Source organism: Alligator mississippiensis, chromosome 4 (assembly GCF_030867095.1).
Source record: "Alligator mississippiensis isolate rAllMis1 chromosome 4, rAllMis1, whole genome shotgun sequence".
Lineage (NCBI taxonomy): Eukaryota > Metazoa > Chordata > Crocodylia > Alligatoridae > Alligator > Alligator mississippiensis.
In genome coordinates this window covers 76,555,718-77,709,150 of record NC_081827.1, presented here as the reverse complement: position 1 = coordinate 77,709,150, position 1,153,433 = coordinate 76,555,718, and the positions used below count along the sequence as shown (strand labels likewise).

The 1,153,433-nt window shown below is 42.0% G+C and overlaps 3 protein-coding genes and 2 long non-coding RNA genes across 23 annotated transcripts; 3 read left to right on the top strand and 2 right to left on the bottom strand.

Annotated features, from left to right (window-relative positions):
* Positions 1-82,182: 82,182 nt before the first annotated feature.
* Positions 82,183-89,597, bottom strand: LOC109284721 (uncharacterized). Its single transcript, XR_002092288.2, has 2 exons — positions 89,414-89,597; positions 82,183-86,044 (listed from the first exon to the last, which is right to left on the bottom strand). It is a non-coding gene; the product is annotated as an uncharacterized LOC109284721 (long non-coding RNA).
* A 192-nt stretch (positions 89,598-89,789) lies between these two features.
* PPP1R12A (protein phosphatase 1 regulatory subunit 12A) lies at positions 89,790-285,396 on the top strand. Of its 2 annotated transcripts, XM_006274960.4 has the most exons (25): positions 89,790-90,249; positions 148,294-148,424; positions 171,213-171,331; positions 191,287-191,446; positions 194,894-195,038; positions 205,544-205,618; positions 206,570-206,658; positions 206,792-206,949; positions 212,782-212,900; positions 218,950-219,165; positions 220,070-220,164; positions 230,733-230,855; positions 235,023-235,190; positions 235,661-235,837; positions 240,742-240,832; positions 246,300-246,497; positions 246,975-247,149; positions 249,510-249,628; positions 251,434-251,499; positions 260,168-260,184; positions 262,558-262,699; positions 264,962-265,066; positions 266,000-266,047; positions 273,791-273,841; positions 283,201-285,396. In XM_006274960.4, exons 1-25 carry the CDS (start codon positions 90,013-90,015, stop codon positions 283,285-283,287), a joined length of 3,111 nt encoding a protein of 1,036 aa, XP_006275022.1. In that variant the 5' UTR covers positions 89,790-90,012; the 3' UTR covers positions 283,288-285,396. The 2 variants fall into 2 exon arrangements, with proteins under 2 accessions (XP_006275022.1, XP_059582104.1); XM_059726121.1 differs by lacking the exon at positions 235,661-235,837.
* A 21,295-nt stretch (positions 285,397-306,691) lies between these two features.
* PAWR (pro-apoptotic WT1 regulator) lies at positions 306,692-439,302 on the top strand. Its single transcript, XM_019491383.2, has 6 exons — positions 306,692-307,129; positions 374,617-374,745; positions 407,597-407,631; positions 422,984-423,131; positions 425,795-425,899; positions 434,594-439,302. The coding sequence occupies exons 1-6, from the start codon at positions 306,692-306,694 to the stop codon at positions 434,678-434,680; spliced, it is 942 nt and encodes a 313-aa protein (XP_019346928.2). The 3' UTR covers positions 434,681-439,302.
* Positions 439,303-480,262: 40,960 nt separating this feature from the next.
* Positions 480,263-1,153,173, bottom strand: SYT1 (synaptotagmin 1). Of its 18 annotated transcripts, none has more exons than XM_059726116.1 (13): positions 1,153,081-1,153,173; positions 1,065,108-1,065,191; positions 1,058,564-1,058,604; positions 893,963-894,079; positions 821,200-821,258; positions 672,538-672,726; positions 621,357-621,541; positions 607,576-607,698; positions 602,572-602,739; positions 595,465-595,632; positions 563,167-563,284; positions 492,966-493,099; positions 480,263-483,283 (listed from the first exon to the last, which is right to left on the bottom strand). In XM_059726116.1, exons 6-13 carry the CDS (start codon positions 672,704-672,706, stop codon positions 483,077-483,079), a joined length of 1,272 nt encoding a protein of 423 aa, XP_059582099.1. In that variant the 5' UTR covers positions 672,707-672,726; positions 821,200-821,258; positions 893,963-894,079; positions 1,058,564-1,058,604; positions 1,065,108-1,065,191; positions 1,153,081-1,153,173; the 3' UTR covers positions 480,263-483,076. The 18 variants fall into 18 exon arrangements, with proteins under 18 accessions (XP_059582099.1, XP_059582100.1, XP_019349528.1 ...); XM_059726117.1 differs by lacking the exon at positions 1,153,081-1,153,173 and adding an exon at positions 1,112,508-1,112,563; XM_019493983.2 differs by lacking the exons at positions 1,065,108-1,065,191; positions 1,153,081-1,153,173 and adding an exon at positions 1,059,378-1,059,466.
* On the top strand, positions 583,181-628,397 carry LOC132250034 (uncharacterized). The gene is made up of 3 exons (XR_009461625.1): positions 583,181-583,364; positions 624,898-625,080; positions 627,857-628,397. It is a non-coding gene; the product is annotated as an uncharacterized LOC132250034 (long non-coding RNA).
* Positions 1,153,174-1,153,433: the final 260 nt, after the last annotated feature.

The following is a 1,153,433-nucleotide window of genomic DNA, read 5'->3' as shown; positions in this document are numbered from 1 at the left end:
CAGGGACTGGGTCTTGGGAACGGCAATGGCTGGAGGTGGGCCAGGACAACTTGCAGACAGAACAGCATAGCTGTGAATACAGGAGCTGAGCTGAGGGGAAGGAGACCTAACTATCCCTAGCCTCAGCGCACAGTGCTTTGATATGGAATTTTACCTCCTGAGTGGAGGAGATATACTAGTGTGGAAGATTTTGGTAACCTTTTGCTGCAATGCTGGACAGAGACTGCTGAAATTTGGTCTGGACTTTCTTTACCCGTGTCACTGGCGGGGTCCTACAGGAGGGTCGTGATCTCCTTAAGGATCCTTTCCGTGCCAAGCCAGCCCAAGGGCACCATCTTATTCTCGCCCGCCACGTCTTTGATGCTTAGATAAGGTTGGGAGGCTGTCTTACGCCCTCTTGGTCACTTCTCTGGATTGATTCAGACCCCGTGGTTTCCCAGACTCTTCGTGAGTCTCATTCTACAATGGGTGATTTCAGGGCACCCTAGCCTTAAGGGCTATGTGTGGCTCCAACCACCCCTTATACCACGCCCCAAGCCTCGCAGCTGGAATAGACATTGGTCTGTCAAATATACACTTGGCCTCTCTGGGGTCCTCTCCGTAGCGCTGCCCTCTCTCAGGGATCCTCTGCAGCGTCGCCCTCTCTCTGGGGCCTTCGCAATAACGCCGCCCTTCTCTCCAGGGCCTTCTCCACAATGCTGCCCCTTTCGATAATACTGCCCCTTCTCTGGGGCTCCTCAGTACTGCTGCCCTCTCCTTGGGCCTTCTTAAGTGCTGCCCCCTTCTCTGGGGCCTTCTCAGGAGTGCCGCCCCTCTCCTGGGGCTCTCCGTCCCCACACTGGGCCTTCTTGGTAAAGCCGCCCTGTCTCAGGGCCTTCTCGGTAAAGCTGCCTGTCTCTCGGGGCCTTCTCGGTAAAGCCGCCCGTCTCTCAGGCCCACCGCACTGCTACCCCCTTTCTCCGGGGCTTACTGCACTGCTACCCCCTTCTCTGGGGTTTACCGCAATGCTACCCCCTTCCTCAGGGTTCACCGCAGTGCTACGCCTTTCCTCAGGGGCTCACCACGCCCGCACTGTGGCTTCTCAATAGCGCCCCCTCTCTGGGGCTTGCCACGCCCGCACTGGGGCTTCTCAGTAGTGCCCCCTCTCTGGGGCTTGGGTCTATGCACCCTGTATGCCACACCCTTACTGGCACTGGGGTCTCCACGCTACTGTGGGTCCCCTATGAGGCCTCCTCCATCCCCTTATAGCCTCACCCAAACCACCGGTGTAACAACAACAAAGCAAAACACAAGCCCCTAGGCTGTAACATAACTTAAAGCCTCCTGGCTAAAACCATGTTGCTCAGACATCTTAGAGCTGCCATTCTTTACTCAGCTTAAGCTGTACCTGTGGTCAGGTTTCTTCTCGCATCCTGGCCTAGGAGCTCCTGCCTCTCTGGCTGCTGGCAGGGAACTGCTAGCCTGGCCTCAGCCCCTGTGCTTTATAAGGGCCAGGCCCTGCCCCTTCCAGTCAGCTGACCTTCCCTGGTTGCCCCAGCAACCCACAGCTGGGCTCCTTTTTCACTCACTGCTTGGGTCCCTTCCCTAGCAGTTTCTCCTCCTTAGGAGCAGGGCACCTAAGTGCACTGCAACACCCGTATTGTCATCTGGGAGGTGCTAGGTGGTGTGTAGAAGAGGCAGAGTCCCGAGACACGGGACCCATGGTGTCCGTGTGAAGACTGTATGAGGGCATGGAAGATCAGCCTCTCTATTTTCTGTAACACCAAAGACGTGGCAGAAAAGAATTGTAGCACCCACGCAGATGCCTGAACCAGCAAAATGTCTACATGCTGGAGAACAAATACACCCTCTCTGGGCAAGAAATCCTGCCAATCATCAAAGGACAAGCATGGGAGGTTACACTATGCTACTTAATTTCAGTCAGTTCAGTCAAAGTCAAAACAAAGATTAACTTAAATCAATTGTCTCATTGGGGTACGAATCAATCAATTTGAATCAGCCTGTCCAGGGTCCCTAAAAAGGTCAGCTCAAATCAATTTGACCTAATGTTTGGGTTGATCCATTTCTACTGAGAGATTCTCAAAGAAAAGAAAAAAAAAGAAAGCCCAGTGCCAGAACAAAGGTAACCGTCATCTGTTTTCATGAAACTGTAACCATTGTTATTCTCATGAGGTAACTTGTTACCCCAGAATTTGACATTGTTGGTCTCATGGGATAACTTGTTACCCCACCAGCATGAGCAAAATGGAACCAGTGACAACAGTATAAATGTACCAAAAACTATTTATTAAACATAAAGATTGTTTGAAAGAGTATTTATGATGATTTGAACACACAATATTATTTAAGTAGAACTATGAACAATATTTAATTTTTTTTTAGTTTAAAAATATGAATGAACAATTTGCTAAGTATCCAGTTCACACTGTGTTCAAACTAACAACTACTTCCAAAAACATTTCCTAACTGTTTTAACTAAATATTGCATTCCTCACAAAGCAGCAGTGATGTACTGTGGAGCACACAAGCAACTCACTTACAATCTTCGTATTTTTTTCCAGGTTTTGAGGTCATTTGTCCTTGGACAAAAAGCACAATGTCCACTCATGCTTGCAGAAGGTTCTACTGGGGTGCATTGTGGCAATTTGTAATTTAGGGCAGTCATACCACACTTGATGGACTTAGACAGATTACGTATCATTCTTCATTTTATTTGTTCATTGATCAACTGTTCTCCAAGCTTCTGCAAAAAAAAATGCCATCTTCTTAAATGTGATCTTTGCTTCCAGTTTGCATTGAAGCTAGCAATGGCAGTCACAGCCAGCATATTGAAAAATAGTGTCACTGGCCACCTGCTGATGTTCCGTTGGCAGGTGGTCATAGAGACTAAGTGGTCAAGGTTATCCACCCCACCCTTGTATTTATTGTAGTCATGGATGATGTCCAGCTTTCTTTGCTCTCCACCCACTGACAAGTCATGGTGCATGCTTGACAGCAACAGCACAACTTTTGGATTTCTTTGGAACATAGGAAACTAGTGTGAGTTCCCCATCAAAAGCAAAAATGGATGAAAAAGTTTTCATCCATCCTTCTTCAATTTGCTTCCATTTCATTTGGGGTATCAGCCTTGTTTTTCCAAATTGTATCCACGTAGGTCAAGTCCTGCTATAGCAGTCTTTCAGCCAGGTCAGTATTTGTGAAGAAATTGTCACCCACAATATTCCTTCCTGTCTTGTGCCAGAGATGAACCAGTTTTTCAATGACCTGGGTGCCAAGATTACCTTGGTGTGGAGCTTCTGGTTGCTTGCCCAGGTAGATATCTCTAGAAATGGGGAATGATGTTGCTGCATCACAGCACCACCAAATTTTCAAGCCATGTTTGTCAGGCTTGCTAGGCATATACTGTCTGAAGGCACAGCAACCCCTGAACAAAATGAGCTGCTCATTAACTGTCAGGTATATTCCTGGAGTATACCATTTCCTGAGCTGCTCCACAAATAGTGTCCAAATATCTGTGAAGGCAGCAAACTTGTCCGCAGCTCTCCTTTCCTCATGTGTCAGTTTGTTGTCAAATCTCAGGTAGTTGGTGATTTGATGGAATTGTTTTAAATTCATGGTGGCACAGAAGCAAGGCTGCCTGGTGTGTTGCTCCCACAACTCCAGGGCCTTGTGACCAGTGTGGTATAGACCACTCAGCAGGAGGAGGCCAATGTAGGCTTTCAGCTGTTTTGTCCAGCTTTTTCCACTACTTTCTATTTTCAGGATGGCTATCATTCCACTCCCTGAATCTTCTTTCTGTCTCTCTGTTTGTTTCTCTTATGATAACAGTCAGGATATCTTGTGAGAGAAACAGGTGGAATGTTTCTACCACTGTAACTTCATTAATTTCTCTTGTTGGCCCAGCACTTTCATGGACTATGTCCTTGGCTGTTCTCCGATGATGTATTAGCTATAGACTTTTTTCCCATACTCTGCCATTCCTTCTCTAAAGGTGTCATCATTTGCAATGTTTTCAGGGGATGGTGGCAGTGGTTCTGCTCCATGTCCAGCTGTAGCTGTCCTCAGTCTTTCATGGTGGTCCCTTTCCCACTGGAAGTGTTGGCATCACTTTTGCTTGTGGCACCAACTGCTCCTCATCTGAGCTGATTGAAGCTTTCATAGATACATGGTCTTCTTGCTCTGAACAATCTTCCATGTCTGGAACAAAGTCAGCATCCTCCTGCCTTGGGATAAGATTTCATCAGTGGATGTGTCGCTGTCATCCCCAGTTACCTGTGTAAGACAGACTTCAGCACTGAATATGTGCTGCCTTCTCATCCAGGGCTGTGGAAAAAAAAGAAAAAATTAATTACTGCTGAATGCATATAAATAACAATTATAGACAAGCCTGTCCACCTATGCTGTCACAGAAGCAATTTTGCCCTCCCCTATGGCAGCTTAGGTAGCATCCTCTCCTTGGGCACACAAGTCAGAGACCAGCATCCACCCGTTGCAGGCAAGCCAAATGTGGGTGGATGCTGTTTGGAAACCACACATGCAAGGGCTTATTTTGTTATCAGATTTGCCCATCACTTTGGGGTGTGCTCATTTATTAGGGATACGTTTCTAGGGTCTTTGCAATTCTATCAATGTGCTGCTTGTGTACTTGTGTTTCTATATGGAGCTGTATATCTCCCTTCTGCAAGTTCTCACCCCCAATGGAGCTATCTTGCAGGACTCAGTTTCAATGGGGCTGGGTTCCTCCAGTCACCAAATCAGTCATACACACAAACACACACAGATTAACGTGACATACCTAACCCTGCCAGGTTGATAAGCATGGACAGGCTGACACCCTCATATGCCAAGAATCAGTTCATCAGAGCAACAATAAACTGCAGTCAAACACAAGCACACAGGTAAACAGAATACCTCTGAATCCAGCTGGGTGTCCAGCTGACACCCTCATGGACTAGCATTCAGTTCAGTAGGGCACGTCTGAGCCAAAATGGGTCAATCAGCCTGTACAAGCTGATCCCCTTATGTGTTTCAAACTCAGCACATCCCAATCTTTAGCCTCTTGATGAGCAGACCCCACAGTATTTTGGGGCTTCACAGGGATCTTTAGCTTAGGTAAAAGAAGTGTTGCTGCAGAGCACGTGAGGAAGGAGAAGAAGAGAAGGAAAAATATACCCAGTTACTACCAGTTTGACTATAAAAGTTACTTATTGCTAAGTACATGAAATATATAATGGTACTAGTAGTACCATTATAGTACAGTATAGTAGTAATAGACATGCAAAGAAAAACAAACACAAACAATTACAATACTACCCTGATTTCACTAAGTATTTGGGGAAACTTAGCTCAAGCTCAACTAATACAATTCAGGTTCAGAAATCTATGCCTGGAGAGAAAAAAAGAAAAGAGAGAGAGAGCGAGAGCTGGACTCTCAAAAGTCAAAGGCACTTGGGTTCCAATGCTGACAGGTAAAGTTCTTAGCACAATCCTGGAAGGGAGACGATCTGTTTCTTCCAGCTTCTTAAGAACAACAGTGTCATAGAGATTTCTCCTCTTGAAGCACAACTTTGCTGCTTTTTTACAGATTTTTATACCCTCAGCTCAGCTTCTTCAAAGCATTCTTTTAATAGTGTAAATGTCTTTTCTATTGACAAGGGGTTATCTGGTTTGGAACATCTCAAGAAACTGATTAATAACCAGGAAAAACGTAAGGTTAAGGAGTAACCAGACACTTAGGAGCCAGCTTGAAATTCTTATGGATAGCAAATATACTGGATGGGATACCTCATTGTTTCTTCAGAAACAATAGGTAGCTTGCAGCATCAGTGTGGCGGCGAAGCGCCCCCACAGGCGAGTGAGGGGGAGAAGAGGGGACCCACAGACCCCAGACCCCGAGAGCAAGCCCCCAGAAGGGCATACATACCGGCAGAGGGGCAGCGGGAGGAAGAGCCGCATCCGCGCGAACCGCCATTACGCTGGCTCTGGCAACAGCTGTTCCCCGCGCGGCGAACAGCTGAGCCAATCCCAGCGGCCGGAGCAGCCGCTGTGGGAAGATTTAAAAATGCCGGCAGGACAAGGAAGGAGGGAGAGCCAGGGAGAGAGAGTACGGGTGTGCTGCCCGTGCTGCAGGCTCTCGCACGGAGTGGCGAGGACCCCGCCTGCAGGTCTCAAGCAGGCAGTGTAGGCAAAAGCTGGAAGCCTTTCGCAAGCAGCCAAGCGAGAGGCAGTCAGAGAGTGCACGCCGAGACACTCTCTCAGCGTCCTGAAGCGGCAGACGCACAGGAGGCAGGGGAGCACCCTGCGGACAGGAGGAAAGGGGAGACGGCGGAGGCCTCAGGAGGAGGCTGGAACCAGGGGAAGCACCCACCAGCTTCCCCTGGTTCGGAGGAGTATTATCTATAAGGGAGTAGAACGGAGAAACCCCTCCCAGCAGGAGGGAGGACGACCAGGAACCGGGGAACCGGTCAGAGGCCATCATACTGGGCCTGGCAACATCTGGAAGACATTGCCCAGCGGTTGGCGTGTGGACGGGGTGTAAGGGAGGCGGAGCCCTGTGGATCACCGCGTCTGATAACCGTGAGTAACACCGTCTATCAGGAGGCCCCACCCAGGATAAAGATCTCCACTGGAGACCCCTCTGAAGGTAATTGAGTACATCCAAGTCGTGGCAGGCGAGTTGAGGGGAGGGGCAACACCCCGATAGGCCAGGCGGAGCGAGGCACAGGCTCCACAGTGGTGCATTGGCCGGGAAAGACATCATTCTCGTTCGGTGGTAAAGGGACAGTGTCCTGACCTGGGATCCAATAGCGATGCAGCAGCCAGCCCTCGCGCCCACGCAGCTGCTTACGCAGGCTATCTAGGCCATAGGGCAGGTGCTGGCAGTGCAGCAACAACAGGACGCACACCAGCAGGAGTGGATACAGCGAAATGCTGCTTTATTTAAAATGCCCCGGATGACTAGGGAGGATGACCCAGAAGCTTATATCGAGGCATTCGAGAGGACAGCCATCCAGACAGGGTTAGACCGTGGTCAGTGGGGCCACCACCTGGGGGCGCTGGTGATAGATCAGGCCCAAGCGGCCTACCGAGCGCTATCGAGGGACGAAGCTCGTGATTACGAGACAGTGAAAGCGGCAATCCTCTACAGGCTTGAGATTTCACCAGAAACTCATCACCAGGCCTTTAGAGCCCGAAAGTCCAAGGAGGCCAGGCGACCCCGGGGGTTGTTGCAAGCTTTAAGGGACTCGCTTAACAAATGGTTGCCAGCCGGCAAGTTCGACCGGGCGGGCGTGATGGACCAGATCCTGTTAGAACAATTCCTTTGGGATTTGGAAGAGGATGCCCAGAGGTGGGTACGCAGACACCAGCCACAAACTAGCAAAGAGGCACTTCGCTTGGCAGAGGCCTTTGCGAATTCGGAAAGGGAACGGGGATATGGACGAGGCCCCCGAGGCACAAAAGAGGGACCCACAAGCGAAGGGGAAAGGCGAACGGTCTCCAAATGAGGGCCACCGAAAGGGGTGGTGTGTTACCGCTGTGGGCAAACCGGACACATCTCCCGTGAATGTGGGGAAGGCCTGAGCGAGCTGAGTCGCACCCCTACAGGATATCCACCCTCCCGGTATAGAGACAAAGAGGCGGAGAGAGGGGAACCCATGGATTGCAGTTTCGGGTCGGCAACCCAGAACGAGGGATGGAACCGGCCCGTAGTAACCGCATGGGTTGGAGACAGGATGGTTAAGGCCACATTGGACACGGGGTGTTCCCACTCCCTACTTCGGGCAGACCTCGCTCCGCAGAGGGAACGGAAGAGTGAGGGGCCCCTGACGATGACCTGCATACTAGGGGGGGAGATGCGGTTCCAGACTTGCTATGTCCCGCTTAGGGTAATGGAGTTTAGCGGAGAGCTCCGAGTGGGAATTGCCCCGACCCTGGCATGTGAGATGATACTAGGCCGAGAATGGGCCCCATTCTATACAGTCCTTGAGCGAGTGAGGGCTACGCAGGAGGCGAGGAACCGGATCAAGAGGGGCGATGGATGGGCCAGCGAGGGCCCAGCCCATCGCAATGAAACAATGACAGGCGACATCAACCTGGAACAGTTCATGAGAGCGGCCCAATTTTGCAGGGCACAACATGAGGACCCGGAACTGCAGCGGATGTGGGACGCCGACCCCGGGGAAGGACCCTCACAGGGGCGTCCCGGCTTTGAGGTAACAGGGGGGCTATTATACTGGGTCCAACGGGGTGAGGAGGGTACCATACGGGGGAGACAATTAGTGGTCCCGACCTCACTCCGCCAAGTGGTGTGGAGACTGGCCCATGACTCACCCCTGGGTGGCCATCTGGGACGTAACAAGACCCGGGCGAGGCTGGCCCAAGAATTCTTTTGGCCTCATCTCCAAGAGGATGTGGAAAGGTGGGGGGGCCGCATGCCCAGAGTGTCAGAGGGCCCAGGAATGGAAGCCCCCAAGGGCACCCCTGAAGCCCATGCCAATAGTAGAGACACCGTTCTCGCGGGTCGCCCTGGATATAGTAGGACCCCTCCCCAGGTCTCATAACAGATACCAATATATCCTGGTGATGGTAGATTATGCCACCCGTTTCCCAGACGCTGTGCCCCTAAGGTCCATAACTGCCACTCGAGTAGCAGAAGAACTTCTTAAGTGGATAGCACGGGTGGGCATACCTCGGGAGATACTCACAGACCAGGGAACAAACTTTATGTCGGGGGTAATGAAGGCTTTATGTAAAACCCTCAGCATCACCCAGCTGAAGACGTCGGTCTACCATCCCCAAACTAAAGGTTTGGTAGAAAGGTTAAATGGGACCATCAAGCGGATGCTCAGGTGGTGTACCCAGGAAGACCCGCGGAGGTGGGATACCATCTTGACACCCTTGCTGTTCACCATAAGGGACGCGCCGCAAGAGTCAACCCAGTACTCCCCATTTCAGTTGGTGTATGGCCATAGCCCTCGGGGACTGCTACAAATCGTAAGGGAAGAGTGGGAGAAGCCAATAGGCTTGGGGGTGTCGGCGGAGAGGTACCGGGAGGAGCTACAAGACCGAATCTCCGCGGCCCAACGGATCGCCAGGCAAAACCTGAGGGACGCCCAAGGCATACAGGAAAGGCGTTACAATCAGAAGGCAAAAATGCGGACGTTCCAGTCGGGGGACAAAGTTTTGGTATCGCTGCCAACCTCCTCCAGCTAACAGCTGGCTATGTGGCAGGGGCCATTTACCGTGGTGAGACAAGTAGGGCCCGTGGATTATGAATTGCTTAAACCAGGTCACCGCCGGGAACGACAGATTTACCACGTAAATCTGCTCAAGGAGTGGAAAACTCCCCAGGGCTGGCTGGCCCTAGACGAGGATACAAAGGAAGACCTGGGACCGATGTGTCCCGGGTTAGGGAGACCCGGGAAGGAGGGGTCAGTACAGATGGGCAAGGAGTTGGGCCACCACCAACAGCAAGAATTACTAGCTTTGATAGAGGAATTTAGGGCAGTGTTCCAAGAGATCCCGGGGCGAGTAACGGGAGTAGAACATGAAATCAGGACCCCTCAGGGAGCACTGGTGAGGGAGAGATGGAGGCCGATACCGCAGCGGTGGCAACAGGAAATACGGCAAGAGATCATGAGAATGCAAGAACAAGGGATTATACGACCGTCCCGCAGTCCATGGCAGAGCCCCATAGTCCCCGTCGTCAAACCGGATGGGTCATTGCGCATATGTATAGACTACAGGAAGCTCAATGCCCTGACTACGTTTGATGCCTTTCCGATGCCACATGTCACTCACCTCGTTGAGAAAATCGGGGAAGCACAGTATATAACCACGCTTGATTTGGCAAAGGGATATTGGCAGATCCCGATGCAACCCACGGATTGTGCCAAAACAGCCTTCGGGACCCCATGGGGCCTATTCGAATTCACGCGGATGCCCTTCGGCCTCAACAGAGCAGCTGCGACGTTTCAGAGGTTGATGGACAACCTATTGGCACCCCACGCAGCATACGCGGCAGCATACATTGATGACATCATTATATTTTCTGCCAGCTGCCGACAACACCTCCAAGAACTCAGAGCAGTCCTGGGGGAACTTCGAGCAGCAGGGCTGACCGCCAACCCGAAGAAATGTAAACTGGCGGGGAAAGAAACAGCATACCTAGGATTTCGAGTAGGCCGAGGGACAGTTCGGCCACTCACAGATAAGATTGAGGCTATAAGGCAGTTCCGGGAACTGAGAACCCACAAACAACTGCTTTCCTTCTTGGGACTCGTTAACTATTATCGGCTTCGCGACGCTCACCACACCACTTACAGATGCGTTAGCTGGGAAATCTGTGACGCCACTGAAATGGACACCGGGGATGCGAAAAAGCTTCCAGAATTTGAAAGAAGCAATGCGCCATGACGTTGTCGTGCACACGCCTAACTTTAATGCCCCTTTCGTTTTACAGACAGATGCATCAGGACGGGCTCTGGGAGCAGTGTTACTGCAGAAACACGGGCAGGAGGAGCGTCCAATTGCCTTTGCCAGCAGGAAACTCAGTCATGCAGAAACCAGGTATGCCACCATCGAAAGGGAGTGCCTGGCAATACGCTGGGCAATAGAATATTTTAAGTACTACCTGATGGGGAGGGAATTCGTGGTAGTAACAGACCATGCACCACTACAGTGGTTAACACAGAAACAGAGCATGAACACCAGGATCACCCGCTGGGCTTTGGCTTTACAGCCATTCAAATTCACGGTGATACACCGTCCGGGCCGAGATAACTTTGTGGCTGACTTCTTGTCCAGGTGGGGAGGCGCAGACGATGCAGAGGAAGGTACGGGCCACATTCATAGGGAGGAGCCGCAGGTGACACATGCCGTCACGAGAGAAAATCAGCCGCCACAAGGCAACTTAAGGGGGGAGGTCTGTGGCGGCGAAGCGCCCCCACAGGTGAGTGAGGGGGAGAAGAGGGGACCCACAGAACCCAGACCCCGAGAGCAAGCCCCCAGAAGGGCATACGTACCGGCAGAGGGGCAGCGGGAGGAAGAGCCGCATCCGCAGCTGCAGCCGCGTGAGCCGCCATTACGCCGGCTCTGGCAACAGTTGTTCCCCGCGCGGCGAACAGCTGAGCCAATCCCAGCAGCCGGAGCAGCCACTGCGGGAAGATTTAAAAACGCCAGCAGGACAAGGAAGGAGGGAGAGCCAGGGAGAGAGAGTACGGGTGTGCTGCCCGTGCTGCAGGCTCTCGCACGGAGTGGCGAGGACCCCGCCTGCAGGTCTCAAGCAGGCAGTGTAGGCAAAAGCTGGAAGCCTTTCGCAAGCAGCCAAGCGAGAGGCAGTCAGAGAGTGCACGCCGAGACACTCTCTCGGCGTCCTGAAGCGGCAGACGCACAGGAGGCAGGGGAGCACCCTGCGGACAGGAGGAAAGGGGAGACGGCGGAGGCCCCAGGAGGAGGCTGGAACCAGGGGAAGCACCCACCAGCTTCCCCTGGTTCGGAGGAGTATTATTTATAAGGGAGTAGAATGGAGAAACCCCTCCCAGCAGGAGGGAAGACGACCGGGAACCGGGGAACCGGTCAGAGGCCATCATACTGGGCCTGGCAACATCTGGAAGACATCGCCCAGCGGTTGGCGTGTGGACGGGGTGTAGGGGAGGCGGAGCCCCGTGGATCACCGCGTCCGATAACCGTGAGTAACACCGTCTATCGGGAGGCCCCACCCAGGATAAAGATCTCCACTGGAGACCCCTCTGAAGGTAATTGAGTACATCCAAGTCATGGCAGGCGAGTTGAGGGGAGGGGCAACACCCCAATAGGCCAGGCGGAGCGAGGCGCAGGCTCCACAATCAGGGTTTTGGATTTTTACCTGTTGTGAACAAGCCTCATCTTAGCATGACTTTTCATAAACTTTTGCGGGGAGGACTTCCACCAGTCATCCTGGGAAAAGTATGACAACACTTGTGCTCATGGCTCCAACGGGCTGGATGCTGTGATGAACCCTTTACCTTTGTTCAAATGTTGCCCATACCCCCTCTGACTCAGTCTCTTGCCTCAGCATTCCCTAACCCGGCAACCAAGTTTTAGTCAATCAAGTTTAAATAGGACTTCCACAGTGGGACCGGGGAATGTACAGCCCAAGATGCCTATTAAAATTTACTTCTGCTTAGTTCTGGTTAGATGAGGTGTGTGTGTGGGGGTGTGTGGGGGGGGGGAAAGTCCTTTGTAAAATCCAGATTAGAATTAGTCTGATAAATGCTGAGCTGGGTGTGTGTAAATGTGGGTTGATTAGCATTTGGAGCACAGATTCCCCATCATGCTTTTCTGATCCCAGAATTCACTGAGGTCTTTGCTTCGGGCTTTCTGTTCTCCATCTCCCATGTAAATGAATTGTCATCTGGTTCCATCTTGGAAGCAAATGAGACCTAGGGCAGTTGTTTCACTCTTGTCACCCTCATCTGGAGGGCTTTAGGTGTGTCTCCCACTGCATCTTCATTGTCTTTCATAATCAGTTCTTGTTCAGGTAGAGGAGGGGAGGGGAGGGGGAAATCTTTGTGAGTCAGACAGGCTGTGTCCTGTGCCAGGGTTCCCCAAGAACACGGAGCTGAGAGGTAACAATTGAGAGCAGGTAAAAGGGGCATGTGGGGGTGTCAAGCACTTACCATTGAAGGAGACTCCATATTGTACGCTGTATTGGTATGTTGGTTTTTTTCTCCTCGACTGTCCCTTTGCTCTTTGTCCTCACTTCCAACAAAGGCAGGGCAAACAAGCTTGTATGTTATGAAAAGAGCAGGTAAGGCGGAGTTTTGTCATGAGGCAAGAGAGCAGAGGTGGATTTGAGTGTGACAAAGGGTTTGTGGGGGTGGGTTTTGGCAAAGGGCAGGGTGTTTTGATAACCTTGCAACCTGCAAACAAAGTGGCTATAAAAGGGATTACCACATCTTCTGCAAAAGCAGAGTGGAGGATGGCCATCCATTAGTTACCATGGAAGTGGACATGAATTAAGTGTGAATGAATGCTGACCTTTCAGATGCATCCACCCAACAGGTCTGGGCCTGTCATTTATACAGAAATTGCATTGGGGTAATGCGTTAACATGGGCTTGGGGTAAGTTTTTACCCCACATGGAAAAACACATTCACGTCTGGGGTAACATGTTACCCTGGGCAGTTTTTCATCCACAGAGAGCAAACCATTCATGTAAGCTGGCTGTTCTTTGGGGATATTGTGCGCTGTGGTGCCAGTGACAATATCCTAAAAAGAAAAATGTTTAGAGTTAATTAACACTAAGATACTGCACAAAATATGTGTTGGGGTAGGAAATTACCTTATGGGAATGTATGCAGCTTAAATCAAGTTCTCTCTCAGTGTGTTAATCAGTCAGTTCATATCAGTCCTTTTTATGGTCTTGCAAATTATTAACCTGAAGTCTTTACATGGTGGCAACCCCGGGTCCAGACCTCTAGATCAGGGTTGATGCACCCTTTCAGGGAAAAGCTTCTATTCCTCCTGCTGCCTCCTTGCTGGGTCAGGCAATACCCCCATTTTCCCAGTAACACAATCAAGAGGGAAAAAACAATTAAGAAGAACCCCCACTTCAAAAAAAAAAGGAAACTTGGCTTTGAAGGGGCAGAGCCCCTTTAAGACTCATGGTCCCTGGGTGATGGCTGCTTTCACCCTTTTGCTTTCTCCACCACCTCCAACTACCATTTTACTGGCTCTGCTGTGCCACTCCATTCCCTGGCAGGCTGTGTCTCAGACTTGGCTGGGGCTTTTATGACCCCCTTTGCTCTGGAAGGTTTTTATGACCACCTTTGCAAGGTTGGCCCCAGCCAGCCCTTAACTTCCTGCATAAGGTACCACCAGCCCCAGAAGAGGGGGAAGAATGGGATAGACACTGGTCCATGCCACATCCCTACACCAGAGCTGAGGACCTGTAATCCAGGACCAGCTCAACACCAGCTGTCCCCATGGAACCCTGACTGTCACACAGCCACTGGAGGTCAGCTACCTTTAGGGGTTCCACAGGGGTTTGTAATACCTGTGGCCCTCAACTACCCAAAGGACTTAGCCCAAAACAGGCCAGCTCACTCGGACTGGGCTCATATCAAGGGGCAAACCCCAAAGAGCCCCAGCCGAGGTATGCTGCTGGGCTAAGGTGAGGCCTGAAGCAGACTCAGACACTGTTGTTTAAGTTGTATTAGTTTATTAATTTTCTTACATGAGCTGGACAGCACTGACCCAGATCCTGGGTTAAGCCAATTCCTGCTGACCCCAGGCTGCTCAGTTTCCTTCCTTCACAGACCATTCTACCTAACAGAGGAAGCCAGATGCCTAGGAAGAGCAGGCGCCTACTTCAATCACCAACACAACACCAGAGTGGAGAGGCGTGGGGTGTATGGGAGGCCTCAAAGAAGATTCTTGGACACTGTGACCTGTACCTGTCTCAATGAACCCTAGACGATCAGGTACCACCTCCTGACATCCTTTGTAGGTACAGCAAGTCATGGCAGGTGAGATACAAAAATAGGGGAATAAGACACCTGTTGAGTGTGCAGCACCTGGGCCCTATTCTGATGTGGCCACTTGGCCTGGGTCTCTACACTGATGAAACCAAATCCTTTCCTCTACAGTCAGTGCACAGAACTTCCATTCAGAAGACCACATTTCTTATGGACTATAGTTATTATTTTGACTATTGATCTGATGCAAAGCCATGGAAGCCTTTCCATTGGCTCCAGTGAGTTTTGGATTAATTTCTGTGCTTGGAGACCCTGACTGGTAATAATACTGTAGTAAGGAAGCATCTTTGCCAGCCTCTTGACTCACTTAAAATTCTATATTTAAGGAAAAGATTCCAAGAAAGATTCCAGCTTCTCTGAAAAGAGAAATGAAAAAAATGGTAGTTCTGTCACAGCTGCTAAGGAAGGGACACCCAGTCTACCATCCTAATATAAAATACATAGAACATTGAGATTAATGCTATTTACCTTTTCATAAATGACAGCAATGGAATTCAGTAGTCTGTGGATTCTTTAGCAACTTTTCTTGGTAAATATTTATGGGAACAGATCCAGTATGAATATAGTGGTAATTCAGTTAATGTAATTTTCTCATTACTTGATAATGTTTAACGATATTTTGTGTGTATCACTCACCAAAGAGATTCTGGCTGATTGCAACTTCTGGAAATGAAAGTCTTCAGTATTACGCAGTTTCAGATTATGATAAATGATAAGGAGCTACATTTCTGCAGTCCTACTTGTCATGATTATTTGTATGGAAAATAGATGTGTGAACCTTCTAATAATGATTAGTTCTCCATTAAATCATACAGCCTCTGTCTTAAAAGTAATTGTTTGTAGTCAGAAAAGTGAAACACTTAAAGTTATGATCCTTTTTTGTAAACATCATTAAGGTTTTATATTCAGAGGATACCTTTTGCAGCATAGCTAGTCTCTGTTCAGTGTTACTTCTTGATTTTTTTAAATATCTGACAGAACTAGCTATGTTCATAAGTCTTCTTTCTTTATATTTTCACACTGCTAGAGCAAATGTGATGTGCATGGGAGATTCTGGCCCTGCTCTTTCTGTACAGAAATGAGGGCAAAAAGACTGTCTATTTATGATGTGGGTGAGAGTACAGTCCTCAAAGTGAGGCGTATAGTACCACTGGAGTCAACAGGACTACTGGTGAAATATGGGGATAATCAATGTGAGCCAGAGATCAGACTCTGGACAGGACGGAGCAGTAAAAGATAAACTATCTGAAGAGCTTTGGAACATTTCTGTTCATATCCATTAGGTACACACACAGTTCTGGCAGCAAAGCTAGCTTTTAAAACAACTTCTGCATATCTGTGGGACAGGAATCTATCGACAATGAAGAAAGACTCCATTCAAAGATACAGTGGAAAATGAGCCCTAACAATAGATCTTCTTTACAGAAAATGTATTGGGCTAGTGTATATGTTCCATTGCACATGGGATTTTGTGATTTTGAGTCTGCTGGTTCAGACAGAAATAACAATCAGAGTACTGTATAGCAATAATAGCTAACTGAGGCACTAATTGGAACAAATTTCCCTCAGGGGGAAAATTAAAAACAAAAGGATACAACTTGCCATGATCTTTGCACTATTAAATCAGTTCAAAACAATGACTTCTTAGTCAGAGGAGGCAGACTGCAGTGAAGTTTGAAGCAATACTGAAATCTAATAATTAGCAGCAGGTGCCATTATGGCACCCCTATTCAAAGAGAAGAGGGGAGGAGGAGACTAAGACATACTTGTAAGGACTTGCATTGTTTTCTAGGATATCCTGACTAGAAAGAAAAAATAAAGCTTTTAATTTTTTTTGGTCAATACAGTGATGAAAACTAGCATGACATAGTAATAGATTAGCTTTTGCTTCAGAAACATGAAGAAATAAACCAAAAGGGATGTTTTTGTTTTTATCTGCTTACTGAAACCATCTGTTCAAAGAAAATTCAATACATTATAAAATAAGTTACCACTTCTCTGCTAACCATTTTCCAATCATAAAATGACTATCATGAAAGCAAATATTGTATCTTACTCTGAGACTATTCTCAAGTTCAGAAGTGAATAAAATGTGACTTGTAAGCCAAAAGCAATTCTAAAAGAATTATCCTCTTATTTAATATGAAGCCTGTGAAGACAACAGATTCTGGAGTTTTTTTCTGGAGACAAATGTATTTGCAGTCTCTGAGCCTGTTACCAGTAGGTAGCAAATTTGGGAGCCTTAACAGATGTTTAATCTGGTTCAATCTTTTTCAAAATTTCTTTGAAGGATCTCCTGCTCTGATACTTGATGACCAGTGGTGCTAAATCTCATAGGCCAGATCTGGACTGCAGAGCCCTGTCATCTGGCTTACAGGGCTCCCCACAGATCCAGAAATTTGGCAGCAGGGGAATGATGGCAATTAAAGCTGTCACCACTTCTCCACTGCTAAGCTTCCAAGCCCCAAAGCCAGATGTCATAGCCCTGTGTGCAGGATGGGGCTGGCATGTGGGGCCAGGGCCCAATCCTGCATATCTGGGGCCCGAGTCAGGGTGGCATGCATGGCTGGGGCCACATACCAAATTTCACCTGCATGCATAGATCTAGCCCATAGACCAAGGTCACACCACTCATCTAATCTGCAGCCCAGAAAGGTTGGGCACCACTGATAAAGACCATAAGTACTGGTCTTCCTAAGCCTCATAAGGGTGGCTAGGTTTACATATGTAGTATAGTGCTTATATAGCTGATAATGACGCTTTGACTGGAAAAGGTTGGAGTGTTGTTGTAGCTGTGATGGTCCAGGAAATACATAAGAGGCAAGGATATTTTGTGATTTCTTTTGTTGGACTAGCTGTACAGGTGGGAAAGATGTTAGACAAGGTTTCAGGCATAAAGTTCTTCTTCACCTACTTAACTAAAGGAGACGTTTGACCACTCCAGCAATTCTAAAGACTTAAAACAATTAGGGTCCGTGACAGTCTATTTAACATATTCAAATAAATTTCCAAAACTTGCTTAACTTTTTCAGCAAACTGAGAAAACTAGTTACAGCTTTCAAAATTACTTTCTCACCAGCCCAGGGTCTGTAGGCATATGGCCATACAGGTGAAAATCTGATTATAAAAGATTTAGTGAAGGTGCATGTACATCATGTGCACTTAACAAGAAATGTTTTTCCACAGGGCTGCCAGCATGAACTATGTTCATGTAAAATCTCATAAAGTAGGAGCATACAAGGTAAATACATGGTTGGAGTACTTCCAAGATAATCCTAGAGTGCTGCCAGAAGAGATAAAAGAGATAGAATCATAGAAAAGTAGGGCTGAAATGAACCTCCTGAGGTCACCTAGTCCAACCTCCTGCTCAAGGAAGGATCATTTCCATTAAAACCATCCCATAAAAATCCTGGTCTAGCCTATTCCTAAAACAACACAATCAACCCTATCACACAATCACAAGGCAGATTGCTCAAAGACATCAAAAGCATCCTGACCTGCCACAGGTAAAGCAGGGGGACAAGAACTGTCAGTATCCTGCCACTGCAAGAATTGTTAAAATGCACTCAAGATCCAAGAAAGAGGGCAATTTCTTTCCCCTGCTACAGTAGCCTCCAGAGTCCGTATCAATCTGACCATGGGGTAAAATTCTTCCTGATCTCAAATACGGTACTCAGTCAAAATTCCCAGACTTTGCTACCACAAAAAACAAATGTTTCTGATGTTTCAAATGTTTCCGCCCCCAGTACTTGTAGCCACAGAAAGGTAAAAAAATTCCTTCTCAGCCACACATCACACTCTCTGATTGGACAGCCAGAACTACTCTTTCTGTATCCCCTCCAGCATCATCTTATCCTGGCTCCTTTAATCTTCTTTCATAACTAAGCTGGTTGTAGAGCTCTGTTTCATTCTCCTGCTGCTGAACTGTCTTCCCCAATACTGTAGGCTGCAGAGTGCTTCTAATTATCTCCCAGTAATGAGTTTGAGGAGTGAGGGGGTCACTCCTGGGCTTCCAGCTGTTAATGATTTGATGGCACTCAGGTTTCTTGCAGCTCATATCTCACTAGTAATCCAGAGCTGTCAGTGCAGACCTTGCATTTAAAGCTCTGTGGAGGGGTCCAGGCAGAGCAGCTACACTGGGGTGGGGTCCATGTGCTGCATACTCAGCAGGTGTCTTACTCTCCTATTTTCATATGTCACCTGCCATGACTTGGTGTAACCAAAAAAGGTATCAGGAAGTGTTACCTGATTGGAGAGAGTTGGCTGAAACTGGTGTGGGTCACAACATCTACAAATCTTCTGTGGGGCAATTTTGTCACGTGTACAAGTGCCCAGACTTAACTGTTTTAGGTTAAATCAGTTTATTGAACTTCTGTCCCAGACCCCATCCAAATTCAAGTCAACCCACAGTCCCCGGGTATCCCAGGATATTTTGTACCTTCCCTGCAAACTCCTCCTCTCAGGGTGGGCAGGCTAGTCTTGCCCCAAGCTGTCTGCTCCAGCAGAGCAGGGAGGCATGCTCTAGCATGTCCAGCTTCTGGCCTGCACCTCTCTAGGCTTGTGGCTGCATTTCTGGAATCAAAACTGAATGTCTGCTCACTTCCTTATCAGTTCAATTTATGCAGATTAAACTAACCTGCAAAGATTGAATCATTTCAACCTCAGGCTTTTTGACTGTCTGTATGTAACCCAGATGACCCAGTTCTTAAAGGGTACCTAGCTGATCAGACTGACAAATCAAAGACTTACAGATGTAAAGCTGGCCATGTCACTCCTGTGCCCCATTGGTTACAGAAGCTGGTGTGCTTTAACCAAGCTAGCTAAAAGAGTCATCTAGGTGCAGGGAAACTTTTTTACCATTATTTGCTGATACTTATTTTGACTCAGCTTCTGATCAAAATGGTCCAGTGCCAAAGACTACTGCTAAGGAGACACTATAATTCTGAAGATGTTATCTCAAAAAGCAAGGTCTTCTCCAGATTGTAAATTTTTTGGGGCTGGATTATTCTTTGTTTTTTGCTTTGTGTGGCACATCCTAGAATGAGGTTGTTGTCCATGACTGAAGCTCTCAACTGTTACCACAAAACAAATAATAATTTGAAGTCATTACAGATCCCAAGACACTTCTTTCCCAAAAGATAAAGTGTTGACCCATGTATCTTGGCTAAATCCAGATGCAACTAATTACATTTAGCCTATGACTATTTCTTCATATTCCCTATTAGACATATTCTTCTTCAGAAGCAATACTACCTTAGAATTCACCTTTCTTTTTCACCTTAGCCAGCCCAAAAGGAATGGAGATAAGCCACTGAGACTGTCCCAGTACTAAGAGACAAATATATTGTACCTTGTTAAGGCAGACTCGCTTTCCCTACCTGCTCGGTCTGACCATGAGGCATTGTACAAGACTACTTCCAGTCTTCTTGCTCTGGGAGCTCCACTTCTTCAGTGAAGGTCAGTGCCTTGAAGTTATAGCTGTGCCATTCTCTGTTGTTGCATTTTCTCTGAATATTTGCTTTCTTTTCAATATATGTGTGTGTGTGTTTGTACATATGCTTCTTAGTAAGAATTGGATCATCTAATTGTCCAAAAGCATGGACTCTTCAAAGATATGTTCAGAACTAAGTTGTTCAATGGTGTCTCTATGTTGTATTCTTCTGTTGGGTTCTATGAGCTAGATGCAGTCAAAACTTCTGTGGCTCCTTCTGCTTTTAAAGCCTGAAAAAATTAACTAACTCAAAACTGTCTTAGTTATTCTTGGATCTGACTTTGTGAAGTCACTGTACTTTTGACAGCCTCAGTAATTATACGTTACGTCTTTTTCACTCTCACTTTGAACTACTAGATACTAGGTTTTACATCATTTTCTAAAAGTAGCAAAGAGAAATTTTGGGCCTGAATAAAAGGAAAAGTTTAACTATGTAAAACTTGTGAAGTCTCTTGTTATCTCTAAAAGAAGATTTTGTCTTATACCAAATTGTTTAATGATGAGAGAAGAGGCCTTTTTTGTTACTCAATAATATCACTGATTTTTTCCAGATTAGACATAAAGCAATTATACTGTTACCAAGATATCTCTTGCAGGGTATGGACACACATTTGAAATTGTTTCCAAAGTTGGGGGACTTGCTCCACAACATGCATCAGGTGTGTTTTAACAGTTATGTGTAGACAAGTCTGGAACAATACAAACCTAAAAGAACAGCTAAAACTTGCTTTATCTAGGGTTAAAGTTGGAGCACTTTTGCTACATTTTCTCTTTCCTGGCTTGTCCACACCAAACTGGCAGACTGTAACAGCTGCTGTGCACTCCCAATCAGCAGCTCCTCTTTTGAAATGTTCTTTTGAAACAACTCTAAATATATACATGTCCACATCCTCAGTTCTTCTTCTGCTGGAAGGTTATATCTCATAACTCCAGCAATAGCAGAAATGTCTTATGGGCTTTTAGGATGCTTACAGATGTTACCTTTAATTGACCTAACTAGGGTTAGGTCACTATAAATGCCCGTCTGTGCAGATGTTCAAGGGGGTTTAAATCAGGCCAAAAATGGCATGGCCCAATCTAAGTTAGTTCACCTGAATAGGTGAACTATCTTATAATAGAAAGGTGTTAACCTGGTCCAGCAAACATCCGCATGCATTCAGAGTGCAGCCCCAGGGCTAGCAAAGCCTCCTTGACCCTGACTGAGCTATGTTTAGTCCCCCAACTCTCCAACCTCCAGATGTACAACTCCCCCATGAACCCACCAAGCCCCCCACAGACCCACCAGCTCCCATCCAGTCCTCCCAACCCCCTCCTCTCTGACCCTCCAAACACCCCCACAGACACACTAATCCCTCTCCCAACCCCAAATTATTTACACTGGGTTTCCCACATGGCTGTTGGCACAGGCAGAGTCCTGTATACACTGCCTCTAATCTATCCCCATGTAGCTTAAAGTAAGCCATGTTATTGTAGATGGGGTGTGGTGAATATTTGTATGAACCCTTAGTGACAGGCAGAGCCTGAGATAATTGACTCCTGAGTTCTGAGATTTTATTTTAACTATGGTCTAGATCAGGCATGCTCAACCTCCAGCCTGCAAGCCCAGTGTGGCCCATGGAGCCATCACGTCCAGCCCAGAGGTCAGAAAATTTGGTGGCAGGGGAGTGGTGGCAATCAATATGGCCACTCTCCCCCATTGCCAAATTCCTAAACTCAAGACTACATGGTGGCTGTGCCCCTATCCCCCCCACAGGGGCATGTCCCCTCCCCCCTGCAGGGCTTGGTTCAGACCAGCCTGCCCACTCCATGCAGCCAGATGAGACCTGCTGCGACTGCCCTGGGTGCTGGATCAGGATCATTGGCCAGATCCGACCCATGGGCAGATCAGGCACTGCCGATCTGGCTCACAAAAAGATTGAGTAGCATTATGCTAGATTGAAGCTCAGTTATGTTCCAGGCAAGTAAACTATGACAGTAGGGCCTTATAGTGGATGTCATGGAGATAGAAACAGAAGATGAAAATATATGATGAACATGAGAAAGTTGTATTTGTGCCTTGTGACACAGTAACACAGTAAATGTGAATGTGCTTAGACTACATGTATAGTAATAGTACCTTCTGAATGCTATTGCTGTAGACCCCAGGGAGATACAATCATAAAGGACAACAATTACTTCCAGCCTTATAGAATCCGCAGTGCCTGATCCATTGCAGTCCATCTGAGTCATTCCACTGGACTGGTTCTTGTCCTTTACCAAAAATGTACTCTTTCTCTGCTTTCCTCCTCCTTCCACCCATCCTTCTCCCCTGAGGTCAACGCACTTGTACTCTCGCTTACATCGGCTATGAATTTAGCAAGCTATTTTTAAAAAAATCTAATTTATTCCTTGCTTCTTCATGCCTGATAGCAGATTATTGAGAGATGTACAACTAAACCCACTAACAATACCAGGTCTGAATAAAACTAAACAACTCACCAAGCTATCTCTGCTCAGGAGATTTGCATTTTTGCCTTGAGTATGTCACATTACATTTTAAAGGTAAAACTATCAGCAAAAGCTAGTCAGAGAGGAAAGGAACAGAAGCTTGCACTGTAAATTAATCATTTCATAGGAAGATAGAATTACTGAGTTAAATATACTCAAAGGAATTTAATACAAAGAGTCTCAGATGCTTTCACAAAATTAAAAGAACATTATAAAGTTCAGGCTCAGTCCCCAACTGCAAAGTAGAAGTCTGGAAGAATGATCAGTTAACCAGTTTTATCCTGCTTGTTTTTTGGCTTGTTTAGCTTACCTGAGAGTGGAAACTTGCAATATAAGGAGCAAAGTTTGTTTCTCTCTCTGTTGCTAGACAACATATGAGTTATTATTTTGTTTCCAATCTTTTTAAAGCACTAATACAGTACATAGTATAGACAGCAAAGTAACATGTTCCCTGTTTCATTTTAATAACATAACGGTATTTGAGAAATATGTGTTTAGACGAGGTCATGATTACTTAGAAGTACAATTTATTTAATTGTTTTCAGTAAGGCTCATTACATGCTCAAGTGGCTGACAAGACATACAATCTAAAGCAGAATTGGTAGCAATGTTTCCAGGGACATTCTTTAAGACACAGAGAACTGCTAAACTACCAGCTGATAGTGGGATTCATTAATTTTTATTAATTTTTAACATAGGCATTTCTAGTAATACAAAATCATTATTACCAACATCAGCTAGGGGAGTGAAATATTTTCTGCTTTTAGCATCTGTTTTACCACTGATTATTTTCTCTCTTTTTTTTCTTGGGAGAGGGAGAAGAGGGACACAGAAGAGGCCTATTGCTACATCATGAGATCAGGGTATATTAGTTAAAAATGTAACCTGTAGAATGTCTTTAGCTATGATATCATGGATAAAAAACAAATAATTTGTTGCAATCATATCAATAAGTCCATGTGACATCAAGTATGTTTATCAATCTGATATACAAAAAATAGGTTTTAATCAATAGACAATGTCCATCTTGAAGATGAACTGGAGATGTCTACTTGCATAGCCTTGTAAAGACTCCCCCCTCACACACACACACACACACACACACACACACACACACTAACTTACACCAGTTTAACAAAAATTGTTTTTTAAATTGACTCTCTTGTGGGCATTCTCCGGCTTATATACTCAGGATTTGCATACCCTATCTACTGCGATGCCTGTATTGGGAGCCTTTCCAAAGCTGTGCAGCAAACAGCCATAGTTTCACTTCTATCACAGCTTCTTTGGGCAGGAGGGGAGCCCAGGACTTGTCCTTATGTGAACTGCACATGAGAAGCCTTTAATGCCATTTAGGGGCTTTGGTACTGACACAACTCATGAGAACTTCAGAGACAGAATTACATCATCAATTATATAACTTTTAGTTGCATATTCTTAATATAGTGGCTTAGAAAAATTCTCCCTTTTTATCAGCTAAAATCTACAAACTCAGGTAGTGACCCTAAAATGAACCCACACATACAACAAAAGCAGTCATAGTGTACCTGTGCTCTGCCCAGCAGCCAGCCACAGCACTACCTCTTCAGGTTATTTCTGAGAGGCAAGAGCCATCCTAGTTGCACAAAGATGGGATGTGCCTGCAGGACATTGACAGGTGAGCTGGCACACGCACCAGGATGCACATCCTGTTGCCTGGCTTTATCATCAACACTACTAGACTTCCTGGGGAAGACTGGCACAATATGCACAAAACCAAATTTTTTTTTAATCATTTTGTCTGCTGCTTCTTCTCTTTTTCTGTCTTGGATCATGTGTTTCCTTTCCCCTCAATCCCACTAACTTGCCCCCCTTCACTACTCTGCAGCTTAATGATTTAATTATGAGCATTTTCTGAAAATTATAATAAGCATAATCATTTGAGCATTTGTGACTTTACTGTATTACAATCTTAGTGCTTAGCACGAAGAGCATAAACACTTACCTTTCTAAAACTTGGCTATATTTAGTTAACAGTCTGTGCCATTATACTGGACAACAGTTGAGTCTGAAACTTTACTAGACAATCACTGATCAGCTCTGAGAGTGCCTATTTTGTAAAGGGCATGTGATGCTACAAAGATTTGTTGGTGTGTATGGTACAGAGACAGCTGTGGTGCCATCTTTGGACTTTTGCTATAGCCTGTTCCATATCTTGTTCAGTAGCTGTGAACCAATGAGCATTACTCAGATTCCTCAGGGTACATTTTTAGCATGGTGCAGAAAAATGGTGTGTATGGAAGTCTTATTATTATCAGCAAGATATGTTTGCTGTAAGCTTGATTCCTTATACAGTGCAATGAATATGTATTCCTAGTTGCTATTTGTAAGTATTGTCATTCTTATACATAATATACTGCATGTATTTTGAAGTTTTTTCTTTTTTTGTTACTACGCTCCATAAAAGGAAGGTTTGCTGGCATCCTATGTATTTTGACATACATCTTCAACAGCAAAAAAGGAATACCATATAAATGAAGTGCCTCGCCAACACTGAAATGCTCTGGAAAGCAGCAGCAGCAGCACATAAATAAAGAGCAGCCCACCACTTTGTGCCAGCTACTACATAGTTGGGAAACTATGCGACAGTTAAACAATGAAATTAAACACACAGGACCTGGTACATTTACATATTTAAATGCCACTTTTCAAAACAAATCATACTAATGCATAACTGCAGGACTGACCTTGCTCAGGGATGGCCTACAATATAGCAAACAGGACAGAGAGCCTAGACAGTACATTTCTTTGCCCTTGCTATGGTACAGCTATCAACGCTGCAAAAATTGGAGCTCCTAACTTAGGTAAAAAGAACAGCAAAGACAAAGTAGCTCAGATTTTAATACAAGCTACCAGCTTGAGTCCGATTCTATAGAGATGTCTGGGTTTCAATTCAGTCTGCTAACTGGAGTTAAAAATGCACATTACCTTGTCTTCATTGCTTTCAACTTGAGTTAATTAGCTCGGTTTATTCACACTGAAGTTATCAGTGGCAATCCCTCATGGTCAAGGATGATCATTCCCATGGTTCAAGTAAAGGTTTATAGATGAATCTGTTGATGGCTAAGAAGGCTGATCCTAGAGCCACAGATTCTGTGGCAAATGCCGTAAGTGGTGGTTAAAGGGAGGGTTGGACTGAGGATTTCTTGATCTTGTTTCCTTTCCTTCCATTTCTGTTGTATTTCTGCCTCCAGAACGAAATGGTTTTCCTCAGAGTAAGATGTACCTTCTCTCACAAGGCGTCACCACGTACCTCTGTCCCAGGCCAGTTTTTCCCAACTTGTGGTGTCAGCGCCACATTTCTTGATGTTCTCCTTGCCGGTGTCCTTGACGTGTTTCCTCTGGCTCCTGCCTGTCCTTCGTCCATGGCTGAGTAGGGAGCATACTCAACTCAAATTGAAGTAACATACTGTAAGTAGGTTGCATGGGGCAAGTCATGGAACTAAGTGTGTTGTCCATATCTTAATACAGAGTGCTTCATTTGCAGTCAATTACTGCACTGCTACATAACTGCTTGCAAGGGAATTAATATTAAGAAAACATTTTACATATTACTACCTATCTTCTAAGGCAGTTGTATAGATAGAAAAAAGGAGGTGGACCCAGATTCATGTGACCAACCGCTAACAAACAGTAAGATGGTAATTGCTAATCCCCCAGGGAACAGAGTTTCACTGGGATCCTGCTCTACTGTGTTGGTGGATTTAAGTCACAGGAGTATGTAGGTGTAAGATGGCCAATAGGTCACTCCCTTTGTGTAGGGGGTAAAGGCTACTGTATTCCTGATTTGAGCTGGTCAGAAAAAGATTCTCAAATGAAACAAGATTTATCCCGTACATTTTTTCCAAGATTTTGCCAAAAATCCTCTTGCAGAAAAAATTTAAAAAATGTACAAACATCCCTATTTTGTCAAAAAGCCATTTTGGGTTGGGGGAAAAACCCTTTCACACAAAAGTATTTACCAGTCCTGAAGATGCAATACTGTCTGTGGAATAGCTACTGAAAGTCTGTGAGGAATGATTCCAGCCCCATCCTGACACCTGTAAGCCTCCAATTTATTCAGCCTATAACCTGGGACAAAAATTTGTCCCTAAGTACAGAAACTGAAGTTTGGCAGGATTTTCTGCTGCAGATGTCTCATATTTTCAAAAATTGCCACCTTTGTATTTATAAAGCATTTCTTTCAAATTTATCAAAGCACATGTTGCTTGATGAAACCTGAGTTTACAACTTCGTCTTTCATTATTTTTTTTAATTCTCCCTCATTTTCAAAAGGAAAAATATATTGTTATAGTCTCTTGTTATACAAAAATGGATAAAGGAACCACCCTGCAAATTCCTGAAAACTTGTCCTGTAGGACCAAGTCAAGAATTGAAAATTTCAGCCAGAGAGATGAAAAAATATGAATGTATGAAAGCAGAGGGTTAGGATGAAAATTGTCTGCTGTCTTAACCATGACCGTTATTATCAACAAGACTGATATATTAAAAGCTATGCAAAATTCCCTTGTGTACTGGATGTCATGTGGGCCACTGTCACCATTAGCCAGTTAGGTAGCATATTTAAGCAGCATACTTCTATCTCCTGAAGTCTGGCATTGCTTTAATAATAGTCCATTTGCAATGATTCAGAGTAGAGGAGGCAGGGGGGACTAAACAGTATTTCTATATTATAAATGTGTGTAACAGAAACAATTTTTCGGTTTTGTGCTGTATTCACAGCCACAAGCTCTTCTTGATACTGATTAAATATCTACAGTAATTAATCAGATATTAATAGTTTCTGTGTATGTGCTATAAAATACCGATTAACCCTTAAACTGTTCATACATTGATTAAAAAAAGAGAGACAAATATCTAGTCATCATAGAATTGGACTAATTAATACATCAAAGTTTTGACGATTGCCTTACTACTCTTGAAGAGTGAAAGAATGTTAGATGGTAAAATAAACAAGATGCATAATGAGACATGTCAGCATGACTTAGTTGGTAGCATTCTTGCCTCTAGGCGAAAAGGTCATACATTCAAATCTCTTAACAGAACTTGAGCTCATACACTCTGATGCTGCAGAGGGAAGGCTGCACAATTAATGGCTTCATCCCTCAAACAAGATGTTGACCTGAGGTCTCTGGAAGTTAAAGATTTCATGGCACATTTTGAAAGAATAGGGGAATAACCCCAGTGTCTTGGCCAACATTCCTTTTCTCAGCAAAACAAGTATTAAAGTAGTGTGTGACAAATGCTAAATGCATAACGGCTGCCGCATTTCCCTCAACAGGCCTCAATTCCATTGAAAATAGGCTTTTTTACATTTTGCTTCAGGAAAAAAGTGGATATTTTCTTATTTCTAAAAGATTATAGTGATTTATTAATATATTTTCATTGCAGGTTGTAAATTAATACAACTTCAATACTTTTGCAAAACATTTCTTAAGGACAGCTATTTATGACCCGAATTTTCTCCCTTTGAATTTAGTGAATGGTTGGTGGAATAAGTGCTGCTGCTTGGCTATCATGAAGGTTGAACATTATTTACTCTTCAATGATGAGAATTCTAAGTATTCTAAAAACTTCTGAATGAATCAAATTCTCCTGAAATTTGCTATCCCTCATGTGAGCATGAAATAAGATTATACATTTTATCTCTGTATTTGATATGGATACAGGAGATGAATACAGCCTGAACTGCTCCCTTCATTTCAGATGTTCTCATCTCCTGCGACATGTGCTTGTGCCAGGTACTGAGCATGCCTTTTCTCAGTTTCCCAGCACTCAGCACTGTGGAGACATGCTTAAATGGAAGAACAGAAATGGGGAGTAGGTATTAACACTAGATTAATTTGGGGGACACAGATGCAGTCCACCCTGTATTTCTCATTGCATGGCTCCAACCTTGCCTACCTACTGGAGGCAACAAGATAAGTGAAGAATTGTGGAAACCTTTCCTTGTTTAGGGAGCAGAATAGGGATGGATTGGCCTCCTCTTCACCGGGTAGAGTAGCCAGAGGGAAAGACTGTGTGTAATGGGGGTGTTTGCTGAGGAAGGAACTTATTTTCCTCCCAAAGATGTCACTGAAGGAAAGGTGTCCAACTTTCTCCATTAATAACTTTGCTGCCAGCACAGTTTTCAGAGACTAAAGGCTTATGTAAGGACAAACCCTTCTGTATTGTTGAGGAGTTGTTGATAAACTACAAATGAAAATTCAGTTCTGCATAAAGTTCTAGTGACTAAGCTCTCTTTTCCAAAATGTCCCCATTGGCACTGCTATGTTTATCTGAACTATCCTCAGTTTGTGATCCTCCTGCTGGCATTTTCTTTCCATGGAGAACTGGGCTGAGGAGGGAGCACTGAACTGTTCTTGACAAGTGGAAACAAGAGACAAGGAGATATTGGGTAGTGGGGACTATAAAGGGACTGACATGGCCACCCATATCCTGTAGCCAAGATAATCATTGCCAAATGGCCAAAAGAACTGGAAAAGGAACACTGAGCTATGTTACATGGGCATGCTGAGAAATCTATTTTTTAAACCAAGATAATTGTATTGGTTTGTTAAAATTAAGATTTTTTTTCAGTGGTTCCTCATACCCTTCCAGGACACAAACTTCTGAAATCCAGTAAATACAGATAAGGGATATGTCAGTTTTGCAATGCAATCTTAAGTCTGCCCTCTTTGATCAAAGCCACAATATGTCAATAACTTCCCTGTTAGCGATAGGCCTTAAAGATGTGCTCTGCAAGCATAGTACATGAATATTTCTCTTTAATTTTTAAAATTACCACAGTTCCTCTGTTATATCCTAGAATCTCCTTTCTCATGCCATTTTCAATTTTTTCCACCATCTTGCTATAGAAAGCTGGATGGTGAATAGAGTGAAGGAATTCTTGTCTGTGTTTTAGTGCTAGGGGTCTGACTATTCTATATTTTCAGGACTTCAGAAATTGTTAGATTGGTATTCTCATTTTCACAGCTGCACAACCAAGCCAAATAAGAATGCCTGAGATGAACAGTTAATGAAAGTCAGAAGTGCTACAAACTTTCATTGACCACACCTGTACATGGTGAGGATGGTGAGGTTGGAAAGGGATCTTGGAGTCCTAGTGGACTCCAAGATGAACATGAGTCGGCAGTGTGACGAAGCCATCAAAAAAGCCAATGGCACTTTATCGTGCATCAGCAGATGCATGACGAATAGGTCCAAGGAGGTGATACTTCCTCTCTATCGGGCGCTGGTCAGACCGCAGTTGGAGTACTGCGTGCAATTCTGGGCGCCACACTTCAAGAAGGATGCGGATAACCTGGAGAGGGTCCAGAGAAGGGCCACTCATATGGTTAAGGGCCTACAGACCAAGCCCTACGAGGAGAGACTAGAGAAACTGGACCTTTTCAGCCTCTGCAAGAGAAGGTTGAGAGGCGACCTTGTGGCTGCCTATAAGTTCATCACGGGGGCACAGAAGGGAATTGGTGAGGATTTATTCACCAAGGCGCCCCCGGGGGTTACAAGAAATAATGGCCACAAGCTAGCAGAGAGCAGATTTAGATTGGACATTAGGAAGAACTTCTTCACAGTTCGAGTGGCCAAGGTCTGGAACGGGCTCCAAGGGAGGTGGTGCTCTCCCCTACCCTGGGGGTCTTCAAGAGGAGGTTAGATGAGTATCTAGCTGGGGTCATCTAGACCCAGCACTCTTTCCTGCTTATGCAGGGGGTTGGACTCGATGATCTATTGAGGTCCCTTCCAACCCTAACATCTATGAATCTATGAGCCTTGTAAAAGAAGCACTTTTCACTGGGATCAGATCTAAATACAAGTCTGGGACAATCACCAATCTGGGAAAATCTGGGCTACAGAAATTTTGGAGGTGGAAGGCCATATTCCTGGAGCTGTGCACCAAAATCACCCCAGGCCTCCAACACAGGGACCATAATGAGAGCTGTTTGACAACAGATAATGAGATGGTGATGATGTAGTGGAAGATTACAATCCCAGATTGTTATCAGTTGGTGGCAATAGGCTTGGTGTTGAAAAATCTGCAGTGGTAACAGTTATCGTTCAAATGTGTAAAACTGTTAAAAGTGTCCTGTTACACAGGACTGTGACTGGAATGTGTGGGGAGCAAAAGAAGGTTTCAGTGCAGTGTGCTCCCCAAACTGTGGCTAGAGCAAAGAGAATTTGTCCTCCCCATTCCCAACCCTCTGAACTTTGCATCTCAATACACAAACAAAAAGCGATTCTTATCCAGGGTTATGGAGGTGTCAGTAGCTTTCATGTGACAGTTCATTGACATAAATCTGCACTGGTGAGGCAAAGGGGCATGAGGCTGTCATTCTTAGGAATACATTCTTTGCAAGCAAAGCTGCTTTACCTGGACTGGCATGTTCACATTGGTAGAAGTGTAATTTTAATTGTGATTCTCATTGACTCACCCTACACTTGGTTTCTCTAGTTAATGAAGTCATACACAGGGCACCCAGACAGCAACAAGGAAAGATTAAACTATCATCTGAGCAGCTGCAGAATGACTCCTGAGTGGGTGTTTGGTCAATTAAAAAGATGCTGGAAATGTTTCATGATTAGACTGTGTCGCAGGGCACCTCGGTGCTCCTGCTTCTAGAGAGGAGAAACTGCCAGGGAGAGAGAGACAGAGCCCTGGCATGTCATAACGAGCCCAGCTGAGGGTTGCCAGGGTAACAAGCGCAGCTGCGGGTTGCCGGAGCAACTAAGGGGAGCCAGCTGCCTGTAGGGGGCAGGGCCTGGCCCTTATAAAGCCGAGGGCTGAGGCCAGGCTGGCAGTTCCCTGCCAGCAGCCAGAGAGGCAGGAGCTCCCTTGGCCGAGAGATGGGTAGAAGCCCGATGGCCAGTACAGCTCATGAGAGCTCTGAAGATTGGAGTAATGGTGCTGAGTTATAGCCAGGCGGATTACTTTATAGTGGCTAGGTGCCATAGGTTTTAGTTATAGCCAGGAGGCTCTAGTTCATGTTTGTGTTCAGGCTTTGTTATTACACCGGAGGTTTGGGTGAGGCTGTAGGGGTTGGAGGAGGCCTCATAAAGGGCCCCACGGGAGTGTGGGGGCCCCAGCGCCCGAGGATGGCGCAGTGTTCTCATAGGGACCCCATAGGGGTGGGGTGCCCCAACGCCAGTGAGGGCTCAGTCTAGCGCCAGGAGGGTGCATTATTCTCACAGCGCCAGTGAAGGCGCAGCTTACGCGCCAGTGCAGGCGCAACTGGCAGTGAGGAGCGCAACCAGTGGGTTGCGGACGGGGAACACAGACCCTGGTTTGTGTGCAGGGTACGTAGACCCCAGCCCCAGAGAGAGGGGCGATTTTTATCAGGGAGCCCAAGGTGGGCACGGCGAGCCCCAAAGAGGGGGAGCGCCATATTGGTCTATTGAGAAGCCCAAGGTGGGCACGGCGAGCCCCAAAGAGGGGGAGCGCCATATTAGGGAGCCCAGGACAGGCGCAGCAGACGCCAGCAAGGGCGTCACTTGCAGGGTGCATAGACCCCAGCCCCAGGGAGGGGCGATTACTGAGGAGCCCGAGAGGGGCTATGCTGAGGAGCCCTAGAGCAGGGTGACATTGAGGAGCCCGAGAGGGGCAATATCTAAGAAACCCAGGACAGGAGTAGCGAGCCCGGTAACAGGCTACACTGTGAAAAACCCCTGGACAAGGGCAAGGTGCTGCGGTTGTCCCCGGCAGAAGGGGATAGCAGCGCGGTGAGCCCGTACCGGAGAGGGTAACAGGGCGGTGGGCCTAAAGGACCGGAGACTTGCTAGGGAGTTCCGTAGCGGGCTGGGTTATTTTAGAGAAGGCCCAGAGCGGGCTTGATGAGAGTCCCAGTGAGGGACTATATATCAGAGGAGGAGACCCAGGGAGAGAGTGACGAGGGCGTGGTGCTGAGGTTGTCCCTGAGGAGGGGGGATAGCAGTGCAGTGAGCCCGAGGAGAGAGCCCGGAGCGGGCTAGATCACAGAGGAGGCCCAGGAGAGTGGGCATGTAGTTTGACCTAACAACGTCTTTCACATCAGCGAGGCTTGGGGCGTGGTATTACAGGTGGTAGGAGCCACGCATAGCCCATAAGGCTAGGGTGCCCGGGGAGCACCCATTACACTGGAAGACCCCCAGGGGGGTCCAGGAACACACGGGGACAGAGGTCCCGAGTAGCCGTGCCCAGGGAGTCATAGGCAGCCTCCCAACCTTATATTTACCAGCAAGACGTGGCGGGTGAGAATAAGAAGGTGCCTTGGGCCGGCCTTGACACGGAGCGAGGGACCTCGAGGAGATCACCGCCCTCCTAGAGGACTCCGCCGTGACAGACTGGATTAGCCAAAGGGTATGGATCCTTTGGAACATTAGGAAATTTTTCAAAAGGGGAGATGATCAGGAGTACACAGCAGCTGTTGTGGCCTAACACAGCAGGGGTGGGCAAAATACCCCACAGGCCTAATCCCACCTCCCAAGCAAAGCCATCCAGCCTGCAGGGCCCCTCTGTAAGCGCCCTGTAAGCCTTGGCCCTGGGCTGCCCCTCTGCAAGTGGTGCCTTCATGCAGGATGTGAGGTTCCAGTTGCTATCCAACCACCCCCCACACCAGCCTGGCCTGACCTGACCCAGCCCTGAACCAGGTGCACTAGAGACTGTCTCGGACGGCCAAAGCCGACTCGAGGTGATTTAATAATTGCTCGTTCGTCGGGCAGGCTGGTGAATAGAGAGGCCGAGAAAGCTTTATGGTTGTAAAACTTTACTTATGTCGCTTGTGGTTGCGACGAAAACGGTCCGGTCGTCTGAACAACTACGTTAGTTGTTCCAGCTGGCAGGGCTCAGGCCAGTACATCTGTCTACAAATCAGGCCGGCAGGAAAAAGGATATGTCTGGGATTGCGCTCGGCGACGGGGAGAAGAATCGATAGGTGATCAGTCTATCGATCAGCTCAGCCACGAGTCAGATCTCTCCAGAGGCACTCTGCAGCGTGCTCAAAGTTCTCCGACTTGGGCGGAAGTCGCGCTAATTTTTAAACGGCTAGCAAGCCAATTACTAGCCGCCACGTAGGAATAATTTAGAGCTGGCCAATAGCGGGACACAAATTTGCATTCGAATGGCGGGAACTCCCTTGCACCGGGGGTTTTCTGCTGCAACAGAAAACTTTTGCTGTGCAAGAGGCTCTCATGTGGCGGGAAAATTCCATCATGCTGAGGCACCAAAATCACTGGGTTGTGACATGCCCCCTTGCCGACGGCACAACTGGAATTTTAGACACATGAGCACATCATACGGCATCTTTGTTTCGGGATTCACTGGCCTGGCAAAGCTTTAACAACCAGTAAAATATATATATACATAAACAAACAACTTGATAGACCGGTCTTTTCAACAAATTACAAAATACAATAAATTTGAACATATAACAACAACTGTTGATCATTGTCTAATTGGAGAACATCTGCTTGGGACTCTCCTTGTCTGGTAGTCAGTCCGTCCTCTCCTACTAACAGACAATATCAATAAAATACTTAATAAAATGAGAGTGAATAGTGTTATAGTAAGTCCTAAGCAAATGGACGTTCGCCGTCTCAGTGTCTCCTTTACAATCATCACTCTATTGATTTGAACGAACTGCAGTCTGGTGCTCGATGAATCTCACTACCAGGCAGTTGTGGATTATTACTTTTCTGGGGTTAGTTCTGTGAAGAAAGAAAACAACAACACAAAACAAAAGAGACTTGTAGTTAAATTTACTGTAAGGATACTGGGTGAACATCGGAACGGCGTGTCATCCAGTTGTGATGAACGATAATAGGAGGACGATCGGGCTTTTCTTCTAATTGGACCAAATAGGTATTAGGATACTGTCCCGACCGCTGAACGGTCCCTTTGTGAACCTGTGGATGAGACTGATGCGGGTGCGGTATTGAAATCCACACTAACTCGTCTGGTTGGAACTTGGGCTCCCAAGGTGGAGGTTTCTGTACATTAGCTTCGTCCCATAATGGTTTAGCAGTGTTTAGTGAAATGAGAACATCATGATTGAATTTAGTCCAGTTTTTAAACGTCCCTCCTCTCGGGAAGTTGTTCTTTGTACAGGCCTATGTGTCTTTTCACAACACCGTTGGACTGCGGGTGGTACAGCAAATGAAGATGCCAGGCTACATTGTGAAGATGAGCAAATTTGTCTAGAGCATTAGAGTTAAACGGGGGTCCTCCATCAGACTGAATCTCGTGAGGGGGTTGCCAGGTAGCAAATATAGCAGTCAAAGCAGAAATGACAGCAGTGGCATTGCTTTTCCATAGGGGGATAACCTGTAACTGTCTTGTTCCCAAGTCAACAACAACTAGTCCTTTATTTGGCGGCTTAGACCCTGGGAGGGGTCCTAGCAAATCCACCTGCCAAACTTTTCCTGCCTGAAACTGTGAAGGATCGAAAGCTCCGAGTTGATGCTTGGTTCTATGACACTTTTCTTTAGCACATATCTCACAGGCCTGAGCTACCTTTTCCCAATTGCACCGAGCTCCGTATGAAGCCGGCTCCGTAAGGGTTCGGCACCAACGTTGATGGCAAGCTCGTGGTTCCGGGTGACCCCAATTTTCATGAAGCCATGTGAGGAATGGATTTACTTCAGGACCGGAGGTAGATGTGATAGGCAAGGCTATGTCGGTTCGGAGTGGATCTTCTAAAAGCTTATCAATGACCTCATGTACTGGATCAGTATCTGGATGATGGGACTTAGTGTGCCTAATCAACAGGAGGCACACAAATTTAGTTAACGTTTCCCAGATGTCTTGCCAATCACTCAAATTTTCGGAGGGAAAAGCTGTACCGGTAAGAATTTTATAAATGTATTGTGAATCAACTGCGATGATTGGAACGGGAAGTGTGTCGTTATGATGTGTCAGACAATGTTCTAGTACCTTAAGGAATCCTAATAATTCACATTTTTGGGCCGAATTATCATCTGGGTCGGCTTGAAATATTTCCCTATCGTTACAAGCTTTGCAATAATACCCATAGCCTCCGTCATGTCGGGAGGTTCCATCTGAGGCCATCCACGCCGGGGCAGAAGTTCCATACAGTGTAGGGACCTTCTCCTCATCTTCCGGGCTTGGATCAGGTACCGTGTCTTGCAACCTCCAACAATGCCAGTTGTAATGGTGGGTAAGCACTAGTGTATTCCAGGTCTTAGACTCCCCCTGAAAATGTGGGTCAACTCTTCCCGCATCCAGCAAGGGTAACAAAGTGGTACCGGGAGTGCGTAATGTCCCATGCCCCCTTGCTAAAGGTTCCACCAGTTGTTCAGCTAGGAGGATTTTTCCTATAGCTCCATATCGATGTTGTGCCGCTTGAAGCGTCTTATGGGCTGTATATACTAGCTCATCATGAGGGTTATGTGCGACAGCCCACACGTGGTTGGTGGTGAACCTGAGGGTTATGGTTAGTGACTCACCCAGATCAATGGCATGGAGTTGTGTATCTTTAACCGTGGCTAGCAGGCGAAGCAGGTTCTGCTGATCTCCTTTTGTCCAGGGCGTGGACTTTTGGGATTTGTTACGGATCTGTCGCTGCAATTTGGTGAGGAGTGCCAAATCACTAGGTCCAACATAATGCCGATACCAATTAAAATGACCCAAAAGCTGTTGAAAGTGCCTCTTGGTAGTAGGGAAGAATGTTTTTAATGGATTGATGTCAGGACCCTCATGCAAAATTCCGTGGCGGATGGAACCGATGTATCGAGTACCAAGGAACGTAATGTCATCTACAGGATGTAAACACGACTTTTCCTTGTAATCGTCCATCCTTCACTCTGGAGGTGAGCGACTAGTTGGTTAACTACACTAGTAACTACGGAACTATCACGACCCATGATGGCGATATCATCGACATAACTCCAAATCTTTAGTTCCTTCTCTTGGGGAAGAGAGTATGAAGCTTGAAAGTTCTTTAGGGTGTTATTCATGGCACCAGTGGCTAGTGATGGAGCGTTACGATATCCTTGTGGACAAACCGTCCACCTGTACATAATGCCGTCAATACACATATTTAATATTCCTTCCGGGTCAGTTATCGGGATGGAAAAAAACATGTTTTTTAAATACAACGTGACTCCGACCCACTTACTTTGTTGAAACTGTGCCATCTCGAACATACACTGTGGCAGAGTAGAAGGATTAGGTTGTTGAAGTACGTGACACCTTTTCTTAACCTCTCTATAGTCTACAACTAGCCGGGCTTCCTCAGGTTTTCCAGGTTTCGCAACTCCCCATCCTGATGACAGGTAGGTGCTGGCCGTTACGGTCTTAATACAGCCTCGTCGCTCGAGTCACTGCAGGAGGTCAATAAGGGACTGTTTCAGAGGTCCCTTAGTTGGGATTGGTCCATATCGCCAGGTGGAGGTGTTACGAAGCGTTGGTTGATGCCAATCCTGTTCTGGGATAATAATGGGTAATGCCTGTAGCACTTGTTCTTTAAGGTCAAGCGCTTTTATCACCGGGATCCCCAAAATGTTGATGCCCCCTAGGACAGCCTCTAGGGGGTATCGGTGGGCTTGGACCCAAAATTTGACCTTCGTTGTGACGGCGATAGCGTTAAGCCCTTGCACCTTGATCGTTTTGGTGGTGTTTTGGTGAGGTATCGTTGAGGTAATCACATTAGTATGAGCTCCAGTATCGAGAAGGAAGAATGCTTGTTGTTGGTCATTCGGATCGGTAGGGTTGTAAACAGTGAGTTCGGTGTATGGTCGAGAATCAGTAGGGTCAGGTCTGAACTGGAGAAGGCTGCCGGCAGAGCCGACGGCCATTACTCGCTTTTTGATGGGTCCTCGAATTTAAATCCTAATGCTTCGGCCAGACGAGACTGGGTTCGTTCTCCCAAAACTCGCAACTGAGATTTTGTAAGTCCGGTGTGGGAGAGAAGAAAACCAAACATGGTTCTTTCCTTCAGGGTTCTTTCCTTCGGGGTTCCTGGAGGTGACCACCCTAGCTCTCGCCAGAGGGTGTCCTCTTGCTGTCTAGGTCTCAGTGTTTCGGCTGGGTATGCTGAAGGTCGGTCCCTTATATTATCAGAAGCTTCTTCACCTTGCTTCATAAGTGCTTGTATACGTGGGAGATGGCCTAAGAGATTTCCCACTGGTTGACCTGCCATTGGGTTCAAGAAGAATCGGAGTGTAACGGCATTTGCTCCTCCATATACCTCCGCGCAGGCATCTATAGCTTCCAAGGGCGTTGGGATTGCCCCAGGGTCTGATAGGTGGCGATGAGCCCATCTCTCTTTTTGTTGCACAGCGGTTAGTCCCATTGGATTTGTTCTCGTGCTCCATGAGAGATATGACACCCCAACTATAGCCAGGAGGAGTTGTTCCGCAGTAGCCTTCTGTAGACAACCTTCGTGCCAGGTGTGAAATTTGTGGGTTACCTGTCCCACTATGAGCACCGGGAGCGGGATGGGCCAGTGGGCACTGTCTGTGACCACATTCAAGTCAGTAGCATGTCCTCCGCTCCATGCCGCTTGTCGGGTCAAGGCACTCGCCTCTTCTTTGTCTAAGGTGTCAGATCCAAATTCCACTATTAACCGTCCTAACCACATTGCCAAGGTTTCTTCTGATCTTATTTTAGATTCCTTGCAAAGCTCTTGTATTTCTGGTCGGGTGCGTGTGGGTGAGATAACAGTGGTACGCGTAGCACCATCTTCATCTGCAACATGCTTCATCACAACTATCGGGTGAGCTGTGGTAGAGAAAGAGTTAAATTCTTCGTCTGGGAGTGTTGGGTACATCCTCCCATTGCCCCCTCCCCTTGGCAAGGAGGTGGGGCCGCTGGGAACGATGTCACCTCAGGGGGCGGAGGCGCTAGGCGGATCCCCGCCGGGTCTTCTGAAGCTCCACCCCTCTTTTCCGTGTTCCCCGGATGGCTCGCGCTTCTTTCGGCGCCATTTTCTGCCAGCGGCATCATGCGCCTGGTGCTTCTGATAAGCGCCGCTCCGGAGCTCTTTGCTGTCCGCTCCAGTGACTCCTTACCCGCCATATGCATCTGTGCCTCTAAATTTGCATATTCCCTTAGTAGACCCGCTACTGTACGGAACAGCACATTCATCATTTTTCCCTTCTTCCATTTAGTTAGACCCCATCTCAGCACTTGACGGCCCTTAGTTTCCAAATCCTCCTGGAGCTGAACGAGGAGCTCATGGCCCCGCGACTCAGGCACCAAATCCAGACAGTTGAACCAGTCCGTGGGGGTGGGTTCCCCTCCTTCCCTTAAGTATCGAATGCATTGAGTGAACTCTTGAGCGGGGGTCAGCTTTTCTGCCTTCCGCGCTTTCAACCCGGCTAAGGATATGGTCGAGGTTTCCTCCGGGGGTCGATAATAGACCCGGTCGCTCCCCGTTATACATCCGAACTCCCCAAGGGATAGCTTAATTCTCCATTCCTTCACTACGGCTTCTTCTCTCTTTATGGAGAAGTAGCCATCAATATTTCTTTCATCCCCTTCTACCGCCTGGTGGTAAGCGATATGTGCCCATAGATCGTTGGCATTCTCTACGTGGCGGGTCCCGGTGCACCAGGGGCAGCACCCAATTAGGTTCTTCTCTATCACCGTGCCCTTAGATCCCATCCTTGTCGCCATGTCTCGGACGGCCAAAGCCGATTTGAGGTGATTTAATAATTGCTTGTTCGTCGGGCGGGCTGGTGAATAGAGAGGCCAAGAAAGCTTTATGGTTGTAAAACTTTACTTATGTCGCTTGTGGTTGCGACAAAAACGGTCCGGTCATCTGAACAACTACGTTAGTTGTTCCAGCTGGCAGGGCTCAGGCCAGCACGTCCATCTACAAATCAGGCCGGCAGGGAAAAGGATACGTCTGGGATTGCGCTCGGCGACGGGGAGAAGAATCGATAGGTGATCAGTCTATCGATCAGCTCAGCCATGAGTCAGATCTCTCCAGAGGCACTCTGCAGCGTGCTCAAAGTTCTCCGACTTGGGCGGAAGTCGCGCTAATTTTTAAACGGCTAGCAAGCCAATTACTAGCCGCCACGTAGGAATAATTTAGAGCTGGCCAATAGCGGGACACAAATTTGCATTTGAATGGCAGGAACTCTCTTGCACCGGGGGTTTTCTGCTGCAACAGAAAACCTTTGCTGTGCAAGAGGCTCTCATGTGGCGGGAAAATTCCATCGTGCCGAGGCACCAAAATCACTGGGTTGTGACAGAGACAAGAAGCCTCTGCCTGGCAGAGCTTTTACCTGGCCACCCCATGGCTGTTCCCAGCCTCCCTGCCTGCCTGCGACAGTGGGAATTCTGGTAAGGGCCCCGCCAGGCTGAGGCCAGGGACTCCCACTAGGGGGAAACAGGGCAGAAATACAGGGGGACATGTGCTATGGGGCTGGGTCAGGCTGGCCCTGCCCGCTGCCACCACATATAGATCCAGGGACTTGCACACTCTGGAGACTCTGAGGATCCACCCCCCATGCACACATTGACACCTTCCAACAGCCCCCACCTCCCAACGTACCCCCACACCCTCCCACAGCCCCCACTCCAACCACATACTCCACTGCCCACACGCACACCCACTCCACAAACACAAACAACATACACCACCTTACCCCACATGATATACAAGAGTAAGACTGTATTTTGAGCTATTATGCAATCACCTCTACATACACTATGCAAACACAAACCATGACAAAAATATTTTTTTAAATAAAATTAAAATAAATTATACTAGATGTTTGATTTTTTTTTCATATATGATTTTTTTCTTTTCCCCCAGTTTCAAGATGGCAACCCTCCCCTCCCAAAAGGAGTACTTCCAGGGCAAAGGGAGGGACTTCCAGTCCCAAGATGGTGGCCAAGGGGCCAGGCACCCATCAAGGGGTGAGGCTACCCTTGTGGCCCTCGAAAGCCTACCAAAACTCATCAAGTGGCCCTCCAGATGAAATAATTGCCTGCCCTGTTCTAACAGTTACTGTGGACAATACAGCAAAAGTGTTCCAGTTTTAACCTCAGATGAGGTAGCATTAAAGTGTTGGTTTGCATTGTTTGGGGCTTGTAGGCATCTGACTGTTATAACGTAACAGCTGCTGCATGGTTCAGAGACAGAGCCCCTCCCTCATGCCTTTTGAAAGATCTCCAAATGTACATGTCCATATCCTAGTATTCTTATCATTGATCTTGCATAGTGTTTTACATAGTATTTGTGAAGTGTAATGGGACCACCCACCACCCCTGTTCCAAGGGCTAGGAGAAAATGGAAGAGTACTTACTGGAGGTGAGCCCCCCTTGATTTGTCAATGCCCAATGACATCAGATGCCAAGAGGGGAATCCCAGTGACTCGGAGATTGTCTGCTGGAGCCAACGCTGATTGGCCACCAACCTGGAAGAACCTGTTGAAGAGAAAGCTGGCAGTGAGTCATTCTCTGGAGAGAGGAAAGAGAGAGGTGGCTGGAGGAAGCTGCTGAGAGCCCGTGCAGAGGCATGGAGGATTAACAGAGGCTAAAAAAAATTGGCTGAGGGAGACAGGTTCGGACGAATCCTGATGGACTTATAACTGGTGATTTATCCAGGAAGATGAACCGAGGGAGGGGTGACGGGAGAAGTCTATCATTCAGTAACTCAGATACATAGTAAAAGGGACTGTGTGAAAACTGGGACACCCGGTATCAGGGGGAAGAGGTCAGAGGGTCAGGAATTTCCCCAATACCTAGATTTGACTGGGGCCTGGTTTCCTGGCAGGACTCTTACAGGGAAGACACGGGTCCTAGACAAGGTCAATTATATAAACCGGAGACCCTGACCAGGGTATTCCTTTTTGTTGGAGAAGGCAAGGAGCCAACCCTATCCGAAGGAACTGGGCTTGCCCACTGAGAGAGAGAATAAGCTGGACTAATGACCCTCACCTCTGTGGAAGAGAGGCTCAATTGACTAGAATCACGCTCATTGGACACCAATTGGGACTGGGCAGGGTGTAGGGGAGGCAGAGTCTTGCGATGGAGACCAGAGAGTCAGTATGTTACCATCATATTATCAACTGTCAATCTCCTTTCATATGTTATCTTTCTCCTATCAAAGCATGGTAGGCAAGTGAGGAAGGCAGCGATAAGAACAGCAGGTGCTGAGGAGGCATCCACTCACATGAAGCAAAAAGGATCACATTACCAGCAGGATGGAGGGTGGCACTGGGAAGATTGCTGGGTTTTAGCCAACCACAAGGGAAATTACAAGAGCATAGGATGATGCTGTACAATTAAAGAAAACCTCAAGAAAACATTTTGACAACATATCAAACTCAGACAAGTGTGCTGTGTTGTATAAATTTGTGTCAATTCAGTTACCTTGAGTATGAACTGCACTTGGCTTATATATGGATTTTAAGTGAATTGTTAACATACTGAAAGAATCTACTCAGGGGATACTGTGTGTTTTTCTGGTAAGACAGAGTAAATAATTCATGTTATTTATTGCACAAAATAATATTTCTAAAAACATTTTAAAACAAAGCACTAGGTGATGCCTGTTGACAGATCTGAGATTTGTCTGTGTAGTACAGCAGCTCTTGGGGTGCAAGGTTGTGGTTCTTCTCCCTAGTGCTTTGTATCATGTTTGCTGCCTGAGAAGCTGTATAGTGTCTTCATGTATTTCCCTAGTTTAAAGATTTTGCCTTTCCTTCAGCACCTGTTCCTCCTTATTCCTTGTTTCTTGTGTGCAGCAACCTCAGAGCTCCTGGGATAGAGAACTTGCCTTTCCTTTCCCATTTCTTTCTCGCTCTGACCAATATCAGCCATTCAGCAGGTGTGGAGGGAAGTTTCTCAAGGATGTCTCAGCCAAGGCCACTGATAAGCAACTAGACAGATCAGGCATTGTTAGATTTTATAATGTTGGAGGAGAGGAAAAGATAAGAGAAAAAACTCCCTAAAGTTTTCTTATGGTATATTAATTAAAGTATGAAGTGGATAAGACTTGCTTCCAGGCTGCTTTCTTCTGAACTATCCAGAAGTTCCTAACACAATAAGTGCAGGTGTAGGAGATGGACTCCCAGGTAATAAGTGTAGGGAGAATGCAGTAAATACTAGGGTTGCACCAACAGAAATTTTGGGAGCTGATACTGATAGCTGATATTTAATGAGGCATATTGGCCAATACTAATCTGATATCCAATACAGCTGCCATCAGTTGGTAAGTCCGGAGTGCTGGCAGGGGAGGGAGGAGGAAAGGAGCATGGGGAGGCAGATCAATGCCCCCTGCAGTGAGGGAGGGGGCAGGGGCAGGTGCTGCCCAGCTGGGGCAGAGCAGGTGCAGGACAGAGGCACAGCTTGTGAGGTGGGGAGGGCTTCTACCACTGCTTGTGCCCCGGGAGGGTGTGTGCCCCCAGACCTTTGCAGCATGGGATGGGCTGCAGTTACAGGGTGGAGCCAGAGCCAGCGCTGAGCAGGGCTTTTCTTGCTGGGAGCTGGGCTCAAAGCAGGCTCCAGCAGTACTGGGCGGAGGCTGCATCCACTCCAAGTTTCTCCTCAGCTCTACTCCAAGCCCTGTGCCACTGCCCAGCTCAGCACAGTGCTTGGGTGGAGGTGGGGTGTTCAGCCAGGGCTGCGGTAGGCAGCAATGCGGGACTGGGAATGGAGCTGTGGCAAAATTTGGGGGGGCTGCAGCCTCCTCCTAGCACCACTGAATCCTGCTCCGAGCCCAGCCCCCCAGCAAGAAAAGCCCCACGCAGCGCTGGATCCAGCTCCACTCTACAGCTGCTGCCTATCCCACACCACGCAGATCCAGGGGCACACGCTCCCCCGCCCCCACTTCCTGTGGTGCATGCAGCAGTGGGAGATGCCCCACCCCATGAACTGTGCCTCCGTTCTGTACCTGTCCCCCATCCTGGCTGGGCAGCACTTGCCCTTGCCCCTGCCCTCTCCCTCAGCACAGGGGTCATTGATCTGCCCCCCATACCTCTTTCCTCCCCTCTCCCCTTCCAACTTACCAGCTGGAGGCAGCTCTCCAAGCTCCATGCTGCACTGCAGCTGCGCGTAGCACAGGCATTTATCAGACAAATTATTGGCCCCACACAGTGATACCCAAAATAGTCAATTTTCTTTATATCAGTATCGATCTGATATTGGACTGATGTATCAGTGCACCTCTAGTAAATACTGCCACTTTATTTTAGCTAATGATATTGCTTATGATGATTCCAAAGTTTCAGAGAAAGCTGTTTAACTTCAGCTAATTTCAATCCAAGCCCAAGACCCCCCCAACCCCAATCACTGAACTCCAGTAGACTGATGATGCTGTAGTGTGTGCTCACTTGGAAGCAGACCTTCAGGCAATCATTGACATCTTTACCGAGGCATACAAGAAAATGGGACTTACATTTAACATTCAGAAGACTACGGTCCTCCACCAACAAGCTCATAATGAATATTCCCCAGCTCTAGTAGTCCAGATCCATGGTAAGTCTTTGGAGAATGTTGGATATTTCCCATACCGCAGAAGTCATCTCTCACAGAGGGCTGACATTGATGAAGAAATCCAACATTCCCTCAAATGTGCATGTGCAGCCTTTGGACACCAGAAGGAATGGGTGCTCAAAGATCACAACATCAGATCTGAAACCAGCTCATGGTTTATCAAGCAGTCATCCCCACCTTGCTGTATGGTGTATGGAGCTGGGACATGGAAACATATAGGAGACACCTAAAGTTGTTGGAGAAGTACCATTAACCCTGCCTGTGCAAGATCCTCAGAATTCAGTGGGATGACAGATGCACCAACGTTAATGCCCTCCTGCAAGCAAACACTACAAGTATTGAGGCAATCATCATCCAACATTAATTTCGTTGGACCCGCACTGTTGTCTGGATGTCCAACTCCAGACTCCCGAAGCAAGATTTATTCTCTCAACTCAGCCAAGGTGTACACTCAAAAAGAGGGCAAAGAAAGTCCTGCGAGCAAATCAAAGTCAACCCCCTGAGCTAACAACTAAACATACCCCATTCGCCCCCCCCAGATCAAAGTACAATTGGCAAGTTATTAACTTTGAACCTTGTCAGAAGTCAGGGCAAGACAGGCTAATTAGCTCCAACTGGCCCATGTTACCCCAAATGGACCTGGCTGCCAGTGGCCTAACTACTTCCAGCAGGCCCTAGTTACTTGCCTGACTTTGGCTGCCTGCTCATATGCATCAGCCCTTTTAGTATCCAGGCTACTCAACAGGAAAGATGCTTCTCTGTTAGGAACTGGGGCCCCATTTCCCAGTCATCCCCTGACAGACCTAGAGTCAGACTTGAAAATCAAAGCAACACATTTTCAATGTTTACATTATAGATTTGCTTTACAATTCTCATATGATCTTGTTGTCTTAATGACCACTCATTGGATTGCTTGTAAGGATAATATATTTTTATTTGAATGCTTAAGTAACAGTTTCAGTGGTCACATCTACATGAGACGCCTAGTGTGCAGTAACTCATTACTACTGCACAGTAACTTGTTAGTATTGTGCAGTAGTGTTACAGGGCACAAACCATGACATAACACTACTGTGCAGTAGTAATGAGCTACTGAGCAGTCAGCATCACCAGGAAGCTGTGCAGGTACGCTACTGTGCAGTAATGCTGGTTAGTATGCAGTCATTTAGTACATGGTTTGCAAGTACTAAATGACTACGCAGTAACAACTGCACAGTCAGCATCTCACGGAGATGTGGCCAGTGTATATCTTTTTGTTTTAAATATATTGATTTGTGCTGCTAGAATTTCCATCTGCTTGCCCTCACCAAAAAAGTGAGTAAACAAACAATCCAAAATAACATGCATTTAGGAAAGCTTATGGGCTAATTATAGCATTCATTTTTGTTGTGACTGATGAATTTATGACTGCTAGTGCATATTATTGTAAACCAGTTGCTACTACAGACAATTGCTTTCTTCTCTGCTGCATGCCAGCTTGACAATATTCCTCAAGTTTTTGCAGTTCCTTTAGCTACTGAACTCTATCATACCTAAGCATCTGCATTTTCTTTTCAATATCCAAGTAAACATCCTTATTCCTAAAGTTGTTCTATAACTGAGCTGGCAATGCTTCTTCTGCACATAGGCAGAGGAAGTCAAGGACTTCTTTGATGAGACAGCAGAACAACATTTAGCTGGAGCTTTCCACAGAGAAGTGCAAATGAAGAAAATAGATTACAGTTACTGTAATCCCTGGGCAGTTATTGTGCTACAAATCTGTGATCAGAACAGTTCCTGTTAATAATTACCCAGTCCTTATGGAATTGCTGAAGGATCATTTATATCAGTACAGGTAACACAGATTTTGTTGTAACCTGTGGGACAGTGTCAGTCAAGGACATATGTTGTTTGTTGAGATGATTTAAGTTGATCAACACAAATTCAGGGTTTTACTAATACAATTCAAATTTGACTGTGGACACATACAAGAATATGCTGACATAAGATGGATTTTACTGGCAAGACTTGGTAGTAAAGACCTCAATATACCCCACACAAGCCACTCCAGACTTACTAAATGTTAGCACCTCTTCATTTTTATCCTAAAGATTTCTTCTGAAATATTATCTTCATTTACTCCTCACTAAATGCAAAAGACCACACTCATGTATGCCATCAGATGGCTGACAATCTCCATCTCATCCCTATATAGTGCTCCTGACACAACCTAAAGAATTCAGTGCTAAGATACATGCTTGATCCCCTCAAGGTGCATATGTACCTCTCATATCAGTGCCAACTGTTATGTCTGTTTCAACTATTTTTTCCATCATAGAGGCCAGCTACAGTTGACACACTGAATGGAGCAAGAGTACTTGGAATGCAGCATAGAAACTGTCAATTTTTATTTTTTTCTTTATATCCACTATGGACTACCATAAATTAATCATTTCCATTGCCTGTTATCTGCTCCATGGGGCAGAACTGAGTTTGTGTTGCAGGGATGGTATGTACTATAGCTTTACCTTGAGGTTTTCAGAAGTTGAATGCAGCCAACTTCATGTTCTGGAAGAGCACAAAGTGCTACTAGGCAAAATTAATATTATATTTACAAAATGTTGAGGCATTTAATTGAATTAAAAAAGAACAAATTCTTAACAATAGCTTCATACAAAAAACTAGAACTCTTGGTTCCAAAACCCAAAAACAATAGCTTCAGTTTTCTATTGGTAATGCACACATCAATCATTTCTATTAGTCCTGCAACTGATATTATCAACACTATTCCTAGCTTTCTGAGTTTCAGTGACTGCAGAATTTTCTTACTGTCACAGTGTTAGAGAGAGACTATAATACCCACTGTGACAGCTGAAAATTGTGTCTAAGGTGCTTGCTGAACACTTTGAAGATTAGACCAAGTGTTTTTCTGTCATTTGTTCAGATGTTAAGCTATATGTTGTTGCTAAGAGCCTAACTGAAGTCAAAGATGTAGTAAGGCCTTGTATGAAGTAAGGCCTAGTAAATTTAGCAAAGCCTTGTAGAAGTAATGGTAGGCCCTGTGGTGTAGTTAAAATTAACCTTATCAGAAGAATGCAAAGCTTATACTGCTATTGGTCAGTCTAAGGACAATTGAAGTAAAAATAATCTGAATGGCTGTAAGTTATCAGCATAGCTCAGAAGTTATACATTGGCTGGCACATCCAGAAATCATTTAGAAGGAAGATACAGTTTTGTGAAAGGAACTACCAATTAGCTGCTGACCTGGATCAGTGGGCCCGTGGATCTTGAGAAGCCCAAGGACTGAATACCAGTGTCCTTCCTGGTACCCCTTGGACAGCGCTGATCGCGGACGCCTGACTTCGCTGAGCTTTGCAGAAGAGAAACTTGTTGTACATCAGGCATCAGAGGGGACTGCCAATAAGTTGCTGATGCAAATTATTATCGTCTGTCATTGTCTTATTATTACTACGCGTAGTTGTGTTTTTGTTAAGTCAATAAACCTTTCTTACCTTTCTACCCCTGACCATACTCTCAATCCTGAACCCTCCACAGGCGGCTGGGACACCCACTATGTCCCCTCCTGAATTTAACTGTATCCACACTGAAGAATCCACAGATTTCCATAGTATCTTTGGGATCTATTATTTGGAAAATATTATCTTGACCAATGGATGAAACTTACTTCTCGCTGAAGTCAAATAAATGCAGCTTATAGTTGTCCCTTTTCTGAAAGACAGTATGGAACTCAAAGGCCTCTTCTTATTGAAGGATATTAAATGAAGCTTATCCCTAAACAGGTGAAAAGACTCTGTCTCACTAAATATTTTGCTTGGACAACTGCTTGGAAGAAAGACATAGATATCTTTTCAGTGACCAAGCACCTCCTGCGGACAAAGGCATAGTTTGGTCTTAAATTGTAATGCAGATAACTGAGAACCATTTGCTCTAAAGATAATTTTCTGTTGCTGGAGTCACTTCTGATCTAAGACTGTAATTACTCCCACAGACTTTGGGACACCAACTGCAGGTAGAGAGGCAGTTAGGAATGTGTACTGGGCAGCTTGAAGTAGAGGTTAGGGGAAAAGCTCATTTACTTCAATTCTCCTACTTCCAAATTGTTCTCCTGTTTTCAACCATCAAGCAGATGAACTTCTTCTCTTTGGTTATGCACTAAACTGACCTTTGACAGCTTGGTTTGGAGCTGATTTTACAAGGCCACTCAGATCTTCTCTGGAATACATACTGTCAAATGATGACCCTTAATTTTATTATGGCTATATTCTGTTGTGATTTTTCTTTGGCAAGAGTCTGTCTAAGAGAGCAAAAAAATTAAGATAATATCCTTTTGCATTTATTTCACCAGCTCCTTCTCCCGAGATTTGAGGGATTTGTTAGCTTTCCTAAAAAATTATCAAAGGCCCTTAAGGCCCTTGAGGCTAAGTTGCTGTTGCCACTTTTAAAACTAAAGTTGACCAATGCAAGTGTCAGACAGTTGTAAAAATAAATAAAAAATAAATAAATTAAAAAAATAAATTAAAAAAATAAAATAAAAAAGCCAGATTAAACTGTTCCTTTAAATTGTTCATTCACTGTGGCAGTTAACACCTATTTTTGCTGCCAGCACTCAATTCCCAACTAAAAGAATCTATTTGAAGTGGGGTGGGAAATTTCAATATTTTCTATCAGAACTAAAATTACTGTATTTATTCAAAACAAAGACAAGGTTTTTCCCCCCATTCATCTTGTCGGGGGGAAAAGCCCCTCATATTGGATTTGAATACAAGGGCAGAGGGGCAGGCGGCCTCTGCAGCTCTGGCCCCAGCCCCAAACCAGGCTTGGAGTCAGAGCTACAGCCAATGCCTTGACCCCCCTGTGCCTCTGCCCTGTGCCACCCGCATTCCCACTGTACCCCTGCACTTCTGCTCTGCACCACCTCTAGTCCCCACTACCACCTGCCAGAGCTGCAACTCAGGGGGCATGTCTACATGTTCATTAATCAAATACTAAATAAATGTGCAGTAGGCTGCTGTACTGCACATTAGCATGATCACACACTTTGTGTGTGACGCTTAATATATAGCAGACTAATACTATTGCACATTAGTGTACTGTATTAGCATGGTTTTTGCCGTGCATGCTAATGCACAGTAGAATTAGTCTACTGCGCATTAAGCATCATATGTAGACATGCCCAGCGTAAGTGGTGGGGGGGAACCAAGAGGGGGTAAGTAGGGGAAGAGGCAGATACTGTGGGGGAGGGAATAGGCAAGGTGGTCAGGCAAGAGAGGGTAAGCAGAGATGGGTAGGTGCCCAGGGGCACAGGCACTGGGGACAGGGGGCAAGTGGTGGGGGTGACAGATTTCATAGATTTCATAGATTTCATAGACATTAGGGCTGGAAGGGACCTCGGAAGATCATCGAGTCCAGCCCCCCGCCCAAAGGGCAGGACGTCAGCTGGGGTCATAGGATCCCAGCAAGATAAGCATCCAGTTTCATCTTGAAGGTGTTCAACGAAGGCGCTTGAACAACCTCCGGTGGCAGGCTGTTCCAGACCTTGGGGGCTCGGACAGTAAAGAAATTCTTCCTTATATCCAGCCTGAAACGATCTTGTAGTAGTTTGTGACCATTCGTCCTCGTCATCCCTTGGGGCGCTCTGGTGAACAAATGTTCCCCTAGATACTGGTGGTCACCCCTGATAAACTTGTAGGTGGCCATCAGATCACCCCTGAGCCTGCGCTTTTCCAGGCTAAAGAGCCCCAGGGCTCTCAGCCTGTCATCGTAGGGTCTGCTTCCCTGACCTCTGATCATGCGCGTGGCTCTTCTCTGGACTCTCTCAAGCTTCTCCACATCCTTTTTGAATTGTGGAGCCCAAAACTGGATGCAGTACTCCAGCTGCGGCCTCACTAAGGCCGAGTACGGGGGGAGAATGACGTCCCGGGATTTGCTTGAGAAGCATCTATGGATACAAGCCAGCGTTTTGGTCGCTTTACTAGCCGCAGCATCGCATTGCAGGCTCATGTTCATCTTGTGGTCAATGATGACCCCCAAGTCTCTTCCTTTCATAGTGCTAACCAACATAGCACTGCCGAGCCTATAAGGATGCTGTGGGTTTTTTTTCCCAAGGTGGAGAACCTTGCATTTATCGGCGTTGAACACCATCAGATTCTCATCCGCCCACTTGCTGAGCCTGTCCAGGTCAGCCTGGATCATCCGCCTGTCTTCTGGTGTGGATGCTTTGCCCCAAAGTTTGGTGTCATCGGTGAACTTGGCCAGTCCGCTTCTGACTCCAGTGTCCACATCATTAATGAAGATGTTGAACAGTATGGGTCCAAGGACAGAGCCCTGGGGGACCCCACTGGTCACAGGACACCACGATGAGTGACATCCATCAATTACTACCCTCTGGGTCCCACCCCGGAGCCAATTTTCCAGCCAGTGGATCGTGGGGGACCCAAGGCGACAATTGGCCAGTTTCTCCAAGAGACGATCATGGGACACCAGATCGAAGGCTTTTTTGAAGTCAAGATATATGACATCAATCTCATCTCCCTTGTCCAGGTGATAGGTCACCTGGTCGTAGAAGGAAATGAGATTGGTCAAGCAAGACCTACCCGCAACAAACCCGTGCTGGCTATCCCTTAAGATGTTGGCGTCGGCCAGTCCATTAAGGATGGCCTCCTTAATAAACGTTTCTAAGATCTTCCCCGGGATAGAAGTCAGGCTGATGGGCCTATAGTTAGCCGGATCCACTTTCCTCCCTTTCTTGAAGATAGGCACCACGTTGGCCTTCTTCCAGTCTTCGGGCACTACACCAGAGTGCCAAGAGTTTTCAAAGATCCGCGCTAGAGGCTGGGCTATGATGCTCGCCAGCTCCTTGAGTACCCTGGGGTGAAGATTGTCAGGGCCGGCTGACTTGAAGGTATCCAGCTTCTCAAGATGTTCCTTCAGAAAGTCAGCATTAATGGAGGGCAGGGGATCACCCTCACCCGGACTTCCCGGCCCTGTAGCAGGCACAGGCGTCCCATGGGGCTGATGAAAGACCGACGCAAAGTACCTATTTAATAGGTTGGCTTTTTCCTGGGCGTCAGTTGTCAGTTGCCCCATCTGGTTCAGCAGGGGTCCAACGTTGCCCCTGCTTTTCCTCCGGCTCCATTTTCCTCAGATGGCTGTGGGGCAAGGATTGCAGGTCAAGCTGCTCAACTCTGCCACTGTCTGCCCCCCTCAACCCTCTGCTGATGCTTACCCACCTGCCACTGCTTGCCCCATTACAGTGGGGGAACAATGAATTCAAGACACCCTCCAATAATTAGACTATGTACATGGAAAATCATAACAAACGTATATATTTTCCAAGTGTAAAATCTAATTATTGTAGGGTTTGTCTTAAATTTGAATTCATCTTGAATTTGGGCAAAAACAGTACATGCATTTGGGCTGGCTGTAAATTGTTCCCAAAATACAAAATATACAAAAACATACAAAAAATGTAAGGCTAACAATCATTTTTTGGACATTTACTTAATTAAACATAATTCATTAAATCAAGAAGAATGTGAGAATCAGTTTTTTAGTTCTTGAAATTAAAAACAAACTTTTTTTTTACTTACACATATTAAATGCTAATAACTGTACTATGACCAGAAAGAGAAAGTGAGTGTTAGATAACAAAGTGAAAAGCCCCTGAAACTGTTTTGCCTGCCACTGCCCTGAGAGTTTAAAATGATGAAGTTTATCATGCAGAAATGCAGTAAGCTGCAATGTGTACTTTAATTACAGGTATTTGGCTCAATCCTGTTTACAGTGATACTAATAGGATTTTTGTTATGGCTTTCCACCCAAGCAGTCTCAGTGGGTGTATCTGCAGTGGGGCTTAACTGCACAGCAGACTAATTTGCTGTGGTGTAAAGCATAACAGTTTAGAGTGTGACTCTATTAGATCACACCAAACAAATTTTTGTCACCAAAATATAGTAGTGTAGGGGACAGTACTATCTTATGGTGGCAAAAATAATTGTTTCTAAATGCACATATAAACACTGATCTGGGCATAAATTATGCCTGGTCAGCCTAGCAGGCAGGGAGTTTGCCCTTGCCTGCCACCCAGCCACACAGCTCTGCTCTTTGGGCACCCTGGTGCCCCAGCCAGCCCCTCTGCCACCCAATGCTATGACCTGGAGCCAGGGTTAACCCCCTTGAGCCTGCTGCCAGCCCAGGGTTGCTCTGCCTGGGCTCAAATTGCTGCAGTCCCCGCTGCAGCATCTGCACATGCAGATGCTGAGCTTGGGAGCAGTTGACTCCAGTGCAAACTGCATTGGAGTTTATCACATCGCCTGAATGGCACGTGTAGATGCACCCAGTGAATGTAAAAGGAATATCTGTATTGCAGGAAGCATGTGTTAAGCCTGCTTCTTGAATATACTGTCACAACCCAGTGATTTTGGTGCCTCGGCATGATGGAATTTTCCTGCCACATGAGAGCCTCTTGCACAGCAAAGGTTTTTGTTGCAACAGAAAAACCCCAGTGCAAAAGAGTTCCCGCCATTTGAATGCAAATTTGTGTCCCGCTATTGGCCAGTTCTAAATTATTCCTACATGGCGGCTAGTAATTGGCTTGCTAGCCGTTTAAAATTTCGTGCGACCTCCGCCCAAGTCGGAGAACTTTGAGCACACTGCAGAGTGCCTCTAAAGAGATCTGACTTGCGGCTGAGCTGATCGATAGACTGATCACCTGTCGATTCTTCTCCCCGTCGCCAAGAGCAATCCTCAACGTACCCTTTCCCCGCTGGCTTAATTTGTGGACGGATTAGCTGGCCTGAGCCTTGCCAGCTGGAGCAACTCACAGAGTTGTTCAAATGACCAGACCATCTGCGTTGCGGCTACAAGCGGCGTAAGTAAAGTTTTTGCAACCATTAAGCTTTGTCAGCCTCTCCATTCACCAGCCCGCCCAGCGAATGAGTAATTTCTAAAATCACCTCAATTCGGCTCCGGCCGTCCGAGACATGGCAACGAGGATGGGATCTAAGGGCATGGTGATGGAGATGAACCTGATCGGGTGCTGCCCCTGGCGCACTGGGAACCGCCGCATGGAGAATGCAAACGACCTGTGGGCACATATCATTTACCACCAGGTGGTAGAAGGGGATGAAAGAAATATTGATGGCTACTTCTCCGTAAAGAGAGAAGAAGCAGTCGTAAAAGAATGGAGAACTAAGCTATCCCTTGGGGAGTTCGGATGCATAATGGGGAGCGACCGGGTCTATTATTGACCCCCGCAGGAAACATCAGCCATATCCCTAGCCAGGGTGAAGGCGCGGAAGGCAGAAAAGCTGACCCCCGCTCAGGAGTTCGCTCAATGCACCCGATACTTAAGAGAAGGAGGGGAACCCATCCCCGCGGACTGGTTCAATTGTCCGGATTTGGTGCCTGGGTCGCGGGGCCATTAGCTCCTCGTTCAGCTCCGGGAGGACCTGGAAACTAAGGGCCGTCACGTGCCGAAGTGGGGTCTAACTAAATGGAAGAAGGGAAAGATGATGAATGTGCTGTTCCGTACAGTAACTGGTCTACTAAGAGAGTACGCAAATTTGGAGGCTCAGATGCATACGGCGGGTAAGGAGTCACTGGAGCGGACAGCAAAAGGCTCCGGAGTGACGCTTATCAAAAGCGCTGGCCGTATGATGCCGCTAGCAGAAAATGGCGCCGAAAGAAGAGCGAGCCATCCGGGGAACCCGGAAAAGAGGGGCGGAGTTTCAGAAGACCCGGCAGGGATCCGCCTAGTGACTCCACCACCTGAGGTGACGTCGTTCCCAACGGCCCCGCCTCCTTGCCACGGGGAGGGGGCAACGGAAGGAGGGATGTATCCAATACTCCCACATGAGGAATTTAACTCTCTCTCTGCCGCGGCTCACCCGATAGCTGTGATGAAGCATATTGCGGATGAAGAAGGTACTACGCGTACCACTGTTATCTCTCGCACACACACCCGACCAGAAATTCAGGAACTTTGTAGAGAATCTAAAATAAAACCAGAAGAAAGCTTGGCCATGTGGTTAGGACGATTAATAGTGGAATTTGGATCTTACACCTTAGACAAGGAAGAAGCGAGTGCCCTGACCCGACAAGCGGCATGGAGCGGAGGGTGTGCTACCGACTTGAATGTGGTCACGGACAGTGCCCACTGGCCCATCCCGCTCCCGGCACTTGTAGTGGGACAGGTAACCCACAAATTTCACACCTGGCATGAGGGTTGCCCGCAGAAGGCCACCGCAGAGCAACTCCTCCTGGCCATAGTCGGGGTGTCATATCTTTCATGGAGTCCGAGAGCAAATCCAATGGGACTAACAGCAGTCCAACGCAAGGAGAGATGGGCTCATCGCCACCTATCGAACCCCGGGGCAATTCCAACGCCCCTGGAAGCTATAGATACCTGCGTGGAGGTATACGGAGGAGCAAATGCCGTTACACTCCGACTCTTTTTGAACCCGATGGCGGGTCAACCAGTGGGAAATCTCTTAGGTCATCTCCCATGACTGCAGGAACTCATGAAACAGAGTGGAGAAACTTCTGATGACATAAGAGACCGACCTTCAGCATACCCAGCCGAAACACTGAGACCCAGACGTCAAGAGTTTACCCCCCGGCAAGAGCCATGCTGGTCACCTCCAAGAACCCCGAAGGAAAGAACTACAAAGGAAAGGAATATGTTTGGTTTTCTTCTCACCCGCTCCGGAGTTACAAAGACTCAGTTGCGAGTTTTGGGAGAAAGGGCCCAGTGTTGTCTGGCCGAAGTATTAGGATTCAAATTCGAAGACCCACCAAAAAACGAATAATGGCCGGCGGCTCCGCCGGCAGCCTTCTCCAACTCAAACCCGACCCCACTGATCCTCGTCCATACGCCGAACTCACTGTTTACAACCCTACCAATCCGGATGACAAACAACAAGTATTCTTCCTTCTCGATACTGGAGCTCAAACCAATGTGATTACCTCAATGATACCTCACCAAAAGACCACCAAAACGATTAAGGTACAAGGGCTTAATGCTATTGCAGTCACCACAAAGGTCAAATTCTCAGTCCAAGGCCACAGATACCCCCTAGAGGCTGTCCTAGGGGGCATCAATATTTTGGGAATCCTGGGGATAAAAGCGCTTGACCTTAAAGAACAAGTGCTACAAGCATTACCCATTATTATCCCAAAACAGGATTGGCATCGACCAACGCTTCGTAACACCTCCACCTGGCGATATCAACCAATCCCAACCAGGGGTTCTCTGAAAAAGTCCCTTACTGACCTCCTGTGGCAACTCGAGCAACGAGGCTGTATTGAGACCGTAACTGCCAGCACCTACCTGTCATCAGGATGGGGAGTTGCGAAACCTGGAAAGCCTAACGAAGCCCAGCTAGTCATAGACTATAGAGTGGTTAACAAAAGATGTCAAGTACTTCAACAACCTAATCCTTCTACTCTGCCACAGTGTATGTTCGAGATGGCACAATTCCAACAAAATAAGTGGGTCGGAGTCACACTGGATCTAAAAAACATGTTCTTTTCCATCCCGATAACTGACCTGGAAGGAATACTAAATATGTGTATTGATGTCATTATGTACAGGTGGACGGTTTGTCCACAAGGATATCGCAATGCTCCATCACTAGCCGCTGGTGCCATGAATAATACCCTAAAGAATTTTCAAGCCTCGCACTCTCTTCCCCCAGAGGAGGAATTGAGAATCTGGAGTTATGTCGATGATATTGCCATCATGGGTCGTGATAGTTCCGTAGTTACTAGTATAGTCAACCAACTAGTCGCTCACCTTCAAAGTGAGGGATGGACGATCAATGAAGAAAAGTCATGCCTACATCCTGTAGATGACATCACGTTCCTTGGCACTCGATACATCGGTTCCATCCGCCACAGAATCTTGCATGATGGTCCTAACATCGAACCATTAAAAACATTCCTCCCTGTTACTAAGAGGCACTTTCAACAGCTTTTGGGTCATTTGAATTGGTATCGGCATCACGTTGGACCCAGTGATTTGGCACTCCTCACCAAGTTACAGCGACAGATCCGTAACAAATCCCGAAAGTCCACGCCCTGGACGAAAGGAGATCAGCGGAACCTGCTTCGCCTGTTAGCCATGGTTAAAGATACACAGCTCCATGCCATCGATCTGGGTGAGTCACTAACCATAACCCTTGGGTTCACCACAAACCACGTGTGGGCTGTCGTGCATAACCCTCGCGATGAGCTAGTATACACGGCCCATAAGATGCTTCAAGCGGCACAACATCGATATGGAGCTGTAGGAAAAACCCTCCTAGCTGAACAACTGGTGGAGCCATTAGCAAGGGGGCATGGGACGTTACGCGCTCCCGGTGCCACATTGTTATCCTTGCTGGATGTGGAAAAAATCGACCCACATTTTCAGGGGGAGTCTAAGACCTGGAATATGCTAGTGCTTACCCACCATTACAACTGGCATTGCTGGAGGTTGGAAAACACGGCACCTGATCCAAGCCCAGAAGATGAGGAGAAGGTCCCTACACTGTATGGAACTTCTGCCCCGGCATGGATGGCCTCAGAGGGAACCTCCCGACATGGCGGAGGCTATGGGTACTATTGCAAAGCTTGTAACGATAGGGAAATATTCCAAGCCGACCTAGATGATAATTCGGCCCAAAAATGTGAATTGTTAGGATTCCTCAAGGTACTGGAACATTGTCTGACCCATCATAACGACTCGCTCCCTGTTCCAATCATCGCAATTGATTCGCAATACATTTATAAAATTCTTACTGGTACAGCCTTTCCCACCGAAAATTTGAATGATTGACAAGACATCGGGAAGACGTTAACTAAATTTGCACGCCTCCCGTTGGTTAGGCACACTAAGTCCCACCGTCCAGATACTGATCCAGTACATGAGGTCATTGATAAGCTCTTAGAAGACCCACTCCGGACCGACATAGTCTTGCCTATCACATCTACCTCCGGTCCTGAAGTAAATCCATTCCTCACATGGCTTCACAAAAATTGGGGTCACCCAGGACCACGGGCTTGCCATCAACATTGGTGCCGAACCCTTACGGAGCCAGCCCCATACGGAGCTCGGCGTGATTGGGAAAAGGTAGCTCAGGCCTGTGAGATATGTGCTAAAGAAAAGTGCCATAGAACCAAGCATCAACTCGGAGCTTTCGATTCTTCACAGTTTCAGGCAGGAAAAGTTTGGCAGGTAGATCTGCTAGGACCCCTCCCAGGGTCTAAACCGCCAAATAAGGGATTAGTTGTTGTTGACCTGGGAACAAGACAGTTACAAGTTATTCCTTTACGAAAAAGCAATGCCACTGCTGTTATTTCTGCCTTAACTGCTGTATTTGTCACCTGGCAACCTCCTCATGAGATTCAGTCTGATGGGGGACCCCCTTTTAACTCTAACGTGCTAGACAAATTTGCTCGTCTTCACAATGTAGCCTGGCATCTCCATCTGCCGTACCACCCGCAGTCCAACGGCGTTGTGGAAAGACACATAGGCCTGTACAAAGAACAACTTTGCCTTAGAGGAGGAGGGACGTTTAAAAACTGGACCAAATTCAATCATGACATTCTCATCTCGCTGAACACCGCTAAACTGTTATGGGACGAAGCTAATATCCAGAAACCCCCACCTTGGGAACCCAAGTTCCAGCCAGATGAGTTAGTGTGGATCTCAATACCATACCCCCATCAGTCTCATCCACAAGTTCACAAAGGGACCGTTCAATGGTCAGGACAATATCCTAATACCTATTCTGTCCACTTAGAGGAAAAGCCCGATCGTCCTCCTATTATTGTTCATCACAACTGGATGCCTCGCCGTTCCGACGTTCACCCAGTATCCTTACAATGAATCCAATTATGGGTCTTGTGGCTTTGTTCTGTTTTGTTTTGTTGTTCTCTTTTCTTTACAGGTCTAACCTCAGCAAAGCAGTAATCTACAGCTGCTTGATTGTGAGATCCATCGCGCACCAAACTACAGTTCTTTCAAGTCAATAGAGTGACGGTTGTGAAGGAAACACAGAGGCAGCGAATGTCCATCCGCTCAGGACTTGCTATGACACTGTTTTCTCTCATTTTATTAAGTATTTTAATTGACATTGTCTGTTATAGGAGAAGACGGACTGACTAATAAACGAGGGGAGTCCCAAGCAGATGTTCTTCAATCAGACGATGATCAATAGTTGTTGTTATATGTTCAAGTTATTATATTTTATAGTTTGTTAAGAAGACCGGTCTATAAAATTGTTTATGTATAGATATATATATATTTGTTGTTAAAGCTTTGCCAGGTCAGTAAATCCTGAAACAAAGATGCCTTATGATGTGCTCATGTATCTAAAATTCCAGTTGTGCTGTCGGCAAGGGGGCATGTCACAACCCAGTGATTTTGGTGCCTCGGCACGATGGAATTTTCCCGCCACATGAGAGCCTCTTGCACAGCAAAGGTTTTTGTTGCAACAGAAAAACCCCGGTGCAAGAGAGTTCCCACCATTTGAATGCAAATTTGTGTCCCGCTATTGGCCAGTTCTAAATTATTCCTACATGGCGGCTAGTAATTGGCTTGCTAGCCGTTTAAAATTTCGTGTGACTTCCGCCCAAGTCAGAGAACTTTGAGCATGCTGTAGAGTGCCTCTAAAGAGATCTGACTTGCGGCTGAGCTGATCGATAGACTGATCACCTGTCGATTCTTCTCCCCGTCGCCGAGCGCAATCCTCAACGTACCCTTTCCCCGCCAGCTTAATTTGTGGACAGATTAGCTGGCCTGAGCCTTGCCAGCTGGAGCAACTCACAGAGTTGTTCAAACGACCGGACCATCTGTGTCGCGGCTACAAGCGGCATAAGTAAAGTTTTTGCAACCATTAAGCTTTGTCAGCCTCTCCATTCACCAGCCCGCCCAGCGAACGAGTAATTTCTAAAATCACCTCGAGTCGTCTCCAGCCGTCCAAGACATATACTAAAGAAAATGAGGCTACGCAACAACATCGATTCCTAACAATAAATCCAGAAAATTTGCGTTGGATAGGGAAAAATATGACATTTTAAAAGCTACAGTTGTGATTATGAATAGGGCCCTACCGAATTCACAGCAGAACTGAGCTGTGCTGCGGCTCCTTTACTCTTTCAGATTCCCCCATATTCCCTCCCTGCTGCTGATTGGTGAAGGGACCCTGCTTGCCACAAGTGGGGCCCCACCACCTATCAGTGGGGTGGGGAGGAACCCTCAAGATTAAAGGAGCTGCAGCTCAGCCCACTTCCACTGTGAATTCAATAGGGCCCTAATTATGAACAATAATTCCATTTTTTAAAACTTATCTGCACTGTTGTCAAATCCATTATGTCAAGTAAGTTATTTGGTCTTAATTCTGCTACTCTTCCTAGTATCAAATAGTATCATTCATTCCTCTGCAAGTCATTCCATGGACTTTGATAAACTATTTGTGGAGTGAGGTACTTGGCAAGCTTGGTTTACTATGCAGCCTCTTGAACCAGTATAAAGAGTGTTCAATATTATCTCGTGAGAAGTACAGTCCACTATACTCATTTCGCACTCACTTTAAATGACAATGCAATGTGTGAGGTAGTGAATCAACCTTAACAACAAGGCTGGTAGAATCAGGGTCTCTGTTGCTATCAGTGATATCCAGTGGATTTAAACAAAACAGTGGTAAAAAATAACTTTCTTAGTACAGCATAACAATTTTAAATATTTTTTTAAAAGGAATGCATGATGAATTGGGTAATACATCTGCATTATTATAACAGGCAATTTAAAGTTACTGAAGCTCTATAAACAACAGGCTTGCAGGATTGGGCCCTGACAATGTAGTTTCAACAATCCTTACATTACACTGAGTTATATCCTACTTTCAGTTCCATCTGTGTAAGCTCACTGTCTTCCATGAAATTATATGGGCGTGAGAAATAAATGAATTTTGCTCTGTAGCATGGCTGATTCCAACCCATAACAGTCTAGCACAAGTATCCAACATTTCCTAAAGCTTTTTAGCTTATGGCTTCCTTGTAAAAAGTACTTAGGAAACAACACGTAGAAGGGCACTTGTTGGAAAAAAGCAGAACATCTGCCAAACCAGCTATAGCAGAACTAATGCATGACTGTAATCCAGTTAATGAGGCTGTGTCAAAATCATTTGAAAAAAAAAAAGGGGAGGTGGAAACTCAGATTTGCTTTGGATACAAACATAACATTGTTTAGGATTTTACAATACTTTTTGCATCTGTTTATTTAACATACAATAAAATGGAAATTATTTGAAAATACACTTCTGGTCTTTTCCTGGGGAAATGATCACTGCCAGGAGATACAAAAGACACTATCTTATTAATGTGTTTTCAGCCATATATACATGATACTAGAACAGTGCTCAAGGTGTATCTTATGACAAACAATGGCAAATAATGGTAATTAAATGCTTAAGGAAATACCCTGAATTTAATTACTTTCATGTACATTAATAAATCATTCAAGATCACCCTCTCAAAAGAAACCCTGTTATGGTTCTATGCTAGTTTTGTGAGGCCAGATCCATGCTATTAGGATGACAAGGTGCACTGAATGCTCAAAGAGTTCAGTATTCCCTTCTCTGTGGCTAGGATTATCCTTTATGTAGTATTGACCATGTGCTGCTCATTGACCAGACATTGTGGTACGCTGCATGTTTGGTTATGATGATTGTAATCTACCTGTCCAACGGCTGTTCCACCCTGCTGTAATATCTTCCATCCTACAGTTAGGAAATTCCAAATTCAACCCCTTCACACTCTACTGTAGGAACAGACTCTGAAGCCCTTACTTGCACTAACGAGCACTTACTTCCTTCACCAGTCCTATTAATTTCAGTGGCACTTTTCACATAACTGCAGTCCAGTGTTGCCAGCTCTCATGATTTTTGGCATTGTTCTTAAAGTCTATGTTTCAGGAATGTTAAAAACTTAGCTTTCTTTTTTATAGATAAATATGAAAGAGCTAAGTTTTTATGTTTTATCTATCTGTAACCCAGGCGGTACTCCAAAAGGTACCCCCTCTCCAATTGAAGGGATCAAAGCAAGTGCACAAGTGCTGTGGGAGGTATAGGGAGCAGAGCCAGACCACCACTGGGGACTTAACCATATATCTTTCAATGAGGGAACAATACTGGGAACATAACAGGCATAATCAGGGGGTATAGTGGACACTACAATGCCCCAAGGGGCAGGACTCAACAAAGGTTAGACACTTACAATCATTGACAAAAGACAGGGTTAACAAAATGTAAAACACAAACAGCAGAGCAAACAATTGGGGGTCGGACTCAATGATCTATTGAGGTCCCTTCCAACCCTAACATCTATGAATCTATGAATATTGGTTGGGGAAATATAAAAAGGCACAAAATACAAAATGTCAAAGGACAAATAAATATAGGTCCTAGGTACCAGGAGGGGGAGAAAGGGGGAAAACACAATGGCCCCTTTCCACAGCAAGAGGAATTTGTCTTTGTTAGCTCCCTCACCCCAGGTCACCAAAGTTGGAACTTGAACTTGGATCTCCCATGTGGCAGACAGGAATGCTGCCACACAGCCACCAGTGCTGGTACTAGTCCAAGCTGCTAAGGGTCTTGACTTTTCTGGAGCCCCAGCCTCACATCGAGCTGCCTGGTCTCTGATTGGAGGAGCTGGAAGCCGAGCTGGGAACCCCTCAGGTTGCCGCTCAGATCCTCCTGCTGGCCACAGCCTCTCATAGGGGATCCTAGAGCTCAGTAGGAAGCGTCTCCTGCTGGCCACACGCCATACTGCTGAGGGTCCAACTGCTGCCTGCAGGTCTCGCTCCTTCAGGCTCTTCTGGGGCAACTGCTTCCACCCCGCTGGCTCAGCTCTTGCCAGCTCCTTCCTCATGGTCCCTTGCTGGTCTCTCCCTGAGTCAGCCGTGCTGCCCCTTTTATCCCCCTCCAAGTGACCCAAGGGCCAATCAGGGGACATGAGGGGTGAATCTCTGGGGCCTGATTGGTGAGGAAAGGGAATCCCAAGTCCTCCAGTCATCTTTTACCCCTTCAAAACCCCTGGGCCATTACCAGATTAGTGAGGAAAGGGAATCCCAAGTCCTCCAATCATCTTTTGCCCTTTCAAAACCCCTGGGCTAGGTCACTGCCAGCTAGCCTGTCACGTATCTATCTATCTATCTATCTATCTATCTATCTATCTATCTATCTATCTATCTATCTATCTATCTATCTATCTATCTATCTATCTATACAATACGTATCATAGATAGATAGATAGATAGATAGATAGATAGATAGATAGATAGATAAAAGAGCTAAGTTTTTCACATTCCCAAAGCGTAGACTTTAAAAACAGTGCTAAAACTTATGAGAGTTGGCAATATGGCTGCACCACAACCTATTTATTAAAATAGCCTGGTGGCAAAGACTGCAAATATCTTGCTGTTCCTGGTGTAACTAAACTAAGAATTAATGAGTATGTATTTGGCCCCTTAAACCTGCCAAAAGTCCAGAGCAGGCTTGAACCCTATTTTAAGACTAGTCCTGTGTCCACCTTCATGTTTCCACAGACAAAATTAGAATGGGTCTCCTCATGTATTATAGCCAGGAAGTAAGTTTATCAGGTGAGACAAAAGAGCCAAGCCCTTAAGGTCCACGTGAAACTTGCCTCCTCTAAGTGTTTCTTAGGCTGCGGGCACACAAACACTTGTAGCCCTTTCAAAAGGAGAAGGTTTTGAAAGGGCAGCAACCTGCCTGTTCTAGTTATTATGCGTGAATGAGATACACTTCAAATGCCCACTGAGAACACTTCAAATGCAGCAAAACTGCTCCAACTTTAACAGTAGAAGAAGTGTTAAAACCGAAGCAGTTTTTTTTTAATTTGAGTTGTTCTCATCTCATTCACACGTAAGAATTAAAATGTACTAGCTGCTGCCCTTTTACAATATATATATGGAAATATATTTTTGAAAAAAAATAATTAAGGGTGTGGACATACAAATCCTGGGAGTCTTTTCAAAAGGGGAAGGTTGTAAAAGGGCAGCAGTTAGTACATTTTAATTCTTGTGTGTGAATGAGCTGTATATATACACACACACACATTTATACTTCTATAAATCTGTCTCGTGATCAATACGGTTGATTTGACAGTCCAAATCACACCTTGACAGTTGCATCATTCTCATTTCCGTTAAAACAACGGTGCAGCGTGCCCATGCATCCGCATGCCTGTCACCATCACCTTTACCCGTCACAATCATGCAAAGGACATCCTCGGTGCTCCTCTTTCTGCCCTCCCACCCACTCCCAGTTCCCTGCCTGCTTCCTCAGTCCTTTCACGAGTTGTCATAATTGTGATCATGGCTGTCATTGTTTCTCCCGTCACTGTTATTGCCACTCTTTCCAGTGGTGGTCCTGCCTCTGAACAGTCTATGACAGTCCTTTCTCTTCCATGATCTGGCATTATGTCCTTCCCATCTTTTTCAACTATCTTTTTGTAGTATCCCTGCATCTTGCTCAATCCCATTTTGATGAAGTCCTTGACTGCAAGGTTTGTGTGTGTGTTTATGAGCAGGTTCCTGGTTTCCATACAGTATTCCTGAAGCAGGAGATGAACTGGTCAAAGTGGGTTATCAGGGTTCCCTACTGCTTGGTCAGGTGACCAAACAGCACTGCCACTCTGGTCAGGGTCTTGACCCCTGTCACTGTAAGGAGTATGATTACTCTCCTCCACACCTCCGTGGCAAAGGGGCAGTATCAGAAGAGGTGGTCAACTGTTTCCACCTTCCACCCGCAGGTTTGTCTGGGGCAGTTTGTTCGGCCTCTCTGCCCCTTGCGGTTTTTCCACATATGCATGAGGAGATCCTGGTAGGCTACCTGTCAGTTCAAATCCTTGTGCTTCTTCTGCAGGTCTTTGTGGAAGATTTGGTCCCATGTGGTCTAGCAACTGCCATCAGGTAGTAGATCCATGGGTGACAAAATGTCTCTTGTCCTTACCACCTCCTGCATCTTGTGGTGGTTTGTTGGGGTCACTGGGGTCTTGTTGCGCAGATCGTATTTATTCCAGCAGCATTTCAGGACTTCGTAGAACCATGGTGTCTCCGTAAATATACCAGGCCAGGGCCTCAAACCTGAGGCCTGGGTCTGCTCAGCACCACCACTCTCCCAGTCTTCCATCTGTCCATCTAAACTGAGCAAAACTAGCCAGAAACCTCCCACCAAAGTGGCCAACCAGAGTCAGCTGACCCTTCACTCCCTTCCATATAAACCCCTGACCTGGAAGAGGAAGTGCCTGGGTAATAGTAATTAGCTCTTATTTAGACTGTCTTGTTGTTCCTTATTGCTGGGCCTCTACCTGCTCTCTGCTTGATCTGTTGGCTACCTGAACTGGCTTGCCCTCTGACTCTGTCTGGCCCTTTGGCTTCTTGACTCAGCTTCTTGGACTGACCTTCCCACTTCTTGGTTTCATCGTACCTGGATTCTGTTCCCTCCTCCCAACCCCAGTTGGCCTTTTGGACACTGAGGGACCCCAGACCTACATACCCACAACCCGATGTGACAGTGTAACACTTAGAATGGTTTACTTGCAGTTTAAACCTGAAGCTGACAGACATACACACCTGTTAAATAAGTTTAAAACTGCCTCAAATGGTTCAAAAGTGTACCAGAAAATAAAATACTATTTTCAACCAGTTCAGTCTTTTGTATGGACAGCAAGTGTTCCATAACATGGGCCTGTTTGGTCATCCATGCGTGCAACACTGCATTGCTCCTCACCCGCACTGCTGTAATTGGCCACTCTTGTATGCAGCCAGAACTCTACTGCACCCCCAGCTTTATTTTTTTCCTTTTGTTGGACCTTTTAATCAGCAAGCTCCCTTTCTTTGCTTGCTCAATAACAGGTATCTTTCTAACAGCCAGCCATGTCCTCACTCCCTACTTGATTACAGTCCATCATCATGCTACCACAGCCCCTGGGAACCAAATAGCATAGGTCCAAGCATTAGACAAACAAATTACAGACTTGGGTCAACTACAGGCAACTGAAGTTTATTGAACTCATAGTTTGGAAAGAAGGAAAAGCAAAGGAGTGAAAACACTGCCAGCCACAGCACCCCCTCCCTGAAACCACCAAAGTATTGGTGCAAGTACTCTGTCCCATTCGTTCACTGCAGGGCATGCTGGGCTGGGTGCTTACTTATATTCTTTATTGAGGAGCCATGGCAATTACAGAATTGTGCACTGGTTCCCAGTCAATGACACTTCACTTGTTACATGTGTCTGCACCCTGTCCTGAAACACTTGAGAACTGATTTCTAGTCAATGACATTTTGGAATAGTTTAGTTCTTGTGTATGTCTATACTGTGACAGCGGGCAGCTCTCGGGGCTGAGTCTCATGCCAGCCTGCCCACCAGTCTCTATGTGGTAAGCTGCCCAGTCTTTCCTGCTACAACTTTGCTGTTCCATAAGCTGTTGTATAATGCAGGAGACTACCCATTACTGCCCCCATGCCAAGGAGTGCTATCTGTGGCTCCAAACCTTCCCTACACCACAGCCCATGCCTCGCAGATGGTATCCAGGTTAGTATTGCTCCTTGGTCTGAGACCAGAGTAAACCCAGTCCAAAGTTGGGCTCCACTCACCCACATACTCATACCACCTCCCTTCTCACAGGAGGCCTCTTACACTTTACCCCCTTCTCACCAGGGTGTCTGGCATACCGCCCGTTATTGGGCCACACTCCACTGTCCTTGTTCCTCAAGCGGCCCCTCTTGGACCATCAGGCTTCACTACTTGCATACTGGCCTCGCCATGCAGTCCTTCGGTTCCTGCAAGTTCCCCTACTCTACATCTTGTGCCAAACCCTGGGCTAATTCTGCCCCAAGCCCCTCACTGGGCAATTCTATACTATGCCCCACCCTGGGGTCTCTGTCTCATGCTCACAACCAACCTCTCACAGGGCTGGCCTTTGCGCTGGCCTTCAGGCCTACTCCCACTTCAGCCCTACTCAGCCCCCTCACACGCACTGCCCTTCAGGCCTGCTCTGACTTCAGCCCTATTCTGTGTGGGGCCTCCCAATGTTCTATACACTACCCCCCGAGGATCTCTGAGATCTGCATTCCTGTTGGGCTCAGGTGCCTACATGTGAGCATACGTAGCCCCCATTACTCCCTCAGCTCTCAGAATTACCCACCAGATGGTGGAGGCTGGGATTAAGGCACCCCTATCTGCCTTTCACTGGGAAGGTAACTGGCCTGGCATTTCCTGGGGGCTCCCACACCACTAGGAGTCCCACCAGGCCACTGTTCCCTGGCAGGGTGCAGTTTTAGGTCAGGCCCAGGACCAAGAGCCTCCTTCTCTTACCTCTAGATGTTCCCTGCCACTCAGCTAGGCGATGTTTCGGCTTGGGCTGCCAGCAGCAAACTGCAGCCTTTATATACCTAGTATTCCAAAATCGCTGCCCTCATCAGGCACCTGGTAGCTGCCTGCCTCTGACCTTAAAGTGGCAGGCATCCAAAGGTGCATTGCCACATGTATCATTCACAGAGTACCTCATATTATTCACATTCATTGTCCTATTCATCTAATGAGGGAAGAGGATAGATCCTAGTGTGAGAGAAGCCAGAGAGGTCTTTGCACCATAGTCTTCAAACTATTTTTTTTTTCACTTTGTGGCAGGCTCATGTTCAACTTCCTGCAGCACTGGCATCCAGGTGGATGGTCTGTGGGCAAGTCGGCTGGCACCACTCAGCCAGAAGGAGCCCTGCCAGTTGATCTGGTGTCTGAAGGCTCTGGGCATAAAAGGAGCCCAGGAGCTGAGTGTGGGGGAAAGAGACAAGGGGACACTAGCAGTACAGCCAAATGCTTCCACCATGGCTGGAAAAAAGCCAGTGCCTCCCTGCAGGGCAAGCATACCTAGCGAGGCAGCACCTGCCCATCCCACCGCTGAAGCATCCCAGAAGGACCTGGATGCATGGCAAACTGCCAGCAGGAAGCTGGAGACTCTCGCCGGGGCACAGCACCCCAGAAATTCCAAAGATGCCTGGATTGCCCAGACAGCACCAGGAAATGAACCAGGCAGCAGCCTGATTGTGGCAGATGATGGGCCAAGGGGCCTGGACCTCACACCACTCACCAGTACCCACAACGACCCCCCGTAGGAGCTCATAGGTCAGCTGGGGCTGGGAGCTTAGTGGGTACTGCTCAGTGGGCACTGCCAGGATCTTCCGAGAGGAGGACTCTGCTTGGGAACCCCCCAACTTCGCACATCCCAATTGAGCATCTGCAGACCCAAAGCTTCCCAGCTGGAAGTTGGTGGAACTGTGAGCATCACATAGGTGCAGGGAAACACTCCTTGGGACGTTACAATACTTGGCTGGGTGGTAGTTAGTCCAAGACACAGGCTCAACAAAGGGGCATCCATGATGTGAGACCACATGGGGAAAGGGTGCACTCTGCACCAAGAAGTCGCATGTGCTGAAGGGAATGCCAGGCATGGCAGGCATCATTGCCCTGCCTACTGCATCATTCAAGCTATTTTTGGTTGAATTATTGTTCTGTTATGATTTTGGTAGTCTACTAGGCTGCAGCCGTACCCCTGAAGGTGTTCAAATTATTGAGCCTTAACACAGGAGGAGACAGCACCACCACCATGCTGGAATGCCATCAAGGCCGATCCATAATACCTGAGTGGAAAGGGGTGGGGTATAGGGGTGGAGGAGCTCCACAGAAGAAGTGTCAACAGGGTTGCTCGGGGTCCCAGGGAGACTACTGAACAACACCTCTAGAGATAAATCCCGTTCAACAAGCTGTGGCACGAAAGTAAACCCCAGTGCAACATCAAATATAAGGGACAAAACTAGGGAATCCATATCTGATCTTTTACCAGCAATGTCACAGGCCAGATACTGGGCTCAGTCACACTGCTCTAAATTCAGGATTTACGCTACTATACCTAAGACCAAAATCTGAGTTTAAGATACAAAAGTTTACAGTCCAGATTTTCACTCTGTGGAGCTAGAGCAATTTATAGCTTAAGTACTGTTATTCATCTTCTAATGACAGCAGTGTAGTCTATTACTACAAGTGCAGCTGGATTACTTGCTCCTCAAGTGCAGCTGAATTACTATCAGTACCTGAACTATACTGTTTTATGCTAGCGCAGGTATGGCTACCCTATCCTGCACTAAGTGTGACTATCCTGTGACTGCAATATAAACATGCCCTGTAATAAAACATGTATTTTATGCAGTCTTAAAATAGACTGAGACATTTATATTCCACCTAGATTAACAGATACTGGCCATTTCACTTTATAGCTTGATTTACCTAATCAAGGGACCAGATTTTGTTACCTTTATTAAGAGTTGCACAAATTGTCTCACTGATTTCAACAGGACTATTCACAAACACTGCATAAAATAAGCAGGACAACAGGATCCGGCCATAAATGCTTTTGGTCATGTGATAGAGACAGAGACATTGTCTCTAGGTAACTGAATGTTTTTGTTTAACTTTGTTTTGATTATGGTATGGGCTAGTTTAACACTGTATAGACAAACGACATTCTTTATGTTATATTTAGCTTTATCTTTATATATATTAGGATTGTTTGTGTTAATTGCTATTTTGAGGCCTGATTCTTTAGTCCTTGCTCAAGCTAAACTGCAAGCCAGTGGGAATACTGCATGAAAAGGGACTGTTGGACCAGGGCATCTCTAATACATTTCACCTGAATAAAGTATGGCTTCAAATTGACTCTATGTTGCAATCCCTGAAATAAATTAGCATATATATAAGAACCAGATTTTGAAATTTCTACTCATGTTGGACAGCATTTACTCATGTGAATATCTTCAGTGGCCTTCAGTAGGGCTCCTTACAAAATAAATGCTTATTGCAAGGGACAAAGGGTCTAGAATCTGGCTTTGGTATGAAGTATAAGTGTACTTATTGATTCTAAAGCTAAGAGTATTCACCTAAAGTGCTTTAAATATGTATTGTCTATTCCATTTTTATGCCTTAAGACATCATATGATTATCATTACCCATTAATGTGAACACTGTGAATACAAAATATTAATAGAATGCCTTTGTGTTCTGCATTTATTGCCACTGTGAAGAAATGAGATTACCACATTTACTCAAATATAAAATGAGGTCTTCCCCCAACCCTAATCAACATGGGGAAAAGTCCCTTGTCTTCCACATGCAGGGAACCTCATTAACTATATTGCCTAGCTTTGAACTGCTGCTAAAAGAAGCATGTGCTCAGTAATGGAAACCAATTATGAAGTTGATTAAATGCAGCCAACATTGAGCACAGCTATAAAACACATGGCCCATATGGGGCAAACATGCTGATGGGAAGCTTCTTTTGTCTGTGTGTGTGACCTTTATAAAACACAAGCACTTACTACTCCAGGAGGGAATGCGCACCGGGCCTGGAAAAACTGCAATACCAGGCCGGTGCTCAGAGAGGCTAGAGTAAGCTCCAACACTCTCCCACAGTGCCAAAAACGATGAAGGGAACCTTTTTTTAAACAAATTTTATTAAAAACACACATCGCTCTACACTTACAAAGCTATACATATTGAGCATCCTTGTTTTATTAAGGCTTCATATCAAAAACAGAACTACATACATCAACTTCTCAGAAAAAAACAAACCCTTACAGAAATTGTTTTCTTCATACAGAACCCCATGAAAAATGGTTACCTCAGTAACCACCTGAAACTGTCCACCCCTCCCATCAGTCCTCTCTGTTGGTTTAGTGAAACAAGTGTGCCCAGTCCTCTTTCCTCCACTACTTCTCCACCTTTTCCTCTTTGATCTCTTCCTTGTCCTGATGGATGTAGAATTTCAGTTCATGAAGCCCCAGCTTCAGGCACCCTCTTTCAATGAAAGCCAACCCCTTACACACCCTGGTGTTTCTTACTTTCCATAAACTAGTTTTAACACATGCTAATAAAGTCCTTAATAATGTTCCCTTTTGTCCCTTTGGTATGAGTCCATTTTAACAACATCTGCCATGCTAACGATAGATTAATTTTGGTGACACAAAGAAAGTGGTGGACCCTTTCCCACAGCCCGTTTGCATATGTACACTCCTGAAAAACATTCCACCGTATCTTCTTCCCTGGACATTTTCCTTGGGCACCTTGATGAGCTCATCAAGTCCCATCTGTGTTGCATTTCTGTCACTGGCAAGATATTTCTTACAACCATCCACACTAAGTCAGCATGTTCACCTTTTAGGTTTTTACCCATCACTGCTTCCCACACCTTCTTCACTTGTCCTTCTGGGAAGTTTCCCACCAGTACCATCCTGTCTCTCTCCATTACTGTTTTAATCAATTTCTTATGATCCTTCAGGACCTCCAGTTCTACCTTCCCTATTTTATACCCCTGCATAAATCCTTTTATCCTGTTGTGATCAGTGTTTGCCATGCCCATAGACTCTTCAAAGGGAAATACTCCTCATTTCCTAAAAATTATAGCTGTGTGGAATCGGGTGACACATGCTGCTATTCCCTTTCCTTCTGTTACTGCCTTGGATAACATGATTACATATTCCACATGGATGAACAAGTCTGGCAGATCCCACCCTCCCATCTCTCTTTTGTCCAGTTCAGCTCCAGCCAAACTTCCTCTTCCGGAACACAAAAATTTCCCTCTGTACTTTTGCTATCTGCCACCACATCAGTGGGAATACAGTTCTTATATAGAATAAATGGCAGTAGCACAAACTTAAACACCACCACTTTTCTATCAAAGGACAGTGTCCTTCCAGACCATAACCAAAGTATTTGCTGTAGCCTTGCCATGACCTTTACCTATGCTGTATTTCCTTTCCCTTCAGTGTCCATTGGGATCCATAGCACTCTGATTTCTCTCTTATTTAAAGGCCCAACATCTACAAGTCTCTCCAGTTCTCCACTCCCATTATGGTACTTTTTTATCTATTTAGTGTAGCCCCCGTTGCTTACCCATACTCTGATGTATGTTTTAGCAACCTTTCTATTGAAAGTCTACCTCTAACTACTACTTTTATATCATTTGTATATAGTACACATTTTATCTCACCCCCTCTCAGTAGCTTTATTCTGCTCATGACCTTGTCTTTTCTTGTTCTCTGCACTAACAGTTCCCTGATGCACACAGATAGTAGGGGCAACAGGAGGCACCCTTATCTTACCCCTGTACAGAATTTGAAGGCCCTGTTTTGGTGTCCATTAATTTGGACTTGACTCTGCTTCTCTATACAGTAACCTTATCCAACATGTTCATTTCTCTGGAAACTCTGTTTTTCTTAGCACCTCAAATATGTAATCATGATTTGCTCTCATATACATTTTCTAAATATAGGTTTGCTATAACTCTGTTTGTTTTCCTGTATTTGATGTGAGAGTGTATGTCTGATCCCTCTGATCACTTTGGAGATCCTTCTACCTGGTACTGTGCATACCTGGTCTTCATGTATTATCTTCTGGAGGTTTTTCCTCATGTTCAAAGTCAGCATCTTGGCCATTAACTTATAGACCATATTAAGGAGCGTAAGCAGTCTCCAGTTTTTCACAAGTTCCTTCTCCGTTTTCTTGAAGAGTAAGATCACACCTGTTATAAAATCTTTCCCTTCCTCTTCTGATTCCACCGTTTCCTTGACAACTTCCACTATATCCCTCCCTACACATGGCCAAAGCTCCTTGTAAAATTCCATAGGCAGTCTGTCTGCTCCTGGTAATTTCCCTCTTTTAAAGGTTTTTAAACACTCCTCTATGCCCTTTAAGCTTATCTTTTCTTCCATCTTCTTTGCTTCCCCCTTCTCTACTTTCTCTTCAATATCTTCCAAGAAATTCTTCATCTTCTTCCTGTCTGTTTCCTCCTTCTAATATAGCTCTTCATAACATTTTCTCATTGACTCCAGCACTCCTGCTTTTCTACCTGGGTACCAACTTCTTCCTGAACTGCTTTAAGCTCTCCTTTTGCCACCTTCACTCTGGCTGAAAAGTATCAGGACTGCTCTTCATTTTATCCCACCCAGGGTGCTTGTGCTAAGAACATTTTCTCTCTCATCTTTCTTTTACGCCAGGTTTCTAACTCTTATCCTGTTTCTTCTAGCTTCTCATACTTGTCTTCCTTCTGCAGCTTTCTTTAGCGGCTCCTGTATCTTTCTTTGCAGCTCTCTTAGCTCTTTCATTCTTTTCCCCACTTACCTTTGGCCTTCCTTCATGAAGAATTCTCCTGTCTTCATCATCATCATCCACCATTCTCTGGTACTCCCAAAATATTTCTTCTGTGTTTACCACCCCTCATACTATCTCATGTATGCTTGACATATCTCTTCATCTTGTAATAGCTGCACATTTAACTTCCACAGTCCCTTCCCTCTCATGGGGCTCTTACCAAGACTCCTTTCCACCTTCAATATCCTGTGATGATTAAAAGCCACGTTTGGTTTCTTTCTTCCTTATCTCTGTTTCTTTTGATACAAACACAAAGTCATTCTTGATTGGTTCTTTCCACTGGGATCTGTTCTAGTAAATACTTTCTCCCCTGCTCACACATCTCTTAGCAACTCTTCCTCATTTATATTTGTTAACAATCTGAATGAGCTGTCTAAAGGTCTGTTTCCTCCTTCCCCTGTTCTGTCACCCATTTAGATTTTACAGTTGAAATCTCCCACTATCATGCGCAGTCTCCCTCCAACCATGTAAACCATTAGCTTTCTAAGCAGTTCATTCCTTCCTTTCCTTTCCAGTGGTACATATACATTGAAAATTTCTAATTCTGTTCCCCCAACTGATCGTATCATCCATTGCAATCTGCTACTGATGACTTCCTCTACCTGCTTTGCTCTTAGCTCTGGATTCTTGAATAATACTGCCATGGCTGTTTGAGTGCTTGTGGCACTCGGGTCAGGTCCTGGAGGACTGGAAAAGGGCCAATGTGGTCACTATTTTCAAGAAGGGACAGAAGAAGGATCTGAATAATTATATGCTAGTCTTTGAAAAAATTATTAAGGATCATATTTGTGGGAGTCCAGTGGGAAATATAATGCAGCAGGGCAACCAGCATGGATTTGTAGCAAGTAGATCATGCCTGACTAAGCTGGTTTCATTTTATGACCCAATCACAAAATGTTTAGATGCAGGAGTAGAGGTGGATGTTGTTTTCCTGGATTTTAGGAAGGCCTTCAATATGGTATCTCATCCCATTCTCATAAATAAATTAAGAGGCTGTGACATAGATGTTTTCACAGTCTGGTGGGTGGCAAATTAGCTTAGCGGTTGCACCCAGAGAGTGGTAGTAGACAGGTCAGTATTGATCTGGAAGTATGTGTGTAGTGAGGTTCCGCACGGCTTGGTCCTTGGACCTGTACTCTTCAATGTCTTCATCAGTGACTTGGATGTGGGCGTGAAGTGTACTCTGTCCAGGTTTGCAGATGATACTAAATTATGGGGTGAAGTGAACACTCTGTAGGGTAGGGAACGATTGCAGGCAGACCTGGACAGGTTGGAAAAGTGGGCAGAACACAACAGGATGCAGTACAACAAGGACAAATGCAGAATACTGCACCTAGGGCATAAAAATATCCAGCACACCTACTGGCTAGGAAATGACCCTCTCAGCAGCACAGAAGAAGACAGGGATCTCAGAGTCATAGTGGACTCCAAGTTGAACATGAGTTGTCACTGTGATGAAATCGTCAGCAAAGCTAACCATACTTTATCATGCATCAGTAGATGCATGACAAATAGAACCAAGGAGGTGATACTTCCCCTCTATGCAATATTGGTCAGACAGCAGTTGGAGTACTGTGTCCATTTATGGGCACCATACTTTAAGAAGGATGTGGATAGCCTCAAGAGGGTCCAAAGGAGAACCACTCATATGGTAAAGGGTATACAGGACAAGCCCTAGGAGGACAGACTAAAGGACCTGGACCTCTTCAGCCTCCGCAAGAGAAGGCTGAGAGGTGATCTTGTGGCTGCCTACAAATTTATTAGGGGGGCGCAGCAAGGTATCGGAGATGGTCTGTTCACCAGGGCGCCTCTTGGGGTAACAAGGAACAATGGTTACAAACTGACAGAGAGCAGATTTAGGCTAGACATCAGGACAAACTTCTTCACGGTAAGGGTGCCCAAAATTTGGAATAGACTTCCAAGGGAAGTGGTGCTCTCCCCTACCTTGAGGGTCTTTAAGAGAAGGCTGGGTAGGCATTTGGCTGGGGTCATCTGACCCCAGCACTCTTTCCTGCCCAGGCAGGGGGTTGGACTCGATGATCTATTGATGTCCCTTCTGACCCTAGCATCTATGAATGTATGAATATCGCTACCCCTGCCACTTCATTCTCATTTGTCCCTGACCACCAAGATGGTTCCCATCTCTACCTTTTCTCAAAGTGTTTAAAATCCCTCTCCCCTGGTATAGCACATTCTTGTAAGCAGATTATGTCCACCCTTATTTGGTTCAACACTGGTTCTGTCCTTGTTAAGATACTTCTGACGTTAAGCGAAACTATTGTCAATGCCATTTATACTTGTTTTAAAATAATTGCACCTGTTCCTTTAAGATTAATCTATGCTTGCTTTAAGATGAATGTGCCTATCCCTTTAAGGTTCGTCTACTGCTTGGAGTAGTTGACTCCTCCCCCTCCCTCACTTGCATTCCTGTAGCCTTTGCAAGCTGCTGGATCACTTTTGCATTTAGGAAGGCTTGCATATTCCCACCTCCCTGCCTTCTGGTTCTACTCTGGGCTGATACCAAGAGGCATGATTAGCAGCAGGAAACTGCTTTCCAGCTCTTCCTCTGACTTACCTCTTCATTATTAGGTTTCTTTTTCCTGGTCTTCAGCCCCTGCATTTTCTTTCTTTTCCTAACCTATCTGTCTGGTTCTTTCTCTTGCTCCATCCCCACTTCTGTTGTCTGTAGCGGCTTCTCCATGTCTGAGCTGTTTGCTGTTTTAGCCTTCCCTTCCATTCTGTCTCCTGTCTCCTCCTGCGCTGCCTCAGTCACAGAAACTTTGCTCCCCTCCTTCTCTGTTTTACCTTCCTGTGGGATTTCTTCCACCACTTCTACCTCAGTGTCCAATGTCCAGTGTCACCATTTCTACTTCAGTGTCCAACCTCTCCTTCCCTCTCCACCTCTGGGTTCTGCTGTTCATCGGGGTCTGGCTATATTTGCAAAGGCTTTGTAGCACCTACAATACAAGTGTCCCGCTTTGCAGCACCTACAAGTGTCCCTCTTTCTTACAAATAGTGAATTTTAGGGACACCTGGCACTCTGCTGCTCTGTGTCCTATTTCTTCACATCTGTAGCACACTGTAAGGGGAACTGTGTTAACGGGTGCCCCACCTTTCTGTGTTTGCTGCACTGTTTTCATTGCCCTTGGTACATTATAAAACTCTAGTGTGCCCCAGTCTGGATTATTGATAGGAGGTGCAGCACCCCATCTGGGCTCCAGTCACCAGCTTGTAACACTATGTTGCCAAGTGACACAGTCTACAGCTAGCCCCTGTAGGGGCAGGGAGCCAAGTAGAGTTCAATCTCCCACTTGTTTTGCCTGACAAGGGCAGGAAAGGGCTGGTTGCTTACCATTAAAGGAGGAGCCAGTGAAGCTGCCATGGTTTAAAAGCATATACACTCTGAGGCTCCAGGGTCGCGCAGCCTGTGATGTCACAAGCCCACACCTGTTGAGGGAGCTTAAAAGGCAAGGAAAGCCAGTCAGCAAAAGAGAGGCGAGCAGCCCGCCAACAGACACTGACTCAGCTGGAATTGGGGTAAGCAGCTGCACCAGTCCCATAAACTGGAGTCCTGGAGGGGCCTCCAGAAATCAAATGGTGCAGGGCAACAGAGCAAGGAGTTTCACACAAACCCTAACACCCTAGCACCAGAAGACTGATACTCCAGGAGATAAAGCCGGAGAAGTCTCATGCCAGGATTACTCAGTAGAATGACCCTTGAGGGGGAAGCACGAGATGCAGAAGTTTGAGGAGGAATCCTGACTCTGAGTAGGAGCTGAACTCTGCATCCCAAATAAAAGGAACACAATTGATTATTGCTGAGGGACAAACCCTCCAAAGGGATTTTGATGATGAAATTGATATTATTGGATGAGAAGCATGATGAATTAATCAGTGATATCATTTTTTCTTTATTGAGTATCATGTTATTCTGATTACTGATGAACTGATATACATATACGTACATACCTGGATTAGTTAAGAGAGTCATGGGAGCAAAAATTCAGGTAGACCCATGGTAGATGGAATCCTCAGGCCAAAAGAAAGGGGGACACAGGCTCATGGTACAGGGTTGTTCCTGGCCTCGCAAAAGTAATAAGAGATAAACAAGGATAAAAAACTATCTGCTTTCCACTGAGGTAGGTAACATCTGTCCAGCAAGCACATTTGGTGAGTGGATGAGGTGTAGGGGAGGTGGAGCCCCATGGAAACACCACTGGTGGGAACACACTCACAGTAGTCTGCATCAGCACAGGAACCTCCCCTTTCTTCATTTTCTTTGTTTAAAATTAAGATGGGATGGGTGAGTCAAGGGATATTTATGTTGAGCGGGTAGCCCAAAGTACCCGAACATCTACTGCAAAGGACAGACAAAACATCACAACTCGGTCAAACCACATGAGGCACCAGTTGCTTTGGCACTGTTGGGTACACACTACTCATGCCTTCAAAGACTCCTTCCGGATACCATATTTGCCCCTTACTTTCTTTACCAACATTATTCTTTTGGACATTCCCTTCCATCCACCCTTCTATGTTTTCTGCCTCTAGCAAATCCATATACAGTCAAAGTATAATCATTCTTTTTCTTGGCTTTTTCCCTCCTATTAACTTTATACCTCTTAATTCCTCCTTCCCACATTTTTCTGCATATTTCTTTCAAAAGTTCTCATACCTTTCTCCACCCCAATAAAACGATTACAAAATCTGGCTGGTGAGATGCTCTGCCTGCACCTTCAAAATCTCAAACAGTATCTTTTTCAGTAAATTCTGTCTGTTTATCTTCAATCCCATCTGCCTCCCATTGCCAGTTAAAGTTGCCTTTATTCACAGCCTCTGCTCTTCTCTAGCTGCTCTTGGTTCCTCTTCTGTATTTTCCTGCCATGCCACTCCCAGTTGGCCAGCCTGCCATTGTGCTCCCACCATCCTGTGCTTCTCGCCTGACATACCTTCTCCTTCTGCTTCTACTAGTCTCCTGCTCTCTTCTGCTCCTGTCTTCCTGACATATCTCCTCCTGCTGCTCCTACTGTCTCCCGCTTTCCTCTGCTCCTGCCTTCCTTCTAGCTTCATCACTCTCATCTTTGCTGCCTCCGCCGTTGCTCCCACTCTCTTCTGTCTTCCTTTCTTTTCCACCTTCATCCACTCTCCATATATCTCCATCTGTCTCCATCTATTTTCACTTGTGCTCTTCAACTCTTCTACCCCATACTTACTTGCTATGACTGCCACTGTTTTGAGCTTTGGGTCTCCCTCCTCCACTTCTTATACCCCAACCCTCTGTTGATCTGTTTCTCTGCCTTTAAGACACTGATCAGGCTTTCAGTGCTGATGGGGACCTTTTTTTTGTGTATGGCTTTTAAAAAATGGATTGGTGTTCTCTGCCCAGGGAAACTGTACTGGACCTGGAGGTACTCCAATACCAGGCTGGTACCCAGATCCAGCCCTGACACCCTCCCATTCATGCCAAAATTACTACATTTGAGATGCTTTTTAAAAATATGTATTTCTATAAATCTATATATATAGATATCTCTATATATAATCATACCTCTACCAACCTGTTTTATGATTGCTGTGGTTCACAAATTATGCAATCACCCTGATTGGAACAGTTCTTTCTCATGCAAAACTCCATTTACATGAAGGGCTACAAGATGAAATGCATAATACAAACATGGACAGTGGAATCTGTTTAGTTAGATGCCAGTCCTGCAAATAATTTCATTTCAGTGGAACTACTTGTGAGCTGAAGCTTGAGCATATGTATAAGTATGTACAGGGTCAAGGCCCCATTGTATATTAAAAATGTTTTCAAAGAGGTCTTATTAACCCAAGAGGCTAAAAACATATATTAGCATACACAGCACTCTCCATAGGTCCATTGCTGATAAGGAGAGTCTCATAAGTGACTTAAACTGGAACAGGACTTTACCTTACTACAGGAGCCACTTTAAATCAATTACTTTAGTTTGACCTTCATACAGTAAGATCTTTTAACGGTTTTCATTTGTAAATTTAAATTGTCTCTGAAGTTTGGGGGTTTATTATTTAACAGTGTTATAAGACTGAAAATATATAGGTGCTATCCTATTAAACAAATATGTCTGCATTATTTATGGCACCCTGAACAAGTGCTAACACTACAACTTGAAATGGTATAGCTTACTTCCCTGTTTATACCTGACCAGCTGTTCTGATTAGCAAGTTGTGGGTGGAGTATAATGCAAATGTTCGGCATATCTCTGACCCCTTTCCATCCCCTTCCTGAAAAGTAGGAGACAGAGATACATACCTGGAGAACAGGAACTGCACTCCACATCAGACCTCAAAGTGACTTCATAGTCACTTGACATCATAGTGACAAGATGGCTTAGTCCCCTTTTTGGCAAAGAAAGACTACTAGGACACAGTTTAACATTAAACTTTTTTCCCCTCAGTATATAACTCTGAAGGATAAAATATGGGGAGTGGGAAAGAGAGAGAAGGAGGCTACAAGCATACCATGTAGGCAGTAGTTTGGTGATCAGGGCACTAGCTGGTGATGTTGGAGACAGATTCATGTCCTATCTCTGCCTGAATTAAACCCTATATGGTAAGTCTTTCACATTCTGGATGAGTCCCTGACTGCCAAGGTATTGGCTGTCCTGATGTGAGTTTTTTCTATCTTACATGGAAAAATTCCAAAAGGTTTTGTCACAAAGCAGAATAGGAAAAAAATTGAAATCTCAACACATTTTGTGGGACAGGAAAACTTTCCTAACTGTAGCATTGAATAGTATCTTATGACACAGATAGTCCCATTGGGTGCCTATACACATGCAGGAAGGCTACTCCCACGTGCTGTAAATACAGCGTGTCAGAGCAGACTCGATTACCGCGCTCCAGCAGACTCCAACATCATGTGTATCAGCATCCCCGCACTGAAAAATAGCGGCAGAGCTTTAGTTAAAGCGCCCCCACTGCCATTTTTCAGTGTGGGGGTGCTGATGCATGTGCTGCTCCTGGCGCTTTAATTAGAGCAGCTCTTGGAGCTGCTCTAATTAAAGTGCCATACTGTACCACTCTCGGAGCATGTCTATAAACGTCCATTGATTTCCGTGAGACTGCCTGTGGAGTAAAGTACTATAGAGCATGAGTAAGGGTTTGAGAATCAAGTCTTTAAAATGAATAGCAATAAACTGCTTACAGTCCTGTATGCTGTCTGCCATGTTTCACTTGGGAGCAATTTTTATATACTAATTATTAACCCTTTAAAATTGTCATTTTTTAGGGAAATACTGGCACAGTGTCAACTACAGATGCACTAAAGAGTACTGACCACTATATTTAAAGCTGATGTTTTAATTCTTTTTGCTCTATATGGATGAGTAGAAATCACATTTTGTTCACATATCCAAAAGTCCAGTGAAACCACTGAAAGGAAAAACTAACCATATGCACATTGTGTTATTAATGAAAATAAATTAATTTAACATATTGGAATGGACAAGTACTCTTGCGTAAAACTAATTATCATTGCATATTTCAGCATAACTGAAGCAATATGGTTATGGGACTTATTTGGGAATGGCTATTTTTACATAGCTTCATGTGAAATCACAAGGCCTGAAATGGGCAACATTATTGGCTGCCTTAATTATTATGATAATGTTGTCATTTATGTTGACATATGGATAAACTGTACAGATGATGTGAGTGCATGGCATGTCATACAGTCTTTCAGCTCATAAAAATACAGCTTGTAGGCAAAGTGGACAATATTACATACTATACAGACCCCCTGAATCCAAACCAAATCTGCTGCTCATCTGAACAGCCTGATTAAGATTTTCACGTATTTCCTCCCCTGGATTTGAAAGAAGTATTGTACCAAAAAAAGTATTAAGACAGATATCTATGCTTTATAGAAGGGGGAGGACATACATCTAAATGTTGAGCCTGGCAGTGACCCCTTACTGTACCCATTTCACATGGAGAATGGACTACCTAGATCAGGATTTGTCTCTCATTTCTGTCTGTCCAGCAGCCAGGGATGTTTTTCTCAAGTGCAATATGTTCAGAATGTAGTGCAAAGGGAACAGCTTGTACACATTTACAGGTGACAATGTCAATACTCCCCCTCAAGTATCTAAACTGTCTTGTAGTTCAATCGTGCACTCGTTAACCTAAGACACAGAATAAAAAGTGTACTGCATAAATACTAAACAGAGGAGAAAAGCAAACTGTAAGAAGTCAAACTGCAGTTATGTAACATATAATATGGCAAAGATAATCCATAAGATTTCTCAATAATGCCCCAGCCAAAAAAAAGAAAACTGTCAAGCAGATTGAACAGTGTAGGATAGTGATAAGATGCCTTCTCTACATGCAGAATTCTTAGCAATGCAGAGAATGAACAGAAATATAGGCACTTCATCAGCAATACATAGTTCAGCCCTGCTCTTAGTGAATTCATTGCCAAACTCTTGTTGACTTCAAAGATAAACGGAATAGGCCAAAAAGACCTATTATGACTTATTATAAAAAAAGACCATGTTATGATAAAGCATATTGTCCTGATTTTTTAAAATATATTACATGCTTTTTTGCTAATCAAAATAACTATTTTTAGTTGAGACCTATACACTGTTGAAACGATGAATAGGCTAAATGCCATTTTAACAGATGGGCATGAATAGAGGCATGCCAGAGAGCCTGTATGTGCATCAAATTTAAATGCTAGTTTATATTCTCATCCAAGAATATCAAAATGGCAATCTGGGTAGAACTCACAATGAATTTGAGGGAACAGGCAATCGCTCTTCTGATTCAGAGCTGCATAATTTATAAATATATGCCTCTGTTGCTATGGAATTTTGATTTTGGGTTTTGATGACTCAGGATTATGCAGCATTAAAAATAACCCTCAACTCAAGCCATGTAGGGTACTGTGGAAGGATTCCCAAAGTTTCTGAGGAAGGGATAGCATCAACCTAAATGTCTGAAAATTTTGCACCCATATTTTTACAAGGTAACCCCAAAAAGTACAAACAACTGGAAGAGATCATAGGAAATAACATCTGTGCTGTTTTTACATAGTTTACCTTATGAACCTAACAGAACTCTACACAGGGAGTTTGTTAATCAGTTTTCATTGTTATTTATAGTTTTTCCCCCATATTAGTAGTATAGGAAATAGATATTTTAAAGAATTAGGAAAATGTGACTGTAAAACAGACAAACAAAAGGTATATTATACATCATATTAGTGATGTCCATCTTAGCATGATTTTTTCCTGGCAAATAAAAACTTTCCATTTTCCTTTTATTAATCCCTGAGCAGAATATTGATAGCAAATAATATGAATATTTAATAAAAAAATTTAACACTAGCCAGTAGTGCAACTTGAGGTGGAAGAGCAGGACACCAGCCCTGGATGCCCTCTTAGAGCAGCAGGCACTAAGGGCCTGGCATTAACAGGCTACTTAGGGCAATAAGATGGCAGCTCCCCAGGGAGCCCATAGTACTGTTAACAACAACCAGGTGGGGCAGACCAATTCACGTTAGTAGCAGATGGGATGTTTAGTCCACAGGGCAGATGGGACTGACCTCTCCCTTCCACACTCCTGCTCTCCAGTGCTTAGCACCTTCTCCCCTTGGCAGGGTTTTGCCCTGAACTAGCACTCTTGGCCCCCACAGGATTTTGCTCAGGGCAAAAAACCTACTACTTAAACCTCTGATGCCAGCTAAGTGATAGTTAAACATATTAGTGTCAAGCTCTCTCCAAATACTCCCTTTTCTCTAAATTGAGTTGGTGGAATTAGCCTTGATATATTAGGGTTTTTCTTTAAAAAGGCCATGACAGACATTGCATTTATCACACAATTAATGTATAATGTGTTAATAGGGCAATAAACTACAACACTCTATACAACTTATGGCACAATAAAATGGTACCCCAGTCACGATAATACATATTTAATGGGTATTGGTTGTAGCCATGTTGGTCTAAGGACATAGGCAGACAAGGTTCTTTGGGTAAATCTGATATCTTTTATTAGACCAACTAAAATAGCTGGAAAAATTCTTCTTTGTAAACTTTTGGGTACAAATACACTTCTTCAGGCTGAGGAAGCATCTTTACTTTTTTTGTGCTCTTCTTGGATGGGATAGAATAGAGGTCAGAGACCAGTATGCAAGAATGCCAGCCAGTGAAAATGCAAATCGAGGCACTCAATGCATGAGAAACAGATTGGGGATGGGGCGAAGGGGAATGTAGACTTGGTGACAAGATGTAGCTGGTAAATAACAGAGAGGTTACCTGGGGTATCAGATGTTAGGCAGGTTATAATGTGTCATAAATCCAATGTCTATATTTAGTTCATGATTTTTTGTACCCATTAGGTTGATGAAGTGAAGTTTGTAGACTTGTCTGCAAAAGGTGTTTTGTAAATTCCCTTTGAGGATTAGAAGTGAGAGATTGGAGAGAGAGTGATTGTCCTGTGAGAAGTGTGCACCCACAGGTAACTGGGTATTCCTGTCTTCGATAGAATTTTCCTTGCTCATTCTGGTACACAGTTGTTGTTTGGTTTCTCCTACATATTTTCCATCAGGTAATTTAGTGCACTGGATGAAATATTTTACATTTCTGGAGGTGCAGCTATAAGATCCAGGAATGGTGAAGGTTCTGTTGTGGGGTATAGTTATTGTGGGGAAGGTGGAGATATGTTGGCAGGTTTTACATTTCTTGTCATGACATGGTCTGGATCCATTCGGTATGTTTTGGGCCATAGGAAGTTTGCTTCTGGTGATAAGGTTAGTGAGGTTTGGTGCTTGTTTAAAGGCTAGGATGGGTGGTTCTGGCAAGATCTTTTTATGAATTGGGTCTTCTTCTAGTATGGGTTGTAATTGTTTGAGGATTTTCTGTATAGGTTCCAGGGAGGGATGATACGTCTGTGTGTGACTCATGGGGATTTTCCTTCTGTAGTGCAGCAATTCTTTACATGGTATCCAGGTGGCTCTTTCAAAAGTGTGATATATCTCCCTGGAGGAGTGTCCTTGTTGAGTGAAAGCCCTTTTGAAATTTGTGAGGTGATGATCCTGGGTGTTCTCCTCAGTGAAAATGTGGTGGTATCAGAGGGCTTGGCTGTATATTACAGCTTTCTTGGTGTGTCTAGGGTGATTGCTGGTTTTGTGCAGATATGTATATTGGTCCCTGGGTTTCTTATATATGGTGGTTTGTAGCTTACCATTCTGGATAGTGATCATAGTGTCTAAAAAGGAAATGCTGGTGTTGGAGTATCCAAGAGAGAGTCTGATGGAGGGGTGATGATTATTGAATTTCTTATGGAAACCAATAAAAGATTATAGGTTTTCAGTCCAAATGATGAAAATGTCATTGATATATCTTAAGTATAGCAAGGGCTTGATGGTGCAGTCCTTGAGGGATTCTTCTTCAAGGTGGCTTAAAAAGGTTGGCATATTGAGGGGCCATTTTGTGCCCATAGCTGTGCCCATGGTCTGGTGGAAGTGTTGGTCCTTGAAAGTGAAGTTGTTGTATATGAGGATGAAGTGTATAAGATCAGTAATATCTTCAGGTCTGTACTTGGAGTTCTAATCTTGCTCTTGTAGATATGCAAGGCAGGTATATAAGCTGATAACATCTATGGTGGCTAGAAGGGTGTTGCTGGGAAGGTGGTCTGTGTTTTTAAGTTTTCATGGAAAGTCTGTTATGTCTTGGACAAAACTCACTCTTTGGGTGACAAGAGGTTTTAGGATTGATTCAATGAAACTTGATATTTCCTCAGCTAGGGTTCCATAGTTGGATATGATAAGTCTGCCAGGGTTTCCTTGTTCATGGATTTTAGGAAGCATGGAAAAAGTCCCTGAGTTGGGTAGCAGTGGGAATCAAGTTCTATGGTTTTTGTTGTAGTTCACATGGTAACGATTTGATGGTAGTTTCGAGTTTTAAGGTGAAAAGGGGAGTAGGATCTTCCTCTAGCTTTCTGTAGTAGGTGGTATCACAGAGTTGTTTGCTGGCTTCTTTTATGTAGTCTTCATGGTTAAGGAAAACTATAGCTCCTCCTTTATCTGCTGGTTTTATTACTACTTGGTGGTTTGATCTTAGAGATTCTGTGGACCTTCTGTTTGAGAGGGAGAGGTTGTTATGGTGGTGTGTGTTGTTGATTATTTCATTGTTCATTCTTTCCCTAAAGCAGTCAATATAGTGGTCAAGGCATGAACGACTGGTGCCTCCCACGACTGGAGGGGCACCATGGTGGTGAGCGGTGAACAGGGACTGTCTGCAGCCTCTGCCTGCACTGTAGGTGGGAGGTGACTGGGAACCGCCTGCAGCCACCATGTGTGCTATCAGCGGCAGTGGGCGAGGACCGCCCGCAGCTGCTGGAGGCCGGGCGGGGGGGATAGCGACCGCCCACAGAAGCCGGCAGCAGCTTCAGCAGTAGCCAATCTCAGGGGGTGCATGTTTTCCTCTATGCCCCCCTACGTGTCACCTATGGGTCAAGGTTAGAATTTCACCCCGTGAAATGTCCAATCTGATTTTTTGGGGTGCTGATCTTTTCCTCAGTGTTGTCAAAGGATGAAATGTTGTTGGAAGTGGATTCATTTTGGCTGCTGAAATATTCCTTGAGGCAGAGGTGTTGGAAGAATTCTTCTAGTTCTCCACATTACAGTATTTTATTAGGGTATTTTTCCAGACAAAAATTCAGGCCTTTAGACGGGACAGATTTTTCAGCTGTGGTAAGTGTGCATGGAGAGATTGATAATATTTGAGGATTGGTGGCTTCTTTCAGTTTCATCGAGTTTGAGGTTGGAATGTTGTAAGGTGTTGATGTTGTGTCTGATGGTTGTTTGTGGTTGGGAAAGTTGGTCCTGAATTTTTCTCTTCTAAGTTGTTGCAGCATGTGTTGATTTCCTCCTTAAGTTGATCTCTTTTGGAGTAGGTTAGGTGAAGAAGATGATTTCTAAGTGTCTCTGAAGTTTTCCTGCATAGTTGTGAAGCATATTTAGAGTTGTGTGTAGTAGTCAGAGGACTGTTGATGTTTAGTCCTCTGGGAAGGATGTTGCGGTTCTTGCATATTTAATGGTATTTATTTGTAGCAGGCTTGTATTTTGTGTATCCCCAACTCAGGGCTGTTCTGTGGTGGATCTGGATGGCCAGCTGAGTGCTAGGATCAGGCATGGGGCAGCCCTAGGGTCTGGGTCACAGCTGACCCCTGCCCAAACCCCATGATCAGGCTGGGGACAGCCCCAGGTCCCAAAATGGGATCCGGAACTGTCCTGTGCCCAATCCTGACACTTAAGTAACTCAGGTGAGCTTTATGCCAAATTCTAATATTCAGCTGAGCATCACGATTAGGCACCGGACAGGCCCAGGGTCTGGGACAGAGTGATCCTTTGCCCAATCCCCAGGATCAGGCTGGAGGAAGCTCCAGGTCCAGGTTCTGTGAATTTGGTTCCAACAGTTGCACAACTTTAAGTCCTACCCCAAACATCACATGTCCTGCCATGCCCATCTGGTATAGCATAATGCATGATTTTTTTGATGGGGCACAAAACTTCTCAGATCCCAGTCATGTCAATGTATTAATATCTGCTAGGGACCATAGAAGAGGAGTACTAAGATTAAGTTACCAATAACCACAAGATGCTTGATGCTTTTCAGATAAAGTTTGCTCTGATGAACTTAGCAGTAAAGGTTCTTCAAGCTGAATATTTTGGGTGGTGTGAAAGCTTCATCTGTGCACTTCATGGGATGAAAGCCTCCATTAATTAGCTTTGGACTAAGTCCCTTGATTGCAATGGCTTTTTTGTAAAATTAAAAAAAAGACAAAGCATGGTGATAACATTCTAGATGCTAAGTCATATTTGTTACCTTCCACTTGATGAAGTAAACAATTGCTGCCTATCACTGAACAAACTAAAAACATTCCATGCAAGCAAAGGCACCAATTCTGCAAGTGCTTACATGGTTATCTTAATACAGTAATAGGCCTGTTGGCATCAGGTTCAATTAAACTACCCATTTATATAAAGTTACTCATATGTATAAGTATTTGTAAGATCAGGGCTATTGATAGCAAAACCTCAGAGCCAGGGAGCACTGCCATCTAAAATCTGCCTTGTTTTCTATTTGCCCTCTTTACTTTGTCTGATTTTGGTGTAGTTGCATATGAAATATTCTGCTGCTAAATTTCAGGCCAGAAGTTTTCTCTCTCCTTTTTTTTGTTTTATTTTTACTGTTTATATATAAAGAAATCACTGATTTTCATTTAGATTATCCAACTTTTGCTTCCTCATCCCATGTTTAAAATGACCTCAGTAATGCTAAGGCTGAATAACTTTCCAAACTAATGGACTGTGTGACAGTCAGATGTGCCAATATAACATAACACCTTAGGTAACCATTAAGGTTTTGTGAGAGAGCATAAACTGGCTGAAGGTAAGGCTTGTACTACTTCTTAACATCCACTGAAGAGGTAGAGTGTTATTTCCAATGTTCTAAGAGACTTAAGGGTCTCAATGAATACTGGAGACTTTTCCCTTTACTTCTAATTTTCATGTTTTTTGGATCAGAGGCATGTTTTCCTGCAACTCTTACCATTAAACAATGTCTTCTATGCTTGTATGTGCTAATTCTTAATTCCCGATATTCTACATACTTATTTATGTATTTTATATTTTGATCTCTCCTTGTAGTATTATTCTTTGCTCAGACAAAAATATATTTTTAATGCAGTCTATGTATCAACTGAAGAATCTGTATATTTGGCTTCTCTTTAATGGCATTCTGCATATACATAACATGCAAACATAAAGATGTTCAAGAAAAATCAGTAATTTGAAGTTTTTAACCCGAAGCGCCCTCAAATGAAATACCAATGCTTTGCTAAGGTAGAAGGCAGGGCAAGGTAGCACCTTAGCTAGAATTCCAGCACTTTGGCATAGACTCAATTAATTGAGTCTGCTGGAGTGTGGCAATTGCTTCACTCCAGCAACCTCCTGCATCTTGTGTATCAGTGCCCCTGCACTTAAAAATGGTGTCAAGGGTGCCTGAACTACAGCTCCTCGAAAGAGCTTTAGTTCAAGCGCTCCCACCACCATTTTTAACTGCAGGGATGTTGATACAGGAGAGGTAGCAACTCTTTAATTAGAGCAGCTCTAATTAAAATGCTGCCCCCCACACCTCCAGAGCATGTGTAAAAGTGCCCTTAGAGACTAACTGATTCCGAGATGTATAAGCTTTCATAGATGACAACCTTTGGGCACTCTGAAGACACAGCAACTAAAATCACTGGTTACTCTTGACAGACTTTGTGATCATATTTATAAAGTTTTATATGAATATACAAATACAGTTATCCAGTCTTGTTTTCTGATCTTGTTTGCTTACGTAAGCAAAAGAGAGGTAGGTATTTTTAGGACAAATTTAGTTCTTTTCAAAGGGCAAACATGACCATCAAAATAGAGCTTCAGTGGGCGCATCTACACGAGACACTATGTCGGTGTACCAATAAGCTACATTGCCATAGCTCGTTCCTAAGGAGATGTAGCGTTGGTGGGCTTAAGCAAGTAATAAATGACTGTGCAGCGCACACGTAGATGTACTCAGTGAGACTTAAGCACATAATTTGTGTACACAGGTGGATTTCCCTCTCTGTGTTTGGGTAGAATGCTCTAACAGTGGTGCTCAAGCTTTTTTTTCTTTCAGGCCAAATGAATGGCACGGAGCCCATCCATAGGCCAGTCCATGGAGTCAGCACCTAGAATTATAGCGTGTCAAAGCAGCCTCTGTACTCCTGTACAGGCACCCTAAGGTGCTACCTTACTCTGCCTTCTACCTTAGCAAAGTATTGGTATATACCATCTGAGGTGCTGTGCACCTGAATCTTGCCTTGCACTGCCTGACCAGGCCTGTGTGTTCCGATCTTGCCTTGCGCCTCCCAGATCAAGACCCATTAGTCTGGATCCCACCTTGTGCTGCCCTGCCCCATGTGCCCAGTCTAGAAGTTTAGCAGCATGAATGACTGGTGCCTCCCACGACTGGGGTGGCACCATGGCATTGAGCAGGGACTGCCTGCAACTGCTGCCAGCAGTGTTGGCAGCGGCAAGCCGTGAGCAGGGACTGCCTGCAGGCACCTCTGGCTGTGGGTGGCAGGGCGGGGAGGGTTGGCAAGCAGCGAGTGTGGACTGCCTGCAGCTATTGCCAGCTACGTTGGCAGTGGGGGCAGGTGTGGGCAGTAACTGTCTGCAGAAGCCAGTGGCAGCTTTGGCAGTGGCCAATCTCGGCGGGGAAAACGTGCCCCCCCCCCATGTTTGGCAACATGAGGTGGGGGGGATGGCAATTAATGCTGCCACTGCCAAATTTTCAGACCCATGGAGAGTACTGTGGACATGGGTCATGGAGGACATGGCTCTGCAGATTGTATATGATCCATGGGCTAGGGGCTGAGCACTACAGCTTTAAAAGGCCACTTAACTTTGGCCCCTATTGTTACTGATGCTTCTGGAAAAGGCCCAATCATGTCAAGTGAGTGACATGAAGATAGGAGTACGGCCCACTAGGGCTGAGGAAGCCGTGCTCTTCTGCTTAGACACTTGCATATCTTTGCTGTCCTTACTCTGTAGTGCCAGTCTCCTTCTCTGCCCATCTCCGGTGTGAAGCCAAGGCGTTGACTGTTCATTAGACACCCTCTAACACCCCCAGTCAGGCTCAAGGTCAGGCACTCCTATTACTGGTGAAACACGTTGGGTGTCTACACGGTCATTAATGCACCTTAGATACTGCACATTTAGTTTAGTACTTCCTTCATAAAGTACCAACTAAACACGCAGTAGGTAGAGTTACCGTGCAGTAGCGCTGGTGCACACTTAGTGACGCTTCCTGAGCACTAGCCTAATAACACTGCGCAGGAGCCTACTAGCACGGTTTGTGCTGTGACACACTACTGCACAGTCTTATTAGGCCAATGCACGGTCTGCGTCTTGTCTCTTGTGGACGCCCCCAGTGAAATGCTATGTGCCCTGCCAGCTCCAAGCCTTGCAGTGCTTCCTGCCGGGTTTCGGAGCCTTGCCTGGGCGGGGTGTTGTGAGGGGGCCGCGGCGCTGTAACACACCCCGAGGGCTCCTGGTGAGGGGCGCTGGGGCTGAGGTCAAGACACGGACGGGCCTTACTTCCAGACATGGAAACAGCTGGACATCGGCTCGGCCTTCTACCCGGCCGGCAGCGAGGGAGCGGGCTCCCGCATCAGGTTAAAGGCTGAGCGCGGCCCCCGCGGTTCACTCGCCCCGGCCACTGAGAGCACGGCCAAGCACGACGCACCGTCCAGCCACTGTCGCAACGTCCCGCCCACTACCCTCAGCCCGCGCTGTTCGAAGCCCCGCCCACTGCCCTTTCGCCCGCGCCACTCGAAACCCCGCCCACCGCCCCTGCTGCGGCGCCGCTCCCAGCCCCGCCCACTGCCCCCCCTCCACTCCTCCTTGTTCGAAGCCCCGCCTACTCCGTTCACCGCAGGCGGAGCGGATATCGCCGTACTCGAAGAACCTACTCTTCCGCTTCGGATCTGCTCGGTCTCGCGAGATTATGCTAACGGTGCCGGTTGCCGCTGCGGCCCCTCCCCCCATCCTCTCCCTACTGGCTGGCTGAGCGAGCGAACGCGGCGCGGGGCGGGTAGCCGGGCTGGCCGCGGTGCCGTGTGGGATACAGGCGGGACCCGGGCGGCGGCGAGGTGCGGAGCGCAGCGCAGCGCGCAGGGGCCGGGCGGGAGCGGGGCATGAAGATGGCGGACGCCAAGCAGAAGCGGAACGAGCAGCTGAAGCGCTGGATCGGCTCCGAGACGGACCTGGAGCCGCCCGTGGTCAAGCGCAAGAAGACCAAGGTGAAGTTCGACGACGGCGCCGTCTTCCTGGCCGCCTGCTCCAGCGGGGACACGGAGGAGGTGCTGCGGCTGCTGGAGCGCGGCGCCGACATCAACTACGCCAATGTGGACGGGCTCACGGCGCTGCACCAGGTCCGGGCTCGGGGAGCGGCCGGCCGGCCCGGGCCGGGGGGAGGGCCCTGGGAGCGGGGGTCTGGGGAAGCGGCTGCCTGGGGCGGGCAGGTCGGGAGGGCTGGCGGAGAAGAGGAGAAGGAGGCAGAAAATGTCCCCTGTGCTGGGGGTCACTCCTGTCCGCTGCCTCAAGGGTTTGGGTGGTCTCTGCCCCTCGGTCGCGTTTCCTGCCCCCCCCCCATCTCGCTGTACTTTAGAGCCTTAAACCTGCGTGTGTATTTGTGTGTATGTGTGTGCCTGTGTGTAGGCAGCTCATCTCTCTCTGTCTGGTTTCTAGGGAGAACCAGTGTTTTGTTCCTAATATAGAAACGTGTGTCAGTTGCCGGTGGCCCTCACCGGTTTCTTCCGCAGTGTGGTGGGAGCCTAGCTCCAGAGCCCTGCCAGGCTTTTACAGTCTGTGGATTGCTCTCCTCTTCCCAGACCCACAGAAAGCTGCAAAAAAAATAGGGCCCCCCTGGCTTTGTTCTTGGGGCTTTGGCAACGGGATGGACCTTTGGGTCAGGGTTGGGGTCAGGGCAGGGGGTGGAGGGGGACGGCAAGGAAACGGGCTGTGAAGTTTCGTCAAAATGGATGCTTTGTGCATGGTAAAGTTTTATAGCAGTGCGATTGGAATCTCCAAACGTTAGCCAAATAAGGCAAGACTGTGGCAATCCGGAGATAATGCGGGTTTGCCTGAATAGTTTTCGTTTTCTCTGAGCGGGCCAAAAGCTCAGGCAACATCTTAAGTTCACCGAATGTCAGGAAAGCAAGAATAATCTCTTTGACAGGTTCGCTTTTTTGGGGGGGGGGTTGTTTTGTAAGTTTGGATGTTGCGGTTCAGGAGTTCTCCAAACGCTTGGTCATAATCGCTCGTTTGATCTGGTAGAAATCCTCCCCTGATGCACTGTTTAGAAGCAGTGTGGTGACAGTGTCTGGTTGTAAAAACAAACTTGACATAAAAATAAGTATGATGAATGTCTCCTTGTTTAGCATCATAATTAAAGTACCCTGTTAGATAACTGGTTTTTATACTATGCTCTAATGCACTGTTTAATTCTTTGGTTTCAGTGTAAAAGCTGTCAGTTGCTCTTCTGTTGAGTCATTAGTCCTGTCAGGGAATTGGTATAACTTCTAGTTGTAAAAATAACCAAAAGAATGAAATTTAATGTGTATATGCGGTTAAAAAAAAAAGCAACGTATTAACCATTGGACAGTATATTTTCTTATAATCTGCCATTGTACAATGAAGTAGTATATTAAAGCCTAGTTTTACCACTCCAGCTATTTATTTCTGTTTGTACCACAGAGAACTGCCTCTACTAGTTAAGCCATATCTTATTTGGTTAGATGTTAATATGTAAGCAGTTGCTTTCAGGTCCAGAATCTATCGAACCCTTAACGATGCAAAGAAAAGAATGGTGTATGGTTTGTTTTGTTATTGGTAGAAGAACAAATTTATGAGAATTCCTGTTTTTGGCAAGCTGGAACCTTCTTAAAAAGTGGAGGAGTCTCTGTCACTTCTACAATACTGTAATATAACACTTACCACTTTTTTTGATGTCACTCCACCTTTCTTCTGTTGACCTTTCGCCCCTCCAAATGGTGAACTGGCTGCAGGAAGCAGGAGGTCAGTGTAACTGCAGAACTCTTTTGCTTGAACTCCTGTTTGCCTCACTCATCAGTTAAGTTGCAGTGATGCTACAGTAAAATGGTGTTGAGTCTTCTGTCAGCAAACATCTAGTTAAAAAGCAAACTGGAGAATTTTAATTCTGAACTGGCAGTTTTCTTTATGTAGCCGAATAAATTTATGTTCCCTGAATGTTTGTTGGATTCATAATGTCTCCTTAACTGACACACAGCCTTCATTTTAGTAAAATTTTCTCTCCTGTTACACAGCACCTCTCTAAATTAAAAATGATAAAATATTAGGTACCACACTGAGTTAGGGAAAACCCATCCATTACCAGAGCTGTCTGTGTGTGACAGATAGCCATGCCTACTCAAGGATAACTTCTGAAAAAACTTCCTGCTCTTGTAAATCTTCCTTTGACTTTAATTAGCATCAACAATGTTGTGAAAGACCCTTTGTAGTGGGTCTGCCATGTCACCCTCACTGAAGTGCTGTCAGTTAGTTTAGATTGGTTTACTCATATGAAACAACAGTTCCTGTCTGTTTTCTAAACTGAGGTGACTCCCTCCCACTTTTGGACCACTTTTCATCTTTCCCATTATGCCCCATCCTTTTTTTCTCATCAGCAGCATTAATTACAATTATTTTTTTAGATTTATATTCTGTTCTACCCAGGAAGCATTGAAATGGCTTTTCTTGCTCAGAAAGGTTCAAAGCCTAGCTCTAATCTCAAATGCCTGCTGTGATATATGGTTTAGTGTTGTAGAACAGGAACATAATCCATCTCTTGTAATTCCTTGTTAACTAGATATGAAGCAGAATAGGTGAATGGTTTTCTTGTCTTTGAAAACCTGGTGATTGGTGACATTTCATAGGCAGTTCAAGTCCCAAATATTTCAGTTAACTTGAGCTTCAGTTACCAGCGTGGCAGTGAGCTGTATTACTTGCAGCCATTGGGTCTCCCCATTAGTCAGTTTGTTCTAAGAGCTAAACTAGTAATTAAAGTACAAATACCTAGCTTGGTAGTATAAAAAGCTTGTAAGACAAACTGGCACGTGTGGGTTTCTGTCCTTCCTGTGTAAGAAGAAAAAAAAATAATGTGCTTTCTGAGTATGCTTTATAAAGGCCATGAAGTACTGCAGACTACTTTCTGAGATGAATAATCTGCAAGTGCCTCTCTCTTCCCCCGTGCCACCTACATGCTTTCATTTTACCATGATTTGACACTCCTGTTAATAGTTGATTTTCATTTTATACTATGATTTGCAGAAGTAGGTGCTTGTTAAGTGCACTTCTTAGAGGATGCAGCAGTTAAAATTACTTGCAGAATATTCTTATCATCTAGTACTCCAAAAAAAATCACCAAAGATTGTAGTACATTAAAAACCAAAAATTCTTTAGTCTTGTCCAGGTTAGAACAGATCCTGATGGTCTCTTCTGGGCTTAAGGTCTTTTGACTCTGAAGTCTATTTTTTTTTTTTTTTCTTTACTGGGAAGGTCATAGTACGTTTTGTTATGCTGTATTGGGGCTTCATCACTTGAAAATGGCTGTAAATTAGCAATTGTTTTTAGTGTATATTGCCAGGAACTACCAAACTTATTTATTTTTAAATTCTCGGTCTCAAATTGATATTTATTTATTTAAACAGTAAGATTCCATTAACTCAGTGGAAGTTGTAAAAGCCAGTTATTCTCTTATTTCTGTATTACTTTATAGTTGTCAAATGAATACATTTAATATATGGATTGTGTAGAGTATTTGTTTTTGTCATAATCTATCTTGCCAATTTTGTGCAGCATGGAATAAAAGGAAAACAAGCTGGAGTTGATACATGATGGCATGTGCTCCTTGCTAGAATACAATCTCTGGGGAAGTGGAAACAGGCAATATATAAGATTCTGTGCTACCACTTGCAATAAATCATGGATTCTCATTGCAGACTATTGCTTAGAGTCAGTTTAGGGACTTGAACAACTTACATGAGTTCTTGCCTAGAAGTATTGTCTTTCAAGTTTTTACAAGCAACCATTTCCAGAAAACTTAGAACCTTATTATTTATTGTTTGCTTGTTTGTTTGGTCTGTCCCATCTTAAATTCTGGGGAATATACTGTCACATCTTGAAGCATGGGTTTATTTCTACAGGTCTGAATAGTGACTCTTATCAGTATAGACTTTTTTATTTGGGCTCATCTGGGTAGTATTTGTGAAGTGCTCTATGAGTTCTGTTTTTTCTGTACTAATAAGGTATGGGAAAATATTTGAATATTAGCTGGCTGTGTATACTGGGCAAAACAACATGGGTGCATAGTTGTGCACTTCATATGTAGGTGTGGGCTGGCTTCAGTTTTACTTTTCTGTGAACTCCTTTTCCTATATAAATCCATCTATGGTAAAGGTCAGTGAAGCTAAACAGATTTTCAATGGCAGAGGAAAGGGGAGAAAATTCATATCATAACTTCGCTGTTTGTTTTGCTAATATACAGTATTGGGCTATCAGCACTAATTAAAAGGCCAAATAATACAAGTTATTCACCAGAGAATTGTATAGTAATTTCTCATTCTTGCTGATGGACAGCTGACTGGGCAGCCTTGGAGATTTCTTGAGTACGCAGTTTATCTTAGCGTTTACCAGTCTCTGAGGTGATTATTTTGGGCTCAGTTTGTAAAGCCTTAATTTCTTTCCTTACCTGCATATATATGTTTGCCATAAGTGTTCCATCACTTTTACTTGTGTGTGGTCATAAGATGAAACATCTTTCAGTAGTATGGGTGATAATGTCCCTGAAAGAGCTGGAACAGTGAAAAAGAGCTATTAAAAAACAAACAAACAAACCCCCAAACCCAAGCACACTGTGTTTCTACTGATAACAGTGCTCAGAACACAGTTGCAAGGCTGTCTTTAAAACCCCTTGCAGGTCCTGGGATAAGTATGTATCTGTGGCCAGAGACGGGCTGGGTAGGCTGCAGCTTAGTTGCTTTAACTGTTTACATTACACTACAGATCACAGAGCATCCTGGAATCAGGAAAAGGGATCAGTGGACCCCCTGTTCTGTGATTTCTGCTTTGCTTTTTAGAGGAAGAGCATAATCTTGCCACTTACGCCAAATCTAGCGTTATTTTTTTTCAAGCCTAATGTCACGCTTACCACAAACATGCTAGTTGTTAGCATAGAAATCTGCATTTTGATTTTGTTTTTTAAACTGATGCATTTTTTTTTGCTTGCAAAAATGTTTCGGGTAACATCGTATCATTAGACATGAGAGTTTTAAAAATCTGTTATAGGGCCATGAATAGTGACCATTCCTCTTACCAAGTTGCACGGTGAAATTAGGAAGACTAGTTCTGTGTTGGGGCTTTTTAAACTTCATGCACTTTTGTTAAAAAGCCCCTCGAGTAATAGTATGGAAGTCAATGCTTTTGTAAAAGCTTGTTCTGTCCCAAGAAATGGGAATCTAATAACATTGTATTTCAGTGTAACCAAGTTTGGATTCCTGCAGTAATTTGTGGGTTTGGGGGCTTCTGTACTCAATCTGAACCCTCCATTAGTAAACACTTGTTTATTGTAGGCTTTTGGGTGCAAGAGATCTTTATTTTCTATTCAGTATTTGAATGTGTGCACATTTTAAAACAGAATTACTATACATACTACACCTCTTCAGAATTGTTTTGGCTTCTTTGTGGTTGGTGAGGATTACCTGTGTGCCTTTCTTTGAGTGTATAGTCATACTGCTTTCCCTGCTGGGTAGCTGTTGTAGTGCACAAATGCAACAGCTGAACTGAGACAACCTTGGGGAAACTCATGTTCTACAAAAAGGTAGCAGTAATTTTGAGAAGGTATTTCTTCTCGGATCAAAGTAGCATTTCCACCTATTATGTGGTGATAGTTGCATAACAAATACAAAATGTAAGGCCCAACTTTGAGCGACCATTTCTGTTCTTTAGTTGTTGCAAATGTTACCCTGATAATAGCCTTTCTTGATTTGGTACAGTAACATTTATAAACTTTATTGGCACAAAAACATTTATTTTCATATTTAAATATTCCATATTTATTTTCAAAAACAAAACTGTAAATTCTGACACGTGGTTGATCTTGGTTGGATTAAATTTTTTGTAACCTTCTGTTCTCTTAGAGGGAATGCTACATAAGTGCTTTGTAAGCTGTTTTTGGAGCATTATGTGTAGAAAGGGGTAAACATAATCCAGGAACTTAATGGATGCCTGGATCAAAAACTGTAATTTAATGTGTTTTGAAACAATTTCACTGCTGTTTACTGAAATGGTATGATCATTTAGATGGTAAACTTAGGCTGGAGACCATGAGGCGGAGCCCTAGCTGATGTAAACCAAGCACAGGTCACAAACCTATGACTTAACTCCTTCGACTGAGGCTTTAAGTATGCACATTAGGCTCAACTAGGGACTTAGATTTTGACAAACTTTTTGACTGATCAGCTCTTTACTAGCTTGGCACCTGTAACATCTATTCCACTTACCAGTTTTGTCTTGCTGACATAAATAATTTGCAATTCTCAAAAATGTCAGAAAGCTTAGAACAAATTTGCTTTACTGACCCACTCCTTTCAGAGGCTTGCAATTGACTATTTCCAGAAAAAAATGTATGCTTGCTTGCTTGCTTAATTGTGCATTTTCATTTAAATTAACCTTGGGAGCTAGTTATTTATACCAGAAAACCTCGAGTTTTAGAAATGGCACTGATGATCAATTTAAAAGTGCATACTGGATATACAGTATTATTGAGATATTTGCAGAACTAAAACAAAAACGGTAAACCAAATGGTATTCCATTTCAGTAGCTTGCTCTGATGGAAGTCAGTTAACATACAGAAGTGTGTCCAAAAAAAATCCTTTTTGTAGATGTTACTAACAGGCATCACATGCAGGTGATGAATTTCATATTGTATACATGTGTTTGCAATTCCTACTAGTTTCTCTTCTTCATTCATCTGAAAAAAAAGTAAATGGATACTTAAAAACCAATCTTCAGGGTTGTATAGCTAGTTGTAAGCAGTGCATGGCCTGATACTATCAGATGGGTGGAGACATTCCAAGCTGTCATGCATTGTTATATGCATTCCTGAAATGACAGTCAGTGGAAACCGTGGCATGAGTGGAGGCATTCTTCAGCTGTCCTCTTCCTGGTAGTTTAAGTGTACTAAGAGGGCAGTGTGGCATAAATATGTTCAGGAAACTTAGAATATTTAATTATGAACTGTCTGACTTCCAAAGTTTCAAATTTGGGTCCTACAGATTTGTCAAGTTACCACTTGCTGAAGTAACTAATGTCTCAAAATCCATTAAATGTGAAATATAGCTACTGTGTGTATATAATATATAATACATATATATTTAAATGTTTAATCTTCAATTTCTGATTACCTGAATCAGAGTCCAGGAAATGTGTTTAAATGTCTTTGTCATGATTCTGTTTCCATTTAGCATCCCGCACCTCTAAAGCAGGGCTTGTCAACCTTTTTTGATCATTGTACCTCCAGGCGGCCAGACTCAGAGCAGTGTACCCCTGGGCACCGAGATGTTGTGGGCTGGCATGGAGCTGGATACCAAGCGGGGGTGGGGGGCGCATGTCCAGCAAGCTTGGTGGCACCTGCGCGGCAGCACGGGACCATGTGTGGTGGTGCTCCATCCCTGCCTGCCTGCATGTTTCTCCTAGGGCCTTCTCGGGTACCCCCAGTTGACAACCCCTGCTCTAAAGCATTATCAGCTTTATATAGCTTTCAAAATCACAGAAGAGGTAAATACTCTCTGGGTAAATACCAGATGTATTTGTTAAATAGGTTGAGACCTCAGAGACAAAATAATACAAAATTGACTGGCCTCAAATTGAGACAGTGTTTTATACTACAATATCCTTGTGCATGCCTGAAAAGGACTACATAGGAGAGTATCTGAAACACATTTACAGCGGGGTTCAAACAGGAAAGTAAAGATATCTTTACACTTTCTAGTCAAAAGCAAGTGGGGGGGGGGGTTCTTTCCTTTTTATAAAAAATTCTTTATCTTCAGGACTAACTGGACTAAAATTCAAATGAGTCGTCCTCCTGCTTGGCCCTTGTTGTAGGGGAGCATTAAGCCAGTCAGGGGTCTGAAGTATCGACAGGAGAAGCCAAAGATAGTCTTGTGGCCAAACAGTCTACATGGAAATTTGTTGGGGACTTTCAGCCAAACTCACTCTCTGTGGAATAGTTCTGGTTTTTGATTTGGGTTATGAAGTGTAAACTTCCCTCTTCTTCCCATGACCTTGCCTAGACCCATGGCACCTTAGAACTTTAGCATGACACCAGAAATCATGATGAATAAAAATGTGCTCAAGTTACTTTATTTACCTGTTGCTGGGTTTTTCTCATTTTCAAATCCTATATCATGGCCTTGTTTAATTAGTACTAGCGGAAGGACCCGTTTTTTGCCTGGGTCGTCATTTTTGAAATTGCATGTTTTTTTTATTTTCAAAGAACTTAATACAACATATTTAGGTAAAAAATATTGTTTATTTTTAAAAAGCATAGTACAACACATGTAAAGTTTAATATTTAATGTGGAGTGATATTTCAAATGGCATCTAAAGGAATGATCTTTATTGTAGAACTTTGTAAGCAATGTTTGCGGCGTTTCCTGTTGGCACCAGTATATATATATAACCCTCTTCGACTACCAGTGAGAAAGGCATTGTTCCCTTAAATAGTCACTGGAAGCCCCACAAAGGGTCAAGTGACAAGTAACTTGCCTATAATTTTCTTTGGGTGGGTGGTATTCAGTAATTTCGGAAGGTTTGGAGTAGATGTAACCAGCCATTCTCAAGTTATAAGCAAACATGCATACATACATACAGACATAAATTTCATTTTATAATAATGATAGCTAAGCTGAATCCATGGCATCCAAAATGAAGTGGTACCAGTTTATTAGCTGAGGAGCGAAGGAATCCCAGTCACTGAAAGCCCCTAAAATGGGTCAAGTGAAAAATAACCTGCCTAGAATTTTCTTCGGGTGATATTCAGTGAAGGTTTAGAATAGATAAGACCAGCCACTCTCAAGTCATAAGCAAACAGATAATAATGATAGTTGAACTGAATTCTGAATGGAGTGGTACCAGTTTGTTACCTGACAAACGAAGGAATCCCAGTCAGTGGAAGCCCTCAAAAGGGTCAAGTGAAAAATAACACACGTAAAGATTTTTTCAGGTGGTTTTCAGTGATCTTGGAAGGTTTAGAAGTAGATAAAACTCAAGAATGGCTGGTCCTAAATGAACATACATGCAGACATACATGTAGACATACACTTCATTTCATACCTATACTAGTGAATTGCCCATCAAGAATAATGGCAGGGGACATGGAGCACTGCCACCCACCACCCTGCGCTGCTACTGCCTCCCAGGAGCGGGGGGGTGGGGGGAGGGAAGCTTGCCCCTCTGACAGCACCCTGCACCACTGCTGCCTCCAGCACTGCTGGCCTCACTCCTCCACCCCCACCCCACCCCCCAGGCCCTGCTCCTTGGAGGTGGTGGAATACTGCCATGACAGCAGGATGGACCGGGGATGCGAGGCCAGCGCTGCTGGCTTCACCCCCCATACTTCAGCCTCTCCGTTCCCATTGTCATGGTGGCACTCCGCACTCCGGTTGTTTCACTAATGAATCAGAGTTCTCCAAGAATGTTATGGACAGACGGACTAAGCTTTTTATTATTTAAGAATATCTATACATCTGTTTATAGATAGATAAATAGATCATGCACATCTGTCTGAAACTGGTATAGGGCTTTTAAGAATATTCTTATTGGCAGAACTCAAACAAAATTGGAACTCAATCTTGTTAAAATACTACCCTTACATTGAAATGCTTCATAAGTTTGAGTTTCTTTTAAATGTTTGCTTTGCAATAGCTTTGTTTCATTGTTAACAATGAAAGTTCAGACTTGAATAAATACACATGCAGTTACCTGCTTGCACAAAAATTTCCCTAACTTCAGTGAGAACTATTCATGTGATTAAAGTTAAGTAACTGCTGAAATGTTTCTGGAGTTTAATTTTAAATTTAAAAAAAACTTGTGTTTAAAACCCTCTCAATTTAAAAAACCTTGTGTGTGGGGTGGTGTTACTGCTAAGAGATCCTCCCAGTAGGAATAGTTATTTAATTTTTAAAAGCTAGCACTTAATTTTATCTAAAGTTACAACGACACAAGTGGGTTGTGGTGATGGTGTTAGTTAATTTGATTGGTGTGTGTGCATGCTTTTTTTTTAATATTATTATCTTTAATAAGGTGACTTTCACACTCCAGCCTGATGTGAATGCTGGTGCTCGAGCCTGGTGGTACCCAAGTTCAGGTGCTTGTGGTGGATTTAGATCTTATGCCATTCCCTTGTTATATCCTAGTTCAAGTAGGAAATGAAAGTTGTACTTGTATCTGTAGGCTTGAGTTAGTATTTCTAATTTTAGGTTGGCAGTCTTAATTCTGGAAGAGAGAGGTTTTTGACAGTTGTCATGACTTGTTACAATTGTCACTGTTCAGCCAATAAAACTTGACTTATTTTAGGTCTGAATGATAGTTACTTTCAATAGTAGTATGTACTTTGTCTCTAACTCTATGGAAACGTTTTAACACTTTCTCTTTATAAGGAGAATCTTTGTGTAGTGTCAGTTTGTTGGCTCCCAAAGATAACATTGCAGAGAGGGTGCGCTGTACTAGCTGTGGCTGTCAGTGGATTCTGTTATTGGTCGTGGCTTGCTGATCCTCATCTCTGTATCTGCTTTCAAACAATGTAGCCAAATATTCAACACTTGGCTTTATAAAACCAAGGTGCACTTGTGAAAGAGGTCATTGTAACTGCATGTGTCACTGAATACTGGAGATGATGCAGGTTTCTTAAGGGAAATGATTCATTATTAGATTGCAGCAAGTCATTTATTACTGTTGTTTATTGCTACTTTCATAGCTTGACTTGCCTGCAAAACTTGATATCACTACTTTGTTTCCATTATTGTTTGAGTAGCTAGCAAGGTGCTCTGTAAACTTCTTTTTTGTTGAACAGGCCCTTTCTTCCCACAAAACTAATTTAACTTAGATGAACTGAAACAGGAAATAATTTATTAATTCCTTCTATAACTTCCCATGTCATCCTCTATCCACAGTCTACTTTAAAGTTTGGCTGGGTCATTTTTCAACTACACTGACACTTCTGAAGTGGTGTTTTCTGTAAAAATCGGATTAACCTAGGGCATTTAGTATTGAAAATTGAAAACTACTTCTTTCTGTGGCGTTTGACAAAGAGAAGGGCTTTTGTTTATTTATCTTCTCTCTCTATCTGCTGTAAGCAGCATAAGAGGCTCATGCTATTCTACCCTTTCCCCAACTTCCTTTTTTGGAATCTACTTCAAGAATAACTAGTACTTGTCTTTGCTTATTCTTTGTATTTGCTTTTTTTTTAAACAGATTCCTGAAACAAGGATCCTCCTGCTTGCAGTTCTTAATAGGGTAGTTTTTACTGTGTCTATCTGAATTTCCTGATTTTGTTGCTTGAGAATGTGGTTCTCAGGCTGTAATGTACTGAAGCTATATGTTGACTTAGAGATAAGATGGTATTGGTTTATATTTGGGTGATTTAGTAAAGCTAAGCGGGAGGATTAGATATCTAGGCAGTCAGAGGAATCTAAATCTGAAGAAATCAGGTAGGCTCTTGCGCTTGTTAAGGAAATTTAGGATGACAAGGTTGGACGGTCACAAACTCCTCCATGACCATTTTAGGCTGGACATAAGGAAGAACTTCTTTACTGTCCGAGCCCCTAAGGTTTGGAATAGACTGCCGCTGGAGGTGGTTCAAGCACCTACTTTGAACACCTTCAAGAGACATTTGAATGTTTATTTTGCTGGAATCCTATGATCCCTGCTGACTTCCTGCTCCTGGGGCAGGGGACTGGACTCGATGATTTTCTGAGGTCCCTTCCAGCCCTAATGTCTATGAATCTACTCAGTTACTAAATATTTGAAGCCCTAAGATAGCTGGTTTTGTACCAAGCATCTTGGGTACCTGAATGCTACATAGAGCTTTTCTTTTCCTCCCTCCCCACTCCATCTACCAGTTTGAGGGGGTGGGCTGCAGTTGCAACTTTCCCTCCCTCCAGGCATGGTCAGTCTTTAATCTGTTGCTGCTCAGAATTTTCCAAGCACACCATTACTGCTTCTTGTAGCTTTATTCTGTCTTTTCAAAAACTGTCTGAGTATTGCACTTTTCCTCAGGCATCACAGCCAATTGTGAAGATGCAGATGCAGTTCTGATCCTAAAACCTGCAATTTAGGAGACCTATGAGACTAACAAGAATCTATAAATTGCACATAAGGGAGATGATAGATCAGCTGTCTACTTAATAACAAATGTAGTTTGGGTAATCATTTTTAAGAATGTAATATTTCAGATTATTGTTTTATTCAGTATAAGAGACAAGGAATCTGAGGCCCATTCCTGCTGTGCTTGCTATTATCTCTTCTTGTTTCACCCATTTCTTAAAAAAGAAGAAATGCTTTCCATAGGTTTATGAAGTATGTTTATATCATATTACAGCCCTTTCTTTTAATTCCTGTGGACTACTTCTGGGTACCAGTAACTTTTTTCTAATTCATTAAATTGGGAGTAAATGGCCTGTAATCTAATCTTGATAATTGGTGTCAGAAATATGATAAAACAATCCAGGAGTGGAATCTAATACTAATCTTAACTTGATGCTCTCCATTGAAACTTGCCTACCTGCTATTGACCAGAAGTTCAAAAAACCCGAAAAACCTAACAGCTTGCAGGGAGGAGATGGGGGCGGGGTGGGGGGCAGGAACCGCAAGCTGGATTCTTGGCTCCCTTGAAGTAAAGAGAAGTTTTGTGTCCTTGGTTTGAAGAGGTAAGATTTAAAGGAAATCTTAATTCTATCTGAGATTATTTCATATTTAGGACGTTGCAAGGCTGAAATGCATCCTAAACAGTTTTCTGGCAACATTTTCTGGCACTGGGCCAAAATGATACAGCTTGGGTCTTGTGTAGGCTGGTGCTGGAACCTAGCCCTGCCACTTTTCTCTACTGATCCAGCTGCAGTGTGGCACAGGCGAAGCCCCCCAGTGCTGACAAAACTTCCACTCTGGCTGGATTCAGTGGCTCTGGCCAGATCTGGTCCATGGCTTGTAGGTTGCCAACCCTTGCATTCTTTAATTTTACTCTTCTTACAGGCTCCTAGAAAGATCAGGCTTAATTGTACAAGAATGATAAATGACTGTGTGTTGTGTTTAAAGGTTGAAGAGTGAAAGATGCCATATTGCCTGCAGTGTCCCATATAGTCTCTTGCCAAAATACTAGGATGCTGTCAATATATAAGTGGTTGGGTGACTCTGGCTTTTTGTTTCTTCAGCTAGCTGCTGGCTAGTTTATCGCTGGCCAGACTTAAGTCTTGCTTGCTGCTGCCTTGAGTATCTGCAAATTCTGTTAAATACCTTGTCATAAGGACATGAAAAAGGAAAGGCCCTGGGTCATCTTGGCAACAGAACATGTTTTTGAACAGGCCAGTAGGCAATTGTGGCTCCTAGCAGCATAGCTGTATAAAATTTTGTTATGACAAGACAAATAACTCCATATTCTTTCCTATGTTACCTTAGAAAAATGCTTCACAAAATGCCAGTTACATATTTGAATACCAGCTGATGCATTGATGCTCCATGCAGTGAACAATTAGAACAGGGTTTGTCTACAGCAGATGTGTTGAGCTAGCAATTTGGTAGTTTTCAAGTTAAGACAATCTCTTTCTAGGCAGATATGGCCTGGAAATTGCTGAGAAAATATGGAGTGTCAAGATGGCATTCCTGACCACCACACTGAAGGTTAGTATTTGCACTGCAACAAGGCTACTTTTATAATTTATTATAACTGGTTAAATTTTTGTGTGTCTGTGGTTGAGGCTTGAGAAAAGCAGAAAGCTGCCTTCTCAACTATGCTAGCTAGATGTGAACATACTCTGTCTTATTGTGAAAAGTGCATTCTGGCAGTGATGCTGCAGTACTTGGCAGCAGTTGCCAGCACCAAGGACAAAGTGTTTTGCAGAGCCTCCCACTCTGTGCCTTGGATTGCTTTTTTATTTTTTTAAATAGAAAAAAGAGACTCATTAGCCTGTCTTGCCCATCTGGTAATACAGAATTTTTCTGCTATATCATCCAGATTTACAATTTTTCTGCTTTACAGCAAGGACAGGAATGGTAGGCATCTCCTCAGATTGCTGCAATCAAATAAGTGTAGAAATTTTGTTTTACTTCTGTTGTGCTGAACAGTGAGGAGGGATTAACTCTACTTTTGGATTAAGTTCTGTCCACTGATGAGAAAATTGCAGCTGCCTAGGCTGATTGGATGATTTGTTTGTAGGTTACTAAAACTCACTTTGGACTTTCCATTATGACTTACAAAAAGAACTAGGATTGTTTAGTGTGGAGAAGAGAAGATTAAGGCATTGTGGGGGTGTACTTCAGGCTTCAGTATCTGAAGGGTAATTGTAGAGAGGATAGAGATGGGCTTTTCTCTGTGACTTTAAGGGATGTGGCTAGGAGTCATGGCCTCAAGCTGTAGGAGACCAAATTTAAATTGGAGATTAGGAGGAACGTTCTGACTACAGGGTGGTCAAGCTTTGTAACAAGCTAACCTAGGGAAGTTGTGGAATCTCCATCTCTGGGAACTTTCAAGAGCAAATTGCATAGATCCTCAGCTGAGATCATTTAGTCAAGGACGAACCTGTCTTGAGCAGAGAGCTGAACTAGATGATATTGTGAGCTCCCTTCTAGCCCTACTTTCCTAGGATCCTTTAATTAGGAACTGCCTCATCTCACCAAAGAGGACCACTCACGTGTTTCAAGGTCTTCACCAGAACTCTGATTTAGCACTTTGGAGCCTGGCCATAAATATAATCTGTGGCACAAGGAAGATGATCAGGGGTGAGATTTGTTCTGCATGGAACTTGTAATTAGTTAGGTTTCAAACTCCGTAAATATACTTTAAAAGACTCTAAATATACTTACTTCTTATATTTAAATATTTGTTAGTATATGTACTGGTTTCAGAAGATTGCAGTATCTCAAGGTGGTGCTATGAACTATGGGGCTTTTTTCTTTAGAGTAGGTGCCTTGTTATGTCAGGCTCAAATATGGCATGCTTAGTAGCTCTTAAAGTTGGGAGGAAAGAGTGTAAAGAAAGCAAATTCTAGGGTAACATTTTGTTCAAGGTTTACTCCCATGTTAGTTAGGCTTTCTGGAACAGGATTCAGCCATTTTTTTTCTTTAGCCAAACAAAAGGCTTAAACTTCTTGAAAAGGATTAAACAAAAGCATTACTGCAAAACTTTGTGTACAGCTTAAAAAAAAAAAAAAAAGCCTGAAGGCCTTAAAATTATTTGTACCTGAAATCAAGAGGGCAATTGAAAAGGCGCCCTAGAGAGAGACGTATGGGCAACTCTTTGAGAAGGCTCTCTGTACCCACTTCTTGTCACCTGTTGTTTTGGTCAGAATTTTCTCCCAAAGCTGGAATAAAACAAGGGTATCTTTTTAGAAAGATACCAAGCTTCCCCAGACTGTGGTAGAACTGGTATGTCTCTCATAGGTGCAGAAGTATGGATAAATAAATTAAGGTGTACTTAGATAATATCTTAATAGATAGTCAGAATAGGGGCAGCAGGGCAGGCCCTACGAGGACAGGCTACGGGACCTGAACCTGATCAGCCTCCACAAGAGAAGGCTGAGAGGGGATCTGTTGGCCATCTATAAAGTTGCCAAGGGGGACTAGCAGGCAGTGGGAGAGTCCCTGTTCCCCCGAGCACTACCAGAGTAACAAGCAATAATAGCTGCAAGTTGACCGAGAGTAGGTTCAGGCTAGACGTGAGGAGGCACTACTTCTCAGTGAGGGCAGCTAGGATCCGGAACCAACTTCCAAGAGAAGTGGTGCTCACTCCTACCCTGGGGGTCTTCAAAATGAGGCTAGACAACCACCTAGCTGGGGTCGTTTGACCCCAGCATTCTTTCTTGCCCATGGCAGGGGGTCAGACTTAATCTGCTCAGGTCCTGTCCGACCCTACAAACTACGAAACTATGAAAGAGTGTATTCTGGAGGGTGTAAGTATGGGTATGTGGTTGTGCGTTGAGGTGGGTGAGGGTGTGGAATATACTCCACTGAGGCCTTTCTACCAATCTGCTTCTTTTGAGTGCATTTCTTACATCCTAGAAACAGTTTGGGAACTAGAGGTAGTATGCTGTCAACGGAGGAGTTTGGGCATCTGTCATTTGCTTTTTTCTTGTCCTACAGATCTTTGGAACACCCCCTAATTGAGGCCCATTTTGTTTAAGGTTTTTTCCTAGGTACCCCAAGGGGAAGAGGACTATAGGAAATGGACACAGTTATTACTATATTAGAAGCTTATTTAAGACCTGAATACTCTGAATTTAAAAGCATGGAATTCAAGTTGTTTACCACAAACTGCAGACACTTGCATTTTGGTGATGGAAGTCACCAGTTTTGTTGCAGCCATGTGACTGACACGATCTTCTGCCAGGAACTAGCTGGTGGTTTTGCTACTAAGGGGAGTTTGTAGGATTAGAAACCTGGTCTCCAGTTGCCTATAAAAGGGAGCAGTGCATCAGTGAGGAACCCTTGTATTTATTGCAGTGATGCTCAGCCTCAGACCAGTGGGCCAGATGCAGCTCATGAAACCAATATGAAATGGTCTATCGTCAGCATATCTGCTTTGGTGAACACTCCTGCCTCTTGTCTTCTCCTTTCTGCAGTGACAGGGGAAAGGAAGGAATGAGCAGCACTGGTATTTACCCATGGTGACAGCTTTGGAGCCCAAATGATGAGCATTTGCCCTCCCCTTTTCCCTCCAATGAATACAGCATCAGGGGGAAAAAAAGGATGAATAGCAGCAGTGGCATTCAGCTCTTGGGCTTCAGAACTGCATGAAAGCTCCCAGCAGCCCTCCAGCACATTGGCACAGGCTCTGACTGGAGCCACAAATTTTGTGGGTGCTGAGGCTGCAGGAGCTGAGCACTGCTGCTGCTACTCTGCCCCATTCTTTTCCCTGGTGCTGAATTCAGTGGGGGCTGGGAGGAGGCAGGGGCAGAGGCAAAGGAGGTTCCAGAGCCTTGTGAAAACATTGGCAGCTGGAAGAGGAAAGGAAAATCCAATTTTGTCAGCCCCTGGCATGCATGCCTGCGGAGCTCTGATGCACCATTAGCAATACCTGAAAACAAAAGAAAAAAACTTTAAAGAAAACTTTGTTCTAGGGCAGAGCATGGTCCTGTTTCTACTGTGTTCCAAAGCATGTGGCTCTATTCGAGAGACACTGATAGACCACTGGGTAGTGCGAGGAGGTGAAGTAAAAGTACAGTGTTGCCAGCTGGGCAGTCTCCACCTATCCTCCATTGCCTCAAGGCTGATATCCCGCAATCCCCCAATAACACGAAGAACCTGGAAACCAGCCAACTCCTAACAGGCCATCAGCCTCAATCCATACTGCTGCACAGGGCATTGTTTTATTTTGCAGGTTCAGTTATTTTTTATTAAGTTTAAAATCATGCTACAAAATACTGAACTCTTTATTTTGTATTAACAAGTCTAAACTGCAAAAAATGTGTGTTCTTATTTCTGATGTTACTTAATAATGGGTATGCCAAAGTATACAACTATAATGCTTTTTTATGCAGCCCGTTTCTGGTTTTAAGGCTTGGCCAACTTACTTTTTTTTCATTTTTTTTTTTTTTAAACAGGTTGAGTACTGTTGATCTACAGACCTCCATGAGCATTCTCAGCATTTCTTGTCCATTGACATACACTAGACAGTCTAATGCTTTTGTTCTCCCTTCTGGTATTTTGGTGAGGCAATGCCAAAGATGTAAGCTGTTACTAGTGCCATCTTTTTTGAGCTAAACCTGAGGGTTGTTGACTGTCTTTATGCTGATAGATTTTCATCAGAACTTGTCAGCAACTAATGAGAAGGAAGGGATATGGCTTTAGAGGTCAGTGTGGGAAGATCGGAAGGTGTAGTCAGATTCTGTAGCTCATTTCTCTCCCTGCTCTCCAACCATGTTGGAGACTCGGCCATCTTTCTGAGCAGGCAAGTAGAGATGATTTTAGCCGCTTGTATTCAACTCAAGTTCTCTTAATTAAAAAGAAAGGTAGCATGTTGTCCAGTTGTCTCTGTATAGGCCAGGCCTTATTGATATAAATGGGGGAGCTAGGAACCTGGTTGCATAGTCCCTGTGTAAGTGTGGGAATCTGCAAGAAGAGTACTTAACAAGCTTATTCCTCAGCTGCCTTGCAGGGCATGTTACATGCTATGTTATATTAATAACTTTTTTCTTGGTATTTTTTGGCAAGTAATAAAAGCAGTATTGGTTCAGAATTTAAGAATTTTTTGCAGAATTTTTCTGTTATGCTAGTGTCCAGAGCTTAGAGGCTGCCCTTTGATCACTTGTGATTAAGGCCTTCATTTCTAGTAAAATAAATATTTCCCTCCAGCTGCCACAAACCTACTTTATGGTTGCCCTGGGTGATGTGAAACAGCCATGTGTGTAGAGTTGAAAGGGTACTTTGCTGAAGTCCCTCTCTCAGAGGGTCTTATAGTTCAGATGCGGAGTGACTTTTTTTTTTTTTTTTAGAGACTGCACTGATTTGGCTATATAAGAACTCCTTTAGTTGAAAATTGGATCTGATTGTACAAAGATGGTCCCCACAATATTTGAAGAATTGTATTTGTAGGTTGTGTTGGTGTTTCAAAGAAGGAATTTGTGCTTTCTCATGCAGTCCCTCTTGTGGAAATTGTGTCCTATAAACAGCTGTAAAGCAACCTACAGGATGCTATTTATGATCTTTCCTAAAACTCTTTTGTATTAGCATGCCAACAGAAAGCTTGGCAACATGTAAGTGGCAGTCATTGCAGAACTGCTACCTATTATGCTGACCCATACTGTCTCTTTTTATGCTTTATCTGTATCCTCCGTCTCTAGTCTTGTGTTTTTAAGATCTCTGGAGCAGGACTGTTTTTCATTTTGTACCAGGCACCATACAGTGGGGTTCTGGCCCAGGGTTCCTATGGCTGCAATAATATTGCATAACACCCATTTTATTGATTAGCTGTTGATTTATTTCAGTTAACAAGGACTGTCTACCATTGCAGTGCTGCCATCTACCCTAGAGTAGTGGCACCGTTGCTAAGCTCAGTCCAAATCTCTGAAGATGTTTTTCTTTACAGAAACTGTAGTGGTTGTAGAATGAGGAATTCAATTAAAATACTGATAATTGAAGGGCACCTTTAAAATATATAAATTTACGTTTAGCGCTAATTCCTTCTGATCAACTGAGCGTGGCCAGTTGCATCTTTGGATAAATATCTCTTCAGATTCTCTAAATTGCTCTTAAATTCTAATTTAAAATGGATTAATGGTGCTAACAAAAATTTTGTGAAACAGTAAGAGGATGTCAACTGCTGTAAGCAATTGTATTCATGTATCTCTTCATCCGATATCCATTAAAGGAAGAAAACGTTACTGAATCTTAACTGTTCTTGTAATCTAGCACAATAAAAAAGAAATTAGTTAACATTTCTGTAGCTGTCATGTAGTTTGTGTTTGTTTATGAATATAATTATTACAAAGATGCTTATCCAAAGAACTAAAATTATTTTGTATTGATGATTCTCTTAATTATATATATTCTGGTTCAAGTTCAAAAGAATGCATAGTGATGCAGTCTCAAAGTTGGGTCTTGGAGGTTAATGTCCAGAATGATACCATCTGTTGTTGCACATTAATTTTGTGACAAACAATTTTACAACTAGACTAGGTTCTCTGTTCCTATTATGGAGAAATGGGTAGTATACTTAATTATAGAATAAACAGATGGCCATAATTTTTGCTGAAACCAAAAATTGAAAAGCTTTAAAAGAAAAGTATTTTTTATCTTGTTGTAACCATGGCCCTGTGAAATGTCTATGTTCTAAACATGCTGGGACTGAATGCGTCCAGTAAAAACAATCTGTCTGTAGTAATGGAAAAAATTACTCAGTACAAGAACTGTAGTAGAACCTAGCTAAAAGGCAGTTATACAATCTTATTCTTAACCTAGATATGAAAATTAAGCATTTTATGACTTGTTCTCATGCATGCTGACTGAAGACAGAATTATTGCACTGACCCCCCCATGCCCCGGTGTGCTGTTCATCCTGATATTACTTAATGTTAAAGCAGAGAGTGCAAGTTCCAGTATTCCTAACTTTGTGAAATGGCGAACATTATGATTTTTAGGTCCTAGTAGCTTGATATGGGAACTTGTAATTTGGTATCTGTTTCAAAAATCTTTTAAAGACATAGTAAGGAAAAAAAAAAAGGAATATTTTAATGAGCAAATAAAACTACTCTTAGAGTAGGTATACTGTCATACTGTGGAATGTCATTCCATTGCCACTTTCAGAATAAGGATGATGTCATAGTTTAAGGTTAATATTTACCAGGTACTAACAAACTGCCTGGGTAGTGCTTTATCTGGTTTCCTACTGTATTTTGAAAGTGGTGGGAAGACAGGAAATGCAAAGTTCTATATTCACACTTCAGCAGCTTAAGGGATATATTTGAAATAAATGCATTACAAATGAGTAAACTGAAATTGAATAGCATTACTAAAAATGCACTCATATCTTGGCATGACAAGAGTAGAAGTAGGTGTTGAAGTTTAAATCTGACTACATACCAAAACTTCTGTTTTCAGACTTCAGCAGGCCTTAAGATGGCATATGCCTAAAAATTGAATTAGGGATGTTTCTTGAAATTGTCCCAAATTGGGGAGAATTCTCTCAATATTTGACAAACAGTGCTAGATTTTTTCCCCTCTTTTTGACTTATTAATCAAATTTCAGCCCGTATAGTACAAAAAAGAAGAAGAAAAAGGAAGTGTGATGTGGACAGAGGCCACGACCTTAAACTTGTGGTTTTTGACATTTTAAACAGTTTAGCCACATTTAGGCTACCAGCAATTATCCGTCGAGGTTACAGTTGTTTGCATTGCAATATAGGAAGCACCTTTGAAAGTGTCAGGATAAAACTTCATAAATACCTTCTTAGGCTTGTAATGACTTGTAAAAGAAAAAAAGAAAAAAAATGACTTTGTCCCTCTTCTCAGCACTCATCTATGTTTTAACAACTCTTTCAGTGGGTAGTTTCTCTGGGCTCTGTTGTAGTGTTATCCACTTTGCTCTAGCATCTTTTGTTTACTGTTGCTCCATGAACAGGGTCTTCGAGAAGGATTCTGGCACAAGTGCCTAGACTCGGTGTCTCTTGTATGGTCTTAATGTTTCGTTGGGGCTGCCTGAAGGGCAAAAACAGACAAGTGCTTAATGCTGTGGGATTGGCTAGTTTCATAAGCGTTAAACAGACAGGTTTGATTTAATGGTTCAGCAAAGATTATTTTCTGTTTTTAGAAATATTTACTTGACATTTAGAAGTAAATACTTGAGGAGCCACACTTCTTCCATTGTCTGCACCAAATGAAATAGTTTTTTGTGTGTTTCAGGAACTGTGAAATATCACTAGTCTAAGCATATTGCTAATTCGTGCCTTAATGTCTCTTTAAATATGTTTTTCTTATCCAAATGGTGTGCTTAATGGGCAGTGAAACTTCTGGAATTTAAGAGTGGCAAGTACATTTCTGTGAACCAGACTTGGAAAAGATTAATGATTACTTTGAAGCCTTTTTAACCTTAGGCTGGGTCTAATTTGGGTTATGTAGTTGTAACCTGCATATTCACATTCTGAATGAGTGGGTTTTTGGTTTTTAATCACACATTTTTAAGGTCCTCAAGATAGCACGAAACTTTCCAGTATGAACAATGTTTCTTTCCTTAGTTCACATATATAGGGACCTACAGAAATCGGAGGCAGCTGACCAATTTTGTGGGCAGGTTGCAGGGCTGGTCACCATATTTGTGGGGTTATCATGGTGGGGATCCCCTATGCCTCTGATAGAGGGCCCTGGTGGGCATGTCTCCCCATTTGTTGAGAAGACAGTCTGTCATGCAGACCCGCCACTCTCTGCTAATTGACAGACAGCCCTCTTAGCTAATCAGTGGTGAGGGGCGGGGGCAGCCACATTTTGGCTGCTCCCCTTTGCACTAGTGGGCTGTATGGCTAGGCCGCAGCAACCATGAGGACTGCTGGCTCCTGCTGGGGAGCAAGCATTTTATTTTCAGTAAGTTGTTTTTTTTTTTTCTTCTGGATTTCATGGATGTTGCCCAATTTTGCAGACAGTGTCTGATTTTGTGATTTCTGCAAATTCACAAATTAAATAGGTCCCTACACATAAAGCATGAAATGACTGAGCTTTTGGCGATACGTATAGTCTGTGCAAATTTTAACTATGAAGTATACTGACTAACCAAAAGCAAAGGCCATGGAGATCATGTTGAGGTAAAAACTGCCCTATCCCCCCTCATCTTGGCGGGTGAAATTCTCTTTCTCCTTTGCCAGTTGACATTTTGGATAAGCTCTTACTCACGTGTGCCTATTCCTTGCACGTACTCACTTTATGTACTTGCTACGGCCAAGACAGGTCTCTCTTGGGTGCAGCGTCACTCTTCAATGTATCCTCAACTCTCTCCAACATTGGTTTAGGCCCATATAACTGGTAGGCCCCATCTCTCAGGTGTACTAGAACCTGCTAAAATGTTGCAGGATGTCATGGGAAGTGTACTTGTAGGCTGTTGATATTCCTTCATTGCATAAAGTACTTACAAAAGAAGCTAATTGTTGCCCTATGCACCAAGTAGGGGGCATGGAGGGTTTCTTTTGGGTCTTAATGTAATGAGAATTGATATATCCCACAGGTGTCATGTTGAAGGAATTCAGATATGCTCCTTGGATTCAAAGGCAAATGTATTTCTCTTGTTGTTAAGTAAGTGAGTGTTTCAGAGGCCTTGTCTACAGAAAATAAATAGTTATTCCTGCCTGTCTGCAATAGTCCCCTGGATTGGCGTGTCTCATTTCACACCCAGAATGCTTTCTGTTTAGTTTTTGGGTTTTTTTTTTTCACTTGACGATGAAAACTCAAATTTCAAGAAATGACTTTGGCTATGGCATAAGAGCATCTACAAAAAAGGATATGTTGCAGAATAGTTACTGTGCTTAATACTTATACCCATCTAACCTCATGTAGACAGGCCCTTATTTCAATGGCTTTTAACCTTGTTAGGCTTGGGGCACCCCTTGGAAGATGCCAGCCCTTAATTTTTCACTTGTTTTTTTACCACTGAAAAATAATAGAGCAATTATTCTGTTCTAAAAACCTCAGAAAAATCATAACGGGTCATAAAGTTTTTAATGTTACAAATTCCTATTTGAATTCTGGGGTTTGTTGTTTTTTTTTTGTGATTCGTGTTTGCACACCTAACAATGCTAGTGACACCCTGTAACACACTTGAAAGACTCTCAAGGCCTCCTAGAGTGCTGTGTTGGCCCTAGTTGAGAATCACTGCCTTAGTGTATCACTCATGGTGACGTTGCTAAGCAAATAATAGCTTGTTAAGGTGTTAAAAAGCATTTTTAATGCAGTAATTATGAAATACTTGTGTTGACAACCTGTATAGTGTCCCATTTAAGGAGCAGTTTGGCAATGAGAATCGGAGTCACAGATTTCCATCTGTATGAAGTCATGTATCCAAACATTTTTAAAGCAGGTAGCTTTAAGGGGGATATATCAAAAAAGTCTGCCACAGCTTCTGATGTTATATTAATGTCATCTTTGGTGAAATTTTTAGCTCTAAAAAACACCAGCAATTCTTGTTTCAACTTACGTAGAGAAATAGTTATACTCTTGTTCCTCTGACCCCTTCCCCCTGCAAAGTAGTTAAGTATCCTAGGAGGGGATTGCATTGACTTACCCAAATATTTTTTTTAAGTTCATACAAAGCCCTGTATAAAGAGGGTATTGGGTTTTCTGAAGCACTGGGAAGTCTAGTGTAGACATAGCAGTACAACTTTTTCACAAGCTAAATTCATACTTAAAGCCAAATAAACTTCTTTTCTCATTGTAAACTTTGAGCTCAATGACTCTACCCCTTCAAGGCAAAGAGACTCACCTCTCACAGTAGCCCATTTTCTGAAGTCTGCTTCTTTCTCTTCTATCAGCTCATCCATCCTAGTTAACTATATCTACAGGAATGGCATCTTCTAAGGTTAACCCTCTTGGCATGTCTTGGGATGGTGCCGTCCCCAGGACACAAATCCTTTCACAGACTTGTCAGAATTAGATTAAAAATAAAAGTTCCTTAGAGCAGGAAAATAACTGGGTTTTAAGAAAATATGTGAGGGTGGGATATTATTTCTTTAGGCTTCAGGAAATAAGTTTAGCAGCGAAGAGGGTTTTCCATAGCTGGATTACAGGGTTTCTTCTGTCTTCTGCTGAAGTATTTGGTTGTAGTTGCTGTTAAAAGCTGAATTCTGGAATAGGTGAACATGGGTCTAAATTAGTGCAGTACTGCTATGCAGTGTGTGTGTGTAATATTTTTTTCCTCCGGTTTTATAAAATTGACCCTGACTTCTTGTTATTTAATGACTTATTTTAACTAAATCTGGTAGAATATACAGATTTAAGAGGTTGGGGAGTGTCTCTGTTACCTTGCATTTAGTATCTTTGCTCAGCAGATTAAAGGGGCCTGGGGAGAGAACCCATTTGGGAGGGGGATTAATAGATACAAGAGTTTCTCTGGAAAAGACCTTTTAGCTTTCTGAATCGTGAAATCTGCATAGATGGATGATGGGAGAGCAAAGTAGTTTGTATCTGGGAAGCTCATTTTAGGTCTTCAAATGTTAGCTTTTCTATTTTAGTAGTTATTGAGGCATCCTATTTCAGTCTTACATGTGAGAGGAAATTATTATTTTGATTTAAAAAGACCTGAGTCAAGGAGCTGGAATTACCTTTCGAAAATGGTGTTAAATATTCATTATGTATGTGGTCTAGTCACTAACTCAGATCTTGAGATGTTCTGAAAAGAGTGATTGGATGTTAAAGGAATATATATACTTTTAAAAATTCAACTTGAACAAGGAACTGCAGTGAACCCAGTGGTAATGGGGAACATTTTAAATTCAGGTTATTGGTTAGACTTTGACTTATGACAGAAATAACTAAAAAAAAATAGCAGCTTGCCCAGATGTGAAACTAGTAAATATCAGTCTTCTCACTGAACAGGTAATTGCACCAATATATTATGTTCTCTTATCAAAAGTAGATATTCCTATGGATTGAAATCTGCAAAACATTTGCACCATTGCAAATCTGTTTGGTTTTTTTTCTTCACCCTTGGGAACAAATTGGAAAACATTTAAGCCTTGCAACACGTAACACTTGGGGGTGCTGTGATTCAGGTGCTGTAGGAGTGGCAGCAACAGCAGCCAGGTAAAACTGCCCTGTAGGCATGGGGGACAGTTCAGCCTGCCCTGTACACCTCTGCTTCTGCGAGATGTGGTTTATGGTTGCACCCGAAAGGGCTGGAGCATCAGCTTGAGCTTCTTCCTCCTTTAGGGTTATCAGAGACTCCTAATCCAGCAGGAGCATGTGCACATTGTCAGAGACTCCTAAGCCACAGTCCCTACCAGTTTGGCTATGCAGCAGGTGTGCAGGGAAGTTTTACCTGGAGGCAGCCATGCCTGGTTGAGAAGCACTGAGGTAATTGAGCACAGTGGTTCTCAACTTGGGGTGTTGCCATGTTTAGAAAAGTAGTGGAGGGTTGCTCAGCCCCTGAAAATGTTGAAAACCACAGGTCATCCTACAGTCATCCTGCACAGGAGGTTAAGCTGCTATTTCTAATATATGTAGGCAGGAGTAGGAGGTAGCAGAGATTCCTTTGCTCACGGCACCCAGCTGTCTGAAGACCTTGCCTTGTGAATCAGGCTTTTCCAGTATTATGATTTGCACCAGAATCAGCAAGGTTGGGCCCATCAATTTCTGGAACGCTGCCCAAAGTATTGGAATTGATTAGATTTATTGTTCCATAACAATCAAGTTACAAATGGAGAAATGCCATTGACATGAGTGCTAGGTCTCATTTTTCTCAGCCAATTGCTGCTATTAAAACATCTTTTAAAATTGGGGGGGGGGGGGGGTTATCATTTTGGTAGATGTCACAAATGAATCCTGCACTGATTTCCTTCCTCTGATCTCCTGAGTGCTACATGATCTTTAGTGCTGCTCTTATCTCCTTCCTCTGCCCAGGCTGATGCCTGTGCTTTCTGCCCCCTATTTTGTGCTCCCTGCTTGATATCCTTTACTTTCTTCTTTATCTGCTGTCTGTCTTATCCATGATCTGCTCATGATGCAGGTTGGCCAACCTGATTTTGAAATATTTTTCCTGCCCTTTTTGTTTTAAAACAGAAATATACTTATGTTCATATTTGAAAAGGTGTGTTCATTATTTTGTAATGCAAATAACTCAGGAATTGGTAACTCTACAATGAACAAAAATAGTCTATACAAAAAATATTTGAAATGGAGCAAAGCCTAATGCTATCTGTGAAAGGTTGAGTTTCGAAATTATTTCTGAAATGTACTTTGAGTGCCCGTATATTGTATTAACTATGATATGTAAACTAAAGCCAATGAATGTAACTGATTTGTTTAAGCATTTTCCATGGGAATCCCAGGGCCTTATATGGTCAACTTGCTTTGTAGTGTTTCAGTGAAAACAGGGCAGCGGTCCAAAAAAAAAACCAAACCCCACAAAAAAACAAAACAAATCCCTCAGCTGGCTATAGCTTTGTCTATAATATCCTTTTTCTTGGCCTCCTTTAGCACAGTAGCTAAATTATGAAAACTTAAAATGCATTAGGAGCCTTTTTAGCTTTTGCAAGGTATTCCTTTTGTGGCAGTAGGTATACAAATACTAGGGAGTTAATATTTTAATAAAGAATAGTACTGCATTGACTATAGAACTTTTCAGTAAGGACTTTAGCTTTGATGTAAATATCTGTTCCTCTATACCTAGTCATGATATAGATTGTTAGTAGCTTCTTTAGCTATTTTAAACAAACTTTAGGCTACAGAGGTCTCTAACTTTTGAATTTGTTACAAGAGGGTACTTTTTTCTTGAATATGTCTTACCATATTCAAACTGTTGAAATAAATGTTTGAAAAGGGCTGTATATTAAAAGAATGCTTTGTAGTGAATCTACAAGCATTACTTCTGAAAGCACATAATAAATACAATTTTACTGTGATGAGAGGCTCCTAATATGTATGCCCCGGATAGGCTCACCAGTTTTTTAATTCTGTTTATATATTGGTCCTTTGTATAGAGTGTAACCTAAAAGGTGAAACAGAAAACATGCAAGCTGATATGTGCTGTTTCAACAGAAAGATATCCACCTTTCCCTTTCTAAAGATTATTGATTGATTGATTGATTTATTACCTCTTAAAAATATATACTTGAATTACAGTGCAGAAGCCTTTTGGTAAGTGGTAGAGCTACTATGGTTACAGATTAGAATTCTCTTGATCAGTCATGTAGCTTGGATGGATGGTTGTTGGGAGTATTTAAGATCCCTCTACTTGGCTAGTAACCCACCCATGTCAGTCATCCCTATTTAGCTTTTGCAGGTTCAAAATACACTTCAGCCAGGTTTTTGGCTGCTCAAGATAAAAGTGATTGCTGCTGATCTTGCCCACCCAGGTTTGATTGAGAGGAAGCAGAAAGGAAGCTTTGGGATTGACTGTGAACTGCTGCTATCTTTCGTATGGTGTCAGATATCAACTTCAAGATCTATGAGCCACTCTCTGGTATTATCACTCAATGAGTGGATTCTGTCTGCCACATATAGGCATTTGTACAGATTGTGGCTTTTAATTAAGTTCTGTGCTGTTTATTGGACACCTCATTCATGCAGGGGATTGTTCAAGACGTTCATCTTGTGAAAATATTGTTTTGAAGTGTCTGTGTCCAGATCTCAGTCTGTTCAGTTTGACTCAAGCTTCTGTCAAGGTCGTGCCCAGTAAGGGACTCATTTAGTATAAAGCACTGTAAGCATATGTCTGACCTTTCCCAGTGGCTGGCCCACTCCGCAGTTTCTTCTAGGAGCTGGTGGGCTTCATGTATAAATGGTTTTTGACTTTTTAAGCCTCTTAAGCATCCACCTATTTGGGTCCTCAGTTAACAATTAATAGAGCAGGTTTTTTTGTTATCTCTTGTATCTGTTGCCACTAATGATGTTAAGGTCTGTTTTCTTGTATCACTTGGTTTAATGTCTGAGAGTATATGGAGTATATCTGTGTCTCTGTAAGTTGTGTAGCTTGTTATGAGTCTCAGTTCACAGTTAAGTACAGTGCTGAGCTTTTTAGCGTGACAACTACTGGACCATGCAGGAGCACAATATTCTGCTGGGGCATATACTGTAGCAACCGTGGTGGTTTGGAGCACTTTGAGATCGGCACCTCATGTCATGTTGGCTACACATTTTAAGGTAGCTACCTGTGCAGAGATTTTACTGCTGACCTTCTGAATGTGACGTTTATAGTTGAGGGAATGGTCTAATGCGACTCCTAGATAGGTTGGGGTATGCTCATGGGAAAGGATATGGTTGCCTAGTCTGATATGCAGTGTGCTCTTGGCTCAACAATTGTCCAGGTAAAAGAGTGATGCTATTAATTTATTGATACTCAACTTTAATTGCCAATTGCAAGATAATCAGCTATGAGTTCTTTGCTAGTACGCAGCATCTCTTCCAGTTCTGTCATCTCAGTTCCTTGGCTTCTATGGCAACATCATCGGTGTACATTTATCGCTTAGATGTTGTATCTGAGAAGTCTGAGACATACGTTGAAAAGTATTGGTGCTAGCACTGACTTTTGGGGGTCTCCATTCTTTAGAGTTCATACTCTGCTTTTTTCTCCTTGGTTAGTAGTCAGTTTGAATGATCTGCAGATCATGTCCGTGATGAAAGTGCATAGCTTGAGCGCATAACTTGGAGTGAAGTTTATATGTGATGCTTTGATGCCATACAGTATCATAGGTGACTGTAAGATTGGTAAAGACCACACTTGTGTTCTGCCTCATTTCAAATGTCTTTTTTATGTCAGATGTAAGTAATGGTACAGTGGTCAGTGGTATGCTGCTTTTTCAGAAAGCCAGCTTTTTCTTTTGGGAGCTGGGGATCAATGATATTTTCAATTCTATTTAGGATTATGTGCTCCATGAGTTGTATATAACAGAGTAGTGAGATGGGTCATTAGCTCTTTGGATCCTCTGGTGGCTTATTAGGTTTCAGGATAGCAATGATGTCAGCTTTTCTCCAAATTTTTGGAAGTCTGTTACTTTTCTACACATTTATACATGCATTTCTGATGCTATCTTTTCATTGTGGTTCTGAGTTTGGTAACAAATTTTGGGAATATCTTATTTGGTTCAGCAGCCTGTTAAGTGTTGATCGCTTTAATAGCTATGTTGAGCTTATTGTCAGAGATGGGAGCGGTTAAATTAAGGTGTTGGGTGTTTTTAAGCTGATCACGAGTCAGGTAGGTGTCTAATCACTTCTGTGTGTTGCTTGCTCGGGATACTGTACATGCTATTGTTGCACAGTATTTTTGCAATGTAGTTGGCTGACACAGAGCAATACTGGTTTTTGGTTCCTTTGCCTGTAAGGAGGTTAATGATGCACCATGCTTGTCTGCTTGAGTGGATGATATCCAATCCTTCTATGGTAGTGAGCCATCTCTCCTTTAATATTATTCAGTGTGGTAGCCAGATGTTCTGTAGTTTGTTTGTTTGTTTTTTAATACAGTTGCAGGGTCACTGCATTTCTTGATTATGTTAATGAGCTGTTTGTACTGCTCGTCCCAGCATGGTGCACAGTGGCTTCTATAGTGTATAGGTACAGAGTTTGGCTTTTTCAGTTGGTTTGTAAATGTATTGTAACCTCGATCAATGTTGGCTTCTGATGAATCCTCTAATTGGTTTGCTGTCTCGTTGGTCAGCCTTTGGTATTCCTGCCAGTCCTGCTTCCAGAAGTTCTCTCTCAGAGCTGGTCTGGATGGTGTAGGCTGAAAAATCATATTGTCAATGCCAATGAGGGTCTGTGCTGAGAGAATGGAAACTTGTCAAGTACTTTTCTCATCGGTATTTTACTCGAGTCGCCCTTCTACCAGGCAAGATTTGGGTTTGTCTGAACTGCTGCTAAAAGCTGGATACTGTCTCTTGTGATCCTTGGTTTTGACTCTGGCATAATGGAAGAGGAAGCTGCCTGATTCAGGGGGGACAGGATTAGACTTCGAGTTTGGCAATGAGACTGGGGAGAAAGGGAATTTGGTAGCTGGCAAGTGGGATGGGTTGGAGGAGAGGCAAGTAGACCAGGTTTGTTTAGGGTGCCGAGACTATTGCCTAGTTTCTGTTCCTTTTTCCTGCCTTCTGGACAACATGTCTCATGCTGGACAAGCTTATTATGCTCCAGATTTAAAAACTACATCCTCAGGTCAGGTTTGCAAGAAGTCAACCTTGAAAAATTTAAGTTCTCTTTCTTAGTGATGGGCTATTACTTAGGTCAAGTGTGCAGTGGACCACCAGGGTCCTGTTGATGCAAGGCTTGTGGTCTGTCTCCATAACTTGGAATTTGTTCACCATCTTTCACCCAGCAGTGAAAAGTAAGGTTTCAGGAAAATGTATAATTGTAGGGTAGTTAATGAATTTTCGCCACTTCTTCAGACTTTTTTTTCTACATTGTTTGTTTGCTTTCCATTCTTACTCCAAGGTTTAATTTGGTTTCACAGGAAACAGAGCATTAGGTATTTTTCTGTCTTTTTGACCTCCACTGGTGTCAGGAAGAGGGGATTTGGCCTTCCCCAACTATTATAGCTATGCAGTCTTAAATAGTCAAAGAAATGAAGGTTTGAGTTCTTTTTTGTCCAGTGTTCTGCATCCTATCCCTGTGAAGTAGAAATAGTGCTTTAGATGTACCTGAAATATCATTATTTGAATGACTCCAATACTTTTGCAGTTTTTCAGAGAGGGACCATGTGGTATTGTCCAGGGATCTGCCTGATTAGACATTTCCAGTTACCTGCAAAATTTCAGATCTTTAAGTTGTTAATATCTTACTGTGGGTACTTTAAGGTTGTTTTTTGCTATGATTTTGATAATGTGAAAATGAAAAAAATGAATGAGGGGGTTTTATTGCTTATCTCCCCTCCCTCCCCCCTACCCTCTCCACCTCCATCCTGCCCAGCAGTTCCTTCCTAATAGGGCTGTGGAATAGTAAGGGAACTTGAAGAAAACAGACAATCTATATATAAGACTTGTGATTGAGTTGGCTATATTAGCTTTGCTGTGCTAAACCAAGCGGGGAGTATGGATAACAATTTGGTAACTTTGTTATAGCACGGCATCCATCTAGTGGTGATATACTTGCAGTTTTTAAATGTGTCCTTTTAAAATTAATTTGGAAAAACTAACTGCAGACATGAGAACAAACACTAAAATAAAACTTCTAAAATTGCCTAGGAAAGCATTTTAAAGTAACCAATGGTCCGTCTTTGTGATTATATGATAAAGCAGCATAGAGTGAAATGTGTTTTATTTGACTGAAGAAAGCAAATTACTTCATGCAGGATTTCTGCTTTTTTTAAGGCCCTTGAAGGCACGTGTGTGTGTGTGCATGCACACTTGTACAAGATAAAGGCTCTTCTTTTTACTATTAACTCTTTGCCAGGTAAGTAGAAACTGAAGTAGGCTTCTGGAAATGGATCAAATAAGAGAATAATGTATAACACTGACATTTTCCATAGTCTCTTACACTAAAGGACTTGGAATGTCTAACCCAGACGCTGTTTCATGATAGATTGTTGGATTTGGGACAAACCAGTCATTTGCCAGTCAGTGAACATCTCATGCTTCTCCCATAGTGGTGGAGACTAAAAATGTTTTTTATTGCTCTCTGTTGTGCACAAGAACAGTAGATACTTGGAGGTCTAATTTGCAATTTGGCAGTCTCTGCCAGACCCAGTCAGCATCTCTCTATCAGACTCAAAAACTGCTTTCTTACAGATAGTGCATCAATGAAGTATTTAGTTCATATCCCTTTTGGGGAAGGACATATTTTCAGTTTATCTGAAGTAGCTTGTATGTTAGAAGCTGTCTGTTGATGTGGGTGAAATCCTAGTTACCACTCCCTGACACAACCCTGTTTCTAGGGAGGGTTATGCTAATATGGCTTTTAGCCTCACTTGTGGTACATAGATTTTTTTTTAATCCTCTCCATTGTGTCCTTAGAATATGGTCCTTGTTTCTTTGCTCTACAGTTATCTCCTGGTGATAGAAAAAGGACTAATACACAATTCCCATACTGATTCTTTTGCCCTTGTTACTATTGACAGCTAGCTGTATTTTGTTGACATGGCTTGAAATGCCTTTTTTGTCTCTGTGGCTGGGTCTAAAGGGGAGATTTTTTTTCTTGGGAATAACTTTAGCTTTTCTGACACATACTCTCCTGTGTTGCACACAAGTAATGTTTTGATTCATCCTCCTTCCTGTCAATTTGGTTTAGAAGTGACTGTTTTATTCAGTGTAATTGGTTACACTGGCATGGGGTTCCTGCAGCTAAATTTCGGTCTTGAAAGTAATTCTTCTTAGTAGACCATTTCCTGTGATGCTTGAGTTGATCTTGCTGCTTTGGTTCATACCTTGACCAGCCTATCTGGATAACTTTCTTTCACTCTTTGGTGGTCACCATGACATGCCACCCTCTAGTGATATTTTGCTATATACATTTGTGAGCTCAGCTTATGACAAGTTTACACACCTTTATTGCATTATACTGGGCATGCCTGAAGCTTCTGTGTGTTTCTATCTTAATGGGCGTCATTGGAGTGCAAAGACCTTTGAGCAAGTATGGGAGCAAAATCAGGAGAAGAAACACCATCTGAAGACCTGACCAAGTTGTAAATATTTGCTGAATGCTACTATACTGGGTGGATGAGAGCTATGCGAGACATCTTTCTACCTGTTTCTAGCATTATGTTGTCTGGTCCTAGCTCAAAGTGATAAGTGTAATTTCTTGTAGGAATATCAAGAGATATTGCTGTCTGAGACCCTGTAAAAAGAGAACACTCAAAACTCTTAAAAAACGTAATGCTAAGAGTAGCTTGGTGTGCAGGCAGGAACCCTCTCAAATCTGAAGCGCTTCTGTATGGATGACATGAAATCTGTTTATTTAGTAGTGCTTCCTAATACCTGCACTAGGGCTGTAGTATGTCTGCGCTGATTGTTTTGGTATCAGCAGTTTTATGGCTGCATTGATGCATACATAATGACATCTCTTTCATGGCCTTCAACATATCATATCTTCTTGCACACAAAGCATCCCAGAATAAGACACACATTTTGTTTTCTGAGAGGCAGAATGAAGGGAAAAAAGATCTTTCCTTGTAAATTACTGAGTAGCAACATCTAGGGAACCAAACCTACTCATTTTGTTCTGCCCCCTGTAGATTGTGTGCAGATCTTACTTTCACTTCCTCCCCTGCTTTCCCTTGTTACCCAAAGTGGCAGAAACTACTCTTACTGTATTTCTCTCATAAGCCACATTCACATTTCCAGTTTTGTTTTGTGGGAGAAAGTAGGTGTTGTATATAAGAAAATACAGCAAAATATGTTTACCCATGGCTCTTATTTATGAGATCCCCACTTTGTGACAGGACTTGAATATTCTATATTTTCCAGTCCAGGATCTCCTCTAGCTGATGAGCAGAATTGCAGCCTTACATTTCTGATGGACAGCCTCATCAAACTGACCATCTTCCTTTTACTTTATCTTCATCTGATGAGGCTGTAACTCCCTCTCTGCCATCTCCACTAGGTGAGTTTAAGACTTTCCAGAAGCTCTTTATGAGACTGTTGGAAATACTAGATACTTTTGCAGAGATTGAGTTAAACATTTTATAACCTACTGGGCAATGCATGTGTTGGTTCTGGATAGACTTGTAGAGCCAGGCTAATGCATCTGTGATATCAGAAAAGTCTTTTGGAAGATATCAGATCCAAATCTTAAGGTTCACATTTTAATAGGTGCACCCAGCACAAAATTTTGTAGCTGCAGCAGTTCAAGAGCATATTAATCAGAAGGTTTTTCGAAGGTCATTCTTAAAAAGAAAACAACGAAGAAATTGAACCTGTTAAAAAGGAAGTGCCTGCCTTCCTTGACCAGATATTTCATTTCAAAGTAAATTGTCTACTGGCTGAAGGTGTCAAAATTTCTAATCAAGATAACACAAATTTCCAGGCAGTCAACCATTTGTAATTAATGGACTATCAGAGCATCTTTATAAGGTATGAAACATGGAGGTATTGTAATATTCTCCATGGCAAGTACTACAAAACTAAGAAGCCTTCATGGCACCCCTTGAGAATGTATCATTAGAGGGATTGAAATTATTGAATACAAGGCTCCTGTGAATACAAGACATACTTTTTAAACTAAAATATTCTAAAACAGCATGTTTAAATTAGAGTAAAAAAATCTCTTTAACTTACCTCATAGATGTAGCTTTATTTGCTTATTTTTCTTAAATTGAGAGACTAAGTTTGGGTACAATTTATTCAAAGGAATGCAGTATTTAGCTTAATCTGATACTTTATACATTTTAAGACTCAAAGGCAAATTTTCTGTGTTTATTTGGTGTGTACACTCAGACAATCAAGTAAGTATCTTAATGCTCATCATAGGCCACCTGACCATGCAAGGAAGAAAGTCTTATGAAGACTAAAGTATTGAGTCTAGTCACTCTTCCCTTTTACTTCTGCAACTTTGTGGCTATTACCAGTGAAGTGTCAGCAAGTTTGTGATGCCTGTTGAAGGAGTCATTCTCCCCTTCTGTATTTTCTACAGATCTTTCATTTTATCAGACTTTTCCAAATGGGTTTTGTTACTCGACTGTCCGAATTATCCATCTGTCCCACTCTAGTTCTCCTTTTTACTTCTCCTTTATGAATCATGAGGAGAGTCTACAAAAAGTCTAATCTGTCTCAAACCATAGAAGGCATTTCTCCTCAGTGTTGGGTAAAAGGCATTTCATTTTTCCAAATTCCAAAGAAGAATGAAGAGTTGCATTTGATTAAGATGATATGACTTTCTAAGCCAAGACATTTGAAATGTTCATTCTAGTCTGCATAGGTTTAGATCTTCAGAACATATTTACCTAGCTCTGTTCATTGAAGTTGTGTCCTGATTGCTTCTAGCCTGTGCTGAACATAAAAAGAGGAGGGTCTGGTCTCTTCCTGAAGATTATCAAAGAGCTAAACATGATTTTTTTCTTTGGATAAAATCTTGCTCTGCTAGAACTTGGGCTGCTTTTTGTGCTCCCTTCTAGAATCATTCTCATTACAGAAACTTGGGTTTGGTGCTTCATGGCGTTCGAGGCACTACAACAGAGCATCATTTATCCAAGCTCTTCAATTATCCAAACAGTGGATGCTCTGTCAGTGTGGTACAAGTAAAAGCAGTGGCAACTGAAAGAACTGTTCTAATATTTGAGAGAGGTGAAATAATCAAGAGTGGAAAAAGGTGAATCTCTGTTGTTCAAAAATAGGGGTGTTTAAACTGCCCCCCTAGGTTGGATCCAAACTGCAGGGCTGCTTGTGTTCTGATCTGGACTGCAAGGGGTCTCACAGGCCTTATCCAGCAACCCATTCCCTCACCCTCCCTGTCCACTGAGTGTGTCCCCAACAAGACTCTGTACCCTAGGTCTTGGCACTGTGCCCATCCCTGAATTCCCAGCCCCTACAAGAGGTTTACAAGCTGGATTAAATGGTTCCTTGGGCCAGATGTGGCCCATGTGCTGTATCTTTTACATCCCTGCTCTGAAAGCAAGTTTGGTATGACCTTGGAGTTTGTACATTATTATTAATAGTCTTTCATTAACCTAACAATTTTGATTTTTATGAAAGAGTTTTGATCCTATGTCATTTGGGTAATGATGTTCTAGTGAACTTCAGGCTTTAGTTTTTAAGGCTCCAATATCTTGTCTCCTGATTCAGTGCTTCCACAAATGGAATAATCTATCATTCATCTTTATGTATTTCATGAACCTCCTTTCCTTACCAGTGTATTACTTTACTGTCTTGCTTCAACATTTCTATGCCGTTGTAAGAAAGCAGGTGGATTTGGGGCACAGGTGCAGGCTAGTTGCTGGTGATTGTCAAATGCTTAGGTTTGAAACTGAAGTGTGTGAATGACACAACACTAGTTCTACCACACAGTTTTCAATAATTGAATAATTGACTGGAATTTAATTATTTTCCTTTAATTCAGTTACTTAACTGACCAAGTCCAAGAGCTGTGTTTCATTATCTTGCCATGATTCATTTCAGGCTAATTGGCCTATAGTTGTCTGGGTAATTCCTTTTTGAATATTCATTGAGAGTGTTACTGTTGTGCCAGTCTTCTGGAATTTCTCTAGTATTCCAGGATATAGTAAAAAATTAGCTTTAGCAGTCCATGGATTTTATCAGCAAGCTTTTTAAAAGTTTGTTTGGTGCAAGTTACATGGACTTTGCTGGTTAATATTAATCTTTAGATGTTAACATTCTCCCTTGCCCACTTAATGGATTGGTAGGTATTTAATCATCCTCATTCAATACAAGTACTTCATCTTTCTTTTTTCCAGATGCAAAAAAGAGGTTTGCTTCTGCTGCTTCTACATCATTAATAATTATTTTACCCTACATGTTAATGGGTGTACATCATTGCTACATTTCTTTTGTTTCTAATGTACTTGAAAGAGGCCTTATCTGTAGCCCTGCCATGAATTCTCTCTAATGTCTTCTTACACTGCCACACTTCATGAATTGTAATTTACACTGATATCTTTCCCATTTTTTCATTTGTTTTATTACTTTATTTCTATCTCCTGCTTTCCCTTCATTGCTGAACCTGGGAGGAGGGCCCTGAGACCCCAGATACTGCTATTAGTGCTGCTTTATCTCTTAAGAAGGGGGATTGGCAGATACTTGAGAAAGGTGTTTCAGCTGGTCATGCGTGTTGTTAGAAACTTGGACAGAGATTCTGGCTTGCCTTCTCTTAGGTATGTCTATGAAAGTGATTTGGTTTTTCCTAGTGACTGTTAGGATGTGGATCTTGGTGAAGGCTAGCTGACGGAGGTAGAACCCAATCCTGGCTATCTGGAGAAAAACCTGTGGACTGTAACACTGATCTTTTCTCACTAGTGGGAGTTTATGTAGTTGCTCAATATATAGATCTTCTGTTGAGGGTGAAATTGCTGCTGTGGCTTAATGGGGAAGACACAAATTACAATTAAAATAATCCTTTAGCAAATGAATGTTTAAAGTATGTGAATTTAATAATACTACTACTAATAATAATGTAAAAAATTTAAACACTGAATAAAAAAGTTGAATATGATGATTTGGTTGAATGTTTAGCTAGAACATTCTCTCTTTTAGTAAAAAATGTTGAAGTGGGTAGACGGGTTTTGGCAGAAATCGGCTTGTGAGGAAAATCTGATTTCTGGGTAGGAAGGAACTTGATGTCCTGTGTGGTTTGAGAAGCATCTAGATAAAGGTTGGCACAGGCAATCCTTTTATATGTACCAACTCTTGTTACCTCCCAGATTTGATCACTGCAATCTATGTAGCTTACTCTTGAGGCTGTTTAACAACTTTAGCAAATGCACAGTATGGCTATGCCGTTGTTTAACTTCATTGACTCCTGCTGTCATAATCTGTACTAACTTCTATTTTGTTTTTTTGATTCAATTCAGTGTTGATATTGACCCCTAGAGATCGATCGAAGCCTGTTGATCTTAGGCTATTTCTTCCTCATTCAACGGTATCTTCTGAAATTCACTTTAGGTTTTTATCTTGACAGTAACTTTTTCTCCCCTTCATTAAAGAGCCTGAATAAAACACTCTACATGCCCTAAAGCCTGGAAATAAGAATTTTAGTACTGGAGACTTATCCTTAATGACTTCAGGATTGTCACTGGCTATTGTTTTACAAAGCAAAACTTTTTTTCCCCTGCTCTCTAACAGATCTGGTAAAGCACCATAAATTCATTAAACCCAGGCTGAATGCAGTATTGCTAAGTTGGCTGTTGGCTTTTAAGATATGTGGTTTCACGTAGGTAAACTGCATTGCAGGCATATTGACTTTGAGAGTTAAAGGGGTTGTGGCTTCATAATGGTTTGAAATAACACACACGTGGTCTGTCTGTCTGTCTGTCTGTCTGTCTGTCTGTCTGTCTGTCTGTCTGTCTGTCTGTCTGTCTGTCTGTCTGTCTGTCTGTCTGTCTGTCTGTCTGTCTGTCTGTCTGTCTGTCTGTCTGTCTGTCTGTCTGTCTGTCTGTCTGTCTGTCATACTACCTTCATTAATATGTCTAATACTATTGGTGATAAAATGTATTGAATATGGGGGATTTCCTATTATGTTCTTATTTCTATGCTTAAAGCTTAGGGTTGGTGGGGTGTAGGTGTTGTAATGCAACTCGAACAAAAATGTAGTTTAACAGCATTTTCAATGAATATTACAGAGGGCTTGGCCTGAAAAGGTTGAGAGGTCAGGGGCATGGGATTGGAATGCTGTAAGTAACAGGGTAGATCAAATGTAAAATTAAAAATGTACACTCTTCATTTATGTTACTCTTTAATTTTATTGGTTTTATTGTGTGCAAGCTTCCTGCTCTGCTGCCCCAGGACTGGCTGCTGCTACTCCCCAATGTAGTATATTTTTAAAAATTGCTGGATTTTCGCAAATTCTGGATTTATGAGGTTATAGTGTGTGTTGTTTTCTCCTGGGGTTTAAAATAGCCAAATCACTCTATTGTTGGAAACCTCTGTCTGTGCAAATGGAAATTGAGCTTTAGATTCTAAACTAGCTTTTACCAGCAGGAGAGTCTTCTAAAGACAGAATATGTTTCTTTTGCATATTTGAGCTGATTCCATTCATTCATACTTGAGAAACTTATTGGGAGATGAATAAGTAGGAAGACTTTTTCCCCTCTTTTCCAACTTATGAATAAAAACTAGGTATAAGTGACAAAGTTATACTTATTCTAAGCTCTTGAAGGACATGTTGATCAGAAAATTTGTTCAGTTCACTAACTACAGATAATACTGACTAAAATTTAATCAACTTGAAAATGCAAAACTTGTTGCAGAATAAAAATCTGTAAGGAAACTTTAGTTAACTAATAAAGGGTAAATCTCTATTTTAATGATTTTATCATATGCCAGTTTCTATCCAAATTCCACTTGCCACAAATTACAAATAAAATAATCCTTTAGGACCTAAGTTTTATCATTCAATTTTATTTTTTAAAATATTTTTATTATGTTAAAATTAAAACACTGAATAAAGAAGTTGAATATGACAATCTGGTTGAATGTTTTGTTAAAAAGGAGATATGTTATAGCTAAATTATTATTGGAGCATGCTAACTTTTTTAGAACTGAGTAATCTTTAAGAAGATTACTAAAGTCCAAATGTGAAACAAGATTAAATCAATTATAGGTACTTTAGAGCTGAAAAAACATTAGGTCTGAAAAAAGACTGTGTACCCCAAGTATGCGTTTATACAGACTTAACGTAAGCCGCATGCATTAAATAGACAGCGCCTCCAGTAGTACATTATTAGCATCTGTGAAACTAACTAGCTCTTGTCAGTTTTTAAGGTTCCTAGTAAGTCGTTTTCAGGGATGTCCTCAGAAGCCTTGAAAATGATAGGAGCTAGCAGCCCTAAAACAAAGCCCCTTCATTTTCAAGGCTTCTAATCGCAGCCCTTTGAAAGGTTTTTCTTTTGTTATTTTTCTACAACTGAGTTATGCGACAAAGTAGACAATAGAGTGGGCGGAGGTGGTGTGCTTGATTGGGAGTTAATGCACTCAGTTTTTGTGCAGATAACTGATATTTCATAGCATTAAATTGGATCTGACATTGTGTTATGCAGTTAAATGAATTGTGTATTTATCTAGTATGCATAGAAGTACACTGTATTTTATTTAAAGATTCCTGCTTTCTTGGCTTAGAAATCAGGGCTGTTCAACTGGCAACCTGTGAGGGTTTAACATGCAGCTCACAGGCTCTTGGTCCAGGTGCCACTTTCCTGCTTTGCTGTATGACCAGAGCCCTCCCAGGCTCTCTTGAGCTTCTACTGCCTGTCCTGAACCCTGCAGAAAGGGTGAAGTGACCTGGCCTGTATGGCTGAGGGAGCTCATGGAAGGCTCCTGGGACCAGGAGACTTCAATCAGTGTCTCTGGGTGTGGTGCAACAGGAGTCACCTGCCAATGGAGGGTGGGAGAGGAACTGTATGTTGTGTCTGTGTGCTTAGGGTTGGGGCAGGGTTGCGATGTGCCACATTGCAGGACGGCACAGAGGAGGGGGTATGGTATGTCCATGTGGCGTGAGGAGGGCCTGCACAGCATGTCTGGGTAGGGTGAGGCAGGGGTGTTAGGACGCTTATAGCTTTGGGGGCTCACATGGAGCATTAGCAGCCCAGGTAGGGGTGAAGGGGAGGAGTTTTATATGGTGCAGGATGGAGTCAATGTGGCTCTTGTCCAGGATGTGTGTGGCCTGTGCTGTGTGTGGCTGGGGGTCACGTGGTCCTCAGCCACTCAGAAGTTGGACAACCCTGATGTAAATCGCGATTCAGATGGGCAGTTCAGGTAATCCTCATAACTGTATGAATAAAGATATTTTGGTGGGGAGGTTGGGGTTGGGGTTTTTTGGTTGTTTTTTTTTTTTTAAGTTACTGCAAAGTACTGAGAGATACTTACATTTTTAACAGAAGCTAAATAGATGATAAAGTCTTATGGAAATTCTTTTGAAATGTGTTGTCTCTTCTTAAATGCTCTGCATTTTTCTGAGAATGACAGTACTGACCATTGTATAGCAAGGAACTCCTGAGAAATAATGTTTGGTGTCCAGAGGCAGCACATTGCAGCTGAATCTGAGTCACTGGAAACGCAGTGTACGGTTGGCAGCCTGTACTCATAAAATGCCTTGAATAAATTGCTGACAGTACCAAGCTGTATTTCTCATATATTTAGGGCTACAGTTTACTTTTTTTTTTTTATCTTAGAGAGCGTGGACCAAAATGGAGTTTCACAACATTGAGTTAAAGAAAGCTAGTGATAATTTTACTTTTTCCCCTTCCCCCTTTCATAATAGTCATACTTCTTTGCTCTGTTATTTCTACAGAATTGCATTTGCCTGGGTGCTCTCAGGAACTGAAAATGATTACTAAATTGGTGAAAATGTAACTGTATTAGATTTTAGTAAAGAATTTTCAGGAGAGTTGCATACTTTTCTGTAGTTCAGTTAATATGCTTTTAGGTGGAATTTTGTTTTCATATTCCATTATTTTATGATGGAAATAACATTTCCATTTAAATGTGGGTTAGAGACACTTGCCTTAGGATGGTTTTAGAGAGGGATGAGCTAGTCCTGAGCAGGAGGAAGGACTAGATAATCTCTTGAGGTTCCTTTCATCCTTGTTTTTCTTTTGAATCTATACTTCCGTGTGATTTTAAGCTTAAATAGGTGGCCAAAATCATTTAGCTTTTTGGCCCAGTGCCATCTGGTGCAAAGTTAATACAACTTAGAAACTTCTGTTTCATAAGAACTTTTTAATTCTAAGAAACATTTATGACTTTTTAAAGAATTGCTGATTGAAAGTCATTAAAACAATGTAGATTAAACTTTCATAACAAAGGTAAAAACAGAGATGTAGTTGCTTGTATTAGTCTCAAGTCAAGCAGAATAATGCAATCAGTCTCTATGGGGGTCTTCTGTAATCACATTTTACCTCCTGGAGACGTTTATCCTGTCAAAGATGGAGCATAGGATATCACTCTTTTCAAATCAGTTAACCTTGCTGTTTCTCCTGTCCAGCAGCATTTTCTAGCCAGCAGTGTAAACTTTACCCAGCTCCTACAGAAGAAAGTGATAGGATGATCATCATGTACAGCAGTGTTGTCAAACATATGGGCTGAATCTGGCCCATAGAGCCCTGTAATGTGCCCAGTTGACCCACATGCTTTGCCAGACTCGTCCTGTGTGTGCCTGAGATGCGCGCTGCCAATGCCATGTGCTGCTGGCTGTGCTGCCCTCTGGGGCCAGGCAAGTGAAGCATCTGCTCAGTCAGGCATGTGGGTGGGGGTAATCTGTGGGCCTGATCCAGCCTGTGTACTGGCCTCACACCACTTGTCTGGCTCAGGGTCTTGGAGGTGTTTGACACCCCGACCACCCATGATCTGTAAAGGCCCTTTCAGCTCCTAACTATTAAACTAATATATACCCTGCAAGTTTGCAGAGTAATTGATGATGGCAAAATTACATATTGCCTCTTTTTTCAAAAGTGGTGACGTGGTTTTATAGAGGCTTTTTAATACCACATTTTTCAGATCTCTGGGAAATACTTTTGCGTGGTCCAAATAAGTAAACAAATGTAAACTTTTAATTTGAGAGACAAGGATCACTGTAATGCTCCCATAACTTCTATGTGAACATTTCAGAAGTACTAGTGTTTTACTTGGTAGATTTGTATGACACTCTTAATCTAACGGGAGATGTAGAGGTAGAGAAACCTCAAATAGATTTTTAGAAACATGCATTTGTTTTCCATTTGCACATTTTGATTAAGTGGCTTTTAATTGGCTTACACATAATATTTCATTGCTAAAGGAATTTTTATCAAGAAGGTAGAACCCCATATGTTCATGGCTTCAGGTTTAGGTGTTCTGTCTGGACAGTACAGAGCATAATGCAATCCAGGTCCTCAGTTAGGGCTCTTGAGCCCAGCGATGATGTATATAATGCTAATGGCACATTAGTGAACAGGTCCTGCTTTCCTGGTCCCTTTACTGACTTTGTGGAGTGTTTGTGTGTGGAAGGAACAAAGAGTTCTACACTGGCTGAGATTCTTTGAAAGGCTTAAAAATCAGTACATTCAAATACATATGCTTGTGATAAAGTTCAAAAGTCGTCTTGGATTCAAATTTACTTTTTTTTAAATGATTACACATTATGAAATTAAAATACCTTAATTTGTCAAATTTTAATCCTGTGTCTATTCCTAGGGCATTTTGCCACATTATACACTTACGAATGTTAAATCTGCGGTCTGAATTGGAACATTTTGTATTGCAAATCTACAGCTTCAGCGTGTGCAAGTTACTGTACAGTTACATGTTCTGTGTGAAGGAGGAAGAAAATTGCAATTACAGGAGAGAGTAACTTGGAATTTCCCTATTGCTACTTCTTTATTCCATTTAATTTAGCATCTTAGCATTAATAGTGCTGTCACTTCCAGTCTTTTTCATGTAAACTTTCTTCTAGCATTATGCTCTTAACCTTTAGTTTAGATATCTAATGTCAGCTTTGGGTAGCTGCTACTTTTCTGCCTTCAGAGCTTTTTAAAAAAGGGTAAGTGTACACTTCTTACACTATAACACAATAGTCTATGACCCAAGACTTTGTGCAAGGAGTGAAGTGAACCACTCTGGAGGAGATTAGGGGTGTTATGCTGATCCATCTAGCAATTTGTCACCATTTGACAGTTAAACCAATTACTGTATGAGTAATGCTGGCCAGTGGGTTCTTTATACCAATCCAGCTCTGCATGCCTCCCCAATCAGACTTGAATGAACTTGAAAAATTGCATCAGCTACAGGTAGCACTCAGTGCTATGAAAGAAAAGCCTGTGTATCAGGTTTTATATTATGATTTTTAGTAGAACATTCATTTTGAATATGTCCCAAAAGGTTACTTTTTATACAAAACTAGACCAACAAAAATGCTTTCAAACCATCTGTCTTTAGATGTAATCGTTTCTGTCTAGAGCAGGCATTCTCAGCGAGACTGCTTGGACACTGGGTTGTCACCAGATCTTTTGAAATATGTCAAAAGGTATAGGGAAATAAGCAGATGAGCTAAATACATAAACATGCTTGTTCTTGCCTGGATGATTTCCCACCCCCACAGACTAGCCCAGCCCCTCTGCAAAAAGGTAAGCACTGTAATATATACATTTTAGTTTTTGAAATTGATGCCACTCAATGCACAGAAACTATTGAGCAGTGCCTCGCGTCCAAAAAGGTTAAGAATCACTGGGCACCTATACACGTGCCTGATGCTTGCTTCGATGCGTGCTAATTAGCAAATGTGGAGCAGACTTGATTAATCAAGTCTGTTAGAACATGCTAATTACATCCTCCAGCAGCCTTGGCATCTCATGTATTCGGTGTCCCTGTGCTTCAAAATGGTGGCGAGGCACTTTAACAAGAGCTCATTGAATGAGATTTAGTTAAAGTGCCCCCACCACCATTTTGAAGGGAAGAACTTTGAATACTCAAGGCATTGCAGGCGTTTAAAGTGGCTCTTGGGAGCTGCTATAAATAAAGCCCCCGCTACCTCAGAGCACATGTAAAGATGCCCACTGATCTAGAGAAACCAATTTGTCTTTGGTCTTGGCACTCCAATGCCAAGACCCAAAGGATTTGAAAGTGAAACTTATTTTGAATTTCAGTGATTTGTCCAAGCTGAGAGAAATGTGAAAATAAATTTTAAAAATTTAAAGTTTTCAAGAGTCAAGGGATATGTGCTTGGAAATGGTTGAAATTAGAGTTGTATTCACAATTATAATATTAACTATAGAATGGCACATCTGTATCTTAACTGCTCCTCCTTCCTCCTCCCCCCACCCCTCTGCCTCCTTCCCTCCTCACTCAAACCACCCTGCCCAGACTTGGGTCTGTTCAGTGGCATTGCCTGAACAGTTTGAGGACTCTCCCTGAAAGTTTAAGCAGCAGCACAGGCCACAGGACTCCCTGACAGCTTACCCTAGGAGCCGGTGCTTTCTATTCCCCCCTCCTTCTCCTCCCCCTGCACACATACGTGTATGTGTGTACACGGAGATATACATGTATACGTATGTATGTATGTATGCATGCAACCAAGCCAATATATTTACTTTGGCTAGTCTATATGATGCAGATCTACCCTGCTTCCTATTTGACTTCAGACTAACATAGGTAGGTAGGTAGGTATCAATCAGCCACAGTATCCAGACCAAAAAACCAGGCAAAAGAGCACTTCTAACCAGGGAGATCTGTTTTGCAAAAATACCCAACAAAAAAACAACCCCCCCAAAACAAACAAACACACGAGCCAATTTTCTTTTGTAAAACAACCCTTTCCTTCTGTCCTGGGAGAAATGATTGTTCAAATGTAACATCTGTCTGTAGCCTGTAGGTTTGCAAAAAGCTGGGTTGGCTATGTGAGCGTTAGAAAAGCTGTATTCTGTTCCGACATAGAAAACAGATTTTGCTCTATAGTAATGGAATTGAACTGGTATATGAATGTTATTTTGAGAACAACCTGTCCTGTGGCTACCCTTTCAATAGCATTTAAAATATGCATAGTAGTTCCTGTCCTCAGTCCCAAAATATAACAAACAGCACATTACATTTGAAAAAAGTTTCAATGAAATATTATTGAATATTAAAGAGTAAAAAGCAACAGTAATTTCTTACCTTGAGCACTAATAATTTTTTATTAGTTTTAGCCCTTTAAAAGCTTTTTATGAATTTTGAACCAGTTAAATTAGCTAGTTACTGCAGTAGCACTCTGAATATGGGTTTGTTAGACATCAAACCTAGCCATCTTGTCTTGTTTTTAGCTGCTGTTGACTAAATATCCTTTCAGATCTGTTCAGTCATTAGATGCCTAAAATTGTATTATGTCCAGGGTGGGTTTTTTTTGTTTTTTGTTTTTTAAGAAATAAAAAATGCTACATGTGAGGGATTTAATAAATGCTGTGGAGTGAAGGCACTAAGCCAAGGTTTATTTAAATCAACCCAGAAGTCAGGATAGCTCTGTCAGGCTTTCAGTCAGTGCAGATGTAGTTAGGGATCTTCTGGAAGGGCTAGACATTTTTAAATCTGCAAGTCCAGATGCCCTTCACCCAAGGGTGTTGAGGGAGCTGGCAGGGGTCATTGCAGAGCCCTTGGCCCAGCTGTATGAGCATTCATGGTCATCTGGCCAGGTGCCGGGGGATTGGAAACTGGCTAATGTGGTCCCAGTTTTTGAGAGAGGGTAGGAAGTAGGACCCAAGTAACTATAGGCCTGTAAGCCTCACCTCAGTGCTCGGGAAGATCTTGGAGAGAATCATCAAGGAGCACATCTGTGGGGAGCCTGCAAGGGAGATCATGCTCAGGGGCAATCAGCATGGGTTCATCAAAGGCAGGTCCTGCCTGACCAACCTGATTGCCTTTTATGACCAAGCAACTACATCCTTGGATGATGGTGTCACAATGAACATAGTCTTTCTAGACTTTAAGAAGGCCTTTGACACTGTCTCTCACCCTATCCTCATCAGTAAATTAAGCGACTGTGGCACTGATGCCTACACAGTTGGATAAGTAAAAAATTGGCTGATGGGGTGGGTTGTACTCAACCTGGCGAGATGTGAGCAGTGGGGTACCCCAGGGCTCAGTCCTCGGGCCCGCACTGTTTAACATCTTCATCAGCGACTTGGACAAGGGGGTGGAAATCACGCTGTCCAAGTTTGCTGATGACACTAAGATGTGGGGCGAGGTGGACACACTTGAAGGGAGAGAGAGGCTGCGAATAGATTTCAACAGACTACAAAAGTGGTCAGACGAGAATAGGATGGGGTTCAACGTAGACAAATGCAGGGTGCTGCACCTTGGGAGAAGGAATCCACAGCATACATACAGGCTGGGGAGTTCCCTTCTTGAAAGCACAGAGGCGGAAAGGGGTCTCAGAGTCATTGTTAACTCCAAGATGAACATGAGCTGCCAATGCCAGACCGCAGCTGTCAAGGCCAGCCATACTTTTCATGCATCCAAAGGTGCATCTCAAGCCGGTCCACACAGGTGATATTCCCCCTCTATGTGACTTTGGTCAGACCGCAGTTAGAGTACTGTGTCCAGTTCTGGGCGCTGCACTTCAAGAGGGATGTGGCCAGCCTGGAGAGGGTTCAGAGGAGGGCCACCTGCTTGGTGAGAGGGCAGCAGGACAGGCCCTATGAGGAGAGACAGGGATCTGAACCTATTCAGCCTCAGCAAGAGGAGGCTGAGGGGAGACCTGGTGGCTGCCTACAAACTCATCAGGGGAGATCAACAGCAAATAGGTAGAGCCCTTTTCTCCCCAGCATCACCTGGGGTGACGAGGAACAATGGTCATAAGCTGATGGAGATTAGGTTTAGGTTAGAGATCAGAAGGCAATATTTTACAGTTAGGGTGGCCAAAATCTGGAACCAACTTCCCAGGGAAGTGGTCCTCGCCCCTACCTTGGGCAAATTCAAGAGGAGGTTGGATGATCACCTGTCTGGGGTCTTGTGAAGCCAGCATTCATTCCTGCCTGTGGCAGGGGGTCAGGCTAGATGATCTGTTCAGGTCCCTCCTGACCCTAGCTACTATGAAACTAAGTAAGCAGTATATGCTTTATTCCAAAAGATAGAGCTGAATGACCTTTTCTGACTTTTTGTATGGAGTACAATACCATTTTGTTGCAATAACATTTTCTAGATAGAATTATTAACTTAGCTTAAGTTTTGTTTAGGAAAAAGTTGTTTGACTAAGATCCAAACACAGTTCTAACCTTATCAGAATATTTCAGTTATGAATGGCCTTTTTTTTTTTCTTCTTTTAACGTCTTTTATTTACTTATACCTTCCCTTTCAGGAAATTTGTGTTCATTCTAGCCTAGAATACAAGAAAAACAATCCAATCTCAGAATTTTCATCTGGATACAGGTGTTACTTTCCTGTCATCTCTAGTTGTACTCTTTCATTATTCTTCTAGAAGTATGGCTCCCATTGCAGAGTTCTGATCTTCAGAAATGTTTTCATGCTTTCAACTTGCATTTATTTTGGTGGGAGTTGAGGACACCGGTCTCTTGGAGGCTTGCTTCCAAGTCCTTATTTGAAAAAGTTGGGAGTGATTATAAAATGCTGTTGATTGCTACCATCCCAATGTAAATAAAACTCCAGAAACATCTAATATCTGTGTATTCCTTTCAAAGGGGTATAGTAATTTTTGGAGAATGAGAAACTTTATGAAAACATCCACACTTCCTAGCTACTAGAATACTACGTTTTTCTAAAAGCAGGTGAAAAATACGTGTGTAACCACGTCCCCAAAATGCATGTTTAACTTTCACTGATTCTTTCTTTCCCAAATTATTATTCCTCAATCGGTGTTGTATCCCCTCAGACAGATCAATTCATTATTCTCTTCCAAATTAACTAATTAATCATTCCTGTAATCTTTTTGTGTGATGGGATTGCTGTTGGCCTGCTTACCTAAGGACTGAAAAATAATGAAGTTGTCTAGTTTTAAAACCAATTCAGTTAAATCCAATGAAAACCTGAAAGTAAAACTTATTTTGGTTTAAGTGACTTCTAGTTTAAAATTGTAAGTAGCATACATAAGCTAAACAACTATAACCATTTCAACTAAAACAGTTGTTTTGCTTTAACTTATTTTGATTTTTTTTTTAACAGTTTTGTTAAACCAGTTACGGTTTGTATAGATGAGGCCAAAAAATTTAGCTCAGGGTCTTTTCGGTCACCTTCTTGCTTTCTGGTCTTTTGAGGCTTGTCTAGTTTTAGTTACAAGATAAAGAAAAAAAAGTAGTGCAAACAAACAAACAAAAACATTGCTCTCCCCCTCTCTCTGTGTATCCCTCCCATCCTTGGTGACTTGAATTAAATATTGGTTACTGCCTATTTTGTCCACCCATATGGAGGATGTATCCAGAAATGTAGTTCTTGATAAGCATCTTTGAGACAAGGATGGATGCGTGGAACAGAAGTCAGAAGCACAGTCAAAGAGGGAAGGGAATACAAACAGCAATATCCAAGACTCCATTTAGGAAAGAAACTGGGTCTTGTTCATATTTTTTTGCCCTAAATATATTGAAGTCCCAAAGCATTTTACTGCGGAAGTCCTTAATTTTTTTTTCCTCTTTGAAATTCTTGTATTTCTTTTTTCATGGAATTAGGTTCTAGGTTCCGGCTTTAAAACTTAATTTAAAAAAATTAAAGGGAAATGATGGAAATGGCAAGTTATTGTTATATCTATTGTGAGCTAACGGGTTCAAGAACGGTATACAGTTGTTATGATAGATCAGTCACTTCCATTACAGGTGTACTCTGTTAGAAGCCTGAGTTAATTTTAATTGCCATAAAAAGCTTTGTAGAACTTCAAAATTGAGTAAGTGCTAAAAAATACCTTTTGTTAAATACTATCTTCAACAAGAAGCACATGATTGACTTGTGCTTCTCATCCTATCACTATCACTTTCTTCTGTAGAAACTGGATTTGTTTTATTCTGGGTCACAGTTTGAAAATTTTAACTTATTTTTAAAATATGTGCTTGAAGTCATTTGAGTGTTTCACTTAGAATTTGCCCCAGCCCAGAAAAATCAAATCTTTTAACTGAAAGGAATGAGGTGAAAACTGAAATGGCATCTAACAACTTAAAAAAAAAAAATACTTGAGCTGAAATTTGAACTTGGGACTTCATTTTGCTTAAAAGTCAAGCTTTGTTTGCAAATTGATGGATGTACAAATGTCAATGTAGAGTTCAGTATTTGTCTGTGGGTGTATTCATACAGTGCTGCCATGCCAGGTATTGTCATCCTTAGATATACTGAGCTATTTAACTTGGGTTTACCCCTGAACCAGAAGCAGTTCTAATTAGTGCTTCCACAGTGCTGTGCAAATGCAGAAATGCTGTGTTTTGTGAATGAGTAGCTTATCATTTTTAAGTGTCACTGTCTGGCATGGCACATTTGTGGTATAAATCTGCCTCTAATAACTGAAATAATATGCTACCCCTAAAGTTTGAGTGCTGCAGAAGTTTGTGGAAGTTGCTGTGGAAAAGTGGAGGTTTTTTATGGCCATAATAGAGGGTATTTTGGGACTTTAGATGCATTGAAAGGTGAGAGAGTTCAGGGTTGTATAAGAAATATGGCATTCCAGTGTATCTATAGAAACCAGGAGTGTAGCAGTTAATAGTGATATTCATAATACCTGCAGCACCAAAAAAAATAATGTCCTAGTTCAGATGATTTAATTGTTTTTAAGATAAGTTTGGTTCGCATGAGCATTTTTTGTCATGCACCTGATGTTTGTTTAGGGTGAGAAAGGTCCTCATTTAAGGCTGTTGGGCATCTTGTTAGGTCCTATTTTCAATTGCTTTTTTAATTTTATGAGTTTTAGTGTTTCAACCTCCCATTATGGGTGTTTGCTGCTGACGGACATGTTTGCAAATTGCCTCCACAAAAGCACTTCAGCCCTTTCTCAGAACACGTAAAGAAAAATAAGGGGCTTGGCTTATATTTAAATGGTCTTGAATCTTCTTTTTTGGGGGTGGGGGAAGCTTGAGTACATCTGTGCTTTGGAGTAGGAGATTGCCCTGATGTCTGCGGTGCCTCTTGTGCACATTCCTATAGAAAATCTGCTTGAGATGGGCCAATTTATGTATCTCCAGAAATGTCTGATGTGTTAATAGAGGCTTGTAAACCATTACTTTACTTTGGCCAAGTTTCCTATATGGCACTTCTCTTTTGTCAGTATCCTGTAAAATTGCTACAGATTCAGCAGGACTACATTCCTGCCTTGCGTTACCATTTGCTAGTTTGACTTACATAAGTAGGGGAGAACACTGTTGCTTTTTTAAAATAATTTCTCCAAAGTTCTACTTTTTGCTGGGACTTGCCTAGTGCAGGGACTGAGTAAGACTTTCTGTAAAGTCTAGTTTTGTAGGTGTATGCTGGTGTGATTGACAGTTGAATAAATAGAGAACCTGATCATTCTGTGCTCTCAGTTGATTGGCTTGGCTTCAAAAAGGGGAAGAAAGACGAAAGGAAGGGAGGCATCTGGACTGCTGATAATTGTGGTACTGGGGCTTTGGAGTATTGTAAGTGGAGTACAGATGGAACAGGGAAGGGGATTCAGTACTAATATTGAATTGGTGAGGAAGAAGTTTGGGATGTGGTGCTGGCATAAACTGAAGAAGGGTCAACCTTGGAAGAACAGAAGTGCTTGGAATAGATCAAGTGTGCTCCTGTCAAATTTGGTATAGAAGGCAGGATTCCTGAGTATCATTCTTTCTCTATTAGCGAAATGTGAAACTTGCTAGCAAATATGCACCTGTACTCCTGATGACTGGCCTCAAAGGATGACGCTCTTTTCCTTTAGTTTCTCTCAGCTTAAGTGAGAGTTCTTTTAACACTACTAAATCTTATCATGGTGTCAGTATAATTTCATAGGGGGTTGACGGGGGTTTTTTAGTTGCCTAGGGAATTAAATCCAAAGTATGTTAAAAGAAAGTTAGTTGCCAAGTCAAATACTAAAAAATGAGCAAGTGCAATACTTACTATTGCCCTTGCAAATTCAAAACTTGTCTTTGCATGATGATACAGTCTTAACGATGTGATTTCTCTCTTCTCGTCCTCCCTCCATCCGCCTCCATGGGACTGCTATCTTATTTGGTACATGGCAGGAATGATGTTCATAGGGAAAAAATTGTCTTCAGGTGTGAATGGCACTTTGTAGGACACATTTTTTGCATAAATTAGGTGTGTGCTGAATGAGGTAGGGGAGGGTAGGAAGAGACATGATGATTTTATAGTTAATGTAGCTAATCTAACATAATTAGTAAGTCCAGGTTGGAGTTGGACCATGTCCATAAAAAAAGAAAAAACATCTAGTCGTACCTTCATTTAAATATTTCACTAAAGTTCTTGAGAGTGTGAATGCTTTTTTCACCATGGGAGTGGGAAGATGCTGCCATTTGCTTTTCTCAGCAGTCCTAGAATGTAGGTTAAACATTATACATGACCCTTTCTCTTACATTTTAGCTAGCCCAATCAGCTGTTGAATTACCTGTTTTGCTTCTGCCTGTTTTGTTCTGTACTATCATAAGGGTGCATTACTAAGCTTCCTATAACCTACAGATTTCTTATTTCTTTCCTTTAGTATAGCTTTTGCATATTGTGATTGAGAAGGACAGTCAATTCTGAGGCTGCTTCTTTCAGTTCAGCATGAAGCTACGGAAAGCTTTCCTTTTTGGGCTGAAATCCAATCTCTAACAGTGGAAGCACTTTTGGCACTTGATAAAATTCCTCTTAAAAGTGGTTAGGGTGATAAAGACTTAACAACAATGGAAGGAGAAATGGAGAATGGGAAAGGATAAAATGTACTTTATTCTGTTTTTTGTATCTTTCAAATTGTAAAGTATAGTTAAAATAATCTCAGTTTGGTTTTATTTGATAAACTGCAAGTGATCTCCTGGCATAGTTAATTCTTATCTAGTGCTTTATAATTATGCAGAAGATTGTCCATAAAGAACAAAGTTTGGTTCTGAAAAATCTCAAATAGTTTTTCAAAAAGTTTGAAGGCAGTGATAAAAGTCCATTTTATGCAGCTTTCCTTCCTGCTGCCTCAACTTCTTGGCCTCCCCTGCTTGCCCTTTTAAAATAGAAATGTCATAACCTTGATTAAAAGCTTGTTTTAGTTTCTTTAAAATTAACCAATTTATGTATTTAAAAATCAGTTCCTTAAATTGGTTTCAGAACTGTAAATGAGCAAGAATATCAACTCCAGACTCATCTGCATCATCCAGTATATGAAAAAGTACCTTTTTACTGTCTCGTTAGAGATAATCATGTTGGTTACAGATTCATGAGAAGCTAAGAAGCAAAGTGAATTTAAGCTATCCTGATTGTTGCCATATATGGCACAATAAACTGACCAAATTTGGTCAAATATTTTAAGCCGGTTAGTCATATGCTTTTACTGTGCTGCGTATGTAAGCTTTGATTCTCTTAGCAACAATATTTTTACGGACATTTGTTGCCAGTTTCTCTTATGTGTATTTTAAAAACATGCAAGGGAATCGTTTTGTCGACAGCTAGTTCTACAAAATTCCCTTCACTTTGTGACAGTACAGTACCTTTTAAAATACCCATTTTCCCCACAGATGATGCTTTTCTGGAGACAGTTTGCACATCTATTAAGTGCAAAAGCCATTTGCGAGGGCATGAAAAGTTCTGTAGTTAACCTTTTCTGTTTCTGATTAAAGCATTGTTGTAACTTAACAAAAGAAGAATTCTTTTCTTCTCTAGATCTTAAAATATACATTTGGACAAAAAATGGTCTGGTTAAATTTGTTATAATGTCAGAAAAACAGGAATAAATGTACTGCATATATGCAATGTAGTAAATTTAACCTTCTATTAAACACAGCTTCACTATTTCTTGGATTTTTTCCCTTCACTTAAATCATTAATAACTGTTCCCATTTAATTTTCTTACTTGAGTGACCAGGTGATCAGCACTCTACAAAGAAAGAGAGGATTTTCTCATTCAGGACCTTACCTATACCGCTTAAGTATTGCATTGGACCCTATAACAGGATGTGTTTAACCTTGAACTCCTAACCTATTACTAAAAACAGCCTTAGTATCAGAGGACTTGGAGGGTTGCCACTGTCACTCCCACATTTAAAAAGCTCTACAGTAGATTCAGAGAACTACAGGCTGGTAAGCCTATTTTCTGTTACTGGAAAATTGGTGAAAGCAATAATAATAAAAATTGCTCAGCACACAGATAAACATGACATGCTGGGGAGGAATCAGCATGGTTTTGTCAAAGGAAAATTATGCCTCACCAACCTACTAGAGTTTATGGAGGGTGTCAGTAAGCACTAAGCAGTCAGTCACCAGTGTGATCAAGTTGAGAGAGTATATCCACACTTTCCAAAAGCCTTTAACAAGGTTCACCCCCATTAGAGGCTCTTAACAAAATTAGGTAGTCATGGGATTACTGGGAACATCCACTCATGGATTAGAAATTGGTTTAAAGATAGAAAACAGTAAGTATAAATAAAGGGTCGGTTTTCAGGATGGAAACAATAAACAGTGGGGTTCCCCAGGGGAAACAATAAACAGTGGGGATCCCCAGTGGGGATCTGTATCAAGACTGGTGTAGATTGACATATTCATAAATGATCAAGAAGAGTAGCTGAGTGGCCGGATTGTGGATGACACAAAATTATCCAAAGTGGAAATGGCCAAGGTGGACTGTAAGGAATTACAGAAAGGATCTGGCACTATTGAGCCAAATGCATAACTAAATGGCAGATGAAATTCAACATAGATAAGTATAAAGTGATGCACATGGGCAAAAATAACCCGAACTATACATATGCTATGATGAGCTCTACATTAGCTGTTACCACACAGGTAGTAATTGTGGACAGCTTGCCAAAAGCATCAGCTTGGTCCTCAGCAGCTGTCAGGGGTTATTAAGAAGGGAATTGAAAATAAACTGAAAAGTATCATTATGCCCCTTTATAAATCTGTGGTGGGTACATGCCTTGAATACTGTGCCCAGTTTTGGTCCCTACACCTCAAAAAGTATATAGAAGGACTAGCGAAAGTACAGAGGAAGGGCAACAAGGATGATTAGTGGTATGGAGAGCCTTCCATGTGAGAGACAAAAGAGGCTAGATCTATTCAGTTTAAGAGAGAGTTGCAGCGGGGTTTGACAAGGGTTTACAAAATGTTAAATGATGAAGAGGAAAGTAAAGAGGAAATTATTATTTACCATCTCAGTACAAGAACTGGAAACTAGGAGGTAGTAAGTTTAAAACTTAAAAGGAAGCTTTTTCACACCACATGCAGTTTAAAGTATGGAACTCATTGCCACAAGATGTTGTGGAAGCTGGTAGTTTAACTAGATTTAAAAAGGTATGGGACAAATTCTTGAAAGTAGCTATTGAGCATGGAGGTAGGGGTACAGCCTCTGAATCGAGACTTCCTAGACCTTAAGCGCTGGAGGCTGCAAGTGAGAGAGAGGGAAAAACCCTGTCTTATCCTGTTTACTCCCCCATTAGGTTTCATTCTCTTCCACTGACACAGGATACTGGGTAAAATGGACCTATGGTCTGGCCCAGTAAATGACAGTTCTTGTGTTGAACATACACAAGAATAAACTTGAAGGTAAAGCACTCCCTTGGAGTATATGAACTTTTTGACAGAAGGGTAGCTTATTTAGAGAGAGGATTTAAATATTTGTTTAATGAATAAATGGGTAAGAAGGGCAATTCTTACCCATAAATAAATGGGTAAGAAGGGCAATTAAAAAAGTGTTGTAAGGGGGTTAGAGCCAGGGTCAGCAGTGTTTTTGGGCAGAATGCCAAAAACACCCATAACCTCAACTTGTAAGATGTTGGCATGCCAGGGGTGAACAGCAGGAGAACCGTGAAGGACCTGATCCTTGTTGTGGTAGTGCAGTCCTGGCCCCTTCCCTGCTGTCTGCCCCAAGGCATGTGTGCTAAGCAAAATGCCTTTGTGTGCCACACTCTGGTATGCATGATGGGGGTTTCCTACCCCTGGGGTAGAGTCTTGTTGCATTCTAAAATTGGCTTTTAAGCAGCCTTATATAGTTCTAGTCTACATTAGAAAATAGATTCATGTCAGAAATATATTTAGCTGCACTGGTACTAACTGCAGTTTAGCAGTAACAGACCTGGAAAAATCAGGGTCAGCATTAATTTAATGTTTAGTTTAAATCATGAAACCACTAGTTCAGGTGGTTTAAAGGTTTCTGTTTTCAGCTTAAACAAAGCCTTAAGTTCATACTTATCTCCAGCTAATAGAGTTGGGGAGGAGTAACTTCCTGCTGCTGTTTTTTGGCTGGGTGCACCTTTCTGAAACTCGGTTAATGGGGCAGCAACACAGTTCCCTTTCATTGCAAGTGTTGTCTCTTCTCAGTGGATAAACAACTGCAGAACCTCACGAAGAACTCCATTCGGAAGTATGTGCGATCTGTGTCACAAAGTATGCTCCTTTGAAGTTCTATTAAAACTTTTGGTAATGTTCGCTATTGAAATCTCTAAAAATATTCCAAAAAAGTGAAAATATACACGTGCAATTATATTTGCATTTTAGCAAGGAAATGACACCGAGCAGTTTGAGCTTGGTCATGTGTTCAGTGCCAGAGACCTGTGCAAGAGACTGTGTGCTGTGCCCCAAAATGGATGATGCAGTGTAGCTTTCTTGAGTAGGGCTGAGAGAGAATCGGTAAGTGTGAGCTTATTGATGGGCAATTAGTCCCAATCTAAAGTAGCTATGTTGCATCTATTTGAGTGTTGTGCATAGAATGGACATGCTTTGCTCCAGTGCACTGCTTCCTGGCACAACCCAAGGCAGGTGCAAACATGATCTTTCAGTTCTATGTCCAGTTGAAGGTGGGGCTGTGCAGTGGTATGAACTGAACTAGTTAAGCACCAAAAGTTCTTGTGAGTTTGACTGTTTGAATCCTTGATGTCATAAGAAGCTTTTTCTGTGCATCGTGTTCTGCCCTTTTAAGGACAGCAGTGTGGAAGTTGGCAAGGAAATCCACTGAACACCATTTGAGAAAAATAGGCAAATATGGAGGGAGAAAGGAGGTGGTTAAGCAAAGGGACAGGAAAATGTCTGTATTTGTGTATCTATCTGCGCAGCACAAACAAAGTTTTAATGCATACAAGCATTAACTGGACGACCAAATTAGTAGGAAATCCATGTATTCACCTTTCAATACACTGCAATTGGTAGCCAAGCGTGAGGTTTTTTTTTTTCTTAAACTACAAACTGCATAAGTTACCAGACAGAAAGGGAGAATAGTAACTTAAAATACAGTTTACAGTCAAAGCACCATACAGTTGCAGAAAGGGTAGTACTGTTTCCTCTTCCTTGCTTTTTTTTGTTCCATCTGCATTGTATCTAAAAAAAAACCCCCACAAAACCATGGTGTGGCACCAGTTTTCCTGTATTGCCTGTAAAACTATTTTATTGTATAGTATGGATAGGACTTTTAAGTACTTGAAGTCTCAATACATGTTAACTAGGTTGAGGCTTTAACCTAGTTTGAACATAGTTCATCACGGGGGCACAGAAGGAAATTGGTGAGTATTTATTCACCAAGGTGCCCCCGGGGGTTACAAGAAACAATGGCCACAAGCTAGCAGAGAGCAGATTTAGCTTGGACGTTAGGAAGAACTTCTTCACAGTTCGAGTGGTCAAGGTCTGAAACGGGCTCCCAAGGGAGGTGGTGCTCTCCCCTACCCTGGGGGTCTTCAAGAGGAGGTTGGATGAGCATCTAGCTGGGGTCATCTAGATCCAGCACTCTTTCCTGCTTATGCAGGGGGTCGGACTCGATGATCTGTTGAGGTCCCTTCCGACCCTAACATCTATGAATAGTTAGGGGCCCATATATAGTACAGTATAACCTTATAAATCTTGATACCAAAAATGCAGAATTGTCAAAAATCTGGCTGTCCCCCCCCCCCCCCCCCCCCCAACCACTTTAGGAGCGGCTGCTGCTCCCTCCTGGATACAGAGGGGAAAGCTTGCATGCGGCAGTTGCCGCTGCCATTCAGCACCCCACGCCACTGCTCCGCATGTGGCCGCTGCTCTGGGACCAGCTGCCTCTTCCCCACTGTGACTGGCCGCTGTGCCAGTTTAAAAAATCCAACATTTTCAAATTTCTGGCAAGTGCTTGGTCTCCAGTACACCAGATTTATGAGGTTACACTGTATAAGAAGGAACAGCTTTGTAATGAGGTTGCTCAATACAGGGTGGTTGTAACTACTGCTGTGAAGGAAAAACAGATCAGAAGTAGAATGAATCAATTTGAGAAGGAGAAACTGAGGGACCTGGATCTCTTCAGCCTCTGCAAGAGAAGACTGAGAGGTGATCTTGTGGCTGCTTACAAATTCATCAGGAAGGGGGAGCAGCAAGAAATAGGAGATGCTCTGTTTACCAGGGCACCCTTTGAGTAACTAGGAACAGCTGTCACAAACTGACGGAGAGCAAATTTAGGTTAGATACCAGGAAGAACTTCTTTATGGTAAGGGTGGCCTGAATCTGGAATGGGCTTCCACAAGGGTAGTGCTCTCCCCTACCTTGGGGGTCTTTAAGGGGAGGCTAGACATGCACCTGGATGGGGTCATCTAACCCCCAGTGCTCTTTCCTGCCCAGGGCAGGGGGTTGGACTCATTGATCTACTGAGGTCCCTTCCAACGCAAGAATCTATGAGAAGGTGGTTTTGGCTTTGCTAAACAGTATTCACTGTTACTGTTGTATGGCTTTCAGGGATTTTTCTTGACAAGGAATCTACAACCTCTAAAGATTTCCCCAGTTAAAAACTTTGGTACTTTTTTCTGAAGATCTTTCCAAGAAAGATGAAATTGAAGAAAATGCAACTTTATAACTCGTGTTTCTTTTATTTGTAGGCTTGCATAGATGATAACGTAGATATGGTGAAATTTCTTGTGGAAAATGGAGCAAATATTAATCAACCAGATAATGAAGGCTGGATACCTCTACATGCAGCTGCTTCCTGTGGATATCTTGATATAGCAGAGTAAGACCTTTTCCTCCTATCTTTAAAAATGTGTGTATGTTTTGCTGATAAACTGTCATGGGGCCACCAGGAGCAGTGGTGGACTATTTCATAAATAGTCTTTATTTTTTTTTTAAGGTCCACTCCTCGAGCAAACTGCAGTAATAATTTATGCATTATGTCTTGTACTTATGTACTACTGGGGGGGGGGAGAGGTGTTCCTCTTGACAGTTTTGCCAGTTAGGTGATGCCATTTCTTAACTTTTTTCCCATACCATGGTTGAGATATATATGGTATGGGGAAAAAGAGATATATGTATATAATATCTTTTTCAGTTGTGCCCTGATTGTGGGCTGAAGCTATATCCAGGGTTAGGACCTGGCTACTCTAGATTCCCTATCTGGTCAAATTTGCAATGTTGATGTTTATCAGTAGAGTACTGCTTCCCCTTTGCTTTTTGCATAATGAAACTGAAGTGGCATCATATAGTGAACTGATCTAAGTTGGAGGACACTTATATCCATAGTAGAAAAGCTTTCCTTTCAGACTGAATTGCCTTGTAGGTTTTTCTTACATACGCTTTTTTAAAAAATATCTAATGGTTGGCTAACATGCTTCTTTTCCTACAAAGAGGATAGTAGTGCATTTTTTTTCATGTCCCTTTCAGTTAGTACAGAGAGTGTCATCACAGCTATTATTACACCTGGGTGGAATACAGCATGGTACCTAACTACCCCAGTGGTGACTGCTATGAAAAAGAGTACAAGATGAACTTGGAGAAATTACCATGAGTTTGAGTCATTAGAGAGATTCTTTTTTGAAGTCCTGTCTCTTGAGTCTGGAAAAAAAGCAAAGGCCCTGCATTCCTCCCCAGTTTGGTGCTAATTTTATATGAAAATTCTTGATTCATCTTTCTAATTTGATATAGGCTGGTTCTTTAAGGCTTTGTGCTTTAAAAAAAGAGAGACAGAATATTGTTCTCTTTAACCCCCCCCCCCCCCCCCAAAAAAAACCCTTTTAAATCTTGAGTAATTTTCTGTGAAATTCACCACTTTCCTGGAATTGGCCACCTTTCCATTTTATTTCTTTCTCTCTATCTTGTCATGATTTGTATGTAACAGTCTTGCTCTCTAGCTTTTCGCCTATAAAGAGGATCTTTAAATTCTCAGACGACACCAAGATTTGGGGTGAGGTGGGCATGCTAGAGGGGAAGGACAGATTACAGCAGGACCTGGATAGGTTACAGGGTTGGGCAAATGAAAATAGGATTGGATTCAATACTGACAAGTGAAGGGTGCTGCATTTGGGCAGTAGGAACCAGCAGCATACCTATAGGCTGGGGAACTCCCTTCTCAAAAGCACGGTGACAGAAAGAGATCTTGGAGTCATTAGTGACTCCAAGATGAACATGGGCCGACAATGCGAGGACACAGTCAGTAGGGCTAATCGTACCTTGTCCTGCATCCATAGATGCATCACATGCAGGGCCAAGGAGGTGATCTTCCCCCTCTATGCGATACTGGTCAGACCACAGCTGGAGTACTGTGTCCAGTTCTGGGTGCTGCACTTCAGGAAGGATGTGGACAGCATTGAGAGGGTCCAAAGGAGGGCCACTTGCATGATCCCGGGACAGCAGGGCAGACCCTATGAGGAGAGGCTATGGGACTTTAACCTGTTCAGCCTTCGCAAGAGAAGGCTGAGGGGGGACCTGGCGGCTGTCTATAAACTTACTGGGGGGACCAGCGGGGTTTGGGAGAGACCTTGTTCCCCCGAGCGCCTCCTGGAGTAACAAGGAATAACAGCTATATGTTGTTAGAGAGTAGGTTTAGACTAGATGGTAGAAGGCACTACTTCACAGTCAGGGCGACTAGGATCTGGAACCAACTTCCAGGGGAAGTGGTGCTGGCTCCTACCCTGGGGGTCTTTAACAGGAGGCTCGACGTTTACCTGGCTGGGGTCATTTGAGCCCAGTTTTCTCTCCTGCCCACAGCAGGGGGTTGGACTAGAAGATCTACAAGGTCCCTTCCGACCTTACATCTATGAATCTGAGTGACTGAGCTTCCACTGAGGTCCCTGGAGCTGAGCTCCTAGACTTTACAGTGAGGGAAAGATTCATCTCTGAGTAATTTGCCTTTGTCAAGTATTTCAGCAACAAGCTACAATTGTGGCTTGTGGGGAATAAGAGTAAAATAATGCCCCCACAGATATTTGGAATTTGGTCCTATTCTGCCACAGTCTACATTGGCTCTTGATTGTGGACTTCTCTACCTGCTCCAGTGAAATTACAAACGTCCTAGGAAAATCCTAGATTGGATCCTTTTATGCTTTGTTACTAGCATTAAATGTGGTGGTGGCGGTTGTTTCTGAAAAGTGAGTTACAGTTTTGGAAAGTGTGAATTTAGGAGTAATTTTAAATTGTCATAGACCACAAGAAAGAGTTGAGAAATACAGTGGCACTGTTTTTATAGTGATGATTTAAGACCTGTATATCCAGACTAGTGTGTCAAGGTCAGTATTTCATCTTTGTCACTTCTTTACAATGTAAATTTTGCATTTAGTGTGAAACAGCTTGTGCTGCTGTTTTTATTAAATCTTGTTAAAGATAGCAACATACTGTTTTGCAAGAGAACTTTTAACGGGTTCACATTTTCTAGGTTTTCTGTTATATAAGCATTTAAATGTCACATCTGTGTACAAATGCCTATAATTCCCACAACTTTTCTTTCTTGGCTCTCCCTGGCTTGGAATGGCAGCTGGTGGCAGTTTTGGCCAATGAACTTTCCCATGGTTTGTTAATGAAGAGGTGGTGAGCCACAAAATCTGCTAAAACCAAGGGCTGGCTCAGGAACAGAGCTACACTTGTCATGGGAGCTTCCCTGCCGGTTTCTCTTGCTCTTCCATTTCCATGTAGCTGTTACATTTGGTATGTGGGGGTAGGAAGAAGCTGGCAGGGAAACTGCTGGCAAGCAGAGCTCAGAACTGTTATAAAGCTTCTGTAATATACTTTAAAACTTACTACTCAAACATTTGAACAGTCTTCATAGGCTTATGACACATGATAGTTTTGACACATGAATTGATGTGGGCATAAAAATGTACCTCTTGAACTTCAAACCTTTCAGTGTGTAGTACCAACTTCTAAGATGTGTGGTACTTGGCTCCTTAGTCTGGGAGAGAAGCATTGGTTATATTCTCCACCTCTTCTGGTTGCACAGAACATAGTCTGAAAATGCCATGAAAGGTGAATTAGTAAAAAGAGGCTTCCACGTGCCAGTTAAGACCTCTGGCTAGGAAATTCTACAGCTTTTTAAGTCCTTGGATGTTTAGCTTGGCTCAGTTGTCCAGGCATTCATTAAATAACTATATGTTTTAAGGTAACAGCTTAAAAAGTAATACTGTTTCATAATTCGTGGCTATAGCATGAATTCATGTCATCCCAAGTATGCATTTAAAATGGGAATTCTTAAGATGTCCAAGCATACACAACTTGTTATGGAAAACTGGAATTGGAGAGCTGAAAAGGGTCTTGCATGATAGCAAACAGGGAGAAACATGATGGTCTTCTGTTGTTTCTTCTGCATGTTCCTGTTTTATAAAACTATCCTAACATTTCACCATTTTGCCTTATTGGTTGTAACTTAATGTCAAGGAAGTCCAGATTAGAAATTATGTACCTTTTAGTGGTAGAATTTAAGTTCAGGGTGTGTGGTGGTAAGCAGTGGATGGATGGAACAGGGAGGAATAGAAAGTATCCACAGGTACTTGGCTTAGTATTTCATTTTCTTAATTTTATCAAGTATCCTGTGTGTGGCGACTTATAACTGTAAGCAAGAAACTTCATGTACCTTTTCAAGTAATTCCTTAACTTTAAATTTACGTTTTAGTAAAGCACTAATGAATCCTGTAAAACTAGCTGTGTGGGTATTAACAAATCTTTGTAAGTAGAACGTGATGAGGTTTTCAGCAAAACATCTCTTAAAGTCTAGAGAGGCTTCTGCAGCCAACAAATTCTTTCTCCTTATGTATCCTAAATTGAAATCCTGAGAGAGGGCAACATAGCACAAGATGACATTTAATAAGACCAGTTTTTAAAACATTTATTCTATTTATTTTTCTATGCTTTATATAGCACTGGGACTGATGTAAAGCAAACTTTGCAAAATGGCAATAAGTTCTTTGATGTTGCAAAAATTAGTGTTTGTGATAAAAATATACTTTCTCATGGACTGATCCAGTACCATGCACAGTTGTCAGTGCATAGATTAAATTTGTATGATGGAATACAGAAATTAGATTATTCGTTTTAATAATAAAGTGCTCTCCTGTACCCATCTGTGTAGAAGATATGTATATCATACATAGATATGCATATTTAGTTGAATCCAAGATGAGATTTTTTTTCTTTCAGTCAGGAAGGGGAAGGGGCCGAGGGATTCTAGTACAGGCAGTCCTCAGACTTATGATACAATTGGTTCCTGAAAACTGTCTTAAGTCAATGTTGCAATTCAGAACCAATTTTCTCATAAGAAACAATGTTATAAATGGGGGATTGGTTCCTGAACCAAGTCCTGATACTCTGTTTTCACCAAAAATACCCTAGAATTTTGTACTCAATCAATTATAGATGAGTAATATAGCTACATTAATGTATTTATATTGTAAATAGCAATCATATTGATTTGGAAGGACTTCTTTGAGGTGACTTTGCTGGAATTTTTAAAGGCTCTTGGCTGAAGTCTTCTCAGGAGTCTTAGCTGTAGGTTTTTCTGGAGTCTTGTCTGCTTTTTTAAAGGAAGTGTCCAAGGAAGTTTGGACAGATTTGTCCAGGGAGATGAGCGATGCAGCAGATTTGTTTGCGGGCATGGTGTCGCATTGGATCAAGTGTTGTAAAGTTGAAACTGCCGTCATAAAGTTGAAACTGTCAATTTATAAACGTTGTAAGTGTGAAACGTTATAACTTGAAACAGTGTAAGTCGAGGACTGCCTGTACTTGTCTTGGATTTCAGTACTTGTCTGAGACAGGTGGCAGCTCAGCTCCAACTTCTGGGCTTGAGCCTGAAACTAGATCTGAGCTGCTGCCTGCCCTTGCCAGAATAGCTTGTTTGGTGGGGGAGAGGCATGCTGTCAAGGGACCACAGAATCCTGTCCCCTTTGCCCCCACTGTACCTCTGCTTGCCTGCCTCGCTCCCCTCCCTCAGCTGCCTCCTCCTCACCTTACCTTCTGTCCTGGGTCCTCCAGTCCCAACCAGGCCTGGCTAGGAGCTGCTGTTGCTTCTCCCTGGCCCAGCTAAGTGGGGGCCACTACTGTTGCTGATTGCTGTAAAGGAGCAGAGCTGAAGCAGAAGGTTAAGGGAGTGTATTCAGGGAATGGGGGAGTGTTTTGGGGGGGGGGGGCAGGCACAGGAACAGAGGTAGGGTTACTAGACGTCTGGGTTTTCCCAGACATGTCCTCTTTTTGGATCCTCCAATCTCCATCTGGGCGGTTTTTTGAAACACGAACAAATGTCTGGGATTTAGCTGGCAGAACTGCATTTCCTAACTTGCCCTAGCAGCATGCATGTTAAGGGATCCAGGTTTTCTGTCTGCTGCAGAAAAATGCGGATCTTCCTCTTTGGAGGAGGAAACTATGGGTTTCTCCTTGCAGGCTGGCAGCCTTCCAGTTTGCAAGGAGTTGCTTGGGGTGACTGGAGGCAGGGGTTTTGCCTTGTGCACGTGGCCGGCATACAGCAGGGTAGGGTGGTAGGAGCAGCCCCAGCAGCTGGATACAAGTAAGTCTATGGGGAGCAGGGGTTGGAGGGCCAGGGCTTGGGAACTGTCTGAGGGGCTGTGTGTGTCTGTATCTGTGTGGGTGGCAGGGGTGTGTGGAGGGCGATGAGTGTGAGAGGGGGCAGATGGCTGCAGCACTGGGGGATGGTGTCTGGGTGCTGAGGCTGTGGCAGGGCAGAGAGGACAAGAGGGAGGCGCCTGCCCCTCCAGTGACGGGGGCAGTAGGGAGCTACACAGCTGGGCCAGTGGCACGGGGGCTGGTGATTGTGCTGGCAGGGGTAGAACACCAGGGAGATGCTGCCTGTGGGGTGTAGCCAGGCTGCCTGGGGCTGGACAGGAGCCCAGCCCAGGACAGGGAGTGCAACAGGCCTCCCCTGCTCTCTCCAGCTCATGCTGGGGCCAGATTTACTCCGCTGCCACAGACTGGGGCAGCTGGTGGCCTCCTCTGCCAGGGCTAGGGGGAGCAGGGGGTTGTGGGTTGGGAGTGAGGGGCACCAGTAGGGAACGGGGACTGTAGGTCAGAAGAGGGGATCATCCACTTCCCCTGGACAGGTGGTCTCATTTTTGGAACTGGAAATATAGTAACCCTAAACAGAGGGGGCAAGGGGTTTGGGGCCAGGCTGCAGGAGGAAACTAGGGGTAGGGAAGGCAGGGAATGGGGAGGCAGGCCAGTGCATGGTGGCGTAGGTGGTAGGGGAGCACATGGTGCCAGGGGCAGGCACAGGAGAGAAGGGTACAAGCACAGGAGAACAAGGGGCAACAGCCTGATTTCTTCCTCCCCCACCACATCAGTAGTTTTCCCACAACAGCAGTGGGGGGCGAAGGGATTCAAGATGATCTTCAATTAATTAGATTCCCTACATGGAAAATTATAACACATTTATAACTTCTCACATATAGAATCTAATTATGAGGGAAGGTGGGGGGAGGGGAGTTGTCTTTAATTCAAAGTTGACTTGGATTTGGGTAAATATGGTAATCATTAAAACCATTTCCAAAAATAAAAATGTTAATTTGTTGCTTGAGTTAACAAGATTATATTTAACAGTTAAATGCCACAAGAAGAAGGGGGGAAAAAAGAATGATTAATTGAAGAAGCATATAAAACACCTAAAATTATGGTAGTATGCAAAGGGCCATTGTAGTAGGAACTTAATATACAGAGCAGAGTCTCTGGTCCTGAGGAGCTTAGCCCCAGGTGACATACTGTATGTGAAGACTGCTATAAAATCAAATATTTCAGTGTTTGTTTATTTGTTTTTGAAATAGTCATCAGCTATCCATCAGCTGTCAGCTTGATGATGAGGAAGAAAGCTGGAACTAGTCATGGGAAAAATTGAATCAATGGATGGCTGAGGTTGACTTTTTTCGCAGTGTAGGTGGTGCACTTGAATACTAGAAACATAGGCCTGGAAGGGGCCTCCTGGATCATCAGGTCCTGTCTCCTGTGTTTGCAGGTAGGTTATGCTCAGGATTGCCAAAATCACCACTTCAAACCCTTGCATAACTATATGGCACAATGGTGTTCAGTGGTAAGGCAGTTTTCTTATTGATGATTTCATAGTATCAAGCAGTACTTGTAAGTTGTACAGACAGGTTCCCTTTGCCACATTTGGCTACTAGGGACGCCGGAGAGTGATGAGGTTGTATGGACATCATAGATGAGAGATAAGGAGGTGGAGGTTAGTCTCTGAATGTCACTTAGCTCTACGGACAGAAAAGAAAGATTGGATCTTAGAAAAGGGTATAAAAGAAATGGTAAATCTGGTAGTACTGAAAGGGTGTAGCTTCTGTGTTGGGCAAGTCACAGTAGATACAATAGACCTATATTATTAGATATGTCTGAGTGCTTCTTTCTTGCCATCACCTATTCTGAAGTGCAGTTTAATGATTATTCTATTTATACTGGGTTCCCATACTTACACAGTCATGACTAAATTCAGGTCCTACAAATCTTCCTGTTCAGAGCCTTGGAAAGTAGTGACTGTAGTGACCCAAATAGCTTTTTCAGAGCCAAGACACTATTTAATTGCAAGAGCAGAAATGAAGTGGAACAAATGAGAGGGTGTTTTTAGTTGCCCTAAAAGCCAATTTTAGATTTTGATATCTTTCTTGCTCATCAGCATCTTTGGGGACTTGGCTTCAGTCTGATTTTCAGCAGTCTCCACCTTTTAGGAAGCAAGTCCCTTTTTTTATAAAATTCCATGCTGCCTCTGTCCCTGCCTCTGATCAAACTGGTTTGACTTGATCTCTGTGTTTTGGAAATAGAAGTCAAAGCAGATGCATTTTCTGCACTGGTGTTCAAATATGGTTGATTTAGCTATCTAAAACTTTACCTGCTTACTTGCTACCCTGTCTAACCTCTTTTTGAGTTAACTTGTCATAATCAGAACGTGGGCAACAGATGAATGGAAAATTAATCAAAAAAATTATAGCTTGTCCCCAGATCCTTTAGCCTCATTTCCAGTTACAGGTCTGAGTGACAGGGAGGAGAAGACTGTTCATAGTAAAGAAAATGTGGGTTATAAAAGGATGATCAGAAATTCAGTTTTATGAGTGATATGTTCAAATGTATGGTGTGGCATAAAATATCTGGTAGGCTGCATTGAATGGAGAAGTTTCATGATGAATGTTTCATCAGAGTAATATGGTAGTTGAGCAGAGATCATGATAGAAAGTGTAAAATGAGAAGAGAAAAGAATAGTTTCTGGAGGACATAGAATGAGAGGACTTGAAGGAAGATCAAGTGAAGAAATGACCAAAAGAGAGAGATTTTTAAAGTCAAAGCAACACCAAGCATCAGAGAAGAAATGATTGATTTCTCTGGTTTTTGACATCCTGATTGTTTAGTACAAGCCTTGAGACCTAGCTGTGAAGAGGTCATTTGAAGGAAATGGGCAATTGTGACAGTTCACCCATTTCTAATCTCTCTCATTTTGTTGAAGAAAGAGTATAACCTAATCCGTTCATAAGGCAGCTGTGCACTATGTAGAATCATTGACCACTGAGGGATAGATTTGGGGTCAGAGCACAGGGTAGAGAGCACCACAGAAATCTCACTGCTTATGATTTTTCCTTTTGATGAAAAATGATTGAAATATGGTGCTGAGAGAGACTTTATCCAGTTTCTGCTCTTGACATGGTTTAACTTCTTCTGTAGACCCTTGCAAGGATAAAACTGAATTGTATTTTGAGATGCTTCTTTAAGGGAGTTGTGATTAGTATTGGTTGACAGTTTGTGTTTTGAGATACAGCGGCTGTCATAGGCATTGATTGATATATGTATGAACTTCCTCAGAAAGATGGAACACTCATCAAATTACTTGGGTTGCTGCTGATCCTGAGCTTCTTTTATCATGCTTGATTTGTGCAGTTGATCAGCTTCCTTAGTGTGTACTCTGGATTTACAGTTTGAATGACCAAGAAGTGGTGGAAGCACTCATAAGATTCTGTTGATAAGTTAGAAGAAAAGGTAAGTAGCAGAAGCACCAACTATCCCTTTGAGGGAACCTGTTATGCTTTTATCTAGTTTGCACTGTTCAGGTCTTGGAACTTTGGTTGCTTCAGGTTGTACAGATGATAGAGTGGATATGGTAAAGGCTGTGCAGTTGTTTCAAACTGCTATCTTTGTATTTTCCCCCAGACTGGGGTATTCCAGTGTATCCTGTTTGAGGCTGCACTCAAACATTTCTTGAAAATTGTACAGTATTAGCCAGAATGAGGTTGTCACTTACTTACTAGAGACTTGGCTGTCAGTAGGTTTTCAAGTGAGAGGAAAGCATTGATCCTCAAGTCCTTCATGTCTGTATTTGTTGGGCACACTGTCTGTTTTACCTAATGATCAGCCTAACTGATCTAACTAAACACATAGCTGTTTTGTTCGTGGAGTGATGATCTCAGTGGAAAACTTCTGGGTGAGAAAAGTAGCTTGAATGTGTGTCAAACTCTACCAGTTTACTAGTGTCTCTTTTTTTTAAGCAGGTGGAGGAGTATTTTCATCGGTGTGTCTGCTGTGCATATGGTATGCAGTGTTACTGAACCATTGTTTTAGGACACAGGTCAGCAACCTGCCTGCCTTCTCTTTTGGCCTGCTGCTTGAAAGTGTTGCTCACCTTACTAAAGATGCGCAGCTAGATTGATACAAATGATGCAGTAGCAAAAGAGCTTTGTACTGTAGATAGGCTGAATAGCATGGGAAGCAGGATAGATTTTTGAGGAATACCATGCTTCAGACCCCTTGGTGATGACTCACAACTGTCTATCACCATCGATTTGACTCCTATTTTCTAGGTATGGCTGGAAGTACAGGAGAGCAGTACTAGACACCAGCAAGCAGGGTTTGGATTGAACCAATACTTGGTAAGTATGCCACACCATCACTTCTAAGGGCCCTACCCGGTCATTCAAAATTGAAGCTTTATTTTTAAGGTTCTAGGGACATTAGTTTCAATTACCTCCACACTGCAGATCTATTACCTTCTTCCGAATTAGAATTGATAAAATTCAGTATATTTTAGAGGCACGAAAGGTGACTGGGTCCTTGCTTTAAAGTGCCTAATGTTTTTGGCTTATCCATACTGTAACTTGGGTCTCTGGGTTAGTAACATGGTCTCTGTTCAAATGCAAGGCATGTGTAGCCATGTTGGTCTGAGACCAGAAGACATACAAAACACTAGAATTCTTGGTTCCAAAATGGTACCTTTTATTAGACCAACTGAGAAATCGCAAGAGAATTGTCCTTTTCTGCAAGCTTTTGGGATCAAAGTCCCTTCATCAGGCTCTGCGAAAAATATAGATGGTACAGGATGATAAAAAGTCCACATTTGCAATAATGAAGTTGATTTCCTACCTATGGGGACTTTTTACCATCTTGCACCATCTATACTTTTCCCAGAGCCTGATGAAGGGACTTTGATCCCAAAAGCTTGCAGAAAAGGACAATTCTCTTGCGATTTCTCAGTTGGTCTAATAAAAGGTACCATTTTGGAACCAAGAATTCTAGTGTTTTGAATGCCTTTTAGGTGTTTAAAATGAAATTAGTAACTGCATTCTAATAGTGCATCTCCATTACTGTTTCCTTCAAGTCATTGCATAGTTATTACGTTGTGACAGGTTTTATGCTGTTTTGCAGTATGTGCTAAACCTTCAGCTGATAATCATATAACCTGTGCAGCCAGTTATTTTTTCTGTCAGCTCCGTCTCAAGTAGGACATCCCGTAGTGCATCATTTAAAGTACAGGTGGGACTTTCCAAGTATATATCCTTTCTATCTCTTTTTGAGTCAGTTTAAAAAGCTGCCCAGATTTTGCCAAAATGCATTTGCGTGGTGCATTTGCTGATGCATAATGATAAGGAGAGTTTGGTGGATGCAATAGAGATGTGCTATTACAGAAGTGTGTTAGTATTTAAAGTGCAGACAGTGTTGTAGATAGAGCAGGTATACGAGGATGACGTACATGAAAGAATTGTTTGGCCGGTATCTTGATGGTTTCACATGCTGTGGTGTTTACTAAATACTTCTTCAATAGGTAGCTAGAGTTTTTCTTGAAAGAAATATACTTTTCAAGAGCTCTTTCTTGGGTAAATAGGCAGGAACAATCATTCTGATTCTTCTAAACGAGGTTGAAAATCTTGGGCGGTATGAAAGGGTTCACTGGAAAATATATGCTAGATATAGAGATTTGATTATTTTATTCATTGTTTCTTTAAAAAAATGTAAGCTTAATGTTTTAATAAATCTTATTCCTGCTTACATGCAGTGATTTGCAAACCTGGTAACTCAGAATACTAAAAATAATCTTAAATTGTTGAAATGGGGCTGTGGGTAGAGCTTTAGGAGCTGCCAAGCAAAGTATATTTTTCATACAAAACATATGTGGTCTCTAGCAAAGAGTGTGTTCAAATGTTTGAAAATGTGTATTATGATGGTATGCGACTTTAAAAGCAGAGTTCCATTTCTTAAAGCTTTCTTAGCACTTTTTGAGGATTGACAAACTTAAGAAATACGCTACTCCAGAAATTCCCAATTTCTCTGTCATGTCCTCTGAGAACTAATACCTTTCTATCTTTGAAAGCATTTAGAAAAGATTAGATTAGAAAAATTACCATACCAGCTAGCAAGGGTAGAGCACCTATGTTCCCATATCTTGTCAAAGCCAGTGCCACAATTCCTGCAATATAAAGGACTAAAACATTTATACAGTTTAATCTTTTCATATTTGATTTTAGTGTTTAAAAATAAAAATCTTGTTTCTCTTCTTTCCTTCCTGCTTCCCTTTTAGGTTCTTGGACTTCATCTGTCCTGGAATTACTTGGTTTCAATCCACTTTTCTTTCTTGAAATTAGAACTATATTTTATGTGCCTGGCTTCCATTTTTCCATCTGTCCCATTTCCCCTGCCTTTGTCCTTTTTTAGACTGCTGTAGGATTTATAGGTTTTCAGCTACTGTGCATCTCTGTACCCTCCAAGTTCCTGCTGTGAGGAATTTCTGCTACACTGTATCATCCTATCCTCAATTTTTAGATGACCATGTGCTAATGAATATTTGTGGAGCCTAGTTCTTGCCTTGTTTTACAGCTTTCTGAAGTAACATTATTAAGTATTGTAAATTGTGTTGTTTCCTTTGTGACTGTGTCTAATATAGCAGCACTGAGAGCTGACATTTTTGTCAGCTGTCATTCTGATTTGGGTAACTTGTCAGCAGCAGCAGAAACAGAAGATGTCTGTGCACATGTATCAGAATTACCTGTGATAGTGTTTCACCTTTTGGAATATAGTTTTTAATCATAAGGGAATCGTAGAGCGTAAAGTTCTTTAGATTCTGCGGAAGGTGGTTTTCACCTAGGAGACCTTTCTGCGTTCCATGATCAAATGAGGTGGGGGATATCTTTTTCCTCTTGACAAACTGTTGATTGTCTTAGAGTTTATACAAGCACAGCCTGTGGACTTGTTAGTTCAGAGCCAAATAGACCCTTTTCAAGGTGTCTTTTGCAGCAGAATTCCTGTAGTCTCCTGCAAGAGAAACAGAGATGCTCTCTGGAGGAGCATTCTGAGGAGCACAGTATGCAATGGAAATTTCCTACCATATTCTGGCAACTTTAAAAGACTAAAGTATACTTCACAGCTTTCCGTTTCTCTTTGATTGACTTGACCCCTTTCCTTAACCATTTTATACTTGGCCACTCTTCCGTGGTGTGTTTTTTTTTTTAACAAAGGTCAACAAGCTACAACATGTAATAGTCTTTTGCATTGATCATCACTGATCTAATCGCAGGTGCTTGCTGTCTTCATCTGATGGCAAGAAAACACATTCCTGGAAATCTTACCATCTAGTTTTTCTAAGAAACCAAGTCAACTTTATTCAAGTTGTATGTAGCTGCTAAAAGACTGCACCATTCTTAGGTAGAATATGCCTATTCACATCTAGTGGTAGTTCAGTTTTACATCAGTGTACACAAGTGAACATGAAGACCCCTTCCTAAGTTGGCAATAAAATGTAGCTTTAGGAGTTGCCACATACAAGTAGTCACTCAGGAGTGAAAAAAACATGAAAGGGCCAGGGCTTAATTGTGGCTCAACTCTGAAAAGTGAATTAAAAGGATTTTATAGGTTCTGTATTTGTGTCAGTCTTTATTTGACTCTACAATGTTAATGTTTATAGTTGCATAAGATCTACTATAAAATAAATATTAAAAAAAATTCCTGAGTTGAGAATGAGTTATGGATTTGGCTTACTGATATCTCACTAGTGTTTTTTTCCCCATAGTTGTGTACTAGATGAGCGTTACACATTTTATTCCTGACAGGTTCTTTTGTCTAGGCAGATGCAAGCCCACCATAACTTAGTTGAGATGTGCTGCAAGAAGCAATTCATTGCAGAATACATAGAAGCCAGGAACAAGGAAAGTTTTAGTTGCAATAGGCAGATTGTTACCAAACTGGGGCAGCGCAGGTAGAGATCCCTCAGGGCTGTTAGTGTTAAAGCCACCACTGTCTGCATGTTGCTTGGCAGCAGCTCAGTACCTGCCAATTTCACTTTTCCAGGGCAGGAGGAGTTTTGCCATGTTCGTTAGAGCTCTTAAATCACCTGTCTGGTACTTTCATATTCTGGCTCTTTTTTTTTTTTCAATTAAGCCTGATAAAGTATATTGTAGTATATAAAAGTTATGCATTTAGAAGGGCATGTTGTATGATACAGTTTCATTATCTTTAAATCTGTTGTGCATATGATCAGTTTGAAATTGATCATGGAGTATATTGACTCTCCCCTCTCCTTGCTCCCCCCAATCCTCCCATCATTAGATTATTTCAAAAGGTATCTCTCTCAGAGAAGTATTTAAGGGACCTAAAAAAAAGGTTTCACAAGGAGACGGTTATTTTTTTTTTGCCTTGAATTTAATTTTATAAAGCCAGGAAGCCAAGAAATAGCAAATGAGTAAAAAAAAAATATACTTTTTAAGATATGAGAATCTTGAGTAGTTTAATGGAGTACAGGGTGTGTGCGTGTGCGCGCACGTTGAAGTGCTTGGGTATAAATTCTAGGTTATTTTGTTTTGTTAATAAAGGATCTGTAAAGCATCTTCTAAGGGTGAACCGAGGAGGTTTTATTTGCATGTAATCATGGCTTTATGATTTTGAAAGATTTAGTTAGCATTAGTGTCTTGGGATGATTTGAAACTGTAATTTCCTCTTAAATCTTGAGAGCTAAGCAGCTGACTATTTGGTTCTTCAGTTAGTAACTGACATCTCAACTGTCCTGAAAATAGTGAAAGCTTTTCCGGTCTTAACATTTATGTTACCTCCTGGTGATAACTCTCCCCACAGAATTAATTTTGAGCTCAATTACTTACATGGTAGTAGTCTCTGTCCCAAGGGTGCATCTATAAGAATGTCACTAAATTAGTTAAGCTCTTTTGAGTGCACTTAAAAGTATGTGACCCTTATTTAAAGATACTACTATTTGAGTGCAAAGAAGTATAGTTTTAAATATTAAATTTGCCCTACCTTTATAAAGTTAGTTCTAAATTAACATAACCTGTAATTGCTTTAACATGGCATATTGACCATATAAACTACTTCAGTAAGGAAAAAAGAATTGCATATTCTAAATTTACATGTGGAAGCCCAAAAGTATGTGCTTTAACTAAAGTCTTTCCAAGAAGAGAGGGCATCCCCTGAGCTTTAATATTGCTACAAAATGCTAACCATTGCATATGGTTAACTTCTTTATTTCATTTATGAAAACATGGACCAGATTTTCTAATGCATTTCAGGTCTGTGAAATATTTGAACAGCCAGTTCTTTATCCTGTTGGATGGAGCTTTCTTCTACCCTCTGTCCTACTGTTAGGATCAACAGGTAGCAATCATCAGTCTCCTTAATAGTTTTGCAGACTTGGTCCCAGAAAGTATGTATTGAGGCAGAGTCTCAGTGTGGAACATTTTTTATACTTGAAGGCTAAGGACAGACATTCAAAAAGCCTGAACCTGAATTGATTCAATCTTTGCAGGTTAGTCTAACCTGGCTAGGCTAAACCACCTTGTAACCACACGGACATCACCTCCGGACTGAAAAAATTCAGGCACATGCCTGCAGTGGCTCAGGCTAGAAGCTGGGGGGTGTTCAAACAGCCCTCCCCTTCCCTTCAACAGTACTGAGCCTGAGGGGAGGCATGGCCAGGCCCCAGAAGTGTCCACTCTGATGTCCCCCCCCCCATCCCTGAGCAGCCCAGCAGGGAATGTTTATCACCCCAACTCAGTGTTTATCAACCCATTAAGAAAACAAAACCTCTCTCCATTACTTCAAGCTCTTCTTAAACAGCTTTTCCAAGGAAGAACATTACCAGCTACTTGTTTATTAGCTACAGAAAGCCTATCTGCCTTTCTCTTCTCCCATGGCATGGACTGTAGCCAGCATGTGATCTGCCAGCTAATGCTGAGAGGTCTCTGTAAAGCAGAGGGACTGGGGGAATAATCCCTGCTCATCAGGGAAAAGCCAGGCAGGTGCCTGCAGTCTCTGCCAGACTTCCAGCGAGGGAACAGAGGAGAGAGGGGCCAGTCCTGCTGTGGGGCAGAGAGCCCAGCCCAGAGGGGATGCTGGGGGAGTTTGGTTTATCTTAAACCAGCAAGGGGTCTGGGACACATTGCATAAACCAGTTTGACCTGAATCAGTTAAGTCTGATGCTACATTTAACCAGGTTTATCTTAAATCGGTTTCAGCCATTTTCAGACTAGTTTATGTGCACTGAATGTCTGTTCTGTTACAGGTGTAAACCAGTTTCTGATCACTTAAACCAGTTTTTGTGTAATGTCTGTCCCTAGCTGAAGTGGGTTAGAGTTAGAGCACATTGCCAGATTCTGAAGATGTTATTCTTTGTCAGACTTCAGTTCCCATATTTGAATTGTCTTTGGAAAGCAAGCCCCTTTCTTTTACAGCTTGTTGAGAAACTATAGTCTAGTATGATTTACAGGTAGCACAGTGTTATCATTTTGTCAGCCTCTATTGAAGTTCTTGGATCAAACCCTCCAGACCAACCCTGAATTAAAATTTTGGACTTGCAAGTTGTTGGGTCCTGGGCTCAACGAAAACTATTTGGCTTAAATGTCAGAGAAGATATGTGCTTTGTCTTTGAAGCAAATTTGGCTTCTATTTTGATTTCTTTTTAGGCTTTAAAATGCTTTGCCTATTTAAGTGCAGGGAGGGAGTCAAAATTGCATTGAATAATGTAAGAGGGGAGAAGCTTGCTTACTTTTCTTTTAAATTTTGCATGCAGTAGTTGAAAGCCATGTAGAGCAGTTTCTTAAAATATGCAAGTAACAAACAGAGGGGTCTTTACCTTCACACAACAATGGTATTTCAAGATAAACTTGTTCTTCCAGTCTTGCCCAAGCCATGCGATGCCTGTCTTAGAAATGTTTGGACACAATACTGAGGGTTTATTTTCCTTTTTATATCAGACCTGTTTCAGGACCCATGGCATTGTACCTGCATTTCTTTGGATGTACAATTTTCAACTCTCAAAAGCTTGTGTAGAAAACAGTACTTCAGGTTTGAAAATCAACCCTGAAATTTTTGGTTTCGAAGACTAGAGTTGGCAGGGTCCAGGATGCTGTGCATTTATATCATATTTACCTGAATCCAAGATGAAATCAAGTTTAAGACACCTCTATGACCTTCACCCCATAATTAGTTTCTATACATGGAAAATTATAAAATAGTTGCTAATTTAAGGTGACCCTCCAACTTCCTGCCCTTTTCTGCCATTACTGTGGGGAAAGCAGTGACAGGAAGGCAAAGCAAATGGGAGAAGGGGGAAGGCAGGTAGCCTGCCCCCTGCCCCTTGCACCCTGTGCCTGTCCTCCTGCCACTTGGTGTCACCACCCCAGTGCCTGCCTTCCCTTGCTGTCCTCCTTGCTACTTACATGCTCCCCCCACCCAAGCTGCTGTTGCCTACGCTAGGCAGCAGCCCTGCTTCTGGCACTGGTTCCAGCCCAGGTCACTGAGCATGCAGTGGCCCTGGCGCTGGCCAGGCTGCAGGTCCAGGCTCAGGTTGGGGCTGTAGCTCCAGCAGCTCCCTTGTTGCTGCCTGCTGTCCTTTGTCTCTCTCCTGCGTGTTGTTGTTCCCCCACACTCCCTCCTCCACTGCAGGAACCACGGCATGCCTCCTTGCAGCAGCAACTCTGGCCCTTACTTGGGACAGGCTGCAGTTGTAGCTCTGTCTCTGGCCCTGGGCCTGGACTGCAGCAGCAGCTATAGCTGCCTGACCTGGGCCAGTATTCAAATTGTTGTTTGGGAGTGGAGGGGGGATTCAAGTAAATGGTTTCAAATAAGTGCAGTATATACAATATGTATATATGCATACAATACTCTCTTTAATTTTTTTTGTTATTAAATTTTGTAACCTCAGTTGATACATTAAAAGATTTGCACGTTCAGTTTTATTTTTTCTGGGAGTATGTATACCTTGCTAATTGGTTATATGCATCAAACCATACATCAACCCCAAGGAGATAAAAATTGTTTTGTTTTTCGTTTTAGTGTGATTTGTCCAAAGGCTTTGAAATGTTTTACAACAACAAGAACCCTATAAAGGCTTGCTTTAATACTTCCATTAGCCATTCCATTGTATAGTGGATATTTTTCCACCGCCTTGGAACTGACTGAAAGCAAACCTCTTGGACCATATTATCAGAAGCCACAGTTTATATAATTTCTTTGGGGAAACACAGCTACCATGGTATGATTCCAAATGCTCACCCAATATTGGCTGCACTGGATTTAATTTAGGTCAAATAATATCTTTTTGCTTGTGGTTATAACTTTCACGGCAACTTTGCATGTAGCATAACAAAAAAACACTGCACTTGTCATCTTTGACATTATTTTTTTATGGACAGCTAAACTGTGCCAAGAGTCTTCTAAACTTGTAATTAGTCTTTGAAAGATAAAATTAAATAAAACGTATAGTTTCTTTAGCAGCATCATCTCAATAGTATGTTGTCTTAAGCATGGACATTGCTGTGGCAGTGAGAATTTTTTAATATAGATTGAAATCTAATTATGTACTTATAGGAGTTCTCACAGTAATGTAACTTTGTTATTTTTGGAAAACATGCATGTACGTATGAAGTATCGTGCTGTGGAGTATTTCCTAAGTATCGTCATCATCTGCAGTCCCTCACGGTCCAGGATGATCACTCCCATGGGTCAAGTATAGGGATGTAGATGAGCCTGATGGTTGTTGATGACTAACTCGGCTGATCCTAGAGCTGCAAACATTGGGAAATGCCATAGGTGTTGGTATACTAAGTGTACTAAGCTATATTAGTTAGTATTGGGAACACTTGTCATGTTCTGACAATTTATTATAACATTGATTTGTGTAGATCAATGTGAGATGGTCCTGTCAGTGTTGGTGGTTAATAAGTATACTAAATACTCTTGGAATAATTATTTCCCCTCTCAGTTCTTCGAGTAATTAGGAAGATAACTAGCTTAGATATCTCAGTAGTGGTAGAGAAACCTAAAAACTGATTAAATGAATGTAGGGCTATATATCTATATCAACATTACTAATTTAATTTAGAATAGTGAACTATAATGACTATTCTGTGTAGAACTATACATGCCAACCTTTGTGCCCGAGATGCCCATCTTTGAAGCCATACTACTTTTTAAATTCCTATTCAGTTTGACATAAATCAAGGAAGTGACTGTGTACTTTTGGAACAAGCAGTCTTGATTGCCATTCTGATACTGCTTGCAGGTGCAGGGCACAGTTCAGAGCAGAGTTCAGTTCTTTTTTAAGCCTATTTGAGAATTTTAGTGTATGATGACTACCAAGCAGAAAGTAGAGAACAGTGCTTGAATGTAAATGTCATGATAAATTTAGAATAATTTTTAACAAAATCCAAAAGTGTATGTACACTGACTTGGAATCCATTTTTAAGACATTTGGATTTGTGGTAGCTTGTTCTTTATTAAAGGTATGGTAGCTTTAACTCTGAGAATTTTACTTTATAATTTACTTTAATTACAAAAATGTTTTTTTATGCATTCTGTTCTTGCTGCAATACTGTACACTTGGTATCTAAATATTTAGTTAGAATTACTAAGTCCCTCTTTTTCTTTTTTAGGGAAGATTTTTTTTGTTTCATTTTCCAATGTTAAACCAGGTAACATTTGGAAGGGCATAATCAGAATTATGCAGCTTGTCTCTATCAGCGTTGGTAATGCTCAAAATTGGTTGCAGATGATGTCAGATCTTGGAGTTATAAAAGCTCTACAAATGAGTGTGTGTTGAATTTCAAAAACTGTCAACCCCCTTCTTTCTTGACCTAACTCCAACAGTTTAATAATAGATCCTGTTCACACTATATCTTTTTTTCCCTTTTTTTTTTTAAGTTTTAAGCTTGTGATATCAAGTCAGCATGAGCAAAACCAGCCCTGGATCTGGAATCAATCAATGCTACCTGGAAATAATCAAGCTAGAAATGTTTTAATGAAGTCATCTTAGCAGCGGATGAAATTTGGTGGTTTGCAGTGCTGACATGTCAGCAGTAATGGGACAGTACTTGAAAGCATGCACAATTTCATGTATCAGTCATAAAATAGATGGTTTGTGTGTGCGTGTAGCCTATATTAAAGAGATGTAAGACTCAGTGATAAATTATAAGATGTCCCAGCAGACAAATGTCTGTCTTTCTGATGTGTATAATGCCTAGTAGAAGGAGGTCTTACGCAGAGCTCTGAACATTGAATGCTATAAATACTGAATCCATAAAGAGCTAGGAATGATTTTTATAAATGGAAATCTCTAGGGCTGTAACCAAATATATCAGTATTACTCCAGATTCACTACAGACTAATCTGAGATCAGTCAAAAGGTATATTGAGCTATTGGGTCCCCAGAATTTACAGGCTAGTTTGAATAAATAACTAGCTTAATCAAGTTTCAACTGGTTATGTTTTTTCTTAGGTTTTTTTGCTGTAACCCATTAATATGACTTATCCAGAAACCTGAAATAAATACAAATGGATCTGGATTGCTGATTTTAGATATCCGTGCCTACATTTTGTTTAAATTGTAAAGAATTCTGTATACAGACTGAAAATTATATTGTACCAAACAAAGAGAAGACTAAGCTTACTAGACGGGCAGGTATAAAAGATGATAGGAGCTTCACTAGCAAGAAACAGGTTAAATTGTATTTACCTGAATCTAAGATGATCCCTCTTCCCCCACCCATAATTAGATTCTATTCATGGAAAATGTCATGGCCCTAATGAAAGCAAATATGAAGCCACTGCCATTTTCTTTCTTCCTGAGTCTGAAACATTTGGAAGTTATCTTTGCAACCTGAAGTGTCAGGAATGTCAGCTTCCTTAAGAGAGCTGAAATCCTATAGAAATTAAGTATTGGGCTGCTATGTTCATCAAGTTAGCTTTCCATTTACTGATGGAGTTTTTACAAATCTGTATACATATTATTTTTTTCGTACAATGATGATAGGTACCTGTGTAAACTAATAATAGTTATACAAAAGAATTTCATAGTTAAATAACTCATACATGTATGTCTTGTTTTGTTGTTTTGCTTTGTGGGTAAACCGTTTTATTCTGTGAACTTCATATATAGATTCATAGACGTTAGGGTCGGAAGGGACCTCAATAGATCATCGAGTCCGACCCCCTGCATAAGCAGGAAAGAGTGCTGGGTCTAGATGACCCCAGCTAGATACTCGTCTAACCTCCTCTTGAAGACCCCCAGGGTAGGGGAGAGCACCACCTCCCTTGGGAGCCTGTTCCAGACCTTGGCCGCTCGAACTGTGAAGAAGTTCTTCCTAATGTCCAGTCTAAATCTGCTCTCTGCTAGCTTGTGGCCATTGTTTCTTGTAACCCCCGGGGGCGCCTTGGTGAATAAATACCCACCAATTCCCTTCTGTGCCCCCGTGATGAACTTATAGGCAGCCACAAGGTCGCCTCTCAACCTTCTCTTGCGGAGGCTGAAAAGGTCCAGTTTCTCTAGTCTCTCCTCGTAGGGCTTGGTCTGCAAGCCCTTGACCATACGAGTTGCCCTTCTCTGGACCCTCTCCAGGTTATCCGCATCCTTTTTGAAGTGTGGCGCCCAGAATTGCACGCAGTACTCCAACTGCGGTCTGACCAGCGCCCTATAGAGGGGAAGTATCACCTCCCTGGACCTATTCGTCATGCATCTGCTGATGCACGTTAAAGTGCCATTGGCTTTTCTGATGGCTTCGTCACACTGCCGGCTCATGTTCATCTTGGAGTCCACTAGGACTCCAAGATCCCTTTCCACCTCTGTGCCACCCAGCAGGTCATTCCCTAGGCTGTAGGTGTGCTGGACATTTTTCCTCCCTAGGTGCAGCACTTTGCATTTCTTCTTGTTGAACTGCATCCTGTTGTTTTCTGCCCACTTGTCCAACCTATCCAGGTCTGCCTGCAGCTGTTCCCTGCCCTCCGGCGTGTCCACTTCTCCCCATAGCTTTGTGTCATCTGCAAACTTGGACAGAGTACATTTGACTCCCTCGTCCAAGTCACTGATGAAGACATTAAAGAGTATCGGTCCAAGGACCGAGCCCTGCGGGACCCCACTGCCCACACCCTTCCAGGTTGAGACCGACCCATCCACCACGACTCTTTGGGTGCGACCCTCTAGCCAATTTGCCACCCACCGGACTGTGTAGTCATCCACATCACAGCCTCTTAACTTGTTCACCAGTATGGTGTGGGATACTGTATCGAAGGCCTTCCTGAAGTCTAAGTATACGACATCCACCCCTCCTCCTGTGTCCAGGCGTTTTGTAACCTGGTCATAGAAAGAGACTAGATTGGTCAGGCACGATCTGCCCGCCACAAACCCGTGCTGGTTTCCCCTCAGCATAATTTGCCCTGCTGGGCTCTCACAAATGTGAGCCTTGATAGTTTTTTCAAAGACTTTACCAAGGATGGAGGTGAGACTGACTGGCCTATAGTTGCCCGGGTCCTCCTTCCTCCCCTTTTTGAAAATGGGGACCACGTTAGCCCTTTTCCAGTCCTCCGGGACTTGGCCCGTGCGCCACGAGCGTTCGAATATTCCCGCCAGTGGCTCTGCAATGATGTCGGCCAGTGCCTTCAGCACCCTCGGATGGAGCTCATCCGGGCCTGCCGACTTAAAGGCATCCAGTTCTTCCAAGTGACTCTGCACCACCTCAGGATCTACGTATGGAAGTCTGGCGCCTTGCTGCTGCCTCTCTACAACCCCAGTGAGAGACTTGTCGTGCCCCTCACTTAGGAACACCGAGGCAAAGAACTCGTTGAGGAGTTCAGCCTTGTCCCCCCTGTCTGTCACCAATTGTTTCTGCCCATTTAGCAGGGGTCCTATTCCTCCCTGGGCCTTCCTTTTACTCCCAATATATGTGTAGTTTGCAGTATGGGGTCCATGTTTTTCAACAGCTTTGGCTATTGTTCCACTTCACTGACTTGTCTAATTTGATCACCATATGTTTTATATAGCCAACAGCATTTTTGTTTCTCTTTACAGGTATTTAATTAGTCAAGGAGCACATGTAGGAGCTGTAAATAGTGAAGGAGATACTCCATTGGACATTGCAGAAGAAGAGGCAATGGAAGAGCTGCTTCAAAATGAAGTAAATAGACAAGGTAATGTGGAAGGCTTCTACTGTCTATTAGACAAATATATTTTTGTGAGTTTAAATGTGTGTAGAAGTCATTCTGATGGTTTGTAAAGAGGGTTATGGAAAACTTTGTACAGGCAGTCCTCACACTTACGGCAGGGTATGTTCCTGGAAAAGGCGCTGTAGGTCGAAATGATGTAAGTCGAATCTGTTTTTCCCATAGAAATAATGTTATAATAGGGGGTTATGTTCCTGACCAAGGGCCTGATGCCCCAACTTTCTATAGAAATGACCATAAACACCATATTTAAATCAACTATTTAATCAACTATAAATGATATATACTGTACAATGCAAAGCTTTCTAAAGTGTACTGTATATGAATCGATTAAATAGGGAAACACAGTAACTAATCACATAAAATTTTATTTAATCAGAAGGTGAAGGAATATCTTCATCAGGGTCACGGAATTCAGAAGGACTGCTTTATTTTTTTTCTGTAATCAACAAAAATCAAACAAAAAACAAAAACCCCAAGTAACAATGAAAAGCTGGCATTTTCCAAGGGCTTCCTCGAGTCTAGTGAAGGGTGTGTCATTTAAAGGTTGAGAACCACTGATCTAGACGGTGTCTCTATCTCTGGTCTTTCAGTCACAGTCTAGGGGCGTGGATTGTTTGGCACTCCCCCTTGGGATGTAAGGGCTCATAGTCCAGCTGTTATCGGCCCCTAAGCCAATGATTAGTAGTCTGTTCATGTTCTTCAAGAATTTTACTTGTGCAGACACTCTAGGCTGCTGCCACATGACAATTAAAGGAGCATGCTGACTTTGAAAGAATTTTCTTAAACACACATACTTAACTCATAGAAGAATGAGAGAGATGTGTATATACTTATTCTTCCACAGATTATGCAGGCCTCTACCTCTGGTCTTCTCCCCACTTTTCAAACCGTTTGGTGTTTTGGCCATTATCTGTCAGGGAGGCCTTTCTCCTCTCTTACTCCTTCTTCTCAGGCTTTTCATTGTGGCAGTCTCTCTCTAAGAAATCTGTCCCTTTTAAGACCAAGTTCAGAAACCTTATTTTCTTCTCTTCTTACCTTATGTTTTGTCATACTCCCAGGTCTCAAGTGGGTTTACTAGCAAGTGTATTTGAAAGCCAATGCCCCGCCACCCAAGAGGAATGGTGTAGCTTAACATGTTGTAGTATGCAGTGCAACACATAAATGAGACAGCATGCAAAATGGAGCTTGAAATGTACCCTGTTTATTTCAAACTGTTTTCTTCCCTTGGAATGTACGGTTATCCATAGTGAAAAGTACATGTCAGCTTAGGGAGGTTAGTCACCTTTTTAGCTTTAAACTTTCATTTAAATACTCTTAATACATCAAGATAAACTATCCAGGGTCCCAGGTTCTCTGAGTTAAATAATTGGAGCCTCTTGTCTAAACCACATACAGCCATTTTCTGTTCAAAAGGAAGGGGAAATGACTACATCAGGGCGGGCAGTTATTTCAGCTGGAGGGCTGCTTGATGAGTTTTGGTGAGCTGTCCAGGGCCACAAGGTAACCCCACCCCTTGACAGGTGCCCCGCCCCCTGGTCATCTTGGAACTGGATGTCCCGCCCCTTAACCCTTAACCTTTGCCACCAGAAGTCCTTCCCTTGGCTCCTGGAAGTATTCCTTTTGGGAGGTGGGCGGGGGGAGCTGCTATCTTAGAACCAGAAAAAAAATCAAATCATCCTAAAAGTCAAACACCTATTATAACATTCTAATTTTATTACAAAAAATATTTTTGTCATGATTTGTGTTTGTATACAGAGATGAGTGTATAATAGCTCAAAAATAAAGTCTGACTCTTATATATTGTGTGTGTGATGTGTGGCTGGGGGGTGTGTGTATGATGGAGTCTGGGGGGGTGCTGGGGCAGTTTGTGGGCGATATAGGATATGTTGCAGGGTGTGTGTGTATATGTGGCAGGTTGTGGGAGCAGTGTGTAGGGTATGTTAGGTGAGAGGGTATGGGGATCCCCTCATATACTCCCTCCCCCCATGGTGCATGGCTTCCACTGCCGGCAGCAGCAGGGCCTTGGGGTGCTCATGGCCTACACAGGCTCTGCCACCCAGCAGTATACTGCTCTGGTCAGAGCTGCATGTGGTGGCAAGGAGGCACAGCCAGGTGGAAGGGCTGGGCAGGATGCAATTAATTGGTGGGCACCTGTGGGTCAAAAGAAATTGTCTGGTGGGCCAGATGCAGCTTGCAGGCTGTATTTTGCCCACCCCTGGACTATATGTTAACCAGAATTCGCTTCCTGTGGCTAGCACATAAAGAGACACAAACTTTAGGTTATTGGGATTTTCTTGCATGGTATTCTCCAAAGTTGTTCTCTGAGGGATCCAAGTTCCTGTGCTAATTGACTGTAATACTGTATTTTCTTGCGATCCAAATTTGGGGTGTGTGTATTGAGCGAGGAGGCTATGCTGGAATGAAGGCATGGGGATGCTAGAATGGCTGCTGCCTCCATTTGTAGAGGAACAGTGGAGTTTTCTGCTTGGCTGAAAACTAAAGGTGTAACCATTTTGCGGTCACTGCCAAATTCAGACTGTACTGCAATCATGCACAATATTTTAATTTACAATATTTGTATCTTGAATTCAGAACTTTCCAGAGTACTCCTCTTCATAGGGCAGAAAAGTATGCAAATTTATTAACCCTCCTATGCACCCCTGCCATGTAGCCATTGTTTATGGACTCCCAAAGTGTAGTTTAAAATTTTTAAAAATGAAATACCAAGTTGCCATACAGAGCCCACTTTCAACTGTTTTAATGAAAACATATTAGCAGGTCCTCTGGCTGGTTGGAGAGGTTTTTTGTTTTTGTTTTTAGAATATGGATTTATGTGATGCCCTCGTAATTCTATGAGACTGGGTCTAGCTCCACAAAGCTAGAAGGAACTGCTAGACCTCTTTGCCTCCAAATAGCTTTGTCTGCATTCGATGAGGAACAGGGAAAGCTCTGACCAACTGCATTTAACTTCTGTTTCTGTAAGGCACCACTGTATTACTGGAATCCATAGAAGTACTTCATTTCTTTGTCTGGCACTACATGTGTTTTTGGGGTTCCTGAGGCAAGTTGGGGTTTGTAAATCAGTTCATCATTTGTATTTCATGGATCACTGAACTGGTCTTAACAGACTTCTAAGAGTTATGTAAGCCCTGATCAGTTTAATCAAGCCACAGAGTATATTGTGTTGGTTTAGGCTATAAACAAGTATGGCTATAAGCAGCTTTCAAAATCTGTCCTAATCAAAGCTATGAACAAGTATGGTTATAAAGTCAGTGTAAAGAATTGACTGGTATCATATGCGAAAGACTTATTCACTGGAGAAGTTGTAAAGATGAATGGAGAAACTGCTTAGTATAAAAATGGCACAAGAACCAAAACTGCTTAGATAAAGCAATTAGTGCAATCTAGAGTCTGGGGAATAGGCAGCAGATATCAGATTGCACATAACCTATCCTGCCTGAAATTTTTGGCTATAAAGAAAGGGACCAGGGAACTTTATCGAAAAAGCTGTCATTGTAGGGAAACAGTCACAGGAAGTACCAAATGACCTGGGATGAACTAAATTTACAACTCTGAAAAGGCTGGAATTCCAGTCCTGGGGGTTTTAGTGCAACCAGCAACTTTTGCTTTCCTTGAGATCCATGTGTGGGCAAGATTTGGTTAGTCTGTTCTCTTTAATAACATCAGCATGATGTAAGTTTAGTACTGTCAAAGAGTAAAATATCAACATGCTGCAAAAACATCTACTTTATTAGTTGGAGTCCATGGATTTTAGATCACGTTCTCTGAACTCCTCATAAAGAGCATCAGATAGCCTTGACCTTGAAAGGATGACATTCTATCTAAAAATATTGAGTAAATTAATTTCTGTGTCCAGTTTTGAAAGCTTTGAGAGAGGCCATTAGGTCTTAACTTGCCTCCTTATCTCATTTTTAAAACCCAAATGCTTGTTCTTCGATGTTCCAAGATAGATTGTGCTTGTTATTTAATGTAAAACAAGTTAAAGCATTACGCTACTAAATATTTCTTTGTTCTTCAAAATTTAGACCTGATAATATTTGAGTATTTTCCAGCTGACCGTATTTGAAAGTTTTCAAAGGTGGTGGATGGAAAAATAGAGAATAATCCTGAAATCCATTGGATATTACTACCCTGAGCTCTTTGGAAGGACAGTGGAAAAATAAGTCTCAAGGGGCAGCATAGATGATAATTTCTGGATTATACAGCATCTTGATAAGAGCAGTCAAGCTTGCTATGTCATGGTCCCCATCATAGATACTTCCTAGTTACTTGCACCAGTGAGAGAGAGCTAGGATGCCCCTTGAATAGGTACTGTTAATGCTGCACTCTCTTTTTCTCTAAATTTGCATTCCTGTTGGAGGAGAATCTCCCCAGTTTCATTAGCTTCTGTTGTTCCTTTCCCTTCTAACTATGTAAGGAGACATAATGCATGTATTATTGTTTTTAGTAGTTCTAGAGCAGTGGTGCTCAACCTTTTTGGCCCTTTGGGTCAAGATGAGTGGTGTAGGGCTGGATTGGGCCCTGTCTAACCCCCTTACCTGCCCTGTGTGCTGGGATTGGGTCCTAGGGACCTGGCACTGCCCCAAGCGCACTGGGCTAAAGTCTCAGGGACCCTGCACCATTCTTTCCTGCCTGCCGCAGCAGGATTGGGCCCTGGGACCCAGTGCTGCCCTCTTCCAGCCCTGCACACTGGGATTGGGCACCAAGTCTTGTGCACAGGGCCTGGGGCTACCATGGGGACTGAAAATGTGGCGGGGAGCTGTGGCATGGTATCATAGGCCGCTATTGTTCTAGCGTAAATTTCTTGTCATTGCTATAACTCTCTCGGGCTAACTTTATAAATAAATCAACCCATCTCTGGTCCATATGCAGTGGGACAAGGTTTTGTGCGATATTTAAGTCCAGCTCTGAGTGATGGATACTAGCAACAGAAGAGCACTGGTATAGTAAAAGACACAGCACACAGTAAATTTTAGCTTATTTATCAGACTGAATTTGTTTACTAATTTCTTGTACAATCACAAGAAACGTGACTCTAGCAGGCTCAGCTCTAGTTTTGCTTTTGGAAGTTTTTTCTACATAAAACGTGTGAGTTTAGTATCTTGTATCTGTCGTGACTGCCATCTCAGTCCTTTATCAGCTTCTTCAAAGTGTATATATTTATAAAATACTGTGAAGTTCCTAATCCTCCGGTCAGCAAAAGTCTGGGCATGACCCATACATTAGGTTTTACTAAATCACAATACTGAATGGCCTGATTTAAAAAACAAACAAACAAATATGTGCCTGAGTATTTTTATAAATATCGAGTCATGACTACATATTAAGCATCCAGATTGGTAATAAAGAGATTGCATAAGTAATCCTGATGTGTGCACACTTCTGATAGTTGGGTCTAACACCTTGTGTGTGTGAACTGCTCCTTTATCACAATTGGGATTAACTCTGAAGCATTACAACTTCAGCTACACTCTTGTATTCACTTTATCTGACACATTTAACCATTCTGGTGTTGTAACATGACTTTGACTGCTGTTTGATGACTCCTCTTGGGTCCCTATTCTTAACTTAGGTTCTGACCGTTCTCCCCCCCCCCCATCAGTCTGGTGTGTCTGGAAGGATGCCTGAGAGTTGAGCTGGTTGCAGAGAGCAGAAGTGCTAAGCACAGACTAAAGAGACTGCAGATCTTGTGGTTGATCTGGTTGCATCAGTGACATGCATGCAGGCTGGGAAGATGTCGTGTGACCTGTTCTACCATCAGCGTCACAGCAGAAAAATATCTTCTTAAATAACAGAGAGCATCCTTTGGGATTCTGGCTTTTGTTAGTCAGACAACAATAGAAGAGAATGGGGATCTTTCTTCTTCCTAGCTGGACCAGAGAGCACACCTGCTCCCTCTTGTGTTCAGATTATAGTCAGCATACTGCTTTAAACTCCAGCTACTTTGGGCTGACTCAGAGCAGGTGAGGCCAAAATTGGCCAGAAGAAATAATCGAGGAAGAGGGTTGGGCCAAGGAATAGTATGTGGTCCCATTTTTCTTTCAGTTCTCCCTCTGGCTTTCCATTCCACATACCCGGTGCCCTCCCTTGTATCCAGACTTCATGCGTATATCAATTCAAGGCCTTGATCCTGCCTTGGGCCTCTAATACAGACAACTAAATTGGCTTACCTTCCTTGTTTCCTACTTGTGCAAGCCTCCAACCTGTATTTTGTACGTGTCATGGAAAGGCTGACCTGCAACTCTTCAGCAACAACCTTTCCACAGCCTTGTCTTTTTGAGTCCAAATCTTGTAAGCATATAGAAAGTTTTGCTGAGCAGTTTGATCAAGCCATAGTGTACTTTTTGTACAAAATGAGATTCTATAGAAATACTAACGTTTATGAAGGTAAATTGTGGGATGGCTGTAATATTTCAGTTTTTTTATATGATATGATAGGCTCAGAACTGGAATAAGAATCTGAATTTTTGAGTGAGTTTCTTTTAAAGCACACTTTTTGGAGCTTTCAGACATAAAAATCCAAATATCTAACCAGTGCTATCTTTGCAGATGAGACTTGTCAGGTTGGTTTTAACTTTTTTGGCTATGCAATGCAAATCCTATTATTATAAGGATCGTTAGTCATAAATATGAAAAGAATGTAAACAATTCTTCTTTTCTTCAGGTTCTTTTTATGCACAGACTTGCATTCTCTGACTTTGCTTGTTAGTGGTATTAAGCTGTTTCTTTCCTGAATATTTCTTCTGTAGAAAATCTGTACACATAACAAAACCAAATCACCTGGTACGCTGTTGTAGTTATGATGTGAATATATTCAGGAGAATAATGAATATAAGGGCTTATGTTGAAATGAATGATCTGGCTGGTGAGTGCCCCTCTCCTCAGGATTCTGATTGTGGAGGCCTCAAAGTTCGGAGGATGATAATTGTGAGGACTGGGGCATGAGTGAAATTTCAGTTTTTTCTTCCTTTCGAAGTAATAACTGTTACTTCTGATACTGTTTGTTGTATGAGAGGCACGTACATGAGCCCAACTTAAATTTTCTTCTGTAAGATTTATTTTCACTTTTTTAACCTTGAAACCTAGTGCAGTTTGTAGTTTTATACACTTCAAAGAAAGGTAATTTCTTTTATTGCATGTATAATTTTTCATTCTGAGTGCACATGTGCCCCACATCTTAAAGATCAAAGGCTGCTTTAACAGTAACTGTGTACAGTCCACCTCTGCAATGACTTGTTCTCTGAGGACATAAAAGACAGTGTGCATTTACTATTCTTCAGTACCTTTGCACCTCCTTGGCTGGAGGCAGAGCACCTTTGCTGTTGAGTATGGTCATCTTCTCTGTTTTAAGAACTCTGAAGCTGTTGTTTCCAGATTAATTTTTCCTGTGGTACTCAAAGGTCTTCTCTACACTTGAAAGTAAAGGCACAATTGGATCTAATGTATGATCTGCATAATTGCACCTCCTGCCATGCCACACATTCATGTCAGAGGGGCAATTACAGGACTGCATGTTAGATTCGCTGGAGGGCAGGGAACAACTACAAGCAGACCTGGACAGGTTGGACATATGGGCAGAAAACAATAGAATGCAATTCAACAAGGAGAAATGCAAAGTGCTGCACCTAGGGAGGAAAAATGTCCAGCATACCTACTGCCTAGGAAATGACCTGCTTGGTGGAACGGAAGCGGAAAGGGATCTTGGAGTCCTAGTGGACTCCAAGATGAACATGAGTCGGCAGTGTGACGAAGCTATCAGAAAAGCTAATGGCACTTTATCGTGCATCAGCAGATGCATGACGAACAGATCCAAGGAGGTGATACTTCCCCTCTATCGGGTGCTGGTCAGACCGCAGTTGGAATACTGCGTTCAGTTTTGGGCGCCGCACTTCCTGGAGAGGGTCCAGAGAAGGGCCACTCGTATGGTTAAGGGCTTGCAGGCCAAACCCTATGAGGCGAGACTAGAGAACCTGGACCTTTTCAGCCTCCGCAAGAGAAGGTTGAGAGGCGACCTTGTGGCTGCCTATAAGTTCATCATGGGGGCACAGAAGGGAATTGGTGAGGTTTTATTCACCAAGGCACCCCCGGGGGTTACAAGAAATAATGGCCACAAGCTAGCAGAGAGCAGATTTAGACTGGACATTAGGAAGAACTTCTTCACAGTTAGAGTGGCCAAAGTCTGGAACGGGCTTCCAAGGGAGGTGGTGCTCTCCCCTACCCTGGGGGTCTTCAAGAGGAGGTTAGATAGGCATCTAGCTGGGGTCATCTAAACCCAGCACTCTTTCCTGCCTATGCAGGGGGTTGGACTCGATGATCTATTGAGGTCCCTCCCGACCCTAATATCTATGAATCCAATTGTCCTTTATTGCCAATGTAGAGGGAGCCCAATCCTGGGCTCCCCCTGCCCTGGAAAGAAGCAGCTCCCATGGCTGGAAGTCCCTTTTGCTGAGAGGCCTCCTGGCTGTGGGGACCCCATGCAGCTGGGATTGAGAGTCCCACAGCTGATTGGGCTCCTAGTCCCAGCTGCACCTTGCATACAGCCAGGACCAAAAGTCCCCACAACTGATGCAGTCAGGGCCAAGGCACAGTAGGGCACAGCTGGGGCGAAGAGCCCTGTCAGTTAAGGGGACTCTGTCCCAGCTGCACAACTAGGACTGAGAACCACATCTGGGTGGGGTGTTTCACACACCCCTGAGCCTTGGAGATCACAGCAGCCGTGATCCCTAGGGCTCAGAGGTTTTACGCCGGGCACAGTGTACCCTTACAGCTGGGAGCTCTGTCAGCTGACAGGGCTCCTGGCCACAGGGCAAACCCTGCTACACGTACAAATTAAAGCTCCGTAGCAACCAGCTATAAGGTTAGCACATATTTTCCAGGTCTAACTTTATAGCTGGTTGGAGCTTTTTATTGTGTTATAGCTACTTTGCATGTGTAGCTGGTCTCAAGATAATCATGCAATTTACTGGTTAATTGCCCAATACCTGTAATGTGTAGAGGGGACCCAAAATACCATTTTTAACTCCCTTTCTATTTTGTGGCACATCACTTAGCTGACTTCATACCTTCATTTTCTTCTTAATTTTGGTTTGTACCACACTGTCTCTCTTCCCAAGGTCTTTTGCTTTTTGAAGTGCGTAGACAAAAGCAGAAGTGCTATATGATCACAATGGTGGACTTGTTAGTGGTTAGAGCTCATTCCACTGAAGCAGGGTTGAGCAACTTTTTGCCAGCATGTGCTGGAGCTTGTGACCCAGCTGTTGCTATGGGGCTGCACGTCTCTGCTTCCCCTACCCTGCTCTGAGCAGCTAGCTTCTAAACACCTGATTCCTCTGCAGCAAGGACAAGCACAGATGCTGAGGAGCAGTATACTTTGCAGTGGGGGAAGAGGGCCAAGGCGGTGATGGGTGGTATGGCACAAGTCACAAGACAGATCCCCTGTGCTGGATCAGATCTCTTTGCGGCCTTGGTCTGGTCCTTAGGCCGTAGGTTGCTAAACCCTGCGCTAGAAGGCAGGCAACTTCATTATAAAAATAGTAATAAAAATATGTCAGTACTAGACATCTGTGTGTTTTTTCATGTGCCACGTTGGGTTAAAACTATTTTATGAATATTTTAAAACTGTTGGGGTTTATTTTTGTATTTTATCTCTGTCTATGACATGGTACCTTAAAGAGACTGGTAATTATGCCATAAAACCTTTAAAATACCTTCCTTGGACCTAAAACATATTATGACTTTGATGTATAGTATCTTGGGCTGTCATAGGGCCAGAATTAAATGCTGGGTTATATTGTGAAAATCGGTATAGTCTGTCATCTTTTCATCTGTATGGTTACAAGATAACCACCTTGAAAGGTAGGAATTTTTTTCAGATAAACTGTCACTGGCCAGGGCTAAATTTTTCCTTTTCCCGGGCCTTGCGAAGGACTAAATGTGTGTGGAGAAAGTTCCATGTTTTGTTTTGAGAGAAGGATACTTCTCTAATTGCAGCGAATTGTTCAAAACTATTTAGGAAGAGTAGAGAAATCCTGGGCAGGTGAGAATGCAGACATAAGCCAGGTGAAGTGGTCAGCAGAACACAACAAATAACTAAGATAGTTTTGCGGTGCATAACAGAGGTGTCTGTTGAAAACAGTATATAACCCTTGATATACATCATTATAAGAGTATCAGTTGCATTGTTAGACTGAATTTTAAGTGTGCACATAAATGCAAACTGCAGCTTCTAGTTATAAGCATTTACAAAATAGAGTAAATGTGGGTTTATACTCATGCATGCTGTACCTACAGAGCTTATGTTTTGTATATACACTGTCTTCATATAGATGGAGAATGCTGAAACAATGATTTGATTCAGTATTTATATTGAATTTTATATTTAATTTTTATAAAATGTATGCAGGACAGTATAATCTTTATTTGCCTTAGAATTACTGTGTGAAACTTCTTGAGGACCTGAGTTTAAAGCATTTAGCTAGTAGTTTACAAACTTATCTTTTGTATTTACAATTTAAAATTTGTTAGTCCGCCCATAGTTAAGTTTACTATTACTTGTAAGGGAATAGCTGATACTGTTGAGTTGAGTTACCACATTGCCATCTATGGGCCATTGAGAGAAAATACTTTACTGTGTTTGAGAAGCAGTATTCTTTTTTTTTTTGAGCTTCTGAAAACAAAAGCAAAGAGGGAAACTCCATTTAAGGTAGTGTAAAACATGTTACATTCTAATTTCTGTACTTTGTAATAGTTATAAAATAAAATGCCTTACTTAAATTGACGCATTTCTTTTTCTGACTCGCACCTTTCCTTTATATTTGACTCTGGAAATGCAACCATGGTAACTAGTTTGGTCCTGTTTGAAATTTAATTAAAAATGGCTTGCAAGCATGGTATTTTCAGTCTTCCATAGCCAGTGTCATGTGAGAGACGGACTTTTTTGGGTGTACTGACAGCATTCCCCAATCCCACATCACTGTCACATTTTTTTTTCCATTGGCAAAACCAGTTGTCAGTTAAAAACACTTCAGTTTCGTATGCATGGAGATCATGTTTAAACTGTAACCTTGAGCAGTTCAAACATAAGCCTTTGGGAAGATTTTTCTTTCAAAATTTCTTCTCTCTCACTAATTGGAACTTTCCATTTTGCTTGATAGAAAAAGCTGTTTGAACCCCACTCTAGCATGCATGCTTAATTTTACATGCGCAAGTGAACTCACAGGGATTACTCAGGTTCAGAAATTACTTGTGCATAAATGTTCATAGTATTAGTACTTTGACATGTAGAAGAGAGTAACATGCAAAAGTGAGTACTTTATCTGACTAATGGGTTTATCATACACAAAGGAAATGCAGTATAAACATTTTATTTAGGTAAGTTATTTTCACAGAAAGATACATTGATATAGGCTCTATTTGTAAACAAAGCAAAGAGAAATGCATTAAATATTAGCACTTTTAAAAAAGGGATTTAGAAATAGTTTCTGCTGATGTAACAGAAGTCAACCAAATACAAGAAGCTAACTATTAGAATTTATATTAAAAGAAATTCAGATACTGCTGTAATAGAATTAACCAGATAGGGAGATGCATGCAGAAACAGCTAAACAAGTGATATTAATTGGATCAGGTCCTGAAGGCAGTCAAAGCATCATGGTGAATGGCCAGGAGAGCTGTTAATGATGGGGCTTCTCCACTAAGACATTCCTGATCTGAAGTGTTACCGATTATCAGTGGCACAGAATGCATAAACCTGATGTAACAATCTGCTGTACTGTGAACTCAATCTGAAATGAAGTCAGATTCATGTGCTGAGAGAATTTACAGTTTATTATACCGCTTAATACATTGTACTAATAGGAGTGTCTCTTGCAAATCAAGGGAAGTGATTCTTCCACTTCATTCAGCATTAGTGAGGCCTCATCTGGAATACTGTGTCAAACACTGGCTTCATGCTTCAAGAAGGAGGTGGACAGATTGGAAGGAGTCCAGCACAGAGTGATGATGACCATGATTACTGGCCTGAAAAACGAGACTTATGAGGAAAGCGTGAAAGAGCCAGGGCTGTTTTGCCTGGAAAAGGGAAGACCAAAGCAGGATTTGATAAGTCTTAAAAACCTGAAGGGCAGTTTTTATAGTGTGGATAGAGATGTTTTTTTTTTCTCTGGTCATAAAAGCAATGGACACAAGCTGCAGCAGAAAAAAAATTAGGTTAGGGAATAAGAGGAACTTTCTGACTATGAGGGTGGTCAAGCATTAGAAGAGGCTACCTAAAGAAGTTTGGAATCCCCACCCTTGGAAATTTTCAAGAGGAGGTTGGACAGTCGCATGCCTGTGGGGTTACAGTTAGGGACAATCCTGCCTGGCTGGCCTAAATGACCATGTGTGAGGTCCCTTTTAGCCCTACTTTTCTATGATCCTATGATAATGTTGTGAAGTGTATAGAAGCTTCATGGATATATTATATAATGTTACTGATTTAAGCTCTTGTTCTTTCTGGGCTGATTTTATTATTAGACCAGTGCAATTTAATTTCTCTGTGGAGTTATAGGTCATTTGAGCACCCAAGAGACCATTTTGAAAACTCCTGCATATATTTCATAGTAGCTAGGGTCAGGAGGGACCTGAACAGATCATCTAGCCTGACCCCCTGCCACAGGCAGGAATGAATGCTGGCTTCACAAGACCCCAGACAGGTGATCGTCCAACGTCCTCTTGAATTTGCCCAAGGTAGGGGCAAGGACCACTTCCCTGGGAAGATGGTTCCAGATTTTGGCCACCCTAACTGTAAAATATTGCCTTCTGATCTCTAACCTAAACCTCTTCTCCATCAACTTATTACCATTGTTCCTCATCACCCCAGGTGGTGCTGGGGAGAAAAGGGCTCTGCCTATTTGCTGTTGATCTCCCCTGATGAGTTTGTAGGCAGCCACCAGGTCTCCCCTCAGCCTCCTCTTGCTGAGGCTGTACAGGTTCAGGTCCCTCAGTCTCTTCTCATACGGCCTGTCCTGCTGCCCTCTCATCAAGCGGGTGGCCCTCCTCTGAACCCTCTCCAGGGTGGCCACATCCCTTTTGAAGTGCGGTGCCCAGTACTGGACACCAGTACTCTAACTGCGGCCTGACCAAAGTCGCATAGAGGGGGGAGTATCGCCTCTCTGGACTGGCTTGAGATGCACCTTTGGATACATGACAAGGTATGGCTGGCCTTGCTGGCTGCGGTCTGGCATTGGTGGCTCATGTTCATCTTGGAGTCAATAATGGCTCCAAGATCCCTTTCCACCTCTGTGCTTTCAAAAAGGGAACACCCCAGCCTGTATGTATGCTGTGGATTCCTTCTCCCAAGGTGCAGCACCCTGCATTTATCTACGTTGAACCCCATCCTATTCTCATCTGCCCACTTTTGTAGTCTAAATCTAGTTGCAGCCTCTCTCCCTTCAAGTGTGTCCATCTTGCCCCACATCTTAATGTCATCAGCAAACTTGGACAGTGTGCTTTCCACCCCCTTGTCCAAGTCGCTTCAATCATTTAGCCTATGAGTTCAGGAAGAAATGTCTTTTAGTTTATTTACAAACAGATTTTCATGATCTCATCGCTGTAGTATTGGGAGACCTCAGATACGCTATTTGCTGTGAATTATTTAGCGTTTTGGATTATACTTGACAGCAGTATATATAAGGTCCTCTGGGAAGAGAAGCAACCTGATGTGGGAGGGTTGGACTGAGTCAGCACTTGTTATAGTAGTCGTCATTGTCATCGTCATCCTCCTCCTCCTCCTTGCCTGAACTAAGTAAAAGCCATAGGGGTGGACCCTGCAGAGGTGCACGTTGTGCTCTGTGTGAGTTTGATCAGATCCAGGAGCAGCACTAGGGACCAGAGGATGGGGCTCTGGACATGTGTTTGACACCCCTCATACATACTTTCACCAAAGCTCATCTAGTATGTCTGTGCTACAGTAATCAGAACAGTGGTTCTTGAACTTGTTGGACTTAAGGCACCCTTCTCTGGAGTTGAGGCACCTCTCAGTAACTTTTGTGAACTGAGTGGCGTCCAATTTCAACAACTAATTTATATCATACGGTGCTTACCTCCTTGCAGAGGGAGTGGGGGATCAATCAGGTGGGGGCAAGTCTGAGATTGCAGTTATTTATTTAGCTTATTTGTATGTTTCCTTGCACCGTGCTTATCTCCTCATACTTCGCAGCAACCTTCAAAGGATCTGGTGGTCCCCTAGAGAATCACTGGATTAGAATTTAAATGGAGTTCTAAACTAGATATGTTGCTAGCAGTAGAGCAGTGGCAGTATAGAGCTCAATGTGGGCTAACTGCCGAAAGAGTCATTAGGCTTAACTGGGTGGGTTTTCCACCACCAGCTGCAGGTAAGTGGTGCGAGGTGCAGCAGCGGCGGTGCTGCAGTGGTGGCAGCTGCTGCTGCATATGAGCTCCCCCTTCCCCCCCCAGGCAAGTGGTGTGAGGTGCGGCGGCAGTAGAAAAGCTGTGCAGGGTGTGGTGGTGACTGTGTGCGAGCCCCGCCTTTTCCTTAGCCAGTTGGATGCGAGACTCTCAGAGAGGCATTGCTGCCCTTACCCCTGCTCTGGGCAAGCAGCGCAGGGGTGGTGGTGCGGTGGTGCAGTGGTGCTAGCAGCCGCTGTGTGAGAGCAGAGATACGGTGCAGTGGTGCACCGTTTGCTCAGAATGGGGCTGGTGGGACAAGGGCAGCAGTGCCCGTCTGTGAGCCGCACATGCCTGCCTGGCCAGGAGTGGGGGCTCGCATGTGGTGGCCGCTACCATACTGCCGCATCCCATGCGGTTTTCCCGCTGCTGGGCAGCGGCATGAGGTGTGGCAGCAGCAGTGCAGCGGTGCTGGCAGCTGTCACGTGCGAGCTCTCCCTGCCCCCTGGCTGGATGGCATGTGTGACCTGCAGAGGGGCACCATGGCCTTCACCTGCCATCTGTTTTTTATCAGAGAATTTGCAATTTCTTAAATTGTTTTAAATAGGGGAAAACCAGGATCCCCGTTGAGTCCTTAGGCTACTCATTGTTTTCTTCTTAGGCTATGGGTCACGCTCACCCCTCCTCTCGCTCCCTCCTCTCCTCCTCGCTTTTCTCTCTTTCTCCCTCCTTCCCTCCTGCCTGCCCTCTGCCTTCTGATTCTTGCTGGGGCATCGTATGGCTTCCTTTCCCCACTTCCATGCCAGACGGCTCCTACCCGGAGGTAAAGGATAACCAGTAAGCTAACCAGTTATCACTGTACTTATCAGTTTAACAGTTAATCATTTAACCCAGGGGTCAGCAATGTTTTTGGGCAGCGTGCCAAAAACACCTGCAACCTTGACTTGTAAGATGTTGACATACCAGGGCCAGATGGCAGAGGAGCCGTGAGGGGCCTGATCCTTGTTGTGACATCTGCTCCAAAGTGTGCGCGCCATGCAAAAATGCCTTCAAGTGCCATGCTCTGGCACCCATGTCGGGGGTTGCTTACCCCGTTTCAACCTGTCACATCCATGCACTGTAGTAGAGACATGCTCAGTCTTGTACCTGCTTATGTAAATTTAGCCTCCCGTCTAGTGAATATCCAGTAGATCTTTTGATCAGGTTTGACCAGGCGTTAAAGCCATATTTTCTTATGAAGTGCTTGTAAAGAGTTTTAGTAGATGATTATTTGAATTAAGTTTTTTTTACATACCTTGTAGTTAACTTATGAAACTCATTGTCACAGGAGGTTTTAGGGGCATATCGTATTACCTAGCGTTTCAAAATGGGAATAAACACAAACATGGAGGACAGGTCCATAGGGAGATATTAGATAGAACATTCTGAAATACCTGAACCAATGATTATTGATGCTATTGAGGATATGACAGGGACCTTTTTATACATGGCCCTCTTGTCTATGCCATTTACTACTTGCCACTTTGGGAAGCAAGGCAATGGGTAGAGGGTTTGCGATACCTTTTTCAGCATAAGAGGATCCTGCAGTTATCTGTTCTGACCAGTGGGAATCATCTTTCTGGCATTAGTATCAGTCAGATCCAGGTAGAAGAGATCTGTGTACAGGCCTTCTCTTGGGCCACGTCACTGGTTCTCAACTGGGGTGTACTAACATCCCCCTCAGGGACACCACGAGGCAAGTAAGGCTGCTGTGGGGACAGCCACCAAGTAAAAGTACCCTGGGCATTCCTCCTCCCTTAGCACTCTGATTAATTCTTAAGCAGGCAGGAGTTGACTGATGCTGTAGCTCTTCCCAGTCCACATCCCCAAAACCCTCACATTCCTCCCGGAATCAGAGGCATGTGGGACACGCTACCCATGCGTTTCTGTTTCTAGGAGGAGCTTGGGGAGAGCTAAGGGGATGGACAAAGAAGGGATACACAGCTGAGGCAGCTCCTCTTTGCTTTAGGATGATCAGAACCCTAATGCAACAGTACCACGCACATATGCTACAGCCCTTCCTGGTCGGCTGTGCATAAGGCATATGGTTTTCTTGGAGGTAGCAATACCTGGTTGAGAAGCACTGAATTCAATATGAGGAAGCACCAGCAGTGGTTCTCACCCAGGAGTGCTGCCACATTCAAAAACGTGGTGGAGAACATGACCCTGAAATGGTTGAGAACCACTAGGTCTGGGGTAGGCAAAGTTTTTTGGCCGGAGAGCCGAAAAAACCACAGTGTCTACCTTGTAATGCGCCGGAGTCCTGGCATGCCAGAAAAACAAAATGAGGGCCGGAGGAGGGTGGGGGGAGGTACATTGCAGGATGCATTGCATATTAATATATTGAATAATCGTAAATGTTGCCTTTTGTTGTGTGTCCCTTTTTTGAGGCCCAGCATCTCTGAGAGCTCAGGTCTGGAGGAGTGAAGCTCGTTCCTTCCCAGAGAAAAGATCACCTCAGATCCAGCTCCCAGCACTGCCCGGTTCTCTGGAGGGGCCAGATCTGGATCTCTGGAGTGCCCAAGCTGCTCAAAACCTTGAAGCAATGCCCCTGCCCTAGTCTTACAGCTGTGAGGCCAGAGGCTCTGGGACTGGAACCAACCAAATAAGCTCTGGGCAGTTGCAGACAGGAGGCTGCAAACAGCTGTGCCAGGCTCCGGCATCAGCTCTGTGCTGGTACATGCATGCACATCTCAGAGCAGGCAGTGGGGAAGGGGCCTGAGGCAGCACAGCCCCAGTCTCTCACCTGCTCCCAGTATAGAGCTGATGACTGGGCTCCAGAGCCCAGCGCAGCTATTTGTAGCCAGCCTGGGCCCTGGGCAGCTGCAGTAAGCAGCAGGCAGGCTGCAAATAGCTGCGTTGGGCTCGGGAGCCCAGTCATCAGCTCCATGCTGGCAGCAACTGCACGCATGCCTTGGAGTGGACAGAAAGAGGGCTGCACTGCCTCAGAGCCAGGCCCTATCCCCGCTGTCTGCTCCGAGGTGTGCACACAGTTGCCACCAGCATGGAGCTGGCTACAAACAGCTGTGCTGGGCTTTGGAGCCCAGTCATCAGCTCTGTGCTGGGAGCAGGGGAGAGACTGGGGATGTGCTGCTTCAGGCCCCCGCATCTGTTCTGAGGCGCGCGTCACGAGAGAGCTGATACTGGAGCCTGGTACAGCTATTTGTAGTCTCTCGGCTGCAGCCAGCCCTGGCTCTGGGTAGCTGCCAATCATGGAGCCCAGCCTGCTTGCAGCAGGGCTTGCAGCCTCCCATCCACCTGCTGGGCACAGCCCGGGCTCCATGGCTGGCAGTAGCTACCCAGAGCCAGGGCTGGCAGTGGTGTGCTGAGCAAAATGGTCTTGTGTGCCATGCTTGGCACGCATGCCAGGGGTTGCCGATCCCTGCTAGGTAGACTATTGTCCCTGCTAGGTGGACTAGGTAGACTATTGTCTGACTCGGTGGGCTCTACCTTTTTGCGCAGCATGCCAGATGGGCAGTGCTTGGTCTGTCCACAGGCTGGATCCAGCTGGTTGTCCCAATCTGTTGCTCAGGGCAGACTCAGTGAGCTCCCATCTGGTCACATGGAGGGAGGAGGTGGGCCCAGCCTCAAACTAATCCGGTGGGGAAAGGGGGCTTGACCCCTCCAATTGGGCCCCAAGGGAGGGAGAGAGGGTTTGACCTAGCCATTGGCGATGCATAGGGGGTGCATGTGCACCCCTTGCAAAAAGCGCTGCTGGTAGTGCCTGTGGGCGGTCACTGCTCGCCACCCGCCCTCTCGCTGCTGAGGCTGCCAGTGGTTTCTGCGGGCGGTCCCCGATTGCTGTTGGATGCTGCCACTGGCGTCTGTGGGTGGTTGCCACCCCGTGGCTCCCCACCCCCCTTTGACAACACTGCTGTGGCTGCCTGAGTGAGCTTACTGCCACCACACTTCTGCTGGTAACACTGCCACTACCGCCTGCGGAAGGTCCTCACCCCTCTGGTGCCCCCCACCCCAGCCTCCCGGGTCATGGTGTTCATGTACCTAGCCCTGTAGGGGGAAGGGGATGGATACAGCTTGGCCCCAATTTGGCCATGAGTAGGGAAGGGGGCGTGGCCCAGCTCTGACCCACCATGTGGAGCTTGAGGTTTGGGAATTTGGCAGTGGGAGAGGGTGATCACATTAATTGCCACCAGTCCAGGTCCACCAAATTTCCTGACCCATAGCCCAGATGCCATCACTGTGCAGGGTGCATCAGGGCCACTGGCCAGAGGTTGAGTATCCCTGGTCTAACCCAGTATGGCATTTCTTATGTAATGTTTAAAAATGAATTCTGTGGCTTGCTTATAACTGCATATTTAACATGTGGTTCTGTCAGTAATACTAATTGTTTGTTTGCTTGGTAATCTTTTTTTAATCAAGTAAAGGGTACATCTGTAAACATTTTATAAGAGTGATCAGAGATTGTTGTTAGAATAGAAACTAGTCCTAGAATTATGCATTCAAACAGTTGAGGCTCATCAAAAAAACCTCATAGTCCAGCAATTAGAGTATTGTGCTGGAAAGTATGGAGTATGGGTTTTAAATTAAGCAAATGAGGGATTAAAATGGGTGTCTCACATCCCAAGAAATTGTCCTAACCCCTTTATTCATAAAATTGAAGAGGTGGTTGTTGCAGCTACCACTTGCTTCTCTATTTTGTGAACACTTCTTAAACTTCATGTAAGTGTAGCCCTTGGCTTCCATATTTCTTTTGCTCATATTAAAATGTTGGAAACCAAAACGCTTGGGATCCTTGAGGAACTAAAAAATAGTTGTGTCCTTTTAGAACTTGTTGGCAGAACTAATTTATGTGAATAACATTAATTGTTTTCTGTTCAAGGTTGTGGTTGATGCAGTATATAACTTCAAGGGGGATCTTATTCTAACCTGGGCCTGATTACCAGTGAAATAGCCATGATTTTTGTTTATATGCTTAGCTAGTTTGATTTGAGCTCTTGATAACCATAGTTGCCAAAAGCTTTTTTTTTTTTTTCTATGCTTATCATGCTCAGCTGTCTTTAAGTGTTCTGTTCAGCATATGTAGCTATCTATATATTTATAGCTAGCTTAGATCTAGCCTTAGCTTTTTGCCTTTCCCTGGGTTAGTGTATTTTCTTCCCCTACCGTGGCTTGTCAGTTAAAAGATGTTTGAATTGTGTGTGTTCTACTTTGGAAAACTTCACCATCCTTTTTAAACTTCACACAAAGCATTCAATTCTGTTTAAATTGTTGTATTAATTTTTTTCTGTTTTTCCCTATCCATAATTTTGTGGTATTGTTTACATTCTATATAAGATATATCAAGCCTCTGCTGCAAAATGAGGGGAAGCGCCTAATATGCTGCAAAAAATTATATTGTTTATTTGTGGTTTTTACTGCATCACGTGAAGCAGGTACAAGAATCGTCCTGGAAATCAGTTTAGGTTGGTTTGTTTGTTTGTTTAAATATAACTTCTTTTTCTTCTCTCAACTAGGGGTTGACATAGAAGCAGCTAGAAAAGAAGAAGAACGAATAATGCTTAGAGATGCAAGACAGTGGCTTAACAGTGGCCGTATAAATGATGTCAGGCATGCAAAATCTGGTGGTACAGCACTTCATGTAGCTGCTGCTAAGGGGTATACAGAGGTTTTAAAGTAAGTATGGTTTCTAAATAGTAAATGTTCCATGTCTCCATATTTATCTTCATGTTGCTGTAACTAATTTTGATTTTAATAATATTGAAACTTCCCCACCTTCTTTAACTATATCTTGGAAAAAATTGTGATCTTTAGGAATGCCTATTTTTTGCAGTTATTTCCTGTTGTCACCAAATTTGAAACTTAAAACAATGCTGTAGTTTGTAGATAAGCTATTTAAAACTTGAGAGTATTGTCCATATTAAATTTGAATCCATTTCAAGAAAAGCTAATGTTTTTATTATAGCTAAAAAGGGTTTTTTTCGGAATCTTTTGTTTGCTCTGTCAGTGGTTTTCAATCTGTGGTCTCAGATTGTCTTAAGGGCTCTGTGAAAGATGACTATGATCAATCAGAAATATGTAAATACCCACACTTGCAATTCAAAGGGGTCTACACCTCCATTTAATTTTTTAGGGGTTCACAATTAAAAAAAAAAAAGATTGAAAACTACTGCTCTGTGTTTGCAAGCAGCGTTTGAGGCCATTCTGTAATGTTATAAAACTTAGTTTAAGTCATTGATTTAATTATGCAGTAAAAAAGTACATCTAAAGGCTATTTGTCCAGGTGCAAGCAGTTCAGTCAGAGAAACTAAGAAACTGGGTTTTTATACCACAGCTAGGATTACTGATTCCTGTAGCTGTTCATTAAAACCACGCAAGCCCCTTAAAATGCCTTCAGATAACACAGCAGCCATTTAAATCTGGCACGCCAAATCATACTTATTTCCGTATTCAAGGTACCATTTAAATGAATTAGCAGTGCCTGCTGTTTTTGTTAGAGGTGCACCCATATATTGGTCACATGTCTGATCAGCACTGATTTAAAAGAAAAATTAACATTATTGTCTACTGGCTTTTTTTTTTGACCAGTGTAGCCCGTAATGTCACTGATAAATACTGGATTTGTGTGTGGGGTAAAGGTGATCTGCTGGCTATGGGCTCCGGAGGCCAGGGACAGTGCCAGCCTCTTTTTCCAGTGCGGGGGCTGGGCTTAGAATGGGCAGGAGCAGGACTGGCATTGCTGTGCAGGTCGGGTGGCGGCAGTGGCATTGGTGGAATGACTACAAGAGGCTTAGGCAGATTTTAGGGTGGCTGTAGGGCCCCCCAATCCTTGCCCTAGTGCCACCCCTGCTTGGGGCAATCTGTTCTGCTGGCTTTCCCTCAGGAGCCCTGCACCAGCTGCGTGTTCCCTGTCCACCCTGTAGTGCAGGGCTCTCATGGGAAAGGCAGCAGAGTGAAGTGCCTTGAGCAGAGGCAGTGCTATTAGGGGCTCGTGGGGGTTATAGCCACCCCAAAATTTGCCATAGCCACCCCTGCCAGTAATGCTGCTGCCTGCCTCACCCAGCTGAGCCTGCCCCGCTCCCACCCGCTCTGATCCCAGCTCTTGCCCAGTCCCTACACTGGGAAGAGGCTGGCACTGTCCCTGGCCCTGAGCCCGTAGCGAGCTGTCCACTTCTGCCCCATGCACAAATCTGGGGGAGAGGGCACATGCCTCCCCTGGGGGTACACACAGCATAGGGGAGCTGCCTCCCTCCTCATCCCTCCCCCCCTCCCCAAGTGTCCTGGATGAGCCGCACGTGGGCTCCGTCCTACTCCCTGGCACAGAATTCCATTTGCTGCCCTGACCGGGCAGCCTCTGTCCCTGCTCCACTCCCTCACTCATCCCCTCAATTATCTCCTCACACCCCTTCCTTTCCACAGAGTTACCTGCAAGGCACTGCTCTTTAAGCTGCCAGGCTACATTCCTGTAAATTGGCTATCAGATCAGTATCAGCTGATATGCCTGGTTAATAATCAGCTGTCAGTATCGGCCAAGAAAATCTTTATTGATGCACAACTAGTTTTTGTTTTAATTATTGTGCCTCTTTGTAAGCCTCCCTGTTAGCACCTTATTAATTGTATTTCAGAAGAATCATTTAAGCAGCTACTTAAGCAACTTTGTTTATAGCACACAGAGGGGCACAGCTGTGCTGGCAAAACCAAGTGCTGCTGAACTCAAAGGTCCCCTATGGTGGCAACACCCTCCTGCTTGCCACTTAGTTCAGCTGAGTAGAGCCAGGATCCTGCTGCTATCCAGCACCTGCCAATGGGCTTTGCAGGATTTGCTTATCACTAGGGGTGTGCGAAGTGGACAGTATTCTATTCGGATTTGGCCTGATTCAGGGGACAATGATTCGATTCGTTGATTCAGATCACTGCCCTGATTTGATTTGGCTGAATCTGAATGTGAAGATGCAATTCTGATTCGAAGAATTGGCAATTCTGCCATAGACACAGTTTTGTATGTTTTTTCTGTGTTCCTCAAGGTACCAGGTGCGGCTCGTGAATACTGAGACGGTGGGGCAGATGGAGCATCCCATGGGAGTGCAGGGGAATCTTCCATGTGCTCAGTGGTGCGCCCCCCCTCCCCATGTCCCCCTGGCTTGTAAGTCGGCCTCAGGGTGACTCTGGGTGCCCCCCCCAGTAGGCACCAGTCGCTGAGCCGGGTGGTGAGGGGGGGTCCCCCGTGTGCTCTGCAGCGGACCTGGAAATGCACCGGAAGTACTTCTGGTCCACTTCCGGGTCCGCTGCTAAGCTCATGGTGAATCTCCCCGTGCTTCTCTGCGACACTCCATCCACTCCATCTCAGCATTCTTGAGCTGCACCTAGTACCTTGGAGGTACGTAGAAAAAACATTTAAAGCTGTATCTATGGCCAAATTGTCAAATCTCCAAATCAAATTGTAGGCTTCCGATTCAATTCAGAGAGATTAATGGGTCTCCTGATTTGATTTGGATTTCGAGATTCAGCCACTGAATCAGGCCGAATCTCCTCCAAATTGAATCAGTGACCAAAGCGTCACACAGCTTTACTAATCACCCTGCATATTCATCAGTTTCCTGGTTGTCAGATAAACCCTCCATATGTGTGGCTTAGGCTGTACAGCGCTATTGCACTGTAATAAAGGTTCAGTGCTATTATACAGTAATAAAGGTTCTATGTACTACTTTTCTTTGCAAACTTCTTTAAAATGCCCAGAAAATGTTGGAGCTATATGTAATCTGCAGCGCACATCACAGACTTGAGGGGTCCTGTTTTCCTGAGGACTGAAGCATATAGAACTCTCCCACTGTACAGGGAAACAGTAAAATTGGTTTGCCAGTAACAAATTATTGAATACAGTGCAAAAAATATTTTTCTTAACTTTAAGTTGCACTAAATTTACTGTACTGATGAAGGAATATATTTTTAGGAGGAAATGTGCCTTGTAAGTTGACAAGTCTTAAAAAAAAATTTTGTTGTTAATCCTACGTGAGTGTTAAAGTGAAGGCAAGAAAATTAAAGCTTACTTTATAAAATAATTTTAGAAAGTAATGGCACATTACTACTCTCAACTACAACACCTATTTTTTCTAATTTCTTTAGGCTTTTAATACAGGCTGGCTATGATGTAAATATTAAAGATTATGATGGCTGGACACCACTTCATGCTGCTGCTCATTGGGGTAAAGAAGAAGCCTGTCGAATTTTAGTGGAAAACCTATGTGATATGGAGGCTGTCAACAAAGTGGTAGGATTTTTATGTAATCCTTGTCAAGATACAAAGTTCTGGTCTCTAAAGTGACTTTAGAAGCCAGGGTAAGAAAAATAGAAATAAAGTGCCATTATTGTTCATGGTGCTTTCTCTACTGCCTGTTTTGCTAGAATCAGCATGTTTATGTCCACACTTATATTAATTTTCTGTTCTTTAAATTCACTTGCAGGTTCTAAAAGTCAGATAGGGTTTGTGGGTGCTGTTAGAGATCAAAGACATTTTTCATTTCTTCAATATTTTCTTAATTTTTTTTGGCTTGTCATAACTCAAGCAGATTTTTGTAACACTGTATTAGCGTCAGTGTGGTTACCTAAGTCAGTGCTGGTGACTTTGGGCTCTGGAAACTTAATTTAATAATAACAGTTTCTATTAGATTTATGTATAATAAAGATCAAATAATATATTCTTCCTTTTGTGCACTCTGGAAAACATATCAGAGAGCTGTGGACTTAGTAGTTTGCAAGGGCCCTTCTTGCATCACTTAAAAAAGCCGCAAAATCAAAACTGTTCTTGCAGCATAAGGGGGGCTTAAGTTCTAGCGCATTTTTTCTCTCTTATTCTCTTCCATCTGGACCCTGATTATCTTCCAGCATCAGTCCCTATAGTGCATGTAAATTTCCCCACACCTCTCTTGAGATTTATGGAGACTCTTTCCCAAAGCAGTTCCTTAAATTATTTAAAAAACATTTATGAAGTTCCCAGGCGCAGATACTTGAGCTGGAAAAAAATTGTCATCTCTACAAGGGGTGGGGCGTTGAACGCCAAAGGGTAACATTTTTGGTTTATCTTGGAAATTATAAGTTGTGTTTAGGAGTCAAGATTACGATCAGGAAAGCAATGTATTGGAAAGGATGGAATTACCTTAAAACGGCATTAACCACCCACCCACACCCAAATTCACATGCCCTGTATCAAGCTAAGTATCTTAGTTGAATCAGTCATAAAATGATTTACCATGTCTGAATTTAATGTTTGTGCCTAAATTTGCTGTTGAAACCTAATTTATTTACTTGGAGTTTTGAGGTGTGGGGAGACATGTAGTGTACATTTGGATAATCTTTAAATCAGTCTTGGCAAGAAAAGGAAAAGCAAAGGGGCAGAGGAAGGAGGCTAACAGTGGTAGCTGAAGAGGTACATTTGCTAACGCGAGCTAAGAAGCTCCATTTGTTGTTTTGCCAAATATACAATAATGGATTTAGCTTTTAAAGATGCCAGGAATCCACAACACTGCTGAAACTAGCATGAGTTGCAGGTGTTCAGCTCCTTGGAGAACAAATTTTTTTTGTTTGCTTTGCTTTGCTTTGCTTTATGTGTTTGGCATGATAGACTAAAACAGTGTCTTGAAAATTAAATTGTTTATTAATCTAGGTAAGCTCATGTCAAAAAACAGTGTTGGTTAGGGTCACTGCACTGTCTCCAGGATGTCTAACTCTTTCCAGTAAACAATATGGCCAATTGTTTCCCCCTTCTTTGGTATAAATAGAGCTTGTTTATATGGGACAAACAGCTAGAATATTTTTTTGCTGCAATAATCAGCAATAAAAGATTAATAGCATTGGCATTAAAAGGGATCATAACCTTAAGGAATTAACATCTTATTAAGAAATCCAAAGCTACTATTAATCTGCGTGGTTTGAAAGTTTTTAGCTATAAGGCACATAAATACTTTAAAGGTATAAATGGAAAATGTTTTAAGTGCAAAGTACATGAAGTGTAGAGACCTGCATGTGATATGTGGAGGTGAAGGAACGCATTAGAAAGTTACATAACTTTATATCTGAAGTTAACTTTGTATTCAGCATATGACTTTTCAGGCAGGCAAACTGTGAAATAAATTAATATGATATAACCTTTTAACACTGTCCTTGTTAGAATAGCTTTGCTGTTAAATAAAAACTTACAAAGAAATTTGCCCAAATTGCCTCCTTGCCAAGCAATCATAGATAAGAAGTTTCCTTTGCAAACTGTAGATCAGACTATTGTAATTCCAAAATAATGCCATTGAATTTTGGTTTCTGCTTTGCTAGGTCCAGTTTTTAAAAGTCAACAGGCAGTGTGATCAGTTTATTGCTCTTCCCAAAAGTTTCTGATCTGTTTCCACACAGTTTTCAAAATTAAACACATTTCTAATGCTTTTGAAAAACTGAAAAGGTCTTGAATCGATCTGTAGATTATGCCTCTTATTGAAGATGCAAGGCACATTTCCTTCACACTGTAGGCCAGGGCGGACAATTATTTTGGGCGGAGGGCCACTTACTGAGTTTTGGCAAGCCATCGAGGGCCACATGACAGGCAGCCAGGGGCAGATAAATATTAATTTTTCTAAATTTTTTAGGGGCCCTGCGGGCCACATAGAATGACCTGGTGGGCCACATTTTGCCCACCCCTGCTGTAGGCACTCGGGTGCATTCCTGCAGTACTTGTCTATAGAGAGAGAAGCTTACAGCTTTGATTCTACATGCAGACTAATAACCCTTTTGTCTGCTAAATCTGTTATATTTGATAACTGGCAAGAAGAGTTCTGCCATAAATTGTTACTCGGCTTGAATGTTAACCAAATGGAGATAAATGGGCAGGTCATACCTAAGAGTCGGTAGCTATGTTTTCTATCTATCTTCTCAGATACTACTGCATAGAAGGCAGCAAGCCTTCTTGGTAAATTCATGCTCAGATTCCCCATAAATGGAAAAAACAGTAGCAAGTTACAGGACCACATGTGGCCTTGGTTTTTGGTACTGCACCGCACATCCAAGCTTTATTTAACACACCCCGTCCTAGTTTTAGGATTGCTCAAAATAGACTTTGCAGTGTAATTGGGCATGTGGTTGTCTAGTTAGCAATCAGTCAGACTGAAACAATGGCAACAAGACAAATGCATGTTTATCTTTAATGCTCTGTTAACTCCTTAATCTGTTATGATCACTTTTAAATGCCAGTGCTATTAATGCTGACTATTGCAGCAAAAAAACATTGTAGATGTTTGTTCCACAGGAAGAGGGTCCGTTTATACCAAGGAAGAATGAAATAATTGACCAGAGATTGTTTCCTGGAAAGATTTAGACATTTATCATTGAGACATTGCAGTGACCCTTACAACAGTGGTTTTTTACATACGTTTTAGTGTACCTATGCAGCATGTTGGTACAGCTGTTTGCCTAATTCCCTGTACTATTTTTTTTCCACAAGTTAAAATTCTAGTTGCAAGTCACTGCATTATTATCAAGAAGCAGGACAGACTTTGTTAATGAAATTGTCTAGTGCTTGTGCCTTTGGCAGTCCTTGTGGAGGTGGGGAAAAGGAATTGTTGAAGTTTGTACCAGGTTATCTGACTTTGAAGATGGAATTTCATGCATTGTGACCACCTGATACAACCAATAGTTGCAATACTATTTGTATAGGTGCCAAGCTGAAGGTATTTCAGCCAACAGCTTTTCAGGTTCTATCTACTTATTATCATTTGTTTTGAATGCATCTCTAATTGGAATTCCAGCGGGGAAGGATCATAGGAAACTAGGGATGAAAGGGACCTCATGAAATCTTCTGGTCCAGCCCCTGCTCAAAGTAGTGTCACCCCTGACTAAACCATCCCAGCCAAGTGTCTGTCCAACCTGTTCTGAAGAACTTCCAAGGAAGGAGATTCCAGTTTCTCTAGGTAGCCCATTCCCACCCATGTAGTCTGAAAATTCCTCCTATAGTCCCCTCTTTAATCTCTCTTCAGGTATTTGAAGCCTGTTGTCAAATCCACCTTCAGTCATCTCCAGACTAAATAACCCAAGCTCTTTCGGCCTTCCTTTATCTGTCATGTTTCCTAAGTCCCTAATCACTTTTGTTGCTCTGCACTGGACTCTTTCCAATCTGTCCATATCCTTCTTGAAGCATGGGGTCCAAAACTGGATACAGTACTCCAGGTGAGACATCACCAGTAGTGAATAGAGCAGAAGAATCACTTCCCTTGGTTTGCAAATGGCACTCCTGTTAGTAAAACCCAGGATTCTGTTGGCTTTTTGCAACAAGAACACATGGTTGTCTCATTCAGTTTATGGTTGGTCAGTCTGCTGTAACCCCCAGGTCCTTCTCTGCAGTGCTGCAGTCATTTCTCAGTCCCTATTTTTGCTGTTGGGATGCAGTTCCATCCCAAGAGCAGGACTTTGGCACTTGTCCTTGTTGAATTTTATCGGATTGATTGCAGAACATTTTAGGAGTCTAACCAGGTCACTCTAGATCCTAACCCTGCCCTCCAAAATATCAGCTCCATCCAATCTGGTGTCACTTACAAATCTGCTTAGCATGCACTGTCCCATTGTCCAAATCATTAATGAAGATATTAAACAATACCAGACCCAGGACTGACCCATAGGAACCCCACTTGATACCTCCTCCCAGCTAGATATTGAGCCATCAGTGATTGATGATTTCATTACATGAATCATTGATGACTGATGAATGGTTTAATTACATTAGCATTTGTAATATGTGACTTTATTTAAATACTTTTTCTTTTTTAAAAATAAAATTAAAATGAAAGATAAAGTAACTCATGTAAAGGCCTAAAATTAGTTTACTAAATTATAGAAATTAAATACACTCACTCAATACATTTTTGCTGCTGCATTTTTAAAGAAGTCCAGCCAAACTACAGCTAGAAGCATCTAGAAGTAGAGTTTGTTAAAGTGTGAAACCAGCTTTGGATAGAACTACTCTCTCTTCCAGTTGCAAAGACAATATTTTCAACTTTATTTAACTTGATTAGTTAAGTGACTAGCTCATTTAAAGTTGAGAGCAGAGGCAGCTGTAACAATTGTATCAATATCAAAGGATACAAATATCAAATGTTATAGTTCAACAGTTATGTTAACATGATTCTGTAGTGATATGAGCATTGCAAAACTACTCCAATTTTTGATCCTGCTTTATCCCAAGACAATGGGCAGTTTAATTAACTAGGATCATGCAGATATAGGCTAGATACAGACAGTCAAAAAGCCCAAGGCTGAATCTATTCAGTTTTTGCATGTTAGTCTAAGTTGCACAGATTAAATTGAAACAGAAGTGAACAAGCATTTACCTTTAATTCAAGAAATGCAGCCACATGCCTGCAGTGACTCAGGCCAGAAGCCAGGGGGTGTTAGAGCATGACTCCTTAGCTGTGTGTTTACTTGCTCTTCCTGCTGCCTCCAAGGCCTTTGGGATTTGCAGTCCAGACTTAACAGCAGCAGGACTCTGCAAGGTTGCTCATCACTTCCTCTTCCTGCTTCCAGGTGCCTCTGGGATTTGTAGTCCACAATTGCAGCCAGCAGTAAGTTTTAGTGGGGCAATAGGGGTTTAATCCCCCCCCCTACCTGGCCCCAGACGTCAGCCAGGTTTTGCCTGGGGGGTCAGTTCCCTCCTGCCCCATAGACTGGGTTGAATCCCTAGCTGGGCTTGCCTCACGCCCCCTTGCCTGCCAGCCCTCACTGCTCCAGCTAGGGAGCAGAGGGGTGGGCCCAGCCCTGCTCTCTAGAGCAGGGGTTCCCAAAGTTTTTATGTTATGGCCCGGCACCACAGCCCGGAAGTGGCCGCAGCCTGGCAAACCACGGCCCAGTAGTCACAGTAAACTGCGGCCGGAATTTCCAGCTGGCAGACAGGTAAAGATACCCTGACCCCCTGGGTTGGGGGTTGGGCCAAACCCTGCGCTGCCGCAGGCCCTGCAAAAGGAGCCATGGCCTCTCCGCCCAGCTTCGGGGGCGTGGCGTTTGCTGGTCCGTGGCCACTTCTGGTCTGGCAGCTGACCTGCTGCAGCCCAGCACCAGGCTGTGGTCTGGGGATTGAGAACCCCTGCTCTAGATCACACAGTCCAGGACAGCCAAGGGCTGGAAAGCATGCTGGGATGCTGGGAGACTGTGATTTAGCTTGAACCAGGAAGAGGTCTGGGACAGAAGTTTCATTAGCCAGTTTGACTCAAATCAGTTAAGTCTGATACTACATTCAACCAGATTTATCTTAAACCAGTTTCACAGAGCTTGTGTTCTGTTACAGGTTTAAACCAGTTTCTGATGACTTAAATCGGTTAATGTGTAACTTCTGTACCTATCATAATGGGTAGATTTTAACAGCTGCTCCACACTCAGAGCACTTCAATTTCCCTTCCCCTTTAAAGTGGCAACAAAGCATGGTTGTCCATGCCCTGAGAATCTGATTGGGAGTTCCAAAAGAAGGAAAACTTGTTTCCAATTATCATTTATGAATAAAATGAAAGTCCTTTCCTTTCCTTTTCCGTGCCCTTGTGCCAAGGTATTTAGCAGAATTCACAGATTCGTTGGAATCTGACAGGCTATGCTGTGAGCACGTTTGCTATACCCTATAAAACTGAAGTCTGAGGATAAAACAAACATATTGTACAATCTTGAAGGACTGTTGACGAAAAACAACTGGTTCAATTCATCAACTATTGCCTTGATTTAATAAATCAATTTTAGGTGCAAAAGATGTTTTTCTGAAACAATATTTTTCTTGTGCATCAGCTTTGAAGGTTAGTTGTATTTAACAATAGAAAATAAATATAAACACTTTTTAATAATTTTAATTGAAGCTGTTTCCATCCCAATGCACTTAAGCAGAGTAAAAAAATTATGTAGTATGAAAGATTTCTGTAGTGTTCTGCCTAAGTGTATGTTAAACTACATAATTGCTTGACATACATATAGAATGAGCAAAATGTACCGTCTCGTACAAATTAGGTGGAAATCTATCTTCAGTAAAATATTTAAAACAAAATGCAAGTCAAGTTTAAAATGATTTTCTGTTTGAATTTAAGTTGCCAATTAAAATACTGTTGCAATTCACCAAAGCATTTCACACTGCCAGTTTTACATTTGTTGGTACAGTTGCTCATTTTGCTGGACACTTTCTTGGTTGTGTGGAGAAACAGAAATATTTGTGTTTATTTTAAAAAATGTATCGTGGGTTAAAATGCAGGACTATCAGCTAAAAAGGGTTGGTCTCTGGTGGTATGGGCTGTAAGTCACTTATTAAAGTACCTTAGGTTTTTATAAGCCCTTTTCCAGTAAGATGAACAATAATTGTAAGTGAAATAAGAAATAAAATCGTGACAAATGCAGAGAGAACACTTTACATTTGAGGAAACGGTTATAAGAATTCATACCCTTTACTGGGTTCTTAACTGACTTTTTTTATTTGTTATAGACATAGAGTGAAATCTTTGTTCCACTGATGACTGTGACAAAACTGCAGTGGAGTTAGGATTTCATCCCTGAGCTTCTGGCAAACGTCTCAGTGAGGACTCAGTGCGCAACAATAATCAGAAAAGCAAACAGTGTTAGGATGTAAGGAACAGGATGGAAAGTGAGGAAAATATTGCCATTGTATAAGCTAGTGGTATGCCTTGACATAGAATGTTGCTTTCAGTTCTGGTCATCTCACTTCAAAAAGTTGTAGCAGAAATAGAGTGAGTTCAGAGGTGATTGGTTAGAGGCACCTGTGACAACTGAAATTTGGGGATTTCTGTCCAGAGAGAGAGTAACCAGGTAATGTGAAGGATACTGAACTTGATGGATCCATTGGTCTGATCCATTTATTACATATATATATATATATATATATATATATATATTAAAAAGTATCAAATGTGTTTACTTTACAATTAAAAAGACCTACTTTTTCCTGAACAAAAACATCCCAAGTTCTTAGTCAAAATTTATCCTTCCCTCCTTATGTTATCAGTGCTATGCCAGCTAAATTTGGTTTCAGTAGAACTTGAACAACTCTTTCCTTTCAAATATATGTATAACTTTGAAGATTTAGTAAGAAGAAGTTCCTGTTGACGCACAAGGAACAAATGAAATAAATAAAAACTTGTCATTCATTAGTCATTTGTGAACATATACAGGAAGCTAAGAGAGTTAGAAGGGATGTTTTTTGTGACAATTTCATTATGTAAAAGCTATGTTTAAGTTAATAAAGCTTTGGTTTTGAAGAAGACTGCGTTTAGCTACAAAAAAACTTACTGTTACAAGTGTTAATATGTTAACATTCAGAACATAACCTCCAAACATCAGGTTTTTAGAAACTTTTTGGTGTCCAGTGCAGACGAGCAGGTCAGCAAAGGTAAACCTACATCAGTAATGGACTCCAATTCCAATATAATCATTTGACTTTGGTGTAGTGTCCCAGGTTTGACTCTAAAATTTCTGGCTGGTTAAGAGGTTTGTTTTGCTACAGAATTCTCAACAAAGAATTGCCAAGGCTCGTTTTATTATTATTCCTTTACAGCACTTCCTGTGAGGTGAACAAGACAACCTACTGCTAACTTACAATTCACAAAATTGAAATAGTGTAGTTACAATTTACAACACAAATTTAGTATGTTCCTTTTATTTCTGTATGATATTTCAATGCATTATATTTGTTATGGGTTGAAAAAAGAAAACTAGCAGTAATCAATAGTCTAGTTTTGGTTAGAGATGGGAAATGGCTGCATTTTAGAGAACTAGCTGTTGCAAAATCAGCAGTAGGTTTAAAAAAAAAAAAAATGTCCTCAACTACTGCTGTTCAAAGTGAAACAAATGTTGGTTTCCTCCCCCCTTCTGTCCCCCCTCCCCCCATGGGTACATGTAAGGCAGGCCTTTGAACTGTGACTTCTTACAAAATTCGTCTGTTTTTTAAGATTTTAGTTCTGCAGGTATTTAGAAAATGAGCAGAACTGGCTTTGGTTGACTTGCAGTTTCACTGTTATGGGAGACTATCCTAAAGAATGAGCTTTTGGCATTTGGAAAACATGTACCAGACTGTTAACAAAGCTGATCAAGGCACAGACGAAAATTGTTACTATGTTTGGACAGTTTCTCCCTCAAAAATTCCTTTTCTGCAGTGAACAGAAACAGACTGACAGGTGTTCATCTGAACTGTATTAGATTGCTGAATCAGGCCTAATCTTAGCCTTCTGCAGAAAAAATCCTTCAAAGGTCTTTGTGTTTTTGTAAAATGAAAAAACTGATCATTAACTAAAAGCTCCATCTGCTCAAGTAATATATAATGTATCTTGCTATCTAATGAAACATTAATTTGAAAGAGTTCTAGCAAATATTAAAGAAAATTTCTTACTCTAAGAAAATTAGATTCAAGTTTTATATTTGACCAGAATACCCTAAATACTAACTGTAAGAGAAATAAACTATTAATTTTAAAGTTAGCCCTCCTTTGCCTTCAAGTCTTGTATATTTTTTTTTTTAAAGGAAAGAAATAATGCTTCACAGTATCCTCCACAGGTCATCTGAACATTTAAAAAAGGGGGTGGGGTAAAAGAAAGTGGCCTGAAAATTTGTCTAACATTGTTTAATACTACTTATATACTGAAAAAATATATTAAAGAACATTTAAGGTTAGATGTCAGGATGGAGGATACCACAAGAAACAATTGCAAGGAAAGTTTTTTGTTTTTTTTTTGTTTGTTTGTTTTTTTACTCTGTGCCAGCAGTCCAAGTATAGGGCATGCTTACTATAAACAGATTTTTCAGATAATTTAACTGCCACTTCTTGACAAGTCCTACCAAGCACATGTGAACTGACATTTTAGAAGTTCATAACTTGGCCAAATTTGGACTGCCTGCCAAATTCAAATTTCCTGCCTTGTTTGAAAGGAGTGGAGGTCCCAGAATTGTGTGTTTAAAAAAAAAAAACCCCAAAAACTTAGCATTCGCAAAACACTTCACCTAACCTCATTCTGAAAAACAGCTAAGCAAGCCACTTATGCTGAAATTTCCCAAAAAATATTCGTCGAAAGAGACTCTTTTTAGAGGAGATGTTAAGCCAGGATGATTATAGTTTAGCTCATTGGAAATTGGATCTTATCATGTAATAGGTTAGGCAACCTTAGCAGTACTTTACTGGTACCCTTATATTTTCACATTATGGAGATTGGTGCTTTTTAACTTGCTTCTCAGTGGTCTCCTTTGTGAGCTGGGAACGTTGCAGCTCTCTCTAATCTTAATAAATTGTCAGTTCTTGCTCCCTACCCGGACAGGTCAGATATATTGGCCCTAATAGAACAGGAACTGAACAACTCTCATCCCACTCCCCACAACCTTCTTGAGCTCTCTACAGCCAGCAGCTACACTCAATCTGGTTGTTTCAGAAAAGGTGGGTGCTGGGAGGAGAGGAAAAGCTTGTTTGACAGCCTTCTCATCCCCACTTCTCTCTGGTCTGGATTTATATTCTTAATGAGTTAAATAAAATCATTTTTTTGGTGAAAGTGCTTTTTCTGAGCATGCGTTTCACTTTCAAACATAAGTGGATATGCAATATTCTGCTTAATCACTGATGGAAAGATATGAGTTTTGATGAAGTTTGGCTCATACTTTAAAAACTTCACTGCATGGTTGTTCTTCTAACCTACATAATCATGCGAGTGCTTTTACACATCCTAATCCATGATTTTTAAAATCCTACATTTAAAACTGTGATGCGTTTACATTTTTGTCTTTCAGGGACAGACTGCGTTTGATGTAGCAGATGAAGACATTCTAGGATATTTAGAAGAATTGCAAAAGAAGCAGAATCTGGTAGGGTTTTATAGATAAAGTAGCCAAATGTCTGTTAAGAATGATGGGGGGTGGGGGTAGAGCGCCCATTCCCCCTTTCCTCCTGCTGCTTGGAGTCCAGGCCTATTCCCACTCCCCCCCCCCCACCTCCTCCCCGCCCCAGGAGGGAAGGGAGGAGTGGGCCTGGCCCCAAGGGTGGGGAGAAGCTGGGCCGCCATGGTGGGGGGAAGCAGCGGGCCCGGGGCCAACACGGTGGCAGCGGGTGGACAGGAGGAGTGGGCTTGGCGCTGATGTGTTGGGTGGGGAGAAGGCCAGCTCCTTCCCTCCTCCAGCTGTTGCTGCGGCCTCCTTGGGCCAGGCCCGCTGTTCCCTCGCCACAGCAGGCTGGCTTTTCCCCTGCTCGGACTGCCCCCCTGCCACCACATTGGGCCCAGGTCCTGCTGGCCTTGCGCCCCCCCCCCCCCCCCCCACTTCTGTCCGCTCTGTTGCCGCTGCCTCCAGGCACTTAGTCCCCTGTATCCCCATGACAGAAGGCAGCCCGCTGCCACGATCGGAATGCTTTTTCATGCTCTGAGTGGCTGTTTGTCACCCAGTCAGAGCATGAATAAAGCATTATGGACAGACAGACAGACACGTAGATTTTTATAACGTTAGAGTGTCTCGTAATTATGGGGGGGGGGTTTAGGTGTAACCAATTCAAGTTAGTTAATGGACTTGATCTTCAGGTTTGACTTGGTGCTAAAGTCAATAAATGCCACTTTAACTGTCCTTCCATTCCATTCTGTCAAATACTGCCTACGGATGTCAGTGCATTTAACCATGAAAGATGAGCAACATAGTTTGATTTAATTTTTCAGATATAGTGTTTTGAATATTTTGCATGATGTATTTATCCAATAATATTTGTATTAAATCTTTGTCACTTATCAACCTGTCAATTTCACTGCATTATTTTTTTTATATCCCTGAAAGCTTCATAGTGAAAAACGAGAAAAGAAATCTCCCCTAATTGAATCTACGGCCAACTTGGATAATAATCAGTCACAAAAACCATTTAAAAAGTAAGTGCAGCATTACATGAGATGATATTCTAGATAAGAAAAACTTATGAAAAATATGAACTACTTATATGTCTGGTTGTTTTTATTCAAGTTAATAAATACTTTTATTTGAAATAAATCTTTTTCATTCCAGTAAAGAGACTTTGATTATTGAGCAAGAAAAGAATGCAACCAGCATTGAGTCTCTAGAGCATGAGAAAGCAGATGAAGAAGAAGAAGGAAAGAAGGATGAGTCCAGCTGTTCTAGTGAAGAGGATGAAGAAGATGACTCAGAATCTGAAGCAGAAACAGGTAAATTTAGGTTTGGAGAAATGTTTTGTTTTAGGAGTCTGCTTTAGCTTATTTCACTGCATTAGAAGCATGTGAGAAAGGGGAATTGATTCTTTGTTCAAATTTTAGGGCATTTGTACACCTTTGCAGCACAGTGCTGGGTGCTTTTAAAAGTGCCCAGTGCTGCGGCGCATGCATTTGTATAAATGGTGAAATGTGTGTCAGTGCTGAGAAAATGGCGGTGTGCTTTTGAACTGAAATGCATCAAAGGTGTTTTAGTTGAAAAGCGCACCACTGCCATTTTCTCAGTGTTAATAATGCACAGTTTACCATTTATACAAATGGATGCGATGCAGAGCAGACTCGATTAATTGAGTCAGCTAAACATGTCGGAGCAGACAAATGTATGTGTATAAATGCCCTTAGTTCTTAAAAGTTAAATGCATTTAAAAGCGAATATAGCTCATAGGTGCATTATTGCAATGGAATCATTCTGTATTTTAATGAGCCATTTTAAAATTGGTACAATGTATTAGACGCCCCAGCAGTGTCCAGAAAGGATGTGAAAATGGCAGGAAATAAAAGAGAAACAAGACCTAAGTGTGGAGTTATTTGCTCACCATGCTTGTGATTCAGAGCTTGAAATCTTAGAACATCAAATATCATTCTCTGTTCTGTCATCCTGAAGCACACTGGTTGTAATGGATTTGGCTCAGGCACATGCAAATGAACTCTGTGTTTAAGGTAAATATTAATGTATTCTAAGTCTCATAAACTAGTTTTAACAAAAGAAATATTGATAGTAATTCAGCTGCTTTATGTACCACTCAGGAATCATAGAACGTTAGGGTTAGAAGGGAGCTCAGGAAGCCATCTAGTCCACCCCCTGCTCAAAGCTGGGCCAACCCCCAACTATATCATCCCAGCCAAGGTTTTATCCAGTCAGGTCTTAAAAACCTCTAAGGATGGAGATTCCAGTCTTTCTAGGTAGCCTGTTCCAGTGCTTTACAACCCTCCTACTGAGAGAGTTTTTTTTCCCCGATATCTGACCTAAACTTCCATTAAGATTATGTAAAGTAGGGCTGTCCAACTAGAAGGTTAGCATGTGGCCCATGGACTCCCACTTGGCTGCTGTTTGCCCCTCCCTGTTTGTTCCTACTGCAGCAGCTGGGAGAGGGCTGGACTGCCTGAGCTGTGCACGCAGCAGAGGAGCGAGCCTGCCCACACCACAGGTGTGTAGGGCAGGTGCTGTGCATGCATCAAGGGGAAGCTGGGCTGTCCAGACTCTGCAGGGAGCCCTGGATAGCTTGGCTGTCCCTCTCTCCCAGATGTGCACATTGCATATGCAGCAGCCCCCTTTCTCCTGGTTATATGGGAAGTTGGCCTGCCTGTGTTACAGAGCTCCCAAAGCAGCAGAAGAGGGAGAGAGCTCCTGGGCATCTGGGCTTCTCCCTCTTCCCCCCCCAACTCCAGCTGTATGGGGAGCTGGGCTGCCTTGTGTGGGTGGCTGGGGGTGGGGTGTGGAGTTAGGCTGTTTGCACAGAAGTGGGGAGGGAGGAATGCTAGGCTGCCTGCATGGTGGTGGGGAGCTGATGGGAGCACCTGCACAGTTGTGGCCACTGGCTGCCCAAAAATTAGAAGTCTGGTTTAATAAATAGATTGTGATGTGGAGGAACTGGCATTACAATAGGCCTGTTAGAAGCGAAGTTAGACATTTATACTTCTGGGGAAGGTAGACTCAAACACTATTTAAAGGGGCATATGCAAAGATTCAGTCTGTGTTTGAATGGGGTAGATGGTTTAGAGATGCAGAGCTTTACCCTCTTGGACAACTTGTACATCAAAAGTTGCCAGAGTCCTTAAATCAATCCTTCCACCTCTTGTCCCCCCACACATGCACACACTAGTACTTCTGTCCTTAAAAGACTTCATCTTCTTTATCTGCTTATGTACGTCTCTGGAAAAGAATGCAGTTATTGCTGCAGAGAGAGACTCCGTACCAATTCTGCCATTTGCACATCTGACTTTTGTAGAAACTGCTAACTGAGTTGAGGGGAGAGGAGAAGCTTCCCTGCTGTCCACCTTGGGACGTTCAGCCTATAGTGCAGCTTGATTCTGTAGCATATCTCCATTTTTGTTTATATTACCATGCAGCAGTGGTAACATATAAGGAATGGTTGCAAGATGAGACTGCCTGGGCATCCAAGGATTGCTGGGGCAGGGTTTTTCATCTGCATATGTTTATTAGTTGGATGAATAAGACTTGTTGCTTAAACTCATTCTGTCGGATTGATTGTGAAGGTATGTTAGGCACTCTTGGAAGTAATAACTTTATATTAATGTAGCAACTCTTGTAATGTATAAAACAGATGGGAAATCTAGGCCCAAACACAGTTTTAAATGAGCACATTATATTCTGTAATACAAAATGTCTCTATGAACAAGAACCCATTATAATATTTGGAAAGAGATTAACACAAACATTACTTTTTACCCATTTTAGAGATGTGTATAAAAATATCTAGAGAAAAATGTAATAGTTGCACTAATAAATGTTCTATTTTTAGGCTATTACCTTTTTAACCCAAATTTTCAAGAAAACAATAGCTTTTTCAAATAACTGCAGCATTTAAGCTTTGCTTGATGCTTTTGTCTGATGAAAATGTAACACATTTTCTTGCACATACATGCCCTCAAATAAGGTGTACACACATTTTTTTGTGAAGGCAGAATGAAGAAAAAAATGTTTTCCCCCCAGAATTATAGCTGTATACAGCAAAGACAGCCTAATCTGCAACTCGCAATTCCTTTTCTTCTTAACTGATGGCTGAAACTTCAACTGCTGCTGAAGACTGGCTTTTATGTGTAGCTGTTATTTTGAAAGGACCTGGAAAAAGTCTGCAAGCTTTATTATCTGCCAGACTAAAAAGTTTTCAAGATTGTGAAATAGGAGAACAGAAACCAGGAGTAGCTAGCATGCAGTAAACTTGCCAGAAGAAAGGTTAGCTTGATCATTGGAACATCATGATCATTAAAAAAAGGGGGAAGTGAAGGACAATGGGTCGTTAAGTCAGCTGACTCCCTCAGGTGCCTGAATAGAAATGCCACTGTTGCTGCTGGGGAGTTGGTTTGGCAGGAGGAATCAAAGTGAGCTGCTCCCTATTCTGGGCAGAAGAATCAGCTTCTCTGCTTAAGACCCAGGGAAGCTTCTCTGCTTAATTTTGAGGGGCTGTTTTTGTGGGAGAAGGGTATCTGTGGTATAAAGGAAACTAAGGGCTTGAAGTACACCAAGGCTGAGTTTTAGGTGCTTTATTTTCTTTTCTGTTTGACTTGCTACTTAATGGTCATTGGTGAACTACAATAGATTCATACCCATTATCTAAAAGTCAGTTTATCGTTATTTGCTTTGGCTCTCTCTGGCCTTTGTTGTGGGTTCCCTAGAAACTTTTAAGGAGCTCTTTCTGTCTGAAAGATATTTCACAGGCTTCCTTCTCCAGCATATCTTTGTCTCATCACTTTTGAAGACCCTGTTAAGAAAAGAGAAGAAAAGAAAAAGAAAAAAAATGGCATCAGCTAGTGATGGTTCTATTAGAATTAGGTTAGATGTTCTTACTGCTATTCTAATGGCATGCTGCAAAATATACCTCAAACCTAGAGGGCAATAACATTTCTTTAAGTTTGTAGCCCTCCCCTAGGGAGATTGAGGTCTGGTAGACTTGAGTCTCCTGTGATCCAGCATGCAGGGCTGGCTGCCTTGGTCAGTAAGCCAGCTACAGTGTTTCTTGAATTCTGTGACTCTCTGGTAACTGTATTCTCTTCATTACTAGTGGACAGTTTTGTGCCAGGAAAATTTGACTGAGACGCAAGAATTAATTTATGTAAACTCTGGGTTTTTTTAATATCAACAAGGCTTTATCATACTTTATTTGGCAAGCTACAGAAGTTAGACTTTTCCCTGTAGAGCTGTCACAAAGTTCCAAGCTTGCACTCTCCCTTTTTTCCCATTATTCATTTTAAGGTTGCGTTACAACAAACATTCTCAGAATGTTAGGGAACATTTTAATTGGCTGTTATAAAGCACTTTAACGAGTGTTGCAGCATTGCAGATTCTCAGGATTTTTATCAAGTGTTGGGGTGGGGTATTATGCTAGGACCTCTGCTCCTGGAAACTTGATTATGTGAGAAGCTCAGATTTAAAAAAAAAATAAAAAATTTCAAAATAAGTTAACTAATGAACTCTAAAGGTATAGGAAACTATAAAGCAAGTAGAGCCCCAGCATTGTGTAGGTTTTTGTTGATTTGTTTGGGGTTTTGTTGTTTTTTTTTTGGGGGGGGGGGGGTCTTCCATTTTTGTGTTAGTTTACGTCTCATGACTGGAAAATTTCCCACGGGTCTTCTCATGTGGCTTAACTCGGTCTTATTTACAGGCCTTCTCTTCCTAATTTCAAATAATTTCAAAACAGCTATTGAGCCCAGTTTCTCTATCTCTCCCTTCCTTTTACCCCTAATACTCGCATCCTCTTACAGCTGCTTCTTCCACGTCAGAATTCGCAGCTTTACTCCTCATTTGTTTATCTAGGACTGCTTCACCTACATTTGTCTCCTATACTTTTCCCAACTTGTATGCACAGTCCACACGACCTGTATAATTAAAGGTTGTCAATTTAGCTCAGCCTTTTGCCACTTTTTGAGTCTCCCCTATGACTGGGAGAAGCTTATAACTAAAATAGATGCCTCATACACCAACATTTCCTCTATCCTATAAATGTTGTCACAATCAGTAACAAAGTTGTTTTTTTACAAAGTGCCAAGGTATCAGGTAAGAATTTGAAAGTCAAGCTTGGGCTATTTGCCACATGCATGACCAAAAATAGCTATGTTCTAATGAACTGTTTTCTAACAGTTTTATTTGTGTTAGAGGACTGTGTCAGTTCCCTTGGGCTAATAGAAGCTGATAGCAGTAGAATCTTAAATGGCAAATATGGCTGAATTAATAGGGGGACAAAAATTATTGGAGTAAGGATTTTTTTTTCTTTTCACACTAAAAACATGCAGCACATCTTTTCATTGTACTTTATGCCTTAGTGTATTATCTGCTTTGCCATCAGGGTTATGGGCTAGCTAAGGTAAGCGACAATTTTTTTTGTAGTTTGTCCAATATAATAAAGCGTCTTTTAAAAAGTTTTGGATTGCTTTTAGATTTGTTTCTGTATTTGCAGGCTTAATTGAGAGCCAGTCTGTGGCACACGTGTGCCACAAGCATCAGGCAGACTATGTGCGTGGCATGTGGCAGATGAAGGAAAGGATAGACAGCACTGTGGCAGACAGGGCAGAAAGCAGAGCAGTCGAATGGGCAGAGAGCATAGGGCAGGGAGCAGAAAGCAGAGCAACAGATTGGATAGGGGAAAGAGGTCAGAGTGGCACTTGAGTGTATGGAGCTAATTTGTAGTTTCAGCACATGTACCAAAAAAGTTGGCCCCTGGTGTTTTAGATCAAAGTGCTTTAGCATGCATGTAACTTTTAAGTATGCGAGTAGTTTTACTGGGACTTGATTATATGCTTAATGTTGTAGGTACGTACCTACCTGATTTGCGATTTTAATGCAGAGAAAAAATGTTGTTGGAATATAGGAAAAAGTAGCAACCTTTCTAAGGTTTGTAAGAAAAAAGCCTTTTGTAATGAGATATAATTAGAATGCCAAAAATTGGAGAGCGAGAAAGAAAACCAAGAATGCAAAATAAGATGCTATTGGCTGGGCTAATTAAGGACTTCACCCAATTCAGAAGAAGTGTAACTTTATATTTTAATATAAGTCAATACATTATAAATGACAATACCAAAAATCTTTTGCAGACAAGAACAAACCTCTAGCTAATAATGCAAATAACGTCAGTACGCAACCCAGTTCCGTAGCTGTGACAGCACCTTCGATAACCACTGGTCAGATGGCACCTACATCACCTGTTAAGAAGGTAAAACAAAAAATAATTGCTGTACATACATTATGCATATTTTGAAGTATTTTATTCTGTATGCCTATGTTGATTACAGTGGTTACAATGTGAATTAATTGTCTAGTAAGTCTGAAAATGTGCAAATATTCTTGGAATATTCAGTGGTCATTAGAACATTTATTTCCATTAAATATTTCCTTAAGGTACTTTCTGAAATATTTTAAAAGCTGTGTCTTTTATCATATTTTATTGAGACTTTCTACACACATTGCAGACTGGACTTGTAACAAAAACGAGTATTGGGAGACAGTTACCTATCATAAGCATCTTATTTATTATCCTACTATCAGTTTTCAAAGAAGGGGGCAGTTCCTCCATTTAAATGCAAGCGAAGCAGAGGAAACAAGAACCTCAATTGCATATCTTGACTCCCGGTGCAGCTGAATATGAAAGGGAAGAATTTGTGGTATTCCAGAAGAGTTCAAGTATTCACTGTTCCGGAACACGGGAAACGAGAAGGGAGCAACTTTTGCCAAAATCTAAGAACTGAAACAAGCTAATGGCGAACAAGGATTTTTTTAAACTTCTTTTGTATCCATGCTGTTTTGTGATCTGTTTGCAAACACTTTAAACCAATGTAACTGATTGTGGGTAGACAGACAGCATTCAATGTTGTTGACACATACAAGGTAATGTGTTGGAGTAAGTTCATCTGTTCATAAATTTAGGTAGATGGGCCAAATAGAAAATTAACTTCTAATTAATATTAAGTATTATTGGCTCTGAAGTTGAGGTCCATCTCTGTGGTTGTTGCTGTTGTGACATACCAATTTAACTTTCAGTGAACTCCGATACCTCAAGTACTCCTAGCAGTGTTGCTGCAATAATGCAAAGTCTGGAGCAGGATTAAATAGTCAAGTGATTAGCTCCCTGCTATCATTTGAAAGACCTACTGTCTTTGTGGCTACCTTCTGTGAAAACTTGAGGTTGCCATTAGCAGGTATATGGAGGTATTACTTGAGTTGGAGTATTCAACCTCCCTTGTATTCAGTTCTAAGATGAGGGACTGCCCCCCATGTGAAATACAGGGGGGTGCCTCATCTTATGAATCAAGTAAATACAGTAAGTCAGATTGATTGTTGAGTCTTAAAAAGGGGGGACATCATAATTTGTCATATAATTATGTGAAGGATGATAATCTCCAAGTTGACAGCATTAAGGCTATTTTTGTCAAGGGGAGACCAGATCTATAGAGGTGTTGATCATTCTTAGGGTATCTAGATTGTGGTGAATTGTTTTTTGGCGTTTTTTTTGTTTTTTGGCCCTTCACTTTTCCACTTGCACAAGTAATAGGTTTATCTAGGAGTTTCTTCTGAAAGAATCTGTGCCTGTACTGTCTGGTATTGCTATATTTTAAACTCTTAAGGTTGTATCTTTGTCTCCTTTACAAGTTTCTCTCCTTAAGACACTCATTGTCAAGCTCTTGCAAAATTTAACATCAATTTTTTCAGTGTCTATTTTGTACTCCTTCAGGGACAGAAGAAATGGTCTTGATGGTAGATTAATTTTAGGATTAATGCAGCTTTACTGAACAGTAGCCCTAGGTACCACCTTGGTTTAATCCATAGGAGCTGAAAGAGAATGTCTGAAATGATCAGTATAAACTGATTGAGGTCTCACTCTCGACTGTAATGTACTTGGGCTGTATGCTGAAGAGTTCTCCAGGGTTTGGAACAAAAGAAGGATTATTTTCCCGACAGTTCTAGCTTTAGCCTCTTTATTGGTTGTACTCTGACTACATTGATGGAAATTTATGAATCAATTTTAGTTTCTCACACATCTGTCCAATGCCCAGGTCCTTATTATACAGTGGATCTTAGAACAGATTTGATAGTGTGCACAAGTTCTGTGTTTTGTGTGCAGGATTTGCCCTTCAGGACTGTAGTGGTAAGAGTGCCCTCCACAGCCTGGGGTGAGAAGTCCATCTTAGTGGACTGTTAGCTTTGAGTTTGAGTTTCTCCTCTCAAAATGTAATGTCCACAGCTTTTAGGAAGCTTCAACCATTGAGGAAGGCTAGGAATTAGGGCTGTCAAATAATCAACATTATCATGCACGATTAATGGGTTAATTGCTTTTTGCATTAGTTTTTTTAACGTGTTAATCATGCACATGGATTTTGCAGCCTGGGCTCTGCTCCATTGCTATCACTGCTGGCTCCAGGCTGCCCAGCGGGGCAGCGGTGGCAGTACAGAAGAGCTTCAGGGCAGCCCGGGTGCAGTTGCAGGCTCCAGGCTGCTGTAGTGGGAAGGTTGGGGGGGCGGGGTACAGGCACACAGATGCACATGAGCAGCTACAGCATGAACATGACCAGGAATGCAACCTGGTGGCATGTAGAGCAGCACCCAACAGGTAAGTCTGTGGAGGGGAAGAGGTGGGTGGGGGGCAGATTGAGGCTCCCTCAGTGAAGGAGGGAGTGAGGCAGGGGCTGGGATGAATGGGGTCTCAGGGCTGGGGCAGGTTCTCTCCCCCCCTCCCCGCCCCCCAGATGGGCCTTCTGTGGCTCTGTCCCACAACCTGTCCTGGGGCCCCATTCACCCCTGTCCAGGTGCCACTCCTTCCCTCACCATGGGGGCCTCAATCTACCCCCTCCCCCACCCCTTCCCCTCCACAAACTTACCTGCTGGGCACTGCTCTGTACACCGCCAGGTTGCATTACTGTTGGGTTACCATATTTCCAGCTTTAAAAAAGAGGACACCTGTGAGCAGGGGTTGTAATATGATTGTGAGGTGGGCAGTAATGTCTCTGTCCCTCACTCCCAAGCCACAGCTCCCACAGCCCTTCTGCTGCCCTTCACTCCTGAGCTACAGTACCCTACATCCTGCCAGGACATGCAGAGACCCTCCCCTCCCCAGGCTCCAAACCTTACACGCACACATACCCGCAGCCCCCCACACTTTCACAGCCTTCCTCCCCCACACACACCCCCCACATACCCCCAACCATACAAAGCATCTGCATAATTTTGAGTTTTTAGCTGTGTGATTAAAATCGTGATTAATTGTGACTAATGCTTTTAATCACACAACTAATCATGATAAAAAATTTTAATCATTTGACAGCCCTACTAGGAATAAACCTTTACGTCAGTGCCTTAAAGAATTGTTGATATTCTCTGAATATAAGGACCAAAGCTGTGTTAAACATAGGCACACCTCTTCCAATGACCATGAAGTGCTAGTGCTGTTCTGGCTTTTTCAAAGTTGATATGCTTAACACTAGTTCTTGCATTACAGATGCAATACTTGCTTTAATCAAGATGGTATGCCTTTCTGTTAAACTATAAATATGTAGTGAGAGATGGAGGGAAATCTTAAATCTAATCTTGTTCAAGGACTGAGATGTGGTTATATCATTTACTCTGAACAAGTTAGGACAAGAGACCTGTTGCTGAAAAATATGAAATGTGGTTATGTTATGGTTCTGCCATCTTGCTTTTGATGGTGGATGATAGGGAATCTATGACAGGAGATAAGTCATCCTAGATATTTCATGTTCCTTTGCTCTTCCCTTAAAGAATGCCACCACTGGGGACACGACACAGGGCTTGATGGATCATTGATCTGACCCAGTATGGCCCTATTCTTATATATGCAGGCAGGTTTTGAGTAAAATAAACATTTTTAGAAGATACAAAGAACCTACATTTTATAAACTGCTTACTACTGATTCCTGATGTGAGAAGAGTGGTAGGATGCAGAACTGAAATGAGTCAGTATAGATGGAGGTTGAAAGGATTTAAAGTTGTGAAAGGCTTTTCAGTAAGTAAAAGGGATTGCCCCCACTAAAAGAAAAAAATCTTTTTAGTTTGGTATCTGTCATCAATTGCCATTTAATGTGCATTTTACTACCCAGTAACTATGATTCTTTGAGAGATTCATTTTCAGTTGACATGATGGGTGCATTACTCATGGTTGGCCATTTTGACTGACTTAAATTCTGTCCAACTTTCACATCTCACCTCAACAAATCTTGCTGTCTTTTTGCTTCAAGCTCCAAACTTGCAGCAACATCCCTAGGTTTTATTGCTTTGACACCCACCCTAATATCTCTCTTACATTGTTAACTGAAGATATCCCTAATAAATACAGACCCTTTTGGTCAGCATTTCATAAGCCGTGGGTCACAATAATATGTGAAAGGGTCATGAATAAATTTAAAAAAAATGGCTTCTCCTTTAAAGAGAAAAACATGGGAAACCATGGCTTTTTCCTTGCAGATAGGCAGAGTTCCAGCCTGCAAGGGGTTGTTTAGGGCTCCCCATGCCCCACACAAACCCCACCCCCTGCCGCCCCACACTGAGTGGCTGGGGCCTGGGGGGAGGGGGCAGCAGATTGGGAGTGAGGGGCACTGGCCATCAATGTTTACAAATGGGTCCTGGTACAAAAAAGGTTGAAAACCACTGCTTTATACTATGCCTGTCAAATGCCACAAGACTCTGAACTTGAACTACTTAATGGTGTTAGGATGCAGTTTTCTTTTCTAGATCTGAAGGATTAGGATAATCCTAATGCCATGTATACAGCTGCAGCAGTAGATCTGGGAGCAGGGTGAGGAGGGTCTGGCCACATCCCCCCTTCAGCTGTTCTGTGCGTGCATGATGAGTTCTGAGCTTACTGCCTAGTTAGTGCAGGTGCTTGTGGGCTCTGGTCCGAGCCCCTACTTTTTGCACAGTACCAGGTGTCAGTGCTTTTACCATTCATAACCTCCTTTCCCCTCATGCTGAATTCAGCAGGAGAGTGGGGGTAAACAACAGCAGCATTCATCCTCTGAGTCTGAAGTCCTATGAAAGGAGGGTGGCACCAAAAGGTGCCTTTTCTCTGATCAGCTGTGTGGGGGCCACTGATAAACTCCAGCTGATTTGGGTAGTGTCCTTGAAGTTGCAAGCTGCAACAAACCACAGGAGCATCTCAACAATCCTTGTGCAGCTGTTGCAGAGGGGCTTGTCTTTCATTCGGCAATCTTATACGAATAAAGTGGGTTACAAACTACTTGGGTACAAATGTTCCAGCCTCTTCTGTATAAAGCGTGGCACGTGTTTTGCTGTAATTTCCGTACCATAGATCAAGTGAACTTTCTTGAAATGTGCACTCCCAGTATGTTGCACTTTGATAACATAATGGATTATAGATATCTATATCAAGATTTATTTCTGAATGTGGTAAATGTTCACTGTGGACATACCCAAGGTAGCTTTAAACTATCTCAGTTGCCAATAGCATGGTGGTTGGATCTCAACCATCAAGTACATCCCTAAGATCCTGATAGGCTTGTGCAGCACATGGGCTGCAGTGACACTGATAGTATCTTGGTAATGAAGCTACTGCAGGTACATCTGCATGGGCAGATAGCATTAAAGTTATTAAAGGTATTAAAATGGTTTTTCTTCTCTTAAATATTTTGTGTTCTTTAACAATGAGCAGCATACATGAACAAGGACTCAAATGTGTGACTTAAAAACAGCTTCCCCCCCATTTCCATTCTTTCATTCTTTATCTTTGTCTTGTCTTAATTGGCTTTAGTATGATTTCATTCCTCCTATCATCCCAGTGGTGGAGTCAGTAGATCCTACATCATGGAGACAGGGCTTGCGAAAAACTGGCATTGTTCTTGTGCCCAGTAAGGGTGAAAAGTCTATGGTGAGACTTTGGTGTGCACAAGATTTTGTTTTCAGGTTGCAAAATAACATATTTAATCAAACTGTTCATACCCGATTGCATGGTTTTAAATGGTGTGTAAATTTTTGTTTGCCTCATTATCACAATGTGTGTTAAGGTGTGGATTTTTTTAAAGCTAACTTTTAGAAAATGTTGTATTCCTTTTACCAGCTATTTATTTATGTCATTAACGTACCCAGGAAGTGTGTAAGCTGTTTCATCCCTCCCTCTCTCCCCCACATTTTCAGTACATTTACTGAAAATAGCATATTTTGCAATGTGTGTTAAATGAAATATCAGTTAGTGTGGATTAAAGGTCTTAAACTTGTTGATGTCTCTTTTTCCCCTTTAGTTTCCAACTTCAACAACCAAAGTTTCTCCAAAAGAGGAAGAGAGAAAAGATGAATCTCCTGCTTCCTGGAGGTTAGGGCTTCGGAAGACTGGTAGTTATGGTGCACTTGCAGAGATTACAGCTTCCAAAGAAGCTCAGAAAGAAAAGGACTCCACAGGTGTCATGCGTTCAGCTTCAAGTCCCAGGCTCTCCTCTTCATTAGACAACAAAGAAAAGGTAATCGATTTTCAGAATATAAAACATTTCAAAATACCCACTAATACAGTTAGTGTAAATGTTAATTATGATGTAAATTGAATGTAATATGCAGTCCTAAAGATTACTTCATTACAGCAGTTACAGTGCTCTTAATCTTTAAAAATTAAATTGATGCATGAAGCTACAGTTACAGCTAGGGGTTAGAGCTGCCCCAGAACTGTAAGTTTTGAGCCACCTTTGGAAAGGGTCTCAAACCATGCAAAACAGTTTATCTGGTCCCAAGGCTTGCACTTCATCAAGTGCAAGAACTGTGATGGTTTCTGTCCCTTACATGTGGGTACTGTAAGTGAAGTCAAAAGGGAAGCTTTTTATACCCCCTCATTCACCTATTGTTGGGAGCATAATTAAACTGTGAACTATTGTGCCAAAATAGTTGCATAGCTTGTTTGGGTATTTGAGTAACTAATTACTTTGTCCCTTTGAGTTTCTTAAGTCCAGTCATTCCTTTTTCAAGTACTTATGTCTTCTTGTACAGGGTCCTGATTTAAATAAGTTTACAGATTTATGAAAAACACCCTGCCACTATACTGTGTAAAGACATAGTTGGCCATTGCTATTTTAAACCCAACCTTTTGGAGTCCCAATAATAGAAAATCAAATGCTGTAGAAAATTAAGACTTTTAGATGCTTTGAACAGTTTGCTGTTCTCACAGTGGTGCTTTGCTATTCTTAACCTCTGATTGGAGCCAATTGTACAGTTTAACCTGGCAAAATCTAACTAGAATTGGCCTAAAAAAATTCTCAACAGATGGATAGCAGTATAATTAGCAGCTGTTTAACAAACTTTATTTTCACTTTTAACATCACTTGCGACCCTCTACAGAGCTATTTTTCACTCCTAAAAAATATTTGTCTTTTGCAGGAAAAGGATGGTAAAGGAACTAGACTTGCATATGTTGCACCTACAATCCCAAGGCGATTGGCCAGTACATCTGACATAGATGAGAAAGAGAACAGGTGACTCTCAAATTAACTTGTGGGTTAAATATACATACAATTTTACTTCAAAATTTCTTGGAACCTGGTCCCTGGATTTCTGAGAGAGAAGTCTAGCCAAACTTAATGCAAAAAAGTTCTGGGTTGTTCAGTCCAAAGCGTTTCTGTCACTTCTCTTCTTTCAGATGGGTAACATTGCAGTTACAAGAATGCTGCTGTTTTATTGCCTCAGAACAGAATATCAGTAAATGACTGTATATTTGTATATTCCTTTCTTAAAGAGCAATGGACAGATGTCTTTGGGGAAAACTTGAAGATTTACACTACCGAGAGTATAATCTTGGTCTTACACAAGTAAAAGTATCTACCGTATTTACTCAAATATAAGATGACCTTGAATATAAGCCAGCCCTCCAATAATTCAATTCCATATCCAGAAAATTAATACATTTGTTATAATTTTCTGGGTATACAATCTAATTTTTGGAAGCTTGCCTTGAATTTGTCCCCCTTCTGCTGCTACAGTGGGGAAAATAAATCTGGGGAGTCTGGTCGCCCTCTGTTCTCCCAACTTACTGGTAGACCCCGCTCTCCCTAAGCACATGGAAGTGAGAAGCAAATTTGAAAACGCAGCGTGCATCTACACATGCACTTTACTGTGGAGTTGACTAATTAGCTTCCCAGTAAAGTGTCACTGTCCATAGGTGTGCTAGTATTCAGGCACAGTAAATTAATTAACTGTGCCATAGGACAGTGCTATCTTACAGAAGAGTAATTATGTGCACTGAAATGCATGTGTAGATGGTAACTATGTGGCAGCCCCGACACTTTAGCACCCTTGAGGGGGAGTATCACATCTCTGGACCAGCTTGAAATGTACCTTTGGATGCATGACAAAGTATGGCTGGCTTTGCTGGCTGCGGTTTGGCATTGGCGGCTCATGTTCATCTTGGACTCAATACTGACTCCAAGATCCCTTTCCGCCTCTGTGTTTTCAAGAAGGGAACTCCCCAGTCTGTATGTATGCTGTGGATCCTTCTCCCAAGGTGCAGCACCCTGCATTTGTCTACGTTGAACCCCATCCTATTCTCGTCTGACCACTTTTGTAGTCTGTCTAAATCTAGTTGCAGCCTCTCTCTCCCTTCAAGTGCGTCCACCTCGCCCCACATCTTAATGTCATCAGCAAACTTGGACAGCGTGCTTTCCACCCCCTCATCCAAGTCACTGATGAAGATGTTAAACAGTGCGGGCCCGAGGACCGAGCCCTGGGGTACCCCACTGCTCACATCTCGCCAGGTCAAGTACAACCCGTACTCGTGGCAGGCAGATCGTGCCTGACCAATCTAGTTTCTTTTTATGACCAGGTTACGAAACGCCTGGACACAGGAGAAGGGGTGGATGTCGTATACTTAGACTTCAGGAAGGCCTTCGATACGGTGTCCCACCCCATACTGGTGAACAAGTTAAGAGGCTGACTTGGATGACTACACAGTCCGGTGGTGAATTGGCTGGAGGGTCACTCCCAGAGAGTCGTGGTGGATGGGTCGGTTTCGACCTGGAAGGGTGTGGGCAGTGGGGTCCCGCAGGGCTCGGTCCTTGGACCGATACTCTTTAATGTCTTCATCAGTGACTTGGACGAGGGAGTGAAATGTACTCTGTCCAAGTTTGCAGATGACACAAAGCTATGGGGAGATGCGGACACGCCGGAGGGCAGGGAACAGCTGCAAGCAGACCTGGATAGGTTGGACAAGTGGGCAGAAAACAACAGAATGCAGTTCAACAAGGAGAAATACAAAGTGTTGCACCTAGGGAGGAAGAATGTCCAGCATACCTACAGCCTAGGGAATGACCTGCTGGGTAGCACGGAAGTGGAAAGGGATCTTGGAGTCCTAGTGGACTCCAAGATGAACGTGAGTCGGCAGTGTGACGAAGCCATCAAAAAAGCCAATGGCACTTTATCGTGCATCAGCAGATGCATGACGAATAGGTCCAAGGAGGTGATACTTCCCCTCTATCGGGCGCTGGTCAGACCGCAGTTGGAGTACTGCGTGCAATTCTGGGCGCCGCAATTCAAGAGGGATGCGGATAACCTGGAGAGAGTCCAGAGAAGGGCCACTCGTATGGTTAAGGGCCTGCAGACCAAGCCCTACGAGGAGAGACTAGAGAAACTGGATCTTTTCAGCCTCTGCAAGAGAAGGTTGAGAGGCGACCTTGTGGCTGCCTATAAGTTCATCACGGGGGCACAGAAGGGAATTGGTGAGTATTTATTCACCAAGGCACCACCGGGGGTTACAAGAAATAATGGCCATAAGCTAGCAGAGAGCAGATTTAGACTGGACATTAGGAAGAACTTCTTCACAGTTCGAGTGGCCAGTGTCTGGAACAGGCTCCCAAGGGAGGTGGTGCTCTCCCCTACCCTGGGGGTCTTCAAGAGGAGGTTAGACGAGTATCTAGCTGGGGTCATCTAGACCCAGCACTCTTTCCTGCTTATGCAGGGGGTCGGACTCGATGATCTATTGAGGTCCCTTCCGACCCTAACATATATGAATCTATGAACCTATCCATCACTACTCTGGGTGCGCCCCATCAGCCAATTTTTTACCCATCCAACTGTGTAGGCATCAATGCCACAGTTGCTTAATTTACTGATGAGGATAGGGTGAGAGACCGTGTCAAAGGCCTTCTTAAAGTCTAGAAAGACTATGTCCATAGCGACACCATCATCCAAGGATTTAGTTACTTGGTCGTAAAAGGCAATCAGGTTGGTCTGGCAGGACCTGCCTTTGGTAAACCCATGCTGATTGCCCCTGAGCATGATCTCCCTTGCAGGCTCCCCACAGATGTGCTCCTTGATGATTCTCTCTAAGATCTTCCCGAGCACTGAGGTGAGGCTTACAGGCCTATAATTACTTGGGTCCTCCTTACTCCCCTTCTTAAAAATAGGGACCACATTAGCCAGTTTCCAGTCCCCCAGCACCTGGCCAGATGACCACGAATGCTCATACAGCCGGGCCAAGGGCTCTGCGATGACCCCTGCCAGCTCCCTCAACACATTTGGTTGGAGGGCATCTGGACTTACAGATTTACAAAATGTCTAGCCCTTCGAGAAGATCCCTAACTACATCTGCACTGACTGAAGGCTTAATAGAGCTATCCCCAAGATTGTCTGTACCTCTGGTAGGTGGGATATCCTGGTCCCTGTTCAGGAAAACAGAGGCAAAGAAACTGTTAAAAATATCAGCTTTCTTGTCTGGCGTGGCCACCAGATTACCGTTTGTGTCTTGCAGGGGCCCTACATTGTCTGGTGCCCTCTTCTTGTTCCCAGTGTAGTTGAAAAAGGACTTTTTGTTGTCCTTAATCCTGGATGCTAGCCTGAGTTCCATCTCTGCCTTGGCCTTCCTAATAGCCCTCCTACACTCCCGGGCCGAGGAGGAGAGTACTCCTCCTTGGTGATAGTTCCTCCCTTCCACTGGTTGTATGCCTCCTTTTTAGACCTCAGGCATTGTTGAATGCCCTTGCTGAGCTAAGGGAGTTTCTGAGCACTCTTACCCCCCTTGCTTCTCTCAGGGACTGTTATCCTTTGGGCCTGGAGGATCACCCCCTTAAGGTACGACCATCCCTCGTGGGCTCCCATCTCCTCTACCTTCTGGGCCCTTAGTGCCTCCCCCACTAGTCTCTTAAGCTCATTGAAGTTGGCCCTTCTGAAGTCAAGGGCTTTAGCCTTGGTGTGAGCCCTAGACACCCTGCGTTGGATAGTGAAATCCAGCAGGTGATGATCGCTATTGCCCATGTGGTCAAGGACCTGCAGTCCCCTCACCAGGTCATCCCCCGTGGCCAGGACCAGGTCCAGCAAGGCGTTACCCTAGTGGGGCTGTGCACTTCCTGGATAAGGTGAAGGTCCTGTAATACAGCCAGGAACCTACGTGAGCGGTCAGACCTGGCTGTCTGCTCCTCCCAGCAAATGTCTGGATAGTTTAGGTCACCCATGACAATGACATCCCTTGACCTAACCGCCTCCATAAGCTGACTGGAGAAGTCCTGGTCTAGCTCTTCCCCTTGTTTGGGTGGTCTGTAGTAGACACCCACTGTAAGGTCCCTTTCACCACATCCCCCTTATAGTTTGACCCATAGTGTCTCTGCCCGACCCTCCTCTAACCCAAAGCTAATCCTTGATGATGTGAGGTGCTCTTTGACATAGGAAAGGTGGGGGGGTTGCGCTCTATCTGTCTTGTCTCTTCTATATAGGGTATACCCCCAAATGCCCACCGCCCAGTCGTAGGTAGGGTCCCACCAGGTTTCTGTGAGCCCTACTAAGTCTGGGTTCTTACTTGCAATCAGGAGGCATAGGTCCTCCTGCTTACGCCCCATACTACAAGCATTAGTGTAGAGGCACCTGAGGCCTCCTGAGGGTGCTCATGCCTTCCTCCCACTCCCAGGAGAGTTGTGGTCCCCTGCTCCTCAGATGTTGATGCTTACCTGTGCTTCCCTTCCTCTTGTCACCCTGCGTGCTGGTAAAGCATCCTCTCCACTCGAAGCAGCCCCTTCCCCCGGCGAAGCTAGTTTAAAGCCCGCTGTACGAGATCAGCCAACCTAGAGGAAAAGATACGTCTGCCATTAGGGGAGAGGTGAAGCCCATCCCACCCCAGCATGCCCTCCTTACAAAAACATGGGTCGTTGTCAAAAAACCCAAAGCCTGCCTCTTGGCACCAGCTCCGAAGCTGCCGGTTAACCACATCAGTGCAGGCCTCATGACACCTACCCCGTCCACTTACTGGGAAAATGGAGGAAAATACCACCTGAGCTCCTGTATTAGCCCCCCACTCATGACTGAAACCAGGTGTTCTTGTCACAAGTCCTGGGATCCTCCAGAAATGTATATGCAGATGACGTGCAAGGCAACCTAGTCCAGCTCTGCTTCATGGAGGGCAGAGCCATCATATGCAACATGCTGAGAGAGGAGTGACAGACTGTGGGTGAAATGTTTGGAGCCCTGTTTAATGTTTGCCAGACATTTAAGGCAGGTGAAGAAACAGAAATAGTGGAAATGGGGAAAGAAAGGTACAGCTCCACTTCCTCTGGGAGTGGAGAGGAAGTTGAAATGTATTCAGTGTAGTGGCTCACCATGACTTGAAAAAGAGTTGGCACTGAGGAGGATTGTGTGCAATGGGTAATACCATATATCTTATTCAGATATAGGTGCTGTATTAACCTGTTCTTGTAGTAGGTTCCCATCAGTATGTTTGCCTAATATGGGTCATGTGTTTTATAGTCAAGGTCAGTATTGGCTGCATTGAATCAACTTTTGTAGGTGGTTTTGGTTACTGAGCACATGCTGCTTTTGACAGCGATTTAATAATGGGCTGTGTACTTAATGAGGTTTCATCTTCTGTGAATGTAAGATGAGGGGATTTTTTTCCCCCTGTGCTAATTGGGTAAAAAAATCTTGTCTTGTATTTGAGTAAATATGGTATATTTCAGCAGCTAACAGTGCCAGAAATAACTTTTTAAGTATGCTACTTGGGCAAGATGAGTTTCAAAGTTGACTTTTCATGTCACAGATGCAGATGTGATGATTCATGCCCATACTAGCATAATATCACTACAGCTGCAGGCTTGCTCATAGTTGCTGCTGATATGGCTACTGATTTTGCCTATGCAAATGCTTTTACCTTACTTTTTCACTCCTATATTAACAGTAGCAGACTCCAAGGGAGTAATGTCCTGTTTGTGAAGTTACCCAAGTGTACATTCAGCTTAGAGAGAGTCTGATTTTTTTTTTTTTTCCAGTGGGGGGTGGGCTTCAGATGTACCCAGAAAATCTTATTACTTTTAGATTTTTTTTGTCACTTTGCAAAAAATTCTTCAGAGTATCAATTTATGCATCTAGAAGGTTAATCAAGTGGGCATTGTTTTCAAGGCTGTCATGCCTATACAAATATTTAACAGTGTTATCAAATATTTTTGTTTGGTAATATGGGAACAGTGGCCATGTCTACGTGAGCAGCAGACTGCACAGTCACTTAGTACGTGAATAAGCGTCACTACATGTTTTTTTTTCAGAGGCTACTCCACAGTAGCAGAGAGCTCGTTACTACTGCACAGTATTATTGCATCACAGTTAGTGCCTGCTGACGCTACTGTGCAGTAGTGTCTCATGTAGACGCGCCCAGTAGCTACCAAAGACCCTTAAATTATAATAATATATACAGTTTTATTGCTGGCACAGGTACTTTCTCTTTCCTTGCATTTGATCTGATCAGCTTAATAGATTCTGATCTTTTTTCACCAATGTAAAATTAGGGTAGTATATTCTATCTTCATTTTGAAAGGATCACGTGTGGCAGAATATGAGAGTCCAGCACTTCTGGGATTCTATTTTTACAGACAATTTTAGAAGACAGAATTTTACAGCCAGCCAGACTGTCTAAAAAACTTAACTTGCCTTATAAAAACTTTTATTGGGGTTTTCTTGCCTGCAATTAGAGCCTGCATTCTTGACTCTGTTTAAAGTCTTAGTAATTCGTTTCCATTTAGCTCTCTCTTCTCTTTAGTCTAGAAGGCCAAGCATAAAAGGAAAAGTTTTGGAGTAGGCTTATTGTAGTGGAAGATTAAAGCAAGAAGACTTGTGTGCTCCTTTTACTCTTGTATATCAGTGCATTAATCAGGGACCCTTCTAAACTGCTGTCTGTCTTTTCAAAGCTGTTAAGGTTTTTGTAGGAGCAGTTTTGAGGATCAGACACCTACCTTTTTTGTAGTGCAGTCTTCAAACACTTTGTGCTGTGCCTGAAAATTCTGTTTTCATTTTTTTTTGTGATATCCTCTCCCACGCATTCCTCTCACATCATTGCCCTTTTTCAGCCCAAGAAAAAAACCCAGAAAAATATTTAGAGCAATTATCTGCAAAGGTATTTCACTCCTGAATCTCTGGCTTCTACCTCCCGAGAGAATAGAATCCTAGTTCAAGAGCTGCTGGATCCTCCAAAGTAGTGGAGGTTAGATGCAGATGCCCTTCCAGGTCCTCAATCTGTGACTACTTATTTTTTTCAGTCTTTTTCGTTTAATTTGATTTAAACTTTTAGGTGCTTAAAAGTTTCACTTAGTGTTTGGTGCACTTGCCCAGCACTTTTTTCTTGCACTTTCTCCCACGGTCACTTGTCCACTTTGTTTGAAGAGCCTCGATGTTGCAGCTGGTAAATCGAGCAAAACTCTGTCTTGCATCCATAGATGCTTCTCAAGTAAATCTCAGGATATCATCCTCTCACTGTACTTGGCCTTGGTGAGGCTGCAGCTGGAGCCAGTTCTGGGCTCCACAGTTAAAAAAGGATGTGGAGAAGCTTGAGAGAGTCCAGAGGAGAGCCACGTGCATGATCAGAGGGCAAGAGAACGGGTCTTATGAAGAGAGGCTGAGAGCCATAGAACTCTTCAGCCTGGAAAAGCGCAGGCTCAGGGGTCACCTGGTGGCTGCCTATAAGTACTTAAGGGGTGTACATAAGGATATGGGGAAACGCCTGTTCACCAGAGCGCCCCAAGGGAGGACAAGGTCAAATGGTCACAAACTCTTCCAAGACCATTTCAGGCTGGACGTAAGGAAGAACTTCTTTTCTGTCCAAGCCCCCAAGGCCTGGAACAGACTGCCTCCAGAGGTGGTGCAAGCACCTACTCTGGACTCCTTTAAGAGACATCTGAACATTTATCTTGCTGGGATTCTTTGACCCCAGCTGACTTCCTGCCCCTGGGGCGGGGGGCTGGACTTGATGATCTTCCAAGGTCCCTTCCAGCCCTAATGTCTATGAAATATATGAAATCCTTGGATTAATGTGTGGAACACACTAAAGGCCTCAAGAAGGCCACCTAAGTATTTGCCCCAATAAAATCATTGGAAGGACCATATCTAAATGGTTCTCTAATTGTACATCTCTTTATTTGCTGAAAAGCCTGCACTTGAAAGGTCATATCACTACTTATAATATCAAGTGGTTTCTACTGAAATGGAAGAACACATTTTGTTTTTTTCTTAAAAGGGTTTCGGTTTATAACATGCAGAAGGCAAACACATGACTTTTCTTACATTTATAAAGCGCTATTGCTTAAATTCAGTCTCTGGGTGGCAGAATCTGTTTTGAAAAAGGAGCATTTAAGCAATCCTTCCCCCTTCAATTTTGTTTTCTTTTTGGAGCATCTCTTATTTGAGTTGGCCAGTTCTTGATAAGCTTTTACTTTTTTTTAAGGTCATGTGGCTGAAGCTGCTTAGGCTTCCTATCCTTTGGAGGTACGGCTTTCTTCCTTTCATGCTGAAATCGCTTAGTTACTGTTGGTTTGTTTTTAACAATGTTTGTCTTTTATTTTGATTGTATTCTTTGAGACTTCACCCAGAACAAGCCTCCTGCATTGATTTAATCTTGAGAGAGAGAAATATTTCTTTGTAATTTATAATCTGGACCCACTCTACAGCCCAAGGGGACCAAATTCTGCTTCAGTATTCATTTATTCTGTATCGGGGCATCAAACATAAAGACTGTGGCCTGGATCCATTCCATGGTGCTGCTTCATCTAGCCTGGTGGTCTACCCCTGGGGGATGGGGTGGCCTGTCACAGGATCTGGGGCTTCTAGACCTTGGTGGACAGGGCCATCAGTGGCAGGATGACAAGTGAGGGCTATGCTGACAGCCTTACTCTCCCTGTCCCATCACTGTTTGCCTTACTGATTCTGTCCCTACTGCACCCACCACTGTCCCTACTGGACCTGTTGCCACCATCCTGTGGCCTGGGCCAAATCTGGCCCGAAAAGTAACCTCCCTGTCTAGATTCAGCCTTAGCTGATGGGATGAGTTTGACACCTTTGCGCTCTATGTCAATGAAATATTTGTTATACACATCTTAAACACCACTAAATATCCACACCTGTAGCTCTTAGTGGAAAATACTCATTGCTGCTAAAGACATCAACTAATTTTGCAATGATTATTGCAACAATGGAATTTTTTGTTATGTTTTCCTACTGCCTGGTCTCATTTGCCTTGGCTGTTGCAGTATCAACCAACCATTAGCAACAGAATGTCCTTCACTTGCTTTCCCCATACCTGGCCAGGATGGGGCAGCTTGTTGCTGTGTCGGGTGTTTATTTGCTTGGCTCTGTCTGCCTTTACTGCATTGTTCCACAGGCATGCTCATTATATATTTAAAGTTTCAAGGAAGAAGGGCTTGTTAAAATTCATCATCTAGTCTGATCACTCTCCACATAGAAGCAAGTCCACTGATTCCTACAATCCAGCCCAGCAACTTATTGAAGTAAAGCTGTGGTTTCTGATATTTCCTCAACTTCAGTCCCCCGCTACCTTCTCTATCAGCAAGCTGAACGCCAGCTTTTCCGAAGAGTGCTGGCTCTCTATCTCCAGAGAGTAGTTCATAGATGATACTTTGTAATTCATATAACTTCCCATTGGAACAAAAGCTACAGAGGATGCAGTTCCTCCAGGCAAGACCTAATAGGTATGGAGCTGGACACAATGCCATGGACCTGGCTACAGTAGAACAGCAAATTTTACAAAAAAATTGGAATTCTTTGATATCTTTGCACAATGCCATACCCTGTAACAGCAAAATTGCTGTAAAAAGGCTTTCATTAAGCATAGGGCAGTTTATATCTCTGTTGAGCATCAGGAGATGTTCCTTTAGCTGATGTGGTTTACATTCTTAAGGTTCTTCTACACAACAACATAAGAGCTAAAAAAAAGTTGTTTTTTTTTAAGAGAACAGCTGAGATTCTGGATACCATTTTGTAGTAAGAAGTGAGTGATTTTGGGGGTAAATTCTGTCATGGGGAATGTGAGGTACCCAGGATATCATTTCCAGATGTCATTTTTTTCTCCTTCCCCCCCTTTCTCTATACTTCTGCTTGTTCTTGGCTCAAAGTTGATGGATTTTTTTCAATTCTTTTTTCATTTTTTTATTTTATACTTTGTTGAAATATATCTGTTCCTTTTTTCCCATAGTAAAGTTATTTTTGCAGTTGGCTTGCTTTGGTGGAGTTCTTGCTTCCTTCAAACTGCTGGAACTACCTAGGAACTAAAGTAGTTGTAGGTTACAGTACAGATTAGGCCTCTAGAGTGGCTTTTGTGGGTCATATTGCATACTATTCTGAGCTTTCACTACCTGATGGAGCCAAGCAGCTTTTGAGCTAGGAAATCACTGTCAGGAACGAGAGATGCTGTGAGACTAGTTCCTTAGTAGAGTTACTAGTTCTCGCTTTGACACCCCTGAGAATCAGTATTAGAGATTCTTGCTCTTGTCAGTGATGTCAGCATATACATGCTGATTACTAATTTGATAATCATGGATTCTTTTTGCTCCCACAGATTCCTTCAATCTTTTTTTGTGTTCAGTCATAACATGACTGGACATAATAGTTTATGTATAGAAAGTTTCAGAATTCCTAATTATATTGAATTCCTATATTCATGTCTTCACCTTTTTACGTAATTCTTGCATCCCAATTCTTTTCTTTTTCTTTCTAGTGTTTAGCTCTCTTCAAAGAAACTAACAAAACTATTTTTAACGTAAGTGTTTGCAAAAATGCAATCTTTTTACAGGGACTTGTCTGCTAGCTCAATACGTAGTAGTGGTTCTTACACGAGAAGAAAATGGGAAGATGATGTCAAGAAGAACACTTTGAATGAAGGCCCTACATCACAGAATGCAAGTTATCAAAGAAGGTATGGCAATCTTTGGGTGGAATTTTCAATAAGATAAGTACATGGGTTAACTTTGGCCTGAGGCACCACAATTACCGGTATGGTATATGGGCAGTTTTAAATTTAAATATTGTAGTTTCATCGCCTGTGATAACAAAGCTGATGCTACTGGTGAAGAAATATAAGTTAAAACAACTTTTCCAGGTGTGCATTGGGACTTTATTTTATTTATTAAAAGAATGAACATTACTTGTTTTATAGGCTTACTACTAATTTGTATAGACTTACAAATCTATTTGAGCTGGACAGTTTAAATAGGAGTTATAGTAAATAATGTGTCTGAAATTTGTCTGAAATTTCCCAGTTTTGTTCAACAGCTGAAAGGGACTTTAACTATTGGAATTAAAAAAGCTTCAGCCTTTTGAAACCCAAGTGGAAAAAATGCCTGTCCCATTATTTGCCCTCTCTCCAAATGTTGACTTGGCAGTGCTTTTAAAATTAAGCATTGCTTCAGGCCTCACGGTGTGTAGTCTGTAGTCTGTGGGATTTTTTTCTCAGGATATGGCACTTAGTGATTTTCATATGACTGATGGATGATTCTGTTGGAAATATATGTACAGTACCCATTTCACAAAGATCTCAGAAGGGTCCAGATCCTGCAAACTTGGCAATTAGACTGTCAGAGGTCTTCTAGTCCAACCCCATGATTAATTTTACTCTGATCAATTATTGATTTTGGTAGGACTATTCTTGCATGATTGTGAGTCTAGGTATTTGAATGTAATACAGCAGTGCTCATTCCCCAGCCAGATCTGGCCCCCAGTGCTGTGTCATCATGCCTGCACGTCTGAAAACTTAGTGGCTGGAAGCAATGCCTCTTCTGCCTGGCTGCCAAATTTCAGGACCCTTAGGGAGCCCTAGGTTCTGCATGCTAGACTGGGTGTCTGATCTTGGCATGCAAGGCTGGGCAGGAACAGCATAGGCTCAATCTGAGCACATGGGGGCTGGTGCAGGACCTGAATCTAATGTTTGGAGGCCAGCTGAGGCTTTGCAGGTCCCTGGCTGGGCGCATAGGGCTCAATCCAGCACACAGACTAGCCCAATTCTGCTCATTTGGCTTGTGGGGCTAAAAGCTTGAGCACTGCTGATGTAATGTATAACTAAAAAGACTTAGCGGTACACTAAAAGACCTGAACATGCACATGGGGAAGTTTTTATGTGGATCACAGCCTTTTAATTCTTCTGTCACTGAATTAATGGTTCCACAATATGAAATAATTTGACTACGAGATTCGGAAGACATTTTTCATGTTTTCCTAAAAGCAAATTCCAAAAAAATTTAACTTTTTAAAATAACACTAAGCAATCCTTGATTTAAGACTTGTTATTCTTTTGGAGAAATGTTAGTTAAGGTTGCATGAACAATTTTCCATCTGTGGCCATCTGTTACTGTAGAAATCTAAATTTTCTGTTATTCTTGAAATGTAGTGCCATCAGCTTTTTCTATATCTTCCTCATATTTATAGTACTTTGAAATAGATCTTCATTCTTGGTGATTTGTTCTTACTGCCAGAAGAGAACATTTTCCAAAGACTTACTTTCAAGGTGGCTGTAGACAGTGAGACTTGTGCTTAAAAATAGGACGTGGGCTCGTTTGTTATTTAGGTACTGTGAATATTTCGCCCATGGTCTAGTACAGGGGTCGGCAACATTTTTGGCCAGAATGCTATAAACATCCACAACTTTGACTTGTAAGATGTTGGCATGCCATGGGTGGGTATTGAGGGAGCCGCGAGAGGCCCAATCCTTGTTGTGGCAGCACAGCCCTGGCCCTCTCCCTGCTGTCTGCCCGGAGGTGTGCATGCCAAACAAAATACCTTTGCATGCCATGCTCTGGCAACCATGCTGGGGGTTGCCTACCTCTGGTCTAGTATCTTAACAACTACTCACTGGTTACATTCTTGTGTCTTGGGCATATATCTTTATTAATGTAGTACTTTATTTGTCTTAAGGCACCTAACAAATCTAATAAAATTTAAAATTTTGTGGAAATTTGGTTTTCAGTATAAAAGGCCCCTTCTGTATTACAGGTAGTCTTTGGTATGGTTTTCTGTCTACTACTAGTGAGCAGATTTATTAACTTATGCAGGGCTTAACACACAGTCCTATAAGGCATTTTTTTCTGAGCTAAGACGTCCCTTACAATATAATTTTGGACAGGATATAGCTAGTGAGGAAGCAGCATTCAGTGAACGTGGGAAAGGAAAAAGGGTGACATTAAAATATTACTTAGGTACTTGGGCACATACAAACTTAAATTAATACTGTTGCTAGTTTAATTTTTAAAAGGCTGAGTTAATGATCCAGCAGAAAAGAGGATACAAGGAAGGGACAGAAATAAATGATGTTTTTTATTATTGGGTCTCCTGATACAACATGATGCTATGCATATTTATTTAAAGTTGAAAACCTTTTTGTTTTATTACCCATTTTCTCTACTGATCGGGCTGTGGTGGGGATTGTGATGTTTTCCTGGAGCCTGGGTCTTATGTCACTTGAACATCCAAGAGAATTTTGTGTCCTCAGGGTCAACATAACTTTAAAGCAGTGTGATACTTGTGCCACTTCACAGCAGTCCCAAAACGTTCCTATTTTTTTTTACATCTGGCTTGATCTAGCCTGGCTAGGATCTGAATATGCCAATTCCATAACTGGGAGCTCTCCCAAGCTACGTGTATTTTAGTTAAGCAATTCTGGCTCCTTCTAGTTCCTTTGTATCATTTGGTTAACTTAAAGGGGCGGTAAAAACAACGGTAACTCCTGCATTGCTATGGTTTGAGAAATGGTATGTAAATTTCTGAATTTGGCATACATCAGCATACTTCTTGTCTTGTATAAGATTGTTCTTATAACAGGACGTTTCATGTGCCATTTTATAATTCTAGCAACAAGAACCCAGAATCCAGAGTAGTGATGGCAAATTGGCCATCATGTATGCAGTTGTTTTGCAGTTAGTAGTAATGTGGTTAATGATCTGAGCAGTCTGTGCCATTGCTGGTGTTAAATACAGGCATAGAAATATGCATATGATCATAGCACTTCCAGTCCTATCGTGCAGAATTGAAATTACAGAGCCGATTGAAATAACGTAGATATCAATATGTTCTTTTCTCCATACTCTGAAGAGTGAAGATGGACGGGAAAGGTATTAGGGTAGCATAATAATTGGGATGGTATAGTTGGGGCTGGTTCTGCTTTAAGCGGGGGGTTGGACTAGATGACCACCTGAGGTCCCTCCAACCCAAATTTTGTATGATTCTATGATTCTGATCTTTCTGAGAGAAGAAAATCCAGAGAGCTTTGAAACAAGCACAATATATTTTAACTGTTGAAACAAAGGGAATTTGATATTAGCCCTGTCAATAAAAGCTGTACAGCAGCATTCTGCATTTTCTGTAGTCTGTATCACTATGAAGAGCTATAGAGAGGGGTCACAGTGTGAAAATAAGGTGATGGTGGTAAAATAGATGAGGTCTTTGGCCAGTACCATCCATCCACACATTGTGGTTAGTGATACCCAGTGGTTCCAGACCTTTCTGAGTAGGAGAATGAATATTCAGTATTAAAGGTTATCCAGGTTATAGCCGTATTGGTCTAGAAGAAAAAAGCAATCGGGGCTCATGGTAGAGGTGATATCTTTTATTAGACCAACCAGATTGCTGCAAAAAAAATTCTTTAATTGCAAGAACTGCCTGCCCAGAGGAGCTTTCCATCTGTTGACTCCTCTGTGAAATCCTATGAAATATGGACTTTCATTTCTACCCTGGAGCACTTTTACAATCTGTCCTCTGATGTCTAATGAATGGTGTTTGCTCCCAAAAGCTTGCAATTAAAGAATTTTTTTTAAAAAAAATCTTGTCGGTCTATTAAAATAGATCACCTCTACCATGAGCCCTGATTACAGTATTAAAGGTGACTTCCAGAGGACAGCACTGGAAGCAGAAATAGGGTCTCAGTCAAGGAAACTAAAGATGGAATTCTATTTTAATATGGCTGAAAGAGTTTGTGTTTTACTTGATCAGGAGAAGCACCACTGACAAGAAGGAACCATGAATATAACTTATACCATTATGGTCTTTTAATGAATAGTGAGATGCACATGACGTATTATGTAATTCTCTCCTTCAGTGGCTCCTTTGGTAGAAGACAAGATGACTTGATTAGTTCTAGTGTTCCAACTACTACGGCAGCGCCAACAGTTACCTCTCCAGCTGGTCTTCAGAAACCCCTGCTTACCAGCGCAAACACTACTACAAAGACTACAACGGGTTCTACTTCAGTAAGCTTACAAAGCAGGTAAGGGCCTCAGCACACTTTTTTCTTTTTTTTTTGGTCAGACCTACTGTGTGCTTATGTATGTGCATGCGTTCTTGTTCAGTAGGTCATGGGGCTGTGGATTTTTTAATTTTCCCTTTTTTTTAACTTATACCATTTGGCTCAAAAGTATTGTGAATGGCTTTTGCTATGAAGTGGCAGATTTGCATGTCTAGCAAAGAAAGCATTCAAGACAGAAAGACAAAGAATATATATTTTTAAAACCCCACAAAGGTACAATATTATTTAATTTTAAATTTATTCAATCCGGTAGCTCTAGATGAGCTTTATATGTTACAGTGGAGACGCATCTCACGTATGTTTACCTTTACAAAAAAAAAAAAAAAAAAATCCATTCCTCAAGTTGCATGTTGTTAGCTGTTTAGTAAAGTGCTTTATTTGTTTAGCTGTTTCCTTTTCTCTCTTTTGTGCTGCTGCTTATGATGCTATAGTACCTCAAATCGTTTGTGGGCTGAGGATAGTTCTGAGAAAGAAAAAGACAATGTTCCTACAGCAGTGACCGTTCCTGTTGCACCATCTGTTGTAAATGCTACAGCCACTTCCACAAGCGTGACTACGGCTACTTCTGGCACTGTATCCTCAACATCAGAGGTCAGGGAGAGACGGAGGTGTGTAAAGGTTTTGAGAGTACTGTTTTTCTTGTACAGAATTATCTTTTTATTTTTTAGAAGAGTGCAGTGGTTAACCATAAATCTGATGGGACTAGAAGAGAACCAGTAATTGTCTATTTATTAAATGTAGTGAAACTTGTTAACACACTTCAAATAATTAAGCTTCCAAAACCTACCTTGAGAGAAGCTTCCAAAGAATCCTACAAAAACTCTTGCAACAACAGAGAACGTGGTAATTGTCTGAATTTTCTGTCTTGCTTATCGTGTTTGTGGTGTTTGCATTAAAATTTGAAACGTTACTTGAAAACTTGTATTTGTATATTTAAATGAGTTATGATTGCTGTGAGAATTGGAAGTATGTTCTGATTGTAAGTCATATTTTTTTACATGTAGTGGAGTGGCTGATATGGACTTTTAACTGGCATGATATGGGAATGGTTTCTTTCCTCCCTGCCCCTTAAAGTGGAGTCATATGAAGCATCACGTGGCTCTCAAGCTATTTGGTTGCAGCCTTACTTGACACATGCATATTCTATAAGGGGATATGGTTATGGCAGGCAAAGCAGCTGTCATGGAACCTTCATAAGAATAGATAGCAGCCATATGAAGTTAGTAAAAATGTTGGTACCATCAAAGAGAACCTGTAATTAAAATAATTTGAGTTTTAAGCTGATTACTTTAAACATTAAAAGTCTCTGATATGGACTAAAAGGAAAACAAAATCCAGACTTAAGGCTATTATTCAGTCATTCACTCTCACTGACCTGTTTGGGTATTGCATGTATATTATTAAGAGTAAAGTATGCACTAGTAGATCTCTGCAACTGGTCTGCATACCATGAATCTCTGTTGTCCCCCAGGTTGTAACATGCAAAGGTAGATGCATTATTGATAGCCTATATCGGTATACCATAAGAGACCTTGGAAATTATCTGAATTAATTGAACTGGAGTACGAATTGAGTTGGAGTAATAACTATATATGCATGAAAATATGATGCACTGATGATCTGTTTTAAACTTAAAAAAAAGTATTTTCATGCATATTGCAATCCCCCTCCCTCCATAAGAACCACAGTCCCCCTGGGCTCCATAAGAACCTGACTTGGGGTAGCAGAATAGTCTGGAGCTGGCCTTTTTCATAGGAAGGCAGCGCTGCAAGATGAGACAAAAGGCTGGAGGGATGGAGTTCAAAGTGTTAGCCCTCTCATCCCTGCTCTTAAATTGGGCATAACTTTTCAGCTGATCAGCCAACAACTGTTGCCAGTTTGTGAGTGGCTATGAATGAATTAGTACTACACTCTTGCTTGCTGCATGAGAGAGACTCCAGTGCTACAAGAGACTCCCATCTTGTAGCATTACCTTCCTATGCTTCTGTTCCAGTGAAGAAAAAACAGCTTCCTTGCTTAAAACATGGACCCCAATTTTGGAAGCAGCCTTTTCCCCCAAATCAGTGTGTGGTATGTGAGTAAATACGATATATTGACTACATGCACAGCATGCTATTCCTGTTTTTTTTAATATAAGTTAGTAGGTCCTCATTTAGCCTGCTGAGAAGAATTGGGCGGGGGCAGGGGGGGAAACATGCTTTGGACCCAGCTTTCCCAACATCTGTATAGATCGGGTACTTTAGTGGATCTTTTCTGGCACTTTTATATAATAGCTGATTGAATCAACTTATGTAAATGGAAAAATGCCCTAACGAAGTGCCTGATCTATACAGATGCTGCAGAACCGGGTTGAAGTGACGCACTGTTGCTTCCGGTAGAGTGTATTTCCCCCAAAAGTCTGCCAGTGCTCTTATAGATCAAATGTCTGTAAATTTGTATTTGATAACCAAGTCCATTACAAGATATTATAGTGATTTTTAGTATACAGTACTATTTTGGGGAAAATTTTAGGAAGAGAAACTGGTTTGTTTGTTTGTTTGTTTTTGTTTAACCAGTTCTGAAAGCATACTAGTGGTATAGCAGCTTTTCAGTTCCAGTGTAATAATAGTAACAAACACCACTACAGGTTCAGCACATTCTACGTCTACGTGGGCTTGTATATACATTTGGTTTATACTGTTACAGCTCCCTGTGTGGACATTCCTACTCTGCTGTAAGAGTACTTTTTTAAGTTTAGTTAAACAAGCTTGTGACAAGCTAAAAGTACAGTTGGTCATGTATTCATAACAGTTACATGCAAAGAAAATAAAGTATAAACCAGTGATTGTATATTTGTTACTTTTAAAAGCTTGGTTTCAGAGCTGCAAACAATTATGGGGATACTAGGTGGTAGTTTTTAGGTAATAGATGGACTGGCACTTTGTCCAGTTATTACTATGATGTTACAGTTGAAAATATGCATCTTAAAAGTGACTTTAAATACATATTTAGTATTTCCAAACTGAAAAACAAGTCAACTTTGAGATGTATTAAACATTAACGTTTTTAGTGTTTCTAGTGTATTACTCAAAGGCAGAAGGCTCTTAAGAGAGCTAGCTGATAAAACATAACAAACCATATTTCATTTTGTATCTGAGATCAAATGACGTGAAGTCTCCTGTTTTGAAAGGCAACTAACTTGGCCAGTTTTGTCATCCAGAATGGCTCGGTGCACTTCCTCAAAGGCTACATAGTGTGTAAATAAAACTGCATTTCAAGACAAGAGTTTGGTTTTAGGCTCTTTCAACTTCCAGATAATGTAATGGTTCTGAAACGCATTTGATAATCTTAATCGACTGTTAGTATTACTTAGGAAAACACTGGTAGCTCTGAAATCAAGTAGTTATTTTATCCTGTAACAGAAAATCATTTGTTTGGAGCGTGAATTAGCATTTACCACTATTATAGACAATTCAGTAAGGGCCAAAGCCAGTTGCTGTGACTGAGGCTTTCTGTAACTGAGACTCACAGAAGAACAGAGTGCAGGTTGTATGACTTTTGCCCACTTGGTCCTTGTGTCAGAACAGTGCTCTGATTGAGGATGGGGAGACAATGGCTTCATGCAGTGGCCAGCAGCCTTTACAAGCCATGTGGTGGGATAATCCAGCTCTGGCCTGATGCAGGTCTAGTGGCTTCAGTCGCACAGCACCTGTGCTGCTGCTGCTTCTCTCCACCTCCCACTCCTCAGCTGTGGTGCAGCACAGCTGGTGGGGAACTGAGCTCAGGCCAGGCAGTTGGAAGCAATCCCCCTTGCCCCATGCTGCATTGGGGGGGGGGGAGGTGGGGGCGGCTCTACCATAAGTGTCCAGAGGCCCCATTCGCCACTGCTGCCACAGGTAAATGTGGGGCTTTTAAAAAAATTTTTTTTAAGTGTTGGGAGACTGGGCCAGGTGGGGGATGGGGCCAGGCAGAGCAGCCATGGGGGCTTCTCCTACGGCTCCTCTGGCTGTGCCTGCCCCTGTTCCAGCAGGCGGAGCCGCAGGAGCTATGCCCTGCTGCCGCTTGCCCAGCTGGTGTTGGGCGGGGGGGCACAATGCAGGTGTGGCTCACTCTGGGCAGCAGCAGGGCAGAGCCCCTGCTCCCAGCACTGCCGTGCCTGCATCAGGCTTGGGAGCAGGGGCTCTGCCCTGCTGCCGCTTGCCAGCGGGTGCAGTGGGAGACAGGATGTGGGCGCGGTAGCAGTGGGAGCAGGGGATCTGCCCTGCTGCCACTTCCCCTTTCCATTTGGAGCAAGCTGCACCCGCATCCCCCCCCCCCCCCCCCCCCCCCCCCGGTGCCCTAGTTGGGCAAGCGGCAGCAGGGCAAAGGTCCTGTTCCCAGTGCTGCTGCACCTGCATTCCACCCTCGCCCCACTCCCCAAGTTAACGCACCCTCTTGCCCCTGGCTGGGCAGCTTGCCCCATCCCATCCCTCCCCCAACCCCAGCTGACTTACCAGCTGGAGGCAGCTGTTAGCTGCCTGTTTAGTCTATGGCTGAATCTCCGAAGTGGCCGAATCTTTTCCGAAGCTATTCTGAATCGATTCAGATGCTTCAAATTGATTTGGAGCTTTTTTAATTAGTCTCCTGATTCAATTCAATTCAGATTCAGAGATTTGGTCCCTGAATCGGGCTGAATCTCCTCCAAATTGAATCAGCTACCAAAGCGTCTCAGAGCCCTAGTACTTATGGCTCTGTTTCCACACATTGCCCTGTCCTTGTTATAGAAAACCTGGACTATCCAAACATAAGTATTGTTCCTTGGTTTCAGGATTTGCCCTTCAGGTCTGAAAACTAAAGGTTCAGAATTAAAAATGTATCTTTATTCGAGAGAGAACTCAAATTTATACATGGGACTGTATCTTTTAAAAGAATGCTGAAAACTTTTTTTTTTTTTTTCTTTTGTGGTTTCATAGTGTACTTCTGGCTAGCCTGTATTTAAAAAAAAAAAAACACAAAACAAACAAAAACAGGCACAAAGAAGCCAACAAGTCTGCTGTAAATTTTTAAGTCTTTTTTGCAGGGATGATCATTGGCCAGTGAGGCAGAAAGTTCAGTTCTGATTTGCTTGGCAATATGGGTAAAAGTTTTTTAGTTGGAAGCTCCCTTTTCTACCATTGTTTTGGCAGACTGATGGCATACCAAAAAAATAAATGGTTTCGAGACTCATTTTACTATTCTAAGTAATATTTTAACTGATTGGTGTAGGTGCTGACTACGTGAGTTGGGTGAGGTGTTAGTGATATGCTTAAATATTATCTGACTATAAATATTTGACAAGATTAATTCAGAAGGAAAATTCTGTGCTTTTAGAAATTTCGAAGTGTGCAAGTGTGAGCGAGAATGTGTACACCACATAAATATAATGTGCCATTTAGTTTGGGAAACTCTTCTCTTTTTCTTATCACTACCATCGTATTATTCTCCATTTTCTATGGTCATATAACGTTTTGCAGGTATCAATGATTACTGATTTTAATCATATTTAACTCTTCAGATCATACCTCACTCCTGTTCGGGATGAAGAGTCTGAGTCCCAAAGAAAAGCTAGATCCAGGCAAGCAAGACAGTCCAGAAGATCTACACAGGTACATCTTGGTTGTTTTTCCTTTTATAAAAACCTAAATTGGGGCCAAACTCCTGGGTACAGTGATATCTAATTTATCTAATATGATGAGTGTTCTTCCCGCTATAAATCAAATAATTGACAAAATCAGTTTTTTTTCTCCTCCCCAAAAAGGTCAGTAAAAAAGATGGGCCTTCCATTTATGCATTGAAGGTTAACCTCTGTACTCTATCAGAGACTGGATTTAAGTGAATTCTAAAATAGAAATGATTTTTCAAATAATTGCCCAGAGCCCATTCCTGGCAATTCGATGACTCTTACTCCCTGAACCTTTAACAGAAGACTTGGCAAAGCAGTACCTGTACAGTGCTCTCTGGCCTGGCCTCCCCATTTGGGTGGGGGCAGTGTTCACTTCCTACTCCTTAGTACTCTGAGTTGTCTAGCTCAAGTGGAGCATTTGCTATACCATGTTAGCAGGCAGCATTTTTCCCTACTGTAACAGTTGTACCCTTTTTTTTCCCAACAACAGAAAGTTATATTTCCTGCCGCCTTTGCCTAATTTTGTTTTCTTGCGCTCTTCCCTACACTTTGTAATGAGGGAAAGCCTCACAGCCTTTGAGCCAGAGAAAGATGTCTTGTTGCTCTCCTCTTGCTTTTTTCTGATATCACAAGCCAGGCAGTGTTTTGTCTAGCAAGGTGGGTTTTTTCAGTCCCTCATTACCTTTATATCTGTACCTTTCTTATTTGGGATGGTCTGTGAATTGACAATCTCTGCCTATATCACAGGGGCTCAAGAATACCCATCTTGCAGTGGAGTTAATTCAGCCTCAGATGGATGTTCGCACTGCTTGTTCTGCCTTGGCAAAGCAAACATTCCTAATAAGTGCACCATCTGCAGATGGCTCAAGGCCAAGACCTGAAAAGCCAAACAAACTTTTCCTTCTTGGGAAGTCAGTGATTTATTCATTAGAGCTTGGGTCGTCAGAGCTAACCATTTCTTTCAGTGCTGCTATCCCAGAAATGGCTTGGCTGACCTGGTATACACTAGTCTTTCTGTCTCAGTATGGAGAAAAGGACGGATAGGAGTAAGAACAGTTTGCCTATTGAGATGTGTGTTTGCAGTGAATGAAAAGATTAAGGTATCAGAAGGGTCAGCCAGCTGTGTTAAGGATGTTCAGCTGTGGAACATTCTGCTAATGAAGGAACTGAGAACTTAAAACCCAGAGGAGGGAGCAGAAGGGGCAGGTTTTGAGAGAACAGCTTGCAAGGAGGAAAAGCCAAACTGCTGTGCTGGGGAAAAGCCAGAGCAGAAAATGGCTCTTCTAGTGTCTGGAGAAGATGAAGGATTTTTGTTTGTTCTGTTTATTTTGCTAGAGAGATACGTTTGCTTGGTGGTTTGCAATACATAAAATGATAAAGGACCTGCTTACAGAATACCATACTAGTGCTTGAGATAAGGAACCTAAAAGGCTAGTTTCTGGGCATATGCATCATATTCCTCATCCTCCTTCCCATTTCAGATTGCCAACTGTCAAGCCTTGCTGACCCAATATGAGTTTTGGCTGTGTAAGTGTGTTATCTTTTCTGTGGTGACTCTATTATTGATCTGTAGAGCCTTTTGTAATGATCCTTTCTGAATGGCAGTTTTTTAATCAAGGTGGTTCTCAGTAGTACAGTCCATTTCCACAGCAATCATTAGGAGGAATGGCTGCAAGCCACGAGGTCCCCCTAGAAGGCAAAGGCTTCCCTAGGTATGAAGCAATTATTGCTAAAACAAAACCTTCACATGTTGAAGGTCTCCAAGACAACTCTGAGATGACTGGAGATACCCCTCACTTTCCAAGGCTAGACCCAGATTCTCTGTATTTTCTGGAGTGTCAACCATAACAGAGCATTCTGGCCTTTTGTCATGGGCACTTGGACTCCTGTTCTTTGAAGCCCCTAAGAAGCCCAAAGAAGCTCTGTAAATAATACAAATGCTCTTCTGGGTCCTATCTTGCTGCTCCCCTGAGCCCAGCCTTCCCGCCTTCTAGTCCAGGGGTAGGCAACGTTTTTTGGCCACAGCGCTGAAAAAACCACAATGTTTTTGGAAGGTGCTAGAATGCCGACACGCCAGAGCAGCTGTTTGCAGTCTCCTAGCTGCAGCCGGCCCACGGAGCCCTGTCTGCTTGCAGCGGGGCTTCCAGCCTCCCAGCTGCCTGCTGGGAGCAGTCTGGGTTCCGTGGCTGGCAGCAGCTGCTTAGAGCCCGAGCTGGCGGTGGTGTGCCGAGCAAAATGGCCTTGTGTGCCATGCTCAGCACACGTACCGGGGGTTGCTGACCCCTATTCTAGTCTCTGCTTGTTCATATTTATAACTAAATAGTTCTGTGCCTTTTAGTTTTAACCCAGAGACTTTTTGGATTTCTGCCCTGTCAGAGTAGGCCCGCTCCATTGAAGTTCAGACCATCTCTATCACCTCCCTTTTGTGGTGTTACCATAAGTAGTATCTGTAGAGAAGCTACTTGGACCTTTATCCAAGTGTTGGCTAAGCGTTGTGCCATCATGGAAGCCTTCCCGAGTTAACCATTGTTTGCATAGAGGACTTTCAGACCACTCTTAGATGTGTATGGGCATTGCTTTGGAGTCATCTAGTTAGGAATGTGTATTTGAATAATTTCTTGAAGAAAAAAGGATTACTTGCCAGTAACTGGAGTTCTTTGAGATTTACATGCTTCTTTGTTCAATCCTATGATATACAGACACTTTACTGGGATGGTTTAATCAGGGATGATCCTGCCTTGAGCAGGGGCTTCACCCAGGTGACTTCTTGAAATCCCTTCCACCCCAGCTCAAGCTGTCACCTTTTTTCTCAGATACGAAGAAGGGTGCATCGTGCCCAAAAACTTCTCTCTCCCAAACATACAGCTGGTTAAATAAAAGAGATTACCCACAAAAATCCTTGCCTCACTCATACTTCCTACACCATCATGACTACAACATCACTCCACTATTACTGTTGTTCACATAGTCATTTGAATCTGTACTTGTTCCACTTTTTATCAGTGAAATGAAGTCAAGATTCTGCAGTTGAAAGGAAACTGAAGAATGGGAACTGCACACTTCATTTGACAAAGGACAGCGAAGGGACGTGGGGCTGGAGTATAGTGTTCTGCGCTGTACTAGTACCAGTAAAGGGTTTGGTCAAAGTGTTAGGGTGTGAGATGTACACATTCATGACTAACAGGTATGTAGGCAATGCATCTTGAAGAACTCCAGTTACTGGAGTTCCTTTTTTTTACCTGATAAATGTAGTAATGAGGTCTTGGATTGCACATGCAGCAATATAACATCCACCCTGGCAATCTTCAAAAAAGTCTTGATGCCCATCTTGCTGGGATCATCTGATCCCAGTCTTTCCTGCCCAAGTGCAGGAGAGCTGGACCCGATGATCTGTAAGGTCCCTTCTAGCCCATAACAACTATGAAACTGCACCCATATAATAGTTTCCCAAGTTAATTAGATGTTTAAAACCAAAGCTTAGAGTTCTACAAGGATCCTTATTGGCAACTGTTCTGTTCTATGGACTTCTACTGTACTAGTTGAGAAATAGATGCTGAAATCTGTATTTCCTTCACTTTCTAAGAGGTCTCCATAGACCCTGGATTGATGTGACAAAGATGTGGGTAACTGACAAGTTCCATTTCAAATGGAAATGTTCAAGTTAGTTTATCCAGATGAAGAGGGAGGAAATTCTCTTTGGACATCCAGGAATGACCTGCAACCTAACAGCGCCAAAGTTTTGTGCAGCTGTTTAATGAGGTTGCTAGTGCCACCTCTCATTTTGAGCTCTGACAATCTTTGTTAGCACTCTGATCTGTTTCCTGGTTACTGCAAACTGTGTTTATCTGGCCTGAACTGCGGCCAGTTACCTCTGATCTAATTTTTAAAACCATTAGACACTAATTTATATGTTCTGGTGTGATATATAGCTTATAGTAAGACATGCATGTGCGCACACCTGGGAGTAATCAATTTATTGAATAAATTATTGTGCATTTCCCCTCTATAACCTTTCCAGTTTTCTCATGTTTGTACTGAACACTTATAAATAGATAATTCAGTTCATTGATATTCTCAAGGCAGTCAGGCAACTGCCTGCTATTACATTTTAAGTCTGCTAAGAAGAAACAGCATAGAATGACACATCCCTGGGGTCTTCTGATAGATTGAAAATATTCAGTAAGGTTATTTTATCTAATCTACAGCTAGGGAGAAATAACCAAGTATAACAAGGACATTTCTTTTACATTAAGGTGGGGCTCATAACCAGATTGCCTAATGTCAAGGGAATCTATAATATAAGGTTATAGTTGCACTACCATAATCTTCTCTGTGAAAGAACTTGATGAGAGTAAGATTCAGTGGCAGAAGTTGATGACTTGATTAGAGGCTAAAAATAGTTGGGTGCATACATACATGCTAACTTTCTGACAGTTAAGCTGTCTTAATTTTTTAAAGTCATGTTAACTCTGAGCATACACACATGTGGAGCAGAGTTGACTTAAATGAGGCACAAGATAATACACCTCTGAGCTGTATTATCTCGAGTCACATCAGTTAAGTTGACTTAGCTCACATGATGGCTCCCACCATGTCAAGCAGCTGTATGTGTGTACGCTTCAACATGGCTTAACTTAAGTAGACTTAGTTAAGTCGCCTTCGCCTTACTTTTTCGACTTAATATGTGCGTACGCACCCGTTGGCACTATCTGTTGTGGGAAATGCTTATCTTCCCTAGTGCTGGATGCAGCCTTTCATAAAACCAGAAGAGCCATAGTTTTATCACTAGGATTTCAGTGAGACCGACTGACTGAAACTCAAGCAGAGGAAAAAGTGCTTTTCATTGAGATGTTTTATTTCCCAGTCATAGACAGTGTACTGTAGCTGCAAGTAATTTTGTCTTCAAGGTAACATGAAAATTTTTTTAGCCTTTTTAGCATATCAAGAAATGATATGAGAAGATTGTATTGGGTTCTGTTGTCATGGGTTTTTTTGGGATGTTCCGGAGAAATTGTCCTGGTTGTATTTAGTGAAACCATCCACATGTCCCAGTGATGATCAGCAAATCTAGCTGCATTTTTCACTAACTTTTTATCTGAATCATTAGTGATGCTCACAGTAATTTTGAAAGGAAGTTGGATAGGTTTTTGTAAATGCTCTCCATGAATGAGGTACAAGATATCTGAAAATTGTACTGCAGATGTGCACAACATGAACTATGATTCAACAGCCAGATGCTGAAGGTGGGGAAAATCCTTGCCTCACTCTTACTTGTTGATTGCAGAAATTCAAGAAAGGTCAACAGATAAGAATCGTAGACTAGATTCTTTCCATAACCCAACTTCTTTAAAGTACACCTCATGCACAGTATTTATTTTACATAGTGTTCATCAACAATAGTGAAAATGTAAGTAACTTAGAAATATTGCGTTTTTGTTGTTTCCCTACAGGGTGTAACATTAACTGATCTTCAAGAAGCTGAAAAAACTATAGGAAGAAGTCGTCCTACACGAACCAGAGAACAGGAAAATGAAGAAAAAGAGAAGGAGGAGAAAGAAAAACAAGATAAAGAAAAGCAGGAGGACAAGAAGGAATCAGAAACTAAAGACGATGATTATAGACAAAGATATTCCAGAACTATTGAAGAGGTAGCACACTTTTTTAGTTAATGAATTTGATATTCACCTTAACATATGGGCATTTTTATCTGTGCTTGTGTGGGGGCAGACTTTAATTAGAGAGTCTCTGAGAGCCACTCTAATTAAAGTGCCTGGAGCATCTTGTGTATCAGCATCCCCATGCTTCAAAATGGCAGTGTTGGACAAACTTTAAATAAAGCACCCCCACTGCCATTTTGAAGCGCAGGGATGCTAATACAGAAGACATGGAGGCTGGCTGGAGCCTGATAATTACCACAATCCAGCAGACTCGATTAATTGAGTCTGCTCCTATGCACTGTAATTACAGTACCTCAGAACAGTCTTCCTGCTCATGTACAGGTACCCTATGATAGCATTAAAGTATATGATATAAGTCTTTTATGTCAATGTCTTAATATCATGGCTGTTTTCATTAATGTCGTTTAATCTCTGGTAATTGATACTGATTTTTTTTCTGCCGAACAGCCCTATCATCGCTATAGACCAACTTCAACTACAGCTTCAACTACTTCGTCATCCACCTCTTCACTTTCCACATCCACTAGCTCTCTTTCTACTTCAAGCCAACTAAACAGACCAAACAGCCTTATAGGTATAACTTCTGCCTATTCCAGAAGCGGAACAAAGGAAAATGAGAGAGGTAGGTCTGCTATATGTTTTGACTCTCTTCCCTATAATTACCAAAGGGCCACGCGTCTCTCTAAAGAAGGTAATATGTCCTGCATTAGTGGTTTTCAAACATCCTAAAATCATAGAACCCTTTCATATCGCCTCTTCTGCTGTGGAACCCCTACACCTGGCTCCACAGCCTGAGAGAGCTGACATGGAGCCAGGTGACCTAGCATGACAGTGGTAGCTGCCATTACCCCCAATCCTAATGGGAACCCCTGATGACTGGTGCTGAACCCCAGGGTTCCACAGAACACAGTTTGAAAGCCACTGTCCTATGTAACGTGAGCTGTGAGGTAAGGTACCTACTGCCACTTAATCCAGCTTCTGGGAGAAATTCTGTCATCTTTTTTGTGGGGAGGGGTGGATCAGTGTTGGATGGTAATGTCTATTCTGACTTTGGAATTCAAATCTATTCATCCTGTCCCTTCCAGAGCCACAAAGAGTTAAAGGGAATTCTGTTTTGCCCTTGGTGTGCTTGTAACACTTGTAGAGTTGCATTAAGACACTCGTTATAATCAAATCCAGTGTTTCAGAGATTTTGCCAGTTACCTGGAAAAGTCAGGAGGGAATTTTTCTCCAATGCATGATTGGCCTCTTGTATTTGGGAATTTTGTTAGTTTCCAAAGCATCGGGGTGAGATGCAGGTTAGTACGTACCACTAGAGAGGGCAGATGCTCTGCAGTGATAGAGGATCCTTTTATGTGCTTTTCTGGTGTCTTTTCTTATGTTAAGGATCAAATTGACTGATTGCCAGATATGGGATTGGGAAAGAATTCCCTCCCAGTCAGGTTGATGGTGATCTTGAGGGTTTCTGCCTCCCTGTAGAGCAGGGCTGTCCAACTTGTGAGCAGCCAGAGGGCAGCAGCAGGAAGCAAAAGCTGGAGAAAGGAGGGGAGCCCAGCAGAATGGAGTTGGGGAGGTACTGATGGCAGCAGGAGCAGGCAGTGGGGTTAAGCACAGGGTACCAAGGCAGTAAAGGCAACAGGAGCCCACAGACCATGAGTTAACTACTCCCAAGCTACATTCAGCCTGAGAGCTCTGCTACAGTGTATGAGTCATCTGCTAGGATTCTCTGGATGTTTACCCAGCCAGTTCCCTGCCACCAGGATTTTGGACATCCATGGCAGTTTCCTTTCTGTCTCTGAGATGCAGCACATTAGTTTTCTGAGGACTGAAATCCTTTAACCTAAATTATTGGCGTTAATATAGGGGAAGCTGGATGAATATGAATAGGAATATATATTTGTGGTATATAAGTCAGAGTAGATGATCTGTTGGTTTTACTCAGCTGTAAACTTTGAAATAATCATGAACTCTCAAGGATCAATATTTTCTAAAGCTGTTACTTGTAGTAGCTTTCAGGTGACTAGCAGTATCCTGGGTGTTGTTTCCCTCTGTTATGAGGCAGTTCTGGATTTGGTTTGGGTTTCCACAATTATATAGTCCTATTCTTGGTACCCTTGCTATACTGAAATAAGAATATTCTCATATGTAAGTGCTGTATAGGTACTGTATGAATGAGTTTTTAGTGGGAGAAAAATTATTTAAGGTATTCAAAATCCAATACCTAATTTCATAAATGTGCTTTCTCCATGAATATTCCCATCTTTTTCTGTCTAATTTTTGCTTCAAGTTTTTAGGCCTGAAGATTGTGATAACAGAAATAAACAAGTTAGTGTAGGGTTTGTTACAGTGTCTGCCTTTGAATGTGTTGATAAAAAGGGTAGCAGACTAGTAAACATTTTTGATAGCAGGTGATTGTCCTATGCTAGTACAACCCTGCACAGTGCTTGCTTTAATATCCAAATTATGTGAAAGCTTTTGGAGGGTAGGAGGAGGTGGGCGGTCAGCCTTAACACCCAAGAGGTTGCATCAAAGCAAATGCTGAATTAATAAAATAAATTCCTTATATGAATAAGAAAAAAAAACCCACAGGATTGCTATGGAGGATATTATTAATGGAGGAAACTGAGCAAGAGAGAGAGGGTTGTTTTGTTTTTATCACTTGTTATTCATTGTGATAATAAGTTATACAAAATTCAAGGTTTAATTCTGAGATCAGCCTCAGAATATTTCTTTATACTGAAATATTTTGCTTTAGATGACTGATGTAAGATGTGTGACAGCAGTTGGTAACTACAAAACGTTTATTATGCCAATCAAGTGGTATATAGAATAATGTTTTATGAACCTGTTGTAAGCTGAGTTATGCAAGTAGTCTTAAAATGGCCAAAATATTAATCTTCTGTATCTTGGCAGATGCTGATTTAGGGTTTCTGAAGATTGGATGATTTTTATACTGTACTTAAAAAGTGTTGTTCTTAACAGAAGGAGGGAAGAAAGAAGAAGAAAAGGAAGAAGATAAATCACAGACTAAATCAATAAGAGACAGGCGACGGCCGAGAGAAAAACGAAGGTCTACCGGAGTTCCCTTTTGGACTCAAGATGTAAGAAAGAAAGTGCCCAAACTATTAACTTATACCTGTATTATACAAGCAATATAGAAACTACATTAAATTGCATTAGAATAAAATCTGGTGTTTCAGAGTTTTTGCCAGTCACCTACAAGGGTCGGAAGGGAATCTTTCTCTCCAATGCATGATTGTTCTGATGCATTTGAAAGCATTAGAATAGGGAGCGATGTAGAGCAGTATGCTTTATTATGATTCTTCATAGAAAAATCAGGAAGGACATCATCATGGGATGGATTACCTATGCCAAAACTTTTAATTTCTTCTTTAAAAAGTTATGTGCTGGTGTAAGACCAGCTAGGTAAATTGATTTGAAACTATATTATAAAGAAATATAAAACCTTAAATTATCATCATGTGATAGGTACAAACCAGAATCAGCATAGTTTAGGGAAAATTGCATCTTTTAATCTGCTACAACTCTGAACATGTCATTAAATAATCAGTTAAACTGCTTCACCTCAATATGGGGGCTTTTAGGGAGCCTTTGGCTATCTTTTATAAGAGATTCAAGAAAACTAAGTCATGGGATGAGTGGTAGAAATAGACGGAGACAGTTTAATCCAGCCCCCTTATTTAATAACCATTTTGTAAGTTTGGATGTTCCTAGTGTAGAATCTGTCTGTGATTTACTAGGTAAAAGTGAAATAAATACAATATCTCTTGGTTTTGTGCAATGCTGGCATAATGGGTTAATTCAATCAAGCAGTTCTAGAATATAAATAATTACTAATAAATAGTATGTTACCAAGGTAGAATTCAGGGGCATTTATACACATACATTTGTCTGCTCCAACGCACCGGAGATTGAGTCTGTGGGGTATGCAAGCTGATACGCTGGGCACTGCATCGCATGCATTTGTGTAAATGGCGAAATGTGCATCAACGCTGAGAAATGGCGGCAGCAGGCTTTTGAACTAAAACACCTTTGGGTTTTAGTTCAGAAGTGCACTGCAACCATTTTCTCAGTGCTGACACACATTTTGCCATTTATAAAAATGCATGGACCACAGCACTGGGCACTTTTAAAAGCACTTGGCGTTGCGGCACAAGTGTTTGCACAAATGCCTCAAAAGTGTCATAGGCTCATTGTCTTAAATTTCCTGCTTTAGATCTCAGAACAAATCCCCTGCATCCCTATCTGAACATGTTTGGATTGTACTTAAAAAAAAAAAAAAAAAAAAAAACTTTTTGCACTGAGAGCAGGAAGAATTAATAAAAACCCTGATACTGTTCCATGTTGATTTATCATATTAACTCTTCTGAAGCTGTCATTTTAGACTGATATTTAAACCATTAAATAACTTCAGAATCTTTCATATTCATTTGAATAAGTATGTAATAAGATAAAAATCTTAATAAAGATAAAAATCTGCCTACAGTCAATGTGTGAAAACTGAACTCATCCTGAACTCTACAAAATGCTATGTATTTACAATTAAATTTGAACAGAATTAACTCTTTACTATCCTTCCCCCCTCCCTGTGACTTAAATTTTGTTTGTAAAAGGAAGGATTGTATTTTACCAAATGTATTTATCCCATTTCTTCCCTTTACATTTGCTTCTGGTTTTTTAAATGCTTCTGCCCTTCAGTTTAATTGACTTTTTGAATTTCCCCTTTACTTCATGTGAAATTCTTGAGGAATTTTAATCATATGTCCTTCTGTTGCTTTTATGCAAACATTAAGGCAAATAGACTGACCCCAGATATACAAGTATAAAATGCTTTAAAGTTTTCAGCAGCATTCCAAAATATTTTTGATCTCTTCCTTGATTTCAGAGCGATGAAAATGAACAGGAGCACCAGTCTGATTCAGAAGAGGGAACAAATAAGAGAGAAACTCAGGTATTTGTTTAGAATTAATAAATAGAAACTGGTTTAAGAGATTACAATTGAATATGATGTTAAAACTTTCTTTCTTTCATTGCAGTTAGATTCGGTTATAAGAACACATCTTGTGGGGTATATATACTACTTATGAGTACTTTGAGTCATGGCTTGCTGGTATGTTTCAGTACCAGTTCCTTTGCAGTTTCTTGTGTGAAAGATGTCTTATACCATGTAAATGAACTGCAGGCTTTTATGATAACTATTAATAATTTTTAATAGTGGTTGTTTGTTGAGTACAGTATTACCTCTCTTTCTGTCTCTCTCATTCTCTCTAGGTTTATCTATAGCGACTTTAGTACGTGATGTAATTTCTAGCTGATACTTAGGCCGGTGACACTTACAGAGTTATCTGAAGGAATTCTTTACTTCTGCTTTGTACATATCCTCGGCTTTATCTATTCTGTTTTTTCTCAGTGAAATGACGTGCTGTGACTAATGTGCACTAACTTTGAGTCCTATGCACTTTTCTTGACGAATACATAAAACAGCCGCTACTAATAATTCAGTTGGTAACTTCATAGAGAAGCTTAGAACTGGAGATCACAATCTAATTGAACGTTTCATGTTAGATAAGCTTTACTGGCATATGTTAGGACAGGGTTACTAGTCTTCAGGAAAGTGTTTTGTAAACAATGTAATGAGCTTGTTGCAGTGTGGAGGAGCTTTGATATTCTTGATAAAAATGTCAGGTTGGGTGGAGGCTGGGCTGTATCTTTAAACTAAGTAATACAATTTTGTTGCCCTAAACATTAGAAGTAATGCATTGAAGAGGGCTCCTTCAGAATGGTTTTTTCTTCTTGTTGTTTTTGTAAAAGCCTCTATTACTCATTCCTCAACCAGTTCCTGAACCAGCTGATTCATTCTTCCCTCTTTCTGTTTGTTTTTGTATTTTCCCAGTATGGTTAGTGTGCCTATGTGTTTATATTTCCTTTTTCCCTTCATCTATTTCCAGTACAGATTCTGTATTACCCTCAGGTTTTTAATCATTCTCTCATGTTGCCACATTGGGCATTACTTATCCCTTCCACATTTTGTCTAGTGGAAGCCTTCTGGTAGAATGTGCGTTTCAAAGGAAATGAGCCAATGTAAGGCTAAAATAGTATGATGATAAATAAAGCACAAAATGGTGAAGGTGGGTCTAAAACAAAACATTTTGAGATGGTCAGGAAAATATTTTGTAAAGAAGATTTTAAAAATGTAGGTTAGATTGGGGGGGGGGACGGACAGTGAGTAGATAGTATTGCTAACTTGGGGGGTTTCATACAGGAATTTTTAGGTTCAGTTGCATACTTCCACCTAAGCCATATTATGAAAAACTTTACTTTTACACTGTAAAGGATAAACTGAACTGCTGCTGCTTAAAGTGATGGATTGGCTTCAAATTCAGCTTTATAATAATATACAGCAATTCTTATAATCTGTACTATTTGTATAAACTGTATATATGTTAATGTTTAAATAATCTGGCTAGAGACAGTAGCTTGCTGGCTGGTGAATAATGTACATGCTAGGACTGCCTTCACCTGTTTATAATATTGGAAAATAAGAAATAAAGCATATCTAGATTGTTTGGTCTACTTAACCTACCTGCAATGACACTATATTATAGGTTGTCAGATACTATTCTCTGGAAGGAGTTGTACAGAGCCATGTTTCAGGTCTCCCCCCGTCTCTTTCCATTTTGCACTATCCTTCCCCACCGCCTTGTCCTTTGCTTTTAGCCAAAACTGTCTTTACTTTACCATTTCCCTAATTATTTTGGTTCCCAATGTTGCTTTTGTTTCCCCTTGTGATATTCCCCTTCCACTTTTTTTTCCTTTGCCCTTCAATTCAATCCCACTCAAATCTTCCTGAATACTCTAGGTTTTGTGAGGTCTCCCTGTCCTTGTACTTTGGTATTTTCTTTTTTCATAGGCTTAACAGTTTGCTGTTCGGTATTATGGTGTTGTTTCTCACTGTCTCTTGGTATAAATTGGGGAGACTGTAGAGTGCTTTGTGTGTTCTGTCTATAAAAGGACTGATGCCTCTGTTTTCAGCCATAGAAGAGTGGAATACCTGCTTTAAATATTCTTCTGGATCTCCCTTCTCTATACCTTCTGGGAGTCCTTCTATTTTAATTTTTTTTTTTTTTTGCTGTCTTTATGCATGATTTTCTATAATCAGAATTCTCTCTGCAAGCTCCTTTTCTTTCAATCATCTTAATCATATTTTGATGACTTACTGCTGATTGCAGGTTTCTTCCCACCTTTTATATCCAGGTCTGACCAATATCTTTTACCTGTGCTTTGATTTTATCCAACTGTGCCTTTGGAAAGAATTTTCAAGCTCAGGTTCCTGAGGTTAAGGTCCCTGGCAGATGTTACACTTCAGACGTGACTGATTAACTAGTTAATCACGTCTTAACTAGTGACCTGTCACATGTTTGATCAATAAATATTGTGATAAAATGAGGAGTATGCCATAAAACTATTACACACACTATGCATAATAGCTTTGTGGCTGGTTCTTATCATACCATTAATTGAATGCATGACCAGTGCCTGGCCTCTGGAGCACACAGAAACTTATCAGGACTCCCGTGTGCTCTAGAGGCTAGGACACCCTTCCAGCTGTGGTCGTGCTCCCAGCAGAGGGAGAACACCATGCACTCCTGCGGCTGGAAGCCCCGGTCAGATGATTTGAAGTACCAGGTGGAGCAGGGGAGTGCAGGGAGGGCACATGGGATTTTCAAGGGTTTAGGGGTCCATGATGTTTGTGAATTGTCATCTTTCCAATGGAATTGTAGCTTCAGGCAGCCATCTTCTCCAGTGATGTCATGTGATGCCACAAATTGGCTTTTAATATAAATACAGAGACTTAATAAAAAACCCTGTTTTCTCAAATATAATTAAAGCTGCTGTAGAATTTCCAGTCTGCTGCAGCCAGAACTCTGCAGTACCTGTAAATGTTGTAGAAATTTACTCAAGTTTATTATATAGTATAACAAAGTCAGTGAAGTATTTTGGGCACCAATGGACAATTATGAAAATCTGCCATCCCAGGAAAAAAACCCCAAAACTTTAGCCTCTCTTCCCTATGAAAATTAGTAAAGGCAAAACTGGTATTTTACATGCTTGTGCACCCCTTTTCTCTCCCAACTGGAAATATAATAAATTTTGTAGTAAATAAGATTGCATGTGGCTGACTTTAAAATTTATAACATGACTACAAAAATAGTCATAGTTTTTTACTTGGTAATGATTTTGGCCTTCTGAACAATATTTGGCCTTCAATATTTGGCCAACAATGATTTTGGCCTTCTGAACAAAATTAAAATACTGAAGTTCTCTGTTACTCCCTTATGTGGTGCTGCTGTAGCTTTCATTGCTTGATGAAGTTATAAGCCAGAGTGGAAGATGGTAGCTATAAACTTCTAAGAGCTTTGGCGGCTATTCCGGAATTTAAACGAAAGTGAAGAGGTCGAGAACAAGTCTTGGAGATGCTACAAAAAATTAAAAGACTTCAGACAAAAATCTCTGGCCTGAAATCTGTGAGGAACCTGACAAACATGTTAATTTATGCAGAGTCAGAGGTCTTTTGAAATAAATTGTTTAGAACAAGTCATCAATCTGTACTTTGATGTTCCATGTACAGAATTGCATTGCCACTTGTTAGCTGATCAGTCATCCATAATTTTCAAGAAAAGAGAAATGTCATCAACAGTTAATAATTTGAAGGTCTTTGTAATATAATTTTACTTAAGCTCCTTGGTGCCAGAATCGGAGATTTCCCAATGGAACATATAAATTCAAACTGCCATTCTTATAAAAAGTTTGTGCTTCAGTAAGAAGGATAAAAATTTAGACTCACATGCAAGAAATTAATTGATGAATAGAAGCTTTGGGAAAGAGGAGATAAAAGGAAAAATCATGTCTGTAGATTACTTTGCCATCTTTTAGCTTAAGAAATTAAAGATGTTTTAGTTAAACCTTATTTTTAAATCACATTTTACCAGTACAGTTCCCTCCCTTTGGCACTCCTTTCCAGAATGGTGTTCCTTTCTAGTGTCAGCTTGAGGGTGAATTGTGTTACCGATAAATACATTCCACTGTGGAGCCTTGTGCTTGGAAAATGCAGATACTATTAATAATGACTCCCGGTATTGTAAATATCAGGTTCTGGGAACCCTTGTGTGATATCTAAATTCTGCGTATGGGAAGGCAAAGGTATTGGGGAACAGAGTTACTAGAAGTCAGGCATTGCTAAAAATAGGGAAACATTTTATATATTGGTAAATTGGATCCGATTTTGTCTCAATGCCAACCGAGCAAAAATTTTTAAAAGGTTGCAGAGTCTTATTCAAATTGATTATTTGTCACAATGCTGACAGCAGTTTACAAACAGGATATACTTCAGCAAAGAAGGTGGCAGCTTAACTGTTGAAGTAACTTGTAGTTAAATTTCTTTTTTTTATAAAACGTTTTTGAATGTGAATACTAGGGTGATACCATGTTGGAACAGCTCACGTTATTACCAGATATGCAGTTAGTTGTTGGCTTGCTGTATGTAGAAGCATTTGCATTACTGATCTCCTGGTTTCATAGTTGTTAGGAGCTGGAAGGGACTTTACAGGTCATCGGATGGACAACAAAATGAACATGAGCCACCAATGCGATGCTGTAGCTGGCAGAGCTAATCAAACACTGGCGTGCATCTACCAAGGCATCTCGAGCAAGGCTAAGGATGTCATCCTCCCTCTCTACTTGGCCTTGGTGAGACCTGCAGCTGAGTTATGCACCCAGTTCTGAGCACTGCACTTCAAGAAGGATGTGGAGAAGCTCAAGAGAGTCCAAAGGAAGGCTATGCTCATGAGAGAACTTGCAATTTTTAATCAGAGAATTTGTGATTTATTTATTTATTTTTTTTTTAATCCAGGAAAACCAGGATCCCTGCTCATGATTTTAGATGTCTAGAGACCAGGTCATACAAGGAGAGGGGACTCAGAGGGAACTTGGTGGCAACCTACAAGGTGGCATACATCAGAGCCTGTGGGAGCATCTGTTCACCAAGGCTCCCCAGGGGAAGACGAGAAATAATGGGCACAGTGGGCCTGATTGAGGATTGCTTCAGGCTAGACATAAGGAAAAACTTCTTTACAAGTTTAGTGTCAAGGGTGTGGAACAGGCTCCCCCCCAGAGGTGGTACAGTTGTCCAACCTGGCAATCTTCAAAAAAAATGTCTTGATGCACATCTTGCTGGGGTCATCTGATCCCAGCAGTCTTTCCTGCCCAAGTGCAGGGTTTGTTGTAGTCAAGTAGTCTTTGAGACTTAACCTGTTCTGTGCCCTTTCACTAACTAGATTGTACTTTAGAATTTAATTTGGTGTATAGATTGGAATTCATCAGCTCTTACTGCTTTCTAAAGTACTTTAGGGGTAAATCTTTGGTCTTCAGCAAAAACACGTTTTACATAAGTTTACGAATGTAGAAACTGTTAGAAGTTGAATGTTGGCCAGGGCACCTGAAATAGGCTGAAGGTGTAAGAGTTGCCAGCTTTCATGACGATATTAAGAGTCTGATGTTAAATCTTCATTTCAAAAGATTTGACTTCCCAGGCTTTTGCTGTTATTCATAATGGCCACACTCATGATAGGAGCTGCAGCCAGGCTTGAAGGTCGCTGATGTTTCTCTAAGCCTACTCTTACCTACATTGGATACTCATTTCATCATGCGGCATAGGAAGATGGTGGACACAAAATGAAACAAAATATGGAAGGACAGATACCGATTTTTGTGATCGGTAGAGGAAGGCAAATGACTGCAAGACCAAGCATGATACATGAAAGAGTGGTTGAGCTTGAGTGACAGATAAGAGGGGGCTCAGGTAAAGGAAGGAGGAATATCAGCTTTCCCAACTTAAAAGTCAGGAATCAAAAAAGGCATCATGTCTACCCAGCAGACAAAGGTGTGTTGGGCCCCTTTGCCTCATGTATTTTGTATGCATTTAATGCTGAGTTTTTCATATCCAGATTAGAAAATTGGATGCTAGGGAATTGTGAAAAGGCTGAAAAATCAGAAAGAATCAGATGTCATTTCTTTTAAGAATATGTGAGTTTTAGGCCAATACCACAGTAATGGATGAAATATAGCAACCAAAATAGAATGGAATGTTCTTGGGAATCTGAGTCAGGATTTTTGAAATCTTGAGGTCAGCAGTATTAGGATAGCAAATGTCATTGGATCTCTAAATTTTATATGGGCAGCCACCAAAGATTGGCATAAGTGATCTCGATTTTATACTTGCTTTCCAGCTTTTAAGTCATCTACTTTGTGGCAGTTTTACAAAGCACCATTCAATAATAGCAGTGACTCATTGTACTAAATGTACCCTGTGTCCAAATTTTGTTTTCTTTACTGGTGACTGTTCTAATAGGAGTTTTTTAAAGTATGTTTAATGACTGTGGTGAAGCCTGATAAATGTACTCAGAGTTTGCAGTTTTTTTGTATTATTTTATATAGCCTTTTAGAGCAGTGGTTCTCAACTTCTTTAAGCTTGAGGCACCGCTTGGAAAATTCCAGTTTTTACCTTTCTTTCTTTTTAAAAAGAAATTGCTGTAAAAATAATACAGCAATTCTTTTGTTGCAAACAACTCAAAGACCATAACAGGTCAGAATGATTTTTACACCATGGAGTCCTATTTAAAAATCTCTAGGCTTATCTTGCGACTCAGGCATAGGTGTTTGCACACCTAATAGTACTTAATATTAGAGCACCTCACGGCACCTTTAAAGGATCTCACAGCACCCCATCATGTAGTGACAGTCTGGTTGAGAATCACTGCTCTAGAATGTGCCTGAAGCATTGGAAGGTAAGGATTACTATTATGTGTATAAATGAAAAGATGTTGAACAATTCACAAAAAATGAAAAATATATAGGGGGACACTGGGCACCAATGTGCATTCAGCTCTGTGAATGTGTTAGAAACACACGTAAAATTAATAAATATTAGAATTCAAGTAGTCTTGTGATTTTTATGTACAGGGATATGTTGGAAGGGTCTTGCCAAAATTAATGTTATGCAGTACTTTTTTTGGAATAATGCAGATGATTCTTCCAAGGATCCTCTTGCTTGCTAATCTAGAATATGTCAATGTTTGTTGCATCCTCTTTCAGAAATATTGTTCTTAAATGCAGAACATTTTGGAGTTGAAATGGAAACATTTTGAAAGTGAGCACCTGAAAAAAATACTGATGTTAATAAAAATGATGCTGTTCTCCTCTTCACTGCAGAGTTGTTTCTTGGGTTGTTTTTTTGGTTGGACTGCAGGAAAGGTGCAGTAGCTTAGAAGTGAAAGAGCAGGACGGGGGGAGTTGCACAATCAAGAATCTACTTCTCATGTTACTGGAGATTCTGTAGGTGGTGTTATTGGTCCCTCCAAAGAGCTTGCCTTCATGAAGAGTGCAGTGATATTGTTAGGGACTTAACAAAATCACGGTGGAAGTGTGCTGCGCAGTGGCTACTTTAATCTTGCTTGTTTTGCTGCCTTCCCTCCCCCCTGTTCCTGATTGGTGGAGTGGCCAGCAGCCCTGCTGTTTCCTGCTGATTGGCCAGCAGGCAACAACTGCAGTTTCCAGTATGCCGTAGTTTTGTCTCCTGGCCAATTAGCAGAGAGTGGTGGGGCTGCTGGGGTCCCACAGTTACTCAGTGGCAGGAGACAAATCACAGCATATTTAAAACCATGGTTTTTGCCTCCTTGATCAGTAAGTAGCACAACCACTGGGGCTTCTCTGCCAAATGGGGGCAGGGCATGTGGCAAAATGAACAAGACTAAAGGAGCACAATGCACTTCTGCTGTGATTGGTAGGTCCCTAGATATTGTTTATTCAAAAGGAGAATGTAGGGGAATTGCAAGTAATTGTAATGTGAAAGTGCATTTCCTCATTTCATTCTTAAAATTGTATAATCATTTTTGGTTAAACGTGGTTCCTGACTCCAAGTTGAGTCTTACTTTTGTCTATAAATTCTGCTATAAATTAGCGTGTGTTATTAACTGCTTCTTGATTGTGATATTAAATGTAGGGGCTATATGCAATACTGTTGTGTTATATTGTTGGGTCAACAACTCATTCCCCATCCAGTCTGGTCCTATTTAAATGGAAATAGGTACTTTTTTCTTCTTTAGCTTTTGTTTGAATACTGTGTAGGATTGTGGTAATGACCCAGCTGAGCTCTTAAAATATTCTTCAATTAAAAAGGAGAGGCAAAGGGAATGTGGGGAATAATCCTTTTGCCTTTAATAGCAGGTAGAGAAACAGGGGCAATGTATGCACTTGTGAAACTATTCTCATGCTTGAAAAATGTTAAATTCCAAACACTTTGAGTTTGCATGGATTTCTTACAACTCATTTTTCTGGCAAATATTCTCCAGCCCATATTTCCTTTTTATAATAGCCATAACAAAATTGAAACTCTACATGGTGTTCCAGTAATGCATGGTTGAATAGCATCCAGCTTTTTCCTGCACTTTAACATAACTCTGCTGTGCTTCATCTGTTGGTAGATTGTTAAAATGTATATTTAATGAAAGTACAAATACTGACCTACTCTAATGAGGTTTTGTTTGTTTGTTTTGTCTCCCTAGAGTGATAGCCTTTCAAGGTATGTTGACTTCTTTAACAAAATATTTTTAAAAATATTACCCTCTTGATTCATGTATTTTAATGGGAAAAAACCCACTTTGATTCCAATATTAGGCTAGGCTTACCTCTAATTATGTCAGTACTTTATAAAGATTTAGTATGTCTTTTATACATCGAGATGAGGTAGTCAGAGAGCTCCAGAAGGAATATTTAATTTTTTGCATGCAGTTGGAACTGATTTACAAATACTTTCAAAGTTATAACCTTATTTATTGAATTAATTAGTTGTAGGACATCTAAAATGTTCTAGGTATTTTGAATAACATAAGTGATACAGTCAGTGTGCTACAAAATGTACAGTATAAAGCCACTATAAATGACAAGTGGTTCTGAATGCTGAAGTTCTCAGATAACCTTTTGGACTACCAGAAAGAGGCCTCGGTGCTCAGGAAATCAGGCTCAATTGAAGTTTCCTAATGTGAAACTCCAAAAGTGTCAGTCACTTAGGAAAATTTTTAACTAATTTTTTTAGCTACATCAAATGCATTTATTCTAAATGCTGAGATTTAGACTTGTTTTTTTCCAGTCAAAATTCTCTTCTGTCAACATGAAGCATGATGGCAGAGGAGAGTCCTAGGAGTGATTCCTTTCTTGCATCAGTGAAGTGAAGCAAATAGAACCCATATAAGCAATATAAAAATAAATTAATATTTTTTGTTTCTTTAAATGATGGCTGGTTAGTCTAGGCTCCCTAGTTCCATCTTTCCTATTTCTTTCTCCCACTAATATCATATCTTCAAGCTGGAGATTGGAATCTGCCTTTAAAAAGAAGACAAATTCTTGCCCAAACAATTTATAGATTTTTGCATTTCTAGATTTTTTTTTTTCCCCATAGTATTAAATTACCTCTCTACAGTTTCTTAAATAACAATATGAGCACTTAAAGGCAGTTAGCCATGCTAGTCCAAAGTCAGGCAGAAGAACTAACTGGTTCAGAGAAACATGAGTTTTCTTAAGCAGCACCCTACTTCATCAGATACTGCTGTCTAAGAAAGTACATGTCTTTCTGAGCCAGTTAGTCTCTAAGATTGTTGGCAGACATGAAGGCAGTCATGCATTTGGGGTCTGTGGAATGCTATGCCCCCTCCCCATGTCATATAACCTGACATGGCAATACACATGGTAAGTTGTGCAACTATGGGAATGGGGCATAAAATTTGCCACATCCCAGGTGCATGGCTGTCAGGGCTGTCTTCTGCTGATCCTGACAATCAATGATCATCAGCATTGGGCAGGGGGCTCCCAGATATGGGACATAGATGCCCTATGGCCAGTCCCTGAGATTGGGCAGGGGAGAGCTCTAGGTCCAAAACAGAGACCCAGAGATACCTCTTGCCCAGTTCTAAGGGTAGGACTCCCCTTGACCTGGCAGGTTTGCTTGAGTGGCAGGGTAAGGCTCTCTTGAAGTCCTGGATCATGAGGAGCTCCTGGGCTCGCTGCCTGGTTCTAAATCCAGGGCTTGTCCATCCATATGCTGATAAATGGTTGATTTGTCAGTATCAGGATGGGGCAACCCCAGCTGAGGGCCATGCACCACATTCAATTTATAGTGCCATACAACCAAGCCATAAAATTATTCCACATCTTGTGAATTGTTTTCATGGTTAGCCTGCCATTTTATGACGTCATAAGTTGGTTTAATTTGTCCATTTGCATATTTACAGTGTGATAAACACATTAATCACACCATAAATGTAGCATCTATTAGTTTCCTAAGGTGCCACCCTGCCCTATCTTCGGTGCGAGTGTTTGCACATATTTTGCTTTAGGCAGGCTACAGTTTCCTAAGCTCTTAATAGCTAGCTTGATGTTGAGTACAGGGTATGTTGAGTGTCACTTTTAAATGTGAAGGGACCTGAAATGTAAAAGCAATAAATACTGGAAACTAGCTAGATGCTCTTTACTCATTCATTTGAAGTGCTGAAGTACCTGGCTTCAGTACTTTAAGAATTCTTAAAAGGAGAACTTCAAAGAGGTACAGAAATGTATTGAATGAGTGTATTTGAATTGAAATGATTTGTGTGTGTGTGTGTGTGTGTGTGTGTGTGTATATAATGTCTATATATGTCATACTTGGCAGTCAGAAAACATTTTACATACAGAATAAAACTTGAAGTACTGAATAGATGAAAAAACTTAAAAACGTTAGTTTGCACCAGGTTAAAAAGAGAATAGAAAAAAATGGTTTGATTATATTACACAATGCTATGGGGCATTTGTACATTCTTGTTTCAAAGTTGAAAATACAATTTTTTATGCGCCTGAACTAGGTGAGTAATGGCATGCATGGAGGTTCAACATGGAAAACTTTAACCCTTTTTTTTTTTTAAAGATACGATACGGGATCTATCAGTACATCTTCAAGTGACCGTTATGATTCAGTGCAGTCACGTTCTGGGTCACAGAGTTACCTTGAAGACCGAAAACCATACTGTAGTAGGCTAGAGAAAGAAGATGCACCTGATTTTAAAAAGGTAACTGACCCAATAATTTTGATATTAAAATAAAACTATATTTGTTGTCATCTGTTAAAAATTCTGCCCTGCTATGATTTATTACTTGAGTTAAGTCTCAAATCCTGCCTCGCCATCAGTGTTCACCCTTACGAACTCACCCGGGTTAAAAGGACGAAGACAAACGGGAAAGAATCAGGCCACCCTCTAGGAACAGAATATTTCCTGGTTTTGGCAACCCCCCAGGGTGAGCAGGAGAACTGTAATATTTCTTTGTGGCTACCGGTGCTATTAGTATTGCTGGGTACTGATGGAAACTTATTGGTGTACACGTCCATACACATCCTGCCTACCTGCTAGGGGTGTGTGAAGCTTCAGTCACTGATTCGTTTCGGCAGCCAGATCTCCAAATCCAAATCGAATCGAAACGCCCATTAAAAGGTCCAAATCGAATTGAAATCTCCAAATTAATTCGGAAGGCAGGCTTGCAGCAAACAGAAACGAAGAAGAGGGAGGGGGAAGTGGGGGAAGATACTGACATCTGTAGCTGGCCTGTGACCTATGATCTTTTCCAATCACAGTGCTCTAGGAGAGGTACGTAGAAACAACATATAAGGCTGTGTGAAGTGATCTAAATCGGAGGTTCTCAAACTGTGGTCCATGGACCATCACTGGTCCATGAGCTCCATTCAGGTGGTTTGCAGAAAGGTTGCAGAACAATCAAGAATATCTGTACTTGGCCCTACATTTGACCTCTATCACCAGAAAAAATAAATTAAGTGGTTCACCAAGACCCTCAGCAATTTTCAAGTGATCCTCGAAAAAAAATTTGGAGAACCACTGATCTAGATACAAAAACTCATGGACTGAATATAGACATTGGATTTATGACACACTATAACCTGCCTGACATCTGACCCCCCAGGTACCTCTCCACTTTTACCTGCGCTGCTGCATCCCCCTTCCCTCCCTCCTTCTCAGCTTCTCTCTCACTCCCTGATGCCTCAATTTACGTTTTCACTGACTGGCTTTCTTGCTTGCAGCTCAGCCTCTGGCTTCTTTATTATTCATTCCATCCAGGAAGAGTGCACACACCAACTGCAGATGCTTCCTCAGCCTGATTTTTAAATGTGAAAGTGTGCCAAGATATATTCTGCCAACTATTCAGTTGGTCTAATAAAAGATATCACATCTGCTCAAAGAACATTGTCTACCTGTTCCTTAGACCAACACGGGTACAACCAGAAACCCAGTTAACACACACAGGTGACGTGAGTTTTGCTTTCAACAGTTTGAGGTGCACTTTAACAGAAGCCTCTGCACTTATCTACTTCAGCCTTGGCTGGCTTCATGCCCTCAGAAGGGGCTACCATCCCTTCTGCATTCATCCTGCTCTGCCTTAACACGCACAAGTGATATGAGTTTTGGTTTCAGAACCTTGAGGTGCACTTTCACAGAAGCCTGTGCACCTATCTCCTTGAAACTGAGCAGGCTTTATGCCCTCAGAAGGGGCTATAATCCCTGCTATCATCATCCAATTCTCCAAAAAAAAAAAAAAAAAAAAGAGAGAGAGAGAGACAACTATAGGTGTTGTAGTGATTTCCCCATTATAGTCTATGGCTGAATCAGCACCGAATGTTTCGAATCCAATTCAGCCAAATCAACTTGGGACAGTGATCCGAATCACCGAATCGAATCGCTGTCTGTCTTCCAAATCGGCCAGATCCAAATCAAAGATAGGCCACTTCACACAGGCCTACTACCTACCTGCCTACCTCCCTCTAGGTTTTATTGGTTAAAAATAAAAAAGAGGCTGTTTGATTCAAAATGACCAACTGTATGTTTGTCAAAGACATACATGCTTAAAATTTCCTGTACTATGGAAGTAAAAATAACTTGCATGCGCAAAAACACAGGAAAAGTCAAAAGCTGCTTCTTTTAGGAAATGTAAAAATTCTACTTTTGAAAGCTGGTATTTTCTTGCGTTTTTTCTTGAAGCATGTTGAAATTTCCTGTATAATTTCAGGGTTAACCCAATAGTTTAAAATGCTCTAAAATGTAACATCTAATCAAAATTGTATTGTTTGTGCATATATTTAGAGCCATTTGGTCACACAGGTATGCTTCTCAAAGTTGGGTCAAAACAGTTATAGAATTTTAGGAGTAACTTCTTGGGGAATTAATTTGTTTCTTTTTTATATAGGATTCTGGCATAGCACATTATTTATTTGATGTAGCCAAAAGGAATGCACATTTGTTAAACTTGTTAATGTTTTCTCTTAGCTTTATGAACAGATTGTAGCTGAAAATGAAAAGCTGAAAGCACAGTTACATGATACCAACATGGAATTGACGGATCTTAAACTACAGTTGGAAAAGGCCACTCAGGTTTGTACTAACAAAATAAAGTTGCATAGTGTGGCTAAAGATATTTTTGGTTAAGATTTTTTTTTGTTCTTTTTTTTGTAGTTAAGGAGCAAATAGTGTAGCTTTAAATAGATACAGATAACTGTTCTGTAAATGGTGCACTAGGCAATCATATGAAATCTGTGGCCCCATACAGGCATGACATTTCTTATTGGGAGAATCACCAGTCTCCCAGTAGGAACTACAAGTGTGCAAGCATTCATTCAGTTTCTCCTAAGAGGAACATGCCACTTCCAGGCTGAATGTCTGTACTGTGCTCTCTCTTTCAAACATTTCTGTTGGTGGATATTACTTAGAAAATGCTGCTGCTAGAAATGAAAGCTTGTTCATTGTTAAACTAAAATGAGAGTTTTAAATATTGTTATCTGGTATTTCCAGACATATATATCTATACACTGAATGGTAGTATGCATTATTGCTCTTCTGCTTAAATACTTAGTTTTTTCATTGTTAAGACCAAGAAGAGCCAAAATGTCTTGCAGGGGAGGAGCGAGGGTTTTTTGTCTCCTCTGTTTCATCTAAACAAATGCCATCTGTTACTTATGTTGCTGACAGACATGAAAAAAAATAACCAAAACGCACTTTACTGGAGGAGGCAGAGCATTAGTTTGACCCGGCTCGCCCAACATCTGTGTAGTTTTTGCATTTCAGCGGGGCATTTTGGCACTTTTATCTAATGGCTGATTTAGTCAGCTATTAGATGAAAGTGCTAAAAAAGCCCTACCAAAGCGCCCCTTCTGTACAGATGTTGGGTGAGTTGGGTAGAACTAATGTGATGCTGCTTCTGGGCATGTGTGGGGCTTGGCATGAGGGTATGCCAAATTATAAGTAAAGCGCCATGTTAGTGGGGGAGAGGTTTACATTTCTAAACAGCCACTACTTTTTTATTTTCAGAGACAAGAAAGATTTGCTGACAGGTCACTCTTGGAAATGGAGAGAAGGGTAAGTATTTAGTAAGTTTTATTGCCTATTTTAGTTAATTTTGTTCTGCTTCTTGTTCAGCCAGAGGTGGAGGGAAGGAGGGAGGCAGATATCAGTGTTAGGTGAAGTCATTCTTGTAAGCTAAGTTTTTTGAAGGACGTGGGAATTTTAGGATGAAAGATGACAATAAATATACGATAGCATTATAAGCAGTAGAAGGTTTCATTAAGAAAGCTCTTCAGTGTCAGTTTTGTTATACATGTATGCACCATTGACTTCTGTCCTTCTGGGCCCCATATATTAATCCTATTTCCTGGAACAATGTGTAGCTTTCTGAAAATTGAAGAATGTCATACACCCTTTTCTTAAAATTAAAAATCAACTTGCTGCATACTTTCTCTTTGCTTCTTCAACATTTGTTTATATTGGCAATTTTCAGGATTGAGAGAACATCTCGATAGAATTTCTCTTTATCATCAGTAATAAATATTGCTCCTATTTTGTTACACAGGGTATCATACCTTAAACCTGTCATTGGTACACAGTTGTAAATGATGTCAAATTCTATGACTGACAGTCATTTTACACAGTAGGAATGATGCCACATTTGACTGTGGACTATGAAAATGGATTAGGGAGTGTTCAAGTTTTTTTGTTTCATTTGTACATAATTTATAACAGCTACAGGTGGTAGGAAAGAATTACATCCCTAGTTCTAACAGTATACAGGACTTCTTCATGGAATTCTAACTTCTAGTATTTCAGATTAAGAAGGCAAACATCTTAATCTACAAAATGCAATGCTGGTAAATTAAAAACATGCACAATTAGGTTGTGGTAGGAGACCGTAGGGAGACAGAAATACTTAAGTGTCCTGGCTAGCTGAAGTTCCATGAATGAAACTTAGTGAATAAATATTCCATAAGAAAAGTAAAAAAAAGTCCTGGTATGCAATATTTAAGTGTGTATTCTCCAAATAGCACTAATAGATACTTTGTGATACATGATACCATGTCCTTCTATTTTTCAGACCATTTTGTCTCTCACTGCTAGAATAGTTTCATATCAGTTTTTTCCTTTGTCACAAGTGGCATTTAATTTTAGGTGTAATGGTACCCAATTTTTACATGAGTCCCCAACTTTCATTTTGTTAATACAACAGTGCTAGGCAATACTTTTACATTTCTTTTGTAAAAGTATTGATTTTCTCTTTCTCAAGACAGGTCGCTGCATTCAGCAATTTGGTTACATTAATTCTTATATTCCTGTAGGACAGGGACAGCCAACCTGCAGCATGGGCAGCCTCTGCATGTGGCAGATTGGGGAAGGGAAAGCAGCACAGTGACGGATAAAATATGGAACAGAAAGCAAAATATCAGATCAGGCAGGGAGCACAGGGCAGAAAGAGCAGCAGTTTGGTCAGGGAGCAGAAGGTGGAGCAGCAGAACAGGAAAGGGAAAGGCACTTGGGGAGAAGGCAGGGATGATTTGTGTCATGTCTGCAAAAAAAGGTTGGTCCCCACTACTCTAGGAGACTCAATTTTATTGAGTCAAAATATTTGTTTAGAAATATTGTCCTCGATTTTGTGTAGTCCTCCTCCCCTCCAAAAAACTATCAGAAGAACAATAAAGTTGGTTGTATTTTATATATAGCTGAAACCTGACTGGCTCAAGGATTTCATTTATGTTTATGTTTTACTAACTCAAGCTTAACTGTGCTATGTGAGGAGAATAGATTATTTGTCTTTGGTTATAAATTTCCCTCCTTACTTTTACTGCACATAATTGCATTGGTACTCATACACAAAGTTGATGGAAGCTTTACTGCTCAGTCCTCAGTGAAGCAGTAATTTTCTATCCCTAGAGTTGTATTTTTTTTTAATAACTGTATATAAAAACGGGGTGACTGAATCAAGAACGTTAGCTAGTCAAGAAGAAAAAAAAATTGTCAGTCTGACCCTAGTAATAATCAAAATGATTGATGTAAATTCAGAATGATCTCAAAACAGCTTCTCATTCAGGTTATATCAGTTTTATTTTTAAAATAACATTAAGTTGTCTAAAATTCAGCTAACAATGATAACCTCCCTCCCTGGCTCCAGACCCCAGCCACGATTTGCCTGGGAGCCAGTGAGTCAGCCCTCACTACTCCAGGTGGAGCAGACAGCCCAGCCCAGCCAAGGGCTACAAAGTATGCTGGGAGACTCTAATTTAACATGAACCAGGAAGTAGTCTGGGACAGAAGTTTCATAAACCAGTTTGACCCAAAGCAATTAAGTCTGATACTATATTCAACTAGGTTTATCTTAAAACAGTTTCAACCATTTTGAAACTAGCTCATGTGCGCTGAATATGTGTTCTGTTACAGGTTTAAAACAGTTTTCTGATGACTTAAACCAATTTATGGCAACTTCTGTCCCTAGCCCAATTGAATTATTGGACCCTGACCTGGCCTATTTTCCATCTGAAGTCTGCTTTTTTCAAGAAGCAACAAGACAAGTAAACTTATGAACGCCACCACTTCATAAGATAGTCAAAATTAACTATCCCTTTAACTCCTCCAAGATAGGCTTTCATGCTATAAACTGTGGATTCAGTGTCAACATCATTCCTTTGTGAATCATTAGTTTTTCAAGTATCTGGCCAATTATTGCATTTATTCAAATATAAGAAGGCATATATCCCCTAATCCACATAGGGAGGAAAGCTTTTTGTCGTATATCTGCATATAAGGGACCCTCATTAAATACATAGTTTAGCATTAAACTGGTGCCAAAAGCAGTGTGTGCTGGCAAATGGAAACCAACTATGAAGTTGATTAAATGCAGCCAACACTGAGCATGACTATAAAACACATAGCCCTTATTAGGCAAACCCACCACAAGAATAGGTTAATGAAATCCATCTGAATAAGATATATGGTAGTGCCTAGTGTATTCAGTCCCCCTCAGAGGTGACTCTTTCAAATCATGGTGAGCCACTACATTGAATATGTTTCATAGTTTCATAGTTGGTAGGGTTGGAATGGACCTAAGCAGATCATCAAGTCTGACCCCCTGCCATGGGCAGGAAAGAATGCTGGGGTCAAATGACCCTGGCTAGATGATTATATCTAGCCTCCTTCTGAAGACCCCCAGGGTAGGAGCGAGCACCACTTCTGCTGGAAGTTGGTTCCAGCTCCTAGCTGCCCTGACTGTGAAGTAGTGACTCCTGATATCTAGCCTGAATCTACTCTCAGTCAACTTATGGCTATTGTTCCTTGTTACTCCCGGTAGTTCTCAGGGGAACAGCAGCTCTCCCATAGCCTGCTGGTCCCCCTTGGCCAGTTTTTACTTCCTCTTCACTCTCTGAGCTAAGCTGGTGCCTTCCTTATTTCCGATGATTCCTGTTTCTTCGTCAGCCTTAAATGTTTGGCAAACATCACCAACCAGTTCACCCAGTATTCCTCTGTCACCCACTTTCTCAGCCTGTCACATGTGATTAGTGTGGCTCTGCATTCCATGAGGTGGAGCTGGAGTAGATTGCCCAGTACTTTGTCTGCATTTTGGAGGATGCCAGGGCTCGTGATAAGAACACCTAGTTCCAGTTCTGAGCAGGAGGGCTAATTAGCACATGGATCCTTTTGGAGGGGGGAAATCTGGAGTACACACACATACTGAGCAGTGCTGAACTGTAGTGTAACCATGGCTTGAAATACTGTTGACTCTGGTGGGGCCCAGCCAAATGACCCGTATAGTAAATCATGAGCATTTTGGCTTTGGACTCATACCATGCATAGATTGTACTATATGTAAGTAAGTACAAAAGTGCTTCTCAAAAGTGTGTTTATGGAGTACCAGTGCTAAAGCTTGCAGCGGCTTCAAAAAAAGTAAAATGCCTCAGTTGTGGATGAGCAAAGTCTGTGGGTACCCATAATAATTTGCCTATATGCAAATTGCTACAGGAATCTTTATTTCCAAGTCAGTGTTTTCAGATCTGCCTCTCTTCATATGGTCAGGGAGAGTAGGGTCTGTGACAGTGAAAAGTGGGGGAAGAGGCTGCAGGGGGAGGAAGTTGGGGGACTGAGAGCAAGGGGGGGCCCTGCCCCCCCAGATTTATTTTCCTTGCTGCAGCAGTGGGAGGGGGGCAAATTTAAGGCAAGCTTCCAATAAGTAGATTCTGTACCTGAAAAATTATAACACATTTATACTTTTTCCATATATAGAATCTAATTATTTGGTGGGTCTCTTTATATTCAGGGGTTGTCTTGTATTTGAATAAATACAATATATTATGCCTGGTATACATCTGATCACTGCTCAAAGATCCCAGTTTACAGTTGGACCAGAGGTTGTGTTTACGGCCTTTTACTCTGAAATGTACATTGACCAATTAATTCTGCAATATTTGGAATAGAATAAAAACTCCAAGCATCTTTGACCTCCCCAAATTTGGAAATATCCACATTTTGGGATTTAGGTTGAGGATGTGTCTGTTACAAAAAATATAATTGGCAAGGGGTTCCTCATTATTCCTGTGTATTGAGTGGAGTATACTCCCCCTGAGGAAGTAGAGATGTTCATAAACACAAGAAAACAAAGAATTTCCTTAGGCTAGTTGTTTTCATACTCTAGTGCATTCTCATCTTCATTTTGACTTCTGTTGATCCCTTTACAGGGATTGGCTGCTGCCTTCAAAACTCATCATTAATGTGATTCAACTTGTGTTGCCTTTCTTTATTCAGGGATCTCAGTGTTTTGGCAAATCTTATTTTTTGTTGTTGTTCCTTTCCTCCTAAAATTGTTTTTGATTTGGTCAGGGAGGCCAGGTGAGGAGGTCAGATGTTGAAGTAGGTGCATGTGCTAGCATGGCACTGGAGAACTGTGAGGACAAAAGCCAAGCAGAACCTAATAATAGCTCTCGCTAGTGATGGATTTGTAACACTAAGCTTTGTCTTTGGCTGAGTTTCTTATAAGTAGGAGTTAAAAGTCAATTTAAAAAATGAAACGGACTAGAACAGATAAGATATGACACCGATACTATTGTCCTTAAATTTGTATCTTTTTCAAGAAAGAAAACATCAGTTTAAACCTTTATAAGTGCTTCTGGCTTATTTTTGTCTACTCCCATTTTCTAGAAATCTTACTTTCAGTGGTAGCCACTGTGGACATTGCAGAGTAGAACAGCATCAGTGCACAGTAACTGCTTGTAGGTTGTTACAGTTGACTGAATTTCATGAATTGATATTTTCCAGGACACATGTAAACTGTATTTTGACAACATTTCTGTTAATTATTTTACAGATATTCAGCTATTATAGATTGGCATAGCTACATGAGGTCCTGGTCTATCTATGTTTAGGGATCCTAGGAGCTGTGATAATATATCAGCTGAGTTTCTATTTCATATTTAGTTTTAATTGTGAGGCTGCTTCATTACTTTTGTAAACTAGAGGACAGAATACTTGAATGATTTAGTATTTGCCATTTCATTTTTTGCTTTGAGCTTGTGTACCCTTAAGAGTTTGCTATAGCTAGCCAGTGGAGAGACAAGGCAGCTTCTGATAGCTAAAGGACTCTTGCTAGGGTACCTTAAACCAGTTCTATAATGGAATTAACAATACTGGCAAATGGACTTCTTACTGGTATAGCTACACATAATCAGTTTATAACTAGTTGTAGGGAAGGGAGATTTTTTTTTTCCAGGCTGCTGAGTGGTAAAACTATGCTAGCAAAACTAAAACGTGGACAAAGTCTAAAGTGGTGAACATGATCTGTAGTATTCTGCTATGTGGTGAATCAAGGAATTGACTAATCAGTAACTTATACAGTCAGATTTGCTTGTTTAAAAAACAAAACAAAACAGCTTTCTGAAGATTATGGTTGATTAATGGAAATACTCACTGACAGCAGTTTTCCAAACAGTTAATTTATTACAATTTATGCCAAACCTTTTCTGTAATGTGGTATCTAGGTATTTTTTTCTCTGTGTGAAAACACAGTGTAATTTTTACAGAATACTGTTGCAATAGAAGGAGAATATTTTTAAGAATTCTTCTGCATCGTTGAAACTTCTCAGTATCAGTTATATTAATTAGAATGTGATCGTTCAGCAATAAATTATTTATCTAGGGCAGGGGAATTAAATGCTGTCTTTTGTAGCTCCAACTGTAAGGGAGGGGGAACGCTAGTGAAATCTGAACTTGTAGGGCACTAATGTCTAGCAATTCTCAGACAGGATCACTATAGCTAAATAGATAATTTAACAAATACAGGAACAGATTTACCCTGGTGTAATTGTATTGGTTTTCTAATATGAATCTTTTAAAATGTATTTGACCCATTGTTCTGCTCTTGATACTTGCAGAGGTTTTCAAATATTGCTTAATTTCAGAGCACTGGCAGTAAATATTATGTTACAAAATTAATAGGTAACTGATGCAACTCCCAAGTAACTCGGGCTCACAGCTTTCTTGGCCTGGTTCTGTTTTTTAGCCACTTGCTTATTGCAGTTAACTCACTGGTACTTACTATGCCCCTTACTATGTCAGTATCATGTGGGGGTGGGAAATCCAGTTCTTAACACCAAGTAATTAAGGATGATAAACTAAGGAAACTAACAACTGCAGTAAATGGTTACTTTTGCTAAACCTTTGAAGTTGCTTGCTAAAATAGGGAAATTAATGTGGAATAACTTCACAATGATTAAACTAAATTCAAATGGTTTGTATCTGAAAGGTGACCGGCAAGAGTCTACTGGGCGGTATGATCTAACCAAAGTTTTACACACTTCAGTTAATGCTGCTTGCTGTTTGCATAACACCATTGTATGCAGATGTACACTTTGCAGTAAACAATTGCTTTTGCCTGTCACTCTTTGGAAAAATCTGAATGTAAAATACTGAATACTGCAACTGCTTTTAAATGAGAATCACTGCATTGTCTTACACAGGGAAAGCGATTAAGCTCTCAAATTTGAATTATGAATCCAGAATGTAAATTTGGAAGTGGTAAAAAAAAAAAAAGAAAAAGGAGAAAAAGAAATAAAATGAAAATAGTATTTTGAGAAGATAGTGATTATGTCTGCAGTACAAACTTCAGTTTAGTTGAGGGATGTCAGCTCTACCTTTAAATGAGGTTCTGTAAACACTTTAGCCCCAGAACTCTGCATGGGCTAATTCTCCCTGCCTCTTAGGTGGAAAAAAAATGGAGAAAAATGATCAGGTAGAACCTTCCTGGGAAGCAGGGTAATTTAGCCACCATGGAGCTTCATGCTGCCAGGGCTAAATAGCTGCTAGTATCTAAACTTAAACCAACCTCAGGTTTCTCTGAACCATCCTGCTGCAGTTTGCAATGTAGACATACTCACTGAAGATTTCAGCTCTGTTTGCTTGTCTTATGAAAGCTTGTGCTTTTGTGCTTCTTTTTCTTTTATTATTCTTGTTTCTGATCATTTTCTGCATTTCTTATATATTAAACTATCTCAGAAATCTAGCTAAAGGAATAAAAAAATCTGGACAAAGACATGGCTTTAACCACATGAACTCCCCTTATTTCAAATAGAGAGAGGGATATATTTAATGAAATGTAAGAAAGAACTTAATACGTCTTCCATCCAAATTTTTATGTAGAATTTTCTATACTTCACTGGCACCACAAGTCTGGCCACACTGTGCTTCTGGTTGCTTGATCTTTGGAACTTGGAAGCGTCACTATTTTCACAGTATTTACAAAAATATTACAAACAACTGGCACTGTTTGTTATTAACACTAATCTGTTGATCTAGGAAAGAAGAGCTCTAGAAAGAAGGATATCTGAAATGGAAGAAGAACTCAAAGTAAGTACAGTACATTATTTATGACTCATTTTAAAACACACTTAGTTACAAATAATATGTAGTATGGAAGTTTTACTGTTGTGTGTAATCTCATCAGAGAATAGATATGCACATCTAAGCTTCCAGAACACTCATTATCTCTTCTGCAGTAGTTCTGAGGTGAACATTAACAAGAGGTGAAGCATTTTAATGAAAGTAGCTGAAATTTATAAGCTTATTGTAATGGTCATAATGACAAGTCAGGGTTTTTTTAGATTGGGAAACTTGTCAATTTAAACCAAGAAAATAATATTAAAAGTCCTTTGTAGATTGAGATTGTAATGTACATGTTTCTGTGCTTTTATTGACTGAGAAGCATCAGGAGCAGTGGTGATGCTTAGGGGGTACACGTGCACCCCCTGACCGGCTGCGCTCACCACTTACACGATGGGCGGGGGGGGCAGGCAGGAGCACCAGTGCCTCCCCTGCCAGTGCCAACCAGGTAGCGGCACTCCCAGAAGTGGCCACAGTGATCAGCTGCCTTGGATCCCCTCCCCACCCCTTGTTGGTGAGATTAGCTGTGGGGGGAGGCATGTGCCCCGTCCCCCCCGACTAAGGTGGCACCAGTCGCCCATGATCACAAGCATGTACTGTGTAGTGCTAAAAGTTGAAAGTCACTTTTGTGTTGGTGTTGACTTTATACCTCCTGATCTGAACATATGAATTAAAGCCATTACACCATAACTTTTTCAGTTGTACCAAATGAGACGCTTTATTTGAAAACCAAGTAAAACCAAACATGAAAATTTTAATTTCTACCTTTCCATTGATGTGGAGATAGTGGTTAGATTGTTTTATTTTCCAAATGCTGACATGAATGTAGCACATGAAACAATGATTGCCATTTTGTTATAGTTTTTGTTACAGTATTCCAGTGTATGTACTGAATCCAGAAGTATGATAGCTGTGTAGTTGATTTCCAGGACTTTTTTTCTTTTTAGCACTTGTGGTATAGTTTTTGCACTCCAGGGATTACTGACAATATTATTTTAACACAATTTGTCTTCTATCTTTAGTTATTCTTGAGAGCTGACTACAGATGCATTTTAAGTAGGGGTGACTGATAAAGACTTCCTTGGCCAATATCGAGAGCCTGTTATTAACCAACCATATTGACTGATGCCAATCTGATAACCAATTTACATTTTAAAGTACTGTCATAAATAAACCTTTTTTTTTTTTTTGACATGCTCCAGCAGCATTTTCCGTCACATGTATAACCTTCTCAGTGCTTAAAAATGGCAGTGGGGGTGCTTGAACTAAAGCTTGTCAAGTGATCTTTAGTTGAAGTGCTGCTGCCACCATTTTTAAGCATCGGGACACTTAAGTGGAGCAGAACCAAGCAGGACAAGGGCGGATGCGGGCTGCTTGCTGTGCGGTCAGGGCTCTCTGCTCTGCTGTCCTTCCCTCAGGAGCACTGTGCTGGCTGTGCACCCCCTGCCCACCCAGCAGCAGGGGACACAACTCTCTGCCCCTAATGCTGCCATATGGGTAGGGGGCGTGCAGCTGGCGCGGGACTCCTGAGGGAAACGCAGCAGAGCAGAGAGCCCCAAGCCCACAGTGAGCATATGCCCTTCTGCAAAGGTTGCTTACAGTGGTGGGGAGCTGCCGCCAGCTCCTCCCCCCCCCCCCCCCCATCGGACAAGCTGCCCATGGCTCCATCCCGCTCCCCACCTCAGCCCTGGGTCCCATGCACTGCCCTAGCTGGGCAGGACCCCCAGCCCCTGCCCCCCACCTTTCCTCACCATGGGGGCCTCAGTCTGCCTTCCCCCCTTCCTCTCTATAGACTTACCTATAGAGAGCAGCTCTCCACACTGCCTGGATGGGTAGAGGTGCACAATAGAGATTTTTGGGGCTGATACCAATAGCCGATATTTAAGGAGGCATATTGGCCAGTACCGATATGATTTCTGATACAGCTGCTAAGCCCAGTGTGCTGGAAGGGGAGGGGTGAGGGAAGGGGTATGGGCGGGGCAGGTCAACACCCCGCCCATGGTGAGGGAGGGGGCAGGGGCAGGTGCTGCCCAGGAGGAGGGCCAGAGTCATGGCTCATGGGGGGGCAGCTCCTGCTGCTGCCTGAACCCCGGGAGGGCATGGGGTAGTGTGTCCCCCAGATCTGCACAGGGTGGGGTAAGCTGCAGCAAGGGCTGTGCAGGGCTCTTCTCGGCAGGGCTGGACTCGGACTGGGTGCTGGCAGCACTGGGAGGATGCTTCATCCACCCCAGATTTCACCGCTGTTGTGCTCCCAGCACCACCAATGCCAGCCACCTGGCACAGGCCTGGTTCAGTGCCCTGCCTCCACCCACACTGGGAAGAGCCGGGGCTGCGTCGGGCAGCTGGCAGCTCTGGGAGTGGAACAGCAGTGAAATTTGGGGTAGATTCAGCATGCCACCAGCGCCTGCTCTGAGCCCAGCCCTGCACAGCCCTGGTTGCAGCCTGCCCCACCCCGCATAGATCTGGGGGGCACAGGCCCCCCCCCATGCCCTCCCAAGGTGCAAGCAGTGGTGGTAGCCACCCCCCCCATGAGCCACAGCTATGGCCCCCCCTCCCCGCATAGGCAGCGCCTGCCCCTGTCCCTGCCCCCTCCGTCACCACAGGGGGCATTGATCTCCCCCCCCCCCGTCCCCCATCCTTTTTCCCCTTCCCTTCCGCCACACTGGACTTACCAGCTGGAGGCAGCTCTCCATGCTGCAGGCCGTGCTCCTCGCTGCCTGAGTGCTGCGCTGTGGCTGCATGCAGCATGGGCATTTATTGTCCAAATTATTGGCCCCATCAGGCCAATATCTGATACAGCCAGTTTTCTTTATATCGGTACCGATTCAATATTGTACCGACGTATTGGTGCACCTCTAGTTCTGGGCCATGTGCATGCATGCAGCTGCGCACATGCATGCAGGCCCCCTGTGTCCCACTCTTGGCAGCCCCCAGCAGGACCCTTTGCGCTAGAATTCTGCCCAGCTGCAAGGGGAAACCCACCATTTTCCAAGGGAACCCAGGCATCGAGGGCCCTGGCTCTGCAGGGGAGAAAACACCCAGGTGTCCAGAGGCCTGGCCAGCAGGCATAGTTATCGGTAAACATTATTGTCTACAACGGCCAAAAAAAGCTGTTAGCTAATAATGTCACTTCCCCTTTTTTAGTGCTGATCTGATAGGCAACCCATATATTGGTGCACCTCTAATTTTAAATTGTGCACATGGACAAAATTAACCAGGTCAACAACTGATAAAACTAAGTTATATCCAGGAAATAGATGGAATACGATGAATTAGAAATACCTTGTATTCCACAAATTGAGTGACACCAGGCAATTGATGCCCAATATTTATTACTCAAGAAAGTTTCTTGAATTCGTTTTGAGCTCCCTCTGCTGTTTCGTAATAATATTAACTTCCAAAGACAACTTCTAAATACATGCACTGAGTTTTTGGTGATACAATAGGCAACAAGCAGAGAAATAAACAAGACAATCATGTTGTTCTAGTTACGTTAGAGACAAGGAAGTTTGCCATAACCAAGGACACAATATTTGATGCTTCTGAGACTTTGTTTTAATAGTGGGGTTCACAGAAAGCTAACTACAGCACTAGAAAAATTTCTCATCTAGTAATGAGGAACTTTAGAACAGGGAATATGAGGATGTGTGGCAGACTTGCTAGTCATAACAGAAGTAGAGAATACAAATAAGTACTGCCACTTTTTAAAAGCTTTTTTTCAGCAGCATATGAATGTTTTGAATTATAAGATTAACCTTTCATCCAGTTGTTTGCTGTAAAGTCATGTAAAAGTATATGCTAAGCACATGATTATTTACAGACTTCTGAATAGGAGATTTAGTCTGTAATTAGAATGTTAAGTAAAGAATTCCAGGAATAACTCTCATTGTTAATGCATCCTGAACTCTTTTGCAAAGCTGTGACTAATTTCTGCCTGTTCTTAAATTACATTTCAAGAATGTGCCACTTGTTTGATGCTTTCCTTTCACAGCTAGTTATCTGCTTTAAACTTACTGTTTCTCAATATAAGTTTTCTTTCAGTTCTTCTCATCTATGGTTCTTTTTAAACATACTGTACTTGCTTTGGTCTTGTTTTCACTCCTGTTTTTTTGCAATTCCTGCAGAATCTACATCAAGTAAAGCAAATTCAGTCTTTGAGACATGTAAATGAGCGGCTGGTGGCTGAGAATAGGGCCTTGACCAGAGTGGTTACCAAGCTCTCAGGGTCCTGTAGGCATCTGCATTCTGTGGACTTGTAATTTCTTCTTCCTTCATTTCTCTTCCTTTGTGTAGCCAGGCAGGTGTTGAACTTTAGCTAGTGCTATGGCCGTATATTATTAATGCCTGTGTGTTGGAGACTCACTTTTTTTGCTTGACTACAGAAGTGTGGCTTATGCATGGTACCCAGCATTTCAGATCCTGTTATATACATATTGATGTGATTTGGTATCGCTTACTAGCAAAGTCACTTGTCATTTTGTATTCAATGATAAATCAGGGGACAGCTCCAGAAATATCTTTGACTTAAAGATTGTTTCAATATGGTATTCATGCCTCATGTAAAGATGTAATGACATGAGTTGTACGGCTGTGTGCATAGCTACTTTTTATTAAAACTCAGCAACATTCTGAACTCAGACTATCTGAGGTAGCACCAGGAGAGCTTTTAAGATGCTCCCCTTTGCTTTGATGTTTTTACTATATGCAGGGTTGAAAATACTTTGGAAATCTAAAAGCCAGTCTATTATACTTAATAGTTAGGATAAACAGGATAAAATTCAACAAGGACAAGCACAGAATACTACACTGGGGATGGAACAAGCAAATGCACAAACACAAAAGGGGAAAAGACTGGCTAGACTGTAGTACTGCCAAAAAGGATCTGAGGGATATTGTGGATCACAAACTGAGCCAACCACATAAAATTATTGCAGAAAAATAATAGTTTACTGGGATATATTAACACGAATTTTGTATGAAAGTTGTGGGAAGTAATTCTTCCATTCTACTCGGTACTTGTGAGGCCTCCTCTGGAGGACTATCTCCAATTTTGGAAAATCATGAAAGATATTGACAAATTGGAGTGAGTCTAGGGGAGAACATCAAAAATTATTTGAGGTCTTCTAGAAAACATCATATGAAAGGCTGGAATTGGGATTATATTGTTGGAGCAAGGGAAGAAGGAAGGTATTTAATATGTTTTTATAAAGAAAGAGGGACAATTTATAAATGGACAAAAAGTTGTAATGGTCTTTCATTGCAATGAAGTTTATTTGAATAGCAGGAAAAAAATCCTAAATGTTGGTAGTTGGTACTATAGCAGATTATCTGGAGTGATTGTGTGGAATCTCTGTCATTAGACATTTTTAAGAACAGATTAGATAAGCATTTGTCTACGATGGTTTGGACGGGGATGAATCCCACTTCTAGCAGGATGTTGGACTAAATCTCTTGAGGTCCCTTTTGTCTCTGTTTTTGTGATGTCTCCTTCTCCTTCACTGTCTGTCTTCACTGTCTCAGTTAACTGAAACTAATCAAAACTGTACTAGTCAGGATCATGGTACTGGTTCCAGTACTGTGGACTTACAATCATTATTTGCATCAATGGTTTCTTTTCTTTTACAGTTGGGTATGTTGGTTTTGATTAGCAACAAAAATAGCTTCTTCCCCTCTCCCCTCCCGCAAGACTGTACCTGAACTTATATTTGTTCAGATACTTTGGTTATTTCAGCTCAGGCTCAGTCATGCTGATATCCTTGAAAATCAGTTTCTCAAAGTTGTTTAGAAGGTGGTAGTTACCATACCATAGCTCAGGAAACATAGAACAAAAAGGCTGTAAAACCAGAAGGGATGTCCTGAGTTGTTAGGTCTAGTCTTCTACTGGCACAGTTAGCCATGTCCAGTAGCCCCTTTCAGTAATTGATCAAGCTCCATGTTAAAAATAATTAGGTTTTTTGGCTTTTGTATTCCTAGCTGCTCCAGAACTTCACTGCTGTGAGGGTTAGAAACCATCTAATTTCCAGCCTAAGCTTTTCCACAGTTTTGTTCATATTTTTTTTGTTTTTCACTTCATGAAATCTGTTTCCCTGTAACTATTTTTACTACCTTTTAGGGAGAATAAAGCTTGGCATTTTTGTAGTCCAAACCTTTCAGTCCAGTAGCTTGTACCCTTTTGGTAGAAAAAGGTTGAAAGTGTGTACCTTTAGATCTGGATCAAATAGAAATAAACATTTAAAATAGGAGGTAATTTGTACTCCATCCATTCTTCTTTCTCAAGAGAGAGTGGCATAGCTCTAATTCTGCCTACAGAGTCAGGCCCTAGATGATCCAGTGAGGTGGTTGAGAAAGGAAGCTGGAGAAATGTTCATGGGTGTAACCTGTTTGCAATCTTACTTTAAGCAATATTGTTCCACAGACAAGAATTGTAAAATCCTAAACCACATACACAAACACTTTAATTTTGTAAAGTTCTTTGGGTGTGGCTAATGTGTGCTTAATGACCATTTAACGGTACTTTGTATTAATTAAAACTATGCAGAATTACCAATTAGCCTAACATAAATTAGTGCATGTGTGGCCTTGCTTATTGAATGGGCTGATGGCAGAAAAATAACAGGGAGAAACAAGCTAGAGTTGAAGTACTGTATTATATATTGTGTATACAACATGTACAGTCAAGGGTTAACTAGAGGCTCATCTACACTAGAGAATGCTGACAGGTGCATCGTAGTTTAATCTGCTGGTTTGCTACCAGAATGTGTCGGGGCAGACCTTCAAGTGCTATGACTTAGACTACCTCATTACTTAAATTAACTAAAGATCTGCTCATTCAAACCAAAAGTGCACATGGACATGGTGCAAGATGTCTAACAGTAAGGAGGCTTGCGTTGCGCCAGGAAAGTTTTGGATGAGCCTCAGTTGGTGCAGTTTGATCCAGGTTGGCTTTAGTTGTAAGTGTGGAGCATAAATGTTTCAATCTGTCCTTCTGGAGTAGTCCCCAAAACAATATTCCAACGATACAGATTAGGGGTGCTCAAGCCACGGAGGCATCTTGTCTGGCTTACGGGGCTCCCCACAGGTCAGGAAATTTTGGCAGTGGACCATTACTATGGCCACCTTCCCCTCTGCCAAATTGCCAAACCCTAAGCCCTTTTTGCCCAGTTGGAGTCAGTCTGCACCCTCTTTCCCCCTGAGGGGCCGGGCCAGGCCATGACCTCTTTTCTGGCATGGTGGGGATGGACCCACGCCCCCATTTCCCCCCTGCAGGCCAGGTTGGGACCAGGTCATGACTCCCCCCCTCCCCCCCCCCCCCCACACACACACACACACACAGGCTCAGGCCAGGCTGCCCCCCACTTTCCTCTGGTGAAATTTTTTTCATTTGGTTGGTACTTCTCCAGAAAAACTGTTAAAGCTTCTGGGTGCACTTGCATGCATTTATTCTTTTTAATGACTATTACTGGACAGTGAGTTGGCACAGGAAGACAACAAAATAAATATCCTAGTGTTAGCAGATGAAAAGACGTCTGCACACAAATACAACAAACATGCCATAATATTAGAGATGATATTGTCTCAAAAAAGAATTAAGGTTGTAAAGTCACGCTCAAAAGTCAGGAAGTGACATTAAGAATGCAAGCACAACAGTAATTTGGTCCTTGTACATGTATGCACTACAGTTGTGTTGTGCTTGATCATGTTTTTGCATAAAGTCCCTGTCTCATTCAGTGAATGGGTAGTTTTGCAATATTCCTTCGTATTTTACTCGTTATTCCATGTACAGTCCCAGGGGAAAAAAATCCAACTCCTGCACTGAAGACTAAATTATTACTTCATGGGTGTTTGTGTGGTGTTCTTGTCATGCGTTTCACAAACAGGAATAAACTTTTTCTTCAGAATAGCTCTGTGAGGTGAGATGGTAGTATTATTCCTATTTTACAGCTGTGCAGTTGAAGCACAGAGAAATTAAGGCCAAAGTTGACAAGTGTCCCCTAAATTTAGGTAGTATAAATTTAATTTTTCAGAGTACCTAATAGTTTATATTTCTAAAACATAACTCCTATTAAGTATTTGAGGCTGCAAATCAGGCCCCAGGTTAAAAATTAGGCACCCAAGAAAATTATAAATGCACTGTTAATAGCCTTCTGTCAAATAAATAAATAAATTGGCTTACGTGACTTGCCCAAAATTAAATAAGACCTCTGTGACAAGCAGGGATCAAAAACAGTTCTCCATGGTGACATTAAAAAAAAAACAACCCAAAAATGCATCTTCCTTTCTTGCATGCCTCTGCCTCTTTCACTACATGCATTTCAGTGTCCACAGCACATAAAGCAAGGAGGCCTACAGTTCTTATTCCTTCACTACACAGTCAAGATACAGGGGCACTGTGGAAAGAATTAGCTCAATAGTGTTTTGTAATATACCTTGGTGAGGTCAAGTTATAGTTGCAGAGCAGACTTTGGCATTCTGGCATTTCCTCCCTTTTGAGTGCTTGATGTTACAACCTTAATAATGTTGTTTTAATATAGCTGGGCTTGTGGCATGGAGGGAGGATATGGAATCACATGGGTTTAGCCATCACTTTTCGAATCCTTTAGATTCTTAGAGCTGCAGGCACTAGTGGTTTTATATAGCTATATCTAGATATATCTATAGATATAGATATATATAAATAAAAAAAAACAAAACTAGTGGTTTATAATATTAAAAAAAAAAAAAACCCACCCTTTTGCCCCTTGGCTGTCCCGTTCCCTTCTGATCCTGCATGACTCCCACCTCATCCCACTCTAGCTCTTGACCTCTCTGTGCCTATCAGATTTTTACCTCAGCTACCTTCTGCTCCGTAACCACTTATTCCCTGTAACAAGCTTAATTTTGGAATTTTCCTAACCTTTGACTGCTTGATTTTGGAGCCTTACGAAAGTTGTAACATGTATAGGAGCACAGTGGACCATGCTTAGCTGAACTAAATAATCCTGAAATCTTGTAAACTGCTAGTATAGATGGGCCTCTTGGATTTTGAACTGTTTATCAAATCATTCCATGTAAATTGGTCGAGTACTTTTGGCTACTGGAAACATTTGCAATGTTATATTTTGCACAAAAGCACCTAGAGTAGGCTGAGACCATTTGTGGTCAGCCCTAGCCAAAGAAAATTTCCGTATCATAGCCTGACTGTATCATGCCAGAAAGCAGATTTCTTGTTGAAAGAAACTAAATAATCTGTGTAAGGGTTTTATTTCTCATGATAGCTTTGTCTGATTCTGTTGCTTTGTTTTGTGTTGTAACATCAAATAACTATTGTGTTTCAATTTTTTTGCTAGATGCTACCAGACTTGAAGGCAGACAACCAGAGGCTAAAAGATGAAAATGGGGCCTTGATCAGAGTTATAAGCAAACTTTCCAAATAAAAGGTTTACTACAGCAGCAGATTACGGTATTGCACATAACTAGTAACTCCAGTGGACCATAGCACGGCAGTCACTGGAAGCCTGGGAAGATTCCTTGGAGACTGTCATTTTCAGATATCCTGCCAAACGCCCTCTTACCTGTGTGTGTGTGTGTGTTGGGGTTTTTTTTTGTTTTGTTTTTTTAATCAAGACCATTGTTTCTGTTAAAATGCAGCTGCTGAGAAGATAAAATGACTGAGAAATCTTGTTTACAGCTACAGCATATAAGGAAAGTGTTCAAGGCCAGATACGCCTCAGATATTTAACCAGTAAGCCTTAGTTGTACATAAACACTTTTGCATCAACAAAAGCTTTCAGCTCTCACAGAAGACAGTTACTCAATAATGTTTTTGTTGTGCCACAGTTCTCAAGTTTTTCTATACTCAATTTTTTTCTTTGCATCTAAGTTTGGATTTGCTTCCCCCTCGCCCCTTCTAATTATTCATGTACTAGATTTTCCTGTACAGTGTTTTTTTTCACAGCTTTACCATTTGCAGAGACCACACACCCCTTTAAAATACATTGTGTAGCAAACTAGAGCTGTGTTGTCTAGCCACCTGGCACAGAGATGTTTGGTGGAACATTTGCTTTCACTGTTTGTGCAATATGCATTTATTTCCTATACAAGATGCTTTAAAGTCAGTTGAACATAGAATTATTTTAAGAGTCCAGTTTTCTGCCTTTATTGGTCACATTTTTTAAAGAAAAAAAAAGTTTGTAGTGAAAGATGTTAGATCCTGTAATCTTCACATTCATTTTAGCAGGTACTGAGTGATGCTGTATATATAAATGTGTACTGTTTTGATTTTTTTTCAGACCACCACGTGGCATGCTTGAATATATTTCCCTATTGCAAATGTCTGTTAATGCAAATTAGGCTACTCCGGAATACTGTGTTTAACAAAGTTCATTAATTTTTATGGTATAAAGACTTTAGACATTGTACATTGTATGGAGCCCTATCTTTGCAAAAGGTTTAAACTATATAAAATACTTTTATTACCTTTTCCTCCCATTTTTTCATTTGATAGTGTTCACCATAATAAAAGTTGCATAACTATAACTGCTTCACTACATTTCACATACCTGTATTTATCTGAGTGCTGTCCAAAACTGTTGTGCTAGCCAAAGTAATGTTACTAAATCATTTGGAAAAACCTAACCCATTACACTCACGTTAATGTTTATATGCACTGTTATTGCCATGTGAAAAGGCATCTGATTTGATACCATCATCATGTCAGACCATTTTATACATTTCAGTGGCCTTTAAAAAATACATAAGTGAAGATAGCTTTTGTTAGAAACAAACAGCTTTTATATTTTCACTAAACCATTCAAGAATTACATCTTATTGGCACATAGTCTATTGCCTAAAACCACTGAACAGTTCAGCCATTAAAAGAAATTGTACATTGTAAAGCTTGTAGTAGCTAATGTATTATTGACTATATTGTATACTATATTAAATGTGAATTTGTACCCCTTCATTTAAAAAAGGTCATTGTGTTCTACTGCCTACTTTTTGGGGAGGGGTGTTCAGTTTTATTGGGGGTGGGAGGGCGTGTTTTGGTAAAGAGGACATGTCCTCTTTCTGTTGATTGGTTTTTTGAAGATGTAAGGTTATGCTCTTACTACCAAGCTCAGGATTCTTGATTTTAAAAAGGTACAAGGATAGTTTGAGATATCTTGTTATAATTGATTTGTATGAGAGGTGGGTCTGAATATAGGGAACCTTCCATTGTCTTATGCTAACATTAAACAGAGAATTGACCAGTTTGAATGGCTGCAATGTGTTTGAATTCTGTTACAAGACAGATGGGCATATTTTTGGATTATATTTGGTAAAGTTGGGTGCCTGTGAATGACTAAATACGTGTTTCTAATATTTTAGTGTTTTATATTTAGGTTATTTATTCTTTATATCTAAAAACCGAATGGCTACTGTGCTACATTGATTTTATTGGTAGTACTGAGCAGACCTTGTATCTGCATGAAACTAGTTGCAAAACCCACTATTTTGGAAAAAAAATGTATTTTGACATATACAAATAAAATGAATACAAACTATTTTAAATGTGTGAAGTTTTACTGAGAAGACATTTAAACCGTGTTTTGAGTTTGGTATTTAAATCCTTCAGTGGGCATTTTTTTTCATTCATTGCTTTACTTGGATGCAAAGTTCAAGTGCTTTTCAAAGATTGTAATCCAGTTGTGATTATTTGCACATTGATGTACATGCACATCTGTAAAGGCAACAGTAAAAATGCCATATTTATGCAATCTGTAACAACTTGGACAAATGTTTATATATTTTACATAAACCTGTCTGTATGCAGAACCTAACTGAGAACCATTTTTTTTAATGTGGTATTATTGTAAGAGTGAAAATGAAACACTGAATCTCCTAGAGCACATGCTTAATCTGTTTGATTTATTTTGTAGCATTAGTTGGCCCCCCCCGAAATGTTTTGGTTGACTAAATTCTACCAAGCATAAATTCTTTAGACAAAATATCCCTAAAAATGCAGGAACAAAATTGTGTATTAAGAATCTGTTTCATTGGGGATGATGGGAATATGAGCACAGCCTAAACTTTAAAAAATGGGCGATGCACAGAAGATGGTCATTTAAGACTGTAATTTTAGGTGGATTTATTCCAGAATGGAGAAGGAGCTTTTGTGGCAGAATTAATATCACTCATGTGAGTGCAGTGCTTGAAAGTTAGAGTAGTAGAAGGGAAGGGTAGCACCATATGATCTCCAACAATTAATCTGGCCATAATGCACAAGAATGAGAGAGCCAAAGCCATGTGAGGTCCCCCACTGAATAAGCAACAAAGCATAGGAGGGGATATTTGCTCCTGTAAGAGATATCAAGGGTGTGTCCTTGGGTTATGTCCAGATGCTGGTTGTTGCCTAAAGAACTGGGAGTTGGAACTTGAGTCTGTATCCATGTACTTTCATGACGCAACCTTCTGTCTTTCTCAATTCCTCCCACACCCACCCACCATTGAGCCCTTTGCCATCTCCCTCCTATTCTCCCCCTCCCCCCCCAAAAGAAAGACTTGGTGAGATTTATTTTTTCAGTTATGTACCATTCACTAACTTTTGTGCACTGCTGTTTCCTGTTCTTTTCTCTATACAAGTCAAACTTAAGTAACACCAGGTATTCAGTCATTGAGTGCTTCTCTACATTTGAACCGGCTCATTTGGGATAATATTATGCTTTGAGTTCTTGTGAGCATAACAAATCAGTTCTACGGCAGTCCCAAACCAGTCTTCATCTTGCTTGTTGCCTGCTTATCATCATCTTCTTTTGGCATCTTTTTAAAAAAAAAGATGGGAAAAACAGTTTTGTATTAAAACTAAATTAAATGAGAAAAAGTAACCCTGTATTTGTTTGGCTTGTAAATTGGAAAGGGGCATATTTTGAGGCTTTTTGGTGGGGCACTTCTGCAAGCAGAACACTTGTTTCAAGACACATGGGGCTGGTGGAAGATGTAGTAGTAGGCAACCATTGATCCTTCTGGATCATGGTACACGTGTTACAGGTCACTAGGACTTTTGACACACATACCTAGGCAGGAGTATGGAGGAGTGGAGGCTGCCCAGACTTTCCATCCCCTCTTTAGGCAACTGAGACAGAATCTAAAGGCTAGATTGAGTCCAGATGTTCAGTGCCTCAAAGTCTGTAGTTATGTACATGTCCAGCAATCACACCCGGGTCTCCCATGTGGCAGAGAAGGACTACCACTGAGCCACAACAGCAGGTTACAGTGCAAGATGTCAGGAAGAACTAATTTCATGGCATCCTCCTCTGTTTCGCTTGAACTTTCAACAATTCGTTTTTATTAAATGCAAGGTATGATAGCAAGCTTCCATTCAATGGAAAAGATGCTACCTGAAGAAATAATACCAACACAGTTGGCATAACTGTCTAGGGAAATCTCCCTTTGTGAGAGAAACAAAAATGGTAGCACAGAACTGAGCCATAACACCTTTTGCCAGGTGAGGGTGCTGAATCTGTTTGCTAGTTCTGTTGTTGGGAAGAGGGATGAGGGTGGAAAGAGTGGCAAACCTAGAATGAGAACCACTTATAGGTCATCAAGTTACTGCAAGTCTTCTGGGTAGAGAGAAGTAATGGCATGCGTTTTGACTTACTCTGCCATGTTGATTCATACTGGAGTAAACCCTTGCTCTGAGGAAAGCATGAGATTCTGTCCTTTGAATGAATTGGGGAGGTTGGTTAAAAAGTTTAGATGTCTACACGTGTGCTCTAGGGTGCCGGGGGGAGCTTTAGTTAAAGCAGCCCCACTGCAATTTTGAAATTGGGATGCTGAATGCACATGACGGTGAGGCTGCTGGAGTGTTCTAATTGGGACACTTTAGCAGACTTAATTAATCGAGTCTGCTCTGATGCATTCTAATTAGAACGCATCAGAGCAGGCATCCTGTACGTGTACAAGCACCCTGTTGTCCAATATCTAGTTTAATTGGATTTAATAATTTCCCTCCTCCCTTTCCCCTCAACTTTTTTTTTTGTCTTCCTTACAAATATGGCTAGGCGGGAGGGGAGAATCCACAAATTAGACTAAAGTCATCCTGTAAAGTTTAAAAGCAATAGTGAACTTTGTTCTACTGGCCAGTTGTACCACTTTCAGTTTTGCAAGTAGATTAAACATTTTTAATTTCAATTTGCTTTCCTCTGAAGTAAACAAGTAGGAAAGGCAGCTTTTATCCCTCCCCCCGCTCCATAATGCGAAGATGAATTTCATTGTTGAACTGGATACAGTTAGCAAGTTGCTGCATAATCAGGCAAGTCGTATTGAGTCTTGTATACCATCCGTTGCTCTACAGGATAGTTTTAAGCACATAGATCCGCAAATGCCTTTTGGAGTTTTCTTTACATCTATTCATATGAAATGCACAAACTGCTTCCACAACCAACCTAACTTATGTCTTTGTGTGTTGAAGATGTCTTTGTATCTTCAGCTCTAAATTAAATGTACTTTTTGTATGAGGAGAAGAAAACCCTGCAGAATAATGATTGCAATAATAATAATTTTTTAAATTTATTTTTATTTTTTTATTCTATGAGAATCTCATTTTCTTTACTCGGGTATTTAGAATTGCTTCTCCAGGAAGTTGGGCTTTACTTTTGAATAATAGGTCTCCATATGGGAATATCTAGCCTTTAGATTCTGGGATGTCGGGAAACCACATTTACCTATTTTATCAAGTTTTTTGTCACAGCAAAAAATCTCTTTATTCATGCACAGTTCTAACCTCTAGCTGGCTATTCACTTTGGGCCTTAGGCCAAGTCACTGATAGCAGGAAAAAGTATTATTAAGCAGGTGTCCATTCTGCATTCATCTTGTTTACAGGAGCAGCATTGGTATGTGATAGTGAAAAGCTGCAAAAGAATCCTGTTTCAATTAGATTCTGTTCTGCTTCTTCATCAATTTAGACCAGGAATGCGTAGCAGCTCCAAAGAGGACTGCAGTTTTTTACACACAAAATGGGATTAAAAAATCCTAATGAATTTCTTACCTAATAAGGGAGTGGGGGAAGGGAGAGCTGCTGCTACCACTGCTGCCACACCGATTAAGTCATCTGCTATTCTTGTGTCAGCACCTCCCCATTCTGCTGCCACTACTGATTAGATAGGGCAAGTATGTATTCTTCAGAAAAAGGAGGAACTGTTTGAGGTTTTTTTAAGTGTCACCTGTTAGATGTCTAATGTTTCTATTCTGACCGGATAATTATAGCAGAGACAAAAGCCTCACATTCCAACTCTAATTATTTCAACCCTTCTTATTTGTGTCTTACCTCCTGTCTTGAGAGTTTACTGAAGCTTATCAGGAACAAGCAATGCAGCACAATACATCTCTCAAAGCATTTGCTGCCTTGTTCTAAATGCCAGCAATCCCAGGGCCACACTAAATTGCTTTGTTTCTGGAGTAAATTAAACATACTGGAGGAAAAGGGGCAATAAACTGTTGAGGAGGCAGAAGAAATGCAGTTTTTCCCAGGTATGCTATTTATTGTATCCCACCTATTCCACTATACAGAGCCATTCACCCTTTCACACCTTCACCACGTTGCTGAAGGCATGTTTCTCTATTTCTCACTTAATCTGTAGTATACCAGAACCAGGTCTCTTACATCACAAGCACATGTCCTAGCACTTCAGTTCAGTGGCGACGCATTGGGGGTGCATGTGCACCCTGAGAGTGCCGGTGGCCCACCTGACCAGCCGCGCTTGCCGCAGCGATCGATTGGTGAGATTGGCCACTGGGGATCCCCAGCCCCCCCCACGCCCCCTTGCCCCATCGTTGACTGATTGCTGAGGGGGACATGTGCGCCCCCCCCCCCCCCCGACTAAGGTGGCACCAGTCACTCATGGTTCAGTTTATTGGCTAAGCTGAGCATGCCTACTCTGCAGAAAGCCCGTAAGTCTTGATTTGTTTCCATGCAAAGCAGGAAATGTTGATTTCAGAAGTACGCTGGGACAGACTTTAATTGAAGCTGTTCTTGTTTCAAGTCTGTGGTGCTTATTTTGTGAAATCTCATTTTGAATAGTTAAACTACATTTTATTTTGTTGTTTAATTAGCCAAAACACCCACTCTTCCCTAAAACCATGAAAATTTTTTGCTTACCTCCATTTTACTTAAATTAGAAATATGAGTGTGCCAATCCTAACGTGTGCCAATGCTAACGGAAACCTGGTGGGATTCATCCCATGACTGGGCGGTACATATTGAGGGTTATAGACTGTACAGAAAGGACAGGATGGGGAAGAAAGGGGGAGGGGTTGCACTCTGTCAGTGAGCATTATACATAAACCCTCATCAAGACGGAATCCAAGGATGAGGAAGTAGAAGGATTGTGGGTTAGGCTACATGGGGGGCAAGGATAAAGGGATTTGGTGGTAGGGGTCTGCTACAGACCCCCACATCAAGGGGAAGAAAGAGATTCGGGGCTCCTGAGGCAAATCTCGAAGACCATAAAAGCTAAAGAGGCGGTAGTCATGGGGGACCTAAACTACCCGGACATCTGCTGGGAGTCACAGACAGCAAAGTCCCACCGCTCACGCAGGTTTCTAACCTGTGTACAGGACCTCCACCTGATGCAGGAGGTACATGGTCCCACTAGGGGGAATGCCATACTGGATCTGGTATTGGCAACGGGAGATGACATGGTAGCGGACCTCCAGATCGGTAGCCATCTGGGGGACAGTGATCACCTAATAATAGAATTCACCATAAGACGGCAAGTGGGTAAGGTAACTAGTAGGGTGAAAGTGCTAGACTTTAGGAAAGCTGATTTCAATGAACTCAGGCGATTAATCAAGGACGCATTGCAGAGTAGGAGATTTGAAGAGATGGAAGCCCAAGAAGGGTGGCTGTGCCTTAAGGAAACGATCCTTCGGGCACAATGCAAGACGATCCCCGAGTGAGGCAAAAGAGGGAAAGGGGCCAGGAGGCTTCCCTGGCTGACCAGAGAAATCCAGAGCAGCCTAAGGGACAAAAGGGGAGCACATAAAAAGTGGAAACAGGGAGAGATCACCAAAGATGAATATACCTCCTCTGCTCGTGCTTGTAGGGAGGCAGTTAGATGGGCCAAAGCTACCATGGAGCTGAGGATGGCATCCCAAGTAAAAGACAACAAGAAATTGTTTTTTAGAGATATAGGAAGTAAAAGGAAGGCCCAGGGAGGAATAGGACCCCTGCTGAATGGGCAGAAACAATTGGTGACAGACGGGGGGACAAGGCTGAACTCCTCAATGAGTTCTTTGCCTCAGTGTTCCTAAGTGAGGGGCACGACAAGTCTCTCACTGGGGTTGTAGAGAGGCAGCAGCAAGGCGCCAGACTTCCATGCGTAGACCCTGAAATGGTGCAGAGTCATTTGGAAGAACTGGATGCCTTTAAGTCGGCAGGCCCGGATGAGCTCCATCCGAGGGTGCTGAAGGCACTGGCCAACATCATTGCAGAGCCACTGGCAGGAATATTTGAAAGCTCGTGGCGCACGGGCCAAGTCCTGGAGGACTGGAAAAGGGCCAACGTGGTCCCCATTTTCAAAAAGGGGAGGAAGGAGGACCCGGGCAACTATAGACCTGTCAGTCTCACCTCCATCCTTGGCAAAGTCTTTGAAAAAATTATCAAGGCTCGCATTTGCGAGAGCCCGGCAGGACAAATTATGCTGAGGGGAAATCAGCACGGGTTCGTGGCAGGCAGATCGTGCCTGACCAATCTAGTTTCTTTTTATGACCAGGTTATGAAACGCCTGGACACAGGAGGAGGGGTGGATGTCGTATACCTAGACTTCAGGAAGGCCTTCGATACGGTATCCCACCCCATACTGGTGAACAAGTTAAGAGGCTGTGACTTGGATGACTACACAGTCCGGTGGACGGTGAATTGGCTGGAGGCTCACACCCAGAGAGTCATGGTGGATGGGTCGGTTTCGACCTGGAAGGGTGTGGGCAGTGGGGTCCCGCAGGGCTCGGTCCTTGGACCGATACTCTTTAATGTCTTCATCAGTGACTTGGACGAGGGAGTGAAATGTACTCTGTCCAAGTCTGCAGATGACACAAAGCTATGGGGAGATGTGGACACGCCGGAGGGCACGGAACAGCTGCAAGCAGACCTGGACAAGTTGGACAAGTGGGCACACAGAACGCAGTTCAACAAGGAGAAATGCAAAGTGCTGCACCTAGGGAGGAAGAATGTCCAGCACACCTACAGCCTAGGGAATGACCTGCTGGGTAGCACGGAAGTGGAAAGGGATCTTGGAGTCCTAGCGGACTCCAAGATGAACATGAGTCGGCAGTGTGACGAAGCCATCAAAAAAGCCAATGGCACTTTATCGTGCATCAGCAGATGCATGACGAATAGGTCCAAGGAGGTGATACTTCCCCTCTATCGGGCGCTGGTCAGACCGCAGTTGGAGTACTGCGTGCAATTCTGGGCGCCGCAATTCAAGAGGGATGCGGATAACCTGGAGAGAGTCCAGAGAAGGGCCACTCATATGGTTAAGGGCCTGCAGACCAAGCCCTACGAGGAGAGACTAGAGAAACTGGATCTTTTCAGCCTCCGCAAGAGAAGGTTGAGAGGCGACCTTGTGGCTGCCTATAAGTTTATCACGGGGGCACAGAAGGGAATTGGTGAGGATTTATTCACCAAGGCGCCCCTGGGGGTTACAAGAAATAATGGCCACAAGCTAGCAGAGAGCAGATTTAGATTGGACATTAGGAAGAACTTCTTCACAGTTCGAGTGGCCAGGGTCTGGAACGGGCTCCCAAGGGAGGTGGTGCTCTCCCCTACCCTGGGGGTCTTCAAGAGGAGGTTAGATGAGCATCTAGCTGGGGTCATCTAGACCCAGCACTCTTTCCTGCTTATGCAGGGGGTCGGACTCCATGATCTATTGAGGTCCCTTCCGACCCTAACATCTATGAATCTATGAATCCAGTTTGCTCGAATGCATAACACAAACAATCTTTATAATCCAAACACTGGCATAGGCAGGTTATGCTAGTCTACCTGTAGGCTTTGTTCTTCTCTTGCCCAACTCATCTCAGGGCCTTGTTACATACTGCAATTTGAGCTGCTCAAGTGTTGATCAGTGTTCGTGCTAGCTTGAGTTTGGAGCAGTCGTACCTTAAAGCTAAGAACCATCTTTCACTGTCCCCACCTGCACAGCTGTGACTTGCCACTAGAGAGGCTGGTGAGCCAGGACAGGCTTCTACCCCTGCTCTAAAAGTGTGGGTGTGTTGGAGAGGTGAGTTGAGTGGGGAGAGGAGGGGAGAGAGATGGGACAGGAACATGAAGCTGAAAGATGGAGAATTAATGGGATAGGTGTGGGTAATGAAATGGGTATGGTGGGATGGAGGTAAAATGAAGGAAGTCAGCCACTGAAACAGAAAATAAAAAGTAAAAGAAAAGAATTTAAAAAGAAATAAGTGAATAAAAGGTCTCATTTTAATAGATTGGAATTAGGGCATGGGAAGTGTTGGGTTGTGCTTCCCCGGGTGACTGGGAGCAGTGAGGAGAGGTGCTTTTGTGGGGAGCTGCTGCCCTTGCCCCAAGACGGAAGCTCCAGCTCATGAGGCCCCAGTCTGACCCCCTACCTTGTTTTCCCCACCCCACTCCCAGACTCATCTGTACCCTGCGACCTGGTTAGCTGGCATGTGCTCTGCAGGTTATTTGCATGGGATCACACCCCTGGGAGTGACAAGAGTAGTTGTCTTGGTTCCAGAAGTGCCCCCTGGGCAGTAGAGTTCAAGGGGTGAAAAGTTAGTTCAAAGAACAGGGTGGAGCAGGGGACGCTACATCCTGGGATATCGGAGGACTGCAACTTGGGCGACTCATCTGTGGGGAGTCACCACATGTCCATGGAACACAAGCTGGGTAACACGGGTCAGAGATAAACCTGCTCTGGAGTGGCATAATTTTAAGCTGCCTAAAGTATGCTTAAAACTAGTTTCATGTGTTAATGTGTAGACAATCCAGGAGTTAAGAACTCCATGAGTTGCCTAAAATTAAAATGAATGTGTAACAAGACCCTCAAAGTTGGGCAAACAATGGGACTCTGCTTCTCACCCTAATGTCCTGTAAGCTTGAGACAAGCGAGTTTGAGTGCAAGGAGACCCGGAGAATGCTTTTATGAGCTGCCTTAAATTTTTAAGAGCCTTGTTAACTATAGATGTGGAAAAATGCTGTGATGAGAAAGGGAGGATTCTGGACTGACAGGTTCCAGGCTGTATATAAATGTATACAGGCTGTATATACATGTATACATTTAAAATGGCTCCTTCAGTTCTATATAGAAACCAAGAGTCAGATTAATGTAATTCTGCAGCCTAAGCCTGAAAAGCATGGATGATGCCTGTAACGATAACTATGGAGAAAGGGTGCTATAGTGTTCTGGCCAGAATGAGACTGGAGAAGGATTTTAAAAAAATGAAAGGCAGTACAGATAAAAGCCGGTTTACATGCCCAAACATAATCTGCCAATGTATTACATAGAGTTTCATCTAGTAAAAATGCTGCAGCATAAAAGAGCATATTCTCTTTGAAAGAGCAACTCTCTTTGAAAACTGGATCTCTAATGGCTAAGGAATATGTGCTCTGAGCATACCTCTGCCTCCTGTGGCACTGACTTCATAATTAGGTGTCCACAGAGTCTTCCCACTTCCTTACTATCTGAGTATTTGTGATTGTGCACGTACAGGGCCAACAGGAATGAATTTCAATAGAACATGGGTTCATTAATGGGTTCCTTCTTGGCTGTCAAGTGCAACCTTCAAATTAAACATGGAGCTCTTTGGCAGCTGTTTAACTTTCCCACTTAGAAGAACTATTTGGAAAGTAAAACTTTTTCTTTTTTGTCAACCATATGAAATCAGGACGGGGCAGAATCTAGTCCAAAATCATCGAAATGTCTCTTCCCTTCCCACCCCCATTGTCCTAGAAATAGAACCCCATGCGGTTTAAAAAAAAAAAAAGCCAATGAGGGACCACTTTCTGCACATTGGAATAAGGTTTAGCCAACTGCGAACCTTGCTTCCAAGCCATTAATTCCTTTCTCCACTATGTACAGCAGGGGTGGGCCAAATGCAGCTTGCGGGCCAAATGCGACCTGCCAGGCCATTCTATCCAGCTCGTGGGGCCCCTAAAACATTTAGAAAATTAATATGTATCTGCCCCAGCTGCCTGCCACGTGGCCCTTGATGGCTTGCCAAAACTCAGTAAGCGGCCCTCCGCCCAAAATAATTGCCCGCCCCTGATGTACAGTGATTGCACAGGAGGGAGGAGGGAGCCCAGCCTTGATCTAGCCATGTGGGTGGGGGGTGGGTGTGGCTCGGGTTCAATCTGTCATATGGGGCTTGGGAATCTGGCAGTGGGGAGGGGTAGCAGTATTAGCTGCCACTGCTCCCCCATCACCAAATATCCCTGTCTGTGGGGAGCCCCATGGGCTAGAGGTTGAGTACCCCTGGAACAGATCAATTTAACACTGAACTCTAACACGATTAGAAAATCAGCCTGGCCCATTGCAAATATTTTCTGCTGATTAGTAATAGCAAATAGCAGCTCATTACTTAAATATGGCCAGAAAGACTTGTCTGGGGAAAAAGTACTTTCCCAGCTTTTTTCCCTACCAAACCCCCCCCCCCCCCCCAGAAAAAAACGATCTGAAAGCTGCCTATGATAACTACTGGACTAGAAAAAAATGTAACACAAGAGAGCAGAGGCATAACATCTGAATAATATGCCAGAGACCGCTCTCATCCTTCCCCAAACGGCAGCATGCAGAGCAGCAGGTATATGCAGTTTGTGTCATGGAGTGCAAGGCATTCTGGGAAGACGCATGGGATCAGTTTGGGGTTCATACTGCATGCAGCGCCTGCACTGCATTTCCACCAATCTTTTGTAGTTCACATTTGAACAGGAATAAAATAAGCCAGCAGCTGAGCACAGAGTTTGGGTGACGAGTATTCTAGCAGCACAGAGATCATTGTATTGTGTCTGTAACATCAACTAGTCTAGTCAGCTCCCATAACAGACCAAGGAACATAAACTCATCAAGTTCTAAACTCAAATAGTTCTCAAAACAATTAACAAAGGAGTGTTGTGATCAAAGCAGTCTGCAGTAAAGGCAGGGGGTTGGTCTTAGAAAAACTGGAAGGAAGATTCCAGCTGAATGATGTGGAGGCAGTGGGCCTCACTGCTCCTTTAACTGCCCTAGTGTTGAAGGAAGTCTTGGCATGGTTTTCTCTCATCCTCTGCCTGGAATGCAGAAGTCAGCTGCTTTTGTCATACCTTGCCTGTTCTATAAGGGTCGGGGCTACAAATTGAGAAGGTTGAAGTGGGAATATGTAGGGGCTTCTCTACCTGCCAGGAGAGTGGGAGAAAAGGCTGCGGGAGATAGGGTGGCAACTTGAGACTGTTCACCTGTCTTTAACCCCCTCTGCCTCTAGGAATTTCTCTTTGTGGACCTGCACCTATAAAATCTCTGTTATCTTACCTCAAAGCGAAGGGAGAGGCTCATGAGGCAGCTGTGTTTCGGGGATTCACAGCACTACAGCTTCAATAAAACAGAAAAGAGGGAGGAACACTCACTAAAACCTGATCGTTATTTCCCTCTCCTTGCTTATCCCCCCTAGAGGAACTTACAGAGAATGAGTCTCTCAGATCTTCCTAGAAAAAGGAGAATGTGGTTGTTATATCAATTGGCACAAATTCACGTAATGAATGGATTTAACTACTATCTAAATATTTCAACAGAAAGACCCAATTAAAGCCAATGAAAATGGATTTGTCCAGATCCATTTACACTAAGTGCCTGGGATGATGCCATAGGCATAGCAAATAATGCAAATCTGTGTGGTTAAACTCATTAATTAGTATTGAAAGTAACAAATGTTGGAGGAGTGTAAACTATCCCAACCCCTAAAACTGTAATTATGACTATAAATTAGTGTTTCTCATGATGTGGTCACTGGAGAAGTGTGCCATCTTATGGTGTCAGGTCATCCTGCCCCCCGCCCACTTTCTAGCTATTAAATTCAATTAAAGAAACTAGAAATATATTAAACTTTTCTCTGCTAGTGCTGTTCCATGTAAGGGGAAGTGTTCACAAGACAATTTCTATTAAGATGTTAACTGCATTATGAAAAATGTAAATCCCCCTGGTGTTGATACACCTGCTGTTCTTGAATTGTTACCACAAAAAATAGATAAGATTTTTTTCATATTATAAAAACAATTATTACAAGAGCAAGCTGTTTATGTGGATTTACTTGTAGGGTGAATGTTTAGTGCTATTATATCACTTTACTGATTCATATAAAAAGCTGGGACTCATTTTTGAGTGCCTTCCAAGGTGAAATGTCAACATGCATATATGTAAGCTATTGCTTATGAATCATAATGTGAGCCAGCAGATGGCACCAGAAAGCTTTTCCAGTCCTGCCCAGAGTTTATCTGTGCCTGGTAGGATGAGCCACCACCCTTCTGAACAAACTCTGATCTAGAAACTAATGCAAGTCTACAAAATCTGCTTGGTATTTGTCTGGGAAGGCAGTGTGGTTTTCTATAGCTTTTTTGGCAAAAGTATATAGTAATGGCTCAAAAATAATTGCTCAGAGAAAATCTGCCTTTGAATATTAAACATATTCTGATAGAGCAGAAGTGCTGTTTTCGACTAAGCAGAAATCTAAAGTTAATTTATACACAAAGAAAGCAGACGGGGCAGACTGATGGCAGTGTATTTTACTAAATGTTCACTAAAGGGTGCTATATGGCAGCAGTTCTCAACCTTTGGTAACTTACGTACCCCCTGCCGATTGATGCAGCAGAAGCGAAACTGGGAGTCCCAACATGGCACATCTGGTTTTGCTGCCATGAGCCAAGTTCCACTTTTTTCACCGCGGCCTGGGGCACAGCAGTCTGCGTGGGGCCTGCCTCCTTATCCCCCGGCACACTGATGCTGGGGAGTGAAAACCCCGGTGCACCGGACACGGCGGGAGGGGTGGCAGCCAGAACTTCCGGTCCAAGCAGGCAAAGACCAAAACGCAGCACCCGCTGCCCATGTCTCGCGTACGCCCAGGGGTGTGTACCACGGGTTGAGAAACACTGCTATATGGCACAGGAGATTAGTAACAGGAAAGCTTTAGACCTCTGGGCTGCCAGTTGAATTCAATGAAGTGCTCAGCATACAGAAGTCAAGCATACTCACCTGCTTTGTAGCATGTCGGGATCAGTGTGCTAGCCTCTGTATCGCACCGCCCTAGAAGTTTCTTGTGTATCTCTTCCTATGCTGTTCTCTTCACCCCCAAGCTAGAGGATCGGTGTGCATCCTTATGCCATTTTCATCCCACTATATTTCATTTGTTTCTTTTTTTCTCTGTGGGAGGTAAGCCATTCACCGTATCATCCCACAATCAACAGGGTTCTGCTCACTGATGCCTAGAACGGTCCCTACGGTTTTGGAATGCATCAGATGTGGTATTCAGATGTTATCATGTTACAAGCATAGAGAGAAACACCACTGAGTAGAAAAGCTCACTTTGCTCAGGCAACAAGCTGCTGCAATGTTTCTGTCATGCCACAACCAAACTTTTGATCATGTAAAACTTGTCTGCCCCTCTTTTCTTCCTGGGCTATGAGTCTTCCTACCAACTACTCTCTGTCCCTCAGTCCTTTCATAGTCATCTTAGCTCCTTCTTGGCCATCTGCCTCCCAGCTCTGCCTACTTTGCCGCCTCGGCTTTTGCAGCTATCTTCTGTCTATAAAGTTTCCCTGCGCTTAATTCCCTTCACTCATTTCTCTATTCCTGTAGCTTAGTGGACTGGGAGTGATTCAGAGGTGGGTGAGAAGAGGGGAAGCCAGCTGACATCACTGTCTTTCCCTGTGGTGGTACAGAAAAAGCACCCATCACAGCTTTCACTGAAGTGGCATAAGGAGAGTGCCTGCAGCCAGTCCTTCTCCATGTGGTAGCAGGGGAAAAGCAACTGCTGCCGAAGTCCCCCATGTCAGCAAATTTGCAGGAAATCTCCACATCCATGGGCTGAATCCTATGGTTCACTGCTCCCTACAGCAGGGGGTAGGTTGCTAACCCTTGCTGTAGCCTTTCCTTTCCTGCTGTGTTTCTACTGGTCTTCCATCTCCTTTGTTTCAACCGCACCAGCCAAAGACCTCTTCCCTAGTGCAGTTGTTCTGTACCTGCTTCCTTCCTACTCCCCTTTCTAGCTTCTCTATCGGGTTGCTCCCCTGCTAAAATGGATTCACAGCCACTCCCCTTGATTAATCCTGCAGCCCCTTTCTTATTTCTCCTTTACTGGCCCTTGCCTTTCTTTCCCTCACTCTTATTACTAGCCTTACACTCCTCATTTATTCCCTAGTTGACTTCCTAGTTACCCAGGCACTTCCCTTCCTTTTTGTAATACACAACAAATTATCAAACTAATTTGGGATATTTTGATTTTTGTTCCCAAAATACTGCTATAGTACGGTACAGAAAAAAACTAAAAAATCTCTAAAGCACCTGCTGATCTATAAAAAACATAGTAAAAGCATCACACTAGATTCTGCATGTGGCATTTGCTGCATTTCTACCAGGGTCAAGTTGCTAGTTGGCATTTCTTTGAGGGGATATGTCAACCTTAACATGTCTCTTGGGACATGGCCATGTTATATTTGGCAATGCATTCTGTAAGGCTGCACAGAGCGCTACAGGCGAGCAGTCAATGCACTTCTTGGGTATAGCAACATCCTACTGTGCGGGCCGGGAGTGGTCCGAGGCCCTTTTTTCGCGCGGTGGGCTGTGGCCAGCAGCCCACACACTCCAGGTTGGGGAAGGCAGGCAGCACACTAGAATTAGGCACGGATGCTTAGCGGTTGATTTAAGATTATTTTACTTACACTGAAGATGGTTGCGGTGCAGGCAGGAAAACTTGCTTGAGTTGCAGTTACAGATAGAAAAGAAGAGAGGAGGACTAGAGTTCCTTCCCGTGAACCTTCTAGCCCAATCCGGTTGGAGGCTCTAAACCGTGAGCCCGTCACGCCAACCGAAGAAAGTACTCGAAGCAAAGAGCTCTGAATAGACTCACACGAAGTTTGCTAGGCTCCGTGGAACTTGCGCGCAGGGAAGGGTACGTCGAGGGATCAGGCGGCGACGGGGAGAGGCGAGAGGCTGATCAGACCCCTATAGCCTTCTTGAAATACACGCTGGGTCCAATAGGCTCTGCAGCGCTTAGAGATCTTCACGAAATGTGAAGTTCTCCTCCTCCTGATAGTCGTGGAGTTCTCCAACTTGGGCGGAAACCGCTCAAGCCTCTTATACGGCTAGCAAGCCAATCGCTAGCCGCCACGTGGGAATAATTTAGAACTGGCCAATAGTGGGGCACAAATTTGAATACAAATGGCGGGAACTCCTTGCAGCATGCATTTCTCTTTTGCAACCTAGAAATGCACCCTGCAAAGAAAGCTACGAGTGGCGGGAAATAATTTAGCAGTGCCGAAGCGCACAAACAAAAATCACACCCTTGGGTTGTGACACCTACATGCTATCCAATGTAGGATCAGGGCATATGCTGACTTACTGATACTATGCTAGTCCTTCGGACCATCAAAATAAAGATTTCTAGAGCTGTTGATGAGAGAGAGTCTAAAGGTTTCTGAATTTCTCTTAACTAGTACCAACAAGCCAGCAACTGACAGAGTGAGCCAGCAGTAAAATGTTGCTGATTATTCAGGTCTAAGGAATCTTCATACTTTTATATTTAGAGATATAAAGGGACCAGAAGTCGAATGTCTTTTGAGTTCTATTTAACCAGTTGAAAACAGTGAGAACCTGGTTTTAATTTGTGTTAAATGTGGCTGGTAGAAACATGAATGTTTTAGAGGACCCCGTCTTTAAGAAGAGTGTCAGGCACTCCAGCTGTTGATAAAGATGACGAAAGCTAGCAATTTTGTATTCAGTTTTGTGGCACATACAAAGATTTTATGTTAAATACTAACGAAGGTCAGCAGAAGCTGCCACAAAATATGACAACTGCAAGTGAAGGTGTAACAGACTGTACATTGTAAAAAGTGTCATTATTTTTGACCAGATAAAAACAGGTTATCTTGAATTTATGTTTTTATAATTCTACTTCTTTTTACGGGAATGACACCATTATTTTCCCACGTACATTTTTTGGTTTACAGATTATATTACTTCCAACAAACTTATAGAGCCACTTGTTTTGCCTACTGTCTGCAAGCATCACACACTTCAATTATTTTAAGGATGTGAAGCACCTACATGTTACGGTAAACAGGCCTGTAGTAATATTGGTAACAGCAAAACAAACAAAAATATGAAATCTGATGGCAGCACAGGAGGCCTTTTAATTAACTGCCATTACTCACTGGCAACATATTGACATTTATTCACTCTGGGACAGTTTATCAATCATGGAGTTCTGATTAAACTCCTTCGGCTTTCATGTTACAAAGCAATGACCTTTTCCATGTGTTCAAAGTTGTGTTTTTCCAGAATCTATACTTTCAGATAACATACTACTTTTTATGCATGTGCCAATTTATAAATTAAAGCTAATCCTTTTTCATTTTTCTTTTACCGTGCCAGTACTGTACTTCTGCTACATTTAAATGTAAGCAACAAACCACAACTTAGAGGAAAAAATGGTTTTCTTCTTTCAGAAAGTTTCATGTTCTATGTCCCTGAAGTTAGGGCTTTCTATTGCTTATCACTTCAGGGGAAAAGCTAACGTGCATAACCATTTGAGGGTGGAAATTTATAGCATCAATAAGGATTTTACAGTTATTCTGAGGTGGTCAATATTTGCTTTACAGAGTGAGAGAGATTAAATCATCAGTCAGGAAATGTATAAATTCTAGCTCTGTCACTGGCAAGCTTTACCTGGGTCCAGAACCCAGTGGCTCATTTTATCTGTTCATGAAACACAGACCAGACAATGGTCGTAATCTCACGAGGGTATTAAGGCCTAATTAATATCTATCTTTAAAGTGTTTTGAAATCTTTAAATAAAAAGTCATCTAGCTATCCAAAATATTACTTACCAGAATTGTGCTATTTACTGGAATAAGCTGTCTTTTCTTGCATTAAAGGTTAACAAATGGGTTTATCCAAAGAAACCCTTTTCACTTCTATAAAACAAATGAAAGTGCTCTGCTTTCAGTGGCTAAAACTTTCAAAAGATACCTTATACATTGCCTTACTTTGTAGAAGTGTATAATATTTGTTGTTCAGTAAAACTAGATTAATTTTATGATGTGCATATGTGCATATAATAGGAGTTGAATCAGAAAATAAATATAGCTGCAATAGCTAATACTTAATATAACATGAAATTCTTGCAGAGGGGAATTTTGTTTTAAGGCAGGTACTACCACACTTAAGTTCAGGAGAGGGATTTAAAAAATAAATGAAGATGATAACAAGAAGCTGAATGGAAGAGTGAGGAAATTAAAATTCATAGAAAATCACCTTGGCTGCTGCCTAAGCATAGCTTGCCTGTGTTGTAGCTGGTATGCATAGCTCAGAACAAGGGCAAGCAAAATATCATGTTAAATGGCAAGGGATAGCAGTTTGTTTGTGCTGTTCTTTTAAAAAATGAAACCTAGCTCAAGTGATAACAGAATTTGGCAGATAACATGTAAAATGGAGATTAAGAGGGAATTTGAAGAACAAGCAGCTACAAATGTGTGGACAAATAAAAAATCTCTTTAAGTACTCAAGAAGCAGGAAAGATGCTCGAGAGAGAATGTGTGATTGCCTATCTAGAACAGTGACTCTCACCCAAAGAGAGATTTCAAATCAGAATCCATAGGCGCACCCCCATGAGCATGATTTTGTGGTTTGCAGAGCCTCAAAGCCATTTGAGGTGCTGCAAAATGCACACAGTGCATATGCACTCATGCATCGCACTGCTAATTAGCAGTGTGCTGGGTTTTTTATACTAGGAGATCCTGGGTTAACCCCCCCACACACACACACACTAAAAAAGCAGCATGGTGCACTTGGCGGCAGCAGCATGCACCACCAGAAATTGGAGTATGGCCAGCCACAGCCATGCTCTGGCTCCTGGCCAGGCTCTGAGCGGCTGGCTCATTGTTACTGGAGGCCCCCAGGAACCAGGTAAGGCTGCCTATTGTCACGCACCAGACTGTGCATGCAGGGACACACCCAGGGACAAATAGCAGTGGCACAAATAAGAGATGGTGATGGGAGGCGCCGAAGCTGGGAGCTGCCCAGGTCTGTCCCCGGCTCAGAGCTGATCTCCTTCCTGCGGGGTAGGGTGGCCATCATACAGGACATTCTAGTTTTCTGCTACTCTGTCCTCTGCTGATAGCAAACCCGACATCTTGATGTCCTCTATTTTTCTCATAGATGACATAAAGGCATCAGGTTTTGTATTAATAGAGGACAGCCAGACTGTCCTCTGTGATGGCCACCCTACAGAGGGGGCTGTGTGAGCCAGACACTCCCCTCAGGAGCAGGGCTGCCCTATTCCCTGTGCCTGTGGAAATGGGGCAAGTGGCCCAGGTATCCCTCACACCCCTGGGTTGCACTCCTACTCAGTCCCTCTGGCTCTGAAAACTCTGCAGGAATTCAGAAGGTCAAAGTCTTGCAGAGATTTTTGTCGCAATACGCATACAGGGCTTTTTTTACCCGTGCTTCTGATATGGTATTAGTAAGCCATGCTCATTAAAAGCTATTTGATTGGTGAGCTGTGCTAATTAAAAGCACCTGTGTATCACGCGTATCAGCAGCGCGGCTTGCCTCTGCGCTGAGAAAACGGCGGCTGCGTGCTTTGAACTAAAGCGCATTGAACACATTTTAGTTCAAAGCGCACTGCTGCCATTTTCTCAGTGCGGAGGCACGCTGCGCCACTGATGCACATGACGCAGAAGGCTGCTGGAGCGCGTCAGTTTTTGAAGAATCGAGTCTGCTCCGAGGCACTGGATTTCCAGTGTGTCAGAGCAGGCTCCCAATGTGTGTAAGTGCCCCCGGTGCCTAACACCACAGCGCTCCAGTGCCTGACTTGCCACCCCACACATGACAGCTATGGGCTTAACCACCTGGCTCTGATGCACCTCTTGTGAGGAGTGGGGTGCTGGTCAACAGGTTCCTGAGCATGCAGATCACAGCAGTCAGGGATCTGGCAGGGGTCTTTGCTCTCCCCGGTCCCCATCATTTGCATGATGGAGCCCCTGGCTCCACAGTGACATGAGCTAAAAGACTAGAGAGAGGCTGCAGATGAAACAGAGGGACAGTGTATTTGTAACGGTGAAAGGATTGCGGACGGGTGCACTGGAGCACGGGTGTGAGGACTGTAATGGATGCGTGCAAATGTGGGTACATGTACTGTAATGGGTATGTCTTTCTGTAACTGTATGTGTTTTGAACAATCTTAGGGTTTCTAGAGAGAAATATATTTTTCCAAAAAAACCAAAACCAAAGCCTCTTCTCTGCGGTGTCCTCCATACTTCGTCTCCTGACCAACTTTCATTTCCCTCCTGGGGATCGCTCATTGACTTAGGCTGTTCATTTACCTTGCTTCCAATATCTCTTTGGAAAATTCTTTTTGAGGGAGGGGTGCCTGGGTAGGAAAAACTTCAGAGCCGAGGCTTCTAGGTTTACACAAATACCTGAAGACAAGAGAATAGTCCAAATCATATAGGGTTGGATTGTTCTGTGATTAAACTCAATATGAAACTTGCTTGTGAAGTGGGAAACGTTACAAGCAAGATGCTGAATACTGAAAACTTTTCTACCAGCACTACAGTTATTTAGCACAGTACACGCCTGATAATATATATATATATATATATATATATATATATATATAGCAGAGTTCTTGAAAATTTTCAGTTTTCATTTATTGATGCAAAAATAATTTTTGTTTTGTTTACATGACAGGGATTGTGAAAAAAACTCCTACAATTCAGTGGTAGGATGGTTCCTAGAAAGACCTGTACAACCAACAGGATACCAGTTCTTTCCTCTGCTCCCTTTTACATACGGTAGGAATTAGCACTCAGCCCAACAATCATTCAGAAGAGACTCAATGAGAGTGCTATTTATTTGCAATATGTTACAAATATGATTTACTGTTGGGCTGTAGCCTGTAGCTGCATCAGCTATTGTTGCAAGATATTTTCCCCTTCTCTGAAAAAAGTTGTTTTTTTTACATGCCAAAATGGTTCTATGATCCTTACAGTCAGTCTGTTACTTATTAACAGAAGTTATGTTGTGGTGAGGTGGTTTGAATGCCCAATGCAAAAATGCTGACTGTCAGATGTTTGCATCTCAATAAGGTTGTCTGTGCTGGTGAACTTTCAGGGATCAAGTCCCAAATAGCTTAAGTATCACCCTTCATGTTTTCCTTAGCCACAACTGGGAACAACTTAGTAGGCTGGAAACATTTTTTTAGAACAGCCCTTATCTGTTTTCTTTCTTAAAACGTGAAGCAGAGGATATTTTTAAGGTCTAGAAACACACTTTTATTTGTTAGGTTTAAAACTGGCCTGAAGACAAAAGATCCTAAGTCCTAAAATATTGAATTTTACATAGCTGTTGTTACGAGTGAAAGTATGTTCTCCCGAGACTGAAGGCTGCAGCCAAGATTTGGAATGGACTTCAACCTCCCTTGTAATTCAAGAACAATAAACACCCATGTTTTCAAATTGTTAGGATTAAATCTAGTATTTGTAGTTAAAATCTGGGGATACTAAGCAAGTATTTTTTGAGATTAGAAAAATTATTTCCTTTATAAATGGTTGCAAATTGATGAGAGGTTTCTTCGATCATAGTTACCAACCCTTGAAAGCTCCATATATTTTTAACATTAGCATCTACTTTTCCCATCTGCTGCCACTTCATCTCCTTGGAAATTTCTTCCAGTAGCATTGCTAGCATTCCTCCTCTTAGTGCAAGCTCCCATCCCTTCTCCTCGATGACTCAGGCAAAGTTATTGCCCCTGTGTAATCCCTAGGCAATATCTCCAGTGAAATCACTCCTTTGTATGTAGCCTATCCCATTAAATCTACTTTCCCACTGCCCCAGAGGTTCCCTGAAGAATGCTTCATCAGTGTATTCCCTCGGCCTACTTCCTAGTTATTCAAAGTACACATCTACTACCAATAAATCACCTGCCAGCAGCAGGTGGAGATAAGAGTTGCTTCAACCCACCGTGCCCCAGCATAATCCCTCTCCTTGCTAGTGAAATATTCCCTGCCTGTGAACTCTCACTGCTACTTCAACAGCTTCCCCTTTAAATCCCTAGCCTTGTCACAGCTCCCCTCCTCATCCCTTCCTTTGCTGCTATACCCACTTCCTGAAACATTCTCCACACATGACACCTCAAGTTGCGCCGACTCGAGGGAGGAGGGGATCCAGGGGGCCCCGTGTCCTTGTCCCCGCACCCGGGCGGCGAGAAGGGCGAGAGCACGAGCCCCTCGCTTCCACACCAGCGCCCGGGGGGCGGGGCGAGCAGGGGGGGCGGGGCTCCAACACCGGCCCCGCCCCCGCCAGGTGCGCGCGCGGAGGGCCAGTCCTGTCCCGTCACCTGGGCTGGTGCAGGCCCCCCTCCCCCACCACACCCCTACCCCGCGGGGGCTCGCTGCGCTCCGAGGGGCTCGCGGCATCTGTGGGGCCGGGGCCGCCGCCGCGCTCACCTGCAGCCGGGCTCGGGCGGAGGCGGGCGCAGCTCAGGCGCGGGGGGGGCCAGGGCCGGGTCGGGGCCCGGGGGCGGGCGCGGGGCGGGGCCGGCGCGGGGCAGCCCGCGGCCGCCGAGAGCGGGGCAGAGCGCGGCGCAGGGCAGGGGCCATGGCCACGGGCGGGTACCGCGGCGGCAGCACCACGGACTTCCTGGAGGAGTGGAAGGCGCGGCGCGAGAAGCTGCGGGCCAAGCAGGCACCGGGCGCGGCGGCCCCAGCCCCGGCCCCGGCCGGGCTCGAGCCCCACGGCGCCCCGGCGCCGCCCGAGCGCCCGCCCGCGCCCGCCGCCCCCAACTGCGTGGCCCGCGCCGGCCCCAAGGACCCGCCGCCGCCGCCCGCCGCCGCCGGCAGCCGCGCGCCCGAGCCGGCGCCCAAGCCTCCCGCGGGCCCCGAGGAGGAGGCGGCGGCGGCAGCTGTGGTGGTGTCGGCGGCGGCCAAGGGGAAGGGCTCGGGGCCGAGCGCCAGGAAGGGCAAGGGGCAGATCGAGAAGAGGAAGCTGCGGGAGAAGCGCCGCTCCACCGGCGTCGTCAACATCCCGGCCGCCGAGGTGAGCCCTCCGCCCGCGGCCCCGCGCCTGCCTTCTTCCTGGGAATCCGCGGGCATCTTGTACCTCCCCGCCCCCGCCGGCGGGACAAGTCTGGCTTCCACGTGTCTTCCCGTGCGTTTCCCTAGCCCTGTAAAGCGGGGCGGGAGATGGAAGTGATGGGCTCTGGGTAGCCGGTCAGATGCAGACATGCCCCTGTTCCGAGCCCACAGCAGCAGTCCGGGCGCTGGAAAAAGTGCAGCGGTTTGAAGAGCACTTTTCTTAAGCCAGGGAAGGGTAGTTTTATCTGCCAGTTACTGTCCTCTGTGCTTGATTCCTCTCATAAAACCCTGACACTTGTTTAAAAGAGCTTTGAAGGAATCGGGAATGGGAATCCCTTAGCTTCTTGGCATTTAACATGGTGCAGGTTGAAGGAAATAAATCATGTTACGTTTTTCCAGTTTATACCTATACCAATGATTGCCTTTTTGGAAGCTGCACATGTTATTTTTATGTATCTATATCTCTTTATCCTTCTTAATGACTGCAGTTTGCTGCCTGGAAAAAACCAAACCAAACCAGATACTATATTTCTAAAGCTGCAGAAGATGAATCCTATTTTTTTTCCCTCACCTGAAGTAACCCAATCCTCACTTACATCATAAGTGTTTTCACAGCAAATGGTTTACCATAAGTCATGGGCAGGCAAAGAATCAATAACAGAAGCCAGTAACGTTTTAAATAAAAGTAATATTTTAGAGTTAGATTCTGCACCTTTCCCCCCAAGGGACTCATTAGTTGCAGTTACTTTGAAGCCAAAGGCTGCAGAAATAGAACCCAAGTTCTCATGCTCTTGAGGAAAATAAGTGAGTTGTAAATTCTTAAAATCCTTCCATGCCGCAGGAATGAGCCTGCTAATTAATGTATGTGAAAAGTACCTTTGCTGCCACACCTATATCAAGTGCCACATCTCTACTATCCTGAAAGTATGTGCCTGGTTATTACTGTTTCTGCGCAGGTCTCTTTATTGTTGCTCCTGTGCTGTCTGCTCTCCTCTTTGGACCTAGGCTGTTTGCTTCTTGCTCCAATTCACTTATTTTTAAAGGATCACTGGTTCAAGGCAGATTCGGTTCCTGATTTTCTCCCTTGCTCCTTTTTCAGCACCTACTAACCTCTTCTGAGTGGCTCTTCTCCCTTACCTCCCCCTTCTGTTGAAGGAGTACAGTTGTTGGAGCAGAGAAGCACAGAGGAAATCCATTTCTTGCAGCCTACTTGCCCAGACAGGTTTTTCCAGGCCTGTTTTCTGAGTTATAATTGTTTGTAAAATCTTTCCCTATAAATCAGTCCTTCTTGGAAGCAATCAAATTATGTCTCTGGACCAGAGACTGATTTTTTTCATGTTGACTTTAGGGCAGGTACCTGCACACATGCCTGATGCCTGCTCTGATGCGTACTAGTTAGTTAAATTAGATTAGTGTGTGTGCTAATTAGCCTCCACATCACATGTATTCAGCATCACTGAGCTTCAAAATGACAGCGGGAGCACTTTAACTAAAGCACCCCCACCACCATTTTGAAGCATGGGATCCTGAATACACAAGATGCTGCAGGTACTTTTTAATTGGAGCAGGTGTGGGGACACACAAAGATGCCTTAGGTTTAGTATTCTAACAGTTAAATAAGAGTTCTATTAGATCTGCAGGTTGAAATATTAGCTCATGTTTTCGATTATTGTGTTTGGGAAACTGATGGAGTATTTGCTTCTTAGCCATTATTGGAGAGCACATTTTTGGGAAACGGCCTTTTTTTGCTAAGAGCTGGTTTCTTGAAAGTTCAGGTACAAATTTCCTTCCTTAACTAAAGGAGTTTGGATACGTAAATGGGTGGAATGCAGAAAGGGGACATTTGGCAGTCTGGTAGGAGGATGTGATGCATGGTGTTCTTGCTGTCTCCAGGCTTGCAAGGGCACAGCTGTGGGTGTGGCTTTTACCATGCTTCTGGGCTGTACTGATTGTCACATGAGACTGGGTAAGAATTTTTCTTCACTTGTTCTTACAGGCTGATGCCTGTGGGTTTTTTTTGAGAGGGGTTTCTGGGGCTTTGTTGTTGTTTTTGCCTTGCTTTGAAACGTTGGGTGTTTGACTGCAGCCAGGGCTATGTGTTTTTGATTGGGATGTGCTAGTGTTCCTGCTGGGACTGAAACACAGAGGTTCCCAGTTAGAGGGTCTTGCTTTCCTGCTCAGGATCAGAGCAGCTGGCACATTTGGGGTCTGGAATTTTACCCCATGGTTAGATTAGTACAGAATGTGAGATTTTTCTTACCTTCCTGTGTAGTGGAGGGGTGGGGGAGAATGACACTCTTCTTTGGATCTCAAATGCAGTTTAACAACCTTTGTAGCAATGGGATGCTGACAACCCCTGTCCCCTTGCTTCACCTGTGAGAGATTTAGGGTGTTTTTGTCTTTGGGCAGTATGCCTTGTAGTTGTGCTACAGGCTTGACTGCAGTTTTAGGAGCAAGCAAAGACTTGTGTAGGATGGTTTAGATTGGGTTGGTTCTTCTTTGAACAGGAGGGGGTTGAACTCGATGACCTCTTGAGGTCCCTTCTAGTATGGCATAAATTGCTATTGTTTGTTAGCTTTGATAAACTACATGGATGGTGGGAGGGGGAGGGAAGCATCTTCTAAATGAGTGCTTACAGAATGCTAAGCAACTAATCTTCTTCCACTTAATAATTGTACCTGTATTCTCATGGGCAGTACTTTGCTGGTTTAAGACTACCATACTATATTGATAATGCACTTCTGATGTAAACACAGGTATACCAATGAAGCTGTGCCTTGTACTAGTGTAGTAAAATCTTCCTGCCACACCCAAGCAAGAAAAACTATAGTGAGGGAGGAAAAAATTGCTTTTATAATGGTGTAACTTTTTATAGCTAAGGATACTACTTTATTGGTCAGGGATCTGTGATCTTTGCATTCTGACTGATATTGCTGTGCTAGCTCTGTTTGGTTACGTATTAAAATGTATAATGAATCAAAATTTTACTTTTTGTATGGTGATTAATGGATACCTCGGATAAAGAACTGAGATAGGAAACCACGATATGTAACTGGTTTTGATTTAATACTGACAGCGTTTACATTTTCACCTGAGGAAATTAAGTCATCTAAACTTGGAGGTGTTCTTTTGTTAGTAACAGGGTGATGAATGATTTAAGAAGGTGCAAAGAACTTTGATCTGTATATCTTGTACCTGAGGCTGCCATATTCAGACACAATAATCTCCTGACCTAGTTGTGGAGAATGATAGAGAAACTAATACTGAGGAAAGAGACAGATGGGTGTAATACAGTATTTACCTGAATCCAAGATGACTTTGAATTTAAGAGGATCCCCTCCCCCTCCAATACCTAGACTCCATATATAGAAAAATTATAAATATGTCTAATTTTTCGTGTGTAGAATCTAATTAGTGGAAGGTTATTTTAAATTTGTCCCCCTTCCTCTCCTCCCACTGCTGTAGCTTGGAAAGCAGCAGTGGGGGGTGAGGAGCTAGACCCCTGCCCTTTGCCCTCCCTGCCTGCTCCACTGTCCCTTGCCCTCCCCATGCTTTTGTCTGTCCCTGCTGCTGCCTTTTTCCCCTGCCATGTGTCCCCTCCCAGTGTCTGCCCCTCAGTACCTGTGTATGTCCCTTTGCTGCCTTTACTCTTCCCAGCCATCATTTGCCCTCCATGCTTGATCCCCAGGGCCTTCCCCCCCCTGGCACTTACCTTCTGCTGCTACATCTCTGCTCTGGCTCCAGGGCAGTCAGCAGCAGTGGTGGCCCTTGCCTATCCTAGCCCAGCCTGGCCAGGAAGAAGTGGCAGCAGCTTCTGGCCAGGCCAGGTTGAGGCTGGAGGGACTGGAGCCAAAGCAGAAGGTAAGAGGGGAGGGGACTGCAGTAAAGGCCAGGTCTTGTACCCCCCCGCAGTCTTCCCTGGCTGTGAGCCCTCCTCCCCTGCCAAATGAGCCATCCTGGCCTGGGGCAGATGGTGGCTTAGCTCTGAGTCCAGCCCTGAGTTTGGTGATAAAACCAGAGCTGAGCTGCTGCATACCCCAGGACGGTACTTGAATCTAAGATGGAGCCTCCCCCCACCCCCATGCTGATTGGGGAAATGCCTTGTTTTGGTTTTGAATAACTAGGGTAGCTATGGTGCAAGAGCTGAATCTTGTATAGAGAAGTTAATATTTGTTCTGATTTATCCTTCTGTGCCATGGGTACAAGAATCTACTTTCTAAGCCCTAGCTGCTGTTGATTCTTTGCTAAATGTTTGCTTCGTTACTTTAGAGCAGGTGTGTCAATGATTGGTGTACCATATTCTTTGCCTTGTAGGTGTCACACCCATAACTTTTCTCCAAGATGTTATTCACCCAGTTAACTCGCTTGACATTTTGCAACACTTTTCTACTTATGTACAAAAAAAAAAAAGTGTTCAGCCTACAGCATTGGCGACGTGCACCCCCTGGAAGTGCCAGCTGCAAAACCAAAAGTGTCGGCAGAAGTACACTTCTGGTTTTGCCACTGGCTCGGTGATCGACCACAGGGGGACCCCCCCCCGCCCCGCCCTGCCCCATCAGCAATCTGGTGCCTGCCCAGGCACCAGTCACCCATGGCCTATAGTAATTTTAAATATGTGGATTTTTGTTACAAACAGGCCTCCAAAAATATGAAAAGTTTGATTTATTTTCAGAAAGCATTTACTACAGCCCTTAAAAATAAAATGAAGAAAATACCATACCGAATCAAAATAAGAATCTTTTGCCCACACTGTCTTGTAAATAGCTAGTACTGATCCTGGAGACTTGGCACCTCTTCACTGCAGCCAGCTCCTTGATGTTGGTTGTAAGGACTAATACCAAGGCCGTTCTCAGGATTAACATTTGAGTGCTTGCCACAGTCTTGAGCACAAATTTGAGTTGCTGTCCATGTGAGAAGTCAACTTCCTTCAAAAGCTGATTGAACTGCCAGTGGTTATAGAGACCTAGGTCAGATGAAATTTGCTGTTTCTACCACAACATTCACCACGAGGTCTGTGCCCAGAGTTTTGGCACAGAACTTCCAGCTGCAGAATACAATGAAAAATGCAAATCTCGTGGCCTAGATTGATACTCTGCACTTTGCTTCTGAGTTTCTCCACAAATCCTGCCTGCCTTCCCACTGTGGAACAAGCCTAGTCTGCTGCAACAATTACTGCCCATTTCCAGTCCATGCCTTATTTGCCCAAATTTGCGGTCATACAGTATCTGCAGCCTTCATCATCCATTTCTTCAAAAACTCTCCCTCAACAGAGGGCTCTGAAGAAGCAGTTATTTCTTGAGGAAGGACATAGCTAGCTCTGGCTGCTTTTATGTGATGTGCTTGTATGAAGATAGCCTGTTGCTTTTTCCAGTGACTTTTTTAATTCACTCGATTTGTCTTCACGCAACTTTCTGGTAAACTTGCTATACTTGACTCCCTGGTATGACTCATGTCTCTTAACATTCCAGTCTTTGGAAACAGTACATGGACTTTCTATTTGCTTCCATGAAGGATGAACCATCTCTCTTTCTCTGGGCATACATACACTCCTTGTCCACTTTTGTTATTACAAACATGATATCTGGTTTATAGGTAAAACAAATGTACAAGATGTGATACTTGCTACACTTGCTTATTGCACACCAGATACAGGCCTGGATTGGATTTGCACACTGCACGGCCATCTGAGCCAGAAAGCGATAGCCCTAGCCATGGGGGCAGTGATTGTGCCAGTGCCACAGATGAAGGGCAATTCTCAATCCTCAAAAATGCCTCTTCATGTTGCCCTTTGCAGGGGGTGGGGGACGGGGCGTTCCTGTTTTTATCGGCTTTTCTTTAAATTGCATAAAGTGTTTGGGGGGAGGAAGAGGCTGAATGGGTTTTGAGAACAGTTTCAGTCCCCCTACAAGAAGGGATACTAGTGAAGGGAGGTGGGGACTCCCCTATGTGAGAGAGTAGGTGGACTAGGGTGGAACATCCTCTGATGGCTTCTCCACCAAATCACTATCCAAAAGTATTGGGCTTGGGTTATCCCTTCCCCTGTCACCTATTCTATTAGGGCATCCATGAATTAGTGCAGACTGCCATCTCCAGGGATATGGTAGAATCCATGGGGAATTGAAGGAAGGTGGCAAGCTCTGGAAGGGAGCCAACGAGGCAGCAACTGCCTAGTAGTTTCATGCTGGGCTGAGGGAAATAGGGCAGGGAGGGGGCAGAAATGTAAGATTGGCAATGAATAAAATGGCGGTCATCTTTTGACTGATTCTCCAGAAGCAAGAGATTTTGAGAAATAGAAACAAGTTTAGTGGTGCATTTATTTGTTGGTCTGTTCCTCTATTTGTCTTGATTGAGCTAAAAGCCTTCCAGTTCCGTTCACAAGCTGCTGTTGGTGGCATGCTTAGGATCCTTGGAGCAATCCTGGACAACAGTTGGGTGTTACAGTATCCCGTCCCCCATCTTCTGTGCTGCCCGCCAAATGATATCTTTGCTCCAAAGTTTGTTTTGCTTGGTACTTGGCAAGGTCTGTCATCACGGCTGTTTAGTTGATGTTGGGGACATTCTTAGCTTCTTCCATAATTATATGCAGAGCACTAGATAATTCATCTGATAAATGTTGTCCTCTGTGTTGAGGGATCCAAAAGGTTTGCTGCCAGATGAACTGGATGAGAACAAAACTCAGACCTCTTGGTAAACATTTGTTTTACTACTACTTTTTGGGTAGAGGTGGAGGCGGCATAAATTCAATTAGATTTTCATTCAGTTGTCTGAATACCTCTAGAATATTTGAAAGGCTTGGTGCATCTCCTTCAAGTTTCTTGATAGCCACTGAAACTGGTAGTAGCACATTGAATGCTTCTTGAACTCGAACCCAGAACACAACCTTATAGAGAACCTGCATCTGAATGTTCATGGGAATAATCTGGAATACTGTGTCATCTATTGAAGCACACTGCAAACAGTTCTTTATGCACAGCAAATAATGTAAATGCTTTGTAGCTGAACCCCATCTAGGTTCTCCTGACAATAAAAGTGCACTTTCCTTCCCCTGCTGCTCTTTTATGTAATTTCTTCAAAGTCTGATTAGCAACATGACGATTGTTGAATAATTTCACAATCACTTTGCCAATAGACTTAATTGTATTTACACTTACTATGTCCTTTGCCAGAAGATTCAAGCCATGAGCCAAATGCTATTAAATGAGGATACTTTGCCTTAAATATTTGCCATGAAACTTTCATGTTACTTGCATTATCGGTTACAAGGATTTATACCCTGCAGGGACTTGCACTTTCAATCTCTTCGCTCAGTAATTTGGCTGTGTATTCACCTGTATGATGAGAAGATTAGGTAGCAGTTGCTTTCAGGAATATTGGTTCAGGTGTTACTAACATAATGTTCAATAAAGGATTTTCTTGTATATCAGTCCATCTATCTGACATCAGTGAGATTCTGCTTACCCAATCCTTTGAATAACCATTGTTTGAACTCTGTCATACTCTCTAAGAGAGAATGTGATAAGTGATAATGTGATGGTAACTTATATGATGGGCAAATTAGTTTGTAATGTAGCTTCCAGTATTGGTTTTCAGTTATGGAAAGAGGTGTACCACTTTCAAATACAGCTGGAGCTAATGGCTCATCTGCTTTTTCTTCTTTTGACATTTTGTCCACAAAGCTTGATAAAAAGCTTAACTGTCTTGAACAGCCACTCATGGTAGATTGCATATCTGGTAACAGTGATCTTGAAAGCGAGGATCCTGCTTCTTCCCCCAGACCTGGCAGCTCCACATTTTCATTTTTTGCAAATCTGCTATTTCACTTGAGCTACCAAGTTCCTGCAACAAAAGGAGGGAAAGATTTTTATTTTAACCTATTCTTTTCTGGCCTCATCCATCAGAAGGAGAAGTGATAGCAGGGAGCTTGCTTCCCCTCTCCCTGACAGAAAGAACACTGCTGCTCAGCTTGCTGCCCAGTTGCCCTGGGATTGCAGAGCCAAAAGTAAGTTTGGCCTCTGCCATTGGCCAGAGGACTACAATCGCTGTGCTGGGTTGAAATAGTTAAGTATGTATCTATTATGTAATTAAAAAAATATATTGTTAAGCCTAAGCACTTTGGATGGTTGGTGCAAGCAGAATACAAATATTTTAAATAAATAAATAGTAGTCCAGAGTTGCATTAACAGCTTTTCAAATTATAATGTTTTAAAACAATATAGATGCTAGTCTATACTGTGTGGTGTTTAACATATTAACTTGTTTACTTGCATAGGATTCCTGAAGTAGACTTCTCTCAGATGTTGTTCCACCATGTCATTGTATTAACTTTCTGTATATGGCTTATAGTCTTTCAGGACAGTTTCTACATGTTATTAAATGTTTCTTTATTCTTGTTGCATTGTTAGCATACTCCTGCCCGCAAAATTTACATCTACCAATTTTCCTTCCTTCCTTCAGTAGCTTGAACTTCACTCTAATGATGCCACACACTAGTTTTTTTCTGATTAGGCATTATGATGGCTTCTTGAAACCAAAAACACTAAAAAAACTAACAGATCTTATGCAATACTTCCAACTTCCCCAACTCAAGAACAGAAATGAGACACTGCTCTGTGTGTTTGCTGAACTGAAAGTGAAACAAAAATTAGTCAGTTTTAGTTTTGCTTTCACTTGTAGTCTGAGATGAAATAAGAATTTTAACTTTGGTTTTGATTTGGCCTGCACAACCAATTAAGTGAATTCATAACGTGATTGATTTTATTTGGATTATTATGCAAGTATATTATTTACCTTCCTGTTTACAAATCAATAAAACATATATGTACTCTCTCTCACACTTCCTAGAGATAATCACCTGAAAAACATTAATTAAACTTTAAATCTGCCAAAATTGCCTAATATTGTATTGGCATCCATTCATTGTTACTAATACATTTTATGAAACAATGCATTTTTAGAAATGAAAAATTTCCCGTGGAAAAATAAAGAACTGGAAAGTTTTCTGCCCCACATCTCTGGCACTCGGACATCTGTTCCCATCACTGAGGCATCACACATTCCTGTGGTATGTTGGGGGAGCTGCGGCAGCTGAAGGGAGAGGATAGATGGCTAGAGTGAAGGGGTCTCAACCTGTGCCAAAGCAAATAGGATGCTATATACACCTTTCTTAAAGGACTAGGGCTTGTCAGTGATGATGGCAAAGAAGTCTTTCTTTTCCACTGCACTTAAAGTACTGCCCAGTGGAGCTGTTCTGTATAGTGAATGGCCTAGCTAATATGTGTTGTCTCCATTTGGAAACAGTCTTACAGGGTCTGCTGTGACAAGTTTGCCATATGTTTTACAGATAAAATTGTCCCCATCTTGCATAGCCTTTGACTTGGTCACCCATGATGTCCTCATGGTAAAATTGGGGAACTGCGGTCTCAACAACCTTATGGTCCGGTCTGATGGCTGAGGAATTGGCTCCGTGGTCGGACCCAGACAGTGATAGCTGATGGAACTGAGTCAAAATGGTGCATGGTGACCAGTGGTGTCCTCCAGGGCTCAGTACTTGGACCAGTATTCTTTAATATTTTCATAAATTATCTGTATTCAGGTGTCCGAAGTGAACTGGCTAAGTTTGCAGACGACACCAAAGTATGGGGAAGTGCGGTCATACTAGAGGATAGGCTGGCACTTCAGGCTGACCTGGACAGGCTCACAAAGTGGGCAGATCAAAACCTGATGAGATTCAACATGGAGAAATGCAAGGTGTTCCACCTCAGGAGAAAAACCCACATCATACTTATAGTCTTGGCAGTGCTACACTTACTAGCACCACAACTGAAAGGAGAAAGACTTGGGGGTCATGACTGAACACAAGATGAACATGAGTCACTAATGTGATGCCACAGCTGGCAAAGAAAACAAAAAAACTCTGGTTTGCATCTACTGATGCATCTCAAGCAAGACCCAGGAAGCCATCCTCCTGCTTTACTTTGCCTTGTTGAGGCTGCAGCTGCAGTACTGCATACAATTCTGGGCTCTGCACTTAAGAAAGGATGTGGAGAAGCTTGAGAGAGTCCAGAGGACAGCCGTGCACATGATTAGAGGTCAAGAGAACAGGCCTTCTGAAGAGTGGCTGAGGGTCATGGGACTCTTCAGTCTGGAAGAGTGCAGGCTCAGGGGTGACTTGGTGGCAGCTTATAAGTATATAAGTAGTGTGCATCAGGAATTGGGAGAACATCTATTCAGCAGGGCAAGGGAAGACAAGGTTTAACGGTCACAAACTGCTGGAAGACCGTTTCAGACTGGACATAAGGAAAAACTTCTTTACTGTCTGGGTCTCCAGAGTCTGGAATAGACTCCCCCACAGAAGTGGTGCAAACACCTATTCTGGATAGCTCTGGATACTGAAGATCTCAAACAGGTTCCCCTCTGTTCAGGAGCCCCTTTAGGACCTCGATATAATATTAGCAGGCTTAATGGATTCTCTGTTTGAACAGTTGCTAATCTGTTCCATTTGCTATCTGTTGATAGCTCTTCAGTAGCCATTAACTCAGCTGTAAGGGTTAGGGAGTTTCAGGCCTTCATGACTAGTCCTCTTTTTTCACAAGGACAGGTGTGTTTTTGGTCCTACTCCAAGTTTCTGACTAACACTGTCTTAGTTCCAGCTGTAATGCAGTGTACTCTCTGGCTTTTGTAAAACATGTTCAACTTTAGTTTTCACTCTTTGTGTAGGAATGGAGCTTTCACTTAGAAGATTCCAGTATATTTCTATTTTAAGACATCACTTTTGCTGGTGGAGTTAAATCAACCCATCTCTTTACACTAGGTCTCCAGTTATTAAAACATACATTATAGACCTAACCATATTTGTAGCTCTTTTTGATAAATTCCAGGGAGATTCTGATGTCTGAAGAATATTCCTTTCTGAAAGTTTTGGGGTAACCACATGGCATTCAATACAAAGAAACTTCAAAATTGGACATTTATTTTTGTACAGCTATCCTGAAGTCCTTGATTCAAGTCCTAACATACACCTACAATAATTTAGACAGCAAAAGTGGAGCCCATGTTGACAGTCATGAACAATGTATCATAATTCCTGTTGGGTAACTGTTACTTTTTTCATCTACTAAATTGTCTAAGACAGGTGTCGGCAATGTGTTTTAGCAGAGTGCCAAAAATATCCATAACCTTGACTTGTACAATGTTGGCATGCCAGGGGTGGATAGCAGGGGAGCAGTGAGAGGCCCAGTCCTTGTTGTGGCAGCACAGCCCCAGCCCCTTCCCCACCTTCTGGCCCAAGGCATGAGTGCCAAGCAAAATGCCTTCGTGTGCCATGCTCTGGTCCCCATGCCAGGGGACTGCCTACCCCTGGTCTAAGCGGATTTCCATTGTGAGAATGTTTGTGCTGCCACACAGCAATGGAACCACTTTTAAAGCAGCTGGCTATTGGAGAGTGTGTAGATGTGTCTCTGTTTCAGCAATGTAGAACCAGTGGAATAAAACCTTTTCTGCCCGCTATAGGCTTGTTGAATTATTATTGCAGTTTAAAGCCTTTCCAGATGGGTTGGTAGGGTTGGTTCTGGATGATGCAGAACTTTCTGTTTGTCATGTAGCAGCTCCAAGTTCCTACAACTGGAGTTTGATATGAAGTCTCATAGTCTATATTTTTCTCAGCATGGGGCCCATCACAAGTTGCGTAGTTCTGTTAGGAGAGTGGTGATTTAATCACTTTTCAGCTAATAATGGTCTCTTGAAGATTTTTCATGCATTTCACAGTGAGGATGTGTAGAAATGGTAATAAGTGACTTCCTCCTTGATAAGTAATTGTGTTGAAATTGATTCCCCACTGTGAGACTGTAGTTACCCAAATGGCAATGGAATCCACTTCAAAGTAACTGGAACTGTGCACATGTCCCTCCATTCAGGAGCCAAGAACATAAAAAGCTCTATTTGTTCTAGGAGGCCCTGCATGCACTTTCAGCAGCGCTACATGCTTTGAAATGGGTGCTGTTGCTCTGACAATCCCTTCCTAGCCCCCCTCCCCAAGTCTGTCTGTCTGTCTGTCTGTCTGTCTGTCTGTCTGTCTGTCTGTCTGTCTGTCTGTCTGTCTGTCTTATTTTATAATATACTGAATTGGTGAAAACAGTGTTTGGAGACTAATTATCTTTGTAGGTCACAACAAAAAGCTTGGCTATGACAGAAAATTTAAGTGTTGTAATGCAAATGTGGAACCATTGTTTGATGCATCTATTTGATGCATGTGCTTTATAAAACATACCAACTAGGAGCCAATTTTTAAACAGCCCGTGAGTCAATGAGCCAGTGCTGCCATTCTTGCTTTCCAAAAATATGGTTTCAGCTATTAGGTAAATAGAATGAAAGTTTGCAATTCTTTTGGCATCTGGTGCTCCCCAACTCCACAGTTCAGATTCTTTTTTTTCTTTTAGGGCAGTTTGTAGGCTGTTTCTAAGTACTACTTTGCCATACTAATAGTGTGACTTGTAAAAGAACAAACTTGAAACTCAATCAGTGGCTTAATCTAAAAAATTAAAAAACTGAATTTGGGCTCTACAAAATAATGAGATCTTAAAAACATATTTTATTGGCCTTGTGTTGTTGTTTTTTAATTGAGCCTTTAGAGCTTGTTTTTGAACTTTATTCAACACCTGTGAGGTCTAGAGACATTTTTTTTTTCCTTTAAAAAAAAAAAACCAAAAACAAAAAAACCCCTCAAGTTGAGGGTGGGGTGTTGCATGTTACATTTTAATTCATGTTACAGGCTCTTAAAACAAGAATGTCCACACATTAGCCTAGGAAAACATGCGCTCTAAGGTTCCTCTGAGCAGCACAGAAATAATCCTCTTCCAGTGAGGATTATCTCCATCTGGTTGGGCATCTTGTGTTGCAGTCGCATTACACTGCTCCACAGGCTCAAGACTGGTTGAGAGCAGTACTCCAGCATCCCAGAAGGCACCACTTCCAGCCATTCCCAAGCGCATGTTCTGTTTGCCTCCAGAAAGGCAGTGGGAGCAGGCTGAGGAGCCCTGTAGGTAAGAATCTCCCTTTCCTATTCCAGGCCTCCCCCCTGTCCCCTGGAGCTTCCCTCTGCTCACATTTGCAGCTCATCTCCAACCCCATATCCTCCTGCTTACCTGTGCTGCTGGTGTTATCCCCAGGGAGTAGGCAGGGAAGGAGAACCTGCCACCATGGCTGGGTTCCTGCTGCTCTGCAGGTCAAGTTCAGCCCAGAAAATGGCTATGGTGGGCCAGCAGACCCGATCTAGGCCAGTGTGGGTGGGTAGCAGGGTCCTAGTGTGGGCCACCTACACTGCCCCAGAGATCAGGCAGGTGCAAAGTCAAGTCGGCTCTTTGCCGTGCCCTTTCTTACCAGCCCTGTAAGGGCAGGTCAGAGCAGTGCACATTACAGGAGTATTAACCCTTAACTTTAACACCAACTAACATTCCTTAGTTAGCATGTGCTAATTGTAAGGTATAGCTGCACCCTGAGATTCTTTTGTAGCTAGGCAGACTCCTAGAGCTCTTTGAGGAAAAAAAAAGTGGAAAAGTAGTACAAGTTACCAATTAAACGTGTATGTGGAGATTTTTTTTCCCAACAAACTTTGTGACAGCACCTTTACCAGTAAATAACACATTTTATATCCAACTTGTGCTTATCAGCAATATGAATACCATACTAACTCACATAATAATTTTCTCACTTTTTTCTTTTCATGTGGAAAATGTAGTACAATTTGCTTGAATAAAAGTTAATTTTTCATATAATGTCCATGTCCAAATTACTGCAGTTAGAAAAAATAATGTTGGAGTAAACCAGTGTGAAGTTTAGGTAACAAATTTTTTGAACCCTTTGTTTAACAGGTGTCTAAGTTGGTATAGTTATATATTGTAGATGTACGTCTTTTCAATTCTAACTGAATAAAGTGGCAAAACCTGCTGGTAATGCTCAGTCTTAGTTTATGAGGCTGGAAGTGATAAATAGCAAGAAAAGAGCTCCCTCCTGAAAATTTCATGCTACGTATTTTGATTATATCACTATATTGTTATAGTTCAACGCTTGCACTTTAGTTTGACACTCATTTAGTTTAGTAAATAGTTAGTAGTTGCTGTCTATATGTAGTATCAGAAAAAAATATTTAAAGCAGGGCCATAAACATACTTTAATTGGAGGGAAAACAAGTTCCCAGGCTTTGAGAACTTGGGTTGGAGACTACAAAAATGTATTTTTGAGCTGCTGAGTACCTTGTACTTGCACTGAGTGCATGTGCTAACCATAACCCTAACTCGCAACAGGTGGTAGAAATGGTAAAAAATTGTAGTGTAGACTGGACTATTGTGTCTGGTGGAGGAGAGAAACAATAAGCTGGAGTCCAGAGCGAGGGAAGAAACAGCTGGAGTCCAGAGCAGGGTAATGGTTACTGCTGGCAGGGTTGTACTAATGGTAAATTTCAGCTGTGATGTTTGCCGGTATAAACAGAGCTACTCCTGTCCCCAGCGGGAACAAATCTAAAACTTCTTCCTCTTATTGCCTTTTTTGTAAGCTGTTATTTTTAAAGATACTAATTATGTGAACCACTTCCCCCCCCCCCCATCTTTTCTGTTTCCCCCTTTTTGTCCTCTGCAATTACATAGACAAAATGACAAATAGGCCATCTTTTTTCTTTATCATATTGTAAATTGAAGAGCTCTTGAAAGGATGCAGAATTGTTGGCACAGGAAACAATTTCTTGTTAGGCGGATAAAACAGGCTAATGTAACATCCTGTATGTTGCATTCTGGAGTTTCATAGATTCATAGATGTTAGGGTCAGAACGTACCTCAATAGATCATTAAGTCCGACCCCCTGCATAGGCAGGAAAGAGTGCTGGGTCTAGATGACCCCAGCTAGATGCTTATCTAACCTCCTCTTGAAGACTCCCAGGGTAGGGGAGAGCACCACCTCCCTTGGGAGCCCATTCCAGACCTTGGCCACTCGAACTGTGAAGAAGTTCTTCCTAATGTCCAATCTAAATCTGCTCTCTGCTAGCTTGCGGCCATTATTTCTTGTAACCCCTGAGGGCACCTTGGTGAATAAATCCTCACCAATTCCCTTCTGTGCCCCCGTGATAAACTTATAGGCAGCCACAAGGTCGCCTCTCAACCTTCTCTTGCAGAGGCTGAAAAGGTCCAGTTTCTCTAGTCTCTCCTCGTAGGGCTTGGTCTGCAGGCCCTTAACCATACGAGTGGCCCTTCTTTGGACTCTCTCCAGGTTATCTGCATCTCTCTTGAAGTGCAGTGCCCAGAATTGCACGCAGTACTCCAACTGCGGTCTGACCAGCGCCCGATAGAGGGGAAGTATCACCTCCTTGGACCTATTCGTCATGCATCTGCTGATGCACGATAAAGTGCCATTGGCTTTTCTGATGGCTTCGTCACACTGCCTACTCATGTTCATCTTGGAGTCCACTAGGACTCCAAGGTCCCTTTCCACTTCCGTACCACCCAGCAGGTCATTCCCTAGGCTGTAGGTGTGCCGGACATTTTTCCTCCCTAGGTGCAGCACTTTGCATTTCTCCTTGTTGAACTGCGTTCTGTTGTTTTCTGCCCACTTGTCCAACCTGTTCAGGTCTGCTTGCAGCTGTTCCCTGCCCTCCGGCGTGTCCACTTCTCCCCATAGCTTTGTGTTATCTGCAGACTTGGACAGAGTACATTTCACTCGCTCGTCCAAGTCACTGATGAAGACATTAAAGAGTATCAGTCCAAGGACCGAGCCCTGCGGGACCCCACTGCCCACACCCTTCCAGGTCGAAACTGACCCATCCACCACGACTCTCTGGGTGCGACCTTCTAGCCAATTCGCCACCCACCGGACTGTGTAGTCATCCAAGTCACAGCCTCTTAACTTGTTCACCAGTATGGGGTGGGATACCGTATTGAAGGCCTTCCTGAAGTCTGAGTACACGACATCCACCCCTCCTTCTGTATCCAGGCGTTTCGTAACCTGGTCCTAAAAAGAGACTAGATTAGTCAGGCATGATCTGCCTGCTACGAACCCATGCTGGTTTCCCCTCAGCATAATTTGTCCTGCCGGGCTCTCGCAAATGTGAGCCTTGATAATTTTTTCAAAGATTTTGCCAAGGATGGAGGTGAGACTGACTGGCCTATAGTTGCCCAGGTCCTCCTTCCTCCCCTTCTTGAAAATGGGGACCACATTGGCCCTTTTCCAGACCTCCAGGACTTTGCCCATGTGCCACGAGCGTTCAGATATTCCCGCCAGTGGCTCTGCTATGATGTCGGCCAGTGCCTTCAGCACCCTCGGATGGAGCTCATCCGGGCCTGCCGACTTAAACGCATCCATTTCTTCCAAGTGACTCTGCACCATCTCAGGGTCTATGCTTGGTAGTCTGGCACCTTGCTGCTGCCTCTCTACAACCCCAGGGTGAGATTTGTTGTGCCCCTTGCTTAGGAACACTGAGGCAAAGAACTCGTTGAGGAGTTCAGCCTTGTCCCCTCTGTCCGTCACCAGTTGTTTCTGCCCATTTAGCAGGGGTCCTATTCCTCCCTGGGCCTTCCTTTTATTCCCTATATATCTAAAAAACCATTTCTTGTTGTCCTTTACTTGGGATGTCATCCTCAGCTCCATGGTAGCTTTGGCCTGTCTAACTGCCTCCCTACAAGCGCGAGCAAAGGAGGTATATTCGTCTTTGTTGAGTTGACTTGCTCCTGATCTTGAGTTGTCACTAGCAGCATAACTAGGGGGCTGACCAGGCCAGCAGCTCTGGGCCATGTCTGGGTGTGGAGGCAGAAAAATATCCACTGCCACAGTTGGCGACTGGCTGCACTGTGACTGCTGGCAGTGTAACTGCAAATGCTGTCTCATGCACTGAAGTGCTCCAGGGCATGGTGCTGTGATGTTATGGCTCTGATATCAGTTTAAGGGTGAGGGGGAAAAATTGATGTTCCTTGGTTCTTGAAGAGGAGGTTGCCCCAAGGCTTCCCAGGCGATATCTACACTCTCACTCACCAAAGGTGAGGACCTTTTGCCTTACAGGCTAATTGCATGTTCCAGCCTTCCCTTAACGTTCCTCATACCGTGCAGGTGTTAACTGTATGTCTGTTGGGACCTCGCCTAACTCGGTTTCTGCCCTTTTCTCTCTAACTACACCCACCAGCCTAGACCCACTAGATAGGGTCAGGCTCCCAAGTTCTAGCCCCTTAGCACGCTCTGGGCACGTGGCTTTATACACTGTTCCCTGACCCTCTATTGGGACTTCAGCCCATCTGGCCTTGTTCCCTTTTAATATAGCAAGGCCCTTTAGCCCATACCTATTGTCTTGTGCCCAGTTTCAAGGCCCTAGCCCCCAACTGGGCCCCTGGCCCTTGTCTGCTATGCCCTCCTGGTGCTGGGCTCTCTAACCCCTCTGTAGCTGCACCCCATGGACACTAATGAGGCCTCTACCTCCCCTACAACCTCAGCCACAAACCACCGGCGTACAAAATGCACCATAAGTAATAAGCCTTTGGGCTATAACAAAATAAAGATAAGAAGGCAATCTGCCTGCTTACAGTTTTGTGGCTCTGTCTCTGCATCCCAGTGTCTGCTGTTCTCCCTTAAAGAGTTGCCACAGCTTCTCTAGGAGTTCTCTGGAGCCAGTCCTCTCAGCCAGTCACTCCCTGGCCGGCTCAGATCAGGATTTATATAGGTCTGGTGTGAGCTGTCTTCCGGGCACCTGACGCTCCAGTCACCTGGGCGGGCAGCCAGCCAGCCAGGCTCAGCTTTTAACCCCGGCTCTGCCGACCTGCTGTGCTCTGAAAGTTCTGTTCTTAAAGGAGTAGTTGTGCTTCCTAGTAACGGGGCTCAGGTTCCCTGTTACAGGGAGTTAGTTCATTGTTAATAAAGATGACTCCCTTGTTCTTCCTTGCATGATCGCTCCAGGAAAAGAACCCCACAGATGCACAATACTGGTGACAAGGGTGGGATCCTGGTGACTAGGCACATTTTGAGTGCTTCAGATTAAAGAACACAAGGGAAAAACTTGCAGTGATCCATACTGCAAGTGAGTAGGGGTTGGGACTGTCTCCCACGTGGGAGCCATGTTGAAAAATAACAGCAGTAATCTCCTTTGGCTGTTCTAGAATAGCTTCAGCAAATGGGAGTATTGATGGGTTTCAGCCAGCAGCAGATGGACTCAGTAGAACTGGTTCCCCTAGTGATGCACCCCCTGGTTGCAGAGGTCACAGAGACAACCCCACAACATGCCTGTGAAGTGTCATTCTGTGTGGAGTCTGGATCTTGCATGAAAGTGGCACTGTGGCTCCAAGGACAGATGTAAGCTTCCATTGCAGCTCAGTCATATAGTTTTGGATGTACACAGGTTAATCTGGTTCAAAGGTTCTTACAGCTGAAACATTCTGTTTCTTGAAGAACTGCATTTCTTGTGTTGTCTGGTACTCAGCTACCATGTCTGCGTGGAACTGATACAAGCAAGTTTTCAGCTGGCAGTTCATTAGTAGCTCTTCAGGACTGCGACCTGTAGCAATACACAGTTACATGCTGTTATAGTAAGAAATAACTTAATCATTGGTTCCAGTTGCCATCGGTGAGTGATTTCAGTGCATCTTTAGTAGTTTGGACCATCCACTTGGCTTGGTCATTTGATGACGGGTGGAATGGTGTGGGTATGTGGTGATGGAATTGCTCAGCATTGTCAGATGCAAAGGTATCTGGAAGACCATGAGTTGCAAACAGCTGCCATAAATCTTGGATTATAGCGTGTGAAATCCTTGATGCAATGGAAACAACTTCCAACTACTTTGAGAAAGAAACCAGTGACAATAAAGAATATCTGGCCTTGGAAAAAGGCTAGGAAAATATGTGGGCAGATGAGACCGTGGTGTCCTGGTTACTTTCTGTGGATGGACTGGAGCCTTAGCTGGTGCATGTTGTGTAGCTGGTACGGTTTATACCCTTTTACTGTTTGCTCATTGCCACCATCTATCTTTGGCTGCCAGACATAACTTCTGGCAAGCACTTTCATGCGAACAATCCTAGATGTCCCATGTGGAGAGCATCCAGAACATGGCTATGAGCCATGTTGAAAAATATGATGAGTCTAGTGTGTCCACCTGGAACTCATACTGACCAGCTGACTTCTGTCTGCAAGTCAAAATTACTGATAGCCAAAAAACAGGCTGTGCTACTAAGTGCCATTGGCTAAGAGACTGAGATTATTTACTCACTTGTATCCCCAGCCAAACCCTGTAACAAGTCATAACACAAGATCCTCCAGTTATTTAAAAAAAACAAACACCCAAAAAACCGCTAACTTTGCATCAACTCCACCTGAAATCATTCACCACTTCCACTTTAATCAATGAAATCAGCTGCCAGAGAAAGGAACTGCTGCATACATAGCAGACCTGTGTTGATTGCCTGAGAACTGTAATTTCAGCACCAGTCTTGAATTTCTTTTTAGGGATCATCTTATGTGTGGGGTTGGAGATATGCCTTCCAAAAAGTCTGCATTGTCAGGCTAACTTAACCTTTGCTGTAGCTCAAGAAGAAGTCCTTGCATATGAAGCTGCCTCACTCCATTCAAGGGAAATCTGGAGTGTCATCAGCAAAACTGACATCAGCAGTGTCATTCCAAGTGCAGTCAAGGGAGAAATCTCCAAGGAAGTCACCATCCATGCACAAGGATACAATTTCTTCTTCCCAAAGAAGCTGTGCAGGAAATCACAGAAGCAATATTTGCCATTTCTGTCAGGCTGACTGCTAACATTGCCAGTGAAAGGGTCACATTGAAAATGTATGTTATCATAGGTACAAGACATCAGGGAAGAGGGTGACCAAGGAGAGCACACCTCAGGTTACCACTAATACTGTTGCTAATTCGTATGAAATTCTAGCATGAAAATTGTCTCCTGATGCCTACATTACCATATTTGTTAGTAATGTGGAAACGCCAACCCCACAGAAAATGATGACCTACACAACAGTGATTCTTCAAGGTGCTCCCTGTACTGTGGAGGGAGATTCAGGATCTGAATTTACCTTAATCTCAGAAGAGATGTACAATTAAGTATGGCCTAGTAATCATCCACCTATTATGCCATACAAAGCCAAGCTTGTAAATTATAACAAACAAACAATAGGTTTTAAGGGTGCATGTTATGTTAACATCCACTATGGGCAGGACTATGGGGACCTCTCCCCTAATAATTGCCAGTTTGGAGAGCAAGTTTATTAGATGAAGAATGGTTTGAGCCATTGGGTATCAAATTAACAGCTGTGTAATGGATACCTTACAAAATGTCTTAAGGGGTTTCTGGGTTGACGTGGCCTCATGGAGGGCTGCCTGGGCCCCTGCTGCCCCACAAGTGCCAGGACTAGGATGGGGCTGGGCAGGGCAGTCATGGGGGCTTCTCCCATGACTCCTCCGGCTGTGCCTGCCTTTGCCCCAGCGGGGGGAGCCGCAGGGGCTATACCCTGCTGCTGCTTGCCCAGCCGTCATGGGGTGGAGCATGATGCTGGGACGGCTTGCTCCGGGCAGCAGCTGAGCATAGCCCCCTCTTCCAGCACTGCCATGCCCTCGGCCCTGGGAGTGGGAGCTGTGCTCTGCCGCCACTTGCCAGCTGGCACAGGAGGTGTGGGATGCAGGTGCAGCAGCACTGAGGTCAGGGGCTCTTCCCTGCTGCCGCTTGCCCCCTTTCACCTGGAGCAAGCCGTGCCCTCATCCCGTTCGCCCTCCTCCCAGCCCCTCCCCGAGTAATGTGCCTCTTCTGCCCCGGCTGGGCATCTTGTCCCAGCCCCAATCCCTTCCTCCCCCATGTGGGGGCCGAGGGGGATCCGGGAAAGGGTCGGCTGGGTTGTGGCCACAAACCCGGCATGTACAGATGGGTACTTTCGACCGCTGGAGTAGAATTAGGCACAAACGCGTACTGGTTCAAACAAAGATGGCTTTACTTACACTGTCGAGATGTACAGCGTAGGAAGAAAATTAACTTCAAACTTCAGTTACAGTTTAACCGAGGAGCTCTGATTCGACGAGATATCTTTCTAAACACGAGCATGCAGGACACGGGGGGGTACGTTGGGGTCGGTCGGCAACGGGGAGTCGTCAGCGGTTGATCAGTCCGCCACGTTCACTCCGAGATGGGCGCGGAGTTCTCCAACTTGGGCGTAAACTGCTCCAACCTTTTATACGGCTAGCGAGCCAACTGCTAGTCGCCACGTAGGAATAATTTAAAACCGGCCAATAGTAATGTGTGAATTTGCATATGAGTGGCAGGAACCTTTCCACGCTGGGGTTCTCCACTGTGCTGAGAAATTCCCTCGTACAAAATCTCACCGTGCCTTGTGCTAGAAAATTCCACTGTGCCGAGGCACTCAACCACTAAGCTCTACTCTGACACCCCACACCCCTTCCGTCCTCCAACCCCAACAGATTTACCAGCTGGATGCAGCTGTATCAGCTGCCTATTTAGTCTATGGCCAAATCTCCGAAGTGGCCGAATCTTTTCTGAACCTTTTCCGAATCAATTTGGATGCGTTGAAATGATTTACAGCTTTTAATTGGTCTCCTGATTCGATTCGGATTCAGAGATTCAGTCCCTGAATCAGGCCTAATCTCCTCCAAATCGAATCGGCTACGAAAGCTTCACACAGTCCGTGTTAGCTGGGCTGGGGTGATGCAGGCCCTAAGGAGCACAGTTGACAGCCCAGAGGCTGCAAGTTTGAGAGGCCACAGCAGATGTGCTCACAGTGTGGCCATGTCGGATTCCAACAAATCTGCAAATTCTGCTAAATACCTTGTCACAAGGACATGAGAAGGAAGGAAACTATACGTAGCTATTCCTATCTTGACAAATATCCATGTTTAAAAGCAGCAACTTGCCTAACATTTGTTTTAATCTGGTTTACCAGTTCATTTATTTAATTTAAAAAAGAGGTTTTGGGGAGTAGAAATATGTCAAATATTTTGGAAAGGACGTCTTTTCATGAAGAACTTCTCATGAAGCTTGTTGTGCTTGTTATCCTTTTAATATGTTGATTTATGTTTGTTACTTATGTTTCATGGATTCATGTTTCATGGTTTTCATGGATTTAATGTGCATCTTTTTTCTTCTGAGCAATACTGAACTTTTTAGGTTGTATTTTAGACTTCCAATTGAAAAGCTATTTTTAATCGAAAAGTGTAGGTGGAAAACTATTTCCCATGCTTAATAAGGTCATGGGAAATTAAAATAAAAAACTAAAGCCACAAGACTTGTGACAGTGTCCCCTTCCAAAACAGCAGAGCGAGAGGATGTATACAACAGGCTTTATAAATAACTTTTTTTTTCATACAATACACACCTTGTGAAAGGCAAAATGAAAAAGAAAAGATCTTTCCTTGAAAATACTGACAAGTATGCTATTTTCCCAAATAAAATGTGAGCTGCTGCAGTTGAGGAGGAGCAAAGTGTGGCTGCTCTGTTAACACCTTAGCTCCTGCATGTATTGCTGCATGAGCCAAAAATGTCCAGCTCCTTGTGTCGTCTTCAGCTGAGCTGGGCGGGCAGACATCAGTGCTTACCAACTTCTGCAGCATGAACTTCTACTGGGGGAAAGAGAGAGTGTTCACAGCCAGCAGGAGCTCTCTATGCAGCAGCACACTAGCAGATGCTGGTGGAGCAGAAGCTTCTGTTACTGTATTTTCTCTCTTAAAATTTGCTTCTCAATTTTCAGCACCTGATTTTTGGGGGAAAAAGTTTTTGTGTTGTACGTGAGAGAACATAGTAGTCTCAGGGGGCAGGTAGTGGGTCAGGTTGGCATTGTCAGTAATTTGTATGCAGGAGGGGTACCTGAGGAAAGTCAGTGGTGTTGGGGCTGAGAAAAAACTGACTAGTGGTTTGCAAGAATATTTTGATGGCTATTGAGATGAGGGGAAAGTCTGCTTTTTGTGGGGAGATAGGTTTCTGAAGCCATCTGATCTAGGCTGGAGTGGATGCTGCTTGTTGGTGGCTTGGATAGAGTCGGAGACACTAATCTGTGTGGGTAGGTAAGGAAACTGTAGAACAGTAATTGCCTGCGAGTATGACATCTGAGCAAGGTTGCCAGATGCACGTAAGAGATGTGATACACTAGCTATCTACTTTAGTTCTTTTGGATACCGCAACAACATGCATTGTCAGAAGTCTTTTCATCCATTTTTAGTTTTGTATCCCAAATAAGAAAGTAAGTTCTTCATAAAAACATAGAATAGAAAGAGGTCTCTTGGGTTGTTGAATCTCCTGCCATTACAGGCAACATGTTACACAGTTAACACCATCTTAAAATGGATTAGGCTTGTTTTGCTCCTGCTGCTCCTGTACAAAGTCTGTTCCAAAACGTACCTATTGTAACGGCTAGGAACTTTCTTTTAATTTCTAGACTAAACTTATTCCTGGTCAGTTTACATGCATTTTTTCTTGTGCCAGCATTGTCTTTTACTCATAGCTTATCTCCCTTCTTGTTGTTTACACTTCAGTGCGATTGACAGCAGTCACATCCTTTCTCTTAGTTTTGTTTTGCTGGGGTCCTAGCTTTCTTTTACAAGGTAAGTTCTCCATTTCTTTCATCATCTTATTAGTCTTTCTTTGCATCTTTTTCTAGTCTTCAGTTCTCTTTCTTGAATGTAGACAGATAGAAATCCTGATGGAGTCCCACCAAAGTCTTTTACAAAACATTTCTACTTCCTTCTTCTTGGCATACCTTATTTAATACTTCCTAGGATTTAATTTGTTTTTGTCATGGCAATGTCATATTGGTGGCTCCTAGACATCCTATTGTCAAGTTGTATACCATGGTCTTTTTCTGCCTTTGTTTCCAACTTATATGAGTTCTCATTTTGTAAAAGAAATTCCCATTAATTCACAGGTGCATGACCTTGCACTTTTACTATTGTATTTCATCCTCTTACTCCACTAACTGTTCATATATGACATTCCTGTCTTTCCCTATAAAGTTGCCTCCCATCTTTGCTAGCAGGCTTCTCCTTTTTGTGCCTAGGTTGCTAATAAAAATGTTAAATTATCCTCTCTCTTATCCAGCTTTGATTTTCCATGTGGCACTACATAAAATACTGTACTGAAGTCTCGATTAAATGAAATGTAGTTTGCCTAGAAAATAGCTTATCATGGGAAACTGTCAGGGTGACCTGGCACAAGCTACTTTTAGTGAATCCATTTTCCATTCTGTCCCATTTTCCACTTCCGTCACACTTCTGTGTCTGTTTGTTTTGTTTGTCTGCTTTATTTAAAATCTGTTCTACATACTTGCAAGCTATCAGAGTAACAAAACTATATTTCCTTTCTTAATTTTAGGTAATATATCACTGTTCTTCAGTCAGATAGTATCATCCCTCATTTGATGTATTAATTTAAAAGACTTGCTAAAGAACTCTCGTTTCATATACCTCACATCTTTCAAAATTTTGGTCCTTCTGGCTTGAATGCATCAAGCCTCCTGAGTTTTGCTGTTGCCTAAGGTATGGTAACTTTCCTTCCCATACTGTATTTCCCATTATCTGACCTGCCTTTGCCATGGTCAGAATCGTTGTTGCTTATTGGAAACTGATGTAGTACTTAGGTTACCATTTAATATTTACCCGGTCCTCACTGCATAGTCACCCTCTTTTTTTTTCTTGTTACTTATGTCCCTGAAGAACTTTTTGCTGTGTTACTAACCTTTGCAAGGTCTAAATCAACCTGACTTCTAATATTTCTCGCTTTATCCTTATATTGCCTAACCTTTAAGACACAGCTATCTTTGGTTATATGACCTTTTTAACCCCCTATACCCTGTAAGCTCTCTGCTTATTCTTAATATCATTCTCAACATGGTCATTCATCCCATTATGCCAGTATCTCCTTCTAGCAAGTCATCTTCCCAACCCCCCTCTTTCTCATGTCTCTCAGCTTGGTTATACAGTTTTTTGATGTTATTAATAAGTTTCGACATGAAGAAATTCTTGGCCTCTTCCATAGTCGGTTCCCCTAGCTCATCATTCCAGCTGATTTTGCTGACTAGTTCTTAGGTTATTAAAGCTTGACATTTCAAATGAGAAACCTTTATGTTCCAGACCTACTTTTGTTTAACCTGCTATTTTAATTCAGATTGAATCAACTCATGGTCACTCAATCCAAACTTGCTTCACACATGCAGTCGTTTGATGTCCTTATGTCTTTAAAGCCAAGTTTAAAATACCATTACTTCTTGTTGGTGACTATTTGTAAAGAAATCAGTCAGCTGTCATATCAAGGAATATCTGGGTCCTACCATTATTAGTAGCATTTGTTCTCTGCTTTATTTCTGGAAAGTTAGCTTCCTGTAATAATAAATTCTGCTAGGAATTGCAGCTCCCTCAAACTGATGTAGACATTAAGGGCACATCCAGTTGAGCATGCACATGACTCTTGCAGCTTCCCAAACCAGTATGAGATGCTGCAAGAGGCACGAGTTGGGGGGGGGGGGGGGAGTGTTCCCTGCGCTGCATGTTTGTAGTGCAGGCTCAAAATTTGATACCTGGAGATCCAGGTATCAAAAAATACCCCGGGGGCAAAAAGTGGGGCAGGGCATGGTCCCAGACCATTCCCTGAGGCAACTGGAGGCTCTGGTCCTCCGCAGAGATGCTCTGGTGGCCAGCCAGAGCATGTATCTATGGCTGGCCCTTGCCCCGGTGCTGAAGCATGCTGCCTACCCCTTCAGGGCAAACAGTGGTGCAGGCTGCAGCAAGGTGCAGGGGACCATGGGGGAGGTAGCTCAGGAGGAGTGGGTCCCTGTCCACCTCCCACAGGGCCCACATGTCCCCTGCACGGCCCCAGCCCCTCTGCACTGCCTGCAGCTCACCGGCAGCAGCATTGGTGCTTGGGAGGCCTTGTGGCACAGCCCTCCTGCGCAGTGGGGGGCAGCATGGCTTGTCCCTGGCCCCCTGGCACCTGTACTGCCTCTGCCAGATTGCGCAGGTGCAGCCCGGCTAGGGACAGCGCTGTGTGCTTTTGGGCAGCTCAGGGCCACATGGGCTGTCACGCGGGCCCTGTGCTGCTTGCAGGAACCGACTGCCATGCCAGGCCAGGTCTTGTGTGCACAGAAGCAGCCCTACCCGATGGCCCATAAATGCAGGACCCAGCCCAGAGTGGCAGGAGGTTCCTGTGAGCCCCAGGTGACAGCCCAAGCTGCCCCAAAGCTCATGGTGCTGAGCTGGGCTACACCCATGTGATGTAGCAGAGGCAGCGTGGGTGCCAGGTAGCTGGGCTGTGCCATGAGGCTCCAAGTGCCGCTGGTGCTGCCAGTGAGCTGTGGGTGGTGCAGGGGGCTCTGGGCCCTGTGGGAGGGCAGTCTATGTGCTGTGTGGGGAGGCTGTGCCCTGTGGGGGGCAGAGGATCCACCCCTCCTAAGCATCCCTCCCCACACAGTCCCCCCACCCCTACCCACACACCCACATCCCCCCCACACCTCTTCCTACCCCCTCCTGCAAAACCCACATCCACCCATCACATGTCCAAAAGCAAACATCAAAAGCAAATCAAGAAAACAAAAGCAGACATCAAAACATATAGATATTTAGAATTTATTTTATTATGATGATAGTGACACGTATAGGCTTCCAAATTGCTTTAACATTGTAAATATAGCAATAAAACATTGTCCTCTCTCTCTCTGTCTAGCAGGATTTTGGGGTATTTTAAAAAGTGAATTTGGGATGCTGCTTCAGCAGTCCAGCTGGCACAAGGGGTAGTGTCCCCAGATACCAATTGGCTGGGCCCCAGAAGCTCCTGTCTATTTGTTCATTGGCTCTAAGGCCCTCCTGGCTAACTAGTAGCCCCTTTTCATGGCGGCTAATGGATGAATGGGACAACAAAGGTAAAAACAGGATAGTAGTGATGTGTGAAGGTCAAAGGGTCACCCCAGAAGCTCCTCAGAGCAAGTAGCTCTGAGCTTCTGGGCAGGGCAGGTTTTTATACTGCTGAGACCAGCACAGGTGCTGGCTCCAGCCTCTTGCTCCCCCTGGCTGCAGATCCAGGAGGAGCCAGGCAGGGTTATTTTGCCCCAAGTGGCACAACTTGCCCGACATCAAAGTGCTTGTCTGGGCCCATGCGCTGAGGTAAAAGTCCCTGGCTCAAATTTGTGCCATTCGTATTTGAGCTGCTGCAAGTGCGCATGCCTGCATGTGTGGACGCGCCCTAAGAGTCTATAGCAGCCTCAGCAGTATCACAGTGCTGAGAAATGGAACTAACATAGAAATTATTTATCATCCTTCACATAATGTTTTTATTTTACCTGTGCAGCCTCTTGTTTATTTTTGGGATTTTTGGTTTTGTTTTTTTACAGTCATATCATTAACAAACACTGCTACGCTAGCCCACCACATTTACTTTTTTCTGTTTTTTCCTGAATGGTGCCCTATATTACACCGTATAATATAACCAATTTCACATCCTAGATCAGTAACACATGGTATTTAACAAGTGTAGGTACTTAACACATGTTTTTCAGCATTTTTCTTTTTGCTTAAAGAAAGTAGTTTCAAATCTGAATGTTAAATACCTGTGCAAACTTGAACAGATGTTTTCAATTTGTTGTAGTACATTATAGCTAATACAGTCTCTTCAGCTTTTATTTTTCTCAGAAATTGATCAGGCTTCGTAGGCTTTGTCTAAAATGTTTCCTTTTTTATTAGCGCTTGGAGAATTTACATGTAAAAGATACAGAAGCACAGCCTGGAGTGAAGCATCATTTAAAAAATAAGCCTGCTCTTGTTTAAACAAATATTTATATATTTACATAATTTTAATCCCTTCATACAGGAGAACACACTTCCAAACAAACACTCAGAATTTAAGACTGAAGTGGGACTGTGACTTAAAATAATTTCTCAGTTGTTTACAAGGCACTCTTGATCTTATTATATACTTAATCCCACCAAAGGAAATTAAAGAAAACTAAATTGACATACTTTTGTGATAATTGGGAGCAGTAAAGAGGTGTCAGTATAGCATTAGTTTGGTGACTCTAGCAGATCAGGAACTGTCTGTTTTGTAGGTTCTTTTCTTTCATCTTCCTTTTCTTCATCAACGATAATGCCTTTGAATATTCAGTTTATTTCTTGAACTTGCTAACAGAGAATTGTTAGAAACAAAACATGCATAGTCCTGCAGAACTGCTTACAGTTTATAAGTGTCATTCCTTCTTCTGACCCAAGAGAATGGGATCTTTCAATTGCAGGGTCTATTAAGATGTGAACAAAACTAAGATAAAACAAAACAGAAGACTTCTTCCCATACTACTACTTCATACTTCTTGTATGAAATGATGTTTATTGGTTTAAGCTTGAAACACTGCATAATTGGCTTTTGTTGCTTTTGTGGTGTCTTACGGCGGCCACCTGAAAGTGGGGCTTACAACTGGGATTGATCATTTAGAAATAAGTGTTCTAAACTTTGTCACCTAAAAGGCACATTAGGAACAGATGATTTACTTTCTTTCCACAAAATGCAACTAGAATATCTTTTAATTGAATTGGTTAAATTCATGAAATAGAGTTTCAGTTTCTTTCATACAAGTACTGTTGTTTTTTTCTGTTTGGAGACTGAATTAGGAATTGTTAATGTAGCAATCTGCTCAGTTGACTAATATTAACTAAGCTTAGAGCTATGTCAGTTGCATGGCTTGTTTTTTTAAACAGACTTAGTTTTAGAGCCCTGAATATGAGCAGAAGTTATGTCAGAGTGCATGAATTGTGTACAAATAAGTTGGTTCCTGGAGATCGTGTGCAGTGTGAACACGTGACCATCATCAGTTCAGCTATTCATGAATATTAAAAGCTGTTGGGGTACAGCAAATGAGAACTGGCTGCTGATACATACCCAGGCAACATTATTTTAGGGATATCTTACTGTCATACCCTGAATTTTCCTCAATTTTTGCCATGCTCCCACATATTCATTGGAAATCAAGGGCATATATTAGGCAAGGAAGACAGCTCTTGCTTTTTCTTCTCTTCTTTCTCCTATTCTCTACTTTCTTAGTTCTGTTAAAGCCATATTTTCACAGTAAAAGCATTTAAAATGAAGTGGCTATCACAGTGTCATAAAAGCCATCAGTAGGCCTTGTTCATGTTTGTATCAGTTTTTCATGATGTCTCCCAGGGTTACTTAGGCACCTTAAATCTAGCTTGTGTACACTTTCTCAAGTTTTGTTTTAGAGGTATGGTCTCTTAATTCAGCTAAGTGTTGTGGGTTCCTCAATTTAATAGAATGCTTACTTCCCATATTTTTGTGAAGTGAGTTTTGAGTAATGGCTGGCATATTTCAAAGCATTGATAGCCAAGAGGTCAGAGTATGGTAAAGATTCAGGAGTTCTGGGTTTTATTTCAACTTTTGTTTCTATATTGTTGAGTTAATATAACTTCTGTGCTTCTAGTATTTGCATTTTACAGGTTGATATATAATATTTTACAGCTATGTTCAGACTCGGTCTCCCTCTAGTCCCTTAAACTTGGAGAACCTCATGTGCAATATCAGGCATAGGCGACATGTAGGAGGGGTACGTGTCCATTGTCCCGCACAGCTGACATGGTTGCCGGCATCTGTGGGTGGTCCCCGCTCACCACTTGCTACCCCCTACCCCTCCGCCGCTGGCTGCAGGCAGTCCCTGCTCACCGCCGACACTGCCGCTTACAAATGGTGCCCCTCAGTCTTGGGAGGTACCAGTGATTCATGAAATCAAGGGTTTTGATTTGACCATGTACCATGTTGCCATATTTTTAAATGGAAAGATGATAGAGTAGTTTATGTATGCACTAACTACTTTGAACTAAGTGTTTGTGTAAAGCAGGGGTTGGTAACATACAGCCCACAGAACCATTGGATCTGGGCCATGGAGCCAGAAGGCTTAGTCTATACCTGTGCTGGGGCTGGGCAGTGAGCTCCACCAGGGCTGGGCAGCTGGAAATGGCACCTGTGTCACTGCCACTTCTTCCACCACCTGCCCCTCAACCCTTTTCCCTGGCTGTGGTGTGGGTGCAGCTTTCAGCCAGTGGGGAGAAGCCCCAGGGTTGGGGAGCTTCCAGTGACCACTTGTCAGCCAGGAAGTAGGGCTGAAAAGAAGTAACAGCAACATGGACACAGCTTCCAAGCTGTCTGGCTCCAACTGCTAATGTGCTGAAACGTCTTCGCTCGCTTCGGAGCCAGGTTGTTCTGGTCTATGGCTTCTAAAGGTTGCTAGCTGCTGGTTTTAAAGCATTGAGATACCCAAAATAATGCATAGTTTATTCTGAGCATTTCTAATATTTATTTGGTTTAAATAGTTGTTTAAAAATAACTATTCAAAATTTCTTAATTAAGGACGAGGGGGAATGAACTGAAACAGCTATTCATGGAGGATGTGTTCTACACTATAGGAGCTGTTAGATGTGAAATACAGTCTACCTTTTTGAAGTATCATATAAAACCTAAAAATGGGTGACATGAAGTGATAAATACTGATCAGGATGATATTAAGAGCTCTCTGATATAGATGGGTTTTAAGTTGTTTTTAAATTAGAAGGACCATTTTAAAGTTAGCTTGCTAAATTGGTTAGCTGCCATTGATGAACAAGTGGGCCAGGAGCTGTGTATGAACATAGATAGCTCTTCAGTCCTCTGAGCAGGCGTGCTTCAAAACTTGGACCCATTTGGAAGCCCTTCGTTCTCCCTTCTGTGAAGTTGGTGATACGTTGTGATACTACTTGAATAGTAAACTTGAGAGCCTGAAGATCTTAATTTCTATATGAACTGTTGCATTATGAAATTGGTTAGATCCATCCATTTAGGTAAAAATTAGTAAAAGGTACTGAATTACTGCCATGTCATTCTTGGGCAGAAATGCTTGATTTCTTATGTATTCTGAAAGAATCCTCAGAAATATGTAAGAGGTGAAATACAGACAGGCTTTTGAGTCCTGAAAAAAATAAAACTATATAAAAGAAGCAGTTCTGTACCTAGGCTGAATGGGGAAGAATTACTTATTGGAGACTTGTTTCAAGTAAACTCTTAAACTTCCAGTGGTGGTAGTATTTGTATGCTAAAGCAATGATGCTTTTTTGATGAAGGTGAAACTGAAGTGAGCTCCTCTATCTGATGTGTTTGTTAGCTTTGGTGTCAGCTTCTGGCTCAAATTTCCTGTTTCTCAAGTAACAATTTTTTTATCATGGTAAATGATCTGGTCTTTACATGGCAGCGATTTTAAGTTGGTCTTACACATGAATAAAGGATAAAGATGAAACTTTAAATATTTATTTATTTATTTTTATTTCCACTTAACTCTCTTACCCTCAAAGATGATGATTGTTGAAATTGTGTGCTAAAATATGAACAACTTCATATACCAAGGCTAAAATTGAAATAAGTATTCTAACTTTAAATTATTGAGTAGTCAGATCCCTGTAAAGATAGGTTCAACTTCATTTAAGCTTCCTCCTTTTACTAGTTGTATATAAAAATTACTATTTTGGGTAGAAGGAACTAGAGAGGAGTGGTTACCTGAAACAGCCTTTACATCCTCAGGAATAAAAACTGTTACAATACAGACATTTTCAGTTAAGGGACGCACAAATCTGAATTGCTAGTTTGTTTTTCACAAATATCCTGAAAAGATAAAAGGTGCGATTAATATGCTTTAGTAGCACATGATATGTTTACTTGATCCTAGAAATAGTGGAAATTATTGATTTTTCTTTTTCTGCAAGATTTGGACAAGCATTCCATATATGAATGGATGTAATGAATTGAAATCATAAACAAAGGAGATTGAGCTAGGCAGCGCCATTAGAAATTAGAATGTATTCTAGAAAATAGAAAAAAATTAGAATGTATTCTAAATCTAATAGTGCTACCCTGTTACATAAGGGCTAAAATGAACTGATGGCTGAGGTAGTATCTCTATATCATCAACCCATAGCCTTTACCTATGATCAGAATAAAAAATATTTATGGCTCAGCTAATTACAATTTTATTTTTGTTGGTGCTACTAAAATGCAGACCATCATCCAAATCCTACTTGTAGTAAACCAAAGAGGTTAAGGATGGACTAGTTTGAAGTACCTCCTGATCTCTGGAAAGGATCACTCTGGAATGTGAAGTCAGTTAGAGAAAACATTTGAGGAAGCTTGCTCCTTTGCTTGTAACACAGTATTTAAGTGAAAAATGAAAATTTAGTATCTTTTCTTTTACCCTCTGCCCATCATTTTTATCTTGGTTGTCTTCTGTTCTTCCCTGCCCTTCTGCTCACATTTTGTATGCGCCATTGGCTTAATAGTTACTTCTAGGCTTAATTGTAAAGCCTAGAAATGACTGTAAAACAGATCTAAAGAAGGGGGACAAAAAGGCTTAGTTGCAACAGATGTTAAAAATGAATTAAAATACACGTAGATGAGAGGAATGAATTTTTTACTGTATTTTAGACAACCTTCCAAAATGAGTACATGTGAGGCAACAAAGACTGTGGTAAGCTGTCATGCTGACAAAGCCCAGAGGTAAGAACTTGTAAAAGAGGGAAGAGGAGGGCAATAGAAGAAGTCCCATGCCAAGGAGATGCTTTTAATTATCTATAGTAGTACTTGTATATAGTACATATTAGTAAATATGTTCTTATCACATATTGAATGTTTAAGCCAATCAAATGTATATGGTCTCAAACTAAAAGCTTGAGCTTTCTTTTTCTATAGTTGAACAAAAAAAAAGTACTACTACTTATGTAAAGGGATACCTAATATGGTGATCCACATCTGAACTACATTTCACCAGACCTTTTTTTGGGTTGTTTGCAGCAATGCATGTGCTGAGTACTGCCATGCAGAACTCTGTTTGTCGAGATAAGTACAACAAGACTTTTATTGTGGAACTGTAGAGTAGGGAAAGGAACACATTTTCACTGAAGTCTTAAGCACACTCTGTGGTCATAGCCTATGTTCTTTTCATTGTACCTAATGGAAGAGTGGAGGAAGCTATTAAGGCTTGTTCACCTTTCCCTTGTTTAGGGGATAGACCTGGGTTAAAGGCAGTTTCCTGAACGGTGGACTTGCTTACTTTAACCATGGGTATGACTACATTGTGGTGGTAGAGCAGCCGACATATCACACAGCTAAAGAAATAAACCTGGCCAACCTGCTTCCATTCTGTTCACATCAACCCTGGAAATGAGGTGGTGAAGGGACTCTAGGACCTGGCACCAGGCTGAAGAGCCAGATTTCTCATGTGTTAAAGAGCAGCAGTTTGGGTTGTCCCCAAGGCATCTCACTACCTAATTCCCAGGGTTGACATGCACAGAAAGGAAGTGCTCCATGATGCTTAGCAAGGCTTTCCTTTGATCCATGAAAGAGACCTGAAAATATATTTTCCCTTGGAGGGTCCTCTTACATCAGAATATCTCTAGGGCTCTTCATGAGTGCTGGCTGTACTCAGTTTTTTTTCCTGTTTGGTTAGAATTGGGCAAATACTAAAGTGCTGTGGTAGCATTTTTGAAGGAAAAAAACTTGGATAGGTGTAAAGGGCTGCTTTGTTTAATGAAATATAAAATAAAGTTGATTACAGTAAAGTATATAGAGCTTTCTTATTTTGCCTGAGGTAATTATTACCAAGAATATAATTTGAGGGCAAGAAACTGCAGATCTAGGAAAGAGGAGGTTGCTATTCTAGGTGTAATGGAGATTCCTATAATCTAAGGAGCAGTAAATTCAGATTTTTGGATCCACAGAGGACTTGGCTGAACCAGAGGACCTAGATAGGCCCCTAGCTACAGGAAATGACCCAGGAAAGGATTGTGTACTCCCTCCTTCCTACCAGTTGTCCTAAAGCACTTAGCACAGTAGCTTGAACCCTGTAAACATTAGTTCTGGACAGCTTTGGCAGGAAATCTGTTTATAATTGGGAATCTGGCATCCATGGTTAGAGGAGGGAAAAATAATTCTGAGTCCTCCTACCACATGCAGAAAACCAATCTCTGCATCTGTCTTTGGCCTCTATCTCTTTCCTGATGAGAGAAATTTAGAAAAAAATAGTTATTTGCCTCAACGGTGCTATTTGTAGTTGCTTTTGTTGCTGAAGTATTAAGGGTTCTATTCCCCCTCCAACTTTCATAGGTCAAAATCTCTGTTGTTTTAATAGCTGAATTTATTCCTGGATCTGGGAGAATTTAAAGCAGTAATTATTAAACTCTCTCCCCATTTTTAGGGAAGTCATTGAGAATCTTGGAGGTATGGTTATGGCAGTTTCTTAATTCCTCAGATTCTCGTAACCTTGTCAGTGTAAATACAAGGCCAGCTATTGACCATAAATGATATTGCCTGTGTAACCTTCTCAGACAATAGATGATGGTAGTATATGCAGATTCTTTTTCCGTCCCTTGCTTCTTCCCTCTTTCCTCTCTCTAATGCTGCTGTTGCTCACCCCACTGTTAGGGGTAGATTGTCTAGCCCATGAAAAGGTGAGCGCCTAGATCGACCCCATGGAGCCAAATGAAGTTGATACCCCTGCATTGCAATGAAGGTGGATAATAATTTTCCATTATGAAACAAATCCTGTCTAGGCTGAAGAATGCTCAACTTTTATTTTCTTGGCCTTATAGAGGTGAATTTTTTTTTTTTATACTTTTAGTGTGGTTAATCAAAAAATTGCAGTATTGTCAAACACAAATATTATAAATCATGAGTTAAATCCCAAAATACTTGTTTGGATTCTTTTTATTTGGCTATGGTTTTTGAACCTTTAAGATTTGTATTTTCAGGAATTCTTCATAAAATCATAGGGGCTAAAAACTTCCTTGTTTAATAAATGCTGAGATTCTAACATAGCTTGATTCTAGCTGTCAGAGTTGGATTTTCAAGTCATTCCAGATGTCATGAGATTGATGATAAAATTACGTGCTAGCAACATTAAAAATACACGTAGTTGGTCATGGCCTGAACAAATTGGAAGGACAGTGTTACTAGAGGTGCACTGATTCATCGGTCTGATATTGGATTGGTACCAAAATAAGGAAAATCTGGTGTATCGGATATTGGCCAATGGGGCTGATAATTTGGCCTATAAATGCCCATGCTGTGTGTAGCTGCAGCATGCAGAGCTGCCTCCAGCTGGTGTGTCAGAAAGGGAGGAGGAGGGAAGGGATGTGGGGGGGCAGATCAACACCTCCCATGGTGAGGGAGGGAGGGGGCAGGGGCAGGTGCTGCCAGGGGTGGAGGGTGCCTGCGGGATGGAGCTGTGGCTCGTGGGGGGAACCACCTTCCCACTCCCCACAAGCTGTGCTTCCACCCTGCCCTGTCTGGGTAGCACCTGCTCCTTACCCCTCCCTCCCTCACCACAGAGGGTGTTGATCTGCACCCCCCAAGTCCCTTCCTTCTCCATCGCCTTCCACCACAACAGGCATACCACCTGAAGCCAGCTGTATCAAATATGGGATCAGTATTAGCCAATATGCCTTCTTAACTATTGGCTATCGGTATTGGCCCTCAAAATCTCTATCGGGGTACCCCTAGTAGTTACCTTGGGACTTCTTAAAGCAGAGCAGGTTAAAAAAAATGCTGCAGAAAACATTGTTAGAGGGACAACGAAAACTGATTGAGGGACATGGAAAGAAGGAAGTTGGTTTGAATTGTGTATACTTGTGCATCTCCTAATTGATGTAAATTTGAGGAGTCCAAACCTATTCCACCTGTCAAGCACCTAAGTGTAATCCTGTTCCACTTTGCTTAAATCCTTGAGAAACAACACAAAAGGGAGAAGCGTCCTCCTCATGCTTACTGATACTTAGTTCGAAAGATAAAAGGAGGATAGAATAGGATTGCACTAATGTGCTTAAGTCCACTTAGTGTATGGGTAGCTGTTCAGTTGCAGTGCTAAGAATTTCTGGGAAACTCTTAGAACTGCAAAATGTTTTGTGGAGCCATAGTGTATAGGTGTTCTGTCTCCCTGACTGGAGTGCTGTTAAAGTCCCCTCAGAGATGAGCTCTTCAGCCAAGGGGCGAGAGAGAGCTGCTCCTCTACTCCACCCACCCCTTTGGCACACAGGCTGTCTCTAGTTGATGCCCCCATGGGCATTAGCTGGAGGTAGCTGCAGGACAGAGGCAGCCACTGGCTGCTTGCAGAGGCAGGCATGTTCTCTGCCCCTTCCCCCATTGTGAGCCTACTGTTTGCAGCTCTAGCAGCTGCCCTGGGAATGGGACTTGTTCCCAGGCAGCAGCAGTGGCTGACAGCCGCCAGCCACCTATGAAGGTATTCATACTCCCTGTTCCTGCCCCCGCTGTGGGTGAACTGGAGCTGTGCTTGTAGCAGTGGCTGCTTCCCGGGAACTGCCCCTGGTCCCAGGGCTGTCAGACTACATTCCTTATAGGTAAAGCAGCTCTTCTTGGGGTTCCTGCAGGGTGGGAGACAGCTCTTGTACCTGTTGCCCACCCCACAGGAGCCAGGCTGCTGACTCTTTTGTTTGCTTATCTGCAAGGATTCTTCCCATGGCTGCTATAATACAGGTGAGAGCCTGTGCTCTAGCAGCCTTGGCAGCATTTTGGAGGCCCTGGGTCTATGTTCAGAACACTGAGCAGAAGGCAGCCACAGCAGCCACATTAGCTCTGGCCAAGCAGCTATGATGCAGCCACTCCCACCAAGTTCTGCAAATCTGGGACTGGGCAGGGAGCAGCAGTGCTGGGCACACTGACAGCTTGCTGTTGGGCAAGAAGTTAGGAAGCTAGTCACTCTCCCTCCCTGTGTTACTAATGCCACAGAAGCCAGAGATAGGGACTATGGAAAAAGGAATGGGACAATGGTAAGTCACGGAAGGAGAGAGATACAAAGGAGGAAAGGTGCAGGATCCGAAGGTCTGGAGAAACGATAGGCAAGAGAGTTTTCCATGTTGAATTATTTCATTTTTTGTTTATCCCCTTCTCTAAGCCTGTCTGGCTAAAAATCCCACTCATGGATATATATTTTTTTCAAGGTAATGTAGAGTCACAAGTGTGAGAAGACATGGGTAAGATTTGAAGGTCAGCCAGTTACATCAAGGTTTGTCTTAACTATGCCCTGCCCTCGGTAGGATTGTACTTCTTGCTTCCCCATCTTGTTGTAGCACACGGTTTTTGCTGTGAAGCATGGCCTAACTGTCCCTCTACAAATTCTGCATGTGTGTGCAGAAGAAGGGCCAGCTTTTGTGTTCCTTACCAGAATGCTAGGGTTGGAAGTCTCTTTTGTAGACTTTTATACACTGACCTCACTTTAAGCTTTTGGAGCTCATTTAAAAAACGAATGTATATATTACACGCATACACCAAGTGTATATATACAATTGTAAGATACAACTGACGCACATATATATGTGTGTCTGTGTCATGTAATTGTGAATGCGCACACAATTATGATACAGATGAACAATAAATGTTCCTTTTTAAAGGTATAGAAATCTCTTAATACCTGTTGTTTGTGTTCTAGATGGTCTTCATGAAAACACTTTCAGCTGTAATTGATTTTTCAAGTAATGTTTTGTAGTTAAATAAAGAAGGAACAATTAAGGGCATTTCTTTTTATTTTGGAGTGTAACTCATCTTTAGTTGTGCAAATCTGTTCAGAAAAGGAATTGTACTTTAAGCATTCAGCTAGTACTTTTCATAACTAATTAGTGACTGTTGGTAGAAAAAAGTTTGAAAAGTGTTGTTGTGAATGGATGTACAATTTTCTTCAGAGCCAGATTTCACCTTACCAAATACAGCCCCACTTATATTCTTATGCTTGAATGCTTTCTGCTTTAAAATATTTTACATAGATAAAGGCCCAAAAGAAGAAATCTACTTAATTACTTGTAGCTGCGGGTTTTGTTTAAAAACAAATGCTCAAAATTACATGTTCAGTCATGTCCTAATTGCATGAAAAACAAAATGCCTTGAGCTAGTAACTGTAACAGCAGATGGGAATTCTCTAGCAAAAGCAGGGGAGCCTATTGAATAATTGTGTTCATCTCTGGTCTTCCCCACTACCTCTTTTCTTTCTCCCTCTAAAGTCTGGCAGTGCAAGATACTGGCAGGGCTCTGCATGCCAGTAATTAAGGGGAGAAAAGATGAAAAGTCTAAACATCCTAACAAGTTTGTTTGAGGTCATAACAAATTCATATTGAATCCGGCCTCTGAAGTAGAGAAATGAAACGGCTCAAAAATAACCCTCTTGAATCACAACTGACAGACTATCTGCGTATAGTTGCTCACGCCTTTAAGACAAAGTTTTGTTTTTTGTTTTGTTTTTTATATGAAGAAAATTAAGAAGATGGAGGAAGTGTGGGGGAAGGAGCGGGGGACATCTTAAAGAATTGGAGGAGGAATTAATCTTAAAGCTTGTATTATAAAACTTTTTACAAAATGTAATTTTTAGGCTGTTCCAGTGACTGTAAATCTTTATTGTATAGCTCTATTCTAGGGTTTCTTTGTTTTGCTTTTATGAAAGGAAAAAAATAACATTAGGGCCCCTTCCTACCAACACTAATTTTTCATCTAGCTCACAGCTACAAGTCTACATGGCTATGGTTTTCTTCTGTGTGTGGGGGAGGATGGTGTCAGATAGGATCACAATAAAAGATGAAAGAGAAAGGAGAGAATAGGGCTCCTTTAGGTCAGGAAATCTGTTTCATGAAATATGCTGATGTTGAAGGAAAAAAATATTACATATAGCCAATATCCCGATGGTTAGGTTTGTTTATGTTGGTTTATGTACTTACCAGAGGTATGGAAGTCCCATGTTCAAATATCTCCCTTGCTTGTTAGTCAGAGCAGGGACTGGTGGGTTACTGGGTATTTGGAGGGTCGATGAATTATTGTTAGGCCCCCAAAATAATGACCTTTTCCCCATCTTGTATTTCTTACATGAATTGAGAAACAGTATATACATCTCCACAGCTATTTTTAAAATATCTTTGTAGGTTATTCATCTGTTTTATATAATTATACATTTTACCATATTTCCTTGATTCCAAGAAAAGGCTTTTCTTCTTCATTCAACATGGGGGAAAACAAAGCTTTGTCTTAGAATCAAGCATCAAGTGAAAATGTAATACCTGCAGTTGGAAGAGGCAGTAGGAATCCACTTGGCCCAGGGTAGCACAGACCCCAGCAAAGAGACATGGGGTGGCAAGTGGTGGGGGAGCAAGGTGTTCAGGACAGGGGCAAGGGGCCAGAGTCAGGCTGCCTGCTCCCATGCCACTTGTCTCCCCTCCACTTGCCCCTGTGCTGTTGCTTTCCCCACCACAGTGATCATAGGAACAAAACTAAGATGATCCTCCAATAATTACATTATTGATATAGAAAATTATAATACATTTATAATTTTTTCTGCATAGAATCTCATGGGAGGTCATCTTAAATTTGAAGTCTTGGATTTGGGTAAATGCAGTATTACCCCATTCTTTGGTATAGGAGTTGATTTTTGTGAGTTTGCTCATCTTAAGCAGTTTATCTACTTAAATTATTTCAAACCTTTTAAATGTATACCATACAATTCTTGTATGAATTCATGCTGTTTATAGTAGTCACAGAAACACCATTATTGCACTACACATTTATATAAAACAGACTATAATCACCTCTTTAACTTTTAAATAGTTTAGTATTTTTAAAGCTTATGCACAATAACGCCATCCAAAGAGAACAAAAACCTCTTATCCTTTCAGACAGTGACTATGTACTGCGTGTACTTAACCTTCCATTTCTTCAGGTACAGCTGCGGCAGAGTAAAGGTCAAATGTTAACCATCTTCTCAGGTTTCAGATTAAGGTGACATGAATGTTAGGAATGTGGAGCCTTGAATTTAGTGAGCAAATAGTGTTAAACTATTAATCAAAAATGTGAGGGAATGGAAGTTGAAAGAGACCTGACTTTTTCCCTCAAAGTCACTTTTTAATAAGGGTAGTCTAGAGTTTTAATTTTTACTATAATTAGGCAGAATGTATTTTTTCTGAGCTATGTAAGTGATTGGTTCTCTTTATTTATTTTTAACTTTATTCTTGGAATGTATTAGCACTATTGAAGTCTGTGAAGTCAGCATCAGCAGGTTTCACTTTGATTGATAATTTTTTATTGGAAAACTTTGAAGAAAGCCCTTTAGTTATGCCCTGCTTAGTAACTATCACTTGTATATTTGCTATTCGGCTTTATTTAAAGAAAGCATACAGATCCACATTACCTTCCATTTTTATAGACCTTTTTTTTTAATTGGTGAGCAATTCTTTGAAAGCGGTTCCCCCCCCCAGTACATTTATAAAGTTAATCCAATTGGCAGAATATAAAAGGTTCTTTTTATAGTTGAGAACATAATTCTGCTCTCCAAGTACTTCAGTGTTTGGTCTTTATCAGGGAGCTATAAATTGCAGAATTGTACTAGGTAATTGTCTTCCCATTTTAAGCAATACTGGAGTAGAAGATCATACTAAGGCATAGTCATCCTTCAACATAATCTAACTGAACTGCTTTTGTCAATAAGACAGCTCTAACACCTTGTCAACATCTGTATACAAAGTTATACTATTTTTAAATTTATTGATCTTGGACAGAATGTTTTACTTTGTGGCTGCTGTGCTTTTAAATACCGGATAAAAGATTAAGAACCACATTTGGGGACGATCACAATACCCTGTTCTTTTGGTGTGATTAAATCTAAATGAAAATACAATTTTTATAAGAAAAGAAGGCAAACAAAATGCGACTGTTAATTTGTGCTGTGAGATGTAAATACGCATATATCAAAAAGATGTCTGAAATGAAGTAGAAAGAATCTATTTTGTCATTTCATCCCATTTGAACAGATGTTTGGTAATTTAGGTCCTGATTTTAGTAAAGTAATTAAGCAGACGCCTAACATTTGGCACTTGGAAGTCCCTTTGTAGTGTGGTTCTTGCTACTTAAGTTTAGGTATTTGCTGAAACCTTCCTGTTAAACTAGAGACAATGTTGCTGTTGATAATAGGTTGTAGTGGATTCCTAGCTAAGTAATAGTAATACATAAAACATTAAAAGGGCTTTATAAAAGACGTGAGAATCCTCTCAGCCCCCCTGTGCATAAGGAGAATGAAGTGGTACATTTAATGCCTCAAGTCAGATAATTTAAAATATAACTTGGAAGAATAGACCAAGGGACACTTTTCTAAAAAAAAACAAAACAAAAAAAAAAACTTTGAAATTTACCCATTATCACTTGTGCTTAGCCACTGTAGTAGTCTCTTTGGGCTTAAATATTACATTTATTAGGTCCAACTTCAGTAAACTGAACTGTCTCTGGATTTAGGCTTGCATGAATTATTTAATGTGATTTGTGAGGAAAAAATCATTCAGGTTAGTCTCATTGAGTGTAGGAAGGTATGTTTTATAAATGAGGAAAGATGCTAATAATTCATATTATTGTATCCAGGTAACTCAGTTTATTTTATTCAGTATTCAGGTGATAGTTGTGTTTTGTGAATACAGATACTGGAATGAGACTCACGAAGTCATACCCTTTGAAATAAATAATTGAGCAAGATGTAGTAAAAAGGATCCCTGACTTTTCCAGTGCCATTTGAAAACAAGTGCAACAAGTTTCCCTCTAATGTTCAGGTAGCACTAAAAGAAGCCCAGTGTGGTGTTTCTCTGTTCTCAGGAGACAGGCCAACTTGTCAAGCAAACATATGTTAACTTTTACTTTTAGTTTTAGTCTATGTTCTTCATGATGCATGTATAATATATATATATATGGATATATGGAATGGCAACTGACTTCCCTAAATTAGACTGTTAAAAGATCAGTTAGATCTTTGGAATAGTCCAAAAAGTTGGTCTAATAAAAGATATCACATCTACCTGAAGAACCTTGTCTCCAAAAAGAACAAGACTCAGATTTGGATAAGGTAGTTGGCCCAGCTTTAAACATGGCTTATTTTTATGTAAAGTAAGCCTTACTGAAAGACTTAGATAACTGTATAGGGGGTACCTATATGCAGCAATTAAATAGAAATTGATATCAACACTCTTTGTTAAGGCTATGAACTTCTTGAGTCTATTTTCTTCTTGAAATGAGAAGGTCTTTTACCACACTTTTAGGAAACCTTTCTTCCAGCATTCTACATGGCAAATGTTTCTCCTGATTACTTGCTTTTGCCAGGTCTATTGACTCCATTGTTATCAAGAGAAATGTTTGGATTTATGCCTGATTCATTCAGGCGAAACTCTTCCTGCTGAAAAATGCTGTGCAAAAAAAAAAGAAAAAAAGCTTCTTAGCAGATACTGAGACAGGCTGTTGTCTAAGACATAGAAAAATAAATGCCAAACCAGTGACAAAATATTTCAGGCCCCAGAAGATAAGTTACATTTGAGTTTAAACAGTAAACTTTATAGCGTTGACTCTGAGTATTTTATAACCATATTTTGGAAAAAAACGCAACCAAAAGGAAAAGGGATAACTGAAGCTATTTCTAAATTAAACTGAAGAAGACAGTGCTTCATCCTAGTGGAAGCTTTTTTCATAGAGTTCAAAGTGGGTTTTTTGTTTATTTGTTTTTCCAGAAGACTTGTCCTGTCCAAGGTCTTCAAATCCCTGGCAGCTTGACTACTACTTCTGATCTTTATATCTTTGAATTAATCCTAGTGGCCTCTGTCTGTATACCAACATTAAGACAGACCATAAGATTTCAACCCATAATTGCTGTATTAAACTATCCAGTTTGAAATAAGGCTTGTGTTCTACACAGCTCCTCATTTTAAGATTTAAATTAGTAATTGCACTTGGAAGTATGAGCTCCATAGTTTTAATATTAAAAGAACAACAACTAGCAATTGCTGTGTTTGTGTATTTGGTTTCATATTTCCTGAACTTAGAATGAGTGCTTTGGTCACCACTCAAGGCCATGCTCTCTAGGGCAGTGATTTTCAATCAGGGTGCAAGAGCAGCCTGGGGTGCCATCAGAGCCTTTGAAGGGTGCAGCAGAAAGTGTGAGGAGATGAGCAGATAAGGGAATCCTCAGGCACTCCCTACGTGGTTGCCCGTCCACCCCTGACCCCACTGCCTGGCCTCTGTGCCTGGAGGTAAGCACTTGAAATGAGTTTTTTAAATGGGGTGCCACTCGGTTCACAAAAGTTATGGAGGGGTGTCTCGAGTCTCAAAAGGTTGAGAACAACTGCTCTCGGAGTGCTGACTCATGTTAATTTAATTGCACCATAGGATCTGAGGAATTTTATTCTGGATCCCATACATTGTGCATCCTGCCATGCATGTCTGGCATGAAAAGACACTGGATTTTTAGGATCCAAGATAAAATTCCTCAGATCCCAATCATGCCATTGGTGGTGCATGGAAAGTCTGGCTTGGGAACAGGTCCCACAGTGCAGTTTCAGTTTGCTGCCAGCCTTTTCAGCAGCTGCCACCTGCCACTTGACAGCCTGCCCCCTTTCTAGGCAGGGGAGAGGGCAGGTCATCAATTAATGGGCTCCCCTAATGGTAGGGGTGGCCCATGGAATAGCTCTCTATTGTACCTTGGCTAGAGAAGGCGCTTGCCCGTGCAGCTCTTGAGCCGTGGAGCTGAAGGAATATTCACATTTCTTCTGGTAGAAATGAACTTCTGTACATAGCCTTTGTTAGTCACTACATCTGTGAACCTTTGGTGGTATGTTAATAGGTGGTATGTTCAGAGCTTCTAAAAACCAGCTAGTAGCTTTTACTAATAAACACCAAGGGCATAGGTTTGATCCCTGGTTGGACTAAATGATCTCTTAAGGTCCCTTCCAGCCTTACTTGTCCATGAGAAGTTCTGTGTTTGCTTATGAGCAGAAATACAACTTTGAAGTTAAATGAAACTTTCAGTATTCCTTTCAATAAAATATTGTTTTTTCTCCTTGTTTCAGATTCATCCAAATGACCAAAATAAGCATCAGTGGCTTCAACAAAAACCTTGTACAAAATTTTTTAACCAAATTATTTTTCTCATTTGTTTTTGTATATGCACAGGGAGTTATATGCACCTGCGTAGTTCCATATTGGAGTGTACTTTTGTTTAAATGTATTTCCTCCTTTCCTTCAGAGAAACCCCCTTCCTTTTCCAAGTAATGATTAGGAACCCCTTTTAAGCTTTCTATTAAACCGAATCAGATTCTAAAAGGAATGAACTGTTATACTGTTATTCCAAGAATGTGACTGTCTGCAGACAAATGACTGTGCTAACATTTTGATTCTGAAGAGATGGTTGTGATAATGTAAAGCATGTCAGGATAACTTAACTTAATGCACAGTTTATGCATTGCTTTGCACCACAAGGCAGAGATTGCATCTCCATCACTCTTATTCTTCAGACTTTCATTAATAGTTAGAATCAAAGCAGAGTCCTGTGTCACTGCCTCTTTTTTCTTAGTATTAATGAAGCTGTTAAATCTAATAATGTTGAGAATGAAGTCCTGCTTTCCTTCTTTAAACTCTTGTCTTTTGACAGATTCTAGGAAGTATGTGATAGTATAAATCTCTGTTCCATTCAGAGAGGAACATAGCACTGCTTTTGTTGTTGTTTTAAATTAGTGCGTGAAAAAAAATTGATAACATTTGATATTAGTGAAACTTGGACTTAATATAAATCTGTGCTAAAATCTCCTCCCCCCCACTAATTTTTTTTTTTGCCCTGAGCCATGCTAGTCACTACCTGGGAGCCATTGCTTCCTGTTCCAAACATGTTTTTTCATGAATAAGTGGTTAGAAGGATTCAGATGCACTACTCGAAAATGTACTATATAGAGAAGGCAACCAGTACTATTATTTTTAAATAAAATTACATGATGATATGATCACATGCATGTTTATTGTAATAAGTCAAACTGATCTTCCCCACAGAGAAAAATAGTCAGTTTAGATATTTGACTGTTTATATACTAATCTGAGAAGTATGTGGAATACAGAAGAAGGAACTGGAGGTCCTAGTACAGGGACCAAATTATAATGTAATTTGGATTACAAAGACATGGTGGGATAGTTCATATGACTGGAGTACTTCTATAGATGGGTGTAGTTCATTCAGGAAGCATAGGGAGGAGAAAAGAGGAGGATTATATATAGGATGATGTACATATGTTCTAGGGTGTAGGATGAAATAAAAGATAGCCTGTTGAAAGCCTCTGAGTAAAGGTCAGAGGGGAGAACAGTAGTGGAGATATGGTGGGCATCTGCTATAGGCCACCAAACCAGGAGGAGGAGGAGATGGACAAGGACTTCTTTAAACGATTGACAGGAGCTTCCAAAATGCAGGACATGGTTCTCATAAGGCACTTCAATTACCAGAAGATCTGCCGGGAGGGAAATTCAGGAGTGCACAAACAGTCCAGCAAATACTTGGTGTGTGCTAGGATAACTTTTTTTCATACAAATAGTAGACAGCCCAACCAGGGGGGAAGCTCTTTTCGACTTTCTACTTGTAAACAGAAGGAATTGGCTGAGAATGAAGGTGGAAGGTAACTTGGGTGACAGTGACTGTGAATAGAGTTCAAGATACAGTTCAAGATCCTAAGGGGAGGAAGGAAGGAGAGCTGCAGAATAAGAATGCTAGACTTCACTTCAACAAGCTGAGGAAACAAGTGGGCAGGATCCCCTGGAAGGCACAAATTTGTGAATGATTTGTGACTGAATACCGTATTTACTTGAATACAAGATGGCTCTGAATATAAGATGACTACCCAATAATTAGATTCTATATATGGAAAATGTATAAATGTTTGCAACTATTTAGTTGGTCTAATAAAAGATACCACCTCTACCAAAAGTTCTGAATACTTTTGCCTATAGACCAACATGGCTAAAACCTGTACCTCTATACATTTTGATATAATTTTCCAGGTATACAATCTTAAGTATTGGAGAGTTGTCCTGAATCTCCCTTCCCCACTGCTACAGCAGGGAAAGCAGTGGCTGGCAGAAGGTCAGGTGGCTTCCTTTTCCTCTGCCCGACCCAATTCTTACCCCTGTAGCCTTCCTGTTCCCCCTGCCACTTGCAGCCCCATCCATTTTCCACAACCTCTGCTGCTCCCACCTTCCCTCCTGAAGTTTTTGTCTCTTTCTTCCCATTACTGTCAGACACTACTTGGCTGGTCTGCTGCTCAGCCTGCTCTGTCCTGGAACATAGCACGTGGAAGCTCAGCCTTTGGCTGGCCATGCAGCAGCATCCATGCTGCTGATTAGCTAGGCAGGTAAAGGAGTTTCCATGTGCTCCATGCCTGGAAGAGAACCCAGCCTGAGCTGAAACCCAGCTGCACTTTAAATTAAGGGGAAGGCAAGAAGGTGGAGGGACAGGGGGCAGAAGCTGCAGAGGGGAAGTATGAGGTGTGGGCAGGAAACTGTTTTGCTTCTGACTCTGGTCCCGACCTGGGCTCATGGCCAGAGTCAGAGCTGCAGAAGCCACCTGCTTTCCCCTCTGTTCCATATATGAAAATTAGATGAGGGTTTTTTCCCCCAGTGCTGTTGAAGGGGGACCTCATGTTATATTTGAGTAAATACAGTGTAACCCAGGTGTACTGTAGTGTGTACCCCCCTTTCCAATAGAAGGGGATGGTCAGGAGGGCATATGTGCTGGAGATGGAGACTTCAGCTTACTTGCAGCTTCCCCTTCTCTGGTGTCTCTGTAGAGGAAGACCAGGAAACAATAGATTAACTATATACATGATTTATTCAGATGCAGAATAAAAGGGGAGGGGATAAAATAAACTGGATGGGAGATAAAGATAAATATTTACATATAATACTTTCAAGTCAACAAATAACAGAACAGGTAAGTATAGTGGTCTCCAAGACCCACAAAAGAAACCTTACCTGTGGATCCTGAGAGGGTAAGTATGTTCCAGCAACTGGTGGGTAAGCACCCCCAAAATGTAAAGCACAATAAACAATTAATAAACTCCCCAGAATAGAAAACACAACAAGCAATTGATAAGCACTCCAGAATGTAAGGCATGTTAATACCAAATACCTCCTTCCTCTAGAGAAGTCTCTCTCTCTCTAGCCTAAACCCCCTCTGATGCAGCTATCCACTGTGTTCCTCCCTGGTGGGAAACCTCTTGCCTGAGAACTCACGTTTCCTGGCTAGTAGGGATCCAGCAAGGGTTTTGTCCCCAGCTAGGCAAGCAGCTCCTGCAGCGGATGCTCTGTCTCAGTCCCCATGTGGACTGAGACAGAGGTGCATGGCTCATTCACATGCTTGGATGGCTTGGCCTTCTCACCAGGCTGTGAGCCTGCCGGGGCCGGAGCTCCAGTACAAGTCTGCCATGCTGCGGAGCCTGCACTGCCCTCACGCCCAGCAGCAGGGAATGGGGCCCAAACTGCCCCCTGCCTCCTCCAAAGGCCCTTGGCCCAACAATCACTCACAGTGCAGTGGCATTTGCACCGGTGCCAGCCTCATGCCGGGGTTGGAAACCCAAGCCACCTCGAGTGGCTCGCAGGGTCCCAGTCCCTCTCGGACCCTCCATGCAGTGACGCCCGCACCAGCTCGCCGTGCTCTCTCAGGGCGAGAGGGTTGGGGATGCAGCTGCCTGCTGCTCCCATCTGACAGCAGAGTCTTCAGGCTCTTCAGGGCAACTGGAAGTGCCCCCTGGGTAGCTTGTCCTGAGCCCCAGCTTCTTTCTTCTCTGTCTCATGTCTCCCCCCGCATGCTGTGCACGCAGCTCCTTAGATACTCTTTTGGGGCTCTGCCCCAAGATGGAAGACTGGCCAATTGGGGAGGTGGAGCTCAGTCTTCAATTAGGTCCACTCCTTGCCTCACCCCAACATAGGTGTGGGGCGGACTCCTCCCAAGGCTCCTCCCCTGCTGGTCTCTGATTGGGTTTGCCCCACCAATCAGAGACCAGCAATTGGGTTTGGCAATTCTCTAAGCCCGAGGAACCGGGCGAAGCTAGGCCAACCCACCGCAACAGTATATACTCCTGTTCTTTGTTACCCATTGATACAGCTTAGTACCACAAAGCATGTAAATACACTGAAAGATAATCTCTGTAGTGAGAGCTAGACTGAAAAGAATCTATAGGAAAGGATTTTCAGGTTTCTTCTCATAAAATGCTTCTCTCTGTAGAAGGTGGGGAGCTGGAGCCCTAGAGGCAAAGGGCAATTTCCTTTGAGAAATGAGAAACTGTCATGGTTGCAGAAACAAGTACAGCACTCTGAAATTTGATTTGTATTCTCTAATTCTCTAAACTTTGTAATATAAGATTTTACCTAGTTATGTGTTCAGGAACGATCTGGGAATTCTTACTACAGACTTCTCGACATACGATGCCATAGTTTGCCCACGTATAATAGCAGAATCTTCTTTCTGTACTATAAATTTACATGTCGCAGTGTACTGTTTATAACATTTAAACTGTTTAAAGTACGGTGAATTGGTAACCAGATTATTGAGTTCAACAGCAATACCTGAGTTGCCAGGCTCTTCTGCATTGAATGATGAAACAATTCTTTTAATTGTGCCGTTTAAGGAAGACACAAATCCAGGGCCACATACTCCTCTCACAGCAGACCAGCTGATTCTTATAGAATATGTCTTTAAGAGTCGATGGAAGAATGTGCTTTATGAGTAACTACATCTTTAAACAGTTCTCTTTTGTTCAGTGCCTTATTGTTGCACTTGATATAATTTAATGGGAAGTATATTCGTACCCTTTGAGCTTCCACTGTAATGCTGTTCTGAGGGCTTTGTTTTGCAGTGGCTCCCAGAGGCTTCCGCTAAAATCAAGGACCAGTTTTTGTCTTGGGCAGGCAGCATTTCTTATTTGAAATTTTGCAGTCTATATAGACAAAACAGAGTAATGTTAGGAAAAGAAACTGGCATGAAGGTAAGAAGATTGCAAATTTCCTGGCTCCCAGTGTAGAGTTCTGTTTATCGGACCACCATGCCTCATGGTTGCCATTCTACATCGGCCCTTTGCTTTTCCTTCTTTGTTTCTTAACCATTTTCCAGTGTTTTTCTCCTCTTTACTTACATAAGCACACCCATTTCTCTAGCAACTCCTGTAGTTGCTTAACTAAAATGATCAATATTTAAACAGTAAACCCTGATACAGGTTCTGCTGTGTTGGAATGATTCATAAGCTGCTTAATTTGCAGCAGGTCCAAATAAAGGTTGGGCTGCCTATTTGATTGCTGCAGCTTTTATCTCGACAGGTGCCGCTTCTCTGTTCGGTTGCACTACAGCAGCGGTCTCACTCGGCTATTTGCTGCAACTATATATACCCCCCCGCCCCTGATATTTCATAAACTTGATATGTTGCTGGGGCTAAGGGACCTAGTCCAGGGGCTGGCAGTCTTTTATAAGCTATGGTCTGGAACAGTGTGGTTCTGTCCCAGTGTGGGCTGGGTGGCTTGTCAGTAGTGGGCACAGGGTGAGGATGGAGGCACTTTTCCTGTGCCTGTGCTGGGATGAGGTGATTGGGAGCTGTGCCCGCCCTGCTATCATTTCTCTCTGCTTCCTTTCCACCCCCATGCTGTCTGTGGCACAGGCACAGCCGGAAGCTGCCCAGCCCCAGTGCAGCTCCCCACAGTCTAGAATGTCCTTAATGAAAATTGGCTAACCTTGGTTAGGTACTTCAGGTTTAAATAGGAGTGGAGGTGAGTTAATTTGGATTTCACCTGTGGTTAGCAAGTTAAGTTCAGGCCTGTAGGGAAATCTAAATGGAATTTTGAGACAGTTGGCTCAAGAAAGTCATTGTTTTTCTTTTTTTTTTTGGTTCAACTGTACCTTTGACAAAAAAGGCTGCTTCCTAGCATTTGTACCAGTGTTGTGAAAATGTCAAAACCTACATGAACTCTTTGAAGTGCCAGAGTTTGCACTGTTTTCTATCTCTAAATTATACAGATAGAATATCTTACAAATTGAGAAGCACTTAAGTCATGAAAAAACATCTACCTGCATTTTCTAACTGGTGCACACTGAATTTCCTGTGTGTTCCTGGAGCCCAGATACTAAACTGAATACACACACAGTTCAAAACCTGGTTGTAGCCAGAGAAGGTTTAAGTACAGTTTTGGCTGAACTCTTCAAACTTAATACAGCTACAGTAGTTCACACATTACTTAGACATGTTCTGTTTCTTTAAATTTTGTTTTAAGACCAGTGTAGACAGAACTAAAGTTTTAAGAGCAATAAAAATGATGAGCTAGAAGTATAAATGGAGCATAACCATGTTAGGGTAAAGGAGTAGTTTTGTAAGCCTAAAAGAGCATAAAGGCTGCTTGCAGATGTGGGAGAATGTACTTTACCGGAAGCAGTAGTGCATTGCTTGGACCCAGCTCTGCAGCGTTTGTATAGATCAGGCACTTCAGCAGGGCTTTTTTGGCACTTCTATTTAATAGCTGATTCAGTCAGCTATTAGATAACTCCAAAAAAGCCCCACTAAAGTGCCCAATCTATATGGATGTGTAGGGCACGCCAGGTTCAACTAAGGCGCTTCCTCTTCTGAGCATGCGCCAGGCTCAATGCAGGAATGTCCTGAGTTTAAAGCAAAGCACCAGTTTTTTTGTTTGTTTTTAAACATCTGCAAGCTGCCAAAATGTTGTTGAAAGCAGAAATAAAAAGTCTAAACCCCCAGAATGTTAGGGGGAATTTAATTCCTGTTAGAGTCTCTGTGGTTTTGTCTCCATTGGATTTTTTCCTCTTAAAATTTCACATTGTTACTGTGGGAAGAAGCAGTGTTGTGCGTGCTCCAGTTTACAAGGTGGTGACGTTTAATTACCATATTGTGGCTTTGTTTGCTTTGTTCGGAGTTGGACAGTATGGTGGCAGAAATCTCAGCAACTGCAGAAGTTCTGTTTAAGCTAGTGTTCAAATCAATGAAAGCCACATGGACAATTTTAGCAAAAAAATGTCCTTTTGTAAAAAAGTCTGTAGGTTTAAGACGTGATCATGTTCTCATTTGAAGATGTTAACCTTTTACCTATAAGAACAGATATTTTCCCCCTTAAACTGTAAACATCTATTTAATCTATCATGAGGTAATACTCTAATCTAGAAACATTTTGGTTCTTGATACATGCTCAAAAATAGAATCAGCTTGGAGCAGTGGTTCTTAAGTTTGGCAGACTCAAGGCACCATTGGAAAATGCCAGCTATTAGTTTTCCCTCATTTTTTGACTACAGAAAAACAATACAGCAATTCTGTTGCAGAGAACTTGGAAAGACAGCAAGAGGTCAGAATGTTTTTAACTTTGCAGGTTCCTCCAGGTTTTTCTTGTGAATCATGTTCGCACACCTACCATTGTGGCAACTGCACCCTGCTTGGGAATCGCTAGCTTAGAGAATCCCCGAGCCATTTGGTTGTGAAGCTGTGGCTATTTTACCTCTAAAATGGTCTGCAAAAATCATGGGCGGGGGAACTTAATTGTAGTAATTTCCTAGTTGGAAAAGGAATTGCAGAGGTGTGTGAGAAAATGAAAAATAGATAGGATCACTTCATTTTTACTTTTTACTATTTATTTCTCTTTCAAACTTCCAGATGGAGTTTGGCCTCAGTTTGAGGTGAAGGTTCAGTTCTCATTTTTATCTGAACTAGTTTCCTGTTCTTACATTGTTTAGTGTCTTATACAATGTATCCCTTTTACCCATAGCTAGTCTTACGTTTACCTTAATTTTTATAGCGATTATATTTTTTGAGGGATGTTTTGGTTTTCTGTCTGCCAAAACTGTGCAAGTGCCAAAACTTAAAATGAGAGGAAAATGAAGGATTTTTAAATGATCTAAAAAACCAGACACCTTTTAATGTAACTGTGTATATGTTAAAATATTCTACTGATTTTTTGTTTGTTTGTTTTTAGTGCAGGTGTTACAAAGGTTAATAGCTGGCTTGTCACTTCTATTGTACCAAGAGATTTTTTTTTTTTTAAACTAAAGCAGAGTTAGTTTCCATTTAAGGAAGAATGTCTGCTGGAGCCAGTGGTATTTACTAACTGCGCCTGTGAAAACATTCCTTTTCACCCTCAGATGCTCACTCAGCCTTCTGTTTTCCACGTGACTTTATTACAAGCTTTAGCTTGTAGTTTGAGAAATTAAAAGCACATTTTAATAAGATGAGTAGCAAAACCCTAAGTGAAATTCTTCCTTTCTCCAAATGGACTTTAGCGTGACTGTATCAGTGTGTCTCCAACTGGTTTTACCTAAACCATAAACTTCTATTGGTGGTAACCTTCTTTGTTCTGTCTTTTGAAAACCGAGAAAGCTTTCAACAGCATAAAGGGGTGGTCATACCAGTCCGTAATGTTCCACTATGTGAGGTTCACAGTTGAATTAATCTCCTGAATCATTGTCATGTTAAGCCTCGCTGCTTTCTTCTGCAGCCAAAGTACGCTGCTTAGATTTAGGCCCCTAGCAGATAGACTTTCATTTAAATGTGGCATGGGATCTAATCCCTGATTTCAACAGTTGCATCTACTGCCATGCCACACATACATGGAAGGGGGCATGATTTTTGGATAGGGGATTAGATCCAAATTGCATCATAATTGCCAGTGCGGGGGGCCTGGGATAATTACTATAATCCTGGTCTCTACCTGCATTGGCAAATTGAAAGTCAGATGCCCACAGGTCTGTGGCTGGGACCAACAATCAGCTGATTGTGACCCAGTGGGGACTGCACTGGGGCCAGTCCCAGACCCCAATGAGGCCCCTGGCCACATGTCTAGTTTATTATGCCATACAAACCAGCCATAAAATTGTTTCACATTACATGTGGAATTTTTTTATGGCTGATTTACCATTTTATGGGTACATATGTAGCATCCTTGTCATTTATGCCACAATTAACATGGTAATCATGACATGTAGATTGGGCCTGAGAACCCCCATGGGCACAACAGAAAACTAAGTAAAGATAAGCCATCTGTTCTTTGCTGTTAGCAGTTGACCCTGGCTAATAACATTACATAAACCTCTTCATATAATGTATGCATGCAGAGCAGAGAACATAATTCCAGATGAACTGATTTATTTAATCAGTTAAAGTACATTTCTGTTCTATATTCTGTCTAACTCTTGTATAGCACCTTTCTTTTGTAAATTCCAGAGCACTTTACAGAGGAGGGCCCACATCACTACCCCATTTTACAAATGGACAAACCTTATGTAGCTGACCTTTTTGCTTCAGATCATTGAAGTAAATTTCTCTGTAGGAACAGTCATTAAGGTAATGCAGGATTTCAGCTGTGTGTCTGGTCTACAAATATACAAACTAGATCCTAAAACAACAGCTGCCCAAACAAATCCAGATTCTTTATTGCTGAAAATTAAATGAGTGGCCTTTGATATTTTGGATCAAAATGCCCTAACATTGCATATAGCTAGATGACAAAAAATGCCTTGCTCTCTGACAAAGACAAGTCTTGTGTACACTGGAAAGCTTTTATTTTGGTACAGCTTCATAAATCTCCTTGGTTTCATGAACAGGGTTTCTTTTTCTTTATTTGGTATTTTATCTTGCTTTATTTGGAACTTTATCCTCTTTAATTAATCTGCTTTGGAAGCAATATAATGATGTCCTGCAATGAGTTGCATACATCAAGTTTTCTCACAAGTTACCTATGTAATTTAAGCTATCCTCTCTGCCATCCTGCATTGCATTACTTGTCACAGGCCAGCTGGGCACTGTGAGTGTATCAATTTTATCACAGGCCAGCTGGGCTGTTTGATTCAGTTTCGGATTGAGGAGGCAAAGTTGGGAGTGAAATAAAGGCAAATTTATTACAGTTTACATACACACAACAGTTAACAGAAAGATAAATGCAATAAGCAGATAATGCAGTATTAAAGAGCTAATAGTAAATAATAACAAACAACAGTTAATAACAACAGATAGATCAATTCTCTTGCGAGCCAACTGGGCACTGCGAGGGTATTAGCCACAGGGCTGTTCAAAACAACAGATAGACAGACATGGGTTGGCAACTTATCGATAGTCCCTCAAAGCCAGATGCGTGCCAAGTGATTCCAGCGAAGCCAGGCATCCCCGATCAACGCTGTCAGAGGGATTACTGGGGAAAGTCCCTTGATCAGGATCCGATCCTCACTCACACCAGGAGTCTGGGGTCCGGGCGTGGAACAGAAATGACTGTTCTGTTCCCTCCTTCCTGCTGGTCACCTGATGCACGTGCTTTTTCTACCTAGTTTTATGCTAATGTGTTGTGTTGCCTTCAGAGCCACTCACAATGTTGCCCTATAGCTGTCACCCTATGGGATTGAAAGGTGTTAGAAATTATCATAAAAGGTTACTACCCAGACTTGGGTTTATCCAATAAGCAAATTATGATGCAGCACCTTTAGGTTTGAAATTGACATTGCCCCACCTACGCCCCAACCCTTTTTAGGTTTCATTTGAATATGCTTTCTTGGGATATGCTTTCCTGGAATGTGTTGGGTGTGCCAGGCAGTTGGATTCCAGTTTTTAATCACTAAGGCTCAACCCTGAGCAAAAAACCATTGGGTCTCCTAATCTTACAGCTACAGCTTCGCCTATGGGGCCCAGTCAGTTCCATGAACAGTTAAGTTATCGTTTTGGTTAAACCTATGGCAGACAAGTTACATTTGCAGTTTACAAACTTACAAGCTTATATTAACTAATATTACCTGTTTAGCCAAAATACCAAATGCCTCCAAGAAGCATATATTTATTGCTTATTAATCCCTCTTGTTCTGGCTGTTACAATTACTTCACACCTATACTGGCATTAATGTTTATCTGCATCTCCCACCGCTCTGAGGTCACCATGACAAGCTGTCATCACACTGGCCTGTTTGAAAGCCAGACATTTAAGTGCCCCATCTTGAAATCCCAGCTTATGGCAAGTTCATGTATGTTGAGTGCATTTTAGTAGCTATGCACTTTGTTTCTTCATGGTCCTGTCATGAATTATTCTTCTTTGTTTTCTGTGGGACAGAACCTATCTAGTTTCAACTTAACTCACTGTAATGCAACTCTAGGGGAAAATGCCAAAGAGAAGGCACTGTTTAGCCATGCTGAAGTTCAGGACCTTTGAGCGGCAATTCTTCATGGTCAAGGATGATCAAAAAATTGCAGCTGCTAAATCGCCCTTCTGTTCCATACCAAGGGTGAAGTGACCCTCACATGATCGCCACCTGTGTGTGGATCCATGACTGGGGACTCCCAGCTTCAGTGGTCTCCAATCCTACATTCTGATGTTAACATCTATAAGGGCATTATTTAAAAATAATAATAATATATAGATATAGATGACTAAAAACTTTGAAAGCTCTCTCTATATTGAGAGAGAGCTTTCAAAGTTTTTAGTCTTATTTTTAGGTCTTGTCTATTGTCATAGCTTGTTTAGTATTCCATTTTGAACAATTAGCCTTTGCAATGTGAACCAGTCCTTCATCCGTAATATAATAAAACATAGCAGACTTTTTAAATGAGATCAGTTAGATTGCATCAGAATCCATGTTAGCTCATTAAAGCGGGGAGCAGAAACCTATGAAAACACCATGCTACTTTTTTTTCATTTTTTTAAACAGATACATTTTAAATTGGTATGTAGCTCCAGTGCAATCTGATTTAAATTGCTGTTGTTTGCACATGAGAGAGCATGCACTTAGCAGAACGAATGGGTTCCCATATTTCTATCACAGCTTTGCCAGCCATTCATTTAATCCATTCCTTAGTTCTGAAGGAGCCAAACGAAGCTAATGTTTGTAAGGGAAGTAGTGGAATATGAACCGACGAGTTTGCTCATTGTATTTGAATGAAAAAAATTATCATAGAATATTGTCACGCCTATGCTAGCAAGTCCTATCTTCTGCAGTTTGTTTTTTTGAAGTTTCTCTTTTAGCATTAGAAACTACAGTGCATCATCTGCATGGACCTAAATTATACTAGGGTGTTTTTCCTTAAATTTCCTACCATTGATTATTCCCTTTTAGCTTCCAAAATGGTAAAAAATGGTAGCGAACATCTGAGCTGGTGACTGCTGGTGTTTTAGTCACCATGCCATCAAATTATCTTCTCTAAACAAGATTAGTCTACTGCCAATTAACTTCTGTCACTAGTGAACTTGAACAGGAAGAAATTTTAGGAAAAAATAGTGTAGATGCGTGCATTAGCTTTAACAACAAAATATAATGGGACCCTGACCCTTGTATATCTTGAGATGTAGTTAAGTCACATCAGCCTGAAGTGAGGGTAGATTTTCACTTTATAAACTAACCAAAGTAGATATATACAAATGAACTAATCTCAGTTCTTGTAACATTCAACCTATTGCTTTAGCATAATGTTTCTTATATAAATTTTGGGATACTCGTGGTATATATTCTGTGGCTGAAAGACAAACATACAAAAAAGCCAGTAGAATTTCTTGAGCCCATTTCATGAGCCAGCAGAATTTCATGAACCTGGCAGGAGCCAAAGTCAAATGTTTTGCTACTGGTTTAACCACTGACTCATCCTTTTAGCATTCAAACCAGCCTCATTTTAGAATGAAGTATCATTTTGAGATGCAGTGTAGATAACTAACAGCACCTTTAGCCTTTTTGTTTGACTCCATGTTGGAACATGTATTCTTATCCTAAAAGGTGTATATCTGAGATTACTCCCATAGCATATGAATGAAGTTGCTATTTTTAACCTTATACTTCTTATCATAGTAACTATTTGCCAGGAACACAAGAGTTGATCCTGCCTCCTGTAATCTGATGTGAATCAGAAGCCTAAAAGTTTTCCTTGACTGTAATAGTCTGTCAGTTTCAGTTTTAAAAGGACATGAGCTCTGGATATGGAGCAAATCTCAAAATCAAGGCCTAAAATAAGTTACTAGAGGTCAAAATGAAGAAATGTGATGGGATAGAGGTGTTGCTTCCAGTGAGATTTATTTACCGCATCTTTGTAAGAAGACTAGTTTTTCCAGTTGTGGAAAGGTAGAATGTGTTTGGATATATACCAAGGTGGTCTCTTGGGTAGTCCCTGCTTAAATATGTATCTTAGCTTCTAGATATCTGCTAAATTTGAAGCTTGCATACCAGAATATAGCTATCTGTTCATGCTGTAGCTTTGCCATGAGGTTTGCATCATTCTCTGCAGTTTTTATTTGTAGGCATGGGGTTCTCAGCAGCATTACTGAAACTCACTAGAGTACTTTCATTCTTATTATAATTTGAAAAGACTTAAGATGTTATCACAATTACTGTGATTTTTAACTCCTTCAGTATTTAATATTGACAGCTTGTAAATCTGTTGTGTTTTTTACTGTGATTTCCTCACCTCCCTGTCTTTCCCCCTTAAAAAAGATGCTTCCTCACTCCCTTAAGTAATGTTACATAGCGTGTTGTTTTGTTTTCATTTCTTTTGCATACGAGGCTCCTTAATTTAAAAACAAACAGCAAATTTGACTGAGAAACTAAGTAGTTAATAGCTTAGGTTTCACCAAACTTTCTTGATCAGACTTGAGATAATTGTGTTTAGTGATCTGTATAGTATTTTGTAGTCTGGTTGAAAACAATGATGTCTAAGCATTCTAGTTAGTCATTTGAAAACCCCTGGAAAATGTGCTTGCCACTTTGTCATCAAGAATAAATAGAGGTTTTGGTTTTAGTATTTTTCTTATCTTTAAAACAGGAGAAGCCACATTCAAAACATCTAATTTTTTGTACCAATCAAGACAAATCAATCCTTTATTTTGTCATGAGCACTTGTAGTGACTTTGTTTTGGAATTAAACCAAACAACAGTTCTTTCTACCCAGCTGGTTGGAACACATATTTCAAATGGTTGTTGCATGGACAAAATAAATCTCTGGAGCACAGGGTAACCAAATTCATGCAGTGTTTTAAGTGAATGCCTTACAGAACTTTAAAATGAAAATTCATGTGGAATAGCAAAATATACTAAGTACAAAGGGAAGACTCTGCTCTGTAGAATTTAATTCTCTTCTTCAGTCAAGAAGGTTTAAAACAGAAGAGACTTTAGCCAAAACATGGGCTATAATCTCCAGAACAGTTTCCTTATAGATTAACGTGATTTTAGTTCTGTGCAGGGGATACTTGTCTTACATAGGCCTGGAAGGTACCTCCAGAATCATGAAGTTTACCTCCCTAAAACTTGTCTTTGGGCTGACTTTTGGAGAAGTAAAGGAAAAATCACTACAAATAAATTTATCCTATGTAGTCTTCAGGAAGCTGTATTCTTGGTCACCTGCTGTTTGCCAACCCATTGTTTTGTTCAGATGTCATTCAGTGCTGGATACCAAAAAAATCCTGCTATAAATCTGTCCCTTGATTTAAAAAACCCATTTTTTTTATTCATGTGTTGTGTTGATGCTGCAGCTTCCCATTTTCCATTTTTCCATGTGGACTTAATGCATTTTTAAATATTCCTTCAGATGTTTGAGTACCCGTCCTTCTTTGGGTTCTCATGGTTACTTTGAGGTTGTAAGTACAAAACTTTTGAAAAACAAGATTGTTGTCAGCCATTCCCAGTACCTTTGTTAGTGTTCCCCTTTTACAATAACATTCCTAGATTTTAGTGGGAAACACTGTGTGAGTTACTTGGTATGTAATACCACTCCTTTTTTTCAGCATAGTCACTTCCCTGCCAGTCCTTAACATGCTGTGTGAAAAGCGCTTGAGTACAACAGGTTCCTGTACCCCCCAGCCTGGTAAACCTGCAAGTAGTTTCCTTTTCTCATTGAGAAACACCCCTTGCAATTTTGGCTGGAGTGGAACCACTTCAGGGCATCTAATCCCTCATTAGAGATGCATCTTTTAATTGTTTGTGTACTGATTCATTTAAATGTGCTGTGATTCATTTAAAATGTTGATTTTTATTTTGGTACTACATCAAATTAAACTGCACGCTGGTGGTGTGTTTGGAATGTAGGAGTATCTTTTGTGACTGTTTTCTGTATTCACTTAAGTGACTTATTCTACTGATATTTTCCGCATAAGAGGTTTAGAGAAGAAATGTTTATATTGCAGCCTCAAACATTTACTGAAATGCTAGAAAACCTAAGGAATTTTTGTGGACTCTCTTAAAATTAAGATCAGATGTACAAAAGTCTCACTGAATAGTTTCTATATCAGAACACAAACCATTTTAATGGAAAATGTTTTAAGGATTTGAAAACCCCAAGTAACAATTAAAAAAAATATTGTATGATGTCAGAATTGTGCTTCAGTTGGCTATAAGTTCATTTCTGTGATACTGCTGACAGAGAAGAATTATTATATTTGGTGCTTAAATCACATGAAACTAGTTGATTAAGCAAAGCAAGCCATTTGAGAGAAGAATGGAATGCAAAGCAGCAGTCCAGCTAACTGAAATATCCTAAGGGTCCGGATAATTGCAACACCAATGCTGTTTAAGAATAGGTATTAACAAAATCCTGTCAAGAATAAGATTGTCAGTTTTTAATTAATTAAGTAATTACTTTTTAATTAAAACATCCTTTCTAAACCTAACTGTCACTGATTTCATCACATACTAGTTAGCTCTACAATTTATATTACTTCTAATTAAGACATCCATACATTTCAAAACTAAGAGATTGATTTTTCATTAGTCTGTATATTAGCAGCATTATGTTCAAGTAATATTTCACCCTCAAAACTTCAATCATAGCAGTGATCACTAGAAAGAAAATCTAATAATAGTTGTTTGAAAATACTTATAAACATCCTGCAGTTAAAAATACTTGTTAAAATTGTATATATTTTTGCACGTCATTGTTCCCAACTAGTATTTCACAACACATTTCAAAATATTTTTTTTGTAGCATGGGCCAAACCATAGCAGGTTTTTAAAGTTGCTGACCAACCTATGTATCTCAGCCTCTGAGAAATGCTAATTTTATTCTTCAATTGAGATGTGATTAATTTTTATTCCAGATCCTCAAAATCACATGTCCTGCCATGCCACCATGTATGGGCTGCACCTCAAAGCTGTCAGACTGTCAACCTGCCCATCAACTGATGGGCTCCCAGCATGTCAGCACCTAAAGCTCCCCTTTCCCCAGCTGCCAGGGCTTTGGACCCTGGCTGCCGATAACCGGAGATCGGGGATATCCCCATGCCAGTTCACATCAACTAGTAAGCTTAAAGCCCTTCAATGCAGCTGACATTGTTCATTTTAAGGCATGGTTGAACATGCAACGTGGGATATTTTTGTGGCTGATTTTTTTTCATTTTGTTCTGCCATTAATTACATGAACATGTGACAGGTTACTATTTGTGGCATGATTGATATGTTAATCATGCCAAAAGTGTAAGTCTGTCAGGTTCCTCAGGGATAGCAAGTAGTCGTGGTCAATGAAGGTTCAGATATTCTACTTTAAGAAGTAATGGGCACGTCTACAAAAGATGCTATGCACTGTAGCGTTCATTGGCAAGAACCGTGATGCTGCCACTACATCACCAAAGCAACATGTTCTCCCAATATAATGCATTGCTACAGTGACGTAGCATCCAAAAATAACCGTGCGTGGCCAGCACAGAGCAGTACAGGTTGTTTCTGCATTGTCTTTTAGTACTTGAAAAGGAAGTACTAAATGATGGCGCAGTAACAGGTGCTGTATAGCCATGTGTAGATGCACCCATTAAGAAGCAAACTAGAATCATAGAAAATTAGGACTGGAAGGGACCTCAGGAGGTCATCTAGTCCAGTGGTTCTCAACCTTTTTTGTACCAGGACCTATTTGTAAGCATCTATGGCCAGTCTTCACCTAGTGCCCCTCACTTCTGACCAGCTAACCCCTGCCCTCAGGCCTCACCCCCCCAGTGTCTGGGGTGGAGGGGTGGAGCATAGGGGCCCCATGCAGCCTGTACGGAAAAAAACAATTTCTCATGTTTTTCTCCTTTTAAAGGACAATCTCTGTTAAAAATGTGTTGATCCCCTTTTAAAGTTTGTTCGCAACCCTCTCATATTTTCTTATGACTTACTTTTGGGTTGCGACCCATGGGTTTGAAAACCACTTACCTTGTCCAACCCTTCCTCAGAGCAGGACCATCCCCAACTAGATCATCACAGCCATCACAGCTTTGTCCAGTTGGGTCTTAAAAACCTCCAAAGATGGAGCTTCCATAACCTCTCTGGGTAACTTGTTTAAGTGCTTTACTACCCTTCTCGTGAGAGTTCTTCCTAATATCTAACCTAAACTTCCCTTGCTGCAACTTGAAACCATAATTCCTTTCAAAATAAAGTTTACTTGACCAATGGAAGATTATGCCTTCTCCTGCCTAGCATATTTACTCAAATCCAAGATAAAGGTTCCCTCTACATTTAACGTGGGGGTGGGAAGCCCCTTGTTTTGGGTTTGATTAGGGGGGTGGGGCAGCTGCTGCAACTGCAGCTGCTGCCTGTCCCACAATGCTTTTGCCCCCCACCTACCCCCATGCAGCCTCAAACCCCCTATCCTCCACTGTCTCTGCTCCCCCCTTGCAGGTTTCAGGCCCCTACTGCCCTCCTTGCCTCCCCCCCCCCCCCCCCATCTTCTCTGGCTCCATCAAGCTCCATTCCTGCTACAGCTTGGAGCTACAGCAGGCATATGCACTATGCCCAAGGCTGCAACAGGGATAGAGCTTGTTCAACCCAGAGCAAGAACAAAGGTAAGTGGCAGGAGCCAGAGGGAGCAGAGGCTGCAGGAAAGGCAGAGGAGGTCAAGCAGAGGGAGTACAGTGTCAGAGCTGTGTGGGGGTGGGGGGGTCAAGCCTCATCACCTGCCTCCCCATCTCCTGTCCTTTACTGCCTCCTCTCCTACTGCTTCCCCTACCATCTGTTTTCCTCGCACTTCTTTCCCTGCTACAACAGTTGAGAGGTTGACCGGGAGGAGCAACACAAATTTAAGATGACCCTCTGTAACAGGTACCGTTCCAGAGCTTAGTCAAACTGTGACCCGCTCCCCTGTTCCTGCGGCAACCACCCACCTTCTCACCTGCCGTGCCTTGATGTTAATTAATTAGTTGATATTAATTAGCGGGAGGCTGCCGTTCTCCAGCCCCGTTGCCAGGGGGCGCTATCTGCGGCTCCTTTCCTCCCCAATACCGCAGCCCAAGCCTCGCAGGTGTAATCACCGTTGTCGCTATCCTTTGCTGCCCCCTTCTGGGCGTTCTGGGTCCAACTTGGGCCTCCCTGCAATGCGGCCCCTTATCAGGGGCTCCCAGTTTCCAAACTGGGGTTTCAATCATGCGCCCCACCCCTCTGGGGTTCGCCGTGCCCCCACCTGGGCCTCTCAAAATGCTGCCCCCTGTCTGAGGCTCACAGTGTCCAACTTGGACCCCTTAAAAGTGCTGCTGTGCCCACGCTGGGCTTCCTAATAATACTGCCCCTTCTCTGGGACTTGCTGTGCCCACGTTGGGCTTTCTAATAATACTGCCTCCTCTCTGAAGCTGGGGTCTATCCCCCCCTATATGCTGCGCCCCTACTGGCGCCTGGATCCCCACGGTACTGTGGGTCTCCTATAAGGATACTGCGCCCTCACTGGCGCTAGGGCCCACACCCCTGTGGGTCCCTATGAGGCCTCCTCCAACCCCCAATAGCCTCACCCAAACCACCGGTTTAAACAACAACAAAACACCAGCCCCTGGGCTGTAACATAAATGGAAGCCATCTGGCTAAAACAACATTGCTCAAGCCTCTGAGCTGCTATAAGCTGTCGCTGCGGTCAGGCTTTTCCTCACCTCCTGCCTTAGGGAGCTTCTGCCTCTCTGGCTGCTGACAGTGAACTGCTCCTGGGCTCAGCTCCTTGGGCTTTATAAGGGCCAGGCCCCACCCCCTCTGGTCAGCTGACCCTCCCTGGTTGCCCCGGCAACCCGCAGCTGCGCTCCTTAGCCACTGCTAGGGCTCCTTCTCTAACAGTTTTCCCCTCTTCAGGTACAGAGCCCCTGAGTGCTCTGTGACACCCTCCAATAATTACATTCTGTACATGGAAAGCTATAACACTTATACATTTTCCATGTACAAAATCTAATTATTGGAGTGTCATCTTAAATTCAGTGTCGTCTTGGATTCAGGAAAATGCAGTGTATCTGAAATTGCTGTACAAGTTTGAAACTTCTGTTGTATCTTTGATTTCTAGATTTTTTACTTTAATATGAGAATATTTGGAGGGCTAATGGCTAATGACAAAATTTACATTGATTTTTGTGTGTGTGTGTGTGTTTTCTTTTAATTACAAAAAAAAGATCCTGTATGGGACACTAAACACATTTGAAAATTTGTCTGAGGGCAGTCATTCTTTTTTGTAGCAGTCTGGTTTTATAAGACCATAAAGTAAATTTATTTACTGATACAGGATCTTAGAATAGTAGGCTTGGAAAGGACCTGAGAAGGTCATCCCTGCTCAAGGCAGATTTTCCTTGACTAGTCATCTTAGTTAATGGCTCTACTCACTTGCTCTTAGAAAGATCCCAGGAAACAGTCCACAACCTCTTTGGGTAGCCTGTTTCAATGCTTAACCATCCTTCTTTTTGACCTCTAACATAGCTTTTCCTTGCTGCAATTTAAGACCATTGCTCCCTGTGGCCACAGAAAATAGTCCAGTCTCCACCCTTCATATAACCACCCTTAAGTTATTCAAGTTCTGTTATCAAATCCTCCCTCAGTCTCTCCTTTTCCTTACTAGTCTTAGTTCTTCCAGCCTTTCCTTAAGTCGTGTTTCCCAGGCCTCTAATAATTTCTGTCACTGCTGGACTCTTTCTAATTTGTTCACACATTTCTTTAAGTATGGGGGCTGAAACTGGACACAGGACTCTAGGTGAGGCCTGGCCAGTGCCAAATATAGCAGGAGAATCTCTTCCCTTATTTTTAAGTGGCGTTCTTATGTAATACAACCTAGTATACTATTGGCCTTTGCAACAAGAGCACGTAGTCCTCTTTTTCTCGTCTTTCTTTCAGTTTTCAATCTGAAGCTCCATTCAGGTAGAGAGAGTACCTTTCTGACTGTCCTAGCCCTCCTTTTATTCTCTGTTGGAAATTGAGCTTGAGGCCGATCCTTGACTGGTTGCTACAAGGCCCTTCTTTCCCCAATACTCTAGTTTAACCTACTCTAATTATTTGCTGGCCTATGTGGTTTATAAATCTTATCACAAAAACAGAACACTTGTAATCCAGCCTCCAGGCACTGGATGGCAGTAATAAGGGCTGGGTTCAAACTCAGGTTTTACATAAACCTTGCATTTTGACTCGAGCCTCCACCCAAAAACCTGAGAAAATAAATTTAAACAGGGTGTTCCAAAGTGAACAAACTTATCCACTCATAAACAATACTAAGGTTTACTAAAGGGGGCAAACACACAGCCCTTAAAAAAAACACACACACAAAAAACCCACCTCATCTGTTAAGTATTAGCTGAAACTCCCACTATGACAGCCACAGCCACACACATCCAGGGGAAGGACTACTTAGTGCAGTGTTCTGGGAAGGGATACTCACCCAGGGTTATATCATAGGGGCAGGGTGGCTCTACCACCTATGTCAGCCAAAGTGGCAAGAGGCAGGTAGGGAGGCCCACACTGGAGTCTGCCACTGCTCAGGAATGATGTTGTTTGCTGCTTCCGGGGATTAATTGCTGCTCCTCACTGCTGCCAGGGTCAGCGCTTAGTCACTGTTAAGGATTGCTGCTTCTTGATAGTTGGCTCAGGGATTTTAGCTATTTCAGGAATTAGTGGGTAGCAGATTTATACTTGGACCCCCCTGTACAAACTTGTACCTAGAGGCATTTTCCCTTTGGGGATCGATGGCCAGCTGCAATCCAAGGAATAACTCTTGTCTGGAGTCTTTCTTGATCCTCATTCACATACCATCCTGGATCTGAGTGCCACTCCACTTCAGACCTTTGCACAGATAACAGCAAGTGCTGACCCCTTGGTAACCTTTGCACAACTTTCCCTTTGCAGCAGGTGTGTGCCTATACAATCCACAATTTTGAAATGGAAGCAACTGGACACACCGATCTGATACAGCTGCCCCTTTGTATTATTTACACACTATCCACAAAAGGTAGCAGGAGGCACAAATAGCCCCCAATACATACTAATGAGGGTTTGCAGAGAAGGAATACCCAATTGCCATAACAGAACAGAAATAGAGCCTAAGCAAAGTTACACTTTAAAAAACAATATTAAAAGTGCAAAGGAAATGACCAAAAGCAAGGAAGGTAATAATTTAAGCAGAAAGTTCAGGATAACATTCTGATCTTAGCAAACACTGCTGTGCCTGAAAGTAAGGCCCAGTAGTGAGTTAAGCCTATAGTGCTGGTTTTGATTCTGTGTTGTTTTCTTGACATTTCCTCTTATTTCCTTTAATGTAGGGTTGATAGCCTTTAAGAATGGCCCATCCACAGTGCCCCGCTCCTGGCTTGGTGCCAAGACCTGCTCCTTCTCTTTGCTCCCCTTCCCCTTATGCAGTCTCTGCTTACCCTTCGCACTTTAATGCCACTGATTTCTGTTGCCATCAGTGATGGAGAGTAGCAAATTTGATGGCAAGGGGAAACAGAGACTATAGTAATGGGGAGAGAGAGATCAGTCCTTGAGACAGAGCTAGGGAGGGTTGGGGTGGCTGCTGGAGGCTGGAAATGAGGTTGGCAGCATGCAACAGGAATTTAGGGCAGAAAAGGTACCCGTGCCACTGTATGCTGCTGATTTTCCCCTTTTCTCTTTCCCCACTCGTGTGTTCTGCCACAAACCAGATCCAGCCTGTTTACAGGTCAGAGCTTGCAGACCTATGCTTTAGTGGGTTTATACAGACATACCAATGCTGCCTGAAAAAAGTGAATTTCACTAGCTTTTTTGTAATCATCATCATTGGTGGTATTCCCTTGATATGAAGATGACAGTCTTTCAGTAAATAAGGAAGCAATTGGTGAATCTGTAGATGATGAAGGAAGCTGATCCAAGACCTACATGTTTGCTTGCAGATGTGGCAAATGGTTCTAGGAAGAAGGAGTTAGGTCCTGGTGATGTCAGGTGACAGCTGTTTGTTTCCTTCCGTGTCTCTCGTCTATCTGCCTCCACAACAGGGCAAGTTTGTTTGAAATGATCGATGCCTTGTACATCAGTGCCAGTGGGGACAACTAAGTGTTCAAGTCTCTCAGGTATTGATGTTTATCGGGGGTGTTCATATATTAATTAACATAATTAGTATGTTAATATCCTTTTTGTAGTAGTATTAAGGAAAAATAAGTCATTAGTCTTGTTCCTTGTATTTAAATTATTTTTAGCAGTAACCATTTTAGGACCCGCATATCTAATGGTTTAAATTACTTTCAAATGCGAATGTTAAGTTTCTCGTATCGGCGCAATGACATACATTTACCAGTCTGTTTCAATTTATTTTTGTAGGCTTCTTACAAATTGTCTCTAGTGGGTTATGGAATAGAGAAAATCCCACACAATTTACTGATTCGTTTTGATGCACTGGCTGGGGGAGTAGTTAACTGATTGCACGATTTCACAATGATTACACACTTAATTTATACAACACAATTTTATTTTAAAACTCTTTGCTACGTATATAACACTGCTTAGCTTTAAGAAACACCACAAACATTAAAAACACAATAATTACATATATCAGAAACAATGCTCCGAATGTACTTCCTTCCCAAACAGTACTATAAGAATTAGTGTTACAAAAACAACTACAATTACAACTAAAAGTTAAATTTGAATCAATACTATTATTTTTCATAATATACTTACAATCCTAGAATTCCAAGAAGCCAAATACCAAAATATGATTTCATTCCTCAGTAGTACGATTCAATGGGTTGGCCTCAGTAGTACGGTTCAATGAAATGGGCTCAGCAATACAATTCAATAGGCTGGCCTCAGCAGTGATAGGACTAAGTCCCCTTCCTTCAGTCCTTTTCAGGTGCTCCGCGGCTTCAGCGTGAACTAAGAGATTCGTGTTCACGGAGAGGGTGGTTTCAGGTGATCAGTCTGAACCGGGCTATACTTGCGATTTTTCCTTCGTTGTTCTACAAGTATCGTCACCTCCAAATTGGGACAGCAAGTTACCGTTTTTATTGAGCGAGTTGCCGTCAGAGGGCTCCTCCTACTCAATATATGTCACTGTTCCCAAATTTGGGCTCGGATCTTACTCAACAGATTCTTTTACCTTTGTTGAGCATTTTAAATTACCTTTGGGAAACTTCCATATCACTGCAAATGCCCTTTTCTTACCAACCTGGTCAAAAGGCCTCAGGGTTTGATCTCTTGGAATTCAGGATATTTGCTCTCTTTGTAAAAGATTTCTAAAAGATGAAATTTAAATTAAGACTTTAAGCGAAGTCAGGATCTTTTGCACGTAGTCCCAAAACAATGAACTAGATAAGGAGATAAATCTTATCTTCTTCCTGAAACTGGCTAATGGGCAACCTTTACAAACATTCAAACTATTTCATTCAATATGACACAAATGCAGTTTTAAAAAAAATATACAATTGAGTGTGGTTTTTTTTTTTTTATCAGAGTCTAGATGAATATGATGATGATGAAGCAGGACAGAAGGAGCGTAAGAAGGAAGATTCTATTACCCTGCAGAATACAATGCAAAATGAGTCTGCCAGCACAGACCCAGGGAGTTCATACCTATTGCAGGTGAGTGCTTAATATTTGTTCAGGTATTAATGTGGTCTTGCCAGTGTAGAGCCAATTGATTTTTTTTTTCTGGCTTCTGTTTGAATTCATTCTCTGTCAGTAGTCTATTATGCAAATTGTCACAAATATTATCAAAGCTGGTATGCATTACATTACTAAAATGAAAGTCATGTATTCATCTTTCTTTCATTGAATGAAAAACTCTCTAACTGCATTTGTCTTGCTTCTTAAACAGAAACATATGTTTAAACATTCCCAATTGGTATCTGCCATTAAATAAGTTATTTCCATATAGAGCCACCAGTTCTAAACTATATAATTAAATGGTTTAACTTCTATGCAGATGTAAAATCAGTTCACAAGACTTAATCAAGATATGCACAAGAGCATAATTTTTTTTAAACTTTATTATTCACATTGTTTAGGAAAAAAATCTTTTTGAAAACATTTTCTCCAACATTTTTAGTGATTAGGAAGAGTTGCCAAATTTGGTTACATGTCAAGTGAGTTTTTTGCAGATAAATTACAATTCTTTAATTCTGGGATGCCCACAGATGACTCGGCTGTCTTCTAGAAAGAAAACAGTAAGAATCAACAAAGGGCACAATTTGTTTATTAATAATATTAATATGGTAGAGTACTAATTAGATTTGTTCGCCATTATAAATATCACCTTGATCTCTTCTCTGAAATGGGAACTTCTCATTTTTGTAAAGTTTAAACAAATGGCCAAATGACAGTTTATAACACTACTCCTTTCACCAGAAAGGAAGTTTCACAAGCTTTTTGAGATACAGAGTTTAGAAGAATTTTTAAGTTTAATGCTTTACCTTATTTCCTTAAAATAAATAAATAAATACTGTATTTATTTTGTTGCTTGCTTAGCTGCCTGTTGCCTCAAAATCAACTTTATTCTGTGAAATTCATATACAGTTTTTAAAAGTTCTCAGGATCTGTAACACAGTGGGTTTTGAGGAAAGAAAGGCATATTTGGGATGTTTCCAGTGTTGTGTTAATAATACCAGAATTGCCTTATACAGACTTATTTCAAAAGCTGCCAAATGGCTGGTGGGCACTGATATGAGTTTTCATTTTTGTGAAAACACTCTCATTGTCTTAATATAGAGAACTTTAAAAAAAAAAAAGAACCCTTAGTATTTAATTTATAATGTTTTAGGAGATTGAGGTGGTGACAAGGTTGGCAGGTAAGAGTGAATCTGTCCATCCATCTTTCATTTGTAATTTCACCAGCTATAGCACTTGGACCTCCTAACTTGGTTATCTGTCTCTGGCGACTTTTTTTCTTATGTCTGACAAAGAGGACTGACTAACCATTTTTCCCTCAGCATTTATATAATGTTTATTATCAGTAGATGTTGAAGCACATCTCTAAAGATCAGTATTATTATTATTCCCATTTTACAGATAGTGAATGAAGGCACACAACAGGGAAGAAGCTTGCCGTGTGTATGTGCAAAATGTTTATAATATGAATGTGTTCAATATAATATATAATATGAATGAGTTCAATAGGAAGATGTCACTAAGATGAGACACGCCCTCTATATTGGTGGTGTCTAAATACAAATATAGATAGATATCTATAGGCATTGATGGCTGTGTTTTGGGAGGGGGTGTCTCATTTTAGTGACATCTTCCTATTGAACTCATATATGACTTGTCACTTGACAGCTTTCTATTGAAACCCCCCTGTTGCGATAGATTATTTAACCAGTTCTTAATTCACGTAAAGCAGGCTTGTCCAGCCTACGGCCCACAGGCCGCTACGCAGCCCGCCAAACCATTTTCTGTGGCCCACGGTGCTGCGATGGGAAACAAAAGTAAATGCTGTTTACTTTTTCGTTCCCGCCCCTTGTCCCTCCCCCAGCCCCTCAGCAGCTTCCTAATGGCTGCTGAAGGGCTAGGGAAGGGACAAGGTTTCCACATGCACCATGTCAGCTTGACGTTGCTGACACAGTGCGGCTCCTCCCCTCCCCCTTCATTTCACGGTGTCCCTTCCTCACCCCACCCCTCCCTTCCTCATTTGCATGCCAGCTCCTGCCCTCTCCCACATTGCAGGGTTTCTGTTCCTATACCCGCCCCTCCCTTCCTCATTTGCATGCCGGCCCTGCCCTGCGCTGGTCCTCACCGGCGGCATGGGCTAGAGCAGGTCTCAGTGCAGCGGGTGGGTGGCTGCAGGGGGCGTGGATGCTGGCTCAGAGGGATGCTGCGTCTGGGCCTGCGGGAGATGCTGCTGCTGTGGCTGTGGCTGTTGGGGCGGGAAGCCGGCGCTGCTCCCGCCTCCCCACATCCCCTGCACCTGCAGACATCGTGCTGGGGGTGGTGAGTCGTGGACCCCTGCCACTTGGGCTCGGGCTGCCCTGGGAAAGAGGGAGCAGCGGGGTGTCCCTGCACATCCCGCACCCCCCTGTAGAGTCCCCACATGTCCCCCTGGTTGCTGAGCCCAGATGCACAGGTGTGGGAGCATCCTCGAGGCTGCCCAGGTGGCAGGGAGGACACGGCGGGGTCAGGTGGCACCACTTGACCCTTGCACCCCCAGGCTGCGGCTGGACTGGACAGTCCGTGCGAGCGCCCTCTCCTGGGTAATAAAAAGTTCATGATCCAGCCCCACATTAAAAAAGGTTGGACACCCCTGACTTAAAGTGTTTTGATACTGCATTTTTTAAAAATCAGAATCTCAGTATGTTAAATCAAATACATTATAAGATTCTAAGTATATTACATCAATGCAGATCCTCTTACAATCAAACTTGCAATATCATCTGAAAATGAAATAGGCTTGGTTTACAAGACCTGCCTTATGTATAACTATAATGACAGGCATAATATTCCCATGTAGTATCAGCTTTTTCTGTTATTTGTCCAGGCTGTAAAAATTCTGTGGCTGCATGGCCTTGATTGTGCAGAATGAGGCCATTCACATATCTCCTCAGATCTGGTGTTTTAGCCTGCCTGCAGATTTAGATGTCACACATCAATTTGCATGCAGTTCAAATCCTTGAATTTCTGTCACTCACCATAAGATCTAGATCTTCTTTTTTAATGAGGGGATAAAAGAAAGTAACAAAACTTAAATATGTCCAAGGGCCCCCTGGGACTTCTCAATGAACCCTCCACATAATTGTGAGCCATGAGCTGTAATAACATGCAGCGCTTGAAGGGGGTAGAAAACACACAGAGCTCAGAAACGCTCGGTATTTATTTATATTCAGGCTTTGACTTGGCTTCAGTCTCTCCATCATTATACTTTGGACTGATCACACTACCTATTAGTAAGATTGCCTGATCCTTTCCAGTATAAAACCCCATTTTCAGTTGCTTCTCATTTTGCAGGACTTGCCATTTAGCTAACACTTTCCCTACTGGGAATTGCCTCAGCCTGAATTTTTGCAGAAAATTTTAGCCATATCAGTTCACTTGTGTCACTGTTTCTCTTATGAGACTGGCAGTGGTGAATCACATTTTAGCTATTTAAAATTCCTGAGGCCAGGTTTTAGGCAAGGGACTTAAATTTGGCAGGGGATGGCTTTTTCAGGAACATGCCCTATGCCATTTCTGTTAAAGTCCATTCCTGTTTGGCTAAGTTATGACGAGGTTGGGATGGCCTTAAAATCCATGTGTATATGCTCAGTAGTAATAACTTGTTAGTTTAATAGCTGAAACCTTCAAAGCTTCTCTCTGCACTGGTCTTTCCCTAACTCAGTCTGAGCAGGACTTTCCCATCACATGCAGCTCCCTCAGAACCAAGTCCCTGAACTGAGAACATACAGGACCACAAAAGAGATGGTTTCTGTGCATCTGCTGGGCCCTAGCTGCATGGAGTTATGAAGTTGTCTGATTTGAATGCAGAGGGACAAGATCTGGCACTGCACTAGAACAGAGTAGAACAAGGACCTTTGTGGGGAGGACTTTGAACTAGCTAGCAAATGTGACTAGAACATGGCTTAATCTTAGGAGGAGCTGTGTTGAGGAAGAAGAAAACTGGGAATGAGCAAGGAAGGGCAACTAGTAGAGGGTGCTGGAGGGACCCCTCCCCCCCCCACCTCATTCAGTGTACACCTCTGAATGGGAGGCTGGACTGTGTAGTGAAAAAGACTTGCTCATAGGAAACCAGGCTCATTAGTTACAGAAACTGGGAAGTGTGTAGCGGTGGCTTTTTCAGGGGGAAGAAGCTTGTTATTGTTAAGATATTGAATGATGCTCTAGGGAAGGTGTATCAAATGGCTCACAAGGCCGCACAGGATAGATAAGTGGTATGGCACCAGTTCACAGGCCCACAAATGAGCTCTGCATTCACCTGGCAGTGTGTGCCCCAACTGGCCTCACTGTATTCAGTGAGCAAGGTTGGGGCCAGTGGCTAGGGACAGACATTCAAAAAACCTGAACCTAAATTGATTCAGTCTTTGCAGGTTAGTCTATCCTGGCTAGGTTAAATCACTTTGTAACTGCACAGACATCCCAGACATGCTGGCACATGCCTGCAGTGGCTTAGGCTAGAAGATGGGGGGTGCTAGAGCAGCCCTCACTTCCCTTGTAAAGTACTGAGCTGAGTCAGGGGCATGGCCAGGCCCTGGCAGGATGCTCTGATTAGCCCAGCAGGGAATTGATAATGGTGTTTATCACCCCCTAACTCAATGTTTATCACCCCATTAAAAAAACAACAGAGGAACATTACCAGCTATCTGTTGATTCTACCTGTTGATTCAGCAGGAACCATAGCCAGCATGTGGTGTGCTAGCTAAAATGGAGACACCTCTCGGCAAGGCAGAGGGGAGGCAGGGATTCCTGCTTAGAAGGGAGTGGTGAGGGGGAGGGGGGAACAAACAGCTCTTCTTAAACAGCTTTTCCATGGAAGGACATTAAGCTACCTGTTGATTAGCTCCAAAAAGCCTGTCTTCCTTGGTTGTCTCCCACAGCACAGACTATAGCCAGCATGTGGTCTGCTAACTAATCCTGAGGTGTCTGTGTAAGGCAGAGGGGAGCGGGGAATAATCCCTGCTTAGCAGGCAGAAGTCAGGCTGCTGCTGCTGTGCCTGCAAGTCTCTGCTGAGCTGCAGCCAGGGAGTAGAGGGGAGGGGCCAGCCCTGCTGTGGAGCAGAGAGCCCCGCCCAGCCCAGAGAGCATACTGGGACTCTGGGAGTGTCTGGCTTATCTTAAACCAGCAAGGGGTCAGGGACAGACATTGTATAAACTGGTTTGAGCCAAATCAGTTAAGTCTGATACTACATTCAACCAGGTTTATCTCAAACTGGTTTCAGCCATTTTCAAACTGGTTTATGTGCACTGAACATCTGTTCTGTTACAGGTTTAATCTAGTTTCTGATCACTTAAATCGGTTTATGTGTAATGTCTGCTCCTAGCCAGTGTATACAGCATGCAGCACATGAGCCAATCTGGGATGGTCTAGAGGTGGTGTGCCAGTGCAGTCAGATCCATGGGCAGCACTGCGGGCTAGGTAATAGCACTCTGCAGGCTGAAATTGGTTGGCGGGCTGTCTCTTTGACATCCCTGCTCTGGATTCTGTCTACATAGTACCTACATGATGCTGGGCTAGTTACTTAAGTCAAATTTTTAACAGATAGTGGGTATTCTCACTTTCTGGATGTTTGGCTTGAGACCCCAAGGCCTGTTGGGATAAGCATTCAAAGCTCCAGCTCTGGTGAATAAAGCTGTGCTTTAAACATCTGAAATATCAAATAGTAAGTATTCTTACATTCTTCTAGGCATCTCAGATTGGGTGCCCACAATTATTGAATACTTTTGACTTTAATGTCTGAGGCTCTTCCCTTTTACCTCACAGGAATACTTTGAAGATAAATTAGTTGAAGTTTGTGAAGTATTCAAGTGATGTGGTATTAAAGGACATAGAAAGAGTCTATGAGAGGAAAAAATAATATTGTCTTCGTTGTATAGTTTGAACAGTTTGTAACAAATAGGTCATGGGACTGGGCTACACACTGAACAGTAAGAAAATGTATTAAACAGTTGGTCATAAAGCCAGGCTATCCGTCTTGTACTCTGAACAAGGCAGGGGCTCTGTAAAAACTATAGTATGCAGTCATATAATTAATGGCCATATTATAATGTATACACACAAGGGGTAAATTAAAGTTTTGCAAGCAGTTTTAGCTCTGGCTTTTACTAATTTGGAGTAATTGACTTTACTGTCTTAATTACTTTTTAATGCAGTTTGTGCATATGTAATTTAGTGTGGTTGAACAAATAGTGCATACATGGCCGTAGCCATTAGTGTCAAGTAGGAAACTGAAAAATGAACGCCCACATTTATTGAAAGAAGGGAGCACTAAAACACTTGGATGCCCTTTACCCACCTTTACATCAGATCTGCCTTTCCTGTCGTCCTAAATGGAGGGGAGAGTGCAAGGTAATCAAAAACTGAAACTGATCTTCGGAGGTGATCTCATAGACCTCTGCTCTTAAGGTTGTCCTTGCACAAAACTAGCGGAGGACTTCCATATTTCAAAAGTTATAAAACCGTGGCTTTCAGCAAGAGAAATTACACTTTCCCTTCATTATAACCATGCCCACTATGTTTTGTGTGATGTATCATTCTGTGGTGGCTGGATACTTGCTGAGAGCCGTTTTGCACGTCTATAATTAGAAATTATAAACAATAATCTTGTATCTCACTCATCCCACCATTTCTTACCTCTAATTCTGATGGAAATTCTAAGGAGTCCTTACATGTCTTGATTTTTGCAGCAATAATAATTATAGTATTTCCCAGAAAATTATTCCAAGTTCCATATAGCGTTTACCATATTCCCACTTTATACGTATTCACTTGTCCAGGGAAACTAACACATTGCAAAATTCTCTCCAATGAAGCAAGATTTGATGTGAAAGAACTGAGGCTTGTAAACATCCCATGTTGTCAACACAGTCCTGTATGGTGGGGCTCAGAATATTGTTCTGCCTTATAAGCATTGTCCCTTGACACAGTGCTTTGAAATAGAGCACCATATTCAGGCTGCCTTTTCCTGAATACAGACAACAGCTCCATATCAAAACACATATCAATACAAACCTTCCTGGCCTGCGAGATGCTTTACCATCAGTCCAAGACTTCTACAAGTTAATGAGAGACTTCCACTTCATTTCTGCCTCAGTAGTCTGCATGTTGATTATTTATGCATTGTGGTGTTTGCTGCATTTTTTTTCCCCATTGCAATGTGTCTCTTACTTCATGGTACTAGGCATTTCATCAGATTGGATAGAGCTTGATCACAATGCTGAGTTCTCCTGAGCTCTCAGAACCTTTTATGCTGACAGATTTGACTTTCTGCTCTGCCCATGCACTTGCAAACGTACATGCATGCTATATACACTAGTTCATGCATGTTCATGACTTCTATCATTCCTTCTCCGATATTAGTACAGCATCCTGTAAAAGAAAGAAGCAGTGAGTAGGGTAACCAGGTTATGACAAAGGTCATTCCATTGAATGTGAACCAAACAGGTGACCAAATAGGGCATCTAGAAAGTGTTACGAGTCAGATCCGAAAAAGGACTTGGGAACCTGAGTTGTACTGTAGGTGGAGTTTGGCTTCCCAAATCCAAGTGAGCAGTGTACAAAAAAACCCTGTATAACCAGTTAGACTCCTGAGGGCTGAGTACAGAAAGTCAAAAGCCTTAGGCTGAATTGATTCAGTCTTTGCAGTTGTCCCTAAACTACTTAGATTGAACTGGTAAGCAAGTGCACAGACATTCACTTTTGAAAACAGAAAGGCAACCAGACCCCTGCAGTGGCCCATACCAGTAGCAGGGGGGCAATAGAGTACACCTTCGAGCCTGCTGGCCACTGTGGAGGGCACCCAAATGTAGCCAAGCAATGCTTATCCTTGATTGGCTGCCCAGCACATGCCCCCCAACCCCTTGTGTTCCCCTCCTTCCCACATGGGTACTGTCTCTCTAGCCTGGAGCCAGCCAGAGGTTCCCTGGCCATGCTTGCCAGGCTGGCCTTGGACACAGTGGAGAAGCCTTCATGGGCTCCCCTCACCCCCAGGCAGACCTCATCTGGCATCTGTTGCTGGGCCCAGGGTGAGGTTCTTCCTTCTCCCCCCTCACCTCCACCCCTCCAGTGGGCCAGGGACGGGAGACAGGAGCTTCCCGTAGCCATGCCCCTCTGCTCTTGTGGGGGGTGAGGGGGTGGGAGAAGCCTCCAGGTTTCCCCTTACCCCCAACACTTCCACTCCCCCACCCACCAGGCAAACCTTGTCTGGGGTCCAGTGCCAGGTTTACCCTGCCTCCACCCCCTTCTCTCCCAGCTGGATCAATGATAGTGCTCTGGCTAGGCAGCATTGGGTGGGGCAGACCCTGCTCCTTTGGAGCAGATAACACAACCCAGGGCTGCAAAGCATCCTGGGATGCTGGGGGACTATGAGTTAACTTGAACTAGAAAAGGATCTGGGACAGAAGTTCCATAAAGCAGTTGGACCTAAATCAGTTAATTCTGATACTACATCCAACCATGTTTATCTTAAACCAGTTTTGGCCATTTTGAAAGCAGTTTAAGTCCATTGAATTTCTGTTCTGTTACAGGTTTAAACTGGTTTATGTGTAACTTCTGTCCCTAGCCAAGAAGGCCACAAGCACACACAGAAATGTAGCTGTGTCCCACTCCCCACCTTGCCCTCCTAGTAAAAACTTACTTAGGCATCAGCTACTCATGTATATCCAGAACTGCTGTTATCTCTTACCTAATCCCTTATTGGATTCACAAATTAAGAGTCCTTTTGCTTAATTCCAGTGCATATACTCTGAACAAAGCTAACACTGACTGACCACATAAGAGTTTGTTATGAAAAACAGCACTTATGATGAGTTCTATTAAAAAACATGACCAGGGAAGGTGGTGGGGGTTTTGGGGTTTTTGTTTTTGTTTTTTTTAAACACAATATCCTTCTACCTCAAAGAGGTTTTTATCCCCTTTCAACATGGGGGGGGAGGGGGAGGAGAGGGAAGGAAGGTCCCTTGTCTTGGATTCAATGACAAGTTATGCAGAGCATGGGGCAGATGGCTTCTGACTTCTGTCCCCCTTAACCCCTCCCCCACATACTTCCACAGCCTCTGACCATTCCCCTCCCCACCACTTATCATCAGGCATGGCCCTGGCTCCATTCTTTCCTGAGTAATGGAGCATGTGGAAGCTCTAGCCCCTGCCCAGCCATGCAGCAGCATCCCAGGACCAGGACTGTCACCTCCACTGCTATGTGGCCAGGCAGGGGCTAGAGGCAATGGAGCGGAGCCATGCCTGACTTTGTGGCAGGTGGAGAGAGGGTGGGATTCAGGGGCTGTAGTGAGTAGGTGAGGGAACAGAGGCTAAGGGGGCAGAAGCTGTGGATGGTAGGTAGGGAGGAGCAGAGGCTGTGAGGAACAGGCTGGGGGCAGAGGCTGCAAGGAACAGAAGCTGTGGGGAGCAGGTGTGGAGACAGGCTGCAGTGGCTGTGGGAAGACAGAGGCTGCAAGGGACAGGTGGCGGGGGTGTAGGTGGCAGGGGCACATGTGCTGTCTGGGGGCAGATGGCAGTGGTAAGGGATCCCCTGCAGGGATGGGGGAAGCAAGTGGAGAAGCAAAGGGACTTCCTGTCCCCCCAGCTACCTGTCACTGCTTTCCCTACTGTAGCAGTGGGGTAGGATGAATTTAAGATGACCCTTTGATAATTAGATTTTAAAAATGGAAAATTATAAAATTTTTCTTATATGAAATCAAATTATTAGGGGGGAGGGTCATCTTAAATTCTAATTCATCTTGGGTTTGGGTAAATTGATTAGAAAGAGGTAGAGTTGGGTTCAGACTATAGCTCTTAACTTCCCAGAGAATGCCCCTAACCACAAGGCTGAAGTGAGGACATTTTTATTCCACCTGTTAGACTTGTGCCATTGTGAAGAAAGTCATGTAAGAATTACATAGTCAGAGAGAGGAAAGAAACACAAAAGTATAAGAAAAGTCTGGCTCCAGCCTGGAGAGGAAGACAGTCTTTGAAACTGAAGCAGTCCTGAACAAAAGACCAGGACCCAGGACTCTCACATACCGGGTAGAGTTCTGTCTTTGCTAAGTTACAGGGTTAGATTCCCTCAGATTTGGTCTCCAGCCTTCTGACTTTTCTTCATTATACAACTTAAGCAGGAGGAGTGGAGCACCCTCAACCCAGACTTGTGGTTAGAGCCCTCTTCTGGGAAGCAGATGTGGGTTTGAACCATCTCAGGCTGAAGCTGCCTAAAATCCAGATCTACTTCCTAGAGTTGGAGCACTTTCCCAGGGCTTAATGTAAAAAAAATGACTGTCCGTCTTTCTCTTGTCTTCTCTTGGCCTTCCTCTCCCTTTTTTTTAATGAAAGGGTGAGTCAGGCACCCTATGTGACCTAAATGGGGATTTCAGCTTGCAAGTCCCAGTCTCACCTAGGTACCTAACTTAGGTCTGGAGGGGGAGATATTTTGAGTCCAAGAGGGAGGTGGAATACTTCTGCATTTTCTATTGACATGCTGCTGAGAGTTGTGAATTGCCCTGAGTTTATAATTCTCACATCTAAAGTTATAAGGAACTTGGGTGTCCAACTTGATTTTAAAACTCAAGAGCCAGGTCCCTAACATTCAGTGCCCACATGCCTGATTCTCTCTGTGTTTCAGTTCTCATTGTTTAAATATTTTTTGTAAACTTCAAGTGTAATCCAGCAGGTTGAAACTTTTTGATAACTAAGCATTACTAATGTGATAAAGCTTATATAAATGTTTAATAGAGGTGCCTTACGAGCTATGTGGAAAGCAGTAAATAAAATTAAGTTAGTGTCTAAGAGTCTCTAGTGAATTTTAATTGTGTGAAAAAAATGCTAGGAATGCAGAGAGTTGATATACTGCACTAGTTCCCTTTGGCAAACAGATCCAAGTTCCCCAGAGTTTTGTACATGAATCCTATTGCCAAAAATAGCCTACCAAGTGAGCCTATTTGCAAGTTGTAACTTATCATGCTGCTGGAAAAATAACATGTTAATAAATAATAGGTAATGCAGTATATTTTGCAAGTAATTTTATTTTTAAGTATATTGCAGTGACACTGGCACTGCTTTAGCCATTCCTGTTCATGGGTTGTATTTTACTCTTAAATGTGTTTGACTTTCATAAAGTGAAGGGGATCTATATGCATTGTTCAAGGGCATCACTTAATTCTTTTATAAAAATATATTTATTATATTTCAGTGTTCACTTCTGACCCTGAAGGAATAGAATGGTTGAGTATGTCCTACTAGTCTTTTGAAGTGTAATAAGGTCCTTATTCATATAATTTATTCTGTGCTTGCCAGCCAAGTGGCATTCTTACCCACACTTGTGGCTGGAGTCATTTTATTTCTGAATGACCTGGGACAAACACAGTAAGTGTCCTCCAGAAAATGCTTGCCAAGGACCACTTGGCCTTGTCTGGTCCCCGAGCATCCTGAAGTTCTAAACAGACAAAGGCTACCAAGCCAGAACTTCTGTCTCCCCAAGAGGGCAAAGTAGAAATCTGTGTACACACCATCCACTCCAGAGCCTGGGAGATTCTGGAATTTTGTCATTTGTCTTTGATCCCCAAATCATTCACTAAGTGTCCAATCCTTGGTGTCTGTTTCTAGACAACATAATGGAGAATGACAACCTGCTATTCTTACTGAGCTAGTGGAGCAAATGTCAGTGACTCCACTAGTTTAGGTGGCAGTATTTTGGTGGAAATAGTTTGACTTGGCTGATAGTGTATTATTGCAGCACTGGATGGCCATTTTAAAGTATATTAAAAGAACATTATTACATCTGTAAAATCAAGTCAGGAAATGCTAGCATGAAGTCTGCCCATGTCACCATCATTTGGCTCCCTTGTGCATAAGAATTATGACTTGTTGCTTATTTACATAATCATCCCCTCATCTTTTGGGACCCTGTTTAATTTAGTGAGGTGGAGATGAATTGGGGGAGTATTGTAAAAGAGAGCACTTTTTGTAGGTAGGACCCCTTTTGCAGAAATCTTAAGTTTGTAGCCAAGGCATTCTTTGAAGAGCAAGAACAGTTTTATAGTTAAGGCATATGGATACAATTTTGGTCTCCTTTGTTCCAAGAAAGGGTCTATACAGATGTAACAATTATATCATTATCTAAGGATACCAGTTATGATGCGACTGTTAAGTCTGCATGACTAGCAAGTGTAGCAGAACTGTTCCAACTTTAACTGTTCTTCATTTAGAGTCGCATTTAGGGTCAATTTTAGGATAATTTTTAGTTAAATTAAGTTGCCACAGACACATGCAGCTGTAACATAGTAACAACTACTGTGGGTTCCCAAGTAATAGCTGTTGCTCCCCTTGAAAAGTGCTGAAATGTATATTTGTCTACACCCAAGGATGAGTATAAGTTGAACAGTTGTTGAAAGGTTTACTCAGTTGGTCAGAAGAGTTTAGAGAGAAAAGATTAAAAACTCGTTTTTTTAAGCGTAGCAAAATGGACAACAGTGGGGTACAATTGCTTGTCTACAATGACACTGATAGGGGCATACACACCAGGAAGGAAGAACTGTTTTAAATTAAAGCTCACTGTTAACACAAGAGCAAATGAGTATAAAATGGCCACTGAATAGACTGAGGCTACAAATGACGGGTTCTAACTGGTGGAGGCATGAAGTTCTGTAATAGGTTCCTTAAAGGGGAGGGAGATGGCAAAAAATGGTTCCCTAAAGGGGGAGGGAGATGGCAAAAAATGGTTTTAAGATTGAGGTTTAAGTGTTTATAAAGGGGATTGCTTAATGTGCCTGCCCCCTTCAGTATGGCAGCTGAGAGGTCTCTTCCAGTCCTATGTTCCTATTGAGGCTGCCATGGAGAAACTGGATTCTATCCCTCCATCTGTCCAGAGTTCCTGAGTGGTGACTGCTGCACATTCAAAGACATTTTTTTAATGTTTTTTTCCATAACTGTGTTCACCATGTTCTAATGGAGAGGTCTAGAAGTGCTTTGAATTCAGTTAATATCAATTAATTATACTTGAGTTCTATACAATGTTAGACATTATGAAAAATCAAGTATTAGGCCTCTCAAATTTGGCACCCAAAATTAGTGGGTACTCTGGATCTTTATTTTCCTGCTTTTTCATTTGCCACCTGCAAAATAAAGATGACAAAGCATGCTTGCCTCTCTCACATGTAGTGAAAATAAATTAATCCCTGGGTGAAGCACACATTATTATGAAGAGTGCTATAGAGAAAAATGAGGAAATTAATAATTTTGTCTTCACACAAAGGTTTATTCCTGAAATAAGGAATAGGGGCTGCATACTGAACAACAAGGAAGAAACTTGAGAAATAACTGTTCATTAAATTCCATCTGCATGCTGAAGGGGTCCTGTGAGAAATATACTATGCAAGTCTGTTATTAAAAGCTGTATATATCATGATACATGCTATTTAAGGAACATGAATTGTAGGTGCATAGGAATACCTCTGAGTGTTGACTTCACAATTTTACTAAAAGGTGTCCTTGAGGCGCTGAGTCCAGTCCTTTGCAGTCCTGGGTATTCATATAAATAACATTTGCCAAAATATGTCTATAACATCCTCTCTGTTCCCTATAGCACACAAGGGCTCCAAGTATCCTATATCAAACAGAACACCAAAAGTACGCCTAGGAGGAGAGAAGAATAGAAGCAGCTTACGTGTAATATTCTATAGGTTGCTGAAAAGACACTATATAACTTGCTAGTAACTTATTAATTAATACTTTTTATCTCCTAAAGTTTGAATTGAATATACTTATTAAGTTTATGGAAAGTTAATGGCTTGGGCTAATATAATAAGGGATTCTTAAAACTGAGAATGTGCTTGTTATGCAGAATTAGGGAAACCTCTTTTTTATATGAACAAAAATATTTTTCTGAATTAATCTGTTCCTCAGATCTGGGTGTGATATATGGTTCAAGAATCTATACAGTTGCCTTTCTTTTTTACAGGAAAATATGAATATGTAATTAGTAAATTTGTTTATGTACTGAAATAAAATCTCAGCTGAAAAGTCAGTGTTCTTAGTATTTTTACGCTTACCAAAATAAAATAGATTACATTTCTAGTGATAGACAAACTTTGCTTTTCTAAAAAAAACAAATATCAAGTGATTAACTTTTTCCATCATCTGTATTCAATAAAATGTACTTTAGTGGATAAGCGGTTTAAACTTCAGAGTTTTGTTCCAGAGATGCATTTCAGAGCCACTAACTAAACATTTAAATTTATCCATGAAGTCTTTTATAATTGGATACTAGTTTTTGTCAATGCACAAAGAAGTGCATTCATTACAAGAAGTACATAAAAAATAATGTTTGGACCAACCTGAATTCACAACAACTAAGCAAGTCAGAACACAGGCCTATTGCTTCATCCTGGATGCTCTGTTGTGCCCATAAGTTCAAGGAGTAACAATGTATCTGGATTTTTTTTCTTTGAGTGCTCCTCAGTGCAGTTGAGAGCTTTCCATTAAGAAGACTTTTTCGGTTTCATTTTGCTTTGCAGGTATTTCTCTTGACATATGCCTGCAAGATAACTGTATCTATACCTTGCAGCATTGTACATGTGCTACAATATCATACTTATTAACACTCTGGTTGTAGGCTGAATTGTTAGTATCTTTCATCAAAGACAGTAACACACGTTTGTGTCTTTCATCAAAGACACAAAGACATGTTTAGTCAAGGACGCACTGCAGAGTAAGAGTTTTAAAGAGTTGGGAGCCCAGGAAGGGTGGCTGTGCCTTAAGGAAATGATCCTTCGGGCACAGAGGGAGACAATCCCAATGTGGGGAAAAAGGGGGAAAGGGGCCAAGAGGCTTCCTTGGCTGACCAGAGAAATCCAGAGCAGTCTACGGGATAAAATGGGGGCATATAAAAAGTGGAAACGGGGAGAGATTACTAAAGAGGAGTATACCTCCTCTGCTTGTGCTTGTAGGGAGGCAGTTGGACAGGCCAAAGCTACCATGGAGCTGAGGATGACATCCCAAGTTAAGGATAACAAAAATATCTTGTTCTTTAGATATATAGGGAGTAAAAGGAAGGCCCAGGGCGGAATAGGACCTCTACTAAATGGGCATAAGCAATTGGTGACGGACAGGGGGGACAAGGCTGAACTCCTTAACGAGTTCTTTGCCTCAGTATTCCTAAGCGAGGGGCAAGACAAGGCTCTCTCTGGGATTGTAGAGAGGCAGCAGCAGGATGCCAGACTACCAAGCATAGACCCTGAGATGGTGCAGAGGCACTTGGAGGAACTGGATGCGTTTAAGTCGGCAGGCCCGGATGAGCTCCATCCAAGGGTACTGAAGGCACTGGCTGACATCATTGCGCAGCCACTGGCGGGAATATTTGAACACTCGTGGCACACGGGCCAGGTCCCGGAGGACTGGAAAAGGGCCAGTGTAGTCCCCATTTTCAAGAAAGGGAGGAAGGAGGACCCAGGCAACTGTAGGCTGGTCAGTCTCACCTCCATCCTAGGCAAAGTCTTTGAAAAAATTATCAAGGCTCACATTTGTGAGAGCCTGGCAGGAAAAATTATGCTGAGGGGAAACCAGCACGGGTTCGTAGCAGGTAGATCATGCCTGACTAATCTAGTCTCTTTTTAGGACCAGGTTACAAAACACCTGGATGCAGGAGTAGGGGTTGACATCGTTTACTTAGACTTCAGGAAGGCCTTCGATATGGTATCCCACCCCATACTGGTGAACAGGTTAAGAGGCTGTGACTTGGATGACTACACAGTCCGGTGGGTGACGAATTGGCTAGAGGGTCGTACCCAGAGAGTCGTAGTGGATGGGTCGGTATCGACCTGGAAGGGTGTGGGCAGTGGGGTCCCGCAGGGCTCAGTCCTTGGACCTATACTCTTCAATATCTTCATCAGTGACTTGGACGAGGGAGTGAAGTGTACTCTGTCCAAGTTTGTGGATGACACAAAACTGTGGGGAGAAGTGGACACACCGGAGGGCAGGGAACAACTACAAGCAGACCTGGACAGGTTGGACGTATGGGCAGAAAACAACAGAATGTAATTCAACAAGGAGAAATGCAAAGTGCTGCACCTAGAGAGGAAAAATGTCCAGCATACCTACTGCCTAGGAAATGACCTGCTTGGAGGCACGGAAACGGAAAGGGACCTTGGAGTCCTACTGGACTCCAAGATGAACATGAGTCGGCAGTGTGACGAAGCTATCAGAAAAGCTAATGGCACTTTATCGTGCATCAGCAGATGCATGACAAACAGAACCAAGGAGGTGATACTTCCCCTCTATCGGGCACTGGTCAGACCGCAGTTGGAATATTGCGTGCAATTTTGGGCGCCGTGCTTCAAGAGGGATGTGGATAACCTGGAGAGGGTCCAGAGAAGGGCCACACGTATGGTTAAGGGCTTGTGGGCCAAGCCCTATGAGGAGCAACTAGGGCACCTGGACCTCTTCAGCCTCCGCAAGAGAAGGTTGAGAGGCGACCTTGTGGCTGCCTATAAGTTCATCACGGGGGCACAGAATGGAATTGGTGAAGCTTTACTCACCAAGGCGCCCCTGGGGGTTACAAGAAATAATGGCCACAAGCTAGCAGAGAGCAGATTTAGACTGGACATTAGGAAGAACTTCTTCACAGAGTGGCCAAAATCTGGAATGGGCTCCCAAGGGAGGTGGTGCTCTCCCCTCCCCTGGGGGTCTTCAAGAGGTTAGATAGGCATCTAGCTGGAGTCATCTAAACCCAGCACTCTTTCCTGCCTATGCAGGGGGTCGGACTCGATGATCTATTGAGGTCCCTTCCAACCCTAACATCTATGAATCATTAATTGCATGAAGTGTTTTGGTCTTGCTTTTTGCTTTAGCCTTTGTGGTGTGTGGAGCTTTTGTAGTTCTACAAAGAAGAGGAAGCATAATAACTAAATTTCTGATTGGTTGGCAGAGGCCCTCATTTGAAAGAGCTTATGATATTTGTCAGTTGCTCAGTGTGTTTTCTTCTACCAACCGCCTTTGCCTTTACCTTTGCTCCTTTTCTCCAAAAGGAGTAGGTGACCAAAATACTGTCTTCGGAAAAGGATGCTCTTTGTGGTTAATACCTCCTTGAATCTTCCCTCATGTTTTCCTATATGCATTGAATAAGGGCTGTGGTTGGATAAAGTGTTGTGATGCTGTGTACATAACTGAAGTCCATTGCAAAGGAAAAGATAGCTTGTTGCCCAGCATTTTTGAAAGAGGGTCAAAGCTACTCCCCCTGTATCCTTTAGGAAAAGTGACATCAATGGCAGCTGGTAAGTTTAATGATAATAGCATGAATATTTTCCATATGTGTGCATCCCTAAACTAGAGAGTGCATGAAAGTTGATGCTGCTTTCATGCCGGAACCAGATGTGAAGACTGGCTTGGAAGGATCCCTAAAAATCAGTGTGTTCAAGCATCATTAGGCTGCCTTTCTTAGTTGCTTGTAGTAGCTAGAAAGATCATAGTTTTTCAACTCTGGGGTTTTTGAACAAGGCCTGAACCACCATAAATCATGTTGTATTTTCCTGAGAACTTACAATCTCTCAGAGAGGAATTCATGATATCCATCATTCTTCACTGGGTCCGATTATCTAAGAAAGCAAGTCTATCTAACAAAGATTTTAGTAAAACTTGTTTATTCTATCAGGAAGCTTTTGAAGAACTTTTCATGCAAGTTTATGAGATGAACTTGAGTGGACCGTGTAGTAGAGATGAGGGCCATGGCAGTACATAGGCAAAAGTGCTAGACACAAGCAGGTTGGCACTTGGTAGGCTGCCAAATGTTTTCATGAACTTCTAGTAGAAAAGGAATATTTTTTTATTCAATCTGGTAGAAAATACTGGCAAGCTATATTGGCTTGTGACAGGAATAGATCTACAGAAGCAGCAATCAAACTTTTTTGATTCTATTACATCTTATTATTGCCCTTTTCATCCTCTCTGTTTTCCATATGGTTGACTTAGAGCAACAATTAAAAGTCCAGTTTAAGGTTAGTTAGCCAGTTGCGTGCTCTTGAGGAAAGAGAATGCATCCCTGCAATGTTACTGTCAAATTTGTATAGAGGGCAGAGTGTTTTTATAGGGTCCATAATTTGATCAGGATTGCCCTTCCCATTGACATAATATAACATCACAGTGGCAGTTACTTTCATGAAAAGTTTATATATTTGAGGCCATAAAATGGTGACTTTTGAAAAAAAACTGATTACACATTTCCCTGCTTCTCTGTTGCCAGACAGTCGCCTTTTTCTATTCCTTCTTTACTTGCCACCCCACTGATTGGTTGGTTTTGCCACCTGGACACTCCTTGTTCACAAGTAGCTGGCATCCCAGTCCTATGATTCGCTCCATTCTCTTAAGACAACTCCCATATTTTTTATTTTTTGTGTTATCAGCCTCTAAGGGAGGCAGAAAGACTAGCTGCTTTTGAATGGTGTTGGCCAAAAAAGCAAATGTAAAAGATAGCCAGCTTGATGACCACCTAGCACTTCCAAACTTACTTATACCATTATACAAATTAGCAAATATCTTAAGATTTTAAGAGGAGTCCCAAAAAGTCTCTTCACTGCTGGGTACACCGGATGTCCTATGAAAAGGATAAGCCAGGTATCTGGCTTCTTTACTGGCTCCATATATCTACCCAAGATTGTCTGTTCTCTGGGCAGCAGTTGGCCAACAACCATCAGCCAGTTCTTCCTAGAACATCTTGCTGTTCAGCATCTCTGTGTGTGCTCTAAGTCCCTGTCCTAGTTGTCTTATGGTATGACCATCTTCCTAAGAGCAGCATCTCTGCTGCTTATTAAAATTTATGGCTGTTTGAACTCTCATTTTAATCAGGGAACCTGATTTTTTTTCAGTAGGGTGTCCTCACACTGTTCCCTACTTATACTGATTTTGAACTTTTTGTAGCTTTGTAACAACAACTTGAAATTACATGAAAACATCAGTCATCATTGAAACAAATGTAATATACTTTGTTATAGCTGAGTTGATTAAATATAAGACAGTTTATTTTAGAGCCTGTTCATAAAGCAGCAAAGAACTACAACTAACTGGTAGATGCACAGGGCATCTAGGAATACCATAATAACAGAAAGGAGATATTCATAGCCAGGTGACAAATGAAAGCTATTTCCACAGAAAACCTCTGATGTTACAATTTTTATTGTTCAAAAGGTAACAAAAGGGTATGAAATGCATCTGAATTAGAAATAATGAAAGTGTCTGAAAATCAAAATTAGACTGAAATGAGAAAATCAGTTTAAATGAGAAAAAGAATGTTCGGTTGCATAGCAGAAATGGTTTAAACATACTTCTCGAACTTCAGCAAAAGCTGCATTTCAAAATTTACATCTGACAATTTTCTTCTTTTGTCTTGCAAAACTAAGTCCCCACTACTGAACAGTTGATCTACATGGGCAGATGAGGCAATGCTTGTGTTATAATGGATGAATAGTTTTTTCATAGTAGGTGACATCTTAGATAAGTTTCTCACAGATGAGAAGTAATGCTCAACTTCTTGGGCCGTGGGTTGCTGGTTCTGATCTTCATTAAAATTAAAGAAGTCATCATCTGCTTCATCCTCACTACTTGCTCCCACTCCTACTGGGATCAATGTCTCTGCTTGCTTGTGCTTGTTCCCTCTCCTGCAGCCAACTGGCTGCCCTGTTGACTTCTGCAAATGCACAGAAAATGCCAGCATGAACTAAGAAACTCTGGGACTTGTCATTCCTAAGAGACCATATCTCATAGGAAGGCACACTACTCTGTCTCTCAAACAAGAAGTCCTAGAGTTTCAATAAAGAAATATCATTCCATGCAAGTCCTAGATGGTGGCTGTGTCAGAAAAAACTCTGGGAAAGCCAGATTTCAATTTTTTTAAAAACTTTTAACTCATACTTTAAAACAAGTTAAAGTAAACCTTTTTCTTAACTAGTTAAAGTTAAAAGTTAGTTATTTCTTTAACTTTTAAACTAGTAAATTCCCATGACTGCTTATGACTATAACTTCTGTGGGTACGCATAGTTACATTTAGATTGACCTGCCTGTGGTTAGGTTGATCTGAACGCCCATCTCTGCAGACATTTGGAGAGTTTAAATCAGGTCAATACAGTGGCGGGCCCAATCTAAGCAAGATCACCTGAGTATGTGAACTAATTTCAAATCAGGAATGGGTTAGTCTGATCCAGAGAATGTCTGCACATGTTCAGAGTGCAGCCCTGGGGATGGGAAAGCCCAGATGCTCACCCCAGCCTTGGGGCTCCCCCTCTCCCTCCTGGGCTGTTTTTAGCTCCCTGGACCAACAGCTACCATCGCCCTGCAGACCAGCTAGCCCGTTGTCGTCATCGTCCCGTCCTGTCCCGTCCTGCCCCCCCCCCCCAAAAAAAAGTAGGGCTGTGTGAAGCTTTAGTCCCTGAATCGATTCAGTGGAGATTTGGCCCAATTCAGTGGTCATATCTCCAAAGCTGAATTGAATCAGAGGACCTTTTAGTCTCTCCAAATCGAATTGGAACCCTCCAAATCGATTCAGAAAGATTCAGCAATTCAGACATAGACACAGCTTTAAATGTTTTTTCTACATACCTCAAGGTACCAGGCGGCTTGTGAATGCTGCGATGCTGGGGCAGATGGAACATCCTACAGGAGCGTGGGGGGGCTCCCCAGCATGCTCGGCAGCAGGCTTGGAAGTGGACCAGAAGCACTTTCAGCCCACTTCCAGATCCGCCAGGGAGTGCGCAGGGACCCACCCCCAGCTCGGCACTGGTGCCTCCTGGGTCTAGGGGGGCACCTGGGGTCCCAATTGCTGAGCCATGGGGGTTGGGGGGGGTTTCACTTCCGGGTTCGCCATTGAGCATGGGGGGGGGGGGGCATGCTCCTGTGGGATGCTCCATCCGCCCCAACATCGCAGCGTTCATGAGCTTTGCCTGGTACCTCCAGTTATGTAGAAAAAACATTTAAAGCTGTGTCTATGGCGGAAACACCGTTGTTTTTTTTTGTTTGTTTGTTTTTTCTTCCGAATCAGCATCGAATGTTCAGATTCAGATTTGGCTGAATCGAATAGGGAACAGTGATCTGAATCAACAAAACAAACCAATGTCCCCAATTTGTGCCAAATCCAAATCAAATAGGGCCCATTTCGCACATCCCTATTCCAAACCTGCTCCTCATGGACACATTAGGCCTTTCCCCCCACCTTGAGTTACTTATACTGTGTCCCCAGCACAGTTCCCAGTCCTTATAAATGTGTGTGGCTTAAAGTAAGCACCCTAAGAAAGTAGAGGTGTCAAAGGTGTTGGGAGAGCAGTGTTATATTCCTCCTTTTATATCTCTGCTGTTCCCCCCTCACTGTTCCCATTTCATTAGGGTTTTCTTAAGCAGTGGTCATTAACATACAGTCCATGGAGCTGTGAAGCTTCAGTGGCATACTGGCAGTGGTGGATGTCCTGTGCTAGAATTGTCAAGTTCCATTTCTGAGCTCTTTTAGAACCAGAAATTCCCAATTTCTAGTCTTCAGGAGTGGTAAAACCAGTTTAAATCATTGATCTAGGACTGAAAATACCACTGACATCTCAGACAGTATTTCCTATACAATTTCCACAACTTATACAATTCTGGCAAACACTATTTTTAAAGTTTGAGAAAATATTTTTAACATACACCATCACCTTCTCCTATTGCCTGTGCCAGTGAACTCTTATACTGAGAGAACATTCGTTTCTGTAAGATGAGATGATGTGAGAAGCTGTTCCAATAAGATGATAACAATACAGTATCACATGAAGAGTGAATTAGTAATTGTTTGTGATTCCATGATTTCCCCACTCATGAGCAATGCAGTCATCCCACAGTCCTACTAAAAAAAAAAACCTATTTATTTGATTTACATGCTGCTCTTCCCTGCAAAGACCTCAGGATGGCTTACAGAGGAGCAAAAGTAGCTTATAAAAGGGGCAAAGAAGAAAACAAAACAGGAGAAGTAAAATAACTGATAAAAGGCAATAGGGTATTAAAATAACCTATAGAGCAAAAGACCCCTAACCACAACATCCCAGCAAACCACTTGTGGCATTATTTTGTGTCCTACACATTAACTTATTTTACCTTAAAGTATTGCATTTATTATTGTACAATACAAATAATGTAGTTATTTGTTTAATATTTAAAAACAAAGAAAACATTTTTCTCCAAAAAGGTGATCTAAAAAAGAAATTCAAGATCAGAAGTCGCCACAAACTCTCAACATTCATATATAACTTCATAATCACACTTTGTCATTCTCCTTCCTTTGGTCTTAACACATCACTTTTATTAGTCTGAGTTAAACTGAATTTGACAGTTTCACAGGATACCACTCCTGAATGTTATTTAGATTCTGGCTTATTTTAATATTTGTCTATGGGGGAGTGAATGCCTTGGGCATCTGAATAGGGATTTAGCAATTTTCACCTCTAATCCACCGATCAAAGTTTAACCCAGGTCAGTTGACTGAAGAGATGGCTCCGCACTAGTTTCTTTAAAAATAATTACTTCAAAGGCCCCACGTTCACAAAATGAGAAAATCCCAGCAGTGGCACTGAATGGTACCCTTGCCAGAAGTGTCTCATGCACAGGAAAGAAGGGTGTGTAGGAGGATATTATCCTCTCGTTTCCATACTTACTTTTTTTCTGGTCATAAGGGAGATATATTGCTATTGTCTAGATTTGTACCCATTCCACAAATAGAAGGTTTCAGTCTTCAGCTCCAGCCATCCTTTCACAAGATCACTATGACATTTTATAAGTACTGTAACTGTTTATACATTATTAAAATGTAGTACTGGTGAAGCAAGGCAGTAAAAGATTAACTGCAGCCAACCACTGTGTCATATGTCCCAGAAAAGCTTTTGAACACATCCCATCCAACATTATATTTCATGAAATAAGTAATTATATAGGTCCAAAATGGAAAGAAACTCAACTCAAAATTCTGGCATGCCTGATAGTGTTGTGTGTGTCCCATCCCCCCCCCCCCCCCTTTAGTGTTGATTTAGGAATTGGTACCTGATCCACCACTAAGGCAGGGGTACCTGATCCACCACTAAGGCAGGGGTCTTAAGAGAGAATGGATTAATTTATATACTGACCTTCTCAACAAAGGTTCAGGATAGATTACAGTAAGGGAACTAAATAACTTATATAAAAGCAAATAAAATATTGACATAAGATTTATAATACCTCTCAAATAATATCCCAGTTGGGCCTGGCTTGTTAAATGCCTGTCCAAACAAGAATGCATTACCAGAAAATGTCCATATTGGGCTCTGGCAAGCCTCAAGTGAGAGGGAATTCCAGAACTTGGGAACAGTAGCCAAGAATTACCTCCCCTGTGTTTTTGTCAAGCAAATTTGACACATTGGTGGTATTTGCTGGAGGTTGCTCTCAGTTCATCTTGGGGATCATGATGGGACATGAAGGAGAAGACAATCCCTTAGGTATATTGGTCCCCCACAGTTTTGGCCTGTTTAGGTCAGAACCAGCACATTGAATTGCTACTGGAAGCTAGTGCAGCCTGGAGTGCTAGAGCTATGTGCTTCTAGCAACACACTCCCTTCAGAAGGTGTGCCTCCCCATTCTGCACCAGCTGCTACTTTCAGATGGTTAAAGGCAGCCCCACATACAGCTCATTGTACTAGGTTAGCTTCAAGGTTACAAGGGCATGGATGACCACAGCCAGATATGAGCCTAAAAGAAAGGATCTCAACCTTCTCCCCCAATGGAACTAGTGAAAGGCTACCATAAGCACAGTGAAACAGAGGCTCCAAGAGCATGCCAAAACTACAAACCTGAGTGACAAGGGGAGATTGATCCCATCACTGAGAGTTGTCCCAATCCCTCCAGGTGAAACAGTTTGCCAACTATCACCTCTGTGTTGTGTGAATTCAGCTTCACCGACGTCTAATCCCCAAATGCAGTCAGGCACTGGGAAAGGACCAAGATTGCAGGGGCAGGATCTGATGGCAAAGTCAGAGATGGGTGTGATCAGCAGTATTGCTACCTCGCATCAAAAGCCTACATGATCTAACTCAGGTTGGATATTAGGAAAAACTTTCTCACTAGGAACGTGGTGAAGCACTGGAACAGGTTACCCAGAGAGGTGGTGGAATCTCCGTCCTTGGAGGCTTTTAAGGCCCAGCTCAACAAAGCCCTGGCTGAAATGATCTAGTTGGGGATGAACCTGCTTTGAGCAAGAGGTTGGACTAAATGACCTCCTGAGATCTCTTCCAACCCTAATTTTCTATGATTTTATGTTTGTGTATACATTGAATGGGAAGGGCCATAAGATGAAGCCCTGGGTGACCTCACTAGAAAGACCTCAAGGGGAAAGTGAGGACTTGCCCATTTCCACTCTCAGGAAAAAGCAGAACCAGTTTAGCGCAACCTTGCAAGTACCCACCAGGTCATGTAAACGCTTTATCAGTACCACATGTCAGACTGCATCAAAGGCCACTGAAAAGATCAGTAAAGCAGTTTCGTCTGTCAATCTCCAAGTAAAGACTGCTGACCAAGGCTGCAAACACAGTCTCCATGGTACAGCCATGGCAAAAGCCAGACTGACAAGGATCCAAGAATCTGATTGTATCCAGATGTGCCTCGAGCTGTCAGGTTCAATGACTTTTTGGAGAAAGGGGAGTTTGAAAACAGGGTGATACAGGGCTGGGGGTCACCATCAGATTCTTGAGGAGGGGCAGAATAAATACAGATTTAAGAATTGTCTGGCACCCTGTCCTCCTGGAGGGAGGCACTGACTACCCCTGCAAGCAATGGTCCGAGTCTCAAGTCAGGACAGGCACTGATCCAGCTGTCAACTGCTTATCTGTACACCCCTAAGCAAAACCTCTTTAGTGCTGGGTGACAGGAATTGAAACCTATCCATATAAACTGAGTACCAAGCTTCCTTAGCTTCAAACTGACTCTGCAGCAAAAGTGGTGATCCCCAAGCCATTCTGGATCCAAGTTGTTGTCTGTAAAGTAGGTGGCAAACTTGTCACAGTGGACCATAGAAACTTGGTTTCTAGGCAGAGAAACCCAGATTACCAGGCCATTCACTGGAACAGTTGTGGTAGATGTCCTGCTGTTTTAGACATGATCTTAATATTGCAGCATAATATATACACTTGACTATCCTCCCAGAACAGAAACTTTCAAAATGTTTAAAAATTAATATAGTTGATAGTTACCATCTAGGAACATGTAATGGAAACTAGCATCCAAGTTTTCTAACAGCTTTGTCTTTAGTGAGTCCAGATCAGTTTGTCAGGAATGCAATTACATCCTTTCATAATGTGCACAGAAACAAGGGTTTTTGAAAATTTGGCACTGCTAAGAAAGTACATTTTTGCTGCAAATTTCAAGTCTTTCAGACCTGGAATAGCAACCAACAGAGTACTAACTAACCAGCCTGCTGTGTAACTATGGTCGTGTCCTGCAGTGGTGTTTTAGTAAAATTAAACACTATCACTATAAAGTTGTTACCAGCTAATACAAAACAAATGGCCCTTCCCCTACCCCCACAAAAAGCTAAAACCAAAAACTTTTAAAATGAGTATTCTGATAAGTATTTTAAAATTGCCCTGCAGACTTTGTAACGCTATGTCATGGTGCACATAGCAATTAAAACAGGGGTAGGTAACTGCTGGCACATGTGCCAGACCATGGTATGTGACTGCTTTTTGCTCAGCATGTGTGCATGGGGACAGAAGGCAGGGGAGCCACGAGGGACCTGGTCCTTGTTGTAGCAGTGTAGCCCCAGGCTCTTTCCTGCCATCTGCCTCAAAGCATGCATATACCTGCTGCCAACAATGAATTGAGCTGGGGCTCCACAGACCCCAGTGCAGCTGCTTGCAGCCTCCCTGCTGCAAGCAGCCTGGGCTCCATGGTGGACACATGTACCTTGGGGTAGACAGCAAGGAAGGGCCCAGGCTGCACTACCACAACATGATTAGGCCCTTTGCAGCTTCCCCACTGCCCACCCTGGCACACCAACATCTTACAGGTTGAGGTTGCAGGTGTTATTGGCACTCTACCCAAAAAAGTTGCTGGCCCCCAAGTTAAACAGAACTGTGATGCCAGATACTGTGCATCTCCACTGTCCAGTTTTAAACGTTTTTTTAAAAGCATCTCTCTACTGCTCTGGAGCCATGACTTCAAGTCTTGCCCTGGACTCATCTCAAAGTTGACCCCCAGATGATCCAGCTAGTCATTCAGGCAGTGGAGTCAAAGGCAGCTGGATATGACACTAGCCAAACTGCTCTTTGTGTTGTTAGCTGGTGTATCTTAACTGCATGAGCCCAAAAGCTGTTAGGCTCAGGAGGATCTTTGACTTGATTTATTAATCCAAAGAACATCAGGGAGATACAAATACATGCAATTCTATTATAAGATACATTTCATGCATGCAAAGAAGTGGCTTCACATAGTTCCCAAATTATTTGGTAAAAGTTCTTAAAAAACATTTATAATACCTACAGCCAGAGAGAGAGAATGGCTATCAAGAAAAATACATTTTAGAGTTATACTGTTGATATTTTGTTTTTAAGGTTAGCATTCTATTCTTTCCTGAAAAAGTTTAAAAAAGGAAAGGGAAGTAAATACAGACAATTACAGCAAGCTATAAAATACTTTCAGGCTGCAAGTCCTTCATCTACAACACCACCTCTATCAATGCCTTATATAAAACTGCCATTGTTTTTACCCCATTCCTTTATTAAGCATGAACAAAAATAGCGTTTTAAACTGCTGGTTTATATACTTTTAGTGTGGCGCCTGGCTGTGAGTTTTTATTTTTTTAGTACATTTTAATGAATACATGAATAACTCAATAAAGTAGTTCAGCCAATTTCAAAAACAATAAAGATAAATTCATCTAAGAGCCTTAAAAAATCTCTGTAGAAAGGATGACTGGAAGAGTATGAGTACCTGGGAAAGACTGACTGAAAAAAAAGGGGAGGTACAATTGCTGGTAACAGAGAAAGAGATAAAGGTAAAAAAGCTATCTGCAACACTAGCTTATTTTATATCAGGAAAATGTATTACTTTTACTGATAACTATAACCTCCATTCTTAATCCAGGTTTTAAATCAAACACTTTCACATGTATAACTTACTTGAATGGGATGCTTTTGAAATTGCTTCTGTCTCAAGCTTCATTTTGTTGCAACTTGCAACATCTTTTAAGAAGAAATGTTATTGTTAGCCTAAGTAATTAAAGCTGTTTGCTTTCTTCCTTTCTAAATAACTTTGATTAATTTTCTTCCCAGTTAGTGGGTCATCTAGCCTCTGCCCTTGAGCCATGCATAGATTACAAAAAAATGAGTACTTTGTTATATCTAAGGGAGTTCTCTAGCTACCAGAGCTTGGTAAATAAAGATGGTAAATAAAGTCTACATTAGTTTTCAAAAACCTATTAGTTAAAATCTATTACCTAACATCATAATTATGTATGATAACTTTCTTTAATCTGGTTCAATGATTCTCAACCAGGGTGCTGGGGCATCCTGGGGTGCAATGAGTGCTTTTGAAGGGTGCCACAGGAAATGTAAGGAAATAAGCAGATAAGGATAGGGTCAGGCTTCAGCTGTAAGGAGGTAAGCATATGAGGGTCATGTTCTTCCTGCCCGGCTGCTCCCCTACCACCCTGCAAGGAGGTAGGCACTGTAATAAATAAATTAGTTTTTAAAGGAGTTCCGCTCAGTTCACAGAAGGCTATGGAAGAGTGCCTCAAGTCTGACAAAGGATGCCTTGAGTCTAAAAAGACTGAGAGTCACTGGTATAGTGATTCTTGTGCTTATTCATTAACATGTTCTTTAAACATTTTTCTGCAGTTAAAAAAATAGTTGATTTTAACTGCAGTTAGAGCAGATTGCTTATGTAAAACCATGCTGTTAACACATACTAGTACCTGAAGTGTCCATGTTCCTACAAGTTCAAACTGTGGCTCCATTAATTTACATTACCAAGAAACAAGGGACTGCATGAATAAGCAGGAAGATAGGTGTTAATTTTTTCAAGTGTCTTATAATAGGGCATGTAGGGAATCATGTAAATTAACAGATTATTGCCAGTGTTGGAACAGTTGAAATGAAACCTTTTTCCATTTTAAAACATTGGCTGCTTTGAATACTATTTTCCAGTAAGTTCTGTTTAAATTCTTGAAGTTTTCTAACTGTGGTTTAGTAGAAAACGAGGGTGTACAACATATTTGGCTTTTTAAAAGAAGCAGTCCTGGAGGAGACAAAACACAGGTAGACTGATGTAGTCACTCATGACCATGTAGTTGAGATCTGTCACTACAATTTTACACTGTTTACATAGCTGTTCCCATGGAAAAACAACAGTTTTGTTTAAGTTCTATGTCAGATTAAAACACGCTAAATGCCACCAAGCTCATGCATTTTAGACTTGGAAGAGAGTCTGTCCCCAGCTCTAGAATGAGGTTTGTAAAAAAACAGTAACTGAGATGAAAATTCTGATTGACAGTAGGTCCAAATCCCAAAACTGCTATGCCCAAATAAAAGTTCATGCCCAGCCTTGCTACTCTTGGAAGTAGAGGCATTTGGAAGGAAAATGTGCAAGAAATCTTAATTACTAAGAATCCAGAGTATTTCCTGCTTTTAATAGTGTGTCCTAACTTGTGGTATCTGGCGTGATTGTTCTAAGGCCCCTGGCACACTTTCATTGAAAGATGTGATAGGATCCGATTCCTGATCCCAACAGTTGCATCCCCTGGACCAGCGTGTTGTATGCTGGGTGCCCATCACCCAGCTAACCCCAAGCAGTCCCAGGGCCAGGACCAGCAATCAGCTGCTTGTTGGTTCCAGCCCTAGGAATGTATCAGAGCCAGCTTCAGATGCCCACAGTCCTTAAACTGAAAATCAGCTGAATGTCAGTCATAGCTCAAGAACTACATCAAAGCTGGTTCCACAGTCCCAGGCGGGATTGTCCGCCCCAGCCCTAGGAGCTCATTGCAGCTGGTTCCAGACTCCTGTGTGGTCCCAAGGATGGAACTAACAATTGTTTGTGGAATGTTTTTGTGACTGGTTTCCTGTTTTGTCATGCCATTGAACATGTGGCCGGGTTACTGTTTATGGCACAATTAACAAGTTAATCACATTTTATTTGTAATGTCTGCCAGAGGCCTAATTTACATTAATCTTTCACATTGAAAACTGAACTACAGAAACCTTCAAAAGTACTTGTATTGAGCACTACATTTGTAGCTTTTATTGTTCATGAGAAATCTGTATTTGCTAGGTAAGGATAGCCTTGGCCAAGATACTCTTACCTTATATAGAAATAGAGCCGAATTTTGTGACAAGATGCATGGATTCTGCAGTGCTTGGGTGCCGATACAAAAATTCTGTCAAAACTTCATTTAAATGTAGGGATACTGAAAAGAAAAAGGAAGTGGACAAAACACTTTACAACAGCTGCTGGCAACTTTTTGAAGCCACGGGCTAAAAGAGCCCAGCTTAGGTCCAAGGAGACCTGGCCTCTGTAGTTTTCTCCTGCCATTTCTCACCACTTTTCTATTGTGGTGCATGCAGCTCTTCCAACAACTTTCAACAACTTTGAAGACAGTTACTGTACTTCCTATTGGGATTGTTCAGCACATACTGCTAAAATGGAAATAATTTTCTAAAGTAAAAAAGTCACTTTCTACTACAGGCAGACAAGGTTCTTTGTGTAAATCTGATATCTTTTATTAGACCAACTCAAATAGTTAGAAAAATTTTTCTTTGTACTTTCTACTACAAATATTTGAGATGGAAGTCTCACTTTTAGCACTTAATTGTCACTTACTATGGGGCATAAACTTAGTATAACAAGATCATGCTTTTTTATATAAACTTTGGCTTATAATACATTTAGTAAGACTTTATGCCCTTAATAGTGCGGTTTTGAAGGCCTTTCACTGGCTTCTTGTAAGGGGAGAAACTAATATTGCTGTTTTGTGGATGAACTCTTATCTTTAAATTATCATTGATAAAATGGATAGGTGTCATTTTTCACACTTCACTGTATCTAGCAGAAAAGTTCATTTGCATTTGGCATCCTGTTCAGATGCTTAACTGTTTCTTTCATACATTGTTTCCTGCCTTTTTAACCTTATTTTTCTCTTCAAAGCTACCTTGCTTTTGACTAAAATAATATTTTATCTTCATTTGCTTCAGAAGTTCCCATGAGATATTAGTAGGATTACCTTAACTAACTTAGGTAATATTTTTTTTACAAATTTGATGGCATTTTAATGTTTCTGCACATCATATTCTTTAAACTAGGTATTTTGAACATGGCATCTAGATACTGATGTAAATATACTTTCATTCATAGGCGGTTTTCCTTTTATTATTTCTTATTTTACTTAACGCGGTAGTTTTCATTACAGGTACTGTAACAGATTAAATGCAACATCTGCACCTATTGCTGCTCTGTTTTCTTTTTTTCCTTTATAAATCCTTATGCACTGTGGCAAAATAGATTAGTAATACATGATTTTTCAAAATTAGGAAAAGGTAAATGAGTTTCATTTATGTAATTTCTTACATAAAAGGAAGTGAGAGCAAAGAGCACTGAGCCACAAAGGGTACAGGTCCCTATGAAGTTTTCAAAATTCACACACAGTTGTTAAAAGATGTAAAAAAAAAAAAAAAAAAAAAAAAAAAAAAAAAAAAAAATTCTCCTGCCAGTTAATACAGTGCTTAAGGAATGAGCCTGCAATTTTTTTAAAGATCTCTTTATGGGGCAGGTAAGACTGAGTTATTTTTTTTGCTGTATTTCTGAATATTTTTTCTCCTACAAGTTCACCTGATTTCTTTGTTTATAACATAAAATGCTTGTATACTTATTTTTATAAGCTGTTTGCCCCAATTGATCCATTCATTAGTATAATCAGTGTGCTTGTTGCAAGTCTTAAGCTACTAAAACATAAGCATCTAACCTGATTGCTGCAGTGATTAAAAATCCCCATAAAATTACATTAATTGAAAGATCTGATAAGTAAATGTAACATTTTGACTCCTGGGACTGCTTGAAGACAATGCTGCTATCCTGAAGTCTCTTTCCTAGCAAGGAGGTCCCTGAGGGTGATGGCAAGTGCTTGATGTTCCCATGGGACATTTCCTGATGGGTCCCATATGGCTCATCTTGTCACCATGCCTTCTGTTCAATGGGTATATGAGGCTGCGGAGTGAGATTAGGTGGTGATATCCAGCTCTACCCCTCCCTCTTTTCTGGCCTTGACCCTACAGTCTCAGTCCTTTCCCAGTGCCTGGCTGCAGTTGGAAACTGGATGTAGGTGAACCAATTTAAATTGATTCCAAACAAAACAGAAATGCTGGTGGTGGGCAGACCACTTGACCTGAGAGAGGATTGGGGGGGGCGGCGGGAGGGCATGTCAGTGTTGGGGTTTAGTCTTCTCTTGTCACTCTGGTCTGCAGCTTTGAGGTGCTCCTCAATCCTCTGTTTCACCTGGCTCTTCAGGTGGCAGTAGTAGCTAGGAGTGCCTTTCACCAACTCCATCTGGTGAGAAAGCTGCAGCCCTTTCTTTCTGACTCTGATCTGGCCATCATTATCTATGCCTTCATAACTTCAAGGCTAGATTACTGTAATCTGCTCCACATAGGGCTGCCCTTAAAAACTGTCCAGGCAGAAACTGTGACAGGTACAGAACGTGGTAGCCACACCTCCGTCTGATGGGGATGGCTTGCCAGCAGCACATAACCGGAGGGAAAAATGTGCCCTGGGCAGCTGTCCCAGAGCAGAGAGCCAGGCAGAGTACAAGGCTGGCTCTGGAAGTTCTGGGAAGTCTAGTTCTCGGGGTTGGCGGTGGACTTTGCTGTTGCTTGTGGAGGGGCTTTCACACCGTTTTTTGCTTGCCATGTCCACAGAGCAAGAAAAATAAATAAATTTGAATTCAGTGGCAAAATATGGGTCTCCAAACTTCACTGTTGCTCTACAAAACCATGACTCCCAGAATGCCTTGTGCTCTGACACATTGCTCTGTGCTGGCAATGTATATCACAGAAACAAGCAGCTATGCAGGCAGTAAGCCAAACAAGGCAAATAGCCCCAGAGGTAAGTGCCCCTCGCCCCTATCCTGGTACCACTCCTGAACTAGGAATAGATGTTGTTTAGGGGGTCTCTGTTTTGTCTGGATGCCCTAGTTCTCTTTGTTTTCATTCTTTTGTTGTAAGGTTTTTTTTTTATCTTGTTGCTTTTTAAGTTACTCTGTTTTCTTAAGCCTTTGTTGGGAAGGGTAACATGTAAATTGAATAAATTAATAAATAAATGGAATATATAAGTTAGGAAAACATGACCTAGGTGGCATTGTTGATAGTTCAGTGAACTTCTGTTTAGTGCACAGCAGTAAGTCAAAAAGCAACCAGTTGGCTTAGAAAAAAATATGTATGTATGTAAATCCAGTCTGCACATCAGTGATCATTGTGATACTATCCTTGTTAAATGCAGAACTCTTCCATATAGTGATGGAAACATTTGCTGCTGAAAGGGTATAAGTCACTTATTAAACAGAAGCTAATATGAAAGATTCACAAGAAGTGGCAAAATATCCTGGTGGTAGACCCCATTGCCCAAAACCTTTCAAACGGCTTAGTGGGACAAGCATCTGGTTTGTTTTGGTTTTTTGAGAGCTCTGGGAGTGTGAATTTATTGTGATTTTGCTTATCATTAACTTGGTCATATGCTATGAGTATTAGTATTTTATTAAACAGACAAAGATTAGTTCATTTGTTTTTGTTTTCTTTTTTTTAGGACTCCTCTAGGATGGTTTCAAGCCGATATAAAAGGTAAAGGACCTTAAACTTTTAAACAGATCTATCTAAAATCATATGACACTCATTTATGCTTATATAGTATTTGCAGGCAGTGGGTCTTTTTTCCTTGCCTGTGGGTAGTATATTCTGATGTTCTAGGATCTGAGCAGTAGATGCAATAATCTTAAATCCTCTCTTTCTTGCCATTTCATAAGCAGCTAACTAAGATACCGTAAGTAACATTCGTCTGATTGTTAGGAGAATTGTTCTTTCTCTGGCATTTTCCACCAAACCTGATACTGATTTTTGCCTTAAGTAAATTAGGAGCTACCCCCTCCTCAAGCACATGGAACGTGCATGTATGTGAACTGCCAAACTTGGAGGCTTAGCACAATGAAGATGATTTCCTTCTTATTCCTGCTAGTGTCAATACATTACCAATATTTATGTGCTATGATCCTATCTCAGGTTTAGAGGCTATTTTCTGTGTGCTGTTCTGGCATTTCCTTCTTTCCCTAGAAAGTATGGAACTCCAAATTCTGTTCTCTAGTCACTGATCGCTTATTACAGTACATGCTTTTGAGCAAAGCAGCCTTTTGAGAAAAGATTTGTGTAGCGCGGGTCCCAGACTGGTTAGAGCAACCACTATGTGTGGTTCATTCATGGAGCTGCTGGTGTGGGCACTGTGCGTGGCACACATCTTAGAGCAGGAGCCGTGTGGCACAGTCTGTCTGGGATAGGCTCCACGTATAGCACAGTGCCCACTCTGGATCTGCACTACGTGCCCTTGATTGGACTGCATTTCACAAGGTGCCAATTCCAGCCACGCTAGGATCTGCACTGCATGTGCCCGCCCATGCCCCATGTGGGTCTGCTGAGACCCAGGAGCAGCACTAGGGGCTGACTGGCAGGGCTCCACCGGCCAGATCCAGCCCACGGACCATGTGTTTGACACTCCTGATTTTTACCAAGTGTTATCATACAGTATATCTTGGTATTACTAATGTATATTTTAGTGTAGGTTATATTATTCAAGTTATGAAGTGTAACTGTAATTTAGCCCTCTTTGTTTATGCTTTTTGGTGGTTTTGAATTGCAGGATCACAAAATATTTTTTTCCTGGGTCCTTTTCCTCATTCAATGCACAATGAGGATTGTGCTTATTTACTGAGCAGCAATTTTGTCCAATTTGTGGTCCTGTACTAAGATTAATGGATACTATTTATGCCCCTATTCTGAAGACAGAATGAACCATTTTTGTATTGGGTTATTTATCAGGCTTATCACATATTATCTGATTTCTTTAAAAATATTAAGGAATTTGTTTTCACAATACTAGATGAGAAGATATTATAATTATTTTACACGTGGTAATTTCTGTAAAATATTCCAGAGGAACTGAGGCACAAATAAATTAAATTTTGTAATTTTGATCTCTAATTTAAGGCACCCAGAACCTGATTTCTCAGGCCACTTAACATTATGAAGCACTTCAGGTGCTCAAACTTCAGTTGATGTCATGAATGTGCAGCTTGTCAGTAAATCAGACCCATTGACTAAAGTCAACCATTCAGTTAGTCACCACCTGTGAAAAGAACATTAATAATTTTAACAGATTGGTCCATACCACATTTGGCCTCTGTGCCAGAAGCAGGGATAAAAACCAGTTCTCCAGGGTAGCTCTCAGTTGCCAGAACCAGGAAGATGGTTTTTCCTTCTCCTGCAGTCTCCTGGCTGCCTCATTCACAAAACTGTATCAAGCTTCCTCAGAAATGAAGCTGAATCTCCATAGACAAACAGTTTCATTCAGCATATAATCCTGGTTCTCCCCAGGCAAAATTATTCTGTGCCTGAATATGGTAGAAATTCTGTTTAAAAAAAAAATACAATAATGTCATGAAACACTGCATCAGAGTATATATGCCAAATAAGCTAAATTAAGGTTGAGCAAGGGAGTTTCTCTCCCTCCCTACCATCCTAAGATTTCCAGTGGTCTTTTTTCTTCATACACTGTTCTGGCTTCTGGTCTCTGTCTTCTGTCTCCACCTGCCATATTTTCCTGCCCCTCAGCTTCCAGTCCCCCTTTCAGATCTTGTCCTCTCTGCCTTCAAAAAGGCAGCTACCTTGACTCTTCCTATGTCCAGCAGAAGGGACATTGAGAGCAGATGATAGTTTCCCTGTATTCTCAGTTTGGGTAGATTTGGGGTTCCCAGGAGATCTAGTGGCTCATTTAGTAACACAGATTGTATTACTTGTCAAGGATGAGCAGACCTTACTTTACTTCATATGGGTGCAGCCACTGTCCTTTTTTCTAATTGAGTTCTTACGTTACAATGGTAGAAAAGCTTTGCTTTGAGATTGTGTTGACAGGGGCATTATTCAGGTCAACTTTCTGGACTTTTAATACAGGCAACCCCCGCTTAGTGCTCTTAATTGGTGCAAAGTGTGCTAAGCGAAACAGCGTTAAGCAAAACCCATTTCCCCATTGGATTTAATGTAAATAAAGATAATTGGTTTCGCAACACCTCTCAGCCCAGACCCCGCTCTCCTGCAGCCCCACCCTGGGCCCTGCCAGCCCGGGCCCTGCGCTCCTGCCAGCCCTGGCCGGGCCACTCCCAGCAAGACACCACGTGGGCTCTGCCAGGGAAGGCATCAGCTCCTCCCAGCCTCATTGTTCCCTTGCCACGATGCCCCTGCCAGCCTGCACCCACCAGCCACCCGTGCAGGGGTGGGGTAAGCAGCAGGGCCACCCACCCACCTGTGCCCCGCTTTGCCCAGCGGGGACTCCTTCCAGGGCACCTGGCACTGAGATGAGCTGCCACTGCCAGATCACTGCAGGGGGTGGGGGCGCAGGAACTCTGTGGGCTCGGCTTGCACTGGCCCAGGCCCAGGCCCTGCGCTCCTGCTGACCCTGGCCTTGGGCCTCATGCTCCTGCCGCCCACCTGCCCCTTCTTGCTGCTTCCACTGCTCCTCCCTGCCTGCTGGCTGCTCCAGGACCACGTGCCAGAGCGGATCCTGTGCTCCTGCCACCTTGCCATGGGCTCCCGCCAGCTGCCACTCACCACTTCCCTTGCCACTGCTTCTCCACACCCCTGCGCTGAGCACTATAACGAAACGCGCTCAGCGCTAAGTGAAACCAGGTAGGTATTTTGAATTAGCACTATAATGAAACCGCGCTAAGCGAAACCTCATCAAGTGAGGGTTGCCTGTATCTCCATGGCATGACCCTGGTTCTCAGTAACTGGTTGAGAACAAACTCAGTTTGGGTCGGAGTGGACAGGCAAAAGTTCAGTTTGGAAATATAGTTTATAATTGCAGGACACTTAATAAAAAAAGAAACAAAACACATAAACAGAAAACTAAGGTTGAGATATCTTTCTCATTATTATTCTGCTGCCACAGAGATTTTTCAGTGCTAAGTTAGACTTTCTTTGATGCTTTAATATTTTTAAATATATTTTTACTAAGATCTTCAGGGTCTTGGATCTGTGAGTGTTCTGTTGAAACTTTTCTGGATGACACTTGCTCAGCATATCTTTAAAAAGAGAAGCATTCAAGGAGTTGGCAGCAAAGATGAATTTGATACAAGCAAGAAAATAATTATCTCATTATTTACCTACAGAAGTACCTAGGGGGGAATTTTCCTAGAGAAAACCCAGGACACCGTCTCCATTTCAGAGAAGCATAGCAGCACCCCAGATTTTCACTTGATTTGACTGCATAAAATTTGATCACACTGGCATTCTGCTAAAATTCTTCATTGGGTCTGATTGTCTGTGAAGAGTGCAGAGTCTCACTCTCTCTTCTCCCATGGAAAACTATTTTAGTTCTTGAATTGGCACATGGAAAACTATTTTAGTTCTTGAATTGGCAGGTTTTCTGCAAGACAGCACAGAATATTTTATACCTATTTACCTAGAGGCATTCTACAGATTGTAGATGAGCCTTGCATGAATGAGGAGAACCCAGAAGTGACAGCAGTAAGTATCTCATTAAAAAGTAGTCTCTGGGATAGGGGCGGGCAATTATTTTGGGTGGAGGGCTGCTTACCCGGTTTTGGCAGGCTGTTGAGGGCTGCATGGATAGCTCTGTCCCTTGACAGGTGCCCCACCCCCGGTCACCATCTTGGGACCAATGTCCCAGGGCCAGCACCGGTGGGGCCCAAAGTGGGGCACAGGCTGGCAGGGGTCTTTGGAGCTGGGTTGGGCTGTACCAGCAGGGACGGGGGAGCTAGCCCAGCTCCATAGAGCCCCTGCCAGCTGGGACCCTGCACTCCTATCACCCTGCTTTGGACCCCACCGGCACTGGCTCCGAGACACCAGTGCGGGCCCTGTGCTCCTGCTGGCTCCCTGCCCACTCACTCCCAGTGCCCCCCCCCAGCTGCTTGCAGCCCACGCATGGCTGTTTGGAGCTGGCACAGGCAGCCCCACGCAGGCTGCAAGCAGCAACAGCGCAGGGCGATGGCCATGGGGCAAGCTAGGGGCCATTTTTCCCCACCCTCAGTACCAGCTTGTAACCTGGCCCCGCTGCCAGTCAGTCTGTGCCCCATGTCGGCTCCAGGCTTGCCTGTTGGGGCTGCGTGCAGCAGCAACAGCTACGGCCCCCCTGCTTGCCGCGTTGGGCAGTATTGGCTGCTGCTGCCCACCTGGAGCTCACACGCTGGGCAGCCCACAGGCGGTGGTGGCAAACACTGCCCGGTATGGCAGGCGGGGGAGCCACAGCTGCTGTCTCCATATGCAGCTCTGATGGGCGGTTGTGGAGCTGCACGCGGCCCAGGCTGGCAGTGGGGCCAAGTTACAAGGTGATGCTGAGTGTGGGGGGGGGGAGGGCAAAGCGGCCCCTTACCTGCTCCGTGGCTGGCACTTCACGCTGCAGCTGCTTGCAGACCGGCTGGGGCTATCTGTGCCTGCTCCAGGCAGCCCCGTGAGGGCTGTGAGCAGCTGCAGCAGGGAGCTCCGGCCATGGGGCAGGGAGGGGCCACTTTCCTCCGCACCAGGAAGAAGCCCAGGGAAAATTTGTGTGTGGGTAGGGAAAAGCAGCCCCTCCTCCGCCCCATGGCTGGCGTTCCCTGCTGCAGCCACTCGCAGTCTGTGTGGGGCTGTCCTGAGCAGGCACAGGCAGCCCCAAGCAGGCTGTGAGCAGCTTCAGCATGGGGCGCCAGCCACAGGGTGGGAGAGGGGTCGCTTTTCCCCCACCCGCGCTCAGCTTTTCCCCAGGCCACTTTTCCCTGGGTTCCTTCCCTGCCCAGGGACCTCTCCTGTCCTTCCCTCCCCCTTCCCCCTTACCTGAGTTTCAGGCGGAGGAGCCATGTGGTCCCAGGCCAAAAGCCCCTGCTGGGGGGAGAGGGCTGGGTGTGTTAGGCCCCAGCTCAAGTCTGAGTTCATGCCCGGTATGCAAAGGCCAATAAAGATACCAGGGGTGAAAGTATAAAGAAGATTTATTGCTAGCAATAAAAGGTGCAAGCGGAATAATCTCACAGAACAAGCACACCAGATTTCAAAAAACTAAGCCCTTTTATACAGAAGTTTCTAAACCTTCATAAGCATCCTTGTTTGCTAATTGGCTATAAAGGAGTGACGCAAGGAGTTCTTTACTGAGCATGTCTTTATACCTGTGTTTTAGCTATGTATCTCATTAACATACATACATGTTTCATTAGCATATCTTTTGCCCACCTAGGGGTGTGATTTTTAGTATTATAATGAGCCCTTTGGCCTAGTACTCTGATTCTGCTTTTGTTTTCAAGCCCGCTTTATCTAAGACTGTCTCTTTCTTATCATTGCAGATGGGCATTCGTCACATAACATTCACTTTTGCTTAGGCTTTGCATAGTAGTTTCTAGGTCAAACCTCACAGGTGGGCCCTGCTGTTGTGGGAGCCCGCTGGGCTTCCCCTGGGTCCTACTGCCCTTGGTTCCTGTCATTTTTGACAGGAACCAAAGACAGAGAAATATTAATTTTCTAAATTTTTTAGGGGCCCTGCAGGCCGGATAGAATGGCCTCATGGGCCAGATCCAGCCCGTGGGCCGTATTTTGCCCACCACTGCTCGGGGAGGTGTCACATGATGTCACCGGCGCAGATGGCTGCCTGAAGCTAGCCCTCCATGAGAGATATGGCACAATCCACAAACACTGCTGATTTCATAACCCCCTTAATTCTCCAGAAGCACTTCCCCTGTTTATTGAATGTGTACCCCTCATAAGGGGATCAGTTTGAAAAGCTACTGCCCCAGACACTTGCTGGAAGATCCTCATTCAGAACAACTCATGGGGTTTGCAAAATAGAAGGTGGCTTCTTCAGGAGGAAGGAGAACAGGTGGAGCAGAGAAGGAGAAAGACAAAACATCGCCCTTTACCAACAGGGGTGAGTTAATCCCAGAAATCAGAGTTTTAAAATCCTATGTGGGGACACAGTTTGATAAAATCAAAGCAGGGCTTAAAAGAAATTGAGGGCTGGATGAATGAATTGGAGATAAAGGTGAAAGGAAACCTAACATCAGCAGTAAATCTTCAAAATAAGATGAAGATGATTGAAAAGAAGAAAAGGAGCTTCAGAGTAAATTAAGATTATAGAAAATCATGAGAGAAAATAAAACATAAGAAGAGGTGGACTCCCAGAAACTGCAGAGAAGGGAGATCCAGCACAGTATATTTAAAGCAGGCATTCTGCTCATTCCTATGGCTGGAAACAGAGGCAGAGTCCTTGTAGACAGAGCACATAGGGATCTCTATGCTCCCCTTGATTCAAACAAACTAAAGCTTCTGGCGCATTGGTTTTTGGTGCATTTAGCTGGTTAATTGCACAATAAATTGAAACTTATTACACATGCAAAGTAATTATAGCACAATAAAAATGGCTGACCGGCCTCAAAGATGTTGCTTGTAAAACATTTTTGTAGCTGGTTTCTATCAAGCTTTAATTTGAAAGTGTGGTCTTTGATCCTCCAGCTGCCCAAGGTGCACTCCTCCTGCACCCACCCCTCCCTGGCTTCCCATCACAGCAATCTGTGATTCTAAGTAGGCAGGGGCACTCCTTCTGCAAAGCCAGGCACTTAGGTCACCCCTTCCCTTTCCCCCCACCCCAGCTAGGCCCTCAGGGGAAATTTCTCCCCACAGAGCCAGGCCTCCCCCCTGTGGAGGAAGGTGTACTTTGCGGGATCCCCTTTCCTTGTACTGAGCAGTGTCTGGGGAGGAACCAAGAGGCCACCCAAGAGGCAGGCATAGGGGAAAACTGCATTGTGGCACAAAGCGCAGAATTCCTACCCCTGTGCAGAGCAAAGCATCCAGGAGAAATCCCTCTGAACAAAGCAAGGGCTGGAGATTTCTCTCTCCCTCTTTGCCCAGTGTGGGGAGAGGGAGGGACTATCCAGCCTTTGCTTTGCGTGGAGCAGGGATGTCCCCCATGCCTGACTTGATGGGGGAGGGATTCCGCATCTGCCCCTTGCCCAGCTCCAATTTCTGGGAGGCTGGAGACAAAGGATGTTTCTCAGTGGGGTCCGGTCACTCCTACTGTTGTGCTGTTAACCAGTTCTAAGCTCAGCACCTCCACTTCCCCCCAAGATACTTCTGATCCTACCGTGGAAGGATATAAAATACAAGTATCTGACAAACTATAATATAGTGCCATGACTCCCCTAGAAACCTTCCAGGGAGGATTTCATTATTCAGGTAAAATATTAAATATTCCATTGCATTTGAAGGTTAGGATGAATCTCCATATTTTAGGAAAGGGGTAGTGGGTACAAAAATAAGGATCTTTTGGGGATCCAAATAGGAGGGAAATTGTACTGGGTAAATAATAGGAGGTGGGACAGATGTGGGGGATTGGGAGCTGTAGTAAATAAAGTTAATTGTAGGTTGAAAATGTATAGAAGAAAACACAGGGTCCAAAACAGTATTGCAGGTGTATTAAGTAGACCGCATAATATAGATATGTTTTATTTCTTATTTTCCTGTTTTATAAATAAGTGACGGCACTCCCAGCTATAACCCAGTGTCTCTAGCCAGATTGTTTGAATGTTAATATATATACAGGTTATACTCACGATACAGATGAAATCCTAGAAGTTGCACCTGTGCCACTGTTGTTTCTCCCCTCCCTTCTTTCCCCCTGGCTGCAGCACAAGCACAGCTTCCAGCCATGGAGAGCTTTTAGAGATATACAGCTTCCTTTTTTCCATCAGAAATCCACAAATAATCTTAGAGATGGACTGGATTTGCCAATAGAAATTCAACTTGGTGTAGTTTACCAAACAGGGCTACAGAAAGCTAACTGTTTTACCTTCTTAAGGTGAAATCTTCACCCCCACTGAATTCAGTGCTTAAAGAAAGGATGATTATATATTTTACTTATTAAAAAAAAATAGTATTTTAGAGGGTTGGAAGCTACCATTCTGGAATAGACTTAGTTATACGTGTAATTTTAGACTCCAGCCAAAACAAAAGTGTTCCCTGCCTTCTGTATCCTAGGGAGAAAGCTACTGAAAGATTGTGGAATTGAAAGGCCCAAATAGGGAATCCTTATGTGAACATACATTTTCATGTCTCCTTAATCACCTGAATATTTCAATTATATAACAAGTCCATATAAGTATATTCCTGTAGCAAAAGCCTGGCTCCTCTTTATTTGATTTTTTCCCTCAAACCAGTGAGCTGCCTCATCTTATGCTTCCAAGTTGTTGAATGCTGTGGCAGTCCCTGTGCTGCTTTATGACTGCTTTCCCCCCCAAGAAAAGTCAGGCACTTGCAGCCTTGAAGTAACAGTTATTTTTTGAGCGGTTATTAAATCACCTCATCTAAGAAATACAAATTATGTAATCCTTGGTCTTGTGATTAAGACCAAGTGTGATACTAATATGTAGTCTTTATTTAAATGCTTGATCACAGAGGGCACTGACAGATATGGGAGGGGGAAAAAATTACTGGAAGCTACAACACGTTAATTTGACCTTGTTTTGCAGCGTCTGTATAGATTGGGTGCTTCAGCGGGACTTTTTTATTCAATCAGTCATTGGATAGAAGTGCCAAAAAAGCTTTACTAAAGCACCCGATCCATACAGGTTTTGGGAAAACTGATTCCAACTAACATATGATGCCTCCTCTGGGCATGCACTGGGCTTGGCGCAGAAGCATGCTGAGTTTAAAGTAAAACACTGTTTGTTTGGGGGGGTTTTCCACATCTGCAGGCAGCCAGAGAACATGTGAAGAGCCTTTTTTTTGGTAAATCTTTTTGTACTGAATATTTTTTCTTTTTTCATGCAACTACAAAGCATGAGATGGAAACATAAATGAATAAGAAAATAAAAAAATATATATTAGAAGCAGTCAAACAGCTAGTTTTAAAATCTTTACTAGTTCTAGAGACATCTAGCTTTTCAGAGCAAATGTTTTAAAAGGATTAAAAACTGTACAATAAAATGTCTTGCAAATCGGGGTTTAAAATAACTCAAAATATTTTTCCTGGTTCATGGGTCAGACAGGCTCAGTTTGGATCAGATTGTCATAAAATTCAAGTTAGAATCGCTTAGTGGTTTTTGAGGGGTACACTGCCTTTGTAATTGGTGTTCATTGCCGAGAATGAATATAACATGGTAATAATTTACAGATAGAATGATTTTGTTTAGTTGCTTGTATTGACCACTGATATGGAGCAGGCAGGAAATTTTTTCCCCTCCTCCCAACAAGTCCAAGCAAAACAATGTTCTAAAATGCAGTTTTAAATTTTAGCACATGTTAATCAGGTCTTATAAGGAAGTCCTATGGATGAAAAATTTAAGCCCTTCAGAACTTGCTGAATTTTATTTCCTAGATGACTAAAAGACTCCACCCGTACTAATTTTAGTAACATGAAATTGGCCTTGGTTTTCCTAATCAAAAAATATAAAAATTATTTCGTAATACTAGGATTCTGGACCCAGAATTCCCTTAGTGTAGGCTTGGGTATGTTGTCCCTAACTATTTGCTGCTGAGTCTTGCAAGAGGCATTCAGTCTCATATTTTGGGATTTATTTTGGGAGCAGGACATCTAGTGCTTTGCTTGACCCAGAAGTCCTGTATAGCACCCAAGAGAGGAAAGTAGAGTTGGCACATCTATTCTCTCTCAGCTATCAAATTCTTTCACAGCCCCAGGAGACATTATAATGAGGTCTTCTCACTAAGTTGTCCACCAAGTACAACTATTTATATATACATATTTATAAAAAAAAAAAAAACCTAAAGAGGAAGTAGCATGAATTGGATATGTTTTAAGATTTAAAAAAAAAAAAAGTTTCCAAGGAATCAGGTAAGTCACGGGTGGGCCTAACTGCAAGTTGAAAGATTTGAGAATGACATGGAAATGTGTATAGTTGAAATCACATAAATGTGTATTTGGTTGAGTAGTTTTAATGAAATGAGATTCCATGTACTTTTGGACAGTGTTTATCTGGTGAGGCGCCTCCTGCCCACCCAGCAGCAGTGGGTCTACTGGAGTGTAGAAATTAAAAATTCTCAAATGTAAGAAGCCATCTAACTCTAATCTACCATGGACGACATAGGTTCTTCTCTCTGATGTTTAGCTACAATTTGCAAAGCAAATCCGAATCTTCAGTTATCCACACTGAGAGAACACTGGGCTCTCTATATTCATAATTGTTTTGCTCGAATGGTTTTGAAAAGTGCTACAGTCAGGAAGAAAACCTCTCTTATGTAGTTATCACAGATAAGATTATAGGTACCAAAAATCCTCTGATGCCATTTCTTTCACTTTCAAGGAGTCTTTTATCATTGATGCAATGCATTTTGTGATTTTCTGTATGCTTAGCTGACTTGCAATGGATGTGTATTTTTGTGGGGGAGGTTTAGGTGTCACTTTAGGTAGGGTGAGATTATTTCAGAGCCTCCAATACTCCATGTTTTTTAATGGCAGACCATAGTATCAGGTCTTCAGCAAAGACCAGAAGCATCCTTGATGGAAACCTGAAATGGATGATGATTTGGCTGTGATGCAGTATATTCTTAATACATATTTTAATTCTGCCCCAAAACTAAACTCCTTGGGCATGTCCAGTAGAACAGGTTGAGTCACAAATTGATCCTGAGCAGTAAAAGTTAAAATGGTCAGTTAAAATAAGTAGCTTCAGCAATGCCAGAACCAGGACCAACTAGAGCTTGGGATATTTTATAGGAATTCTAGAATTGGAATGGAAGCAAACTGTGCTTTATTTCAGGAGTAGGTAATCCATTGTAATCTATATTAGGATTGTTGTCAGATAGAGTTGAAATAAGATAAAATAAACTCTGCCATGCCGTATTAGTTATCCAGCTGGCTGATGAGTTGTCAATTACAAATTTAAATTATACTCCTAATCTGCATTTATATCCTGGATACTGGGTGGCCAACTATTTGTCCATTGATAAGGGTATGGTTTTAGAGATTGTCAGTTATTGCCTGTACCCTTTACAGGATTAATAGCAAATCACTTTTGTCTGTGGCTGACCATACTACTCGCCTCCTCCGTGTTCAGGTTTTCCTAAGCCAGTCCCAGTAGAAATGTGATGTTCTTTTCCTTCTAAAAGATTCTACCTCTGTCTACCAGATCTTTGATATAAAAAAGTACATGGTGCTATGACAGTTTTCCTGGGCACCATATTTTTGGCCAGTGATAGGCCATAGCTGTCAATGTTGTAGATTGAACCTCTAGTCCATGGGCCAAATCCAGCCTGCGGTGTCATGTATCTGGCCTGCAGGGCACCCCACAGGTTGGGAAATTTGGTGGTGGTGGAGCAGTGGCAATTAATACTGCCACTCCTTCCAACTACCAAATTCCCATGCCCCACATAGCCAGAACGGGGCTGGGCCAAGCTCCCTTCTCCCTGTGGCCGGGTTGGAGCCAGGCCATGCTCTCCCTCACCTGTGTAGACCACACAGTGCCCTGTTCCTTCCTGTGTGGCCAGGTTAGGGTCAGATCACACCTGCAGTGCTGGATCAAGGCCAGGCCATGCCCCTCTTACCCTGCATGGCTGGATCAGAGCCAGGCTGTCCCTCTGGGCCATTGCACGTGGCTGGATTCGGCTCACTTGCCAGATCTGACCCGTGGATGAACTGGATCCCACCCATCCCGCCTGCGGAACAGAAGTTGAGCACCTCTCTAGTAGATCATAGAGCAGGATGTTAAGGGCATAATGAAACCATATTTTTGTATCTTATGTGTTGGGAATGTCATCCCTCCCTGAGCTCTCCCATCATTCTTTTGTCACCTCAGAATTTCCCATATTCTAGGCCAGGGCATTTGTCAGTTCTTTCTGCCTATTTGTGAAAACGTCTGGCTCATCCTCTGCTGTTACTAAATACCTAGGCATCACCTCTGTTCACTGGGGGAAACTGTGAGAGGGGTTTTGAGTTCCCCCAGTCAGATACAAAGAGGACATATGGCTTTGTCCTTTTCTTTAAGAAAGACAATAAGATGAAGAGAATATTTCTAATTAAAAAGTAGGTGTTGCTGCATCTCTAATGATGAACTCCTCTCCAGTTCTTCCTTCTAGGTTTCTTATAAGAGCACAATTGAGATGCTTGACTAAACAAAGATAATGCTGTTCCAATACCAAAAAAAAAAAAAAAGAAAAAAAAAGTCGCAATTGAATGAGAAGATTGAGCATACTGGATTTGTAGTACTCCATAGGGCCACCTGGATTTCAGTATATAAAACAGGGAAAAATACCTCTTTTTAAACCTTTTAGGAGTTATGGAGTTAAACTAAAATATGTCTATTCTGTTGTGTTGCAACATGCATATCCGGTGTTAGGAAAGATATATAAAAAAAAAAAGTCCTTCAGATGAAGAGTAAACAGTGCTAAATATGGTAATACCATTAAGCTACAAAATTCCTTACAATTGTGTCAGTATGTCTTGGAACCTCACACATACTGAAGCAAACCAGTGCTTATATCCTTGAAAAGCTGTTTTTTGCACCAAATTATGCTTGCTTTTGATATGCACTATATCCATCTAGATTTTCACATTGTCAAGCAAGATTTTCTAGAACTATAAAGTGAATGGCTCTTCAAGGAGCATGTTAATCACATCCATAGATATGTTTTCAAAGGAAATATTGCATAGTGTAGTGGTGGTATGTTGAAATTCTTTTCAAAGTACCCTAGATACCCAACACATGCATATTTCAGCTGCATGATTTCTGATTTGCAGTTGAAAGGTTGTTGGAAAGGTTCTGGCCTTTCCTTCCCCTCTTCTTTTCCCTTTTCCCCTCCCCTCCCCTCCCTGGCAGGTGAGGGTTAGGCAAGGAAGTCTTCTGTGGTGGGATTAGGAAGCTGAAGGATTCCTAATATTCCTGCCAGGACATAAAGCTTTCTAATGTACCACTTTTATTAATTTTTTTTACTTGAGATTGTGCATTGTGAATGACCACCCATTCTCGTTATGAAGCAGCAACTACAGGCTACTGAAGAGCTGATTAATATCGACTCTTAATCATAACTAAACATGTAGCTGCATTGGGTATCTGTTCTGATAATACCCATTCTCTTAGATTCCCTTATGGTGTCTTTGCTTGTCAGGAGACTGAGGTTATGGACAGATGTTACATTTAACAGCTTTAAAAAGGGAAGGGGAATTAAAGTACAGGAATGTACATCCACTGTTATGCTGTTACTATTCATCTGCATGTTCCTGTAGCAGTACAAACAAGCTAAAAAACTCATTTTAACCCTGAATGAAACAAACTACAAATAACAGTTACATCATAATAACCTGTACAGAGTACTTTTGGTGCTGATACTGTTCTTACATCTGTCTATACCCTGAGTTTAGTTCTTGGAGAGTTCTGACACAAAGAATACTTATTTGTGTGTCCTTCATATTTTAACACATTTATGAAACTAGTTTATGACACCGATTCTTAATGCTGAACCTTCCTTTTTTAATTCAAGTCAATGTATCTCTTATTTTGTTTGTTTTGCATTGAATACACTGTGTTTTTAATTCTAGGTATTACTTATATGAAACCTGGCTCTCATTAAATATATAAAATCCCTTATCCCAAGTTTAAAGACCTTGCACTCAGGTTTTTCAGATTTGTTTCTAGGGGGTAATTTTTTGGTAACAGAAAATATAAAAAGTTGAACTGATATGTAATGATAACTGTAATCCAAGTAGTTTTAATAAATTGAAATTTATTGCAACCCCTGTAGTATGCCATACCCATACTATACAAGTTGGTATTTTGGGGACCTGATAAAGGATACAAATGCTACTACACTAAAACCAAAAACTGGAACTTAAGTTTTAGATTAGTATTTTGTTTTGTTATCAGTCATGAATTTTAGTTTCACAGGTATTAGGAAATTCTTTTTTATATATTTTTATAAATCATACATCTTCAACCCATTTGTAAACACAGTTTTTCTTATAATTTTTTTCCATGAGATGCTGAATAGGCGAGCGAGTCAAGAAATAGAGTTGCTAATGATGGAGCAAAGCTTAGACTGTTGTTTCTGCTGATAACACTAGTAGATCATACTGAGGTTCCAAAATTGATAGAGCGTTGTATCCCTGGTGGGATAAACCACCATAAATACTTACACATGAAAATATTACTGTGGATTGCAGGGCTAAAGTATATGAGTGCGCTATATTCCTTCTTTATACTACCCTTTAAAACATTGTTGTTCATGTCTCAGTTTTGTTATCTAGAGAAATATTTGCTACATTACCTTTAGGGACTCAGGTGTTAGCTTTAGCTTATACATTAACTTCTTTGTGCCATGTTTTCTCCTTATCATGGGTAGATACCTTCAACTCCTTACACATTCTTGGCCTTTTCCTCACACATCAAAATCATACGGACATCCTTAGTTAAGGGTCACCCTCAGATAGCTTCCCTCAATCTCACTCTAAACAGTGAGACGGGGCATCTCCCTCTTTGGGACTCTCATTGCACAAGGCACATGCACTTTTCCAAAAGAACAAATTTCCTTTTTTTGAGTACTCTGATTCAGAGGCTTCAGATCATATGTTGTCTAAGATATGAAAGCCTTTGTTTAACTGATGAATTCCAATCTCCTTAGCCTCTGACCAAGGCAGATAGTTCTCCGTGGTAGAACTTACAGGGTTTAGCTGGTTGGCTTTTTGTTTTTTGTTGGGGTTTTTGTTTTGGTGTCAAATTTGAACAACTCTTTAACTAAAGACAAAATGAAAGGTAAGTTTTACTGAGATTGCCTTTAAGATACTAATACTTAATATGAAAAATATTCAATTTGAAATTAATATGATGACATCTGGAAAAGAATATAAACACAGTTAGAAACATTGACAATACAGGTAATATTTTTTAAAAATATGTTTACTATCTTAGACTAAGGCATGTTAATAAGCTAAATCTTACCTATACAGCACAACTAATGCACCTGAAGATGATGCCCCAAATCGATATTCCCGAACCGACAGGACAGGATACAGCAGATGCAGCAGGGATGCAAATTCTTCTGGGAACTCTGTACCAAACACTGTTTTGGAAAAGAGGATTGAAGAACTTGAAAGGGTAAATACAAACCTATGATCTGTTTTAGTTGCAAAGTGAAATATCTTTTTAAATTCACTGGAAAGATAATAAGTATCAAGTGATCATATTAAAGTACTGTCAGCTCTTTATGAATAAAAAAATATATGCAGAATCACATTGACATTGACATTTTTATTATCGCAGATGTGAAATTCTCATTTTAATATATAAGGGAGTGATACAAAAGGTGATCCTATCAGACCTGTGCATCTGTTCACTTCTTAGGCTATGAAACATAGTCTAAGTTCTGAATAATTCATTTTTTTTCAGTTTACTGACAGTTCACAGAAACAGTTGTTGCAGAATGACCCAAATGGAAGACTTTTTAAAGGATTTTTTTCATCTATGTGTATTAATTAAATTAATTTCGGTTTGAATTCAATACTTAGAATTCACAGTTTGAATTCAGTGCCTCAGAATAAAACATTTAATTAATATTTTGAGCATTTTGAAATAATTTACAAGTATTTTCACCATATTTTTAAACTATTTTCTAGAAACCAGTGTGTAATTGTGTAACAGTTCTGTTTTTGAATCTACATTTTTTATCAAAAAACAGTTTCTGCTGAAAAATGTTATCCAGCTTTATTCCTGGCCTTCCTTGCTCCCTCTGAAATTATTCATGTATATAGCCTGCCAAATACTTTTGCATCTTGGTGGATGAGGGTTGGTACGTAAATGTATTGCTCAAGGAAGACCTGATTTTGGAAAGGTTGGAAATAAATTACTGAAAAGCATTTATGCTTTTTTTTTTCTTTTTCTTTCTTTTTTCCTTTTTGATTTAATAGGGAAGCCTGATTTAACTGAACTTGCCCTGTATACTTCCTTTCCAAAGTCTGCCTCTTTCCAAAATAACCTACAGCCAAAAGAGTAGAAAGAGGAAGGAGAGCGTTTAAATAGGTTTTTTATTTAACCTATTAGGCTCATAAATAGATTTAGCTGAGATTTTTGGGGCCAATACCAGTGGTCGATTTTTAACAAGCCATATCAGCCATATCAGCTGAGACTGATCCGATTGCTGCTATGCAGGTCCGGCTGGTAAGTCTGTTGTAGGGGAAGGAGCAAGGGGGGAGGAAAGGGGAGTGGGAAGGGGCAGATGGAGGTCCCTGAGGTTAAAGAGCTAGTGGGGCTGGGCTGGCGAGGAGGCTGCACAGCCGGGGCTGAGCATGGGCTGGAGCATGGGCTGGAGCCACAGGCGGCTCGTCTGGGGGGCAGGGGGTGGCTCCCACCACTGTATGCACCCTGGGAGGGTATGGAGGGGCACGTGCCCCTGGATCAGCTCATGGGGCAAGGGTGGGCTGCAGCTATAGTCTGGGACTGGGGCAGCGCCATGCTCTCCCCAGTGGGGGGCTGGGCCAGACTGTGCTTGGGGTGGGTGGTGGCAGCACTGGGAGCGGGGCTACACCAGGGGCTGCAGCAACCCCAAAATTCACCATAGCCCCGCTCCCAGTGCTGCCACCACCTGCTCCGAGCACAGCCCTGGCCCAGCCCCAACCAGAAAGAGCTCAGCACCACCCTGGTCCCAGCCCACAGTGGCAGCCCACCCTCGCCCCACATGCAGATCCAGGGGCACATGCCCCCCTGTGCGCTCCCGGGGTGTGTGCAGTAGCGGGAGCTGCCACCCCATCCCCACGCCCCCTGAATGAGACACTCACTGCTCCATCCAGCACCCTACTCCAGCCCCAGCTTCTTTCCCTCCCTCACTGATGCGACCTCAATCTGCACCACCCCATGCCCCTTCCCTTACAACAGACTTACCAGCCGGACCCGTCCATTTTCCACAATGTGTGTTGTGCTATGTCTGCACACATGCATGAGGTATTTATCAGCCACATTATTGGCCATATCAGCTATAAAAAAAAACAAAACTAATTTCTGATACTGTCAACTTTCTTTATATCTGTGCCGATCTGGTATGGGACCAGTGTATCGGTGCACCTCTAGAGCCTACACATGAGTCTGTTCCACTTTGCTTGAGTCCCAAAAAAACTGTTAGTACAAAAGGTGGGTGGGTTCTCCTCTTCTATAATTTTTGTGATTCAGTCTTAAGGGTCAAATGACAGTGTATTATAAAAGTAGAAGCATTAATGGAATTCTAGGTTTTGAGCAAAATGGAATAGAATGTGGCCCCTGAAGCCTGATTTGCTGGATTCTTAATATTTATGTGTCAATTTACTTGTTCATATGACAGACTTTTAGTTCTCTCTCCTATCTTGGCCCAGAGATCCTTCAATGAGTCTTCAAGCCTTTGTAGTTCAATTTAGTAAAACAGTTCTGTTGCTCACAGTTTTTGGATAAAATTCTGCCTTCTCCAGTGTACATCATTGTAGTAACATTAGTAGCTAATATTTTCATTTACATACTTTTCAGGTGACCTTGTGGGTTTAGAGCTTAAGTGACATACTTGTTAATGTCAGTTCTGGAAGTTTGTCACTCTAGTGGCTTATCAGAGAGTAAAATTTTGTTCTAAACTTAACAGACCTGTCTGGTCTTTGGACTGCAGTGGCCTGAAGACCCAGGATCTGCGGACTTGAATATCTGAAGAAAAGAAATTTCAGGATAAAAGCTAACTTTTCCTTTTAGAACGAACTGAAAACTGTTTCTTAAAAAACTAATTTTAAGACTGCTAATATAACTTACAGGAACTAGCAAAGGAGAAACAAGAAAATGTGAGATTAGTGAAGATGACACAAGACAAGGAGGAGCTGATTGGGAAGCTGAAGGAAGAAATCGATTTATTAAACAGAGTAAGCACATTTTATGTTATGTGTTACCTTAAGACGAGAAGAGCCTCCAAATTTCCCACCTTTTCTTATTGTTCCCAACTTCATTCATTCTTTGGGGAAATAGGCAAGAAATTGGGTATTTTTGTTTTATGTGTTTTGTGCCCCCTTGCTGAAAATTTAAACTCTTTTTTCTTCTTGTGCCTTTTCATCCGTAGGGGCTGTGCCACTAATCCAGGTAGATTTATAGAAAACTGTATATTGGAGTGCCTGTATATACAAGGTTTATAAAGTGGATGGTATAGTCATAATTACTTCTGTTTCTTCCAGCCATGCTAATCAGCATGCTAGGAATGTCATCTGTATCTTTGGGACCAGACTTAGGAAATTGTTTCCTAGAATTTTCCTTTAACTAAATATGATCCAGTTCTAACTAATTTTACTTAGTTCTTTTCTTGTTTAGTTCAACTAGAAGTTTTTTTAAATTTTCATGGATTTTTTTTTTTTTTTGCATTTAGGGCTCTTTGCTTCCTGATGCACATTCTTAACGTTCCAGATGATGGGACTCAAAGTTAGAGACCAAGCTTCCAAAGATGCCTCTCTTCTCCTGCTTTCTTTCTAGATTTAGCTTGCTAGAGGCAGTTTGAACTTTGTTGAGGGAGGTCATTCCCCAACTAAATACTTTGTAAAACTTTCATTGCACAGAAAAGAAAAGAGCATCAGAGTTTGTGGGCAGTTTTACACGTGCTGGGGAGTGGGGGAAACGGCACTTTAATTAGAGTGGCTTTGAGAGCTGCTCTAATTAAAGCGCTGCCACATCTCACATATCAGCGTCCCTGCGCTTAAAAATGGTGGTGAGGGCACTTGAACTAAAGCTGGTTCAAGCTTTAGTTTAAGCGCCCCCGCTGCCATTTTTATGCATGGGGACACTGATAAACAAGACTTAGGAGGCTAGCGTAGCAATTGCCACACTTCAGCAGACTCAGTTAACTGAGTCTGCTCCAACAAGCTGGTATTCCAGTGTGTCAGAGCAGGCTCCACGCTCGTGTATAGGTGCTTTGTGTGTCTGATCTTAAGTTAAGGTACAAAAAGACTTCATTGTTTCTAGTGTCCTCCCCAAGAGCAACACAGACTTCATGGCTTTCTTGAAGATTAGGTTCATAGATTGTAAGGGGCTGGAAGTAAGATTGTAAGTACAATTCATAGATTGTAAGGGGCTGGAAGGGACCTCCCAAGATCATCGGGTCCAGCCCCCCCTGCACTAGGCAGGGAAATCAACTGGGGTTAGGTGACCCCAGCAAGGTGACCATCCAGTCTCTTGAAGATTTCCAGGGTAGGTGACTGCACCACCCCTGGAGGGAGTTTATTCCACAGTCTGTACACCCTGACTGTGAAGAAGTTTTTCCTAGTGTTAAGCCTGAAACAGTCTTCCAGGAGTTAGATGCACAGTTAGTCAAAGCGTTTGTTGCCAAAGATCCATCTGTAGCTAGGCATTCTTTTGGAACATCTTTCAGTTTGGCTGTGGCATCTGGGAAGTCTAGTAACAGTTATTTTAAGGTCTCACTCATGGTAGAAATAATTAGGTCTTTCTGAGACTGGCCTTACATGGAGGACCTCACAGTTGAGCAAAGGCTCTGCTCAAAGAATGAATAACTGCTGGAGAAATTAAAGAACAGTGTTGTTTGGGGCTGAATGAAGAAACAGCATCATTAAGATTAGCGGTAGACCAAAATCATGAAGGACTTGCACAGAAACAGAGGATTGTCCCTATGGGAATAGACAAGGCACATAGTACTTGGGGGATCATGGCAATGCATATGCTGTGGGTGCAGTTATTTTTTTCACATTAAGGCATGCCAGCGAGCCCTCCATTGTCACTAATACAGCACCACAGAAGGTCTAGTGGCAGATCCCCTAACTTCTTTCAGACCTCTAAGTTGAATCAGACCTTCTTTATATTACCAAAACCAGTGCTTTTTACCTTTCTCTTCCTTTTCTCTAGAGCAGGAGCTGTAGTACTAACTCAGCTCCAGTGGCAGCACCGGCAGAAGAAGAAGCCTTATCGATCTAAGCAAAAATACAATTATTCAACTTCTGGGCTGTTTTGAAGGGCTTGTATTTGATGGAGTCAAACCACTTTTAACTGTAATTTCCCTCCTGCTTAGTACCTGTTTTTTAAAGCATGCAACTGCATTCTCCAGAGAGCTCTCAATTCTGGGAATTGGTTGGCTACCTATCCTCTCAAAACTTTGTCTCAGAAACCTTCTCACAGGATCTTGTTGAGGACAGATGTTCAGTCATTTTTGCAAAAGGACACAACAGAAGTTTCTTTGGATTTTGTTTTGTTTTGTTTTTTGGAAAAAAAACTATATACTTTCTAAACTCAAGAAAAGGTGGCCATAAATAACTTTAAAGGCAATCTTTGGCAGCTAGGGAGACTTCTTCAGCCTGAGACTGATGGCTTCTTCAGTGTATAACTGTTTGGTTGGCAGAGGATTAGAACTGGCAAAATGCTGCAAACTAAACATTAGATATGTCATCAACATGTGTATTGCATTGGAGCATACTCTTCTCTTGCAGTTTCTGTGCCCAGAAGGAACCATAAACTCCTTGGTTTCATGTGCCTTAGCCTTAGCTTGAGTACTCATTTGCAAGATCTCAGGATTAATATATGTTGGATCATCTAGCTTTACATTTGTATTTGGAGCTGGGAACAATTTTTTGAGTTCCTAAAACCTTAGGACACAAACAGTCAACAATATCATGTCAATGATTAAGCCACCAGAAAGAAAGTACTGGGATTTCACTCCCAGAGAAGTGAATCTAAGGTAGAGGTCAGCAATAGTTTTCTGGCAGTGAGCCAGAATGACCCTGCTTGGGTCTGAGGTGGGCTGTCGCTAGGATCTGGCTGCCACCACTGAAGCTGTCCAGCTCCAGGCTGGATCTCTGGAGGCCATAGGCTGCCAATCCCTGCTCTAAGGGAGCCTTGCATAGCCCTCTGCTATTATGCTATGGCTGTCTATCTGGTGGGAAAGGGCAACGTTGGGCAAACTAGGCAGGAATCAGTATGACGAGCATGAATAGATAGTGAGGAATCATGTGGGGTTATTCGGTTGAGGTTTGGGGAGGGGAGGAGGTTTGCAACAAGACAAAACATAAACCACTGTGAGTTCTCTTCCAGGGCAGCAGTAGATTCTCTTTTCTTCAAGGACAACAGTAGATTCTCTGTCCATCTTGAAGACATTTACATTTAAAGAGGATTTTTTTCCCTGTACCTTCCTCTATTTGTCCCCAAACCGGGGGAAGACAGAGACAGAGTCCTAGTTCAGTTCTGTCCAGTGAAGTTAGAACTCATGGGAAAATTGCCAAACTGTACAAGTCACGCCACTTACTTCAAAGGAGGAGTCAGATTCAGCCTGGGCATTGGAGATCTGAGCATTGCTATTTCACATGAGTTCAAGTGGTCTGTTGACCTCCAAGAAACAGTCAGCCCTTTCCTGCTGTGGCCATAAGTGGAAAAGATTATTCCTGTTGGCATGAGAAATTCATGAAGCTGAATAGAGATTTCTTAGGACCCTTTTTTGTACTGTAAGTCCTTGGAACTATAATTATTCTGCATTAAACTAGGGCTGACAGCAATTCCTGCTTAATATAAAGTGTAACATAAAACAGTATTTATTTCAGAAACCTTGTTAATATAGGGTAGGGGTCAGCAGCCTATGGTCCGCATCCTGGATCTACCCTACAAATGTTCAATTTGGTCTGTGTTTTATGAACAGCTTAAACAGTTTAAGAGCAGCTTAAAACAGTATTTCTCAACTGGGATGTGGCATCCCAGTGTGTTATGAATGATGCTGCAGCCACAGCACTGCAAGTAAAAGTGCCTCATATGCCTTGTTCACAGACAAACTGGAAAGGGTTGTGGCACGTGTGCGCATGCTTCTGCTCCTGTTAGGGTTATTTGAAAAGCCAGAAGGGTGTGAGACATTTCCATCTTTACCACATGCCTGTTTCCAGGAGACATCGTGCAGGGTCCGACCAGGAAGTGCTGTGGCAAGAGTGGGCTGCTGGGCTGTGCTGGACTCCTCCCAGGGGTGCGAGCCCCCGGATCTGTGCGCCAGATGAGAGGAGACTTATGCTGCTGCAGCCGCCTGGAACAGACGGCAGCAGCAATCTTATCCAATAGTGGGCGCAGCCCGTTCCCAGTGCCAGTCCCATGTGGGAGAGGCAGCCTGAGCCTCCTCATCTGGAGCAGAGGGCTGCTGGGCTGTGCCAGACTCCTCTCGGGGGTGCGAGCTCCCACATCTGCACGCTGGATGAGAGGAGTCCCAGGTGGCAGCAGCAATCTTCTCCAGTGCTCCTTTCATCCAGTGTGCAGCAGTGTGCAGATCTGGGGGCTCATACCCCCGGGAGGAGTCCAGCACAGCCCTGCCGCCCTACTGAGGGTACAAACTCCCAGCTCTGTGTGCCAGATGAGAGGAGGCTGCCACTGCCGGCAAGTGTCAGGACTTTTGGTTTGAACAGTTTGAGGTTCAGTTTCCCAGAAACCTCTGCACCGATCTCCTTGAAACTTGGCAGGCTTCATGCCCTAAGAAGGGGCTGCCATCCTGGCAATTTTCATCCAAATCAGGCAAGTTTTAGGCATTTTCAGGATTCCCCATTATAACCTATGGGCGGAACATTGAAACTTGTCGAAACAGTGAAACAGTTTTGATGAAACAAAATGGGACAGTGCTTCAAAATGAAACAAAAAGACGATGTGAAACACTGTCCCTTCGAAACAGCGAAACGGATGTCAAAATGAAATGATTTTTTTTGCACAGCCCTACTGCCCATCCTTAGTAAAAAGTTGAAGACCCCTGCATAGGATGATTGACTATGTGCTACAGAAGCATTCTATCTCAGTTTCATCATTTGCTTCCTTTAAACCTAAGGGACAATGTTTCCCCTTTCCATCTCTCTATCAAGGTTCTCTTTATCAGATTCATATCAGTTAGGAAAATTACTGACCTTCATGTCTTTAAGATTGCCTCCATTTCTTGTAGACTTTCTTAAAAACAAACTGATTCACTGGCTTTCTCTTAAATAATAGCATGATAGCTGTTTTTTCACCTTAATCAAACATGGATGTGCAGCAGCCATCTCAGAGTAGTGAATGTTCCTTACCAGCACCTGGAGTTCTTTTGAGTTCTATATATTTGCACTATTTCCCTACTTTCTTCTCTTCCACAAAGCCCTGTTGTTAATTAGGCCCTAGTAAAGTGTTGAAAAGAACCTTATTGTTATAATGCCTAATATGTTATTGGTCGCCTCTCTGACCAGTCCAAGCTGTAATGATGGGCTGTCGGCTTGCATTCAGACAGGTGCCACTTTAAGAAGTTTTCATCAGTCTAGCTGAGGGGTGGGCAAAATGGCAGATCTGTCTGGCGGCCAGACTCCATTTCTCAGCAGCCTGCGCCAACATCACTGCACCCAGTTTGCATGAAGACCCCAGGAGGGGCAGGGCCATGACAGCATGGGGCCAGAGTTTACATGGAGACCTGCCCAAGCTGCCCTGGCAGGGCATATGGCTGGGCGATAAGCTGCTCTGGAGCTGGGGCCGGGATTTTGCAGCACTGACAGCATGGTCCGGAGCTGGGCAGAACTGTGATCCACTGCCTGCATGCTCCAGGCAAGGGCGTGCAGGGAGCAGATCATGGTTCTGCCCCATTGTCCTCACGCCTTAGGCAGGGGCATGTAGGCACTGAATCACAACTCTGCCCCAGGTCCGCCCATGCTGTCAGTGCTCCAAAATCCCAGCCCCAGAGCAGCTCCCTGCCCAGCCATGCACCCTGCCAGTGTTGCTTCAGTGAGTCTCCACGGAAACCCTGGTGCCGTGCTGTCACGGCCTGACCCTTCTTGGGGTCTCCATGAAAACTGGCCACAGTGACGTGGGCACGGGCTGTTGGGAAATGGAGTCCACCATGGGCCGAATCTGGCCAACAAGCTAGACTTTGTCCGCCCCTGGTCTGTCTACATCATTGGTAAATCCTTTATGAGTATAAAAGGCTCTTTTCTATGTTATAGTCATTGCTAAGTAAATATTTTTTTAAAAAACAATGCTTAATGTATTTTGATAAATTAAGTACATTTTAACATTTTAATCCAAAGTTTTGACTGAAAGGAAGCAGATCATAATAAAGTTTCCAAACATAAGGTGCTCTTACGCTGACAGTCACTGGAAAAGACCACTTGTAAACAGCATTGTTTCATTCCAAATGAATAAGATATTTGATGCACTTCTGCTACCTTTTTTAAAAGTAAGGGATAAAATGGTTCATAAGGTATTCAGATATCTGAAAGGAAAGTCATCTGAAGACATCAAAATGTTTGTTATCTTAGTTCAGTTTTGGAATAGTTGGGAGTTGGTCACCTCTGACCTTACTGAGTTATTACTGTAATTAAAGTTGTGTGTTTGGAGAGAGCATATCCAGTAAGGATTTGCAATCCTATTAGTGTCAGTTATGTAGTCATTTTTCCCTATTGGTATGTGAAACCTAAACTTCTCTGTCACGTACTCTTTCAGTAATAAGCATAAATTTAAACCCAGAATGCAATTCTTGATAAGAAACTTTTACATTCCGAAGTGGTAAAAATCACCTACATATGTGAATCCATTATTTCTTTAGATATTTAAACTGCAGCCGGTTGTTATTACTGGATTGTATTCAAGTACCTCATACTTCTAGCAATCTTTGGAATGTTATTTTTGCAGCATACACATTCCACAATATCATCCTATTTTATTTTTAGGTAAATTTAAAATATTTTTGTCCAAAGGCCTGAAAACAGATGGTTCTAACAGGCCAAAATTCAGTTATCTATCCATTTAGTTAAAGCAAGTTTAAGCATAAAACAATGAAAAACAAGAGCTAAATTTAAGTCATTTTATTGGAAAGGTACTCTTCTTTACAATTTACCCAGTATATCTTTTGCTGGCACAGGCTTCCTAATAGTGAAAGCATTCTGCATTACTTAAAATAATAGAATCATATATTATTGTAACCAGTAAATTCAAGTGACCATGTTTATATATCATAATATACATGATGAAATGTCAGGTTCATATTAAACCTCAATTAAATCTATTTTGCTGGAAAGGCAACTGTATTTTGACCTCTATTGTTAGGCAAGTAACACAGTCTAGTAGTAAGTAAAATGTTCTATATTGTCTACTACATTTAAAAAAAATGGAAAAAATAAACTAAAGGAAGAATTGCAAAGGGACTGCAGTATGGCTTTGGTCACCTATAGCTAAAGCCATGTTTTTTGATTGGCAGGGTAGGACTTCAATAGAAGTCACAACTAAACACCAACTCCCAGCTTCTGGAATGAACACACCAGAAAAAAACAAGCAAATGTGTGTTATCATTATGTTAATTAATTGTTTAAAATCTAAGGGAGTTAGAGAGAGGGTGATTTCTCTCCTCCTGATTTGCAGGCTTTCACTCCAAAGCAGCCAGAGCCAGAGCAGATATCTCATATCTGCCCTGTCTCCTTCACCAGGCTTTTCCCACCTCCAACACAGTATTTCCAATATCTTTTCTCCTTCCATCTTGCACTGTCACCCCTTTGTCATTTCTTTTCTTTCCTCTTCTTTTTTTCTCTCCCCCTAGTTATAGCAAAAATGAATTGTAAGGCAGCTAAGGTAATTATTATCCACAACGGCTGAGATGCGGCTGCACTGTTTTTCAGTTTAATTTCATGGCAGGACAAACAGCAGGATAGTGTAGGGGGAGAGGTAAAAATGACACGTGGCACATTTTAAATGCCACATTTATAGATGGTTGCTGTTCTTAGAGCATTAGTTTGTAGCCTGTAATAACCTTAATTTTTTCTCATATTAGAAGAAACCTAACCATATTTATAATTCAGGACCTTATCATTCTAACTTTAATCAAAACTTTGAACAGAGCCTGATATGGTTTTTTTAATTTGTTTCTAATAGCAACACAAGTCAGATTTTCCATGAAAACTGCTGATGCTGAACTTAAACTATAAATTATTGAAACAATAAGCTACAGAATCTGTATTTAATATGGTGTAAACATACAAGCATATTTTGGGAAATGAAAATACCAATATCTCATTAATGCATCCAAGTAATGACCTGGTAACTTAATCATATCCATTCTCTCCTGGCTTTTTGATGTGTTTGTTTCTTTTACATTTTCAATGTTTATGGTCTATTTCTATTCTGAGGAAGTTTACACCTGGAAATTCAGTGTTAATGGGCACGTCTACATGAGACACTGCATCCCCTTAGCAACAAGCTATGGTGACATAGCTCATTGCTACAGTGACATAGTGTCTCGGCCACTAACTGTGATGCTGCCGCTACTGCTCAGTAGCTGGTTGCTACTGCACAGTAGGGTTGAAAACGACCTGTGTGCCGCTGGGACTGAGCAGTACCAATTGCGCAGTCAGGGGCACGTGTAGATGCACCCAATGTGTTGTAATGCTAGTAGCATTAGAAAACATGAATGTTAACTGTTTTTCTTTTATTAGTCCTTTGGAAATATAGATTATGTAAACCAGGAACTCTTCCTCCTTGTCCTGTAACCTCTTGGTTTTAAAAAATCTGTGTTAAATTCCCAGACTTTTAAATTATTAATTTAAAGATCCATTTTTACATCCTAAGAATGCTGAGTGTGTGTTTTTCTACTTTATTTTTAAAAGGATCTAGATGATATTGAAGATGAAAATGAACAATTAAAGCAGGAAAATAAGACACTCTTAAAAGTTGTTGGACAGCTGACAAGGTAGAAGATTCAAGCCTCAGTGAGGAGAGAGATTTAAAAACTACTGATTGTATGTTATGGTCAATATTATAATAATACTTCCTATGTTGCAGTATGTTAAAATAACTGTCTTTATATTTATTACTAGAAAACCGGATGGATGTTTATTTTCATAATGGTCTCTATTTTGCTCAAGGAAATGGCATCAATTTTTGTAGATTTTTAACCTTACTTGTCACATCAAGAATAATTAACAATGTTGATGTCTTTCAAAATACTAAATCTATGATGGTTATATTCGGTTTTTGTGTCCTCAGATTATATATGGTCAAGTCACAATATATGAAAATCAGAGCACCAAGATCACTTTTGGTCTATGTGGGTATATATTTTTTCTTGAATGAAAAGAAGAAATAGAAATAAGCTTTGTTTACATAGATCCAAAATATATATTTTGGGACCTACTTGCTTTTTGTTTAAACAGCTGTAAAGTGCAGATGCCGTATTACTGATGTGTAACATTTTGCAGATTGTTTTGTTCAAAAAATCTTGTATGTTGAGATTTTTACTATGTTGGAAAGACTGACAATGGTAGTATAGCAATTTTCTTCTATACTAGGGGAGGGGAGATAAGTTGTTTTCTAAAAACCGTTTCAATAAAACACCTACCATTATTAACATTAAGGGTTTTTTAGTACCGTACTTAAGTTGTGCACTATAATATATCCCAATGCTTTTGCTTTAACAGCGAAATGCAAGCTTACTATCCTATAGTAAGTTTGTTTTGTGTGTTTAGAATATAAACAAAGCCTGGAGCTTTCATTTTTGCAGAAGTATTACAACAATTATTATTTAAATCTACCTATTTTAAGTTGTTAGTGCTCATAATAAATGTGAGTAATGCTTTTGAAAGCTGTGATAAAACTTTCTTGTGTATTTAACACCAAAAAGGGAACTTTCATAAATTATTCAGGCCCTTCCAGAACATTTAATGTATGAAATGCAGAAAAATTCAGCCCTGGTTGAATAAAAGCTTGCTTATTCACTTAAATTAAGCCACTTACAACAAAACTACTACTTCATGGTGCAAGATGGCATTTTCATTGTATATAAATCATTGACTTCTGTTGTGCCTTAGACAGACATTACATTTGTGGCACTGCAAAAGTCAAATGGACACACATGCATATCCCCTGCAGCACAGCGGAGATTGTCGCTACAAAAATGGTACCAGCTTTACAGAAATGTTCTGGTTTGAAACAGGAACTTCTCTGCAGCTCTGTGTTTTATAGTTTTATGTGTAATGTGATCAGGTGCATGTAGTGCTATATGGGGGTGGGGAGAAGGGGGAAGACTCTTGGCCCCCTCGCATCTCATTCTCCCTTCCCCTTTCTGCTCTGGGGCGGGGATGGAGGAATGAAGAGTATCTGATTCCCCTGTAGACCAGCCCAGATCTGGAGCTGCACCTCTGCTCACCACAGTAAGCTGTCACGCAGCAGCTGTTTGGAGACTCTGCTACAGCAACTGCAGCTGCTGATGCTGAGGCATTGGGGACAACTGTCACTCCAGTGGCAGAAAAGACTGCCAGGGCAGTGGGCTTGCAACAGCTCTCCCAGTGTGGGGGCTGTCAGCATCTGGTGTTGTCTGTCATAGGGTAGCAATGGTTCTTCTCATCATCAGTCTCCCTAGGAGGGTGGCAAGCTGTCAGGTAGTGCACTGCTATCATTGACATAGCAGCTCATTGCCTGCCATAGGAGGCTGATGGCCTGCCCAGTCCCCTGTTCCTGGCAGAGGAGAGGGCAGGCTCTCAGTGATTGGGGTTACTGGCAAGCTGGCCTGGGAAAGTGAGGAAGCAGCCTCCACTCAGCCTCTAGCTGGAGAGCATGCCTTTGGTGCAACTCACCTTCCCCTCCCTTTTAGTATCTTAAAATGTCAACATATGAATAAGTTAGGCTGGCCATGTACTGACATTTGCCCATGGCTTTCTTTTTGAATTGGAAACTTTTTATGTTTTATAGTATTAAGCAATTCTTGAATTTTAAATCCAGGACTTGCTACTCTTATGATGGATATTTTCTTTTTGCTCTGAGTATTAAGTAGTTCTCGTCAGTTTTTATATTCTAATGAGACGGCATTAATGTACCTCTGTGTACATATGCATTTACAATGCCCAACCTGATCTTAGAAATTCCTATAAGTTGCACCATGAAGACCTGATATTCCTTAGCTGATAACCCCAAAGATCTTGTAAGATTTCTGGATGGAGGTATTTCAATCACTGAAGTACTTTATGGTAACTTGCAGTATTATTTGGCTCTTGTGAGAAGTTTTTTAGTCTTTTTCTATAAAATGATAGCGTGTAGATTGCTAACAGTTATCTAGCCATTACCTTTTAACTTAACAAGGGTATAGTTAAAATCAACTGAACTATAAAGCAAGCTTTTATTCTAAGAAATGTTATGGGTATTGTATTAACTGCCCAAGCAAAAATGCTCTTATTGATCCTGAATGGTTGACTTTTCCTCAAATACAAAAATCCTCCTGTTTACTACAGGACTGTTAAGAATAAATATAAATTATGAAGACTTAAACATCAGGGATATCCAAATTGAGCAATATGTTAAGCCCTAGAGTGAAAACCTACCTCATATGCACTGTTGTATGTTTCCCAAGATCTGGCTATTTTTACATTGAAGATAACATGCAAGAGGTTTGGAGGATCACTAATATTCTAATACAGATTTTGCAGATGAATTCCATGGGAATTTCTGAACATTCATCTCTTAAAAATCGGACCAAACTGCAGACTTAGGATATACATTTCTTTGTATTTTTACATAATGAATGGCACATGACATGTTTTACAGTGGATGAGTTCCTAGGCTTTAACTGCATATTGTCCTAATAATGCAGTGCAATTTCTCCAGTAGCTCTGTGATTCTCAAGTACTGTTGCTTACATCCAAAGATCTGAAGCTTAACACAGCATGTTGAGGTTTGTTACCACGAATAATATGCGTTTCTGATTTGGATTTTTCCCCAGATAGAAAATGAACAGCACATGAATTTATTGCCTTTTAAAAGAACTCAAGCAACTTAGTTTTCATTAAAAAAATTAGCTAGTCATCCTTCAGCTACTGGAGGTACTTTATTACTGGAGGTACTTTATTACCCCAGAAATACAGCCTATATTTTCAGATTGGCATTTTTCTATCTTTAAAGCAAACTTTCCCCCTTTCTATGATGAGGATTTGTATTATATGTTCAGATGTATATATTTTTCTTTATACAGTGGTTTGAAATGGGGAGTAGTATATTTGATATTAAGTGACCTTAAAACGGATCTCTTGGTAACAAGAAATGGATAGATAGCCTTAATGTATGAAACAGACTAATAGTTTTTCATTCAGCTATATAGAGAAATAGATGTAGTGTGATTGATTGTCATAAACACGATTCAATATAAAGAACTTTGCATATAGTGAAAACCAACTAATTTTAATCTACATGAAGATTCATTTGGCTTGCCTAGTGTTATTGCAGTGCAGAGATTTCTTGGAGATCAAATTCCTTTGTAAGATTGACTGTCACTGTGTGAAGTGTAGATTTCAGCTATTATTTTGGAGCACGTTCTGTAACCAAATAACTCAGTAGTAACAGTCAAGTAGCTGATTATTGGGAACATAAATTAAGCAAATAAACTTTTTTATAAATGTAGGCATTTCCTATCAGCCTCTCAGTATTTCTTGAATTCAAGGACTCATCTTTATGAAGATGTCAGTTGTGTCAGTACATTTTCATCAGTATTAATAACTGAAACTGCTAGTGTCACAGACAAGAAAGATGGCCTTTCCCATTAAGAGAAACTGACAGGCAAACAGTGATTTTTTTAGCTGATTCGGATTCACAGTACCAGCCACCAAGAAGGAAATATTTTAAAGCTAAAATATTTTATTATAAGTTTTCAAAAACAAAGTAAAAATTTGTACAAGTTAGTTACTAGGACACGTAAATTAACAGAAAGCTTCACTATCACTACAGATCAATCAATTCCCACCCTTTGTTTGGTGTCAATACTTCCTAGGGATCACTTCTTCGTTTAAGCATTTATGTAAAACCACTTATATGTATGCAGGACACACATGACTTAAAGATGCAATAATTGGATCAAGTAATGATTTTAAAATGTGTTGACTTACTGTAAATCACATTATTTGTGTATCATTTCTCATACCACTGTAGATGTACAATATTCTTTTGATGTAGCTTTGTTGCTATTGTTTTTGGATTTCTGGTATACTGTTCAAGGGCTATGGTTAAGTGGGATTTTTTTTTTCTGGCAAAATTGTTATAGTTGGGTTTTTCATTTAAAATTTTTTCATAGTCATAAGCCAGAGTCTTTATATACAGTCATTTTTAAAATATCAGTTTTATGCATTTTAAAAGTTGAAACATCACTTAATTTTAAGAACTAAATATTCATTTTATTTTTGAACATTGGATACTTCTGTTGTTTCCTATCTTATGATAACATCTGTTTCTAAAGTTATGTTGAGAGACTTACTTCTGCAGGTAAAAAACATGCCTATTAATCTAACAATACAGACTGTGTGCCTTTTTATCAAAATAAAAACAAAATGATTTTTAATTCAGGTTTGGGAGTGTTTGTTTTCAAAGGAGATTTGTTAGCATGTGCATAAAAGTAATTCACCCGCATACAAGAGTTGTGGGATTTGTTGTCAAAGCTGGGGAGTTCACAACATGCTATTACAGTTTCTATCATTTTATACTGGATGACCACTTAAGATCCAGTGACTGAAAACTAGAAATATCAATTCAGGTGCAAGAAGACTCTTCTCTGGTTGCGTGATACAGTTCTAATCCCTTCAAACTTCAGTTACAGCCTCCTGATCAAGTCTTTCCCTACATTCACTCTACCTTCCAAGACCCAAGTCATAATTTCCCTTCAGCAGAAAGAGCTGGAAGGTGTTCCATGTGTAAACTCCTCTGTGAAATGTACCCTTCCCCCTGAATGAACAGACTGTACAGACTTCATGGTGCATTCATTCCTTTGGGATGCACATATTTGCACTGCAAAAAGGGAAACCGTCCCAGTGTATACACTGAAACAAACTAAATGGAGGAAAAATGTGCACTGATACAGAGGGCCGTGTCAGGCCTTATGTTGTAAGCCAAACAAGTGTTAATCCATTTTGTGCTGGCTAGCTTAGCGGAGCATTCTCACATTAAGGCAAAAAACCTCCTCTGATTGCCTCTCACCTGCACAACTGTGATTTGCCCGTAGTGGCTTGATGAGCAGGGGATGGACAGTCTCCCTGCTTGCTCAGGGCAGAGTAAGTGCTGCAGCCTTAGCTCTTGGAAGCCACGGTGCCTCCTGCCATCACCCTGACTGAAGCAGAGCCAGCCAGGTCCTAGTGGGAGAGGGAACCACATTGCTCAGACTGGACTCTGTTTCCTATTGGGAGCAGAGCCAGCTTTGCTGGGGTGGGGGTGGAAACTGTCACTTGAACCCAGCTCTACTCTGCTCTGCTCTGCTGTCTGCTTTGCTCAGCCAGCCATGTCCAAGTGACGTGGTTCCCTTCCACACTTGGACCCAGCTGACTCTGCTCCCAGTGGGGAGTGGAGCTGGGTCCAAGCAGCGGCAGTGACACGGTTCCTTTCCCTGTTTGGACCCAGCTGGTTCCTCTCCTGCCGAAAGCAGAGCTGGTCAGTGGAAGCGGTGGTGGAAGGCACAGCAGGCTCACTGCCACCTGGGATGCTGGAAGACTTCAACTTCAGAGGAAAAGCTGCAGGGAATGGCCACAAATTAATAAAACTGGTGATGACATCACCTTAAGATGGCTGAAACAGTATGCTGAAACCACATATGCTAAATCAATCAATAAATAAAACAGTAACAAAAATAGGCAGATTGGAGATAATCCTGTCCTGAAAGTGGGGTTACATTAAACTGAACAAAAAGGACATTTATACAGTACACATGCTCCAGGAGGAGGGGGGAGAAAGTGGCTCCAAGAGCTGCTCTAAAGAGCCCGGACCATCACATATAATCAGCATCCCCGCTCTGAAAACTGGCACTGGGAGCACTTTAAAGCTTGTCAAACAAGCTTTAGTTAAAGTGCCCCTGCCACCATTTTTCAGCACAGGGACGCTGATACATGTGATGCTGGAGTCTGCTGGAGCACAGTAATTACCACACTCCAGCAGAGTTGATTAATTGAGTCTGCTCCAACACGCAGCATGTCGGAGCAGCCTCACTGCATGTGTATCGGTGCCCAGAGTTCTTTAAGCCACTTAAAAAAGATGTTCACATGCAGGCAGTCCACAGGTTAAGAACTCCAGAAGCCACCTAAAGTTACTGTGTAACAAGGTCCTGAATCTCAGAAAATAGACCAAATCTTAATAAACTGCTTCAAAGCTAGTAATGCAGATTTTTTATACATGTTAAACCGAAGTCCCTTAAGACAGGTTGGCTAAGATGTTGCATGCATTTGTATTTAATGTTTTGAATTCTTTCTCTAAAATAATACCATCTCTATAGCATTATCACTCCAACATGTTAGCTCTTGCATACAAATGATGAAAACGCTTTGACTGATTGATTGTTTTCTTTGGTTTTGTTGTTTCTCTTTTTTGGAACCTTTCTGTTTGTTACATTCTGGAGTTTATCTTTTCTCAGTTCCTTCTGTTCTTTATATCATATACAGTTTAGAGTTTCAAATGTCTAAGGACTTTGCTATGACCACTTCTGTCGCTTTGCTGTGTTTTTCAGTGATTTGTTTTCTTTGGTGTGTCAATTCTTATTAGAAAGCCTTTAAGTTTAAGGGCATATGTGCCTACTCTGCTTCTTCAGTTGCCAAAGTTTTGCTTTTTAGCTCAACAGCTATCTATCCTGGGCATTTAGCACATATTCCAGGAGGCATCCGTGGGAATTTCTTGGAAGTCTGACAGAAGTCTAGCTAGAATGCTTTGAAAGGTAAATTCACAACGCTAAAGCCTAAATCAGAGAGATTATTTCTCAGAACTCAGTGCCAGCAACACTCCCAGAGGTAAGCCCAGTGTGGAGGCTTCACCTCTTGAAAATTTTGCACTGTTACCAGTAAAGCTAATGGCAAACATCTACTGCATTCAGGGTCTTAGTACTTAAATTCCAGCAGGGCTGACTTCTGGCGGGCAGCCACCCAGACCATGTCAAGAGTAAGTACACTTCCTGACATATCACTGGCAGCTCCATACCAACGTCTCCAGATTTTCCCTCCTGTACTTAATGTGCTCAGAATCAAGAGTGCTAGCAAATCTTGTTATTAGTGACATGGCTTGATCATACCGCTCTCTTCTGAGGAAGCCAAGAACAGAAAATACCACCTTCATTACATTCCTTTTGATCTGTGTTGACATTACACAGTTGAAGCATTTTTTTTCCACTGAGGCCTATGCTCATGCTCAAGTTAGCATTCTTATACAGACATTCCTCAGAGGTAGCACTCAGCACCTTTTCCCCTGCTTCAAGGATTTAAACCCATAGGCCTGATTGACTGAAGATGTCTTGACTTTACCAGAGAAACCTTAAGTATTTGCTTTATGTGAGAGGTGGAGGCAGGAAGGGCGTCTCTTTTACTGAGTCGCCTTCAAGTTGCAGCAAGGGAGGTTTAGGTTGGATATTAGGAAAAAAAACACTTACTAGGAGGGTGGTGAAGCACTGGAACAGGTTACCTAGAGTGGTGGTGGAATCTCCGTCCTTGGAGGTTTTTAAGGCCAGGCTTGATCAAAGCCCTGGGTAGAATGATCTAGTTGGGGATAGTCCTGCTTTGAGCAGGGGGTTGGACTAGATGACCTCCTGAGGTCCCTTCCAACCCTCATTGTTTTTGATTCTATGAAAGAAAGTGAAAGGCTGTTCTTTGTAAAGCAGGCTTTCAGTTTCAGAAGCCATGATGGAACTTACTGTCCCCCCTGCACAGGGCTCTACAAGACTAAAAAGGTCTAGGGTCCCCAGTCCTTGCAGGCCTAAGATTTGAAATCAAAAGACAGTTGCTCAAGAGCATCTTCTATATCAGGATGCGTTTGCTGACTTTGAGAATTTTTTCTTGGATAGACCTTGAGCCCTGTCACCTCTGCGTCATTCGTGTAACGTTCATGACCAAAGAAGAGAAAGAAACACAAGGTTCCTCTGAGTCCATCAAAATGTTTTCAAGAATCTGAATATCAACAGAAACTGCAGGAAAACAGAGTCCTGCAGGTACTGTTCACAATGCCACCAGCTGAAAGATGGGAAAGGGTGTTATACTTTTAGTTCACAGTAGCCTCCTTGCTAAGGACAAGGATGCTCATCCTTGGATACATACTATTAATTGCTTTCTGGCCCCCAAAAAGTTCAATATGGTTATGTTAGTTAGCCATCGTAGGTCTTCAAGTTTGACAACAATTTTCTGTACCTGAGGATATTTGCAAGGTGCTGAAAATATTTTGTATTTGTAATAGACCTGTTGCACAATTTTTGAGTCTTGTCTTCTAAATGACAAAGTACTCACTACGTATTCTAAAAAGATACCTGGTTGCTTGTTCTTGCCGGTGCTGTGCTCATTGTTTAATAGAATCCAGAAGCAGATTGGGGGGGGGAGGAGGGGGGCTGCTGTAGTGTGGGTGCATCACCCTTCCGCTGCTGCCACTGCTGCTGTCTTCAGCTGACCCAGGAGCAGGGTGAGCCACATAGTTTCTTCTACCTGGCTCCAGTCATTGGTAACAGTTGCAAGAACTGCCACGGAGACGGTGGTGGCAGTGGTTAAGTCTCCTGTTTTTGCACCTGCCACTCCCCTGCTGTGATCCCCACTGCCTGGGAGCAGGCATTGGAAGGAGGAAACTTCCCCCCACTGCTACGCACTATCCCTGGTTGACATAGGCATGGGGGAAGCCTGAGAACCCCACCTGCTCTGCTCCAGCAGCAGGCACCAGGGAGCCAGCTGCAAGGGAACTGGACTTAGCTGGGGATAGAAGCAGCCATGGTGTATAAGTTCCTCCTGCCAGCACCTGCTCCCAGCCAGCAAGGGTCATTGGGGGAAGAAGGAGGCTGGGCAGGAAGCAGACACTGGAAGGAAAAACCTGTGCATCACCAAATCTAGGGCTCCCCCCTGCCTGTCTCCTCCCTGTTGTTCCCCATGGGTGAAGAGCAGGTGCTGGAAGGAGGAATCTGTACACTGTTGCCATTGTCCCCAGCTAAGCCTGGCTCTACATGCAACTGCTGGAGCAGGGCCAGGGTTGACTGGGGCTCCCTCAATGTCTGGATCAGCTGGGGACAGCGGCAGTGCTGGCAACCAGGTCTCCTCCTTCAAGCACCTGATCTCCTCCTATCTCCCCAGTGACACCTACTAGCCCAGGGGCTTCAGCCACTGCTCACCCTCATTCCCACATGGTCAGAGAGGCAGCGTGCCATACCCCTCTTTAGGAAATTCGAAATCCAGCCCTTAATGAACCTTGCTTAATCAGCCGCATATTAGCATTAAAAATCAAATGCCCAACGCATTGTATTGCAGGCGCTTCCCACTGTTTATCAGAATGTTGCTTAATAGAATCAGCTGCTTATTAGCATCAAAATCTGAAATTGCACTTGGCATAAACACTCTTTTCCTGCCTTCTATTAAAGTCTACCACAACTAGGTTGCTATGCGATGGCTGGTGACTGCTGAGCATGTGTAATCATGGCATCTGCACAGGCATTTTGCTATGCTTTCTCTAATTTACTGCCACTGATTACAATCAAGGGGTGCTAGAATTAGAAGAGCTCTACCTGATATGATTCTAACAAGTGGTGGACACTGTCCAAGTTGCAAGTTTTTTATTTAAATTTAAATTTGCTGGACCATGCCGTTACAAAGAGGGCCATTGTTATGGTTTGGTTATCCTGAAACTAAAAGCACATGAAGCTCCCCTGCTCAAAAGAGAGGTGAGTGTTTGCATTGGAGATGTTTTCATTATCTGCAAACCCACCTCTCCTCACGCTTTCATTATTGCTTGTATTCAACTTCTAGGAGGTAATCCTGTTTCAGACTTCCTGCTTCAAAGCCTGCTTCAAACAACAGTAAGTGGTGTTTTGTTTTACACTGAGTTGTAACTAAGGTTACCATACATTCAGGTTTTCCCAGACATGTTCTTTTTTTGGGTCCTCCCATCTTCATCCAGAAGGTTTTTTAAAATATCAACAAATGTCTGGGATTTGGGATTTTCCTCTGCTCATCATTCAAGTTTTCCCCAGTGCTGGGCTGCAGCAGGGCCGGGGAGGCGCCTACTTCTCCAGCGGGGGAAGGGAGCAAGGAGGGGCAGCAGGGATCTGCCCGGCTGGGCCACCCTGGTGCCTGTGCTCACAGGGGCAGGGAAGCCAGGAGACACTTGCAGGGCTGTGGGGAGCAGAGGGCTGCAAATTGGGAGTGAGGGGCACTGGCAGGGGACTGCGGGTTGGGATTGGGCACCAGCAGGGCTGTGGGGGGACGACAGGGGGCTGCAGGTTGGGAGTGAAGGACACTGGCAGGGCTGGGGGGGGCAGGGGGCTGTGGGTCGGGAGTGAGGGACACTGGCAGGGTTGGGGGGGTAAGAGGATGCAAGTCAGTAGTGAGGGGCACTGGGAGGGCTGGGGGGCGACTGTGGTTTGGGAATGAGGGGCACTGGGGGGGACAACTGTAGGTCAGGAGCCCAGGGAACAGGCAGTGCCAGGGGGCTGTGGATCAGGAGTGAGGTGCATCAGTGGGGACGGGGGCTGTGGGTTGGGAGTGAAGGGCAGCAGGGAGTAGGGGCCTGTAGCTTGGGAGTGAAGGGTAGGAGCGCAGCATAGGTATATCACTGCCCCCTATAATTATATTACCACACCCCACCCTGACTGGCATCCTCTTTTTATGAAACTGGAAATATGGTAACCCTAGTTGTAACCAGACTTTTAACATAAGGTTTTCTTCAAGCTGTAGTGTTATTGTTGGGGCTGATACCTCATGCCTTATTTTGAGGTGTATCTAATAAAACACTCTTTTGTTCAGATTGCTGGCATTGTTTCTTCTTAGAGTTTTGTGTTCTTTTTGTGCATCCCTCAAACTTACATTGAGAATACTATGTAAGTGCTATCTTTAATGGCAGGAAAACTATTTGCCCATAGAAAAGCAAAATTAAAGGCATTCCTTTTCTGAATTCTCATTCACGTGGTTTCAGGTTTTTTTTTTCCTTGTACACTTTGCTGTTGATATATGGCTTTGAGATATTCAATTAGGTTTTGTTTGTTGGGGCTTGCCTTCCTTCTCAGATGAAGGACTTGATTGGTAAATTTGGAGGGTGAGATTAATATTCAGCTTGTGGGACATGATAACTGTTTGAGGGCCCAATTCATACTCTGACCCGTTGCCACTTCCCTTATGAGTTAAAAACCTTGAATTATAGGTGTTCTGCCATTGATGCTGAAATGCAGAAAGAAAATTTTCTGAAGAATTATTTTTCAGGATTTTGAAAGATTTTTTTTGCTTTTTTCATACCCCACAGTTCTGTTACTCTTTACAATCCAAATGTTGGGTAGGTGTACTAATTGCTTCTCAGAAATCATTAAGTGACGAATTTGAGTGCCTGTTTCTACGAATCACATTGCATTACAAAAAGATTTATCTGTCCAATTTATATTAAGCTTTCTTCAGGAAAATGTTTGTACTACTTTTAATGTCAAAAACCTCCAGACAATCAAAATGTCAGTCTTAGTTACAAAAATGTATGGGTAGAAAGTTGCCATCATACAGATCTTTGATTACCTTTTTCTCTTGGGATCTTTGTTATAAAGGTGTAAGTGGAGTTATTTACTACAGAGGTTAGCAACATGTACATTCATTTTTAGTAAAGTACTATTTTTTTTTAGGAAAAAGATATAAAATGTTCTAGGTACGAGAAGTGCTCATGATGAAACAGTAGTGGTAAGTCAACAACTAACACAAGCACTGGTGCTAGTTCTTTCTGTATAGTGTTTGTAGTGATAAACACTATTAAAGAGAGGCAAGGGGACAGACTGTTAAACTACAACAAACTCTCTAAAATGGTTATTATAATTTGCTAACCATGCACTCGCTTCTGGAGTACTTACTGGAGAGAAGACCCATGCTTTTTAAAATTAGGAGAGAACATATGAAGTTTGCCCCCAACAATCACTTAAAAGTAGTTGTGCTGGGCAAAAATACATATATAATTTGTCCTTTGCTTAGTCGTGAATGGATGGTACTTGACCAGTTTTTACCAGAGCTTCCATTGATCAAATTACTTGAAGATATTTGGCAATTGGAGACACACAAACAAGCAAAACCATTGTGCTAAATGTTTATCCTGATGTAATAAAGCAGCATTAATTCTTGCCCTTTCTTTATAACACTGGACATTGTATAAGAAACATAATGATAAGTTTTTAGAAAAATAAGCTTTCTGTGTGTTGCGTAAGATTATATCTGAAAAAAACCCTGACTTGGTTGTTGGCAGCTTGACATCTCCCCGTTAGTATTTATTATCTCTGGAACTCAGATTCTCTAGACCAAGAGCCTGTGGAATGAAATCTTTGTTTCTGTGTATTAAGAATGTTAATCTCTGATTTTGCCTGAAGGTTCATGGTAACAATGATGCATTTTAGAGAGTTTAAAATTTGATTGCAACAATGTAAGTGAGGTTTCAGTGAGCTACCAAATACACTTAGTGGGTGGGAAGAATACAAACAGCTGAAGCTTCACAAGTTCCAACTCTCTTGAATAAATTCTCTTGAATCCATCTCATATTTCTTGTCCCTGAAGCAATTAAATGAAATATGTTAATTATATCTGTCTGAATAGCTGTCCCTTCTCCCCCTTTTTTAAGTAACTGTTTTTGCTTACTGAATTCTGTAATAAAATATCACTTTTAAAGTGGTGTAACTTTTGTTGCTCTTGCTACATCATATAGAGGTTTCATATACTTGGCATTTGGAGAGAAACTGAATGCTGCTTTTGAAGGTGCATTTTAATGTTATCAAGTTCTATAGCCTCGGGGAATAGCAGAAACTGACAAATATAAAAACGAAGAGAAAATAAGCGCTCAAAAGCACGAAAACCGAAGGGTTTCTCATAGAAGCAGGGAGGAGGTATTGGGGTGTAAAGGTCAATTAACTTTTCTACAAGAAAGCTACTTTGGCAGTGTTACCAGACATACAAGGAAAGGTAGGGAAATGAAGTTCCTTGAGGTTTCTCCTGCTGTCTATTCAATGCAGGATTCACTCAGAAAATAGTATAGGCTCCAGCTTTTAATTTTCCTTCCTGCACAACATTTGAGCTATAATTCTTAGAACTAGGAAAATATGAAACTTCTTCAAGGAATCCTAAGTAATATTCAAGAAAATGACTCTCATATTTCTAATTAGGCCCTTATTGATTCTGTCAAATTTGCTGGACAGTCACACTACACATCCCTGTTATGTCAAACAATAGGAGCTACAACCAGGCTATTTAGTACCAAGACTATGTAACCTGCATTTAATGTAGCTCTGGGCATTCAGTAAATCATACCCATTGGCAGTGAATATATGGAAGAGATGGTTCTCAATTTTGATGGAACTCCCTTGTTAGCATGGCCAAAAAATGAAATAGAGTTTCAGATTCTTTGTCTGATGGTGTTCTCTCTCTCTCTCTTTCAAAAGTACCCAAGGCTAATTACTCCAAAGCTTTTAAGGCTTCTGAAGACCAATTTTATTTTGCTTTCACAATATTGCATTTTGTCAAGTATTAAAAAAAATAACCTTCCTATCTTTTAAAACATGACTATAACGTAGGGCTGACAAACTATTACAAAAATTAATCGCAATTACTTAGATTAATAGATTCATAGATGCTAGGGTGGGAAGGGACCTCATCAGATCATCAAGTCCAACCCCCTGCCCTGGGCAGGAAAGAGTCCTGGGGTCAGATGACCCCAGCAGATGCCTATCCAGCCATCTCTTAAAGACCCCCAAGGTAGGGGAGAGCACCACCTCCCTTGGAAGCCCATTCCAAATTTGGCCACCCTTTCCATGAAGAAGTTTTTCCTGATATCTAGCCTAAATCTGCTCTCTATCAGTTTGTGACCATTGTTCCTTGTTACCCCAAGAGGTGCCGTGGTGAACAGAGCATCTCTGATCCCTTGCTGTGCCCCCCTAATGACTTTGTAGGCAAGACAACTTTGTAGGCAGCCTCCTGCGAAGGCTGAAGAGGTCCAGGTCCTTCAGTTTCTCCTCATAGGGCTTGTCCTGTAAACCCCTAACCATATGAGTGGCCCTCCTCTGGACCCTCTTGAGTCTATCAACATTCTTCTTGAACTACGGCACCCAAAACTGGACGCAGTACTCCAACTGTGGTCTGGCCAATGCCGCATAGAGGGGAAGTATCACCTCCTTGGTTCTATTTGTCATGCATCTGCTGATGCATGATAAAGTGCAGTTAGCTTTGCTGATGGTTTCGTCACAGTGATGACTCATGTTCATCTTGGAGTCCACTATGACTCTGAGATCCCTTTCCACTTCTGTGCTGCTGAGAGGGTCATTCCTCAGGCAGTAGGTGTGCTAGATATTTTTACACCCTGGGTACAGCACTCTGCATTTGTCCTTGTTGAACTGCATCCTATTGGGTTCGGCCCACTCTTCCAACCTGTCCAGGTCTGCCTGCACTCGTTCCCTACCGTCTGGTGTGTTTGCTTCATCCCACAATCTAGTATCATCTGCAGACTTGGATAGTGTACACCTCACTCCCACACCCAAGTCACTGATGAAGATATTGAAGAGTACAAGCCCAAGGACCAAGCCCTGCGGGACCCCACTGCTCACATCCTTCTAGGTCGATACCAACCCATCCACCACCACTTTCTGGGTGTGACCCCCAAGCCAATTTGCTACCCACTGGTCTGTGTAAACATCTAAGTCACATCCTCTTAATTTATTTATGAGAATAGGGTGAGATACCGTATCAAAGACCTTCCTAAAATCCAAGTAAATGATATCCACTTTTACCCCTGTGTCTAAGCAGTCTGTGACCTGGTTATAAAAATAAACCAGATTAGTCAGGCATGATTTACCTGTTACGAACCCATGCTGGTTGCCCTGCTGCATTATTTTCCCCACTGCACTCTCACAAATATGATCCTTGATAATTTTTTCAAAGACTTTTCCAAGGATAGAGGTGAGACTAACTGGCCTATAATTACTTGGATCCTCCTTTCTCCCTTTCTTGAAAATAGGGACCACATTGGCCCTTTTCCAGTCCTCTGGGACCTGACCCGAGCACCACAAGTGCCTGTGGTTCTGCTATGACACTGGCCAGTACCCTCAGATGCAGGTCATCTGGGCCTGCTGACTTAAACACATCCAGTCCATCCAAGTGACCTTGCACCAAGTCAGCGTCAGCAGTAGGTAGGCTGGTGTCCCTCTGACGCCCATCTAAGAACCCATTCGGAGACTTGACCCCTATTCAGGAACACTGACACAAATAACTCATTGAAGTGCTCAGCTTTGTCTCCTCTGTCTGTCACTAACTGCTTCTGCTTGTTCATTAGAGGTCCTATGCTGCCCTGTGCCTTTCTTTTACTCCCTACATACCTAAAAAATGACTTTTTGTCATCTTTAATTTCTGTTGCCAGCCTCAGCTCCATGGTTGCTTTGGCCCTTCTAACTGCCTCCCTGCAAGTGCGGACCAAGTAGGTATACTCCATCTTGGTAGCTTCCCCTTACTTCCACTCCCTATATGCCTCTTTTTTGGCCCTTAGGCTTCCCTGGATTTCTCTGTTTAGCCAAGGAGGGTTTTTGGCCCGTTTGCCCCCTTTCCCTCACAGTGGGATAGTCTCCCTCTGTGGCTGAAGGATCACTTCCTTTAGGAACAACCACCCTTCCTGGACTTCCATCTCGCCAATACTGCTATCCTTCAGTGTATCATTGACTAAACTCTTGAGCAGCCTGAAGTTAGCCTTCTTAAAGTCAAGCACTTCCATCCTACTAGTTACCTTACCCACCCTACGCCATATGGTGAATTCTAATAATTGATGGTCCCTGTCCCCAAGGTGACCATAGATCTGCATCTGCCCTACGAGGTCATCCCCTGTAGCCAATGCCAAGTCCAGTAAGGTATTCCTCTTAGTAAGACCGTATACCTCCTGCGTTAAGTGAAGGTCCTGTACACAGGTTAAGAACTTGTGTGAATGGTTGGATTTGGCTGACTGCTCCTCCCAGCAGATGCCAAGGTATTTTAGGTTCCCCATGACAACGATGTCCCTAGACTGTATGGCCTCTGAGAGTTGCCTTGAGAATTTCACGTCTAACTCCTCCTCTTGAAGTGGCGGTCTGTAGCAGCCCCCCACCACCAAGTCCCTTCCCCCCGACCTCCATGTATACTAGTCCATAATACCTCAACTTTCTCCTCCTCTGATCCCATTTTGATTAGGGTAGATGTATAATGCTCCTTAACACAGAGAGTAACCCACACCCTCCCCCTTCTTCCCTACTCTGTCCCATCTGTACGACCTATAGTCCTCCATGTGTACTGCCCACTCATGGGTAGGGTTCCACCAGGTTTCCATTAGCCCCACTAAATCAAATTTATTATTTGCAAGCAGGAGTGCGAGTTCTTCCTGCTTGCTCCCCATACTCCTAGCATTTGTATAGAGGCACTTGAGCCCTCTGAATGGTGCCTTCAGTGTCCCCCCCTTCTGATACCCAATAAGCCCCTAAGTACTTACCTTGAATATTCTGTTGCATGTCTCGTAGATTGTAGAACTCAGATTTTCTCCATCTCCTGCATCCCCACCCCCTGTCAAACCTAGTTTAAAGCGTGACATAGGAGATCAGCCAACCTGTAAGAGAAGAGACTCTTACCTTTTGCAGAGAGAGGGAGACCATCATGTCCCAGAAAGTCCCTTGTGGAGAGGTGCAGATCATGGTGCAGGAAGCCAAAAACCGCACGATGGCACCAGCTCCGGAGCCATGGGTTGACCGCTTTGACACAGGTGATATGATGTCTGCTGCGACTGCTGACTGGGAGGATCAATGAGAAGACCACCTTTTAATTGTGAGATTAAAAAAAATAGTCACAATTAATTGCAATTTGAATCCCACAGTTAAACAATAGTCAGCACCCTCTCTCCCCAACACTCAACAGCCCAGAGCCCATGTGCCCTCCGGCTCCTTCCCACCACCACCAACAGTGCACAGCCCCAACCCTGACCCTGGCCCACCCTGTGCCTGCTCCAGATTTGGCCCAGCCAGAATGGATCAGTTTATCCCATGCGAACAGCCCTGCCCCTGACTTGCCCCATGCTTGTTCCAAACTGACCTGCCCATGCTGAGCAGCACTAGCGGTAAGGCAGAAACTGCTGCTCAGCTCAGAGGAAAAGTGGCCTCTCCCCAACACTGCTGCTGGGCCCTTTCCGCAGTTGCCTGGATCCCACACCTGGGCTGCCCATCAGCTCCTCTACACTGCCACCGCTGCTCCACTGGGCAGCCTGGAGGTGGCAGTGACAGCAGCAGAGAGGAGTCACAGGGCATCTCAGGCATTGGCTCTGGGCAGCTTCAGCAAGAAGGGCCTGGCAGGGTTGAGGGAGAGGTGCCCCTTTTCCCCCCATGTTGAGTATCAGCTTCTGCCCAGACACTGCCACTGCTCAGCATTGGTGGGTGAGTCTGGAGCAGGCACGTTGGGTGAGGGTCGGGGCTGTGTGCACGGGTTTCATCTGGTCCAGAGCTGGTCCGCTCCACTGGTCAAAATGATGTGTGTGATTAAAGTGATTAAAATAATTAAGGCGTTTATTTGTTTTTGCATTAATCCTATAAGTTAACTGTAATTAACTGACAGCTCTACTATAATGCTATTCAGTCATTTCATTTTATTTTGATTTGAATAAAAACACATAGTTTTGTCTATGGTAGTTTAAAAGACACAAAGCTGTTTTAAAGTCACAAGATGCATAATAGAGATCTTGTATATACATATTTACAAAGGTTTGCATAACTATTTCCAGAAGGTGAATTCTTAAATCATTCCTCTACATTAGTTTAAATTATGCCACTGAATTTATTTTTGTGAAATAATCATGGGAATAATAATACAGGAAATACTAACAAGGATTAGCTACTAGGCAGGCTGGTGTCATGACCTAACATTTTTACTACATTCTGATTATCCCATGTGTTTGTTGCTCATATTTTTATGACTGTGTTGCAATTATTGTCTGCAGCATTTTTATACGCAGTACCTAAGAAATTTTCACTGGCTCAAAAGTAGCAGTGAATTAACCACACAAAGGTCTATGCAAACAGAAGGGGTGGCTCTGTTTCTGTTCCTAATTATTAAAAGTCACCAATAACAGCAAGTTTAAAAATCAATATATTTGGTATTAATTTCAGATTGCTAGCAAAAAATTAATGGAGACTAAATGAGTCTGTTAATATGAGAAGGCATCCCCTTCTGAACACTGTTGGGGTGCACTGGGGATGCTGATATCTTGCTCTGCTTATTCAGTAAATAAGGAAGTCTAACACTTTAGATGTGTCAAGTACTTTCTCTCCTGGATGTAGTTCATTAACATGATTATTTTTTGGTCTTATTTGCTGCTTTTTTTTTCCCCCTGAGGACTCCATGGCTAGGGACAGAAGTTATACGTAAACTAGTTAAAGTGATCAGAAACTGGTTTAAACCTGTAACAGAACAGAAGCTTGGTGCACATAAACCAGTTTAAGAATGACTGAAACTGGTTTAAGATAAACCTGATTGAATGTAGTATCAGACTTAACTGATTTGGGTGCAACTGATTTATGAAACTTCTGTCCCAGATCCCTTCCTGGTTCAAGTTAAATCAGAGTTCCCCAGCACCCCAATATGCTTTCCAGCCCTGGGCTGGGCTGTCTGCTCCAGAGAGCAGGGTGGGCCCCATTCATCTGCTCCCTAGCTGGAACAGTGAAGGCTGGCTGACAAGGAGGTGTGGAGGGAAAGCCTGGCTGGGGATGCAGCCCAGTCTATGAGGGGAGGGGGGCCAGTCTATAGGGGGAATCGGGAAGAGGAAGTGATGAGCAACCCTTCAGAGTCCTGCTGCTGTAAGTCTGGACTGCAAATCCCAGAGACCTCAGACGCAGCAGGAAGAGGAAGTGAACGCACCCAGCAAGCCTGCTCTAGCACCTGAACCATTGCAGGCATGTGACTGTATTTCTTGTATCAAAGGTAAATGTCTGTTCAATTCTGTTTCAATTTAATCTGTGCAGTTTAGACTAACCTGCAAAGACTGAATTGATTCAGCCTCAGGCTTTTTGACAGTCTACCTAGCCCATGTCATGGAAGAGTAGCTGGCACCTTTCTTTAGTCACAATTTTTTCTATTCTACTAAATTGTACAAACATTCCTGGAGATTGTTTAGCATTTGATTTGAATTCCTCTGGGGTGGATTGATTTATGTATATGGGTTTTTAAATCTGCCAAAGGCTGTCCCCATGGAATGCTACTTTCCCACTTCTATTTGAAGCTGGAGAGCTCTGTATATTTTACTGAATTTTTAATATCACTTGGGGAGCCAAAGGCACTAACTGAAGAATAAGTGAGAGGCCTTCAAATACTCAATAGCTTCAGTGTGCCGGAAGTTCTTCCTGGTCACATTTTGGAAGAGAGACATAGTTAGCCATGTTAATCTGAAGTCAAGTAGAAAGCAGGGTAGATTTGCACCTTATAAACTAACCAAAGCTTTTGTGGGGTCACTTCATTGGATCCTTTGAAAGGACATGCACAAAGCAGTATATAAGGAAGAAAAACATTTGAAAGTGTACAGCCTATGGAAAAATAATCAACTGAGGTGTATTTAAGGACAAGAGTTACAGGTAAGTACTTTTCTTTTTTCTTATAGGCTTTACACTAAATTATACTGAGCTGTTTTATTAAGCTGTTGTGGCTAGACTGCTGACCCAACATATTACAGAGCAGTGTCATTAACCAAGTGCTGATACTGGAACCCAACAGACAGGATAAATCAGCTTCAGTTTATGCAGATTGGCAAAATGTCATGTTCTCCCTCTTCCCTCCCTTACATTTTTGGCCTGTTTTTCTAGCTCTGCATTCTTACAAATTACACTATGTTCTGATACCAAGAACAGGAAGGCTTCAAAGCAAGTTTGGCTATTGATTTGTCTGCTGATTTGTTCAGTGCTGTACAGCATTGTGACACAGGATGCAGTTTACTAGGTGTTGGCACAATAGAGGTTTTTTTTCCCCCAGCAACATGGCACAAAGCCACACATAGCTCTCCAAAATGACTGGAACAAAACATACTTTTCCTCATCAATTATGAAAGAACAACCCCCCCTCCCCTCCACTCAAAAAAAAACATACTGAGGCCTAGAAAAAATAAAATTTTAGAGATTAATCACCCCCCCATTTGTCTGTGCATAAAGCATTTTAATTTTAAATGGCGAACAAAATAGCTAATCTTCCTTTGTCCCTTTAATAATGTTCCATTCCTTGGTTTGTTAAATGTTCTTGGCACTTAGCAGACAAAGAAAGATAATAGAGTTCTGAAAAATAAGTGTTCCAGTATTTTGTAAAACAAAATTCTAGCAAACCTACAAGAGAACCTTATAATTTAACTCTTTTCCATAGCAAAATGGAAAATCAAATGCCAGATGTTAGTATTTAATGCAAGTTTTTGAAAATCCACACGCTAACTTGTAATTTGCCAGTTATAGAACAAACTTTCAAGTACAAGAATGTTGTGGAGGGTTTGTCTCTGTTAAGAGTTGGATGTAGTTAAAAAAAAGAAGGCTTTAGCTGTTGATTATATTATCCTATGCTGGTGGTCCAAGATAGCAACAAATAGGTGTGCAGATTAAACAAGTAACTGGATTTTCTTAATAGCACAGCTATAAGGTAACAGGCTTAAAATGGTAAGCTGCAAGGCCAGTGAAAGCAAGCCTCTGGAATCAAATTAAGTGTCACAGTGTCAGGGAAAATGCCTGGTGGATTATGCAGCCTTTTATCATTTATCTACCAGTGCTTTTCAGTCTGCTCAGCCTTACTGCAGTTCTGATGTGAAAAGTCCTTTTTCATTACTTAAAGAATTCCAGGGTGTGTCAACAGGAGACAAACTTGAATACAGGTCAGACAATACAGCAGGTAGAAGACCCCAAGCTGACTTAGAAAGTATCTACTTGAGAAATTGCATGAAGGTGGGGTAGAAATCATGGGTCTCAGATTTGGTGTGGACAAACACGATGCCCTTGGTGAGGTACTTGCTCCATGGAAAATACTTAGATGGAACTTGCAAAAATACATTATTTTTTAGTCATAATTAAAACATGACATGCACTTAATTGAGGTTTCAGTTTATGTAGTGCCATAAGGACTGAGGGTAATTAGAAGGCAAGTGTTATAGACATTGTATGTTCTTGTGATGTTGAGAAAAAGAACTGATCAAAATAGTGCAATTAAAATTGATCTGGGAAAGATATTGCACAACTGCAAAAATAAAATGGGTGCAGCAAGTCAGATAAGGGGAAGATGCCTGCAGTCTACTTGCCAGCAGCCTGTCCCAGAATTCAGCAAAAATAACAGCAGTTAACCAGTCACCCAGAAAGGCATCCAGACTATAGACTGTAAAAGGTAAGGGCCAAAGGTTCTCCTTTTCAAGACATTTAATTCTTTTTAGAGGTTAGAGTTTTGTCAGGTGATAGAAAGTCTATACATTGCTATTAAACATGTAGCATCATCTTCAAACATGTTGGTGAATGTTCTGCATGTATTAGTTTTTAAATTATTTTGGGGTCATCTAATTTTTAAAACTATATCAATACTAAGCAAGCACAATAAGTGAAAAATCATCTTAGTATTCCTCAGGGAGCGATAGCAACAGGGCAGAAGCAACAATAACTTCTAGGTTTAGAGTCAGTAACTGAAAATAAGGACTGTGTAGAGAGCGGGGAGGTATGTTGCTTAAGTTCTTTGTTTGAAGCTCCTGTGTTAGGATGTGTAAGCAGCCCAGGGCTGCTGATAGCAAAGGTGGAGTGGAGTTAGACAGAAGCCCATGATTCAGCAAGCACTGCAAGTTACAAACAGAAGTTCCAAGAGAGGTAATAGAAGAATGATTGAAGCTACTAGAATTTAACTATTCCTAACCAGAGAAGGACCTTTTTCAAAAAAATAACATGAGCAAGGTAAAGAAAAATTGCCAAAGGCCTCTGTGTACATTGATTACTAATAAAATCCTGCTATCTGCCACACACATTTCATAGTTATTCTAAATGTTCTATTCTTTCTCAGTTCTTTGCAAGAGGAGACTTGCTCTATTATTTTTCTGTAGTGAAAAAAGAAGTGAAAACTAAGAACTGGCATTTTTTGAGGGTTGCCTCAAGTCTAACTAGGGGTGCTTGGAGTCTAAAAAGGTTGAGAACCATTGTACTCGAGAATGCTGACTTTTTTACATTGCCTATGTAATCTGTCTAGCATTTGTATCCCTGAATAAAGGGAAAGGCTGAGTTTGCATTAGTACCAACTGATAGCTGACTTTATTTTTGGAGGGAAAGAAAAGAATTCTACCAGAAGTGGAAAGTGTGTAATGCAGACAGACAGATTGGAGCAGTTCTTCACTTCAGTTTTCATTTGAAAAACAAATGCCCAAACAATGTAAAATGTGAGTATATGTAATATTGTTCATATTTGCTGGTGTCCTTCAGTTTCACTCTCTTTACTTAATTTCTTAGTTCCTAAAAGAACTAAACTGGAATTGGCGACGTGTAGGGGGTGCACATGGGTGCACATGCACCCCCTGGAACCTTCAGTCATGAAATTGGAAGTCCTGGTTGGTGATCTGGTGTCCCGCCTCCCCCCCCCCCGCCTCCCGACTTGGGAAGCACCAGTCACCCATGTAAATCAGTAGTCTGCACAGCAGGGACATGGTCATGTTTCAATGAGTCCAGATGCAGCACAATACAAAGAACAAGTGACTTGGAGAAATCAATTAAGAAAAAATGGAAGGAGAACATCAGAAAAAATCAGAAAATTAGGATTGGAAGGGACCTCAGGATGTTGTTTGGCCAACCCCCTGCTCAAAGCAGGACCATCCCCAAGTAGATCATCCCAGCTGAGGCTTTGTCTACCCAGGTCTTAAAGAACCTCCAAAGATGGAGCTTCCACCTCCTCTCTGGGTAACCTGTTCCGGTGCTTCACTACCCTCCTAGTGAGAAAATTTTCCCTAATATCTAACCTAAACTTCTCTTGCTACAACTTGAAACCATTGTTCCTTGTTCTGTCATCTGCCACCGCTGAGAACAGTCTAGCTCCATCCTCTTTTGGAACCACCCTTCAGGTACTTGAAGGCTATTTAATCTCCCCTCAGTCTTCTCTTCTCCAGACTTAAATGAACCCACTTTTTTCACCCTTTCCTCATAAACAAAGTGGCCCACCCCCCTAACCATTTTTGTGGCCCTCCTCTCTCCAATTTGTCCATATCCTTTCTGTAGTGGGGGGGCCCAAAAGTGGACACACTGCTCCAGATGTGGCCTCACCAGGGAGGGAGAAATGTTAGTTTCTCCAAAATATTTTTAGTACTAAGTACAAATGAAAAAAAAGAGAAGGCAGTCAACTATATCTCTCTAGTTTGTGTTATTAGTGTACAGAGGAAAATTTTGGATTTAGAGGGCTTTGAAATGCTTCTCCTGATGGCTGTCGTTTGTGTTAAATCAAGTGCACATAAAACTGTGTGCAGGTCTCCAAGCTTCCAAACTGGGCAGGAAACAGAATTAATTGGCATTATTCAAATAATCTGTCAGGTACATGCAATGTGTGAAACAAGACAGACGTTTAGATGAAAAAAAAGCAGAAGAAAAAACTGAATATTAGGAAATTAAAATACTGGTACACACACAAGTAAGAAGTCCTCGTAAATAATGGGCTAAGATTCTGAAAGCATGAAGGAAACTTGAAGGGATGCTTTTCATAGTTGGATTTCCATTATGACAGATACCATCTAAGCAAAAAGAAAAGAGGGGGAGAGAATGTTTGGGTGAGGGGAAGGGTTTTTTAAGGAGAGATGAGGAACTACAATTTGAGTATACAGACCATGGTGGGAAAATTCTTTGAATAATGATTCCAGTAATAAAAAAAAAAAACCTAAAGAGAAATGACTAAAGGTATCTGCTAAAGACCACCCAGACAGATGAAAGCAAGAAATAAAAATGTTGTGGTTGAACTCTCAAGGTTAATTTAAACTGTAAGATACTGTGCTGAATGAAGGAGTTTTCTTGATAAAAGAGCATGGTGTTGGCATGGTGTTTTTTGTGAGGAGTCCTCAACTCTGGAATGTACGTTTCCCTATGTCCCCTTGTTTAATATGTGCAGGCATGGACTAACTAACCTCCTGGGCACGCTGAAAATGCCTTGTCCTCCACCTTTTTGAGGGCTATAGGGGAGAGAGAGAGGAAGAGGGCTGGGCATCGTTATTTATTGGCATGAGTACACTGCATTCTACATTTGGATAATGTCTGGTGTAGAAAATGGCAACTGATTCAGGCAATTGTTTAAACCCCTTTAAGGTGTTTAACAGTTTATTATTATGGAGTTTTGCAAGGCATACCTTGGGCAGGCAATTTTAGAATCTGTTTGTTTGGCAGGGTTTTAGCATGCCAAAGAAAATGAATAAAAAAAGCAATTAAAAACTGCTACAATGCAAAAGAAAGGTGGGCCTTGTTTCATTCTCTTGGCCCTATGCAGTACTGAGAGACTATTGAGAACCAAGTGGGAAACATTATAACAGCAAAAATAATACTATAAGCCAAAACTTTTCTGTAATGAGAATCACACAATGAATACAGTATCATATGATTCTTCAATGCAGGATCATATAATTACCCTCGTGACAACTACTGAAAATAGTTACAGGGTAATGTAACATAAGGAAGTACCTGCATCTTAGCTGTCTTTGTATCAGATGTTCTTTCTGTACCAAACAAATAGCAATCATGCTATCATTGTGCTCTTCATTGCATTTCTCCTTTTATTGGTTCTGTTTCCTCCTGAAGGGAAAAGGGGGAGTCAGATTCATAAGGCTCTCTGCAGACCCACTGATATCTAATTCAGAGCTCATAGCTGGGGAACTGCAAGTGGTGCTTTTGAAAGCCAGTTCTGTGGAATGATGGGGGGAGGTAGCAGGGCTGGATGGGATTGGAGGCCAGGTCTCAGGAAGGACCTATCTTTGGCATAGCATCAAGGGAAAATCAGAAAGCAAACTGGGGCACAAGCTGCTTGTGCTCAGGTTCTTGAGCCCCAGAAAGCAACACTGACCTCGCAACATATTTAATAATGAGTTCTTCCCTGCAATCTTGCCTGAGGCGTGACATGTTGCCAACAAGAGTAAGTTTTTTGTCAGGTAATGAACTGTTTCAAGACTTGCAGACTAGAAACAATGATACCAACATGTGGCAGCTCTTTGTAGGATGAACATGCCGTTCTGTGTTCAGAACACTGGTGGCGCGTAGGAGGTGCATGGGGGGGCACGTGCACCCCCTGAGATTGGCAGTGCACCCTCTGAAAGAAGTGCTGCCGACACTGCCAGTGGCGCCTGCGGGTGGTCATCGCTCGCCCCTCCCCTTACTGTTGACACTGCTAGCGGCATCTGTGGGCAGCCACCAATTGCTGCTTGCCACTGCTGATGCTACTGGTGGCATCTGTGGGTGGTTGCCGATCACCCCCACCCCCCGCTGCTGACCCCGCCGCAGCTGCTTGCAGGAACTCCCTGCTCGCTGCTGTCATGCTCCCATCACCACTGCCACCGCCACTGCCTGTGGGCGGTCACCATGCCCCCCAGCCTCCGGGGGCATGCATCATTCATGGTTCAGAATCGGCTTTTGTGTGGTAGCATTGCTTTCAGTAGTCTGATTATTGAACCCTACAGTCCAGGTGGGTAGAACATAGACATGACATTTCAAATAAGTATTTGTTAAGGTGAACTGGCCCTTTTAGGACTGGATTGGCTGTTATGGACTGATGGGCTCTTGGACGCTTGACTGGGAAGGACCATACAGGGTTGAGCTGTTTGTGGTTGAATGCATCTTGCTTAGAGGAAAACAGCGCACTCAGGAGATTGTCTGTGTGGTCAGTGAGGTGTGGGCACTGGCAGGGCTGAACCTTGGAAGGGCTGAAGGCAGTGTGTTCTGGAGTGTGGGTGGCTGCTTGCTGGGGAAGCCCACTTCCAAGTGAGAGGTCAGGAGCCAGATTGGGAAGTTGGCCTGAGAGAGTACAGGGGATGGTGCCAGTGGTGTGTGACAAAGGACTGGGTGAGGAATCCAGAGCAAAGTATACCTAAAATAGGGAGGAGTGAAAGAGACTACCGTGCATGTAGGGCAAACTGATGCTTACAGTTTAGTCCCAGCCCTGCAACTCTATTACCAGGAGACCATCTGAACTGATGAGGTGCAGCAAGATGTGCCCAGAAGCAAGAAAATAAGTCATAGTTAGCCATGTAATGTGCAATTATAGTCAACTCTGAAATAGGCAGAAGAGGGGAATTGCATATCACGGGTGAAGCACTTACTAGCCCAGCCAGGATGAGCAGCACAGAAGCAGCCACTATGGGCCAAAGAACCCAGTCCATTCGGTGGTTTGCACTGGGTTTGGAAAGGGAGGATTTGTGATGCCTGGAGGACCACAGCACCCCAAACACTCCTTGAATCCAGTGAAGACCAATTTAGGCCAATGGTGTGGTGGCAGTAGATATCAGAGAGGTAGCTACATAGCTGCAGTGATGTTTTCTTTCAGAGTCTTTTTAGGAACATTAGGTCACAGCAGATTTTTTAAAATTAAAAATAAAAAAGGCTATTGTGATTTTAACATCAGTCCAAATGAGTTCCAAGGACTGTGTTTTAAAAAGAAAAGAATCCAACTGCATTTTTTTGCCGAACTGCTGCCTTTATGAAAAGGTCAAGGAATGCCTGTTAACTAAGGGACTTCCCAGGCTTGGTGATAAGGAAAAGTTAATGCTTCCATCATTTTGCTCACATGCTAACTTGATTGAAAAGGGAAAAAATAACATCAATGATGAACTTTTCTCACCTGTGTCCATTTAATGACAGAATTTTATTGCACATATTTCGCAAAGTGAAGCCCAGCATTTTTTCTTAGCTTCTGGAAACTGAAGCACTGTAAGATTATTTTGTGAATGTGAATGACCATCCCTCTTTCTCTCTGCTCCCTTTCCTGAGACAAAGAAAGTTCTGCTCTCTTACCATTTGAATTCCACAAGAAAAATAGTTTAGATAAAGTCGTGTCTGTGGGCCAATCTGTTTACTGTCTTTGACTTTCAATATTCTTTTCCTAACCTGCAATATTATTCTATGAATTGTTATAAATTCTAGTGCTGCAGGTTACTGGATTGGTAATGCTCATGGTTTTAAGTAATTCAAGGCTGATTTGGCATGGAAAAGAAAAGGTGTGTGGCTTAAATTGAATCAAATTGGGTTTAGGTAATCCTGATTTGACTCAATTGATGTCAAACAAAATAACATGGAAAAAAAATCCTAGTACGATGGTAATCAGCTTCTGTGGGGCATAGACAATATTGCCAAAGTATATATTTTAGGAAACCAAAAGATTAGTGCAGCCACAACGTTAGAATTATAAATGCTAGACCCTAGAAAGTATCATATTTCCAGGGTAATGCAGTCATCAAAATAATTTACAAACATACTCAAACTAATTGCTTAACAATAAATGTAACTTCTATTTAAGCCAGTAAGAGTTTAAAATTTCAGTAAGGTGTTTATAAACATGGCTTTGATTGTACATATTTTTTAGTTAGGCAGACAAAAGTCTTGGGGTAGAGGCAATATCTTTTATTAGACCATTTTTTTGTTAAACAGTAACAAAAAAAGTTCTGGATTTGAGTTTATGAAAGCAGTTTAGTTCCTGAACCCAAAACATATTTCTCATACCTCCTCCCCCATCACCATTTGTTTAAAGTAAGGACAGCCAAGGTCTTATCTCCAGAGAATTTGAAAAAGGACTCTGGCGCTTAAACTGAAATCCAAACTTTTTGGTCTTTGAGTTCTGTGCATCTATGACAGTTGGAACTATCTGCAGATTGCAGGAGTTGAAGCCAAGGCAGTTAAATCACATTTTCTCAAATCTGTTGGAGTTAAACTTACTAAAGCAGTAATGATTCTCACAAAGTCTATGGGATAGTTAGAGATTCAGGTTGGACAGCATAAGACTTGGAAAGCTATTTCCTGAAAATCAGAAGGTTATGTTTGTGCAGAATATCTTCAAATAGATCAGAGATTAGCTCCGAACCTGCCTTTGATAGATAATACCAGCTGCCCACAAGTAGAAGCCACCAAGGTCTTATTATTGCTCCTTTGTGTTACAGCACTTCCCAAGTGCTAAAGAATATGGATGGGATTTTTCATTGTTTTGGACTGTTCCCTGAAAGCAGAAGATAAATTACAAAAAGGTACTAAGACTGAGGATTTTCTTGCTGAATGTAAAGACCAAAGAGCAATGATCCACTGTGTTCTTATATGTCCTAAATACTTAGTCCTGCAATATGCCGAACTGAATTAACATCTTCATTTAAATGCAGTAAAAGACCTTTTTGTAGAAATAGAAGAAGAGTAATATATTCAAGTTTGTCCTCATGCTCCTTATAACAAATGCTCCTTGGGGACTAGATTCAAAGCTATGTAACTATTTGTAGACTTTGCTGATCGGAAATAAGATAGCTTTGCAGTAAGCAAACTGAATTTAGTTCAAAATAATTCTCTTTGTTAAAAATCTATACATATGAATACATTTCAAACAAAAATGCATCTGTGCCAGTCAGCTGTTTTCTAATTGAATGTTTCTTGGAGGCTTTTGCTGCTGGGCCATCTTTTTCCAGTTCTGTTGTGGTCAGTAGTTTGAACCCACGGTCTGTTTCTGCCACCTTGTGATGACTTTTGCTCAGTGCAGCTGTGGACCATTCTGTAATTAACAGTGAATGTTACAGGCCTGAAGAGTGCTAAAAGTGGTGTAATGTTATCAGGGGTCCTAGTTTTCTCTGTTTAAAAATCCCAGATTCTCTGATTAAACCCTCCCAAATCCATGTTCTTCTGCAATTAAAATGAAACACTATTATATATGTAGGTATCAGTTGGACACAATGCTTTATTGATATATTTACAATTTGGAAGACTACCAGTGCCACAATCATTATAATAAAATAAATTCTAAATATCTATATATTTTGACATTTGATTTTGTTTTTTTATCAGAGAAAATCAGAGCTCCCCCTGCCCCTTTTGCTCACCAGGATGCCGGTCCATCTGCAATGGTGAGCCCTGCTGCTTTGTGGTGCTAAGCAGCCCGGATATGTCAGTGCCCTTCCCCTACCCATGCCATTCCTCATTACTCCCAACCCACAGTCCCAGCCCCACCCAGTCTTGCCAATACTCCTCACTCCCAACCCACAGCCCCTTGCCCCCACCAGTCCTGCCAGAGGGGGCTCCCAGCTGCCAGGGATATGGAGCCTGGCAGTTGCATCCTGCCTGATCCCTGCTTCCTGCCCAACGGGCACAGCCACAGCCAACCAGCAGCGCCTGAGCCCTGGCTGCCACAGCTGGAGTGGAGGGAGGAGAATGGAGCAACATGGCCAGAACAGGGCTGAGTGGAGCCTGTGTGGGGTGGGGGAAGGATGAGGGCTTCCTGCTGCAGGGTTTGGGTCTCCCTGCTATGCTGTGCTCCCCCCAGGGGTGTCCACAGCCCAGCAGGCAGGACCCAGCAGGGAGAGACAGAACAGAGTGGGGAGGCTTGGTGCTGCCATTGCTGCCACTGACATCAGGAGCCCCATGCCAGCCATGCTGCCATGGCTGCCAAGGTCAGGTGCTCCCAGCCCACACAGCAGCAGTGGGTGGGGCACAGCTTTGCGATAGCACCGCCGCCCCCTCTGCTGCCAGGTGGGCAAGGGGCACCTCACCTTGGCAGCCATGATGGTGCAGCTGGCACGGGGCTCCTGTGGTGGCAGCACATGGTGGCAGCACTGAGCCTCTCTACCCCACCCCACTCTGCCTTCCTGATCTGGGTCCCACCCACAGGGCTGTGGAGGCAGCACCTGACGGGTGCCAGTCCTGTGCCCTGCTGTGGGTGCAGAAATCTTGGGGGGCACGTGCCCCCATGTAGTCTTCAATCAATCATCAGCGGGTGTGCCCAGATGGTCCCCAAGCCCTGGCCCACCAATCCCCTGCCTTCCCCCCTGTCCCATCCCATAGTTTAGGAGCAGACATTCAAAAAACCTGAGCCTGAATTGTTTCAATCTTTGCAGGTTAGTTTAACCTGCTAAGCTTGAACCGGTTTGGCGGTGGATAGACATTTCCTTTTCATTCCAGAATTGCAGGCACATGCCTGCAGTGGCTCAGGCTAGAAGCCAGGGGGCGCTAGAAGAGCCCTCCCTTCCCTTCCACAGTACTGAGCTGAGGGGGGCACAGCCAGGACCCAGCAGCACACTCTGATTAGCCCAGTAGGGAATTGATAACAGTGTTTATCACCCCTAACTCAGTGTTTATCACCCCATTAAGAAAACAACAGAGGGGCATTGCCAGCTAGCTGTTGATTCTGCCTTTGTCACAGTAGGGACCAGAGCCAGCATGTGGTCTGCTAGGTAATACACAGACACCTCATCAGCAAGGCAGAGGGGAAGGGGATTCCTGTTTATCAGGAAGTGGTGAGGGGCAGGGGAGAAGCAGCCTGCAAGTTTCTGCCAGAGCTGCAGCCGGGGAACAGAGGGGAGGGGCCAGCCCTTCTATGGAGCAGAGAGCCCCACCCAGCCCAGAGAGCATGCAGGGATAATGTGGGAGTCTGGTTTACTTTAAACCAGCAAGGGGTCTGGGACAGACATTACATAAACAGGTTTGAACCAAATCAGTTAAGTCTGATACTACATTCAACCAGGTTTATCTCAAACCGATTTCAGCCATTTTAAAACTGGTATATGTGCATGGAACATCTGTTCTGTTACAGGTTTAAACCAGTTTCTGATCATTTAAATCAATTTATATGTAATGTCTGTCTCTAACCATAGACTTACCTTTATCCAGCTGCTGAGTCTGCTCCCACCATGCTGCTTGGCTGCATTGCTGGCCACCTGTACACACACCTAGCATCTGCTGCCTTCAATTGCCCTCCCCTCCCACTCCTCCAAGCCCCAAGCAGCTCCTTGCAGGCTGGAACTCCACTAGCCTGCATGGGGAAACCCGTGGTTTTCTGCTTCAAGGGAGAAAATCTGCTTTTTTCTCCTTTGAATGGGAAAAATTGGAGTTTTTCTGTGGGAAGCAGAAAACCCGATCCCTGGTTATTAGTAAAACCCATGCTTTGTAAAATAGTTGCACTAATGTTTTGCAGCCATTTAAGGTGCATTTCTTACATAAACACTCAAACTCTGTATTTGGGTATATTTTTGAGCTTTTTTTTTTTTAAAGGTTTTTAGGTGCTTGGTTCATAATATTTATTTTTGAAGTCATACTTCCGCAGTAAGAGGGAAAGGATTTGTAAGATGCACAATAAATAAAGTAGACTTGTGTTAAGAGAGGCTTTAGATTGCTTTTGAATTAACTCATCTGCAGGACCTCTCTCTGCTAACAGACAACCTCACCATGATACAGGCTTTAGAGTTTCATAACATTTATTTCCTCAAGTAAAGGCTCAACAGCTTTTTCCGGCATGCCACAGTACTGGATTTCATTCTTTCCAGAACTGACTAAACCAGTCATACATGTATATGAAGCTGTGGGTTGATAGGTATGCTTTTAATTTTAAAGAAGCTGCCAGTTTTGTTGATGTTAATTGCTCTCTATTCCCACATCTTCGCTCCACTCCACATTCCAGTCATTCAGAGACGCAGTGTTTACATGGTCTGCTGCCCTGGAGTTATGTTGGACCCTAAAAAGGAGACATTTCAATTTTTCTAAAATGAACTGTTTTGGGGAAATCCCACTCCAGAATCAATGCGTCTCTATGGCAGGAATTTAAAGCCCTAAGCAGTTGGGAATAACACTTCATGTCTTTTAGCAATTTTAGTGTGGTACAGAGTCTGCTGCCAGTTAGTTCTTTCCTTTTCTGTGCTTTGTAGAGTGGCTTCTTGGGGCCTGAGATGGATCATTTTGTCTCTCAAAAGACACAACCCTAACTTCCTGCTAAGCTTTAAAGCATTGTAACCTACTTCTAGTGTCAGCAGTACTAGTTTTTTTTAATGTATTTTAAAAAAATAAATAAAAGTCTTTTGGTGAGTCTACTTCAGATAACAATTTCCTGTCATTGTCCATTCAAGTAGGGCTTCAGGCCCACTCTTCGCTGTCCCCTTGGAGCCAGTGTTGTTCGGCTATGTACTCACTGAGCACGGAGGCTTTGGGCCCATTTGCACTCCTCTTTAGGAGATCTCTCTGGATCATATGGACATCAGCGAGGCACTCAGCAGCATCAGACATTTTCATTTGTTCCCTTTGGACCATTGTTGATCCTCCGGTGCTCTCCTTGGGTTTGTTGTAGAAGCACTCTGAGCTTTATGCTTCATTGCTTCAAGCCATCCCTTAGCTTCAGAGCTCCAGCTGAAGCAGTAGTTTTCAACACTCTTGATATGCATCAATTTATTTTGTTATTTTTTTCCCCTTTCTCATTTTCCTTCTTTCTTTCACAGAGAAGTGCTCAGGTGATATTTGCAAGCTGTTCAGAAGAAGCCTATATTGTATTCCACACAAAAGGCTGTGGCTTTCCCCTCAATGCAGATCACCACTGAGCTGTGAGATGTCAAATTACTGATCTGTGGGGAAGATCCCAAAGCCCTCTCAGATCTCCAGTTATTTTGCTAGGTCTAGCTTTGCTAGAAAGCACAAGTGTCAGAGATCCAGGTTTGAAATCTGTTGCAATGTAGATCCAAAAACAGCCTCCATAGCTTGCTTCCCACTACTTGATGTGGCATGCTTTATCAGCTGAATTGGTATGACCAGCACTTATTAGGACGCTGAGGCTCTCGGCTTGTCCAACTTGATGCGCACACATTCTAGTGAAGTGAAGAATTTTTGTGTTGAAAGTGATGTTACTTTTGGGACAGGCTGTGCTAATGGGAAAGGTGAAGTCAAGGGAGTGTCAGTGGTATCAGCATCATAGTGCATCACCTGTTTGGGCTGAGACCCCAAACAGCAGAAAGGAGAATGCAACGGGTTCTAAGCCCTCCTCACTCAAGAGGCATCAACCTCTAGGTTTTCTAAAAGCTTCAGAGCAAAAGACCAGATGCCATTTAGAGCTGTGCAAAGCTTTGGTGGTGATTGGATTCGGAGGAGATTCGGCCCAATTTGGTGGCTGAATCTCCGAATCCGAATCAAATCAAGGGACCAATTAAAAGGTCCAAATTGACTCAAAGCTCTCCAAATCTTTGGAAAAGATTCAAAGAGCTTTGATGATTTGGGCAGTTCCTGGTGGCTGCAGCAGGGAGCTGTAGCCGACCCCGAGCTGGTAAGTACTAGGGACAGGGGAGGGTGGGCTGGGGGAGGGGGCCATGGGGGGGACCCCTGCCAGCCCACAGCCCCTGCCTTCTCCTTCAGCCCCCCCACGGTTGCCCCTGCCTGCCCCAGCTCCTGGTGTTTTAAAAAAAAAGCCCCAGTGCTCACCAGGTGCTGCCGGGCGGGGGGCAATCCCTGCTGCCCCGCACTGCCCCATGCTACATGAGCCCCTGCCCCCCCCCCCGGCTGCCCCGCCTGGGCCAGCTCCTGCCCTTTAAGAAAAAAAAAAAGGAGAAAAGCCCCGAGACTCACCACTCCTGCAGCAGCCTTGGAGCTTCAGGGGGCTGTGGAAGAGCCCCCCACATGGTGTGGGGTAGTGGGGATCGCTCCCTGCCCAGCAGGAGTGGTGAGTGCAGGGGGTTTTTTTGTTTTTCTTAAAGGCAAGAGCTGGGGCCAGCGGGGCAGCCGGGGTGGGGGTTGGGGGCTCATTCAGAGCCCCCATGCAGTGTGGGGCAGTGGGAGGCAGCAGGGATGACCCCTCACCCTGCAACACCTGCTGAGTCAGGGCTTTTTTTTTAACAAGAGCCAGGAGCTGGGGCAGGCGGGGCAGCCATTGCCGGGATGGGAGAGTGGGCAGGGGATGGGCCTGGATGATTGAGAGATTCAGCAGCAGCCGAATCTCTGAATCAGATTTGGCTGAATTGATTTGGGACAGTGGTTTGAATCACCGAATTGAATTACTTTCCCCTGAATTGGCTGAATCTGAATCCAAAGCGAATACTAGCCGCTTCGCACAGGCCTACTGCCATTCTATCCCTTGATTCCCTTGCTGGAGGGGAATTTGGGGACATTTTATTTGCAAATAGGAAAAAAAAAAATCTTCAGCATTCAGAAACTCTATGCATTTTGGAAAGTTCCTTCCAAGCTGCCTTTCCTTGGAAAAGCATTTGAATTCAACATTATCAAGTGAAAGCATTAGTAGAAGCCCTAGAATCCACCCCAGTCTATGAATGATGGAGATCAGCCTTTTGGAATCACTTATTAATAGGCATATATTATTAATTTCCATATTTTAAAGGTATCTATCCCCTGCTCCATCATGAACACTACAAGTTGAAAATTTTCTGAGAAAAGAATGCTGAACAAGGTACTAAATGGAACAAAAAACTATCTTCTTCCTTTACAGAGATGGTAACTCTGAAATGACAGTTTCCATGATGCAAATTTAGATACCATATATAAAAGATTTTTTTCCTTACACCTCTTAATGGCAGTATTTTGTCAGTATTTGTTGTGTTTATATCGGTGGTTTTCAACCTGTAGTTTGTGGACCCCTAGGCTGCCTATACATGTATAGAGGGTTGGGAGGGCATTTTAATTACAGCATTTCCCGGAGAGCTGCAATAATTGAAATGCTGCAGCATCATGTGTATTAAGCCTCCATGTATTTAAAAATGGCTGTCAGATGTTTTAACTAAAACTCATCAGGTCAGCTTTGGTTAAAGTGCCTCAGGAGCCTTTTTTAAACTTGTAGGGGCTTATACTCATGATGCTGTGGCAATGCTAGTGTTCTCATTAGAACATGGAGCAGACTCAATTAATTGCCAATTAATTAGTTAATTAACAGTCAATCAATTAATAAAATTAATCTAATTGGAATGTGCCAGAGCATGTGTATAGATACCCACTGTGTCTAAGAGGCCTGTGAAAGATGATTATGATCAATCAAAAGTGTTTGAACACTCACGCTTACAGTTCAAAGGGGTCCACACTCCTGCTCAAAATTTCCAAAGGGACCGGCACCTCCATTTTAAATGAAGGGGATAGTAAATGAAAAAAGTTTGAAACCCACTGGTTTATATAATAGAATAACAATCTATATGGGAACATTTGCAAGCACATGCAAGCCTTTCACTGAAAATGAATGAGATGATGTGTAGTCATCAAGTTTTTCTTCAGTCATTGCTGTGATCCTCGAGCTAGAGTTGTGTATGTACAACCAGAGTCAGTACCAGTTTTGACTAATTTTTAGTGGCTGAGATGCATTTTATATGACAGAGTCTAAATGCACACCTCTTTACAAATCCTCAAGGCTCAGAAATTTTCTGCATAACCCTTCAGATATCACATAGAAATCTCCCCTGTCTTCCACAGAGTGGAGCTACAGGTGCACTAAATTGAAGCTGAGTTTGTACTTGGGAACCAAGCTTAAGGAACTGATGATCTGAATTGACCTAAAGTTGCTGTTTGTCAATTGAATGTGAAGGAAAGATAATTCATCAGTTTAGTGTTGTCGTGTTCTAGGTCCAGGAATCGGGCTTCAGATCTTAATCCATCATGAGCGAGCAACAAAGTACATATAGTGCTTGCTCGTGGCATGCCATTTCTTTACTGTAGGATACACATCTTATCTTGCAGCAGTCTAGGATACTTCTCTCAAAGGAGTGAGCTGTTTGTTTTTCAAAACAGGCCGCTGAGTACTTTCATTTAGGAGTAGTGACTACTGGCCACCAGATAAGATTTTCATCTCTAAAGCAGGTGTGTGCCACAGCTCAGCTTCACAGCTGTATCAGAAATCTAGCAATAACTATGTGTGGATGCCAGGATTTCCTTAGATTCATGTCCTACTGTCTTTGTAAAGCATAAATGTATATTGATACCACAGTATGATATAATAGTAATAACATCGCTCTGTCATGGTTACCTCTGTGTGTCAGAGAGCCCTTATGGACTTCAATCCTGAGCTAGGGCCAATTGCAACTGGGCTACTGAGTTTCTGTGTGGCTGTGGGTAAAACATGGAACTTTTGTTCCTCAGGTTTGTCAGCTGTAAAACAAATAAGCAGATGACAATGCTTACTGGCTTCAGAGAAATGTGGGTGAACTAGTTCAAATGTGTACAACTGATTTAAAAACAGAATACTATGTTAATATTATTTTTGGTAGACAATCACAAAGCTCTTTAAAAAGGAAGGCAAATATTTCCCCCACATTTCAGATTTGGAAACTTAGCAGAGAAGCAAAGTCTAGCCTAAGGTCACTACCTGTCAGAGGGAGGAAGAGCGCTCTGGTCTCCTCAGTCCCAAACTAGGGCTTTCGTCAGTAGAGCAGAGTTGAGCTAAAAATGCAGTTTGCACATTTTGTGGAAAGGCGTAAGTGCTGCAAAAGATGAAACAATCTTAGTGTTATAGTTTAGGAAACTTCATGACACTGCTTCATCTTCATCCTATTTACAGAAACATGAAACCTTTAATGAAGGATATGTAGCAGGCTTAGCTTTCAGAGCTTGGGTTGAGTTCCAGGCTTGAGATTCTGCTGTTTCGATTGGTGGAGCCCAACCACCAATCAGGGGGCAGCAAGAGAAATGAAGTCACGCCCCTTGCCTGAGGGGAGGGGGAGAGGAGCTCCTCCGGACCTGATTGAAGACTGCAGCACTCTCAGGTCCGGAAGACTTCAGGGGCGGAGCCCTGGAGAGTATAAAAGGAGCTGCGTGCCCAGCACAAGGGAGATGTGTCAGGACAGAGAAGAGAGACGAGCGGGGCTTAGACCTGAGAAGAGCTGCGAAGCAGGGCGAAGCAGGAGCCCAGGAAGAGCCCCTGAAGACTTCTATCTGTGGGGAGCTGCAGGTGGCTCCAACAGTTAGGCTCTCAGTGCGCAGCATGGCACATGGTGTCTGGACCTTGGGAACTGCGTGAGGTGGCTTGGGTCTGCAACCTTTGGCATGCGGCTAGGGACATGGAGCACAGGCCAGTGCATGGAGCAGGATCTTTGGAGCCGTTTGGGTGGCTCAGGTCCCCAACCTCTGCACAAGGATGGGAGCTCGGTGCAGAAGGCGCTGCACGGAGGTAGAAAGACCTTGGGAGCTGCTTGAGGTGGCTCGGGTCTACAGCTGCTGGCACGGGGCAGCAGCTCAATGCAGACGATGCTGCACAGAGGGTCTGGGAGTAGACCGAGCCCCGGTATTGCACAAGGCTGTCCGGGCCTCCAACCCCTAGCACAAGGCAAAGTGTCCACTACACACAGCGGTGCCTGTGGCCCTGAGCTGGGCCAGTAGCAGCACACTCAGGCAGCAGGAAAGCCCAGCAGGGAACAGAGCTCGACCTGCAGAATGGGAGGCAACCCTCTGGGACTGTGGAGTAGTACATTACCCTGGAGAGAGGGTCCTCACAGGGGAGGGACCCCCAGGGTTGTGAAGGGGTGGGTGGGCTTAGACGTCTTTGGGGTCTCCCTCTCCTTTTCTTTCCCCCCACTTCCTTTCCTGTAGTGGTACCTTGGGAGTGGGGCCCCTGCCCTGGAGGGCACCCAGGTAGTCTAAGGATTGCTGGTTATATTTGTAGACTGTACCTTCTAGTTTATGTGAATAAGCTGAAGTAATAGTTTGTATATTAATAGAGTTATAAGGTTGCCTGATCAATATCCTTTGTTCTGGTTTGTTCTATTGTTCATCTGTGTTTTTGAATAATAATTGGGGGGGGTGTTTATATATATATATATATATATACATATATATGGTATAGGGTTTATTGTTTTATAAATTTGTACACACACACACACATATATATATGTCCTTACCCTTTAATGGTTTTGTTGTAATAATAAATTTGTACATAGTTAAGTAATTGATTGACTGGGCTTGACTCTATAGGGGACAGAGGTGGCCACTGGGCTGTTGTGTCCCTCCACAGCATGCTGCCCTGCCAATAATTCCCTCAATTGGAGAGGGGAGTACAAACCCATGTACATCCAGGCTACAGATATTGAAAAAGGTATCTGCAATATTGATAAAGGTATGTTGTCTGTGTAAAATTAGTATCAAGGTACTTCAAGGTTAAAGACTCATCTCTTCACCTATGTTAGGTCATACCTTGGCACAAATGAAGAGTGGCAGGTAGGCAAAGGGAAGAAATGTAGCTTTAAGTCATTTTTCCCCCCAGTCCAGTGGACGATGGAGATCTCAGTACTGCTCTTATCAGGGAAGTACACAGGCTTCATTGGCTTTGTTCCCTTCCTGTCTTTAATGTGCTCAACTACATCCCTTGCAAGCTGTATATAATATAAAAACAATATTTATGGGCCAGTTTGCAAGCACTTGAAAGCCTTTCCTTGAAAACTAAGAAGAGGGTGTTTAAGTTTTCTTTGCTCGAAATCAGGAGAAGGAAGCAAAAGGGGCTGGCACAAAGACTTAACCATTGCTTGGCATGCTGTAGTGATCAGATAAGGAACATCTGACTGATGAATTTTATAACATAAACAGGTAGCCTTATACTGGGTCCTAGGTACCTGTTAACCAATACAATCCCTGTAGTTTGGGTTTCAGTTGATTTCTGAGCTGCTGCAGGAGTCCTTGTCCATAACCTGGCCTTGCAGCAGGGGGCACTGAGCTTCACCTTAGGAAGCCTCATCACTTTCCTGGTCTGGGTCCACACCATCGATTTGATCCCCCTCCTCAACTCAGCCTGGCTTGCCTGGTTCTTGGCAAAAGCCCTGACCAACCTGCTGGGCCTGCACTGGATCCACTTTGCCTTATGCCTGCTGGCTGAAGTGAAAGCTGCCTTCCCTGTAGGTGCACTTGCTACTCTGGAGGACCACATCCTCACATGACAATCCCTTCCTGACAGCAGTTCTCCAGACAGACCCACCCCCCTTTACTGTTGCCTGTTTTTCTAGCTGTGCACAGTGATGAGAGTGGTGGGCCCAGTATCCTGCTGTCCCTCCCTGTGCCTGACAAGAACAGTGGTGGGATCTGCTTCAAAATTCTGTCTGGAAAGACACTGTATACATGGACAGTCAAAGTGAAGTATGCATTTGACCTCACCTTCTGCCCTGACATGACCTGGAGGTGGCACTTAGTGAAAGCAACATCACAGAAAACCCACCTGGCCTGGCACACCCTGAACCAGGGATGGGCACTTATTTGGGTTGGAGGGCCACTTGGGGAAGTTTGGTGAGCTGTTGTGGGCTGGGTCAATGCCCCCCTTCCCCACCCCAACCCAAGTCTGCAACACTTCACCAAAACTCCCTAAATGGTCTGGGGTCTCCTGATGAAGCAGATGGGTGGGGTCTTCAAGGAGACTGGCCCGGGACCCTGCAAGCAGGGTGTGCTTGGTAGGGTGCAGGGAGCGGCATCTAGGAGCAGGCAGGGCCAAGATCACAGGGCGGTGACAGCGTGGGGCCGGGGCTGGAGAACAGAGGATGGCTTCAATGCCACCCTCCAATTCTTTTGCTTCTTAGTTCAAGTGCGTGTCACATTTGAGTTTGGACTTGTCACCTTGCAACACAATGTGGACTAGTTTCTGTCATGCCGGGTCACTGAAGGGGCCCACACACTTTTGTACTGTCACCTTTTGTTTTTAATATTTTTATAATAAAAGTTTAAAAAGTCAGAAAGAAAGAAAAATCCCAGTAGCTCAGTTACTTTAGGTAGTTCTTGCAGAAGTGGTGTTAGGAATCAATTATTTTGTATTAATCTCTCCATTATCACTAGATAGAAACAAATATTTTGTTATGTTCTGATAAACCTTCTGCAGCATAGTTGCTTACAATTTGCATGGATTTAAAAACTGGCTAAGCATTATGAGAACATGTTAGAGAGACCGTCTGTTCTACAAAATAGAAATATTTAATAATGGAACACCCAAGAAATGGCACTAGAACATTGCTTAATTTTTGGATGCGGGAAGTGCACAGAAAGCTCTGGGGAGTTTTGAAATTCAAGATGGCTTTCAATTAAGGGAAGGGGAGGTTGGAGTCTTTCCATGTTTAGAGATGGATAATTGAAGTAAACAGTTAGCTTCAGGCTGGTAGGTCCTTGGTGTCTGTATGTTTATGTTACTGAGATGCTGGCTACTACATGTCTAATTATGGTCAGGGTCTTGGAAGCTTGTGTAGGATCAGCTGTATTTTCTGTTAAATCTAAGAAATGAGGAAGTAAAGATACTATTATCTGATGACTAAAGCAGAGAGGTCCATAGCACAGCTGGAACCATAACCAAAATCTCTTCTTCCTTACCTTTGTCAGGTCTAAAATTTTCTATCTGTAATATTTTGCATGAATAGGGCATATCCACCCTGCTTCTGGTACAGTGTATAGACCAGGGGCGGGCAATTATTTTGGGCAGAGGGCCACTTGCTGAGTTTTGGCAAGCCATTGAGGGCCGCATGATAGGCAGCCCAGAGCAGATAAATATTAATTTTCTAAATTTTTTAGGGGCCCCGTGGGCCAGATAGAATGGTCTGGTGGGTTGCATCCAGCCCCTGGGCCGCATTTTGCCCACCCTTGGTATAGACTGTAACGATTATACGCTTATCCAGCTTCTCAAATATATTTCATTGTTAATTTAAATAACAGTTGATGTAAATTTCTTGCAGTTGCCCCCTATTGATTTTGGGCATATTTTTGTGCCCAGGAGGAGTCCGGCACAGCTCCGCAGCCCTCCTGGGGGTGTGGACCCCCCAGATCTGCATGCTGCTTGACAGGAGGCTGCTACTGCTGGCAAGTGTCAGAAGTTTTGCTTTGAACAGTTTAAGGTGCAGTTTCCTATAAACCTCTGTACCTATTTCCTTGAATTTTGGCAGGCTTCATGCCCTCAGAAGGGGCTACCATCTTTGCAATTTTTATCAAAATCAGACAAGAAATGACAAAGGTTTAGGCATTTAATTCCCCATTATAGCATATGGGTGAAACGTTGAAACGTGTCAAAACATCAAAACAGTTTTGATGAAATGAAACAGAACAGTGCTTCAAAAGAAAAAGAAACAATGAAATGAAACACTGTCCCTTCAAAACGGTGAAATGGAAGTCAAAACAAAATGGTGCTGTTTCACACAGCCCTACTGTGCAGGGGTATCTAGAGGCAAGTTAGCTGACATGGAGTGCTGTGCTAGCATGGCTTTGTTGTGTGGTACTTCATTGTGAAGCATAATGGATGAAGTGAAACTGAAATGTGTGTATTACAATATGTTATGAATAATGTACTTATGTGCAGCTTGTAGTCTGCATTCCAACTCGTATACTTAAAATTCAATATGCACTTGTACCACCCATCTAGTAAGGCTAGACCAGTTAACGAGAAGGTACTTTTGGGGTTTTGTAACAGTGGCTATGGGTAAGTAGAAAGGGTTTTTTTTCTTTTTGTTTTCACTCAGGCTTGGCCAGGTGTCTTTCTTTGTTACCCCTTCTTTATGATAATTTTTTAAAGACATTACTTCAAACTAACTGATATAGAAGTAGGCTCAGTGTACATAGGCTAAACTACCTCCAAAGATACTTATTTCTGTAGCTGAAATCAGAGATGAGATGATGATTCCATTTGAAACAGTAATGTAGCATTGGCAAATGTTGTCACCTCATTATTCATCTCTTCTTTTTCCAGATCATTAATAAATATTAAACCATACCACTGAACTTCTTGGCACCTTGCTGTTTATCTCATGCAAAGTTAAAAATTCACCACTTCATCTTCAGTTTGCCTCTTAGCTGCTTGCCACTCCATGAAGAGAACTCTACCTCTCAGCCTGTGATTACTAAATTTCTTTAATAACCTTCTGTCAGGGGCAGTGTCAGTCAGTGACAAGCAAGTGAAAACTACAAGGTACATGATGGAGGCTACCAAAGTAAGGAGCAGATTGTGATTTTTTTGTTGTTGAGTTAGGCTCCATCTTAAATTTGCCAAGGGGGACCAGCAGGCAATGGGAGAGTCCCTGTTCCCCTGAGCACTACCGGAAGTAACAAGGAATAATGGCTGTAAGTTGATTGAGAGTAGATTCAGGCTAGACATCAGGAGGCTCTACTTCACAGTCAGGGCGGCTAGGATCTGGAACCAACTTCCAAGGGAAGTGGTGCTCACTCCTACCCTGGGGGTCTTCAAAAGGAGGCTAGATAATCACCTAGCCGGGGTTGTTTGACCCCAGCATTCTTTCCTGCCCATGGCAGGGGGTCAGACTTGATGATCTGCTCAGGTCCCTTCTGACCCTACCAACTATGAAACTATGAAACTTTCTTTGTTTTGCATTGTGATAGACCACGTAGGAAAACATGAGAGAGAAAAGGCAAAGATCTTAAAATGTAAGTGAAGTGCTTGACTTCCAGTGTGTGTTTGGCTATTAAATTTGTTTTTCTTAATCAGATATAGTTAAAGCTTTCAAGTAGATTACTTGGTGATTCTTCCTACCTTTGCAAACATTGCTGTAGTTAATACAAAATACCATAATTTGTCATTGCTGTAGTAGACTTCCTAGTGCAATATTCAAAGTTTCCCATATACTAAGTAAGTGCAAGCAAATGCTGCAGATAAAGTAACTGTAATAATATATCTTAAGTTAGTAAATTGTCAAGGGCTAACACTATATTATTCGAAGGCCAAAACAATGACCAAATCATTAGTTCATCCTGTGACCTAAAGCAATCTGGCTAATGCTCATAAAGGTAAGAACAAAAATATTTTGGCACACTGAACTTTTTTTTTTTTTTAAAGGAAATTTCTACCTTTGGAATATGTGGGTAACAAAATTGTGCCTAAGATGACATCAAAATTAGGGGAAACTCAGTAATTTGTTTGATGTCTATATTGAGAATTTAGTTTTAAGGTTAAGAAGCTAATCTAGCAACTTTAAACAGTGCTAAAACATTAAGTAAATAAGGGAACTGTCTAGTACAGTAATCAGAAAATATAACATCCTTATTCTTATTTTGCATACATAATAGGCAATTAGCATTCTTTCAGTAACTTGTGATGTGAAAAGCAATAGAAAGCTGTTGATCCTTTAGCTTGCTAACTGAGGCTGTCAGTTGGGAAGAATGTGTTCCTTGACAGTTGATTAGGGGTTAAATGAACTGAATAAAATGGGTAATTTTTGCTACTTTTCTTATTTAGTATTATTACTTGAAGCATTTTTCCTTATGTCAGTTGTAAAGATGAAATTTAACTGATTATCTGTGTTCGAGAAACTGATTTTGATTAACACTAAAGACAGCCTTTGACATTCTCATGATTGGTAAAAATAGCTGATAAGCAAAGGGAACTGGACACATAATTGAAGCATGTTTTTTTTCTCCGTGCTGGGACGAAGCAAAAAGCTGTATTCAAGTGACTTGTTATTTATGTACAAATACACATCTTGGGTCATTTTTCCTGCCCTTGCAGCAGCTTATATTAGAGGAAGAGAAAGCACACCTTTCTCAGAAGTTGGTAACTACTAGGCTTGTGCAAAGTGGCAAGTATTCACTTCGGATTCAACCGATTCGGAGGGACAGTGATTCAATTCAGAGATTCAAATCACTGTCCTGATTTGATTCGACTGAATCTGATCCAAAGATTCAGCGCTGCTTTGGAGATTTGGCAATAGACTAAACAGGCAGCAGTCCTCACCATGCTGGACACAACTGTCTGCAGCTGGCAAGTTTGTTGTGATGGGCAGAGGGGGAGGGAAGGGTTTGGGGGGGGGGGGCAGATCAATGCCCCCACAGTGAGGGAGGGATTTGGGCTGGGACAAACTGCCCAGCTGGGGCAGGGGGACATGGGACTTGAGGGATGGAGAAGCGGGCACAGGATGCGGGTGAGGCAGCACTGGGAGTGGGGGTTATGCCCTGCTGCCACTTGCCCAGCCGGGGCGGGGGTGGGGGGCGTGATGCAGGCATGACTCGCTCCGGGCAGAAGGGGGCAAGCAGCAGCAGGGCATAGTGCTGCCATGCCCACATCCCATGCGCCTCCTCCCCAACTGGGTAAGCAGCAGCATGGCATAGCCCCCACTCCCAGTGCTGCCGTGCCTGCATCCCTGCCACCCTGGCCCCCTCCCTGAGTCCCATGCCCCCTGCCGCAGCTAGGCAGCTTGTCCCCACCCCAGCCCCAATCCATCCCTTACTGCCCCCCAACACCCCTTCCCTCCCCACTCTGCTTACCACAACAGACTTACCAGCTGGAGGAAGCTGTGTCCAGTGTGGTGAGGGCTACTGCCTGTTTAGTCTATGGCCAAATCTCCAAAACAGCACCGAATCTTTTCCAAATTGATTTGGAGGCTTTCAATTTGATTCAGACCTTTTAACTGGTCTCCTGATTTGATTCAGATTTAGAGGTTTGGCTGCTGTATCGGGCTGAATCTCCTCCCAATCAAATTGGCTACAAAAATTTTGCACAGCCCTAGTAACTACTACCTGTTTGGGGAAGTTTTGGATACTTCCAGGCAGGATGATTAGGTTGATTACTGCACAACTAGAAGGGAAGAGAGCTTCACAGTCTCTCTGGTAATACACGGGTGCAGATTGTGTGTGTTATTTATTGTGAAGGGCTTGCTTTATGGTGGAGAGTCACTAAGAGATATGACTGCATTGACTTGCTTGGAGTTGGGTGCTCAGAGGGTGAGGGTGGTGGGGACAATGACTAAGAGACAGCAACAGAAGCAACTTCAGGTAATCCAACTAAGGAGTGACTCCTTGGAAGTTCTCTCCAGAATCTAAAAAGACACTAAGCATAGCTCTGGTCAGATGGTAATACTAAGAAGCTGTAATTAGGTGATTCAAAGGAGTGGATAACACCCAGATCAGTTATTTCATTGCATGTACGTATGCAAAGCCTGGCTTTATAGCTCTCTTTTGTGGATGCATATGTCAATGTTTTATATTTATGATAAAACAGGCTTGTTTGGGTGTCTCTCCCCATTGTTTTGGGCTAGAACAAAGCTGCTTAGTACATCTGCAGGGTTCTGAATGCACTGGGATTTATGGATGAACCTTTCTTAACACAAAGTAAATGATTAAGGGCTGAGCAGGTAGCTGCTGGGTTTGCTTGTTGTCACTGTATTAGAAATTAATACATCTTTTGCCGGAGAAGGATGAGAATTTTAAATGATAATCTGGCCATTAACAAATGCCAAGAACTTTGATTTCTTGGGGAAAAATAAAGAACTAGTCCTTGATCAGTGAGAACAGTTTTCTGTAGCATGGTAGTGTCTGCAACTACTGGACTGTAAGGGCAGCATATTTACAATGGCTGAGCATGTTCAGAGTTCACCTTTCAGTTACTTGTCTGTTTCTCTCATGGTGAAGTCCGCCTGTGATTGTGCAAATGTGCTTAGAGGCAGTTGTCTTTTAAAATGTAAATGAAATCAAGAGAAACACTGAAACATCAACAGGAAATAAAACATTTTTATTGAATATCGGTGTAATATGTATGTTATTTTAACAACAATTGGAAAACCTCTACCGTGGGATTCACTACACAAAGTGAAACAAAATAGAAACCACCTCATCAAAAATGAAGGTCATATACAGCTAAAGTTGTCAGCTCGCGGGCCACGAGCAATATGGCAGGATAAAACACCCCAAACATTTCTACAAGATACAGAGAAAACCCACACAGAGAAACACACAAGCAGGCAGTAAATATACACAAAGGCAACTAGGATCTTTCTACAGCATCAGATTCTAATACTTTACACAGCTTTGTCAGAAAGGTACATGTGGCTCCTTTGAGGATGAAAATGTCATCTTGGTCATATAGCAGGTTCAGTCTCTGAGAATCATAGTACATTATAAACCAATTCTATGGTGACATTCAGTCTGGCAGTGTAGGAAGAGAATGCATTAAGAATACCTTAACACAATGAATCGGTTCTGGCAGTTTGAACCTGCAAATTTCTTAATGAACAACTTAAAAGTTGCATACCGTGAAGCTGAATATCTGTTCTTAGGCTGGAAATCAATCAATCTAATTCCTCTCTTTGGTGGGATTTGGTCCTATAAGGTTAAGATTAAAAATATTCCAGCTTGATGCTCTGTAAGTACACTCCTGTTTATCTTGTAATATGCCTCACTTGTGTCTTTCCCATGTTTGTTTCATGCAAAAAGAAAAGAATCATGGGCATGGCTAGTCCTGGTTTTGAAGGATCCTTCATCCCTCAGAAGCTGAACTGTTGAGGGGGGTTGGGAAATTTATTCTTCAGTACAGAATCCTTTAGTGACATCCTTGCTTTCTACAATCTCTCTCGTATCCCTTTTAAAAAAAACAAACAAACAACCTATAACCCAAAATGATAGTCTCACTCCTGCCTCCAAAGATACAGTTTTCCCCACATATTTTTGGTGTTTGGTGATGCTGAAAAGAACTAAGCTTTCAAAGCATTATAGATATATTCACAGTCTGTAAAATAAATAGGGCCTCAAAGGATGAGACCCGAGATAAAAAGTAATGCCCGAAATGACAAGATGGAATGCTATAAGCTGAGATGATATGCTGTCTAGTCATAAGACAACCATTTACAGTAAAGGGGCAGGGGTAGATGTAGAATATTGCACAGTGCGCGACAAAATGCTGTGTGGTCAACCCAGGCTATATAACATCCTTGTCCTGTGCATAGCTCTCCAGTTCCACATTGGTCCATAGTAACTAGAACTGCTTGTGCTATGCATTCCTTCGGCAGTGCAGTAGAAGGGAATGGCAGTATTTATTACAATATCACTACGGAATAAATTGATTGCTATTCACTGAGAAAACTACGTTTCTAAGCACACACGGCAGTCACAGTGATACACAGAGCAGTCTTTCAAGACTCTTATGGAATGACTAATAGCTTTATAATAGTGCCATTTACTACGTAATAACATTGAAAACATTTAAAAACTCCTCCTGAAACGAGCATCTAGTATACATAAGAGGTTGCTTCAGTTTCTAGAACTTGTTCTTTGTTTGTTTTTCACTTTTTTTTAAAGGACAAATTAAAACTTATTAAGTATAAATAGTATATAAAAGGTCACTAGCTGTTCTCTTTTGGCTTACTTTTGAAGTGCATTCAGAACTATGGCTAAATTTTGTTTTTCTTTTGATGGGATTACAATACTGTCTGTTCACCATGAAACTATTTTGTATAATAAACGCACACGGCTGTGTTTAAAAAATATTCTGCATTCCTTCTAATCTGAGTTAGTATAATAAAATATTTTGTTACAAAGTCTAATGTGCAAACTCATTATAATGTGAAATCACAAGTGGAATTCACAGTATGCAAATTTTGTATAAAGGTGATAACGGAGAGCTACTTTCTTTTTTTTTTTTTTAATGGTTGGTTGCAGCATTTCACCACTGCTGAATTCCCCCCACCCCCAGCACAACCTTCCCAGTGTTGCTGTTGTTCTGCATGTTATGTAAAATTACCTTCCATGGAACTGCTTCCTCAACTGTCAGTGTAAAGCCATTTCAGTTTTGTTTTTTTTTTAAATATATACAGAAAAAAAAATGATATACTGGCTTCTGGCTACGTTTCCTTGAGGTCAGCCATGGAGCTGCTCAGATCATGCTAAGTTGCCTGTGAAAGAAGTCTACAAAATTGGATTCACCCCTTGAAGGTGTACCGTGTAAGCATTATCTTGTTATTTTAATGGTTCAGTTGAAAGCTCAGATTTAAGTTGTCCTTTAAGATGTCAGTGTAACACTACTAGTGCCTTACAAGTTGGAATTTTTTCTGGAATGCAGACGATACAATAGTTACCCTATAATATAGTATCAGCTCTCCTATATCTCAGTCAATTTACATAATTTAAAATAGAACATCTTATTAAAAACATCTAGATATACACAAATTAGGAAATGCTTACAACATACAAATACACAAACTAGAAATAAATTCTCAGCGTACTGGTATATATACAACTGTGTGATACAATAAATAATTTCTGTCATGCTCTATCTACACATCATATTGCTTAAAAGAAGAGTAGATCTGGGGGGCAGTGGTGAGATGAAGAGCGTTTAGAGGGCTCTCTACATTTAAAGTTGTGCAAATTAAAACAGGATTGTAAGTACCACTGATCTGTGTTAGGGACGCATGGCTGGAAATGAAAGGACCCATATTACTGAGGTATTTACAGATACTGGCTAAAGAGCACTATGTGGGCAAATGCAGAAGGCTTCTTCTCTTTTTCTTTTCTTTTTTTAAAATTTTATTTACTTCTTGACTGCAAGCATGGCATCTACCTCTTCCTCAGGCTGTAAGGTATGCCACTGTGCAATGGGTCGCCTCGGGTTGGCCAGCATGTCTGACCAATGTCGCAGCTCCGCACCAGTGCTGTTGTAGCCCACAAAGACTTTGCCGATGGCATCATTCTTGCCAATCTTGTCATAGTCCAAAACAGTCACAACAATTTGCACTTTCTAAAATGAGATAAGAAAGAGCAGTGAGCAAGAAAGAAGAAGCCTTGAAACAGAGCAACTGGAATTCAGAGTTTGTGGGTGAAAAAAGGCTAGTTCAGGAAGAAGTAGGAGATCACCACTGGTATAAGCATCCAAAGTCTTAAAATTCATAAGCAGCAAACTACTATGAATGCAACCAGAACAAATGGGCAAAAATACCCACACTAATTTGTAAGGAAGTTGCCACCCAGAAAGAGATGCTTTGTTACCGCTAAGGGCTACATCATGCAGCTCAGGAGAAAGAATGCACGGTGATCTGTGCTGCTCACGTCTTAGCTATAGAACATACATATACAGTTAATCCATAGGGTTGAAATATGAACTGGAGATCAATGAGGCACAAGAAAATCTTGCCATACTCTTTTTACAGTGTCACCAGGGCAGCCTGCGGTATAGCAGCCACACTGCTAGTTCTGTGAGAATCCCCAACATAGGAAGGTGGCTGTGCATGACTATATTCAGTAATGTAGTTCACTTAGATTGAAAAAAAAAGAGGTTTCTTCAAGTTCTGTAATTTTGAAGATATGTAGAATACAAACTTTAGAAAGCTCTAGAAGGAATCCTGTGGGTAGGTGGGTGGAACAGTTCCCATTAGCTTGCAATGAAATATTACAGTTAGGGAAGGATATGCATTTTGGTTTGTTTGGTGCCCCTTCCTTCTACTGCATGAGATACATGTCCAACCCTTTCAGCAGATTTTCATTATGGTAATCAGCTTTTACAGTAGATATGACTGCAGAAGCACAACCTTTAAGAAGAGAAATCAACCCATGGAGTCAAACCATTGCTACTATTCTGCTCTTTAGTTTTGGCCTTTGGATATGAAATAGCATATTTATAAAATAAAGTAGTATAAAGTACAGTGCATAATGCCAGTTTTTTGCATGCAACAACCTAGGACTTGAATACCATCACAATATATTCCCACAGAGAAAGGCATTTTTCTGTTGCCCTCAGTGACAATAGGATGACTTTCAAAAAGGAGAATGAAATACAGGAGCAACAGCAGGTTCCAGGAAAACTACTGGGGCAGGGTCCTGAGCTAAAGGGTGAAACAATTTCTCATTGTTTTGTTCTGATATTCTACATTAAAATGAGAACTGAGGCAGTTATTTTTTAATAGATTAATGTGTGGAAAGATCAGACTAGGAGAGAGATACATTTAGAGGTGAACCTAATAGGCTAGGGGCAGTCATTACACATAAACAGGTTTAAGTGATCAGAAACTGGTTTAAACCTGTAACAGATGTTCACTGCACATAAGTCAGTTTGGAAATGGCTGAAGCCAGTTTGAGATAAACCTGGTTGAATGTAGTATCAGACTTAACTGATTTGGGTAAAATCAGTTTATGCAATGTCTGTTCCAGACCCCTTCCTGATTTAAGTTAAACCAGAGTTGCCTAGCATCTCAGATGCTTTGAAACACTTGGTGGGGCTCTGCTCTTTGCTCCAGCCCAGCAGGGCTGGCCCTGCCTCTCTGCTCCCTGGCTGGAGCTCTAGTAGAGACTGCAGGTCCAGTGGCATCTGCTTGGCTTCCTCTTGTTGCCTCCCCCCACAACTCCATGCTCAAGCAGGGATTCCCCTCTCTACTCTGCCTTACACAGGCACATCTCAGCATTAGCTAGCATGCCACATGTTAGCTACAGTCTGTGCTGTGGGAGACAGGACAAAGGCAGACAGGACTGTGTCGGCTTAGGGCTTTTTGGAGCTAATCAACAGGTAGATGGTAATGTCCCTCCCTTCCTTCCTTGGAAAAAGTTGTTTAAGAAGAGCTTGAACTAATGAGAGAGGCTTTTGTTTTGTTTGATGGGCTAATAAATGCTAACAACTCCCTGTGTAACTCCCTGATGCATAAGTAAATGCTCTGTTATCAACTCCCTGGTGGCTCCCTCACTGGTCAGGAGCAGTGGGGGGAACCTCTCCCTAATCAGAGCATTTTGCCAGGGCCTGGCCATCCCCCTTGCCCTCAGCTCAGCAATATGAAAGGGAAGGGAGGGCTGCTCTACTGCCCCCCAGCTTCTAGCCCAAGCCACCGCAGGCACGTGCCTGCATTTTCTCAGTCCAGAGGGGATGTCTGTGTGGTTACAAACCAGTTCAGCCTAGCTAGGTTAGACTAACCTGCAAAGATTGAATCAATTCAGGCTCAGGCATTTTGAATGTTTGCCCCTAGCTAAACTGATCAAACTCAATACCTTCTTACCCTCTGCTGTATAAGGTACACCAATTTGAACTCAGGATACATGGAGACATTAAACTTAGACTGACCTAATTAGGGTTCAGTTGATCTAAGTGCTGAACTGTACACATGTTTAGGGAGTTTAGACTGGGCAAAAAATGGCTGCCCCAATCCAATTTACTTAGTTCATCTAAGGAAGTGCACTATGTAGATTGAGCTAACTGATGCCCAATTTAGCCAAACGTGTGTAATTGTTGGGAATGCATCCCCAGGGCTGGGAAAGTTCAGTCACTCACCTCAGCCCTGTGCTTTTCCTAGTCTCCCATCCTGATAGGGATATTTTTAGTTCTCTGGCCCTGCCCCCCCCCCCCACCTCCTGGATGGACAACTCTTCCCATACCACCCACCCCTTCCCTCATCCTGACTTAGATCGCATTTCTGGCACGGTTCCTAGCATTGGTGACCTGATCTATGAAAGCTGAGTGATTGTAGATTGGGTCCCATGACCATGTACATGTGCTCTCAGAGACAAACTCAAAAGTGAGTCTATGATGAGTTGTAACTTGCATGTACCAGTGGACTTTTCCTCCTGCACTCCTTTCTCTTTTAGCCCACCAGCATGCTGTGACCTCCATGTACCCTTCAGGATGCCAGTTACTTCCATGAACATTTCCAGAGTTGTTGTGGAAGTTACTGTCAGTTACAAGTTGCTAATCAGGTGAAGAAGGGTTTCAAGAGAGTTCAACTAATATGACCTACATGTGGAGCAGGTTGGGAGGAAGTGTGAATTACATCAGTTTAGACAATCTTAGATTTGTTTAGACAGAGCCAAATTGAGAGGCGATATGCGATTGTGCCTGAATGTGTATGTTTGTACACATAAGCACTCACCCTTTCAGTCTGGTTCTTAGCTTTTGTCTGAGTAGCACAAACAATTCCTCTAGTGGAATTGTGCTTTTTCTCAATAGCATCTGAAATGAAACAGCCTTGGGCTGATTTTACTTAACTGTAAACACTTTTCCTCAGAGATATTCATTTTTATAGATGAATGCATGACTGTTTCCCTGATTCCGTGCAATAATAAATGTACACAGCTTCTGAATGCATAATAGACAGGGGGCTGGTTCTATGTGTAGGTTTTATGAATTGTTGGAAAACTTAATTTTGACAGGAAAATATTTTCATCTGAAGGGTCAGTTATGGTTGGGTTTTTTGTTGTGTTTTGTATTTTTTTTTTTTTAATAACAATAGGCCTGAACTTTCGGCCTTTACTTTTAGGAATAGTTCCATTGTCACAAATGAGATTATACTTGCAAGTAAAGGCTACAAGTTGAGATGCATAATACTTACTTTATATTGCCCCTACCCCTGAGAGAGTATAAAAATCAGTGAACCAGAGGAGGCTATGACAGCTGCAGGCACTTAAGTATTTACGTAATTATTTATGACAAAAGTACACGTCAAACTTGGACTTTCCTTCTCCCACTCACACTTTTTCTCCCTCTCTCTCTTTCTCCCCCACTCCTTCTCCCACATCCTCCAAAACCCATTCTGATATAAACCTATATCCTTCATGGTACTGTTTCTAGAAGCCAAAATGATATTTTACTACAGAAAACTGTTGCTTGCAATGTATTTGCTTTTATAATTAATGCTAGCCCCAAACAGACATTTGTGTGTCAGAGGCAAGGTACAAGTCCAGTTCTGAAGAATAGGTATATTGGTTTTATCTTGGTTTAAGAATTTTTGTACCATACTAGTGATGATTAAAAAATAAGGTAGTCTTTCATTTTAGCAGGGATTTTAGTATAAGTCAATAATGGATGTCATGCAAGTAGTGGTATTTTTTCTCTCAGGTCAGTGAGTGAATGGAAAACTCTGGGCACTAGGTCAAATATGCACAGAATACTAGTTATTGAAAGTCACAGCCATCTGGCAGTGCAAATGGCCTATGGAAGTTGGTAAACACCAGTAACATCAATAAGCACCAATAAACTTCACTGAGAGACTAGAGCATTGAGATGTAAGTACTCTCCCGTGCTCGGAAATGTTCCTTCCAGATCATTTAGTAGTTAAACAATGGCAGAATATTGTGTAAACCCCCCCAAAAAACATAGGCAGATTAACGAATGGGCCAGCTGGGCATGAGCCCAGGGGCCCCTACCAATTTGGGGCCCCGGCCCTGGGATCCTCATCAGCAGGAAAGTGAAAACTGCGGCTTTCACATTTCCTTCCCTGGGATCTGAAAGTGGGGCTGCTCCACCAATGGGGCTGCAAGGAGGGGCCTGCAGGGCTGGGGTTGGGCTGAAAGACCCATACCATGTCTAGGGGAGGGGGGCGGGCCAGGTGGTGCCGGCCCGTCCGGGCCAGGAGCAACATGCTGCATTGTGCCTTTGAGGGTGGTGGTGCTGGGAGGGCCTTGGGGGCTGTCGCCCCCCAAATTCATCTTAACACCCCCCCCACAGCCACCCCTCCCAGTGCTGCTGCCCACCTGCAGAGACATGGTGCGGTGCTGCCGGACCAGCCCAGCCCAGCCCAGCCCAGCCCAGCCCAGCTGGCCCTCTGCATCTGCCTGGCTGCATGGGACAGCCAGGCAGCACCTGCTTGCAAGTCAGTATAACAGGGGCCAGGCGGGGAGTGAGCCTGAACCGTAGGCGGTTTGTGGCAAGGGAGGAAAAGGGGGAGAGGGGAGGTCCTGTGGGGGTTAAGTGTGGGTCTGTGTGTGTGCTCGTGTGTGGGTCTGTGTCTGCCTATGTGTGCGTGTGTGAGTCTGTGTGTGTGTCCACCCAGCCTCCCCTGCCAGCACTAGGAGGGGAAGGGGCCCCTCTCCCCTCCTGCAGCCCAGCTGCCAGGGGGGCCTCCAATTTTGTGCTTGCCCAGGGCCACAGTGCACCTGAATCTATCTCTGCCCAAAGAACACCCACGACTGACCCTTTGAACTAAAATATTTTTCTGTCAAAATTAAGTTTTCCTACAATTCATAAAACCTACACATAGAACCAGCCCCCTGTCTGTTATGCATTCAGAAGCTGTATATCCTCTGTGGATATACAGGCTTTCACTTGCATGAGGTGTCAACCCAACACCTTCCCAGGTCCCACATCCCTATTAAGGTTCTGATTTTTAAAAATCTGTTACTTCAAAACCACCAGTCTTCTGCACAGTTCTGTGCTAAACTACAGTAGGGCTATGGATTGGGTTCATAAATACACATTTGAGTTAGAACAAAATCTGTATTAGCTATTAAGTTGCTGGAAGACTTTAGTCTTGTCCCTTTTCAAGTTCCCTATTAGGTTTGCTAATGAGCTATTTTTAATCATTTTGTCAGCTCTGCCTGGCCTCCATGCTCTTGCTCTTCTCTGTGCTCTCTAATGATCATAGATCTGGTACAACCATTATTCTATTCCTTGAAACATCAGTGGAAGTTTATCTAGATGACTATTAAACCTGAAATACCAAAGGTTGCAGTGATGGTCATAATGTTAATTTTAAATAATATTTAAACATGATTTCTATATATGAATGTACTTCAGTGGCCTGTAACAATAAGCTACCTCTAACTAGTCTTTCATTTAAAAAAAAAAATCCAAAATACTGATTCTGATTTAGGTCTCCAATTCTAAACATTTAATTGAAGCTCTGTTTTGGCAAATGGCAATAAAATCTTTGTAACAAAGCCAAAGAAAGCTAAGTTTGAAACAGTTAAAAGCACCATGCTCTGAATCCAATGTCCCTTGAGGTACCCAAGTCTAAACTTTAGATCCTCAAACTTCCTACTCAGTTGCCATCTACTCTTAAAGGCACTTAAAATGTCCTCAGTAAAATGCCTGAGGTGCTCAAATCTCTGCTCTTGAGCATACCAAGAACTCACTGGGTGTCTACACGTGCTCTAAGGGTGGGGGGCATTTAATTAGAGCAGCTCTTGGGAGCCACTCTAATTAAAGGGCCTGCAGCAAGCATCTCATGTATTCAGCACCAGCTCCTGGTTGTTTAAAAAAAAGACCCTACTCACTGGGTGGTACCAGGTGTGGGGGGGAGGTGATCCCCGCTTCCCCCCACTACACCATGCCACATGGGGGGCTCTGTCATGAGCCCCCTGACTCCCACCCACTGTCCCAGCCCCCTGATCCCTGCCTGCTCTCCTAGTCCCCCCCATGGCTGCCCCGCCTGCCCCACCACCAAGTCCTTAGCTTTCCATGCTTTTTTTTGGACTATGGAAATATAGTAGAGCCATTCTTCTGTTGAAAAGAACTCAGAAAGACCACAGCAGGTTAGAATGTTGTTTACCTCATTAATTCCAATTTCAAATCTTTTGATTTACCTTGAAAATCTTGTATAGATATATTTGTATACCTAACAGTGCTAAGTAGTGCATCACACTGAACTGCACCTTTAAAAGGATCCTGTCACATCCTGGTTGAGAATCATTCCTGTATAAGCTAACAGATTGGGCAACAAAGAAAGGAAGATACGCAGAGCAAAAGATTAGAGGGAGTCTGAATTTGTGGCTCGGTGTGATACGCAGGGTCGTAGAAGGGAAAGGAACTAGCATTCTAGTCCCTGTTCTCAGCCCCCACTGTTGTTTCTGCTTTGCATGAACTAGTCTTTGGATAAAAGTGGCACTCAGGCGCAGGAGAAAGGAACAGAGGAAGGCACTGCCCTTGCAGTGTGCTCTACATCTCATTAAGTCTCGGATCCAGGCTCCATCTGATTGACATTTTTCTCTCTCATATCTTTTCCTCTTCACTGCTTAGTGGGTCACCTCCAACAGAAGGAGTGGAGGGTAGGGCTGTGCAAAGCTTCGGTCCCCAATTTGATTCGGTGGAGATTCAGCCCGATTTGGTGGCCGAATCTCCAAATCTGAATTGAATCAGAGGGCCCTTTAAGCTCTCCAAATCAAATCAGAACCGCCGAATTGATTCAGAGAGATTCGGAAAGATTCAGTGATTTGGACATAGACACAGCTTTAAATGTTTTTTCTACATACATCTAGGTAGCAGGCAGCTTGTGAATACTGCAATGCTGGGGCACAGGGTATCCCACAGAAGCGCAGGAGGCTCCCCAGCACACTAAGCAGCAGAGCAGGGAGTAGACCAGAAGCACTTCCCGTCCACTTCTGGGTCTGCTGCAGAGCGCACTGGGCCCCATCCCCCGCCCCATGCCTCCCTGGTTCAGTGACTGGTGCCTCCTGGCCAATTGCTGAGCCAGGGAGGTGTGGGGGGCCCCCCCGGCGTGCTCCCCAGTGGACCCGGAAGTGGACCAGAAGTACTCCAGGTCCACTTCTGGGTTCGTCACCAAGCACGTGGAGGGCCTGGCCCCCCACTCCTGTGGGATGCTCCATCCACCCCAGCATCGCAGTGCTCACAAGCCACACTGGTACCTTGAGGTATGTAGAAAAAACATTTAAATCTGTGTCTGTTTCTGAATCACTGATTCTCCGAATCAGCATCGAATCTTCAGATTCAGCCAAATCGAATCAGGGGAAGTGATCTGAATCAATGAATCAACTCACTGTCCCTGATTCGCACCAAATCTGAATCTGAATCAAATAGGGCCTGCTTCGCACACCCCTAGTGAAGGGTGGTTGAGGCACTTTCTTAAGAAGCAGATATGGATTTAAATCCCCTCTTGCTGAGGAGCCCTAGAACTTTCCTTCCATGTAGTTTCCCTTTTCCTGAACAAGTCTTCTGTTGGGGTAAAAGATGGGAGAACTCTTCTCCTCTTTCATCATGGGTTCAGGTTTATGCACCTTCTCTGTCAGAATAAGAATGCAGAGGCATGCGACTGGAGTAGATCCATTCTTAGCGTGCTCAGAAGAACAAGTTGGGGGCGACAGAATCTAATACTATGTAAATGGCCTCACTGTTACTCACTCATTAAAATGGAGTTGAATCTGGGCCTGCCCATATAGATATCAGTGGCTATGAATGGAATATATGACATCCAACACACAGTACGCAGTCTAAGCCAGACACATAAGTCTCTTGCCTCTCTCTTGCAAAGACTGTGGCAATTTTCTCCACTTAAGATTCATAGCCATAAATTCACCCCCTCCTAGAATGAGATCGGTTTTATGAAATAAGGCTGGAATAGAGGGATTCCAAGATCCCCTCCTTCCAAGATATAATAAAGGTTCAAATTCCTTCTCTGCTCATGAGGATTTGAACTCGCATCTCCTACCTTAGCTTTCCCTGCTTGTCCCCATGCCCTGGAAGCAGGGAGATCCTGGCCCCAGCTCCCCAGTCAGGGGCAGAGGACTTGGAAAGAGCTGTAGGGGAGGGGCAGGTCCCAGCCCCCTTCCCTGATCCACTGGTGGGGAAGCTAGCATCTAGTTCACTACTAGCTTCCCCACTGATGGATTCAGGGCAGGGACCTAGGACCTGCCCCAACTCTGCAGCTCTTTTCAAGCCCCGTGCCTCAATCACTTGATGAGAGCACAGGACTGGGACCTGCCTCTGACCAGGACAGTTCTCAGCCCCTGCTCCGTGATTGCTGGATCTCCCAGCTGCCTGCTCCCTGATTGCGATGGCGAAGCAGGGACTAGGAGGTAAGGATCTCTCAGCCCTCTACCGTGATCATGATTTTGGAGCAGGGAGGCTTGGAGCAGCTTGCTGCCAGGGCAGGAGGACATAGTCCCTGCCTGGGCTCTGGTGGCAGAGTTCACCCCACAGCAAGCAACTCCCAGGGGCAGGGAACAATCTTCCACTCACTGGTGGCCAGCTGACTGGGAGCAGATTTGCTTCTGGTCAGTTGTCTACATAAGTGCTACTGCACAGTAACTAATCACAAGTACATTTTCTACCTGCATTTGCAGGTAGCAAATTTACTCACAATTAGAGAGGTTTACTGCGCAGTGTGTGCACGTGTAGATGCACCTGCTTACTGTGCAGTAAACTATGCTAATGTGCAGTGAAGTGTCTCATGTAGACACATCCTATGTCTTATAATGGTAGAGTCCTTTGGTGGATCTATCCTTAGGTGCTGTAGAATATTTGAAAGTGGGAATTAGGCACTTCTGAAAAGTTTTTAAGTGTTAAAATGGATGATGCAGAATAGTTCTATAATTACACATCACAGTTCCATCCATTTATAATGAAGATGATAAGGCACATTATAAATAGTGGGGGAGAAAAGTGATAAAATCACAAGTCCTTTTATCTCTAAAAGTTTTAGCAGTCATTTCTTCTCTTATCACTATCATCCTGTTGGGTTTTTTTTTCCAGAATCCACTGCTGCTTAACATAAAATGTCAGTTATCCTTTTTACACTGATGAATCAACACTTCATAGGCACTGTGCATTTTATCATTTCCCTCTTGAAGCAGTCACACTCATCCACTATAGTGCAGGGCTGGCACATAGGTGCTAATGAAGGCATGCATACTTGATAATTAACAAGGTCCCTGTTAAATATTTATGAGGGCTGAAAATGGAATTCATAAAACAGACAAAACAATATTGACATTACCTGGATTTGTTCGAATGGTACTTCAAAGCTGAAAGACTCATTGTAGTAGGGATTCAGAGTGTTCTTCTTAATTGTTGTCTTCTTCTTCTTCAGCCTCTTACCATTCTGCATCAGATGGATTTTCACATAGGGATCTGCATAATCACAATGAAAAGTCAAGGTAAGAATTGATGTCTGGATTAGTGCAGGGTCTACTGCACAGCATTTAATTCCAGATTTGAAGATTTGATGAAGAAGCTGTGCATGTTCAAAGCAAACAGTTTTAAAAGAACCTTTATTTTTATAAAGTCTATATTTGCAGAGGCTGAAATGTGATCAGTTACTGTTATTCCTATAGGAATATGAACTGTACCAAGTGGTGGATTAATTTTAAAGGAATACGGTACAGATCAGTAACTGTTATATCCACATACAGTTAATTCTAGGGTTGCGGGGATAAATTCTAACCTTATTCTGCTCCATGACATGTTAATCTATACACAGGGCATGTCTACATGAGATGTTTACTATGTAGTTGAATAATTAACTGCACAGTAAACATCTTGGGGTCCACACGTGTGCTCCTATTAGGAAGCATGACATTAATAAACTCTGCAGCAACGTAGTCTTGTAAAATACAAGTACTACCTTGCTGCAGAGTTTTTTCATGTGCAGCAGTGCATGTGTAGTTGCTGCCCTGGCTGGCTGGGGCATTGGGCACTTCAGTGCAGGGCTAGCCTAGAGGCAGCCCCCATGCTGGAGCACCCTCATTCCCCAGCCAGCCACTCTGCAGCAGGTGGAGCCGGGGGGAGCAACCAGTCCAGGGCTGCTCCCTGTTGCTCTACCTCCTACAGAGTGGCTGGCTGAGGCACAAGAGTGCTTCAGTGTGGAGCTAGCTGACAGGCAGCCCCCATGCTGAAGCACCCTTGTGCCTCAGCCAGCCCTCCCCACTGCATATGGAGCCCTGTCTGTCTGAATAGCGCTGGACTGGAAGGCCGAGCCCCCAGGGCTGCACGTGCTGTGGAGGGCTGGCTGCAGCATGAGGGTGCTTCAGACTCCTGGTGCTGAAGCACCCTCAGGCAGCCCCCATGTTGAAGGACCCTTGTGCCCCAGCCAGTCCCTCCGCAGGTCCTCTGCCAGCCTGGACTGCTCTGACCAGGCTCCATGTGCTGTGCACGAAAAAACTCTGGAGCAATATGCTCTTGAGATTTTTGCTCGCAGGCACATATTCAAATGGTACACACGGGAGCAAAAAACTCTGGAGTTTACTTGTGTGCATTAACTGCATGTATAGATGCGCCCATAGAGACATACTTACTGGTGTAATTTCTTCTGTACAGGATCTCGAGGTCCCTTTCTCTGCCTGGGGTCTCTAAGCTCTGTTAGGAACAGCTCTGATGATCTGAGGAGGGAGTGTCCCATTCTGTAACATGATGCTTTCCTATAGAGAGGGTGTTCTTCCTCTTGCTTGCGCTACTACTGCTGGGCTTGCAAGTCTTTAGGAGCAGCCAACCTGGCGTAGAGCCAGATTATACAAAAAAAAGAGGAGTACTTTTTCTTTTACAGCTGCATAGAAATAGTAATGGGGATTACTGGTCTCAGTACCAATGTAAGGTATGAATAGACATTACTGCACTGCTGCATTCTCATCTGTAGGACTGCTGGTGGTCTTACCTAAGAAGACTGAAGAGATTCAGTATCTCTCTAATCACATTCCTTATGCAAGGCAAACACCCACTGATGTTGCTACACTGAAGGATCCCTCTCAGGGATATCAATAGGAATTTTGCCTCTAAGTATAGGAGCGAACTTCTAATTCTTGATTAGAATCTTGATCTGATTCCGACAATGGATTTGCTGGGTGCAATCTTTTCAGACCAGCATAAATCAGGAATAATTTCATTAAATTGCATCATCATGCTCTCATTCACAGTGATAACCTGGTGTGGGAAGAATCAGTTTCCTTCCTTTCATTATCTTGTATCTCAGTGATTCTCAACCAGGTGCCACAGCACAGGGGTGAGACTCTTAAAGGTGCTGTGCAATGTTAGCACTGTTATGATGTAAAAGTACCTACGCATGATTCACAAAATAAATCTAGAGCTTTCAAATAGGAATCTATAGTGTCAGAAGCATTTTGACATGTTGTGGTCTGAGTTCTTTGCCACAGAAGAACTGCTCTTTTTTCTGTAATCAAAAAATAAGTGAAAGCTAAGGGATGACATTTTCCCAAGGGGTGCTTTGAGTCTAAAAAGTTTGAGAACCATTGCTATACAATACTCTGGTCAAAACATGAACAGGAACTTGCAGGTCTTTGAGCAGCAGTTGTGTGATGTACGCTCAAAGAAACCTCCCCTCTGGCAAGCCAGCAGGATCTGTGCAAAACTCCTGTCAGCTGGAAGTCACTCTTGGCATATTTTGCATGCAGGTTCTTTTACATTATTTATATCAAAGAGAGGTGCTTCATCCCTCCCGTCTGAGTGCTGGATGTGGGGAACAAGTGAACATTTGAAGTTAAATTTCCTTATGCTTACTATGAGCACGTGATTTTTTAAAGAGTGTCCAATAGAATCTATGCTTGAAATACCTGGGAATAATTGCTTCCTGCTACAAGGCACTTATAGTGAAAGGCTCTAGGAACTCAGTATGTATAGCTGAACCCAGAGAAGTTTAAGAGCGTGATCTCAGTCTCTGATAATGGGCTCTTCAATATAGGAAATGCACAACAAGATTCAGGGGCTGTAAATTGAAGCTAGACAAATTCAGGATAGAATTTGAGGTTCTGAGTCTTTTTAGCACTGAGAATACTTAACCACTGGAACCATCTTACCAAAGGTGGTCATTGATTCTCTATTACTGGCAATTTCTGAATGAAGACCAGTTGTTGGGCTCTAGTTCAAACCAGACCAAAATCAGGGAACATAAATGATCTGTGCTTTACAAGAAGTCAGATTAGATCCCAAGAATGTCTTTTGGGTTCATAATGTAGGAATTAGGAACTATGGTGGGAAGAACTTTAAATACTACCATTTTTGTTTCCTCAGCAGAAGTACTGTTTTCCTCTGCATCTCGCAAACTGGGTCTGGCACCCATGCTACTAGAATTCTGAAGTGCAAAGCAGAGGATTCTGTAGATCAGCCAAGTTGAATCAAAACATGAAAAGAAATGGTCTAAACCAGGGTCAGCCATGCATGCCACAAGTAGTATGCATGCCATGTAAGCAGCATGCATGCCACAAGTAGCACGGGCAGTCTGTGTGTGTGGCATGTAGCAGACGGAGAAGGGGACAGGCAACATAGTGGCAAGCATAGGAAGATTAATGTATGGGCCAGTGAGGCCTGGATCCAGGAGCCCCTGCCAATCGGGAGCCCCCTGGGTGCCTGGGTTTCCTTGGGAAATGACAGGTTTCTCCTTGCAGGCTGGCAGCAATCCAGTGGGGTGGGGGTAGGGGCTGGGGGACCTGGGGCCAGGGTGGGGAGCAGGATGGAGCTACAGGTGGCTCATCCAGGGAATGCGGGGGGGAGGGCAACTGATCCCTGTCACTGTGCGCACCCCCAGGGGAGGTGGGGGTGGTGAGTTGTGCCTCCCTCTGCTAGGCAGGCAGGGGGCATGTGGACTGTGTGGGACCCCTGGGGCAACGCAGCAGAGCAGAGAGCCCAAGACCACAGAGGGCAGCCTGCATCTACTGTCACCCCACTCAGCTTTGCTTTGGCCGTGGTGGGGAGCAAGGAGGAGAGGCAGGCATATGCCATCTCACCCCCAGCCCAGCTGGGCCCACTCAACCTCTCCCGTGGAGCATGGAGGCCTGCTCTGCCCTTGGCTGTGGCAGCACCAGGAGGGAGAGGGGCCGCTCTCCCTGCTGGAGTCCAGCTCCTGCAGGCACGAGGGGGCCTCCAAATTTCTGTTTGCCCAAAGCCCCAATAAACTTTAAGTCACCACTGGTGGCAGGTAGGACAGGGAGCAGAAAGCAAAGCAATAGATTGGGCAGCAAACTGAAAACAACAGCCAATTAAGCAAGGGAAGGGGATCAGAGTGGTACTCAGGGAGGGTGTAGGGCTAATTTGTGGCACACCTGCCAAAAAGGCTGGCCCTCACTAGTCTAAACCATTACTTTTGTTGAGACTTTGTTGAAATTCAATTTGAGATAAGAAAATATCTTTTTAATGTGGATAATATTTGATAAATAGTTTGAAAATAGAGTGTTAACAAATTGATTGTGTAGGAGTGATGTTGTAGGCAGGATGGTCCAGGAAATATGCAAAGATTTTTGTGGGTGATTTTGTTGGGCTAACTGCATAGTTGGGCTGGACTTAGACAAGCTTTTGAATGCATTGCATTCTTCTTTAGGTATTAAAAAAGTTATTGGTATATGAAGAAAATCATGGAAGTAAATTAAGATGGTGTTATACCATGGATTAAGTAACTACCAATGGGAAAACCCCTGACCTGTAGAAATTAATGCTGAATTCTACTGTACTTAGTCTGTGAGTAAATGACATACATACAGGATTGATTGTTCGATTCATGAAGGAATTTTATGGCAATCACATTGATGACAGTGTGGATATGCTGTTATGTGTAGAAACAAGCTGCACTGCAACTAAACCACTTTTAAAAATAATATTAGCATTAAGTATCTACTCTTCATCTATTATCCTGATGCTTTTAAACATTTTGGGACTGATGCTACTTTCTTTTTCAAACTGATTTTCTTTCTAGTTTCACACTGATATGGGTCATGGTGCATGGAAGGTACGAAGACCCCATATCAGATAAAGTAGTTAGATTTAGGTAATTATTTTTTTTCTTTTGATGCCAGCTTCTTTATTATCTTGCATCATCTTGTTTTCCTACTCACAAGAAAGCCTCTCTAGGGTCAGCAGGCTCAATCTGAAAGTCAACCAATGCAGTAGAGAGACAAGTGGTACTTGTTCGTAGACACAAGCCTACCCTGGCAGCCATCACAGTTAAGTACACTTCAGAAATTGGTATGCTGAATATAATGGAACATTAAACAACCAATCGTGCTGCATGTGCCATTTATTATTAGAAAAGAACAAATTAAATGTCAGCTAGCTATGTGAAATCATAATAATTTTTTCTAATTTATAAAGAAAGCATTAAAAGGCTTTCCATATTTACAATGCTAATTAGAAAGAAGCAGTTCACAGCTTAAGAATACTGAATACAGAGCTACAAACTAGAGTGACTCAATTTAGAGTGTATTATAACTCTGGCAGGTTGTGGTCTTTAAACTGTCATGATGATGTCAACCATCCCATAACCTGCAGCTGCCATTCACCTTAGCAAACTAAATACTTTTTTAATATATTGTGCTACTAGAATTTAAGTATATGGTACTAATTAAAGTTTCATTATTACTTTGTTCATGTGTTCTTCATCTCTTTTATACAGAATTACGAATTTTTACTAGTAGCAAAGAAAGACACACACACATTTAAGCTTAAGAACTATTTTTATATGATGGGTTATTGCTAGTAAAGCACATGGCAATTAATATATAAAACCTCAATGTACTGGATTTTGCAGTGAAGATAGACTAAGCTTCTAGACCTCCTCATGAACAGATGGTGGTTGAATCTGGATTTCTCTGACTTTCTAGCAATTTAGCCAATATTTTAATGACTGCACCACAAGTCAGTCATTACCAAAGCTATTCTCTGATGATCATTTTGAAGGTGGCCCCCTTAGCAGCTACAAGAAGTAAGTAAGTGTGGGGCCTAGAGGAAAAGCATAAACCAGAGGTGTGTGTGGCTGCTGGCTTGGATGGGAAAGAGCCCTGCATTCTAGCTTGAACTCACCTTTTCCTTCCTAGGTGAGTACCTAGCTACTGGGGACAAAAGATAGATGCATTCTCTCTCTCCCTTACATTGTTAAGACTAATACCCATTAGTCACAGGCTTTGGTCAAAAACATTTTCAGGTCTCCAAAGCCACTTTGTACCAATTAGGGGTACGCACTGCATACATGGCCCAGCTACATATGCTGCCAGTGTTTAGCCTGCTACACGTGCCTAGTCTGCATGCACCTGCAGTTGTAGGATCATGTGTTTAGGAAAAGAATTCCTACCTGCAGGGAAGTGCCATGTAGATGAGCAGATCTGGGTGTTTAGATGTCCAAGAAGGGAACAGAATGCCACCCCAAATGTACCCACCATCTGGGTATGAACTGTTGTATTTTGAATCACTTTGGGTGAATACTGTTGATTTCCTGATTGCAAGTAAAGACCACCCCATTGAGGGGTGTTGTGTGTTTGTAGATTCCCATTTGCTGGTATAGAAGAGGGAGTATTGTAGCTAGAGAAGCCCACAGGTTCGAAGGGGACTAGAACAAGCTATGCTTCATAGCACTTTGTCCCGTAACTTCATTTTAATTGCAGTGTGGGATTAAATGCTTGTTGCTGCTACTTTATTTGCTCCAACGTTAGCATTCTATGCATGGAGGCAAAAAAGCTATAAAAATCAGAGCTTGAATTGCACATTGTTGGTTTTACAAATACATCTCAAGGAAGGCTAATAAGACAGCTTTTAAAGCGTTGGTGTAATAAACTGACATCTTTTGTTTTATTGAAGTTTAGAGGGAGGATGTCAGTACATTATTTAAAGGAGACCAAATTATCTGAGTCTCACCTGAAATGCAAGTTGCAGTTGTACAAAATTGGTGGTGAGCACTTCAGTATTTTAGAAACTGGCTACTGAGATACCAAAGCAAAAATTCAATTCATACCAATACCCTGATCATTGCCACTTTGTGGCCCATGTGTATGTAGCCTGTTTTAAAAAATGTACACAAAGCAAGGCTAAAGCAATATCTAAAATTTAAGCAGAAGAATCTGTGGAGCATAACAAGGTGGAAAGAAAATATTCTGACAAACAAAGGAGAGCTGGAGAGCCACTGTTTGTCAGTGGATTTTAAAATGAAAATTAATTATAAGTGATGAATAGTTAATGAAAAATCATTTTTTGCCTTTGATAGGGCAGCAATTAGTGCACATGAATTTCCAGTTGGATAGAGCAAACTCTTTACAGCACAGCAATGTCAACAAAACAGCTAAGTTGGAATGGTATTACTACAAAGGTTTATTCTGAACGCAAGCATAAAGATGGGGGTTTGATCTTTGATAAATATTTGTAAGGCCTCTGTTCTATGGTGTGCTAATCAAAGTGAGAAAAACCTTCAGATAGAAAGTTGACAAATTTGAAAACCCCCCCTGCAAATTGATTCTAAGACTGACTGTTTTCATAAGGCTGTGGGGATATATCACTGTTCAAAGAAAAAAAAAATCTGCCAGTCCTGGTTGGTGAGATCAGACAAAACCCCTAGTAAGTCTAGAGTAAATCTATAATGATTAATAGAGAAGACAGAGCAAGAATAAACTAGCAATAAATGCAGTTTCATAAGTTTCACATGAGATAGTAATGTATTAAGAAAGGAGCTGCAAATAAAATAGAGAAAATAATATAGGCTGGAATCACCACTAACTGTATTTTTATTAGAAAATGTCAGGGTATCGGCATGCTATTTAGCACATCCACTTTTGGAAAGAAAGTCATTCAAAGTTGCCCCACGACTGCCTGGCGGAATGCAAAATGTTCAAGCCAGTTCCCATTTTGAACAGACTGTTGAAAAGAGCTCCCAAATTCATCTAGTAGATAAGAAAAATTAAAGCTGGAGTTGCTCTTTTATCAGAGAGGTGATTTTAAGGGTGAACCTTAGTGAGGATAGGGCCCAAACTACTCTCTCTTCCTGCTGCTGCACAAGAGATAGGCGGAGGAGGAGGTGTGCCACTCCAGAGTCCCAATAGCTGGGGCAGGGTGATGGACTCAATTCTACACCATTTTACCATGAATCTGGTGTGGTTCTTCCACATCTAGCCAGCATAGAGGAACTGCTGAATGACACAGCAGCCCTTTGGATTTTCTACATCAATTGGACCAAGGGTTAATATTAACACCATTACTGTACTTCCTTCTGCTAGTGGAAGAAAATGGCAGCCAGCAGATGTTTCATTGTAGGGTCAGCCTGGCTCCTGGAGAAGGAGCAGAAGAGGACAAACCCTTCACTTGTCTTTATCACATCTGCTGGATTTCCCCCCACATTTCAGGACATCCTTACTCTACGTGCCTAGAAATTCTTCCCCCACTGGAGGAGATGATTCAGCGTGATGCCTGTGGCTTTCAAGCCACAGATAATTTAACTTTTTCCATCTGTGTGTGTGTGGTAGGAGGGAGCAAATAATTAAGGCCTCAGAAATAACCTCTAATGAGTTTGGAGGGATATCATGCATGGGTTGTCTAAACCAATATTCTTTAGAGATGGAAAGCCTTGGAATTGGAAGGAAAGCCAGAGGAAGATAATTTGAACTACCTGGGGAAGCAGCAATATCAGGTATAATTACTAAGAATCAGTACAAATGCTGCACGGCCTTTTAGATGGTCTACAAGTTATGGTTTATGCTCATTGTCATGTTGTGCCTTCTACCTTCCTCCACAATGAGTGACTTAGAGATGGTGCCTTATCTTTAAAGAGCAGCTGATGACTCATGGAAAACACTGAAAAAACATTCTCATTAGAAACAGTTTTCTTGGTATACAATAATTTCTATCTCACTCTCACTGCAGTATTTGTTTGAAAATGAAATAGTTGCTTCCTTGACGTTTATTTGCTACTTAATGCTTTTTTCTCAGCTGCCATTAACATTTCTGTGGGATTTCATGATAATTTCCATAGTTCCAAGTATGATATAACTCACTTAAGGGAGATCTGAGTAGTGTGACCATATGTCCAGGTTTGCCTGGGACAGTCCTGGATTTCATAAGCCAGTCCTGGCAGGTTGGTCAAAAGTCCTGGGCCAGAGTCCGGTGGGGTGACATGATGCACAGGCAGGCGGTTGGGTAGGCTTGCACTGCTGCCCCTGTGTGGGAGCAAGGAATATAGGGACTTTGGATATGGCCTCCTAGATAGGGTGACCATACGTCCATCTTCCCCAACAGCAAAAGCAGTGCCTTGCCTACCCACCTGCCCAGTGCACCATGCTGCTCTGCCTCCCGGCCAAGCTCTGGCCAGCTGAAACCAGCCTAAGGAATCTGGGAGTGCCCTTGTCATGTCGGGATGTATAGTCACCCTAGGTATGAGTCAGATTTTAAGTTGAAGCAGAAATTTGCTAGGTGGGCCTGGGGAGAGGAGACTGGAGATTTGCTGGGGAGATGTAGGATCTAAGAGTGCCAGAAGCAGGTCTCTGATTCTCAAAAGAATTTCTTGACAGGCCTCACACCAGCAATGAAAAGTAACTTTTAAGCAAGTTTAAGCAGCACACTCATGATCCTGCACAGGAGAATTCATGAAAGCTAGCTTCATGCTACGCCGTAGCATAAGAGCCATGGATAGAATAAAAAAAGAGATCAGGCCTTTGGGAGCCAGCAGCAGTCGGGCCCAAGACTAGCCCAGCCCGTACTTAGCTGTGCTCTACCCCTCCTGAAAGAATGTCACACAGCTTCACAGTCCTCTGACCAGCTGCATCTATCTTTGCACATTCTTTGCATGACTACTGTTTCTTTGTATTTCTTGGACTAAGCTCCTCTAACTGAAATTGTAAGTTCTTTTCTTATAGAAATAGCAATTTTTTTCAAAGGCCAGGGCTTGTTAATACCACAGGGAATGGGGATTGGTGCTTATTAACAGTAGTCTTCGTGCAATGTAGAAAGTTAAAATGGGAAACGGAGCAAAAGCAAGGTTTAAAAATAATACCTTGTTACTGTTGTGCAATTAAACAAATATACGGTTGTTATTAAAATGCTGAATCCAGTAAATAAGGGAACACCGAGGAGAAGGAAGCATTATACAACTGACAGAGTGCCAATGATTTACCCTTCAGAGGATTGCAGACTGGGATTGCTAAACATGTAAAACAGACAGTAGAAGCAGAATTGTTCATATTGGCCTAAGGGCTATTCAGACACCAGATGAGTCTGCAAGTATCTATTGCACTCTCCAACTAGAATGTAACCACAACTGTTACAACTCCAGACGGGGAGAATAGCATAAAACTGGAAGAAAAAAAACACTTATTTAAAAACAGCACAAATTAGGGTTTATGAGCTTGAGATAAAAGTTTACTGCCAAAGAAAGGGCAGTTGATCTGTCTCCCCTGCATACACGCAGCCCATTTCAACCTAGCTACTCATAAGCAAAACCAACTGTTTTACAAAGCACAGTAATTTTGGGTTGAACCCAGCAGCAAAAGACACCTTATGTTTTTATCCTGAGCCAAAACTGAAGACTCTGGTGGGAAAGTAAGGCAGCTGAACCAAGTACTCTGTAAATGTGATTACACTGAAAATGCCAGCTACAAAGCAGTAATCCGCTCTGCACTATATCAGCCAGGACACCAGCTTCCTCAGTTCAAAAGGACAGGGTTGATGTTGCTGAATCTTTAATGCAGTTGAATGGGCAGGGGTGAATGGAGTACAGTATTCATTTAAAAACTCCTATGTCCTCCTATCTTTTGGTAGAAAAAGAGAGAAGTCCTGCAGTTTTAGGCAATGGGTAACAATAAAAAAGAATAGCATATATTTTGTGGTATATACATAAATGGCACATAGGTAATAAACAAGGTGTGGTAGACATGACATTAAGCAAGGGAGAGTGGAAATGACGGAGCAAAACACAAATCTATATATTTTCTGTATTGCAATTGTAATCTGACTGATGGGCTTGAACAAACATCTGTTACAACCCAGAAGAGTGTCCTAACATCTAGACTATAAGGCAGCTAGAGATGGGTTGCTTGCTGTCTCTCCTACCGAAACTGTTGCACTTTGTATGCTATGTGAGGCCCTGATTTGCTACACTATACCTGTTCTCATACTTACACTCTTTTTTTCCCCACCCCCGCATGTTTTGTGAGAGGCTTGATCTATTAGACTTCGTCTGAGAACATCTGCTCAGTGGACTGGGCGCTCTCAGTAGATAGGCAAGGGAACACTTACTCTGAGAAGCCCAGGGTGGGGGCGCTACCATCAAGCTGCTGAGCACTGCAGCATCAAGGCTTGCATGGTTGTGTGTATACCTACCAGCAGAAAAAAAAGTGGCTTTTCTGGTGGAAACTTAGGGGGCTGGAGAACCTGGATGGCACGCAACTGGGGGGATGGGATTAGATGCTTTTGTCACTGGCACAAACCTGGTTATGTTTTGGGGGCTCATGGTGTGCCATGACTGTTTTCTCCTGTTTTGCAGTTTGCATATTGGCATCTGTTCTACCCAGGAAAGCGCACAAACACCAGCAGTCTCTCCCTATGCCTGAAGAAGGGTGTTTGTGCCAGAAAGCTTGCAAAGAACAATTTTTTTCCAACTAGTTAGTTGGTCTAAAAGATACCGCATCTACCCAAAGAACCTTGTCTGCCTGTCGTAGTGATATGGTATTTGTGGTCTTCTTGGAAAGCCAATGTTATCCTGTATCCATTTATGTCACTGTTTTCACAATGTGCTTGTGCTTTCTGCATACATCTTTAGGGTTTTAGATATGGTTAGGAATGGCCTATTCAGCCAAATGACTGCCAGGTATGTCGGGCAGACTGAAGCGTTCTGGTTCCTGTTGAGATGAGGTGTGGATTGCTGGTTGGAAGGAGTGAGCTAGTTAGCTGTGGGCTAGGAAAGGTCAGAGAGACCCCAGTAGTCAGGACTGGAAGAAATCTGGAGGAAGGTGATTTCTGGTGATGCTGGTTAATACTCTGAGGAAGGCTAAGGTGCAGTTAAGTGAGATGGTTAGGAACGTTTCTTGTTTTGCTTTTCTGTATTCAAATATATAGTCATTTTTGAGCGTGTTCAATCCTTTAATCCAGGGGTGGGCACCAACCTGCGGCTCCGTAGCCACAAGCGACTCTTCAGAAGTTAATATATGTCTCCTTGAATCTTTGCACAAGCACACGGTGGCCAAATGGAAGCTGGTCACCGTGTGCTTGTGCAAAGATTCAAGAAGACGCATATTCGCTTCTGAAGAGCAGTGTGTGGCTCCGGAGCTGCAGGTTGGCCACCCCTGCTTTAATGTAATACATCTTTTGTTGTTTGGCTCCTTACTGATTGCCTGTGGAAAGAGTGATTTCTAGGTGAGTGATATTCCAGGCAAGCCCTTTCTATGGAGAGGTGAACCTAGAAAAAATTCCTGCAACCCAACAGGGTGAGGGGGCACCTGGGGCTGACAGATTCCCTCACTGGAGCTGCAGGGGCTGATACAAGGGTAGGCAATGTTTTTTGGCTGGAGTGCTGAAAAACCCACAATGTCTACCTTGTAAGGTGCTGGAGTGCCAGCATGCCACAAAAACAAAACTGGGGTGGGGGGGAAGAGGGGGGCAACATTTATGATTATTAACTGTATTAAATATGCAGTGCATATTTAATATAGTTAATAATCATAAATGTTGCTTTTTTATTTTACAGTAAATACCAGGTTTTCTAAAAATGTGAAACCTGATGACAGTAAATATAACTTCATGTACTGCCTTTGTACTTGTAATTTTTTTTCTTGTTAAGTATGTTGTGATGAGATGGGGAAGAGAGGGAGAGAGGAACAGGGAGCAGCCGGCGCTGGAGGAGTCACTGCGGGCAGGCTGGCCTGGCCAGGCCCTTGGGAAGGCTGCAGCTGGGGTCAGGCGGGGAGCAGGGGCTGCCCCAGGGCTTTGCAGACTCAGGCCACAGCAGGGGGGTGCCCAGCAGCACCAGAAGTGAGGCCCAGCTGGCCCGCACAGCTCTGCAGGGATGGGGTGCAGCCACCCTACCCATGAAGGGACACTGCCTGGCTGGGGCAGGACTCTGGGCTCAGGGAGCACCCCGCTTTCTTTCTGTGCGTGCTGGGTATATTGCGAGTGGGAACTGCAGCTGCAGGCTGTTCCCTTGGGCTCTGGGAACAGGCACTGCAGCCAGTGCTTGGGGCCAAGCTGGCCAGGAACCTGCAGCGCAGCGGCTCTGTGCAGTGCCTGCCCCAGCCCTGGCTCCTGGAGGGGAGCTGTGGGTGGGCAAGGCCAGGACCCGGGCAGGCTGAGGCAGCTGTGGTAGCTGTTCTCAAGCTCCAGGGGGCTCCCACAGCCAGGCCCTTGCACTGGGGATGGCTCTGCCCTGCTTGCACTGTGCCCAGCGTGCAGGGAGGTAGATCCCGGAGGGAAGCCCGCCAAGCATGGTGTCTGGCCTGCCAGGCTGCATCCCCATGCACGCAGGTTGGCTGCGGCCCATCCCTGTGGAGCCATGCGGGCCAGGCCAGGCCCCACCACAGGTGCCGCTGGGCACCCCTGCCTGCCCGCTCACCACAGCTCGAGCCCAGGGAGCCCCGGGGCCGCCCCCACTTCCTACCCACTCCTGCCTTCCTAAGGGCCTGACCGGGCGGTCTTGCCCGCAGCGCCTCCCCCCACACCACCCAGACTCTGTCCTGACTGCCCAGCACTCGGCACCTCAGTGCTGCCACCCACTGGAAGCCTCCAGGGCAGAGACCCTGTGCAGCGCCTGCCTGGCCCCAGCCCTGTCCACCCACAGCTCCCTCCAGGGGCGAGCTGGGCTGGAAGGCACAGCCTGGGGGCAAGGGGCAGGGGCAGTCGAACACAGACAGCCTCCCTGCCTGTGTTGTTCTGGCTCCAGCCCGGTGCCTGCTGTGGCACTGGGACTTGTGCCTGTATGGGAGAGCCCAGAGCAGCAACTTGAAAAAAAAAAAAATTTAAACAATTTCTTTGCATGTCTCCTGGTGTGCCAGGAAAAAGGCACGTGTGCCTGAGGTTGCTGACCCCTGGGCTGATATAAGGTCAGAGGACCTGAGGGAGCGATCCCAGGGAAACCTTGGTCTGTTTCTTGGGACAAAAGTAGCACAGTGGGGAGAAACTCGGGGCTCTGCAGGACTCCCCATGGTTGGGTTTGTGATAGTCACTATGTGAAAATCTGCGGAAAAAAGCAACTGGAGTGACTGATAGAAGAAAGATCAGAAGAACTAAACACAGTCAGTCTGGCCACACAAACTAAGGGTTTGACAGTGATCTGAAAGCAAATGAAAGTTGAGAAAATGAGCTGTTTATGGTGTTCCAAAGGGCCCTATAACTAGACTAAATGGGCTGCAATTAATTAAAGGAAGGTTTAGGCTGAATATCAGTGAAACATTCAGTCAGATTTGTTAAACCAGTATCGTCTTCTGCAGAAAGTAATTGAGGTCCTATCACTAGAATTAATTAGAAAAAAATGAGACAAAGTATCAGAGAGTATGTAGTGCTATAGGAAATAATTCTACATTTGGCTGAGTGTTTCTTTGCTAGTTTTTCTTTCATTTCTACTATATTTTCAGCTATGTTCATAAAATTAGTAATTGAAAACAGAATAATATCTCCTGCAGAAAAAAAAAATAGCTCAGAAGCTGCAAAGAAAACAAGATCTGATCCTTCTCTGAGGATGCACAGGATGACAAAAGAAAATTTGAGATATGGTCTATCAAAAGAAAGTAACCTGTACTGTTATGAAAAGAAAGTGTATTGCAAACAGAAGCAGCAACTAGTCAAACTAATTTATTAGCAATTTGCTGTAGCAAGAATTTACATTTCATGTGATAGTCTTCTCATGGCGACATCATCAAGCCACAGCTTTGCAGCTTGATTGCACATCAGCATGGTGCTGCTAATGTTCTGCTTTTCAGTACAGAAAGGAGATGATACAGTATGCTTAAAGATAATCTTCACTCCCTCCCATGCAGAGTCAGAAGCAACACATTTCGAAAAAAGACAGAAGCAGAGATAAAGGCTGTCTCACATACAAGCTACTGTGCAGTAACTCCACTTACATGCATTTTTTCTCAAAGTCAACAAACATATTTATGACAGGATATGCCATGCACTAAGCCAAAGATAATGTTTTAGAGGAAAAGCAAAGATAGGAGAAGTAAGCAAGGCATGCAGCAGTGATAATAATGTAATTGTCTTTTTTTTTAAAAATGCCTCTGTATATGAAAGAGATGGAATTCCAATGTGAGGTAGAAAAATATAATGAATATATTTTATAAAGAGAAAACATTTAAAAATAACTGAAGTATTTCACATAAATGCCTGTTCTGCCATTTTATAGCCAGCATTTTTCTTAGCTTAGGTAAACATACAGTCTTTGATGTCTGACAATGTGAAAGAGACATGTTTATGATTCAGATGATTAAACCAAAAATATCAAATCAGTGACAGCTAATACTGCAGGAACCCTGCAGTACAAAAAGAATAAAAAAACACAAGTCCTAGAGGTTTGTTCTTCGAGCGTCTATGACTACAAGGACCATCAAAGCAACCTGATCTCTGCACTTCACAGCTGAGAGAGAAACCAATCCCAGATATACTTTATCAAAGCTGATATTTATTTTCAAGAGTGTATCACGATGTTGAAGCCATATTTCATTCATCTGTAGTTGTATATAAAAAAAGAGCCCCCTAGTTTACATATTTTCTTCTCAATTTCAATCAAATTCCCAGTACTTTCTCTACCTGAGAAGTTTATATTTACATGTAGGTCAATTCTGGTAAGTTTGTTTCTTTATAAGTTTTGCTTTTTTCGTAATGGATTAAAGTGTTATGGAAAAGAACTGCAAATACAATGAAAACAACTAGGTTCCCCAACACAAGGAGAAAATATTTGTTTAATAAATATACACTAAGCAAGATTTTCTGGTTATGTTGTGAACAGCTTTGCAGTTGGCTTCCCAAAGCTAAGAAACTATTTTGCCCAAAAGGGAGAAATACACTTTTAGGTCTCAAAGAATATATCAATCCTACATATAACAAGCCATGATATAGACATACACTCCTGCAATCTTAGGGGAAAGGCCTCATTTCTAGAATCTTTTTGTTCCTCTGTATGAGGGCTAGTGAAAACTAGAGTCGGCGTGCTGCACAGACCTTCTTTAAAGGGTAAGAGGCAGGGTTCACTGGCAACATGACCGGCATACGAAGGAGTATGCACTCTTATTTTTTTCAAAAGCTGAAACAGACTTTTCAGAAGCTGAAACAGATTAGCTTTGTCTAGACTAGGGACTGTTGTCACATGTGGATTGATTTTAAGTACCATAAGCTGTAAAAACCAAATTTATGCCCTTTCCCACATGTTAGGAAACTACTTTACCTCAATTTTAATATGTCAGGTTATAGCCTAGGTTCAATTTACCATTGATTTCAATGGAGTCACATCAGTTTACATGAGCTGCTATCTGGCCCACTGTATTCAAGTGATCCTGTTGGGGTACAGTGCTCTCTCATGTGACTTTATTCAGTTAAGTGACTCGGCCAAAATATGTCCCTTATAACTAATGGAATAGGGAACGGTAACTTACATATGAGCACGTTGCCTGCATTTGCCGTATTGCCATAGTGCCGGTTGGCACTTCTAAATTCTATCTGGATAATTTCTCAACTTCCTTAAAATGTCTAAATGGAACTTCACATTGCTTCAATACCTGTGGTTCCTATCAAGCAAGAAACTGGAGTAGTTTGATAACAGAAAATTCAACACAACATCAGTCTTAATGAAAAGCAATTTTGCAGTTTCAAAATAACATCTAACTTTCTTCTGTCCTCCACTCAAATTTGAAAAGCACAAAAGGCAGATTTTGAATGCAGACAGTTGCAAAGGAAGATCTGGGGATCACATATATTACTGCAAAAGCTACTGGTTGTTATACTTCAAAAACAGCAGTTTTTGACTTAAGATATACACTTCTGTGAGCAATAGTAGAACTTAAGCTTAAGACCTTCAAAGCTACCTGAAACTGTTGAAACTGGAAGCATGAGCACGTTTCTTATTTCATTTCTATAATGCCACAGACAACTTACAAATAGGAGCAACGTGACAAGGTCTCTGCCTTATATACAGTAGAGTATTTAAGTGCTAATATTCAAGGTGGAATGGAAAACAAGTGGACAAGGCCATCAACAATAGTGTTGACAATGTACCAGTGCCAAGGACATTATTTCTATTATAAGACAAGAGAAAATAGACTTGACAAATTGCATCATTAGATAAAAGGGGGAAGGGTAATTTGGGCCCCAAATATATCTCAAATGCTTAAAATTTTCCTAGGCATTCAATGACACAAATTGATATTTGATTGACATGTTATGATTTTGCCACTTACCGTACAGATCACTTTGGCTTAAAAGCCAGTGAAATGTGGCACAAAACATCAGAAATCAGAAGTTACATGATGGTTTCCAGCTCAGATACCTGTTACAATTTAGACAGCAGATATCCAATTCCGTATGAAAGTGGTTGAGCAGGCAGATCTCGTGGTTCACTGACAAGCTAGATTAAATTTGAGCAGTTCAGCATATTTCTGTTTGCCACTCTATTGAGACAATATCTTGACATTGCCTAGTCAAGGGACCATCTGCTATGACAAAAACCCAACAACCCATAAATCACATAAGAATTTTGAAGTCTTTTGAATGTTCAGACTTGAAAGCAGTGTTGCTCAAAAAGATGTATCTATCTGTTTGAGATTATTAGACATGTAGAGGGAGGAGGAGAACACAAAATGAAAATGATAAGTGTCTGCATTCAAGATCAATAAAGTGAAACAATAGCTTGTAGAGGACAGATGGCATTCCCTATTCATGGCAGGACTTGCTGTGCATGATAGAGGTTACAAGCATCAGAAGACATTGTGTTGTGGGAACAATTTTTCAAGCCATATTTAATGCGGTTGGGCTGGATTTTTAGAGGTCTTTGGAAGATGTAGTGAAATTTGCAAAAGCACCTAATTTGGTCCTGCTGAAAACAATGGGAAGGCACAGTTTGGAGTTAGGCAGAGCCTTAGACTTCCTGCCTATTTTTTCTAGGAATACTGGGAATAGACATTGCTACTTGTCAACATTAAAAGTTATTATACATGAAAGTGTTGTTGTTACTGTTTATCCAGCGTTCAGGCAATTGGCAACAAGAATGTCAAATATGTGAATGCCAGTCGGTTAGAGCACTCTACTACCAAAGCTCAAACCCCCCCCCACAAAACCCACACAAAAAGAAAGGAAAACTCACAAAGCACCCAAATGACTGCTACTTAAGCAGAAATTAACATGATTTAACAAAGACCACACCTTCTCTACCTTCTCCATCTTCCCCTGGCCTGACAATAAGAAGAGGTTAGTAACTATGGGGCTTAAAAAGAATTTAGCTTAAAAAATGCTTATTGCAAAAGCCAGGCTGCTGCAAACTGTTATGTATTCTGAGAAAAATTAACTCCTAACTCCACACTGTGTGGGGATCCCTGTTTACTGAAAGAATTTAATCCTTTTTGTCCTGATATTGTTCAAGCAGAGGACATTTCTGGAGTTGATGAGCTGGCTAGGAAATTATCTGGAAAGTACTTTATAAAAGTTACAAAAGATGGATTATAGAAGACTGGTCTTCCCCTGACCCTGTGGGTAGGCAGCAGATATTTGAAGATTTTAGTGTTACCTTTTTTTTAAAAAAAACAACACACAACTCTCTAACTTTCTAAATTCTGTAACGTTGTATCCTCTTGTGCTGTGACTAATCTACTGGTACTGTGACAGAATGCTTTTATGCTATACACTAGAATAATAAAGATTTCATTTTGATAGAGTCAAGTTGCTGAAACAAACCTCAAAGTTACAGTTTTTGAAATGGCCAAGAAAGTTTGTTCAGAAATGTAACAGAAAACAATTTTTAGCTTTGGTATAAATTAGGACAAAGTAATGATTTTAAGAATGAAGAAAGCAAAAACTTTCAGTGGGTCTCTGTGTTGAAGCTCATTTTCTGTTCTTTATTAGTACTAGTATAACAAGTATCTTTGTGTCCACAGGATTCCTTTCTTGCTGCATTCCAGGAGCTCCCTGGAACTTGTACAGAAACCTCTCTTGCTACCATATTAGGAATCAAATTGTGTAGCTGAAGCCCATGGCTGAATGAGGATAATCAACAGGGAATGTGTTTGCCTTCCAGCCAAATGAGTAAAGCAAAGTGATTGAGGAAATAAAACAAACAACAGTGCAAACCGAGCAGTTGTATTCAGAATGCTTTCTACTACAGAATAGCTGGAAATCACAAGAAAACCTTGTTACTTACTTTTTTTGTTTGCCACTGTATGAAATACCTGACAGTTGCATACCAACATTTAATTTCAAAACCTTGCTAGTATTTTTAATAAATCCTTTGGGGCCAGAGCCATACTCTATCTTGCTTTACTCTATATACTCTATATTGAGCCTGAACCCATGTAAAATGGTGTAGCTCTATTGAAGTAAATATCACTTTACACCAGCTGGCAGTTTGGCATTTCAGTTTCTGGGATTTCTTGTGACGGCAAATGTAGTAATTCCTTCATTGGTAAACAGGCTTGTACCTCATAGAAAATCTCATTTTAAGTACAAGCATTTTAAATGATTCAGGGCTTTGCGCATGAAAGCAGAGCTTTAGTACTTCTAAGCATATCTATGTATGTTTTTTGCACTGTCTTCAATAACACAGAGTATGTTGGGTATTTAACTCTTTGTGACATCAGTGAAAAGCAGAAATCCCAAGTGGAAGTGATTGAAATCTACAGATTTTGCTACAACTGTACCTAAACAAGACCCAGAACCTCTATGGGCACCTAAGCCCACAATATTGGTGCTAGTGACATTGTCAAAGCTACTGCTTAACCCTTTAAGGGCAGGTATACCCTATAGTGGCAGCCTACTCTGAAACATTTCTGAGCACAGCCTACACACCAACTCCTGCCTGCACACTTCAAACCCAGAAACAGGCTGATGCAGATACTATGGGATCATCTCCAGTGGCTGCTCCCGAAACCATTGAATTCCAAGGAAACTACAAACGGATACCACAGAGTCTCTTCACCAGCATAGTTGATTTGAAACATGTGAGCAGGAGAGGGATTAGGGGAGCAGACTAGAGTCATCTGGGGAGGAGCTCAAAACCACTGTTGTGTACACATGTGTTCAGTGTCCAAGTGTCCACCACCTAGTGTTCACAAAATCATCTAAGTATCCCCCACCACTAACAAGCTGCTTATAGCCATAGTTCAAGCAGAAGTCTCACAGACCCCAAAGTAGGATTCTCAAATTAGACGGGGGAAATCTTGCCAGTGGAACCCAAATCCCCAAATATTTTTGTGGGCATTCCTGAAAACATGATACCTGTAAGACCTCACAGCAGAAAGGCTGGATATAGGACACCATCAGGTAAAGAGATGGTACAGAATCTGCACAGACAGGGGCAGACCCTGCAAAGGTGGAAAGGACACTCATGGGGAACATGGAGGGGTTCAAATCACTGCTCTGTGTGGCTCACTGCAGGAACCCTAATCTCCTTTTTCCTTCAAAGTATGTGCCTTGACTATTGGGCTAGAGATTCAGTCTTGCTTTCTCTGTGAAGATGTAGGTCACCATTTATATGACATGGAATGGAAGTAGGAGAGCTTAAACAAGATAGCTGAATAGCTAGGTTGTTAAGGAACTTGGCTAGTAGGGCTGTACGAAGCTTTGGTCGCTGATTCGATTCAGCGGAGATTTGGTCTGATTCGGCAGCTGAATTTCCAAATCCAAATTGAATCAGGAGACCCTCTAATTTCTCTGAATCAAATCAGAACCCTCTGAATTGATTCAGAGAGATTCAATGATTCAGACATAGACGCAGCTTTAAATGTTTTTTCTACATACCTCAAGGTACCAGGCAGCTCATGGATGATGCGATGGTGGGGCAAATGGAGCACCTATAGGCTAGTCTGTGCATTCAAGTAGGGTTACTATATTTCCAGTTCAATAAAGAGGACATCTGTCATGCAGGGGGAGGGAGGGAGTATATGATTGTTGGGGGGGAGGGGCCAGTGATATGCCAGTGCTCTGCCCCTGCCTATTCTGTTGCCCCCCCCAGCCCTGCTGCTACCTCTCATTCCTGACCCTATTCTGTTGCCCCGACCCCAGCCCTGCCAGTGCCCCTCACTCCCAAACACAGTACCCTGCCCCCCTGGGCCAGGCTGGTGCCCCTCACTCCCAACCCACAGCCTCCCTGTCCCTGCTGGTGCCCCTCACTCCCAACCTGCAACTCCCTGGTGTTGCCAGTACCCTGCCCTCCTGACGCACAGGCCCCTGTCCCCCCTGATGCCCCTCACTCCCAAGCCACAGTCCTCTCAGCCCTGCTGGTACCCCTCACTCCTGACCCATAGGCCCCTGCTCCCCCCAGCTCTGCCCCTCAAGCACAGGCACCAGCCCCAATGTTGCTGGGCTAGCCATGCAGCTCCCTGCTGCCCTTGAAGGACCCCTCATCCCCTTCCCCTGCTGGAGGGGCAGGCACCTTCCCCAGACCCACCGCCACCACACACACACCAATACTCCCTCCTCCGCAATAGTCCCCAAGCCCTGGCCCTCCAACCCCCACCCTCCACAGACTTACTTGTATCCAGATGCCAGGCTGCTCCCACCCCCTGCTTAGCTACATGTTGACCATGTATATGTACCCTGCCTCCAACTGCCCTGTTCCCAGCCCCAAGCAGCTCCTTGCTAGGGCAAGCTTGGAAGTGCCAAGAAAACTTTGAAGCTCAGCAGAACAAAATACCAGACATTTGATCATACTTTAAAAAACCCACCTGGATGGAGATCAGAGGATCTAAAAAGAGGACATGTCTGGGAAACCCTGGATGTATGGTAACCCTAGTTCAACTCCTTGCTCTAAGTCAGTCAGAGCAGGCACTTGAGCCTGGCTTTCTCATATCCTACTTGTTAATTCTTTCTTTCCCCTTCCCCCTTTTTTTTTTAGGAAACTTCTACCTAAGAACAAGACTTGACTTAGCCACTTAACTCTGCAGCTGAGAAACCTAAATGTTTGCAAGTGTTTTTCTTTTTCAGGCAATGCTGAGACTGGTGCTCCATCTTATAACTACTAGCTTAATTATTAGTTTTGAAAGGTGTGAGATCCAGAGTCCACTCTCTTTTATGTCCATTTTGGAGCACAGATTCAAAATGAGAACTACCATCTGCCATGAAGTTTCCCTAACCACTGACCAATAAAGGGTTCTTAGGTGGCAGATCTTTCTCTTGTTGAAGCTGTTTCACTTTGGGTAAAATATATTGTTAAATATTCACTGGAGCAGGGACAGGAACTCAGGTCACACAGGGAAGTGCCCTGACCACCAAGTCATTCTGTTTGTCTAGCCTAATGGTTTGAAACTGAGTTTTCCACATCTCAAGTGACATCTAATTGATTAAAAGGGGAACACACCACTGTGCTTTCACTGTGTTCTGTGTGAGGCCTGATCCCATTAGATACATTCTGAGGATACCTACCAGATCAAGCCCTGCAGGTGACACAGGTTTGCAAATCTTCCTTAGGTTTATGTATTGATTAATTTGGCACTGTTAGGACTTGGAAGCCTGTGCAGAGGAAATGCACTTAGGAAACTTTGCTATTGGCCCTAAGGGAATTGAGGCACTCCCAGAATTAGGCAGGAGCTCAGTGGAGCATGATCTCTGATTGTGCTTACTGGATTAGACATCACATGAAACACACAGAAAGCATTTTTGTCCTTGTGTGGATCTGGCCCCAAACACTGAAACATTACAGGCAGGCCAAGTATGAAAACAAAGATCACATTAGCTGAAGACACTGGACCAAGTACCAGACAGTGTTAGCTGTGTTGGTCTGAAGTCAGACAGAAGGTATGGCAAGCTGTTGATACCTTAAGGTGCCTATACATGGGCAGGGAGGCTGCTTTGATGCACTGGAACTGCGTGTGGCAATTATTGGGCCCCACCAGCTTCCTGTGTCTCATGTATTAGCATCCCCATGCTTCAAAATGGCAGTGGGGGCACTTTATGTAAAGCTCATTTCAAAATGGCAGTGGGGACACTTTATCTAAAGCTCATCAAATGACCTCCAATGCCATTTTGAAGTGCAGGGATGCTCATACACAAGATGCTCTGGATGCTTTAATTAGGGTAGCTCCATTCCTGGAGCATGTGTGCATGTATATAAATGCCCATTGAGGCTTAACTGGTTCATCATCAGCTTTTCATTAGCTTGTATGAGCAACAATCTTTTTCATCAAAAGATGCATCTGACAAAGATGATTGTTGTTGAGGAAAGCTCAAGCCACTCTGAGCCAGTTAGTTGTTAAGGCGTCACCTTACCCTACCTTTGGCCTGGACCAAGCTAATGGTTTATAAGAAAAGAATGACCTGACTGAAACAAAGCCAGTGAGATGGCAAAGTGAAACAGAGCTTTTATAATTAAACTCAGGATGTCTCACATACATCCTCTTGCAGTTATATACTAGGATAACATGACACAATGTAGAATACTGTTCGAAGGAATAACAGTTACGAGTTAAGCATCCAGTACTATAGTGATGAACGACTACTTAACCTTGCATGAGCTAGTGTAATGATGGACTCCAGTGCAACTACTAAGTTACATGTTAAACATATGCATAAGTATTTTGAAGTTTGGGGATTTCTATAGGAGAAATACTCTATATATTCAAAACCTGAACATAATAGTATACAAGAGTGAGTGAATTACACAACATACCAAAATAGGCTATAAAAAAAAAATCATTAAAACTTAGAAAATCGTTATTCCATCTCATTTACATTTCAGAAGTTCATAATCAGACTCTTTGCGGGGGAAGGGAGGGAGGTAAAGGGCTTCTGCAAAAATACCAATTTCACTTCAGGCCAAATTCCTATAGCAGAAGTGTTCAGAATGGACAGGCTTTCCAGCTCTCATTTGAACAGGGGGGAAGCCAACATTTAGGATGGAAGGACTCTAGCTTCCAAGGACTTCAGATGGCCTGTCATCTTAAGCATGTTACTGGCTACCTCAGAAAATATCCCCATCTGATTGGCAAGCAGATATTCCTGTACCTCATGTTAACTAATATTCCATTTGCATGGCAGCTTTCTTTATCTTAGTATGCTACAGATAGGCATTTTCATTCTGGAATCTATGTCAGCTTAGCTTTTTGCAGCTGTAAACCTATCAACAGGATAAGACAGTGAAGGGAGCAGATTGAAAATGATGCATTGCTAAGCAACAGCAGTACTCCAGCCATCTAAGTAGGCTATAACAGTACTGGTTATAGTTGCTTTTGCTCAGGTGGGAAGCAAGAAAATTGCTGTATATGCGTCTAGACCAGCTTCAGTATCATCAGCTTCTGTGGCTTTGTTCTGGCTCATGTCCTATGTACCTGACAAGCTGGTAGCCAGCGGAGTGGCTCACCAGGGGGATCTGATTTCACAGGGACACAAATGTAGTAGCAGTGATATCTGTCTTATGGCAGCATTTGCAGCTTCCAAAGGGGACGTGAACTGCAGAAGGGAATACAGCAGCAACAATAAAAAAAGAAATTTGGGTGCCTTATTTAGTAAAGGGGACTTCTATCAGCTCCTTATTATAGAAATAAGCAATGGTTAAAGAGAAAGTAAGTAATAATTTGGTATCCAGGTTGAAGCCATAATGGTCTAGAGGAAAAGGCAATCAGGACTCATAGTAGAGATGATATCTTTTATTAGATCAACAAGATTTTTGCAAAAAAAAAAAAAAAAAAAAAAAAAAAAAAAAAAAAAAAATTAAAGATTTTTTTTTCCCAAAAATCTTGTTGGTCTAATAAAAGACATCCTCTCTACTATGAGTCCTGATTGCCTTTTAGTAATAATGTGGGCCACTTTTCTTTGGACTTTGAGGTAGAAGGGAATGGCTACTTCCTAGAGTGAGCTTCCTCTCAGCTTGGGCATACCAATTCTATGGTTAACTGTCTCCTTTCTTGCAGTAGCTTTGGAGGCTATCCTTTCAGCTCTTAGTTTACGTTGACTTTCTAAAAGTCAGACAAACAGCCCCCTCACCTCCCCACACTTTGTAAACATTAGTGAGCAAAAACTGAAGATAGTGTCAGTGAAGGTTGTGGCAGGACACTCCCTATCTACCCCACACCTTAAGAGAAAGTAAATAAGTTAAGGTGAAAGACTTGTGCCTTTATTTCCATCTTCATATCGTCTTTAACAATTGCTGATAACACTCCAATACTTCATAAGGCTGTCCCATCCATCTGAAGCCAAGCTTATACTTAACAGTGACCTCATATGCTTTTATGTTTGTGGCATCATGGCACAAGAACGTTAGACTGTTGTATTTTCTATGTATTTGGGAAGTTACTCTGCCCTACAATTGTCAAGGTCTCTCTTCATTTAGAAGTGACTTACAATAAAGACTCGGCATCAGAACTCACTTCCTGAAACACTTTGTAGCCATATGTGGAATTACATCTTCATGACATCATCATATTTGCCTATTGAACTATGGCTTCCATGTTACCTTGACACTTTGCTTTCAACCTACAAATACCCCAGCGTGGGACACAAGCAGGTTAGATAGCTGCCACATTAGCTAGTGTCAAGAGTGGAACAGTGACCTCCAGAGCTAAAAGCATAAGTCTTTATAGCCTGTGCTAAAGAATATCTTCAGGTCAGAGTGGTCATAGACCTGGTAGGCCCTGCAGATGTGTCAGAAGCAGAACATAAAAGACACACTGATCAGTGAAATGTGTTTTGGAGAGTCACACCTTAATTCACAGATTTTCATAGCTTTTCAGTAGCTAAAACCCACTTGAGAATGGCATAGCCTTGTGAATCAAGCAAATGTACCTCTTGTATGTACACCTGCACCAAGGTTTGAATGTGTTGACCTTCAGATCCCTAAATAAGATTCTTGTTACTTGAGTAAGTGCTACCTCATTTGTAGGCTGATCACTCCTGGAGAATGTGACACACTTTCCCAGAATGTTACACAACTATTCAGGAGTGAGCAGTGGAATACCGTTGATTGAGAATCCTGGATTCTATCCCTGGCTCTAAGAGAGAAGCATGGCTTGCAGCAGGTAGACTGGGTAAAATAAGCCAAACTTTTTGAGTCACTCAAAGACAATTTGGGGTGGTGGATATGATTAAAATTTGTCATGAGACAAAACTTGGGTTTTGAGTCAAGTGTGACCTGGCATAAGCTCCTTGCCAATATATTTTAAAAAATGTGCATGTATTGGGGGGGAGGGAGTTGATAGTGTTCAGTGGCTCTTTCCTAACATGTTTCTAGGTTGCATTTGTGGCAATTTAAAAAGTCCATAAAATAGATGCAATTTGAACTCCTGACCTTCTTTATTTCCAGATCAGGGACCCTTCCCTTATATATCCGGTTAACAAGTGAATCAGCAGGCAGGTGAGCTGGCTAGCTGACCCTTCATTCTCCCCTTCAGAGGGATGGTATTTGCCTTACAGCCAGTTTGTTAACAAGTCAGGTAGACTGCTTGGCACAAATGTTTTCTGTTGCGACTAGAAGGTTGTAGTATGCTCAGTAACAAACACTAGCTATGCAAAACTGATGCTGCAGGAATGTGCAAGTGAGGAACAGCAGGACAGCCACAGCAAAGGTCCCAGAATGCTTTAGAAACTCTCTTGCCAAGGGGTGTGAAGAAAAATAAGACATTTCAATGAAATGATGCTAAAAGTGGGAATTTTGGAACTAGTATTATTACTTATCCCAGGGGTGACAAACTCATCTGGCCACAGGGGCCACTGACCCAGTCTGTGGGCCAGATCAGGAGCATGCAATGGAGTGAGCGTGCAGAGCAGGACACCACATGCAGCACATGTCCTGTGCCACCTACAGTGCATGTGCCCAGTCCAGCTCCACACGCTGCATGCAGTGTGCACTGGCCCCGATCTGGGGCTTGCAGTGCATCTGGCATGTAGGCTACACATGGTACTGTGGGCACTGCAAGTCAAACTGAGGGTCCAGGGCATGGGCAGCATATGGCATGCTCAGAGAACTGGCCCTGTGTGCTGGCTCCAGTGCTGATTCAGCTCAGGCCCCAGGCTGTCAATGCATGGCAGAGCTAGTGCACAGGGCTGTTCTGGCAGGGTGCCACAGGCAGCTTGCTCCCTGTTCTGGTCCCATGTGCCAGTGTATGATGCATGTGGTGCACAGGGCTGGGCAGAAGGCACATGCTGCACACAATGCCCCACTGAGCTGGTCCTGTGCACTGGTGCCAGAACAACCTGGACCAAACCCCTGTGCTGTGTGCAGCATCCATCAGGCTGGGTCTAGCCTGCACATCAGATCAGCTCCACAGGCCGCATGTGGTGTGTGGGGTTGGTCCGAGACTCCTGGGCCACCTCACAGGGCTCCACAGGCCGGATTAGATCATGGATCAGATATCTGACACCCCTGCTCTATATGGTTGTTTTCCTTCAACTTTCCATGAGAAAAATTGAAGAGAGTATGACGTTTTGGTTTTCAGCATTTCATTACAGTATGTACAAAATAAAGTTAAAAGGAAGCTCTTTTGAGAATCAAGCTCCATAATACTAAGTTACTTATGGTGTGTGGCTACCACTGCACCATCCTAGCACTCTTCTGGAATCCCCATACATCCTCTCCTCTTACCTGCTCATAGTAGCCTTAGGAATCCCAAAGTTAACCCCGAACCAAAGTTCCTGAGACTGCCTGCAAGGCACGGTGCATTTCCATCTGTTAAGGACCTATCCATGTCTGCTTCACAAAATTTCGAACATATCATGAGCATGTCTTTTCATGTGACAGTAATGCCCTTTATCCAACCCCAGAATGTGACAGTGCAAGAAACGACAAAAAGGACTGACAGGTTTGGTTTGTTTTTTTTTAAACTTCATACATTTCACTCCTGAGTAAAGAAGTGACTTTGCCAACCTTTTCTAAAGAATTAAAAAGCCTGCTGTGTCATATCACATATATTTTCACTCACTTACTCACTAACTAATGCAACCACTGAGTGCACAGGCTGAGAGAAAACCTTTTATCCTTTCCAGTTATTGACTAGGCCAAAATACAGCACCAGGCAACTAAGAAACTTAGCTAAAACTTCCTTGCCTTGAGAAATGGCTGATTGAGTGAAGGAAGGCAACATTTTACCTTCAAAGTGGTTGTTATTGTTGTTCTGCCATCTAATACAGTTTGGGGAGGAATGTCAGGGGGATTTGAAAGAACAACCAATTTTGTACCACAATAGTAAACATGTTTGCTATCTAACCAAAACTTTTAGATGCACTAAATCACTTTATAGAATAGGTTGAAAATTGCTTTGGGGGTACTTAGAGCTACCTTCAGTGCCATGCTCTCTTATTAAGAAGAAATACATGAAAGTACAGGCAATTTAAAAAATTGCTTCTTCGGTGAGAGTAAAAGCTACTGTTTTATATTCCTACATTTTGTCTGAGTAATAGATGACCTTCATGCCAAGAGTCTCAAGGCAAAATGTCAGCAGAGTCTCTTGCCCTTCCTCCTGACCTCTTCTTGAGGCAACTACCGCATAACAACATTCACAAGATAGAAAGTTAGAGAGGAAGGCTAAAATTTACCTTTGTATTATATTGAGCAGCTTGAAGCTGATGAGATTTCTTGTTTGCTATAGGTTCCTGAATGTCATCCTTTTCTCAGACTTATTTTCTACTGTCATCTAAAAAAAATCCAGCTTTGATACTCATGCCAAGCACTAGCTGCCATAAGAATCATGTCATTAGAGGATGTATAAACTTTGGGAAGACTGCAGTGCTGCTATCTCTTGCAATTTTTATCATAAGCCTTGGAACACACAATCTTAACTCATGGAAGCATGTTGTCATGAGAGAACCAGACCATCAGACCATTTCCAGACTACTGTGAGACAAACCCACACAGAAATTCTTGATGCTGCTTTACTGTTAGGTTTATCAGTATGTTTCCTGTCATTCTCCTCTCTGTTCAAAGTGTGGTAGGTGAATCTGGCCACCACTGCCACTCAATATTATTTAGCTTGCTACTAAAATGAAAAACTAAAATAATATAAGAACCTCATCAGAAAAAAATCTTTTGCAGCTGCCACAGCAAAGCTGCATATTCTGACTAAGGTGCCAGTTTATCCTGCTCCATTTCTGCACAAGTCAGACTTGAAGCTCCAGAAACCCTCTAGTATGAAAAAAGGACACATGCATATCCTGCTGCCCATGAGGCTAATTTGCAGAATGGGACACTCTTAGGGACCACAATAATCTCCCTGTAGTCCTGCTTGCTCCCAGTGAATAGCATCAGGTTTCTTGCCCATAGTCTTAATATGGATTTACAAGTTCAGGATCATCTTAAATACACCTGTCTTGTTTTCTATACACATGTTGACTGTAGATAGAGGAGAAGTTACTTATCTTATGGCTTCTTAGTTTAAACTATGCTGTTTAAAATCAGGGCATCTTTAAATACAGTGGGTCAGAGGGACAAGCAGCCCCTGAGCTGCAGGAGGGCTCGGTCCTTCCCTCCACGGCAGCAATGCCACCTGGGACTGGCTGGGTGGGCTGCTAGTGGGCTGGGTGCTGCCCCAGTTCAGAGGCACCTAATCCAATTCTTCCCCAAGTCCGCTTGGGCTTCCAGCTCACTGTACACCATCCTTGCCATCTTTTTCAGCTGCCAGCACACCAAGATGCCCTCCTGCTGCCTCCCTGTGCTGCCCCAGAGGCAAGCTAGCCTGTTTCTGGGTGGTCCCAGGTGTCCTGGTGGCCACAGGCACCTGCTGAATGCAGAAGTGGTGAGGGGCCCAATCCTTTTTTTTGGCACAGCCTACACAGCCTACACAGCTGGAAGGTGAGTTGACAGATTAATGGCTACAATGTTCCAAGTTGCAACATTGCAAACTGAACCACATCAGGATGTGGTTTAGTTTGTGATGATGGAAACTCATTTAAAACCCTCAAAACTCGCATACGTGTAAGTGTGATGCCATTAAGTCACACAAAGGGAAATTTTTGTCATGTGTACATGGTAACATTGTCACATGTACAGGCACCTCATATCTCTTATTTAGTTAGTCTATAAGATGGCCAGACATGAGACTAGCCACATCATTCTCTTGCATGCCACTGTGCCATTGGCTATAGTAATGGGTCTGCTTTAACCATGCTAACACAATGGGCCACCTATGCTCAGGATCAACAACTCAAAAAGTCTGTTGACCTTTTTAAAGTCTGGTCTTCTGTGCCCCTAAGCCATGATATTTCACCAAGTGATCCTTTCTTCAAGCCCATAATTTCTGGTTAAGCCAGGTTGTGACTTTTAGAAAGACATCCAATTTTGATTTAAAGACTTCAGCTTATCTCAGTTAGCTCATATTCTCTGCCTTTAGATTGCTTTCACACAGAGAATCTCTTGGGAGGTACGCTCCTGTCACATACATTATAATCATTCCTCATTCCCCTGAGTAGTTTTGTTGGGATTTAAAGGAACCTGATGAACTCAAACATCTCTTAATAGTCACAGTTACCTTTGACTTTGATATATTTTCTTCTCTGTTCCCATATTGATTCTTGGTGGGATAAGCATATAAATCCCCCCACTCAGTATTCATGACTCCATATTAAGAACTGGAAACATGACAGCATCAGTCATTGTAGAATAGAAAATATTAAATTAATAGTGGCATCCATTTATACAGGATTATAATTAAATATTGTTCACATAATTTTAAGAAGAGACTGTATAGGTAATAACAAGGGATTAACTTGATTGGGCATCTTGGCCTAGCATCTGTGATGGTCATGATTAAACAGTTACAAAATCTTAAATTCTTTAAATTGAACAATCTCTAAAGAATGGTTAAAGAATGTACCAGTTATAACTAATTTGTGACTTGGATCTTCTCTCTCAAAATAAGAAAAAATATCAAGAAAGGGGAATATCTATACCTCTTTATGGTCCTCTGTAGGTGATCTTACAAAATAGATCAAAACAAGATTTCTTGTCCTGGCAGTTTGTCAAAGTAATTGGCAGGGTACAGCAACCTATTTCTATGGAGTCCTTAATGTCAATAAAAAGTTGATTACTTTCAAATATCATGTTTCATAAGATCAGCAGGAGCTCTCTAGATATGCTTTGTGCCATAATTCCCCTGTAGAACCTATTTTTATCATATAAAGAAAAGGTGCCCTTGACACAACTCCAGCATTTATTAGATTCAATACAAATTCAATACTTGTCAGTTTGCCTACCACTCTTCTTCAATGAGATACCCTCTACAAGAGCAGGTAAAGGTGTGATGGGATCTAATGCATGATCTACACAATTACACCTCTTGCTATGCTACATGTGCATGACAGGAGTCATAATTGTGTGATTGTGCATTAGATCCCATCACACCTTATTGCTGGTACAGGGGAAGCCCAATCCTGGGCTCCCCCTTGCATTGGCAAGAAGCAGACTCCCAGCTGCAGGAACCACACAGAGCCAGGCTGTACCACACACAGAGTTGGGCCTAAGAGTCCCTGCACCTGATGGGACTAAGAGTCCTGCACCTGACAGGACTCTCATTCCTGGCTCCATGTTAGGCACAGCCAGGATGAAGAACAGTGAATTTGTATGTGTAGCCAATCTAAATTTATGGCACAATTAACAAGGTAATTGCATAATAGCTATATATAGAGGGAGCCATACAAACAATGTATATTGTTAATGAGACTGCCCAAGAACAATACCATACAATGTAGCCTGATTGTTTTGCATAAATCTAGGCATCTTATAATCAAAAAACAATTTCCTGAGGTTTCTGAAGTATACAGTTAGATCTGAGAGCAACCTAAATTTTAGGTTGGCTTTTTAATTTACACAACTTGCTCTGTGAGTGTAGAGGCTGGTGACAATGATTATTATACAGTGTGATGACAGGTTAAAAAGCTGTGGTAAAGCAAATATAGAATTTTACAAATTGTTATTTGTAAATTTGTCAAGTTAACTTACTATCCCCAGTTCAAGTAACAAGAATGTTGTTACCTAGCTATGATTTTTTTGAGTAAAAAAATATTTTTTTCCTGAGAGAGGAAAGCCACAGACTGATTAGTAGTATGTAATAAATTGATGCTTACTGGCACACAAATAGTGTTCCATTATTACTTATGCATATTACAGTCCAGTTTGCTTCACTGTTCCATATTAGGGAGTAGATGACCCGTGCAACATGTTTTAGGAGGTTGTCTTTCTCTTTTTTTAGAGTCCACTTTCTCTGCTGCAGATGGCTGTCCAATAGTTGTCTGCATTCAGCCATAAATAATAAGATTTATATTTCAAAATCAAGTTTACAGCCTTGTCTTCAATGGGGATTTTAGTCACCAGGATAGCTACATGAGTGCAAGCGACAAATGTAGAGGTGATCCATGGCGATCCTGTGACTTGCAACCTGTGACTTATCCTTTATGGCTGCATCTACATGAGATGCTGACTGCAAGTAGCTCATTACTACTGTGTGGTAGCTTCACATGGCATGAAGTGTAATGTGATGGTACTGTGCACTAGTAATGAGCTACTACGCAGTCAACATTACCAAAAAGCTGGTCAGGGGATGCTACTGTGCAGTAATGCCAGTTACTGTGCAGTCATTTAGTACTCGTGTATGCAAGTACTAAATGACTGTGCAGTAACAACTGCACAGTCAGTGTCTTGTGTAGACGAGGCCTTTGTGATCAAGATTTTTCTCAGAATTGGCAAATAATTCTCCTTATTAGTAGCTAAAACTATTCTCTGAGACTCGTATCTGAATATTGAAAACATTAACACCAAGCCCATGGTTGGATTTAACCACAGTAAATGGCATTTTATGGCTTTCATGTCATGTTCAGATTCTGTCTGTGTATATTTTAATTATCAGGACTGCAAAAATAGCCTTCTAGGTATAAAATGAATTGTGTTTCTGGGTCTCCAAATAGGCTACCTAAAAATAAAAACCTGTGGAGGGATGGGAAACTTTATCATTTCACATCCATCTCACTGGGATTGCAACGGTTAACTCTAAGGATAACATTTGCCAGCCAACATTTACTGTTTCACTTTTGATCATGTTAACAGGTGGGGTAAAGGAAAGGGTGAAAGAAAAAGAAAGATGGAAAGACTGCTGTGAGTAGATTCAGAGGGAAGACAGGATAAAAGATGCAAACAACAGGATGGAGAGCAAAAATTGGGAAAGGATGATTCAGAAGCAGGAGAAACAAAGGACAATACTAGTGAAGTCTCAAACAGTATTATATCTTTGTGTTGATTGAAGCAAGTAGAGGAATAAGGTACCAACCAACTCATAAATAATATTAATCATAGTTAAAATCTTGGGGCTCAATCCATAATGGGACTTAAGTAATGTAACTTCTGGCATCCTCAGCTCAAAACTAGATATCAAGGTTCTTTATGGGAAGAGTTAAGCACTTAAGAATGACATTCACAAAACTAGCCATCTGAACAGGGAGTTGTTGAAACAAGTCAGTAGGAAATACTGAGATAGTTAGGGTCATGGGCAACTGGTCCTCCTGAGCTGGGGGAGGGGGGGCACTTGCCCCCCCCCAGCAGCCAGTCAGCAACCGGAGACGGGGGTCCCCCCATGGCTCATCATGCTGACTGGGGCAGGGGGAGTCCCCCACAGCCGATCACGCTGACCTGGAAGCAGTGGTCCCTCTAAGTTGGTTCTAAGAGGGAATACTACCTGGAAGTGCCAGTGGCACTTCCCCTGGTGCCCCCAATCACCACCTAAGCAAGGAACGCTTCTGTGAGGGGGTGCATGTGCACCCCTATACGTTGCCACTGGTTGGGGTCCAGACCTCAAAGGTAGATAGGTATCAGACTAGACTGGAGGCAGGAATTCGCATTCACTTGGGTTCAGTCAGGATCTCTAGCTTGGCAGCCTCTCACAAAGAACTAGAGGGAGAGAATGAGTGAGAAAACTTGAACTTGTACAGACATATGCTCTCCCAGGAGACATTCTCCCAGGAGTGATTTAACCCTGGTTGGTCCAGGTTTATTTTTCTCTCAGAACAGCTATCTTTCCTCTGGAAGAAAAAACCTAGACATCTGTACATTTGTGGCTTCTCCTGAGAGAACAGTAGCTCTTCCAAGATAAACTGAATGTCTGTATGTGGCCTTTGTTGCACCATGGTCAGAAAATTCACCTGCAAGGTAATAGTCTGACTCATGTCCTTACTCTAATGAATATTTAATTATTCATACAAATAACTGCTCTAACAGAAGAAACACTCACGCAAAATATCCAAATACCTAGTGCTTATGGCACTCTCATTCATGTGGTTAAGGCACTTAGTAGGGAGTGGCCACTTATCGAACCTCAGCACATGACTGATTGATACTTTTTGTGTGCCCACAAAAAAGGAAGAGAACAGCAACTCTTTGTGTGTCTTTAATTACCCCACAGTAAACAAAAGCTAAACTTGAACAACTTAGATCTATTTCAGTAACAAATCTGGACTAGACTGCTTTTTGCCATTCATTCAGTAACCCATGTCATTGCTGAGCACAGTTAGTCTCATGCTCAGAGAAGCACAGAGATTGCTCAACTTTCTCTCTTCCACCTGATGCTCAAAGACTGGAACTGCTGCTCAATGGGGATTATGCCCTACCCCTTCAAGGGTTCCAAGTGTGGACCAGCTCTTCCAGCTTCTGCTTCTATGAAGCAGAATAAGGTCTTTGAGCTGGGACGGGACCATATTTTCTTATGAATTTGCACAGTGTCTTCGCTGCAGTGGGAGGCTGTCTATAACTAGGACCCCCAGAGGTTACTGGAACACAAATAATAATTATAAGAACATCTCTCAGTGACATCTGTGAACCAACCCCTCAAGTGCAGTGGTTTAGCACAGCTAGAAAAGGGTTCTATTCCCCCTGCTACACGTTACATATATTACACAATTAACTGGTTAATCATGCAATAAAATTAGACCGGCCACAGGTGCAAAGTAAGTATTATATGATAAAAATGACTATCCAGGTATAAAAAGAGCTAACCAGCTGTAAAGTTAGTACTTTAAAATCTATAATATTCATTTTTAGATGTGTGTGCAACTCAGCACTGGCACTTTTGAAAGTGCCTGGTGCTGCATCATACGCATTTGTATAAATGGCGAAATGCGTGTCAGCACTGAGAAAATGGCAGCAGGGCGCTTTTGAACTAAACACACTGAAGGTGTGCAATTAATGCATGTGATTAATCGAGTCTGCTCTGATGCGCTGAATTTCTGGCGTATCACAGCACAAAAAGGTATGTATATAAATGCCCTATAGCTGGTTTATATCCAGCTTTAATTTGAACATGTAGCAGGGCCCTAACAAAAGAAAGCCAAGAGGACATTTCAAACTAAAGGTAACAAATGGAGTCAAGCTTTCTGGAAGTGTAAATAGATACATTTCCACTGATTGTGAAGGAAGTTTATTTGTTTAAAGAAGCAGAGATATTTGGTTGATAATATGTCATCAGCTTAAACCGTGTATTGGTTTGAAAGAGTATTTGTTTTAAAAAAAAATTGGGCTTGCTCCATCACAGTTAGTTAACAGAGATCCATTAGCCTCCTCCCTTCCTAATTACCTACAAGAATTGAGGAGGAATACCTAGCTCCTATATTATCAGCATTTATTGTTATTCATTTGAATTGTATTATGTTGTGATAATGAATCACAACAGGGGCACTGCTTGAGACATTATAGCACCACATCTTCAACCAGACCAGATCAATTGCCTGCTGCATTAGGATAATGCTGACACACTACATGCTATTTCCTATAATTTTTTGTTTTATTTGCTCTGCTCTCTTCACTGCTTTCCCATATGAGCAAAAGCAATGGTAATATTTTTCCTTTTGACAAGAGCCTTAGTGACATCCCATTTTATATTCATATCAGTCTGCCCTTTTCAATTCAAATTGCTATACTACTACTTGCATTTACTTAGATCCACTAGAAATGTCAGGACACACACAGGAGGGAATAGTATGTTTGTCAAAATGTACCAGGCAAAGTCTAAACTCACTATTAGGCATTTAAAGTACCAAGGACACTTCCTGAGCAAATGATGCACCACCTTCAGAATTACAGGGTTACTTACTTTAGACTTGACTTGCACCTTCCACTACCTTGCAACTTGTTTAGTCATTTAAACATCACAGCATCATCTCATGTATGTGTTGTCCTTTACTCATGTGTACATGTTACATACATATACATATACAGTACCTCTTTGTCTAGGGGGAAATGGGTAAACAAACCATTTGTTCATTAGGAAGTCTTAGAATAATATCCCAACAATGGTCTGGTCTTCAGAATAATTTCCTAATAATGATTTCCTAGCTTGTAATATCAGTCCAACTGGGAGAAAAGGGAGAAAAAATATATCTTCTCTCATATGAGATTTTTTCTAATTCCAGATCTAAATATCAATATTAAATGTATTAGAAATATATTTTCTTTATTTCTATGTGCATAACTTCTTGTGCATTCTTTATCCTTCTTGTGATGTTCAGTCCCTGTTAGCATTTACCCTAAGAATGTGAAGTCATTTGCTATTGAAACTGTAAATTCTTTTTAGTAATCTACTGCTTAAATGTATTGAGTATGATGGATACTTTATATTCTCCCTCAGGCTGACAGCATCACTTCTATACATTGCAGTATGATCTTTAGGGCCATAAAGCTAATTCTAATTTTGCAAAAATGCATTAATTTCAAGTATCATAGCATACTCTGAGGTATGTGTGGCTGTCCCTTACTTATACCCATACTCATTACATATATATGTAAATATACATATAGATATATGTATATACATGTATGCACAGACACAAATGTATAAGTGCATGCATGAAAAAATAGTATGTGTGGGTATTATATATACATGCATGTGTATTTAATAAGAAAAATATAGTCAGCTCCTTATTTTCCACTCTCATTCCTCTATCTTGAGCTCAAACACCACACATTTCTGGAAACATCCTCTCAAAACCCTAAAATATCACCTGTAGCTCATTAGGGATTCTTCTACTATAAGATAATCAATTTATCTGGTATTAACCAAAATGTTGCTCTCATAACCACGGATGCTCCCTTTAGAACATGGGTGATGTTGCACAATGCTAGGGCAACAATGCGAAGGGGTTTCCTCTCCCTGGGCTGTGAAGAGGGTTTCTTTTTCCTGGGCTACCTTCAGAGTTAATCTAATACCTTCCAGGACCAGCAGCTGCACTAAAGTGAACATGCACAAATTCTGAGCAGAAAAAAAGAATCTCATGAACTTCAGTTCTATTTCTTTTCATTTCTTAAAACGTAGCTTCAAGTATTATTATTCAAGCAGATTTAATCTTTGCATTTAAAGAAAAAAATTATTTAAAAAAGACAAGGAGTTTTTGTCTTTCTTTCCACAGTGTTTTTAGTTATAGCAACATGAGCACTTTCACAGCCATTTAAAACACTTGAGTGGAGCAGAATATGATAATTTTTTTTGAACAGCTAATATACTCATAAGCATTCTCAATGCTAGAGAATATCAGCTTGCAGACTGTTATTCTCAGGAACTCTTGTGTTCAATTATTCCATTCATGGCTGCAACTAGTTGCCGTAAGTAGACTCATGGTTGTTGTCTTGTTTTCTCACATATTTTGCACTCCCAGGTGTTTTTGAATCTTTTTGGCTTCTGATCACAACAAAACAAAGCAGCTTGAACAAAAACTTAATCTATTTCCTATTCTCACTCCCCTTAGTGGTGTAATCATGTGCAATTCTTGTTATCTGTACTTAATAGTGTTGGAGGACCAACTAAAGATTTTTCTTAAAAAATTCTAAAGAAAATCTTTCTTTGCTCTTGGCAATCTTATCCATGCCTAGAACATAATGAAAAGTACCCACTTTAGCTCTTGGCCGTCTTCCTGACATACGTGTTGGAGCTAATGGCCAGGGGGATAGTGTCTTCCTTTTTTAAAATTAATTTCTTCTCTTTCAAATGAGCTATTCAAAATTCTAAGCACCAGGCTTTCTTTCTTTGATGTTCTGGCACTGGAAAAATATTTTTTCTATTTTCTAAGTCATTGCTCTTCTGTTTATGTTGAGAGCCATCTGATATAAGACTTCATAGCTCACAACATTATCTAAAATTATGCTCAGGTGATTGTCTAGTGGGTAACCATTTTTTTCAAAACATTAAAATTCTGGAAGTTTTACACTTTAATATTTCTGGCATTAATGATATATATAGTGCTACATTATTGTTTATACATTGTAAAACAATTCATTTCTGCCCAACTAACTGCATAAATACTGAATTACCTATGGTATTGATAAGTACGAGGCAAGCAGTCCCCTTCATTCCAGTCATCAAAATGGAAAGTAACTTTACTTTTTTTGTCTGTGGTATAGTCGCTTTCTTGGCAATATATGCAGGAATATCAAGGCAAACTCAGCAGGCAAAATTCAGTAACAGATTAAAGAATGTTGGCGTTGGTTAGACTGCCAGGGTTCTTGGACCATTATTCATCATGCTGAACAATACTGTCTTATTGTTTCTTTGTACTCCCCTCTCTATACCCATCTGCTGCCTCTTGTCCTATATGCCACTCCTAGGGGTGAGCAAAATGGGTCCTATTCAATTCAGATTCAGATTTGGCTTGAATCAGGGACAGTGATTCAATTCGTTGATTTGGATTACTGTCTGTGATTCGATTTGGCCAAATCCAAATCTGAAGATTCAATGCTGATTTGGAGAACCAGTGATTTGGACATAGATACAGCTTTAAATGTTTTTTCTGGGGTGGATGGAGCATCCCACAGGAGCGTGGGGTGGAGGCCCGCGTGCTTGGTGGTGAACCCAAAAGTGGACTGGAATTACTGATCCCCACGGGCTTGGTGATCGACTGTGGGGGGACCCTGGGTGCCCTCCCAGACCCCGGAGGCACCAGTCACTGAGCCAGGGGGGCCCCCCAACATGCTCTCTGGTGGACCCAGAAGTGTACTGGAAGTGCTTCTGGTCTGCTTCCGGGTCTGCCGCTGAGCGCACTAGAGGCCCCCCTCTGCACTCCTGTGAGACACTCCATGCACCCCAGCAGTGCAGCATTCATGAGCTGCCTGCTACCCAGAGGTATGTAGAAAAAACATTTAAAGCTGTGTCTATGTCTGAATCACTGAATCTTTCTGAATCGATTCAGAGGGTTCCAATTCAATTTGGAGAGATTAAAGGGTCCTTTAATTTGATTTGGATTCAGAGATTCAGCCACCGAATCTGGCCGAATCTCAGCTGAATCAAATCAGGGACCAAAGCTTCATACAGTCCTAGCACCTCCTGCCCATATATTATAAACTTTTTAGGTTATATGTGTTTGTTTATAGCGGGGTGGGCAAAATATGGCCCACGGGCTGGATCCAGCCCATGAGGCCGTTCTATCCAGCCCATGGGGCACCTAAAAAATTTAGAAAATTAATATTGATCTGTCCTTGGTTCCTGTCAAAAAGGACAGAAACTGGGCACAGTAGGACCCAGGGGAAGCCTGGTGGGCTACCACAACAGCAGGGCCCACCCAGCCCCACCCCCCCAAGCTGGAAGCCCCAGCAGGGGCTTCTGGCCTGTGACCATGTGACTGCACCATGCTGGAACCTCAGGTAAGGGGTGGGGGGTGAAGGGCAGGGAAGGAGCCCAGGGAAAAGCTGAGCCTGGGGAAATGCAGCCCCTCACCCACCCCACAGCCCGTGCTCCCTGTTGTAGCCACTCACAGATCGTGTGGGGCTGTCCTGAGCAGGCACAGGCAGCCCCAGGCAGGCTATGTGTGGTTATAGTGTGGGGCACCGGCCACAGGGCAGGAGAGGGGCCACTTTTCCCCTGTGCTCAGCACCAGCTTGTAACCCAGCCCCACTGCCAGCCTGGGTCCTGCACTGGCTCCAGGCTCGCCCGTTCGGGCTACGCCATGGTGGCAGCAGCTGTGGCAGCAGCTGTGGCCCCCCCACTTGCCATGCCAGGCAGTATTTGGTGCTGCTGTCTGCCTGGAGCTCACACACTGGACAGCCCAGAGGTGGCAGTGACAAATGCTGTCCAGTGTGGCAAGTGGGGGGCGGGCTGCAGCTGCTGCTGCCATGGCACAGCTCCAATGGGCAAGCCTGGATCTGGTGCAGGGCCCAGGCTAGCAGTGGGGGCAGGTTACAAGCTGGTGTTCAGGGCAGGAAAAGCAGCCCCTCCCCCACCCTGTGGCTGATGCCCCACACTGCAGCTGCCTGCAGCCCACCTGGGGCTGCCTGTGCCTGCTCAGGATAGCCCTGTGTGGGCTGACAGCGGCTGCAGCAGGGAGTGCAGGCCACACAGCGGGCAAGGGGCCACTTTTCCCTGCGCTCTGCACCAGCTTGTCTCCTGCCGGGGAGCTGGGGGTTGGGGTTGTGTGCTGCCCCCTGCCTGTACCACAGGGCTGGGGGGACACTGGGAGGGAGTGGGCATGGGAGCATGGGGCCCACACTGGTGTCCTGGGGCCAGTGCTGGCGGGGCCCAGAGCAGGGTGGCAAGAGTACAGGGTCCCGGCCGGCAGGGACTCTATGGAGCCAGGCCAGCCCCCCCCTCTCCCTGCTGGTGCAGCCCAGCCCAGCTCCATGGACCCCTGCTAGCCTGTGCCCTGCTCTGGACCCCACCAGTGCTGGCCCTGAGACACTGGTCCCAAGACATGGGACATTGGTCCCAAGATGGTGACCAGGGGGTGAGGCACCTGTAAAGGGGCGGGGCACCTGTCACGAGGTGGGGCTACCCATGTGGCCCGACAGCTTGCCAAAACTGGGTAAGCGGCCCTCCGCCTGAAATAATTACCCACCCCTGGTTTAATGTCTAGCACCGTCAGGTCCTGATCCATAATCAAGGCTCCCAGATGCTGCAGTAATATGAATAAACAACACTAGTAAATTTATGGCTGAACAGTTTGGGGTTGAACTACCACAATTAGCATTTCATGGGATTTTCTGTCAACTGTGTAAGAAGAAGGAAAATTATTACCTTTAACATTCTTAAACATAGATGTTTATAAATAGCCCCTGGTGCTATGGTTAGCTTATTTCAAATTAAGATCCCCAGGATCCCTAAACCAGATGTTTGTCATGTATTATGCTCTAGAAATAACCATTATTGGAAAAGGGTAAATAAGCAAACAATAATCCAGTCTTTGTTATTAAATACCCTACATACAAACCAATTAAGAAACAGATTGGCTGTGTAATTCAAGAGAAAGACAAATCTATCATGTAAAGAGCAATGAAATTTTTCCACATGCCAAAAAAACCAACCAAACAAAAAACAAATCAACATACTCTGCCATAGGTAGGCATGACTCTTCAGAACTTGTGATGACAACAGTACACTACTGTATATTAAAACTGGCAATAGAGAATGTGAAGAGTATAGTTCTTAGAAATCAAACTATTTTTATGCATTCTCCTCTCTCAAATTTACTGGCCTCACAATGTAATTTAAATGGTGATAAACTAGATTCAATCTAAATAACTAAATTGCACATCCACCATTTTTATTATTTTCAGAGGCAATAAACATATGCAAAAGAGAAAAAGCTACAAAAATTGATGTGTAGAATGCCATTCAGCTATAACAGGAAAAATCTATAGTAACTGGTAGTGGGGATGCTAGAAATAACCAGTGAAGAAAAGGCAAAAAATCTCATGTCCCTTGGCAGGTAACAAATGCAGTGTAGCACTTCTACACTCATGGTTATTTCTGATTTGAGGTTTTCACCCCCTCAGAATGCAGTCCACACATCCCACAACATTTGCAGATTATTCGATATGCATTCAATACTGTCCCACTTTGAGGAGCGAGTTTCTGCCAAAAGCAAGTAACTCCTGCCCGAAGCAGTGGTGTGTTTCTACCATATGTCTATAATACAGTGTGCTATATACAGTTTCCCAAGCTGTCATCTAAAGTAGTTTGATTTGCCCTGACTCCAATCCAGTATGTGATTCACCTGTGGATAATAGCATAGTATTCCTAGTATATAAATATGGTGTAGGCTTTTCAAATTATTTGTCTTTAGTCATTTTCTTTACTCCTACCTTTTCAAACTCCTTAACATCTACTGAAGAGGGAGGCTTTATTTTTCTAAATCTGAACAGGAAGAGTGATGTAGACCTTATTTAAATATTAAATATTTTTGGCACAATAAGTTACATTTTGCAGTCTTTTCTATGTCTATTCTCAGTTCCTAGTTTTATAGGTGAAAGTCCAGTGCGCAAATTAATATTTTTTTTGCTTTTCAGAAAAAACTCTGCAACTCATTTATTGATAGTTGTGAGGCACACAAATATGCATATACTAAATGCCTGACAGGGCTGCACATGAATGATGTAGAACATCCATTAATGTTGTGTATGGGAAGTGTATTCAGTCATTAGCTTCAGATTGCCCTGGTTATGAGAATTACAAATTGTTTTGCTTTTGGCCTGATGTGAGGGCAGGTGTGGCAGCTCTGGAGGGATTATTACTTCCACATGAGGGATTTATTTAGTCAGGAACGCTAGCATTTATACTTTATTATTAGATAAACAGCATTACATTATAGATTATAGAGCTGCATTACTAATTATAACAAATTGTAATCAGTGCCTCAGCAAGCCTTTCATATATCATAATACCTCATATTATAAACTTTGAGCTATTTGTTCTACTTGCCATTCTTCTTGAATATTTTTTCTACCATGCTCTGTGCTTCAACCTTGCAGTTTTACTTTTCTTTTCTTTTTATCTTCTTTACTATTATTTGGACAGTGAGAAGCATTCTGTCACAAAACTTCAAACAACGAATTTCTTATTTGATCCACATCAGTATGCATAGGTGTACACCATCCTCTCTAACATATAAAGAGGTCAAGTGGCCCTTTGTACTGTACCAGTGGCGCACATTCTGCTATGGAGCCACTGTAGTTGTCTTTATACTTTATATGTCAGCAAACCCCATCCAGTAGAATAGGCTCAACTCTGTAGCTCCTCTGAATTATTGCAGGGCCACTGGCAAGGCTCAAGGAAAGCAGACAGGTGGTTGATTTTAGATACATTTGTCATACATTGACAAGGTCTACAATAGGTGACCATGGTTACTACTATCTTGATACATTAGCTACTAAATAATCCAGTACCATCATAAAAAAAAAAAAAATTGCTATTAAGCATTTCATCATCATGTAACCATGTTTTCAATTGTTCTGAATTTTCTCTTGACATAGTTTTGCAGATTTTGTAATGTTTGGTTAGTCTACAAATACATCTTCTCGCATAATGTTGAGGAGCTACAATACATCTTTGAATATAATTTTATGAATGATTTCAGTTGTCTAATACATTTTAATTTAACCCAGGGCAAGTGTTTTGGCCAGTTTAAAGAATTAATGACTAAAAGCTTTTGTAGCAGAGCATGTCTTTTTATCGATAATTTTATTTTATTTTTTGTATCACAGCAATTAGCTTTAATGGGAGTTGAGTAACTACAAGGGCACACAGTACTCTGAAAATATGGGGTTTGAGATTGACTGGATTAATCTATTTATGTTTAAGTGCATTTATCATCAGTCTGGCATTTTGGTACTTCACTTGACTTAAATACATCATTAAATTAATAATGACCACAAAGTGCTGTCAGCTGCTGATTATTGTGTGTGCGCTGCTACTACCACTAAAATAATAGAAATAGTTGCCTATGCCACAGATAGATTGGCACCTATACACATGCTCTGGGGTGAGTGTGGGAGGGGCATTTTAACTGGAGTGGCTCTTGGAAGCCGCTCTAATTAAAGTGCCCAGTATCTTGTGCATCGAGCATCCCTGAATTTCAAAATGATGGTCAGGTCGCTTTAACTAAAGCTTGTTTGATCAGCTTTAGTTAAAGCACCCCTGCCACCATTTTGAAATGCGAGGATGCTGAATACACAAGATGCTGCAGCACACTGAAGCATTCTGATAATAATACTTGAGCAGACTCGATAGATCAAGTTCTAATCAGAACTAATCAGCAGACTCGATTAATTGAGTTGGTTCCAACATGTTCTAATCAGAATGCATCGGAGCACATGTAAAAGTGCCCCCAGTGGCACCAATGCAGATTTCAGTCCTCTGGTTTAGTTCGGCAGCTCAGTTAGTCAGTCTTCATGCTGTGCTAACATACAAGAAGCAGTTTCACCCCCATGGAATATGCAACTAATAATTAAATAAGAAGTCTCCAATTAAAGCCCCAACTAAAAACCACCTAGACTTGTTGAATCCCAAACAAGGAACTGGTCAGTGCCAAGTAAAAATTCAATTGTAACTGTTTGATGAAAGCCTTAATTAAAAGTTTGTCAGAATAAATACACCTCACTGTCCTGAAGCCCATCAAATTTTGATCTGACAAAGTGCCAGGGGGAGTGAATGTCAGAGATTCTGTACTCCTGCTGAAACAGGCCTGCTGCTGGCCTGTTTGGCTCCCCAGCCAACCCTAACTGTCTTTGCAGCACAGAGGAGGGAAATTGGCTTTTCAAATGATCAATTCCAGACCATTCAAAACTATAACCAGTGTCTGGAATTTTACCCAGAAATAAATAGCAGGACAGTGTGGAACAGTGTGTCATTGTATGTGAGCAATCAAAGAGCTACTTAACTACTCCCTGATTCTGGTCCTAATATAAATTGGAGTAAGTGAGAGATTAGGTAATCTTACACCAGCAGGCTGTAGTCTTAGGGAACTACTGTATTTTCTTGAATAGAAGATGACCCTGATCATAAGATGACCCCCCCCCCCAACTAATAAGACTCTCTATATGGAAAATGTATACATTTATTATAATTTTCCAGGTATATAATCTAATTGTTAGAGGTTTGCCTAGAATTTGTCCCCCTCACTGCTAGAGCAGGGAAAATAAATCTGGGGGAGGGAGGGTCAAATAGCCCCTTTGCTCTATGCTTCCCCCCAACTTTTTCCCCGGCAGCCCCTTCTCCCTCTCCTTATGGTCAGACCCTGCTCTCCCTGACAGCATGGAAGTGAGGAACAAATTTGAAAACAATAACCTTAAAATTAAACATGGCTATAGCAATTCGCATATCGTACACATACATATATTTAATCAAGAATTGATGTATGTTATCTTTTTTTGAAACTACTGCAAGTTTTAGCACAGGTACTCCAAGAACACACTCGAGAGCAGCACAATAGCATCTACTTAGATTGAGTATAAACTATGTATGGTGTTAGTCTAAAGCAACACTCAAAATTTACCATATGGTTCACTGGGCTGGGTCCCACCAGCAGCAACAGCACTTCAAGCCATGGTGGGCTATGACATTGCATACGGTTCACCTAGAATCCCTCTGTTGGCCCCTCCCTCAGCCTGGCACATATGATCAGTGTAGCCCTGCCCATCATGGTGACCCCACAGCTTAGCACTGCTCAGTATGTGTGCAGATACCACCCTGCAAAAGATCTATGTGCTAATTAGCCCCCACTCATGATTGGAACTGGGTGTTCTTGTCACAAATCCTGGGATGTTCCAAAAATATATGTACAGAAGAAAACTGCTGTAGTACAGACTTGCTCCAGCCTGTCTTGCCTCCCTCTCATCCTACCTATCTCCAACATGCTCTCTACACTTGGGCAAGGAAATGCCTTTGGCATATGAACTAGTTAATCAGAGTTTATTCCATTTTTAGAAATTTCCCATACCAATGATTTTCTCAGTTAATAGTTAGGGCCAGAATCTAGCCACTTGGTATCACCTGAGAAGTACAAAGAATCTGAAACAGGGAGAGAAAATATGTCTCTTGGAAAGAAGTAAAATCAGATTTCCATTGAAGTAAATTTAAAAAAAAATCTGTCACTGGCTTCAATGGAAGCAGAATTTTACCTAAGGTCTGCATTAGAGAGGAGAGGCTGCACTATATTTTCAGGTAACCATAGATGGAAAAAGGTACCATGATTTCCTACTGGTTCTGAGATCATGGGAGTTTTTAATTGATCGAAGACCCAATCCAAACAGTTTTGGGAAAGGGTGAACAACTGTGCCAATCTCTCCAGCAGTAGGAGGAAATGAATCCCTATTAGTTCTTCCAAATATTTTACTTTATTAAGCTTTAGTCATATCTGGGCTGAATCTAAGCTGGATCACCCTTAGCAAGTCCTTTATCTTGCCTACGCATGAGGACAGGAGAAATGCCCAAGAATCTGGATTTGAGAAGAGGCACAGTGAATATCAGCAGAATCCCAGGGCCACTGAAACCCAGAGGTTCAGGAACCAAAGGGGAAAACACAGTAAACACAGAAAACATCTTCTATTTCAAGTAAAGAGCAGCTTATTTTCATTCTGCCATGATTCCACATTAACAGACTCACACAATTGAAAATCACCATCATTTGCATAAAGCAGATTTTTTGTAATCACAGAGGCATATCTTGATGATTGATTGATAAAAAATATTGAATAATGTGGGTCCTATTATAAAGATCTATCAGAGCAGTAATCTTCAAACCAGTTACAAAGCCCTCAGAGAAGAGACCCAGAAATCATTATAACACTACATAATTAGTTTATGATTTTATCAGTGTATGCGTCGGCAGAAGGAAAAAAGAGGCTGCTTTTCAGTGAGACAATTCCATCACAACAAGGCTTACAAAGATATTAATGTAAAAGCTTCTCATTGTCTGAAAATCCTTTGCCATGGCAACTTAAAATCAGCTGTTTCCAAGTGATTTTAAAGCTTAACCATCCCTCCTAACCCTTGAGCTGCAGACCTGGTATTTCAACTGGGAGTATTAAATCTGCCTAACAGGTGAATATTTTATCTCTACAAAGACCTGCATGATGAGCTGGTCCATTTACCCTGCAGGGAAAAGTAATAATTTCAGGTCCCATTCATAGCAGAAGCTGTTGTATGAGGAATTCTGTATTCAAATCATTCAAACTCTTGCCACACACTGCTAGGATGTCTAGGTAGATTTTTTTTTGCATTACAATTAAGCTGTTTTTAACTACATCTTATTTTTGTGCTGCCTTTCACTTGCTGAAAGCACCAATTCTCTTATCACCTTCAAGAATATCTGATAAGAGTTATCTGATTCAATGGAAACTTGAGACAGTTTCAACTACAGATGTACCAAATAGTTGAAGGGAATTCAGGCACATACCACTTCTTGAATGTACATGTGCTCTCCAATTAGGCAAGTTTTATGAAACCTGTTACACATTTGGATTAAGAACATCAAAACTCAACTTTGAAAAGTATCAAAATGTATTCAAATGCATTTCATAGCCATGCTTCTTTCAAGCTGTTTTACTGAAAGAATTATGTGGGAATAATGTAATTTTCTTGAGTTTACATGCTACCAGCAATGAAGTAGAAACCTAAACAAAAAAAAATCTCCACTGCAGCCATTTTATAAGATGTCCCTACATTTTTTCTGTTTATCTATTAGATTTCTGACTGTCATGCTAAGGTAGGAAAAAGGAGGGAGAAAATTTAGCCCAAGCTGGGTCTTGTTTAACTTAAGCATTACGGATTGTTTCTTAAATAGTAGTCAGTGTCAATGTAGGGGAAGTACAGGTCTTTTGAGTCTACACTTCTGTCCTTGGCATGAAACCATAAGGCACAAACAGAAGAGCAGCTCCCTGTTGTAACTCATAGCACTTTGCAGGAAGCACCATGAGTTACAACAATCCCCTGGATCCAACAGACGTTAACTGTCGGGTCCCAGGGGTTGGGAGCCACTCTTGGAGCCACTCTAATTAAAACACTACCCCCCCCAACCCTGGAGCACATGCAAAAATGACCATACTTTTTAGCTTCCTCTTGCTTCTTTTGTTTCACATCTCGGAAAATTTCAGAGTAGTGGTCTGAAATTTAATGTCATTTTATTATCTGTCACTATATTTATGTCTCATTGAACTCTCATCAAGTTTGTGGACTTAAAAACTTGAGGGAGTGTAATACAAATCCACTTCACTCTTCTGAATGCTTCCTTTTGAGTTTGGATATCTGAGCTAACAGATGAATAAAATCACATGTAGTCAAGTGTTTCCCTATTGACTGCACATCTGAGAGGCTCAGGTAGGCATTAGCTTAAGCCCAAAAGATTCCCTACAAAGCCACATGTATTAGAAGGTATTATTTGAATTAAACTGGATCTAATTAATAAACAAGGGGTATTGTCAGGGGGTTCATTTCTGCACAGTTAAAGGCTCCTGTGTGCTGTCAGAACAGTATAAAATGGCCTTAGTGAAACTGAAAACCAGGTCCTCTAATTGGTCATAGCCCATAAAGGCTTGGTCCTACATTACTGAGTCAATGGGATTTGCGTCATTGTCTTCAACTCAATCAGAAACAGACCTTAAAGCAGTGGTTGTCAACTGGGATGCTGCGTGGCTGCTTCTGCTTTAGCTGTTTCTCGCTTCATGGTATGAGCCGAAACTGGAAGAGCTAAAGGAGAAGCAGTGTGACCTCCCATATAATGTAATGCAGTCGGACTGTCTCTGTTGCAGCCCCTTCTCAGGTGGGCTCCATGTGCCTCCTGAAAACCAAGGAGCATGGGACAGTTAAACCCTGCGGCACCTGGAGAGTACCACAGCTAACTGGTAGAACTGCCTCATGCACCTCTGCGTTCAAGAGCCATGTTGGAGCTGAACTGGGAAGAAATGCAGCAGAAACAGTGTTCCTATCTGCATATGTAGTGCAGCCTGATATGCCTTTCTGCTGCAGCTGTTTCTTCATTCAGCTCCTTTGTACCTTTAGAAAACAGTGGCATGCAGGACAGTTCCATCCACCTGCTGTACCTCTATTTCCAGAAGACACTGTGCAGGGGCAGACTGGGAAGGGCTGCAGCCAGAACTCATGCTCCTGCCACTGCTACTTCCCAATCTGGCTCTGCAGGAAGTGTACAGCACAGATCCCTTTGGCCGTGGGAGTTGGGTGGCAGAGGGGTGAATAGAATATAATGATAAGGATTAAATCAGTTAATAATTAATTAATAATTAACATTGTAATTATGTTTACATTATACTACCTATAATATATTGATATTATTTTTTTAAATAGGGTGCTGTGAAATTTTCAAAAGTTGTAGAGGGCTGTCTTGATCCTTAAAAGGTTGAGAACCACTGCCTTAAAGGTTAGATCTCAAAGGTACCAGCATTTAAGCACATTAAGTTGCTGTAAGACAGCAATACATTTTCCAAAATGTTGTTCCAGATATCTACAATTCTTTTTTTTTTTTGTGACACTCACTGTATTATTTGTCTCAATAGTATTCTTCCACAGTGAGTTCTGGAGGTTAATTACATATGATTTTTCTTCTTGTCTTTTAAAACTAGCTGTCTCTTAGCTTAATTGAATACCACCTCTTTTGCATTATGCAAAGGAATAAGTAGGAGCATGTTAATGGCCTCTTCATCTTTGGATAGGAACCAAAACCAAAACCCCAGTCTCCCACTCAAGTTCAAATGTAAGGATTGTCCTTGTGTGAAATAAAAATGCTTTGCAAAAGCTCCTTGTTATTTTAATAAAGGTTTTTGCTACATTAAAATCCCTTTATGTCATTAATACATATTGTGTATTAGGCCGTACTCCAGTAAAAGCCAAAATAAAAGGTAGAACAGCATGTTTGATGTCAGCATGCACTGTGCTGTCAAATGCACTGACGTAGTTTGAAAGTATGTATTTGAGCCAATGCTAATGCTTGGACTTATTAGAGGTTTACGGGAGAAACTGACAACTTTTATGTGAATTTCACACCACTACTTGTGAAGCTTGTGCTATTCTACAGTAGCTTGTGTTTTATGATCAGTCAAACTCATCATGTGGTCATTTTCAGCTTTAATAATCTGTAGTGATGTATAGATTGCACCTTGTAGTGTCCTTTGGAAAGCCAAGCTTATTGTCTTCCTGACAATTTGCATGTCATATTCTCAAATGCTTTTCACTGTGATTTGGTTTAATAAAAACCTACAGGGTATCACTGTTTGGAGGTCATAATAACCTAATTACATCATCAAATGATTTATTGTTTCTAGTATACCCTACTGTCTTTCCTATATTCTCATTAGTTTACAGACAATCTCTAATCATAAATTTGTATATGGTTTAAATATTGTCTAAGAATATCTACTATTCCATCTAATTTCATTATTCACATGTAAAATTTGACAGGAAAATTGCAGAAAAGAAAATAGGCAACTTGCAACTAAAATGTTAGTATTTTACAAATAAATTGCTGAATATTCTAAAACTGATAAATTATTATCTATTCTTAGGTGATACATCATGAACTAAAGCTCACCAGTGATGACCACAAATTTAAAAATAAATATGACAACATTTCTTCATGATGCCTGAGAGGCAACATTCAACCATTATGGAATGCTCCCCCAAGGTTGATTCTTCAGCATCATTGATTCTTTTTCTTAAAAATTTTTTTAAGAACCCTGAATTTCTACTACTTTCTCTTGTATGACTTTCCCCTCTGAAATCAAAAGGACAGTTTATCAGTTTGCTAAAGTATATTATCAGTTTGCAGGATCTGATTCCATCTAATTTAAAACCATGTTGGCTTGTACTTTTGAAGAAATGTGTGCAGTTGGGAGGCAAGAAGGAAAAAAAGTTCATTGTCAGGAAAAAACCAAAACTGGTACAGAGAGGAAAAAAAATGATTTTCAAACTTCTGTGAGGATATAAAAATGAATAATGAAAAAGAGAAGTAAAACATGTAAAAGCAAATGTGACAGTATCCATATAACCAGAACAATCTTTCATTAAAACAATACTGAAATTTACGAAGATCTCTTTTGTACCATAAGGATGTTTGGGTCACTGCCAGAAAACCTGTACCAATATGCTCCTTTGCAAAAAAAAAAAAAGTGTATTGAAATGTATGCAGTAAAAACTTCAGGGAAACCCCAGCATTCTAATGTAGGCATTATTATATTCACTTTAAACAAGGGATATTGGTACAGTGACAGCTACCAAATCCATCTTGAAGATTTTGGGTACAGTAATAAACAAGGATCCTTTTTACTATTTTTACTATGGTGTGAAAAGGATCCTTTTTATACTATTTTACTGTGTAGCCCTTCAGGCATATTTGAGAAAGCCCACTGCTGTTTGATATATATCAATAAGGAAAAGGAGGATCCAGGGATTTACAGACTAGTAAACTTCATCTCAGTCCCTGGAAAAATGGAGCAGATCCTCAAGGAATCAATGTCTAAGCACTTGGAGGAGAAGATGATTAGGAACACTCAGCATGGATTCACGAAGGGCAAGTCATGCCTGACCAACCTGATTGCTTTCTATGATGAGGTGACTGGCTCTGTGGATGCGGAGAGACCAGTGGATGTCTTGTACCTTGATTTTAGCAAGGTTTTTGATACGGTCTCCCACAGCATTCTTGTAGGCAAGCTAAGGAAGTATGGGCTGGATGAATGGACTGTAAGGTGGATAGAAAACAGGCTGGATCGTTTGGGCTCAGAGGCTAGTAGTCAATGGCTTGATGTCTAGTTGGCAGCTGGTATCAAATGGAGTGCCCCAGGGCTGGTTTTGTTCAATATCTTCATCAACGACCTGGAAGATGGCACAGAGTGCACCCTTAGCAAATTTGCAGCTGATACCAAGGTGGAGGGAGCAGTAGATACGCTGGAGAGTAGGGCTAGGATTCAGAGTGACCTAGACAAACTGGAGGTTTGGGCCAAAAGAAATCTCATGAAGTTCAACAAGCACAAGTGAAGTCCTGCGCTTAGGATAGAACAATCCCATACACCAGTACAGGTTTGGGGCTGACTGGCTGGGCAGCAGCTCTGCAGAGAAGGACCTAGGGGTTACAGTGGACAATAAGCATGATATGTGCTAACAGTGTGCCCCTGTTGCCAAGAAGGCTAATGGCATATTGGGCTGCATTGGAAGGAGTGTTACCAAAAGGGAAAGGGAAGTGATTATTCCTCTGTGTGCAGCACTGGTGAGGCCACATCTGGAGTACTGTGTTCAGTTTTGGGCCCCCCACTACAGAAAGGATGTGGACAAATTGGACTTATGAGGAGAGGTTGGGGGAACTGGGCTTATTTAGTCTAGAGAAGAGGAGACTGAGAGGGGATTTAATAGCAACCTTCAACTACTTGAAGGGTGGTTCCAAAGAGGATGGAGCTAGACTGTTCTCAGTAGTGACAGATGACAGAACAAGGAGCAACAGTCTCAAGTTGCAGCAAGGGAAGTTTAGGTTAGATATTAAGAAGAATTTTCTCACTAGGAGGATAGTAAAACACTGGAACAGGTTACCCAGAGAGATGGTGGAAGATCTATCCTTGGAGGTTTTTAAGACCCACCTAGACAAAGCCTTGGCTGGGAAGATCTAGATGGGGATGGTCCCGCTTTGAGCAGGGGGTTGGTCTAGATGTCCTCCTGAGGTCCCTTTCAACCTTAATTTTTTATGGCTCTATGATTCTACGATAGATCATTAGTCATTTTTGCTTTTTGTTATAATATAATCAAAGTATTATATCATTTAATACAAAAAGTCTCCTCCTCTTCTTTCCTCAGTACTGTTATGCAGACAATAGCTACATTTTGACTTTAGATGGCAGCACTATCAATTTACTCAAGCTATACCAGTTCACCTTGGCCTTGTTATCCAGCACAGGAGATAAACAACCACAAACAGCATAAAAAACACACTTATACAACGTGTGTCATTTTCTTATTTGGGATGCCTGATTGCTATAATATAAAACAAACAAAAACAAATTCCCTTAGGGCTCCTCACATTCTGAAGCAGATTTCATGGAAATTTAACTCAATTTCAGGAATATAATTGAACTAATAATCTGTTCTCTCAGACAGGATGTCCCCTGCTTGATATTATTCAGGGCTGGACAGATGCCAAAGCAGATTTGAATATACCTCAAAGCACCAGTAAAAAAAAATGTTGTTTTTTTTCTAAAAGCAAGATGCATATGTTTGATAGGTCAGGCAGTAGCACTTTGGGTGAAGCTATTCTTTCTTTCCATTTCCTATCAGCATTCAAATATGCTAGAACTGTAAACAAGGGGAAAATACAATGAACAGAATGTAAACAAGAGAAGCCAATGTGCTTATACGATGAATGCCTCCACGTAAGCAAACCCTTATGCAAATAGCCATGCTGAGGGACTCTGTGTTCTGTGCTGGAGTCAAAAGTGAATAGAGTCTGCAGAAGCTGTTTTATAAAAATCAGTGTCTGATCCAGGTCATTCAGTCTGGCTGTTGCAACTCAATCACTGGGCTCAGGATCTCTATGAATACCATGCATTTAAAACTAGACAGGAATCTAATGGAGCTTAGGAATGGTTTTGACTAACTATGAAGATTAAAAAACTACCTTGTATTAATTCCACTTAGTTGTAGCCAGAAAGCAGATACACAGTGAACAAACTGGAATGGAGTTAAATACAATTCAGTAAAGAATGTCTGCCTCTGTGGTCTATTTTATTTTAATTTTATTTTTTTTTAATTATTTGGAACTATATATAACATATATAAAAAAGATGATAAAAGCTAGAACTGGGGGAGGGGAAGTCTAACCAGGCCAGGCAAGAAGGAGTATGAGACCTTAATATACTCAATACATTTCAGTCCCTATCTCTTCACTTAGCCTTCCAGCACCTTCTCATCATGTTGAATAGTAGAAGATACTGAGTTGAAATTCTGCCTGTATTAACTTACATGTTGAGGAACAACTGCCCATCCTTACCCCTCTAGTTCCTCTCGTTATAAGAATGGAACTGCTCACCCAGCACTAGGTCCAAAATGAGAAATGTGGACAGTAATAACAAAAACTACTGACAGAGCCAAGTGTCAGTATTGACACTTGACTTTTCCCCTCATTTGTACTACTCTAATATCAGCTATATGCCACTCCCAACAGCAGAGAATCAGGGACATCCTCTATTGATGGTACTTCTCTGCTTACCTTTACCATCCAGAAAAGACATGGGTCTAATTCCCTTTGGATCCATTTAGCTTGGCACAATTTTAGCATGAGCAACCTGAGTGACAACAGGAAGAGACCTTCCCCAGAAACCATACTTTGTTTCCCCAACAGTAAACAGTTCTGTTCAGGTCTCAAAATATTTCTATCAACAAAGGAGTATGAAACTTCCTCCTAGCCAAAAATTTCATATACTTTATAAGAGGCAGCAGCTCAAAATAGCACAGCTGTCAATCAGTTGGAACAGCTTTATTGAGCAATCTTTGAAGATACTGTTGTAGAGTCAAAGGAACCTTGATCTCCCACACAGCCTTAGTTTCCCTTAGTCTCAGAGTTTCAAAAAAAGCTGGATCTTGCTGGCCTTCAGAATCACCAGTTCCTGGGGACCTCCAGTCTCAATTCTGCAATTGCATCCTTCAGATCTTGGCTAACATATGCAATTACTCCTAGAGAATGTCTGCTGTAGCCAGGTACCCAAACACCACTCCATGGAACTAACCACCAAGCCTATAATCATCCATATAACTTATCCAACTATGACTTTATCTTCTATCTAATTTTTAGTGTCTGTAGAGCCAGTGGTGCTAGTAGGTTTCCATACAGACCCTGCCATAATTTAAGACATTCCCTTAGGGTTAAATCATACTATTTACATACTTGTTGCATCCCTGGAGTTCACTCTAACCTTTACAGCTTGAAGTATCAGTAGTGACATTGATAGAAATCTGAGAAAACCTATATAACAACATTAAAAGAAAATGTTTTAGGTACTGACATGCAAAGAGTAGCTTGAAGCTTACAGACCTCTGTGTCTGTTACCCAACAACATGCTTCACAGAGATGTCCCTGGACTGCAAACTTCCTGTCTTGAAGCCATTATGTCTAGGTTTTGGTAGGATAGGATCTGAAGTTTGATCCTGCCCATAATAAATTGTGGAGCTGTTGGGAAAGTATAGATGAAATCGAGATTTGGATTTTGAGGAATCCAAACTGAAGAAGACTTCATATCTGGTGTTTTGGGTTGAGTTTATAGGTAGGTAAGAAACCCCTGACTTTTATTACAGGTAGGGTTTTATAGGTTAGATTTGTTTTTAGCCATCAAATCCAAGCAAAATCTAAATATTACTCCTTGTGCATCAGCCATCTGGGCTAAGTAGTAGTCTAATTTTTAAGTCAAATACATATACATTGGGCAGATGTTCCATGGTCTATTTGTGGTTTGGGGCTTTAATGTGGATTGTGTTTTTACTATACAGAGTTTAGCAGTATAAAATGTGATTGGATGCCACAAGAAAACCCTGCACACAAATATTTTGATTTAAGGTGAGTAGAAAATATTGTCATTTATGCACCAGAAGGCAGCTCAGCAGAAGAGAAAGGAATTCATGCAGAGTCTTGATAGCATATTCATCAACAGGACAGGAAAAAGATAGCATAATAAACAAAAAGGGAAGAAAATCTTTATCTCTTTCTAAGGAATAAAGTAATCAGGATAACAACTGCAACGTATCAAAAATAAGTTTTTGCTCTCCATTCTCTCTTTCTGTATCACCTTATCAACAAGCAGAAATATATTAGTAAAGAAATAAGAAATAAAAAATAAGAAGTGTTTTTGTAGTCTGAAAAACAATAATACTCTACAATAATATTTTTATAGAATATACAAAAGATATTGTACGCTGCATTCCTCTTTAACTGTAGCAAAATAATTATCCAGAACTTTAAAAGTTCAAAATAAATTGGGTTGGGAATCTTGTTATAGCAATGATGGTGCAAGAAATATGCAAGAGACAGGGATTGTTTCGGTGATGTCTTTTATTGGACCAACTGGATCCACACCTCACCCCACACATCATCATAAGCACACCCCAGTGCTCATCAGACCCAAATGGGGCACAATTCTGAAAAACCTATCAATACATCTCCACTGCCACAATGATAAAATCTTTCTACAATAAAATCATTAGGATCCAGGAATCCTATACATGTCTATCACAAAACCTGGTATTTCTTATCCAGCACACCAAACGCCTCATGGAAACGATGTGGGTGAAACTAAATGCCAGAAGGAATTCTCACAGAAAAAAAGACACACACACACACTGGTAGAAGAAAACTTTTCACAGAACAGTCACTCCCTTTTCAATCTCACAATTTCCATGCTCAAGGAGAATTTACAAAACACCTTCAGAAGTTGGGTTTGGGAACAAAAAACTAGACGCTAAACACTATGGACTAAATACAGACAATGATTTTAATGCTCATTCCAATCTACCTGATCTTTGTCAACCTCTCTACTTTCCACAGGTGACAACAGCTCTATTTATTTATTAGATTTATATGCTGCTCTTCCCAAGAAAGGATCAGTAAGAGAACAAAGCAATGCATAACACAGGATAATGCACAAGAGAACAAAGCAAGAGAACAAAGCAATTTATAAAAGCAAACAGTATCAACATAAAACAGAACCCCCTGAACAGTATCCCAACCTAGTTTACTGAATTGCTTGCTAAATGACTGCTAAATAGCAGGTCCTACAGTGCTTCCAGTGGTGCAGGCTCCACACTCTGGCAGACTTCTGGGAGGGGAGGATGTTCCAGTGTTGAAGGGCAGCTGCCAAGAATTTTCAGCAGGCAGACTTGGTGAAAGAAGTTGCTTTTGACTGACCTTATGGATCGTGATGGGACATAAGAGAGAAGGCAGTCTTTCATGTAAATATAGCACAGACTGTTTAGGGCCATACAGGTCCAAATCAGCACCTCCAAGTCCACATAGAAGCCAATGCAGAGTCTGGAGGGTTACAGTTATATGCTCCTGGCAATCCACTGAATCAGAAGATAGACTGCCATGTTCTGCAACAGCTGCAACTTCTGGATGGCCATCAAGGACAATCCTTGATGGTGATGAGGCATGATGGTGATAGCCTTGAGGTGTCAAAAGCATGGATGATAGTGGCCAGATCTGAATCTGAAAGAAAAGGTTGCTGCCTTCTCATCTGATGGAATTGGTGAAAGGTGCTTCTAGGCACCACTGCCACCTGAGGATCCAGGTGCTGTAGCAGGTCCAGAAATACCCCAAGGTTATATACCTTAGTGGCAAGAGGAGGCTGAACCCCATCAAAAATAAATTTCCCAATCATTTCAGTGGTCTGTCCACTTCCCATCACCTCTGTCTTTTCTGGATTCAGCTTGTAGTTTACCCACACCCAAACCCCAACTGCAATCAGGCATCAGGAAGGGATCAAGACTGTGAGTCCTGAGTCAGGTGATGTCACCGCACTCCAAATTTCTGCATAGACTTGCCCAGGAGGTGGCCCTCATACAGTAGAGCCCCGACTTATGTGTATATTGAGTTCTTGAGAAACCTCATGTACCGCGAATTCACGCAACTTGAGGTGACTTTTCCATTGGAGATAATAGAAAAGTGAGGGGTTACGTTTCTTGGACCTCACATTTATGACACCAAAGGCACCAAATACAACCTTTTTTAACCAATACTTTATTTATTATGTTACAAAAATGTATTGTAAACATATTTATTCATTTACATTATAAGTAAAATAATAAAAGAATACAAAATGGACATGCAACAATCTTCAATCCATCCATCAATGGGGAACCAAGCCTTTATCCAGGTCAAACACATCAAAAGATGGTGGTGATATCTTTTCCCCAGAAGTGGCTGGTTCTCCTCCAGAAGTGAAGGGCTGCAAGTCAGTTAATTGAGTCGAGATAGTGCTGTCCCGCTTCCTGAAGAACTTGTCCAAGGAAGACTGCACCAAGCAGCGCCGCTTCTCCCCGTAAAGCTCCGTGTAGCAGGCATTAGCTTCCTTCATCAGCCTGGCAACCTTAGCATTCCTTTCACGATTGGGGTAGTTTTTGTCAAAGAAGGCTAGGTAACTATCCAAACATTTGGACGCATCAGCCATGCCTTTCATCACGAGAACTTGTGAGGAGGGCCTTTCATTTTATTCCATGGGCTCTTCCTCTTCATGGTGCTCCCTATCCAGCTCAAGAAGATCCTCATTTGAGAGTTCCTTTCTATGGGAATCGAGCGGCTCAGTCACGTTTTTCTCATCAACCTGCTCAAAGCCCACACTCTTAGCCATCTTAATGATCTCATGCCTTGCATCACTGATCAATTTGTCAGCAGCAAAGCCTCAGAAATCATTCACAATAGCAGGCCAGATGTTTTTCCAGACACCATTAAGGCACTGCTGCGTAACATCATTCCAGGCATCTCTGATGATGCCTATGACCATCTTGATGTTAACTGCTTTCCAGAATTCTTTGATGTTTGCCTTTTCTTTTGATTCTGTCTCATTGATAAGCTTCTTGAAGGTCCTTTGTAGGTAATAGCTCTTGAAAGCTCGAATAACGCCCTGATCCATGGGCTGGATGAGCAACATTGTGTTCGATGGCAAGAACAGCACCTTAATGTTCTCACTGAGGTTGCCAAACCTTGAGGGATGTCCTGGAGCATTATCAAGAAGCAGTAGAATTTTGAAAAGCAGATTTTGCCTGTCACAATAAGCCCTCAAATTCCAAATGCAGCAAACTGGAAAAATAATCTTCAAAAAATGATCCAGTAACCCATCCTTTCTGGTTGGATCACCAATAAACAGACAGGTATCCCTTTGCATAACCCTGAAGCACCCGAGGGTTTTGGGCATGGTAAACCATCAACAGTTTGAGCTTGAAGTCACCAGCTGCATTCGCTCCGAGCAGCAGTGTGCAGCAATCCTTCGCAGCCTTGAACCCAGGGGCAGTTCTCTCCTTGACTTAGATAAATGTGCAACTTGGCATCTGTTTCCAGAAGAGTACAGTTTCATCCAAGTTGAAAACTTGCCTTGGATCATAGCTTCCTTTGTCAACGGCAGCCTGTAGGATTGAAGGAAATTTATCTGCAGCACTTTTATCAGCAGCTGCTGCTCCACTCGTCAGTTTCAGATTATGAAATCCATGGCGTGCTTTAAATCTATCAAACCATCCAGCACTTGCATTAAATGGCTTGACTTCAGGATCATCATGCTTTAACACTTCATAAATGCTGTGTGCCTTTGCTTGAATCACCTGGGTCGAAAGCGGCACATGTTCTTCATTCTGGTACTCAATCCATGTTGTCAACATGCGTTCCATTTTCTCCGTGATAGCCGACCTTGTTAATGAAACACGGGCAGTAGATAAACATGTAGCACTCTTACAGGACTCCTTAATTTTCTCCGCATTGTCCCTAATTGTATGGAGAGTTGACTCAACGAGCCCTGTAGCACATTTAATTTCTTTTGTCTTCTCATCTCTTTCATACCTCTTCACAACCTCAAGTTTTTCTTCCGAAGCTATAGCTTTTCTTTTCCTTGGAGAGGTGGAAGTGCTTGTAAAGTCAGTATTAGAAGCACTCATCTTGAACACAATGGTGACACTGAGGCTGAATTCTGAATCCAGAATCCTGCTTGGGAACCCAAGCTGTGTGTAACTTCAGTCTGCGCATCTCATGTATATACGTGAATGACGCAGATCTCGGGGTGTATTTTTCTACTTAGGCGTTAATATTAATTCATGTAAATGCAAGATTTGGGTAAGTTGAATACACGTAAAACAGGGTTCTACTGTATATGCATTAAACAGGACGGTGAGAAGGTGGAGCCTGGGGAGACTCCACAGTAGAAAAACAGAAGACAAGTTCCTGAGCAGGCATGAGTATTCACCCATCACCACCCTCTAGGTCCTCCATGCGAGGAACAGATTCAGGTCATGTAAACACTTAATTAACACTTCATGGTCAACTGTATGAAAAGCTGCTCAAAGATCTAGAAAGATCATCAGGGCGGATAAGCCATATGCCAATATATCTAAATCAATGTGGATTTAGCCTTGATTCATCCTGGGGGGAATCTGCCACTTACTGGGTATATTACCCCAGTTTGTGACTATCTTAGGCCTTGCAGTTTAAAAATCTTAGCTCAGATTTGCTCATACCAAGTGATTATTCAAATGACTATAAAATATTTCAGCACCACTGCATTGCTTGAAAGATATATCTGCATATGAAAACTGGATATTTTCCTGTGCTATTTCTCTTTTAAAAGTATCTGAAGAGTCCTAGTTTTTCTAATAAGATCAGGGAGAATAACTATAATTTATTTTAATTTAACCATTTTTGCCATCTTTCCACTGCACTTGCTTGTGCAAATGTTTCCCAGTTGCTAAAGGCAAACATGATATTCTTGGAAGAGGCTAAATGTCTTGGAGTTTTACATATACTTAATGCTGTATGGCTTATATGAAGTAGTAGACCCAATATTTAATGTTTGAATTACAAGGTACCAAACTACTTGTTGTTTTGTAGAAAACTTCTTAGCTTTACATAAGAAGCCAAGCAATTGAAAACTAGCCCCAATGGAGCAGCCAGCCATAGAATTACCCAGTCCATTTTGATAGTCCACTAATCATGCTCTAAACAAATACCAGATCTTCAAATCCAACATAAAGATATTTTTATTTCCATTGGTTAGTAACCTCTGGTCCAGTCCCCAGTGTTCCTCTTTTAAGTGCTGAGGAAGTCCAGGTGAATGCATATAAAGTAACTTACTTCCTTGATGAGCTATGCTAAGTTTTCCCCCCCTACCACACATCTGGTTCTCAAGCAGATTTAGGTTGAGAACATCTGGAAGAAAAGTCTGAGAATTTCAGCTATATTAGAAGAAGAGTAATCAAGTCATACTGTGAGTTAATTATATCCTTTGATGTTTCAGCTCTACCATCAACCTACCTGGGATGAAGCAAACATAACAATTTTATAGTTTGGCTTCTTAAGACTCACAAGACTTTGGTTTCCTTGTCATGTCTGGACTGTTATGGAATCAAGCCAGGAGAAGTGAAGTTGTTAAGAGAATGCCAATGAGGTTCAATACTTTACAGAATCCAGAGCTGCAGGAAGGGTGCTTGGACTCAACAGTCATTGTGTAGCTCTCTTAATGTCCCCCAAAAGCGGACATTTATATCAAGGAAAAAAAAAAAGAAGCAAAGGACGTCATATACATTTTTGTTAAACCTTGGAAACAGAGCTGTGATTTGGACTTACCTATGTCTTGAAATGAGGGACAATGTTGTTTTATATTTGTTTAGTGATCTAATCTCACAGCTATTGAGGGAGAACCTGCCATGTGACAGGTGCATATTTTCCCTGCATTGCTTGAAAGATGACTTCATACCAGTCAGTCAGATGATAAACAACTATCATTCTGATTATGTGTCTAAACTAGTAATAGTGGCAGAGAAACAGGAATATTTAACCTGATTTCCTATCGTTTTTATACAAACTAGCAATGAATGGATGAAAAACCATTAATTTTTATAAGCCATAAGTGTACTATCATGTAGTTGCCATCACCACTAACTACAATGGGAATTCAGAATCAAGGATCTAAATTTATGTTTTTTTCTTTTTGAGATGCACACACATGTGCCCCCCCCTCCACACACACACACAGAAGTTACCCTCCTGGAAACAGAACAAGAAACCAATACATTACAACCATGCACAAAATAAATGACACTAATCACCTGCCCTGCCTACTCAGGGTTTAGTCAAGGAAAGATGCACGTGAAATGCATGTAATAAATAGTCAGGTTTTCTGTCTTCTACCAGAAAAGAATAGGTTTCCCAGAACTTCATTTGCACAGAAATATTAATAATTTTTTGTGCTGCTCTACCTATAAGAACTTTAAAGGATTCTCAAAAAAATCCTAAATGTTTCAAGCTTCTGTTAAAATTTAAATGTAGTTCTGAAAGATTTCTTCAAGCAGATTTTTTTATGCTGATTCTTTTCTTAATTTAGGCTCCCATTTTTAAACCGTTTCTTCTTGACTGTAATAAAACAAGAACCAGGCAGCAGCTTTTCAGTCAGTATATCAAGTGCAACAGCTTTCAACATTATTAAAAATAAATTAAACCTGCTGGAGAGCCTGTGTGCAACTCTGTTTGACTAATTGCCCCAAGGACTCCAGGACTGCAGCACTAGAGACAGTATTTTTGAATCTGCAGCATTTGTAAATCTATTTCCCAGCTGCTTCTATTATTATGATGGTCTTGTAGAGTTCACAAAACCTTGGGAATTAACCATCTCATTTTCCATAAAAAGGTATATATTATATTTTTATAGCCGTCATACATGAGCAGGGCACTGTATTTTTGAATAAAAAATACAATTTAAGCAAAAATACAAAGTTTAGAAAATGCTTTAAGGTACTTTTTGAAAATGGGTATTGGAAGGATGGTTGAATTAACATCTGGAAGAGGAAGTATATCTTCCTACGCTCCAATTTTAGTAGGGTCTAAGTAACATTAGATCAGCAATCAACATGGTGAGTCCTGTCAGCAAACAGTTAGTTGATTATTAATTGCTGACAGGACTCATTTAGTTGATTGCTGATCCAATCTACCCTTGCTCAAAGTGTATTAGTAGGGGGATTTTCCTACATAATTAACTCTCTCCCTCTTCTCAAATCAAGCAGCTGTTCAAATGGCTACTATATATGAATCCTGAATTCACATATACACATTTTTTGTACAAAAGAGCTTGTTTCAAACTTCTGAGAGCAATGTTTACAGGTGTCAGAGCAGTCTCGTATAATTGTTCATTTGCATGTACAATCTTTTCTCACCCTAACTATAGCAGAAGAAACAGCAGAGCTATTTGACTTTGCTGAAATAATGTTTCTTCTTCATAAGAATTACTGTATTTTATGGTCCATATTGATTTAAATGCTGTTGTGAACAGTAGCTTGTAGCAGATGATGGTTCCATCAACAGTACAACAAATATCCTAGTATGGGCAATTGTATAATAATGTACCCAGGAGGAAAACATCTTTGAAACCTTAGGCTGCCACAGCCCCTGAAATATGAGGTTTTTAATTGTGAGGCATTCCCAGGGCTAATTTCAGATTTCTAATTGTGTTGCAGTGTGGATGTCATTAGCTGTACAAATGTTGAATCTCTTTAAGCTTTCTCAGTTCTCCAGCTGGGGAAGATGATCAGTTGAAAGTAATGGCCTAAGTAGGATTGGAAGGACCATTTCTGTTAGACCCTGCTAGCACTTGGTAACAACACTATCCCAGCTGTGGCAGATCAGGGAAAGTCTTGGATCAGACAAAATTCCTGCCTACATAATGGCAGGGAAGACATCATCAGGTGATATTCTGATCACTGCAGGAGAAAACTTCAATAAGGTGCTGAAAAAGTGACACACCTGGCTATTTTAATTTGATCCTATCTCCAGTGCAAGTGCTCAGATTCAAACAGCATTTACCAGACATCAAGCAACTAATGGGGGTTGAGAATATTGTTTCGGCTGTATTCATATTTTACCTGGGTTTCTGCCAAACAGTGAGTTACAGCATAGAGTCTAATATGGCGGGTGTTAATAAAACCCAGGATAGCTGGGTTGCTTCTATACCTTCTGGCACTGATCAGAGGAGGTGATTTTAGGAGATTAGAATAATTGGATATGTAGCTGTTGTGGTGCTTGCCATTTATTGTTTATTTTGCCCTTTAATAAAGCTGTTCTTTCCCCATAATGTTTATTGAGTTATTTTTTCAGTATGGCTTGTAGCAAGGTCAGCGCATTCATAATGTATTTCCCTTTCCATAATATTATATTCATGTTTAGCTGGCTTTTAAGGTTTCTTATGCCTTAATGAAGTTATTAAAATGAAAGTTCTAACTTGCATAATTCATGAGCATTCACTATCTCTTTAAAAATTCTCCCTCTATTCTTTTCTTTTCAATGACATTCTTTTATAAGACATAACACAAAGCATTTTTGAATGTGAATGTGGTGTTTAAAATAGATTTCTAATTGCAGAAAACTGTAGCTTTATGTCTGTTGTAATATAATTTGGTCCCTGGGGATGCCTTTGGTTTATAATATTTGCTTTCCAGACAAAAAGGTACTGAAAATCTAAGTGCATTTTCTATTTATAATCCATAAATATTGAGATTAGCTTTCAAATACAATGGACTGGCTTATGGACTGTATTCTCTGCTATGCCAGGATCTGTTTGCTTTAGCAGAGAGGAAGCATACGTCCATCAGGGATCCAATTACAACTTTGTTTTCTTTCCAATTCTCTACAAGCCTTGATCCTAGTATAGATGACAACACTTTAGGGTCTACCATAATTTATATCACCCAGCATCAGTTTCCAAGGGAGTACTTAATGCAGCGTGCTGCAGCCAGTAAGTATACTCAGACTACAGGGGTGTCAGAGAAACTTGCCACACAGGCTTTACTTTTGCTAGGTGGAGTGAATAAAGTTGTTTTTTTAAAGAATAAGATTTATAAAACCTTTTTTAACTAAAATATTTTTTCATCTCCATGAAGTCCTTAAAAATGAACCGATTTAAAATGATAACAAGCTATGTTATGGCCTGTACTTACTATAAATGATTACAACAATTTTAATCATAAAAAGCACTGTCCTGGAAGCACGCATTTGCTGCCAAAGTCTGAAAGAAATTCAGACTGTTGAACAAGTGGAAGACACTGGCTAAGCATCTGCCATCAGAATTTGCTGAGGGCTAAATAGCAGTAGTCTCTTCTGAAAGTTCAGAGAGAATATTGTCTTCATTTCAATTACTCAACAGACTCAATTCATCAATGCCTTGTTCTTTTAAAGTTGGGAATTAAAAAAAGAGGAAAGTGTCATTTCATTCAAATCTAAAAAACAAAAGAGAATAAACATTTAGACTGTGAATGAATTCGGGTTAAATCATGTAATTGTTTAACTACATGCATAAAGGTATAGTGAATCCTTTTAGTTAGGAGTATGAAATGCTAAATTTAGTGTAAGGGCTGTTTTAGTTGCAAATTAGCATGCTTTAATGGCTACCTAACAGTGAGACAATAAAATCCTCTGCAAAACAAGATTAAATAGACCATTTGAGACAAGGGATCCTGCTTGCTGATTTAAATCAGGATTAAAAATCAGCGATTTAGATCACTTTGATTTAAAGGAATCCATCCTGCTGCTAGGAAATCTATACTGGAGGACTGTAGACAGTTCCTGCTTTTGTATGGGAGTGGAGAGAATTGTAAATCTGGGTCCATGTTTATAAACCACAGGTCATATTATGATCTGCAGAGCAGTACTGAGTGGCAAGGCAGGTTGGAAATCTTTCCTACTTGTCAAACATGTGTAGATTTTAGGTGTTTTGAGGTAACATAGGAGTCTGAATCTCATTGACCTTCACTTAGCACAAAGAAGCACTTTTGGCATTTTTACCTATAAAACCCTGAAGTGAAGCCATACTGAACAAAGAAAATCTTTCCATAGCCAATGTGTCCACCTAACACCTGCCAGATGTTGGATTCATTAAACATGCATCTGAAAATAATTTAAATAATTAAAATGTCATTTTAAAACATGCATAGTTGTTTGCCAGAGGCCCTTGTTCACCAACGGTAGTAATTCACACTTGTTCTGCTGACTTGATGAGCTCAGGCTGAGCAGCTCAAGTTTTCAAGACAAAGTTTACTTTAGTTGTTGCCTAATGATGTAATTAAGTTTAAGACCTGGAAGTTTACTGCTCAAATGCGTGATCTCGGCTTGTTACAAGGAGTCTAATGAATCTGATGATTAGGGTGCTGTCTTTTATTGTCTGTTTCTGAAGTAATTTCTGCCTGCCTTTAGACTGCCTGCAATTTGTGGAGAACTTCAAAACACTGGACTTAAGAGGCTTTTTTTTTTTTTGCAACTACAGTAATAAATAAATGTTCAAATTGACTACGAAATATAAAATATCACTAGTACTACCATCCAGAACTATAAGGTAATGTACTAAGAATGCTATTTAAGCACATGTACCCCTGTGTACCCCCTAAGCATCGCCACTGGAAAGCACTGACAGATGAGGATAAAAACCCCAAAACAGCGCTTTAGCAGAAGAGGAAGTGCATTAGTTTGACCCGACTCCCAGGGTCTGCATAAATTGGGTGCTTCAGCGGGGCTTTTTGACACTTTAATCTAAAGCTGTTTAATCAGCTATTCGATAAATATGCCAAAAAGCCCCGCTGAAACACCTGATCTAAACAGACATTAGGCTAGCTAGATCAAACTAATTTGATGCCTCTTTTGGGCCAGCACTGTGCTTGGCATGGAGGCGCGCTAAGCTGAAAGTAAAGCACTGTTTTGTTTTTTTTCCAACTCTGTAAGCACCCAAAAAGATGTTCCTAACTTGAATCATAGCATCATTTTTTCCTTTTTTAAACCAAGTTTTAAGATTCTTTTTTTTCCTCGTGTGACACCTACATCATTTCCAACTCCTGTTAATGGCCTCCTCCTGATGACAGTAAGTGCTTTTCAGAACGTTGGTAATGTTCAGTTTGCAATTGTACTGATTGCTCACATTCTTCCACCTCCATGGTGAGGCACAACTTTCAGTTTTAGCAAATGAAAAGCAATTTTTGCTGTTGGGGAAAAAAATACCAAACTTATAGTGAGGTAACCTTCTATTTGTTGGGATCAAATCCTGCTATGCTTGCTTACATTGACTAATAACTTCCTTTGAGAATAGTAGGGAAGATATGAAAAAAACAAGAGTAATGGTGGCAGGACCTGGAGCTTGTTTTGGAAGTTGCTTCTGCACAATTTATTTGAGAGAGAGATTCCCTGCTATCAAGATGCTTGATAGGATATATTTAAAACAACATTATTGCAGTTCTAGTTCTTTTATATCAGAAACTTTGTATTTGCTACCACTTATGAGCATCAGCCAAACTAAATGCTGTTTGTACAGATTTCAAAGTATGATTTGAAAACTGACAATAATCAACAGCGTGGAGGAATATAATTAACTGCCATCTTTGATCTTGATAATTTTTTATTTAATTTTTTTTTTTGTAGAACCTTAAAGAGCTCACTCCAAAATTAAGTACCATGTTCTAAAAGGCTCCAAGTAAATAGGCTAAGCAAGACATTCATATTTGCACAGCTGATCCTTTCTAGCAGTGACTTCTACATTCCTACTATAGTTGCTGGAACCAATTGGGTTAGTTTGCTCCTGAGAAGTCATCATGTATTTTAAAGGACATGGTCCCAAAAAAGAGCTCAGAAGCTAAACCCCACTTACAAATGTTTTTAAATGCCCTGAGCATTTGTCCCTTTAGTTACTGCATACTCACATTCTAAGATATTATTTATATCTTCCATTTGAAGTTTGCTTTTAATTCATTACTGTGTGTAAATTTACAGAACAATTGTTTGGAATCACTGTTCTCCCCTCTACTCACATCTCCCCTTTTCTCTTTAAACAAATGAAGGAGCCAAGGCACATGCCTTCTTGCATGGATTGTCCTATTAACTCCAATGCAATTACTCAGTTTAGTAATCATACTCCAATATGAGTAAATGTGTTGTGCAGCCTGGAATAGAATACACATCCTGGATCTCAGTGCCAAGCTTTAATCAGAAGACTATGCTACAACCTGCCCCCACCCCACCCATGATATGAACCTGATCATCCACTAGAACACAACAACATAAGTTTTAAAGAAGATGCTTGATAGCATATACTTGCAATTAGTACTGAGGAACACACTGGAGAGACAATTCCTAGCTCTGGCTTCACATTTCAAATTAGATGCTAAAAGACTAGAAATTATTCAGAAGAGACTGACAAGAATGATTGGACATCAACTGCCTTGTAGCACGAGACTTTGGAAACTCAAGCAAGTAAGCCTCCCAAAAGTAAAAAAGTAGTACAGTGATGGTGCAACTGCAGTTGTACAATTGCACCCTCCTTTGATTCCTGGTCTACCTGAAGTTTAAAACAAACTGCCTGGAGGTAGCAGTGGAATTTATATTTCAGGCAGTAGTGAGAAAGTCGATTAATGTTATGTCTCATTATAATCTACCTGATTCTTCTAAACTCTTCATTCCACAAGTGTTAATGACTCTCTCTCCTTTATAATGGTCTTAATGTTCCACTAATCAAGCTATCTTTTCTTCTGTAATTCTGCTGTTTGCGGCTCCTGGTAATCCAGTTCCCATTTTATAGCTCTTCATATGTGTTTTAACTCTAGCTAAAAACATACAGGCAGTCCTTAATTTGCAATGTTTTGAGTTACAACATTTTGCACTTTCAACGTTTATAAATTGACACTCTGTTCCAACTTTCTGATGTCAGTTTTGACTTTACAACACGTGATCTGATGTGATACCATGCTAGTGAACAAGTTCACTGCATTACCCATCTCCCTGGAGAACATCTATCCAAACTTCCTTGGACACTTTTGTTAAGAAAGCAGACAAGACTCAAGAAAAACCTGAAGTCAAGACTCCTAAGAAGACTCCAGCCAAGAACCCTTCAAAAAGTCCAACTAAGAGCCCTTCAAAAAGTTCAGCCAAGTCACCTCAAAGAAGTCCTTCCAAATCAATATGATTGCTATTTACAATATAAATACATTAATGTACCTATATTACTCATTTATAATTGACTGAGTACAAAATTCTGGGTTATTTTTGGTGAAAATAGGGTATAGGGTCTTGGTTCAGGAACCAATCCCCTATTTATAACATTGTTTCCTATGGGAAAATCAGTGCCGAGTTGCAACATTTTGACTTAAGACGCGGTTTTCAGGAACCAATTTTGTCATAAGTCCGAGGATTGCCTTTAAACTCAGGTATGGAAATGTTAACTCAGATGAACATTAACTGAGGTGTGGAAATAACTTTTAGTGAAGAACTGGCTGCACTGTCAAAATGCTGAAGAAGGCTAGATTTTGTTTTGTGAAGGAGATATACATTTTACTCTAATGACAACAGGACTAACGAAGCAACATCTTTTGATTATTTTGGCCTAGTTTGTTGTGGTTTTTTAATACATAATATATGATATAGCAAATTAATGCACATTCTAATAAAATTATATTTGTTTTTGCTTTGATCTTAAACTGAACAATATAGCCTCAGGCACCTAGCATATTAGTAAAGTCTCTGGTTTCTTTTTAACTGAAGAAAAATATGTTGTGTTTTTTTGATGATGTATCACACCATCTGCACCCCCCTCCCCCTTTTAAAATCCTAGATTAAACCAAGAGTGCAGTAGTCTGTGAGGAACTTGCAGCTCCTCACTTTGTGAGGTTCCTCAAATGTAGTAAATATTTGGTCCGGGTAAACTTTAAGGAAGTTCCTGATTCTGTATTAATGTCTTGGCATACATACCTACTAACAGATTTACAGACAAGAGAGACCCAGAATCTGACAGTTCATTTAGTCTATCATCTTGTTGTAAATTAGAGATCATTTCCCATGGCATACTCTCCAGTGCTCTCTTATTATTATTGATAGCACTAGAGGTTTCCATTTTTGGAGTTACTTTTAGAAACAACCTTATTCCCATTGAGCCTGTATAAACAGATGAGCACCAACTGTTTCTCTTAAACATGAAGTAAATAAAACAAGTATTTCCTTGTAAAATATGCACTATTTAATAGCAGGTAATTTGATTTAAGCTAATTTCTAGTTTATACACTGTTCTCCTTAACAAGTACTAGATTCTGTATTTGAAACAAGGTTGGGCACAGAAGTCAACGGGCAGCCCCACGGTATTTTGGGGATGGACTGTGCTTCACAGAGACATAATCCTTGTTCAGACTGAATCATCTGTTAGGAAAATGTAACACTGCAACTCAAAACGTTGGAGACTGGTGTGGAGTGAATTTGGGTCTATACTTTTGCAAACTTTTTAGGAGATTGTGGGCTTTTTAGGTTGCATGAAGAAAGCAATCCTTCTACTCCCACAAGTTCAAATCTAACATTTTGATTGTCCGTCACATGGAGGAGAGGAAAAAATGGGAAAACTTCCCTGTGTCCCTCCTGCACTTGTGCATCTGCCAGACGCAATCCTGCCTTTGAAATATAAAACAGTCACCTGGCACCTCCACTACAGTGACCTGTTGTAAATACTTGAAAAATGCAGTATTTGTGTATTGCTGAGTGTCGCTGTTTACTTATGAGGTTTGGGAGCTTAGAAGATAATACAAAGTGCATTCAGATTTCCCCTTTTCCCCTTCCCCCTTAAATAATCCATGTTTATCTCCATGCAGCAGAAAAGGGTGAAATTACAGTGAGTTGCGATGTCATCTGACCATTTAATTCTTCAGGTCTTTTAATTCTTGTCTAGGTACCATATGCAATACATAATGCAATACTTTTAGTTACACATGGGTTCTCATGCACACAGCCATTCTGTGACTGAGCAAATGCAAAATTCATTTTAGAATATGAGCAAGATTACTTATCTTTCAAAGGGAAAGAGCTGTTATGAAAAAGCAGTTCCTCTGCCTGACAGATGAACAGTCTCTGCTACAGGCAGACTTTCATATACTAACCTGATAAGCCACCAACGTCCATCTTTTTCAGATTCTTCGCTTCTAGAATGACGACAGTCAGCTTGCCAGCAGTAGGCACATAGCGAAGAGAGAAACAGATATCACCCAACTTCTCTTGCTGTAAGAACAAACAAGGAAATATGTTATTTTTAATCAGGTTTAGTATTTTTTCAATAAATTAGGGATAAAAAAGGGAATGCACTTTTGGGGTAGTTACTTCCCCTGTCCTGGGAAGGAAGCCCCAGATCATGGGGACCCAATACAGCCTCCTACCTTGTTCCCCCCTCACCTCCCTAGACCCCATTCCTGGACCCGTCTGTGCCCTGAGACCTGCTTAGCTGGCACGTGCTTTGCAGGCTATTTTGCATGGGGTTGTATCCCTGGGAGTGGGAAAGTCACACCCTGCAGGGGCAGGAGGGGAAGATGGCTTTGGTACAAGAACTGTCCCTTGAGCAGTAGAGTTCAGAGGGTGGAAAGTCTGTCCATGCAGGACAGGAGGGTGGGGGAGGAGACACTGAATCCTGGGATGGTGGAGGACTTCAACTTGGGTGGCTCATCTGTGGGGAATGGCCACATTAATGGAACATAAGCTGAGAAATATGGATCAAAGATAAATCTGCCCTGGAGTGGTATAACTTTGAGCTGCCTAAAGTGCTTAAAATTAGTTTCAGGTGTTAACGTGTGGAAAATCCAGCGATTAAGAGCTCCAGGAGCTGCCTGAAATTAGTGTGTAACAAGGCCGCATGAAGCCTATCCCAAGATGTTCATTTTAAAAAACTGGACAAGTTAAATCCTGTTGCAGCAACTGTGTTTGCTAAGGGCCCTTGGGAGCTATCTTAAAAAGTGATGAGTGTTCCTAACTTCCACTGACTGCAATTCAAGTTGCATAAACTCAGCACTTCACCTTACAAGTGTAGACCCAGAGATTTTGCTTGCCCTATAACACAAACAGCAGAATTATACTTTTAGCTGCTCATGCTGTGTTTTAGTCAGTTAACACACATGCAATCATCAGGAGCTTGAAGGCAGTGGAAGAATAAAGTGAAGTAATTCTCATTATGTCTTGCCATAAAAACAACAGAGTCATCATTAAAGTAGTTCTGTCTCCTTTTTTGACCCCCAGGATTAGATGCCAGCTCTGGGAAGGCTCAGTGGGACCCTTTGCACATACTGAGCTATTGGAAGCACGTGCTTTGCCCTTGAACGTCCCCAAAATGTGTTGTGTCTCTACGTTGAACACATTCTGTACAAAATGTGCTGGCACTTCAGGAAAGACTGAATTGCTCTAAAAAATTACAGAAACTTTGTGTTAAATGTAAGGACAAATGCATCTCAACTTTAAGATACGGGGGAGATAAATGAACAAAAACATTGCCCTGAAAGGATCATTAAGAGGATTAGATCTGCTGTCTCCTCTCTTTCATACACAGTGGTACCTCTAGGGAGTTATCTATGTTGCTTTAGAGAAGAGAAGAATCAGGTTATACTAAAAATTTCAATTAGGCATTTCAGTCATTACTGCTTCTCTTTCAAAAAGCAGCATACTCCTTATGGCACATAATCTAATTCCATGATTAATTTGGGGAGCAAAGAGAAGACATGCTCCCCCCTCCTACCCTATGTTCCTTTGTGGCATAGCATAAGCATATTTATCTGGAAGTTTTGGGGGATATCCAAACCTTTGGATAAACAATTTTATCCAAATTGGCCATTTTTGAAACAGCTGTGCACCTGGTCCCAAAACCTGGAACACAGTGAGGACATGGCAGCTGTCCAGCTTTGAAAACCTAAGGGGAAGACAGATCAGAGCCTCAGCTAAGAAGTTGTGGGAGCATTACCGATCATAAATTTCTAGAGATCCATGGATGCGCTTGGCACCTTACAGATGTATCAAAGGAAAAGTCCATGTCTGAGAGTATAAAGACCAAATTCCACAAAGAAGCTGTATGTCTGGCCTCTTATGGAGGATCCCACTAAAATCACTGGCAGTCTTTATGGGAGAAAGACTGCCATACACAAATCTTGTTTTAGACCTAGGACTAAACTATATAGATAGGGTGGCCATACATCCCGGTTTAGGTGGGACAGTCCCAGATTTCGAAGGCCAGTCCCAGGTAGCTGGTGAAAATTAAAATGAGTGTCCCAGAAATGAACGGGTGCAGGGCACAGTCTGGCAAGGAGGCAGAGTGGCACAGTGCACCAGGCAGGTAGGCAGGCAGACCTGCTTCCACCTCTGTCTGCAGAGTGCCACAGGGAGGGTATAGTGTCCCAGATGCAGTGTCCTGGATGATTTCATTATGGTCAGCCTATGTATATAACATAGGAAGCAATGAAAAGAGATAGGGAGGAAGATAGGGAACAAAAAACAAGGGTGACAAAATAATCAGAGGATACTACCTGTTTCTATTACATGCTTCATGCAAGAACTATTTTTAACGATTATTTATTTTAATTGCACACTTGTGCAAGGGCAATTTTTACTTCTCTTTTTCATAGGGAATTCTACAGTACCTTCAGAAGGAATGCATTTACAATGACAGTGACATTATCTGATATAATATACTGGATGCATTATTATAATCCACTCCTGATCTATGCTATTCTCATATCCATTGGATGTCTTTTGAAGGCTGCAGTCATGTTTAACTACAATGGGTGGGGTTTTGCTGATTTCTTAGTCAGTATTCAGTTATTGTGCTTTGTAAATCTGCATTCAGCTTCCTACGAGACATGACCTACTGTTTGTCTGCAGACAGAACACCACCTAGGAAACACTGGAGAGCCCTGCATAAAAAAATAAGTCATTGATGGATTATCTGGTTAAATTTTATGCACAAAAGTTATGTTAAAGGAGTATTACTAAATTTGTAAGATCAAGCACTCAGAAGTTAGTTACAAACCAGAACTAAGGTTGCCTTGAAATTAAGGGCACTGAAAGATGTGCAGCTTCCCATTATAACTCATAGTGCTTCACAGGAAGTGCAATGAGTTACAGTGAACCCGCGGACCCAACAGACATTCGCTTTTGGGTCCGGGGGTTTGGAGAATTGAGCTCCAGTTTGGAGTGGCTGCATGTCTGCAGACTTTCTCTGCTAGCCCTGCCTAACTCTGGTCCTGTCTTCAGGATGGGAGTGTGGAGAAAGGAGGAGAGGAGCTTGGGATGGGGTTTGCCTAACCTGTGCTGAAGGGTGGAGTGAGTGGATTGGAACCCCCCCACCCCCACCTCAGTTAATGAAGGCACTCCACTTTGGGTTCAGATTATCACACAATTGGGCACTTTTAAACATGCACTTTTGTCACAGCATGGCTGTAGAGGGCTTCAGGGGGCTGCCTGTGTGAGAAGACATCACTTCCGTCAGTACCGTAAGAGGATGTGGGCATCTAACTTATTTAGGTGCTTTAAAAAACCCCACTATCACCTGTGCACATCTTAATGCATGTAAATACTCCTATGTATTTTCTACTTAGGAACTTTCTGGGAAGAATTTCAAAGCTATTTAGGTGCCTAAAGAAGCAAATAGGAGCAGAATGAGTTTTACAGAAGTGCCTAGATGATCAACTCCTGCTGATTTCAAAGAGAATTTAGGAGCTGAGGCACTTTAGAAAAATCTCAGCAGGTGCCTGCCTGCACCATGAGGTGCCTAAACACCTGTAAATATCTGGCCTTTAACATAAAAGGTTCAAATGGAATGACTTGGAAGCTTGAATCCTACTTCCCTTCTTGAAATCAATGGAATCAGTGGTGCCTAAATCCCTTTGTGAATCTGGGCCTTAGCACTTTTGAAAACGTGATCCCTAGTGGTTAGACTATATGGTACATATCCTATATTACAGTCCTCCTCAGTCCACTCCCTCAGTGCTTCAAAGAACACAGTACTGCTCTACCAATCAGTTCAGATTCAACACTGGATATGAACACACATTTAGCTGTGGGACTTAAACCTTCTGGCTGTACAACAGGCATGCCACCCACGGGGTCATACTAAACTCTTATACTTTGCACATACATAAAGAACTGCTTGGCTCATTTCCAGAGTTGCCCTACATATGCAGGGATTTGCCCGTGTCATTCTCAATGCAGAATTAGGCCTTACCCACTCGGCACTGGGTTGCAGGGATGCACTTCAAAATATTTTTAATTTTTAACCATTTCCAAAATTACGTACAGATATCAAAGAGAATTCCTGGTTCAAGAGGGCTAGTTTAGATAGTGGTTGACAACCTCCAGCCTGCAGGTCAAATCTGGCTCACCAAACAAGTTTATCCAGCCTGCAAAGCCTGGATATTAGTGGGGCCTTTTGGTGGTACTACATCACATGCACAATGGCAGCAGTTGGGTCAGAAGCACCAGACCAGGCTGTGTTATTTCCACCGTATGCTTTGAAAAGATTGCCAACCGCTTGGTTAGGGGATTCCAGTCCTTGCTAACTGTACAATAAAATAATTTTTTTAGCTCTCCAAATTTTAAACTCACATTTGAAGTTAAATTAGGCTTATTGGTGGAGAAAGCCCTGACTGAGATTGGCCCTGGCTGTATTTGAGACCTCCTTCTGAAGCCTCTACTTGACAGATTTTTGTGCCCAACTTCCACCCATCACTGCCCCTGAGTCCAGTGGATGATCTAGATTTTGCCTGGGTAGCTCCATCAGCATGAAACTTTCTTCCCTTTGAAATCCAGCCCATTTTCTCTCTTCCACTTAAAAAAAAATATCCCGGGAAAAAAATATCCCGTCCCCGCTCCCCACGGGCATTATTAAATCACTTCCATTCTTGTTGTCTCTTTGATTGTGATTGTTTACCCATTTCTTTGTAAATTTGCTGTGATAGGATTGGCTAAGGGTTAATGAGAAATTGCATTTTGAAGGTTGTTCAGCACCCCAAGGGCTTTCCAGTACTTGACAACTAAAATTATTATTATTGACAAGCAGACTGTCATCTTTCACATGGATAACCTCTCCATTCAGAACTGCATAACATTTCTGTGCAAGTATTGCATTTGCTTACAGGGCAGAGTAATTCTAGGAAAGTATTTAATCCATTTTTAGCTTCTTTAGTGCAATTTAGCTACAGGAAGCAAGGAGGAGAAGCCAGCACAACATGAACAGATAGTTTTCCAATAATGACCGGCAAGCTTTATACAGAGCACTATTTGGGAAATTGCATTAGCAGATGGGCCCACGGCAGCAGATAACTAGAGGGGAAAAAAACGTAGGTACTACTTTAAAAGCCCTTGCAGTACCATTTATTATGCAGGTTTTTTCCTGAAATCTGTATAGACGCTTTCCCTGAATGTTTTTACATTTTAGAATCATCTCTGGGGTAAATTATTGCATCCAATTTTCTATTCCTCGGGTGCACTGTACTTTATTTGATAAGTTTTTGAAATATTCGGCAGACAAAATACTGAAAGTGGCAGCACTGCAATAAAGCAATAGAAAGCAATCACAGGAGGTGTGGTTTTCATGAGATAATTGCAAACCCCTGCAGGGCTGTGAGGTACAGATGAGTGCTTCTGGTAGGGTGATTATCTCATGGAGGGGCCTTATTGTTATTATGAATTTCTTTCTGGTTTATGTATAAATAATTTATTTTAGTAAATGACTTTGATCGCTGGATGGAAACTGCACGTTAGTGTTAGAAACTTCCAACTGTGAAGTTCACAGGCATTAACCTATTCCCTCAGTACGCCCAACTGCCAATCAGAGGGCTCCTTCCATCTAGGCAGCTTCATAATATCATTATATTTAAAGAGACTGCAAATGAGCAGAACAGAAGTGAATTCATGTCTTTAATAGCACAGGAACCACTTTTGCTGTCTTAAAAAAATGCTATTTTAAGCCCTATTGAGATAGAAATGTCTTTGAGTGGCTCAAGCTTGTCTGTTGATTCTCTTCTCATTTCTTCTGTAGTTGTGTTGGACCTCTTAAAATAGATTCCTAATGAGGTACTGAGAAAAGCTGAATATGTACAGGTTACCAGGGGCAGAGCTGGGATTTGGCAAAGTGGGGGAACAATAACCTGTGCTGCAGAGGTGGCTGCACCCCTGCTCCCAGCCTCTTTCCCATCCCCTACCCACTGATGAAGGCAGACCGTGCTGTGGGAGCCTCTGGGGATTTTTTAAAGTCCCCAGAGCAGGTAAGAATCCTCCCTTTCCCATCTGTGCTCACAGTCACATCGCCTGAAGTCCCCTTTCCCTGATCCCACTACTGCTTCCCCCAGTATTGCCACGGCAGGAGAATCGTCGGAGCCACTCCTGTCCAGTCCAGCCAGGCTGGGACAGTGACAGCGGTAGCAGCAATGGGCAGGGGATTAGTTCCATGGCCCTGACCAGTTCCCTGAGGGCAGCTGTGTGGAGGAGGAAACCCCGCACTCCCATTCCCACTACTGCTGCCACTGTCCCTACGTAGCCCTGTGGCAGGGTGGAGCAGGCAGCAGTGGCGCTGAATCTCCCCCTCCCACCCTTCCCAACAACAGGAAAGCAGCAGCAGCAGGTAGGGTAGGGGGGAAGGGGATGTAACTGAGATACGTAGCGGAAGGGGGGATTCCCACTTGCTCTGGCAGACAAGATTCTTTGGGTGAATCTGATATCTTTTATTAGACTCACTTAAATAGTTGGAAAAAAATTTTAAGCAAGCTTTCAGGTTTAAAACCCTTCATCAGGCTGAGGAAGTTTCAGCAGTTGTTGTGTGCTCTTCCTGGATGGGATTGAAAAGTAAAGAAGCCAGAGGCTGGGCTGGTATGCATACAAGGCAGGCAGTCAGTGACGATGAAAATTGAGGAGTCATTGGGTGAGAGACAGGATGGGTGGTGGGGAGAGAAAAGGGGGATGAATAGTGGAGAGGTACACTTGTTTTGGAGACTTTAATAAAGTCCTCAGACATTTCTGAGGTGTGGTCCAGTCCAAAAGGGGGGTTGTAGCCATGTCACTGTACGCCCTCTGGGTCTGCCTCTGCAGGTCACTCCCATTTATACAACAGGACCTTTAGGACTACTATCCTCCTCTTTAGTATGTGAAATTCTCCACGCCTTTACAGAAAGTTACAAAAAGTTGATGTGTGAATACACAAAACAAAACTGGACTTATCACTTTGGAATTTCACCCAAACTGGGGAGTGACCCTACACCTGCCAAAGAGAAGAACAGTTAAATAAAGGCAGTGTGGCTTTCCCAGTTCAACCTTCAGTTGTAGGTTTGGGCATGGTTGGGTTGCATAAGTGACCAGAAGAAGAGGAATAGTAATCAGTCAGTCTTCTGTGAAACGGTATCCCTGTGGAAATAAGGTAATATTTCCAGTGGGAGTTAATACTGTTCATTTGTTCCCATCAACACCTTATAAAGCTCTCCGGGAAAGCATATCTCCAAGTGAGGAGGGAAGCTTGTGGAGGATCAGTCTCTCAATTGCCTCAAGTTTTATCAGGGTGAAAGAAAATTTCCCACCTCCACAAGCCCCATGTTCCTGGGAGGTGATTTCACAACTTTTCCTTTTGCATTCTCACAAACCCCTCTCCCAGAGTGGCTGATAGCAGGAAATTCTCCATGCTGACCATGCTGACTTTCCTTAGCAGGTTTTCCTCTCTCATGGGTTTTTCTATGAAACAGGATGATGGGCCCACGAGGCCCCGTGTGTCCTTTTTCCTCTCACCCTCACAAATACTTGAGACAGCTGCTGTGCCTCTCAGATGGGGAAGAGTGCAGGAGAGGATGTTAGCCTTTCCTTTGAATTTTTTTTTTAAATATGTCAGTTTGTGAACCAGTTTGAACATTACTGTGGAAACACTCTGTGTGTATTAATGTTCTTCTCAAAAGAAACTCAATTGCAACAAAAACATTGCTGGCAGGACTGCAGGAAGACGGAAGAAAAGAATCACATGCAACAATAATAGAGTTCACATGATGGACCAGGAGTATGCCAGAAGTGATTTAACAGCAACACAACTATGTATTCACAGAGCCCAGATTCTGCCCCATGCTGTTCTCTGCAAGTGTTACTTTGCTCATTCTCCCACAAACTAATTCTAGGGTAAGGCCACTAGTGAAAGTAAATCAGGATGGTGGATTTTTCCTCAGTCTTTTCACAAGCTTGATTATAGAAATGGATATTTATAAGCTTTGGAAACAGAGGACAACAAGCAGAACAACTCTTTCAGAGGTAAGAATATTTTGCATCCTGAGCCCAAAAATCAGCTCCCAGTGTAGCATGCTGATAAATACCAGCACTGAACATTTTCTTCACAATTGCACAAGCTACAGTTCTTTATATTTCAAAATAACATAAATATTTAGAGAGCGCTGCACCGTGTTACTTAGGGGAAAAGTTCTTATTCATGGGGAGTAACCCACTTACACTCCAAAATGATATTCTAGTCTCAATGGACACAATACCTCCTGGCTTCATTGTATTGGTACCTGGACTATATGTCCAGTCGTCACTTCCTCACTACAATCTCAAAGGCTGGGAGAACCTCCAAGAAGTATGATAACATGACACCTTTGTGGATACAGTTATGGATTATAAGTGAGAAAGCAGTAGTTAGGATTAAAAGTGGAGATAAAGGGAAGTACATTTTGGTGTAAATGACAAACCTGTATAATGGAAAGAGCAAGATCATCCATCTGGCACAGACAACACGCCAAGTGAGTGGGAAGAAGTGGGTAAGAAAGAAAGAGAAGCTGCTTTATCCTGGCATTCCTGTTGGTTTCTTTTCCTGCTACAACTCTAACTCTCCTGACTCCTTTGGCACCTATTTATTCCTTTCCACCTGTGCTATTACTTACATCCCAATTTGCCCTAGGTTAAAAAGATCAGAAATGAACTCCACGTGTGGCAGCTTCTTTACATAGACACAGCATCTTTACTTTTTAAAATCTGACTTAACGAATTTATATCATAATTTACTGTGACCTGGTTCCATGGCTCCCTTCTTGTTGCTACAATAGCAAAACCAGTGAAAAATATATAGAAAACTAATATATTCCTTTTTCTTAAAATATCCTAATAATGTAATACTCTCTAGTGTACTGCTAAATCAGAGCTGAACAAGTTTGGCAACAACAAGGACCAGTCATTTTCCTCATAATATTTATGAGTCATGCTCTATCAGTCGCCTCCTTTTAATACTCTTCATTACATTTTTAACTGTTTACAGAAAGCCCTTTTGTTGATGGTTTTTTAAAGCAGAAGAAATATAACAAATAAACACTGTCATTATGAGTTGAAAATACCACTTCACGGTCATCAGTTTAAAAGCTATTACAATCAGCTGCCTCTTGCAGACTGTGGCTTGAGGCAAGGCACTTGAAATCAGAGATTAGCAGGAATAGGCACTTCCATTTCAAAACAGGGGGCTGTGCTACCAAACATCCTGAGCTCCTAATTAAACAGGGAAAATGTAGTTTCTAAATAAGAGATGGACGTGACGGGAGGGAGAAAGGGAAATGAATTAGAACAACTAAACGAATACCTCAAAAGCGTGATGGAGTGGAGTTGTGTAACTCTTTGCCTGCCCCAAAAGCATGCAGCTGGCTTTTATGCTCTATTGATTGCATCTCATTCTGTTTTGCCACTTGGCTTCTCCTCAGCTCCTGCCTGATCATATTTCTAAATGTCACTCACATTTATGCAGGCCAGTGCACAAAACGAAATTAATTTAACTGAACGGCACATTAATATTATTACTTTTGACAGCATGGAAAACTTATTAACTATAGCATGTCACAAGGCCCCTCTTCGAGTGAATAGTCTAAGTACAACATTAAGAGGAAGTGTAATACATTCAAAGGATTTTTCCCCTTTTTTTAGAAGTCAAATTGCAAAGCTATTCCATAATTATAGCAAAATTGTGTGTGCATTGTAGCCACTCCAACGATAATCTTAGTCCTATTGTAACAGGACAAGAGAAGCTACAGTGCCCTTGCTTGATTTAAAAACATCAGTTGTAATAAGTATGTGCTCTTTAATGCTTAGTTAATGCAGTTCTTACTATCAAAGATTGTCTTGGATTCAAAAAGTGATTGAATCAGAGATTTTAAAATACAGACTGAAATTACACTGCATTAGAGGAAAATGTGCAGGGTCAGGCAGTATCAGAGGACTGTAATTAATTTTTTTTTTGGTTCTCAAAGCCTAAGAACTCATGTGATCAAAGTTTTCCTTTGCACACACACAAATTGACTCTGTATGCTACAATTTACTCTTTGTTTTACAGTAGCAGGTAAGATCTAAGTCAGTGACCAGAGCTCTATTGTGCTAGGGGCTGTACAAACATGTAACATTCCTCATAGCCTTACAGTCTTGATTAATGACAAGAGAGGACAAATAAATTAAACCAGTGGGTGGAGATGAAGGGGAGGGTGGACAGGGGGTAGCAGTAACACTATTTATAATTGCCAGTAAATTCTGCAAAATGTTCCCGAAACTCTGGCAGCCTTCACTCCTCCAGCTGTGAAGATGCCTTTAAAAGGCTATTGAGATTTCAAAATCAACAAGTCCCCTAGTTTCAGTAGGTCGATCAAAATCAATAAGCAAGACTGTGCCCGCAACCAACACAGTAGCCTCATTTACATGAATGACTCGTGCCTCCCGAGGCTGGGGGTGGGGGTGGGGGAGGGCACAGTGACCACACATAGGTGGCGGTGGTGGTGTTGGCAGTGGGGGCGTGGCAGTGGCTAGTGGGGACTGCCCACAGGAGGCCATGGTGACATCGGTGACAAGGGCGGGCCAAGCGGTGACCACCCGCAGGTGGCCGTGGTGAAGTCTGCGGTGAAGGTGGGCTGAGTGAGGACTGCCTGCAGGTGGCCACAGCAGTGTTGATGGTGGTGGGGGGGGTTAGCAAGCGGCGATTGCCCACAGATGCTGGCAGCGGCCAATCTCGGGGGGGGCAGCACATGCCCCCCGCGTGCCTCCCCAAAGCATTCTCTATGCTTTTCTACACATGCGCATAACTGTGGAGTAGACTAATTAGCTTTGGAGTAAAGCACCATTGATAATACTGTTGGGGACAGTACTATCTTACGGTGGGGTAATGAAGGTAATTAACAGTGATTAAACACATATGTAGATGCTGACCACAGGAATAAATTGTGCCTGGTCAGCTCAGCCAGCTGGGGACCAGATGTCTGCCTGCTGGCTAGCCACACAGCTCCACACTTTCAACACCCTTGTGGCCTAGCCAGCCCCTCCGCTGCCTGATGCAAACACCCAGAGCCCTGGGTTGACCCCCTGTGGCTCTGGCCCTAGCATGAACTGCTCTGCCCTGAATCAAATTGCTGCTATCATGGGCACACATGTAGAGGCTGCACTTAGGAGTACTTTGGCTCATTACTTTGAATTAATTGCATGTGAAGATGCATCCAGTGGGTTCTGCCTAACTTCTTCTTTTAAACATCTAACACTGAAAAGGAGCTTCTTTGTCAGAAGTTAGGCAGAGTTTATTACTCAGTAAGTTTTGGAGTCTTAAGAGCATCTACCTGCAACCAGTACATACCAGTACCACAACCTGCAACCAGTACGTACCAGTACCTTTAACACTTAATAAAGAACAGCTCAAGAGCCAGCAAGAAGCAAGAAAATACAAGACATGAAAAGCAAAAAAGTAACAACAAAGAGGCCCCAAATACAAAATTGTGTCAAGAGGAGTGAGAAAGCATGAAAATAAACACAAAGAAAAATCAAGAGACTTTTAGTGCTCCAGGAGCTCGCATGTAGCAAGCAGCCTAAAAAGAACAAAAATTGCTCTGATCAAGAAAACACAAAAGGGTCAGCTCAGCAGGTGAAGGAGTTATTATGGATTTTGGCCATCTTCCTCAGATGATAGGACACTTCAAGCTCTATGCATTCTGCTCAGGTGTTCACCTACAGTTTTCTTAAAAGTTTATAAAGCCCAATCAAGGTATTTAAGCAACCATCTCTTTTCTGTGGCCCTCCAAGTTTACTGTGGTCACAGAGATTCTCTCTGCCCTGAAGTTCCAAGGATGAGAAAACAGGAGCTTTCTCACTGCCAGAGACTACATCCATCTAGTTATGGAAGTCCCTCTGGGGCTGCCTTTGCTGCTAGTGCAATTCAGGCTGACATTAATATGGGTACCTTTATCACTCTCACTTCTCTTGTTTGAAAATCCTTGTTTGGCAAATGTATTTGAAGGGGTGTTTTTTGTCATTTTTTTTGTAGGAATTAACTCTCATTTAGAGTTACCATATTTCAAGATTAAAAAATGAGGACACCTGGCAGGGAGGGGAGGGGTAATATGATTGTGGGAAGTGGGCAGTGATGTACCTGTCCCCTGCTCTGCCCCTCACACCAAAGCTACAGGCCCTCCAGCCCTGCTGCTGCCTCTCACTCCTGACCCAGAGTACGCCACCCTCTAGATTATGCTGGTGCACTTCACTCCCAACCTGTAGCCCCCACCCCCCATCTCTGTTGATACTCCTCACTTCCAACTTGCAGCCCCCTGGAACTGCCTGTGCCATGTGTTCCTGACCCACAGTCCCCCTACCCCCCCGTTGCCCCTCACTCCCAAACCACAGCCCTCCCCAATCCTGCTGGTGCCCTTCACTCCCAACCCACAGCCCCCTGCTCCCCCAGCCCTGCCAGTGCCCCTCACTTCTGACCCACAGCCTCTGCTCTCCCCAGCCTTACAGTGTCTCCCAGCTGTCCCCTCCCTGCATGCGCAGGCACTGTTGGTGCCACCAGCCCAGCCACACAGCTCCCTGTTGCCCCTAAAGGTCCTCACCTGCCCCCTTCCCCCACTGGAGGGGCAGGTGCCTCCCCTACCCTACTGGAGCCCCAGCGCTGTGTGCACCCTGCTTCCAATTGCCTTCCCCTCACCCCCATTCCTCCTAGCACCAAGCAGATCCTTCCTAGGGCAAGCTGGGAAAGTAGCACTGGGAAAGTTTGATGCTGGGCACAGGCAGAGCACAATCCTGGACATTTGTTGATATTTTAAAAAACTGCCTGGATGGAGATGGGGGGACCCAAAAAAGGACATGTCCAGGGAAACCCGGACATATGGTAACCCTACTCTCATTTTATGTTGGGTTATCTTAAAACTGGAGTACATTCCCTGGCAATTCCCTATATCTCAGAGGCTACATTTTGTAAACACGTTATAAACTAATGCATAACATCAATCCCATTTAATCTACAATTGAATTATTATTTACTACTGTTCTGAATGTCTTGTCCTGCACATATTTCTTCTGTCTGATTGCAGCTTTGTCCCACATAAGAAGGTGGACAATTTTCCTGTTTCTACAATTTAATGAAAGAGTACTGCTTTATCTTTTTAGAACAGAAAATTAAGCAGTGGTCTTAAGTGACTCTTAGAAGTATGGTGAGCAGAATGTCACAACAACACAGTGCACACTGGGTTGTAAGTGCTGTAGGGTTTTCATTTTTGAAAATGTACTAGTAACCAGTGGATTCTGGTGCACTAGGAAAGAAAGTGTCCAGGTGTTCATGATATGGGTGCTTTGCAGAGCTGGGAGAACTTGCAAACTATACAAGTTCACTAGCAGAAATGTCCTTAGGGCAGTGACTTTCAGCACTCTTGGGTGCTTTGAGATCCTTTCAAGGGTGCCACAGGATGTCAGGCAATGTTAGCAGTGCTAAATGTGCAAACATGATTCATAAGATAAACCCAGAATTTAAAAGCATTCTGACCAGTAGTGGTCTTTGCAACAGAAGAATTGCTTTATTATTTTTCTGTAGTGGGAAATCAAGTGAAAACTAAGAGCTGACATTTTCTAACGGGTACCTGCCATGAACCCCATTCTGGTCTGGGGATCCATAGTGTGTCTTGCATGATTTCAGGAGTTTGGTTTACTGATATGGCATATGTAGTCTGTACGTATAGGTAACTTCAAGCTGTACTTAGCCTTATCATCCTGATTTTTATACAAATTGTGGTTTTTCATATAAAATGTATTTCTTATCTATTATAATAGGGCCAGGATTGCACAATATGATAAAGACTTTCAAGTGATAAACAACAAGTTTCTTTGGCACCTAAGGAGAGGCTGAAAAGCAGTAATCAGCATCTGACAGGAGCCTGTTTACTCACATAGAGGCCCTCCCAGACAATGACAAATTTACATTTTAAAAGGAGAAAGCCTAACATCTGAAACACCTAGGAAGAGGAAGAACATTTCTCACTGTGGTAGGAAATTAAGTGAGAGACAGAATCTTAGGGATAATGGATTACTGGTAATATTTTCCATGTCTGAAAGGATGCACATATTGTCTTGGTCTTAATTAGATCAGGAAAAAAATTTAGTGTGGTAAGCATATACTTTGTCGGGCACAGGAAGTTAGATGCATAGTGTATGTCCCCCAACTCCAGAATCCAATGGGGGAGGCATATGAATAGCTAGATAAGCACCTATACTTAAGCCTGTCTCAGGAACATGGTTTGGTCTTCACTTTTTCCCAGGGCATAGGGAGACACTGGAGATGGAGTCAAACTGGTATTGTTTGATTTAAGGTACAGGGGAAGAACAGGTCAAAACATCATTTTGATATTTTCTTTTGTGCATTCTTATAGTTCTGTTTGTATCTCAATATATGGTTACTGATTTCTTATGCTTGTTCTTGTTATATAATAAATCAGTTTGTTATCTTTTAAACCCAGTCATTGCCAGTGTCACCTCTAATTCCAGATCATATAACCATATAGGCAAGCCCCACCTATGGACCTGGAATTCATCTTTTCTGAGCACATGACCAGACAATGGTGTGATTCTTCTAACCGGCAAAATCATGCTGCTAACTGCTGGCAAGGCGTAAGTGAGACAGGTAAGACTGAAGCACCACAGGTCAAGGAGTTAATTCCTGGCACATCTCACATCTCAACTGCTTCTCAGGGGTCAAGCAGCAGACATAAAAGAGTGGTTTGGAGTAGGAAGGAAACCCTAAAGGTGTGAGTACCCTGGGAGTGCCTCAGGGGAGCACCCAGGCCACATCTGGGGTTGGGGCATGTCACAGGACCTTGAGTCTATTGAGGGGTGCTATGAGTCTATCAAGGGGTGCATTTAATCTGAACAGATTGAGAAATACTGTTTTAGGGCATTTGCCAGAAGCTTCTTGTAGAAAATTCATCATTGAAATGATTGGAAAGGTATGGATGATTTCCGTGCGTATACACTAGTTCTCCTCCTTTCTGGCTACTGATAAAACATTCAAGCCAATCAGCCTACTCTTGGGGCAACTATAATTTAGTCTGAAGAACAATATTGTTTGCCTTTGGGCTGGAACAGTATTAAATGCAAATATTAGTGTAGAGAGCTTGAACCCAATTAAGATTACACAGGTAAAATCATTAGTCAACATTTCCAAGAGCATCATATGCTCAATTAGCAATATCTATAGGTAGCTACTTCCATTCTTATATTCCTCACTAAACATCTAAATTCATATATACTATTAGCTTATGCTACAAAATACATAATATGTGCAATGGAAAATTTCCAGTTTCTGCCATTCTGTAAGCTTAACTGTACAACCTTAATAATCACACTTGTTTTGGCTTTTCTGATCATAAATTATCAGCTAAAAACATCGCATTAGAAATCAATTAAGGCAATGGAATAGAATTCTACAGTGAGTTATGGAAGTTATGGACATACATACATAAATAATACAAAATACTAGGAAAGATATAAAAGGGACCAATCAAATAGAGTAAAACACATGGACTGAATAATCCAACTCATTTTTTGCTTTGCTTTCTTTGATTCTATTGCTACTTTCAAATCTTTAATAAGGCACAGTGACACAGAGGCACACGTGTTACACTCTTGTGTGTCTTTTAACAATGAGACTCAAGCCCTAAGTGGCACTGTGCAGTACAAAATAATAGCTATCTATTTGATTTGCAAAAGCATCTAAATTATCCACAAGTAAGCTGCAATATGTGCATTGCCATTTCCTTTCTTATATAATAAAGTAACATTGCAATGGCCTTCCATTGCCAATGATAGGATTAAGCTGGTCCCTCCCACACAGGAATAGGAAATAGAAATAGCAAAGTCACAGAAAGTGGATGTAGGTGAATGTGTGAGAGAGGCTTATTGAAATGTATTTATATAGTTTGTCTGGCAGTTTAGACCATGAAAATACCCAGTGGTGGCCTTACTCTTTCGTTACTTGTACACTCCCACACAAAAATGCTATCTCTCAGCTATTCATCTACAGTCCAACTCCTAAATTAATAAGCAGAGGTAGAAATTAAAATCCCTGGTCATTTTTACATGTGCTCCAGGAGGTGTGGGAAGCTTTTATTAGTAAGCGCTTTTAATTTAAAGCTCCCGTGAGTTATGCTTTAATGAAGTATAAGTTATTGGTCTTAATTAGACATGGTTCAAAATTTTCCAATGAAGCAGTGTTTTTCTGGAAAAAATAAAAATAAAAAAGTTTCAAGAACATTTTGGTTTTGATGAACTTCTGTGGCAACATGTTGGGCTTTCTAACAGCTCACTTGATGAACCTGGAAGTCTAAACTTTTGGAGCCAAAGCAGCTGTGTGAATTCCCCTGGTCCCAAAGACCCTAAGGCTTCTAGGCTCCTTACCACAAAGCTGGGCTAAAGGCCCGCTCTCACAGAATCTCAATTTGGATGAGATCTTCTATGCTCCCTGTTCTGTAAAGCCTGTCTTAATATCCCAGGTTACTCAGGGCCCTGGTGGCCTCCTGGGCTGCTCTCAGGGAGTTTGGAACAGCTGCAGCAGTCCCTTGGAGATGGGGGAAACAGCTGCTTCATTCTGTTTTGAAATACATTCAGAAGCATTTTGGTTTTTTAATTTTTATCAAAAGAAGGAGAGAGGTTTTTGGAATTTAACTTCCACATGCAATTTTGAATTTCTAATCAGAACAAAACACTTTTTCAAAATGTTGGAAATTTCCAGTTTGAACAGCTTCAGCTCTAAACAGGCATATCTGGTGAAATTAAAGTCCTGAGACGTACGAGAAGTCAGAATTCCTGCCAAAGACCTCTCTGCATGCCAAAGTGTATTCTAAAGGGGGTGTCTACACATTCATTAATTTACTTCAGGTAATGCACATTACATCTAGTACCTCCAATTTTTTAAATCTGTGAATCTATGAAAAGTTGGCCAGAAAAGTGTAAGGCGTTTATCCCTGTTTACATGTAAAAAAAAGTAACATCCAAATTTATAATGATAATAATTGATGACTGAGCTTGGGACTGATACATATCTAGTTTTCAAGACAGAGAAGAAGTAAACAGGAAAGCTTCTGAATCTTTAACTCTGAAGCATTGTGCTGCTATTTAAGCTTGTAAGCAATGGTGCCAATTGTGAAGCTCTGAAGTGGAAATCCATGAAAAAGAAACAACATTATTTATTTATTTTGAGGCATATTGTTACTGCTGAAAATAGACCAAACTTAAATTTAAATTGCCCTGTATTTTCATCTATTGGACATTAGAAAATGTTAATTATGTATTCAGTTTTTCTTAATGGAAATGTACTATACCTTACAATTAAACATGCATTTATTTTCCCTCTGGCAGACAGAAACACAAACATATAACTCTTGATAAAGCAGTAAGATAAACATTTAAGGTAGCTTTAGTGGCATTGAAATCTGTTCCATGTAGTATATTATATTTTCTAAATTATTCTGCAGTATTAATGAGCTTGTTGTAAGAAATGTTCCCAAGCTGAGAGAAACATTGAAATATTATACATCGTTATGTCAAATGTCCATGAAACAAAAGATCTCCTATTGTTGAAAGGGGACAACAGGGTTAGATTTGTCACTGACTTGGATTATGTAGTAACATATTGTGCTTTCCTTTAGAAGGCTCTGATATTGAAATATATAGGTTAATAATTAAGATAATAAAAAACAAGAGAAAATGAGGCTAAAAATGCAGAAAATGAAGAAAATTTACAGGAAGAAATTTCCTACTGTGCATCAATTTACAGCTTTTATCTTGTGTGCTACAGCATCTATAACAGTTGTATTTTGTTTCTGTATCTGTATACAGGCAAAAATTAATAAGAAATGACTAAAATGGCATGCTCTTTATAGAAAATGTGCCTCTTTTAAAACATCAGAGGAAATTAATGTTTAGCATGACTGATTAATGTAAAAGCCTAAATGAACAAACATATGCAGTATACACTAGAGCGAACTAATCTCTGGCTTGGGCACTAATAAGTAAATTCAAGATACCAGATGATGATGAACTGCTGTCAGTTTTAGAAACCTAAACCCAGATATCAACAACAGAGATTCTCCAATGGATCTTCAAAGTTACAATGGAAGAGAAAGAGAGGCAGAATTTAAATACTGTATATACTTGAATATAAAATGAGTCTGTTCCCCCCCAATCATCATGGGGAGAAAGCCCGCCCCCCATCAGGATAGGGAAAAAGGCCCCTTATTTTACATTTGCATATGAAGTGAAGTGGGGAGTAGGCAGCTGCTGCAACTCTGACTCTGACCCTGAGCTCTCTGGCAGTAATATGGTTGTAAATGCAGATACAATCCCCAAGAGGAATATTTAAGATGACAGTATCATGAGGTTGAATATCAGTCAATTTTCTCACCTCTAGACCCATGACTAAACAATGAAAAACATGGGTACAGTTGATTCTCAGTTTAGAAGGAAATGAGAGTTGGGTGTTATCTATATACTGGTGACTGCAGTCCACAGTGCTTTGCACTGTCGCCCAGCAGCTAGCCGAGGTGATTAAATGGAGTCTCATGACAGTACACATGCTCAAGAACTACTGCAGTACCATTTTAACCTATCAAAGCAACACAACCAAGTCAACAAAATGTCTTTGACAATGGTATTAAAGACTGCTGATGGAACTAATAAAATCATCATGGATGCTTCATTAGTTTCCATCACTACTGGCAGTGGATTAAAAAAAAAAGATAAATGTTTCTGTGCCATACATGGTCTTTATTTTTTACATAGGCACAATGAGAATCCTGTGAGCAAAGGAGATGGAAGAATGATTCACATAAGTTTCATCTCCTGTCTAAGCAGTGTCTAAGCAATAGCAATAGCAGCCTAAGCATACATAGGATAGAAAATGAAGCTAAATTGTCACTAAACCATTCATGTTTCCAGAATGACTGTATACTTCAAAAATGGCCAGGAAGGATGAGAAGCTAGGGGATCAGTTACTCTTACTGAGTTTTCTCATGAGAAGTGGGTGGCAATGACTTCAGTGTATACAGAGAGAAAGAAAGGCAAGAAGGCAGTTGGTTTGATCTTTAGCAAGTGGCCTAGTTCTGGGGCTGAGATTCCATAGAATTCAGAATTCTAGATGACAAGAAAAGCTGTCAGAAAAGTACTATCTTTATAACTGTATGAACTAGACTATTTAATCTAGAAGAGCATTTATATAGATATTTTTCTCTTAAATATTTTTGCTGTGCGCCCCTTATCAGTTACTTGTGAATATCTTCAAATGATGCATATTATTTGCTTTGATCTGTATGACTAAAGCTAAAGCCTACCTATAATCAGTCCGTCAGGTGGAGACTGTGAAGCTTGCAGACAGCAAGGTCTTACAATCTAGAGATGTCAGTCTCCTTTTAACTTCGAAGGAAGAAAAGCATAAAACCCCAAAACCAAGACTTTGTATAAAAGGGGATTTTTCTACACATATCTCCATTCTTGTTTTGTGTAGCAAAATACTTTCCAATCAGGATTAGGACTTCATAAACACAGAAAAAAGTGATCCCTCCCCAAAGAAAATTATGTTCTAATCTAAGATTAGATTTAAGTATATAAATAATCTAAGGATGTAACTAATCCCAACTGGTCTTTGTAGGTGCAATAATAACTACATATAGCTGTAATAAAGGAAATGTCAGTATAACAGCAGGAAGGATACATACTTACATAAACTAGCTATGTGCATTGTAGCAGGACACTAAAGGTGCCTGCTACTGAGAGCGCGCGGAAGATTCCTCGGGTGCTGGTTCCCAAGGCAACGGGAGCCAGCAAACGACCCACACCTGCCAGCGGTCAGCTGGCTATAAGAGGCAAGACCTGGCTCGTATGAGGAGGAGGGGAGCTGAGACCAGAGGCAGTTGCTGACAGGCATCTAAGATAGTAGGAGTTCCCTACCAACAGGGAAGGATGAGGAAACTCCTGGCCAGAAGAGAGAGAACCTGAATGCCAGAGCAGCATTGGTCACTGTGGTAGGAGAGAAAACCTGGTAGGCCTGAGCCTAGTTATAGCTGGAGGCTTATGTTTGTGTTGTAGCCCAGGGGCTTGTGTTTATGTTGTTGTCTGTGTTTGCAGTTTGTTTAACACCGGTGGTTTGGGTGAGGCTATAAGGGGATGGAGGAGGCCTCATAAAGGACTCACGATAGAGTGAGGACCCCAGCCCCAGTGAGGGCACGGAGTTCGGGGGTGCAGACCCCAGCTCCACAGAAGGGCCCTGGTGAGAGGGGGCAGCCTCGCAGAGAGGGAAGAGCCCCGGTGAGAGGGGCAGCCTCGCAGAGAGAAGGCCTGCAAGGCCTAGACATGCCGGATGCCCGGAGCAGGAGAACTGTGGCCAAGTGGAGGAGAAGTAGCCTCCCCACAAAAGAAACATATCAAAGTCGTGGCGGGTGAGAATAAGAGGGTGCAAATCTGAAGCTTGGCACAGTAGAGGAGGTGGCAAGGGCTAGCACGGCGACCCTGCCGTCCCTCCTGTTACAATAATTAGTTGGATTAGAGACACGGTTTTCCTTTAGTTTAAATACTTGCTATTATCTCTCAAGGAAAGTACACAGGGAGAAACAGGCAGAAACACAGCAACATCATGCACTGCCTTATAATCTAACCCTTTAAAAGATACTGCTATAAACTACCACAGAAGGTACAAGTGATAATACTGGGCCATGTTTTAGAGTTAAACTGCACTTTTTTTTTTAAATAAAGGAATTCATGGTATCGATTCCTATCATGGCGACACTATAAAGCACTTCAAATGTCAGTTCAGCAAACTGTTAAGTTAAAGTGAAATACAACAAGCTCTGCAAAGAGGCTAAATGGTTACTATGGTAATCCTTGACATGGTTTAAATTGATGTTTAAGAACTTGTATAAAAAAAAAAAAAGATTAATCTCTTTCTTTCCCAGATGACAATTTCCATACCTTTGCTTTAACTTCTTCAAAGTGCATCTTATACTGATGCTTCTGGAGACCAAAATGCCTCAGTTATTCATAGAGATGGTACAATGTGGATAGAAATAACACTATCCCACTTCTATAACCTGTCTCAACTTTTTATTGAATGGACCAATTTCTCCAGTTGAGATTTGCACTTTCTTTCTGCCTGTTAAAATGCTGGTCAGGCTGGGTACCTCTACACATGCATTGTGCTTTAGTTAATGCCCATTAAATCTAGTATCTCTTGGCATTCTTGCACGTACTTTGGGACACTGCATCAGGTGCTTTAGTTAGCAAGCTGTGCTAGTTAAAAGTGCCCATGTGTCACGTGTATCAGTGTCCCCATACTGAAAAAATGGCAGTGGGGCACTTTGAACTAAAGCTCATTAAATGTGTTTTATTTCAAAGCACGCTGCCATCAGTGTGGGGATTCATGGGGATACTGATACATGTAATGCAGAAGGGTGCCAGAGCACATCAATTTCCGCACTTCAGCAGACTTGATTAATCGAGCCTCCTCCAATGCACTGGATTTCCAGCACATTGGAGCAGGCTCCTGACACACTCCTGTAGGAGCCCACTATTGTGAGATACTAAGAAAATGTGCATTAGCTTGCCTTAATGAAAATTAATAAAAGAGCGTGGAGCACTTTTACATGTGCTCTGGGTGTGGGGAGGGTGACATTTTAATTAGAGCACCTCTGAAAGGCGCTCTAATTAAAGCACTGCTGTATCTCCTGTATCAGTGTCCCCAAGTTAAACATGGCAGCGGGGGGACTTGAGCTAAAGCTCATTCAACAGGCTTCAGTTTAAGCACCCCTGCCACCATTTTTAAGCGTAAGGACACTGATACACAAGATGCAGGAGGCTGCTGGTATGTGGCAATTGCCACACTCCGGCAGACTATTAATCAAGTCTTCTCTGATGCACTGGGATTCCAGCACATCAGAGTAACCATGCATAGGCACCCATGGTTTTTAAGTGACGCTTGATGCGCTTTGGCCTATTTTAATGCTTTAATGTGCTTTAATATGCGTTAAAATAGACTAACGTGCATTAAAGCACACATGTAGATGGGCCCACTGAGTCAGGGCCATATACTGGCCAGGCTCTGTGGATTTGCAAAGAGTGCAGGGAGAATGCAAAGCATTTCCCTTCCCTCTTTGCACTAATTTAAAGCATGGACTAATATCCTGCTAAGGGAAACAGCCCACAAAACCCTGATCCCTGCCCTTCTACTGCAGCAGATTTAGTAGAGCAGGGAGTGTGCTGCAACCACTGCCAAGTTGTCAGAGTTACTGTTATAACTGGCGAGCTGCAGAAGAGACTCTAGGAATCTCTTTGCCTCTCCACTGCAAGACAACTTTCTAGGAGTATCTCCAGTATGGAGGAAAGAATCTTCCATTTTGACTGGATTTCAGCCAATGTCAGTGACTCACATAACAATGTGAACTAATGACCTCTCTGTAAATGACCGCATAACACTTCCACCACCTGTGCAGTCCAGGCTCTCCTTAAACCTTTTAGAAAGAATTAGTTGAGAGCATTTTGACCTCTCTCGCCTTGTTTCTAAGAAGCTTATGGAAAAACAGGCATAACATCACTTTTCAAGTGACCTAGAATGTGAGACAGTCAGGTTTAATGCACTTGACTTTAACTGACTTTGCCATTCTCTTTATTGTCTGTCCTGATTTTGAACATTAAAAAAAAAAAAATCTAAAGAAAAAAAAAGAGATTGTCACTCTTTTATTCCTACCTTTTCCCTTGTAATTTTACTATTCTTTGCATACCTTCAGCAGAGTTGTCAGGAAGTTCCTCTGTTTGGTATTATTCTTTTTGCATATTGATTCCTAGGGAGATGTTTAAACTGTTGCTGTAAATCTATGGACACAGGGAAGCACTCTTCACCACATTAGCTCACAATGCATATCCACATGTGAAAGTTAAATTGGTAATTCACTTGTTTCCAACAAATAAGTAGCATAAAGTTTTCTAACCTCCAAACGCACTCTGGATAGCATGTTGCCCAGCTGCACTTAATTTCCTTATATCCAGGCAAGACACAATAGTCTTTTTCTTTTGTTTTCAAGTGAGTCCATTATGCCCCTCATTATGAAGCAAAAATGTCTGTGACCATCAGGTACATGTTTCTTCTCCAGAGGTGGAATACAAGAAGGTAGAGGTATAATAGGATTATCAAGGGCATGAATGCAAAAGTGTTGAAATAGGTGGTGATACAGAGCCAAAAGAAATACTGCTGTGCAGTGTCAAATGCTCTGTTGATCTCAGTGGGTATTAGCTCTGAAATGATTACCCTAAAAAGTGCAACGTATAATGTTAACTACCTCGTTAACTCCTGATGATTAAATCAACCTGCTAAAATACTTAGGCCATGAACAGGCATTCATTTCTAACAGTGGAAGTTCTGAGAAACAGTAGAAATCCTACCAGGAGGGGGAGCATGCATATATTCAACCTGCAGTTGTGCCCTCTCCCCTGCTCTCCTGGCCTTCACCAGAACAGGGTGATCCTGAGCTGGGGAAGGTGTGGGGAGCAGCGAAGTGGCAGGGAAAGAGTCCCTGTGTCTTCCTCAGTAGGCCAGGTCCACTGCTCTACTCCCAATCTCCAGGAACAGAGGGGAGCAACGAGGAAAAAAACCCAGCCCATTCCTAAAGCCAGGAAGTACTTGGTTTGGGGAAGAGGCAGATAACAGTGGAAGATGCCTCTTTCCTCTCCCAGACTGATCTGGGAGGGGCCTGGAGTCCTCAACTTTTTCTCAGACAACTAGGTGGGGCCCAGAGCTGAGTGGAGGGAGCAACAGCATAAAGCCCACTCCTCAGAGCAGTCCAAAGGGGGGACAGAAGGAATAGGGCAATGTGCCCTCCACCCATTCCCCTGACTGGGCAATTCCCAGTCTGTGGAACGGTGGGGAGCCTTGATCCTCTCCCAGCCCTAGAAGATATTTCTCCCAGAAGGGGCATGTTTCTTCCCAAAAGGAATTGAATGAAGGTTTGTATACTCATAGTTTCTACCAGGAGAGTGGTGATTCTTCTGGTAGAAACATAATACCTGTATGTGGCCTTAATCTCACAAATTAAAGCTGTCTCCCAGGTTCTGAAAGTCTCAACCTGACCTCTATCTCATGGCAAAAATGTTCAACTCTTTCCAAAGAACAGATGTCACACAGAATGGAGTATATACAATATAAAATTCTGCAGTGTCTTGAAAGCTTAAAAATTAGGAGAAACATACAATAAGATGGTCTCAATTTGAAATTAAACAATATAGCTGAGAACACAGAAACCTATTCTAAAATTCCATTAAATTAAAAGCCCTAAAATTTTAAAATTTATCTGACACTGTGACAGCATTCCCACAGGGATAATGATACTTTTCTTTATAAAGCACTAGGATAGCCATGGAGCTATGTAAGAGCTAAGTACTATTACAAGAGAATGAAAAGGCCTATTAGATCCGCTGTCCAACCTTTATATCGCAAAAATGTCAGTGATTTGCTGTTTGCATAGATGCCCTTCTCTTTTAACCCTTACCTACAAAGCTTTGGCACTGGGGATTCAATAACTAGATGGCTTATTAGTTTAGTTGAGCTTTAATTTCAGTGAAGTGTGTGTTGGTGTTAAAACAAAAAGACCTGCTCTATGCCCAAATCCTCTGCAGATACAGATGGCTCCCAGCAGAGCAGATCTGTAGTGTGTGGAAGGGGAATGATGCCAGCAATCTGTGCACAGGCTCTCAGCAGGCAGAAAGTTCTTCTATCCATAGAAGGGGGTTATGAGGCTTCTTTCATCATGCATTCAAATACCTTGATTATTAGGATAGTATTTGGGCCTATGTGAAAAATTGTCAAAATATCTGGAGGGGGAAAAATGAATAATTTGCAATAAGTGGGCCATGGCATTGAATGTGACTCACAATGACGGAGCTCTCTCTAGCCCACTGAACTGGAGTGCTAACACCCAAGGGACTCAGATAGAGATAATGACAATGACATTTGTTAGCAAGCTCCTTTTAGTGCCTCTTTTCTTCTCACTCTACCCAAAGTCTTACATGCAAGAAGTGATGGAAGACAGTAGTCCTTCCATCTCTTCCACCTTTCCTGTGATGTTAAGGATTTGTTATATTAGCAGTAAGGCACAATTGATTTAGGGCTTTTCATTCATGCATAATGGCCTACTCAATATGCTGCAATCATTGCGTAGATTGATGCAGGCGTGCAAGACTCCCACAGTGCATAGCAAATGCTTAAACAGAGCTCTTATTTTCCTAAGTGTGTTACCGACATTTATTATTCAGCCTTTTCCAAGATGCCATTCAAATTGGGCTGGGTCATGAGAGGTAGAGAGAAGCATCTAACATTTCATTAAATCCTCATCCCCTGACTTCATTGCAGACCCTTTCAAAAACGGGGCTGAAGAGCATGGTGGAGCCTCATGAGCAGAAAGGAGACCAACAACATATAAACTGGATTTCTCCTTTGTGATTATGCTGTTCATTAAAATGTATGTGTTATTATGGGAAACAACTAAATCCCACATGAAGTAGGAGAAAATAAGATCTTTGTATTCAAGTTGATTGAGGTCACTTAGATGACTCTTACAAAGTGATTGGTCATGACTACCATTAATGCTCTTTGGAATATAACTTACTTCAGGGCTGTAATTAAAATGTTAAGAATATATCAGAATCTGATTTCAGATCCATTTAATTGCCAACTTACTTATAATTCCACTTAGTGACAAATTGTTAGGACCTGAAAATCCCAACTGATGATACAAGTAACCCTCCCCGCCCAAACCTACAAACCAAACAACTAACCCCCATGATCTTTCTCATGCAAAGTATATTATAACTGAGCAGACTATACACAAATTTGCTTTTCAATGATGAATGTTACATTCTGCAATTATAATATGTGGAATATGTTATAAAATGTCTTTGCAGTAATTTAAGATGATTACATTTGCCATACAATTCTGGATGGAATCCAATGCTTAGGGTCTTAATTCTATTTTTACCATGGCTTATAATTAGTAGGCCAGGTTGCTGTACCATGCTGTTGAGCACTAACAAGATATAAGCATGTGTCTATTGCTGCACATCTGGCCTAGGTAAACTTTGCTGTACCATTTGTAGCAGCAGTTTTATATTTGTTAATTCTGTGTAATTTGCCAACCAAAATGAAGAATGGGTAGTCAGGAATTATTCAGAAGCATTTCTAGTATCTGAGCCTCAGGAACAAGCTGAAAGGTATGAATATTTGTGAACACACCCCCTTAGCCGATTAACACTTTCTCTCTCTTTTTTCTCATGATTACAAAATATACAGACTCCCCCAGATTTTATCTAGAGTAGACTACTATTATTTTAAATGTGTGGCCATTTGCTAGTAGATAATATTTTGGGGTATGTTCTAGAGGCCTGAATGCTTGAAGGCTATACAAATTATGAGGGTAGTAGCTTTGATTTTTGGAGAAAGCAAAAGGTTACCACACATCAGCTACTCTGTCCTTAGAATAAACTCAGATAAAGATTCTGCAAGTAAAATAATTGGCTTGGTAGGATCTTTTTTATATCACTGCTGCAGAGTAAGGGAACAGACCATGATCAATAATGGCTGCATATTAAGTATTTGAAAGACATCAAATGAGAAAGAAATTTCCCTTGAAATAACCCTCCAAACTATTTTCCAATGCTTATGTTCTTGATCCTGGGAGAGATTATGTTTCTAGAATAATTATAAACAATGAACGCTGCTCTCCAGAATCAAATCATTCGCTGGTTAAAGAGTCTTAACCCATGCTAAGTACCCTTTAAACCAGGGGTGGACAAAATATGGCCCGTGGGCCAGATCCAGCCCACCAAGTGATCCTATTCAGCCTAAGTCAGGTCCCTTGGCCTTGCACCGCCCAGGTGGATTCCCAGGTAATGCACAGCCTGGGGGAATTCCCAGGATGTGATGGGTCTGGCTGGTCCTGCTAGTTCTGGGCCCCTGCCCTATCTGTGCACATGGATTTTCAGGCACATGGAGCTGCAGTCTGCATGAGGGGCATTGGGGCAGGAGTGGTGCAGCAGACAGACTCAGCTTCTTGGCAGCCCTTGCAAGTGCATGCCCTGCCACTGCTGGACCCTGGCACTGTTGCCTGGGTCCCCTGGGCCCATCTGCCCTGCACCAATTGCCAGGGCACCAGATGGAGCGGGTGGGTGGGTGAGGTCTCCAAGGAGACCAGCCCAGGACCTTTGTGTGCAGGGCATGCTTGGCTAGGCAGATGGGATGGGGATGTGGGTGGGTGGAGGGTGGAGTCTGGGAATGGGATGGGTGGGTGAGGGCTGGATGTGGGATTACAGGGCAGTGACAGAGTAGAACTGGGGACCAGGGCAAAGCTGTGATATGCTCCCAGCTCATCCCTGTGATGTATTTCCCTGTCACAGGGACATGTGGACAACAGATTGTGGCACTACCTTGGGCCCCGGCCCCATACTGTCACTGCCCTGCAATCCTGGCCCTGTCCACCATCCTGGCTCATGGATGTCATTCCCTGCCTGTCTGCAGCACCATCCCATCTGCCCGGCCAAGCACGCCTTGCCCATGGGTGTCCTGGGCTGGTCTTCATGGAGATCCTACCTGGCTGCCTGCTTGCTCTGTCTAGCTCCCCAGAGGTGGGTGTGGGGTGGATGGGCCTGGGGCCAGATAGGATAAATTGGCATCTCCCTGTCCTCCCCACCCCCAGCCACCATGACAGATGGTATAAACAGCTTTGACAGGGGGCCAAGGCCAGGTCAGCACCCCTCTCTGCCCACTGGCCCTCAAGAGCTCACTAAAACTCCTTAAGTGGCCCTCCAGCCAAATAATTGCCCAGCCCTGCTCTAAACCATTTAGAGGCAAGGGCTATCTTTGATCTATTATTCTCAGGTTGCTCCAGGGTAATGTTAGTCTTCTCTGGGGAGATAAAATATTCTATTTTCATTGTCCCATCATCCTGGGGTGCCCCATCCCATAGCCCCTGTGGTGATTTCTCCACCTCTGAACTATATGACATCCTCTCACCCCCACTCCCACCCCAGAGGAGGGATAGAGTCCTGGTTCCTGTGCACACCTCTGCTCAGGAACCAGGGGCTATCTAATGGCAAATCCCAGTTGTGCAGGTCTGAGACAGGATTATGCTTTAACTTTTGACTGCTCTGAAACTGTTCTAACTTTATGACTCATTTAAAATGTTTTAGAAGTAACCTGTAACAGCACCAGTAAGCTGTAACCTGTAACAGTTGCTGGCAAATCTAAGGCCAGTGTGCTTCTGTGTGTTGCTGCTAGGGAGCCAGCGAGCAGGACACTAGCCAAACCCCTGCTCGCCAGGCCTCTCTAGTGACAGATAAGAGCTATGCCCATTGTGAAGGGTATTAATCTCAAATGTGCAACTGTTTGGTATGTGCTAACTTAACATCTGATAGCTTTCAGGAATGTTAGGTCGGTGTTAAATTGTTACATGTAACTACAATTGTAACTACACCCCTAGAAGGTGGTGATAGGTGAGTCCTCATTCTCTCTCAGGACCTTTCCTGTGGGGTCTCCAAAGGCTTCATCTCATTTCCTTTCCTGTTCAATATGTATATGAGTCCATTATGTGAGATTGTACATAGATTTGGAGTGAGGTGCCATCAATATCCAGATGACACCCAGCACTACCTCTCTTTCAGACTTGACCCTGGCCTAGTAATTTTGATCCTCTCCCACTGCTTGGTTGCTGTTGGTTATTGGATGCAGTTGAACCAAATGATACTGAATCCAGACAAGACAGAGGTGATGGGCAGACCAGTGACTTGGGGGGGGGGGGCGGGGAATTGGGACACCTATTATTGATGGGCTTCAGTCAAGTTAACAGCCAAGAGGTGCCTCTGAATCCTCTACTTCAGCGTTTCTCAACCTGTGTGTTGCAACCCAAAAGTAGGTTGCAAGTTTATATGAAAGGGTCACGAGCACACTTTAAAAATGGATTAACAAACATTAAAAAATGGGTTCTCTTTTAAAGGAGTAAAATGTGGGAAACAATGGCTTTTCCCTTGCAGATTGGCAGAGTTCCAGCCTGCAAGGGGCTGCTTGGGCACCCCCATGTCTCACACATTGAGGGGCTGGACCTGGGGGCAGAGGGCAGCGGGTCGGGACTGAGGGGCACTAGGCTGGAATTGGCCATTGATGTTTACAAATGGTCTTGGTACAAAAAAAGATTGAGAACCATTGGTGCACTGCACCTGAATCTCCAGGTGGAGCTGATGGCTAGGAATGCCTTTCACCAGCTTAATCTGGTGAGAAGTCTGTGACCTTTTCTTTCCATTATCATCCATGCCTTTTTCACCTTATTGCTAAACTATTATAGTACACTCTGTATAGGGCCACCCTTGGAGACTACTAGGAAGCGGAAGTTGGTGCAGAACATGGCAGCCTGCCTTTTGATGGTTGGGTTGCCAGGAGCACATAACGCTGGTGCTCCAGAGGCTGTACTGGCTTCCAGTAGGTTTCCAGGTGCTGTAGGGTCCCAAACAGTTTGTCTAAAGGGGTGCCTTCTCCCTTTTGTCCCATCACATCACTAAGATTAGCCAAAAGGAACTTCCTGTGCACCTTCAGTGTGCAGTTCATCCTCAGCTCTGAAAACTCTTAGGCTCACCAGAGCCTGACCCTAGGCCTCTTTTGGGGGGTGCTGTAAGACCTTCCTATCTGGGCAGGCATTTAGCAGACAAAGCTAGGCTGAGATACTGTTTAGTGGGAGGTCTGTTTTCTGCCAATATTCTAGTTCTCTTTAAAGTTTATTGGTCCTCTTTTTTTTTTTTTTTCATATTTCATAAGTTATTCCTGCTCTCACTGTAAGCTGCCCTGAGCCTTTGTTGGGAAGATGGCATATAAAACGAATGAATGAATGAATGAATGCTCAACAGAGATTGTTATCCATCACATTACAAATGAAACCCAACACTAACCTGTATTATTGTGTTGGCTGTCTGCACTGGAAAATAATATTTTTGTTTTAAATCTTTTTCATTCCTCAATTGACTATATTTCATGCTGTCTGTAATACAGGGATATGAAATACTCGATGCCACAAAAGGTAATAGGGTAAAAGTCCAGTTTTTGGAACTGTGAACTTTCATCATATAATAAAGTTTGGAAGGATCAAACATGCCTTGATTTAATACTTTCTGATTATTCCAATTTGCACAAACTAAAGAATTGTTGCCCAGAATTAGGCCTCTTGTTCTAATCTGATTGACACATCTCTTTTGACCTTTTGCTTTAAGAGTGGAAAAGAAATATGCCTTATTACAAGGACACTAATGTCAAAAACATTTCAATAAATGAATCCTAGAAGAGAAGTTGTGATCAAGAAAATGCCACCTAATATAGTCTAATGCCCGGTTAGATGATATAGCCATCAGAACTTAACATGGAAGAATCAGTTAGTAAAACCTATCATTTTAGAAAATCTGAGAAGACATAGGGACTTCTCTGCCAACAGGGAAGAATGAAAATTTAATTCAACACATTGCTACCAACTACAAATCTAAATCCAACATTCAGCTTTTCTTCACATGTATTAAGGATGGATTTCATCCAGAGGTTGTCACTTTAATTATAAGAATCCAGGTCAGAATGTAAGGAAATGTACTGGCTAAATTAGACAATAAAGAAGTCAGCCTCAAATTTATTCTACTCTCACCAGAAAAGTGAAACATGCTGTGCATTCTTACTACCATGAGTAGGCAGCTATTATCTGGCAATCAAAAGGAATAATAATATAAAGTTTGAGAAAATAATGTTCTTTTAATAAGCAAAAAGTAGATGTGCTGGTATGAACAACTCTACAGAATGCACAATTTAGTTATTTAACATTTCCAAAAAGTAGCATGGGTGCCTGGAGAATATTACTTTACATGGCAAACAACAAGAGCCCTGTTCCAAAGAGGGTGCAAAATACTGGGAACCATAGAAACAAGAAATGGAAAAATAATCAAATAGTTCAGTACACTTCATTCCAAGTGTGTGTTAATGCATCATTTTAATCATCTAACGTAATTCATTGTTATTGGGCACATCTACACAAGATGCTTTAATGAGCAGTGGATTGTTCTACTGCACATTAGCGCGTCACGGAAAAAAACATGCTAATGTTCTAATGCGCAGTAGAATTAGTTTACTGTGCATTAAGAGTCACAAAAAAATGTTCACCTTTGCTACTGCACATTAGTGCAGCTTCTGCACCTTTATCTAGTACCTCATATTAGAGGGTGGCTATACATGAACAGGGAGGTTGCTTTGAAGTGCTGTAATTCCAGTGCGTCACAGCAGACTCGATTAACTGAGTTGGCTGCAGTGTGGCAATTACTGTGCTGCAGGAGCTTCCCACATCTAGTTTATCAGCATCCCCAAGCTTCAAAATGGCAGCGGGGGTGCTTTATCTAAAGCTCACTGAACGAACTTTAGATAAGTGCCCCCGCTGCCATTTTGAAGTGTGGGGATGCTGATATATGAGATGCTCTGGGCTCTTTAATTAGAGCAGCTCTCAGAGCTGCTCTAATTAAAGCGCCCCCTCCCCCTACTCCTGGAGCATATGCCTAAATGCCTTCTAGAGGTACTAAATTTAATGCACAGTGGCAAAGATGCATTAATGAACATGTAGATGTGCCCACTGAGTAGTATTCAGTATAGCATGTTAACAAAAAGATCAATACCTACTCTCACACTCAGATACTTAGAGATAGATGTATTCAGATCTATGGTCACAATTAAGTATAGGGGCAAACTGATCCCACTGTTTAATGGCAAATACAGACATGCATTTTGTGGGTACACAGTGCACTCACTCAAGTAAAATTTCACCCTCTGTTAAGCTTTTTTCCCTGAGATCAAAGTGAATGGAGTGTCAAAAACCATTGGAAGCAGAGGTAACAAGCCATAATGCAGCATGAACACTTTCTGATCTTATACATGTTTACAAGAAGCTTTGTTTCATGATTAATAGAAAATTAATCAGGCTAACACCAGGTTGGGATTATTTTTGTGGCTGTAAATCAGTTCTCAATTAATAGTTTAACCATTTCTTCAACAGAGGATGAAAGTATGCCACCCAAAACAAACAGTTATGTTTTCCTACCTCTTCCTTCTCAGCACTTTGCAAATCTCGCCACTCCTCAGTCACATGACCAAAGTCCACTGTGTTCATAGCAACCTTATATTCCCCAATAATATCATGTTTGGAGAAGCGATCAAAGTCATATACTGCCATCACTAAGGTTTTTCCACCCAGTTCAGAGTATGGCACCTATAAAGAAAAGAAAATGACAAACTTCAAAATGGAAAGAATAAAGCTGGGGTTACTGCAATGCAAATCCATTTCTATGGTTTATCAGCTGTCATCCTGGGTAAATTGAACTTGGGGAAATTATGAGGTATAGTTTTTTAGTCACCTGATGCACTGTTTTCTGAGACTAGAATATGGCACTCAATAGTGTAATGTGGCAGCTCACTCATCACTCTTATTGTTTGTCCTCTGTCCTCAAAATTATTTTGTGGGTGGTGAAACTGAAACTGGAGGCCAATTATTTGCCCCAAAGATACATGAGCTTCTAATCCTCTACTATCTTTACCTCAATAAATCATGTTGTCAACAGTCAGAAGAGGACAGCCTACAGACTGATGAGACAGTACAGACCTAGCTTACTGCTTCTGACATAAAGAACTAGAGATTAAATAGTTTCCTTACAGTGCAACTATCTATTATTTACTCAGGCATATTTTTCAACATGGTACCTTATATGGTGGCTGTGCCTTAAGAAAATGATCCTTCAGGCACAAAGCAAGATGATCCCGATGCGAGGGAAAAGAGGGAAAGGGGCCAGGAGGCTTCCTTGGCTGACCAGAGAAATCCAGGGCAGCCTAAGGGCCAAAAGGGGAGCACATAAAAAGTGGAAACAGGGAGAAATCACCAAAGACGAATATACCTCCTCTGCTCGCGCTTGTAGGGAGGCAGCTAGACAGGCCAAAGCTACCATGGAGCTGAGGATGGCATCCCAAGTAAAGGACAACAAGAAATTGTTTTTCATATATATAGGGAGTAAAAGGAAGACCCAGGGAGGAATAGGACCCCTGCTAAATGGGCAGAAACAATTGGTGACGGACAGAGGGGACAAGGCTGAACTCCTCAACGAGTTCTTTGCCTCAGCGTTCCTAAGCGAGGGGCAAGACAAATCTCACACTGGGGTTGTAGAGAGGCAGCAGCAAGGCACCAGACTTCCATGCGTAGACCCTGAGATGGTGCAGAGTCACTTGGAAGAACTGGATGCCTTTAAGTCGGCAGGCCCGGATGAGCTCCATCCGAGGGTGCTGAAGGCACTGGCCGACATCATAGCAGAGCCACTGGCGGGAATATTTGAACGCTCATGGCGCATGGCCCATGTCCCGGAGGTCTGGAAAAGGGCCAATGTGGTCCCCATTTTCAAGAAGGGGAGGAAGGAGGACCCGGGCAACTATAGGCCAGTCAGTCTCACCTCCATCCTCGGCAAAATCTTTGAAAAAATTATCAAGGCTCACATTTGCGAGAGCCCGGTAGGACAAATTATGCTGAGGGGAAACCAGCATGGGTTCGTAGCAGGCAGATTGTGCCTGACTAATCTGGTCTCTTTTTATGACCAGGTTACAAAACGCCGGGATACAGGAGGAGGGGTGGATGTCATGTACTTAGACTTCAGGAAGGCCTTCGATACGGTATCCCACCCCATACTGGTGAACAAGTTAAGAGGCTGTGACTTGGATGACTACACAGCCCAGTGGGTGGTGAATTGGCTAGAGGGTCGCACCCAGAGAGTCGTGGTGGATGGGTCAGTTTCGACCAGGAAGGGTGTGGGCAGTGGGGTCCCGCAGGGCTCGGTCCTGGAACCGATACTCTTTAATGTCTTCATCAGTGACTTGGACAAGGGAGTGAAATGTACTCTGTCCAAGTTTGCAGATGACACAAAGCTATGGGGAGAAGTGGACACGCCGGAGGGCAGGGAACAGCTGCAAGCAGACCTGGACAGGTTGGACAAGTGGGCAGAAAACAACAGAATGCAGTTCAACAAGGAGAAATGCAAAGTGCTGCACCTAGGGAGGAAAAATGTCCAGCACACCTACAGCCTAGGGAATGACCTGCTGCGTAGCACGGAAGTGGAAAGGGATCTTGGAGTCCTAGTGGACTCCAAGATGAACATGAGTCGGCAGTGTGATGAAGCCATCAGAAAAGCCAATGGCACTTTATCGTGCATCAGCAGATGCATGACGAATAGGTCCAAGGAGGTGATACTTCCCCTCTATCGGGCGCTGGTCAGACTGCAGTTGGAGTACTGGGCGCCACACTTCAAGAGGGATGCGGATAACCTGGAGAGAGTGCAGAGAAGGGCCACTCATATGGTTAAGGGCTTGCAGACCAAGCCCTACGAGGAGAGACTAGAGAACCTGGACCGTTTCAGCCTCCGCAAGAGAAGGTTGAGAGCCGACCTTGTGGCTGCCTATAAGTTCATCACGGGGGCACAGAAGGGAATTGGTGAGGATTTATTCACCAAGGCGCCCCCGGGGGTTACAAGAAATAATGGCCACAAGCTAGCAGAGAGCAGATTTAGATTGGACATTAGGAAGAACTTCTTCCCAGTTAGAGTGGCCAAGGTCTAGAATGGGCTCCCAAGGGAGGTGGTGCTCTCCCCTACCCTGGGGGTCTTCAAGAGGAGGTTAGATGAGTATCTAGCTGGGGTCATCTGAACCCAGCACTCTTTCCTGCCTATGCAGGGGGTCGGACTCGATGATCTATTGAGGTCCCTTCCGACCCTAACATCTATGAATCTATGACATAGACTCTGAGGTTCATTCAAAGTCTTAGTATTTAGTTAGAAATTGTAGCAGCAGAAGGCCAAGTCCTGACTAATTCTCCAGCTGTTCTGATGTGTTTGGGACAGATGTTGCAGGTTAGGATGTTTATTAGTCAGATTTTTAATATTCAGCGGAAGTAATGCCGTTCAGGTAAGCCACACTTGAGTAGCTGGCTGTAAAAGCCTAATTAAGAAATTGTTTGGACTTGCATTGAAGGGTTGGTCAATTTTAATACATTTTTGTTATTTGGAAGTACAATGGTTACCTTATGCTTCAGTAAACATTTTTCTATTAACTGTCTATATAAAAAGGGATGTCAAAGCATGGCAGAATATTTGGCCATATTAACATCTTAATGTTCCAGTCTATTTAAGCTCTGGGTCTTCAGATATTTTGTTATTGGCATTTGCTAGCTTTTAAAATTACTGGCTGACCATATGGTACTTCCCCCTTCTCTTCCTTTACAATTTGGGATATAACACTAAAGAGCTTTACAAGTTAAGGACCTAATCCTGCTTCCACTAACAACCATGGTAACTTCAGTGGATATAGGGCTCTCATTCACAATGTAGAAGTACAATAACAAAATATATGTAAATGTTGTGAGTTACTCGGGTAACCATTTTAAAAAGGTGCAGTAGGTTTTGGATGTGCAACATGCAAAGGGCTAAGTCAGTTTATGTGCATCTTTATGACAATATTACAATCATATTCCTGAGGACAACCATTTCTTAAAGCCTCCCTTTCCATAAATTTATGTCGCCATGTGCTAGACTTACTGCCCCTTGACAAGTTTGAAAATATGAAATGGTAAATAATTTACCATGTTTATATTTTTCATCACTAACTTAACTTTATGTACAGCTATTTTACTTAAATACATTTTTAAGGAGCTCTAGCAACATGAATGCCATGTGCCCCCGGAGGCTGGGGGAACACAGTGAGCTCCCACAAGTGGCAGCGGTGCTGTTGGTGGTGGGAGCGTGGCGGCGGCAAGTGGGGAGCTCCCACAGGTGACCACGGTGCTGTCAGCAGCAAGGGTCGAGGCGTGGTGAGCACTGGCCAGTGGTCGGCAACCACCAGTAGACACTGCCAGCAGCGGCCAGCAGCAATCACGGACCACCCACAGACGCTGCCAGAGGTGTCAGAAGTGGTGGGGGAGGGAGGTGGCAAGCAGCCACCGCCCACAGGCACCACTGGCAGTTTTGGTGGTGCCTTTTTGCAAGGGGTGCACTGCCATGCTCAGGGGGTGTATGTACACTAGCATGCACCTCCTACATGTCGCCAATGTTTGGCAATAATGCCGGACACATCTATCACCTGTCCATTGGCTTCACCAGTGGGGAGGCTTTGTTTGGGCTAACAAGGGGAAGCGAACTTTTGGCCCTTTGTTTCCTCCCTTGACTGTAAGCACTCAGCTTTTCCACGTCCTGAGACAAAGAGAAGGGAGGAAGGAACTTTGGCAGAATAGCCAATGGCACAGTACAAACCTTGCTCTATGCTCCTGTATATCCATGGGGAGAGTTTTTAAACTACTTCCGCTGCCCAGGGACTGCTTTCTTGAAGAACTGCTCTCTCATTCTCCTTGTGGGATTAGACCAGGATGACGGTTCCTTGCTAGTTACCATCTTGGAGACCTGAGGACTGCTCCATTCTCTGACAGCCTGGATCTGGGGACTTTGGATTTTTCATCTTCCCCTGAGCATCTCAGGGAAGGTGCAAAATCCATATTGTCATAGCTTGGAAGGTCCCTTGTGCAGTTAATTATATAAATGGGAATCACTAGAGACTGGATTTGAAAGTGGATTAGGACAAGATATCCAAAGAAGGGAGGAGTGGGTTTGGGGGTCCTAATGTCTGGGCTAGTAAGGGGGCAACATTCTCTTCCTCCTAACCTTAGTCTTCCCATATGGGTGGCACAATGGTCTCAGTTTTTCTGCTGAGACTAGGTTAACCATGGCCTTGCCTATGTTACAAAGTTCTGTTGGCATAGCTACATTTGTTAATGATATAAAAAGGTTAACTCTCCTGTAGCCTTTGCAGCTGGAGAAGAGTTGGAGAAGGCCTCTTTCAGCAGAGCTTCAGTCATTCAAGGGAGCTGCTTTCTCTGGTGGCAGAAAATCTTCTGCTGCAGAGCTGTGTCTACACCTGTGGGTTCTATCATGGTAGCTATTTTGATAGCAGATACATAGTGCAGACTAAGCCTGTGTGTATAAAGGGTACCACTGAGGGTAGCCCTCAGGGGTCATGAACAGAAGGCTGAAATATCAGTCACACATCAGATGGAAACAATTATAGAAGGATGATCTGCATTGGTCAAGTTTTTTGCCAGACAGTTCCTAGATGTGTTACTTAAAGATTGACCTAGATAAACTGCATTTCTGGCATTCATCCCTTTCTCCCGGTACCCTCCAAGACAATGGTTGTATCTGGCAAACTCATCATGTTGTCATAAATCTCATTTTCCATTTTTTTTCTTTTGTGCACTGCCAGCCCTCGACTTAGCTCCAGGTCCCTTCCTCATGTGTAGTACAAAAGCTGAAGTCCTGGCTCTCCTGAAGGCAGTAGCAGAGCTCCCACTGAACACTGTGGAGCCAGAATTTTCTCAAAGGGTACAATTAACATGGGCATTAAGATAGAGACATTGAAGTGAACCTCTTGCTTTGAGAACACACAGAAATTACAGATATTTTTCTCTTCATAAAAGATTTCAACACCCACGCTCACAAAGAAATTCTTTATCTGAAGTTTCTCGCTGGGGAAACACTTTTATTTCAGCAGCACTTTAGCTGCAGATACTAACAAAATTAATTCTGTTCAAGTGGATTCAAGTTTTCATGAGTTCTGAGCAAGTTGTAAATTTATAGGTGAAATTCTTGACAATACCATTTAATTTTGCCTCTTAATATTTATGACCACAAATATGTTAATTTGAAAATCTATAATCTTTCAAGGAACTGTTATCTCAAGGCCCAGCTGTTATTTTTATCCCTCAAAGCAGTGAAATTGAGATAAAATAATGTTTTGTTGACCTACCCCAAAGCAATGCACGTATGCAGCCATGCAGACAGAAACTACTGATGTTGTTTAGAGTAAAGCAACTTTGTCACTGAACCTGCATTTGCAGTCCTTATTCAGGCAAAACCTCCATCAGTTTTGCTTGAGTAAAATTTCAGGATTCAGTCCATTATCAGCATCATATTGGGATGCACCTAAATCTCTCAGTCACTGCTTGCTAGGCAAAGGACACATTCTTCTCTCATTCTTTAAATGTCAGTATTTAAGATGTGACTTAGAACAAGTAGCCCTTATCTGCCTATGAGTAAGTGTCTTCCTGTTAGATGACAATATCATTTGATGTATCCTTTCTCTTGCGCGTTACACTGGAATCTGTCATTTATAGCTCTGGTTCCCTTTAAATGCTCTCGTAGGAAAGCTCAGTAAAGAAATACCCCAAAAAGGATTATTTTTATGAACATCTTCAAGGGAAAAATAGACTTAGGTATGCAGTAGTGGCTGTGACCTTTGGGGATATCTTCCTCACTGAGTGATTACATAGCCTGAGTTTTTTTTTACTGTTCTTGTTTTCAATCTACAGCTGTCATTGTAAGACAGAGCATATAGAGGGAAAGGCCTAAAGTAACAGAAGTGAGATGTGTATTGGAAAAAATCTTTGAAATATGTTTAATAGAATTTCTCTATTCCCTATAACTGCAGATTAGGTTGATTAGAAACATGCCACTAATACAGCTGCCTGAAATTTAAAATTCAGGCCTTAACTAAATTTACTTAATGTTGTTCATAACGCAAACTACAGTTTTGATTTCTTTTCATATGTACAGTAGTATGGTAAAGGATTGTTATGTCAGATTATGGGCAAACCCAACAAGACTGATCTTTCACTTGTTCTATTCATCCATTTGCCTTTCTTGTACTTCAATTTATTTTGGAGAGAAAAAGGAATAGTTTACTGAAATACATAAATCAGACAAAATATGTTTTTAAGAAAATGCTGGTGAAATTCATATTCATACCTTTGTCCAAATGTCACCCTCTGTTGTTACTCTTCAAAATAATCTCCAACTCTCAAACACAGGCCAGATCTCCAGTTGCCAGAAATAGGCCTAGCTTCATTGATTACAATCAAGCTCTGCCTATTTATGCCTACTGAGGATGTGGCCCACTGTGATTACAGCTTTCATCATAAAACTGAATCTCAAAGGTTTCTGCAGCAGAAAAATCTTCTGTGTCACAGGTCACCAATTAACTAAGATGTGCCATTCTGCAGCTAAGCATGAGATGAACCTTTAGTATATATAAGACGCAACAACAAAAAAGTTTTAAGTAATTAGCAAAAGACTACCTTGAATGTAAATTGCTCATTGAAGACAGGGTTAAGGGTCTTTCTGTGGACTTTAGTTTCATATTTCTTCTTCTTATCAGGCAGCAGGAAAACTTTCACGTATGGATCAGATGTACCACCCATATCTAATGCGGGCAGCTCAGCTGCTTGAATAATCCCTACCAGAAGCTGAAACAGAGAGAGAGAGAAACAGCAGAATGGAATATTAAACAGATGCTTATGGAAAGATTTATCTATTCAAAAATGTCATTTTTTCTGTCTTTTTTTTCCGTTTTGTTCTCCTAAAAAATAAACCTACCATCCTCTCAGGAATCTCTATGCAGAAAGGTAAGCCAGGCTATAGACTTCACAAAGCCAATTAAGGAAGATGCAGACTCTAAGAAGGCTGTTTTTAAAGCAGAAAAGAGGGCAGCTGATTGCAGCTAACTACAAAATCATTTTTTTTAAGACTGCAATCAAATAAATTCCAAATTGCTATAGCCTCCTGTACCTTATTTTTCTATGCAGAGCGCTGTGAATAGAAAATATATTGTTAAACAATCATGAATGCATAATTTTGACTATGAAACTTGTATTTAAAACCAACCCCTCTGTGCCACATCTTTGGCATAAGGATGGAGGTTTTGTTGAAAACAAATGGATCTTGCCCTTATCCTGACATTTCACCTTCACTTCCCTGGGCACAAATGGGGTTTACATTCCTAATGATAATTTTTTTTCAGTTCTGACTAATAGCTTATGCAATAGTTATACTTTCAAAAGTGACTTAGGAATTTAGAAGCCTGCCTCACTTTAAATCAATGATATTTAAGCTCTTAAATGCATGTCACTTTTGAAATGGGAATCAGACACTTCTGAAAATTTATCCTCAGCTTCCAGATGGCTGAATAAGCCTGCTCTGAGCTACTCACCATCATGATGAATAGTAATTAGAGACCCACACCAAATTAGGGTCTTGTACAAGACATTGTACATATCTGTGGTAAGAGATACTCACATGGTGAAGCACTTACTAACTAAACAGATAAAACAGGCATAGGCTAGGAAAAAGAAAGCATCACCCGCATTTTAGAGAAGGGGAACTGATGAAGGTCATAAGGCAAAACTAGGAACTAAAGCCAGGTCTTTCTACATCCCAGTCCTGTGCTTTGAAATTCTTTTCTTTCCTTGACCAGTTGTATACAATTAGAAATACGAGCTCAACAAATTGGAACCAAAATAACTGCAATCTAGTACTGTCTTCAGAGAGAGTCTTAAGAATGGGATTAATTTTTGCCTGTTTTAAAAGCATCATGTGACCCAAGTGCATCCCACCTTAGGCTCCATGAACCAATTTTTTTCTTTCAGTTGTATGTGACTTTTCCTTTTTTTTCCCCCCTCATTGTTATTTTAAAGTGCAGAATAGTTCATACAAACAATGCTGGGCTCAGGATCTATGTCAAATCTTTCACCTCAAGGAATAAAAAAAACAGCTTATGACTTTTATTTAAGAGTTGAAAAGTAATTCACTGCCCTTTTAAAAGCTCTCTCTCTAAAACTGAAACACCATGCTCTAGAGAGTATTTTGGTTATCTTGTCCCGATTTTTAACCCAATGCAATATACCGAATGGTAATTGGGTTTCTAGTTTATTCCTCCATGCAACTGTGCTGTCTTGGCATACAACCACATCATCCAGTCCCAAGGAAGTACCAGAGCTCAGCAGGGAAATTTAACAGTAGAGTTAGGGCAGCAGAATAAAATAGGAATCCACAACAAATACAATTTAGCACCTTAATTAAACACTGCACACTATCAAAGCTTTGGTGTTGGGAAATAAATAAATGGTTTCTATCACATTCTGTTTGCTTTTGGAAAATCTTACTCTCAAAATCAACATGACATTTCCTTTAATAAAATTCACAAAGTAAGTTTATTTTCATCTTCTATGGGAGCTCAAAACTATTTATCACAAAAGATTTGCAGCTTTTCTTTTTTCCCCTTTAGATCTTCTGCCCTTTGAAGATTTTAAGGTTTCCTACTGATTTCAAGAAACTGTGCTGATGAGGAGTGGTCAGGTAAAGAATGATAGGGCAGATGACTTGTATTTACTTTGGGAGTTGAGGAAAAGCTCCTTTATTCATACACTCTTGAAAGACTGCAGAATTCTTTCTGCCTTTTGTTTTGAAGCAGTGGTGGTTCAAAGTTAGTTGAAAAGACTGGGAGAGTATAGTGTATTATGCTAAATTATAGCCTTATGCAAATATTCTGTCATTGATGCAGGAAGTTTACTTCACTTTTTCAGCTGTCCTTCCTGCAACAAATTTATTTTATACCATGAAAAGCATCTGAAGGGATTCTGAATTTAAATTAGTGGAAATAAATCACAGAGTAAATATGGAAGTCAGTACCAATGAAGACTACAAACTCACAGGGACTAAAACTGCAATATATATTTGTTTCCCTAAATAGAGACTTCAAGATCTGACTAAGGCACTTTTAAAATGAAAGCTACGATTTGCTCAGAATTGAAACATTTTTTGGTGTCCCCTGCCTTAAGGAAGCACAGTCTTTTTGATGCATGTGTGGGCTTGTGCATATAAGTGGGGGTGGCTGAAAAGTACAGTTCCTTTGCAAATTCTAGGGGCTGGTATTGAAGGAAAGGAGGAATTATTTCTGCTCGTCAGAATTTTTAGGGGGTAGCGTTCTCTTATTTAAATCTTTCTTAAAGATTAATGATTCACTTTTTAGCAGAGCATACATTTTGGCTGAGTTAAAAGCAAAAAGAAACACTGGCAATGAAGGTAATTAGAGAGGTAGTGTGGGCCAATGGATAGAGCATTTGACTGGGTGGGAGGAGGAGGAGGGTATAGTGATCAGGAGACTTCTTGTAGCTGCTCCATTGACCAGGTATGAGATCTTGAATGACTGCTTCACCTATTTCCTCTCCCACTTTTCTATTTAAGCTGTAAGTTCCTTGGAGCAGTGACAGTCTCTTACAGTGTACATTCATAGAATCATAGAACATTAGGGTTGGAAGGGATCTCAGGAGGTCATTTAGTCCAACCCCCTGCTCAATGCAAGACCATCCCCAACTAGATCATCCTAGCCAGGGCTTTGCTGAGCTGGGCCTTAAAAACCTCCAAAGATAGAGATTCCGCCACCTCTCTGGGTAACCTGTTCCAGTGCTTCACCACCCTCCTAGTAAGAAAGTTTTTCCTAATATCCAACCTAAACATCCCTTGCTGCAACCTGTGACCATTGCTCCTTGTTCTGTCATCTGCAGGGATCCTGGTTTTCTCTGATTTAAAAAAAATCCCCAATTTTCAGTTAAAAAAAGTAAATCCAAATCCACATTCTTCTGTCATTTAAATCAAACACCACTAATATATATGTCTCTATATATATATATATATATATATATATATATATATATATATATAGCAATGTTTCATTTTAATCATGGAAAAATGTGGATTTGGGTTTAATTTTTTTAACCAAAAATTGGGGATTTTTTTAAATCAGAGAAAACCAGGATCCCTGGTCATCTGTCACCACTGAGAACAGTCTAGCTCCATCATCTTTGGAATCACCCCTCAGGTAGTTAAAGGCTGCTATCAAATCTCACTTTAGTCTTCTCATCTGCAGGCTAAATAAACCTGGTTCCCTCAGCCTCTCCTCATAAGTCATGTGTCCCAGCCCCTGAACCATTTTTGTTGGCCTCCACTGGCCTTGTCCGCATCCTTTCTATAGAGGGGGATGGGAGCAAAACTAGATAAAGACTCCCTAGTACAGTGGGAGCTGATTGTGATTGCTATTGCTAAAATGCAAATAATTAATAATAATTAGAGAGAATTGTGATTGAAACAGTACCACTCCAGGCTGCACTGTGCTTAAATATGCTGCACTGCCTAGCTTGTGCTGTCTTCCATGTTGGAAGTAGTACAGTAGGGGTGGGCAATTATTTCAGCTGGAGAATCACTTAGCGAGTTTTGGCATGGGGCTTGTGGGGGGCTGTGTATAGGGGCAGGGTGGCTGGGGTGTGTGAGGGGGTGTGGGTGCATGTGTATGGTGGGGAGTGCTTGTGGGACTTGCCCTATGAACACACACTCGCTCTCTCTCTCTCTCTCCCCCTCCCTCCCTGCACACACGTGCGCGCGCGCGCACACACACACACACTGCCTCCCTCGCTACACACACACACTCTCTCTCCCCTTCCCTCCCTCACTGTGCGCGCGCGCGCGCGCACACACACACACACACACACACACACACACACACTCTGCCTCTCCCACCACACACACACACACACTCTGCCTCTCCCACCACACACACACTCTCTTTTTCTCCCTTGCTCCCATGGTTTGGCAATGCAGCATGGTGCTGGAGCAGGTATGCAGGGAAGCAGTGAAAGCCACAGCAGGCAGAGGCTTCTGGTTTTGGGGTGGGTGTAGGAGAGGGCTTTGGAGTGGAGTGGGACTGGGCTGGCCTTGTTGCTGGCTCCTGCCGGCTCCCCCTGGGTCCTACTGCCCCTGGCTCCTGTCAGCTTTGACAGGCAGCCAGGAGCACATAAATATTAATTTTCTAATTTTTTTTAGGGGCCCCGTGGGCCAGATAGAATGGCCTGGCAGGCTGGATCCAGCCCACAGACCATATTTTTCCTGCCCCTGTAGTATAGCCACCCTCTGACTCTACCTGAGAACAGAGCTAATTAGCTTTGGTGCACTGTTATATAAATTCAACTGTACAGGAGGCAGGATGCATGGAGCAGAGCACTATGTTTCAGCAAGATACTCCCTAGCTCAGTAAGCAAGAGGCAAAGATATACTCTGAAAGTGTAGTATACATTTTGAATGAAAACCAACGCAGGAGCAATTACTTCATATGTTTTCAGACTCACTTTTCCCTTTCACCCAACCTAACTAGGAAACTTTTAGAAATATCTACTGGGTATGAATACAGTATTCCATTTCCCCTTGTTAACACAGAAAAAAACATTATCAGAGGTTGTTTGTTTATTCCAAACCTGATTGTTCTGGAAGTCATAATCCAAAGAATATTGGATTTTCCCCAGTTTCTCCACTTCTTTGGGTTCTTCTTTATCTTCCCCATCAGTCAGTCCAGTCTCAGCATCATCATCCTTGAGAGCCTTCAGGAAAGAAAGGCAACAATAATAAAAATGAGTAGCTCTTTGGCATTACACCAAAATGGACACTGCGTTCTCCATTCTACTGTAAAGCCATTTAAAGCAAGCATGATAGCACAAATCCATATATGCTCTTTACATATATATTTATAGTATTCAGATTGTGCAAGGAAACATTTTTAGTTAGCAAGCAAGCAATGAAAGTAGGAAGAAAGCCTCTGAGGACATTGCAAGCAAAAACTGTTATAAAACCTGGAAATACAAAGTAGGCATCAACTTCATATTTAAAAATCGACTTTTCAAATGAAACTGTCTCTTATAGAGACAAATGTGGATAAACATGATCTTAAATAGTCAAGGTCACATATTCATTCAACTTAGAGAGATCTTGGCAATGTCAAATATAGATGTGCATGCTGTGACTTGTTTGCAACAGAGCAAAGTCTCTCTGCAGGATTACTACCATTAAGAAGATAGCACTATGGGAGAATTCTTCCTACAATGATATGCCAAACATTTTACATGTTTTTATTTAGGATGATTATGAAAGCAAAGGTATCACCATGCCATTAGCAAATGCATGTTCATAGAGAAGACCAGTCTAGTCCCATTTCCCTTTTTTAAATCATTCTCAGTGTAAAGCTAGGCTGAACCAAACTGATTTAAAAGTGTATTGATTTGAGTACAGCTGGGAAGACATACTTGTATTTCTACCTTCAGCGTAAAACCTCACTGTTATTCTTAAAGGACACAATTATCTTAGGTTTTGAACAAGAGAAAAATATAGTATGAAACCATAATTCTGTGCTGTACCAGAAAGCAGAAATATTTTTATTGGAAGATGAATTCACTTAATTATTAAATCATATTAAAAGGTGTCCCATTAAATAGTTCTTACCTGAGTAGACTTTTACCTGAGAAAGAACTACATAATTGGGCCCCAAACATGTTGAGCCAAATAGTAACATAAAATAAGTAGGGCCAACTTGAAAGTGTGAAAATAACACTGAGAGCACAAGGGGAAAAAATTAACATTGAGGCTAGGTACAATCATTCAAAATACCTGAAGTGGAATTGATCTAAGTTACGCTGTTTCCTGTAAGCGGTGTAGCTTAGATTGGTAGTGAACAGAACACACATCTGCCCTTTGTGGGAAGGGGGAGGCAATGTTAGATTGGGTTCTGCCATTTTTAAGTCAGTCTATGTGTGCCAGACTTCTGTTCTGTTATGGGTTAGATTAGTTTCTGATCACTTACACTGGTAAAAGTGTAATGTCTGTACTTGGCCTGAATGCTTATCTGGACTGCTTATTCAAAAACAACTTTAATCAGCAGTTTACTTTCTATGTACTGGTCAGGGTGTGTTCTAGTAGATTATATGAATATATATAGTTAGGTATATGAATCTTATCAGCACAGAAGCAATTTTCATTATAAAGCTTTTATTATTTTAAAAGAAATTTATTTCTCACTTAAAATGAACAGACAGTATAGCACAGCATGGGAACCAATTTTTATTTTATTTTTTGAGTCATGTCACCAGGAGTGCCTATACATGAATGTGGAGGCTGCTCCGATGTGCTTAAATTTAGCTAAAGCACCCCTGCTGCCATTTTGAAGTGCAGGGACACTGATACATGAGGCACTCCAGGTGCTTTAATTAGAGTTCCTCTCAGATCTGCTCTATTTAAAATGCACCCCCCCCCGAACATGTGTATAGACAGCCCAGATGTTTAACATTAGTCCACTTTAATTGAGAAGACATAAATTTCTGCTGCATCTTTACATTAGAGCCATGGAAAAGGAAGTGATCAAAGGCCAGAATTGGCTATACCTACACATTTTGCATTGGCTGCCAAAAATGTAACAGCTGCAAAGGGATTAACCTCCTGACAGAATATTAAAGACAAATATAAGAGAAGAAGGAAGTATAACTTTTATTAAAAAAAAAAAAAATCAGTTGAAAAGTAAAAGGCTAGACTCTGAAGTGTACAGTACAAGGTAATTTTTTCTTCAATATAATAATCTTTTTAAAATTTACCATTTATGGACTAGATTCTCAACTAGTATAAATTGGTATAGCTCCATTAAAATCAATGGAATAATATTGATTTATGCAAGCTGGGAATCTGGCCCAGAGTTACAGATACAAATTCTATTAGTGAATGATGGAAGCCAATTTATGATTTGGTCTATTTTATTCAGAACATAAATTACTGTGTACTGGAATGAGGAAAAAGGTTAATACTGGGTTAAAATCATCTATAAAGTCAAATCAATAATCCTAAAGAGACCGAAAGAGGGTAGACTATTTTCCCCAATGAAAATACTTCATTTTGCCATTTTAAAACTGGTTTAAATGCATGAGATTTTTTAAAATTTCTTAATTCCCAAGCTGCTAGTGGCTCCTACAGCTCACTCTCTGTGACTAAATGGGTTTCTTTTAAGTGTCTTTTAAGTGTTCTTTTAAGACAGCTAAAAAACAAAAGGGTAACATATTGCTTTTGCATAGTGCTTTCAAGTGTATGTAGAGCCCACTGCGTTTCTTGAACCCACTTCCTAATTCACCACTGGAGGCAATCTGGAGGTGAAATTGCTTGCCAGTAAAGGCAGAAAAGGTTCCACATTACTTGTCTCTACTGAGAAGTTAGCTTGTCCTTTCTGATCTTGGACAGAAATGCAGGAGTCCTGTGGAACTTAGAGAACAGGATTGAACAAGCTGATATTGCTAGGGTCAAGAGAAGAAGAGTGGGGGTGGGAGTGTGAGGGGAGAGGGAACAGATGTTACAAAAGCAGTCTGCATAGAATAGTTTTTATCTTTAAGAAAGACATTTGCTTTCAAATCAGAGGCCAGTGCTTAAATAGAAGCTGGGTCAAAAAAGACACAGAGACTTCTCTTCTCTAAAACATCTACTGTTCTACAAGGGGGGAAGAACCAGGTTTCTTCAAAGTACTTGAAGCATCACCGAGGGATTTTTCGTTTTATGTTGAGACTTTTTGGAACATGACTATTTAAAGGAACTGTGCTCTGACCCTCGGTTTATAGGCATAGTATATCACAAGATATTTGATCTGAAAGTTGCAATGTTACAATCAATAAAAAAACCACAGTGAATTGTTTTTAGAAGCATTCAAATGTTTTTAATTAAAATTTTTCTTCCACTTGTAAAATTGATTTCATAGCAGCTTTGGTTTACAGGTAGAGAGATATGAAACATTTCTCTACCAATAATTCTTTGAAGTCCATGAAAATTTTTTTAACAGGTTCTGTGTAAAATATGCAGCCAAAAAAAAAAAATTATGATATGGCATTATACAAATAATCTCTTTGCCCTAATTTGAAATGACTGTATTTCACTCATGAAACTTTCTTACTTCTGAGGAAAGTGCCTATAAACCCACAACAGCAAAACATTTTTATATCGTGCTGAGCGCACATACCTATATATATTTTATATCTTTACATGCATGTAAATTACATGCATGGCTATGCAAAGTAGTGTAAACGTACTGTAAATGATGTGAAGTTGCATGTTGATGTCATACAAAAATCAGTAAATGGAAAAGATTTCACTTAGTACCTCACACAGGCACAATGTACATCTTGTATATGTCGTGGTAGGCTGACAATTACAAAGACTATTTTAAGATATGTGTCATTTAAGATATATCTGAATGAACACTACAATTAGTTCTAGCCAATGCTGCGCATGTCAGTTAATGTTTGCTATTCTAGTTTTCAACACTTAAGATCTATTATTTATTGGTTTGTACAAAGCAGAGACCCAAATTACAAGGATTCAAGTTAGAAGAGGAGGAGAGAGAGTTCCAATCTGCTGTTTTATCCTTTAATTTCCATCCTGCAATTAAGCATGGATTTGTAGTCTTTTATTTCCTTCAGAGTTATTTTAAGTAAAGGGTTCTTTCTCTATTTTTTCTCATCTTTTGTAAGGCCCTCAGTGCAGAAAAAAAACCTGTGCTAGGATCACAAGTCTGTTGGGTTTACCTCACAGAGCATAGTTTTGAATTTTCCATCACAGAGGCAGCACCCTCTGAATAATCCTGCATGGCCATGTGTGGCTCTATCCACTAGTAGCTTAGAGAGAGTCACAAAATGGGAAAACAGTGATTCAGATAGCATACTCCTTCATCTTCTATACTGAAAGAGAGAGGAAGGAGTCATGTGGGAAGGACCTCCATCTTACAATTATGTTCTCAATTATCTTATAGTACAGTATTGCACTTCCCAACTCTACAATTTTCTAAGTAACCCAAGCATGGACTTCAAGTAGACTACATCCTTCCAATCTGTAGAATAATTTCTTTGCTGACAGTGTCTTCAGAATGGTTTTAGAATGGTTCTCCAAGCACTCCACAAACCCTTTAGAAAACAGTTAACAAAAAGCAATTGTGAAAGCACTTCAGGCCATAAAAAAGCATGCAGCCTGTAAATCTACCTGCCAAGCAATGTCCACTGCAGTCTTGAGTTTTAGCCAAATCTATCTCATCAATCACTCTTTTTTGTTCAAATAGTGAAGAAGATGGGTTTTTAACATCTGAATGATGCCTTAGCCTCAGGGTTGTGCTGAGCTTGTTGAGTTTGCAGGGTGGAAAACAATTTTCTTCTTGTACAGCAAGTGAGTTTTGCCCTGTGTTCAACAATGTGGTTTATCATAAGGGCAATTTTTTATCCTGCTGCTGACCAAGCTTGAGATACCTCCTTTATTTTTTTTTAAGCCAAACTGAATTGTGGTCATCCAGAACTGCTGTTGCCAGGCTCCACAGGCAGACTTCATGACTAGTGAAAATACTGAGGAATGGCTGGATTCCCAATACTGAAAGCACAGCTCTTATCAGCACCACACACATTCGATAACAACACAACTATGACCTGATCTTTAGTATTTTTATCCCATAAAGATAAAAAAACCCTTAAAAATAACTGGCCAATATCCTATTGCACATCCAAATGACCTTATCTGGCAACGGTAATATTATCCTCTATCAGCATCCTTTGGAAGGAAAGGCAAAATTTTATTCTTCCAGCATCTGCTTTCTCTCCATGAATTAATTTAAAAACCATGTTGCTTCTGGGTTTCCAATGGCTGAACCAGGCTTTGGCCACTGTGAAATCTACTTTGCCTATTACTGCTGCAAGGCTGTTGGTGTTCAGTATCAGCAGGGGGCCACACTGATGTACAGAATGAACAAGAACCCACTGTGTCCAGCATGGGATGCTTTGACATGACTGCCCAGCTTTTAAATGGACAGCCAGTTTATTCAAAGTATTCTGTTTTTGAGGCCAGACAAGGCCTTTGAAGTGTTTCATGAAATTTCAGAGGCTCATTTGGGCTACTGTTTAATAGCCTGACATATGGCCACCTTTGGTGCTGTGGGAATGTGGTGTGACTTCTGGAAGACACTGTACTAGAGCACCATTCTAGCAGTGCTGAGAGATTCCCTTAAGCAATTCCTTGTACTTTTATCTGGTATAGGTTTGCTGAAATTGATTATGATAATCTAAATTAATTGCTATAACCAATATTTATCACCACATTCAATTTCATTTTGCAAAGCAATTAATATAAGCATAGCCAATGTTATAAGGCAGGGGGGTCTCAGGCTGACATCAAGAGAAAAATCAGACAAAATTGTTTTTTCCCTTTTGGCTCAGTTGCAGGAGAGAGAGAAAGAGAGGGAGAGGGGGCAGAGGAGGGGAAAAGAGAAAAGTCCATGCTGTGAACTGCAGAATGGGACCACCAAAAAATTCACTTAGTATACTTTAAAGCTGATTTTGTTCCTATTTTTTAATTTACTCATTTCCTAGTTTTTTTAAAGGAAAAAATGGCAGTGCTTAACAATATCTAAATAGTCTTAGTTGTACTTTGAAATTCATACTATGCTGAAACAAACTGTTGCTGCTATTCTGTAATTCTAAATGTTTACTTTGATCTATAAAGCTATATGTAGCATTGACTCTAGCTCCCCAAGAGATCACCAATCCATAGCAACTGTTGACATTCTTTATCATCTGGGAGGAGGAAGCAGGTTTCTCAAGCCATATCTGTACTAGATAAGTATTGCAAGCAGCTCCCACTGGTACTATAACCAGTTCAGCCATGGTAGTGGGAATACTCTTAAAATAGCCAACAGTAGACAGAACCCCACAGTGAATGGCCCTTTAATCTGGAACTCATTTTCCATTTTGGTGTGTCATACCCTTGGGTTTCAGGCTACAGTGTGAATCTCATCAAGTTGTAAAGACAGAAGTAGTTTTTTTGCAAGTCTGAGTTAGCAGGGAAACATAAGAATTCAGTTAGAACTCAGATAAGATCCTAAAAATGAAAAAAAAAACCCTAGATTTTTTCCGACAACAATAATTTGGTACCATCTCAGTTATAGACACAGAAAGAACCAGAGCTCAAGCCCATGTAGCCAATACAGCAAATGATATACTCCTTTTTTCTGAGAGTTCAAATGCCTGCCTTTCTTTGCTGCAGCTTACTTAATAACCAGAAAGTGGATAGAAATTTTGACTTTCCAGTCTCCAAAATTCAAAAATGGATAAAAGGGATTTTACCTTGCTTTGGATCAGACTAAAAGCAGAATATTTCAGAGAGTTTAAAGCCAAATCTATTTACACAGAAGTTGCCTATCGGTGGCTTTGCCATCAACATGCTCATACTCAGACAGTTTCACCACTTTAGTATCTTTAGTGCTTTTCAGAGTAAAAGCTGAAAGCCTGAGAGCAGGTTTTAGGCACTGTGTCCTTATGAAGGGGTGGAACGACACTGCACCATTCCCGAGAGCATCAGAAAGTAAACAGCTTCTGTGAACACTTCCCAGTGTTCAGAGGGGGCTTGGGTATTACATCCTTTTCCTCACTAGACAGGCCACTTCTACTGGCCAGTCTGTAATGCAGGAGGAGGAAGGAACAATCATCTGGCTTCTTCCTGGCAGCTTTTGGGACACCAGTCTGCCCTGGAGGACTTTGACGTGAAAGAGAGAGGAAAAATTGGCCCTGTGTAGCAAAGAATAAGCCACTGTAGTCCAAGCTTTATGTGAACAGGATGAGGACGAGAAGGCTCCCCAGCTACCATTTAAGGCCAAGAATTTGGTCTTGAAGAAAGGGCTCAGGATCTGGCTTCCAGAATAACTTGGGAACTAGTTTCCACCTTTTTCTAAAGCCATTACACGAACTGATATAATGAAGCAAATAAGATTTTAAAAAGTATAAATTATAAATTAAGATCAGCAATAAAGAGGCAGCAATAAAAGTAATAACATGAATTATTTTAAAATAAAGATGTTGAATGTAGATTAAAACTATTTCATAAGTTTTCAAAGCAAACTCCTCTGCTGTGTTTGTGAGGAACTGAGTGGAAGAGAGGGAGGCTAGGAGGAGACAAAGCATTCACATTGTGTTGCTTGCAGCTTTTGTTTGAAAGGGCCATAGGTTGCTGGAGTACCATAGAAATGCATTGCTTTTATGGCTTATGCAAGAAGTTTGGTGGAGAACACTGGGGAATACAGATGTTAATCTTCATATTTAGGACATTACAAAGATGTTGTTTTCACACTTTTCAGAGAGTCTTATCAATCCAAACTCACTCAACACAACTGGACTGAACCGCCATGATTCTACCTGAACATGGAGCCGCAATTAGTTGATAGTAAAGAACTGAATTTAATCCAGTAACCCAGAGGAATAGCGGCCCATTTGCCATTACTTGTCTCCTATAATATTTTGCTTTTCAGGCTTGTTATAAGCAGTGTTTAGTTCAGTTTTTCAAAGAGCAAAATGTTGTCAGCTTTCTGATATACTTGCACTTTCAGTTTTTCTCCTTGGTTTATTAATTTCAGTATTTGCCTGTTTGTTTTTTTGTGCCGCTGTTGTCCTAACAGAAGTTCTGTGTCTCTCTGTGCCGAATTTTGTAATGCCAAAGCCATAGTTAAAAAGATAGACATTTTATGAATACATTGGCAGTGCTTGATAGAATCTGTATACATAATCAGAATATACTTTATCAGCATGTTCTGGATCTTGCTCTGCTGGCATATAATGGCACTGGTTACTTTTCTGCACTTAGACCCTGTATCCCCTCCTGCTATACTAGGTGTGGGTTAGTGTGATAATAAGGTGAGCCAATAACTTATAGACAGGGCATGTGCACAAGGCAGAGTGGGAAATGGTACACTGGATACCAAGAAAGCAGTCTATCACTGGAGAAGAAAATTGTGCTTGAGGAGTCTGGTTTAGAAGAAAGATTGTGAGAGAAGATACTGCTCACTGAAGAACCTTTGCTCCAGAAACTCACATTTTTCCTGGAGCAGATGTTTTGCTGGACAATGCTGGCTGTAAAAACAAGGGATCATGATGGCTCTATTGAAGTCAATGGGAGAATTGCCATTAGGACCAGGATTTCAGCACATACGTTTCTGTTAATTTACAGTATTTTGCAATTTCTCCTATGCAGGTAAAAACACCCAGCAAAAGCAATTTTGTTTGTTCAGAATGTTTTGGCTCTGTGAGAGCAAAGCAGTTTACAGATTATGAAAAATAAAAATGAACAAAGAGAATTAGTCTAAATAATCAGTTGCTACTGAAATGTGGAGGTTCATGGAATAAATAACTCATAGTTGTTAGCACAAACATTAATTAAGCTTTGAAGCATCCCTATGGCGCGGGTAAGTTTTCTTTTCCCAGACTCCATTTTACACAGGAGTAAACAAGGGGGCAGTGAGATAAAGTGATTTGCACAAGGTTACATAGTGAGCTAGTGGCAGAATCAGATATAGAGTCCAGATATCCTTTTTTTTTTTTTTTTTCAAGCCTCTTGTTTTAATTAACATACTCTCTCCTGCAAAATGAAAATACATTTTTATTGTGACTGACAGTGTTTCATCCTGATACAACGAGAAATGACTGAGATGTTAAATCTTCTCCATAGAAGCATTGCGAACTAATAAAAGGGGTGGACTATCATGGCAGTTATTTTCCAAGAAATAGGGCTAAATTTTGGTAATTTTTCAGTGCTGCTTTTCATTATCACTGAAGTGATTAAGTCTATTCCTTTCCCAAAGGCTGAGCTTAAGCAAGAAATTTGCTGTACCAATGCATTATATTCAGAGTCATTAAATCAGCAGCTATTATAGTGTCTCTAGAGCTGGATGTTTTTCTACAGAGGGAAAAAAACAGTGGGAGAAAATTATGAGAGACATAGGAAGCTTTGTAGAGACTGATAAACTGCAGCACAGACAATTTTGATGGGAAGAGCTTTAGAAAATGATGGGCCTAGTCTGCATCCAGTTATACCAGTGTAATTCAGAAATAATACCATGGCAGTCAATTTGATGTGGAGTGCACTGCCTGACAGCTTAAGGTGTCCACACTGTATTGAGAACATGAGATACTGATCATTTTAGTAACACTAGAAAAAGTCTGGTGTTCTTTTTTTTTTTTTTTTAAACAAGAAACACATAATAACTGTTTGGGTTTAGATTTTATATATTTATATTAAAAAGAAAACCAGTAAATTTATTTCCTGTGCATATCAATTTGAACTTGAGCTTTCTAGTACAGTTTGACTTAATATATTTTAGTTATGGAGAAAATGACAACCTTTTATCCCTTCCCCCAAAAAATCAATTTAGTTCAGCCTCTTGATGTGTGTCAAAGCTATGTATAAATCTGAGCTGAGGAGCCGCAGCTGTCAGGAGACTAAAAATACCAGCGCTTTAGACTAGGTGTGTCCAAATAGCAAAATAAACCTACCGCAAGTGACAATCCAGAACAGTCATGAGATACAACATAGATAAGGAGAACATAGAAGGAAGAAATAAAAATTAAAACAGCCACACACATAAATATTAGTAAGACCATGGAGAAATGACCGTTTCCATGGAAAATGCCCTTTTATTAATATCCTTCACATAATAAGGGCCTCACCCTGCAAATTTCAGTTTTGTGATGGGTTGTGTGGAAGCTGAGAGCTCTTCTTGCATGAATATGAATTATTCACATGAGCAAGAGTTTCAGGATCACGGTCCTCATTGGTATGGGAAGTATTTACAGCAACAAAATGTAGGGTTTATATTAATCTATACATAATGTCCCCATTCAAAATATTATATTCAAAACTGTTTATCGAAATTAACATGTTGAAATAGAAATAATATAATTGTACTCTGCATACTACAGAAGTCAGAAGGTGTTACCTAGCAATGCTATATAAGGGTGAAGTTACATGTTACACTTAGACCACATTACATTTGTGGAATGTTAAGCAGTGTTAAAGTTAGAACATGCTGTGAGCAGTTGCACACTAAAGGGTTAATAATGGGTGCACGCAGAAGTGACAATTTTTGCCCAATCTGGCCACAGAAAGCAGTTCATAGCCTAGATCAAACACAAGTGCATGGCTGCAGACAGCTTAAAATATGGTAGATTGGGTGAAAATCTGACCCCTCATTGCATGAAGGGTCAGATAAAGATGGTTCAAAACAGAGTGTCTTCTGTAACTTCTGTCTGCCCTGCCTGCCAGCCTTGAGATGTTTTCAGAATGGGAGGGGGGAAAGGGAGTGTAGGGAGTTTGGTCTGGGGGGTTTTCAGCCCCCGCTGGATGGTAGGGTGGGTGTATTGGAGCCCCCTTCCACAAAGGTGGTGATGAGGCTCCAATACACCAGCCCCACACTCCAGTGGGGGCTGAAAAAACCCCAGACTGAACTCCCTCCACTCCCTTTTCCCCTTCTCATTCTAAACAGGGACAGGCTGGGCGAAAGGAGGGGCCATTGCTAGGGGAAACTGGCTGCAGGTTGACAGCTAGCAGCTAGACTCCCCTCCCCCTGGACCCAACAGTGAACTTCTGTTTGTTCCAAGGGATTGTTGTAACTCAGAACGCTTTCTGCAGTGTTCTTAGGTACAGTGCACTTCGGTCTGCATCCACTGTTTCTTGCTGCATAGCTCTGACTTGCCACTAGAGGGGTGTTAAGCAGGGATGTGGCTAGGAGGCAAGACACCTGGGCTCCATCCCTACTCTGGGTAGTACTGGGCTGGCAATGCATCTTGGGATGCTGAATGACTGAAAATTGCTAGTTTCAGAGCAGACTGAAGTTACCTTAACATAAACTGGGTAGCATGGCTTAAAGTTAACCCTCTTCTGAAGTGGCATAACTTTGAGAAGCTCAAAGTTAGCATTAGTTAACAATTCAAGATGAAGCCATCAACTCTCTGTGAATATATGTAAAAACTAATACTCCAAATATGGTGTTAAATATGGCTGTAAAGGCTTAAAATCACTCAACTGATTTAGATGCCTAAATAAGGACATATTAACCAATTTTTTGCAAGCCATTTTTGATAATATTGGTTATTGGTCAGCACTTAATTTGGCAGAAACTGTCATGGCTCCCTTGGCTTCAGTGATGATAATGTTAGGACAGCGTTATGAGAATCTGCTCTCTGTGTTTAATTTTGCACAAATCTGTCAATAGATCATGAATTACAGTCATAATAGTTAGACACATCTGTTTAAAAAGAACTATGTACATCCTTTTCAATTAAATAACTTCAATATAGTTGAAGCTCTTTGCATGCTATTTTAAAGTTTTGGTTATTTTTGTTAAGTGATAAAAAATTATTAACTAGGAGGTTATAATTTTGCTCCAAAAAGTACTGAGTCAAACTTACCATTGACTATAAAGCATACATTTATAGATTAAAACATTTACAATATGCTAAAGTCTTGGTCATTTTTCCAGGTAATTAAAAATATAATAAACGACAGTAATATACTATAAGTACCAGAACAGTCTTACATAATACAGAACAAACTCCACATAGATATCTATCAACAAAATGCATATTACTTTTCCTGCAATAAATTGTTAGTTTTGTTATCATTAGTTGCATTTGATAGCACAGAGCAAACATCACACTGAATTTTATCATACAAATGTTCAAATAGTACTTTCAAATTATTTTTGCTTCCATAAGAAAAAAATGGCTAATGGTAGCCCAAGGTAACTCAGTAATTAACGAACTGCTGTTTTGGGCAAAAGCTGAGGGAAACATTTCACAATTACTGAATATTAATAAGCTGGAACAAATGTTATAGATCAAATGCAGGAAGTCCATGGATGTCACATCAAGGTGCCTGAATTAAGATGGGAGAAGAATTTTTTGTTTCAGATTTATCATATAAAGTAAAGCAACATCCTTATTAGACTTTTTCAAGGGAGGATCCAGGATTACTGCTTAGTGGTATTTTTGAGCTCAGCCTCATTGATCCTATTATTCATGGAATTAACTTCTGTGACATATATTGTGATAATGTGTCACTATATACAATGGTCACCATTATTGTCTGAAATCAACTAACTTTTCTACAAGGCTACTCTAGCTAGTAATGGAAATACCTATAATACCCCTTTAAAGCTAATTGTTTTTAAATAATGTGTAAGCACTTCAGGGGAAGCAACCATAAATGAACAGCATGTTTAAAAATAGAACAGCTGTATCTACACTAACTTTCTTACCATATACTCTATTAAACTAAAGTTTAGAAGGCTTACCCACTGGCTGTGACTGTAAAACTGAATACTGCACTAGTTGACACTTCACATGTGTCCATTAGGAGCTCAAAACCTGTCATGCAATTTTCCACAGGGAAAAATAAGTAGCAGACCTGAGAACAAGACCACCTGTTTACATGAGGGAGTGATTTCTAGTGCCTCTTCATTTATGTACAAAGTATGCTGAAAACATAAGTAGTCAGGGAATACTAAAGAGGACCTTTGGCAGGATAGTGGAAGTTAGTCAAGGGCAAAACATCTGTTGTCTTCAGTGTTGCAGGACAGAATTCCAAGTGTGCAAGGAGGACCTTGGATCATGAATAGTTTTTAACTACCTGTAGAAGTGAAACTAAAGCATCTACTTCAACTGAAAAGATTTTGCAGTATTTCACCCCTCACATGTGTCATGGCTGAAACACGAGTTTCTCTGCTGTTTCCAATTCGATGTTGTTCAAACAGAATCACGCTAATTTGTCCCAAGCTATGCTGTTGCCTTTCAGCTAAAACTGTGTTTGGTTATCTTTAGCTGTCTCTTTTCTCCTACAGTTAATTCATTATTTACCAAATGCTCTTTTTTATTTCTTTTGACATTCTCCATTCCACTCTTCTGCTGCACTATGCTATTATCTCTCTCTAGTTATCCTTCTGTTCCTGTATAAGAAGAGCTTTGGAACAAAAAGTCACCTCTTGCTCACAGGTAGGTGATTAGTGCAGTAGTCTTTCAAATATGGATTCTTTTTACCTAGCTACTAAAACCCACTACTGCATCTAATCTTCACGGCAGTTCCCCATAGAGATAGGGCATTACGTTTTTGAATTACTGTGATTTTTTTACAATAAACTTTCTCCCTTCTAAACCAAAGTGTTCCTAGTTGCTTGAAAGGCAGATAGCAGTTCTGTAACAGGTGTACAAACAGTCATTGTCTTTGCTGAGGTATAAGCATCTCACTTCCAGGATCCAGCGTGATCTCCAACTCAAGCTCTGACAACCAGTTTCCCATATAGAGCACAAACCTATATAATACTTTTTTTTTTCCCTCCAGAATTTTTAAATATAATCATTGTTTAAGAAATGGAAGGCTACTTTACCTGGTCTTTCATGGTCTTCCCTAAATCTTTAACATCTTTCATGTTAATAGCATTCTTCCCTCCCTTTTCCTTTCCCTTCTTCTTGTTCTTCTTTTTGAACAAGCACTTCTTACAGAGACAAAAGCAGCAGGTAAGGATTAATAGGACTGCAACTATGGCTATGGCTATTAAGGCCCAAGGTGGCACTGGAAGAGAAAAAGAAACACATACACACAGAACTTGTAAGTTTAAAAGTAAAAGAAACAGATTTTGTTATTAGCTAAACCTTTATCAGCTCTTTGAGCAGAGATTGTCTAATGTATTTTGTTGCCATTTGTTTATTTTCCCCAATTGACCCCCTGTACACAGGGCATTAAGTTAAAAAAATACTTATTTACGTACTTTATAATAAACAGCAGACTGTAAGTTGCAGTCATTTTGATTAATTAGTAATAAAAATTCAGTACTTCTAATGTGCTCACAAGGTACGTATCTTTTAAAAATATATTTTAAATATTGACCATATCTAGGAAGTTATTTGCTTTTCTCTATAAACATTCCCATAACCTGCCTGGTGTTATGGTCTGGCAAATCTTGCTGGAACTGACTGGGGATCTCCCTCTTTCAGAGCTTAGAGGAACAAGTAAAAAAGTCACACAGTTTTAATGATCAGCTTTTTTTCACTGCCCACTACTATGCTTGACAGGCTTGCATGCCTCTCATTATAGCTGCAGGTCAAGGTCATCAGTAAACACTAACCAAGGACAAAGAACTCTCCAATACAAAGGCATCCATGATGTTAGCCATCATGTCCTTCTAATATCAGCACTGTTTCAATACATATTTTCATGTAGACCCTTATTTTAAAAAGTCATAGCTATTCAGTTTATTCATTTAGTCTAGGCTTCTGGCATAGGAAAATTAAATAACACAGAACAATAACACTGATAAGCTGGTCTTTCTGAAGATCACAATTTTGAAAAAAAATGTTATCATGATACTTAATTACTTATAAACAGGAAGAGAATTATCTTCATCCTTTACCGACCTCTTCTGATCACCCCACTTTACATGGAGTACATGACAGGAAAACATTGTAAATAACAAGGCGTTCGAGCAAACAGTCCTTTCTATATCTTAAAATATGCTCTGCCTATCATATCTGTACTATATTCTCTAAACTGATTACATGAAAGTCTCTAAAATGACACAGAGCAAAACAGAAGAGTGAATCACATTTGACACATCGATGTCAGTGAATCACAAAAGGAAAATGGACAGTGTAAACACAGGAAAATTAATTGCCTACAGTTGCCAAATGCAATGGAAAGCATGATTAAAGGAAGCTGGACTAAAGATTGCCACTTTAGATGGAATTAAGTTTTAGTGAGCATCTTCATCTTTTGTGGGGGTTTTTCTCCAGCTTATGTTAGTGATAGCTACAAAAATAACAAAGTAAACATGTTCAGAATACTTAAAAAGTAAATTCTAACACTTTATGTGCCTCCAAATGTTCATTTAATGTAGGTGCCATAAAAGAAAAGTTGTACCATATGTAGAATAATTGAGTACTGATTATCAAACAAATGAATGTTAACAGATAAACAGTGAGCAGATTAACAGCTGTTTAAGGGAGGTATTTTATAGCGTTATTGATAGCAATTCTACAGTTAAGGTAGCACTGAGATCAGCGCTTATCACAAGCAGGGTTTAAATTACACTCCAAGTCTTGAGGGGCCTGTGGTGGTGGCAGCTGGAAGCTGGAAGGAGCCACCACCACCACCTGAGCTGCTTAAAAAGGAACAAGGCGGGCTGGGGGCTCACATCTCTTATGGGGGGGCTCAGCCCCCCTGAGCCCCACTGTATTTCAAGCCCTGATTATAAGGTTAAAATTCCCATCTCATGCTTTAACAATTGAATTTGGTCTTCACATCTGGCATGATAACATTTCATAGGTCAATTTACTTTTCCCTATAATTCGGTCTTTTTTATAAAAGTTTTACTAACTTTTCAAGAAGAAATGCTTAAAAATGATGATTTTTGAAAATACTCTTTTGCTTTTCTTGATTTTGATTAAGTCCTCTTTCTAAAACAATTCAGACTCCCATAGCTCTCACAGAGTCCAATTTGCACGTGCACTTGCAATAATAACACTGCAGGTGCAGGATGCTTTTAAGATTTGAAATTAAATTCAGCAAGCATTATTTCCCTTACTCAGGCTAATCTTAGTTATGTCAATATTAGTAAAGAAAACCTCCTCAGATGCTCAGATCTATCAGCCATTTCTGTTTTCTAGCACTCCCAACTTGCCACACCAGCTGTGCTAGGGAGGTGAGCTGGACAGCAGGAAGCATGGGGATGGACTATGGGAGAAAGAAAGGACACAGGTAGGGGAAAAGAGTAGGCATGATGGAACTGAGTGTACTCAGGTTGAGAGAGAAGAGGGATTTGGTGAGACTTGAGATGGTGGGAGTCAGCAGTGACGTACACGTGGCTTGGGAAAAAAGCCTGTGTCTCAGAGGACATTTGGAAAAATCAGGTGCTGCTGTACTGAGGTACAGTTGGAAGAAGCAATCCTTTGGCGGTGCTGTCCTAGCTCCCTAAAGTACTGAGGAAGCAGGTCTTGGGCAGCTCTTCAGACATTTCTGCCTGAACACAGACGTTCAGCTCCTTTGTTTTACGGTGATGTTTTCATCCATTTCATTTGTAATTAATTACACACCATGATCCATGTGTTACAAATAAATGAAGATCAAAAAAATATCTGGGATGCTCAGAGTGATACAGATTTCTTCATTTGATATCTTCAAAGATGATGGTCCCTGATTCTTTTTGTTAAAGCAAAGACAGGTATAAAGAAAGGAAGCTTTTTAGGCAATCCAAGCTCTGGAGTCTCTTTAAAGGGGTTCTGTAGCCAAATCTTCTGGAAGAGAAAAAGTCTGGAGAGAATGCTTTCTTTAATAAGAATGAACAATCTCTGACAGGAAGATGGCTCATTACAATACTGCTACTGGCAGAGATCCCCCAGACTAACATGACTGGCAATGGATGTTACAAGTTAGATGTAAATCTAGTATAACATATTTGCTATATAGGCTTTGAAGGAGAAATGTGGGTTCTTTTTTACCTGTTTTCAATTTTTTTTTCTTGGGAATATTATTTAAATCATTCTGAATTAATCATGCTGTACAATATGGCTGAGAGTTTCCAACATGAGCAGTGATTTCTCAGGCTTAAATTCTTCACAGCACCAGCTTTTGGCACTTAAGAGAGGCCTGATTTTTAGAAAGAACTGAGCCTTGAAAACCAGGCCCTTTTAAGATGCTCTCAGGATGGGCATCTCAGAAGTGGGATAACAAGTCACTTTTGAAAACTGATGTCTACTAAATGTGAAGAATGTGGAAGATATTAAAGTTATAGTTGTTTAATGTATATATCTATAGACTTGCTATTGTGGGGTACCTGGCTTTGTAGAACCCCAAGGATTAATAGCTGCCAGAGCTTTTCACGTGTATTCAAGATTTCTTTAATTACTCTAATTCAATTTTCTACCATTCTAAAGGATAATATATGGAATCTACTGCAGGAAGACTGGGGAACTGCATAAACCAGTCAGACTCATTTCTGGAGCTCTGTTTGAAGTCTTGGGATCTCCTCAGTAAAGGACCTTTGGAATGAATGAAAGACACGTGACCTTACCAGAGAGAGAGACTCACAGAAAAGTCAGGCTGGCAGAAGCTGTAAGGTACAGCCTGTCTTACCCAACCCTGGTGATGGGACAAATGGGACTAATTTACATAGACTGGGAAAGCTCAGGTTCAAGTACATTCAGGTTCAGTACATGTATGTATGCTTTTTAAAAATGGTACCCCTTGTCCTTAAAAAGTTGTGTGTCATTGGAGTTCCATACATGTCAAGTTTCCAGATAGAAGTCTGTAGCAGAGGCTAAGACTGGTTTAGCCTGCTGGAGGTAACTCACTTGGCAAACAGGGGTTCTTGTAACTTGGTGATCTAATCTAAAAGGGAATGAATTATGGGATTCTACTCAGGAAATGCAGACATAAGCCTGTCATTGGGACGGAAAGGCTACAGAGAAACTGAGTAATAAGTCAGAGGTAATGCTAACCTCCTAAGCCATAACAGTGAACTGAACTGATAACCATCACTGTCAAGGTGCCTTAGGAATCAATTTGATGGCCATCACTCATTTTAAATATCACAAACTCACATGATCAGTCTTGTTGAATCTATTAAGCTCCAAAGGACAACTTGGTTGACTGAATTATTCAATTTCAGGGTTGCAAAATAATTTTCTTTGGGTAAAACCCCTTTTGGTTATTGCACCCAAAGTTCTTGGAGATGCTCAAGACCTTGGATCCAGATCTGACATTTTGGCAGAACAATCTAAAGCTACCAAATTCTGGACACCTGATCCCAGAGGGAAAGGCCACCTGAGGGAAGATCTAAACTGCATATTGGCATCCAAGTGTTAAGTTCTATGTACAGTAATATATGAGTCCTTTAGACTAAACAGCTCTACAATGCCTTAGTAGACATAAAATGTATATATATAAAGCAGTAAGTGGTGGAAAAGACAGTTCTTGCCTGGTTGTAATCTAACCATTCTCCATGGCTTTGGATGCTTCTCACCAAATTTGTATTTTTATAAGGACATTTGCAAGAACTGTGACATGAGGCTTGCCATAATTTTTAGATATATAGTACCCTCTATTTTTTCATTAGTGGTTAAAAAATTGCTACAAAGCACCTAATCTGGTTTTTTTTTTTAACTGATCACCCTGAATAACAACTGGGTATAAGTGTGTGTTTGAAAGAAGAGCTCAAAGAAAAGGTTTTTTAAAGGCAATAATAGATTATTTGTGTATAGCAAAAATATATATCATCCCTATGGAGATCTATTTAATTTAGCACATTAGTTGCTCCTACCTCAGCACAGCAAACTTATATGTATGTGCCATTCTGAAATACTTACATCTTTAAGTTGACTTTGTAAGTTTTTAAATCATATTAACTTGTGCTTGTCTTATTTGGTACAGCCTCAGGACACACATAGAGCAGAACAGAGAACAAAGTAGGTATAAGCTGCAAACACACAACTTGTTCAAAAACACCAGAAGAAATTTCTTGGGTTTTAGAATACTATAAAACCTTTTCAAATCTAAATGATTAAAAATATCCTCCTTTCTGGTCTGGATATGGAACTCCATAGCAGAATAACTTGACACTGATAAATTATGTTCTAGTTAGAAATAACTGCAAAGAATACAAACCAGCAGGGTAAAGTCTCAAATTCTCCTACATACATGGGACAAGCAGGGGGCATGTCCTTAGAGACTGGGGTTACCTGTAAAAATTAGGAAGGTTGATCTGTTTATCAAGGTCAGGAAGATCCCTCTTGCTTGAGAGAATATGGATGTATGGACGGAAGTGGTCAGGGAAACAAAAGGGGAACTGGGGCAGGGAGCACGGTTCTAATAAAACAGATAGAAAGTGGAAAGAAGGAAAAGATATGATCAGGGCTACAGACATGATAAGTCAATATAAATAAATACACAAATTGCTGGGGAGGGCAAGAATGTACCACAACAAAACCCTGCCCATATATTTTCCTTCTATAACATCAGAGAAAAACCTGGTACTTTGTAGCTGATAAAAATGAAAGGAGGGAAGGTAGAGGCAAGAAAGAAGTGAGCTCTCTGGAACAAGAGGATGAAATGGCTTCAGAAGTTAAGAACCATGCATAAAAAAAGCTCTGGCATTATCCATTCCCACTAAAACTGAGAAAATGATAACATTTCAATCAATAGCTAAGGACCCTCACAGTTGAAGACAGCAGTGCCATTCCAGAGGGAATAATGATAGTCTCTAAACTATCCAGAACTGAAAACCAGTTATCGGTTTTTTGATCAAAATAAACATCTTATATTTTAGTGGTGAGACACCACTTAATTACCAGGCAGCTGCGATTTTCAAACGGTTTGAAGCTTTGGTCTTGTACAAAATATACTACAACAATAAAAAACTGTACTGGCAAAGCAGGGAAACTTCCACTTTTTGCCAAGTGCAGATTCTGGAAAGGACTGCTACCTGGGTATCCATCCAAATGAAACTGGGGTCCTAAAATCACTTTATAGTTCAAAACATATTAGAAAACTAATAGTTTACAGTTCAAAATGTATTACAAAATTGATTTCCCAAAATCTGCATTCCAGGAATCAGGCTAAATTATGGCACAGGTGGCAAAGGACTGATATAAGGAAGGCAGCCTGACAAACATAAGTTCAGGGAACCCACTATGGACTATAAGCAGTGGGAGCAGATAACACTCCTGACAGAGGAAGTAACTGGCAGGTTACCAGAGCAAACAAATTTAAGTGCTGATATACATTAGGTAGAAAGACAGTATGCACTGGTAAGCATGAAGAAAAACACTGCCTGTATATCATGCAAGAATATTTTAAGAATTACATTCACTGCTTGCACTGTTATTTTTCTTCCAGACTCAGTAATCTACGTCACTGGATCTAGGACTATACACTGTATGCATGCCTGGCAGTGGTTCTCAACCTTTTCGGACTCAAGACTCCCCTAAGAGAACTCCAGCTCTTAATTTTCACTCTTTTTTTTGACTACAGAAAAATAATCCAGCAATTCTTCTTTTGCAAAGAACTTGGAAGGACTCCAATAGGTCAGAATGTTTTTAGCACTATGAATTCCTATTTGAAATATCTTGGTTTACCTTGTAAATGATGTTTGCACACCAGCAGTGCTAACATTGTGTGGCACCCCGTGGTGCCCTTGGAAGGATCTCAAGGCACCACAGGGTCCTGTGGCACTTTGGTTGAGTATCACTGGTCTATGGTATTTACATTTAACTCACTTTTAATTAACCTTATTTCTCTTTTATTCTCTGTGTGGCTTTACTCACTGTTTACCTCCAACCTACCACTAGAGGGAACCATGATAAAGTATCTTAATGAAATGGTATGATGCTGACAATCCCCCTTTCTGTCTATTCTTTGAGCATTCCATGTGCTATTGCATAAGACTGTCTCTACAAATAACTTCTGAAAGTTACTGAGGCTTTAACTTTGCTAACGGATATGTGTTATGCCAGCCAAACAGTCTAATGTGAAAATGCACTGATTAGATGGGTTTCACTAGTCAAATACACAGCTGCCTGAGCTGTTTGCTAGATTTTTATCAATCAAAATCATTCGACACTGCCTGCTGAACATTCCAGACCTCACGGATGAACTGACCTTGACTACAGCAAGAACAATAATCCTATCTAGGACTACAAAGCTAGCCAAGTTATTTGGGTTCCCTGCACAGCCAACACACTTACCTTACCCTTCAAAAGCCTGAGGCCAAATATGCAAGGAATGAACATTGATTTATCTAGATACGCATATATACAAAGTGTTGGAAGATAAAACTTTTTTCAATTAATTTATTTCCCAGAGCAGATAAGTAAGCTTCTTTTCCTTAGGAAACATCAGGTCTACCCCTTGCCTGCCTCTTGATGAATAAGCCATTTTTTGTACCCAATTCCAATTGCTTTCATTTTTCTACATTTCTTGCTCCCTCCCTGACTGCTCTGTCACCCACTTGTTTTCTCTGGACCATATTTCCACCTTCTCATCCACCTTTTTTGATGGAGAAATAAGGCAGAGAGAGTGGCATACCAACGGGAGGGGGCATGCCCCTGGGCACCGGCCGGGGGAGGTGCTGGTCAGGCCTTCTAGGGGATACTCGGTCTCCTAGTGGCACTTCTGGTTTCGCTGCTGGTGTTTCCAGGCTTGGCGATCGGTCACTGGGGGGCCTCCCCTGCTCAGTGATTGGCTACAGATGGGGGCCAGAGACCCATGGTACAACACTGGCAGAGAGGTTTCAAGGTGTCTCTTTTCCAGAGACCTCACTTGCTCACTCAACATGTAGGAAATGGTTAGAGGGCACATGACTTCTGAGGAGAGGCTCAAGGAACTGGGCTTATTTAGTCAGGAGAAGAGAGGACTGAGAGGGGATTTGATAGCAGCTTTCCACTACTTGAAGGGGACTACAAAGAGGATGGAGCTTGACTGTTCTCAGTGGTGGCAGATGACAGAACAAGGAGCAATGGTCTCAAGTTGCAGCAAAGGAAGTTTAGGTAAGAGATTGGGAAAAACTTTAGAAGGGTAGTGAAACACTGGAACAGGCTACCCAGAGAGGTGGTAGAAGCTCCATCCTTGGAGGTTTTTAAGGCCCGTCTTGACTCTTGACAAAGTCTGGCCTGAGATGATCTAGTTGGGGATGGTCCTGCTTTGAGCAGGGTGGTTGGATTCACTAGATGACCTTCTGAGATCCCTTCCAACCCTCATTTTCTATGGTTCTATAATTCTAACTGGTTGTGGGAAAGGCACCATTTCTAAGCCTGACATTCAGGCAGTGGGGAATTCACTATAGGTGTGGCCAGGAATATGTAAAAAATAAGGAAATAAATCAACCCCCTGAATCATTACCAAAATGGTCAGCGGGAACAAGGGGCAGGCTGGAGAAGATTACAGAAAACTGGAGCCTCCAGTCAGAAGCTGGAAATAAGGAACTCTCCTGCAGACATTCTGGAAAAGCCCCTTTGTAAACATAAGGTGAAACCAGGTAACTTGCCAGTGAGGGACACAGCAATTCATGGAACTAATACTCAGCACTAAACAAGTTTAAGACAATGTTTTCAATCATTTTGTGGACAATGGCATTTTATGGTTAAAGAGGTTTTCACTCTTCCTGTGACATTTACTATGTGTTACATTTCAAACTTTGATTGATAGTCTGAAAGGGGGGAAAAAAACAGTACAGCCTGTAAAACTTGAGTTGTTGTTTTTTAAATAGTACTGTAATATATTTGGGTTTCCTTTTTATTTCTCTTCTGAGGTTTTCAGCATCTGAGATAGATTTGAGTCACATTCCAAGCTGTTCCCTGCAGACATGAGAGATAGAAATACACTTTATTTTTCAAACAGAAGCTGAGATTCTTGTGTATCAGAAGAACCCAGGAACTGGGGCTTGAAGGAAAACACCTATTATTATGAGAATTGGCAACTGTGGAAGTTAGGCACCCAACTCCCACTGGAAGTCATTACCTATTTTATTGCTGGATGAGTTTCAACATTAATTTAGAAGGTCTCAGAGGAGGAAGGGCTCTTACTGCAAACTTTTTTTTCAAGCATACGACAGAAGACTATCAACCTTTGTTGTTTGCATCTATTTGTTTTGACATGTTTAATAATAATGCCTAGTCTTATTTAGTTCTTTACACTAGATATCAAATCCATTTACAAAAGAAGTAAATATCAGTGTTTTGAGGGCCTGACATGAATGACGTGTGCCCCTGGCAGCTGGGGGGACACAACTGTGCTGTCGACAGCAAGGGTGTGGCGGCAGGAACGTGCCGGTGGTAAGTGCGGAGCTCCTGAAGACACCGCTGGTGCTGTTGACGGTGGCGGGGGGTGGGGGGGTGGGTGCCAAGTGCTGACCAGGGGTCGGGACCACCTACAGGCGCTGCTGGCAGCACTGGCAGTGGCCTGTGGCGATTGCAGGCTGCCTGCAGATGCTGCTGGTGGTGTTGGCAGTGGGGTGGTGAGCAGCGACTGTCTGCAGCCATTACCAACAGTATCGGTGGTGCCTTTTTGCAGGGGGTCCACCACCACACTCACAGGGTGCACGTGAACGCAGGTGCATCCCCTACGCATTGCCCCCTGGGGCCTGAAACAAACAGAGAGAGGGGGCTTGGGCTAAGTCTGGACAGTCAAAAAGCCCGAGGTGGTATTGATTCAATCTTTGGAGGTTTATCTAAGCTGCATAGATTGGCCTGATAATGAACTGAACTGAACTCACATTTTCAGTGTAAGAAAGCAGCCATATGCCTGCTGTACAGGCCCAGGCCAGAAGGCAGGTGGTACTAGAGCAGGCCTCCCAGCCTGCCGGCCATTGCTGAGCCCAGCCCAGCTCAGCCCAGCCCAGCCCACCATTAGCTGCCCAGCATATGTCCCAACACCCTGCTGTCCCCTGCCCCGGCAGGTGGAAGAAGTGCAGCAGTCCTCTGGGTCAATACTAGCCCCCACATCCACCAACGTGGGGGAAGCCACATGCCTGCCTCAGGGGGGTTTCCCCCACCCAGGTCCAGGGTTCCACGAGTCCTGGTCTTCCTGACTGTGGGAGAGGGGTGTGTTTGTGGGAGGGAAATCCCCCTCTGCTCCTGTGACAGGGCAGACCAGGGCTTGGTGGCCCCTGGGCCCAGGTGGGGGAAATGCCCCAAGGTGTGGGGCTCCCCTCATGTGAGCAGACACCTGGTTTGGAGAGGGGGTACAGGACTGGCAATGCCCTGGGGGACTTCTCCCCCTCTCCCATCTGTGAGGGTGGGGCTGAGCTATGGCCCAATTGTGTGGGGGAGATGGTGGTGGGAAATCCCCCTCTGTTCTTGTTGCAGGGCAGACCTAGGCTCAGGGGACCCCAGGCCAGGGCTGGGGGCTGTATTCCCCCAACTCCCCCTCAGTGCCCTGCAGGGCTGATACATGCAGGCAAGATGCAGGGTAGAGGCAGAGGCTTTGCTGCCTCAGCTCTGTGATAGCCTGGGGGTGGGGCCAGCTATGCACTGGGCTGGGGCACTGAAGTGAGAGCCATATTCCAGTGGGCTGCCGGGGGTGGGGCTAGCAGGGAGATGCAATGCATCCTGGAATGCTTGGGGACTGCAAGGTAACTTTTATCAGGAGAGGATCTGGGACAGAAGTTCAATAGACTGGTTTAACCTAAAATGATTCAATCTGATACTACATCCATCCAGGTCTTAGCTATTTTGAAACCAGTGTATGCACTCAGCTTCTGTTCTGTTACAGGTTTAGGCCAGTCTTCAATCCCTGGTTTATGTGTAATTTCTGTCCCTAGATGACCCCTTGGATGGTCACATAGCAGACCAGGAGCAGAGCCAAATGTAGAACCTGGGTCTCCTATGTCCCAATGCTGCTCTATCTACTGACAGCAGAGTTCATTGTACCGGTAGCAAGATGATTATTAGGTAACATAAAGTTTAAGTAAATTTATTGCTCACGAAAGGTGCTACTTTTATGCTTTAATACTTAAGTATGTTGTTCAGCCACTAAATAGGCAAAACTCAGGCAAACAGTAGTGCAATTTTATTCATGACAATGAGTCAATTTTACCTCAAATAGCTGGGAATCGGATCACTCACTCTGCTGAATTTTTTGGGGGGAGAATATTAATTATTCTATAGTTTGTAAGAATGTAGGGGGTAGGGAGATAAGTTGCACATAAACTGGTTTAAATACCAGAAACTGGTTTAAAGCTGTGACAACAGTTCAGTGCACATAAATTAGTTTCAAAATGGCTGAAACTGGTTTAAGATATAAGACTTAACTGACTTAGGTCAAACTGGTTTATGAAATTTCTGTCCCAGACCCCTTCCTGTTTCAAGTTAAATCACAGTCCCCCAGCATCCCAGCATGCTTTGCAGCCCTGGGCTGGGCTGAGCTGTCTGCTCCAGAGAGCAGGGTTGGCCCTGCCTCTGTGCTCCCTAGCTGGAGCAGTGAGGGCTAGCTGACACAGGGGTGGAGTGGGAAACCCAGCTGGGGACTGCAGCTGGGTCTGCCTGGGGGGGCAGCCCCTACCAGACTTTTCTCTTTTGGAGTGGAGTGGGTGGGGATGGGGGTGGGGCACCAGGGGACAACAACTTGAGAGATACTGCCCCCCCGGCAAACCCTGGCTGGGGTCTGAGGTCTCAGAGGGGCTTTAATCCCCACTTTCCTAGTTCAGTGTGCTGCCCATGCCCCTTGATCTCTGCTGGAGAAGAGCATGGGGTGCAGGCAGGCAATAGTTTGAGAAAGACTGACCCCCAGGCAAACCCTGCCTGGGGTTGGAGGGCAGGGGTGTTGGAGGGACTAGTCCCCTTCCACCTTTGAGCACAGGGCTAAGACCTGCAGGACCAGACTGAGAGGTGGGAGGTGTTGGCAAAGACCTGGCACAATCATCATATATTTGTGGTGGAGATTGAGCTAAGGGAACAGGAGAGGGTCTGCTTGGGCTGGTGTGACCAAAGAAAGCAGAGAACTAAGTTTACATTATAAAGCAGAACCCGTAAAAGGTGGGAGACTAGAATACATCAACAGAGACAAAAGACACTGAATGCATGAGAGTCCTGCAAAAGGTGCTATAGGTGACAAGCATAGTAACGTCAAGGCACCCAAGGGGGAGAAGGGGGTGCAGGTGCACCTGTAAAAACCCAAGTGGAGATAAGGCCCCATGGGATTGCCACTCCAACACCTAAGGCCACTTGCTGATTCCCCAAGAATGACTTTTTGAATAGCTGGGTGTAAGAAGACACTCTGGCCTCAGGATTATGTAAAACTTATACAAGACATTCTCTTGTCTTCTTGGTTTACATTTTGTTAGACTAAGTTGTGTGTGCTCTCACTGTGTTTTACTGGGCTGTATCTTAGCTTAGGTGAAGATTATTGGTTGTTCTTTGTTGTGTGCTTGAAGTTGCAAATTGCTGTGTTCAATACATGCACTCTTCAGAGAAAGGACTATTTTTGTTCAAGCTTTTATGAATTCAGTGCCATTACCTTTTTTCTCACCCACCCCCTACTCAGCTTGGCAGCCTTGAGAGGGGAGTGGGGGGGGGAGGATTGAGGGAGGGGCAGAAGCCTGGCAGTCACTGCCCCCCACTGCCTGCCCAGGCAGACCTGGGCTAGGATCCCATGTGGGCCAGGGAGGGGATTTAAACCACCACCTTCCAGCATACTAGCCCAGGCATGTGGCTGCATTTCCTGAATCAAGAGTGAATGTCTATTCACTTGTTTCTTGGTTTAATCACTGTAGCTTAGACTAACCTGCAAAGACTGAATTGATTTAGCCTCAGGCTTTTTGACTGTCTGTACTTAGCCAGGATAACTTTTCCAACTTTCCCTTCTAAGTCATGTTTTCTAGACCTATAATCATTTTTGTTGCTCTCTCATATTCTCGCTAGTTTGCCTGGGCTTTCTCAAAGTGCATTGCCCAAAACTGGATATAGTGCTGAACAGAGTGAAAGAATCACTTCCCTACACTTGCAGGCAGCCTGCCTGCATCAGGCCAAACTGATGCAGTTCACTCTGAAGGCAAGATCATGTTTCCAGTTTATCAAGGTCATTGTGAATCCTAACCTGTCCTCTAGAGAGTGGTTCTCAACCTTTTTTGTACCAGGACCCATTTGTAAACATTGATGGCCAGTCCTGACCCAAAGTTTTCACTCCTGACCTGCTGCCCCTGTCCTCAGGCCCCAGTCCCTCCCCCCCAGTGTGTGGGGCAAGGGGTGTGTGTGTGGGGGGGTAGAATGGGTTGTGTGTGGGGCATGGGGAGCCTGAAGCAGCTTCTTGCAAGTTGGAACTCTGCCAGCCTGCAAGGGAAAAGCCAGTTTCCCACATTTTTCTCCTTTAAAGGAGAATCCATTTTTAAAGTTTGTTTATGACCCTTTCATATATTCTTGCTACCCACAGGTTGAGAAACACTGCTCTACAGTGTCTGCAACTCCACCCAGGTTTGTTTCTCCTGGAAATTTGCTAAGGGAGCAGACAGAAGTAACACCTGAAACATTTCCAATTGCAACAGAAATGTTTCAGAAAGGTAGCTTTGAGCTATGGAACATGATCATGGGAAACAGTGTTGAAAGCCCTGCTAAGGTTGAGATATATCACATCCCCTGCTCTCCCCACATCCACAAAAGCCCATCACATCATCAGGAAATCAGACTGGTCAAGCATGGCTCACTCCTGAAAAACCCATCTTGGCTGTTCTTGATCATCTTGTTCTCTTATGTTTGGGATCAGCAACCTACCTGCCAAGCCAACGAGGCATAAACAGTTGGCCAGAGGGACTGATGGTAATCAGCAGCATAGGAAGCAGTAGTGGCAGCCTCCTTTCAGACCAAACTATGTTAATTCAACCTGTCATTTCTAAAAGGTTGCCAACTACTGTTGTAGGTATTTAGAAATAGATTCCTTGATTATCATAATCTTTCTGGCTATGGAGGTTATTCCCAGTCTGTAATTCCCAGGATCTTCCTTATATATTTGACCTTTTTCAGTTGTCCAGAACCTTATCCAACCTCCATGAGTTCTCAAAGATAATAACCAATAGCTCAGCATTTACCTCTGACAATTCCTTTAGTAAACTAGCATGACTTTAGCAGGCCCTTCTGACTCCAAACCATCCAGCTTCTCCAATTAACATCTCACCTTTTAATTCTCTATTCTAAGTGAATTCTCTCCTCTTACATGCATGAAAGCTATGGCAAAAGAGCCAACTATAGGCCTTTATACCACTCCTGGATCTTGTACCTGTCTCTACATGGAGCCCTACTCACTATATAGACTCCACACAAGCTCAGGAGTCTGATGTAGAACCAAATCTTTAACCGGTATCCACTTGCTGAATGAAAAACCAAAACTTTAGTACCTTTCCTGTTACAAATCATGGAAACAATTGATATCTAGGAATGGTAACAATGGCAGTCGTAAAAACCTTTGTTGTTTATTTGAACTTTACTTATCATTTCAGTAGGGAATCATTGATCAAACGTGAATAAAAGTGGCTTGATTCCAGGAAAGGGATAGGAACTCATATAAAGTTTCAGGGTTCTTTAAAATTAAATTCTTAATCACATGGCTGAAGTACTGAAATTTAATAAATCAAACAACAAACTGTAAACTCCACATATGGCCAGATGGATTAAGATTTTTTTTATACTTAATGCTAGGTCAGTTGTGTTATATAAGGAGTAGCTGTTACTAAGAATAGCTATTTTCTGTGATAGAAATGGATCTACCAAATACAGAGAAAACATGCATATTTATTTGGTAAAATAACAGAGAAATCAGTTTAGCTTCTGCAATTTCTGTTCTTTAATTTTAATTATGCAAATTTAGCTTTAAATGTACAAAAATTCAATATTACCATTAGTAATATTAAATCTTTCATGCTTGGTAGTGCCTAGGGGGCCAATAAATGATCAAGGCCCCACTGTACTAAGCAACGTGCACACACAAAACAAAAGCAATCCTCAAAGGACTTGCAGTCTAAGGCCTTGGATCCATGCTGTGATGTATGTGGGCATATACATTCACTTTTGCAGATTGCAGGCAGGTGCCAGGGACTAGACATGTGACAAGAGACAATAAGTGGATAAAACAGTCAAATGAGGGTGAGATAAAGCAAAATGGTTATGTTTGGCATATTATATAGTAATGTCAATTCCCCAACTGCTTAGCTATTGCAGAGTGTTATGTAGGCATCATCACAAAGGTGAGTTGTAAGGGGAAGATTTGATTTGAATGCATCTCAGATGGAAATTGGAAGCTATTAAACATTTACACTGTTGAGATAAGAAAGAAATCCCAATCGATTACTTATGGACTGCATGAAACATGGATCTCTTTTATAAGATATTGCAGGATTTCACCTACTATTCTTACCAGCCTTTAGGGAAATTAAACAGTAAACTTCAACCTCATCTTAACACTTGCTTTTATTTTAAAAGAAAAAAACATCTAAACATGGGCTCTCTTCTTGACTAATGTTTCCACCTACTTTTATGCTGTAAGGATCTCTCACTTCTCAGGCTGTAACCCAGATATCAGGGGTGGACTATGTATAAAGAAACCTATTTTCAAGATGCATTTGACATCAGTAGCTAAGTTGCTTCTCTGTCCATTTTAGAGGCCCATTTAACAGGACTGTTATGATGAAAATGATGATGATTGATTACTGGCTTGTGCTTTTCTGCACAAAAAGCATGACTTCTGATAGGCTAAGTAGCAGTACAGTAATGGTCATTAACTTCCTTGCAGAAACCACTGCCAAGGTGATAAATAGATTTGGTTTACATTAGCTACTAGACTAAAAGCATCATTTGACCTCATTAACAGTTTCTAATCAAATCTAAAGTCACATTTACCTAAGGAGAAGGCAAATAAGTTTAGGACAGTAACTCATACTTTTTTGTTTGTCCCAAAAGTTACAAAACACAACTAGGTTGACTTGTCCTATGGAAATCTCTTGGCACTTTCCTAGTGAATTTCAACGGGTTCAGGATTTAATCCAAAATGTTTTTAAGCAGACACCATAGTTTCATTCCTTTCTTTCTATATCTTTTTTTTGGCAGGAACTACATACAATTTATTTTTATTCAGTTAGTGATGATTTTCTTGGGATTTCAGTTCATCAAGAATTATCCATACCCTTTCCCCTTCATAGAATGGAAATTTTTGTATCCTGGCAAAATGGTCAGCTCTTTGAAGCCATATTTTTAGTCCTGTAGCTCTGAGCTATAATAATTTGGGAATAGAGAATAAGAATATGCTGATGTAGATCTAAATATCTCATCAGTCCACACATAGAAGCCACATACTGACTTCAAACCGTAAATGTGACTTCTACTGCTCTCTGTGAGATGGATGGTTGGATTGAAGCAGTGCAATATATGATAAAAAAAACTTTAAATGACCATGGATGTTCTGAATACTTACTGAACACCTACTGGGAAGAGGAAGCGAGGGAATGCAAAAGAGTGGGCAGTGCTGAATTCCAAGTCTCTGTAACTATCAAAAATCAAGGAAATTTAATTTTTTTTTCTGATAAACAGAGGAATAACCTTTGTGAATTCAGAATTTCTGCTATCATGTAGCAGTGTGAAAGAGGATTCTTTGATGAATAATATTCCCTTATTTTTTATTTGAAACAGTAACTGCCTGTAGCATGTATTTTCTAGCATTATAAGGAATTAAGAATTTACTCTGTTACATCACAATATGGCTGGCATTTCACATAAGCAAGCTGAAAATCTGTATTAAAAAGGTGGATTGTTGTGGTTGATTTGATGCCTCATGATTGTGAGATGAGATGATTGCACCTACCTTTTGGTCTTTTAATTCAATTTCCCACAGTCTAATTGCAAATAGATTCTCTGATCCTTTGCCTTTATGTCTCCAGAGAAACAAAATCATCATCTCTGCTATGATTTCCCCTTCCCATACCTAGTAGGTTAGGACAATGCTAGTAGGTATTCATTTTGCATTCCATTTTACCTCATGTCATGCATTAGACTTTGGCTAATTAAAGCATGAATAATTAATTTACATATGCTCTGTTCTGGCTCTCAATTTTGTTAGACCATTTATTGTGTGTGTCAGCTACAGCACAAAGCTAGTATCAATCTAAAGGACTTTTAGGGCATCTTGGGGGAAGGGGGCTTGTGCAGCCTTCTCTCCCTGCAGTACATACCTGTATCATCCTAAAGGATAGCACAGCCTGTTCTTACCTATGGTGCTTGGCCTGCTCTGTGAGGTCATGGCTGTAGCCTAGTAATGCAGGCACTCACCTGTGAGAAGAGAATCCTGGGGTGGGGTTCCTGTTCTAATGGCAACTTATATATTGTATTTTGTGACCGTTCAATGTAAAATGAAGAAGCAGTGTTAGGAGAAGAGACTGGAAACTAGGACTCCCCTTGCAGGAAAACTCCCTTAACACCAGGCTACAGTGCCAGGTTCTTTTTTTCTCTATGGACCAATAAATCTTGAGTTGTATCCTCTACAGTGATCACTAAAAACCAGAGTCTACTCTTACCCTCTGTGGAGCCTCCTTTTAGCATGAGCAGGTGATCTGTCCTGAATGGAGAGGATCCCGGTTAGGTTATGTCCAGGTCAAGCTTTCTCCACTAAAATAATTTGGCATCCCTGTTAGTGGCAAACTGAAAAGTCATTCTCTATAATGTTGCCAGTCTCTTTAGTCCTGGGAAAAAGAGTTTCTGAAGTAACACCAAACCAAAAACCTACACATGGTCTCCTAAGCAATAATTAAACATCTTGTAAAGCCTTACTCCACTAACTGCCCATTAGGGTCTATTTTATCCCTCTAAACTGGCCTCTGATCCACAGGCCTGTGGTTGACAATATGTTTACATTTCCCAGCTCTATGTAATAATATTAATGTTTGGCATTTAGCTACTCCTTTTCAACTTCAAGCCACTTTACGAGCATGAAGTCAATCTCTGTCTCTGAGTGGTAAAGTATTATTTCACTCAAAGAGGGGAAACTGAGAAAAGGAGGATAAATGGCTTATCTAAACCCACAGCGGAAGTCAGTATCCAAACAGAGATTTAAACTTGAAAATATGTGGCTCTATTTCTATGCTCAGACTACATCCCTCCCATTAAGCTTATCTTTTAAAACATAGCATAGTTTTGTTGTAAAAAGTGTGCTTTAATCTCCCCCCACTCCCAAAGCTGCAGTACCTAGGTAAGTCTACTTTTAGCTATTTCAGCAAAATAAAAATGCTAGGTGGGATCAAGTTGATGTATGATTTGATTGATCAATTTAAATTATTCTAGATTAAAAAGCAATGAAAAGCTTATATGCCTTTGAATCCATTTCATTGTGATAGGTCAAGTTTTCTGTTAAACTAAAAATCACATCCTTTAAAAACCCCCCTCATAAAATAGAGTTTTTGATGTCGTCTCTACACAAGGGTGCACAGGCTAGGAGCAATTACACCCTTTGTCTAGTTAAAATGCAGAAATAAAAAAAGGAAAAGGAGATACCAAAAAAGTAATTAAATCCAGGAAAAATAATCACTGCTGGAATGAGGACCCAGGGTAAAATCCTGACTCCAGTGAAAGCAGTGGCAGAACTCCTGATGGTTTCAATGGACTATGATCTCACCTCAAGTTCAGTTTCCCAGACAAATGTTCTGCCATTAAGTAAAGGAGCAGCTGTGCTCTCTCATGCTAATAAAAAGTTTGTGATTGTTAATTGACAATTTTTTTCAAATCTGCAGCATCACCAGTAATGAATAATTAATTCTTTGCCTCTTCAGAATTGAGTAAGTTAGCTCTAGGAGAGAGAGACTATGAACAAAAGAAAATGGACTCCATGAAGCATGAAGAAATAAAAAAAAGGAACATAACTTTCCCCCCAAAAGTGACAATAAGGGGAAAATGGTAGTCAATAGTTCAAAGCTAGCAATGACTGCCTTGGTAAAAGAGAATTCTTATAGGGATTCAGCTAAATATTAGTAGAATTCTTAGAAACATTTATTTAATGGTACATGAATTCCCTAATGCAATTTTCCTCCCACTTCCCTTAAATATTTTTCCTCTCAGGCCAGTTGCATTTCTTAATAAAGTGTTATCTGATAATAGCTACATATCAAAGTTATGTACATTTTTGCATAGCATTTTTTTCCAGCAAATACAAGGTTAATTATATTAAAATAAATGCAAATAAACTGCTGGCTTGTAATTGGCTAAAAGTGCCTGAAAATAGACTAAGGGTAGTACACAGATGCAGTTTTGCATCTGTAGTCTAATTAAATATGGGGTGCATCTGCAAAGCAGCTTGAGAGATGCAGAGAACACAGATGTTCTGAGAACTTAAATTTTTAAGCTTATATGGAGTTCAAGGAACTTGGTCAAACTTCTGTTTAGCCTTCTTTAGAACTTTATACACCTTTACTTTACCTTTATACACTTTAGACATCTTTTACACTATTATACATTCAGTGGAAATGAAACACTTAGTTAAGACAGTCCAAGTAGATATTTGGGGATTGTTCATTGTACAGGACTGTGCACAGAGGAAAAGAAGCATTCAATGCTACTGTTGACTTTAGGACCTGATTGTGCAAATGAGTTGAATTCCTCACATGAGTAGTTCCACTGAATCCAGTTCAATCACTCATGCATGTAAGTACAAATATCCTATTTAAATATTTTCAGGATCAAGACTTAGCTTGTAAATATTTAAAATTAGTCTTATTTAGTCGCATAGTCCTTTTTGCCTTAGTGAGTAATCTTTTAAAAGACACTTCTTTTTTTTTTTTTAACCAAGGAAACTTATAGCTCACAACAGAAATCCTGACCTAAATGCTTTCAGCACTAAGAATCAAAATGGGCCATTAGCGAATCGACTGTCTAGGCTGTAGTTCCCATGCCGCTCTCCTCAGCACACACGCACGCACGCACGCAGTGAAACAGCAACTACAGGAGATTTTAAAAGAATACATTTCAAAATCTTCACACCATTCTCTCTAAACAAAAGTGAGACAGGAATCAAGTGGGAGAAGCTGAAAAGTAAAAAAAAAAATAAAAAAAAAATCTATTTTAAAAAACAAAGCAGTAATACATTTAAAGAAACCTTGCACTGTTTGTAGAATTAAAGATGCAACCCCTGACTTGCTTTCGTACTCTGGCTACTTTACCCTGCTCATATGGTGCCTGAGGAGTGCAAGAGGAGGATGGATCTGGGAACAAAAACTCCTATATTAAAGAGTTTCCCTGATGGTTTAGAACAGAGAGAGCTCATTTATCACACCCCTTCTGGGAGAAGATGCTATTGGCGAGACTACGTTATGCTTTAACTACTATGGGCTGCTGAGAACGGTCTATAGCTGGCTGTGGGAAGCCAGCCAAAATGTGTGCTGAGTCTTAGCAGGACCCTGGACAGAAGGACTATGAGAAAATTCAAATGCTGAATACAACATATACACGGGCTTTCTAAAGCTGGGCAGAATTTACGCACTGTCCCCAGGTTTGGGCTTTAACACACCCTCCAGGTGCAGATCTCTAGTTTGTCACTTCTTTTGGCAGTATGTAGGCCCTGAAATTAATGCTAGCTTTTCAGCAGCTCTCACATGTTTCTTATTTTCTGGTTTATAGTTAACCTCTAACAGGGCATATGACAGATATAGCGTACAGTATGACTTTGCACATGGTTTCTGAATGGAATTGCCCCTTAAGAGAAAAAAAACCAAGAATATAGATCATTTTAGAAAACATTAAATATCTTGAACAGAATCCCCTTACCTAGCAGCATTTCTACAATGAATCCCCAGCACATTCAGAAAGAGATACTTGCCAGTAATCTGCTTACCAGCATGAAACCCAGAAATGCTAGTGTTGAAGTAGACAGGATTCCCCCATGATCACTTTTGAGACCCCTGCTTCTGGCAAGGTTGAGAAAGAACTCACCAATACATTTCTGGGTTTGGTACATGTGAATAGGAAGATGCTAAGCAAAGTATGCTTGGGAATGTCCTTCCCCGGGTGCATTAGGGGAGGGTTGGAGTATAGATATGCTATTGCTCACTCTTCCCTTAGGAGTACATCTGCATTTAAGTAGGCAGGATTCCCCTGTGCCTGAAACAGTTTCCCCAGCCTGTGGTGCTGCAAATATCCACATTAGAGAAGTTTCTGGTTTTCTCTACCTTTTCCTGTTCACTTGTCCTCCTGATGAACCTTAACAGGTAGCTCCCCTACTAAGGGCTTTGTTGTTAGAAAACCTCTTTCTAATAAATCAGTTCTCTGGGGTAGGAAACAGTTTACTGTCTAGGGGCTAGATCTAATAAAGGATATAGGCAGCCACAAGTGAGGTACTGTAATGCTCAATTTTTAGACAGTCTCCCAGAGTAAATCCAAAGCCCTGATTTAGTGCCTAGGTGGTTCAGAGATTGTGCAGGGAGAGTTAGGCACCTCACCCCCCCAGGTGGTTTTACGTACATGGAAGAACACATAATAACCATTTATTAGCAGCTTTGTGCTACTAGCCCTGGCAAGGTTCAATATTTTGTATTTTCAGTTAGTTGGATTCCATAAACCAGACCTTATACTATGAAATTCAGTTAGTTTTAATTTATTCTGTTAAATCATTCAAGGGCTGAAAACACTTCTTGCCAGGTACAACCCTTTTTATTGTGAGCAGTCTTATTATTGTTAGCAAGCAAAACTCTCAGTGACATATCTAGGATTAGGTGTTGAGGTGAAATTATTAACATATGTAAATGTTTGTGTTGGACATTTTTTTTTTTATTTGATGGTGTCCTTTAACCTGTTAGAGATCAAGTCTTGTGGTCTACAGAAAAGGGGTCTCGTTAAGTCATAGTTAATTTCCAAACTTACAGACCAGTCTGAAATCACTGATCAAGTCTTAATTTAAATTATAGTTTTCTAAAACCTTATGTGAAATTCACCAGTGTAGATAGCTCACTAATGGCACATTGCATAATTTAAAATTCACATTAAGGCAAGGTTTAAAATGCTGAAGAAATTCTTGTACTAAGTCAGCACTAGAGTAAATGTCACCATACTCATGATTAATGCCAGTGGAAACTACAGTAAAAAGTCACAGGCCAAATAGACCCTTCTAAAATCTATCATGCTGTTTCCTAAATGCATAACCTGAAAAGAGGTGTGAAGAAAACCACTTTAGAGTAACAAGATAGACAGATTAGAAAAAATCGAAACCAAGACTAGCATCTCCCTGTTGTAAAGTTCTCTAGGTATCATTAATAGGGACTTATTGAAATTGAGGAAGAAATGGGCTGTGTGGTGGGTCCTTTAATCATAGAGTTCCCTCTAGCAGTAATTGGCAGAGGGGCCCTGCCATCCACTACCCAACGCTCCCTCCTGAATGGCAGGGAGGCAAAAACTGTGAGCATTTATACACATACATTTGTCTGCTCCAATGTGCCAGAAATCCAGTGAGTTGGAGCAGACTCGATTAATTAAGTTTGTGCGGAGCACGCGAGCTGAGTCACATCCATTTGTATAAATGGCGAAACGGGCGTCAGTGCTAAAAAAAATGGCTATGATACGCTTTGAAACTAAAACACCTTCAATGTGTTTTAGTTCAAAAGCGCACTGCTGCCATTTTCTCAGTGCTGATGCACATTTTGCTATTTATAGAAACGTATGTCACACAGCGCTGGGCACTTTTAAAAGTGCCCGGCATTGCTTTGCATGCAGTTTTAAATATGGTGCAGTTTTTGCCTCCTGGCCAGTCAGCAGCAAATGGTGGGGCCGCTGGGGCCCTTTGGCCAGACAGTGACAAGAGGCAAGAACCGTGCCATATTTAAAACCACAGTTTTTGCCACCCCACCAATTAGGACCGAGTGGCAACTGGACAGGACCCTCTGTCAACCAGGGTTGGGGGGGAGTGCACGGGGGAAATTGCAAGATTAAAGGAGCCGCTGCGCAGCCCACTTCTGCTTGTGATTTTGGTGGGTTCCTAATTATGAATCTATGAAACAGTGCAATGAAGAATTTAAAAGAAACAGTTATTGTTAAAGCTTCTGTTTTGATCTCAGTGCACTTTTTCACCATGGATTTTAAAAAGCCACAAACAACTGGCTGAGTGACAGCACTTCAGACATAGTGCATTTACTTATACTGTTGTGGCCTTGATCACTTTGTTTATCTAGGCTAGCACAAAAGATAACATAAATAGAGCAAACTGCAATCACAATTTGTGTATGTTTTGCTGTAGGCTTAGCAGCCTGCCAAGTACCTATATCTAACTCAAAAAAGGCAAGACCATAAACGATCTATAGCAGCATAAGTTGTTATCTTCTTCTCCTGTCCTGTCTGAGATTGTTGATGACAGGTATATAGCAGAATTTGCAGGTTCATTAGAATCTGACAGGGCCACAACATGACCATTTCTGCTATGGCTGTTATGGCAGATGGAAACCAAGTGGTATGGGCAGGCTCTGTGTGTGGCACATGGCAGATCAGAGAGGGGACAGACAGCAGAAAGCAGAGCATCAGAACAGGTAGGGAGTACTGAACAGGAAACCAGAAGCAGACCAGCAATTTGGTTAGGGAGTACATGGCAGGGAGCAGAAAAATGCACAGCAGATCAGGTAGGGAAAAGGATTGGAGTGGTACTTGGGATGGGTGCAGGGCTTATTTGTGGCATGTCTGCCAAAACAGTTGGCCCTCACTGTATTATGGCATATAAAAACGGCAAAGGACAGTCAGCCTTTCAGAATTGACATTGAATGCTGAATGGATGAAGACTTTTCAATTTGGGATGTTTTCACTCAAAGACCTAAGAATTCGAAACAACCATCCTTAACCCTCAATATACTTATGACTGCACCATCCTTATGCAAACTAAGAAAACCCTCCAGACTGCATTGGATCTCTTTGCCAAAGCCTACCAAAATTTGGGCCTCTCAACATCAAGAAGATGTCATCTATCAGCCAGCTCCAGGCCATGAATATTACTCCGCCTCCTCAAATTACCATTGAGGGAAAGATGCTGGAAGTAGTCAAGCACTTCCCTTACCTAGGTCTCAGACCACCTGTCTCAGAGAGTGACCATTGATGAGGAGATCCAGCACAGATTGAGTGTGCAAGTGCCTCCTTTGGAAAATTGCTTCAGTGTGTTTTTATTGATCGCAATTTCCAAAAAGACACCAAGATCCAAGTCTACAATGCAGTCATCATCCCCATTCTCCTCTACAAAGTGAAACATGGCTGACCTACTGCTGGCATCTCAAGGTACTGAAAAGGTATCATCATGGATACCTCCAGCAAATCCTCCGCATCAAATGGGAAGATTGCTGCATAAACACCAGCATCCTTGATGAAGCCAATGTTACCAGCATTGAATTGGTGATCTTCAAGCACCAACTTCACTGGATTGGACATTGCATGCAGATATCTGACTCTCAACTCCTAAAACAAGTGGTCTGCTCCCAGCTTAGCTGCACCCCCAGATCTTGCAGTGGCCAGAGGAAATGCTACAAGGACATATTGAAGGCATACCTCACATAAACAGGCAACGACATCAAGAGCTGAGGGGAACTGGCTGCTAACTGATTCCAATGGCACTGCAACCTCAATCAAGCAGCAGCCTATTTTGAGGCAAAGCATCTTGCCTTCAAAGTAGAGAAGAGACAGCAGAGGAAGGAACCAGAGAGAAATCTCACCCTACAGCCTACTCCCCCCTGCAGAAACACCTGCAACTTCTGCAGATGGATATGTGACTTAAGGTTGTCAAGGGTAGACTGTTATGTCACCTCAAGACACATCAATGAACCATTGTAAAGATCATCCTCAAATCGGGTTTACCAATGACAATGTAAAATAGTTGTTTAAAAATGTAAATAAACCAGTTTTGTTTTAGTCATATTCCATAGACCTTGGATCATTCATATTCAGGTGATTTTCAGCTGGACAGCATAATGATCTACCAAATAAAGGCTAAGCAGCTCATTTGTTAGCTGTGACTTTTACTTCGAGGGTCACAGCTCTTCATGGAGATTGCTTCCCCATTCAGCTGAAGCTCATCAGTTATTCCAGGCAGCTGACTGGAGAAGCAGTGCTCTTTGAAACAGAAAGCTGTGGCAAACACTGGGAGCACCTCAATGGTTCAGTGTAGCTGCTTTCCACTCTTCATACCCCACTTCACAAGCTCCTTCACAACCCTTATCCTCTTGTGAGGCTTAGTGACCTAACCCCATAAAGTAACTGGGTCCTATTGTAGAAACCACTTTAAAATATTCCAACCAAAGACACAAAGATCAGAGACCTAAGGTTCTGTTGAAAGCTAATAACTTGGGCCTTGTACAGACATTCAGTTTCCTCCAGGAGAAACCACAAGTGTACAGATGTTCAATGTTTTGGTCCCTGAATAAAAATGGCTGCTCCAGGGGAGAAAAATAACTTGGGCACAACCAGAATTAAATCACTGACAGGAGAGTTTCTTCTCCAACAGCAAATTTCTGTACATGCTGTGGCTTCTCTCAGAAGAAAACATACACCTCCAGCATCCCCCTGCCACCCTCTCCTGGGAGACTGTGTTGCTTGCTGGACTCATAGATTTCATAGACATTAGGGCTGGAAGGGACCTTGGAAGATCATCGAGTCCAGCCCCCTGCCCAAAGGGCAGGAAGTCAGCTGGGGTCATAGGATCCCAGCAAGATAAGCATCCAGTTTGCTCTTGAAGGTGTTCAATGTAGGCGCTTGAACCACCTCCGGTGGTAGGTCGTTCCAGACCTTGGGGGCTTAGACAGTAAAGAAATTCTTCCTTATGTCCAGCCTGAAATGGTCTTGTAGTAGTTTATGACCATTCGACCTAGTCGTCATCCCTTGGGGTGCTCTGGTGAACAAATGTTCCCCCAGATACTGCTGGTCACCCCTGATAAACTTATAGGTGGCCATCAGATCACCCCTGAGCCTGCGCTTTTCCAGGCTAAAGAGCCCCAGGGCTCTCAGCCTGTCATTGTAGGGTCTGCTTCCCTGACCTCTGATCATGCACGTGGCTCTTCTCTGGACTCTCTCAAGCTTCTCCACATCCTTTTTGAATTGTGGAGCCCAAAACTGGACACAGTATTCCAGCTGCGGCCTCACTAAGGCCGAGTACAAGGGGAGAATGACGTCCCGGGATTTGCTTGAGAAGCATCTATGGATGCAAGGACTCTTCTTGCTCTAACAAAGACAAGAACATGCTCCCTTCATAATTCCCACATTGTGTTGCAGGGAGACAGGCTGACCACAGACAGATTGGGTCAGCCAATCAGAGCTATCTTATACACTGCTGCAATCTGTCACAAGACAGACTTAAGGAGCCAGCTGAGCACACTGAGAATGTACCATATTTCATGCTATACAAGTTGACATGGTGTATAAGTTGACCCCATTTTTCTGATTCAGAAAGTAAGTATTTTCATAGATCCGGTGTATAAATTGACTTAACTTTTTGGATCAGAAATATGGGGTCACTTATACCAGCCCCTGTGGACTCTCATTGAAGGCAGGATACCTGGGGATGCACATATGCAAGACCAGAGACACAAGAGGAGCCAGGGCCAGGCTTGGCACTTGGCTGCTTGGCCCAGACTGCATTGCTTTCAGGGGCCAGGGCTGGGGCCAGGCTCGGTGCTTGTAGGGGCCAGGGCGAGGCTCAGAGCTTGGCTGGTGCAGCCTAAGCAGTGTTGCTCCAGGGGCTGGGGCTGGCGCTGCCTGGGCCACCCCAGTCAAGCAGTGAGTCTGGCCCTGGCCCCTGTGAATGGTGCTGCCAGGACTGCGCCACCCGAGTGCCAAACCCAGTCCCAGCTCCTGTAAGCGATGCAGTGGAGGCGAGCTGGGCAGGCTGTGCTGCCTGCCACTATGTGCAGGCAGGGAAGGCAGCTGGCTCCAGTGCGCGTGGCTTCCCCTGGTGATGCACGAGAGCTGGCAGAACCACACACCGCAGGGTGGCAGCGCCTGCATGGGCCATGAGCACCCGCCACCTACCAGCTGTTGTGCACCATAAGAGGGAGTTTGTGGGGGGTCCTCACATAACCCCACCTTCCTTCACACCCTCCCCCACATCCACACCCTGCCCACCCAAGCTCCATGCTCTTGCCACTTCCCTGAGTGTGGGCTTCATGCTTCTACCAGCCTCAGCCCCATCCTCTGTACCACAGCTCCTCTGTCCCGGCTGCTTCCCTAGCTGATGCCCTGAGCACTGCAGCAGGGAGACAAGGAGCCGCTGGCTGCTGGAGAAGCCATGTACTCCAGTGGCTGCAGCTGTGATAGCAGCCCGCCAGGCTGGGCTCTAGGTATGGTGTATAAATCGAGGTGGAAATTAAAGGGTCAATATTTGGGCTCCAAACCTCGACTTATACATTGTGAAATATGGTAATCATACGGGCATGTCCATGGCTGCGAAGTGTCAGCACTGCAAGATCACCATTCTTCAGGGTCTCAGCATTTGAATGTCTGTCCACATGGCTCTGGATAAGTTTTTTTCTACCAGAAGAACAAACCTGAGATTATTTAAAAGCATGTATAAATAATCTCTGATATTATTTAAAGGTATGTATTCAGTCTTGGTGAAAAATTTGTTAATAACTTGTGAATATTAACCACATGCTGCCTTTGATAGATTCCTTAAAATCAAAGGGGAAAAGGGCAATTTTAATTCTATTTAGCTTATTCAGGTGTGTATCAGCATATTTACAACTGTGCAGACCTGGAAAGACAAAACTGACATAGGTCTAATATAAGTGGGAGAAGAATTCAACTAAGGCCTTCAGAAAATGACAGATAATCTATCTCTGGGGTGATGGCCCTGTGGTTCATTACTTGGTCTACCCAGAAAACTCATGAATCTTGTAGGTAGTGGGGAGTGTAGCCCAGTGGTGCACAGAGAAGATGAGAAATAAGAGGACACTGATAAATTGTTTTATGGATCATGCTCGTGGTAAGGGGCAATCATATAGAGCCCGAGCTATTGCTCAGCAAGAGTGCATGTTTTGGGGAAGTGTGCAGAAGGTGAGGGTTGGAATGGAGCATTTTCTGCTGTTATAGTGAAATTATCCTTCAAAGAATGTAGGATTTTTTTCTCCCCTGCTTTTAGTTTTCAAAAATCCTGGAAGATCTTGTTGGCCTGCTGTAACTGCGATCACTAACTATGTAATATTAGTATTGTTGCCACTTCTTGCAAAACTCATAGGATTACAACACAGAATACAGACTAATCATATTTCCTCATAAAGGATGTGGTACTTCTTAAAAGCCTGAACAGTAGTGTAGAAGCACAGAAGTTAAGCAACATTTGCTTCAGTACTGACAGCCCAGTGATCCAGTATCTCTGTACTATCTTGAACAACCAGCACATGAAAAAAAAAGAACCCTTTAAACATGAATAGTTAACAATTAACTTTAGCTCAGGTCACAAAATCATACTAAATTATTGCTGAAACAGACCTGGGGGCTGTAATAGATCAGAAGTTGAATATGATTTAACAAGTTACAAAAAATGTTAATATCTATATTAAAAGGAGCATCATCTGAAAGTCATAGTGGAAGTGGAAGTGATGTACTCTGTGAGTGCAAGTAATTCTTTCACTCAGTTCGGTGCTGGTTAGAACTCAGTTTGAGCACTGTGTCTAGTTTTAGGTACTACCATTCAAGAAAGATGCAGACAAACTTGAAAGAGTCTAGAGGAAAGCAGTAATGAGGACAGCTTGAAAGATCTTGAACATAACTAGAAAAGCAAATATTGAAGGAGAATTTGATAATAATCTTAAAATACAAGAAAGATTTTTATAAAGAAGATAGCTATCAAATTTTCTTCTATGTCCACTGGGCTAGGATAAATAGTCATTTTAATAAATAGTAGTGGGTCTAAATTACAACAAGGAAGATTTAGGTTAGATATTAGAATATTTTAACAGTGAGGGTGATGAAGTATTAGTCTAGAATTGATCATGTAGGGAAGCTGTAGTGTCTGACACTGGTACTTTTTAAATGTAGACTAGACAAACCCCTGACTGAGGTGGTTTAGACAGTGCTGATCCTGCCTTAAGCAGGATTTTTTAGATACGGTGATTGCCAGATTCACAGATGCTTCATAGATGCTAGAGTTGGAAGGGACCTCAACAGATCATCGAGTCCAACCCCCTACCAAGGCAGGAAAGAGTGCTGGGTCAGATGACCCCAGCCAGATGCCTATCCAGCCTTCTCTTAAAGACCACCCCCCCTTAAAGGTATTCTCTTCATCCCCATATTTTGTAGCCAATGTCTGCCAGATACGGTCATAGCAGACATCTGCTTGACAAATTCTGCTGCTTTCAGAAAGTTGGAGTTTCAGATGGACATCTCTTCTTTTTAGTTCTCAGCGATCTAGTGAATGTAGAAGCTTATTCAAATTGCATTTTTCCTTCTTTCTTTGAGGTAGTGCACAACTTTGCTGAGACTCACCACTGAGGTCACAGTACATGTTTCCCTTCATTCAAATACCCTTCTTGCCTAATAGAGTAGGGACTTACTGGTTATGATGAATTTGAGCTGAAAGACCTAGTTTCCAGTTCATGAGTTGGTGGAGGAATGTTTCATATAGCCACAATGGAGAATGAGCAATCACTGGCAGAAACTGTTAGCCTTCAAAAAGGAAGAGGAAGTCCTTCCTTCACGAGTCCTGTGTTACTGATTTCAGTACATTGGACATGAAGTTATTAAAAGTAAACATCACAATGAATAGGTCTGCTTTTCTGTGAGCATAACTGGGTGTTTTCTAGCCTCCTCTGGGTTTCCAAGAAAAATATGAGGAAAAAAAATTAGTATGGTTGAGTTTAAGTATAGTGCACAACTTAATATTACATTCAGGTGACCATAGATCTGACTTTGAATGCTTACCAGCCTTGTTTCTCATCAACAGGTTTCAGAGCAATGATTTTCATTTCTTCTACTCTTAAAATGAAATGCCTATTGATTCCACAAGATCAGACACACTATAAAATTGTGAATTATTATTAATTGTGATCTATCAGGCACAAGCATTGTGTATCTTTTTGATCTCATTGCAGAACTACATAGTTTGAAATGGTTTTTAAAAATACTCAATGTTTGTTAACAATTTAAGTGATTTAAGTTATTTAATTAAAAATATTAATTAAAATTCTGATATAATCTATGAATGCTGTGGGGCAGCAGCACTTTGTAGATGTGGTGTTCCAGGGAATACATAGAGAAGCAAGATGTCTTTGGCAATACATTTTTATTGGATCAGCTGCATAGTTGGGAAAGATGTTATACAAGCTTTTGGGCACAAATTGCTCCTCCTTAGGTCTGAGAAAAAAGCAGAAACAGCCTGAGCTAAATTACAAGTAAAACAGTGACATTATTCTGGCACTATAAACATATTCTGCCGTTAAAAAACTTACCAGTGCATCCAAAAATGATTCACCATAGTCCTGCAGGGCATGTCTACATTGAGTGGACAGTGACAGGGAGTATGATTGTGAAAACATGTCCCCTGCCCACTTGTTTCCACTGTGCATGTGTCCAATGCTGAAAAATGCCTGGTAGCTTAGTACTGGGCACAACCCAGAGAGCTTCTCAGACTCACTGTCAGACATGTTGATTGAAATGCCACTCTAATGAAAGCTGTGACATTTTTCAGCATGTGGTGCACACAAAGCAGGTATGTACATGGGGCGGGGTGTGTTTTCATGGCAGCACTCCCATGCACTGTCCAACATGGTGTAAACATAGCCACAATCATAGAATTTTCCCCTTTGGCCCTGGTAAGAATTGGGACGTAAGCTTCAGAAGTTGCCTTAATACTGTGATTCCCAAAGGGTGTACTGTGTGAACAGCAGAAGTGTGCCACAGAAAATGGGTGGGATCGAGCCCTGATCATGTTGGCCCCGCACACGGAGGGATCAGGCCCTTGCTGGTCTAGTACCGTGTGCAATCACTGGTGACTGAAGTGTACCACCATTTTAATCCAGAAAAAAAAAAAGTGCCTCAGGTATCAAAAGTTTAGGAAATACTACTCTAGGAGTTTAGGAGGCCCCTCTATTAGCGAAGGACACACATGACCTCAGAAGTGTGGCAATCTTGATCACACAAGTACTTGCTTTGGGAATAAATATGTACAGAATGGTTTTTTCCACCAGCTTCTTTCCCAGGCCAAAGGTCAACTTGAGAGCTGTAGACGGCAGTGGTGGCCATACTCTATGGCAACACTTTTGTCCCCAGTGATGAAAACATCATCATTGTATGCTACTGAAAACTTTTGAATCCTGGCATTGCAAAGCTTGTTTAGACAAAGTTAAGAATTACTGAGGCACTTAAACTATTCTCTGATTTCTGCTGGAGATACTCTTAGACTCCTTTCCACAAGCTACAGAGATCAGCATGGTTCTTGGGTGACCATTGGCATAAAATTGGCAGGAGAGAAGAGAGCAGTCAACATCATGACTAGTATCCCTCTCAGGCAGGGAAGTTTACATACTGCCCCAGAGTCAGTAACACTGCTGAGGGATGGTGTTAGAGGAAGCCAGCCATGAGAGTTTCTATACTTTGGATAAGGCATAAAACCAGTGCTTAGAAGATCCCATGGGAATTTTTGCAAGGATTGTTGTGTTTTAGGCCCACCCAATTCCCATTAAAGTAAATGGAAAGACTCTCAGTCACTTCAGCAGAAACCAGATGATAGGAATCAAGCCATGTTCCAACAGAGGTAATTATAATCTCCCTACCCAAATTCTCCCCGCTGTTTTTACTGGAAACTTTCAACAATTCCCCAATTACATCAAATTGTAAAAATATTTAACATTTAGAATTTAACAACTGGCTAAATACCATTTCTTTGATAAGCAAATTTGAAAAAGCATGTTGTGATAATGAGTCATTGGGTCAATATAATAAACAGGATCCAGCTCCCAACAAGCAGCTGTAGAAAAGAGTAGTGCTAAAATCAAATAGGAGGAAAGAAAGGCATACTTTTATGATACTTTGATAGAGATTTTTTTCTGGCACTGGAAATATGGGCACAGAGTACCTGATGTATAATATACATCTTTTTATAGTACGTCATTTTTATGGCTAAAATGTTCTATTTGTTAAGATTATCAATATGGTAAAAATTACTTTATGCTTGGAAAAATATAAAAATATATGAATTCACATAATAGCTCATTAAGTAAATAGTGGCTAGTGAAGTTCCCTTCTAATCCTCTGTGTAAATAATTTATTTGAAGTGAAAATGCAGTTGGGGTTTGAAGACTTTACAGCTCTTGATCTACCGAAACATTTTAGTAGCGAATTCAGTGGACCTTTTATGAGCTTAAAGGTCAATACATGTTTAAATGCTTTACTAGAAAGAGTGTTTAAATGTTTTAGAAAGTGTAGCAGGTTGCTTTGTACTATTGGGCTACCTGGGCTTGGTCTCTACTACAAAGTTCTGCCAACATTGCTTTGTTGGCTAGGAACATGAAAAAATAATCGCATGCATCTGGAATCATTCTGTAGATGCTGAAACAACACAGATTCTTTTATGTTTAAAAGATGCTTTATTTTCTGCCAAACCCTCTTTAGGAACTGATGTTACTGAGCTTTGACCAGAATAGATAAATGTCTTATGATACTGGTGCAACCCCCTCTCCTACTGCAGAAAGCAACTTTTCAAAATGTGTTGATCTTGGGAATGTCAGTGAGGCCTTCTTGAGCAGGGGTGGCCAAAATACGGCCTGTAGGCCAGACAAGGCCTGCCAACTAATTGTAACTGGCCCATGGCTGCCCCTGTGGCACTCTACATAGGGCCAAGCCCCACCCAGGGCAGCCTGCACTCCAGCCTGCACTCGCCTGCACCTGCCGACAGCACTGCCCTGACCCTGACCAGCATGCTTAACCTCCAGGTGGGGCTGCTTCTGCCATTGCTGCAGCCATCCAGGTACTGCTCAACTCTCCCTGCCTCCAGGGGCTCTTCCTCTTCTTCCTCCTGCCCCTGGTGTGCTGCTCCAGGCAGCAGGTAGCACGTGCCCAGCACTACATGCCCAACCAGACAGGGTAGGGGAAGCTGAAGCCAAGCAGCTCCTGCCCCAGCATATGGCGTTGCAGCCCCAGCTCCCATCCACTCAGCTGCCTGGCATGATAAATAGCCACTTGCGGGTGGCCAAGTGGGTGGAAGGCAGCCCTGCCAGGAAGCTGTGCATGCTAGCCAGCTGAGGCCAGGGCCAGGAATGGGTAGCAGCATGGCACAAGCTGCTTGGGTGGGAGACTGCATGACTTGGCCCCATGCGAAGTGTTGCAGGGGACAGCTGTGCACTGGATAGCAAAGGGGACAGATTACATCTGCACCAACCACTGTGCCCAGGCAAGCTCTGCTGCATGCATTACCTGCCCCCTTCCCTCTCTCCCACCCCTGACTGGCTCCTGGGACTTAAAGTATGGGCAGCTGCCCACCACACCTGCGCTCTGCAACACACGCACCCCGTCACCTTCCACACATGCACTCCTACATCTCCCACCCCTCACCCCACAACATACAAGAGCAAGAATTTATTTGGGCTATTATGCAATCCCCTCTATTTACTGCTCAAAAAAACAAAATCGGGAAAAAAATGTTTTTTGGAAGAAAATTAAAATGTTATTGTAGATGCTTGATTTTTAATATAAGATTTTATTTTTCAATCTATAATTTGTTAAAATGATATGTTCTGAAAGATATTGTGTGCAGCCCTTGACAGCTCACCAAAACTTAAGTGGCCTGCCAGTTGAAATAATTGTTCCTGCTCTTGAGCATGCTTGAAGATACGATGGTGTCTGGTGGCCACGTTGATGTAACACTGAGGTCACACGGACAAGAAAAAACTATGCCAGCAACAAGACTGGAGTGTGTGCGGCACCTGAGAGTGACTGGTTGACTGACATGGACTGTCCTATAGAAAACATTGACTGATCAGGGCCGAGTGAGTTCTGGTCCCTGCTCGTAGAAGGGAAACAAATCTGTCCAGTGTCACAGGAACTGAAGGAGGTTGATGGGAAATTTGGATGACTTTTCTCTTAACCAGAGGCATGTGTCTTGCTTTGAGTGCCTGCTGGGAAAAAGAAATAACACAAGTGCATTGGAGCCAAGCCAAAGGCTCCAGAGAAGCCAGGTTTCAATTTGTTGCAAATTGGAGTCCGAATACAAGGAGTAACAGGGAAGGTGAAGCTGGTTAGCAGCTTATTCACTACTGAGGAGCAATATAATGTATATAGTGTGATTTTCATTATTTTTCTTTGTGAGGTTTTCATTTATTGTTTGTTATTCATTTGTTATTGTGTTTGTTGTTGTAGTAAAATTTGGACTTGTTTTTATTCATTACTATTCACAATGGAAACATTTCGATGCTGAGTAGTGTGTGGGTGTGAGGTGGGGTTGTTTATCTGTAATGAACCTAGACAGGTTGTGCATTTGGTATTGCATCATCGTTACACCGGCATTAAGTAATTATATATATATTTTTTGGCAATATAGTCATAGCAGTGGATTCCTGATTCTGTAGGAACCTCTATATGGACAGACGCCAAAGCTCAAGCAGGATTAATGCTCAAGATATAGAAGTTCCTTAAGTTAAAGGAAATGTTCCAGGGCTCAATATCTACTATTTGTGTATTCATTTAATAGAAAAAAATACTTTATGAATATAATTCTTCTGACCTGTATTATGTGTTCCCCTACAGTATATGTGTTTATATCATGGAAATTGATATGGTAAAGATGCTCTATATGGTTAGATTATAATTAAATGTATGTATGGATGACCCCAAATGGCTATCACTCGGCTCCATTTTGACTGATATTTTCAAACCATTTTATAATTCTAAATGCTACCCTTGATTTCAGAAAGCATTAGGTATTTTCATGTGCCCAGTAATCTTTATATTTTTAAATATTACTTTTTTGTGAATTGGGACAGCTATCAGTTCTAAGACTCAAAACCCATCAAAAAAGGTTTTATAAAGCAAGACCATTTAGACACTGGTATTCTGGAACAGGTTCATATGAAGTGATTACCATCACAGAGGTATAATCTAAAAGGATATGATAGACTGCAAGTTATGAATAGTAAACCTGCCTCATCTTCTGCTGTCTTCCTTCCACTGCCCATACTGCATGTAAATCTGCACCTGTGTCATATTACAAATAGCAGGCTCTTCTACAGAGACCTAAAGTCCTACATTTTAGCTCAGAACAACATTTTTGTTGTTTTGTTTTTCTTTTTACTGACACCTGGTTTACTGTAGGCTGAGAAACCTTGATCTAAAATAGCTGGATTTTGATAAAGAGGAAGGAGATATTGAACCAAAAGAAGAAACAATTTTGAATGCTGCTATAGGAATTGTTTTACATATGCCAAATCTCTGCTACAAGGAATGCTAATCAATGCATAAATGACATAATGTGACAAGAACAGGGAGAAGTATTCTGTAGTTAGGAGTGATTGACAATTTTGTGTAATAATAATTAGTAAAAATAAACATCACTATCTAGGAGAGGAGGGATTTGCCTCACTCATTTATGTTAGTTGCTAATAAGTTGCTATTATGAATCCATAGAAGGAAAAGAAAGTATTATTCTTTTAAAAAACTTAAAAGATAAAGGAAGTGCCCCATGGTGGGAATTTAGAGAACATAATGAATGGCAAAGTATGGCCTACAGAACACTGTCCTGAAAGATGTCAAAAAGACTTCTTTCTAGAAGAAGGATTTATTTTGGCCAAAAAACATAGTAAATGTTTGCCATATGAAAAGACATGCCTCAACTTTTGTCCTGGCAGTCCTTTCCTGAACTAGGGAAATGATGCCAGCTAGAGTACTGAAACATGCCCCCAGATGATATAGGAGCTGTGAGCAAATTAGGGAGCTCTTGCTGAAGTTGATGATTAAGATTAGATTCAGATTCAAAAGCCTACCAACTGACCTTACCAGATGGCTTGTTCAGTTGCCAGCTGGAACTAAGCCTTCAGAAGCCAATAATTTAAGTATGATGTTACAGGCTTTCTCTCTAGAGTCAGATTTGCCTACCCATACCAGGTTTCTGAAGCTTTAAGGCTTGATCCTCAGCTGGTACCCACAGGCTAACACCACTGAAAGTCAATGCTTTACACCAGTTGAGGATCTGGCTTGAAGCACAGTTCTAAATCTAAAGGGAACCAGGAAAGGATGCTGTTCACCTGTAAAACTGATAATAGCTGGTAGAGCTGTGTGAAACACCATTGTTTAATTTCAATGTCCATTTCACCATTTCGAAGGGACAGTGTTTCATTTTGTTGTTTCACTTTGTATCGTTTTGAAGCACTGTCCTGTTTCATTTCATCAAAACTGTTTCACTGTTTCGACGAGTTTCAACGTTTTGCCCATAGGCTATAATGGGGAATCATGAAAATGCCTAAAACTTTGTTATGTTTTGCCTAATTTGGATGAAAATTGCAGGGATGGTAGCCTCTTCTGAGGGCATCAAGTCTGCCATGTTTCAAGGTGATAGGTGCAGAGGTTTCTGGAAAACTGCACCTCGAGCTCTTCAAAGCAAAAATCCTGACACTTGCCGGCAGTGGCAGCCTCCTCTCATCCGGTGCGCAGATCCAAATGAGAGGAGGCTGCTGCTGCTGCTTGGGACTGGCACTGGGTGCCACCCATGCCCAGCACCAGAGAAGATTGCTGCTGCCACCTGGGACTCCTCTCATCCGGCATGCAGATCTGGGGGCTAGCACCCCCGGGAGGAGTCTGGCACAGCCTGGCAGCTCTCCCAGGGGTGCAAGCCCCCAGATCTGCATCCTGCATGGGTGAAGGCTCAAGCTGCCTCTCCCACTTGGGACTGGTGGTGGGTGTAGGCTGTGCCCTGCACTGGACAAGATCACTGCTGCCGCAGCCTGAACTTCCTCTCATCCAGCACAGATCTGGGACCTTGCACCCCCGGGAGGTGGGCAGAGCTGCCACCAAGGTGAGCTTCATAGGGCTGGCAGAGGCAACTGGAGTGCAGCCCAGCAGTGGGAGGTGGGCAGAGCCGGTGCTGTCCTCCAAACAGCTGTCAGCCCCATGGAATGCAGGCTAGTGGTGGGAGGTGGGGAGAGCCAGGGCTGCACTCCATTTCAAGTGCCCTCATTTAATTTCAAAGCTGTTTTAATGCTTTTTGTTTCATTTTGATTTCACGGTTTCAAGCTCGAAACACGTCGAAACAGTTTTGAAACAAAACACTCAGAGAAATTTTGCACAGCCCTGATAGCTGGACACAGAGTTTCTATTTTGAAGTGGCAAGCAAGATGCTTAGGTTTGACTGTCAGAGGTGTTGAGCAAGTCTTCTAGTACATAGTAGTGAAAAGATTTTGTTTATAGTTTACATCTATGAACCTTAATTAGTGTTGTATTATACTTTATATTTACAAACCCTTCAGGGAAGTTGTCTTTATTTTTAGATCTTTTTCAGCACCAAGCTCATCCACTTACAGTGGTATTTAATAAACAATAACAGCAATGACAGACATTCTGTTCTTAATTTGTACCTCTGTGCCAATCTATTGCAGGTTTCTCATAACAGTGCATGATACTGTCTGGCAGATGCTGCAGTACTTACACACTTTTCTTATAAGTGGGTGTGATGTCTTATAATATCCAGGCAAAATAGGTGAATCAGAGATGCAATGCCAATCTTAGCACCGCATTTTTTGAGACTTTATTAACCTTTACTTTACCATAGATTTTTTAAACAACTCTAGTAAGCTTAACTGTATACATATTTTGCCTTGCATGCTGTATTTTGTTGCAAAGCAACTATTAATTTCAATTTATTGCCAGTGGTAGGCTCATAACAACTGCTTTATGCACTTTTTTTATAAGCACTTTCAATGCAATATTGAATAATGAATTATACATGTAAGGTAATTGTTATAGGCAATCCTTCTGCAGGTAATTTTGAGAAAGACAGATTGTATATATTCTATGCATGTAAATAACATTTTAACACACATTTTATTGTCTTCTTCTAATAGTAAGTATTAAAATTTTAAAAGAAATTCCTAGTGCTGAAAAAAAAGGTAGTGAAAAACATGTTCACAGTTTTCTGGTTGCAAATTGAATTCTCTACTCAATTTAAAAGGAGCTGGCACAACTTGACATATCCATAATGCAATAAAATACCTACACAGCCATTGTAATGAATATAAAATAATAATCACAGTGATATGCTTGAGGGGACCCTTGGGTGTTCTCAGAAGCCCCTTGTTAAAATCCTGTCAGCAAGCTGAAGGTAGGTGCCCACTCCGTTCTTTGCTATAGATTACTTTCATCCCTATGGTAATAAAAAATTGATCTGAAGAGGATTTTATTTTCATCTTGGGAATGTATTAAGGTGTCAGATATTTTCAAAAATATTCACAGGAGAACTTTTATGAGGTCTTACCTTTCTTCCCCCCATTTTAATTACCTAATTCAAAAGGTACTTTGCATTACATTAGTATCTTTTTCAGGAACAAATTATACCTGTTTCCAGCCCATCTAATTAATAGTGCATAATTCCTTTGCTACTGAGGTTTTTCTTGCCTCTCTGGCTCTAGTAAAGCAAAAGGTATGTTATCTTATTTTTAAATGGAACACCAATTTCACAGGTTGCCTCATCCGCTATGCAAGTACATGAGTAGTATATGTTATAAGCGTCTCCAGTCATCAGGGTCAGGAACAGACATTACACCTTTACCAGTATAAGTGATCAGAAGCTGGTTTATATCCATAACAGGACAGAACTTCAGCACATCGACTGGTTTAAAAATGGCAGAAACTGGTCTAAGATTTTTCCCCACAGCAAAGGGCAAAAGTGCACTTTGTTCACTACTGATCTAATCTATGCTACCTATAGAAAACCGCATAACTTAGATTGATTCCACCATGGGCTTTTTGAATGTCTGTACCTAACCCAGAGGATGCAGTGTGCTGCAGCTGGCTTTTTGTTTCATATGTAAGAGCTTATGGATGGATGACTGGTGCCACCTTAGTTGGGGGGGCACATACCCCCCCCCCGGCAACCAATCTTGATGACCGGGTGGGGGGGTGGGCCCATGGCCAACTGCACTGACTGGGAAGTGGCCATGGTGCTCCTGGAAGTGGCTGCGGCACCTCATCTGGTGCTCCCACTCCCCAGCTGGCACTCACAGGGGGGCATTGGCACTCCTGCCGGCCCTCCCTGCTCATCGCTTAAGCACCCCCTAGGCATCGCCACTGAGGTTATGATTTTGACTGCAGTCTCGTGTTCCCTCCTTGGTGTGTCAGCCAAAATGGCAGATATATTCTAAACTGGAACTCACTTGGGATTTTAACTCCTATGGACAACTGATCATTGGGATGAGCTTCCTTTGATCAGAAGAAATATTCAACCAACTGGTGAACATGTTACAGGTCCCCTTCTGTGCATGTTACGGACCCTTTAGCTCAAATAGTGGTAGCTTATGCTTATAAACCCCAGAGGTTCCTGGTCCCAGCCCTTGCGTCAGAAGCAAGATGGCAGCTGTCACACGTGCTTCCCAATCCTGACAGTATATGTTAAGAGATTTGCATCAAAAGGCACATCACTAGGGTTTATAATTATTTCCTTAAGGTAACCTTTTTTGTTGGAATCAGGAGGGCATCACTGAATAATCAAAGAGTATCTCAGATTACAAACTATTCTCTAGAAATGCTTCTTTTTCAGTGGTGCTCTGCTTGATGAGCTTTTAATTTAAATTTTCTATTTTTACTCATCTGCATGGGGTGTACTAGATTCAAGAGTTAGATTTTCAGCTTGGGAAATGAAAAGTGTTAAAAAATCTTGAGACAGGCCCCTAAAATATAATGAAATGACTTAAAAAGCATATGGTCTTTTTATTTTATTTTTTTAGTAATATATTTGGACTCTTCATTTGCTTTGTATTCCTTCTGACTTTACTGGATATACTCGGGCCATGTTTTCATGCTTTATCAACCAAGTGGGCCAGAGGCACTCTTTTGTTAAAACATGGAAGATGAGATTCTCATGTAAATCATTAATATTCCAGTTTAGTCTCAAATGGAAAAGAACAAATATTGTGAGATTTGCAGTAAAACCGCAATACTGACATTTCCTTTATCCTGTACTTTCACATATTTTTCTCCATTTCTAATTTATGTCACAAATGAGTCACCATTCCTAATAATTCACATTTTTCCCCTCTGTAGAGCGGTGAATGTCTTTGAGCAACATTAGCAAAATGGAAGATGGCTTCAATAAATGGGATACAGGAGTAATGTAAGTCTGCTTCTCTGGACTTTCTCCTAGCTTGGGAGAATCTTCTCATAAGCATTTGCAAAGTTATCTCATTGCTCATTTTCAAACATCCCCTTAAAACTCTCCTTTTCCATGACACCTAAAAGGCTGGACAACAGTTAGGCTGCAGGTGTGCTAAGACCATTGCCATCGTGCTGATCAGAGCTGTCTTATTCTTCCCATGCTATGCATTCCCACTTATGCCTACATACATTTGCTGCCTCTTGTTTTATCTTTCTTTGGCTCTATGTACACTACAGAGCCTCTGCTGTCATAGCTAAGCTGACACAGCCACGTCAGCAAAACTCTCTTGTATAGAGGAAGCACATGCTGACATGAGGGGGGTTTGCAGGTATAGCCACCCTACAAGGTACAGAAAGCTTCCAAAAGCACTTTATGTCACTACAGGTACATCTACACCCAGGTCTTGTTGGCTTAGCAATGGGGTAGGACTTTTCACCTTCCCTAGCTAAACGTGTATTCCGGCAAACTTAGTCTGCCTTCAGGCAAGTTTGTCTTTCTGTTCTGCTTTTATATGGTGCCTAGATCAACAGGGTCTATTACTAGAACTTTGGCTATCTGAATAATAATAATAATTATTAGTAGTAGTAGTACAGATAATAAATTCATGGTGGTTTGATGTATTTATCTCTGTGCATTAGTACAAGTTTGGAATTTGGCCAGTCTCCGTCCATGCTGTGTATTTGTGACTGAATGGGAAAGATCTCGTTCCCTGAAATCATGCTGAAGAGTATCTGACTCCATGAATAGTACCCATTGCCCTCAGCATAGTAACAAACTGGATGGTAGTGACAGGCTGAACAAAGCCCTTTAATTATTTTCTATATACCATTGAACTGTCAGTCTACAAAAACAGATTTCAGAAATACTACAGAAGTGCACAGAGTCCCCAGTATCATTTATACCAACTGCTCAGGATCTTGATGCCAAGTTAAAAAAAAAGAAAAAAAAGAAATTACTTTCTTGTCTCTTGGAGGGGGTCATAGGGACATGTAATCCAATCTAGACTGATCAGAGGTACAGAAAAGGTGAGGGGGAGATATATAAAGCTCTCAGAATTATAATAGCTAAAGAAAGAGACCAGGAAGTATAGCCTATGTGTGTGGACCTGCAATTTAGGTTAGGGACAGAATTACACATAAACTGGTTTAAGTGATCAGAAATTGGTTTAAACCTGTAACAGTACAGACGCTGAGTGCATGTAAACCAGTTTCAAAATGGCTGAAACTGATTTAAGATAAACCTGGTTGAATGTAGTATTAGACTTAACTGGTTTGGGTCAAACCAGCTTATGAAACTTCTGTCCCAGACCCCTTCTTGGTTCAAGTTAAATCACAGTCCCCCAGCATCCCAGCATGCTTTGCAGCCCTGGGCTTGGCTGGGCTGTGCTGTCTGTTCCAGGGAGCAGGGCTGGCCCCACCCTTCTGCTCCCTAGCTAGAGCAGTGAGAGCTGTCTAACAAAGGGGGTGGGGGGCAAGCCCAGTCTGCAGGGGGGAGGACTGCCCCTCCAGGCAAACCCCAGCTGGGGACTGGGGCCAGGGAGGCCTCAGACTACTCCCCTGCTCAAACTTACTGCTGGCTGTGACTGTGGACTTTGAATCCCAGAGGCACCTGGAAACAGGAAGAGGAAATGATGAGCAACCTGCTGAGTCCTGCTGTTGCAAGTCTGGACTGCAGCTCCCAGAGACCTCAGGGACAGCAGGAAGAGGAAGTGAACATGTAGCCAGAGAGCCACTCTCTAGCACACCCCGGCTTCTGGCCTTAGCCACTTCAGGTACATGGCTGCATTTCCTGAGTCAAAGAAAAATGTCTGTTCACTTCTGTTTCAATTTAATCTGTGCATCTTAAACTAACCTGCTAAGACTGAATCAATTCAGCCCCAGGCTTTTTGACTGTCTGTATTTAGCCGTAAGGATTATTTTATTTGCTGAATTTACTCAACCATACATATGAATCTATATTTTACATAGCATTCATCTATGTATAATACATAGCATTCATCTATGTATAATTCTTACTGTTTGCTTTAGCTTTACATCATGGTCTTTACATTTTTAGTAAGTTTTTTTCTTTTATATTCCTTACCCTTATTCTGCTTCGGGGTTTGTTAATTTTTACCCATGGAGAATAAACACTCTTTTGGCCCCTCGGAAGCAAGAGACAGGGTTGATGAAAGGGTAAAAAATGTATGGCTCAGAGGCATGGTTCAAGGCATACCTTCTCATGTACAATCAGCCTAAAGCATAAGAAAGACCTTGCGGCACTCACTGAGACCATCATGAGTTCCAGGTTTCATCAGTATGTCTCAGCATTTGAGTGAACAAGTTGGCACACATTTGTTATTAAATGTACAAAAAATGTTCACAGATTTCTGATTATTATTTTGTATTAAGATCTCTGATGGGGTTTTGTTCCTAAGGCCTAACATATTGCAATTCATATGTTACTTGCAGGGTAATATGCTGGCAACTGTAGTAACATGTGAACAGATAAATGTTTTCTGGTTATATAAACATCATCAACCTGAATTTTTAAATTAAAAATTCAAACTACAAGGAAAACTGAAGGAAAAAGTGCTAGGAAAAATCTCAAGTGTACCATCAAGTTTCTGAAAGTCTTTTATCTTTTTTCCTTTTAAAAGGTTAAATCATCTTTTATCTTTTTACTTCCCTTTCTCTTCTTCCAAGACTCATTCTTCTCTGTCTTATCTTACTTTCTTCCTTGATCTCCATCCTTCAGCATTGTAAGACCCAGTCCCCAGAACCAAAGTAATAGGCTTTTCCGTCCCATTATGTTATAATGACCATTTTAGAGATATGGGGTAGGATTTGATAAATGTAAACAAAGTATAATGCATCATTTTACTGTATGGACAAGAGCTTTGCTGATCTGTAAGAAGGGACTTAAATGGGAAAGAAGTGGATCAAAAAGGTCTTAAAAAGCTTTTAAAGCAATTTCCCATCCAGAAGTTTGACAGTGCCATTTTCTTTGCTTTTTGGTGTTTCTCCCTTCTTAAAATATTGCATTTATTCTGTTTAAAATGAGGAAAGCAAAAACCTGAGATGTTGCCTTTATTGCTAGAAAATCGCTCAAAACTGCTGCAGATGGAAGACATATCAGAACAGGATTATAGCAGCCAATCAGGGTTGAGAGATTTACATACAGAAGAGTTATTGAGAAACAACTGTACTGTGATTATGCAAATCAGGCACTCACAACCAAAGTGCAGGGATTTGCATAACTGAGGAAAAAAATCTCTGCAGTTATGCCTCAGTAACCTTATAGCATCTCTGCACTTTAATTGTATGAGTCATTGTAATAAAATGACACCGATCATTTTATCCCCAGTAACATAAATGAAGAGACAACAGCTCTCAGAATGTTCTGCATGTTCTCAGATGCACACATACTCTGTGCACAAGGTGAGGGATAGAACAATGCTTTTTAAGGAAAGAGAGAGCAATGGAAGGCCAGCACTTATGGCTGCATATGCTAGAAATATTTACAAGCTTTTAGAGTTTGTATTACATAAACTTATGTCAGGGGTAATGTACTTGCCCCCTCTCTTTCCTAGGAAATATTTGTGTGTGTTAAACTCCTTAGATTTTTGGCAGCATTGGGTTTTGGCATCATAAAACACAGGAAAAAAAGATAAGGGTGCCTTTACACATGCTCCGACATGTTCTGATTAGAACTGTTGAACAAGCTTTAGTTAAAATGCTTTTAGGATGCTGAATACCTGAGATGCTGTGGGTGTTTTAATTAGAGTGGCTACTGGGAGCTGATCCCTCCCCCCACCCTGAAACGTGTGCAGAACCCTAAATGTACATTAAATCATCCCCCTGGAGTTTTTTGAAGTGTAAGGTGAAACGTAAAATTTTGGGTTGGGATACTGGTAGAGTAGTCAAGAAGGGGTTGATATTTGCAGTTATTTATGCCTGAATGTTATGCTAAATAGGCATCCTTAATATATATATTTACATAGTGGAATGGAAAAAATATATATAAATATGTGTGTGTGTGTGTGTACATGCATTTTAATCCACATTAGACTGAATACAAGACTCACAAGTACCATGTGGACCCAACCTGCCCCCCCCAATCCCTGAGCCAGCAAGGTGTGGGGAGGCCCTAATGGTGTGAGTGTATGCGTGTGTGTGTGTGGGGGGGGTGTCTTCCCTGCCTCTCCTCCAGCCACTGCTGACAGGGACTCTGGACTCCTTCCCCTATAGCACCCCCCTGGCTGGTCTGTGGTGTGCCATGGGGCCAGGGTAGCTGTGGGGACAAAAACCCCGCTTCCTCAACCCCCTCAGCCAGGTTGCATGTGTGGCTGGGATCAAAGGCTATCGCTAACTCAGGTCAGTGACAGCCAAGGGGGTGAGGCCAGCCTGGCACTTGGGCAGAACAAACCAGTGCTGCCCAAGGCTAGAGCAGCCCTGCACGATGCTGTTTGGAATGGCGGCAATCACTCTCTACATTAAGTCTCGGGGTCTGGCACCGACATTCAATAAAGTACTCTACGAGAAAGCACTTCAGGTTAGTATGCATCTATCCAGGGTTAACTTAGAGTGGGATCCATCATTTTTAAAATGTTATATCTGCTGTGAACATCTGTTCTGTTACAGCTGTAAAGTGCTTTCTACGTGTTTAAAGCACATTAAGTGTACCATCTGTGTGTAGCCCTAGTCCCGTAGTTCAGCCATTCACCTAGAAAACAGAGGAGTTTCTCTTTTCTGAACAGCACTGTTTTTTTTGTTTTCTAAATAGCACTTTTCTGTTCAAGTGCCCAATCCATTTTAGGCACATGGATCTGTTACATACCAGGTGAGTAGTGTACCCACTGGGGCATGATCTCTCTCTCTCAATAAAACATTTCCCTTGGAAAGTTACACTAAATTGATACACTGACATGAAAAGAGTCAATGTAGCCAAATCTACATTTTTTTTTAATGAAAAAATGTTTAGCTGAAAATTCCCTACTAGATCTAGTAGGCAAGGTGTACAAACTTTGCTGCCAAGTTAAAAACTCTGATAAATGTTAATCTTAGTGAGAGCAGGGGCTGGCCAACAATTTTGCAGTGGCATGAAAGACCTCATCCTGAAAGCTGTGATCTTTTCTAAGGTAGAAAGGCTTCTATATTTCCTGAAATTTCAAAAGATAGACTACTTACAAACAATTCTGGTGATTTAAGCAACATGTATAGTTACACTTTAGAAAAGGCACCTGTTTTATTTTAAATAAGTATGGTAAATCTTCCCAATCTACTCACCGCACATACATAGTACTAGTTATTTTCTTGCAGTGGGAAAACAGTAATTTGGGATACAAAATGCTCCAAATGTCCATAACATTATTTAACTGTTTAATACCTATATTCACACTGTTACCAAGCTCTCTGCCTTTCTACATCCCCAAGAACTTGTGACTTTCCTTCTTGAACTTGCAGGAGACAAAAAGTTGAAGTGGTCAAACAGTTGTACACTTCATGGATGAATCAGATGGCCTGGTCACCCCCTCACAGCCTCAAGATGTGAAGAAAAGAAACCCACCTCTAAAGATAAGTGAGGAAATAGTTGGAGAAGTTATTATAGCCTGAGAGGAAGCTCGTCCCATGCTAAATGCATGAAATTGGGATTTGTTAAGCCCTATGGACTTCCTGAGTGACTCAAAGTAAATTTTAGGCCTCATTGTGCCTTGGTAACTCATCTATAAAATTGCAGCAAAAATACCCCTCACCACACAGCATACATACATTACAGATTGTTCAGCATTCAGATTATTGTAAATGCCAAACATTGATTCAAGTGATGGGGGGCATTTAAATACTTAGCACAACCTAATTTCCCTTTTGTATGGAACCAAGGACATACTGGCCAGGGACAGAAATGACACATAAACCAGTATAAGTGATCAGAAACTGGTTTAAATCTGTAACACCACAGAAGTTCAGTGTACATAAACTGCTTTCTAAATGGCTGAAACTAGTTTAAGATAAACCTGGACAGATGTAGTATCAGACTGAACTGATTTAGGTTAAAGTGGTTTATTGAACTTCTGTCCCAGATCCCCTCCAGATTCAAGTTAACTTTCAGTCCTCCAGCATCCTGGGATGCTTTGCACCTCCTCCACAAACCCCACTCCCCACAGAGTGGGCAAGCTAGCTTTGGCTCAAGCTGTCTGCTCCAGCAGTGCAGGGAGGCATGCTTTAGCGTTGCCACCACTCCTCTTCCCCCCCCCCCCCCTGCTTCTAGCCTACATCTCTGCAGGCAGGTGGCTGCATTTCTGAAATCAAGTGTGAATATCTGTCAACTTGTTTAATCGGTTCAGTCTACGCAGCTTAGACTAACCTGGGCTTTTTGACTGTCTGTACTCGGCCATTGGGAACATTTAGTGATAGGAAACCTTAAGCACTGTTGCTGTGATATAGAGCGAGAGAGCTGTACGCTACAGCAGGCAGCATGAAGGCACAGTGATAGCCTAACTTTCAAAACATCTGTGGTTTGTCTTCAAAAAGAATGATCTGATAAAAATTCTGAGAGTGAACACAGTGGTGTGTTTTGTTGTTCATTAACAGATTTCGTGGTAAGGGAGTAATCCAAGGCACAGCTAAGAAGATGAAAATGATCAAACTGGTAATCTAATTCTTTCCAAGCAGTATGCAGGAATATAGATGGCTGGCTTAACTAAATACTATTGAGGTTTGGCAAAGTTGCTCATATTTTATACTGCATCTTTCATAGCCCTTTTTATTCATAGCTTATTTAGAGAATTTCCTTAAAATTTAGCAAAGATGGTAAGAAGAAGATATGGTGAAATACTTAAAGTGACACAAGTCTTTTCATTGACAAACTGCTTAAGATTTTTCAATTTTTTTTTTTTAGCCAGTAGTTCATTATCTGCTTTCAGCTAATAGCCATTGCACCCTTCAACCATGTCTCAAGGAAGGATTTTATATGATTAAAAAAAAAATTCACATTATTTGCAAAGAACAGAACACTGCATTACAAACTCATCTCTATCTGCAAAATTTCACATAGTACAAACCATTCTTGCCCCCAGCCATATTAAAATTGCAGCTGAAAAATAAAAGGGAAATCCTATACAGATTTTTGTCTGCCTCATTTAAACAACTCCATGCACCATACATTAAAAGATAAAAATGGTTCAGTACTGAACATTTTTCTCCACCTTTTTTTTGTCTTTTTTCTCCTAGTAGTTTTTCCTCCTGTGATATTATCAGGCAATTCTATCTGAATATGGTATATACTGGACTGTGCAGATTACCTAACTAATGACATGCAGACTTCTTGCCATTGTAAAACCTCCATTCTTGCAAGTGGGAATTTCAAGTGACAGACCAAAGCTGGTTGCTATCAATTTTGCAAAAAGTGCATCTGCCAGATTGCCAAGATTCATTTCAGAGACAAAAAATTGATTAATATTCTAATTTGTTATCTGTCATTATTGGTCACACTACATTATTTTGTTCCATAAGTGATAAACTTTACCAAAAATACTCCAAAACAAAACAAAGTAGGCCCATCAAGCCTCTTTGTTTGTAAAATATAATCCGTGCCCAAATATTTTGTAAATTTGCTTGGGTTGCCAATTTGCAACAGTTTTAGCCCATGCATATTTAAAAACCTGTATTAAGAAAATAAAAATAATTTTTACTTTGCATTTTACAAAAAGTGCCAAAATAATGTTTTTTGATGCTATCTGAATTTTTATACTGAAAGGATGTGTTCATTATTATATGTAATATCACTTTAGAAATAGTTCTAATAGTTGTTTAGTTCACTGTTTTTAACGTGAATGTGCAAAGTACTAAAATGAAGTGAACAGGCGTGGTCCCTCATACTATAATCTAAAAATAATAGTAATATCCCAGCTCTTATATGATACTTAACTACTTTAAACATTTTCAAGTATTGAAAAATTAAGCCCTCAAGTTTGTATCAGTATTTTCCAGTGCACACTCCTGTATATGCATGAAGTTACACAGACTTTTTTCTATGAAAGTCTACTCAGGAACAGAAATCTATGTTAGTGGATCTAAGTATTAGCTTTATTGAAAGGAAAATCACTGCTTTTCTAGAAGACTGATGGTACATCAGAGGTTAAGCACAGACATTCAGGAAGGTTATGGGGAGGTTAGGTCTTGTTAAAAATGGTCACCTGATATAACTTAGTTCACCTGGGTGTGGACCCTTATACACTTAGCAATATTACTTATGGAGGGATTTAAATGTGAACTGTACAGAAGTTCAGGAAGGTTAGAGTGGTCAAATCTAAGTTAAATGCACCTCCAAGGCAGTCTAACTTAGACTGGGCCCAGCAAGACCCATTTATCTGAACCTCTGTACAGTTTCCAGTGTAGGCCTGGGCTGGAATAGCTCAAACACTGGCCCCAGGCCTGGGGCTGCACTTTTCCTACCACTCACCAACACCAGGCAATTGTTAGCCACCCACCACTTGCCCCTCCCTGAGATGGAACCCCCTCAACCCCATGAAACCCCCTATCCCATAAGCACTTCCAGTGCCAGGAGCTGACTGAAATAAAATGGGGTGGGGGGAGAAGTGTGGGGGATGGTCAAGGGGGGGTTGTTCATGGGGGTGGGAGTTTGGGAGCCTAAAAATAGCCCATGGCCTTGGGGAGAGGGAGATACCCCCCCACCCCCTGTGGATCCTACTAGTCCCTCTGATCCTGCCAAACCCTCCTGGACCCCACCAACCCCCCACGGACCATGCTAGCCCCTCCGATCCCTCCAAGCCCCCCGCAGACCCTGCTTGTGCCCCCCAATACTGCAAAACCCTCCCCATACCCACCCTAACCCCTCCCAATCCCCACCCTCCAACCTGTGGACCCTGCTAACCCCACTGACCCTTCCCCTCTAAACCCCACTGCAGATATTGTTTACCTCATGCAGACCCAACTTGCCCCCTGGTCCTTTCAGTGTGCCTTCCACAGATCCCACTTGCCTCTCTGACCTTTCCAAGCCCCTATTAGCCCCTATCATGACTTACTTTACATTGAGTGGCCATTTTTAACTTGATCTAACCTCTCCCTAATCTCACTGAATGTCTGTATGTACCCAGAGTGACTATCACTATAGAAGGCCAACTCCAACTTTATCTACATTTTAAAATCTCTTGGAGCTCTAAAGTTCTCAGCATTGTCTCACCACTTTGAAAGACCTCAGATAAATTCTCCCCTTAGGTAAACCTATGCAAGCAGGTTTGTGCTAAATGTTTGACACAAAATAATGCTGGTAAGAAACTGCTCTTATTCCTGGGGCTTGAATTTAGGTCACTATCCCATGATTCCAATAAAGAAAAAAATTTGTGGAGGCAACAGCTTCAAGATGAAGCTTCATTACTTTATGAAAAGCATAGTTGGATAGGATAGGGGCAGCAATATCAATGTATTATATGTGTATTCAAGTATTTAGTAATTCTACGAAGGGGTTGAAAAAACCCCCAATCTTTGTATGGGAGGTGTCTGGAAATCTCTGCTTCAAGGCTTCTGCCAGGCACCTGTAGGGACCAAGGAGAACTTCTCTTTATGAATATGTTACTGATCTTTAGATTTTTTTGACCTTCCTTTGAAGACCCTGACCACTGCTAGGGGTGGAAGTTTGAATGCAGTGCACTAGTGTACCTACCAATCCTTATAAATTATGAATTACTTTAGATTAAATGAATTCTATGATTTGGGATCAGGAAGGACCTTTTCCCCCAGGCAGTTGGGTAAGGGTTTTGGGGTGGTTGTTTTTTTGCCTTCCTCTGTAGTGTGGGACTTCTTTTAGGGTTTTCTGAGCACAATTTAACCTAATTAATTTTCCTGGCAGCACAGGAACAGTCTCTCCTACTCTTTGTGCGTGGCACACTCTAGGGCTTTATTAATAGCTGCCTTCTAGCTGTGGCGTATGAAAAGGATCACAGTAGATGTCTTTATAGACATTTTGAAAAGGGCCAGTGCAAGGGACTGGAGTCAAAGGCTCAGGAGGAAGAGGGCAGTCTGGTTCTATGTTTGTATTTAACTTTGCATTGTTGACCTTTTTGACCAGCAACAAGAATCTATAAAGAACAGAACCACAGTTTCTGTAGCAAGTGGAGACTAGATTCAAATCCCTTCAGTATTTGTCACCATCATCCCAGCAACAATTAATCTGATGGCAATTATTTTAAAAAGGGTGTGGACACATAAACAAGTATATTGGTTTTAAATTATACCAGTTATAGCAGGTCATGTTGGAACCTGGAACCATTTTGTCTAGCTGTTCTTATCCTAGAGTAAGTGTAATTAAACTACTGTAATTTTATACCTGTTACATTCAGATTTCAAGTCACAGTGTTTTAGCTCTGCTTACAAAGGTATAGGAATGGACAGAAGGAATTAATTGCCTTGGTTTATTGATGTGTGTTACAAAGCTAAAATCTTCCACCCCTAGCTTTAAGAGGGTTTATTACTACATCTATCCATAGCCAAAATGGAATTAACATTTCTAGTTTTTCCCGTTCTGAGCTTTGTTAGGCTGCACCACGTGGAGTTAAAGAATATAAATTATTAGGATTAAATACCTGCCTAAAAATAGCTTTAGAAACTGAAAATAAAATGAATCATGTGACAGCAATCCTAACACACTAGCTTGATATCAGCTTGCTATCTAGATAAACTGCAGAAATATATTCTACAACATAGCCAGTATGTTGGCAGTAGCTTTCTACCACTGGGATTTCAAGCAAAAGGTATTTTACTTACGTGGAATTTTGTTGAGTTCATTCATAAACTTCTTTAAATTTGAAAATGTATCTTCTTTTCCACCCGTACCTCCAGGACTGGCTGATTCGGTGCCATTATTTGGAAGTGGAGTTGCGATGGTGGTGGCTGGCGGTGCTGCCAGGGCCTCATGATGACTTTCGCTCACCATTTTATTCCCCAGAGAAACTGCTTTTGGAAAAATAGTGACAAAAGAAAATATTTAAATGGTTAAAGTGGATCAACAACACACTAGAAAGGCAGTGCATCAACTGATGTATCTGCTTAATAGGTAAATATCACATCATTAGCATATTGCTGCATGTAGGTTCATTCAATATTTATTAGGCCACAGGGAAAAGTTATTTTATTAGGATGCTTAGGATTTTTCTCCAATACTTTCAAGTTTAGGACTGTGGAATTTGCTAGATGACTCAAAATTACTATAAATCCATCATATAGTTTTAGCTTTTGCCCTTCAAGTTTGAAAGTGTAAGTAAGTAAACTAGGTAATAACAGTCCCATCTGTACAAACACCATACTCTATTTACCCAGTTATTTGTGTGCCCATGCTGGGGGAGAAAGAGAGGTCATAGATAATATATTTAGATAAAATAAATCAGGGTGTGAGAAGAATATAATAAAAAAACCTCCAATCATTCCAGCAAAAACAATAACCTATTGTTGTTCCCCGTTTGAGTAGAGTTGTACATTAAACAGCAATTGGTTTGTATCCATTCTTGATCCTCATTTATTGAAGGCAATTTTCCTTCCAGTCATTTCCTGTGACATTTGCTACAGACAATATTCTATTAAATTATTTACTTGTCTCATTGGTGTATTAATGAAGTTACCACATCTGTGGGGTAGTTAACTGCAGCCAGATTGAAGCACCCACAATATTAACAGAAATATACTCCTACCTTAACATAATTTTAAATTTAATGGTTGCTTTATGGGCATTTTGCAAAACCATTTTTGTGAGTTACAGTATATAGAAAAGGTTTGGGGATGGTGAGGGATGATGGGTGGGGAGGAAGGGAGACTCATATAGTGCAATTTCAGTGCCACCTGAGGGTTGGTTGAAATGTCTGAGTTGGTTTTAAACACACTGTTCTGATGTTCTACTGTGGCCTAAATATCATTGATTTGAATAATCATTCTTCATTTTTTATTTCAGAAAACCAGAGGGAAAAGGGATTTGAGAGATAACAATCATTCATTATTGCTCTGAGTGTACAATTGCTCTCACAGTCCCAGAAGTAACTTGGCCTTCAGCCTTCCACAAAGAAATTTAAACAACTATCAAATGAAAATTAGTCGCATCAAAATAACAGGGGCAAAAGGCTTTGGAGTATACAGAAAATTAATTAATCAAGAGCCAGTCTTTCTTACTTTGTGTAAGCCTTCCCACAGAGATGAACGAGTCTCTTCAAGTCACTAAGGCAATAAGGACTGCCTTTCTATTTCTTTAAACCAGGGCTGTCCAACTGGAGGCCCATGGCCACATCTGGCTCCCAAGGGAGTCCCCTGGTTCCCAGTTCAGGTGCCCTTCCCCACATTGCTCTCCTGTTGCTGCCACTGGAGCCTCTGGGCTCCCCCTCCCTTCTCTTGCTTCTGCTTCCTGCTTTTGCCCGGGGCGGGGTAGGGAGGAGGGAGGAAGGCATGGCCTGCAGGACAGAGGGAGCCCACAGACAATGTGTGGAGTTGGGGAGATAGGGGGACTCAGGGACCCCACACAGTGCAGGTGGTCTAGTGCAGTGTAGCAGCATGATGGGGGCACCATACAGTGCAACACAGTGCAGTGTGGGTGAGAGAGATTCCACTGAAATCAGCAAGACTACTCATATGCAAGCATAAACACCTCCCAGAACTGAGACTGTAATCTAGCACCTCCGTTCTATTTAAAGGTTGAAAACAAGGCCTAATGATGCTTGCCTTGCTCTGTGGAACCCATATTGGGGTGATGCAGTAGCAATCTTCCTGAAACATGTCTATGTAGAGCTGGGTTCTGTCCTGCTCCTTGCTTTTGTATTTTGTTTTTGCCCTTTTTGTCACTGCTCTGTGCAGCCTCAAGCCTCATATAAAATGATGGTGATGGTGACACAGAAGGCATATATGATGTAACTCCATCTAGTATTTCATTTGCTCATGCTATTTGTAAATAATTGCATTTACTTACTGCCTACAATGGTGCAATAGCAGATCAATATCCAAAGCACACTGAAGTCCATGGAAAGATTCCTGTTGATTTCAATGGGCTCTGTATTAGTTCCTACTTCTGTAAAGGTCTTACCAGTGTACCAAAATCTCATTAGGCAAAGTATGGTTTGCAGACCTTGGACACTGCTCACTAATATGTCAGTTAATGCAGATTAGTAGAACCTATTTCCATGTATTATGGGGAAGGCCAAATACTATAAATCAAAATATTAAGAGGCATTAGCTGTATATTTTAGTGTTATTGTATATTATATAGCATTCTGTCAATGGACATCAGTTAAATCAGAAACAGAGCCATAAGATAGATCTTAATTAAATAAAAATTACATTGCTTAATTGTAATATATTGCTTCATTATTTCAGGCCTGGCAGTTCACTACTTTGTTTTGTAATGGAAGACACAATTTGCAGCACTGACTATCAGCTAATTAAATATTAAGGCAAATGTTGTCATTTATTTGCTTCCAATTTTGCAATTGCATTCTGAAAATGTATTGGGAAAGCAAATTTGAAAGCTTACATATTTTTAAAGAAGGGAAAAATAATGAAACAAGCAGATTCCTCTAATCTCCAGGAACAAACCTCTGTAGTCTCCTAGTACTGTTCGAGGTCATCTGAATCTAATGAGGCATACACAAATGCTCTGAGACTTTGCAAGAGAGTATTCAGCCTTTATGTGCCAAAAACACCATTCTGATATTTTTAAATGCGTGAAGGAAAAAGAAAAATCTACCCACCCTCTTATCCCACAGAAACCTCTCATCAATAAACACCAAGCTTCTGAACACTACTCCCCACTGCACACACGGCTTTTGTTATCATAATACTGCAGTATCCCATCATAATGATACGAATATGGCAGAAGTATTTAGATTGTGAAGTATCTGATAATTTAATTGATTTAAGATAGTTTAGTTAACAAAATAAAGGTAGCTTTAGTATTATAATGTATTTTAGGAAGGTGACTACTAAAATAATATCTTTGTTTATTAAGTGACATCCTTGAATACAAACACAAAATAAAACCTACATCTAGATTGTAAAGGAATAAAAAGTCAGAAAATTCAATTAAGATTTATATATAAACCTTAATTGTACAATGACATATATACTTGCCAAGTGATTATCAAAAGTGTGTGATTTTGTGAAAAAGTAGAGAATAATCCTTAGCATACCAATTCCTTCTGTATAGCACAGTCCACAGATTAATGCTGCATTTACTAATATTTATAACTTAAATGCAAAACAACAGCACAGAAAGCAATAGTTCTATACAGAAATTTGTCAGTTTGGGAAAATAATTCTGGGATAAATCATCATCTAAATTACTGAGGAAGCTGAAGTTTAGGACTCCCTCCCTCACTCTGCTGGAATGATTCCTGTAGCGAATGGATTCCATTACTGTCAACTCAGGTTCTTCCTAAGTGCCCTCTGGGGAAAAGGCAGAGTCACGCCTTTTTAGAGCAGGTATGACACTGTTAACATTTTAGTATTTGAACAGTCTCCAGAACACACAGACCTGCAGATCTTAGGGATTTGCTAGAAGGAACAGTTTTTCTTAAATGGCCGCCTGCCTCTATCCAGTTCCCTCTGTGCTCCAGGCATCAATGTGCTGGCACCAATCTCAATGCTTGGAGCTTTGGGAAACTTTGGGGTGGAATGAAAATGGGGAAGCCATCTATAGACAGAATAGATTTAACTCATAGAGAAGCTTCTGGAGAATAAGAGAAGATGGGACATATGACAAAGGCAGCTCCTTCTTTTATATATACCCCTGAACACCTAAGCAAGAGTTGGTAGTCAGCCATGAGGCAGCCAAGCCTATTAGAATCCTTTTAGCCTGTTGTAACTTGTTCTTGAAGAGAAATTTAAATCACGTGTAAAGGCACTCCTGATAATTAGACAAAACCTATATTGTCCTTTCCAGAAGCCTTAGTTAGAGATGTGAGAAATGCTCACAATTAACCCCAAGAACTTGCCAGTTTCAAGTTTCAATATGAGAACAAAAGTGGAGCACCCAGTGGAGTGTTGTCCTACTGAAAACAAAAGTAGAGTCCTGCTAACAACAATTTGACACTAATACTTTAGGTGTTCAGGAGACCAGGCCTACTACAATTTTGTTTGCTCTTTTACAGTGAGCCTGACCTCAGATAGCAGATACGGTAAATGTCTAATGGAGCAGCTTGGCCACATGGCTATACCTTATTGAGAGACTTTAAGGGCTTGTACAGACACTCAGTTTCTGAGAATGTACAGATGTTCAGGCTTTTTCTCCCAAGGAAAATATGGGTATTCTGGGAGAAAAATAATCTGGGAACAACCAGGGTTAAATCACTCCCAAAAGAGTTTCTCCTGGGAAAGCAAGTGTCTATATATACTGTGGCTTCTCTCATAAGAGAAAAATGGTCCTTCAGCATCCTTCCCATCTCCCAGGGAAACAGTGTGTCACTCGCTAGACTCTGCTGCTCCAGAAGGGAGCAGAACATGCTGCCTTCATAATCCCTACATTGTGCTACAGGGAAACACAGGCTGACCATGGGCAGTCTGGGCCAGCTAGTCAGGGTAGCCCTATGCACTGCTCCATTCTGTCACCAGGCAGACTAAGGGAGTCTTCAGAGCATGCTGAGATGTGTACATAGCCCCCACCCCTCCTTGGCTGCACAGTGTTAGCACTTCAAGCTCTCCACTCTTCAAGGCCTCAATATTCAAATAGCTGTACCTGTGGCTGTGGGTAAGTTTTTCTAACAGGAGAACAAACCTGGGAGAATTCTCCTGGATTATTGGAATGTGTATGCAACCTGCCTCTTATTAAATGTGGTCAGTGTTACCGAAGCTTGAGATCTCTGGCCATTTCAAAACACTGCAATATGGACTAACTTATATATTCATCACGTGCACCTACACGTGCTGTTTAATGTGTAGTAAACTATTGTAGTGAGCATTAAAGCATGACATAAAATTGTGACATAATGCAAATGAGCAGTAAAATAGTCTACTGTTCATTAAGCATCACTAAAAAAGCATGCAAATGAACTACTGCATATTAGTACAGCCTAATGCATATTAATGCATGCGTAGACATGTCCAGTGTCATCAAAAAGTAATACTGATATAAGAGAGTAAGGAGAACAAACTATGAAGTATCAGCTTTATTTATTTATTGCTCTCCTACAAATAGACCGGAATACCCCCCCTCCCCCCACCAATACTTTTATAGCAATTTTAAGTCAATGTTTTTTTCTGTGGGCAGTTAAAACCCACCTGAGAAATAACTATGAATCTTTCTTCAATAACTATGCTAAAACTACAATAAAAAACCCCTTTGATACTTCAATATAATGAAATGTTGAATATTTGCTTCTAGGTTATAAATGGTACTTGTGCTACAGCTTATCCATTAAGTACCTCAAACATGTTCAGCACAGTAATTACATTCAGCTTGGAACAAAGTTACAGAACATGTTCTATGAAAAAACCAAAACCTTAAGCTAAAACTAAGAATTTGGTAAATAAAAATTTCTTCAGTCGCTTTATCCATACTATACCAAGAGACACACAAAATTATTTACCCTTAGTAACAGTATGACCATGGTAAGCATGTTCTGGTACTGGGAAAGTTTTCATATGACACTGAAAATTTACCCATTTAAATTAGAACGTTTCTAATGAAATAAATTTATCATTAAGAAAATGGGAACATTAGCAGTATGTCTAAAGGTATCAGCAAAAAGTGATCTCTTCCCAGGCTTAAATATTCTGGTGTTAATAATACATTTCTAACTCATTCATCTCCCCATTAATGAAATGTCCTATTTTCCTAGCTTCAGTCACTGGCATTTATTTAAAAAGACAAGGTCAAAAAAGAGCTTTTCTTGGCTTTTTGCAAAGATAGGTTTGTAACTGGTTTTGGAAGAATAGAAGGGTTATGGTAAAAATATCATATCAAAACAGCTTTTCCAAGACCACTAAAAAGACTTCAAATACAATCTTTATTCAGTAATGTTTTCAAGAAGGTATGGTAAAGAGTAAAAAATATTTTGCAAAAAAGGCCATACACAAAGAATCTTGGTGCTGGAATTCAAGTTTCTGTGCTGCCCCCAGTGTTCAGGAAATGCATATTTGTATTACATGCCTCTATACCTTTTCATTAAGATGAGACCTTTTCCAGCTGCTCTTTAAATTATTATTTTTTTCTGATGTTTATCAGTCATACCTTATTGAGAACTTCATTGAGTCCACTAGTTGGGGAAATATCAAGCTGAGAATTGAACCTAGACTTTCAGCTGTATAAACTCATCAAGTGATCAGCTACTGCTGGCACAGGGAACAACTCTAAGCTATGAAGTTACTATGTTGGTACTCGAAACACTTTCATAGAGCTGCAGCACTACATTAAAACTGTCATTGCTCCCTCGTCAGTCGAGACACAAAACTAGAAAGCCTCTCAGAAAGCAGCTGGCACTACTAAGTCTTGTTGGCACTCCAGAACACTAGGACTGCCATGTTTCACTGGGTTGGCAGATGATACATGTAAATATCACATTCTGGTTCAAAAAGATTGTGAACCCGCTTCCAAAGTATCTGGCGCTTCTAGACTGACACAGTATTTATACTAAGTCATAAGTGGCATACAGAATACGGAAACATCTATTCATATTCAGAAACATTACTAGAGAGCAGATCTTACCCATGATTCTGCATCCATGTTCCCACATAAATTTAGGTGAACAGAGCTTGGTCCCCTCTTTAATTTTCAGAGCAAGCAGCAATAAGTATAAACAGAATCATCATCCTGAAAAAAACCCTAAATTACAGGATTTCCAGCACAGTTTTTGGAGCCTGAAGATCTATATATTGAATAAAATTCAGAAAATCATCCAAACTGGGTACTCTTTTTAAGCTGCATCTGAACATTTAAGGACAGGAATTACACATAAACCGGTATAAGTGATTGGAAACCGGTTCAAATCTGTAACACAACAGAAGTTCAGTGTGCATAAACCACTTTCAAAATGTCCAAAACCAGTTTAAGATAAACTTGGATGGATGTAGTATCAGACTTAACTGATTTAGGTTAAATCAGTTTATTGAACTTCTATCCCAGATCCTTTCCAGATTCAAGTTAACTCACAGTGTCCCAGTATCCCAGGATGCTTTGTACTTTCCCTACAAAACTCTCAATGACAAAGTTGGCAGGTTAGCCTTGGCCCAAGCTATCTGCTCCAGCAGAGCAGGGAGGGATTTTCCATTGCCCCCTAGCTTCTGGCCTGGGCCACTACAGGCATGTGGCTGCATTTCTAGAATCAGGTCAAAAGTCCGTTCACTTGCTTATTGTATCAATCTATGCAGCTTAGATTAACCGTTGAAGATTGAACTGATTCAACCTTGGACTTTTTGACTGTCTGTACACAGCCTTGGTGATTTAATACACAATATTCCACAGCTCTATTGAATAATTCATGCATATTTAACTGACATAATCCTTTTAATAAAACAATTTTTATTCCTGGCACATTCTTTGAAATTAACCACATAAGAGTATGGAAGACACTGTCACTGGGCAGTATTTTAGTAGAAAACTTGGAAAAGATAACTGGGGATATCTATTGGGAATGGTACATACTCACTGAATGACACTCTATGTTTCCTCTTTAAATTTCCTGATCTTTGAATTAACAAAAGAGAACCTACTCATTTACTAACCCAGGTAGCCATGAAATGTTTCACACTATAATGTCTGTGCTAGAGAAGGTTTGGGCAAGACTTTCAAAGGCCCTCAATCTGACCAGCTGTACCAGCTGAACAGTTCATGTGCAGTTCACTATAGGCACAGTTCACAGCACTAAGGTGACCAGGACAGGATATTCATAAGAGCTGCTCACAACTGACTAACTCTGCTTCTGCTGTAGTTACCAATCAGACTCCCATTAATTTCAGTGAAAACAGAGTTAGGCCAAGACAGGGTAGGATTTTAGGAATATCAGCTCTAATTACTTGATTAAATTTGCAACAGTCTCTTTATACAAAAAGGGGATGTGACAGCTATTGGAGGCAGATAGGTGTAAGACAAATGTAAGAATCTCAAACAGAAGTACGGAGTGAAGGAAAGATACTATCATACTCAAATCTGCTGTAAAGATCCACAAACAAAGGCCCATTACTTGGGCTGTGCACTGAGGCATACGTTCATTACAGATATTCTTATCAATCATCTCTTTCTTTTTATTAAAGAGACAAGGTTGTGTCTCTAGATGTTGACACTGTTGTCATGTATCAGCAGTGATAATATTGCTAAGCCTACCAAAATAGCTTAATGCATATAATTTCACCCCACCATCTTCTGCTATTAATAGCCAATGCTACGGTAAAATGACTTAGATCCTTGCTCTTAACCAGAGTTACAAATAGGAATAAAGGAGAGAAAGAAGTTGCAGTAATTTCCTCCCACATGATCGTTCTGTCATCTTTCACACTTGCATCTTGTTTCCTGAAGCTTTAAACTGCATTTGTACTCCCCAGATATTTATTTCCAATAGACTTCTTTTATAGTGCAGCATAAGACAAAAGAACTCATATAAAAATTAATGTTCAACTGCATTTAGGCATGAAATTTTAATACAGTCCAGAGAGAATTCTTGTTGTTTCAAAATAATTTTGGTGTAATTCTATAAATAATGAAACCCTTTATATATCAATAAATCCTTGTTGTATGTATTGCATAAAATCAATTTATATTCACATATTTGGCTAGTGTCGAATCAACTAGTAATATGCCGTAGAGATTAGCTATGAAGTGGTAAAATTCATAGGAACGATACAACACAAATTGTAAAATTAATGACAGAGAAAAACTATTAACATGCTTGTTTTGGTATCTGTTGGTCACAGTTCTGAGTTTACTTTTTCCCCTTTGAATATTCTGCTTATTGATATTTTTTTACTTGTCCCAATTTTCTCACTAACCATGGTACAGTATTAGTAAAATTAAAATCACGGGTATGAGGTATGATGTATAGCCTGAAGTACAAAAAAAAAGGGAACTGAAAAGCACAATTTAGTGCTACCTCACAGTTTAGCCAAACTTTAGGAACTAGGTCGTGAAATAATTAGCACTTTAAGGTGTGACTCCATTTTGACAAGTTGACTATATAAAAATGGCACCTTCTTTCTGAAAAGATCTGCTCCCTATATATATTCAGAGTCATATATGCTGACTTTACTAAGGTATTTGGACTTTTTTTCATGCCAGTTATAGCTGCAGTGCCAAAAAACAAAGAGTGTGGGCCAGAGTTTCTTCCTGTGCATCAAAAGTCTTACTTACTGAATGTCAAAGGCTGGCCAGTTATCCATGAGAGCCTTTTGCAGAAAGTACAAGTGATTTCTAATGACAGTTCAAATATTAGGTTTGCACACGTGAAAAAAAGGGCATACAATTTGGCCTGCATTACTGGTAATAGGTGGAGGAAGGAAATAAGTTAGGTAATGTTTCAGATCTTATGAGTTTGTGTGGTAGCATTTAGAAAAACATCCTTTTGGATGTTTAAATTATACTGTTGGTATTTGGTATTAGATCATCAGCATTTGTCACCCGGGCATTAGAATGGAAAAATACTTGAGTTGGACACAATCATGCAGATCAGTCTAAAAGCTTTGTGCATGATAAAGGGCTCAAATGAAGTATTCAAAGGTGTATGATAAATGCCATTTATAAAGCAGCTCTGCAGTTTGTTGCATGAATATTAAATATATATATGTAAAAGATGTATTAAGTTACATGTATAAATCTTTCACATGTCAATCATTTTACTACTCTAGAAGGGTGAGAAATAAATCTAGATGACCTGGCAAATATTGTCTCTTTCAATCCTCTATAAAGTGAACAGGCTGCTACAGATGTTTTTTCCACAATAATTTTCTTATAAAAGGTACTGTGGTAATGTTTAATGAATTGTTATGGTAGCAAAATTAGTAGGGAGGTTAGTGGTCTTTGATGTTATACAACCTAAATTAATTCATGGGTTGATACTGAGGTTTTCTAGAACATTTTGGCCATACCTACTGAAATCAGGAGCAGCCATTGCACAACCATGAATGCAAGTTGACTGATGGCGGCAGCCTCTATAATTGCTGCCAAACTGTAATTTTTGTTTCATGAATGTCACTTTTCCAAGAAATGATAAAAATCAGAAAGCATCTGCATTTACTTTTGATTTTTAAGTTTAGAAACAGTCAAGCATTGTCCAGAGTTAATCATAGTTATTACATTCTTAGGGCAATCTTACCAGCACACACAAAAAGAAGTGGTAGCGATTGGAACTAATTGTTTCGTAATTGACTGATACTTTCCCCGCCTGTTGTGACTGGAATGCCTGTCAGCCAGTAGCTTTCCACACACAATGGGAGGGAAAATTATCAATTGATCATGGGGCAATTAATTCCTAATTTGTAACGTTTTTCTGCTGAATATAAAAACAATCTTATTTATGATTGAAAGAACTAGACTCTCTATGGTATATTGGACAATGATCTTTATAAATGGTCCATCTAAGTCGCATTTACATTTCGAATTATTTAAAACAATGATTGATTATCCTAAATTGGCATAGTTTATAAAACAATATCAGGATAATTATTTTTTGTTGTTATTTCTATGGATCCACAGGGCATTCAAAACAAGGATATTGTTCAAATAAATTTACCATCTAACATAAACATATGATGCCACACCTGAAAACAGCAGCTGCAAGAGAATAAGTAGTAACAAAACAAAGGGGAGAAAAAAACCATTTGCGTCAGACTATGTAGTGATTTTAGCTATATAAATTTAGGGCATGTGCACACATTTGTGGGACCCAATCTATGATTATGCTGCTTACTTTAAGATTGGGTCCCCACTAGTGCATATGTTCACCAGTGCTGGGAGCTATGCCGGGAAAGTGATCCAAGTAGGTCAGTGTGGGGGGGAAAGGCAGGCGGGATCAGAGAAGGAGAGGAAATTGGATCTAGCGGGGAATTTGGCAGGTCTGTGGTAGGGGATTGTCCATCCAGGGGTAGGGGCAGAGGGCTAAAAAAATAGTCTGACTTGGGGAGGGGGATAGGAAAAATGCAGCCCCAGAGTTTGGTGTGAGTGGACTTGCTGCCTTATAATGCTGCAAGTGGACTGGCTGCTTTGTAGTGCTGCTGTGCTGCACACTGAGCTCATCCCAGCCAGTTTCTGCCATATGTAACGCCAGCTCTGGGAATGGCACTGCAAGTGGCACTCACTCCAGCTGGCCTGGGACTTATAAAACACAGTGCTCATGGGTGCCATGTGCAGCACTGCTCCTGAAGTGGTTGGAGTAGGCGCCATGCACAGTGCAGTCTTGGCATGAAGTGCCTGTTCCAGCTGATCCAGGATCCACATTGCAGTGCAGTCCTGGAGTGGTGGGAGCCGGTGCCACATGCATGGGTGTCAAGCCCTACTCGCGGGGCTGTTCCACTGCTCACTGTGCCCTGTGTGGGTCTGCTCAGAACCAGAGGCAGAACCGGAGGCCAGATGGTGTGGCTCTGTGGGCTGAATCCAGTTTGAAGGCAATATGTTTGACACTCCTGACCTAGATCACCCCTGATGGGCTTGTTAAACTTGTTTTTTAAACAAAAAACAAAGAAAAAAAACCTTCTGGTGGAGAAAGTCTATAACATTTCTAGGTTACCATTTCTACTGTAAGAGCCGGAAAGATCTCTTCTGCAAATCAAACTTATTTCTTCTCAACCTTCCTCCAGTGGCCACAGAGAACAAGTCCCATACTCTGAGCTACCTTTACACACAATTACTTTTAATTTTTGCTCTGTCCATTTTGGCTGCTTCAATGAATCTGGACTCTGGACTGAAAACAAATGATAGTGCTAACAACACCTGTTGGTTCTTGGTTCCTGTATGCTGACTACACAAGTAGTTGCTAAAGAAACCACAGAGCTCCCCAGAGGCAAAGATTATACCTACATTATAAAAAGAGAGGAAAGAAGGATTCCACACGACTGATGAAATTGTTTGCTTTGTGTTTCAATAAAAGTAATAAATAAGTTGCCATTCTTTCAAAGGTGTAAGAGATGAAGAGGTAGAGATGAGAGAGAAAGCATATGGATGCATTGTTCTGTAGCAAGAGTATTTGAAGAGCCACAAAAGTCTCTTTGAAAGAGAGAAGATGTATTGTAGTTTGTGAAAGGAACAATCTTTAGTTTCAGGTTGCATCTAGTTTCAAGGGCCAAGGCCTTGATGGAAACAGAGCAGCAAGGGACAGACAGTTCGGGGACTGCAGTACAATCAGAAAGCTGGACACAATAACAGAGGAGAGAGTTCTGGTGCAGTGAAAGTGAATGCTGCACGTTACATAGAACGTGACATGATTTATGATAGTCCAAATTCAAACCATGACATCCAACAAGCTTTGTTTTAGGTCAGGCCACAATTTAGCTAAGTTTTGGGAAATACATTAGAAAAAGTCATCATGCCCAGAAGAGAAGGTAATACAATTGGAAAAAAGTTCACTTATCCAGTCACGGCCATTTTAGACAATACAGTAAGTACCAAACATTCAAAATTAGAACTGCAAACTATGGAAAGAGGCAGTATGTTCAGTTTTTTTAAGTTAGACAAAACAAGCTTAAACATGTTTCAGATTTTGTTTTGGTTACAGTTAAAAGGAAGTCAAACTGAACAGCCTAAGAATATTGTAAGACCAAAGAAAAAAAAGAAAGAAAAAAAGAAGCCATTTTTCTTCCACTAGTGCAGTATTTACCATTTTAGTTGTCTAGCATGCATTAAGCAGATATTTTTTTTCTAATTTCAAGTACAATAGAACAGGTTTTTATTCACAACCAACAACTCCAACTAGTTTCCCTTTTCACAAATTAAAAGCTCACCTCAGAGATTCCCTTCATACAAAACAAAACAGATAACGTGATCATCCTTGAACAGGTCAGGTTGAGCAACTGTGGAAGAAATGGTAGAGTCAAGAGGTCTTCATTGAAAGCCCCCTCCCATTTGCATTGGGAATTGATAACTTGTATTGGACTGTGCACTGGTAGCTCGTGTTTCAGTTATCTCAGCTGCCAAACAGAGAGAGAGAGAATAGCAGTATTTATAGCAGCCAGAGGTGTTTTTGTTTAATCCACAAGCACAAGGCAGAGTGGATTTCTCATCACCTTTTCAACCATTTAAAATAATAATTGTTAGCCCTTTTAAATATCTTCTATTTCTAAACTGATACTCTCCAAATGCAAATTGCAGTCACAGCTGCAAAAGAAACAGACTGCCAAAATACACCTCTGGGAGAGAAAGAATATAGTGGCAGCTGGCTGTCTCCAAAGAGGGAGAGTGCCATTTCTGTGAAACACTCTTGGCTTCTGTAGAAGTGATGCTAAAGAGAAAGGAAATACAATGCCACCAAATCAAACCAGAGGTTGTCACTTTAGTGGAACATGATATCTAGTTACAGTGCAACGAGCAAAAGCATTGGAAAATCTCAGCCTGAATGTGAAGTAAAATTCAACAAAAATAGTGCAGGGTTATTATCCATCTTTGGTAAGTTTTAGATGCAGCAAATGTATTCCCTCCCCCTCCCTCTTAACCATTTCCTGTTATTATTTGTGGCTGCAGAACTCTGGCTAGAAACCGGTATCTCCAAATGATGCATATTAGCTGTGCCAGGATGTGTCCCAGCACAGCTGATCTGCTTCACTGGGCAAACACTGGGTTGATGTGCTTTACTGGGCAATCCTGCTCATCGATGCTGTAGAACAATGGGAGACATGTTCTTCTGGGGCTTGAGGAGCTTGATCTTTTGCACCCTGGGAACTCTCACACAGGATCAGACCCCTCAGGCCCTGTGAGCATCTGCCCAGCTTTCCTGGCTTAGTGAGACATGCCCCTGGGATTTCCGGGGTTCAGCTCCATAATGGTAGAAACCCAACTTTCCCTCACTTACCAAGATGTGCTTCCAGGATCTCCAGTGTACATGTCCATAAGTGGGTAGAGTCACAGTTTCCCTGCTTCCTGAAAACTGGCTCTGGGATCTCCAGGGCATGTTGCCATAAGTAAAGCAAGTCAAGGTATCCTCACCTATAGGGACACGCTCCCAAGATCTCTGGAGAATGTTTCAGTAAGCATGGAAAGCCAGGCAGACACCTCTAGAGCTTGAGGGGCCCAATCTAAGTGGGAATTCCTGGGGGTTTTGGGATTGGGCCCCTCAAGCCCCTGGAGCACCTGCTTGGAGAGTGCAGGCAGGTTCAGGATGCTGGTACTTTCATGCCGTAAAATAGGGAGACATATGTCACTAAATAATGGCACCAATTGATACCACCTTTGTCCTGGCCCCAAATTTTGGACATGTGGTGTAACATCTACTTGCTTGGCCTTTGTGTCACCATAAATAGTTTTATGGTGGCACAAAGACAACAAAATGCAAAATTCATTCCCACCCTCTAATTAAAGTTTGGATGTAGCTTGACTAATTATTTCATTTTACACACTAGTCTCAGGAGGCTATAATCCATAGGAGATGATTCAGGAACAAAATTCAGGGATTGAATCCCTTCTGGACAACTAAAGGTCAGTGGTGGTGGCTCTGTCTGTATATCTGTTCACCTTTTTTTTTACATATATGTAGCACATATGTAAGCTATGTATAGGAAATATTAAGGTTGCAAAGTTGAGCACTCCTAGTGTAGAAAGTGCTAGAAGGAAGACTACGTTTGCAACATGCATTTTATGCCTTTGTACCTTTAAAGACTATCAATTCATTTACAGGATTACATACTATTTATTAGTAATATTTCAGTCCAGGATCTTTAGGTCCACATTACAGGCACGTTCTGCTTGAGCTTAAAAGAGTAACTGGTAAGAGTATCTGTCTCTGGAAATCCTCAAGAGGGGAATATAAAACCACTTGGCCTGTGGGTTACATGCATCTGAAAGACACCAGTGGAACTTGGGTGCCAGGATTTTAAGATGCTAGTTTTTGTTTAAAATGCAGAGTGTTGCCTATTGGCCAAAGCATCTATCATAGACAGTATAGTCAGGCACTAGATTTATCTATTTTTTTCTGAAAGGTAACATTGCAAAGAGGATGAGGTTTGGCTCAGAGAGCAGCTATGCCTAAAGCAGCCAACTACTCAGTTACATCTTTTACAACATGGGTGAGTGATACTCAGCAGCCCATAGTGTAGGGATTAAGGGTTTGGTCAGGGAAGTGAACTGAACCAAAATATTAACTCCAGTTAGTAGAAGGAGTGTCCAGCCCAGTGCGCTTTCTCTTAGAAAAAAGGGTATTGCATAGGGTTAGGGACAACATTACACATAAAATCGATTTAAGTGATCAGAAACTGGTTTAAACCTGTAACAGAACAGAAGTTCAGTGCACATAAACCAGTTTGAAAATGGCTGAAACCAGTTTGAGATAAACCTCGTTGAATGTAGTATCAGACTTAACTGATTTGGCTCAAACCGGTTTATGTAGCGTCTGTCCCAGACCCCTTGATGGTTAGATAAACCAGACACCCTCCAGCATCCTGGCATGCTCTCTGGGCTTGGCAGGGCTTTCTGCTCCACAGCAGGGCTAGCCCCTCCCCGGCTGCAGCTCCGGCAGAGACTGCAGGCACAGTGTCTGCCTGGCTTCTCCCTGCTAAGCAGGGATTATTCCCCCTCTCTCCTCTGCCTTACACAGACACTTCAGCATTAGCTAGTAGACCACATGCTGGCTATGCTCCGTGTTGTGGGAGACGACAGGCAGACAGGCTTTTTGGAGCTAATCAACTGGTAGCTTCCTTGGAAGAGCTGTTTAAGAAGAGCTCTATTAGTTAATGGAGAGAAGTTTTGTTTTCTTAATGGGTTGATAAACACTGAGTTAGGGGTGATAAACATTCCCTGCTGGGCTTCTGGGGGGGGGGGGGGCGGGGGACATAATCGAAGCATCCTGCCAGGGCCTGGCCATGCCCCGCTCAGCTCAGCCCTGTAGAAGCTACCAGAGGGCTGCTCTAGCACCCCCTGGCTTCTAGCTTGAGCCACTGCAGGCATGTGCCTTTATTTCTGGGATGTCTATCTGCTTACAAAACTGATTTAGCCTACCCAGGTTGGACTAACCTGCAAAGATTGAATCAATTCAGGCTCAGACTTTTTGAATGTCTGCCCCTAGCCTAGGGGTGTTTCTTTCTTGCTCATTCCACTATGCCCAACCACTTCCATCACAATCATATGCTATCCTCTCACAAATGTCATTCAGATATTTCTTTTTATATAAACTGCTTGTCTATTCTTCAAAGGCTTTGACTCTGGGTCTGTCTCATTTATTTCTAGTCTCTTCTCTACCTTACCCTCATCATAATTTCTTCCTTTTTTCTCCTTTTCTTCCCCTCCCACCCCATTCTCACTATTGTGCCTTTTTTCATACTGCTTTTACCCTGCAGCAACATTCCTCTTCCCCCTCTTGTGCACCAAGGATCTTCTTATAATTTCTCCAGGTTCCTTCTCAAAACCCACTGGTGTCCTACCCTTTCAAACCTTGCTCTGTCTTTCCTGTGCCTCCCCTTTGTCTTTCACTTCACTTTCTTTTTAGAACAAAGTAGACAGTGCCTAACTCATCTTTCCCACTATCTTGCTATTGTTCTCCCTTTCCTGCCTTCATTTACTTTGCTCAATTAATTTAGACTGTGCAAGCTCCTAGAGGCAGCATGCAGAATGCTCACGTACATTTTTAATAAAAATTAATTACATAACACCTGACATTTGCCTAAAAATATCAGCATCTACTCAATGGGTTGAAGCAGGAGCTCTATTATTTCAACCCCCACAGTTCAACCTATTTCAGAAGTTTGATGAGCTTCATTTAAAGGAAGGTACAGGTGTGGATGAATCCATCCAATTAACATAGCTGTAAATACTGAGTGAATAATAAGCAGTCTTTTTAAATGTTGCTGACGCTTGTGATGTTAATACATCATAGCTGTGTAGGAGTGAAAGAAATTTGAATCTAAAATGAAGGGACTGGCTGTCCCATTAAATATGGGACTGCTCAAAGATGTCTTTGTGCAAGGAGAAATATTCTAACTACAAAGGAAACAAAAGGCTAATCTCTTTTTCCAAGCCTGGTTGTCCTACTGAGTACTGCACCCTGGTGATGCTGAGTAGAACTTGATTAGCTATATTTCTAAGATCATCATTTCCACAAGTAATGGAAAGTAGCACTCCAAAAGAAGAAAAAAAACCAAACCAATACAGGAAAATTTACGATTCTGGGCTTCTACAACTGAAATAATGTGGGTCCTTTATGTCAAGAAAAGTTTGAATCAACTTTTTCTGATTTTATATTTTGACATTCTCCTTCTTTGATAGTGCCTTCGGCTCATCAGACCAAAAACACCTTGGGAAAACCCTCATAATGGAAAAGAAAGCATTTTACTTATTTTCACATCAGATGGTCCAATGGGGAAAGGAAATGTACTGTGAACCAAATGGCCAGCCACTGCTTTAAGGGATAGAACTCTGTTCCTCTAAAGCCTCCCACAGCTTCAGCATTTTGAAAAGCTAGAAGTTTTCTTTCCTCCAGGCATACAACAACTTCAAACTGATAAGAAGGTTATGAAGAAGCCTTCCTGATGGGCAGGTTGTTCCCATAAGAACTCATTTTGGGATTCTTCTTATGCCTTTGTCCAAAGTACCTGATAATAAATGCCGTCAGGGCTAGGATACAGTACTAGATTTGATCTGCTATTGTGAATTCCTTGATCCCTGTGTTTGTATACATGTGGAGTAGCATTTGGGCGTGTTCCAATATCCACTGCATAATTCAAACAAGAGATGAATCATGATTAGGCTTTGTAAATATGGGAATGTAAATGTTAATTACTCAAATCTATTACATTTAATTAGAATAAAATGGTTATGAGCATGTAAGAAGTCTAAATTTTAAATATACTGCTTCTATTTTGCTCTTGAATGCACCAGCGATAAATATTTTTATTTTTGCCATTCAGTGCTACAATATCATATCTTGCTTAATTCTGAACTCATTTTAGTGGGTTCCATGCAGTGGCTTCTACATTCGAGGTTAATTTCAGGACTTGCAAACTCATATTATTGATTTTTGTGGGGAGAGAGGATTGAGGAACAGGGAAAGGAAAGGGAGTTAATGCCAGTTTAAACTTCATCAGATGTCTGAGTTATCAAACAAAACTATCACTCTTCCCACTTTCAGCTTATCAAGACACTTTTCCCCTTCATGAAACTCAACCACAGCAGGACTTTGCACATTTTAAATGTTTAGGTTGACTATTCCTGACTGAGGCCTTTTGCTTTTTGAAGATGAAAACAAGCTACAAGTAATTAAAACTCAATCCTGCACGTGTACAGTAGTCACTTTTACTACTTGTGAGTGAAGCTATAATGCTAAATGCAGTACTACCTGTATACTATAAGCCAAGGAGCCAGATTCTCAGGTGTCATGAATGTGCCTGCACCTTAAAGAGCAGATCAGCAAGCAGACATTTGGAAAAGCTGAGGTGCTAACCCTAAATGGAAAGAGAAACTTTTCAATAAAGATGACTTTCTCAGTAGATACATTTCAGTGCAGAAACAGATTCTGTTTCAAAAATTTTATTCTGCTACACAGCTTGTAAACTACACAGCAGTGATCCTTTCACAGTCTCAGCTTGTGAACACTACAGTAGACAGACTTTTTTGGCACAGCATATAATCACTGGAAGAGCAAACTGGTGAGGCAATTTCAAAGAGTGAAGCTTGTGAACTTTATAACCTGTAGGCTTTGGTCATAGTTCAAAGATCTTACAAGCTTCACAAATATGAACACCTCTGCATTTTTTAAATTTCCTTGGAAAGAAACAGGGAAACTAAATATACAACTTATGTTACTAAAGATAAGGTTACCAATTTAATGTTCAGTACATACATTCTACCAGTTTAAACAAAATTAAATATTCAATAGCTAGAACATGTTGATTGAGCTAACTTAACTATTGTGTACTTACATGAATTGTGACTGGGGTTTTAATTCCATAACACTATATTTTCCCTCAATATATTGTAAAATTATTTTCTATACCTGTAGATATGCATAATATATTATTTCTTTATTTATATTGATGTTTATTAATATAGTCGACCTCATTGCAGCATCTATTACATCTTTCTTTAGAGGTAGGATAAAACACCATAAATAATTTAAGCAGAATTTGGCAAGTACAATTTGACTAAGTGAAAATTAGCAAGGTTCTTATTAGTTCATTTAAAATATGTATTAAAAAAAATTCTAAAAAGGTTTCATTTAAGATTTTTATTTATAAAGAATTTATATTTAAACACTGATAATTGTAAAGGAAGTATTTCTAACTTTAAAGTGAAATAAAACTTTTATTGTCTGCTCTTGATATTAAAATGCAGTACTAGTTATTTTATACAGATTTGTGTGTGTGTGTATAATGAAGCACCTGTGGTTATGATGTAGTTATCTGGGTTTTCTGTAGTTTTAGTGAATTTGTGTGTCAACAAATGTATATATATTTCACCGAATTTATAGTTTCACTGAATGTATGTCAACAAATACATATATATGTAATACATACATACACATACATACATACATATATATACACACACACATACATATATCTATACATACACATACATATATATTTGTTGACATACATTCAGTGAAACTATAATATAATATAATATCATAATATAATATAATATATATTCATAAAATTCAGTGAATTTATTTTATATATATAAAATGAATCATATAATATTACTTTTTTATATAAAATAAAATGCCTTTCATTAATTATTGTGTAATTATCAATAGTTATACTGTTGTTTAAACTGTTTACCATATATGATATGACTTTACTGAATATGGCATGTAATACACAGTATTACAAAACATCTCTCACACATCTATGTATTATTTGAGAAACAGCTTGTGTTTATGTAGGAAAAAAAGACGAAAATATAATAACTAAAAATGTACAGAATCAAGTACTGCATCAGACCTTTACTTTCATATTACCTGATTTGTGAACAGTGGGATGGTCACTTTGGAGTCATAAAATGTGTTTAGTTTCTCCAAACATGTATTAATAAACACGCATTTTTAACTTTCTAGAGTATACTGGTCTCACATAAGATAAACCCTAAAACATCTAATCAGAAAGCTTGATTTCTAATTCATCTTTGAAGTTTGGATGCATTTTTCATAAGTTCTAAAAATAAAGACTTCTGTCTTCTGCAGTGGCACATCATGTATATGCATGAAGGCACTGTGACAGAAATCTAAGGTATTTTAAGAAGTGTAAATGTAGGGGAAAACAGTAAAAATATATATATGATACAGCATTTTGTTCTTTTAAAGGCAAGTAGTTTCTGAATATGTCAGATTAAATAAAATTAGATGGCATAAATAAAAATATAGCATAATGGACAGGACAAATAGTGGTTGGGCTGAAGAAAGGTGCAGACTGTGGTAGATTAACAATTTTAAACCCTTTTTATTTAACGTTTCTCCAATAAAAGCATAGTTTAAAAGTAAAGTATTCATTTTCTGGACCTGACAGCTCATTCAAATGTGTGGACAAAACCAGACTTAACAGTGGAATTGCATGAAAGCCATGGAAAAGCTGCAGGTGTGAAAGACTGCTATTCCCTGGCCTGTTTCACAGTATCATAGCCTTCTGCTGTATGTGAAAGCTGGGTTTGAAAGCAGCCTTATTTTCCTTGTTCTCCAGGTAAAAGCAGCTCTGATTCCTTTATATCACAGGGGTGAAATGCAAAAGATCAGAACGTGTTTTCTGCTTTCTGCTGGCTGTCAAATTTTATATAATCTCTGGACTCATCCCAGCTGGCTCAGGGGTGTGGCTCTATAACTGCTCTGAAGAAATGAAGTTAATGTGAGAGTAGTTTGTGCAGGGGAGGAACAGTGCTAAATCTTCCCTTTCCTAAACACCCATGTTATTCTCCCTGACAGGTGTGGAATCTAAAATTCTCAAAGGGATACATCCCTGCAGTAAATTCTGGGGATTCTGCTCACCTTCAAAATGCATAACCATTCAAAAACTCCTTAAAATGCTCCATCAATTTCATTCCAGGTGTATGCCAGCTGCTGCCTCTCCCTGGGACCAGCATTTAAGAACACAGGACTGGAAGGGATGTCTTGAGTCACTGAGTTCAGTGCCCTGCTATCAAATGCAACTGTGCCATCTAATCTCTTTCATTGACTGATTGAGCTCCATTTTAAAACCAGGTGATTATTTTTGCCTTCACCATTCTTACAGGAAGGCTGTTCAAGATGCTTACTACTTCGGCAGTTAGAAACCATCTACATTTCCAGCTTAAATTCAATAATGGCCAGTTTATAGCTATGTGTTCTTAAGCCACCACTGATCATTATTTTAAAATTCTTTTCTCTCCCTGATCCATACCCCACAAAATACAGGGAGAACAATTCTGTCTGTTTATTTTGCTGGGCTGAACAAGCCAAGCTTTTTTAATATCCACTAATACAGACTCCCCATTTCCCTTACCAAGCCGCCTTTCACTGTGTTTCTGTCAGACTCTCCTTGATCCAGACAACCATAAAGGAGAGCTGCCATTGTCACTGCTAGGAGATTGATAGGCATACATAGTATCTCAAGAGAAAGCAGAGGTACTGAGAGCATCTTGGCTGGCTCTGAACTTACAACAACACAAATAGGATAGTGCAATTACTGCAAAATATAGGTGCTCCTTGTGCAGCTGCTTCCAATTATCAGCACTGTCTTCTCCCTGCCTTGAGTACTGCATTTACTTTTTAATATTATTTTAAGCCCTGCTTCTAGACCACTTCCAAGTATCTGTTACCAAAACCTGAAGGGGCATGACTTTGTGATACAAGTCAGATAACAAGATTAAGTCATTGAAGAGCCATTATAGCAGATGTTGCATAGACAAGAAAGGGGAAAATAGGGAAACCTGAGGTTGACAGAGCTAGGTTTTAACTGTGGTAGGGAACTGAATGGAGGATTCTTCAAGAAATGTGCATCATACTTTCATGTATTTAAATGGTTTGTCATTTACAGCATATACAATTATATTTTAAAACTGAACTTTCTATTATGTTCCTTCACATTTAAGGCATTAGCCATGGACAGATGTGAGCTCTAATGTTGCAGCACCTTGTAGTGCTACAGAAATACAGTGGTACAAAGGGCAGACAGATGTGCAGACCCCTGCTTTCCACTCAGGAATAATAGGGGGTGGCTCAGCCATGTGGTTCTGTTGATCCCAAACACCGCAGGAGGGGATTTTGAGAGTGCGCCCATGCAGTGATAGCTTGCCACCCTCTGCAGGGCAAGCAGAGCTGCACCCTGTGGGACCAGCTATAAAGTTAGTATACATTTTCAAGGTCTAGCTTTTTATTGTGTGATAGCTACTTTGCATGTATAGCTGGTCTCCAGGTAACTGTGCAATTAAATAGTTAACTGTGCAATACCTGTAACATGAAAAGGGGCCACTATGTACAAATCAAAAACTTGCCCAGACAGTAGAGCCTATGGTAGTATTTTCAGCATGTAACACAATACACACACCACTTTAGTCAAACATTTTGCACCTAACTCCTATGACATGCTGGAAACATGCTGTAGAGGTTAGATTTTAACAGCAGATCATGGATTTGGAAACTGTTTACTGTAATGATCTGCCACCAGGGAGAACAAAAGGGGACCCTGACTTAGGGCAAGAAGAGAGACCCAATTAGTTAAAATAACAGGGGATTCAGAACCCCGTCAGTATATAAATCCCGCAGCATTATACTTCAAAAAGCTCAATACTAACATTTAGCCTGGGTGAACATTTAAATGGACTAAAGCTGTTTTCTTCTTTGACCTTAATTGATGTTCAGCCTTCTGAAGTCTGCTACCTCCCCTGGCACAAGTTCTAACTGCTGGAGAGGAAAGGCTGAGCAGAATTCCGATGCACTGCTTCCTTTACCTCCTTCATAGGTGGTGATGGGCAAGGGAAGGAATTAACTACTTTCCCCTTTTCTTTTTATTACTGAGGAAAGACTATGGACCCAAGAAGCTAGGAAGAAGAAGAAAACCTTGAGAGAGGACAAAAACCTTTATTTTATGGGTAAGGAGCATAGAAAATATTGAAAATAAATATGAAATGGTAAAGAAGGGGAAGTATAAATCAAGAAAAATGTTAGAGATAATACAGTACATAGGGCAAGATTTAAAGGACAGAGAGATGCAAATATGGAAGAGCATATGGGCAAACATAATGGAAGAAAAAGGAACATGAGAACAAAAGCAGGAGAGTGCAAAAGGGGTGAATGGGTTAAATGGGGAGGAGAGAAAAACTGTGAGGAAAGAGAAATGGTTCACGGAAAGACAGAACAAGTTAAAGGTGGAAGGACAGGACAAAAGCATTAAAATAGAAGGACTGAATAAGCAAAAGGACACATGCATTTCAAGTAATTAATTTAGTCCATGTATTTGACTGAATATCCTTGGCAGATATTCTACATCTCTTTCAATTAAAAGGAATGTGAAGGTTAGTTTGAGCCCTCATGTTACATTAATAATGCTACCCAAGCTGCATTCTACATTTAAATAATGACACTGAAATATTTTTTCTCTTCTTTTTTGGCCATTTTGTGGGTTACAGAACAGAACCATTTTGGAACACACATTGGCTACATGGAGAAGTCAGCTTGATCACAGAAATAATACAATTTTTTTCAATAAATGCATCAGAAATCGCTGTGGTTCATTTGCCAAATAGTAACAGATACTGGGAACTGGAAGGGTGGATTCTCATTAGAGGAGAAATAATCAACACAGTATCTGGGTATACTAGAGCTCACTTCTTTTACAGGTTTATGCAACAACCCTGAAGCAGAAGTGGTCAGAAACAGCATACAGGAAATACATCTTTTTTCTCCCTCTCCCACACTCAGGAATCTTGGTCCAAGTACTAATGCTTGCCCTAATGCAATTTAGCATCACTACCTCAAGAATTGACTCTATTTAGAAAGATTAAGGCATTCAGCAAATTCCCTTGTTGCTTGTCATGGGTTCTATAGAAATCACAGACAAAAATTAACATTACCATCCCAGTTTCTTCCAAACCAAAATTCTGCTTACAAAATAGTGGAAAATGGAATTGGTAACAATGTGTGCAACTGCGCCATATTATGACCTCTTCCATACCAGTGTCAAACATGGGGTGGCCCGCTGCCTTGTGAACAGTCCTACTATTCCATTCTACTGTTCCCCCCCCGAATGATGGCTTATGATTCAAAATACTCCTCTCCACCCACCCAAAACATGCTCTGTAACTCATCATGTCTTTGGCATGCTTTTTTTGTGCAAGAGACTGGCACTGCTGAACAGGTAGCTGGGCAGGAAGGGGCAAAGGAGTAACTCCAGTATGATTTGTTTAAGTATGAGGGCAACTGAATAGAAGCAGATTGGTAACAATAGGAGCAAGAGGTACAGTGAAAGAAGAAGTAGTATAACTAAGGTGTGGCAACCATGGCAGTGGCCGTGGGCACCAACTTGAGAAAGGGGCAGAAAAATAACAGCTGCTGCTGCAGCCGCAGCATACCATTGGCCAGAAGTTACTGCTGCCCCCATGTGTAGTTGTTGCCTTGGGTGCCCAGCTGCTCTGTTACACCTCTGAAAGGAAGGGAGGTTGCGAGGGAATGAGCTGTTCTTTCCTTCTTCTCTTTGAGCTCTTACTGGGCCAGAGATACTGGGAGATTTGCCCCTCATCTAGTAGTACAGTGTACAGCTTTAGGCTCATGACTCATGCTGAGTAAATAAAGGTCCAGTTTGTAGTACAAAATGTTTTAAAAATGTCCTAGTTTATCAAGCATCATAAAATGTCCTCTTTCATGTTACTTGTAATGCAACTATTTTTTATGAAGGGCTGAATAACCCTCATCTTTCACAGCCAGCCACTGTTGCTTAATTTTTAAATTAGGATTTTTTTCCTGAAGTTGGTACACCAGTTTAAGTCAACTTATCACATTCCTACACCTGTACACTCTGCACATATTCTAGTTTATTAGTTTAAAAATTATAGATGAAGCCAAGGATAGCGTCATGAATCAACTTCAAGCTGTATAAATTGTTACCCTGGGATCTCAATAATCACTATTACATGGCTTTGGTGAATATGAGAAAGAACTCATAAAAGAAACAATCTGAATAGGTAAATTTAATAACACTCTCCCCTTTACTACAACAAATCCCCTGGACAATGATAGTAAACAAAATTAATGTGTCAAACAATGGAGAGCATTTTAGCTCCACATAAATGCAAGAGATACATCATATACTTGTCTCCAAAAACTCCTGGGGTATTAGAGAAATTCTGATAAACTAATCTTTTGGAAAACTTTTTTTTTTTAACCTGACAGGCTCTTACATAATTACATCATCAATCTTGAAGGAGTAGGTCCCATCACATGTAACAGAAATGAATCCAACAGTAATGTCCACAAAACTCGTCTAAAAACCTTCAAATGCAGTTTATGTATCCATTTAATTTGTCCTCATGTTTGTTGATAATATGAAGAAAATCTTTCAAAAAATTTTAAGGAACTGCAATTAAGAAATTTCTCTAACTTTAGAAAGGCTACCAGAAATGTTAGGATATTTTAAATAACAACTAGTAATTCACACCAGCCTTGAGAGTTCAAATCATGTAAAAGAGGAATAGCTCTAACACGAAGAAATGGACCACAACTGAGAGAAAACATTTAAGGTAAATGTTAAGAAAATACATTCATAAAAAAGAAAGGTCAACTGAATGTTGGAATACTTGTCATCAGCCACAGAATAATTCTGGTTCCTTTTAGGGCAATGAAGTAACATATGTAGGTATTATTTACAATGCTACCATGTTGGATTACTTGGTACAATGCTATACAGATTTAATTTACTATAATAGACATAATGACAGACTAAGCAACTCAAGTACACATGACAATATTATTTCTATTAATCATATTTGTTATGGTAGTGCCTACAGACTAACTGAAATCATGGTCCCAAATTGTGTTATGTATCATACAATCAAAAAGTCCCTAATCTGATCAATTTACTTAAGTATTCCTGCATGTTGGTCCAAACCATTCTAATCTATGGAATGTGGCAGAACATGCCTTTTTATTCATTCAATTTCTATGCCATCCTTCCCAACAAAGGCTCAAGGAGGCTTACAAAAAAAAATCATAACTTATAAAACAGGAGAACAAACAAAAAACTAAAACAACTTAAAGGGCAACTAAAATATCAGCATAAAACAAAAATAGATTTTTATGCAAGCCAACTATAGCCATGGGTTTCCTAGTAAATTCCCTACAATGCTGTTAACTGGCCAGTTTGGACACTCCTGAAAATTATCTTTCCTAAAATAAGATGCATACTTCATCCCCTGGATGGCCCAAACTGTAGTATATATGGAAGAGTTCAGCTGTGTAATGAGGGAGGATTGGGTGCATGAAGGATCATGCCTAGGTAGGGACAGAGGCCTGGGAAGTGGTTCCTTGGCCATCAGCCAGTGGCTAAAGCTGCCTATATATGTCCTTGGGGGTGGTGAGAGGGGCATTTCAATTACAGCAGTTCCAAGACAGCTGCTTTAATTAAGGCGTCTCACCATCACATGTATTAAGCCCCTGCACATTTCAAAATGGCAGTGGGATGCTTTATCTAAAGCTCATTGAATGAGGTTTGGATAAAATACCTCTATGGCCATTTTGGAGCGCATGGGGGCTTAACATATGTGACTGTAGGGTGATGCTGGAGTGTTCTAATTAAAAGGTGTTTTAATTAGAACATGAATAAGCATGTCTATAGGCACCCAAAGTGATTAAGCGAATGGCTCAGAAGTTATTTAATGCCTCCCTGGAGAGGTCTAAATCCTGCCAGTTAACAGAAACTTAAAGTACTTTGGTTAGGGGGTTATATCAGAGAATCCTTGAAGTTCCTTCCAACACTGTGATTCCAGGGGGAGTCACTGGTTTAATCCCATCAATGCTGTGTTGTTGGCTGGGGGGTTGGAGGGGTCAGTTAAAGTGTTCCACCCCAGTCCCTGCAGTTTGGTAGCATCCTCTCTCATGAAGATTATAAGCTTTATGCTATAAGTAGGATGTTGCTACAAAAAAATTAAAATGCAAAAGCACGGAGAAGTGGCACCAGTCACCTCACTTTAAAACAGACTGAAGTACCTCATCTCTTCTAATGAGACTTTGATTTATAATTTAATTGTCTACAAAAAAGTTTAGCACATGGGTTTGCTTTCACTGTGAAGAGGTGATTACTCATTATTACAGAGAGCATTCTGTATTATTAACCTGGAGGCTTTGGATATGATGTAATCCAAGCAGTTGAATAAATTATTTTTATCATAAAATGTGGTTCTTACTACAAATATAAGCTTCCTGTGTATATTAAAATAGGTTATCATAATAAAATATAGCATCTGTTCATTTACATATAGAATTAGTATTTTAAAATTAAGTCGCTATTTGCAAATAGGGTAAAGAAAAAGCATATTTAATAGTGATTAATGAAATTTTAAGTTACGAAATTAAGAACTTCCCTAGTTGATTTTCAGAGGTACTGAGCAAATACAAATCCCACTGAAGTTAGTGAGAGGTGAAAGTGCTCAGCACCCTTGAAAAATCAGGTCATCAATAATTAAGAGAAGCAGAATATGAAGGCTTTTCTAATAGGAGATTGTGCTAGATTTCTTAACTGCCATTTCCTTTCTGCTGCAGACCCAGCTTAAACATGTGTTGTTTTAATAAGTAATAATTTCAACAGCGCCTGATATAACTTCTCAAGCTCATTTTATATTTAAACAAAACCCAAAGAGCTACTTAATGGTTGCTTTTGGCAGGAATGCCCATAGGGGCTCCTTTTGAGTCTGCGTGTTACGTAGATTTACTTTGGTCAGTGATGGCATTAACTTCCTCGTTGTTATTTCTGCTCCATGCTTAATAAAGAAGTGGGTCAGCAGCAGCTGGTGGCTGGGTATTAACTAGCTGAAAAGGTGTTTAGTGCTATTACAGTAATTATGTTATTATTGTTGTTGTTGCTGCTGCTACTATTGTTAACGTATTGTTATCATTATCATAATAAACTACTTTTGCCATATTTTAATTGTTCAGCCAGACTACCTAATCTGACCTTTAGAACAGGACATACATTGGATACAACTCTCCAAACCAGGGCCCTGTTTTTTTCAGATATGTAGGTGTGCCAGCATTGACATTTATGCTTACATAATGCACCTTTGGTTTCACAATACGCCATAAGGGTTTGCTTTAGGATAGCTATCTGCAGCACAAGGGCTTAAAAATGGTAACACATGCAGCAAAATATGAAGAGAACTAGTGTAAGCTGGTGACATTTGTAACTGCTTCGGCAGATCCAAAACACACCCATGCTGGCTCTTTTCTCTTAGTGATGAGGGGAAATGCTCCATCCAAGTACATTTTCAATATTACATGAAAATTGATAAGACATGATTTAGTTTAATGACTTTTGAATCCAACTGCCTCTTAAAGGGATACTAGCAAATTAAATTTGTCATACCATTTTGACTTTTTGTAAAACCAAATTTGAAAGTTTAAGGACAACCGGACACAAATTAAAACAGTAGTCCATTTTAATTGTTTTATTTCCCAGTGGAAGGATCTTTTTAAAAATTTAGCTGAAGTGCTTCCAACTCAAGCATAGTAGTATTGTGCATGTATAGGATGACCTCAGCCTGATCCTGCTAGAAATAGGAAAGGAACAGTGCTCCCTTTTTGCTAGCACAAATTCCATCCTTGTTAAATCCTCAGAAAGTTTTCATATCCCAATGACACAGAGCTATAAAATTAGCCATAAATGACTTTATGTTTTAACCAAACTGAGAGAAATGCTATAAAGCTAGCAAATGGAAGAGTAATGAATGCATCTGACCTAAAAACACCTTTCAGCCTTAATAACCACAGGTGTTATTTAAACAAAAAAAAAAGCAATTTTTTTTACAAATATGATTTTTGCCTTTAACTATGTTGTAAAAGGTAACGTAAAAACTATTAAATCAAGCACTTTTGCTTGACCTTTCCATGGTGACCGAGTCCAAAACTTCTTTGATTTCACTTACTGCACTACTGCTAAATATTTTCAAGTCAACAATCTGTAGTCAGAATTTCCCAGGTATAGCTAGCATTTCTATTTGTTACATCATGTATCTACTTCTGCTATATAATCGGAGGTGTGACATACTTGACAGGGCACAAGGAATGATGTGTTTTTACTGCATGTTAAAAATGCACTTTTTATAATATAAAGGTAATTTTCCTCCCAAAATTTTGCCCAGTACTCTCTCTCTCACATTCATTTATTTTTAAAAGGCTTTTAAAATGTTATGATACATAAATACAACCTGGTTAACTATAAACAAGAGAAGAAACACTCCCCTTCTTGACGCACTGAATTTTATGGATTACTAATTACTGTGACTCCCATCTGTTTTCATGCAACACTGCATGGGGACAAGCTAGTTAGTGCCTGCATTTTCTGCATGCTCCTACTTGTAGGTGTTGATAGATTACCTGTGTACAGAGGGGTGTGGAAGAGCACAGATGGGAGCTGGCTAGATCATTTGTCCTATGCATCTACTTTGAATAAACCTCAGGGTAATCTTAATATTAACAGACATTTCCTTTACTAATTCACATGTGTAAAGTATGGAAATTCCAAGATGCAGATATAAATAACACAGGAACTTTTAGCTCTTCTGGAATGAATGGGAATTTTGCCACTAATATTAGTGAGGTAAGGATTTTTTTCCTAAAATCTGTATTTCTGTTTTTAGAACATATGCACTTGTTAAAATTATAGTCTAGTTGATTAGCAAAAACACTTACCTGATGATTCATTTTTCTCAGTATCTTTGTGTCCATGTAACAAGCACACCTACCTAGAAAACACTAAATCTCCTCCATTTCATAAAGAAAACTGGTGAATGAAAGTTATTGGGCAGAATCTTGGCCCCATATGGCCCTTGATACCATATCAACAAAACAAAGGACTTGTAAAGTTAGTTTAATTGGGCAACTGTTTATTCCCTTACTATAGGTGAACCACTTGGTAGTATAGAAGTATTGCTTCTGTTTTATAAGTGGCAGACTGAGGCCCAGCAATTTAATGGACTTCTATAATATAATATAAAAGCAGTGGAATAACTGGGGGCTGGGAAAGAGAGGGGTGTGACTAACCCAGGCATTGACCTGGGGAATTAGGCAGATAGAAGCTCCTGCTACCAGCAGCTACACGATTACATCTGTGATTATGGCAGCACCTGGAAGTTACAGCTTCTGCTTTTCTCCAGACACCCAGCCACGTTTGTGCGCTGCTGCGCAGGAGGACTGTGACAGAACCATGAATAAAGCCCAACTCTTCAAAAACCCATTCCTGTGCGTTTCCCTCTTGTACACATAATCTGGTCCCATGTTGTGCTAGCTATGATTCCATGGGGTCCATCAAGGTTCAGCATTTCTGTTATCTTAATATAAATTTCTTACAGTAAGGAACAATGGGTAACACCAGCTCTTTGAAGCACAGAGAAAAACACAAGCTTTAAGCTAGTTAGATACTATGTAAGGAACCTATTAGACAGGGATATCACGTTTCCTTTTACATGTCAGCTCAATGGATTATATTGGCAATCCACCAAAGTGTGATACAAAGAAGAGCGAAGTACATCATAAAATCCTGAAATCTAGAGAAGCAATGGAAACCACCTCACAATACTATATTATCTCCTTGATTCTAGAAACTGGAAAAACTTACATAGTAAGCCCAAACATTTGGGGTTCTGCAAGTTTCTAGAAGTACACATAGCAGGAGGGGAAATGATACCCTTGCTTCCCACCCAACTCTTGACAAAAATCACAGTAGGAATCTAACAATAAAATTTCCACACAACTGAGTTATTGTTAAGACTGATAAAAAATACAGACTCATCTGCAGTCTTCTCATAACAGAACATTACAACTCTTTCAACAGCAAGCGCCTGTCAATAAAATCTTTTCAGTTATTGTAATGGTAAATAACTGTCATTCAAATGCAATAATCAATTGCTGTCAAGATAGACCACTTAAACACCCACTGAAAAATCATTTAATGGGCATGCTGTACATTTCATACTCTCTGCATAAGAGCAATATTCTGTAGTCATTAACGATCATTATTAGAAATATTACAATAGTAAAAGATTCTCTCTGACTACAGAGACAGACAATGTATTTATTTATTTACAATCACAGCACTGTGGAGCTTGTTTGGTTTGCTCATGCAGTAGAAAGAGGAAATAAAAGTAACTATAATACCATTTTTAAAAATTATTATTCCCAATCATATACTCTTTCTACTCTTAATACATGGAAAACTCCCTTGATATTTTGCAAGGGAGCAAATTCCAATCATCAGTTTGGATCTAGGATATTCATTGAATGTACAGAGATTAAAAATGTAAACACATGGAAGTGTACGTGGGGCAACTTATCTGTGTAAATTTCTACCTCCCCAACAAACACCCACCTAATATCCCTGTGTGTAGAAGCCTGCATGGGCCCAATTTGAAGTGGTACTGAAGGTCTGGCATAGCCCCTCCACTCTTGGATAAATTTCAACCTTTTCCAAAAAGGCTTGCCCTTGTGGCAGAAGATTTGACTTGCATTTTGCAGATTAACACTACACATATTGACTCATATTTGGCATTTCCAGCAAAGTACAGCATGAATCACATTGTGTTTGTAAGCCTGAAGCAATATTTACTACTATAACCTTCAACAGAAATAACACAGGGGAAACCCAGGTCAGTGCAAATGTCTCAATAATTCATCAATATATCTCATCATTACATTGAATGCTATGCTGACCAAAATATCCCATTGAAAAAACACTGGAATAATACCACCAGGAGGAGGGCTCTTTGACTCAAAATGTTTGCACATTAGTTTTGTATCAGTATAAGTACACTGATATCAGCAAGGTTACTCCCGATTTCCACCAGCGTAAGTGACATTGGAAGAGTGTCTCAGCAGCCTGGTATTCAGGATATATAGGTTCAAGTCCTATCTATTCCATTCAGTTGCCACAATAGAAATATGGTATAACCTTTGATGGCTAGAAAATGCTGTTTATAGAAGTTTGCTTTTGGGAACTGGCTTGCAGATAAAGTAGATAGGCATTAGAATAATGGTCCAGGGGAATGGCAAGGGTTACTTGATTTCTAAAAGCCTGTCTGTGACAAAGCTTCCTTCAAGGCCCACGGTGTCTGACACAGGCAAACAGCAAGCAGACACACAGGCTGTGAAATTGAAGACATGTATCACAATGTACCCAAACAGAGATAAGGGACTCTGCAGCATTGGTAACAGGTCACAGTGCCCACTGCAGAGCCCTTAGAATTTCCAGTTTTGGTAAATGGACCAACTTAGGAAAAGCTGGAAAAAGCCCACATTAGGATATGTGCATGTGATGGGTTTGGGGAAAAAGGGAATATAGTGACAGGACAGAATGTGGACAGCATGACAATCACAGGGAGACCAATCAATGATGTACAAAGATGAAGTCATCAGAGGGGGAGAAAGAATACAAAAGGAGGGATTTCAGAGCAGCAAAGGGTCTCAGAGAGGGGAAGCTGGGGCCACCATCGACAGAAGGCACACTACCAGCCCATCTCACCCACCCCATGGGGGGAAAGGGGGGAGGGAGAACATGCCACAGTCTTTGACTTCCAGGCTGCTGGCATCTGACATTCAAGAAAGAACCTCAAGGTGAAGCTTGGGTACTGGCCAGACATATGTTCCCTCTAATGATAGCTCTGGGACTAGTAGATATAGAACTGTTTGCATAATTTTTATCTGCTATCACTATGTATCAATAAAATTTGCCTATTATTGAATGTAGAGACTGTGATTGGTCCAAGGATTTGAATCCACCCAGAACAAAGTATCTGGGTCATAAATCCAGTGGTGATAACTGGCGATTCCATTGAGATTCCGACTGTGATTCAGGGACTGGTACCAGGTCCAGTGCTAACAATTGATGACTGGGACTTTGGGACTGGGACTTGAAGGCAGTAACTTGACTGATCAGGGAATTTGTTGTGCAGAGTGAACCTCTCTAGAGGGGTCAGCCAAGACTTGTAGTGGAGTAAGGCCGTGGAACTATGGGTGAACACCTGTTTGTAAGTTGAAGCTGTATGGTAGTTCCAACTAGGGTTGTAAATTAAGTAACCATGTTTGTGTCAGAGTCTTTTGTGCAGGCAGAGATCCAGGTGTGTTGGTGGCAGGAGCAGCAACTTTGAGGAAGACAGGGTCACAACCGGATCTCAGAGTATGCCTGAGGTCTGTGGTTTGGACAAGGGTGGTCCACTTGGGTTACGTAAAGTAACCTCTATTATAGGTACAATAGGAAGCTAAGGGGCAGAGAAAATTGATCTCTCTGCTGGGGAACTGTGTGAATGAGCAGGGAACGAATCCTTGGGATGCTGAGGAATTTGTAAGCAAGACTGTGCTGTGACAGGAACAGAGCCTAAGGAGAGTGTCTGCTTTGCAGAGATTTTTAATGGCATGTATGGCATTGGTTATAGGACAAGTGTTGTGTGTGTCCTCTGGAGACTAATTTGGAAATTACAGGTGCAGGCTATTGCAAGCCAGAATGTTATCCAGGCAATACAGCTTCAGGGAGCTCAGAAAAAGTTAAAGGAAGAGCAGGAAGGGTCCACCCCACCTTGAGATTGGGAATGAGGGACATGAAACAGATGCCTTGTGATCCTGGGTGCCCCTGAGAATAGATAGTTCCACAAAAATTTGATTTTTAGAGGTGGCTGATCATACTAGTATGCTAAGAGGGGACACAGGGGGTAGGACAAGAAATATTATTGGAAACCTGGCAGGCAAGGTTCTTTGGGTAGATGTGATATCTTTTATTAGACCAACTGAGTAGTGGGAAAAAGGTTGCTTGCAAGCTCTTGGGCGCACACACCCTTCTTCAGGCATAGGACGTTTCTGCTATTGGACACCTGTGTATTCTTTTTGCTGCTTTGGTTCATTGTGCTAGCATGAGTTTTTGTGTTGCAAGGCAGAGAGGCTACAGGAAGTGTAAGTATGTGTACACACGCAGGATTTGTGCATTGGTAATGGGGGGATGACTTTGCTTTCCCCCCTCCAAGAATAGTGAGGCTGATCCTAAAAGGAAAAATGTTAACAGCTTGTTAAGGCATGAAGCTGTTTAGAAAAACTCAGAGTGCAGCTGTGTCAACAAAGAGTCAGTGCTGAGCAGTTATTCTGAGCAGGAGATAGCCTGAGCCACAAGAAAAAGAAAGGTCTTATCAGAGGTGCCTGCTTCTTTTTGCAGACATATGGTTTATAAGTTCTTTTTAGGACTGAAGGTTTCCTGAAAGACTGTATGTGATGTAAAAACAGGCTGCAAGGATACTAGCTTTGCTGTCAGAGAGAAACAGAGCTTTGCTGGATTGGCTTGCATAAAGCAAGGTGAGAAGGATTGTGAAGCCTGCAGCCCAGAAAGAATATGGTTAAAGTAGTGCCATCAGATTGATAAAGGGTCTGTCGAGAGAAAGAAAGACTGGAAATTAAGGGAGACCCACAGGATGAATGTTAAGAGTGTGTGGAGACTTCAGAGATCTGCTAGAGAGAGATTGAGAGTGAGCGATCTATGGAATGTCTTGAGAAAAATGACCCATGGAGTCCAGAGAGGGCCTGGGAGTTGGGGCTGAAGAGCAGGGCCCAGCCAAAGGTCATGAGAGCATGGAAAGCCAGAGACTCACTGACTGGAAGGTGTGTGAGGCAGAGTCAGGTCAGTGACTTGTAGCCCAGAAAGGGCCAGGAGAGAGTGGGACAAGATGGGTCCAGAGGCTTGAAGTGGAGCCGAGAATGAGAGAGACCTAATGAGAGGTCTGACAGCCTGAACGGGGCTGAGTATCAGTGAGGCTAGAGATCCAGAGGTCTGCAGCCCAGGAGAAGCAAGTATTAGCAGGGTCAAGTGCCAAGGTCTCACTGGCCCAGGATGCAGAAAGGGGTCAAAGTCTGAGGGACACAGCTGGAGAACAAAGGCGTTCAGGAGCCCATAGCCCAAAGGGGTCTGGAGGAGCCCTGAAAGACCAAGGGGTCTGGCAATCCAGAGGCAGGGCCCCAGAGAGGTCAAAAGGTTAAGGGAGACCACTGCTAAGACTGCCAGAGCTGGGAGCCTGAGATCTCAACTAGCCTGAGGAGGAGCCAGGGAGCCCAGAATTGAGAGACTGTGCCCATGAGGACTGAAGATGACCAGGGCAGGAGAACCTGGAAATTGGTCCTGTGTAAGACTTGAGAACTACACCCTCCTGGGACTGGTTAATGTGGTGGAACTACTTATAGTGGGGTAGTCTCTACAAAATGCCACATGTTGCCACCCCAGGGATAGGTGAGTATAGGGTGCCTAAAAACCCTAGTTCTCACTGCCTTGTGGGTTACCCTTTTATGGGAGAAGGCTAGGGGGAACATACCCTGACAGAAAAGCCCTTGGTGGAGACCAAGGAGGGAAGAGGTATGATAGGGTGCACCTTGGAGCACTTGTCACTTTAAGAAAAGTTGACTGACTAAGCAGCCTCTGCAAGGAACTAGGAGGGCAAATCTCTAGATCAGTTCCAGTCTAGAGTGTTAACAGATAAATGGATGGACAATTGAAATCTATACTGCATCATCAAGCATGGCAAGGGCCAGGGTCCATTGAAAATAAAGGCAGCCACAGTGTTAAAAGTGATACCATGGTGTGAACTAACCTAAAGTGGGTTGAACCTCTCCCTTTTTGTCTTCGTGTTTTGCAGGATGTGGACCACTGCTGAAACATCAAGAAGTCTGCTTGGTACAGAGAAGAATCAAGATGCATAGTAATTGTCTTGCTTGTTTGGCTGTGTTTGTGCAATGCTGTAAGTGGTTGTGATATTAACTATGCTAGACAATGAAATGTAAAGCAGAACTTCTTGATAGGCTATGAAATACCTGCAGCATGGCTATTGGAAAAGGTGCATCATATGGACATGGCTTCCATGCCTTCAAAGGGTTCAGTCATGCCAAAGATTGCAAAGGCTGGATTGACCATTTGTTTTTATTGCCATCCTTTTGTTTGTTTGGTTTTGCTTTGCTTGTGCTAGCTTTTTGTAGTAGGAATAGTAATGCAATGTAGTTTCATTATTTCCCAGAATTTAAGCAAAGATCTGGAACAAGGAGTAGAATGGTGGGATCCTGATAGAGACCAGGCATGCCATTTGCATAGGAAGGGTTTGACCGTTGGCATTTCTCCAGCCTCTTTCAGATTGGAGGGGCACTGGTGGTGCTATGATGGCACCAAGCATCCAGTTGCAATGATGAGGAAAGAATTGCCCACTGTACAGGATAGGTAAAACTGCTCAGAACATGTCTTGTCCCCAAAGATTCTGACCATGGGATGTTTCTCTGGTCTAAACAGCCATCTTGACAATCAGATATGGCACTGATTGCTGAGTGGAATGCTATCTGGAATGCCGAGTAAAAGGTTTAATAGGGATCTTGGGCATACATTCTCCAGCCCCAGTATGGGAGGCCTATTTAAACTTGATTAGTTAAAACTCATTTGCCAGGTTAGGGAATGCTGAGGCAAAAGTCTGAGTCAGAGTGGGTATTGGCAACATTTGAGCAATGGTTAAGAGTTCACCACAACATCCAGCCCATTGGAGCCCCTGATCACAGATGCTGTCATACTTTTCCTGGGATGACTGGTGGAAGTCCTCCCCACAATCTAATAAACATTCCAGGTTATTCCCTTGATTATGCTCCATTTATGATGTGAAGGTGTAAGACCTTCAGGATGGTACTGATGGCTAGAAAATGCTATTTAGATGTTTGATTTTGAGAACTGGCTTGTAGGCAAAATAGATATGCATTAAAATAATGGTCCAGGGAAATGGCAAGGGTTACTTGATTTCTAAAAGCCTGTTTGTGACAGTTTCCTTCAAGACCCACAGTGTCAGACACAGGCAAACAGCAATCAGACACACAGGCTGGGAAACTGAAGACATGTATCACAATGTACCCTAATAGAGATAAGGGATTTTGCAGCATTGGTAACAGGTCACAGTGCCAACTGCAGAGCCCTTGAGATTTCCAGTTTTGGTAAACAGACTACACTAGGACAGACTGGAAAAAACCTGAAATAAGATGTGTGCATGTGATTGGTTTGGGAAAAAAGGGAATATGCTGACAGGACAGAATGTGAACAGTATGATGACCACAGGGAGACCAATCAACAATGCCCAAATATGAAGTGGCATCAGAGGGGGGGAAAGAACACAAAAGGAGGGATTTCAGAGCAGCAAAGAGTCCTCAAGAGGTGAATCTGAGGCTACCATGGACAGAGGGCACATCACTAGCCCATCTCACCCACCCCATTGCAGGGGGATGGGCCTCAGCCTTCAACTTGCAGGCTGCTGACATCTGACATTCAGGAAAGAACCTCAGGGTGAAGCTTGCATACTGGCCAAACATACCTTCTCCATGATAGTTCTGAGACTGGTAGATATAGAATTGTTTGGATTATTCCTATCTGGTATCACTGTGTATCAATTAAATTCACCTGTTACTGAATGGAGATAATGTGGTTAGTCTGAGAGTTTGGGTCTGTCCAAAACAAAGTATTTGGATCATAAATCCACTGCCAACAATTTTGGACAAGTCACTCAGTCAGAGACACAAATTGTTCTGGCACCTAGCCATCAACTGGATCTGGGCCTGAGTTCCTGAATCTGTGCTGTTCTTCCAAGAGGTACAGCACACAACTCACATCCAGTGGAAGCTAAATGCCATGTCACATATTACATTTAGGACATGATAACTATACTTAAAATGCAAGCACCTGCACATTCACGCAGGAAAACACACACTAAGCATGACTGCAATGTAGTACAGTTACAACTTTTCATGGGAGGAGTATCTACAGATCATATTAAGTTACACATGTTCAGCTAGCACGTTCAGTTAAGTTACACATGTTCAGACTGCTCAATGGAGATAACATAGCCACATCCATGAGAGCATGGAAATTTGGTTCCCTGAGGACAAGTAGCAGTAGGACACCTTGTGCCATAACTAGTTGTCCCCCAGGGAACACCTGTGCCATGCACCCTCTGGCGCATGGCAGGTTACCTTGGATGGGGTAGAGAAGGCTGGGGCCAGCACTGGGTTAGTTCCAGCAGCCTAAGCTGGGGTACTGGTGGCCTCCTGGGGCTGCAGCAGTGGTGATCTTACTGCTTGAAGCCTGGCTGGTAGCTGCATAGTGGCTCCAGTTTTGAGACACTCAGCCCCTGGTTTTGAGCAGCACATGCTGCCACCATGTGTGCAACTCTCTTTTTTGCACAGGTTTTAATGATCCCTAGATATCCAGGAATCCAAACCCCTCCTGCGCTGGTTCCTAGAGGTGCAGGGAACAGCTGTATGTGCAGTAATTGGTCCTGTGAATGAATCTGCAATGCCACACACCTCATGGCTGCGCTCGTCTAGACACAGCACGAGTTCAAAACTCTGGTGTGGAGCAAGGGATGGGAAGTCATTCATCTGATTGTTGGTCCCAGCTCTGCATTGCACTGGAACTGGTTCAAGACTGTCAGTGTCAGAGACCTGGTTCACCCTGCAGATCTAGCAACGAGAAGTGTGGATCCAGCAGCAGGAACAGCACCCTATCCCAGGCTCAGCTCCTCTGTCCTCTAACAGCAGGAGAGACCCAGCTGGCCTCAGTGTGCCAGGAGCAGGCACTCCCAGTGCTAGGCATGTGACGGGGAGGACATGGACTCCGGGTATGGGGATATAATGTTTTCACAGGTATGCTAAGCTGCAGTACCAAGTGCTGGGGTCAGGGCCCAGGACTTGAGGGGGGTGGGGTGGGGTGAGCACAGTAAGGTCCAGCTCTAACAAGAGAGGACAGAGATCATAGCAAGCATTATCTTGCAACTGCTCAGAACACATTCTAACTTTTAAAATGGTAGAGTAATGCTTATGCTTACCCGAATCTCAGCTAAAACACATGCTAAGCATCTCATGTGACAAGGCCCTGAAACAATTTCAAATTCCAGGGAAATTCTTCCCAGAATAATGCTGCCCAGAATCACTCCAGTGCTATATACTCTAGTATGTCCCTGTATCATGTCTGTCTTGTCCACTTCTTCTTCTTGGACCAAAACAGCACTTTCAGAGCCCTTTAAACTGCACCATCCCTACCCACCCCTGAAACACGTTCCATGGTCAACTTTGCCCAGATAAGTAAGCCTAGAAGTATATTGAACTGAATAAGTGATATAAAATGACACAAAGTTAGTAAGCTCAATCAGCTGTAAAACATATTCTCAAGTATGATTATCTGGGATGGCTTAAGGAATAGACATGTGATTAACTATCCTTCACAGCAGTAAAGGTGAAACTGTCCAGACTCCATCAATTCAAGGACAGTAATGTGAAAGAGACACAGATCTTCAAGACTTAAATTAATCTGGATAACACAAGATCAGTCTGAGAGAAATTAAAAAGGCCACCATTTTGCTAGCATTTATATATACAGTTAACTTTGCTATCATGTTCTATCTCATTGAAATCAGTGGGGCTGCTCACAGAAACAAGGTTAAACATATGCGTAAGTGCAGAAAGGTACAGCATGTGTCTGCACAATGCTGACTTCATTAAAGCTGCTCACATGCTGGAGAAGTTTGGAGAATCAGGCCCTAAGGCTATACATCTAGTATAGTGAGATGCCAAAGTGGATATCACTAAGAAAACAAGGAAAGAAGAAAAGTTACATAGAAGTTTGATCTAAAGACTAACACAAATTTAAGGAACCCAAATGAAAGTTCAGAAAGGCAGTTGGATCTTATTGTTTATAGAAACATTCAGGAAGATGTTAGTTGCATTAGTCTGAAATAGGTCAGAAGACGGCACGGTGCCACCGTAGAGTAACCAGTTCAGAGGCATGTGGGTTTGTAGGAAATTGCCTTCTTGATCAAATGCTAGGAATGGATTGCAGAAAGGAAAAAAAAAAAGAAAGAAACCAACCCTTCCTTTCCACAGTTTATTCATAGCATCTGAAGAAGTAGGCTGTTGCCTTTGAAAGCTCATGACTCTTTGAGCCAGTTAGTCTCTAAAATGCCATCCTGCCCTACCTTGTGCCTGACTTCAAAACTAACATTGTAACTAATAAATCTTGGGAAGAGAAGAAACTGAGTACACGTGTGCATACTCAGATTTTTAAAAAATCCATTTGAAAGCAGATAAAGTTATAAATAGTAAATAATCCCAAGTAGGATCATATGACTGAAAGGATTTTTCAAAGTCACAAAGTACAACCCATTGCAATTGCAAACTGTCACTTCACAGAATCTGATTCACAAGCTAATCAAGCTCCATCACAAGAACAGGTTTTGTTTTTTTGTCCTCATCATTCCCACTGGAACCTCATGGCTCTCAGGGTTAGCCTCTTCCTCTTATTTCCAGCCCAAATTAATAAACATTTCCAACTTTTATCAATTTATTCTTGAGTCATCATTGCCCTACAGTTTAATGATCTTTTCCTTTCCTCGTATTTTATATACAGAGCTTGTTATATTTGGACATAATCCAAATCATATATGGGTAAACATATACCCTTTCAGGATCCATTTTGTTAGGCTAAATGATCCAAGATCTTCTAGTCTTCTCTCATATTCTGTGGTTCTGATTCACTTGATCATCCTAGTAGTCCTTCTGTACACCCATTCCAGTTTCAATTAATCTTTCTTGAACCTGAGTATTCAGAATTACACACAGATTCCAGATGAAGTCTTGCCAGTGCCATGTACAACACCTTAACACATTCCTATCTCTACTGAAAGTACTTCACCTGATATATCTTGTTTTCACATTGATGGTTTGTAAACAGACCATGATCAACTATACCTCACAGTCTTTCCAACTGATGTGTCCCTGTTTATAGCAGAAAATCATACTAATTCCAAAGTGCATGATCTTGCACTTTACAATATGGAATTGCATCCCCTTTTTATTATTGAGTCCTCACAGTTATTCATTCTTTCTCGATTATATTTTAGTCTTCCTGTGCATTCACAATGTGTACCAGCTTTGTGTTAACATTAGTTATCACAGCACATTTCTATTTGTGCCTAAAATCCTAGTCTTTCATGACAGAAGCTCAATTAATAAGCTCCATCTCAAGAGGTTCTCTCCCACCCCACCCCACCTCAATACAGCCATTTATCATCTCCCCATTTAACCATTTCTTTCAGTTTACAAGTCTTGTTCTAATGTCCAGCTTCTCTATCTTAACTAATAATTTCCTACATAATACCATATCAAATGCTGTACCAAAATCCAGATAGATTAGAGCAATTGAATTTCCTTTGTCTAGAAAAATCAGTTTATCAAAGAAAGCTATCAGATTAGTGTGGAATGATCTAATGTTGGTAAATCCATTTCGTATTCTATTCAATTTTCTATTTGCTTCAATGTCTTTATTTTTCTTGCAAAATTTGCTCCCAAAACCTTGCATACTGTTTGTTAAACTAATGTATCTGTGGTTTCCTGGATCTTTTTCCTCTGCAAACCTGAACGCAGAAAGATACATTTTAACTCAGAACTGTCTCACTTTCTGAGGCATACTTCAAAATTACAAGGAATATTTTTAATGTTTTAAAAACATAATTTTCTAAATCTAGGACAGCCCTAAATTATCAATGGCCTTCTATAAATGAGAGATAATACACCAGCTTTATTAGTTAGAAAGTATCCATTATTGTTCTTTAAAAAAAAAAAGAAGTTATCTCCAACTGAAAATGTGTATGGGATGTCAATATCCAAACCCATTTAGATTAAAAATGTATTTTAATATTTTTAATTTGCTTAAAAAGTTTAAATATTAAAAAATAATGCAATCACATCAGAAAAATGGAAAATAGCAAATCTTTCAAATTTACTACTACATTGTCTCAACAGCTCACTGTTGACAGGTCTGTGTGCATCTAGCAGGCATAAATTTGGAAGGTATTGTTCGATTTGAAATACCTAGATGACTATATTTCATATCCTAGCAGTATTAAATCACTCCTTCATGCTTCATAGGCTGATGTTTACTGGGGGGAGGGGTGGGGGGGGAAGGGGGACAGATATTCTCGTCACAAAAAAATTCAAAATAACAAGAGACCTCAGTTTTTAACTTGGCTACCAAATTATTTTCCTCATATGTTGTTCTCTCTGAAGCCATTAGGAGCTGTAGGTTTTCACTATCTCTGACAATCAAGCCTCTTATTGAGGTACCAAAATATAGATTCAGGTACCAAACTCAGCACCTAAGATTGGGTGGTGATTCTGTCTTCTTTGTAGGACTCTAGGACACTTCTCAAGAAAGCAGACAGTGAAATCAAGCACCTCCTCAGAAAGTGGATGAACCTGCCATTAGAGGCCAGCAGCAAGATCCTGCACATTCTTTACTTCCAGGGGGTGCCAATGTTCCTTATGTGGGAGATCTCTACGACACTGCAGTAGTCATCCATGCCTTACATCTCCTAACCTGCCCCAAAAACCTGGTGTGCAGCATTGCCACCAATGCACTGAAGGAAACCACCAAAAAGATAAATTGCCAGGCTGGTATCCAACAAGACCCTTGCCAGGATCCTGAGCAAATCACCAGAGGGTGAGTATGGGTGGGATGGCAGGGACTTTGCCTTGCTGTGGAGCCAAGCCCACAATGGCACATGGTGCTGCAGGAAGCTGCTGAACATTGTGAGAGGAGCAGCAGAAGCTGGGAATCTTGCTGCTCTCAGCCCCAACCGCTGACTGCATCACCATCATCCCACATCACCCCACTTCTGCATCAGGACCTGCCTGGAGAGGGTCCTGAAGGAACCTGTGTGGCCAACTGCATTGGTGAAACCTGAGCAGGGCAAAGTCTTCAAGGTCGCTTTGAAGTGGGACACCAGCAATCACTTCATGCTGCATGAGAACTTCACATGCTTCACAGACTGGTGCTTCCTTCCACTGGCACTTGGAGCATAGAGACTAAAGAACGAGAGTGTCCTGCAAGCCTGCAGTTTACCCCACTGTTACACAAAGCTGAGGAGGCACTTCGTGGTATCCAATTCCATTTGATGGTCAAGAAACATCTACATCAAGCATATCTCGAGCCATTGCGCCTGCGAAGAGAGTTGGCAGGGATCACTCATCAGAAGCAAGACCAAAGGGACAAACCAAAGCCCCCTGCTCCCCTCCCATGCACACACACCACAGACCTAGAAGGACTGTTAAAGCCTTTGAATATTCCCTGCTCCAGCAACTGTGCGCTTAATGCAAAAACCATAGCCTAGGAATGTCTTACCACCTTACTCTTTACAGATTCAGTTACCATGCCTGGGGTCTTACTTCTTTTCCTATAATGGCATGGCATAGAAGCTTTTTAACCACTTTACTAATGTAGGCTGCATGACTAGCTGCGTGCTTTAGATTGGGTCAGCATATACCAATATATACCAAACCATGTAGCTACCATCAGCAGGGTCCTATATTGTCTTCCAACTCTACAAAGCTATGTAAGTAACCATAATTTTAAATGTTTTAAAACTGTAAAAAAAGAAAAAAAGTCACAGCTGTAGCCTGCTTTTAGCCAAATTTGCCCCTCTGCTATTACTGCGGTTGTGTTCAAATCTCCTCTCCAAAGGTGCACTGTATTTCTGTATTTAATAAGTGCTGTATGTATATACACAGCAAGAAGAGACAATCCTTATGGAGACAAAATTCCCACAAGATTCAAGGGGGGGGGGGGGGGGGACCAGTGTTTGATGAGTTGCTCTGGAATGTTTTGAAATTGAACACTGAATAAAAATATAAATGGTATTATATGACACACTGGACATTTTTCACATTAATTTTAAGGGTTTTTATAGATAATGTATCATTTTAATAAAGTCATTAATATCTCTTCTTCAGTGACTTGCCAAAGCATTATGCAGCTAAATAGGTTTAATTACTATTATTATGTATTGTGCATGGTTTGAGTGAATTAAAAATTATGAGAAATGACATAAGTTTTTTAAAAAAATGACTTTTTGTTTAATTTCAGTAAATTTATACGTAAGAGTTTTATATAAATTTAGATGAACTGCATGTCTCTATAGTCAAAATGAATAAACTATGTAGTTCAAGTAATAGTTTATGGGTTATTTTATCATAAAACATAATAGATTATATGATATAGTTATAATGCCAAATTGCAAAATGGATTAATATCAGTCACTTGCTATTCTTTCATTAGAACTTTTACATCAGGCTTGTCCAACATATGGCCTGCGGGCCGCCATGCAGCCCTCCAAGCTGGTTTCTGAGGCCCAAGGTACTGTGAATATGCTGTCTTTGAATATGGCTCACCAGCCCACTGGGTGATAAAAAGTTCATTATCCGGCCCCACTTTCAAAAAAGTTGGACACCCCTGTTTTACATGTTCATACAAGTTTCCAAAGACAAGAAATCTGCCTCTAAAATGCATTTGAAATGAAATATCAGAATCTTTATTTAGGGTTCACATTGAAGAATAAGTGAGAAACATGTTATCTTTGTAAAAGAAACTGCTAATAAGAATAGCTGAATGAGTAAAGGGCTGGGATGGAATGGGGAAAAAAAGAAGTTTTCTGAATGCTTAATGCTTGCCTTTTAAGAGTATCTTTATCATAAACTTCCATATCTTTTCATTCAAAAAATTGCACTATAAATCACTATTAGCACTTGTATGTCCAGATCAACAACCTCTCTTCCATAATATTACAATTTATATGCAAAAATAATGTGCCTGATTTAATATGCTTATTGGCCCTTGTACTAATTAATGCATACATATTTTCCACCAGCAGTTGAGCTTAATAACAGTCATTTAAAAGAGATATGAACTGTGTCTCAAAGTAATCACTAAGCCATCATAAATTCAAGCTAACTTTCTCATAACATTCAGAGCTTTGCCACAGTGTTTAAGACACAATTCGGGAGCTTCAACATTGCAATTTAAATTGTGCTGCATTTGATAGGAAAACTAAAGTTTAATTACTGCAGATACTGGTCATCTTGGGAATCAGCTGTAATAGAGTACATCAGATACAAGTTTCTTTATAATTGTTTTCCATGTGGACCAATACAGAAGAACAGACATTTATGGAGGAAGTCTGCTTAAGCTCTGATAAAAAGTATCCGAAATGCCTGGAATATGAATTGTCACTTTTGACTGCTAGCAGGTAGTTAGATTTAACAGTAGATAGAAGGAGCTGCAAGAAATCCCAGATAAATTAACCAATTCCACGCAAGCTCTTCCATGATTGTAAAGAGGAATTTTATCCATTGAAAACAGTAGTTCTACTGTTGAGCCAAGAGGGAGCCAGGCTCCAGGCTCCACTTGGCCAGGCCAATATGTGTTTTGTCAAATGCATGCTGGGAAGTAATCTGTTAATAATGCTCAGATACAGGATTCCACAAGGAGCAGCATTCACTTTCACTGTGCGTTCACTGACAGCCAGGTTAAATTTCATATTTATAAGATAAGTTATGCATCTCCTCCCCTGAACTGAGAATTAGAAACCTTTGGTTAAACAATCTGGCCATTTCTGTTCCAAATATAATGTAGGCCAACATAACACCCAAAAAAGCTAACGTTTTGCAACACAGTTGAGACACAAACACAGAAGTAATTTAAAAGTCATCAATAATTAGTGATCTGCAACTTTTACAGAGAGTAATCAGCTGCAACAGCTCTTTTGCATATTAGAAAAACAATAATTTGTAAATAGATGAGTTTCCCCAAGTCATTTTACTACTTCTGACCACTTTTGCCCTTCTGACACCACACATCCCTTCTGAATTAATGACAAGTTTATGAAAGCTGAGGGCAACACATTGCACAACTACTTTGCAGAAACGCAGTGTCGCAGGGCACCTCGGTGCCCCTGCTCCTAGAGTGGAGAAACTGCCAGGGAGCAAGTGAGCGTGCCCTGGCCTGACATAACGAGCCCAGCTGAGGCTTGCTCAGGTAATGAGCGCAGCTGCGGGTTGCCGGAGCAACCAAGGGGAACCAGCTGCCTGTAGGAGGCAGGGCCTGGCCCTTATAAAGCTCAGGGCTGAGGCGAGGCTGGCAGTTCTCTGCCAGCAGCCTGGGAGGCAGGAGCTCCCTCAGCCGAGATATGGGGAGAAGCCCGACGGGCAAGTACAGCGCATGATAGCCCTGAGAGGATTGGGCACTATGGTTTAGCCAGAGGGCTTTATGTTTGTGTTATAGCCAGGAGGCTCTAGTTTACGTTTGGCTCTGTTGTTACACCCGGAGGCTTGGGTGAGGCTGTAGGGGTTGGAGGAGGCCTCAATTATAGGGACCCCAGAGAGCGTGGGGTGCCCTAGCGCCAAGAGGGCGCATTATTGTTATAGCGCTAGGGAAGGCGCAGCTCGCACGCCAGTGCGCGAGCAACTGGCGGCGAGGAGCGCGGCCAGTGGGTCGTGGGCGCAGCCCGTAGGTTGTGGACGGGGACCGAGACCCCAGATTGTGTGTGGGGGAACATAGCCCCCTGTATAGCGCCAGAGAAGGCGCAGCTCGCACGCCACTGCGCAAGCAGCTGGTGGCGAGGAGCACGGCCAGTGGGTCGCGGGCACAGCCCGTAGGTTGCGGACGGGGACCGAGACCCCGGATTGCGTGTGGGGGGGGAACATAGCCCCCGGCCCCAGGAAAGGGGCGGTATTACTGAGTAGCCCAGTGTGGGCACGGCGAGCCCCAGAGAGGGGGGACCGCCCTTGTACAGTATTGAGTAGCCCAGTGTGGGCGCGGTGAGCCCCAGAGAGGGGGAACGTCATTGTGCTTTGCTGAGTAGCCCAGTGTGGGCGCACGGGCATAGCGAGCCCGGCCGCAGGCTAGTGCGGCAGTACCCCTCAGACCAAGGCAGGGCGCTGCGGTTGCCCCTGAGAAGACAGGGAGTAGCAGCGCGGTGAGCCAGAGTCAGGGAGGGTATCCGTGCGATTGGCCCATAGGACCGGAGGCCCGCTAGAGAGTCCCTGAGTGGAACCACACCGGCAGGGGAGGCCCAGACTGGGCAAGACGGAAGTCCCAGCCAGAGGCTGGGCATGAGAGAGGGAGCCCAGAGTGGGCCACATTAGAGAGGAGGCCCGGGAAGCGGGCGTACAGACCGAACAACGTCCATTACATCTGCGAGGCTTGGGGCGTGGTATTAGGGGCTGGTAGGAGCCACGCATAGCCCATAAGGCTAGGGCGCTTGGGTAGCGCCCATTGTACGGGGAGACCCACGAGGGGTCCAGGAGCTGACAGGCCCAAGGAAACACAAGGCAGCCTCCCTTTTACATATTACATCAAGACGTGGCAGGAGAGAATGGAGGGTGCCCTCAGGCCGGAGTAGCGCGGTGAGAGGGCCTCAAGGAGATCACGGCCCTCCGCGAGGACCCCGCCGTGACGCGCAGAAGGCAGGATGTATGCTGCTGGTTACTCCAAAGGGTAAAACTTACAAGAACATATAAGGAAGAATGACTACACTGCTTTGAGAGGATGGCTAAGTACAGACATTCAAAAAGCCTGAGGTGGAATCAATCCAATCTATGCAGGTTTCTCTAAACTGTGTACATGGGATCGGGAGCAAATGGAACTCATGTTTGCTCTTTGGTTGGGTGAGGCAGGCAGATGCCTGCACTGGCCAAGGCCAGAACGTGGGGGCTAATCCCACATGCCTCGCAGCATGCTGGGGACTGCCAAAGGCAGACAAATGCAGCTGAGCAGCTGCACCATCCTTGATCGACTGTCAGGCAGACATCCACCCCCGCTGCCTTGTCATCTGTCAGGCAGCTGGCAGCTGCAGGTAGCCATCAGAGGGAGGTGAGCTTGCCCCCACTTGGTCGCATGGGGGTCCCTGGGCTTTGTCCAGACAGGACAGAGGCAGTAGGGGGGCTCACAAGCTTCTGGGAGGAGATGGTGCCAGCAGGGCACCCCATGTTCCTGTTTGGGTCAGCGGGGCGCAGTGTTCCTCCCCTGTCCCAATCCCCAGGACCCTGTGCTGGAGCAGCTCTGGGGGGGGCTCACAGGATCGCCCCCCTTAGAAACAGTGCCAAACTCCTGGCTGAAGCCACTTCTCTGCAGACATGGGTTCTTACCCCCAGAAAGTGTGTGTGTGTGTGTGTGTGTGTGTGTGTGTGTGTGTTTGGGGGGGGGGGTGCAGCTGGGTCCTTGCAGGGCAAAGAGGCAGCTTCAGTCAGGAATCTAGCACTGGCTCTAGGGAGGGGTGGCAAAATTATGCGAGCCCTTCCCAGAGCCAATCCAGTGCAGGGTCCCAGGGCTCAAGACAGGGGAGGGACACTCTGGACTGTGTACTGGAGTGGCTCCAAGAAGGGCTCACAGGATTTCCCCCCCCAGAACCAGTGCTGAATTCCTGGCTGAAGCTGCTTCTCTGAAGATGCGGGAGGTCCAGTCCCTGCAGGGGCTGTGGGGGGTGGAGAAAGGGCAGCCATGCCCTTGAAGCTGCAGAAAAGCAGCTTCAGCCAGGAATTCAGCGCTGGTTCTGTGTGTGTGTGTGTGTGTGTGTGTGTGTGTGTGTGTGTGTATGGTGTGGGCCTGGGGAATCCTACAAGCCCTTTCTGGAGCCACTCCAGTGCAGGGGCACAGAGTGTCCTGTCCACTCTGTGCCCTACTGACCCAGCCAGGAATGCAGGCTGTGCCACTGATACTGCCTCCTCTCAGCAGCTTGCGAGTCCCTCTCCTTCCCCCCTGCCACTGTCCTGCCTGCAGCTGACAGACAAACAGCTTGGGGGCAGGGCTGGCTAGGCACTCAGTTGGAGCCACCAAGCTGCAGCTCTCTCCAAGGGGGGCTAGCAGGTGGTCTGCACAGGCAACTGGTATACTGGCAGATAGTGATCTACCTTGATTCATAAGCAAACCTGGCACTGACATTCAGTACACCGGTCTAACTTATATCAAGTAAATCTAATACTACAAAGATCCAGGCCTACCTTAGACCAGGATCTGCCATTTTTAAAGCAGTCCGTAGTCCCCAAACTTCTGTTTTCGTATGGGTATAGACCAGTTTGCGACCACCTATACCAGACAAAGTGCAATGTCTGCACCTAGCTGATGTCTATACTGAGAGCACTGCCAAGATTCAGGCCTGTTCCACATAGGCTGAACTTGGACATAGATTCATAGACTGTAAGGCCAGAACAGACCTCAGAAGATCATCAGGTCCAGCCCCCTGCACCAAGCAGGAAAGATAAGTGGGGGTCAGGTGACCTCAGCAAGGCAACTGTCTAGTCTTTTCTTGACATAAGACACTGAAGTCATGCTAAGGGTGCTTCCAGGCCACTGTTTTCAAGCACACCCAAAGCAAAAAGCTCATCAGTGGCATCAGGGGTTGCCTCAGAGAAATTTCACTTTTACGTTTCTGGGTTTGGCACATGCAGAGTAGAAGCAGGTGGGCAGGCGTGACTGTCTTGGCAGTGCTCCTACGGGTTCAGTCCAAGTGGAATATAAAGCATGAACCTACTTATCTTTAGAAAATCTTGAAAGTCATAGGTCTCTACAACTCTTTTAAGGGCTTTCTTTCCCATTTAGTGAATGAGGTTGGGAATTATGGGCAAAAGGACAAATAGGACATCATTAAAAAAATAATTCAGGCAAATCCCTGGAAAATATTTCATGTGAAGAAGAACAAACATATTTCACTTGCTGTTAAAAAATAACATTTTTATAATTCCAGTGGTGACTATATGAGAGAGAAAACAAAAACAACTAGGAGAAAGAGATAATGAAATTTAATGTGTTTTCTTTGTTACTGTATTGAAAACATGTTAAGCTTATTAAATTTCCCCCCCCCCCGCCAAAAAAAAAGAAAGAAAAAAAAGAAATCAGCTCAGGATCCATTCTTATTTGATTTGAGAGTCACAAAAGCAAGATTTTCTATATACTGAAGGCCCTTAAGGAGCATTTCTTGTAATCAAATCCAATGTGGAAAGGTGGTCTGCTATTTACAGATTTCATTTATATGAAAATGACCACCTACTAGAGTAATGAAAAAGTTATATTTGTCAAATGTTTACATAACTTTTTATGAGCTACTCTTTCAATGTCCTTTTAAATATTGCTGATAAAGAATAATAACTATTTTCCATATTTTCTGCTTGAAGTTTGAAAATAAGATGGGAATCCTTTATATGAAACAGTATTTTATAGGGGAAAAAATCAGTTTGGATGAAGAAAAATGATTTCAAGTTGGAAAATGTCACACATACTAAAGAGTTAAATTAAACAATTTAACCATTAAAAATTTGTTAAGCAAGACTGTATATTTCAGTGTACTACAGCTAACACCCCAAACCAATTTCACTTTCTTTTCAAAATCTTTAAAAGGAACCCAAATTACAAAAATAAAACAAACAACTCTCCCCCCTCAAAAAAACCCAAACAAACAAAAAACCAACCCCAAACCTGGAAAACAGAACAAAAAAAACACACCTTGGAAATGAGTAGTTGGAGGATCTACCATATTTCCACATAAATTTAGTTTAAGTACAGGAAGATCCTGCTCAAAGTAATAATGCTTTACTTACCAGCTAAATACTGCCTGCTCAGAGGAGTTTTCCATCTAATGACTCCTCTGTGAAAGCCTATGGAACATGAATTTTCATTTCTACCCAGGAGAACTTTTACAGTCTTTTCTCTGATGCCTCATGAAGGGTGTTTGTGCCTGAAAACTTGCAATTAAAGAATATTTTTTTTGCAAAAATCTTATTGGTCTAATAAAAGATATCACCTCTACCATGAACCCTGATTGCTTTTTCCTCTAGACCAATATGGCTACAACCTGGATACCTTACTTACCATTTGGTATTTGTAAATCACTTTTCATTTCACTTACTGTACTTTTAGTAAGATTAGAAATAGAAATGTATATATTTTAAAGATAGTATGACCGATCTCTAAAGAAGAGCTTCTCTCTCCTAGTTCCATTGGGATGGCTGTGCTCAAGAGATGCTCAAGCAGAAGATTGCTACATATATGCATTCATATAATCTTGGAAAAATTCTTTCAGGTTTGTTCTCTCAGTAGAAAAGCTTACCCAGAGCAGCATAGACAGATATTTGAATGGTGAGGTCCTAAAGAGTGGAGAGCTTGTAATGCTGACACTTTGTAGTCATGGGGCGGGGGCGGGGGTGGGGGGGGGAAGGGGGAGCAGAGGACCTGTGCACACATCTCAGCGTGCCCTTTAGAATCCTTTAGTCTGCCCGGCAACAGCTGGCAGCAGCGCATAGGGCAGCCCTTACTGGCTGATCATGCTAGCCTGTGTTTCCCTGCAGCCCATTGTGGGGACTGTAAAGGGGGCATGCTCTGCTTCTTGCTGGAGCCACAGGATCTAGTGACTGACATAGTTTCCCTGAGGGGTGGAGAGGGATGCTGGAAGAGATTTCAGTGATGGCATCTAAACACTTTTGGGGGCTAGCATTTGAAGCTGATGATACACTTACTGTTTCTGCACTAAGTGAGTTTTTAGTACATGTTAGTATACTTACTAGATGATGGAACAGTTTTAAAAATAAGGGGAAAAAAAGATATAGATGGCAAAAAAATAAAGAAAGGAGGAAAAAAAGATTAAATTAAAGTTACCAAAGCTCTCCGAAATATTGTGTATGGAGTACAATTTCTTGCAATGCAGGCCCACTGGCAAATCTTGTGCTACATTGATCAAGACCATTTAAGTTTCTTTACAGTTCAGTGGTTTGGTATAAAAAAAACCTCGTATAATTTAAGCTCTAAATGAAAGCTTTGCTTTTAGCTTTTCCTGCAAGAACCTGGGATTTTACAATAAGATTTTGGGCAAGCATTCCTTCTATACGCATCTGATGGGCTCTGGAGAGAGTACTAAAACATAGCTTGCAGTTGGTTATCTGAGCCATTAGGAGGCAAGGTTTTCATTCAAAAATAAAATGCCTTGAGAATCCTCCACAAACCAATATTTGCTGTGGCCCAGCCCCCCTATCAGTTCCAAGCCAACCACCAGCCTCCAACGGCAGAGAGAAGCAGCTGAAGGAAATTTCAAACTCAAGGGAGTACCTGGCATGGGAAGAGTTTTACAGATTTAGCTCTGTCTTGATTGGAGTATAGATTTAATAGATATTAGGGCTGGAAGAGACCTCAGGAGATCATTAAGTCCAGCCCCTTGCCCAAAGGGCAGGAAGTCAGCAGGGGTCATAGGATCCCAGCAAGATAGACATCCAAATGTCTCTTCAAGGCATTCAAAGTAGGTGCTTGAACCACTTCCAGTGGCAGTCTATTCCAAACCTTGGGGGCTCAGACAGTAAAGAAGTTCTTCTTTATGTCCAGCCTGAAACAGTCATGGAGGAGTTTGTGACCATTTAATCTTGTCATCCCTTGGGGCACTCTGGTGAACAGTCATTCCCCCAGATCCTGATGAGCACCCCTGACAAAACTTATAGGTCACCATCAGATCACCCCTGAGCCTGCGCTTTTCCAGGCTGAAGAGTCCGATAGCTCTCAGCCTCTCATCATAAGTTCTGTTTTCCTGACCTCTGATCATGTATGTGGGTCTCCTCTGGACTCTCTCAAGCTTCTCCAGGTCCTTTTTGAATTGTGGAACCCAAAACTGGATGCAATACTCCAGCTGTGGCCTCACCAAGGCTGAGTACAATGGGAGAATGACGTCCTGGGATTTGCTCGAGAAGCATCTATGGATGCAAGCCAGAGTTTTGCTTGCTTTACTATCTGCAGCATCACACTGAAGGTTCACGTTCATCTTGTGATCAATCATGACCCCCAAGTCCCTTTCGTCCAAAGTGCTAGCCAGTGTAGCACTGCTGACCCTATAAGCATGCTGCGGGTTTTTCCTCCCAAGGTGGAGAACCTTGCATTTCTTGGTGTTAAATGCCATCAGGTTCTCACTGTCAATTTCTTGAGCTTGTTGAGGTCATCCTGGATTGCCCTCCTGTCCTCAGGTGTGGACGCTTTGCCCCAAAGTTTGGCATCATCGGCAAACTTGGCCAGTCTGCTTCTGACGCCAATGTCCACATCATTAATGAAGATATTGAACAATACAGGCACAAGGACAGAGCCTTGAGGGACCCCACTGGTCACAGGGCACCATGACGATTGACTTCCGTCAACCACCCCCCTCTGGGCCCGACCATGGAGCCAATTCCCCAGCCAGTGGATCATGGAGAAGTTGAGGCCACAGTTGGCCAGTTTTACCAAGAGGTGATCATGGGATACCAGATCGACTTTTTAAAAGTCAAGATATATGATACCAACCTCTTCCCCCTTGTCCAGGTGATAGGTCACCTGGTTGTAAAAGGAAATAAGATTGGTCAAGCAAGACCCTACCCACAACAAACCCATGCTGGCTATCCCTAGGATTTTGCCATTGGCCAGTCTGATGAGGATGGTCTCTTTGATAATCTTTCCTAGGATCTTCCCCGGTATCTCTTGTTTCTAATAATCTGCCACCTCTGGAACCTGTAAGCTTGAACCAACGCTCTTTGAAATAAGCAAGAAGGCTCCCATTTTCTTCAGTGGTCCTCAAGATCAGGTCTTTTGCCACAATCTCTGCTATAGGGTCTTGTGTTCATCTACCAACTATATCTCTTATCTTTCTAATTCCATTGCGACTCCATCTGCTTTCCTTGATTGCCTTCTCTGTGACCCATCTTTCTTTATCCTTCTCTTCTTCTCTCACTTTTCCTTTTAGAAACACTTCCTTTATGTTCCTTCCTAAATGCTAACTGCTGACAAAACTGCAATCTCTTTGGGCCCCATCTAAAGAATCACTAATGCTGCTGTATAAAATGAGAATAAAAGGTGATCATTAAAAGTGGAACCTTTAAAAAAGTTTGACAATCAAAGCAACAGAATGCTCTTGTGTAGTACCGTTTTGCCCCTCTTCCCTTTCTCCAGCCACTGCTACCTGTTGTCTCCATTGCTGTTTGTTGTCTAACCATAGATCATAAACACTATTAGTAGTGGACTGTATAAAAGATACAGCCTCCTATATAAAGGAGCCATATACTTGAATAAACAAGAAAAGTAGCAACAATATAAAGAACAGCTCGACCTTCAATAATACATTGAGAAAACAAAAATACCATAAATTGCTGATAGTTATGTAAACATTTTTAATGCATTTCTATTGTTTCACCTCCTTATCTTTAGTTTAAAACTCTGGTCACTATTCTTTGCTTTCATAATACTACAAAAAGAGTCATAGGACTGATCCTGAATTTTACAGAATTCAAGGACATTGGACCTTTTTTCATAATACAAAATCTTTTTAGAATAAAAGGTTATTCTAATTCAAAAGGTCAAACATAAAATGTTAATGAAAACAGAACCCAGTCAAGTCAAATAAAATAAGAAAATAAACAGGGATTTTGCTTCAGGCAGCTTGAATCTGATTTAAGCAGCAGTGTTGGAAGAATCCAGCTGTTGTTTACTGAAATGTGAAAAAATGTGCTGCTTCTTTTTGTGAGACAGCATTCCTGTTCCTTTAAGACAGGATGTTCACATTTTTCTTCACAGACAACAATCTGGATTCATTTTATGTACACTAACTAATCTGACCAATTACTTGAAAGCTAATTACTGAGATTTTAGAAAATGGGTCAGCTAGCCCAAGGTATTTTAATTACTGGTATTTAATAAAGACAACTCCAGAATATAACCATACACTGATGTCTCACAACAGAATTACAGATATTTTAATAGTGATTGAACAAGCCTATGATCATCTTTGTTTTATAGCCTTGAGCTTAATTTAATTTTTGCTAATACAGAGCTAGGCTATGCTTTGGCAATTACAGTATATTACTTGTGTTAGCAATTTACTTCTTGTCTCTGAACACACTCTGAATTTATTGTGCATTTCAAAGGACACCATCACTCTTTTAAGATAGCAAAATGACCAAGAAATAGTAAAAAGGATAGTCTTCATCTGGAAGGTTTTTGTGGTGAGCTTGGCCAGAGAAAGACAATCAACCCAAGCCAACTGATCTGTCAAAACATTAAGTGAGAATATCAGCTACACTTCCTTCTAACACATCTCTAATAATAGCCAGTATTTTTCAGTCAGTAGATGCTGATTATTAACAGAACATTAGTGAGTGGGTCAATGGTATTATGTAAAACATTATCTGCTCTCTAAATCAAAATCTGAAAACAATTTAAATATTTATTGCAATTTTATACTGTTTATAAAAGCTCTAAAAGGTCAGTAGAGAGATCTGCTTCCACAATCTGTACTTAAACATTTATTTCTGTCTCATGGTCTCTAGGCTTTAAGTGCTTTAAGAGGAGATTGGAAAGAATTTGCTGCCCACTCATGATGATGCCTCATAAAAGGTTCTTCAAAAACGGATCAAAGGCTGTAATTTCCATGCCATTTCTGTCCAATTTCCTTTTCTCTTAATGTTTTCGTTTTTTGAAATGGCTATGATTGCAGTCCAATTTTGCCCACACAGCACTGCATGCCTAAATGAACCATTTATCACAAACTTTTTGTCTTTTTGATGCTTGTGATTTTATTTCCTTGGCAATTTTTCCTTTTCCTTTTTAATTTTTTTTTTGTTACCACTCGTACTGCATTGCAATTACCTTCAGTAATTATACTTGCAGTGGTTTACATTATTCTGTTCCCAGGTGCAACACCAAAACTTCTAGTACAACCCAGTTAAACATTAACACTGCTATTTGGTTTTTCCCACTTCACTGTCACCATGAAAAGGTTTTCATAATCCTCCTAAAGGGGAGGGACAGCTGAGGGAGGTCAGCGGAGGGTACACTTTCTGGAAAGGGAAACCAGACCATGACCCCCATATCCAAGGAGTTGGTTTCACCATCAGGACCAAGGTCGCTGATGGGCTCCCCAAGCTCTCTTCAGGTCTCAGTGAAAGGCTGATGACCCTTCACCTGCACCTCAGCCAAAACCAAAGTGCCACTGTCATAAATGCATATGCTCAAACTCTGGATTCCAATGAGGAGGTCAAGAAAAGGTTCTACTCCGATCTTGACAACACCCTTGCCTCCATCCCCAGGGACAAGGTCATTCTCCTGGGTGACTTCAACACCCGGGTTGGATGTGACCACAAAATCTGGAGCAAGAATGGCATGAGGAAGGCCAATGCCGATGGTATCCTGCTCCTGACCAAATGCACCCAACATGGCCTGATATTGACAGACACCGTCTTCCACCAGAAAGACTGGTTCAAGACCACGTGGAAGCATCTGAGGTTAGAGCACTGGCACCTCTTGAACTACATCATCATCCAAGGTAGAGACCTAAGGGATGTGCTTGTCATGAGGGCCATGAAGGGATCTGAAGACTGCTGGACAGACCACCGACTTGTGCACTCAGTGATGAACATCCACCTGGTGTCAAGACACTGGAAGACCCAGAAGGCTGCCTGGAGATGGCTGAACATCACAGCTCTAAAGGACCCTGGACAACGGGAGAAGGTCCAGGCCCAGCTGCATAGTGCACTGGAGCAAGTCCCTACTGATGATGACATCTCCATTCAGGCACACTGGGAGCAACTCAAGTCCGCTGTCCAAGACGCCTGTGCCCAGACTATTGGGTTCGCATTGCGATGGAACCAGGACTGGTTCAACGCCAATGATGCTCAGATCCGTGATCTCCTCAAGTGGAAGCATGCAGCCCTTAAATTGCCTGGCAAAGCAATCCACAAAGTGAAAGATGGCAGTGTACCACCAGTTGAAGGCTGAAGTCCAACAATGTATCCATGACATTAAGAACAACTGGTGGGTGGAGAAGGCATGCGTGATCCAGGGCTGCACCAACCAGCATGACATGCAGAACTTCTTCCAGGCTACCAAGACAACTTACAGACTCCGCTCCATTGGACAAAACCCCCTCAATCACAGAACGGCTCCCGGCTCCTCAAGGACAATGATGCCATCCATCTGCATTGGAAGAAACATTTTGAACTTCTCCTTAAGCACGAATCCACTGTATCAGAGGAGACTCTACAAGCCATCTCGCAATACCCTGTGGTGGATTCCCTTGGTGATCCACCAACCATCAAAGAGCTGAAGTGGGCCATCCAACAGATGAAATCCAACAAAACCTGTAAGCCAGATGGTATACCCGCAGAGGTCTACCATGCTGGCAGCTTCCAGCTCACATCAGTACTCCAGCAGCTTATCCTCTGCCTTTGGGATGGAGAGGACATCCCCAGGGATCTCAAGAATATGACCATCATGACCATCTACAAGAAGAGGGACAAATGTATCTGTGGGAACTACAGGGAGATTTCCCTTCTGTCCATTGCCGGGCAGCTCTCCAAGAGGCCAAGTCAACCCAGAGGTCCTGAAGGGGACAAGCCAGAGGCCCAAGCCGGGCGGCAGTTCCAGGAGCCCAGGCACAAATCCAGGTTTGCCCTGGTGATCAGCCAGGGCAAACCTGGAAGTCTGGGGTGCTTCCGAACAGTCCTGGCAGGTATGTGGGGCCTCGGGGTCATTGCCCAGAGACCCCTCTGAGAGGAACTGGGAGGTGGCTGGCCCCAAGCGGTCTGGGACAAAGCCAAGCAGCCCTCCAAGAGGCCAAGTCAACCTGGAGGTCCTGAGGGGGGTGAGCCAGAGGCCCAAGCTGGGTGACAGTTCCAGCAGCCCAGGCACAAATCCAAGTTCACCCTGGTGACCAGCCTGAGGGCCAGGAAGGCTGGGACACTTCTGAATCATCTCAGCAGGTATGTGGGGCCTCGGGGTCATTGCCCAGTGACCCCTCTCAGTGGAACTGGGTGGTGGCTGGCCCTGGTTGGGTGGCACAGGGCCTGGCAGCCCTCCAGGAGGCCAAGTCAACCCAGAGGTCCCAAAGGGGATGAGCCAGAGGCCCAAGCCAGGTGGCAGTTCCAAGAGCCTGGACACAAATCTAGGTTTGCCCAGGTGACTGGCCAAGGAGCCAGGCAGGTGGGGGCACTTGAGGACAGTCCTGGCAGGTATGTGGGGCCTCACGGTCAGGGCTCAGTGACCCCTCCAAGCAGAATCAGGAGGCAGCTGACCCCGAGCAGGCCAAGGCGGAGCCTAGCAGCCCTCCAAGAGCCCTAGTTAACCCAGAGGTCCTGAAGGGGATGAGCTGGAGGCCCAAGCTGGGTGGCACTTCCAGGAGCCCAGCCATGGATCCAGGCTTGCCCTGGTGACTGTCCCAAGGCCCAGGCAGCCCCGCACACTTCCGTGTTCTGCCCAGTTTCACTCAGGGGGGTCATTGGGCACCAGGCGGGCCTTGGGTTCTTGGACCATGACCCACATTTCTGCACAGAGGACATGCTTGGGCAGGATGGGCTTCATCTCTCCCCAAAAGGTAGGCGTGTTTTTTCTTCCAGACTGGCTGATTGTGTACGGTGAGCTTTAAACTAGGTTCTCCGGGGGACGGGGATGCAGAGGAACATGACAATTTGCCATCAAGCCAGGTGATGCATGCAGGTTGTACCCTGGTAAGTGACAGGGGCAAGGGCAGGCTTAGGTACAAGGAGGCAGCATGTGCACCTGGAGGAGGCCTCAAATGCCTCTACACAAATGCTCAAAGCATGGGACATGAGCAGGAGGAATTGCACTCCTGCTAGCTAGCAAAAACCCAGGCCTAGTGGGGTTCATGGAGACCTGGTGGGATTCTACCCATGACTGGGCAGTGGGCATTGAAGGCTACAGGCTTTACAGATGAGACAGAGCAGGGGAAAAAATAGAGGGGGTTGTAATGCTCTACGTCAAAGAGCAATACATGTCCTCAATGATAAGGATGAGGTCAGAGTAGGGGTGAACTGAGGCGCTCTGGGTAAGAATGCAAGGGGGTCATGAGGAAAGGGACTTGATAGTGGGTGTCCACTACAGACCTCCTCACCAGGAGGACGAGCTGGACCTGGAATTCTCAAGTCAGCTCACAGAGGCTTTAAAGGCAAGAGATGTGGTTGTCATGGGTGACCTAAAACTACCCAGTCATCTGCTGGGAGGAGCAGTAAGCCAGGTCTGACCACTCACATAGGTTCCAATCTGGGATACAGAACCTCCACCTAACCCAGGAGGTACATAGTCCCACCAGGGGAAATGCCTTGCTGGACTTGGTCCTTGCCACAGGTGATGACCTGGTGAGGGGTCTGTGGGTACTTGAGCACCCAGGCGACAGTGATCATTGTCTGCTGGAATTTACTATCTAGCGCAGGGTGCTGAAAGCAAGCAGTAAGACAAATTCCTTGATTTCAGGCGGGGCGACTTCAATGAACTAAGAAGATTAGTAGGAGAGACATTGGGGTTTTAGAGCTTCAATGAGATGGGAGTCTAAGACGGGTGGTTGTTCCTCAAAGCAATGATCCTCCAAGCTCAAAGGGAGTTAGTCCCAATGCATACCAAGTAGGGCAGGAGTGCTAAAAAGCCCCCATGGCTTGGCAAATACATCCAGGAATGCCTGAGGGCAAAAAGGAGGTGTACAAACAGTGGAAGCAAGGAGCTATCACCAAGGAGGATTACACCTCCGTTGCTTATGACTGCAGGGAGGCTGTTAGGAAGGCCAAGGCAGAAATGGAGCTAGGGCTAGTGACCAGAATTAAGGATAACAAAAAGTACTTTTTCAAATATATAGGAAGTAAGAAGAAGTCACCGGGTAATGTGGGGTCCCTACAAAACAGGCTTGGCAATCTGGTGATAGCAGCAAATGAAAAAGCTGACCTCTTTAATGAATTCTTTGCCTCCATATTCCTGAAAAAGACCAGGACATTTACTCCACTAGGATTATGGATGGACCCAGGGGAAGCACCACCATGCCTAGGGTCAGGGATGACTTAGTTAAGGAACTTTTGAAGGGGCTGGACGTGTTTAAATCAGCAGGTTCAGATGCTCTTCACCCGAGGGTGCTGAGGGAATTGGCACGGGTCATAGCAGGCCCCTGGCATGGCTGTATGAGCAGTCATGGGGCTGTGGCAGGTACCAGAGGATTGGAAAAGGGCCAATGTGGTCCCCATTTACAAGAAAGGAGAACCTGGGCAATTATAGGCCAGTCAGTCTTACCTCGGTCCTTGGGAAGACCTTTGAGAAAACTATCAAGGAACACATCTCCAGGGGCCTAGCAGGGGAGGTAATGCTCAGGGGAAACCAACATGGGTTCATTAAGAACAGATCCTGCCAAACTAACCTGGTTTCCTTTTATGACCAGGTCACCAAGTCCTTGGATGCGGGCATTGAGGTGGATGACATCTACCTGGACTTCAAGAAGGCCTTTGACACTGTTTTTCACCCCATTCTCATAAAAAACTAGGCGACTGTGGCATTGATGCCTACACAGTCAGATGGGTGGCCAGTTGACTAGATGGCTGCAACCAGAGACTGGTGGTGGATGGGTCATTTTTGACCTGGAGGGATGTGGGCAGTGGAGTCCCCCAGGGCTTGGTCCTGGGGCCTGTACTGTTCAACATCTTTATCAGCAATCTGGATGTGGGTGTGGAAAGCACGCTGTCCAAATTCGCTGGTGACACCAAGATGTGGGGTGAGGTGGGCACACTGGAGGGGAGGGACAGAATCTAGCTAGATCTAGACAGGTTACAGAGGTGGGTAGATGAGAATAGGATGGAATTCAAGACAAGTGCAGGGTACTGCATCTAGGGAGAAGGAACCAGCAATACACCTATAGGCTGGAGAATACCCTTCCAGTCAACGCAGTGGCAGAAAGGGATCTTGGAGTTATTGTTGACTCCAAGATGAACATGAACTGCCGATGTGAGGAAGTGGTCACTAAGGCTAACCACACCTTGTCATGCATCTACAGATGCATCACAAGCAGGTCCAGGGAGGTGATCCTTCCCCTCTATTCGGCATTGGCCAGGCCGCAGTTGGACTACTGCATCCAGTTCTGGGTGCTGCACTTCAAGAGGGATGTGAGAGGGTACAGAAGAAGGCCACTCACATAGTCAAAGGGCAGCGGATCAGGCTCTATGAAGAGAGGCTAAAGGGCCTGAATCTATTCAGCCTCCACAAGAGAAGGCTGAGAGGGGATCTGGTGGCCATTTACAAACTCACCAGGGAGGACCAGCGGAAATTGAGTGAGGCTCTGTTCCCTCGAGCACTACTGGAGATTACTAGGAATTACGGCTACAAATTGTTAGAGAGAAGGTTCAGGCTGGACATCAGGAGGTTTTACTTTATGGTTAGGGCTACCAGGCTCTGGAATGGACTCCCAAGGGAGCTGGTGCTCTCTCCTACCTTGGGGGTCTTCAAGAGGAAGCTGGATAGATATTTGGCTAGGGTGTTATGACCCCAGCACTCATTCCTGCCTGATGATCTGTTTAGGTCCCTTCCAACCCTATGACACTATGTCACTATCATTATGACTAAGATCCTGGCCCACATCCTCCTGAACCGCCATCACTGAGGAGATCCTTCCAGAAACCCAGTGCGAATAACGACCATGCTGGGGCACTGCGGACATGGTATTCATTGCCAGGAAGATTCACGAAAAATGTCAGGAGCAAAATCAAGAACCGTTCCTCATCTGCTTTGACCAGACCAAGGCATTCATTTCCTTAAATTGTGAAGCTCTGTAGACCATCCTCCAATGCCTTGGCTGCATGCTGAAGTTTGTCACCATGCTGAGGCCCCTGCATGATGATATGACCACCACAGTCCTGAGTGGAAGATCTGAAATTGATGCCTTCCACATCCGGACCAGAATCAAACAAAGTTGCGTGATTGCCCCCACCCTGTTCACCATCTACCTGACCATCATCATCCACCTCATCTGAGATGATCTACCATCTGGCATCCGTATCCAGTACTGACTGGATGGGAAGCTTTTCAATCTTGGGCACTTCTGGGCAAAAACAAAACTCACCACCAAGGACATCCACTACCTTCAGTTTGCAGACAATTGCTGTGTGATGGCTCACTCTGCACAGGATGTGCAAGTGATCTTAGATCTCTTCAGTGCTTCATATAAGAGACATGGTCTGTCGCTCAATGTTGCCAAGACGAAGGTTCTCCACCAACCCTCCCTAGGCCAGCTAAACATGCCTCATGCTATCTACGTAGATGGGGAGGCTCTGAAGTACGTGGTGCACTTTCCATATCTCAGCAGCCACCTCTCTCAATGGGCTACCATCGATGAATAAGTCCAGCACCAGGTCAACTGTGTCAGTGCCGCCTTCTTCAAGCTGCAACAACATGTCTTCGAAAATAGAGAACTTCAGAAGTCAACCAAGGTCCTAGTTTACAAGGCTGTTGTGCTTGTCACCCTCCTCTACTGCAGTGAAACCTGGACCATCTACCAATGCCACATTAAGACCCTCAAGAGCTTTCACCAACGGTGCTTGCATTGAATCCTGGGGATCAGATGGGAGGACTGCCGGATCAGTGTGAGCGTCCTCCATGAAGCTGAGTACATCAGCATAGAAGCCTTCCTCTTGAGAAAGCAACTCCAATGGATGGGTCACTGCATCCGGATATCCAAGAACTGCCTCCTTCACCAGATTCTCTTTTCCCAGCTCTCTGTTGGCCAATGCTCAAAGGACAGTCAAGGGAAACAGTACAAAGACACACTCAAGGTCGCCCTCAAGCATGGAGGCATCAACACCAATGACTAGGAGGAGCAAGCTGCTGACCATTTGGTGTGGTGCCACCTGGTCCACCAAGATGCGCACCACTTTGAGGAAAAATGACTCGATACTGGGGCAGAGTGGCGGTGGAGGAAGGAGGAGACCAACCCGGGGCTTTGAATCCCACTTTCCCACACAACATGCCCCCATCGCCAAAGAATGTGTATATCCAGAATTGAGCTCCTCACTCACCTGAGGACCCATCAAGCCTGATGGATGTCATGCTCAACTCTGAGGGACTGCTGACGATGATGAAAGAGAAGAGTTTTTGTTTTGTTTTGTTTGTTTGGGTTTTTTGTTTTTTTTAAACATATTTTGGGCTTACCACGGTAAATATAAATTCATACTACTGATATTTCATATTACTTTCTCCCAAGCAGAACTGACTACATATAAACCAAATTTCATTATTTTCTCCTGCACAGTGGATGCACAAGTGACTTCCACTTCAGCAAAGTTTAGCATAAGTTCTTTTGACCTCTACCACCCCATGGTAAAAGAGCACCTGCAGACAGATTGCCATGTTTTTAGCAACAGCTGCTATGTCACACATTTGACCTTAAGTATGGCTTATACCTGAGACATGGGCATTCACCATTGATTGGTTAAATGCATTTGAGTTGTCTGGCCACTGACTGGCAGAAACATTGGCTCTCAATACTCAGTTTAAGCCTATATAATTCAAAATATTATTTTTCATCCTCCTAAAAGGTAGGAAAGAAAATCTTGTGGCTTTCCAAATTAGTGATGACATTTCAGAATCTTTAATTTACCAGCATACCTGTATACCTTTCTGCCTTAGTTCTATGTCTCTTTCTACATTCTACCCACTAATAAATGGCTTGTTTACAATAGTTTATGCATAAGGCAGGATTTGAATACTGTATTACTAGGGACCTACCGAATTAATAGGCCAAGGCAGCCAAATGGGCCAAGGTGGCTCTAACATGGCCAGAGCCCCTGATTTCACCGCTGTATCATGGCTACAGTTGCCATTTTGCAGGTCAGCGTTGCCATTTTGAAGGTGGAGCAAAGCGCCCCTCCATGCCTCTGATTGGCTGCAAGTCCCAACCCTTACACGCATTGATTGAAAACCCAAGCTCAGAGGTTGGCAATGTTTTTGGGCCAAGTGCCAAAACTCATGAAACTTCAACTTGGAAGATGTTGGCATGCCAGGGGCGGATGGCAGGGGAGCTACGGAGGGCCCGATCCTCATTGTGGCAGTGTAGCCCTGGTCCCTTCCCTCTGTCTGCCCAGAGGCCCGCATGCAGCTGCCACCAGCAATGATCTGGGGGGTTGGGTGGGAGAAGACTCCTGTTCAGGATCAATACAAGCCATTTCTTCCCTCCCTTTGCTCCCCAATACTGTTGCTCCTGTGTCTGTCTTTCCAAAAAAAGCTCCAGGTTTCTCCCTTTCCTTTTTACTGGAGCTTGGACAGTGAGTGTGTGTGTGTGTGTGTGTGTGTGTGTGTGTGGTGGGGGGATGGAGATTGAAGGGGAACCAGGAAAGGCAGAAGGAGTGATACCAAGGCTTAAAACAGGGTACAGGAAGGAAGCAGCTGCTCCTCCATTCAAGGGCTGGGGAGGGGAAGGCAGGGACACCAAGTGGGAAGGAGAAGGCTCCTGCTGTTCATCACCCCTGGGTGTGGAGTCTGTGCCCCTCAGCCCTGCTGGGCTCTGTGCATGCATGTGAGTAAGAAAGATCAGACACTCTGTGTATGCATGTGTATGTGCACATGTCTGTGTGTCTGTCTGATTGAGGGCAGTTGGGAGTGGGAAGCAGACCTGCTTCCTTGCCCCCAGGAGTGGGAGCTGTACCAGGGCCAGAGTCTGAGTGGACCTACCTGCTGCCTGCCCCCTCCTGTGCACATGTGCGTACACACACACACACACACGCGCGCGCATGTGAATATGCCCCCCCCTTCCTCCCTCCAACTGATGCATGGACAAGCAACATATCTCCTCCTTTCTCCCTCCCCAGTGGCAGCAGAATGGGCATGGGGTGACAGTACAGCAGGGCTGGCATGGGGACATGAGCCAGGGACTCTCTGAGGCCTGGTATGCAATGGCAGGAGATGGCAGAGAGCAAGCAGTCACTGGGGCAGCATGGCATAGGAGCAGAGCTGCTGGTGCCTGAGTGCTGCTGCTTCCACCACTGCTGCTGCTCCCCCCTACACTGGCCCCACCACCAGGGCCTCATTCAGCCAGCACTGCTGTGACACTGACCCTCAGGACTGTGGCAGGTCTCCTGCTGCCTCTCCACTGCTGCTATGTACAAACTCATGGCATGGGATGGGGAGAGGGTGAGAGAAAAGGAGAACATGTCCAGAGTCCAGGGCAGAGCAGCACCTGCAGTAGGAGCTGGGGCAGATGCAGGAGGGGTGGGGCCCAGCCCCGCAGGTACTCACTCCACTACACATCTCAGGTCCCACTGCACTATACCACTGGCTGCAGTCCTTGGAGCCAGAGCTGCTGCTGCTGCAGCTGGGGCCTTCCGTGCAGGGAAGGGTGGAGGCAGAAGAGTGGGGAGCGCTAGCTGCACTGCTCCCTGCCCCTTTCTGGCTGTCTGTCTTGAGGTGTCTGTGAAGCTGCTACCACCACGGAGCCAGGCCAGGACTCTGGACCCTGGTGCACCAGTTGCAGCCCCCCAGCTGCCTGCCATGGAGCCCGAGTTGCTTGCAGCTGGGCTTGCAGCCTCCCCGTTGCCTGCTTGAGCAGCCCAGGCTCCATGGCTGGTGGCAGCTGCCCACAGTCCAGGCCAGCTGTAGCATGCCGAGCAATATGGCCTCTCATGCCATGCATGGATGCTAGGGGTTGCTGACCTCTGCAGCTGAAGCAGGCTGTTGGCAGGCTTTTCCTGGCTCCTCCTCCTCCCCCCACCCTTGTAGAAGACAGCTCTTTGTCAGCTTTTTTTAACATAGCCAGTTCTGTGCGCTTTTTCACGGAAATCTGCCTATTTAATGGGAGACTGCCAATTACACGATTTCCATGAAATCCATAAAATTGTGTATTTAGTAGGTTCCTATGTATTCTAGCTGAATTTTATTCTTAAGATTTCTTTTAATTAAATATGTAAATAAGTTCATAAACCACTGCAGATTTATCTTTAAATAGAAGCCAATCTGGCATATAATGAAATGCAAATAGAGTTCTTTTGATAGAACATTTAATCTGCATCTTAAAAATACACAACTTTAGTAGTTAAATGCTTGTTAATCTTAGGAGGCTGGCTAGCTTAGTGAAACACAAATGCCATCAGATCGTATACTGTAATTGAGACCCATGATATAGTGTAGATTGGTAATATACAGTAAAATGTATTTATTTACATTGCTTGAGCTATGGCCAACATGTTCTTTCATTCATTTCACCAAAAGCAGCATTTCATCGTAAGTGTTGCAGGGCACACAGAATTTTTGGAAAGGATGAGTTAAGTTATGCTTTAGACGTCTTCATTTGAAAGCAAAATGCCAAATTCTGCGTTTTTTTCCCCCACACAAGATAATTTTTTTGACACCAATATATCCGAGTTAAGAAATAGTGATGCAAGTAAAAAAGTTTGTCTAAAAGATTTAACAACTGTATGTAGCCTAAAGCTACAGTGATAAGTAATTTAAATATATGACTAACCTAAGCTTAGATTTCTTGGGAATGTAAGTACAAAAAAATAATGGTTGTATAAAATAAAATCTTCTGTCTGTATTTATTTTATTAAACATTTTTTCCTATAAAAAGGGCAGACTTGTTTACCTTTCAGCGCTTCCTGCTATTTGATTAGTAGAATGAGCAACCTAGTGCTAGAAATTAGTATAATTATGTTAGAAATACTTTGATTAAAAAGAGGTTAAAAGAAGCAGTTATGACTAAATGGAAAGAAGAGGATTTAGTGAAAGGCTTTTGCCAATTATTCAGCAAATAAAAATTACACATATATGATGGAGCCAATAACAGTAAAGACTGCTGAAACATTCTTTAATGAAGAACTATGAAAGTAGTTTTATAATTACTGTGGAACAATAAAAACAAGTTGGATGTGCATTTCTTAAGTAAATGATATGCTAATAACTTTTCCTATTTAATTTAGACAAAAGAGATTATGGGGCATCAATAATAAACATTGTTTGTTTATAATGTACAGTCCTTATCACTTTTCCCACTATGCTCTGGGGGATTTGTGTGGCATCACATAAGTACTGTTGAGTCTTTGATATGCTATGTGTAGTCTCTTTGTACAGGTAGTGACAAGCTGTATTTAGCTGCATCACCCTTATGTTTATATATAGTGTGGTATCTGATAAAAAAATTAATTTTGATATATTTTATATTTTAGGCAAGCTTACTTAGTAGGACAGTGATCAGCTTAAGCTTTCCTCACCTATTCACACCTGGGAGAGGGTGAGAATTAGCATCTGAGAGGGGTTTGTCAGACAGGCCCCACCGATCAATGACAAATTTACATTTTAGAAGAAGGAACCTGTAAGAACAACACTTGGCTATTCAGGGAAAGGCCAGTTCTTCCTGTGCAGAAAGAAAGTAATAAAATTATCTCTAGGATATTGGACTAGTATTCTTGATGTCTGAAAGATGCAATATTTTCCTGTTTATAATTAGAAAAGGAAATATTTTTAGTTTGGTAAGCATGTATCTTTTGGGGAGCAGGAAGTTATATGCATAGTGTGGGCTCCCCATGAATGCAATGGATGATATATGTAAATGGCAAGGTAAGAAACCATACTTAAGCTCTGACTTGAGAGCAAGTTTTGTCTAAAGCTTTCTGGGGATATTGGGCTTTGGCTCCTTAGTCAGCAGGCTGAGTACAAGCTGCATTTAAGATGAAGAGTAAAAATCAGAGCAGTTTTGATATTTTCCCTTGTTTTCTTTTTTTTTCTATCTCTGTCTGCATCTCAGGATATGATAACAGATTACTTATATTTTCTTATAAAAATTCTTGTTTTTATAATAAATCTTTTTATTACCTTTGATAACTTACTTACTGCCAGTGATAACTGTAATTTCAGAGCGTTTGGCCATACAGGCATGCCTCCTTCACAGGAGTGGGTAGATCCATCTTTTCTGAGTGCATGACTTGACAAGAGCATGGTTCTATGAGCTGGCAAAATCCCCTCTGCTAGGAGCTGACAAGACGTGGGCGAGACAGGTAAAGGTGAGGCTCCATTGCTCAGGGAGATGATCTTTAGAACATCTCAGTCTGTTTTCAGTGGTCAAGCAGTAGATGGCATTATGACAGAGGACAGTTTGGGGAAAGAGGCCGCACCAGAAGGTGTGAGAACAGTTTGGGACTCTCTCTCAAAGGCATCCCTGGCCATACCTGAGGCTGGGTAGCATCACAATTTTGATTTAAAACTTTGTCTAAAATTAGCAGGTCAAATTTGGCTACTCAACAAAGCTACTCACAATAAACACTGATGTAACCAGAATAGCCTTTTGTAAATTGAACGTTTGGTGACAGAAATCTGGAAACTTATATGATACCTCAATGGCATTTTGCAACATGTTTGGAATGGTAATTTAATACAGGATCTGATGCTATTCCCACTAGAGAAAATGCAGAGTATATAACATTGGTTTAAAAAAGTCAGTAGATTTCTTCCAGAATCTGTCCCATAGGGAGGTTCAGAATTTCCTTCAGTGAAAATATTCTTCTTGCTTCAGAGCTGCTGTGTGGCCATGGGTGACTGGTGCCTCTCGAATCTCGGGGGGCACCAGATCACTGATGCGGGGGGTCCCTCCACGGCTGACTGGGATAGGGGGGAGGGTCCTCCAGCAGCCAATCATCAAGCGCAGAATTACCAGCGGCGAAAATGGAAGTGCACTTCCACTGTCACTTCCGGCTTTGCGGTTGGTGCTTCCAGGGGGTGCACGGCCAACCTCAGGGGGCGCATGTGCACCCGCGTGCACCCCTTACACGTTGTCAGTGTGTGTGGCTTTATCCTTCAAAAGCACCGTCTTCACTCATCCTAATACACACTTTTTATTCAGGGAAAAAAAAGTGTTTGTTTCTCTTGATTTGGGGTTTCCAAAAGAAAAATTAAAATGGAAGGTACCATGCTTTTAGCTGACACACTAATGTTCTGTACAAAAATGAATATCATGTCTGCTTATCTTCCCACAACTAGAAGCAACAAATGCCCCTCACTGGTAAGGGAGATTACAATGGCAGAGATTTTGTTTTCTTTATTAAGAAAAACAGTTAAGACCAGTAATTATTTTTCAATTTATAAAGGGGAAAATTTTTTTTTTTAAAGGGTTTAAACACACAAGCAAAGAACTACTTAAAATTAGATGCAACTTTTAATATCAGTAGTGCCATTGGCTCTTTGCTAGGAAGGAAACTTCTTACATGCTTATCCTATGAGAACACACCACACAAAGTAACTTGAGAATTCTCATGTAGTTACCGTTGAGGTAAATGACATTAATGCTGATATTTTTATAGAAATAATTATGCTTAGCAATATAGCTTAATACGAACATTTCTGCAAGGTATCTTATTAAGGATGCAATTTATATGCAGCACGTGAGTGTGTGTGCACACATAAAATATTTTACTTATGTGTGCGTGCATACACACACATTTTACTTATGTGCACACACACATTCCCGTGATTGTGTGTAAGAGTAAGAAAATGTTAATAATTAAAAAATCATTACAATAAAAGGCTCCATAGTCCATATTCTGCTATATCCCTAATTTTCATCTGTATTGTCAGCATTTGGATTTACCAGCCACCTGCAGACATGCCAGCATTCTTCACAACTTGCAACTTGTTATCTCTTATTGAACAATTAAAAGAATAATATTTAATCACCATTCTGTGGCGTGACACAATTACAATAAACAGATACAATAACATGTACAGAATAATGCCTTGAAGATCACAGACCTTCAATTGAACTATACTACTCGCAATACAAGTTTTGATATAAAAATCTGAAAATGAACCTTTAATCTTGCACTATTGAGTATGAAATGAATGATCATTATTAGAAGACAGTTACACAGAATGTTCTTAGGTTTCTAGAGGTATTTTTCCCCATTTTGCTAATGTTGCAGCATTTGATTGATTGCAATTTTCTCCATTTCTAAGCATTATGCCAAATGGAAACATTTTGTTCCATCCATCTTAGCAAATGACACAATGTTCCCTGGCATGTGATATTAATAAAAAGTCATGTTGCCTGCCTGCCTCTCTTGGTTGGACACATCAAGGTTGATTTTTTTTTTTTTTGGAGCATTTAATGTTTAGCAAGATTTGTCAGTCATACCCCTATTAAAATCTTAAACACAGTTCAGAATATCTATGCATTTAAAAAGAATTTCTTATAAAATTTACATTGAGCAGATTTTCTTGAGGCAGCAGTAGACAGGCCTTAGCTCTGCTTATCATTTCTCAGCAATATCTTCAGAGCATTAGAGGTGAGGATTAGATTCTTACCTGGTACCCAATATAGTCCCTCTTTGGAGCTCTACACAAGTGCGCTGTAATGTGACCTAGCACTGATTCCCCAGATGCCAAACCAGTCCAGTACTGGCTGTTCGTTAATCACTGAACAATGATCCTGACACTTCTGAAGAGCTTTCCTGAGATATAAAAGTAGGCACAGCCACACAGGATTAATACATATTGCCTGAAACAAATTTCCCCTATTTCTTTCAGCAATGCTGCTCACGTCTCACTCAAGACAGCTACTCAAGCACATTCAAGGGCATTCCCCAAGAAACGATATGCTAATTCTGTATCTCAAGCTGCTGCTAGCTGAACTGGGTCCTGGTGCACATCTGAATATGCTGAGGAAAGAAACTTGAGTCCATGACATAGACTGTTTAATCTAATGAATAATGTACTCCTATGTAATGTATTATTACTGTCTCATAATACCATATACTACACAGACACACATGATCAATCAATTATTAAAAGTTATTACATTAAAAATGCAATGAATCCTGCACACTACAGCCCTAATTTAATTTTGACAATATAAAATGTTTTTGTGCAACAGCCCAGGCTTTGATTAAAGAGGTAAAAATATATTTGATCTCAGTCAAACAATTATATAAAATTATAAAATGGGAAAAGTACAGGATAAAATTGTATACTGTTTCAATAGTTATTGAAATTCACAAAAATCTCATCTTTTAGGTTCTGTTATCTCCCAACCTCTACGCCTAGCATATACTACCTAAACAATATAAGAATTTTCATACTAAGAAAAGCCAAGGGAGAATTTTCTTCTTTACAGAGTTAAGCCCATAGCCATCTGCAGAGACAAATCCTAAGCAGCATGAACTTCTACAAATAAATTAGTTGTAGACATGGAGTGTATACAGAATCTGTAGAAATCTGACCTGTCTTTAGTGAGATAGAACAGGGCATTTGCAAATGACTGATTGAGTGTCACTGATTAAGCAAGCAAATAATAAAAAAGTGCATCTTGTATGTGTGAATCTCATAACTGTTACTTGTAATTATTTTTTGTCAAGTAGCAGCTACTGGAGGGGGGTGTCACACATATGGCCCGTGGACCACTGCCATCTGACTGGTTTTACAGCTGGGTCTAATTAGATTTACATAGGGCACGGTGTGTGCCTATGGCATGGGGCTGGTCCACAGGCCATATTGGGTCCACAGTTCGTCTCCCCAGTATACCTAATCTAGTGGCCACTCCAGTGAGTCTGGGACCCATGCTGTACACCCATCCTGCCCAGACTGAGCCACATGTAGTGCCTGCTTTGGAACATGGACTGCAAATGGTGCACCACTCCAGCCAGTCCAGGACCAGTTCAACATGGGTCTGTACTGGCGAGAGCAGGCACCATGTGTGGTGCAGTCCTGAAGCTGCCAGGATGGGCATCATGTGTGACACAGTCCAGCTAAGGCAGCCAGTGTGCCCACAAAGTGCCCAATGTAGTTGCTCCAGGATCTGGGTCACACTGGTTCCACACTGGATTATGTAGGATGGGGGAGATGAAGGGAGAAGAGGAGGGGGTCCATGGGCCTGATGTGGCTCACAGCCACCCTCACTATACTTATCTCACCCACAGGGCTAAATGAGTTTCACACTCCTGAACTACTGCAATTTATCAGTCATGCCCTTATTTCTTAATAGATGAGTTATTTGGCTTTCCCCTACTACAAGGTTGTCTGTAGTGCCTTCCCCTACACTCAACCATGGTATAGTCAGGAACAAATTGAGAGAGAGAGGCAGACCACCTAGAGGAAGCCCTTATCTACAAGCTAGTGACAGGGCATGCCCATGAGAACCTGGGGCTTCTGGGAAGCCACGGGAGAAGGGAAGCCTGGGGAGTCAGGGAAGCCTAGGGGTCCAAGGAAGTCACTGGAGCATATGCACATTTCAAATACATCTGAATGTGTACAAGCATTTCATTTCTATCAACAGAATTATTTTTAGTCTGATAGAAACCCTCAACATATATGCATCCACAGTGCTTAGTCTGGACTAGAAATGGTGCAGCCAGTGGAAAGTTAAACCTTGTTTGACAAAGTACTACTTTAGTGCAGGGGCACTCAACCTCCATCCTGGAGGTCAAATGCGGCCAACAGAGCCCTGGCATCTGAATCATAGGGCTCACAATGGGTCAGGAAATTTGGTGGCATGGAAGCAGTGCCTAGTATTGCTGCCAAATTTCCAAGTACTGGGCAGCCAGGTCAGGACTGGGCCATGCTCCCTTCCCTCCCTGTGTATCCATATCAGGGCTGGGCCATGCCCCCCCCACCCCCGTGTGCAGCTGAACGAGGGCTGGGCCACTCCCTGCCCCTGGCCACAGCCAGATCAGACCCTGCCTTACCCCTGTAAGCACTGGATCTGGAGCCCTCCAGCTGGATCTGACCCACCAACAGACTGAACACTGTTTACCTGGCCTGAGGGGGGGTGGGAAAGGTTGGGGACCACTATTCTAAGTGTAGTAGGGGTTAGTCAGATTTAATGGATGCTTGTGCAGTTCCTCTCTTGGTAGAAGATTCTCCACTGTCCTCTATGCAGTCCAGCATAGGCACTGAGTACATAGGGGCCCGAGGGCATTGGTCCCCCTCCAAAAAAGGCCCCATCCTTAATCAGGTGGGACAATCCCAAAATAGGAACATCAAGTCCCGGTCCCGGGCTACATGACTTCAGGGAACCATTTGTCCTGAATTCCCAGAATTGTGCAGGGATCCAGATTTCTATTCACTGGGGAAGTTGTGGGTTTCCCCTTGCAGGTTGGCAGAGTTTCAGCCTGCAAGCGGCTGTGGGGAGCAAATGAAAGGGGTGCCATGTACATGCATATACACGTACACATGCATGTGACCAGGAATAAAGCCCCAGGCAGCAGTGGAGAAAAGCTCCCACAGCTGCCTGCAAGTAAGTCTATGGGGGGTGGGGTACTGGGAGATTGATACCCTCATGGTGAAGGAGTGAGACAGGGGCAGGGTGTGGGGGTACTGCCCAGCCAGGGTGGTGCATGGGGCTCAGGGCCAAGGCAGGGAGTGAAACAGAGCCACATGCAACTCATCCAAGGGGGTGGGGGCAACTCCCTGCTGCTCTGTGCACTCCCAGGGAGAGGGGTATGGGGGGCACCTATATTTGTGCATGAGGTGGGGTCAGATGCAGGCTGCCTGCTGCAGACTCAGGGCTCCCTGCCCTGCTGCCCTGTCCCTGGGAACCCCATGCCAGCTGCACTGCCAAGGCAAGGCACTCTCTGGCCACCCGGCAGGAACAGGGCAGCATCGTGGACCTCTGCCACCCACTGCTGTTAGGCGGGCAGGGGGCGCCTCACCATGGTGGTGTGACTGGCATGGGGCTCCTGGGGGATTGGCAGCAGGACAGGGAGCCCTGAGCCTGCAGAGGGCAGCCTGCATCCTCCCCTGCCCCACCCCACACTCTACTCAGCTTTGCTCTAGCCATACTGCAGAGTGGGGAGGACATCTTAGCCCCCCCACTCCTGCCCCCAGCAAAAATAAAAGTCAGGTCTAAGCAGTTCAGTATGCATCACTCCCTCAGTTCCCATCCAGAGAGGGACAATCCGGGACTCAGGAGTAGTCCACTATGCCAGCCGAGTCACAAATCAAACCCCACCCACTGTCAGCTCTGGGGTGGGAAACTTAACCCCAGCAAGCCTAAGCAGGTGGGAAAAGCCATCCACCAGGACTCCTGGACTTGCCTGCAGCCCATGGGGCATATAAAAGCTGGTACCTGCAGCCCCACACATCACTGCAGTCCCTTCTGTGCCATGGGTAAAGCCCCCCCCCCTCACTTTTATGCACCTTAAGATTGAATTCAATCTTACAATTGTTGCACACGTTGGCAGTGATCAGGGTGTTAGAAAACTAGAAGGCAGACAAAAATGGTGGTTTTTTAATGTTTTTGGCTTTGATTTTATCATCATCACATTCTCAAGATTGCATGGCTCTGATTTAGGATTTTTCAGTTCTTGGGTTGGCAGCATTGTCCCATGTCAAATCAGAAACATTTCATTTACAGATTGTGTGTTATGTCATGTGGGCTACTTTGACCTATCTTCCAATAACTCCACCAACCTGATTAGCATTTCCAAGTGAAAACAGATCCACCACAGACCAGAAAGGTGAGGAATCTGGGATCTGGTATTTCTCACTCCCTCTCAGCCAGTGAAGAAGGCAAGTGAAAAGAGAGGGAAAGGAACTACCATACTGAACTGAGCCTTTTATTCCCGACATTGGTGTTGGTATACTTGCATTGCAGTGGGTTAATATATGATGACATTGTATTGTGACATACTGCAAATTGATGAAGTGTTACAAAGCAAACATGGCAATGAAGCATCAGGGCAGCATGTTGAAGTCATATTATTATTGCTGCCTGAAATTCTATTGAAAAGGGAAGTAGCTTGTTTATTCTCACAGCTGTGATTTATCACTATTCTCTTCACACTATCATTGGATCTGTAAATCAACATAAATGGGTCCCAGTCCCACTTTTATCCCTCAGGCAAAACTTCCACCACTGTGAATCAGTTTTGCATGGGTAATGAGCATAGAATTTGGCCAACTGTGTTTAAGCTTTTCCTGTAACTATTTTCTCTTCTCTGGGTTTGTTAAATTAAACTCTATTAGATTACCTCCATTTTGACCTTTTCTTCTGAAATAGTCTCATTTTTAATATTTATTATTATTTTAAATAATTCTTGTATAGATAAGCAGCTAGACATCTACCATCATAATTACTATTTAAAAATCAATTAATGCAATATACACAAGTCTCTTGACTAGCTGTATTACAGTAAAACTTAGATGCCTTAATTTTGCAGTTCCCAACTTCTTTTATACTGCAGACTGGCACAGGAGTGGAATGGGGTGCACAGAGCCAGCTGCCTCCCTTCTGGTGCTGCCCCACTGACCAGCTTTAGCCCTATACAAGACTGCAAATGGTGGAAGCCGCTCAGCGGGATGGACGATGGGGGTTCAAGTGGGGGGGCTCATGCTATGACCCAGCAGCCAACCCTTCGCGACCTGGTACTGGGCTGCAATCCGGTGGTTGGGAACCTCTGCCTTAACCAAGGGTTCCCTTGTACTTGACTTGTCTAAATCCACTCAAAACATCTCTGGAAGAACCGCAAATTAAGCCTGCATCTCCAAAGTTTCCTCTCTCCATCACATGGACCCTCTGCAACCTCCATGCCTCTGGATGCCAGGAAACTGGCTTTGTCTTGAAAATGGGGCAACATGAGGAAGCTTCAGAGGAGGCATTTTTCCTTGGCTTTGCTATGTTCCAGGTTGGTGGCTGCTGGCACACTGCATGCCCTTTTCTTTGCTGTGCTTTGGGCTGCCCACTTACCGCAGCAGCTTAGAATCACTGTCTATGTACAGCTGGCAAAACTTTCATTTTGTTGCAACAGAAATCTGTCAGATGCCTGAAACTAATTCTTCTTGTAGTTTCTTTTTCTGTGTTTTATACATCTAAGATGTCTTATCCCTTTGGCCTTCTGTCACAAGCTACTAACTTGGAAAAAGCTCACTTGAGACTCAAAGATAATGAAAAAACCCCAAACAACAAAAGAGAAAATTTAAGACCACCACTGTGGGGCCTACCTCTACAGGTTCTGTAATATATCAAATAAAGCAACAGTCATCATGTTGTAATTGCTCCCCTGTACTACAGCTGCAGCTGTGACCGGTAAGGGTAAAGTCCAACAAAAAAACAACAAATGGAATCAGTGCTACTTCCCAAGCATAAAACCCCAGGGAAGCCAGTTACTTGCTCCAAGAACCAGTTTCTTCATCATCTTTCTCCTTCATGAGGAGCTCAATTTTAGAGATAATAAGCACTCAAGGACTCGCAGGAAATGCAGTGTGCTAAGGCAAACTGCAGTGCAGTGAGACAACTGTCAACCAAAAAAATCTACTTGCAGCTACCAGGATGCTGGTAGCTACTTAGGGGTGGAATGGGACTGTGGTTTAAGCAATGGAACTAGCTCAGCTGGAATAGTGAAGATTAAATGCTGTTGTCTTTGCCTCTCTCCTTAAACATATATGTGTCAGTTGTGCAGCTAACATGGGGAGGGGTGGTATATGTATGGCTTTCTTCAGACTCATATTTGGCATGTTAGATAGGAGGATCTAAAGGAGCAAGGATGATGAATTTGGCAATGATAAAGTCTACAGAGCCTCACTGATGTGTTGCTTTGTTCTTTCTCAGTTCTGTTTTTCCTCCATTCCTACTTTTTCTTTTTCAGAAATTGAGTATTAGTCTACAAATACATAATTTACTAATTGCTGCCACATGGTGGTGCACATGATTGTAAGTGACATTACTGGAAACCGCACCCAAAAAGGCCCTCTACACCTGAACATGTAAAAAGGAATCATGATCCAATGAAGTCAGAATTCCTCTGGTGCAGCTGGTCCTTTCATCATTTCCTGTTGCCAGGTGGTATAAGTTGGAAAAGCTTCTATAGTACTCAGATATATGCCAGCGGTTCAGGGCAACCTAAGTAAGCCTTCAGAATTAGGAAGCTGTCACTGAGCCAATGATGTCAATAGGGCTTACCACCAATTGCAGAATCTGACCCTTGGTTGCTTTTTTAAAAAAAATAAAATAAATAAAATTAACAATAATAACCCATCTTACTCACCAGGTGGATTTTCTCAGCTTCCAATTAGGAGGCCTACACTCCTCTGTGAAATACTCACATATTTTTTAATTACTATGGCACATTACTCTAATGTTATAAGTCATTAAGCTACCCTTTCTTACTTAACAGTCAAGGCAGGAAATGAAAAAAAAAAGTTACAAACAGATCTGAGGCATTCTGAAATATTTCCTCATTAGCACATTTATTTTCCACAGTCTCTTCAGGTTCATCCTCACAATTAAAATTGTAGAATTCCTACTAAGCTCTACACAAAAGGAAACCAAATTTAACTTCTTGAAAATGTTCATTGATATGCTGGAAAACACTCTGAATACATTTATAACATAACCACTGTAAATTAAAAAAATAGTAGTTAGAAGGCATTATGTTTGTTTGTTTATTTATATATTGGTTGCATAGGAGATTTCACTAAATGAGCATAAGCTCTGTGGAAAGTGGTTTCCTTTAGTAAAATGGATGAAGACTGTATGCTGATTTGAAGTCTGAAGGGGAGGACAGCAGTTGTATTACGCACAAATGAAGATAACGAAAAAGTGACAACATTGAAAACAAAGATGTGCCCTCTATTCATAAACTCTCAAATCACTTGGTGACTTTAGATGGGACCTTCATTCATTGGTTTTAGACATACACATTAGGCCTGTGTGAAGCGGTTAGTATTTGCTTTGGATTTGGACGATTCAGGGGACAGTGATTTGATTTGGTGATTTGAATCACTATTCCGAATCAATTCAGCCAAATCTGATTCGGAGATTTGGCAGCAGTCAAATCTCCGAATCACCCAGGCCAGGCCCATCCCTTGCCTATTCTGCCAGCCCGGCACTGGCTGCCCCACCTGCCCCAGCTCCTGGCACTTTGGAAAAAAAAAAAAATGTCCCGACTCAGCGGGTGCTTCCGGGTTGGGGGGGGGCGATCCCTGCTGTCCCCCATTGCCCCATGCTGCATGGGGGGCTCTGCACAAGTCCCTCAATGCTCCCCTGCTCCCCCAGTCCCCCCCCCCGGCTGCCCCACCCGCCCCAGCACTGGCTCTATAAGAAATAAAGAACTGAGAAAATACAGTATATTTTAGAATCCATATTTTTATTAACAGTGTTAAAATAACATCATTTTGCATTATTATTCCTTATCTTGTTCTAAAATCAACTCATTATATTTTGCTATTAATGCAGTAGTACATTTTATTAAGAATTTAATCTAGCAAGGTGATCAGTGCTTTCAATTCCCATTTCTGCAAACATGAATGTCAATGGGATTTAAGTCACAGATTATAAAGCCAGATAAATTCTGTTGAGATGCGAGGCAAAACCAAGGGGTGTGTTCATATCCAACTTTTGCTGCTTCTCTCCCCAGCTCACCCAGGCACAGGGAGAGCCCCAGAGAGTGACTCCTGCCCTACTCCTGCTATGGAGTGAAGGGACTTGCTGAACAGGTGCTGGGCTCAGGTCACAGACAGCAGCAGTGCACAGGTTCTTCCATCCAGCACCTGCGACCAGACAGCAGGTAACACTTGGGGAAAGGGGAAGCAGTCGGGGAGAAGCTGTTGGAAGAAGTTGGAAGGAAGAACCTGCATTCCACTGCCACTGTCCTCAACAGAGCTCTGCTTGCCATGCTGCTATTCTGCACAGCCCTTGGCTGGACTGGGGTAGGAGAGGCTATGGGGCTCCTCCCATACCCAGGTCAGCCAGGGAGTGTAGCAGCTGCAAGTGGAGTCCTACATCAGATAATTATGGCCTATGTTACTTTTCTTATTTGAAAAGACTTTACATGTTTCCATATTAAAATAAACATTGTTTGCTTGCACACTGCTCACTAAACAAGACAAATAGCTTGATATTAGTGCTCACCTTTTTATTTACCACAAATTCTTTTAGTCATCTACACATTTTATCACTAATTTTTTTTATGTTTTATTTTGACTCATTGGGTGGGCCTTGTCACAACCCAAGGGTGTGATTTTGTTTTTGTGTGTGCTTTGGCACCACTGAATTATTTTCCCGCCGTTTTGGAGCTTTCTTTGCAGGGTGCATTTCTTCTTTGCAGCACAGAGATGCACAGTGCCATTTGTATTAGAATTCGAGCCCCATTATTGGCTTGTGTTAAAATATTCCCACGTGGCAGCTAGCGATTGGCTTGCTAGCTGTATAAAAGGCTTGGGTGGTTTCCGCCCAAGTTGGAGAACTCCGAGGAGAACCCGCAAGGGAGGACTCCATGAACATCAGGAGGAGGAGACTTCACGTCTCGTGAAGATCTCTAAGCGCTGCGGAGCCTATTGGACCCAGTGTATTCAAAGAAGGCAACAGGGGTCTGATCAGCCTCTAGCCTCTCCCCGTCACCGAGCGCAATCCTCAATGTATCCCTCTTCCCTGTGCCCAAAAGGATCCACGGAGCCTCGACAACTCCGTTGGAGTGATCCAAGTACAGTCTGAGTCCTCAAACTGGGGATTTAAGTAGAGCTTTGCCTGGGAAACTGTCCAGCCTACACCGCGACCATCTTCGGTGTAAGTAAACAATCTTGAATCAACCATTATGACTCCGTGCCTAATTCTAGCGTGTCGCCTGCTTTCTCCGACCCAGCGTGCCTGGGCTGCTGGCCACAGCCCGCGGTGCGAAAAAGGGCCCGGATCGCTCCCGGCCCGCACAGGCCTAACACCCAATCCCTAAAGGACCCAATTTGAAACACCTGCACAGTGACGATTCCCTACATTTTAAGACTTCTCACTTAGCTAGTTTCAACTCCATTTAATGTTTGCCATGGCAATTTTGTATCATTTCAGTTTGTATCACTGGATACGAAGTCCAATAGCACCAAAAATTTATCAGGTTAGTTTGACAACCTCTGTTTTTCAATAACTTGTCTCAGAATCACGGGAAAGTAGGGTGGAAGGAACCTCACAAGTTTATGAATAGAGTGTAAAAATCACTTCCTTTGATTTGCAAGTGATGTTCCTCTTAATACAACCCAGTATGCTGTTGGCTGTATTCACAAGAGCACAATGTTGGCTCATATTCAGATTATCATCTATTGTATCCCCCAGGTCTGCAATACTGCAGCCTAGCCAATCATCCCCAATCTGCATTTCTGCATGAAATTATTTCCTTCCAAGTGCAGGATTTTGCACTTGTCCTTACTGAATCTCATTTTGACAACTGTGGTCCATTTCTCCTGTCTATCCAGGTAATTGTGGATCCTAGCCCTACACTGCCAACCTGGTGCCATCCACAAATTCATTACACAAGCACTCAATCCCATTGTTTAAATCATTCTTGAAGATTCTTAAATACCACCAGACCCAGGGCATACCCCTGGGAGAACCCACTTGATACTTCCTCCCAACTAGACACTGAGCTATTGATGACTACTCACTTGAGCATGAGGATCCAACCAGTTATATATCCACTGTACAGTATTTTCATCTAGTCTGTATTTCCTTACCTTGTTAATGAGAATGTTGTGAAAGACAGTGTTAAAACTGTCTAAAGTCAAAGTTTATCACATCCACTGCTCTCTCCCCAACCACAGAACCCATCACCTTATGATAGAAGGAAGTTAGGTCGGTCTGGTATGACTTACTCTTGGTGAATCCATGCTTACTGTTTATGATCAACTTGCTCTCCACTAGATAACTTTACAGTAGACTCCTTGGGGACCTGCTCCTTGATCTTTCCAAGTATATCAAGGTCAGGATGACTGGTCTATAATTCCTTCTTCCCTTTCTTAAAGATAGGCGCTATATTTGCCCTTTTCCAATCCTCACCGGACCTCTAAGACTTCTCAAGGATGGCCAATAGATCTGAAATAATCTCAGCCAATTCCTTCAGTCCCTGGCTGTGCTGACTTGAAAGCATCTAGCTTCTCTAAGTAATCCCCAAGCTGTTCTTCTATAACTATATGCTGTTTGACTCCTTCCCCATCTTTTCTGGCAATTACATTCAAAATCTGGTAGCTGTCCTTACTTGTGAAGACTGACTTAAAAGAGGCATTCAACACTTCACTTCTCCACCACCCATAACTAAATTCTGCATTCTGTAAGGGATTTATGGTTTTGTTGGTCTTTCTGTTACTTTTGACAAACTTGTTGAATCCCTTTTTATTGCCTTTTACAACCCTCAGGAGTTGTACCTCTAATTGTGCCTTGACCTCTCTAATTCTCTTACTACATGCCTGTATGATACTTTCACATTCTTCCCTAGCAATGCCCAAGTTTTTGTCTTTTGCAAGATTACTTTTTGAGTTTCAGCTCATTGAAGCTGACTGTCTATGACTGTCTAGCTAGGATGGTCATCTGTTGTACTTTCCATTCTTCTGTTGTATCATATAGCTTGCTCTTAGACCCTTAATACAGCAATTTTAAAGCACACTCCACTCTCCTGGGCTTCTTTTTCCTGCAGACCTGCCTCCCAAGGAATCCTGCCCACCAGTTCCCTGAGTCTGCCAAAATCTGTTTTTTTGAGGTCTAGTGTCATTTTGCTGTTCTCCCTCCTTCCTCCCCTTAGGAGAAAGTGCCAAATTTAGACCCAATTAGTGCCACGGTTGATTTTCACTAATTATATTACTCTTATTAAATTCTTTATTAAGTCCTATACTAGCTATAGCATATATTTTGGTAGGGGTGATATCAGGGTGATAAGCCAATAATTACCCAGGTGTCCTGTTTACCTTTTTAAATTTTGGTTTAACATTAGCTTTCTTGTAATCTGATGAAACTTCCCCAGTGTTCTACCATTTACTGAAACATAATAGTCCATTCAGGTCCTTGGCCAGGTCTTTTAAAACTTATGGAAGGCAGTCTTCCTAACTTCCTGATTTAAACATGCTTAACTTTAGCATCCTTCTTATCTACTATAAGAATGGCAAACATTCAGTCATCACCCCGATAGGATTAAATTATCTGTCTTTTTCTCAGATATAGAACAATTTTTTATTGCACATGACTGGACCTCTTGTGCATTATTTTGACGCCTTCCCATGTCTGGAATAGACTAATATCATTCCTTAAATTCCTAATATATTATGGAATTCTATTCTAAAGAATTACTATTCTTAATTCTGTTTCTATACATTTCTCCTTATATTCATTGGCTCTCTTCATAAATTTTGTACAAAAACAAAAGCTTCCAAATTCTCTTAATTGCTATCAGCTCTCCTTTTCTCTCATTTGCTATATATATATATATTTTACTTTGTATAGTAAATCTTCTTTGAATCAAGCCTATTTAAAAAATAAACAAGCAAACCACCACCCAACATCATAGGTTTTGGGTCAGCAAAAAGTATTTAAAAACCTCTCCCAATTTTCAGTCTCCTTTTTCTGTTTAAGTTGTTTTTTTGAGCCAGTTTGGCATATAATTTTGTTCAGCTTCCTAAAAGTGGCACTTTTACATCATCAAATGTATATGTCTGTTAATATATAAGCTGGTGAGCTGTTATATCTAAAGCTGATCTGCAGTTCATTCTTGCACACAGCAAATGTAATTACTTCTACCTAAGCTACTATTCATTTTTACTTCTGATATCAATCCCTTTTCCTATGTTAAGCTTTTTTGTCCAATCAGGGCATGATAACACCTTATTTACTAGCTCTCTTCCAAAGACAGGAGCTTTCATAGACTACAGCCTACTTTGTTGGATGCTATCTGACCCTTCCCTGCCTTCTACTTAACTTCAGACTAATATGGCTACCTACCCCTCTCTACTCATTAAATGATTAGTGTTAAATGTCTTTCAGAACTGGGGCAAAGGGGATGAAGTTTATTAAAATGTGAATCAAAGCACAGCCAAGGAAAAAAACATTGTTAAAGACATCCTGAAAGCAGAAGGGGTGCTTTGTTCTGCACTCTCAGAGATTGATTGCATTAGTTGTAGGGCAGGGCAGTATTTAAAATGAGAAACAGCAGAAAGGTCTGAAATGCCTTCTGATAAAGAAGCAGGATTTTTCTTCTGATTAAGGAAAGATGCAGGATGTACAAAACTGGTATAACAAAAGATTGACACTAGGGAGAAAAGATTTCCCAAAAGTCACCTCAATAACTGCCAATTTATAAGAAGACAAGACTTGATAGAACATCAAGCAGCAGTAATAACTGAGCCTTATATCAGTACTTGGGCATGATTACCACTGAAAAAACATTTTTCACTATCCTAGGTTTAATATTTGCTATTTCTGTACTTGGCATAGAAGAATCTATAGCATTGCAATCACTGTAAAACTGGCATATGTTTTTTTTTTTTTTATTAACAGCTGTTAAACTTATGCTGGCTAGAAAGGTTTTGTACAAATTAGAGATTATCAAAGCCTAGATTTGTGCATTACTCTCTCAGGCCAACATGGTCATCTTCTCCAACCAAAGCAAAAAGGAAACACAAGGGGAGATAAAGGGCCACTGACATGAAGGAATAGATCCGTTTTTTCAGAGTATTCTTTCTAGTACTCACAAAAAAACTGAAGACATCTCTATGTGTATTATATGCTCTATAAAATTAAAGCCTCAGATAGGGTGCAAAGGATAGGGTGCAAAGGAAGACTGGTTTGTTGGTAGAATCTTGCTACTGAGTGACCAGAGACATACTGTCTCCAATGGCCACCTCAGCCATAGATTTCCTATGCAGATCACTTTTTGTGCAACTAACCAGGTAGTCTATAAGGTGCCACTCTGCCCTACCTTCTGCCTGACTTCAAACTATCACAGTTAACTACCTCTGTTTAAAGAAACAGATGTGGTGTAAATCCCATGGAAGGTTCAGCATAATTTACCTCTTTTATAAAATTGGGAGCAAGTATACAAAACAATTTTTAAAAAGCATGGATCTAATTGAAGCAAATTTTGGGAAGTCTTTCAGAAGAAAAAAACCATGGCAGAGTCGTTTGAAAATGGATCTTCTTGGGTTTTTTGAGAGAATGTGTCAAGAAGAAAATAGCTTCTTAAATTAGAACCTGCATCATATGTCAGGCCACAGCTTTGAACTTTGGGCCTTAACTTGGCCAGCATGACTGCTCATCTCAGGCTGTCATGCCATGGCTGATTTCCCAGACTAGTCGAGGCTGGTCTGAAGCCTCCAGTACGGCCAACTATTCTGTCTGCTCTTTGTCACCACAGTTTCTTGAAAAAGGATATTATTTTATGGTTGTTATAACACATCACTTGACTCTACAATGAAAAGATAAAAATCACCTCTAATTAATGAAATTTCATTAGTAAAAGACAGTGTAATGTTAAGGTTTCCAATCTTTCATTATCTTTTAGAAAAGGGGTGGGCAAAATGTAGTCTGAGGGTCAGATGCGGCCTGCCAGGCCATTCTGTCCAACCCATGGGGCCCCTAAAAAATTTTAGAAAATTAATATTTATCTGCCCCTGGCTGCCTGTCATGTGGCCCTCGATGGCTTGTCAACACTCAGGAAGTGGCCCTCCACCCAAAATAATTGCCTGCCCCTGTCTTAGAAGCATTAAAAGTCAGTAAGTTTTAACCAGATTTTTTTATGTGATCTAAAGCTTGAAAGTACATACATAGTTTTTCTTGCTACATTTTTAAATGTGAAATAACTGGCAAAGGAAAGGCTGCACAATGACAGACAATGATAGGAAGAATGGACAGAGGCACACAACTCTCAGAAGAGTCTTGAACTTCATCTGGTAGCAAAAAAAACAAAACCAAGAAAGTGTAGTCATTATGATGGACAGGAGTAGGGGTCTTAGTATGCTCAAACCTAGAAATATTGCTTTAAATTGTTCAAATGCTTTTTTGCTATGATTATTATTATCTGTAGTCCCAACTGGAAATAAAACCAAACCGTTCAATTTCTTATTATTACTCCCTTCAGAAATTTGTTAACTAGCCAGTTTAATATAGTCCTCAAGAAATGAACATGCACTATTAAAGTCAACCATGATTCAGATGTCTAGTCTCCTGAATGCCTTTATTCTGCCCCATAAAGACTGCTTAGTCAAGTACTTGCTAACTTGAACAATGCACTCCTTGATTCACACCTTTATTCTTAGATTTATTTTTAAAATACTTTCTTTGTATTACTTGTACTATTGAGATGCAATACTAGCTACTGCAACCATGACCAAGAACATAAATACAAAAAGGCTAGCTGCAAGGCACAAGAAATTGGTAAATGGGTAATATTGTTCATACTGATAACAAAGACAATGCATTGGAAAGGAGATTTATTAAAACATCTACTTATTATGTAAAACCCTTTACACATTTCTTACACTGAATGTACACACATCAGCAGTGAAATCCTGGCCCCACTGAATTCAATAGGAAAACTCCCACAGATTTGAGTAAAATCATATTTTCAAGATCTGAAAATGTGTGTTGAGCTAGTTATATTTCATATTATATGAACTACATTTTATAGAAAGAAAGCAGTTCCTTTGATGCTTCTCACAACAGCAGGGGACTGCACTTGATGACCTAGCCCCATTCCAACCTGGGTTCTTATCTTGCATAGTCTATAAAATGCTCTACATAAAAACATTCATTCAGCCTCAAGAGCAGTAATTACAACTTCCCCTCATTCCCCCACAGGATTTTTACATCCAATTCAAATAGTAATTGCTTATTATTATACATGGAGCTAAAGACAAAGAAACCAATGCAAAACTGTTCACCTGGGTAGATCTCTATTAAAACACCCCCAAATATTATTTGAAATGGACTATAATAGATAATGTGTTATATTCACATCAACAAAAATGCTATGGAAAGCACCCCTCCCCCCCAAAGAATTAGGCCATTCAGCTTTTAGTTTACTTTTGTAAAGTTTATGTTTCCTTAAAGTGCAAAGATTCATGCTTTATTAACTAAGATACTTGATTAGCACAAAGAAAATGAGAAATTAATAGAGGAGAAAATTCTTTGTATGAAGTTTGTCTTATTATAAGTGCATCCCAGAATTCTCCCACTTGAGAAAACTTATTACAAATATTTAAACACCCTATGAATTTTGTTATTAATATCAGATCTCGTGGACCGTCAGTGGCTAAGCACCCTAAACCACTCAAGAAATTGAGTAGTATTATTACTATTATTATTTCAGATACACTACACTGTAAAATTAAGTAGTACTTTTGTATACCCGCACCTCTCCTTTGTATACTTTCCCCCAAGCAAATTGAGGTCTCTGCTCTAGCCATCTGTAGGCAGAAGCAGTATGCCAGCAATACAAACAGAAATAATGTTAAGAACGTTTCTGTTTATGGCCTCAAAAGATAAAAACCTGTGAATACTCCACTGTAAACAAAACAAAATGGGTACGGCCAGATGAGTCATATGGCCCTAAATTCCATGCATCACCCTGGCTAACTTACAGCTTTATTTAATTTTTTTAAGGAAGTCTGGGTCCCGTTCCCACAAACTGAAGTATCTGTTGGTTTGAACCCTGTTGTGTAATGGTGGGAAACCCCCCCACTTATAAAGCCAAGAATAGCCATTTTATTTCACATTTAGGCTTTAGTTTCTCTACACCATAGTTCCCCTGTGAGTGAAATGGGGATATTAATAGCAAGGCTGTCCAACTCAGGGCCAGTGGGTTCATGGCTGGCTGCTACTCCCTTCCCCCCACCCTCACTTTGGATGTTTGCTGCCACTGGATGTTTGGGCTCCCCTTCCCTCTTCCAGCTTCCACTTTCTGTTCCCACACCTGGGGTGGGGAGAGGGAGCCCATATGGTGTGCAGCTCAGTGGGCCCATGTGGCATGCAGCATGCAGACCTTGGGTGCTCAGAAGTTAGACAACCCTGATAATAATATTGTAATTTGTACAAAGCACTTTGAGATCCCTGGTTGAAGGGTGCCATTCAAATAGTAGTACAATGCCATTCTCAGCAAGAGTATTACATACTCCACATATTTCCAAATAAACTCAAGCTGACTGAGCTCGATGCTCACTTTCCGATTAGGAGACTAAAAGAGAGCAGCAGGAAAAGGCAAGAAGAAAGCGTCCACTGGAAAAAGACATGGTGAAAAAATGCAATAGAACTTGAACAAAAGGGACAAATAAATATAGTGAGTGTAAAGTAGGTAGCTGAGAAAGAAAAAATAACTATTAAAATATGTTTGTTTACTTTATAGAGGGCACTGATAATGTCGGCTTGCAGTTAAGGGATTTTTTTCTCTCTAATATTGTACATAACACAGAATTCTTATTAGTGTTTTTTAATTAACTTCCCTTGAAAAAATTCCATATCTATAAAATTAGGAGGGAGAGATGGTTCACAAACTAACTACATTTGTGAACACTGCCAGTCCACAAAACAATTTGAAAGGTCAACTTAAAATCTATCCAGTTCTGCAAGGTTTGCTCTCTCTAATTATAATGTCAATCTTTAAAGACTAAAGTCAATTTTTACTGTATTTAGATGCAGAAACATAAAACCATCCTCTCATACCCACAGCTTTACAGAAAATAAGAAGATTAGCTACATGTAATTATGACATTAGAGGGATGTAACTTTCATCACGAAGCCAGATCCTCTGCTGATGTAAGTTGGAGAAATAATGGTTTTCAGAAGTGATTTTAGATGCCTCAGTTTTGGAGTGCCCAGCTTGAGACTCCTCAATGGGATATTATTTTTAGTAAGAGCTGAGCATACCTTTTAAAGGATCTAATAATGGGAATGCAAACCATGGAGGCACTGAAAATCGTTAGTCAGTTTTTAAGAAGTATCTCAGTTAAGTCCCTATTATTTCTTAAAGTTTAACAGGAAAGAAGAAGCATGTTTCTGTTAGAAAAGGATCTCTAATGTGTTAGTATCAAGTGAAATATTTTTCCTCTTGTTTAGATATACTTCCATCTTTTTTCCCTACCAGAAACACTATAGCATCCATATGGCAAGTCCATTTCCAAACTTTTCACTAACCATCTGCTTAGGTGGGTGAAACAAAGCACAATAGGTCTCTAATGTTTTTCTTTTCAGGCACCTTTTAATGCTGCAGAAAAAGTTTTCCTAAGATAAAATCCTTTAACTCCAAAGCACAATCTGTGAAGTGGTAAGCACAACTCTAGTGTCACCTTAACATTTCACATTTTTATACCACCTGAGAATTTGCCCTTAAGAATTTTGAGGTTATCATTTGCTTTATCTAGTTGGCACATAGCTAGCAGGTTGCTAATAACAAGATGACCTAAAAAAATCCTCAATAATGACCACCTCATTCTACATTTAGCAATTCTTCACTCTACTTTCAACAACACTACCTATCTATTTGGTAGAAACCTTAACTGCAAGTTCTGCACTTTTGCGTTTCAAATGTTAGCGTATACGAAGTCAAACTCTTTATTGCTGATCCCATCCAGGATTAGATTGAGCTATGTCTTGCAATGTGATGGGATGGTACTATACACTTTCTTCAATGGACCCAGTTCCATTGGAGGATTTGTGGAGCTGTCCACTTCTGAAAAGAACTGAGTGAGGGAACATTTGAAACAACTGTTGGCAAAAATATACTATTTGTGTGCTACACAGGGATCACGAGCACATTGTTAGAAAATTAAGAAAGGGAAGAAAACCATAATGCTGCTTCTTAACATGCTGAGTCAATTTTTTAAAAGAGAGTCAAGGCTGAATGCATGCCATAGGCAAAGAAAAAATAATGATCTATGTAAAGTATGGATCATTTCATAAAACATCCTGTGTATGTAACAGATGCCCCATTATTTTACATGTACAACCCATTTGAAGCATTGATATCCGGCTGCAATCAAAGCTGCATATTTTGCAATTTTGGAGGGCTAATCTTGTTTTTAGGTTAAATCTTATTCAGGTAAAATTCCCACTAAAGTCAAAGGGAATTTAATTGAGAGTTAACGTGAGTAAGGCCTTTATGATTTGGCTTACTGCATTTATGTATCACACCTTCATAAACTTTTACCTGTTCATACCATTTATTATATTAAGAGAAATATAATTCTCAAGGATATTTAACACATTAAAATGAACTCACCATTTAAAAATATATAGAGCAAAAATATTTTGAAAATAAATAAACAACTTGTCACTAGCCTATAAACACTTAGCAGGAAGGAAATCTTTCCCCAACATGATCCAACATGTTCCTGTACAAGTTTAAAATTATTTTACCCTACTGAAAGCCAGCTAATTATATTTTCTGCAACCCAAGCTTTTAGGGAGACAGAGCCTCTAATCCACGTAGTGTTATTTCTTTTCATCTGGTTGTTTTACAGGCTTGCCCATGAAATGGTAGTTACCCATTTCAACTATGGAAAAATGGGTGAATTTTACTCCTGTGGAAATGGCCAGGAAGATACTATTTTGCAGAACATAAGAGAAATTGTCCCATGATGATATAGACTTTCCCTAGTATGTGGCTAAGAACAATCGCTGATTCTTCCATTGAGGCTGATTGGTGAATTCCTTTTCCTAACTGCAACACACTGGAGAAATGACAATGGAGAGAATCACTTTGCAGTCCCTTCTCCCTCTCTCTCAGTCCCTCTTACTTACCGTGTTAGAATGACTTATCTTTGCATGGCACAACCCTGACTATTTCACTCCCAGCCTTTCCCCATTAAAAACCCTTTGGACTAGGACAGGAAAAATTCTTGAATAGCAGTGCTTCATAATACATGAGGAATGTGGACTATTTGTAGGGACTCTTTAGACTTATGGACATGTTTTGAATAGTGAAGGATACTTGTGGAACAAATTTATTGTGCATTTTATTAATTATGGATACATATCTATTTTAGGATTAAGAGTTCATTTCTTTAAAATCTAAAATATCTGCATTTCAAATACTAATTTTTAAGCACAATTATAACACCAACAATAGGGTAATGTAAGTAATTTTGACTTTTACTTCTTAAAAATATATATATATTTGGGTCATATAACATAGATACAGAGAAATATTTCAATCATGTAAAAATTTCTCTTGCAAATCTCTTTGAAGTATTAGCTTTCCACAACCAGACCTGTTTTCATATTCACTTGTGCAATTTTAATGTACCTGAAAAAATGAAAGATTACTGTAGCAGAAGCTCTCTGTAGGTTGAAGTCTGACTACCAAAGGGGGACTTCCATACAGCAGAATATGCTGCTGCATGGGGTCATTACAACTGATGGAGCCCATGACAAATCTGTACCAAAGCAGACAAAGTACAATTGGGGTAGAAAGGCCTCTAACTGTGTAAGTCTCATCACCAAAGACTGAAATGAACTCATCTCTCATTCCAATAAAGGAGGCTAACAATACAAAGAAAAGGAGAAAAATATTCTCTTCCCTGGCTATCTTCCTCCTGTATACGGCACCAGAAATGTTTTACTTTTAAGAGGGGAACAGATAAAATGTCCATTTTAGAATAGCTGTATTTTTCTAATTGCACTATTGTATTAAGGACTACAAATGTTTTAGATCAGATAATATTAGACAGATTACCAGAAGAGTACAGTTCCACTTGTTAATAGCTTAATTAATCTTCAGACAGCTTTGGCAGTGGCCCTCAACTGTGATAATCAAAACTTCCTCTCCCCTCAACCCCCTAAAAGGAGTACCAGCTTTTGCAGTAAGATTACAATAGGAGAAAATATTAATAGGAATTAGCTTTTTGAGCATCAGGAACATTTTTTGGTGACCTGCTATTACCAAATCTTTCCAGATGATAAAATGTTGAAGGCTGTATACAAATTTTAGTAAAAGTCTATAGAACAGAAAGATTTAGTCATTTCCAAATCGTTCGTCCTTGAAATCACCATTAATAACTTGGTATTTTTCAACCATCATTAATGACCTGGTAATATTAAAATACCCTATCCAAAAATGACAGGATATTTTAATATGCACGCAAAACAGGGCAAGTTAGTACAGATTTTGCTTAAACGTCATACTCATTTTTTACTCACTTCTCCAAAGGCCAAAACTACTTTGCTTTTCTTCTGAATTTTTTTGCACTGAAATACAGCAAGGGAAAGATGATGACATTATTCCTTCACACATCCTACTGAAGTTCTTTTCTATCTATCCATCTACATTTCTATTGGTTCTTTTGAATGGGTCTAAAGAAACTCTTTTATTTGTATAATTTATATGCCCTTCCTATGCCTGCATACTGCCAGTTTAGATATGTCACCTGTAATAACTATGAAAAATTGCTGTGTGCCTCATGCTCTATTTTTTTCCATCTGCCTTAGAAGCTCACTCAACTACCAAAGGGAGTTCAGTTGCGAGTAGTAACAAATCTAATTTAACCCCACTAAGGCACAATTCTCTGGTCCTAATAGCTATTCTGTACAGTCTGAAAAACTCATCAATAGGAAGACTCTAAAATCTAGTTCATCTCTTTTATGAGAATGAACTAGATTACCTAGAAGAATGCATTTCTTAAAGAGATACAGATAACTAAAAGATATCCTAAGGTAAAATTGTCAGTACTATAAAATATTGACATTAACAGTACCTTTATACCAGTTTCTTGTAGCTTATGCTATCCTAAAGAATAGTGATCAACCCAGGGAAAGAAATTATTTACTGCATTTATAACTGAGGACAAGAGAAACATAAAAAAAAAAGGAGGGAACATTTGTTATAAAACTGAACTTTATATCAGCTACTGCTTACTGGAAAGGCTGCAGTTCTCTCATACAATATGTCCAGAATATAATGTACACCCTGTTTTTGAAAGACAGAATGAAGAAAAAAGATCTTTCTTTGTAGTAAGTAACTGAGTAGCAGTAGCTAGGGAGCCATGCCTGCCTGCTGTCCTGCTTCCTACAGATCACTGGGGATTTGACTTTCAGTTTCACCTGATATGTGGCAGAAACTGTTTTTACTGTATTCCTCAAACAATGCACACTTCAATTTCCAGCAGCTGTTTTTTGGGGAAAAGGTACAAGTTGTATATTAAGAAATATGCTATATTCATTCTTTTAGTGAGATATGATTCAAACAAGAAACACATTAAAAACACTATGGGGACATTTAACTTTTTTCCATTTGAATTCTCAGTTGAAAGTCTCTTCGTTCAACACACACACGGTGTATCTACACATGCAATGAATTCAACTGAATAAACTACTCCCAGGTACAGCATCTACATGTGCACCTGGGACAGCAGCAAACTGAGCTGGGGAGGAGCAGTTTAAGTCAGGATTGCTCCTGCCCTGCTCTGCCCCCCATAGCAGCCAGGGGGTGCTTCAGGGTCCAGCTGCAGCTGCCAGGGTGTTAGCCCCAGGCTGGCAGGGGGCAAAGAGGTCAGGCCCAGGGAGCAAGTGGCTGTGTTAGGTGGTGGAGGAGCTGGCTGGGACATAAGGCTTCTGCAGCTGTTCAGCCATGCAGCAGGCTGGAGTGTGTCCCCTGCTGGCTGGGCTGACCAGGTGCAATTTACTGCTATGTCAGTGACTACACATACATTGCTGTGCAGTAAATAACTCCACAGTAGGAGAGTACTTGTATTTACAGGTACTACCCTGCTAAGGAGTTTATTAGTTTCCTGCGGCCTAATAGCACTACATGTGTAGATGCTAGATGTTTACTGCAGTGCTAATTAGGCAACTCCATAGTAAATGTCTCATGTAGATACACCCACCCACACAGACAAAATCTTTTACTAACATGGCCACTGAAGTCACTCTTGGTAGATATTTGGTATTAATTTCTATCTAAAAGCTCAACAGATACTTCACAAAGCAGCTCCACATCCTGAAGCCTTTAAATGTATAAGAAAGGGATGGCAGGAAAGGAAGGGATGCTGTTCTTCCCTCATTACTGTGAATAGAGTAAAAAGAGAACTGGTGAATCTTTATACATTTTGAAGTGAAGAAAGAGGAGAACCCCTTTGCTTTACCTTGGAGATGACAATGGGAAATATCCCCTGAATAGCCTGGAGAAGAGAACAGACTTATTGTTCTTTTCCAGAATATATCAATGGAAAAAAAAAATCACTCGCCCATTTCAAATGTGCAACCAAGTATGGAATGGAAGCAACAGCATTTTAAAAAGAAAAATCATTATTACCTTATCAGAGCATGGGGCATAATTTATCCAAAGGAATCATCAAGCTAATCTGTAGTAAGGAAGAAGCAATTTCATGGCTGAAACCAGGTTTTTAACTTGATGCCGTAAATGTCAGCATGAGAACCACAGCTTTTAATTCAGAACCTTGAGTAGCTAACATACTACTGGCATTGCCTACCAAATAAACCAAATGTCATTTTTATGACAATTTTATGAAGCTTTACATTTAACAATGCTGGAATTTTCAAAGAAGTCAAAAAGATTTAAAGGCCCAATTTATGTTGCAATTCAATCCCTGCCTTTTTCTTTCCTTTGAAAATCCCAGGTTAAGACTTCAACTTCAAAGTTTATATCCTCATGGGCATGAGCAAACCCAGTTTAGACCTAACATATCTTTAAAGGGAAGTGCTACCCATATTTAAATCAAACTCTTTAACACTTCTGAGCCTTGCAGGTTTTCACTTTAACAGTTCTCTGAATCTAGAAACAAGTCTGTTCATTGTGAAATTGAAGCATCCAGTTTTATTTGCATATCACAACAGAACCAGAAAGATCCTTCAAACTTTTAAATGATTTGCCAGCATTTTTGTGATGGAGCAGTGAAGTGGACAAATATCCTACCAAGGCAGGGCTTGCACATCAGTGAGTATGACTGAATATTATTTTGCCTTAAACATGGATATTTGCCTTTAGCATGCAGAAACCTCCTTTCGTTCTCAGCTGAAGTAAGAAATTGGCCAACTGAGTGGCTGCTTTGAGTCCTGACTCCTTCCCTCTGCATGCAAATGTACTATGAAAGTGAGAATAATGGAGTACTATGAAAACAATGCCAACATTATTAATTCCCTATACCAGATTGCTATTCCACACTGAGAAGCTGTAATAGGATGAATATACACATGTGGGTCAAGTCCTGTCCTGAGTAAGCCTGCTCAAGTGTCAAAAAATATTGCTCACTGTTGGAAGCTCTTATATTCTGGAAGCTCTTGATCAGCTTATCAGTCTACACTACCCAGAATATCCCAACTTCTTTGTACTTGCTGGAGTACGAGTTACAGAAAAAGGAGCTGTGCAAAAACTCACAAGCTTCTGCCAGAAAACAAAACACCAAACCCCCCCCCCCCCAACTGATTTAATTCAAAATGGAAGAGGGGTGCCTGTTGGGAGTTGCAGTTTTGAGCGCTAATTCAGATGTATCGTAGTCAGAGATGTCATAAGGAACTCATGTCCTGTAGTGAGAGAGAACATGGTTTTCATGAAAATCTGGGCTCTGGAGGAGAGTAGGATCACAAGGCAGCCAAACAACTACTCGAGGCATAACGATGGCATTTTGGGGTCTACATTTTTCTTTTTTACCAAGCTTAAATATTTTGGCTTTACATATTTTGCATGAAAGTTTAAATGTTATGAGGGAAAACACACAAAGCAAAAAGTTAACTAAGTCAAAACCTCCCCTGGAAAAAATCCTATATTCTGACCAGTTCTATGTGTAGGAACGGTCACTTGGAAAATTCTAGATGTAAATCATCAGCAGATCAATGTGGAAAGCTCTGCTATCCTGCCTACTAGGTCACCTGCCCTAGGACACTCCACAAGTTTAATTCTGAATTCACTACCTTTGCTTTGACTTAGATTTTCCAGCATTGCTCTACTGAACTTTATCACCACGGCACAGTAGAAGTCTGGAAATCAATGTTCTTCACAGACATAATCAGACAAGAAAGAGTTAATGGTAAAATATTTATGTTAATCCGATTTTTCTTTCCCACTGTTCAAATCCATGAAGCTTTTCATAACAATTTTATGGTCATTATTCACCACCTTCCACTGGAAGACTGATTTCCATTACAGCATCAGTATCAGCAAACTCTCATTTTGAATGCTTGAGAGAAATGTTGAAGTTAAAGGATAGCTGATACTTAAACTCATGCATGATGCTGTATATGTTATCAGTGTACTATCATATACTATATGGACAGATCATGCAATAATGTGCATGCTTATATATGCACAGTACATATAATGGTAAATAAGTTCTTTATAAAATGTCTACAGTATAGTGTATAGATAGATACCTGATGGCTGGCTTTACCCTGCTTCTCAGTTAGCCAGATTAGCCCATGCAGAACTCTATGCTACCACAGCTGTCACAGTTTATGTAAAACTAGCCTGGATATTTACATACTTCATTTCAGCTTGCAATGCAGATATATGTCTTCATATAATATCTCCTACAAGCCAGACTATGACTTTTGGAGGCTCCAACAAAATCAGATAACTGTGTCCTCCTTCCATTTGCTATCACAACAGGAATAGCATTAAAAAAAAGAGGATTCTATCTCAAAGAGGAAACTCAAACTCATCAAAATCACTTGGATTTTTCTTTATTTTTTCTGGTTATAAGATTTATGTAGAAGTACATGAATACATAAGGAATGGGGTTCACGATATTTCCCCATCACATGGCAAATGAAGATCTATTTATAACAAAACCCAAAATGTTGTGGGAGGAAAATAAGGGCAGAAAAAGCAAAAGTGCCTCTCATAACACATAAATGGCACACTTTATATAACACTAACTTATCTTAAGTTATACTTGGCCTGATTTAATAAAAAAAGAAAATGCTGTTCATGTGGGTTAAGTTTTAAATGAAAGAAATTCTGTTAATTCTTTAATAATCCAACAATCCACCTTGTTACATACTTTGTTCATACAGAACAGGAACTATGCCTTTAAACATTTTGTAAACAGGATCTAGATGAGTTGGGATATGATAATGACTCTTCTTTTGTATTTGGTTCAAGTCCAGGCACTGTTTCTTGAGACCAAAAGAAACCATCTGTTTTGTGGCCTATGTGAAATGAGTTGATGATCTTAATATAACCTCTAGTGAGTTGATGTTCATCAGTTTCTTGATTGACACACTTGTTGGTAGACACGGTAGAGAGAACATAAAATGAATTACAGAATAGAATTTGACCTATTTTCACAGTAAGAATTGGACCCACAGAACAGCAATGAAGTGCATTGCTATGGCAATCTGGAGAAGCTTGCATTAACACTAGCCATACTGTAACTGTCCTGCAGATAACAAAGGAGCAATTTCAGTTGCTATTATTACTAAAACACTAAGTTTGCCTTCGAATTGCAATGTGGGACAGTACATTTTTCTAAATAGCTCTATAACATTCCAAAAGAATTAATTCATATGCTAGTATTGAAAATGTTCTTCAGCTCAGAGCTAAGAATTAGAGATTTTTTAGTAAAAGGTGATATATATTTTATGTTGAAAACACTAATGACACTTCCCTTTCCATTCGAAACTCTCTCCTTTGCATTTTACAGCTTCTATTTTCCACCAGCATCTCTCTCTACTTCTTTCCAAATTTCCATCCCCTCATTTTTACCTGGTTTCCTACTTTATTCACAAGCTTCCAAACTTAGTTTCTGACCAAACTAAATATAGTCACAAAAAATAATTTTAAGTTTCAGATTTACTAGTTCAAATGAGATATATATCATGTACATACTTGTGAACATGTATATAAGAATAAGATATAAATATGGCTCAACTGAAACGTGCATTAGAATCCACAAAGTGGACATAACATTTTTCCTCATGCATGTTGCAGTATCGCATGCATTATACAATTGATTTATTACACCAGGAAGTACGTTAAAGCACTGTTGTCTTTGTTGACAATCGACTGGATCACAGGAAACCCATTTACTTGTATTTTTTCTGTTTTATTTATCCTCCCATGAAGAAAAAAAAATGACTACTTTAATGCCTGGCAATGCTATAATAATCATCTGAAATTTTTCCATCTCTCATCTTTATCTGCAGGCTATCACAATCTGAAAAAAATTACCAAGAATGGCTCCACTCAATTTTCCAGCCTATCAGTTCTGGTAAATAATTGCCAAAAGCAATAGAACCCTGCTGTTTTTTTGTAGCCATGCCTTTTTATATAAAAAGGCAGATTTCATTGAAGTGTTAATGGTGTATATCATTAGTTCACAACATCAGTTACTCAAGGACACAACATTGCAGAAGAAGCAATACCTAGCTCCAAGCACTTACTGGTCCTCTAAAATAACAATGGTCATAAAGATGCACTGACTAAAAAGGAAACAGTATTCCATCAAGCTACACTGCTGATGGTCATATAATCATAGAGAAGTAGGGTTGGAAGGGACCTCAGGAGGTCATCTAGTCCAAACCCCTGCTCAAAGCAGGCCCATCCACAACTAGATCATCCCAGCCAAGACTTTATCTAGCTGGGTATTAAAAAATTCAAGGATGGAGATTCCACAACCTCTTTGGGTAACCTGTTCCAGTGTTTTACTACCCTCCTAGTGAGAAATTTCTTCCTGATATCTAATCTAAACTTCTCTTGCTGTAATTTGAGACCGTTTCTCCTTGTTCCATCATTTCTCACCACTGAGAACAGACTAGCTTTGGGGTTTTCAACCTTTTAAAATAAGTGTACCCCCAGCAGCCCCCTTTTTAATAAAAGTATACCCCTGAGGGGGGTTGGTGAGTGGCTGCAAGGGTGGGGAGTGGCAAGTGGCCAGACATGGAGCTAGGGGGTGGGTGGCAAGCAACGGCAGCACGGTGTCTGTGTGGCCCTGCTCTTGCCCTGCCTCGGCCCTGGGCCCATGAGGCAGCGGTGTGGGGCAGTAGCTCTTCATCCCCACCCACTCCTGTGTGTCCCGTGGGACCTTTCAAAGCATCCTCAGGAGTACATGTACCCCTGGTTGATAACCCCTGGTCTAGCTCCATCCTCTTTGGAACCACCCTTCAGGTAGTTGAATGCTGTCTTTAAATCCCCTCTCAGGCTTCTTTTCTCTAGACTAAATAAACCCAGTTCCCTCAGCCTCTCCTCATAAATCATGCACCCCAGCCCCCTCGCCATTTTCACTGCTCTCCATTGGACTCTCTCCAATTTGTTCACATCCTTTCTGTAGTGCAGGCCTGAAAATGGACACACTAGTCCAGATGTGGCCTCATCAGTGCTGAATAGAGTGGAATAATGACTTCCCTTGATCTTCTGGCAACATTCCTACCAATGCAGCCCCGTATGCCATTAGCCTTCCTGGCAACAAAAGCACATTGTTGGCTCATATTTAGCTTATTGTCCACTGCAACCCCCCAGGTCCTTTTCTGCAGAGCAGCTGCTTAGCCAGTCAGTCCCCAGCTTGTAGTGGTTCATGACATTGTTCCATCCTGAGTGCAGGACTTTGCACTTGTCCTTATTGAACCTCATAAGAATTGTTTTGGTCCAAACCTCCAGTCTGTCTAGGTCTCTCTGAATCCTCACCTTACCCTCCAGCATATCGACTACTCCCCCCCAGCTCAGTGTCAATCACAAACTTGCTGAAAGTGCACTGCATGCCATCATCCAGGTCACTGATGAAGATATTGAACAAAGCTGGCCCCAGGACTGACCTCTGGGGCACTCCACTTGATTGAGCCATTGACTTCTGCCCTCTGAGCCCAATGATCCAGTCAGTTGTCTATCCACCTTACAGTCTATTCATCCAACCCTTAGCTTGCCCGTGAGAATGCTGTTGGAGTCCATTCAAAAGCCTTGATAAAATCAAGGTATACCACATCCACTGCCCCTCCCCACCCATCCACAGAGTCAGTCATCTCACCATAGAAGGCAATCAGGTTGGTCCATGCTGACTGTACCTAATCACCTTCTCCTCCAAATGCTTAGCAATGGATTCCTTGTGGAACTGCTCCAAGATTTTTCCAGGGACTGAGGTGAGGCTGACTGGTCTGTAGTTCTCTGGATCCTCCTTTTCCCCTTTCTTAAATATAGGCACTATATTTGCCCTTCTCCAATCATCCAGGACCTCTGCTCATTGCCATGAGTTTTCAAAGATGACAGTCAGTGGCTCTGCAACTGGATTTTAGCCAACTCCCTCAGCATCCTGTTCTTTCACCACAGCTGGCTACTCACCTCTTCCCCAAAATGTGCTGCCAGGTGCAGTAGTTTGTGAGCTGACCTTGCCTGTGAAGATTGAGGTGAAAAAGGCATTGAGTACTTCAGCCTTTTCTGCATCCTCTGTCATTAGGTTGCCGCCCTGATTCAGTAAGGGACCCACACTGTCCCTGATCTTCCTCTTGTTACTGACATACTTGTGAAAACCCTTCTTGCTACCCTTCACATCCCTTGCTAGCTGCAACTCCAAGTGTGTTTTGGCCTTCCTGACTCCATCTCTGAATCCCAAACAATACTCTTATACTCTTCCCTAGTTGTTTGTCCAGGTTTCCACGTCTTATAAGCTTCCTTTTTGTGATTTAGCTTACTGAAGAGTTCCCTGCTAAGCCAACCTGGTTTTCTGCAATACTTGCTAGTCTTCCTGCACATCAGGATGGTTTATTCCTGCACTCTGAGTAAGGCTACTTTAAAGTACAGTCAGCTGTCCTGGACTCTTCTCCCTCTCAGATTGGCTTCCCAGGGGATTCTGCCTATCAGCTCCCAAAGCTAGTTGAAGTTTGTTTTTCTGAACGCCATGGTCCTTACTCTGATTCTCTCCTTCCTTCCTTTCCTCTGATCCTGAACTCAATCATCTTGTGGTCGCTGCTGTCCACATCACCATCTACTGTTACATTCCCCATCAATTCTTCTTTGTTTGTGAGGAGCAGGTCAAGAAGACCAGTGCCCCTAGTTGGCTGCTCCAGCACTTGCACCAGGAAGTTGTCCCAAACACTCTCCAAAATTGTCTTGGATTAGCTGTGCACTGCTGTATTGTCTTCCCAGAAGATATTAGGGTGACTGAACTTCCCCATGAGAACCAGGGCCTGAGACTGGGATTTTTTCACTAGCTGTTTGAAGAAAGCCACATCCACCACTTCCTCCTGGTCTGGTGGTCTACAGCAGACACCCACCACAACATCATCCTTGTTTCTCTTCCCTCTGACCCTAAACCAGACTTACAACAGGCCTATCTTGAGTTTCATACTGGAGGTCTGAGCACACATATGGCTCTTTTACACATGCCTCTTCTCCCATGCCTGTCCTTCCTGAATGGTTTATACCCATCCAAGACAGTACTACAGTTGTGCAAGCTATCCAACCAAGTCTCTGTTATTTCATCAAAACAGAGTTCCATGACTGTGCAAGGACTTTCAATTCTTCCTGCTTGTTTCCCAGGCTCTGTGCATTCATGTACTGGCACTTAAGATAACCAGCCAATTGCCCTGTTTTTTCAGGAAAAATGAGAATACCTCCCCTGTTGACCACTCTTCCTTGCGCTTCCTTGGTCCCAAGTTATCACCTCATTTCTTGCTTCTCTAAGGCAGATCGCTATCCACAATTTACTTCATACGGATGTAAATTGACATCAGGCAAATCAGACATTTAGTTTCCCCTGGAAGTGTCACTGTTCTTGTAGGAGAAACCATGAGCATACAGATATTCAGAATTTTTCTCCCAGAGCAAAAATGGCTGTTCCAGGAGATAAATAACCCAAGAACAACTGGGGTTAAATCACTCCCAGGAGAGTTTCTCCTGAGAAAGCAAATGTCTGCACATGTTCTATTCTGAAAGAAGCCACAGAACAGACCTCCAGCAACCCAGGCTGCTTTGCTTCCTTTCTCCTTTCCCCTCCACAGACAGTGCATCGCTCTGCTGCTCCAGCTAAGCAGGTAGCACAACACACTCCTTCCACAATCCCACACTGTGATGCAGGGAGACACAGGCTGACTCAAGAGTAACCTGGGTCAGCCCATCAAGGCTTCCCTGTTCGTTGCTGCCGTTCCATCTTTGGGAAGACTGAGGGAACCTGCAGAGCATGCTGAAATGTGTGCACAGGAACCCTCTGACTGCACAGCATCAGCACTGCAAGCTTCCTGCTATTCAGGGGCTCATCACTCAAATGGCTGTTCAGGCATCTCCAGGTCAGTGTTTCTATCAGGAGAACAAACCTGGGAGAATCTCTCAGATCATTTAAACATGTGCATACAGCCAAATTAACTGCCTTCTTGTATTTCCGCAAATTATTGTATTCACCTGTTGTCTCATACTTAGAACGCAATTTCTTTGGGGCAGGGACCGTGTTTTGTTCTGTGTTTCTACAGTGCCTACTAGTTGTCTAGTCATTACTAGGGTTCTTATGTACTATTATAACTAGAGATATAGGGGAGGGGGAGAAGGGAGACACTTAAAACAAATGTTTTGCTGGGTATGAATACATTTCCATTTGGAACTGTTTAGAAAGGGAAAGTTTCTAAGGAGCAGCAGCTGCTACATTCAAATTAATGTGTATGTACAAGCTGGAAATGATACAAATGTAGCAAAGCTGCTCTGATTTTAACACTATTTCATCTCATATTAAAGCCAGAGTAATTTTACTCCATTTGTATCATTCTCAGCTTATTGACTGATAAAATGGAACATCCTTTTGCAGCAGCTCTAACCCTCTGATGCACTAAGCCGAGAAAATTTAGATTTGGCATTATACCTTTGTTGAAAATATGTATCTTCTATTATTAGACTAAGTTTAGCATTTAAAACAAAATGACATTAAAATACTACTACTACTACTAAAAGTTCTTACAGAAATTGGCATCAAGGCTTCATGTAGATTTCAAGTCATGCATTCAGAGTAAGTGTAATGAAAAACAATATTATTCACTGGAATGCTTTTTTGTTCTGTGGGAAGGCTCACATACATTGTTTCAAAGGTAAATGAACTTAGTATTTCTATAAATGTTTGTTGCATAGAAGTCAGATATTTCTTCCACTTGTTCACAGAACAGACGTAACAGCAAGCCAAGATACAAATGTCCACTACCAGATGGTCATGCTGTTTGTTCTTCAATTCTGACTAGAAAAAAAATGACAGCACTTCTTTTGTGTCTGTGCTCATTCATTCCCCGTCTTCTCTGTTTTGCTTCTGAAGTGGATAATGATGACAGGTTTTTCCCCTCCTCCTCCTCATTCATCAACATTGTTATTATTATCATCTTGGCAGAGATAACTCAGAAAGGTGTGTTTCTTGATTAGTCTGGAATGGAGTAAGATCTAGGTCTATTTTCAGTTCTTAAAAAGGGGAGGGTTCAGGAGACCTGCCAGAGAGGAAGCTTTGTTAATTTTATTCTGGATGGTAATGACTCCAGCGAAAGTAACAGCCTTTAACTTTAAAGTGAATTTAGAGTAAAGTCTTTGAGGTTATTTTGGGTGGAGAATGTACAAGGGCCAATCGGCCAATATTTTGTTATACTGGTAAGCCACTCTTACATGTAGATACAGCTTTTACTGCCAAAGCTTCAGTTCTGCTGAACCATTTTCTCCAGCCTCCATGGAAAGCTACAGCACAGCTCTGACAGTATAACTATGTCTACACTAGAGGGTTATACTGGCATAGCTATTTTCCTTACAGATTACACTTGTCACACCTTTGTCCAACAAAGCTGTTTTGGCATGTTTGTAGCACAGACCTGGACTTTGTTATCTGAGCATTCTTGATATGAGGATCACAACTTTGGATTTGATCCATTATTCAATAAGTAGCCACTGGAGCATTCAAGGGCAAGGTGTGATATATGCAGTGGTTTGTGTTGATGAGCTGGTGTGCTTCTGGATTCTGAATCATCTGGAACTGTTTCAGGGACCTCGTTTTAATTCTCAGCTGTTACACTTTGTATTAATCATGCTAGTAGGTCCAAATTCATGGATCCGTTCTCATTTAGGAGAAGAGGTGGTAGTCTACTGAGAAAGAAGTTAAGGAGATGCTCCTAAACTGCATATTGTTAGAGGGTAGATATTCTCAGTAGATGTCATATGGTTGATCAGTTCCTCAAGATTGTTCTTTACTTTGCTTTCTCCATCATTTTAGATTAAAAAGCTTTGCTTTATCCAGACATGGAATTAACTATATGTTGCTTGGTGCATCAGATGTACAGGTAATATAGAGCTGAATACCATCTACATAATACTGGCATAGCTGTTCATATTTTTCCATGGTCACTGGTTTACATAGAGGCTAAACATTCAGGCTAGGGACAGAAATAACACATAAACCAATTTAAGTGATCAGAAACTGGTTTAAACTTGTAACAGAACACATGTTCAGGGCACATAAACTAGTTTGAAAATGGCTGAAACCAGTCTGCGATAAACCTGACTGAATGTAGTATCAGACTTAACTGATTTGGCTCAAACTGGTTTATGCAATGTCTGTCCCAGACCCCTGCTTTGGAAAAGAGAGCCCTGCCAAGCCCAGAGAGCATGCCAGGATGCTGGAGGAGTCTGATTTATCTTAAACTAGCAAGGGGTATGGGACAGACATTGCATGCTCTCTGGGCTGGGCTCTGCTCCACAGCAGGGCTGACCTCTCTCCTCTGCTCCCTGGCAGCAGCTCTGACAGAGACTATAGGCTGCTGTCCCTCTCCCCCTCACCACTCCCTGCTAAGCAAGAATTCCCCCTTTCCCTCTGCCTTGCTGAGAGGTGTCTGTGTATTAGCTAGCAGACCACATGCTGGCTATGGGCTGTCCTGTAGCAGATGGGACAAAGGGAGAATCAAGAGGAAGCTGGTAATGTTCCTCTGGTGTTTTCTTAATGGGGTGATAAACACTGAGTTAGGGGTAATAAACAGTGTTATCAGTTCCCTGCTGGGCTGGCCAGAAGGTGGGGGAAACCCCTCCCTAACCAGAGCATCCTGCTGGGGTCTGGCCATGCCCCCCTCAGTGCAGCAGTATGCAAGGGAAGGGAGGGCTGCTCTAACGCCCCCCAGCTTCTAGCCTGAGTCACTGCAGGCATGTGCCTGCATGTCTAGGATGTCTGTGAGGTTACAAACTGATTTAGTCTAGCCAGGTTAGACTAACCTGAAAAGACTGAATCAATTCAGGTTCTTTGAATGTCAGTCTCTAGCTTTATAGTGTAAGGATTGAGTCCTATTGGCTCAAGCAGTAGATGGCCATGTATTTAGACTCAGAGGTTCATGATATGACTCAATTAAAAGCATCAGTGCAGGGGGTCACATTTCTAACAATGGTCACACATTGTAACGGTTGATGGTGCAGGGGGCAGAATTTAAAGGTTCCAGTTAAAAATAGGGAATGGAGGTGTGTATCCCTTTGGTTCTCTCTCTCTTTCACAGTAACACTGGATCTCACCTGAGGCAACAGCAGGAACAGAATGAGGTGCTGCTACCCAGCTGTGCTCTGCTGCTGGCACTCAGGTGGCCTCTGGCTGTGGGTGGGGGGCAGCTGTAATGGGCTGTGTCTGCTGATGCTGGGATGGCTGCTGCTTGCCCATCTCTGCACCAGATGAAGAGTTTGACCAGCACAGCCACTTTTTGCAGACCCCCTAGACATACTCCATGGACTTCCAGAAATCTGGGTGGGAGGGGGTACATGCCCCCATGTGGCCCCCCTGACATGTTGTCTATGAATAGCCAGATGTTATTGGGCAATGAACTCTGGTCCTCACGAGACCTGTACTTTGGACTTCTAATTCAGATGTAATGTGGTCATGATTTTTAGGATGCTACAGTATTAAACAGAACAGTGGAGGAGTTAATGTTTGAAATGTCTATAATTCGCTCCAGTTCCTCAGTTTTACAATTTGTTTTTAAGATGCTGCTTTGAACTAGTATCATTGGAGGAAAGAATACAAACTTATCTTTTCAATTTCTTCCACTTTGTCTATAACTTATCACCTATATCATGTCATGACATGCAACATTATTTACCATGCCATAGATTTTATACTATTCCTATATCAAAATATCAAATAATCTGTACTGGACATAGTAAGCCAAAGCAATATTATATGCTTCAGGTTTGTTCCATCTTCACCAAAAATCATAGATTTCATAGACATTAGGGCTGGAAGGGACCTCTGAAGATCATCAAGTCCAGTCCCCTGCCCGAAGGGCACAAAGTCAGCTGGGGTCATAGGATCCCAGCAAGATAAGCATCCAATTTACTTTTGAAGGTGTTCAATGTAGGTGCTTGAACCACCTCTGATGGCAGGCTGTTCCAGACCTTGGGGTCTCGGACAGTAAAGAAATTCTTCTTTATGTCCAGCCTGAAATGGTCTTGTAGTAGTTTATAACCATTCAACCTCGTCATCCCTTGGGGTGCTCTGGTGAACAAACATTCCCCCAGATACTTGTGATCACCCCTGATAAACTTATAGGTGGCCACCAGATCACCCCTGGGCCTGCGCTTTTCCAGGCTAAAGAGCCCTATGGCTCTCAGCCTGTCGTCGTAAGTGTCATGACCCAATGATCGTGTGTGCGCTTCGGCACTGCAGAATTATTTCCCGCCACATGGAGCTTTCTTTGCACGGTGCAATTCTCAGCTGCAGAGAGAAAAATCCCGGTGCAAAGGAGTTCCCGCCACCCGTATGTAAATTTGTTCCCCATTATTGGCTGTTTCTAAATTATTCCGACATGGTGGCTAGCGATTGGCTTGCTAGCCATATAAGAGACTTGAGCAGTTTCCGCCCAAGTCGGAGATCTCCAAGAATCTCAGGAGGATCCTGAGAACCCCGATTCCAAGAATTCCAGGAGAAATCCGAGAGAATTCCAGCAAGGAGTCCACGATTATCTTGTGGATTTCTACGTATATCTCGGACCGAATGATGGTTTGATCAGCCATCAAGAATCTCTCCCCATCACCGGACGATCCCTGACGTACCCCTGCCCTGCACACTCATTGAGAGTCACAGCACGGACTCTCGTATTGGTTTAGAGAGCTCTCATCATTCGAGTTTTCTTCTTTTCTTCTATCTACAACTGTAACCAAGCAAGTTTTCCTGCCTGCACCGTGACCATCTACGGTGTAAGTAAAATAATCTTTAATCAACCTCTACGCGTCAGTGCCTAATTCTAGTCGCCGTGCCGACTTCCCCGGCCCATGTGCCCGGGCTGCTGGCCACAGCCCCTCGGCCCCGACAGTAAGGTCCAGTTTCCTGACCTCTGATCATGCGTGTGGCTCTTCTCTGGACTCTCTCAAGCTTCTCCACATCCTTTTTGAATTGTGGACCCCAAAACTGGACGCAGTACTCCAGCTACGGCCTCACCAAGGCTGAGTACAAGGGGAGAATGACGTCTCAGGATTTCCTTGAGAAGCATCTATGGATGCAACCCAGCATTTTCGTCACTTTACTAGCTGCAGCATCACATTGCAGGCTTATGTTCATCTTGTGGTCAATGATGACCCCCAAGTCTCTTTCTTCCGTAGTGCTAGCCAGTGTAGCACTGCCGAGCGTATAAGGATGCTGCAGGTTTATCTTCCCAAGGTAGAGAACCTTGCATTTTTCAGTGTTAAACACCATCAGGTTCTCATCCGCCCATTTGCTGAGCCTGTCCAGGTCAGCCTGGATTGCCCCTCTGTCTTCTGGTGTGGATGCTTTCCCCCAAAGTTTGGTGTCATCGGCAAACTTGGCCAGTCTGCTTCTGACTCCAATGTCCACATCATTAATGAAGATGTTGAATAATATGGGTCCAAGGACAGCGCCTTGGGGGACCCCACTGGTTACAGGGCACCATGATGATTGACTTCTGTCAATTACTACTCTCTGGGTCCGACCATGGAGCCAATTTCCCAGCCAGTGGATCATGGTGGACCCAATGCCAGAACTGGCCAGTTTCACCAAGAGGTGATCATGGGATACCAAAGAAGGTCAAGTTCTGCCTATTCTTAACAGCTGCTGCCAGCCCATTCCTGAGCACAGCACAGATTAAATAAAATACGGCTCTGAAAAAAAAGGTAACAAAAAGGGTCCTCCATTTGCTTTCAAAGCTCCAGCACATGACACCCTGGAGCTGCCCAGACCAGCATCTTGTTGCAAAGAACATTCCAAAAGTGTATGAAGACATCCACCTTTCATTTAGCAACAATAAGTCTGATCTACTCTGCCTCTAATAGCTGCTACCTCTGCCTGACCCGCTTTCCTTTGCCCATTACACTGTGAACTCCACTCAAGACCAATTATCTCAACACTTTATCTGAAGACTTATCACAGCCACTCGGTGATACTGCCTCCTCTTCTAACTGGAAATTCACACATGGGAAGTTCAACCTATATTTCTGCATGTCAGGCAGAGAAGAAATATATTGTAAACATGCATCTTTTCTCCAAGGAAAAGCCTGGTCCTGATGTGCCTTGTTTTAAATAGGTTGTATGCTAAAACATGGGAATTGGTAGAAGAGCAGACAAAGGTTGTCAAAATTGGGGAGCTTTTTCATAGTTACTCCTGCAACTCCTAGTAATCACTGTGGTTCTGGGATTTTTTTCTTTTCAGAAACATGGGCACATGAATCATCCATGAGTCCCTAACTATAACAAAGCAGACCTACTTGAAAGAGGATCTTTGGCCTGTCCGTTGCCTGAAAGCACATTTGGGCCCTGGCTGATGAGTTCTGCTCAGGTAAGGAAAGCCGTCTCAATGGAACCTGCTGGACATGCAAGGTCTTATATTGTTACAGCTTATTTAACATTTATAAATATTAATTTAATTTAGAAAATTGTAGATTTAAGTTGGACTAAAGAACCCCAATCCTCACCTTGGCTTGTCCCCCTTTCAAGTCTTAAAATGTCAGGAGGATAGTAAAGGGGCAGCACAGAATGTCACCCACTGTGTTTATCACTGTAACTTTTAAAAGAATAGAAACTCCTTTGTGAAGATCCTAAAAAGTAATTTTTCAATCTATTCTGCCCTTTTTTAATATCTGTGTTCATGAACTGCTCTCATGAGAGAACTTAAAATGTTCAAAGTTGCAATCCGATTTTTCTTTGTATTCCTTTACAAGATTATTTATATACAGATAAATAAATATAATTATATTTGAGCATGTACAAATGAAAAGTAGACCCCCCCCCCAAAAAAAACATAGCAGCTCAAATTAACTATATGGATACCAAATATTAAAAGCAGTGTGAGTTACAACAGGAATGAGTTTTACCCATTATGTTTGGTCCGAGTCATTTAAAAATTAATTAGGTAGATACCTTTTCTAATGTGTTTTTCCTTTCCTCTTACTTCCTATGCATACTTCCTAAAAACCCAGTGGAAGCAATTTATATAGCATGAAATCAAAACAATATACAATTATGCATATTACTGAAAAAAATCTTCCTTTTCAGTCACAAGGAACAATATACTGTTTTAAATATAATGCATACCCCTAAATGCATTTAGTGTGAATGATTATTTTAGACTCCTGGGAACTTAAAGAAGACACCTCCATCAAAGCAGCAGCTTCCCAGGTATGGCAGTCTTAAATTTTAAATTTTTATTCCTGTAGCAGGAATTTAACAATGCATCTGTTTACTTCACACTACATTGCTGTAAAAGTTCTCATTTCAATGAATATGATCATTAGAAAAGGCCATTTTTTGTACTTGATCTTTCTTTCTGGCATCTTCATTTTAGCTTTAAGCTGATAATTTTTTTGAATGCTTGCTAGATAAGTATGTTTGAATAGAGCAATTTAAAATTTCCAGTTAGATATTGCTTAGGTCAGATCATAATGATGTGAAAATTATTTTCAACATAAGATAGATGTGAAAGACTTCAGTTCCTGTCAAACAGGGAGAGGGAAGCCCAGAGATTCAAAAAGTATTTAGGCACCAGAATCTCACTGAAATTAATCAGTAACAATTTTATATGTTGTGAGCATAAGGAACATGCATGCTTTACATATACTGAAATTTTCAGTACCCTCTTTACGCTTATGGTTAATTAGTGACCAAAAAGCCTTTAGTCTCGGACTCAATCCTGCTCTGTTGGTTCAATCATCTTTGAGTGTCTTGGTATCAAAGTATTAAACATAAGCACTGTCTCCAAGTATTGAACATACACAAGCAGCGGCTTCTCTTTTGTTTGTGCTCAATGTTCAAAATGGTTACCAGGTTGTGCTTCCTGTAGTTATTTCACCATTTATCCTAGCGTATCTATGGTAAATCTCCAAAGGACAAAATCAATACTCATATAGTGGACTGATTCAAGTTCCTCTTCAAAACAGCCTATTTAGTGTGCTGCTCACAAGCTCTGAAATAACATGTAGTGAGGCAACAATTCCAGGATCTTGAAAGTCATGTTCCCTTAAACCGGATCCACCTCAGAAGATGTTTATTACTTCATATGAAAAGACTGTGAAGGGGGCTTCCACTGCAAAGCAATTGTTCTCCTACAGGACCACTTTAGAGATGCTATAGCCAAGATTATTAAGAGTGATTACTGGATGTTCAACTTGAGACACATTGTGAGAAATAGTTCAGAAAGCAGTGTTCAACTCTTAAGCCCAGAGAAACTGAGGTCTAGCAATGCTAAACACCTGACTTTTCACCATGTGGCCATGGTAGGTAGGTTTAAAAATGTAGCCGGGAGGGCAGGGAGGAAAACACCTGGGTGAGTTTGACATTCCTGGCTTAGCAGTTAGAGCATTTTCCCAAGAAGTGGGAACCTTGGTTTACTGTCTTCCTCAGGTGAACATGTCAGCCTAACATGCATTCCCACCTCCCAACAGAGCTACTTAACCAGGTAGCTAGAGACAAGGCTGGGTAGGCACTTTCCTATCCTTCTACTGAACTTCTGCCATTGAGCACCATGAAAACACAAGATTTCTAGGGCCAGAGAAAGATAGAGGGAAAGAAGAGGGAACAAGAATTATTCCCCCTGAGCAACTTCACTGTTTTACTTGCTAAATACTTGTTATGACTGCTAACCTATATAAATTAATGGTTTCCCTTCTGCTGCCTCTGCCTGGAGATGCATGGTAGTAAAGAGTATCGGTCCAAGGACCGAGCCCTGCGGGACCCCGCTGCCCACACCCTTCCAGGTCGAAACTGACCCATCCACCACGACTCTCCGGGTGTGACCCTCTAGCCAATTCGCCACCCACCAGACTGTGTAGTCATCCAAGTCACAGCCTCTTAACTTGTTCACCAGTATGGGGTGGGATACCGTATCGAAGGCCTTCCTGAAGTCTAAGTACGCGACATCCACCCCTCCTCCTGTGTCCAGGCATTTCATAACCTGGTCATAAAAAGAGACTAGATTAGTTGGGCACGATCTGCCTGCTATGAACCCGTGCTGGTTTCCCCTCAGCATAATTTGCCCTGCCGGGCTATCAGAAATGTGAGCCTTGATAATTTTTTCAAAGATTTTGCTGAGGATGGAGGTGAGACTGACTGGCCTATAGTTGCCTGGGTCCTCCTTCCTCCCCTTCTTGAAAATGGGGACCACACTGGCCCTTTTCCAGTCCTCCAGGACTTGGCCCGTGCACCACGAGCGTTCAAATAGTCCCGCCAGTGGCTCTGCTATGATGTCGGCCAGTGCCTTCAGCACCCTCGGATGGAGCTCATCCGGGCCTGCCGACTTAAACGCATCCAGTTCTTCCAAGTGACTCTGCACCATCTCAGGGTCTACGCATGGAAGTCTGGCACCTTGCTGCTGCCTTTCTACAACCCCAGTGTGAGATTTGTCATGCTCCTTGCTTAGGAACACTGAGGCAAAGAACTCGTTGAGGAGTTCAGCCTTGACCCCTCTGTCCGTCACCAATTGTTTCTGTTTATGTCTAAGAGAAAGTGGCTACTCAGTTTATGAGCCTTAGAATTGCAGTTGCCAGGCATAAAAGCAGTGTTGTTTTAGCAGGAATTTACTGTTAACAAGTGTAAATCCAGCATGACAGGTGAAATTTTGAGATTTCAAAAAAATCATGTTTATTTAATGAAAGAAAATGTTCTCTTTTCCAATTTTTTTAAAGGTAAAATCTGCTGTGAATGTCTTGTTGTTTTGGCAGATTTTAAGACAATTATAAACATCAACCCACTCCTCACTACACACATGTAGTAAGCATAGCCTGTAGATTTCATCAAGGGCAAGTATCTCTATATAGGCCATTTACAGACATTACATTTTTCTAGGTTTAATCTGGACTACAGCCATCACTATATACATGTTGGCGTCTGTAGTTCGAATTAAAATTGGCTCCAGTTCAAATTAACTAATCCTCATTTAATGAGGATTAAAGTTAGTACAGATTAAGGCAGCATGAACTAGGCAATTTAAACTGTATTAATTAACACGTCTATATGTCAGCTATCTAGGGCTTGCTGTTGCTTGTGCCCACCACCAGGCCTAGCAAGTGAATTTAGTTTTGTGGCCCTGACATGCAGAAATGAACAAAAACCTCCCTGATGGTCAATGATCATCTATTAACCCCTAATTAAAACTTAAATTTGATTTGAACTATGTGATGTGAATTAGTAAACATGGTTTAAAAAATGGTGAGCACATCTATAAATGGCCTATGATTTCCCTATTTGAACGAGTTAAAAACAATGGTCATCCTGGAAAGACTTTTTCTAAGAATGCTAGCTCTCACAAAGGCATCAGCATGCTGCATAGTTGTTTAAACAATTATTAAACATAAAATTATAGAGAAAGACAGATATGTACAAATACAAGTTGTAGGAGCTACTTCTGAACCAAATTTAACCAGTATATATCTGCTTCAAACCATATGTATCCTAAAGCACTTTATATTAGATACTACTCTTACTTTATCAATAATATATATTAAAAAACAAAAACCTATCACTTTCTGTCTGAAGTATTTCAAAGTAATATCACAAGCAACACTTCACATTACTCAGTTGACAAAGATTAAATAGAAAAATATTTCACACCCCTTGTGACAGAAGGCCGCCTCTGTTTCTCCCCGAAAACTCTGCTCTGTGACAATTTGATTAAAATGGGCCCAGCAGAGGATACATACCTTACCCTATCTCTTTAGGTAACCTGAGCTGGATACATTCCTGAGGGAGGGGGAAAACCTGCTCCCTCTGCCTACGTGACTGGCATCACATACCTGGGTGAGGGGCTTAGGCACCACGGTGAGCTAGAGACTGCCAGTCTGCCCAGCAACTAGTGATGCATTTCAAATTGGTTGGTTGACAGCCAACAGGTGCTGGCCTCCATTGGACCAGGTAAATGAGGTCATAAGGGCTATATAAGTTAAGGAGTCAAAACTCATCATCAAGGAACTGCCTGCCTCCAGAGGGGATCTCCACCTGCCTCTGGATGATACTTGTGAGTAAGCTACCTGAGATCTAACTAGATATATAGCTTGCAGTAACTCAGATGCATAATCAAAGGCTACCCTAGCCACCCTGTTTGCTCTATGGGATTTCTCTGATACTACTCAAGTCTGTACCCTATTTCAACCCTACCTCTTGTAACCAATAAAGTTCTCCTTTGTACCTAGCATGGGAGACTTATTGGGAGTGGGTCTAGATTATGCCTTGGGGTCCCCTTGGTTTGGCTGACTAAGGGAGAGCACTATGTGTGCTTCTGACTGAGGGAAGCATCCCAAGTTCTTGAAGTGAGTCAAGTACCCTCAAGGGCTACTAGGCCTGTGTCTCCCAGGGGGCACAGAGCCAGAATCAAGCCCATCCCTGGGTGGTGGCAGTTCTACCCCCAGGCTAGCAGGTGTGCTCCAGGAAGGGGGTTAGCCAGATGTAAGGCACCCCCAGGGAGGCACTCAGAGCCTGGAAGGTGGTCAGGCACAGTGAGGTGGGTGGCTCAACACAGGAGCACCCTCTACTGGCCCGCCACACCCCTCCCCTTTTCCCCCTGTCTAGTCATTTTATTCTGACAGCACCTTTTGGACACTTAGGCTCACTGTTTTTGTTACCTAGGCTGTTTCTTTTTTCTTTGGCATGAATGTTTCCATTCATTTGAGAGAGAAAGAAATAATGAAAAAACAGGGAGATCTGATAGTTAAATCATGACTTGGTAGAGAGGGTGAGGAGGCAGAGTTTCATTTAAAACTACCTGTATACATTTTTAAGTAGTGAGATATAAATTTAATGGTGCCTCTTTATTTTGATTTCCATTTCCAGTAACTCATTGGGACACATTAAGTTTCAACAGGTGAAAGATTTACAATGTTTAGCTAGATAGCCTGACAAACATCTTACACTTTCAACTTAAACTTTATATTTCTACCCTGTGAAATAATGCACTATATATGCCCTTCCCCCCCCCCCCCCATTTGATGCTGGTAGAATTAAGCAAATAGATGATTATCAGAGTCAAAAGTTAATGCTATGATTGGTTTTGTCAAGATAAGGTCAGAATGCACCAACTTCAATAATACTGTGCGCCTCAAACCTTTCAAAAGGTTTTAATAGGATTACTTGAATATAAGGAAAACTCTCTTTTCATAAGAAGGAAAATTCTACTATGTCTAAAAACACATCTGCAGCTAGCAGCAGGCAGGAGGCATGGCGAATAAAATATCACTGAAAAGACAAGCCTAGAGCAAAGTAGCAATGAGGTTTTGGCCATTTGTCCTTCACACTAGGGAGTTATCCCACACAAGACTAGACAGAGAGATCATTTTCACCCCAAAGTTGTTACACAGTCATTACTGGGATAGTCCCTGCAGGTAGCAATCAATGAAACATAAACGTTTCAACATGGATTGGCAGGTATTTTTCATCTCAGCCTCGAATGAACTGGGGTATAGAAAAAATAAAACAGCATGGAGGGGGGGGAAAAAGATGCCACTTTATTATTCAGGCTGGATGAGCCAAAATTCAACTATAAATGTAGTTTATAATGAATTCAACATAATTCTAAAGAACAGAACATGAACCTTCTGCTTTCCCAGCCAGTTTCCAACATAATTCCAATTATTAATATTGTTCATCAGTCTGGAAAAAAAAAGAGAGAGAGAGAGAGAAAAGAAGAGAGAAGCATACTTTTTCTTCACTGTTTTAAATTTTCACAGGTAGGCCAAAACTGTTACATTGTTGAAATGTTATCTTTATCCCTTCACAGATTAATATTAATAAAAGGTCCTCAAGGGAAAAAAAAAAATTTTTTACAAGTGAAGTAAAGTGTTTATTTTTAAGCTGTACTACTAAAGAATAGGCCCATTTAACATAACAGTAATTTAGGGTTACTGTGACATTGCCCCTCACATTTCAGTACAATATATTACATAACGGTCCTGATTTCTACTTGTGCTGATAAGATGCGCAGGAAAATGCATACATTTTCTTATAACTGCAGATAATAGTACCAATTCAGATTGCTTTAATTATGTCATGATTAAAATGATTATTAAGTTGAAATGGACAAGACTGACTTAAAAAAAGAATGGTATGTTACAAATTTATGCAAATCAGCCAGAGGCATTATAAACAGGACCCCTATATATTTATAAAACCGATTTAACTGGGAGTCTGCTGCACACAGCAAACTATAGCCTTTGGAAAGAACCATGTCAAATGGCATTTGATGCTGCTCAGCCAGGCACATATAAAGGCACATTGCACCAATAATATCTGACAACACTGGCTGTGCTTTTTCTGCTTCAGTGGCCAGCTTGTCCAAATTCCAGGCAAAGCAACACACAAATCATTTATAAGGAGCTACATTGTCAGCATCATCCTTTCAAAGCAACAACTACCAGAGTACTTTCCTAATGAACATTTTTCATATTCCGACTTTTGACTTGATGATATACTAAGAAAAAGAGGGACAGAAATTCACTAGCCTGAAGTCACCAAAAAGACATCTCTTAACAACAAAATTACCTGCCGTTACAGTTTGACATGAAACTGTGATGCACAACAAGCAACTACTACTTTCCTACTGTGCTCCAGGGTTACTTTGGATTTTTCCCCAGAAACCTTTTGCACAGATTTCCACAGCAATACAAAGGTCTGAAGAGAACTGTCTTATATTTCACATTCTCAAATAATTTTTTAAAATTGTCTTTAGATATTGCAACTTTACAATAGCTGGTGGTGTGAAGCCAATATCAGAGGCCATTTCAAATGCATACAGTCTTTTACACATATGGACCTTGTGAGTGTAACTTACACTGAGCTTAAAGGGGCACGAAAATCCTCCCACCTATCCAATAAGTCACCTTTGTTTAAAAATCAGCAAAAGTACTTTGGCTCAGGGCAAAAGCAGCTATAATAGCCTGGTTTTAGTTACTGATCTTTGAAGTTCATTTCCTCAATGACCCCGTCTCCCTTTTCACAATTCTTTTCTCTGCACTTAATGGACAGTTCAGGCCACAGAATACTTAAGACACACATGCACACTTCCCTTTGATTTCTTCTTCCTTCAGCACAGCAGAAATCAATAGGAGTACTGATGTAAGAAACTCTTTGGGTCAGGTACACACATTACACTTTTATTGGTATAAATAATCAGAAACTGGTCTATAATCATAACAGAAGTTCAGCACACAAAACCGGTCTGTCTGGAACAGAACAGAAGTTCAGCACACAGACTAGTTTTAAAAATGGTGGAACCTGATCTAAGATGTCTTCCCCCTCACTTCACCAAAAGGTGAACGTATGTTCTGTTCACTACTGATCGAAACTATGCCACTTACAGAAAATCGTGTAACAGATCAATTCTGTCTTGGGCTCTTTGAATGAACCTAGCCCCGGTGGGCATGGCTCTATTAGTGATAGGGCAGTAACCAATTGATTGTTATGGTGATGTTTTGTGCTCTCAATATTCAGAAAATATTCACACCCTTATGTGATGAAACCCAATCATCATTCATTGCTACCAGAGGCCCTCTTCGTCAAATAAGAATATTCCTTATTTGTACTCTCCTTGGAGAACAAGGCTAGGAAAAAGAAAGTTTAAATAGGAATAAACCCTGTAACAACGTTTTTCAGTGCAGAGCACTACCATGCTTCTTTTTCCCAGTTCACCTGTTTTGCTCAGCCTAAGTATTTTTGAACCACAGCAGGTAAGTCAGATCCCAAATCAAACCATTTCTCAGGGGAGAAATGGTAAATTAGGAAACTTTTCTGACTCTTCTCTTAACTCTGGAGTTTGAGTTCAGAGTACATGAACTCTAAGGAAAAATTGTTTTGTGCTAGATTGCAGCAACAGGTGCTGAGTCAAATTCTGCTCAGTTGGATGTCACTAACATTCATGCTGTTTGTCAGATTTCATATTTGATTTGCCTGTTCCCTCCTGCCCCTCTTCTCTTATTCACACATGGCAAGTGTCAGCTTCTCCCTCCAATTTCAGAAACTGCTCACAAGTAATGACATTTATCCATGTCATTACTCAATCCAAAAGATAGGCAACTGGCTTGCAGTGGAACGCAAATTAAGTTTTTCTTTGTTTCCTACATTGTACTTTGCTTAGTCTCTTCAAACCTGTGGCCTAATAGCTAATAATTAAAAGTATTTGCATTAAACTACTGAACTGTTTCCTTTCAAATTGCTCTCAGCAATTTAATATTAATTACTATATTTACTTATTAACAAAATGGCATCAGATGTTAAATATTATTACAAAAATCATTAGAATGCAGAGTTCAATTAAATTGCATCATTTTCATGCAAGTGAGGGTTTTATTTAAAAAAAGGATGCATCTTGCACATGAAATGGGGTTACAGAAATCTATGCCTTGCATTTTCCAAGCTCCAACCATCTGTAATGGTCTCCAACCACTGTAATGATCAGTGGCTGACGACTTTCTGATGACTTAACAGGTCTAATGTAGAGATCGGGAGCTCACAAAATCTTGAGGAAGAAGGGTTTTTTACTACACTTATCAAGCCATTTAAAGAATGTAGCAGAGACAAGTACTGATTTTTTTAGCCCATGGCAAGAATATTTCTAATGAGGTAGAGGGAAGAAGACAGAGGAGATTGTGTTTAAACATCAAAATCACAGAAAATTAAAAATAAAATAAAATAAAACTAACTTCCTGTCCAAGTGATTTTGCAACCTGAGTACTTCTTTCTATCACTTTTTAAAATCGTCTTGCTTCTAACTTAAAATTCTGTACTCACTGGCAGCCTAGCCTCATTCTGTCTGTTAGCTGAGGACAGTCCACACTTGTAGACAGGCATCATGAGGACACTCTCAAAGAGCTCTCCCTCTGAACTTCATTGCCACATATGGGAAACATGATATGGGGCTGAAAACTGGGCTAAAATGAAAAGAGCAGTCAGACAACGTACCTGGCTTTTCAGAAATAGTCTAAGCTGTTCATTTACTTGACAGTTAATTGGCCAATATTCAAAGATATGCTTGGATTATAATACCAAATCACTATACTTAACTGACTTGTGCATTTCCATTTCTAAACCAATTCTTTTAGCTAGACAGGCAACTCACAACACTCGTTTTTGCAGGAATTAAATACAAAAGAAAGATGAATGGCCCCAAACAAGCAACAAACCTCTGTTTCAAGTGTGCTATTGAACCCCCTTTTAATTTTTAAGCTTCTACAGTTCTGTAATGCAAAAATCAGAAATGTAATTGCTGCCTTATACTTCCCTTTGGATTCTGCACTGCTTTAATGATATGACAAACTCAGTAATGTGCAAGAAAGATTTTTGCTAGGTAAATACCAGTCTCATGGCCATGTTAGATTTACTTAGTATACTGCTTCCAATCATATTGTCCAAGCCTCTTTTACAGGTTCAATTCCAGGTTCATTTTTCATTTTGCAGTTAAAAATAGATTAATTTTTAAGAGACATGTGAAAAAGCTTGGTATATCCATCCTTCAGTTCATGATTTCCAATTTGCATAGAAAAAAAGTACAATGGAAATAGTGCGGAATTAGCATATGGTATATCATTATTTATACCTGATGTGCAAATTGAATAACTCTCACCGAAATGAACATTAAAGATGCTGCTACATAATATTAAAAGGGTTGTGATGTGCATAATATATGAAGATTATAAATGCAAAAAGAACGTGAAAAAATCAACCCTGCGTAAGAGGCCTGAACAAAATCTTTCTAGGTGATGGAGAAACAAGCAAAATCAAAGCCAGTTAATGAGTTAGTAAGGAGGCCTTGCACAGAACAAATGGGTTGTGGTAACTATTTTTGTGCTTGTACTTCCCTGGCAGGAAGCAAAACCTAAACAGGTAAATTTTGTTTATTCTCCCTCAGGGTTAGCTTGTATTTATTGTATGGTAAATGAGAGCACACAGTTACAAGAGGGTGCATCTACATGAGACGTTTACTGCAGAGTTGCCTAATTAGCTCCCCACTAAAGTTTCAGCATCTATACGTGCGGCCCTATTTGGCTGTGGTAAATGGATTAACTCTGCCATAGGCAGAATAGTACTAACACAAGTACTATTCTGAGGTGGCATTATTTAGTGCACTGCAATGCACATGTAGACACAGGGCTGGCTGGGGCATGAGGGGGGTTCAATGCTAGCACCCTTATGTCCCAGCCAGCCCCTCCATACCATGTTGATCAAGGTCAGGGCAGTCCTGGGCTGGCAAGCTGACCCTTTGGGACCTGTGTCAGATAGGGCTGCTCTGACCCAGATCAATGTGCTGCCATCCCAGATGCAAGTGTAAATGCAGCACCTGAGAGCAATCAACTTGTTGCACGTGTAGATGCATCCACAGATACTAACTTACTGTGGTAAAATTCTTGCTGCCTATTAGCCAAGTTTAATTTGTTTCTCTACTCTCTTATATATGACCCCATTTGCCAAAGTATACATTTTACACTAAGACATTTGGAAAATAAAGTAAAAACTCTAGTTGTTTTCTATTTAATGCAGAGAGAAATATTAGCGCCAATACGTGTGCTAATCTAATCAGAACATCTGCCTAATGTAATAGTGGTATCATTTGCATATGTGCATTCACTTATAAAAACACTAAAAACATACCACATGGTTTAGCAAGAGAATCATTTTTTGGTAACCATGGGCTAGATTATAGGGATTCTGCCCCCACCCCCGTCCCCTTTGTCAGAACCGAATGGCAATGGCAGAAGGAAATTCACTTCTTTCCCCCTCAATCTAACAAAAATTAATGTTAAGTACCAACACAGTTACATTGTACTTGGATAATACCTATTACTATATTAAATACTTGTTATATTAAATACTTTTTAATATTATTTTGTAAATGCATATTTGCCCTTGATATTTCCAGTTTGGTAATCAAGGCTGCAAAAGAGTTTATTGTAACATGTTCAATATGTAATAGGTTTACTGAAAATAAGTTTAGAGTCTTAAACAGAAAAAAAAGAACCAAAAAAAAACAACAACCCTGCCACTGAAGTCTAACAAACATTTCATTCTTTCTTTCCCAGAACTGAGTTTAATCTCAACACAATAGTGTGTTAGATGCTATAATTGAATTTTTCCTCTTGCTTTGTCCTCTAGCTTAATGAATTTGAATTATGTATCCATTGATTTTAAAAGATTTTCATGTTTATATCAAAGTTTACCAATTTTATCATACTGCATGCAAGTTATAAAAAGGCACAATAAAATTCTTTGAAGTATTATATTAAAGTCAGCATATGCAACATTATGAGACTCTTTCTGCAGTTGCTTATAAATTTTGCCAAACCTGAACTTCTCAGATTGACATTTCCTAAAGATAAAATCTGCCTCAAACTAAATATTTTAGAAAATTTCAGCATCTTTCAGTCAGAGGTCAGTACTATTCAGTTACTATAGTGATTAGCATCAAAGATAAGCCCATGGGGAAATTAATAATTCTATCTTCAGGGAAAGTTTAGAATAGTATGTAGTTAGTAAGAGGGCCCCAACATTGAACAATGAAGAAAAAGCAAATTATCATACAATGGCTCGATCACCGTCTACCATCCTTTCTGTGTACTGAGAGAGGCAGGAAGTTTCTGGAAGATATAGTATGTGATCCTGTAATTAAAGACCATCATAAAGCATGCATGAATGAGGGCCAAATTAAAGGCTGAAGAGATTATACTAATCTGATATCTCCTAATTTAAAATGCTTGACTTTGCAATGTTAAAGTTCTTTTAACATTTTTGCATGTAATACAGATACAAGATTTACTCTTGCATTGTGCTCTGACTTGCATGAAAAGTCCATCTGACTTTTTCCTTGACAAATAAATCATTTACATCCCTTTTAATTGATACCTACTTAGATTGAATGGGTGCTATATCAGCCTTTTTTTAGTAACCTCAAACCTACATGCTTGAAGCTAATTATTCTGAGGCTCTCAAAGTCAAAACTTGGAAAAACATCAAGACAGATTCCCTTGGACATGAGGTCATACATGTTTAAGCATAAACACCATATAGCTGTATGTATAAACACAGACGTTGTATACACACACACACACACACACACACACACACACACACACACACTATGAATAAAAATGAAGTGGCTTTCCATCAACTTTTATCTTTCTTATCTTCATCCAGAATTTTACACAAATAAATCCCAGCTGGGATAACAGCATATATGATTCAATTGCACTCTGGCTCTATGCAGTTCCAAAAATAAGCGTTTCCAAATAGTAAAATCTCATCAAAGGACTGAAATCATTAGAATCTTCAAATCTGAATTTTGAACAGTGCATGTATTAATTCCCCTTAAGTTCTTATTGAGAAAACTTGTTAGATACATTAAAAAAATCTACAGTTCTGTATTTCATGCAATGGTCTATGAACACATGCAAGCTAAAATACACTCTAGACTTCCTGCTGCTAATGCAATTGCAGACTCAGTATGAATATTTAAAAATGTCCCTACAATAAGATGAAACCAAAAATGTATTTCTTACCTGTTCTGCTGACCTTTTGCACTGCATTTTTTATTCACTGACTTTCTATTCTAATTGTTGTTATTCTCATATGAAAAATGACACTAATTCACAGCGCAATAGAATATGGCAGCACCAAAAGTCTCTTGCATTATTTGTAGGCAATGCTGAAAACCATATTCACATAATTTTGGAGACTGATTCACTTGTTTTCCACAGCTGCAACATAAACTACAAAAGATCATTCTTACTCAGATGTATAAATAATGAATGACAGGTTAGAGTTTTCCAGCTATACCTATTAAACTTACTTTTAATATACGACCTGTTTGAATAGAATCTTAATACAAAGTTGATACTCCACCAAACACCCAAAAAGGATGTATGCATCTCTTCTTGAAGCACAAGCAGTTGAACCCAACTTACCCTGACAAATCTTGGGTATGCTGACAGGTATGTCACATTTGAAAAAGAACTTCCTACCTCAGTTCTTTTGTAAATGCCAACAAATACCTGCTCTATATAAAAATGTAGGGAAAAACAAATGCAGAGTTAGCCACGTACATTTTTTTTCACAGTACAAAAAGGTGCATCTAACTGACTAAGCAGGGCCAGAAGAAGAATTTTTAGCAAAGCAGAAGTCTGGCTGACTGAGAAAGTTGCACATACTATCATTTGGTAGCAATCACAAGGAAAATGAGGTGACAGGTCAGTTTTTCTTTAGGTCTCCATTTTGACAGGTATCAGTAGATCAGTGCACTTAGGATTTCAAGGTACAAGGTGAACTGCTTATTGGGGGGTAGGGGTAGTGTGTAATTTTATTTTATTTATCCAGACTGGGTTTTGGTTGTTGTGCCTTTCCAGATGACAAGATTTTTGCCAATCACTGACATGAAGGGGTACAGAAGCAAGCAAACTTTAGCAACTACTCATGCTAGTCACCTGGGCTAGGGACAGACATTCAAAAAGCCTGAGCCTGAATTGATTCAATCTTTACAGTTTAGTCTAGCCTGCAATGCTTGAACCAATTTGGAGATGGATAGACATTCCCTTTTCCTTCCAGAAATGCAGGCACATGCCTGCAGTGACTCAAGCTATAAGCTTAGGGGGTGCTAGAGCAGCCCTCCCTCCTCTTCTATAGTACTGAGCTGAGGGGGGACATGGCCAGGCCCTGGCAGGATGCTCTGATTAGGGTGGGGTGTAAACACCCCCACCCTGGCCTGCAGATCCAGGCTTTTCCCCATTGGCTGCTCAAGGGGTGGGAGTGTTGTCAGACCCTGCATCTGTTGATATCGAGATTTTCAGCCCTATTCTCTAGAGCAGAGAGCACAGTCCAGCCCAGCCCAGCCCAGGGCTGCAAAACATCTGGGATGCTGCAGGACTCTTGTTTAACTTGAACTAGGAAGGGGTCTGGGACAGACATTACATAAACTGGTCTGACCCAAATCGGTTAAGTCTGACACTACATTCAACCAGGTTTATCTCAAACTGGTTTCAGCCATTTTCAAGCTGGTTTATGTGCCCTGAATGTCTGTTCTGTTACAGGTCTAAACCAGTTTCTGATCACTTAAACCAGTTTATGTGTAATGTCTGTCCCTAGCCCTGGAGGGTAGGAAGGATCTATGTCCCTGCCCCTTTCTAAAGGGGATCTGAGAAAAATAAGAAGTGGTGAAAGAGACTTGAGAAGAGATAGCAGGGAAACAAAAATACTGAAGAAATATCTGGATATAAATTGAAACAGCTGAAAAATTATTTAAAAGTTTTGGGAGAATAATATGGACAATAGGAAAAAAAAAGTTCATGAGGGGAAAAAAAAGGAGAACAGGAAGACCAAAGGAGATTTAAAAGTGTATAGGAATTTTTGTTTATACAGCATTTTGAATCACACGCTTAGGGTGGCTGCATTAACAATAACAACCTAAGACTGTTTCAGAACCACTTCCTAGGTAGTAGATATCAGGGAATGGAAAATTTGTCCACACATGACAGGAGGGTGGGGAGGATGCGTTTAAGTCGGCAGGCCCGGATGAGCTCCATCCGAGGGTACTGAAGGCACTGGCTGACGTCATGGCGCAGCGACTGGCGGGAATATTTGAACACTCATGGCACACGGGCCAGGTCTCGGAGGACTGGAAAAGGGCCAATGTGGTCCCCATTTTCAAGAAGGGGAGGAAGGAGGACCCAGGCAACTATAGGCCAGTCAGTCTCACCTCCATCCTAGGCAAAGTCTTTGAAAAAATTATCAAGGCTCACATTTGCGAGAGCCCGGCAGGATAAATTATGCTGAGGGGAAACCAGCACGGGTTCGTAGCAGGTAGATCATACCTGACTAATCTAGTCTCTTTCTATGACCAGGTTACAAAACACCTGGACGCAGGAGTAAGGGTTGATGTCATTTACTTAGACTTCAGGAAGGCCTTCGATACAGTATCCCACCCCATAATGGTGAACAAGTTAAGAGGCTGTGACTTGGATGACTACACAGTCTGGTGGGTGGCGAATTGGCTAGAGGGTCGCACCCAGAGAGTCGTAGTGGATGGGTCGGTATCGACCTAGAAGGGTGTGAGCAGTGGGGTCCCGCAGGGCTCGGTCCTTGGACCGATACTCTTCAATGTCTTCATCAGCGACTTGGACAAGGGAGTGAAGTGTACTCTGTCCAAGTTTGCGGATGATACAAAACTGTGGGGAGAAGTGGACACATCGGAGGGCAGGGAACAACTACAAGCAGACCTGGACAGGTTGGACAAATGAGCAGAAAACAACAGAATGCAAATCAACAAGGAGAAATGCAAAGTGCTGCACCTAGGGAGGAAAAATGTCCAGCACACCTACAGCCTAGGAAATGACCTGCTTGGAGGCATGGAAGCGGAAAGGGATCTTGGAGTCCTAGTGGACTCCAAGATGAACATGAGTCATCAGTGTGACGAAGTTATCAGAAAAGCTAATGGCACTTTATCGTGCATCAGCAGATGCATGACGAACAAAACCAAGGAGGTGATACTTCCCCTCTATCGGGCGCTGGTCAGAACGCAGTTGGAATACTGTGTGCAGTTTTGGGTGCCACACTTCAAGAGGGATGTGGATAACATGGAGAGGGTCCAGAGAAGGGCCACACGTATGGTTAAGGGCTTGCAGGCCAAGCCCTATGAGGAGAGACTAGGGCACCTGGACCTCTTCAGCCTCCGCAAGAGACAGCTGAGAGGCGACCTTGTGGCTGCCTATAAGTTCATCATGGGGGCACAGAAGGGAATTGGTGAGGTTTTATTCACCAAGGCGTCCCTGGGGGTTACAAGAAATAATGGCCACAAGGTAGCAGAGAGCAGATTTAGATTGGACATTAGGAAGCACTTCTTCACAGTTCGAGCGGCCAATGTCTGGAACGGGCTCCCAAGGGAGGTGGTGCTCTCCCCTACCCTGGGGGTCTTCAAGAGGAGGTTAGATAGGCATCTAGCTGGGGTCATCTAAACCCAGCACTCTTTCCTGCTTATGCAGGGGGTCGGACTCGATGATCTATTGAGGTCCCTTCCGACCCTAACATCTATGAATCTATGAATCAAGCAGGGAAAGAATGACATATCCCTCTCCAAACCCTACATAGATTATATGCTTTATTTTCCACATTTGAAAAACTGAAGTAATAGCCAGGTATGTCTTCAACCTTAATAACATAAACAAAAGGTATTTTTCTATTTTTCTATTTTTTTCTAATAACATAAACAAAAGGTATTTTTCTATTTTTAAATTATACTGTATTTTTATTTGGAATATTATGTAATGTCATAATCTGACGTGATATGACTTGACTTAATGTCATGTCATGTTTTATCATACTTTACTACTTGCATTTCATTCTTTACTAAGAATTAAACATGAAAAACATTTGAGATTAAATTCTATATTGCTCTGAAACAAAATACTCTAAAATGTTTTTTTCAGAAATTCCCAATGGGAATGTGGAGAAATGTCCTGAATATTAATGACAGATTCTAAAATATCAAAATTCCCCACCAAGATAGGAAATGGGCTAATGTATCTTGGATCTATTTTCATTCCTATGTTATCACTTTGGCAACACAGGATCACTCATGACCAGTCTTCATCTAGTTAAAGCTATACTGATGTGATCATGCTGAATTTCACCCTTATAGTGTTCAAAACATGAATGCTTTGAATAAAATGAAGAAGATGGTAAACATGCTCTAAAAGTCAAAAGTAAAAGTAATAGTAAAATTATTAGACACTTTATGGGTACTATTTCAGAATATGACAACTGATTTTCCACAGTTAGAAAGAAAACTATGAAGAAAAGAGTAAAACAATGTGGCTGAAAGACAAGTTTCAGAAATAACGGAAGGCAAATAGACATCGTTCAATATTAACAAGTTTAAAACTTACCAAAGTAACAAATAAGGTACTATATAAGAAAGTGGAAGGGTTTAGATTCTAACTTGTTAAGTAGATAATGATTATAAACCACTGGACATTTATCTGCCCAGCAATAAAATTTTTGAGACCTTCCTTATTCTATATATATAAAAGCCTTAGTCTGTCTGTCAGTAACACTTTATTTGCACTCTGATTGGTTGTCTGGCAGCCAATTAGAGTGCGAATAACATGTGATGGACAGCGGGCGGTGACCCACCATGACAGAGGACGGAGCAGCTGTGGGTGGAGTGGGCCAGTACCTCAAGCAGTGGGGGTGGAGGGGAGAGCAGCCCCAGAAGAAGGGGAAGGGAGGGAAGGAGCGGGTCAGGCCCAGGGAGGGATAAGGGCAGGAGCAGGCTGGCAGCAGATGAGGGGAGCAGCGGGTGCAATGCAGTGGGGGAAGGAGTGAGCCAGAGGCAGCAGGGGAGAGGAGGAGCGGGCCTGATGCAGTGTCAGCAGTGGAGGCGGAGGGGAGGAGCAGCAGGTTAGTGGCGGGGGGGAGGAGAGAAGCAGGCCTAATGTGGCAGTGCTGGCAGGGGGGGTGGAGGGGAGGAGTGGGCCCAGGCCTGACATGGTGAGGGTGGAGGGCCAGACCACAAAGTGACAGGGGTAGAGGGGGTAAGGGGGGAACGGGCCCCAATGAGGGGAGGGTGAACATGGGGCTCCATCCCCACCCCCATCCTTCCCCACCGCCCCCCCCATCATTCTTGATGGGCAATTGGCTAGTTCTTTATAAATGCCTAGTTAGTGCAGGTAACAACAGGAATTGGCAATAACTAGTACTTTTCACTCTAGTTTTCTATCACTTTTTTTGCTTTTCATTTTGCCCACTGTTGGTGCTAGCAATATTAACTAGTGGAGCAAAGAATGAATTTAAAACAACTATGGAATGAACAGTGCAAAAATACTAGAAGAAATAATATATCTTTTCGAAATCTGTTTGTTACCCACACTGAAATGTGGATAATTACACACACTGCAGAAAACAACTCTATTATACAGTGACCTTTGATACAAGATTATCACATACTGCTTCCCAAGTCCATTAAAGGCCATTATGAACTTCCCTTTTATAACCTGAAACATCACTAGATCATGAATGTTCCCTGAGGCAAACCAGCTTTTTCAAACCTAGTTACAAATTAAAAAAAAAAAAAAAAATTGTGTTAACACTTGGAGAAAATATTGTTTACACAACAGTAGCGCCTGGCATCTCTAGTTGTTATTTTTATTGATATATTCTAGGACCAAGAGCAGTGTTTTAAGATTCTCCAGAACAAGATATCCCACTTATTAATTAACTAATGACTTCACTGGAAATGTACTTTCATTCAGTATTTTAGTTTAGCTTGCACCATGGCCTGGAGAATCTATGAATATTTCATAAAGAAAAATATAGAAGTTAACCAGTCTATTCTTCTCCCAAGAAAACGGTGGTATTACACATATAAATCCCTCTGCCTACTGAAAGAGCACACAATGTCCAAATGTTTACTTACTCCCTGCAAGTGATGGTACAACACTCCAAAATCATTTAATTAGGAAACTTCTTTTTGTTATGCTACTGCACCTCTGTCACCTGTTTATTTCAGAAACTGCAGAACTTACCTAGCTGCCTTGACAGCTCAGTTGGTATAAACAGGTGGTATTTTGGTACTTAGATTTCAAAGGCATCAAAGAGCGTTTTGGATGTGTCAGGCTCATCTCTGGGGAAGGTCCCCCTAATGGGTTATCCTCAAGCAACTGGCATCTGCTAGTTTAGAAAGTAGCCCCAATATAAGGTAGAGGTGTACCTAGCTTGGTAACAAGTGCTACCTTCAGTAGGGATTACTGAAAACTGTGTTTCAGTAAACAGTCCTAAAAAAAGTTAAAAATGGAGACTACAAGAAGAACAAATTTGATCTTTAGCAATTTGTCTGAGTTCTTCTCACAAAGATAACAGCCGCCTTAAAATGTCTATTATGATGACTGAGCAATGAAGGCAGAAGTGGAAACAAAATTAACATTCTAATTCACAGGCCTGTCTGTTATACACAGAGTGTAAAAACGTGTAAAAGCTTTTTCCTGCTTCTAGGCATCAACTACATGTTGCTAGAAGGTTGCTATAATAAGTACAAATGATAATTAGTGGGAGGACAGCTTTCTTACTGATGAAAAAATACCAAAGTCCAGAGGTAACTGGAGACCCACTGGAGGTCATGTAATATGGACAGTGCAATAGATATTAATTAGCTTTTCTTTCATCTAAAACACAGTGAATAAATTCAGTATGAAATACTAAGTGAAAAGCATAAATAACATAGCAAGATGTCTAGTGCCAGGAATCACATGACATTTCACACAGCTAGTTAGTAATAAATATCCAATTACTTAATCAAGACAAAAAGGGATTTGATTACTACCCTACAAAACTTCCCCAACTGCTCTTTTGTTAACAACAATTACTTTGCCAGAAATCACAGCCCAACAAGCAGCAACTGCTAGCAAGGGTGTGCTCTCTTCTGCCCACAGAAAGACATACACAGGCTCTTCCCTACTAAGTCAAAGTCAATGGACATTGCGTAAGGGCTCTAAGAAGGAACAGATGAGAAGTAAGGGTTACTTCCAAATCAGTATCTACTCAGATAGCACCTGCACATTATAGCCCCTGAACTGGGTTCCTTAAATGAGACCTGAGTAAAACTAATCTCTTGGCTCATTCCCAAGCCCTCACCTCCACTTTACTGATGATGAGGCACCCACCAGGCCCTTCTGCATCCTCAGAGTTATGGCTAAGCACCAACACAAAAACTGCCTTAGACAAGTACCTCTGTACAGTGTCTCAAATGTTTTTGCCTTGGATTGTCTTGTGGGACTCTCAGCGATACTAATTATCAGTAATGTAACTGAGGGGTTGGGGGAGAAGAGTGAGAGGGGCACCAGCCCCAGATACCAATCTACAGGTGGTGCCAGTATGTCATCCACCAGTCTTTGCCAGTCCCACTCCCAGTGCTGTAAAGGGGAGGGGGAGGAGGAGGAGGAATGGTACCCTCTCCAACTCCAGGAATGCTTTGCCATGGAAGGCACATCCCTTGGGCATGCAAATGGGGTACCAGGAGCAGACTCTGGGAAGGCTGTACCACTGCTTGCATTTCAGCTACAGCAGCCTGAGCTGGTGCTGCTATAGCAGCAACTGAAGGAGGTTTGACTCTGCTTCTCCTCCCTTCCCTCCCCTCAGCCCCAATGGTCAGTATAATATTCCCCCTACCTCTGCCCTGGGAACTGAAACACCCATTATGTCTCTGCATATCTTCTTACAAAAGCAATTAAAAGGCCCTAAATATACATAATAAAGGAACAAAAAGCAGAATCCAGGCAGAATAAACTCAGGGGCACAGCAAATAGGCACATTATTGTAATTTCTCTGCAGTCAGAACACTAGTTTAGGGATGGCAATATCACAAGGTGATAACATAAATAGAAGAGTTGCCAAATAAAACTGCATCCAAAGGCAAAATAAGAAACCTGGCTTGCTACAAGTTTCTCCTGGGGAAAATCTTGTATTGTAGCTCACTGTTCCAGAAAAGCAGGCTAATGTGCCTGTAAATGTTACCCAACAGAAAACGCATCACTGTATCAACAGCACGAGAAAATGACAAGGCAACCAAACTGTGGAAGAGTTACTGTCATAAACCTTGAAAAGCACTCAAAGACTGTGCTTAACTAGGGGGAAGGTATTTGTGTAAAGTAAATGTCAAGTTCAAATACACACAAATAAACACATCCATACTTTTGTGTAATGAAGCCTCTTTAGTGTGCGCGCCTCATTTTGACTGAAACTAAATGTTGCACATGTTCTGCAAGCAATTTGATGCCTGAATTTAATTAGGATTGCAAAAGTTAACAGCACACAAAAATTGTATGTAAAAATCTGCATTTGCATACAGACCATATTTTAAAGTTATTTTTGTGCACATTATTTTTGTTACACACACACAATCATAGGTTTAATGTTGTTTTCATATCGCTTCAGAAAATGAAGTTTGCCCATCACAGCAGATCAGTCTCGAAGGCAAATATTTTTACCATGCTTATTTTCAATAAAAATGTGAAAATTTATGGACTACTGCAGTTATTTTGCATATTTTACACAGTACAAGTTACTGTCAGCCATGAGCTACTGGTACCTCTCGAGTCTAGTGGGGTACTTGCAGAAGCTGACAGCGGTGGGGACGGGGCTCGCAGGCACCCACAGAAGCTGGCAGCAGTGGGGATGGGACTGGTTAGCAGCTGCAGAAGCCACCGGTGGTGTCAGCAGTGGAGATGGCCCTGTCGGGGGGGGAGGGGGGGCTTGTGCCCCCCATTGCTCCCTACCAGTCACCTATGCTGTCAGCAATACTTCAATGTAAGTCAATCTGGAAAACCAGCATATAATTTCATTCCAACTGATCCTGCATGGCAGAGTTCTTCTGCAAAGAACTATACTATCCTTCTTCAAGCACTCTGTTCATTGCTGCTAGATACAAGTGTGGGTATGACAGGGGATGGCATCCACTACTACTGCTGTTAGACACTGGATTAGACAGACTAGACTAGATTGTCTGATTCAATATGGTACTACTTGTGCTCTTATCCTGTGGTTGTTGTTAAAATAGGATAGCTAATGCCTATAGGCACTTGTACACATGATGGTGGGGCCATATACATGTGACAAAAAGTGACAAGAAATCATCATTTGTTTAACATAGTGGTGTTACCGTGTACACGTGCATGACTTTTTTCATGTAAAAAAAATTATGTGAGCATGGCAACTTACACCACCTCTGATGTATTATAGTTTGATCAGGAAAAATTGTCCTGTTGTGGATAAAAATCATTGTGTATGTGTACATCAAGTTTGGTGGCTGGAGAAGGTGGCAGGGATGGTGCATTGGGAGCTGGAAGCCCGGGCATGCTTGCAAAAGCTCAGGCTTGGTGGGCTTCCAGCGCTCCATGCACCATCCCTGCTGCCTTCTCTGGTCACCAGCATACCCAGCCACCTTCCTGCCACCTTCCACACTGCTCCGGGGCAAACTAGCCCATTCCCGGGTGGTCCCAAGTGGCTGAAGAAAGCAGTGGGGACAGTGCATGGGGTGCTGGAAGCCCGCCAACCCACAGCAGCAAGAGGCCCACTTTTTTCTTTTCCAGTGGAGCTTTCCCACCCCCCCTGCAGCCAGGGAGCAAGCTGAAAGCAGGCCCTGAACTGTGTGTATGTGTGTGTGTGTGTGGGGGGGGGACTGGTCCTTCCCTCCATGGTGGTGGCATCCCATGGGGCTGCCCAGGTGGGCTGCTAGTGGGTGGGTGCCGCCCTGGGGGGGTACTGCCACTGCAGAGGGAAGGACTGCCCCCCCGCCCTGCAGCTCAGGGCACCAACAGCTTGTTCCCTGGCCATGAGAGAGGCAGGTAGGCTCTGCTGAAGAAAAAACAAAAAGTGGTCCTCTCACCACTCCCCCTCCCTCCAGTAGAACCTGCCTGTGGCGGGGGGTAGGGAGGGTGAGCTGACTGTGGGCCATCACTATTCTGTCACAGTGATGGAAGCCCTTAAATTGAAACAGTGGGTCACAATTAAGAATCGACAAAATTAAAAAGCAACCATTTCAATTTAGGGGAGCTAACTCACCCCCCCCCCCCACACGTACAAGCACTCCAAGTGTATTGCTAAACCTCTCCCCTAGACTCGTCTTATGAAATTTCCTCAGTGCTGCAATCTTTGACTACTTGCACTATACTTCTATAGGTAATGGCCATAAGCATAGCTATAACAGACCCATACTTCCAGGGAACTAAGTAGTTTTCTTTCAGGACTTCTGCACAAATAGCTCTGAGTATCTAGTGGATTCCTTAAGATTTTCATGAGCCTCTTGCTAGCTCATGTGCCCAACAAAGGAATTCAAAGGAAACTGTGAAGAGCACACAGTGAAGCCTTCCTTCCACTTTTCTTTCTTCCTATGGATATCTCCATAGGGGACAATTACCTCGCCTTCCACTATCACAGGAATATTTGAGGAAATTCAACTGTGAGCTTTGCAGAAAAAAAGGGGAGGGGGGGAAAGGAAAATTCCCAATTTTAATGCCTGCTTGTAATACTGAGATCTTTATGGAGCTATGATTTACCACTATCATATAATTCTTATGTGCAATGCTAACTGCTTTTCTTGTACCACATAGCCTTATGCAAGTCTATAACTCATAATTTGTCATTCTCGTTCTCCATTTGTGACCAGTATATTAACCCAGGAAACTGGTTTATCAGGCAGTAAAGGTATGTTGTTAACAACTATGCACTTATTGAACTCTGTATACTTTTACATGTCTATCTTCTTTTGGCATTACATAAATAAGAAAGGTATTGTGATCTATGTATCTAGCAATGCCAACTTGCCTAACCATCCATATTTATTTCCTGTGTTGTACCTGTCTTTAGTTGATTGATTGCTACAGTTTAGCTTTGTTACCTCCAGGACACTAATGTTAATGAGAAGTTGCACCTTGGAGGATTATGCCTGATTTAATATATTGTGACAAACGAAAGGACATTTAGGATTAAGGAGAGGGAGATTTGTTTAGGATTCCAAAATAAGTAGATCATAAATAAAAGATTCAAATTCATAATCTCTCTCTGTTGCAGCATTTATAGATATTATTTCTTAGAGATCCTTTTAATAGACCTAACAGTATCTTTTAATAATGCACTCTCCTTCATTTTAGACTCCTAAAACACAGTTTCACTGTAAAAATGAACCATTTTCTATTGCTTCTGCTTGATTTCTTTCAATTGTGCATGGAATTTCAGCTGAGAAAAGCTATTTGACAACCGAGGACATAATGTTCCAGCAAAAAAGGGAAAAAATGTGTGTGTTGTGGGGGGTGGGGGAAGACAGAGCCAGAGCGAAAGCGAGAAGAAAAGGAAGAAACATGAACATAGGGTTTCATGAGACTCTCATTAAAACACCTAATCAACAGGGAAAAGAAATCTTCAGACAGATCAGCTATCATGTGTTAAATCCAGATAATTTAGGTAAAATTCTATTACCTAATTTTAACAATGTAACTACCAACCATAAAGGGAAAGACTGTTTACATAGGACCTAAAGCCTAATTTAAAAAGCGTGCCATTAGAGCCAATATAAATCAACTCTGCCCCCTGCACAGAGAATGCAGCAGGAAAGGAAGTGGAGATAGGGAGGGGGCAATAGGCAGTGTGCTCATGGGACAAACAGTGCCCAAAAAGCTTCATTCTAAGCTAATGCTAGGGATTAAAGAAAATATTTGGGGAAGAAGCTAGTCCCTGCCTTACCTCCATGCCAGTTATCCCCATGGCACTGTAGCATAACAGCAAGAGACATCAGTGCTAGGAAAAGGAAAATGTGTGTGGAAATGTAACTGTATTCTTCTGGCTCTGTCATTTTACTCAGACCTATAAGGATGAATGTTCCCACCAATGTGAGTACATCTCTTTAAGACCAGCCTCACCCCTTTCATACCTATAACACCCAGAAAGCAGATCAACCTCTATTTCTCCTTAAGGGTATGGTTTTGAAACCACTGACAGGGAGGCAAGAAATTAGCATCCAACATTGTAGGAATACACATACTGGATAATAACTTAGGGTACAAACAGGTATTCATTTCTAGTCATGGAAATTTATGAGAAATTCCTACTGTTAGAAGTCTTTCTGGGAGAGGGAGCAGTATGGGTATTCAGCATGCAGCCACCCCATCTCCCTGTTCTTTACACTTTCCCCAGAGCAGGCTGATCCTAGTCTGGGCAAGGTATGGGGTGCCAGAGGCTGGTCCCTCTGTTCCCAGTTTGGTGAACTGGCAAGGAGCAGCTGGCAGCAGTGGAGCAATGACCCCCCAACCTGTTCCCCAGACCAGGATGTCTCAAAGACAATGTTCCAGCAAAAAACAAAAAACAAACAACCCTCCCCCCCCCCCCCCCAAAAAGCCAACCAAAAAAGCCTCAGCTGTGTCAATTTTCTGTAGCCTCTCCTGGACCTGGCAGGCCTACCTCCCACTGAGACCTTAGAGCAGGCACCTGAAATTTCCAGAGCTGCTGCAGAAGTCCCTGGTCCATAATTTAGCCTTGTAGCAGGGGACACTAAGCCTTACTTCCTGAAACCTCATTGCTTTCTTCGTTCAGCCACACACCGTCAAGCTGCCCCACTTGGCTTCTTGGCTAAAGCCCTGGCTGATACACAAAGGGAAAATATACAAGGAAGGTGAGTAAAGAATAAAAGGAGAAAAAATTGAAAAAATATAGACAGAAAAAGAGGAGGCAGCAAATTTGTGTGGTATTATACCAATTCATCCCCCTTCCCTTCACCCCAGCTTCTTTTCCCTTCTTCCAGCTTTGTCACCAGGAAACACAAGAACTTGGATGGCTAAAAGCCCAAGAGTGAACTCTGTCCTGGGAATTCTTTGTTTCTGTAAATGGTCTTACAAAAAGTATATTCAAGAGTACAAGCAGCCAGACATAATAGTGAGTAGATTCAAGATTAACAGGGTGTTAAACATTTTGCTTTTTAACAACATAAAAAAGGTTTCTTTTAAAGTATGTTTAAAAGTAGATAGAGATGAAATATTTATAAACCAAACAGACCATCATAATAGAATTAGTTAGTTATGGTCTATTAGGCAAACAGATATTTAGGGAGCTCTCAAAGTTTCAATTAATAAAAACAATAACAACAACAACATTTTAAGCACTTATGTAGCTCTTCAGAGCGCTAGATATACCTTCACTAATTAAAGACGTATTCTACTTCCATTCAGGCCAACAAAATAATCACTGCTTTGCAGGACTGAACCTCTTATCCTTGTAAAATCCTTGGAAAGTATGCAAATACAATTCAAACCATTTCGAAGGTCAGGAGACTGACTTGGAGATGTCTTAAGTGAGTTATCCAAGGTAAAAAATCTGACCTTAGGAGTCAGGATTTCAGGAACATCTCATATTTATTTTTCTACACCACAGCTTCATAGTGGAAGCATAAGAAAGCTATCTGCTTTCTTTACTGGATGCACATTCACATGTTCCTTGTACTGGGTACAAATAAAGTAAATTCATGGTATTTCAACACAGGCAAAATACATGAAAGAGGAAGAACAGATAATAAGCATAAAGATTATAGTGATCACATGAAAAGATAGGCTTAAGAAAAATGGGTAGTAAAGGTTTCCTTAAAAGAGGACAGAGCTGGAGAGAAGTAAGGGTTCAAGTGAAGGAAATGTGGCACCACAGCAAAGGCATGATTCCCTTCTCTTAAGAAAAAGAAGAAAGAGTTGTGGGTAGACCCTTTGGAAGCAGATTGTGTACCGCTCAAGGGGGAGACTTCAAATGGTAGCCACAGCTACAGGTCTTTAGAACAAAGAAAGAGTCAACCTTATACAGGATTTTAATTACATTCTGACTCTTGCAGGGGAGGGGGTCTGCAGCAGTGGCAGCCAGAAGAAGCCACCATTGCCTGGGGTGTGGGGTGGGCTGGAAAGGGCTCTCATCTCTTATGGGGGGCTCATCTCTCCCCTCCCCGAGCTCCCCCATAATTCAAACTCTGACTTTAGACAAATTCTGTGACCTGCTACTGTATGAGTGAAATGAAGCACATGGGGTGCAGACAGAAGTGCAGCTCCCTGACGTAACTCAAAATGCTTTGCAGGAAGTCTTCTAAGTTACAATGACCCCCTGGACCAAACAGAAATTCTGTTTTGGTTTCAAGGAGGAGGGGAATCCAGTTTCTGGCTGGGAGTCTGCAGCCAGTTTCCCCTAGCAGCAGCCCCTTCCCTCTGCCAGATCTTCCCTGTTTTCAGAATGGGAGGGGGAAAAGGAAGCAGAAGAAGCTCATTCTAGGGGGGTCACCAGATGGTGTTGGAGGGTGGGGTGGATGAATTGGAGCTCCACCCCCAAGGGGGGCTCCAATACAACCTAACTCTCCATCTGGGGCTGAAAAAACCCTAGACCAAACTCCCTATACTCCCTTTCCCACTCCCATTCTATAAACAGCACAGAGCTGGGGGGCAGCACAAACACAAGTTACAGAAGACACTATTTTGAAATGTCTTCATGTGAATGAAATGAAGTTTCAGATTTTCACCTGGTCAGCCATTTTTGAAGCTGTCTGCAGCTGTGCACTTGTGTTTGGTCACAACGATAGACCGCTTTCTGTGGCCAGATTGGGTGAAAATTGTTACTTCTGTCTGTGCCCATGATGCCTCTTTATTTGCAAATCAATGTGGGGTTGGAGCACAAGAGCTTTGTTAGGTTAGCATTGCACCCACTAACAAAGAAGCAGGGAAGAGGCAAGTGTTTGCCTTGCCCCCTTAGTAGGGATCATCACAGGGTATTGTCATAGGAAGACACAGTTTAAGTGGCATTGTTATGGGAACACACAGCTGACATACAGCACTCTTATGCTTGAGGTAGCTGAAAAGCATTGTAGCACAAAGCTTATCTGGGGCACTGCACAACCCTTTAGTGTCTTAAAGTTGTACTATATTCTTTGTATTTGCTATATAAAATTACATCTTTAGCTCACCAAAGTAGTAATTATGTATTATGTTTCTCCTTAAAAACCATGTTAATGTTAATGACCTTTATATATTCAAATACATGAGCAAAAACTGTACTAGGGTAAAGGGCTCATACAGTGTTGTGTGTAACATGCAAAGCCTCACAAAAATGTATATAATAGCTTGACTAGTGGTTTTTAAAAGGCAGTTTATTTCAGTATTGTAACATTATTATATTTTAATATATAAGGATTTTATACCTTGGTACAAAGCCTAATGAAGTTAACACAAATCTTTCCATTGTTCTCAGATTAGGCTTCAGTCCAGACTGTGAAGTTACAAGGTACCAAATAATTTAAAATATTAACATTAAAAATATTGCAAATAACTACTGCATTGATATATTATAGACATATACCTTTTAGAATATAAACAAACACTTCTTGCATAAATAAATACAAGGGCATTAACATGCTCCTTAAGAAAGGCCTAAATACATAGTCTAGAAAGAAATTCACATTAAAGGTTCCTAAATGCATATTTGCCTAGTAGACCATAACTTCCCAGAAGGAATCATTGTATTCTACAGGATAAATCATACTTGCATAGATAACAGTTTGAGCTGCACATTAGTAGATCTTTTGGGATTCCTAAATTATTGCTAAAAAGTTAAATTAAAACTTTAAACACTTTGTGCATGTTAAGGGGCATGATAAAATCAGAGACAAATTCTGTATCCTGTGCCTTCAAGCATAGTCCCATTAAAAAAAGTTAATAGTTGAGAGTCTACACCTCCTGTGTATCCTCATTCTCTGAGACTGTAATAAACAGGAGTGGGTGTGCGCCAGGGTGTCAAGAACACTGCCCCTTCCACACTGCCTAATGGCCAGAGGGGTTTTCTGTTATATGTAAGAAGAATACTGAGGAGATTCAGTTGGCTAAATACAGACATTTGGGGCATTAGAGGGAAGTTAAATCGGATCAAAATGGCTGCCTGATATCAGGTAAGTCAGGATGGGCTGGGGTCCAGCAGGCTAGTGGGGATCAGGGGGCTACAAGGGTATGGAGGGGAGGTGTGACCTATGTGGGGTGGGGAGCTGGCATGCCTCCAGGTTGAGTGGGGGGACATGCACAATCTATGGCTGGGTGGTGGGGCATGACCCATCATCCCTCCTACCCCTTCCCCCTGCTGGTACTTACTTGTTTGGCTCCAGCAGTAGTGAACTCTGATAAAAACAGCTTCAGCCACCCCTCTCAACCTTCATCCCACAAGCCACTGAGGGTGGTTGGGGGTGGTGAGCAAGGGGACAGGCATGGGGGAAATAGCCCAATGTGGGAGGGAAGGGGAGGCAGCTGGGTTTTCCCAGCCCTGGGGCTGCGTAGAGAAAATGTACAGAAGTTCCACGCACTGGTTTGACTTAAATTGAATAAGTTTGATACTACATAGATCCAATTTTATTTTAAACCAGGTTCTGCAATTTTTAGACCAGTTTGTGTACATGGAACCTCTGCACAGTTATAGGTTTAGACTGATTACTGGCCATTGAGACTGGGTCTATAACTGTAAGGTTGGCACAAGACTAACTAAGTTTAAATCAGGCGGCCATTCTGAACCCAATTTAATCTTCCCCAAATGTCTGTACTTAGCCAAAAAAATTTAAAATCACTGCTCTATGGTATTAACAAGGACTTCCAAATAGGGAGGGGTTTTGTACAAAGTTGCTAGTTTTTGTACTATCATGATGAGTTTGTCAGGGTTCTTCCCACTTAAACCCCAGGCCTCATGACTGTGGAGAAAAGTTTGAAAATATGCATGTAGTATAAAGGCTTAAAAACCAGGAGGTAATTCAAAAAGATTTTTTTAGGTCAATCTCCTGATTTTTTAATAGTTTGACATGCCTGTTGAATGCTTGGAGTTGGCAAAATAGCTTGTATGCCACTTGCATGGCAATAACTAGACATAAACAACTGACTTGGTTTGCAGTGTCCAGTTAAAAAAGCTTTAAGCTTCAAGTTCGAACCATGGCTGTGTTGCACCTGGCAGCCACTTGTTAATGTTTCACCAACACACCGAATTGATGTGGGATCTCATTGCCACTGAAAGCTCAGTCCTATTCCAGATGCTACTAATGCACTCATGCCACACAGTTCTTTTAGGTGAAGTCCCCACCACAAACTTTTGTTGACCTAGCTATAGCTACACAAGTCACAGGTGTGCTAGAAAAAAGCCCTATTGGAGGTGCACATTATATGTACATACTTATTGGGTTAACTTATTTTTCTGGGTGGGAGAAGGAAAAAGAGGGAGGGAAATGGAATAAAGTACACCAGCAAAAATACAGTTTCGTTGGCATAATCAGTGTCTACACTAGGAGCGCTTTGCTGGTATAGTGTATCAGTACACCTATACAGGCAGAGTGCTCCCTAGTGTAGACCTGGCTTTATTCAGAGGAAAGAAAATATCCAGAGCAATTTTTTTATCTGCACCATTAATAAGGTATTTTTTAAAATACTTCCCTGGGTGAACAATTCTGAGACTGTATACATGATTATACCTTCAAATCCATTAGAAAAATATCCACGTGAATGTAGAGCTGTCATTAATAGTGGAAAATATTTTAAAGAAAATCAAGGACGAACATCTCTTACAATATGCATTTAAATTTATTGTGCCAAGCAGTCACATACTGCCTTGGTTATGGCTTTGAAAAGCTCTTTTTGTTTAAATGTGAAAAGAAATTCTTAGGTATTCCATCCATTTCTTCTCCACATTGTAATTTTAGTGTTAGAATATTGGCAGCCTATCATTGAGTCAAATAGCTGAAGGTCAAATTTGATGTAAATAGGTCCAAGCTATAAGTTTTTCCACCGTGGATGAACCTATTTAAATCCACTGACCTTCAGTCAATTGAACAAAATGCCTTCTTACTTTAGATATTACTCCAGGCTGAGAACTTGGTTCAAAACATCATTCTGAGTGCAATTTTATGACAGCTGTGCGTCTCTAAAATTAAGATTTACACTGGAAATTTTGGAAGAAGAAAAAGAAGGAAGAACAGAAAAGTAACACTGAAAAACAAGTATTTACATGCTGATTATTCAAGACTGCCACATACTTTTCAGAAACTTATGAACAGTCAAAACATAGGCACCGTTCTTCATACTTGGAGGCATCTAAATCATTCAAAATTAAGTTATACATTGATTAGTCAGAGTTAAACCCCATGTGCAATAAGTGCCCAAATGTCTAGATAAATACAGCACTGTCAACATTCTTTTTCTTTAAAAGTTCATTAAGGTATGACAAAAAACGTTTCAGAAATGTAAAATTTGTCCCCTCTGAGATTTTAAGGAAACATGCCTATAGTCTACTGACTAGTAACTAGTAATATAGGTATCAAAACAAATCTGATATTTCTTGATTGGAGACTGTGTTGAGATGTAAAATTTGACCTAATGAAAGCAAAATAATTTCTAATTTTACAGGAGGCCACCAGACTCTTGACTTCACATTTTCTCTGATGACTGTTTTAACAGGTACACATGTGACCCTGTTTGCAAACATCACCAAAGTTAGTTATGTTGATACAAGAAAAACTAAAGATTTGTGACTTTTGCATAACTTCCCTAATGAGTGATTTTTCACAGATGGTAGGTATGATACATGGCCAAAAAATATCTTCAAGTAACATACAGCTGTAACACAAACCCCGAAAAGTAAGCAAATTCAAAGTTAAAGCTTAATTCATGGAACAGAGAAGCAGTGAACTATAGTTGCTCCCTTGAAGCTGTTATACTCAGCTGTATCAATCCTACTGATACATGCCTACACCATAAAGTTTTCATTTAAAAAAAAAAAACACTAATTTTTTCAAATTGGAAAAGGTTCCCAGGCCTGTGTAATGGGCTGATTTAAAATCACAACAGTGTTATTTACTTACCATTTCAAAATGTCAAATGACAGTAAATGAGTACATAATATATGTGACATGCTAAATATCATACTTTAAAGTGAAGTACAGAGACACATTAAACCAATATATTCTTGCTTTTTGCAGGTGTATCATAAGAAATCTGCACAAGTTCTACTGATGTAACTTGGTATAAAAACTGGGTCTGAATCTGGCCCCTAACTGGTAAACAACTGTATGATTTTTTCCTTTGTTTCCAGAACGGAGAGCAATTGGTAAACACACGCTATTTCAAGGCCAAGTCCTTACATATCAGAATCTTATATAAAAGAGTCAGAAATCGTGGGACTCTGGCATGCACAGCTCTAGGAATTCCAAAAAGGTTGTGCATGAGATGCCATCAGTGTCAAAGGGATGGTTGCATTCCTTTCCCCCAGCAGACAAACTGGGCCATGACAGCAGCTGCTGGAGAGTTTGTTCCATAAGCAGGTAAGACTCCTTTCCCCCTGCTCTTGGCACTGCTTCCCTTCTAGTGCTTAGTGGTTGCCCAGGGTTTGCTTCTGGGCACAGAAAATGGGAACCGGCCCACTGACATTGGTTGGGAGCAGGAATTAGAAGTGGGGACCACTAACCATCACTGTCCCCAGCTGAGCCTGACACCCTGTGTAGCCACTCTGTACAAATGGAGGCCCCAGAATGGTGGGAAAAATCTGGTGGGGGAGAAGAGAACAGGGACCCACCTGCAACCACTGCCTGAGCCCAGCGCCCCTGTGCAGCTGCTCCTTGCAGCCCCTTCCTGGGGCTTCTCCCATGCCTGGGCCAGCTGGGGACAGCAGCAGCAGTGGGCAGGTCCCTCCTTACCTGCTCCCTGCTTGGTCCCTCAGGGCTCTGGCTGGGCATCAGACTCCACAAGGGACACAGGCATCAGGGCTGCAGAGAACTGGGGCTGCCAGCAGGTAAGGTGAACAGTGGAAAGGAGGGATGTAAACATGCCACTGAACCTCCCCAATGTCTCATGTCAATACTTTCAATTTCAGAGCTTACAGACAATAGGCAAACTATCAGGTGATCATTTTGTTAAATGGAAAACATTCTTAGGAAAGAAGAATGCGACTTCTGGGGCATTTGGCAAACACTGTATTTGAAAATGTGCCTAGAAAAGTATGTGTTTACCAACTGAAGAAAAAGCTAAGCAGCAGCAGAAGATAAATTAAATAGAAGAGAATAATCAATCAAAGTACTAAAATGATAGACGGCTACTAAACTGAAGCCCCAGGGAAGTATGCAGACAGAGCTATTTTGCAAAATTAGGTTGCATAACTAGTATACCTCAAAGCACTACAGAATCTAAATCTATCTGAGGTTTCTCATCTGAAAATGTAATGCAGTGGCTGGATGTAATAAGAGATACAGAAAGGGAAAAAAAAAGAGAAAAACAGGAGGCTTTTTGTGCATGGAATTTCATGAGCAGGGAAGTCACAGAACATGTACTGTTTTTACTAGTTCAAACAGGACAATAAAAAGAAGAGACAAAGATGCACACAAATTCTATACCCCACAAACTAACAAAAAGCTTGTATTTCCGTAAAAAAATATTGAAAACTAATTTAGGTTAGAAACACACAGAACTAGTCAGGTAACGCAAGTATTAGGATTATTTTATCCACAGCTGCAGTAAAATGCAGAAGTCTTAATGGGCAATCAGAAAACCTGGGAACGTGGGGAATGATTACAACTCCACGCTGATTCTAGATTTTAAAATCATCTATATTACTTTATTGCAACAAAACATTACCTTGATTGACAGGAAACATTAAAAAACAAAACACTGCCTCGTTTCTTTTTAAAGCTTGTAAATTCATCTTATCCAAAATTGACCCTTCCAAAAAATCAAAATACCTGCTTCTTTCAGACTTGTTCATTTGGCTATTTCCTTCCTACTGCAGTTGCAGTATATGCTCATTAATGTTATATAATACGATGGGTTTTGAAGCAGAAATCAGAGTAAACAACACACTGTAATCCTGGGTGTTCACAAGCTAATAAGTAAAACATGAATTCCATGCCTCACAATGTAAATTGAGTGAAACTGACCATACAATTATTTTCACTGGGCTGAGTCCACTCTCCTGCCTTTGTAGCAGACCACGGTTCCACCAGCTTCCTCATGTACTGACTGTTGATTTAAGCAATCTTCTAATTTACGTTACATTACATAAATTTGTCTTTATTATGCATGAATAATGAAAAAACTGTCATTAACCAGCAGCCATTAAAAACCATCAAAGCTGTCAATTACATGATAAACCAAAATATGTGTAGTGGCAGATGAAATCTGATTGCAGTTAACTGTGTGAGGATGATGAACACTTCTTGTGGTACACATATTGCAACATTTTCTTCCTCCTCCACAGCAGCACGACTTTGATCTTTTGAAATATCAGAGCCAAAAGACAAAGGCTGTTGTATTTGAAATGGGGAACATCAAAATTAAAAAGTGCAAAGTTTGCCCTGCCCCTCTTATTACATTGCCCTCCTCTCATTTATACCAACTTCTGGAATTTGAAAATGAGTTTTCCCTAACAACATGGTATTTGGCTATCACTGGCATGTAGATCTGATTTTTTTTTTCTATTGACATGAGAAAGCTAAAATGGCTGCCCCCTCCCACATCCTTTTCCTGTCTCATTAACATCACCAAGAACGCATACAGGTCTAGGAAGCTCCCACTGAAGTCACAGGCAGACAGGAGCTCTAGCAGACATCCTTGATTATAGGCAATTCTAGAGCAAACAGGTATAACCATGCTCTAGGGTTTTGTTTTTAAATCCTAGCTAACATGTGGGGATTTATCCTTAAAAGAGCACTGAAACAAATGCTAAATGGGGCAATTAACTTCAATGAAACTGAAGCACATTCTTATATTAAGCAGATGCTCAAATTATGTCATATATAAGGATGATATTCTGAATTAGGGCTTTATAATTTTGGAGGACATTACAGACATTTAATGGTAAATCCACTCATCAAGCCTATATCTTCACCTTAGTTCAGCTATGCCAAAGCCACTTATAATAACAAAAATGAAGAGAAAAAAAAAAGCAAGAGTATCTTAAAAATATGCTGGCCCAAGGCAAATAACCACATATTATGTACCCATAACCTGTGATTCTTCCTGCTCATCCATTGTATGTTGCATATTCCCTTTTCTGTCATCAAGACCCCATTCCTGAATTTCTCTAAACAGAAATGAGAATTTGTGGGCAGCTGCACTGCAGTCAGTAGGGCCCCTGGAATCATCTCTTAATCTGGGGCCTGGACCAAGCCAGTCAGAGTCAGGAAATCAATCCTCTTCATAGTAGTACTCCAAAAAACGCTATCATGAATCAGGACTACAGACCAAATAACTGAAGTCTTATGTGCTGGGAACCTGCAAAGTGTACACAAACAAAATTCAAGAGCACAAGTGAACTTTTATGAGTGACTAACGTAAAGTAAAGATGCTGCCTTTTTCAGCAGTCTCTCTTTACAGCTAAAGAAGTTCAACTTTTAATGCTACATTCAACTTTTTCTTCTTTCCATTTCTGAGATAAGGTCTGGCACCTTAACTGTGAAATTTCAAAGTTTATTTTTAAATTAGAAAAATGGTTGAGTGGTTGAAGTACTTTAAAATGGCAATATATATCATTTATTATTCCACGTGAAAAGAACAGCAGCACTCTGGCATGGAACCATCATACTATTTGGGCAGAATTTATTTCAAACTGGATGGTCCAAAGATAATGTGAGTTGAAATTACTCTATGCAGCTGGGTGTTTAGGTTCATCAAGTTAGCAATGTGGCTTCTTATAGGTGAAGGATGAGGCTTAATAATAATTTTATTTCTACATTTTATTAGACTTAATTTCTAGTCTAGTATATTCCAAACAGGATGTTAAATAAATTATGCATTACAAATGTGAAATAACCACTGCCCAGTTCCATTTCTATAATTATATATTCATTGTTCAGGCATTTGTATGTTATAGTCATAGTACCATGACTGATAAATTAACTGATGGATACTATGAAAAGGTTCTATCATCCTACTCAGCCAGCAGGAGGGAAGGAATTTGTATGTAATGCAGCATCAGTTAAAATTGATTAATTTAATCTCACTGTACACAAATCCAGAATCTCCTTAAACAGCTGTCTCCTTTCGAAAAGTTCTGGCTAGCTGGCAGAGCAAAACCCGTAAGGAGAATGTGTGCATTTATGTATGTCGGGGGGAGGGGAAGAGGAGCAAGGATAGAGTATTCACATACTATAAAAATTTCTTGTTCGTGCACACATTCTTTGGAATGCGCAATACTTGGGTTCTGCTAAAAATATGCAACTTTTACTAGTGGTGCTAGACCCCAGGTCTTCAAGGCAAAATAATAAACTCATTTATTTGCACCTTCTCCATTATAAAACAAAAACAAAAAAACCCCCAAAACAAAACTCCAATCTTTTTGTAGGCTACACTTTAGATATAAATTGCATTAGCTCCTCCATCTTTTATGCTTTGCAGCTCTTCTAAATTCCCTTAGGTATATCTTCGAGACATTATTTATTGTATTATCTGGTTTCCCTGGCATGTATGATCTCTTTCATACTACACTTGGAAGCTCAGAATTCTGCCTAATTTAGGACTCAAGGGGTGTATCTACACATGTGCTTTACTGTGGAGTAGACTAATTAGCACTGCAGTAAAACATCAGTCTACACATGCACCAGTATTAAGGTGCAGTAAACTAATTAACTCTGTTGTAAGATAGTACTGTCAGGGACAGTACTATTTTACAGCAGAGTTATTAAGTGTGATCAAACATATGTGCAGAAGGTTCAAATTGCAAATTGCACCCAGTTAGCCCAGCCAGCCAGGAGCTAGACTCCTGCTGACCCCCTGTACTCCCTACCAGTCTGGAGCTGCTCCACCCCAGCACAAATTGCTTCTGTCCTGGGCACACATATAGACACTGCACCCAGGAGCAGTATACTCCAGCTCAAAGGGCTCCAGAGTTTATTGAATCATGATAATTGCATATGTAGATGCAGCCACATTTAATTTTTTAAACTACAGAACTTTGTTTGTATTCTGTAAATTTGTATTCTTTCTTTGTATTCTGTACTCTGAACTAACTCTATAAATGAGTCGAAGAGATAATTATTGGGTGGGAGGTGAGAAGAGACACTAAAATGTGAGGTTAGAGTTTGCTGTCTGGAGAGGTGAGACCAGGAAGACTGTGTGTAACAGGATGATGTGGCAGACAAAGGTTTCAACCAATTAAAAAAATGGGGGAAATAATGTGGTCAAGTTCAAGGTTGGAGTGAATAGTCCCAAGTTTCAGAGAATGAACAAAGTAAGAATGAAATAAATCTACTTGGTAATAATTGTAAATATATATTTAGTACAAGTTGAAGTTGAAGGTAAGGGTCTTGTTACAGATTGCATTTTGAGCTGCACAAATGTTGATCAGTGTTAGTGCTAGATGGAGTTTGGAGCAGTGACACCTTACAGAAGAAATGGGCAATTATTTGGGCCTGCAGGCCACACAGGGAGTATTGGTGAGATGCCACAAGCCAGGTTAGCATCCCACTAGCTCCTCCCTACCCTTGCCCTCCCAAAGCTGCTTACTAAAACCTCCTAAGCAGCCCCGTCTCATTTGCCGGGACATATGCCCTGCCTGGGCAGGTTCCAGCAGGTCTCCATGGAGACCTCAGTATCACATGGCAGTCATAGAGCAGGGCTGGGGCCCAGGCCCAGGGCTGAGCTGTGGTCCACTCCTTGCACACCCCTGCCCACAGAACCGGTGCCCGTCACAGTGGTGTGTGGGCTGTGGATCATGGCTCTGCTCTGCATATGGCCAGGGTGGAGCTAGGGTTGGGATCTGGGGGAAGTGACATTCAGGAGTAGGACAGGCAGGTGGGTAGGTGGGGACAGAGCCCCACAATCCCAGTTCTGGCCCCACGTACCCATCCTGGCCAAGCATGGACCAGAGCTGTGATCCCCTGCCCACACAACCCTGTGACAGACACCGGTTCTGCAGGCAGGGATGTGTGGGCAGTGGATGGCAGCTCTGGCCCAGGCCCCTGTTCCCCAGGCTACCACCACCCCATGATCCTGGAGTCTCCATGGAGACTGGTCAGTACCCGTGTGGGCAGGGTGCACAGCCAGGTGGATGGAATGGGGCTGTGTCCTGGGATGGGGACCTGTGTCCAGGGCTGAGTCTGAGAACTTGGGGTGGTGACAGCATGGGGCCAGAGCCTGAGGCAGAGCTCCGATCCATTTTCTGTACGCCCTTGCTTGCAGAACCTGTGCCTGTAGCAGGGGTGTACAGAGAGGAGATTGTGGCTCTGCTCCAGTCCCGGCCCCACACTCACCTGCTGAAACTGCACCTGTAGCAGGAGTGTGCAGGGAGAATGTTGCAGCTCTGTCTGTGCCCCAGCCTCAAGCTGTCACAGTCCCAAGATCCCAGCCCGTGATCGTGGCCTCACCCACTCATCACATTCCTGAACACCACTCCCCGCCTGCCTGTGGCCCCATCCCATCTGCCAGGCTGTGTGCCCTGCCCACACAGGTCCTGCCCCTGGCAATGGGTGGGAGGCAGACGGGCTGGGGTGTACAGGCAGTAGGGGTGGGTCCAGTAGCAGTAGCAGCTAGTAGGAACTGCTTCTATCACTGAGGATGCTGGGAAGCAAATACAGCTGCTGTGCCATGCATGGGGACAGCAGGACCAGCTGCATGAACCATGGCCTAAGCTGTCTCCTGCATCTGGGCTGGGCAGGACTGAGGGACCTGCCACAGGCCAGACAAAGTCCCTCAGTTAGCCAGATCCAGCCCAAGGACTGTATTTTGCCCACCCCTGCATTAAAGCTAAAAACCTTCTCTGACTGTCCCCCACCTGCACAGCTGTGACTTACCACTAGAGAGTTGGTGAGCAGGGGCCTGACTAGGAGCTACAGCTGTGAGTTGGCCCTACAGGGCTGGTGAACCAGGACAGGGTTCTATCCCTGCTTTAGGTGGAGGGTGTGAGATGGGGTCGGGGGCAGGAACATGAAGCAGAAAAGAAAAGAAGAGGTAAGAAGAGAAAAAAAAAGAGAAAAGAAGAGAGAGAAAAGAAAAGAGTATGGAGGAATGCTGGTTCTGCTTTCCAGGGTGGCTGGGAGGTGGGAGTGGTGAGGCAAGGTGCTTTTTGGAGGAGCTACTGCCCCTCTCTGAAGAAGGAAGCTCCAGCTTATGGGGACATGATCCAATCCCCTACCTTGTCCCCACACCCACACCCCTGCCCCGTCCCCACTCCTGCACCCATCCATGCCCTGCAAACTGGCTACCTGGCATGTGCTCTGTACACTGTTTGCACAGGGTTGCACCCTGTCCACACAGAACAGAAGGGTGGGGGCGGGGACACTGTATCCTTGGATACTGGAGGACTGCACCTTGGGTGGCTCATCTGTGGGAAGTGGCCACATGTAAATAGAACGTAAGCTGGGTAATATGGATCAGGGACAAACCTGAAGTGGCATGACTTTAAGCTGCCTAAAGCACTTAAAACTAGTTGCAGGTGTTAATGTGTGGATGATCCAGGGGTTAAGAGCTCCAGGAGCCACCTAAAATTATTATGTAGCAAGGCCCTAAGATAAGGGCAGAGGACTGAGTACAATGATAATAATGCTTATGATAATGATAACAATGGTACATGAGTAAAGGTGTAAAATGTACTCTTTTAGGATTATGAGCTGTCTGGATTATACACGTACTTTATTTTATGCCTGTAAAGTACCGACTGCTACCACATGTTTGTATCGTATATCAATAACAAGCGAAGATATGGCATCTGGTATTCAAAGAGGAATTATATTGCACTCACCATTAACAAAATGTCACACTCTTCCTTTCATAAATCCAGTGAAAAACTGAACGTTAAAACCATTCACCAAACCTGGGTATACAGAAAGAGCAAGGGTCCTATTTCAGCTCTTAAAAGCTATATACAATTTTTTTTTTTTACATGCCATGAATCTCCTGTTCAGACGAAGAGTATGGATGGCACAACTTTTCCAAAGGTATATACAATATATGATTCTATTCAATTTTACCTTGGAATCTACCACCAAATGCTAGCTATATGAATGGAGATTTCAAATATGCCCCCCTCTTCTGGTGCACATACTAGAGAATACCACATCTTATGCACAGTACACACTATCCACAATATTCCTCCACAAAGAGGCAGTCTCTACCAGTGCATAATGCACAGCAACTGTTTTGGTTTGAATTGTTAATAGGAGTGCCTTAAACACAGTTATCTACCCAATTCCCAGGATGCTTGATACCCAATAATGCCCATGCTAATATGTCCTCTGCTACTGTCTCCAAAGCAAACAATTTGGGGATGAAAAATAGAAACACTGTCTGCGCTTTCTCTTATCACACTTTGTACTTCATCACCAACCTGAAATTTCTTTTACAGGAATTATCAATACTACTATCCACAGCACAGACATTCACCCTCTGATCTGTACAGGCAGTCAATTTTTTGATGCATTATAAAGCAGTAAAAAAAAAAAAAATCAAAGATTAATCTTTACTGAACAGCTGTGTGTTTAAGCTTGTAGGTAACCATGTCAGTACTTCATGCTTCTGAACTAATGACTGAATAGATAACATAAGCACATAAAACTCCCTCCTCACCATGTCCATATTAAATGAATTGTCTGTAACCAACCAAAAATGCCTGCATTAGAATCAGCCAGAATTCTAGATAAGATGAATTTTTAGTTTATTATTATTTTTTATTTGCTAACTTCTATTGTTACAATCAATTTTGCTAAGATAAAGGCAGCCACAATTTTTTTCATTATGTGCTGTTACAAACAGACATCACATGGATTATTTTGTCCTCTTATCTAAAAAGATTATAGGATGAATAAATAAAAAAAATCCACTCCAGTGAAATGAAACCGAGTTTTAAGAGAAAGCAGAACTTGCTTACTACACCGATTTCTTCCACTAGTAAAAGTTGAAGGTTTCATATGGCAGTTAACAAACAGCATTCAGTTTAATAATGTATAATCAAACTACTTACCAGTCACAATACAGGTGTAGTGATCAACTCCTTCTTTGCTTATTCAGGATTCTACAATTCTGAAAAAAACCCACAAACATAACACTGAGGGGGGGGGAGGGTTGTTTGTTTTAAATGACAGATATATAATATATCGGTTAATGTCACAAGTTTGCTGTGTTAAATTTAATGGTGAGCACTGTAAGATTAAAGGTTCAGGTTTCCCACAGGAGTGGAATTGAAGAGAGAAAAATCTGAAAGGTTAATTAGCCAAAGGCTCTCTTGGAAGTGCCCCATGAAGTAGTAGTATAAGTAGGGAGCTAGGCAATCCACAGGTTCTGGCCACCAAAGACTTCCAGAGCTCAGCACCATATCCTTATACGTCTCAATTACCTCGGAAATCCAGAAGCTCTCCGCAGCTCTCAGGCTGACAGGCTATCACCTAGGCCTGTGGCTCCTGCAATCCTTCATTTAAAATCCATTCTCAAGCTGTATTAAATCTTGAATAGATTACTCATGAGACTGAGGAAAGGCAATGAAGAAATAGTGTATTTCCCCAGTTACTGCCATGGCTTCCCCTTCTACTGCCCAGACTTTACAGGAAGGGTTAGGAAAATGCTGCAGAGGGGTGCTTGGTGCCTCACTCCCACCATTTCATGAAGTCAATTAGCATAATAAGCAGTGATCACAGCACACCAGCTGCCTAGTCATTGTTGAGCAGTTTATAGGCATCACAGCAGAGGTGAGTTTTAAGGCAGGATTTGAACAAGCATAACATACTAGCTTTGCAGATTTTTGCAAGGAGCAATTTCCACAAATAAAGGCGGCATGGGAGATGGGGATAAAATTGGACTGAAGGGCAGTTAAGGCTGGCAAAATTAGCAGACACAGATGCTTTGCTAGCATATATGACATGAAAGATAGGGCAGGGCCATGCTGTGAAAGGGCCTAAATGTGAAGATGAGTAATTTGTTTCAGGCAATAGTGAACATAGAACCATGACCCAAATAGCAAGGAATTTGACACAAGCCTTTCTCCTTTTTAGTAAGGCATTAGTTTTGGATCCTCCACAATTCTTTCAGTTACTGTGGTACACCACAAACCAATATTACATATTCTGTAACTTACTGTATTCCATGGTTTTGATTATTATTGGGATATGAACTTTGGGATAAAAACATTTTTAAAAATATTTTTTATTTCTATTTAAAACTATATGGCCTAACTTCTTCATTCAGAAAAATTTCTGGTGTCTGTGATGTAACAAAGCTATGAAGAGTTCTAGAGCACTGGAACAAGAAAAATCCAGCTGGCAGGGTTATGTGTAACTTGTCCTTAAGAGGACAAGTTAAGAATAATTTAGAATTTGATGCAATGCATCAGGGTTAGTCGATTTCCTCCTCAGACCTCGCAATTTACCTGTGTGTAACCACATGCATACATAGAAATCAACAAACTGAATGGCCTTTAATTATAGTGTAGCGTCTACGGAGTCTTCAGAGAGAGGCATCAACCAAACTGCTAAACTAAACTTGGGTTCACATCCAAAGTCTGGATCAACCCTTATTTACGTCCCTCCCAAATTTGAAGATTTAAAATTCAGGTCCAGATTTAAGCCTATTCAAACTTTAGTATATTCATCTTTGGTTCACAACTGAGCTAGATTTAAGCTAAAAACTCTAATCCAAACCTACTCCTGGGTCCACATGTACCTTTACTATTAGAATAGATGTAACTGCAGTGCCTTAGAGAAATTAGTGCACACAGTCATACCTGCTCTGTGGTATACTGTCTCAATCTTACTCTGTTTCTCTAAGCTGTCTGTGTCAAGCTGTGCCGTATTATTGCTGAGCCTCTTGGAAGATTAAATATTTATTTTTACTACAAAGACAGAATGTTAGAGAAAGTAATAAAAGATGGGTCCTTACTTGAGTATTAATCAGAAAGGATTGAATAAAAATAGAGGCTATGCTCCAGATAAACAAAGAAAATGAAACAAAAGTGTGCATCTTTATGAGTAAGACAGGTGTGTTTACTAAGTGAGGAATAAAGACAGTTTCAAGAAGCAGAAGGAATTCCCAAAATGTAATAAAGGTACAAAGAACAGGGTTCAATTTTTGATGTATTGATAGCTTTGAATAACGAGAGGAAAAATATAATAGAGAGCACCAATGACCAAGGAGCTCTATGAGACCAAATACTGAAATTCTTTTATTTCTTCCAGCAACTAACAAGGTTCAAAATACAACAGAGAAACAAAACAAAGATACTTACTTGAAAAAAAAAGATTAAAGAAAGACTCTACAATAGGAGTGCCACTGTGCTTCTATTGCTTACTATTAAACACAGACTATTTTTTTTATGAGATGTGCTGGAAGATTAATTCAAATCAGCTTTGGTTATGGCCTCCTGTGGGTCTTCAATGTGGAAGATTCCCTGTAGTGACAACTATATTTCCAAAGCTACAAATGTTGCATCTGTCATACTACTTAGTCTCTTGCAAGACTTGGTTTTCATTTTAAAAGTATCTGAAAGGAAACCATTTTCTAATGATCTCCATTTGAAATAAGAAGCAGAAAAATATTTAGATATGCCTGGCTGCATCTTCCATTATCAATTGGGAAGATAATGTATATTTTACAAATAGTGTACAAAAGATACTTTAGGACACTAATCATGTAAATAATCTGCAATTTATTAAATTTACTCATAAGAATTTAAGAAACTCAACAAAATCCTGTAATATAGTTTGATTCTAACTTGCCTATTCCCAGTTATACTGAAGAGGATCCAGTTCTGTAAGTATTCCCCACTTAGTAAAACTAGCACAATTGGACCCCTAAAATAAGAAAAGCTCAGTAAGACAAATCACACTTAGGAGAGAAAGAGTGAGTGAGTGAGTGAGTGAGTGAGTGAGTGAGTGAGTGAGTGAGTGAGTGCGTGCATGCACGCATCTACATTGAACGCCTTCAAGAGAAATTTGGATGCTTTTCTTGCTGGGATCCTATGACCCCAGCTGATTTCCTGCCCCTCAGGCAGGGGGCTGGACTTGATGATCTTCCGAGGTCCCTTCCAGCCCTAGTGTCTATGAAATCTATGTACAAACCGCACTTAAGAGTGTGTATGTGTGTGCGTGCATGCGCACATACACACGCGTGCATATATTTGTGTATACACACACAAATGGGATTTTTGTCACTGAAATTTTAAAAAGTCAGAATGGCACCTATAATTTTTAACATGAGAAGGTATATTTTTTATATAGAACCAAAATACAGGGAAATTTATTATTGGAGATTAAGAACACTTCTCTAGTACAAAAACATGAGGAAAATAGGTAGACCCTTTATATTATATGCTTATTCAGTGAGAAATCTATATTTATTAAAAAGGAAAAAACAGTTATACAGTAATTAAGTTTCTTTCAAGACTTACTGAGCCATCTCTCTGGTTTTTATTGCATTAATATTTTGCATGTCACCAAGATGAATAGGGAGGTCTGTTCTACTTCATGGAGAAAACAGTTTTTTTAGATTTATCTATCAAACACCAATATGTACAGGGTCTGCCTATTTGCATGTTTCTCTATTCTTTTGAATATTAGGAATATTTTGGGAAAATGAATTTCATTTCCTTTGGGCTAATAAAATAATGATAGTACTAGACAGACTTAGGGGCACCTTAATAGCATAGCTACTTAAAAAAAAATAACTCTCCCCCCCTCCAAAGAACTTGCTCAGTTTCAATTTTTGGTGTAAACTTTGGACTTATCTCAGGTTCCTTGAAAAGTCTGAACATAAAATTAATTTGGTTTTATATAGCTACCAGGAAGTTTCAGTGAGTTTACTTTTGATATTTGGCTTGCAAAACCATGCAAGCTGAGACCCAGGTGTGAAACACAACTGCTGGGCTTTATAATGCACTATATAAGGCCATTAACTGCAAAACCCAGCTTTAGTTTAGCATCATCAAACAGATGGGAATTTAAATCTTATTCTCAGTCTCACAACCATGTCTCCTACTATCCCTGAGAGAGAAACCAGATAATGTGAAAGCTAAAGTTACACAGTATGCTACCTATCCTGACATTCTTAAGGCATAAGAGTGTTATCTAGGAAACTCAAATAATATTTTGATATATGGTATGTCATATTTATTAAAGTTTCTGTTTTACATCAAATCATAACAGGCATCATTACCAGTTTTCTGATCTACAACAAATTAAATGCATTTTGAACAGAGCAAAGAGAGTAATTTTGTTAACTGCTTCTTGTATTCAACGAGAAATTCACTACACTACAACTTTAGTCTTTAGCGATATTTGTATTAAAATATTTCATTGGCTTAATTTGCTTAACACAAACTTTTACTTTGAGTAACGTTGATTTTGTCCAAGCTTCATATAAGTCACAGAACAGATCTCAGGATTAGTTTAGCATGGGATTTAAAGCACACACTGTGAATCCCTATACAAGCAACACTTAAAACACTATCCGTTCAGGCCCAGATGGATTGCTATGGCAACAGATTCCCAAATACCAGGTTTGTAAGTAACAAAAATGTAAATTATTGATGAACTCAGAGTTGTCTCTCTTGGACACCCTCCTATTCAAATACCAAACCCTATAGTTAGAGTAAAGAGAAAAGGTTGATATGCAATTTCCTCAGCACAGTGAGCACTAATCCCAAGGGATTTCATTAAATCTTTCGGCTTAAATTTTTATTCTTGGAACAGCAGTCAGCAAGCAGATATTACATTAAAACAGGCACTATTCAGGTCATTACTGACTGCACTCAGGACTTGAATGTAACAGAATAGGAACCTGATTTTAAATACATGCATTAAAAAAAAAAAATCACTCATTTAAGTTTGCACATTTTAGATGACACCATCCTCTAAGTGATTGTGAATGATTAGAGAATGATAGAAAATAATACTCAAGTTACCTGACAAAAGTATGAATTGTGGGTGACAGCTCATAAACAGTTGGCAAAAGACTAATGCAGGGAAGAGAAGCTCAGAAGATGCTGTACAGTAGACTGCATGGGCAGCAGCAATCTCATGAACAGTCAAACCAGGAAGGCACATATTTATCATAACTTGTATTTAAACTTTTGAGTTCAATCTGAGGATTACTGAGTTTTGTTAGAAACTAGTATTTCTTAGGGAATCTGGCAACTGCTCTGAGCCACAGTCCTCTGATTGGTTAAACTCCACAGGCACCGATTGCCAGTCCCAAGCTGGGTCAGGACAAGCCTTTTAAACCAGTCACAGGCTGGGGGCTGAGCAGTTAAACAAAATAAAAACAGATCCTAAATACTGTTATTAAGATGAGTTGCTCCTGTCCAGAGCAGGATGGTAACTGCCTGGTAGCTGAGCACCCTCTTTTGTGCTCTCTGTACTTTCAAAAAATGGCAACAGCAATAAGTTTGAAAAGAAATCTGAGCACGTGCCTGCCTGCTGCTGGTTTTAATGGGAGTATCAACCCTCTATTTCCTTCCCCATGTTCAGTTCAGGAGCATCCTTTCAAACATGGCAGTGAAGGATAGCAAGAGAAAGGAAAGAAAGGAATCTCCTATGGAAAGGCATGGAAAGGGAAAGAAAAAAAATGTTTTGGGAAAGAGAGATAATTGAGGGAGGGAGATAAACAAGACATCAAAAAAGGCACCAGGATTGGGGGACTTGGGCATGAAAAAACATGATGGTGACAAGATGGAGTAAAATATAGCTCTGGACATATAAACAAATAGAATTCCAAAAGGGAAACTCAACTGGTGAGAATAATAGGATTTTAATAGGAGAAATGAGGAAGACTCTAAGGGAAAGGAAGCCTTATTTCTTCAAAAGGGAAAGTGCCCTGGGGATAGGAGAGCCCCCTTTTTTGAAACAGTTTTGTTACAAAGAGAACCTGGAGGAGGGCAGAGCTGGACTGGATCTGTCGTCCTCCTCCAAACAAATCAGTATGTGACACTCCAGAAGATGAAATGCACTGACAGACAAGTCCTCTTGAGAGGAACAGCAGTTATGTCCCCATACTTTCGGATAAGTATCCAAATCACCTCAAATCTTCCTGGCTTGGAAGAAGACCATTCATATTTAAATCAGTCTCCAATACGTGAGAAAGCAAATAAAACCTCAAGAACAGTCCAATGATTCTGTTTATTGGAACGGCCTGCAGGATTAATTTTTTTTCTATAATGATAGCAACTATGCCATAGGCTCTAGTATTTTGTCCTTTTCTCATTCCCATTCTTATCTTATCCAGCTAAGCCAACACCACCATGGCCTAATTTTGAAGGCGCTGAGCCTCCATCACTTCTACTTGACTTCATTGGCAGCTCTGAGGGGGGCAGGGAGAACAACAGTCCACAACAGTTTAAAGATCAAAGGGCTGTAATACAGTGGGAATGCTGTACTCTTCTTTTCATGGAAGCATATCTTGCCTTTTCCCTCAAGTTCAATTCTGCATTTATCTTCTACCTCTCTGACTGACTTGCTATTTTATGCTGTGCGTAACAGTCATGAAGTTGTAGCAGGAGGTACTAGCTATCCCTGGCCTACTTTTTTCTGTTGCCTCACTGCCTTTCCTATCCTATTCCTACCAATTCCTCTTTGGTAATCTGTGTATTGTCCAGAATCAACTGTGCTGCTGACCATAGCAATCTCATTCCTTAGGGCAGAGGTGTCAAAGATATGGCCTGTAGGAGTCACAGCAATTAATACTTCCACTGCTTGTTCCATCAAGTTTCCAGCCCTGTGGGTGGGGCCATGGGCTGAATGACACAGCTCAATGAACTATATCCTTAGACATTCCTGCCTTATGCTATTGCTGCATAGTGTTATAAAGTTTAATATAAAATCCAAAAGTGAGGTGTTCGACATTAATTTTCATTGTCTTGCCAAAAAACTATCATGCTGTCTCAAATTCTGAACCCAGACCCATTGCTTTATATGCTCCAGACCTCTGAAGCACAACACTCTTCAAGGATTTAAGCTTTAGACAGTTTCATTCTGCATGTAATTACACTGGCCTGCACAGAAAGAACAGAAACCTGAAGGGATTCAACTTGCCCCCATCCCCGCTTTAATGAATATGATAACTTCATTGCCTTCTATAACTTCTCCTTCATCATCAACTTGATCCCATGTCAAAAAAACCTCAAAGCATTCAACAACACTCTGCTCTGGTAACTGAACCATGACCATACTTGGTTCATTAGTATAACTCTGTGATCAATAAACAATCACAGGACTCAGTAGGCATTACAACACATTCTTTTCATTAGAGAAAAACTGTTAATTACTTCACTGTGACACCTTTATGTACCCACAAAATCATACTCATTTTAAGCACTTAACATGAAACCAAATATGCTATCAAGTCATTGGTAAAACAGTTATGAAAGATGACTTGAATTGGCCACTTGGGTTGGTACAGTCAAAAGGTGGAATTGATCTAAATTACGTGGTTTTCTGTAAGCAACGTAGTTTAGAATGACAGGAAACAGAACACACATTCACACTTTGGTGGGGGTGCAAATCTTAGACTGGGTTCTGCCATTTTTAAACCAGTCTGTGTGCGCTGAATTTCTGTTCTGTTATGGGCATGTTTCCGAACACTTACCAGTAAATGTGTAATGTCTGTACCTGGCCTTGAAGTCAAAGGGCATCTTTACACATGCTCCAAGTGTGGGCAGAGCGCTTTAATTAGAGTGGTTCCAAGAGCCACTCTAATTAAAAGTGCCTGCAGCATCTCAGGTATTCAGCACCCCACACTTTAAAATGGTGGCAGAGGTGTTTTGTCAAAAGCTCATTTGACAAGCTTTAGTTAAAGTACTCCCACCAGCATTTTGAAGCATGGGGATGCTGAATATGAACACTAATTAGCATGCTCCAGCAGACTCTATTAATCAAGTCTGCTCTGATGTGTTGTAATTACAGTATGCTGGAGCAGCACACCCACATGTCTACAGGCACCCAAATTATATGAGTAGTCATGTTATCATTTAGGAATCCTGAAGGGTTTATGTGAGTTGTGAATGTCCACTATGTTTTTCCTTTGCATTCACCTTCACATTTACATATTCCCTTGGCAGCAGAAATGGCATGGCTCTATTATATCATGTACCTTACATATGGCACTGAGTCAGACTCTAAGGGCCTCTCCCTATGGTGGTGTGTAAGTGACAGATAGGACAGACCAATGGATGTATTTATTGATATGTGCCACCACCAATGGGCCATCACTATGGAAATGTGTTTCAAAAACTGTGCATAACTGCCATATAGCAACTCTATAGGTGGCCCTGTGTCTGGAACTCTCCTCTTGTAGGCCACCCTACACAGGTACTCTGTACACAGCCTGATCATTCAGTTTGGAATAAGGATCAAGTTTCCAACTGGCTCTGCAGGCACCTGAATTGCACTTAGTGGAGCTTAGGCAAAGTTCCATAGAGCAATTTCAAATGAGCCTACTCTATTCAAGTTGTCCTAGCTTATTCTGTAGTAGTTAGAACACTTGCCCACAAAATGAGACACCTGGGTTTTATGAGCTCATCAACTAAATCACTCTTTGAACTCATATCTCCCAATTCCCAGAGAAGTGCCCTAATTTCCAGGCTATGGAAGAGGCTAAGTCAGGAGACTCCACCATTCCTGTTCAACCTGGACTAGGGCCAATAAAGAAAGGTTCATTAAGAAGAATGACTGAACAAAAGAGATTATCTATTTCTGGAGCTGAGTGGTTATAGCACACCCTGCAAAGCTTAGAGCAAGTAATCTAAAAATTAGGCACTGATACACATAAGTCTGGATCGATGGTTCTCAAACTTTTAACACTCGAGGCACTTCTTGGAAAATGCCACCACTTAGTTTTCACTTCTTTTTTGACTACAGAAAAATAATAGAGCAATTCTTTTCTTGTAAATATCACAACAGGTCAGAATGTATTAACACTATGGATTTCTATTTGAAATCTCTGGGTTTATCTTCTGAATCATGCTTGCATACCTAACTGAGCTAAAATTGTATGGCATCCTATGGTACCCTTAAAAGGATATCAAGGTACTCTGGTTGAGAATCACTAGTCTAGATGCTTAGGGAATCAGGTTAAACCCTGGCCTTGGTACCTCAATTTAGGTCTCGAGATAGGAGGACAATAAACATCTTTCATGTGTTGCACAAAGCACAAGGGGCACGGACAGAAGTAACAATTTTCACGAAATCTGGCCACAGAAAGCAGTTTATAGCTGCGACCAAACAAGTGCGTGGCTGCAGATAGCTTCAAAAATGGCCAATTAGGTGAAAATCTGACCCCTCATTGCATGAGGGTTCAGATGAAGACATTTCAAAACAGTGTCTTCTGTAACTTCTGTCTGTGCTGCTTGCCAGCCTAGAGATGTTTTCAGAATTGGGGGGGGGGAAGGAGTGGAGGGAGTTCAGTCTGGGAGGGGACGGGGGTTCAGCCCCTGCAGGGGGTGGGGTGGGTGTATCGAAGCTCCCTTCCCTGAGGTGGATAAGCTCCAATACACCCAACCCACCTTCTAGAGCCAGCTGGGGAACCCCTAAAACAAGTTCCTTCTGCTCCCTTTCTCCCCTCCCATTCTGAAACAGGGACAGACTGGGAGAGAGGAGGGGCCAGTGCTAGGGGCTGCAGGCTCCCAGGCAGCAGCTAGATTTGCTTCCCCCTGAAATCAACAGTGAGCTTGTTTGTTCCAGGAGATCATTGTAACTCAGAACTCTTCCTGAAAAGCATTCTCACTTACAGTGGGGAGCTGCATTTCTGTCTGCACCCAAGATGTATCACTCCAGATGCACATAATTAAAAACATGAGAATGTGCCTATAAATGTTATTAAATTCTGGGGAGGTTATCCATCATAAGATATTTCGTTTTTCTTGGTAACTCTTACCATGACTTCAATTGTTGACACAAAACCTTATCAGATATGAATCTCAAGATGTTCTGTCATTTATTATAAATCAGTTCACAATGCTGAATCATCAAAACAATTCAACAAACTTTTTCCATATTGTTTCAACATATAAAAGTAAAGGGGAATTAGGTTTCCTTTGATTATATCAAAACTATAAGAAAATGGTCTCTGATAAGAAAATAATTTTGTAAGTTTGTTAACTGCAAATAGAAATCAACATTTATTTAGAAGCATAACAAAGGTTACAAATCAGTCTCCCAGTCCATCCTAGGTAGATAGCATAGATTTTTACATTAACAGCTAGTATATGTTATGGAGTTAACTCAAGTTTATCTAACTGCAATCACTTATAAGAACTTCAGTACTTTGATACTCACTTGGCCGTCTTTCAGTGTTAACAGGTTCAATATCTAATTGCTTTTATCACAGGACAAAGGAGCCTACAATGTGTTATACGATTCACTGCAGCAAGTGATTACATATTACAAAATGATGCTGATCTTTTTGTCCAGAAAGTTTGATTGTTTTAAAATTTTGAATGTCTAGATTCTGCTTTGCAAAAAAGCATTAATGGAGGCCAGCAATTCACCCATGAAACAGTAATGAGTAGGACCTCAGCAGATTAAGCAATGTAATCCTATGGGTGAGTTGTTTTCATAGCCTATGTTACACACAAAGAGTGACTAAAGAGAGTGGCAACTTCAATATGTGTTGGCTGTCTAAATGCATCATTTCAAAGAAATCTATTAAGAGTGAGCCAAAATGCTAAGCAGACAGTGCATTATTCTGATGTACACCAGAACATATGTACTCAAAGTCAAATTGATGATGAGTGACTGGGACTATAGAGTTAACCTAAATTATTTTTTTAATATTATGTCTTTTATTTTATCTACTGTTCTAATACTTTTGAAGGGATTTCTCTTACTGTGATGAATATAAATGAACAAATCAATTTAATGGAAAAATCCATCAGAAATTACTGAAAAGCAAAAGCTTGAAAATAAAAATAAATGTCAACAATTATGAAAATATTAATGCAGTCAATAACAGTCCTCCCACTTCTTCTAGTTTTAAAACAGATCCTAGGTGCAGTCAAGCCTAAAAAAATCCTTTCATTCAATCTCCAGTACCATATCTACTAAATCAAGAGGCATGGACTGTGCACTGCTCAGACTTACTGACAGGTAGGAGCCTGAAAGCTATACAAAGATTTATCATTTTCTGAAGCCTGTCATACACAATCTCTTAGGGCCTTGTTACATATTGCACTTTGAGCTGCTCAAAGTTCAATGGTGTTAGTGCTAGCTGGAGTTTGGAGCAGTCACACTTTAAAGCTAAAAACCTTCTGAGTGTCCCCGACCTGCACAGCTGTGACTTGCCACTAGATGGCTGGCAAGCAGTGACCTGACTAGGAGCTACAGCTGCAAGTTGCCACTACAGGCCTGGTGAACCAGGATAGGCTCCTACCCATGCTCAAGGTGTGGGGGTCTGTGAGAGATGGGTTGGGGAGCAGGGGATGGATGGACTAGAACATGAAGCTGGGAGGGAGAGTTACTGGGCTGGGGGTGGGTAATGAAATGGGAAGTGGAAAGGAAATGGGGGTGGGAAAGGGTGGTGAAATGAAGTCAGCCAGCCCCTGAAGGATAAAATAAAAAGAAGTAAAAAGAAAATAAAGAGGAAGTGAATTAAATAATGTCTCATGTTTTAATAACTTCAGATTTGGGATTGGGGTGTGAGGGGTGCTGGTCAGGCTTCCCAGAATAGCTAAGGAGGTGGGAGCAGTGTGGGAAGGTGCTTCTGGGGGAACTACTGCCCCTGCCTTGGGAAGAAAGCCCTAGCTCACAGACCAATTTGGCCCTACCTTGTTTCTTCCCCCCCCGCCCCACCTAGACCCCACCCCTGGACTCGCCCATGCCATGTGACCTGGCTAGATGGCATGTTCTTTGTAGGCTGTTCACACAAGGTTGCACCTCTAGGTGTGGGAAGGTCACACTCCAGGGGCTGGGAGGAGGAGGTGCCTTGGTGTGAGAACTGTGTCCTGGTCATTAGGGTTCAGGGTGTGGAAAGTTCTTCCATGCAGACAGGAGTGTGGGGGAAGGGACACTATCCTGGGATGCTGGAAGACTATAACTTGGGCAGCTCATCTATGGAGACTGGCCACACATTAATGGAAAGCAATCTGGGCAACACAAATCAGAGGTAAACCTGCCCTCGAGCGGCATAACCTTAAGCTGCCTAAAGTGTGCTTAAAACTAGTTGCAGGTGTTCATGTGTGGATAATCCAGGGATTAAGAGCTCCAGGAGCCATCTAAAATTAATATTCAACAAGGCCCTTAGACTTATTGCAAGACTATTTGCTCAACAACTACTGGGATTCTGCCCCTTTTTCATCTTTGCACAGAGATCTGGATGTTATATGGCACAAAACTGCCTTTTGTTTCCTTAGTCACTTTCAGTGTCACAAACAACATTTTACTGACCAGATCTTCAGCTGGTATTAAAGGGAAACTTCACTGGCTTCAGTGAAGCAATGTCCTTTCACCCCAGTGGAAAAATTGGCTTATTGTCTCTTTCTGTGGATAGCAGTCATCACCATCAATGGACCATTTATTAGGGACTCTGTGAAAAATCTGTCACCAAATTCCCACCCACTATAAGCCCAAACCTATTTCACTTTAATACATAGCTTTATAATTGCAGGGTTTGGCACATGCACAGCTTTTAGATTCTCTTTCCACTTATGGCATGGTAGGATTGCCTGCGTGTGAAGATACTCCCTTAAAGTAAAATGAAATAGGAGGATAGGGTCCTTCCTATATTTCCATCCAATAGCCTCATGGCTATGACACTTGTCCTAGGAATTTAAAACCCAGATTCTAGGCCCTCAGTTACCTAGAAGTGTTTTAAATTTGCATCTGTGTGACCTAGCAAAGTGTTCTAATCATCAAGCCTGTTTAGGCAGGGCTACCTCCCATCTCTGCCATGCCCACCCATCCATCCATCTCAAAGAAGATGAAATGCAAAGGTATACATGACCCACTGAGGTCCAGAGGTAGGAAAAGGGGCCAGAATCCAGGGCTCTCCTGTTCTTTGACAGCATCCATCTTACTGAGTCACCCTCCTTCTGGATTGTTACCCTTCTCTCTGACCCCAGTGGTACTCTGGGAAATGTTGAGCCTTTGGCCTTTTGGTCCCTTTTGGTTCCCACCACCTCTTCCCCTTCTCCCCATTCACTTGCCAGTTCTGGTGTTCTGATAACTAACATTTCAGGATTTATATTACGAGAAACACATAACAGGGCAATCCTATTCTGGTCCCATGTTGACACAGATATAATGAAGCATTCCAAGCTCAGAAGAGACATACTTAGAAGACAACTGGAAGGCAGTGTAATTAAACAAGTGCAAATACAATTTGAACTGCATAAGTGTTAACAATTGCACTTATGTGGATATACAAGTTCTACTCAGGTCCATAAAAATGAAGTAGGATTTGCCCTTAACAGTTTTAAAGTGGAGCATATAGATATTCATAGAGAAAGTCAACAAAAAATATTGTATATTTCAAAACTTATTTTCCAGGTATACCAGGAATGAATTTATTAATAAAATTTATCAGAAACTTGATTACTAAACTCCTTACCATTAATGGACTGCATAATAAAACAGCAAGCAGAAAGCAACAGCAGCATCCATGAAACTATATTAGATTGAATGACCACAGATCTAGGTTGGAAGAGTAACAAATAATTAAAATATGGAATTTAACCAAGGGGAAGAAATAGATGCGGGGCTCCTGAGGCAACTCTTGGAGACCATAAAAGCTAAAGAGGCGGTAGTCATGGGGGACCTAAACTACCCGGACATCTGCTGGGAGACGCAGACAGCAAGGTCCCATCGCTCACGCAGGTTTCTAACCTGTGTACAGGACCTCCACCTGACACAGGAGGTGCATGGTCCCACTAGGGGGAATGCCATACTGGATCTGGTATTGGCAACAGGGGATGACATGATAGGGGACCTCCAGATCGGTAGCCATTTGGGGACAGTGATCACCTAATAATAGAATTCAACATAAGACATCGAGTGGGTAAGGTAACTAGTAGGGTGAAAGTGCTAGACTTTAGGAAAGCTGATCTCAATGCACTCAGGCGATTAGTCAAGGACGCACTGCAGAGTAGGAGTTTTGAAGGGATGGGAGCCCAAGAAGGGTGGCTGTGCCTTAAGGAAACGATCCTTCGGGCACAAAGCAAGAGGATCCCCGAGCGAGGCAAAAAAGGGAAAGGGGCCAGGAGGCTTCCATGGCTGACCAGAGAAATCCAGGGCAGCCTAAGGGCCAAAAGGGGAGCACATAAAAAGTGGAAACAGGGTGAGATCACTAAAGATGAATATACCTCCTCTGCTTGTGCTTGTAGGGAGGCAGTTAGGCGGGCCAAAGCTACCATGGAGCTGAGGATGGCAACTCAAGTAAAAGACAACAAGAAATTGTTTTTTAGATATATTGGGAGTAAAAGGAAGGCCCAGGGAGGAATAGGACCACTGCTAAATGGGCAGAAACAATTGGTGACAGACAGGGGGGACAAGGCTGAACTCCTCAACAAGTTCTTTGCCTCAGTGTTCCTAAGTGAGGGGCACGACAAGTCTCTCTCTGGGGTTGTAGAGAGGCAGCAGCAAGGCGCCAGACTTCCATACGTAGATCCTGAGGTGGTGCAGAGTCACTTGGAAGAACTGGATGCCTTTAAGTCGGCAGGCCCGGATGAGCTCCATCCGAGGGTGCTGAAGGCACTGGCCGACATCATTGCAGAGCCACTGGCAGGAATATTCAAATGCTCGTGGCGCATGGGCCAAGTCCCAGAGGACTGGAAAAGGGCTAACGTGGTCCCCATTTTCAAAAAGGGGAGGAAGGAGGACCCAGGCAACTATAGGCCAGTCAGTCTCACCTCCATCCTTGGCAAAGTCTTTGAAAAAATTATCAAGGCTCACATTTGTGAGAGCCCGGCAGGGCAAATTATGCTGAGTGGAAACCAGCACGGGTTTGTGGCGGGCAGATCGTGCCTGACCAATCTAGTCTCTTTCTATGACCAGGTTACGAAACGCCTGGACACAGGAGGAGGGGTGGATGTCGTATACTTAGACTTCAGGAAGGCCTTCGATACGGTATCCCACCCCATACTGGTGAACAAGTTAAGAGGCTGTGATGTGGATGACCACACAGTCTGGTGGGTGGCGAATTGGCTAGAGGGATGCACCCAAAGAGTCGTGGTGGATGGGTCAGTCTCAACCTGGAAGGGTGTGGGCAGTGGGGTCCCGCAGGGCTCGGTTCTTAGACCTATACTCTTTAATGTCTTCATCAGTGATTTGGACGAGGGAGTGAAATGTACTCTGTCCAAGTTTGCAGATGACACAAAGCTATGGGGAGAAGTGGACACGCCGGAGGGCAGGGAACAGCTGCAGGCAGACCTGGATAGGCTGGACAAGTGGGCAGAAAACAACAGGATGCAGTTCAACAAGGAGAAATGCAAAGTGCTGCACTTAGGGAGGAAAAATGCCCAGCATACCTACAGCCTAGGGAATGACCTGCTGGGTGGCACAGAGGTGGAAAGGGATCTTGGAGTCCTAGTGGACTCCAAGATGAACATGAGCTGGCAGTGTGACGAAGCCATCAGAAAAGCCAATGGCACTTTATCGTGCATCAGCAGATGCATGACGAATAGGTCCAGGGAGGTGATACTTCCCCTCTATAGGGCGCTGGTCAGACCGCAGTTGGTGTACTGCGTGCAATTCTGGGCGCCACACTTCAAGAAGGATGCGGATAACCTGGAGAGGGTCCAGAGAAGGGCAAATCGTATGGTCAAGGGCCTGCAGACCAAGCCCTATGAGGAGAGACTAGAGAAACTGGACCTTTTCAGCCTCCACAAGAGAAGGTTGAGAGGCGACCTTGTGGCTGCCTTTAAGTTCATCACAGGGGCACAGAAGGGAATTGGTGAGTATTTATTCACCAAGGCGCCCCCGGGGGTTACAAGAAACAATGGCCACAAGCTAGCAGAGAGCAGATTTAGATTGGACATTAGGAAGAACTTCTTCACAGTTTGAGTGACCAGGGTCTGGAACGGGCTCCCAAGGGAGGTGGTGCTCTCCCCTACCCTGGGGGTCTTCAAGAGGAGGTTAGATGAGTATCTAGCTGGGGTCATCTAGACCCAGCACTCTTTCCTGCTTATGCAGGGGGTTGGACTCGATGATCTATTGAGGTCCCTTCCGACCCTAACATCTATGAATCTATGAATCTATAAGAGGCAGTCTTCTAATTGTGTTCAGAACGGACAGCACGATTTCCACTCGTTACATTTGTCATAAAATGTAATTAATATTGTGCTGCTTTGCATATTATTACATTTTTGACAAAAGATTATACATAAACATTGTGCCATCTTCATCATAATAAGAGATCAGAACATTAATCCTCTATACAGGTAGTAGAAAAACTAAACAATTGTCAGAAATTTGCATTTTGATTAGCTGATTATTCTACACTGAGCAAAACCTGTAAAACGGGTAAAGAGAAAAATGATGATTAAATGACAGAAACTTCATTGAGGTTCCACTAGAAGAGTGAGCAGTCTAGATTTTGTAAAACTGTATTACTTTTACATTTGTTTTGCAAATCTACTGCTACCTCCAGCAAACATCTTCCTCATCTGGTACTACGTACCATTTTGTTTTCAGTCATCATCCTTGCAATAGCCTCTGCAATTCTTCTGGGAGAAGCAGGATGTATCCCCAACTACGAAAGCAAAAGGGCAGGGAGAAAAGATCCACATGATTGGTTCTCAGGGAGAAGTACCAAGAGTACCAATCACCAGACCTTACTGTTCCTGTAGAGCTTTTGTCTTCTGTATCTAGGCAATTGCTTGGAATAGAAATAAACAGCCAAAATTAATGACTACTATGTACAGAATTAATGCAAGTTAAGAGCTACAAGTGCAATTCACTGGTAAACTTTTCACTCAGACTTCAAATTGCTGGAAAGAATCTTACAATTTGAACAAGTGAGAGTGGAATTTGTATGCTGACAGCCCATGATAATGATCAATGAGGCAAGTAGGTGGTCATGGTACCTACTGCACAGCCCGGTGCTTCCAAAACAACAGAATTGATTTTGCAGCTGTTCCAGAGGTAATTTCCCTATAGAGGAGCAATATCCAGTTTAGTTGACTGCACCCATTTGGATTTAAACAACAAAATTATAAGATCATACAGCTATGGTACTTGAACATCCCACTTCTGCCAGGAATTAATAAAAAATTAGATATTGTCATGCACTTGTGTATGACTTTTTAATGTTATCTATGCTTTACAAATAAACAAGAGTTTTGTATTGCAGATGTTATGATGCTACAGACAGAAATCCCAAATTTCATACCTTCTTTTGTCTTGAAACTAGTAACAAAGCTGCAGGGATTAAAGAGTTCCATCAGAACTTCTTTTATCCAGGTGCTACTCTGGAGAGTTTCACAGGCAATCCTTGAAAATTAAATTCAACCAAGTCGTGCCTAGATACTAATTAAATTCTGGTTTTGCAAATGTACACAGACTAAGAATTATGCAACTATCAAAATCATCTGATAGTCCAATCAAAAAACAACCCATCACGTACTGCAATGCACCTGGGTACAGATGGCTAGAAACATCAAGAGAGGCAGTTATGGTTATTACTATTTACACAGTCAAATAAAGGTAAGGCATTAGGCCGTAAAATCATCATCCTGAGGTAGATATTGCCAAAGGACATCTAATAGAAACATTTAGTCAGTGAAAATAAAATAATTACCTTGCAATCAGGACTTTACGTGCCACATTTAATGTTATCAACTCTGTATCAAGGAAAATTCAAGCAAGTCTATTTGATATATTAAAAACATATGGCAAATATTTTAATTAGGCTGCTTTCAATAATGATGCTAAGTAATCAATAAAAAGATACTCTTACATCTTTGTGGTGGATCATGTTTGACCTAAACCTTTGTTTAGTCTACTCTTTCCATGCATCTAAATGTAGCTTATTTTTGTTGTTGTTTGGTTCTCTGAAGTACAGCTTTTTAGACCCAACTTTAGCCACTTCATAAAAACTACCAATTTGCACTCAAGTGGCATACTGCTGCAGTTTGAAAGGAAAAACCATTTGTACTGTCTTCACTGATGTATGGAGTAATTTTCTGAGATTCTTTCACTGCAATTTGCAAACACATTAACAAAGACTATAAAACAAAAGCAATGTGTACTACCTAGAGCCCAAAAGAGCCAAAAACAGAAAGTCAGAAAGCATAACAGATGACTGAATCATTCGGAGGCTGGTATATACACTACCTCAACACAGAACATCAACAGCTAAAATATGTCTCATTTATTTCTCTAACTGACAAAGCGAGGTTAGGGCTTGGAAATATAACCCTGTAATACGTTCACAAATTAAAGTGTAAGATTTTTAAGAAAGGTTGCTTGGGAAGGAAATGCTACAACTTCTGGAAGACTGTGACAAACTCAAAGGAGCAATCCCTGAAGTAAGTTATGAAAATAATTTTGTTCCCCCAAAGTAATTTATGAAAATATTTTTTTTTAGCAGCCTCGTCCTTTCCCGGCTCTTTGGTTCTATACCTAACACAAGGCAGGTCGGCTCTGGAGCAAAGTTTGGTTTCCTTTTTCTTTTTAATGACCTTTCAATCAGCCTCTGTCCTCCCTGAATCTTAAAAGGAAGCAAAGGGGGTTGGGAGAAGCAGTGAGTAGGGTGCTGGGGGAAGTTGGGCAGAGAGGAGGCAGTGGGCCCAATTCGGGCCAGCAGGAGTAGGACTGCGGTGTTTCCACAAAGGACATTTATACACATGCTCTGGAAGTGGGGGACACTTTAATGAGGGTGGCTTTGAGAGACACTCTAAGTAAAATGCCCAAAGCATCTCATGTATCAGCATCCCTGTGCTTAAAAATGGTGGTGGGGGTGCTTTATATAAAGCTGGATGAATGTTTTATATAAAGCTTGCATTTTTAAGCATAGGGATGCTGATGCATGAGATGCTGGAGGCTGCCAGAGCACAGTAATTACTATGCTCCAGCAGACTCGATTAATCGTTAATTAATCGAGTCTGCTCGGATGTGCTGTAATTACAGCACATGGGAGCATCCTTTCTGCTTGTGTATAGGTGCTTTAAGCTGTAGCCTAGAGTGACTGCACCTTAGTGTAACATGAGCCATATAATATGGATCAGTTAATTCTGCCCTGGAGTGGCTAACTTTGAGCCACCTAAGGAGTGCTTAAAAACTAGTTTAAGATATTAATGTGTGGACAATCCAGAGATTAAGAGCTCCAGGAGCTGCCCAAAATTGCCATTTAACAAGGCCCATAATCTGCACTAGGAACTTCTTAAACTCAGCTCTTGTCAAAAGGAAATTTGAAGTTCACAGTCAATAAATCAGTATATGCACTGCCCAAAACTGGCGGCTGCATTTCGTGTTTATATAACTGCTATAAATATTTTTTTGCCTGGAACACAATCAACAGTTTTAATCTGTTTCAGTTATCTTCTATGAATTATGAAGACAATTTTCTAACCTCATCTTTCCAGTGACTGTAAACACGTATTCAGTAGTGTCTGAATACAGCTTCTTTCCCAGCCATCACAAAACCAACAATTTGCCCACCCACTCAGTGCTCTTATCCTAAATTCATCCCCAGGGAATTCCATAGTGCTGCTTGCACACGTGCTTATTCTTAATAATCTTACTGCTTAGAAGAACTAATATGAAATACTCCTTGATGAGAACAATCTGGCAAGGATTAATCTTAATTGCCAGGCAAATATATCTTACACCATGTTTGAGGTTGTGTGTACATATCAGTAATGCATAGGCAAAATTACCTTACCAGAATAATGCATATATTAAAATAAAACCCCAAGAAATCCAAATCAACCAAAAATAGAAGCCCAAGAAATTCAGAGATGTAATAAAGTTTAAGAAAGCAAAAGATCCATGTCTTTGACCCTTCCTTCTCTGCCTTGTCTTCTCTCTACTCTCCACCTTCTTTACCTGTTCCTCAATCTAGAGAAGAATTTAGAACAGAAAATCAAGAGTTGTCCTTAATTTTATAGCAACAAAACCTGCTTATAACAGAATAACAAGGGTGTTATGTTGTCTTGGCCTATCCAAATGCAATTAATTTAGCATATAAAGCCTCACAACATTCCTAATAATAAAGAAGCATTTGAAAGTGCTAAACAAAAGCAAGGAACGGACAAATCATTTGCCCAAAAATGACACAGGAAGTTTCTGGATTCAGATCCTAGATCTTCAGTCTTGTCATTTAGCCAGAGCACAGATGGCAGGCATAACAGGGCAGCTTGATACTCTTGGCAGTGCCAGCAGCAGCTCTTACTATTCTGCCTTCCTCCATTCCCCAAAGTTAGTGCCTAGGGCCCACCTTAGTTACATTACTGACAGGGCAGGTGTAGGCCATACATGCAACATAGGCCATGTGCAAAATGGACCCTGGGAAACAGCCTGTGTCATGACCTGACCTGAATTTGACCTATATAGCAGTGACATAAGTTAAGAATGCACTGTAGACAGTGATAAGGTGCACTAACATAATGCAAGGAAATGGAAAAGTTTTGGTGTAGCTCCAAAGCATAACACAGGGTTTTCCATATTTGGTTATGTATATAATTATGGTTAAACCATGAGATTTTGGACTACTACAGGGCTCAGCAATACCGAGAAAAGGGAACAGAGAAGCTTGGCCAGTCAACCTGTTTTTTCCTTGAATCCAAGGCTATGTAAGCACTGTTTTTATTAATACAAATAAGTCTTTGTTATTATGTATCCTAATAAAGTTTGAGTGGTGACCTTAATGGTGTAACTCTCAACCCCAGTTAAAACTTGAAGTAATACTGTGTCCTATGAGAGTCATATCAGCAAAAGGGACCAATGTGATTATGGGTTTCACATACAGAAGCATCAATAATTGTGATCTGGATGTAATGATTCCCCCTTTTTTTTTTATAGGGCTGAGATGATACTCTAAAAAGGCATATTGCGTTCAGTTTTGGGCTCACCAGTATCACAAAAAACTGGCAAATTGGAGAAAATACAGAGAAAAATTATTAGAAATCTCAAAAGATTGATTTATAAGGAAATATGTGTAGGCTTGATGAGCAAAACTAAGAACAGGCAAAAGAACAGTAAAAACCTGAAGATGAAAGATTGCAGAAGAATTATTTGAAGTGTTACCAGCATCTCTAAGTAGGCATAATAAAATGGAATTAGGAAGAAAAAAAATGTAGGCTGATAGCAGAAAAAGCTTCCTTAGACATATTACAGCCTGGAATTGTTTGTTAATGAAAATGCTAGGATCCTGATCACTTGGGACATTTAGGGTGCCTGTCCACATGTAGGAAGCCTTCTCCAATGCATTCCAATTGGAACAGATTGTAACAGACTCAATTAAATTGACTACTAATTAGAATGCTCCAGCAGCTTTGCCATCATGTGTTTTCAGTGTCCCCACATTTCAAAGTGGCTGCAGGGGTGTTTTAACTCAAGCTTATTGAACAAGCTTTAGTTAAATAAAGTGCCTCCACCACCATTTTGAAACATGGAGATGCTGAATACTTTATCCAAAGGTGCTGAAGGAGCTGGTGAAGTCATTGCAGAACCCCTGGTAAAGCTCTTCCAAAATTTGTGGCACTCTGGAGAGGTCCCTGAGGACTGAAAGAGGGCCAATGTTGTGCCCATCTTCAAGAAGGAGAGGAGGGAGGGAGGACCCGGGTAACTATAGGCCAATTAACCTAACTTCTATCCCAGGGAAAATCCTGGAAACATTCATCAGGGAATCTATATGTGATAGACTTGCAGAAGGTAGGATTCTGAATGACAGCCAGCATAACTTCATCTCAGGCAGGTCTTGCCTTACCAACCTCATGATCAGGTAATCTGCCACCTGGATAAGAGAGGGGAAGTTGACATTGTATACCCTGACTTCCAAAAAACTTTTGATATGGTATCCCACAATGTTCTCATGAGAAAATTGGAAGATTGTGGGCTTATCTGTGAGACAGTTAGATGGGTAGGAAGCTGGCCATGGGGTAGGACCCAGAGAGTTCTACTGAACGGATCTGTGTTGCCTTGGCAAGAAGTGGCCAGTGGTGTCCCTCAGGGATTGCTGCTTGGTGCAGTGCTTTTTAACATCTTCATCAATGATTTGGATGTTGGGGTGAAGAGCTCACTGGCCAAGTTCACAGATGACACCAAGTTATGGGGAAGCATGATCACGCTTGATGATAGCCATCTGAGGTAAGGCTGAGGGATCTGGGACTCTTCAGTCTGAAGAAGAGAAGGCTGACAGGAGACTTGGTAGCAGCTTACTATTACATCAGGGGTGTACAGCAAGGGCTCAGTGAACAACTGTTCATTAGGGCACCCTTGGGGAAAACCAGGAGCAACAGTCACAAATTCCTGTAAAACCATTTCAGGTTCAACATTAGGAAAAAGTTCTTCACAGTCAGGGTGTCCAGACTGTGGAATAAGCTCCCTCCAGTGGTGGTGCAATTACCTACCCTGGAAATCTTCAAGAGGAGACTGGACAGTCACCTTGCTGGGGTCACTTGACCCCAGTTGCCTTTCCTGCTTGGTGCAAGGGGCTGGACCTGATGATCTTCTGAGCCTACATTCTATGAATCTATGAGATAATGTGGGTATTTTAATCAGAGCAGCTCCCCAGAGCTGATCCCCAAGCTGAACAAAGCAAAGTATAAGGGAATGCATAAGTTGATTCCTACTGTAAGAATCAACATTGGTGGGAAATTTTTTTGCTTTTTCAATTTCTTCCACCCCTCAATGAGTACTATACTGAGGCAGCATGATCTGAAAAAAATGAGCTTGGCATTGTAAGTCAAGGATGTCTATGCTCTAATTCTGGATTGGCCACTGACACATTGTGACATCTTGTTTAGGTCACTTCACATGCTAGTCAAGTTTCTCCAGCAGTGATGCTGAGATAATAACACCTAACTCACAAAAAGATACCAGGATTATGTTGGCTTGAAATCAGACAAGTGTTTACGTGAACTCAAATTGCAGAATTTTGCCCAGAAATTGGTGACTTCAACAGGACCAGAGTTAGTCCAATGTTGAAAGCTTTTGAAAATTCTGCCTCTGAATTATTTTGTCCGTATTTGCAACTAGTTATGCCTGCAGTTCTCAGGTTGCATTTGACTTTGTGAACTGGTTAACTGAAAGTTTGGGGTTTCTTTTTTGGGCCACATTACTGTGTAGATGCTGTGTAGTCAATGATGTATTTGATCTCCTTCCTCTATTCCATCAATTTTCTTGCTATATCAAAGTATTGGAAGCTATTTCTATACATCTGCATGGAGCTTATCAGAACTGGGCCTTTAAGGAGTACTGTAATACACCAACTGGTGGCCACATGTGGCCCACAAGCGTTGAACACACAGCCTCTGGGCTCTCACATGGCTTCTATTGCTCTTACTGCTCTGGCTGCAGCAGCAGCTATGGTCTCAGGGCTTCCCCTCAATCCTCTGGCTTCTGCAGCATGCCCGTGTCCCAGGTGCAGGACAGAATGGTGCTGGGAAAGCTGGTAGCCCAGACTGCTCATGTGGTGAGGCATCACAGGGAGACCTACGCGGAGCTGAAGGTGAGATGGAGTGTACAGGGGAGTGCTCATCTACACATGGTGCAGCAGACTAGGGAAGTGCTTGACTACTGGGGGCACCCACCTGTGCAACAAGAGAGAAAGCAGCCAAACTGGATGGTCCCTGCAATGTGCAGCCCCCAATGATGTGGCCTGTGGGGCACATTGTCCCTGGCTGCTTTGAAACTGCACAGCCCTGCACAATACAAAGAATATAGTAATATGCCCTTATTACTGCCCCTCTGTAATAACTATTAATCTTACAGTTTCTCCACTTGATCTAGAACAGGCAGGCCTTGGCCAAATATAACACAAAGAAACAAGATATTACTAATATAAAAGTAAATATATCTGGGTGCAGTTAAGGATAAACTTTAAATAAACAGTAAATACCAGTACCAGAGCAGTACTGATACACTAACAAAGCATTCAAAGAATTTTGAAATAATAACTAGTCAAAATCCTTACACAAAACAAAATGAGCTCAGTACTATTTTGGAATTTCTTAATTTCTGGGCTAAGTACAGACAGTCAAAAATCCTGAGGTTGAATCAACTAAGTCTTTTTAGGTTAGTCTAAGCTGCAAAGATTGGACCAGCAAGCAAATGAACAGATATACACTTTTGATGCTGGCACATACTTTCAGTGGCTCAAGCCAGAAGCCAGGGAGTACTAGAGCACACCTCCCAGCCTGCCAACAACAAGGCTTTCCCCCCTCCCCGCCACCCTACCCCTGCTCAAGTGGAGGGGCTGTGGGCAAGCCCCCACCCAGAGCTAGCTGGAGGGTTTGCAGGGGGAGGGAGGGAGCACCTGCCAGGTTGGGGGGTGGGGGGGAGAAGGTAGTGGCATTGAATTTATAAAAGCTTGAACAAGAATAGTTCTTTCTCTGAATTGAGCACATATTGAATAGAAGAGAACAACCCTGTAGAGTGCTGCTGGCTGTGATCATGGACTACCTCTGTTGCTGTGTCTCTGGACCTGAAATCCCAGCGACCTCAGAAGAGGAAGTGAACACACAGCCTATTCTGGGATGCTGGGGGACACTGATTTAACTTGAACCAGGAAGGGGTCTTGGCCAGAAGTTTCATAAATTGGTTTGACCTAAATCAGTTAAGTCTGATCCTATATTCAACCAGGTTTATCTCAAACCAGTTTCAGCCATTTTGAAACTGGTTTATGTGCACTGAACTTCTGTTATGTTACAGTTGTAAACCTGAAGACTTAAACTGGTTTATGTGTAACTTCCATCTCTAGCCCCAATATTTAGGTCAAACCCCATACACTTAAGTCATCACAAGATGTGGGTTTTAATGGAGTTCTCATCAAATATAAACTATTCTATGTTTTACTGCATTAAAGAGATTTTTGACATTTAGTTGAGCTTAGTTAAATTATCAGACTCATAGGGTTGAAACCCTCAAAGGTGATAGAAACTCTCACTGTATTATGCTGAAGGAAGTAATATGAGCATATATATACCCATACATACATCTTGTGATGATGCAAATAGAGCTCCAACTTGTTGTTCTTATCTGTTGCTATGCATAGAGGGCTTTTGTGTTTTTAAACTCAACTGATTCGAAAAGGATTGGAGAAGTTCTATACTTATTCTTATGAAAAACAAATTTTATATGCAAAATATAATCTTGAAAGCTATTCCTGGCCACATAGATTATACAAAAAGGCATAGTTCATGAGATACAAGCTGAGTATCACATCATAACATAATATAGATAGCTAAAGTACATTTCATGAGTTAAATGTGGGCTTGGTGAGTTTTACGTTGCAATCTACGGCTACCTAAAACCAAGACTTCAGTTTAAGACTGTGACAGATTCCAATAGCCAAGGCTCCATGGCTGCAGCTCAGTTCCTTTTTATGTGAAACAGATACAGCCCTGGGCTTCCTGATAAATTCATTCTCAGTCAACTCAGAAAAGGCAGAGCTATTGGCCAGCCCTTGCATTGTAATAGCACCCCCAACAGATGCCATAGCATTAATAGCAGTGAACGATGCTAAAGCCTGCATACTAAACACATCTTTCAAGGAAATATCTGACACAGCGGAACCAAGTAAAAGGCTTTACTTAATTGGGTTCTAGGTTGTTTATCTGTCTGGATTCCCCTTTAAACATCAAACATAAGAAGAGGAGTGAAGGAAACTACATTTAGCAGTGGCAATTAACTTGTTAAGGGACAAAATGAGGTGTTGCACTGCAGTAGTATCTCCTCAAAAAACCTGCTAAGTAACATATTTAAAGTCTTTTTTTTTTTTATAGAAATAAAATTAGTATTTATAAATCACACCTTCAAAGGCCCCCTATTTTGTGAGGACATTTTCCCCAATATTGAAGATGTCTATCAAACCTCCTTTGAGAAAAGATAAAATCATTAACACAATCATAGCTGAGAATAAGAAAGAGTCAAAGTTGAGGACATTATTGTACTGCATTCTGATTAAGCCTAAAAGTAGTAATATAGTTTTCCTTATTTTTTCCTTCTGACCCTCAGAGTAAAATGTATGGCTCCCTTTCAGTAAATAAGGAACCAGTAATAAAGGGCTTCTATAAATTAGATGCCTACACTGATAGAATCAGACTTTATAGTAATATGAAAAAGAAACAGGCAGATGACAAACCACTACCCTAGGTGAACTATAGCCAATGTAGTGTAGAATTATCCTGAAAGAATCAGGGGTAAAACTCTACCAGCACAAATTATATCAGTGCAAGCATAATCTGGCCACAAGTTAGTCATTTGGGGCAAGCAGGCAATCACCTCTCTCATCCAAATGGCAAGGCATTATGGATGCTTGCAGATATGAAAAAAAAAAATACAAAAAAAAATCAGTGCTTTAAACTCAGTGCACCCCCACAGAGTCCAGCGCATGCCCAGAAGAGGCATCGTGTTAGCTAGACCTGGCTCACCCAATGTCTGTATAGATTGGGTGCTTTAGTGGGGTTCTTTCGGTGCTTTTATCTATAGCTGAGACTGGACCAATCAGAAAGTGGAGGGGTTAGTTCCCCCTTTGGTCTGCTTTTTCACTTCACCCCTGGGTAGGGGCAGGGCAAGCCTCTCCCTTTACCTTTCCTGTTTGGTGGGGAGGGGTAAGTGCCCCACCAATCACTCTGAGCCATTTGAGCTGGGCTGTTACCGGCAAGCTTTCCCAGTGGCAAAGCATAGGGGTTGCACATGCACCCCCTGAGAGTGCTGGTGCACCCCCTGTCAGGCCGCACTCCCTGTTTAGGCACCAGGCAGTGGGGCAGGCAGGAGTGCCACTGCCCCCCCCCTCCTCCCAAGAGCGCTATTCAGGGAGTGGGGCCACCAGCAAAAGTGGCCGCTTTTTGGTGAGTGAGATTGGCTGCTCACCGACGGGGGGTGGGGGGGATCCCCTGGCGGCCAATCGTGCTGACCAGCCGTGGGGGGATCCCCCTCCTGGTCAGTGTGATCGGCCACAGGGAGTCAGTGAGATTGGCCACAGGGGGTGCCCCCTGTCAGTGCGATCGGCCACCAGGCCCCCCCCCCAGTGAGACTGGCCACAGGGGAGCTCTCCCATCCCTGACTGGTCACTGGGGGGGCATGTGCCCCCCCCCCCCGACTCAAGAAGCACCAGTTGCCCATGAGCCTGCCCCATCTGTATAGTTTGGAAAGAGTCCAGCACAGAGTAACAAAAATGGTTAGGGGACTGAAAAGCAAGACTTGTGGGAAAAGGCCAAAAGAGCTAGGGTTACTTAGTCTCAAGAAGAGAACACTTAGGGAAGAGATTTGATAACAAATATATAAAATATATAAAAAACATAAGAACTGTCATTTACTGGGTCAGATCATAAGTCCAGAGTGGATTTTGAAAGGGAGAGCGAACAGGGTATAATCAGGGTTTTTTCCACTGTTCCTCTCTTACTTGCAGCCTCTGGCATTTAAGTTTTAGGAAGTTGAGATTCAGAGGTTGTACCTATAACTCCCATGCACAATAGCCACTTATTCACTTTTCTTCTAAGAACTTGTCCAATACCTTTTTTAATATGGTTAGACTGTTAGCTTCCATAAAATCTTCTGGCAATGCATTCCATGCTTGCATTACATGTTGTGTGAAAAAAAAAATAATCAAAAAAATTCTTTTTGTTAGCTTTAAGGTTACTACCTATTAGTTTCATTTTATCACCCCTAGTTCTTGTATTGTGAGACAGTAAAATAATAAATCTCCATTTACTTTCTCTTCATTGTTTAGTACTTTGTAAACCCTTATCATGTCCCCCCCAATACAGAAAGACAATTAGAGAGAAGATGGGCTTTTTTCTTTGGCCATAGGGGGCAGGACTAGGAGCAATGGCCTTAAACTTTGGCAGGGGAAATGTACGTCAGAGATTAAAAAGAACTTTCTGATCGGGGGGGGGGGGGGGAGGGGGCAAGCAATGGAACAGGCTACCTAGGAAGCTGTGGAATCTGCATCCTTGGAAGTTTTCATGAGTAGGTTAGACAGACACTTGACTGAGATGGTTTAGTCAGGAATGATCCCACCTTAAGCAGGGGGCTGGACTAGATGATCTTGTGAGGTCCCTTTCCAGCCCTATTTTCCTAGAAAACTACATAGAACTGTGTGATCTGTCCAGGTACAAACTTGCATTACTATAGCTCTGCTAATTAGCTGGGTGCAGTGCCAAGCTAACATGGCTAGACTGGCTTTGGGACTCAAGCTAGTAGGGGCAGTGCAGACATACCAGCTGGTTTGTAACTGACATGGGCATCTCTATATAGTGCTGGATTATGCCATAGAGACAGCCTTTGGGGTGCTAAAACTGCTATGAAGAGGTTAACATTTACAGAATGTACCATCTTCTTGTAATACTAAGCACACAATTTAATTAGAATAAAGGACAATAGTTACTCTGTTTTGCTTCATTGAAGAGTTCCTGTAGAGAATTTTTTCCATTATCTAGATTCCGGTTACATATTTAAGGAAAACAATTTTGGCAGGTACAGGCATTACACTTTTACTGGTACAGTGGATTCCTCTTATTGGAATCATTGTGGGAAATGGTGACTTGATCCTATTAACTGGCTAATTCCATTAAAAGGAGACCCATTTTTATTTTTATTTTTTTTTTTAAGAACACAGATACTCACTCTTCCCCAACAGTCATTTGGCCCTGCTCATGCCTCTCACTCCCCTCCCCACCCACAGCCCCCACAGCCCTGCTGGTGCCCCTCGACCCCTACCCACAGTCCTGCTGGAGAGGGTCCCCAGCTGCTAGATCTACAGGGCCGGGGACCCAGGCCTGCAGCCCCTTTCCCTCAGCAGGAGGCAGCGGCTGCTGCAGCAGAGTGCAGCCTGGCTCCCCACCTGCTGCTGCCCACTGCAGGCTCGGGCACTGGGGTGTGACCAGCTCCTCAGTGCAGTGCACACTCCCGGAGGGGTAGGGGGGGAACCCGCACCCCCCAGATATGTGTGCAGGTGGGGGTGAGGGTGGGCAGTGAGGGCAGTGGCGCAGGGTTGCATCCCTCAAAGCTACAAGGGGTGCATCACCAGGGAGCCCAGCTCCCAGGTGAGCCACCCATGGCCCCATTCCACTCCCTTCTAGGGCCCCAGCCCTGCCCAACTCTCTTCGTCCTTCCCTATGAGGGCTCAATTCCCCCCCCCCCCCACACTTACCTGTGGGAGCTTCTCTCTGGGCAGCCTGGGACCACATACATGTACAGTACATGCACATGGTATCCCCTGCCTGACCACCCTCCTCCTGCTCCCTCCCAGTCCCCCGCAGGCTGGAACTCTGCCAGCCTTCAGAGGGCTCCTCACAAAATTGCAACATCCCTGAACTTCTCCAGTAAAATGATTCCAAAAACCAAAAACTGTGATTCTAATATGAGCAATTTTACATGTAATAATTTACAAATGGTTTTGATTTTCCCATATTGATTCAAATAAGCGGCTGATTCTATTAACCAGCAATTCTATAAAGTGGAATCCACTGTATAAGTGATTGGAAACCAGTGTAACAGAACAGAAGTTCGGCGCACAGACTGGTCTATACCCATAATCAGGACTGGCCTTAAGGAAAATGACACCCTGGGCAAACTTGTATTTTGGTGCCCTTCCCCCTACCCCTTTTCCCCAAGTCAGTGGTGCTGCTGCAGGCAGAGGCAGGTGGGAAGGCACACAGTGGGGAGGTAGAGCAGCATGGTGCACCAGGCAGGTGGATCAGCTAGGGCAGGGCAGGGCAGGGCAGGGCAGGGCAAGGCAAAAGTGCTGTTGTAAGTGTGGGATGCTTGTGTGTGTGTTTGTGTGTATGCATTTTTGGTGCCCCCACAATGATGTCACCCACCCCTAAGGTCAGCTCTGCCCATAACAGAACAGAAGTTTAAACAGTTTTAACAGAACAGACTAGTTTAAAAATGGCAGAACCCAGGCTAAGATTTGCCTCCAGACCAAAGGGAAATGTGCGTTGTTCACTACCAATCTAAATTACACCGCTTACGAAAAACTACATAACTTAGATCATCCACCTTGGGCTTTTTGAACGTCTGTACCTAGCCTATATGTATGCTTATAATTTCTCCATGCTCTTATCTCCACCAATTAGTGTTTTAAAGTACTGTGCATGTCTAAACTTGACCAAATCTGTAGCAAAAGGGAGAACGTATTTGGATAAGGAGGAACAACTTCATTCAAATGTACTTTAATTTCTACTTAATCATATATGAATAGGATGCAAGTATTACAGCTGTTGATAGAACTTTTATAAAGAGACCATTGTAAAACTGTAGGCTAGAGAGCTGGGCTGCATACTGTGCAATGGTTGCACCTTTCATATACAGGTGTTACTATTCATGAAAATGAGAGATTGAGAAGACTATCTAGAGCCATATGTAGTACACGCAGCCTAAACTGGTCAAATTTCCCATTTTCCTCCTCCAATATGTCTTATCTTTGACCTTCAGTTCTCTAGTCTACTACTGGATCTTTGTTGACAGTCTGTCCCATATTTTTTTGGATTATGGAGTATTGCTGCACATATTAGTTTTGTAATCCTACAGCATAGAAAGCATGGGCCATGAGAAGTTTTATTTAATTAAATGAAAGGCTGCAGATTATGGCTCACACCACCAGACTGTAAAATCCACACAGTTTTCTGGACACACACAAAGGATAATAGCACCACACAAATGTCTTTGTGCTGTACCCTCACTCTCTCTCTCAGCTGCTGGTCTCTGCCTTTAGCTGTGTCCAGCCCCATATCTAAAGGGGCAATCAAACATTTCAGAAGCAAGTCTCTTCTTAACTCATTTTTTAATAGAAGGGAGGGAAGAATACCATAAGACACCACTACTTTTAATAGGTCACAGAGAACCTCAAAGAAGGGAAGAGTCAAAGGCAGCCATGCAGTGAAGATCCAGATGCCCCTGCTGTGCATATCAAACTGGACCTATTCTGCCATGGTTGGTTAACCTTTGCACTGCATAATGAAGGACAGTAGGAGACCCTTGAAAAAGAAGATGGTGATGACATGGGAGAGAGCAAAGCATGATCCCTGATTCTGGTACTCTAACTGAAAAAGAACCAGATTAGTTTAGTTCCACAATGTCTTATTGCAGTATGTTTGTGAAAATATATTGTGGGTGTTCTGGTGTATATCTATTCCTCATTAGAGAAAAAAATACTGCAGCAAACCACTATAATTGACCAGCTAGTATTTTTGGACAGTAAATTGGGTCCAAGTTTTTTCAAACTTCCTTCATGGAATTTTTTAAATTGATTAACATTTTCCAAATATAGGTTCATTACATTGCCCTATTTTCTGCAGTTGCATATTGAGAGAAATGTTCACTGTGACTCCAAAAGCTCTTTCCTGACTGGTAATGGTTCCTATCATTACTTAAGTATTCTTAGGGTTATATTTCCTTATATGCGTTATTTTTATATTTTGTCTGGCACTATCTCCCATTCATCTGTGTTGTGAGATCTTTCTGTAATTCTTCACCAACAGTTTTGATTTGAGTACTGAAAATAATTGTGCATCATTGGCAAACTTTACCATTTGACTATTTACTCCCTTTTCCAGCTCATTTATGATTACATTTAACAGCACAGATCCCAATAGAGATTCTTGGGGGAGGGCTAATATATATGTCCCTTTATTATGGAAAATTACTACTAAACCCTACCTCTGTATTCCATCTGTTAACCAGTTTGATCCATAAAAAGACCTTTCCCTTGATATCATGAGAGTTTTTCTTTAAGAACACCTAGTGAAATATCATTTCCAGAAGGCTTTTGAAAATCTAAATATATTATATTGTACTAACAATACCCCACCAACATATGTTTGTTGACACTCTCAGAGAACTCCTGAAGTTTGCTTAGTCATGATTTTACTTTATAAAGTCATATTGAGTGTTCCCTAGTATATTATATTTATCCATGTAACTACTTATTCTATTTTTTATTATAGAAACATGGATTATGGACTCTCCTAACCTGCCAGAAACAGAAGTTAAAGTTATTCATCTGACACTGGTCAGAGTCTGACTCCATTACCACTGACGGCTTTTAATGATCTGTCTTAATAAGTAAAATCACAGGTCTAATAGGTTATTTACTACTGCTAGCAGTTCTGCAATTTCATAGTTAGGTTCCTCTAAAATTCTTGGTGTAAGCCATCTAGTCTTAGTGCCTGGTTACTTTTCAATTAATCAGTTTTCTATAATATCTCATTTATTGCACTTTCAAGTTGAGCCAGTTCTTCAGATTCATTTCCTAAAAAAAATGGATCTGACATGAGAATCTTTCCAACACATCCTCTACAGTATAGAACAATGCAAATAATTTGTGTAGCTCCTGCTATAGCCTTACATTTCCCAAGTGCACCATGAAACACTGTGATTATCTACTGGACACACCAACCCTTTGGTAGGCTTCCTGCTTCTTGTACATTAAAAAAAAGACCTCCTTTTATATCTTCAGCATGATGCTCCTCTAAGCCTTTTTTGGCCTGTATTATTATAGTGTTACACTTCACTTACCAGAGTTTGTGAGCCTTTCTATTTTCATCATTTGGGCTTGAACTCCATTTTTTTTTTGATGATTTGTTTTTGGCTCAATTAAGGCTTTGCTATTAAACCACCCTGGCTTTTTTTTTTTTTTTTTGACTGTTTAATGGGTTGTTTTGTTTTGTTTTTTTAATTTGGGGAAGCAACCCCAAACACATACTATATACCTTATCTTTATTGACAGCCAAGCTACCTCATTTTTACCACTGGAAAAGGGCATCGACACATGCAGTTAATCACAGCACAGGTGAGATACTGAAAGCTGAGACCTTAATTTACTGTGCAGTAACTTGTTTGTGTGCCCATATCACCAGAGAGAATAGCAAGGCTAAAAATTGGTGTAAATTACTCGGAAGAAAATCTCTAACAATGCCACAGCCAATTGACTTCAGAATTTCGTTTAAAAATCTGTTTACTTCTTATATTCTATTCATTGGCATTCATAGATTATGAATAGTTGTGCTTGCATTCATGCATGTTAATCTAATTCTGTACATAAAGTATGTCCTAAAACAAGTAATCTTTCTTATGTAAAATGATTTTTGACCAACAGGCATGGTTTTTACATAGGACATGTTTATAAATCTTTGTGCATCTTGGCCTCAACTTTGAATGAATCCTATTTCTAGTAAGTCAACAAAACACAAACTATATTTAATGTTAGAAGAATAGTTATAGACCACCTATTTTTGACTTTATTCAATATGTTCCTTCTACAACTGTGTACTTCTTGGCTTACAGTTCAAGTTCAGTATTCCTTTAAGGCCTGGTTTGTACCTTGTCATGTCAGGTTAAGTAGATTTTCCTGCAAGATCTCTTAGGATTGTACAAGTAATACAGATTGTTTTGGCTACCTTGTTTACTCTCTCTTGTCTTGAGCAATACTGATAATGTTATAACCAGGTCTTGAGTCTCATCCCAATTTTCAATTTCTCTTTAGTTCCAAAAATAAACATGACTAAATTCTCAAGATGCTAAGGTGAAACTCTCAGTAGTTTTCAAAAAATTCTCCTGCCTTTTCTAAGAAATTGAATAGGGGTTGTTTTGTTTCATTTTTTTTAAAAAAAGTAAAAGCCTTAACATGGCTCCTTTTCAAAGCTTTGGTATATTATCTAATGTTTCCTTGTCACCCTCTCTCAGCCCAGCTACATCAAAGCACACAGTAAAAATTTAAACAGATCAATGTGGACAATGGCTCATGAAAAGCCTCCACTATAATATACTGTAGTTCCATTCATTTCACCAGGGCTACTATTACAATGAGGTACATCCCAATATGAATAAAAGTATTTGATTTATAAGGCTATCTGTACTGATGTCCAAAATGATTGAGTAATAGCTTTTATTTGAAATCTATTTATACTTTGTTGGTGCAACCAAATTAGGGGAAAATCTCATATAAACATCAAAAGCAAACAACCAACATAAGAGACTAATCAGCAATACCAATCTATAAAATGCATTTTTAAAGCCCAAAAACCATTTCCTCATGCATGCTCATATGATGATGATGGGTACATAAGACCCTAAACCATATTCTCAGGTTCTGATCTCTCCCCCTTTTATATGCCCATAGATAAAAAGGTAGTCAAAGCTAAACAGAATCTATCAAATTCTCTTGCCTGACAGTGGAAATAAAATGCCTTGTTTTCCTCCAAAACCCAACCCTTGCCATTAGCTTTTTCCCCAGAAGATCCAATAGAAAGTTGAATTGTGAAGAATCCCTTCCAACAACTGTCAACTATTTCAGCACCAAGAGCAGTGCAAGTTTCAGATCTGAGGGGATCCTAATCCTATACTACTAAAGTCAACACCTTCCTGGCTTATGTTAAATCAGAGTCTCACAGCATCCTAGCATGCTTTTCAGCCCTTTGCTGGGCTGGGCTGTCTGCTCCAGAGAGCAGGGCTGGCCCCATCCCTCTCCTCCTTAGCCGGAGTTCTGGCAAGCTCAGAAGGAGGCAGGGGATTGCAGCATCTGCCAGGCTTCCCCCTGCCCCACCCTCCATCACGGTTCACTGCTCAAGCAGGGATCCCCCCTCTCCCATGGCAGAGACCCCAGTGGCACGGACCCCTGCCTGCATTTCCTGATTCAAAAATGCATGTCTGTCCACTTGCAAATCAGCTCAATCTCTGCAAGTTAGACTAACCTGCAAAGATTGAATCAATTCAAGGCTTTTTGAATGTCTGTCCCTAGCCCAGGAGTTTAAAACTGACTTTAGAAGAGGCAGAATCAAAGCCAGGGTTAGAAGTTCAGTGAAACATAATAAGCTCCATTATAAACTCCAATACTTTTCAGCTCTGCCTCTACTATGCAAGTAAAGGTTAAAATATTAAAGCAATTCAGGAAGAATTTTTGTTGTTTTTATTGTTCAGCAAATTGTAGAGACTAATGCCAAAAGAAAAAGTCCTCATGCTTCCAAATATTTAGGGGTTAGTTCATTGACAAGTTGATCACGTTCTGAAATTTTGGAAGAAATGTAGTAATTACTTAATAGACAATAAAAAGCACATATTTTGCAAAATTCCATGAATATGTTTACCATGAAAGAGCTTGAAGAATTCTAGGCCAAGACCAGAGAAGCATTAACCATCTGCTTAGCATAGGAGCTCCTATTTACTAAGGTGTCTGAGGCAAAGATTGTCTTTTTTGTTCTGTGTTTGACAATGCCAAGTGCAACAAGGCCTCCTTTTTAGCTGAGGGTCCTAGGCATTATCACAATACAACCAATCAACTAAAAATAATGAAGGAGCCCTTGGATGCCTAGAGCATCCCCAACTCCTCTCAGTATACTTAGCTCTTTGTATTACATTTTTATTTTTTACATGGATGTTATATGATTTATGATGTCCCTAACAATTTATTTCTTTGCTTTTAGGAGTCTGAGGTTGATAAATTGTGTTACAAGCAAGTACATTGTTTTCACTTACCTACACTGCTTTTTTGAAAGATTTATTTTAAGATTTTTATTTTGTTTTACACTTAAATCAACAACTCAAGTTTATTGATAGCTAAGACACTGCTTAGACACTGGAAGGACATCTCACCTCCCACAATATCTAAATGGACTCCTAGCTCTCCTAGAGATCATTTCTTAAAACGATTTATGTTTAAATGTTACGACAAAGTGGATTAATTTAATGAAATAAGGGATTCCTTTAAAAATCATGGAAAAGTACATTCAACACAATGAATGTACATTCTATATTTCCCTCTCTTTCTCTGGATTTATTTGCAGTTCTGGCCATCTTATTCCATATCCTATTTCTGTCCAACCTGTGGCAGAGCCCCCCATGCAGCATGGGGCACTGTGGGGCAGCAGGGATCACCCCTCCCCCCCCCCACCCGACAGCACCCAGTGAGTGGGTTTTTTTTCTTTTAAAGCACTAGGAGCTGGGGCAGCAGGCAAGGGATGGGGCCTGGCAGGGGTCTCCCCATGGTCCCCTCCCCCACCCCCTACTTACCAGCATGGAGTCCAGGTCCAGCTCCCTGCTGCAGCAGGCAGGGACTGCCCGAATTGCCAAAGCTCTCTGAATCTTTTCCAAATCGATTCAGAGAGCTTTGAATTGATTCAGACCTTTTAATTGGTCCCCTGATTCCATTCAGATTTGGAGATTTGGCCACTGAATTGGGCCAAATCTCCTCCAAATCGAATCAGCACCTGAAGCTTTGCACAGCTCTACTGACTGCACAGTTGTTACTGTGCAGTCATTTAATACTTCCATACTCAAGTACTATATAACTGTGCAGTAATCAGTGTTACTGTGCAGCAACATCTCCACATGGCTTCCTGGTAATGCTGACTGTGCAGTAGCAGGTAAAAACTTCTCAGTAGCGTTGCGGCATGGTCATGTCAGACATGGCCTGAGCAACTGTAATGTCAGCTATGGTGACCTCATCAAAGTAATACATTAACAGAGAATTCTTGTAAATGCGGTCAGTTTTACAAACAAGTTATACACGTTTGTTATTTGTATTGATTTTTGTTCCTGAATGAATGCTATTATTTCTCTGTGAAGTGGTTAAGGTTTTCCAAAAGTGACAAATAATTTCAGGTGCTTCAGGTTTTGAATGTCCTATCTGAAATGTCTTTTAAAAAATGTCAGATTAGCACAAAATACTAGGTCCAAACTCAACAAATCAAATTGATTTAAGGTGCGTCAAGCTGGATGTGCAGAAACAGGCATCCAGAATTATTAACCACTTGAGCATGGGAGGGGAGAAAGGAAATAAGGAAGGATGCACAGACAGATGGACTGACATGGAAGTAAGTATAAGACCAAAACAAACACACACTCCCAATGTCACAAGAATAGCAATGCTCCACTTATTCTGTTACACACATGCATTGCACACAGACATGCACTATCTATTCAGGTAGGGGAGGGCAGAATTTTCCATTTGTAGCATTTTATCTTGAGAGCATTCTTCTCATTAAAGTGCATGTTCACATCTAACAAAGCCCTGATCATCAATATCCAAATATGTGTTTTCCCTTGTTTTGTAATGAGCTTAGTATTTTGCAGGGGTGGAATGAAATATTCCAAGAGAATCTCCAGTCTTTTGTTTCTCCAAGTCTTCTATGCAAAGGGTAAACAATCCAAAACAGACCTTGCATACAACCCAACCTTTTGCTGATTATAGATGGGGATTCATAGGTTGCATTTTTTGAAGTTACGTGCAATTCACAACAGTACCTCTCAAGTAATTTTATGGTGCTTAAAATTCTTTGTTCAAATTCAAAAGGGATTTTTGCTCGTGTTTGTTTTTGTCTCCTTCAAATACCTTGATTCAGTTTTATCTTTAAAATCTGTTTAATAAAAGGACGTATCAAAAATCTATACCAAAGGGAGCAATAGCTTTTTCTAATATTCTAGTGTGTACTTCTAGATATGAGTATATTGATTTCCATTTTAAAGCTAATAAAGAGTATGGCAAACTTTGCCAGATTGATAACAGCTGAAGAAGTTATCGTTTGCTTAAGCATCCAGGTAAGATCAAAGATCTTGTAATAAATAATAACATTAACTGCAATGTTGTAAATATTGGGTTCCTGAAAACAATCTCTGGTACCCTGTTGTGTCTTTATACCTATACTTTACAAGGATCTTTACCTCTATCCCTTTGTCCAGAACCTATACTTAAGCATTTTTCATATGGATCAAGCAAAAGCATTTCCTGAAGGAGCTGCAAACAAGACTCAAGTGCAGTGATGACTCATTTTGTTTCCAAAAAGTCTACGTGTACTGAACTTCTGTCCTGTTACATGTATAGATCGGTTTTGTGGACCAAACTTCTGTACTATTATTGATATAGACCAGTTTCCGGTCACTTATACTGCTAAAAGTGTAATGTCTGTATCTGGCCTGGAGGACTAAGCATAAAGACTTCAAAATCTGACTGTGTATTAACTAGAGTCATTGCATTTCTCAGCCTGTGGCTAAGTAAACGTTCCCCCACATCCTTCATTTAAATGTCAAAGTTACATTTATCTATAACCTTCTGTTCCTCTTTCTTTGGTTGCTGAACAGTATCTGAACCAGAAATAAGGAACGAGCTTCGTAAGCAACTTTTAAAGAAATAAGTCCAACAGCAATTGGACTTTGACATGAAAAATTTGTTATTCCCCCCTCGCCTGCGATCTCTCTTGCACATTGCATCCCTCATGCAGACATTAAGCAGGTCTGATGAGCAGACAGTGGGTATTATGTTAATTTGAAATAGCCAGGAAAACTCATACGCTCACATATCTTTTGGGGTTTCTTGTTTTAGCAACATATTGCTACCCACTGGCACTAAGCAAATGAGTCACATCCTAGCCTTGTTTTTGGTTAAATTGATTTAGGTAGATTGAAATTACATGTATGAAAATAAACTGGAGTTCATACATACATAAATTAAAAAGCTGTTAATTTATCTTGATGGCGAAGGACCTTAGTAACAGGCCTCATTTACATTCTGGGGGCACAAATATTATTAATACCAAGGTCAATGAAGAAGAGAGTAGGCCATCCAAATAATTTATTTTAGTTTTGAAGTGTCAGATCCTATATCAGCTACAAATATAGTATTCATTTTCCTGCTTCAAAGTGACACAGGTTTTGTTTCTCAAAATGAGATTTTTGCATCAGCTCAGTGTGAGAGTGCCATTATATGGTGCAGTGTATCATTTGAAAGCAATTTGTAAGGTTATGGATAGAAAACAGTATTCTGTTTTGCTTGATGGGGAATACCCAATTGGTAAAATGAATTATAAAAATATGAAAATGTGTTATACAAAAAGAGTCAATTATTTTTTTCCATGTTCCTTTTTACAGGGATTCTGCTTCTGTTACATTGTTGAGAAAGAAAGAGCTGAGGTATGGTTTTGAAATCAACTTGAATGACATTGCTTTAGCATTATTCAACTATCCATCAGGATGTTTAGTACAGGTACAGTGTCTCTGTCAGACAGTGGTAACATGCTTTGATTTGTAGCATTTATGTTAATAAGTTATGTCATTGCAAGCTCTGATAACTCTTGTACCAATCTTACTAATGAACTATTGGATTCAGGTCAGCTAATTCCGCTGATGTCAGCCATAAAAATTACCATAATAGAGATTAATATTTATTAGAAAGTTAGTGGAAATAGAAGTTAATAGTTAATCTCCTATATAAGCTAGTAATATGGTTTTAAAAATTCAATATTGTTCACATTTAGGTGAACAAGTCGCATTCTGCTTTTCTGCCCAAACAGAAAAATTAGGGCAAAAATAATTTTGAGCTGACTTCTAACAGAGCTCCAAATCTTATGAAGATAGGACACTGGAAAATGTAGCCTGGAATTAATTTCAGTTCTGTACAAAGTAGACTTTTTGCATACATATATGTGGCATTTTTTCCAGCCACATTTATGTTATGGTACCCGAGTATTGCATGTGCAACTATTTAAGTGGTAGTAGGAGGTTGGCCGTGCCATGTCTAGTGATTTTGGCACCCCACCTTATTTTTCCTCAGCAAAACAAGCAATAAAAGGAAATGGTTATTTTTTAAAATGGTTTATATTTTAGCATTTCTAAAGATCAGAGAAAAGGAATTTCTCTAAGGCTTTCAGGTTGTGGAATATAAATAGTGAAAAATAAAACTGCAGGACAACAAATGACAGAGAACTGAGAGAAAATGAATAGTAGACAGGATGTTAAATCAGAGAGGAGAGTTCTTTCACAGGAAGATAAACAGGGTATGTTGCAAAAGTGGTGGTGGGGGCGTGGAGAAAGTGGGGAGGGAAGAGAAAACACTTGAATGGGGAGTAACAGATTGAAAGGAAGCAAAACATATCAGTTTGAAAAAAGAAATAGCTATTTTGTATCACATTTTCCCCTGGAAATCAGTGGAAAATGTATTTATTGAAAATTTGGAAATATTTGGCAGTTAATAATTATGCTGCCATAGAATGACAATGGTGTCAAATTTAACCTGTGGCTACTGACATTTAAATCCCAAGCATGTGCAGAAATATAAAAACCTGACATTGTGAAGCACTTATGACAGTTGCAGTCAAAGAAAATGACTAAGAATAAGGAAAAGACAAGATTTTACATTACTCTTCTTCAGTAAACAGTATTTCCAATTCAAAATCAAGTCACATGTGCAAAGCCTAATGCATCTACTCAAGTAGTCATGAATTTTATAAATGTATTTTTTACTTTAAATGTATGAATCTGCCACAGGCCCATGTTTCTGCCACTTCTGCTGTTAGTTAATATTTAAATTGATTTTGGTTTTGAAAACCCTGTCTATTCACTTTAAAAGTTACCCTCACATGCCAGGCTTTAAATTAAAATAGAAAAGCTATTTTGTACAGCACTGCAATTATAACCAGCACAAAAGAAACACAGCTGAAGACAACAGCTGTTTAAATACAGTCTATGTTATTTGAAAAGCAGACATAAAGCTTATGGAAACAAACAAAAAAAATGGAGCTTTGATTCCAGGTACAAGGAAGACAGGATCATTAAAGATCATTAATTTATTCATTTAATATTACAAATTTTACTCTAGAACATGTGCAGTGGTGGTTAGACCTGTGCACTGAATCTGCTGGATACCAAGCTTATTTCAGTATAACAACAGCTGCAGTACTTGATGGAATAATTAACTAACTAGATTAAGGAAGATTTTATGACTTAATCTATCTCAATTTTAGCCAAGTATTTGATAAAAACATTCCACAAGAATATCATATAGAAAGGTTTATATAATACTCATATTAACAATCTGAAACAGTTTAGAAATGAATGATTGACAAAATGTGTAGAAGAAATGCAAGTATAAGAGGAGCTTTACAAAGAAAGCATTGCTAGAGTAGAAGAGGATTAAGCAGGATGGGAATATGGGTTGAAGATAAAAGCATGAAATTTAAGGTTAATAAGTGTTATGCACTTGGGGAAAGCAAGCCAAAAAGTAACAAGAACCTATATCCTACACTGAGAACAGCATATGGTAATTTGAAGATAGCTATCCAGTGCGTGACAGCTGTTAAAAAAGGCTAGTATGGTCTTAGGATGTGTAAGCAAAGGGATTAGTTATAAATCAAAAGAACTAATGGTTTCATTAAACAAAATCCCTGAACCACAGACAACATCCCACCTCTCCGTTTTTAATCTTTGCAATACCTGTATGTATGATTTTAAGAGTTTAGGCCCCTATTGTTCATTGAGCTTGAGCCTTCCTTGCATAAAATAGATAAAGTTATGACTTAGTCATTTATCTTTTTAATGGTAGAATTGGTGTTTTAAGGCAATCTTTTGATAGACAACATGTGGAGAGGATTACATTTTCTACAAGAATGTTTCTTATTCTGAAACAAAGAAAATGGAGGAGGAATGTGTATGAACAGGAATATGGTAAGATACAATGCTTATAATCTAACAACAAGGAATGTTGTTGGTTGTTTATGTAGTCTCAGTTTCATATGGACTGCTCTATAAGGCAAAAAACTAACCTCCCCTCAAACAACCCCCCCCCCCGCAAAAAACAAAACAAAACAAAACCAATAAACCCCCAAAAACTGGTGTATTCTTCTATTAGAAAGGAAACGGACTCTGACAAATCAAGTTCTCAGGAACAAGCTACTATATATGGCCTATACGTCCCAAGACTCAAGATACACTATTCCCGAAGATACATTATTTCTGACAGATAATGGTATAAGCAAGTAAATCTTTTATAATTCATTCTTCTCATGGATTCCAGGTGGTTTCTGTAGGGGATCCAAGCTAGAAAGTAAAAATTTTAGATACGTTTTTCCATTTTTTGTTACTTAACAATAAATGCTGTTCTTCATTACATTTGATGCAATTTGTGAACCTGTAGTTAGTCACACAACTCTGCTAAGGTAAAGTAAGGTAACAATGACTGAATATAGAGTTCTGCACAGGATGAAACATTCATTTCAGAGCAAGGCCAGTTGGCAACAGACAGCTAAACAGCTGTAACAGATGCAACAGCTATAAACAAACGTCATGCTTGAAATGTTGTGGGCTGTCCTGGACAACAAGTTTAATGACTCTTTAATGCAGTGGTTCAAACTGGGTTCTGCAGAACCCCGAGGTTCCACGATAAGTCATTGGGGGTTCAACAGTGCAACTGAGAGTAGTGGCAGGGTGAGCTAGGAGGCAGTGTACCACCATTGGTGGGCTGGCTTGCCTGGCTCTTTATCAGGTCTTTAGGACAGAGTTGGGTGTTCTATGGCAGCAGAAGTGATTTGAAAGGGTCTTGTGATTTTAGGAAGTTTGAAGACCACTGCTTTAGTGGAAACAGAGGCAAGCTGGGCTAGGGACAGACATTACACATAAGCCAGTTTAAGTGATCAGAAACTGGTTTAAACCTGCAACAGAACTGATGTTTAGTGCACATAAACTTGTTTGAAAATGGCCGAAACCAGTTTGAGATAAACCTGGTTGAATGCAGTATCATACTTAACTGATTTAGCTCAAACCGGTTTATGTAATGTCTGCCCCAGACCTCTTGCTGGTTTAAGATAAACCAGACACCCCCAGCATCCCAGCATGCTCTTTGGGTTGGGAGGGGTTCTCTGCTCCACAGCAGGGGTGGCCCCTCTCCTCTGCTCCCTGGCCAGAGCTCCAGCAGAGACTTGCAAGTACAGCAGGGTCTGCCTGCCTTCCCCCTGCCCTACCCCACCTTGCTGCTTGGTGTGAAAGCAGGAAATCCCCCACTCCCACCCTCTCATCTCCCACAGCAGGGACCCCAGCCCCATGGACCCTAGGCATGTGGTATGCTAGTGCAGCAAACCCCTGCAGTGTCAGGCCCAATCACAACAGCCAATGTATCCTAGGGGTTAGGGTCACAGGCCAACAGGAAAGGACAAATAGAGGTAAATAGGCACTTACAGTATAACAACATATGCTTAGAGGGTAAGTAAACAGGTAAACAGGTAGTGGTCAATACCGCTGGTGTACATACATTCAGCACACAGGGTCCCCTGCCCACCTCCAGAGGTGTTCCCAAGAACCAGCCTTTAGTTCAGAGTTGCTCTGTGCAGGTCTGTAGGTCAGGGATCATGTGCAGTCAGTCTGGGGTTGATCTGTGCTATGTAGAGGTTCCTTTCTTCTTCAGTCCATTCAATAGCAGCACTATCGCCCCCAGGAATCTTGGCATGTAGCCAGCCAGGGAGCAGAGGTCACCACCTCTTCCTGCTACCCCCAAGTTTTTCTGGGATTTGCAGTGTTTCTTTCTACTTCCTCTTCCTGGTTCCAGGTGCCTCTGGGATTTATAGTTCATGGTCACTCAGCAGGTCTCCACAAAGTTGCTCCCCTTCTGTCACACACTCATATCACATTTTCAGTGCACACAATGTATACATTACATTACCTCCCATTTTTAATTGGATGCATCACTGCCCCGCATCCTACTCATGTTATGTTGTGTAGTTACTAAGCCACCTGGGGGGTCTCCGCTCCCTCTGTGGTCTGTCTGAGCATTCAGGGACAGGAGCACCCACTGGCTCCAGTGGGTTGTGGGTACTTTCGGTCATGCCCAGGTCTGACCTTCCCCCTTGCACCCATTGATCTTTGCTATCATCATCCCCTGCAGGCCACTGGCCCCACCCAACAGTCCAGTAGTCCATCAGACTGGGCGCGATAGGGAGCAGTCCGGGTTTTATTGATTTCCAAAAGGGTGCATATGTGATGGAATAGTTGTGACTTGAAATTTCACCCCTGGTCAGTGTGGAGGGATCAAGGTGTACCATGGTAGCACACAAATCTCTCAATGAAAACCTTGGCCACCGTGGGTCTCCTGAGCGGGGAGAGGATAGACTTCTACATACTTGGAGAAATAGTCATCCATGACTAAGATGTAATTGTTTCCATGTCGTGTAGTGGGAAGGGGCCCCAGGATATCCATGGCTATTCTCCCCAGGGGCTGTCTAGCCTGTGTGGAGAACATGGGGACCCTGGGGTTACTCTTTGTCCCTTTGCACTCGTTACCTCACACGATCTGCACCAGTCAACTACAGAGTGCCTCCAGCCTAATGAGAAATACCGGGCCTGGACTTTACAGGAGACCTTCTCTATGCCAAAATGTCCTCCAGTATTAAAATCATGCAGGGCTTTCAGGATTGTCAGTATCTCCTGTTCTGGCACCACTAGTTGGATGCACTCAGGTCCCTGGGCAGACCTGGGAAGGTTTTGCAGTAGGACTCTTTGCCTAATGCTTAGCTTGGGCCATACTGCCTAATATTACTTTAAGCAGGATGGCGTTGCCCCACTTCAGGAAACTTCTCGAATCAATTCAGGTTCAGGCTTTTTGAATGTCTGTCTGTAGCCTTGTAGGGCTTGTTATTTTATGATGAAAGGCTTCAAGAGTTTTGAATAGGTTCTGCTTTTAATAGAAAAGCAAAAAAGGGGGTTGATTGCCACACATACTGCTGATGATGGGAGAGAGCTGTTCAATTTACAAGGGATGGCACAATGAGAAATCAGAATTGGAAGATGCAAAAGAGTAGGATAAATACCAAAAGGATGAACAAAGATACTTCTTAAGGTTTCCACAAGAAATGGCTGGAGCAGCAGCAGGTATGCAAAAATTCTTCTTTGCAAGCTTTTGGGTACAAATACTCTTCCTCAGCTTGACAAAGGACATTTATTCCCGAAAGCTTGCAAAGAAGAATTTTTCTAATTATTTGAGTTGGTCAAATAAAAGATAACAAATTTACTCAAAGAACCTTGTCTGCCTATATTTCTTTAACTAAAGTCAATGGGACTATTTGTTTGAGGAGGATGTAGTCCACTGTGCATCTTTATTACACTTCTAAGTATTAACTGATAAAACAAAACATTTGAATTTCAAAATTGTTAGCCTTTTCATAGCTGAATATACAAAGAACCTATTGCTGGGAGTGTATGGGTTAGACATGTTACCCCCTGCCAGCTGCTTATACTATGTATATGTCATCAGTTCGTACTTGGGATTATACAGACCACATTTTGCCTGTTTCACTCATAGAAATAGTGTAACCAGTTTGACTCCCACCCTTTTGTGCAGGCATTCTGTTCCCCAAATGGTTCTATTTCTCCCACTTCATTGAGTATGATGACTAATGGCAATGCCCGTTTGCCAGCTCTGCCAACTCCTGTTCTTTTCCTTTGCCCATGAGAAGACAGACAAGATGTAATGCGAGTGTATTCCTCCCCTCTCCATGCCTGTCCCTTTCCTTCTTTTTTTATTTTGGCTGACACCTCTTTTCTCTCTCTCATTTTAACCCTACTTTGTTGACTATTTGCTTCTGCTCCTATCCTCCTTTCTCTCTTCCATTAACAATATCTACCATCATTCTGTCTCTTCTCCTTCCCAAAATACAGGCATGCTACGATAGTTCTCATTCTAAAATAATAGACCTGCAAACCCCAAGTGTCTTTTTATTTGCCACCCCACATTGTTCCCTTCATCCTTTTTTCATCTTTAAATGCTTACAGTCACTTCCTTTCTTCTTGTCACTGCCCTAACTCCTCTGAAACTGTTCTTTCCATTGAACAATCCCTGCCCAAGTTTTAAGCTTTCTATTCCTTACCATTCTTGGTATTGTGAAGCAGCTCAGATTATTGTCCACTTCCTATTTTTTACCTTCCTTTGAATACTAGCATCCCTTATTTTATTGGTTTTCACCAGGTGCATCTATATGCGATGCTAAATGCACAGGAGACCAATTCTTCTAAGCATTAGCACAGCAGGCAAAAAATGTGCTAATGCACAGTAGAATTAGTTTACTCCACATTAGCATCACAAAAAAGTGTATGCCAGCACTACTGCGGAGTAGCCCCGATTATGGAGCATTAAGTTAGTATCTGTGATTGCAGGTACTACACTTAATGTGCCATAATTATGGTGCATTAATGAAATTGTAGACATGCCCACCTTTCCATATTTTTCTTTAGCCATTGCTGAGAAAAAAGAGCCTCTATTTCATCCATTATTGCAACATCTTTGTCCCTAACATTCCCCTTTTCCCAGACAACCAGATGGAACACCGCCTTGCATTTCATGACATCCACAACAAAAGCTGTCAGACACTAAAACAAAGATACAGGTATTGGCACCTTTAAGCAGCAAATTTAAAATTCACTCTCACCATGAAAATTGAAAGAATAAATGCAAAAGAGTTTTTCAGTGGAGGAAAAAAAAAAAAAAAAGAACATCCATATCAATTCCAAAGCAGTAAATAAGGTTTTTTTTTAATAGATCAAAAGAAGGTCCTAAAATACCAATCCAAGAAGAGAAGTAAGTGGGATTAGAAACAGATTTCTCTAGAAAGCACTGCTATTATCTGCTAGAGGACAGAAATTAAGAAACACTACGCTAAAAGTGAGTAATGTACCACATTACAATATTAGCCTTGGGGAATCTGTTGATATTTATGTTAACTCTTTCAATACCTCACTTCCAACAAACCTTATCATGCATTTTAGCATATATGCTATTGCTGGTCTCATTCCATGCCATCTACAAACGGCTATGTTGTAAACTAAAAAATGAGTATCCTACAGCAGTATGTTAAAAATGTGTTCAATGTAATAGAATTTCTTAAGAAGTTATAATTTTATAGAACTGCAAGCCAATATTGATTCTTTCCTACTGCCACATGTATCCAAGGTAGTAATAAAATATTTCTGCTTAGCTTTCCAGTCAATGTACTGGCAATTGAAACTCAAGAACACACAAACTATAGTTGTTAAAAACCAGAAGTAAGATTTTGATTTTATAGAGGTCTTAGATACTTTTCTGTCCTTTTATATATTACTTACTTATGGCCTGCAAGTTAAGTGAATGACTATTTTAAAAATAGACAGTAAAAAGTCATATGATTTGGAATAAATTGTCACAGAAACTGTATAAAAAAAAGGAGCTTTAACATTTACATGGTCCAAAAGCTAGAAGTTTAGCACCACATTCTGCTTGCAGATTCCTACATTTGGTTCAGTGAAGTCTATCCAAAAACCTTACTATTTGATCTAAAAGATTTTTAGTGCCAAACTAGTCTTGAAGACACTTCTAGAAGTCCTTTCAGTGAAAATATATGATCCCTGTCAACAGAGAGCCCAGAAGATCCTGAATTCCTGTTAGTGAAATCTCTCTCAATGTATGCGCCAAGTTAGCAAGACTCATTCTGGAATGGCAGCTGGGGGAATGCTTCAGAAAGCTACAACCTCAAACAGTCTTGCGAATGCTCTAACATTCACTGGATACTAAATGAGAGACATGATTTAAGAGTGAGGGTCTAACAAAGCCACGTTTATCCTGAACAAGTAAGTTCTTTCCTGAACAGTTAGGTGCAACAAAAGGAACAAGGCCACAAGATACATTTTTCTACACCTCAAAGAAAGCACTACCCTCACCACATAACACACCAAATTTTAGTCCTTTGTTTGAAAAGACCAAAGCCAAAGCTGGGAAGGAGTATAGAAGTCTGCTGTGTTTCTGAGACAATTCAAGATCTCGAATTTGCACCTCAAATCTTTCTTGCTAAATAGGGTGACCATACATCCTGGACAGCACTGGACCATCCAGGACTCCTAAGCCAAGTCCTTGCTAGTTGGACAAAGTCCCAGGCCGGAGTCCAGTGGAGAAGTGGAGTGGCACAGTGTGCCAGGCAGGAACCCAGGCAGGTACCACTGTCCCTGTGAGGGAGCAAGGTGGACAGACAGGAGCAGGTGCCACCCTACCTGCGCATGCAATGTCCTTGCTCCCTGCACAGGAGCAGTGGTGCCTGCCTGGCCACCTGCTTGACACATGTTGCCATTCCGCCTCCCTGCTGGATTTAAACCCTGGACTTTTGACCAACTGGCTGGGACCCGGCTAAAGAATCTTGGAGGTCCAGCACTGCCCAAGATGCATGGTCACCCTACTGTTAAATGACCATTGCTGTATATGAGGACCAAGGTCACCTTCCAGCACAAGGTGGGGGGGGGGGACTCAGGGACCTCCCATTCTGTCCAGCCAAGGGGTTGGACCAAGGTGATCAAGGGCCCCAAGGCCCACTGCACCAAGGTCCCCACCCCACTGAAGCTTTGCAACAGGTATGAACCTCCCGCAGCCCCAACTGAGCCTGCTAAGCTGCCAGCTCCTGTAGGCAACACAGGCTCAACTGTAGCTACCGTCCCTGCTCTCCCTAAGACAAAACACAAAGCGTTTATCATGGAAGACTCCATCCTGAGGGGGACTGAGGCAACAATCTGCTGCCCCGACCCCTTAGCCCAGGAAGTCTGCTGCTTCCCGGGAGCCCATAACTGAGACATTACGGAGAGGATCCCTGAGCTCCTCTGTCCCACTGACCACTACCCTATGCTCCTTATCCATGTTGGCACAAATGACACAGCTCAGAGCAATCCCAGCTGGGTCATGAAGCGCTACAGAGATTTGAAAGTGGGGCTTAAGGGGTTGCGGGCGCAGGTGGTGTTTTCCTTGATCCTCCTAGTTTCGGGCTACAGGCTGAGGAGGGAGAGGAGGATCAAGGCAGTGAACCAAAGACTGCAGTGCTGGTGTCATCGTGAAAGCTTTGGTTTCCATGACCACAGTTCACTTTTTGATGAGAGGGGCAGTGATCTGCTGGGAAGGGACGGCCTCCACTTCTCTTGTTTGGGGAGGAGGCTCTTCTCAGCCAAACTGGCTGACGTGCTCCACTGGGCTTTAAACTAAGCCCACCAGGGGATGGGGAGACTACTACCACTGCTGGCCTGCTGAGGAACCTTTGCAAAGCCAGCAGGCCAAGGCACTTAAGGGAGCCCACCCCTGCCCCAGCCCTGGAACAATCTGTAGGCAAGGCAAGGGCCCCCAAGGGGACACTTGTCTGCCTGTACACAAATGCCAGGAGCTTGGGGAATAAACAGGAGGAACTTGTCCTCCTGCTTAACACAAATAGTTACGATGTCATAGGGATAACAGAGACCTGGTGGGACTCCACCCATGACTGGGCCATGGGTATAGACAGCTATACCCTGTACAGGAGAGATTGAGTGTCCAAAAGGGGCAGGGGTGTAGCTCTCTATGTCAAGGAGAGCTGTGTGTCCCTGCAAGCCAACATTGGCGCCCAGGGAGGACAACATGGGACCCTCTGGGTTAAAATCTGTGGGGAACACAGCACAGGGGGCACAATGGTGGGAGCCTACTACAGGCCTCCCACCCAGGATCAAGAGCTTGAACAGGAGTTTGCCAGGGAATTGGCTGAGGTTGCACGCTCCCAGTGCATGGTTGTCATGAGAGATTTCAACTACCCAGACATCTTGTGGGAAGAGCACTCGGCCAAATCCGAATGGTCCCAAAGCTTTCTCTCATGTGTGGATGAGCTCTATCTGACTCAAGCCCTATGAGGAGAGACTGGGGCACCTGGACCTCTTCAGCCTCCGCAAGAGAAGGTTGAGAGGCGACCTTGTGGCTGCCTATAAGTTCATCATGGGGACACAGAAGGGAATTGGTGAGGTTTTATTCACCAAGGCGCCCCTGGGGGTTACAAGAAATAATGGCCACAAGCTAGCAGAGAGCAGATTTAGATTGGACATTAGGAAGAACTTCACAGTTAAAGTGGCCAAGGTCTGGAATGGGCTCCCAAGGGAGGTGGTGCTCTCCCCTACCCTGGGGGTCTTCAAGAGGAGGTTGGATATGCATCTAGCTGGGGTCATCTAGACCCAGCACACTTTCCTGCCTATGTAGGGGGTCGGACTCGATGATCTATCGAGGTCCCTTCCGACCCTAACATCTATGAATCTATGAAGCAACTTTGTTTTACAGTTAAGGGCATGTGGAAAATAATACTTTATCTCCAATCTATAAATGAAACCTACTTTTTAAGAAATTACTTACATAAAATATACAGCATTAAACATGATACAGGATGTGACAGAATAAAAAAAAAAAGATTACACACGCACACAGCTGAAATGCCCTGCATAACTCACTGTTTGTTTGGTTTTCTGCTACTGATTAGAATGTTTTCATTCCAAATTTATACTTCTAAATATCATTATAGTACTACTAGCTCTTGTGCCACCCCCAAAATTTTTATATACACATACGTTACATATCTTTTGAATTACCAGAATGTATTACTCTCATTGAGCTTCATCAGAGTTGTTTCTTTCTTGAGCCTAACTAGGAACTGGGAAACGAAACAAGAATAAATGTAACAATTTAGCTGCAAACACAATGATTATTAAATGCAGGTAATGTTCAGTGAGACTATATAGTAGATGCGTAGCTGGAGCTGATATGGAATATAAAATCAAATCAGTTGGAGGCACATGTTCAGGGCAACTCAATAAACACAGAATCAGACTGTTTAGAGTGTAGTCACCTGAATATTGAAATTGATGTTCAGAAGACAAATCGTTTCAAGGGGCTCAAAAGGGAAAAAGAGGAGTTGGTTGAAACACATTCCAGGCACAACTTTTAAATAGAAATCAAAAACAATTTAGTCTTGGAGGATCATATACAGCATATGTTGAATCTTTCATCTCGAAGCTAGATATATATTGTTATTCCCTCTCCCAAAAATCACAACTACAGGACAGAATAAGTTATTCATGAATGTAAATTACAAAGAAGGAGTAGCAAGCAAATGCCATGACAAGATTTAATTTTCTACTTCTTCCAGCCTATCAGGAGGCCATATGGATGTCCTTTATTCCCTTATCAAGGTTACATTTTCCACACAGTTTCTCCTGAAGTTTGCATCCAGAGTTGAAAATCTTTATTGTAAACTGATTTTAATTAAGTATATTGTAACATTACAGATATAAAACCCATCTATAATGTTCAGACTTGTTAAACAGTGATTTGGAAACACTTCTCTGTGCCCTGTGATCCTTGATCTCAAATACTTGAATTCTTTCAGCATGCACGTGATTAAAGCAGAGGATGCAGTTAAAACAGAATTACAAAACCTTGAAATTACCCAAAGCAAAACATCTCAGTTAATCCTATCACTCATATTAATCCATGCAAATTAAACCTTGCCAGGGTTTTTGAATTGGAAGGAAAGACTGCCAAAAAATTAACATTTAGCATGATAAAGAAAAAGGTAATGATAAGAGAAACATCTAGATGAGCTTCCCATCGTAACAATGAACCAAATATCCTTTTCTTGCTTTAATGCAGACTCAAAGAAAAAAAATCCAAAGCATGTATCACCCCTCTTGATTAATGTTACAAAAATGTTTTCCACCAACAATAATGGCATGCAGCTACCCTTCACTGCATTATTCTTTTTCATGGTTCTTGGTTAGTACAATTAGAAGAAACTACAAATTGATTATATAATGGATGGTGACAGGATGTATATCTTCCCCATCCATAGATGGGTTATTCTCAACTCTGCTCCTGATGTCACTCAAATGTGTTGAAGAAAATGAGCAAAATGTGGCTATTTGGAAGAAAGAGTGACAATACCTCCAGTCCTTATTCCTGCTGAATAGTCATGCAGGTAAACACATTAAAATGGAAATACCCTGAAGAGAAGAATATTTGAGAGAAGGCAGAACTCTACATCTAGTATAGCAGCACCATTAAGAACCCCAAACATTATTATTTATCTGGGGTTTTTGGGTTGTTTTTTTTTTTGCTTAGCTTACCTTACCTTAGATTTTAGTTGCAAACATTATCCTATGTGAAAAAAAACTTAACCATATCCATGATTTGTTTGCTGCAATCATTCACTAGCTTACAAATACCCCTCACAATAACAGTAATCACAATTTTGACAAGAATTTACATTGGAAATTTCTATTGTAAAGCCTACATAGTTAGACATACATCCTTACCAATCACTTTGGATAGCAAATCAGGTTTTGGAGACAGAAGGCATACTGAAGAGGACACTAACTCCATCTGGTTTATAAATCTGCTAATTTATACTGTGCATCGTGTCTTTAATTTTTATCTGGTTAGTCAGGCAAAGGAACTGGGGTTGAGCATTTCATCAATGCAAAAGCTAACCAGATATGGTTGGGCTGATTGTTTCTAGTCCCTAGCTAAATAAGTTACTGCTAAATAAACCCTGAAAGGGTAGCAGGAACTACCCTTTCATTATGCCTACACAGTATTTAGCACAAGGCTGCTGATTCCCCTCTCAGAGCCACTAGGCGTAACAACAAATTCATAATTATATTGCCAACTTTCAAAATTTGCTTTTAAGTTACTCAGCTCCTATGCAAATTTATATGATATATATGCTTGAGACACCATTTTTTTTATTATGTTAGTAGCATAACAAATTGTATATCTGTTTGGGGAAATGCGAGTTGTTTTTCACTGGGCAAATTACCTATTGTATAGTAGAAATTCATAGATTTCTGCCCACCACCTGCTTAGTGTGATAAGTTTATTTAAACACATGGGATTATACCAAGATTCTCTCTCAAAAAAATCACCTTTTGTTGAAGTTAATGAACACTTTGTTGTAATTTTAACAAGATTTAGATTTATTTCTAGCCTTAACCTAGCAGCAAGGTCATTAGCTACTGACAGTGACTAGTGTGTTCAGGTAACATTTAAATCTACAAAATGTCCCACTGAAATAAATGGGCTACTTGTGGATTTAAGCATGATTCATCATAACCAAGAATGGTAGAAAATGGTTCTAAATTATTTTTATAGCACCTAGTTGTAAAAAGACCCAAATATAATACTTGAATAGGATTTGTAAAAATTAGTTTGGTACTCCTGTATTAGTAACTAGTACATACATGTCCTCATTTGCAAACCTTTTCATAGTTTAATATGGCTGAGTTCTGCCCAAGAAAGAGCAACACTGAAATTGTAGTTTTGCTTTTAGGACTCAAGGTCAAAATTAGCACAGTTCATATGAAGAGATTTGTATAGTGGGCAATGACATTATCTCTAGCCCCTTCCTGTAATAAGAATTTCACTTTAATATGACTAAACATGTTTTTAAGAAAGTATATTCCAATGAGATGCACCTCAGTTCCTGGATTTTACTGTTCCTCCCCACTCTTCCCAAGGAGCCACTTAAAAAAAAGTTGTCTTCAATATAAAAAAGCAGCTACAGCAAACTTTATGCATCCCATACATTTAACTAACAGAAGGTATTTTGTTTGCTTTCTTAACAGATAGATTTTTTTTTTTTTTTTTTACATTCTGTGGCTCTTGATCAGTTTTGCAAAGAATAGTTACAGCTCTGAAGTGGCAGAGTACAGAAGGACTAACTGTGTAATATTAGGCTACTTATTGTCCCTTTTCATTAATACACCCAGAGCCTGCCAGTGCAGCTGACTTCACTTATAACCGTTGATAGGACTATCCCACTTAATGGACAGAAGCCCAAGCTTTTTGTCTCTCTCTGCTGTGCAACCTTGTGTCATGATGGACAGTTACAGATTATGCTCTTGAAGTTACACAGATCACACAAGAATCAAAGTAGACTTCAGTGGTCGTTTTGTTGATGGGATTTATTAAGCTTCTGTTATATTTATGCGGATACCAAGATATTGTTATTTGTGGGCAGTTGCCACAGTTTCTTTATGGCTGAACACAGTTTTAAGACTTTTTCCAAGGTACTTATCTTGAGCATAGTATATTTTTGAGCAAACGTACAAGAATCTCCCCTGCGCAGCCCTGAATCTCAATATCCCCTGCAGTAAATGTTCTGTGGGACAATGAACAACAGGGAGAATTTGAAACAGAACAAAACTAGACAAAAATACCCCATAACACCCATGCATACATACAAATGCAGACAATATTTATATTCATATAGTTGCATGTATATATATTCCACATGCATGTACGAACACAATTTATTTATATTTATGTGTATGAGAAAATGGAATTAAAAAAAAACCCCTCTAGTGCCATGTTCTATCATGTTTTCTCTTACTACATAAAAATGTATTTTTGTATATGCATATACACATACCCTACACATGACTTGCAATAACTCACAAAATAGGCTTAATGAATAGGAAAGTAAAATTAGCACAGTTCTTGTCAACAGTCTCATTATAACTTTTAACTAAATAAAAATCATTACAGGAATAATGACAACACTCTATTTCGCCTAGTAGATGATTAAAGAGCACCTTGCGACTATTTGTTACCTGACTATCAGAAACCTCTGTTACCCATTCTGGGCATGTAAGTGCTTCCATTATAGAAACAGGATTGCCCTCTGGAGATGCACAGATATCTTATTCCTAAAATAAAAGGTCACTTACACACCCACAGGGCATAATGGAATCACTCCTACACTAAGCAGCATTTTGGTCATTTACTAAATTAAATAGAATTCTGCCTGAAGCATTTACATGGACCAACAGTAGCAACAAAGTGACATTTTGTCATCTTTGTCTATTGCCTAAACAGGCACCGATATTGCAGGGTTACTGTGTAATAATAGGTGCATGAGTAAAAACTTGTTAAATCTAGCAGTGATCTCTGAACTATCAGAGCTAGTGGTCGTAGGCCATAGCCTGGTAATTGATTAATATCATTATTGTCCATATTGAACAAACATGAATTAAAATGAAGTCAATGTATCAGGAAAAGTATAGTTACTATATAGCAGGAAATTCAATCTGAGGGTCAGGGACAAAGAAAAACCCGAGTGAAATCTTAACTGTGTAGAAGGAGACAGGAGAACACTGAAGTAAAAAAGAAGAGGGGAGACCTCTTCAAGATATCATTTTATGCACATCTTATGCACCTTTTAAGCTTTATTCTGTCAAGAAAAAAAGGCAGACATTTAGCTATTCAGAATCTCCAAATTCATAAATAACAAATGACAGAGACTAAAAAGGTGTTTACATTCTCCTGTTAATACATATTGAAAAATCCCATTTGTTTAAATGGGAATTCTATATATAGATATAGATAGATGTATTAGAAGACCAGACCCTTAAGGCACTTACACACATGAAAATTGATGCACTTTGGCAGCCTTGCATGTCATGTGCATCTGTAGTGTAGTGTGCCTCCGCACAGAGAAAATGGTGGCAGTGTGCTTTGAACTAAAACACATTTCATGTGCTTTAGTTCAAAGTGCACCATCACCATTTTCTCAACATGGAGGCACACTGCACCACTGATAGATATGATGCACGGGAGCTTATAATTAGTATGGCTTGCTAATTACAAGCACCCAGTGCCACATCAGGAACACACATAAAATGCCCCTACTAATTTAGGGCTGTATTCTTCTCTAGTATTTGTGAAAGGTCCACCAATATGGAGATACCAAGAAAAAATCATTAGAGGAGTAGTAAAGCACTAAAACAGGTTACCCAGAGAGGTTGCAGAAATCTCCAGCCTTGGAAGTTTTTCCTCTTCTTTGACAATCCCTCGCAGTCGATAACGATGGTCTCCCATTATTATCTCCAGTCATGGAGGTCAAGACCCATTTGGACAAAGCCTTGGCTGGGACGATGCAGGTGGGGATGGTCCAACTTTGTGTAAGAAGTTTCTAATGTCGGTAGAAGTTTGAGAGAAAACTCCTGAAACCAGATGTCCTTCACAAACCTGCCCTATAATTAAGTTTGAACATTGGGTAGACTAGAAGCCCACTTCCTAAAGCAAAGTTCATCATGAGCCTTTTTCCCCAACTTGATTTCGCATAATTACAATCTGCACCCTGCTTAGCTCACCACCATTGCTTCTCCATTTCTCCCAAGAGATGCTGCTCCTTCTCTGCTATCTAGTTAGGGCAAGAAGCTACCATTATACAGGACCGGCACACAGCCAGCTTAATCTTTATTCCACAAAATGAACATCTATTCACTCAGTGTTGAAACCAAGACTGCCAGCTTTTAACAGGTCCTTATGTCACTATGTTTTAGCAAAAGGTAAGAAATCAAAGTAAAAAATATCCTCAGGTATTTTATAATAATTCAGCTTTATGCACTTTGCTAAGTAGAAATTGTCATGATCCACCAGGCCAGCCAAACTAGCAGGGAGAGCTGTGTGGAGCTGGGGGCTGCAGGGTTAAGGGTCAAAAGCCATCAGGAGCCAAAATGCCAAGCCAGGGTCAGGAGATGGGAATCAGAAACTTAGTTACCAAGTCTGAAGGACAGTCCACAGGGCGAAGTCCAAGAGTAAGCCAAGTTGGGGTGAGGAGTCAAGAAACAGGTTTCCGGGGCAATTCAAAGGCTGAAATCCAGGGCAAGCTGAACACCAGGTCAGGAACCAAGGGAGCTAAAGATGTGGCTGGGACAGAAGCTGCCCAGAAACTGAAGACAAGGGTGTTGTGCAGCAAAGCTCAAGTGTTGGAGGAGTTAATTAAATGCAGCTCCAGAACCAATCAGAGGGAAAGGGCTAGGGGCCATCTGGCCTTAATTAGTAGTAACTGGGTCATTGAATTTAACAAGGGCTCTGCCTGAGCCTTACAGAGCTGATCCAGGCTGCAGCTCAGGAGCCTTACAGAAATAGCCAAATACAGCAAGTGTTAACGCTTTTTTTTATTGGACATTTGTTCCAGAGAGGCAGAGATTTGACCAGAAGTAATTTTTCCTGGCCATTCAGGACTCTAAAACCCCTTTCCTCTGATAATGGTAATAGTATGTTGCAACATGCTGGAAAAGGAACTGCAGGGAAGTGTTGTTATAACATGATCTCCTTCCTGTTACAAGCCCTTTAGGTTGTTCTTACTGACTTACTGTTGTGCAGCACTACAACTTTGCTCTTATGTCAACTGGTCTCTGGGGCATGACTGGTGAAATTGTTTACTGAATAAAAATCTCTAACAACAGATCATGATTTGGATGGGGGGTATGTATCATGTATATCAATGGTAAACTTTGGAGGATTTAATATACACATATGAAATTATAGATGTTTATTCAAAATATTCTCTCAACTGTTCTACCCTGAGTTTAGGTACCTAAGTGCCTCTTAAAGAGAACCCCGCCCCAACTATATATTTATTCCAACTAACCCAGTATGTAATTTTACCTAGCAGATTCCCCTTTAGTTGAGGGAATGGACAAGGTAATCTACACTGTCCTCCCAAAAAGCAAGTTTTATCTTGAAGGACTAGTTAGGTGGACTGTGGTCCTCATCTCCAGCCTAAATGCAGTATGTCATCACCAAGAGAAACTCAACTGAATTAATTTTTTGAAAACAAAAAAATCTTATTTGGAACTTTCCGCGTAGCACTGATGCATAGTAAAACTCTACGGTAGGACTCAACCACCTTTTAACAAGTAATCTTTTTGCTGCTTGCAAACCTGCAACTCCTAGGCCACTGGACACTCCCACAGCCACTGCAGGCTGGACCAACCTTTGATGGGCCATAGGTTGCAGACCTCTGCTCTAAAACTGGGGTTGGCAACATTCTTGGGCAAAGTACCAAAAACACTTACAACCTCAACTTGTAGGAAGGATGTTGGCATGCCAGGGGTGGACAGCAAGGGAGCCACAAGGGGCCCAATCCTTGTTGTGGCAATGCAGCTCCAGCCCCTTCCCTGAGGCACAAGTGCCAATGCCTTTGTGTGCCTTCACAAGGCTGGGGGTTGCCTACTCTTGCTATAGAGAATGGAAGATAATGGAAGGAGCTGCTAAGTTTGGGGAAAGGTGTTAATATTTGTTCAGGGTATTTACAGACTCTAAGGAGCACACTGGGGTCTACATGATACACTAGCCAAGCCTTACAGTATATTTCATCCTACAATACTCTTTAGATTATCGAGTCCTGAGACAAACTCACTAACCCTTTGTCCCAAGAAGGAAGTATGCCTTTCTGGGGACAAGGGACAGCTGCTTCACCCTCCAACAAGCTATCTCCTGCAACAGATATACGACTGCCAGAACTTTTTCAAACCAGCAAAAGTTTTGCTTCAGATTTTGATCTATGGAAAGGTGGACGTTTGATCCACTGTTTATTTCATTCAAACTAGCCTGTACATCACTCTTATTCTTACATGCCCTTATGCTGCCCCATTAGTAGTTTTTTGTTCTAGTAAATTTTGGTTCTCGACTGAAATGGTACTAGCAGTTACAATGAACCATTATGAATAATAAAAACAACAGCAATAGTGACCAAATGGTGCTGCCTAATTACACAAATATAGTAAGTGACTTATGATGTATGGCAGTTTGGATATCTGAATAAAAATGATGATGCAAAATTCCCTGATGAAATACTGGCTGCCTTGTGTCATTCAGATTTAAGGAGAAAGAAATGCATTTGTTTATATTGGAACTTGCTGAATCACAGAAAATGAGCAAAAGATGTCTGACAATTTAAAGTGATCTATCCAATCCCCTTTATGCTGTTAAAGATTGAACACGCCTCAGTGGCCACACGGATGAGCCTGTGTTCTAAATGTTAAGCTGCATGCATGAATATACATTACTCAGTTTCCTTACAAGATACTTTCCATATAGGAATTAATGGCAGAGACTTTAAATCTGGGCAGCATCCTGTGCTGCCTATAAATAGACAACAAAATGCACATTTTAAAACATCTTTGAGTGCAGAATAATCAGAACATCTCTCTCTTGCAGCAGCACATGTGGAGCTTGTATTAACATATAAGTAGCCATTTTGTGACAGATGGAAAAAAGGGAAGCAGAATGAACAGCACTGCAGAAATACACTGAAAAGAAGAGCTCTGCATGTCATCTGTACACAACTATTGTTTGTAAAAGGTTTTTGAGCTTACAAAAATGTCAAGCATCCCTCTGTACCTACATGGTGTACAATTTTAATGCATTTGAATAATTTTTTTTCAAACACTGTTCTTCATTTATAACTAGTTTGTGCAAAGCCAATTTGTACATTATATTCAGTTGCCTGTTATATCTTGTAGCACATGTGCATCTTAATTGATGTGGATGAGAGTTCTGCTTTCAAATATAAATGGCAACAGCTGTCTTTCAGAAATATACTGTAAGAGGACTCGCATCTTTGCTGCCAGAACCAATCACATGTACTAAAAATGTCAACATGCTTTTATCTATTTTTATACCCCTAAAGGTAGAGCTATGTTCTCTACCTGTACAATACAGGCTTAGCACACAAAATACAATTTACTTAATACTGCATGCAGGTTTATTAAACAGAAAGAAATCCCCATACTACAGCCATCTGTTTCTAAATCGAAAAGAGCTAGACTGATGTTGAGAGTTGGAAGCTCTCAGTCATGTCTCCACCTGCTTACATTATTTTTTAATACTCTTCCAGTGCATTTAAAAGCTTACTCAGAAGAGTCTATATACCAATATACTTTACTGTCCCACCTGTGAGCTAGCCTTACAATTAGCTTAAGAGATGCAGCTTTTTCCTCCCCCCATCTTCTCTCTTTCTCACGCAACTATGGGTCACCCTGTGTCACAATTTTCCTGTGCACAATCCAAAGTGGATATGTTTATACAGGTGCCAGCTTCAGTCTCAGTTTTTAGCTCAAAATACATATACTTTAATTTAGGAGGTTCCCAGCTGAATACTATTATTGGCCAAGATTGGAGCCATTGTATAAATGGTAGCTCGTTTGGGATTTGAAATACTGGAGGCCTCAACTGCTTACATAACTGCTACTTCTGTCTAGAGCAAACAGTAGGTCAGTCTGCATGTATGGTATGCATCTCCTTTCTAACTAATTTAATCAGGATATGGTGCTGACTGTTAGTTCTTTAGGTCACACTGGAGAGATTAATAAATTTAGCTTGGGAGGACCTCAATTCAAGTACAGTACTTCTGTTTTCCAAGAGACACAGGCACATGATGAAATACAACTGTTCTTAATGTAGGACAGTTCCCTCCCCCAGTTTAGGGCCAATGTGCATAATGGGCCAGGAGCCCAGAAACACAATGAAATTTCCACATAACAGAGCAGGTTGCCATTGTTCTCAACCTTATTACTGACATTTTGCCAGTGAAGAAAATTGGTCTCCAATTCAGTGGTCTTTCAATTCATCTTGAATTTGGTTGCTCAGCTCCTGTTGGGACACTACATGCTGTGACCTGCCCATCTATATTAGCTAAGATGGGCATCCTCATTGTTACTAGTGAGACTTGTTGGTATCATATACTGTAAAATTCAGAAGTTTAAATATGCACTGAAATAGGACTTTGTTTTTTGTTTCCAGTTTGATCAAAAGCAACAAGTACATAAGATGTCAAAAGAACATGCCTCCTGGGAAAAACTTTGCCAAAATTTACAAAGCCCCAAAAGACAGATAATTTAAATTTTGAGTGTTTATCTTAAAATCTACATGCATTATGGTTGCTGTCCACCAAATATAGTGTCACATGACATCACTGAAGACAACACCAGTTCCTGGAAAACTCAAGCCTAACTTTTCAAGTGACTTGTAGTTTAGGATGCCATATAAAACAGCTTAGAGGTACAGGTACCCACACTGTTAGGCTTCATGCAGACATTGCAGTTAGAAGTTTGGAGGGTTAGTTCAGTGCTCCCCCCACAATCTAACTGATGGATCTAATTAGACGGATACAGGGAGCCTGATCTAAGGTAAGTTTTGGGGGGGGTGGGATTGGGGGGCTAGTGGGATCTGTGTGGGGGCTTATGGGGATAGCGGGCTGTTGGTGGGATCAGAGAGGCTCACAACTCTCACCAAACCCCGCTGAGCACCCTCCAGACCCCCCCAGCACCACTGAACTGCCCCTGATCCCACAAATCATTCCCTCAGCCAGCTTTACCAGTGTTCACTGGTGCTGGGAGCCTGACTGAAGTAAGTCAGGGTGGAGGGAAGGGCAGGTGGATTGGGGGGCTGGTGGGATTGGGAGGGATCTCTCCCTCCCAACCAGGAGCTTTTTGTAGTCTCCCATTACCTCCACACCCAGATGACCACCCCCTCTTAGTGAACCAACCCCGGTCCCTCAAATCTCACCCTAACTTATTTCAATCAGCTCGCAGCACCAGCACATGCTGATAAAACCTGCACCAGGAGCAGCTCGTGGGATTGGGGGAGTTGGCAAGCTTGGGGAGGAGAAGAGAGGGGAAGAGAGCTGGCTGGTTGGTAGGGGTGCAGAGGGTTTGTTCATCTGGAGGTGGGGCTGGTGGAGCTAAACATAGCCTGGTACTAGGCGGGGGAGGTGGGGTAGGAAAACTGCAGCCCAAGGGCTGGGCAAAGTGGCTGGGCTTTCCCAACCCCAGAGCTATGCTCAGAATGTGTACAGCAGTTTAGTTATATTGGTCAAACTGTACCTGATCTACCTTAGTGCACGTCTGAGGTACAGTTAAATTAGATTGGGTCAGCCATTTTTTGACCTATCTAACCTTCCAAAACTGTCTGTACAATTCAGACTTAGATTGACGTAACTAGTGTAAGGGCTGCATGCAGGAAAACTAAGTTAGATTAGGTAGCCATTTTTAATGCACCCTAGCCTCCCACTAACCTCCCTGAATGTCTGTACTACCTCTAGTAAGCTAGTCCCTTTTTGAGGTGTCTCATGTTGGATCCCAAACAAAGGCAGCAAACTTCATTACTAATCAGTTTTATAAATTTAGGTCCAAATTATTTGGGAAGATGGATTTAACTGGGTATGACTGTAACCTGCATCTGACTGGAGGGCCTGGTGGCAATGTGTTGGGGCTACTTGTGGTGGGGTAGCTTCTATAAAATACCACAATGTTCCAATCTCCACAGTAAGATGAGTATAGGTCACTTCAAAACCCTAGCCCCCACTGCCTTGTGGGTACCCCTTGGTTGGAGAAAGACTAAGGGACATCATCCTGACATGCCACATTTGTTTTTTTTCCTCCAAAATAGCAACTAAATCATCAATATTTGTTATCCACTTACACATACACACAATCTTGTAGGCCTAAATCATGTCTTCTATAGTGGTCTTACATACAGTTTTTCAAAATTTCCACACATTTACAAGGGAATGCATGATGAAGCCAGTGTTTATCAAGATATTCCTGGTCTTTAATTGTATACGTTTATTTACATAGAAGTTCAAATAAATACATATTTTCATGTTTCTCACTGATTTTAGAAACTGATCATTATTTAGAGAATCCATTTTGCAGACAAAGGATTATAAAAGTTTTCTGCCTTCACAGTTTTTGCTAACTTGACCGACCACTTAAGCTCAACCATGTTACAACTAGAAACTGAAAGCTGCCTCTTGTTCTCAATGCTGCTCTGTTTGGGGAATGAACCCAAATATCCAACACACTAAAAAGAGTCAAATTACTTTGCCTATCAAGAGAGACAAATATGGTTATTGGCAATTGACAATATATTCAGAAAGCTGTCAGGAAAATTTAACAAACAATCACATGTGATTTGTTTTGGTTCATTCCTTGTTTGGAAGACAATTTATTTTGTAGACATGTCTGCCATGTTGAAGCTGCTGTTTAAGATTTCTGTTTTCTTAGATATGTTGCGAAGCTGCAACATGCATGCTATATTTTATTCCAAATATTAGTTTGATGCAAAGCTTTGATGGATCCCTGCCTAACTAGTTCTTGTAGCTATTACTTTGTATTTTCCTTCTTTATTAGATTTTCAGAATCAAAAGGAGATAAGCACTAATACAAGAGACTGTTATCAATATCAAGGAGACATGCACACAAAAGATATTTGAACAAAATGAAATTCTGCATGTTAGTAATAGACAGGCTGCTGTTGGAAACTGCTAGATAATTAAATCTTAGAGAGAACCACAAATTTCAGACCTCTCACAATGATGTAATGTGTCAGGCACAGATAAGAGCTTGTATTTTAAGAATATACAAAGATTTTGTATCTTATTGTCTTTTTAAATGAAAGAACAAAATAAACCTATTCTTCAGACAAACTGGGTAAATCAGTGTGTCACTTTATAACAATCAATGAATTGCTTTGCTTGGGTCTTACCTTCTTTCTCACATGCTCAAAAAGTATTAAAATTACTGGAAATTAGAGTTAGAATAATAGAAACATAGGAAATTAGGGTTGGAAGGGACCTTAGAAAGTCATCTAGTTCAATTCCCTGCTCAAAGCAGGGCCATCTCCAACTAGATCATCCCAGCCAAGAGTTTGTCTAACGGTGTCTTAAAAACTTCCAAGGATGAGATTCCACAACCTCTTTGTGTAACCTGTTCAACTGCTTTATTAACCTCCTAGTGATAAAGTTCTTCCTAATATCCAGCCCAAACTTCCTTTGCTGCAACTTGAGATGATGGCTCCTTGTCCTGTCATTTGCCACCACTGAGAAGAGTTTAGCTCCATCCTGTTCGGTACCACCCTTTACGTAGTTTAAGGCTGCTATTACATCCCCACTCTCAGCCTTCTCTTCTCCAAACTAAACAAGCCCAGCTCTCTCAGTTTCTCCTTATAAATCATGTGACCCATACCCCTCACCATTTTTATTGCCCTCTGCTGGACTCTCCAATTTGTTCACATCCTTTCTGCAGTGGGGAGCCCAAAGCTGGACACACTATTCCAGATATGTCTGTGCCAGTGTCAAATAGAGGAGAAAAATCTTCTTTCAATCTGCTGGCAATACTCCTACTAAGCAGCCCAGTATGCCATTAGTCTTCTTGCCAGCAATGGCACACTGTTGACTCATATTCATCTTATTGTCCACTGTAACGCCCAGGTCCTTTTCTGTGGAGCTGCTGTTTAGCCAGTTAGTCCCCATTTTATACTGGTACATGGGTTTCTTCCATCCTAAGTGCAAGACTTTGCACTTGTCCTTGTTCAACTTAATGAAATTTCTTTTGGTCCAGTCCTCCAATTTATCTAGGTCTTTCCAAATCCTAACTCTACCCTTCAGCTTATCTACTACTCCTACCAGCTTGGTCTCATCTGCAAACTTGCTGAGGGTGCACTTCATCCCATTTTACAAGCCACTGATCAAGATAGTCAACAAGAACAACCCCAGGACTGACCCCTGGGGCACTTCACTTTATGCTGGCTACCAACTAGACATTGACCCATTGACTACTACCCTCTGAGTCGATGATCCAGCTAGTTTTCTATTGACCTTACAGTCCATTCATCTAACCCATACTTCCTTAGCTTGCCTGTGACAATGTTGTGGGAGACTGAATCAAAAGCCTTGCCAAAGTCAGATATGACATCCACTATCCTCCCTGCATTCACAGAGCCAGTCATCTCACCATAGAAGGCAACCAGGTTGGTCAGGCATGGCTTACCCTTGGTGAATCCATGCTAACTGTTCCTAATTGCTGCCTTGTCCTCCAAGTACTTCAAAATGGATTCCTTGAGGATTTGCTCCATGATTTTTCCAAGGACTGAAGTGAGGCTGACTGGTCTGTAGCTCCCTAGATTATTCTTCTTTTCTATTGCCTATTCCAGTCATCTGGGACCTCCCCAGTTGCCAAGTGTTTTCAAAGATAATGGCCAGAGGAACTTCCTCAGCATTTTTGGGTGCACTGTATCCAGCCTCATGAACTTGTACACATCCAGTTTTTCTAAATAGTCTCTAACCTGTTCTTTTGCCACCGTTGGCTGCTCCCCTTATCTCCAAACTGTGCTGCCAGAAGCTGACCTTGCCTGTGAAGACTGAGGTAAAAGAGGCATTGAGTACTTCAGTCTTTTCCATATCATCTGTCACTAGGTTACCTTGCCCATTCAGTAAGGGACCCACACTTTCTCTGATCTTCCTATTGTTGCTGATTTACTTGTAGGAACTCTTCTTGTTGCACTTCATGTCCCTTGCTAGCTTCAATTCCAACAGCACTTTGGCCTTCCTGGTTTCATCTCTGCATGCTTAGGCAATACTCTAATATTTCTCCCTAGTCATTTGTTCAAGTTTCTATTTCTTGTAAGCTTCCTTTTTGTGATTTAGCTTACTGATGAGCAGAGCTGTCCCTAGGGGAAGGGCCCAGGGCATATTAGCCTGTGAGGGGCTGAGGGGGGAGGGGCAACCACCTGCAGAAGCTGCCGGTGGCAGCGGTGGTGGGGCCATGGCAGGGCCTGTGTGGCTCTGTCCACACGGCCCCCCAAAGCATGGGGCCTGGGGTAGCTTCCCTGATTCACCCCCTCCCCAGGATGGTTCTGCTGAAGAGGCCCCTGCTGAGCCAAGCTGGTCTTCTGTCAGACTTGCTAGTCTTCCTGTGCATTGGGATGGTTTGTTCCTGCACCGTCAGTAAGGTTTTTTTACAATACAACTACATCTCCTGGACTCTTTTCCCCCTCAGACTGGTCTCCCCGGGGATTCTGCCCATAAGTTCTCTTAGTGAATCAAAGTCTACTTTTCTGAAGTTCAGGGTTGTTACTCTGCTGCTCTCCCTTCCTTCCTTTCCTCAGGATCCTGAACTCAATCAGCTTGTGGTCATTGCTGCCCAAGTTGCCATCCACTTCTACATTCTCCACCAAACCTTCCCTATTTGTGAGCAGCAGGACAAGAACATCACGGCCCACAATTGGCCCCTCCAACACTGCACCAGGAAGTTGTCCCCAACCCTCTCCAAAAAACTTCCTGGCTTTCCTGTGCACTCCTGTATTGCCCTCTCAGCAGATGTCAGGATGACTGAAACCTTCCATGAGAACGAGGGCCTATGATTGGGAAACTTCCACTAGCTGTTTGAAAAAAGAGTCATCCACCTCATCCTCCTGGTCTGGTCTACAACATCATCCTTGTTGCTCTCCCCTCTGACCCTAACCCAGAGACTTTCAACAGGCCCATCTCCAGTTTCATACTAGAGCTCTGAGCAATCATCTACTTCAAAGAATCATTGAGAGAATAGCAAAGCACAAATTCAAACTTTTGTTTCCTACATCCCAGGAGAGCATCCTAACTACTGTACTCTCTCATCACTCTGCCTTTACTCACCCAATAGATATTTAAATATTGATACAACATGGTCCAACAGAAGAGAAGGGGAAAGACATGGCACTCATGTTGGTGACCAGGGACTTGAGTTTCAGGTAAATACCATAACTTAGAGTACCACTATAACTCATTTATTTTTTTAAATAACTTTCCAGTTTTGAAATTTTTTAATATGCTGAAAACATTTGTGGGAAGAGAAAACTCTTTTCTGCTCTGTCCTACTAGCAATATAGATAAAATAGTCTGTCTCCCTTTCTCTTTCTCTATATTAGACACACACCTACATGCCCAAATACAAATATCAAGTGTTTATACAAAGACTGCCATTAAAAATGTGCCCGTTGTTGTGGTTTTTCATAATCACCCAAGAATCATCCCTAAAATACTGTAGGTAATACAATGCAGACATTACTTACATTGTGCATTCTTTAAGTATCATCTGTCAGTGGGACTTCATGAGTTGCGTGAAGTCTAGGCAAAAGATTACGCTCCAGAAGAATTTGGCAATATATTTTTGTTTAGCAGAAGATACTTCTACCCATACCCATAAATAATACACACACCATAATAAAACACACACACACACCGTGCAAGCAAATATACTTCTCTCTACTGTGACTAGAGTTTCATTAAAAATAAAATTTGTTCCATAAAATACACATGGAACAGATTCTGTTTCTCACTTACAGAAGCACTACGGATAATGAACTCCCTTGAAATCAATGCTGTGCTATACTAGTATAAACTTGGTGCCTATGAGATCAGATTTAGGCTCACCAATATTTATGAAGTGGTAACTAATGAAATATACATTCAGGACCTAAGCCTATAGTCCTGCTAACCAAAGCTCTCCAATTTCAGTAGGAATTTTGATTCTTTGATGGACAGATTAATACTGCTCACTTGTGCAGGATCATTACAGAAATGTGTTTTGATCTTTCAAACATTTCCATTTTAATTAAAAAGATGAGTTTTTCATAATAAAGTTAGTATTCAGTATTTGCTCTATGGAGAATACACAACTGTCAGTAGTCATTTACTACTACACTATCCTCCGTCAATTTATGGAGGGCAAAGCATTGGCAAACATCTCAAGATCCCAGGACACCTTATGCAATATAAATACATCCAATCCTTGTTAGTCTTAATCTTAGAAGCAGCAGAGGGGGGTGGGGGCTAAGGGAGTGGGGAGAGAGAAAAAGGGGAGGAGGGGCAGGGGCTGAAGGCTGATGAGGGGAGAGATAGGGGATGCAGGCAGCAGCTGCAGCTCCAGCCCCAATCCAGCCCCACTGCTGTCTTGTACTCAATTCCAAGATGACCCTCCGCCCCCCCCCCCTTGTTAAATGGGGAAAAAACCTTGTCTTGGAATTGAATAAATATGGTAGGCTTCCCTCTACTCTATATACTGGCCAGTAAAATTTGGAAAATTTAAAACCACACTATTATTTCTCAATTACCATATGCAGGAAGGAAAAAGGATTGAATATGTAATTATTTTTATGTACCCACTGTAGTTTGCAGAGATTTAGGCAAAAGAAATGATAGGTTTTGATCTAGCTTCTGCTGAAGAGATGACTGATGCCCTCCTATGATGCTCACAACAAAGGAACTGCTAGACTGATTCAGACTCATAGTCCATCTGCTGTAATCTTCTTTCTCTGATTGAAGACTGTGTCAGCTGCCTCAGAAGAAGGTGTATGAAATCCTGAAGCAGTCACATGTAGCATAATAATTTGTCCTCCATAATTAATTGCTTTCTAATCCCCAATAATTAAAGACTGCTTTATGCTTGAATATGTTTAATTTTTTGTTTCATTATTTATTACTGTTGCTCTGGCTAATCTTGTAAGCCAAATAATATCCAATCCCTTCTTTGAATTTTGCCAAGTTCTTGGCCTCCAGGAGTTCCTCTGGCCATCAATCAGTCCTATTATCTTGTCAATTAGGAATCATAACTGGCTGGTCAAAAATGTTCACTGGAAAGTTGAGATTTAGCCAAAATGAAAATGTGTACAAACATTTTAAACTTTTTCTACCCCAAACTGATTCTTGTTTGCTTTTTGAGTAAGCCTGATTTCATGACTTAAAAAGATTTATAAACTGTTTTAGCTTTGGTTTTCTCAGGTCTGGGGCTGGTGCTGTTCACAGCACTCTGATGTTTTTCAGTTGTATCAGCTGCCTAAGGGATTATTCTGGTTCCTAAAAGCATACAAGTGTTTGTTCTTTAAGGAGAAACTCCCCTGAACACTTCTACTGGGTTGGAATTGGATTATTTTTCTCTTGGAATTGTGATGCTTGGTCTGGGAGCAACAGAGTGAAAGTTGGTATACTTGTTATTTCCACTAGAAGAACAGGAATAACAGCTGTAATGCTTGTATACAGCACCTGAGGTATAGTAATACCCCTTGTCTTCTGGATTCCCCTGAGACAAAGGTAAATTTGGCAGTTTATGCCTAGAGTATGGCATTCTTATACATAACAGTTATATGCCACATAGGTATTCCCCTTAGATAAAGTGGTTTTACATTTCAGCAGCACAAAAAGTATTTTATGGAGCCAACAGTCTAGCCCAAGTGTTGCATTTATCTAAAATTTCCAAAGCCATTTGCTAAAAAAATGAAATTAAAACACAGGTGTGCATGTGCATTATATTAGGATCTCACTGGGCACATCTACACGTGCTATTAATTCAAAGTAGGCTTACTGCACTGTAAAAATATTGTGTAGTAAGTCTACAGGGGAGTACATTTACCCATGCTTCCTCTTGGGAACAGTTTTGCTCCCAATGGGAGCAGCCTGGTACAGGAATACTCCCACCCTGCTCTGCTCCCTTAAGCCGCCAGGCAGAGCTCCCGGCTCCACCCAGGCATCCAGTCCTCACTTGTTCCCCAAAACAGCAAGCTCCATGTAGGGCTAGATGCTCTGGGGAGCAAGTGGGGGCTGGGCACCTCAGCCCAGGTCCCATTCACTCCTCAGAGCAGCCAGCTCCACATGGTAAGCAGGGACAGGGGCCAGAGAGCTCCTCAGTCCTGGCCCTGATCAGCTCCCAGACTGTGGACAAAGAGCTCCCTGTCCCTTGTGATCCCCTGCTGGCTATGCTGACTGGGAACAAATTTGCTCCCAGCCAGCATTTACACTTGTTTTATTGTGCTGCATCTACTGTGCAGTTAGTTTACTATCTGTATTTATACGTAGTAGCTAACTGTGCAGTAGACTAAGTTACTGCACTATAATGTGAGCATGTGTAGACAGTGATGCTTTACTGCATGGGAGACTAATTTACTGTGCAGAAAAGCATCTTACGTAGACACACCTACTGATATCTAATATACTCCAAGTACTTTTCTGTGTTTACAGCTCACAATATGAAACTGAGATCTTGAAAATAGAGCAGGAGAAGAAACGGTTTTATTATTATTTTAAGGTTCCCCACTTTTTTTCATATCCTTCTATTAAATGCAATTTTTAAATGAAAGGTATGTTCAAACCAAAAATGAAAAGCTTTTCATTTCAAGAAAAGGAATGGGATACTCTGACAGCTTTTAAATTTTTTCAAAGTAGGAGATCACTGGAATCAACCCTTTCCCACAAATGGTTCTAACAAATCAGCGTCTTCTGATAACAAGAAGTTTCACAGAAAATTCCCACGGAGCCCTCCTTATATAAAGGTAATTCCCATTAATCAGAATTTCATGGATAGTTTGCAACATACAACTTAGCTATTATCACAAATGGAAAAATGCTGTCAAACAAAGATTATGCTGCAGTATAGTAGTTAGCATGAATGGGGTGTTAAATGAAAACTGACAAATGTGCTGAGTTCATTGCTGTAGTGTCTGAACAGATCCTTATGTCCTTTTGTAGTCTCATGTGCCCTCTGTAGATTTTCTGAAATGTTCCTGGTTTCATTTATATTCCTCTTTTTGCTTTGATTTTGCCTTCCATTCTCTATTTACCTTATGGGCAACTTTATTCTCTTCCATGTTCCTATAACCATGTTATAGCTCATGGGTATATGTGGATTATCTGTCTAGCAGCAGACTACCTCAAGGCATGAAACACTGTCAAATGTGCATGCAAGTCCTTGAGGCCACTGTTCAAATGGAAACTTCAATTCTCAGATCCCTAAACATTTGCAAGCCCTCATTTAAATTAGCAAGAGTTATCTACAATAACAGGTTTAAACACTGGTGGCTTATTTAACTCCCAGTCACATTCATGGAAAGTATTTCATATTCCCAGAAGAAACTGCACATGACTAAGACACACATGACTGCAAACAGAGATGGAAATTAATTTTATCATCCTAATGAACATAGTCCTACTGCAATCAATATTCATTTTCACCTGGGTTTTTTGCAGGGATGGGAGCAGGCAGGAGTGTTAGGAGAGGCAAGAAGATAAAATGTTTTCAATCTCTGCTTCCCCTCCCCCCCCCCCCTTTTTTTTTTATATACATTGGAAGAAGCTGCATTGAATTTTTATACTGAAAGTAAGGCTTCCAGCAAAAGAAGAGTCACAGCTAAACATCACAAATGGATTGAGAGAGTTATCTTTGCTGAACTCCTTTTAGAAATGCAATTTTTTCTGGGTATATCACTTTCTTACAGGACGAGGCTTTTTGAAGAATTGCCACTTTGCATTTTCATTTAGCCTTTCACCTGTTTTGTGAACTTTCAGTAGGAACTAACCTGACATTTCTTCAGCTTTATGTTTTTGCCTTTCATTTGACCTGTGAACGATCCAATTCCACAAGTTCTCAGTAAAAACACTCACACAAATAAACAGAGCAGATGGAAAAAGCTCTACCTGAATGAAGCCCTGGAGCCCTTACAACATAACCAATTAAGTGGGAGGAAAACTGAGCAACATGCATCACAACTCTTGCAAATAGTTTTAGACTTTATTAGAATGTATTTAAACTGTCAAAAGGATTGGCACATAATGTGGGGTTTTAAAGAAACCATGCATCAAGCCTGAAACAACATAGGAAAGCTTGAGAGAGAGGATTTTTCCTCTTGTGCTTTGAGTCTCTCGGAAACATACCACAGTGTCCCAGGCTGCATACAAGTATTTATTTCTAGCAAAGAAAAATGTCTACTCCTAGAAATGCTCCAGGAGAGAGAGCAGTATTAAGCATGCACCCAACAACCATCCCCCTCTCTCCTTCTCCTTGAACATTCCCAAGACCAGGGCGATCCCAGCCTAGGGAAACTGTGGGCTGCTCCAGTTCTTTCATTTCCAGGGGGATTGGAGCAATGGGACAAAGACCCCTATTTGCTTCTCACACTGGGGATTCCAGTGTATGAAGAGCTGGTGGGGAACAACTGGTTGCTGGCTCCTCCATTCCTGATCTACAGGAGGGGTGGAAGCAGCTGTCCCCCCATATGTTCTCCAGATCAGCATGGGAGCCTACCCCATGTCTCCATTCTTTCTGTTCCCCAGGAGGAATTAAGCCATGGAAAAAGGCTGGACCATCTGTACATTTCTGTTTTATACCAAGAGAGTGGTGATTCTCCTGGTAGAAATGCAACATCTCTATGTGGCCTCAGACTGAGTGCAGTCAGGCTATCTGTAGCTGGCAGAACTACCTATGCAGTGACTGAATGTTATTCTTAGTCCGCAACTTCAAAAAGCCACCTTCTTCCATTTGTTTGACACATTTATGAATGCAAGAGGCATTGAAACAAAAATAAAAGGATTAGTGGCAAATGCTCCCTATTGATAATTGAAGCAAAACATTTTCAGATAAAGTAATAAATGTAGTTTTATAATAAATTAACTACCAATTGAAACATCATCACAGCAGAAAAGTATACAGAAATATCTTAGCCCCAAAGCAGACCCAATAAAAAAACTATCCATTTTTCCTTTACAATAGATGCATAATATTTAGCACATGAATCAGAGAACACAACCGTGAGAACTGGAATTTCATTTACCCTTGTCCAGGAACATGGTACATGTTCACCATTGTTTAAAGTTATAGAACTAGTTGCCTACAATTAGAATTACTCTACAGGAATTAAGATTTAATTAGTTATGTATAATTCTGACTATCTGGACATAACTTATAATTAACTTATATTACTATAATCAATATTAACTATATAACATGTCAGAATTATAAAATTCATTTATGTTTCAAAATTCTGAATATTCAAAATATACAAAACCGAATAGAAAGATCATTTTTATAATCATTATGACTAACTAACTTCAACATATTATGTCTAAATCTTGCACAAGAACTCATAAAATGCCTTAGATGCAAGGACCAGTTTGATTGGCCAGTGAATATCCTGAGTTGTACAGTAACTGAATCTAATGGAAAGCATTAATTAGAATGGTAAAGGAGACATTTTCTAACCACAAGATGGTTCCTAACAATGACACACACTGCTATGCTTATCAATACTGTAAATAAAATAGGAGTTAAATCTAAAACACTAACCTTGTTTCAAAGTAACATGTACAGTGATGCACAAAAGCACAAAGACAGATGCCACAGCATATTTTTTATGATGCAAGACTGCTCAAGATCATCTATGGATAATGAACCATGACAACTTTGGATTTGATGAAGCAAAAATTGATAGCAAAAGAAGGCAAAGAATGTTGGAACAGTCAGCAAATGCACAGTTTTTTCCTTATTCTCACAATCTGAAATAGCAATGTAATAGCCACAAAACGATACCTCTACTAATTTGATATTCTTGAAGTAATAGGAGATATTTTTATAAACTGTTTACCATTTCCATTATTGTACACAAAAGCATCCTGCACTAAAACATTTCACAAACTATAGGAACTGTAGAAAATTCATACGGTTTGCTTAAAATACCTTCTATGTTCAGTATCCATGCATTTTTCTATTCACAGTGAAATCTTCAGTGAAGGATGTGGCAGTTACGTAATGTTCTTGTTTCTTCACTTGTCAAGAAAACACCCTTTTGTCTTCCTTTAAGAAAAGAGAAAGAATCCACATAAGTCTGGGCCTGTAACTCTCTAGGCGTATCCACACATGCAAGCATGCGCGCTTGCAACAAGTCAAATAGAAGCGGTGCAAATTTGAGCTGGGGCTTTTTACCTCAGCGCATGTGCCCGGACATGCACTTCGGTGTGGGACAAACTGTGCCACGTGGGACAAAATAACCGTGCCTGGCTCTTTCTGGATCTGCAGGCAGGGGGAGCTAACGCTCGGGGCCAGCACCTGTTTACAGCTGGAAACAGGTTCTTGTGTACATTGTTCGACATCATCGATTCCTCCTCCTAACTTACACGACTAAGAAGGCCTGGCTAGGTGTTTAGGCAAATGGACAGCAAGAAAATTAGCTCAGGTTTTCTCTCTGGGCTTGACCACTCAAAGATTGCTCAGCCTGGACTGGATCTTCCTTTTCAGCTACTCTATTTCCCTTCCTTCTTAACTGGTGAGTTTCTTCTTCTCTGCCTTTTCTCCAGATCACTACCTACTAACAGGGGTGGGATGTAACAAGTAAAATGTCTTTTTTGATACATCTTCATATTTATTATACAGATGAGAATCTGAGGCAAGGTAACACAAGAAGTCCATTATAGAGCAGAGAACTGAGCACATCTCTTGGACCTGAGTCCAGTGTCTCAAGGCTGAGATTCAGCTCTGAGGTTTAGGACTCTTTTCATATCTCAAAGGTCCTGGTAACAAGTTCTAGCAGAAAACACTGTTAGAAGCAAAGGAGATTTTTCTTAAAAATCACAAATGGTTAACATTACATTTCAAACAGCATAAAAAAAGAGTATATTTACAAATGACAACAAAATTGGAATACCTTAGAGGTCTTTTAATTCCTCTTTTAGATACTTGAATATATACTTTTCTCTCAGCTGTATCAGCAGGAATTTCAACGAGACATTTTGCAAATATAAAAGGAAGAAAAAGAATATAATTGTGTATAAAAGCAATATTCTTCACAATTTCTCAGCAATGTATGTGGAATTCCAAAGGCTCTCCTCAATGCTATATGCTTAGTGTTTTGCAGAGCTGCATTTCAGGCACTGTTCCAATATGTACATAAAAATGAAAACACTTTCCCCGTACTGTAACCCTTACTTCCATTACCCCTAGTCACTGTTTACTGACATCCTTTATAGTATAAAGTCTAAACTAGAATAAAGCTTCTTGGAGCAAGAAATCTGTCATTTCCCTTTTTCTAGAAAGCATCATGGATACCTAGTTCTGCTTAATAAATAAGGGAATAAATGCATAATACCACTGCACTAACCAAGCAATATTGCTAACTGTTAGCATTAAAATTTAATGAGATTTTTTCAAAAAAGCACTGATTTTATTTTATATTTGCCTCTGGAGCTTGAGCCTTTAGGGAAACACTTTCAAGATTCTCTCAGCAATTAAGAAAGTTAGAAAATAACAGGCATATCTTTGGGTAATAAAACCTGTTACAATTCCATTTAAGTCAACAGAAAAATAGCAACTCACACCAGCTAAGGAAAATGCCCTCTCTCCTCCCAAATAAAAAAAAAGAAAAAAGTGGCAGGAAAATTGACACTCCTATATCACTCAAGGAACTGGAGCTTTAAGAAAAAATGTGTCCAGAGATTCATAATAAAATGGCAAGAATTAGCAAAACTGAGCAAGCTATGACAACTGATTTGTGACCCTGAGAGTAAAACACAACCAAAGTAAACTTACATTCGTTAAACAGAAAAGCTACAATAATAAAATCAAACACTTAAAAGTCTGGAAATGACAGAATGAAGGCAGCCATCCAGCATGGAGAATTTCAGTTGCAAATGTTACAATTTAGCAAAATTGTACTACTGAAAACAGGGTCATATTGGGAAGTGTTAGCTGTCAGGCAACATTGCATACTTCAAACCTGGAACCCAGATGGCCAGGATGCTCTGAGCTGGCCCCATCCTACTCCCATCACTCTTGAGATATCCAAGTAGTGAAACCTTGAAATCAGAGGTGAAAGTTGCATCCCCTGAACCTCCTTACCACCACATTTGCAAGTTTTGAGTATGTGGAACAAGAGCAGATGGGCAACAACTTTTGGTGGCAGCCTTAAGCAGGGGGCCTGAAACCAGTGTAGAGATACCCTTGGGATCTAAAAACTTGTCTTTACAAGTCCCTTGGGTTACAAAACAAATTTCTCTCACTTACTGGCTGAACAGTGCATAATACTTCATGTAATGAAATAAAGAATACTGAAATTTATGCAAATGTGGCTAATGAGACAAAATGCAGTGGGAAAACCAAGCAGATGTTTTTAGTATCTTAAGAAATGCAGCAGTTACAGAAGATTTTAGAGGTTTTGTTCTAGTAACACTTTTCTATCTCTGAGCAATCAGTACTTGCACGATGCATACAGAAAGCACACACATAGTCCCTAAATCTCTATACAATACTACATCTGTCAACACTTAAACAGTCTTTGTACCACAAACAGCAGCTGTTTCAATAGCTCTTTATTGCAAGGACCCTTATACACCTTTTGTATAAATAAAAAATAGAAATCAAATACAAAAGTCTTTGCCATTGTACTCATTGTACTATGTATTCAGCTTTTCACTCCCATTAATTAATACCTATTTAAGCTAGTAATGTCAGTACTACATTTTCTAATGAACTAACCTTTCTGCACTTAGACCTGAACAACCTGCCAGTACAGCTAATGTATTAATTTATTTTTTTTAGTGAGAGAAAGTATCAGCACTGGGCAGGTAAAGATTCCCTTGTCAAGGTAAGGAAAGGACCAACAAATTAAGGAATATACTAGAATCTATGGAAACTGTAAGGAAAATCAACTTACTCCTAAAAACTGTCAGAAACAGTCTGAAAAAACTTGACTGCCATTCTAGTGGTTTGAAATAAAATGAGGACTATTGGGGGGCTGATGAAGAGTTCATTATCTATTATGCCAGAAACAGGACTTAATCCCTTGTTGAAAACACAGGAGGCAGTTTAGCCTCCAATTTTGCTTGCATATTTAAATCTAGTAATGTTTGAGAATCATTTCAAGAGAAACTGTAATACTTTAAAGATGCTTAATGCTTATTCTACTTATTTGAATCTGAAGACTAGAATACACAGATTCAAAGAATAGATATACTGGTGTGAGTGATTTACCAACATGTTTTCTTTTTGCCTTCTGTAATGCCGATGATGCGATTAAAATACTTTCATGAAAGATAGCATTTTGATAAAACACATGACAATCCCTTGCTGTTGCGATGTATCGAACGACTTATGGGTATTTACTGACTTGGGTTTTTTGTGGTACTTTTAGGCCCCTGGAACACGTTCATTAAATCAGTTCTGATCCCAATCTCAAGAATCTTGTCTCCTACCATGGTACACATTAATGGCAGAAGCATAATTTTGAGATTGGCAAGTAGAAAGGGTGTGATTCCCCAATGCAAGGGAGATCATGAGATAATGATGTATAGGTGCCTTAAATTGAAGGTGTGGCAGGTCCAGCCTCAGGGCTGATGATCAGCTGATTGTCAGCCCCAGTCCTGGACCACACTGGGGCTGGATCAAGACCCAATGTGACCCTGTAGCCAGACCCAATAATTAGCTGAAGCCAGACCTGCTACACATTTCAATTTTAGATGTCATACAGATCAGCTATAAATATGCTCTACATTATATGTAGAGCATTTTTATAGCTGGTTTTTGCCATTTTTATGGCACTTTAAATTAGCTGCATGTGTAACACCCTTACTATTTAAGCCACAATTAACACATTAATTCTGACATAAATGTAATGTATAGAGGTGGCTTTAGTGTCCACCACCAGCTGTAGAACATTTTTTCAACTGATGCAGAGGTACTGAAGCCTAGATGAAAAATAAGACAGTCCTAGTATTGTCTTAGGCTCCATCTTTTAGCAGACCCTCTAAAAACCTATTTTGAGGGCCAAGTGCCAGAAATGCATACATGCATTTCCAAAAACACAAAGCACAGATACACCGAATGACCTTACAGTTGAAGTTAAGGCAAACTAACAAAGATAGATACAAATGCTGAGCTGATAAGGCGATGGGAGGACAAGGACTATGGCAGTGATTGTGCAGCTGGTAAAGCAGGTGCCATACAGATCTTGATACTTAGAAAGTCTGAGGAGATATTGTAGAATTTATATTTTTAAACACACATGCAGGAAAAATTAGAGCTTCATAATCTCACAGCAGACTGTTCTGAGGAGACTTTAAGAAGGACAGGGTAGAAGCTTGGCACATGCTCAATAGCAGAAAACAGGCATAGGGAGCAGTTTGGAGGATGGCATACAGACAGCATGTCTGGAAGAAATAGTAGTGATTAGTTGAACAGCATGAGCAGGGCAAAGGAAATAAAGTAGGGAGGGAGGGACAGGAAACTAGTATGGAACTATACTGTAGGTGCTTGAATGAAAATACAAGGACACAAATATGATAAGATATGAGAGGACAGGTCAGCAAGGAGTATGAAGAGAGGCTGGAATATTTTTGAACAAACAACAAGGTAGACCAGTCTAGAAGCTGCATTTTGTATTGATTGATTCATCAGGTAGCACAGAGTGAGTGGCAGTGAGACTGGAAGGGAGGAGGTAGCCATAATCAAAGTAAAAGACAATCAAGGCAAGGACAAACAGATTGGGGTTGGTCTGGGATGAAATCACAGAGAAATACATCTTCCCAAAATTAGAATTTCTATGGCCTCCTCCAGGAGTTGAGCACCATCCTCTAGCAGGCAGGTACAGATTTTTCACAGTCTAACCTGGAGCAAAGAGCTTTTGATATGGCCCAATATTCATGACATCTTTTACTGCTGAATTATGTGCTTCATTGCTGCTTTTTTAGTTCAAATTTTTAGGATTAAACAAAAAATACTAAATAGTTTCATGGAACATCATTAATCTAAGAGATAAAGATCAAATGCTGTTGTAAATCTAGATGACACTTCCCAATTATATGTCACTCCTTAAGTGACTTCCTACTGTATGCCTTACTATCATAGCATTATTTTTGCCTGAGGTAGGCAGGAAGATACCTCTGTTCCGCAATGAAGACAAAAGTCCCTAAGAAACCTGGCATCTGTTGCTATACAGTAACATCTTTCAGTCAGCCTTGACCTAATTTCATTAGGTGACATATGTAGAGATTTCAATGATTTTTATTTTCACTGCAATGATTCTTAGTTATGCAACACCCTAATTAGGCTTTGCTACATAATGCTCATAAAATGCAGGGATTGTATATATTTCCCAATTCAAAATAAAAATCATAATGTATACTATACCATCCTAGCCATTATCATTTACATCAGGTCTTCCCTGCCTTTCAGTTTGATGCTTTGGACAACTGGTAAGGTTTCAAACAGTCTGGCTTTTGTCACAGTACAGGTCTTTTTCACAGCTTTCTAACATAGCTCACACAATAATAATAAAGCTGAAATAGCTAGCATATTAACAAAAAAACATAAGAAACTACTTACTCTCTGAGGCTCCACCTATATTTTTGGCTATTAACTCTGCAGTGTTAATGAGATGTATAACATAAATACAGAGAGCAACTACAATGTGTCCAATAAAATACTATGGAAAACACTTTTAAAATAAATACCTCTTATATACTTGAAATGAAAAATTATATTCCATAACCGTACAACTATCACAAGTCATCTTCTGATATAAAGTCAGATTTCTGTGACTGTTTGCAATAACTTCTGTTGAAACAAAGGACACAAATCAGTATTTTGGAAAGCATTTTAGGGCTTAGTAAAGTTCTGTCTGTATGAAAGAAGTCCCAAGTGAATGGTGTGTTTTATAACTAACAAAGGCAAATATGCAACAAGATATTTGATTGTTCAAATCATAAAGCAGCTATGCTCAACCTTTTTGCCTGGTGGGCCAGATGGGCAGTGTGGGACCCAACCAGCCATGTGAACGGCAGCTCCATCTCAACCTGGCCCCATGGGAGGAGAAAGGGGCTTGACCCAGCCCTGCAAGGAGGGAAAGAAGTGTGGCCTAGCTCTGACCTGAGGCAGGGCTTGGGAAATTTGGCAGCATGGGAGAATGGCTGTATTAATTGCAACAGCTCCCCTGCCATCAAATTTCCCAGCTCATGGGGAGCTCCAACTGGATGCCATAGCTCCACAGGCTGGAGGTTGAGTACCCTGATTCAAGGGATTAGGTCAAGCTGTGCAAACATGGAGATATGAAAGCATGTTTAATATGGTACATTTTGCAGTGATCATTATAAGGACCAGTGGAATTTGTGCTGGAAGTGTGCTGCATGGCGGCTTCTTTAATTTTGTGGCCCCCTTTTCTTGTTACTTATCAAGTAGAAAATAATGGATAAGACAAAAAAAGAAAATTAATATATATCTATGTTTTGCACCAAAGGGGTAGGTTTAATACTTATTCTGTTGACTTGATCTCACCTTGGAGGAACTCCTCTCAGAAATACCTGTAACATCTTCCTTGAATTTCTGAAACTACTTGTGAGAAACAAGCCCTGCCTACTCTTGTCTACTCCCCCCATGCTATTTGCTACAAAATAATGTGCTTCCTTTTCAAAGTATGCCCAGGGAGGTTCTCAGGATTTAACTCTTGGGTATACACATCAGAGCAACACTGGAACCAGAACTCATGGCAGAGGTGATATCTTTTATTAGACCAACTAGAACATTTGCACTAAAATTTCTGTATTTGCAAGCTTTCAGGCACACTCACCCTTCCTCAGGCATAGGAGAATTCAAAGATTGTACAATTTCTCCTAGGTGGAAATGAAAATTCATATTTCACAAGAGAGCTGAAGGTATTGTAAAATCTCCTGATTAGAATACTTCATTTTGTGCAAATTAGGCTTAGATAAAATTTAGAACAGCCTATTTACCATTGGACATGCCTGGCATTTTTCTGATGTTGGCCTCACAATTGTGTTCAGGGCAGAGCTTTTTTGTCAAATGGCCTCAGGACTGCCATGTAGGCAGCATAGACATACCCTTAATTTTACCTGGTAAATTCAGTGCTGCACAAACAACTACAATTAAGAAGCAGATACTAGGGCTGTGCGAAACACCATTCTTTTGTTTTGACATCTGTTTTTCCATTTTGAAGTGTTTCATTTCATCATTTCATTTCAAAACACTGTCCCGTTTCTTTTCGTTGAAATTGTTTCACTGTTTCAATGTTTTTTGACATTTCATCCATAGGCTATAATCGGGAATCATGAAAATGCTAAATCTTCATCATTTCTTGCCGAATTTGGATGGAAATTGCAGGGTTGGGAGCCCCTTCTGAGGGCATGATGCCTGCCAAGTCTCAAGGAGATGGATGCAGACCATGCCCAGTGCCAGGGAAGATTGCTGCTGCCACTGGTCCCAGGTGGCAGCAGCAGCCTTCTGTCATCTGGCACAGATTCGGGGGCTCACACCCCCAGGAGGAGTCTGGCACAGCCCTGCAGCCCTCCCAGGAGTGTAGGCCCCTGGATCTGTGCCAGATGAGATGAGGCTGCAGCCTTGGATGGGCACTGAAGCAAAGTAAGCCTGGCTTCGAAACTTGAAATGTTTTGCAACTTTCAAAATGTTTCATTTCGAAGCTGCATCGAAGCCTTTTGTTTCATTTTGATTTCACTGTTTCGAGCTTGAAACACATCAAAACAGCTTCAAAATGAAACACCCACTGAAATTTTGCATGGCTCTAGTGGATACATACTAATGGGAAGATCCTGATCTGACTTGGCATCCATAACAAACCCAGCTGTTTGTTCTTATATAAATTGTATCAGGTATCCATATAGAATGTAGCTGTTATATTTGTAAGAATCATGACCTGGCCGATACCTTTATGGTTCAGCAGTATCCAGATGATGCATACACAATTTTCAAAGACCATACTGTCCTTTCTGTAATTTTCCCTCTACTATCAGTAAAATGGTTTTTACTTTACATTTTGCAATAAGGCCATAGGACGATATCAAACATCCTTATTTCCAAGTGATTATTTACTTTCTATATAATTTCATCTAGTGGAATTAAATGTAAAAGACTGTTTTGGGCCTAATTCTGCAATCAGTTATGTGCCAAGGACCTAGACCCCCTCCCCCCCCTCCCCCCAATTCATTGGGTTATATATTGGGTCCAGTTCTGCCACTAATAAAATATCATATAATTTGGCCCTCTCTGCAAGCAGGACAATGAACAAAAAACCTTTTTTACACAACAATCCGTGTTACACAGATGAGACCACCTAGTTTATAATTTGTTATGAAATGCAAGATGGTCCCCAGTGTTGTGTTTTACAGGTCTTTGTGAACAAATTGTAATAAAGGTAATTTCCTCTTTTATTTTTCCTTGATAGCATTTTTGGTTTTAACAACAGTTCAGGTGATAAATTTGAACCTTCTCCTTTAACTAGCATAGACTCTAAGCCTGTAACAGAGAGCCTCTTCATCAGTGTGCCATAAATTTTATCCTTATGGACCAATCTTAGAGTACACAATAAATAAATAAATAAAAGAAAGCAGGTACATCAATTTCATATGACTTCCTTATTCTGAGGCAGGTCCTACATTTAAGCTTTCATTCTGACCTCTCTTACCTACACAGTTCCATACTGATCAACTCATTTATTTGCTACTAAAGCACAATTTCAAGTTTAAACTATGAGTGTGACCTTCAGTTTATGAAAGACATCAAAGAACATGATCTATCTGCTAGTATAAGACCCCAGTGCAGATGGAAGCAAAACTCACTGTTTTTCAAGACTACAAGAAAAAACAGACACACAAAACTAACAAGCTGTCATGGAAAGGGCAGATTTTTGAGGCTCTGTCTTCCTGATTCTGTCCAAGTGCTCACTTAGAAAATAGTGAAGTCAACTGACATAACCAGCTGACAATCTGTAATGCCAAAGTAAGGGTTTATTGCTCTTTGCTGATGCTGATGCAGAAGGTGCCACTTTACATCTCAATAGGTACACCTACATTTGCACTTTACTGTGGAGTTGACTAATTAGCTCCACAGTAAAGTGTCACAGCCTACAAGTGCACACATATTAGGGTGCAATAAATTAATTAACTCTGCTGTAGGATAGTACTGCCTGGGACAAGGCTGCTCCAGCCTGGCTCAAAATGCTGTGGTCCTGGGATTGAATACTATGCCCAGGAGAAATAAACTCCAGCACAGACTGCACTGGAGTTCATTTCTTTGCCTCAGTTGCACATGTAGATGCACCTAATGCACATTTATTTAGGCAGATAAAACACTACATTTGCCAAAGCTTTAACAATTTACCATGCTGGTTACTAGTATACTCCATGGATTACAGAACCCCAGGCTAGACTGTGTTTAAAACAATAGTTCATTATCTAGTAAGACTGAAGTTGTGTTTTTACCCTTATAAGAAGCCACAGTGAAATGAAATAACCATTCTCCAGACACATGCGCACGCGCATGTACACATGCACACACACACCGTTTCACTTTTCAATGGATTGTTTTCTAGCTAGAGCATTTAGGGAGAAGGGTGCTTCCTCCCTTTGAAAAACATCTATGCTCTTAAAACTCTCTAGTCAAGAAAATTCAAAAATATACAATCAAATTATAAATCCCAAAGGCCATGAATTTATCACGTGCAGCCGAGCAGAGCTTTCTTGCAGCTAAGGATCAGATAAAGATTTTAATTAGCTCCCTTGAAAATTGGAGTTCACACAAAAAAGGAGAAAAAGTTCATCATTGCTTCATTCTCAGCTAATATTCATAAAGGCTGCTTGTCAGAAAACAGAAGAAATTCCTGAACACAAGCAAAGAGGTAAATAAGCAAGTAAAAGGATTATTTATTGTATTACTTCCAAATTGCATCAGAAATTAGTTACAACTAGTGGATACTTTAACATAAATTATCCCATCTTATACTAAGTCTTAGGAGATACTGATACCTAGAAGAGAACATGGCAAGTAGGTCAGAAGGTTTTTTACTTTTGTCTTTTTTATTAAATGGGGTGGGAACATCATGGATCACTTTACAAAAGTAAAATTAGTCTTCCAAAAGATGGGGTTAATATACACGACATCCGAGACAGTTTCTCAAATTTGGGCAAACACTGCAAAATATGTTAGAGGATACAATCCTGACCTCACAGAGAAATAACTACTTGACCTACTGAGTTTTCCCTATTTTTAGCTATGCTATAAACACAATAATGTCTATTCTGACATTTTAAAACAGCCCAAGATGATTGTGGAGACTGTCTTTTCAGTTACTTTCATTTGTCCTAGAAGCAGTTACTTCCTTATACCATAAGGGACTTTTTATACAATACCTAATGGAGAAGGAAAATAGCACATTGCCTCTTTGTGGGTGGAGGCAACATGTAATTTTCAAGTCTAATTATGCTCTTCACCTTAACTAGACATTTTGAAAGATGACATGATCTAATTGCAGATTAATGCATTTATTTCTGCAAAGCCTCAAAAATGAAACGTGCAAAAAATAACTAGATACAATTTTATCATTGCTTGATGATTTGCAAGCAGTACATGAGTTCTTTACTTATCACCTCTTCCCAAATGATAGGCAAACCAATATGACTGGATGTCTTGCAGTTCCATTAGTCCCTTACAACTACACAAACATCACTATGAAAAAAAATTACATTCTAATCACATTAAAAGTTTTATTTTCACTAAATTTCCAGGGATGTGTCAGAGTTAATGATGAATCTCAATCTTTGAATAAGTGATGCTTCATAAACATTTACACTGATTCACACATCTCATGCATTACCTCATTTTCTAGAGGGTGCATATAGAAGACCAGACACCATTTTATAGGTGCACCAATACATCGGTCCCATATTGGATCAGCACCAATATGAGGAAAATTGAGAGTACCAGCAATTGACTTTTTTTGTCTCATTGGCTGATAAATGTTGTGTGGATGTGAGGAGCCACAGCACAGCATGCAGGCAGCCAGGAGCACAGGCTGGCAGCATGAAGAGCAGATGGGTTTGGTTGGTAAGTCTGTTGTGGGGGAAGGGGAAGGGAAGGGGTGTGGGGGTGGGGAAGATTGAGGCATCCACAGTGAGGGAGGGAGTAGGGCTGGGGCAGGGCAGGGTGGGGCATGGGACAAAGCCAAGGCTTATCCGGGGGGTACAAGGGGTGGGCGGCAGCTTCTGCCACTGCACACACCCCAGAAGGGCATGGTGGGCATGCGACATTGGATCTGCTTGCAGAGCAGGGCAGGATGCTATGGTGGGCTGAGGCCAGGGCAGGGGCTGCTCTGGGCTCTTCCTGGTGGGGGGTTGGGATGGGTTGCACTGGGAATGGGGGTTGGAGGGGCTGCAGTCACCACAAAATTCAGTGTAGCCCTGCTCCAAGCACCACTGCTGTGCACCCTGAGTGCAGCCCAGCCCAAACCCCCACTGGGAAGAGCCCAGTGCAGCCCTGGCCCTGGCCCTAGCCCACAGTGGCAGCCCGCCCTGCCCTGTATGCATATCCAGGGACACACCCCCCTGCCATGCCATCCGGGGGATGCACAGCAGCAGGAGCCACCCCGCCTGCCTGCACCCCTGGGCTAGCTGTGGCTCCATCCCATGCCTTACCCTGCCCTGGCTGGGCAGCACCTGCCCCTGCCTTACCGTATGGGCCTCAATCTGCCCCCCATGCCCCTTCCCTCCCCTCTTCCTCCACAACAGACTTACCAGCCAGATGCTACTCTCCACACTATAGGGCTGCATATTGGAATTGGATCAGTATTGGCCCATATGGCTCATTAAAAATTGGCCATTGGTATCAGCCCAAAAAATCTCTATCAGTGAATCCCTACACCACTTATGTCCTGATCTTGCACAGCACGTACACAGAGGCAAAAATGTATAAGCAAGGAGTCTTACTGACTTCAATGATATATTTTTACAATATTTTAATAAATATTATTCAACCTCATTTTATTTGTTATTTTGCCAACTGTAATTAGAACCCAAAGTATTTAATAATTTAACTAATACTTCATCAATTTACTAACAGTGGCATATAAGGAAGTGATTTGGAAAGAGCATCATGTCCAACTAATCTTTGACTCATCAGCCCAAGTGACCAGATACCCATTTATACCTGGGTTTATGGGGGGCAGCTTTCAACTGAGTCCAGAGTGGAAATGAAACTCACTCCTCTGGATGTGTAGCAAAGACCTTCAGAGTTCTGGCAGTATGCCCCTTACTTTCATGCATGGATTGCCTTTTTATTCTGTGTTATCACAGGGCATAGATAGAAGTGATATGTTTCAAGCTATCTAGCCTCTTAAAGTACTCTACAGCCATGTCATAACACATGTGCACAGCTGCAGAGCACTTTTTAAATGGCTGATTGCATGAAAAATAACCCTGGTTTGAACAGGTTTTACATTAAGACACTCAAAAGCAGAGACCCTTAGGGAACTTATGTTCCCTTCAGGGTTATTTTTTTCATGTATAGAGCAGGACTGCCCAGCCCCACTCCCTGACTTGTTGGGGGAAAGAAACGGGAGCTCCCAGCTGCTGAATGGTCAGAGCTTGGGGGAGGGGTAGGAAATGGGCCCCCCCCCTCCTCATGTCCTCCTCCTCCAGCTACTCCAACTGGAGTATAATGGTGAAGGGGCTCCATTCCCTCCTCCCCAGCTCAGGTCACTCAGCAGCCAAAAGAGCTTTGAACTGATGAATGGCCAGAGCTGTGGGGGAGGGGGCAAGGGAGTCCCCTTGCCTTGGGGGGCCTGACCCAGCTCCCACCACTACCCCAGCCAGGATAGCTTGGGGGGGGTGCAAGGTGAGGGGGCCCCATACCCCACCCCTTCCCCCTCAGCTCTGGCCATTCAGTACCTGAAAGCTTCTTCCCCTCCCACTCCATCACTGACAGCCCTGGAGCTGGGGGGGGGGGGTGGAATGGGGATTGGGAGAGGGGCAGTTCAGCAGCCTCATGAGAGACTGCTGGAGTGCCCCACTTGCTGGCCTGTCTCGGTGCAGGCTGGCTCCAGCCCCATCCTAACCCAACATGTGAAGGTCTGTTGGATTGAGGGGTGGGGAGGGGCAGACACTAACTCAGAGGCAGGCAAAGTCCAGCCTGTGGACTGGCCATGGACTCCATTTCCAAGTATCCCCTGCCTGTATGGCTGGGGCTGCTCTCCATGGAGACCTCAGCTGCACCTGTGCTGTAATAGTGCAAGGCTGGGGTTGCCATGGAAACCAGTCCCAGTAATGCTGGCAAGGCACATGGTAGGGCAGAGCAGGGGGCTGATCCAGAGCTGCTGGGATCTTGCAGCAAGGGCAGTTTGGTCGGGGGACAAGGTAGAGTCGCGATCTGCTGCCTGCACACTCTAGGCAGGGGCACGCAGGCAGCAGATCACAATTCTGCCCCAGCTTGGGACCAGGCTGTTACTGCTGCAAGAAGCCAGGGCAGAGCCATGATCCACTGCCTGTGTGTCTCTGCCCTGGGGCCCCAAACCAAGCTGCCCCCACCACTAGATCCCAGCAGCTCTGCAGCAGCCTCCTCCCCTACCCTGCCAGTGCGGCTGCTGCTGGTTTCCATGACAACCTCAGCCTTAAGCTATCACAGCACAGGTGTGGCTGGGGTCTCCATGGAGACCAGTCCCAGCCATTCAGGGAGGGGCTGCTGGGAAATGGAGACCAGCTCCCAGCTGAATCTGCCATTTTGCCCACCCCTGCTCTAACTTATGGCACTTTACGTAAAGCACCACGAGCTACAGTGGGGCCCTAATATCTGTTGTGTCCATAGTGCATAACATAATAGGATCTTGGCCTGTGACTGGAATTCCTAATACTACCATGATGCAAATGAAACTACACATAGGCATAACATTATAAAAAGCTTTTTACTTAGGTGTTGCATAAATGTCATCTGGTAAAATGCTGCAGCAATCCTCTTTCTTTCCAGGAAAACATTAGGTCACTACCAAGGCCAGAATTTTAGTGATTAAAGAAAACCAAACAACAACACTTACTTTTTGGTTATATATCAAAATAAAAAATCCAATTCAAATTCTTGATAATTCTTAATAAAATTTTTACTTTGCGTCTTTGACCAGCCTTGCTGATTATCATGGGGGGAGCTTTGCTCACCAACTTTGTTTTTTCTGTTCAAAATCCTATTTAGAGTAGCAAAGCTTTACCTACTGTGGCAGTGAGGCACCGCCACAGGCTCCCAAAGAGGAGAGAGTGAACCCTGTGGGCCCCATACCCCAGGAGCAGGGCCCTGGTAGAGCTAAATTACCTCCCACAGGGCCGCCTGAGCAGGAGCTGCACCCATGGCCGCAGCCACGCGAACTGGCATTATGCCGGCTGTTTAATCAGCTGTTTCCAGCATGGGAAACAGCTGAGCCAATCCCAGCGGCCATATCGGCCGCTGGGGGAATGTTTAAAAGCCCTGCCGGATCTGGGGTGGGGGGAAAGCTGGAGAGAGAGAGAGAGCAGGCCAGCAGCTCGTTAAGCAAGCTCCGGTGCGGGAAGGAAGCAACCCAGCCTACATGGCTTTTGCAGGCAGCATCAGGGAGAGCTTTAAGCCTCCTACAGGAGGCAAAGCAGGGGCACCCCCACAGCACCCGGAAGAAGCTAAGACTGAGGAGGCAGGGGAGATCCCTGTGTACAGTAGGAGGGAAGAAGCATCTGAGACCCCTAGAGGGGGCAGGGATAAGGGAGGCAGCCCTGCAGCCCCCTCCTACTCAGGGGAATATTTTCTTTGAAATAAAATGAACCCCAAGAGGGGAGGAAGAGTGACGGGACCCAGGTAGACAGGCCCTTGGCCATCCTACAGGGCCAGAGACCATCATCAACACGACTCCAGCCGGTTGGCAAGTGGACAGGGTGTAGGGGAGGTGGCGCCCCTTGGAACATTGTGCCCTATGATTGTAAGTACCACCGTCCATCAGGAAGGGCCCCCCCGGGAAAGATCTCCACTGAAGACCCCTTTTATAGCAAGTTTAACATCAAAGTTGTGGCAGGTGAGTTGAGGGGAGGGGCCACACCCTCACAGGCCGGGATGCCAGAAGGGTGCAAGACATCACACCTACCATGTCAATATCAATGATTCCCATATAATCTTGCTTGTTCCATCAAATCTCTCCTCTCCATCTTCCTGACATTTCTTATAGATGTCTAATCACCAATTCAAGGTCATCACAAAAAATACAGAACCATCTGAACTCCAAACTGTGTTTCCCATAGCCAGTAGCTTTTTTGCTGTCTCTCTTGCTCTTATGCCTGACGTTACATGTTTTTGATGCCTCCTTCTCCACCACCAATAGAAATGATAACTGCTGTTTTTCCTCTACAGCTTCCCCAATCTCTGTCCTTTCCTCTGCATTCCATTTTGAAAACTTTGTCCAGTTCTTGACCATCCTATTCCTTGGCTACTCCAACTTACCTCTAACTTCATTGATGCCAACTGGACTCCAACTAATGCATCAAGAGAGCATCTGTAAAACTCTCTCATTTGCGCTCTACCCTGATCAAAAAGATACTACACTGGAGTGGTAGGTCAAGATTTAACAGCTGGGTGTTGGAATGCATTGCTGAAAGGATGATCACATAGACTATGGCTTAGAACTGCTCATATAGTCACTGACATAACTTTCAAAGAATGTGATGAGATACACAGAAAGGGAAAACCTGAGGACAAGAAGAATACAGATTTTTTTCATTTGAATTAATTCCATCATTTAAGCTTACCAAAGACTTGTCTAGGAATATTCTAATATTATCCAAGAATTATTGTTAGCAAGGCTTAATTCTCAGTTTAGCTATTACATTGTAGGCATTGAAATGATGGTTGAGTCACTATAGTGCTGATAGTCTATAGTGAATCTGAAACAAATTGGAGCAGTAATTTACAGAACAATAGCATTCACAGCAGTGGCACATGCCGTCCAGGCTTTTAAAATATTCTATAAATAATAGCTCAGAAGGCACAATTGACAATAAGCAAGGGCTGGATGATGAATCATCAGGTAGTTTAAGTAAAAATTTGTTTGATTAAATGCTTTGTTTTTAAACCACATGCACCACACTGTCTGATGTACCAGGATAGATCAAATTGTTCTCAGTCCTTTTCTAAAAACCAGACAAGCTTACAAATGATAAGTTTTATTATATTACAAAACTGATGCCAAACTGAAGTGCTGTGTATTGTGTGATTCCAATTATCTATCCGTTTGGCCAAGGATTTAATATTAGCCATTGTTAAAGATGCAACTAATCTAGATTTATCAAGCTCCTAATGGCTTTGTGTCGCAAGGATGTAATTTTATTTTTTGTCTTCCTGTTTTCAGACATTTTTTGCAGGGCTGTTGAAATGTCCTTTTTGTTTTCTATGCCACCTACTAATCAGACAGATTGGGCTTCACTCTGAAGTCCCTCTGGTTTTAAACTGCTGTAACATACTGGTTTTAGTAAAGCTACTCCTGGTTTACATCTGTGGAAGTATAAGCTGGTCTTCTCTGTAGACTGTGGGGTGAGCTACTTAGATGCCTAACATTGAAGATAGGTGCCTAGTGGGATAGACAAGTGTGCTTAGGAGTTGGGTACCTAACTTCCACTGACTCTTGATGGGAGTTTGGCACCTAATCTGTTTAACAGCTTTTATAAGTCCAACTCTATGGCACCTGCACCTTTGTAAACCTGGCCTTACAGAAGTCAGTAGTCTCCTGTCCTATATTTACCTTCCACAGTACAATGGTGAAGAAATACGAAGACCCTAACTCAAGGGAAGTATGACTTGCAGGCAAAAGCCTTATCAAATGTTGTAACAAAAACAGAATTTCTCAAATGGCTGAATTAACTCTAGTTCTATTTCACCTGATTATTAACCACTCAACATAGGAATGAGTACTACATTTTTGTTTTATGTGGTATTTAGAATCTGTGCTAATGGTCATGTTTTTCGGAAAAAGCTTTTTCAGTCTTGAGGGAGCGTGTATGTACTCACAGTATTGGATGATGTAATATAATAGTACAGAACTTGCTATTTACCTGGTTCATAGATATAATCAGGAAGGCAAATATTTGAATGTCATTATTTTCACATGAACTTAATTAATTGTGCTTGCAATTTTACATCATAGTTTTTTGGGTTTTTTTTACAGACACAAAATGGCCCTGAAAGTTTTGAAAAGCCTTCTTGAGGTTAATTTACAATAACATGCACAACCAATTTAGGTACATGATCCTTATTTGGAGAGTACTCAGTTGCTCAAGAGGCCATAGCAGCTCTTTGGTTTCCTTGTAGTGAAGTTTTACAGAGCTTATATTAAGCAACAACTTATACTGCTATTTAGAAAAACATGCTAACAAAACAGTTGCCATTCACAATTCTTCCAGTCATTACAGACAACCAAAGAGGCATTCTGTCTGTATATCTTGAAACACTATGCAAAAATGAATGTATGCTTAAACTTACTAAGCAAGGGCTTGTGTGCATGCATGCTTAAACTTACTAAGCAAGGGCTTGTGTGTAGTTATCTAGTTATTTGTTTAATCTAAATAATTTAAGGCACTTTGGGGTTGCCTATGCTGCTACAGAGAGGGTTCTGCAAAGGACAGAATGAAGTATACCATGCCCACCTAAATCCATGGGCATGTGCCAAGCCCAGAAATTCACAAATATGGCTGTTTTGGGCCCATCCCAAGTGCTCACTTGCAAGGCCTCATTAGGACCTGCTGCTTCAATGGCATAGACAAGCCCTTAGTTCTATCATGAGGGGTTTTCGTGCCCAATCCACTAATCTAATCTAATCTAGGATGTTTTAAGCCAGGCCCCACAGGCAGAAAAGTTAGAAGAAAAAGGAGTTTAAGAGTGCTGGTAATTCTGCTATTGGAGACTCAGCATCAAACTAATCTAGAAAAAAAATAAGAACAGGAATAGACAAAAGTGGTTTTACAAGGGGTATTTTTAGATGTCCACAAGAAGAGAGATAAGTACAGGCAATGAAAAGTGTGGTGTGTCACTAAAAATGTAGACAAAGGAATAACATGAACATGCAGGGAAGAAATCTGGAAAGCAAAAGCCAAAATGAGTGACATCTGGCATAAAATGTTCAGTTACAAAGCAATAAAAATAGTTTTAAATATGTGGAAAAGACAGAACAACAAAAACAGGTTTGCTACTCAACAGAAAAAGTGAACCATTAATGGAAGGCATGAAGAATGTGGGGCTGCTCAATGCTTACTTTGTGTAAGTCTTCACACACAAAAAGCTCAACCTGTGACTAGAAAGCTAGAGAAATAAATAGAAACAAAAAAGGTAGAAGGGTAAATAAACAGTTTGTCAAGAACTTTTGACTAATTTGAATGAATCTGGGGACAGAACTTGCCCCTATGGTGATAAAAGAATTTGCTGAAGAAAGCTTTTTGCCACTGGGACCAACACTACAAGCACTTGGGTGATAGGTGGGGTCCCAGAAAACATAAAAAGGAGGGGGGAAAAAAAAAAGGAGAACCTGGGTAACTGTAGAACAGTTGGCCTGATTTCAATATCTAGAAGTTTACTTGAGCAAATAATACAGTTGTCAATGTGCATACATCTGAGGAAAAAAGATGTGAAAACAAGAAGCCAATAGGTTTGTAAGACACAAATCATATCAAGCCAACTTGAATTTCTTTTTGACAGGATAACTGGTTTGGTGAGTAAGGGGTAGGTATATCCTAGACTTACTAAAGCTTTTGATACAGTCCCATATGCCATTCTCACAATCAAGTTGAAGAAACATGGGTTAGAGAGAATTATCATCAGATGGATATATCATTGCAAAACTGTAGCTTTTAATGGATCACTATTAGTCTGGAAGGATGCCTCAAATGGAGTTCCACAAGGGACTCTTCTGGGTCCAGTGCTGTTTAATATTTTTATTAATGGCATGAATGCAGGGATGGAGAGAATGCCGATTAAATTTGCAAACACTGGAAGATTGGATTACATTGGAAAACTAGGCTAAGGATGACAAAATGAATTTCCACTAAGTAAAATGTAAAGTGCTACACATAGCAAGGAAAAAAATTTAAGAATAATAAAGGTGGGGGGGGGGTGGTAATTGACTTGGAAACAGCAATACTGAAAAGAATATGGAGGGTATGGATCATAAACTTAATATTAGGCAGCCATGTGATGTTATCATAGGAAAAACAAATGCAATTTTGGGTTTCATTAACAGAGATACTGCATGAAAGCCCAGTACCACTCAACTATGTGCTATCTAGGCCTCAGCTGGAGGACATCACATTTTAAGAAGGCTGTAGAGAAACTGAACATGGTCCAGAGGCAAATAATGAAAATGATACAGAGAGCAAGCTACATCAGGAGAATAAGAAGAACTTGGTATGTTTAATTTGAGAAAAAGGAGACTAAGAGGAGATGTGATAGCAGTTTTCAAATATTTGAAAGGGTGCTATAAAGAGGATGGAGGGGCACTGTTCTTCCTTGCCAGAACTGATTTAAATTACAGCAAAGTAGATACAGAGCAATTTTCAGGAGACACTTCCTAACTGTAGGAACAACAAGACAATAAAACAAGTTGCCTACAGAAGGTATGGAATCTCCTTCACTGCAAGTTTTCAAGAAGAGACGCGATAGGCTCTATATACATTTAGTAATACTGATTCAATTTTTATGCAGGAGGGGGTTGGATTAGATGACTCCTGAGGTGTCTTCTAACCATATGATTCTACAATTATTTATTGCTAATCCAACAGCATCAACATTCCTCTTTCTACAACAATATTCCACAAAGTTTGAAGCATTTTAAGAGTAATCTAATTATAACAATGCCTTTGTGGTGTAGTAGATTGATTTCATCATCTACCAGTGGGTAACAATTGATGGCTAGAACATGGTATTTAGAGGTTTGCTTTGGGAACAGGCTTATAGGTAAAATATATATTGCATTAGAATAATGGTCCAGGGTAACAGCAAGGGTTAACTGATTTCTAAAAAGTCTATTTGTGAAAGTTTCCTCAAGGACCACTGTGTCTGATACAGGCAAGCAGCAAGCTGACACACAGGCTGGGTAATTAAATACATGTACCACACTGTTCCATAACATGACAAAAGGTGGCACCAGGTTACAGTGCCCAACTGCAGGGGCCCTTGGGATTTCTGGTTTTGGAGGAATAGACCAAATTAGAAGAAGACCAGAAAAAGACAAAATTAGGATGTGTATGTGTGATGGGTTTGTGAAACAAAGGAATATGCAGACAGGGCAGAACATGGAGAGTATGACAATCACAAAGAGAACAATCAGCAATGCCCAAGATAAAAAGTCATCAGAAGGAGAACAAGGATACAAAAAGAGGGATTTCAGAGCAGCAAAGGGTCCCCAAGAGGGGAACCAGAGGCCACCACTGACAGAGGGCATACCACCAGTCTGTCTCACCCACCCCACTGGCGCCGGGGGGAGGGGGGGGGGGGGTTGGCCTCCAACTTCCCGGCTGCTGATATCTGATATTCAAGAGATAACTTCAGAGTGAAACTCATGTACTGGTCAGACATACCTTGACTCTAATGACAGCTCTAGATCTGGTAGATATAGAATTGTTTGCATTATTCTTATCTACTATCACTGTGTATCAATAAATTTCACCTATTATCGAATGGAGAGGTTGTGGTCAGTCTGAAGGTTTGGGTCTGCCTACAACAAGGTATCTGGGTCATAAATCCAGTGCCAACAACAATGGTTACTACTTTCATTGACAATTCTAATCAAGAGATCAGAGAAATCAGACACAAAGTTGCAGAGAATACTGATTTTTAATTGTATCTGATAGTATCCAATGTAGTACAATATCTGTACAAATATGTTATCTAAAGCAATTTTAGTAATACACTGATATATTTAATTAAAATTGAGGAATTAAAAAAAAACCCCAATCTCTGATTTATATCAAAGCAGCAAAATTTATAGGGATCCTTCAATATATTTCTCAGTGGCACAACTCATCCTTTCGAGTAACATAGCGGTCAACCAGAAATATTAATTGGTAAAATATAATTAAATTTTTGGTTCGTTAACAGAATAATGCAAACATAATTAATGCTTCAATTTCTATTTTGTGCTGTAAAACTCACAGTACTAGCTGAAATTAAGTTTTGTAGTAATTACCTTTTAGATATTCAGTCACATTAACTGCATCAACCCTGAAAGAATCTGCTCTAGAGATATCCAGATATCCAGCCCTAGAGATCAATTGACACTTCTGAAAGTTTAATACGTTTATCCTAGCATTACAATGCATGAACATTCAAGAAAAACAGATACAAGCCTATGGGTTTTTACTCCTTTTTCAGGCAGTCTCTTCTGGACAATTTAGATGTCAGTTATAAAGGTCATATAAATGCTTTATGTTTTGTAAGATCACAGCTGATTAATTATAGCCTACATTAGCATTCATGAAGAAACTCAGCATTAAGACCCTAAAAGACATGTAGGCAGCAATTCATTTCAGATGAAATACTGGAACTATCTTATACAATGCAAGCAAATGAAGATATCAGCTCCTTACAACCATCATTCTGGAAGCACAATACAAATGGCCTAGCAATATTTTAAATTATTAGTCGTCTTAGGTAAGACTATACTGTTAGCTAACTAAACTCTACAAAACTAGTTTTTTTCCGTAACATGTATTCTCCAAGATGATACCTGTGAAATGTATGTTTTATTCATGCAAAATAGCTATTAACCAATAATGATCATTCAGGATTTCTTGGAAACATTTATACCTATCAGTATCTCCACCTATGCCTTATTGAAACAAATGAAAACCACTAAAACAAATACTTATAGTTAAACACAATTAGGGCTACATCCTTTATGGTGCAATGAAGTGAGCTGAAAGAAATTGTATCACAGGAGCAGAAAGTACACGTCACTTTCTCTGAGTTAACAGTGAACACCCTGCACAAGTATCACATGTTGGGGGCTGTGTGGATAAAAAGGATACGGCAAGCCAGGATGTGTTTAGAACAGGGATGTCAAATATACGCCCTGTGGAACCACTCTACCTGGTTTTCTGGGCTACTGGCAGGCAACTGGAATTTGGAGGATGTGGCCTGCCACTGAATTGGGGCTCTAGGACATATCAATGGTGGCAGGAGGGTGAGTCACTGCCCTTGGGCCACTTAAGCTGATGGCCCTGCCACCATGCCATGCCCTCTGTGCTGGAGCCTTGGGCTTTGGTGGCAGCTCCAGCTCTGGCCACAGACACAGTCTGTGAGTAGCTCTCACCATGTGACTTCCCCGGTGCCCATGCCAGTATCCCTGCCCACATAATCAGTCCTTGAACTTCAGAATCCCTGTTTGACCCTGGCTTGCTTCCTGACATTCACTTCTGGTAACCTTCTGGCTTGGCACAGATTACAGATGATAGTAATACCCCCTCCCTCAGCTCTAATTACTAGGCATGATGCTTGGGTGGATCCTGACACCTAGCTGGAGTCCGAGCTGTCACTGCTGCATGCCCTTGGCTGGAGCTGCCACTACCACTGTGCACCCCTGGCCAGAGCTGCCAGTAGGGTGTGCCCAAGGCCAGTGCCACACCATGCCAGAAGGAGCCCTATAGTTTGGATCCAGCCTAGGGCATGAAGTGACTTTGACCCACCTGGTTTAGAACTAGGGATTATCTAGCTACTCCACAAAGCAGATGTGTTCAACTTCCAGCCTGTGGGCCAGATCTGGCCCTTGGCACCTTGTCATCTGGCCCACAGGGCTCCTTTTGGATCTCTGGGGGCCCCCATTGGCCATGGCCCTGTGTATTAGGTTTGGCATGCAGAGCAGTACAGGGTCCAATCCCAGTGCACAGAAGTGGTGTGGGGCCCTGTAACCTGATCCTTGCACGCAGGACCAGGCAGAGGTGGCACAAGGCCCCCAGTACTCAATCCAGGCATGCAGGACCAGGTGGAGATGAAGTGGAGCTCCTGGGTCCCAGTCCTCATGTATAGAACTGGGGGAGGCAGCATAGGGCCCCAGACCCTGATCTCCACATGCTGGGCTGAGCAGGGGAGGAATGGGTTCCCCAGAGTCTGATCCCAGCATGTGGGACTGGGAGAAGGTGGTGCAGAACCTTGGAGTCTGATCCCAGCGTGTGGGATTGGGCAGGGGTGATGCAGAGCCCTATGGCCTGATCCTGGAATGCCAGGGCTGATCCAGCCTGTGCAATGGTCCCTTGTTCCTTATTTGGCCCTTGGAAAGGAAGCTGAAAGCTGTAATAGATCCATATTGGTTGGACAAGCATCAACAGCCCTTGCAGAGTGCCAAAAATGTGCAGCCCCAGAAACACCTAGGCTAGGGACATAAACTGGTTTACATGAACTAAGTGGTTTATACCTATAACACAACACAAGTTCAGTGCATGTAAATTACTTTCAAAATGGTCAAATCTGGTTTAGGTAAACCTGGTTGGATCAGACTTAATTGATTTAGGTTAAAGTGGTTCGTGGAACCCTCCCCACCCCCTCGTCAGGCATGGGCTACCGCTGCACTGGGTTTAGCTGCCCTAGGCATTGTTGCCATGAGGGTGGTTTGTATGAGCTCCCCCAGGCTCCTAGCCTAAGCCATTGTAGGTTTCTGTGTGTCTTGGCCACCTGAACAATGAAGTCAGTTCAGTTTGTCATCAGTTCAGTCTTCACAGCTTAGAAAAACCTGCAAAGATTGAATCGATTCTCCCTTGGGTTTTTTGAATCTCTGTACTTAGCCCTAATGACATATAATATTGGGTCCTTTTATAAAAATGGCCAGGGACTACAGTGAGCGTTCACTTTCAGTAGTGAGGATTAAAATATTAAGCAGTAATTAAAACTGGCTTAATTCTTTCTTGGATTGCAGCTGTTATTTTCAAGCTATAACACATTTTATATTAAGATATATGTTAATTAACAGAGAAGACAGAAAAATGCATATCCAAGTAAAGAAAATACTATATTAGTTGCAAAGAATCAAATAGAATGCTAATCCATGCTATTGTTTTTGCAACAGAAAAGCTCAATAAACAAGCTGTCACGTTCTTTGACAATACAGGGTTTTTTTAATTTAAAAAAATGCTATTTAATGTTTATTCTTAATTAAATAGTTTAATTAGCCGAAAAGAATCTATTACCTAGCATACAGTTTGTGCATAACCATTCTAAATATTAATCGTTGAACTATAATTCTACTGATTCAAGGTTACGTTTTACACTAGTCCTCATTTACTTCACTTTCTTTAATAAAAACTCCTTGATGCAGCTGAAAAACTAGTTTACAGAGAAAATCTTCATCCTGTTCACTTAAATGAAATATCACTAATGATTTATTAGAAGAGAGAGTTGCATGCAATGCCATATTCCATTAGCTTTTCTATGAACAAATGAGGTTCATCACCTTTTGTTATTTTCACAACAAAATTCTTTTTTTGCATGAGGTATTTTCCCCACAGCAGTTTAAGTAACCCAAAGCAATACTGAATAAAAGCTTAAAGCAGAAGAATAACGACCAGTCCTTAGTGAGAAGGCATTCACCCAATGAAGATAATGATATTAATGGGTCCTTAAGTCACAGTTCTTTCAAGTATGGTTAAAACATGCTCTTTTGCTCTTTTCTGCTGAAGATTAATCTGAAGCTTGACAGGAATGAAGTTATGTTATCTGACTCCTTCCCATGGAAAAGAAGCCATTGACATTTGGCAAACAAAATCTGAAAGGTAAAAGGGTGATTGGAGACTGGGACCATAGGACTTCATTCTGGAGTCCTTATACACCAAGTAGGACCTACCATAGGAAAAAAAAAAGCCTTAATTCTGTTAGTTTCAGGTAAATGTTACCACATTGGTTTAAGATAACTGTTCTAGACTGAGGAGAAAAGGTCACACATCTAGTTATATACTTCGTAGGAGTATGTCCATTAAAGATCTAGGGACACCTTCTTAACTACAGCTTTGAAGAGAAAACTGTTGTTTCAAGATGTATAATTTTCAGACAGCTGTTTGGCAAATTAGTCCCCCAGTGGTATTTTCAGCAATGCAGGAATCAGCAGAGGACACTAGACACGTTTGGTCTTAAATATGCGTCCTCTCTTCCCAGTAGATAGTATTTAAACGGAACTTTGTGGTAGTATGGTCAAGGGAATCATTGATACTCTTGCATTCCCGCTCATAACCATGCAGGGGAAATCAATCACCATTTCTCAGCATTGGGCAAGTCATTGTTACTGCTATTGATATTGCTAGGTCCCACAAAAGGAGCAAACAAATGACATTATTTTCTATACCGATAAAAAAATGGGATTGGGGAAAATCTACAATTCAAAACAGAAAAAGACAAACCTCATGAGCCTTTTGGGATGCACAGATCCCAACAGTGCCCTGTATAAGTACATTACTATGCTGAAGAGATCTTATAGTAAATGATTGCAGTTACCATTATCAGAAGCCATGTAAAAAAGAGCAGTTATTTTTCTCAGTACTGAATTTTATCAGCAATTAAACTAGTTTTTACAGACATCAAACTAAATTACAGAGTGACCTAGTGATTAGGAAGTAACAGGAAATTTAGTTCACTTTTAATGCACCATATTACTGTGTGCTTGCATTATTCATAAGCTTGAAAAATACTATGCTCTTTCCAAAGGCAAAAAAAAAAAAAAATGCATTTCACTAATAGCCATAAATACCTGGATGGATGAGGTCAAGAAACTTAGTGGGAGGTTTCCAAAATTTTCTCTGCAACTAAACAAAAAAACTTCCCAAAAACCTATAACTCAAAATAGTACCCAGAACATCTGTGCAGAATTTCCTTTTAAACTTTCTTACTTCACTGCAACTCTGCTAGGATCTTTTTTTTTTTTTTTTTCATTTTCCTGTCATTTAGCCATACACTTTATTCTGTCTCTATTACTTATATGAATGTTGACTCTGATGAGCAGCCACCCTCTTTATCATCCAAAATTGAAATATTGGTGTGCTCTCAATGTGAGAAGAAAAGGTGAAAAAAATCAGGCATGTGGTAAATCCAGTCACAATGTTATTTATGAGGTACACAAAACTCACCCACCTCTATTCACTTGCCTACGATTCATGTTTTAGTTCGTTCTTACTTGTCCATTGCAATTCTCTCAAGCACCGTTCTTGCCCCAACTCTATGCTGCACTTGATCCAAAATGCAACATATGAGAATCATTTTGTTCTCCCACTCAGACCACATCATCCTTCTTCCCAAATAACTACACTGGCTTGCCTTTTCTTCCATCAAAAAGTTTGAGTTTCTACCCTTTAACCTTTAAAATAATTTCAAAAGTTTGGTCATAGTTACCTTTTTGTCCTCATCCCCTCCTGTGCTCTGCTCAAATTTCCTTCCTTTCTTTCCACACTGACCTTTACACATTCTTCTATACCAACCAGTTTTCTTGGAAGTATCTCCAAGGTTGCGATCAAAATTCTTCAATTTTTTTCTGTCAAATTTCCTCCTAAATCCTATTTAATCTTCATATAATGTGATTTAAACAACAACAAAAGTACAGCTATCACCTTATTTTCTCAACCTGATTTAGCTTTATAACATTATTTTTTATAAAATGTTAACTTTTGTTGTATTGTATTTGTGCATAACTTTAGCTAGATTTAAGCCTCAGTGAATGAATCATGTTGTCTTTGATTGTCTATAAACCATAATGCTTTATAAATAGAAAAAAATGACTTCAAAGAATCATGCCTTCCATGTAAGACAGTGTTTGCACTTACCTTGAAACTTGGGGCCCCATGTGAAATCAGATGACTGCAACTTCAAATATATATATTTTTAATAAATAATTAAATTAATAAAGGATAATTCACTTGCAAAAAGGGGACAGCTGGCTAACATCTCAAATACTAAGTAAGGAGCACACAGCACCACCCCAGCAAATTCTCTTCATAAAACCAGAATTTCTACATAATTGTTCAGGTTTGGCCATGGTCATTTCCACACAGATCTTATTATCTGCTTTAAATTACACCAACTACTACAGAACCCACATAGCCCCAGGGCACCAAGAAGCCATAAAATAACAGCAGGAAAGAGGTACAGGAGTTGCTATGGCTGGCAAGCTATCCTTATCATGGCTGGCTGTATCAGTTTTAGGCCTGTTGTGTACCAAATGTCCTGTACTGCACAGGAAATATGCTGGCAGATTTTATTTTGAAACTGATTCATGGCATGGGCCAAAGTATTTTCAAATTCTTTTCATTCCCCAGAGTTACCCAGAGAAGTGGTGCTCAACCCCATGGGGCAGATTCCATGCAGAGGTTGGTCCGTGAACCTGATCTAGTGCACATTCAGCCCATGGGTGCAATCTGGATCACCAATCTGGCTATGCATGTCATCCTGACTCCATGTGCCAGATCCAGCTACAGAGTAACCCCTTGCAACAGCACCATCTACCATGTAGGGCCTACCCACAAGGCTTACCATGGGTCCAGCAATTTAGCAGCAGGGGAACAGGAATTAACATTGCCACCATTCTCACTTTGTCAAATTTCTGGACCCATAGGGAGTCCCATAGACTAAGTGATGTGCCTTTGCAGCACAATGCAACCCACAGGCAAGCACCACTGACTTAGAGAAAGCTGAAACATGCATTTAGACTTTTCCATTGCTCATCACAACAGCAGGCAAGAACCTTGTATGTATACCAGTAAATTTATCCTCATTAAGAAGATTTATCATCCCATTTTACAACTGAGGTACTGAGGTGCCTTAGTTAAGATTAGAAAATACTTGGTCAGGACCAGAAAGAAAACCCAAATCACTTGAATCCCGCTCTGTCTTATCTACTGCCCATTTCAGGCACACATTTGCAATTGTTTAATATAATGCAGTAAAGTACTTAAAGGCAGATAAGAAATGGAGGGATGTTGGCTTTTAAAAACACATTTGAACACTGTACTAAAATATGTGGTTAGTAAAGCAATTTGAATGAATACAGAAAATCTGATTATTCTCATAGTTGTCTGCTTGTTTATTTCAAGCTCCAGGCAGACATTACACTTCAGACACTATAAACCAACTAATCATGCCTTAAGTAGTAACCCAGCCACATGTTCATGCAACTAATAGCATGATAAAGCAGGGAATAAGCCACAAGTAGATTACACAAAATATGGGTAACAATTTTGTGGCTGGTTCCCATCATGTCTTAAATTAATGGCCAGTGCACTCTGGGGCTAGGAGCATCAATCAGCAGATTGGCGCTTCCCTGACTGAGAGCTCTGATCAGCAGACTGGTGCAGATTCGGAAGCACTACACATGCATGGCAGGAGGCATGAAAATGGGATCAGGTATCAGAACCCATCATGCCTTTAACTGAAGATCTGTCAGTAGCTTCATTTAACTACAGCATCACAGGACAGAATCCATACCCATTGTTGCAGTTTTGACCTCTTTAGGAGTAAAAATATTTTTGAGTTATTGCTTTATAAGGGAACAAGCTAATTTAGCTAGATACATGACTTTAGGGATTTAAATTATTATAAATATAGAGGAAGGGATATTTATGGATCAATGTTCTTATTTGTCTAAACAAACATGACTGAGGACACTGTTCTTCTACAACAGGGGCAATAAAGAGTAGAGGAATGCTTAAGTTTTTCTGTAACATTAGTTCTTCTTGGTTTTGGGCCAATACTAAGTGTCTCCTTGGAGTCAAGTGAACACAGACAAATGCTGGAGAGATCTGGGCAATGAGGATTGAAAACTGAAAAGAATACTAGTCAGTAATGCCTAGACAAGTTGGTGGTGGTCATTAGGCCTGTGCAAGTTGGCAGCGATCTGATCTGGCTTCGGATATGGCTGCTTTGGATGACCACTATCCGATCCGGAGCGCCGGACCGGGTTTCCACCTTGATCCAGCCGAAGCGGCTCTGAAGCTTTGGAACTGCCTCGGAGATCCAGCCATAGGGTATAATGGGGAAATCAGTGAAATATCTATAACTTTATTGTTTCTTGTCTGATTTGGATAAAACTTGTGAGGTGGTAGCCTCTGCTGAGAGCATGAAACCTGCCAAGTTTCAAGAATATCGGTGCAGGGGTTTGGGGGAAACTGTACCCCAAAGTCTAGAAAGCCAAACTCATGTCACAGCTGTGTTACACCACAGGGGTTGAAGACTGCAGGGGTGGTGGCTCTTACTGAGGCCACGAAGCCTGCCAAGTTTCAAGGAAATTGGTGTAGGGGTTTAGGGGGAACTGCACCTCAAGTTGTGGACAAGCAAAACTCATGCCATGGGTGACACTGCGTGTTGAGGTGCAGCAGGGTGACAGCTGCAGGGATGGTGGCCTCTGCTGGATGCCTGCCAGCTGTGGAGGAGATCGGTGCAGAGGGTTTCTGGGGCCCTGCACCCCTAGCTGACAGACAAAACTCGTGCCAAGACTGTGTCTGTCTTGGGGCAGTTGATTGTCTGTATTGATTCTTTCCTCTCCTTAGTCTGGTTTTGTAGGTGCTAATTGATGCTCGTTAAGTCATTATGTAGTAGCTAGGTCCTGTGTATTGAGCTGGTCCCTAAGTCCCTGGGTGAATCATGACTGATTGATTGGCAACTGGTAACACAGTAGCTTAGCAGCCAGGCCTGCAGTAGTGTCTCCCAGGCCCCAAGACAGAGACAGTCAGTCCCACAAGAACCCATGTCATGAGTTTTTGCTTGTCCACAGCTTGAGGGGAAGTTCCCCCCAAACCACTGCACTGATCTTCTTGAAACTTGGCAGGCCTTGTGGCCTCAGTAAGAGCTACCACCCCTGCATTTTTCACCCCACTGTGTTGTAACACTTAGACGTGACATGAGTTTTGCTTGCAAAAATTTGGGGTAAGTTCCCCCCAAACCCTTGCACTGATCATTTTGTGACTTGGCAGGATTCATCCTCCCTGCAGAGTCTACCATTTCTGAAAATTTCATCCAAATCAGACAAAAACCAACAAAGTTATAGATATTTTATTGTTTACCCATTATACCCAATGGCCGGATCTCCAAGGCAGCTCTGAGGTGGCTCCGAAGGGCTTTGGGAGCTCCAAACTGCTTCGAGAAGCCAAACGAGGCCAGTGCTTTGACCCGGACGTGCTGCTTCAGACCCTGAAGTGTCTGAAGCTTCTCCGGATCTGAAGCTCTGTCCAAAGCCTTGCACAGCCCTAGTGGTCAGCCACTGTAAAGTAACTAGTTAGTTCTGGATATTTTTCAGTGTCTTGTTTCTGTACTGGTTACTAGTTTGTGCTGCCAGATTCTGTAGCACCTGATCCAGAGGAGCATAAAATTATTTCCAAAATTAGTTTATGAGTGCCCATTATTAGATTGCATTTCTCTTTGAAGTCAATTGTTGACTTTCCAGCTCATAGACCTCAGATTTAATTATCTGTTAAAATGGGAGTTCCTTTCCTTTCCAAACCCTTTAAAATTATTAGATCAATAAGCCATAAACATCACCTATATTCAGACAAGACAGATGGTAGGAAAGACAAATATAAAATAACCCATATATTACCTATAATAGTCACAATAACCTTTTATTTCCATCCTTACGCGGTTACACAAATAATAAAAAACAGGTCTCATATTGAGCAATCAGAAAGAAAGAAATGGAGAAAAAAGTTGCTCTGATTGAATTAGGATGCCAATTTCATGAGTGCAGGAGTGAACACTCATATATATGATGCTTTCCTTTATAATGTCTTTCAACAAACTGATATTCAACATTTCTTCTATTATTAGTGCAATAGTTCTTTGCACCAATAGTAACTTTGGAATGCTGGTAAATTTGCACAGGTTTTATACTGTTCAACAGGTAACAGAACTTAACCCAATGGTTTCAATTTAGTTTATACTGAACAACTTTTGTTTGCATTCTTTTCATAGATTTCATAGACATTAGGGCCGGAAGGGATCTTGCGAGATCATTGGTTCCAGTCCCCTGCCCAAGGGGTAGGAAGTCAGCTGGGGTCAGATCACCCCAGCTCATGATTTATATCCTCATGAGCTTGCAAAAATGTTTGGACTTACTTGCCTTATTGACCCACCTAACAAACAGGCTCAGTCTCCCAATTTTGTGGACAGAAGGCAGGCCCAGGCAGCCATTTTGCAGGTGGAGCAAAGCAGCCCCCCACCACATCACTGATTGGCTGTGGGGGTTGGCTGTCATGTGGCCCTGCCCCTCGCCACTGATTCGCTGCAAGGGCTGTCCATCATGCCACCATAACCCTCACTGCCAATTGGTGGAGAGGGGCACAGCCACATGACAGGCAGCCCTCACAGCCAATCAGTGGTGAGGGGTGGGGACAGCAGACATCTTCCCAGCAGCTTTTCAAGTAGGTAGTGTCCCATCCTCTTCTTGCTCTGGAGAGCTGCTGTAGTACTTGATAAGTTTTTTTTTTCTCCCTGCAGTTTGCATGGGCAATGCTGGATTTTGTGGAATCTGCAAAATTGGTAGGTCCCTACTTTTAAAGTTTGTGATGAAGGAAGCTAAGTGGGCTACATTTTAGTCTGCAGTTCAAATGGGGAGCAATTTGGGGGGGACTCAGTGTGAGCAGGCTTTACTATAAATAATTCTTGTAAATAGTTTTATATTTAGGACATCGATATGGCACCTGCAAAAATTGGGGGACAGGCCCCGTTAATCAGGTAGGTCCCTAGCTATAAGACAAGTAAGTCCAAACACATTTGCAAGTTCATGAGAGTATTAAAGAATGCAAACAGCCCATAGGTAGATAGCAGTGTAGGCCTGACAGCAGGCCACAGAGACCACTTTTCTGATTGGTTCCCCATGATGGAACCAATCAACTTCATTGTACTGGGTGAAGTTGTCCCCAGGTTAAGACTATAGTTTTATAACCATGTTGTTACAAGCATGGCTGATTAAGGCTGAGGAGAATGAGAGTGCATACAGAAGGTACATTTTTCACATGATGAGGCCACCAAAAGCACTCTGTAGCCATAACACAATGAACATTCACAGCTGCAGAGGTCTTTTAAAATGGCCAATCATATGAAAATTTAACCCTTGCCTGATGTGGTATCAGACAGAGCACTCTAAGACGCAGTTAATTTTGGGTAATTCTATTCACATCCTATGTAGCTTTGTGGGGCTTGGCTGGTGCTCATACAGGGCATCTCTGTCTCCTCCCTGTGCATCCAGGGAGAGTACATCCATACTGAATGTGCTCCTCCCAGCTACCTCTACTGGGGCCCTGGGGGGATTTGGGGAGGCACAGGTGGAAGGGGGAGGCTTTCCTTCCCCCACGCCCTGTATAAGCATCTTGACAGTGGCAGAGGCTGCTGCTCCCAGAGCTAGTGAGGGGCGGGGAAAGAGTCCCTCTCCTACCTTGTGGGCCTGGCTCAGTTCCCCCCCAAATTCCATCGGGGGTAGCCAGGCCAGTTCCATTCCCCCCACCCTCCACTTCACCCAAGCTCTGGGCACAGCAAGCTCCATTGCTGTCATGATGCTCATGTGGGGTGTGTGGGGAAAGAAGCCCCCTTTGCCATGTGTGCCCAGCTTGGCTCCCCCCAAGACTTCAGTAGGAGTAGCTGGGGGAATCTGCATGGTGGAGTGGCTCTGTACCTGCCCCACTTCTCTACCTCCCAGCCTCTTCTGACAGTTGCTAGTTGGCAGCTGGGAGAGGGCAGGGCAGGGGTGTGAAGGCTTTGTGTAAAGCGCCGTGAGTTAGAGCACCTCCCCAACAGGCTGCCTGAACTTCTGTACCCACCCTGAGTGAAGCTGTAGGAAAGGTGGGAGGACAGATGTCCCCAGGGAGGACAGAGAGAAGGTCCTAGGGCAGACAGATAAAAGGAATGGTCCCAGGGCAGACTAAAGTCTGAGTGAGGACAGAGGGAGCTGGAATGGCACAATAAAGACTGTTTATTTTGAAGTAGTATCTGCTGTGCTGCTTGGGATGTCTGAACTCTGGCAACTCTGAATACTGTGTGCCCCTGGAGACAGGGGGACACAGTGACTGCCTGCAGGCGGTGGTGTTGGTGGCAAGTGGGGAGCTCCTGCAGGTGGCAGTGGCAGTGTCGGCAGCAGGGGGGGGGACGAGCGCCAACCAGTGGTCTGAGATCACCCACAGATATCACTGGCAGCATCAGTGACTTCCTGCAGATGCCGCCAGCACTGTCGGTGGCAGGGGGGTGGCGAGCGACAACCACCCGCAGGTGCTGCCGGCAGCGTTGTCAGCAACGAAGCACAGGGGGTGCACCGCCAATCTCAGAGGGTTCATGTGCACCTGAGTGCACCCCCTACATGTTGCCAGTGCTAGTAACCCTTTTACTAGGGTTTGTGGTTTAAAAGAAACCCTTTTACTAGGGTTGCAGGGATTGTGTTTAAAAGAAAACACAATCCCTGCTTTCCAGGAGCTAATGAGTAAAGAAGGAGCTCCTAGAGGTAGAGGTACCATGGATCACCAAGGAAGCCAGGGATTGAGAAGAACGAGAGTCTCAAAACCACAGGCTTGCCCCTTGTAAAGCCATGCTGGGGCTGGTTGCACAGGGATCCCCAGCAAAGGGAGACTGAATAAGGCTGCTTCTTGGGGATGTCCTGAGGAAGAGATTTCTCCTTCTCCTCCAAAATTATCCTCCTTTTTCATGACAGAGTCCAACTAAAATGCTTGAGACAGTACCAGCCTGTGTGCTTTGGGGTCAATGTATGGACATCCTATTCCAGGAAACATAACTAAAGCTCCAACTGAGCTCCATTCACTGTGCTACCTTTAAAGAAAATTTTGCTGCAGGTGCTTCCTTCTAGACTCAACTGACTTTACTTACCCTACCTAAGACATGTCCTGATCTGTACCCATCCATGCCTTCTTCACACAGGGTAATATCAAGAGAATTTATGCCAAGTTCTTATATTGAGAAGTTCAAAACTTCCATCATGCCCATGTCCTTCCCCTCTCTTCTTCCTTCCTGTACCTGCTTAGGCAAGATTCCGGTGACTTTTCATAACTGTTAACCCATTTGAGATATTAGTTGAAAAGCGTTATATGTATAGAAAAGATATGAAAGGTATAGTACAGAAAATTATAGACAGATTTTTATATAATGGGGTGCTCTAGATCACTGGTGCTCAATCTCTGGCTCATGGGCTGAGTCCAGCCCACAGCACTCTTCCCAGGTCAGGAGATTTGAGGGGCAGTGGTGACAGTGTCAATTGCCATGGCTTCCAGAGCCTTAGGAACTAATGCTGACACTGTTATAGACCCGTGGGGAATCTTGGGTGCCAGAAGACACAGCAGGATTTACACTGTGGCTGGATCCAGCATGCTAACCCTATGGTGGATCAGGTCTTTGGATCAACCCCACCTCACTCATCCAGCCTCTGGGGCTGGAAGGCTGAGCACCACTACTCTAGAGTCTCTTTTCTGTTAATTGACTTATATTATAATTTGCTGTGAAAGTTACCTAAGAACTCGACCTTCAAGGTAATTCATATCTCACTACTAGCCACCTTGAACATCTGGTTTGCAAGTGCATATATTACTTTCATCCCAGACCCTTAGCAATATATGATAACAAAAAAACCCCCCACACATGCTTTGATAACTGAACCCCAAAATTTACATTTAAATGAAATATCCTTTTAAAAAATAGCTAACCCTGGCATTATACAACTACTTCAATGCTTAGTCTTGCAGGTAGCCTTCTTTTATGTAGCCCTTGAATATTAACTTTGATCAATGCTCTGTTCTGCTGTTCCATTTTAAAAGCAGGCTATTTCAGAGGCAGCATGTATAGTTAGTGTTTATGGCAGAACAGGCAGTGACTGCAATTTTATTAAGACTGCAGTTCAACTAAACTAAATAAAAATATGGTGGAAAAATACCTTAGAAACAATATATTGCTTAGTGATTTGTCCATGTAGCATGAGCATTTAGCACCATTACTGAAAAAGTGCATTTATTCTTGGTACTATTTAAGTACTCTCTCTTATTTCTGGCAATTTCTGATCAGCTAATTGGTTTTATCCTAATTAGGCTCTGCAAAAGCAGCCTATGTAGTAAGCAGCACAAAGAGAACAGCTGTTCCCCTAATATTATTGTACATGGCTTCACTTCCTGGACTAGATTTATGTCCCTGGTCCAATCTGTCATCTACATTGTGAAAAAAACCCACATTTTGTTTACTCATGAAATGTGTAAATCATAAACTGAGAACAATTTCCAATAGATGTAGGAGTACTGTGAATGTGCTGAAACTTTGATTTTTTTTTTTTTTGAGTAATTGGAGACTACCTTGTTTCCATCCTGCACCTGTTCAAAAAAACAATGTTAGTGTCTCAGGTGATGTGTCGGCAGAAGCTTGAGTGCAATAGATGCACTATAATACTAATGAAACACCCGAGAGGCAAATCTGGTACACTGTCACTAATTCAAACTTTATGGTAGATTTTCTTATCAGTAAAGCCACATTTCCCTATTTCTCTTGTCTCTGCTTGCTTTATCCATATTAAGCCCAGAGGAACAAACAAGCTTTTGGACATGGCTTACCAAGTACTGGCATGATTAGTATTTATTCCCTGATGACTGTCTGAAATAAGGTGCTCTGTCAATGTAAACAGCCTGTCCTATTTTCATACTGAGGTCTGATGGTTGAAGAGGGAATTCCAATATAATGGAGTTTGGCCTTCCAAGTCATTCTTTACACCCAGCCCAATCCTTATTGTATCCATTATGTTCATCACATAATGTGCAGGTAAAACCTGAATTAGACAATCTAGAATTTTAGAGTTAGAGTTAGTTTGATTCTGAATTATCATTAAATTTGTCTAATTCATTGTACAGCATGAGGGAAAATGTAAATCTTCTTTGGGATATCATTAGATCATTCCTGCTGGAAAAGAAGTAGAGCTCATCAGATTATGCTGGCTGACACACAGCTTCCAACAATTAAGAAACATGTTCCAAGGAAAAAGTCTCTTTAGTTAAGTCTGGGCTATTAGGCTCCCAGGCACTGGGAGCTTGTGTGTGCTTATTAGTGAACTTTTTATGTGATCATTATAGCATCTCTGTGACATAGACATGTAATATTTCCATTTTGTAAGTTTAAAAAAATAAAGTAGAAAGGCCAAGTGATTGGAATAAAGCCATCAGACAGTTTTAGAACTGTGACTGGAAGGACCAATCTCAGTTCAATGCTCTCCCTCACACACACAAAGCTGTATCTTGTGCTACTTTTTCACTCTCTCTTGTGCCTGTAAGACACATTATCACAGAATCATAGAAATTAGGGTTGGAGGGGACCTCAGGAGGTCATCTAGTCCAACCCCCTGCTCAAAACAGGACCAACCATCCCCAACTTCACCACCCTCCTAGTAAGAGTTTTTCCTAATATCCAACCTAAAGCTCCCTTGCTGCAACTTGAGAACATTGCTTCTTGTTCTGTCATCTGCCACCACTGAAAACAGTTTATCTCCCTCCTCTTTTGAACAACCCTTCAGGTGTTGAAGGCTGCTATTAAATCCCCTCTGTCTTCTCTTCTCTAGACTAAATAAACCCAGTTCCCTCAACCTCTCCTCATAAATTGTGAACCCCAGCCCCCTCATCATTTTTGTTGCCCTCCACTGAACTCTCTCCAACTTGTCAACATCCTTTCTGCAATGGGTGGTCGAAAATTGGACACATTACTCCAGATGTGGCCTTACCAGTGCAGAATAGAGGGGAATAATTACTTCCCTCCTAGTGATGCTCCTACTAATGCAGCCCAGTATGCCATCAGCCTTCTTGGTGACAAGGGCACACTATTGACTCATTCTGCTTATTGTTCACTGTAAGCCCCAGGTCCTTTTCTGCAAAGCTGCTGCTTAGCCAGGTGGTCCCCAGCCTGTACTGATGCATGGGATTGTTCCATCCTAAGTACAGGACTTTGCACTTGTTCTTGTTGAACCTCATAAGATTCCTTTTGACCCAATCCTCCAATTTTTCTAGGTCACTCTGAATTCCCTATGCTTCAGCATATCTACTATATCCTGCAGCTTGGTGTCATCCACAAACTTGCTTAGGGTGCAATCCATCCCATCTTCCGATTGTTAATGAAGATATTGAACAAAACCAGCTCCAGGACCGACCCCTGGGGCACTCCAGTTTATACCAGCTGTCAACTACCCATTGAGCCCAACAATCCAGCAAGCTTTCTATCAACCTTACAGTCCATTCATCCAACCTATTCTTTCTCAGCTTGCTTGCAAGAATGCTGTGGGAGATGGTATTAAAAACCTTGGTAAAGTCAGGGTATATCATACATCCCATATCCAGAGAGCCATTTATCTCTATAGAAGGCAATCAGGTTGGTCTGGCATGACTTGCCCTTAGTGAATCCATGCTGACTGTTTCTGATCAGTTTCTTCTTCTTCTCCAAGGCTAGGGACAGAAGTTACACATAAACCAGTTTAAGTGATCAGAAACTGGTTTAAAGCTATAACAGAACATAAGTTCAGCGCATATAAACTAGTTTCAAAATGGTTGAAACTAGTTTAAGGTAAACCTGGTTGAATGTAGTATCAGACTTAACTGATTTGGGTCAAACTGATTTATGGAACTTCTGTCCCAAACCCCTTCCTGGTTTAAATTAAACCAGAGTCCCTCAGCACTCCAGGTACTCTACAGCCCTTGACTGGGCTGGGCTGTCTGCTCCAGACAGCAAGATTTGCCCCAGCCCTCTCCTCCCTAGCTGGAACACTACTATCAGTGTTCTGGCTGACTGAGGAGTTAGAGACTGTAGGCATAGCAGTGTCTGCCTGGCTTCTCACTGTCTCGACCCCCCACCCTGCAACATGGACCCCAGTGGCAGGGACCCTAAGAACAGTGTCGGCTTAGGGCTTTCTGGAGCTAATCAACAGGTCAGCTGGTAATGTCCTTCTGTTCCTTCCTTGGAAAAAAGCTGTCTAAGAAGAGCCTGAACTAGTGAAAGGGACTTTTGTTTTCTTGATGGGCTGTGATAAGCTTTGTGTTATCAGCTCCCTGCTGACTTGCTTGCCTGCCAGGTTTGCTGCAGACAGTATGAAGAAGAAGAGAGGGAGAGTGAAAAGCTCAGTATCATCAACAGGTGCATGCAGTCCACACAAGCATTCCCCCTCACTGTCCCCCCCTCGCTTCAGAGTGCTAGTCAGGGCTGGGATCTGGCAACACTTCCTGCCTCTTGAACAGCAAGCTGGGAAAAACCTAGAACTGTGCGGGGGGGGGAGGGGCAGTTTAAACCTCTCCCTAATCAGAGCATCTTGCTGGGGCCTGGCATGCTCCCCCCATCCTTCAGCTTAGCACTATGAAAGGGAAGGGAGTGCTTGCTCTAGTGCCCCCTGGCTTCTAGCCTGAGCCACTGCCAGCATGAGCTTGCATTTCTTGATTTAAAAGTGAATGTCTGTGCCCCTGCAAATCAGTTCAAGCTCTGCAGGTTAGACTAACCTGAAAAGATTGAATCAATTCAGGCTCAGGCTTTTTGAATGTCTGTCCCTAGCCCTCATGCTTAGGAATGGAGTCCTAAGGACTTGCTCTGCATCTTTTTTGGTACATTGCCTCCTCACACAAGAAACAGCGAGGTAGGTGCAAACAGATTGAAATGGCCTTCTGCCAGAAAAATCAGTTTACTTGCCCCAACAACACAAAGTGGAGGGACCTACTCTATAGATTTCCTAAAGCCCAGTGGGTACATCCCAGCATGTGTGGTTTGTGGCACTTCAAAGCAGTTTGAAGTGCTGCAAACCGCATATGGTGCACATGCACCCATTTGCCATGCTGGTAATTTGAAGTGTGGTGGGCATTTTTTTTTGACTGATTCCTATGTTTAAAAAAAACAAAAACAAACTGCTGCTGAAAAAAAGGGGCATGGTGCACAGGGCAGGAGCATGCACTGCCAGAAAGGGAGCCTGGCCATCCAGAAACATGTTCTGACTGCCAGCCAGGCTCTGAGTGGCAGGATTGGTGCCACTGATGCCCAGAGAGGGCCCCAGAACCCCATGTAGGCTGATGGAGACAGCACAGGTTCTAGCCCCAGGTTCCCTTACCCAACATGGGTCATTTTGCTGGGCACTGGAACCCATATGAAGGGGCATGTCTGGGGACACATTGCAACGGCACAAATATGTGCTGCTGGTATTTGTCCCACAGGAAGTGTGTGGCCCTGCACATGCATGCTCATTGGGACACACCCAGTGCATTTAAGGTACCTATAAAAGATAAAATCAAGTTAAACCCTTATAAATGAGATGTATTTGATGTATGTTGTTTGGGGGGAAAGTCACAATGAGAAGCCTTCAGCTTCAGCTACTGGTATAACATTTACAAGATATCATCACATGGGAGAAGGAGAGAGACATTTTTTAAATGGCAGGTTAGATTAGCCTTGGTATTTGACAGTAGTGGGCTCTGAAATCTGGTTCTGGTCATAAATATGAACCAGAAAAGGATTATATATTTGTAGGTCTTAATAGAATTTGCACTTTTAAGATACACTGAAATTTGCTTGATTCCACATCGTATTCCTGATGTTTTTCTTTTACATGTATGATAGATTCATAGATGTTAGCGTCGGAAGGGACCTCAATAGATCATCGAGTCCGACCCCCTGCATAAGCAGGAAAGAGTGCTGGGTCTAGATGACCCCAGCTAGATACTCATCTAACCTCTTCTTGAAGACCCCCAGGGTAGGGGAGAGCACCACCTCCCTTGGGAGCCCATTCCAGACCTTGGCCATTTGAACTGTGAAGAAGTCCTTCCTAATGTCCAATCTAAATCTGCTCTCTGCTAGCTTGTGGCCATTGTTTCTTGTAACCCCCGGGGGCGCCTTGGTGAATAAATCCTCACCAATTCCCTTCTGTGCCCCCGTGATGAACTTATAGGCAGCCACAAGGTCGCCTCTCAACCTTCTCTTGCGGAGGCTGAAAAGGTCCAGTTTCTCTGGTCTCTCCTCGTAGGGCTTGGTCTGCAGGCCCTTGACCATACGAGTTGCCCTTCTCTGGACCCTCTCCAGGTTATCCGCATCCTTCTTGAAGCGTGGCGCCCAGAATTGCACGCAGTACTCCAAATGCGGTCTGACCAGCGCCCTATAGAGGGGAAGTATCACCTCCTTGGACCTATTCGTCATGCATCTGCTAATGCACGATAAAGTGCCATTGGCTTTTCTGATGGCTTCGTCACGCTGCCGGCTCATGTTCATCTTGGAGTCCACTAGGACTCCAAGATCCCTTTCCACCTCTGTGCCACCCAGCAGGTCATTCCCTAGGCTGTAGGTGTGCTGGACATTTTTCCTCCCTAGGTGCAGCACTTTGCATTTCTCCTTGTTGAACTGCATCCTGTTGTTTTCTGCCCACTTGTGCAACCTATCCAGGTCTGCCTGCAGCTGTTCCCTGCCCTCCGGCGTGTCCACTTCTCCCCATAGCTTTGTGTCATCTGCAAACTTGGACAGAGTACATTTCACTCCCTCGTCCAAGTCGCTGATGAAGACATTAAAGAGTATTGGTCCAAGGACCGAGCCCTGCGGGACCCCACTGCCCACACCCTTCCAGGTTGAGACCGACCCATCTACCACGACTCTTTGGGTGCGACCCTGTAGCCAATTCGCCACCCACCGGACTGTGCAGTCATCCACGTCACAGCCTCTTAACTTGTTCACCAGTATGGGGTGGGATACCGTATCGAAGGCCTTCCTGAAGTCTAAGTATACGACATCCACCCCTCCTCCTTTGTCCAGGTGTTTCGTAACCTGGTCGTAGAAAGAGACTAGGTTGGTCAGGCACGATCTGCCCGCCACAAACCCGTGCTGGTTTCCCCTCAGCATAATTTGCCCTGCCGGGCTCTCACAAATGTGAGCCTTGATAATTTTTTCAAAGACTTTACCAAGGATGGAGGTGAGACTGACTGACCTATAGTTGCCCAGGTCCTCCTTCCTCCCCTTTTTGAAAATGGGGACCACATTAGCCCTTTTCCAGTCCTCCGGGACTTGGCCCGTGCGCCACGAGCATTCGAATATTCCCGCCAGTGGCTCTGCAATGATGTCGGCCAGTGCCTTCAGCACCCTCGGATGGAGCCCATCCGGGTCTGCCGACTTAAAGGCATCCAGTTCTTCCAAATGACTCTGCACCACCTCAGGATCTACGTATGGAAGTCTGGCGCCTTGCTGCTGCCTCTCTACAACCCCAGTGACAGACTTGTCGTGCCCCTCACTTAGGAACACTGAGGCAAAGAACTCGTTGAGGAGTTCAGCCTTGTCCCCCCTATCTGTCACCAATTGTTTCTGCCCATTTAGCAGTGGTCCTATTCCTCCCTGGGCCTTCCTTTTACTCCCAATATATCTAAAATATATTTAGGGCATATAGCTTACTTTTCACAGTTTTAATCACAATTTTGAAACCTTTTGGAACCTTTTATTTTAGAGAAGACAGAGACAAAGAAGAAATGAAAATACTTTGTTTTCCTCCAAGAGGACAGGGTTTTCAAACAAGACAAATAAGAATACATGGAATCCAAATGACCATTCACTCTGAATTTGACACACACACACACATGCACATACTCATTATATTAGAAAAGAGACTTTTTAAAAAGAAAAATATATAATTCACAGAATATTCAATTACATGTTTTAGAATAATCATACTTTGATTAGGTGATTAAACAGCATGAGAATTACTATTACTATTACTTCCTTACTCTATTTAGGCTCAAATCCTGCAGTCCCTAACTGGGCAAAATCCCCATTGATGGGAGTATTACCTGAATAGAAACTGCAAAAATGGGCCCCTTGTTATTTTACATCATGATCTAAATCAGTGGTGTTAAGTATCTGGCCTGTGAGCTGAAGAATCCAATCAGCAGAGCCACACCATCTGACCTGCTGAGACACTGGTGAGCCAGGGAGTTTGGAGGTGTAGCCAGTGGTGGCCATGGCCTACCACAGAATCTAGGGCCCTGGAACCCCAGTGGACATGGCTATCAGTGGCAGGGGAGCAAGCAAAGGCTGGGGCCATACTGCCCTTGTTCAACCCACAGCAACTTGCCCCACTTCTACCAGGACAAGTACCTACCTAGTCTATGGCCACTTGCCCCACTGCCATCATGGTGGCTGCTGGTGCTGTCCCATTCTGTCAGCCAGATCTGGCCCATGAGGAGCCACATGGTCCAGATTTGGCCTGGGGCACAATGTGAATTTGACACTCCTGGTCTAAATATCAAGGGAGAACAGTGATCTTGACTGCCTGACTTGACATGCTTAAGGGGCCAGATTTTCAGAGGACAGGTGCTGAGCATCTAACAAATGAAGCATCAATAATTACTAGCTTCTTTTAAAAAAAAGTCGGGTCCATATTTTTTTCCATTGCATCTACTCTTCCTTCCCCTCATTATACTATAATGTACATGCTTTGGAACTGTCAAGATACCTTTCCTTCTGAATTTGTGCTGACTATTATTTTTTTTTGCTTAATTTCTAATCAGCCAGTTGTTTAAAGGAGCTGCAAAATATACAAAGAGAGCATCTGTTCCATTGATGTGACAGAAATCTGTACAGCCTGCGTCTGTAAATACTGTTCCAGAATTTAGCCAAAAGTGAATAGTAGTATATACTGTTACCAATTATAATAACGATTATCTGCTCCACCCTGCCTTGAGGAGATGCTTGTATAATAGTCTACATCTAATGGATTATGGTAAAAGAGTCCTAATATTGTTTTAAAACAACCCTCCCCCCCATGTTTTTAATAAATAAATAATGCCAAATAAACCATTCCACATCACTACTTTATCCTGAAAGATTCAAACTGCACAGAAAGTAATCTATTGGGAGGTGTCTGAAGTTAAAGGTTGTGCAAAAGTAGATATGTCATCTTAATATTTTGCTGTTTTGATGATTCTATCTGGTACACCAATAAATATTAACATGAAATGTATCTACTCAAAAAAGAATGGCATGGAAGCTAATATTTATTGACAGAACAGAATTAAGAAAAACTAAAGTTTTCTGAAACAAGCCACAGATCCAGGAAATTATTAAGCAACCGTGTAAATAATTTACAGATTAACAGAAATAGGAAAGCTCAGATTTAAACAGGGAGATATACATTTGTATTCTCTCTAATACATTCCACTGCCTCTAAGTTTCTTAATTTTTAGAATGCTAGATGAAGTCACACTATATGCAACATGGAGTTTAAATTGTACAGTTTTCTCCCAGGGCTTGTTGATTTTCTTACTGTTCTACATTTTGTAAGAAAAAAGGAACTGAAATGAATATTACTATATATTATATTCTAAAAAGGAAAATAAGACCAAAATGATTTTCCCTTTCTGTATACCAGTCTAACCTGTTAGGAGACCAGTTTCAAACGAATTTGTTGTTTAACTTGTTTGTGGTACTGGACACTTCCTTAATAAAGATGACTTTTCCCACTTCAGAGTCACATCTTGCAATCTGTTCCATGCCAGCTAACCTCTGAGCCTTTGAGGTTCAGAGCTCCTCTGAAGTCAGTGTTATTCTGCAAATGTACAACAGATTTTCCTATGTGGAATAGTTTACAGTGTATGGTTCTGAAAACAGATTTTAGTTTGAATGTATTTGAAAAGCACAATTACTAAATATCACAGAGCATTTTAAGTACACTACCAGGTTCCAAATTTGCCTTTTAAAATTAACCCCCCCCCCCCCCCAAACAAACAACTCTCTTCTCCATGCCAGAGAGAGACCACCAATAAAAGTAACTGTTCTTTTTTTAATTTTGGAAAAGCCCACATAGGGGAAGGATAGAAAAGTAGGAAATATTTTATTAAGCAGAAACTATTTCCAGTGCTATAATGTTGATTTCCTGATTTAACACCTTTGACAATTTTGAAATAAGGACTTACTTTTTTTTTAAGCAAAGAAAAATTCTATGCAGTTTTTTCCAGGTAGATACACCTGTATAATAGAAAGTATACAGAGCAGTGTAGTCACACTGAAAACTGGCCAAGACATTATCTAATTATAGCTGTTAACCATAATATTAATTATTGTGTAATATAATATAAAGTAGATGATAGACTTTAATGAGACTTTAAGTTTTGTTTCATTTACTAGGTAATTTAAAGTAAAGTTTGTAGCTTACCATTTTGTAAGTACAAATTATTAAAGTGATAATTCTAGGTACATATTTATAGTTTCTTCCTAGTTACTTTCTGACTGCACTAGACCTCAAATGTACATACAGTTTTACATTCTAAAATTAAATATCTAAGCAGAAATACAAGTATGAAGTGCATGCAATTTATTTAGTCAGTACATTTGAAATATCTAATTAGAACACAACAAAAATCTACTGTGAGATTTGAAGTTCGATGCATTTTGAATTTAATGGAGTAATCATATATCATCATCTATGTAATTAAGGATACTGACAATTGTAGTGAATTATAAAACTGAGCTAACCTTTTTCACAAGAGGAATATAAACTTTGAGCCTGTTAAAAGAATTACTTTGTACCCAAGACACCTGTCAAACACAAGGGTACAATTATGTACCTTTATATATCACAATTCATAACCAGCTAGAGAAATTGCTAGTATACATACATAGTTGCATGTAAAAATCCTGTATTTAAGTATCTATTTAGAGAGTAATTACTTGGTGAGAATATGGTAGTTGGAAACACTTAATATGAAGTGATCAGGTATCACACATGTTAATCTCCTCCTGTATTCCTATATAATCACAGTTATTCAACAATTCTGGAAGTCTTGTTCTGAGAGTTATATATGGTCCATTTCTCTTTGGCATATCAGTTGTACATTGTTCTATTCTACATAGGTTTTAGACCATTTTCATCACCATAGTACCTAAGTCTTTTGAAACAGTGAATTGACCAATATGATCAACATCTGTCAGAGTTTTTCTAAATTCCAAAACCTTATTAAGAAGAAAGGAATCGAGTGCACAAGGCAGGTGTTAGGAACACAATCTTCAAATGAAGGAAAATGAGCTCAGACCATGCAACCCCCCCAAAAAAACAACCAACCGACTGACCACCACCACCACACATACACACTCACAAAAATAATATTTTATATTTGAGTGGGTAAATGAATAAATTGGATAAATAAAATGAATCCCTTCCTATGTATGAGAGCAAGGCAAAATCTTTTGGAGGAATTTTCTTTAAATGTAGTATAGCTCTAATCATCCCTAAGGTAATCTCAAACAGGAGGTGCTTCATAACCAGATGCTGAGTTTATGGTGTTTCTGCTGAGCTGTAGTCTGAACTTATTTTTGTCATTCTTGCTCCATTTCAGTATCTTTTTCAGAAGACTTAAAATACCCTCTCCAATATTCTCAAACTATTTATAAATAGATGCCTTCCCCAAAAGCCATATTTTATCTTCTCTAAATACCAAACTTACTCATTCAGGAGTTTGGCTTTACTAACAAAGAAAACAACAAACCTTAACCCAAATGTTCTCCCGAAGCTTCAGTGCTTCTATAAATTCTCTCCAAGACTTGCTCACCCAAACCTTTAGTCCAGTCTTTTCCAAAAAAGCCACTCCCATCTGCTTCAAAACACAGTAAGATAACAACTCCCCAACCTTAGTTGGGTAATTTCAGGCAAACTCTATTAGTATGTTAGGGTACCCATGCAAAATGGGTCAAGTAATCCTCAACCTTGAAGAGTTGCAAGAGAATCATTCTAGCTTCCTATCTTCAACTACCATCCAAGTGAAATAATCACTAAAATTTAATTAAATATTTAAACTGCTTAAAACATTTAGGCCATTTTCATAATTATTTAACATGAGAAGTGCCTAAATTAGGAAGTGTAACTTCAAATCTAATGGAGATTGTACATTAATTCACTCCTCATCTATGTTTAAAACACATTCCAAGCACTATTTTTAGTCAGATCTAACCCTAAATATGACTCCTATGAAGGCATTATATACATAAAGACTAGGATATTTGAATAAGGTATAAAAAAGAGTCATACTGTAAATTACAGTGAGTGCTGTAAATGAGGTACAAAATTTAAATGTATGCATTTTTGTATTGAAGATTTAGACATAGAATCCAAAATAAATGAGGATTGTTTTTGTTTATTGCAAACTTTAAATATTGTTACAAATATTTCTCAGCAGTTTTAGGCAACACAAACCTAACAGAAGTGTCATAATGAGTAGGTCCCAACACATGAAAGAGCAGCATAGAAAGAAAGTGAAACAACAGTCTAAGTTTCACTGTCCACGTGGAGCAGACTACCAAAAAAGCTCCCAACACAACTCATTGCTGATTAATGTTATTCATGTTTGAAAGTACAATAGCCAACTTCAATATCTGGCATTGCAATACTAGAAAAATGCATGCTCAGTGCAGAAACAAAGACAATCTAAATTATTTTGTTATGGTGTCCTTTAAGCTAGTAACACTCATCCGGCATAGTGCTTTGCTTTCCCATTACCTTCACTGATCACATCCCAGCTCCCCTGACACTACCTCAACATACTCTCACCTTTACTTCTTTTCTCCACACAGACATTTCTGACACTTTCACCTTTTGAACCTCCTTCACATGCATTGCTTATCTGGTCTCATCTCTGGCCCTTACATTAATGCTATTGTCACAGTTACAGCTTAGTGAGTCATGCTTTAAAACAAGTCAAAATAACAACAACCACCACATTTGATTATCTTAACTTCTCATTAAGTATCTAGGACAGGGGTCGGAAACATTTTTGGGCAGAGTGCCAAAAACACCCGCAACCTTGACTTTTAAGATGTAGGAGTGCCAGGGGTGGACGAAGGGGGAGCTGCGAAGGGCCCGATTCTTGTTGTGGCAGCACAGCCCTCTCTCCCTTCCCACCATCCACCCCGAGGTGTGCGTACCAAGCAAAATGCTTTTGTGTTCCATGCTCTGGCACCCATGCCAGAGATTGCTTACCCTGGGTCAAGGAAATAATTGTGCTTTGCTTTGCTTTCCTTCTTTGGTTAATTATTTTTCACAGTTTGTTGAATTATGTAGTACAACAGAAGTGTCAAACTCACCATGCTGTCTAGGCTTTCTCATGGGTTTGATTCAGAAATCACAGCAGCAGCTGTAGGGGTTAACATAGCTGTTGGTCACCCCTCCCTGCCAACATAGAGTACCAGCAAAGCTTGGTCGCCCTGCTTGCCTGTGGTCCAGGCCCATCTAGCGTACATGAGAATGATCTTGTTCCTTTATTGAAAAGCTAATGATTATACGTTGGAGTTGGACTCAGGAAGGGGAGGAGAAAGTGTTTAGAGACTGTAAGACTGTTAAAATCTCTTTGCTTCCATACAGTCTCTTTATCTGGCTGCTTATAGACTTTAGATTTTATAATACAGGTTTCCCTCACTTTGTGCTGTACATGCGTTCCTGGAAAACGGTGCATAACTCAAATTCGCATACAGGGAACCCACTTTACAATGTAACAAATAGGGATATGTTCCAAGACCTCAACTGTACTGACCCCCAGACCCATTTCTACCACTTTTTCAAGACAATTTTGGTATTCACCAATAGCAGACAGTACACACAAACACAGGGCACTATCCTAACCGGGATGGCAACTACAAAAACATGCGTCACAAACAAGCGAAAAGCATAGATCCGCACAGGAGACTATATTTGGGTGCGTGTCACTCCCACAATGCACCGCCAAAGCAGCTGACTGTGGGTTTCCACCACACTGATCGCAGAATGAATTTACCTTGCATGTAAAGAATTTTTGGTATAAAAAGAGTCATTGCATAAAAGTGAATTTGCACATGCAGAACCCGCATAAAGCAAGGGAAAACTGTATCTGGATGGCTTCCTGACAGTTGAAGAAAAATGCATGCATTGGCCATCTAAACAGACTTTACACCCAACTGTTTCATAACATTCAGGCATCGATCCAGAGCGGATAGTACAATGCACTCACATCTCCCTTGTCTGTGTGCCGTAAATGCAGTGAGCTCTCAGAAATCACCAGATTGTCAGCAGAGCTCTGGGTGAAAGCTCCTCAAGTGCTGGGAGGTCTATGAGTTTGCCGTTTAGTCAACACAGCATCTGCCTGGAATCCTTGCTTTTAAGCATCTCTGGAACCTGCTACTGGTTGGTCTTCCCCTCTTGCCTTTCCCTTTCCCACAACTGAGGACCAGAGAAAAAGAGGGGATGATGGCAGTGGCAATGACCTGCTCAGCCCCTCCTTTCATAGAGTAGGAGCTATATGCTGCTGTCACTTGAAAAGAGGGACTCCTGGTAGACCATACGCTGGGGAGCTCTGAAAGCTCACAGAGCAGTTTAAACAGGCATATGTTTTTAAAGATGACAACCTACTTCATCAGATTCTATGAATCTCTCTGATTACAGCATAACACTGTCTCTAATCCTTTCTCTAACCCAGTAGTTCTCAACACCCATTGTTAGACTTGAGGCACCCCTTGATAACTTTTGTGAATTGAGCAGCACCCCATTTGAAAACACAGATTTATTTATTGCAATGCTTATCTCTTTGCTGAGGGACCAGGGAAGCAGCCAGGCAGGGATGAGCCTGAGCCTGCACTTATCTCCTAACACCTGGAAGCACCCATCAAGTGATATCATGGCATCCCAGGGTGCACCAGAACCCTGATTGAGAAGCACTGCTCAAATCTTTCTGTCATATTATGCTAATGAACAAAAAGCTGGCAGCAGAATTGTAGAATAAGGTAGAGATGGTTCTATCAGGCACCAAGCTTGTTACGAGAAAATGCAATATATTCTAGAGCTGTCGATAAAGAACTAACTTGGCTCTGTTAGTATGCACACAATAGCTGTTGCCACTGTCCTAATTGAAGTGCTAAATATGCCACTGGGAGTCGAACAGTAAACAGAATTTTCTAGTAAAGAAACACTGCCTGGTTGAAGACAGCAACTACAGGTGAATTAAGGAGAGCAAATCTGAAAGACTACATTGTTCATTAAAACCTTGAAGTTTCATATTTGGGACAGGAAAGAATTGAAGTTTGACCTTGTATTTGCAATGCAGCTCATCTTATTAATGTACTGATTAACAAAGAAATGATAGGAGAAAGACACAGAGTACATGCAGACCTTACACTTAGATCAACCTAACTAGGGTTAGGTGTTAGGTCAATCTAAGTGCCCATCTGTACAGACATTCAGAGAGGTTAAAATCGGACAAAAAAATAACTGGCCTGATCTAAAATAGTTCACTGGAGAGAGGGAACTAGTTTGAATGGGAAAGGGTTAGCCTGATTTACTGAATGTCTGCACGCTTTCATTGTGGAGCCCTGAGCCTTGGAAAGCCTAGTCACTCGCCCCAGCCCTGGGGTTGTGCTGTTTCTATCCCTTGCAAGCCCTGACTGAACTATTTTTAACTCCCTGATCCCTCCACCCCCAGATGGACAACCACCCTACACAGACCCACCAGCTCCCTCTGACCCTGCCAACCACCCCAGACCTGCCACCCCCTCCAATCCCACCCAACCTTCCCCTCGCACCAATTTACTTAGATTGGGTTTCTGGCATGACTCCAGGCATTGCTAAATGTTTGCCCAAGCTGCTTCCGATCTATGATCGTAGATCAGGTAAGGTGAATGTCTGGGGGTATCCTCAGAAATATTTCTATCTTCTAGTATTTTACCCTTCACATTATTAGTCATGCGTTTACATTTGCCAAACAGAGCGCTAGAATTCAAAGGACAGCTGTCTTGCCTAGCTATTAAACAGGATGATAAAGGAAAGGAGAAGAGGTTCACTGTCCCTTCCATGTTTCCTTCATGATGCACCACCATAAAAAGAAAAAAGAGGTTAGATTCTTTCTTCCAGCAAACATTTACCAGATTTAGGACAACAGTTGGCAGGTTCCCAAATGTAATCATTCAACTAAAAATGAGCCGATGGTTGTTTGCACAACAGGTCTTTTTATTCATGAAGAACCAAGAGAAATCTCTGATGGAGGGTAGCTCAGAGGTTTATTCCCTTCGTGAAATATCTACATCTTGGGATATTAGAATAATTTTGCGTTAGTACATATTTATCCTCACCAAAAGACTGCTCAAGGGGCTAAAGAAGTGAAAGTTCCTTCTGTGCAGACCTCAGCCGGGTGAATGTTTTCTCAGTTGCCTCATAATGGTGATGTGATAAGTGATCTTTTCTGAACACTGTGAAAACAGTGGGAACCAACTAGTCAAGCTCTCATTTTTTGGATCCTGGTGGCACCTTTTGTACTGACTACAGGGCTGGAATAATAGAAAACTAATGTCTCAGCCTTGTGCTGCCTGATAAACTGTCAGGCTTTTTAGTAGTTGTTGTTTTTTCTAGCAGCACTGGCAAGGACCATGGGGTTTATAAGCAGGTCATTGGCTGCTGAAGTAGACAGGAGGATTGCTCCATAGAGGAGTATTCCCTGGAGAAAGAAAAAGAAAAACACAAGACAAGATTTGGCAGCAGCAGATGTACCTTTAATGGGTTGCTGATATGAAGAATCTGGCTACAGCCTCACAGATGGTCTTATTCAGCGTGTATTTCTATGGGTACTGCATAGGAGAGATGGTTTTCAAAACGAGGTGGCATTAAAAAAAATCCCTTAGAAGTACTGATGCAGACAGAAATAAAAGTCATATTGTCTGAGTGGTGGAGACATTTCAGAAATTTATCTACACTGAAGAAAAACATGGAAATATTTCAAAGTGTGAAGTTTCAAACTAACAACATTCCTTACGAGAAATGAACTACTAAAGAAGCAATTAGAAGCCCCAATTTGAAACAGTATTATGAAACAAACAGAGTCATGGAGGTAATTAAAAGCATTTTGATTGCTTCATAATGGGCAGAGCTAATCAAGCCCTCCTATAATCAAAGTGCATTTTGCTAATTTTAAATGCTGTTTAAAAAAAAATGTAACTTGCTGTGCTGATGTTAGGTAACTTCAGTTTTGGTAAAATCCACCCAGCTGTACAGGATCCACACAGGGCCTCTGAACTTCCTGCAGCAGATGTGTGGAAGAAGCACCTATGTTGCAAAGCCATCCCAGTTCCTACATGCCATGGAGTTAATATTTCAGCCTGGAGATTTTATCAGGATGAGAGAGAGACACTAGACTGCTTACTATTTGGTGACATGCTCCTGCATCATCCACTCACTAACCTGTTGGGGGTTTGATCCAACTCATGCTGACATCAGAGGAAACCTTGCCAGTGATTTAAATAGAAATACATTTATACACTTTAATTCCCTGCAAAAATCTTATTACCATGAACTGCGTGGGGAGGTGACTCATATGAAATAACTAATATAACTAGATAAAATAAACACTAACTTACTAATGGAGAAAGGAAGAATGAAAGATGAAATATATCGTAAGTCAACAACTGCTATTTTGCTCATAATATAGAACTTTCTTTTCCCCATTTTAACTCCATTGATATCTTCTATGGCATTTCATGGTTGTAATGATGGTAAATGAAGCTTTGATTTACCAATAATTATACTATAAGAGAGGAAATACACAGGTTGATTCTTAGTTATTTTAAAACATGAATAAAAGCCAGGGAGACCAATCTGACACAGCTCAATTAACATATTGCTTAAGATTATAAAGACCCTACTAGCAACGAAGTACACATTATTATTCCTTAGTATGTTATTGTACTGCAGCAACTGAAATGGAGCAAGCTTATTTGTTCTCCACTAGTTTACATGTATACCTTTATAGAATTCAAGTCACCCCAGCTTCCTAACTTACTTCCACAACTATAAAAATATCAGAGTACCGGGCACACAAATCAGGTAATATCTGTCAGGTGACTTTAAAATCAGAAGCGTTACTGGGGGAACATACATAGGCCACTGACTGCTGGTACAAAGAAAACCATTATGAAACAAGTGTTAAAAATATTTTGCAAAATGAATCTTGATATGTTGCTTTACCTCCTTTAGTTAGTCTCATTATAACAGAAAAAGATAAACCAACCATGACATGAAGTTGGGAAAATATCCACTTGAACAAATATGGTTCAGGATGTACTACAGAGAAAACAGGTTCCTATTATAAATTCAATGTATAGCCACATATTCTTTAAAATGAAAGGAAGTATCTTGTTTAAACAGCTTGTGTAAGAAGATGGGAATATATCTAAATGTGTAAACTAATTATTTTAAACAAACTCTTAATCTACAAACAATTTAAATGAAACATTTAATATTAGCTTTCTAAAAGCTTCCTTGACTTACCGCCTACTGCCAATCCTCCACCCCATGGGGAATGCTATGGGATTTAAGAGCACTTCAGCTGTGGGCAAAGCTCCACTTTTTATTCTAAAGGATAAGTCAAGAATATTTGTTTTTCTGACTATTTTTTTAAGCAATAGGGTCTGGAGCTGCTTAGCAAATAAAATTAAAATTAGAATAAGGGGAGAAATAATAAAAACACATTTCACTTTCTCTGCTCTTTGCTTTTACCTTAGCCTGCCCTCACAAAGCTGAAATCCTGCCCCATCATACCACTATCAAAGGCTACACATGATAGCCTTACCTACCCACTTAATTCTTAAAAAAAACTAGCACAATTTTTTAAAATTGAATTCTGAAGCGATGATGTTTTTCTCCATGGTATTTCATTCAGTTCTTATTACAGCGTAAAACCAAGTCAAGGGGTTGCGGTTTTCAATACATTTTATAACCAAAGCTAAAGACAAGAGAATCCTTACAGCCCTGAACATAACCAGGTGACATGGCAAGGGTAGGCAGGAAAGCACAGCAACATAGAAGAGGATCTAGAGGCATAGCAGGGCAGCCAAGATGCACAGGGCAGTGCCAGCTACCAAAGTGCCAACTGCAGTGACATAATTAGATACCACATAGTGGTAGCTATTTTTACACCATCCTGACCCCACCAAAAGCATCTCTCAGGGCTTCTCCCCCTGCTACTTTGAGGATCTATGTATGGGCTGACCAGTGATAGGGAGTAGGCCAGTGGGACTGTGAACAATGGCATCTTTTAGCTGTACCTGCAATGACTGTACCAGAGTTACTGTGAACGTGTGATGCATCATTCTATAGCCTCCTAGGGGCCATTTATTCAGAATTTGTATTGTGGTTATCCATATAAACCCACCAAATAAAGAATATGATATTGCTTCTGCTGCATAAACACACAGTGTAGCAGCACCAGTGTTAAATGTATTGCTGGCTAGAAAAAAAAAAATCCCCTGCGTAGCCTCACATTTGAGAACAAGAAAAAGAACTTGAATACTAAAAATAATTTGCCACCATCATAGTTGTCAGACCCCTTTCAACCAGTAGCTTTAACTTAAGGGAATTGAAGCTTTAGGTTACACTTATATGGTACAAAGAACATGTGTTAAAGCTCTGGGGACTGTTAGAAATAATGACCTCTACAATAATGGTGCCTTCTATAAAATGCTGTAAGGTGAATCTTGTTAAAACTTAGTTTGTAAACTAGAAGTCTGTCAAGCGTTCTTATGAAAGGGACTCTGGGACTCTCCTAATAACAATATTCACTTTAAAAGAATTATTTCAGGAGTTTAGAAATTAGAACTTTGGACTTAAAATATAAAAAAATCTAAACAACTGTTTCCTAAGCACTTCAAACCTTACAGCATACCATACTGTTTCTGTTACACTATGCACATTTTGAACAGCTAGACTAAACTGCCTCCTACATAATATAACTGTCCCAGAACAAAAAGGTCTTTTTTTATTCAAATATAAAATGTAGGCATGATAGAAGCAGGCAATGTGTCTCTAGAGTAGCATTTTGGCTCTATTAGTCAAAGTGTTGTATTCCTTAAGTATACATTAGAGGATAGATGTGCACATAAAATACCATATGTCAGTTTCAAAGCTATAATTTACATAATTATTTAAACTTATGCAAATGAGGACATTAAAGTTTAGACACATACCAATAAAAGGAAATTATAAGGTAAAGCTGCCACATCATCCTTAACTCATTGCAAATGTGTTGGTAGAGCAGAACATATGCTAGGTAAGTTCTCCTACTGTTCTTGGAACTCCAGATAGAGGACCCTGTATTACCTAGATGCAACAAGCCAAGCTAAGGACACATAGTAGGTAGGGCTCTGCAAAGCTTTGGTCCCTGATTCAATTCGGTGGAGATTCGGCCCAAATTGAATTGTGAGACCCTTTAATCTCTACAAATTGAATCAGAGAGATTCGGAAAGATTTGGTGATTTGGACCTAGACACAGCTTTAAATGCCTCAAGGTACCAGGCAGCTTGTGAATGCAGTGATGCTGAGGCACATGGAATGTCCCACAGAAGCGCAGGGGGCTCCCCAGCGCACTCAGCAGTAGACCCAGAAGTGGACCAGAAGTACTTCCAGTCAACTTCCGGGTTCGCTGTCGAGCATGCGGGGTTCCCCACCCCCCATGCTCCTGTATGTAGAAAAAACATTTAAAGCTGTATTTATGGCCAAATCACTGATTCTCCAAATCAGCATCGAATCTTCAGATTCAGATTCAGCTGAATCAAATCAAGGACAGTGATCCAAATCAACTAATTGAATCACTGTCCCTGATTCAGGCTGAATCCAAATCGAATAGGGCCTGTTTCGCACATCCCTAATAGTAGACTCTTGAATAGGGACTGTTTTGCACACCCGTAATAGTAGACTCATCTCCCCACCTAACACACACTATTTTTTTAAAATCTAATTTCAGGTAATGATGTTTCTGTCTGTGGCATTTCATCCAATTCTTATTAGAGGGTAAGACTAAGTGGTTTAATTTTTCAATTAATTTTATAACCAAATATGATTAGGTTATCATGTTTAAGTATAAGTGCTGTTGATCCTTTGAAGTCTATTTCTAAGATTGGCTATTCTGAACCCTAACCCATGATCATTACTTGGCCTAGCAGAAGTCATTTAGGCCTCTTACCTATGAACTGTTAGGCTTTTGTTCACTTTAATAGGTTCCTCCCATAGATACCAGAGTAAGCATGAACTGATCTGTTTAACGCTAGGGACAGACATTACACATAAACCAATTTAAGTGATTAGAAACTGGTTTAAACCTGTAACAGAATAGATGTTCAGTGCACATAAACTAGTTTGAAAATGGCTAAAACTAGTTTGAGATAAACCTGGTTGAATGTAGTATCAGACTTAACTGATTTGGGTCAAACCAGTTTATGCAATCTCTGTCCCAGACCCCTTGGCTGGTTTAAGTGAAATCAGACTCCCCCAGCATCCTGGCATACTCTCTGCATGGGGGGTCTCCACTCCACAGCAGAGCTGGTCCCTCCCCTCTGTTCCCTTGCTGGAGCTTGATAGAGACTGTAGGTGTTTGCCTGGCTTCTCCCTGTTAAACAGGGATCATTTCTCTTGCCCCTCTGCTTTACACAGATACCTCTCAGCAGTAGCTAATAGACCACATCCTGGCTACAGTCTGTGCTGTGGGAGACGACAAAGTCCGGTAAGCTTCTTGGAGCTAATCAACAGGTAACTGGTAATGTCCTTCCTTGGAAAAGCTGTTTAAGAAGAGCTTGAACAAATGGAGAGAAGCTTTGTTTTCTTAATGGGTTGATAAACACTGAGAACACTGAGTTAGGGGTGATAAACATTCCCTGCTGGGCTGCTGGTGGGGGGGACCCCGCCCTAACCAGAGCTCCTGCCGGGGCCTGGCCATGCCTCCCCTCAGCTCAGCATTGTAGAAGGGAAGGGAGGGCTGCTCTATCACACCCCTCCCCAACCCGCTTCTAGCCTGAGCCACTGCAGGCATGTGCCTGCATTTCCTCAGTCCAGAGGGAATGTCTGTATAGTTACAAACCAGTTCAGCTTAGCCAGGTTAGACTAACCTGCAAAGATTGAATCAATTGAGGCTCAGGCTTTTTGAATGTCTGTCCCTAGCCTAAAGGACCAGGGTCTTAACCAATGTGCCATAATTTTCTAGGATGTTAAATATAGGATATAATGTTTAAACTAGTCAAAGGTGTGTCCTGAAATTTGATAAGGGCTACAGATGGAGACTGCCAGATGGAAATTATAACAGGTGCAAATAAAGTACCAGAGACAGAAATGAAACTCAAGTAGCTTAAAAGAAAAAAAGAAAAAAAAAATCCCACACCCCGGATAAAACCTTAAGGTACTGGACTTCTGTTCCACAATAGTAAAAGTAAGAATGGTTCATCTGTTTGCCCAATTTTACACAGTCCTCTAAGTTTGGGGGAGAAATGTGATTGTATATTCCAGTCGAAGGAAAACATTTTGAATGACTTTGGTTTTTCTGTCAAATAAATCCAGAATATATTTGTTAAATGACAGTAAAGGATTATTTGGATCTAGATGCCATTTTATGCATAATATATAGAGAGAGATTTACAAAGCAACTTCCATTAAAAAAACCTGAATATTTTAATAAAAGTCTTAGAAGTAAAACTTATAAAATCGAGGGGAAAACACAATAGCCCATTATTAGTTTAGGAAGTCCCAGGTATTTCAGATGAAGCCAGGTTTAATTAAACTCAGATTTATCTGTATTACCCACATTTTCCATGAGGAGGGAAAAAGGCAAAAAATATTAAGAGACTTGCTCAAGGTCAGAGGCAGAGGTATAATAAGCCTCTAGAGTTATTATAGTTCTTTTCTATGCCCATGGTGCTCCTTCAAAGTCTAATGGTTTAGGTTTTGACTAGTTATTTAAGAACAGTACACCCATCCTTTTAAATGTAATTTTAAAAATCAAATTACTTAAACTGTTTACTAGGTAATCCCAAAAACTAGTTTTCAAAATTTAATTATGTCAAATAGTTACATAAATTGCCAATTCAATTGTATTTGGTACTTTTCAAAACTGATTGCCTGCAAAGGGCTATTTAATTGTCTAATTTAGACTGGTAGAGAAAAAGACACATCTGAAACTAGATCTAGATTATTCTGTAGAACTTTAAGAAAGCTAAAAACACAAAGCACTTCTGTAAACCAGAATGGCTGAGAGAGAAATACTTGCAAATGAAAAGTCAATACAACCTTTGCAAATGTAGCTCCATCCAGGTTCCTGTTGAAGGAATCATTTAATAGCTAGCTGCCTTCCTTGTGTACTATAAGCTAACGTTATACTATATAAATGCACATAGGGCCAAAGGCATGGCAAATCATTCAGTGTAACTAAACTTGTGTTTACTATCACATACTACATTGCTAGTTCTGCTTACTTTCTAGAATGAGTAACCTATCTATGTATCATATAAAAAAAGATTTGAACCTGGGCAGACTAAGGAAATCCTACAGTATCATTACTTTAAGCTCTTGGGGCTTCAGAGATGCCAGAACTTCATTTACTAGTTATTGTGGAGTTGGCTAGGAAGATAACAGGAGCCTAGTATTCAGTCATTTTTTCATTATACTTGTTAAAGGATGCTCTAAGTTGCAGCTTTATTTGAGGAAAGGGGTCAGAACAGGGAAACTAATGAAATTATGTTAATATCTTGAACATAAACTACCTGGGGAATTTTCGTCCGTTGCCAGTATGCAAATAGGCAGTGTTTAGTGTATGTATGAGAGATTGTGAAACAGGTTAATCTCATCCACCTTGGGAGATTCTACATGATTGCACTGCAGATCCCAATATGAGCTCCAGATGCCAGAGTGTACCATTACTCCAATTGAAATAATGGTTGCTGGATGCAGCAATTCACAGTAATGCACAATACATCTTTCTCTGTGTCTTGCAAAAGGAGTAAAATTAACTTATTGTGCCACTGTACATTGTTTGAGGAGCAGCCCAGACAAGGTGCATACTGCCATTATATATATAACATTGATTATATCTGACGTTCGCCTGGAATGGTCCAGTTAATAATTGGAGGTGATTTCAATGTTATAATGCATAGTAATTTTACTGTGGATTAGAATAAAATACATCATACCCAGATTATAAATGTCTCTCTCAGAGGATATAAAGTAATGCCATTCCATTCCACTACTCAAATCTAATGAATATATTGAAAAGCACCTAGAAAACTTTGTAGTCCAAATTTTGAAGAAGACAGCAACAATGAGCACTAGAGAGAGAGATATAAGGATGGATAATTTATCTTTATAATATTTGACAGGTTTAACGAATGCTCTGTGAATTCTTTATTCCGTGTTCTCCTTACTACATTAAAGAGAATAATAAAAATCAAACTGTTGTAATCTTTTGAATATGATGGTGACAGGTTTATTTTCAAAAGGCCCAGAGTTTTTTAAGCAAGAGAATACCATTTAAAATCTTTGCCAACTGGTCACCAGTTTCTCTCTCCTTGATACTAAGGGCCTTGTTACACATAACTTTTAAGCAGCTCCTGGAGCTCTTAACCCCTGGATTGTCCACACATTAAAATCTGAAATTAGTTTTAAGCACATGTTAGGCAGCTTAAAGCTAGGCCATTCCAGGGCAGGTTTCTCTCTGATCTGTGCTGCCCCGCTCATGTTCCATTAATATGTGGCCTTTTCCCATAGATGAGCCACCCAAGTTGCGGTCCTCCAGCATCCCAGGATGCAGTACTCCCCACCACCTTCTGTTCTGCAGGGGCAAACTTTCTACTCCCCAAATTCTACTGCCCAGGGGACAATTCTGACACCAAACCAACTCCCCCTCCTGCTACTGGGGGTGTGACCTTGCCACCCCCTTGGGTGCAACTCCATACAAACACCTTGCAAAGCACATGCCAGCTAACCAGGTCACATGACACAGACAGGTCCAGGAGTGGGGTCTAGAGAGAGTGGGGGAGAACAAGGTAGGGGACCAGATGAGCTGCGGCTTCCTTCCTGGGGCATGGGGCAGTAGCTCCCCAAAAGCACCTTCTCGCATTGCTCCAAACTCCCAGCTACCCCAGAAAACATGACTAGTACCTTCCTCACCACAATCCCAAATCCCAATGTATTAAAAGATGAGATTTTCTTTAATTCATTTCCTTTTTATTTCTTTTAAAATTCATTTTTTGTAAATTTATTTTACAGTGGTTGACTTACTTCATTTCACTACCTTTCCCTTACCCCATTTTTGGCTTGTTCTATTTCCATTCCACTTGCCATTTTTATCCAACCCTATCCCATTAACTTTCAGTCTCCAGGTTCCTACCCTCTCCGCTGAGCCCCACCTACAGCAGGGATAGAAGCTTGTTCTGGCTCACCAGCCCTGTAGTGGCAACACACAGCTGTAGCTCCTAGTTATGTACCTGCTCAGCAGCCAGAGGGCAAGTCACAGCTGTGAAGGTGGGGGACAGTTAGAAAAGACTTTTAGCCTTAAGGGGTGCATCTACATGTGCCAATTCAAGGTGATTTAGCCTGATTTAAGGTGCATTAAGGGTGCATGTCTACATATGTGTGCCCTGAGTGCGTTTCAAAAATGATGATTTTAGGTTATTTGTGCCTAAATTTGATACCTGCAAAAGCGTCCGTATGGACTGACTTGGGACTAACTTAGCTAATGTGCATTAAATTTAGGCATGCCTAAATGCATGTGTAGACATGCCCAAGTATGAGTGCTCCAGACTCAATATAGCACTAACACTGATTAACATCTAAGCAGCTCAGAATGCAATGTGTAACAAGGACATAACAATAGCAAATGGTAACTAACAGAAGCACCTATTTTTGACTGAGTTTCCAAGTGAAGAGGGGGGCCACTGGCAAAGGTTGTCATAGGAAAGGGTTCTGGTGTAGGATGAAGTAAGTTGCCTACTGTCAAAATTAGTCACTCAGAAGAAAAAAAGTAGGATCTGTTAGGAAGTGAAAATTTTCTCTTTACTTCAAGCTGTGAAACATCTTAGCTGGGCAATACTTAAATGTCAAAACAAATGTGTTCTGGTGTAAGAAGAAAAAAGCATTATTATTAGAAATCACATCTGTTAATACATTTCATAGTCAGGTGGACTATCTGGTCTCGAAATAGTTTTAGGTAACAGCTCTTTGAAGTGCCAACTCTGACAATTTGCCACCATAATCCATTTCACCTGTTCTATTTTTAATCAAGTCAGTAGAGAGGTCTGAATTGCTGATGTCGAGCTGAACTTCCACAAAGTTCAAATGCATTCAGGTCTAAGGAATGAAGTTTTCAGTCAAAGGCTGCTTGCATCTCTGGTCTCTTTTGGGCCTGTTTGGATGCAAACAATCATTGCTAAACGCAGCATAGGTTTAGGCAGCTTACTTTAAGCTGACTAAACCTAGACTGGGAGTGATGTGTGCAGCTGTTTGCCACTACTGGGTGAAATGTAGGCAGCCTGAGTCAGTGACTTGGGGTAAAAAGAATGGGCTGGCAGATTTGCAGCAGGGGAGGAGTGTGGGTGGTTGTTGAGTCCAGGTATAGGGAGTCAGGGGGCTAAAAATACCCCAGTCAGGGTCATGGGGGTAGGAACACTATAGCTAGGGTGAGTGGCTGGGCTTTCCCACTCTTGGGGCTGCGCCACAAATGCATACAGGAGTTTGCTAGACTAGGTTAACTCCTTTCTAGATTGGGTTAACCCTTTCTTAATCTGTTATTTCACCACTTAAAATGAATAAGTGCTTTGTCTGCAAGCAGGAGATACTCTTAGTTGAGTTTCAAAGAGAAGGTGGGGAGGAGGGGTATGGGCAAGGGTTACAGGGAACGGTTCTGATGTATGATCAAGTAAGTTAGCTAGAATGCAGGATGAAAGCGAACCACTGAAAAAATGAGTGACATTACAGTAAAAGTCAGGCAGGAACAAACAAGGGATTAATGATGTGACCCCTTAGTTATTCTGTCCTGTTCCTCCCCTATTATCAAAATTAATCATTCAGAACTAAGAAGAAAGCCCTTAGACTGGGTATGCCATGATTTTTTACCAATTTAAACCCTAATTAGGTTGATGTAAATGTAACACTTGTTCTTGCCCTTTGAATGTACATCCCTGTTTGTTATGTCTCATGCTCTCACCTCTCCTACTATAGAGCATCATAGTTCCCCTACTCTGTGACAGAATCTATGCAAAATACCCCAGTATATGTCAACTGCTTGCAAACCTTTAGGTCCACCTGGAAGACTGCATTTTGCCTCTTTGGAAATCTGTGAACAGCAATACATAAAGACCTACAGCTTTCTTAAAAACAAAAGCTCTTGTTGCGTTGTTGAAAGTAAAAGCAGGAGCTTTGAAGAAAAGAAATTAAACTTACAATCAGCATGCCCTGTTATTTTAGGGTAAAAATGGATGTTGGGTTTATCCTATGTTTGACTATTGAAGGCTTTCATAGAATCATAGAAAATTAAGGTTGGAAGGGACCTCAGGAGATCATCTAGTCCAACGCCCTGCTCAAAGCAGGACCAGCCCCAGCCAGGGTTTTGTTGAGCCAGGTTTTATAAACCTCCAAGGATGGAGATTCCACCACCTCTCTGGGTAACCTGGTCTAGTCTTTTACCACCCACCTAGTGGGAAAGTTTTTCCTAATATTCCAACCTAAACCTCCCTTGCTGCAACTTGAGACCATTGCTTCTTATTCTGTTATCTGCTACCACTGAGAACATTCTAGTTTTGACTCGCATAAAAACAGGACATAATCATTTATACAGAGAGATTCAATAGCAATTAACTTGAATAATGTGTTTTTCCTGTGATTTTCTCACAGTGTTATCCTTGATATTTCACAGGTACTTAAAGTGGGACAAAGGACGTTTATGTCTGTAAGATCCCAAGATAAAAGGTTTTGTCCCAAGAGCAATCTGACATCTGTTTAAATAAAATCCTACCATCTCACACTGGTGACACAGGTAGGTCTAGATTCTCTAGACACCCTTGATTGTTTCTTGGGTCAGAGTCTGATTCCAGTCTCATTCTTCACTTCTTGCTCTCCTCTCCCAGTTGAAGTTTATTTTTTTAGAAATACTTTCAAGATTCTCCTGTCTGCTGTGTCTTGCTAGTTTTGGCTCTTCATGGGTCAAAGCTATTTTACAGGTTCACCAGAGACTAGAAGAATCATCCATGCTAGTAGTTCTGGCATTGTCTCTTAACTCTTAGGTAGATGCCATTCTGCTAATACCTACAGGTAGCATGGTAGTAAAACACCAACTGTATTTTGATTTTGACAGAAAGCCAGGTATCAAAAACTGTTCTTTTCCTTCCTTTCCCAGCCAAAATAGATAATATATTTAGCCCATCATTCTTCATTTTCTTCTTCAGACCATTCAAACATTCTACAGTAAATGTCATCACACGAATTAGACAAAGTGTCCCTAAACTGTTACTGAGCAACTCAATAGTCATCTCAGGAGTCTTTCCATTTCCTTCTATTTGCTATGGATCAGGCCCTAAGCATTGCACGTTGAAACTAATTTACTTATATTTGCTCAATAATGAAGTTTACTGTTACCTATTCATGTGGATTATTAAATGGCTTGCAAGGTCACAAAAATAATTTTCCTCAGTTCCCAAAATAATAATAGGTAACATTTACATTTAACATTTACTTTCTTCCTTTCTTTGTAATTATATTATTTAAGCATCATTATCCGCAGGGCTATGCCAATTTACACTAGCTGAGGACCTGTCTCTATTCAGACTTTCAATCTTAGAACAATTGTGTTTATCATCTGGCAGCCAGTTTTGTTGATATCAGCAGTTGCGTGACTAGGGTGAGACTAGGAGAAGCTGGCTGGCACACTGACTTGGGTGACAGTAAAGAGAAGAAAAAGAGCACTGTTGCTGCATGATAATGTCAGTGGCCCAAGGGCAGCTGAAAGTTGCTGTTGCTCCCATGTGTCATCAATGCCCTGGAGCCTGGCTGTGTTGTTATGCTTCTGGACATCAACATGTTCCATCTTTAAAAAATGTCTGGATAAAACTTGGATAGATTAGCAGAACTGATAATGAAACCTCTAATAAAATTAGCTGACACATTTCATTACAAAGACAATGTTTTCAGTTGCTTGTAACCTGATCAAACTTTAACCAACTGAGCTACCTTTTTCATGCCTGGTGTATACCTCAGTTTGAACTTTCTGGAAAGTTTCAGAAAAAAAATAATGAAAGGGTTTTTAAAAGTTAAAGTTGTGGGTGGGGAGCTAAAGATTTTTGCTAATATTCATTTCCCCCCATTTCTAGTGCTCCTTTTTTGGTGGGAGCAAAATATTTAAAGTTTCCTGTGGACTACAGCATACAGGTCAAAGAGATGTTATTGCCATGAAACTGTACCTACTCTTGGATACATTATAAGCTTCTGAAAGATTTTACTTACATATGCTTGTATCTTGTAGCAAGATATCAAAATGAGATACTGAAAAGTCTCTCTTCTCCCACATAGTATATTAAAACTTAATTCAGTACCCATTAGAAATGAGTTCTTGTCAAACATAACGACATTATCAAACGATTAAGTTGTACAGGATACTAGTGTTGCTAATGGCTTCATAAAATTCACCATTTGATAGTACAGTTATAACTAACAGAACTTTACCTGATCTGTAATGTGTACTGAATTAAATGTTTGTATTATACAAGTAAAAAGAATATTATTCAAGTACAGCTGCAATTAGAAATCTAATTTCTTATTAATCTCTCCTTGTGACAAAGTATTTAGCAGAATTCGCAGATCTGTTGGAATCTTTTAGGGCCATGCTGTGAGCACTTCTGCTATAGCCTCAAACTTGCAACCTCTGGGCTGTCAACTATGTGTATTTGTGGCCACCCCATTTCCCATTAATGACCCTAAACAGATGGACCTTTAGGTAGTCCATATAAATATATAAGGCTTTACATGGCCATAAGGCTTTGTTGCCCAAAGCCAATTGCCATGGGACCAGTTTTTCCTGTTACAACTCTACTCAAGTTGTTACTGTCTTTGTCCAGTACAAAAAACAAACTATTTCAATTTTTTTGTTTTAACAAATTGAATTCCTCTGGGGCTTCATTTATTTTTCTCTGAAGTCAACAAGCAGGCTCCTACTGTCGTCAGTAATAGCTGGATTGGTCACGGAGTCCAGATTGTTTAAAAGCAACCTGTTTATACATCATTCATTTAAATTCGTCATAAGCAAGTAGCAATTAATTAAGTTGCCCAAATTTTGTATTTTTTTCTTACTCTGCATCTCTAGATTGGGCAGGTAAAATTAAGCATAGTCTTAAAGAGCAGCAAAATAATATGCTCCTGGACAACAATATTTCTCCTTTAAGCATGAGCCTGGCCTAATTCATCTTATCTTAGATGTATAAAATCAGTTTGAGTACAATCAGCTGACCCAGCCAAAGGGAAAACTACAACAATAATTTTAATTGGCTACCTTGCTTCACATTTTATTCAAGTTTTACCATATAAGAAAGTATCACTAATAAGGAATACATTCATTTGCTAAGCCAACTATTCCTAGGCAAGAAAAAAAAAACACTTAAATTTTATGGAGTGCACATTCTCCAAAATTTTAAAGCCATATTTTTGCTGTTAAGTATAATGAAGAAACATTTCATATCACTGCTTATAAAAGTGACTGAAAATCTGGGATCTGGGTTTTTTGTTTCCCACGGAAAAATGGAGAAACCCACAGATTTTACCTTTTACTGGAGGCAAACATGGATTTCTCATTTTACTGGAGAAACCCATGAATTTTGCAATTTTGCAAACAGCTGTCAAGTGTGAGGAGAGTGGTCAGGCAGGGGGCACCATATGCACATGGCTGCCAGGCAGCCTGGAGAGCAGCTTTCGCAGGTAAGTGGTGGAGCGTGTGGGGATTGAGGCCCTCATAGGAAAGAAAAGAGGGAGTTGGGCAGCACAGGGTGGGAGACTGGGACTGCTGCTCAGCCAGGCAGTGCAATGGGGTTTAGGGCCCGGGGCTGCAATGTACAGCCGCAGGGCCACAATGGGGAGTGGGACAGGGCTGCGTGTGGCTCATTGGGGGGAGTGGGGAGGAAGGAGCCAGCCCAGCTCCCCATCACTGTGCACACTCCCAGAGGTCAGTGGGGACTTGTGCCCCTTGGATCTGTGCGTGGGGCAGGTCTGGGTGTGGGCCACCTGCTGAGGGCTCAGGCTCCCACCCTGCTGCCCTCTGGGGTTATTATTATATTACTGCTGGGGTCTCTGCAGCCCAGCAGGTGCAACACAGCACTGCAAAGTGCAGTGGAGCCGCACGGGGGTCTCCTTGCTGCTGTGAGCTCTGCACTGCCCTGGTGAAGTATCCCCTGTGTGGGCGGCAGTACAGAGAATCAGCGATTCAGCCATAGACACAGCTTTAAATGTTTTTCCTACATACCTTGAGGTACCAGGCATAGCTCATGAACACCGAGATGCTGGGGTGGACGGAGTGTCCCACAGGAGATTGGCGGGGGGGGGGCCCACATGCTTGGCAGCACACCCAGAAGTGTACCAGAAGTATTTCTGGTTCACTTCTAGGTCCACCGCTGAGTGTGTGGGGGACTTCCCCACCCTGCTTCCTCCCATCTCAGTGATCAGCCATGGGGAGACCCTGGGTGTCCCCCCAGACCCAGGAGGCACCAGTCACTGAGCCGGGGAGGTATCCCCTGTGCACTCTGCGGCGGACCTGGAAGTGGACCGTAAGTGTTTCTGGTCCACTTCTAGGTCCACTGCCAAGCATGCTGGGAACCCCCCCTCATGCTCCCATGGGGCGCTCCATCTGCCCTACCATCTCAGCTATCACGAGCCACCTGGTACCTTGAGATATGTAGAAAAAACATTTAAAGTTGTGTCTATGTCCGAATCATCAAATCTCTCCAAATCGACTCAGAGGGTTCTGATTTGATTCAGAGAGATTAAAGGGTCTCCTTATTCAATTTGGATTTAGAGATTTGGCCACTGAATCAGGCCAAATCTCCCCTGAATCGAATCAGCGACCAAAGCTTTGCACAGCCCTAATAGTTATGTCCTGCAGATACTATTTGCTTATACTTGAAAATACTGCTGAAATTATTTTTTTAATGGTCAGACTTTGTTCAGTATGCTGCATTATTTTCCAGATGCAGTTTTACTTACCTCTTTTGTGCAGTGAAATAATAGTTTCTCTGATACTGAAACCTTTATATATCCGTGAATTGTAGGGTGGGGAGGGAGCAAGATATCATTTCATTCCTCAGTTTTATTTTTGGGGGGAGAACTGAATATTAACCTTTTGAGCTCTTATTTGTTCCCCAAAACTTGCCTCCAACCTCTTCTTAAACATTCTTTATCACTTTTGTATGTTTATTTCTCCTTCATCTTTCAGGTAAATATGGAATTTTTTTTTTTTCCTTTGGTGTCTTTACAGTTCTAAGTCTATTCTATGGTGAAACATATTTATAGAAAATAAGTATATAGTTTCCCATTTCTTTGCCAGATTTTAGCATTTGTATATTACAAGCACCTTAAACTTATAAAGGACACCTACACTCAATTTAAGTTTAATTTCCTATTTCTATTCTCTAACATATTTGATCTTTCCCCTCTCTAGGTCTCCTGATGCCCATTTTATTGCAAAACTCCATTTCACCTCCAGCTACCCATTATGATGTCTGCTACACAGACCCCCTTGGATACTTGCACCCTTAATCATTTCTATATTCATCTTGGTAAGTATACAGTACATTTACTATTCTGATGTTAGGTCTCAAAAATGTTATCATGAGTTAGAAAATAAAAAAATACAGTTTACCACAAACACTTTCCTTTGGTACTAATTTTGTATGTAAATTCTTTCAGTAAATGTGTAGCACCATTGAATTTATATTTAAAAAACAACAACAAAATGATGTCATCTGTTTAAAGAAAATGAACACAGAAAAAAAACCACTTCTGTTAGAAGCAGATCACTGGTCCATTTAGCCCACTAGCCTGTCCCTAGTAATGCCAGTACTGGATGTTTTAGATGAAGATAAAAGGAACCTTCTAATGAACAGTTACGACATAACTTCCTCAGGGGCAATTTCTTCCTAATCCTGTCAGATAGCAGTTGAATAGAATCTGGGGCATGAAGGTTTATTCTGTATTTTGGGTTTTTTTTAAATCCTATCCAATATGACTGTGGATGTTTACTATTACTATAAGCATAAAATCATTTTTATTAATAACACCCTCTGTATGATGTAAGCAGAGGTGAAGGGGGTCCTAAAGAGATATAAATAGAGGGCAAACGACTTTTTGAGAAAGCTGCCTGCAAAATGATTCTCTCATGTCATGAGAATTAAAAGTAAATTTTTTCCAGTCCTGCCAGTGGGCAAAAATGTTGGAAGCTTAGAAGTTTTCATGACAAAAAAGAACTCAAATATTTTTCTTTGATAACGTCCAAGTGTTTCAATTTAACTTTTTTTTTTCATTTTCTACTATAAATTAGATGTTGAAACAAAAATTGTTTCACCTGAAAAATTGAATTTCCAAATGGAAAAAAAGGAAACTAGTCATTTCCCACAATGAATCATTATTTTCAAGCCAAAAATCCCAATTAATGTTTCTGAAAAATTCCTGACTAATCCAGTTAGAAACATTTCTGGAATAAGTCAAAGGATAACTGAGCAGCTCAAGCCTACTAGTTTTCCAAAAAAAATTTAACGTGATCATCAAGTTGTCAAATGAATTTGTTGTCTATGATCTGTGGCTATGGAAGAGCCATAAGCAAAACCAAAGGTCAGCCATCTGTGGATGAACCACAGTGATGTGATCAAGTGGATGAGTACAGCACAAGAGCAAGAGGCATAATCTGAGGGGATTCTGAATGAAGCATTATGGGTATGAAGTGGAAGTAATCCTGGAAGGTGTAATTTAGACTGCACGCCCAGCATAGGTGCAGACTTTGGGTGCTCCAGGGCTCAAGCACCCACTGAAAATAATTAGCATGTGCTTAGCACCTATGGAGCCACTTACAGAAGTTACAACAACAAAAAAAAGTGCTTTACTGGAAGAAGCAGCATGTTATTTCAACCTGGCTCTGCAGCAGCTGTAAAGTTTGGTCACTTCAGCCGGGCTTTTTTGGCACTTTTAGCTAAAGCTGATTCAGTCTGCTATTAAAGTGCCAAAATGCCCCACTAAAACTCCCAATCTTTACAGATGCTGTAAAGTCAGGTTGAAGTAACGGGCTGCCTCTTCTGGGCATGTGCGGGGCTCAATGCGGGAATGTGCTGAGTTAATAGTAAAGTGTCGGGGTGGGGGGAGTGGTTACACATACACACACCCACTGGCAAAAAAAAAGTTGGCACCTATGGTCTCAGTAACAGAAATTGCCTCTTCCTATAGTTTCCAGTGAGGCAGAAGCCGTGCGCACAGGTACAGTGATTCAAGGGGCAAGCTAGAAGATAGTGTTTGTAAATGGGAACAGGAGGTAATGAAATGGCAAAGATCAATGATATCAGTGCAAGATGCTATCATCAAGTGGAAACTCCTAAACCCTCAGTAAGAAGAGAAGAAAGAAAGATTCTCTATGAGCAGCTAGTGGCAAGGACACATTTTGCACATGTATTTCAGGATGAATTTTAATTTATTCAGTCTCACATATACTTTGTGCTGGGATGCTTATGGCTGAAGTTTGAAAATCCAGAGTGAAAGGGAAAAAAGCCTCAGAGACGCGTTAGAACTTAACATGATTTTTATGAGTTAACAACTAATGGCTGTGGCACACATGGCACTGGCAACAGTGGTAATGCAGTCAGAGAAGAATGCATCATTCAGATCATCTGTTTTATCTTCCACCTTCTATTTTATGGCCTTAACACACAAATTTCAACTCAGGTTAGGGTTACCATATTTCCAGTTCTAAAAATGAGGACACATGTTAGGAGGACACTTCACTCCCACAGTGCCCTGTCCCTGCTGCTGCCTCTTAATCTTGACCCACAGTCCCTCACTCCCTCACTCCCCTGGGCTACACTGTTGACCTTCAGTCCTAACCTGCAACCACCTGACCCTGCCAGTACCCCTTATTCTTGACCCACAGCCTCCTCCAACCTTGCCAGTGCGCCATACTCCTGACTACCAGCCCCCCCACCCTTCATGTGCCCTCACCCCCAAGCCACAGCCCCCTCAGCCTTGGAAGTACCCCTTACTCCCAACCCACAGGTCCCTGCTCCCCCCAGTTCTGCCAGAGGGGGTCTCTGCTGCCCCAGTCCCAACTGGGCTGGAGCATGGTGACTCTGATTTGTGTGGGAGGCAGCGGAGCGAATCCAGCCCTGGCGCAGGCTGAAAGGGAGAAGAGAGGAGGCCTGTTGCACCCTGTGGCCTGGGTTGGGGCTTCCACACCATGCCAGGTGGCCTGGCTATGCCTCAGTCTTCTCCTTCCCCACCAGTCAGCATCTCCTGGCTGCTCCACCCCAACAAGCATGGGCACCAACACCTGTGCTGCCAGCCCAGCCATGGAGTTCCCTGCTGCCCTCAAAGGGCTCCCAACCCTTCTCCACTGGACGGACAGGCACTTCCCTCCTACCCATCTGGCTGCAGGCCCAGTTCCAGTCCTAGCCCCTGGCCACCACCAAGCACCCGCCACCCTCACACACTCATCCCCCTCTACACACCCTGCCACACACCCACAGCCACACCCTCGGTCCTCCAAACCTGTCCCCTACAGACTTGCCTGCATCCAGCTGTGAGGCTGCTTTCATGACCCTAGCTGCATGCCAGCCGTGTGTGTGTGTGTGTTTGTGTATGCTTGCGTGCACATGCAGATGCACATGTGCCTCCTGCTTCCAATCACCCTCCCCCTGCTCTCACCAGCAGAGCAGAGCAAAATCCCAAACATTTGTACAGATTTAAAAAGCTGCCTAGATGGAGATTGGAGAACTCAAAAAGAGGACATGTCTGGAAAAACCTGGAAGTATGCTAATCCTAACTAAGGTTTAATCACCATCTAAACAATTTAAGCAGAAGACTTCAAATGACTTTTTAACTTGCGAATAAAAATCCTGCACCACTCTACATTTCTCTTAAATCTAAGCTTTTGCATAACTAGGCTGCTAAGAGAAACAAAATAAAAATTATGCAGGGCTTTGAAAAAAAAGTCTCTAATTTGTATTTAATAAAAATGTTGCTGTATTCATACAACTGTTTTGGAAGGACATTGACTAATGGTTTGGTTGCAAATGAGGAAACACTAATGCTAATTATTTGGAATATTTATTAATGTTAACAGTTAAAAATTACAATAACTTTTTAAAAATTCCTATAAGGTAGCTATTTAAAATCCAACAACAGAGAGAGTTTGCTGAGTGCATTATGTTAATATGCTGAAAATAATTCTTGCCTATCAAATGTATTCATTTGAAAAACAAAAGGGATAAATACTTTATATTTAGTTGACAGAATAAAGCACTCACAAATGCTTGTGTTTAGGAAAAGCATGCATAATAGAGAACTGAACATTTAGTTACTGTTAAGAAATGACTGTTCTTGATAACACATCTCAAAGAGTTGAAATGATGTACATTCTGATCTTTTCTAAATGAAACCAAAAGAGCAGATAATCTGCAACTCAGAGGGGAGTTAAAAATAGGGGAGGGTGATATCTAGAATTCAAGATTTCCAAGCCTTATAGTAACTTCTCCTAGCAACTCTAGTTAGCTTAATCATTTTCCTGGAAAATTATCCAACACTTCAGCTGATGACCAATTTTGCCACCTGTTGTTAATTTGATCTTGCTGCCCCCGAACATGTAGTAAACAAAATGTTTTGTAAAATTATAAAAGAGCTTGTTTTTTAGTTTTAGTCAAAAGGCTAGATTTAACATTGCCTTGCACTGTTTAAATGTTTGCAAGAGTGCAAAATTGGGTGTCAAATGCTTCTAAAGGGGTATATCTCAATTTAGTTAGCCACTTTTGCACTCTTTTTTACACAAATGTCTTTACAAAATTCCTCTAAGTAAGTTAAGAAGCATTGAAGAATCCAGCTAATTATTTCTTCAAGATACTCTGTAGGATCTACTGGTTATGTTTAAGCCAGCTGTAGAGAGCTTGGTTTCTCCACTCAGGCAGTGAGCATTCCTGCACTCTTCATGTCAAATCTGAAGATAAAATAGTGCAGACACCTTGCCCCCTCACCTACAAGCTGCTGGTCTTGAATAAGACCTTTTCTTTGGGCTTGACATGTGGGTGAGCAGAGCTTATTGCCTTGGCAGCAAGATTGACTTCTTCATCAACGTGGTAAAGATGTACAAATACGTTCTAACACTACAAATATCTTGGCTCAAATGTAAACCGAAGAATGTGCAATAGCCAAAACAGTGTTAAACTTGGCAGTGCTTAAAAAGACCTGGCTGTCAGGACAAATGGAAAAATGAAACAGGTTCATTTCCTACTCAATGAATCATTACAATTACCTATGCAAAGATGCCACATTCAAGAGATGTTCCCCATTCAGATCCTTCAATCATTTCTTTCTCAATCACCTCCTGGCTGACTAAATAGCTGCAAATCATCAAAAGAGTTATTCTGGCTAAGGGCCCACCATTTCATCTATGGATCACCTGTGAAACTGTCCTAATGTTAGCACAAACTTACCTATGGGTTGTCTTTTTGTAGTATAGAACTACGAGTCACAACAACAGTATGTACTCTCTTACCATTTTCTGTAACACATTAACATTGTAGACAGGGAATCAAAGTTCAGGGTGAATCAAAGTTCCTTCCTATTACTTTACCACCTTCCATCTCCCCATTAAAAACTCTTATATTTATTATGCTGCCAGGGCTTCTAAAATTTTATATACTATGGAAAAATTCTCTCTCAAAAGCTCAAACAGAAGATTCATTTAACATATTAAATCCCTAAATGTCTTCCTGCTTGAGAGATTAGAGACCTAGCACACAGACAGAACTGTGGTGGTATTTGCAAATGCACAGTACAGCCAAACCACTCTTCAAAGCATGACAAGAGAAGTACTGTATTGGTTTTAAATTTCATGAATGCTAAAGGATGGTCAGAAAGAAGATAAGACTATGGAGCTCTGATTCTGTGTTTTCTTTTTGTAATAGAAAGTTCTGTTCAAATATAGTATGCATATTTTTCCTGAGGTCAAGCAAATTACATAGAATGGAAAAATCTTCACAAGCAGTATTTTGTGCATTTCCCATAACATAGTATTGTTACAGTAACATGACCTGAACCAATACATCACTGGCACAGAGGAGATATACTTTCCTTTCAGATGATAGTACATATTCCACTGTATAATACTTGTACACTGAAGTGGTTGTTGTCTGCACAAAGTTCCATGAAACAATTGTAACAAGTATTGTCTACTATCTTTCTCTAACTAACTACAGACATAACAGAATGGTAACATGGCATTTCTGTTGTAGGGGTTTATGTTGTTATATTCTAGCTGTAGCAAACTGGATTTCTTCAATAGTTAAAACTATTGCTTAGGCCAAAACAAATAAACCAACCAAATGTGCAGTACAAAACAATGCTCCCTCCATAATCCAACAGCAATTGGATTTATAGTTTATATTATGAGAAGCATTTTGAATGAAAGAAATATCTAGTGAACAAAGTAAGACTGTGATACAAGAATGCTTGAGTTTCAGGACTAGTTCATACAATGTCTACTACCCTTGTGGCCTTGAGCAAGTTACTTAACCTCTTCAGATACTTTTTTCCCCATCTATAAAAAGAAGAATAATGTTTACCTTATCTTCCTCAGAGGGGCTAGGAAGACTAATTAAAATGGTTTTTAAATGGCTTTGAACATGAAAAGCTCTATGTAAAGTGCTAAGTAAAATTATGGTGACATAAGATGTCTGTAGGGGAAGAGGAACCTAATTGCACTTTAAAGGCATCAGTTTCTGAAGCAAATGGATGTCTGTCTTCTGCTCTGTGCCCTTTTCATATCCCTGCAGAATCAGAATTACATGCATTTATACAAAGACATATTTCACAGTTCTTATTGCAGATCACCAGCTATTTTCATGTTATTAGCTCATTTATTTACACACAGGCCTAGACTTGCTTTTGGCCTAACTCTTCCCTCATTCGTGGTGATAGGCAGGAGCTAAGCCACTATTGAAAGTCCTAAACACACCACTTTTAACTGCTATTTCATAAGTACCTAAACTCAATGGATCACATTGTAATATATTATAATATAGTGTAATATATTATAATATAGAAATGAAATGTAATATTTATTAGGTGTATGTATTTGGTGGCTGCTTATATTCTTAGACACAAGCATAGACCAAATGTCCAGGAATCACTGGATTTAGTGGAGAGGAAGAGGCAGTTAAAGTGCTAATGCTGATTAAGTAGAAGGTGTTAAAAACTGGACAAAGGAAAAAGATGGTAAACAATAGAAGGTTAATTGGTATGCCAACTACTTGACTTTAGGGAGTTTAGGAAAACCCACCAAGAAGAACGTAGAAGGCTTTTCATTTGGCAAATAAAGGAGGCAGGCATATATGAAAAGTTCTGAATGAATCTAATCCATTTCTGGAAAACAGACATCTTGGGAGATGATGATAGAATGAGAAATGTAGGAGGATAACACAGAGGAAGAAAAAGGGCTGCTTTGCTAGTGTGAGCTGGATCCACTGGAGCCAGCCAGCCAGAATTTCTGCCTCACCAACCTACAAGTAGACATTCTGATCAAATGCTTCTAACTGTAATTACTGTGTGAGTGTAGTCATTAATAAATGCAATAATATTGATGTCACAGAGTTTCTCAGAGGGTTCTTGCTTGGAACCACTGTGGCCTTGTCTGGTCTCTGAGGGTGCCCTCTCAAAGCCAGCCCAGATGTGGCTTCTAGATGTGACTTCAGAAACTCACTCTGAGATTCTGGTCTTTCAGACCCTGACCCTCTCATGGAGTCAAGAAGCTGTTTCAGTTCAGATCCTGAGAGAGGGACATTATTTCTTGTTGGGGAGCAACAAGAGCAACCCAAAGTTTTAAGCAGCAAGGCAGACAGCTTCCCCTGAATAAAGGCTGGGGCAAAAGCCACCTAGCCAGAGGTTCCCTGTCCCCTCTAAAGGGTTAAGCAGCCCCCCATCTTCAATCCAGTTCACACAGCCCTGAGTATGTCAAAATTACTAAACTGTTCCCTTTCCAGTTGACTCCAAAGCGGCCTCACTGGTATCTGTCTCCAGCTTCTCCTCCTGCAGACCGTACACTCTCTCCCCTGGATACTTTCTGGGAGTTGCTTGCAGTCCCCACCCCTGTTGAAGTGTCAACAATACCATTCAAGTCTCTGCATATGGATATGTCTTGTGTCATATACGCTTGAAGCTCTGGTTACGTAGTATTTATAACTGATTCTTTCCCTGCTGTATATGTTAGCTAGGAGGAAACTGAGACACACACCATTACAACAACATGAACACAGTTAACACAGAAATATTATAATAAATCCCATAGTTCATCACAACTGGCATCTACCATACAGTTAGTATTTGCTATAGTATATTAGAAAGTTCATTTATAGTAACCATATAACTACTACTGGCCTTTGGATTTAAAATAGGATTGCACCTGAATTATTAATGCAGTCAAATGCCAAACCCAACACAGAAGGATTCAGACAACAACGTAACTTTGCCAGGAGACAATGGTACTATTGTTTCCTTATTCATAAGTGCTCCCTCCCAGTTTTTTTTCCCAAATAATACTGTGGCTATTACCCACTATAATCCTGGTTACATTAAAGTCAGTCAGAACTGTTCCATTGACTTCAGTGCAAATAGTACCAGAGCCTTTATTTCCATATTGTGTAAGCATCAAGAGAACATTATATGACTTCTGGGAAGATGGTAAGGAAAAGGATTGTTTTCTAAAGTCACAGATGTGTAGTTAGGCCTCCATAGCAATCAAGTATTTTAGAGGATTTTAAGTGAAGAAAACCATACTTAGGTTAGGGACTAGCCTTTGGTTAAGGATTTGTAAGTTGGTTAAACATAACATAGTACAATTATAACACAGTACAGGTCATAAAACTAGCAATTTACATTAATTTACAGTACAGTAAGTAGCAGCAAAGTAAATCCCATTTACTGCCTTTGTATTGGTGGGCTGTGTTGTTTTTTTTAATGCTAGCTCTATAAATAGGTATTTACTGTATGGTTCCATATAGACATTACAGCTAGGAGTTTGGGGGAGGGGTTACACTGGGTTAAAAACACCTCTCCAATCTAATTTAGTAATTAGATAGATGCTGGGAGCCTGCGCTAAAGTAAGTTAGGAGATGGGGAGGGACAGGCAGGATGGGAGGGCTAGTGGGGAGCTAGAAGGGTCTGTGAGTGGCCAGCAGGCAGGCTAGCGGGGTCTGTCGGAGTGGGCAAGATCTGTGAGACTCTCTGATCCCCAATACCCACCCATAACCCTCCTCAACCCTTTCACCGATACTGCCAAAATGCACGAGATCCTGCAACCACTCCTCAGGGCAGTTTTACCGGCATTCAGCAGTGCCAGGAGCCAGATTGAAGTAAATCAGGGTAGGGGCAGGTGGACTGGAGGTTTGGCAGCTTTGTGGGGATGGTTTGATGGGTTCAGGGAGGGGTTCTTTCCCCCCCAGTGGCTATTTTTAGTGCTCAAGCTCCTCCACCCCCAGAGGAAAAACCCCTTCTCAGTGAACTAACACCTCTTATCTTGCCTCTCCCTCCCCTAACATATTTTGATCAGCTCCCGGAACTGGTGAACACCAATAAAACTGGCACTGAAAGCAGCTTGAGAGATCAGGAGTGTTGGTGGACTTGGGGGCTAAAAATAGCCCAGTACCAGGGATGGGGCGGGGCGGGGCGGGGCGGGGCAGGGGGGTAAGCGTACAGCCTTGGGGCTGGCTTGGATTTCCCACCCTTAGGGCTGCGCTTGTAATGTGTACAGAAGTGCAGTTACATTGGTCTCACTGAACCCAGTCTGAATTAGACTACCTTGGAGGTACAGTTACCTTAGATTGGGTATGCCATTTTTAGACTGATCCCTGGAACTTCTGTACAGTTTTCACTTAGACCTATCTGGGGATCTAACTAGGGGTCTGCACATGGGTGAACTAAGTTAGATCTAACCTCCTTCTAACCTTCCCGAACTCTTGTATATATGCTACCCTATGAAAGTCCACGCAGCATTACAACTTCCATAGTTTATGGAAAAAGAAGAACACCAAGACGAGAGAAAAGTATTGATGTATGTTATATATTTGTAGACCCTATTAAAATTCAAGTCGTGATGGCCTTTTTGTTAAAATTATTAGCTTGATATTCCTGGTGCATTATTCTCAGTCAGAAAAATGACATTAATTGGAGTTCAATTATTTTCTTCATCAGAGAAGTCCCAAGAGAAAGAAGTGACTGACTTTTTTAGACAAATATACTAGAAAACATATTTATTTCTATATTTATTTATTTACTTTTATTGGAACAGATAAGTAACCAACATTGCACATTTTAATTTTTATGAGACATTCTTTACAATTCTATGAGACTTCAGGCATTGACCTAAGAAAGCAAAACACTAGGGTTTTTTTTCCAAGGAAAAAAAGCTATCATGGACAGGTGATCAAAGGTTTGTGTGGGCATTTGGAAAACAGAGAGCAAAAAGTAGTGGAAATAGGGTTTTTTTTTCCCCTCTGTTAACCAGTTTGCATGCATAAGTACTCTTATTAGAAGCTTATTTTTATTAGGTAAGAATAACTGGAAAAAAATATTATATGGTACACAAAGAAATACCACTCTCTCTCATGGTATTAAATCATAAATATGCAGAGCTGAAATAGGCTTCCAGAAATCATTTAAACCAGTCCCTCACTAGGTTGTCCTTTGCAAATGATTATCTAAATTTCATTAAAAATGAAAAGTATTTTGTTGGTCTAAGGATAGGCAGCCAAGGTTCTGGCCTCTGGCTGCTTTACCACTCCATCCAGGAAGAGCAGAGATCATCTGCAGAGGCTGTTTGTGCCCGAAATCTTGAGAGGAAGAATTTTTCCAACTATATGAGTTGGTCTAATAAAAGATATCAGATTTACCTAAAGAACCTTGTGTTGCTGTTCTTATAAAGTTTTTTCTAACGTCTAACCTAATTTTTCTTTGTGGCAGATCAAACTGATTTCTCCCTGTTCTTCCACACTAGTCAACATGGAGAATGATAGGCTGCTTTTCTCTTTACAGAAACCTTTTTCATATTGGAGGCTTATTGTGACCCCAATCTATTCTCATTTCTAGATTAAACACAGGATATGAGATCCTCTATCATTTGATTATCACAATTCAAAACCTCAGTTCCCAAGCACACACACAAATCAAGACCCTACTGATGACATATAGGCTTTGCAGTCAGGCTTCATAGGGTAAGGGTATATAATCATTTGGAAAGTTTTTGCTATTCACCCTTTGTAAGGGTGCTCCAGAAAAATTGCCACAAAGCAGTTATGAGGAGTAGGATAAAGTTGGGTGCTTACATCAAGAGAAGTAGGCTCAAGGTAATTTAAACTAGATATCCAAATCAAAAGATACTTTGCTGAAAATGTGATCCAGATGCTAAAAAGCCAGAGACACAATGAGATCACAAGGATTACTTATGCCCAGTTACACACTTTGTGATGAGACCTTTTTGTATTCCAAAATAGGCTTGATACTTGCCATTTGTAAATGATTTGGCATATTGATCCACAGTTCAAGAAAGTTTTTCTTTGCATATATCCTTGAAGACCCCATTATGTGGAACTCAAATTACTTTTGTTTGATAACCTATTAGTGTTTTCTTCCATCTCTGTCATGATTAATAGAAATTACTAATCAAACTAAAAGATAAGAGCTGTTGATTAGTGTACTGCATATTTAAAACATTTAAGTAAATGGAATGGTTTCAGAAGAAGGTAGGAGAAAAGCACTCCTTGATTAGTATGGTCACCCATCTTAAAGTTTTTGTTCATAAAGAGAAGAAAACCTGTGTGTACTTATATATGTTTTAAAAACTCCTTCAGCTTCACTATGGTTGCTCTGATGTCTCACAAACCAAATAATTAGCATTCTGAACCGTAGTAGAAAATGGGAACCAGAATTATCTCTGGTTTAATGTTTCTCTGGTTGAATAATTCTGTTATGCTTTTCAGAGGGAATACTTCATCTTTAGAACAGTTAGATATTACTTGGGGTTATTGATGTTGAAATTGGAACAAGTGGAACTAATCTAGAATCCTCTGTTGCTTAATCTTTTGTACTGTAAGTTTTAATTATTCTGCTATTTTATTATGCTTTCAGAAAGAAAATCAGCCCTGGGCAGAAAGATTAGAAAAGATGTTTATATCTCATAATACATTTTGGGTTTCACAGTGGGGTAGCTCATGGCAAAAGTGTTTTTTCTTTTTTTCTGAATAACTGTGATACATTCCTTATTTCTCCAAGTTGATAGCTAATCATCAAAAACATTAATAATGTGTTGGTCTTTGCATTTTAAAGTTTCAAATTGTTTGTTTTACAACTTGACTGCCACTGCCAAACACCTTCCTGAATGTGAAACCAAAATTAATTTATACCAAACGTCATCCTGACTTTTCCTTTAAAAAAACCACAAAAAACATTTCAAATACAAAATTGATTACTATGCTCAAGAGAAGTGAACCCTAAAGCATGTAATCTATCCTGTCTACAGCACAGATAAAGGGAATATGGAGGTGGAAAAACTGACAAATAAAGTAAGTCTCTGTGTTTTATGTTTTTTCCTGAAAGAAGCACATTTGTTTTCTGTTTATTCAAGACCTGAACCAATACTCAGTATGAGCATTTTTATTGATTTCAGCCAGAACTGGATCAAGTCAGTAAGGCAAATACATTATACATTTTTTTAGTTAAATATCTCAGTCATGTTTACTAATTACTAATGTATTGCTTATGGAGAGTAATAGAACAATTACTAATGTTTAATTGACTTGTAAAACCATGCAAATGGATTTTAGCCATATTTTCATGAAATTGCTCATTTAAGTTGCTGCTTATCTTACTGTCAGGTATAAAAGCAATAAAACTCATTTGCTCTGTAGTGTAGACAATCACAAATAGCAATGCATTTACAAGTCATTTTATTGGATACTTGCACTTTGGGAGCCTCTAAAGTATCAATTATCTACAACAACCCTTCACGATTAATAAACGCTAGAGCTGTGCTGCCTACATTCTTAGCAGCTGAGGGTCACACACTGTGCAGGCCATTGCATTGAGTCATGTGGGTGCCCTGGCTTTCACCAGCAGCTCCCTGGCCTGGTCATGCCACCACACACAACTTGGGGTTGTGCAGGAAGGAGAAACCAGAGGAGAGGGGGGGAGCCTGGAGACACTGACTGCTACTGCAATTGGAGTGGAGTGATGAGGCAGAATAGTGGCCAAGTATGAACCTGGGGGTTGCAAATTAACCCCTCACAGGTTGGATATAATACATGAGGCACAAGCTGGACTGCCTTGTACTTGTGTAGCCATTTGTATAAATGTTTACTGCTTTGTCACCATCAAACTTTCCTCAGTTTGATGATCCTTTAGTTGCTAGTTAGCTATGTCACCCAGCTAACAGACCCTCTCTCTCCCTTTTCAGTGTGAGATTTTAAAGTGTCTCTAAATGTGCTTTAATTTAATGTTGCATTTTATGTAGCCCCAGTTAAGGTTAAATTATGTTTCTGAAATGTATTACTCAATAAGTCTAGTAACTTAACTGTTCCTTGAGGAATAACTGATCTAATTCTTAGGCTGATTTCCTTTGGCAAGTTTCAATGATTTATTCATACAGACATTTGAGAAAACTTGCCAAGACCTTGGTTTGAAGTGGGATGTTTAAGCCAGGGATTGGCGGACTGCTTGTGTGTACACAGAAATGAAATTGCCTTTTAGGAATTTGCCTGTTCCTGTTTTAATGCAACACTTCATTGATACTTTCTAGATAGGTGCTCCTGTATACGAGACAAATGGCCAGAATGCAAGCCTTTCAAATATTTAACTTTTCAATTGAGGAAGATATATTCATCACCAAAGTGTAACTTGGAGTGCTTCTTTACCAATTATGTACTGAGGTATAGATTTTACAAATCCAAATATCCACAAGTATGGAAGTAATTTAAATTACATTATGCACTGTTAATTAAAATCAAATTCTCAGGAGAATACCATGCTGAAACTTAGTCACGACAAAGATTTGTGCAATTAAAAGGAGTACAACTTGAAGTGCAAAGTAAACACAAAGTAACACAAGATCAAAGCAGAGCCTTCAAGTACAATATAAGCAGCTATTACTCTTCTGCAGGCCTACAAATCACATTGTATATCTAAGATTCACAGTTAATTGTACATAAGAGTGATATTGACAATCTCTTTGTAAGATAATTGAATTTTGAAATTCAATCAGCATCATTTACCTGCTTCTTTATAAATATCAGCTCAAAGTGGGCACCAGTTATAGAGGAGAGACAGCTTTGAAATCAGGAATAGCCCTCACTGATAATTTCTTATAAAATCCAATTCTTTTTTTTTTTTTCTTTTACTTTTTGGAGAACAAAGTTTTCCTCACTGGGACAAACAGATCTAGTTCCTGCTACAGAGCTGTCCTCTGTTTTTAAATTTGTTAATGAAAACTCAGAGCTAAGAGCCATTTTTTTCTGTATTGACAGTATATGTAAAGTTACTTTTTTTTTTTATCTATTTATAAAATAGTGGGAGGTTATACATGTATTTATGGGTAGGATAGTCATATGTCCCCGTTTGGCTGGGACAGTTCCAGATTCTGTAGGCCAGACCCAGCTAGATGGTCAAAAGACCTGGGCCAGAGTCTGGCGTGGTGGCATGGCATGCCAGGCAGGTAGGTGGGCAAGTACCGCTGCCAGTCTGTGGAAGCAAGGCAAGCTGACATATGGGCTCCCTATATAAGGTGCCATATCCAAGGTCCCTACATTCCTTGCTCCTGCACAACAGCGGCAGTGCCTGGCCAGGACCAGCCTACAGAATCTGGGACTGTCTCAGCTGAACTGGGATGTATGGTCACCCTATGTGTGAGCTTAAAAAAAAAAAAAAGAAATAATTTAATAAAGTATGAAAACATCCTTTATACACAGGGTTGTGGGTAAAGATAATGTACAGTTTATGATATTTGCTTCAGTTAGAGAGCAGTTAACTGTTAAACAATTAAGCCTGGGTCTCTCTGAACATTAGGGCTAGGGACAGAAGTTACATATAAACTGGTTTAAGTGGTCAGAAACTGGTTTAAACCTGTAATAGAACAGAAGCTCAGTGCACATAAACCAGTTTCAAAATGGCTGAAACTGGCTTAAGATAAACTTGTTTGAATGTAGTATCAAACTTAACTGATTTGGGTCAAACCAGTTTATGAAACATCTGTCCCAGACCCCTTCTTGGTTTAAGTTAAACCAGAGTCCCCCAGCATCCCAGATGCTTTGCAGCCCTGGGCTGGACTGTCTGCTCCAGAGAGCAGGGCTGGCTCTGCCCCTCTGCTCCCTAGCTGGAGCAGTGAGAGCTGGCCAACAAGGGGGTGGAGGGGACAAGCCCAGCTGGGAATGCAGCGCAGTCTACATTGGGGGGACTGCCCCACCCAGGCAAACCCTGGCTGGGGTCTGGGGCCAGGGAGGGGAAATAAACACCCCTTCCCTGCTCAAATTTACTGCTGGCTGTGACTGTGGACTACAAATCCTAGAGGCACCTATCTATTTGTATTACCCAAATGCCATGGACCAAAGGCCCACCCAACTAACTAGTGGCCCCTACAGTGTTGGGCCAATGAATAACACAACTAATTTCTTGCGACAACTAAAGCAAAAACAGGATAGGAGTGATGTGGGGGTCAAAGGTTCAAAATGTGAAAATAAGTGCTCCAAAGGGGGACACCAAGCAGAGCCCCGTCTACTGCACCCACTGGTCCTCAAAAGCATCCAAAGAGCCAGTGGATGCTGCCCACTGGTACTTTGCCTGGAAATGTGCACAGACAAGTGAGAGGAAAGTGGCCCCGCAGTCTCTGGGCACCTTCCTGGCCAGAGCCTCCTTCCTGGTTAAGTACAGGGCCCACTTGGCCAGGGCCAGGAGGAGGTTGACCAGGAGGTCCCAGGACTTGGTGAGGCCACAGATGGGGGGACCAAAACCAAAAAGGTGGGGGGTGAAATTCAACCAGAACCTCAGGAGGAGATTCTGGAGGTGGAGAGGCTGCAGCCTGGCACACTCAAGGGTCATGTGCACCAGGGTCTTCCTCTGCCCACAAAAGGGGAAGGAGACTAGGGTGTCAGTGAAGCTTGCCACATATACACCTGTGGCACTGGCTCCATGGAGGAGCTCCCAGAGGCACCTGGAAGCAGGAAGAGGAAGTGATGTGCAACCCTGCAGAGTTCTGTTGCTGTGATTTTGGACTACAAATTCCAGAGACTTCAGGGGCAGCCAGGAGAGGAAGTGAACACACAGCCTATGCTGGCTACATGCCATACAACTGTGCTCTAGCACCCTTTGGTTTCTGGCCTGACCCATTTCAGTCGTGGCTGCATTTCCTGAATCAAAGGTAAATGTCTGTTAACATCTGTTTTAGTTTAATCTGTGCAGTTTAGATTAATTTGCAAAGACTGAATGGTTTCAGCTTTGGGCTTTTTGGCTGTCTGTTCTTAGCCTAGAAGTAGAACAGGGGTGGGCAATTATTTTGGGCGGAGGGCCACTTACAGAGTTTTGGCAACCTGTCAAGGGCCACATTGGTAGCCCCACCCCTGGACAGGTCTCATGCTCCTTGGTCGCAATCTTGTGACCAGATGTCCCACCCCCTAACCCCTGACCTTTGCCACCAGAAGTCCCTCCCCTTGCCCCTGGAAGTACTCTTTCCAGTAAGGGGTTTTGCCATGTCAGAACCAGAAAAATACACAATTATATTCTAAAAATTGAACATCTACAACATTCATTAATTTGATTTTAAAAAATATTTTTATCTTGGTTTACATGTGTTTGTGTAGTGTGCATAGTGGTGACTGCACAATTGTTTAAAATGTAGTCTTACTCTTGTATATTGTTGGGGGGGAATAGGGGTGGTTATAGGTTTGTGGTGGGGCTGTGGATGTGTGGGTATGTACAGTTTGGGGAGGGTGTGGGTGTGTCTGTGGGGGGTGGGTGGGGTGGGGGGCATGCGTGGAGTGAGGGAGCATATGTGTGTGTGTGTGTGGGGGGGTATGTGTGGGTATAGGGTTTTTGGGGGGATGCATGTGGGGGGGAGGGTGGCTGGGGTATGTGAGTAGGTGTGGAGGTCTGCATGTATGGCTGTGCTGGGGGTGTGTGGGTGCATGTGTTTGGTTGGGTGTGCATGTGGGACTCACCCTATGAACACATACACACATTCTGCCCCTGCCTACGCACACGCACATACACACACACACACACACACCCCCTGGGGTACTGGCATAGGGCCTGTGATCCATGGTTCAGTGATGCAGCTGGGAGCCATGTGGTGCTGGAGCAATGCAGGGGCAGGAAGGCAGGGAAATGGCTGAAGGTGGTGCAGGGCTGGTATGCTCAATCTTGCTTCTGGCCCCCTCTAGGTCCTATTGCCCCTGAACTTCTGTCATCTTTGACAGGTAGCCAGGACCAAATAAATATTAATTTACTAATTTTTTAGGGGCCCCATGGGCTGGATAGAATGGCCTGGCAGGCCGGATCTGGCCCATGGGCCATATTTTGCCTGCCCCTGGAGTAGAGGGTCAAACCTCTCATTTACTAGGGCTATGGTCAGACATTCAGAAAGCCTGAGCCTGAATTGATTCAAGTTTTTCAGGTTAGTCTAACCTGGATAAGGTGAATCAGTTTATAACTTGACAGACATCCCAGAAATGCAGGTAACATACCTGTAGTGGCTCAGACCAGAAGCTGGGCAGGGGCGGTGCTAGGGCAGCCCTCCCTTCCCTTCTATAGTGATGAGCTGAGGGGGCATGGCCAGGCCCCTGCAAGATGCTCAGATTAGGGAGGGATCCCTGTCCCTCCTTGATAACAGAGCATGTATCATATCTGTTATCAGCATTTATCAATTTACCACCCCATCAGAAAACAATAGCCTCTTATTAGTTCAAGATCTTCTTAAATAACTTGTTCCAAAGAAGGAATGGAGGGACATTACCAGCTGACCAGTTGATAAACTGATCACGTGATTCACCATTATTCACAATGCACAGTTGAGCTATCATGGAAGCTCTGTATCACCCTACTTGTCCCAACCCAATCTGGGTGCAGGGGTTGAAGTACTCAAGAAAAAAAAAGCAGCCTCCTAGTTTTATTGGTAGACACAGAAAACAAAATTACAGGGAGGATTAAAATATAAAAGAACTATGATCTCCCCCAATCTCTTGTAAACTGCTCATAAACCTTAAAATGTAAACTGTCAGACAGACACTGCTGCAAAGTGAATAAAAAAAAAGGTTTCTTCCTGGTGGTGGCTATATGGGGAAAAAGGAGGTTTTCATTTTTAATAGGTTTAATCTTTTAAAGTATTTTATAGTTTAAAATCTATAATTAATTTGCAAGTGGCACTGATTATATCAAAATATCATAATGCTTTTAAATAAATCATTAAGCACAAGGCCTGTGGACCACCTGAGCCCTTAATGATGCATAGGTCTTTTGTTAACGCCATACATGAATAATTTCATCCTTCAAGTGAAATGATTCAACACGTTGGGATGCACTGACAAATACTGTAATTCACAGTTTGTTTGAACAGTGGGATTTCACATTCAAGAGAGAACCACACCTCTGACCAGCTCATGACTGCTTAGATAACCTTGTTTTGAAATATATATTGTGTAAACTGAATACCTGTACAAGTACAGCTTGCACTTTGGATTTACACAAGCCTTTCTGAAAATTTCAGTTCAGTTTATCAAAAAGAAAAATAAGACAATGCTCTGATTCTTAAACAGATCACGGCCTCTAGTGTATTGTCCCCATCTCATCTATAAGAGCTGCTTTGTCCAAACAAAGCAATACAAACATTCAGCACCTTCCATTGAGAACTATCCTCAGTGCAAGCACTCAGTCAAATGGTCCGAGTAGATAAAAGGCACCAGAACAACAGCAGAATAAAGAAAGCAGTACAGACAAAGCACATCACATTTTTCAAGCATCTGATGACCTGGCCTGTATTATGCACTTCCCTTTTAGCTTTAAAAAAACCTGAAAATACTATTTCTCTTACATCTCAAAGTCTATCTTTTCAGAGGACAAGACAATCCACTTCTCTACCCCCAGTTTCAGATTATTCAGGAAATCTTCATTGCTATAAATTCTCTTTGTACTGGACAATATACCTTGTTGTCACTATTAATAACAGCTCCTAAACCACTCATATTCTCTAAAGACTATCACAGATTATATTCCCACTTTACCTCTTTACTTGTTAATTTAGGCTGTGTGTAGATGAAACGAGACGCATGTGTGCAGAACACTTTAAAGTGGGCTAAATGCTTTTGCACCACTTTAATGGTGTTGGTGTTTGCACACCTTGGCAGCTTATTGCACATTAATTCCAGCCGCTGTAGGAAATTCAGCTGTGTAATGCACCTTAAATGACTTGGGGTGCAGCAAACTAAAACTCCTTTGAGAAGTTTTAGTTTGCTGCCCTACAGCTGCGGAGCGAAGCACTGGGCTCCATGCAGCTCCACAGCTCTGCAGGAAGCCGTGCAGGCAGCCTGGGAAAGCAGGCTCTGCCCCAGAAAAGCAGCAAGCTTGATCTTTTTGTTTCCTCCCCCTGGAGCCTGCCTGCCTGCCAGGGCTGCGTGGGGGCCTAGTGCTTCTGTCCATGGTTGTGGTGCCCCCTGGGACCACCCAAGCCGAGTGTCTGCGGGTGGGTGCTGCTTTGGGGGCTGGGGTGTCACTGCTGCGGAGGGAAGCACCCCCCTGCCCCCCTGCAGCCCAGGGACTGCCCCACTCGACAGCTGGTCCTCCCCGCCCCACCTGAGAGGTAGGTAAGTCAGCGGAATGTGTGCACGACACAGGGCCTTAATCAGCCCTAAATTGAAGAGGTGTTTTTCAAAACCACTGTTTCAATTTAGGGCCCCCATTTCGTCTACACATGCCCTTAAATGTCATCTTCTCTCAGGCTTAGTCATGCAACATTTTAATGATGGTGTAAGGAATACATCAGTTTTGTACACTCATGTGAATTACCCCATTGGTCAGAGCTGACAGATAACAAGCTATTCTAGTGTTGCTGTTTGCAGTTAGCACTATTTTTTAAGTCTTGCCACTAGATAGTAAAGAAGTAGGTAATAGCCTGCTTGCCTACAGCAAAGAGCTCCCCAGGGTATACTGTTGGCTCTATGCCATTGTGTTTCAGGGATGGGGACCACACAGGGATAGTCTTGGACACACAGCATTTACACTGGTGGTATTTTTTTCCATGATTTTTCAAATGCAATTTTTCACTATTCAAGGAGTTTGTACCAGTGCAGGGCTGTGTCTCTTGTGTCTTCTGCTTCTTCATGAAGGTGTACACATGTCATGTATCCTAGCCCTTCCCATAAAGAAGGAAAATGAATAAGAGCATTCAGACTGTCCCTCCCTGAAAAGGGGGGTTGTCAGATTTATCAAATCATTTTACAGCTTTTCTGATAACATACTTGTATTAGACCAACTATTTCTGTTTCAGCAAGAGAAAGTGCACTTGCTACACAAGCTGAGTCTGCCCTTTGTCTCACCCCAATACAGGGTTACTACAAGGCTAATAAAAGGGGAGAAGAACTGCAGACTTACTTCCACAAGCCTTTGGGCAAAGTTCCTACCTGTCTGAGCTTATGATTGGTACCATTATCAATGTTTCCTTCAGAAATGACAGAAAACCTGGCTGGCTAAGACATGCTATACATAAGAAATCATATTGTCACCATATTTTTTGTCATACATGCTCTTGAGGTCTGGCTGGATGCTTTAAGTTTCAAGAAAAGGCAAGGGTTATTGGACCAACTATGAAGTTGCGATAAAGTTAAATTAGCTTTCTAATGAAAGGCGTTTTTCATTACGGGGTTTCTAAAAAAAGAGGCCTGAGGAAGAATGTCTTGTATTCAAAAGCTTGTCCAACTTGATCTCAGCTACACAGTTGGTCCAATAATAGTATCACCCTAAGAAATCCTGGCCTCTCACATAATTTCTGGACCATCACAGCTACAATATCACACAACTACAACATCACTCTTACACAACTGTTAAGTTTCAATGGCATCTACCAAACACCTGAAAGGAAATAAGTCTGGTAATTTTAACACAATCATTTTACAATAAGGATTTAAAAAAGCATATTGCACTGTGATTTACTCTCACAGGTACCGGCCATCACTGTTCCAAAAACAGATGGTTAAATTCTTTGATTATAGTAGGAAAAGTAGTTGAAGATGTGGAGTCTATTTCCAGATTTGGCAGACTTCATGAGTGACCTAACACGTGCAGTTTTTTTATAGTATGACCAGAAAGGAAAAAAGACATGTGGTTCTAAGATTATTTTATTTGTATAATGGGGATACTACTACTTATTTGCTTCCAGTAAGTGTTTGTGAGGCTTATTACATTAATATTTATGAAATGTTATAAGATGTATAGCAAATCTAAAAGGAGCAAGATGACTTTAGGTTCAAAACATTGACATTGGAGTGCAGGAAATCAGCAGCAATCCAAGACACTCAAGCTAAAGTTTTCTAAAATGTCCACTGATTTTAGATATCTGTGTTTGGATGCAAATTCAGAGACACCCTGGACCAGTTTCTTGGAGGTGCTGAGCACTTGCAGCTCTTAATTACTACCATGAGGTAGAGAGATCATACCACTGAAGTCATTGCAGTATTTTAAAAGTATTCATCAGGTGCTCAGCAGCCTAGAAAAGCCTATATATACTTTATGCTATTAAATGCAGTGTGTTGTTTTGATTATAAAGATTGCTTTCTGATAAGGCATGCCAGAGTTAACGTGTTTCCAGATGAGCTAAGGTCAAATTTGATGAGTCAGGTCAGTAGTTTTACAGCACAAGTTGAAACTTTTCATTTAATTTGTTATAGATTTTTTTTAAAAGCCAGAAAAAACCCTTTATGTGATCATATACTTAATTATATTATAACGTTGATGCACCAGAGGGTTGAAATTAAAGTTTTATAGGACATTCTGGATTCACCTAACTTCTGAATATTTCAGTTTCAATCTTAATAGTAATTCTTGAATATAAGAGGCAGAGAACTAATGATTTCCTGACTCTTCACAAAAGGAAACAAGAAAAGGGAAAATAAATTCTGTCAGATGGCATTATTCAAACATTAACAATGCTCATTAATATCTTTGGAACTAGAACTAGTAGTGTATTTTCCAACAAAATAATGTTTACATTGAAAATATTCATGAGTCCAGACCAAAGCCATTCTAGAGCATTTCCATGTAGATGACCTTTCACAGAACACAAGGTAGGGTTCCCAGGGAATTCCTGGTGCAATGCTCCAGGGCCAGATCCCCTGGTTATAAGGCAGACCCACCAGGAAAATCACCCCTAGGTCAAAAATATGTTTGTTCAGAGTACTTTTGAGCAAACCCATCAAAGATGGGTTCTAAGATCCACAGCCCCCTACTAACTTTAGTGTCCCTAGCTCCAGGACAGACCTCCTATTCAAACTGCGCAAGTGCTTGGGGACCTAAGGGCTCCTATACACATGCAGGGAGCCTGCTTCAATGCATTGTAGTTATAGCATATTGGAGCAGACTTGATTAATTGAGTCTGCTGGACTGTGGTAATTACTGTACTCCAGCGTCTCGTGTATCAGCCTCTACCCCACCCCAGCCCCATGACTACTGAAAAATGATGGCAGGAGTGCTTTAACTAAAGCTTATTGAATGAACTTTAGTTAAAGCACTCCTGTTGCCATTTTCAGTGTGGATACACTGATACGCATGATGCTTTGGATGCTTCGATTACCATGGCTCTTGGAGCTCCCCCTCCACACTGCCTCCCAGAGTACATCTATAAATGGCCTATGGTACCAGGATTCTCATCTCCTCCAACATGTCTCCTTATTAGTTTTTTCTCTTCACTACTCCTAGTTCAACCCAGGATAATTCATCTAGTCAGTCCCAGTCTTCATTCCTCAGGCTTCTCAGCTCGGTCCCAAGCAAGTCTATGGACTCACCTTCTTGGCCCTTATTTCATTATACAACCTTTCAACTGTAGACCTGATTTACCTCCATCCCTGCCCACATTCCTCTTTCTCAGTAGCTCACAGTCACTAGCTCCCTCTGTGGGCTCTTTGCCTAACGTCAACTTTCAGCTCCTCCCAGATCCTTTTCACAGCCAAACCTAGTCCTCTGCCCATCCCTTGTCTTCCCATCAAGATGTTTTCCCTCCTTGTCCACTTCACTCCCATCTCACTAGTTACCAGTCGCAATTTCTCCCTCTCCTCATCCAATTTCAATATGCACAGCCTCATTTTCTCCTCAGCTCCCAGTCTCTATCTGGCAAACTACAGTTTCCAACTCATCCTAACTTCAGTTCCAGTTTTTCTCTCTCCCTCTTCCCTCACCAACAGACCTATCCTCACCCTCCAAGCTTTTCTTCTCAATCTATTCCCTTTCTCCTATCCCTTTCTCCTGTTCCAGTTCCATCTCTTGTCCTCTCTGCTTTTGAACAAGACAGTGCCTTTCTCCAACATACTTCGTACCAGCAAGGTGTATATTAGGGGGTCATTTAGAGCACAAGAGAGATGGACTCCCTACTCTTGACTCCAGTAACAGAACTGTCTTGGCCCTCTGCAGTCCAGAGCTGAACCTATAGGGGAAGGTCTACTTCTCCAGGACTTAGCATGCCCAGTGCAGAAGGTATCTTCAGAAATTGGAATGGTTAGAATCTAAAATTGATCTAATCTATTGGGTATCTAAGGCACCTGGCAGATATGCAATAAAAGGCATGACTGGATCTGATGCATGATCCCCACAGTTGCACTTCCTGCCATGTTATATATGTGGATCAGGATCATGCTCCCCCCCAACCACCCTGGCATGAGCAAGTAGCAAGCTCCCATGACTGAGAGCCCCAGCCAGCTGATGAGGCTCCCAGCTTCAGGGGTTTACCATGCACTCCCATGGCTCAGAGCCCTATCAACTGATTCAGGCTTCCAGATGATGGATCAGCTGACAGCACCCCCAGCTATGGGGTCACAGTGAAGCCCTTGACTCCATCTGTGCCTTGAAGCCTGGGAGCCCTGATCTGCCGCTGCTCCAATGTGCTGCTGCACCTGAGAGCAGCAGCTGATTGTGGCTCCCAACCTTGGGGGTCCTTGAGAACCCTTGACTTCAATGGCCCCCCAGCATGGGAGCTGCAATTAGCTGATCAGCACTCAGCCTCAGGGGCTCATGGGAGTTAGGGTTCCCATGCACTCTGGAGGCTGGAAGCTCCAATCAGCCTAGCCACATTTTCAATTAATGACACGATAGGAACCAGCCATAAAGTTATTACATTTTTTTGTGTAATAACTTTGTGGCATATTCCTTGTTTCATCACTCCATTAATTGCATTCATGTGAGGCTGTGTCACTATTTGAGATGTAATTGACTGATTAATCACATCTTAAGTGCAACATGTGCCAGGGGCCTAGATGTCACTTAAAAGTGTCTAAAGGCGAATTTATTTCACCTGTCTGAAGTCCTTGAAAAACCATTGGCACATCTACTTCTCTAACATACCTTCATCTTAAGTTAAAAAATGATTCAGAAGTGTACTCAACCACTTTGTATTAATTGTTTTTAAGGGACTTGGGTCAGGTGGAATGGGAAGTATGTGTAGATGCCTAAGTACCACTTAGATACCAGCCTGAAGTCTCTACTGAGATGCACTGACTTATATTTTTCAAAGGCTTATCATTTGATTAAGTTTGGGCATATGGTAAAAAGGCACATAATCAACACAGTGGCCACTTCTCTCCCTAATTTCAAGTCCCTGCTCCAAACTATAGGGGTTCAGGAGTCTCTCAAAGACAAGATCACCAGACTGTTTCCAATGTGGCTAAAAATGTCTTCATAAGCTATTTTAGAGACACAAGTTAGGTAAAAGTTTGGCTAAAGCTTTTCAAATGAAGTTGGCCAGAAAAGGATTCCAAATACAGGAAAGTTTAGCCAACGCTCATACTGTGACAAAGTTATCAGCAACTAAAAATAGTTTCCTATAATAAAGGCTGTCTGACCTTTGTGAAATGTAGTACTCTCCGGCCTGTCTATAATTAGCTGATAAATGAATAATATAAAATGACAAACCATATTTTAAGACTAAGCACAAAAGGACAGAGTTAAAAGTGAGTTTTCAACTATAATTCTGTATTTCTTGATTTGTGAAATATTGATCACTCAAGTTCTCATATCACATTATGTGTTACCAGGGAATTATTTATACACTCCTATAAAAGAACATGGAAAGTGTGCGGGCCGGGGCCGAGCCAGGCCCGTCTTTGCGCACGCGGGTTGTGGCCAGCAGCCCGGGCACGCGGGGCCGGAGAAGACCGGGGGCAAGCTAGAATTAGTCACGGAGGCGTAATGGTTGATTTAAAGATTATTTACTTACTCCCAAGATGGTCGCGGTGTAGGCTGGACAGTTTCCAGGTGCAGCTCCGCTTAAATCCTCGTTGGAGGACTACGACAAATTCGTTCTAGCCCCGGAGTTGTTAAAGCTCTGCGGGTTCGGTAATTTCTCTCCCACGGAGTTGTCGAAGCTCTGTGGGTTTGGTTCGGTTCTCTGGCCCCAGAGTTGTTAAAGCTCCGTGGGTTCGTATCTTCAATATGCAAGAAGGGATATGTCTAGGAATTTATCGGTGATGGGGAGAGGCTAGAGGCTGTTCAGGCCTCTGTTGCCTTCTTAAGAAATGCGTTGGGTCCGTAAGGATCCACAGCGCTTAGAGATCTTCACGCTCTCCCTCTCGAACTCCAATTGCTCTCTCTCCAACTCATTTTTCTCCAACTTGGGCGGAAACCACCCAAGCTCTTTATACGGCTAGCAAGCCAATCGCTAGCCGCCACGTGTACATGTATTAGAATCGGCCAATAATGTGGCACGAATCTTCATACAAATGGCGGGAACTCCTTGCACCGTGCATTTCCTAGATGCAAAAGAAATGCACCATGCAAAGAAAGCTTCAAATTGGCGGGAAATTCTCCGTTGCACCGGGGTTCTCTTCTGCAGCAGCAAACTCCAGCGTGCAAGGAAGCTGCAATTTAGCGGGAAAAATAATTTAGCAGTGCCGAAGCACACACAAACAAAAAATCACAACTTTGGGTTGTGACATAAAGTATTTAAGTATATTTGATTTCTCCATGCTTGGATACAGACCCACCTCTAGCACATTGTGATGTTTATTTTCTGGTGGTAAGCTTTCCCCTCACATTTTTGCTCAGTGATGTTCTGTAAAAAAAGGGAGGGGAAGGAATAGTTCTGAAACTTGAAAAAAATAAGTTCTGAAATCCAAATAAAAATAATTTAAACTAAAATGCTGGTGGTTCCTAACCCAAGGTCAGCTCTTACACAGGATTATGATCTCATGATATTTCATATGAATAGGCATAAGTCTTACTTTTGTGAGTCTTCCAATGATTTTATATAGGATTATTTAGAGCAGCAAGTACTGAATACAGTAAGTACCATTTGCACAGTTGGATTTTAGATAACAATAATAATCACTACATAGTAAAATAAATAATTAAAAAGGTAACATCTAATAAAAGACTGTCATCTTTCTTGAGAACACCAAAAACTTGGAAAAAAAGAGATCAATTGACAACAACCACCCACCCTCTTTCTCCTACTGTGCACTGGTCCAAGGCTAAGGTATTGCAATAATAAACTATTGTTTCAATTAAACAAATAAAATAATAGATGGAGAAGTCTATGGCCAATTATACTGCATATCTACATATCTATATAACAGCAATTCAGATCAGCATTTCTGTAATGAGTCACGTTAGTTCAGAAAGATCCTTCAGCTAATTACCTAGTGTGTTTGGCAGAGAATGGACTATTTTGCCATCTCTCTGGATCAATATTTTGGGTTTTCCTATAAATTGCATCAAGTCATGAATATGCAGTTCTGGCAATACTTGAAGTTTGCACTAGGGCAATGGTGGGACTGGCTAGCAGCCTACAGTAATACCTGACGACAAAAAGGTTCTGGATGAGTTATGTACTGTAAGAGTGGTTCACAAGTTTACCATTGTAAACATCTTTGGAGAAAAGTAGGAATTTGGCTCTTAGTCTATTCCACTGAAAAGAATGACAATGCAAAAAGTTTAAATGTCTTTATAGATACAATTACACAGGCAGGGTAGTGAATGAATACATTTTCTTCTTAAAGGCTCATTATCATTTGTCAGTGGAAACACAGGAGAACCTTGAGAGGGAGACCTACTGTGAATAACTGAATTTTGCAACTTAATCAGTAAAGCCTGGATTTTCAGAAATGTCTAAATGATTCTGAAGAATGTATCCTGTTGCACTTAGCCACTTTTAAAATTCTTACTTATGCAAGAATAAACTAATAATGGAAGGCATCACAAAATACATCTTCTTATTTATTGTGTCACTTACAGCTTAGGTTTAACTATTCATGATAACACTTCCTCAGATAATGGAAAATAACTATTTTGTATACTAGTGAAATCACATAACAATTAGCACCAACTCTTAAATTTTTCCTTAAAGATGAGAAGACCCCTCCAGTATATGCACAGATTACAAATTTTGCAGTTTAAGGAAATGCAAATTACAGAGATGCGACTGCATCACAGTGCAACAAATTCTACCAAGCGACTTGCTAGCATAAATTTGTCTAGAGCTGATGGGAGTTGTTGGAATGGTACCATGCTATCTTAGCAGGTAGATCCAAAGACCTCTAATGATTATAATTTTGTAGCATCGTTCAAGTTCATAAAACAAAAAATGATTAGATTTCAGAACACTGAAAACCTAAAGGAGATTCCAAAGACAAAAATCTGTTACAATTTTTAACCAACTGAAAGATACTTAAAATTTTGACGTCAAGTCAGAATCATGCCATGAGATACTTCTAGTTATGACCAGCTATTGCAAAGTCACAGTTACTGTGCTAACATAATTATCTTGCTTAATTGACCTAATGTACGAGTAGTTAAATTAGGTAGATACTCTAGCCCAGAGGTTCTCAAACTGTGGTCCACGTACCACCACTGGTCTGCGAGCTCCATTCAGGTGGTCCACAGAAAGGTTACAGAACAATCAAGAATATCTGTACGTTTAGGGTAAGACTACTGATATTAAAATATGAGTTGTGTGCTTTGATTTGTAGAACAAAAAAAGTTTAAGTGGTCTGCTGAGACCCTCAGCAGTTTTCAAATGGTCCACAAAAAAAAAGTTTGAGACCCGCTGCTCTAGCCTAAGAAAGCAGATATATTTAAAATAGCTACACCCTCTTTTTTGAGTGGTTCAAAAATTGTTTTAAATCTAAGAAACAAGAGAGACCACACATTATTATTATTAACATTTTAAAGCCTTTATAGATTGATAGAATTCTTATCTATCAAACAGATTCCATGTTGGTCAGTTTCAGCAGATTGGCAGAATAAGTTCCTCCCTTTAATGCTGTGTTCTTGTGTTCATTGCTGAATTTACTGTTCTGATCTTTCTTCCTGAAAGAGTTAACCCAGACAATGTAATTGCTAGCTTTCTTTAGCTAAAGAAAGATAAAGCAGGATTTAAAGACCATTTTCAACCCTCATAATACATTAAATGTTCACTTGATTGTTCAGCTAATTCTGACTTTAGGTTGATTGGCTTATTTAAAGACTCAGATCTTCAAACTGTTTTCATTTATAGCACAAATAAAAAAAAATCCACATTTTAAAATAAATCCTAGGAAAGACCCTATTTTAACAGGAAACCATAGCCCTGTTACTAGGAGGCAGGGCTGCCCCTTTAAAATCAGTTTTTAGGAACACCAAGTACCAGGAGGGCAGGGGTTAAGGCCGGTCAGCTGACTGGAAGGAGATGGGCTCTGTGCACATATAAATCCCTGGGCTGAAGCTGGCAGGAGTTAGTTCTTAGGCAAGCTGCCAGGGGAAGGAGCTCCTGCAGGGAAGAACTACCCAAGAATGCTATGGCTGCTGGATAGACTGTTGACAGGGCTAATGAGGCTCCAGGAGTCTACAAGGTACCCAGGGCTGGGAGCCACTAAAATACTCAAGGAGCAGTTTGGGGTTCTAAAGAGGCAGAGTGTGGCTTGCACAACTCATATTATGTTATAGCCCAGGGGCTCACATTTATGTTGTGGTTTTAACTGGTGGATGAGGTTGAGGCTATTGGGAAGGAGGAGGCCTCATAGGGGGCACACTACGGTATAGAGCTCCAGTGCTGGAGAGAGCACAGAGACAGGGCTGCAGCAAGCCTGAGGCTGCTCAAGGCCAAATCAGATTTAAATGTGCTAGTTTTTACATACCATCTGTGAGGCTTGGGCCACTGTGTAAGGGGAGTTCGGAGTGGTGGATAGTGATCTCTGGTGTTGGGGTAGTAAATGGGCAGCCTCCTGCCTGAGTAGCATCATAATTATTCTTCCATCAAGGCATGACAGGAGAGAAAGGTGGGTGGTTAGCCCAGAAACAGGGGGTCAGGCCAACATTGTACAAGCCCGAAGATGGCCCTCTGTCACGCCTATACATTTCCAATTTAACAGTGCTCTTCAATTAACAGGAGCAGTCCAGATTACCTAAAATATACTGTAACATACCTGCAAACCTTTTTGTAAGGGTCATTAACAAAATATGCAAGCAAAGAAAATACAAAGTATCTGTCTCTTGTCTGTGTACCAGTTTATTGTCCACTTCAGACATTTCCTGTCTCATTATAGAAATATACAAAACAAACTGTAATTATTCCTATCTTACCAGCAGAAGTGGATAACAATTTTGGATAATAAATTGTAGATAGTGTCTTTTCTAAATTGACAGATTCAATCATTAAGTTCTTTTTTGACATGGTGGGGATATTTTTAGAATGCAAACTTAAACTGTTGTATAAGAAGGTAACCTGCATTTATGAAATGCATTGTCATAAATTTTATTTAGCTGTAAACATTTCAAAAGTTACATGTTTACATGAATTAACTTCATTTTCTCTATTCGTTATACCCTGTAGACTTTAAGATGAGCAAATACACTTGCGAAATTTACATTAAATTGCTTATTAGAATTTTACTGTCAAAATCATGTAATCATAACATAATGCAATGACTGTTTCAAGGAAAACATCCAACAGCTTTATCTGGCTTTAACTATAAATATATGTGAGTGCATGCATTATGCAATCTCAAATAAATATATTTAAGACTTTCTATCCTACAACTAAGGCTACACACAGAATTAACATAAAAACAATATGCAAATTGATCTAGATAAGTATTTCTGACCTATTTTGTCAAGTATATTTTTACATATATAACTGGGTCATGTTCCACTAATATCATATTTTCCTCTTCAACTTAATTTTATTCATTTATTTTATCACATTTGAACAGCTTCTGCTAATCCCATGCCCTGTCGTTTTCCGATTATGGCAATGCAGAACTTTAACACCATTCTAGTTGACAGATAGGATTTCTGGCAACCCTAAAGATATGGGTGGAAGGGGCTGCAGAGTGGAATATTTTCTACCTTGCACACCTATTAGGTACACTGTGAGGTTATATGAGAAGCCTGCAAACAAAGCACTGGACTCCAGCCATTCAAGCAGCAATGTGTGAACTCTTTTTATGATTAATATGTGTAATCCACCTATTAAATAATGAATAAAACAGTTTTCACTGTTAGCCTGTTAGGTGGGTCAAGGCAAGTGGAAGCAATGGCTATTTCATCAATATAACTGCAAATGTTGCAAATATATGCTAGTATTCTTTTTTCATTATTTTCACAGTAAATGTATCAGCTGGTCTGTGTATCACTGTTTTACACTTTCATATATAAATCTCTAGTTATCGAGATATGTACCCTTAATAGCACTCTCATGAAAGCAAAAGCAACTTAATTGCTAGGAGGTCAAAAACCCTCCTGCAACAGTAATGGCTACATTTTATGTTACGATTTGAGAAAAAAATAAAGTCAAATGGGATTTCCGAGTTCAGATCTAAAGGTTGTATTTGGCCAAATGTTTTTAGCCCTCACTACAATTGTACCTATATTATATATTATTTTTTAATTTAAGTTAATTTTTTTACAAATTACATAAACATAAACCTCTATGAGTATGTGCAGATGTTATATCTTGATCGACCTAACTAGAGTTAGGTCGATCTTAATGCTGATCTGTTCAGACATTCAAAACATAAACTGGGCAAAAACAGTGGGCCCAATATAAATTAGTTCACCTGAGGAGGTGAACTAACTCAGATCAGGAATAGGTTAGCCTGACCTAGTGAATGTCTGCACACATTCAGAACACAGCCCTGGGGCTGTGCTCTTCCCACCCCTACCCCCCAGTCATCCTGATTGGGCTATTTTAGCTACCCCCAGACCTCCCCATTACTAGATGTTCAATCTCCACTCCCAGACCCACCACCCCCGCTTACCAGCCTGCCACCTCTGCCTGATCCTGCCAACCCCTGTCCCAAACCTACCAACCCCCTGAAGACCCTCTCTCCTCTCCCCATTCTTATCCCCCTTCCCCTCCCACTGTGATTCACTTGTGCGCTGGGCTCCTAGCGCAGCTCCCAACGCTGATGTATATCTGCACATGCTGCTCCAGATCTATAATCATACAGCTTTAAGTAAGCTGTATGATCATAGAGTGGTTGTGGCAAACATCTGTATATACTCTATGTTAAAAGAATTTTGAATGCTCAATTCTATAACATAAATAACTGAGAAAGTGTGAGAACTGAGACTGCATAGGAAAACTTAGTCTGGCTCCCTTGTGCAATAATCTTCCATTGCATAATCCTATATTTTCCCTCACAGAACTCGTGTCACTGATTCATAATGAGAATGCAATGCATTGTCTTAATTTAGATGTTTATTAGAAATCTCTCTCATTTATTACTATCATTATACTTTTTTATTCATTTATGCATCAGAAATCCTACTCCGGTCCAAGCATAATTGAATATTTTATTTTTAATTAAAAGGAAATGCTAACAACCAACAGAGGGTAAAATCCTGTTCTGGGTTATGCCTATACAACCCCACTGCTAGGAAGGTGAAATCCAGAGAATTCAAGAGTGTTTATTTTAGCTAATAGTTGCCATTAGTAATCAATTATGCCTTTTAGGCCTTTAAGAATTATTATGCCATTTAGATCTACCATTCTAAGCAAAAGCAGTTGCAGATCAACTTTATTATATGCCCAGATGCAGCATTTCTTATTTGCCACAGTATCAGAGGGAACCATGGAAGCATGAAATTGTAATTGAACATTAGAATCACAAACTGATCAATACAGTATTGGAGCAATAACAAAATACAGGTATGACCCCAAGTAATTGAACTCCATTTAATAAAAAAATCTGTTAACCATCATTCAGTTGTGTCCCTTGGGGTAGTGTATGAACTCTGAGTGAGCACGATAGCTGGTCATTCTAAATATTTTTGTTTGTTTGTTTTCTTGCTTACAAAACTCTGTGACCAAGAGTACATAATTGAGTACCCGAGTATTTTATTTTTTACACTTGAAATGATCATATTTTTAATATACAGTTCTCAAGTTTGCGAAATATAGCATAACTCTTGCAATGATTGGTGCCTTTTCCAAATTTTCAAGCTCAGACTTGTGATTACGTGAGATTCTCAGCTTTCAAACAAGGTTTCCAGACCTTGTGCTTGTAGACAAAGACTCAAAATTAGAAGGCATAATCCCTCCCACTCCAGTTTATTTATAAAACCTTTAAGATTTTTAAGTTGATTTTATATTTCTGGGTCTAAGGATGTTTAGGCACTTGAGTTTTGAAATGCTTAAAATAAGCCCTATTGGAGGACAGACATTTTTTAAAAATTAGTACAGGATTTTCTTCCAGTGATTATCAACATTTTCTTTTGAATGCAAATAACTTCTGGCAGCAGTGAAGCACACATCTTTAACCTCAAAACTAATGTTTTAACATCTGAAGTGTTATAACTGCTCTAAACTGGATGCAACTAAAAACTGGCAGAGTTTTTGTTTGAGGATTAAATTACTTACTATTATTTGCTGTAAACCAGTTAATTTAGATGTCAGACATCAATTAGAATCTTCAAAACTGAGCTTACTTCTCCATAAGAAAAGGAACGTCAGAAAAAAAATCTAGTTGTTTGTCTGTAATTGTTAGCCATACTTTCTATATAAATGGCACAGAAACAACTTGTAATTTGTGGAGGGATGCCTTAGCACTTGAATGCTGCTGTAGGCCACTTTTCCATTCCTCTAATGGGGAATCGCATTCCTCTTATTCAAGGCATTGCCAATAGCCATATCTAGAAGCAGATTCCTTCAACACTATATGACTTACGAAAACAATCTTGTTCAACAGTTTCCTCCTAACTCATTCTCCTAAGCCATCTGTTACCACATCCTTCATCTCCAGGGCTACATTATCTGGTACAGAGGGCACTTAGAAACATTTATATCCTAATACACTACCTTCAAGTTTGCTTGCCTTACTATCAGCATAAGGCCCCTCCTTTCTTCTGCAATTCAGATTCCTTAGAACTAACTACCTAGTTTTATATAATTTTTTTTGTTTTCACTTGTTCATTCCTTACTCTTACTTTTGATTTCTTGTTTGGGTTTGAAACAGTTTTATTTATTAGGGCTGTGCGAAGCTTCAGTAGCTAATTCGATTCAGAGGAGATTTGGCCTGATTTGGGGACCGAATCTCTGAATCTGAATCGAATCAGGAGATGAAGTAAAAGTTCTGAATTGATTCAAAGCATCCAAATCGATTTGGAAAAGATTCAGAAAGGACTCTGCTGAGTCGGAGATTCAGCCATAGACTAAACAAGCAGCTTACAGAGCTGCCTTCAGCTGGTAAATCTGTTGGGGATTGGGGCTGGGACAAGCAGCCCAGTTGGGGAGTAGGGAGCATGTTACTCAGGGAGGGGATTGCAGTATGTGGGTGTGGCAGCACTGGGAGTGGGGGCTCTGCCCTGCTGCTTGCCCAGCTGGGGTGAGGGGCAGGATGTGGGCACGGCTTGCTGCAGGAGGAAGAGGGCAAGTGGCAACAAGGCATAGCCCCCACTCCCAGTGATGCCGCATCTGCATGCCACACCAGCTGGAAAAGTGGCAGCAGGGCAGAGCTCCCGCTTCCAGGGCTGATGCAGGCTGGGAGTGGGGGCTATGCCTTGTTGCCACCCAGCGAGAACCATGCCTGAATTGCACTCCCCCTCCCCCTGCACCGGCTGGACAAGCGGCAGCAAGGCAGAGCCCCCACAGCTCCCCCTGCCATGGCAGAGGCAGGCACAGCCAGAGGAGCTGCAGGAGAAACCCCCATGGCTGCCCTGCCTGGCCCCATCCCCAGCCTGGCCCAGCCTAGTCCTCACACTTTAGAAAAAAAAAAGAAAAAGAAAAAAAGTCCCATACTCACCAGCTTTGGCAGCAGCAATTGGGAGCCTTTGGCAGCAGCAATTGGGAGCCTATGAGGGCTTGTGGCAGAGTCGTCCCCCCCCCCACAGCAGGGTGTAGCAGGGATCACCCCCTGTGCTTGGCACCTGTGCAGCAGTTGCCCCATGGTGCCTGCTGCCCCCCGCTGTGTGGAGGGGTTCTGCCACAAGCCCTCAGAGGCCCCCAACTGCTGCTGCCTGAGTTAGTGAGTGCATTTTTTTTTAAACTTCACAGTCACTGGCTGCAGGAGCAGCAATTGGCATCTCTAGGCACTCCTGGCAGAGCCCCCCCGACCTGGGAGGCAGCAGGGATCGCCCCCAGCCCCTACCCGGCACCTATGTGGCAGTTGTCACACTGTGCAGGTGCAGAGCGGCTTGGCAGGGTGCCACATGCAGTCTGGGAGCAGGGGTGGCTCCACTTGTCAGCACTCAGCCCCAGCTCCCAGGCAGTGCATGGTGCCCTGCTGAGCTGCTCTGCACCCACACCATGAGACAGCTGCTGCACAGGTGCCAGGCTGGGTGGGACAATCTTCTCTGACCCTCACTGCCCTGCACTGCATAGGGGGCTTTGCCATGAGTGCCCAGGGGCCCCAATTGCACCTGCTGCAACTGGTGAGTGCAGGGCTTTTTTTGTGCATGCATGTGTGCATGCGTGCGTGGGGCAGGACTAGGCTGGGACCAGGCAGGACAGCCATGAGGGCTTCTCTCATGGCTCCCCCAACCTGGGGAGAGGCAGGCACAGCTGGATAAGCCACACAGATGTGCCTACCTTTTCCCAGCTGATCCAAATCACCAAATCTCTTCCAAAGCTGATTCGGCCTAATCCAATCAGGACAGTGATGTGAATTTCCAAATCAAATCACTGTCCTCCAAAATTGGCTGAATCTGAATCTAAATTGAATACTTCCCTATTCACACAGGCCTATTATTTATTACAATTTCTACTGTTTAATTTAATTAACACTTTCTGATTAGTCTAAGATAATATTCAATTATAACACTAGTTAGCAAAGCTATCTTTGGCTAGTTTGACATTATTGTTTTGCAAGAACACTGTCAGACCTTTAGTCACTCTTCCACACTTTCAGACTCCAAAGCAAAATATATTGTCAAATTATTTTTCTGATGATATGATGTCCTATTTTTAAACCAGATATAAAACTAGTTTGAAATTCAACAATACTTTTCTATTCTCTGTGATAGTCCAAGATGAAAACCTATTTCATAAAGAAAGCCTTCACACATCAAGCTCATAAGACTGGAAAGCTAGACACTGAACACACCATGCAAGTCTGAGGTACATCTATAGAAGGTTTATTTCTCGGGCGTGGTCTGGAGGGATTCGCTAAATCTGTAGGGTTTAAGTAGATCATAAAAGACAAGACAGTGAAACTAGATATCTAACACCTCAAATTATGAGCAATATGACAAGAAACAACATATGTGACCAGAACTACTGGCTGCTGTGTCACAAAGCTCTTCCATAATTCTTGATCTTATATTTATCTTTTAAATATTTTTTGTTAAGCACATCCTTTAGTTCCTAATGAGACAAAAATTGGACCTTAATAGATTTATCATGTTAGAAAATTAACTTTTGATGGTTTTGGTTTCTTAGCTTCATAGAGGATCACTGTCAGATTTCTTAAACATGAAATCACTTGAATTTCTGTTAATTTTTTTATTTCCAAACATAAAAGATACAAAAGAACAAAGAGAAAAATGTGCTTATACTCAAATTATTTAATCCAAGTTGCACCCAAATACAATTCGATTTGCTTCAACATTTTTAGTGAAATGGTTGGCAACTTTTCTTGCCTGCACTATTAGATCTTATAGATATTAAAATCCTGCTCTTTGTGGTATAACAACAACATACAAGGCACAGACAGAAGATCAGCTCCTCGTTGCAACTCATAGTGCTTTGCAGGAAATGCTATGAGTTGTAATGATCCCCCAGACCCAACAGAAGTTCACTGTTGGGTCCAGGAGTTAGGGATTCCAGCTGCTTGCTGTCAGCCTGCAGCCCTGTCTGCATAGCAACACCATTCTCCTTCCCAGCCTGGATACTGTTTTCAGAATGGGAGGGGGGGAAAGGGAGCTCATTCTTGGGATTCCCCACCTGGCACTGAAGGGTAGGACGGGTAGATTGGCGCCCCCGTGAGGTGGGGGGAGGAGGCTCCAATCCGCCCACCCCACCCTCCTGCACCTTCTGAAAAGTCCATAAACCAAACTTCCTCTACTCCATTTCCCCCCCTTCCATTCTGAAAACAGCAACAGGCTGGGAACTCCACAGACACAAGTACAGAATGCTTTCCATTTTGGAGCGTGTTCATCTGAATGCTCATGCAATGAGGGTTGAGATTTTTTTCAGGATTGCACCCTTTTAAAGTGGTCTGCAGCCATGTACTTGTGTTTGGTCATGGTAGTATACCAGTTTCTGGGGCCAGATCAGGTGAAATTTGTCACTTCTGTCTGTGCCCACAGTTTTAGCCTATTGATTATTCTATACTGATTGCCTCTCTTCTTTTAATAGACCAGATTCACAACAGCATGTAACTGCCCAAATTTAAGAGTTCTGCAGACTTATTTCTGCGGGATGTCTAAGTCAAGAAGTGCAACCTTCAAAGCCCACCCTCTTCCCCCTCCCCCCAACCCTATGGTCCTTCAGCACTTAGCTTTTTCTCCATTAAATTCCTTTAGGCAGCTAAGAGTGCTGGTCCCCTGCATGCCCAGAAGTATCGCTACCTTGTTAGGGCAGAGCATCTCAATGTCTATGAGACACCTAAACCCCACAGAAATTCTCATATTAAGTGTTTCTCTACTTATCAGAGGCATAAAAAAGCAGCCAGGCACCCAGGGCAGTGGGACAGATAGGGGCAGCGGTGACTTAAGGATGCTGCCATACTGTTGGCATGATAGTGCAGCTTCCACGACGTATAATATTTTCCAGCCTCCTCCCCTCAAAATCAATGCCTGGTTCAGTTGCCCCAGTTACTCCTTCCTAGTTACACTCCTGTTGCTTGCTTAACACCTCAGATGGGCTTGATGGGCTCAAGGTTTCCTGTTCAGCATATTGATTTTTGGGTACTCCACTTTGAGGCATGTAAGTCAAATTCCTACCTTAGGGATGTGGATTCAACTCCAGGTGCCAAGAATGTCAAGTTTGATGTTGGGATTCATAGATATTAGGGTTGGAAGGGACCTCAGGAGATTGAGCCTGACCCCCTGCCCAGGGCAGAAAAAAGCACTGGGGTCAGATGACCCCAGCCAGGTGCTTGTCCAGTCTCCTCTTAAAGACCCCCGAAGTGGGGTAGAGCACCACCTCCCTTGGAAGCCAATTCCAGATTCTGGCATACCTTACTGTAAAGAAGTTCTTCCTGATGTCCAACCTGAATTTGCTTTCTGTAAGTTTGTGGCCATTATTTCTAGTTACTCCAAGGGGTGCCCTGGTAAACAGAGCATCTCCTATCCCTTGCTATTTCCCCCAATGAATTTTTAGATGACCACAAGATCACCTCTTAGCCTTCTCTTGAGGATACTGAAGAGATTCATGTCCCTCAATCTCTTTTTGTAGGGCCTTACCTGAAGGTCCCTAACTATACGAGTGGTCCTCCTCTGGACCCTCTCAAGGTTATCCATTTCCCTCTTGAAGTGGGAAGTGCCCAAAACTGGACACAGTACTCCAGGTGTGGCCTCACCAGTGCTGCATAGAGGGGAAGTATCACCTCCCTGTACCTGTTTGTGATGCACCTGCTAATGTATAATGAAGTGTGGTTAGCTTTACTAATCACTTCATCACGTTGATGACTCATGTTCATCCTGGAGTCGGTTATGATTCTGAGATCCCTTTCTGCTACAGTGCTGCTGAGAGGGCCCTCCTCCAGCCTGTAAGTGTGCTGGTAATTCCTTCTCCCTAGGTGCAGCACCTTGCATTTGTCCGTGTTGAACTGCATCCTATTCTGTTCTACCCGCTTCTCCAACATGTCCAGACCTACCTGGATCTGTTCCCTGCGCACTAGTGTATTTACTTTATCCCATAATTTAGTGTCATCTGAAAATCTGGACAGAGTGCTCTCCACAGCCTCATTTAAGTCACTGATGACATTGGTCCAAGGACCAATGCACTGGTCCAAGGACCAAACCTTGGGGAACTCCACTGCCCACATCTTTCCAGGTCAATTCCAACCCATCCACCACCACTCTCTGGGTGCGTCCCATTAGCCAATTTGCCACCCACCTGATCGTGTAACTATCTACATTATAGCCGCTCAGTTTATTTATGAGACTAGGATGAGAAACCATATCAAAGGCTTTCTTAAAATCCAGGCAGATGACATCTACCTCATCCCCTGGATCTAAGCATTCTGTGACCTGGTCATAAGAAGAAAAGGTTAGTTAGGCTGGATCTACCTGCTATGAACCTGGCTGCCCTTCAGCATTATTTTTCCTGCTGGACTTCCACAAATGTGATCTTTAATAATTTTTTCAAAGGTTTTTCTAAGGATAGAGGTGAAACTTACTGGCTAATAGTTACCTGGATCCTCCTTCCTCCCCTTCTTGAAAATAGGGACCACATTGGCCCTTTTCCAACCCTCTGGGACTTGACCTGAGTACCATGAGTGCTCAAACAACCGTGTCAGTGGATCTACTATGACACTGGCCAATTCCTTCAGCATCCTTGGATGAAGATCTTCCGGGCCTGATGACTTAAACACATCCAGCCCCCACAAGTGTCCCTTCACTAACTCAGCACTAACAGTTGGTGGGCTGGTTTCCCTCCTGTGCTCATCTATAATCCAATTGGGAGATTTGTATTCAGCAATACAGAAGTAAAAACTCATTGAAGAGCTCAGCTTTGTCCTTCCTATCTGTGCACCGATTGCCCCAGTCTGCCCTGTAGGGGTCCTATGCTACGCTGTGCCTTCTTTGTGTGGGATGTTCAACAACACAATGCTTACCAACCTTGGTGAATCAAGCTCCATGCAACTTCCATGTTCAAAATGCAGAAGGTGAAATGACAGCTAATCAGCCACTGATTGTTCACATATTTTAGTAATGATTATTTAAAACAAATCTTTCACCTACCATCAGCATTCATAACAGACTATTTACAGAAATAAATGCTGGCTTTTGTAAAGCTCTCAAGGTATTTTCATACAATTTCAGCATTTTTTAAGCATAACTCCAGTATGTTCGATTGTTAAGTGAAAACATCATTTAAACTTTATGGAAGAGTCTTCTAAGATTTTGTTTTACATTAGGGATTTTATCACCATGTATTATTTGTGGATTACATAGCAAAAAAAAAAATGTTGCAGTTTTGTCAGTCTTCAAGGTTTTATTATGAATCTTTCAACATTTGAGTCTTTTTTTTTTAAAGCTCCACTTCCTACAGTCTCCGCTTTCATTAAAAAAATGTGTTTATCACTCTCAGTTGTAAACAATTATTATCATCTATGAAAGGCCATAAAAAAACAGAAGGTAAATAAAATAAAACAAAATGTATTTCTTTCAAAATCTCTTTTTACTGGGAGGCCTAACTCATGATTTTGAGTGCTTGGAATTTATAAAACAGTTGTTATGTAGTTTTTTGTAGTTGTCCATTCAGCACATGCTGAATGCTATGGTTCAAAGTGACAATCAAGTATTTACGTTTTAAAAATAGCCACACAGTGCCAGCTTGATTAGGGTCAATTCCAAAACCCACTCTAGTCATGTCTATACTGGATCTTCTTCACTTTCAGTTAACAGATTTCCAGTGAATTTAAAGTGATTAACGGATTAGTGGGAGAGTCCCCAAGTGTTTCTTCCAAGAAACAAATGTTTACAGACTACTGAGAAATACAAGCACTTGGGCTAAGGACAGACATTACACACAAACTGGTTTAAGTGATCAGAAACTGGTTTAAATGTGTAATAGAACATAAATTCAGTGCACATAAACCAGTTTGAAAATGGATAAAACCTGTTTGAAATAAACCTGGTTGAATGTAATATCATATTTAACTGATTTGGGTCAAACCAATTTATGCAATGTCTGTCCCAGACTCCTTCCTGGTTTCAGTTAAATCAGAGCGCCCCCCCGCCCTGCCCCCAGCATTCCGACATGCTATCAGGGCTGAGTGGGGCTCTCTACTCAAGAGAGCTGGGCTGGCCCCTCCCTTCTGCTCCCTACCTGCAGCTCTGGCAGAGACTGCAGGTACAGCAGGTCTGACTGGCTTCAGGTCTGCCTGGCTTCCTTCTGCTCCCCGTCCCCCTCACCACTCCCTGTTCAAGCAGGGGCTCCCACAACTCCTCTGCCTTACAAACACTCCTGTCAGCATTAGCAAGCATACCACTTGCTGGCTATAGTCCATGCTGTAGGAGACAGGACAAAGGCAGACAGGGCAGTGTCTGCGTAGGGCTCTTCGAAGATAATCAATGGGTAGCTGGCAATGTCCCTCCAATTCCTTCCTTGTGAACAGTTGTTTAAGAAGAGCTTGGACTAATGAGAGATCCTTTTGTTTTGCTGATGGGATGATAAATGTTACCTGTAACTCCCTGCTGTGCAACTCAGTACTGTGTAAATCCCTGGTAGCTTCCTTGCTGACCAGAGGGGGAGGAGGGGAAACCCCTCGCTAATCAGTGTCCTGCCTGGGCCTGGCCATGCTCCTCAACTCAGCACTGTGGAAGGGAAGGTAGCCAAGTACCTGTGTGTCCACCATTTTTATTTTGCAGGTCCCTACTGAGGTTGGACACCTGCAGTACTTGCTGCTGCAAATCAGTGATATGCAATGATCAGCCAGATTTCTTACTTTCAAAGCAAAGAATAATTTATTTTAACAATAGGAACAAAGAATTAGAAATTATTTTAAAACAGCTTGCATGTCTATCTTACCTGGAGTCCTTCCACCCCATGACAGACCAGCTCAGACTGGCTTTATTTCTTCAAATACTCCTAGAGTTGCACTCTGTTTGAATTTGGTTCCTCCAATCAAGTGATACCTCTCAAGAAAGAGGGTTTAATTTAATTTTTCAAGAGTTTTTTAAATATTTTATGTTTGCAGGCCTTTTTCTTTTTCTGCCAAAATCTAGTTTTGTAGGTTAGTTGAACAGGAAGAAAAATCAAAGCTAGTATATGTCTTGTCTTGCTCCTTAACAAGACTTAAATTTTTGCTCAGAGCTTAGGTTCTTGTCCAGACAGATGCCGAGCAAGTTAACCTCACATGTTTATATAATAAATATCTTCCTAAGCAGGCCAATGTGAAATATTTATTATTGCCGATCTAATTAGTGATAAACCTGAGATAAAACTAGTGTAACTTAGTAGCATTTCTGTTAACTTTGATAGGCTTTGGATAGACCCCAATCCCACAATCTGTAACAAAATATTTAAAGTTAAATAGTAGTCTCCCTGTTCTGAATGGTAAATGCTGCCAAATATAACATATTAAGTAAGTTTCAGATTATATGGGACTATTCACATATTTAATGTCAATCGCATGCTTCTGTGTTTTGCCACAATATTGTATGTAATCTCCACTGTATATTTTCCATTTTCTCTTATGTTTTTAAAAAATACATATTTTAGCACTATGAATATCTCCAGTACAAAGAAATTAGTTTTATGATGCTACTAAAAAGATCAGGGATGATATCTGTTAGAGGCAATATAATAGAAGTTAGAGTTTATTGCATCTGTGGTAGGTCTTATGTTGCTTTTAAAATATATTCTCTTATTCTTGGACTTCAGGGATTTTGCCCTCTGTTTATCCTAGGGAAAAAACATGGTTCTATGTAAAGTTCTCCAGACAAAATATTTTAGGTGCTAATTATTTACATCATATTCTTAACTGATTGGTTAAGAATGATGAGAAGCAAGTTTAGGAATTGCTGATGGCAGAAAATAGCCAGAATAAAGAAATATTTCTGGAACTGCTGAAAATCAGTGGACCTTGAGAAAAGGAGAAAAAGCTATGACCATGATTATCCACCAACTTGGGACACATCCTTCCTATTAACCAACCTTCAGCAACCAAGTGGCCTTAATTTGACTGCACATTAAAACTTTAATCTTAATGACATTGGAGAATTTAATTCCAATATTTTACCTAATCTTCCTCACTCATTTTGTACGTATGTGTATTATATTTTTAATGTGTTACCATATATTCATATGGGTTGCCCCAAATCAAAGCATTTTTAAGGACTCTACAAAATCTAGAACTATCTGCAGTTACATTAATCTTAACATAAGGAGGACAATATGGAACATAGGTGCCAACTTCTATTTTGGGTAAAGGGAGGGGGGCTAATATGATGGATATGTAGAAAGTTTTATGCATTTCAGGTGCTAGCCCTCTTCCCAAGGTGGGCCAGGGCCCTTGGGCCCCCACAAACTTGACACCCCGATACAGAAATCTTTTCGTGGCAAGGGCTGTGTTTTTGTTCTGTATTTGAACAGTGCCAGTATAACTGGCTCCTAGTACATGAGTGGGGCTTCTAGATGCTGTTGTAACAGCAACAATTGTTAACCAATCCTGAAAAGTGTTTTTGTATTAGCCAAGCAGAAGACATAAGTGTTAATAACAGTTTATGTAAGCTTAATATTCAAAAGCAATAACCTTAGTAAATTTCATTTATGTTGGAAATTGCATATGTTAAAAAAATATTAGAGGTGTGGTGTAGTTTCTTTCAGTTTTTCATAAATGTACAGATTTCATGTGTAAAGATACCCTTTTCAGGTTTTAGTTGAAACATTAGAAAATGTACTCTCTCTCCAAGATCAGAAAAAAAAAAAACAAACTTGAATTACCAGTCTCCTTTTCCAGTTAAGTGATCACATTAACATTTGGCTGAGCACTGAAAGGTACTCAACAGAAAACTATTAATGAATACTTCATGTCAAATGCAGTTTATGTTTTAGTTGTTCCTTTAGGAGATGCACAAATCAAGTTTGTAAAACCAAAGCATCGTATATGGATATCAGCATGTGAACACCAAATACAACAGCTAGCAGACACAGATAAGAATAATGGAAAAACTATTCATACCTACATACTGGTGATTATAACTGCATTATTTTAAAGAGATTTTTCCATTATATTCATAGATTTCATAGACACCAGGGCTGGAAGGCACCCCGGAAGATCATTGAGTCCAGCCCCCTGCCCCAGGGGCAGGAAGTCAGCAGGGATCATAGGATCCCAGCAAGATAAACATCCAAATGTCTTTTGAAGGCATTCAAAGTGGGTGCTTGAACCACGTCTGGCAGCAGTCTATTCCAAACCTTGGGGGCTCGGACAGTAAAGAAGTTCTCCCTTATGTCCAGCCTAAAATGGTCATGGCGGAGTTTGTGACTGTTTGACCTTGTCATCCCTTAGGGCGCTCTGGTGAACAGCCGTTCCCCCAGATCCTGGTGAGCACACCTGATAAACTCATAGGTGGCCACCAGATCGCCCCTGAGCCTATGCTTTTCCAGGTTGAAGAGTCCCATGGCTCTCAGCCTCTCCTTATGAAGTCTGTTTTCCTGACCTCTGATCATGCGCATGGCCCTCCTCTGCACTCTCTCAAGCTTCTCCACATCCTTTTTGAATTGTGGAGCCCAAAACTGGATGCAGTACTCCAGCTGCGGCCTTACCATTTCAATACACATCAAGTGATGTATAGCTGATAAATGCTTTCAGTCTATCTGTAGCTAAAGAAACAATGATATTTGTTGTGTTCTTTACTAGTCAATATCAAGATTTACATTCCCTCCTTGAAGATGGGTCAAGACAAACACAGACTACTTCATCACCATCTAGATGTTAGTATTGTGCCAATTTGGCAACTGATGCCTAGAATTCCTCTTCCCATGACAGCTATACAATATCAAATCTCAATGCTACTTTCTCAAAGGCAGAAAAAACAAGTTACCGTAACAAAGAGAATAGGGTGTCCTGGGTACATGTATGTTAAAAAAATATGAAGTCAATAGAAAATTAAGAAAGAATACTGTATATTCTGTTATTTGCATAGTTTATATACGGTACAATAGGGCCCCATTCAAAGTTTGAAGCATAAAGTTTCCTTGGGAAACTTTTCAAACATTCCAGTGAGTTCCTTCTTTTTAATATATCATTTATTTTAACAGAGAACAAGAAAGGAAAGGAAGAAATTCTTGAACTGTTCTCTAAATAGGTACTCCATCACTATATGACAAACATAAGAACCAATAAGATTTCCTAAGGCAGACACAGTGTCTTCTAGCTCAGTTATTTCTCAGGCAGCTTGCACAGTTATTCCTCTAAAGTCTGAAACATTACTGCTGACTTCAGTGGGCAGTAGAACTTCCTTGTAGTTCAACAGACATGGAACCAAGCTTCTGTCAGCCAACTTTCTCCTGACCCAAACCAGTATTGTTAGCATTGTATCTTTGTCAGACTGTATTTTAACTCCAGAAACAAATAAAACTGCCTTTAAATAGAGATTGTGTACAGTAGCACTCAGGTTTAACAAGGTATGGTGGAAAATAAAGCATCTTAACAGATATCACGTTACATACATAAAATCACCAGTTATTTAAAATTATTGGCCCACACAGGTATTCAGCATTCAGAACTGTATGCAGACTGGTTCCATATATGCCTAAATAGGACATAAGTGGAATTTAGCTGCCCAAATTCCAAAGAGTGATCCAGGCGAGTTCTGGTCCAGCATTAGACACCCAAATTCCTCCATTTTAGACTTTAAAGTTCTCTAAGTACCTACACAGTAGAGCTTCTATATAGCTTTGAAATGATAAAGTTTGGATGCATAGGTACCTAAATCCCATCTAAGATCCACTGCAATTGTGAGTGGTGTTGGAAAGGTGCCTAAATTCTGCATAAGTATGGCATGGCATGACTAACTTATAGCAAAAGCAGTTCAAGACAAAATACAAGACCCTGGGCCACTTTCCCTTGAAAAATGAAGGTGTAAGAGGTAGAAAGCACACTATAACCACAATAGCCTAGAAGTTAGATCACCTGGCCAGAAGTAGGTGACCTCTAGGCTCTCCCCACCTAAGCAAATTCAAACCCGTATCTCTCATAAGAGCACCCTGACAGGGCTATAGAATAACCTTAGGAGGGGCAGCTTCTGTTGAAGTTGTACCACTGTTTAACCAAGACCTTTGGCTGATGTTACACAAGACAAGATCAACTCATCAACCATGCGTTAGGATGCTGATGGACGTGAAGAAAAAAAAAGTGCTTTATCAAAAATAGATGTGTGCTAATTTTACCCAGCTCTGCAGCATCTGTATAGATTGGGCACTTCAGCAGGGCTTTTTGGTGCTTTTATCTAAAGTTGATTCAATCACCTATTTGATAAAAGTGACAAAAAAGCCCCACTGAAGTGCCTGATCTATACAGATGTTGGGCAAGCTGGATCCAACTAATGCAACACCTCTTCTGGGCACGTGCAGGGGTTGGTGTGAGAGCACACTGAGTTTAAAGCACCATTTTTTGGTTTTTTTATTCATGTCTGCAAGCAGCCTTAAGTAGAAACCCAGCCACACATTCATTCAATTAACAGCATAATAAAATGGAATAAGCCACAAAGTCATTACACATATTTTGTGCATAGCAGGAGGCACAACCGAGGGGTTGGGTATCAGGTCCAATTGTGCCATATTGCTAGTTCAAGGGGAGTCCAGGATTGTGATCCTAGGCTTCCCCTGCACTGGCAAGTAACAAGCTCCTGTAGCTGGCATAGCCCAGGATCCCTGCCTTGGGAGTACACTGGAGCCCTTCAGGACTCCACTACACTCCTGAGGCTGGGAATGCCAATCCGCTGACTGGCATTCTGGACTCTTGAAGGCCTCTGGTGCGCTCGTGCAGCTGGGAGCACAAAGCAAGGAAGGAGCTTGCTACTTGGGGCCTGGGATCACAATACCTGGCTCCTCCTACACCAGCAATATAGTGCTATTTGGATCTAAGCACTGATCCCACAATGGCGCCTCCTGCCATACAAGTGTGGCATTTCAGGAAGCACAACTGTTGGGACTAGATTAGATTCCACTGCACTTTAACTGAATATCTATCAGCAGCCCAAGAGTCATGAGACCAGAAAGAGTTTGTGTAAGCAAGAGGAATCCAAACTATAGCCTAGTTGCTGTTGCACTCTTCTGGGCAGGGAAAATAGAGGTTCTAATCCCTACTCCCAAGGTTATTTCTGTTTTTTATTACATTACTGTCAAATATAAAATGCATAAGCCATCTAGGGAACAAGGAATGGAGTCCAGGACTCTCTGATCCCAGGGGGCTACAGAATCACATTCTTCCTTACTTGCTCTCCCCTTATGGTCTCATGATTCTTGTGTTTGTGCACAGTGCACAAGCTTCAACAGAAGGAATTGAGGGTGCTCACTACTCAGCCTAGTCTATAGTCTGGTGATTAGGGCCTTCTGCTGGCAGAGGGAGATATGTATTTGAAACCCTTTCAGGCTGAAAAAGGCTTATAACTCTGTTTCCTTGACAAGTTCTCTAAGCACTAGGTTATTATGAGACAGGCAAACACCACCGTGGCCCTTGGGGTAAGCTGGGCTAAGTTCAGATGTTACATTTAATGCACTTTAAGAATGCAGGAAGTGATTTACAGCCATAACAATAAATATATTCACAGCATAAAGTGTTCCCACGTTCAGGTGCCAGTCTGGCAGCCTCCTGGGAACCATGCAGCAATGCCCCCTACCTGCTGGCTGGCCTTGGCCAGTGAAGATAGGCACCAAGGCTCACCCACAGAACAGCATATATCTGGCCGGTTGGAACATGCTCCAACTTATAGCTCTTGAAGAAAAGTGCAACAGTTAGAGCACTTCTGCCAGGAGTTTTTTGAATGCCTGTACTTAGCCTTCGATACCTCCCTTCACAAGTGGGAGTAGACATTTTGGATCCTGAGCAATGGAATAACTACTCGCACTGCCTGTTTTAAGTCTATGAGAATGGCAGGAATTCTGACACACTCATGTACTTAGTATTTTTAGTGGTGATTTTGAAGGACCACCAGGACTTTCAATTCACATTTTAGTACTTAGCATTTCCTACTGGCTAACTCTAGGTGGCCCTGGACTCTACAAAGCATCTTTCAAAGCACCCAGCGCTGTGACACATGCAGTTGTATAAGCAGCAAAACATATGTTCGCCCTGAGAAAATTGCAGCGGCGCACTTTTGAGCTAAAACACCTTGGAGGTGCTTTAGTTCAAAAGTGCACTGCCACCGTTTTCTGTGCGCTGACATGCAATTGCCACTTACAGAACTCCATGCAGTGTACTGTAGTTCACCTCAGCTCAGGTATGGAGCAAACCCAATTAATTAATTAATTGAGTCTGCTTCAAAGCAGACTCAGCTTTGACGCGGTAGATCTCCAGCATGTCCCAGGAAAAAAAACAAACTATGTATATAAATGCCCTAGATGACTTTTTTAGTATCTAGCATTCAGTCTTCTCATTCATCCATAAAATTGAGAGACAGAAGCATTATTCTGAGGGCCTTTCCAGGGTGTTAGCTCGCACATTTGCCTGTAATGTGCAAAAAAGTATAGATGTTGCACTTTATGATCTTTAGGCATGCAGAAAGTGCTTTACAGCTGTAACAGGATAGATATTCACAGCACATAAAGTACTTTAAAACTGGAGGATCCCACTCTAAGTTAACCCTGGATAGATGTGTACTAACCTAAAGGGCTTTCTGTTAGAGAGCTTTATCAAACATCTATGCCAGATCTCATCGAGGGTTAACTTAAGAGTGTGATAGCTGAGATCCCAGGTGGCATTGCACAGGGCTGCTTTAGCCTTGGGCAAATCTTGTTTGCTATGGCCTGAGAACTGGGCTGGTCCCACTCCCTTGGCTGACACTGACCTGAGTCAGTGACAGCCTCTGATTCCAGCCCCACATGCAGCCTGGCTGGAGGATGGGGGGGTGGGGGGAGGATGGGAGGCTAGACAACTAATATTTGGGACTGCAACACTGGAGTAGAAATGTCTAGATGACCTGTCTATATCTAGCCCAGTCTTCTCATTCATGCTTAAAATTGAGAGACAGAACAAAAGCATTATTCTGAGGATGTTTCCAAGGTACTAGCTCACACATTTGCCTGTAATGTAGAAGAACGTCAAACACTGACTAGTTCTTATCATGCTATACTTTTCTGGAACTATAGCAGTATCAAGCTGTTCATCTCAGTAGCATGTCTTGGATAATTCTTTCTTTGGCAAAAAAAGCAGCTCATCAGAAACCAAATCATCCTAGTAGTACATAGACCACATCTTGAGTTTGGGCATATGTCCCAAAGATATCCATTTCAAAAGCAATGAAGCATAACCTAAACTGAAAAGAATGTTGCATAGCTTATTTTGATGGAGTTTAACCTTTAGTATGATTTGTTGGGAAAGTTTACACTGTACTTCATAACTTTTTGAAAGATTTCTGGTGACTTTTTTTATTTAATGAAAAGTAAAATTTTTAAAACCATTTTTTTCCAGAATAACCCAATTAAAAAGTTGGCTTTATAGTTTGTTTCAAGTTTTCATTGCATTCAGCATTTCTCTGCAGCCTGTGCTATATTGTCCCCTCAACCACACCTAATCTCCTTCTACCCCCTGTTCTGGATAATACAGTGAAAATTGAATTGAAAAGGCCAAAGTGTGTCAAACATAATGACATGTTTTGACATTTTCCAAAGGAACTGCTTCAAGGTTCATGACAAAATGTTTTGTTTCACTGCTTAACAAGCAATGTTTTGTTTTGACATGACTGAAACAAAACTTTATCAGAAATTCTGTTGTGCAAAAAAGCAAATTGCAAACTCAACTCTCAGTTCTGTTGAATTTATATTTTTTAGCTAACTCTAGTTTTCATGCTTCTGCTCCTTAAGTGTAAAAGAGGAGAATGCAGGGGTATGCGTTTAGTATCACAAAAAAGGAGAATAAAAATGCATTCTGATTGTCACAATAAAAAGAGATAAACATAAAGGCTAGGGACAGACATTCAAGAAGCCTAAGCCTGAATTGATTCAATCTTTGCAGGTTAGTCTAACCTGCAAAGCTTGAACTGATTTGGAGATGGATAGACATTCCCTTTTCATTCCAGAAATGCAGGCACATGCCTACAGTAGCTCAGGCTAGAAGCCAGGGGGCACTAGAGTGAGCCCTCCCTTTGTTTTCACATAGCTGAGTTGAGGGGGGTGTGGCCAGGCCCCAGCAGGATGCTCTTGTTATTTCCCCGCCCCCGCCCCACCCCCAAGCTGCCCAGAAGGGAATGTTTATCACCCCTATCTCAGAGTTCATTATTAAGGCTGTGCAAAGCTTCAGTCCCTGATTTAATTCAGACCAATTTGGTGGTTGAATTCATAGATTCATAGATATTAGGGTTGGAAGGGACCTCAGTAAGTCATTGATCCGACCTCCTGCCCTGGGAAGGAAAGAGCGCTGGGGTCAGACAAATCTCTGAATCTGATCAGGAGACCTTTTAATCTCTCCAAATTGAATTGGAACCCTCTAAATCAGTTCAGAAAGATTCAGAGATTTGGATATAGACACAGCTTTAAATATTTTTTCTACATACTTCAAGGTACTAGGCAGTAGGCCTGCGTGAGTCAGCAGCGATTCGATCCGGCTTTGGATCTGACTGCTTCGGATGGCAGTGATCCGATCTGGAGCTCCAGACCAGGCTTCCACCTCAATTCGACTGAAGCGGCTCTGAAGCTCCGGAGCTGCCTCGGAGATCTGGCCATAGGGTATAATGGGGGAAATCAATGAAATATCTATAACTTTATCTTCTTGAAACTTGGCAGGCTTCATGCTCTCTGCAGTCTACCACCTCTGAAAGTTTCATCCAAATCGGACAAAAAACAACAAAGTTATAGATATTTTATTGTTTCACCATTATACCTTATGGCTGGATCTCTGAGGCGGCTCCAAAGTGCTTCAGAAGCTCCGAACCACTTTGGGAAGCCTAATGAGGCCAGTGCTTTGAGCTGGACATGCTGCTTCAGACCCCAAAGCGTCTGAAGTTTCTCCGGATCCAAAGCTCTTCCAAAGCCTCGCACTGCCCTAACTAGGCAGCTCATCAACACTGCAATGGTGGGGTGGATGGAGCATCCCAGAGGAGCATTGGTGGGAGGGGTCCCCAGCACATTTGGCAGCAGACCTGGAAGTGGACCAGAAGCATTTCTGGTCCTCTGCTGGGTCTGCTGTGGAGCATGGTGAGGCCCCCCCCCTGCCCTCCCAGCTCAGTGACTGGTGTGTCTCCTAGGTCTGGGGGGGGTGTCATCCAGGGTCCCCCCCCTATGGTCAATCATCAAGCTGGGGTGGCGCAAGGGGACCCCCAGTACACCTGGAAGTGGATCAGAAGTACTTCTGGTCCATTTCTGGGTTCACCTCCAAGCATGTGGGCCAACCCTACCATGCTCCTCTGGGATGCTCCATCCACCCCAGCATCACAGTGTTTATGAGCTGTGCTTGGTAAATCAAGGTACATAAAAAAAAAATATTTAAAGCTGTGTCTATGGCTGAATCATTGATTTCTCTGAATCAGCAATCTTCAAATTCAGGTTTGGCCAAATCAAATCGGGGACCGCAATCCGAATCAATAAATCAAATCACTGTCTCCAATTCAGGCTGAATCCAAATCCAAATTGAATATGGCCCATTTTGCACGCTCCTATTTTTCAACCCATTAAGAGAACAAAGCCTCTCTCCATTAACTAATGAAGTTCTTCTTAAATAGTTCTTCTAAGGCAGGCCATTAAGCTACCTGTTGATTAGCTCCAAAACTCCTCTCTGCCTTTGTCGTCTCCCACAGCATGGACTGTAGCCAGCATGTGGTCTGCTAGCTAATGCTGAGGGTCTGTGTGAGGCGTAGGGGTGGGGGGAATAATCCCTGCTTAGCAGGGAAATGCTAGGCAGATGCTCTGTGCCCTCAAGTCTCTGCTGGAGCTCTGGCCAGGGAGTAGAGGGGAGGGGTCAGTGCTGCTGTGGAGCAGAGAGCCCCCCACCCAGCCCAGAGAGTATGCTGGGATGCTGGGAGTGTTTGGTTTAACTTAAAATCAACAAGGAGTCTGCAACAGACATTGCACAAACTGGTTCGATCCAAATCAGTTGAGTCTGATACTACATTCAGTCAGGTTTATCCAAAACCAGTTTCAGCCATTTTCAAATTGGTTTATGTGCACTGAACATCTGTTCTGTTACAGGTTTAAACTAGTTTCTGATCACTTAAACCAGTTTGTGTAATGTCTGTCCCTAGGCAAAATGCTCAGTGTAACCAAGTGACTTGAATATTTGCTTTGTCAGTATTTTTTTTTCACTGCACAACACTGTAAACATAAGTGATTCCTTTAATTTTCCCTAACGTCTTACAATCACAACGATTAAAGGAACCGAAAATACATTTCTTAAGGCTCTTTTCTTCATGTCCTTTAATATTGAATAACAGTAAAATGACCTTCATCATTCTCTGAAGTGCTGAGATTGTGAGTAATGACAATATTTTCCACCTGGGACTTCTACTTTCTTTTGCAGCTATCTAGTATGATAGCCATCTGAACCTATACATTTACAGCTATTATTTTTAACACTGCTGTAATATGGCAAAGCTAATGCAACCTTGGTTCAGAAATGAGAGTTGCTAAACAGAGACAAACTTCAGGACAGATAAATTATAGCACTAAAATGCCTCAGTCATAGTCTTATCCATAATAATGAGCTGATAACTCTGAGAATTTTTCCAGTTTTAAGAATGCATATTTATTAAAATTTTTGCAGATAAACATTAAGGAAAAATTCTACAGTTTCAAAAGTGATTAACGAAGCATGGATCTATAAAAATTTAATAGGAGTTTCTAGAAGTTATTCTGAAAACCAAACAGAATATGATAGATAGATAGATAGATAATGATCTCCTCCTCATAGGCAATTTGAAACATCTCAAATAATTCTAAAAATGGGGATAATTTTCTATTAATCTCCAAAGTATGCTTGTATAAACAAAGATATCACTAATGTGTTACTTGAGAAGATCCTTAACAGAAATATCACTATGTCACTCTCACTAAAATGACTAGAAAAGGATGAAGGTTTTCAAACTCTGTGGCTCATGGAAACAGTTGTACATGCTGTAGTCAGTTCTTACTAAACAAGCTTTTCTTCGCTCATCTTTCCTTATGAAGTCCCTATAAGTATTGCTTACCTACCATCCTGACAAAGGTCTTTGGGTAAATCTGATATCTTTTGTTAGACCAACTCAAACAGTTGGAAAAAATTATTCACAAGTTTTCGGACACAAACACCCTTCATCAGGCTGGGGAGGCATCTGCTGTTGGCAGGTGTCTGTCCCCAAAAGCTTGCAAAGAAGAATGTTTCCAACTATTTAAGTTGGTCTAATAAAAAATATCAGATTTACCCAAAGAACTTTGTCTGCCTATCTCCTTAGACAAACACGGCTACAACCTATATCTCTACTTACCATCCACAGTCACACTTTCAGTTTGTAATCTCCTCAGAAGAAACATAGTAGCAGCAGTCAGAAATGTCATGCTTTTACTATTAAGTACCTACCTGATTAACCCACTAAATTACAATAATGAATATGTGGGGTCAACAGTGTGTGATAGATAATCACCTTGTCTACTGTATAATGACAATATTTTTTTACTGTGTACATGATACCTTTTTAGTCTTCCAATATGTTGGGTCATTATTTGTTATGCAATCAAATCTTACATCTATTTTCATGTTATTTTTCTCAATTAAAAAAATCTGAAGCCTGATAATGGGGGGGAAGGGGGGGGGGGGACCAAATTTAGGAATTAGAATCAGTGTAACAAAAAGGGGTAGGGGGGTGACCAGGGCACTAGTCCCAGACAACCACCCTGAGGTGGGGGCTGAAGGATAGAAGGGGCTGTGCTGCTGGACCAGCCACCACCATACCAGTAGTAGCATAGCCACTAATGTTGCCCCCAGGGCAATCAAGAGTCACATTACATCTCTGGGAAGAGGGAAGGGACTCAAATAAATGGAACTGAGTAGACATGAAACAGCTACATGTAAAACTAGAGAAAGAATAAAACTGAAGCTTTCAAAAAGTCTTAAGATTTGTTTATGCTGCCACCCCCCAAGTAATGATTAGTATCTTTATGGCACAGCAGGCTGAGGTTCCATTTTGAGATCACACCTCTAAACTGTTGGTAGTCTCTCACCAATTTTCTACTATTTAAATATAATTTCTGATATTTCCTCCAATCTGATGCTATATTTATGGACATTTCAGCAGCAACACAATGAAAAGAAATTGGCTGCTAAGAAACCAAGGCTTGAAAGAAACTCAAAATGCTCTAAGTTGTGTGCTCCTGAACATGTTTGGAAATGATAATACATTCAATCTCTGCAGAAAGGTGGTAGATACCTCTGGATGTTTGAATTCCTTATCAGCTGAACCCTGGAACAATATTATTATCAACTACAAAAGGAAGCTACTCCAAAGCCTTTACAGATGCAAATAAAAGCACAGTAATGAGAGTATTTGCTAAGGGACGGGCTATTGAACCACTCTGAAAAGACTAACATGTCCAGCACCAAGGGTCCCTTTGATGACCAAAGCCTGCAGCTGAACAGATTGGACTGTGTGTCCCGCCCTTGCATGCATAGGTGCCATCTGGAAGCAAACAGCTCAATCATGAAAGAGGAAAGATAAGAGGAAAATCTGAGCTCCCTGATCAAAAAAAGATACCTGCTTATCTCCTTATTACTCCTGTTTTAAGCTTCAGTGAAGACACAGCGTGGTTTGTTTTTTTAAATTTATTTATTTTAGCTTTTCAAGTGTTCTTCTAACTGGCTACCATCACAGCACCACTTTATGAAAACAAACAAGTAATTATGTGAAGTAAGTGCTAGTCTGTTCTTAAGCCAATGTTAGATTCTGCAATGGGAGGTATCATGGAAGAAGCAGACATGGAGCCTAATAAGATTCGCAAAAGATTTCAAGATGATTTAGTTGGTAAGCCCCACCAAATGTTTACACACACACACACACACACACACACACACACACACACACACACAAAATATGTTTCAGACCAAATTGTTGTCTCCCAGAATAAAATTTGATGGAAGAAATGTCCCCAATGATCTCCTTATGGACACTATCCACATCATTCCATTCACTCTGGATTTTGCCTCCTGGTAGAGAAAGCTAACTTGCACCAAAAAGTTACAAAGCTCCTGTGGGATTCACAGTAGGGCCATCTTCGAGGTAGCCATATGTCACTGCAAAAATCTTACTGTCTGGACTCTGAAAGGTGGCTCTATTGACAATGTGCTATCAAGGACTCCCTCCAACTGTAGGTGGAATCTAGAACTCCAGAAAGGTGTTTCCATAGGAAAAAGAAGAAGAGATCTATCCTGCATATTTTCTAGGTATAAGGCTGGGGAGGGGAAAGTAGAGTCCACATTTAAGCCTGCCTATTAATAATATCCAGTGTTGTAGAGGGAGATCAAGACATGGATATTTCCCCAATGAGTAAAAATGATAATCTAGGGTTTCATATTAAACTAAGTACTCAGACTGAGGGGAAAAAAATAAACTATATTTTTCAATGATGTTATTCGCTGTATTTCAACCTAAAATGATGATTGAAGAACTGAAGACCATTTTTCATATTAAAGGGTGCTTTTAGTCCCTTTTTCAAACATTTCAAGTTATATTTGAACACTGATTTCTAAAACAAATTTTCTTCTGTTGGTGACAACAACCTCTTATTATTTATATTATGGTCAAAGTATAATTGGCTTCTTTCACGTGGGTGCATATCAAAATACAGGGGGAAAAGTAGGGCAGAGGAAGAAACCAGGTAAATGAGAATTTCCATATTTGCAGAAAAAACAGTTGTGCTCTCACAGTGTAACAGATTTTAGACCTACTATTTTGCATTTCTATATAGTAGATTTCAGGCTTATAAAGGTTAATTTATCTACCAAAACATCACATTTAGCTATTAGCTTGAAGGATGATAGAAACAAGTGAGAAATTTTAGTGGCAGATGATACCAACAAGGACGACCATTTTGCTGTGATCTGATTTTTCACATGCTGTATTGAATTTTTCTTCCTAGACTGTTCTAATTTAACACTCTACTTTAGATCTAATGTGAACATACGCTTTCTGCAATATGCAGCACTGTGAAACAACAACCAATATCTGATTTTTTTAAAAAGCAGAATCTTTATAAGCTTACAAATACATCATATCTTAATCTCCTTGTTGCCAGCTCCTCTGTTTTTACCTTTTTATAGTATAAGACTTTTCCCTTGCATTTTTTCTTGCAATTCTTTCTTTCCATATTGAAAATATTTCTTTTTTGCACCCTGAGACTTTAACATCACAGTCTTCTGATCCCATTTAAAAAACTGTGATGCTATGACTTTAGGAGGGTCACACATTCTCAAAATCACTTTGAACCAATTTCTATGGACAAATTACACAAAATACATTAAATGGTTTCTACAGTAGAACTCCAAAAACCTGACTGTTTATTAGTAAAAAGGTAGACCAAAACTATACAGTTAAACCACAGCCCATGCTAAAATAAAGAGGAAAGAATCAGAAGAGCTAGAACAGCTGTGGATCCCAGGAGCACTGTATCCAAGAAGTAAATGAAATAGTTATGGCAGCACTAATGGAACAATGCACTCCTGAGAAGTATCAGCTATACTTTGTCTTCCCATTGTATAGCTTCACCCCTAGGCCTACCCTTATCTCGTGAGCTTGTTGCACTACCATTGGTGCTGAATTTCTTGATCCCCTGCACCTGTATGTCCTATTCAAAAGCCTACTGGTAATGTTGCCATTTCCTTTAATGGGCACTGAAGAAGGCCCCAGAAAGAACAGTTCTGTACAGTTCTTGTGAAGAGGCATAGTCCCCTCTCCTCCACCCAGCACAGTCCCTGCAGTGGCTCTGGAAGGTGGAGAGGACAGAGCAGCATCTGGGTAGTTTATGTTGGCTAGAGGTTTACTCTCATCGGGAGGTGTCAGAGAGGGTTAACATGCTTGCTTCCAGTCTTTGCCACTGAATTTCATCTTTAAAACTGCTTCTCTGCAAACAGAGCAAAGTCAAGTTCTGCATTATCCTTCACCTCTTCCAAGATGTGATGCTAGCCACATTTGTAGCCTTTGCTGCAGAAAACCCGCTAGCCTGATGGGGTTCCAAACTTAGATGGACCTTTGATCCCAACTTGATTCAGGGACACAAGAAAGAGGAAGTGCTTCTTTTACCCTCTGCCATTTGACAGGACTAGCCCTTTACTAGACGCCCATCATCTCTGGGAAATTAATAAAAAAACCTTCAAGGTAACAAGTTAAATTTTGATTAACTTATTTTATTGACTAACTTTCCAGCTTCCTAAAGAGCTGATAGTAAATTTTTAATTACCGTTCAAAACTCTACTAGAGGACAGAAAGTTAGTTCTTTCTTGACAGCTCTGCAGGGATTTTGCAAAAAGACACATCAGTTCCTTCATAATAAGGCAAAATTGCACATGAACTCAGCTCTGAGTATTGTGGGTTATTTTTAACCAGCTGTTCCCTTATGTACAAGATATTGCAATTAAATCATTTGTCAGAGGTTGAAATCCAGACATTGAAACTACCTCAAATTAAATAAATAATTGCATTTACCTGAAGCAGATTTTAACTTAACATTTTATTAAAAAAAAAAAAGACTATATTGCACACAGCAGTTTGTAGGAAAAATCTTTTGGTTTAAAAAAAGATTCAGTAGCATTTGGAATGTGCTAGGTTTATAAGAGGTCATATTTTTCTCTACACAGAAAAGAGGATTTTGTGATTAATACCATTAACTGGGATTCACCAGAAGTAAGTTCAATTCCCAGTTCTGCCACGTGGTCCCAGTGTGACATTGGGGTAAATTTCTGTATTTCTGCTCTCCATCTGTAAAATGGGTCTTATATTTTCCTTACTCTTTAATAAGTTGTCAGGCTAATTTCATTCATGGATATCAGATATTACTTTGATTAGTCTTAACAGCTAGGGACAGCCATTCAAAAAGCCTGAGCATGAATTGATTCAATCTTTGGAGGTTAGTGTAACCTGGCTAAGCTAAATCAGTTTTGTAACTGGACAGGCATCCCAGAAATGCAGGCACATGCCTGCAGTGGCTCAGACTAGAAGCCGGGGGTGGGGGGCACGCTAGAGCAGCCCTCCCTTCCCTTGCAAGATACTGAGCTGGGGGGGGGCATGGCCAGGCCCCAGCAGGACACTCTGATTAGCCCACCAGGGAATTGATAACAGTGTTTATCACACTATTAAGAAAACAACTGAGGGACATTACCAGCTACCTGTCGATTCTGCCTGTTGATTCTACCTGTGGATTCAGCATGGACCATCACCAGCATGTGGTCTGCTAACTAATACACAGAAACCTCTCCTCAAGGCAGAGGGGGAGGGGAAATTCCTGTTTAGCAGGGAGTAGTGAGGGAGGTGTGTGGTGGGGGAACAGTCTGCAGCCACAGCTGCAGTTGGGAAGCAGAGGGGAGGGGCCCGCCCAGCCCAGAGAGCATGTCAGGATACTGGGGGAGTCTGATTTATCTTAAATTAGCAAGGGGTCTAGGACAGACATTGCATAAACCGGTTTAACCCAAATTAGTTAAGTCTGAGATTACATTCAACCAGTTTTATCTCAAACCGGTTTCAGTTACACAGATCTTCATAAAATAAAATCTTAAGATTTAACAGAACTGTAGTTCAGCTTTGGCAAGAAAGCCAGAGCAGGAAGGCTTACCTTTCTGTAGAAGATACAGATGTGCTATATAAGTTTCTGTGAATATTCTTGCATTTATTCCTGCAACATTATGCTATAGGCCAGACTGTCATTTATTGTAAGCCTCTTCACAGTGGAAGAAGAGACAGTGGTGTGAGTGGACCACAGCAGATGCTGAATGGTTTGCATCAACCTCAGACCTGACAATAAATCAGGGGATACTCTAACTGATGCCAGAGAATCCTCTGGACTGCATGCAGTAAAGGTTAGGTACAACTATTTCCTAAAACCTAGTACAGCTGGGGGAGGACTGCTAGAACAGGAGCCAACTCACAGCCACTTACAGCTAAAATCCACCTTCCTTGAGCTTCCAGGAATCCAAAGAACCCATAGCTCAGTTTTTCTTACAAGTATACTGGTTATCTTTAAAAAATGTTCACTATTTCATATTAGAAACTGGCAAACCAAAATACTTTGATCTAGGAATAATAATTCACTGCCTGGGAAATAGGAAGAGATACCTATAAATTCTGCTTATAAATTAATAAATGAATGCGCAGGCTATTCTGGGAAATTGGTTTACAGGATATGATGGATATCTAAACAAAACTAGTTTCCAATGACAGTTAGTAAATCCCACCTATCAAACATGACTTGTATATCTTTATACATTAACATGTATTACTAGCAATACCAACGTATCTAACAAAAAACAGTATAAAACAAAAAGAATATTCACTGGATTTCCAAGCAGGAAAATTTTGCATTGAGTCTCTTACAATGGAGAGGGTTGACATGGTTACAGCAATTTTTTTTGATCTTCAGGTGCCATAAAGGAAGGCAATTTTTCAGTATTTGCTGTAATTATTTATACTGTAGCAGCAGGTCAAGTCCCAGTCAGGGATAAGGGTCCCTTTATCCTAGGCACTGTACAAACACATTACAGAAATGACAATCCCTGCCCTAGCAGGACTGGAATTTAGGATAAATACAGCCTCTTCCTAGTATGGAATAACTGTATGTTCTGAAACATCTGCTGTGAGTTGTAATATCACATCATTTTAATAGGAAGATGAGGAACATTGAGCATGAGACACTTCTGCTTTGTTATTCTGCACAAAGGCCAAAGACTTGCCCATAGTACATTATAATGTGCAACTGGAAGTGCATTTTGACATTGAACTTTACTCTTTGTCAAGTCCTTGAAACCAGGTAAAAAATGGAATACAAGAAAAAGTAGTATCTGGTTATGCATTTTAAATCTGGGTTGTCTAAATGATGATGGATACTGGATGGTTTTATTGTGTGTGATTTTCTTCATCTGTTTCATCTCTTATTCATAGGTACTTTAAAAGTATAAGCAATTAAAGTGTACCAAATGGCAGGAAAGTTGTCCTATGATAGGAAATTCCAGTCTACTGTACATCTGAGATAAATATCATAATAAGCCAAGTCCTCTACAGAAAGCAGCAGTATGGGGAAGCTGCTTGCTTTGCAGCAACACACAAGCCATCAATGCATGCTTCCATTTCAGGTTAGGTCTATGTGTTCTTGAGTACAACTTTTCCCAGGAGAAGCTTACTGCTATTGCTGCCAGCTTGCATTTGCTTTTGATGAATACATACACATTTGTCAAGATTCTTGATGACCTTGTGGTGAATTTGTTCCTTCCATGTTGTTAACCTTGCTGAAACTATGTTCTCGCTCTTGTATGTAATGCTATGTTAGGATTTTCACATTTACCTCAACGGCACGTGCACAGATTTTTACAGCTATACTTGGATACTGTGTGCATTTTTCTTCTCTATCCTCCTTAGATAGGCATAGATGTGCCTTAGCCCATTTTCTTTATCTCCACTTGGCACCATTATAATTCTCATTGACACAGGAATGTAAGCATTCAGACACACATGTGCTATAGTCACATGAGGACCCACAGAGTTTTCCAAATGAAGGTGGAATGACAGTTATAAATGTCCTTGCCTTAAAGGGCTTAAAGCTAATGCTCAAGAGCATTTCAATTGAAAACTTTCAGTGGAACTTCCCTCTCCCTTTTTAAAATATTATACCATAGGAAATGAAAAAAAAATCAATAACTAGTTGTACGAAAATATAATTTTAAAATACTAAGATGCATATTTTACTGAAAATTTCCATAGAACAATTACCTACCATTAAACCAGATTAAAATTATTTCAGTTAATCAGCCTTGTTATTATCACAGCTGAAAGTGGGACAAAGGTAAACTAAGGCAAATATTTGGCATGGTTACTTATCTCTCAGTCTTGTATTGCCTCATGGCATGACCATTATAGTAGAGCACCTCACAATCATCAGTACAAGGTCCATGGCATAACAAAAGATTTTATGGACCTAGCATGCTTATTTACCAAACACTTGCACAAAATATAAAGATACCTTCAAAAGTACTTTTATAGTAAAAGGCTCATTATTTACTCATATTGCACCCTTCCCCCGACATATAGGTGACAGCAACCTTTAACTTTACATTTCTTCAGCTTCTTGAAAGCTTACAAAAGCTAATGGACTGAAAATGTTAGATCAAGTGTTTCACCAAGAAGATTGCTTCAGTTTACATACAGGCAACAAAACTGAAATGTGAGAAGCAGAGCACCATGGACTAAAAGAATAACAGCAAACATGTGACACTTTTGACAAAGAGTTTGGCCCTATCCACCTGAAGTTAACCAGGTAACAAGTCAGCAGTTCCAATTTTTAATGATATTTGAAAAAAAACATATCACTACTGAGTGCCACATTTCAGCCCAGTAGAAAAGGAAACATGGATTATTTATAAACCATTCAACTCATGTTGATACTGAAATGAAATTCTGAAAGAACTTCAACCAGAATAGCACTGTCAAATTCCATTATAGTATTACTGATTATCTTTCATCTCATCAAGATATGATGTATACACTTTAGAGTCCAACTGATGGGTAAAGAGATCCACAGCCTAGTTAGAAAAGCAGAAATGAATTTTGGCTTTCAGGATTTTTCAAGAAGAGACAGAGCAGACAGTCTCAAATTATGCCTTCAGGACTCTGATTCATCATCTTTTGTGAACACTTGGCCTTTTATTGCTTTGGAAGCCAGTTGTCATCATCCTGTCAAAGGACAGGGTGGGGAAGAAAGGGGGAGGGGTTGCGCTCTATGTCAGTGAGCAATATACATCAACCCTCATCAAGACGGAATCCAAGGATGAGGAAGTAGAAGGATTGTGGGTTAGGCTACATGGGGGGCAAGGAGAAAGGGATTTGGTGGTAGGGGTCTGCTACAGACCCCCACATCAAGGGGAAGAAAGAGATTCAGGGCTCCCGAGGCAAATCTCGGAGACCATAAAAGCTAAAGAGGCGGTAGTCATGGGGGACCTAAACTACCCGGACATCTGCTGGGAGTCACAGACAGCAAAGTCCCACCACTCACGCAGGTTTCTAACCTGTGTACAGGACCTCCACCTGACTCAGGAGGTACACGGTCGCACTAGGGGGAATGCCATACTGGATCTGGTATTGGCAGCGGGAGATGACATGGTAGCGGACCTCCAGATCGGTAGCCATCTGGGGGACAGTGATCACCTAATAATAGAATTCACCATAAGACGGCGAGTGGGTAAGGTAACTAGTAGGGTGAAAGTGCTAGACTTTAGGAAAGCTGATTTCAATGAACTCAGGTGATTAGTCAAGGATGTACTGCAGAGTAGGAGATTTGAAGAGATGGAAGCCCAAGAAGGGTGGCTGCGCCTTAAGGAAACGATCCTTCGGGCACAAAGCAAGACGATCCCTGAGCGAGGCAAAAGAGAGAAAGGGGCCAGGAGGCTTCCCTGGCTGACCAGAGAAATCCAGAGCAGCCTAAGTGCCAAAAGGGGAGCACATAAAAAGTGGAAACAGGGAGAAATCACCAAAGATGAATATACCTCCTCTGCTCGTGCTTGTAGGGAGGCAGTTAGACGGACCAAAGCTACCATGGAGCTGAGGATGGCAACCCAAGTAAAAGACAACAAGAAATTGTTTTTTAGATATATAGGGAGTAAAAGGAAGGCCCAGGGAGGAATAGGACCCCTGCTAAATGGGCAGAAACAATTGGTGACAGACAGGGGGGACAAGGCTGAACTCCTCAATGAGTTCTTTGCCTCGGTGTTCCTAAGTGAGGGGCACGACAAGTCTCTCACTGGGGTTGTAGAGAGGCAGCAGCAAGGTGCCAGACTTCCATGCGTAGACCCTGAAATGGTGCAGAGTCATTTGGAAGAACTGGATGCTTTTAAGTCGGCAGGCCCGGATGAGCTCCATCCAAGGGTGCTGAAGGCACTGGCCGACATCATTGCAGAGCCACTGGTGGGAATATTTGAAAGCTCGTGGCTCACGGGCCAAGTCCCGGAGGACTGGAAAAGGGCCAACGTGGTCCCCATTTTCAAAAAAGGGAGGAAGGAGGACCCAGGCAACTATAGACCTGTCAGTCTCACCTCCATCCTTGGCAAAGTCTTTGAAAAAATTATCAAGGCTCACATTTGTGAGAGCCTGGCAGGACAAATTATGCTGAGGGGAAATCAGCACGGGTTCGTGGCAGGCAGATCGTGCCTGACCAATCTAGTTTCTTTTTATGACCAGGTTACGAAACGCCTGGACACAGGAGGAGGGGTGGATGTCATGTACTTAGACTTCAGGAAGGCCTTCGATACGGTATCCCACCCCATACTGGTGAACAAGTTAAGAGGCTGTGACTTGGATGACTACAGAGTCCGGTGGGTGGCGAATTGGCTGGAGGGTCGCACCCAGAGAGTCGTGGTGGATGGGTCGGTTTCGACCTGGAAGGGTGTGAGCAGTGGGGTCCCGCAGGGCTCGGTCCTTGGACCGATACTCTTTAATGTCTTCATCAGTGACTTGGACGAGGGAGTGAAGTGTACTCTGTCCAAGTTTGCAGAAGACACAAAGCTATGGGGAGAAGTGGACATGCTGGAGGGCAAGGAACAGCTGCAAGTAGATCTGGACAGGTTGGGCAAGTGGGCAGAAAACAACAGCATGCAGTTCAACAAGGAGAAATGCAAAGTGCTGCACCTAGGGAGGAAGAATGTCCAGCACACCTACAGCCTAGGGAATGACCTGCTGGGTGGCATGGAAGTGGAAAGGGATCTTGGAGTCCTAGTGGACTCCAAGATGAACATGAGTCAGCAGTGTGACGAAGCCATCAAAAAAGCCCATGGCACTTTATCGTGCATCAGCACATGCATGACGAATAGGTCCAAGGAGGTGATACTTCCCCTCTATCGGGCGCTGGTCAGACCGCAGTTGGAGTACTGCGTGCAATTCTGGGCGCCGCAATTCAAGAGGGATGCGGATAACCTGGAGAGGGTCCAGAGAAGGGCCACTCGTATGGTTAAGGGCCTGCAGACCAAGCCCTACGAGGAGAGACTAGAGAAACTGGACCTTTTCAGCCTCCACAAGAGAAGGTTGAGAGGCGACCTTGTGGCTGCCTTTAAGTTCATCACAGGGGCACAGAAGGGAATTGGTGAGTATTTATTCACCAAGGCGCCCCCGGGGGTTACAAGAAACAATGGCCACAAGCTAGCAGAGAGCAGATTTAGATTGGACATTAGGAAGAACTTCTTCACAGTTCGAGTGGCCAGGGTCTGGATCAGGCTTCCAAGGGAGGTGGTGCTGTCCCCTACCCTGGGGGTCTTCAAGAGGAGGTTAGATGAGCATCTAGCTGGGGTCATCTAGACCCAGCACTCTTTCCTGCTTATGCAGGGGGTCGGACTCGATGATCTATCGAGGTCCCTTCCAACCCTAACATCTATGAATTTATGAATCTAAGTAAACAGTACCCAAATTTAAGATCCTAATTTCTTGTGGCTGTCCCATCTTAAGCTAAAATAGTTACCACTTCTTAAAAACTGTTGATTTGCATAGTGCATTTTATGCTTTATTTGCCATCACTGTAATAGATTTGTCAGCATTTATACAAATGAATTATTTTAATATGTAAGCCGCTCAGTTATCTTAAGCAGTGTACAATGTTAAAATCAACCACTGAATATAAAATATTCATATACATTCAGGTCATGGCTAAAAAAGGATATACATTTTGAAAGTCACTAATGTAGAGTTATGCTAAGGGTCCTGAAGCTCATTTCATCCCACTTTTTTTTTCCCCCCCTTGGAGACTTGTTTTAGCATTATCCCAAAGTGTAAGAATGCTACTAAATTGAATATACATAAATTCAGTACATAAAGTCATATTTCAATCTGATTTTATAAGTGTTTATAATATAAACACCATAAGCCATGCACACAATGAGATTGCTCAGTGCTGTAAAGAAGACTACAGGATATCACAAAGGTATATTTGACCTTGCCAAGGTCACAGGAACACTTTTCTTGTGCCTCTGTTCTATCAGTAGCAACAGAAAGCTCAAACTGAGGGACAAATGCTGGATAATTCCTGATTAATTACTACGCAAAAGCAGTGGTAAAGCGCAACACAGAATAAATAAAAAGGCAATCAATTTGCAAGTTTCACCTGGAGGATAAACTGGTTTGAATTAAAACTAATAGCTTAGCAAATATATCTTTAGTTAAACACTTGGACTGTGACAATAAATATCATTTTTACTTGATGCCAGAGAATCTGGAGGACTAAGCTGGTTCCACCCATGGCCAAACATTTATGCTTCCCCCGTATTTGTCTCTCTTCCCATGTCACCCCCAGATTCTTTTTCTTTGACAACTCAGTGAGATGCCTAAATATAGTTTACTCTATTTAAAACTGTCTCTATTTCAGCAGACCACTAGAAGTACTTCCACATACTATTGGGCCTGGATAAAAGATGGGTAGTGGTAGCACCTGACTTATAGATATATAATGTGTAATAAAGAAGGCGTATCCACAATGGTTTTGTGCAAACCAGTGCAAAGAGCGCTGTTGGTATTTCACAGGTACAGGATCTAACCATTGAATAAATTTAACCACCTTAACTTCTATTGCTATGCTGGATGGTAAGGAACCAACAAGAGATTCACTTGGATTTACAGGACTACTTTATTCAAGTCCCTTATTTGAGACTGTAGTCTAGAGAGAGAAAAACAGTATACTATCATGGATTAAAGCTGGCAGAGTCGAACAGAAAATAAATATGCCTAGGTCCATCTCAATAAATGATCCATTCTTTGAGATGTGTGCACAGTTTGATCTATTTATTAATCATCTAGAAAAGTGAGGCTAGGGAAAAATTGGAAGACAAAACATATGTATAACTTAAATTATTTAAGAACAGTTGAAAAACCTAGCTGAAAAACCTATCATTTCATCACTATTGGAGCAGAACTCCAACTGATAAATCTGAATACAGGTAGACAGAGCATTCTCCATGAATTGTGTTTCAGGGTCATCTTTTGATTTTAGATAAGACAATGGAAAGGTTTATACAGATTTTAGAGCACTTTTAGGTCTTTTAGATTAAAACTACTTAGTTTATGGAAAAATAAAAACAAGATGTGCAAAGAAAAGGATGCACAATGAATTAATGAATTGTGTAAAGAATGAGACAGAAGCTGATCAGACCACAAGAATAAGACAGTATTCATTAAAATACAAACATCAATTAAAATTGATGAGAATAATATAGTTTGAGTTATCCCTTGTGAAAAGAGCAATTTGTAGAACTCACTGCTACTGTATATCCTTATGAAAACACGTTCTTGAATTTTAAGGCAAGAAGAAGATTGTTGACATCTTTTAGTCTGACCACATGCATTAACACAACCCAAAGTACCTCACTCACTAATATCTGCATTAAATCACAACCTTTTTTTTGTTTTAAACATAAGATCAAGTGTTTACATCAAAACCTTGTAAGTGACATAATTCAACAGAGCCATAAGTTGCTCCAGTGATTAATAAATACAATTTTTGGAATCATTGCCAGTATTAATTTTTCAGTGTTCATTTCCAAACACCATCTCATTATAACTTTTTTCTGCTACATTAAAGAATACCCTCCTATCAGAAATTTATTTTCCATGTCGACCATGATCAAGGCACCTCTTCACATTCTCTTAGATAAACTAAAAACATTGAGCTTTTTTTGTCTCTATCAGGCATATTTCTGAGACCTCAAATCATCATTATAGTGCTTTATGAAGTAATTCAAATTTTTCAGCATCCTCTTTGAAGTATGGACACCAAAGCTGGGCACATTATTCCATTAGCAGTCATGTTAATGCAATAGACAAAGATAATATCACTTTTGAATTACTGTTTGATATTTCCCTGCATACAGATCCAAGGATCACATATGGTTTCTTAGTTATAGCATCACAACAGGAGCTCATATTCAACTTGTTATGAACTCTAATCCTTAATTTCTTTTCAGAAACACTATTTTCCACAATACAGGCCCCAACTCATATGTGACCTATATCCTATGTTCCTAGGAGGAAGACCTTGCATTTTGTGTTAAAACATGTGTTCAAGTAAGTGCACTTTATCAAGTGATTTGCCTGAATCCATATAATTCACCCATCCCCTTCATCTTTATTTATTTTTTATTATTTTACTATTTTTTAGCTTTGCAAGTTATCAATTAATATTTTTGTACTCAAACTTATTACAGGATGAATTAACTTGATATGTTCTTAGATATCTTAAATGTGCAATCATACCCAAGTAATCCAAATTTTAGTTCACCAAAACCAATATTGTGTTTGTAGGACAAGACTCTTTTTTCATTAAAAAAAAAATACTGATTAGCATAAATTATGTTACTAATTTAATTTTTCACTGTTTGCATCTCTGTTCAACTTATCCTTGCTTATGCCTGGCCATGATGCCAGGCACTCCAGCATACAACTTCCCAAGCTATCCCAGGTACCCTTTTTAAATATTCATTCAGTATTAACTTTTCCCCAGGCCTCTAAAGTTTCCTCAGAATTTGAATATTTATTAAGAGAAGTCAAATAGGAGTATATGATTAATAATAATGACTACCCACAGTGTCTACAGCTAGGAGAAAAATTGAGCAGTGATAAAATCTTTCATGCCATAAACCAGCTCTTAAAAATCTATCACTGGAAATAAAGCCGGTTGCCTAGTTGTTGAATATGTGGGTGTACACCTTATGAAGCACCTGTGACAGGGAACTGAACCGTATGTACCATTGGTTTGCTATTACACTACAACTTCTGCATGCTCACCATGTCAACCCATATCTGACACAGGGGCTGAAGAACCTTCTTACAGACTTGTCTCAGATTTAGGTAGGCAGTTATAGCTAGCTACTCACATTAAACTGATAGATTGTATTTCACCCAGAGTGCAGTAAAATTATATCTTCAGATAAAAAATATAAAGTAGGATAGGCAAAAAAGGTCAAATCCACCAAGTCATTATTAGGTGGATTTAATCAATGTATCTGATATGTTGTCACTATAATACAAGAAATATTGCCTAAAGAACCGCAATACATTTTTGCATACCCATATTTTTTGGTTAACATTTGGAAATGTTATCCTTAAGGTGTTTAAACAATCCAAACTAGTTTTGTGTGGGGTTTTTTGTATGTAAAAAAAGTCTCTCTCCAAAGAACTATATAAAAGTTACCTGAATGTTATTCAAATTTATTACACTGCAAATAAGCATTCTAGATTTCATGTACTAATCCTTATTTCACACCCCTCCCACCAGTGGAGTCAGGAAAAAGGGTTGGCTGGAAGAAAAAGTGGCATCTTGGATTACCAATGTTTGAGAATCAAAGATCGAAGGTACCACTCCCTCTAGACTAAAAAAGGAGAAATGCAAATGCAAACACAAAAGAGAAATGGGGAGTTTCTAATGACAAATGAAGAAGAAAATAATAAACTCTCTAATATGAATTCTGAATAAACTGAAAGAATGGAAATCCATAAAACTGATGACACACTATCAATTAAATCTCTGGAAGGAATAAGAGCTTAATACAATGTTTTGATTGTGACAGCTGACAAAAAGTATTAGAAAAGGAACAGTTTTAGTACAGCTGGTCTCATGCTTCAGTCATTAGGTCTTGCATATAAAAATATGTACTGTTTTAGGATAAAACATCTAAAAGTAAATGCAATTGTGTTTAACTGTTCAAGGTTCCCATACATTGTTTTTACAAACAACCTCTTCTCAAAATCGACATACATGAGAAAAACAGATAGACTTCATTTTACATTTTCTCTAGCATGTTCTTAACCTTTCACCAAAGAACCATTAAAAGTCCTGTACAGCTATCCCCTTTATACTGTTGAATTGGACTTCCTAAGAGAGCTGCTATATTTTTTTTCAGAGAGGTACAATATTATACCCAGCTTTATCTCATTGATTGCAGTGTATCATAAAAATAAAGCCTATTGTAGCAAAGAGGACTTTTGTACATAACAGTCCTAAAATATTTGTTAACAAAATACTTTGTTTATTCAGTCTGGCAAATGCTTTTATTTTAACCTGATGTATTTTTTGTAAATGTCACTGGTAAAAACAAATTCATAGTTGGCTAACAAGCTTCCCGTATGTGTATTTCTAAATTAAGCTCTTCCCAGATACAGAATAATGCTTCAAACAAACTTATCCTAGAGAGAATCAAAGTAAGCTAAAATGATCAGATATTTTTCCATGTAAAATTACATGTGCAGATGTGCCGCACTGGTAGATTTGCAAAGAACGGGGAATCTAAAAAAAATTATGCTTCCATGTTTTTTCTTTTAATACATAGAGAAATATTTGTTTGTTCCTTCAAATTTTTTGGAACTTTGATGGCTCTAACATGGTAGGTAATAGGATGAACCATAATCTTTACTTAGATCTCAGTATACAAGGAACATTAATATATTGACATTTCCTAGACTAATCTCCCATCTACTGTTGAATACACAAGAAACCAACTACAATATGGCACATAAAGGCTTCAGTTTCATCTAAGGCACCATCAATTAACTTTGAGTTCTACAAGGCTGAGTGGTTTTAAAAACTTGTGCTAAGACTCTGCTCTATTTTTAATATACCCACTGTAAACCTGTCAAAAGATCATGAAAAATTGATTTTATGCTTATGGTCTCTTTATGCTAACTGAACAACTATGGATTTTTTTCCAGGTCTCTGACAGGTAGCACCTTTTATTCTCTTACATCTTTAAACCTGTCAAGCCAGCTGAAGATGCTTAAAGTCTTCTACATTCTTATGTTTGGTTTACATTTACATTCATAAAAAATTAGAGAAATTTCAGTATTCTAAATCTATATTCCATTTACACAAGTTATATACTTCAAAAAACTATTTTTATATTTATTCAGTGTAGGCATGAGACTTGTACTGTGGATCGATGGGTCGATACTTAAAATTCCAGTAGAAATACCTTTAAATGAATTTAGCATCTTTTGCACCAACCATTAATAAGGCTCATTTAGGCACTCTCAATGTGGAGAAAAATTGGATATATGTTAAAGGCTACACTGGAACATTTCATGCTTTTGAAAATGCAGTAGTGTGATAATTTCCTACAGTATATCATTATCCTCTGTCCTGTGGTTCTTTTTAAAATGATCTCTTCTCACTCAAGCTGCCTGGACTATGTTTGTGAGCTATATAGTTTTTAATTTAGGAACTACACATTCAAGTTTTGAGTAACTATATCTCAACCCAAGTAATATGCTGCGTTAAGATATTCTCCCTTCAAACACTTCTGACAGTAGTGCAATTCGAAAAACTTGGAGGAAAAAAGGAAAAGGTCTCATAGACATAAGATCAGGTCAACTTTTGCTTTTTTTTTTTACCCAGTCAAGGCAAGGAAATTCTAATCCAGCTATAAATGAAATAGTCTTATATTTTTTAGTGTGCTCATTTTAGCATGATTAATATCCATGAATTCATACATACACACATAATCAAGGCAAATTAATGTATTGCCCACTTGTCCCTGTAGCCAAGAAATTGCCTTCTCTTGAAAAAACAGGAAGGTTTTAAGGTACTCTATTTTTAAATACTGGCATAAGGTCACCCCGAAAGCAAATGCACACACGTAATTCTGGATGCTACTCCATCAGGAAGCGAAGTCTTTTCTCAGGTTTACAACTGTTAATCATTTCTGTTTTTCAAGGAAGAAATAAATGTCAGACAGAAACCACTGTTTAAAATGCACACAGTAGATTAACATGGATGGCAAAGTAGGATAGCTGTTCTCAAGAGCAATATGTACTTGTCAGAATGTAAGTCTGGTTGCAGGCTACAACGTGAGTGTATGGAATTACTATACTGACCTTTCTATAGAAAATACAGTATTTGAAAGACAGAGAAATAATACTGAAATACAGAACTTTACATTAAATTTACAAGGTCATAGGCATCTAAGTACAGAGTTTCCTCTTCTTCACTCACAAATGGATATTAAGTAAAGAAAATAAGTCTTGACATCCCCCCCTGACAATCAAAGGAAATGATTTATTTGGATGCTAACATCTGTCTGCAGACTGTAGCCAAGTGCTTTTCTGTGCTCATTTAGGACTGCACTTGGAAAGCTTTCCAGTTACATTTACCTAGAGATTTCTCTCTACTACTTCCATCTGACAGAAATCACTCAGTTGGGTCTGATGAATAATGGTAAAAGGCAGCCTGTATCAGTGATGATTGAATTACAGATTGTTGAAAGTACCATAAAGGTTCATTTCAACGAGTACATTTAATTTACTTACTATACTCGCAGCTAGACGCTTGCAGTCTTTTGATATCTTTATTTTACAAGACTTGTGTCTTTTTGTTTCATTAACATTTTTGTTCCAATGCTCCCTAAACTTTTAGATAATAAAAGTAGCCAATGTACATTTAACTTTGAAATCCACAGTAACATCCAGTGTAGACACATCATATAAGCATTCCCATATTACAAATAAAGGCAAAACAGGAATTTAAAGAGGATAAAGGAGACCAAGATAAAGGAAGAAAGATATCATTATATGAAAAATCTGAAACAGAATTATTTTTTTTAGATTCCCTAGGCAAACTTCAAGTTATTTTATTAAGATTTGTTAAAAAACACCCATGCAAAGAGAATTAAATTTAGATCTCTACAATCCAAAAGCAAGCCTTGCATAGATTATTGCTTTGAGAACAACACCAGTCTGACCAAACAAATGTTGTTTTTTTTTAAATCACTAGATTTAAAGACTGTAAGTAAATCCTCAGAATCTAGTCCTCCTGTGTTTTGATAGCTGAGATTGCAAGTGGTCGATACTGAAACTCTGTTTCAGCATCAAATGCTCTTGCAAAGAGGCTAAAAGAAGGAAGAAGTCATCAAGTGATTGACACAATCAACAGCAAGTAAGTTTAGGGGTTTTTCTTTTTTGTTTGTTTGTTTCTTCTGCAGAAGTCAAGTGAAAGACAGAACAGCCACTTGGAAAGCAGGGGTAAAGTCAGGCAGGTTTCTCTCTCTGACAGCAGGAGCTTGAGCATTTTGATTACTTGCTTGTCTGCTGTTTGATTGTTTAGATACTCACGGTGTTTTTAACTGAAGCTTCATTTAGTGGACAACGTAGGCAGCATGCAGACCCCCCCCCCCCCCTTCTCCATTTCACTCTCTGCCTCCCACTGGGTGAGTGGGGAGCAGCCTCCTCCGAGAAGGGAGAAAACACAGGGTGGGTGGGGATTGCTAGACATCAGCCTAGCTTTCAAATCAGAAGATGCTGGGCAAACTGTTTTTCCAGCATCTGTAACAGGAACATGTGCTCTCTCATCAGTGCCCACACAATAGGCCACCTGGGTCTCCCTCTCTCTCTCTATTTCTCAGCTTCCCCCCACCTCACAGAGATCACAACACCCAAGTCATGGCAATACAGAAAACATTGCAGACAGATCCACTAGCAGCAGAAGCACTAACACTACTGCCTTACCTGGCAACCAGAGCAGGAGGAGTCTGTTTGTCCTTCAGTGCTCTCCCCTCGGGGTCTAGTAGGAATCACACACACTCTCTGCCTCTCCTGGGAGGAAAGGCGGCAACAGAAAAAGGTGTGTGTGTGTGTGTGTGTGTGTGTGTGTGTGTGGCAGACCTCCCACATACACCAGGAGGTTTCGGTAGCCCCCCTGCTCTCAGTGGGCTCCTTTGTGTTGGGTGTTAAGTTTCAGCTGCTGCTGGCTGGGAGGAGGAGAGACACTGGGGGCTGTGCAGATTCTAGAGCATCACCACACTGCAGCTTCTCCAGGAATCCCTCCAGTGAGAAGCAGCCCATCATCCCCAGCCCTGGCTCCCTGATTGGCTGAGAGGCGGGGATGCTGTGCCTGACATCCAATCAGGCAGCATTCATAATAGGTGGACTTGCTAAGCCAGCATTGCCCATCCCATGGATGTGTTAGTCTCTATCCCCCCCAGGGGGCAAGAGGGCTGGGAGGGAGTTCCCTGCAAATGACAATCAAGGACATCAAATCATTCTCTGGACCGGCAAAGTGATGGCCCCCAACCAGTGCTGTAGGCAGTGTGATGGAAACAGAGACGGCTGGGTGACCTGATTCTCCCTCGCCCCCTAGGGATCTTAGGCAATTTAGAGGATGGCATTTACTGACCAACAAGGAGGGAAATAGCTAGGCAGAAATCAGAGGAAGGGGGTGAGGCAGAGTGGTGAGCAAGAGCCACAGGAACTAGCAAAAGTAAGAGCATAAAATTTGTGATCAGAAACAGAGCTGAGGCTGCTGCTGCTTTCCAGTTACAAACTGAGCAGGTGAACTTGATCGCCTGGCTTATCTCTAAGCCTTTTTTGAAAAAAAAGAAAACCCCAACCCCCCCCCCCCCCAAAAAAAACCCACCTTTTTGTTGTGTACACTTTGAAATTCTACAGACATGAGATGTTTGCATGCATTAAAACAAATCAATAGCTACAAATCAAGTTTATCATAATTGGGTTTTCTGGTTTTTACAGAGCACATTTTATTGCATTTTTAGGTAAGGAAATACAACAGTTAACTTAATTCCCCAGATCCGTCCACTCTGAACTGGAGCTTTGATTAACTCTGGTCTGCTAAATGTAACTGTAACAAAATTCAATTAAGTACAGCACATTTTTACAACTTTTAATTAGATCTGTCCTATTTGTCTAATGCTTAATATAACATAAAGAGCCACTCAGGTTCCAAAGGGAAACAAAGATAAATCTAGATGTACATTTAGACTTAGAAATAACTAATGAATAAAGTTTGTTACTGTTTACATTATAGTATTGTATGTAAATCCTCAAAATTGCCAGCTAGAAAGTACAATTTAATTAACAAAATTGTATGAGTAACCAATGGTTCCCATATCAGATACCTTTCCAACAAACTCTCACTAGATCCACCAGTGAGTCCAAGAAGGTAATGGAATTCTCACATTTATATATTAAATCTTTAAGAAATGGTAATGTACTCTATAACTATTTACTTTTTTTTATCTGGTGACCAGAATTAGTGAAATATGCATTAACACAAAGCCTAAATAATTGCTTCCAGGCTGTGGAGCAGACTGGCAGAAAAGGAAGAAACGTCCTCTGTATATCATCAGTTCTGAAGAATGGTATGATTACTGTGGAAGTCATGTAGCCCTGGGCACACCGTATAAATATTATGCTATTAACCAGCAGAAATTTAATCTGTTGTCCCATACCCCAAATTTCCTTCATCATATTTGCCAGTTAGAGCTGTGTTTCTACCCATTCTGAACAAAGAACTTAGCCCAGGACTAGCTAACTTGGGGCACAGGGCAGATTGGGGAAGGGATAGACATAGTGGAAGATAGGGGAGGAAGCAGAAAGAAGAGCATCAGATCAGGCAGAGAGCACAGGGCATGAGGCAGAAAGAGGAACAGCTTGGTGAGGGACCATAAGGCAGAGAGCAGAAAGCAGAGCAGTATAGATGGCAGGTGGAACGGTCCCTGGGCTGCAGGGGGGGGGGGGAGGGGCAGTGCTTCCTTTTGCGGCAGCGGTGGCCCCCCCCCCGGTGGCACCCACCTGCAGGCACCCAGCTTCGGTGGTCCCGGGGGGCATCACAGCTGTGAAGGGAAGCATTGGGCCCCCACACAGCTCTTGCATCCAAGTAGACTCTGGGGTGGAGGGAGAAATCAGATTCACCACTTTTCTTGGGCAAAGCCTGCCTTCCTTGGCCGCTGCAGGCTGCCTGAGAGCCCCTGAGCTGCAGAGAGCTCAGTGCTTCACTCCGCGGCTATAGGGGCAGCAAATTAAAACTCCGAGGAGGAGTTTTAGTTTGCTACGTCCCAAGTTACGTAAAGTGCATTATGCTGCCAAATTTCCTACAGCAGCTGGAATGAACGTGCAATAGACCACTGAGGCATGCAAACACCGACACCATTAAAGCGGTACAAAAGCATTTAGCCTGCTTTAAAGTGTCGCGCACACATGCCCCCTGTTTTGTATACACACAGCCTAAGTTGTCACTTACAGTTCAAAACGATTGCAGTTCACTTCCCTAATCCATTAGATCCTAACTCTTTTCTTCCACCATTTCTTGCATGTCCTGAATTTCTTACATATCCAGTATATGCATGGAAATCAGTAGGAGTTCTACATGCACAGGACCTGAGGCACTGGGCCATGCATTGCTGAGCACATATTATTTACCATAATTTAGGCTCAATGTACCCCTGTCATTATGTGCAAATGACAAAGAAATTAGCTCATCTGAGTAGGGCAGCAAGGAGCTTCCTTTTCCTTATCTTGAAGGCCCTTCACAGCGAACCTGCCTGGTTTGAAGCAGGACAATGGTTGGGAAAGTAGAAAAGTAGAAGAGCTTTTCATGCCATCCTCTCATTCTAGATCAGTCACCTTGTACTGGAAAACTTCTGTAGATGTTTAATTCCTCCAGCAGTTTTATGTTGTTTATTTCTTTTTCCTTTTAGCCACAAAAGAGGGTCTCCAGCTATTTTTAAAAATTATATAAACAAGTATATATAATTATTTATATAGTCATATAATAATGATATAAAGAACATCTTATTCAGGCTACAGAGTGATGATAAAACTCATACTGCAAACAAACTCCCCATTCCTACCAGGCATCTTCCTCATTCTCCCAAAAAGGAGGGCTAGTATTTACCCATAAAGAGTGGATCCAATTGCAACCAAGTTCTTAGAAGATAGCTGTAGTCATGAGGAAAATAAATTCTACAATAAGTAGAGGCAAGCCAGAAAGACAGTCAGTGGAATAACTGAGGGTCCACATGAGAAATATTTTGTTTTCCAAAAGAGCTAGCCAATCCTTCCCACTGTCTTCATGAAGCACAAGAAACTGTGCTTACCACCCATGCAGATGCACTGAGAGAGGGGTATAGAGGGACAACTTGCTCATGCACTACTCATGTAGTGATGATAGTCTAAGATGGCAAACTGTCTTCATTTGTTAAAATGGGAACAAATTATCCAATAGAAGGGAATTAAATGGGGCTTGAGGAGTTCATATATGCATGATGAATCCTGCCTAGAATATCAGACAGGAAGTATAAAACAATGAGCCAAGCTCCAGTATCAAGCTCCAGACACCTGTTAGCCCCTTACCACTTGGTCTCAGTCTAATGATTAGTCAGGAACTGTCCCAGTAACATTACCAAGACTCTGACATGGTACAGAAATAGTGTTCAGTAAAAGAATATGAAAGTCATGACTTAGTTCAGAATTCAGCTAAAATGGTATAAGCCAGTGTTTTTCTTCATCATCCTTATGCTTCTGTTCTCTGTAAATTATGACTGAATAAAGAAAAAAAGTTGAGAAAATATATATGAGCCAGGCTGGGAGAAAACCATATCAATTCATTCCATAAAATGGGAGACTACCTGGACACACAGAGCAAAAGAAACCTAACTTCTCTCAGAGCTCATCATGAGTAAAGCTCTGAAAATTCCTGTGGCATATAAAAGCAGACACCAAGATTAGCTGTTGCTAAGCTGAGAGCAGATAAAGAAGTAACAGCAGTTATGCATGTCTGCCCCTTATGTACCCCTGGGATCATTAGGGTTCGTATTCTGGCCCCATCATGCCATCCTATTCCCTTTTTTATGTTATCCCTTCTGGTGACCAACTGCCAGAGTTAGAAAATCAAGGTGGAAGTAATCACCCATGCTTCAGAAAGCAGCCGATATTGATAATATGGTTAATTTATTTACCTTATAGAATTTAGAATAGCAAATTAAAACCAATTGAGCTGTGACAGCTGAGATCATATTGTACATCAGCTCTGCAATACTAAAAGGTACAGGTATGTATTTCTGTCAACAAGTTGCTTGATCTGTGTTTGTTTTTGTACCTGTCTTGGGTTATGCCTTCAATTTATTTTATTGCGGTTCTCAAATATTGTGTTTGGTTGGCAGTTCACATAGCTCCAGTGAAGGAACTAGGAGTTAGATTTGGCTTTTGCTTAAGAAGGGCAGCAGTTGAGAAGAATTCTGAAGGCCTGAGTGCAAGCCCATTATTTGCATTTCCCTCTTAAATTCCCCCACTGAACAATTTGTAGTGAAACCCAGCACAGATTCTCAGCAAATGATTTAAAAAATAAAAATAAAAACATGGAATCACATTCTTAGCTGATAGAAATTGGAATTGCATCACTGACTTCAGTAGAGCAATGCTGATTTATATTCATTGAGCTAACAAGAGGCAAGAACCCATGAACTCCAGTTGAATTTTGGAGCAAAGTGTTGGGGATAGGAAGAGAGATTTTTCTTGCTAGCTCTTGATGGTAATGTATCCAAGTAATTCTTTCCAAACAGTCAGAGTTCACAGTTAGGCTGCTAGTATGCTAAAACAATATTCTTCACTTTTTTGGTGTGGGGTTGGTATTCCCTGTCTGCATTCATTCGGTGGCTCTTACTTTGCAAGTTTGGGGCAGGGATTGTCTTTTATTAGTTCTGTGTTTGCAGGGTACGTAACAAAGCTGGGAGGTCCTGGTCTATAAACAGAAACTCAGAATTAGGCTGGAAGGGACCCCAGGAGGATACCTAGTCCCCCCTGTTTAAAGAGCTCCTGGGCACTGCGATACAAATAAAATGATGGAATAACTGCTATAAGGGGAATTCACGTGCAGCTGCACCAGCCAGCATCTGTTATGCAGAAAACAAAGCTGTGTATTATGAGGACAAGGCTCAGACAGCCTAAGTCTCTTCCCCTGTAGATGGTGCCCCTTGTTCAAAGATTTTGTTTTGGGTTAACAGCTAAAATTTTCCCAATCCTTCCTTTCTGCTTAGTAATATAATATTTTTCCAATGGCTGCTGGGGACTGTTGATTTATTTCTGGCCAAAGCAGGATGGCATTTTCATTGCAAGTCAGGACAAAAATCACTAACTGAACTCCTGCTTTTCTCTTCATTCCTTTATTCAGACAGATTCTATTACATAAGAGTGAAGTACTAACCCACAGATTCCAGAGTTGCCAGATGTCACTGTTCACCCATGGTAAATTGAGGTAGATGTTATAGCTTCCCTTGGTATGATTAATTTCTGACCTCAGCTGAGATTATACGCTGCACTGACTACAGAGTGTTATCTGAAGTTGAAAGTTTGATTTGTGCTGCTGATTTCCAAAACTACTACAAGTCCTTCATTTAAAAATACCTTGTCCATATGACGGCTTGAAGAAGGAATCTACTAACTCAGTCAGTTTCACTCTGATTTTGTGCAGTCATTTTAAAGGGAAATGCAAATACTCAGTGTCATAGTGCATATCATAAACTCTAGTGTTTCTCCATTTTCTCAGCAATAAACTAGGGATCTTACTAATTTAGCTGAAAAGGATGTAGAAGTAAAAATATCTTTCTTGACTGAGGAGAAAGAACATACATACTAACTTAAGCTGCACTCAGTTTACATTTTGAGAATTTCCTGTACTCTTATTTTTCTCAGTACAAATACTCAGCTGCACAAACTAGATGCAGGAATCAATTTATTAAATTTAAATCACACATTTATAACATTTTATTCTAAGGCCTTTCTGTGAGATTTAACTTAGTACTTAAGAGTGTGTGGCTTTTAAAGTATAAATGTCAGGATTCTTTTTTTTTTTTTTTTTTAAACACAGATGCAGCCATGATTCTTATATTTTCTGCTTTTTTATTATTTTTTTAATGCCTGTTTCCCAACAGAAACATAGCTGTTGTGTCAATATTACTATTAGGGCCTAAAAGCTGGCAAAACACATGGCTAAATGAACTGGAAATTGGATGCCATTAATATAATTAGGAAAGAAGTACTATAGTTTCAAATTTTCTTTAGAGCAATGTTTTAGCCTTATGCATTACAGTAAACCACCTAAGTCTCTCTTCCAACAGATTTTGGTTTGTAAACTGAGGACTTGTTTTGCCTTTGTGCAATATTTTTCTTTTAGTTAAACATATCTGAAGTCAGTGTAGTTACTCTTCATTTACATGAATGTAAGAGAGAAGAGTTGGGCTTTAAGCTTTCCTCATTGTCTTAATAACACTTAACTGACAAAGTTACTTCTAGAAACTGTGTGGCATTAATGCAGGTCTAAATCAAATATGCTAAATTTTTCGCTAAGCTTCTATGGTTTTTACAAAGGAAAGTAAGTGGAAAAAAAAAAAAATCAATCCTTTCCTTTGGACTGAATTCCCATTGGCATTGCCTCACTCTAAATCTCCAGTGAAATACTGTCTTTTAATAAGTAACATTCATAGATACCAGTCACAGAGCAAGCTTCCATTGGGATTGAAGGGACCGATTTCCAAAAAGGTTAATAGGGCAATGAATAATTTGTATGCAACCCTTTCACTGAGATACACTTAAAGCTAAGACCTTCACTGTAGAGTGTACCCCATTAAGTGTGCTACTTCCAATTGGTCTTACTTTTAGAAGGTAAATTTAGGTTCCATTGGCAGCAGTATTTGGTAAATAGTATTACATCCTCATGAGTCAAAAGTCACAAGTCAGACACCCCTCAAAATAAAAAGATTAAGGCCCAAAGCCTATTCTGCCTTCAACATGTCCAAGACTGCTACCTTTGACCTAAAAAGTATGCAACCTCCCTTAGAAGTGTGAGTTTATTTGATTCAAGGAGATGCAAAGGCAGGCCACTTCCTTAACATGCATCCTAGTGAGTCCTCATAGGCCAATCACCTTTTACCCTGAGGAAACAGGTAGCTTTGCTATTCTAACAATGAGCTGCCTTATATGATCCCAACAAGTGATTGCATTCCATCTAGGGAGGAACTAGTTCTCCTATTCTCTCAGTGGGAATCCTTATTGCAATTCCAGCATGTTGAGATCTGACTCACTCAGGGAGATGTCTACCTGAGCTGACAGCAAATAGAAGGAACAAACAAGTGACTCTACCTTTTGCCTGACAGCCTAGTGGTTAGAGCACTTGCCCAGGAAATGAGGCACCCGGATTCTAGGACCACTCAGACAGCAGGAGTTTAAATCACTATCACCCATTTCCAAGAAAAGTATCTCAACCACCAGGCTATGGGATAGGAAGAGACAAGGATATGCTTCACCTCTTTGGGTGAAACCTTGCAAGAGTTAAAGTGCCACCTAGAGAGTATGTAAGATGGAGCCTGAATGCGTGGTCCAGTGAAGGTCTTTCTTTCTTCTCTGGGAAGGAAAGACCCTTTGGCTCTGGCCTCCTGCTCGAACACTAGTTACATCCTAGATTGTATAATGTAAACCATATGAACAGCATTTTATGTGTTTTAGGGTCATGGACCAAAATACAGGATTTTTTTTTTCTCCTAGGAAAATGCGCTCTCCACTCAGGTACAAGACAGGCTGCCTCTTGCAGGTTAACGTATGCATTTGATTAGACACACAATGGCAATAAAAGCTAAAGTGATCCTCAAAGTAGGGTTTCTAGAACCTAGGACTCCCCTTCTCAGTTGAGTGCCCAAACAATTAAGCTATAGATTGACTTCACTTCTTGGTTGCTCTCTTGCTTACACCATGGTTCTTGATTCCCTTCCAGCCAGTGACTCATCTTCAGTAGAATATAGATGGTTCCCCTTAGTTCAAGTTCATAGCTTAGCACCTAGGGGACTTCTCTGGAGAGTAGGAGATATGGAATAAAACATCTTCTGGCTGTGTGCATCTTTGAATCCAGGTTTGTGACTTCCTTGACAAGTTCCCTAAACAATATGCCATTTGGAAAAAGTACTCTTCCTCTATTACTGAGCTTCACAAATGGTCCCAAATTATTAGTTTCAAGTGTTCTCAGTGGGGCATAACTACACATGGTCTCAGCATTAATATTTAGTGGGGGCACGTCTACACAAGATGCTTGCTGTGGAGCTGCCTAATTAGATCCATAGTAAAGCCTCCCCGTTTCCATGTGTGGAGCTATTAGGCTAGGGTAGCTAATTAACTCTGCTGTAGATTAGTACTGCCTGATACAAGTATTACCTATGGCAGTTACTTACTCTTCTGCAACACATTTGTAGGGCTGAGGCATGAGAGTGCTACAGTGAGTTGCCTGCCAGCTAGCCTCACACTGTAGCACCCTTGTTCTCCAGCCAGCCCCTCCACAACAGGTTGAACCAGGATAGAGCAGTTCAGGGCTGGCAGGCTAACTCCCTGGACCTCCTGCTAGCCAGGGCTTCACTGCCCTGGCTCAATGTGCTGTGTAAACGCTGCACCTGGGAGCAATAAACTTCAGCAGAAACTGTACTGGAGTTTATTGCATCATGATAGTTTCACACACAGATGCACCCTGTATGAGTTTTTGGGTCATCTACAAATAATTTTCCTCCTTCCCAGGCTTCTTAATGGAAGAAGAAAGCACATCCACAATATGCATAGCTAGGGGGGAAAAAAGTACATAAAAGAAGAATGAAAAAATGACCTGAGGCCTGTCTGGCAGAAACAAATAAGACATGGAAACAAATAGTTATAAAGCTGACTTAGTAGTAGGGGCTCATCCTACCCTGGACTGAAATCAACCTAAAGATCCAGGAGTTTGATCCAAGTAAAAACTTTAGCCCAAAGGAAAATATAATGCTTATAAGTTTGAGGATTTGCCTCCTTGTATAAGTTTAAGGATTTACCTCCTTGTTCTTCAAGCTAGATTTTTCAAAAGGGTGTGTATTTCATATGATTGTTGATTTTGGGACTCAAAATAAAATTGTTCTTTTTAAGGGGATCTCCTACAACAGTATTCTGATATTTATAAAGTATTCCTTTCTGCCTTAAATTTCTTTCCTCTATGGAAGTTTACGACCCACACTTTCCACAACATACAACCAGCATTTCACTAATTAGTATTTCTTCATAAATATAAATATGCCTGGAAAATATCCTCAATGATTTAAAGGAGTCATAGTCATCATTCCCAAGTTTAAGTTTAAAAATACGCATTTAATGCTAAAAGCTTTATTGCTAACTAACTTTTAACTAGGACTAAATAACTATTTTCCAAATGAAAATTATTATACTTCATATCAGACCAAAACTGAATGTTTCTGTAAAAAACTGGTTAAACAATTTGTATGTTCCTGGGCTCTAAATTTAGCCCATGACTTCTGCAAAAAGAACCCGAATGTGTATTTGTCCTCTTATACTGAAACTCATAGTTGACTTTCCCTAAAAATCCTGCTGGGTTTGGGTTTGAAATAAATTAGCTGGCAGTTAAACCTTTCTTTTACATTTTTTTTCTATCTCTGTCTTCTCCAAAATGATTTGGAAGAGACTAGGGCTGATGCAAAAATTACATTTGCCAGCATCTGAAATAAAATTAGTTCTCAGAGTTGCCAGAGGAGCAACTTGGGTGTGTGGGGGGTGTGGAATCATTCCAACCCTCTTGCTTCCAACCAGAGGGCACCAGTTACCATGTGCATACAGAAGAAGCACTACGATCCAGATTCACATAGGAATTTATGCACCTTTGTGGATCTGGAATGGTATCTATGGCAGGATGGACAGTACTAAAAGTATGGTGATTATGCTGTAAACTTGGGGAACAAACAGATGTGACAATTTTCTCCCAATAAGGACACAGATCATGGCTCCTTGCTGTGATCAAACACAAGAGGAAGCAGAGGAAGTTCCATCTGGGGTTTTTGAGCCCCTGCTGGAGGGTGGAGCTATTGCATTGGAGGCCTCTCCCTCCCAAATCATGGAGGCTCCAGTTCACCCACCCCACCCTCTAGTGCTAGTTGGGGAACCCCTAGTATGATCTCCCTCTGCTCCCTATCCCCACTCCCAGTCTGAAACAGGGACAGCCTGGGAGAGAGAAGGGGCAACCTGCAAAGTGTCCTCAGTTAAAGCAGGGAGATGCACAAAAGTGCACCCTTGAAGTGTGATTTAGAACTGGAAAGGGTGTTCCTTGATATAATTCCATGGGGCATCAGGATGGTACAAAACAAAGAGGCTATTCTTTATTTCCTTGATTTTTATGGATATGGTTGGATATGAAATACACTGACACAACTTTAAATACATAGAACAAATTGTATGTCTCTAGAAGTAAATGTTCATATCCAATTTCAATAATTCCTTTAATAGTTATTTTTATCCCTGGAGAGTAAGTGTACATCTATTCCTTAGGCTAAAGCAAATGAATCCTTCCATAAGAGGATATATAAAACAAAGGAAATGTGTCAGTTTCTCTGCATTTTTAAAGCCCTCTTTTTTTTTTTCTACTTCTTTTTGTTAAAGCTGATTTTCTGTTCTTAAAGCACTTACCAGACCTCTGTGTTCAGATAACACCATTTCAGTCAGATTTAGAGCAACCCTGTTGACTGAAAGCCTTCCAAGACATAATTTACAACAAAGTAATCAATGTCAGAAGTAGTATCATCTCTTGTGATCTTACAGGAACTATCAGCATTCTTTGATATACTGGACCATGGGATAGTATTACCTTGATCATCATCATCAGTATTTTTTTCTTCAGATGGCACTTCTAGGGCAACTTTCAGATCAAACCTCTTAAATTTGGGTGACTTAGGCTTCCAATTTATTCTTGCCATAATATTTAAAATGTATTCATTATTTCTACAGAGAAACTATTGAACTCATTTTTCTCTCCATCTTCAGCCCACAAGTGCCTTTTTTATACTTACGGTTTTAACAGGGAATAGTCTTGAACTAGAGTGGAAAAAGGATCAGAACTTCCAGCCCTAGACTACTGAGAATTTACCATCTGGATTTGAGACAAACTTTGACCTGGATCCTTTCCTTTATTTTGTGTAGGTGACACTACTACATTCATAGCAGAGTACCAATTCACCTAATGAGTCTCTATGTAAATACAATAAACCATGGGATCTAAGCCCTTCATGAATCAGGTTTACTTGTAAAACAAAACACACTGAAGGACTCTGGATGGTTCTGGAGTGCAGAAAAGCTTGCATTCAGGACCCATTTGAGATCCTCAGTGGGTGCATCTACACGTACGGCAGACTGCGCAGTTGTTACTAATTGACCGCCATTACTGTACAGCCACAGTGATGCTCAGGTTGCTTCCATTGTTACCGCTCAGTAGCTCATCGCTACCTTGGCAGTAGTGTCGCCATCACAGTTCATGCCTGCCAAGGCTACATCACTGTAGCAACGAGCTATGTCACCATAGCTCATTGCTACAGCAATGTAGCGTCATGTAGATGTGCCCAGGGTCTATTTATTTTACTTCTTTTTCAGCATTTTCTGGGGGTCTTTAACTCCAATTGGAGGTAACTCCCCTGAGAGGAATATTGTTATTTTAAAAACACAGAAAACATTATGGCTTCAGTATCCCTCTCCTAGGTCTCTGTAATCCAAATTCTTCCACCACTTCTTTTTCAGTGACACAAGGACTGGATTTGAATATCATTTGTCCTGTGCTTAACATGTATTTCAAGTATGTCATTTGTCCCTGAATTGATTATATTCTTTAGTTCACAATTTCTTTTAATAAAGTCCTCAAAAAAGTTCAGGCTGACAGGCTGAAAAAATACTGGAACATGTATTCATTGTTTTTCATTTAGACTATTTTAATGGTCTCCTGGCTGGCTTACTAAAATCTATGCTCTTTAAATTAAAACCAATTCAAACATATGCAGCCAGTTTGATCTTTCAGTGTTCTGGCTTCTCTCGTATAACCCTTTTACTGAAATGCCTTAATTATCTTCCTGCTTCTTTATATATTCAGTTAATAGTGTTGACCCTCACAATGTAGGGCCTTTGCTAGGGAATGTAATGGAATTGTATCTGTATAACCTGATGTCTGCATATACACCCTCTTAGAAGCTGTGCTCAATTTCAGGTATCTTTTTAGACATTGCATTTCAAAGTTTCTGGCCCATTCTGTCCCCTTGCCGGTTTCATGCTGACTCATCATTCACCTTTAAATCAAAGTTTAATGTTTCTGTATATCATAAGACACTTTGTGCCCATCTTATTCAATTTGCCATAAAGTTATTTCATCATGTTCCATTAAAGTGCAAGGAAGCATAAAGGTGGAGGGAAAAAAAAAAAATCAACAGCAACTTAAGGGAGTTTAAAGTTAAAGGTTTTTAAAACCATTTAGTTCATTTCACTTTTCAAAGATTCAAGCCAACTCTTTTGTTGCCAGAAATACTCAACTCTGTTTCAACTGACACACAACAACAATTTGAAGGACCATTTTTTATGTAGCAGGAACAAAAAACCCCATAGCATTGGAAAGGGGTTCTTGGGCCAGGGAATAATTCTCTCCATTTTCAGGCAATCATATGCCTAAAGATTTCCTCCCAAAATCCACTTGAAACCCTCATTTACAAGGCTCAAAATTAGAAATGGTAAGAACACTGCAAAAGTAGGAGATTTGAAGACACTGACCATACCTAGTCACTGCTATGATAGAGAAGTTGGTTAGTATATCCTCAGAAGACTCTAAGGGGACCAGGTCCCTATTTTAATTTAGCCACCCTAAAAATCCCTGCCTTCCTTCAGTCTCAGAAAGTCATTCAAAAAATGTCACACCTCTGACAGATTGGAAACACTAAACTTCCTAAATCTGTTCCTAGCCAGTCTGTACCTATCTATGTGATCATGTACTGCTGTTGTTTTTCAGCCTAAAAAGCTCTTCTGCTGCCTTAATACTCATCCTATGGATGTACTCACAGAAAGTAATTACATCCTAAATAGATTTGGGGCCTGATTCTCAGAAGTACTGAGCATTCACAATCCACGTGAAGGTGCAGGTGCTCAGTAGCAGAGTAATTTGAGAAAAATAGCCCTAGAGTACTCAGATCTTTTCGAAGAAATTACTCAAAATGGATCTTTCAAAATGCATACAACAGCGCATAATGATAAGATAGATTCAAAGTATTTTCACATTTATTTGCATGAAGCCTGTCTCAACACCTGTCAGCAGTTCCTAGCTTCAGCCAAAACTGTACAACACCCCACTCTGCGCTATCGCTCATTAAATATTTTCCTGCTTTTAAAATGCCAGTCATATTATAGCAGTAGAACATGTTTAGCATTAACAGTTAAGCAGTTCCTCTCATACATTTCTGATATTTGTTCCCTGTTTTTCTGAAACCATTGTGATTTCAACCCTCTTCTGCCTCTATTATTTTAAAATGTGTTTGTGTTTGAAAGGCAAGGCCTGCTTATCACTTAAAGCAGTGTAATAAACCTTCAGATGAGGAAGAATAATTGCAAAATCAATAGGGCATGTGGCTGGGCTTTAGGCAAATGGATATTCACTCACAGAATTCAAGTGCTGCTTCTCTTTCATAATCAAAATTTGCAAGCCATTTAATTCATGAGCATCCTAAAAAAAGATCAGTCACCAAATAAACATACTATCATATTCTGACACGAATCTGCATTGAAAACAAATTACACAGTATGATGCAATACAACTTGAATCATATGAATCAATGGATACTCCAAATGAGGACTAATCTGAATACCTGATGTTAGTCAGCTGCAATGTGCTACTCCTTAAAAGAATGGCCTCCCTCTACACTGCAATTCTATGCTTAGAAAACAATGTACCATACTTACCCAAATATAAGATGACCCTGAATTTAAGATGATTTCCCCAATAATTATGAACAGATTCTATTCATTCTATAACAGAATCTATTAATGGAAAATATGTACATTTGTTATAAATTTCCCTCTATAGAATCTGATTATTAGAGGACCTGTGCCCCCGCCCCCTCCACCACCACTGCAGATGGGGGAAACAGGCTCTGAGTGGGGCAGTAATGAGGCAAGAGGTGGGGAGGGACAGATGGACGGGGTGAGACAGCAGTAGGGTATTTACCAGGGGAAGGCCGGGGGGGGGGGGGGAAGGCATTCAGCTTGCTCCCTGCTGCCTGTCCTCCCACTTACCTTAGTTTCCTGCCTGCTCTTCCTTACCTCCCCTCTTTCCTCCTCCATACTGCTTCTGCCCACCAAAGCACTGAGTTCTCACCTTTCCTTCACCCCTTACCTTTGCTCCAGCGCTAGCAGACTCCATTCCCATTGCAGCCTGGGGCATTGAGCACAGTTCCAGCCTGGCGCCAAAGCAGTGGCACAGAGCCAGCACTGGTGCTACAGGGGCAAGCCGAGCTGTGCTCCATACTCCAGGCTGCAATGGAGACAGAGCCTGCCATCACCAAAGCAAAGATAATTGGGGGGGGGAGGGGGAAGAGGCTGTAGCTGCTGCCTACCCCATGCTGCCTCATTCTTGATTGTAAGATGAGGTGCTTTCTCTCCTGTGTCAAAGGAAAGGGAAAACCTTGTCTTTTAGTCAAGTAAATATGGTAGGAACTAATCTTGAAGATATAAAATGGAAAATAAAATGTAGAAGACAGGTAACTCAGTCCAATAATTGGGCTTTTTTTACCCTGTACAAGTTCACTCACAGTCTTCAGATTTCATTCAAATCTTAGCTTTATTTTTAAGATTCTAGTCAACAGAGCTTGTGGGCAATAGCTAGAAATCATTAACTACTAAAGTGAGGGGCAAAATAAATTCAAACTTTTTTTTTTTTAATTCTGTTTTCAAGTCAACTTGTGATTTTGGGGTCATGTTTCATACTAGAATAGTTACAGTTGACAGCACACACAGAACATAATTAAAGTGTCACAACTCAGATCACTTAACATTTTCTAACAATGTACCACATAAGAGAGAATTTTTATTTGTTGCACTTTCAATGCATAGTTAGTATAAATAAAAGAATAACTAAAATTAAAATGGTGGTAGAGGATTTTTTTTTTTTTAAGGTAATTGGTGCCAGTGGTTTGTGAACACTAATGCTAAACCTCCAACAGCTTCAAGAGTTTGCTACAGCATTAATGAAATCACTAGTCTAGCATATGCTTTCCTTAATTCAAATACAGAAAGCCTCTAACTGCTGCCAGAATATTATATTGGCCTGGTAAAGCTAATGACATGTCCTCAAAGAAGTATCATATTTTCTTATATGCCACACATACCTTTTCCCTCCAAAAAGAGACTCTCAAAATTGGGGTGCGTGTATTAAGCAGGGAGGCTGATTTTCTGCCAAGGATAGAAACACCCTGCTTTAATTTTTGTTCCACAGTTTATCAGGTATGTCATTACTATTCAGGCAACTAGGGTAGTCAACCTGACTTAATGGTTCATTTTTTTCACTCACAGAGGTCATCACTCCTTCTTAATGGTTTTTATATTCCAAAACTCAAGCTAACCATTTTTAGGGCAATTTTGCTTCTGCAACTTCCCTCTCCTCCTATTTCACAGCCCTGGAAAGTTCTTCAAAATCATAGAGCCATCCATGGAGACCAGTTTTCAGCAGTAGCTTAGGTTTCAGCTTTAGTTAAGCAGGAAAGGGAAGGCGAGTCAGTTGAAAATAAGGAACTGTCTTTGCTGTATACAGCCATAACTCAAAAAAAAATCTTTTATACTTCATTATACCTTCCTATAACAAGGTGTGTATTATGTTCTGGGCCATATAATATTCAATAAAATACTGCAGTACCAACTCAGCCTGATGTACCATAATTGCCTGCCTTCTTCAATCTGATAACTTTTGCAGTGACCGCATTCTAGGAGGTATACCAGAAAAGCATTTGTCACCAGTTGTGACTTCCCCAGGTAGTATTTTATCCTTACAACAGACTACACATTACTGTACTCAAAGAAAAAAAAATCATGCAGCTGTGCCACAGCAAGGGATGTATACAGTAGCTCCTTTTCTAGATGAGCATATCCCCTTGATATCATTCTTGCTCTTGTTCCTCCTCAGCCTGGCACCAGAGGGCGCATGCCCAAAAAGAAGTCCCCCTCTTGCTCCAAAGCCCCCATCCCCAAGAAGCAGAGGCAGGTCACCCTTGATTAGTGGGGGAAAGGCAGGGACAAAGTGGGGCACATTCCCAAAGTGAATTGGGGAGATGCTTGCTCTCAATGGCCAGCCCTTCTCCACTGTTGAGTGTCCAGGGTTCAGGCAGCTCATGGTGCTCATGGCCCCATCCTACCAAGTGCCCACATGCACCACCTTTAGCAGGACAGTGGTGCCCCCCCTGTATGAGGCATGCAGGGAGTACTTGAGGTAGGAGCTGCAGAAGGCAGGGCCACAGGTAGCTTTACACTTCACCTTAGACAACTGGAGCAACTGGGGTGAAGATCACACCTACCTCTCCCTCACAGGGCACTGGCACAATCAGTCAGGGCATCAGTGGGCTCTCCTTCAAGCGTAGGTGATGGATGAGTCCCACGTAGCAAGGGAGAGCATGGTGGCCATGAACCGCATGGGGCAGGGGTGGCTCATTGGGCAGGCCAAACTCACCTGCGGGTTCATGGTCACCAACAACGAGGCCAATATGGTCATGGCAGCACATGCTGCCAACTTCACTGGCATCTGCTGTGTGGCACACAAGTTCTACCTCATTGTCAGGGACACCTTGGAGGGGGACAGGGCTCCCAGTGATGGCACCATCACTACCACAACCAGCCAGCTCATTTTGAAATGCAGGAAGGTGGCATGCTACTTCCACCAGAGCATCAAGGGGCACAAGATGCTATGGGACAAACAGGCAGAGCTGAGCACCCTGCAGCACAAAATCATGCAGGATGTGGAGACTCGGTGGAACTCCACATATCTGATGCTTGAAAGGCTGGTCAACCAACAGAAGGCCATCCAGGAGATGGCCTTGGTCAGAGAGATTGGGATCAATAGCCCCCCTTAACAAAACTGATTAGGATACCATCTTTCAGATCTTGGTCCTTCAAGATGTTCCTCAAAGCCACTAAGAGCCTCAGCATTGGTGATACCCTCCTTAGCCAGGTGATCCCTGTAGTGAAGAAGCTTGAGAATCAAATGGAGAAGTTCCAGGGGACTGATGTTCCTGGACAAGCCAAGGTGCAGGCACTGGTGAAGCGGCTGAAGGAGGGCATCAAAAAATGGCTGGATCCATTGTGGTCCAATATGGTCCACGTGCTGGCCGGTATGTGTGACCCGAGGGTGAAGAGGAGCGTTTGCAGCAGCAAAACCCTTGATCACTGGAAGGAGGTGCTGGTGAACAGCGTCAGAGAGGCAGAAGGGCAGAGGCGGGCAGACATGGAAGAGGGGAATCCACTGTCCCATGCCAGCACTCCAAGCACCAGTCAATCTCCTCCACCACAGCCACTGTCAATGTGGGCCAAGGGCATGGCTCCAGAGACACCAGACCCCACCATCCAGCAGGTAGTGCAGAGGCCTCGGTGGCTAACTATCTTGCCGAGGATGTGGAGCTGCTGCAATGTGACCCCTTGGTGTTTTGAGCAACCCATAGCCAGATGTGGCAGGATCTGGCTACGGTTGCCCAGGAACACGGTCTTGTCCACTGACCAGTGTTCTAAGCGAGAGGGTGTACAGCATTGCTGGGGATGTTATGACACCCCACCGCACTTCCTTGGATCCTGGTTTGGTGGAGTAGCTGGTGTTCCTGAAGGTGAACCTCCCACTGCTAGGGTTCCCCAAGCTCCACATGCAGATGGAGTGAGTGCCACCCTCCTCACACCACACCTATTTCCTTTCTTTAGTTGTTTTCTCAACCATTTAATGCCCTGCCCTCAAAGGGAATTTACAAAACACTTTTCACAGATAAGCCTATGAATTTCACTTCATCAACCTCCTAAATACAAAAAAACCTCTTGGACTCAATATAAACACTGGATTTATGACACACTATAATCTGCCTGACACACTATAATCTCCCAGCCTGTCTCTCCCCCCTCCCCCCCACCCCGATGCCTCAATTTACATTTTCACTGACTGGCTTTCTTGCCTGCAGCCCAACCTCTAGCTTCTTTACTATTCATTCCATCTAGGAAGAGTGCACACACCAACTGCAGATGCTTCCCCAGCTTGACAATGAGTTTTTAAACCCAAAAGCTTGCTAAAATACATTTCTCCAACTATTCAGTTGGTCTAGTAAAAGAGATCACATCTACACAAAGAACCTTGTCTGCCTGTTCCATAGACCAACACAGCTACAACCAGAAACCCAGTTAACACACACAAGCGACACGAGTTTTGCTTTTAACAGTTTGAGGTGCACTTTCACAGAAGCCCCTGTACCTATCTCCTTGAAACCACTAATCAAGATATTCTTTCTTCTACAATTCTGCTGTCCATTAGCTGCATGTAATGTAGTTCCTATTTCACAACCCTGCACACTGTTTTTAACTCTAGTTAAAAATATTAACTCAGGTGAACATTAACTGAGGTGTGGAAATAACTGTTAGTGAAGCATAGGATGCATTGTAAAGATGCTCAAGGCTTGAATTCATTTTATGAATCTCAAAAAGAGACATACATTTAATTCTAATGACTATAAGACTAAAGAAACAACATGTTTTGATTATGTTGCCTAGTTTGTTGTGGCTTTAACATATAATGTGTGATGCAGCAAATTAGTGCACATCCCAATAAAGTTATATTTATTTCTGTTTGATCTTAAATTGAATAATACAACCCTAGGTCCCTAGCACATTAGTAAAGCTTCTAGTTTCTTTTTTACCTGGAGAAAAATGTGTGTTGTGTTATATGTGATGATGATATAACACCTCATCTGTATCTTCCTTGTCAAAATCTTAGATTTGCTCATGCTAGGCATCTACCTTACTGGTAAAGCTTCCAGTTCCTTTTTACCTAGAGAAAATGTGTTTTGTGTCATATGTGATGTTACAACATCATCCACACTTCCCTTTTCAAAATCCTTGATCCACCCATGCCAGCAGGTTACAAAGTCAGTCTCTGCCTTGCCCTTTGAACTATTATTTTCAACCTGGAGCAAGTCCCAAAAGAACAGTGACTGGTTCTTTTCCAAATCACATGGGGCAGGCCTTTACACAGTGTCCTAGCATTAGCTAGCAGGACATTAGCTACTCTGAGGTCACATATCCAGAAAGGCTCCATTTTCCAAGTTCTAAAGCCTCACAATTTTTTCATGAAATAATGCTTGGTTTTCCAGCCAGCCCTACTCTACAGTTCTCAGCAGCGCTAACTCCACCACTCCTAATTATGAACACCTGTCCTAAACGTACAATCAGTTAAATGGAAAGTCTATAATTCTAGACCTACTGTAAAATGCTGAACCCCATATTCACTCCATGTTCCCCTTGAGTTTACCAACTTAGAGCTTTTCTGCACGCACTAAATTTATAAAAACCCAGGGCAGATGCAACCAACTCTGCTCAAAATCCAGCTGGTGCCTATCTTCTATAGATTTCCTATAAAGCCCTACTTTTTTTCGTTTCTGAAATGGACATTAATCCTGATTTCTAAGGCATTTATAAGGTATTCAAACCAACTTAGCACAGCAGGTGCTTGCTTCTCTTTATATTACAAAGTTTGCTTTCAAGTTTGTTTGCATCCAGCTGCATTATGAGAACTTCTGAGTCTGGGGATTACAGTAAAAGCATCTTCTCTTTTTGAAATATTTTTCAGGAATTTTCTGGCCCTTCCATCTCTTTTTAAAATATCATTGCTTCTCTACACAATATTAGAGGACACTGATAATGTAAAGTGTTCCCTCTCCCCCATTCCACTTTTCAAACATTATTAAGAAACTAATGTGTATAAAAAAGGTGGGAGTTTTATATAATCTCAGCCCTTGTCTTCCTGATGACAAATATGCTGCAAGAACTGGGGAGGGTAAACTTAACTTCAAGATTACATCACTTGTTTAGTTATTGTAAATTGTTTCTAAAGCACACACATGATTCAAGCAACAAATAAAATTAATTCATCTGAAACACCATAAATCTGGAAGGTCATGAAAAAGCTGCCCAGTAGACCAGATAGGAAAGAATGCTGTTTGAAAAGTTGCAGTTTTAGTTGACAATTTTTGCAGGTCTTCCTCTAGGATGGAACAGGGGTTCATAGGTTCGTCATTCTCTTTAAAGTTTGGAGACACAAACTAAAAAATTCAATTGGAAGGTCATACCAGATTTGCAGGTTTTGCCAGTTCACTGAATTAAGATACACTCACAAGGAAATAGAACACAAGTTTGTGTAGATTTTGCAGAGTATATATATGATTAAATTAACTTAATCAGCAGACAGCCTTTCATCAAATCCCCAGAAATCACATTTCAAACTATTATTTGTTAAAAGGGCTGAACATATTTTAGATTTTTTCCAAAACAGACCCCAGAAAATTCTTCCCAAATACAGAAGCTAATGCAATACTCAATGTACCAGGTAACTATCTGTCCCGATCCACCTGCTATCTGAAGTTCTCAATTAATATGGCAAATATTCTCTTTCCCACATTCAGATTCAAAGCAAAAAAGTCCCCAAAATAAAAGCAAAAATAAATTAATTTCCTTAATTAGAGGCTGAAGGAATGGATAGACTGGTGAAATGGTCTGGAATCAATCAGAGGCAATTCAGTGAAGACAAATACAACGTACTGCACTTGGGACAGAATAACTGCATGTACAAATACAGGCTAGCTATGCTTCAATATAGGCAACAAAGACCTGGGGGGTTATAGTAGACCAAAGGTTGATTATGAGCCAACAGTGTGCTCTTGTGGAATAAAGAAGCCAACAGCATCCTAGGTTGTATTAACAGAAGTGTCTCTTGTAGATCAGGGACATGATTTTTCCACTCTATTTGGCACTGATGAGCAGGGATTCAGGTTTTCCATTCACCACAGTAAAATGTGGATTTTCTCATGTAAGGAGAAAAATGTGGGAAACAGTGGGTTTCCCACTGCAGGCAGGAGGAGTTCCAGCCTGCAAGCGGAAACCCACACATGCACATGGCTGCCAGGTAGCCTGCAAAGCAGCTCCTGAAGGTAAGTCTTGGGGTGGGAATTGAGGCCCCCATAGGACGGGAAAGAGTTGGGCAGGGCTGGGTTTGGGGCTGCTGTCCACCTAGGGCTGGAACGCACAGCCGCAGGACCTGGACAGGGAGCAGGACAGGACCACGGGCGGCTTCTCTGGAGAGGTGTGCGTGGGGGGGGGGGGGAGGGCAGCTGCCTGCCACTCTGCATATTCCTGGGGGGCATGGAGGCACATGTGCCACAAGTTTGTGCACAAGCAGGGGCAGGCTGTGGGCTCGGGCTCCTTGCCTTGCTGCCCTCTCCACAAGGCCTCCGCAGCCTGGCAGGTGGGACCTGGTGCAGCAGGGCAGATTACGGCAAGGTGGGGAAACTCAATGGCAATGCCTCGGGGATCCCTGAACTACCATAGTGCGGTGCTCCTTGCCCTTCTGGCAGCAGCAGGGGTGGCAGTGTGAAAGGCACTCCACTTTGGCAGCATAGGGCTCGTGGTGGCAGTGCCCATCCTGACTTTGCCACAGAGGTCCCGGGGAGGGCAGTAGGACGGAGAGCTTGCAGCCTGCACCCATCCCACACACAAATCTGGTTGGGCATGTGCTCCCCATACCCCACCCTGTAAGTGCACATGGTGGTGGAGAGCTACCCTACACCCAAGCCTGCAGCAGGCAGGCCACACCCACCCCTCCCACAGGCTCCACTCCAGCCTTGCTGCCCATGGGGGGGGCGGGGAAGCTGGGCTCCATGCTCAGGCACTGTTGTGGGGGACAGGAGGCTGCAGACCTGGGGAGTGAAGGGAACTAGCAGGGTGGGGGGCCACAGGTGGGAAGCGAGGGGCACTGGCATGGCTGGGGGCTGTGGGCCAGGAGTGTGGGTCAAGGGCATGAGCAGGGAGCCAGCATATCATGGCTGCAGCATGCTGGCAAGTGAAAGGGGCAAGAGGACCTCTGATTTTCCACGATAAAAAAACCCAAAAATCAAAATACCAAAATCTATAGGTATTTAGAATTAATTTTATTGTAGTGATTGAGGCACTGGTAGGCTTCCAAATTATTTTAAAATTGTGAATATATCAATAAGACATGGTGTTCAACTGCTACCTATGTATATAGTGGCATTTCATTTTAATCATGGGAAAATGTAGATTTTGGCCATTTTAAATCAGAGAATATGCTATTTTTAAACAAAGAAAACCAGGATGCCTGCTGATGAGGCCTCACTCAGACTACTGTGGCCAGATGGGACCCCACATTTTGAGAAGGATGTGGACATTTTGGAAAGAGCCCAGCGGAGGGCAACAAAAGTTATTAGGGGTCAGCAACACTTTTGGCTGGAGTGCCAAAAACACCCCAAACTCTATCCACACCTGGACTTAGCATGCCAGAGGCAGGGGAGCCCTATGGGCAATATTCCCCAGTTGCACACCTGGGAAGGGGCCTAGGGCAGCACAACCCTGGCTTCTCCCTCATCATCTTCCAGAGGCAGGGCCGACTGTGGTGTCATGGAAAACGGCCTTACATGCCATGCTCTAATTTAACCTAGGAAAGAGAAAAGACTGAAGGGATTTTGATTTTAGTCTTCGAGGGTTATTATGCAGAGGATAGAGACAGCCCATTTTCTGTCTGTCTGAGGCTGAACTAAGAGCAATGGCCTCAAGCTGCAGCAGAGGAAATTTAGGTTGGAGATTATGAGGAACTTTCTGAGTATAAAGGGTGGTCAAGCAGTGGAACCAGCTACCTAGAGAAATCATGAGCCCTCCATCTCCAGAACGTTACAAGAGCAGGTTAAATGGACTGGGATGGTTTAATCAAAGACAATCCTATTTTGAGAGCTGGGGGCTAAACTGGATGACCCCAGGAAGTCCCTTTTGACCCTGCTTTCTTGTCATGATCCCAAATGGGAATAAGAATGGGACCTGAAGGTATATGCTTATAAGAAGGATCCCAGTTAAGTCTGCTGGAAATGTGTTTTTCCACTGCAGCCTGGTTGTCATGTAGAAAAAATCAGTTATGAGAAAGTTTAAGTCATGGACTGAATACGTAGTAATGACAGGCCAGGTTCTTTGGACAGATATAATATTATCTTTCATTAGGCCAACTTAGTAGTTGGAAAAAAAAACTACATGTAGCAATGACTGATGCAGCAATCACTGGCATTTTTTCATTATTGATTATATAATAAACCCAGAGACCTTCATGGGGGTTGAGGTACATTTTGCTGGGTGCTGTACAGACATAGAAGAGAAGATTTACTGGCTGCTGGTAGAGCATAGTGAAGGCTGATTCCAGAGGAAATGGTTCCTGAGTATTTCTTTAAGACAGACTTCTTCAGGGCTGATTTCAGTAGGAAATCCAGTGCATCAAACCATCTATACCAAACTATCTATATCAGTGGTCCCAACCTTTTTAAGGAGGAGATCACATTTGGAATTTAAAAGCACCCAAGATCTACCAGGCGCCGCCACCTTCTCCCCCTCCCCACTCAACAGGTAAGTCTGTGGAGGAAGGGGAAGAGAGGGGAAAGGGGAGACAGATTGATGCAGAGGGAGAAAAAATTATTTGGGGGCTCAGCGCCCCAGCAGGTAAGTCCCACCCAGCTGGATGAGTCCCCCCACTCAACTTACCTTTGCTTCTGCCTCTGCAGCACTGTCCCTCACCATGGGGGTCTCAATCTAACCCCTGCCCCTTCCCTCCCCCCATGAAATGACTTGCTAGGCTGAGGCACACACAGGCATGCATGCGGGCACTCAGCTCCCCCCAACTCCAGCCTTGGATCGACTCAAAGAGGCTCCGAGATCTACTAGTGAATCGAGATCCACTGGTTGGTGACCACTGATTTATATAAATTGGATCATCCATGGCTGGGTGTCACAACCTGTCTGCAGTGTATCCCCTGAGTGCCAAGTTTCTGCTTGGGAACAGACCAGGGTTTACCTTGGGATAATTCCTTATCCCCGCAAGCCTCAATTTCACTGCCCTTTACCAGATCACAAAGCTATAGCAGGGTAATATCTGCCCACTCTAGGTGACTACCCCTTTGGCTGACAAAGGTTTTAGGTCCCCCTTTTTGTACAATATTACTTGCCATGATATTCAGGCTAGCCTGGAATATCACTTGCTCCATGATCGTGTTTTACCACAGGCAATCAATAAGGAGACACAATAAAATAAAAGTATGTATTATAGGAGAAAGAACTATACAAGAAAAACTGACCATGTAGTTTGAAGACAGACAAGTTTCTTACTCTCTCACTTGACTAATCTTTCAGAGAGTCCTGCCAAAATTATATATAGATATATATATTCCTCATGATCTTGCCAGCCCCAGACAACTGGGGACTCAGACCTTCCTCCAGCCTGGGAAAATCCAAAGACCCTTTCCATCTCCGAGATAGTTCCTGAAATATCTCCATACCAGACTCTGTGACCCCTCACTCCCATCAGCAATCTCCCAAGTCTCAGAATCCTTTAGAAATTTCTTTCCTGCTAGGACAAGCTGGAATTCCTCTGGCTAATGGCCCATTACTCTGAGATGCCTTAGTTATTGTAGGGTTGTTTTTCCCCATTACAGAAAGATAATATTTTGGGTGCCCATCTCAACAGCAGCCCCTTCTGCCTGTAATTGGGAGTGGCAATTGCCTTTGCCCTAATAACAGAATGGCCAGAAATATTTAGCAGTTGTGCCCACTGTCTTTTCCTTAAGTACACGCCCCTCAGTTCCTTTTTTTAAACCATGACCAAGATCCTAAAGATATATACAGACAGCATAACAATCTATACAATGATAAAACTGACATAAATGTATACATCATAATATTCATTTTCTAAAGAGACTACACGTGCAGTAAAAATAAATATCAGAGAAATAAAGCAAGAAAGCATTATTGCCATCCCACGAACCCCCAAAATTTGGTGGGGTTTGTAATTTTGGGGTACTCCAGCATTTATAAATAATCTAAAGTTTAAGCCCCTCATCTGCTCCAGCATTTTAAGAAAACTGACCCATCAAATTGACATATCCAATTTTTAGCATCAGCAGCCAATAAATTAAGTAAACATTTTATTTTCCTCACTTTTCATAAATAGTACATATGAATGTCTTGTTTTCTTGCCCAATGTCACTGAATTAAAGTTATAATGTGCATCTATTTATTTTGCAGAATCAGTAACTTCACAGAATATTACAACAGAAATCCAAAGAACACACTGAGTCTGATTATAATATTCTAGTTAATAATGTCTATTAAAACAACCATTAAAAAAACATCATGATCATTTAACTGGGAAAATTTAATATATATTATCGTAATGTTTTCATTAATGTTAGAGACTTTTAACTGATGTCTTAAATAGATGTTATTATTAAGAAGAGTAACATGGCAATAATTAAAATCAGATCAGAACTTTACCAATGAGAGAAAAAACTGTTACATTCAAAGTAATGAAATCATAGATGCCAGCCTATACTATTTGTCTTCTCCTCTGGTTCATTGGCATCCACATTTTACTACAATTTTATTTTTAATTCAACATCTTGAATTTTACCATGTCTTCACATGAAACTTGCATCAAATGGATGCAACATATGGGCTACACCACAGGGCTAGAATATTTCTTTTTTAAGAAATTGATAAATATCATCAAGAACCCAAGAGAAAACAAGGTTTTATGTGCAGAGTGCTTCCCCTCTTTCCTGATGCTGTTTTCCACATATATATTGATCTAGAAACGTATTATCTTTTAAAACTTTTTCTATTTTTAGTTCATAATAGCCTAAGCCATTGAAAAGTAAGAAATGCATGATGTATTAGTTAAACAATGAACAGAACAAGATAGACATAAATTTAGTTCTTGTCACATATGCTAGCAATTGAGTTGAAGTGACGGCAAGTAATATAGAAGGCAACATCTATGATTCATTAAAAACACTGTAACAGCACTTGGATTACAAAAAAGTATTCAGGCCAAAAATGTTTTCCTGCACACTGAAGTGTACTTTCTTACTGATTTAGATGCCAGAATCTGAATGCCAGATAAGATGTAATCTCACCTTCAAGTTAAAGGTAATTGCCATTAACTGTCATCATGGAACTGGAAAACAGAATAGAAAAAACATGCATTTGAATGACGGTATTGTCAATTTAATAGTCTTAGTCACTTCCCTGATAGGGAACAAGATTTACATCACTTTGTAAGCTCATATTTCCTGACATTTGTCCTATCATATTATGATCAAAGAACTAAAGTAGTGGATGGGAAAGACCACAGAAACAATCCGATTAAATGATTATGTAAACTTCCAAGAAAATACTGTTTCCATTTGCACCGTGAATGTTAGAAATATTATACCGACATTGTGTTTCTACATTTAACAGGTTCTTGTCTACTAACTCCCCAGGCCATTTTTGCTCATTTCATTAAGAACACAGGAATTAGGTCTGCAGTTGCCTGGTCCTTGAACTGACCGCTAAACAACTGGCTTCAGCTATAACATGTCTACTAATGCAAGCCAATGTAACAGCCAGAGATTATTTACAAAGGTGATACTATGCTCTATTGAAGCAACATTTTAATGACAACATGTGGGTCATGGAGAGAGGTCCCCAGGGGTGGCTGTGATGCCCCTGTTGGCTCTGTGATCCTGCAAGCTCTACACAATCGTGTGACCCCAATTAGGCCTCCTCCTCCCCTATGAGCTTCTTCCTGGTCCACAGGTTCAAACAATAACTCAAACCTCAGCACCTGGGCTACAACATAACATTAACAATAAAGGCAACACTCTTCCCCTTTAAGAGGGCAAACTCCTACCCTTAGAATACCAGACTCCTTAGCTCTGGGCACCTTGTGAGCCCCTACAGTCTTACTGCGTTTGGAGGTAGCAAAGTAGACCACCGGATGCACTGAGCCATTTTCTTGTGCAGGGGCTCCTTCTCCTGGCAATTGCCAAAAAGAGAGCAACCCTGGCTAGCACCAGCACTGAGCTTATACAGCCTCTGACTCCTTCCAGTCAGCTGACTGCTTACAGGTGCCAGCTAATTACCTTGTTAGCCAGTTACTCAGGCAACCTGCAGCTGTGGAGCTCTGTGTAGCCTGCCAGGCTCCTTTGCTAAGCTGTTTCTGCCCTTAAAAGCTCAGGCACTCCTTAGTGCCCTGCAACAATGTGACAAAACACCAAAATAAAATTATGGAGGAGAAACTAACTTGCTATATATACTGAGCATTTTTCAAACCTGAGATTTTCAAAACTACTCCATGAAACAATAAAAGTTATGGAAGCTCAATGACTAACACAGAATACATTTGAAAACACTGGATAATTTTTATGCTTATAGAGTTATGTAAGACAATGGTAATAAAATGTTATTTTTATGGTGAGACTTTTTTCCTTGGGTTTTAGGAGGCTCTCTCATAATAGGCGGTGCACAATGGGCATAAACAGAAGATGCCTTATTTTATCAAGGGGTTGGCTGTTCAGTGACTAAGAATGAAAGCTCTCAAACTAGATGGATGAAATTTGTCTCCTCTCTGAAGTGACTGATCAAATCCAGTCTTGTGTAATAGTATACTTCAACAAGGAATACATAGGGACTAATCAGGCACAGCACAAAACCTGCCCACTCAGCAGTAAGCAAGCATACAGATTCTATTCTCACTTTTCAGTATCAATACACAGCTCTCTAAAAGCTGAGTGGAAGCACCCTACTTTTCAAAAACAAAGTTCAAATCTTAGTCTGGGGAATGTATCTATGAGAAAATATGGTACTCTGTACACTTCTGGTCATTCGTATTCAAGTTACATTCACAGTGGAATAACTGCAGAGAAGGGAAACTAGGGTGATCAGGGGTTTGGAGAGCCTGTCTTACAAGGAAACTGAAAGAGCTTGGCCTGTTTAGTCTAGTAAAACTAAGGTTGCAAAGGAATATAAATAAATATTGGGTGGAGGGGAGTGTAAACACCAAGGAAAAAGAGTTATTTAAGGCATAGAACATTATTTGTACAAGAACAGATTAATACATTTAGGCTGGCAATGAGAAGGTTCCAGACTAGCCTTCCAGATGGAGTAACGGGGACAACCTCCCAATCCACCAAAGTCCTAGTTTTTAGATGTAGCTCCATTATTCTAGGGAACAGATAATGAGACCTGGCACCTGCACCAGCAGAGATTGGACAGGAAGTCCCATCCAGACCTATGTTCCTGTTTGTCTATGTACACTAGGATACTCATTCACCAACCTATCTTTAACCTTTCATTTGAATTTGAATTTCACAAGCCACATGCTTATTTGGCATGCAAATTATTTCCAGTTTGGATGCATTAAGTAGTTTCCCTGTTCTTTGAACAGTCTGCCCACAGCATGCAGATGCTCTGAAATCTGAAAGATATTGCTTGTGAATCTGACTGGATCCAAGTGTAGACTTGACAGTGCCAGTAAAAGCCCATACCATATGGACCAAGACCCAAAGCCTGTATTAGATCAGCTTTAACAGAAAAGGAGATCTGTTAAAATATCCAGCCAGTCAGCAAGAGTATTGATACAGCATCTGCCAAAAGGTATTTAATGTTTACACTGGTGTGAGATTCACAGACACACTTCTACTTTTCCCTCCAAGTTAGCAAACTTTTTACATCAAACGTTTTATTAATGAGCTCTCCAAGGTGCTAACCAGTTCAAATGGAAAGGAGCCATTTAATTCATCAAACTGTAAGATCACATTTTTACTCTTTCAAGCTACATTCACTAGAAAATGTAGTTTCAACCAGCTCTTAAAGACTTCTTTCTGAGCCCAGCTACACACCAGTCCAGATAGAAGGGTGGCACCTTAGAGACTGGTTCTGGGAGGCATGAGCTTTCACAGGTAATAATCTACCTGATCACATAAATCTCAGATCAAGGTAGGGAAGGAAGAATCTTTCTTACATCACTCAAATCTAGGAGGGGGTGGAAATGTAGCCTCCATTCAGCTGATGCTCCCCATCTTGCACACAAATAGAGCAGCCTGTGGAGCTGCAGCCATGGAGCAGAGGGGAAGAGCCAGCCCTGCTGTGGAGCAGAGAGCCCTGCCAAACCCAGAGAGCATGCCAGGATGCTGGAGGACTCTGATTTATCTTAAGCCAGCAAGGGGTCTGGGACAGACATTGCATAAACCACTTTGAACCAAATCAGTTAAGTCTGATACTACATTCAACCAAGTTTATCTCAAACTGGCTTCAAGCCATTTTCAAACTGGTTTATGTGTACTGAACATCTGTTCTGTTACAGGTTTAAATCAGTTTCTGATCACTTAAACTGGTTTATGTGTAACTTCTGTCCCTAGCCTTAGAGTGCTGAATAACAGTGTGGCCACCCTTTTTGGATTACCTGGAGCAAACATACAGCACTGGGGCAGTATCTTCCCTGGAGAGTTGATATGCAAGACCCAGGTTAGCCTAGCTTGGTTTTGAGGGGTTATAATACGAAAACAATACTGAAGTGTCCCCCACTGTGGCTGCACTGGCATGTGGAAGGCACTTGAATGTCTGAGATCACAGCCAAAGTGTCTTAGCAATGCTACGGTACAGTTCTTTCCTAGCGAGTTGTGAAGACCTTGCCTGTCCTTCTTGGCACACAGGAGGATATTATAAGAAGCCACTGGGGAAACTATCAGCTCTTGAGAGGTTTAACTGGCATCCACAGGGCAGGGTTTAAGCTGTGCTGGGGCTGGGGTTGTAGGCTTTAAAGTAAGGCAGCTAGCCCTGTTGTACTGTAACAATTTTTACAGAACGGGACATTGGCCATCGTGGCCCCATACTTTATCTGTTAGGGCACTGTCTCATGCATGTGTTAGGGTTAACTGTGTAGTCTTGCCAACAGGTTAGTAAAATTGATTTGTATGGGATGCTTTGAATAGGGATGATCCTCCCTCATGCAGGGGGTTGGACTAGATGACCTCTCGACCTAAGTCTTTTCCAGCTCTACTTTTCTATGTAAAGAATTAAGGAATTTGGGTAAGAGGCTTGCATGTGTGAATAGGAATTTGGTTAAAGACAGTATCTGAGTATCCAAGTTAAATCTTCAATTAATGCAAGCCCTGAGAATCACAATATGGGTCTTAATCTGCTCAGGCAGTTCACTTACAGCCATGGTCCCAATTATTAGACTAAATAGTAAGGTCACAATGAAGCCTTTAGAACAGCTTCTGCCATACAGGTTTCTATTTCTGCCACTGGCACAGATTCTTTTATTTGCAGCCTTTTTATACTGTATCCTGGTTTCCACCCTCTCTCTCTGATTATACATTCATACATAAAACTAAATGTGGAGTAAGTGACTGCCTTATGAATGCACTGTTCCAGGATGTAGAGCTGCCTCTTGCATAGAACATTTACTCACTGAGAGCCTGCAAGGTCACTTCGTGAGCAGTAATCTAATCTGACTGTGACTGAGTATAAGTAAGGGCAGCCATTCCAGGGAGCTTTTGAGCAGCCTATCTAGGGAATCACCATGTTAATACCAAGTCACAGAAAGGCAGCTGAACTTAGTACAGGTAGCCCTGAGTTCTGTGAAAAGTGTTCAGGGTTTTAAACCGTTCATGTGTATTCAGGGTGATTGTCCCTGTATAATAAAGTTTTGTCTCACATTTGCAAAAATGAATTCTCACATTTTTATGTCTATGATAAGGACTAGATTACAGTTTTGCATGCAACTACTGGCAGACTCTCCATTTTCAAGGTTCTGAACAGTACCACCCCTGCATACATCTGGTATCCCCTCCCATCTCATTTCCTTTCAGTACAGAATGTTCAGCCAGATCTTCCCACCCCTCAACACCCTACTCAGTTCCTTTATTCATTTCACTCCCTACATCTGGAACAGGCTCCTCTCTTTAATTTCACAAAGCTACTCTATGCTTGAATCTTACTTTTTTTTTTTAAACTACATTTTTTTCTTTCCAAGAGAATGTTCCTTAACTTTTCACTTGGTTCATTATACAATAAAAGTTAATTGTATATATTATTCTATAATATTGTACTTAATGTTATTAATCTATCTATCCAAACTATTTCCATTATCTTATTGGATTTTTAAACAATGCTATTATGTTGCAGCTTTAACTAGTTCTCTGTAGGACTGCACGAAATTTCGCCAGCAGTTTCATTTCGATGCTTTCTTGACTCATTTTGAGCTCAAAACAGTGAAATTGAAATGAAACGGAGAGCTTCAAAACAGCCTTGAACCGAAACAGGGCAAGTTGAAATCTTTAAAAAATTTTGAAACGTTTTGAGTTTTGAAGCTCAAACTGGGCTTGACTGCAGGGAAACAGAAGCTAAAGTAAGGAGAGGGAAGGGGAAGAGTGGGGAAGGAGTGCTCTCATTATTGACTGTGTAGCTAGCCAGTGACTGTCATCCTTCCTTGAGGTCCCTTCCAATCCCAGTGCTTTGGGGAAGGGATGGAAAAACTGCCTAAAAAGCAGCATTGTTTTGCCTGTCAGCAGCTAGAGGGGCAGGGGCCCAGAACCCAGATTCTCTCTACACCTACCTCCTTGACAGCTGGCAGGCTTCATGGCTGCAGCAGGGCCTAGCAGGCCTGCAGTTTTCATCCCTCTCTGCCCTAAGACAGACACAGTCAGTTGTACAAGTACCCATGTCACAAGTTTTGCCTGTCGGTAGCTAGAGGTGCAGGGCCCCAGAACCCAGAAGCCCTTATACCTATTTCCTTGACAGCTGGCAGGCTTCATGGCTTCAGCAGGGGCTATGATCCCTGCAGTTTTCACCCTGCTGTGCCTTAACACACACACAGTGTCACCCATGTCACGAGTTTTGCTTGTCCACAGCTTGAGGTGCAGTTTCCCTAACACCCCTGCACCTATCTCCTTGAAACTTGTCAGGCTTCATTCCCTCAGAAGGGACTACCAATCCTGCACGTTTTATCCAACTCAGACCAGAAATGACAAAGATATAGGCTGTTTTGAACTTCCCCATGATACCTATGGGCAAAACACTGAAACAACAGTTTTGCTGTTGCAATGCTTCGACGAAACGAAATGGAAGAGCGGTTTCAAATCGAAACAAAATTCCAAATGAAACTCTGTTCCATTGAAACATCAAAACGCAAGTCAAAACAGAATGGTGCCATTTCACATGGCCCTAGTTCTCTGCCCTTTTTCTCCTCTTCTGGCTCCAGACATTTCAATCTCCTGGTCTTGGAGAAGTCCTTTACAGAACTTTACAACCTGACCTTAAGTCAAATCAGAAACTGATTCTTACGTTCAGGGACAGGCCAAAATCCCTAACAGAACAAGTCTTTTAAATGTTTTAGCCATAGCTCGCAATTTATCCTTCCTTTCTATCCCCCTCCCCCACCCCAAAACTCCCAAGTCTACCAAGTTTTCAAGAATCTTTGAGCTATCCCAAAACATCTCAAGTTACTCCTAGGTTAGGGCTTCATAAGTATGTTTGTTCCTTCCCTTGGACTTTTCTACTTACCCTTGCATTCAGGGCTTCAAACACTAGTACTCTCATAGATCCACAATGTGTTACGAATTCAGAAGCAATCTGCCTGTGTGAATGGATAGAAAACCCAAGCCTAATAATGGGAGAAGGGCTCTTACTCACTTGACCTCATCTTCTCCCTTGGCCCTTCTTGACTTCATTAGGCATTCTCCCTTGCAGGAGAACCTCCTAGCTCTTGCCCATTTGCTGCAAAAGAAAAGCAGAGGTACATTGCTTAGAGGCATCCTAGACACAAAAGAAGAGGTAGCATCCAAACCAGAGTGAATGCAGAGAGGAACAAAGCTCCAAAGATGTGAAAAGGGCAAGCACTCCCTCCAGGTGTGTTTTCTAACTGAAATTCAAGCTTGCTGATTCTTTTCAGTCATGAAACCCCACCCTTCTCTTTCCAATTATTGTTAGCAGCTGAGGCTTTTAGGCATACTAGTTAACAGAGATACGGGCCAGAGATGGGCACTCTCTCCCAGGGGAAAGAAGAGAAATTCATTGCATTATTTCTCTTTCTTATGCCATTAAAATGAGTTGGGGAAACAGCAAAACTCCTGAACACACTAAGGGCAAAACAGAGGAAAAAAAGAAAAAGTAAGTGGGGGAGACAGATGGCTGGGAGTGTAAATCTGCCTCATACAAGTAAGCTGGGAAGTGACAGCCAGATGGCAGAAAAGCTACTAGCCATCTCCTCCTCCACAATTTCTTCCTGGTAGCCACTAGCTCAATCCCCCTCCCCTCTTATGTTAACCATAAGAAAGCAGCATGGCATTAAGACACACACTAGCTGCTAGAACCCACATGGGAATTGCATGCTGCCCTCTGCTTTCCCTTTTTTCTTTGGGTTAAAAATATTACTCCTTTTCACTATGTGCTGCATCAAAATATAGAATGAATCCAAAATGGAGAACATGCCATGTATACATGGAGTGACTTTGTCTTATAGGGCAGGTTACAATTAGGGTGGCCATCATAGAGGACATTCCAGTTTTCTGCTACTCTGTCCTCCTTTGATATGAAACCCAATGCCTTTATGTCATTTTCTTTTCAAGAGAAAAATAGAGGACATAAAGGCATCTGGTTTCATATGAATAGAGGACAGAGTGCAATAGGACTGTCTTGTATGATGGCTGCCCTAGTTACAATAAACAGTAGAGAGGGGGCAGGTTTAATCAGACTTAGCATGCAGGTGTTGCTCAAACAGCAAACTGTGGTTCTGCCCTGCAGAAAGTAGAAGCTGGAAAGATCCTGCCTACTTTCTACAGACTATTTTCAGTTTTATTTTTCATTTTATATTATACAAAGTTCCTGTTTATATAACTTTTTAAAATATCTAGTTTATTTATTATCACTAGCAACAGTCTGTCACCACCTTTTAAAATAAAATTTAGATAGGCACCACCATAAGCAGGCATATTTAGTAAGGCACTTAAAGCACTTTCTGAAGGTCTATTGACTTCACTAGCAATAATGGGTACCGAATATTCTAGAAAAGAGCAACTTTGCTTAGGAGTTCTCCAATTATGGTTGCACATGTGCTCTTATTATGCAAAATCTAGCAATGATAACATAGAGAAGGTGCTCTTGTTGGTCCCATTCCCCTCCCTACCTTGCATCCACCTAAATATTTTTGTCTTGGTAAAAAATCACTAAGACTTGTGTGCTATTAAAGCAGTGGAACTGCATTTATACTTTTAAATAAGAAAGCAGATGAAAGGAGACAGAAGAATGATGCAACCCAAGAGCAAGGCAGTCAGGTGCTTTTAAAAAATTACATTTTTATATTAAAAAAAGCTGTACACATCTCCACTTTAAAAGCAAGAACAAAATGAAACAGGATTCTTTGCCATTTGGTCCTGCAGCATACTGTACTCCCTTTCTCTCCATCTCTCTCTGTTCCTCTCCAGTTCCCTCCTTTCCTTCCTACCCTGACTGGGTAGAAGAATAGGCAGCTGAAGCAACGATGGACGGTAGATAAGCAATTTCAGGTCCCCAGGGAGTCAGTATTACTCTTCCAGAAATCAGCACAATGTGGCTGACTGGGCTCATTTTGCACAATGAGCTTCCAGGAAACTCAAATCTTATTTCTCCATTTGCTTATTTTAAGCTTCAGTTAATTACAAATGTTTAACAGTCTAATACTACCCTGTGGGAAGAACAGTGGAACAGTCTTCAGCTCAAGACCATTTCTAGGAGGTATTCTTAAGGAGATGAGAGTAGACTCTCAAGTGTTTGTGCATTCATATACTGGGGGGGGGGGGTTAGGGAATAGTAAGGGGATGTTTCTTTTCACAGATGGAGGCTAGAAATCTTAGGATGACAACAATCATTGTCTTTCCTTAAAATAAAATCTATTAAAAGAACATGTGACAGCACTATCCTACTATCTTAAGTCCTAGCCCCTTACAAATCTAAGGTTACACTCCCTATTATACTCCCAAATTTTAGTTAGCATTTTACACACCATAATCAAAGCTAATTTATTTAAGCTATTTGGAGCTGCCTTTTTATTACAAGTTGTGAAATGTTGTTGACTCCTGGGGTAGATTTAACTACCCCAGGGGTCAACATCTGACAGCCCCTGTTCCCATGCAAAACTTCCACTCATAGAGTGAATGCAAAAGCAAACTTTATTAGAATTCTGCTAGCAAATAAAAAGAAACACAGTATATAGCCAGATATAGCTAGATATTCATTTATGATGCAAGCAGAAATAAGCAGTTTTACAACTTACTCTCAAACATCTTAAAATCCTAAAAATTGCTAACAGGCAGGCAGCTTGTTTGGGAGATCTTACCCAAATTGTGAGACTAAGTTGAATGCCTGTTGGATCGTCATTATGTCTGCAGATATGTCTCAAGAAAGGATACAAGAGGAGTGCATCTCAGATCATGAGCCCCTTTTTATCTTCCTCCTCAAACAAAGATTTGAATTATTCTTGATAGAAATTTTGATAAGTATGATCAGAAAGGAGAGTTTCTTTTTTCATCCTGCTGCTCAAGCTAAAACATCCTGACCTGAACCCTGAATCAAGTTTTGATGTCCTAAGACTAGCTAGTCTTTTCAAAAGGTTTCTGTCATCTATGACTTAGTCCCTTTTACACCGCTTCCCCCTAGCCTCACTTATGCTAACTTGGCCTAACTTAATACAGTCAAAGGCCTACTACTAGAATGAAAGGTAAAAGGAGTCTAGCTTAATAAAAAAGTCTATAGAGTCTATGACAAGCATGAACTGGAACTTCTAAGTGCTACTGCAATGAAGACATAACTATGTGGAAATTGTTTGTAAGCCTTATTGAGCTGCATTGAAACAATTTTCTTTAAGTGGCTTTTGAATAAGCTATTAAAGAACCTCAAAACCGCCTTATAAATTGGGTGGCATTCATCATTGGCTCTAATATTTACTTATTCTGGGGGAGTTCCCTTTTTTGTATTATTTGGGGGGGGAGTGGATGGGAGTGGGTGTTTTTTGCTTTGTTTTGCTTTCTTCTGAATTCCTTAACTCAGAGATTCATGAACTGGTTATTGAATTTCAACCTGCAGTTCATGAATCACTCAGATACTGACCTAAATAATAACAAGACTATTTCCATAGAAATTGGTTCATTATTTTGCTAACCTTTAATATTTTCAGATGTCAGTGACAGAACAAAACACCTTTATTTTGGGGTAGAATGCGTTTTGTGGATGCAACCCCTCAGCATTTAAAATTGCTAGAAGAGGCACTTATGTTATTTGGCTTTAAGAAATCTCACTTTATCTTAAGAAACCTTCAAAGTTTAATTAATTAAAGCAGTTGACTTTCTATTTCTCTAATCCACAACAAGCACTGCTTGTCTGAAGGTTGTTAGTCAACACTTTTAATATGAATGTTGTTGTTATAACTTAAAACTCTAAATTATATTGTGAGTGTTATAGGGAAATATCCTAGATTGTGACTGCAGGACTGCTAGTCTCCTTGGCACTTTCATAAAAACAAGGACTATGGCCCTTGTCTTGACAGGTCATGAACACCTTTTATTAGACTTAGGAGATCATGGCTGAAGTAGTACTCAGCATCACAAATTTTGTAGTTGCTTGTGATGTATTGTTCCTGTATGCAAAAATTCTAATTTTTTTTCTAAACTAAAATGAGTTTCATATTGTAAAGAATCCCTACTCTTGGTATATCACTGTAAGGAGCTTTCTAAACTCATTCAAAATCTAGGTATTCCAAAATTGCAATATTTGTTTTTATTTTGAATCTGGAAGAAAAGAAAAATGTCAAAATATTTTGTGAAATGGAATATTCAAAAGAGTTCAATTTGAAAATGGAATAACCATTTTTTGGCTATTTATAATTCAAACATAATATTTTGATTGTCTTAAAACAAAATGCTTCATTTTTGTTTGTTGAAGTGACCCAAAATGACAGATGACATCAAGCTGGGGAAGAGTAGTAGATATGCTGGAGGATAGGGCTAGGATTCAGAGAGACATAGACTAATTGGAGGATTGGACAGAAAGTAATCTCATGAGGTCCAATAAGGGGAAGTGCAATGTTTTACACAGAGGATGGTATAATCCTATGCATCAACACAGGCTGGGGACCAATTGGCTAAGCAACAGCTCTGAAGAAAAAGACCTGGGGGTTATAGTGGACAGTAAGCTAAATATGAGCTGAGTGTGCCCTTGTCGTAAAGAAAGCTAATGGCATAGTGGATTGCATTAGTGGGAGTGTTGCCATCATCTCAAGGAAAGTGATTCTTCCCCTCTGTTTAGGACTGGTGAGGTCACATCTGGAGTACTGTGTTCAGTCTAGGTCCCCCACTACATAAAGGATGTGTACAAATTAGAGCGAGTTCAGCAGAGGGCAATAAAAATGATTAGGAGGCTGGGGCACATCACTTCCAAGGAGAGGCTGAGGCAACTAGGCTTATTTAGTTTAGAAAAGAGAAGGCTGAAGCAGGATTTAATAGCAGCCTTTAACTACCTGAAGGGTGGTTCCAAAGAGGATGGAGCTAGACTGTTCTCAGTGGTGGCAGATGACAGAACAAGGAGCAATGGTCTCAAGTTGCAGCAAGGAAAGTTTAGGTTAAATATTAGGAAGAATTTTCTCACTAAAAGGGTTGTAAAGCACTGAAAAAGGTTATTTAGAGAGGTTGTGGAATCTACATCCTTGGAGATTTTTAAGACCTGGCTAGACAAAGCCTTGGCTGGGATGATCTAATTGGGGATGGTCCTGCTTTGAGGTCCCCTCCAACCCTAATTTTCTATGATTCTATGACAGTGTTTTCTTTTGAGTCAGTTCAGTTAAACATAAATATTTATCCGCACAGTGGCACATTTCTTCATAGGTGCTGCAACTGGAGCTCTGGCAGTCCCATTCTGTCCAATGGGTTGGACTTCTGGGCTAGACTACATCTCTTGAGCCACTCACATTCATGAGGTGACAAGTTCCACTGAAGTCAGAAAGGGGACTACCTGGCATCATGAGAAATATCATTTGATCATGGAACATGGCCTACAGGTAAGAACAAAGGCATCAGGGCACAGAGTACGTATGGACATGCAGCTTAATGTTGAAATGAATTGAAATAATTTTTGGAGTTAGTTCAACAAAGGGGAAACTTCTAATTTAGATCAAACTAAATCAAAATAAAATATTTGGTATCAATCAGTCCTGACATAAAATAGAAACATTGTGACAAAACTGAAATTTACTGGAGGGAAATTTAGAATTTGTAGGGGACACTATAATGCTATTGCTGATTATGACAACTAACACCCCAAACTAATTTGGTTAGATTAAACGATTCAAGACAGACAAGGTTGGCTACTACAGCAGTAACCTGGGGCTCTTCCTGAAGTCCCTGCAGGACTTCAAGTTACCTTGTGAGATCTCAGCTTCCATCAAAAATAAAAAAGCATCAACATTTCTATCCCTCATGATTGTGCAAAAAAAATTTAAAAGTCTTCAAAATGGAAACTCTAAATACTTCAAAAGCAAAAGACAAAATAGAAACACCCACAAATTTATACTTTTTACAAATGTCACGAGTTTTGACCTAGCCTCATAAATCTGGGGGTGACTCATGTTTTTGAATGTTCTGGAGTGAAAATATTAACAAAAAATGTAGATTGGACATGTGCATATCATAAGTTTCTTATTGCCCACATGCAAGTGACTGATTTGAGAGAGGCTGACAGAATAGAAATTGAAATAAAGTATTGTGTTGGTGAAGTGAAGCTCCTTGTTGGCTGCCCTATGAGAGGCAGCCACTGCTGTTTGAGGGCTCTGGCAGCATTACATTTTCTGTTGGGCTTTTGATATTGTGGTTTCATCTCATTTATTTAGAAACCTGTAAAGCAATAAAATAGGCAATTTAAACAAAATTATTATTGATGGCTACATTTCAAAATGTCTGGATGCTAATCATAAGCTTATATTTTGGTGGTTATATGAATGAGCTCTCAAACACATTTCATTTAGGCCACTGACAGCCATCAAGGATATTTCAGAATGTGGAGTAAGCCTGACTTGAACAAAGCCGCTCTCATCAGAACTGCTACGTTCTTCAAGCAGGAGTACTGAAAGGATATGTGCATCATTGCAGCTTTGAGAATTACCACTTATGCACTATATTCAATCCAATCACATTCCTACCATTTACCAGCTGGCAAATATTAACAAAGTAATAGTAAATATAGATTTTTCTTTTAATGGAAACTATTTGTGGCTTGGAGATAGATCTGTTTATGTGTGGTGGTAATGCACTATGGGGACTGTCTACCAAGACAGACACAGAAGGTACATCTATGCATAAACTAGCCCTGCTTTTTGTACTATAGCGTTTTTTAATGAAAATACTGGTGTTTTTTTGATGAATCACATTTGTTGGAATCTGCCTGTTTTCTAATCACTAAGCTAGCAAATTGTAAAGTCCCAGCATGGAAGACAAAATCAATCTTTCTTTGCTGGCTTGTATCATTATCTTGCTATTGACTGTCTTTGCACTGAATGTCCGGTCTCATTTCTCTTTCTTTTCAGTTTCAAATTCACACAAATGGATGCTCTGCATAGAACAGTTTTGCAGCCTTATCAGTGTTAAGAAAACAGTTTGTTTCCAAATGTGACATTTTATGACCTAGTGTACTTTGTTGTTAAAAGCAATAGAGCTACTGTAGTTTTCTAAGAACTAATGTACTTTAGCTAGATACTGACTTTGTAGAGAAGAACTTGTGTTGTGCACCTTTAAAAACATACAACAAATACATTTTTAAAAAATGTATTTTTTTCAAGTGCTGGTCAAACTTTGAGGGGAATTTCCCCCCCCCCATTTGTCAAGAAAAAAAAGGGCAACGTACATGTATAACAATGGAAATTAAAAGACAGCTGGTAAAAAGTAACTTTAATTTTCTTTGGCAATCTAAAATTCTAATATAATAAAGGGCTGGCTGTCTGTGTATCTGTAACACTTTTGGCCAACTGTGCATAAACTGCTGACAGGACAGGTGACAACTGGCTGTGTGGGCTTGGGCTGTGCGGGCCCAAGTTTGAGCTACTGCCGGAGAAGTTTATGGTGGAGGTGAACACGCCCCACTGCCCAAGTAGCAGGGCTTCCCCATGCCCCCCTGCCTGAGGGCATAGGGGGGGTTCATGGTGGTAATGCCCCCCTGCCACCCGTCCCCAGTGCCCCTCAGAACAGCTGGCAGGGAGGGGGAGGTGGCGGGCAGGGGGAAGCAAAGGGAGGGTTAGGCGGTGGCTGTTGTTGGGGCCAGGTTGTAGGGAGGGAAGGAGGGGAGCAGGAAGGGGGGATCTGACAACAGCGAGCAGGGAGGGGGAGGTAGTGGGAGGGAGGAAGGCTGCACGAGCCTGGGCAGGCACGGGGCAGGGGGAGGCAAAGTGGGGGATCATTGTGGTGGCTGTCGTCGGGGCTGGGCAGCAGGCAAGGAAGGAAGGGAGGGAAGTGGGGAGGGGAGGAGAGGGGGCGTCATAGTGGTGGTGCTCCCCTCACCACCCAGCCTTGGCAACAGCCGGTGGGGAGGGGAGGGGTGGCAGGGGGAAGCCCCACTGTGACGTGGAGGTGGACAGGAGCCCCTACACCAGAGGCCGGAGGAGGAGGCAACAGTGGCAGAGGGAATCTTTATATGGCCGGCCCCAAAGGGTGAGCAGCGGGTGAAAAGGGGTCACGTAAACACTTCCTGAAATCTGTCATTCTTGATGAGCGATTAGTTAGTGCCATTATATGTTCTTAAAGTGATTGTCCATTTCCTCCTTATAGATCCATCTGTCATACAAAACTGTCTATGCCACAACACTTCAAATTGTAAAAAATATTTTATTACATCCTCATACAAGGCGGCCCATGACTAAGCAAGAACAGACCTGCCAAATTTCTTGCCTGTCTCTGCACTCTTTTGCATCTGCAGAGAATTCTTCTGTCCTCTTCCTTGGAGGAAGCAACAGTTATTGTCTGCATCTTTGGACAGCAAGGAAACGTTGTTCTTACAAGAGTTGTTAATGCAGATTAATCCCCTCTAGGCCACTATAACATCCCCTTCCTCACATTATCATAGAATAGTATGATCAGTTATTCAGCATGGCAATCAGTCAGAGTTGATAAGCATAGCCAAGCATTGTCAAGAGAATTAATTTTGCTGCTGAAATGAGCTCTATGTCTGGGGAATGAGAGGGACAAGAGACAACAGTGGAGGAAACAAAAGGAAAATGTTGTGGAGATGTGGTAGAGGAGATGGAAATAGGAAAATGAAAAACATGAAGAAAAGAGAAGTGAGCAACTATAGATAAGAAAGGTGACAGAGAAGAAAGGGAAAAGTAGGCTATATGCATTGGCTGGTGGGGAAGTAGGCAAAGAAGCTAGATGAAACACAGTAGAGAGATACCAAAAAACAAACCAAAGAAGCAAACAAAACAAAAACAAGGAAGAGATGGGAGTGTCAGAGAGAAGGGAATAAAAGCAAAAAGACAGGAAAGTAATAAGCTCCCAGCCCACCTTTTCCTGGCTCTCTCACCCACCCAATTTCAACACTTTTTCAGGCAGGGAGAAGAGAAAGCAGCTCCTTAAAACCCTTTGAAGTCACCTGCTCAAGGGACAAGCTGTGGAAGCAACAAAGGAAAGTGGCAGTAGGATTTTGACAAGGGACAGCAGATGTGACTTTGTTGGTCATAGGTATCATAAGCATAGAAGAGGTGGCATTTGTACCACAGTGGGCATGTCTACATGTGCAATGAAGGTGCATAAATAAACTCTGGAAGCAGTTTGCTCTGGAGTTTATTGCTCCTGGACAATGCATCTTCATGTGCATCTGGGAGCATAGCACATTGAGCTGGGTGAGAGCAGCCCTGGCTGGCAGGGGTCTTGTGGGGTCAGCCTGCCAGCCTGGAGCTGCTCCTCTCAGCTCAACATACTGAGGAGGAGCTGGGTGGGGAACAGAGGTGATTTAGTGTGGGGCTAGCTGGCAGGCAGCCCCCACACTGAAGCACCCTTGTGTCCCAGCCAACTGAGGCAGTGTCTACATGTGCACTGCAGTAGAGTTTTTTGTTTTTTTTTTTTACTCTGAAGCAGGCTAGTAGTGCTTGTATTTACAAGTACTAGCCTTCTGTGGAGTAAATTAGTTTAATCCAGACTAATAGGGACGCATATGTAGTTGTGCAATGCATACTATGCAGCTAATTAGTCTATTAAACAGTAAACATCTTGTGTAGACATGCCTAGTGAGTACAGAGAGGTGCAAAGCCCCAAGAAAGTGAAAAGGGCAGAATTACTGATTAGGGTTTTGAAAATTCAGACTCAGGAAGATACTTCATGAAGTGGGAAAAAATGGTCAAGGGTCAGGGACATGGGTCAGAGGAGGCCATGGGTCAGGGGAGGCAAGGGCAAGCACAGCAAAGTGGTTTAGGTCTTGATGACCTCATCTTAAAATTGTTGCTCAGCTGGTTTTCTTGTACATTTTTAATAATTTCCTTTGTAATAATACCCTGTCATTAGTGAAGCTCCGTGGCTGTCCACAGTGCTTTTTCTCTGCAATTGCTCATTCGCCTCATTCTATTGTCTTCCTGTTCTGACTCCAGGGCTGGCCACCAACCAGTGTACACAAAACTGTCTGGCTTAAACTGCATTCCTCACTTGTATCAGTATGGCAACTAAAAAGGCCAGTCTTGAAATCGTACTATTATGACCTTCTGCACTGGGCTGTCTTCCCAGTCTAACATGATTACAAAACAAAGGACTATCTATTCTTGTTCGTGCTGTCAATTGGAAACAAAGCACTAATTGCTCAAATGGCTACAGTCCACGTTAATGTCCAAATTAAACACTATGTTTTCATGTGCAGTTTTGTTCTTGATCTCTGAAGCTTAAATGCATAGTAAAAGAAAATAAAAAGGTATTCTAAATTTTAAAAATGTTCCTGTAAAGGGTGCTTAGAAAATCTTTACATTGCATAAGAACCTATAATCCATGCTTTTCTAAACAATTATGATGTTTAGTCATCCAACAGTAACTCACAAGTGACAAGAAGATGACAAAATTAATGGAGAAGGTTTTATTAAAATTATTACTCTATTGACTAAATTGGTGACAACATGTAATTTTCTTCTTTGTAGCCCTCACTATAATTTGCTTCATTTATTTTGCACAAGAAGCAAGTTATATTTTTCCATGCTCACTGTAGCAGTTTCAAAGGAGAGAGCCAGTCACCAGGTGTTAATCATTGTATAATGCCAACTAAAAGGTACATCTTTAACATGAAGGAGAAGCTAAAAGGTTAAACTGCCATTATGATTTTTTTCCATGTGACCAGCTGAGTGATCCTGCTTAGATTATACATAGCAAGGGAAATACCTTTTTACAGTTGTTTTTCTGTTATACAGGGTTTCCCATAAGGTATTTCCATTAATATGGTGCATGATATATATAAGCTCTTTGGGGAGGGAGGGAACTTCACATTCAATAAAAATGCACATGTTCAAAATGCCCAGGGGCCTTTTGAAGGTGCAGGTGAACTTCAAACAATACCCTATCATCAGCTGAACCCTGCAGCAACTCTGTTTCTGGAACAGTACAATCAGAATGGCAGAATCATTATGACAGCTATCCATAATAAGATATTTAAAATACCTGACATAATTCTTCAGATAAATTCTGCAGCTTAAGGAACATATACGAGGTAGATCAGGGCGGGCAATTATTTGGGCTGGAGGGCTATTGAAAAAGCTTTGGTGAGCTGTTGAGGGCTGGGCGGTGGGGAGGGGCAGGAGATACCAACTTATCTGATCCACTGGCTGCTACTGGGAGCCTGAGAAGGGAAGGCTGCACCCTGCGCTGCTTTGATTTCCTTGCAGCCAGGGCTGGGCTTCGCAGCTCACAGAGTCCTCTATGTGCCCCCACCCCTGCATCCCTTGTCCCCTACCTGGCTTCCTGGTGGTACTGTATTTCCTATGCAGCTGCTGGCAGTCAGGCCCACATGGGATGGGGTGCAACGCAGGGTGCTGAGTAACCATCCTGCCCTCCCATCCACCATGATCAGCTGCTTCTGCACCACACCACACCACACCAGGAAAGTTGGGGGTGGCTGACTTGGGCCACACCCTCCCCCCCCGCAGCCAGCATTGACTAGCATGCTCAGTAGACACCCCAACTTGGCCTAGCTGCTGGCGACCATGGTGCCAGGACTGTACTGCTGCAGTGCCAACAGGAAGCCAGGTGGGAGGGAGATGTAAGCTGGGGGGCGAATGGTGCAGAAGAGTCTGTGCATTGCATGGCTCATCCTCATCCTGGCTGCAGCGATGTAGAGCAGCACGATACACAGCCCTTTCTCCTCAGGCTCCTGAAGGTGGCTGGTGGGCTGGATAGGATCACTTGGAGGGCTGGATATGGCCTGTGGGCCATAGATAGAACCTTGCTGTAGATGAAAAAATCCTGTTGCTTTATCTAGTTTATCTGCTAGCAATGGAATTCATCTCTTGTCTTTTCCTCACATAGCTTTATCATGTTTCATGTGCTCCAGTAAAAGGGTGTTGGCTCTGGCTAAACACATAAACATTGGTTTAATTTATCTGCTTGGTGCTTACAAAATTATTGCTTCAAATAAAAAAATATAAATCAAGTTTAACTAGATTGAAAAGTATCTACACACACACAGTCACATCAGTCCAATTAAATTTATATGAAAAGCTATGCCTTTACTGACTTCAAGGAGCTCATATGTAGACGAGGCCTTAGCAAATGAATGTGAATAAGAATTAACTGTCTGTTTCATTTATGAACTCCATGATTAGTATTCTGGTTAGGGTAGGCAAAAAAATGAAATGAACATGCCAGCTTCACTCTAGTTCTATTTTCGTTCTTACTTCACACCCACCATCCCACCACAATTTAGCAAAAGACAGGGCTTAGCTAGATTTGCTCAAAAGAAGCCCAAAGCTAATTGTAATTGCAGTTGGAGTTTTGCCATTCAGAATGGAGGGGCACTGTCTTCACTTCTTAGGGCAGCAGACACACTGTAACTCCCACTTACGTTATGCCTCACTTAAGGTGCTGTTATTAATCATTTACTTTCATGGACATTGAATTCAGTCACAATTTTTTTTTAATTTCCATTTAAAATGTACTGGGAATCTCTTTTCATTTAACAAGTGAGACAGTTTAGAATTGCATGAAATTGATACCAAAAAGCAGCGAGATGCCTTGGCAGGTATTAGGTCATTTGGAATTATTGAAATTATTCTTGAAAACATTTAAAAGTCTTTGAGATGCTTTGCTCAGCATCATGCTCAGAGACAAGGGTTGCAGCCAGCACCAGCTGGCTCAAAGGGCTTTTCTCAGGAGAACCACACCTAAGAATAGAAATACAAACTACCTTATTAAAGGTTTTTGTTCTGCCACAGGTACACAGCTCCTAGCAATCCCTGTGGGTTAAAAAAATATATTTCTATGGGTTAGATACTGAGCCCCAATCCTGTAATTAGTCTGACTACAAAAGACCCCTGCACCTGCATGAAGCCTAATTTAAATCAAAAGAGCTCTGTGAGATTGCAACAGTCCACTTGCATGAAATCACAGCAGGAGTGCACCATGTGTTTTTCATGTTTGACAGAAGTGGGGCCTGCCCCATTAAACTGTCGACCTGCCCTTCATGTTTTATCCCATTGGTGACAAAGGAATTCCTTTACAAAAAATGCATACATATTCTTTTGCATTAGGGGCTGCCACACTCATTACTATTGCAACTAGCTGGTGTGTTATTAGATGAGGACTTTCTGTGGGTGTAACAAAGACAGTCCTATGAGATTTACAGGGTGCACTATGGGAATGAGAGGTCATGAAGACATGAGACCCTCTCAGAGGAAAACCTCACTAAATCTGTCACTGGTCCGGAGAGTTTGGCTGGAAAAAGGTGCCACCTTTGTAACATCATAACAATTTTTATGCTGACACAGAGAAAGCAAATAAATGTCCAGGTCTTTTGTTGCAGCCACAAATGCCTTTGTGGCTGCAACAAAAGGTAGTAATAATTCGTGCCACTTTTTTGTGGCAGACATCTATTTGCTTTATGGAGGGAGAACACAGGCAGCCTGGTTCTGCCCATACTCTTCAGCTGCTCCAGGCAGGTGTTCCCAGGGCTTGTGGGGCCTGGTTCTGCACACTCTGGCAATTCCTGTGCAGGATTAAGACCTTCGGGCTCTGAATGTGCCTTTCTGGCTTTCCCTGTTTAGAGATGCACCACTGAGATTTCTGGGGGTGCATCCCTGTAAGTGGGGAAACATGTCACCTATTGTCCTGCATGGTTAATGGGCAGAACGATGGGCAATGTGTTTTGCTCAGTGAAACAGATCAGCGGTGTTGGGACACATCCGGTGACATCAATTTTTACCGTTTATGTTTCAGTCCTAGATGGGACTCCAAACACTGCTTTCTAAAAAATAACGAGTTGTAACTGTAACTTCCTCCTGGCCTAATTTCACCCTCCCCTGAATTCAGACTATGATGTTAATATTAGATACTGCCAGTCCCCCACAGTCCTTCCTTTTCCCCCTCATACCTACTGTCTCGATTGTGTGCTACAGAGATGGGGGCAACAGGAAGAAAAGTAACAGCCAATGAGTTTGTTGTTTTGCTTCATGAAATGCAGGGATAGGAATATAATAGGTGAGGCATAGTTCCATGAGCCCTTTACCAGCTGTCATTGATCTACAGCTGTTATAGTCTGCATGCACTCAGAGCCCAATCTCACTCTCATACCAATCTGAATGGTAAATCTCCTGCTCACTTCAATAAGCACAGGAGTAGGCCTTCAGTGAAGCCTCTCAGTCTGTATTGCATGTTTTTTCACTTCAGCATCAAGCAAGTCAAACACACACTTCAATATATTGTTGTAAGGTCAGCATTCTCATTTATCTAAATCACATCTTAGCTTCTGGATACCAAATAACTAGAAAAAAAGCATTTTTGGAGCTAATCCTTCCATCTTTAACTATATTTCATTACGGATATCCATGCTTCATTAGTATACACAGAGCAATACAGAGGTGGTTGTCATGCTCTGTTTTGCTTTTCATTATTAAAATAGATTAATGATGTTTCTTAACATTTTTGAAAGATCTTTCCTTTCAGTAGTCTAAACCTATTAAGCTATCTTCATGGAAAAAAACCCAATAAGGATATATCAGCAAGACTGACATATATTTCAAACTTCTACTGCAAAATCTGCAGTTAACAAGGTCAAAAAGATTTGGTGAATTATATGGCTAGAATTCTTAAGATGATTTGTAGTGAGGATTTATTATGAAGCCAAAATTGTATTGTCAGGAGGAAGCAGATATGTTGTGAAAATGAGAAAAATACAGTCTATCTGTTTTACATGCTGTCATGTATCAAATGGAGGGAATGATTCACAACAGTACAAATATACATTTTGAAATTATAGGAATTATTTCCTTTCATGTCAACCTTCGCAAATAGCTAAACTGTGAAAAATAACTAGATTTTTTCCCCTATGGTGGAAACCCTCCTTCCTCCCCCATTTAATTAAAACTTCGCAATCAATAAGTTGATAAACATAAAATTGTATTTTCTAGAAATGGAATAATGGACTAGACCAGGGTTGTGATATCTGCACACAGAGTCTTTTTAGGGGATTTCCTTAGTTTTCTCCATGTACCATTGGAGCAAACTACTCTGTACCCCAAAGGATTCTCAACCAGGCCAGTGCAGTTGTTTACCTTTGGTGCCTACAGTGCACCTAAACTTACATAAAGCACCATGAGTTAGAGCCCCCATCCTGACCCAACAGAGGTTTGCCCATTGGGTGGGGGTGGAAATCAAGCCTGCCTGCACTGGCCCTGATTGCCCAACAGGTGGGAACACTCCAGCAACCTCCTTTCCCCAGCTCTGCCCACCCCACCAGCTCTGGGGCTGTTGGTGGGAACTAAGGGATAGGGAGCAGCACAGAGTAGCCAGCTGGGCTTGCCAAGCCTGAGCTAAATGGAGCGGATGGAATGAAGCCCCCTTGCCTCATAGGCACCCCCAGCTACCCCGGCTGGGATGTTAGGAGGAGTCAGGCCAGGCCCATGAGCCTGGCCAGGCTTGTGAAGCAAGGGGGCTCCATTTCACTCCCCCTCCAGCTCAGGCCAGGCAAAGCAGCTAGCAGATACTGCTGCCACTCTCAAGAGACATGTGTGGAGCTGGGGATGGGATGTGGAACAGAGCCCCCTCAACCTGCAGGCCCAGCCCAGCTCCCCACAATACCCCCACCAGGGTAGCTGGAGTAGGGGGAGGCATGAAGCATGGGGGCTCCATTCTGCACATTCTCCTGAAGCTCAGGCTGTTAAAGCCCAGCTGGTAGCTCTGTCCTGCCTTCCCCCTCCCTCCCTACTGACAATCCCACCCCGTGTGAAAAATTAACCCTTGAAGGAACACAAGTTCCTGAAGGTGTTCTAAAGCAGAGCACCTTAATCTAATATCTGTTTTGATGAGGGTTAACTTTTTGCACAATCATTTTAAAAGTGCACTGCAGTCATGCATGTGTGTTATGTCATGGCTGTGGGTGATGTTCAGGGGCCACAACATGTGAAAAAATGTCACTTCTGTCTGCACCTCAGAAAGCATTGGCTCCACATCTCAAGGGACTCAAGAGATGGCTTTAGGAGGCACAGTCAAACAAGACACTTAGAACTATGGTCCTGTATTAGTGGCAGCTCCATTAAGCATTGGGAGCTTGAACTAACTGCAGGGTTGAATGGGAAATACATCCCGTACCTCTGATGAAAGAATACATTGAAGATTCTGCAAAAAGTAGCCCCTTTCTGTGGTTTTCCCATGAAATGGCATGATCAAGCTATGTGAACATAAGTGGAATTAATTCAGATACCTAAAAGATCAACATTGAATATGTCCACTCCCTACCCATATTTTTAAATAATCATAAAAAAGCTCGTTCAGCTTGTTCAGAAATATTGTTCAGAAAACACAAAAGCAAATACTTCTAAGCACTAGCAAGCACTGAATAAGGAATGCAGGAGAACTGTTTACACTGCAGACTTTAATGTTGGTCAGTTTACCAACCCAAGATTTTTTTTTTTTTACTAGCAATCTACAAACTTTTACTAACAAACTCTTTTTTTACTGACACATGTTTTTACTGACATGTTTTATATAATGTAAATGTAATTTTTCTGTTCTTCCCTGCTGCCAGTTAGAAGGGTTGAGTTCAAATTTAAGGATTTAACAGCAACCATAGTGAAAGAATTTGGTTGTCAATTGAGAGTTTTCAGTAACCCCCCCCCCCCCCCACATTTCTTGGGTTGGAACCCTATTTCACTACAGCAGCTTTTATGCAGCATGCTTCTCTTCACTTTCCCAGGGGCCCCCTACTCAACCCCACATCTGGATGCTCCTGATTGCACCCTACACCATGCTGCACCCTCTATAGCTTTACCCCCCCAACCTCATTCCCCCTAATCTGGCATGGACCCCCAAGGAAGACCACCTGTGACCCAGCAGTGTTATAAATAAGACCTTTCTTCAGAGTGCTGCACTCACACCTGGACACCAAGTAGCACTGCTGTGCTCTATCTGTGCTTCAAAACTGCATCAAGCTGATTTTCCAGTATGGAGTTTTAATCAGTTTAGACTGCTTAGAGTTCTTATGGATGGCTCAAATATTTTACAGTTTTTATGGCCAGACATTTTTCAGCCTTTTTTTTTTTACTCACTGTCCACAAATTTACAGGCAATTGGTAACCCTGAACGTTGCATAGGGATTAACAAACTAGTTTTCAGTGTCCTGGCTCTGGTACTGGAAACAGTTTAACCATGGCAGCAGAGAGCACCACATGGGCTAATTTATTCCACCTTTTCTGCTACTTGCCAATCTGCAGCATGGACTGACTCAAAGAGATAATGTGAAGGGTATAAGAATGTGCTATTCCAGCATGTACAAAAGTTAGGAAGCATAATGAGAAATGTGCTTGGCTACACCATCAGTTCTTCAGTGACTTGAAGCATAAAAAGGAATCTCATGAAAAATGAACACTTGGCCATATCATTAAGGATGAGTATAAGAAAGTAAAGCATGAACACGCAGGGATGAAAAAAGAAATGCCAGTGTATAACCTGAAATACAGAAAGCAAGTGATATAAAAGATTGTATTCTATAAATGCATTAGGACAGAGAAGACGACGTGGGGAAAGTTTAGGTTCATTATTGACTGGGGAGGGAACGACAACAATGGCTAATACAGAGAACATGGGAGCTTTTAATGCATTTTTTACTTCAGTCCTTGCCCAAAGATCACCTATCAGATGACTAGTACAATTAGTATCAAAGATGGGGGATTAGGAATTTCACCGCAAGCAGGGAGAGAACCAGTTAGAAATTACTACATAAGCTTGATGTTTTCAAACCAGCCGAGAGATTCATCTCAGAATTTGCTTAAGATTCATCCCTGAGAGATTCATCCCAGAATTGGTTGAAGTAATTTCAGAGTCATTTGTTAACACTATTGAGCATTTATGGGGAAGTTGAAGAGAGAAAAAGGGAAACTATAGTGCTGATCTTAAAAAAAAATGGGGGACCCCAAGACTTACAGATCAGTCAGCCTAATGTTAATACTTGGAAATATATTGAAGCATATTATGCATCATTCTATTTTTAAACACCTATAGGATAACATGTTGATAAGTAACACGCAACATGGATTTGTCAAGAGCAAATCATACCTAACCAGTGTGATTTCATTCTACGATAAAGTGACTGGCATTGTGGATGGCAGGAAAGAAATGGATGTGATATACCTGAAATTTAGTAAGACTTTTGACAAAGTTTCTCTTGACATTTGCAAAGAAAGATATGGAAATACTGTCTAGATGAAATAACGATAAGATGCGTGTATGATTTGCTGCATAATCATGCTCAAAGAGCAGTCATCAATGGCCCAAAATTAACCTGAGAGGAGGTTTGTCCTAGGTCAGTTACTGTTCAAAATTTTCATCAATGACCTGGAAGATCAAGTTGAATGTAAATTAATTTCTTTTGCAAGTGATACCAGGCTGCTGAGTAGCAGACACATTAGAAGCCAGATTAGGATTCAAAATGGTCTTCATAAATTGGAAAAAAATAATCTGAATACACAGGATGAAACTCTTATAAGGACAAGTACAAAGTACTACATTTTTGAAGGAACAATGAAACTCAATTTCAAAATGGGGGGAGACTGGCTAGAATATAGTACAAAGAGTCATATAGTTATCTATGTTAGTCTAAAGTCAAGTAGAAAAGCAAGGTAGATTTCTACCTTATAGATAACCAAACTGTGTGTGTGTGGGGGGGGGGGGGGTGTACACCCCCCCCCCCACACACACACAGAGCAGCAAAAAACAAAGGAGTCACAAAACATAGAAACAAAGGAATCACAAAAAAGAATCCAGGTAATGGGAAAAGAATCCATAGTCTCTGTTTAAACCATACATAACACAGTCCAGTCTGCAAATGATTTCTTATTCAGCAGATTCCTGTTCAAATCAGTTTTTTTTAAAGTTTCCTCTCTGAGAACAGCCACACTCAAGTAAGTGATGAAGTATCCACAGAGGTTAAAGTGTTCTGCCACACGTTTGCATATCTTTCTGCAACTGATGTCAGAGCGGGGTTCATTTTCTCTCTCAGGTAGAGATCACCCATTCTGTCTAATGTAGACAGCAGAGAAGCCCCTAAGCAGGGGATGGCTTATATGATATTGATGGAGTTGCAAATGAATGAACCTCATATATTATGATCTGTGTTATTTTAGTCCAATGATAATGTGGTCTGTATTGATTAGGCAATAGGACTGCAGAGAAGGACCAGCAGAGTGTAGAGGAATCACAAAGGTTAAGTAACAGTATGGCAGAAAAGGGTAATACTGTAATGTGCATATAATGTGTGTAGCGGCAGGAAGAACCAGGGGGGCCAGTCTGCAGAGCTGTGCTGACTGTTCATTTGGGTTTAACTCCCAGAAACCCCCAGGGACTGGGGGCAAGGGAAAAAGGAAGAGGAAGCTTAAAGCTGCAGTAAAGGGAAAAGAGAGCAGCATGCAGGTGGAACCTGGTCAGCCCTACACAGAGGAGCGTATAGTACAGCTGGAGATCTCACTGGTTCGGTCAGCCAGGACTATGGGGTGAAGGAGCTGGACTCAGACTCGTGGGCAGCTGCAGGCTTCCAGGAACTACAGCCTTGTTTGGGGGCACCTCCAGAGGTGTGCGTGTGGGGAGAGAGGAGGCGGGGGGGAGGGGGGGAAATTAAGGTGCTGAGTATATGTTACAACAGTGTTAATGTTTCTTTACCTTGTACCTGTTCCCTCCTTTTGGCCCATTGGCTTGTAACTCTAACCCCTATGATTTTCTATATAAAAGTGAGAACTCCCCCTTGCTTCTTGTGCCAGTTTCTGGGGCTGCAGGGTTGGCACAATATCACAGTGGGAGGCATTAGCAGGAATGCTATGTTCAAGTCACGAGAACTGATTCTTTCATTTATTCAGCACTGCTGAGGCCTCACCTGAGCACCTTGCCTACCTTAAGCGCTACCCTTCAAGAAAAATATTGACAAATTGTTAAGAGTTCAGAGGAAAACAACAAAAATATTCAGAGAAAGTATAACATATGAGGAAAAATTGCAAGAATTAGTATTATTTAGTCTAGAAGAGAGAAGAAAAGAGGGATGTGATAATAGGCTTCAAGAAAGTTTCTTATGCAGAGGATAACAGTTAATTAGGCAGGGAATAGGACAGGAAGTAATGGGCATAAAGGGAGATGTAGATTAGATATAAGGAATTTTTAAAAAAATTATGAAATTACTATGTTTAGTAATAGAATAGATTATCTAGGAAGGTTATCGACTCCATCATCAGAGGCTTGGAATAGACTCCCACCAGAAGTGGTGCAAGCACCTACTCTGGATACCTTTAAGAAACACTTAGATGCTTATCTTGCTTGGGTGGTCTGACCCCAGCTGACTTCCTGCCCTTTGGGCAGGGGTCTGGACCCGATCATTTTACGAGGTCCGTTCTGGCCCTAATGTCTAGGAAATCTAGGAAATCAATAATTGAGTGCAGATTGGACAAACATTTGTCTAGGAAGTTTAGACAGAGGAGATCTGGTCTCAGTCAGGAGACTGGACTAAATTTCCTCCCATACCTATTTTTCTATGATTCTACATCATACCTTCACCAGGGCTGCTCACAGTAGCAACCCCGTGCTATGTCCCTGCAGAAGGATGGGTCATTAGCCTGGTATAAGGTACAAAACTCCTTTCAAAATAACAGTCCAGCCTTAATTAATCAATCCTTAGAACTGCACCATGAAATAAAAAAATATTAATCCATTTTACAGCTGGAGAAATTGAAGTAGAATGGAATAAAGCCTGACATAGAATATATGCTGCTTATAACCAGTTAAAAGACTGCAAATTGGGCACCAGCGAGGTATGATTACTCAAGGTGCATGATGATAATTTGCATTCTGAAGTGACATAAGGCATAAATATACTTAAAAGGGAAGAGTAAAGCCAACACAGGGGTGCTATAGAAAAAGTGGGTGTGTCAAGGACCATGCTGCAGTGGTGTAAGTGAACCCCACTCTTTTGTTTATTACACTGGCTAAATCTGGAGTAAATCAATTGAAATCTACAGAATTATTTTGGATTTAAGCATTTATAATTAAGACAAGAATCTGGCTGAAGTTATCTAAACTGCAGGATTTCAATTATTATAGCTCCTTAACTACTCACCTTAAGATTCAGTCGCATGACAGATGCCATTAGAATACCCATATAGTGCACCAGAAAACCCTAGCTGGCAAGACAAAATACCATCCAAGACAGCAGTGCCCAACTTTTCTGGACTATGGGCCGAATGAGTGGTGTGAAGGTGGACTGTAGGCCTGATCCAGTATGGGGTCAGCCCCACTGCCCCCAGCAATCCAGATTGGACCTGCCACCCCTGCCCCAGACCCCTACTGAACACCAAATTACCTCCCAGTAACTGCCACTTCTCCCCTGCCACCAAATTTCTGGACCTATAGGGAACTCTGCAGATCATACAATATAGCTGCAAGGGCCAGATTTTGAGCATCATTGACCTAGGACAGTGCTTTGCACTCAGCCATGGTTGAATTAAAAAGTTAGCCATTTGGCAGATCCAAGTTTTTGGAAAGGAAGAGCCAAGCACATAGCAAGCTGAAACAAAGAATCTGAGTGCATTCAACACTGCCCAGTCAAAAATTAAGAAAGACTTTGACTTTTGACTTTTAAAAGACCTTTATTCCCCGGAGGGTGATGACTCGGAGCCAGTCAAAAGCATGTACAAGGACGCCCAAAGCTCTGGGCCTCGTGGACAAGGCCTGGGCTCATGGCCTGCAAGGCCTGCCCGTACACGCTAGACAAAAAAACACCAACCAACACAACGAACATAAGGACTATTTACAGTATTTACAGTTCTGCCAGCAGGGACACCCATGGAGGCCTCCGGGGTCGACCCGCACGAGCAAAAGTCCAGGGCCTCGGCCCGCTTGATGCGTCTCTGCAGCTTGAGCAGCCGGTGGCATCACAGAGCGAGGATCAGGCGTCCCGCCTCGACCCGGCACAGCACCCCCTCGAGGGCCCAGCGCTCCTCAAAGGCGGGCACCGTCCGCCGGAGGACAGCGTGCTCAAACTCGAGCGAGAGGCGGGCCCGCACCAGCAGGCGGAAGAGCTGCAGGGCGTCGACCATCCCGGTGCCGCTGAGCTGGTTTCGCCGGCTCTTCAGGGTGGCCATCTTGGCCTGGCCCAGCAGGAAGTTGGCCAGGCTGACCGTGGCCCGCTCGGCCGCCCGGTATGGAAAGGAGTGGACGTAGGCGTCTTCGGAGAGGTCACGGCCCAGTACCCGAAGCAGTGCGCCCAGGGCGGCAAAGAGAGGCTGCAGCCGGGGGCAGTCGAGGAAGGCGTGGAAAATGTCCTCGTCCAGCACCCCCGGGCAGAAGGGGCAGGCCGCCGAGGCCGCTGGGTCCAAGTGACGCACAAAGGTGCCGGTGGCTAGGATGCCGTGCACGAGCCGCCACTGCAGGTCGCCGGTCTTCTTGGCGATGGGCGCCTTATACAGCGTGCGCCACGCCGGGGTTCCGGGCCGCGCCAGGCGCCGCCGCCACGCGGTGTCAGGGCGGCCGGCGAGCACCTGGGCGTGCCGGGTGCGCACCACCCACATGTAGAGGCCCTTGCGGGGCAGGGTGCCAAAAGGGCAGCCCGTATTGCTGCTGGGGGGCACCGGGAGCCTGAGCAGCGTGTTGGGCCGCTCGGCCAGCTCGCCGGGTACCGCTGGGATGACGGGTAGCGGTGGGAAGGCGTCTTCTGCGGCGTCTGCGGCGGGGAGGGGCCGGCGAGTCTGGAGATGGGCTTCCAGGGCGGTCGCTGCCTCCGTCGGGAGGGCGGCCCTAACGGCCCGCAGAAGCCGCCCCGCGGTGCGGACGGAGCGCATCGCCAGCCGGGCAGCCAGGGCCTCGGGTGACAGCCAGTCCGACCGAGCGGGGTCCAGGAGGTGCTCCAGGCGGGTGGAGCGCGCCTCGACGAGAGCTGCCGTGAGGTTGGCGGAGGCCAGGCTCGGCACGACACGGTGCAGGGCCGGGTTGTGGACCAAGGGCTCTCGAAGGAGCTGCGGGAACCGCAGGTGCCTGGCCTGGGGACAGAGATGGAAGGCCGCCCGCCAGGCCCGCACCACGCTGCGGTAGAACGGGGGAAGGACCGCCCCGTTCAGGAAGGTGAGGTCCAGTTGAAACAGCTCCCGGTCAAAGCCGAGGCCCCCCACTCGCCGCAGGAATCGGCACGCCAGCTGTCGCCACGGGAGGTGGCCCTCGGTGTACAGGAGCCGCTGGAGGGCCTGCAGCCGATAGGCGGCCACCCTGCTGGCCAGATCGATCAGGCCCTGGCCCCCCTCGCCGGTGGGCAGGTAGAGGGCAGCTCGTGGGAGCCAGTGGCGTCCGTCCCACAGGAAATCGACCAGGAGCCGCTGCAGTCGCTCCAGTAGCTCCGGCGGAGGGTCCAGCACCGCGCAGCGGTGCCACAGGGTGGCCGCCGCCAGGTTATTGATGACGAGGACGCGCCCCCGGTAGGAAAGGCTGGGCAGGCGCCAGCGCCACCGCTGCAGGCGGGCCTCCACTCCCTCCTCGAGCCCGTCCCAGTTGCGCGCCATGAAGGTCGTCGGCCCCAGGAACACGCCCAAGACCTTGAGGCCCTCGCGGCGCCAGGCGAGGCCCCCCGGCAAGTCCGGCGGAGGCCTGCCAGTCCATGCGCCAAGCAGCAGAGTGTCACTCTTGCCCCAGTTGATGCGGGCGGAGGAGGCGCGCTCGTAGGCCCGGTGGCAATCTGCCAGAGCCCGCACGTCTTCCCGGGTGGCGAGGAAGACGGTGACGTCGTCCGCATAGGCCGACAGCCGGAGACGAGGGCCAGCGGACGGGCCCGTGGCCGATGGCAGGGCCACCCCACTCAGGCGGCGGCGCAGCGCGTGTAACAGCGGCTCGATGGCCAGGGCGTAGAGCATGCCCGACAGCGGACAGCCCTGGCGAATGCCCCTGCGCGCGGGGAACGGAGCGCAAAGCACCCCGTTCACCTTGAGCAGGCTGGAAATGTCCCGGTACAAGACCCGGAGGGCCCCGGTGAAGAGGGGCCCAAAGCCAAAGGCCTCCAGCGTGCGGAAGAGGTAGGCGTGGCCCACGCGGTCAAAGGCCTTCTCCTGGTCGAGAGGGAGGAGGCCGACGTCGAGGCCAAAGAGCTCGCTGGCCGTGAGCAGGTCCCGCAGCAGGAACAGGTTGTCTTGTATGGTCCTGCCCGGCACGCAATAGCTCTGCTCGGGCCCGGTGAGAGAGGCCATGACCGCGCGGAGGCGGGTGGCCAGCGCTTTGGCCAGAATCTTGTAGTCCGCGCACAGCAGGGAGACCGGCCGCCAGTTCTTCATGTAGCCCAGGTCTCCCTTCTTGGGCAGCAGGGTCAGCACCGCTCGGCGGCAGCTGATCGGCAAGACCTTGTCGGCGAGGCTCTCCTGGAAAACGCGCAGGAGGCTGGGGCCGAGGAGAGGCCAGAAGGTCTTGTAGAACTCGGCAGGCAGCCCGTCGAGGCCCGGGGCTTTGCCGGAGGCGAGGCCGGCCGTGGCGGCCACCAGCTCTTCCAGGGACAAGTCCCGCTCCAGCTCGCCGGCCTCCAGGGCATCAAGACGCGGTAGGCCCTCGTGGAGTTCCCGCGTGGCCTCGGGGCACGACGGCTCGGCCGCGAACAGGTCGCGATAGAAGGCGACGGCACGTTCGCGGACTTCGCCCGGCTCTGTAATGACCCGGCCCTCAGGAGTCTTGAGATGGTCCAAGACTTTGCTCGCTGCCCGCCGCCGCTCCAGGTCGAAAAAGAAGCGGGTCGGGGCGTCGGTTTCCACCAGCTCCTGGCAGCGGGCGCGGATCCTCGCGCCGCGGGCCGCGCTCTCCGCCAAGTCGCGCAGGCATTTCCTGCGGAGCCGGAGGCTCTCGCTCAGTGCCGCGTCGCTGCCGGCGGCCAGCAGAGCAGCCTCGAGCTCCGCCACGTCCTCCTCCAACTCCCGGATACGGCGGCGCGTCTCGTTCGCGGCCAGCTGGGTGTACTGCTGGCAGAAGGCTCTGGTCTGGACCTTGCCCACGTCCCACCACAGCTTCCAGGAGGAGTGGCTCGGTCTCGCAGCCTCCCACCTCCGCCAAAAGTGGGCAAAGCAGTCCCGGAAATAAGAGTCCTGGAGCAGACTAATGTTCAAACACCAACACGGTGCCCGTGCACAGGCTCTCCCCGGCAGGCTCAGTTCGCTGAAGGCCAGGCCATGATCTGATAGACCCGAGGGAGCGATGCGGCTGCTGCGCAGGAGTGGCAGGTGGTGCCTGGTGATATAAAGGCGGTCGAGGCGAGCCATGGTGAGACCGCCGGCGCTCGTCTTGTCCCAGGTGTACTGGCGCGCATCGGGATGCAGGGCTCGCCAGACGTCCACGAGGTCTGCCCCCTCCAGGGCAGCTTGCAGCTTGCGAGCGGAGGGCAGGTGGGGCTCAGGCCCTGTGCGGTCGAGGCGCGGGGCAGTGGTGCAATTGAAATCGCCCCCGAGGAGGAGCAGGTCATCATCCTCGCTAGCGTCGCGCAGGAGGGCAGCCAAGCTCTCAAAGAAAGCGACCCTCTCCTGGCCATCGGAGGGCGCGTAGATGTTGACGAGCAGCAGACGGTGTTGCGCGAGGGTGACGCGGACGGTCAGCAGGCGGCCGGGGACGACCTCCCACGGCACCGCCGCGTCAAGCTGCAGCTGCGGCGATAAGAGTGTCGCGACCCCCGCGCGGAGGCTGGTGCCGTGGCTCAGGAACACCTGTCCTCGCCAGGCAGCCCGCCAGGCCGCCTGGTTGAACCTGTCAGAGTGGGTCTCTTGTAGGAAGGCGATGGCCAGCCTCTTCTGTCGCAGGAGCTCCAGGACGGCCTCGCGCTTCACCGCGTCTCGACAGCCGTTGACGTTGAAGGTGCCAATGGTTGTGGCTGCCATGGGGGTGGGTGTGGGAGAGGAGGAGCAAAGCAGAGTGCGGGTGGAAGAGCGAGCACCCAAGAGCAGAGCAAGGCAATACAGACAGGTCAGGGAAGGCCTACTGTGCCCTACTCTAGTCGAGGGACCCGCCCAGGCCCCACTCCACTCTCACCCTCTGGGCAAGCTTGTCCAGACGGTAGGCCATCTGACGTGTGCCCCGATCTTGCTTCATGAGCTTGACTGCCGCCCTGGCAGCCTTGACAAACACTTTGGGGTCCGCACACCACTGGGTGATGTGCCCCGCTACATTTTTCTGCCCCTTGGTTAGCTTCAGCAAGGACAGGAGTCCCCCATAGTCAGGAGAGACCCAGGGGGGCTCCGCCAGCTTGGGGTGCATGTTGCCCACGGAAGAGCGGCGAGGCCGCACCCCCGGCGGGAGCTCGCCCGCAACTGCAGCGTCGACCCCCTCGATGTCCAGGCACATCAGCCGCCTCTCGTCGTCCGAGTCGAGGACGGGCTCCGCGAGGACATTCCCTGTCTTCTTGGGGGGGGAGGGGCCATCCCGCTCACGACGTCTCTTGCGAGACTCCGAGAGCTGGATCTCCATCTCGCTAACGTCCCCATCTGCTCCGGTAGGCTGGGGCGTGACCAAAGGGGCAGCGGGCTCTCCCGCCACCCCCGGGGCCAGGCCACCGGAAGAGAGACATTCGCCACTATCCCTGCTGCCGCCTGACTCCGGAGGCTGGGGGACAGGCGAGGGGAGGGGGACCCCTGAAGGCCCCTCCCCCCCACCCGCTAAGTCTGCCTCGTCGGTGGCTACATCCGACGGGGCGGGTGGTGTGGCAGCCGGAACGGGGTCCGGCTCTGTAGTGGGGGGGTCCTCGGCACTGGCCGAGGAGGGGTCTGTCAGGGATGGGGTGTCCTGAGAGGCCCCCCTCATCTCCCTCTCTTTTTCGGGTGGTAGGGAGGATGCCCGAGCCCCATCATCCGATGAGGCTCCAGCACCGCAGTCCCCGGCCACCCCAGCCACTTCGGCCGGGGCAGGCAGGGGGCAAGGGGAGGCGTCCGCCTCTCCACCTGGTGGGGCTGCCGCACCGAGGGCAGGGGGCGCCACAGACGGGGGAGGGGGCGGTGGGGCCACGGTAGTAGCACCAGCCCCTCGGCTGGACGATGGCTTCCCGCTGGAGACCCCGGTCCCCTGAGATGGAATGGGGGGGGAAGGAGGTCGGGAGGAAGAGCTCCCAGCCTCCCTGGGCCTGCCGCGTGCCCCAGAGGTCGACGCGCCGTCTTTCGGCGCTGCCGCAGGCGGCGATGGTCCGGCCGCCTTGCTCCGAGGGCACTGCGCGGCCAGGTGGGAGGAGCCCCCGCACTTGAAGCACGTGGTCTCTCCCACAGACAGATAGATAATAAACTGCCGCCCCTCGAGCATGAGGCTCAGGGAGCGAGGCAGCGACTGGGGGCCCTCCTTGAGGAGCATGAAGACCTGCCTCCGAAAGGACAGGACGTGCTTGCCCTGAGGGTTCTTGTTTCCCATCGGCAGGCGGCGAAAAGGACTCGCAGGAAGCCCATAGGCCTCGAGTCCCCTGGCCAGCTCCCGATTGGAAACGTGCGGTGGGACGTTGGAAATCACCACCCTCACTGCCTGAGTCTCTAGGGGCGTGACAGGGTAGTGGATGCCCGCAATGTCCAGGCCCTCCGCGCACACCCTGTCAACCAGGGCGGGCTTGCTCAAATAGATCATCGGGACCGTGTTCACGCGCCCCGCGTAGCGGATGGTACGCCATCCCAGGAGGGCGGCCAGAGCCTCCACGCAAGCCTCGAGCCCCACATGGAGAGGGGCATGAACCCTCAGGCCATGAGACAGTGGGAGGTCCTGAGAGACATCCTCATGCCAGCTGCCAGGCGTAGGAGCCGCCATTCCTCGCCAGGACAGGGTTAAACTGCGAAGCGCAGCAAAAAAAAAAAAAAAAAGCCTCAGGCTGAGGCTGGGGGACTGGGACTGGGAGGGGGCTGAAAACGCCCCAAAATCGGCCTGAGGGGGGGCAGAGCAACCCTGCAGGGGCTCAGGGCAAGCCCCAAGGCAGGGGCAGATGGCAGGGACCAAGGGAAGGGGCCCTGGGGGAGGGAGGCAGCAGAAATCAAAGGGACAACTCAGGCGGGGGTGGGGGAGGGGCAGAGGCAAACGAGGCTGCCAGAGCCCAGGGGAAAAAGGCTCAGAAAGTGGGGGGAAGGGGTAGGGAGGGGGTCCCCAGGGACAGGGTGGGGCGAGGCAAGGGTGTTTTTTGGGGGGGGGACAGGAAAAGGGGGGCAGGGAGTGTGGGGCAATGAGCTGAAGGCACCTGAGCTGGAGGAGCTTAGAAGGGCTTCAGCTGTCGGCGGCCATCTTGAAAGAAAGAAAGAGTAAACTATACAAAGGAAGAAAGTCATAGTACAGGAGGAAGCAACACAGGAGGTATAGAAAGATAACAAAAGTCTGTAAGATCATACCTGGTCCCTACAGAGACTGAACCATGGGGTATTCACAGAAGCCACCAATAGGCCACTGTCATAACAGAAGTATGCCATGAAGTTTCTACATCTCACTTCTAAGTGGTGCCATTGCAAGTATGTTCTTTCTTTACTGAAATCATTGCAGTCTTTGTCAGCCCATTCTTACTTAATGCACTACTATGCTTATATTTTTTGCTACCCAGGCAGCTTTTTGAATCCATAGTAACATCAAATGTAAAATTTACACACACATTTCAGTTCCAGATTACACCTGTTTTGAATGTCTTAGTCAATGCTTTGTGCACTCAGAAAGTTTTGCTCTTACACAAAGCTATATAACTATGAGCTTTATTCTCAGCAGTTCTATTATGGAGTTAGGTTGTTGTGACCTTGTACTAAGTGGAGGTCATGCTAAGACAACAGGGTTTATGGTTTTGTTATTTAAGTCTGTGCCAGAGTGTGTGTTTAGTATAAATGTCTCTATGGCCTGCCAACATCTGTTGCATACAAGACAAAAGAGAAAAGAAAATGTGAAAAACCTGGAGTAACACAACAAAATGTTAAATCTATTATAAACAAGAAGGTATACGGGAAAGGTGTGTTGCATTTTCTGTAAACTATAGCCCTCTTTTTCAATTGTTTAGTTTATTAATGACAAATACAATCAATCAACTAAATAAGCTTGCTCAGTTTGGTCTCTGAGACTTTAAAGATCATCTCTTACAAGAGGTACCACACGCCAAATTTATGCATGTGCTTTTACTGAGACTACATGGCAAATCTGTTGATTAGTCCAGATTAGAACTCAGGAATTCCTGACTCCCTGTTTATTACACCACAAAACTCTCCTGTGCATCATCATGACAGCTGTCATCCATTTCTTGGCATAATTACACAGCAATTTGGGACAGAATTTAATGAAAGAAAGACCGCACATCTTCCTTTGTTACTAAATAATAAATGCACAGAAGCATTCATTTATTTGTAGATGTTATTTGGTCACCAACCAAAATGGCCACAAATGATTTAGAACATAGAAAGAAGCCTATGACCAACTTAAGTACAACTTTGGGGCCTCCAATAAAATGAATTTAATGAATAAAATGTTCATATTGATGCACACTATAAAATGCTAATCAGCATTATTGGACATATTACTAAACAACACAGATACAGGTTTCCCTCAATTTATGCTGTACATGTGTTCTCAGAGAACAACTCATAAATTGAATTTGCATAAAGCAAACCCACTTTATAGTGTAACAAAAAGCAATAGGTTCCCATGGCAGGGAGGGAGTGAGGCTGGGACTAGAGAAGGGGAGGGGTGGGGGTGCCCTCCTGGGGCTGCACAAGGCAGCAAAGCAGAGGGAACAGAGCAGCACAAAACCCAGCCCTGGCTGCATTGGCCCCAGAAGTGGCCAGCGCCAGCTGCCTGCAGCCACTGGGTTGCACCATGCTCCGCCTGTCCTCACTCACCTCTGCTCCTGGGCTGCTCCGTGCCCTGGTACAGGCAGCTGGTGTCAGCTGCTCCCAGAGCCACTGCAGCTGGGGATGGGGAGAGTGCCATGCCCCATGCCACTCAGGGCTCTGCCTGTTCTCACTCACCCCAGCCCGTGCTGGAGCAGCCCCAGAAGCAGCTGACACCAGCTGTCTGCACCACAGCATGACGCAGCCCAAAAGCTGGGGTGAGCCCAGGTGTGGGGGGATAGTCAAAGCACGGTACAGTCCAGCGGCTGCAGGCACCAGGTGCCTGCTGTTCCCAGGGCTCCTGCAGACTTACCTGCTTGGGCAGGGAGGCATCTATGCTGATTACATAAAAGTGAATTTACCTTGCATATAACAAATTATGGGTCTAAATATGCTCATTGCATAAAAGCGAATTTGCATATAAAGAACCTGCATACATCGAGGGAAACCTGTAGAGTGCTGATGAATAAAGTAAAATTTCCTAGGCCTATGGCTTCCAAACAATACTTGTTTCATTAAAACCACAAAACCTCCTTCCTCTGTGCTTTGCCATCAGGGAAAGTTCAAAATGGTAAGAAGTCTCTATATCTAGCAAATAAACTTCATTTTTGCACATGACCTCCATCATCCCTGAACCTGATGAAGGATGTGTGAGCCTGAAAGCTTGCAGAAAAAAAAATATTTTTGCAATTTCTCAGTTGGTCTAATAAAAGGTAGAATCTCTGAACCAAGAGTTCTAGATTTTTGCATTTCTTTGTCTCAGACCAACACAGCTACCAAATACATCCCTGAAACATGAAAGATGCTGAATTTCAGCCAATTTGGGATTATAAACTTAATTGCTGAACAAGAAAGATTTTCCTGCCTGTCTGCCATCTCACACCAACAGGGAAGGAATCCTGCTTGATCTGCACAACAAAGAGCACCTCACAAAGACACTGTCATAGACCCAGAGGGACAGATTTCCAGCTTCAACTTCATCCGTGCAAAAATGAAGTTTCCTACATATGGGGACTTTTAACCATCTTGAACCTTCCTTGAGCCTGATGAAGTGCATGAGAGCCTGAAACTTGCATTTCTTTTTGTCTCCAATGAACACGGCTACCAAATACATCCAACTCCTATGCACTCAAAGTGACTATGTACTTCCTATGTACTCAGAGTGACTATTTCCAAATCTAGTTGTTTTTATGCGCTGAGAATGGCAGCTGCTAATACTGAAGCATTCCTAAAAGAATGATTTAAGAAACACTTAACTATCCATTTCAAAGCATCACTAGGTAGTGCATTTTACATCAACCAGCAATCATAACTAATTGAAGAGCAAAAAGACTAAATGTTCTATAATCGTGACTTGAGACGATATTAGGAATGGTAAAAAGTTTAGTATTTACCAATTTCAAAGACAAGGCCATAGACTCTTTATGAAATCAATAATAATTTTGTATTTATATGGTACTTATTGTCTAAATGTTCTACAAATGTTAATAAAATATTGTAACCTCTGCAATGGTCTCCATTTTACAGATGGGAAAAAATGGAAAAGCTCAGGTCTACATTTTCAAAAGCGGTCACTCATTTTGTAGCTTCACCTAGTAATTGTCCAATTTAGCGTTTGCTTGATTTTTAGCATGTAAGGCATGGGTGATAAATACTTCTAAAAAATCATGTTCAGAGTTACTAAAAATAGACACTTGAAAATTGAACTTCCAACTCAGAGTTCACTTTTTTAAATTTTGCCCAAACCGGCTTATTTAAAATCACACACATTTCAGAGGTAGAGAAGGGAGTCTAAGTCATACCTTGTGGATGCATACATAAGCTTGGGATGGTTAGAGACAGGTTAGATTGTGTTAAAAATCTCCACCCAATCTAATTTAGTTTGCCCAGGTATGGACCTTACACTAGTTAGGTTGATCTAAATATGAACTGTACAGAAGTTCCAGGAAAGTTAGATCAGCCTAAAAATTGCTGACACAATCTAAGTTAACCCTAGCTCTGAGATATACCTAACTTAGATTGGTTGGCCATTCTTAGACTGATCTAGATGTCCTGAACTTCTATATAGTCCACAGCAAATTTGTACATTAAAAAATGGCCCCTCATATGCACATACTTGTAGTATTCTGCTTAAAAAAAAGTATTTGCTGCATGTTGTTGGCAGTGCCTAAAATCAAAGTTTCTTTTTCAGCACACTGTGCCAAAGCCCACAGAGCTTTATAGCTTCACCATGCATTGATCCAACACAAAAGAAGAAGTTTCAATCCATGAGACTGGTTGGATTCGATTTAATTGGTGATTCTCAACTTTCTTAGACACAAGGAATCCCTGATTAGACTCAAGGCACTCCTTGGAAACTGCCAGTTCTTAGCTTTCACTTGTTGTTTGATTATGGAAAAAAAAAATCACAAAGCAATTCTTCTGTGCTGGGGAACTCAGAAAGACCACAAATCTGTGTGTTTTTGACACTCTGGAGTCCTATTAAAATCTCTAAGCTTATCTTGTGAATCATGTGTAGGTAGTTACATATCTAACAGTGTTAATATTGAGTGGCACCCTGTTGCACCTTAAGAGGATCTCATGGTACCCTGACTGAGCAGCACTGGATCAAATTAACTTTATAAATAATATACTTGTTGAATCTACTAAGGACTACCAAAACCATACAACTCGAATAAGGCCCCTTTAATTTTTCAAAACTTGAGATTTTTTAAGTGTGTGTTATTTAAATGCATCACAATTGAAAGGTGGCAACATAGACTTATATTAGATAAAATTGTTAAGAACTGCACTAACCATCCATCTAAATGAATAAATACAATGGAGTGGGTCCTACATTGCATGTGTTAAGTGGCACTTAGGTCCAAAGGTAGTTCTGGGGTTACTGAATGTGTTTAGTGTATTAATCTAGGTCTTATTTCAATGGCTGCTGATTAAAGAGCACAGATAAAACCTTGTCTTGATTTTTAGTGGGAGTTAGGCACCTAAAAACTCTTTAAAAAGCTGGGCCTTATTTTGTCTGTGCTTAATTTGTCCATCCATAAAGAAGAGACTAGCATTATTATTAATTGTTTACATTCTCATAGTGTCTTAGAAACATAGGATAACATTGGCACTTCCCTACTTCACAGGGAAGTTATGAAGATAGATAAATTAAATGTTGGAGGTACTGAGATACTACATTAATGGATGATCCATCTTTGTCTCAAGTTGTTAACATTTCATTTATTCCATCCTTTCCTTTATTTCCTTTCCTGTAGTTGACTAAATTACTTTAACTTTGACCTGTTCATCATGTTATCCTTAGAAAGAATCACAACAGTAAATGAGATCATAGCTGAATTTATGTGAAAATGACACAACATTTCTAAGACAAATGCAGATAAGTCTGCAAGAGAGACATGTCTCTAGAATGATGCTTACACCTTTGGCAAAGCCATTAGTGAACATCTCAAAGCCTGCAGTGGCCATGCTATCTCAGTGGGTGCCTATACATGAGCTGGGAGACTGCTCCATTGTACTGTAATTACAATGCATTGGAGCAGACTCAATTAATTGAATCTGCTGGTGTGTGCTAATTAGCATGCTCCAGCCAGCCTCCACATCTCATGCATCACCCCAGTGTTTCAAAATGGTGCTTCCCCACTCCTGTAGCACATATAAAAATGCCCTGTATCATTTTAATTTTATCATACATGCTGCTGAATCCATTAGCACATTCTAAGACAAATGCACATTTGTGAGCAATGGATACAAACTTCTGGAAGGCCACTTCAGGCTCAATTCCAGGACAAACTCCATCACAGTGCAGGTTTCTAGACTGTGGAATAAACTCTCTCCAGTGGTGGTGCAGCCACCTTGGAAATCTTCAAAAGGAGGCTGGACAGTCACCTCACTGGGGTCACTTTACCCCAGTTGTCTTTTCCTGCACAATGATCTACAAGGTCCCTTCCAGCCCCTAACAATCTATGAATCTGTGTCACGTGCTAAGATTCCATTAGAAGCTTATGGGGAGCTTTCCCCAAAAACTGTTCAACTACCCCCTAAATTAGAAGTAGTCAATAAAAAGAGAATTCAATGGAATAATGAGTTATGAGATAGATAAATGTTTTACATCTATTCAGACACTTTCTCAGGCCATTTATCTCATAGTCTCAAACTACAAGAACCCCAAGAAGCAATTCCTCAATAGGAGTTGTCCAGAAGGTGAAAAATGCCTTCAGAAAAGAGAGCTTCATTGTTGGGAATAGGCAGTATCTGTGACACAAACCATATATGGTAAGGATTGCTCTAAAGCTAAGGGCTCTTTAATAGATGCCATGGATGAATACAAGTCTAAAACATGACTGTGCTCACTTCCAACTGGTTAAAAAATTAAATAGACTATGAAAAATTAATAGACAGAATAAACATACAATATTAAATGAGACTAAGGGAGGAATGTGTAGCCAAAGGAAAAATAACAATAACCAGTTTTTGGTACATTATAACTAAAGGGACAAAAAGTTTAGCTTAATTCCTGATATGTCTATTCTTAAAGACACACGGGTCATGTTTTTTTAAAAAGTAACTTTAACAGTATACTAGAAAATGGTGAAAGAAATGGCTTTTCAGGGAAATTTTATCTATCAGGCTACAAGCTGATCATTATCTCATCTCTGAATCTTAAGAAAGACCATATATATCCTAATGGAGAAATGGGAAGGCCCCTGACCTGGATTTCTTCTCCCAGAAAACTTCCAGGACTCCACTGACTAATGGTACTCAATTATGACCAAAATGTTTAATATAATTATTTTAGCAGGCTTTTCCCAACGATTTTGGGAGAAGAGAAAGCTGGTTTTCAAGAAGGCTATTTTCACATAAACCATTGCCTGGTGTTGCACTATTTTGCATCTAAATATGTAAAAAGACAAAATATTTTTTTATGTAGCTTCATGGACTTCAAGGGAGCTTTTCATGCCATAGACAGATTAAATTATTGAAAAAGATGGCAATAACATCAACGGATGAAGCTCTCTGATAATTAATTGTTACTTACTATTCAAATACGATATCTAGGTAGTGTTACAGGATTGGTGTTGCCACATCCAGTCATTTCCCAACTACGATGGTTATGACAAGGATTTTTGCTTGCTCCACTACTTATCTATTTCTTCTTAAATGATCTAAAACAGGTACTAACCTGGAATCAATTCCATGCACCTATGATACTAAATGACCTTATCCCCGTTTTGTAGATGATGCATGAATCATGTCACTATTCCAAATAGACCTCTAAGGGTCCCTCTACATTTGCAGGTAAAGGCACAATGGGATCTAATGCATGATTCACACAATCATGCCTCCAGCTGTTCCACATGTGCATGGCAGGAGGTGTGACTGTGGGATATGAATCCCCAAACCCAGGCTCCCCCTGAACTGACAAGAAGCAAGTTTCTGTTGCTGGAAGACCTCTCAGCTAACAGGGCTTCCAGCCATGGGGGTGTCTCATACACCACCGGGGCTGGGAGACCACAGCTGCTGTGATCTCTCAGTTGAAGGATGGCCCATGCACCCCTGCTGCTGGGAAGCCACAGCTGATGCACTTTCCCAGCCATGGGGGTCTCCATGACTGGGAACTCCCAGGCACCCACCCAGCTGGGAGCTCTCATCAGCAGATGGGGCTCCTAGCCACAGGGTTCCTGGCCACATGTTCAACTAATAACATTATAGGAAGCAGCTACAAATATATTACACATTTTGTGGGATCATTTTGTAGCAAAGTCCTCTTTTTAATCACACTATTAATTGATTGAATGTGTAACTGTGTGATACAGTTTAACTGGTTAATCACACCTTAAGTGTAACATGTAGATGGGGCCTAAAGGTTACTATATGATTTTCAGCAGTTTTGCACCTCAAATAGTTTGAAAATCAATACAGCTAAATCCAAGGTATAGTTTTTTTCTGATATGGAAGGAAGAAACAAGCTTTGTCTCTACAGGAAAAAAAAAACAACACTAGAGGTGGTCGTCTTTTAAATATCTTAGAATCTATTTTAGGAAAAGTCTGGGATGGAATAACCATGTTGAGAATGTAAACACTACAGTAAAATAAGCCTTGGGCAGTTTCTTCCTTTTATAATAAGACAAACAAAAGGGAGTTTCTAGCAGCACTAAAGATCTATAGGTCTAAGGCAAAGTCCATTTTATGTATGGAGAAGAAGTTTGAGGTGCTGACCCTATGGTCCACCCAAAAACTGAAGATTTCAAATTACGTTTTTCAGGCAAGTTTTATCTCTCATGTGCTAATAAATGAGGTGAATAAATGTGAGCACCTTACTCAGTTAAGAACTCTAAAGAACTCTAAGAACTCTAAACTACTGTATGAAAGCTCGTACGGCAAGCTTGAAACTAGCCTCACTGGGGGAGGGGGCCGCAGGAAGACGTGGAGACACCACCCGAGCAAGACAGGTGACACGTGCAAGGAGTGCCCAGGTAAGACACAGGGGTCCAGATAGTCTTCCTAATCAGGGGGTGGCACGCGCAGCTACGCAAGGCCTTAAATGCCTGTATACCAATGCTCGGAGTATGGGGAACAAACAGGAGGAATTTGCCCTCAGAATAGACAGTTCAAACCCAGACATAGTAGGGATTACAGAAACATGGTGGGATTCATCCCACGACTGGGCAGTTAGCATTAGGGGCTATAGGCTACAGGCAGGATAGAGAAGGAAAGAAGGGAGGGGGTGTGTCGCGCTACGTCAAAGAGCAATACATATCCTCTGCCAGCAAAATGGGGTCAGAGGAGGGGCAAGCTGAAGTGCTTTGGGTCAAGATACAAGGGGGTCATGGGGAAAGGGATTTAATGGTGGGGGTCTACTACAGACCCCCCAACCAAGGGGAGGAGCTGGACCAGGAATTTTTGGGCCAGCTTGCAGAGGCACTTAAGGCAAAGGATGTAGTTGTCATGGGTGATCTAAATTACCCGGACGTCTGCTGGGAGGAGCAGTCAGACAGGTTGGACTGTTCCAGGAGGTTCCTGGCCAAGATGCAGGACCTCCATTTAACCCAGGAGGTGCACAGTCCCACCAGAGGAAATGCCCTGTTGGACCTGGTCCTGGCCACAGGCAATGATCTGGTAAGGGGGCTTCAGGGCCTTGACCACCCGGGTGATAGCGATCATTGCTTGCCAGAATTCATCATCCAGCACAGGGTGACAAGGGCCTGCAGCAAGGCGGTAGGCCTAAACTTCAAGAGGGCCAACTTCAAAGAGTTGAGGAGTTTGGTGGGAGAGGCGCTGGGGTTCTTGAGGGCAGAGGAACTCAGTGTCCAAGATGAGTGGTTGTTCCTTAAGAAGACGATACTCAGGGCCCAAGGGGTAACGATCCCAACAAGAAGCAAGGTGGGCAAGAGTGCCCAAAAGCCTTTCTGGTTCACCAAGGATGTCTGGGAATGCCTGGTTGCCAAAAAGGCAGCATACACCTGGTGGAAGGGGGCGCAAGCTCCAAAGAGGAGTATACCTCCACTGCTCGGGCCTGTAGGGGGGCTGTTAGGAAAGCTATAGAGCTAGGACTAGCATCCAAGATCAAAGATAATAAAAAGTCCTTTTTCAAATATATAGGGGGGATAAAGAAGGTGCCGGGAAATGTGGGGCCCCTGCAAGATACGCTGGGCAATCTGGTGGTTGCGCCAGAGGAGAAGGCAAACCTCTTTAACAAATTCTTCACCTCCGTTTTCTTGCGCGGGGACCGGGACTCCCCCACCGTGATTCAAGACGGACTCAAGGGGAATGCCTCCAGACCTAAGGTTGAGGAGGACCGGGTTAGACTGCTTCTGGAGGGGCTGAACGTGTTCATATCAGCAGGTCCAGATGCTCTCCACCCCAGGATGTTGAGGGAGCTAGCAGGGGTTATTGCAGGGCCCTTGGCACAGTTTTATGAGCGCTCATGGTGCTCAGGCCAGGTGCCAGATGATTGGAAGATAGTCAATGTGGTCCCCATCTTTAAAAAAGGGAGGAGAGAGGACCCGGGCAACTATAGGCCCGTCAGTCTTACCTCAATCCTGGGGAAACTCTTTGAGAAGATCATCAAGGAGCATATCTGTGATGGGCCAGCATCAGGGATGATGCTCAAGGGCAACCAGCGCGGTTTCATTAGGGGCAGGTCATGTCAGACCAACCTTATTGCCTTTTATGATCAGGTCACAAAAGCATTGGATGCAGGTGTCACCGTGGATGTAGTCTTTCTGGACTTCAGCAAGGCCTCTGACACTGTCTCCCACCCCATCCTCATTAAAAAACTAGGTGACTATGGCATCAATGCCTACACGGTCAGATGGATTGCGAATTGGCTGAAGGGTCCTACTCAGAGGGTGGTGGTGAATGGGTCATATTCGACCTGGGGGGAAGTGGGCAGCGGAGTCCCCCAGGGCTCAGTCCTTGGGCCTGCACTGTTCAATTTCTTTATCAGCGATTTGGACGATGGGGTGAAAAGCAACCTGGTCAAATTTGCTGGTGATACCAAAATTTGGGGTGAGGTGGGCACGCTAGTAGGGAGGGAAAGACTGCAGCAAGACCTGGATAGGTTTCAGGGGTGGGCTAACAAAAACAGGATGCATTTCAATACTGTCAAGTGCAGGGTGCTGCAGTTGGGCAGTAGTAACCAGCAGCACACTTATAAGATGGGAAACTCCCTTCTTGAGAGCACAGAGGCAGAAAGGGATCTTGGAGTCATCCAACAACGCGAGGTCACGGTCAGCTGCGCTAACTGGACCTTATCGTGTATCCACAGATGCATCTCAAGTAGGTCCAAGGAGGTGATCCTCCCCCTCTATGCAACACTGGTCAGGCCACAGCTGGAGTACTGTGTCCAGTTCTGGGCACCCCACTTCAAGAGGGATGTGGACAACATTGAGAGGGTCCAGGGGAGGGCCACCTGCATGATCCAAGGACAGCAGGGCAGACCCTACAATGAGAGGCTACGGGACCTGAACCTGTTCAGCCTTCACAAGAGAAGGCTGAGGGGGGACCTGGTGACCGTCTATAAACTCACTAGGGGGGACCAGAAGGGGTTGGGGGAGACCTTGTTTCCCGTAGCACCCCCCGGGATAACAAGGAATAACGGCCACAAGTTGTTGGAGAGTAGGTTTAGATTAGACATCCGTAGGAACTACTTCACAGTTAGGGCGGCTAGGATCTGGAACCAACTTCCAAGGGAAGTGGTGCTGGCTTCTACCCTGGGGGTCTTTAAGAAGCAGCTTGATGCCTACCTGGCTGGGGTCATTTGAGCCCAGTTTTCTTCCTGCCCAGGCAGGGGGTCAGACCTGAAGATCTACAAGGTCCCTTCTGACCCTTCTTCTATGATTATATGATTCTATGAAAATCAGATCTTTTATGCCTATCACTCACCTTAATGCATCCTAGAAGCATTTGCAAAGGAGAGATCTTTTGCCAACTAAACCCTTGTTTGGATGGCTATCTAAATTCACCTTCAGAGAAATGGCCTGGAAATTTTCCTGAAAGACACTGACCCAATATTTTCCCTATTTTTAAAACAAGACATACATTTAAGAATGAAAGGTACCAGCATGCTGACAGCGAGACTCTCAAACTTCCTATTTTTAAGATTAATAAAGCACTCCTTTGGCCCAGAAACCTACCTGTCTGTGGTAGAGAACTGCAAACAATGAGAGCCCATTACTAGACTGAGATGCACTCTAATGAGCTTTGCAGTTTTCATGGGCAGATGCTGTTGGACCTCATATGTGGAGAGAAAGTGTTCTTGTGGGAAGAATGAGGTAGGTGACTTAAATTGTTATTTTTGGTCTTGTTTGTTCTTTGAAGAAATAAGAAGAAAATGGTTCCTTCCATTAACAGGAAATTTTAGGCCATTTGTAGACATCCTCACTGTTTTCTAAATTGTGTTAACTGATTTGAATCACACTGTTTGAATAAAATTTCAATTCAAAATTAAGGCTTAATAGATGATCTTTGATCATCAGGGATGCTTTCATGCATTTCTGCACCTCAGGGCAACAAAAACGCGCTCACTTGCTACTCCTGGTGGTGGGCACCAAGCAACAGCAAGCCCTAGGTACCTGCCACATATACATGTAAATTAATACAGTTTAAATTGCCTAATTCAGGCTGCCCTAGTCTGCATTAACTTTAATTCTCATTCAATGAGCATTAGTTAATTTGGACTGGGGCCAATTTTAATTTAGACTATAGATGTCTGCATGCAGTGACAGCTGTAGTCTGGATGAAACCTAGCAAAATGTAACATCTGTAAATGGCCTTTAATACTGGACTAATGAAGAAAAAATAGTTTGGCTTCTCTCTAACAATTTGGATCCTGTACTCTACTCTTTGGTTGTATTTGTGTTACTTGCATAAAGAATAGGGGCCAGAATTCTTTTGCTTTATTTTCCACTGCTTCATTTTATCTTTTCCTTTATGTCACTGTACACTATATTCCGTTTTAATTTCATGTGAACTGGCTGAATGAATAGCCTTACTGTATATTTTGTAAAAATTACAAATGATATATTTTTATTAGATTATTTTATTGTTTATATTATTGTGTTGTTTTGGCAAAAACTGTATATAAATTACTGCTATTACTCTAATTCTGTAATAGTGCAATGCCTAAGTGTCAGACTACACTGAAACTGGTCTACTCATGCCAAGACCTGGAAATTAGAGAAGTGATTATCTTCACAAATAAATAATCTTAACTGCTTATACTTTCTCTTCTTGATACCTTTGGTCTACACAAGCCTGAAGTGACTTCCAAATTCTATACTCAAACAAATGTGGTTTATGATCCACTATATTAAATAATGATCCTCCATGATCTATCTACAAAAGTACAGAATGGGAAACAAGTTGAAGGGTATTTTAGTGTCAGAGGCACCTGAGGCTACTCTGGCTAACACCAACCAATTGGACCAGCTTTATCAAATTACCCAACCAGAAATTAAGTGCAGTATAGATTCCTGCTAATCATGCTGCTTTTGGAAGTTGTTCCTCAAGTAGACAGACAATCAGCTTACCTATAATTATACCCACTTTGTTCAAGGAAAGAATATAGTAATGACAAAGTTCAAGATCCACTTTGCCTTCGTGCAGTTGTCTACATACTCGCTATTAAAACACATTAAAACATATTTACATTAGAAGTGCATTAGAAGTTGAATATCTGGCATTAAGTGGCTACCTTCTTTTTTGATAAGCTTATTTCCAATTTAGGTTCTTAGCATTTGGGGTGACCTCCTCATGACTGCCCTCAGCAACACCATGGGCTCCAAAGCCACAGGCAGGAGGGGCATTGCTGGCCCAGCCTGACTGGGGGTGCTGGGGCTTAAGCATGGCTCACCCCAGGCCTGGCCATTTAGAGCCAGGTAAGCAGGTGGGGTTGCTTCCATCCAGTGCCCCCTGCAGCAGCAGCAGAAGCCAGAGCCAAAGCCAGAGCTGCCAGGGCCTGAGCACAGCTTACTGGTGTGCATACAAAAGCAGGGGGCTTAATTTACAAAGGAAGTGTGTCAATGTTTAAAGAATACAGTTGGAATCAGGGTTGTGAGAACAAGCATGACTCCAAATATAAGAACTTGTCTGCCAAAGAAAGAGCAAAGAAAGCTGAGGTGATAGTTGCTCAAATGCAGAGTGAAGTTTTTTTTCACAAAACTACCAGCAGCACTGGATGGAATGATGAGAACAAGTTACTTGATTGCACACAAAATCGCAAACAACAGCAAACTATTTTCTGAAGGAGAATTTATGGTTGACTCTGCTCTGATTTTGTGCCCAGACAAGAAAAAGCAGTTCAAGAACATTTGCTTGTCAAGGTGAACTATTGTGAGACATGTCAAGGATATCTCTGAAAACATGGACCTGCAGTTGAAAAGTAAGGTAAACAATTGCTCATATTTTGAATTGGCACTTGATGAGAGTTGTGATGTCAAAGACACAGTTGATTTTCATTTGAGGTATCATCCAACATTTTGAGCTCACAGAAGCATGAATGCAGTCAATGAAAGATATGCCATCTGGAAAAGATTTATTAGAGGCAGTAAATCAATGCGTGTCAAAATTAGAAGTGGAGTAGAAAAAAATGGAGATTGTAACCACCTATGGAAGCCCAGATCTGACAGGCAAACATGTTGGATTGCTGAAAAGAATTCAAGATCAAGTCAAAGAAACAAATCCAGAACAGAAAATTATTTTTCTACACTGCATTATTTATCCTCTGTAAAAGTACTCTAAAACTAAGCACTGTCATAGATAAAGTTTAGAAAGTAGTCCACTACATTCGAACAAGAGGATTAAACCACTGGCAATTTGCACCTCTGCTTGAGGAATCTGGATATGAGCATGCAGATCTTCTGTATCATACCAATGTAAGATGGCTTAGTTTGGGTAACATTTTGATAAGACTGTGGGAACTGAGTGCTGAGATTGGTTTTTTTTTTGAACATGAAAGAAAAAGATGCAGATTTCCCACAGCTGAACAATGAGGATTGGCTTCCTGATTTTGCATTTGCTCTTGATATCATGGACCACATAAACAAACTGAATTCAAGACTTCAAGGGAAGGGGTTTCTTGCTCATGAACTGCATTTCAGTGTCAAGTCATTTATGTCAAAGTTATTCCTTTTCTCCCACCACATAAGAAACAAGGAGTTCACCCATTTCCTATATTGCGGCAGATTACTGTTTGTGATCAAAACTTGAAAATATACACATCATCACTACTCGACTTGCATGCTGAATTTTGTTGCCAATTCAAGGATTCTCAAATGATACAAAATAACCTGTCTTTGATCCCATCACCTTTCACATTTGATGTTGACAATGTTCCATGTGACCTCCAACTTGAGCTTATTGACCTGCAATGTGATGCGTTGCTTGTGGGGCAATTCAAATCAGTGCCACTTCTCTCAATGAACAGAACTTTCCAAAGATCAAGACTCATGCCTGGAAGATGCTTGTGCCGTTTGGATTAATGTATATATGTGAGCAGACATTTTCTGTGATGAAATTCAATATATCAAAACATAGATCTCCAGTGAGCTATGACCAGCTTGAAGCAGTGCTCTGCATTGCAATAACAGAGATGATGCCTGATTTTGATTCTTTGGTTAATGAACATCAGAGACTTTATTCTTCCCATTGAGTGAGTTTCTTCATTTTTCTTTAACTTAATTTTCAGTATTTAAGAGTAAGACTTTATTTTGAGCTATTATGCAATCGCCTCTATATACACTACTCATAAAAACATAAATCAGAACAAAAATACTTTTGAAATAATTTTACAATGTTTTATAATAGATGTTTGCTTTTTAGCATATGATTTGTTTTTATATATAATTTGTTAAAATGATATCTTCACCATTAACTTTATATATGTGGCCCTCAACAGCTCACCAAAACTCATAAAATGACCTTCTAGTTGAACTAATTGCCCGTCCCTATCCTAAAGTCAGAGTTTCTATGGAACAGAAAGAAATTAAGTCGGAGCTATGGACTCGGGGAAAGGATAAATGTCCTTGATTTTTTGCTGTTTTGCACAGATCTATATGAAGTAAACCCATGTATGGGACTTAGAGGTTCATAGGACATTGTTTCCCCCAACCCATCTTACTTTTTCAGTTATCAAAACATGACTTACACCAATAGCAGGAACTATTTCTCAGAGGTAAAAAATTCATAAGGTAACATAATGGGTAGTGTAACAAAAATTTGGAGCATGTGGCATATCCTACTCAGAGGGAATTTCTGTATCTATTTTTCCCTTTATTGTTTCAGAACCATATGAACACTTGCCCACTATAACACAAGAAACATTAAAAAGGAATATTTGTATGCTGGAAATGGAGTGACAAGGATTAGGAGAATGTTAGACCTTATACTTGCTTGGATCGTTTCTTGTTTCTTTTCTGCTACCACAGAAGTCACTTAAGATTGACAATCCAAGGGGTCTGATGTGCAGCAAAACAGGCTCCATACTATTTCAATAGAAGCCAGGATTAAATGAACATTTTAGTATGGAAGTATGTGGAATTACAATTATAATAATTTAAGTGTGCCTGCACCAGATATTAAAGACCTATTTACCCTGAATTCTTCTCAAATTGATTTCAATAGCAGGACCTAAGAATTACTATTACTACAGATGAAATCATTTGAGTGCATATTCAAAGCAACCTTTGATATAGTAACTGTAGTACATTAACATCCTACTTTCTTTCTTTAGGTAGTAACCCCACTTGAAGTCTAAAGTATTCTGAACACAAGCAACTAAGGACATCAAATCATTAAGATGCGATGGCAGATATAATCACAATGGGAAACAGTTATATAGAGACTGGATTATCAATAAAAATTATAAAAGTATTGTATAATGCATTTCTTTCTTGTTTCTGCAGTTGTGCTATTACTAGGCAACCAAGAGTAGATTAATAATAGAATTTAAATGTATATCCATACTCTTACATTAGCTTTTGTTTGGATGAGCACAAAAAGGGCTTGTAAAAAAAACTTCCGTGTAGTGCTTATTAGAGTTCAGCATTTCTTTAATGCAAAAGAGGACAAGAAAATAAGACTGTCGCCAACGCATACAACTTTTAGGTCGATCCAAATATTAAAAAATGCAGCCTCCCTCCTTGTGGCCTCTTTTTGATCCCCTCTTTAAGCATTAGAGCAATTTCCTCCTATGACTTTTCATGCTTTCAGGGTAATTTTTGTTATTGATTATTAAATGACATTGTGCAAATTTAGATCCATTAGGCAAAGAAATCCTCAACAGCAAATAATCAGCATTTTCAGTCAGCCTTTTTTTTTTTTTCTCTGCTCTGTGAAGTTTACTGCAGTAAGTATTTTAGGTAGTAACACCAGACAGGTTTGACATCCTTGCACATAAGTAAATAACCTATTGACTTGTCTGCCATGGGGCACAGGCTGCTAATCAACTCCCACTATATTTTGTTTATGCTTCAGCAAACATTTAAATCCAAACGTCTAAGTATATTGCAACAATAGGAAAAGAGAAAGTCTGCTACAAGAGCATTAGAAGTGGTTGGTAATTCACACTTTCTCTATATCCTTTTGCTTTTTTAAATGCTCACACACATGCGCTCGCGCGCACACACACACACACACACACACACACACACACACACACACACACACACACACACTCACTCCTGTCCCTTGATAATTAGCTTCCTTTGTCAAAGCTTCAGTTAGTTTGATGAAAAAATATTCCTAAATGTCAAGAACCATGCAGTCTGATAAATATGGATGACATTTAAAAAGCAGAGGAGGTAGCTTCTACAAAAGCAGAATAGGCAAAAGGAAACGTAAAATGAATTTAAGGAAAAATTGTTCTTTACCATGTATTCTCTTCACATATTGACTGGTTGTGCACTTTTGCTTTTGTGTTTCAAGATGACGGTGGCCCTTTTGTCTTATATCAAATGCCTCATCTACATAATGTAGTATGTTTACAAGAGCTCTTCTTGAGTGGAAGATACTACATTTGAATGGGCCAAGTCTTTCCACTCATAAACATTCCATGCAAATGATTGGAGAAACATTTTAATTTACCTAGGTGGTTTTAATTTAGAAGAAATGACAACCTGGAGGAAATGAAATGCCACGTTTCCATAAACTGCTTACATGTGTGATTTAGATCAATCACGGTCCTCAGTGATCTATCCTTAAACAATTCAGTCTCTCACAAACAGATTCAAAGGAACTGACATTCTAAATGACAACACACAGTAGGTGAGGATCTTTCACTTTTAACAACTTTCAAAATTCCCCTTTTGGAATAACTGAAAGACATGCTATTGTAGCAGATCTAAGCACCAATCGCTCCTCTGTGCATTGCCATGCTGTGGGTGGCAGTACCTCCTGCTAGAAGTCTTTGTCGAAGTAACACTAATTAAGAATGCGGTAGCAAAATGAAATATTATCATTGAATAAACATCTAATTGGAACATAATATGCAATTAAAAAGGAACAGAATTAAGTGACTTAAATTATAGTATAAGAAACCAGGGTTGGTGTAACTACAGGGATAAAACTCTCCTTTATGAATAGGACAAGGTGGCCTGGGCTGGATGTCCCCCACTAGAATTACACTTCTGAGAACATTACGATATATACTAGTTTCTTTAACATAAATTACTGTATAATCCCAGAAATGATAATAAGCACTAGCAGCAGAGAGGGCTCAGCTCATAGAGGTCATCTCTACCATGCTAATATGTTAAGTGTAGGCTTGTAAGATGTAGTAATAGAAACAGGTAAATCCTATTTTATTAGCAGTTTAGCTCTAGTGCAAATACATGACAATGTTAGTATGCGTTATACAAATAACCCACCGAGGTACTGTGCTTTGAATACTATACTGAATCAAGGCAACTTTTCTCCAACCCAATGGCTGTCCTAACATAAATGAAAGGCAGATTGGCACTTTGCAAAGAGACAAGGGCAGTTTGCGCCTTGGCAATATTTTTATTGTAAAAAAACTTCAAGGTCCAAGTCCATACTAGCCCTGTTCATGATTACAAAATATTTGCAAATTTATACAATTGCTGCCCTAACAGTTTTTGCCCATCAGAATTGAAATACAGTTGAGATAGCTTTCATACAGCCTGAACTATCACAATAAATTTCCATTATCATATACTTGATTGAATCTAGAGCAGATACTGAGATTTCTTTACAGTATGAAAGCTATTGTCCAACTCAGAAACATGGTCTCATGCATGGGCAAATCTAGGATTTTGGAAAGTGGGTGCAGGTAGTGTGGTGCATCCCCCCATAACACAAAGCATTTTTCTCCAATTAAAATTGGAGACTAGAAACTTTACTAATAAAACTAAAAGCTTTACTAATATGCCAAGGGTCTAGGGCTATATTGTTCAGTTTATGATCCAAGCAAAAGCAAACATAATTGAGACTGTTGGGACTGACTGCTAGCTTCAGGGTGGTGATTGATGTTAATTAGCGGGAGGCTGCCCATTTATTGCCCCGATGCCAGGGGGCACTATTTGTGGCTCCGTCTCCTCCTCTAAACCGCAGCCCACGCCTCACCGATGGTACCAACATTGTTTGTCTGGGCCTTGTTGTAATTTGGCCCCCTCGTCCTCACTGGGCCCTCTGCGACCCTGTATCACTCTGCACCTCACTGCGTGCTCGGGCTCTTCGCAGCCCTCTCTCTCAACTGCGCCTCACTGGGCACTTGGGCTTTCCGCAGCCCTGTATGGTACTGTGCCCTCTCTGGGGCTTCTCAACACTGCCCCCTCTCTCTGGGGCGTCTCAGTGCCCCCTCTCTGGGGCTGGGGTCAGTGCACCCCGAATGCTGTGCCCTCGCTGGTGCTGGGGTCCCCACACAGCTGGGGTCCCATATGAGGCCTCCTCCTCCCCCTAATAGCCTCACCCAAACCACTGGTTACAAACAGCAAACACAAAGCATAAGCCCCTAGGCTATAACATAAATCTGTCCTCTGGCTCCAACATTCTTCCTGCCACACCAGGGGTGCTCCATCTCTCACCAGTATTCAGACCTCTTCCCTTTACTGTCTCCGACAGAGCTCCTTCTCCCTTAGCCGCCAGCAGGGAATGCCTCCTGGACTCTGGCCTGTGGTTTATATAGGAGCCAGGCCCTGCCCTTCCAGTCAGCTGACCAGGCAGGTGTGAGTCGCTAGCTCCCTCTGGTTATCCTAGCAAACAGCACCTGCATAGTTACTCTGGCTCTACAAGTAGCAGGCACCTTAGTGCCCTGCTACACACCTCCCCGCTTAAGATTCAAACTCACCGGGCCGGGTCTTGATTCTTATCTGCCACACATCCTCTCTCCATTCTCTCGGTCCTGGCTCTTGCTCTTCAACCATCCAGACATGCAGAGGCGGAGGTTTTAAGGTGCCTCCTACCTGCCTTTTACCCAAGGTGCACCATGTGGGATTTCATGGCATTTGCCCCACTGCGAGCAGTCCCCCCCCCCCCGCCCCACACTAGCCAACCTTGGTAGGTTGCCCCTAGGCCTGTCTTTTCCCTACAGCCTTTAAATAATTGTGAAGGATGGCCTGGGCCTGGTGTATTTCTCTGACAAAGGGGGCGGGCACAGTATCGTAACCATATTGAGTCCGCCTCTCTGCTATCCCTCTGTGCTTCTTCACTTGCCATGTACAAAGGGTTGACTCTCTTCCTCCTGCCGCTTGACCGGCTGGTAGGTCTTCGGTCTGGGTCTCTCCTGGACCGGCCGGCCCTAACTGGAAGGTTCTGGTATTAGGGGAGCTGCCATGCCTCTTAGTTTCAGGGTCTGATTAAAACTTTCCACAAGTCCAACCATTTCGGGGTGATAGACTGCCGTCTTCAGGTGTTTAATCCCCAGGGCTTTACTCACTCCCTCGAATACGCACGAGAAAAATTCATCCCCTGGTCTGTCAACAGTTCCCTAGGGAGTCCTACCCAAGAGAATATCTTCAATAGCTCATTTACCACTTTTGGAGCAGATATGGTCCGCATCAGCACAGCCTCCAGGTACCTGGTTGCATAATCTAGTAAGACTAGTATATACTGGTTTCCAGCGCTACTTCGGGGAAGTGGCCCCACGATGTCCAAAGCCACTCATTCAAAGGGAACCTCTATCAAAGGCATCAGGATTACAGGGGCTTTGGGGGGTGCCTTGGGTTCGCTTTTTGGCACATGGGACATGAGGTGCAATACCTCGCCACTTCTCGCAACAGTCCAGGCCAAAAGAACATTGCCCTAATGCGGGCTTCACTTTTGTCTCTGCCCAAATGTCCCCCCATACGGAGTTCATGAGCCACTTTCAAGACAGCCCATTGATAGCGCTGAGGTACCAGCAGCTGTACGACTTCCTTTCCTCCAGGCTTCCCTCGCTCAATTCGGTACAGGAGGCCGTTCTTTACCTCGAATCTTGGTGTTGTATTCATCAGCTCCGGTCGTAATACCTCGCCGTCTCGTTGAGCTAGGTGTTCTTGCAACGCATATCGAAAGTCTGCCTCCTGACTCTGATTCAGCTGGAAATGTTCATCTTCCCACAAAGGTGTGACATCCACCTCTTGTCCAGTATCTTCTTCAGGGGGCATTTGTTCTGTTTCTACTTCAAATCCCTCAACCTTCTCCTCTGGCCTCACCCTGGCTATCTCCTCCAACAGCTCTGGCCAGTTGCAACCCAGTACTACTGGGTAGGGTAAATGTTCGGTGACCCCAACTAGCATCTGCCGGGTCCTATCGCCTACTTGAAGTATGACCCCTACTCTGTTGATTCTGAGGGAGTCCCCGCACCAACATTGTATCTTTACGTGATCCACTGTCTCCCTTTCTTTAGTCGGTAGTGCGTCATTCCACACCATCGTCTGCAATGAGCCTGAGTCTAGCATAGCTCATACCTTTTTGCTCTCCATTGTCACTTCGACCATAACCATAGGTGGCTCATCTCCCGCCTCAGAGTCACCTCTAGCTTCGTAGCCACACATCCCCACCTGGATCGCCAGTTGTGTGTGGATGCTTTCAATCACGTTGGCTAACAGTGCCTGTTGTCCGGCAGCTTGCTCCCATAGGCGTTGTATTGTTTGATGTAGCCAAATCAAAACCTGCAGCTGTGACTCTTGGTCCGGGCTTAGCGTCTACTCCTGCTTCTCTCTCTCCATGGACCCAAGGGTTCTTTTCCTCATACAGTCAAAACGGCATCCTGTGATGCATACTGCTTAATGAGTTTCCTGGCCAGTGCACCATTGTAACAGGCGCCTGCTTTGGGCCAATCTAAATGTGATCTGCACACCTGTTCCTGGGCCAACCACCCGCCTTCTCGCTGGCCATGCCTTGTTGTTAATTGATTAATTGATGTTAATTATTGGGAGGCTGCCCATTTATTGCCCTGATGCCAGGGGGCACTATCTGCAGCTTTGTCTCCTCCCTTACACTGCAGCCCATGCCTCGCCAATGGTACTGACGTTGTTCGTCTGGGCCTTGTTGTAATTTGGTCCCCTCATCCTCACTGGACCTTCTGCGACCCTGTATCACTCTGCGCCTCACTGGGCGCTCGGGCTCTTCGCAGCCCTGTCACTCAACTGCGCCTCTGGGCACTTGGGCTCTCCGCAGCCCTGTCTCAACTGCGCTTCACTAGGCACTCGGGCTCTCTGCAGCTCTGTCTCTCAACCTCACCTCACAGGGCGCTCGGGCTCTCCACAGCCCTGTCTGGCACTGCTCCTCTCTGGGGCTTCTCAATGCTGCCCCTCTCTCTGGTGCTTCTCCAAGGCTCCCCCTCTCTGGGGCTTCTCCAAAGCTGCCCCCTCTCTGGGGCTGGGGTCAGTGCACCCCAAATGCTATGCCCTCACTGGTGCTGGGGTCCCCACATGGCTGGGGTCCCATATGAGGCCTTCTCCTCCCCCTAATAGCCTCACCCAAACCACTGGTTACAAACAGCAAACACAAAGCATAAGCCCCTAGGCTGTAACATAAATCTCAGCCCTCTGGCTTCAACATTCTTCCCGCCACACCAGGGGTGCTCCATCTCTCACCAGTATTCAGACCTCTTCCCTTTACTCTCTCTGATGGAGCTCCTTCTCCCTTAACTGCCAGCAGAGAACCCCTCCTGGCCTCTGGCCTGTGGTTTACATAGGAGCCAGGCCCTGCCCTTCCGGTCAGCTGGCCAGACAGGTGTGAGTGGCTAACTCCCTCTGGTTACCCTAGCAACCAGCACCTGCATAGTTATTCTGGCTCTACAAGTAGCAGGCACCTTAATGCCATGCTACAGGGGGTCTCATGGTACATAAACATTAATCTTAAACATTATTTAAGCTCACAGCCCCTCTGCACAGTAATGGAGTATTACAATACCAGTTTTGCAGATGAGAAACTGGGAGAGTATAAGTGCAGATGACATTATATGTTCTTTTGTTCACATAGAAATTCTGTGGGAGATCTACTAATTAAATCAAAGTGTCCTGAGCCCATGACCTTAACTGTAAAACTATGTTTTCCTTCTCGCATCACTGTGCAGCTAAACAGACTCCCTGTTTTTTAGTTTTCAAAGCATCACAAGATGATGACATGTTTGCAAACAATGGTCTGATGTTCGCTAGGCATCTGCACAAGTTTCCTCTTATCTATGCAATGGCTGAGTAGAAAGTGTTAAGCCTGGGGCATTATAACTTTCCTCTATGAGCTTTCTGTGAGAGCTGGGGACACACGCTGGCATCTTGTACTAGGTTGCTGGTCCCTGTATGCCATAAGCACCATTTTTTAAGGGAAATCAATGGCCCAACACTGGAAGTCCTTTAAAGGAGACTGTAATCTAACTCTCAAAAAAGAAAAAAATAATTGTATAGTTAGAAATTATTGTCCATCCAGGCCACGTCTACACAAGACACTTACTGCGCAGTAGCTCATTACTACCGCACAGTAGCTTGTTACTACTGTGCAGGAGGCACGAACCATGATGCGATGCTACTATGCAGTAGTAATGAGCTACTGTGCAGTAACCATGCAGGGATGTTACTGCACAGTAACGCCATTTACTATGCAGTCATTTAGTACTTGGGTATGCAAGTAAGTTCAGTAACAACTGCACAGTCAGTGTCTCATGTAGATGTGGCCCTAATGTCCTTCACTTGGCAGTGAAGACTCTCAACAGGTCAAAGAGAGACAAATCCTTCCGCCTACTTCACAATGCAAATACACAGTTCTGTCAGGTTGATTACAGAAAACCATTTTCATTCTGCTGGTGATCAGCTTAAATACAGAAGCATGACATTTGGTTACAATATACATTCTTTCATCGTCTACACCATGATAGGTTCTGTATTCCCGGTAAAGCAATGAGGTTTACAGTCAGTTTGGGCCTCATTCTGATTAGTGAAGCTCTGCTTCAGTGGAAGTAGGAGCTTCATTCTAGATTTCAATGGGAGAAAATGCAGGCTCTGTGCGATTTACTGACTGTATAGTTCAGTTAAATAAAAATTCTGAGTATTTAAGTCACTACATCTGGGCTCTTCTGCAGTCCTAAAATGGCAACATTAAGACTTCCTTGAGTACAGATTAAACATGTTCAGGATGTGTATTAAAAGGACCAACTATAACACAAACACCACAGCAGCTGTCTGGAAGCCACATGATCTCCTGCATATTTTATTTCAAATTGTAACCTTGCTAATAAGAACTCAACTGCACTTGTGTAGGCTGCTATTTTGGCTGTGGTTTTTTTTTTTTTCTTTTTCCTTACAGTTTCTCCAGTGAGCTTTCCTCTTCTCCTTGGACTGTTTGATATGCATAGCACAACAGTACCTTTAACCAGAATGGTACTTATACAAAGGAAACTTGCTCTTCTCTTCTCTCTTCCCTCTGGGAATGCTTTGCAAAAAACTGCCTTTCATGAGAAGATTCATCATGCTTTCTTAGGGATGTTAGAATGCAAACAAGAAAACATTAGTCAGTGGGATACTTAAAAAAATATTGTTTATATATTTCAAATCCTTTGGAAGAAAACAATTATAATATGATGCTCAGTGTTTAAAAAATTAATAAAGCCTGACTTTTCCAGATACAACCCAAGAGATGTCCCAGTTCTTCCTAAAGAAATGAAAAATTATAACCATCTAGTTGAGGGACAAAGCAGCCTGTTAATTTTTATAATGTTTTCACATTTTTCTAAGGTAAATGTAAGAATATTTTTGTCTTCAGTAACAGCACTTCTGCATGAACTTTAAATCCCAACCCCCAAGCATCAACTTCTTCCAGATTAGCTGAGTGCATTGGGTCTATTTAACCATTAGCTTTTATTGAAGGATAGATGAATATCAGTCCCTGAAGAATAGCGAATTAGCTACTGCCTTGTAGCAAAAGCATTTTCCCTTTTCTTTCTACAATAGGTCTGCTATAAGCTCAGCTTTTTATAATACAACCAGCAAGTAAAGTGGCAGGTCTAAGGAAGAAAATGAAAATCTTTTGAAAAAGAATCTAATGTTCAGGGCTCTTTGCCTTCATTTAAGTAACCCTTAGAATAAGGTGATCTCTTGAGAATAGTCTATTGTGATAAAGGGTTTTGGCTGGCGCTTTGGTCCAGAAATATTCCTCTGAACATTGAACAACATATATTTTAAAAAGAACATAGCAGTCAAAGCTGTCTATTAAAAAGCCTCCCAAATCTTAAAAGCAAAATAACAACAAAACCATTAAGAAGACATAAACATAGACCACATTGCAATGGGGGGATGGACTGATATTCTCCCCAATATATCATAGTTTTTCATAAAAATATATAATATACAATTATATATAAATATATATAACACTTTTCATACACTTCAACACGTGCTGAAGGAGAGAAAAATTGCTGGCCCAAATGATCAATAATGTCCTCAATAATCAGCTCTAGGTCAAAGACTTGAGGCTATCTAAGGAGAAGTAGAAGAGAAGGTTATCCTTCTGAAAGCTATTTTGTGGCTATTATTAACTGAGCTGCTAAATTCAGTCTAGTTTCCATTACACAGGCCTCATCAAAACAACAACCACTGTGGCTGGCAGCCTCATCAGAAACAGAAAAAACTGGAACATCACTCATGTGAACTACTCTCTAAGGGCAGATATGAGGCATGTTGGTAGGGTAATGCAGAAAAGACTACATCGTCATGTTCAGAAGACTGGATTTTACCCATCTGTTGAAGACTAGCAAAGGACTATGCAAAATATAAACTTTTGCTTGACGACTCAAATGGAATTTGAGCAGTGCATGTACTTAGGCCGTTCGCATCCTCTGCTCACTGATGAACAGCTCTATTGGGGAATGGGGGGGCAAGCTACAGCATTTCAGTTTCAAGTGTAGTTGTTTATCACAATATAACATTTCTATTTTATGACATTTGTACTTCCTTAATTGCCATTTTTTGTCATTAAGATTACTCTCAGAGATTCTACTTAGGTGAAATAAAAAAGAAAGCTACAAACGCTATTTTCTGAAAAAAGTTTGAGTTAGCATATTTCTATAAGTAAAAGATGATGTTTGTAGCAAAGATGGGGGGCACGGGGATCTGTACAGATATTTCTTTCCAGATATGAGCCCTGTGGGGAATAGTACCTTTTAGAGGCTCCAAGATGGGGCAGCGTTGCTATGTTTTTCAATGGCTCAGTTCATCAGTCAGATACAGGCTAAAGCAGATCTCTCAGACACTACAACACTCTGAATAACTGAATATCACAGACTGGAACAAAAGATCCAGATGAGTAAGCACTTTAACTTCAGCAAATCTTCTAAGCACACCTCATCTTCATGGATAACATTCATAATGGCCTAAATCAGGGGTGCTCAGTCTCTAGTCCATGGGCCAGATCTGGCCCATGGGTCTCGAAATTTGGCAGTGGAGGAGCAGTGGCAGCATTCATTCCTGAAGCTGGTTGATGTGGCCCTGTTTGCTAGATAACCAGTCTACAACAGGGCCAGCATAGAGGATCACTCTGCAGCCAGACCCAGCATAAAGAGTTAGGCCAGCATGCAGCTGTATCTGGTGTGCGAGGTCAGGCCAGTGTGCAGGATTGCACCTGGACACAGGATCTGACTCACGGACTGGGTCTATGCCACTTACTCAGTGTGTGGAGCCAGAAAGTTGAGTGCCCCTGAGCTAAATTAAAATCTGAACACATCCAAACTAGAAATTTTTTGTACAAACTCTGCTTCTCCCATTTTGTTTGAAGGTTAAGAATGTACAATATACTGCTCAGTAATTAGGAGGGTAGGTTTCATCATAAAATATTGTAACTTCATTTTTTTCTTTTAGCTTATAAAAACCTATACAAATGTTTGCTTCAAATGACAGCAGAACAAGAATCAATTGATGGAAAAGCTGCTGTCCTACAGTAGTGAAATGATCTATTGTCCCATTTCTTCTGTTTGGTGGCAGCCACACAACCCAGAAACTAAGTGGTGACAGAACCATTCCTTGCAACATCTGGCTCCTTGGCAGTCTTCCCTGACTATTAAGCTGGTAACTCCAGAGCTGCCAGTAGGCTTGTCACATGGTTATTTGTTGATAGCTCCACACTAAGTCGTAAAAGTCATTATAAAATAGAGGCACGTGGATTTTTTGGAATGGTGTCATAATCCTTTGGCCAAGTTAACTAATGTTTCTATGATGGAGTATATATTAGAAAAGTAGGAGTTTGCACAGTATGTCCTAGGATTAGGGTGAAACCTGGGCAATTCCATTTTAAAGTATATTTGGCTGTGTGCACCATTTGCCTCATAAATTTGACGTAGATATCACTACATCGTATTAACCATTATTGTGTATTTAAATGTAATATTTGCAGTAGAATATAAACCCTGTGTAGAATTCAGATGACTAAATTGTAGTTTCTCCTTGGCAAATGGTTCATAATATTTGGCTAGCTAGAATACCCAGATGTTTATTTCCAAACGCAATGACTCGACACTCGGCTGAAAGACTTGATCACAGACTGCGCGGCACTTAAGACCACTTTTAGTTGCTCTCAAGTGCATCTGTTTCAGACACATTTTGGTGGTACGATGCATGTTGTTCACTCCAAAAAAACCCAACACCTGGTGCAAAGGGTAAAAATAAGACGCTTATCTCCATTTAACTTTCCTTACAAGTTTTCATAAAATCTGTTCTGCTCAGTTACCTCCATCTCTGGCTTGGAAGGAACATCCTGTTTGATGAAATTTCTATGCATCTATCTCAAAGATGTGTCTCCAACCCCTATAAACCACCTACTCAATTTATTTTTCTAGCCAAGTCCTTCAATGGTTTTATATGTTCTCTGATACTAGTCTTGGGATTGGAAAAAGGAAAACTTTTTAACCCAGATGGAGCCAGATATGGACTAGTTTCCCACTTATTAGTATTCCTTTTCCTTCAGTTCTTTTAAAGAAGCTTATCCTGTCACAAAACCCACTATATTTCAAGATATTCACTGAATGTCATGAATATTTTCCTGTTTGATATGGCACGTATGGTTTCTTCAAAAAGCCAATGGTATACTGTATTAATTTATGTTGCTTTTATCTCTCTATGGATTATGTTAGGCTGATGGCATATATCTTTATGATTTCAGATATGGTTTAGTCAAAGAAACTGAGACATGCATACTTAAGGGAAAGGAAGAAGGTGACACTGCTAAGTATCTCTTGCCATTGTGTAAATAGGCAAGAAAAATTACCACTCCAAAACATAGGTAGAAGGGAAGGGGCACCCAAGGTATCTTCTGTCTGTAATGGAAAATTAACCCCTCAGTAGCAAAGACATCTCAGACTAATGGGCCATTAACTGGAAGAATTCAAGATTCCCCAAGAAGGAGAACATTTTTTAGAGGATGAGCAATTAGGACAATGCTCTGTTGGTGTGGGAGTGGTATTTAGGAACTGCTTATGAGAGACTTGTGGTCTTTGGATTATCCCAGATTTAGAGAGAGTCCAGGTCCCTTGCAGTCAAAGCTGGCAGGATAAGCAGGAGGACTGATCTTTGAAAATACTGGCAGGACTTTCATAGTTTCATAGATGTTAGGGGCAGGAAGGGACCTTACAGATCATCAGGTCCAGCCCCTGTGCACTTGGGCAGGAAAGACTGCTGGGATCAGATGACTCCAGCAAGATGATTGTCAAGGACAGCCTGTTCCAAACCCTTGGTACTCAACTTGTAAAGAAGTTTTTCCTGATGTCTAGCCTGTCCTCCCTCTCTACACAGCCTTGGTGAGACCGCAGGTGGAGTACTGCATCCAGTTCTGGGTGCCGCACTTCAGAAAGGACGTGCTGAAAGGACTAGGTTATAGTCAGGTGAGAGGGTAAGAACCTTTACTTGTCTTTTCTTCCATCTTCAAACTATATTGGCAGTTTTTCTTGTATAATTCTTTCCTCCTATTTCGTCTCCTTACCAGCTGCCTGTGGTACAGGGTAATCTCAGGATGAATAATATTCTAGGATATCCCCATTCTATGGAAAGTGTTAACTCCTGGGTCTGGCAACTCCCCTGCTGCAGCTGTAGGGCCCAATACAAGGAGGCTTGTGAGGATAGAGAGCTATTTCAGGGCAAACCTTGCAGTGGGACAGCAGGGAGAAACTTGGGGCTCTGGAGATATGCTAGAAAACTGTCCAGGGAATATCTCATTTACTTTTTGGGTTTCTGTTCAGTTCCTTCATAACAACCTCCTTTGATTTAAAACTACTGATATGATCCAACCTGTTGGCACAGACTTACTTCATGCATGCCATAATAGGCTGAAATCCCAGAAAGCTGATTAAAGATGGGAACACTAGTGCTTTTTTTAAATTATATTTATTGTAAAAATTCTATTTATTGCATTGCCAAAATGCACATTTTATTCAAAGGGAAACAACTTAATTTGCATTTTGTAACTATACAAACTCTGTACACTTTTTAATATGCATGAAATTTTATAATCTTCTACACAACATAATTAGCTTAATCCTGTAGCCCAATATATAGCAAGTGAACAAATTGCAAAACAAACATTCAGAGCAAGCCAGTTACATACAATATCTTATTTGCTAAGGTAAGAACATTAACCTGCTTACAAATCATTTCTAAGTAACAACATCCTGAATCAATATCTGACACTCTTTGTAATGCTAGTTTTTAGCTCTAAAAAGGTTTTAATTTTTCTATTTTCCATAGGCAAAATGAACATATTGAGTCAAAACTACCGAGATCAAATTTAAGACGACACCACTAGGCATAATGAACCGAAATATTAAAAAAGGAAGAGGAAATTTAGGCAGATAAGTCAGGAAAAAAATTCCTTCAAGCTGATATCTACTAGGCTGTGCAGTAACCTTTGAAAAAGAAGTGATGCTGCAAACATTTAGAATTTATTGAACAAATTAATAGTAAAAACTTCCTAAAGCAAGATTATAGGCTTCTTCAATTTTTGTCATCTGGGTCTACAATTATGTGAAACATTGTCCTCAGATATAGGGCTACCTTCTAATTCAAGGTAGGTGGATTAAAAGACAACATTTGACACACTGAATTATTGTTTGGGATAGTATTTCAAAACCATACAAAATACCTCCATCATATTTCTAATTTGGGATTGAGCCCAGTTTTCAACAACACTTCATACAAGTAACACTTTAAAGATGACTACAAACATTTCTTCCACTTTGCAGGTAAAAGAAATATGTTGTATTCATTCTTCTACTCATCCCACAGCTGTTAAATCCTGTGTAACAGGCCTCCTTTGCTGAAACTGCTGGTAAATAACTGAGCCTTCTCAACAGTAAACCCCAAATTTTTTAATATCATTCCAAAGGACATCAGAAAGTGTTTAACTTCTGCTGTTTTCACATGATGCTGTAAGTAACATTTCTTTGCCCTGGTATTTCTTCTCCTTTCTTCTCCAAGAAACCAACTACCTCCCCCAGGAAGTATTTACAGTAATCTCAAAGCATAATCTCTAAATTAAAGCTAGAGCATGGTACAAAGCTAATTGATACCATTTACAAAATGAAATTCCATATCCCAATTTGCCCAATTCTAAATGTAACCCAATTTTGATGTTGTATAACATTGTTGGAATTATTTGTACTATGTTTTTATTGTTATGATTTATTTACCTTGAGCCAATTATAATCCACCTTGTAGACATCTTCACTTTGGTATCACAAAACCTCAGGCACCTAGAATTTCTATATAGTGAAGGGGGAACCTAATGTAACTCCCACAGACTTCCACAGTACTTAGGTATTGAGGAAGAAGTCAAGTCATCTAAAGCTAGCCAGCAGAAAATGCTAGGTGCAAGGGTACATCTGAACTGCTCATCCTCAGGCTTTCAGTATCTGCTTATGGCTGCTCTTTAGGTGCCTTTGTGCACTTAAAATACAGAATACTGAGAGAGGAAATGGCCTGAAACTGAACCATGTCACCTAACTGATTCCAGGACACAGTGGACATGTCCCAATGAGCGTGCACATGCAGTTTGTGGCAGCTCAAAGCAGTCTGAGGCACTGCAAACCACATAGAGAGCACATGCACCCATTCACCATGCTGCTAATTTGTATCATGGCAGGTTTTTTTGGTACCAGGAGATCCCGATATGAAAAAAAAAAGAACCCCTCCACCCCTCCATTCCCCCCCACCTATGAAAAAAGGCAGCATGGCACATGTGGCAGCAACTTGCACCACCAAAAAAGGAGCCTGGCCAGTCAGAGACAAGCTCTGGCTGCCAGCCAGGCTCCAAGTGGCCATCTCAGTGCCACTGCTGCCTCAAGAAGCCCCCAGGACCCCAGATAGGGCTGCTGGGTTTAGCACAGGTGCTGGCTCCCAACTTCTCCTACCCCACCCAGGTCACTTTGCCACATGCTGGACTGCATGATCAGGGGCATGCAATTATGTGCCACTACTATTCTCCCACAGGAAACACTCCATCCCTTCATGTGTGTGCTCATCAGGACACACCCTGTGACTTTAGTACAAATCAAAGCAGATGTATAGCAAGACCTGGTCCAACCACCCGTACATATGGGGCAGGATCAGCTCCTGCTGTACCAATTGGGGTGGCAGCTGCTTTTGTGCCTCCCCATCCTCTGCCCTGAAGGAAGTGCCTGAAGCAAGAACTGAAAGTACTTTCCATTACTGTACACTAGGCCCTAGCAGTGGGAACTAAAACCCAGGTTGCCTTCGCTGGGGAAATACTGCCTCCCAGCACTGCAAACTCAACATTTCAAAGGTAGCATACAAAGTTTGCCTAATTTATATTCAGTTAGCAATATGCATACCTGTTATTAAAAGTTGTAATTTTAATTAAAATGTAATCCATATAAATCATTTGTAACAGATACACACAAGCAACATAAATCAATTGTTTGTAATGGGTCTTGTTCTTGGTTAATTATGTACCTCTCAATTATAGTGTCACGGTGGGGTCCTTCAGGAGGGCCGTGATCTCCTCAAGGCCCTCTCTCCACACTAATTCGGCGCAAGGGCACCCTCCATACTAGCCTGCCACGTCTCTGATCTTAAGGAAAGTGTAATAGGGAGGCTGCCTTGCATCTCCTCGGGCACGTAAACTCCTGGCCCCTCGTAGGTCTCCCCGTACGATGGGTGCTACTCAAGCACCCTAGCCTTGTGGGCTACGCGTGGCTCCTACCACCCTTAATACCATGCCCCAAGCCTCACTGATGTACCTGACGTTGGTGTGTCCTTCTCTATATAGTCTGCCCCCTCTCTGGGGTCTTCTCTCACAAGGCACTCCCCCTCTTCGGGGCTCGCCGTGCCCTCCTTGGGCTTCCTAAAATGCCGCCCCCCCTTCTCTGGGGCCTTCTCTAACACTGCCCCTCTTCTCTGGGGCCTCTTCTAAAAGTGTTGTCCCGCTCAGGGACCCTTGTCTACTTTGGGACTCTTACCTCGAGCCTCCGGTCTTTCAGGCCCACCGCACTGCTTCCCCTCTTGCAGGACGCTGTGCTGCTATCCCCTTTCCTTGGGGATCACCGCAGCACCCTGTCCTTCTCTTGGGGCGCTGTGCTGCTAACCCTTTCTGTTTGGGGCCACCGCAGCACCCTGCCCCTGTCCTGGGTTTTTCCCAGGACAGTGCTAGCCGATTACCGGGCTCACGTCTGTCCTGGGCTTCTCAATCTGGCCCCTCTTGGGCCTCTCACATATTGCCCCTCTCGGGCTCCTTGTGCCCACCTTGGGCTTCCTAGTAGTGCCACCCCCTCTTTGGGGCTCACTGTGCTCACGCTGGGCTCCCTAATAAAATCGTCCCTCTCTCTGGGACCTGTGGTGCCCACACTGGGCCTTCTCAAAACTCCCCTCTTGGGGCTGGGGTCTATGCACCCCGCACACACCCCAGGGTCTCAGTTCCCCGCCTGCAACCCACTAGTTGCACTCAATTGCGCCTCCACTCTCGCAGAAGCTGCGCCTTCACTGGCGCTAGGGCACCCCGCCCCTATGGGGTCCCTATGAGGCCTCCTCCAACCCCTACAGCCTCACCCAAGCCTCCGGTCATAAAATACACAAACGCAAACTCAAGCTGCCTGGCTATAACTAAACTCAAAGCCCTATGGCTTCAACAACATTGCTCCATGTCAGCGGTACTTGCTGCTAGGCTCCTCTCTGCATCCTCACTCCCGGAGCTCCTGCCTCCCTAGCTGCTGGCAGGCCACTGCCAGCCTGGCCTTGACTCTTACCTTTATAGGAGCCAGGCCCTGCCTCCTACAGGCAGCTGATTCTTATTAGTCACCCTGGCAACCCGCAGCTGTACTCATTATGGCTGCTGGGGCTTTTCCCCAGCAGCTTTCCCCTCTCTAGGAGTGGGGCAGCGAGGTGCTCCACGACATACAGAAACAAATATAATCACAAAAACGTGGATGGTACTGTACAACAAGCAGTCAACGTCTAGTGGAAATGGTGCGATGGCCAACCCAGGAAACCTGTGTTCACCTGTGTACATAAGAGGTGTGCATCAGGATCTGGGGGAAAGCCTGTTCACCAGAGCACCCCAAGAGATGACAAGGTACCACAGTCAAGACCCTTTTAGGCTGGACATAAGGAAAAACTTCCTTATTGTCCGAACCCCAAGGCCTGAAACAGACTTCCCCCAGAGGTGGTGCAAGCACCTACTCTGGACACTTTTAAGAAACACTTGGATGCCTATCTTGCTGGGATCCTTTGACCCTAACTAACTTCCTGCCTCTTGGGCAGGGGGCTGGACCCGATGATCTTACAAGGTCCCTTCCAGCCCTAATGTCTATGAAATCTATGAAATGAGTGAACAGAGTAGCATGTGAGTAATTCTATTGAAACTAATGGGAAAACTGGTGGGACTTAGGTTCCTTAGGATCTAGGTTTTCACTTACTATTCTTAATTTTAACCATGTATAAAAGTGGCACAGTAGAGTGGTCATGGTATAGTAATTGCTCTTATATTGATTATTATCCTGAAAATTTGATACTGAGATCTTGATAGTTTCTCCTTTTTGTTCCAGATGTTTCATTTCACATTTTTCTGCTTATTTTACTTCTCCTTTGATTGCAGTCTCACTGAGTCATGATGCAAGGGAAGGGACAGACAGGCAATCAAAATAGAGAACCTTGGAAAGGTCAAAATTAGTTTAGCATATTACAATAATTCTTGAGATTACATTAGACCTTCAATTCCTGATGCCCAGATTAGTGAAAAAAGATTATTAATAGGAAATGTAAAATGCACAACAGGATTCTGATCTCTTGACAAGAGGCCAAGGGAAATTTGGAAATGATCCTATAATTACAGAGTACAAATTCATACAAAGTTTTATGCTAGTAGAATTATTATTTGGGTGGGGAGAAGGAGGAATCAAGAAACGTAGTTATGGCTACCTATATATCTGCCCCTTATGCACAGTTGTTATATAGCTTGTAAACTATAAGATCTAATGTCGCAGCTGGTAAAGCGAACCAAACTCTGGCTTGCATCCATAGATGCTTCTCAGGTCAATCTCAGGATGTTATCCTCTTGCTGTATTCGGCCTTGGTGAGGCTGCAGCTGGAGTACTGCATCCAATTCCAGATTTCACAATTTAGAAAGGATGTGGAGAAACTTCAGAGAGTCCAGAGGACAGCCATGCCCATGATCGGGGGGACAAGAGAACAGGCCTTATGAAAAGAGGCTGAGAGCCATGGGACTCTTCAGCCTGAAAACGCACAGGCTCAGGGGTGACCTCGTAGCTGCCTATAAGTATATCAGGGGTGTGCATCATGATCTGGGAGAATGTCTGCTCACCAGAGCACTCCAAGGGATGACAAGGACCAAACTCCTCCAAGACCATTCTAGGCTGGACATAAGGAAAAACTTCTTTACTGTCCAAGCCCCAAAGGCCTGGAATAGGCTCTCTCCAGAGGTGGTGCAAGCATCTACTCAGGTCTCCTTTAAGAAGTGTTTGGATGCTTATCTCGCTGGGATCCTTTGACCCTAGCTGACTTCCAGCCCTTGGGGTGGGGGGCTGGACTCGATGATCTCCCGAGATCCCTTCCAGCCCTAATGTCTATGAAATCTATGAAATCTCATGTTGTTATTTCCTGTAGGAGCCCTGCCTCATTAAAAGCCTTATCTAAAACTCCCTGAATCCATGGGAGTCTTTCTAATGGACTCCAGTACGCTTTAGATAAAAATCCATAATGTATACAGTGTATAATAAGAAGTGAGTGAGGAAAAGGACTGACATTCACTTTCAAATAATAATTAAAACATGAGCAAAGAGCAAGGCAGCAGAGTACAATTGCTGTCAACCCAAATTAAAATATAATTTATTTTATCAATTGGAAGTACATTAAACAAATCTAATCAATTAAATAGTTAACATATTAAATATATTATTTTTATCCTTACTGCTCCCTGATTGAAGCCCTACATGTATGCCTATCTTTTTTTTTATATTGCACATCTAATCTGCATTCTAAGGACCAGTTTTTCTTCTGAGTTGCCTCAGGATAAATTTGTATTCCCTTGTCCTCGATGGAAGATAATTCCAGATTTACACTGATATTAGCATAACACAATTAGGGCATGGCAGATGATACATTTTATACCAGTTTATCTTACATCCATTTATACAGTGGTGTAAGTTAGACTGGTGTCCAGAGCTTTCTGGAGGTAGCTGCTGGCTGGAGGCTCAATTACAGCATCTTGCTACTGGGTGTGGAGGAGCCAGTAATAACCTGTCTGCATAGAGAAAAGGCTACTGTGGGGATGAAACACATAACCTGTACACCAGCTACTCCTGACTTTCTGAGGGTTTGCTTAGGGCCTTGGCAAAAGTTACCTTAAAAATGTCAGATAAAGTTCTTTGAGTAAATCCGATATCTTTTATTAGACCAACTGAAATAGTTGGAAAAATTCTTCTTTGCAAGCTTTTGGGTACAAACACCCTTTGTCAGGCTGAGGAAGCATCTGCAGGTGACCTGTGCTCTTCTCAGATGGAATAGTAAAGTGGTCAGAGGCTCTCTTGCATACCTACCAGCCTCTGGCCACTTTACTATTCCATTCAGGAAAAGCACAGACCAACTGCAGATGCTTCTTCAGTCTGATGAAGGGTATCGTCAGGAAGCTTGCAAAAAAGAATTTTCCCAACTATTTGAGTTGGTTGAATAAAAGATATCTGATTTACCCAAAGAACCTTGTCTGCCTGTGTCCTTAGACCAACACAGCTACAACCTACACCCCTTAAAAGTGTCATAAAGGCATTTAAAATGTCATAAGGGCATTAGTTAAGGGGTGTTAAACTGCCATAAGTACCCCTAACATTTTAAAGATAAGCCACTCAAAGGGAGGTTTATATTGCAAACATTTTACCCAAGCCACTCCAGAGTTTTGTTTGAATGGTCAGGGGGAGGGTAAAATGCTTTACTTTCATGCCTTCAGTATCCCAGGATGCACAACTCCCAGCCGCTGTACCCCTTCCTACCCTCCAAAACTCTGGTGGTTTCTTCCTTACCTTCTGAGAGCAGCTACTCTGAGCTTAATTGCAGACACACCATGAAGCCAGGGAAGCCTGCTTCCCCAAGCTGCATGTTCTGGCTGTGGGAAGCTCAATTTCAATCTGAGCGCAGGACCCTGAGGAAGCTGCTTCTCTGGGGCTCTGTGCTCTGGCCAAGTCCCTGCCATCCTGCTCTAAAGGCAGGCTCCCGGAGGCTGCGTGCTTGGGCTAAACTGATGCAGATGTGTGGGATCCTGGAGCAGGGTAAAGCATATTTTCCCAGCCCCGGGGTCTCACCACCTAGGCCAGGACAGCTTTCTTTCTGCCAGCCAGCACAACCCCTGCTGCCACTAACCCCACCCCCCTCTCTGACCCAATCCCAATTCACTGAGACACATTCAAGATTTTAGGCCATTAATTTTGTGTTCATCTTGTTTTAACTTCTCTTTATTCCCCACCTCATGTCAAACAGTTTTTCAAGATTTCTCCTCTACCACCCTTCGCTCTGGCTGGGCTCTTGCTGGATATGGAGTGAGGGAAGACTCCATACTGGTTTTTCTGCCTCCCAGCTACATGCCATCCTCCCCCTCCACTCCCACCACAGGTGAGAAAAAGAGTCCTGGATCCTGTCCACTCTCTTGCCTGCTAGCCCTCTAATGACAAGTCATAATCATGTAGGTCTGAGATGACACTTACCTGTCAGGAGAAATATAGTGACCACTTAGGCTGTTTTCCCAGCTGCTGGGGAGAAGCGCTTTTCTGGCACGGGGTAGTACCCACAGAGGTAATATGCAGTTAACCTCCCACTTTCATTTCCAATGGGAAGATCTTGGCTTTATGGCCACTTTATGGAAATGGGAGATTCCTCCTTAGCTTGTCCCTGTGGCCATATGGCTGAGGGCAAGCGAAATTCGGGGGCATCTGAACCCCAAGCCTGCAGGGTTGGGTTTGCACATAGGATGCTCACCAAATGATTTGGAAGCATCAGAAGCTCCAGGTGGGGGTGGAGGATGCCTGTTGATAGTAGGGCCACATACGGTTCTCGAATGACTTATGGATTTAGAATTGATTTGGCTGATTTGGCTTGGAACATGAAACATTTTTCCTTAAAAATAAAATAAATAAATACATAACTAAATGAAAAGGTTCCCATCAGTATGTCCAATATAGGTCATGTGTTTTATGGTTGTGCTCAGTGCTGGCTACATTTAATCAATTTAATAGTTGGCTTCCATTACTGAGCACATGTTGCTTTTGACAGCAGCTTAATGATAAGACAATGTATTTAATGAGATTTCCTTGTATGTGAATTTAAGATAAAGAGCTTTTTTTTCCCCCTATGCTGATTGCTCGTCTTACATTTGGGCAAATATGGTAACTTAAATTTGGATAAGCCTGTACATAATGTGTTCACTTGACATTTACATCAGTGTAAAGCCAAATTACACTGGCATCAGTGAGTCATGCAGCTGTGTCTTTTGGCCCACAGAGAAGCAGATCAGACTGTTGCCTTAGTCACTAATATTTCTTTTTGAAATGAAAATGAAATTCACATTTGTGCAAAATTCAGTACAAAACCTGTGATCACCTAAGCCCTTAGAATGGGGGTTTGGTAATGCACAGGTCTTATCCTGACCTTCTATGAAAAATACCAAAAGAATGAAAGTTTTCCTCATATACTTCATCTACCGCTTTCTTCTGTGCCTAATTTTCCTTTTGTTTATCTACTAGACCAGGGGTCCCCAAACTATGGTACCCATATCCTAGGGGTATGCAGGAAATTGCTGAGGGGTACATGGGAGAAATTGTGTAACTGCAGATTTAATTTTCATTATAATAATAATTGGTATTTAATTATTATTACAGAGCTTTCCAATATTGAACAACAAATAACAGCACCCAAACAATACTGTAGGCCTAATTAACTGAGACAATTTCAAATTGCTGTTCTGTAAGTGAGGATTAGCATACACATTTTTGCTAGAGAGCCCATAGCTTTTTCTTCACAGAAAATTTAAAGCTAGTTAGATTTTGTCTATGGAAAGCAATTTTTCGTGTTTTGCTTGTATAAACAGCACATCTACTCTAGCATGTGACATAACTGGAACTTTCTTTGTAAAAGCAGAAACACTTACTAGTTTATTTTGCTTTGAGCACAGTTAAAAAGGTACTGAAATGGAATTCCCTCAGTAACACTACTTCAAAATTGTAGCTCATTTTATTTTTATGATATATGGCATTATTTCAGTTGCCTCTTCACCTTATCTTCCTAGCGGAGCAACTTCATTTGTAAGACTGAGTCATATAATGAAAAGCAAGCTTTCTCTCTATTTTAAGAGAAGGCATCTGAAGCAGAGATAATTGGACTAGAAACAGGGGCACTCAGCATGAAGGTGGTTCAGAAGGTATATGAATTTCACTTTATCTCCATTAACTGTTCATCAGACAATGAAATAAATCATTTATAAGATATACACAATAAGCTTATGCTAAATCATACATTTCTTTTGTAAGTTAAACTTTCCTTTTTAAGTTTACCCTTGTGTAGGAAACTTTAATTAAAAGGTTCAAAGACTAGTAGCAAAAAGTACAGGAAAAATTATGTGATTACCATAAAGTTCCTTTTGAGCAATAAGGCTCACAGATCTAGTGCAATGGTACTGACCTGCTGGCAAGCTTACGGCAGAATCAGACTTGCTATCTGCTGGCAGGAGCAAGTGCCACTCCCAAAGATCAGACAACCTTTACAGCCAAGATAATTGGCATCTACTTCCTTAAAATAGTGATTATGCCCTAATACACATAATAGAAAACCATTTTACCTAATGGAAACTTGCTCAAGTGCTTGGATATTAATTTCCAACTCTATTCTGGGTCATCCATTTGTTTCCAGATGAATCTAGGGATAATTTATGCAAGGAAAGTAACTTTTCAGGTAAGCATGGGTAAGTTATTCTACTCTTTGTGTCACATATTCATTACTGTTGGCTAGCAGTGCACCTTCAACTGGGAGGCAGGATCATCTGATGAATTTGGATAATTAAGGGAAGGAGCATTGTATATAAACAATCTACCCTGGTCAAAACTGCAGCCAAGCCCAATTCCTTTCTTTGACAAACTTTAGATGGTTCATTTGTACACTCTGCTAAACTACTAGTCATACAGAAAATCAAGTGTGATATTTAACCAAAATAGAAAAGTTTCTTGAATTTATTTAAGGAATTAATTATAAGACAGTTGTGAGAATGTTGTGCCCAGATTAAAAGTATAGAATTTGGTCTCACCAAAAAAATCTCCCAATTCCAAATAAAATATTATCTAATTGGAGAGATTAGCTATTTTGAAGCATCTTCTAATGAGTAGGTAGTATAATGACATCTCCTGCAGAGGCTCAGTCCAAGTGGTGCTAGAAAGAGCAGAATGTTATGTTCTGTGACCTGTAGAATTTGAATAAAGTTGATATTCTGAAGAAGCATTTGATGCTGGAATATGAACAACAACAAAAAAAGCTTCCTGAGCACTTTCACTAAGGGTATAAACAGATATCACCCAAGGAAGCAGATCAGTGGTATGGGGATGTGTCCAGACATAGCTGGTCTGCTTCATTGAATGCAATGGGCATTGCCTGTTGTCCTACAGCATTGGGTCCCTGCCGTAGGTGGGGCCTGATCCTGCAGGATAACACTCAGGGCACACTTCTACAAACAGGAGAATCCCAAATTTCCCCACTAACAGAGGAGTGCCTAGAAAATCCTTGGGCATGGCTCTGCAAACAGGGAAACCCAAGGCAGCAGCATCTGGGGCACTGCAGTGTGATACACAACTGGGGAATCCCAGGGCATGCCTCTGCAAACAGAGGGATCTAGGCAGACACCTCCAGAGCTTCAGGGCCCCAATTCTGAATGCCCAGTTCTTGAGGCATGCAGGATTAGGCCCCAGAAGCCCTGAGAGCACCTGCCCAGGGCAGCTGGAGAGCACCATTTACTCCGGGCTGCTTGCTACTCTCCTTTAAGCAAATAGAGAGTAGCAAATTCATACCACATATGTTACAGCCACAAATTCGGGGCATATATGATGCAACAGGAACCACTGACATCTGTTTGTTTGGCCTTCATGCTGCCATAAAAAAACAGTCTATACAAAGGTCACAAGACTGTTTCATTGCTATAACTTGGTAGTTACACAATGAACTTTGAACCAACCACTAGAATAGGACCTATTTGTTGACCTTTGGGGGTTTTTTGGTCCATAAGAGTAAAAATCTCTCTTGATCCAAGCCAGCATTTTAAACCTGTTTAGTCCCAGATAGAAAATTACTCTTGCAACAGCAGACAGATGTGTGATAGGCACATTCAAATATTCTTTTTTTTTTTTTTTTTTAATCAGTGGGAACAGTGGGAAAGGGGGAAATATATAGCAGGGAAGTTGCTCAGCTTTGCACCCCTACCAGGGCAAGTTCTGACAGAAAAGCTGCAAAACATTTTCATTTTCCATTTCCAGATGTAACAAAGTTGATTACCAGACCACCAACCTGACCTCGGTTAAACAAAATATTTCCCGAGGTGGGAGCCATTCTGTTAGTCATGGAAGTCTAACTGTTCATCTCTGCCTTGCTGGGCCAAATTGAGTTGGTTAGGTAACTTTCCTCTGTCCAGGGCTCCTGCACTCTTTTGTGTGTCTGTCACTCAAACCAAATAAAAAGGATCCCTTCAAAACATGATTCATTCCACTCACAGTTGTGAGAGCAGAGATTCTACAAATGCAGCTGGTACCTCTGGCAATGGATAAAATAGGGAAAGATGTGGAGGGATGCCCAATATTACCCAAAGTTACTAGATAGATCTCATTAAGTCAGAAGCATTGAAGTATGTCTGTGTATGAGATTAGTATTCACAATAGGCTTCAGTAAATCCAATAAGAACTGGATTATTGTTTATGGGACAGTTTGTCCATTATCATCATCTGCCAATATTTTTCTGAAATGCGATTTTGTAATTGATAGTATTTATCCTGAATCCAGGTCTCTTGACTAACTTCTCTAGCACATGTCTCTGCATTTTTCTTGAGCCTAAAATCCTCCAGTCTATCACACAGTATTTATTTCAGCTCTCTCTCTACACATATTCACGATCAGCAAAATCGTCAAAAAAATGAATTAATTTCCTTCTTATCTAAAGCCAATCTTATCATTACCACGATCCTGGAGAGAAACCCTGGGAATAGACATGAAACCAAATAGTAATGATTAAAGTTGGGAAAATAAAAGAAAAAACCCACCCATCTGTAAAAACATAACATTATCTGAAGTTGGTAAAATGTGATTGCTTTGAAGAACAGCCTCCATTACAAACGTGGACATTTCAGACAGGGTTCTGTTCTGCTTGCCTCCAATTCTGAGGCTAGGAAAAAGAAGAGGAGTGGGCTCTAATGTTCGGATCTGAATAAATGGTAGATCATTTCACTCATGTTATGGCTTTTCCATGGATCACAAAGACTAGAATAGAGTTATCCAAATTCTTGCACAATTTCCAGACAATGCTCACTGATCTCTTTTGACCACAAGCATGAATAGCCCGGCACCTGTATAACTGCAAACCGGGCTAGGTGGGAGATGTATACAGGTGGCTGTGAGTCAATATAGGGCAGTATCATTTACTTGATCTAATTATCACACATGAGAAGCTGCTTTTTTCTCCTTCAGATTGCTACAATCAATGTGGTATATATCCTTTTGTATAGAAAAGATGCAGGCAATTTTATTTTAAAATAATTGTTGGATATCATTTTACACTAGCTACTGAAGCATGGACAGTTCCCTGATGAGTCAAAAATTGTTCTCTTCAGCCCACTTGAGTTACAGTCCTCCAGTAGTCTCGGTTGTTTGCCATCACCACGTCTCTCCCTGGGTACCATGTGACTTCTGATAGCTGGGGCTGGGTGGAAGGTCTGTCCAACAGCAAACTCTTTTCTTTCCTGGTTGGGAAATGCCTCAGAACACCAGTTTCTTCTCAGAAACTCCATGTACCACTTTGGCTGGCTACTTCCATTTTTCTCTCAGGAAGGTTACTAGTCCCCTCTCTCACCTCTCTCTGGAGACCTGGACAAGTCCAACCAGCTTCCAACTTCTCTAGGGTTGAATCCTGTGAGCATCTTGATTGGCTTTTTTGTTCTTTTTCTCTCCCTTGTTGCATGAACTCCAGCAGCTCTTTTCAGCAAGGCTGTCTGGAGCCGAGACTTCTTTGACTGTCCTTTTGCATCACGGGGGGTCAAAGTGCTTCCAGTTCCTTAGTGTTTTCCATATAAGAACTTCCAGGTGAATGTGTGTTACAAAACTAAAAACCAAAGCAATTGTTTTCTAGTGTCATGAAAAAAAAATTGGAGCAACTTCCCATTTTCCATTTGGTCACATGCCAATCCATTTTATAAAGAATGCAGTGACTATATGAAACCAAGAGAGGAACTCAATATTTCAAGTGTGGGACTTGAATAAATAAATACAGTAAAAGCTTTGTAATCCAGCATGAGTGGGGTAACAGGGGTGCCAGTTATCTAAAAATTCCAGTTACCTGAGGCAGGGGTTTTCAGCCGCATGCGGGATGGTGGCAGCCGCATGCGGAACAATAGCAGTACAGGATGGTGGGTGGTGGTGGTGGCTGCCGCATGAGAGCTCCCCCCTCGCCCCCCCGCCTCCACGTCTGGCCGGCTGGAAATTCCAGTTAATAGAGTATTCCGGTTACTAAAATGCCAGTTAACGCAGCTTTTACTGTAATAGATAAACAAATCCATTTTATTAAGTAGTGCCTAAGCGCAAAAAGAATATCTTTCACATGTTAAAATGAATTTGCGTAAAAGTATGTCTAATTAAAAGGGAAAGGCTTCACTTTTAACAGCAAGCAATCAGCTTGTAGCACTGCTGCACCTACCATCACCTGCAACAAGAATCAATTGCCAGTTGCCTAACACTGCTAGCACTTTCGAAACAACCTAGCCATCAAAATTTAACTCTTTCCTCTTGTGTAACTCTGGAAAACAAAATCATTCTTTTTGCTCATCCTAGTCTAATTTTCAATGGCACCATTATTCTGAAGTTACTGACTGTACTTTGTTTCTATGGTTGTACAGCTTTTAGGCACAATGTACTTTTGATTAAGTACGCAGAAGAATGCTCCTACAGCTGGACTCTTTAATTGAAAAGTAGCTCAAGAAAAGCTAGAGAAGTATTTGTATTGTTACTTGCTCTGACAAGAATCAGTGGCTAATCTTTAGAAGACCCAGAGAATTTTGGTGATAGTATCTTTTCAGGACTCTCAGAAAGAAAAACAAAACCAAGAACCTATGAAAATACTAAGCCAGAAAAAGACTTATACTGCAAGGCCATTATACTGAATATACTGACAATATGCCCTTCAGTGGAGAGATGGACAACCGTTTTATTTAAATATTTTGTTTGCAGGTAAAGTATGATCATAATATTTCAAAGTGGCTGGAAAAAAGTCAAGACACATTCACAAGTCCAATTATTCCAAATGAGATAATTGCAATCATGGCTCTTAAAATTGCAAGGACTTAATTAAAGAAATTCTGGGAAGTGGTATGGAAGTGTGATAGATATAACAGACTTCTCTGACAAAGAGCAAGTGGTATAATATTGGCAGTATTTGGATGACAACATGAATATTCAATAAGACTTCACTGCATAATCCACTGTAACCTATTCATTGGCAGCTAGGATGATAATAACAGTAATTAAAGATATATCATTGCATTTAAAACTGAGGATTGATAACTGTTGGAGATATGCTATTCTATGATATTGGTAATGTAGCATGAGAACTAATGGGCATTGAAATCAGGCTAAAACAGGAGGAACTCATTGCTGTGGTCATGTTCTTAATTTTTCATGACAAGACACTATTATTATCCCAAGAGGTACTCCTGAAGCTGTTTACAAAAATCACCAGGAATTATGATGTATTAAATACATCAGCAAACATCCATATCATTGTCCAATAAGAGTGCTGTGTGAAAACACTAGCCTCAGTTTCTAAGAACTACATTGTATTGTATCCAACTTAGGTGGTTGCAAAAGATTTAAGGAAGAGTCTTAAAAGGAGACCTCAGTCCAACATTCTCATTGGTATTATACTAGGTTTAAAAGTCTTAGTTGAGAATCTGTATAAACCTCTACAAAGATTAATTATTTTACTAACAGAAGCATGAACGTTGGCTGCAATTCACTTCAGCCAATCAGTTAAGCTGAAAATTTTAACTTACTCTTTAAGTAAATCCATCAGAACAGTTTACACCTTGAAAAAGGTGGAATTCCCAGGTTTCCACAAAGGAGAAAAGGACTCAGTGGGTGTGTCTACATATGCATTAATGATGGCTTAAATTTACTGAGCAGTAAGTTATTGCGCAGTAAGCAGGAACAGGCTAGCATCTACATGTGCAGGCATTAAAGCACATTAACACTGTGTATAGACTGACTTGGGACTAAAGTTAGAACCTATGAACCTAGAAACCTATGAAAATTAAAGTTAGTACCAAGTCAGTCCACACACACACTGTTACTGTGCAGTAAGGCATCTACGTGTGAGTTACTGCACAGTAATTAATCAGGCATAAATTTGATACCTGCAGAATGCAGGTATCAAATTTACGCTCAAGTCAGCATAAGTCACCATAATTACTGTGCAGTACAGGCATGCATGTGTAGATGCATGCCCATATTGCGCAGTAATTTTGGTTACTGTGCAGTAAATGCACACATGTAGATACGCCCAGTAAAACACAAGTACAGATGTAATTGAATCCAGTGACCCATTGTCGCAGGGCACGTCAGTGCCTGGCTCCTAAGGAGTGAAAACTGTCAGGGAGAGAGCCCTGGCCGAACATAAGGGGGACAGCTGCAGGTTGCTGGGGCAACTAATGGGAGTCAGCTGGCCAGAAGGGGGCAGGGCCTGGCCCTTATAAAAGCCCAGGGCTGAGGCCAGGCTGGCAGTTCTCTGCCAGCAGTCAGAGAGGCAGGAGCTCCTGGGGGAGAGATGTGAGAAGCAACTGCAGGTACTGCTTGAGAGTCAGCTCCAAGATGTTGGAGCAGTATGGTTGTAGCCAGGCGGCTTATAGTTATGTTTCAGCCTAGAGGCTTGTGCTTTGTTTTGTTCGTTGAACCGGTGGCTTGGGTGAGGCTATTAGGGGTTGGAGGAGGCCTCATAGGGGGGCTCACGATAAAGTGAGGACCCTGGCACCAGTGAGGGTGCAACCTACTTATAGGGACCTGCAGCAGAGTGCGGGGACCCCGGCGCCCAGGAGGGCGCAGCATACGGGGTGTATAGACCCAGCCCTAGGGAGGGGCATTTCTGATGCCCCAGTGTGGGTGGGGTGAGCTCCCAGGATGGGGGCCATTTTGTAAGCCAGACGCCAGTGAGGGCGCAGTTCATAGGGGCATAGACCCCAGCCCCAGAGAGGGGCGATTGAGCCCAAGTGTGGGCATAGGGAGCCCCAAAAAGGGGGCAGCATAGTGAGTCTCCGAAAGGGAGCAGAAGAGAGATGACAGCAATTACATCTGCGAGGCTTGGGTTGCGGTATTAGGGGAGGTTGGAGCAGCAGAGCGCCCCCACCCCCGGCATCGGGGCATTATAATGGGCAGCCTCCTGCTAATTAATTAATTAACATCAAGATGTGGCAGGTGAGAAGGCGGGCGGTTGCCGCAGGAACAAGTGAGCGGGCCACAACTTGGCTCGGAAGCGATGCCTGTTACACCCATGTTCAGAGAAAGTTTATAAGTAGTAATGTAATGGGGGTGCAGGAGAAATGGGGCATCCCCCTATTGGCATCCACTTAGCAGGGGGAAGAAGAGGGTGCAAGAACAGCGACCACCACTGCTAAGCCAAGCCCCTGCTACTGCCTCTGCCACCCAGGGCATATACTTGGTGGTTACACCTCTGTTTACAGGTATACCTTTGAAGAGATTTGATATTATAAAAATCTAACAATCAATTAAAAATTTAACAGAAAGGCTCAAGAGTCATTTAAAATTTTGAAACTTTCATAACATCTCTAAAAAATAGCAGAAACATTAGTTGAATATGGTGTGTAGTTCTGATTTCATCTGTGATTGACTTTGCAGCTTCAGCTACTGCAGGCTAACTGTCAGCTTAAAGAAAGATCACTTAAGTCAGTTGAAAATTATCTGTTTGCTTGGTTAAATTGAATGTCAGCTGTTTTCTAAAGTGGTGAAATTGTTAAAAAATTATTTTTGTAGTTCCAGTAATTGATGTAGCAAGAAACATCTTATGATACTCTGCAACAGGGGTTCCCAAACTATGTACGCAAGTCATCTCTGGTGGTGATGGCGGGGAGGTTATGCAGGAGAAATTGTGTAATGGTGGATTTAATTTTCAGTAGGATAATAATGGGCATTTAAGGGGTTCAAATATAAAACATATGCTAGTAGGGGTATGTGGGAAGCTGGTAAATCTGGAAAGGGGGGAAGAAATGAGAAAGTTGGGGAACCTCTGTTCCACATTATATTGAAACAAGGTTTTGAGCTGCAGTGGGACAACTCTGGTTCAGGTGGTGTATGATTTTTATATGGTCACAAGGCCCTGTGGATTTACAGCTCACAGATGTTGCAGACAAATTTATTTTGGAAAACCCAGGGAGAGATCTTTTTTTTTTTTTTTTTTGGAACATCTCCAGATTTACAGGTTGTTGTTTTTAAAAGTAATGCTTTAATAAGCTTTCTGTTTACATGTTTTATAAAGCGAAATGAATAAGCTTCTGGTTTTAAATGCTTCAGGGGTATAACTTGTAGCCGTGTTTGTCTAAAGACATAGGCAGACAAGGTTCTTTGGGTAAATCCGATATCTTTTATTACACCAACTAAAATTGTTGACAAATTTTCTTTGCAAGCTTTTGGGTACAAATACCCTTCATCAGACTGAGGAAGCATTTGGTCTAATAAAAACTATTGGATTTACCCAAAGAACCTTGTCTATTTTTAAACGCAGCCTTTATAAATGCAGTCTCTTATTTTCAGTTGTCTATACCTGTGAATAACGAATGGTAAGTGTCAGGATGTAGGCAGACTTTTCTGGTGGCTCCGAATAGCCTGAGCCTCAGCTTTCCATTAGAATTCCTCCGAATGTCTCTAATATAGTCGGAAAGTGACTGAGCAAATGATTTCAAATGATTCATGTGGCATACCTGCATGAAACAGATTTGTGTGCCACTTAATTTTAATTTCTTTCTAGGAAAAATCCCTTAGGTTATGCAATGTTTAAGTTGAAAGGGACCATATTAGCAATTCTGTCTGCCTAGGTTAGCACTGACTGTGACAACATGTGGAGGAACTTGGCTTCCCAGATGATTGCTCAGAACTGTTTACTTTTGTTGGCCTGCTGCTACCTGAAAGTTTTCATGAGCAAAGGAGGAAGTTGTTGCAATGCCTGTCTGTAAGTCTTTTATAGTGAGGGAGATACTTTTTCAGGTGAAAAGAGAATCCTTTACCATTTAATAAAATAGAACTTTTATTATGTTATTGTTCACACTGTTAATCTTTGACTAGTGCACAATGAGCAGCCTTCTGGATGTATAAAATGGAGGGCAAGGCAGGGCACAACTGGGCAGAAAGAAATGAATAGAGGACCTGGCTCCCCGCAAGTCCTTTTTGGTCGGGGCTGCTTTCCCACTCCTTACTCCCTAACCACCATCTGGGGATTGGAGAGAAGGTGGAGGTGACATGACCACTGCTACTGAAGCTGGAAATAATAATAGTGATATTAGAGCATGTTGATTCATGATGGCACCATGGGGATGAGAGCTTAGTATTTTCCCAGTTGCTGGAAACTGACTGGAAATCCTTATCCCTCCTGGACTATGTTTTCCTACAGCAGCTGCCTACTTCTTACAATCCACAATACTCAGTACTCTCTTGCCTGTCTGGTAGATCTTGAATGAGGTCTACCTAGCCCAGATTTCTTACTAGGATGTGTGTCAGCCTTGGATCTGATATAAGGGTAGGAGGTAGGTGCTATGAAAATGGCAGCAGAGTGAGGGACCTAGGCCCAAAGAGCTATTACTGCATTATGTCACTGGCAGCATCCTGATGTGGAAGCACCTTAGAACAAAAAGTTGGTTATTGTAATCTGCTTAGATGGGGTTTTAACAATTTGATAGGATGTGTCTGATGCCTTCCCTTGATGTGGAAGGAGGAGGTGGCTGAGGTCCACAGTCAGACAGGGCTGGTAATGTGAGCCATAGGGACTCAGGCAGAATCTTCCCTCTGGCTCATTGCCCCTCTCCTTCTGAAGGTTGGGGGAAAGGTCTCCTCCTAAAGCTTTTCCAATCTTTCTGGCCTCTTTTTCTGCTGTGTGTGGGAGGGAGGAGGTTGAAGCAGCATTCATGGAGCCACCTGCGCTTCCCAAAAGGACTCTCAATAAGGGAGAACAGGAGATGCATCTTTTCTTTAGCCCCTGCTTTTGTCAGCCTACAAAAGTACCAGCTGCTGTAAACACCTGAGAAGGAGCATCAGATCTGTAGGGAAAATATCCCCCACAAAATCAAATGCAGCCCTGGGGCACGCTTGGGAGCTGTACACATCATTGAACCAAACTGTTAGTCTAAAAATGTGAAACAGTTTGGAATTTCTCAGGGAAGCTCTGCAGCTGAAAGGTCTGGCTGAGCTGCCAGCTGCTCTGGACATAGGAAACAACTGGAGAGCAGTGTATAAGGCAGGGGATTCCCTTGGTACCATTTGACTGATGGGTCTGGTTTTGTTCTCAAACTGCAAACAAAACTGAAGTATGCATTTTAATTGGACTACAAAGAAGGAATTACCTGATTTTGCAGTTAACAGATGCAAGAATGGCATAGCATGCACTGAAGGTGTAGGTCTATAATGTGCAAATCTACTCTGCCTTATAACATGCACTAGTCAGCTGGCACTGACTTGATGGCCAGGATGATTTTGGGGATCTGTCCATGTATACTTTATCCCATTTGATATGGAATATTTTGTATATCTAGACCTGTAGAAGATTTCTAAGACTTATTTTAAGCCAGACTCTTGTCTGTCTTTTTACCCTAGTGTTGGACTAGGATTTGAAAGAACTGGGGCAGCCAATACCACTGTAAGTCTGTTAAACATGAAGACCTTCTGTTTTGTATGGAAGCACATTTGGACAAAGCATTGATTACTAAAGTGTCCCTAGATGGGATGGTAATTTAACAATCCAGCAGGCTGCCTAGAGGGTCACCTGATGAAGGGAATGTGAGATTACAAAAACCAAAACCAAAAAAAAGAGTCTCTTACCATGTTTCTGAGTTTGGGTGGGCAGGGAGAATCCCTGTTCCCTCGAGCACTAAGGAGTAACTAGGAGTAATGGCCATAAATTGACAGAGTAGGTTCAGGCTAGATATCAGGAAGCACTACTTCACAGTCAGAGCTGCCAGGATCCAGAACCAACTTCCAAGGGAAGCGGTGCTCGCTCCTACCCTGGGGGTCTTCAAAAGGAGGCTAGATAATCACCTAGCTGGGGTTGTTTGACCCCAGCATTCTTTCCTGCCCATGTCAGGGGGTTGGACTTGATGATCTGCTCAGGTCCCTTCTGACCCTACCAACTATGAAACTATGTGGAAGCTAAATGCAGTTCCATGACTTTGAGGAAAAAGCCACATGAAGAGGAGGATCCTGGGCAATCTAAAGAACTTTGACCAAGTCCCAAAGAATGCTTAAAATCTGGAGTAAAATGACAGCAGAAACAATATATGGGTATGTAACAAGTGGGTGTCCTGGGGCCAATCTAAACATTTTTGTACTGCCAAAGAAAAGAGCAACCATACCCACAATCTGCAAGCCTGAGTGTTTTATTTATGCATCCAAGGAGAACTAAACTGTAAAACACAGTATGGAGCTCTGGGAAAGTGAATACTTCAGCTACTGGTTGGAATTTCAACACTTGTCCTTAGTAGCTAGACTAAGAGCCACACTGCCCTTAAAGGGATAAAAGACAGAGTCCATACCTATGAAGTATCTCACATATGCTAACAGTGGCAAAGTGTGTTGTAAATTACCCAGACCAATGAAAGGCTTAAAGCACGCAAGTTGAGAATATACAGCCTCCCCAAAATTGCCTGACAAATATCCAGGAGACAATGTGGTTATGACACCTGCTAATACAGTGCACTTTCCTACCCCATGATAGACAAGAAGTCTTCTTTTAAAAATGCTGAAATACAGCACCAGCTGATAACGTTACCTAGGGTTGTGAACCTTTTGACAGTGGAAGCTGCACTTTGCACAGTTCCTACCATGGGTCATGAGTCTACCCAACCCAGAGTAGCCAGCTGCCTGTGCTTACTCTTGCCACTGATCCCCATCTCTTCTGCAGTAATGGTAAATGCAGACATAGAAGAGCAGAGACAAACTCTGTAATGAAAGGGAGCACTGCAGAGAAAATGCATGATGTGGAATAGCTCTGTGCTACCAATCCCCTGTGTAGGACTGGACCTTCACAGGTCAGATGGGACCTCTTTGCAAGCCATATCCAGACCGCAGGCCACAGGTAGACAACCCCCAGTTTCCAAAAAGAAAAAAGTGATCACTTTAACAAGGATCAGGCAGAATTGCTTTGCAGAACACTGCTATAAAGAAGGTGCCCTAGAGAAGGTAGAGAAATGTGGAATGGCATTTCAGAGGAATTAAGATATAACCAATAAAATGCTTTTGCAAACTTTATTGACCAATAGAAAAATTTACTGGACCTACATATATAACACTTGGGTCTCCAGATCCTGCAAAATACCAGGCTATAGGCAAACCACTTGAGACAATCCTGTTCTTATTTACTTTCATGTTACCCTGTCAGATCTAATTGTTTTGTTGCAAAATTGAGAACCTGGAACTTTTTGGAGTTTCCCTCTAATCCATCCATCTGGAACAAGCTCATCTTTATTACTTAATTCTTCTTATTCTCTTTGGTTGGTTTAGAATCAACTTACTCTACTCATTTATTATGTTCATTTTAGATATATGCATGGGAAAAAAGCAAACATACATCAGTAACTAACTCCTTGCCTGCCAAAACCATAAAAAAAAAAAAAAAAATGGCTTAGCCAAGCAAATATCAGCTTCTTTCTGGATTCACAGTACAAATGCAGAGTTAATGAAAGCTATTTCAAAGCCTCACTGTTTAGATAAATGTGCACCTTGCACAATATTAATGCATTACATTTATAAGCTAAACTGCTACCCTTCCTTACCTATTACATACCTTTCTGCACAGTGAGTCAATTTTCATGTTCACATAACATTTACATTTTATTCATTTATATGAAAATTTTCAAAGTATTTGAGTTTCTGTTACATTATTCCTTAGAGTGCCACAACAATCTTACAATGCAACTTTATATACAAGAATGATAACTGGATTGGTTAATGAAACTCTCTCTCTCCCCACAGTATTATTTAAAATACTGTCCAGATCAGTAATAACCCTAAGTTTCCACTTTAGGGTCATTCAGGAGCCATACTCCTACTAGACAGACATGTCTATTTAAAACATACCACATCTGGCACTAATTGGTTTTGTGTTGGCAAAGGAGATAAGTGTCTGGAAACTGAATGACCTGGACTAGGTACAGACATTCAAATAGCCCAAGGCAGAATTGAGTTAAGTCGCATGGTTTTCTGTAAGCAGCGTAGTTTAGATTGGGAGTGAACAGAACACACATCCCCCGTTTGGGGGGGGGGAAAGGGGGTGCAAACCTTAGACTGGGTTTCACCATTTTTAAACCAGTCTGTGTGCCAAACTTCTGTTCTGATATAGATAGACTGGTTTCTGATCACTAATACCGATAAAAGTGTAATGCCTGTATCTGGCCCTGATCTCTTGCAGTTGTCCCTCCAGCTCAAGACTGAGGGACTTCAACTGGCAGGGGAAGCTTGCACTTCATACTCATTCTATGAGTAAACAAAAAGCTTTAGTCCACAGGGTGACAGCCTTGCATCTCTTACAAGCGTGTAATCCAAACACAAACATTATACTACATAGAAATGGAATAGATTAAGATGTAAATAATAAAAGCTAAATGCCAAACCCAGGGAAGTTAGAGGACAGACTTTAGTTATTTTGGACTAGGTTCTCAAAATATAAGAACAATACTGAATTTTTAAATTAAATGTTTGTATATTACATTTAAAAAACAGAAATATATACCCAATAAGGTAAGAAACAATGGGCCCCATGGGACTGGGAGCGGGGGGGCAGCAAAGGTGCCAGTTGCAGGGCTCAAGTGCCTATATACTAATACTAGGAGCATGGGGAACAAGCAGGATGAACTAGCGCTCCTGCTTCCACTAAACACCTATGACTTAGTGGAGCTAACAGAGACCTGGTGGGATTCATCCCATGACTGGGCGGTACATATTGAGGGCTATAGATTGTACAGAAAGGACAGGTCGGGGAAGAAAGGTGGGGGGGTTGCACTTTGTCAGTGAGCAATATACATCAACCCTCATCAAGACAGAATCCGAGGCTGAGGAAGTAGAAGGATTGTGGGTTAGGCTACATGGGGGGCAAGGAGAAAGGGATTTGGTGGTAGGGGTCTGTTACAGACCCCCACACCAAGGGGAAGAAATAGATGCTGGGCTCCTGAGGCAACTCTCAGAGACCATAAAAGCTAAAGAGGCCGTAGTCATGGGGGACCTAAACTACCCAGACATCTGCTGGGAGACGCAGACAGCAAGGTCCCATCGCTCACGCAGGTTTCTAACCTGTTTACAGGACCTCCACCTGACACAGGAGGTGCATGGTCCCACTAGGGGGAAAGCCATACTGGATCTGGTATTGGCAACAGGAGATGACATGATAGGGGACCTCCAGATCGGTAGCTATCTGGGAGACAGTGATCACCTAATAATAAAATTCAACATAAGACGGCGAGTGGGTAAGGTAACTAGTAGGGTGAAAGTGCTAGACTTTAGGAAAGCTGATCTCATTGCACTCAGGCGATTAGTCAAGGAAGCACTGCAGAGTAGGAGTTTTGATGGGATGGGTGCCCAAGAAGGGTGGCTGTGCCTAAAGGAAACGATCCTTTGGGCACAAAGCAAGATGATCCCCGAGCGAGGCAAAAGAGGGAAAGGGGCCAGGAGGCTTCCATGGCTGACCAGAGAAATCCAGGGCAGCCTAAGGGCCAAAAAGGGGGCACATAAAAAGTGGAAACAGGGTGAGATCACTAAAGATGAATATACCTCCTCTGCTCATGCTTGTAGGGAGGCAGTTAGGCGGGCCAAAGCTACCATGGAGCTGAGGATGGCAACCCAAGTAAAGGACAACAAGAAATTGTTTTTTAGATATACAGGGAGTAAAAGGAAGGTCCAGGGAGGAATAGGACCCCTGCTAAATGGGCAGAAACAATTGGTGACAGATAGGGGGGACAAGGCTGAACTCCTCAATGAGTTCTTTGCCTCGGTGTTCCTAAGTGAGGGGCAGGACAAGTCTCTCACTGGGGTTGTAGAGAGGCAGCAGCAAGGTGCCAGACTTCCATGCGTAGACCCCGAAATGGTGCAGAGTCATTTGGAAGAACTGGATGCTTTTAAGTCGGCAGGCCCGGATGAGCTCCATCCGAGGGTGCTGAAGGCACTGGCCGACATCATTGCAGAGCCACTGGTGGGAATATTTGAAAGCTCGTGGCTCACGGGCCAAGTCCCGAAGGACTGGAAAAGGGCCAAAGTGGTCCCCATTTTCAAAAAAGGGAGGAAGGAGGACCCGGGCAACTATAGACCTGTCAGTCTTGCCTCCATCCTTGGCAAAGTCTTTGAAAAAATTATCAAGGCTCACATTTGTGAGAGCCCAGCAGGGCAGATTATGCTGAGGGGAAACCAGCATGGGTTTGTGGCGGGCAGATCGTGCCTGACCAACCTAGTCTCTTTCTATGACCAGGTTACAAAACGCCTGGACACAGGAGGAGGGGTGGATGTCGTATACTTGGACTTCAGGAAGGCCTTCGATACGGTATCCCACCCCATACTGGTGAACAAATTAAGAGGCTGTGATGTGGATGACTGCACAGTCCGGTGGGTGGCAAATTGGCTAGAGGGTCGCACCCAAAGAGTCGTGGTAGATGGGTCGGTCTCGACCTGGAAGGGTGTGGGCAGTGGGGTCCCGCAGGGTTCGGTCCTTGGACCGATACTCTTTAATGTCTTCATCAGCGACTTGGACGTGGGGGTGAAATGTACTCTGTCCAAGTTTGCAGATGACACAAAGCTATGGGGAGAAGTGGACACGCCGGAGGGCAGGGAACAGCTGCAGGCAGACCTGGATAGGCTGGACAAGTGGGCAGAAATCAACAGGATGCAGTTCAACAAGGAGAAATGCGAAGTGCTGCACCTAGGGAGGAAAAATGTCCAGCACACCTAGAGCCTAGGGAATGACCTGCTGGGTGGCACAGAGGTGGAAAGGGCTCTTGGAGTCCTAGTGGACTCCAAGATGAACATGAGCTGGCAGTGTGACGAAGCCATCAGAAAAGCCAATGGCACTTTATCGTGCATCAGCAGATGCATGACAAATAGGTCCAGGGAGGTGATACTTCCCCTCTATAGAGCGTTGGTCAGACCGCAGTTGGAGTACTGCGTGCAATTCTGGGCGCCACACTTCAAGAAGGATGCGGATAACCTGGAGAGGGTACAGCGAAGGGCAAATCATATGGTCAAGGGCCTGCAGACCAAGCCCTACAAGGAGAGACTAGAGAAACTGGACCTTTTCAGCCTCTGCAAGAAAAGGTTGAGAGGCAACCTTGTGGCTGCCTATAAGTTCATCACGGGGGCACAGAAGGAAATTGGTGAGGATTTATTCACCAAGGCGCCCCCGGGGGTTACAAGAAACAATGGCCACAAGCTAGCAGAGAGCAGATTTAGACTGGACATTAGGAAGAACTTCTTCACAGTTCGAGTGGCCAAGGTCTGGAACGGGCTCCCAAGGGAGGTGGTGCTCTCCCCTACCCTGGGGGTCTTCAAGAGGAGGTTAGATGAGTATCTAGCTGGGGTCATCTAGACCCAGCACTCTTTCCTGCTTATGCAGGGGGTCGGACTGGATGATCTATTGAGGTCCCTTCCGACCCTAACATCTATGAATATTTAACTTAATAGCTGCTTTACCAAATTATATGGGAAAAGAATCATGTCAGCTAGGGACAGAAATTCAAAAAGCCTGAGTCTGAATTGATTCAATCTTTGCAGTTTAGTCTAACCTGGCTAGGATGAACTGGTTTGTAACTGTACAGACATTCCCTCTGGAATGAAGAATTGCAGGCACATGCCTTCAGTGACTCAAGCTAGAAGCCTGGGGGTGCTAGAGAAGCCCCCTCCCCTTCTCTTCCACAGTGCTGAGCTGGGAGTGGGGGCATGGCCAGGCCCCAGAAGGATGCTCTGATTATGGAGGCACCCCTCTTTTTTTCCCCCCCCCTCCCCCGCCTTGCTGCTCCTGCCCAGTGAGGCAGCCAGCAGGGAGGAGATAAAAGAGCATTTCTCACCCAATCAAAAAAAAAAAAGCTTCTCTCATTAGTTCATGCTCTTCTTAAACAACTCTTTCCAAGGAAGGAATGGAGGGACATTGCCAACTGACCTGTTGATTAGCTCCAAAAAGCCCTAAGCAGACACTGTTCTGTCTGCCTTACCTGGACACATCTCAGCATCAGCTACCATAGCACATGCTGGCTATGATCTGTGCTGTGGGAGAGAGGAGAGGAGAATCCCTGCTTGATCAGGGAATGGTATGTGTGTGGGGGGGGAGTGGGGGGTAGAAGCAGAAGGAAGCCAGGAAGACATTGCTGTGCCTGCAGTCTCTGCAGGAGCTCCAGACCGGGAGCAGAGGGGTGAGGCCAGCCTGGTTTTGAAGCAGAGTGCCCCACCCAGGGCTGCAATGCATCTGGGATGCTGAGGGACTCTGGTTTAAGTTAAACCAGAAAAGGGGTCTGGGACAGACATTGCATAAACCAGTTTGACCTAAATCAGTTAAGTCTGATACTACACATTCAACCAGGTTTATCTCGAATGGGTTTCAGCCATTTTAAAACTGGTTTATATGCACTGCACATCTGTTCTGTTACAGGTTTAAACCAGTTTTTGATCACTTCAACTAGCTTATGTGTGATGTCTGTCCCTAGCCTTCTAGTTGTAACAGTACCAACTGATAAGTCTTATCAGTAATTCAACTTAGAGGATTTTTTATAGTTTTCATTTAGACAAATATGAACATAAACCATTCAAAAAGCCTGTCCTAAAATATTTAAGAAATACAGTATTCCAGACAAATTTATTCTAGTCTAAATATAGAGTGAAGTCCATGAGACTTAACACACATCTGGAAGAAAACCAGTAAATCATTTAATTTGCCTTTTGTCCATTCTTGAAGCTGGGAGTCCAGTATGGTCAACCACTCATAATTGTGTTAACTGAGACCTGAGCTACTTTATGGGTCAAAAAGTTGAGTTGCTAGTAATAGGCAGCTGGTGGAGACTAATGCATTCAGTCCATACTCCTGACTATCAAAATGTAAATTACCAGCTGCAAGGAAGTATAAATTGTACAGTTGATTTGGTTTTGCATATCAAATATGTGCATCATATTATCACAGATCCTATTAATTAATCCTGATGAAATCATAATGAAAAGAACATTGACAGTAATAGATCTGGATGAGATGAAATTTCAGTCCTTCCTGACATCTTCACTGTTGCATATGCCACACTTTCAAAACTAGCTTTCCTAAAGGTGAACTTCAGCACAGTGAGGACAATTTGTGAGTCCTGCTTTGTGAGCTGAACTGCATACTCTATTTAGTAAGAGAGAAGAGGGAACAAACCCTAAGACTGCTGTTTTTTGTAGCCTTTGTCCTAGGTACAATAGGCACATTTTAGCACATGATTTCCATCCCAGGGAATTTCCCAATTTAAATCTCATTCCAACAGAATTTTCATGAATTGAGAAGTTCCCTATTAGCCAATAATCATACTTACATACTTAAGTATGTTTCACTATCCAAGAAACCAAGATGACTAATTTAGAGGCTTAGACATACTGCTTATATATGAGGTCATACAATAGCCATATAATTTTATTTGTGTGAACTGCATCTCCTTATCTAAAAAGGTCTGACCAGATAGACAGCACATGGGTGTTAGAAATGCCACCTTCTTTTAGGGACTGATGAAAGTAACCACTCAGAGATCTTACAAAAGCTTCATAAAAGTCTCATCAGCAGAAGCCCTTTATGGTATGTCCTGAATTAGCAGATTTTATCTTCTCTAACCCTGGCCTTTTCCAAACTTCAATCACTTTTGGGGAGGCAGTAGGCAAGCACCATGGGGAAAATGAGTTGCTCCTTATACAACTTTGGTTTACATCAGTCCAAGAGACTGTGGTACATAACCCATGATTAGATATCTAGGAAACATGATTTATGAGAGAAGTTGGCAGAACTGGGATGAATTAGACTGGAAAATAGAAGACTGACTGGAGATTTGATAATGGTCTTTAAATACGCTCTGTGACTATACAGAGGACAAGGCCATAAAACAAGTAACAGTTTTATGGCCTTGTCACACAGGACACTGGGCACATCTACACTTGCATTAATGCACCTTTTTTTAATGAGCATTATATTTAGTATGTCCAATATGAGGTATTAAATTAATGCACATTAGGCTGTGCTAATATGCAGTAGCACATTTGCACACTTTTTAGTGACAATGCACAGCCAACTATTTTACTGTGCATTAGCTTAATGGCAGGGTTTTTTACATGATGCTTTAATGTGCAATATTAAAGTCTACTGCACATTAAAGCACACATGTAGATGTGCCCACTTTGTATGTGGTAAATCTGTGTAGTATTAAAATTAAAGTATAAAAATTAAAGTCCTTGCTCAAAAAGTCTCAACTTCGCTATGATATGAGTTTTACTGCTTAAAAGCATAGTTGCTCACATTTTAAGTGCATTTAACACATGACAAGTACAATGTGTGACATGGCTCTTAAATTGCAGGAAGGGAAATGTAGGTTATATATTATAAAGAACTCTGAGGATGATTAAGCACTGGAACAGATGACCTAGAGAAGTAGTGGAATCTGCATCCTTGGAAGTTTTAAAGAGCAGCTTAGAGAAACTCCTGAATGAGGTGGTTAGAAATGGATGATATTGCCTTGAGCAGCAGGTTGGGCTAGATGACTTCCTGAGGACCCTTCCAGGCCTATTTTTCTATGATCCTACAGTTCCCAGACAAGATGAAATTACTTTGAAGTTACTCTTCTGTAGAATGTCTTACACACTCTAAGAACATATCGCTGTTTGTTTTATCACTCTCTTTCATCAGGGTGCATAATATTTTTCTAAAATTATTCTTTCATCTTCTGTTTCTTGAATGAGAATAAATATTTCTATTTTTAAAGCACTGAGATCAGTAAAATTTATCCTGATCTTTTTCATGTCTGCAATCCTAATGTTCTAAAAGCTCCAGCTGAATCGGGTAAACTAATTTGATCACCAGAACAAAATAGGAGCAAGAAATATAAGTGTCAGTTTACTGAGGCACCATGCTCCCAATTAGAGGGAAGCTTGATATCTGATGGGGGAAAAATGAAGAAGCATGTGAAATAAAATATGATTTTGCCCTAAAGCATGCATAGTTCCCTGTGGTCATTTTAACACACTTTAAAAAGGTCTCCACAAAACACTTTGCTAATGTGCATAAAACAACGGACTTGTCTTACAGTTTATCTTTTATTTTCTTTTATATTTGTACTAATGAGTCATGGAGTCTCTAAAATGAGTTTTCATGGAACCCATAGACTGGTTATATCCATCTGTCACTCACATTGGAGGCAGCTGCATTTTAAATTACTTTACCATACTGCTTTGACAGTGATTCAGCATTCACAGGGGCATCCACCCTAAGGGTGAGAAAATGATTCAATATTCATGGTATCTTAGCTCAGTCCTTCCCCAGGAGGAGGATGGCCAATCAAGTACCTTATTTCTGGCTGTTCATATGACTTATGCACTGGTGCCTGACTATAATCAAGAACTTCACTTAAAACCTTTGATAGAAATTTCATTGCCAATGTTAGCAGAATGGTAAAAACACAACACATGTTCTAACATCAAAATTTTTTGTTTTAAAATAAAAATAGGGATGATGTTCTTTTTATATCAGTAGATCTAAACCAAACAGCTCAAGCCTTTTCCTATTCATTTGAAGAGGTGCAGTCTCCCAGCTGACACATCCTACAGATCTATGACTCCACATCTTACTATTGTAGCCTTCCAGGTAAGAAGGAAGCTGAAGGAGACTGAGGCTGCTTGTGCCTACATTAAATGCTGAGACATACAATCTGTATAATATAAACTAAGTATATCACAAGGCCATTCTGGAGATGCAGTATGACTTGACATTAGCTATTCGAATTACTTGTGCATACTCCTCCAAGTAGGACTTTTTTCCACAGAACAGAATAAAGCTAGAGAACCATAACACCGAAAAGACCATTTTTACACAGGTGTACAGAGAAAGTTTGAAAAAACAGCAAGTTATGTAAGAAAAAGCCACACTGGAGAAAGCAGTGTTTTGGTCTTGCATAATTTATATTCAGTAAGATCAACAAAGCATTTTCCTCACCTGATGTTTAAATGGCTGGACTCCCAAAGCAGTCTTGCAGAACTGGAAGATTCAGGTGTTTTCATTTACAAATATCTGGTCAAATTCTAAACAGCAGGCTTCTGCATATCCAGATTACTGAGGTGAACAAAAAAATTGGAGCAGAAAGTAAACAATACCATCGGGTGAGAAATCAAAGCAAAGTGTGGATCAACAGTATTTTTATTTTTTAAATATCCTCCATTTTGATGACAAAATTATTTGACTCTTGGGGGGGAGGGGGAAAATGATCTGCAATTCATATCAACACATCAGAACCTTAAGCAATTTTGGTTGAATCACAAAACTAAATTGTGAGCAACTTTATCTTGTAA

Coding starts and splice junctions, on each gene's coding strand:
- PPP1R12A (XM_006274960.4), top strand. CDS start 90,013: ATGAAGATGGCGGACGCCAAGCAGAAGCGGAACGAGCAGCTGAAGCGC. Junction 235,838..240,741: donor GAGGTCAGGGAGAGACGGAG/GTGTGTAAAGGT, acceptor TTAACTCTTCAG/ATCATACCTCACTCCTGTTC. Junction 273,842..283,200: donor AAATGGAAGAAGAACTCAAA/GTAAGTACAGTA, acceptor TTTTTTTGCTAG/ATGCTACCAGACTTGAAGGC.
- PAWR (XM_019491383.2), top strand. CDS start 306,692: ATGGCCACGGGCGGGTACCGCGGCGGCAGCACCACGGACTTCCTGGAG. Junction 374,746..407,596: donor GGAGTTCATACCTATTGCAG/GTGAGTGCTTAA, acceptor TCTTTTTTTTAG/GACTCCTCTAGGATGGTTTC. Junction 407,632..422,983: donor GTTTCAAGCCGATATAAAAG/GTAAAGGACCTT, acceptor TTACCTATACAG/CACAACTAATGCACCTGAAG.
- SYT1 (XM_019493928.2), bottom strand. CDS start 876,731: ATGGGAGACCATCGTTATCGACTGCGAGGGATTGTCAAAGAAGAGGAA. Junction 672,727..876,646: donor GATTTCTGCAACCTCTCTGG/GTAACCTGTTTT, acceptor TTTTTCCAAAAG/CAGTTTCTCTGGGGAATAAA. Junction 621,542..672,537: donor TGAACTCAACAAAATTCCAC/GTAAGTAAAATA, acceptor TTTCTCTTCCAG/TGCCACCTTGGGCCTTAATA.